This window comes from Schistocerca serialis, chromosome 5 (assembly GCF_023864345.2).
Source record: "Schistocerca serialis cubense isolate TAMUIC-IGC-003099 chromosome 5, iqSchSeri2.2, whole genome shotgun sequence".
Classification (NCBI taxonomy): domain Eukaryota; kingdom Metazoa; phylum Arthropoda; class Insecta; order Orthoptera; family Acrididae; genus Schistocerca; species Schistocerca serialis.
Genome location: NC_064642.1, coordinates 163,979,486 through 165,048,041, shown reverse-complemented (window position 1 = coordinate 165,048,041; position 1,068,556 = coordinate 163,979,486). Strand labels below are relative to the sequence as shown.

The 1,068,556-nt window shown below is 42.9% G+C and overlaps 2 protein-coding genes, 1 long non-coding RNA gene, 2 other non-coding genes and 4 pseudogenes across 5 annotated transcripts; 3 read left to right on the top strand and 6 right to left on the bottom strand.

The window, feature by feature from the left end:
• Positions 1 to 39,617: 39,617 nt before the first annotated feature.
• Positions 39,618 to 43,350, bottom strand: LOC126482397 (endoplasmic reticulum chaperone BiP-like). The gene is made up of 10 exons (XM_050106510.1): positions 43,195 to 43,350; positions 42,923 to 43,051; positions 42,432 to 42,663; positions 42,207 to 42,341; positions 41,852 to 42,088; positions 41,466 to 41,732; positions 40,975 to 41,370; positions 40,716 to 40,853; positions 40,389 to 40,613; positions 39,618 to 40,078 (listed from the first exon to the last, which is right to left on the bottom strand). Exons 2-10 carry the CDS (start codon positions 43,036 to 43,038, stop codon positions 39,875 to 39,877), a joined length of 1,950 nt encoding a protein of 649 aa, XP_049962467.1. The 5' UTR covers positions 43,039 to 43,051; positions 43,195 to 43,350; the 3' UTR covers positions 39,618 to 39,874.
• A 156,122-nt stretch (positions 43,351 to 199,472) lies between these two features.
• On the bottom strand, positions 199,473 to 199,590 carry LOC126482615 (5S ribosomal RNA; annotated as a pseudogene).
• An 8,556-nt stretch (positions 199,591 to 208,146) lies between these two features.
• On the top strand, positions 208,147 to 791,862 carry LOC126481261 (uncharacterized). The gene is made up of 4 exons (XR_007587540.1): positions 208,147 to 208,215; positions 558,727 to 558,988; positions 731,589 to 731,749; positions 791,763 to 791,862. It is a non-coding gene; the product is annotated as an uncharacterized LOC126481261 (long non-coding RNA).
• On the bottom strand, positions 418,828 to 418,910 carry Trnas-gga (transfer RNA serine (anticodon GGA)). The gene is given in 2 exon segments: positions 418,828 to 418,861; positions 418,871 to 418,910. It is a non-coding gene; the product is annotated as a tRNA-Ser (tRNA).
• Positions 510,987 to 511,105, top strand: LOC126482790 (5S ribosomal RNA; annotated as a pseudogene).
• On the bottom strand, positions 642,524 to 642,641 carry LOC126482998 (5S ribosomal RNA; annotated as a pseudogene).
• Positions 791,863 to 791,919: 57 nt separating the features above from the next.
• LOC126481820 (myc-associated zinc finger protein-like) lies at positions 791,920 to 1,032,129 on the top strand. The gene is made up of 3 exons (XM_050105778.1): positions 791,920 to 792,134; positions 1,021,869 to 1,022,141; positions 1,032,070 to 1,032,129. Exons 1-3 carry the CDS (start codon positions 791,973 to 791,975, stop codon positions 1,032,127 to 1,032,129), a joined length of 495 nt encoding a protein of 164 aa, XP_049961735.1. The 5' UTR covers positions 791,920 to 791,972.
• Positions 885,245 to 885,319, bottom strand: Trnas-cga (transfer RNA serine (anticodon CGA)). Its single transcript has one exon. It is a non-coding gene; the product is annotated as a tRNA-Ser (tRNA).
• Positions 1,032,130 to 1,066,160: 34,031 nt separating the features above from the next.
• Positions 1,066,161 to 1,066,278, bottom strand: LOC126482959 (5S ribosomal RNA; annotated as a pseudogene).
• Between the last annotated feature and the right edge of the window lie 2,278 nt (positions 1,066,279 to 1,068,556).

Below are 1,068,556 nucleotides of genomic sequence, written 5' to 3'. Positions count from 1 at the left end.
CCCACGTTGGGACTTATTTTGCAGGAAAAAGACTTAAAGTTTCGTAACAAACTAAATGAAGGTGAACCTGATTTCACGGCTAGTACAGGCTGGCTCAATAGATGGAAGAAAAGATACAGAATTTGGCGACTTAATGTCTGTGGTGAAAAGCTTTCAGCAAATTTTGAAGCTGTTCAATTGTTTAGGAATAAACTTCACCAGGTATTGGACAAGGAAAACTTAACAGGCGATCAAATTTTTAACTGTGACGAAACTGGTCTCAATTACAAAATGTTACCGGAAAAAACATTAGTGTCAAAGGCCGAAAAGGCAGCACCAGGCTACAAACATAGCAAAGAAAGAGTGACAATTCTTGCATGCAGTAACGCCACAGCAAATTTGAAAATGAAACTGTTTATGATAGGTAAGCCAAAAAAACCAAGACCATTTAAAAATGTATCTAAAAATGCTTTACCAGTGAAATATTACAACAACAAAAATGCTTGGATGAGCTCAGACACTTTTAAAGAATGGTTTTTTAACGAGTTCGTGCCACAAACTGAAAAGTTTTTGAAAGCCAACAACTTGCCCGGCAAAGCACTGTTGTTTCTAGGCAAAGCCACTTGTCATCCTAATGAAGATGAACTTCAGGATCAAGATATAAAGGCCATGTTTTTGCCTCCAAATGTCACATCCTTATGTCAGCCTATGGACCAAGGGACCTTAGAGACACTGAAGAGAGACTGCCACAGAAACTTGCTTTTCTCTTTAATTAATGCTATGGACAAGGGAGAAGACATGCGAGAGCAGTTGTGCCATATTAATTTGATAGACGTAGCTTATGACGTAGCCCAATCTTGGGAGAATGTTGGAGCAAATACAATTGCAAAATCCTGGAAAATTTTGCTACAGGAAAATCAAGAAAATTCTCCAGATGATGAAAATCTACAGCAGCAGACTGAACCAGAGAATACTACCCTGCTTTCAGTGTTACAAAAAGTTCCGGGATGTGCTGATGCCACAGAAGATGACATAAATGAATGGATTGTCCAAGATGAAGAATTTGAAGTGACAGATGAAGAAATAGCCAACATGGTAAACGAAAAAGAAGAAGACGAAGAAGTAGATGTAGTGGAGAAAAGTGCGCCCAAGATTACCCACAATGAAGGACGCAAGGCCTTGGAAACTGCTTTAAAATATGTAGAGCAACTGGAGGAAACATCGTCTACCGAGGTTATACTTCTTAAGAGACTACGAGATTTAACGGCAAAAAACCGGCAAACAGCAGGCAAACAAAAGACAATTACTAACTTCTTCACACAGTAAATATCTATTCAGTCTAATTTGATTTGTAATGTATTAAATGTTTAACTCACTTGGCCTACTTTAGTTTAATTTTTTTTTTTTTTTTTTTTTTTTTTTTTCCTCATCATCATCATCATCATGTCCGCCCCCAGTAGCTGAGTGGTCAGCGCGACAGAATGTCAATCCCCAGGGCCCGGATTTGATTCCCGGCTGGGTCGGCGATCTTCTCCACTCAGGGACTGGGTGTTGTGTCATCCTAATCATCATCATTTCATCCCAATCGATGCAAAATTTGCCGAAGTGGCATTAATTCGAAAGACTTGCACCTGACGGGAGGCCCTAGTCACACGACATCATTATTATTTTAATTGTTTTAAAAGCATGAATGGTTGTCACAACTTCAGTAGCTTCTGATTGTGTGACATATTGGAGTAATGTTTTACATATCACAGACAGACAGGCAGTTAAAATATAATTAGAGCAATGGATGTGGAGATAGATGAACACATGAGAACTCTTCTTTCTTTATGATACCAGCATTGCATAAAGTATCAATGGTGAATCAGAAAATTACATTAATTTGTTTACACATCATGTTTTGTAAAATGATATTCATGAAAGATCCACTTCAGGAATTTACATCAACATATTTATTCTGCATGCAAATGATGTGCAGAAAGATTGGCAGCTTGTAATCCTGCCTGAATTGTTCACGTGGCTATTAAGTTGTGTGTGTGTGTGTGGGGGGGGGGGGGGGGCTGGTGCTGGGGTACACGGTAATGTAATTGACTCATTGTGGAGGAAAGGATTCAATGAATTTATTCCTCTTTTGATGTGTAATTTATATTTCCAGTGACCCCTACTCAAGTTTGTCATGCATATCACTGACACAATTGGTTTAACATGTAAGATATAAGAGATGATGTTGGCTGCCTGCAACATCATAGACATGTTTGTGATAGACAAGACTGACAGAGAGAAAGGAGAGGGGGAAAAAGAACTCAAGAAACTGCAATTAGTTGATTAAAACCCTTGTATGGGACAAAGGGCTAGAACAGTGTGTAGTACAGGAAGTTCATTTTCCACATTCCAAACCTGCACATTTTAAAATGTCCTGCTCTCCACTGGAAAGGAATGGGGCAAACTATATTGATAGTAGAGTTTGATCTAAATCTGACACTGAACAGGATTGTGCAGTGTTAAGATACTGGACTTCTATGCAGAAGGACAGCAGTTAAGATTGCCATTCAGATTTAGATTCTCCTTGGTTCCCATAAATTGCTTAAAGCAAATGCCAGGATGTTTCCTTTGAAAATGCTCAGATGAATTTCCAGCCCATTCCTCTCTATTTCGAGTTTGTGTCCTCACTGTAATGATCTCTGTCTCAAAAAATGTTAAAATCTGTGTTTCCTTCCTCCCTTCCATATTTGGTATGAAAACTTGTAGTAATTTGTGCAACAGACCTTAGAAAAGGAGAGGGGAAGACGAAAGGAAGTGGGTTTTAAGGGAGAGCGTAAGGAGTCATTCCAATCCCAGGAGCGGAAAGACTTACCTTAGGGGGAAAAAAGGACAGGTATACACTCCCACACACGCACATATCCATCCACACATACAGACACAAGCAGACATGTCTGCTTGTGTCTGTATGTGTGGATGGATATGTGCGTGTGTGCGAGTGTATACCTGTCCTTTTTTCCCCCTAAGGTAAGTCTTTCCGCTCCCGGGATTGGAATGACTCCTTACGCTCTCCCTTAAAACCCACTTCCTTTCGTCTTCCCCTCTCCTTCCCTCTTTCCTGATGAGGCAACAGTTTGTTGCGAAAGCTTGAATTTTGTGTGTATGTTTGTGTTTGTTTGTGTGTCTATCGACCTTTCGTTCGGTAAGTCACCTCATCTTTGTTTTTATATATAATTTTTCCCACGTGGAATGTTTCCTTCTATTATATAGACCTTAGAAAAGCTGATATATAAATATTCTCTGATGACAAGAATCGTATAATATTTATTGGCATGTATATTTTTTATATTATGAAACACTCCAAGAGAGGTGTGCCAATGGATAGGTGCACAGTACACTTGATACCGAAAATGTAATGAGAAACCAAATACAAATGCAAAACATGTCACTTACCCTTGTATTTAATGACTTATCATAACAGTTACTAATAATCATCAACTGTATGTGAAAGAGGACACAAATGACACTTCTCAATATATTATTTAAGAAACAAGAATATAAATGAAATAAAATACACTCCTGGAAATTGAAATAAGAACACTGTGAATTCATTGTCCCAGGAGGGGGAAACTTTATTGACACATTCCTGGGGTCAGATACATCACATGATCACACTGACAGAACCACAGGCACATAGACACAGGCAACAGAGCATGCACAATGTCGGCACTAGTACAGTGTATATCCACCTTTCGCAGCAATGCAGGCTGCTATTCTCCCATGGAGACGATCGTAGAGATGCTGGATGTAGTCCTGTGGAACGGCTTGCCATGCCATTTCCACCTGGCGCCTCAGTTGGACCAGCGTTCGTGCTGGACGTGCAGACCGCGTGAGACGACGCTTCATCCAGTCCCAAACATGCTCAATGGGGAACAGATCCGGAGATCTTGCTGGCCAGGGTAGTTGACTTACACCTTCTAGAGCACGTTGGGTGGCACGGGATACATGCGGACGTGCATTGTCCTGTTGGAACAGCAAGTTCCCTTGCCGGTCTAGGAATGGTAGAACGATGGGTTCGATGACGGTTTGGATGTACCGTGCACTATTCAGTGTCCCCTCGACGATCACCAGTGGTGTACGGCCAGTGTAGGAGATCGCTCCCCACACCATGATGCCGGGTGTTGGCCCTGTGTGCCTCGGTCGTATGCAGTCCTGATTGTGGCGCTCACCTGCACGGCGCCAAACACGCATACGACCATCATTGGCACCAAGGCAGAAGCGACTCTCATCGCTGAAGACGACACGTCTCCATTCGTCCCTCCATTCACGCCTGTCGCGACACCACTGGAGGCGGGCTGCACGATGTTGGGGCGTGAGCGGAAGACGGCCTAACGGTGTGCGGGACCGTAGCCCAGCTTCATGGAGACGGTTGCGAATGGTCCTCGCCGATACCCCAGGAGCAACAGTGTCCCTAATTTGCTGGGAAGTGGCGGTGCGGTCCCCTACGGCACTGCGTAGGATCCTACGGTCTCGGCGTGCATCCGTGCGTCGCTGCGGTCCGGTCCCAGGTCGACGGGCACGTGCACCTTCCGCCGACCACTGGCGACAACATCGATGTACTGTGGAGACCTCACTCCCCACGTGTTGAGCAATTCGGCGGTACGTCCACCCGGCCTCCCGCATGCCCACTATACGCCCTCGCTCAAAGTCCGTCAACTGCACATACGGTTCACGTCCACGCTGTCGCGGCATGCTACCAGTGTTAAAGACTGCGATGGAGCTCCTTATGCCACGGCAAACTGGCTGACACCGACGGCGGCGGTGCACAAATGCTGCGCAGCTAGCGCCATTCGACGGCCAACACCGCGGTTCCTGGTGTGTCCGCTGTGCCGTGCGTGTGATCATTGCTTGTACAGCCCTCTCGCAGTGTCCGGAGCAAGTATGGTGGGTCTGACACACCGGTGTCAATGTGTTCTTTTTTCCATTTCCAGGAGTGTACAAATGCATTTTTGACTGTGTCATTGTTGCACCAAAGTCCCTAACAAGGAGATAGGTGGGAAAATATATATTGTGTACATAAACAGTATTCAGACACTTTGTGTTTCTGATTTTGAACCTTCTTTCCTTATGGATTACTACACTGACAAACTCACAGACTGGTGTTTTATTTGGTATAATATATTTTTCATATGACTGCGGAGGAGACATGGAATAGGCATTGCAGAAAGAAATAAGACTACTTCATTTCCATCCTATAAACAAAATTTATGAGCAGTCCGTTTACAATAGTGAATTATTTGTATATCAACAAAAAGTGTTCATACAGCTTTTTGAACCTTCTCTCCATATGGATTACTATACTGACAAATTCAGACTGAGTGTTTCATTTGCTTTAATACATTTTTCGTACAACTGTGGAGGAGAGGTGGAGTAGGCACTGAATTTAAAATAAGACTGCTTGTTTCTGTCCTACAATTTATGAACGGTCTGTTTGCAATACTGAATTAGTTGTATATCAACAAAAAGAGTTCACATAGCTTAACTCGTTGGCATTGGCACAATTTATTTTACTTATGCCCATGAAACATATTAATGTGCCAAACAATAGCCTATGATGAGAGCTATCTATGTAATTATTAATGAAGTCTTTGATATAGCAAGAACAAATGCGATTAATGGGACAGAGAAACACATAAGATGCAACGAAGTACAGATTGCGTGTAGCACTTAACACACTGAATGGACAACAGTAATAAAGGTTACAGATAGACTTAGCACTAGCTTGTGATTGCTCAAATAATACTGTTTCTTTGGCAGCTTACCAGAGTGTGAGGGAAGCTGACCTAGGTGGTGTCTGCAAGCTGGCCTGTGAACTGTCTGGACACTCAATCTCTGAAACTGCACGTGTCATGAGTGAAGGTACATCACTCCTTACTTCTAGGGAATGGGAAAACCACATACATACATAAAAACATTAGGCACAGAAATATACATGGTACAGAAAAAAAGAACACTGATACCGAAAAAGAGCACTGGTTCCGTGAAAATAAAAGGCACTGATCTCACAAGGCACTGAGATTACTAGTCACGGAAAAAACCAGTGACACCTTTTACATCTATTTCATGACCTGACCACAGCGGCTGCTGCAACATGTGGAAGTGGTGAGGGGTAGTTTGACGCGCCATCCCCCCTCTTGTGAGAGGCTGTAGGGCAAGGCTAGGGACAGCATCACCATAGTGATGTCCTCGTTGAGGTCAGCAGTCTGTGTTGGAGGCTTCAGCGAAGATGGCAGCACAAGATCCAGCTGCGGATGTGGTGGCAGCTGCGGCGTCAGTTGCAGTGGGGTTTGCACCAGCAACAGCAGTAAAGGAATGGAGGTGAAGGCAGGGATCTCAGACAGCAATCTGCCAGGCAGCGACCCCTGCTGTGATGCACCAGGTGAAGGAATATCTGTGGTTGGTGTCCACATAGCACTTCTCCAGAATGAAATGGTGCAAACTCAAAAAATGGTCTAAAATAGCTTCAGTGGCCTGCCGGGTACATATTTATGTATCTGATATTTAAACATCTGAACCATGTGTTCGGCTTCACCATTAGATTGATATTACAAACATCACTAGCCTGACATAAAGATGCAAATTCTTGAGGAACAAACTGGTGGCCTTTATCAGTAACCACGGTATATGTAAGTCCTTCATTGCAAAAATCTTTGACAGGGCTGAAATAGTGGCTGCCATCAACATGGACAGACAATGTGCCACTTAGGGAAACTTGGAATAGGCGTCCATAACAATGAGCCAATACTAATTTAGGAAGGGTCCAGCAAAAGCAGCATGTAGACGCTTCCACAGGCGCTGCTGTGTTAGTAGGGGGAAAGGGTCACCCTCAGGGCCGCCAGTTGCTGATTACAGTGAGAGCAAGTGGCGGTAAGCCATGCAATATCCCCATCTATACCTAGCCGATACACATGTGGGTTGGCCAAAATTTTGGTGCGAGATCCGCCAGTGACAGTCACAGTACATTATGACATAAGAAAGTGGGAATCAACCCAGGGTCCAGCATTCTCCACAGCTAACAAAAGAAGCCTGTCAAACAGAAAGTTTGTGCTGAAGGGAGAAGTAATTATGCAAGGGATCTGCGGCATACCCTGGTGATTTTTCCGATCATCCCTGCTGCACAAAAGGGAGGACCTGACTAAGTACAGGATCCACAGCTATTGCCAATGTTATGGCTCTAATGATGGGAAAACCATCGACTGCATTCTGGTTCTCAGTATCTGACTAGAAACAAAGCATCTTGTCCTGACTGAATAACAGGCCCAGCCTGATCAGAAGGCAGATAAGGTATCGGCATTGGTTGTGTTGCACTGTGAGCCTGTGAAGGATCTGCTAATCATAACAGGAGAGTAAGAGAGCCCACCGCTTTAAATCATGCACTGCATTGTCTGGCATGGAAGCTGGAGGGTTATAAAGAGCAACTAATGGCTCATGATCTGTGATTAAATGGAGCTTAGAACACTACAAGAATATGTGAAATTTCTGGAAGGCGGACACAATCGCTAAAGCCACCTTTTCAATCTGAGAATACTTCTGCTGAGTTGGAGTTAAAGTCTTAGAACTGTAACAATGGGTCATTCAGACATGTACATGTATTTGTGTGCAAACACCGTGCCAAGACCATACTGAGAGGCATCTGAAGCCAACACAAGATGCTGACCTGGCTGAAAAGTGGCAAGACATGGAGCAGGTTGAAGCTTAGATTTAAGCAAAGGGAATGCTCCATCACATGCTGGGGAACATTAAAAGGCACATTTTTATGCAACAGCACATTGGGCAACAGTGGCTCCATCTGGTAAAAACTTATGGTATTACGTAACTTTGCCTAGAAACACCTGCAGTTCCATAACAGAGATCAGCCATGACAAAGCCTCAGTTTCATCAACATGGTGATGCAACTGCTTGCTCCCTGTGCGAGAAACCTCAAAACCTAGCTACTCAATTGATTGCTGAAAAAATTGAGATTTGGCAAAATTGTACTAGAGACTTGCAGACTACAAAACGGAAAACAATGATCAGAGATTGCTAAAGTAGTCTCAGTGGAAGAACACAAAACAATGATATCATCGAGGTAATTGCTAGAGCCATGTACAGAGGCCGTCAGCTGTTATAAAACACACTGAAAAATTGCGAGGACACTAGTGATGCCAAAACAGAAATACAAGACTTGCTGCGAGCAAATAGGTGATTGGACAATGGGCACTACAGTACTAGTATATGACAAGTTGAGAATATGAGTCAGATGGGAAGCATGTCTGGATGGCTGAGGCAGTTAAGGCAACCACTTATGTTAAGCAAGAAATATGAGTTTGTGTTCTAGTCAGGCACAAATTTTCAACTTCACTATTGAATTATGTTGGTGCCTGATTGTGGCTGTTGTCAGTCTTTCCTTCAAGATTTCTTTATAAATGGAATTTGAAATGATGAAAATACAGTACAGCAGTATAAAACTATCTTGACAAATAAATTTAATGAAGCTGAAGAGTGGGCAGGAGAGGATATTGAAGAAAGATGGGAAACAGTTAAAGGAATAATACATGAGACAGTTGTACTGGGCAGAAAGAAGCAATCGAGAACACAGAGCTGGTTTGATGAAGACTGTAGGAGGGAGATAGAAAAAAGAAATGACGCAAGAAAAGTAATGCTGCGGAGGAGAACTAGAGGTACTGTAGAAGAACACCAGAAGAAGAGAAGGGAAGCAATAAGTAATGTAGGAGGAAAAAGAGAGAATTTGAAAAACGGTGGATTGATGAGTTAGAAGAGAGAAATACTGCTCAAGAATCGAGGAAATTCTATATGAGGGTTAAAGATATAATGAAAGGATTCCAACCCAGATAAGGTTCCTGTAAAGACAAGGAGGGAAATCTGATTGGAGGAAAAGATAAGATTTTAGGCAGATGGGTGGAGTATTTTAGTGAACTACTGAATGCAGAATCAGAAAACGAAGGTGGGGTTGATGCCAGTATGGCATAAGAAGTGGAGCAGGAAGTAAAAAGAGATGGAGAGCACCAGAGATCAGTAGCAGACTCCACACTGGAAGAAGTTAAAGTTAGGATCAAGACTCTTAAAAACAATAATGCTCCAGGAGAAGACAATACTACGGCAGAAATGATAAAACATGGTGGAGAAAAACAGTGGAGTGCAGCAATATTCTTCCCTATACATAAGAAACATGACAAAGCTGACTCCTGGAATTATAGAGGAACTGCACTGTTCTGTATAGTACATAAAGTATTGGGAAAAATCATGGCTGGACAGTGAAGAACATACGTTGAAGAGTATCTAGGGGACTACCAGTGTGGCTTCAGAACTAACAGATCCACTACAAATCAGATTTTCACTATCAGACAGATCCTTGAAAATGTTATGAGTATAACATCGATATACACCAGCTGTTCATTGATTTCAAACAAGTTTATGATAGTATATAAAGGGATCAACTTTAGAAGGCAATGCAAGAGGCAGGAGTCCTTAACAAACTGACAAGATTGGTTCAAATGGCTTTGAGAAGAACAGTATGCAAAGAAAAGATCGGGGGCACTTTATCAAAGGCATTTGAAGTCAGCCAAGGACTGTGGTAGGGTGATGTGCTCTCCACTATTCTGTGTAATGTTGCCTTGGAGAGTATAATGTGAAAGACACAAAGCAACAACTCAGGGGGAATACAGGGACTTTTGGAGAATCAGAAATAATAAGGAGATTGGAGAATTGTACAACAAACCGGATATTGTTATAATAGAAGGAAACATTCCACGTGGGAAAAATTATATATAAAATCAAAGATGAGGTGACTTACCGAACGAAAGCACTGGCAGGTCGATAGACACACAAACAAACACAAACATACACACAAAATTCAAGCTTTCGCAACAAACTGTTGCCTCATCAGGAAAGAGGGAAGGAGAGGGGAAGACGAAAGGAAGTGGGTTTTAAGGGAGAGGGTAAGGAGTCATTCCAATCCCGGGAGCGGAAAGACTTACCTTAGGGGAAAAAAAGGACAGGTATACACTCGCACACACGCACATATCCATCCACACATACAGACATGTCTGCTTGTGTCTGTATGTGTGGATGGATATGTGCGTGTGTGCGAGTGTATACCTGTCCTTTTTTTCCCCTAAGGTAAGTCTTTCCGCTCCCGGGATTGGAATGACTCCTTACCCTCTCCCTTAAAACCCACTTCCTTTCGTCTTCCCCTCTCCTTCCCTCTTTCCTGATGAGGCAACAGTTTGTTGCGAAAGCTTGAATTTTGTGTGTATGTTTGTGTTTGTTTGTGTGTCTATCGACCTGCCAGTGCTTTCGTTCGGTAAGTCACCTCATCTTTGATTTTATATATAAAACCGGATATTGTGACAGAAATAAAGAGTAATAGACTATGTTTGGTTGGGACATGTAGAAAGAATGGTGGAGAACAGCACAGTCAAAAAAGTTTTCAAAGGAAAACCTGGTGGATGATGTATAAGGGGCAGACCAAGGATCAGATGGCTAGACAACATGGAGGAGGACTTCAGAAGGGTGGGAGTTAGAAGATGGAGAGCCAAGACAGCCAGCAGAGAAGAGTGGGTGGAGATTGTCTGGGAGGCCAAGTCCCTACAAGGGCTGTAGTGCCAAGAAGTAGTAATAGTAGTAGTAGTAGTAGTAGCAGTAGTAGTAGTAGTAACAGCTGATTATTGTTAAAACCCTTTGCATTACTTGTACTAATGCAGCAATGTTAAATACATTAAATAAGCAGGAGAGCCATTATTTTGGAAAAAACTTATGTTTCCTCAGTTATACTTAGCAGTTGCTGGTTTTTTCTTAGTACAGCTCATTTTCATGACTACCATATTTTTCAAAGAATAAATTAAATTTTTAATGTGATAGGGTCTGCATCTGTGATGAATTTTTTGAATGATTTCTTGAAGCCTTCAGCTGCCATTCCCTTTATTTCTTGTACGATTGTACAGTATCTAAAATGGAATTTTCATACATTGGATACATTAGTGACACCTATGATTTTGATGTAGGAACAAGTCATATCTGTAGATATACTAGGCTCATTATAACTTTCTTTATGGATGATTTTTTAGTAACAGATTATGTCAGATAAGCCGTTGCTCCTATGACGTCATGTTATGCTCTTAAATTAGTTTGAGGTGTTCACTCTATTTTAGGAGCACGTTACGTTCAAGCAGTTGTTGCAAAGCTCTTGCATATAACTTACTTAACACTAGGAAGATTATAATTATTTTACAGAAATTTGCTACTTAACTTGCATATGCTTTTGTTCTCAGTTATATTTAACTATTTTCATCATTGGTGTAAATATGACTGTATGTAATTTCTTTAAAATAACTTGTAAATATTTGTTCTGTTATTGCAGGAGCATGTCATTTTTGGATAGTTGGTACAAAGATCTTGTATATCACATTTATCACAGTATTCTAATGAAATAGTACTGTTGCGCCTAGTATATCTACAGATATGACTTGCTCCTACATCAAAATCACAGGTGTCACTAATGTAGCCAATGTATGAAACTTCCATTTTAGATACTTGAAAATGGCCTAAGGCTGAAATTGTACAATCGTACCGGAAATAAAGAGAATGACATCTGAACGCTTCAAGAAATCATTCAAAAAACAAATTAAGTGTAATGATGTTAGAATGCAGGCATTTCTACAGTAAATACGGGGGTGATTTGAAAAGTCTGGTGAAAAACAAGAAAAAATGTTTGTTTCACCAGCTACTCACCTCATGTCTCAACATAGTCTCCTTAGAGGGATGTACACTTGGTCCAGCAATCCTCCAGCTTTTTCATTCTATCAGAAAGATAGATTCTGTCAGACTCTGCAAAATATTTGTTAACTGCAATTATCTCTTCCTCGTCTGATAAAAATTTCTTCCCAGCAGGCCTAAGTTTCAAGTTAGGGAACAGGAAGAAGTAACTTGGGGCAAAGTCTGGTGAATAGGCTGGATGAAGAAGCAATTTAAAGCCAGTTCATCCACTGTTACTGCTGAGGTGCGGAGCGGTGCATTATTCCAGTGGAAGATAATTTTTTTGCTTGCCAACCTTGCTCTTTTTTCAACCAACCCAAGTTTCAAACAACTAAACAATGAAGTATAAAAGGATCCAGTTATGGTCCTGCCTTTTTCCAAGTAATCTATTGGAATTATTCCTTGGAAATCACAAAAAAACCATGGCCATCACCTTACCAGCTTACAAAATCGTCTTTGCCTTCTTTGGAGCACATTCACTAGCCTTTGGCCATTGTTTTTACTGTTGTTTTGACTCTGGTGGATCCAGGTTTCAACAGCAGTCACAAACTGAAGCAAAAGTATTGTGGATTGCAATTAAACATCACCGGACATTGTGCTCAAATGTTGCACTGGATGTGCTTTTGGTTGACTGTGAGCAATCATGCAACCACATCGCACATAGCTTCTCCATAATGAATTCTCCTCCAATGATACTGTGCAGTGTGCACTCACTCAGCTGAGATGCCTACAGTCTCAGCACTCTCACAAATTTTTATTTGGCAGTCCTGCACTACCATATCATGGATTTTGTCAATGGTTTCCTTTGTGGTGACCTCAATTCGACAGCCAGAGCATTGTTTTCAATGCTTGTCTGGCCATGTTTAAATTCATTAATCCAAAAGTAAACGGTCTTCAGTGATGGTGCAGAATCCCTCTGAACTGTATCCAATTCTTATTTGATTTTGCAGCAACCCAAAGCTTCAAATGAAAATGGTTAATAAAAGCACAAAACTTTGTTCCCTCCACTTTCAATCACAGTCAATACACAGGCTGTTTCAGACAGTTGTCAAAAATGAGCCATATGCTTTACATTGTTGAAATTCTTTATACGATCCTTGGCATAATCAAGCTTACCAACCATGACAGTGCAACAAAAATGTTCGATTCGGTTATAGAAATTTGCCAGACTTACCACACCACCCTTTTGTTGTTACTTGTTGTGCTTTTCACATGAATTTCTAAACTGAATTTAAGTAAACTGCAGATGGTACCGTTCCTTAAAATTTACAGAAGTTCCAAATTTCTTGTTCTGTTTGTTCTGACAGCTTTTAAGAGATTGTGTCACTCAAAATCGTGGCAAAGTCAACACAGGAATGACTTTTGTGTCCTTTTCATTGTGTTTTTTCTACATGAATAGTTGCAGTATTACAGAAGAAAGTTCTGAGAATAGTAGCTACAGCCAAAGAGAGAAGCTCATGTAAAGAACTATTTTTAAATTACAATGTTTTGACTCTATATGCAATCCATGTGTTCCAAACAATTACAACAAGTTTGTTACTCGGTTGTTATTGAATGAGCCTGTGTAATATCACAATATGTGAATTCTAAATTGACAGTGTTGTGCTATTACTTGGACATGAAAGAAATATGTATGAAATATTATAAGTTAAGCCCAAGCATTTCTTTGCCATATGTTGGAAGCAAATAAATAAATTTCTCAATGTTTCATGTGTGGCCGTTAATGTCTATTTTTGTTGACCATATACCTTTTATTCTTTAGATTAGATTAGATTATTTTTCATTCCATAGATCCGTGCTGAGGAGATCCTCGTGGATGTGGAACATGTCAATTTCTTTTTTTTTTTTTTTTTTTAAGCTGAAATAACAATACTAATAGTATGAATATATACAATACATCATTTGTTTCTATTAAAAAATTCGTCAATGGAGTAGAAGGAGTTGGCCACTAGTAAGTCTTTCAGGCTCCTTTTAAACTGATCTTTATTTGTAACTAAATTTTTTATGTTTACTGGCAAATTATTGAAGATGAGTGTTCCTGAGTAGTGGACCCCTTTTTGAACTGAAGTAAGTGCTTTTAAGTCCTTGTGCAGATGATTTTTGTTCCTGGTATGGTGCAGCTGTTTGTTGGAAAAAGAGATATATTATTTAGGACAAATTTCATTAATGAGTAAATATACTGAGAGGCGGTAGTTAGTATACCCAGTTCTTTGAAGAGGTTTCTACAGGACGTCCGTGAATTTACTCCACGAATAATACGTATTACACGCTTTTGGACTCTGAAAACTTTTGTTTGACTTGAAGAGTTACCCCAAAATATTATACCATATGACATTATGGAATGAAAGTAGGCAAAGTATGCAAGCTATTTCATTTTTATGTCGCCTATGTCTGCTAACACTCGAATTGCAAATACAGATTTGTTAAGGCATTTCTGCAGTTCTGTGGTGTGCTCTTCCCAACTGAATTTATTATCAAGTTGTAATCCCAGGAATTTAAGACTGTCAACCTCTTCTATCTGCTCTTCTTCGTATTTTATGCATATGCTGGGTGGAAACCTCTTACAGGTTCTGAATTGCATATAGTGAGTCTTTTTGAAGTTTAATGTCAGTGAGTTGGCTTTAAACCATTTATTAATATCCATGAAAATACACTCCTGGAAATTGAAATAAGAACACCGTGAATTCATTGTCCCAGGAAGGGAAACTTTATTGACACATTCCTGGGGTCAGATACATCACATGATCACACTGACAGAACCACAGGCACATAGACACAGGCAACAGAGCATGCACAATGTCGGCACTAGTACAGTGTATATCCACCTTTCGCAGCAATGCAGGCTGCTATTCTCCCATGGAGACGATCGTAGAGATGCTGGATGTAGTCCTGTGGAACGGCTTGCCATGCCATTTCCACCTGGTGCCTCAGTTGGACCAGCGTTCGTGCTGGACGTGCAGACCGCGTGAGACGACGCTTCATCCAGTCCCAAACATGCTCAAAGGGGGACAGATCCGGAGATCTTGCTGGCCAGGTTAGTTGACTTACACCTTCTAGAGCACGTTGGGTGGCACGGGATACATGCGGACGTGCATTGTCCTGTTTGAACAGCAAGTTACCTTGCCGGTCTAGGAATGGTAGAACGATGGGTTCGATGACGGTTTGGATGTACCGTGCACTATTCAGTGTCCCCTCGACGATCACCAGTGGTGTACGGCCAGTGTAGGAGATCGCTCCCCACACCATGATGCCGGGTGTTGGCCCTGTGTGCCTCGGTCGTATGCAGTCCTGATTGTGGCGCTCACCTGCACGGCGCCAAACACGCATACGACCATCATTGGCACCAAGGCAGAAGCGACTCTCATCGCTGAAGATGACACGTCTCCATTCGTCCCTCCATTCACGCCTGTCGCGACACCACTGGAGGTGGGCTGCACGATGTTGGGGCGTGAGCGGAAGACGGCCTAATGGTGTGCGGGACCGTAGCCCAGCTTCATGGAGACGGTTGCGAATGGTCCTCGCCGATACCCCAGGAGCAACAGTGTCCCTAATTTGCTGGGAAGTGGCGGTGCTGTCCCCTACGGCACTGTGTAGGATCCTACGGTCTTGGCGTGCATCCGTGCGTCGCTGCGGTCCGGTCCCAGGTTGACGGGCACGTGCACCTTCTGTCGACCACTGGCGACAACATCGATGTACTGTGGAGACTTTTATTCTTCCGATCTACTATGACTTCATTTATGAAGAACTAGATATCTTTCAGTGTATTATTTAGTTTATTTACTTGTTTATATATTTTGTGTTCTGGTGACCCATATTGTGAATATATTAGGGGAAATGGAATGTGTCCGTAAAACAAGTTTGTAGTGGTGACATACTACGGTATTATGTAAGTAGTACAGTACAAAAATATGTCATTTTAAGATTTCTACAGTTCAGGATCTGTTACAGAAGAATAAAAGAATTTAAATATGTCTACAATAATAAATAACCACATGTACAATAAGCTGCTGGGAAGGTATCTAAGTGTTACAGGTACATGGATACCACACACCGTGATTCAGAAACACTTTCATAGTGTAAAATGATCCTTGCAATAGTAAAGTCCTTCAAAAGAAGAAGAAGAAGAAGAAGAAGAAGAGCTCCTCATCCAATAAACATTTAATATGTGAAGGGAAGGCATTTAAAATCTTACAACTACTGGAATCGAGCCCCTTTTTTAACATACTCAGGTTTGCGTGCTCATAGAGGATATCTTCTTTTCTTGTTGTATCATTTCTATGCTGCACACTGTCTGGTTTAAATAGGGACCTTTTTTCCATTTGAAACACATCTGGGAGAATATATATTGTGCAGTTTATGTGAGGGCTTCAGGTTTCTTAAAAAGAGTTCTGCATGTAGTTTTAGGATAGAATCCACCCATGAGTCTTACAGCTCCTTTCTACATCTACGCTCTGCAAACCACCATGAGGAGCATGACACAGGATATGTCCCACTGTACCAGTTATTACAGTTTCTTTCCATTCCATTCACATATGGAAAGTGAGAAGAATGATGGACTGAATGCCTCTGTGCATGCAGTAATTATTCTGATCTTGTTCTCATGATCCCTATGTGAGCGAGACATAGGGGGTTGTAGTATATTCCTAGAATCATTATTTAAAGCCAGATCTTAAAACTTTGGTGATAGACTTTCTTGGATAGTTTATGCATATCTTCAAGAGTCTTCCAGTTCAGTTCCTTCAGTATCTCTGCAACACTCTCCCATGGATCAAACAAACTTGTGACAATTTGTGCTGCCAGTCTCTGATACAATCAATATCCCCTGTTAGTACCATTTGATACAGGTCTCACATCCTTGATCACAAGAGATTTGTAAGGAATCTCCATTGTAGACTGATTGCACTTCCACATTATTCTACCAATAAACTGAAGCCTACCACCTGCTTCACCCACAACTGAGCCTATGTGATCATTCAATTTCATATCACTACAAAGTGTTACACACAGATGCTTGTATTAGTTGGCCAAATCCAACATGGACTCATTGAGTTTCCCCCCCCCCCCCCCCCCCCCCCTATCGTTTCGGCCTGCTAGGGACCACGAAGAGTTTTATCTCTTCCCTGATTGTGTTGTTCTCTTTTGCCACTAGATTTTCATTTTGGCTGACTGTGCTTCTTTTGCCTGTTTTGACCATTTTCAGGCAGGACGTGGAACTGGCGTAGTAAGCGAAATAAGGTTTTTAGTAATTTTGACTTTTTCTCTGGAAACTTCTCCATCCTGAATGTCATCAAATGAAATTTCAGTTTCCTGTAAATCCTTTTTAACTTGGTTTTTAACTTGGTTTGGAATACAATTTTGTTTTTGAAATTGATGAATGTATGCGATGAGTAAGTCTTTGCAGGTTCATTCTTTCCAGATGACCAAAAAACATCATTCTCCGCTTTTTCATGCTGGTAACAATGTATTCTGTACGTTCGTATAATTCACAGTTGTGTCTTCGGCGGAATTCTCTGTTTTCTTTGACAGGGCCAAGGATTTTCCTCAAAATTTTCCAGTCTTTTATTTCAAGTTTTCGTAGTGGTCCTTTCTTCATCATGTTTAAACATTCTGATGCATACAAAGCTGCTAGTCTAATTACAGTGTTACAATGACAAAGTTTTAGGTTTAAAGACAGGCTTTTGCTTTTGTATAAGTCTTTGCACAGATGAAAAGCACCTTCTAGTTTAGAACACTTACTTTCTACAGCTGCATTTTCTGAACCGTCAGGTGTAATTGTTTCTCCAAGATATTTAAATTTCTTTGACTGCTTGATTTTCTTTTGTTGTATTTCAATATGAGGAGGAGTGTGTTTGATGTTTGTGATGAATTCAGTTTTGTTAAATGCTATTTTTAGGCCAGTCTTAGCAGTAATTGATTGTAGGCTGGACACTTGAACCCTAGCTTTGTCAATATTATTTGCAATGAGTGCCAGATCATTAGCAAAAGCCAAACAGTTTCCACTGAGGCCATTTCTTATGTGTCCAATTTGAATCCCATAACCTGGCGGTATGGTTGTTTTCCATTCTCCGACTATCTTTTCCAGGACACAGTTGAAAAGCAATGGAGAGAGCAGGTCACCTTGTCTCACCCCTGTACAGATTTCAAATGGTTCTGATAGTTTACCTCTGACCTTGACCTTTGACACTGTGTTGTTTAAAGTGGCACTTATCAGATTGATTGTTTTCCTATCTAGGCCAAATTGGGCAAGGGTGTTCTTTATTGTTTCTCGATCAATTGAGTCATATGCTTTTTGAAAGTCAACAAAGGTCACAACAAACGTTTTTGATCTTGATTTGGCGTATGATATTACAGATTTCAGGTTATGGATCTGTTCTGCACAGGATCTTGATGTCCTGAAACCAGCTTGATATTCGCCTAATTGTTGATCTAACAAGGGGAGGCCGCCAATTGTGAAATTCAGATTCGATTCATACCGCGCATAATAAAAGCTCATGGCCAGAGGTGTAACATGGCAAAGCACCAAGATGCACTTCTCAGCCGTTGTCGAGAAAATCGACAGTTAAAAGAAACCGTTGCCGTCAAATACTCTCTACGACCAATAATTTTCTACAGCGTCGTGGCGCAACGGTAAGCGCTCGGGTTCGTAATCCGAAGATCGCAGGATCGAATCTCGCGCAATGCAGTTTTTTTTTTTTATTATTAGTTTTTTGTAATTCCATATATATATATATATATATAAACTATTATATATATATATATATATAAACTATTAATGAATTGCTTATGCATGTTGGTGAAGGCGGATCGCTCTCCAATTGTACCGCCTCCATTTTTCCGTTTGTTTAACAGGGTGTACCAAAGCTCTCCCGTCCACACTGATTTTCGACGATGTTATAAGTTGCGCTAGAGACCGCATCTACCTTCTTTCGAAGTTAGCAGGCAACTACGCTGTTATGCGGCGGCTCGTTTCGGCCCATTCAACATCTGTCCTTCAAGTGTAACGAGCGAGTAACGGAGTTTATATTTCATACCTGCCACAGCAAATTTGTGTTCGTGGGGTTTCTATTCTAATTGGAACGTTTGACTTACGCTATACGTATTCGTTTCGGAATATCGTTTCTACGTCTTCCGTTAACTACACATGGTTAACATTATGAAGACAATTAATAACATTTGTGATATACAACTTTGTTTGCGGAAAACATAATGATATTCGAAGTCGCCAGTTTTTCCACGACAAACGACTTTCAACAACTTAGTATATGCATAATTGTTGCAACTGATATACATATATATATATACCTGTAGATTAAAACTGAAGAAACTGCAAAAAGGTGGGAATTTAAGGAGATGGGACCTGGATAAACTGAAAGAACCAGAGGTTGTACAGAGATTCAGGGAGAGCATAAGGGAGCAATTGACAGGAATAGGGGAAATAAATACAGTAGAAGAAGAATGGGTAGCTTTGAGGGATGAAGTAGTGAAGGCAGCAGAGGATCAAGTAGGTAAAAAGACGAGGGCTAGTAGAAATCCTTGGATAACAGAAGAAATATTGAATTTAATTGATGAAAGGAGAAAATATAAAAATGCGGTAAGTGAAACAGGCAAAAAGGAATACAAACGTCTCAAAAACGAGATCGACAGGAAGTGCAAAATGGCTAAACAGGCATGGCTAGAGGACAAATGTAAGGATGTAGAGGCCTATCTCACTAGGGGTAAGATAGATACCGCCTACAGGAAAATTAAAGAGACCTTTGGAGATAAGAGAACGACTTGTATGAATATCAAGAGCTCAGATGGAAACCCAGTCCTAAGCAAAGAAGGGAAAGCAGAAAGGTGGAAGGAGTATACAGAGGGTCTATACAAGGGCGATGTACTTGAGGACAATATTATGGAAATGGAAGAGGATGTAGATGAAGATGAAATGGGAGATACGATACTGCGTGAAGAGTTTGACAGAGCACTGAAAGACCTGAGTCGAAACAAGGCCCCCGGAGTAGACAATATTCCATTGGAACTACTGACGGCCGTGGGAGAGCCAGTCCTGACAAAACTCTACCATCTGGTGAGCAAGATGTATGAAACAGGCGAAATACCCTCAGACTTCAAGAACAATATAATAATTCCAATCCCAAAGAAAGCAGGTGTTGACAGATGTGAAAATTACCGAACAATCAGTTTAATAAGCCACAGCTGCAAAATACTAACACGAATTCTTTACAGACGAATGGAAAAACTAGTAGAAGCCAACCTCGGGGAAGATCAGTTTGGATTCCGTAGAAACACTGGAACACGTGAGGCAATACTGACCTTACGACTTATCTTAGAAGAAAGATTAAGGAAAGGCAAACCTACGTTTCTAGCATTTGTAGACTTAGAGAAAGCTTTTGACAATGTTGACTGGAATACTCTCTTTCAAATTCTGAAGGTGGCAGGGGTAAAATACAGGGAGCGAAAGGCTATTTACAATTTGTACAGAAACCAGATGGCAGTTATAAGAGTCGAGGGACATGAAAGGGAAGCAGTGGTTGGGAAGGGAGTAAGACAGGGTTGTAGCCTCTCCCCGATGTTGTTCAATCTGTATATTGAGCAAGCAGTAAAGGAAACAAAAGAAAAATTCGGGGTAGGTATTAAAATTCATGGAGAAGAAATAAAAACTTTGAGGTTCGCCGATGACATTGTAATTCTGTCAGAGACAGCAAAGGACTTGGAAGAGCAGTTGAATGGAATGGATAGTGTCTTGAAAGGAGGATATAAGATGAACATCAACAAAAGCAAAACAAGGATAATGGAATGTAGTCTAATTAAGTCGGGTGATGCTGAGGGAATTAGATTAGGAAATGAGGCACTTAAAGTAGTAAAGGAGTTTTGCTATTTGGGGAGCAAAATAACTGATGATGGTCGAAGTAGAGAGGATATAAAATGTAGGCTGGCAATGGCAAGGAAAGCGTTTCTGAAGAAGAGAAATTTGTTAACATCCAGTATTGATTTAAGTGTCAGGAAGTCATTTCTGAAAGTATTTGTATGGAGTGTAGCCATGTATGGAAGTGAAACATGGACGATAAATAGTTTGGACAAGAAGAGAATAGAAGCTTTCGAAATGTGGTGCTACAGAAGAATGCTGAAGATTAGATGGGTAGATCACATAACTAATGAGGAAGTATTGAATAGGATTGGGGAGAAGAGAAGTTTGTGGCACAACTTGACCAGAAGAAGGGATCGGTTGGTAGGACATGTTCTGAGGCATCAAGGGATCACCAATTTAGTATTGGAGGGCAGCGTGGAGGGTAAAAATCGTAGAGGGAGACCAAGAGATGAGTACACTAAGCAGATTCAGAAGGATGTAGGTTGCAATAGGTACTGGGAGATGAAAAAGCTTGCACAGGATAGAGTAGCATGGAGAGCTGCATCAAACCAGTCTCAGGACTGAAGACCACAACAACAACAACATATATATATATATATATATATATATATGGTTATAATAGAGGGAAACATTCCACGTAGGAAAACTATATCTAAAAACAAAGATGATGTGACTTACCAAATGAAAGTGCTGGCAGGTCGACAGACACACAAACAAACACAAACATACACACAAAATTCCAGCTTTCGCAACAAACTGTTGCCTCATCAGGAAAGAGGGAAGGAGAGGGAAAGACGAAAGGATGTGGGTTTTAAGGGAGAGGTTAAGGAGTCATTCCAATCCCGGGAGCGGAAAGACTTACCTTAGGGGGAAAAAAGGACGGGTATACACTCGCACACACACACATATCCATCCACACATATGTGCGAGTGTATACCCGTCCTTTTTTCCCCCTAAGGTAAGTCTTTCCGCTCCCGGGATTGGAATGACTCCTTACCCTCTCCCTTAAAACCCACATCCTTTCGTCTTTCCCTCTCCTTCCCTCTTTCCTGATGAAGCAACAGTTTGTTGCGAAAGGTTGAATTTTGTGTGTATGTTTGTGTTTGTTTGTCTGTCGACCTGCCAGCACTTTCATTTGGTAAGTCACATCATCTTTGTTTTACAAAAAAAAAAAAAAAAAAAAAAAAAAAAGGTTGCATGGCGCGAGATTCGATCCGGCGACCTCCGGATTACAAACCCGAGCGCTTACCGCTGCACCACGACGCTGTATAAAATTAATAGTCGTAGAGAGTATTTCACCGCAACGATTTCTTTTAACTGTCAATTTTCTCGACAGCGGCTGAGAAGTGCATCTTGGTGCTTTGCCACATTACACCTCTGGCCATGAGCTTTTATTATGCGCAGTATGAATCGACTCTGAATTTCACAATTGGCGGCCTCCCCTTGTAAGACTGATTCAGCTCTGTTTAACAGCAGTCTGGAAAAGATCTTGTACATCATTGGTAGCAAAGAGCTTTCGCAGTAATTATTCAGATCACTCTTATCGCCTTTATTATGAAGTGGGTGAATAATTGCTATGATCCAATCTGGAGGAAGAGTTTCAGTTTTCCAAATCTTCACTATGATGTCATGGAGATGTTTTATTGTATCATGATCTGCGTATTTCCACATTTCAGCCAAGATGCGATCCTCACCTCCAGATTTGTTATTTTTCAAGCCTTGTATAGTTTTCATGATTTCGAGTAATGTCGGAGGGGGACTATCTGCAGTAGGAACAGTAGGACAGAAGTTAAGCTTTTCATTTGGATTTTCAGCATTCAGTGGGGATGAAAAGTAATTTCCAAAAGCTGCAGCACATGATTTGTCATTCAAATTTAGTTTTCCATCGAGTTCTCTTATATGTAATGTAGGAGGTTTAAACTTCGATAGTTGTAGCTTTATAAAATTCCCGAGTGTGATGTCCTCTAAAATTTGCTTCTATTTCATCGATTTGGTTTTTGTTGGAGAGTCTCTTAGTTGTTCTCAATACTTTTGATGTATCTTTCCTAACCTTCAAGAAGTTTTTTTGATTTTTGGAGGTTTCTTTGCTATTCCATTTTATCTAAGCCTGCCTTTGCTTTTCAATTGCTTCATTACAATCTGCATTCCACCATGGGTGTTTATATTTTTTATTGGTCAGTATAGTTTCAGTGGCTGAGTGTACCATGGCTTTTTTAATTCTGTTCCAGTCTGTTTTATTTGGTTTGCTGTGTAGCGTTTCTGTAAATTGATATTATAATCATAGGATATCACAATTTTTTTTGTTTTATGAAGTGAACAATTGTATATTTCTGGACATTTAAAGCAACTTGCCAATCTTTGTACTGCTTTGAAATCTTATCAAGATCTGATTGAACATTGAAGCAGCTTGTTTCAGACAAGGCAGAATACTATGGTTTAGGTGGTACTGTTGGCTTGTGGCTGCAATCATATCTACAGGATCGGAAGCAGACTGTAATGCTAAGTGGCTCTTCTGGAGAACCTGCCTCGTCTGAATGGGGCACGATAACGTGTGGTGTGCCTCAAGGCTCTGTTTTGGGCCCACTGCTTTTCCTCATCTTTATTAATGATCTTCCTCTTTGTTCTGAGACAAACAGCAAATTTACCCTGTTTGCCGATGATACCACAATTCTAATTGACGATTTGATTGATCATGATCTTGAAAAAACTACAAATACTGTTTTTAATGACATCTTCAATTGGTTCTCCTCAAATGGTCTCTCGCTCAATGCAGATAAAACTCATTATATGAGGTTCCATACATCACAAAGTAATCCCGATGAAATTAACATAAAATGTAGAGATCAACCAATACAGAAAGTTGAAGACACAAAATTCCTGGGTGCTTACATAGACAGTGAATGTAATTGGTCAGTTCACATTCTTCATCTATGTAAAAAACTTAGCTCGGCAACATTTGCATTACGGGTAATTTCTTCAGTGGCTGAAGTTGACACTATTAAGGTTGCCTACTTTGGCTACTTCCACTCATTGATGTCATATGCTCTCATATTCTGGGGGAACCAACCACTTGCAAAAAAAGTTTTCACCATCCACAAAAAAGCAATCAGAATAATGTGTGGGGTCCATCAAAGACACTCTTGCAGGCACTTGTTTCGGAAGATAGGTATCCTAACAACTGCCTCACAGTATATTTTTTCCTTGCTCACCTTTGTGTGCAAAAATTATTCCATCTACCAAGACAACAGTAAATTCCATGGTTATAACACCAGAAACAAAAACAATCTACATTTAGAAATGAAACGTCTCACTCTGGTACAAAAATGAGTTTACTACTCCAGCATTAAGCTGTTCAATGCTCTACCACTATATATCAGATGTGTTCATACAGAACTGCCAAAATTTAAACAAGTTCTCAAAGATTACCTGTCAGAGAAATCTTATTATACTGTGGATGAATACCTGAAAGAAAATGTATACCATCACTAAACGTATTATGTCTAGAAGTAGTTCAATTGATTTTATTGTGCATTTGGGCATTAGCACACTTTTTGTAAGAACAGATTGGCTGTACATGTATTTACTCTTGTAGGCCTAATATCTGATTTAACTTTGTGCTCTTATCTTTAACCTTTATTTGAAACTCCTTTTTCTGTCAAATGGTAGTTATGTTATCTAGCTGACATTGTATCTGTTACTATATTTATAGTATGTCTTACTTAAACTATGTACAATTTGCCATTGAAATGCCCTTGTATTTATTGTAAGTTTAAATTGAAACCTGTACAATTTGACACGTTCCATATCCTTGTGATTGACTCACTAACTGGATCTACGGAACAAGAAATAAATAAATAAATAAATAAGTACTTCATCATAGATAACTGCATCATCTGCAAAATTCTGAGGTTACAATTAATATTGTCTCAAGGTGATTAATATATAACATGAACAGCAAAGGTCGCAACACATTTCCCAGGGCACACCTGAAGTTAGTCTACATCTGACGACTCATCTCCATCCAAGATAACATACCATGTCCTCCCTACCAAAACGTCCTCATCCAATCACAAATTTCACTTGATAACCCATATGATCGTACTTTTGACAATATGTATAGGTGTGGTACTTAAACAAATGTTTTTCGGAAGTCAGGAAATGCCTTGAACCAAAGTTTTCAGTATGAGAGTCACATGAGAGTAGTGTGAGTCGGGGTTTCACATGATCAATGTTTTCAGAATCCAAGCTGATTGGCATTGAGGAGCTCATTCTTTTCAAGATACCTCATTATGTTTGAGCTCAAAATATGTTCTAAGCTTCTACAACAAATTGATGTCAAGGATATTGGATGGTAGTTTTGTAAATTCCCTCTATTACCCTCATTGTAGACTAGCATGACCTGTGCTTTTTTCCAAGAATTGGGCACGGCTTTTTGTTTGAGCTACCTATTGCAGATTATAATTAGAAGAGGGGCTAACTCAGTCACAAATTCAGTATAGAATCTGATATGGATTCCATTGGTTCCTGGAGCTTTGCTCAGTTTTAATGATTTCAACTGTTTCTCAACACCATTGACATTAATACTTATTTCATTTACCATTCCAGTGGCATGAGGATTAAATTGGGGCAATTCTCCTGGGGTTTCCTTAGTAAAGGAACGTTTGGAAATGATGTTAGGCATTTCAGATTTTGCTTTCCTACCCTCAAATTCCCCCCAATAACCATGGACCTTGCCGTTGGTGGGGAGGCTTGCGTGCCTCAGCGATACAGATAGCCGTACCGTAGGTGCAACCACAACGGAGGGGTATCTGTTGAGAGGCCAGACAAACGTGTGGTTCCTGAAGAGGGGCAGCAGACTTTTCAGTAGTTGCAAGGGCAAGAGTCTGGATGATTGACTGATCTGGCCTTGTAACAATAACCAAAACGGCCTTGCTGTGCTGGTACTGCGAACGGCTGAAAGCAAGGGGAAACTACAGCCGTAATTTTTCCCGAGGGCATGCAGCTTTACTGTATGATTACATGATGATGGCGTCCTCTTGGGTAAAATATTCCGGAGGTAAAATAGTCCCCCATTCGGATCTCCGGGCGGGGACTACTCAAGAGGATGTCGTTATCAGGAGAAAGAAAACTGGCGTTCTACGGATCGGAGCGTGGAATGTCAGATCCCTTAATCGGGCAGGTAGGTTAGAAAATTTAAAAAGGGAAATGGATAGGTTGAAGTTAGATATAGTGGGAATTAGTGAAGTTCGGTGGCAGGAGGAACAAGACTTCTGGTCAGGTGACTACAGGGTTATAAACACAAAATCAAATAGGGGTAATGCAGGAGTAGGTTTAATAATGAATAGGAAAATAGGAATGCGGGTAAGCTACTACAAACAGCATAGTGAACGCATTATTGTGGCCAAGATAGATACGAAGCCCACGCCTACTACAGTAGTACAAGTTTATATGCCAACTGGCTCTGCAGATGACGAAGAAATTGAAGAAATGTATGATGAAATAAAAGAAATTATTCAGATTGTGAAGGGAGACGAAAATTTAATAGTCATGGGTGACTGAAATTCGAGTGTAGGAAAAGGGAGAGAAGGAAACATAGTAGGTGAATATGGATTGGGGGACAGAAATGAAAGAGGAAGCCGCCTGGTAGAATTTTGCACAGAGCACAACATAATCATAACTAACACTTGGTTTAAGAATCATGAAAGAAGGTTGTATACATGGAAGAACCCTGGAGATACTAAAAGGTATCAGATAGATTATATAATGGTAAGACAGAGAATTAGGAACCAGGTTTTAAATTGTAAGACATTTCCAGGGGCAGATGTGGACTCTGACCACAATCTATTCGTTATGACCTGTAGATTAAAACTGAAGAAACTGCAAAAAGGTGGGAATTTAAGGAGATGGGACCTGGATAAACAGAGATTCAGGGAGAGCATAAGGGAGCAATTGACAGGAATGGGGGAAATAAATACAGTAGAAGAAGAATGGGTAGCTTTGAGGGATGAAGTAGTGAAGGCAGCAGAGGATCAAGTAGGTAAAAAGACGAGGGCTAGTAGAAATCCTTGGGTAACAGAAGAAATATTGAATTTGATTGATGAAAGGAGAAAATATAAAAATGCAGTAAGTGAAACAGGCAAAAAGGAATACAAACATCTCAAAAATGAGATCGACAGGAAGTGCAAAATGGCTAAGCAGGGATGACTAGAGGACAAATGTAAGGATGTAGAGGCCTATCTCACTAGGGGTAAGATAGATACCGCCTACAGGAAAATTAAAGAGACCTTTGGAGATAAGAGAACGACTTGTATGAATATCAAGAGCTCAGATGGGAACCCAGTTCTAAGCAAAGAAGGGAAAGCAGAAAGGTGGAAGGAGTGTATAGAGGGTCTATACAAGGGCGATGTACTTGAGGACAATATTATGGATATGGAAGAGGATGTAGATGAAGATGAATCGGGAGATATGATACTGCGTGAAGAGTTTGACAGAGCACTGAAAGACCTGAGTCGAAACAAGGCCCCCGGAGTAGACAATATTCCATTGGAACTACTGACGGCCGTGGGAGAGCCAGTCCTGACAAAACTCTACCATCTGGTGAGCAAGATGTATGAAACAGGCGAAATACCCTCAGACTTCAAGAACAATATAATAATTCCAATCCCAAAGAAAGCAGGTGTTGACAGATGTGAAAATTACCAAACTATCAGCTTAATAAGTCACAGCTGCAAAATACTAACACGAATTCTTTACAGACGAATGGAAAAACTAGTAGAAGCCAACCTCGGGGAAGATCAGTTTGGATTCCGTAGAAACACTGGAACACGTGAGGCAATACTGACCTTACGACTTATCTTAGAAGAAAGATTAAGGAAAGGCAAACCAACGTTTCTTGCATTTGTAGACTTAGAGAAAGCTTTTGACAATGTTGACTGGAATACTCTCTTTCAAATTCTAAAGGTGGCAGGGGTAAAATACAGGGAGTGACAGGCTATTTACAATTTGTACAGAAACCAGATGGCAGTTATAAGAGTCGAGGGACATGAAAGGGAAGCAGTGGTTGGGAAGGGAGTAAGACAGGGTTGTAGCCTCTCCCCGATGTTGTTCAATCTGTATATTGAGCAAGCAGTAAAGGAAACAAAAGAAAAATTCGGAGTAGGTATTAAAATTCATGGAGAAGAAATAAAAACTTTGAGGTTCGCCGATGACATTGTAATTCTGTCAGAGACAGCAAAGGACTTGGAAGAGCAGTTGAATGGAATGGACAGTGTCTTGAAAGGAGGATATAAGATGAACATCAACAAAAGCAAAACAAGCATAATGGAATGTAGTCTAATTAAGTCGGGTGATGCTGAGGGAATTAGATTAGGAAATGAGGCACTTAAAGTAGTAAAGGAGTTTTGCTATTTGGGGAGCAAAATAACCGATGATGGTCGAAGTAGAGAGGATATAAAATGTAGGCTGGCAATGGCAAGGAAAGCGTTTCTGAAGAAGAGAAATTTGTTAACATCGAGTATAGATTTAAGTGTCAGGAAGTCATTTCTGAAAGTATTCGTATGGAGTGTAGCCATGTATGGAAGTGAAACATGGACGATAAATAGTTTGGACAAGAAGAGAATAGAAGCTTTCGAAATGTGGTGCTACAGAAGAATGCTGAAGATTAGATGGGTAGATCACATAACTAATGAGGAAGTATTGAATAGGATTGGGGAGAAGAGAAGTTTGTGGCACAACTTGACCAGAAGAAGGGATCGGTTGGTAGGACATGTTCTGAGGCATCAAGGGATCACCAATTTAGTATTGGAGGGTAGCGTGGAGGGTAAAAATCGTAGAGGGAGACCAAGAGATGAATACACTAAGCAGATTCAGAAGGATATAGGTTGCAGTAGGTACTGGGAGATGAAAAAGCTTGCACAGGATAGAGTAGCATGGAGAGCTGCATCAAACCAAGGACTGAAGACCACAACAACAACAACCCTCAATTTCAGTTCCGGTCGCATTCACTAGGGACTGGACACTATCTTTACATACGACCAGAATTTCTTTGGGTTTTGTGAAACATCATCTGGTAATATTCTGCTGCTGTAGTCACTGAAGGCATCAATCATGTCATTGCTCTCTAGAGGGCCAAATGTGTTTCTTTCTTCTATAGCCCTACACTTTGTTTTACACCTATTATGCAGCAATCTCTGTTTCTTTAGAAGTTTCTTTACAGTGACTGGAAGTAGCCACCTATTTTAAACTGTTCCAATGGGTACAAATCTATTCAGTGCATTGTCAACTATTCTTTTAATCTTGAGAGATTGTTCTTCGACATGCTGCTGCCTTGTTGAGTTACAACACTCCTGATTTTTATGTAGTTTACTGAACATGTATATCTTTCTGCTTGTTTTAGTTATCCTCTGTACTTTGGTAATCATTGCAGCCACAACTGTGGGAGGCATTTGTTTTCATCTTACACTAATACTTCTATGTTTCCTTCAGCTACCATTATCTGGATTAGACGACAAGTCACCTAATCTAAAAAAAATCCTTGTGTGCATCTCACACACAATCAGCTCTTTGAGTAGCAACTATCATTATCTGGATTAGATGCCAAGTCTCCGAATCCAAAAAAACCTTGTGTGCACCTCGCACACAGTTAGCTACCTGAGTGCAGTCTCTGAAATGTAGTGCACACCTGGCCCATTTAGGGGGACCCTACAGTTCTCAACCCTATAGCGCAAGTACAGGAAGTCGCAGCCTAGCTTATCATAGAATCTTCAAAGTCTCTGGTTCAGTCCTTCCTCTTGACACAGAACGAAAGGGCCATGATCAGTTTTGGTGTTGTTGTTGTTGTTGTGGTCTTCAGTCCTGAGACTGGTTTGATGCAGCTCTCCATGCTACTCTATCCTGTGCAAGCTTTTTCATCTCCCAGTACCTACTGCAACCTACATCCTTCTGAATCTGCTTAGTGTATTCATCTCTTGGTCTCCCCCTACGATTTTTACCCTCCACGCTGCCCTCCAATACTAAATTGGTGATCCCTTGATGCCTCAGAACATGTCCTACCAACCGATCCCTTCTTCTGGTCAAGTTGTGCCACAAACTTCTCTTCTCCCCAATCCTATTCAATACTTCCTCATTAGTTATGTGATCTACCCATCTAATCTTCAGCATTCTTCTGTAGCACCACATTTCGAAAGCTTCTATTCTCTTCTTGTCCAAACTATTTATCGTCCATGTTTCACTTCCATACATGGCTACACTCCATACGAATACTTTCAGAAATGACTTCCTGACACTTAAATCAATACTGGATGTTAACAAATTTCTCTTCTTCAGAAACGCTTTCCTTGCCATTGCCAGCCTACATTTTATATCCTCTCTACTTCTACCATCATCAGTTATTTTGCTCCCCAAATAGCAAAACTCCTTTACTACTTTAAGTGCCTCATTTCCTAATCTAATTCCCTCAGCATCACCCGACTTAATTAGACTACATTCCATTATCCTTGTTTTGCTTTTGTTGATGTTCATCTTATATCCTCCTTTCAAGACACTGTCCATTCCATTCAACTGCTCTTCCAAGTCCTTTGCTGTCTCTGACAGAATTACAATGTCATCGGCGAACCTCAAAGTTTTTATTTCTTCTCCATGAATTTTAATACCTACTCCGAATTTTTCTTTTGTTTCCTTTACTGCTTGCTCAATATACAGATTGAACAACATCGGGGACAGGCTACAACCCTGTCTTACTCCCTTCCCAAGCACTGCTTCCCTTTCATGTCCCTCGACTCTTATAACTGCCATTTGGTTTCTGTACAAATTGTAAATAGCCTTTCGCTCCCTGTATTTTACCCCTGCCACCTTTAGAATTTGAAAGAGAGTATTCCAGTCAACATTGTCAAAAGCTTTCTCTAAGTCTACAAATGCTAGAAACGTAGGTTTGCCTTTCCTTAATCTTTCTTCTAAGATAAGTCGTAAGGTCAGTATTGCCTCACGTGTTCCAGTGTTTCTACGGAATCCAAACTGATCTTCCCCGAGGTTGGCTTCTACTAGTTTTTCCATTCGTCTGTAAAGAATTCGTGTTAGTATTTTGCAGCTGTGACTTATTAAGCTGATAGTTCGGTAATTTTCACATCTGTCAACACCTGCTTTCTTTGGGACTGGAATTATTATATTCTTCTTGAAGTCTGAGGGTATTTCGCCTGTTTCATACATCTTGCTCACCAGATGGTAGAGTTTTGTCAGGACTGGCTCTCCCACGGCCGTCAGTAGTTCCAATGGAATATTGTCTACTCCGGGGGCCTTGTTTCGACTCAGGTCTTTCAGTGCTCTGTCAAACTCTTCACGCAGTATCGTATCTCCCATTTCATCTTCATCTACATCCTCTTCCATTTCCATAATATTGTCCTCAAGTACATCGCCCTTGTATAGACCCTCTATATACTCCTTCCACCTTTCTGCTTTCCCTTCTTTGCTTAGAACTGGGTTTCCATCTGAGCTCTTGATATTCATACAAGTCGTTCTCTTATCTCCAAAGGTCTCTTTAATTTTCCTGTAGGCAGTATCTATCTTACCCCTAGTGAGATAGGCCTCTACATCCTTACATTTGTCCTCTAGCCATCCCTGCTTAGCCATTTTGCACTTCCTGTCGATCTCATTTTCAAGACGTTTGTATTCCTTTTTGCCAGTTTCACTTACTGCGTTTTTATATTTTCTCCTTTCATCAATTAAATTCAATATTTCTTCTGTTACCCAAGGATTTCTATTAGCCCTCGTCTTTTTACCTACTTGATCCTCTGCTGCCTTCACTACTTCATCCCTCAAAGCTACCCATTCTTCTTCTACTGTATTTATTTCCCCCATTCCTGTCAATTGCTCCCTTATGCTCTCCCTGAATCTCTGTACAACCTCTGGTTCTTTTAGTTTATCCAGGTCCCATCTCCTTAAATTTCCACCTTTTTGCAGTTTCTTCAGTTTTAATCTACAGGTCATAACCAATAGATTGTGGTCAGAGTCCACATCTGCCCCTGGAAATGTCTTACAATTTAAAACCTGGTTCCTAAATCTCTGTCTTACCATTATATAATCTATCTGATACCTTTTAGTATCTCCAGGGTTCTTCCATGTATACAACCTTCTTTCATGATTCTTAAACCAAGTGTTAGTTATGATTATGTTGTGCTCTGTGCAAAATTCTACCAGGCGGCTTCCTCTTTCATTTCTGTCCCCCAATCCATATTCACCTACTATGTTTCCTTCTCTCCCTTTTCCTACACTCGAATTCCAGTCACCCATGACTGTGACAATGCTGCAAATTGTGAGCTTCATTGAAACTCCATGTACAAGGCTGGTGCACCTTTGCTGCCAGTCACTGGAACAACCCAAGTACGGCATCAGAGGCCAGGCAACAGGCATCATTTGTTCCAATGTGCACAACAGTCTGCAGTTGATTGCACCCTGTTCCCCCCCCCTCCCCCAATGGCTGTTCTGGAATAGCCTCTTCAACATATAGAATGAGGCTCTCCCCCCCCCCCCCCCCCCCCAACCATCAACACACACACTGAGTGCACCTGGTGTACTTTCTTGTCCCTTGCTGCCATTTCCCTAAGGGGTACCATCATTCGACATACATTTGAACTGCCAATGCGTAATAGGCCCCTGCCCTATTGGGTTTGTCTCCTCTTGACACCGCACAAAACAGGTTTCCCTAAAATAGGTGAAGTGAGTCCCACTGGCTCAGTTTCATTTTCAGTGAAAAACAGCACCTCAACTTGTCATTAGCAGGATCGGTACAATACACTGAAAGTCCTCCCTGGTCACCATCCACCCTGTAAAAGACGCTTGGATCTACCACTGACACACCACTCGTAGTCAAGTGAACAAGTAATGACAGGTCCTGTACTTTCTGCAGGGAGAGAGGATCCACAGGAGAGCATAGTACTTGAGGTACCTCTGGTACAGAGAACAAAGGTACATGACTCTCGGGAGTTCTCCCAGCACACCGATTTGCACCAACTGCCAATCTTTGACAGTATCCAGGCCGATTTCCAGCTACTTACGAACGTCAACCAACTCATCCCCTGTTTGAGAACAGCATTCACAGTGGGGCTGCGTTTTAGCTAGTGCAATCTATTACAGGGCAGTTGAACAAATAACTTTAAGCCCGCTGATTATGTTTTTGTCTGTTGAGATAAGAGGTTGCTAATTCCCTAGAAGAACTGGATCAAATACACAAAAAGAGATTTCTATTAAGGCAACACAAAAACCTGTGGTCAAAATTATTACTTTCCTAAAACGTTTTGAGGTTAATTATAGTTGTTAACAAACACAAAAATTTAGTTAATTTACAATTAATGCAATTAATATATAGGGCTATCCTCTTTGTGCTTATAACACTTTTCAAGCCAGTGGGTGATATCCACAAAATATGGTTCAGTATGCCACAGCATGAAAATAACCATAATAAGCAGATTTAATGGTTTCCATATCTCTCTATAAGAGCAAACATTGTGTACAGCATAATCTGCAGAATTTAGTGTTTTTGCACAGATCCAGGACACGGTTTGGCTTGCTATCAATTTGTAAGTCCAAGTATTTTGAACTGTCCACCCTAGCTGTCTGTTGGTCATCTAGTTTTGCTCCTATTTCATCTTTAGACATTGTATGAAACTGAATGTAGCTTGTTTTACTGCAAGTAACAGAAAGACCATTTATGTTAAACCAGTTCACAGTATCACTAAAAAACCTTATAGCTGCCATCTTGAGTTTTTGTAATGAATTATCAATAACTAGTGTAATGCCATCAGCAAAGATGGCAAATTTACAATTATTGTACAAAGAGGTAGATCATAAATAAAAATAAAAGAAAGTGAGATGCCCAGAACTGAACCCCGAGGCACTCCACATGTGATGGTACCACGTTCTGATGATGTTGAGGCACCTTCGCAACTGGCCACTATAACTTTCCATTTTCTCTTTGAAAGAAACGAACCAAGCTGCTTCCCTGCTGCACCACTTATACCTAGGTACACTGATGAGCCAAAACATTATGACCACTGCCCATCATGACATTGGATGCCGCCTGGTGGCGTTGCGGGCACATGATGCGGTAACAGAAGTATGGAAGCAGAGCAGACGCACACGGGTGATCACCATAGCGAAGATATGGGCTGCAAATGGTGAAACACATTAGATAAGAGACTTTGACAAAGGACAGATTATTATTATGTAGAGACTGTGAATGAATATCTCAAAACCAGTAAAGCTGTTCAAATGTTCATGTGCTACTGTCGCGAGCATCTATGGAAAGAGACAGGAAGATAGTGAAACTACCACTAGCCACTACATGATTGGATGTCCATGACTCTTCACAGAATGTGGGGTCTGCTCTGTAAAGTAAGATGACCTGTGACATCTCTGCCAAAAGAGCACAATGCTGGTAAACTGAACTCCGCAGCAGCTCGCCCCTATGTGTTCACATGTTGACCCAACAACATCATCAATTACTACAGTGAGCACGGGGCCATCAAGTTTCAACCCTCGACCACCACTTTTTTGTTACACTATGTCACTAGTCATCTCCACAAACTCCGTCATTGAGGTGAAAGGCAGCTTGAAATGCAAGTTGGTGGGAGCAGTATTATGCTATGGGAGACATTCTCCTGCACTTGCTTGGGACCTGTGGTAGTAATCAAAGACATGCTGGCAGCTGCAAACCATCAGTGTCTCTTCATGCTTGATGTCTTCCCTGATGGCAATGTCATCTAATAGCTGTATAATTGACCGTGTATTGGAGCCTGAACCTTGCTACAGTGTTTGAGGAGCATTATAGTGAACTCACGTTGATGTCTTGGAGACCAAATTCACTTGAGGTAAATCCTGTGGAACCCACCTGGATCACTATCGGTCACCATCACTGTGTGTGCAAATCAGCAGCCCATTATTTATGCAAATTATGCGACCAGTGTAAAGACACCTAATGCCACATTCCTACCAACAAACTGCCGGATCCCTGAGACACAGAATCAGTTATGTATTTTATTCCAAAGATGGACAAACAAGCTATTAACAGGTCGCCATAATGTTTTAGCTCATTGGTGTATGTCGCTTTGTGTAAAAGTATTTAGTGACTGACACAATCAAACACTTTTGCTAGGTCACGAAACATTCCAACCATCTTCATCTTCTTGTTGATGGGCTCTAAAACTTTGGTAGCAAATATAAGTATTGCATCTTCTATTTATAACCCTATCAGAAATCCAGATCTACTTTTGCTGGTGAAATTACGGTCACAAAGGAGCTTGACAGTCCTTCCATGCATTACTTTCACTAAAACCTCAGAAAACTTGTAAGCAGTGAGACTAGCTGATGGTAGGATCTGTCTTATCTCTGTTCTTATACAGTGGTTTTACATCTGCATACTTAAGCCTTTCAGGAACTAATCCTTGTTTAAATGACAAATCGAAAATATGGCAAAGGACTTCACTTACTCGGTTGCGGCAGTGCTTTACTAATCTACTAGATATGCTGTCGACTACATGAGACTTTCACTTTTCTGTATAGTGACTTTTCTTACTTGGATCTGTTGTACTGTGATAAGTACAGTGGCTTGCAGAAAATTCATGGCTTTCTTCTGGAGCCTTGAGATGCTGTTCTGTTACCATTGAGAAGAAGATTTGTTAAATATATCAGCAAATATTTTGGATCAGCATACATCCTAAAAATATTTCTAAATGCCTGGAATAGATTAAATGGGCTTGTAACTAAAGGGAATTGGCTTGTTTTTATAGTCATATATCATTAAACATTTTTAATGGCCAAAACTTGTAAAATTTCCTTGGACAAGAATTTTTTTAAAGCTAATGCTTTGTAATGGAGTTTGCAACTGATTGTTTGTTACTATGTGGAATGTTTGTAGCTATAATCAGGATGTAAGCACTTCATTTGGCAACCAACAGTCACATCATTTCTGCCGTAGTTACTGTCTTCACAGTTTACTTGTATAGTAATGCTCCACATTATTTTTTCTTTATTCTCAGAGTGGTGACCCTTAAAGTCTACAGCATAAGTCACAACCAAGGCAGTAAGAAACCTGGTTCATAACTAAATGAATAAAGAATATACTACCAACGGAAAGTCGAGGTTGGAATATGAACAATTATGGAAAGGACAGATTGCTGCTCACTATAAAGATGATACATTGAGTTGCAGACTCGCACAACAAAAAGTCTGTTACAAATTAAGCTTTTGGCCAAAACTTTCAACAGAAAAGAAAAACACACATGCATTCACACAAGCAAGCAAATCTCTTTTTTGCTGAATGCTTTGGCCAAAAGCTTAAGGTGTAACAGTCTTTTTGTTGTGCCTGTCTAGAACTCAATGAGTCACCTCCATGGTGAGTAGCAATCTTTTCTCTCTGCAATTGTTAAAGAATACACTAATTACTTGAAAGAAGGTGAACTGCTTAGACAAGACCATTTGTAAACAACCTTTATTGTAGATTACGATTTTGGTAAGCATGGTTACCAAGTTCAGATCTTGATAAAAGGTAATTATATGTATACGATACCAGCTGTACAAGTACTCTTACTAAACCATTGCCGGGTATGTCGTGGAGAAGATGAACAATGCATTAGCAAGTCAATGTTAAAATCACAATATACAACACCAAATGCTTGTGTCCCATACTATACATTACTAATTACTTCATTGCTGCCAGGGCACAGCTAAACCTCGCTGCAATGAAGAACACAGCAGCATGTGGTATGGGACACTAGCATTTGGCGAATTATGGTGATTTTAATCAGAGTTGCCAATAAATTGTGCATCTCACCCATCACACCGCTGGCAATGGTTTAGAAAGAGTACTTGTACAGTTGGTAAAGGATACATTTAATAATCTTTTGTCGAGATCAGAAGATGGTAACCGCACTTACTGAAACCAGTAATCGGTCATGAAGGTGGTTTGTAAGCAATCTTGGCTAGGAAGATCACCTTCTTTTGAATAATTATAACTGACTGCCCCTTGGTACTCAAAATAAGTAAACTATACATTAATTAGGGCAAGCAAGATTGTTTAAGAGGCTCACATTCAGAAACAGACAGGTTAAAATTTCTATTCAGGTTTTCAGGATACAAATTGTCTATTGCTTCCATAAATAATTTAAAGTGATTCGCAGGATGGTCCATTCAAATAGACCGCAACTGCTTTCCTTCCCAATCCTACTCCATCTAAAATAGTACTTCATCTCTAATGAGCTTAGGAAATTAAACACCGGTCTTCCTTTTTTATTCAAGTAATTATGTTTTGCATTTCTTTTTTTAACATGTTATTACTCACAGTATTAACAAGCAGTGAAATGCATGTCACATTTTAATCCAGTAAAGGGAGGAAAAATTATTTACTGGACAGTAGCAGACAGTCTAGAACAGAAAATTATATGGATGTTGCAAAATTTTTTAAATATTCAGGAATGAAGTGCAATCGACACCCAGATTCAGTATTAAAGCAGACACAGCAGCGAAGGGCAATACTGAAGCTCTACTGAAGTTAAAGGTGTTGAGTTCATTACAAACATCTCAACTTCCAAAGAGCTTTGGAAAGCAGTAGGAAATTCAAGTGCACTAAAAAGGCAGCAATATATGTTAGTTGAGGATGATTCACTTAGAAAGACAAACTATGTCCTAACTTATTTGACAGCACCTGTAAAACTCTTAAGAGTACCAGGAAGATAAATCCAGGTTGTTGATGTCAATGTGACATAATTTCCTAGGTTACCACCATCATGAACCAAATATCATTTACCAGTAACGAGTTTTCAGTCATTGCTGAGTTTTAGTACGCAACACTGTGTTTAATGCATCTTAAGTCAATAAACTATTTCAAACTGTTTACACAACCATCTCAGTGTGACTCAAGAGTTCTGCAGGTATAAACACAATGGTGTTATTTAAAATTGTCAGAGACTGGCCAGCTGACATCATTTAATATTTGTCAATTTTATAACTCCTATAGTCACACTACCAAGAGTATTCATTATTCTTCCACTGGATTCCTTTTCCTTTCTGCCACCATTCACCCTCTATGCCAGTCTGCAGCAAATTGTCAGGGATTCCGCCTCTCCTTTTCCTTTGTCTACCTAGTGGTGTTCTGTGGGCAGTTCAAATCCACAAATTTCAATGGACATCAAATGACCAGTCCACATGAGCTGTTTGGCCCTCATCAGACCTACAATATATAAAGTTGTAGATCTCATCCAACCCACAGTTATGCCATATTTACCTTTCCCCAGTGATCTTACCTTGTACCAAATCACAGATCTTAATAGTATTCTCTTTTCCTGGACACTTCAAGTTTCACAGCCATACAGGTTGGATAAATGTTTTGTACAGTGGGAGTTTAAAATCTAGTCTTCTTAGAGGTCATAGATACTGTGCTACCAATATTGGTTGTATGCCCACCAATAATCAGATAACCTTGCATTTATTTATTTGCTGCTGTGTGTAAAGAATATTTGCTGTGCACCATTTCATGGGCTCTTTCATGGTTTCACATTAAATACATTTTCATCATTTGACCACCTCATGGCCATTGCAAAGGGCAGAGCACTTGAAGGGAGGAGGGGGTTGGGGGGGAGATATTCATGCACTACTCTGCATAGAATAGTGGAGATCACATTGATGCAGCAATAGAAAAATCTTTAATGGAGTGTAAATAAAAGAGTGAAGAAACAACCAGTATCAAACATGTTCTGCTGTGGAAAACAATTATTGCAGCTCAGCTATCTGAATTTTCATCATAATAGGCACATACATATACTATCTCACCAGTCCTCCCTTCTATCCACATCCCTATTCACAGGCTTTAACTAGTATATCTTTCCCTTTATTAGCCCACACCCACGCCCCCCCAACCTTTTCTTGAAGCAACTGACCACCATTGTCAGTTGACCTTTCACTTCCTAGAAATTATACATAAGCAGTTTCCATCAAATTTTTGCTCTTACAATGTAGCATTACTTCTCTGTCATCTTACCATCACAGATTTAAGTATTTACAATAGCAATTAGCACTTCCGTGTGTGTAGTGAAATTAGTGAAGGTGGCACTGTCCAATTATGTGCTGAGGTGCTTATAGAAACATGAACTGGATAAGGTGGTTGTTACCAATGGTGGTGACCGCACAGAATAGGTAAAGCTATGGTCCACATATGATGTAAGTACAACAATCTTACAAACACTTTTGCTATGCCATTTTTTTGAAGCAGTGCAATTTACAGATAAGAACTGAACGACAGGTTTTCTATTCTATGTCTTAGACTCAAGACAGAAAAGTTTATCACTGCTGGTTTCAATTCTGAATCAGTCATCAAATGATTTAATTATGTTAAATAGTAACTTTTTCAGATGTACAATGTAACAATTCAGGAGAGGCATTCACAATGTGAACTGGGCCTATTCAGATTAACTTGACACTTTACTATGCAACACATTCCAGTTAGGCAACAACTCCCTAATAAGTCGAAACCAGTAATGATTTTTTTTGTGTGTGTAACCTGAGGCAGCCATATATATAAGAAAATTTGTTTCATTGACTGTTTCCTTATTGCAGTATAACAACAAGTTTATACTAGTTTGTCTTTATTATCCCAGTTTTAGGAAACAATTTCCATGTCATCAAGATAAACATTATCACTAAGAAATTCTGTTCACCATGAAGATCAATACTGCCAACCTGCTTTTTGCCGTAAAACAATACTGAATGAAATGTCTTTGACGTAAGACTACACTGAATGATTGATAACTAACAAAATTTTAACCATCTACAGTTGTCTAACTGAACAACTATGAATGCTTTTAAGATACTTCTTTTGTGAATCGGAAGAATTCTAGTAAAATGTTTCATAGTGCAGAAGCTGTCCATACTTGCTCCTGTACAAATTCAAAGGTTTTTAATTACTTTGGGAGACTACCAACAACATGGAAACTAGTTCTGAAAAATAAATTACAAAATTTTATTTAACAAATAAGAAAACACTTTCACACAATCATGTCACATAACAAAAACAAACAATTTATAAATAATTATATACACTGCAACTCATTCACACTTCAGTCTTCAAAATGGAAATTCTCTACTAAACTGTCCATTGAATAACTTCTTTGGTAGCAGGTTTTGTGGAACTGCTGAAACTGTAAATGGCAGTCTGCTTCCTTGCCCACTATGTGGGCAGATATTTAAGTGACTTTACAGTTCATCCTTTTCTGTCTCTGCATCAGGTGGTGGTGCCCCTGCTCCTTGGTACAGCTTTGAGATTATTGGTTGAACAACATCTTCGAGCTTCTTCTTTTGCTGCTTGAATTCTTCTGTTTCAGCATCTTGATTATCTTCCAACCATTTCACTGCTTCATCAACTGCTTCTTCTATTGTTGTCTTGTCACTGTCACTTAGCTGAAATTAGAGACATCGCTATAGTGTAACTCTTACACATGAACTTGGGACAATATTTACCTAGTGCAAATAATTTTCATTTTACTAGTGAATATCTTGTGGGTAAGATCAAATATTCTGCAACAACTGCAAATTAAACTGCAAGACGAGTAACAATGCTATATTGTGAGTAGCAAATTTCCTTTTCATAATATTATTACATTCCATCCTGGATTTTTCATTGTTTAATTCTTACTTGTAAGACAGATATCACTGAGGTTGAAAAATGTTTCTGCAAATATTAAATAGATAATTAGTAATTTGACATTACCTTTGCTCCCAGTTTCTCCTTGTCATTAATCTGATTTTTCAGAGAATATGCATATGACTCCAGTTCATTTCTAGCTTCAACATGTTCTTTAAGCTTTTTGTCCTCATCTGCAAAAATTTCTGCATCTTTAATCATACGCTCAATGTCTTCTGGGCTCAACCTACTTTGGTCATTTGTTATGACGATCTTTTCCCTGTTGCCTGTTCCTTTGTCTTCAGCTGAAACCTGCATGGAAAGTTTTTTTTAGATATTGCATTTGCACAATTTAAAAAATAAATATATATATATACATATAAAAACAGCATTTATATGAGGTGGAGAACATACCTGCAGAATACCATTTGCATCAATCTCAAAAGTAACTTCTATTTGAGGAACACCCCTTGGAGCAGATGGGATACCTGTTAAATCAAATCTTCCAAGCAAGTGATTATCTTTAGTCATGGGCCTTTCCCCTTCATACACCTGAAAGCATTGAAAAAAAGGAGTCAGCTCAAAATGTGAACATAAAACATTTTTTTTCCAGCAGATAAAAGTTCTGAACAGTTCCTGACAGTAATGTCATCACATGCAGAATAGCACTTACTTGTATAGTCACAGTATGCTGGTTGTCAGCAGCTGTAGAAAATATCTGAGATTTCTTTGTGGGGATAACAGTGTTCCTTGGAATCAATTTTGTCATTACTCCACCAACAGTTTCAATTCCCAATGTAAGGGGATTTACATCCAGGAGAACAATTGCATCTGTATCCTGTTCTCCCGATAGCACACCTGCTTGTACAGCAGCACCATATGCAACAGCTTCATCAGGGTTTATGCCACGAGATGGTTCTTTGCCAGAAAAGAATTCTTTTACAAGCTGCTGCACCTTTGGTATTCTTGTGCTACCTCCAACAAGCACTATTTCATGAACTTCTTTCTTTGTCATACCAGCATCCTCTAGCACCTTCTGCACAGGCTTCATGGTTGACCGGAATAAATCCTGTTTCAAAAGGGGAAAAAAATTATCTGTTAACTCTGTGAAAAAACATTTAAGAATGGATATTGACACACTCAAACACTTAGCATTTTACATACCATGTTCAGTTCCTCAAATTTTGCCCTTGTCAAAGTCTCAGAGAAATCTTCACCCTCAAAGAAGCTTTCTATTTCAATTCTAACTTGGTGACTGGATGAAAGTGCTCTCTTTGCTTTCTCTACTTCACGACGTAGCTTTTGAACAGCTCTATTATCCTTACGAATGTCTTTGCCTTTCTTCTTCTTGTACAATTTGATGAAGTGATCCATAACCCGCTGATCAAAGTCTTCACCACCCAAATGAGTATCACCATTAGTTGCAACAACCTGTTAAAATAAATGTTCCTTTTCGACTAGATGTCACATTTGCAATACAATTATTCATGTAGAGTGGTCAAAACCACTTGACTGTGCAACAGCGAATTCTATGTACTTTTTAAACTTACCTCAAAAACACCATTGTCTATTGTGAGGAGTGATACATCAAAGGTTCCACCACCAAGATCGAACACCAACACATTTTTCTCTCCTTCTTTCTTGTCCAACCCATAGGCAATAGCAGCTGCAGTTGGTTCATTTATTATCCTCATTACAACAAGACCTGCTATTGTACCAGCATCCTTTGTTGCTTGCCTCTGTGCATCATTGAAATAGGCAGGCACAGTGACTACAGCATGCGTCACCTAATTTGCAAGAAAACCGCAATTAGTTTTCCACGAAATAAATTCGTAATCTACTTAGAAAGATGCAACCACGACATTATATGAGAAAATGAATTTGTATTCTTAAGAAAGTACTTACTTTTTTACCTAAATATGCTTCAGCAGTTTCTTTCATTTTTCCTAGAACCATTGCCGAAATTTCTTCTGGGGCGAATTCTTTTTCGCCCTGCGATGTAGCAACCTGAATATAAGGCTTACTGTTCTTTTCCTTCACCTAGATATTGCAAAAACCAAAATGAGAGCAGTTTTTTTTTAAATAACAGGAAAAATTAATAAGTTCAATCCATTGGTTCATTGTACTTACGCGAAACGGGAAAAACTTTATATCATGCTGCACAGCCGGATCTGACCAATCTCGGCCGATTAATCTCTTCGCATCGAACACCGTATTTTCTGGATTTGTTGTCAGCTGATTCTTGGCAGCATCCCCTATTAACCTCTCTCCATCCGGTGTAAAAGCAACATACGATGGTGTTATTCTGTTCCCTTGGTCATTCGCAATAATTTCAACTCTTCCATTTTTATAAACTCCAACACTGCAAAGATTTGAACGCTGATAAGTGTTTATACCAGTCCGTCCATATAAATCTTAATATTACCGAATACTGGCTAGGGATATAGTAAGTCTGTAATAGTAAACTAATACTTTTTAGAGCTAATTAAAGCGTAGTGTCACTAGTGCAGGCGAATAAAGAATACAACAGTTACATTTACAAGTATACTTTGGACATCTCTGAGAACTTTTAACGAATACTATTAACAAATGGGCATTGGAAACACTATCTGGTTACTTACCAAGAATAGGTTGTACCCAAATCTATACCAATGACTGTGCCTACATTTTTTTCTTCTTTAGAACAGAAACATGCATTCACTAAGAATGCAAAACACAGGAGCTGAACTACCCTCATCGTGGGTTTAGACCTAAAATGTGAGACACTGCGATCAAAACACTAATAATTCGAGCCACCCATACAATTACGAAAAAAAATCTCACAATGCTCCCAGTCAACTTAACAACGAACAACAGTAAAACACATTTCACATTTCAAGGAAACGTCACCTACCACACGCAATAACAATTAATCGCTTGTCACGCTCAGAAGTTTTTCGCTAATGCGCACCGGTAAAGAATCACCACAACACTTCACACACGGTCTCACAACGAACAACTCAACGCAGCTGTAGCGTTCAGTCGCAGGATATATAGCGAAATCCCCACGTCATAGGCAGAGGCAGAAGCCAAATGCTTACGCCTCGAAACCTGATTGGCCAGGGAACACAACTGGCCTTCTTTCATTGGCCCACGTTGATAGTGGTTGAATGTTCTGGGCACTTGGAGAAGGAGATTGCTGACGAAAGTTAGTTGCAAACTTTTTGAATGAAAGGCGTTGGTTATTGAACTTCGTTGCATCATACTAGGACTGACACACACACACACACACACACACACACACACACACACACAAAAAAAGCGCGAATAGGTTTACGAAATCTTTAAACAAAATACAATAACTGCACAATCAAACCGGAACCATACCGGTACCTGCTGAAATGGGGCAAAAGATATTCGAGAGTTACATGAAATTCCTCGCGTATAGCAGATACCTGGGCGCTTCTAACTGCATAATGAACTCTTTCGTAATTATTCAAAGGATACTATTTGTATATCAGCCCGATAATTAGAAATATTCTTTTTACGTGAAACCTACTGCTCACTCTAATAATTATGAATGAGGTTCTGATTGTCATCGGACTGCATGTACGATCATATGATTTTCAAAGGATTTTCATAATTTCGTGTGAAACGAGTGCATCAACAACCAATTCGCTTATCTGCAACATAGCAAGAAATGACGCCAAGACCACAAATATTGTCGTAGTTTTTTTCACTACAGGAACAGAACAAATAAACAACATTTTGTGTTGAAGCATAACAAATGGATGACATAGGCGCTGTATTGCTGAATTGTTATTTCATTTTTGTCACAAATATTCATACAAATGTCAAATATTCAGGATGTTACTAAACAAACAAATTGTTCCCGATTTCAGTAGGATAGCTAACGTATTTAGTAATCACCTACTAGATGTAAATCAGAAGATGGGCATGGGCGGTTAAAGGGATAAAATGTATGCAAGATGATTAGCCGATGCGATATGTGCCCAGCCAAATCACAGTTACTTCATGGTCTGTCAGAGAAGTAATTAACTTCATGGAAAGCAAAAACCCGCAGGATTTAAAATACCTCCAATAGATTAACAAAATCTAGTGCTTCAAGTATATGGAATGTATTCCATCAAAAGTGTAATACACCACTTTCATTACGTGCTTTCACCAGGCCCATTTAGCTTAAAGGTAATATGGCAGGTATTAATTACTTGGGAGACTCACTGCTTATCTCCTTCCTGAAGTTAATGGAAAAGTTTATGTATGCAAGAATCTCTGCTGTACACTTCACAGTGGTCTGCAGATTATGGATGTAGATATAGAGGAACCATAAAACACATAATCTAATAAGATATGGATTTCAAAAAAGGCTTTCCACAGAGTATGCAGTGTTTCAATTCACAAATCACAAAAAAAATTTTTCAGTGTGACAAAGTACTGCCAACTTGTATTTTTTGTGAGTTTCAAAAGCATTTGATTAGCCTATTCAGTTCTCAGTATTTTCCCAGAGAAGCTAAAATAGTTTATAAGAGATCTACATCTACATCCATACTCTGCAAACCACTGTGAAGCATGTGGCAGAGGGTATACCTACTGTACCAGTTATTAAGGCCTTTCCCGTTCCATTCATGTATGGAGCACAGGAAGAATGACTGTATAAGTGCCTCTTTGCATTTTACAATGGGTCAAATCTTGTCTTTGCAATGCTTGATAGATTTGTGTTAGTTGACATATTCCATCTGTGACTCATTGTTATTATAGTCATATGACACACTCTTTTTTTTTTTTTTTTCATTTTGTGAATTGCACAAAATTACATTTCTGAACATTTAAACCAAGTTACCATCCTTTAGTACCACTTTGAAATTTTACTAAGAACTGACTGAATATATGTGCAGCTTATTTCATACAATAGTACTTCATTATAGATAACAGCATCATCTGCAAAAAGTCTGAGGTTACTATTATTATTGCCCACAAGGTCATTAATACACAACATGAACAGCACGAGTTTTAACACAGATCTTTGGGGCACATCTGAAGTTACTTCTACAGCTGTTCATGACTCTCCATCCAAGAGAACTTGTTGTGTTCTCCCTACCAAAAAATCTTCAATCCAAACAAATTTTGCTTGATACACCATACAGTTGTACTTTTGATACCTAATAATTGTAGATGTGCTACTCAATCAAATGCTTTTTGGAATTTGATAAATATTGTGTCTACTTTGCTGCCTTGATCCATGGCTTTCAGTGCACATGTGAGAAAAGTGAGAGTTGAACTTCACGTGAGAGATGATTTCGGGCTCCACAAACAAGCTATCTTTTCGGGCTCCATACTGGTTGACATGGATTGCATTCTGGTCCTGTTTGAGATACTTCATCAAATTAGAGCTCATAATATGTTATAGGTTTCTAAATCAAATGTCAAAAGATTTTGGAAGGTAGTTTTGTGGATCATTTCTTGTAGACAGGTGTGATCTGTTGACCTGTGCTTTCTTCCAAATAATGGGCATGATATTTTGTTCAAGGGATCTACAGTAGATTACAGCAAGAAGAGGGGCTAACTCGACCACAAAACCAGTATATAGAATCTGATAGGGATTCCATTGGGCCCAGAGGCTTTGTTCAGTTTTAATGATTTCAGCTGTTTCTCAATGCTGCTGACACTAATATTTATTTCATTCATGTTTTCATTGCTACAAGAATTAAACTGGGTCAATACACCCAAGTTTTTCTTTGTAAAGTGGCATTTGAAAACAGAGTTAAACATTTCTGCTTTTGATTTGCTGCACTCAATTTTAGTTCTTGTGTCATCCCTGAGTGACTGGACACTTAACTATAATACCACTAGCAGCCTTTACATATGACCACATCTTTCTGACAATGGGTTTTCATCTTAGCTAACTAAATTTGTACATTGAGTGTGGTAATTAAATATTAAGGGAGTGTACAAAATGAAGCATCACCTTCATATTGATGAATAATCACTACAAGTGTTCCACAGGCTTCAATATTGGGTCTGCTGATATAAATCGTGTGCTATCATATATCCAAGAAGCAGAAATAATTCTCTTTCCTGACATTGTAAATATTGTAATAAAAGCGCAAGGGGAAACTTCAACTTTTGAAAATGTAACTAATATTTTCTTGGAACTTAGTAGCTGCTCATCTGCAAAGGGACTGTCACTTAACTGATGAAACACAATTCATCCCTGAAAGTGAATTAATAAATATAACAGAATATTCTACATTTGCAGTCATTTGTAGTGTTAACAACCTCATTTAGAAGTCACATGGTACAGTTCTTAAATATTTATAAACTGAAATTTTTGCATTACAGATAACAAGAGACTTTGAAGATGAAAATGTTGAAAAGTAGTTGTTCTTTTCCCATTAACATTAATTAATGTTTTGTGTCATCATGTTCTGAAGTAACTCTTATCTGAGGAAGAAAGATTTTGTTGCAAAGAAACGTATAATAAGGCTAATGTGCTTTGTTCTCTCTAGATTCTGTTGTAGGCAGCTCTTGAAATAATTAGGCATACTGACAACCTCACAGCACATTTATTCCAGAATGAAGTTTACTGTCAATAGTTAGTGATAATTCTGAAACAACAGTAACATTCATAAATATAATATGAGAAGGAAAAATGATTTACACTATCCTCTACTTAACTTTATTGCAGCGCAGGCAAGGGTACAGTTTTTAGCCATAAAAAAAATCTTTGATCACTTGGCCAGTGATGTAGAGATTTCAATGATAGTGAAACTAACTTTGAACACAAACTGAAATCGTGTCCTCTTTCAATTATATGGCAGGGTGGTTTTTACCTTGCATCATGTATCAGGATTATTTCCCATTTTGTTTGCATTTGGTGTATGGGAAGAATTACTGTTTCAATGCCTTGGTGCATTCTGTAATTAGTCTTATCTTTCCTTGTGGTCATTACAGTACTGATATGTAAGAAGCTGTTTTATATTCCTAGATTTCTCACTTAATACTGGGTCGACCGAAGCGTCCAATCCCACCCGTCGGCTTTGACCCGTGGTGTAAGGCTGTTGTCGTGTGTGACGTCATGGCGGCGTGGAATTTAGTTTGTGGGAGTGGCGTGTTTGTAGGTGTCATTTTGATGCAATCGGTGGTGCTCTCTGGTGGCATGTTAGGTGATGTTTTTGGTTTAGTTTGCAAGTGTGGTGTCGCATGTGAATTTTGGTAAATTGCTTTTTTTATGTCTTTGGTAGGTATGGATATGACTGACAGGGTCAACAGTTTTTGGTTGTCGGCTATGATGAGGGACAGTGCATTGTCTCTAATAAAATTTCTTCGACTATTCGGATTTTTGGATGAAGTCATGAAGTGTTCAGTATGTCGTGAAGAAATGAGGCTTACTTAAAGTTCCAGCGTCTCGGACCATGGACGGCTGTATGTGGAGATGTAAGGATAACAGGTCAAGGGAAGTGTTCGATCCTGATGTGCGGCTGTGAATGTTGGTATTGGCATCAGGAGATGTTTTTGAGCTATACAGGTCAAGGGAAGTGTTAGGTCCTAATTTATGCGACCGGGAGCTGCTGTTGAGCTATATAGGTCAAGGGAAGTGTCCAATTCCAGATGATATTGAGTTTGGTGGTATTTGGGGAGTTTTGTGATGTCGGTTTTTTTCGTCATTTTGTCTGATTTTGTATGGGGGTGGGTGTCTAAATTTGTTTATATTTAGTTTGTCCCCACCCAAAAACCCCCTATTTCCCGTGCTTGTCCCGTTAGTGTCATTAGGCTTTTTGTGGAACGTGTGTGTGTTTGTTTTTCAATGTATTTTTGTCCTCATAATGTGTACGTAACGACTTTATATGCACCATATTGGAATCGTGGTTTATGGTCATTTCCGCCATATTTGTGATGCCATGGGTCAAAGCAGACGGGCGGGATCGGACGCTTCCGTAATTCCCAAAATTTTTAAGGGGGTTTTCATGGAATAGTTGACGTCTATGTAAAAACATCTGGCAGTTCAGTTTTTTCAGCCTTTCTGTGATGCCCGCCAATGACACAAACAAGCCTGTGACCATTCTTGCTGCCCTTCAGTGTGTATGATCAGTATCCATTATTAGTGCTATCTGGTATGGGTCTGTCACTCTTGAGCAATATTCTCCTTTGTAGACCCACTGATTATTAGTTGAATTGTGACAGTTCAAGTCGGCACCTCATGTATGTTATGGCAGCAGCTGCCAACATGCTGTTATGATATGAGTAATAACATAGGATTTTCAGAGTCCTCATCCCTTTGAGGGGCGACTGCGAGATGGTGCCACCCTGGCACCCTCATCCACAGTGTGGGATGCCACATGCTACCCAGGAAAGTGATGTTCATGTCCTCCTGAGCACCACTGGCAGGTGCTCTCATTTTGGTCAGAAGCTCCCTGTTGGCTGAAACCAGATAATAGAGCTACAAGTGGCCCTGGCAGTGACAACTCCATTGCAGGCAAATGCCCAATGATGCGACACCATCTGTGGGGTGACACTGATGACAGAGCTGGATCCATGGGGCATCCGGGCCCCTGGGGGATGGGAGTAGGAACTGGCTGGGACAGCACCTGTGAAAAACACAGCCAATGATGCTCATGTGGACAACTGTACAAGACAATGGATGAAGGAGGGTGTGGTGGGCAAGAGCGAGCTCAGCATAGGATGAGGGGCTAAAAATAGAGAAGGTGCCCCCAGGTACGGAGGAGAAGATGAAAACCCAGAAGGGAGGAAGGCTGGGGAGGTGTGTACGGGCAGCAGCAGAGGTTGCTTGTCCTCCATCTGCAGCGTGAAGAAGACTCACTGACTCCACTGGCCATGGATGAGTACCAAAATCCAGTACTTGCAGGGACCAAAGGCACAAGGCCTGGTGGGGGACCCCAGTGCAAAGTGCAGTGGCAGACATGCCCTAGCACGTGTTGGATAGGTAATTCCACTGTAGTGAAACAGCAGTATGGTATATATATATATATATATTTTTTGCATCCAGAAATCCCGGTGGAAGTGCTCCCAAGGCAGTGAATGTTCTGGCCACGACGAGTAATATTGCTGCAGTGTATCCTGCCTACTTGGCGCAGTTAGCAATTAACTCTTCAGTCTCACTACTAAACCTTAACCAGTAGTATTGTTAGTTGTTGTTGATGCCACCAGTGACCATGGTGCAACACAAAAATGATGTTCCACCTGAGGGACACTGGAATGATGGCTCTGCGTATTCTGTAGTCAACAAAATTACACCATCAATGAGAGTCACTCTGTGGTGAAGCACAAAATAATTATGGATGGGATCGGATGCTCAAGCCAGAGGCCATTCCAGCCACCCCCTCCAAATATACTGTCGCACACGTTCAAGAAAAGGATCCAAGCATAGCAACATAGGAGCTCATAATAGGGAACCCATCCATGGTTCACTGAGCTTCATCCTTAATATAAAATCAAAAGATTTCTTCTCAGTTGAAGTTGGGAGTAGGGACCCATAGGGAGCAGTGAGAATATATCTGTGTTGGAGTGTTGAGCTGTTGGATGGAAGTGAATCTTGTAGTGATAATGACTGAGGAACAGTGCCCACCATTGAAGTCTATATGCCATCTTGTCTGACAGATGAGCCACAAGGCCAAAGAGGCAGACTACAGGTTTGTTCTCCATGACCATGTGAAACTTGACACCATATAGAAAACATGAAACTTCTTGACTGCATAAATAATAGTGAAGGCCTCCTTATCAGTGTGAGAATAAATCTTCTTTGCTGCATTGAGCATCTTTGAGGTGAATGCAGTCAGCTGTTCTGAACTGTTGGGATTGTCATGGGCCAGTAATGGCCCCCAGAACATACTGAGATGCATTTGTAGTCACAAGAAGCTGTAAACCCAGGTTAAAGATGGCAGAATGAAAACTGTCTTCCAAACTCTTGAATTCTTGTGCACACGGTGGCATCCAAACAAACAGTTTGACTTTTCAATAACTGATTTAGAGGATGTACCATGGTAGCTGTCTGTGGGATGAATTCTGCAGTAAAAAGCAACCTTGCCTAAAAACCTTAGTGGGTCAAGGGAGGACCACAATAAATAGCCACAACATGACTGCAAGACTGGAGCTGATAACCCTCCCCCACCCCCACCCCCTCCCTTCAGCCAGAAATTACGTGTGAGGTGTAATAAAGGACCGGAAGAAATGTGATTTATCCAGATTGCAATTGAGATCTGCATCCTGCAGGGACTGAAACAGAAGCCTAAGGTTCCATATATACTCCTTAGTTGTGGGACCCTTCACTACAATGTTGTCTAGATGGTTTATACAACAAGGAAGACACTGTGTGAGTTACTCCAAAAATATTGAAAAATAGCCGGAGCACTTACAATGCCAAAAACCAAACAGCTGTACCCACAGAGAACGTAGGGCATGTTGACTACAAGTAACTGCTGCAACTCCTCGTCCAGTGGTAGTTGTAATTATGCCTACAACAGATGAAGTTTTGAAAAATACTGTGACTCTGTCAATTTTGTCATCAGTTCTTCTGGATGCAGGATGGGGTATGTTGACAATTGACTGCTCATTAATCATCACTTTGAAACTCCGCAAAGACAGAGTGTGCCAGTTGGTTTCTTGATAATCACTAACGGTGTAGCCCATTCGCTAGGTAATATAGGTTCAATGACATCCAAAGCAGTTAGCCTGTTGAGTTGTTCTTTTACTTGGTCACAAAGTGCACGTGATACTGGCATGGCTCTGAAGAATCGAGGTTGTCCCATGGGCTTAAGAGTAATGTGCACTGTAAAATCTGTGTCTTTGCCTAATCCATGTGAAAAAATGTCTGAAAATTCCTTGCAAATTTGATCCAATTACTTGCGTTGCAGCAGGTTAGAAACTACGTTAACTGAATCTGCAACAGTGAACCCAGATGTTGTAGAAGCATCCAAACCAAACAAATTTTACATAAAAGTACTGTTCACCACAAGGAAAGTTAATGGCCAGTCCACCACTTTGTATGCTGTCTCTGCTATAAACTGCCCAAGAATAGGGATTTGTTGTCTGTTATAACTGACAAGATGACACAAGGTAGAAGGCAACAAAGAGGAGCCGAGGTGCAAATACATGTTAGAACTAATGAGTGATGCTACCATGCTTGTGTCCACTTATAGCTGTAAGGGTGTGCCGTTAATATGCACACTGATGGATAGCTTGTTAGAAACGCTCACAAGATTCATCTTGGGAATTAATAAACTGCTTCAGCTGTATTTAGTCCTTTATTACTACCAGTTTCATGGCACTAGATGCCACATCTTCAGGTGAACATGTAACTGAAGCATTAGAATGGTAAATCCAGGAACCTTTTTCCCAACATTCGTTATCCACCAGAAGAAAGCACTGGTGTGTGACAGAGCATGTGGCTGTGTCGCCTGTTCAAGATTCTGTATAGATTGGTGAAGCAGACCCATCCACTATATTGGAATCTGGCTGTTTTATTTCATGACATGGTGCCTTTTAGTGGTGTTTTGTTTTCCACTCTAATGTTTCAGTTATATGGTCACCAGAAGCTGCAGCTTCTAGTGCCACAAAACTGGTAGTGATCCTGTAATAAAGGACTAAATGCAGCTGAAGCGGTTTATTAATACTCAAGATGAATCTTGCAAGTGTTTCTAACAAGCCATCTATCAGTGCACGTATTAACGGCACAGCCCTACAGCTGCAAGTGGACACAGGCGTTATTAATTCTTGCATGTATCTGCATCTCAATTCATATCTGTGGTTGCCCTACCTACAAGTTGTGTGCAGTCACAGGATTGTTACACACAGGGCCAACAATGTTAATGTCCATAGACTGAGAGCTCAAAGTTGTAGCCTGAGCTGACTGGCATGGCTTACCACTGCAATGTGTCCCTTCCTCCTACGTGCTGGTAAGAAGACCAATACTTAGGGAAAGCTAGCTGAACAAGTTGAACAGGTCAGGAAGACAATGGCTTGAGGGAACTAGTCCACTGCAGATGTGCTTGTGTGGAACACGGTAGTCGGTATGCTGTATTGCCACAATGTCCACTTCTGAAGTTGTGCTTGAATGTGAGAGCCTGTCGTCATTTAAATTGGCAGTGTCCATGTCTGCCCAGGAATCCAAGTGACAGAAGTGACAGCACACTGCACAAGAAACTTCAAACAATTGTGCAAAGAGGGGAGTTTTTCCAAGGTGTGGTCTCCAAATTGCAGCTCTCTTTGGCAAATCTCTTTATCAGGAACTACTCTAATGATAGCATTGCAACTGTAGTATCAGCATAAGACTCCTTAGAATGAGAATTAACCCAAATGGCACTTCTGACCAAGACCTTGCAACTTCACAGTCAAAGCCTGATACGACTGATAGATTTGCTTCCTGTACTAATAAAACTCCATTCTCATGGAAATAACATGAGTATGTTGGCGATAATGACATCCGTGCAGGATCCTGAAGAAGGTCTAACTTTCCTAAAAATAGTCCATCTGGGGTCAGAACCATGACAGATAGAGGATTTTAATGGAATCGGCGTACATTATCTTGAAGGCTATGAATTGTTGTCATAAACATGCCTCATACGTCTCCTCATTTTTGGCAGCCTCATAGATGGGGAAGAGAGTCTGGTGAGCTGGCAGTTGCTGCGATTTTGCTAACAGGCTGATCAACACTCTTCCCAACATGTCTGTGTTTTCCTGCTGTTGTGATGCCAGGCACCTCTCACTTTACAGTTGTTGCTGCAGTAAACTTTGGTGCAATACCTTGAAGGAGACACCTGTTGACATTGTCAGATGTGTGAAAACACACATGTGAGTGTTTAGCTACAATTGGTGCCAGTTGTGTAGTGATTTCACACACAGGTAAATATGCAGCTAGAGTGTAAATCACTTTAATGATAAATGGTTCAGAAATTTCAGACAGAGTCCAAGTACATTGCCAGGCTGAATCCAATACAACACAGAGAGTCCCAAGAGCCAAGTCAAGTTAACAATAGAAGAGACAATAACAAAAGCTGTATTTCCAAAAATAATCTTGAGAAACAATCCTTGGACTGTAAAACAGAAATTCTGGATTTCTAAAGGGATCTGAATTTCCTGTAGAACAAAAAGAAATTTGTATGAATCCCTAATGCTATCTAATGATCCCACCAAAAAGGACTATAGATTGTACTGTAATATTTTAAAAAGGGTAATAAAAAACTCCAAAGCTATGTACATAACATCTGAAATTGGTAATCAAACAACAAATCAAAAACCATCTAGCAAGTTATAAAAAGGGAGAGTGGTAAAAAATTAGAGTACATGACTGACATAGAATTAATTCAGTACAGAAATACTGTAAAAAATACTGAGGAAGTTGTTAATATCTTCAACAAACATGAAGTTTCCATTCTGCAAATACAGTGAGCCCAGTAAACAGCATTGGTATGCCTTATTGCACTCTCATGCTTAGACCTGCCACTTACTTCCTGTGTAGTGTGTAGTGCAGTGACGTAGTGCAAGAAGTGACACTGGCATCATCTGCCGTGAGCCACTCTGACACAGCTGCTGACTGGCCTCCACCTGCAGTATTAGTGCTACCACAATGTTACACACTACCCTTACATCTACGGTGTTATGAGCAGTTCTCCCTTCTGCCTGAACTCTCATCCACCCCATAACAGCATCTGTGCTCTCACTGGCCACTCAGAAGTAATACCACAACAGTACAATTTAGTCTACCGGCCATTTGGGCCATATCATTTTATTCTTTGCAGCACTAGCCTGCCTCCATCCAAACAAATTCTATTTATTTATGTTCCTGCCTGTCGTGACATAACATAACAGCAAACACTGAACTCCTGACTAAAATACTAATTCTACCCTCATTAGAGAATTTTGAGTGTATGATCGTACCGACACGTGCACGGGACACAACCCAGTGTAAATGCGCAATACGCATCCATCGCGCTTTCAGATACGTCGCATGTGACATACTAATTATCATTACCTGTTTAGTAATTCCCCAAACTAGAGCTGAGTCTCAACAGCGTAGCAAGTGATCTACCGAGTATTCTCTCAATGGTGTTATAAAGAAACATAGAATTTTCTTTCACACTTGATGACTTTAAACAGAACACAGGGTAACAACGCATCTTCCAGAACTAAAAATTAAACATGAATCACGAACGCATGTTCGTAACCATGCATTATCTCCTTCTACATAACGCTTCTGCCTATTGCACAACATTGGTTTTTTTCAACCTGAAAGTTCATTCGTGATTTCTTTGTCAACTGAATTACCTGCTTTATCTAGTATATCAAATGATCAACATTTAATGTAAATCGATGACCTCTTAAAACATGAGCACACTTAAGTGAATGGCAGACAGCCACTAAACTACAAACAACCATTATACCCAGTGCCACGGTAAGCAGGTCACTGCTATTCTTATTATTGCATTGATATGGATCTTGTAAAAAAAGGGGTTTTGCAAACGGTTACGACTGTCCCCTCCATTAGTCCCAGAACCTCAGCCTCATGGCGAATATCGCCTATGATTTGAAAGAAAAAACCTATCAAGGCATATGCCCTTCTTTAGTTTTAAGAGTTCAATTGTGTTATCTACCAATGTGAAAACTTGTGCAGCATAGTGAAGTGCTCCCCCAGTGTTAACATCTTTTTAAATGTGTGTGAAATGTGTGAACCTCCCCTCATACTCCACTGCACTGAGTTCCAGTGAACAGACCTGGCCATCGCCACACCTCCTTCCAGCCGGCAGCCTGGGCGCTGCTCACTAAGGACAACACAACACTCCACATCTTGCCGCTCCATCCTGCGTGTATCTTCCGTGGTGATATATATACTCTTTTAAAAAAACAAAGACACTTGGCTTGTATGCCTGATACAAATTATTACTTTCTCAGATGTTTTATTCACACTTGCTAACTCATGTAATTTTATTTTGATGTTTTATACTGTTTATTCCTTGTTCTTGTGTAAACATAATATTGTTGAAGTGTGTAAACCCCTTTGTGACCCCTAAAAGGTCTTCAAAGTCTCCACACCCACCCATAGTTTAAGGCCCCTACCATCTTCTGTGGGAACCTTTAACAATAACATCTACAATAACAATTACATTGAGCGAATTCACGTACGTTCTCTGCTCCTGCAGAAGGGTGAGGAGTGTAAGGTTGAGCCAGATAGTAGGGGATTCTATTTTTAATTTATTTTGAAAGGTTAATTTCATTCTCTTTTTACGGTCCAGCATTAGCCAGCAGCTTCGGCTGCCTGTAATTTTCTCATCCCACGGTCTGGAAACAGCAAGTCAGCACCAGGGTGGGCAATCTCAATCACGTACCTCCCTCGTGTGCTGACGAGGTAACGTTGCCTAGGTGACGCTAACCAGGCCACGTTTCGGAACTTTCCATGTTGCCCCCGCGGGTTTCTCGGCTTCTGACCAATCAGGGCGGAGGAAGCCGTGCTGGATGTACCCCGCCGCTGTTGGCAAGACTCTCTGTCACACGCCCTGTAGCTGTGAACACCACCTACCTCTCCCAGTGCTGCGGCGCCGTGGACTTTGTCTCTGTAGTTGTAGCTGTAGCTTGGACTTGTCCGAATGGCAGACGCCACTATTCATTAACTTCGCCCAGATTTGGTGCAAACTGTGCATCACCTACCACTACTCTCTGGCTCACCCTCACCTCCCTAGGCCTGACTCATGTTGCCCATTTGAATGCATTTTCTGACAATAAATGGCCTTGTCATAAAAACATTGTCCAAATGATTTATTTCAGCCTACCACCTTAGCCGTCCGGTGATCTTGAACACAATTAAGGCTGCCAGCAGAACTCCTTTCTGCAAAACTAGTGCACCTTCCAACAGATGAGATGATGGCAGCCTTCAGCTTAGAGCTATAACACAAAATGGCTCAGCTTTGACAAAAACCACTGCAGCTATATAGAGAGAAGCCTGTTTTCATCCATAATGATCTGTGCACCTCATCACACTTCTGGCTCTGCAATGGCATAAGGCCTCCACTATGGCTGCCTTACCAGGGTCTGTACAAAGTACTTCAACAGCATGACAACAGTTCATCATTGATTGGCATGGCAAACAGGAAAAGACCTGGACAATGATACCACAGAATGACATCAAATGACCCTGATGGGGTTCAGCACTTCATACACACAGGCTACACTGAATGTATCAGCAGGACAGGCAGATGCCTCGGCCACTATGCAAGCTTTCCACCACATGGCATCCCCATCACCTGCAAGTCCAGCTATAATCATTGGGCTGCCAGACATTTCTGGCACCCTTGGCTTCAAGAAAGCGGATGATGCTGTAACAACCACAGCTATCAATCAGTGAGACAAAGACAAGATAATTTAATCTGTATGTTTGATATTTTCTTTCACTCTCTTGTTTAGTGTTTTTTGTGCATTTTGCTGTGTAATCTGTTCGCAGCAAAAGGATTTTATTGTTTTATATGGAAAATAAGCTTGTGTTTTTTGGATCAGAAGTTTAATAGAAAAATAGTGTAACAAATGTAAATTAAAATTATGTAATATTACAGTTTGTAATATTACATTTTGTTATGCACTGACTCATCCTACATAAGAATGTTCCATTTGTTTACTACATGATTATCTGAACCAATAAAGATTTAATCTAATCTACTTATGCAGACACTGCATGCACCACCAATAGACATTAGTTTCAGTGACTGATGACCTATCCTCACTTATTAGATCCAGTACAGTACTGATGCAGGTGACACAACTTTACTTCACAGTAATAATGTCCTCAGTGGCCTTAAAACTTGGGTTGGAAAGACACTCACTCAAGCATATTATTGGTTTGGAGCAAATGTATTACTGGAGAATAAAAACAAACTTCAACAGATGTGTGTTACTCTAAAACAAAGGCTGCCCTGAGATGAGGAAAGTTTTTGAAGGTATATTTATGTGATAAAAAACTTTGGGATCAACATGTAAAATATATTAGAAGAAAGTTATCTAGGGAAATTTATTTGTTAAGGCAGCTAATGGACTATATACCTGAAATATATGTTAGAACATGTTATTTTTCATGTTTCCAAACCATAATATCATATGCTACTATTTTGTAGGGAAACTGCTTGATATCTTCATATAAAGAACACTGGAAACATTTGTTTTGTAAACTCAAAATGACAGTAATAAATTTATATGGAATCAATGTTTTAATTTATAAAAATAAGTAGTTAGCAGAAGCAAAATGCTGAAAAAATGGACATTATTACAACGAAAGAAGCTATAGATGCATTTATACTCTATATCACTGATTGGCAAAATCAATTAAGAGTTATGAACTCTTGGGGGCACAAATTACTTAGTAAAACTGTACAAGATCTAACTGAACTGGGTGGGGGTGGGAGAGCACCCTCTTGTGTCCCTCAGTGCTATTGTTCCTGATGTGGAATTCAACATTGATAAACTTTATGATACAGAGTATGCACTGATGACAGATTTACCAGACTTCGGCCATTTGGATGGAGAACAAAAGTTCATGACTTAATGTCTGGAGAGGTCCCTACAGGAGGTCAAAGGAGATGTACCACATGTTATCTTTTCTATAAGTTTCTGAGCAATGAAGACTTGCACCACAATATTATGCCACAATACCTGCATGAACAACAACGGGGGAAGTAAGTTAACTTCTTGACACTTATCTGTAAATCTCTCAAGTGCGTCATACTGATTGGTTTCTCTGTGAGTGTAGACATATGTGTCTCAAATGATATCATAAGTATTGATATAAAGCAATGTGCGAAGAGGGACAGAGTGGAGAGAGGATCAAGAGAGATTCATAAATCAAGAGGTTTTCAGAAATGTAAAACAATGCCCTCATCAAAATGCAAAAACATAGCACCCTTTGACTACAGTATCAGTCTGGTTTAATCCAAGAGCAGAGTGCACTTGGGCTTATTTTATTTTATTGTGAGCTCCATTGATCCTGATAGCAATGGAGTTGCAAGGATATGGAACGAGTAAGTATTTTTACAATATTAACAATAAAGCAGCACACAATATGGTAATTCATTACAACACTCATAGAAACAACATCCTCCCCCCGTGATCCATGGACCTTGCCGTTGGTGGGGAGGCTTGCATGCCTCAGCGATACAGATAGCCGTACCGTAGGTTCAACCACAACGGAGGGGTATCTGTTGAGAGGCCAGACAAACGTGTGGTTCCTGAAGAGGGGCAGCAGCCTTTTCAGTAGTTGCAGGGGCAACAGTCTGGATGATTGACTGATCTGGCCTTGTAACACTAACCAAAATGGCCTTGCTGTGCGGGTACTGCGAATGGCTGAAAGCAAGGGGAAACTACGACCGTAATTTTTCCCAAGGGCATGCAGCTTTACTGTATGGTTGAATGATGATGGCGTCCTCTCGGGTAAAATATTCCGGAGGTAAAATAGTCCCCCATTCGGATCTCTGGGCGGGGACTACTCAGGAGGACGTCGTTATCAGGAGAAAGAAAACTGGCGTTCTATGGATCGGAGCGTGGAATGTCAGATCCCTTAATCGGGCAGGTAGGTTAGAAAATTTAAAAAGGGAAATGGAAAGGTTAAAATTAGATATAGTGCAAGTTAGTGAAGTTCGGTGGCAGGAGGAACAAGACTTTTGGTCGGGCGAATACAGGATTATAAATACAAAATCAAATAGGGGTAATGCAGGAGTAGGTTTAATAATGAATAAAAAAATTGGAGTGCGGGTAAGCTACTACAAACAGCATAGTGAACGCATTATTGTGGCCAAGATAGACACGAAGGCCACGCCTACTACAGTAGTACAAATTTATATGGCAACTAGCTCTGCAGATGACGAAGAAAATGAAGAAATGTATGATGAAATCAAAGAAATTATTCAGATAGTGAAGGGAGACGAAAATTTAATAGTCATGGGTGACTGGAATTCGGTAGTAGGAAAGGGGAGAGAAGGAAACGTAGTAGGTGAATATGGATTGGGCCTAAGAAATGAAAGAGGAAGTCGCATGGTAGAATTTTGCACAGAGCACAACTTAATTGTAGCTAACATTTGGTTCAAGAATCATGAAAGAAGGCTGTATAGGTGGAAGAAGCCTGGAGATACTGACAGGTTTCAGGTAGATTATGTAATGGTAAGACAGAGATTTAGGAACCAGGTTCTAAATTGTAAGACATTTCCAGGGGCAGATGTGGACTCTGACCACAATCTATTAGTTATGAACTGTCGATTAAAACTGAAGAAATCGCAAAAAGGGTGGCAAATTAAGGAGATGGGACCTGGATAAACTGAAAGAACCAGAGGTTGTAGAGAGTTTCAGGGAGAGCATAAGGGAACAATTGACAGGAATGGTTGAAAGAAAAGCAGTAGAAGAAGAATGGGTAGCTTTGAGGGATTAAGTAGTGAAGGCAGCAGAGGCTCAAGTAGGTAAAAAGATGAGGGCTAGTAGAACTCCATGGGTAACAGAAGAAATATTGAATTTAATTGATGAAAGGAGAAAATACAAAAATGCAGTAAATGATATCGACATGAAGTGCAAAATGGCTAAGCAGGGATGGCTAGAGGACAAATGTAAGGATGTAGAGGCTTATTTCACTAGGGGTAAGATAGATACAGCCCACAGGAAAATTAAAGAGACCTTTGGAGAAAAAAGAACCACTTGTATGAATATCAAGAGCTCAGATGGAAACCCAGTTCTAAGCAAAGAAGGGAAAGCAGAAAGGTGGAAGGAGTATATAGAGGGTCTATACAAGGGCAATGTACTTGAGGACAATATTATGAAAATGGAAGAGGATGTAGATGAAGATGAAATGGGAGATATGATACTGTGCGAAGAGTTTGACAGAGCACTGAAAGACCTGAGTCGAAACAAGGCCCCGGGAGTAGACAACATTCCATTAGAACTACTGACAGCCTTGGGAGAGCCAGTCCTGACAAAACTCTACCATCTGGTGAGCAAGATGTATGAGACAGGCGAAATACCCTCAGACTTCAAGAAGAATGTAATAATTCCAATCCCAAAGAAAGCAGGTGTTGACAGATGTGAAAATTACCGAACAATCAGTTTAATAAGCCACAGCTGCAAAATACTAACGTGAATTCTTTACAGACAAATGGAAAACCTAGTAGAAGCCGACCTCGGGGAAGATCAGTTGGATTCCGTAGAAATATTGGAACACGTGAAGCAATACCGACCCTTCTCTTAGAAGCTAGATTAAGGAAAGGCAAACCTACATTTCTAGCATTTGTAGACTTAGAGAAAGCTTTTGACAATGTTGAGTGGAATACTCTCTTTCAAATTCTGAAGGTGGCAGGGGTAAAATACAGGGAGCGAAAGGCTATTTTCAATTTGTACAGAAACCAGATGGCAGTTGTAAGAATCGAGGGGCATGAAAGGGAAGCAGTGGTTGGGAAGGGAGTGGGACAGGGTTGTAGCCTGACCCGATGTTATTCAATCTGTATATTGAGCAAGCAGTAAAGGAAACAAAAGAAAAGTTCGGAGTAGGCATTAAAATCCATGGAGAAGAAATAAAAACTTTGAGGTGCGCCGATGACATTGTAATTCTGTCAGAGACAGCAAAGGACTTGGAATAGCTGTTGAACGGAATGGACAGTGTCTTGAAAGGAGGATATAAGATGAACATCAACAAAAGCAAAACAAGGATAATGGAATGTAGTCGAATTAAGTCGGGTGATTATGAGGGATTTAGATTAGGAAATGAGACACTTAAAGTAGTATTGGAGTTTTGCTATTTGGGGAGCAAAATAACTGATGATGGTTGAAGTAGAGAGGATATAAAATGTAGCTGGCAATGGCAAGGAAAGCGTTTCTGAAGAAGAGGACTTCGATAACATCGAGTATATATTTAAGTGTCAGGAAGACGTTTCTGAATGTATTTGTATGGAGTGAAGCTATGTATGGAAGTGAAACATGGACGATAAATAGTTTGGACAAGAAGAGAATAGAAGCTTTCGAAATGTGGTGCTACAGAAGAATGCTGAAGATTAGATGGGTAGATCACATAACTAATGATGAGGTATTGAATAGGTTTGGGGAGAGGAGGAGTTTGTGGCACAACTTGACTAGAAGAAGGGATCGGTTGGTAGGACATGTTCTGAGGCATCAGGGGATCACCAATTTAGTATTGGAGGGTAGCGTGGAGGGTAAAAATCGTAGAGGGAGACCAAGAGGTGAATACACTAAGCAGATTCAAAAGGATGTAGGTTGCAGCAGGTACTGGGAGATGAAGAAGCTTGCCACAGGGTAGAGTAGCATGGAGAGCTGCATCAAACCAGTCTCAGGACTGAAGACCACAACAACAACAACAGAAACAACATGGAACATTAGAAGAAATAAAAACATATTACATACATCAGAATTAACACTTATGTGTACACACTGAAATTAACTATATCAAAGTGTTTGAGTGACAATATAACACTACAGCAACAAATAGTTTACATTTATGCTTACAATTAATGGCTAACTCAATTGTATAACAAAAATTTGCTCCTATGCACTAAAAAATGACTTTTGTATTAGCTATTCCTCCAGTTTACTCTTGAACTTTGTTGTCTTAGAAGCAAGACTTTTGATGACACTGGGTAGAGCATTGTAAATTTTGATACCTGTATAATTTACTGCTTTCTGTACTAGGGTATAGTTTGACTCATAACTATGAAAGTCCTCTTTTGACCTTGTGTTGTGACCATGATATTCACTATTGATTTTGAAGAGAGAGTGGTTTTTATTAATGAAGCATACAAGGGAGTATATATACTGAGATATCATTGTAAATACCTGTAGTTTCCTAAACAGATTCCTGTGTGAGTGCCTTGGTTGCACACGACTCAAGATGTGTATAGCTCTCTTCTGACCAATAAAAGCTTTTCCGGCAAAGGGCTTGGTGCCCCAAAAGATGATTTTGTAAGATGAAAGTGCACGGAAATATCTGAAATAAGCCTCTTTATGTGTGGTGGATGCAGTTATTTGTAAGGCAAATGTTGCTGAAAGCAGCCTTAGATCTAGGATCGGACCAATTTAGTTTGCAATCTATGGACACACCCAGGAACTTAGCTGAGTTGACTTGCTTTATTTGTTGTCCATTACAATCTAATTCTATATTTATATCCCCTAGTTCTTTATGTGCCATGTGAAACTGTACCATAACGAGCCCCCCCCCCCCCCCCCCCCCCCCCTGAGAATGTCCATTACAGTTAAACCATTTCAGAATGTCAACAAATGCATTGTTCACAGATGTTTCCTGGTTGTTCCCTGTTGCTTTATCAACTAGAAGTGAAGTATTGACAGTGAATAGGGTGAACTTGCTCACTGACGTGGTGCAGTTGGGAGGTCATTTATAAATATAAGAAACAATGAGGGTTCCGATGCAGACCCTTGAGGCACTCCAGTGTTGACTGTGCCCGTCTTGGATAAAGCTGGGATTCCATTACTGTCAGTTGTTATTACCTTCTGTCTCCTATATGTAAGGTAGATTTTAATGCATGTCCCCATTATTCCACTTAACACATAGCAGTCTGATTTATTTAGCAGAATTTCATGCTCGACACAGTCAAAAGCTTTGGATAGGTCACATAGGATTCCAGTTAGTGCCAATTTTCTGTTAAGAGATTCGAGAATTTGATAGGTGAAAGAGAAAATAGCATCATCAGTTGATAGGCCTTGCTGGACCCAAACTGACATTGACTGAGAATGTTATGGCTGTTCAGGTGATTAACAATTCTCCGGTATAACAGTTTGAAAGACTTGTTAGCATGGATACTGGGCAGTACTTTGTTACACCAGTTTTTTGCCTTTCTTGAAAAGTGGTTTCACACAGGCATATTTTAATCTAAGTGGAACAATACCTTGTTTTCAAGATTCGTTAAAAATTTAATTCCTGGGGGCAGTTTGTCAATCTCAAAAGGCATATTCATAGGTCGGCCATATACCACTTCATAAGGGCAGTATCCTGTGGCCTCATGGACACAGCTATTATATGCTGACATGACGTATTGTATTGGATGCACCTGTCCCAGTCCGAGTGATTTTTATTGACAGAGTAAGAAAGCATGCACGTAACGGTGCAGTGGACTCGTTCTAACCGTCCGTTCGCTTTAGGGTAAAATGGTGTTCTCCACTTTTGGATTTGCAACTTCTGTAAATAATGCTGACATAAAATTCGTGCCTCGATCTGTAAGTACAGCTTCAGGGCTTCCATATGGCAACACTAGATGGGTGACAAATGCTCGCGCTACAGTTTCTGCTGACATACCTGATATGGGAACAAGAATTAAGAATCTGGAAAAAGGATCTATTATTGACAACATATATTTGTTATTCTGTGGACTCAAAGGGAAAAAGCCGACAATATCTGCGGTTACTAAGGCCCAGGGACAAGTGGCTTCTGGCACTTGTTGCAAAGGTACCTTAGTTTGAGGTGGCAATGACCTCTTAACAAAGGGCAAGCAATTTTGTATATACTTTTGTATGTCTCCTCGTCTGCCTTCCCAGAAATAACGGGCAGCTATTCGACAATTGGTGGTGTGCAGACCATTATGACACACTTGCAGGCTATCGTGACATTGTGCTATTATCCTCGGATGTATTCCTTTTGGGATTACTACTCGTTTACCCAGTGGGGTTTTTCGATACAATATCCCATCTTCAACAGAAAATTCAAGCAAAGTTTTGTACTTCTGACATTTAACATCTCTTTGCTGTGCTTCCCTCATTTCTTCAATAGAAACATCATTGGTAACAATCACTCTAACTTTCTGGCTTAGCGCATCGGCATTTTGATGCAACTTGCCTGGTTTATGTTTGCCTCATATTCAGATTCGCGCAATTTTAAAGCTCAACGAGTTAACCTGCTACTAGGATCTTTCAAGCTCAATATCCACTGTAATGCGGCGTGATCTGTAATGACAATAATCTTCCTCCTGTACAAATAGCATCGAAAGTAGGTTATGGCAAACATGAGTGCTAAAAGTTCCTTCTCAGTTGTAATGTAATTCAATTCTGCTTTGTTAAGATGTCAAGATGCATAACCAATTGGTCGCTCTTCTCCATCAATTTCTTGCAACAAAATGGCTCCTGAACCATAATCTGAGGCATCTACTGACAGCATAAATGGTTTTTCAAAATCTGGGTAGGCTAGTACAGGGGCTCCAGTCAAAGCATGTTGAAAATGTTGCACTGCTGCATCACTTTCCTTGGTCCAAGTGAAACTAACTCCCTTCTTCACTATCTTAGTCAGGGCTTAGCAATGGTAGCATAATAATTTGCAAGGCCTAAAAATGACTGTAGTTCTTTGATATTTGTTGGTGTTGGAATGTCCTTTACTGCTGTGGTCAAATGGGGATCCAGTTTGACACCTTCCTCACTTATATGTCCTAAATATTGTAGCTGTGATTGGGCAAAGGCACTCTTCTCCAGTTTCACACTCAGGTGAGCTCCTTTCAGCCTTTCCAATACGTCCCTCAGTCTCTCTGCATGTTCCTTTATCATCTTGGAAAACATGTTGTGGGTTTCAGTCCGCACAACAAATCTGCAAATCTTTGAAAAGTGGCGGGCACATTCCTCAAACCAAATGGCATTCTTACAAATTCATATAGTCCCATAGGTACAAGAAAAGCAGTTTTATGGTGATCCTGGGGTACCATAGGTATTTTATGATATCCAGAGCACAAATCAAGGCTCGTGAAAAACTTACTGTTGCCTAGTCGGTCTAAGGTTTCGTCAATATGCAGTAGGGGGTGTGTGTCCGCCTTCATATCGACACATAGATGATAGGCTTTCTCACCATTTACTGACTTCTTCGGCACGATGACCGCAGGAGACACCCAAGAGCTTGAGGAGAGCTGAATTATTCCTGCTACAAGCTGCTGCTGAATCATATCTTCGACTACTGATTGCAAATGATACGGTATACGATATGGCCTTTGCGCAATCAGTCGAGCTCCACCGGTTGGGATTTCGTGCTGAACCAAATCCGTGGCTGGTAGAAACTGCCTCTCTTCATACAACCAAGAAAATTCCTCTAACACTGGCTGTAGCATCTTTTTCTCCTCAATGCTTAAATGACTTAACTTCTCTGTCAACTGATTCCGGAATGGTGATGCTACATAACACACTTTTCTAACCGGAAACTTCTTTCTCCACTGTCCCTTCTCATCTGTACTTCATTGAATCCCGGCTCCTCCTACTTCTTCCAAAATCTCCTGTCCACTAGCAACAATAGCACCTTTCAGTATTACAACATCTTCCACACCAAAGTTATCTATACTCACCGGCATTGCAAAACCTTTGTTTTCTTTCCGGTTGGCAAATTCTTCTCTTAATATGCACAGATTGACGATCTAATACATCATTCTGGGTGAGCGGATCCACCAGAATGTCTGTCTTTGGCTGCTTCTGATTTTTGACATCTATCCAAAAATTTTCCCACTTCTGCCTGATGGGTAGGTGCAGTGCTGAAACAATGAACTGCTTCACCAAACTACACAGTTTGCATTCGATAATTCACTATCCCCTGATAATGGTGCAAGAAGTAATTCCCTAACATGATGTCAAAAAATTGCATTTCTTTAGTCTCACTGCTTCCATCTCCTGACTGTATTTATTCTCATCTATAACTAATTTGTTCCTCAGTATGCCACTTACACTAACATGTTCCGCCTCTTTATTCCGGTCCTCACCGGGTGTATTATTCTAGCTGGGGCGCGGGTGGGTGACAGAGCCTGCTCCCCACTCGTTTTCCTGACTCGACCCCGTGTTGCTGCGGTGACCACGCATCTGGTTAAAAAATAGTGACTTTGTTGGACAATCATTATTGAGATGGCCTATAGTCTGGCAAATAGTGCAGAACGGTGCATGACAGCGCATGGCTGTGTGTTTGGGTCTCCCACAACACTGACAAAACACTTCCTTTGCTGATACCGGTAATAGATGTGGCAGACGCAGTGCAGCAGTGCAGAAGTGCAATACATCTCTGTGTATTATTGCCAAATGAACAGCTTCAAACAGAGAGGAGGGGGGAGGCCGCTTTAACTTCTCCACCAATTCGGGGGTCAATACACATCAATAGCTTCAGCTTCTTCTTCTGAGCGCAAAATCCTATTCTCACTGGCGTTTTCACTGAGCTTGTAGGTACGACAAGATATGGTTTGTAGGCAACCTGCAAAAGCGTCAAAACCCTCACTAGGCTTCTGTCTAAGAGTAGATAATTGGTCTCTGTAATATCCAGTACCAATGGTGTCAGAATAATGCGTAGTTAATCCGCGGGCCAAAACTTCAAAGTCTTGCCTATCACGCGATTCGTCCACTGTCTCATTCATGCCTCCCCTGTCAACTTCAATCTGGCTACATTGACCAACAGATCATCCGGACAGGTGCAAGTGCGAACCACATCGCGAGTATTCTGTATGAACATAACCACATTTTCGCAGGACTTTCCAGAAAAGGTGGAAATGAAAGAAGTCGCAGGAAAATTACTTACAGTTGCCATGTTAGCTGAGATTGTGGCAGTTGTGTTAGTGACAGAATTAGTATTAGCTGTCATGGGTTGTACATTTGTTACAAGTGTGGAGCTAGTCACAGGTACAGAAGTTCATACACTGGCTTCCAGCGTCTGTTTCAAGACGCAGTTTTCCTCGATTAACTCTCCATTTTGGATGAACAATTGGTTCATTCTAGTTTTAATAGCTTTGAGCGGGTCTTGCGAGACAGCTGCCTCTTCAGGAGTATCCCGTTCGGTTGATTTGAGTTCCCTTTGGCATGCTTACAAAATCAGGGGGCACTAGTGACCCAAAAGTGAATGTTACAAAGAGAAGGGTCACAAAATAACCTAATCCATCGGTGCATGGCTCGTGATGTTAAAGTTTGAAGTGATCCTGCGACTTATGTGAAGGTTGAGTCAGCGCGACGTGCTAGTGGCGGCAACAGCGTGGTGGAGCAGGGGTTGGCAGGATCATCAGCGGCCAGGTGGCTACTGGACCCTTGGGCGGCAGCAGATACGTTGGCGGCGGGCAATGGTGGTTCGTCTGGCACGCGGCCACAGGCCCCTGGCACGGCGATGGGCGGCGGCGAGCAGCGGTGACGGTGTCCGGCTCTTGTGGCTGGTTCCCTCAGACTCAGACGGCCATGTCACTGCAGCGTGCACCCTGTTCGTTTCTACTGACACAGCCACAGCCTGTACGGTACGAACGTGGTAGCCAGCTAGCACATTCTATAGGAGCGAACTGCTCGGCTCTAGAACTGTATTGAAGTACAAGATACTGTGGAATGGGGCTATTGGCAAGATACATTTGCCGGAAGAGTTTGGATTAGTGACAAAGTTTCTATGGGAATGTATCCTGATTCTGACACCAGTTTGTTCAAGATCGCTGGATGGCCTAGGCAGTGGGTGGAAATAAATCATTTGGACAATTTTTGTACGACAAGGCCATTTATTGGCAGAAATGCATTCAAGTGGGCAACATGAGTCAGGCCTAGGGAGGCGAGGGTGAGCCAGAGCATAGTGGTAGACAATGCATATTCACATCAAACCTGGACAAAGTTAATGAATAGTGGTGTCTGCCATTCGGACAAATCCGAATGGCATGGCAGCTACAGAGACAAAGTCCATGGTGCCGCAGCACTGGGAGAGGCAGGTGGTGTTGACAGCTAAAGGGTGTGCGGCAGAGAGTGAGTCTCACTGACGGGTGGCGGGGTACATCCAGCATGCCCATGCGGCTTCCTCCATCCTGATTGGTCAGAAGCGGAGAAACCCACAGGGGCGGCATGGAAAGTTCCGAAGTGTGGCCTGGTCAGGGTTACCTAGGCGGCATTACCTCATCAGCACATGAGGGAGGCGCATGCTCGAGATTGCCCATCCCGGTGCTGCTGACTTGCTGTTTCCAGACTGTGGGACAAGAAAATTACAGGCAGTCGGAACTGCTGGCTAATGCTGGACTGTAACGAGAGAATGAAATTAACCATTTGAAATAAATTAGCCACGGAATCCCCTACTATCTGGCTCAACCTTACAATTGTTCAAGTCAGGTGGACTGCTGAACAATCTAGTTTGTCCTTAATCACAGTTTGTAGACTCAAGAGAATCAGTGGTAATGCATCTGTGCACTTTCCCTTTACTGCACATTGAGGCTGCTTTAAAGGGTCCATGAAACCCTAGTACCATCCTATTGCTGGTGGGGTTGTAGCAGGTTGTTCTTAAATGTGCACAGCCACACATATGTAAAATCTCATGTAAAAGCACTGATTCAAAGTGCCTTCTGCAGTCTGTCATTATTACTTTCAGCATATCAAACCTCACAATCCAGCCTGTCATTAAGGCCCATGCCACTGTTTCTGCCATGTCAGCTATTGGAAAAATTTCCAGCCAATGTGTGCTGCTGTAGTCACCATCATTATGCAGTTAATTGACCCAGAGGATGGCAATGACATGGCTATACCAACACGGATATGCATGAAGTAAGCTGTTTGCGTATCAAAGGTTCCCACAGGTACTGACACATTTCGAACAATTTTTGCATTGTTGGCACTTTATGAAAGCTTGTGCCAAACAGTGGCAATCCCTTTTCATTCTCAATCACACAACTTTCTTTGCAACAAGTCTGACATAGTCCACATGCTGGGATGCACCATGTTCTGATAATCACCAAAGACTATGTGCCGATATTTCTGTGGTATGAACAGCCTCTGTAAGCTAGGGATGGCGGTTATCACTGAAACACCTGGTTCTTGGTTACATCAGTTTTTACAACACCAGTTTAACCCAGCTGTTAAAACCACTCAAAATAATTGGTTTATGAAATAACTGATTTTTGGTTTTTTCCTATTACAGTATACCCTTGTTAGTGCGAACTCACATAAGACAAACTCACGGTTAACGTGAAAAAAATATTGGTCCCGCCAGGAATACATTAGTTCTTGTGGTATGTCTTATTGGTTAACACAAATTTCGGTTAAGGTGAATTACAAACTCTGTTTCAGTTCGTAGCGTAATTAAATTTCACTGTAACACAAACTTCCGACCTTAGAGTATTCTAAAGCGTAATTTTTTTTCCGATATGAATGTAGGAAATGTAGCTACAAAACTAATTATACTTATTTTTGGCTCATTTTTAACGTATTATAGGTCGGTAGCCGCGATTATCACCTCAACAATCAGCGTATGCTGTACATTTTAAGACATTCAATAATGTGTGCAGCAGCATTTAGGAATGTACTCAGTGCCAGATTTGACAGATGTTCTGTTAGTCGTGGCCATATTGAGTTGGAATACTGAATAAAAACTACAGTTTACAATTGGTACCGTAGCACGCGAAAATGGCAAAGAGGAAACAGACAGCTCTAAATGTACAGTTAAAGCTTAAGATTCTAGATGAAGTGGACCATGGTACCAAGAAAACAGCAATTGCAGAGCAGTTTGGAATACCTAAATCTACTTTATCTATGATTATTAAGAATCGAGAAAAAATTATTGATGCTGTGGCATCAGGTTCTGGAAACAAATCTAAACAACTTCGTACTACCAAGTATGAAGACATCAAGACATTACTGCTAGAATGGTTCAATCATATATGTGCATCTAACGTACCTTTAACTGGTCCTGTGATTCAGTCAAAAGCAAATAATATTGCTAAAGATATGGGCTTCGAAGACTACTGTTGTTCTGCTGGTTGGCTGTATCGGTTCCAAAAGAGACATTCAATTTCATCTGTACATATTTGTGGTGAAGCAAATAAAGTTGATGAAGAAAGTGCGAAGAGCTGGTAGCATGAATTCAACCGAGTGAGGGAAAAGTATGCCTCATGTGATGTGTTTAACAAGGATGAAACTGGATTTTTCTACAATCTTTTTTCGAAATCACACCCTGGGGATAAAAGGTGATAAGTGTCATGGTGGAGCACAAAGCAAACAACGTGTGACTGTTGTACTGTGCTGTAATGCTGACGGCAGTGAGAAGTTTCGTCCCTGGGTTGTCAGTAAATCCAAGAAACCATGTTATTTTAAAAGCATAAATATGGACACTATACCTTGCATCTACTTTCACCACAAGAAAGCTTGGATCGATGGTACGCCGTTTCGCAAGTGGCTTCTTCATTTCAACAGTCGGATGATTGCTGAAAATAGACATGTTCTTCTTACATTGGACAAATGTACTGCCCATAACATTCATGATCTGAACCTGCCCAACAAAAAGGTTCAGTTTTTTTCCAACCAACGCCACAAGCTGCCTTCAGCCTTTGGACCAAGGCGTAATCTCTCTCATAAAGAGAGCTTATCATAAGCGACTTGTAAGAGCTGCAATTTGTGCTGCTGAAAACAATAGTGCAACCCCAAATTGGAATCTGCTGACGCAATAAAAGGCATTGCAGCACCCTGAAACTCAGGATCGCTACCTCATATAGGGAAGTGCTTTAACAGAGCTTGGAGACATAGCAACACTGAAGATGTCCACAAGTTAGAAGATGCCACTTCACCTGATGAATGGACAGTTATGCAGGACATTGCGAACCCTGGGATTAGTTTCGAAGAATTCATTAGTGTAGATGACAATGTTGCCATATGTGCTTCTGTGGAATCGGATGTGCCAAAAGCTGCGAATGAGGTGCAAGAAGGGCCATCAGAAGAAAGTGAAGAGGAAGAGAATACAGATACCATTCCACCTACCCGTCAGGAGATGTTTACAGCCTTGGACTGTTTAGAACAGTTCGCTTCAACATCCGACGTCACTGCTGGGTTTACGGATGATATCATTACAATTAGTTGTGAAATTACAAAAAAATTATTGTTCCCATGAACGTCAGCGAACCGCGACCAAATTTTTTCCAAGAAATTAATGTACATAATTTCTAAGTACTTGTAATTTTACAATCACTTTATAGTGTTATAAGTCTACAATAATGTGATTGATAGTGTAGTGTATTAGTGTACTGCTGTACATGTATACTTATTAAAATCTGTGTTATTCACTTAACACGATTTTTTTTAACATGAACTCCTGATTTTTTGGTCCCTTTGTACTCGTGTTACTGTATTTCCTGCAGTAAACACAAAAGTTGAGCCATGATAGTAAAATTTTGATTCCCTTAGTTTCAAGATACATAGAATCAAAATATTAAATTAAATAGGCAAATAAAAGTCTCTCCACCATTCACTGCTTTTTTTGAAAGGTGATAAGTGGTTGACTATTACAAAAAAAATTGCCAGTATTCTCCTATTGATTCTAATTTTTTAATCTCTGCTCAAAAATCATGTAATTGGGAATCCTACCACTATTTGAACATTCAAATAGTCAGTGGTAAAGGGTGAAAACTGAGGATGAAGATCACTATTTTTCATGTTAATTTGTCCATTTTCAACTGCAAGTTATGTAACAAAAATGTCAGGAAAGGTATCCAGTGCAAATATTGTAAATGGTGGTTTCACGAAAACTGTTGCAAAATAAACATAAAATTAATAACTATGGACTACTCATGGTTGTGTAATGTGTGTGTAATATAAACATGTGAAAAGAAGTATATAAACATTATCAGAGACAAGGATTCAATAATTGAAATGTTGCAAAGTGATATTGAAGCACTAAAAATAAAGTGTGCTGCTTCAGAACACAAATGCACAATCTTGGGGAGCAGCAATAATTTAAAAGTGAATGAAAACAAATGTACTGTAACTGTTGAATCACATGAACCCAAGAAATGTGCTACAGCTGAAAAAATAGAATAAGACAATTCAGATAAAAACAGTGTAAGAATATCAGATGAGCACCAACGTTCCATAAATATTCAAAACCTGAACCAAAAAAGGCTTGTGTCTGACAATGAAGAAGACAGCTCTGCAGTGTTAAAAATCACAAAAACAAACACGAAATCTCCAAAGAACAATTCTTCAGCCATGCAAAAACAAATACATCATGGATTAAAATTTAAAAAATTCAGAGACAGCCATGCACGCAATGTTTCAAACTTTGTATCAAACTCTGCTAAGGAGAACATGAGTGTTTCAGCTGTTGCTAAGCCTGGAGCGAAATTTGGAAATGTAACCAGCAATATAAAAAAAAGAATGTGCCAGTTCCACTAAAAGTGACTGTGTAGTTCTCATAGTGGGATCAAATGATGTTTACTGCAATGAGGCCAGCGCATTTATAAGAAATCTGATCGTTATCATGCAGTTGCTATCGACTACAAATGTAATAGTAGCGAATTTACCTTTGAGATTTGATCTGGCGGACTGGTCTTGTGTAAATAGTGAAATTTGACGAACAAATAAAAAATTACAACATTTCTGCTCCAAGTTTAGAAATGTAAGACTTCTTGACATCAGCAGCTACGAAAACACTAGTTTCACAACACATGGTCAACATTTAAACCTACCTGATAAGAAGAGACTTGCATTAGACATAAACAAAGTTGTTGACATAATAATTTGTGAAAACAGCTGTGGAAACAGACGGGCTATTGCCCTAAATCCCAACACGCAGGGAAACCAGTGGAAAGAGCCAACTACAACTGGATTTGGCCCAATATAAACAATCCTGAACAGGAGGAAATTCAAAGTGACAAACTAAAAGTACCATTAAGGCTCATGTACTTAAATATACAATATCTTAGAAATAAACTCAATGTTTTGCAGACTTTTGTAAATGATCATTCGCCTCATGTAGTTGTGTTAACCGAGCATGGACTGAAATCTGAGGAAATTATTTACTTTAAACTAGACGGATATTTCCTAGGAAACAGTGACTGTAGACAGCATCATAAAGGTGGAGGTGTAGCAGTATTTGTTAGAGAGCAGCTCAAAGTAAATAAGTTAAACCATCTAGATCGGTATAATAATGAAGGCTTGATGGATGTGACAGGCGTTGAACTCCATATCAAAGGTTGCGGAAAGGGCACAGTGAAACAGAAAATTATTGGGATTTATTGTCCACCAAAATCAGAGGTAGGGCATTTCATAGATATTTTTAGTATAATAGTGGGACACTGTGACCCAAACAAGGTAACAATACTTGGTGATTTGAATATAGAGGCAACATCTTGCAATAACCGTAACAGCAGGCTAATAGATACCCTTAACTCGTATAATCGTATGAATGCAGTAAACTCAGATACAAGAGTAACTCAGTCTACTTCTAGTAGAATAGACTACATAATACTAAGTATAGAGGTAAAAGATAGCATTAGATGCTGGAATGTGCACTTCCACTACTCAGACCACAAATGTCAATTTGTAGACTGTGAACACACAAGCATCCAAGAAAGGACTCAAGTTGTAGAACATAAAATAATGCTTAAAGAGAAAAACATTAATGCTTTTAAAAGTAAACTAGCATCTGAGGAATGGCAACTAGTTCGTCAGCAAAAAGGGTCCAAATACAAATGGGCCAAATTTTACGATGTTATTTTACAATATCTTAATTTTTGCTGCCCATTGAAAGAAATTAAGAAAGTAATGACTCACAACCAAAATGTAAAAAACACCAGACTGTCTCTTCCAGCTTACATGATTAAACTTAGGCAAAATATTGAGGATATAAGTGTGCTACATAAGTAAACTAAATTGCAAATGTTACTTATAATCCATCTTGACTGCAAAATTTTTTTTATTCACATGACCGGTTTTGGTTCCTCTAGAACCATCTTCAGATCTGAAATGACAATGATACTAATTTACTATTTCGCAAATGCAAGCGTATTTCATCCTACCCAATCAACATCAAATTCACCAGAACGTACCTGCAATTTTGGTTACAGGAATAACCCGTCCACACTCAGCAACCTTCACATGCTGCATCACATTAAATTGGTTGGCGGAATGCACATCATTTATATTAATTATAAAACTCTTACCAACAGGTGGCATCTGGTACATTTGTTACATTACATACGCACATACTGTATTAAATAGATTTTTCTAATTTGCTTTTATCTCTAAAAATACTTAGTTAAGATCTATAGTTGTCAAGGTTAAAATCTGTACTTGTCAAAATTAAAATACACAATAAAATTATCGTTTTTGTATGATCAAAAACAAAGGGCGATTTCTATATCCATGGCACTGGTGTAGACTTGTTTTCCTCCATGGTCTGCTTTCGCGACACAAATAGGTATAATTTACTTCGATGGTATACAGGCTACTATGATTGTTACTAAACCAATAGTAAGTAGAAAGAGAACTAAGTATTTTAAAACAAGTGGCCATAGTGAATGGATATATGAGTAAGGAGGTGATGAATATTTATAATAAGATAAAGAAGAGGCAAATGAAACAATTAGAAGGAAGGCAAGTCGCAGTTAAGAGGAACAGCAAGAAAAAATACGTGGCTCTCACTTACAGTGGAAGAATTACATATAAGATTGAAGTATGCTTTCGTAAATCCGACGTTAAAATAGGTTTCCGAACAAATAACACGCTAAAATTGAAGCTCCTTCACAAAATATGTAATAGTAGGAATACATTTCAGGATTCAGGTGTATATAAGATCAAATGTGATGACTCCAGTAAACAATACATAGGACAGACTGATAGGAACTCTGAAACTAAATTCTGGGAGCACACCTGCTCTCAAAATAAAACAGCATTTGGGATGCATTTGGCTGCCTTAAAGCACTCAGTCACAAACATAACAAAACTTAGAAATCCTACATAGAGCTCATAAGGGACGGTTTCTTAACATTTTAAAAGAAGTTGAAATATACACCCACAAAAAGAAAGACCCGGACTTACTCCTCAACGAGAAAAAGCGAGTTCAACCATATTGCCTAATTTAGTATTTATGATGACTTACTGAAATGATTACTGTTGCGTATAGAAGGCCAAGCCGAAGGATGGGAGATGGTGCATGGTGAAACAGTTGGAAGATACGTGCAGTACCTAGTGTCATTGACAGGGCCCTCCTGCATGGTCCTCTTACCCACGGCGATGGACATCAGATGACTGAACGGCTCGTGGGTCAACACTGAAATAGCGGGCACCACAAAAGCAGACCATGGAGGAAAACAAGTCTACACCAGCACCATGGATATAAAAACAAAGAGAGAGAGAAACAATAGATCAAACACATGGATTAAGTTATCATTTCATTGTCTTGGAGGTTGACAGCTGTGATCACTATATATTGTACAAGTGTGAAGAGAATATAATTTAAAAGCAGGAAGAATGTGTGCTATTCAGGTAGATTCATATTTGTATAACAGTAATATTTACACAGTAGATCATTAAGGTTCTTAGGAGCTACTAACATTTGTATTAGGGGGACTGCAAAGCAACGTCATAAACAGGCAAATCGTTAACAACTTTTTATTTTGAATCATTGATGTAATCACACTCATCACCAACAATCTTCTGCCATCTATTGTGCAAATTTTCAATGCCAGATCCAGTGATCAACCAATCAAAAAACTTTCTGTGTTGTGCCACTGAAGCAATAAGTTACTTGTGGTGAATTGGTTAGGTTTGTCTTTGCCAAACTGTTGCAAATGTTCTGGGAAGAGCAACCACAGTTTTTTAAGAATGTTTGACAGTTCCTTGATTGTTTGACATGAAATTGCTTCCACACTTCTGCCCTTAACATGTCATTGTCTTAAGTTATTGGTCTTCCTGAGTGATACAAGTCAGAGGGATCAAAATTACTGGATTTGAACTTAGAAAACCACTTTTGGCATCTACAAATATCTAAAGCACTTGAATAAGTAAGACAAATGTAGCAACTGTTGGGTTATACCCTTGTGAAACTCAAAAAGCATATGATGCCGGATATGTACCTCTTCTGGTATTTGGCTGGCCATCTCACCATAAATTGTAGGAAAAAAGGATTTAATTATTTACAGGTAAACAAGCCTTTTTACAGGTAACAAGCCTTTTACAGGTAAACTAGCCTTAAAACATCTTTCACATAACTTTGAAGTATACACTGAGATGCTAGCTGAAAAATGACAAATGAATATCGGCATGCATAGAAACAACATTACTTTCTGGCTCCCCTCATATAATACATCAGCTAAGTACAGACACAAATATTTAGTGTACTTCCTTAAAGAATTTGTGCAGGCTACAGAAGCAGTGATGAGTCAAATATGCCTTAGCAGCTGACTTGAACTTTGACAGGCCACTTACTGATTTCTGGGGAAAGCTTAATATAAATAGCTTTCCCATAATGCAGGGTTCCTTTTTAATATAGGCTGGTGTTCACCGGATCTATAAGAAAGTTTTCTTTTTGCCTAATGTTATGGGAGTGAATATTTACGTATTTTTGGAAGAGAATGGCATTTTCCACTGCCCATTTTTTTGTAGAGCAGTTATCTCATACACATAGATACATGGAAGTGAGAGGATCTCCAGATTTTTAATAGTGGTTTTGTTCCAGTTTACATCTTTCATTGTTCTTATACTCCTTTTTTGTAGCCTAAAGAGTTTTTGGCCGAGAGAAGAGTTGCCCAAGAAAATAATTCCATATTTCAGTTGTGCATATATATTGATGAGGTACACAGTTTTCAAACACTCTTTTGTTGTGGCATCCTTCTAATATTCTCATCAAGTATCATGCTGTGCAAAATTTTTTGTAGAGGTTTTCAATATGTTTTGCCCATGTAAGATTATTTTGGAGCCATATGCGCAAGTTGTCTGTGTTGTATACACTCTGAAGGCCCTTATCAGATATAGATCTGAACAGTTCACTCTCTTTTTTTCATGTTATAGAAATCTAATGCCACTTGTCTTACTTGCATTTATTACCAAATTGTGGCTGAACCAGTTTTCAGTATTGTTCAGCATCTCTGTTGTAGGCTTCTGAAGCATTTACCACAAACTAGCACACTAGTATCGGCAGCAAACTGAATCGTTTTCTCACAGAATTTGTTCAGCTCACTCACATACAATAGAAATAGAAGAGGTTCTAGTACTGAGCCCTGTTGCATTCCATATTTCACGACCACAGTATGAATAATGTTGAGTTAATTTGTTGAAATGTATGTTGCATTTCATCCGTTTGCTTTCGTCTGCTTAGGTATGGTTCTATCCAGCTGTTTGATGTCTCTCTGATTCCTATGTTGCCAAGCTTAAGCAATAATTTAGTGTGATCTACAATATCAAAAGCTTTAGAGAGATCTAGACCTATTCCAATGACATTTTCACCATTATCTAGTTTTCAAAGTAATTCAGTTAAAAGTCAAAAAATCGCTGTATCAGTTGATTGGCCCTTGCAGCAACCATGTTGTACTGTAGATAGTACATTGTGCTTTTTCAGGAAATCTGCTACTCATGGTTGGAAAAAAATTATAGTTTTTGAGAATATAGGTAGTAGAACAATGGGTCTGAAGTTAGCCGCTTTGTCCTTTTTACCTTTTTTCAATAGTGGTTTAAGCTTGACACTTTTTAGGCTTGATGGGAAAAAGTTCCAGTTTGAAAAGAACAGTTACAAAGTTGAGCTAATGGTTCAACAATGAGATTTCCACATTTTTTAAAGGTATGACTGTCTGGGTTACCACTATTCCAGTGGAGTGTTTCATTTTAATGTTCTGATAACTGACAGGACTTCTTTCTGGTTTGTTGAAAAGATAAATACTGAAGTAGCATTAATGTTGGAGTTTTCAAATGATACCAGAGAATTTTTCATGCAAAATTTGATTTCAGTGACTAACTACTCACTCATATTGCTGAAATTAGTTTTAAACACTTTTGCTATTTCTTCAGGATCAGCAATTGCTTTGCCATTATAGTTAATTTTAATACTGGAATTCTGGGGAAAATCATTATCAGTTTGCTGTTTCACTGTATTCCACAAAGCTTTCATTACATTATTTGATTTAATTATATATATATAATCAGTTATTGATATTATAATATAATTGGATAGATGAAAAGTCTACTTACCAAGTGGCAGCAGGGGAAAACACACACAAAAGCATTTAACTATTACAAGCTTTCAGAGCCAGTTCCTCATTCTGGCAGAAGAGTTGAAGGGGAAGGAAGAGAGGTGAAGGAAAAGGACTGGAGAGGTTTAGGGGAAGAGGTACAGTTCAGAAAAGTCACCCAGAACTCCGGGTCAAGAGAGAGACTTCCCAGACGGGATGAGAAGAAAGGACTGATTGTTGGGGACTGCACTGGGTGAGATTTGAAAACCTGAGAGCTTAAAGGTGGAAGACAAGGTAATAGGCAAGGCAGAGACTACTACTAAAACATCATGCATGAGATAATAAGAGTCAAAAGCTAAGTGCATTGTATATAACAGAGGTGGGAGGGCGGATGGCGAAAAACAGATGAGTCAGAAAATTAAAGCTGTAGGAAACTAAAATGGAGTGAAGAAAGGAGTAGGGTGTGAATAAATGCTGACATTGAAGGAATTAAAGTAAATTATGGTCAGGTGAGTGGCAAGAACCAAGGACATGTTGTAGTGCTAGTTCCCACCAGTGGAATTCAGAGAAACTGGTGTCTGGTGGAAGAATCCAGATGGCGCATGTGGTAAAACAGGCACCGAGGTCATGACTGTCATGTTGTACAGCATACTCTGCAACAGGATATTGTGTGTTGCCTGCATACACCCTCTGCCTATGCCCATTCATCCTGACTGATAACTGGATGGTAGTCATGCTGATGTAAAAGGCCGAACAGTGTTTATGTAACAGCTGGTATATGGCGTGTGTTGTTTCACAGGTGGCTCTCCCATTGATAGTGTATGTTTTGCCAGTTAGAGGACTGGAATAGGCGGTGGTACAAGGGTGCACAGGGCAAGTCTTGCAGTGGGGTTGGCCACAGGGTAGGAGCCATAGAGTAGGGAGATGGGTGCAGAAGGAACATAAGGTCGGACAAGGATGTTGCAGAGATTGGAAGGGCGACAAAAAGCTATTCTGCATGTGGTGGGAAAAACGTCAGACGGAATGGATCTCATTTCAGGTCATGATTTTAGGAAGTCATGGCCTTGTTGAATTAGCTGATTGATACATTCAAGACCAGAATAACACTGGGTGACACGTGGTGTGCTCCTAAGTTGTTTTTTGGAGGGATCAGCAGTACCAGGACTGGATGTGATGGCCCGGGAAATCTGCTTTTGAACTAGGCTGTTGGGATAATTATGTCCAGTTGTAATATTACCCTCCCTCACATCACCAGTAGACTTTCAGTCTCTTCATAATAATAAATTCATTTCATAAGCTTGGAGAGGAGTAAGATCTACAAATAACTTTTTTACTTATCTTCATTTTCTAGTTGTTGGCTGCAGTTCATCATGTCTAGGAGTAGATTCTTGAGGCTGCAGTGTAATTTCTGTTTCTATGACTTTTTTTATTTTATCCCATTTTTCTATGTCACACTGTCTCGACTATCTCCACTTTAAAACAGAAATTTATATTGTTATTGCCAAAGATAAAAACACATCTGATTCCATCAGAGGCATGCTCACTACTACTCCTTCTGTGGTAATAACAATATTTCAATGAGTTTACAAACTTTTTTGACAAAAGAAGAACCTTCACCAAGTTATATCATTATTTTGGAAATGAGTCCAGAAATAAATTTAATAAATATCATCAGATTGTGCAGTTAATAATAGGAATATTAAGTATGCTGGATATTTTATAAGCTCAAAATATAATACATTGTATACAAAATCATATGAAATTCATTTAGTTAAACAGCTGAGATAATGTTCACCTATACAAGACTCGAAAATATTTTTGGTATCGATTACTCCTGTTAAAGAAAGGTAATGCTAGAGCATGGCATCCCTTTACAATATCCCCATCACACAATTTGGAAACAGTGTGTTTACAACATTTTGTGACAGACTATAAGGTTTGCCAAACAGTGTACAAAATGATTCCAAAAGATAGATTACAGACGTATATAAGTATCTGATGCATAACGTATTATAAAAAGCATAAGAAAAAAATTACTACATAAGTCATTATCTATACATATATCAGTATATGGCATTCAGATTTTCAGACCTGTGGAACATACTGTCACAAGACAAATAATACAAGGTGAACACTACAACACTGCAACACTTAACTATAGAAATAAATACAGAGATAAGGTAAATCACTAGAATTAAAAATTGTAAGTTTACATCCATACGATCAAACCTTCAAAATCTTCAAAAGAGAAGAGAAAAATTTCAGAGCCTAAGTGTACGATGAGTGAGATGACCCACAAAACTCACTGCGACAGGTACAAACCAGAAGAATATACTCCATCATGAGCAGAAATATAGTACAAAATCAATCAGCCACATAAACCAGAGTATTTGAGGATATTTTGGCTCATGAAAGGACAAAATAATGAAAAAATATTAAGGCCCAAGCCAATGGGGGACCGACCCATGAATCCAAACCACAGCAGGTATAAACCAGCAAAAATTGTTTCAACACAATGAAATGAATAAAGCTCATAATCATATCAGTAAGTTCAATTATGTGCAAAGAGTAATTGTAAGATGCATCTAACCTCATTCAATAGTTGTATGCTCTCCTTGAGTACACACAGTTGCGGTGACCAGGGGTACCCAAAACGGAGTTAAGCATGGATCTGCCCACAACTCAATTTCCAATCAAATACAATATAGCAATATTCAGGATAAACACAGATAAACAGAGTCATAAATAGCTCTGAATGATGAAATAATCGAGTAGCTTGAGGACCAAAATCAGTGTATGAAAGCAGACATGTATACATCTTGTTATATTGTCTATACTAGTAAATGTCTTCCACTCAAAAACATAAGGTATTTTCTAATTGTCCATACAAACTAACCTATGTTTGTAAAAGCCTAGAAGATTCATTTGCAACTGATAAAAAATATATATACTGAATTCAAGTTACATATTGTATCGGAAAGTCAATCCCCCTACTTGGAAAAACATACATTTATGTGAAATAACACTGTCTTTGGCAGTCTTGGCTAACAATTTACAAATCTCAGTCACAACACTGATGTAGTTGATAAATGCTTGAGCACATAACCCAGCACCTATGATCTCTTGTAAGTCGACTGGTCCACCAGGGTACAGCCATAGAGCAGTGTGGTGGTGGATCTGTCTGCATCTTTCAGTTTCCTCCCTAGAGTTCTCATCACATGCTCCAATGGATAGATAACTTCCTGTCCAGAATTCACATCACATCCTGAAACACTGTTTTGTGTACTAAATATGCTGTTCAGTACCTTCTTCACATCACACAAGATATGCTCTCCCTATTCATTTTCCAAAATCTATTATGTGGGATCTATGTAAGGTGTGATTAAAAAGTGTTCACATCTGAGTCATTAATAAACAGAGTTAAGTGCAATACTAAAAAAAAAGATGGACTAGTAAGGTGCTACTCGCAGATATGCTAAGATACTAGTCCTAATTTTTACAGTACAGATTATGAACATTTTCCCATTTCAAAATTGTAAAACAATCTACTCATTTAGTCTCATGTCATATATGTATGAAATTCTAAAGCACAAATCTATTACAGAACATAACATTACAGCGTATCATAGATTTTAACTCAGCCAATAGATACGACAGAACTCTAGAAATCAAATCATCTTAGGTACTAAATTCCAGACAAACAAAACACAATTTTATAGTTTTATGAATCTACAGATAGATTTAAACTCCATCAGTGGATAAGATAGAAGCTTAGACATTACATGATCTTACATACGAAATTAATGACAAACAAAACACAATTATATAGTCTTATAAATCTTCAGACATAGTGTATATTTTCTTCTTGACTGGGGATCATTATGCATTCACATTCAAAGGTCTTGTCCACTATGCTCAATGTTAAAAGTAACTGACATTTTACATACTTTCTTTGCTTGCCATTAGCTCCTCTTATCTTTAAATGTGCAATGGACATTTCCACCAAACTCTTACTATACTGGATCTTGTCTCTAAATTGTTGATGTATACTACAAATTAAGCTACCTGTATCAATCAAACAGTTCCCTTCCCACTGATCAATCTTAATCTTAGTGTAAGGACACCCAGAATCTGAATCATCATCTCTGTTATTAGACACTTCATGTAAAAGATCACTTTCAGTTTCATCAAATGTTACATCCACACTGTTTTTGCAGGGCTCTGTCAACTTTACTGGTATCGTAGTGTTACTTTGGTTACTCATGTTGCAGGTAAAGATCGAACACACTGAATGGATTTCACAGCACAACTAATATCACTTATTACAGAAGGGACACAAAATATGTTACTGTCAAAATTACATTTCCTACTTAGATCTTTTTTCACTTCATTCCACCAATTTGGATAAAACTTTTTACTAACCACAGCTAACTTATTCCAGAATGCACAGTATCTATGTTATCATCAATCTGGTCCCAAACAAACTTCAAAAAGTTTTCACTTTTATTCTCTAGGTTTACAGATAATTCACCTTTACTGTTTGGATCACTACTCTGCATGACATCAACGAAAAACTGCTTTGACTGGACTGGTATCTCATGACTCTCACTTACATCATCACCTACATCACTTACCTTATCTGTATTTACAAATAACTGTGAAACTTCATTATTCTTAAACTCCACTAATACTTGACATTCATCATCATCATCATCATCATCATCATCATCATCATTATCATATTCCTCCAAAATTTCTACATCAACAACATCATTAACAACACAAGTCTCATCACAATCAAAGCCACACGTTTCACCTTCATTCATTTGCAATAAGCTACCAGTCTCAAACGTACCATTCTCAGTTGCTTCACACCTCTCAGTTACATATGTATCAAAAATTCTACCTAATTCAGATACAATACTGTCACCACCTGATTTATATACATCAATAACACTGCGTCCGCCTGCTTAGCTGGGTGGTAATGTGCTTGCTTCCTGTGCAAGCGGGTTCAATTTCTGGCCGTGTTGGAGATTTTTCTGCTCATGGACTGGGTGTTGTGTTGCCCTCATTATCATTTCATCCTCATCAATGGCATGCAAGTTGCCCAATGTGGTGTTGGCTGCAATAAGACTTGCACTTGACGGCCATCAATGCCATACGCTCATTTCGTTTCATGTCATAACACTGTTTTCTGACAAAGAGAAGAAATCATTTGTACACACTACATCAAAATTCTTATTACTCTTACATTCTGGTTTGTGATTAGCACCTGCAAGACTATAATTACATGTTGTTGTTGTTGTTGTTGTGGTCTTCAGTCCTGAGACTGGATTGATGCAGCTCTCCATGCTACTCTATCCTTTCCAAGCTTCTTCATCTCCCAGTACCTACTGCAGCCTACATCCTTCTGAATCTGCTTAGTGTATTCATCTCTAGGTCTCCCTCTACAATTTTTACCCTCCACGCTGCCCTCCAATACTAAATTGGTGATCCCTTGATGCATCAGAACATGTCCTACCAACCAGTCCCTTCTTCTAGTCAAGTTGTGCCACAAGCTCCTCTTCTCCCCAATCCTATTCAACACCTCCTCATTAGTTATGTGATATACCCATCTAATCTTCAGCATTCTTCTGTAGCACCACATTTCGAAAGCTTCTATTCTCTCCATGTCTAAACTATTTATCGTCCACGTTTCACTTCCATACATGGCTACACTACATACAAATACTCCTGACACTTAAATCTACACTCGATGTTAACAAATTTTTCTTCTTCAGAAATGCTTTCCTTGCCATCGCCAGTCTACATTTTATATCCTCTCTACTTTGACCATCATCAGTTATTTTGCTCCCCAAATAGCAAAACTCCTTTACTACTTTAAGTGTCTCATTTCCTAATCTAATTCCCTCAGCATCACCTGACTTAATTAGACTACATTCCATTATCCTAGTTTTGCTTTTGTTGATGTTCATCTTATACCCTCCCTTCAAGACACTGTCCATACCGTTCAACTGCTCTTCCAAGTCCTTTGCTGTCTCTGACAGAATTACAATGTCATCGGCGAACCTCAAAGTTTTTATTTCTTCTCCATGCATTTTAATTCCTACTCCGAACTTTTCTTTTGTTTCCTTTATTGCTTGCTCAATATACAGATTGAATAACATCGGGGATAGGCTACAACTCTGTCTCACTCCCTTCCCAACCACTGCTTCCCTTTCATACCCCTCAACTCTTATAACTGCCATCTGCTTTCTGTACAAATTGTAAATAGCCTTTTGCTCCCTGTATTTTACCCCTGCCACCTTCAGAATTTGAAAGAGAGTATTCCACTCAACATTGTCAAAAGCTTTCTCTAAGTCTAAAAATGCTAGAAATGTAGGTTTGCCTTTCCTTAATCTTTCTTCTAAGATAAGACATAAGGTCAGTATTGCCTCACGTGTTCCAACATTTCTACGGAATCCAAACTGATCTTCCCCGAGGTCGGCTTCTACTAGGTTTTCCATTTGTCTGTAAAGAATTCACGTTAGTATTTTGCAGCTGTGGCTTATTAAACTGATTGTTCGGTAATTTTCACATCTGTCAACACCTGCTTTCTTTGGGATTGGAATTATTACATTCTTCTTGAAGTCTGAGGGTATTTCACCTGTCTCATACATCTTGCTCACCAGATGGTAGAGTTTTGTCAGGACTGGCTCTCCCAAGGCTGTCAGTAGTTCTAATGGAATGTTGTCTACTCCGGGGGCCTTGTTTCGACTCAGGTCTTTCAGTGCTCTGTCAAACTCTTCACGCAGTATCATATCTCCCATTTCATCTTCATCTACATCCTCTTCCATTACCATAATATTGTCCTCAAGTACATCACCCTTGTATAGACCCTCTATATACTCCCTCCACCTGTCTGCTTTCCCTTCTTTGCTTAGAACTGGGTTTCCATCTGAGCTCTTGACATTCGTACAAGTGGCTCTCTTTTCTCCAAATGTCTTTTTAAATTTCCTGTAGGCAGTATCTACCTTACCCCTAGTGAGAAAAGCCTCTACATCCTTACATTTGTCCTCTAGCCATCCCTGTTTAGCCATTTTGCACTTCCTGTCGATCTCATTTTTGAGGCGTTTGTATTCCTTTTTGCCTGCTTCATTTACTGCATTTTTATATTTTCTCCTTTCATCAATTAAATTCAATATTTCTTCTGTTACCCATGGAGTTCTACTAGCCCTCATCTTTTTACCTACTTGAGCCTCTGCTGCCTTCACTACTTCATCCCTCAAAGCTACCCATTCTTCTTCTACTGTATTTCTTTCCCCCATTCCTGTCAGTTGTTCCCTTATGCTCTCCCTGAAACTCTGTACAACCTCTGGTTTAGTCAGTTTATCCAGGTCCCATCTCCTTAATTTCCCACCTTTTTGCAGTATAGTATAGTATCCCAAAACTTTTGATAGAAACATAAATGAGAAATCTGATGCCTTTTTCTGTTCAACTTCAAATACCTATGCCACATTAATACCACTGTTATTATTGTCTAATTGCAAGTGTAAATTGGGGGTCCTGTACTTGTTGGGTTTCCTCGCCCCAAAACTGTGGACCTTCATTGAGGCAGACTGTCATTTCCGGAGTAGTTACCTCTATGATTGTTTATTCGATTTAACTGCCCATGGTTATCCCCATTTTTCCTGTTCTGTTGGTGTTCAAAATTTCTGTCTCTATTACAATTTTGATCCTGATAGAAGTTACCATTGTCTCTGTTTCTGTAGTTATTGCCATTTTGATCTATAGCATTTCAATTATTATGGTACATGCTTCTTTCTACTGCCCTATCCAGCCTGTCAACATATCGTAAAAATTGTTCAAGACAATCGTCAGGTCCATGTACTAATCCCACTGCAATCTTTCTGGTGATCTCCTTTTGAGTGCCTCAATCAATGTCATTTTGTCAAATGGTTTGTCCAGATGTGTTACTTCCTTAAGTTAATTCTTACAAAAGTCTTTCAGAGTACTGTCCCTATTCCTATAATTAGGATCATTCAAAAATTCATTTTCAATTCTCCCCTGTTCAACTTCTGACCAAAATTCACTTAAAAAAATTTTTTCAGAACTTTGATATGTTTCCTGCTGATTTAAATTTGGAAAATTTAGACTTACCCAAGACAGAGCTTTGCCTTCAAGATACCTTTTAACAAATCTAATTTTCTGATCATCACTCATGCCTGATGCAAAATTATCTCTGCAGTGGTGCAGAAAATCCACTGGCTTTAAATTATCTGATGGAAAACTTTTGATAGGAATGTTGTATCACACAGTACCATTGTTTGAATACAGATTTTTGTAAATACAATTTTCCTGAACTGCTGAAATTTTTTTTAACATTTAAAACTTTTTGGTCTAAACTATTAAAGTTCTGTTCCATTTTTTCCTCTAGGGCCGTCCGTTAAACTCTGATGTCATTAACATTATTCTTCTGATTTTGAAACTCTTCAATAAACTCATTTTCCAAAACAATAATTTTACTTTTTCATTCACACTTCTTAATCCCTCTGACAACCCATTTTTTAGCTCTGTGACCCGATTACTAAGTTGGTCCATTTGGTCTTGCACCCTATCCAATTTACTATTGTTACCTGTCTTCATTTTCTCTAGTTTTGCCAAAATCAACTGCAAAATATCAGTTTTTATTGATTCTTTGCTGACTATGATTTCACTCGGTTCAAACATGTCCTCGCTGTGTCCTACAACTTTCACTTCTACGTCACTAGCACCGTCATCTCTATTCATTTTGTTAGCAATCACACAAGTCCAGTAACAAATTAATTTCATAAATAGTTTGTACTTATCTTTTCTTTTTGATGTCTCTCATTGCAGTTGTAAAGCCCTCTTTGAATTGATCCGGTCTGTTATTGTTGGCAGTGTCTTGTCACTGTTGATATGACTTTGTTGGGCAGCTCTCAGTCTCCTTTCTTCGAGTGATTGGAATTTCATATAAACTGCAACTAACACAAATCACTGTCCCTTCTTCTACTGCAACAGAGAGGACATCATTATCAGTCAGTTGATCCCAGATGATGCCCACAATTGTAATATTACCCTCCATCATATCACCAGTAGATTTTCAGTCTCTTCATAACAATAATTTGTTCCATAAGCTTTGAGGGAAGTAAGATGTACAAATAACTATTTTACTTATCTTCATTTTCTCGTTGTTGGCTGCAGTTCATCACATCTGGGGGTAGGTTCTTGAGGCTGAAATTTTTGACTTTGTGGGTTACAGTTGACTTGATAACTGTTAAGTAAGTCTGCTGCATAATTTCTGTTTCTATGACCTTTTTTAATCCTATTTTTCTATGTCACACTGCCTTTACAATCTCCACTTTAATACAGAAATTTACATTGTTGTAGCCAAAGATAAAAACACATCAGATTCCATCAGAGGCATGCCCACTATTACTCCTTCTGCGGTACTAACAATATTTCAAAGAGTTTACAAAACAAAAAAGATTTTGCAGGCTTTCTTGATGAAAGAAGAATCTTCACCAAGTTATACTATTCTTTTGTAAATGAATCCAGAAATAAATTTAATAAATATAGTCAGATTGTGCAGTTAGTAATAGGAATTTTAAGTATGCCAGATATTTCATAATTTCAAATGTTTCTGAAAGAAGAGTAATTTTAATAGTACATACAGAGTTAATATGTATTGATTGTAATGAAGTAATTTCTTTTTGTACATTTTAGCCCAAAATATAATACATCATATGACATTCATTTACACTCCTGGAAATTGAAATAAGAACACCGTGAATTCATTGTCCCAGGAAGGGGAAACTTTATTGACACATTCCTGGGGTCAGATACATCACATGATCACACTGACAGAACCACAGGCACACAGACACAGGCAACAGAGCATGCACAATGTCGGCACTAGTACAGTGTATATCCACCTTTCGCAGCAATGCAGGCTGCTATTCTCCCATGGAGACGATCGTAGAGATGCTGTATGTAGTCCTGTGGAACGGCTTGCCATGCCATTTCCACCTGGCGCCTCAGATGGACCAGCGTTCGTGCTGGACGTGCAGACCGCGTGAGACGACGCTTCATCCAGTCCCAAACATGCTCAATGGGGGACAGATCCGGAGATCTTGCTGGCCAGGGTAGTTGACTTACACCTTCTAGAGCACGTTGGGTGGCACGGGATACATGCGGACGTGCATTGTCCTGTTGGAACAGCAAGTTCCCTTGCCGGTCTAGGAATGGTAGAACGATGGGTTCGATGACGGTTTGGATGTACCGAGCACTATTCAGTGCCCCCTCGACGATCACCAGTGGTGTACGGCCAGTGTAGGAGATCGCTCCCCACACCATGATGCCGGGTGTTGGCCCTGTGTGCCTCGGTCGTATGCAGTCCTGATTGTGGCGCTCACCTGCACGGCGCCAAACACGCATACGACCATCATTGGCACCAAGACAGAAGCGACTCTCATCGCTGAAGACGACACGTCTCCATTCGTCCCTCCATTCACGCCTGTCGCGACACCACTGGAGGCGGGCTGCACGATGTTGGGGCGTGAGCGGAAGACGGCCTAACGGTGTGCGGGACCGTAGCCCAGCTTCATGGAGACAGTTGCGAATGGTCCTCGCCGATACCCCAGGAGCAACAGTGTCCCTAATTTGCTGGGAAGTGGCGGTGCGGTCCCCTACGGCACTGCGTAGGATCCTACGGTCTTGGCGTGCATCCGTGCGTCGCTGCGGTCCGGTCCCAGGTCGACGGGCACGTGCACCTTCCGCCGACCACTGGCGACAACATCGATGTACTGTGGAGACCTCACGCCCCACATGTTGAGCAATTCGGCGGTACGTCCACCCGGCCTCCCGCATGCCCACTATACGCCCTCGCTCAAAGTCCGTCAACTGCACATACGGTTCTCGTCCACGCTGTCGCGGCATGCTACCAGTGTTAAAGACTGCGATGGAGCTCCGTATGCCACGGCAAACTGGCTGACACTGACGGCGGCGGTGCACAAATGCTGCGCAGCTAGCGCCATTCGACGGCCAACACCGCGGTTCCTGGTGTGTCCGCTGTGCCGTGCGTGTGATCATTGCTTGAACAGCCCTCTCGCAGTGTCTGGATCAAGTATGGTGGGTCTGACACACCGGTGTCAATGTGTTCTTTTTTCCATTTCCAGGAGTGTAGTTAAACAGCTGAGATAAAGTTCATCTATATGGGATTTGAAAATATTTTTTGTATTGATTATTCCTGTTACAGAAATGTAATGCTAGAGATGGTGTCCCTTTACACAGTGAAGGCTCAAGTGAGAGTGGTGGTGTATTGCTATAAAGGATCTGCATCCGAACAAATACGTTTGCCTCGAATGCCAAGGCTGCATGGGAGGGAACTTTTGACATGGAAGGGATGGCAGCTGTCAAAATGTAAGTACTGTTGTTTGTTGGTGGGTTTGATGTGGACAGAAATGTGTAGCTGGCCTTTGGTGAGGATGAGATCAACATCAAGGAAAGTGGCATGGGATTCAAAATAGGACCATGTGAAATTTAATTGGGAGATGGTATTTAGAGATTCAGGTCAGCCTCACCATGTGTCCATATGACAAAGATGTCATCAATTTATGTGAACCAAACCAGGGGTGGAAGGCTTATGGATCCCAGAAAAGCCCCCTCCAAGTGACCCAAGGAAAGGATGGCATAGGAGGAGTCACCCTGGTTCCCATGGCCATACCCCTGATCTGTTTGTTTGTCTACCCCCTCAAAGGTGAAGTAATTGTTGGTAAGTATAAAGTTGATTAAACTGAGCAAGAAGGATGTCATACGCTTGGAAAAAGGTGGACGTTGACTGAGGAAATGTTCAGCAGCAGCCATGTATATGAGGGATGTTGGTATAGAGAGAGATGGCATCAATGGTGACATGCAAGGTGTGCGGTGCGAGTGGGATGGGCATCGATTATCTGTTGCTCTTATTCCTTGAAATACATTGCAACCTATATCGCTACATAATTAAAAAAAAAAAAATCTGTTGGAGTCATTTTATCCAGTGTAATATGATGCTCCGTTGGTGTGTGTGTGTGTGTGTGTGTGTGTGTGTGTGTGTGTGTGGGGGGGGGGGGGGGGGGAGACTATAGCCCCCATAGCCTCCCCCTTGCCACAACTCTGCATATAATCACCGCATTTTAGCACACGACTATTTTTTTACACCTGTTGTCAACCAGCAGTTTTTTCTGTTAAGCTTACAAGATTTGATCTATTTTTTTAATTGGAAGTGACATGTTAAATAATATGATAAGATACCCATAAATACATTGAACGTTTTATATGTGCTTTTACATCTGTACATATCCTTCCTTCATAAATTCTTAAAGTGGTCTGTGGTTTGATTGCTGAAGTTTCTTCTTTTCAAAGTTTCTGTTTGCCTAATTAAGCTCAATGTTGATGATATTTCAAGAAGCTGTGCATAGTGATTTCTGGATCATGTTGATATTTCTAGCTGTGTATCCATGACTATCCTTGTTTATCAGTATTATACTAATAGTGTTGCTGGATATGCTTGTGACTCTGGTGGGGAAATTTATAATTGGGAAGAAGATGTATGTTGCAGATATAGTGATAAGATCATCTCTTATCTTTTGAAACTTCATTGATGTCAGTATTATATCTCCAGATATTTATTTCGTTCAGATCTCTGATAATTACCAAATTGTGAAAAACATTGTTTGCATAACTATATCTGTTAATTTCAATATTTAAACAAATACTTCAGCCTAACCTTTGTGGTAGAAGGAACTGTTCAAAAGGAGGTATTTTGTGATGTATTCAGTTAGTTGAATGAGTTACGTTTTAACTGTAATTTCTGTAAATTAAACATCGAACAATGTATTGTTTCATTACCTATTACTGTGAGGATATATAGAGGTCTGATTTTTGGTCCCGGGACAGTCAGTCCATGGCCAATTTTCAGACAAGAAACCTGTATTGGTTATATCAACAACAATGCATCAACTTAAACATGAAATAAGTGTAACACAAATAGGCTATGTGTTAAAACAATGACAGTGTCTGTTCAATAGTGTGACATGTATCATATTATTCTGCAAGATCTGTGTGGTTAAGTTTTTACTGCTCTTAGATGTTCAACGGTAAACTATTTTAGCAGTATGCTGACGTTTGCCTGCAAACCATTAATGAGGCTTATCAAAAGTTAACCATTAGTGATCTGGCCGTGTTAACTGTGTAATACTGGGGAGGGGGGTTGAACAGCGAAAGTAATGTCAGCTACATTATTTACTGTAGTCCGTGTTGAACTTCCAAACTTCCAGCCAGTATAACACATTACGTTGACACTGAAGACTATCAATGAAGAAATAAAGTAGGCAAACATCATATATGGTGCCTTTTCAGGTGAGGAATGTTGTATGTGGGCACAATAAACTAGCACTCACATCTTTGAACAGGGAACTTGAGAACAGTTTACAATACATTGATTTTAAGAAAAGCAGTGCAACAGCCAATCAGTGCATGGGTTTCATGGCCACAGTATGACAGCAGTCAATCAGTGACTGGGTTACAACTAGCAGCATCCGTGCAGATGACGAATCCAGATGACAACTGCAGCAGCAGGAGACACGTGAATAAGAATAAGGTAATTTCATAGTAAAAGCCATTTTATATTAAGTGATATGTAATGAGTGGCCTTAACGAACAAGACAGTGTAATGTGAGAGAATGGACAACAGGGGATTGGTGTGATTCATAACAAAGCTGTGGAGGTTAAGTTTTTAAATAAATAGGAAGACTTAATGGGGACTGGTTCTGTGTGTCTATAAATCAGACATGAGTACAAGAGAAGACATTAGTAGTATGAAAGAAGACATTAGTAGGGTGGAAAGTACCGTAATAGAACTGACATGGTTAGCTTAAAGGATGAGCTGAAGAAAGAAATTAAAAAGGAGATTACGGTAGTCAGCTCTAATCTTTCAGAGTTAAATAACAAGGTTGAGGTGGTAGCTAAAGATTGTGATGAAAAGATAAAGAAAGTAGTACATAACACTAATGAGAAATTAACATTGATGAGTAGTAAATGTGTAGAAGAGAAATAGAAACTTTGTGATGACTATAGTAGGAAGGTGGAGACTTCCAATAAACAGTGTAGAGATGAAGTCAAAGCAGCGAAGAAATTTTGTGCTGAAAATAGGATTAAACTTGAAAACCAAATTGATCAGATTAAAAATGATTCAGAAACAGAGGTAGAAACCAAGTGTGCAGCAGTGGTAGAGGAAAAACTGATAAAAGTAAATAAAAATGTAGATTCAGAATTGGCTGAAATGGAGAAAAAGATGGAAGAGTTACAAAATCTAAAGCATAGAGTATGTAGTGCCCCAAACAGTTCTTCATTTGTTAGTTGTAAGAAATTTAATACTTTTGAACCATATGGGGAAGTGCATCCACTGGATTTCATTACGGAATTTAATGATTTGCCTGAAACATGGAAGGACAAACAGAAAATGTCATTTGTGACAGGTTTTTTGCAAGAGGATGCATGTGGATGGGCAGCTCAGGTAGCTGATACTTGTTCTTTGTGGCAAAGCTTTAAGAAAGCATTTTTAGATGAATACTGGTCCAAAGAGAAGCAGCAGAGAATTTTGAGTGAATTTTGGGGAGGAGAGAGATTTGACTCTAGGAAGGGTACTGTGAAAGGTTTCTGTCAGCTTTGGATAAACATACTGAAATATTTGAACAAAGAGCTAGTTAGTAAACCATTAATTATGGGTTTAGAAACTAAGTTGCCTCAGAACGTTAGAGAATTGCTTGTACCTGCCCCTAGGAGTAATATTAGTGATTTCTTGAATTATTTTGCAAAAACAGACATAATGTCTATTGGGATAACAGCAATCAGTGATTTTATGTTACTTTAAATCCGTCTTGATTGCAAATTTTTTTTTATTATTCATATGACCGGTTTCGGTTCATTCAGAACCATCTTCAGATCTGTAAAAATAATTATACTAATTTACTATTTCACGAAAACAAATCTTTTTCGTCCTATCTTATCAACATCAAATGCACCAGAACGTACCTGATATTTAAGTTACAGGAGTAACCCGTCCAATTCAGCAACTTTCACATGCTACGTCACATAAAATTGGTTGGCAGAGTGCACGTCATTTATATTAAAATCAAATGTAATGACTGCTGTAAACAATATCGCTGAGAAAATTGTATATTACAGGAGATATGTGGACGACTCCATTTTATTATACAAAGGAGATAAAAATGATATCGAAAACTTAGCACAAAAAATGAGCTCTCAACACCCGAAAATTAGATTCACCATGGAATTTGAAGAAAACAACCGTATAGATTACTTAGATTTAACACTAATAAAGAAAAATGGGAAGCATGAATTTAGCATATTCAGAAAACCTACGTGTACAGATCTAGTTATCAACGAGCGCTCTTGTCACCCACCGCGATACAAATGGGCATATTTTACTTCGATGGTATACAGGCTACTAAGATTGCCACTAAGCCAACACGAAGTAGAAAAGGAGTTAAGTATTTTAAAACAAGTGGCCGTAGCGAACGGATATACATGTAAGCAGGTGATGAATATTTATAGGAAGATAAAGAAGAGGCAAATGGAACAAACAGAAGGAAGGCAAGTAGCAGTTAAGAGGAACAACAAGAAAAAATATGTAGCTCTCACTTACAATGGAAGAATTGCAGACAAAATTGAAAGATGCTTTCGTAAATCCGACGTTAAAATAGGGTTCCGAACAAATAACACGTTAAAATTGAAGCTCCGGCATAGAATATGTAATAGTAGGAATAAATTTCAGGATTCAGGTGTATATAAAATCAAATGTAATGACTGCTGTAAACAATATATAGGGCAGACTGGTAGGAACTTTGAAACCAGATTCAGGATGCACACCTACTCTCAAAACAAAACAGCTTTTGGGGCGCATATGGCTGCGACAAAGCACTCAGTCACGAATATTGAAAACAACTTAGACATCCTGCATAGAGCTCACAAGGGACGGTTCCTTAACATTTTAGAAGAGATCGAAATATACACCCATAAAAATAAAGACCCGGATTTAATCCTCAACGAACAAAGCGAATTCAATCATAACGCCTATTTTAGCATTTATGACGACCTACTAAGATGACAACTGTTGCGTATGGAGATCCAGGCCGAGGGATGAGAGATGGTGCGCGGTGGAGAAGCCGGAAGACGCGTGCAACGCCTGGCGTCGTTGACGGGGCCCTCCTGTGCGGCCCTCTTGCCCGCGGCGATGGACAGCAGACGACTGAGCGGCCGCGGCACAACACCAAAGTGGCGGGAACCACGGAAGCAGACCGTGGAAGAAAACAAGTTCACACCAGCACCATAGATATATAAATCGCCCTATGCCTGTTAGATCGTATAAAAATGATAATTTTACTGTTTTTTAATCCTGACAAGTACAGATTTTAGCTTTGACATCTACATATTTTAATTAAATATTTTTAATATAAAAAAGATCTACTGAATACAGTATGTGCAAATGGAATGTAACAAATGTACCAGACGCCACCTGTCGGTAATAGTGTCATAATTAATATAAATGACGTGCACTCTGCCAACCAATTTTATGTGACGTAGCATGTGAAAGTTGCTGAATTGGACGGGTTACTCCTGTAACTTAAATATCAGGTACGTTCTGGTGCATTTGATGTTGATAAGATAGGATGAAAAAGATTTGCTTTCGTGAAATAGTAAATTAGTATAATTATTTTTACAGATCTGAAGATCGTTCTGAATGAACCGAAACCGGTCTTGAATTATGTTGATAAAGCGGAGAGGGTGAAGCCCTCAGTGGAAGATTGTAGGATAAATTTAGACGACAATAATCAATCAAGGTGAGAGTTTCAGGGAAATGATATGAACAGAATTAATTATAGTAGAAATTCAAGGAATGGCTGAGTGGAGGTTAAATTAGATGATGCGCCAGTTTTGGCTTGCACTAGAGCAGGTAGTGACAAAGAGCCACATGTATATAAATGTGCTGCAATCCCAGGTTAGGGTAATGTAAATGATAGTAGTAAGACAAATGTAAATTCTAATTCTAGTGAGATGTTGAATGAAGGTGCATGTAGCAATGTTTATCCTGTAAAAAGCATGGAGGAACTTACTATAGTAAAATTAAGTGATGGTCAACGGAGGCATCCGATCCCACCCGTCGGCTTTGACCCGTGACATAAGGGTGTTGTGGTGTGTGACGTCATGACGATGCGGAGTCCAGTTTATGAGTGTGTTGTGTTTGTAGATGTCGTCTTGTTGTGGTTGGTGGTGTCCTCTGGTGGTGTGTGTATGGTCTGCGTGTTATGTGGTGTATTGGGTTCATTTGGGTGTCGGTGCTTGAAGTGTGCATTCATTGGTCATGACTGTTATAGAAGAACAGAAATTAGTTTGAGTGAGTTAAGAATTAAGTTTCCATTGTATTTATGTGTGTGTGTGTGTGTGTGTGTGTGTGTGTGTGAGAGATTGGGGTGCCTGACCTAGTGTGTAGTGCCAGAACTTTTTGTGGTAAGTAGTCATTTTTTGGGTCTATTGTTCATGTGTTATGATGTTTGGTGGGGTTTTTATGTGTTGTCGGATCAGTGTTATTTACTGTATGTGTTGGGGGTTGATATTTTGATATCGGTACTTGGGGTTGATTTTTGTATCTTAGGGGAAGTACTCGATTTCAATTTTTTTGGTATCGTCAGTTGTATTTGAGCATGGGAAGTGACTGATTCCAATTCATTGTCGTAGCTATGTGTGTTCCTGTATCGTGAGCTGTTGTTGACCTATATAGGTCAAGGGAAGTGTTCGATTCCAATGTGTCAACAGCTATGTGTGTTTCGGTACCGTGAGTGGCTGTTGACCCATACAGGTCAAGGGAAGTATCAGATTCCAATGTGTCGTAATTATGTGTGTTTTGGTATCGTGAGCTGCTGTTGACCTATATAGGTCAATGGAAGTGTCAGATTCCATGGATTTGTGGTACCGACAGTTGCGGTGTGATTATAATTTTTGGAATAGTTGGTTTTTATTTTGTGGTCTCGACAATTGCGGTTGAGTTATGTAGGTGAAGGGAAGTGGCCAATTTCTGTCAATATTGTTAGTGTAGCGAAATTTGGGAATTTTGTGGTGCTTTTATGTCATCGTTTTGTGTGGTTTGGGATCGTGATGTGTATCTGTATGTGTTTATATTTAGTTTGTCCCCACCCAAAAGCCACCATTTTCTCGCATTGGTCCCGTTAGTTTGATTATATATTTGGAAGGAGAGGTGTTGGTTGGTTTTGTATGTATTTTCACGTTTGTTGTCGTGTTTATGTAATGACGTCATACGCACCATATTGGTGACATCAAATCAGACTGGTGGAATCGGATGCTTCTGTAATACCAGAGTGCCTTGCCGTTGCTCAGGATGTCCAAAGCGTCAAAATGGATGGTAAATTTTTAAGAGAACATAAGGAATTAAGGTGTTTTGCTTTGTGGTCCAATACTGGAAACAAGGATCAGCTAATAAGCCAAGTATTTGAGTACAATGAAAGCGACAGTGGCTCTGATTCTGACAGTAGTTGTTATGATGATAACAGTGATGAATCCAGTGGTGATGAGGATGAGGTATTTGAATTTATAATTGATAATGATGGCAATGTGTTAATTAAAGAAAGAATAAAGGAGGATAATATTAGACCTAATGAAGATTTAGAGTTAGAGTTTGAGAGTGGTAATGAGGAAGAGGATCATGCTATCTGTCATTTGATTGTGTCTGATAGTTACTTTGGTAAGCAGGATGATAGTTTTTCCAGGGAAAGGATTAATGAGGATTTGTTGCATGAAGATCACATGGTAAGTAAAATGGAAGTGTGGCAACCTGTAATAACAGCAAGTGTACAAGGTATACAAGTTAATTGTTTACTGGACAGTGTTAGTGATTTGAATGACATTTCACAGGCATTTTTTGGATCTATTAAGAACACAGAGGGTATAATAGTGATGCATATTTCTGGAATAGAAATTATTGGTGCTCCTGGTAAACTATCAAAGAGTGTGAAATGAGAGGTACTATTACGTGTGGAATTTGCAGGACAGCTGTTGGAGTGCAGTTTCTTGGTGATTCAAAATCTCAACATTGATGTAAATTTGAGACTAATTTCTTATGCAAATGGTGTCTAAATATTGATTTTGCTAGTGGTAAGTTTAGCTTTAAGTGCAATGGAAGTAGGTACGAAGTGTCATTTTTGGAAGGTATGGACAAGTGTGTGCAGTCTGAATTAGATTTGCCATTAAGAGTTTTGACCACTGGGCAGGTTACTGAGGAAGAAGAGGAGGAGAGAGTAAGGTTGGATATAATAAAGATATTGAGGATATTGAAGGTATTACAAATAATCAAAGGGAGGAATTAAAAGATATTCTCCTGAGCAACTGTAAGGCATTTTCAGACAGGCCAGATTTGGTAAAAGATTTTGAGTGCAAATTAAAGTTTAAGGATCATGAAACATTTTTCAAGAAACCTTATATTATTCCATTTTTTAAAAATGAAGCAATGAGAAAAGAAATTCAAAAGATGGTCTCATGGGGGATAATTGAAAGGTCAAGCAGCAAGTATAATAACCCACTTGTAGTTGTAAAGAAGAAGAATGGTGGTGTCAGGTTGGTTCTGGATGCCAGGAAATTAAATGAAATTGTAGTAGGGGAGAGTGACAGACCACCCAACACAGATGAAATTTTGCAAAAGTTCCATGGATGTAAATTTCTGACCTCTTTTGATGTGACTTCTGGCTATTAGAATATCAGTTTGGCCAAAGAATCTGTCATATACAGCATTTTTGCATGAAGGTAAGTGTTACCAATACTGTGTGGTGCCATTTGGTCTGAATTTGTCTGTGTGTGTGTTGATCAGAGCTATTGATAAGGTGCTAGGTGAGATATTAACCAATGAAATCATGGTCTATGTAGATGATATCCTAGTAGTAAGTGCAGAGTGGTTCAAGCACTGTAAGATTCTGTATGAAATACTGAGAGCTATGTATAGGGGAGGTATGAAACTAAAGTTAAGTAAATCTGAATTTGTAAAAAAGGAAATTTCATTTTTGGGTCGCAGGATTAATGAGGAAGGTATACAACCTGATGCAGAAAAGCTTGCCGCTGTTGCTGATTACCCACACCCGAAAGAACAAGAAGGGTCTTAAAGCTATGTTTGGCTTCTCCTGAAAGTTTGTAAAAGAGCAGTCATTTAACTGTCTTTGCTTTGGTAATTTGTTGAAAAAGAATGTGGTGTGGAATTGGACAGAGGAGTGTGAAGAGGAATTTCAGAGTTTGAAAAAAGAATTAGTAAATAGTAAGATGTTAGGACATCCAAATTTTACTATGCATTTCTGTATGAGTACTGATGCAAGTTTTGTGGTTTGGGGGTAGAAATTTACCAATTAGTACCTACCGAGAGGAGGGGTGAACACAAAACTACTGCTTTTGTTAGTAGAACATTACAGCCACATGAAAAGAACTATTACATTTCAGAATTAGAGGCTTTGGCAATTATTTTTGGATTCCATAAGTTTGAGTACTGTTTGCTCGGACATAAGACCATAGTGTATATGGATCATAAGGCTTTGAGTTATCTTCAGAAGTGGAGGCTGAAACACACCAGGTTAACTAGGTGGGCTTTGTATTTGCAACAATTTGATTTTGAGTTAAGGTATGTAAAAGGAAAAGACAATATTGTGGCTGATGCATTATCTAGAACGCCAGCTGGGAAGAAGGATACTGACAGTAGTGAGAACCATGAAGAACAAGTAAGATTGTTCTATTTGCAGGGAGTGAAGGATGAGAAGCTTATTAGGAAAATTTGGAAGCACATGAGAAGGGAGCAGAATGAGGATCCAAATTTAAGGTTGTTTAAGCAGTATTACAATTCAGACAACATGCCAAATGTGAAGCAGTACTATACTATGCATAAAGGGTTTTTGTTTAGGAGGAAAAATTTGAATGATCAGGGCTGGAAGTTATGCTTTCCTGACCAACATGTTGATAAATTTATTGACTACTTGCATGAGAGTTATGGACATTATGGGACCAGGAAAATAGTAGCTAAGATACAGGAGACAGTAATATTTAAGCAAAGATTAGAAATGTGTGATAAATATCAGAGAGTAAAGACAACTGGTATGCCAACAAAAGGCTTAATGTGTTCTGTTCTTCCTAGCAAACTTAAAGAGCTTATAGCAGTTGACCTTCTAGGGGCGTTGCCTGCATCCAAAGGAGGTAGTAAATATATTTTTGTTATTTTGGACACATTCTCAAAATATGTAAAACTGTATCGATTAAGAAGGCAAATACTCCTACTATAATCGAGAAGTTGACATAGGCAAATACTCCTACTATAATTGAGAAGTTGACATCTGATTACTTTTGCAATGGAGGGGTACCAAAATCACTTCTTTCTTACAATGGTCTGCAATTTGTTTCAGAGGGATTTGAACACTGTATGGCTATACACAAGATAAAACATATAAAGATTTCTACCTATTTTCTGCAAGGTACCATGAGTGAAAGGGTTATGAAGGAGATTAATAGACTGTGCAGGACTTATTGTAGTAAGAAACACACGGCTTGGGCAGGTCATATTCGACATTTTGAAAATATTATCAACAACTTATGGAATGAATCGACAGGAGATGCCCCCATGAGCTTATTTCAATGAGAGACCCAGCAACATCATAAGCAAAGAAGTGGATTTCCCTCAGGTAAGTGAAGTAGCACAGGATGAAACGATCAGTTTGGCTAAAGAGATGATAAAAAGAAAGCAGCAGGAAGGGAGAGAAGGCACGACAAAGGAGTGAATCTGACTAGTTTCAGATTAGGTGACCTTGTCCTCATCAAAACCAAAGAAAAATCTATAAAAGTAAATCATAAGATAAAAGTTTTTGCACATGTATCATGGTCCTTTCAGAGTGATACGCATTTCACATGACAACTCTTATGAATTGGTTTACACAAAGACTAATAGGATTTTTGAATTAAAGAATATTATTGTCCTCAAATGCTATGTATCACCAATTCGATGTTTGAATATCGATCCAAGGCAGCTTAAAACATTTCTAAGCTTAGGTAATATTGATTTTGTTAGGAGAATGGAGTGTGCATTGAATGAAAAGTAAGACCTACAAGCAAGTAGGGGGTTCAACATTCTGCATTGGATTCATTATGTGGCGACGATGGTTACCCCAGCTGTCTGTCTCATTTTTCGTGTTTCCTTAGACAGTCAGACTCTTCTTCTATTCTATCTGTAGTTTATAAGTGAATCAAAAAACATTCTATCTTCGACTTTCATGTGATTTTGTACAGCAGGATACTTTAGTATAAGAATATTTTAGAAAAGGTTTCTCCAGTGTTATGTATGTACATTATGTTGTGTTAGTGATAAGTAATGGAATCATGGACCATGGACCTTGCCGTTGGTGGGGAGGCTTGCGTGCCTCAGCGATACAGATGGCCGTACCGTAGGTGCAACCACAACGGAGGGGTATCTGTTGAGAGGCCAGACAAACATGTGGTTCCTGAAGAGGGGCAGCAGCCTTTTCAGTAGTTGCAGGGGCAACAGTCTGGATGATTGACTGATCTGGCCTTGTAACATTAACCAAAACGGCCTTGCTGTGCTGGTACTGCGAACGACTGAAAGCAAGGGGAAACTACAGCCGTAATTTTTCCCGAGGACATGCAGCTTTACTGTATGATTAAATGATGATGGCGTCCTCTTGGGTAAAATATTCCGGAGGTGGAGGTAAAATAGTCCCCCATTCGGATCTCTGGGCGGGGACTACTCAAGAGGACGTCGTTATCAGGAGAAAGAACACTGGCGTTCTACGGATCGGAGCATGAAATGTCAGATCCCTTAATCGGGCAGGTAGGTTAGAAAATTTAAAAAGGGAAATGGATAGGTTAAAGTTAGATATAGTGGGAATTAGTGAAATTCGGTGGCAGGAGGAACAAGACTTTTGGTCAGGTGATTACAGGGTTATAAATACAAAATCAAATAGGGGTAATTCAGGAGTAGGTTTAATAATGAATAAAAAAATAGGAATGCGGGTTAGCTAATACAAACAGCATAGTGAACGCATTATTGTGGCCAAGATAGACACAAAGCCCATGCCTACTACAGTAGTACAAGTTTATATGCCAACTAGCTCTGCAGATGATGAAGAAATTGATGAAATGTACAACGAGATAAAAGAAATTATTCAGGTAGTGAAGGGAGACAAAAATTTAATAGTCGTGGGTGACTGGAATTCGTCAGTAGGAAAAGGGAGAGAAGGAAACATAGTAGGTGAATATGGATTGGGGGGAAGAAATGAAAGAGGAAGCCGCCTTGTAGAATTTTGCACAGAGCATAACTTAATCATAGCTAACACTTGGTTCAGGAATCATGAAAGAAGGTTGTATACCTGGAAGAATCCTGGAGATACTAAAAGGTGTCAGATAGATTATATAATGGTAAAACAGAGATTTAGGAACCAGGTTTTAAATTGTAAGACATTTCCAGGGGCAGATGTGGACTCTGACCACAATCTATTGGTTATGAACTGCAGATTGAAACTGAAGAAACTGCAAAAAGGTGGGAATTTAAGGAGATGGGACCTGGATAAACTGAAAGAACCAGAGGTTGTAGAGAGTTTCACAGAGAGCATAAGGGAACAACTGACAGGAATGGGGGAAAGAAATACAGTAGAAGAAGAATGGGTAGCTCTGAGGGATGAAGTAGGAAGGCAGCAGAGGATCAAGTAGGTAAAAAGACGAGGGCTAATAGAAATCCTTGGGTAACAGAAGAAATATTGAATTTAATTGATGAAAGGAGAAAATATAAAAATGCAGTAAATGAAGCAGGCAAAAAGGAATACAAACGTCTCAAAAATGAGATCGACAGGAAGTGCAAAATGGCTAAGCAGGGATGGCTAGAGGACAAATGTAAGGATGTAGAGGCTTGTCTCACTAGGGGTAAGATAGATACAGCCTACAGGAAAATTAAAGAGACCTTTGGAGAGAAGAGAACCACTTGTATGAATATCAAGAGCTCAGATGGCAACCCAGTTCTAAGCAAAGAAGGGAAGGCAGAAAGGTGGAAGGAGTATATAGAGGGTTTATACAAGCGCGATGTACTTGAGGACAATATTAAGGAAATGGAAGAGGATGTAGATGAAGATGAAATGGGAGATAAGATACTGCGTGAAGAGTTTGACAGAGCACTGAAAGACCTAAGTCGAAACAAGGCCCCGGGAGTAGACAACATTCCATTAGAGCTACTGATGGCCTTGGGAGAGCCAGTCATGACAAAACTCTACCATCTGGTGAGCAAGATGTATGAGACAGGCGAAATACCCACAGACTTCAAGAAGAATATAATAATTCCAATACCAAAGAAAGCAGGTGTTGACAGATGTGAAAATTACCGAACTATCAGTTTAATAAGTAACAGCTGTAAAATACTAACGCGAATTCTTTACAGACGAATGGAAAAACTGGTAGAAGCGGACCTCGGGGAGGATCAGTTTGGATTCCGTAGAAATGTTGGAACACGTGAGGCAATACTAACCTTACGACTTATCTTAGAAGAAAGATTAAGAATAGGCAAACCTACGTTTCTAGCATTTGTAGACTTAGAGAAAGCTTTTGACAACGTTAACTGGAATACTCTCTTTCAAATTCTGAAGGTGGCAGGGGTGAAATACAGGGAGCGAAAGGCTATTTACAATTTGTACAGAAACCAGATGACAGTTATAAGAGTCGAGGGGCATGAAAAGGAAGCAGTGGTTGGGAAAGGAGTGAGACAGGGTTGTAGCCTCTCCCCGATGTTATTCAATCTGTATATTGAGCAAGCAGTAAAGGAAACAAAAGAAAAATTTGGAGTAGGTATTAAAATTCATGGAGAAGAAATAAAAACGTTGAGGTTCGCCGATGACATTGTAATTCTGTCAGAGACAGCAAAGAACTTGGAAGAGCAGTTGAACGGAATGGACAGTGTCTTGAGAGGAGGATATAAGATGAATATCAACAAAAGCAAAACGAGGATAATGGAATGTAGTCAAATTAAATCGGGTGATGCTGAGGGGATTAGATTAGGAAATGAGACACTTAAAGTAGTAAAGGAGTTTTGCTATTTAGGGAGTAAAATAACTGATGATGGTTGAAGTAGAGAGGATATAAAATGTAGACTGGCAATGGCAAGGAAATCGTTTCTGAAGAAGAGAAATTTGTTAACATCGAGTATAGATTTAAGTGTCAGGAAGTCGTTTCTGAAAGTATTTGTATGGAGAGTAGCCATGTATGGAAGTGAAACATGGACGATAACCAGTTTGGACAGGAAGAGAATAGAAGCTTTCGAAATGTGGTGCTACAGAAGAATGCTGAATATAAGGTGGGTAGATCACGTAACTAATGAGGAGGTATTGAATAGGATTGGGGAGAAGAGAAGTTTGTGGCACAACTTGACTAGAAGAAGGGATCGGTTGGTAGGACATGTTTTGAGGCATCGAGGGATCGCAAATTTAGCATTGGAGGGCAGCGTGGAGGGTAAAAATCGTAGAGGGAGACCAAGAGATGAATACACTAAGCAGATTCAGAAGGATGTAGGTTGCAGTGGGTACTGGGAGATGAAGAAGCTTGCACAGGATAGAGTAGCATGGAGGGCTGCATCAAACCAGTCTCAGGACTGAAGACCACAACAACAACAACAATGGAATCATAAGAGGATGCAAGAAAAGACAATATAAAAAGATAAGCAGTGGTATTTGGTAAAAATCTATGAGATTCTGTGTTTATTCTGGTTTTGTGAAATATGATGAAAGTAAATTGCTGACATGGTTAAAGAATTTCTGTCAAACAAAGTGGTAAGGTAAACAGAAAATGAAAGGTGTTAGCCTATGTGGAGGAGAATGTGCAGATTATCTAAAAACTATAATTAACATCTGAAGTAATCAACTTATTGGTGCAGCAGCAGAGGCAATATTCAATAAAAAACCATCTCAGATACTAGGTCTTAATATTAATTGTGGTGTGATAGAAGTGTTTGTGTTCAGTGTAGTCAGTATATGAAGATACTTATCTACATATAGAAGTGTGTCATGGTACAGTCTCTTCTAACATTAAAGAAATAAAACTTTAAATGTAGTTGCCTGGAGTAATGCTTGTGGAAAGAATAAGCAAGAGTTGTATGAATATTGACCTTTGACTAGAATCTTGAGCAATTTGATGGAATACAGTGATATAATAGATTTTCTAAATGATAATTGTGTCTGATCAGTAATGAGAGTTAAGTTTGCATTAGCATAAGGATCTGTTACTGTGGAGTGTTTTTCAGTAGAATAAATTTTGTAGGGAGAAGCAGAGCAGGTGTTTACTAAATAATGAAGCAATAATGAAAAAACAAAATAATGAATAAAGTGAGGGTCTTAATGGTTAGGGGACCTGTCTCTGCAGTAGGGATATTTTTTGAGAATACACTCCACTAGCTAACGAGGTAAGAAATGTAAGTAAAATAATGGAGCTAACAGATATGATTGAGTAACGAAAAAGATAACTGTATACAAACAAATGTGGTGTATCTATACTGATGATCTATTTTTGAACTAGGCAACATTGGGTACTGTGTATAATGTGCCATTCATGACACTGCAGTTGGAAATAGAGCTTAACAGAAAGAGTCACATTTTAGTGAGGTATATCTACAGGTTATCTGAAAGCTTCTATTTGTGTTCAGAGGAATTATGAGCTTAAAGTGGTAATACTGGAACGAAGAAAAGTAATTTTGCTGATTAATTGATAACTGTGGTGCTAGAGCAGTGTGAATATTCTGACAGGTCAACTATTAGGTAACATTTTGTGAGGATTTAATTTTCTGGCTGAATGAGAGTCATACTCAGAGCTGAGTGGGAAAATAGGGCAATGGTTTGGTACAACTTCCATTCCCTTAATTTTGATTTCAGTAGTAATCAAGTTATGTGATGGTGACTCTATTCTTTTTTCATGATGTAATGATTAGTAAATATATACTACTGCACATCTTGAGTATTTGCAAGAGGTAATGTACATATTTTGGACATTAAGGTGATATGAGTCCATAAATGATGTGAATTTCAAACCAGGACTTTGCATTTCAGTGATTTTTGAAATGGGAAATAAACCCAAATCTTGCAAGTTTAACCAGTTTGAGACAGAAATATGACCTAGAGTAATGTTTTGTAGTGTAATGTGTACTTGATTTTAAATTTTTTACTAGTTCTCACCCTTCATACAATAGTCAATTTTAGTGCTAATTCTTGTGATGTTATGAGAACTGTGTAATGTATCTATTTATGCGGTAATGACTATCATTTGCCATTAGTGTGAAACATTTTTTCCTTACACTTACTTAGCAGTGAAAGTGAGTGTACTAAAGTAGAATATTTTGACTAATTTTTTCATGTACTGTGGCAGAGGAGAATCACCCCCAAGGAAACTATTAGCAGTCCTTTTCCGTGCTAACTGCGACTTGGACCTGTTGAAGGCAGGGACGACTTGGCGAGAAAATGTGTGTTAAAGCTCATTAAAAGAGTGAAAGTGCTTGTGCAAAATACTAAATACTTAAAAGGCGAAATTTTCTGTCTGAAAATGAACTGCAAGGTGCAGTGCAATTTAACTTTTTGCAACCTATGATCACTTATTTCTTGTAGCAAGACAGGACTTGTATAAAGTGATACGTATCTTTGAATTTGATATTTGTTTATCCAAGAATGACACCACACATGATGAAGATGCCTAATTTTATTAGAAATATAATTTGTGGATATTTTATGCCACTGTACAATACACTATATGTAAATATTTTGTATGGGGATTTTCAATGGCCAGTTCACATAAGTAGAAATTTGAAAAATATATGTACTGTAGTTTTTGACAAGATTTCTTATGTAATATTTTTTTGTGTGTACGTGTGTAGATAGTTAAATCCACTTTCTGGGCTCACTTGTCATAACTGAATTGTCCAGTTAGCTACTTGCAATATCTATATGGTCAACCCAATTTGGGGGGGGGGGGGGGGGGTAAATGTGATGCAGCAAGCTGGGATCTTTTTACTTCCTCTCTTTTTTTGCCATCTGCCTCCCTAAATTCATTTGTTCAGTTTTTGACTAATTACCATTAACATCTATGAGTATAATCTGCATTTTCATAAAAGCGAAAGGTTGGCCCTCAGTCTTAAGGAATATACCACCAGATCTAATTTTGTGGTTAGTTTTGTGTATGTACTCAATTTCCTAATTCATTTTGATCATTCCTAGCTAATACTTTTGTTACAGGGTGAAATCAGTAATTGTTTTGTGACCTAGATTCTATTTTTGACTTATAAACAAATATAAATTTTGTACTAATTATAAACTTTTGGAAGAAAAACTACCAGGAGTCTTTAAGTGTTTATTTGGCTCCATTTGAAAACATATTAGAAAAGCCAGCCCTTAATTAATTCCAAAATAATTCCCAGATTTGTCAAAAACATAGTTTGCATAACTATATCTGTTAATTTCATTATTTAAACAAATAATTCAGCCTAATCTTTGTGGTAGAAGGAACTGCTCAAAAGGAGGTATTTTGCAATGTATTCAGTTAATTGAATGAGTTACATTTTAATTGTAATTTCTGTAAATTAAACATCAAACAATGTATAGTTTCAGTACCTGTTACTGTGAGGATATATAAAGGCCCAATTTTTGGTCCTGAGATAGTCAGTCCATGGCCGATTTTCAGATGAGAAAGCAGTACTGGTTAGATCAACAACAATGCATCAACTTAACCATGAAATAAATGTAACACAAATTGGACGTGTGTTAAAATAATGACAGTGTCCTTAAGTAGTGTCTGTTCAATAGTGTCACATGTATCGTATTATTCTGCAGGATCTGCGTGGTTAGGTTTTTGCTGCTCATAGATGTTCAATGGTAAACTACTGTAGCAGTATGCTGATGTTTGCCTGCAAACTATTAATGAGGCTTATCCAAAGTTAACAAATAGTTAACTGGCCATATTAACTGTGTAATACTGGGGGGGATTGTGAACAGTAAACGTAAATAACTGTGAAATGCAACTCTTGGCCACAGCATTTACAGTAGTCAGTATTGAACTTCCACCCCCCGCCCCCCCCCTCTTTTTTCAGCCAGTATAACAACACATTTAGTCAACACGTAAGACTATCAACGAAGAAATAAAGCAGGCGATCAACACACCTTGTCAATTGTGGCTTCCATGTCATGTTCTTCAACTCTTGTAGCTGCATTTGGTTTCTGTACAAGTTGTAAATAACTTTCTGATCTTTGTGCCCTATACCTTCTGCCTTCATAATTTCATAGAGTGTAGTACTGTCCACATTGTCAAAAGCTTTCTCTAAATCTACAAATGCTTTAAACATAGATTTGCCTTTCTTCAACCTATCATCTAAGATAAGCCATTGGGCAGTATTGCCTCAAGTGTTCCTTTATTTATACAGAATCCAAACTGATATTCCCTAAGGCTGGCCTCTTCCAGTTCTGTCACTCTTCTGTAAATAATAATTCATGTAAATATTTTGGAAGTGTGGCTTATTGAACTGATGGTTGGAAGTATTCAAATCTGTCACCAGCTGCCTTCATAACTGTAATTGTTTACATTCTTCCTGAAGTCTGGGGGTATTTTGCTGTCCCGTATATCTTGCATACCAGGTGGAATAGTTTTGTCATCACTGGCTCTCCCAATAATCCTGATAATTCTGGGGAATGTTGTCTACTCCAAGGGCCTTGTTTTGACTTAGGTCTTTCAATGCTCTGTCAAATTCTTCTCACAGCATCATATCCTTCAGCTCATCTTATCTACTTCCTCTTTTGTTTTTATAATATTGTTCTCAAGTTTGGTCCCCTTATCCACATCTCTTTATTTTTTCCACCATCCAGACTTCCACTCTTTGCTCACTACTGGCTTGCCATCTGAGCTTTTGATATTCATACTGTTGCTTCTCTTTTCTCCAAAGGTCTCTCTAATTTTCCTATAGAGGGCATCTATCTTTTGACTAGTTATGCTTTCTTCTACAGCCTCGCATTTGTTCTCTAGCCATTCCAGCTTAGACATTTTGCACTTTCTATACTCTCATGTTTTAGATGTTGATAGTACCTATTACCTGTTTCATTCACTGCAGTTTTATGTTTTCTCCTTCCATCAATTAAATTCAATATCTCATTTGTTATGCTTGTCTGCTGAGCTTCGTTGTTTCCGTGTTTCATCCTCTGCAGCCTTCACTACTTAATCTCTCTTCTAAACTCAGATTTCTCTAGGTTAACAATTACTCTGAAATGCAAAAGGGCATGTGATACCTTTTCTGTTATCTCCAATTGCTCCTCCCATGTAGCTGTACCTAATAACAAATCATCTTCATACAGTGTCACTTTGTCCAGCAGTTCTGGTCCTAATACTGTGTCCAGTGCTGCAATAAAGGCTCCAGCACTAACATTTAGGCCAGGATCATTCAAACTGTGCCCCTGGGATGCTAGTGCCCGTGATCGTCCGAGGCTAGTAACCTGGGTGAATTCGTATGTTGTAGTGGCCGAGCTGTGTCGCTCAACTGACCATGTGGCCTGCCCGCCATGCCTTGCCGTGCCACTGTATGTACTCTTTGTATGGAAGACAGACCACCACACCAACAGCAGTCAAAAGCATTGATAGTCAAAAGCACTGATACAACACAAAGCTGTTAGTCAACAGATGTAAGACTACTGTGGATCAAGATGGATGGTCAACAGCAGCAGACAAAAAAGAGGAGCTGCGGCGCGTCAGCATTATTTAACCTGAGTGGGAAGTTAATGTCTTTTGTACTGCTGTCGAAAAACATGCCAAATGTTTAGTATGTCATCGGAACCTCATGTATTTAAAAAAGAACTCAATTGAATGGCACTTTAATACCTCTCACAAAGATCAGTTCGAAAATTTGTCGCAAGAGGAACGCCAGTCAAAGTGTAGGGAAGCAGCCTACACACACCATATAAAATGCATATGCTTTCCATTGTGTGCCAGCCTAGTCCGATGTAAATAGCTATGATGTTATGAATGTTACACAATACCTTAAAAGTAAAGTAAATAATCTGAAAAGTTAATAGCATGTCAGGAGTGATGCTAAAATAATAATGCGTTAAGTTTCAGTTTAGAAACTTTAACAGTTTTTGAAATTTGGACGTTCTACGTAAAAATCATCAGCGCAACAGGAAGGAGCTAAAAACTTCAAAATTTATATTCAGATTCCTTGTTCATTGTAATTTAATGGAAACAGCATGCTGGGTCTCACAAAGTAATATTTTAGTTGAAATTTTTTGTGTCCTAAAAGTACGGAAGCAAGATAGATTAAGTAAGTGATTAGATAAAGCTAGGATGTTTAGGTTTAGGTGGAATGGAGATACGCTATAATAACAAAGATGTGAGAAGTTTCAAAAAGGTAGCTATAAAACTATAGCTGTAGCGTCTCTCCAAAGGGTAAGTTCAGAGCTCATCTATTGCGTGCAGTACAACTAAAATAATTCTCTCGCCAAAAGTATTTAACCTAGCCACATTAGAATTTTCTTATAGATACTTATCTGTGTGCTGATAGCACAATTAAATTGAGAGCTTCATTGGCCTTCAGCGAATGAAGCAATTAATTATTTAGTAACTTGAAGTGGTGTTCTACTAGCCCGAGCGGCTGGTCAAGAAGGCAGATGTTGTCAGCTGCGCTTTTCACAGTCCGCACCGCATCTATATAAATAAGAGTGTGCGAGTTAGAGTAAGGCCCCAGATCTCTTCTAGATTCGTATCAGCGCGCACTCCGTGTCAGAAGCCGCATCACGTTTGTGCAATTGCCAGGAACAGCCTTGGATGCTGTATTATGTAACTCGAGATGCACTTAACAATGAGTTCACATTGGGGTAAAGTGTTACTTCTTCTTCTTCAGATGTCCTGATGACAGGAACAGATTTCCCTGTAGACTGTCCTGTTCTAATCATACTCAAAGCTGGATCCCAGGCTTTGCGTAGCTTGAAACTGCTGTCTTTATTTATTAGTTCATCATGCAGACAGATCTCCACTGCCTCTTTGAGGATACAATCCCAGAAGGTGTTCAATTGCTGTAACACCTTTGTGCCATCATAGTTCTTATCATGTCCATGTGAGATGCTGTGCATTGTCTCTGTGGCATTTATGTTCACTGTATCTCCTCTGTACTGTCTGGATGGTCTGGCCTATATACATTTTCCCCCACTGGCAAGGGATGCTGTAAACTCCCAGTTTCCAGAGTCCTAAGTCATCCTTGGCTGATCCTAATAATGTTTTCGTTTTGGGTGGAGGGCAAAACACGCACTTGACATTGTATTTTCTGAGTATTCTGCGAATCTTTGCTGATGTGTTCTCGACATATGGTATAATTGCCGTTGCAACCGGTTTGTCTTCAAGGCTGCTGTCTCGGCTTCTTCGGTCTTAAGGCGCATTTTATCTGCTGGTTGTTGTAACCATTCATGTAGAACATGGCTTGAAAGTCCTGCAATTCAGCTGCTAGGCTGTCACAGTCTGAGATTTCGTGTGCTCTGTGCACCAGTGTGCTCATAACACTGTCTCGCTGTGAAGGAGCATGATAGCTGGAGGCATGCAGGTACAAATCTGTATGTGTTGGATTATAGTAGACGCTGTGTCCTAGTGTGCCATCTGGTCTTTGCTTGATGGTCACATCTAGAAATGGAAGCTGGTTGTTTTCTTCTACCTTCATCGTGAACTTGATACCCAAGAAATTTTCAGGATTTCTGTATGCTGGGAAAACCTCAGACCACCTGAGTTATTTTTCGCCACTTTCTGCAATGGCATCATAAACACTCTCTTGGCACACAAAGTGTCATTAAGAGTCATTCTTTATTCTTGTGTATTTGTGTTTTGATGGATGGGAAAACGTATGTTGTATTTTACCTACATTTTCAATTAATTGAAATGCAAATATTTCATTAGATAAAAATTTATTTTGCGACCACACTTTGCTGTCCTTGCTAGCGTCTATGACCAATTTTCAAAGGAACTGCAGGGAAAACACGCCTAAAACCAATCTTTTTGGTGTAACATATCATTTTGAATATCATGACGTGTTACCCAACATGTACATACTGGGTTAGTGATGATCCTGATAGTTGAAAATACTTTTATTTGTTAATGAGTTTCAAACCATGTACTGTTTGGTGGTTTATTACTATTTGTCCATTTTTCTGGCTTGGATGGATGTCACGTGTCTTCAAGATGGGATGATAATGGTGGCATTGCGGTAGCTGGCGGGACAGTTATTCCACACAGCCATGTGCCTGTTCAGAGAAGCAAGGTTCACCATGGAATGGTGCATACTGTGACAATTGAAGTGATGTCACAGAGGACAAAGAAAGCCTAGTTGTTAGACAGTTCAGAGCTACAATTCATGAATGTCATACATATTTGATGCAATGTCAGATGAATATATGTTTATGCATTGTATGTAATGAGCTATCACACACAACTTATTCTAACTGGAGGACTGACATAATTGTACTTTAGAAGTGTTTTCAATCTTTAGTAGAAAGCTGAAAGAGTTTTCAGAGTCCTAGCATAGATACAGTGGAGAAGTCCACATTAAGACTAAATACACAGTTTGTCAGAATGTTGAATTAAGAAACACAAGTTCGGAATTCGAGAGAGAGAGGGGAAAAAAACCAGAAACTTGATTAACTGTGTTAGATACCAAGCTAAATCCAAATAAAACTGAATTAGTGGGACAATTAAAATCTCAAAGTGATGAATTAAACACTATGAATACAAGAATAAAAGTTCAGGGTGACTAGGTAAAATCCAAATTTAATACTAAATTAGGAAGCAGCAATCCAAATGTAGTAGGACAATTAAAGACTCAAGGAGATTAATTAAGCATTAAGTTAAAAGTTGCAGGTGAAAAATTTGATGACCACCAAAGGAACTCATGCAAAAATAGTTAGAAATAAACAATAAGATATCCAAACTACAATCTGCTGTTTCACCTTTAGCAGAAGAGTTACATTTCATGGTGATTAACCAGAATCACTTAGTAAGAGTGAAGATAATGAGCAGTTTAGCCAGGTAAACACAGATGTAAATCAAATAAAAGATTTCACTGAACAGGAATTTATGGGAGTGAATAAGCAAATCTCAGACATCATGCTCCAATTAAATGTTGCAAAGTAGAAAAAAGATTCAGATTTAACTGCAATATTAGGTTCTACTCTAGTGGCTTTGTTTAATTGTGATAGTGATTTAATTAAGCAAAATAAACAGGAAAAGATTGAATCATCTGTCAATCCACATCACTCTACATTTGAGAACAATAGGGCTGCAGGTGAACTGAAAAATCTGTGGAATGAACTAGCAAAAGTGAAGGAGGAGTTAAACAGAAAGTGGGCTGCCTGCAGAATTAATACAGGAATGGCATCTCGGAAGAGGGAAGTGGAATGAACCTGGCCAAACAATTTCCTTAATTTAAATCTGAAGCAGACGTTCACTCCACTTATGTTTTAAGAGTATTTTCTAAATCTTTGCCCAAGTGTTTAGATGATTCCAAGAAAACTGACTTTGTCCTGAGTAATTTGGAAGAGGTCATAGCTGAATGGGGAACTGCTCATTTGGAAGAAATTTTTTCCCAAAATAATTTTCAAGATAAGCTTAAAAGGAAATATTGATCATCTAGTATGCAAGAGAAATTAACACTCACATTATTGAATCATAGGTATTAAAATAGCAGCTGTGGTAGCTATAAAAATATATTGAATGATACCTGCCAAGGCCCAAATACTTAGACATGTCTACAAAGAAGATCTGTGTTATTGAGTTCAAGCAGCACCCCTGGTTGAGGACATGTTGTTGTTGTTGTGGTCTTCATTCCTGAGACTGGTTTGATGCAGCTCTCCGTGCTACTCTATCCTGTGCAAGCTTCATCTCCAAGTAACTACTGCAACCTATATCTTTCTGAATCTGCTTAGTGTATTCATCTCTTGGTCTCCCTCTACAGTTTTTACCCTCCACGCTGTCCTCCAATACTAAATTGGTGATCCCTTGATGCCTCAGAACATGTCCTACCAACTGATCCCTTCTTCTAGTCAAGTTGTGCCACAAATTCCTCTTCTCCTCAATTCTGTTCAATAGCTCCTCATTAGTTAAGTGATCTACCCATCTAATCTTCAGCATTCTTCTGTAGCACCACATTTCGAAAGCTTCTATTCTCTTCTTGTCTAAACTATTTATCGTCCATGTTTCACTTCCATACATGGCTACACTCCATACAAATCCTGTCAGAAACGACTTCCTGACACTTAAATCTATACTCAATGTTAACAAATTTCTCTTCTTCAGAAACGCTTTGCTTGCCATTGCCAGTCTACATTTTATATCCTCTCTACTTTGATCATCATGAGTTATTTTGCTCTGTACAAATTGTAAATAGCCTTTCACTCCCTGTATTTTACCCCTGCCACCTTCAGAATTTGGAAGAGAGTGTTCCAGTCAACGTTGTCAAAAGCTTTCTCTAAGTTTACAAATGCTAGAAATGTAGGTTTGCCTTTCCTTAATCTATTTTATAAGGTAAGTTGCAGGGTCAGTACTGCTTCACATGTTCCAATATTTCTACGGAATCCAAACTGATCTTCCCCAAGGTCAGCTTCTACCAGTTTTTCCATTTGTCTGTAAAGAATTCGCATTAGTATTTTGCAGCGGTGACTTATCAAACTGATTGTTTGGTAATTTTCACATCTGTCAACACCTGCTTTCTTTGGGATTGGAATTATGATATTCTTCTTGAATTCTGAGGGTATTTTGACTGTCTCATACATCTTGCTCACCAGATGGTAGAGTTTTGTCTGGACTGGCTCTCCCACGGCTGTCAGTAATTCTAATGGAATGTTGTCTAGTCCCGGGGTCTTGTTTCGACTCAGGTCTTTCAGTGCTCTGTCAGACTCTTCACGCAGTATCACATCTCCCATTTCATCTTCATCTACATTCTCTTCCATTTCCATAATATTGCCCTGAAGTACATCGCCCTTGTATAAACCCTCTATATACTCCTTCCACCTTTCTGCTTTCCCTTCTTTGCTTGAGGGCATAGATTGATAAAAATATTGAAGAGAGTGTTTGTGTGATGGCTACATCTGAAAAAAGACTTTTACAAGTTAATGACTAATGCAATTTTTGGGAAAACAATGCAGAAAATTAGAAACCAACTCGATATATACTTAGTCAGTTCATGAGATGGTCATTGTAGTGGAAGAGAACTGATCACCTGGCGAAATTTTAAATGGGACAAAATCTTATCTAAACTCCACATGTACCAAGTTAACTATGAATTTACAAAAACTCGTTTTGAAGATCCAAAATTAGTTCGTATGGACACATACAGCTTTATCTTATTTGTGAAGGGTTGTAATCCTTATTATAATGGGCCTCTTCAATGCAACATATTCAGTGACTTGTCCTCACCAGATGTTAGTTGCTATTCGGAAATGAGTTGCATTGTAGGGCATATCCACATGTGGAAATATGAAGTTTTACTTAAATGATTATCTCAGTTTTGGCTTTGTTGTCTTCTTTGGGGGAATATTAATGTCTGCAAGTTTTCTTCTAGTGTAGAGAACATTAACCGATGAAAGGATTGTGGCAATCAGGTAACAGGCGTAAGGTACTGGTAGAAGAGTCACACCACACCTCATCCACAGTGCCAGGGAATTTAGCTTTGGTAAACACAAGGGATGTTGGAGGGTCCACGAGGAGAGCTTGAGATTCCTTGTCGAAGGTTAGGGCAGCCAGGTTGGATAAGTCTATGATGCACGAAATAGTACTGATTCGCAAGAAAAAATCTGCGGTGATGTTGTCTGTGCCTTTGATGTAGGGAACGTTGGCTTTGAATTGGGAGACTAGATCGAAGTGTCAGAAACACTGAGGGGGTGGGTCCTCAGGGAGGTGCAGAAAGTGTCTGCGACTGATTTGTGATCTGTGAGGATGAAGAACGAGCAACCCTCCACGTTGCGGCAGAAGTGTTTGACGGCCTCATAGACCACAAGGAGTTCTCTATCGAAAGTGGAGTATTTCTTCTGAGCTGTTGATAGTTTTTTAGAGAAGAAATGAAGAGGGGAAACCATGTCTACCTTGCGTTGCTGTAGTACCGCTCCCACCACAATATTACTGGCGTCCGCAGTGATGAACAACTCAGCTGAGGGGTCAGGGTGGGTGAGCATCATGGCATGAGCTAAAGAGGTCTCCAGCATAGGTGCAGTCCAGCGAATGGGTTTGAGTCCTGAAGTTTGTTTACCCGACAGCGAGTCTGTCAGTGGGGCCTGCATGGCAGCGGAAGAGGGCAGGTGATGGCAGTAGTAATTTATTGTGCTCAGGAAACATCGGAGTTTTTTGTAAGTAGCAGGGGGCATCATTGACGTGATGGCCTGCATACGAGATTTGGGAGGCTGTATTCCGTCGGTGGAGACAGTGTAAACCAAGAAATTGACGGAAGGCTGGTTAAATTGGAATTTGTCTTTGTTGACCTCGACGCTGTTGGAGTTCAAAGTCTGGAGGACCATGAATAAACGATTTTTATGTTCCTCAGCCGACTTGCTGAAAATGAGTATGTCATCCAGATATGCAAAGCAAAACTCGAACTGTCGTAAGATGGATTCAATGAATCACTGCCGCATTTGCGCCACGTTTTTCAGGCCGAATGGCATGAAGTTGTATTGGAGCAAACCAAGTGGCGTGATAATAGCTGTTTTAGGGGTGTCTTCCAGTGCTACAGGAATCTGGTGGTAGGCACATTTAGTCAATAACAGTGAAGATTGTAGCGCCCGATAATGTATGAGTGAAATCATATACGTTAAGCACAGGGTAATTGTCCATGACAGTATGAGCGTTTAGACGTCTGTAATCACTGCACATTCAGAAAGAACCATCGCGTTTGAGGGCGAGGTGAATTGGTGAAGACCAGTTGCTGTCTGATGGTTGCAGGATACCTGCCTCCAAAAGTTCATTAATTTGCTGCCGGGATGCGTGCAATTTAATAGGGTTGAGGCGTCTAATAGGAGGGCTGGCAGTGGTAACTATCTTGTGCATCATTCCATCAGTGACGGAAGAAACTGAGAACTGCACACAAGACTGATCATTGTTCTGACATGAAGTTTTGGACGAGCAGGGCGAGATGAGGTGTAGCCATTAGCATGAATGGGAAAGGGCATTCTGAAAGTCAGAGGCCTAGTACGTGAGCACGGCGTGTACTTGTGTCGAGAGGGCAGCTGCGCACATAGTGTGGAGTGGGTCAGAACGTGTGGTGAGTGCCTGCTGTCGACCTAGCCCTTGATAACCGGTGCAGGCGAGAGGGGTGTTGGCATCACGTGTGGAACAGTGATGACCGCTGAGTCACATGGCTGGCACACAAGAGAGGAGGAATATTTATCAACACACGGGGTGGCTGCTTGCACGGCGCGCGTGGTTGCGTTGCATGCGTGTCTGTCATTAGGAGCACTGTTTGAAACACAAGGTACTGAACGTGGCGAGCGCATTGCGGTACGGAGTCTACCAGACGCGTATTGTCGCACGCAATTAATGTGTTTGGACTAACCTGATGAGTGTCCGAGCTGGTGTCGGCCAGAGAAGCTTGATTAGGTGACAGAACTGTGGACTGCAGTTTCAGCAGCGAGTTACAAGCTATGATGAGCTGAGCTCGTTGTAGGTGTATGCAATGTGTTGTTTCAGGTTGTCATTGTCCCGGCGGAGTTGTGCCACCGAGTCATATTCTGACAGTAGATTAGTTACACAGGTCACAATGTCACCCATGAGGGTGGAGCACTCTCGTACTAACTCACGTCGTGAGAGAAGCACAGCAGGGAACATAAGTGCTGGAGCACAGTATCTGAGTGTTAGTGGGATGGGGTAGGACTGAGCCCTGAACTACGTTCAGAGAGAGTTTATATGGGAAAAAAAAATCCGTACCAAGAATTGGTTCATCAATGTCAGCAATGTAGAAAGTCCGTGGAAAACACAGAGAATGAGTTAGGTGCACAATAACTTTGACAGAATCCTGAGGTTTGTAATGTTGATGCATTGGCAGCTCATAGAAGTGACCTCATCAGTGAAAAGACGGGGGGAGCCATTGATGTAGGTATGATAGACATGTCAGCACCAGTGTCGACTAGGAAAGTGAGCCATGACAAAATGTCAGTCATGTGCAAACGACCATTCAGCAGGGTGGATGAGTGGACGGAATGCAATGTATGAGGATGCCATTGAGGTTCCCCGCAGGACTCGGCGTCTTTTAGGTCCTGCGGTCAGCGTCAGGGTGCTGGCAAGGTAACCAGCAAGTGAGCAGATGCTACCAGGTGATGTAGAAGGCGTGGAGGTGGGGCAAACCCTGTCTCTGCCAGCAGACGGCCAGTAAGCGGGAGCAGTTGTGCCAACTAACAGTGAGGGGTGACCTGGGTGGCGTTGCTGGAGATGAGAGCTGATTGACTCGAAGGAGTGCAGTAGCAGGTGAATTTGTAGGTCAGTGGGCAGATTGGCAGACCACACTGCCCACAGAATGACATCCGGCATGGTATGCTCACTCACAAGTAAACAAAGGTGGCGCCAGAGTTGTGATGGGTTTCCATCCCCCAGGTGTTCCTTGTACAAGATCTTGATGATTAGCTCATGTGGTGAGCAGGCGAGTCGTTCAATGATCATCTTCTTTGCAAACTCGTATTTTGGTGGAGGCGGTGGTGAGAGGAGTAGATCGCAAGTTAAGTCTGAATGATTATGGAGGTGCGAGACGAGACACAGGAATGTAGAGTTGTTGGGGTTGTCCTTGTATAAAGGTGGCAGCTTCGGCAGATGACTTGGAAGTGGGGACAAAGGCGGCTTCGGTGTCTCTTGGAAAACCACCTGGTCTGTGACAAGAGAGGCTATACAGCAGGCTGGTGTGGCAGGCATGGGTGTGTTTCTGGCAAAAACATCCACCATAGCAACCACAGGTTGCACTGTCCTTGATGTGTCACAAAAACACCACACGGCTGACACGGTCAGTACCATGCGAATGGGCAGTTGTGCAGTAGATGTTGGGGTCCTGTAAACTGGGCCATAGGCTACAGGCACTGATTTGAATTGACTCACCTCAGAAATAGCGCGGAAGCCCAGCACGGCAGACACAGTCGGTGCTATGGGAGAGGTGAGCGCCTGAGTGGCCGGAACCGGGGCCCCCTGCAAGTGTGGGGTGAGGGGGTGGGGAGGGGGTCAGGAGGGGGTGGGTTGGTAACTCGTATGACAAAAGTTAGAGTTCTCTGCGCACGTTGAAGACATGCCCCCTGAGGCCAGACTATAAATGACGGGTGACCTTGCGGTAAGTCACTTTGGTGTGGTAGTAAGATGCCATTGGAAGGCTAAACACCGAATGATGCACTCGAACCGACATGGTCGAAAACTTGAGCGACCTGTCTGGGGGGTGAGTATGGAGAATTGTTCGCACTAAAATGTCCTATATTAGTCTGCAAATGAGGCAAAACCAGATCAGGTTACGGTTGATAGTGGCTGGGTGTGTTTTGCGGTAATGGTGATGTTGCACACGGCACCACAGTAACTGTTGTTGTGGCCTGTTGAGAATTGAAGTACCTGTGTGAATGTAGATCGCTTTGAATATTATGTAATCAATCGGTAGGTAAACAGTTCTGAATATCGTTCACTCCAAACTTCACACGTTGGCGAGCACAGTCCAGCGACATGAAACCCGAGTCCATTGTTTGTGTTAGCGGTGTAGCACTTGCTGTTGAAGAGCGATAAAGTTTGAGGTTAATGTGGCTGGAGATCACAAATCACTGTGAATTAATGTAGAACCGATTGTTGGCGGAGGAATGAAGAGATCCCTCGATCGTTGTTGAGCTTCCAAATCTTTGAACAAAGTTTTGGGTGAGTCGGCCATGGTGGCGTGCACATAACCTGTTGATGCTACAACACCCGGTGCAGTGGTCATGGAAGACATGCAAACTTTGGGGTCACCAGTATGGGAATGTGGTGGGTGTAGATGTATACTGAACAAACTGTCCAACAAATATCTGCACATAAAAATATATATTTCCGCAGCAGTCGTACACATGTAAACAGCAAGAGACATGAAAGCAGACTGGTAGAATAAAATGGTGGCTCGAATGTCCAATCTCAGTCAAAGATCATGTTGTTCATGGTCAACATGACCTATCAATAATTTAATACTATACAAAGCAGAGTTTACATTTTTGTCAAAGAGAACAGCTGGTACATATTTAGCACAATTAACAGAATTGAATTTACAAAATCTTATGTTAAAACTTCAACATCTTTTTAAATGTGTAGGATATAAATATTTAGGTATGAAATAATTTTTTTTGTGGACACAGTTTCTTATATGAATTTTTCTTTATGTAAATTAAGATATCAATACCTGCTGGTATGGTAGGATTGCTAATATATCACTGGTGTGGTTACATTGTGATATGAAGTAGTAAGGTACCACCCTGATCAATTTGACATGTCTAGATATGCAGCTGTTAATTCTTATGGCATAAAGTCTGCACACAATAAGGTTATCAGATAGGGACTGCTCAGGAGGAGCTATCAGACCAAAAGAGACTGCTAGTTAGAGTAGACATGTGGAATGTTAGAATCCTGAGGCAGAGTGAGAAACCATAAAATTGACAGGAAGAAACTGTAAAAATCAATGGGTACAAATTGAGATGTTTTGGACAGATATTTTAGGTATCAATGAGATGCAATGGTCAGAAGAGTGGGATTTTTGAAGTGGCAATCATAGGATTATTCATTTGTGGTCAGATAATGGCATAGAAGGAACAGGAATGATAATGACTAGGGAAATTGGAATTAAAATAAAGGGTTATCTGCAACAAACAGAAAGAACAATTAATGGTCACAATATCCAACAGACATTTTAATAGTAGTAGTTTACATGAAAAGCGCAGATGCAGAAGACTGTGATTCTGAAAGACTGTATGATAAAGATAATTGTTAAATATGTCAAAAGTGATGGAAATGAATCATAATTGATCACTGGTGTACAAGCATAGGAGAACATAGGAAACAAAAAATAAATGAGCGTATAGTCTCAGCAAATGAGATGGGCACAAATTAATAATTGCAAACATGGTCAGATAATGGCATAAAAGGAATAGGAATGATAATGACTAGGGAAATTGGAATTATTATAAAGGGTTATCTGCAACAAACAGAAAGAACAATTAATGGTCTCAATATCCAACAGACATTTTAATAATATTAGTTTACATGACAAGCACAGATGCAGATGATTGTGATTCTGAAAGACTGTATGATAAAGGTAATTGTTAAATATGTCAAAAGTGATAAAAATTAATCATAATTGATCACTGGTGTACAAGCATAGGAGGACATAGGGAACAAAAAATAAATGAGCATATAGTCTCAGCAAATGAGATGGGCACAAATTAATGATTACAAACATGATCTTTTCTGAGAACCCTTTGAGAAGGAAGTCTACATGAAAGATGCCAGGGGATGAAAAAATATATCATATTGAATGTATTTTGGTACAATAAATATCCAAGAATCAAGTTAAGAACTACAAAAGTTATCAAAGTACCTACACTGACAGTAACAATTACAGTTGAAATTTAGGAAGTTGGAACACAAACAAGTTGAAAAAACTGCAAATTCAGACTACCCTGGATGATTATAACATCAAGTCATAACTGGAATCAGTCAATTCCCACAAATACCTGGGTATGGCAGTTTGTAGGGATATGAAATGGAACAATCATGTAAGCTCAGTTGTCAGTAAAGCAGGTGGCAGACATTGGTTCATTGGTAGAATACTAAGGAAATGCAATCAGACTGCAAAGGGGATCTAATCTACAGTATTGCTCAAGGGTGTGCTACCCACATCGAATAGGACTAATAGGGGATACTGAATGTGTATGAAGAATGGCTGTGAAAATGGCCATAAGTTTGCTTGACCCATGGGAAATTGTCATGGAAAATCTGAAAAATTTGAACTGGCAATTGCTTGAAGATAGATGCAGACTACTTAGACGTGTGGTATGATGAAAGATTATTGCAGTTCAGACTGATTAATCAAGTAAGGAATTGACATGTCCTACAAAGATTCAAAGAGAGAAAAATCTAGCTTACAACTTAATGAAATGAAGAGCTAGATTGCTTGGGAGCATACAAGATACATTTAGATTCTAAGGTCTTTGATAATGTTCCTGATAAATGGCCGCAGATAGAAACATGCATCCTTGTGTATTCTGACACAGGTGGAAATACTGTAAGGCATACAGAACTGTATCAACTGTAATGAGGGCAAGGAGTGATTTTGATATAAAAATTGATAATGTTTTAATTTCCGGAACACTGGGTAATTATACATTTTCTCCATTGGTGTGGCCCATACATTTTCTCCTTTGGTGTGGTGTGAGACCCACTGAAATGCATTGCCAGTTGAGTCAGAAGTGGTGATGGTGCAAGCTGTCCATTTCACTTTTTCTTTTTTTTGTGGAAAAGAGACATTTTAAAAAGTTTACAAAAATACTGGGACAGATAAGGAAAAAAGGGGATACAAATTGTATTGAAATAATTTAATAGAAATAGAAGTTTACATTTGCATCAGGCACTCAGATAATTCCAAATGACTTTTACAATTATTCTCTTATACTGTAGCCTTTTTTTTTCACTTTTATGTATTTTAACAAGAAGTGCATTTTCTTTCAACAGTTAGTCATGAAATTCAGAACGATACCCCATTATAGTGTAGTTTAACTGTAGGCAAGACCTTCATTGTTTCAACTTTCATAGTTTTTTTCATCTGACCACAAAGATTTTAATAAGAAAAACATATATTACACAGTGGAATTTAACTCAGGAATTGTAAGACAAAATTCCACAAAATTAATGATATTTTTCATTTTAATGCTTTCGCTTCTGAAATAGGCAAATGTATTACACAGCTGTTCACAAACACTTTCATTGTCTCCACCTTATTTTTTGTGAAGTTCTGTGCACATGAAAATTCATCAAACAATTTGTCTTCAACAGAAAAAAATTGGTAAAATGCACAACAGTCCTGACTATCTTTGCACTGTAGCTGCTCCTTTTTCAAAGATTGCCCAATCGACTGCTTTAAAAAGTGTAAGTAATGATAAACACCATCCATTAATGCACTCACTGTAAGTGCCATACAAGATATCAGCATAACCATGAAATTCTTCTACAGTAATTCCCCCTTCTAATTTTCTCCTCTTCTTCCAGCTTTATTAGCTGATCACATACAACAGACATGAGAAATCTTTCAAACTTTATGCACTGTATTTTGCCCAATAATTTGTCTGTTTTTTGGTATGCTTCCACTATTGTGACTTCTTGTTTCTCAACACATTTAATTGTTTGGAGAAAGGTTTTGGCAAGCTAACAAGAAAATGTAGAGGAACAATAGACAGTGTTTTCAAAGAATTGTTTAAGAATAACAGGACACTTATCAAGGGAAATGAAATAGGGTTTCAAAGCAGGAAATATGTCTGTAATTATATCAAATGCTTGTAGCAGTTACAGCCATCTTTTATTGCTGTACTGGAGTACAGTTTTGTATTCAGTTTTGGTAAATGTACAGAATAACTTGAGCGGTTCAACCCTTACATATACATCTGGAAGTGCTAGTAGATTTTGTTTACAATTAATTGGCAGTTGTTGGGTTAGTAATCTGTGTTAGTTTGTAAAGAATTTTGTGCCAAATGTGCTGGGCAGCCAACTCCTGTAAGATTATTCAGTTTTCTCTGTTGCAATTTATAGAACAATTTTTATTCCTTACTTCTATTTACAACCACAACTGGTGCTTGTGTTAACTGCAGAAACTGTACTGACCTTCTCCTACATATTTCTTTAAAATCCCCAACACATAATTCTGAAGTAGAACTGAAGTTTCTCCACGTAAATTAGCCAATCTGAACACTTTCACCATTATGCCTTTAAAATACCAGACAAGGAGAGCAACCAGCTTCAAATGTAGATGATTCACTATATCAGTCATTACAGAAATGAGTTGAGTACTTTTCAGTTCATTTAAAACGTGCTGAGCTTCATAAGGTTGTGGTAGCTTTCCCTGTTAGGTGCAGGGATCATACCATTAACAGAGACAACGTACTGATATGACGATATTGCTTTATTCTCATAATACAACACATAGCACATTCCCCATAATGTGGAGGAGCAGATGGGAGAGCAATGGATAGTGGACGTCATCTAGCAGGTGGGTTGTGCACGGATGTGTTTGACCAGCTGTGTCATGGCCAGCTCTTGAACAAGGCAGAGCTGGACCATTTCTCGGTGTTGATCAGACATGATGCAAGTGATTAATAATGCCATAGCCAGTAGAGAAACAGGGCACAGTTGGACCATTTCTTGCCATAGACTGGTCCGTAGTGCTCAAGCCGTATAGACGATGTGGTGCCAAATGTCACTGGGGTCAATTGGGGCATCCACAGTGAGATTTGTTTGGCGCAGGTGCCAACAACAGCTTGGATGACACATCTGTAGGAGGATCTGAAGCTGTCTGTGATGTGGTGTACAATAGCTGTCATTGTGGTTCCCTTGTGCTGTAATAGTGAGTATGCTGTCTGCTGACAAATGCAAAGATATAGCAGTGCAATCAATGTTTGTAGGAACTGACGTGTGTGTAAGTTGTTGGGCTATTGGTCTGCTATTGGTCACACAATTGTCAAAGAAGGCATCCACTGTTAGACTATCGTCTACAAGCTTTACATGGATGCTGTCTGGATCAAAGTCCCTCATGTCAAGTTTGATGAAGACTGGCTGTTTGGAATTCGAGTTAGGCATCTGCAGCTCAAGGAGTAAATGACTATATGGGTCACTTCATTGCCCATTTCCTCTGGCTTTGTGTCACTTGCAGCTTCTTCTTCATGTAGGATCCTCGGAGGTTTCAGGTGATTTAATGAGACCATTGTTGCTTTTATTGTTTTGTGCCACTTCTCCACATGCCTGTTACTCTGTGTGTGGTATGCAGTTGTCTGGTTTCTTGTAATGCTGCAGAGACTGCAGAGTGCCTCGAATACCATGGACTCAAATTGTCTCCTCTGGTCTGTCATTCTTGTTTCAGGACAGCCAAATTGAGCTATCCAAGCATCAACGAGCTCACAAGCTGTTGACTCTGCTCTAATGTTTCTAACTGGGATTGCTTCCACCCAATGAGAAATCTGTCAATAATTGATAGTAAGTATCTATAACCTTCTGGTTCTGGAAGGGGGTTGACAAGATTTAGTTGCACATGTCAAAAACATGCTCATGGTATATCAGAGAACCCTAGATAAGGTTGTATATGACAATATGACAATCTACTTTGCTGTGTTGGTACACCAGGCAAGCTTGTGCCCAGGCTCGACAGTCGCATTTAATGTTCATCCAGATGAAACATTTAGTGATGAATCCCCTGGGTGTGTTAGATTGTGTAACTGCTCAAAAATTGTGCAGTGGATAGATTTAGGTACTAATCGCCAAAATTGGTTCTGAGACACTTCACATAATATTTGGGTGTTAGGCCCAGGGGCAGTCTGTCATTCTGTGTGAAGATTGGTGTTAATTAAGTCCATAATGGTCACATTGTGGTTATGTTCTTCCGCTAGTTTGTAGTAGTCTAGTTGTAGAGAAATAACATTGATCTGTGACAGGTGGTCTGCGGCCATGTTGTCTGTGCCATATGGAAGATGGACATCTCTTGGTTATTGCACAATGAGGTTAAGAAGGCAGAAGTGATGAAAACTAATGTCTTTTGAGGAATGCTGCATGGCAACTGGGAATATAATGACATATCTTCCTTCAGTATCCTCTCTAAAATATTTGACTGCAATGTAGACAGCAAGTAATTCACCATTGTGATGTGGACCAAATTGACTGTGAGATTTTTTGAGAAGAAGCAAAGTGGTTTTGCTTCACCTGTCACAAATTCTAAGACCACACCAGTCACTGTCACAATGAGCTGTGCATCAGGTACTGAATGGGGCAAGGTGATCATTTTTGCAAGGCAATCTTTGGCTTGTATGAACACTTCCTACATTACAGTAAAAGTAGTACAATTCTCTGGGATATTATGCTGTGGTCTTCTGGGATCTGCTAGACAACCCATTGTTTCCACACCTTGTGGAGAACATCTTCATGGGGAGTTGTGAAGATATCTGTGGATGAGAATGAGAAGTTGGATTATCTATAAGATCGCAGAAGACCATGACATAATAGCATGGAGAATTTTATTAATTTGAACATGCATGCTCCTTCCATGATTGCAAGAAAAATGGCCAGAAAAGACTGCACATGTGGTCTTTTCCAAAACAATGAACAAGCGCATTGGACGAACACCATGCAGGTGTTTCTAGGTAAAAAAACTTTGAAGTAGTTTCTCATGTTCCTTATCCATGTGACCTGGCTACTAGCTTTTGCTATTTCCAGTGATGAAAGATGCACCCTGTTGTTGCACATTCTCCAGTTCTACCAGTATTTCATAAGTGATTTTTTGGTGGTCAAACAGGAGTCCTAAGGCTGTGCCCTTAATGGTCATGGAATCATAACATTGATACCATGAAAAGTGTGTATTGCTGCAGGGACATTAGCCTACATTGATAAATTACAGAAATTTCATTTTTTTTTGTGTGTGTGACAATGTTATGAAAAAGAAAATCAGAGATGTACACTATGTGATCAAAAGTATCCAGATACCTGACTAAAAATGACTTACAAGTTCATGGTTCCCTCCATTGGTAATGCTGGTACAGTAGAGCATCGATTATCTGAACATTGGTCAACCGAACGACCGCTTAACCGAACTGTGTACTCGCTCACACCTGTTACTCTCCCACCATACCGTCCATCATCCCCCTCACTTCCAAACCAAGTTTCCCACAGTAGTCGCCGCACTGGCAGAACATTGCTTCTAATGGGGCCTTCACAAGGCACTGCTGACCGGCCAAGCCACCAATCGCTGTTTTTCAACAATTAACACACTTCTGTCGGCTTGGCACTGGCAGTAGAAGTAGTGACAGTATCAAAGCTGTTCACAGCAACAGCTGTGCCAGCTTAGAGTTGAGGTGTGCCACTCCGCGCAGTTTGAAGGATTGCGCACCCCCAAGAAGAGCTTCTCATGGTGCAAACAGTCACCTTCTGTTCTCTGTTATGACCACTTGTGTGCTGCTGTATGAAGAAGTGAACTTGACGATACAAAATGCTTAAACGTAAACGTGTTGTCCTTTCTATGAGGGACAAGTATGAGATTATTAAAAGGTTAGAAGAAGGTGAATCTGCAACCAATTTATCTAATGAGTACAAGGTGGGGAAGTCAACAATTATGGATATAAAAAAACAAAAGACGAGCATAGCAAATTTTATAGCTATGCTTGATTCTACTGATGGATCAACAAGCCGAAAAACTATGAAGCTCGCCATTAACACAGATCTAGATGATGCTGTTTACAAGTGGTTTACACAAAAGAGATCAGAAGGAGAACCTATCTCAGGTCCCATTCTGTGTGAGAAGGCAATGCAGTTCAACGAAAAACTTGAAGGGCCTTCGAACTTTAAAGCAAGCAAGGGCTGGTTGAAATGCTTCAAGTCAAGACACGGCATTCATGAGCTTACAATACAGGGAGAAAAACTGTTGGCGGATTCTTCAGCAGCTGATTCCTTCAAAGTCAAACTAAGGGACATATTAAGGGAAGAAGATTATGCTCTTGAAAACATTTACAATGCTGACGAAACTGGACTTAACTGGAAAGCTTTACCGAGAAAAACTCTTGCTTCACGTCATGAATTAGCAGCACCTGGTCCTAAAACAAGCAAGGACTGTATTACAGCTGTGGCTTGTGCTGATGCTACTGGAAGTCACCGACTGTTCGTCATTGGTAAAAATAAAAAACCACGTTGTTTCAAGCACATTAATATGTCAGCCTTGCCTGTTGTGTACACCTCACAAAAGAGTGCCTGGATGGATAGTACGATTTTTATGAAGTGGTTTCTGGATGTTTTCGTACCCTCTGTAAAAGCTCATCAGCTAAAGAATCGGAAGAGGGAGAAAACACTACTTCTCCTTGACAATGCACCAACTCATCCGTCATGTGATATTTTAAATGAAAAAGATGAATTCATAAAGGTAATATTTCTCCCACCTAACAAAACCTCCTTAGTACAGCCCATGAATCAAGGCGTTAATGAGACTTTCAAATGATATTACAGGAAAGAATTGTTGCGTAAGTTATTGTTAGAAAGAGAAGAGGATGGAGAAGAAAACCTCTTAAGAAATCATAAGAATATTGACTTGAAAGACGTGTCCTACATGATCAGCGCAGCATGGAATAGTATAAAGGAAGAGAATTTGAAGAAAGCCTGGAATAAAATTTTGGACACAGAAGAAAATTCACAAGGTATGATTGAAACTGATGAACAGAATGATATGTCCGAAATTCTCGGTATGCTAAAAGAAATAGATTGCCATGAATGTGATGAAGAAGACATTCATGAAGGGATGAATATCGATGATGCAGATCCAGGACACCAAATCATGCAGGACAGCGAGATTGTAAACATCGTTACTGATAAAGATGACGCCGCCAGCATCTCATCAATCAGTGCTCCAGAAAGTGAAGATGAAAGTATACCAACAGCTTCTGAGGAATTCACTTGTTTAGATACTGCCTTGTGATGGTTTGAAGCCCAAGATGAAAGTGACCAGTTTCAGATATCTGTAACGAAAAAAATATGTGACTTAGCTGCTCGTAAGCATGTAGGCTTGCTTAGACAGACCAAAATAAAGGATTTTTTAAAACATTAATTTTATATACTGTGTGTATTGTTCATGCAAAATGTTGTTGTTGTCTTCAGTCCTGAGACTGGTTTGATGCAGCTCTCCATGCTACTCTATCCTGTGCAAGCTTCTTCATCTCCCAGTACTTACTGCAACCTACATCCTTCTGAATCTGCTTAGTGTATTGATCTCTTGGTCTCCCTCTATGATTTTTACCCTCCACACTGCCCTCCAGTACTAAATTGGTGATCCCTTGATGCCTCAGAACATGTCCTACCAACCGGTCCCTTCTTCTTGTCAAGTTGTGCCACAAACTCCTCTTCTCCCCAATTCTATTCAATACCTCCTCATTAGTTATTTGATCTACCCATCTAATCTTCAGCATTCTTCTGTAGCACATTTCAAAAGCTTCTATTCTCTTCTTGTCCAAACTATTTATCATCCATGTTTCACTTCCATAGATGGCTACACTCCATACAAATACTTTCAAAAACGACTTCCTCGCACTTAAATCTATACTCGATGTTAACAAATTTCTCTTCTTCAGAAACGCTTTGCTTGCCATCGCCAGTCTACATTTTATATCCTCTCTACTTCGACCATCATCAGTTATTTTGCTCCCCAAATAGCAAAACTCCTTTACTACTTTAAGTGTCTCATTTTCTAATCTACTTCCCTCAGCACCACCCGACTTAATTCGATTACATTCCCTTATCCTCGTTTTGCTTTTGTTGATGTCCATCTTATATCCTCCTTTCAAGACACTGTCCATTCCATTCAACTGCTCTTCCAAATCCTTTGCTGTCTCTGACAGAATTACAATGTCATCGGCGAACCTCAACGTTTTTATTTCTTCTCCATGGACTTCAATACCTACTCCAAATTTTTCTTTTGTTTCCTTTACTGCTTGCTCAATATACAGATTGAATAACATCGGGGAGAGGCTACAACCCTGTCTCACTCCCTTCCCAAGTGCTGCTTCCCTTTCATGCCCCTCGACTCTTATAACTGCCATCTGGTTTCTGTACAAATTGTAAATAGCATTTCGCTCCCTGTATTTTACCCCTGCCACCTTTAGAATTTGAAAGAGAGTATTCCAGTCAACATTGTCAAAAGCTTTCTCTAAGTCTACAAATGCTAGAAATGTAGGTTTGCCTTTCCTTAATCTATTTTCTAGGATAAGTCGTAGGGTCAGTATTGCCTCACGTGTTCCAACATTTCTGCAGAATCCAAACTGATCTTCGCTGAGGTTGGCTTCTACCAGTTTTTCAATTCGCCTGTAAAGAATTTGCATTAGTATTTTGCAGCTGTGACTTATTAAACTGATAGTTCGGTAATTTTCACTCATGCAAAATATGTATGTAATATGTATATATTTTTGTTTAATAAACTGTGCCACATACTATATATTCCTACTGAAGTTGCCTTTGTATGTTACTTTGTAATACTAAAAGACATGCCTGTTTTTATGAATATATTTACTGTACAGTACTTCTTTTTGGCAAATAAACATGTACAGTTCGATTGTCTGAACAAACAAGTTTTCCGAGCACCCATGTCCTCCAATTACTTTGGATAATCGACACTCTACTGTATTCAATATGGTATTGGCCCACCTTTAGCCTTGATGACAGCTTCCACTCTCACAGGCATATGTTCAAGCAGGTGCTAGAAGGTTTCTTGAGGTATGGCAGCCCATTCTTCAGAGTGCTGCACTGAGGAGAGGTATTGATGTTGGTTGGTGAGTCCTGGCACGAAGTTGGCGTTCCAAAACATCCCAAAAGTGTTCTGTAGGATTCAGGCCAGGACTCTGTGCAGGCCAGTCCATTACAGGGATGTTATTGTCATGTAATCACTCTGCCACAGGCTGTGCATTACGAGCGGGCATTCGATCATGTTGAAAGCTGCAATCACCATCCCCGAATTGCTCTTCAACAGTGGGAAGCAAGAAGGTGCTTAAAACATCAATGCAAGCCTGTGCTGTGATAGTGCCATACAAAACAACAAGAGGTGAAAGCCACCTCCATGAAAAACTTGACAACATTGAAACACCGCCACCTCAAAATTTTACTGTTGGCACTACACATGCTGGCATATGACATTCACTGGGCATTCGTCATAACCACACTCTGCCTTCGGATCGCTACATTGTGGACAATGATTCGTCACTCCACACAACATTTTTCCATTTTTCTATTGTCCAATGTTTATGCTCCTTGGCATCATTTGGCATTTACTGGCATGATGTTTGGCTTATGGGCAGGCGCTTGAGCATGAAATCCAAGTTTTCTCACCTCTCGCCTAATTGTCATAGTACTTGCAGTGGATCCCGATGTAGTTTAGATTTCCTGTGTGATGGTCTGAATAGATGTCAGCCTATTACACATTTCGACTCTCTTCAATTCTCGGCGGTCTCTGTCAGTCAACAGACAAGGTCAGCCTGTAAGCTTTTGTGCTGTATGTTTCCCTTTGCATTTCCACTTCATTATCACATCGAAAACAGTGGACCTAGGGATGTTTAGGAGTGTGGAAATCTTGCATACAGACATATGATACAAGTGACACCCAATCACCTGACCATGTTCAAAGTCTGTGAGTTCCACAGAGTGCCCCATTCTGCTCTCTCATGATGTCTAATGACTACTGAGATCGCTGATACGGAGTAGCTGGCAGTAGGTGGCAGCACAATGCACCTAATATGAAAAAAAATATGCTTTTGGGGGTGTCCGGATACTTTTGATCACATAGTGTATGGACTTAAACACATCTGGTATTACATGACTTGTTGCTGAAATGAGAAACTGAAAGTATGGCAGAGGGAAAGAATCATCAAAGATTTAGGAAGAATCCTTGTACCAATGAAAAGATGAATGAAGTAAGTATTAATGTTAGCAGTCTATACTGAACTTGCTGCTGAGTTAGCCCCTAATCTAACTATAATCTACACTATGTGATCAAAAGTATCCGGACACCTGGCTGAAAATGACAAAAGTTTGTGGCGCCCTCCATCAGTAATGCTGGAATTCAGTATGGTGTTGGCCCACCCTTAGCCTTGATGACAGCTTCCACTCTCGCAGGCATATGTTCAATCAGGTGCTGGAAGGATTCTTGGGGAATGGCAGCTCATTATTCATGGAGTGCTGCACTGAGGAGAGGTATTGATGTCGGTCGGTGACGCCTGGCATGAAGTCGGTGTTCCGAAAAATCCCAATGGTGTTCTACAGGATTCAGGTCAGGACTCTGTGCAGGACAGTCCATTACAGAGATGTTATTGTCTTGTAACCACTCTGCCACAGGCTGTGCATTATGAACAGATGCTCGATTGTGTTGAAAGATGCAATTGCCATCCCCGAATTACTCTTTAACAGTGGGAAGCAAGAAGGTACTTCAAACATCAATGTAGGCCTATGCTGTGATAGATCCACGCAAAACAACAAGGGGTGCAAGCCACCTCCATGAAAAACACAACCGCACCATAACACCACTGCCTCCGAATTTAACTTTAGGCACTACACATGCTTGCAGATGACGTTGACCGGGCATCCGCTACACCCACACCCTGCATTGTTTGGTATTTCCTGGTGTGATGTGTGGCTTATGAGCAGCTGCTTGACCATAAAATCCAAGTTTTGTCACCACCTGCCTAACTGTCATAGTACTTGCAGTAGATCCTGATGCTGTTTGGAATTCCTGTGTGATGGTCTGGATAGATGTCAGCCTATTACACATTATGACCCTCTTCAACTGCCGGCAGTCTCTGTCAGTCAACAGACAAGCTCGGCCCATTTGCTTTTGTGCTGTACGTGCCCCTTCACACTCCCACTTCACTATCACATTGGAAACAGTGGACCTAGGGATGTTTAGGAGTGTGGAAATATTGTGTACAGACTTCAATCACCTGACCATGTTTGAAGTCCGTGAGTTCCGCAGATTGCCCCATTCTGCTCTCTCATGATGTCTGATGACTACTGAGGTCACTACTGAGATCACTGATATGGAGTACCTGGCACTAGATGGCAGCACAATGCACGTGATATGAAATACTTAGGTTTTTGCAGGTGTCCGGATACTTTTGATCACATAGTGTATCGCAGATCCCTCGAACAAAAACCCCTTCACAGTTTTTGGAAAAGGGCACAGGTCACACCCATCTACAAGAAGGTTAGTAGAAGTGATCCACAAAACTACCGTCCAGTATCCTTGACATCAATGTCTTTTAGAATCTTAGAACATATTCTGAGCTCAAATATAATGAGATATCTTCAACAGAATGACCTCCTTAATGCCAACCAGCATATATTTTGAAAACATTGATTGTGTGGAACCCAACTTGCACCTTTCTCGCATGACATACGAACAGCTTTGGATCAAGGCAATCAGGTAGATGCTGCATTTTTTGGTTTCCAAAAAGCATTTGCCTCAGTAACATACTTACACTTATTGTCAAAAGCATGATCATGTAGGGTATCAAGTGAAATTTGTGACTGGATTGAGGACTTTTTGGTAGGGAGATCGCAGCATCTTATCTCGGAGAGTCGTTGTCAGATGTAAAAATAATTTTGGGTGTACCCCAAGGAAGTGTGTTGGGACCCTTGCTATTAATGTTGTATATTAATCACATTTCAGATGATATTAATAGTAAAATCAGGCTTTTTTGCAGATGATGCAGTTATCTTTAATGAAGTACTATGTGAAAGATGCTGCATAAATATTCAGCCAGATCTTGATAAGATTTCAAGATGGTGTAGAGATGGGCAACATGTTTTAAATGTTCTGAAATGTAAAATTTTGCACTTCACAAAACAATAAATTGTAGTATCCTATAATATCAGTGAGTCACTGTTGGCATTGGCCATCTCATACAAATACCTGGGTGTAACATTTTTTAGGGATGACATGGAATAATTGCATAGGTTCAGTCATGGGTAAAGCAGGTGGTACACTTAGGTTTAGTGGCAGAATACTGGGAAGTGCAGTCAGTCTACAAAGAACGTTGTTTACAAATCCCTCACAGAAGCAGTTCTAGAATATTGCTCAAGTGTGTGTGGGACCTAGTACCAGATGACTAACAGGGTTATTGAATGTATACAGAGAAGGGCAGTGCAGATGGTCTAAGGTTTGTTTAATACATGGGAGAGTGTCACAGAGAGACTGAAGGAACTGAAGTGGAAGGCTCGTGAAGATAGACATGAACTATCCTGAAAAATTCTATGAAGAAAGTTTTAAGAACCAACTTTAACTGATTACTCAAGGAACATACTACAATCCCTAATGTATTGCTCACACTGGGATTGTGAAGATAAGATTAGAATAATTACTGCATGCACAGTGGCATTCAAACAATCATTCTCCTCGCTCTCCATACGTAAATGGAACAGGAAGAAACCCTAATAACTGGTACATTGGGATATGCCCTCTGCCATGCACCTCAAAGTGGTTTGCAGAGTACAGATGTAGATGTAGCAATTATGCACAACTGAAATGGGCAACTAGTAAGAGAAAAGTGTAAAAAGCTGCGTCAAAGTAGCCTTGGCAGGGTTGATACAAGTTTTCCTCAACTGATATTCCCTGATTTCCAAACAAATTTCAGCATTTTTCCCTGATAAATTTTCAGAGCTCAAGGGTAAGTAAAGAAATAAGTTGGTAAAAAAAAAAAAAAAAAAAGATGTGTTAGTACTTCTGTATTTCTAAACTTGTTATTAACCCTTTACTTTTGAATGAACAGCAAATTGTCTACTTTACAGTATTTGTTATCTAAAGCTTAAGTAAACAGGTAATTTGTGTAAATGAAAGCCGTTTTGTGATGAAGAATTAATGTTTTTTATAAATGAGTTAGCTCTAACTTTGAATTAACAACAATCCCATACCAGCTGACACTAAATCAGAAAAAACTGAGACAAAAACATTTTATTCAAGAACTTTTCTTCTGTTACTGTTATCTTACTTTCTTAGTTGCTTTATTCAATTTTTAAATACGCAGATGGTGGACATTACATTGTAAAACCTCAGGTAAAAACACAACAAAAATATCAGTCCTCTTCAAATGCAAAACAAATATTGCCACAAATTGTTTGTCTGTGATGTATCCTTAAAAACACAAATTTATCAAATCAAAGAATTAAAGTGTGTACAATAGGTTAGGTTGGGGGGGGGAGGGGAAGAGGGGGAGAAGGTAGAGGGGGAGGGGGAGGAGGGGGCTGGGGCACAAGTGCAGCTGAGAAACCACGTGACGTTATTCAGGGGCTGGGGGTGGGCATGGTGGGCTGATTAATTGATCAATTTAATTAATTTGCATATCAATTTGATACTCTGTTTTTCATATAATACCTATGACATTGACATACTTATGAAATCATAATTTAAAAGAAACTTTAATGGCAGAACCCAGTATTTAATTACAATTTATCACTACAGAATCTCATACATCACGTTGAATACTTTGATTTTAAGGTGTTTATATTAACACCATGTGATAGCTTCTGCTGATGCTTTTAAAGATAAAAAAATATTTTTGTGGCATCAGACCTTTTAAACATATGGGATGGCATCAAACCATTATTGGTGCAAGATGGTGACATGTGTAGATGTAATAGAAAATCGTCCCGTAAATCGTGAGTATTTAGCATTCATAAATTGCATATTATACAATAAAATCATACTAAGTGTTGTTAGGATATGCTCAATGAAGTGTAAGTGGTATCACACACATTGTTTCTCGAAAGTGAATCTAGAAAACATATCATGCACATGTGGAACAATGTGTATGAATGAAGTTGAAATGTGCCATTTTAACTTTAAACTAAAACTGCTAGTAGCATCACAGAAAGATGTGAAAGACGCAAAACAATATGTTAAGCTGCTGGAAAATACAGTGAAATACCTCGCACCAGTATACTTGGGAAAGCAGGGGAACCAGATCTGTCATTGACTATATAATAACACATCAGGAATTCAGGAAGGCTGTGAGGGACACACGTGTATTCAGGGGATTCTTTGATGACACTGATCATTATTTAATCTGCAGTGAAATTGGGATTGTGAGGCCGAAAGTGCAGGAGGTCAGGTCCATATGTGGGAGGATAAGAGTGGAGAAACTTCAGGATAAGGAAGTCAGGCACAAGTACATAACAGCGATCTCAGAAAGGTACCAGTTACTTCAATGTAGTCAATTACAGTCATTGGAAAAGGAATGGACAAGGTACAGGGACACAGTACTAGAAGTGGCTAAAGAATATCTTGAAACAGTAGTGTGTAAAAGTAGGATGAAGCAAACAGTTTGGTGGAATGACACAGTCAAGGCAGCCTGTAAAAGGAAAAAGAAGGCGTATCAAAAATGACTACATACTAGAACTCAGGTAGACAGAGAAAGTTATGTTGAAGAAAAAAACAAAGCCAAACAGATAATTGCAGCATCCAAGAAGAAATCTTGGGAAGACTTTGGAAACAGGTTGGAGACTATGGGTCAAGCTGCTGGAAAACCATTCTGGAGTGTAATTAGCAGTCTTCGAAAGGGAGGTAAGAAGGAAATGACAAGTATTTTGGACAGGTCAGGAAAACTGCTGGTGAATCCTGTGGATGCCTTGGGCAGATGGAGGGAATATTTTGAAGAGTTGCTCAATGTAGGTGAAAATACGATCAGTAATGTTTCAGATTTCGAGGTAGAGTGGGATAGGAATGATGATGGGAATAGGATCACATTTGAGGAAGTGGAGAAAATGGTCAATAGATTGCAGTGCAATAAAGCAGCTGGGGTGGATGAAATTAAGTCATAACTCATCAAATACAGTGGAATGTCAGGTCTTAAATGGCTACACAGGATAATTGAAATGGCCTGGGAGTCAGGACAGGTTCCATCAGACTGGACAAAAGCAGTAATCACACCAATCTTTAAACATGGAAACAGAAAATATCGTAACAACTACAGAGGTATCTCTTTAATCAGCGTTCTGGGTAAAATCTTCTCAGGTATTGTTGAAAGGAAAGTGCGAGTACTAGTTGAGGACCAATTAGATGAAAATCAGTGTGGGTTTAGGCCTCTTAGAGGTTGCCAGGACCAGATCTTTAGCTTACGGCAAATAATGGAGAAGTGCTATGAGTGGAACAGGGAATTGTATCTATTCTCTATAGATCTAGAAAAGGCATATGACCAGGTTCCTAGGAGGAAGTTATTGTCTGTTCTACAAGATTATGGAATAGGAGGCAAACTTTTGCAAGCAATTAAAGGTCTTTACATGGATAGTCAGTCAGCAGTTAGAGTTAACGGTAAATTGAGTTCATGGTTCGAAGTAGTTTCAGGGGTAAGACAAGGCTGCAACCTGTCTCCACTGTTGGTCATATTATTTATGGATCATATGTTGAAAGCAATAGACTGGTTGGGTGAGATTAAGATATGTGTACACAAAATAAGCAGTCTTTCATATGCGGATGACTTAGTTGTGATGGCAGATTCGATTGAGTTTGCAAAGTAATATTTCAGAGCTAGATCAGAAATGTAAGGACTATGGTATGGAGATTAGCATCTCCAAAACGAAAGTAATGTCAGTGGGAAAGAAATATAAATGGACTGAGTGCCAAATAGGAGGAACAAAGTTAGAACAGGTGGATGGTTTCAAGTACTTAGGATGCATATTCTCACAGGATGGCAACATAATGAAAGAACTGGAAGCGAGGTGTAGCAAAGATAATGCAGTGAGCGCTCAGCTACAATCTACTCTCTTCTGCAAGAAGGAAGTCAGTACCAAGACTAAGTTATCTGTGCACCGTTCAATCTTTCGACCAACTTTGTTGTATGGGAGCGAAAGCTGGGTGGATTCAGGTTACCTTATCAACAAGGTTGAAGTTACGGATATGAAAGTAGCTAGGATGATTGCAGGTACTAGAAGATGGGAACAATGGCAGGAGGGTGTCCACAATGAGGAAATCAAAGAAAAACTGGGAATGAACTCTATAGATGTAGCAGTCAGGGCGAACAGGCTTAGATGGTGGGGTCATGTTACACGCATGGGAGAAGCAAGGTTACCCAAGAGACTCATGGGTTCAGCAGTAGAGGGTAGGAGGAGTCGGGGCAGACCAAGGAGAAGGTACCTGGATTCGGTTAAGAATGATTTTGAAGTAATAGGTTTAACATCAGAAGAGGCACCAATGTTAGCACTGAATAGGGGATCATGGAGGAATTTTATAAGGGGGCTATGCTCCAGACTGAACACTGAAAGGCATAATCAGTCTTAGATGATGATGATGATGATGATGATGATGATGATGATGATGATGATGGCGGCTAGCTACATCATCGCAAAAAGAACTTGGAAATTCCCAAACCTACAACGAACCAAAAGAATGTGCAAAACCTCAAACTTAATTCAGACAGATCCCAGTTACGCTTAAGAAACTGTTTTCAATATCTAGGTACCCTTAGACAGAAAGCAACTAAGAAAGTAAGATAAATCATTTCAGTCTATAGTGGCAGCAAAGAAACGCACAATGCATTCATTACGTCGAAATACAGCTTCAGATAACAACTGTCACGAAATGAAGGTAAATAAGCAGTGCAACAATGTAAACAAAGGGTTATCAAAAAGTGTTAGTACAGTGTTGCTTCCTGACAGCCACAGCAAAGGAATAGCAGAAATTCTTCATTAACAACAAGATCTCAATGCGAAAGTGTGGTGAAACCTGGAGCAGGATTACAGGAAATACTGAAGGACCATAAAAAAAGTAATTGTGTGTTGCAAAACCAGTGTATCGTGATAGTAGTTGGCGAAAATTATGTATATAGAAAAGAACTGAAAGTAGCAACATGAATCTTAAGAGAGACACTTTTTACATTTGAGGATCAGAAAATAATTTTGCTTCGCATACCATTAAGGCATGACCTTTTTGAATCATCATCTGTAAACAAAGAAATGTACAAAGCAAACAGGGCTTACAAAAAGATATATCAGTCCACTTTAAATGCTGTTTTTCTCATCCTAGATGACCTGGAAAGAAAGCACTTTACAAGACACAGAATACACTTAAATAAGTGAGGCAAATCATTAATTTGCCAGAGGATCAAAATGTTCATGACAAGTGTTTTTTCTAGAAGTGATAAATATGACACAATTGCACTGCCATCAGCAAAGAGATCTGCAAAGTATCTTGCACAAGCAAGGCTGTCAATGATGTGGTTAGATCTGCCTGCCAAACGAATCCATCTGTAGCAGTGATAGAACATAGAGAAGGATCAGATGTAGAAGGGAGTGTCAGCAGGAAAGCATTTGTAACATTACCAGCAACAGTAGAAAGAAAAGACCTAGAATCAATGTATACAGAGGCAAAGGGTTGCAACATATATATCTATACAAACAACAACAACAACAGCAATAGATGACTCAGGAGCAACTCCGCCAGAAGAAAAGGAAACAACAGCAAGTGAATTGCACAGTGTAGCAAGCAGGCAGAAAACAATGTTTCCACACCATCTGAAAGATTTTTTAAAATCAAGCATGAAGAGGAGTAGGAGGCCATCATGATAAGTACAATTAATTGTTTAACAGAATTTCACCAGAATATACAATCCATAAAAAACTAAGTTCAGCAACTAGAAGTAAATTTACAAACATTAGACGGTTGAGTTGTGTGTCTTATGGAAAACTGGCACAAAGGGAATGAAATCTTTAGCCTTAGCCTCATATGAACTTGCTTGTTTCTACAGGAGACTCTCCATGAAAGGTGGGGGTTCACGTATTTTGTGAAGAGAGGTATTTCATTTAAAGACAGAAATGACCTTACTGCATGAAGTGTTGATAAACATTGTGAACTCTCAGCTATTGAAGTAACAGAATGTGTCAAGAAAATTAATGGTAGTTTGTGTGTACCGATCACAGAATAGTTTTATGGATATTTTTTTCTCAAAACTAAATCAGACACTAACTAAGGTATTGTGCTCAAAAACAAACATAATCATCTGTGGGGATCTCAATATCAATACAATGAAGTCAGATGATGTCAGCCATGCCTATTTAAATGTTCTGTACAGTTATGGCATGACTTCACTTGTAAGCTGCCCCACTAGAGTAACCAAACAATCTTCTACATTGATAAGCCATGTAGCAACAGAGATAGATAGGAAACAATGCTATATACATGTTCAAGATCTAGGCTTATCAGATCATTTATGTCAGATATTAAAGGTAAATTTTTGTGTTGAAAAGCCTCCTGAATTAAAACTACACAAAAGGCTCCTCTCAAAGTCAAACCTGCAAGAATTTTCATCCCAGTTACCACATGAAAGGTGGGAGGAAGTCTATGTGGAAACGAATAAGAACACAATGTTTAATAGTTTCATGTCCATTTTTAAAGAAAAATTTGAGGAAGCATTTCCCAAAACTTTGCATACCTTTGTAACTTCAGAAAAAAATATGTGGATAACCAGAGGAATCAAAAAATCCTCTTCAACTCTTAGGTATCTTGCTTCAATCAAAAATAGGCCACTGATCCAGCATTTTTGCAATTTTATAAAAACTACAAGAGAATCTACAGAAAGGTACAACTAGCTGCTAAAAAACTCACAAACTATAAAAAAATATTGCCAGAAGAAAACAAAAGCAAAGCAGGCTGGAATATTATCAAACTGGAAACAGCAAACACAGGGCAAAAACTTTTTGAATTCATTAATAAAGAACAAAAATATACAAATGAACCACCCAAAAGTAATAGGTAACCCTGTAAATGTGTACTTCAACAGCATTGATAAGAAATTACAACAGAACTTTCCAGACATGTATGTCTTACCCACCCAGAACTAAACACCAAACTCAATGGCACTCTATCCGGCAACTGAGAAAGAAGTAGCACAAGTTATACATCAATTAAAAAATTAAATATCAATTGGTCTAGATACAATCCCAACTTGTGTCCTTAAATAATGTGCAAATTCCATAAAAGCTCCATTAACAAAAATTATCAATGAATCATTCAAATCTGGCTGTTTTCCTGAGCACCTAAAACCACCGAAAGTAATACCCATACTTAAAAATGGCGATCTGGAAAATGTAGAAAACTACAGAGCATTCTCCCTACTGTATACCATTTCCAAAATTATTGAAAAAGTAATGAAAAATAGGTTGCTGCAGTATCTAAATAAGTTTAACCTTCTTCGCAAAGAACAGCATGGTTTCGGGCCAAAAGAGGTACAAAATTGGTTGTTGCACAGCCTACAAAGGTCATTCTTGAGGCTCTTGGTCTTATCAAAGGCATTTGATACAGTTGACCACATAATTTTATTAAATAAATTAGAGTTACTAGGAATAAGAGGTGTGGTTTAAGTCTTTCCTAGAAAACCGAATGCTGTGTGTTGAGGTCTCACATACTCCAGATGGATTTAGTAAAACACTTATCAGATTCAAAAATATTAATATAGGCGTCCTGCAAGGTAGTATATAAGGTCCAATGCTTTTTCTTATATTCGTTAATGATTTTCCGCAGAGTATCATATGTGGGGAAAAAATACTATTTGCTGATGACAGCAACATAGTGATCACAGCCAAAACTCCAACACAGTTGACAGAAAAGGTTAATGCAGCTCTCAGAGATGTTCACAAATGGTCACTGAAAAATGTTGTTGTTGTGGTCTTCAGTCCTGAGACTGGTTTGATGCAGCTCTCCACCCTACTCTATCCTGTGCAAGCTTCTTCATCTCCCAGTACCTACTGCAACCTACATCCTTCTGAATCTGCTTGGTGTATTCATCTCTTGGTCTCCCTCTATGATTTTTACCCTCTACGCTGCCCTCCAATACTAAATTGGTGATCCCTTGATGCCTCATAACATGTCCTATCAGCCGATCCCTTCTTCTGGTCAAGTTGTGCCACAAACTTCTCTTCTCCCCAATTCTATTAAATACCTCCACATTAGTTATGTGATCTACCCATCTAATCTTCAGCATTCTTCTGTAGCACATTTCGAAAGCTTCTATTCTCTTCTTGTCCAAACTATTTATCATCCATGTTTCACTTCCATAGATGGCTACACTCCATACAAATACTTTCAGAAACGACTTCCTCGCACTTAAACCTATACTCGATGTTAACAAATTTCTCTTCTTCAGAAACAATTTCCTTGCCATTGCCAGTCTACATTTTATATCCTCTCTACTTTGACCATCATCAGTTATTTTGCTCCCCAAATAGCAAAACTCCTTTACTACTTTAAGTGTCTCATTTTCTAATCTACTTCCCTCAGCATCACCCGATTTAATTCAACTACATTTCATTATCCTCGTTTTGATTTTGTTATTGTTCATCTTATACCCTCCCTTCAAGACACTATCCATTCCGTTCAACTGCTCTTCCAAGTCCTTTGCTGTCTCTGACAGAATTACAATGTCATCGGCGAACCTCAAAGTTTTTATTTCTTCTCCATGGATTTTAATACCTACTCCAAATTTTTCTTTTGTTTCCTTCACTGCTTGCTCAATATACAGATTGAACAACATCGGGGAGAGGCTACAACCCTGTCTTACTCCCTTCCCAACCACTGCTTCCCTTTCATGCCCCTCAACTCTTATAACTGCCATCAGGTTTCTATACAAATTGTAAATAGCCTTTCGCTCCCTGTATTTTACCCCTGCCACCTTTAGAATTTGAAAGAGAGTATTCCAGTCAACATTGTCAAAAGCTTTCTCTAAGTCTACAAATGCTAGAAATGTAGGTTTGCCTTTCCTTAATCTACTTTCTAAGACAAGCCGTAGGGTCAGTATTGCCTCACGTGTTCCAATATTTCTACGGAATCCAAACTGATCTTTCCCTAGGTTGGCTTCTACTAGTTTTTCCATTCTTCCGTAAAGAGTTCGCGTTAGTATTTTGCAGCTGTGGCTTATTAAACTGATTGTTCGGTAATTTTCACATCTGTCAACACCTGCTTTCTTTGGAATTGGAATTATTATATTCTTCTTGAAGTCTGAGGGTATTTCACCTGTCTCATACGTCTTGCTCCCTAGATGGTAGAGTTTTGTCAGGACTGGCTCTCCCAAGGCTGTCAGTAGTTCTAATGGAATGTTGTCTACTCCCGGGGCCTTGTTTTGACTCAGGTCTTTCAGTGCTCTGTCATACTCTTCACGCAGTATCGTATCTCCCATTTCATCTTCATCTACATCCTCTTCCGTTTCCATAATATTGTCCTCAAGTACATCGCCCTTGTATAAACCCTCTATATACTCCTTCCACCTTTCTGCTTTCCCTTCTTTGCTTAGAACTGGGTTTCCACCTGAGCTCTTGATATTCATACAAGTGGCTCTCTTTTCTCCAAGGGTCTCTTTAATTTTCCTGTAGGCAGTATCTATCTTACCCCTAGTGAGATTAGCCTCTACATCCTTACATTTATCCTCTAGCCATCCCTGCTTAGCCATTTTGCATTTCCTGTCAATCTCATTTTTGAGACGTTTGTATTCCTTTTTGCCTGCTTCATTTACTGCATTTTTATATTTTCTCCTTTCATCAATTAAATTCAATATTTCTTCTGTTACCCAAGGATTTCTACTAGCCCTCGTCTTTTTACCTACTTGATCCTCTGCTGCCTTCACTACTTCATCCCTCAAAGCTACCCATTCTTCTTCTTTTGTATTTCTTTCCCCCATTCCTGCCATTTGTTCCCTTACGCCCTCCCTTAAACTCTGTACAACCTGTGGTTTAGTCAGTTTATCCAGGTCTCATCTCCTTAAATTTCCACCTTTTTGCAGTTTCTTCAGTTTTAATCTACAGTTCATAAGCAATAGATTGTGGTCAGAGTCCTCATCTGCCCCTGGAAATGTCTTACAATTTAAAACCTGGTTCCTAAATCTATGTCTTACCATTATATGATCTATCTGAAATCTGTCAGTATCTCCAGGATTCTTCCATGTATACAACCTTCTTTTATGATTCTTGAACCAAGTGTTAGCTATGATTAAGTTATGCTCTGCGCAAAATTCTACCAGGCGGCTTCCTCTTTCATTTCTTAGCCCCAATTCATATTCACCTACTGTGTTTCCTTCTCTCCCTTTTCCTACTACTGAATTCCAGTCACTCATGACTATTAAATTTTCGGCTCCCATCACTATCTGAATAATTTCTTTTATTTCGTCATACATTTCTTCAATTTCTTCGTCATCTGCAGAGCTAGTTGGCATATAAACTTATACTGCTGTAGTAGGCGTGGGCTTCATGTCTGTCTTGGCCACAATAATGTGTTCACTATGCTGTTTGTAGTAGCTTACCCGCATTCCTATTTTTTTATTCATTATTAAACCTACTCCTGAATTACCCCTATTTGGCTTTGTATTTATAACCCTGTATTCGCCTGACCAAAAGTCTTGTTCCTCCTTCCACCAAACTTCATTAACTTGCACTATATCTAACTTTAACCCATCCATATCCCTTTTTAAATTTTCTAACCTGCCTGCCTGATTAAGGGATCTGACATTCCACGCTCCGATCTGTAGAACGCCATTTTTCTTTCTCCTGATAACGACATCCTCTTGAGTAGTCCCCGCCCGGAGATCATAATGGGGGACTATTTTACCTCCGGAATATTTTACCCAAGAGGACGCCATCATCATTAACCATACAGTAAAGCTGCATGCCCTCGGGAAAAATAACGGCTGTAGTTTCCCCTTGCTTTCAACCGTTCGCAGTACCAGCACAGCGAGGCTGTTTTGGTTAGTGTTACAAGGCCAGATCAGTCAATCATCTAGACTGTTGCCCCTGCAACTACTCAAAAGGCTGCTGCCCCTCTTCAGGAACCACACGTTTGTCTGGCCTCTCAACAGATATCCCTCCATTGTGGTTGCACCTACGGTACGGCTATCTGTATTGCTGAGGCACGCAAGCCTCCCCACCAACGGCAAGGCCCATGGTTCAATAAATAAAGTAACTTTAAACATAAAGAAAACTAATTGTATGTACTTCTGGTTGAATAAAAGACACAATGATGATAAATTAACAATTACTGATGATGTAACAGAATCTGTAATGGACACCAGATTTTTGAGGTTGAAGGTAAGCTGTCAGTTAAAATGGAAAGAATATGCAAAAGATTTAACACAGAGACTACCCACAGCATGTTATACTTTACGAATACTTGCACCAGTGTGCAATATTTCACGCCTCAAAATGACATAGTTTGGATATATACACTCAATCCTCAGTTATGGAATCATGTTTTTGGGAACAAGTGGTGGGAATATTCAGTCTGTCTTCAAGGTTCAGAAAAGAGGTATATGGATAATAACAAATAGCAGCAATAGGGGCCCATTGTACTGATTTATTAAAAAAAAAAAAAAAAACTAGAAATTCTGACTGGTCCATGTGAATACATTTTCCATAGTGTAATGTATGTCAGGAAAAGTATTCATCTGTATGGTACAGAAAATGAAATGAGTGTAAGGCATTAATGGCTGGGAGGCCCCATCTGGGGTAGTTCGGCTGCCAAGTGCAAGTCTTATTTCAGTTGACGCCACATTGGGTGACTTGCTTGCTGGAGACAGCTCAGTACATGACCATGAAACTAGATCCTGCCACTGCTTATAACCAAACAAGAAAAACAAGCCCAAAACACAGAACAGTATGCTTTATAATGGCCTAAAGGTGTTCAACAGACTGCCACAGGAAATAAAAGGTGTAAATGAACTACAGATCTTTAGCCAAAAGCTAAAAACATATTTATTAAGCAAACATTGTTATGAGGTAAATGAGTATTTAGAATAATTGTAGAAAGCTATTTAGTAGACACAACTACCACATGGGCCTATATAAAGTGACAGCGTTTGGCATAATTATAAATACAGGATTATTACAAATGATTGAAGTGATTTCACAGCTCTACAATAACTTTATTATTTGAGATATTTTCACAATGCTTTGCACACACATACAAAAACTCAAAAAGTTTTTTTTAGGCATTCACAAATGTTCAATATGTGCCCCTTTAGTGATTCGGCAGACATCAAGCTGATAATCAAGTTCCTCCCACACTCGGCACAGCATGTCCCCATCAATGAGTTCGAAAGCATCATTGATGCAAGCTCGCAGTTCTGGCACATTTCTTGGTAGAGGAGGTTTAAACACTGAATCTTTCACATAACCCACAGAAAGAAATCGCATGGGGTTAAATCAGGAGAGCGTGGAGGCCATGACATGAATTGCTGATCATGATATCCACCACGACCGATCCATCGGTTTTCCAATCTCCTGTTTAAGAAATGCCGAACATCATGATGGAAGTGAGGTGGAGCACCATCCTGTTGAAAGATGAAGTCAGCGCTGTCAATCTCCAGTTGTGGCATGAGCCAATTTTCCAGCATGTCCAGATACACGTGTCCTGTAACGTTTTTTTCGCAGAAGAAAAAGGGGCCGTAAACTTTAAACCGTGAGATTGCACAAAACATGTTAACTTTTGGTGAATTGCGAATTTGCTGCACGAATGCATGAGGATTCTCTACCGCCCAGATTCGCACATTGTGTCTGTTCACTTCACCATTAAGAAAACATGTTGCTTCATCACTGAAAACAAGTTTCGCACTGAACGCATCCTCTTCCATGAGCTGTTGCAACTGCACCGAAAATTCAAAGCGTTTGACTTTGTCATCGGGTGTCAGGGCCTGTAGCAATTGTAAACGGTAAGGCTTCTGCTTTAGCCTTTTCCATAAGATTTTCCAAACCATCGGCTGTGGTACGTTTAGCTCCCTGCTCGCTTTATTCGTCGACTTCCGCAGGCTATGCGTGAAACTTGCCCGCACGCATTCAACTGCAGGTCGACCTGTTGATTTCCCCTTACAGAGGCATCCAGAAGCTTTAAACTGTGCATACCATCGCCGAATGGAGTTAGCAGTTGGTGGATCTTTGTTGAACTTCGTCCTGAAGTGTCGTTGCACTGTTATGACTGACTGATGGGAGTGCATTTCAAGCACGACATACGCTTTCTCGGCTCCTGTCGCCATTTTGTCTCACTGCACTCTCGAGCGCTCTGGCGGCAGAAACCTGAAGTGCGGCTTCAGCCGAACAAAACTTTATGAGTTTTTCTACATATCTGTAGTGTGTCGTGACCATATGTCAACAAATGGAGCTACAGTGAATTTATGAAATCGCTTCAATCATTTGTAATAGCCCTGTATTGTAAGAATTGACCTGTAAAAATTGTAAGAATTGAATTATAAACATTGTAAGACCCCATGTATATTTAGTTCAAACACACAATTGATGATATACATACAATTTGTATTTTTATACAGATGAATAAAAATATCAATCAATCACACAAATTGCTTGAATCACAGTGCAAGAATTTAATATAAACAGAAAAATGTTCATCAGATTAAAACTAATAACAAATTTGATTATCAAACTGATTTTGTATCTTAAGCACCGGCAATCTTATGATTAACTGAAAACTAAACAGAAATTTTGTCTTTTCAGTAAGTGTTGCAATATGTGAAAATTCAGTAATTTTCAGCAAATTAGGCGACACTTTTAGTAGTTTCACATAAAAGTACACATCCCTGTAACACATTGCTGGAATTGGCAATTCACCTGTGCACTAACAATACTGATTTACTTCTATCTCATTCTTAAGTTTTGTCTCAAATGTAAGTTATTTTTCAAATGATGGGCTCAGGACAAATAAGACAGAGATGACATCAAAAACTATTCTTACAATACATCTTTCTTTCCAAACAGGATTACCAGTTGTCATGCAACCTCCTGACTGATTAGAAGTGTCTGTTACATTAGGACACAAACCTATACTCTTGCACAGAACTTCAGCTGAAGGGTAGCCTGAATGATGAAAATGACAAAATTAACATTTTTTGGTTTTTTCATTATAAAATTATTTGGAGTTTCCTGAATAAAACAAATCAAGTTTCACCCTTCTAAGTGAATTCTAAGTGTTTTTTATTGCTGCAAAGTTGACGTGCTGTGTAAATGGTTGTAGCGACATGGTGTGTCACCGTTGACGGCACCACTCACTGGCTGCAAGCAGGGTATCTTTGCGGAATTAGACAGTGATTTGTTTTTCAACATTGTATGGCTTTATCTCTGTGACAAGTGACTGTTCATATCGGTAAACATAAACACTATACTGTGTGTGTTGACTTGTGGAGTTTGCTTTGTGATGTTTAGCTGTTCAATTTTGCGTATTTGACGAATTTTGCTAATACCTGTTTTATGTATTTGGTTTCTGGATAGCAATATGCCCCATTTCAGCCACCGACTGTTTAAGAAAAGGCATAATGAGTGGAAGAAGAAATCTTTTGTTGTTTCGAAAGGAGATGCTGCTGCGATTGCTTTCTCTGACTAGTCCAAATGAATGTGATAGAACTTCTTCCAGCAAGAAACTTTGTTACAGCAAAGAAAAATTTGAAAACTATGAAAGTGACAGTAATGATGTGAATGAAATAATTAACATTTCCTTGCTCTCTAAAATTTTGAAATGTAACATATTATGCCAAGTTTGCAAAGGAAGTGGACTGGAATTGAAAATAACTTTACACATTGGTTTGGCATGTAAAATGTTATGGAAGTGTAACAAATGTGCTGCAGAAGTTTCGTTTTCTAATTCTGATAGTATTCCTCATACTGGTAATAGTGGAAAGAATGTGTATGATATAAATGTTAGGTTAGTGTATGGCTTGCTTTGCATTGGCAAGGGCAGTGCTGCAGGGACAATGTTATGTGGAGTTATGAACTTGCCAAAACCACCAACCACGTTTGGATTTTATAATGAATTAGAGGGATCTTCTGTTGGAAATATTGCTCAAGCAACAATGAAGACAGCAGTTGAAGAAGCTATGACAGATGATGGGAATTGTAGAGATTTAACTGTTGCTTTAGATGGATCATGGCAACGTAGAGGTCATAAATCTCTAAATGGAGTTGTGACAGCTACCAGTGGAGACCGTTGCAAAATAATTTGTGTTGCAATTCTCTCAAAACATTGTAGATGTAAGGACACCACACAGGACGAACATAGTGAAAGTTTTGAAACAAATTTTCACGTCACGAGTGGAGTGATGGAAGTAGAGGGAGTGAAAGCAATTTTTTCCAGGTCACAGGAGTGGTATAATGTACGATACACTAACTATCTAGAAGATGGTGATCTAAGGGATATAAAGCTGTAGAGGAACTCAAACCTTATGGCAATGAAATTCACATTAAAAAACAGGAGTGCATTGGATATGTGAAGAAGCGCATGGGGGCTCGTTTGCGCAAACTAAAGCAGACTTTAGGATTCCAGAAGCTTAGTGATGGTAAGACCCTTGGAGGAAGAGGAAGATTGACAGATGAAGCAATTGATAGATTGCAGAGGTATTATGGGTGTGCAATTAGGCAAAATACAAGAAGCATTGAGCATATGAGGAGAGCAGTATGGGCATTACTTTTCCATACTGCATCAACAAATGAGCACCCACAACATTCACTGTGTCCCACAGGTGATGACTCATGGTGTAAGTACCAATCAGGAAAGGAATATGCCCACAAAAACAGTTTGTCAAATGCTGTAATTGATGTAATTAAGCCCATAATTCAGAAAACACAAAATCCAAATGAAAGTGTAAATAATTTAATTTGGATTAGGATTCCCAAAAGAGTGTTTGTACAGATAAAACATTGCATTTTGGAGAGTATGATGCAGTGGCAACATACAATGAAGGAAACATTATCAAATGTGATGTGCTGAAACGTTTAGGTTTCCAACCAGGACATAACACCATTTCCACAATGTGCCTAATTGATGAAGAAAGACTAAGAGGTGCAGGAAGAAGAGATAAAAGCCTACGACAAGCAGCAAAAGGGAAGAAAAGACCAGTGAAAAGGAAACTAACACTGGAAAAAGAAGAGGATGCTGATAATCCATCACATGGGGCAGGAATGTATTGAGAAACTTTGGAAGCCATTTCCCATAACTTTAAAATTTTCATCTTTGAGGAACATTTTCTCAAAAACTGCTAACAGTATATCAATGAAATTTATACACAGTATTGTTTACTTCTTTTCCTTCATTTTTATAACAAATTGTAAAAAAATAGTGTATAATTCAAGAGTTGTAGAAGAAAAAGTGAAAAATTTTAGAGAAAAAATAAGCATCTGTTTAAAAAAATTGTAAAACAAAAACCAATAAATATTTATTAACATGGCATTATAACTTTGGAGAGAAATATTCACTGAACATGTAGTCCAAATTTTGGAGCAATATGTTTAATGGTTTTAGAAAAAATGTTCCTTCTATTTGCTAAAATTTACTTGGAGGAGATGGATCGTTCTGGCTCCCGTGAAATTGTAAACCGAGATAGGTACTGATGGACTGAAGCAGTGATGTGAGTAATGATGTATGCTCTCACACATAAGTCGCTTGGCAATCATTTCCCTACATTATCACGGATTGTTATGGGCTGTTGGCTGTGGTCAAGACCCTGGCACTAAATATTGCAAGGGGGTCTGGAAAAAATGGACACAAACAAGAGTGTATAAAACACGTATTCATTTCCTGACAAGCCTTTCAAACTGAACAACAAAATGCAGACAGAGATTTTTTCAGTAACCTTTTTCATTAGGTATACCTTGGTAACATGTTTATGCTACCATATAGAATTTATGAACTTTCCAGGCAAGATAATGCATCAGACCAGACAAACATTAAAGAAATTTGTTGTGTGATACAGCATTAAAGTTTAAAAATTAGAACAGCACTGGGACACATTTAGTGACTTTTTTCTGCCAAATAATAATACTCTGTATTTTGTCAAATGAACTATTCAAATCAATCAATGAAAACTAGTCAAAACTGCTTTCTGAGGGAAGCGATCTCTTCATCAATTCTACTCAGTACGTGGCCCTTTTGGCCATTATCCGTGACTTTTTGGCCTCCAGCTCTTTTAAATAAATTGTGTTATAGTGCTGATGAATATATACAATCTTAAACTATATAGAAGCTAGGGAAGCTAGCTGGTTTCTAAAATCTGGATGAGTTCCTGTAGAATACTTCAGTAACATAATAAGTAGTAGTGTATGTCATATAAATTGTAAATACTTTCTGGACAAGGGACCTCTTCCATCAAGCTGTCTTGTCTTCATCTTCTTCACATTGCTTCTGCTTTAATGCCTCACCATACCAATTTTGAGCATTGCGATAGTCCAGAATCATTCTCTTGTTAGTGTCAATCTTGAAAACATTGCCAGCTGATTTCGGTCCATCATATGTTTGACGTATGGCTATCAATGACTTGGTTTCTTAATGACTATCATACGCTCTTTATTAATGGAAACACCATGCTTAAGAAAGGCTTGACATGGCTCAGAATGAGGCTCTTTTGAAGAAAGCTATACAAATTCTGACAGGTGATATTGCCACCCAATAAGTCTCTCCAAAAGTGATCAATTCTCGTCTCAGTCCTCCTGTAGTTCGCACAGAGATCAAAAAATACCATTGTACCAAGAATTTGCATGAAGTCTTTCTCAACTTTATTGTAGTCCTTAGCACTTACTCAATTCTGAGAAGAGAATTTCTGCAAGGCATTCAAGGCTCTAGCCTTACTAGTTCTTGGGCTACTATTTATCGGAACTGGATTACAAAAGCTTATATGTCTACAAATGCTGTACTTCAGAGGTGACTTTAGAAGGTCAGAATGACCCTGCAATCAATCCTGGAAGTTAAAATATCTATGGCAGGCAGCTATACTTTTCTGAGATCAGACGGTACAGCATGACCTATGTTTATGTCTATTGCAGGAATAAGACCTGCTTTATTATCAAGTTTTATATCACACACTGATTCTGCGGCTGATAATACTTCAGCCTTAACAACTAAGGACATCACATCAGCAAGTAGAGATGACAAAGCACTGTACAGGAAAGCTGCCACGGGGGCCACACATTGAAATTCCCTCAAAAATGGCATGACCTGCCACAAAACAAAGCTAAAAAAAGATATTTTAGCTGGCAGCAGAGGATCTTCAAGGTAAGTATCTATTTCAATCTTGCGCTCCTTTACTTTGTATGCATATGTCTTTAGAAGGCAAGGACTTTTACACCCCATCGACCTTGTCCTTGTTTTCCAACCAGCACACAGAGCAAAATGTTTTTAGGAAAGGGCAGATTTTCAGGTTTATTAAATCTTTTACAATCAGTTCTTCTTTAAGGTATGTTCTTCAACACATTATAAATCAATCACATAAAAGGTATGCCTCAGTTAGTCTTTAAGGCTGTAGTCCTGAATCTCTGATGAATTGCATGAAAACCACAAGACCCATATCAATAAAAATTGATGCACTCTCCCCGTGAATACTCTTCAGACCAAAACGCAAATCCTTCAAGAGTGCCCAATTGACATTAAGTCTGTCCATTGATATCTGAAGCATGTTGGTACGATTCAGATCAGAAGTTTCTATCTTGAAACCATCCAACATAGCAGCAGTGGTATGGCCTAAAAATGCAGATGAAAAATAGTGCATTTCAACTTGTTTGTTAGTTTTGTGCCAATATCTGAGAGCAATATCCATCTTTTGCAACTCAGCCCATTGTTAAGGCTGTCATCAAATAAGATTACAAAAGGAATGTTCCCTTCAAGATCTTCGAGAATATTTTTTCTTAAGTGTGGAGCTACCCCGTGAACAATACTGTTATTATGTCTTGGTCCACCCAAGCTGCACCTTACTAGCTACATATCATTAGGGCACATGACCAGAAACAAAGCAGTCTGCTTTCCTGTACCAGAAAGGGCAGATTTCTACATGACTTTTGACATCCCGCAAAGTCCATAATATTTCTGCCCTTGTAACATCATCCTGAATCAGACGTTTTGAAATATGAGTTATAGCTGATGCAGTGTTAGTGGCAGTGTTGGAGGTGATGCCGGGTTGCAATAGCTGGGAGGTCGACAAACCAACCGTCAACTGCGAGCTTTCTGATTCGCCAGTCACTGCAATCTTATCAAGCATCAAGGGAGCATCTTCATTATGCCCAGTTATCTAACTTGATGACAGGGAGCATGATCCGGAAATACTAGTGCCCTGAAAACAACAAATGATAAAAAATATATATTACACAGATGGAATCACTATTGAGAAATGGCATAATTTTTTGGGTAAATTCACACACTTGCAGAAGTTTCTTTAATTTCCAAAAAATAATTACAAGGTCCATAGAAAATGCAACTACTAGAAGCTCATGCAGGATACTTTTTAAGAACGTAGAAATTCTTTCACTACCTTGCTTATACATTTTGGAAGTTACATGTTTAATTAAGAAAATAATGGACACTGAAGACCAACTAATACAAGAAAGGAAACAGTTCATAAGTACAATAGGTGAGAGAAAATTGAACTGCATAGTGAATATGCAAAAACAAAACTTAGACAAGAATGGACCCGTATTAGCAGGGAAAAAGCCTTACAAGTTACCACACAGGGCCGGCGCAAGGCACGTGCGAAACGTGCGGCCGCACGGGGCGGCACTTTCTGAGGGCGGCAAATCTGCCGCCCACCCCCTTTTCGTCCCCCTCAACATTCATGCCCATGAGGGGATTCGAAACCAAACCGTGGAGGGGGCGGCTTCGGGAATTGTGGCATGACGCCTCGACTACCTGTCGGCCGCCCCTGTTGAACAAGGGGAGGCAGGAGGACTAATTTCTCCCTCGCCACTGTGGCAGCACTGCCGTGTTTACGCCTAACAAGGGAACCTCCCCATCGCACCCCCCTCAGATTTAGTTATAAGTTGACACAGTGGATAGGCCTTGTAAAACTAAACACAGATAAATCGAGAAAACAGGAAGAAGTTGTGTGGAAATATGAAAAAATATGCAAAATATACAAACTGAGTAGTTCATGTGCAAGATATGCAACAACAAGGAAAGCACAAGCCCAAGAGTGCCGTGGTCCTGTGGTTAGCGTCAGCAGCTGCGGATAGAGAGGTTCTAGGTTCAAGCCTTCCTTCGGGTGAAAAATTTAACTTTTTTTTCAGTTTATGTGACAAACGCTTATGTTTTCATCTCTTTTTTGGGAGTGATTATCATATCCACAAGAAAACCTAAATCGGGCAAGGTAGAAGAATCTTTTTACCCATTCGCCAAGTGTACAAGTTAGGTGGGTTGACAACATATTCCTGTCATGTGACGCACATGCCGTCACCAGTGTTGTATAGAATATATCAGACGTGTTTTCCTGTGGAGGAATCGGTTGACCTATGACCTTGCGATCAAATGTTTTCGGTTCCCATTGGAGAGGCACGTCCTTTCGTCTACTAATCGCACAGTTTTGCGGTGCGGTCGCAAAACACAGACACTAAACTTATTACAGTGAACAGAGACGTCAATGAACGAACGGACAGATCATAACTTTGCAAAAATAAAGAAGATAAACTTTTCACCCGAGGGCAGAATTGAACCAAAGACCTCTCATTCCGCAGCTGCTCACGCTAACCACGGGACCACGGCGCTCCTGAGTTCCGACTTTCCTTGATGTTGTATATCTTGCACATGGGCTACTCAGTTTGTATATTTTGCTTATTTTTTCATAGTTACACACAACTTCTTCCTGATTTCTCGGTTGATCTGTGTTTAGTTTCTCAAGGGCTATCCACTGTGCCAACTTATAACTAAATCTGAGGGGGGTGCGATGGGGAGGTTCCCTTGTAAGGAACAGAGAGGGGGGAGCAGTCTGGCTTACACGCCAGTATTCTAATGAGTGGAGCGCTGCCAGCCTGTTATGCGCCGTGGGTTTACTTTCAACTAATTTTGCAGAAGACGAAATCTAACTTGGAAATTCGAATGCAATGTTCGATACTGAGGTAACATGTTAAACCTGAAGCAATTTTGCTGAGTCCTTCAATGGCAGTTTCCGAGTGTTTTATTCTTCCCGCATTATGGAAAAAAATGGTTGAACGTTACTACAGTCAAACATGTCCAACACCTATAATGGCTAGAAGTACTCCGAAAGTACGCTGCGAGTAATTACAAGGGATAAAGACATTGCTAAAAGTATGGCATAAGTTGGTTTCGGCATATTTTTGAAAATTTTTGCTATCCGTTTCTGAGTGATAGTCGGACGTTTTGGTTTTAGAGCCATGAAACACCCGTCTCCGCCTGCATGAACAACAATTAAACTCTGACTGGCACTTTTGTTTGACAATACTACTCGCACACTATCACTTTGCCAACATTTATTTACTGTATAAAGCGTGTGAATCCATGTTTCATCTTAGTAAACTACTGGTCGTTTCGATTCTGATGTAAACCTGGGAAAGTATGGTCATTTAGCAACAATGCCTCTCGTCCGCAAAAAAAAAACGTTAATTTTGACACCTTCTAAATCGAAAATCCATAGATAGAACATTGCTTCTAAGGGTTTCCCTGCTAGCTTTGAAGCTCATTTCTGGTTTACAAAAATTTTGCAGTTTTCGCAAAGTTCATATTTCTTTCTACTGTTCGTAATGCCATAGAAATTGCTGCCTGATAATACATTTATCCATATCATCGGTCATATACTTATTGTGAGCTTCTTGCTTCTTCTTCTTCTTTGGCGCTAGTTCAACCGTAGCCTCGCTGTACCTCGTCACGTGACCTAGTTCCTGGCATTGCCGCGTCACCACTTCGCCTTTCCAGGCAATAGGTATCGTTGCGTTCTCTACAACGAAAGCTACAGAATTCTTGTTGGTAGCTGGCCGAGGGAGTCAAGATTGGTCAGAAGCACTTTCATTGCGTTTCGTAAGAACAGAAGAATTGGTGCGTCCTAATTTCTTGCAACTTGGGATGTGATGGGTAAGTGCTTTTCATATAATGTACAATTAGTATTGCGCATGCTCGTTACTCATAAGTTAGAATTTTTCACCTTCAAGATTGCAGAATAGGAAAATTTATTTTTCTTATGATCTGTTACTTCAAAAATTGCCAAGTCGGCAAATAAGCACGCGTCGTCCCAATAGTTAGAATGAAAATAAAGCAAATAAAAGTGAAGTGATATGGCAATGACTAATTTGTTATCCCTTATTCCATAATCAGACACAAAGAAGTGACACATGGAAATTACGCCAGATGTCGAGTGTCAGTTCTTTGAAATGAACAACCGCAGTGCAGTGAGTTAATATATTTCGACTAGCATTAGTACCCGTCGATGCCTGGGTGTGTATTTATTGCATTATTATGTTACTCCATCTCCTTATTCTTCCTCTCTCCATTGTCTTCCGCTCCACTCTTTGACCATTTCACCTGCGTCTGTAGTGAAATTCGGCCTGAAATTCAATTTCACGCTGCCCAATTCTTATCACTTCATCTCCTGAACAGTGTATCCTACAGTAATATAATTTTCCGTTTATGTGCAGTGGAATATCAGGAAATTGCCTGCGAGATATGTTGCAAATAAAGTTAGTATACTGAAATCAACAGTTAGTTTCACGTAAACGTTCTTTGCAGGCTGGGTCGAAACATGTCCGATGGTAGAAAAAGACTGGCAGCGAATATAGGAAAAGACGGGTGCTGAAGGAAGATGATGATATGAAGCAAAAGTAGGCACTACAACGATATTTCAAGCCAAAGACAGAACGACCTAGCAGTGGCGAGGGTGGAAAAATAGACCCTGAAAATACATAAACTAGTGGAGCTACTGCAGCTACATCTTTATCTTCAAGACATGACCAGAAAGTTGACGAACACAGTGCTGCGACCACCGCATACAATAGCAATGCTGACGGTGGGCCATCCACAACATGTTCAGCAGACCTCATTTGGACTCAAGACCTGCTTTGTGACAAAAGCTCCAAGAAACATCAGGCAGAACTGAAATCAGGCGACCCGATTCGGAGAATACCGGAGGAACATCAGCCGAGATACTCACCACCGGAGAAGGGATTGAAGCCGAGCCTAAACTGGAAGACACAATTGACCCAGATCCCAGAAGATGGCCGGAAATTGTTACCGACTGCATTCGAACGACTTTGGTCATGCGAGGTCCTCCTGATTAAGGAAGCTGAAGAATGTCCTAAAAATGCGTACAACTGGCGTTTCAGCCCTGTGCACTACAGTTATTCTTTGAAGAATTTAGAAGAAGCAGATAGACATTGGTTGATGTACTCAAAGAGCAAGGATGCTGTGTTCTGCTTTTGTTGCAAATTTTTTTCGACATCTACAGTAAAAATTGCAACGAACGGCATAAACGACTGGCGGCACCTTGCTTCGTATCTCGAAAGTCACAGGAAGTCTACCGAGCATTTGAATTCACACAAATAGTGGATCGTGTTTTCCGAGGGACTGAAAAAGTCACGAATTGCCGCTGCCCATCATCAAAGGCTTCTTAATACTGAAAGCGAACATTGGAAAAATGTTCTTGAGCACTTAATAGCAATAATTCATTTCCTGTGTCGGCAATGTCTGCCTTGAAGAGGAAGCACAGATACACTCTTTCAGCCTGACAACGGAAACTTCTTGAAACTCGTTGAATTATTCGGAAATTTCGACACTGTGATGATGGAGCACCTGCACAGAACAAAGCAAGGTGAGCACAAGGGTCATTATTATCTTGGAAAAGAAACACAGAATGAAATAATTCATCTTACTGGTGACAGTTGTGGTACGTTTCATCCAGGAGACAAGACTCGATGGGGTATACGATGTCCGAATTCGGGAGCATTTCCTGGGATTTCTTCCAGTGCCCGATTCTTCAAGCTCCACTTTGACGCAGGTCGTACTCAAGTTCTTGCAAGATAAAAAAATACTATTGTGTAATATGAGAGGGCGAGGATACGACAATGGAGCAAACATGAAAGGAAAGAAGTCTGGTTTCCAGAAAAGAATTTCAGAAATGAACAAGAGAGCATTTTATGTACCATGTAGCAGTCACACATTGAATCTTGTTGTAAACGATGCCGCTATGTCTTCTAAACATGCTGTTTCCATGTTTTCGACAGTGAAAAGCTTGTATGACATCCTCTCGTCCTCTGTTCGATGTTGGGATGTCTTGGAGAAGTATCTGCCTAACCTGTCGCTGAAGCCACTGAAAGATGCTAGGTGGGAAAGTCGCATCGATGCACCTAATCCCCTGAGGTTTCAAATTGGAGGCGTTTATGATGCACTGGTTCAGATATCAGAAGAATTCGATGGCGTGACTGCCCACGAAACAACGTCACTTGCGAATCAAATAAAAAATTATACCTTTCTCACTTCTCCGGTAATCTGGTACGACGTTCTGCTTCGCATCAGTGTAGTCAGTAAGACCCTCCAAACCACTGACTTAAATGGTTCTGAGGCCATGGAAATGTTTGAAAAAACGAAAGCAAATTTTGAGACCTGCAGAACGGAAGAAAAGTTTGTGTCTTTCTTGAAGGATTCCAAAGAATTGGCTACAGAACTAGAGCTAGAAGATCTAACGTTCCCAAGGATGTTCCTGGCGACGAAGTAAGAAGCCAATAAACTTTACCTATGAAGGTAGGGATGAGACAATAGATGACCCAACAAAACGTTACAAGATTGAATTCTACTATTATCTTTTAGATATAGTAACCACATCTTTGGATGAGAGATTCAATCAACTGAAATCTCATTGTAATTATTTTGATTTTCTCTACGACATTGGCGAGCCGAAGAATGCACCTCCTGACAGCCTGCACACAAAGTGTAGAAACCTCGCAGCGATTTTGCAAGATCATGGGTCAAGCGACAGGAGTTGAGGGAAGAACTAAAAGTGCTTCCCAGCATTGTTGAAACCTGGAATAGGTCCAAAAGAGACTCTAAAGTTTATAGGAAGACATAATTTTTGCCCTAATGTTAACATTGCTCTCGGAATTCTCCTAATACTCCCAGTGACAGTTGCGAGTGGAGAGGGGTTTCTCAAAACTGAAGTTGATAAAGACGTACCTCCGATCAACGATGATCCGAACTCGTTTGAATGATGTTGCAACAATAATGATTGAGCACGAGCTTGCAGAGAGGACTTAAATTTCACAGATCGTGTGAAAGAGTTTGCACAAGCAAAAGCCAGGACGGTTCGATTTGTCTAGTAGTTTTCTAAATTTTTATATTATTAAGAGTTTCTTGGTTATTTACTGTGTTGTTTCTTATTTTGTTCAACATTAAATAGTTATTGTAAATACTATCGATCAAACCAAATTATCGTTAAATTGTAAATATATTTTGTTTTCCGTTGAATACATTATCTGTTCAAAACCATTGAAAAATGTGTATTTACGTTAACTGAAGGGTTCATGCCGAGTGGGATTAGCCAAGCGGTCTAAAGGCCCTGCAGTCATGGACTGTGCGGCTGGTCCCGGCGGAGGTTCGAGTCCTCCCTCGGGCATGTGTGTGTGTGTGTGTGTGTGTGTGTGTGTGTGTGTGTGTGTGTGTGTGTGTGTGTGTGTTTGTCCTTAGGATAATTTAGATTAAGTAGTGTGTAAGCTTAGGGACTGATGACCTTAGCAGTTAAGTCCAATAAGATTTCACACACATTTGAACATTTTTGTAAATTCACAAGGGTTATTAAAATGAGCTGGTGCCCAGCGACTGTTTTGTACAAATTTGTAGGGAATGTCACCAATCAGTCGCAATTTTTGTTCTGATTTTCCAGATCTACATAGATTTCGGGCACAGTGTGGCTATTCTCAATGCTTTGAGTTATGTTTACGTCTATACCGTCATGCTGAACGTAACTGTCAACATGACGGTTTAGATGTAAGCACATATTAAAAGCCTTGAGACTGGCCACTCAGTGGCCGAAACCTGGGTAGATCTGAAAAGAAAAACAAAAATTGAGATTTATTGCTGACATTTCCTACCAGATGTTTTTTAGGTAAAATACCACAAACGTTTTGAAAAAAAAGAGAAAAGAAAACGGGGGGGGGGGGGGGGAGGGGGTCGGCAATTTAGCAGCTCGCATGGGACGGTACTTGGGCTTGCGCCGGCCCTGTTACCACACCACGTTAAAACACAAAAAAATTAAGGAATTTTAAAATGGCCTAAAAATGTATCTTGCAAATAAACAGTGTTACAGTGCTGATGAATATATACAATCTTAAACTATATAGAAGCTGTGGAAGCTAGTTGCTTTCTAAAATCTGGGTGAGTTTCTGGAGAATACTTCAGTAACATAATAAGTAGTAGTGTATGTCATATAAATTGTAAATACTTTCTAATCTTTAAATTTGTGCCATTTGTACAAATGCAAAAGCTGTAAACTATAGTCATGAAGATGCCACAAAAACTGTAAATATTACCCTGCTTTTTTACTTATTGAGAGTAATTGTTGTTAATTCAGAAGAAACTTGTCACGATTTAATGTAAATTTGTTTACTTTTACAAAAAGAAATGCAAACTATGATCAAGACAATGATGTAAAAATCCTCTTGCTTTTTAACTAGAAAACTGATATAAGTTCTTGAGATGCTCATGAAGACATTAACCTGTATGCATACATTTGCTTACAATTTTATGTATGTAAACTTATTCACGTTGTAGTAGATATACAACTCATAATCATTACATAAATTCACGGTCTCATCTCATCGTCTCACAAAAATTGACTTGTCCAGTATCAGTTTTTAACTATGTAGAAAAATGATGAAATGGACCAATCAGTCAATCGATCATATATACAAATAAGACAATGACATGACCCTTGTGATACTACCTACCTGCCAACATCTAAAATTCAAAAATCGGCAGATACAGTTTAAAAAATAGGGAGTTATGAATGATTAAAAATCGGGCTCATTTTCAGTATAGTCCCCAGACAACTGATACGAATCCTTTCCAGTGACATCAAAAAGCTATATAATGGCTATAAAAATACAAATAAAAACTCTGGAACTAACTAAAGCGTCAGTTCCATTCCATTTATTTGTAGCGTATTTCAATTGGGGTACTAGGCTGGGATGTTTTTTGACCATTTCTCCTATGATTGCGACAGATTTTATTCTTGTCGGAGCTGCATTTTTTTCGCTGTATTGCTGTCTGGTATCATTTTCCTGAACGAGTCACTCGCATGATCAGTGCAGTTAATTGGCAGATTGGAAATGATGTAAATAATGACGTAAGTAATTCGAACACCTTTCCAATTTCTTTTTTTTTCATTGGTCTCAAACTTAACATTTCCTCGGTGGTTTGAAGCATAGCTTTTTCCATCAAGTGATACAGATATATCACGTTGGCAAAGACAAGATATCTGTATAGTGCGATAAGTGGCAATTGACCCTAAATAAAGAGAAGTATGAGGTCATCCACATGGGTACTGAAAGAAATCCGTCATATTTCTGTTAGAAGATAAATTGGAAGAATCTCTAGACTGACAATTCAACTAAATAGGTAGGAACTATAATTGCGAACAACCTTAATTGGAAAGAGCACAGAGATAATGTGTGGGGAAGGCGGACCAAAGACTGCTCTTCGCTGGTAGAACACTTACAAGGTGTAGCAAACCACTGAATAGACTGCTCACACTACACTTGTCCGCCCTGTGCTAGGGTACTGTTGCACAGTATAGGGACCGTTACCAGAAAGGATTGAAAGAGAACGTCGAAAAAAAGTCCAAAGAAGGGCAGCTCGTTTTGTACCAACGCGATGTAAGGGAGACAGTGTCACGAAAATGATACACGAGTCGGGGTGGAAATGATTAAAACAAAGTCGTGTTTTGTTGCAACGAGAGCTAAATACAAATTTTCAATCGCCAACTTTCTCTCCGGAATGAGGAAAAATATTGCTGACCCCCACCTACATAGGCAGAAAGTATCATCGTAATAATATAAACCCGAGAGCGAACGGAAAGATTTAGTTAGCTGTTCGTTTTTCGCGTGCGCTATTAGAGGCGGGATGGTAAAGAAATAATCTGGAAAAGAAACGATGATCCCTCTGTCAGGCTAGTCATCTAGATAAGGATTATAAAATACAAACAACGGATTTTTCCTTGACACAATAATGCACACTAATTGTTGCAATATTGCTCCAAGAAAACAGAATGAAAATGTTCGAGGTCGGTTGATTTTAAAAATACTGAAATGGCTGCGTTGGTTGCAGCACTGTAATATATTGTTGTTATTCCTAAAAATTTGGCCACACTAATGCCTGTTGGGTTATCAGTTACAATGTTATACATGCTGTCAACGACATCTTGCCACAAATTTTCCACAGTACATGTTTTATAACTGTACTACGCTTTGTTCTATGTATTTGAAGTTTTATGGCAACATCATTGTCTGAATTTACTCAGGTACAACTCACTTAAGTGCACACAGGATCGCACAATGACAAGAAATGAAAGGGGGCCCTCAGCTTGATTCACTTCTAACGATTCTACCACGGTTTTGAAAGTTATTTTTGTTTAGGGTGCTGCAGCTGTCTTGTGTTTCTCTGTGCCACTATGCCTTGTATGTCGGCATAAATTGAAAACAAAGTACTACGACAGAACTTGCAAGATGCTCATGTATCATCGCCAAAAAATCTTTCTAACCAGTTTACAGATTTCCTACCGCATAGCCATTCAATACGACATTTCTGGGCATATTGTACCTTTACTTTGCCGATGTTAGCGCTAAAACAATATCCAGTGATGTAAAAAATACCACGTTAACAACGGCGCTATAGGTACGCACAATGCGTGCGGCAGCATATTTATTAGTACTACAACGCGTAACAATACAGGAACGAAGACAGAATACCATGTATCATAAATGTTTGGTGACATAAATTCAAGAGATAGTTGACGTTAATCAATTACACAGTGCTATCAAGTGATTTTTAAAAGTTATTTGACCATAAAACCAACCTAATATGTTTAAAATCTACCCAAGTCCCACCAACCACTGGCCAGGGACTCAGAACCACCAGATCTAGTGAGAAAACCACTAATTAGATAGCACTGAGCTGGCACAGTGACAACACACAGACTCGAGTCCAAACAGAGCACAAAACTGAGCAGTACGGGTATACATTCTTCAAAATGTGCAGGAAAGAGGAAAATGTACAGCTACAGTATGTCCTGTTTCGTACAAACTCCCAGAAGTACATTGTTAAAAGGGCCAATACGCAAAGGACTTTCCACAATTGGCCAAAAATCGAAATGACGGGTTTTCAAAACAGCTGTGTGAAGTTTGACGACCATTAGTAAAAAATCGGGAGAAATAATGGAATAGCTGGGAGAAAAAGCTGAAAATCGGGAGTCTCCTGCCTAAATGAAAAGAGTTGGCATGTACGTGTTATCAGGGAAAGAGCAGAGGCAGTCAGTAGATAGGTATGTCTGGTTTCAGAAAGCATGCGCGATGAAGAAGGGATTAATAAATCAACACTCTCGTCTAAGGAGGAAGCAATAACAGAATCGTCGGGAAAGCAGAGCGGCGAGGCGTACTTTGCCGATCCTCCCTCTGAAAAACTGGTGACAAGGTTCCGTAATAAAACACCAAAGCTTGACATTAGAAAAGGGTAGGTTACATCAAGGTGCGCAAGAGTATGTCGAAAATGCCGAAGTCTGTCGGTCACTTCTCAGCTGCATTCCATTGGCAAGGTATCCCCACTCGCCCAACGTTCCTGCATTGTTGGAATACCCTTTTAATGACATAAAGCATCACCAAAACGGCAGCACAAAAAAATGCCGTCATTGAAAATAAAATCCCATTAAGGTCAGTGAGGTGATGTGTAGCCTTTGAGAGTATATGTGTCACGTAACAGTTATAGCACTTCATTTACCGAGGACTGATGAAAAAGACGATGTCCGCTGTCCTCTTGCCGCCTCCACTGCCTTGTAGTGTTTAGCTCTTTCCACATGGCTGTTTACTGCCATCTTCCCCGTGTTTCTGAGAGGGAAAGACCTGCCGCATAGTGGAATTCTGACGTCTTGTGGGCCTTGATGCCCTCAAACCTCCATTCATTTAGCCATTCAGCATTGAATCCCACCTGCTTGGTTTCACCGTGATACTTACTTTACTAGAACATTGCGAGACTTGCTACATGACTGAGGGCGAAAAGTTGTTTGCTGACAGCACTTCTGCAACAATTAAAAGCTGGTGCACCTTCGAAGGCGAGATGCCACAAAAAAAAAAAAAACGGATTTTCCTGACGAGCCACGGATATTTCCGGCGGATTCTTTGATACCTGCAGTTTCTGCCTGTGTGTTTTGTGGGACCCGACCTTGAGACTGTACCCGCAGAATGCGAGAATAAAATATTCACAGCCTTCCTCATGCCTCACAAACGGTCCGAGTTATCGAAACGAGATGTTGTGATAGCATGGAAACACTGGAGTATGTTTCTACATGATAAGCATGTGAAATTTCTAATCTACCGCGTCATACAAGTAACTGTAGACTTATATAATGGAATGATCTAATTTTTTTAATTCTTCGACGGCTACTGAAATGAGAATTAGTGTGGCTTTGCAATAGGATAAGTTAAGAAATTACACGTTTGTTTTTATATCGAAAATGTGATTTTTCACAAACTTTTGACCTGAATTTACCACATTTTCTCGTTTAATAAGCCACTGTTTCAGGACCCTGTCACAACTGCAAGTAATTTACGATGTTAAGCGAGGTGACATTGTGCGACCTGCGCTTTGTTTTACCAAAGGAAGTAAATTTTAAAAAGAACTGCAGCTGTTATTCAAAATACGCGACTTCTGAATGAGTGGCTTTCAAGAGACTGTAAGTTTCAGTCGCTACGAAGATAATGAAGGAGAGGGACCCATGACAATATCGAAAAACATACAATTGTACCGTGAAATACATTGTTTGTGAAAACTGACACATGAACATTACGCAAACAAGAACGTACAAAATAGGGCGTACAAAGTGATGGTTGAAAAATTTCTAGACAGTATTCCAACTGTGGACCACAGCGTTGTTATAAAAACTAAGCTACAAAATTTAAAATGAAGTTCTAGGAAAAAAACTCTTCGTTTGTGTGATCATATTGTTCGTAGCTGCTTTATAATAACTGAAGGTATTTTAAATACGTCTTTGCAACTACGCTAGAAGAAACAATAGCGCCAGAAGAAATATCTAAAAAAACTTGCAAGCAGACGACGTTTCCTGATGTGATCAAAAATTTTTAGTACTAACATCAACATCTTTTGCAACGAACTGTTTTTAAATGGAGAAAGCAAGCCAAATGGTATATGTGTTTCACTAAGACCGCTGATGTTATTTTGTTTCAATAAAATGAAACACATTTGGTTACAAAAATACGCACTTCCTTGGAGTCGCAAGACAGATTTAAAGTACTTTCACTGATTCAAGAAATAATCTCAGAAAAAGTAGGCTTCTTGAAAAGAAGTGTACAAGATGGGGAAGAGTTGTGTAAACCAACACTGCAGGTGACCACCAATAAAATATTGGTTCTACTACGTTCGTTATTGTCGCTTATTACCAGTTGTGTCACGTCTGTTATTTCACAGGTATTGTGTGATTTTTCTTTCGAGAAATATATACGTACATAGCGTACAAAACTCCAGCGACTGCCACTAGTTTCTTGTTCTTATCGTCCATACTTTCTAATATATAAACTACTTTTGAAGTACCGAAATGTACTAGAATAACTAAATTATCTATAAAACGTACTTGCAGTGAGACAGTCGCAATTGTGCAATCCATCGCTCGTGGCCGCTGACGTGCCCAGGAGCACCGCAGACCTGTATCCGCGGATAAGCCGCGAAAATCCGCCGCATTACGGCACACACAAACAGACTCGGCCTGCGGGCACATCGGTGAGACGGCCAGAGCTTGCACGTTAGTGAGAAACGAAGGGCTTCAGGTCAGCAGACTCGATCCATCAGAGATACCTGCAGAAATGGTCTGCGGTTTTGGCCCGTCGCGGAAATCCTTTCGTGTGGCCAGCTGTTCACGAGTCACGGACAGCACGATGATGAAATGGGATTCCGGTGATCAATTTGTGCCGGCCGGTGTGGCCGAGCGGTTCTAGGCGCTTCAGTCTGGAACCGCGCGACCGCTACGGTCGCAGGTTCGAATCCTGCCTCGGGCATGGATGTGTGTGATGTCTGTAGGTTAGTTAGGTTTAAGTAGTTCTAAGTTCTAGGGGACTGATGACCTCAGATGTTAAGTCCCATAGTGCTCAGAGCCATTGATCAATTTGTGCAACAGATAACTTGTGACAGTCACACTGTCACAACTAAATTTTCGGCCATAGCCTGTGTCAGAAAACCAGGGCACACACACGTTCACGTAATCACTCAGACACAACTTATGCACACATGACCGCCGTCTCAGAGCGCTGCGTCTACGTCTCTGAGAATCGGATCCAAACAAACCACTCCTCACGCCTCCCTGTCTCTCATCGGCAGCTGCTAGGCTAGAGGCAAGAAGTGACTGGAGCACTGACTGCAAGCTGAAGGGAGTGGTAGCAAGGGGAGAAGCAGCAGGAATGAGAGAGTAGGGAAGCGGCGCACGTATTCAGCTGCCTGCGCCCAGCCAGCGACGATGCGTGACATCTAAGTAAACAAACCACTTCATCTAGTGAGACAAAAACGAGATTTTTCACTGTTTTCTTTTTCAAATTTCCCTGATATTCTCCTGATTTCCCTGACACATTTGAAATTTTCAGATAGTCCCTGGTTTCCAGAACTTGTGGAAACCTTGCTCGGTGTCGATGACCAAAATAAGAGCAGTGAAGCCAGCGACTATGACGGAATCTACCTCTCACGCGAGTAGTGGACCAAAGCCGCCACAAGCATATTTTGTTAGTATGGGTTGCCTACATAAGGGTCAGGTATGCACTCAGAGGCAAACCTATTGTCCTCCTTTGATTGACAGGTATTTAACCTATTGTTCTCCTTTGATTGACAGGTTATTAACCTATTGTTCTGCTAACAGGATCCTTCCTTTTGATTGATAGGTCCTTAACCTGTTGTTCCCATACTTCCTACCATTCCCCTCCCCCCAGGAAACCTCCAACCCATCCCCTTCCCCTCACTGCTACAGGCACACTTTCAGTTCTGAGTTATCGGAATAGCCCCTCTCACTCTCATCAATTTGATTGACTACTTAATTAAATTGATCATTTAATTAACCTCTTCCCTCCCACCCTCCCTCCCGGGAATTGGCCGGAAAAAGACTCAGTTGATCGGTAGTTTGGAGGGAATTCGATTGCTGTGTATGAAATATTGTTTAAAAAATGCAGACAACATGTGGAATATTGTTTATTTAAACAATTTAGGGGATTCAAAGCAGGGTATGGAATATATGGAAATTGGTGGCTCTGAGGTGGAGAGGAAGGATCTTATAACAGGAAATTCAAGGCTTTATTGTTTATTTATAAAAAATTCAGTTTGGGGGAGTTGGATTTCTCTTTCTCATCATTCTCTGCTGTTTGGAAACATTTAGGACTTGTAAGAAGTAATAACATGGGGCAAACATGATACACAACCTAATCTTCGGCACTGTACTCTGAGTGTCTTAACCTAATATTCGGCCCTTTGTCAGCACTTAAACTATTGTTCTATTAAGCGTTTTTGCATTTCACCCCCATTTCTTTAAACTATTGCACTCACTTTGACAACAAATTAAGTAATGATATATGTCCTCCCACCATTTTCTGGTACACTCTTCGAATTTATCTAAATTAACCTAGTGTAGGTCACTTTACTTGCTGTTCTGCTCCATGTCACCCACTCATGCACACCCTCCTACTGCTAACAACACGTTGGTATAAAAAATTTATGCAAATAATTAAATCGATATTCTTCACATGTATGGGGTAATTTTTCTTAATTCGCAGTGTTGTGGACTGGCAAGACAGCCAATCCACTAGGAGGAAGCCGAAAGGCACGCGTTTAAGCTCACGCAGTCTGGCGTGAGGTCTGGAACAGGACAAGGAAGTTATAGTAGCAAAGAACGTACGTAGCTGCCGGAATACTTAACTTTAATCCATAATTGGTGAACATCGCTCTTGACGGTACATGTTTTACAGCATCAATAGTAACTGCTAATGGCGCCTTGCTAGGTCGTAGCAAATGAGAGCGTAATTTGTCAGTGAACCATCGCTAGCAAAGTCGGCTGTACAACTGGGGCGAGTGCTAGGAAGTGTCTCTAGACCTGCCGTGTGGCGGCGCTCGGTCTGCAATCACTGATAGTGGCGACACGCGGGTCCGACGTATACTAACGGACCGCGGCCGATTTAAAGGCTACCACCTAGCAAGTGTGGTGTCTGGCGGTGACACCACACGCAGCATCCTATTGGTTGGTGAAACTCACAATGAAAACTATACATGTGGAGTTTGGATAGGTCTAGTATGCACATCCCCACATAAATAAGTTACGTAAACTCTACTGCAGTCTTCGCTATCTTCACAGCAACAAAGTTCTTATTGAATATGGTGACCCGGTTAAAATTCGGTCTGCCAATGCATTATCTTATGCCACAACACCCATCCTATTCGGCTCTAATCAAAATTTCACGTTGGGGGTCTGCTTGAAGGAGATAGCCTGGGTGATTCTAACCAGCTCCACACCCACGCTGAGACACTGCTGGAGATTACGATAATGAATAATGTATCTCCACTTATCCCCCAATGTTGTCGTCAGTTTTGGCATGGAGCCGCCTCGTGGAACTAGTTGCTCTGGATACAGCAGGAAATCGGCATGAGTATCATGCAAACTAATATCGTATATGAGTTCTGCCTCCACGACATACCCTACATGAGAATCAGCTGCTATACCCCCCCATGATTATTCCACGTAATCTCTTGCACTCGTCTTCAGGCACTCATCGAAACTCACCAGCTGGCAGTGACTGCTGCATGGCATGTTCATAAAAGTTATTTACATCCAGGTACTTTATGTAACTCGAATCAAGGGCTGCGTTGAACCTGTCACACATCTGCAGGTTATTTGCCTTCGCGTGCCTATGGACACATTGGCAAAGTCCCTCATGGATCCCTTGCTTAAAGAAAAGAAGCATGTCAGCATTGGTAAATAATTCATTGCTGCACTTCGTTTTCTTGAGCATTGCATCCCAAAACAACCCAGGTGCCGTGTAATAAAAGGCGGGATCCAGGGAATATGTGGCCATGCACATACTCCGGAATTTCTCGAAAACATCCCCAAGTAAGGGCACATCTGTGTCCATGTAAAGCTGTGTGTACGCTCCTAAAGTTGAAATATTGAATTCCCGCCAGACATTCATGGCATGGTCATATTCTGCAACCGTTATGGCATCGCCTGTAAGGCTACTGGAAAATGCGGTTATGTTGGGTAGCCTGGTTTCGTTGAGTTTCGCCATACTATCCACATACTCATATGGGAAAACCACGTTCCTAGTCACAAGTTGAAACTTTCCGCCGTTGGGAAATGCAGCTCTAGTGATATGCATATTGTCCCGAGGTAGAGTTTCAACGAGTTTCTGGAGTGGAGCCTGCATAAAATGTTGCGTATCAAGGAAGCAGAGTGTAATTCTTAGCGCCATTAGTTTGGAGAATGAAATGTATTTCTCGACGCTCTCAGGTAGGACACTGACCTGATTGTTCTCCAAGCCGAAATCCGCCAAGTGCTCAACTAGAAAGCGAGTGTCATACTAGCTTAAATTATGGAAGAAAACGGGTGTGTGCCTTGGTAGCTGATACTTCAAATAGCACGCATTGTGAGCTGCACCACAACCCCCCCCCCCCCCCCCCCCTCAAGATGACAGTTGTCCCTAAGAGGATTTTGCGCTTTTCTGTCTAACGGCAGCCCACAAATGTGACAATCAACCGCATTATTATACAAATCTTCATTCTCCTTCGATTTGGTCATGGGAACGTTGCCACTATAAAACTTATCAAAGTCCCGTGAAAATTTTTCGAGCTCAATGAGCAGTCAAACTGCAGTATTATCCCCTACGTAAGATTTGTAGCGGTTAAAACTGGAACCATAGGACAATACAATTTGGTACGCTGCCACATATGGTACATGTTTTTCTGTAAAGGTGGTGTGTGAGGCTGTAGGGTCACCTTCACAGCGGGTCACGGGACCGAGAAGGCATTCAAAGTCAGCATTCACTACAAACAGGCATCGCTTCTGGTGGTGAGCATTCTTAAACTTTATGAACTTGTTCTCCTCAATAGGCATAATATAACACGTACTGAGCCCTTGGAAGTGCAGTCTAATAGATGCGGTACTAATAACTTGTCTAAGGAAGAGACACTGCCGGCCGCGGTGGTCTAGCGGTTCTAGGCGCGCAGTCCGGAACCGCGCGACTGCTACGGTCGCAGGTTCGAATCCTGCCTCGGGCATGGATGTGTGTGATGTCCTTAGGTTAGTTAGGTTTAAGCAGTTCTAAGTTCTAGGGGACTGATGACCACAGTAGTTAAGTCCCATAGTGCTCAGCGCCATTTTTTGAAGAGACACTGAGGCACCTTAAGCAAATATGCTGCTTGTGTTCACGTTTATTCATCTGCGTGGAAAGGAGTCGGAACATGTCTTTGATCCAAACATAGTGATAATTATCACCTTCAGAGAAGAGCAGCATGTTTACATGCAACTCATGCTCACCAGCAAATTTTGAGAAATGGAGAGGCCAAACGGCAATATGCTTGTCTTCCTCATCTGACTTGCTTTTCTTCTCCAGGCCATAAACATGAACCGATATTTCGGTATTCTATGCCTCAAATTTAGGTATGTCCTGGATCTTGACGGGGAAATCGATACCATCAAAGTTATAACACATGAATGTCAAATTATCTGCCATACTAAATTGTGTGCTGTGGATTTTTTGTGTAATTTCTCTCGGAAACCAGGATTGACCATTAAAACAAGCCCGGTCGGTTTTATTTTCGACATTAATGCATGCCTGCTTATTAGCTATAGCTTTAGAGAGCTTGATATAGCTAGACCCTCCATTTACCGGATCATAGACATGTGTATGGATGTCCAGGTGTAGTATTCGGGTGAGTGCCTTAGGTGACCCATCTTGGAAAACCGGGCCAGTATAGCACTCAAGGTGGATTTACGAAACCATTCGGCGTTGGCGTGCTCTGCGTTATCACGCCATTCCCCCCCCCCCCCCAAAGATAATAAGAGTTGTCTCTTCAACACCAGGATCAACTCTGGGGGGGGGGGGGGGGAGGGGAGGGGGGGTGACACTTCAATGCAGAGCACTACATTGCATTTAATGGCAGGATACCGTGGATCGTTGACTACCTTGAGGAGCTCCGTTTGCTCGACAGGAAGGAACGCCCCTAGAAAACCAACAGGGTCGCGGTACCCTCCTGCTGGGTTCTCGATCCTTGTGAACGAGATTCGCTCCCAAAGGCGTCAGCAATCACCGAGTACTCTAACTGCAGTATGGTGTCACTGACCTGATGTCTGTCACTAAAAGGACGGGAGAGGGGACTGCCACTAGCCACAGGATCTTCTCTATTATTAATACTATAACTACAACTAGTCGACGGAGCTGGCGAAGTGGACAGGGGTATGTGCTGTACCTCACGTGATCGGCGTGGACGTGGTGGCAGAGGATGAGGAGCAGACGCTGCGGAATCGGGCCGCTGCGGGCAGCCTGGTTGCTGCAGGCCTGATCCGCTCGCTAGCCTGAGGGAGGGCAGCCCATGGACGCCAGAGCGGTACTGTGGCGGCCGCGGCCGCTGCAGGCTCGGCGGCGGGGGTAGCGGCGGCGGCGGCGTTTAGAAGTTACAGGCTTGCCGCCCCCGGTACCCGAGCCATGGCGTATTGCGGGAATTGCTCCCCTGAAGCAGCTGCTGTAGAATAATGAAAAAAAAATTATGTACAATGATCTAGCTATCTCCTGCTGTCGCTGCTTCTGCAAGGAAGGAAAGGATACTGTTTATTTCTAACCAGAGTGAGTACGTATTACCTATTTCGCTCTGGTCGCTTGATATCCCCCTCATTCCTTCACGACGACGAAGGTCTTCCTCCATCTCTTCAACCCGCTGTGGCATTTTGCTCTCGCCTGAATTGGGGAGGGTCAGTCTATTCATCTCCCCTATATTGTCTGTGTGGTATCGGTAGCTAGGATGTCACAGCGTAGGTACAAGTTCTTAGGTTGGCACTACGACATCGACGACAGCGCCCTCTAGCCAGCGCTGCGCAGCTCTACGGGCGCCGCTCCAGATTCAGCCCATTTGATCTTGAGGAGACGACCTAGGAACATTGTGTCTATTTCATAGTGGGCGAGCCACCACAAATTTTGCCTTTGTATCTTCAAGCCGATGTTAGATTTGACTGATGTACAGCTTCGCACCTACGTGCTCATCTCAGCCAAAGCTACAGTTTATGTATTCATATTCTTCCTATAGTAAAGGTGCTTTAAATTTACACGCAGTACCCAAGTACTTCACCTTTTCCTGCTCCTATTCGCGTCCTTCAGTCTCGGCCTACTTTGCAGAAGCAGTTCACAGGAGCAGATCCACGCGCCACCTATCCACGCAGGATACAAAACTCTGCAACATAACGATCTCATAATAAAATCATTTACACTCAGAAAGTACAGGAAATATATATATATATATATATATATATATATATATATATATATATATATATATATATTAGAGTATACACTTACATGAGATCTGAGATGGCTCCCGCATATCTCCAGCGCATACCCCTCCCCGTCCCCCTTCTTCGTATTCCAGGAAATCATCTACGCCAACAAAGAATATGCGCCATATTACATACTCGATGAAATTTAATTACCTATACGCAGCACTACGGAAATGGAAAAAAATGAATTGATAAATGTACTCAAACAACACGAAATTCTTAGTGAAAAGGAAAGAAGTAACGTTTTATCGTTTTTGATCCTCGAAATCATCTACAGCAACACCAGTGACAACATATTACGCACACGATGAATTTTTTTTGGAAAGAAACTACTGATACATGACATATACTGCAAGAATACGAAATTCTTAGCGAAGAAGTAACGATTTTGGTTCCTCTAAATCATCTACAAGAACCTCAGGCTCATTGGTCGCAACACGTTACATATACAATGAAAGATATGTAGATATACTACTTACGATGATATTGCTGCTGCTGCTGCTGGAGTTCATGCCACTGTTGCTGCTGGTGCAGCTGATTCCATTGTTGTTGCTGCTGCTACTGCCAGTGCAGCTGATACCACTGTTGTTGCTGCAACTGCTGTACCTGTTGCCTCTCAGCTTCTTCATTTACCCGCTGTTTACATGCTGAAACATTAGGACGTGTATTCAACACGAAATTCTTAGTGAAAAAAAAGTTACCATTACCGATTTGGATCTCTCGAAATCATCACACCAGTACTACCAAGATTGTATATATACTGACAATGCTGCCGATGTGCTGCAGCATCTGCTGCCACTGTGTCTGCTGTGGCATGACAGGGTTCATGTCATCCACGTTTTGGTGTTGGTGGATATGCACTCAAACAATAATAAGAAGAAATGGATTCAATACTAGGAAATTCTTAGTGGAAGAGAAAAGTTAAGGTTACCGATTTGAATCTGTACTTACCAGGTAATTCCACATCATGCTCTAACGGTTCTTGCCGTTTGCCGCCACTGGCACTACCGACGGTGCTTGATGCCGCTGCTGAACGTTTCATTCTTTTGTACCTGAACTGGTAACACGCATGCAAGAAAGAAACAAACTGATTCACACGAACGAGAGCGACACGATCGACGTCTCAGTAGGTGGTTGACGAAAGAATGAGGGCGACTGGGAGTATATTGGTCTTTATATACCCTCTGCCCCATAAACCCACCACTTTCCTCAGAGAGCCAATAGGAACGCAGCATTCTACCCCTCCAGCAGGCGAATGCTTGTCTGGGCGCGCTGGACAGGTCGCTGCTGGTCCGACCACGCTGGACAAGTCTGTGCCGGTTTGCGAACACTGCCTGTGTCTAGCTGCGTGCGGAATCTTTGCTATTCGACAAAACCGAACTTAAGATTTCGCGATAACTTCGGCATCCTACGTATCTAGAGCTGCCACAATTTCTGGCTGGCTAACCGGAACGTTTCTCTCAAGTAGACTAAAAGGGGACGTACTCGGGGCAAAGCGGGCTACTTCTCTTAAGCTTAGAAAAGTAAAATATTGGAGGAAATGCTGCTTTTAGTAGCGAACAGCTGCAGCTACATTAAAAAAAAAAGGAACTTTGAAACATCACTGTGTATTTGCTTGACAGTATCGGGTACTAACGGTTATTTTACAAAAAAAAAAAAAAAAAAAATGGTTCAAATGGCACTGAGCACATTGGGACTTAATTTCTGAGGTCATCAGTCACCTAGAACTTAGAACTACACTCCTGGAAATGGAAAAAAGAACACATTGACACCGGTGTGTCAGACCCACCATACTTGCTCCGGACACTGCGAGAGGGCTGTACAAGCAATGATCACACGCACGGCACAGCGGACACACCAGGAACCGCGGTGTTGGCCGTCGAATGGCGCTAGCTGCGCAGCATTTCTGCACCGCCGCCGTCAGTGTCAGCCAGTTTGCCGTGGCATACGGAGCTCCATCGCAGTCTTTAACACTGGTAGCATGCCACGACAGCGTGGACGTGAACCGTATGTGCAGTTGATGGACTTTGAGCGAGGGCGTATAGTGGGCATGCGGGAGGCCGGGTGGACGTACCGCCGAATTGCTCAACACGTGGGGCGTGAGGTCTCCACAGTACATCGATGTTGTCGCCAGTGGTCGGCGGAAGGTGCACGTGCCCGTCGACCTGGGACCGGACCGCAGCGACGCACGGATGCACGCCAAGACCGTAGGATCCTACGCAGTGCCGTAGGGGACCGCACCGCCACTTCCCAGCAAATTAGGGACACTGTTGCTCCTGGGGTATCGGCGAGGACCATTCGCAACCGTCTCCATGAAGCTGGGCTACGGTCCCGCACACCGTTAGGCCGTCTTCCGCTCACGCCCCAACATCGTGCAGCCCGCCTCCAGTGGTGTCGCGACAGGCGTGAATGGAGGGACGAATGGAGACGTGTCGTCTTCAGCTATGAGAGTCGCTTCTGCCTTGGTGCCAATGATGGTCGTATGCGTGTTTGGCGCCGTGCAGGTGAGCGCCACAATCAGGACTGCATACGACCGAGGCACACAGGGCCAACACCCGGCATCATGGTGTGGGGAGCGATCTCCTACACTGGCCGTACACCACTGGTGATCGTCGAGGGGACACTGAATAGTGCACGGTACATCCAAACCGTCATCGAACCCATCGTTCTACCATTCCTAGACCGGCAAGGGAACGTGCTGTTCCAACAGGACAATGCACGTCCGCATGTATCCCGTGCCACCCAACGTGCTCTAGAAGGTGTAAGTCAACTACCCTGGCCAGCAAGATCTCCGGATCTGTCCCCCATTGAGCATGTTTGGGACTGGATGAAGCGTCGTCTCACGCGGTCTGCACGTCCAGCACGAAGGCTGGTCCAACTGAGGCGCCAGGTGAAAATGGCATGGCAAGCCGTTCCACAGGACTACATCCAGCATCTCTACGATCGTCTCCATGGGAGAATAGCAGCCTGCATTGCTGCGAAAGGTGGATATACACTGTACTAGTGCCGACATTGTGCATGCTCTGTTGCCTGTGTCTATGTGCCTGTGGTTCTGTCAGTGCGATCATGTGATGTATCTGACCCCAGGAATGTGTCAATAAAGTTTCCCCTTCCTGGGACAATGAATTCACGGTGTTCTTATTTCAATTTCCAGGAGTGTACTTAAACGTAACTAACCTATGGACATCACACACATCCATGCCCGAGGCAGGATTCGAACCTGCGACCGTAGCAGTCGCGCGGTTCCGGACTATAGCGCCTAGAACCGCTCGGCCACCGCGGCCGGCTATTATTTTACAATTGCTGATGATTATGTTATGTCCCACGTCACTCTTTTTTGTAGTTTCGGAAACATTAAACAGTTTTGATTGATTGATTGAAAGTATTGTTCATCGATTTCATAGACATGATGATGTTTAACAATATGACAGCACATTGCTAACTTCGCTGCTGTTTTTAACATCCCATGTTTGAACGAATTGGAAACAGAGTAACAGCCCATTTCTTTAAGCGCTTCCAGATTGTGCTTTACGTCACCTAAATGGCACTTTGAGTTCGCTTGAAGCAATCAAACACCTTACTAACAAATTAACCGTGATACGACTCAGAGAAACAGAGAATCACGTTACTGTAAAACTGAAACGAAAGTGACGTAAGGGAGACAGTGCTTAAAGCGGGGCTTGTACTTTAAAATACGCAAGGAGGCAAGTAAAATATATATCACATAGTAATGGTACAAGTTGTGTAGGGAACATGTAGTAAGCAAAAGCGTTCAAGTGATGAGGACTCTTCATCAGTTTCATATAAATATCCGAGAGCACATTACACACATTTCTTGACTTCAGCCGCTCACACACGCTGTAAGCGGAAACATTCTCTTTTCCCGGGGAATCTGTGGTCCTCAATGTTAATTGTCGCGACATATTGAGGAAGTAAGAGCTCTACTATATTTTTTCTAATATGTGGTTACAGCTCTGTTGCTGGACAAGTAGAGTTGCGCAGTCACTATACCGCTTTAATAACGATAACTAAAGCATGACAGTACTTCGCACACTACACTCACTACCGTTCCTCAGAACTACGGGATTACCTTATTCACACACATCCAGCACACACTTGAAGTTAAATAACTGAATGAGGATGGATGCATAGTGATTATTCAGTTACACAAAGCTAGTGCGCTGGAAGAGACAAATAAAAGCTTCCCGCACATGTAACAAACAAAATCTTTGTATAACGCTCTAATAGGCTCTTTCATTTTTCATAACAAACTCAATTTTGCCAGCTGAAACAACAAATCCGTCTCGTGGTGATCTTCCTCCTGCTCCAAAGTGTTAAACAGGTGTGGTGTTTAGCAACATGAACTTAAAAATGCGCATAGACTACAACTACCTGCTCCGCCCGTGAAAATTAAATCCAAATGAACGTACTCTAGTATATTTCGCATTCACAATGAAAATTTTATGATCTGGATGGTGTAAGCTACGCATGTAACGCAGTGACAGAAACCCTATCCTGGCGGTCTGAATATATAAAAGACGCCACTGTGTGTTGGCTGGACTTACAAGTATCGAAAATACCAAAAGTTTTCGTGGAAGTGGTGAAATCGATAAACTGAAAAGACTCTAGTTTTTTTTTTTTAATTGTAATTACATCCTTTATTCATCGACAAGTATGTGATGGCGGGTGCCTTTTTTTCAATGCGAAAACGACTTTCAATTGGTGCAAGTGTACACCACCTATCAATTATAGGTGTAATTTTTTTTATACACCTATAATTGATAGAAATGTTATGCTGCTGCTTGAACGTGAAGGTACCATGTCTTATGTTCCAACATATGTTTGTGGGAAGTAATCAAAGTACTATTCACGTAAAAAAAAAGTTACGTGTGTCTAGTCGAAATGGAAGGATTGATTGGACATGGTGAATCATGATTTCAACGCACTGAGGAATATTTCCGAATGTAAGTGGTGATAGATTCATTTCGTAAACAGCTGCACAATATAGCAATGCAAGTGTTCAACTGGACCTGCTATAGTGTACAAACAGGACGGCAGTATCAATACGTCCCCTCATCGGCACTCCTAAGCGTACCTTCGCATTTTCCTTGTTGTTCTATCGACAGAAATGTTGATTACAGTACACCAACCTGCGTTGGTGATGTCTTTCCAAGCATTACATCTGCAGGTGCGGTACTCATTATCACACGTAGTGCCAGACGACTGTGTGGAGTCGGCGGCGTTCGTGTCAGTGTTGGGCGTCAGGTGACAGCATGTCTTTTTTACTAGTGATCTTTTGTTTAAACTATACTCCATCGATTTCACCGACCAATAGGATGCTGCGAATTAAAAAAAAAAACTACCGCATACATGTGAAGAATATCGATTTAATTAATTTACATAAATTTTTTATATCAACGTGTGTTAGCGGTACAATACTTAAGGCGAAGGTGTGTGTGAGTGGGTTAGTGCAGAACATTAGGTTCATTTGCATAATTGTTATGTAAAATGCAGTACAACAGTTTAAGGGAGTGAGTGACAAAGAAGAATGGGCCAGAAATGGCGTTCAGAAGCATGTGAAATTCGAAAAGTGTACCAGAAAATGGTGGAAGGACATAAATAACTACTGAATTTGCTATCAAAGGCGGTACAATAGTTTAAAGAAATGGGGGTGACATGCAAAACCACTTACAGAACAATAGGTTAAGTACCGACAAAAGGCCGAACATTAGGTTAAGACACCCAGAGTACAGTGCCAAACATTAGGTTATGCAACATGTTTGCCACATGTATTTACTTCTTACAAGTCCCACATGTATCCAAACAGCAGAGAATGATGAGCAAGAGAAATCCAACCCCCACCCCCCACCCAAACTGAATTTTTTATAAATAAACAATATACCCTTGAATTTCCTGTAATGAGATCCTTCCTCTCCACCTCAGAGCCACCAATTTCCATATATTCCATACACTGTCTTTAATCCCCTAAATTGTTTAAATAAACAATATTCCACACATTGTCTAAATTGTTTAAACAATATTCCGTACACAGCAATTGAATTCCCTCCAAATGACCGATCAACTGAGACTTTTTCTGGCCAATTTCCGGGAGGGAGGTTTGTTAATTCATAGTGCAATGTGTTGTAAGGCCCGACACCCTACAATGCATTATGCTGTGAGGCCAGAACTACCGCAGAATATCCAGTTCCAGCGTGAAACCCAGATTCAAAAGTTGTATGGTGCAGTGTGCAGTGTGAGGTAGCTAACTACGGCGGACCATCAAAAAATATACTCAGACAAGTAAACATATAGAAGTGCTGTATCCCGTAAGTCACAGAGGACCATGTGGCCAGTTTTATGAATTACATAAATAATATTTACTGTTTATACCTGTCAAATTATGAAACAGTTATGAACCGACCTTTTATGCATATATATATAGATATAGGTCTTGAACCTAACTCTAATCTTATAGTTAAATTTGCGACCTTGCGCATGCTTTTATAAATAAAAAAAAATAAAACTTGATGTTTCCCTATACCCTGCAGGGAGGGGTGTATAGTAAGAGCAGCGTTAATCTTATTATTTTTTCTATTTATTGGTCTTTAGGATGAAAAGGAACATGTCATAATATGTTTTGAATCTAGAAGAATGAGCAAAAATATTTGTCTGGTCCAAAAACGTCTTATTCAATAGAAAATCTAAACGTGTAGCATGAATGTGTGTGCATGTGTTTATGTGGCAGTGGAAACAGCCTTCGGTGAGGAACTTGATGAGATAGAATCACCATAATAGGACGACAAAACAGTGTCTCGCTCACGAGAAGAGATTCTACAAACGTCTTCGCTACGGTACCAAATATGCACACGAACTGTACCCGAGTTCATGTTCGCTTGCATTTGTGCGGTAGGGAAGACGTTTGTGGAACCTTCTGACGCAACTGTTACCTTGTTGCTGTTTGATCAAGCTCCATCCTTACACTATCTAATCAAAAATGTCTGCACATCTGTTAGTGGACATTAACATGAAATGTGTCCATCCTTCGCTTTTTTAACTGCTTGAACTCTGTTCGGGACACTTTCAGTGAAATGTCTGAGTGTCAAGAGGAATGACAGCCCATTCTTTCTCAAGAGCCGAAATCGGAGAAGGTAGTGATGTCTAATGCTGGGGTCTAGAACGAAGTCGAAGTTGTAACTCATCTCAAAGGTGTTCCGTTGCTTCCAGGACGGGACTCTGAGCAGGCCAGTCCATTTTCAGGAGTGTTATTGTCCAGAAACTATTGACCCATAGATGCTGCCTTGCGACGGAGTGCAGTGTCTCGATGATAGGAACAGTCAGCGTATCCAAACTGTTCCTCTCCGGTACATAGTACACAATGTTGAAATTGTGTTCACACCATTCGGGATTTAACGTTTACTTAAATGCAATAAGAGGACCACGACCTCATCATGAAAAACACATGCATACCGTAATACTATCTCCTCCTCTGTACTACAAACCCTTCCATCATACTGCCACAGGCTATAGCCTGATTCATCGCTCAAAGTGGCGTAGCTCCTTTCTTTTTTTTAGTCATTAGTCTTCTGACTGGTTTGATGGGGCCCAACTGGCTGGTTTGATGAGGCCTGCCACGAATTCGTCGCTTGCGCCAACCTCTTTATCTTGAAACAGCAATTGCGACCTATGTCCTCAATTATTTGCTGGATACATTCAAATCTCTGTCTTCCTCTACAGTTTTTACCCTCTGAAGCTCTCTCTAGTTCCATGGAAGTTATCATTTGAAATCTTAACAGATGTCCTGCCATGCTGCCCCTTCTTCTTGTCAGTGTTTTCGATATATTTCTTTCCTCGTCGACAGAAAAAATCGACGTTCATTACGTGTCAAAGACGCCGAAAAAATTAGTGCTTCCCCCGTTTTTAAGATAAATATGACTGTAGCACGTGTAAATGAAAGCATTTAATCGTATACACAAAGTTCTCATGTACAGCTGACAATCGCTTCCTGAAAAGTTCCATGCAATCCCAAATATTCATTGCCCTTTGTTTCCATGCCTTTTCTTGCAGATCTGGGGGTATGTAGTATGGGATCAAGGGGCAAAGTGGGCAGTGGTCGGAACCCGAGACCTGGTCACGGTGTCACCGTCACACCTTGAGGAAAAGGGAGAGGAGGGGAAGTATGTGGCAAACCAAACAAACACAAATACAGTAATTCACAGCCCTAGAGCAAAAGTTACTTATTTATTTTATTTTTAAAAAAAATTGTTATTTGTGTATGAAGAAGCGAAGAGGAACACCTATGGCACGCCGTGCTAAGTCGGAGAGGGGGGACTAAATGAACCTTCTAGCGCGTGATGGACACTGAGGTGAAAAGTGAAAAACAAAATAGTAACTCACACGACGGAAGTGTGAACCATCGTGCATGACGCCGGATCGCTCGGCGTGTCTTCTGTTTCAGTCCGTATTGTGCCTCGTTCGTTTGTTGAAGTCTATGATCAGTCCTGTCATCTTCTCTCGCCAGGGACGTCCATACGTAATACGAAAAAAGTTGACCGTGTTGTGGGTGGCGAACAATGGCGTGGTGCCGCTCAAGGAGATAACACCGGAAATCAAGAACGTGTTGGGGTCGTCACGGTAGGGACATTTCACGGTCTGGCCCCGGATCCACAAGATTGCCTTTTGCCCGATCCCAGAGGCACGACTTTTGATTCGGTGGAAGAATCATGTGTACGCCGATTTCACGCTGTGCTGCACATAGGACAGCCCTACACGCTAAGGTTTGGCGCATAAGGTACCACATCTACCCCGCATCTCCACACCTGAAACGGTGTTCGTCGGTGTCTACCTCGTGGCATGTCCGGCAAATGGGTGAATCCGCCAGGTGGTTCTTATAAAGGCGTTCGTGTGTCACATACTTCCTGTTGACAGCCACGTACCACGCGGCTTGTGCAACAGAGTCAAGTAAGGGATAGTGTACCGTTCTCCACACCACTCTCCACCGCGTATTCGGATATTTTGATTCCATCACGTTAGGCTAGGGATACCGCGGGTGTTCACTGTAGAGACGTTTCGCAATCGCCAGAAGTGGGGTCTGGTTACTTGTCTTAGATAACTGTGGTCCAAAGAGAATCACATGAGGTGATGGAAGGAAGCTGGGGGGTCTCCTAATGTAATCGGTAGGTCGCGAGGGGCCCGTTCTATCGCGATCAGTAACGAACTCTTAAGGCATCTATGCCACAGCTTTAGGTGGGTCTGATGCAGAGGGCCACTGCTCTGTCACAGATATTGAAAAGCCCAAGCCTCCCTCTTTCCTTGGCTGGGGCGAGGGAGTCGTATCTAATTTTAAACAACGTCCCTTTCCTGACAAATAAACCGTAAGCGGCCTTAATGCTAAGAGCCAGTCGATGTGTTGGGGGAAGAGTTTGTGCGACGGGCGGAAGCCACAATGCTAAGTACACATTGACGTGATGTGCTCGCTGTACGATGTTGAGGGACTGTATGCGTTGATCCACTATGCTCGCTCACTTCTGTGCAATAAGCATCTATAGTTCAATGTTATCACGCACCGGATGTTGATTTTGAAGTCCAGTTCGAAGCACTGTAGTGTGTTGGTAAGCCGAAGGAGAGTAACACACTCTCGTGACGAACCTGATCCTGTAGGCAGCGCAAGCCACTTGTCGATGTTGAGTTTATTTTTCGGAGCCACTCTGTATGTCCCAATCCTGAAGATAGCCTCTGTCATGTCATCGGGTCCACGGACGACGAGCATCACATCGTCCACATACACCTTGCATTGGTAATCTCAACCACCATATTAATGTCCTGTTAATCACTGGCGCAGGCTACACAGCAAAGGTTCCAAGGCCAAAAGAGCACGGATAAAGGTAGCCCTGTAGCACCAAATGGTTGATACGGAGGGTACCTGTCTGGCGGCCACTGATGATTACTCGTGACACCACATGTGGGAGGTGCATTATCGCATCAATAAAAAAGCGCTCCGTCTTCAGGCCACAAGTGGCCCATCCGACCGCCTTCTCATCCTCAGTTGAGGATGTGGATAGGAGGGGCATGTGGTCAGCACACCGCTCTCCCGGTCGTTATGATGGTTTTCTTTAACCGGAGCCGCTACTATTCGATCGAGTAGCTCCTCAGTTGGCATCACGAGGCTGAGCGCACCCCAAAAAATGGCAACAGCGCATGGCGGCAGATGGTCACCCATCCACGTGCCGGCCACGCCCGACAGCGCTTAGCTTCGGTGATCTCACGGGAACCGGTGTATCCACTGCGGCAAGGCCGTAGCCAGCGCATCAATAAAGGTATCAAAATATTGCGTAGCACTGCAGTGAGAGAGGTGTGGTCATCACAATCGAACGCCTGACTAAAATCAAGTAAGAACAATGATCTGAAACCGTTCTAGGTAGATTAAGTCCCTATATTGCACAAAGCAGACCTCATATTGTGTGGAACTCCTAGGGAAGTTTGGTCCTTGGAAATAGCAGGATGGACTGAACATCACATACGGTTTTCCAGCAGCCGTGTGAAAATTTTCAAGTCACTGCTAAGCATCGTCAAAGGTCAGTAGTCTCGTATTTCGTTTACACCCTTAGGTTTGTGAATTGGCGCTATCAGACTTTCGAGGAAAGATTCAAGCGCCGGCCGGTGTGGCCGTGCGGTTCTAGGCGCTTCAGTCTGGAACCACGTGACCGCTATGGTCGCGGGTTCGAATCCTATGTCAGGCATGGATGTGTGTGATGTCCTTAGGTTAGTTAGGTTTAAGTAGTTCTAGGGGACTGATGACTACAGATGTTAAGTCCCATAGTGCTCAGAGCCCTTTGCACCATTTTTTTGAAAGCTTCAAGCAGGCACGTGTTGGGGGACTGTAACTCTCTAAAAGGCGCAGTCCAACAAGGTATCAGTAGCCATCGGAAAGTCTGTAAAACTTCAATGGGAACCCATCGGGTCCCGGCGATTTGTTAGCAGCCCCTTTGCAGACAGTGTTGTGAACTTCATCTTCTTCACGTCCTGCAGTAAGTCCCTTGCCAAGTCAAGTAGAACTGTACCATGGAGTAATCTAGAAACAGTGGCTGCCGTAGCAGGATCTGCGCAAACAATGCTCGTGAAGGCTTCTACAGCATCCCATTGCACCTCTGTAAGTTGGTCGTCGTCAGTAAACAAGTTATGCAGCAGCTCTCTCGTGCGCTCTTTACGCTCCAAGTTAACGTGGTGCTCGAAAGTCGTTCCTGAGGTACCCCGTCGTGAGCTCACTCCCTTTTGTAGCTGAAGGCTCACTAAGAGATGATCTTAGGTTTAGCGCGATTGATCAGCATCTGGAAGTTTGGTGAGGGCGAAATAGTGGAACATTCTCATAGGATGGTACAATAAAAGTCGACTATGTGTCCCTACCGTATGCCATCAGTGTCCACAGTGGCACATTTGATCGACCAAGTCAATGCCACCGATGGCTTGGTGCCACATGATCTCCACTGGATCCCTGCATACCTGTGAGGCGAGATGGTCGATGTTCGTCTTCCAGGGAAGTCGACTTCTCCATACACGGGGATTATTTTATTTTATTTACACATAGTTCTGTAGGACGAAATTGAGGAGCAGATTTCCAAGGTCATGGAACGTGTCAGTACATGAAATTACAACATACAAGTAATAATAGATAAAATAATATGTTTATGAACCAAAAAAAGTCAAGCCGTAAGTTTAAGTAAACGCAATCAACAATATAACATAAGAATCAAGGACTCCTCGACAGAATAGAAGAAGTGACCCATGAGGAAACTCTTCAGTTTCGGTTTGGAAGCGCATGGATTACTGCTAAAGATTTTTGAATTCTTGTGGTAGCTTACTGAAAATGGATGCGGCAGTATACAGCACACCTCTCTGCACAAGAGTTAAGGAAGCCCGATCCAAATACAGGTTTGATATCTGCCGAGTATTAACTGAGTGAAAGTTGCTTATTCTTGGGAATGAGCTGATATTGTTAACAAGAAATGACAGTAAAGAACATATATATTGAGAGACCAATGTCAAAATACCCAGACTAGTGACCAGTGGACGGCAAGAGGTTCACGAACTTACACCACTTATTGTCCAAACTGCCCATTTCCGAGCCAAAAACATCCTTTTAGAATGGGAAGAGTTACCCCAAAATATAACACCATACGTCATAAGTGAATGGAAATAAGCAAAGTAGACTAATTTTCGTGTCGAACGATCATTTACTTCAGATACTGTTCCAATAGTAAAAATAGCAGCATTAAGTCTCTGAACAAGATCCTGAACGTGGGCTTTCTGCGACAGTTTACTATCTATCTGCACTCCTAGAAATTTGACCTGTTCAGTTTCACTAATAATATGCCCATTCTGTGAAATTAAATCGTCGGATTTTGTTTTGAATTGTGTGTTAGAAACTGTAAAACCTGAGTGTTACTGTGACTTAGCATTAGTTTGTTTTCTACAAGCCATGAACTTATGTCCTGAACTGCACTATTTGAAATCTAGCCAATGTTGCACACAAGATCCTTTACTACCAAGCTAGTGTCATCAGCAAACAGAAATATTTTAGAGTTACCTGTAATACTAGAGGGCATGTCGTTTACGTAAATAAGGAACAAGTGTGGCCCCAACACTGATCCCTGGGGCACCACCATTTCGCTGTACAGCACTCAGACCCCATATCACAGCCGTTCTCAACACTGTGAATAATGACCTTTTCCTGTCTATTATTAAAGTAAGAGGTGAACCAATTGTGAGCTACTCCCCATATTACATAGTAGTCCATCTTCTGGAGTAATATTTTGTTATGAACACAATCAAACGCCTTAGTTAAATCAAATAATATGCCTAGCGTTCGAAACCTTTTGTTTAATCCATCCAGTGCCTCACAGAGGAAAGAGAATATAGCATTTTCAGTTGTTAAACGACTTCTAAAGCCGAACTGCACATTTGATAGCAAATTATGTGATATAAAATGACCAATTAACCTTATATACACAGCTATTTCAATAACTTTAACAGACACTGATGGCATAGAAACAGGTCTAAAACTGTCTAAATTATCCATTTCTCCCTTTTTATAAAGCGGTTTTACTACTGAGTACTTTAATCGTTCAGGAAACTGATCATTCTTAAAGCAAAAATTACAAATATTGCTATGTACAGGGCTAACGTGTACAGCACAGTACTTTAATATTCTTCTAGTCACTCAATCATATCCATGACAGTCTTTAGTCTTCAGTGATGGAGGGCAATAGCACAGATATATGCCATGTGGCCAGTGAAGGTCGTAAGCCATACTTCCACGCAATTTATCGCAGCTCTTAGGTTATGTGTGACGTAAAATCAGTCTGTTCTGGTCGGTGAGCTACTGGTGAGCTGGGTGAACCTGGGGGCATCACCATGTGTATGTTACCACGTGCCAACTAGATGAAGGTCCCATATTAAGGGTCTCAAGTTCTGGGCAAAGTGAATGGTGTGGCAGCTGGTCGGTAGCCTCTGTACAGATAAAGTTGCCATGTCATCCATTTGACCCTGACGGAGTTTCGCTCTATCCTTTGTGAAGAAATGCAAACATTCTCTCCATCTTTCCAATCCAGAAGCAGCGTAGATGTTAATGACCTGCGAGGTGTTGACTGGAACAACCACGCCCCTCAAATTCGGGACATATCGCATTTCGGTGACCATCAAACATTCACAGAGAAGAACGGAAACACCTCTGTCTGTGGGGGACTTGTGCAACACACAACCAATATATCCAAAGACGTTGGAGAAGCTTACTTCATAGAGTTCTTGTAAGAAGGGAACGTCAATATCTGTTGCAGTGAGCATTTGTCTGAGCAAGAGCAGTTTATGCCATGTCCTGATTGTACTGATGTTAATTGTGACTAGACGGAAGATCAGTTGTATAGGCACGCCAGCTGGAGGTATCGTCATAGCACACAAATTGGGGGAGAGAAAATCCCTAAACTTCACAGGCCCCAGCCTCAGTTAAAATGCCACAGCCCTCCACCTTATCTATCACCATATCATCGGCAGCCTTAAAGACAGCAGTCCCCGTGTTGATCTGATCAGTGAGTTGCCATTCCCTTCATCGTGGGCTGTTGTGTCATTGGTCGGCGCTGTAGGGACGCGTCTTGGCCGTCCGACGCCGGCGTTTGGCTGCGGATTGATGTGGTACCAGTATTGTGGCCGAGGAGGGGAACTGGTTATCTAGTATCGTCGTTCGGCGTATCTTCCGAATCATCATCATAATTGTCGCGAAGGAGGCGTTCATCATAAGGAGTCTGCCGCTGTTTCCTTTGGCACCGACGTTATGATGTTTACGGGCATAGGTTGAAGTTATCTTTTGTGCATGATTATATGAGTCCACACGACTTAGTCTTGGTGTGTATTTTACCTTGTAAACCTCAGTATTCTCTATTGCAAATTGATACATATGTTTGTGCACTGACCATTTAGGTTTGACTTGGTGTGTTTTTATTTTATTTTAGCACCTGAAATTGATCACTCTGTGATTGAAATCGATATGCTCTAGTAAAAAAAAAAAGAGGATTTAAAATTTATATAACTAATGTCGGAGTTTCCCTTGGTTCCAATACTTGTTGGGTGGTCGTGATGGACAAATTTCCTAATAGAATACAATCTCATTTTCATAAAACGCATGAAAAGGATAAACAAAGAAATATTTGGGACTGCATGCAACTTTCCAGGAAGCGGAATTTAAGCTGTATACGAGAACATCTTATATAAAATTAGACGCTTTCATTATTTTACAGTTGATGATTTACATATGCAAGAGAGATATTTATCGTAAAAACGGAGGAAGCACAAATTTTTCGGCGGGTTACACACGTTATGAACGTCGCATTTTTACAGTTACAGGGTTGTTATAAAGTCTCTATAGAAAAACTAATTTAGCTTAGAGTCACAAAACGCTCTCTCATTGTGTAGTTCAGCAGCAAACCATGCGTAACTCATCATGTCGGCAAACACTGGCGAAGATAGCCAGCGACGTACTGTAGAATGTATTTTGATATAGTCTTCTCAGAATGTGATTTCTTTTTTTTCTCGATGTATTAAGAATAGTTTTGAAGGTTTCTGATAAAATTCTTGATCTGACGATAAAAATAGACACCGTAGCTTTGCATTAGCAGAGTGCATATGGGGGAATCGGTGCACGCTGGCGGTTCATTTTCATCTTGAAACATCTCGTCGAATAGTTGGGGACTTTCTGTCCTCCCCAAGAGTTAGTTAACAGGAGAAATTTGTTCTCCAGCATGTAGGGCTTCGATACGTCAGTCAAATAATTTTTGTGTAAGGCTGTTATAAGTTTCCCAGATTCTGATGAAGTAATGATGATATTCCTATATTTTCGCCTTTACCTTTTTTCCATGCCTTTTATGAAAATATCGATAGATACAATATGGCGAGACTTAGTTTGGTTTATTTTAAATGTAAGACACGTAAAAATTAAAGATAAAAAGTGAAAATATAGGTCTGGGCCTAATTAAAGCATATGTGAATATTAAATTTTAATGCAGCCTACTCTCCTGCCTATGCCTATGCATTACTTTCAGGTAGTAAACATGAATGAAAATTTCAGCACTTATACAAACACTGAAACTCCTGCAATGTGTCCCACAACAGCTGTTTCTGTTGGAAGTGAAATTGATTTATCAGGTCACAACCCAAGAAAAGAAAAATTAAGGAGTAAAATACAATTGCTGCAAGGAAAAAAACGATATTCACAAAATAAAGAAGTTTTAGTGCCATCTGAAGATAAAAGCAAGTTCACGGCATGCACAAGTGAATAATAATGAATTTAAAAATTTATGGTGAAAAGTTTTTAACTAAAGATTTATCACAACTGTTTTCATTAACGTTCCATTTCACTAAAGTATTCATTTAGTCGCTTACATTAGTTCTGTTTTGTAAGAATGTCCATTTTGACCCATAGTAGTTAGCAGCTATCATCGTTTTGCGTTTGCCCTGCTGACTGCGAATCTACAGGCCACGTGATTCTGGGAGAGGGGGGGGGGGGGAGCACTTTACTTATTTCCACAAAGGTATCAACACATATTTGAAGTAGTTTTCCTAAGCATCTTCCGAAAGGCTAGATTCTAACATACACAGGACTGTTCAATGAAGAATGATCATAATTTTTTTACGGTCATAATTTCTTGGCAATGGCCTTGCCACAGTGGATACACCGGTTCCCGTCAGATCACCACAGTTAAGCGCTGTCGGGCGTGGCCGGCACTTGGCTGGTTGACCATCCAGGCCGCCATGCGCCGTTGTCATTTTTCGGGGTGCACTGAGCCTCGTGCCTAACCTCACCTAACTTAACCTGCACAATAGTAGAGCGAGAGCTTACATCAGGCACAAAAGGCCGCATGCCCATGAAAAAGGCGGGATGTTACACCACGATAACGCACGGCCGCATATTCAAAATGTTATTGAATATGTTGGAAAAATCGATTTGAAGTGCATCCCATACGCTCCCTATGGTCCAGATTTAGTCCCACGTTATTGCTTTTCTTCTTTTTTACTATTCCTTAACCTGAATAAACATATTCGTGAGAGGCATTTTCTGTCATCAGCAGCAGTAATGAAAGTTGCGGAAGTGAATCTGAAGGACCTTCCAAAAAATCGTTTCCAACATGTCTTTGCAGACTGGCGGAAACGCTGGAACACATGTATCGCATCAAAAGGAGACTATTTTGTGAAGGACCATCAAAATTATGAAGATGAGTAAAGGTTTACTGCAAAAACAAAACTATTATAATTCTTTATTGAACAGCTCTGGTGGTTCCGTTAAAAAACTTATAATAACCCCCTACTGATGTCGTATCAAGTAGGATCAGGAGGAAATACAAGGTGTGTGGAAAAGTAATGAGGATAAAAGCATTACGAGCGATCTGGCAACGCTGTGTTATTCTACTTGTGTAGGCTGGTGTGTTCGTCTCTTCTAGATGCTCTGAGTTTCAGCTCCATACAGCCATAATATTGTAGCACCTATTTTCGACCTATTTTGTGTCTGTGTCGATATTTCTATGTCAATTTGTAGTGTTGCTTATGTAGAGTGTTGTATCTATCATGGAAATTCTTTGGCTATGTATACATGTTTCAGTTATGTGAAACTTTTGAATGATGTTGTTTAAAATGTGCTCGTGAATTGAAATAACTACTAGAATTATTGTTGTACAATGTACTGTAAATGACTTGGTCCATTGTTAGCGGAAGTAGTGTTGAATGTAAAATATATGGGGAAGCCCCTCAGCTACGGAAGTAGCCTGGCGGAATGGAGAAGGTGTGGTTGGCGCGCAAGTGACAACTTGTCCTTTGTGACAAGTAAGGGGTCTGGGCTCAGCAGTGCTGTGGTCAACATCTCGCTGGCAGTAGCGGATCATTGTGGCTCACATTCCCAGAGTTTTGAGGCCAGAAGAGCTTAAGGACAGTATTTATGGGCCTCGGATGCTGCATTTGGTGATAACATTATCATCGCGTGGGTCTTGTCCCTATAAAAATATAATTCCGACGCCAAGAAGATATGTAACGGGGACACAACCACATTGCTATGCATTGACGCCAGGTTAACAGCCACTCTAAATTGTGCCACCAGCCTTCCACTAAACTGTTTACGTGTGGCACGCTGTAAATGGACCAGCTATTTGTGATATTTGGTTGATTTTAATAATAATCGTAGTGTTACTAAAAACTCAATCTTACACCAGTGATTATCCCAAATCACGAACCTAGACAGGAACCCCATCCTAATGAATTAAATTCTGAGTGTCCTCATGTATTATGAAAAGACTTATTTGGTAGCTATAAAAATAGTTGTGATCGTTACCTAACGTGTGGAGTTATATTGGATAAAGGTCAGTATCATAATTTGAGAAATACTCCACTTCCAGTACAATTGTACGTCAATCTGCAGTTATTTTATCAAACAATGTGCCTTACTTGAAAAACTGCATGAAAATAACTTGGATTTATTGTTGTGTTGGCATTTGCACAGCCAACTATATTTTGATTAGATTAAAAGACTGCTTATCAAACCACATTTATTATTTAAAGAATTATGGTTTGTTGTTATTTACGTAACTAATAATAATTATTAAGAATACTTACCATTTCCAGAATGAGATTTTCACTCTGCAGCGGAGTGTGCGCTGATATGAAACTTCCTGGCAGATTAAAACTGTGTGCCCGACCGAGACTCGAATTCGGGACCTTTGCCTTTCGCGGGCAAGTGCTCTACCATCTGAGCTACCGAAGCACGACTCAGGCCCGGTCTCACAGCTTCACTTCTGCCAGTATCTCGTCTCCTACCTTCCAAACTTTACAGAAGCTCTCCTGCGAACCTTGCAAAGTTCGAGTCTCGGTCGGGCACACAGTTTGAATCTGCCAGTAAGTTTCATACTTACCATTTCTCATACATACTGGTGTTGTTTTCTTAATCAGGATGGTTCTTCAAACCATGAAAGTTAGGAGGCCATATGTACTAGACTAAGTACTTAATGCCAATACAAAGGCTCCTTCAAAACTGATGAAAACGTCGAACGTGTGCGTGCTCTTGTGAGATTGTTCCTCCGCCATGAATTATCACCTGCAAGAAGTCCTTGAAAAGCTCTCGAAAAGAGTGCAACCAGTGAGACCAGACATTGCAGACAAGTGGATGCTGCATATTGACAACGCCCCATGTCACACAACTTCCAGCACGGACTTTTTGAACTCAAAAGGCATTCCCGTTGTTCCACAGTCCTCGTATTCACCTGATCTGTGTCCTTGTGACTTTTTTCTTCTCCAAAAATTGAAAAATGTCTTAAAAAGTCGTCATTTTAGGAAACATTCAAAACTATGTGACCAACATGTTAAGGTAAAGGTTGGCTTTTTTGTGAAATGAGATAAATATTCGTATTATAGGTTTGAGTTGCGGTCTCTCAAACAGATTTCAGTTTTAATACTAACGTAACTTTGCTTGACTTTTATGGTGACTCTCTTTTCAGTGATTTTTGCAAAGCCTCGAAGGAATAATGGCTCTCGTAATTAAAACAAAGTGTTATTTTGTAATAACGGTCGCCGGACAATGAAGCATCAGACATCGATATTTAAAAGATGCGGATTACTGGTCTGAAAGGCCACATATTATAATACGAGAACGCTAGTAAAATATTAATTAACGGGCCCTATCCTGTGTCAATTATCTTCGCGCTGATTGCTGCAAAATATTATTTCGCAAATACAAATTGGTTATGACAGAAGCAGTAGCTTCGATATACTATCATTTTAAATAAAACACCGATACTTTTGATGACTTACTTTATCAACTAAATAATTGTACAGTGACTGATAGATTACGCTAAGATGTTCCTCTCAAAACTCTGACAGACAGAACAGAAGAATAGTAACTGAAGGTCTTTGTCTTCTGTTTTAGGAATAAAAATTATCTGAGATATTGTCTCTTAAGCCTATCACATGTATGTAAATTGATTCTTTGCCGCTACTCGGCACATTTATTCCATATAGAATTTTTCTTTTCCCTTAAAAGATCTATTACAGAAGGTCCTACCAGTTGAAACCTTTCAGATCTATAACCAAGACTGGGAACAACGATTCCCTGGTGTACAGCCACCAGAGGGAAACAGCTTGAAGGGAATAACATTCTTGTTTGGAAAAAATAAAAATTTTGGTAGTGAAGTATCAGTCTCATTATTTCCCTCTCTCACCTCGTCATGTCATCTTCTTGCTGCATAATTATAACGACTGAGGCTGGTACGAGAGATCCGCTTGACGTGTTTGTCCCTCAATTTGGACACATTTCTCGGATACTTTTACGAAACGTTTCAAAGTTTACGAGTGTTATATCACTGTACTTATCTTTTTAAGAGATTTAAGGCCCTTTAAAAGAAGTATATCGTTCCATTAAAAAAAAAAACATACTTGCTTCAGTACCTCGGCTGATATAAGAGTTAAGAGAATTAATTACGGAGCAAAATTAGCATCTCTTGGGTAGAATCATTTGTCCAAGGCACCGTTCACGAAATGAAAGGTGCTGTACGTCTTACGCAAAACCCCATGTATAAACGTATTTTTAATTAACGGTTAAGTATTAACACTGATGATCCAAAATATTAAGACCACCCACTTAATAGGGTCTACCTTTGGAATTCAGTACAGCAACGATTCTACGTTGCAAGTTCTTGTCAAGTTTCCTGGAGATATGTGGCACCAGTTCTTTTCACTCAGATCACGAAACTCCCGTATGTTACGGTGGTTTGTGGGCTTAGAGCTGGCACCGATAGGGTCTCACATGTGTTCTATTGGGTTCTGACCAGGTGATTGGTGATAAAGACATAGTGAATTCAGTATCATGCTCGTCAGACTGCTGCGTCATTACTCTGGCGTTATAATATGGACAAATATTCTACTAGAAGATGCCATCGCCTTGGAGGAAACATCAAGCATGAAGGGATGCAGGCGGTTCTCAATAAAGTTCACGTTGTCCACAGCTGTCATGGCACCATCGGTTACTACCATAGGCACCACGCAATACACTAGTGAATGTCCCCCCCCCCCCCACTCTCACCCCGCAACAGTATGATACTATCCCCAATGGCATGCCTCAGGAGCACAGTTGTCACGTCCCAAATGTGGGTGTTGTCAGGGACTGAGCGACAGGCGCTCGCTAGGAGTGAATTAACTGGTTGGCCTGCGTGAGAGATAGTCTTGACTTAGCTATTCCCCCTTGCAAAATAGGAGAAGGATTGGAAGATAGCTTGAAATGATCTCATCAAGAAGTACATTACAATTACTAGTTTATTTCCTAAAAATGACTCCCCTTCTGCTATTCTTACAGATCGGACTTCATACCAACAAAGGGACCAAGTCTTTATACAGAGACCGTGATCTGATGGCACCATTCCGTCTGTATGGAATATAACTGTTAACTGGTACTGTACCCACTCTACAACAAACAGTTCCTTAGTACTACGTACCTTTTAGAGCTTTCAGCAGTTCTGACTATCTGACTCTATTCTCTGTTTCTTTCAGACTCTCTTGAGGAGCGCATTCCTCCCAATTTTTTCTTTCTCCTTCATCCTCGTCTGTCTCTGACATGACGTGATGCTGAAGGCGTATTGCCTTCTTGTTGGCTCTGACATGCACTCTTCCTTAGTAACTTTCCATAGGCTCGGTAGAGAGGCAGAGGAGTCTGTCCACATACTGCGTTTCTAGACTGTTGTAAGCTTCGAATAAGGTATAGGTTCTATTTCATGAGCACCTCTCTGTCCTCATCTAGCCCTGTGCTCGCTGTTACTTCGGAAAATTATTCGTTCATTTGTTTTGATCCAGATAGGAACTGAGTATACTTGGTAGGGATACAAGGCAAAGCTGTTGTGGTAACATCTCATCCAGTGGTCGCCATCATCCGAGCGCTGGTTGTGTACTCGCTGTCGAGTGACGCCTGACATCCTGCTGATTCCCATTACTACACTGAATCTGACACACTTTTTCTGTACAAGACTTGGCCCTTTATCTCTGTGGATAAGACACAGTGCATGTGTTGAGAAACCATTCACCTGGATGGTCGTGTAGCTTGTGTAACAAGGAACGTGATTCATCTGATAAGGTGACATGTTATCATTGATCCACGAGCCAATCTCCATTATCCCGTGCCTGCTGAAACTGTAACTGACTTTATTGTTGGGACAGTGTGAGAATACGTAGGGGCAGCCTACTACAAAGCCCCATGTTGAACAGTGCGTGCTGAATGGTGTTGTCTGAAAATCTTGTGCCTGCTCCAACGTTGTACTCTGTCGTCAAATTTACCATAGGTCGCCAGCTATCTACCTTGCAGAGCAGGCAAGCCTCTGACCTCTACTTTCTGTGATGTCTAACCCCTTGTCAACTACTTGTGGTTTCACCATCCTCTGGGTACTTTCCGTATATGCTCGCGACGTTACCATGCCAACAGGTGACCAGATTTGACGTTTCCGAGGTACCCGTTCCCAGGCGGTGGGCCATAACAATCTATGCTTTGCAAGTCGCTTGTGTTAGTGATTTTCCACATTTTCTGTCCGTATCATTGTTAGAGCGATTCCTCATTCTTTTTTCATTTTTCATGTGTGATGTTCCATCACCTCCAGGCGACCTTCATTTCATTGCGTGTGAGAAGTGAGGAATCGCGTCCGTTCCTTTCACTTTGGTGAAGAGTTTTAAGAGCTACATGGGTAGTAGTAAGTGGGACTAGTTAGCGCACAACGGGTCTATACATTAGTTGTACTCATCCTTTCTTCTGAAACTAAAGACATTTTTCAAGAGGGCGAATAACAGCCGGTAGATGATAGTAAATAAGTGCAAAACTACATCGACAAAAAAAATTAAAACCAAAAATTCTAGATAATGATACTCATTATAGTTATATTTAGTTTTCTTCATTTCCTTGCATCTCAGTTCAGTATTTCTTTCCTCAAAATAATTAAATTCGTAACTGCTGATTAATTTTGGAAAGATAATCTTAAACTCATTATTGAGCTTGGTACAAATTTTCTCCCTGTATGTGGTATTCAAATATTAACAACTTGTAGTGTTATATAAAACATTTATATGTAGCTTACACATATTTTACAACAAGTTAGAATTTCTTGCATTATTGAGCCTATTAAGTAGTCTCCATTTATACAGAATAACATTTTAATAAGATTAAAAGGTTTATAAGCTTAAAAATTTTCACTCAGAATTCTATGCAGAGCATCATATGTTAAGTTTTCATGCTGTATGACTATATGGGCAAGAGTATCATTCGATATTTTACATTGAATGTGGCGTACAGTTTCACTGTTGTTCACTGAGAAGCTAACACATTTATTCTCCTAAACATATTTACAACAAAAATAGTACCATTCCCAATAAAACTGGATAGATTTACATAAACATCTCTGTTTAACTGTGTGACCCACTTAAAAATGAAAAGAGTAATATGCCTTCAGATAACTGGAGGATCTAGATTCCACATTTCTTGAGGTAAAACTTCATTTCCACCGTTATTTATATAGATATTCTGCAATTTAACATGACTGAATAAAGAAGAGTCAATTAACTGATTATTTTCTCGATTCGTTTGGAAAACAATAAAAACAACATAAGACGTATCAAGTTCTGCAGAGTTGCGGTAATTGGTGACATCTAATTCAAAATTTCTCATTCCATTCAGTGCAGCAATCTCTATGGTATGTGCTTCAAAGAAAGATATAGGACTCTTGGAATTTTTTAATCTCTCTTGCTCTAACTCGAGTGAATATTCTGGTTCACACCTAATCACAGGAACACGAATTTACATTGATTCTACAACAATTTTACCTTCCTTAGGAAGCATATCTTTTATTTCAATGCCAGCTTGATTATGTTCAGCCCATCGAAAATTCGCATCTCCACAACTTGAAGACGATGTAAAAATTACAGTTAAATCACCATCCTACATTATTTCTTTATAATCGTTGAAAAATCCACCAAATATTTCTAAAGGAGAAAGTACTTAATTTTTCTTACATTTTATTTTTCCATTGTTCATTGACTAGAGAGGAAGGCAATTGCATCTATCCTGTTGTTCCATTATAGACAAAATATTGTTTCCATTCTTTGTTGCGAATAACCTCCAACAGCTGTATCACGCAATTGTCCATCAGTTGTACAGTGGATGTTCCATCATATGTTGGATAATCTGTACCATCAGTTCCAATAATACTAAACCTCATGTTCAGCTGAGTATGATTAGGATGAATCCAATCATCTCCAATATATCTCTGTGGTCTTGTTGGGATGACTTAGTTTGTTTTCAGCCTTCGCATTCACAGGGAATGAGTAGAACTGATAGCTCTCTATTTTATTCATTACTTATTAAAGATAGAAATTTATTAAGCCATTTCTAGGATAATTGTTGTAGTAGCACCATAGAAGTCAGTCAAGTTACCATTTTCATCAGTTATAGTTATTTCTAATTCCTGACTAGTATCAAAAATTGGAATACATACAGGACAATGCGGTTCATAAATTATTGATCCAAAAATTCAGCATTAGGCTAGAAAGAAGTAATAATATTAGTTTCTGGATGAAAATTATCAGTACACTTTGCAAACATTCCATTAGCTAAATTAAAATTCACATTATCTAATTCGAATGATATAATCTTAGGCATATCATTAGCAATAGTTTTTTTCATTGGCATTAATAGTTTGACCACTAAATCCAAGCACACTTCCAATACCATCTTTTATATCCATATATAATTTAACATCGCTCTCAATAACAACTATATTCAAAATTTCATCTCCCTTAATGTGAATATTAGGGTTTTTTGTGTGAATAAATTTTTCTAAATTTTACAAGTTGTACTGTCCAACAGGAATTTCTATCATTTCTCCATCACAATATAATTTATTACTTTTCAATGTTATATTTGGCTTTAGAATTATTATACAAAACCAACTAGTGAAACTTTATTATAACTTCCTTATAGAGGCACAGCCCTTTTTTGAGAACAGATGACTTACCACTCAATTGAAATAATATACTCATTTAATAAAAATAATTTTAAAAATGCAAACTGATTTGGAACGAAAATAAGAATTCCAGAGAAGAAATAAAAAATAAACATAGTAAGCTTTTGCCAAATTGTGTTCAGTGTACAATCATAGGAGTAAGTGGATGTGGAAAAACTACATTAATGAATGACAATTATATCCTAGCTCCAGCATGGTTACATTGGAATAAAACCAATTACTTTTATGTTTATTCAAAAAGTTTAGGGCAACTGAAATACTTAGAATTTACAAACAATGTAAAAAATGAGGATAAAATAATAAAAATATGTACTTTTATTGAAAATAATGATGAAATTATACCACTGGATGAATGTCAAGATAGTTAAATTATTATATTTGACGATTTCATTCTTGAAAATCAGGATGTAGTTAGAGAATATTTTGCTGTAGGTAGGCATAAAGGGATAAACTGTTTCTATTTAGCTAAGACATATTCGAAAATACCAAAACAAATAGAAAGGAATAACATAAATTTTCAAAATATTTTTAGACTAGATGATATAAATTTAAGCCACCTGTATCATGAATTTGTTAGTGGCGATTTAAAATTTGATGATTTTAAAGCTAAATGTAGTAAATGCTAGAATGCAAACTAATTCGGTTTTTTTACAATAAACATGACTAGGAAGCTAAAGAAGGAAATTATTATCATCAGATAATTAATTCATGAATTAAATAATGTTTTTTAGCTTTGATAAATATTTGTGAAGTATGAGCCAGAGGTTGTTAAAAAGCCAGATGAAATGGAAAGATAAAGAAACAATTTAAAAAATAAATTAAAAATCGGAAGAAACAACTAAGAACACAGTATAAAAAATATAAAAAAGACAATCAGCCTGTTGTTGGTGCAATCGAAAAAGTTAAAGAACGAATTTGAAGGTTTTGGTGATGATGTACTGGAAGCTATAGAAGGAAACAGAGAAGTCAAGAAGCTGATGGTTCCTTGTAAATATTCAGAAGAATATACCAGCGATTGATCAATATGATAGTGATAGAAGAGATTATACATTACTCAGAAATACAAGATTTATTGAATTATGAAGAAGAGGTGAAAAATAGAGAGAAGCACCCCACTAAAAAAATAAACCACAGTGGAGAGAAAGTTTTTGGATTAAGACCTGTTGATATATTTAAATTCGTTGGCATATGATCAGTAAAATTAGATGGAGATAAATTAATTATAGATGAAAGGACATATGAAGGAACACACCTTTTAATGAATCTCTTAAGTAAAAAACCGATTTCTATGGATGAGATGAATACGAGATTTACTGGTTCTGACTTAGCATATTATGAGAATATGTTGTACCATTCAGGAGCATTATACTCTGGTAACAATGCAAATAAAATAAAATCAATTAGAAGTAATAAATACATATATTTAATAAAAGGAAGAGAGTAGACGTGAAGGCTCAAAGAGAAAAATATGGAGAGAAACCAATTGAATATGTCTGGATAAATGATGTCCATAAATTTATTAGCAATAATTCATAAAGAAGAATTAGTAGGAAATAAAAATTATCATAATGAAAAAGTCCATATAACACAAATGGTAACAAATAAATTTAGTGATTTCATAGTCAACAACCCTAAGGAATTCCATATCTAATCAGAATTCTCAGTAATATTCCTCACACATTTTGGAAAAACGAAAAGGATGGGATTAGTCAGTTGGGCTTTAAATAATTTACCAATGCCAGAGATGCATCTATGAGGTTATGCATGCTCTGCCCTTTTTACCAGTTTAGATAAAAGGTTAGTTAGAGGAGATCAAGAAATAAATCCATTACATGAAGCATGCAAAACAACATGATATTGCATGTAGCAATCATAAGGATTTAGAAAAAAGACATGAAGTAGATAAAGAACTTCAGTTAGTTGCAAATGAAAGAAGGCATGCTTTTGGTGCTTCAATTGGAGAAAAATTAGCAGCAACTACAGTAACAGGAAAGAGAAAATTAGGTGTGGGTCTGGATCTTTATGATAATGTCTTATGGTAAACCTTCCGGGATGTAAGGTCGTGGTCCATGAAAGAGTTTCATGGACCACGATCTTACATCCTGGAAGGTTTACCAGAAGATATGTCATCTGGTCGTGAAAGCCTTCATATTTATGATAATGGTTGGGGATAACAAAAATATTCATTCTTCTAAAAAATTTTATCTATATAAATGAATAATTTCAGCATTGATCATACTTTGCTACCTAGCTGCAAAACTAAACCAAAAGTAATTAAAATTAAACCAAACAATGAGTAGTTACACAGTACTGAGAATTTTTTCATTGATGTACAAAAAAAGAGAGATAAGAAGGCAGGTGGAAACTTGCTTGTAACATTAGGTATTCCAGTTGTGAAAAAAGTTTAGAATATCTAACAAAAAAGAATAGATCAGCTACATGATCAAATACCACACAGTACCAAAGGCATATCAGTCTTTTCAACAACCTAACGTAAACTGTCCATAATCACTGCCGTGAGCTCTTCACTCGGAAAGGTGTCCATCTCCACTTGACTCCAGCGGTGTTCCGCTACTGGCTGTTTTTCCATCGGCTTAAGGTCAGCCCCACCAAAAATACGTCGTTCTTATGTTCTGCAGACATGATTTGACTCAACCACTTTCTGCACTAAACTAGTATATTACAATGATATTTAACTAAAGGATGTTGTAAACATTCGGTCACACTCAGACCTTTCACAACAATTGCAAATAAAGGTTTGCTCATAAATAAATAAGCTAGTATTCTTGAACAAGTGCACTCACGTTGAATGACAACACACTGTGATAAAATATTATTTAATCAATTATTTATGTCTGTTTTATAGAAATGTCTTTTGTTCTTTTTTGAATAGTATTGTCAGCTAAAACATGCGACTGACCACTTTCAAATTATATTGGTTTTAATAGCTTTTGTAATCAACATTTTAATAAAGTTACTGGCAAAATATTAAAATATTCATTGAATAACTAAACGAGTATGATAAGGTATAAGGTATTCATGCTACATTCAGCTGGTGTGTCATTATGGAGAATATAATGTTCCGACAGACATTAGCACGGTAAAAAGAAACAAAAGCCATAGTAAGTCCATAACACATGAATGCCTTTAAGGGATGATACGTAGAATCCAATACTGTCATCTGAGATATAACTTAAATCTGACCAAACAGGCCACGAAGGACCAGGCGTCACTGCATGTGGATACGGAGGGCATGTGGTCAGCACACCGCTCTCCCTGCCGTAAGTCAGGTTTCTTGACCGGAGCCGGTACCTCTCGATCAAGTAGCTCAGTTTGTCTGACAAGGGCTTAGTGTACCCCGCTTGCCAACAGCTCTTGGCAGACCAGATGGTCACCCATCCAAGTGCTAGCCCAGCCCGACAGCGCTGAACTTCGGTGATCTGATGGGAACCGGTGTTACCACTGCGGCAAGGCCGATGGCCATCTGAGATATAGTTTGTTGAAATCACACGGAGCATTTAAGAGCAGTTAATTCAAAGATTCATTGTGAACGTATTTAATACTGTTAAATAGTAACTTTTGTAGGTTTGAAGATTTGCAAATGTTATTGTTTCATTGGATTTGTTTCATTTATCTAGACTGAAGTGCTAAAGAAACTGGTATAGGCAACTGTATTCAAATACAGAAGCATGTATCTAGAATGAAATTTTCACTCTACAGCGGAGTGTGCGCCGATATGAAAACTTCCTGGCAGATTAAAACTGTGTGCCGGACCGAGACTCGAACTCGGGACCTTTGCCTTTCGCGGGCAAGTGCTCTACCAACTGAGTTACCCAAGCACGACTCACGCTCCGTCCTCATAGCAGTTTTAATCTGCCAGGAAGTTTCATATCACCGCACACTCCGCTGTAGAGTGAAAATTTCATTCTAGAAACATCTCCCAGGCTGTGGCTAAGCCGTGTCTCCACAATATCCTTTCTTCCAGGAGTGCTAGTTCTGCAAGGTTCGCAGGAGAGCTTCTGTGAAGTTTGGAAGGTAGAAGACGAGGTACTGGTGGAATTAATGCTATGAGGACGAGGCGTGAGTCGTGCTCAGTTGGTAGAGCACTTGCCCGCGAAAGGCAAAGGTCCCGAGTTCGAGTCTCGGTCCGGCACACAGTTTTAATATGCCGGGAAGTTTCACAGAGGTATGTAAACAGGCAGAATATTGCGCTGCCGTCGGCAACGCCTATATAAGACAACTGTCTGGCGCAGTTGTTAGATCGGTTACTGCTGTTACAATGGCAAGATTTTAGTGAGTTTGAACTTGGTGTTATAGTCGGCGCACGAGCGATGGGATACAACATCTCCGAGGTAGCGATGAAGTGGGGATTTTCTTGTACGACCATTTCAAGAGTGTACCTTTGAAAATCAGGAATCCGCTAAAACATCACATCTCCGAAATCGCTGCAGTTGGAAAAAGATCCTGCAAGAACGGGACCAACGACGACTGAAGAGGATCGTTCAACGTGCCAGAAGTGCAACCATTCCGCAAACTGCTGCAGCTGCACGACACTAAGCTTTACGCCTAGCCTGGACCCGTCAACACCGTCATTGGACTGTTGATGACTGGGAACATGTCGGACTTTCGTTTCAAATTGTATCGAGCGGATGGACATGTACGGCTATGGAGACAACCTCATGAATCCATGGACCCTGCATGTCAATAGGGGACTGTTCAGGCAGGTGGAGGTTCTGTTATGGTGTGGATCGTGTGCAGTTGGAATGATATGGTTCCCCTGATACGTTTACATATAACTCTGACAGGTGACACGTCCTTAAGCATCCTGTCTGATCATCTGCATCCATTCATGTCCATTGTGCTTTCCGAAGGGCTTGGGCAATTCCAGCAAGACAATGCGACACCCCACACGTCCAGAATTGCTACAGAGTGACTCCAGGAACACTCTTCTGATTTTAAACACTTCCACTGGCCACCTGGCTCCCCAGACATGAACGTTATTGAGCATATTTGGGATGCCTTACAACGTACTGTTCAAGAGAGATCTCCCCCTCCTCGTACTCTACGAATCTATGGACGGCCTGCAGGATTCATTGTATCAATTCCTTCCAGCACTACTTCAGATTTTAGTCAAGTTCATGCCAAGTCGTTTTACTGAACTTCTGCGTGCTCGCGGGGGTCCTACATGATGTTAGGTAGGTCTACCAGTTTCTTTGGCTCTTCAGTATGTGTTCGCTGATGTATTCAGATATGCTCTATTATTTGACTGTGATTTATTGTCGAATTTATAAGTGCTGAAGGAAGTCATGTTACAGCTTATCTGACATCTGTTGACGTCTCTGGACCTGGGTTTCCCTGGTGCGGTCGCGACGTGCCTTCGGCATGTCGTTTAGAGTTCAGATGCACAAATTCACCGCCCCTCGTCCCATAACTATTATGTTATTTGAGATAAGCTATGTACGTGAACAACGTGATGGTGGAAAGAGCAAACTCTCGAATTTTACATGCTTCCCGATAAGTAGCAGCAGTGTGCGTATCCACTTCAGTTCTACTAAAATTGGTGTCGAGACAATAGAAAGCGTTTTATGTTCTACGTTTTGCGCAGTGCGGGTCAGAAATAACTGTTAGCGGGACTTTCGTACTACACACATCAAAAAAAGTTTTGCATCGCTTCGGTTCCGAGAGTTCCGGAACCTGTACAGAAAATTAGAACAGAGATCAACATAAACATCGTTTCCGCCCTTTTTGTTGCTCATGAAAACCACACATTGCATGTTGCACCACCATATAGCGAGACCTTTAGAGGTGGTGGTCCAGATTGTTGTATGCACCGGTACCTCTAATACCCAGTAGCAAGTCCTCTTGCATTGATACATGCCTGTATTCGTCGTGGCATACTATCCACAAGTCCATGAAGGCAATGTTGGTCCAGATTGTCCCACTCCTCACGGCGATTCGGCGTAGATCCCTCAGAGTGGTTGGTGGGTCACGTCGTCCATAAACAGCCCATTTCAGTCTATCCCAGGCATGTTCGTAGGGTTCATGTCTGGAGAACACGCTGGCCACTTTAGTCGAACGATGTCGTTATCCTGAAGGAAGTCATTCACAAGTTGTGCACGATGGGGGCGCGAAAGCCTCGTCAGTATACTGCCGATATGGTCGCACTATCGGTCGGAAGATGACATTCACGTGTCGTGCAGCTGTTACGGCGCCTTCCATGACCACTAGCGGCGTATTTCTTCCCCCATAATGCCACCCCAAAACATCAGGCAATCTCCACCTTGCTGCACTCGCTGGACAGTCTGTCTAAGGCGTTCAGCCTGACCGAGTGTCTGGCACAGACGTCGAATGCATCCGCCATAGTTTCACAAGGAGTCCGCAGTAATCCGTTCGCCGTGCAGCTCGACAGCTCATGTCCCCGATGTCCGACTGGCGTGTGTTGCGTCGACGTGTACACATGAAACCGTACAAAATTCAGTTACTGCAAGATCTTCGTGAAGGTGACAGACAACAACGTGTGGAGTGCTGTAATTTCGTTTTAGGCAAGACGGAGGATGACAGTTTTCTTCCACACTTAGTGTTTAGTGACGAGGCAAAATTTCATTTAGATGAAAAGGTGAACCGTCATAATATGAGAAAATGGGGTACAGAATAACCGCATGAAGTTGTACAACATGAGAAGGACTCTCCAAAATTTAATGCGTTTTAGGCAGTTTCACGGGAAGAGATGTATGGTCCATTTTTCTTTGCCGAAATCACTGTTACTGGAAACACATATCTCGATATGCTCGAGAACTTTCTTTTCCCACAGTTGGAGACTGATTCGAACGACTTCATTTACCACAGCATGGGGCACCGCCACATTGGCATCTGGAAATGTGAGAATTTTTAAATCAAAGCACTACTGAACGATGGATCGGTCACACTGGACGAAATGATTCAGCGTCACATTACTGGCCTGCAGGATCCATTGACGGGTGCCTATGGAGGGCGCGCGCCCCTCCCTTGCGACCGGGGGAGGTGGCGCAGTTGTTGACACACTGGACTCGCATTCGGGAGGACGACGGTTCAAACCCGTCTCCGGCCATCCTGATTTAGGTTTTCCGTAATTTCCCTAAATCGTTTCAGGCAAATGCAGGGATGGTTCCTTTGAGAGGGCACGCTCGATTTGCTTCTCAATCCTTCCCTGTTCCGAGCTTGCGCTCCGTCTCTAATGACCTCATTGTCCACGGAACATTAAACACTAATCTCCTCCTCCCTTGCGGGGCCTCCCGCAATGCCACCCGCGCCGCCCCCGCCAGTCAGCCCGCACGCTATTGGTTCTTTTTGTTTCGTCAGTCGACCCGACTGAACCGAGTTATCGAGTAGTTGTACTTTCCTACGTATCACGCACGTCGGCGTCATCGTATTTTATACGTTTCTGTCATACCTACGAGAAAAGTCGCGGCCATCCTAGTGATCTCGATAGGTTATTTTTTTGGCATTTGTTCGAGAATAGTCGCGAATATTCTACTGTTTTCTTGTATAGAGAACCTTCGAGGTCGACAATTAAGGAGGATCGATTTAATAGCTTAGCTCTGTTGAACACTCACCCTGACATTTGTCCTATTGACGACGTAATTAACCAATTTGCCAGGAAGATTGGTTGGTTGGTTTGAGGAGGTTGAAGGGACCAGACCACAAAGGCCATCGGTCCCTTGCCAGGAAGAAAAGGAGCGTAGAATTAATCATTTAAGGAAGAGAACCACAATTCTAACTTTTTATATCATAAGATGGCATTGTCTTGTATATGTGTATAATCAGTTTAAATAAAACTTTCTTAAACTTTGGATGTGACTTGATTATTTTTTATTATTGTAAAAGTAAAGATAGTTCAAGATATCTTTAGCGCTCCCTCCTTGAGGTTTTTCTGTATCCTCCACTGCCAGGGTCACCAGATCTGACTGTGTGTGATTATTTCTTGTGGGGGTTTATAAAAGATTCTGTTTGTGTGCCTCCGTTACCATCGCATAACAGCAGCTGTGGAAACTGTAACTCAAGACAAGCTCGCTGCAATGTGGGAACAATTTGAATACCGCATTGATATATGCCGTGCATCTCAAGGGGGGCATACTGAACACGTATGAAAAGGTATGGAAAAAAAGCTTTTTGAGTTTCCCATTCATCATATGTATATGTACATGTTTACTAGTTTCAGATATATAGACGTGCCAAATCGGATGATTCTTTTTGACACACCCTCTATTACGACATGTTTTAAAACTTATCTGAAGATAGTCATTGCTGACCGAAACTGGTAGTGTAGGAACCTAAAAATTTTGTAATCGTAGACGGAAGTTTGCTGTTGTGGTCTTCAGTCCTGAGACTGGTTTGATGCAGCTCTCCATGGTACTCTATCCTCTGCAAGCTTCTTCATCTCCCAGTACCTACTGCAACCTACATCCTTCTGAATCTGTTTAGTGTATTCATCTCTTGGTCTCCCTCTACGATTTTTACCCTCCACGCTGCCCTCCAATACTAAATTGGTGATCCCTTGATGCCTCAGAACATGTCCTACCAACTGGTCCCTTCTTCTGGTCAAGTTGTGCCACAAAATTCTCTTCTCCTCAATCCTATTGAATACTTCCTCATTAGTTATGTGATCTACCCATCTAATCTTCAGCATTCTTCTGTAGCACCACGTTTCGAAAGCTTCTATTCTCTTCTTGTCCAAACTGTTTATCGTCCATGTTTCACTTCCATACATGGCTACACTCCATACAAATACTTTCAGAAATGACTTCCTGACACTTAAATCTATACTCGATGTTAACAAATTTCTCTTCTTCAGAAACGCTTTCCTTGCCATTGCCAGTCTACATTTGATATCCTCTCTACTTCGACCATCATCAGTTATTTTGCTCCCCAAATAGCAAAACTCCTTTACTACTTTAAGTGTCTCATTTCCTAATCTCATTCCCTCAGCCTCACTCGACTTAATTCAACCTCATTTCATTATCCTCGTTTTGCTTTTGTTGATGTTCATCTTATATCCTCCTTTCAAGACACTATCCATTCCGTTCAACTGCTCTTCCGAGTCCTTTGCTGTCTCTGACAGAATTACGATGTCATCGGCGAACCTCAAAGTTTTTATTTCTTCTCCATGGATTTTAATACCTACTCCGAATTTTTCTTTTGTTTCCTTCACTGCTTGCCCAATATACAGATTGAATAACATCGGGGAGAGACTCCCTTCCCAACCACCACTTCCCTCTCATGTCCCTCGACTCTTATAACTGCCATCTGGTTTCTGTACAAATTGTAAATAATCTTTCTCTCCCTGTATTTTACCCCTGCCACCTTCAGAATTTGAAAGAGAGTATTCCACTCAACATTGTCAAAAGCTTTGTCTAAGTCTACAAATGCTAGAAACGTAGGTTTACCCTTCCTTAATCTAGCTTCTAAGATAAGTCGTAGGGTCAGTATTGCCTCACGTGTTCCAACATTTCTCCGGAATCCAAACTGATCTTCCCCGAGGTCGGCTTCTACCAGTTTTTCCATTCGCTGTAATGAATTCGCGTTAGTATTTTGCAGCTGTGACTTATTAAACTGATAGTTCGGTAATTTTCACATCTGTCAACACCTGCTTTCTTTGGGATTGGAATTATTATATTCTTCTTGAAGTCTGAGGTTATTTCGCCTGTATGATACATCTTGCTCACCAGATGGTAGAGTTTTGTCAGGACTGGCTCTCCCAAGGCCGTCAGTAGTTCTAATGGAATGTTGTCTACTCCCGGGGCCTTGTTTCGACTCAGGTCTTTCAGTGCTCTGTCAAACTCTTCACCCAGTATCGTATCTCCCATTTCATCTTCATCTACATCCTCTTCCGTTTCCATAATATTGTCCTCAAGTACATCGCCCTTGTATAAACCCTCTATATACTCCTTCCACCTTTCTGCTTTCCCTTCCTTGCTTAGAACTGGGTGTCCATCTGAGCTCTTGATGTTCATACAAGTGCTTCTCTTTTCTCCAAAGGTCTGTTTAATTTTCCTGTAGGCAGTATCTATCTTACTCCTAGTGAGATAAGCCTCTAAATCTTTACATTTGTCCTCTAGCCATCCCTGCTTAGCCATTTTACACTTCCTGTCGATCTCATTTTTGAGACGTTTGTATTCCTTTTTGCCTGCTTCATTTACTGCATTTTTATATTTTATCCTTTCATCAATTAAATTCAATATTTTTTCTGTTACCCAAGGATTTCTACTAGCCCTCGTCTTTTTACCTACTTGATCCTCTGCTGCCTTCACTACTTGATCCCTCAAAGCTACCCATTCTTCTTCTACTGTATTTCTTTCCCCCATTCTTGTCAATTGTTCCCTTATGATCTCCCTGAAACTCTGTACAACCTCTGGTTCTTTCAGTTTATCCAGGTCCCATCTCCTTAAATTCTCACCTTTTTGCAGTTTCTTCAGTTTTAATCTACAGGTCATAACCAATAGATTGTGGTCAGAGTCCACATCTGCCCCTGGAAATGTCTTACAATTTAAAACCTGGTTCCTAAACCTCTGTCTTACAATTATATAATCTATCTGAAACCTGTCAGTATCTCCAGGCTTCTTCCATATATACAGCCTTCTTTTATGATTCTTGAACCAAGTGTTAGCTATGATTAAGTTATGCTCTGTGCAAAGTTCTACCAGGCGGCTTCCTCTTTCATTTCTTAGCCCCAATTCATATTCACCTACTACGTTTCCTTCTCTCCCTTTTCCTACTACCGAATTCTAGTCACCCATGACTATTAAATTTTCGTCACCCTTCAATATCTGAATAATTTATTTAATTGCGGCATACATTTCTTCAATTTCTTCGTCATCTGCAGAGCTAGTTGGCATATAAACTTGTACTACAGTAGTAGGTGTGGGCTTCGTATCTATCTTGGCCACAACAATGCGTTCACTATGTTGTTTGTAGTAGCTTACCCGCATTACTATTTTCCTACCCATTATTAAACCTACTCCTGCATTACACCTATTTGATTTTGTGTTTATAACCCTGTAGTCACCTGACCAGAAGTCTTGTTCCTCCTGCCACCGAACTTCACTAATTCTCACAATATCTAACTTTAACCTATCCATTTCCCTTTTTAAATTTTCTAACCTACCTGCCCGATTAAGGGATATGACATTCCACGCTCCGATCTGTAGAACGCCAGTTTTCTTTCTCCTGATAACGACATCCTCTTGAGTAGTCCCCGCCCGGAGATCCGAATGGGGGACTATTTTACCTCCGGAATATTTTACCCAAGAGGACGCCATCATCATTTAATCATACAGTAAAGCTGCATGCCCTCGGGAAAAACTACGGCCGTAGTTCCCCCTTGCTTTCAGCCGTTCGCAGTACCAGAACAGCAAGGCCGTTTTGGTTATTGTTACAAGGTCAGATCAGTCAATCATCCAGACTGTTGCCCTTGCAACTACTGAAAAGGCTGCTGCCCCTCTTCAGGAGCCACACGTTTGTTTGGCCTCTCAACAGATACCCCTCCGTTGTGGTTGCACCTACGGTACGGCTATCTGTATCGCTGAGGCACGCAAGCCTCCCGACCAACGGCAAGGTCCATGGGTCATGGGAAGTAAAGAAATTTATTCTAACATTGAGCCAAATTTCAAATTTATGCGTCGGAATGGAAGACAATTACGGGTTTTGGAAAAGTGATCCTTTAATTGTGTTGCGCTGTGTAATTTTATGGCAACATTTTGGTGGTATCTATAAAAATAAATTATAGGCGTTGGTTCCCAGTACAATTCGGACTGTCGTGTGTTAGCTTTTACCGCAAAAGTGGGTGCTCCCGTTATTTTGCGCAGCCCTTTGCCTTCAGTGGCTGCGTTATTGTTGCAGCGAGCGGCCAGCTGTTCGGCGCGACCTTGCACCGCCTCCGCCTCCGCCGCCGCCGCCGCCGCCGCCGCCGCCCCCTCCCCCGCCCCCTGCGCCGACGCGCTTGCGCGCCGCCGGGGCCGCCGCGACGCTTTGGCCGCCGCCGACGGCAGCGCGAGTTGCGAAAGGAACGCCGCTGCCGCAGCCCACCGCCGCCGCCGCCGCCGCCGCCGCCTCATCGCAGACCGCCCCCAAGGTAAACACGCCGCCACAAGTTGCGCTCGCTGCTTCCCTCGCAGCAGCCCGGGCGCTCCACAGCCAGTGCAGATGTCCTCCCTTTCGTGCAGCTTCCCTTTCCTGCGAAATCCTTGGCATCAACTGTATAAATATGCCACCCATTAGTGACACAAAAAAATTTGTGTCGGACAGCTACTCGAACCCAGTCCGTCACAAATGTTCACATGTCACTATTGGGTAGCAGATTTATTCCTAATAGACTCGATGTCAAGGATTTCGCTTCGCATCAGTGAATTAATTTCGAATTATTTCTCACGGCTGTGGATCGTCAACAGTGTCGTTCTTCCACACATGCATCTAATTTGTTAGTCATGAAATGTTCGGCTGGCTTCATATAGTCTCTCATTTCTTTCTTTCGTGTGACCTTTTCATTTCCATACGTATGCTACACAGTGGCAGAACTAGAGTAAGTCAGCCTGGAAGCATTCCCTGGGCGGTGTTTCTGTGGGGGTGTAGTCCTGTGACTGGCAAAAACAATGAGGAAGTACCGAAGAAAAACCCAAAAGAAAGTAGCTTTCATAACACATTGTACTCATCTTTAGCCGTACCAGTGAACACTGAAATTAGAAAGCATGGAAGTAATGTAGTAAATCCTTAACGCGATCAGATGCGAATTTTTGTAAGCAAACAAATCGAAGTTGAATAGGTAATTAATGAAGTTTATTTCCAGTTCCTCCACTTCGTCGAAAGAAGCGTCTTTTGTTGAGTAGTTTTGCATACATCCTACATGATTTCCTAAATTGTCCTGAATTTTTAGATTTCGTATTTTTAATTTCAGTGTTAGCCAAATTACTGGAATATAATACATTTTTGTGAATATCTTCTGCCAATATTTCATAGATCACTGGTTACCCTGGGTGTAATCATATGATGATATGATTTCAGAATATTGAAAAAAAAAAGGCTGCATCCATATTCATATTAATAATATCATAAGATTATCTACACTAGCCGGTCGAGGTGGCCTAGCGGATCTAGGCGCTACAGTCTGGAGCCGCGCGACCGCTACGGTTAGTTAGGTTTAAGTAGTTCTAAGTTCTAGGGGACTGATGACCTCAGAAGTTAAATCCCATAGTGCTCAGAACTATTTGAATCATATCTACACTATTGAAATACGTATATCGTTTAGGTGTCAAAGTATTCTAACCTAAAACTACTACATGGATAATAATCAATTGTTTGAGGTACAATCAATTTTGTATACTTCCTGTCAAAATTAAGTGCCTGGTGTAGGACACGTTTATTAAGCTCACAGAATCAGTTGTACAAAAAATGGCAATTTGAGATTTTTGTCTTCGTCCTGTGGATAAATTTCTCTGTAGTCCTGCGATTCAGGGTCCACTATATTGCCGTATTGTTAGTCCCAAGCACGTTGGCGTTTTAGAAAAGATGGTGAACGGAAAGCCTCACGGAGTCAAATCTGCAGAATCGATTTCTTAGGCGAGATTGCTGGCTGCCATTTCGTACCTCTTGTTGGTATTCATGCAAAAGTAAGGTGTAGTGACATTTCTAATAATGCGTTACAGATGAATGTAGACATTGCTAAATCTGTGGACGGGAAAATAAGAAATGTCGAATGAATAGATCATTTATTTCTTCCTGAACCTGTCACCAACATTTTAAAATTTTTTCGTTGCACAGTACCTGAGAGGTGCCCATCATCTCTATTTCACGTTTTTCCACTGTCCACATTCTATTATTTCAAGCAAGACCAGTCGCGAAAAAAACGTAACACTAATAACAGTTAAACGGCACATTCATGCAAGCAATTTAAATTTTTTTTTTAGTCTTACGCATGCAGAAACACCTTCAGAAAATACAACTTTGACCATAGATATAATTTTCCGAAGCAAACAGAGATCGGCAACATGGCGAATACTGCGCTGTTTTTGAGCAGCATACAAATGAAAAAGTGTTTGTGCCACGATTATACATGCGAAAATCGGAATAGCAACAAGCAGAGTAATCTATCGTAAATATACAACTCGCAAAATATAGCAGCTCGAAATTGTTATTTTGCACAGACTAGCTGGCAGCATCTAAATTGCGGTAGATGTTTTAACGATATACAAACTGAAAATTGAAATTTGTATTAAGCCAACTGAAAGAATGTGAAGGCCAAAACGCGTATCGGCATAAATTAAAATGCATACAAAACTGGCTGACTGCTGCATTGCTTACAATATACCGACGAAAAAAAATCGCAACAGCAACAATGAGCTGTGCGACATAAACGGAAGTTGGTAGGTGTGTTTCCACATCTGCAACATGACGTCTGTTCAAATTTCGCGCCAGTCGCGTAAGAGCGGCGCTTGTAGTGCACTATGTGGCTGCAAATCAGGTTTGCTTTAAACGCACGCTGTAACGGTCGCAAGTGTTAGTCACCGTTAAGATCAGACGTGGTGAGTTGACGTTAGTCAAGAAAGCCTTCAAGGCTACAAAGACGCCATTACCGACACCTCACTCAGTTCGAAAGAGATCGTGTAATAGGGCTACGATAAGCTGGATGTTCCTTCTGCAGAAAGACTTGGCAGGAATGTAGCCACTGTAGACGATTGCTGGGAGCGGTGGTCACGAGAAGTCCAAGATGCTACTCCAGGCGGGTGTAAAATGAATGTGCGCAACGGAAAATAATAGACGCTAAAATGATGATTTGGCCCTGTCTGACTACTCCCTGAAGCAGATTTTAGGATATCTTAATTCTTTAAATTACAATCTAAACATAAATGAATGATGAAGGCAACTAATCCTACTAAGTTATAAACGTTGTTCCTGTTATATATTTATTGTAGATTAAAAAAACCCTTTATATTACAAAGTTTACATTTCCTAAGTACAATTACTAATCAATTGCCCAACTCTGCCTCTTATTATGACTGCGCGGTCTAATATCAATAACGAGAAATGACTGACATCATCTACGTACCAAACACTAGAAGACACTACTTTCAAAGATGATCTACGGTGGTGTAGAACCTCAGTGGAAATAAACTAACGTGGTCACAGCTATTTATCTTTTATAGCCCTAATAAGCCGAAGCACTTTGCAATATCACCGTATGTACGGCGTCCGGTGCGTCGAAGTGATGGTTCTCGTACTCGTCTGCGACGATGGAAGAACTCCAGCCACAAATAAACTCTTTCAAACAATAGGACGGCAGAAATCAGTCCTATGATTAATATACTCTAATACTGTCTTCTTCTCTCTGTGTTCTACAGACGGGAAACGTCTCAACGTAAATATAGGCAGAGGAAGTACTCTCAATTACTGAACGCTGCGTACTCAATGAAGCCTTCCAACCTGGAGGTGAAGTCCAGAAACGTATAGGTTCGCAACAGGACAGGCCTAACTGTTCTAACTATAAACTCTGCCGGCCGGGGTGGCCGAGCGGTTTTAGGCGCTACAGTCTGGAACCGTGTGACCGCTACGGTGGCAGGTTCGAATCCTGCCTCGGGCATGGGTGTGTGTGATGTCCTTAGGTTAGTTAGGTTTAATTAGTTCTAAGTTCTAGGCGACTGATGGCCTCAGAAGTTAAGTCGTATAGTGCTCAGAGCCATTTGAACCATTTTTGAAGTGGTTTCGGAAGGAGCCGTTATCAATTTGGATATCGAGCGACCGTCACACACGGGTGCTCAGAACGGAAGACCTCGTCTCTCCACCTCTGGCTTCCCAACAAGGCTCATCTCTCCACCTTCGTAATTCCGAAAGCGAATCATATTCCCGAAACCACGGGCTCATCTCACTCTCTACAGATTCTTCCGAACGCCGACCAACCATTTTTGAGTCTTTTGTTGTCCAGCGCGGAAAGTTTGCGAGGAAAAACCTATACTCGTACAATGGTGCGCTCCTGAGTAAAACTCCTTCGAAATAACCCAGCCTGCGTGGTCTCCGAGGAGCCGCTTCTTCGTTCCTCTCACCTGCGTCCAAGATTTTCAGCGTTCGGTAGTATTATCCGGTTATCCTTCCGGCCCCTACTACAATAGTGGCCGGCCCTCACCCTATTGTGCTCCAGAGCTCAGGTGCCACGGCGTCCGTCTAGCTACATTCTGTGTTTAAGCAGGACCAACACCTATGCGGGCCTTCCACCCAGAGCTTGAGTTTTGCCTGCCGTTTGATCTTCACTGGCGTTCCAACGTCTACTAGTATAGGCAGTCATTCATTACGCCGTTTTTATAATAAAGACACTCCGTCACCTTTCATGCAAGCAATAAGCGTTGACAGTTATTTACAAGGCGTACGTGACAATGTCAGTCTCCTTTAAATATTCATATATACGATGTACAACCTATCAAATGATATCTAATTGTGGTTGTAGTTCACGGCCAAGTATGTGGATAAGTGCTTGTAAGGTGCGAAATTATAGCCACTTTACAGAAGGTACTGTCGCAAGAAAACTGGGCTCCGGACGGCCAGGTGGCAGTACTGAGAGGTATGAAGGCTTTCACGACCGGATGACATATCTTCTGGTAAACCTTCCGGGATGTAAGGTCGTGGTCCATGAAACTCTTCAGCTCCTAACGTTTCGTCCAGAGCTGCGCTGGACATCTTCAGAGGGGTGTTTCTCCTCCGGTGAGTCGGCAAGACTCACCGGAGGAGAAACACCCCTCTGAAGATGTCCAGCGCAGCTCTGGACGAAACGTTAGGAGCTGAAGAGTTTCATGGACCACGACCTTACATCCCGGAAGGTTTACCAGAAGTACTGAGAGGACCATCATGTTCGACGTGAGGCCCTGGCGCATTGTACCGCGTCTGCAGCAGCAATTTGAGCAGCAGTTGGCACCACAGTCACATAACTAACTGGTGTGTCGCTTCCAGGACAGCTCCGAACCACATGCCCCGCAGCGTGCATTCCATTGACTCCTAACTACAGCCATTTTGGGCTTCAGTGGTGTCAAGTGAGAGTTCATTGGAGGGCAGGGTGAAGGTCTGTTATGTTTTCTGACGAGAACTGGTTCTGCCTCGGTGTCAGTGAAGCCCGTGTGTTGGTTAGAAGGAGGCCAACTGAGGGCCTGCAACCAACTTGAGCTGATCACAAGATCTGTCTCCAATCGAGCGCACATGGGACATTATTGGACAACAAATCCAGCGTCATTCACAACCAGCTTTTACGGTCCCTGTACTGACCGATCAAGTGCAGCAGGTATAGAACTCTATCCCACAAACTGACATCCGGCACCTGTACAACGCATTGCACGCACGTTTGCATACTTGCATTCAACTTTCTGGCGGTTACACCGGTTTTTAATATACCAGCATTCACACTTGGCAGTAGTTTATCCCGCGCTTGCGTTAACCTGTAGTCTTACAATGTTAATCCCTTAAATATGTTACCTAGACAAATGTGGTCCCGAAATTTCATTACTCTAAATTAATTATTCTTCGGTGATACGATGTTTTTCCGTCAGTGTAATATAAGCCACAGCCACGGAGGTCAACATCCGATAAAATGGATAAATTATTGTTTCAATTCTGCTGTAAATCAGTGCTGCTACCTAAATGTACTCTTTGAGAAACTCCTTCCTCAATCGTTGTCTAATACTTAACAACAGACATTTTTTGTACCTGAAAGAAGCTTGCTTCGCTAATGCTACCCTACTGCTTCTTGTAGCACCAAGCAAGCAGGCGCAGTGGCCAGACAGTGGTCTCGCATTTCGGTTCAAATCTCTTTCCGAGCATCCAGGTCTATGGTTTACATGGTGTTTCTAAATCACTGACGGCATATGATGATCGACTTCGTTCTCTAATAATGCCGTCATTGATGAGACATTTAGACCTATTCCTTTCCTTCCTTAACGCGTCGTGCGGCAAACTCTTTTGGTGACTGACCGCTGCTTTTTTTTTTGTAAGACGCCACTGGACGTTCTTACTTCTCTCTCAGTGATTATTCGGGACGATTAGCTTTTTTTCTAATATTTTCATTACCATAATTTCTCGTTTTTAATTAACCAAGGAAATAGATATACATAATTTTCGCGAAATTGTTTCTTAAACTTAAAAGTACTCAATATTTGTCTAACTCTGTGCATAACCATGAAACATATTTCAAGTGTTAGGTAAAACAGCTCATACCGTATTTCATCGAAATTTTAAGTACGGCGACTGCGTCACGGTGTTCTCTGGCTATCACTGTCTTTTAACATGATCCATAATTGGCAGAATTCTTTCTCTTCTTCTAGTCCAATTTTCCCTTTTATAATTAGCTGGTCATTACTATTGCCGAGCAACATGGTCATTCCAGTTAACATTTCCTCTTAATTCTATCTTCAGCAACGATGAAAATTTCGTCTACAAAGCTTTGGATGTTTGTCCGTATTCCACATGCGAATTTATTCCGCGGCAGGCTTCTGTTCAGTCTCTTTCATCGCGTCTACAGATTTAACTCAAATAATCTTAGTATTAAACGAAAACACGATCGTACGCACTTTTCAACGCAATCTAGCCAATTGTCACTGTCTCCTCATGTTTTTCGAGTAATAACACCCTCTCTTGCCTCTGTATTTCACCCGTATACCTCTGATAACACCCTAGTCTACTTATGTCGAAGACTTTACTTCTACCACTGCATTACACAAATCACCGTAGTGGTACCGAACTTTACTTATTATAATAGCAGCGGCCAGTGGCGTAGTGAAGTATAAAAATTTGGATTTGAGTTTACCTTATATCTTAAATATGTCTCTTAGCCTATCTACCCCAATTTGTGGCAGATAAACACTGTGTCTTACATTAAACAGATCAATGTAATTTGGTAGTCAATATTTAAAAACTTGGAACTGGATTGTTGTAAGTACAAAGAGCCGTTACAAAAACAAAATAAGATTATAGGTTGATGTATCGTCAATGTTTATTAGAAATGGAGCATTGGCTCATTTGGGAAATGACGCGGAAGGAAATGGGCGGATGCTTTTTAAAAAAACCTTCACGCATTTACATGAAATGCGTTGACGAAACCTGGTAAAACGTAATCTGAATGCACGCTTCAGGATTTGAAGCACCCTCCTTAGATTAGATTAGTACTTGTTCCATAGATCATGAATACGACACTTCGTAATGATGTGAAACGTGTCAGGTTAATAAAAGGTGTCTATACAAGATATTACATTACACAAAATGTTACATGGTACTTAATATTTTTTTGAGTGGGCGGTGGGGAAGTAACCCACTTACTATATCCAAAAATACTTCTAATGAGTAGAAGGAGTTGCCATTCAGAAATTGTTTTAATTTCCTTTTAAATGATTTATGGCTATCTGTCAGACTTTTGATGCTATTAGGTAAGTGACCAAAGACTTTCGTGGCAGCATAATTTACACTCTTCCGAGCCAAAGTTAGATTTAACCTTGAGTAGTGAAGATCATCCTTTCTCCTAGTGCTGAGCCATGTACACTACTATTACTTTTGAATTCGTTCGGATTTTTAATAACAAATTTCATGTTGTTGTTGTGGTCTTCAGTCCTGAGACTGGTTTGATGCAGCTCTCCATGCTACTCTATCCTCTGCAAGCTTCTTCATCTCCCAGTACCTACTGCAACCTACATCCTTCTGAATCTGCTTAGTGTATTCATCTCTTGGTCTCCTTCTACGATTTTTACCCTCCACGCTGCCCTCCAGTACTAAATTGGTGATCCCTTGATGCCTCAGAACATGTCCTACCAATCGATCCCTTCTTCTAGTCAAGTTGTGCCACAAACTTCTCTTCTCTCCAATCTCATTCAATATCTCCTCATTAGTTACATGATCTACCCATCTAATCTTCAGCATTCTTCTGTAGCACCACATTTCGAAAGCTTCTATTCTCTTCTTGTCCAAACTAGTTATCGACCATGTTTCACTTCCATACATGGCTACGCTCCATACAAATACTTTCAGAAACGAATTCCTGACGCTTAAATCTATACTCGATGTTAACAAATTTCTCCTCTTCAGAAACGCTTTCCTTGCCATTGCCAGTCTTCATTTGATATCCTCTCTACTTCGACCATCGTCAGTTATTTTGCTCCCCAAATACCAAAACTCCTTTACTACTTTAAGTGTCTCATTTCCTAATCTAATTCCCTCAGCATCACCCGACTTAATTCCACTACATTTCATTATCCTCATTTTGCTTTTGTTGATGTTCATCTTATACCCTGCTTTCAAGACACTGTCCATTCCGTTCAACTGCTCTTCCAAGTCCTTTGCTGTCTCTGACAGAATTACGATGTCATCGGCGAACCTCAAAGTTTTTATTTCTTCTCCATGGATTTTAATACCTACTCCGAATTTTTCTTTTGTTTCCTTCACTGCTTGCTCAATATACAGATTGAATAACATCGGGGACAGGCTACAAGCCTGTCTCACTCCCTTCCCAACCACTGCTTCCCTTTCATGCCCCTCGACTCTTATAACTGCCATCTGGTTCCTGTACAAATTGTAAATAGCCTTTCGCTCCCTGTATTTTACCCCTGCCACCTTCAGAATTTGAAAGAGAGTATTCCAGTCAACATTGTCAAAAGATTTCTCTAAGTCTACAAATGCTAGAAACGTAGATTTGCCTTTCCTTAATCTTTCTTCTAAGATAAGTCGTAGGGTCAGTATTGCCTCACGTGTTCCAACATTTCTACGGAATCCAAACTGATCTTCCCCGAGGTCGGCTTCTACCAGTTTTTCCATTCGTCTGTAAAGAATTCGCGTTAGTATTTTGCAGCTGTGACTTATTAAACTGATAGTTCGGTAATTTTCACATCTGTGAGCACCTGCTTTCTTTGAGATTGGAATTATTATATTCTTCTTGAAGTCTGAGGGTATTTCACCTGTTTCATACATCTTGCTCACCAGATGGTAGAGTTTTGTCAGGACTGGCTCTCCCAAGGCCGTCAGTAGTTCTAATGGAATGTTGTCTACTCCCGGGGCCTTGTTTCGACTCAGGTCTTTCAGTGTTCTGTCAAACTCTTCACGCAGTATCGTATCTCTCATTTCATCTTCATCTACATCCTCTTCCGTTTCCATAGTATTGTCCTCAAGTACATCGCCCTTGTATAAACCCTCTATATACTCCTTCCACCTTTTTGCTTTCCCTTCCTTGCTTAGAACTGGGCTTCCATCTGAGCTCTTGATATTCATACAAGTGGTTCTCTTTTCTCCAAAGGTCTGTTTAATTTTCCTGTAGGCAGTGTCTATCTTACCCCTAGTGAGATAAGCCTCTACATCTTTACATTTGTCCTCTAGCCATCCCTGCTTAACCATTTTGGACTTCCTATGGATCTAATTTTTGAGACGTTTGTATTCCTTTTCGCCTGCTTCATTTACTGCATTTTTATATTTTCTCCTTTCATCAATTAAATTCAATATTTCTTCTGTTACGCAAGGACTTCTACTAGCCCTCGTCTTTTTACCTATCTCCCTGAAACTCTGTACAACCTCTGGTTCTTTCAGTTTATCCAGGTCCCATCTCCTTAAATTCCCACCTTTTTGCAGTTTCTTCAGTTTTAATCTACAGTTCATAACCAATAGGTTGTGGTCAGAGTCCACATCTGCCCCTGGAAATGTATTACAATTTAAAACCTGGTTCCTAAATCTCTGTCTTACTATTATATAATGTATCTGAAACCTGTCAGTATCTCCAGGCTTCTTCCATGTATACAACCTTCATAAGTGAATATAAATATTGTGAGGCTACAGTGAAGATCCCTAACTCTTTGAATAAGTGTCTGCAGGATGATCTTGGATGAGCTCCAGTAATTATTCTGATTACAAGCTTTGGGCAATGAACACTCTTTTACTCAATGATGAGTTACCCCAGAATATGATGCCATTCGAAAGCAGAGAATGAAAATAGGTGTGGTAAGCTAATTTACTGAGATGTATATCGCCAAACTTTGCAATGACCCTAATAGCTTCAGTAGCTGAACTCAAACGTTCCAGCAGATCTTCATTGTGTTTTTTTTTTCGTTTCAACCCCTCATCAGTGCATACACCTAGAAATTATGAATATTCTACCTTAGCTACCGATTTCTGATCGAAGTCTATATTTATTAATGGTGTCGTTCCATTTACTGTGTGGAACTGTATATACTGTGTTTTGTCTAAGTTCAATGAGAGCCCATTTGCACAGAATCACTTAATGAGTTTCTGAAAAACATCGTTTACAATTTCATCAGTTAATTCTTGTCTGTTTGGTGTGATAGCTGTACTTGTATCTTCCTTTCGAAGAAAAGGCTTGTTCCGACGTTTAAATATTATGAATGTCTTACAACTTGCGATTACTACATTTCCGAGGTTTATTTTCCTTGTATTTTATGATTTGTTATCCGTTTCGCATGGCAATATGCTGGAATTCGTAGAGTGACGAGACAGTCTATCCACGATATTGAACCTCATTATGACTCACTACTTAGAGATTGTAACATTATGTGATTGCCTTATCATTTTAAATCATTCACTAATCGAGCAATCGCTCGCCAACAGCTACAGTTAGCAAATAATGTTGCGAGAATGTAAAAGCTGAACGACCTGTGACGTAACTTGTTTATTGTCGAAGCGCCGTCAGAGATGCTGTGAGTTATTGACTTTGAAATCTGCGGCACGAAAAACGGACAGAAGAAGAACACTTTTACACATTTTTTTTGATGTACGAGATATTCTCGATGAACAGTTACAAATTTTTCTCTTGTCTCTTGTAACTTGTGTCGGACGCGCATGTCTTGCCGCCGTATTATTATTGTTAAAAATAATATTATTTTAGTGTAAAGTAAAAGTGCAATACTAAAAGTGCAATACTGCATAGCAGTAGATTTATTGTGCGTCGTGTATGTGAAAACGTCAAAGGAATTATTTTCATTACGAGAAGAGAAGTGCCAGTCAAAACGGCATCCATGTTAAATCCTTCATTGCAGTGTAAGTTCATCTATTAATTGCCATAAATTCAGAGTTAAATGGAACTGGTGTGTGGACTATTTATTTATTATAGAATATATGTCTCACTCCTTTATGAAGTTATTTAATTTTCTTTATGTTTCTGCCAAACAGAGAGTTCACAATCACGAATTCTTTCGTCGAGATCAGACGGAAGTTGCATGCGGCGAAATATTTTCTCCGCGCCATATTCTACTGGTAAATGCATGATAAAATACGGTACCTTAGGATATTCATGTTGAGCTATCCAAAAATAATTATATTTTGAATAGGCATTTACTCTCCTCTGCAATGCAACTTCCGACTGATCAGACGATCCAACAAGAAACAGCCGCACACGGTCGGCGTTCGCAAATATATTTCCACCGCTGATTATAGCTATATGTTACAGCACGAAAGTAAACATATTGATATAATTAGCGACTACGAACGGGTAGATTTATAACTGCATGATTATGTATATACATTACGTAAACATATCGTTATAAGATGTTAGCATTTTGTGGCATTGTATGATTATATTTCACGTTTAAAAACAACATTTTATTCAGACGGAAGGATTGGTTTAGCACTATTAGCTGCACAGAATGGTTTGTTCGGCTGGTGGTAGGAATTAAACAGGGAGAAGCCGAGTTTCCTGCATCTAGCTGACACGTATGCAGACGCCGGGATGCCGCTGGCGCGTTGGTGAACTATTGTGAATGGCATCCGTTTGGACGGCTTGCCAGTTGGACCGACGAAAAGTACCGTCAGCAGACGCGTCTCTCCGTTCCAAAGGCGCCTGTCGTAAGCGGACCCGCCAAACATCATGGCAGAAAGAGAATCTCACCCGTGATCGTCATCTGCTTTGCGACTTAAATAAGAGACTCGCCTACAAAGCTGAATATTCCAGATTTCTGCCACATTCAGTTGGCAAACACTCTACAAAATTGTGTCGGCGACAAATGAATGCCTGAGTAAAACAATGGATCATGTTCAATTTTAGAGTTCCGTACCTCAATCGGTAAAAACGGAACCCTTAAGCCTTGTACAGGCGGAGACATTTCTTGCGCCATGACCAGCGCAGCGAGTGAATTGCTTCGTGTGAACAGTTACCCTGCTTGCCATCTGGTGGCGTGCCATCACATTGCTAGTCAATGGCATGCAACCGAACGAAGCTATACTCCGCGCCATATGGCTGCCATTGGAGCACGGATGTCTCTTCTTCCTGTCGGTAGTGCACTTTGTGATAATGGAGTGGTCTAAGGAAGCTATAGAAATTCTTACTGAGCCATACAGACACAAAACCAACACATACCATAACAGACACGCCAGGAAATACTCACTCGACAAAATAGTTGATTCATTGATGGAGGTTAGGTTTTCGTCTCGTGCTCGAATTATAGCGAAGTTTACGTACAAGGTTTTTGTCAGAACTTAACAAAATAACAGCTTAGGCAAAGAGTGTCGTGGGATTTGATGACATGTATGAAACAACGGTGTGTTATTTTAAGAAACTTTTTTTTTTTTTGGCAAGGAAAGGAACTTGCAGCGCAGAATTCGCACAAGAAAGTACGGACTAACTAAAATCAGTAACGTCACAGTATGTAAATTTTTATCCGTCAGTTTCCTCCGCAGTTACAACAGTAAGTGAAAAAAATTAACTGATAACTGGTTTGGCTGGGCGAAGTTCACAAGATACATTATACTAACAAATATGCAATGCACGGCAGGCATATGAAAAGCTGACTTGTCTTGAAACGTCCTCTTACAAAAATTAATGAATTACTGCGTTGATAAACCTCTACGTTATTTGATTTTCAAACAGCTGAGCAAAACTGAACGTACTCAGACGACATTCACTAAACTGACACACAATATTTTTAGCGCAACGCAATCTGACTTTCAATAATCCCTACAAAAGAATGGCCCTAACTAACAATAACCTATACCTTTCATGAATCACTTACCTCACAAAAATCTTCGTTACTCAAACTACTGCAATACAGCGAGCGCCAATACTGCCAGCTGAATAAAATATTCTAACTACTGATAGGCACAGTTAGCAAATGAAAGATTTTGATAGAGAACAAATAATGTATTTACCTTAATAGTGTTCAAAAGTCATAATATATATATCAGTTCATGATCCAGTCTTACAAATTTACTGGACACACGTCCAGATCATCCGCTCTCAAAACTCCGCCATCTCTCTCCCCACATCCACCACTGCTGGCGGCTCACCTCCAACTGCACAACGCTACGCACTGTTCACATCCAACTGCCCAACACTACAATGGCGAATATTGCAACAATGCCGACCAGCCTCAGAGAGCACACAGCACAGTCAGTGATTTTCATACAGAGCGCTACATGGCGTTACCAACATAAAAACCTAAACAGCCTACTTACAGTCTGAATCGTTTTGTTTACAGTTCGAAGATTGTAGATTTGAACCCTACTAATATCCTTATTTTTTTCTCATTTGTAACTTAAAATTAAAAACGTTGTGAAGCTGAGTACGTGCCCTTGATATAGCACAGTGTCTCGTAGTGGCCATAAATATCCAATCACAAAAAAATATGAAGTACACACTGCAAGCTGTGTACAATTGTTATCATTATTTTTTAGGATGACTGTTTTGCCAATGAGATCTCAGAGTCTCCTACTGATGTTAGTGAAGATTTTTTAATTACAGACAGCTAAAAACAGGCACTTTGTGAAAGGTCCATAAAATACGCCATAGAGACAACGGAAAAGAGGAAGAGTGCTCACAATGAAATAGAAAATGCTATTTCGAAAAGAGCTGACAATATACTGACCAGCACAAACTGGTCCAACTGATGTTGAAGTATTTGGTTCATATGTAGCTGCTTCTCTACAGCAAATAGAAAGTAAAGCTATGGTGATGAAAGCTAACAGAGATAAATTTAATACACTTTGTGCTGTGCAAGGGGAAGACATGGGCAATAATGAGAAAGAAGACTTTTTATTTGTTTATTTTGAGCAACAAAACTGTTTATTTCTTTATTTGAGTAACAAAACTGTTTATTTCTTTAAGTAACAAGTCTGTTTACTTTTTTTAACCAAAATGTAACTGCTCAATATCTATAAAATACAAGTTGAATGCAGTGCTTTATCTTGAATGTGGATTGTAATTATAGCAAATTGAAATTACAGAGTATATTGCTAATACCAACTAAGTTAATGTATGAATATCATACAGTCTCTTGCATAGTATATTAACTTAATAACAATTTACATTATTTACTTTCAACATTTGGCACTTTATCAGTACTGATTTTTTTTTACTGATTCCCATTGCCACTAAACATCCAGTAGCGTTGAAATATTCCTGAAGAGTTTCACTCACTTTCCTAACTTCTTGTGTTGACATAATCTTCTTATGCCCCTCAGATTACTTTTCTGCCATTCTCCTAGAATGATAACAGTGATTTGTGTCCTCTTCCTTTTCCAGTTGTCCAACATAATTCTTCCCACATGTGTCCAGTAAAAAATTATGTAGCATACAAACAGAAAATGTGATTTTCTCTACAGTTTCAACAGGTAGCTCCATTTTCTGAAGGAGAATTCTGAACCTATTGGTCAATATTCCAAAATTATTTTCAGAAGTTCTTCTTGCCCTACTCAAATAGTAATTACGTATTTTTTGTTGCTGTGTGAGATTTCTCTTACATGGCTTCATTATATGCTCTGATAAGGTAAAAGCATCAGCTACAACTATAAAAGGCATTGTAGTTTGGGTTGCTGATAATATCTCTGGTGTAGGAATGTTCATTAAATTTTTAGCACCAGTAAGAATTTCACAGAGGGAACTGTTCTGGAACACTTCTCCACCACTAATCCTCCCATGGCAACCGACATCCACACATGTAAATTTATATTGTGCATCAACAAGTGCCAGTAACACAATGCTGTTACCTCTTTTGTAATTGCGGTAGTATGATCCCATACGTTTTGGTTGCGCGAATTCCACATGCGTCTCGTCTAAAGCGCCAAGACAATTTGAAAAGCTGCACGTCTTGGAAATGTTTTGATATATGTTTACATTCACTTTCTGATGATGGAATCTGAAATACAGAAAATGTGATGTGAATGTTTCAGTGTGACTTTCATACACATGAACTGAAGAAGATGTATGATCTTAAATCCTGGAATTACTGTATCTCAGACACATTTTCCCCTAACAACTGAAAATGATGGATTATGAAGTGCACTAATTTTGTCTGAAAATTCCTCAGGTAGATGAGAAACAGGTTTCGCCTATGGATTGTAAGGTTCAATTCTTAACATAAACTTTTACAATGTAGGGCTACTTTTTGAATATAATTGCCAAACTATAAAAATATGTGATAATGTCTGGACACAGGTATAGCTGAAGTTTGGATCAGAGATACATTCTTCCATCTAAGTATTTTTTGGAATGGTTAAGAATGACACTTTAAAGAATTTGTTGCTATTTCTAATGAATTTATCAGAATAAAGGGAATGCTAGGGGTTTGCCCACTAAGTAAATGTAACAAATAAAACTACGTCAAAAAGTTGTGGCAGAGGCACCCAGAATACCCTCACACCCCGAAAAATGTTTCTTCCTGAGAGCAACACATCTGACCAATGTGGTTCCCTTATTGTAATTTACAGCCTTTTTAAATGTATTATTACATGCACTTATTTTGGTCATGTTCTCGTGAAATTTAATAAAAATCAACGAACCTTCATGTATGAATCCTTCAAGCACTAGTAAACTGCGTCTCAAGTTTCAGGAATAATTGAGGATATCGTTTTTACAGGTATTCTGAATGAAAACATAATGCTTCTGTAGCTTTCTCCAATAGCCATAAACCTCAGTGTTAGAACTAACCTAAAGAAAATTATGGAATTAGTTACAGCGTACAAGTATGCACTGTATATACAGCAGGCTATCAAAAGTATCAGGAACCCCCCCCCCCCCCAAAAAAAAAAACCATACGTTTTTCATATTAGGCGCAATGTGCTGCCACCTACTGTCAGGTACTCCATATCAGCGACCTCAGTAGTCATTAGACATCGTGAGAGAGCAGAATGGGGCGACCCGCGGAACTCACGGACTTAGAACGTGGTCAGGTGATTGGGTGTCACTTGTGTCATACGTCTGTACACGAGATTTCCACACTCCTTAACATCCCTAGGTCCACTGTTTACAATGTGATAGTGAAGTGGAAACATGAAGGGAAACGTGCAGCACAAAAGCATATAGGCCGACCTCCTCGACTGACAAGAGACCGCCGACAGTTGAAGAGGGTCGTAAAGTGTAATAGGTAGACATCTATCCAGACCATCACACAGGAATTCCAAACTGCATCATGATCCACTGCAATTACTATGACAGTTAGGCAGGAGGTGAGAAAGCTTGGATTACATGGTCGAGCGGCTGCTCATAAGCCACACATCACGCCGGTAAATGCCAAACGACGCCTCGCTTGGGGTAAGGAGCGTAAACATAGGATGATTGAACAGTGGAAAACTTTGTGTGGAGTGACGAATCGCGGTACACAATGTGGCGATCCGATGGCAGGGTATGAGTATGGCGAATGCCCGTCATCAGGCAGCGTGTGTAGTGCCAACAGTAAAATTCGGAGGCAGTGGTGTCATGGTGTGATCGCGTTTTTCATGGAGGGGGCTTGCACCCCTTGTTGTTTTGCGTGGCACTATCACAGCACAGACCTACATTGATGTTTTAAGCACCTTCTTGCTTCCCACTGTTGAAGAGCAATTCGGGGATGGCGATTGCATCTTTCAACACATTCGAGCACCTGTTCATACTGTACGGCCTGTGGCGGAGTGGTTACAAGGCAATAACATCCCTGTAATGGGCTGGCCTGCACAGAGTCCTGACCTGAATCCTATAGAACACCTTTGGGATGTTTTGGAACGCCGACTTTGCGCCAAGCCTCACCGACCGATATCGATACCTCCCCTCAGTGCAGCGCTCCGTGAAGAATGGGCTGCCATTTCCCAAGAACCCTTCCAGCACCTGATTGAACGTATGCCTGCCAGAGTGGAAGCTATCATCGAGGCTAAGGATGGGCCAACACCATCTTGAATTCCAGCATTACCGATGAAGGGCGCCACGAACGTGTAAGTCATTTTCAGCCAGGTGTCCAGATATCCTTGATCACATAGTGAAACTGCGTTTTGCTTCCTTATTCTTTGACCTACTAAACGAAGCGATGTCGAAAATTCCGTGTCTTTTATTCTGAGAAAATTTTTGTATAATCCCCTGCCTCCAGCCTCAGTTCATCGTGTGACAGACTTTGCAATTCCCGACCGCCGTCATTACGTCTTGAAATTCAAGGTCTACTCCATCATCCTCTATTACGCCAAAGTAAATTTCTTCGTCGTCGTCGCCGAGATATTACTGCACTAGTGACTGCATGAGCAGCAGTTGCCACTTTCATTTCGTTATCAGCGATTTTCTAAAATACTGTTGCGCCATCTGCAGTCATTGTGGTACAAACTCAGCCACTAGATGGCATGCCATCTCTTGGAACCAGGAAGTTGTACCATTTTATTGCACCATTAGTGGCGCAAGATGTGTCCTCGTCTGTACAGGGCTTTATAGTACCACTTATAGGATCACTTTGGTGTCCGTCTCTCGTCTGTCTGCCTGTATTGCTTAAATAGCCCGGGCGCTGATTACGGCCACTGTGAGTACATTTTGATGTGTTCGAGGTCAGGTTGATTGCTCTTTAGAGGTTGCCATAATGTCTAACCAATGTTGCTATAGAATGCATAGACACCGCGGCATACGATAACAACGGCAAGGCACTACAAGAGCTAACACGATTACCGACAATGTGTCGTTCTAACTTTGATATACTGTGCGGTAGTATTCATTCTTTTTTCAGCCATCACTTTCAAATTTGGTTCGAATTTAGTACTTATTCTTTTAATTTAATTTTCGATTTTATTACGAACTACTAAATCCACATATGACCGCAATCTCACCTGATTACGAGTGAAGATAACAAGAGCAGTAGACCATTTTGATGAAAATTTATTGTACTTTCATTTTTGACAATACTTGGTTGTAACAGCCAAGTAACTACCTACTGTGTGAATGATGGATGTGTGGAAAGCAGATGTAAGTCTTAAGTCTGTAAATAGTGGAAGTTTAATTTTAAAGCTTATACATAATCTGACTGTTCTTAACTGAGGATCACTGAAATGAATAATTTACTTTAATTTTCGACAATACTTGGTTGTAATAGCCAAGAAACTAGCAAATGTCTGAATGACGCATTTAATGAAAGCAGATGTAAGTATTAAACCTGTAAATATTAGAAGTTTAAAATTTAATTCATTTACATAATTTTACTGTTTATTGACTGAGGATCATTAAAATTAATGAAACTCAAGTTTTTCTAATTACATTTTTGTAATGTGTTTATCTGACATGTTCCACACCCAGGAGGATTCCCTCTTTTATGGGTCTATTGAATGAATAATTAATCTAATGTAATCTAATCTAATCAGAAGACACTCTGGTCCTGCAAATACCTAATCACTCTCGCCTTAAAGATATCAGTGTTGTAGTTATCGTTTTGGGGATTGTTTTTTTGGGGAAAATTTATTTGTAAAATATCTACTTCCGCTTTCGAGGGGAATTTAAGCCCGTGGACTACATTTAAAAGTTCCCTGTGGTTTGAACTTAAGTATCAGACTTCAAGTTACTATTAGTCAATTAGATCGTAATTACATTACTTTAATTATTGTAATTTAGAAACTTAAATGATCGGCAAAATTACGCTTACTGATCTTTAAACTTTGATTCAACTAAATCGAACATTGTTCAATGACGAATTAAAAAAAAAAATATTTGGGACTGGTAATTAGCATAGCATATTAATAGAACTCCAGAGTTAATGAAGTAAAAGAAAAATTGCAAAAGGAAATGCTGCATTGTACAAAAATTTAAATTTAAAATTAAAACATTTTCGAAAGTCTTGGAATTCGCGGGACCGATATCTTGCCAATATCGAATCGGTAACATGCAAAAATCGTCGAGATTCTCGATCCTCGGGGTGTATATACATACAATTATTTTCGTACGTAGCTCTCAGAGTGCGAAACCTGCACGCACTTGGCCAGCTTTTAAGTTAAGCATTGCTTCTTGAGAGTTGTCCGGGAAAAATTCGACCATATCGTGAACTATATAGTTTCTCGCCCTCTGTTAATCTTGCGATTTGTTGTATGAGTCTCCTTTTAGCTGGAGGTAAATTTACGGGTTGTATGGTCGTGGTCCATGGAAATTTTCGGTTCATAACGTTTCATCCAGAGCTGCGCTGGGCGTCTTCAGAGGTGCTCCTGCTTCCGCTGTCTTGCCGACTACACCGAAACCAGGGGCATCTACGAAGATGCCCTTTGCAGCTCTGGACGGAACGTTGCGAACTTGAAAGTTTCATGGACCATGACCATACAACCCGGAAGATTTACCAACAGCAAAGACATCCTGTCGTGAAAGCCTTCATCGAAATCTGCTTTTAAGTTTTACAAAAACAACGAAATAAAAACATTTTTGGTATAAATTATTTTACTATTTCTCAGTATATTCGCCTTTAGAGTTCGTAAGCTTGTGCATGCGTTAGAACCACATCTGGATTCATTTGTTCTATTCTGGTGTTGGTCCCTCAAAAATATGCTTTTCTAAGGATCCAGGAGCTTATTGGGATGGTGAAAAATCACTGTCCACGAATTTCCTGTTTGATATAAGGGAACAAAAACAAGTCGTTTCGCGATAAGTCAAGCGGATGCGGATACTCAAACATTAATTCGATGTTTTTACTCGTCTAATAGTCAGTGTTGGACGTGCTGTGTGCCAGCGGGCAGTATCAGGATGAAGAATGATGCGACCTTCTCGGTTGTTTTTTCTGATGTGATCAATGACTTGAGGCAAAGAAACTGTTATGCTCAACTTCGGGCTTGTCGTCTTTCTAGTGTCTGTGCGTGTTTTAACTTTAGGCAAGACTAAATATTTATTTATTGCTTATACCCATATAGTTTTGCTGCCACAAACTAAAGTAGATCGAGTTTTTTATTTGTTAGTGATGACAGGCAGAAGTCAAATCTGCATGTGGAATGCACTTCCTTGACTCTTGTGCAGAAAGGAGTGCACTATTCTGCTGCATCCATTTTCAATAAGCTACCACAAGAACTCAAAAATCTTAGCAGTAGCCCAAACACTTTTAAGTCTAAACTGAAGAGTTTCCTCATGGCTCACTCCTTGTATTCTGTCGAGGAGCTCCTGAAAGAGCTGAAAAATTAAGCAAGTTCCAGTGTTACATTGTTGATTTTCTTTATTTAAACTTACGAGTTGTCGCCTGAATACGTTTCTTATATTTCATTTTATCTGTTTCTACCATCGTGCTATAATTTCATGTATTGACTCGTTCCATGACCATGGAGACTTCTCCTTAATTTGGTCCCACGGAACAATAAATAAATAAATAAATAAATAAAAAGTAAATAATTTTACTTAACAACTATTTCCACAGAAATATTTTTATTTCCAGCCATTTTTAATTACTATGATAATTCTACTTACTAACTAAACTTATCTACACACTATCTGAACTACTTACTAATTAAGGTCTCTGTCCTTTCTTTAGTTACTTCTGTCGCTAACATCCTGGGTTACAAACGAATCGAATATGATTTTTCAGACTGCATTCCGCGTATCTATATTTCTAAACGCCTAACTCGGTGCATGGTGCACGATCCCAGTGGCATGTTGTTTATCTAGCGCCTTCCAGAGGCAACAAAAATTTGATTTTTAATATTTCATGCAGTTATAGGCGGAATTTAAAAGTTTAAAATGCTGTCATAATCTCCTTATTGGGAGGTATAATCTTATGTTAGAGCTTTATTCTAGAGTGCTCCCTTTGAATGAAGCACTCGAGAATTCGCGACGTCCAGAAACATATGGCCCCAGTATACCAACATCGATTATTTTTGAGACGTGCATATGGGGTCTGAAGATGGCATAATGAATTGCCGAAACTGGTAGCGAAAATAAAATAAAACAACTTCTCAATTGCACAGCTGTCTGGTAAATTTCACTGATAAATATTTGACCAGCCGCTGTCCCATGCCCACAATGGATCAACAGAGACTAGTTCAGGAGTTGTGACGTTATGAACATTGACATACGTAAACAACCAGCTTCTTGAAACAGAGCGCAGGTTATCCAGGCTACACTTGTCCAGTATTTAGTAATGAGATCATTCAGCGATTTTTAATGAACTTCAAACATAGATTCAAACCTTTTCTAAACTTATTCTCACTTATAGCCCCATAAAATATTGAAGGGAAAAAACTGTTTATAGCTTACTAAATGTTCGTTGTTCATGCAGTAAAACTTCAGAATCAAGTTTGACGTTTTGATTTATTATTTCTTTTCTATTAACTCTATTCGCTACCAGGTCTGGTTTGGTTTTTCTCATTAGTCTGTGGGTGGATAATCCGAAACTAATAACACCAACATAATTAATGTTTTGCCTCTTCAACCAAATAGGCTTTATATGCCTAACATCAAATATCTAACGCATTAGTTCATTTGTAACCGGACGTTTGAAGATGTATTGTACCTGGGGGAGGGGGTTCGATTCTATAAAGATTCATGGATGGTGGGGCTACCGGTTGTTATATTATTTGAAATAAACGGAATGTACCTGATATTTAGAAATGAAGAAGTTGCTGCACACAAACACAAATTCTGCAACTGAACGGTATTTCAGTTAAATGGTCAAAGTAGGTATTGCCTGATTTATGGTCTCCGGCTCTAGCTGGAACCGAGAAAACTTTGACCTGGACGAACAGTTCAAATGTTGTGGTTTCCACATTTCGGTTAAAAGTAGATGGAATTGCGCTCCCACAGTCCCATCTGTTGTCCCCATCAATGCTGTACATCCTCTGTCAAGGAAGTTGTCTCTATTGACTCTGGGAAGAACTTACTCAGCGCCAAAGAGAACGTTGCGAACTGCAGCTCTGAGCTCCACACAAGCTGTAACTTCTCATAGTCACCCCATCAGCAGCTCAGCATATGCCTACGCCACCATCTTCTCTTATAACTATAGAGTAAAAATATTTATGGAGGGAGCATTCAGATGGTGCAGAATATAATTTTTGTCTCTAACATTCATTGACCCCACACGTCCCGTGACTATGGTGCTGCATTAAGTTTGTCCGTAGTGCCGTTCTGCAGATTTTAAATGTCGTTACATCGCTAGTGCAGACATACTGCTCTCAAAAATACCGTGCATTTTGTACACACGGTTCACAGGTAGCTTAACAGTTTGAATTCTGTATCTGGAATGAACTTGGCGTACGGCTTTGAACAAACAAATGCAAGAGCATTTCGCTTGTATGCAAGTGCCACAGCTCATACATCGCTACTTGTTGTGTTGTGGGAAAAGAAAATCACTTCTATGTGTTTAGGTTTTGTACTGCACTCGATCATAATGGAGATAGTAATTTTAATAAAATGCGATGCGGTGGCGTTGCTACACTGCTTCCTACTACGCCAAAATAGAAGTAAAATGAATCGAATTTTGGTCTAGGACATTCAGCCAATTAGAGATTTATCACATACTGAAATATTTTTAGGGACGAAATTTTCTCGTTTTTACTTCCTGGTGCCATATGTTTTATCTTTTGTCATCCTTACAGAAACTAAAACATTAATCGCACATACCCATTCTTTACATCGCAGAAAGATACTAGTTCTCCAATTTCCTATTGTGACGACTTTAAATTAAGCGCATTATTTTGGAGATTTGTAGAATTCAGAGGTAAACTCAGACTGCCATGTATAAATCTTATATGGAAGTGAAAATTGATCGAAATATTTATACAGTCAACAGACTGAATGACACACATTTTCGCACAACCGAATATGTCAAGCACTTGTCTTATAAGTAAATGTCTATAACAAGTAAATTCCGTTCACAGGCACTGGAGGGCCAATTGGTGCCGGCCGACCATCACGCCATCCTCCTCCAGTGAAGTTAAAAGTGGTTCAAATGGTTCTAAGCACTATGGGCCTTAACATCTGAGGTCATCAGTCCCCTAGACTTAGAACTACTTAAACCTAACTAACTTAAGGACACACACACATCCAAGCCCGAGGCAGGATTCGAACCTGCAACCGTAGCAGCAGCGCGGTTCTGGACTAAAGCGACTAGAACCGCTCGGCCACAGCGGCCGGCTCCAGTGGAGAGGAGTGGGGCCAGCACACTGGTCTCCCGGCAGTTTTTGTGTACTGAATAAGCGCTGTTGTGCCGTAGCAACTAGTTATCGAGCACTCCTCCTCTTTGACGTTATAGTGATGAATCGTCGCAGGAGCAGTTCATTACACGGGGATATGCCGTGATACAGCACTCTTCTCCCTTTCGGGAAATCCAGTCTCTGGACTGTATCTGTTCACATTACTGGAAAAAAAATCTTAACATTCTTTTTGTGGGCGGACATACAAAATACAATATTCTCTGCTGCTGTTTTCTCTAATTTAGCGCAAATCACATGGTTCATTGGCTGCCAGCTAACTTAAGTACTATTTCCTAACATTAATTCAATCCGCTGACAACTGGTGCAATGGAAGCTCAACTCGTCCGGCAGTTTTTCACTTAAAGGTGGTACAGGTTACATAAGTGTAGCCAAAACCGCAACAGTACCAGAAACCGAGACACTCATTGTCATGATTTTATTGTGCTGCTCATCAAGGTATTGCCATGTATGCTGGAGCGTCTCCTCATACGTAATGCGTCCTCTCTGCGTCGTTGTAAGTTCATCCAGTGTAAGTCTAAGGTCAGGTTTCAAGGTGTTGTTTAGGTTTTGGTTTGGTAGTACCTCCAATGGTTTTTTCTGTCAGTACAAAGAGGGCTGTGTAACATTTATTATAGTGGTCGCAGGGATAGAACCTGGGAGGCGAACTACTACGGCACAAGTTGTACCATTAATTAGTAACTCACTACCTTGTAAGTCTAACCTTATCATTCCCATATGTCGACCTTGTTCAGAGCAGTTTGTAAGCACTGTTTCAGGTGTAGACATGGAGTAACTCCAATGCATACCGGCCTTCTGGATCTAAGTGTGCGGTGAAAGGACACTCCTTTGTCATCCTAGTGTATCTGATTTCCGTAGAACTAATTGTGTCTCACGTACTTTCCTGTCGGTCTGTACCATCCAGGTTGGGCATGCAGATATTATAACTTGTTCTCTGTAGCATTGACGGAGGTCATCTGCTAACGTCAGTGCAGAGTTTCCCCTCTCCTTGGATATCAGCGTTACATTCTGAGCCTTTACCTGCATGTACTTTCCTAGAGGTTCCCACTGCCCTGGAAAGCGGAGGATTGTAAAGTATTCGACACGTGCATCGATTCTCGCTACTGTAAACTGGACTAGAATGTTACGTTGTTCTCTATCGGTGCTAATTCTCGCCGCCGTCACGTAGCAGAATAATGACGAGCTCAGCCCTGTTGGTGTCGCTATGTATTGCAGTTCCTGGGCCGTCCGTAGGCCAACAAGGAATAGTCCAGGAGGCAACAGTGGACGATTCTGTTGGCCATGTACGGCACGATGTATTGCCTTCGGTAATGCTGCTACTTCCACTCTAGCGTCCCCTAGCTATCCGCTAGTGGCTGTTAAGGTCTCGCCGTTGCGACTCTGATACCTAATAGATCCAGCTGAATTTGCAACACGTTCAAGTCCTGATTCACCGTGGCTGTTAGTTCTGTATTCAGTTCCCGCAACGTTCGAGAACTATGCAATACGCGCTGCTCCAGGTTTTGTAATCGCGTGGTCTGCCACTCTGTAACAGCCCTCTTTCTATTCACCACTTACTTCACTTGTCCAAGCGCGTCATTCATCTATATATGGCTCTGAGTACTATGGGACTTAACATCTGAGGTCATCAGTCCCCTAGAACTTAGAACTGCTTAAACCTAACTAATCTAAGGACACTACACCCCGTACGAGTTGCTGATTCAGCAGATTGTCCGCCACTTCTCCAATGAAGAGGTGTAGCACCAACAGAATTAAGGCACACATCATGGATGTCCTTGCTTGTAATGCCACCAGGGAGAACGAACCCCATTAGTCTCACGCCCTCTCTCGAAAGAACTGACTCCCATGGTCCACTGCGAAACGACACAACTAATTCTGCTGTACTGACATATCTTTGCTCTACTTGCGTACTGCTCCGTGTAACAAGCCTTCTACTAGAAAACATAACAAAGGGAAAACACAAAATTTCCCCATTATAACAAAAAATAATAACCCCAGCAAAATAAGAAAACTATACGAACACAACATAATTTACCACAAAGCTTCATTATATATTCCATAACTATTACATAGTTAATGAAATAAATAAATATTCTCAAGCTATATGTGTAAGCCTTGTCACTTATTTGCACGACCAAAATCCATAAGGTATTGTTATGGCACAGAATAGTAAGCGGCAGAAATTAGACAAAAGATTATTAAAACTCACCACATTGCCTCTGGCAAATTCAAGTCACGCTGGAGACAGAGGCTGAAGCAGGATGTGGGCCAGGTCGTCGACACTGTCTACCGAGTGAGGAATAAGTATTCAGCAGAAAAGAAGATGGAAACCAAAGAAAGCGACACAAGCACTTTCCTTCGCTCATAAGGCATGTTGCAAGACTCTGTATCTATTTCTTTTAAATGCACGTAGCGAGGGACCAACATAGCAGTCAACAGCCTGTTAAGTGAATATAGTAGAATAAGGAAGATACATTCGGTAATTACGAACCGAGTTTTGCATCATCCCTTTAAATACTCCCTACTCTTGTTATATATTGAACATTGGGATCGATGGCATTCACAGTACCAGCACCCAATTCCGTGATTACGATACTGTACTGAATCTATGTCCTAGATGCTCCAGCACAATCTGTGAACTAGCTGAAGATGAACTTCACGCTGCTCGCCGCCTACCATCTACTGATGGAGAAACTGTCTTCCGACGATACCACATCGCATAATGATGGCAATACCAGACTTCAACGCAGCTTTTGGGGTTCACGTTCCTGTTCAACACTCAGGCGCCTTCGGGGGCTGAGACCTACCAGGGGTATGGAGGGGATCAACCGACCACGTGACTAGCGACACCACGTACATAGCGGATGGGTCATCAAAGGTCATTGTAGAGTTCGGAGTGTCGCAGAGTGCTCTCCGCAGCCGGAGGGAGAACCACTTCGCCTGGAGCAGCACCGCTCTTTCGCTGGTATCCGCCGCGCCCCCGGGGTCGATAACATCATCTCTTGGGCGTGCAAACGCTGAGCTGACTCGACGGACGTCCGCTAGAATCCAACATGCAGCTGAATTAGCAACAGCCGAGGCTGCTGCAGAAGAAAGACGACTTGTAAACATTAGAATATACAACTGAACTCTAATACTGATTTACTGCTGTCGTTCATGCTTCACTGGTTCCAAATAGCTATCCTGATTTCACGCAGAGCACTCTCCGCTCGGCCCTCTGCAGTATCTCGCATGCGGCCAGCGTGCGATCTTCCGATTCCTTTCTCCCCTTCTTGCCCCTTACCTTCTTTCCAGATAGTGACACTGGTACCTGTGGTAACACGCCTGGAGCATCTTTGAAAGGTATAATGCCCCCCCCCCCCCTTCCGATTATGTTTCCGATAGCACTGTAAAAACTCGTCCTTCAGCTGCTGAAACGTACACGTATTTTCCAATTTCTCTTGGTACATCACGTACGTTTTCACCTCGCCTACCAAGCGTAGTCTGGCCATCCACAACAATATTTCATCTGTCCAGACGTCTACCTTCGCAGCAGCTTCCAAGTCACCTATAAAGACCCACACATCCTCAGATTGAAACGTCCCCTTAGAAAAATTAAAAATGGCTGTGCTTAAACTGACACACAATATTTTTTAGCGCAATGCAATCTGACTTTCAAAAATTCCTACAAAATTATGGCCCTGACTAACAATAACGTATACCTTTCATGAATCACTTACCTCACAAAATTCTTCGTTACTCAAACTACTGCAAAACAGCGTGCGCCAATACTGCCAGCTGAATAAAAGATTCTAACTACTGAAGGCACTAACTACTGATAGGCATAGTTAGCAAATGAAAGATATTTGTAGAGAACAAACAATGTATTTACCTTAATAGTGGTCAAAAGTCATAATATGTATATCAGTTCAGGACATCCCAGTCTTACAAATTTAATGTCTCTGATGGACACACGTCCAGATCATCCGCTCTCAAAACTTCGCCATCGCTCTCCCCACATCCACCACTGCTGGCGGCTCACCTCCAACTGCGCAATGCTATGCGCTGTTAACAGCCAACTGCCCAACACTACAATAGCAAATTCCAACAATGCCAACCAGCCACAGACTGCACACAGCACAGCCAGTGATTTCCATACAGAGCGCTATGTGGTGTTACCAATACAAAAACCTAAACAGACTACTTACATAGCCCCCATGCTACCCACAAAAAATTTTACAAATTGTATTGGGCACTGGCCAATACATATTTGTTAAAAAAATTTATATTAACGCTAGCAAATATATCAAATGCACACTTATCGGTACAATGTTGGTCAAAAGCTAAAATTTTCTCACAGTGCATAAAGACAGTACTGATCATTCATCACATTATTAATTACAATTTTATGCTAAAGTCTGAGCAGTAAAAGAAAATGCACGTGGAAGTAATGGATTTCCATGCAGTCTTGAAGAAGTAGTGTTGTCCTTCCAACGGAAAGACAGTGCTGACTCTTGACATGCAGACAGGTAATAGGCCACAACAGAGCAAACCCACAGCAGAGTCAGTCGAAGTTTTGAAGAATATTGGTAGGCAGATCATCACAGAGTAGACCCACTGTAGTCCTGGTAGAGATTACGGTATTGGTGGGCCTCCAGAGGTGCAGACCCACTACAGTCCTTGTAGAGACGGCCAGCAGCACTCTTTTGCGACTGCGCAGGTCCACATTCACCATCGAAGAGTCTTGCGGACAATATAGCAAGTCCATGAACCACCACTTGTGCACTCACAAAATTTTTTTTCGAAATGTCCTTAGAACCAGCAATGCTGTTAACCAGTCCCTTGCTGAATTATTAACACACGTGCAAGCACTAACAGTCCCAACTTCTCACATATTGTGCATTACTATGACCAACAGAAACGTGTGCAGTGAAGTGTATGCTTACAATTTACTTAATTTGATGAACTTGTGTCCATTACAATTTTATATCACGAGAATACAATTACAAAGATACAGAAAACATCATTAAAACATAATAATACAGATAACATTTGTAGTAATACAGGCTTTACAAAAGAATAGAAATAAACATGTACATCAGTGTTACAGGAATTATGACATACGTAAATACATAAAAGATCAGAATAAATTTCGAAACATCAACTTCAGACATGAGCATTAAAACAGAACAGAATAAATAATGTCCGAATATCTTTACAAAGTAAATAACATATTATACATGCAAATTATATTTGATGATAACAGTATTCCTCATTATAGTGAATGTAGCTGAGTATTAGAAAGATTCTACAACATAAGTCTTATCAGATAAACACATAAAGACAGAAAGAACACAAATCCACAAGGGTACATAAACACATAGCTGAATACCACAGAAGGAAAGGACAGGGTTTGTTTTACTGCAGTATTTTGCAAACAAAACTTTCTTTACTTCTTGGAGATCTCTCTTCATTCATCAATATTCCCAAAAAGTCCTATCTATACCTGTGTTCTGTAATCTATTCATAACCTCTTCCAAAATAGTTAATGTCCACTGGACACTACTTTTTTTGGCCAAACCATTTTCTTATAGCTTCTCAATGCATTTCTTCCAATTCATCACAACTCGCGTTCTCTCATATAGCCTACACCATCTTAAGGTAACTTAAATCTACTGAGCTCAGATGCATAAACTAGGGGACAAGGCAATGCAGCAGCACAAAACCAATAACACAAACAGCAATGATAAAAAAATGCAAATTGGCAAAGCAAGCAGCAAAAAATATAAATTAGCAAAGCAAATGCAACATTACAACTAATATGAGCAAATGTGCAGCAACAAGAAAAATAAATCGGTAGTAAAAATGGCTTAATACAATGTAAAATTCAGTAGAACTATGCCTGGCAAACAGCAGCAACAAATGCAATAACTTACATCTAGACATAACAACCCCACAAGCAGAAAAAATAGTACACTAAAGACAACAATGCAGATGAGGGAAACGTCTATTCACATCTTAATGTCTATGTAATTAAAGTGGTGCACCACAAATTATTCTACAAAAGAAATTACCAAGTACTTGAAAAGAAAATTATGTATGCGGTTACTGTTATTAGTCCCTTCTTATTCTTCTTTCCTTTCCAAGTGCTCCTTTTACGAAGAATCTGAACCATAAAATTAATATTTAATAGATCTGTTGACAGAAACTGTTCACATTAGCAAATGCATTTAATTTTATTTTATAAAACCAATGCTGCAACACAGCTGGAAACCAGATATCAAATGAAATATAAGCAAAGCATAAAAACATCATTCAATAGCCATGTGGCATTTCATAAGTCAGTCAGAAATTCTCTCAACTCTCGTAGAAAGACATTTGTCATAATCAGGTGTGCAGATGTAAGAATATTTCCCATCAATTCATAAGCATTTCACTACGTAGCACAAAGTACATGTTCCACAGTATAATCATATGTTTTCAAGTAATAGTGTGTCGTATTTGCGATGCTTTCTACAAAGGAATGTCAATAGCGAGGTTAATGGCCTCTTCTCCACCTAATGGCTTTTTCTCCAGGCGGATGGCACAGCTGGACACCCACAATGCATTACGCCAAGGTCACTTAGCTTTCTTACTGAAATATTTATGACAGCAGTTTCTGCTACAGTGACAGTCTCATGTGAAAAAAATTCCCAGGTCGAGAATTTGCGTTGCAAATGTGTAGAAACAAAATCCTATAAATATAACAGTGTCCAAAAAATTTTCGCCGGCATTGTGATACATTCACGCATATACACACATTTCATAACTCTTAAAGTACGATTCTTGGTTTCCAACATCCTTTTTCACAAACTGGAGTCCCTAACCACTACCCATTATTCCTTAGTTTATTACACACATACATATTCGTCGACACTTCTTCAATATTTCATCATAATAAATACATAGCATAATCAAATTCCTCATATAGCGTCAGCTTATTGATCATAAACATACCTAAACAGCATAATACATATCGTCGTCCTAATAATAACATCATAACACTTCAGCCAAATCTCAAAAACGTCGTAGCTTTCTGCAATAATTTCAAAACCTAAAAAAAATTCTCTGCTCATTTCAATAGTGTCATCTACCTCAAACGTACTTTGAAAAACATTATCCCATACCAAATACATCATTCAAAGCTCTCATAGTATCACAATGGTTCTGAAAAAATAGGAACAGTTCACACAGTGCAGACAAAATACAATTTCATAAGTGTGAAGTTATCCAACTGTGTAATTGCGTAAACATGTGTCACTGATGTAGTAAAAAAAATGTTTGTTTCTCTGTTAAATAATCAGATAGCTGTGTGATTCTGTGTTAGAGAAATATGGTACCGATGTGTAAAGTTGTATAAGCAAATACCATATTAGCTAGGGCTCCTTGTGTTTGCCACCCACATGGTACACAAAGTAAGCGTGTACCCCCCTGAGGATTAATGTAATTACACCCTCAGGTGTTACAGATTACAGCAATGGAATGAAATGTATCACGGAAAACCTTTGTATCATTGTAATTCAAAAATCTTTAAAAATAAATGTTTTAAGTACAAAATTAATCACTCAAATACGTGTCCTTTAGCGTTAAATGTGCGTCTTGCTGTAAGATAATTCTGTGGAAGTGTCGTAGTTATCGTCCTTCGAAAGCTAAGTTCTGCAGAAGTCAATGTACTTACCTGATCATAAACAAAAGTGAAATGCTATGCTTATAGATATCGTAGTTATTACGTACAGTACCGTATCAAGAAAGTACTATACTGGAACGTATTGTTGTGCTACAATAAAGGCTGTCTCATTGTAGGTATACCGTAAAAGTTACTACTAAAACATGTTTTACTTTCCAGAAGAATTCAGAAAAACTGTGCAGATATAAAACAGATACAGCACAAAAGCAACAATGTAAATTGTGTCACACATTAGTAGCATCATGATATAATCGTGTACCTGTCAAAGAAAGCAAATACTAAGTCGTCTTTAATCTCACAGAAAGTACTTCAAATAAAGAATGTCTTTTCAAGTAAACTAAAATGTTGCATTAAAATCTCATTAGCAGTATATGTTCTAAGTATGTAAGCCTTATAGTCGTTATGTAATCGTGCAACTAACAAGCAAGAATGTACGCACACAGTAACACTGTGATCTCTGTTCACTATAACAATGCATTTGTAATTACTTGTCTAAATAAATTCCCTAGGTTCTTGACTGGATAGTTAACTTTAAAACAGTTGCATGTTAACAGTTTCTAAGTGTGACAAAGAGTACTAGTAACGTGAAGTGAAAAATTTTATAGCAAAGACTAAGTTAAAAAACAGGTTATCTCTCAATAAACGGTTTTACATGTGAAATGTGGTGCAATCCTTTACACTTCCTAGTACGCAGAGTTTCAACTTCAACGCAATTATCATGTGGTATACGTCAGTAAAGGAATGCTAAAATTTTTCTCAAGGTTAGTGTCTATGTTATTTTTCTCTGAGCCAGCCGGCGCACGTGGGTGCCTGCGGTGCTAGACATTGTCTGTCTCTTTGTTGGCGTGCGTCGTTATTAGGAGTTGGAGATCTAACTTCTACAAATTCACCTTGTCGAGAGGGCCCTGCCCTGTTTGAATCCCGCCAGTTCTGATGAAATTCAGGACTGTCGTTTTGTCGGTAGTTCACATAGTTTCTCTTTTGGGATCCGTACCAGATCGGTTTGACGGAGGAGATAGAGAAGATCCAAAGAAGAGCGGCGCGTTTCGTCACAGGGTTATTTGGTAACCGTAGAGTAGATGTAGATGTAGTTTCTCTTTTGTCGGCCATGTGGTGGAGAATTTCTCCCGGAATCGTAACTGCACGGTGGACCATTGCGTCTGAAGTTATTCTGTCTCCCTTGATAATAATTATTTTGCTTCCCATATTGTCTGTTTCTCTGATTGTCTCCGTGATAGTCATTACCGCTGAGAGGTGATCTTTCCCTGTAATTATTACTACTCTGCCAACGGTTGTCATACAGGTGGTGTCTGTTCTGGTCACGATTTACTTTGTAAGAATAGCCTTTCGTGTCCAGTTATTATTTCTGTCAGTGCGGAATTGTGATGGATGCGACATGTAATTGTTGTGCTCCTGTTTTCGCGTTCCGCGATTGTCAGTGTCAATTTTTCAGTTCTTGTAACAGTCCCTGAAAAGCTTCAATGTCGTCTTTGCAACGTCATGCCAAAATAATATGTCGTAAATGTTCAGGCAATTTGATTAAGCAAATGCGGATGAGTTCTGAGGGGATGTATGGGTTTGAAAGATACTGATTCTTATGTAACATGTCTTCCAAATATTTGACAAGACTGGAAAATTCAGATTGTTCGAAATGTTTCATCATTATGATGCTATGTTTTACTCTGTCTTGTGTAGCTTGAGACCAATATGCTGAGAGGAATGCATGATAAAATTCTCCTTCACTGTGACAATCGTGAATGACCGATCGCATTCTTACATCTGGTTCATTGTCTAAGTAGCCACACATAAATTCTAACCTGTGCTCCAATGACCAGTTGGGAGGAAAACAATGAGAGAATTGATGAAGCCAGGCTTGTGTATGAGTGTCGTTGCCAGATTCTTAAATGTTTTGAATTTACGTGTAGTAATGAACAGCTTATAGTCAAAGTTATCGTGTCGGAGAGTCCCATATCGGTTATTGTTACTTCGTTTCGGCGGTTCCATCTCAAAATTCGGTGTACCTTGCCAATTTCTTTCAAAATTTCCGAAGTGCCCTGTGTTATTATTTTGTGGCTGTTCCGCATTTCCATGTCCCTCTTCCCATATTGGAGCGCGAGTGTCCTCTGAAATATGTAATTATCGTATTACCTGTGTCAACTGATCTTGTACTTCCCGGATTTCTCTTTTGTACTGTGTATTGATTTGATTTTGTTTGAATTTTCTAATTTGTTCATACTCTTCTGTGTCAGTCAAGGCTACAGGTCTTGTGTCATTCGGATCATCATCTACCCTTGTAGATAAGTTAGTGAACCGATCCGAAAGTTCGGCTACTTTCTCCGATAGTGAACTTATTTCCTCAGTGTGTTTTTCTGAACCAAGTTTCAGAGTGTCCATTTGTGTCGAAATCGTATCTACTGTGCCCTTTAAGTTTTCTTGAGTTTTTGCAAGTTGCGTAACCGAATCGGTAGATGCAACTGAGTCAATTTTAGCTTGCAAGGTGTCGTGATTGTCATGAACAATAGTTTGCAGTTCCTTTATGGCTGCTTCGTGATTCTGTAATGCATTTTCATGACGCGAAAAAATAGGTTGAAAATGCTCACAAATTTGTGTTTTTACGTCATTACAGACTTTTTGACATTTCGATTCGCTTTTAAGTAACTCAGCAGTTAAACCTTCACGTGTTTGTTCAAGCGTTTGTTCCATTGAGTCTAAATTTGGAAGCTATTGCTGTGTTTGCCTCTGATTTCGTTCCATTGTGTCTAACTTTTGAAGATTTTGTTCCATTGTGTCTAACTTTTGCTGTGTTTGTCCCTGATTTTGTTCCATTGTGTCTAACTTTTGAAGCTTTTGTCCCATTTGTTGCATTAATTGTAATAACAATGCACTGGTGTCTGAAACATGTTCCTAAGTGCTATTCGGCAGTACATTTAAACCGGCAATATTCGCATTTTCAAAAGCAGAAGATGTGTCTTGGCTTATTTGAGAAAACGGTGAGGACGCAAAACCTGAATCTACAGTATTTGCAAGATTGTGTCCTGTCATTTCGTATTCCTGAGGCGAGCTGTTGCCGCCCGATCGATCGATAATGCTTCCCTGTTCGCTAATTGTTTCACTGTTTACACCATTATTTGCCGCCCGCTCCATTTCCGTATGCACAATTGCCAAATTACTACTTTGAATGTCTGTTAATTCATTACACGGTGGTGCTGATAAGCTACGCTCGTCGTCACTATCATTTCTCAATTTACTTGGAACCTAGTGTTACGTTTTTCACACGCCATAATTATCACGTATTTCACACGATAACAAGAAAAGCACAATTTGAAGAGCAAAAATGAGAAAACGCATTAACATAGCACTGAAAGTAATATCTAGTTAATTGCAAGCGCAGCTGCGAAATACTTGGTGCAAATCTACATGCATGCCACAACTGTTTTACTGTACAACAATGAAAAATTACAACTAACAAAGGAAATTCTCTCTATAATTATGCTCTAGCAATAAACAATAGCTACACTAATTACACAAACTACAAGAAAAAATCAGAAGATTCCAGTAGGTATCCTCGGTTAAGGGTCGACATATGAAACGTCCCCTTAGAAAAATTTATGAATTACTGTGCTGATAAACCTCTTACACTATTTGATTTTCAAACAGCTGAGCAAAACTGAACGTACTCAGACATTTTTGTCTTTACTTATTCTGATCAACACTAAACCGACAAACAATATTTTTAGCGCAACACAATCTGACTTTCAAAAATCCCTACAAAAGAATGGCCCTGGCTAACAATAACCTATACCTTTCATGAATCGCTTACCTCACAAAAATCTTCGTTACTCAAACTACTGCAATACAGCTTGCGCCAATACTGCCAGCTGAATAAAAGCTTCTAACTACTGAAGGCACTAACTACTGATAGGCATAGTTAGCAAATGAAAGATTTTGATAGAGAACAAGCATTGTATTTATCTTAATAGTGTTCAAAAGTCATTATATATATATATATATATATATATATATATATATATATATAAGTTAATGACATCCAGTCTTACAAATTTACTGTCTCTGATGGACACACGTCCAGATCATCCGCTCTCAAAACTCCACCATCTCTCTCCCCACATCCACCACTGCTGGCGGCTCACCTCCAACTGCGCAACGCTATGCGCTGTTAACAGCCAACTGCCCAACACTACAATAGCAAATTCCAACAATGCAAACCAGCCAGAGACTGCACATAGCATAGTCAGTGATTTTCATACAGGGCGCTACGTGGCGTTACCAATACAAAAACCTAAACAGCCTACTTACAAGATGTCTTGCCCGAGAAAGTGATAGACTATCAGCAGTCGAATCTAACAAAGATGTGGCTATACTGTATGAAACTTTCCTTGTCTTTGCTTCAGCTGACTCCCTAAGGGGGAAGGATGTCAAACGGGCCGACTTGTTGCAGGAGAGGCATCACAGGACATTTTAGTTCCTGCTGTCTATATATTTACAAGTAAATTCATAAAACTTTGTCAGCATGACTAGCAAGGATTCAGGATTCACTGTCATAGCAGTGGAAGTTAAAAACATAACAAAATAAATTGTTTTACATGTGAAATTTCACATTTTTTTCACTTACACACATTTTTCTTCATAAATTAGAGAGATTCTTCGATGAATTGTGCACAGCATACAAAACACACTGACAGGTGTGTGAAGCTCTAGAATATATTTAATATATGAAAAAGTGAATGTGCTGTTACATTTTAAACTTCATGCTTAGAAAAAAAACTCAAATTTTATAGTTAATTATAGCAATTTTTACCACAGTTTTTAATAGATTTGGAGAATTCTAGAATTTCATACACCTTTAAGTGTGGTTTGTATGCTGTGCAAAACTCATCGAAGAATCTCTCTTAGTTACAAAGAAGAGTGTACCGATAGCAACAAATGCAGCCAATAGTAAGAGAAAAAATGTAAAAAATGTTAAAAAGTTATTTTCTTATGTTTTTGGACTTCCACTGCTATCAGTGTGAATCCTGAACCGTTCCTGGTCATGCTGACAAAGTTTTGTGATTTTATTTGTAAAAGTATAGACAGTGGAAATTAAAAGGTCTTGTGTGGCCTCTCCTGCTCCAAGTCGGCCCGTTTCATCTCCTACCCTCTTAACTATCTGCGAGTTGTCCACTAGCAGCATATTTACTTGCTCTGTTAAAGCTTGACACACCTCCCGTGAGGATACAACAAACAAAATACACATAATAAGAAAAGAAGCAAAACTCCTACTGCCACTTTAAAATAGCAACACAGTATTCTCAGCCAGTGCGTCGAACCGTCAACTGTCTTGACTATGAACACTGCTGGGCGTAATGGGCAAAGCGCGACAAGTAGTATATTTAACAGGCGGTGACTGTGTACGAGGCGCGCTGTGGCTTAACAGTTTGCACTGTATGCATCTTACTGGCCACATGCCTGTGAAGTCTTCTCTGGTATTATCTCTGAACTGAGAAAGATGGACGGGTCGCTCAGATTTCACAAACCGTATTTTTACATTCCTGTGACCAACTGTTTTCCCAACCATTTCCGCGCACAAGAATAGAGGAGGGCAACTTAACATTGAGTCAGTCAACACAATATGCTTGTGATGACGCCGTTGTCTGTAGTAGTTGAAGCGTCTTCAGCAGGGATAGCAGCCGTTGATGTCGCAGTGACCACTGCTGTCACCAAAATCTTCTGACACAAAAATGTAGGAATTGGGTCAAGATCCCTATGCTGACAGGTGAAAAGGGGCGCTGGCAGGTCAGGATGAAGTACAGTTTCCCCACCGGGCGTGGTATACGGTGATGGGGGTGGCAGGAGTCGAACTGTGGTCCGTTAGAAAAATATCCTTGGTTAAGGAGGTCTTTAAATTCGTAGCTGTTACAGTGACGGAATCGAAACTGGAGGGACGCTCCGTGGCCTGTTGTGACGTCGTGGGACACGGTCGCTGGAGGATGCCTATGTCAGCAATGACCCCAGGAGAGCAGCGTATGGCTACAGCGGCTGGCGGCTGGCTGCTACAGTCAGCACAGCAGAAGCTGACGCAGAACGGCGACACGCAACACAAGTTAGCCATGGCTGCCAGCCTGCTTCCATAGCGGCGGTGGAAGGCCCAGAGGAGCAAGCGAGGCCAGGCTGCGACGTTGAAAGGGAAAAGAAATCTCAGCTTATCCTTTATCTTGATGAGACGTTCCGCCAATACAGTTTATTGAATATGAATATGTAACCTATTTCTTTCTCGGCCAGTTTTTGTTGAAAAAAAGCGCAATTTGTTGTGGGACATCGTGCAATATTCGAACTTCAGCCCCTACAGTTTCATGAAGTTTCGATAGGTGGCGCCGCTATATGTAGCCTTAAAAATGGCGTCTGTGACGGTGGTGCGTTTCAAGCAGAAAAATGTCATTGAATTTCTTTTGGTTGGAAATCAGAGCACCGCAGGTGTTCATATGCGCTTGCAGAATGTCTACGGAGATCTGATAGTGAACAAAAGCACAGCGAATCGTTGGGCGAGGCGTCTGTCACCATCAAAACAAAATCACGCAGACCCGACCGATCTCCCTCGTACTGACTGGCCGTACACAGCTGTGACTCCTATAATGTTGGAACGTGCGGACACTCGCATTGGAGGAGATCGACGGATCGCAGTCAGATATCTCACAGCGCAACTGGACGACTCTACATCTACATCTACGTACATACTCCGCAATCCACCATACGGCGCGTGGCGGAGGGTACCTCGTACCACAATTAGCATCTTCTCTCCCTTTTCCATTCCCAAACAAAACGAGGGAAAAATGACTGCATATATACCTCTGTACGAGCGCTAATCTCTCTTATCTTATCTTTGTGGTCTTTCCGCGAAATGTAAGTTGGCGGCAATAAAATTGTACTGCAGTCAGCCTCTGTTGGTGGACCTGACACTATCTTCCACCAGTTGGGTATTAAAAGCTGTGCGCCCGCTGGATTCCTCGCTGCTTAAAACGACACCATAAAGAACAACGAAGGACCATTTATGCGGAATTGCTTGCGCGTTACGAGGCTGATCTAACATCATCACAGGCGATGAAACGTGGGTCCATCACTTCGAACCGGATACAAAACGGCAATGTATGGAGTGGCGCCACATCACCTGTCCTCCGAAGAAAAAGTTCAAAGCCGCACCGTTAGCCGGTAAAGTCATGGCGACGCTCTTCTCAGCCTCTCAAGGGCTTATTTTGTTTGATGTTCTGCCTCAAGGTGTAGCGGTCAACTCGGAAGCGTACTGTGCTACCCCAGGAAACTGAAGAAACGACTTCAGCGTGGTCGTCACCACAAAAATGCAAACCAACTACTCCTTCTCAGTGACAACGCAATGCCTCACACAAGTTTGTGCACCCCAGACAAGTTCACAAAACTCCACTGAACTCTTCTTCATCATCCACCCTACAGTCCGATTTCGCACTACCATCTGTTTGGCCGAATGAAGAATGTACTTCGCAGGAAGCAGTTCTTGGGGAGGTTATTGACGAAGTCAGACATTTGCTCCGACTTCGAACAGTAGAGTGGTACCACGCGGGCATACAGACCCCGCCCCCGTCAGTGACGTGAAGGGTAAGTCCGTCGCAATGAACGGACATTATGTTAAAAAATAGGGTTCTGTAGCCAAAAGAGTGGGGAATAATGTTGTGTATTGGAGTCCTGAACAAATATAACCTTCTTTCAGAAAAAATGTGTTGCATTACTTATTGAACACCCGCTGTGGCAATAAAAAATTAGAAGCTCCAGCATATCCCTGCATTCGTCGCAATGTGCGGTACCATTCTTGTTACCAAAAGCTTCCGATGCAACAAATTTCGAACTGTTTTCGATCTTTTAGTACGTCTAGAAGAATGTAAGTGTATAGTCGTCTCGTCTAGTCAATTTAATGGACAGATAACTAATTGAAAAAAGGGATTAATAATCTAAAAAAATTAATTTCTACCCCATCTAAGATGCAAAACATTTTTAAATTGTAAACATGGTAACTATATGGAAATTTACCAGTTACAGAACAACTTCAATCACAATACGTATTATCTTTCAGAAAACACTTGAATTTTCTTACAATGTTCCATTAAACATTTTTGCTATGCTTAGACATCTTAATAAATAATTATAGCCATCACAGATAATGCTCTCCTTTCTTTTAGTTCTTACCCTGTAGAAAGCTCAAAACACAAGAGAGAGATTTTTAGGATGCCCGATCTTAAAATGTACTTTTCACTGATGCTATTTTACGAAGACTGATAGTAAATTAATCGTTGATATTGATGGTTCAATTCAAATGGCTCTGAGCACTATGGGACTTAAGATCTGAGGTCATCAGTCCCCTAGAATTTAGAACTACTTAAGCCTAACTAACATAAGGACATCACAAATTGTGAGCGACGTGTGGGTGCTATTCTGCCATTCTGCACAACGGATTAATCTGAGATGTACTCTTTACCCTGTGGCTCCTGCAAGATGCAATTTCCACCCCCACACTACTACGGAAGTCAGACAGACGCTCCTAACGTTCTAAAGAGAAATGCCTGAAAAACTTTCAGCAATAAATATCTTCTGGAGTCGTCCACTGTAATGAAATTACACAAAAATTCACAAAATTTCTTACGTAACTAGTGGGAGACGTGGGTACTGGAGTTGTGCTAGTTAGTGTAAGAAAAACATGAAACTAACGAAAATTATTATTTATTTTGCTAAAGTTCTGAGAAATCACAATGGCACTTTTAGTTATGAACTGAACACGTTATTTCCCGGTTCTTTTCGGAATGTGAAGTTACCTCTCAAGCACAGGATTCGCTAGTGAAATTTCTATACAAAGTTTAAGATTGTTATTGACTTGGCAGAATGGCTGAGAGCCGCACCTACTCAACTTGAATAATTATCAGTTAGAATGTTGCTTGGAACGGTTGAGGCTGTCGCGTGTGAAATGCAGTGAAGTGTAGTGTTGTGGAGGAAATATGGGGCTCGCAAGAGCTGTAGCACACAATACCGTAAGCTGCGATGACTGCTGTCTGCGCCACTCGCTGCTGACAAATAAGATAACTCTCAGTCTATCTGGATTCAGCTTCGCCAATCAAACTCTCCCTTCTCTTTGATGAAGTCAAGGGCTCCTATTCGCCCCTAGTCTAACTATTGGCGTGGTACACCAGTCAGATAACCAGTCCACTGCGATGCCACTCAAAAATTCGCTCGCAGGCGTTTAACTATAACTCTGTCCGTTCACACCACACAATTAAGTGTGGCGGCCAACACAGTCAACAATGCTTAATCACAAGGACTCAATATAGAGTCGCACTCTGATTCCCTCTCGACAGAAGTGCTCTCCCAGTGAAGTACTGAGGAGAGACTTGTTCCTCGCTCTTTGTGTACATGTACGAGTGCGCATGTCCTCGTTACATGTTCTCGCTCCAAGAGCGACAACAGAATGGCCCCTCTGCACGCCAGACGTAAAGGGGTATATCTTTCGCTCTCTTCCATTACTCTTTCAGCTCAAGGCATCAGAAATATCGACTGCCAATCAGCATTGCTCTTCTAAAACGGGATAATGACGTTTCGTTTAAGGCGACCAATCCGGAAATCTGTAGCATCGGCGTTTGGCGTTTGCTGTCTCCCTGTGAAAACCTCTGCACTGTGTGCTCTGTTTGTAAAGAATGCGTAGGCTGGGCGCTCCCACACAATGTAGCGGAATTTGCTTTTAAGCCAAACACGGGGTCGTTCTTCCTTTCACTTGGGCAAACGCTGTCCGCTCCACAGGCGGCCGAGGTTGACTCGTCCTCTGAAGGGACCGGTCTCCTGGCATGTGGTCTGCCTCTCTCTAACTAAAAGCTCCTGTGACCATTGTATCTGGAATGTATGTGTGTACGCCAGCCTCGAGTATTTCAACCACAATGCGCTTACTTGTTATGTGCATATCGTTTACATGAATTCATAGAACATTGACTGTATCTTATCGAGTTTGGGTTCGACTGAAGCGTCTTGATGTGCGGAATATGATTGTGGGGGCGGAATATGTAAGCAATGAAGGTCAGGAGACCACGACGTCTTACAACATATCCATGCCCGAGGCAGGATTCGAACCTGCGACCGTAGTGGCCGCGCGGTTCCAGACTGAAGCGCCTAGAACCGCTCGGTCACCGAGGCCGGCTATTGATGGTTCTTCTCCATCATTTTCTTCTGTCTTAAATGACGTGGCTGTCACCTATCGATTTTTACTGCCTGGTAACATATTTGCTGGTTCTTTGAAGCACCCCAATGATGTGCCCTCATCTGCTTGCTTACGTTCTACTAAATAAAAGGGAAATAAAATACAAGAGCGTCAATATATGCTCCTAGCTGCTCGTTCCCTACTTTTAACGTTCTTAACCTACGTTCAGCAATAAGCCTCTGACGTATATGTTTTTTTGGCAGTCAAATACCACACGTATAAGATGAAATAAAAATCGCGAAAAAGGCATGTAAATAAGGTGTAACGAAGAGCGTGGTAAAAACCGAGCAAATTGTAAGCGAACAGCCCCGAGCGGCTGCTTATGTCGCTTGGGCCTTAAATCAGCCCTGATTACGACGAATGTATTCTTGAAACGTTCTGAAATAAATGAAACTGCATGTCAGTGATATATTATTTCCTGTGCGGCACAATCGTGTCCCCATAGTCTTACACCGTTTGACATTTTCAGCTACTTTTTTACAGAGCAGTGGACCACCTCCACTCCCACACTAGCATGGTGACCGTCATAAAAAGTCCCACTGTCACCTCTGTAATATGGTTAGTAAGCAAATTTGCTTCTCAGAATGCAGGTCTGTGATATCAGTACGTCTGGCCACGATGACCCACTATTACAGCCACATCTATACTACTGGCCATTAAAATTGCTACACACCGTGGATGACGTGCTACAGACGCGACATTTAACCGACAGGAAGAAGATGCTGTGATATCAAGAGATTAGCTTTTCAGAGCATTCACACAAGGTTGGCGCCGGTGGCAACACCTACAACGTGCTGACACGAGGAAAGTTTCCAACCGATTTCTCATACACAAACAGCAGTTGACCGGCGTTGCCTGGTGAAACGTTGTTGTGATGCCTCGTGTAAGGAGGAGAAATGCGTACCATCACGTTTCCGACTTTGATAAAGGTCGGATTGTAGCCTATCGCGATTTCGGTTTATCGTATCGCGACATTGCGGCTCGCGTTGGTTGAGATCCAATGACTGTTAGCAGAATATGGAATCGGTGGGTTGAGGAGGGTAATACGGAACGCCGTGCTGGATCCAAACGGCCTCGTATCACTAGCAGTCGAGATGACAGGGGTCTTATCCACGTGGCTGTAACGGATCGTGCAGCCACGTCTCAATCCCTGAGTCAACAGATGTTGCAAGACAACAACCATCTGCAGGAACAGTTCGACGACGTTTGCAGCAGCATGGACTATCAGCTCGGAGACCATGGCTGCCGTTACCCTTGCCGCTGCATCACAGACAGGAGCGCCTGCGATGGTGTACTCAACGACGAACCTGGGTGCACGAATGGCAAAACGTCATTTTTTCGGATGAATCCAGGTTCTATGTATAGCATCATGATGGTCGCATCCGTGTTTGGCGACATCGCGGTGAACGCACATTGGAAGCGTGTATTCGTCATCCGCAAACTGGTGTATGACCCGGCGTGATGGTACGGGGTGTCATTGGTTACACGTCTCGGTCACCTCTTGTTCGCATTGATGGAACTTTGAACAGTGGACGTTACATTTCAGATGTGTTACGACCCATGCGTCTACCCTTCATTGGATCCCTGCGAAACCCTACATTTCAGCAGGACCGCATGTTGCAGGTCCTGTACGGGCCCTTCTGGATACAGAAAATGTTCGACTGCTACCCTGGCCAGCACATTCTCCAGATCTCTCACCAATTGAAAACGTGTGGTCAATGGTGGGCGAGCAACTGGCTCGTCACAATACGCCATTCACTACTCTTGATGAACTGTGGTATCGTGTTGAAGCTGCATGGGCAGTTGTACCTGAACACGCCATCCAAGCCCTGTTTGACCCAATGCCCAGGAGTATCAAGGCCGTTATTACGGCCAGAGGTGGTTGTTCTGGCTGGGTACTGATTTCTCAGGATCTATGCACCCAAATGGCGTGAAAATGTAATCACATGTCAGTTCTAGTATAATATATTTGTCCAATGAATACCCCTTTATCATCTGCATTTCTTCTTGGTTTAGCAATTTTAATGGCCAGTAGCGTAGGAAATAATTGCCATAAAGCGATTGAAGAGTAGCGGTTTTAAGGGCTGGAGAAAAAGTATCATGGGAAATGCGATAGTCTGGACGGGTAACAGGGCTACTGGCGGGTCTGTGCCAGTAGCGGATGAACCCGCCAGTGGCGGCACTTTGTGCTTGGGTATTACGAGTGTTAGTGGAGAAGTGTTAACCGTTGTAACTAGTCTCCGATGAAATCTCCTGGGCCATCTGCAGCGTCAGCGTACCTGTAACATACCAAGTCGTCGACCGAGTCGCCAAATTTATGAAATTGGCCGCTCGTTGTGTGGGTTTGCTTGTGTCTTTCTTGTTCAGCTTCCATGTTTAAGCCGTCTGGTTGGCTATGTGAGTACAGCTGGCGGTGCCAGTCAGGTTTGCTGTTATACTGGGGTTCGCTGGTACAGCGTTGTTGTTTTCAGTTTAAGTTTGGTAATGGTTAATTTTTAGCCGGAAAAAGTGAGCACTGTAGCTGTGGGACTATTGAAAGTGCGGGGTCCGTAGCATGTGCTACAGGGTCAGACTATCTAGACTCTCGCAGTTTGACGGACGTCTTGCATAAAACGGGGCTCCAGTCTGAAGACTGAACGCGGTGACTCAATGGACGCGCGTTACGGTGGAGTAGAGTTCACACCTCCATCTGGCCGTCCAGACTTGAGTTTTGCGGTGTCTCCGTGAATGGATTGAGGCAGCAGCTAGAATGCAATAAAATGGAACACTTACAGCCGCCCTTATAATTTTATTTACTATATGGCCATATAGAAAATAACATCATAAGGACGGCTGTAGGTGTTCCGTTTTATTACATAAGTGAACGGCTGAAGTCCTTCAAACCTCCAATTTAAAGGACGGACATGCAGAAATAGCTAGAATGGTTTCTTTGAGCATAAGTGAACAGCCGAAGTCCTTCAAACCTGCAATTTAAAAGATGGACATGCAGAAATAGCTAGAACGGTTTCTTTGAAGAGATGCGGCGGAAAGACATCCATATTCTTGTCATTCATTCATTCATTTATTGGTCCATTTTATTCATTATATACTTAAACAGTACACTGAATATAGGACAAGTCAAAATTGCGAAAGGAGCAGAAACACACACACACACACACACACACACACACACACACACACACACACACACAGAGAGAGAGAGAGAGAGAGAGAGAGAGAGAGAGAGAGAGAGAATTAATTACGGATAACAATCATAAATTACAAGTGACAAATATAATTTGAATTTAACCATTATTACATAATCAGTGTTTACAAGGCTATTTTTTGTAATTTAAAAATTCTTTTACAGAGTAAAAACATTTTTCCACTAGAAATGACTTAACATTATGTTTACAAAAAAATTTTATGTTGCTGCGATTTTAAATCACTGTGTAGGCTGTTATATAGCTGAACTGTTATCTGTGATGCACTTTTTTGGTACAGTGCTGTTCTACACTGTGACATGTAGATATTATTTGTGTGTGTCAGAGTCGAGAAAGTGCTCGCTATACGACTTCTGCTTCGCGACATTATCACGGGATCAAGAAGGCCACCCGGTGTATTTTTGCTACAATTGACGCAGAATTGCAGCAAAGAGGCTATGCAGAGCTGGGACATGCAGTTAAGCGGTCCCAGCTGGACGCAAGGTGTCCGGAATATCCCTCCCGCTGAAATGTGTGCGACGACGCAGCCAATTCCGCTGAAACATTAGAATGTGGAGCGCCGCCGCCACCAGATGCCGACGGTATTATTTCCGAACAGTGAGTCAGACTCGCTGTTGCTAGTGTGAATTCCGAAACTTTCTTTAAAGATCTCAGGATGTTTAGTGAGTTCAAAAATCATCAGACCATTACGTAGCTATGCTCGGAAACACCCAGGGAAAAATTATAATGCTAACGAGAGTGTATGCGATAAGAAGACTATCCCGTCTGGTGCTGGATGCAGCGGAAGAAAACAACGCAAACAGGTTTATGTCAGCCGGCATTCAGTTGTTACTGGCTTCTGCTAAAGTTACCTAGTAAACAAAAGGTACCCGGTTGATCTGCAGCAGCCACTGTGTACGTACTTCTTACAACTCCTCTTATTACTGGTCATGTTAAGCCCAAAATCTGGAAACGCGTTTCTGGCTTCCGGATTTCAGCTGCCACAATCGATTTTCGGTTCGTTTTAAAAGCCCAACCGCATTGAATTAGTAACTTGGTTGTCAGGTTGCTGCGTGCTTCTTAGATCTTCAGTTAATGTGGACCAAGTAATTTTATGTCGAATGAAGGAAAATGAGCAGAACTGGACTGAATTAGAAGACTAAATTTTTTTGGGAACAACCTTAAATCCTGCGATGCGAGCTAGTTTTGTAAATTGATATATCCATTTTCGCCTTTAGTGGGAAAGGATCTCGAAGACAATCAATGGTTGGCGACAAAATATGCGTTGGTTCCATGCACAGGATTAAGAATGTGTGTGTACTTATTAGTAAGTTTCTGGCTATTCAATATCTCCAAAACATAAATATCTTCAACATTTCGCGGCCCTGTCAGCAACTGTATATATATTAATTTTAATTTTAATAATCAACAGCCTCAGTTCCACCGTTTACCCAGAATTTACCTAGGTTTCACTCGGGATAACCTAACCTTCTTCAGAATAACAGTAACTACCGTTTGTCCCTAGTGGACATCGTCAAGCTAAAACTACAAATCCATAAATTATCGTCAGACTGTAAAACTTATCTGTAACTGCCTAGACCACACTCGTGGCTGCCGCATCGCGGTCGCGAAATGTGGCCTAGGCAGTTCCAGATAAGTTTTACAGTCTGACGATAATTTATGGATTTGTAGTTTTAGCTTGACGATGTCCACTAGGGACAAACGGTAGTTACTGTTATTCTGAAGAAGGTTGGGTTATCCCGAGTGAAACCTAGGTAAATTCTGGGTAAACGGTGGAACTGAGGCTGTTGATTATTAAAATTAAAATGAAGTCTCCAAGACACTCCAAGTGTAATAATCTTCGATGAGTTGTCACTTCGCACTTTTCCACAATGCGCGTGATTGTGGTGAGGGGAAAAAAAGTTTCACAAGTATAGATGGATGTGGCTAATATATTTAAACGGAACAACTTTTCTTGAACAATCTTCTGCCCCCCTCCTCTTCTTCCTTAAGAGTTTAATGTTATTCATAATGAAATAGTAGTCGTACTTTATTAAAAATATTGCGGGTCTATTCATAGCTTCATTTCATCACGATAACGGAATCGGAACATTTGGTTAATAGACACTATTGGTTGTACTCGAAAAAATAGATCGTACCAGCAAAATCAGTTGTGGCCTTATGTGTAAACACGACAGCGAGAATCGGATTGTACGAGTAATATCACTTCGTCTTCCGCAAATTGTGTTGTATAAACGTGGTGACTGTGTACTGCACTGCGTCGTTTTTTCATGATTTTAACTTTATTAGATTTTGAATGAGTAAAGGAGTCATCCACGCGCATCACCGGATTTGTCTACTGCACCACTGACCCAGAGGCGCAGAAAGGGCCTCTATCGCTCCCGCTCTCGTTGGGGCATCAGATACATTAAATGATGGCAGCAGTGCTAGAGACAGTCAGTTTTACATCCCTCCACTACTCATACTTCGTCTACTGGGCCAGGTACGTTTCTATCTGATCGCAGCAGCCAGAGCGCGAAGTTATCGGAAACACACCTTGTAATTTGAAAACTGCATATTCTGCTCTATATAGAGTGAATCATATAACACAATTGATATCACATAGTGGGTTCTACATCTACGTCCACATAAATACTTCACAAGCCACCATACTGTTCTTGGCGGAGGCTACCTTGTACCATTATTAGTCATTCCCTTTCCTGATCCACTGGCAAATGGAGCGCGGGTATACGCTGGCGGCAGGGAGGTCGCAAGTCCGGTGCTCGTGGTCTAGTGGCTAGCGTTCGATTTCCGGGTTGGGGATTTTCTCTGCCCGAGGACTGGATGTTTGTGTTGTCCTCATCATTTCATCATTATCATCATTGTGAGAGTGGCTACACTGGATAGTGTACAAACTGGACTGCGTAAAAATTGGGACTTCGTACGGGCGCTGATGGCCGCACGGTTGAGCGCCCCACAAACCAAACGTAAGTTGTGTTCCATCCACGGACTATTTCCTTAATAACTTTCGAATACATTATGGGAGTGGCAGTGATCAATGTTTTTACAAATATTTACTATTAAAAACAGTCTTGATCACGATTTATATTTATTAAGGTGACCGGTTTCGACCACTGCTGGGGTCATTTTCAGACCTACAAGTAGTATACAAAGCTTTAATTAGAGGGCTACATACATTAAAGAAAATACATGAAATTATAAAGCTATAAAACGATGAATTACCATTGAATAGGAACCTCTTTCCACTGGAGAATCACTACTGGAGAAACAAGTGCACGTCTTACTATATATAATGGAGGCTCCGCCCACTTCTGACGGCATGATGTCATTACTAACCAATGAGTTATAAGTCGAATAACAATATAAAATTTCTTAGTTAAAAGAAATAAAAATAAACACACACTAAACTTAGCTTATTAAACAGCTATTGTCAATTAAGAAGCGGTAAAAATATTTAAATATGTAGGATAAATGAACTTCGGTTTGGCAGTACATGGGTTGCCCTCTCAAGGCCTGTTAGTGAACCATTTGGAGCCGTCAGAAGTGGGCGGAGCCTCGATTATATATAGTAAGACGTGTACTGGTTTCTCCAGTAGTGATTCTGCAGCTGAAAGAGGTTCCTACTCAATGGTAATTCATCGTTTTATAGCTTTATAACATTATGTATTTTCTTTAATGTATGTAGCCCTCTAATTAAAACTTTGTATACTACTTGTAGGTCTGAAGATGACTACAGCAGTGGTCGAAACCGGTCACCTTAATGAATATAAATCGTGATCAAGTCTATTTTGAATAGTAAATATTTCCTTAATACCCTCATGCTGATCGAACCTACCGGTAACAAATACAGTAGCACGTCTCTGAGTTGCTAGGATGTATCATTTAATCCGACCTGGTGGAGCTCCCAAACACTCGAGGAGTACTTAAGAATGGGTCGCACAACTGTTCTATACGTGGTCTCCTTTATAAAGAACTAAAGTTCTCTCAATAAACCGAAGTCGACCATCCGCCTTCCCTACTACCGACCATATATGCTCGTAGCGTTTTATTTCGCTTTGCAACGTTACGCCTCTATACTTACAATGAAGCACCAAAGCAACTGGCACGCTTATTCAAATAAGAGATATGTAAACAGGTAGAATACGGTGGTGCGATCGGCAACGCCTATATAAGACAACAAGTGTCTGGCGCAGTTGTTAGATCGGTTATTGCTGCTACAATGGCAGATTATCAAGATTTAAGTGATTCTGAACGTGGTGTTGTAGTCGGCGCACGAGTGATGGCACACAGCATCTCCGAGGTAGCGAAGACGTGGGGATTTTCCCATACGACCATTTCACAAGTGTACCGTGAATATCAGGAGTCCAGTCAGGCATCAAATCTGCGACATCGCTGCCGCCTGAAAAATATCCTGTAAGAACGGGACCAACGACGACTGCAAAAAAATCGTTCAACGTGATAGAAGTGCAACCCTTCCGCAAATTGTTGCAGATTTCAGTGATGGGACATCAACAACTGTAAGCCTGCGAACCATTCAACGAAAAATAATCGATATGGTCTTTGGGAGCCGAAGGCCCACTTGTGTACCCTTGGTAAGTGCACGACACAAAGTTTTACAACTCGCCTGGGCCCGTCAGCACCGACATTGGACTGTTGATGGCTGGAAGCATGTTGCCCGGTCCGACGACTCTCGTTACAAGTTGTATCAAGCGGATGGACGAATACCGGTATGGAGACAACCTCATGAATCCATGGACGCTGCATGTCAGCAGGGGACTGTTCAAGCTGGTGGAGGCTCTGTAATGGTGTGGGGCTTGTGCAGTTGGAGTAATATGCGACCCCTGATATGTCTAAATACGATTCTGACAGGTGACAAGTACGAAAGCATCCTGTCTGATCACCTGCATCCATTCATGTCCATTGTGTATTAGGACGGACTTGGGCAATTCCAGCAGGATAATGCGACACCCCACACGTCCAGAATTGTTACAGAGTGACGCCAGGAACACTCTTCTGAGCTTAAACACATCCGCTGGCCACCAAACTTTCTAGACATGGAAATTATTGCGCATATCTGGGATGCCTTGCAACGTGCTGCTCAGACGAGATCTCCACTAGTAGTACTCAACGGATTTATAGACAGCCCTGCACGATTTATGGTGTCGGTTCCCTCCATCACTACTTCAGACATCAGTCGAGTCCATGCCATGTCGTGCTGCGGCACTTCTGCGGGTTCGGGGGGGCCTACACGATATTAGGCAGGTGTACCAGTTTCTTTGCCTCTTAAGAGTAATAAACGTGACCATATCAAGGAAAACACCACTTATATTGTATTCGAACATTACAGCATTATTTTTGCTAGTCATTTGTATTAACTTACAATTTCCTACATTTAGAACAAACTGCTGTTCATCGCACCTAACAGAAATTCTGTCTAAGTTATACTGTATCCCCCTACAGTCACTCAACGATGACAGTTTCCTGTACACTACAGCGTCAGCAGCAAAGAGTCACAGATCGCTGCTTATCCTATCCTTCAGATAGTTTATGTGTACAGAGAACAGTAGCGGTCCTATCATAGCTTTGTGGGAGACTCCTAACGATAAACATTCGCTGTCCAGAACAACGTACTGGGTTCTCTTACTTACGAGTAGCACTTGCGCCTGCATGCAACATCTGAGGGCTGTCGAAAGAATTGCCTAACCTACCAGCGCTCCAGCGCCTAGGAATTGATTACTGTGTCTCTATACAGGTATTTTTAAAATGCCCAACAAAAGGCGCTGGGTGTTGTCAGACTGGGGGCGGGGTGGGGGGGGGGACTCTTGGTCGTTGAATTCATGTGCGAGTCAATGTCACCCGTCCCCTCCTCACCTATGCACACACCACAGGAGAGCGCGAAAAAGGAAGGATGGAAAAAATATAAACATCCTTTTCTGCTTCAGATCATGCTTCCAACCTGTGTACCAGAGCAAAAGTTGCTGTCACACTACAGTCCAAATGAATAAAGTCACTTTCAAAGGAGGTACATCCTCTCTATGTCCTTAGAGAAAGATTGAATCGTCCAGGTAGGTGGCAGTAGGGTCGAACGTTGCCCAGAACGCCGTCCTGTTGCCCATATCACTGCGAACTACCGGTTTACACCGTGAAATGTGTGGGAATCGACGCCCCAAGGGAAGGAATGGTTTCATTGGCGCACATTACACCATCTCGTGAGGTCTTTTCGTGTCAGTTCTGAACGGCGGTACGCCTGAGTGTTTTTTCTCGGCCACCCATTATAAAATGACGTGGTTTCAACGCTGAGAGTTGCTGACCTCCACAGAGGCGTCAAGAGAAACGGTGAATTTTAGATGTGAGTGGCGGAGATAACGTTCCCATGGTGTGACACGTCCACGGTGATGTTGGGCACAATTTTTGTGAGATGTGATACCAACGTAACATCATTAACACATCTTAAGTTCACACGGAGTTCCGAGCTGTGGCCCTTTTTTGCTAGGTGTCGACACCCTGCTGTCTGAAGCGCCGCTCTGCCCGAGACTGATGTCGCAGAACGTCACGGTTTGGCACCATTACAGAAGAACATCGTAGCCACCTTGCAGCCAAATTACGAACATCTGTGTCGCAATGGAAGACAATGAAGAGGTTTCAGACTAGCGATTTTTTAATTTTATTGCACAGTATAAAGGGCGGATAAAATCAATCAACAATAAAATTCGGAAAATGCTGAGGAAACTAAGATTTTTACACTCTCGGTTCAAAAGAGAAAGAAATGTCGACGGGCGCGAGTTAGTAGAAATTTGTGAGTCTATAAAAAGGTCGATGCGCGAAGAATGCAACAATTACCAACGTCACGCGTTTGCGAAAGATCGCGAGAAAATTCTGGGCCTACGTGAAATTGATAAGCGGACTGAAGGCTTCTATGCCGGGCAACCTTGGCATTGAGAAGCAACTGAAAGAGTTGAAAGCAAGTCGCAAGGTGCGGAAGGAATCCTAGTTCGGTTTTACAGAGAAGTCTCTTCAGCATTGGCCCCTTACTTAGCTTTTATTTATTGCGAATCTCTTGGCCAATACAAAGTCCCAAGCGACTGGAAAAAAGCGCAGGTAGCTCCTGAACATAAGAAAGGTAAAAAACGGCACGCCAAGTTCTTTAACATCGGTTTGCTGCAGAATTCTTGAGTATGTTCAAAGTTCGAATATCATAGATTACCTTGAGACAGAAAAGCTCTTGCGAAACTTTGAATGCCGTTATCTCACAAGATATCCTGCGAATCACGGATGAAGGGAAACATTCAGATTCCATATTCCTAGATTACCGGGAAACGTTAAAGCACTGTCCACCGCAGGCTATTAAAGAAATGCGAGCATACGGAGTGGGTTCTGAAATATATGAGGTTCTATTACCTTTTTACTCGTATTTCAGTGCCATAGCTCCACTCAAGTCCTCTTCTGATGCACAATAAATCAGTCTGCAGACAGCTCTGGTGTGGTACGGTGTGTTTTGTTCTCATGTTATTGTTTTCAGTGCGTGGTAATGATTCTGTGAATAACAAAGTGTGCCTTAGGCTCTGATTACTCAGTGCAGAGGAATTGCAATGTTTGTTTAGTTTTGCGGAATTATTGTATGGAGGCAGCTGTTTCCTCTTAGGTTAGCTAAGTCACTTCTCAGTTTGGTGACGGTCACCATGATACATTGCAAATGTGCTAGGCATGTCACAGGATGTGGTAGGAAGAGTACTACAATGACATCAGGAGACAGGCTTTACTCCTGATAAACGTTCGCTGTCCAGAACGACTTGTAGCACGGTTGCACTATACCATAGAAGGAAGATACTTCTAGGTGGCAGGTAGCCTGGGACTGATGAAGAACAGCACTGACTCTAGCCAGTCACCAGACATCAGCTACAGATCAAGATGTGACAGTGCAAACACTTGGGCTACAGATGTAGGAACTGCACGCCTCTCTTTGTAGTGCTGCCTCCAACACTGAACCCCCAGTGCTATCAGATAGTTGAGCTGTACATCACTTTGGAGGCTGCAACATTTGGACTGTATTTCACACTGATGCAGAATAACCCCAGGCCTCACAGCACCGAGGGCATTCAAGACTGTCTCGATGCACTGGGCATCCCAAGGATGGAATGGACTGCCAAAAGCTCTGAGTTAAAACCAAAGTTGCTAAAGGGGCGGTTGAGGGGGGAAGGAGTCTTTGAGGGAGCCCTTAACGTCGATATGCAGCAGGATTTTAGAACATATATTGTGTTCGAACGTAATGAATTACCTCGAAGAGAACGGTCTATTGACACACTGTCAACATGGGTTTAGAAAACATCGTTCTTGTGAAACACAACTAGCTCTTTATTCACATGAAGTGCTGAGTGCTATTGACAAGGGATTTTAGATCGATTCCGTATTTATGGATTTCCGGAAGGCTTTTGACACTGTACCACACAAGCGACTCATAGTGAAATTGCATGCTTATGGAATATCGTCTCAGTTATGTGAATGGAGCTGTGATTTCCTGTCAGTGAGGTCACAATTCGTTGTAATTGACGGAAAGTCATCGAGTAAAACAGAAGTGATTTCTGGCGTTCTCCAAGGTAGTGTTATAGGCCCTTTGCTGTTCTTTATCTACCGGTTGATCAAAAAGTCAGTATAAATTTGAAAACAGAATAAATCACGGAACAATGTAGATACAGAGGTACAAATTGACACACATGCCTTGGAATGACATGGGGTTTTATTAGAACAAAAAAAAAAAAAAAAAACAAAAACAAAAAAACAAACGTTCAAAAAATGTCCGACAGATGGCGCTTCATCTGATCAGAGTAGCAATAATTAGCATAACAAAGTAAGACAAAGCAAAGATGATATTATTTACAAGGAAATTCTCAATATGTCCACCAACATTCCTCAACAATAGCTGTAGTCGAGGAATAATGTTGTGAACAGCACTGTAAAGCATGTCCGGAGTTATGGTGAGGCATTGGCGTCGGATGTTGTCTTTCAGCATCCCTAGAGATGTCGGTCGATCACGATACACTTGCGACTTCAGGTAACCCCAAAGCCAATAATCGCACGGTCTGAGGTCTGGGGACCTGGGAGGTCAAGCATGACGAAAGTGGCGGCTGAGCACACGATCATCACCAAACGACGCGCGCAAGAGATCTTTCACGCGTCTAGCAATACTTTGTTTTTTTTTTGTTCTAATAAAACCCCATGTCATTCCAAGCATGTGTGTCAATTTTTACCTCTCTATCTACATTATTCCGTGGTTTATTAAGTTTTCAAATTTATACTGACTTTTTGATCACCCGGTATTTAAAAGATTTGGGAGACAATCTGAGCAGCCGTCTTCGGTTGTTTGCAGATGACGCTGTCGTTTATCGACTAATAAAGTCATCAGAAGATGAAAACAAACTGCAAAACGAGTTAGAAGAAATATTGAAATGGTGCGAAAAGTGGCAGTTGACCTTAAATAACGAAAAGTGTGAGGTCATCCACATGAGTGCTAAAAAGAACGCGTTAAACTTCGGTTACACGATAAATCAGTCAAATCTAAAAGCCATAAAAGCAACTAAATACCTAGGAATTACAATTACGAACAATTTAAATTGGAAGGAACACACAGAAAATGTTGTGGGGAGGGCTAACCAATGACTGCTTTTCATTGGCAGGACACTTAGAAAATGTAACAGACCTACTAAGGAGACTGCCTACGCTACGCTTGTCCTTCCTCTTTTAGAATACTGATGCGCGGTGTGGGATCCTTACCAGATAGGACTGACTGAGGACATCGAAAAAGTTCAAAGAAAGGCAGCACGTTTTGTATTATCGCGAAATATGGGAGAGAGTGTCACAGAAATGATACAGGATTTAGGATGGACATCATTAAAAGAAAGGCATTTTTTGTTGCGACGGAATCTTCTCACGAAGTTCCAGTCACCAACCTTCTCCTCCGAATGCGAAAATATTTTGTTGACACCGACTTACATAGGGAGGAACGATCACAATGATAAAATAAGGGAAATCAGAGCTCGTACGGAAAGATATAGATGTTCATTCTTCCTGCGTGCTATACGAGATTGGAATAATAGAGAATTGTGAAGGTGGTTCGATGAACCCTCTGCCAGGCACTTAAATGTGATTTGCAGATGTAGATTTTTCATTCATGTTTGTATCAGTGTCACCCCCACCCCCTGCTGTACACACGCCACAGGAGCGTTCGAAAAGCATAAACACCGTTTTCTACTTCGGATTGTTTTGAATGGTCCATAGTTGTTCCATCTTGGATATAAGAGAAAAAATTGCGGTCATGCCGCGGATCATGTTTAATGGAGTTGCCGCCCCATTATGTCCATAGAGGACTGAAACGTCTGGGAGGTGTCAGGAGCTCTAAAGGTTGTCAGGAACGCTGTGTTGTTGCACATCGCACTGCAAACTGTCGTTTTTGACCGCAATGTGTGAAAATGAGCGTCCCTAAGGAAGCGGCGATTTCATTCACGCCCTTTGTGACACATCCTGAGGCCTTGTCGTGTCTATCCCGACCAGTGGTGTGTCCGAAATATTTTCTTAGGCCACACATAAGAAAATCGCGCGATTTTAACGCTGCGCATCGCCGTGCTGACTTCACAGAAGCGTCGAGAGAGGGGGCGAAATGTGGCTAAGAAAAGTTGTAACTACCTTCCCATCGTGTGACAAGTCCATTGTAGAGTTGGACTGAATTGTGGTGAAATGTAGTATCAATGTAACATTATTAAACCCCCGTACACCTCACATGAACTTTGGAGTCACGTCCTTTTTTGCGTGTGTCAACACGTTGCTGTTCGGAGCGTCGCCAAGCACGAGGGGATTTCACAGGGAGCCACGCTTTTGCAAAATTACAGGGGAAGGTTGTAGACGTCTTAGAGCCGAATTTTGAATTTCTGTGCCGCAACAGGAGAAAATGATGGGATTTCAAAATAGTCACTCCTTAATTTCGTTGTGCAGTGCACTTACTCGGCATATACACAGAAACAATTTTTTCGTTAAGTGATAGTAAACAAAGAGGTAAATCTTTTGCCGTTGGGTTATTTCGTAACTCTGTTATCTTCATCACCTAACATGTTATTCTACATCTACACTAATGGTCATTAAAATTGCTACACCACGAAGATGATGACGTGCTACAGACGCGAAATTTAACCGACAGGAAGAAGATGCTGTGATATGCAAATTATTAGCTTTTCAGAGCATTCACAGAAGGTTGGCGCCGGTGGCGACACCTACAACGTGCTGACATGAGGAAAGTTTCAAACCGATTTCTCATACACAAACAGCAGTTGACTGGCGTTGCCTGGTGAAACGTTGTTGTGATGCCTCGTGTAAGGAGGAGAAATGCGTACCATCACGTTTCCGACTTTGATAAAGGTCGGATTGTAGCCTATCGCGATTGCGGTTTATCGTATCGCGACATTGCTGCTCGCTTTGGTCGAGATCCAATGACTGTAAGCAGAATATGGAATCTGTGGGTTCAGGAGGGTAATACGGAACGCCGTGCTGGATCCCAACGGCCTCGTATCACTAGCAGTCGAGATGACACGCATCTTATCCGCATGGCTGTAACGGATCGTGCAGCCACGTCTTGATCCCTGAGTCAACAGATAGGGAAGTTTGCAAGACAACAACCATCTGCACGAACATGTCGACGACGTTTGCAGCAGCATGGACTATCAGCTCGGAGACCATGGCTGCGGTTACCCTTGACGCTGCATCACAGACAGGAGCGCCTGCGATGGTGTACTCAACGACGAACCTGGGTGCACGAATGGCGAAACGTCATTTATTCGGATGAATCCAGGTCCTGTTTACAGCATCAAGATGGTCGTATCCGTGTTTGGCGACATCGCGGTGAACGCACATTGGAAGTGTGTATTCGTCATCGCCATACTAGCGTATCACCTGGCATGATGGTTATGGCGTGCTATCGGTTACACGTCTCGGTCACCTCTTGTTCGCATTTACGGCACCTTGAACAGTGGACGTTATATTTCAGATGCGTTAGGACCTGTGGCTCTAACCTTCATTGGATCCCTGCGAAACCCTACATTTCAGCAGGATAATGCACGATAGCATGTTGCAGGTCCTGTACGGGCCCTTCTGGAAACAGAAAATGTTGGACTGCTGCCAGCACATTCTCCAGATCTCTCACTAATTGAAAACGTCTGGTCAATGGTGGCCGAGCCACTGGCTCGTCACAATACGCCAGTCATTACTCTTGATGAACTGTGGTATCGTGTTCGAGCTGCATGGGCAGCTGTACCTGTACACGCCATCCAAGCTCTGTTTGTCTCAATGCCCAGGCGTATCGAGGCCGTTATCACGGCTAGAGGTTGGGTACTGATTTCTCAGGATCTATGAACCCAAATTGCGTGAAAATGTAATCACATGTAAGTTTTAGTATAATATATTCGTCCAGTGAATGCCCGTTTATGATCTGCATTTCTTCTTAGTGTAGCAAATTTAATGGCCAGTAGTGTACATATATACTTCGCAAGCCGGCTTACGGCGTGTGGCGCAAGGTGCATCTAAACCCACCATCTTTCCCCCTTTCCTGTATCATTTACAAATGGCACGTCGGAGAATTATTATAGGTTGGGCTCTGTATGAGCTTTAATTTCTCTGATTTGTTCTTCGTGGTCTCTTCTCGAGACGGTCTTGGGAAGAAATATTCTATTACCCGATTCTACTTGGAAAGTAGACTTCTCCGTGATGCACAACGGAGGCGCCTGCCGCTGGAATTCATCGAGCATCTCGTTACCGCTCTCGCGCCGACTAAACGATCCCATGACGAAACGCACCAGTTTTCGTTGGATTTTCTCCATCTCTTATGTTAATCCTATTTGGTAATGACGCAGACACAATATTCACTGATCAAACGAGTGTTTTGTTAGTCACTTTTTTCTTGGATACGTTACATTTTATTCGGACACCAAGAAGACTGCAGCATGTGTGCCGCTGCACGTGGTGTCGATTTGGCGCATTACTTGCGGTAGTTGCGATCGTCATCGACCACAGGAGACAACTCGTTCCCGGTTACGTAGCATATATATGAAATATAAAAACAGAACTATTTGCTAGCATTGTTTCAACTTACAAGTTTTTATCATATATTTTCCTGTCGAGTATCGTCTCTCTGATTGAAAAACGCAATTGTTTCAGTTCACAAGCGACCGGGATGCCGCGGTACACTACAACAGTCTTATGCTCAGTTGGTCACTATTTCCTTTCCCTGTGTTCAGTGAATCGGAAACTACGGACTCGTCTGTTTACGCGAGATCGAAGATGCTAGCTCTACTAATGGGTAGTCAAATCTCCTACCTTATACTAGCATCTGTTCAACTGTGCTGCTATGCAAGATAATTTTGGAAAATAATATTTTACAGTCACCAGTCCGTGCTAAGTGTGTATATCTCCTGCTCTATATCTGGCAAACTGATATCTCTCGCAATTACTTTAGCGTGATTGCAGAATGTTTACTTTCCAAACATTCTAAAAAGCTTTAAACCATTTCTATATTTGGCGCTGGTGGCCGATATAAAAATCGTTTACTATCCTTGTTCTACATTTCACGTCTATTTTAAGTCAGATAACCTTGCATTCTGTATTCGTAATTACCTCATCAATCACGATTGGTTAACAGCAGTAAATACACTATCACGATTGGCGTCAGCTTATGTCTCCGACATATTTAAAAGTGAAATAGCGCACAAACTGCGTTTTATTCCGCTAAGACTTATTAATTTCAAACCAGTTGTAGATTATTGTCTCGTACAAATGACCAGCGTCCACACATAAGTTAGTGTGCAAGACAATCAAACCTAAGATACTGCGGCCTCTTTTATCTCAACACAGGTAGAAATGGCATATCGATACATCTGAACTATTACTATATGCCAAATAAGAAGTAATACCTGTTAATCGAACATTTCTGAACGGCAGTCGTTTTGGTACTGACTTTATACTGTTTGACTCTAGCGCCAAGAAAATTTTGTAACGAATGGAAGAACACCGCACAACAAATTTGAAAGCAGATCTGTAAATGAAACATTATGAACATATCAATAAAATTGTAGATTTTAACAATGATATCGTAGAATAAGCATCCAAGTTGCCTTTATAGTCACCTGTCTCTTTCTTTTGCTGTCCGTCCAGCCATTATTGTCTTCCACTGCCCTAAGACAATGGTTGGACGGACAGCAAAAGAAAGAGACGGAAGAGTAAAAAGGACATGGAGAGCTTTTATTAACTAAATAGAGGTCTCAGAATTAGGCTACCTTTCTGTCTGAAAAGTAAACCTTACAATCAGTGTATAATATCAGTTTTCAGGTATAGCAGAGAGATGTGGACTTATTATGTGAGAACTGTTCGAATTATGAAGGGAACTTAGGAAGTGTTGGAGACACGCGAGTCAGGAATTACTTAGGAAGACGAAAAGATAAACAGGTCAAACAACATGCTAGAGTAGAAGCTGTAATTATGAGGGAGGTGGGTAGGACATGTAGCCAGGCAAGTGCAGAATATACGAACCAAGAACTTCTATAAGGAATTCAAGAGATAAGAAAAGGTGGAGACAATGAAGTTTGGGAGGTGGATGGATGATACACTCCTGGAAATTGAAATACGAACACCGTGAATTCATTGTCCCAGGAAGGGGAAACTTTATTGACACATTCCTGGTGTCAGATACATCACATGATCACACTGACAGAACCACAGGCACATAGACACAGGCAACAGAGCATGCACAATGTCGACACTAGTACAGTGTATATCCACCTTTCGCAGCAATGCAGGCTGCTATTCTCCCATGGAGACGATCGTAGAGATGCTGGATGTAGTCCTGTGGAACGGCTTGCCATGCCATTTCCACCTGGCGCCTCAGTTGGACCAGCGTTCGTGCTGGACGTGCAGACCGCGTGAGACGACGCTTCATCCAGTCCCAAACATGCTCAATGGGGGACAGATCCGGAGATCTTGCTGGCCAGGGTAGTTGACTTACACCTTCTAGAGCACGTTGGGTGGCACGGGATACATGCGGACGTGCATTGTCCTGTTGGAACAGCAAGTTCCCTTGCCGGTCTAGGAATGGTAGAACGATGGGTTCGATGACGGTTTGGATGTACCGTGCACTATTCAGTGTCCCCTCGACGATCACCAGTGGTGTACGGCCAGTGTAGGAGATCGCTCCCCACACCATGATGCCGGGTGTTGGCCCTGTGTGCCTTGGTCGTATGCAGTCCTGATTGTGGCGTTCACCTGCACGGCGCCAAACACGCATACGACCATCATTGGCACCAAGGCAGAAGCGAATCTCATCGCTGAAGACGACACGTCTCCATTCGTCCCTCCATTCACGCCTGTCGCGACACCACTGGAGGCGGGCTGCACGATATTGGGGCGTGAGCGGAAGACGGCCTAACGGTGTGCGGGACCGTAGCCCAGCTTCATGGAGACGGTTGCGAATGGTCCTCGCCGATATCCCAGGAGCAACAGTGTCCCTAATTTGCTGGGAAGTGGCGGTGCGGTCCCCTACGGCACTGCGTAGGATCCTACGGTCTTGGCGTGCATCCGTGCGTCGCTGCGGTCCGGTCCCAGGTCGACGGGCACGTGCACCTTCCGCCGACCACTGGCGACAACATCGATGTACTGTGGAGACCTCACGCCCCACGTGTTGAGCAATTCGGCGGTACGTCCACCCGGCCTCCCGCATGCCCACTATACGCCCTCGCTCAAAGTCCGTCAACTGCACATACGGTTCACGTCCACGCTGTCGCGGCATGCTACCAGTGTTAAAGACTGCGATGGAGCTCCGTATGCCACGGCAAACTGGCTGACACTGACGGCGGCGGTGCACAAATGCTGCGCAGCTAGCGCCATTCGACGGCCAACACCGCGGTTCCTGGTGTGTCCGCTGTGCCGCGCGTGTGATCATTGCTTGTACAGCCCTCTCGCAGTGTCCGGAGCAAGTATGGTGGGTCTGACACACCGGTGTCAATGTGTTTTTTTTTCCATTTCCAGGAGTGTATATGGAAACATGCGAGAGTGACGTAAGTGCTTACAGCTGAAGACAACAGGTCGTGGAAAGTCTAGACGAGGCACTGGATGTCGAATGGCTGCTGCTGCAGTAGATGATGAGGATCATGTGCCAAATAGATTGAAGTAACCTTCACTTACTCGCTGCTCACGTTTGCTTGCTATGGTATTGTAAAAAATAGACAAACAAACAAAATAAGGAACGACATAAAATCACAGTATGCGATTTACCTTAGGATTACTGCTGTGTAGATGCTGCTCCAAACAGCAGACCATACGAGCAAACCACCGTCTTATCTGTGGCTACTTGTACTTTAGGTACTTGGGCTGTGCACAGCTCAGTTTAAAAAGAATAGTTCCATGAAGTCATAGGGTCGAGCCGCACACGTCTGCTTCCATGCCCCGCAGCTAATTCATTGCAAACAATAACATGTAGCTGTGATCCTGTAGTCAAATAGTCTGTGCATTGTTTAGAATGGCGAGTTAATATAATGCACAGAAATACAAAATAAAAGATAAATGAATAATTTAACAAAAAGGTTCCATTCTAATGTCCGTAATTGGTGTAGACGACTGAGAATTATGTTGATACATTGAAAGCGTAAGAGAATGGTAGCAATTCGCCAAACTAAATAGTCATCAAGGACTCGCGAAAACTAAGTCCATTTCGTAAACGCAATACCTTCAACATTCGCCAGCTCAAAATAGGTCAGAGTTCAACATGATGATTCACAGATTAACATGAATGATAGAAAGAAGCGTAATTATGGAGCGGTCGCTCATCGCCCGGAATCACTCACTTATATGAGTGAATCACGCTCGTTTCTGTAGGCGGGTCTGCCATTTTCCAGCATTCGACACAAAGTATCCCAAATCGCTTCCTTGAGCTCTTCACTCTGAAAGTTCCACTCGTCACTTCACTCCCGTAGTGTACTGCTATTCTATGCTTTCCCACTGGGCGAAGGCCATCACCGCCAAAAATACATCGCTCTTACGCATTATAAACTTCATTTGACTTATTTTGACCACTTTCCCGCACAAAACTAACATATTATAACAATATTTAAACGAAATAAATATTATAAACATCCAGTTACATTCAGATCATTTACAATCAGTACATGTAATAATTGGTCCATAACTAAATAAGCCAGTATTCTTACGCAAGTGCGCTCTCATTAAATGACAACGAACTGTCGTTAAATTTTGTTCAAGCAATTATTTATGCCTTCTTGACAGAAGCCTATTTTGGTTCTGTTTTCAATTGTGGTGTCCGCTAACAAATGCGACTGACCATTTTTAAATTAGCATAGTTTTTGAATAGCAGAAATCAACATTCAAATAAAATAAATCTGAGGTACTGATGCTTGTTCGCTTGCTGTGTGATTGTGCAGAATATGATGTTCTGGCAAACACTTGCATAATGAAAAGGGTATAATAGACGTAATTTGAAATTGGATGCAGATACGCAGCCTTAGATACAGATACGCAGCCTTCAGAGCTGATGGTTATAGTGCAATGCTTTCATTTGAGATATCGTTTGTTGAAACCACAAGAAGCATTTAAAAGTTTTCAATTCAAAAGTTCGCTGTGAAAATATTTTGTCACTGTACATTATTAACTTTTGTTGCTTTAAGGATACTGAAATTGCTGTTGTGTCACTGGATTTACCTCATTTTTCTGAGATCACACATGAATTCAGATTTGCATTAATATCTAACTGTGAGTTATTGTCAAGTCCCAAAGAGCTGCAACTTAGCCATTTTTAAGACTGTCTGACCACCATTTCTCGGAGCACTGTCTCCTGCTCAAAAGCTTTGCGAGCGATAGCCTTCCAAATTCCCAGCATTTGGGTTAACCTCTTTCCTGGTAACGCTGCTCGTCTCTGCACTTGGGCGCTTCTGAGGAAGCCGCATGACGTTCTCATCCAGCCAACTCGCACCAGTCCTAGCAAGCAAATTCAGCTCTCCTCAATACCAGTACTAGGTGGACGAATAACTCTCCTCCAGACTCGTCACGTTACAAGTGCAAAAAATGGTTACTGTACGAGGGATGTATCTACAGCAAATTACAGTAAAAGCATTAAATGGTTTGGAAAAGGATTCTGCCTTGAGAAAACTATTTTCGTTTTTCATCACTACATGTTTCAGTGAAGTTTCACCATCATCAGTGGATTGTCTGTATTTCGTGTCGAACAGTTTTGGGACTATGCTCATTATATTCATAAGATTACACACACAAACACACTCACACACACACACACACACACACACACACACACACACAGACGCACAAATTTCATAGTCATGACAATGTGGGAGTCAGAAAAAGTAGGTAAAAACATTTTACATTGCCAAAAAAAAATTGAAGTGCCCAGAATGGAAGGAGGAAACGAAATGAAACTTCATGGGTTGAAAGGGTATGTGATATTAGTTCAGTGATAACAAAGTTTACAAAGAACTTGGTAGTATCATCCCACGCTGCTGCACACCCTCTGACGTAGATGCATCCACAGATTAGTACCGGAAGGGTGTCCTGAAGCTGTCGTATTCTCTCCTGGGGCAAGCTGACCCACAACTCTTGTACCTGGTCTTTGATATCCTGGACACTGGTACTGGGGCGGAGTTGACGTCGTAGCTGGTCCTACACCTGCTCTACTGCTGGCCACAGGACACTTCATCATCGCGGAATCCGACCACAGAGACATGTGCCACCTGTGGCCGAGCATTTTCCTGATGAAAAATGGCACCACGATACTTTCCTTTCACGTGAGAGGTAACACATCGGGACACGGGATGCCCGTGACGTAGTTTTGGGCCGTCTGAATTCGCTCAATCACTTTGAGCCATGAGTTGAAGTCAAATCCGATGGTTCCGCACATCTTGACGCCAGGAGTAACGCTGCTGTGCCTCTCCAAAACATTAGAAAAATTCGACCTCTCCTAAGGTCGCCACACAAACGACGACGATCATCCGACGTGGTGCAAGACTGCGATTCATCGCTGAACAAAAAAATGGTTCAAATGGCTCTGAGCACTATGGGACTTAACATCTGAGGTCATCAGTTCCCTAGACTTAGAACTACTTAAACCTAAGGACATCACAAACATCCATGCCCGAGACAGGATTCGAACCCGCGACCATAGCAGCAGCGCGGTTCTGGACTAAAGCGCCTAGAACCGCTCGGCCACAGTGGCCGGCATCAAATGGTTCAAATGGCTCTGAGCACTATGGGACTTAACTTCTGAGGTCATCAGCCCCCTAGATCGCTGTGATATTGCACAGAACATCGTTGGATCAATTTTTTTTCCGAGTCTACTGCGACAAGTGCAGTTTACAACGAAATGTTTCGGGAATTTGTGAACCAGTTGGACGATGAAGAACTTACCATCGCCTGGTTCCAACAGGATGGCACCACATGAAAAATGTGGCGAGTGACCACGACTGAAGTCGAATCATTTTTCCCTGCAGAGTGATTTCGAAAGGATTGCGGCCCCCGAGCTCACCTATTTAACACCATCTGAATTTTTCTTCTGGGGGTAGCCTAAAAGTAAAGGTCTACGGAAACAAACCACACAACTTGGAAAATTTACGGGACAACATCATCTGTGAAATCCAAGCTTTGACACCAGACGTTCTGGCAGCAACATTCGAGAATCTGCAGCGTTATGTTCAAGTGTGTTTACAAGTCGAGGGCGATCACTTCCAGCAACTGTTGTGGTTCACCTTTGTTTTCCCAAGAACAAGGTATGACATGTTCATTTCATTTCCTCGTTTTTACATTGGTGTGTATGTGTTACACAGAAATTCGACCATGTCTTCTGGGTGTTTCCCTTTTTTTGTTAGGTAGTGTACATTGAACCCCCTTCGACTTCGCACACTCACCTACGTACAGAGCTCATTAAGAGTAAAATTTCGTCGCAGCCAATAAGCAGAATGGTTTTGGGAAACAGAATAATCCCAATTTTATACAAGACGGCATCCAAGGAACACTACACGTCATCGACGAAAGACCTTCACCGTTTGCGATTGCGTATGGTGGGAGCTCTGAACGCCATGATTTTCAACCTAGAAAAAAATTTCAAAAACTGCTTCGAAACTGATAAGGCTTTTTAGGGTAGCATGTAGGGATATTTAAAAAAATTATCAAAATAACTGCCCTCTGCCATAAAAATCAATGTTTTTGACAAAAATGTCGTTATCAGAACGTGCACAAACATCAAAATTAAAATATCGCAAAAATCGTACATACGACACTAGAAAAAACTCCGACTCACACATTACAAAAAGTAAAACGTGACTGAATGTATATTTCCCGAATTATAGCTCCCGCCAATTTGAAAAACGTTGTTTTGAGAAAACAAGCGTTTTAAATTTCGGTTTTTTAATAGTGAAATTTCACAAGCCTTTCATTAACATTGCCAGCACCATAAAGTTGGCCTTTTTTTTCGACGATGTCAAAACACGCTCATTTTGACGAAATTACATCGATTCACCGGCTTCCGCTTACCAACCAAGAGCCGGCCGGTGTAGCCGAGCGGTTCTAGGCGCTTCAGTCTGGAACCGCGCGACCACTACGGTCGCAGGTTCGAATCCTGCCTCGGGCATGGATGTGTGTGATGTCCTTAGGTTAGTTAGGTTTAAGCAGTTCTAAGTTCTAGGGGACTGATGACCTTACATGTTAAGTCACATAGTGCTCAGAGCCATTTTTTGAACCAGCCAAGCGTTTTTTGCACGCTTGGGATCACTTTTCGAACCTTTTCTATCGGTATAAATATATTTGTTTGTCATTTCCAAGCTCCCACCTTTTACTTAATCTAAAGAACAAGCGAAATGACAAGTTAGGGAGACGTGAGACAGGCGCATGCTTTCAGACTGCTTGCCATAAACTAATCATGTTAAGGACAGAAATCTTGTTGAGTACAGTGTTTTAGTTGATGCTAATACCCTCTGTGATACTATCCGAAACTAACAGAAGTCCCATTATAGTATTACATCGGCTACATGTGAGCGCTCTGATGCACAGGCTCCAGTGCAGAAAATCGCTGTTTTAACATATTTTAACATTTATGGCACACTTCACATGAATGAATCTTAAAAACAGACTCTCTAAGGAACATTTTAACCAATAAAAATTAGATTAAAAAAATTTCTACCTTGGTCTACCCACTTAAATGATAATGAAGACAACAATGTTGACAGCAGATAATAACATACGAATAATAGCAGTAAAGGTAATATATGATTAATAAGGCACAAAATGACCCTAACATCAATAGTTTCACTTGAAGCCTAATTATTTCGTTCAGTATAAGAACGTATTATTGAGAAATCCATACCAGTTGTAGATGATAAATTGTACCAAAACGCCATCTGTACTCGCTCACAAAGCAATTGTAAGGATAAGAGTAGAATAATTACTGCGCTCATAGAGGCAGTCAAACACTCTTCCGGTGCTCCATGCCTGAAGGTAACGGAAAGAAACCCTAATAACTTGTACAATGGGATGTACCCTATACAAGCCAACTTATGGTGGTTTGTAGAGCAGAGATGTAGATGCTATTAAAATACATAGTCTTATAAAAAGTTACGGCTATAATGGCTTACTGTCCCTATCCTATAGGTATCATGCAAATCTTTACCTTTAAAACTGAAAGGGTTACGGCTGATTGTAAAACATTATTGCAAAATGTATGTGTGAGGAAATAAGAAAACTATTTTTACTCAAGGCAAAACGCATTTATTTTAGGTTATAACTTTTGCCTGCACCTTTCTGGACCTTAAGCTTCCTTACAATATTTTACTACTATCGTTCTTACCAACAGTTGAAATATTTTTACCATCAATATGGAAGCGTCGCGTGAAAACCTGAAATAAAATAAAACAATAATATGAATATAACTGGTGAACTAAGTTCTTTACGCTCATAGCAAACCAACAGCATGAGATATGTTGCAAAATGCCACTAATTAAGTAACAGTTGCTCAGAAATAAATTACGTTGTTAATTGTTACGAGTGTCCTTTCAGCGACACAAAAATTACTCATCATTCAAACTTGGATACTACATGTAAACTGGTAGCATTACGGACCTTCAATATGATAAGGACCAGGATAGGAGTATCTGTACAAGTGTACCATTTTCTCCCGACGTAGATATCAAAAAAGAAATAAGTGTTCTTTGTTGACGCCAACTTATGGCGTATGAACCTGGACATCGGCTGGTCTTCGTGCGTGTGATAATCTAACTAGTGTAATGTTGTTCGTTTTGAGTGTGGGAAAGAAATGGATCGTAATTTAGCTCGGATGAGTACGCGAAAGAACTTGCCCCCCTTCTAACAGCCGTGTACCGCAAGTCTCTAGAGGAACGGAAGGTTCCAACTGATTGGAAAGGAGCACAGGTAGTCCCAGTCTTCAAGAAGGGTCGTCGAGCAGATGCGCAAAACTATAGGCCTATATCTCTGACATCGATCTGTTGTAGAATTTTAAAACATGTTTTTTGGTCGCGTATCATGTTATTTCTGGAAACCAAGAATATACTCTGTAGGAATCAACATGGATTCCGGAAACAGCGATCGTGTGAGACGCAACTCGCTTTATTTGTTCATGAGACCCAGAAAATATTAGATACAGGCTCCCAGGTAGATGCCATTTTCCTTGACTTCCGGAAGGCGTTCGATACAGTTCTGCACTGTCGCCTGATAAACGAAGTAACAGCCTACGGAATATCAGACCAGCTGTGTGGCTGGATTGAAGAGTTTTTAGCAAACAGAACACAGCGTGTTGTTCTCAATGGAGAGACGTCTACAGACGTTAAAGTAACCTCTGGCGTGCCACAGGGGAGTGTTATGGGACTATTGCTTTTCACAATATATATAAATGACCTAGTAGATTGTGTCGGAAGTTCCATGCGGCTTTTCGCGGATTTTGCTGTAGTATACAGAGAAGTTGCAGCGTTAGAAAATTGTAGCGAAATGCAGGAAGATCTGCAACGGATAGGCACTTGGTGCAGGGAGTGGCAACTGATCCTTAACATAGACAAATGTAATGTACTGCGAATACATAGAAAGAAGGATCCTTTATTGTATGATTATATGGTAGCGGAACAAACACTATTAAAATATCTGGGAGTATGCGTGCGGAACGATTTGAAGTGGAATAATCATATAAAATTAACTGTTGGTAAGGCGGGTACCAGGTTGGGATTCATTGGGAGAGTCCTTAGAAAATGTAGTCCATCAACAAAGGAGGTAGCTTACAAAACACTCGTTCGACGTATACTTGAGTATTGCTCATTAGTGTGGGATCCGTACCAGGTCGGGTTGACAGAGGAGGTAGAGAAGATCCAAAGAATAGCTGCGCTTTCATCACAGGGTTATTTGGTAAGTGTGATAGCGTTACGGATATGGTTAGCAAACTCAAGTGGCAGACTCTGCAAGAGAGGCACTCTGCATCGCGGTGTAGCTTGCTGTCCAGGTTTCGAGAGGGTGCGTTTCTGGATGAGGTATTGAATATATTGCTTCCCCCTACTTATACCTCCCGAGGAGATCACGAATGTAAAATTAGAGAGATTCGAGCGCGCACGGAGGCTTTCCTGCAGTCGTTCTTCCCGCGAACCATACGCGACTGGAACAGGAAAGGGAGGTAATGACAGTGGCACGTAAAGTGCCCTCCGCCACACACCATTGGGGGCTTGCGGAGTATAAATGTAGATGTAGATGTAGATGAGAGCAAAGCGGGTAGTGGGCCGCTGATGAGATACCTGGCCAGAATGACAGGGACATCATTCGCGTGACGCTATCGGTGTGTGGGGCTTCAGCTGTGTCGTTGGCACAGGCACAGCGTCTGAGGACTGCAACAGGTATGCCATTGTGTGCCCCGAGTTCACCACCTGTTCCCGTTTCCCAGGCCTCCCTGGCATCCCTGAACTCTCTTCGGTTAAACGCGTTTGAGATGTCACAAGCCTGCAGCTCGCTCGCGACGTTTGACCAGTGACCAATATAGCTGGACTTCGGACTCTGACAGAAGCTATCGAGAATGCCGTTTCTCAGGCACACATTCAAAACTTGGCACAGAGTGTGGGGTATTTGCTCGCAGAAAGCGACTACTTCTTCTAATACCGATGTTTGGAATGCATTTTAATTCTCCACCTTCTGATAACTACTTTTGTTCCGTACATTTATGATTATTAGTTCATTCTCCAGCAACTTTTCCCAATAGTAAATATAGAATCCTCGCCGTGAATCCAGCCCGATAAACTCGACATTGCACTATTTTAAGTGATTAACCTTACATAACCAAGTGATGGAAGGAGACTAGAAAGACATTCGTTTTTAGTTTTCATAACATGGTGGTCACACAAGCTTTAATCCTGCTATTCACGATACAGTAATTTAATATGTAAAAATAGATATTTACAGACTCATTCTGGAAGAGATGTGTTGTTTTTTGCCCTTATAAAAACAACGGCATAGCAGATATTAAGCAAATAATGTTTTAAGTGTTTCAAAAAAAGAAGAAAATTAAATAGATGGCTCTTAAAAAACTTAACAAGCGTTGACTACAACAGATGAAGATGTTCAAAGCAGAAAAAAATTCAGAGAAAAGTGAAATGTTTCCAGCATTTTCAGAAATGGCTCAAATAGCTCTGAGCACCATGGGACTTACCATCTGAGGTCATCAGTCCCCTAGAACTTAGAACTACCTAAACCTAACAAACCTAAGGACATCACCCACATCCATGCCCGAGGCAGGATTCGAACCTAAAACCGTAGTGGTCGCGTGGTTTCCGACTGAAGCGCCTAGAACCGCTCGGCCACACCGGTCGGCTACATTTTCAGAAAAGGGGAAGATTGTTCACTGGGCAACAAAGGACAACAGAGAATGAAAAAGTATTAGGAAGAAACGGAAAATAGCCTACATAAAGAAATAATAAATCATGAACAATTGTTTTACATGTTTCCAATCAAGAAGAAGACATTTCAAGAAGCTGAAAAAAAATTAAGTACATCGACAGAAAGTTTTGAATACAAGGGTAACAATTCAGAGGCTGTCCATACGATGACGACGCAGTGCGGTTAGTATTGTGACGTCAAGGATGAGCGATGGATGTTACGGTTATGAATGTGGTAATGTACGTATATTACTGTTAAAAAAATGGTTCAAATGGCTCTGAGCACTATGGGACTTAACATCTATGGTCATCAGTCCCCTAGAACTTAGAACTACTTAAACCTAACTAACCTAAGGACAGCACACAACACCCAGCCATCACGAGGCAGAGAAAATCCCTGACCCCGCCGGGAATCGAACCCGGGAACCCGGGCGTGGGAAGCGAGGACGCTACCGCACGACCACGAGAGGCGGGCTATTACTGTTAATATACGATCAAAACAAAACTGTAAATATATGTTAAGAAGAATACTGAAACCTGCTAAAGCAAATGAATGCATCAGTAAATTCAGAAAAATGAGTGTGAAATCTTACGGGACTTCACTGCTAAACCGAGCGAGGTGGCGCAGTGGTTAGCACACTGGACTCGCATTCGGGAGGACGACGGTTGAATCCCGTCGCCAATTATCCTGAGCTAGGTTTCCCGTGATTTCCCTAAATCGTTTCAGCCAAATGCCGGGATGGTTCCTTTAAAAGGGCACGGTCGATTTCCTTCCCAATCCTTCCCTAACCCGAGCTTGCGCTCCGTCTCTAATGACCTCGTTGTCGACGGGACGTTAAACCCTAACACCCTACCCTACCTACCTACCTAACTGCCAAGGTCATCAGTCCCTAAGATTACACACTACTTCACCTAAATTATCCTAAGGACAAACACACACACCCACGCCCGAGGGAGGACTCGAACCCCTGCCGGGACCACTCGCCCAGTCCACCACTGCAGCGCAAATTCAGAACTTCATCTTCCTTTATTTCTTATGCGCCAGTTCGTGAAGTATATACGACATTTTCAAGCTTTCACAGTGACGTTTCTGTGCAGAAGCAGCCCTGTTACTTTTGAAGAAAAAAATTCGCAGTACTCACATATTATCTACGTATTTACGTGTATGGAAACATTTTAATCGTGTGTGCAATGTTTTGAAATGAAACAGAAAGTAATTGACACCTTTATGAACATAGGGAGTGCTCTGGAGTAACCATAAGCGCCGGAACGAATATGCGGAACGCAGGAACAGAGAAGGGGGTGAGGAAACGCCTGCCAATGGCGCGCGGAATTGGACAGCGCCGCGCCTAGCGCGACACCTGGAAGAAGTGAGTATAAACGCCGCTCCTACCAGCCTTCGGGCTCAGATAGGCACCGGATCGCGAACGTTAGTTATCAGTAACGTGTGTCACTTGCCTGAACATTTCACATATCAAGGTCTCTGAAGTATTTTGCAAGTCGCCCCTCGTTTGTGACTACTATTTGTAAATCTCCAGAGTTAAGTACTGTCAATTGCTTTGTAGGAATAAAACTACTAATGTTATTTGTTTGAATTGTTGTAAAGCATTCCGAGAACGCTGCATCCAGTAGGCACCAAATTAGCGACGAGAGGGCAAGACCCCACAGGGAGAACACAGAGTTGTATACAAACGGCAAACAAGTCCCAATAATGGTTCAAATGGCTCTGAGCACTATGGGACTTAACATCTGAAATCATCAGTCCCCTAGAACTTAGAACTACTTAAACCTAACTAACCTAAGGACATCACACACATCCATGCCCGAGGCAGGATTCGAACCTGCGACCGTAGCAGTCGCGCGGTTCCGGACTGAAGCGCCTAGAACCGCACGACCACAGCGGCCGGCAAACAAGTCTCAGCACTAAGAAACAATTAATGTTGACTAATGAAATTTCGGGAATACGTTTGTCTAGGTAATATATTTAAGTGACGAACGTTGCAAATACACAGGTTAATGTAAGCAAGTCCGCCTCGATAGCTGAGTGGTCAGCGCGGCGGAATGTCACGCCTAGGGTCCCGGGTTCGATTTCCGGCTGGGTCGGAGATTTTCTGCGCTCAGAGACTGGGTATTTTGCCGTCATCATTATCATTTCATCCTCATCAGTGGAAGGCAATGGGAAACCACCACTGGAATCACTTCCCTAGACGCTCATGCGGTGGACCTCTCTGACGAGTCTTCCCCCATCACAAGACCTGCCGTAAGGCAGAACGCCAAGTTAAAAAAATGTAAGCAAGAGAAAATTCACCGCAAAATTGAAGTGGCGGTACATTAATAACCCGTGTAATCGTCAGAACGTTTAATGTATGCACGCGAACATGCGTGAATTGTATGTGCCAGATGTCACTTTGATGGAGTTCCGTGCCCGTTGCACTTACGCTGGAGTTGTCATCTGATGATGTGCCATACGTGCTCGTTTTGGGACAGATATGGTGAGGGAGCATGCCAAGGCAACAGTCGACACTCTGTGGAACGTGTTGGGTTATGGCAGGATGAGCGTTATCCTGTTAGAAAACACCCCCTGGAGTGCTGCTCATGAGCGGCAGTACAACAGATCGAATCACCAGACTCCGGTACAAATTTGCAGTCAGAGTGCGTGGGATAACCACGAGAGTGCTGCTGTTGTCATAGGAAATCGCAGGTGAGACGGTAATTCCAGGTGTAGATCCAGTGTGACTGGCCCCCAGACAGGTTGGTTGGTTGCAGTTGCTCACCTGGCCTATTCCTAATCAACACACGACCATGAGTGCCTCAGAACCGACTTTCATCAGAAAATACAACAGGCCTCCACCCCGCCCTGCAATGGCTCTCCCTTGACACCACTGAAGTCGCAAACGATGTTGGTTTGGTGTTAGAGGAATGTACGTCACAGGGCTCGGCGCTGTCCTTGCTCGTTTTGTCACTGTGGTGCCAACTGCAGCTGGAACTGCTGCTGCAGGTGCAGTACGATACCCAGCTGCTCTACGGCGAACACGACGGTCTTCCCTCTCGGTAGAACCACGTCGCCGTCCGGAGCCCGATCCTCTTATGTCCATCGCTTCCAGCAATCATGTGCAGTGGCTACATTCCTGCAAAGTCTTTCTGCAATATCGTTGTAGGAACATCTGTGTTGCCGTAGCCCTAATGCACGAGTATGTTCGAACTTAATGAGGGGTTGATGATGGGGTCTTCGCTTCGTCGTCTTATAAGCATTCTTGAGTAACATCAATTCACTAAGTCCAATCCCAAAGGTAACTAATGCTCACGACTGTCACAGCGCGTATTTAAAGCAAATCTGATTTGCATCCTCATAGTGACATTACTAGCGCCACACTTACACCAATAACGTGAAATTTGAATAGACATCATCTTTTAGATGTAGAAACACGCCTACCAACTTTCGTTTATCTCGAAAACTCCTTCTTGGTGATGGGATTTTTTTTTCGTCAATGTGTATCAGGTAACCCCAAAGGCTTTGCCGCAATGGTAATACCGGTCCCGTCACATCACCGAAGTTAAGCGCTGTCGGGCTGGGCTAGCACTTGGGTGGGTGACTATCCGGTCTGCCGAGCGCTGTTGGCAAGCAGGGTGCACTCAGCCCTTGTGAGGCAAACTGAGGAGCTACTTGACTGAGAAGTAGCGGCTCCGGTCGCGTAAACTGACTTACGGCCGGGAGAGCGGTGTGCTGACCACATGCCCCTCCATATCCGCATCCAGTGACGCCTGTGGACTGAGGATGACACGGCGGTCGGTCGGTACCGTTGGGCCTTCATGGCCTGTTCGGGAGGAGTTTAGTTTAGTTTGGTTTATATCAAGTAAAGTACGATGCGTAAATAAGAACTAAAAGAAATAAAACCAGATGGAAACACGAACATATGCAACAAACCGAATGCAAGTAGCCGAAAAATATAGAACGTGGATACAAGAATGTTTAAAATTAAGATGGACATCGTAATGAACAGAAATGAAACCGGAAAAGGGCCACTATTGCACAGTACTGAAGGTCTATAAGTGTATGACAACAATGCACCGAGGTTAGATGGTGCAGAGGCTCCCAACGTGGTCGAAAAGTCTGAATAACGGAAAACGGAGTGGCACATCATCTCCTCGTAAATAACCTGGAACTTTAAGAGAAATGGAGGCCCTCGTGCCCGATGGACTGGCGTTTCGCAGTGGAATCGACAGTGAAAAAAGAGAAAATCGATCTTTGACCAGTTTTCGGCATCTTGCACGACATTTTGAACATGACAATGGTCGCCGCACGTTAGTTTTCACAGCTGCTCACCCTGTTCCAAAAAGCTCACCGAACCAAGGCGGCAGACGAAATTTTTCAGCAATGACAGGCTAATCCGGATGACATCCTCAGCCGCCTAATCACAATGGACGAGAGCTAGGTGTGTCTCTATGTCCCTGAGACAAAGGAGCGTAGCAAGCAGTGCTGTCACCGAAAAAGATGAAGGACCGACCATCATCAGTCTAGGTGATGCTGGTGTTTTTCATGTTTGTCATAGTGTGGTGCTACAAGATTACACTACTAAGGAGCAAACCGTCAAAGGAGCACGCTTCCGCAATCTGCTAACGAGGTTACAGCAGGATGACTAGACGAAGGTTCACGTGGAGGGTGTCCAAGGGGTTATTTTGCTCCACGGCAATACCCGAACTCACTCTGCTCAGGACACACACATGCTACTTCTTTGGGGTATCAAAATTTTCCTCTTTTCCCCATTATATTGACCTGTTGTAAGTAGACTGTTTAGGTTTTTATGTTGGTAACGCCAAGTAGCGCCCTGTATGAAAATCACTGACTGTGCTGTGTGCACTCTGTGACTGGTTGGCGTTGTTGGAATATTCGCTATTGTAGTGTTGGGTAGCTGGATGTGAACAGCACGTAGCATTGGGCAGTAGAGGTGGGCAAACTGAAACACGTAACTGTTTCGAAACAAATGATACAGTACAATGTAATGTTTCGATACGGTGTTTCGAAAGAGTGAAAGAGTGTGTGTTTTGTAATCTAATAAACCTACACATTTTATCATCTTGAATGTCTACAGTATGTCCATATAAACGCAAATGAGGTGCGAGAGCGCTAATCATATCGCAGAAAGTATGAAACTATATTTGGCGTCTTGGCAGTTTCGTATTTCCTGCAGCAAATGCGCTGCTTTTGTGTCGTGTGACTTTCATACTTTTCAGTTGGCTGAGGAAAGCCATAGCTGAAGACAGAATAACCACCACGAACGGAACTGGATGTGGGAGCAAACTGCAGAAACAACGGATATGCTACTGGGATTCCCACATTCCGTTAGTATGGGTAATATACCCAGCCTGCTAATTTCCATGCACACAAAGGGAATCATTGTGGATAATAGGCACAGTGACTATAGACTCACAAATAACGCCAAATAATTAGAATAAATAACAAAATATAAGAGAAAAAAATTTGTCTTTCAAGGTGTTTCGAACCGTTACTATAAATTCACCATGCTTCCCAGCCCTTCCCGTTCACCATTACACCATCAGTGATATGTCAAACAGATTGCTCGCAATTATACCTACATCAAATTTATGTATATGTCTAATAACTGTCACTCTACGCCTTTTTCTATTCAAAATGTTGTAGGCTTACTTGCGTTTCTTAATGTGATTACTGTACTTGGACAGAGAAGCGTAATTTAACTGAATGATTTTCACATATTTATTATTTTGGATGTAGATAATATGCGTTGTTTTATTGTTTGGTTAGTGTTTATAAAGCAGATGTTACGCCATTTCGGAATAGGACAGTCACCTAGAAACGAAGCTTTATTTTCGGATATCTTAAGCTTCATGCTATTGCTTGTCAAAACGATTTCGACACTCTTGAAAGTGTTTCATGAAGTGGTATGTTGTGTTTCAGTACCTGTGCCGAGCCCGAATCTCGTCCGACACAGAGCGGAATGAAACATCACTGTTTCGATACAATTAGTCCGTTCCAAGCACAGGTGGACTGAAACAGCCTTATTTTGAAACAACGGTACAGTTTCTGTGTCTGGCTCGAGATCGAATCTGGTCCGGTTATCCGAGACAGGGGCGGAATGAAACACCACTGTTTCGAAACAGTGAACCACAGCCGTTCCGAAACACTGAAACAGTTCCACGTATCGATACACTGTATCGAAACAGAAACAGTGGCCATGTCTATTGGGCAGTTTGAGGTGAGCCGCCAGGAGTGGTGGATGTCGAGAGAGAGATGCCAGAATTATATATATATAGGCATAGTTAGCAAATGAAAGATTTTGATAGAGAATAAACAATGTATTTACAGGGTGTTACAAAAAGGTACGGCGAAACTTTCAGGAAACATTCCTCACACACAAATAAAGAAAAGATGTTATGTGGACATGTGTCCGGAAACGCTTAATTTCCATATCAGAGCTCATTTTAGTTTCGTCAGTATGTACTGTACTTCCTCGATTCACCGCCAGTTGGCCCAGTTGATGGAAGGTAATGTTGACTTCGGTGCTTGTATTGACATGCGACTCATTGCTCTACAGTACCAGCATCAAGCACATCAGTACGTAGCATCAACAGGTTAGTGTTCATCACGAACGTGGTTTTTTAGTCAGTGCAGTGTTTACAAATGCCGAGTTGGCAGATGCCCATTTGATGTATGGATTATCACGGGGCAATAGCCGTGGCGCGGTACGTTTGTATCGAGACAGATTTCCAGAACGAAGGCGTCCCTACAGGAAGACGTTCGAAGCAATTGATCGGCGTCTTAGGGAGCACGGAACATTCCAGCCTATGACTCGCGATTGGGGAAGACCTAGAACGACGAGGACACCTGCAATGGACGAGGCAATTCTTTGTGCAGTTGACGATAACCCTAATGTCAGCGTCAGAGAAGTTGCTGCTGTACAAGGTAACGTTGACCACGTCACTGTATGGAGAGTGCTACGGGAGAACCAGTTGTTTCCGTACCATGTACAGCGTGTGCAGGCACTATCGGCAGCTGATTGGCCTCCACGGGTACACTTCTGCGAATGGTTCACGCAACAATGTTCTTCCACCTACGCTCAATGGAGCGCGTATCATGATTTCATCCGGGATACTCTACCTGTGCTGCTAGAACATGTGCCTTTACAAGTACGACACAACATGTGGTTCATGCACGATGGATCTCCTGCACATTTCAGTCGAAGTGTTCGTACGCTTCTCAACAACAGATTCTGTGACCGATGGATTGGTAGAGGCGGACCAATTCCATAGCCTCCACGCTCTCCTGACCTCAACCCTCTTGTCTTTCATTTATGGGGGCATTTGAGAGCTCTTGTTTCCGCAACCCCGGTACCAAATGTAGAGACTCTTCGTGCTCGTATTGTGGACGGCTGTGATACAATACGCCATTCTCCAGGGCTGCGTCAGCGCATCAGGGATTCCATGCGACGGAGGGTGGATGCATGTATCCTCGCTAACGGAGAACATTTTGAACATTTCCTGTAACAAAGTGTTTGAAGTCACGGTGGTACGTTCTGTTGCTGTGTGTTTCCATTCCATGATTAACGTGATTTGAAGAGAAGTAATAAAATGAACTCTAACATGGAAAGTAAGCGTTTCCGGACACATGTCCACATAACATATTTTCTTTCTTTGTGTGTGAGGAATGATTCCTGAAAGTTTGGCCGTACCTTTTTGTAACACCCTGTATATACAGGGTGAGTCACCTAACGTTACCGCTGGATATATTTCGTAAACCACATCAAATACTGTCGAACCGATTCCACAGACCTCATGAACGAAGATTCAAGAAGAGGTTTTAAATTCAAATCTCGAAGATTTAACCAAGAGGATCGAAACCAACTGTCCGACCTTGAAGGCATACTTGTTACGCCATTCTAAGCAAATCGTCGATCTATACGACGTTCGGAAAAAATACTGGAGTAAATACACAGACTTTAACACTAACAGGCTCTGTACATAGCTCTAAATGCTACGAACATTTACGTCTGATGTACAAGCATGTGATGTATCATCTATTGGAAGGAACTTATTGTTGAACGTGGTAGGGGTAAAGAACTGTTTGTGAAAGTTATTTGCCTGGAGAGAGGCTAGTGTAATTGTTTAATACAGACCATACAAAAATGCATGGAAGTATGTTTTTTAACACAAGCCTTGGTTATTTTAAAATGGAACCACGTTAGTTTTGTTAGCACATCTGAACGTATAAACAAATACGTAATCAGTGCCGTTTGTTGCATTGTAAAATGTTAATTACATCCGGAGATATTGTAACCTAAAGTTGACGCTTGAAACCTCCGACGTTCAGTTGCGTGTTGTAACAAACACGGGCCACGGTCGGCGAGCAGCATCTGCAGGGACATGTTTACGATGACGACCGTGTTTACGAGTGTGGCTGTAGTGCACTGTTGTGGTTTGGTCTAGCTGTCGCAGTGCCCGCATGTAGCGCTTGCTGCTATTGTTATTCTGCATTCGTCTCCGCACGCAGACCAACTATAGTACACCGTGTTACCAGACGGCTGTGATAGCGTAGTGTTGTAGGAACTGTGACCATGGTGTATTCGAACTCTGAAAAGGCGGAGATGATACTCACCTATGGCGAGTGTCGACGAAATGCACCTGAAGCCTGCAGGGTGTATGCAGAATGGTACCCGGACAGAGGGCATCCAACGTGCAGCACATTGCAAAACATCTACCACCAACTGTATGCAACAGGTATGGTCGTAGCACGCAAACGGGTCCGTAACAGGCTCGTCACAGGAGAAGCGGGTGCAGTTGGTGTGTTAGCTGCTGTTGCCATGAAGCCACACATGAGTACACGGGACATTGCGAGAGCCGGTGGACTGAGTCAAAGTAGTGTCATGCGCATACTGCATCGTCACCGCTTTCACCCGTTTCATGTGTCGCTACATCAGCAACTACATGGTGATGACTTTAATCATCGAGTGCAATTCTGTCAATGGGCATTAACAGAGAATGCGTTGCAGTTCTACCTGTTTACCGATGAAGCGGGTTTCACAACCCACGGGGCAGTGAATCTACGGAACATGCATTACTGGTCCGTGGACAATCCTCGCTGGCTCAGACAGGTAGAGCGACAGCGACCGTGGACTGTAAATGTATGGTGCGGTATCATTGGCGACCACCTCATTGGTCCTCACTTCATTGCAGGGGCCCAAACAGCTGCAATATACATCGCGTTTCTACAGAATGATCTGCCAACGTTGCTCGAAAATGTCCCAGTGGAAACGCGTCGACGTATGTAGTACCAGCATGATGGTGCTCTTGCACATTCCGCAATTAACACTAGGCTGACCCTTGACAGGATGTTCGACGGGAGTTTCATAGGACGTGGAGGACGCATAAATTGGTCAGCCCGTTCTCCTGATCTTACACCTCTGGATTTCTTTCTGTGGGGTACGTTAAAGGAGAATATGTGCCGTGATGTGCCTACAACCCCAAAGGATATGAAACAACGTATTGTGGCAGCCTGCGGCGACATTACACCAGATGTACTGCGGCGTGTACGACATTCATTACGCCAGAGATTGCAATTGTGTGCAGCAAATGATGGCCACCACATTGAACATCTATTGGCCTGACATGTCGGGACACACTCTATTCCACTCCGTAATTGAAAACGGAAACCACGTGTGTACGTGTACCTCACCCCTCATGGTAATGTACATGTGCGTCAGTGAAAAAGACCAATAAAAAGGTGTTAGCATGTGGACCTAATGTGCTGTTCCAGTCTCTTCTGTACCTAAGGTCCATCACCGTTCCTATTTGGATCCATACGTAATTCGGTGCTCTCCGATACACACGATAGAACAGCGGAGGAGTGGTACTCAAGCTTCAACTTTAGATTACAATATCTCCGGATGTAATTAACATTTTAAAATGCAACAAACGGAACTGATTACGTATTTGTTTATATGTTCAGATGTGCTAACAAAATTAACGGGGTTCCATTTAAAAAAACTTAGGTTTGTGTTAAAAAACATACTTCCGTGCAATTTTTTATGGTTTGTATTAACCAGTTACACTATCTGTGGAATCGATTCGTCAGTATTTGATGTGGTTTACGAAATACATCCAGCGGTAATGTTAGGTGACTCACCCTAATATATATATATATATATATATATATATATATATATATATATATATATATATATGAGAATAAACAATGTATTTACCTTAATAGTGTTCAAAAGTCATATATATAATGACTTCTGAACACTATTAAGGTAAATACATTGTTTATTCTCTATCAAAATCTTTCATTTGCTAACTATGATTATCAGTAGTTAGAACCTTCAGTAGTTAGAATCTTTTATAAAGCTGGCAGTATTTGCGCTCGCTGTATTGGAGTAGCTCGAGTAACGAAAATTTTTATGAGGTAAGTGATTCATGAAAGGTATAGGTTATTGTTAGTCAGGACCATTCTTTTGTATGGATTACTGAAAGTCAGATTGCGTTGTGCTAAAAATATTGTGTGTCAGTTTAGTGACGATCAGAATAAGTAAAGAGAGGAATGTCTGAGTACGTTCAGTCTTGCTCAGCTGTTTGAAAAACAAATAACGTAAGAGGTTTACCAGCACAGTCATACATAATTTTCCAGAATGAGATTTTCGCTCTGCAGCGGAGTGTGCGCTGATATGAAACTTCTTGTGTGCCAGACCGAGACACGAACACGGGACCTTTGCCTTTCGCGGGCAAGCACTCTACCAATTGAGCTACCCAAGCACGACTCACGCCCTGTCCTCACAGCTTTACTTCTGCCGGTACCTCGTCTCCTACTGGCAGAAGTAAAGCTGTGAAGACGGGGCGTGAGTCTTGCTTGGGTAGCTCAATTGGTAGAGCACTTGCCCGCGAAAGGCAAAGGTCCCGTGTTCGAGTCTCGGTCCGGCACATAGTTTTGATCTGCCAGGAAGTTTCTTCCTCTTTCCTCGGATGAAGAAACCATTGCGTCAGAGGCATTTTCAGAACGACGACTAGGTAATTTTCGAGATGGGTCGTTTGACGAACGTCCGAAATGCGGACTTCTATAATGAAGATCTCCCCCCAAATCACCCAGCGTTGGGAAGAATGTGTCACGTGGGTGGGATCGTACACCGCCGGAAAAAAATTTGCTACGCCCTCAAATACAAGGTCATTTTATTAAAAACTGAGGTGACAGGTAGTTCATCATTGTAGGAGTAAATGATAAGAAATTCAGATCAAATGGAATACATATCACAGCAAAGTGAGCCCAAAAAGTCGCATCAATGCACAGAGTAGCCCCACTCTAGATGCAATGCAGATATGTTTTCTCACATGCAAGCCATCTTAAGGTACCGAATGGCGTCGTGCGATAGATTGCCTCAAATGTCTTGCGTCATTTGTTGCAGTTCGGCAATGGTTCTTGCATGCCTTGAAGAACGAGTACGTTCTCGCTTCATCGTGTCCCATACGTGTTCAGTTGGTGAAAGACACGACGTTGCTGGTCAGGGCAGTTGTACACCACGGAGAGCACGATGCGTCGCAGCAGCCGAATGTGGACGAGCATTGTCCTGCTGGAAAAGCGCATCACCTTCCTGTCGAAGAAGTGGAAGCAGCACAGGGATGGAAAAATGTAGCGCGCACTGGTTACTTACCTTGCAGAAACCCAAATGTGACCGGAAGTTGTAACTGAATGCCCAACACACCACGAAGCCTAGGATGCAATCTGTGTGTCCTGGGCAGTGCACTATGGAACAGGCAACTTACCGGTCGACACCGTACACATGTACCTCCGTCAATCGCATACAGACAGAACTACTCTCATCACTGAAGACAACAGAGGCGATTCAACTCTTTCTCCACACCTCAGTTGGGACGCGCATTTGGATGTTAGTGTTACACAGGAAGCAGCAGGGCCACAATATCAAACATTCACAGCTTGTGTGAAACAGTTTTATTTACCTTACACAATTTAATAAAACAAGACAGCTTGGAGTTTAACAACCTCAACACAATTTTCTCAAACCCCTATGAACATTTACTTAACCAATGTATAAAGTTGCTCCTGGCACAAACATTTAATAAAACCAAAACTTGCCAAACTCAAAACCGGCAAGGCTAGGGTATACAGTGACATCCCTTTGTAATAACATTTCATACCAAAGGAATAACGTAAATAAATATTACAAAACCCAAGGAAGAAAAACATAACTTCTGAAATCTTAACGCTCCCTACTGAAGGCAGGAGGTGCCCAAACTTCTGACTAAAGAATAATCAAGTAGGTACCAGTATAGATAAACGCCAATTAAAATAACAATCAATAAAAACCCCTTGGCATTTAAAGATTGCTTTGTAACATACACACATAAAACCTTGCTTTATTAAAATTTAAACCTTTACATCTCACACACAAGGTACGAATAACAACAACATCCTGAATGATAAAAAAAGGAAAGTTAACCAAGCTGAGCCTTAATAAATCTGATCAGCACTAATGGCAGAGTGCCACTCAGCATTACAAAATCAAAGTCATACTTCAAGCACAAAGCATATTCGCCAGAGTGGCGGAAGAATAGAGTACCAAGCCCAACGACCTGACGGAGCCAGAAACAAAGAGTGAAGCAATACTCAAAGACGTGAACAAGGAAGAATGCCTCCACATGGAGTCGATCAAACGAATCACAGTCCTGCTGGCAACGGCCAAGTCTTCAAGCCCCGATGCCACGCCCCACTGTACCAGAAAAATGCACTGTGCTCCACTTACCTAAAACAAAAGTCAACTACAACAGCACACTTGCATTTTCACAGTGATACTACACAAGGCATAAAACCATAACATTTAAAACAGGAAAGCTAGTCTAAAACAAGGTTTTTAACCCAGCAACTTCTGCATGCTTGCTCACGGGGGCCCTATGCGATATTAGGCAGGTGTACCGGTTTCTTTGGCTCTTCAGTTTGTATTCCTCTAAGGAATTCAGCTATACCTGCAGTGACATGTCAGCTACTGTTTTCGTAGGAGGAGGGAGAAGGGGGGATTGGGGGGGGGGGGGTAAGCAACCTAATCACTGATTTCGTCGAAGGTGAACTAGACATACCTCTTTCAGTAAAGCCGTTATACATGCGCGTATATCTACGGTTGCGAATACGTGTTAAGAAGTGAGTTCCATGTTGTTCTACAAAGAGAAGTAATTAATTAATATTAAAAGTCTTAAATATGGGCTCATTTTAAAGTTCTCGCTTCTTGGAAAAAATTGTTCTTCTAGTTTTGAAGCATGGATCATATATCTGGGACTACATTAGTTCTACTTAGATCTGAGACCATATACGAACAAGAGTTCATATTTACCGTAGACAGCAATAACCGTTGGACATAGATAAGCCTCTAAATATTATGATTATTATTAATATGTTACAAAAACTGTGTACCGCATGTTAACGAAAAAAATATAATCTATGACAAAGACCGTCATTTTTTTACACTCCGAAAATTTTACTTATAATTTCCGAATTTAGTTTTCCTTTGCACAGTCCGGCAAACAAATGTTTTCATGACATCCATAAAATTGGTTTTCTCACAACTGTCTCGACGAACATGGACTATAAGTCGATTGGTGAGTCTCGAATGTGACATTGTTGTGATCCGAAGCAAGTTTTAAGTTGTCGCAAGGTACAGTACCACCTTCCAGAGCGTGCTGACTGCAATGGAACTGTCATCACCAGAGTGACCAGGCAAATAACTTTCACGAACAGTTCTTTACCCCTACCACGTTCAACAGTAAGTTCCTTCCAATAGGCGATACATCAGCCGTAAATGTTCGTAGCATTTAGAGCTATGTACAGAGCCTGTTAGTGTTAAAGTCTGTGTATTTACTCCAGTATTTTTTCCGAACGTCGTATAGATCGACGATTAGCTTACAATGGCGTAACAAGTATGCCTTCAAGGTCGGCCAGTTGGTTTGGATTCTCTTGGTTAAATCTTCGAGATTTGAATTTAAGACCTCTTCTTGAATCTTCGTTCATGAGGTAATTTCTCCAAGAACAGACAATGTCTATGTGTTTGAATCTCGCTGGTATTTTTCTTGCATTGAGCTATTTAGGTCTTTCAGATATACGTACTGCGGGTAAAGTTAGGCTTTCTGTTACAATATACCAAATAATTTAATCTCTGTTCCACCTTATTTTAGCACTGGACAGGTGTCAGCGAGCCCTGAGCCCGGCAGGCTAATGTACCATGGATACAAACCCGTTGCATACCTGTGTTGTTCATTAACACACGTTTAAGCGTAGTAAAGAACCAAAATATCCTTTCTTCTTGCACTTTCTATTTCAAATAAAAGAGTGTATCATCTTCAGCACTCAAGAACTGAGGTTTTGTGTTTTATATGGAGCCGCCCAAGCGAAGGGCTTCCAAAATAGCAGGCACAGATGAAAACAACGAGCATATGCACTGCATGGTGTTGGAATATCGGAAGCTAGATGGTGTATGGAATACTGATGCTATAGCCCCACCAGAAGAAAGAATACGTTGCGTTTTACGTGAAGAACAAATTAAGAGAAAATTTTAGGTAATGCTGTCGAACACTAAACACGAAACGAATTTCTCAACATTGTTTAGGCCATTTTGCAAAAGAATAGATTTGATTTGGATGCCAGGATCTACATGGCAATCAAAATAGAGGGTGGCACATCTTTAAAGAAGGCGGAGTCGATTCCATCTCACCGAGAGAGATAGCATCATGGTTAAGACATTGCACTCGCGTCCGAGAGGACTGGGCTTCAGCATTTATCTAAAATACCGAAGGCAATTACCCGGTGGTTCCTTTGATGAGGGGGCGACCAATTGCCATTCTTGTCCTTCCTAGTCTGAGATCTGAATTCTCGCTGCGCTTCTGAGGACCTCGTAGTCGACGAGACCTAAAACTCAAATTTTTCCCCTTTTTTTTCATTTCATCTGCCAGAAAAGTTCAGACAAGCGTTTTTTAACTGCAAAATGGATTCTATACAGCTTGTTAACTTACAAAGATAAGGAATAATTTGGGAATAATGCACTGCGCAAATATTATGGATCAATTGGGCAAAAGATACGCTAGAAGTGTGCTGTCTGGATTGCAAAAGACAAGATCCAGTTTTTTCAGAACTATGAATGTTCTTTGCAGTGGGTAACTGAGGGATCAATGGTACGAAGTACTGGAGTATCTCACCTGTTCAGCATTTGTCTTTCAGCTGTTCCCATATCTAATTGTTTTCAGTGTAATGAAGAGGTTGTGCAAGCCCTATGGGTATCGTGTGCGCCTTCCAGGATTACACTTCACTGAGGGAATTTACTGCGAAAGTGTTGGATGTAGTGCATTGACCTGTTGTTGTAGGATCAGTCCGAACAGCGGCTTGATGCAAATTTTCACGCTAGTCTGTCTTGTGTTAGTCTTCATACGTGAGTCAATACTGGACCCTGCATCCATTTGAAACTGCTTACAGTATTCAGATCTTGGTTTCCCTCTACGGTTTTTACCTCCCCCTCTCCTACGCCCCCCCCCCCACTATGAAATTAATTATTCCTTAATAAATCGCGATATGTTTTGTTAACCTATCCGTTCTTTTAGTTAAGTTGTACCGGAAAACTCTTTTCTCGTCGATTCATTTCAGTGGTTTCGATTAGTATCCGTGGTCTGGTCTTGGCAGCGATGGTGATGGTGATGGTTGGGGGAACTCATGTGTGATTCACGGACAATAGCTAAATAGTTCTGAGATATCACAACTGGCTTCGGATACACTTTGTACTAGTCAGTATCCGTTACGTGTTCTGTCTTTTTCCAAACTGATACTAAACTGGTAACGATTCATACCAACTTACGACGATATGGCAACCATTCGTCTCTCCTGTGATTCGGAATCGGCAAAAGCCAGTTATCACGGATCGATAAAAAACGTAACGTACACGGTTTTGTTCACGTAATGATACCAAACTGGTTTGTCTGTCTATATGGCGGGGCAGGGTGAGATTGTGACTGGTGGAGATTTTGTTTCTGGATGGCGCGGGAGGTGGTTGTTACCCTCCCCTGGCCCTCATTTGTAGGTATGCCCTTGTAAAGTAGTTTATCCATCAAATCGTCAGCACTTTTAAAAATTATTGCTGCCTTTTGGACGTCAGGAATATAGCCAGCCACAGAATGGTGAACCGTTGAATACCAACAATTAGATTAAACTGAAATTAAATCATTGATCTAAGAAAATTAAAATTATTTCATTAATACGAAAGCAGGGTTGTTCACGCGAATTATGCCTATTCATTATGTGATTCTTAAAATCGCTTTTCCAATATTCTGCTTTGTCTTTCTGCTGTTAGACTGTGTAGGAGTTTATACGCTTTTATGTCTTCTAACGTAAAAGAATATGAATGTTTGTTGGTGAAGAACTGCCAGAGGAAATCAGACGCTGCATTAGTTTCGCAGTTTCTTGATGTCTTCCGTCACAGCTGAAGAAAATGTTGTTAATATCTTCCTCACTGCCGTATTCACTTGAAGAAGATGTGATGACATTGAGACGGTAGAGATATTGCCCGAATCTCCCGTGATTGAAACGAGTTCGTAGCATCGTCACTATAAGGTTTCTGCTATATCTTGGTAAAAAGGTCGTCATGGGAGAATAGGTATCACTGCAGCATAGCGTCATCCTTTAATGTAGTATGACCGACGGCAGTCTTTGTTCCATCGCGACCCGATTCTACTCTAATGATTCCCAACCTGGGTGTAATTACCCACTAAAACTAAACTACGGCCAAACAGGCCTTGGAAGGCCCAACAGTACCGACCGGCCGCCGTGTCATCCTCAGTCCAGGCGTCTCTGGATGCGGATACGTAGGGGCATGAAGTCAGTACACCGCTCTCCCGGCCATATGTCAGTTTATGATGCCGGAGCCACTACTTGTCAATCAAGTAGTTCCTCAGTTTGCCTCACAAGGGCTGAGTGCAGCCCGCTTGCCAACAGCGCTCGGCAGACCGGATGGTCATCCACGAAAGCGCTAGTCCAGCCCGACAGCGCTTAACTTCGGTGGTCTGACGGGAACCGGTGTTACCACTGCAGCAAGACTGTTGGTGTAATTACCCGCTAACGGGTAAAATTAAATTTTCTGAGGGGTAAAAACAAATGGGTTCAATTGTGTTTTGATTACGAATGTAAATTATTTTTAAAAGGTCATTTGTGTTATCATTATATATTATTACTAATTACGTAAGCCACCAATTATTATATTTTCTTCAAATAGTAGCGTTAGCACGTGACACAGTGTGGTGGACGTTACAGCTTGTGAATCGACTGTATGAATGTCATCTTCTTCATAGTCATCTCATTACACACATACTTTGTGCTTTGTACGATGCCTCCATAACAGTAAAATTGAGACATGTACGTCACTTATACTTAAATATCTCATGAAAATGACTCCTCTGAGTTCTAGATAGTTCTTGCAATAGAACATAAATTGCTTCATTATTCACTTTGGAACGATAAATGAACTAATTGACAATTCAGCACAACAGTAACCATGGAACTGCTACTACACTGCTAAGGAGTCTACACAATATTATTATTAGTGGCAGTGGTCAGGTACAAAGGAGTGGCAGCCTGGAGTCTTCAAATTTCTGGCATTTCAGAACTAAGGAGTCTAGAAGTCATGCGATTTATAATCAGAATTTAAAGTTGGTTGTTTATAAATGGTGGTTCAGGGTGTGGGTGCAGCAAGTGTCACTAGGGAGAAAAATGGGGCACAGGAAGCATTTTTTGTAGCAAGTGTTCATGCTCAACGTGGGTAGTGAGCTTTCCTTTCTGAGGAGAAGTTGCAGGTAGCACTGATGATGCACTGATAGCTGCTTCATGATACTATAAAATAAAGGTTGTTAGAGATAAGTAGCATCAGTTTTGTTCCTGACTGATTAGTTCGTAGATTAATAAAACTCCTACAAAAATTAGATTCAAGTATCTTTCATCATTTTAAAAATTAAAGTGTTCAAAGAAAATTCTTTTTCCTTGTAAAGTTTAGCTTTGCACCAATGTTGTTGATGATGAGAAAGTTAGGGAACCACTGTTCAGGATTTTATGGTATGTAGGAAATTGGCATATGGCACTTCATCATGTTTCACTGAACAAGCGTACACAACTTTCTTGGAGGGATTATCTACACTACTGCCCATTAAAATTGCTACACCAAGAATAAATGCAAGTGACAAACGGGTATTCATTGGACAAATATATTATACTAGAACTGGCAAGTGATTACATTTTCACGCAATTTGGGTCCATAGATCCTGAGAAATCAGTACCCAGAACAACCACCTCTGGCCGTAATAACGGCCTTGCTACGCCTGGGCATTGAGTCACACAGAGCTTGGATGGCGTATACAGGTACAGATACCCATGCAGCTTCAACACGATACCACAGTTCATCAAGAGTAATGACTGGCGTATTGTGACGAACCAGTTGCTCGGCCACCATTGACCAGACGTTATCAATTGGTGAGAGATCTGGAGAATGTGCTGGCCGGGGCCTCAGTAGAACATTTTCTGTATCCAGAAAGGGCCGTTCAGGACCTGCAACATGCGGTCGTGCATTATCTTGCTGAAATGTAGGGTTTCACAGGGATCGAATGAAGGGTAGAGCCACGGGCCGTAACACATCTGAAATGTAACGTCCACTGTTGAAAGTGCCGTCAATGCAAACAAGAGGTGACCGAGACGTGTAACCAATGGCACCCTATACCATCACGCCGAGTGATACGCCAGTATGGCGATGACGAATACACGCTTCCAATGTGCGTTCACCGCGATGTCGCCAAACACGGATGCGACCATCATGATGCTGTAAACAGAACCTGGATTCATCCGAAAAAATGACGTTTTGCCATTCGTGCACCCAGGTTCGTCGTTGAGAACACCATCGCAGGCGCTCCTGTCTGTGATGCAACGTCAAGGGTAACCGCAGCCGTGGTCTCCGAGCTGATAGTCCATGCTGCTGCAAACGTCGTCGAACTGTTCGTGCAGATGGTTGTTGTCTTGCAAACGTCCCCATCTGTTGACTCAGGGATCGAGACGTGGCTGCACGATTCGTTACAGCCATGCGGATAAGATGCCTGTGTTCTCGAATGCTGTTGATACGAAGCCGTTGGGATCCAGCACGGCGTTCCGTATTACCTTCCTGAACCCACCGATTCCATATTGCGCTAACAGTCATTGTATCTCGACCAACGTTAGCAGCAATGTCGCGATATGATAAACCGCAATCGCGATAGGCTACAATCCGACCTTTATCAACGTCGGAAACATGATGGTACGCATTTCTCCTCCTTACACGAGACATCACAACAACGTTTCACCAGGAAACGCCGGACAACTGCTGTTTGTGTATGAGAAATCTGTTGGAAACTTTCCTCGTGTCAGCACGTTGTAAGTCTCGCCACCGGCGGCAACATTGTGTGAATGCTCTGAAAAGCTAATCATTTGCATGTCACAGCATCTTCTTCCTGCCGGTTAAATTTCGTGTCTGTAGCAGGTCATCTTCGTGGTGTAGCAATTTTAATTACCGGTAGTGTACTTTATGTCCCTGGAGTCCGCAGCGCGTCTTCACCCAAAATGTGATAGTAGTCTAATTTAGACGGGAAAGCTCCTGAACTACTTTTACCATACGGTATACTAGACAATTTTTGATGTCGTAGCATTTTAACAGGATCAGTGCTGTGCCTGAATCTGATAAAATAATGATTGTTTCCTTACGAACTTCTTTTGCGTATTTGAGTCGCTCTAAAATCACTATAAGGTCTGCAGTGAGTATGAACCTGCAGGACCACAAACGAGAGGAAGTTATTCTATTGTTGCAACCGAAAAACGCTGTCGGCGGGTGGTAGGCGCAGAACTTTTCACAATGTAGCGATTGCGTGCACTTGAGTCAAGGTCGCGTAGTGTGGAAACTGGAACGTAAGGGCTATACGCCATTGACGTACCTTTCTTGAAAATCTCAGTAAGAGCAAAGGACAGTAAGAGAGGCGTAGGGAGGCAGGCGGGTACTGCAAGCCCGAGGCCCGGGACGCCACGGTGTGGCCGTAGCGTCGGTTCGCGTTGCGTTGCGTCGTGTTGCGTGACGCGCCGACAGCGGCTGCTGGGCCGGGGCTATTTCCCGCCGCCAATCGGCTGGCCACACGTGTCCGAGCCCGAAATAGCGCCCTCTGAATGGCGGAATACCGCCCGGCACGCCGAATTAGAAGCGCCGCTGCCTTGCGCAACTCGGCACCGCTACCACGTGCTGAAGCGCCGGCCGGCGGTTCTTCGCTGACGGTCCCTACAGTGCGACCAAACTTATTTGTTTGTTGACACGCCACACTTGGAACTCGGTCCTCCAATCAGAACTCTTCCCGCCGTCCGTTCACTTCCATTCCACTCATCATGGATTGTATTAGATCTAATGACACAACTTATAGTACAAAAAATGGCATATTGTCAACGGAGAATGAATATTCTTTTATTGTCTTCCGACAATAGTGAAGTTACGTATTTCGACCAGCCAGTGGTCGTTAGTTTGTTTATAGATAAAAAAGGGAAGACAACAAGAATGATTATAGAACCTATAATATCGGCCAAGTTGCAATGTATGTCAGAATAAACCAAGAAAAATATTATAGCCGCGCGGGATTAGCCGAGCGGTCTTGAGCGCTGCAGTCATGGACTTTGCGGCTGGTCCCGGCGGAGGTTCGAGTCCTCCCTCGGGCATGGGTGTGTGTGTTTGTCCATAGGATAATTTAGGTTAAGTAGTGTGTAAGCTTAGGGACTGATGACCTTAGCAGTTCAGTCCCATAAGATTTCACACACGAAAATATTATACCTAAATACGCAAGTGAAAAGCGGCGATGAAAGATTTCTATTGTGTTGTCAACCCGAGTAAGTAGACGGCGGGGTTTTATAGGTGGAGTGCAAACCTCTCTTCATCTATTCATACAAGTCTACATGAGAGCGGGGAATAACCACCTCGGCAGACTTCGTAGTTACGTTCACGAGAGTGACATTGATTCTAGTAATCTCTACTTGCTGTTCAGTATATTTATGTTGACAATGCAACTAAAACCCTAAGTCACCGCTTGCAGCGTGAGCATTACGTAACAATTTTTTTCTTCAAGAACGTCGCGATTCAACGCCAATAGCTGCGATTAAAAATTTCTTTATTCTGCAACCATCTTCGGTCCACAGACCATCATCAGCTATCATACAAGGCGATATAAGATCTGTGGCGTCAAATAAATAAAACCCATAATCCGTCATTATTATCAAATACTATGAGGATCACCCCAAAAGAAATGCACACTATTTTTCTAAAAAAAAAATCTATATTTTATTCTACATGTTTGAAAGTTTTACAGTGTGTAGATACATCCTTTAGGAACAATATTTTCATTTCTCCACATTATTTCCATCCCTCTCAAGTGCCTTATGCCATCTTGGAACCAGCGCCTGTATACCCGCGCGGCAAAATTCTGGACCAACCTGTTGGAGCCACTGTTTGGCAGCGTGCACAAGGGAGTCATCATCTTCAAACCTTGATCCACGAAGAGAGCCTTTCAGTTTCCCAAAGAGATGATAATCACATGGAGCCAGGTCAGGACTGTATGGCAGGTGTTTCAGTGTTGTCCATCTGAGTTTTGTGATGGCTTCCACGGTTTTTTGACTGACATGTGGCCGTGAATTGTCGTGCAGCACCAAAACATCCTGCTTTTGCCGACGTAGTCGAACACGACTCAGTTATGTTTGTATAACACGGCATTGTCATCATACTAAAGTGACAGTGAAGCAAGTTACTGAAACAACGTCAATCATAACGTCGCAAAACGAATAATAAGAAACTAGTATGGAACCTAGTTAATGAAAGGTAGTCTGTGATGTAAAATAAATACTAATCAATCTAAAACCTACTCATTCGAATAAAAATGTAAGTTAACATGCCGTTGAAAAACCTTATTTCAACGTCTTTGTCTCATCGACAGCAGTAACCCTGTTACAAGTTAAATTCTAGTATGCTTACATGGTCAATAGAACGATCAAGTTCATAGCAGTACTCCAATATTGACCACGTAAGCATACTAGAGTTTAACTTGTGACCAGGGTTACTGCTGTCGATGAGACAAAGACGTTGAAATAAGGTTTTTCAGCGGCATGTTAACTTGCATTTTTATTCGAATGAGTAGGTTTCAGATTGGTTGGTATGTATTTTACACCACAGACTACCTTTCGTTAACTAGGTTCCGTACTCGTTTTCCGGTTTCTTATTATTCGTTTTGCGACGTTATGATTGACGTTGTTCCAGTAACTTGCTTCACTGTCACTTTAGTATGAATACAATGCCGTGTTATACAAACATAACCTTCTACCTTTCCCTCTCTTTACTACTCTTTCATAATTGATCTTTCCCTATATATGTCTGATTAGCAATGCATATTCTCTTTAGCACTGTTTATTATCCGTAAGCGTAACGGCTTGTCACCTAAGTTTTTTTATATACACTCCCATTTCATTTAATGCTTGACACTGATCTGTAATAAAAACGATCATATATATATATAATTTCATTTGTACTTATTGGTACCACATAAAGTGTTAATTTCCAGAATGATTGCATTTAATGAAAACTGCCAAAATGTAATTAATTTTATTGAATTCTTCCATTCTGTAATATGTCTATAATATATTTGTTTACATAATAACTCGTAGCTTACTGATGTCACATTGGTTGTTGTATGTAAGGTATATTTTATAGGGCCTGAAAATGACGTTACAACGTTAAAACTAGTTGACAAAATAAAATCGACACCTTAAATACAGCTGGAGGAATTTCTTCATTTTTAATATAAATTTATACCAGCTGACGTCCCACGGTCCTCCATTTCAACTGTGGATGTACAAAGTTCTAATCATATAGTTTTAATCTTATTTTATCGTTAAATAGTTACTTGGCAGATTGTACTGATGCTGGAGCATGTAAACGATAATTGTTTACAATTTATGACAGTGGTTCAGACGAAGTCGAAAAGATAAATTTGATTTAGGACATTTGTGAACCATCAAGTCGGAATACTGCCACAAACCCTGTGACAAAAACTACCGGAGTTACAGCGCAAGTGCGAACGTGAGACTTTCAGTATTCTTTCACTCTCTGTGCACCAACTGGTCCTGCAGAAAAAAAATTATAGAGAATTTTTTGTAGGAAATTGAATGTAGTTTAATTTTGTACAGGGATACGTTTTCGGTAGAGGCCGCGGTGTTCGAGTTATTCAAGTAAAACCTACAAAACTAACCTTCAAACGCACCCCCAGCCTCACTCTTACCTCACACCAGTCAGGATTTTTAGGATATTGTTCATGGCACTCCCTCCGACCACTGTTCAAAATTTGCGACTATACGAATTATTTACCATATTCGATCTTTTTTGGTTTGAATTGACTGGGCTGTTAAGACACACGCTTAGTCGGCTATTTCATTAACGGTATTATTTCAACTTTCCCGTGAGTATGTTGAAAGCAAAAAGACTTTTGTAAACGTTATGCATAAACTTATTATGCTTACAATTCGATACCAGTACCACCTGCAAGCACAGTAGTTTCGTAGTAAGAAAGCCTGGCAAACGAAATGATTTAAATGTATTTTATTTATTTACTCGATCGGCATTTACAAGGCGAAATATTAAACTAGGGCATTACAGCATTAAAACGATACATTCAGCATTTCTTAATTACATAATATAAAACACAAAATTTTATACAGTATGACTTATTCTTTAAGCCATCCAATGGTATTGTTCGTGAGGTTACGTGTATCCTCCAGTTCACCATTAAAATCATGCACAGTACACTCGATCAAGTGGGCCATTGATTTGTTGAGTCCATATTCGCACTGAGGGTCGTTTAGGAGGCCTCGTGTTGTCGTCATCTTCCTGCATCTTCTGACACCCGTCCTCACGCGGTTCAGCGTAGTTCACACTCTTCTGGAAAGCTTAAAGCCCTCTATTGGTATGCTTGGGTCAGTAGCCAGTTTTCTGTTCTTTACTGTGCTTCTACTCCACATACTTTTCCATTCATTTTCGGAGTCGAAGGGGAACACCTCTTCACCTGTTTTCCATAGTGGTGACCTTGATCTCAGGTGGTTTTTTGGTGTGAGGTCCTGGTTTGCGATTGCCAGTATTTTGCTATATTCTCTTGATAGTAGCTGATTTCTTATGATTTCAGGTGATATATTGGACAGTACGGGTAGCCAATCTATAGGTGTAAGTCTAAATGCTGCCGATATTATTCTCATTGTTTCTCTTAGCTGGATCTCGATTTTTGGTATACGCACACTTCTGGCCCTTACAGGTGCACAATACTAGGCCACGCTGTGTGACAGTGTCAAGGCTGAAGTTCTCAGCCGGCCGAAGTGGCCGTGCGGTTAAAGGCGCTGCAGCCTGGAACCGCAAGACCGCTACGGTCGCAGGTTCGAATCCTGCCTCGGGCATGGATGTTTGTGATGTCCTTAGGTTAGTTAGGTTTAACTAGTTCTAAGTTCTAGGGGACTAATGACCTCAGCAGTTGAGTCCCATAGTGCTCAGAGCCTTTTGAACCATTTTTGAAGTTCTCAAGGTATTTGCATCACATCCCCAGGTGGTTCCGGAGAGTTTGACAAGAATGGCATTTCTAGATTTCGGTTTTTGTTTTGTATCCTCTAGATAGGCTCTGTACGTTAGGGACTGGTCGAGCTTTACTCCAAGATGCCGAGGATTATCTTCATGTTTAATGGTCTGGTTATTCATGCAGATATTCAGCTTTCTCTTGGCTTATCTGTTACTGAGATGCATGCTTACACTTACTGTAGTATAGGTGCAACAGATTTACGTCTTCGTTCAATTTCGCCTCTATTTTTTCAAAATATTTGCTTTGATAAGCTATTGCCATATGGCGCGCTTGTATAAACTTACGGGACGTTGTTTCTGGGATATCCGCAGTTTACAAGTTAAACAATAAGAGGGCCAGCACCGAGCCCTGTGGGAGCCCGTTGTTTAAACCGTAAATTTTATGCTTTTAACATTCACAAAACTGTGAAGTAAAATTTACACAAACGTCAGTTTTCCAATCCGTATACGCACGCGTAAGGTTGTGAAAAAATATTAGCCTGGAAAATGGAGACCAATAATGGGAAATAAATCATGTAGTCGCAATTTTTTGTTCATTGGTAGCATGGCGTGCCATGAACTACAAACTAAAGAATCCTGACCGTCGGGGGGCGGGTGGGGGTTGAAGCGGAGGGCGAAGGGAGGTGGTGCATTTGGATGCCATTTTGTACGTTTTTCTTGAATAACTCGATTAGCAAAAACGTATCACAATAACAAATTAATGTACATTAAATTTCGTACAAAAAAGGACTATACACTTTTTTTCGGCAGAATCAACAGTTGGCAAGAAGAGAGCGAGAGAATACCGAAAATCTCACGCGCCGTACATGCGATGTAGCTTAGGTGGTGTTTGTAGGTCGGTTTGTGCAAGTTTCCCGACATGATGGACCACAAGCGTCCTATATGAACTTGTTCGTCTCGAGTTCCTCTAAACCACTATGATAATTTCTAAACAGCTATCGTTTAGACCCTGTGTAATGGTTATTGTCTCCGCTTTTCTTTTTTGAAAAAAGTAATAGACGTCCATTCATTGGTCGAAGCCAATAAATATGTTCTGAAATGGTTTTGTGATTGTTGTCACAAGAAAATAAAATACAACTTTATGTTCTCAAAGGATTTTCTAGATCGACAACTCCAATGAATGCATCTTGATTTTTTTAAAGACTTGCTTCCATTATCAAGTGCAAACGTAGTAATTGCCTCTCTTGTGTCTCGATATTTCTTAAAGCAGAAATAATCGTCTTTTAACAAATCCATCATTTAAATTTTTAATGCTCTGACTATTGTTCAGGTGAGTAACTTAGATGCATGAGACCTCAAGCTGAAAGTCCGAAGGAATGTTACACCACTTCTGCCTTTTTACGTCACGTGTTCCAATGTTCTGTCGAATTCTAGTAGTGGATGCCCAATGTCCTATAAATAAACACCCGTTTCTTCAGTCTCTTTAGCAGACAATTCCGGTCAAAATAACAGTCGGAGAATATAAAAACTTAGATATCAACATGAAGAGTTGAAGGTTTTGGCGTGTGAGCGATATAACTAGATGAGCAGGTGCATTGTTCCTTATAAAACAAATCTTTGATGATAAAGACAAGCGAGTGCAATGCCCTGAACTTTTTTTTACAACTGGTCGTTGAGTTTAGCCATTGTGCACAACGAAAACATCGTCACTGTGAGAACAACAACTTGGTTGTACAACAGGTTATATCTGTTGTTTGCTGCTCACCTACCCATATAAAAGTAGTAGGACAGAGACTGATACTGAAATCTATAAGTCAAGACTGAAATTAAGAGTTGCTTAGGTTTGCTCTTTGACAGAGTTCTCATTAAATTAAGAGGCAACAAAGTTGTTTAAAACTCAAATGAAATTACAAAATGATGCTAACACTGAGTTGTATCTTCCTCGAGAACTGCCACCTCACTCTGGTGAGGAGGTTTGCATGCATCATTACAACGTGAGAGCTACACTATGTGATCAAAAGAATCCGGACACCTGGCTGAAAATGACTTACAAGTCCGTGGCGCTCTCCATCGTTAATGTTGGAATTCAGTATGGTGTTGGTCCACCCTTAGCCCCGATGATAGCTTCCACTCTCGCAGGCATACGTTCAATCAGGCGCTGGAAGGTTCCTTGGGGAGTGGCAGTCCATTCTTTACGGAGTGCTGCACTGAGGAGAGGTATCGATCGGTGAGGCCTGGCACGAAGTCGGCGTTCCAAAACATCCCAAAGGTGTTCTATAGGAGTCAGGTGAGGACTCTGAGCAGGCCAGTTCTGTTGAAGAATACAATCGCCATCCCCGAACTTCTGTTCAACAGTGGGAAGCAAGAAGGTGCTTAAAAGACCTGTGCTGTGATAGTGCCGCGCAAACCAACAAGGGGTGCAAGCCCCCTCCATGAAAATCACGACCACACCACAACACCACCGCCTCCGAATTTTACTGTTGGCTCTACATACGCTGGCAGATGACATTCAGCGGGCATTCGCAATACCCATACCCTGCCATCGGATCGCCATATTGTGTACCGTGATTCGTCACTAAACATAGCGTTTTTTCACTGTTAAATCGTCCAATGTTTACCCTCCTTACACCAAGCGAGGCGTCGTTTGGCATTTACCGGCGTGATGTGCGACTTATGAGCAGCAGCTCGACCATGAAATCTACGTTTTGTTACCTCCCGCCTGTCATGGTGCTTCCTGTGGATCCTGATGCAGTTTGGAATTCCTTTGTGATGGTCCGGATAGATGTTTGCCTATTATAAATTAGGACCCCCTTGAACTGTTGGTGGTCTCTGTCAGTCAACAGACGAGGTCGGCCTGTACGCTTTTGTGCTGTACATGTCCCTTCACGTTTTCACTTTACTGTCACATCTTTACAGACGAATGGAAAAACTGGTAGAAGCCTACCTCGGGGAAGATCAGTTTGGATTCCGGAGAAATGTTGGAACACGTGAGGCAATACTGACCTTACGCCTTATCTTAGAAGAATGATTAAGGAAAGGCAAACATACGTTTCTAGCATACGTAGACTTAGAGAAAGCTTTTGACAAAGTTGACTGGAATAATATCTTTCAAATTCTAAAGGTGGCAGGGGTAAAATACAGGGAGCGAAAGGCTGTTTACAATTTGTACAGAAACCAGGTGGCAGTTATAAGTGTCGAGGGGCATGAAAGGGAAGCAGTGGTTGGGAAGGGAGTGAGACAGCGTTGAAGCCTCTCCTCGTTGTTATTCAATCTGTATATTGAGCAAGCAGTAAAGGAAACGAAAGAAAAATTCGGAGTAGGTATTAAAATCCATGGAGATGAAATAAAAACATTGAGGTTCGCCGATGACATTGTAATTCTGTCAGAGACAGGAAAGGACTTGGAAGAGCCGTTGAACGGAATGAACAGTGTCTTGAAAGGAGGGTATAAGATGAACATCAACAAAAGCAAAACGAGGATCATGGAATGTAGTCGAATTAAGTCGGGTAATGCTGAGGGAATTAGATTAGGAAATGAGACACTTAAAGTAGTAAAGGAGTTTTGCTATTTGGGGTGCAAAATAACTGATGATGGTCGAAGTAGAGAGGATATAAAATGTAGACTGGCAATGGCAAGGAAAGCGTTTCTGAAGAAGAGAAATTTGTTAACATCGGGTATAGATTTAAGTGTCAGGAATTCGTTTCTGAAAGTATTTGTATGGAGTCTAGCCATGTATGGAAGTGAAACTTGGACGATAAATAGTTTGGACAAGAAGAGAATAGAAGCTTTCGAAATGTGGTGCTACAGAAGAATGCTGAAGATTAGATGGGTAGATCACGTAACTAATGAGGAGGTATAGAATAGGGAAGAAGAGGAGTTTGTGGCACAACTTGACTAGAAGAAGGGACCGGTTGGTAGGGCATGTTCTGAGGCATCAAGGCATCACAAATTTAGCATTGGAGGGCAGCGTGGTGGGCAAAAATCGTAGAGGGAGACCAAGAGATGAATACACTAAGCAGATTCAGAAGGATGTAGGTTGCAGTAATTACTGGGAGATGAAGAAGCTTGGACAGGATAGAGTAGCATGGACAGCTGCATCAAACCAGTCTCAGGACTGAAGACCATAAGAACAACAACAACATCACATCGGAAACAGTGGACGTACTGATGTTTAGGAGTGTGAAAATCTCGTGCACAGACGTATGACACAAATGACACCCAATCACCTGACCACGTTCGAAGTCCGTGAGTTCCGCGGAGCGCCTCACGCTGCTCTCTCACGATGTCTAACGACTACTGAGGTCACTGGTATGGAGTACCTGGCAGTAGGTGGCAGCACAATGCACCTAATATGAAAAACGTATTTTTTGGGGGGTGTCCGGATACCTTTGATCGCATAGTGTATGCTGGCGGGAGCTTAAGCACCTGGCAGGGTCACTCAAGCCAGACAAATCGAAATGCTGGGACCCGACGAAGAGCACTCCACAACGAGGCCCCTGAAAGCTTCAGATTAGACGGCCTCCGGGAGGCTCAGACAAGAGGCAGGAAGGGCTCTTAGACGCGGTGAAGTCAACCTTCCCACAAATAACCACGAAGAAAAATCACACAGCTGCTGCCTTGCAGTTAGGTGATTGGCTTACTGAAGGCTAGAGGAAGTAAACCTTGGTCAAAAATTACTGGCAAGCCACGAGGCCAAAATGTGGCAGCCCCATCAAATGTCTAGCCTGACTACGGGGTGGCAGCGCGTACCGGGAACTTTAAATTTATTCATGATCTTCAAAGAAACGAGCCGGATGGATTAAATAGAAGACGACCCAGACAAGAAAAGGACAAATGATTTGGAATAGTGGAAAAGTTCAGCAGAACTGAATCAAAGAAACATTAACATTGCAACCATAACAGAAACGAAGAAAAAGCTGAGAGGAAGGACCTAATGATTACAGCGGTGTAGGAAGTGACGAAAGACCAAGCAGCGGATTAGCTATATTAGTGGATAATAAATGGAAAGCTAAAATTGAAGATGATACTTACATAAATCACAGAATCATAACTCGAGATTCAGAACAGATGACGGACATCTAACAGTGATTGGGGTGTACGCTCCTAATGGTGGAAGAACGTAAGAGCCTGAGGCCTTTTATGAAACCCTACAAAGCGAAGTAGATAAATACAACAAATTAATCTACGGAGATTTAAATGCCAGAATAGGAATTAATCCAGTACCTTTAACGGTGGGAACTTTTAGCAAACAACAATAAGTGATAATGGAAATTCTGGATTGACAATTACTCATTCTTTTTTTAGGTAGAGAGACTTACGTAAAGATACCTGGAGCGCGAGGGGACAGAGCTCAGTAATAGATCATGTGATCGCCAACAGTAAAATACGCAAGTCAGTTCAGGATGTTCGTGCCTTCAAAGGTAATGACATTTACTCGAATCACTACCTAGTAGTAGTAAAAACAGCTCTGCTCGCAATATGGAAGAAGACAAAAAGAGTTGAGACAAGAAGGGAAGAAGGTTTTAAGGTCTACCTACAATAGGAGACGGCATAAAACATCTATACCAAAACAGACTGAATCTCTACCTAAACCAGAGAGACACAAGTGATAATTTAGGAACCGAATGGGGAAATGTAAAGTAATGTATTGAACAGGCCGCAAATGAGTCACTAGGAAAAAAGAATAAGAAAAGAATTAAGACGAAATTTAGAGTTTGGAATGAAGATATTGCAAAAGTAGTTGAAAAGAAACGAGCGTGTCATGCATGTTTACAGGAGGAAACAAAATCTGCGAACAATAATATAAAGAGGAAAGAAATAAAGTAGAAAGCATTGTCAGGAAAACAAGTGAAGAATCGTGGAATAACTTTGTGAGCAGAACTGAACACAACATCAATGGAGGACAGTCCATAGTTTACAAGATGATAAAACATTTAAAAAAGACTGAAAAAAGAGATAACAAACCTAAATATGATACCAAAGTATAACTGGATTGTATATTATAAACATCTCTGGTGTAATGAAAATCAATCTTTAGAGAAAGACATCCCGCCTTCCCCCTGAAATGGGTGAACCGTATGATGGCTATCTCATAACGATCCAAGAATTAAACCAAACGAGGCCCTGAATAAAACAAAAAACCAGAAAGGAACAGGCCCCTGGGGCATAAACACCAAGTTACTTAAATACGTGGGATTGTATTTAAAGCTTAGACTCCTCCGTTAAAACAGTAAATATTGGCAACGACTGCCGGATCTCTAAACCATGGAGTTGCAGATGTCATTCAAGCCTTAAAAAACGTAAACGAAATGACTGCAATATTTACCGTGGTTTAAGATTAGCGGGCACAGAGTAGAAGATTTACGATGAGATAATAACCCAACGTCTACTTTTACTGCCGAAAATCTGTTATAGGAAGATCAAAGTGGATTAAAAAAGAGCAAGCTTCTGTACTGTTAAAGTTTTCACACGTACGCAAATTATAGAAAGACAAAGAAAGTTCAACAGTATTTATATACTTAAAGAAAGCCTTCGACCACGTAGATAGAAAAATCTCATGGAACCTACTACACAGGGAAGGATATCCTTAGTGAGCCGTGCTGGTCCCGGCTTATGCGTTGGTTTAAACCTTGACTGTTACTCTGCGTTTGGTTTCCCGCGGTTATGCCGTGGTTCTACCTCTTTCTACGTGTGGCAGCAGCAGTGTGTATCGATATTCACACCTTGTACTATCTTTGGTCTGGTGCTTATTGTTTCCGGCTAGCCGGCGTGCGGCAGTCGGTCGGTTGGTGTGGATTAGACAGGAAATCTCCGCGCGGCGCAGTGGGCTGGGCCAGCTGGCAGTTTCTACGTAGTGTCGCGAGTGTGTGGGAGCTGTTCCGATTGCTACGAGGTTCGTGGCTCACCGACACAGGACATCAAAGTTGAGTGGTGATTTAATTACCGAAGCCAGTCTGTTCACATTGTGCAGTTGGTTTTCATGGTTGGCCGTAGCGGGTATTCCCGTGAGCAACAGCGAGTGTTAGCCGGCCGGAGAGGCCGAGCGGTTCTAGGCGCTACAGTTTGGAACCGCGCAACCGCTACGGTCGCAGGTTCGAATCCTGCCTCGGGCATTGATGTGTGTGATGTCCTTAGGTTAGTTAGGTTTAAGTAGTTCTAAGTTCTAGGGGACTGATGACCTTAGAAGTTAAGTCCAATAGTGCTCAGAGCCATTCGAACCATTTTTGAACAGCGAGTGTTAGAGTTGGCGAAAGTTTGGCCACCATCCGGTAGAGTTTAACTGTATTTTGGTTGTTTGAAGTCAAAGTGTATCAGCGGAATTTTCTGTCTTGTGGCCGTTAGCGTTCCGGTTACCTGCCCTGGCCGCTGGCGTAAAATTCAAGCAGTGTCCTTTCCTCACCACGTTGTCGCTGTCTATCACATGTGTGTAGTTTTGACAGCTTATGTATACTTGGTTGGGGGCGGCTACACGTTTTGCGTTTTGGCATTGGAGTTCCTTGTGTACTGGTCGGGTGGAAAGCAAGTCGTCTTGTCGGTGGGTCCGTTGACTCTCTTGGTTGGGTTGCTGGCGGATCGGATATAGTTGGGAAGACTACCTGTATCCCCTAAGCGAACGTTAATATTTAAAGTGCAGACCGACCCCCGGAAACTTCTGAACGCCGCTGGCTGTACTGCCTTTTCTTATTGGTGTTTGATTGTGTATTTTAATGACTCGTAGCCGATGATTTGAATTTGGATGCTTTTAGTTGGGCTTTAAATAATGGGTATTCAGCCGCTTTAAAAATGAAGGAAGTTGTGCCCTTAAGCCTGTAACCTCCCCACAAAAATTTAAATTGAAATTATAATAATTATTATGGATAGCGATCCTAATTTTTGTGTGACCTCAGAACAAAATTGGTTCCCATTTATTATCTCCGTGCACAAATGCATTCACATTTAGTGTACCCACAAAATTCTTTTCTCATTTAATGTAAGCTCGAAACAGAAAAATTCCTAAACCTCATAAAAAAAATTCAGTAACCTGGTAAAATTTGGACGACAGCAGTGCTGCGTCGTGGCCCTGTAAGATCATTCTGAATAAAATGCAAAAATTCTTACTTTAATAAAAAAACGGCGAATATATCTGCTCTTACCTAAAAACTTTTTTGGCACAGCTCCGTGCAATGCTGGCTTATACATTTGTGATTTATGAAAGGAAGCAACTGATTTTTAAATGAATGCTTTTTTTAAATTTCTTTATATTACCAAAATTATGACATTTTTAAAACATTTGGATGACAGTTCAGATACATTACTAGATACGCGCGACGCTCCTTCTTTACGTTATACAATAATACTCCATCTGCAGATTCCCGACCAGAGCAGACTGCAGACAAACGCGGACAACCTCAGACAAGCGACTAGCAACAACTGCTACAGTTACACAGTTCGTACTGCAGTCAACACTGCTCTCTGGTCAGCGATTCTCATGTCGCATACAGCGCATACCTCTTACAAGCCATAAGACTGTGTGACCTACTCAGTCGATAGGTAAGCTCGGAAATTTGCGCTGTAATGTTTGGGCAACTAAATAGTTATATATTTTCGAGTGTAACTGACAGCCGCTCATTTTTGGCCCCTATCCACAATTTCAGCTACCTGTTCTGTCTTGCGGATTTAACCAGGCGTTTCACTTAGCAAGTAATAAGTGATAGAAAGGCTATATAAAGGTACAAAAATAAGAATAATGACCAACCATGCTGTATAAAAGACGTACCAATAAACTAGCGGTTCGACAAGGGTGTAGCCTATCACACACTTTTTTAATATAAAGGGTGGGGCTGTTAAAACTGTTTCTGGAAATATCTGGGACACTACAATCCGGGTGAAAAATTTTTTTTAATAAAAGTTGTTCGTCTCCAAAGGGGACATACAATGACACGAAACTCGACCTCCGCCCCTCTTCAATGGGAACCCCCCTCCCAGTTTGTATTGAGGATTCGGATTCTCCGGAAAAAAATACTTAACTTTTGTATGCAACAGCTTTATCATTGCGTGATGAATGGCGCTGTAATCGACACAAATCAAAAGGGGTTAAAACCGTAGAAAAATGATAGGGGATTGTTCGGTATGTTAATCATTGTGCCGTGAAAGACGGATAAGGAAACGGCGGAGCGAAACGGTAGTGGTTCACTTTGCTGCAAACATTCGAACAGCAAACATCTCTTCCTATGTGTGGAACGATGTTGACGATTGCAGAGAGGGTAGATTTCATTGCTTCGTACTTTCCGTCAAATGTCCATGTAGGACAAGAGAACCTGCATGCGAACCTGTTCTTCAACGACAGTTCCTTATTGCAACCAGAAGCGTTCGACCATCACGAAGAATCCAACCACGCCCTGCTACGAACGAAAATGCCGCACTGGGTGTTTTAGCTGTAACTGCTGCATATCGATTCGCGGATAATCGCACGAGGTACAGGAATTTCGCGGCGAAGTGTTCTGCACATACTGCATGAACACAAATACCACCCATATGACCTGTCGTTGCATCAAACCCTACAGGCGGACGATTTCCAAAGCCGCTTGAACTTTTGAATTTGGATACAACAAAAACTAGCAACCAATGACGATTTTCATTCCCAGGTACTTTTCTCTGATGAAGCAATGTTTACGAATCGTGGTCACGTGAATCGGCATAACATGCACTATTTGGCAGTGGAGAATCTCCACTGGTTTAAAGCAGGTCGAGCTTCAACGCCCCGGAAATCTGCACTGGTTAAAGCAGGTCGAGCTTCAACGCCTCTGGAGTGTCAATGTTTGGTGCAGTGTTAGGATCTAATTGTTCCCTATTTCATAGACGGTAATGTCAATAGTGGAATGTATGGCGAAGTTTTAGATAATATTTTGCCAATACAACGGAAGATGTTCAAATGGCTCTGAGCACTATGGGACTTAACATCTGAGGTCATCAGTCCCCTAGGACGCTGAACGAGGACTCTGTACCAGCACCCAGCGCCAGCCGCCGAGCAGCACAAACGCACAACGTCAAGGTATCGACATGCATGATACCCACTACTAACATAGCCTATCCTTGCACAACCTATCGCAGGCAGCAAGACAACCGCTACTTCTCTTGCCGCCCGACCTAACTTTCGCAGAGGTTTTTTTCCCTTGGCTCTTGCTTTGGCACTTTTTTTCCTCTGCCCTTCAAACCGCTACCCTTCGTCAGGTTTCGACCAATCTATCTCCAGATGAGCGCGTATTAATGGTTAACCTTAACCAGACGTACGCAAACATCGCAGTACCCACATCCTGCGACACCTCACTTTAGTGAATATTAACCCTTATGCAGAGATGGCAGTAGACCTTTTGTGTTGGCCATCATGCCGGTGTGGGCGTGGAGGGGCTCCACATCTTTAAAAAAAAAGTCCCCTAGAACTGAGAGCTACTTAAACCTAACTGTTCTAAGAACGTCACACACATCCATGCCTGAGGTAGGATTCGAACCCGCGACCATAGCGGTCGTGCGGTTCCAGACTGAAGCGCCTGGAACCGATCGGCCACTCCGCCCGGCAAACGGAAGATGTCACACTTCAAACAAGACTGCATATGTGGTTTCATCATGGCCTTCCAGCGCTTTATTCATGGATATCTCGAAGTTCTGAATCGACACTATCCTGTTGGAGTGGATGAGGACGTCCTGATGAGTGGCCGGCGCGTTCACCCGGCTTGACACCTTCAGATATTTTCCTGTGGGGAATGCCAAAAGAGAAATGTTTCCTGGACGTACCAACAACCCCCGCAAATACGCGGCAGCGAATTGTCACTCAATGAGCGAACAGTAGTGAAGACACACATAGAGACGTAGGACTGTCTTTCAGAAAGACGGTTGCAATGTGTACTGCAGCGAACACACCATTTCGAACATTTGCTTCAGTAAACTTGAAGATTTGTGAGAGCAGGGGGACTCACCTAAAACAAGCGCCCCGATGGTGAGAGGCAAGGGGAATCACATTAACAAAGCACCCTGAAGGGAACAAAACACATGTACACGTCGTTGTCCCTAGGTAGCGATAAATATAGCTTTTTCAACACTGATAAACAAACAAATGATCTGTTCAAACCGCTTTCCACTTTATCGCCTTCTGCGAAAGTAATTACAACAAAGATATGGAACAATTCAAACAACTTTCGATGAAATTAGTAGCAAGGGTGCAATGGAAATTCCACTGTTAAATGCAGAAGAGAGCAGATAGATGGAAAGAGTATATCGAAAGTCTATATGAGGGCGAAGACTTTTCTGATGACATGATAGAAGAAGAAACACGAGTCCATATAGAAGACATACATGATCCAGTATTAGAATCAGAATGTAAATGATCTTTGGAAGACCTAAAATCGAATAAGGCAGTAGGGATAGGTAAAACTGCATCAGAATTTCTAAAATCATTAGAGCAGGGGGGCGAAAAACGACTGTTCACGTTGGTGCATATGAGTTTGGCGATATACCGTCTGACCTTCGGAAAAACATCATCCACACAATTTATCACGGTATAAGTATATATTTTTTATTTTTATAATTATATATTTTACAATTTTGGTTGGGGGTGGCTTTAAATATTGTGGGCCAGCATGAGACTTTTAATTAACTTATACCGCGATAACACTCATACGGACATCGGCTGCCCCGAAGTACGTACGATACAATATATTTTAAACACAGCGCGCGACTCAACGCCTTCTAATAAATAGTTTGCGTGAGGCTGCTATTTAGAAAAGAAAATATGCGTATTCTTACGCAAACTGTAATTATTAATATGGGTCTCAGGGGCTACTGGTTATTTATGTACCAAATTACATAAATATTAACTGAGATATTGCGGAATGTAATGATTTTCAATATTTCTTATTCATTATTTGCAAGGCAAAAATGGAGAGAATCTCGTCTGCCGTTAGGCGGCCAAAATGAAACATACTGATCTCATTCAGTGTTATGAATTTTGGTAACTGAAATTAATTTTAACTTCGAAATTAATGAAAGATCAAAATTAAGAAGTCTCTCGCATTTACATTTAATATTATGACATGAAATTTTAATTAAATAATAGTCAGCGTAATGGCCGACTAAATCCTGCTAGGGGAGATGAGCTCCCTGCACTATGAAGTTCTGTAAAAATTTTGTTAATTATAATTAATGGTTGCGATCATGCGAGGTGACAACTAAGTCAATAATACACACTTTCTAATAACAATTTCTATTGTTTTTCAAAAATACAGATAAGAGTTAATTATCAGACAGCATTACAATGGCGGCCTACCGCTAGACGAAACAAAACAGGAGAGATGGTTCAGTCAAAGCATTGGCTCTGACCTTCATGGCCTATTTTACAAAGAGGTTATACAAAAAAACTGTTTTGTTAATTTCATAGATATTTGATAATAACTTACATTCTTTACTATTTGTTATACATCGCGCACACGTACAGTCTTGAAATGATTTATAATTCACACGTCTCATAACAAAAACTTCCTTTTCATTTCTCCAAATGTCCATTTATGTGACGTACCATCACAAATTCCAAAGATTGAAAGACCTGACAAGAGCGAGAACTATTGCACAATCAGCTTAACAGCTCATGTGTCCAACTTGATGACAAGGATAATATACAGAAGATTGGAAAAGAAAACTGAGGATGTGTTAGATGACGATCAGTTTGGCTTTAGGAAAGGTAAACACAGTAATGGGACAACACCAGCATCACCCCACATTGTGGGTTGCCTATTTCAGGGGCAAGTATACATTCGGGGGCAACCTATGGTTCTCTTTTGATTGACAGGTCCTTTACCTATTCTGCTAAGGCCCCTGAGGATAATCCACCCTTTTGATTGACAGGTCCTGCACCTACTGTTCAGTTAAGTGTTTTTTTCCAAGAAACCCCCACCCATCCCTCGTCCCCCCTCCCCTCTTCTCCCTGTCCCCCTCCTCCCCCCATCCGTCTGGGAATTCCCCTCACTGATAAAAGCGCATTTTTCACAACACACTTAAACCACGATCTTGTCTGTAGCAGTAGTTGCCATGATTAGATGTCGAATATCGCTGAAACACTCACACATCCTGTGCTCTCATGTCCTGAGGTCCACGCACTGTGCGCCAAACCCCTCATATGCTGCCAGCGCCAACGTTCAGAGGTTGGTGAAAACTACTGCCGCGATCACAGCCGCATTCGGGGACACGCGATTATGGCATAGGGCAGCCCCCTGGATATTGAAATATGGCTTCCCGGCTAAGACACAAGTTGAAAATATGATCACTATTTTTTATTTACTTAAATTTGCCATATTTCGTGACAGTACCTTTTCCGTTAGACGTTTGCAAGGCGATATTAGTCTTGGCTTCAGTTGTCTAAGTATGATTCCACAATGCATCTATGTCAGCTGCAGAAATGACGTGGTTCAACGTGTTTCTCTCATTTTGGTGTTTCAAATACAGTTTCTTCAAATGTAGTTTCTTCTTTTTAGTTAATACAAAAATAATAGTAACATAATTCAAAGTTATTTATGACGGCGACCTTCACATTGTTCTTCCGTCAACACACACCAAGAGTTAGCTGCCGACTGACTATAGTCAAAGACGACTTCATCGTCAAAGATATTTTACACAATTCACAAGTTTCCATTTGTAATCAGTCTCTTTGCTATTCTTCGATACATTTTCTAATAGTAATCAATATGCTTTTACTCTCAAAAACAGAAGTAAATTAACATATAATAAGACAAATTATAATAAATTCTGACAAAAAATATAAGAAAACATTTACAATTCGGTATCGACAAATACGGTAAAAAAAATAACATCTCCCAGATCCATTACAATATGGAGAGCATTCAGGGATGATTGGAGTGGTAGGAATTCGGATTTTACCAATAAGTTCCATGCATACACCCGTAATTTTGAATCTTCTCTCACGCAGTACACACGTCCACTTCTGTCGTGCTTAGCCAACACGCTGGTCGCTTTATCAGCCTCGCTGCTGTGGGATGATCAAACAGGTCGGCGTATTCTTTGTACCTGACCAACCTTCACAGGCTGAGCTATTCCGCAACTTGCAGTCGCGCAAGCGTCGTGACCACTTCTGCCACCAAGCGAGGTGGCACAGTTGTTAACACACTGGCCTCACATTTGGGAGGACGACGGTTCAAACCTGTATCCAGCCATCTTGATTTAGGTTTTCTCTGATTTCATTAAATCACTTCAGGAAAAAGCTGGTGTGGTTCCTTTGAAGGCCAAGGCCGACTTCCTTCCTCATGCTTTCTTACTCCGACGGGACAGATGAAATTTCAATTTCTTACCTTCACAGGGAGAGACGACCATCGTAATAAAACGAGGTATATTAACCGAATTTATTAAGCAATATGCAGTATAAACCTGATATTTACAACTTCTGTGCTGTTAGCTTAAGAGACTTCTTATGTGGCGAGCTTTTGGTTACTTTAAGGGGGTTCGAAAGTGAGGTGTCCTACGACTGCGGTAGATCTTAGCACTCCGTCATGAGCCAGAAATGAATTTAATATTCTAGTCCCATGATGCAGGACGTAGCAGCTATTCAGCCGATTGGAATGATTTTTTACGTGTCTAGAAAATACTTAAAAGGAAATATAGGCTGTGCACCACTGTTAAAGGGTTTTCACAACAAGTAACGATGCTTTAGCGATTTGAGAATGCGTGTATGCCTCGATTTCATCTGCCTTTGAAAATAGCTCGTATAAAAGGAGCAATGTACATATCACCCGAGAATTTTCAGCTGTATGGTCGTAAACATCGCTGTCTCGGATTGAGTAAAGCGGATTTTTTAAACTGGTGTCTCTGTCGGGTGGAATTGTTTAGAACTACTGTATACATCCAAGCCACAGCTGTTTTTTAGCGCACTGCAGCTGGCGGCGTTTGTTTCACTGTGCACCGCGGCTTTTGGCAGAAGTGGTCACGAGGCTTCAGCAACCGGAAGTTGCGGTTTGGGTCAGCCTGTGATGGGTGGTTAGGTCCGAAGATTGCGCCAACCTGTCTGGTCTTGCCCGCGGCCACGAGAACTGGCGATGTGACCTATGTGTTGGGTGAGCACAACAGAAGCGGACGTGTGTGTTGCATGAGAGAAGATCCAAAATGATGGGTGTTTGCACTGGACGTATTGATAACATGCGATTTCCTACACTTCAGTCATCCCTGGAGGCCCTCCATGGTTGGGGGTGGTTCAATCCGCCATACGCGCGCGTCTACGACTGTGACTGCGATGACGACGGCAGTTTTCACCGATTTCTATGCGTTGGCGCCGGCGGCGTATGAGGGTTCAAATGGCTCTGGGCACTATGGGACTTAACATCTGAGGTCATCAGTCTCCTAGAACTTAGAACTACTTAAACCTATCTAGCCTAAGGACATCACACACATCCATGCCCGAGGCAGGATTCGAACCTGCGACCGTAGCGGTCGCGCGGTTCCAGGCTGAAGCGCCTAGAACCGCTCGGTCACACCGGCCGGCTTATCACGCGACAGATCCTTTCCTCCCTGCTTCTTCGTCCCAGTGTAACTGAGAAAACTAGCCAACTTATGAATTCTATATTACTTTTGTAAACCCAATCGCAACATCAAAGGGGGTTTATTCTCTCAAACGTTGCGGCGTACAAGAGCTCGGATGTATTTAGTGATATGATTTACGTGTGGTGGAAATTTCATTACTTGATTTGCATAATGTTTGTGTGTAACACTCAAACGTAGAAAATATGGTTCATTGCGAAGAAGGATGATCGTAAGGTTGAGGTGAGTGTTTTAAGCGATCTATTTGATTCCTGTAACCTGTTAAACAATTTATTTGATAGGGTAGTGCAAATGGTTATTTCACTTTATTTTTGGTATCGAAATGGCGTCAGCCCTCCCTTTGTCTTCAGTATTAACCAACAGAACACTGTATTCTGAGGAGAGATGAAACCTCCGTCCGCATATTTCGAGATGTTTGCTCATGCAGACAAACAGGGAGTGGCGTCTTGAGAAACAGAGGTAGGAACCGAGTCTGGAATTTCTCGATCAGCAGAATGCCACCACATGATGCTTTGTTTGGGGGTCGCGAGATCAAAGGAGGCGGAGATGCGGTCTGTTGTATTTAGTAACTTTATCTGTAATTAGGACATTGGGCCGTTTTGACCTCCGTGGCGGTGCCTTGACGATAGACACAAGCGCTGGAGACCCCAAACGGTGGCTACTGTACTGCACTTCATGATCTGTAGACCCTTTTTGCAGGGTTTAACTATCAGTGCAGTATGGCTGCTCCATGTTTTTCAGTATGTACAAAACAGTTTGCCATTGAGATTCTAGTAATTTGTCCATCTGCAGAAAGTGGTGGTGGGCTTCGAAATACGTCATAAACTTTTAAATGTATAATTGCTTTGATTTTTCCATCTGTGCTTAGACACCAGGGTACTTCGAAAAGTGAGGAAAATAGAAAGTATGAGGCTTAACTTCCGTGCTATATTTTCTCTTGAGTTGTTTCTGGAGTACTGGATTTGGTTTCGTGAATCCATAAACAACACTGTGCACGCTCTGCACCGTTATTAGACTCCCTGATAACTGCTGGAATAGCTTAGAGAGCCTGTATAGGGAGAGAGTGGCCAACCGGACGACACGGCGGCCATTTTTCTGCCAAACTGCGGGCGGGACTTTTGAATGGCCAGTAGTGGAGTAGTGGAGTACACACTCACCGAATCGAAAGCACAAGACAATATGGCGAAATCATTCGTTAAATGCCTTTCCTTACAGCAATAATAGGCACATAGTAGCCTACTACGTACAGCACAGGAAAATTTTTTACAGTAGCTGTAAAAATTATTAGTTACTTGCATTTATCTCCTTTAAAGTTCGTTTACTAGACATATTGCAATGAAAGTAACGTAAACAAAAAATATAGTGTATAGCATTTGTTTTGTATCGGAAGTGCATAACGCTAAAGATTAAACGTACCTGTATTACGTCAGATGAATGAAAGTCGTAAGCAGTTGTTTACTTGTGACATGCAAAAAGTGAGACGTATTAGTACTTCTTGTCACGTCTTCAAACTTTTTGCATATCACAAGTAAACAATTGCTTACGACTTTCTTTCATATATATCTCGTAGATAACAAACGAAAAAGATTACAAAAATCAGGTAACGTTAAATGTAGGCTACAGTAATAACGACCAAATATAACAAGAAAACTATCGTATCCCTTCTACCCCACAGTAACTAGGCCTATTAAAAACTGTCTTCAAGAGTACCTACAATTATTTACTACGAATAATGTTTCAGCAACCACGACAACTGCGGAAAACGTGCTTACAACTTGCCTGCGTCAACAGTCAGCCAATAATACTGAAACCAAAATAATGCCTAGTGTTATGATTCGGAACGAAATAAAATTTGACGCCTACCGACTTCATCACAAAACGCTTCATTATTTCAACTCGTATTTAAGATCGCAAACGCTAATTACGTACTAAAAACGATATAGAACTAAATCGAATATGCATGCACAACGCGTAACAAGTCTCGCAATAATTCAAATACTTTTTAATCGTTTCCAAAAGTCCTCTGAACTTCAATTCAACTCAAAAGCACGGCGAACATAGGAAGCGCGAGAGACGTTTGGCAGAAAAATGGCGCCAAAGCTAATCAACCAATCACGGGTAACTTCACCTATGGCCACACACTTTGTATACAGGCTCTCTAGAATAGCTCAGTCTCACTTGCCACCTAGCGGAAACATCGGGAACTAATAGTATTAAAAGGGAATAATACTTACGGATGTACGGCATTCAGTGCTGTTCCAAACATTTCTGTACGTTATTTACCCACTTCACAATTAAAGGTTACTTTTGTATTAATAATTTATAAACAGCCTCTATATTGGCAGGTACTGACCGTTTCTGAAGTGTTATGAAACAAAATTATTTTTCAAATTTAGTTACGTACAATATTTTAGCAATGTTAAGTCAGCGTGTCACTTTCGATTTTGTAGGCGTATACGAACTAAACATAGCACTTCTGTTAGCTAACGGTGGTAGCGACAAGAAAGGAAGGAAAGTCAGTTATGGTACGAGAAAGACCACCAAAAATTAAAGAACAAACGCTTTTACCTTTTCTTTGTTCCCTCGGAGACCGGTTGAGATCTACATGCATTCATCATCAGCAACTGTTCTTGCTGGGTTTGAAACCAATTGTTATTGACAAGGTGTGAGACTCCCACCCAGTTCCTGTCGGTTAGGATATTTTTACAATCATTTTCCTCAGTCGTGGCTGTGAGTGGTACACCATTCCTTGGAGACACGCTGGACAGTCAACGTCGATACGCATTCAAATCGCGCAACTTCATTCAGAGCTGTCATGGGCGCGTCCAAATGCGATAGCTGGTCAGGGTGGCCGAGCGGTTCTAGGCGCTACAGTCTGGAACCGAGCGACCGCTACGGTCGCAGGTTCGAATCCTGCCTTGGGCATGGATGTGTGTGATGTCCTTAAATTAGTTAGGTTTAAGTAGTTCTAAGTTCTAGGGGACTGATGACCTCAGATGTTAAGTCCCATAGTGCTCAGAGCCATTTGAGCCAAACACGATATCTTCTTTCCGCCATTTCGTCATGCCTGCACAAGGACCCATGTTGATGCGCCGAGTCCATACAACCGACTGTCACATACACAACACTTCACACACGTACGTCACCGATGGAAGATCACGTGACCGCCAGTAGCCACACCTACTGCCTCAACAGCGTTCCAAAGTAACCGTCCCATCAGGCCTCTGAAGGCCCAACGGTACCTACCGACCGTCATGTCATCCTTAGACGAAATGCCCCGCTGGATGCGGATGTGGAGGGAGATGTGATCGGCACACCGCTCTCCCGGCCGTTGTCAGCTTTCGCGATCGGCTTCTTCTCAATCAAGCAGCTCTTTAATTGGCCTCACAAGGGCTGAGTGCACACCGCTTGCCAATAGCGCTCGGCAGACTGGCACGTTCACCCATCCAAGTGTCAGCCAAGACCGACAAGCTTTTTTTCGCTGATCTGACAGGAACAAGTGTTATCACTGCAGCAAGGCCGTTGGCGTCTTCGGTCAAGGGGTGACCAGAGTTTTATCCTGTGGACTTAATGGCCCAGTAAAGGTTGCCATTACATCGGCACGTGACGCTCATGCGGTGCAGCAAAGGTGGCCGAAAGGAAAGGCGGGAAAGCCCAGCAGTGAATAGCGGGCTGACTGCCAGACGGGGCCAGTGTGCGTCGGCGGGGCGAGCGTGACGCCGCCGGCTGACGAAACGGCGCCAGCACGTGGCTCCGAGCGTGCACACGGAGCGCCCGCCCCGGCCGTTTCGTCACTCCGCGCGCAGGGGCTGTCGGTGGCGTGGGACGAATGGGAACACAGGCCGGCTGCGGGAGGTGACGGCCAGCGTCAGGCTGCTGCTTGTTTGTAAAATACGAGGGCGTTCAGTACGTGATGCATTACATTTATTTCTCAGCCAGTTTCGATTGAAAAAATTCAGAATTTGTTGCGGGACATCGTGAAATATTCCCGCTTCAGCCTTTATAGTTTCATGAAGTTCCCTTCGGTGGCGGCGCTATACGTAGTTTTAAAAATTACGTCTGTAAAGGAGGTGCGTTCCAAGCAGAGAACTGTCACTGAGTTTCTTTTTGGCGGAAAACCGAAGGATCGTAGATATTCATAGGCGCTTGCGGAGTGACTACGGAGACCTGGCAGTGAACAAAAGCATGGTGAATGGTTAGACGAGGTGTCTGTCATCAACGCAACGAGTTCGCGCAAACCTGTCCCATTTCCCGCGCGCCCGCCGGCCGCACGCAGTTGTGACTCCTGCAGTGTTGGAACGTGTGGACACTCTCATTCGAGGTGATCGACGGATCACAATCAGACGCCTCGCTGCTCAACTGGAAGTCTCTGCTGAGACACTCGTCAACCACTTGAGGCACTCAAAGATGTTCTTCCTCATCCATTCTACAGCCCAATCTCGTACCTTCCGACTTCCATCTGTGGGGCCCAATGAAGGATGCACTCCGCTGGGAGCGCTACGTGGATGATGGGGAGGTTACTGATGGGCGACGTTGGCTCCGACGTCGACCGCTAAGAGTGTTACCATTCGGGCATACAGGCCCCAGTATGGGGGCGTAACGTGCCGCACTGAATGGAAATTATTTTGAAAAATAGGGTTTTGTAGCCAAAAGAGTGGGGAATGGTATAGTATACTGGAATCCAAAATAAAAACAATCTGCTTTCAGAAAAAAAATTGTTGTTACTTATTGAACGCCCCTCGTATGGTAACAACCGCCAAGTCCTGTTAGCAAAATAATTCGTTACTTACTGCCAAGTATCATAAAACTAAATACAGTGGCCTACACGGCAAAGTTCCTATTGTGGCTTCAAATACCGTAAAAATCATCTTGCGTCACAGCCGTCAGCGCCCGCGGGGGTCCTGAGAAGTAATACCCCCAATTTTTTATGTGAAAACTCTTAAGGCTTTTTAAATACAACAAACGTTATTGACATTCGACATCTTTAGTTCTCGTTGTCCCGTCCCAGCACAGCCTCACTATACCAGAATGAAGTGCGAACTGCGTAGCGCAATCGGGACGTTAACGACAGTGGGTTAGTTATAAATTGCAGTCAAACTTTATATTGGAGATGAGATGGAGAGAATCTCCTTGGTTTGAAGCAAATAAGTTTCCTGAAAATAGGTTACAGAATTGCAATAGGCAAGAAAGATTGGTTAGTTCCTATCAAGATTATTCTCACATATACTTATGTGAGGTGTTGGACCATAAACCACTTAGTGAGATTCAGTCTATTTATTCGGACTTGCTATTTCAAAGCTAATTGCCGAAACACACAAGAAACAAGTACAAAGCAATCACTTGTTCTTGGTTAGCACTGAAATCTAAGTAATTTAGACAAAGACTGACAGCCTCTGTTCAACACTATTCCAATGAAACTTTAAAAATCCTACTTGACCCGCAGTTCCTGAGTGTCCACCAGAGTCTATCACCGTCTTCTCGTAGTTGAAGTCTTTATCAGCTGTATCGGCTGCTTTGGGCCTACTCGGCCCCGTTGGCGTCTTGCTGCGGTATCTCCAAACTGCCGGCACTGGCTCTGAATCTGCATCTCAATCTCTGCTTCTAGCTATTCCGCTGTCTGGCCTTTTATTTCATTTCTCATGTACTTGGGTGCACACGAGTTAATTTGTTTCACACGACCCTTTCATTTCTAAGTGATCGGATTGCACAAGAATGCCCATGGTTCCACACGACACTCTCGTTTCTAATTGGTCGGCTTGTATAAGAATGCCTTCGCTTCCACACGACACTTTCCTTTCTAGCTGCACACAACTTAATTTGGTTCCACAAGAGTCTTTTCCACACGTGACTGACACTCTCTGTTGCTGTATTATCGCCCTAACGGTTTGCGATCAGGAAAACGAATTAAAACATCTGGTGATCTATCTAAACAAATCTAACGGTCCATTTCCATCAGTATGGTCTCCCACCGTGGGCGCAGAGTTTGTTAAATTTTAACTTAGCATGTCACCAGCAAGAAGTGACATACAAATTTCTATCCTGGGTTTAGGCGAATATGTCTTATGTAGCAGTGAATTCTATTGATCAGTTTGGTTGGTTGGTATGGGGAGGGGACCATACTGCGAGGTTATCGGTTCCATCGGATCAGGGAAGGATGGGGAAGGACGTCGGCCGTGCCCTTTCATAGGAGCCATCCCGGGATTTGCCTGAAGCGATTTAGGGAAATTGCGGGTAAGTTTAATCATGATGCCCAGACGCAGGTTTCAACCCTCGTCCTCCCGAATGTGAGTCCAATGTGCTAACCACTGCGCCACCACGCTTGGTATTGATCCGGAAAACTTGTTTATTTTTTGTAGTGCGCGTAATGGATTTCTTGAGTCGTCAGAAGTCGAAGTAAACGATAAGTTCGGGACAGTAGAACCATACCGATCCAAGTGACATTTTTTCTTTATTAGAACTTTTCGCATGGATACATGGGAGAAAATACAAATTTTCCTGCCACATTGACCCATGCACAAAACCCACAGTCTTCTGCAAGAACGTCTGTCTCTCACTCCAGAATGGATCTTACTTTGAAAAATACACCCTGCCATACGGACCCAAGTGAAAAACCACACTTGAATAGTTACGGCTTTAAGTTATGGCTCTAAGTTACGGTTCTCATTTAGTGCTAAAACTAAAGTGATCAAAGTGCAAAATATTTTGAATGTGACATATACACTCCTGGAAATTGAAATAAGAACACCGTGAATTCATTGTCCCAGGAAGGGGAAACTTTATTGACACATTCCTGGGGTCAGATACATCACATGATCACACTGACAGAACCACAGGCACATAGACACAGACAACAGAGCATGCACAATGTCGGCACTAGTACAGTGTATATCCACCTTTCGCAGCAATGCAGGCTGCTATTCTCCCATGGAGACGATCGTAGAGATGCTGGATGTAGTCCTGTGGAACGGCTTGCCATGCCATTTCCACCTGGCGCCTCAGTTGGACCAGCGTTCGTGCTGGACGTGCAGACCGCGTGAGACGACGCTTCATCCAGTCCCAAACATGCTCAATGGGGGACAGATCCGGAGATCTTGCTGGCCAGGGTAGTTGACTTACACCTTCTAGAGCACGTTGGGTGGCACGGGATACATGCGGACGTGCATTGTCCTGTTGGAACAGCAAGTTCCCTTGCCGGTCTAGGAATGGTAGAACGATGGGTTCGATGACGGTTTGGATGTACCGTGCACTATTCAGTGTCCCCTCGACGATCACCAGTGGTGTACGGCCAGTGTAGGAGATCGCTCCCCACACCATGATGCCGGGTGTTGGCCCTGTGTGCCTCGGTCGTATGCAGTCCTGATTGTGGCGCTCACCTGCACGGCGCCAAACACGCATACGACCATCATTGGCACCAAGGCAGAAGCGACTCTCATCGCTGAAGACGACACGTCTCCATTCGTCCCTCCATTCACGCCTGTCGCGACACCACTGGAGGCGGGCTGCACGATATTGGGGCGTGAGCGGAAGACGGCCTAACGGTGTGCGGGACCGTAGCCCAGCTTCATGGAGACGGTTGCGAATGGTCCTCGCCGATACCCCAGGAGCAACAGTGTCCCTAATTTGCTGGGAAGTGGCGGTGCGGTCCCCTACGGCACTGCGTAGGATCCTACGGTCTTGGCGTGCATCCGTGCGTCGCTGCGGTCCGGTCCCAGGTCGACGGGCACGTGCACCTTCCGCCGACCACTGGCGACAACATCGATGTACTGTGGAGACCTCACGCCCCACGTGTTGAGCAATTTGGCGGTACGTCCACCCGGCCTCCCGCATGCCCACTATACGCCCTCGCTCAAAGTCCGTCAACTGCACATACGGTTCACGTCCACGCTGTCGCGGCATGCTACCAGTGTTAAAGACTGCGATGGAGCTCCGTATGCCACGGCAAACTGGCTGACACTGACGGCGGCGGTGCACAAATGCTGCGCAGCTAGCGCCATTCGACGGCCAACACCGCGGCTCCTGGTGTGTCCGCTGTGCCTTGCGTGTGATCATTGCTTGTACAGCCCTCTCGCAGTGTCCGGAGCAAGTATGGTGGGTCTGACACACCGGTGTCAATGTGTTCTTTTTTCCATTTCCAGGAGTGTAGTTTGGAGTTCTGGTAACTCGTTGCATTAAAGTCGAAATAGGTGCAAAAGAAGAGGACAGACATTTTCACGCCTCAGGGATGGGTAGACCTCATGCGTGACTGTCGGAAGCGTAAATCTTTCATATTTCGTGACATGACTGATGAGTTCCTAGATTTTGAAAGCCTATCAGTTCACTGCAAAGACCACCAAACTATTTTCAGAGAGGACACAAAGATATCGCAAATGCGAAAAAGGTCCAGTCCTTATGCGTAACAGTGATGATTACAAAGAAAAGCATAAAGCGATTGACCTCAAACCTAACGTAACAGATTTGCTAGCATTTCCGCTTAGCCTCTGAAATTACATACCTGCACAGGCTAGGGCAGCAAAGCCAATACCATACAAAAATACTCAACACAACTGTAATTTTGTTATTTGTTCGTACGAACGTGATCCAACTATTTTGTTTAAGGCAGAAACGAAACTTTTTGTATCTTCCAACAAAATTTCAATAAAAGATTTTTAATTTACTAATTTTCATTGAAGATTAAATCTTAAATATGACCCGTTTGCATAAAACAAACACTAACGGGTTTCTCTAGTTTTTTTGAAATGATGAGAGTGCCTCTTTGATCAGTGTGGTTCAGCTCTTTCCAGTTATGTTTAAATGAGAAAAGTTCCTAAATTACTTTTATAGATAACCTATTATAGCAAGACAGTGTGGGAGGCTTATTGTACAGAAATACGGTTTACTGTACGAAAAAAGGAAGGTTAAATATTAACGTACCGTCGACAGTAAAGTCATTAGAGATGGGCCGGAAGCTCAGTTTGAGGAAGGATAGGGAGGGAAATTGGCTGTATCCTTTCACAGGAACCATCATGGAATTCGTCTTAAGCGATTTAATGAAACAACGAAGAACTTTAATATGGATGGCACGGCAGGGATTTAAAAAAATATTTTATTAATTGTCAGAGTACAGTTGGTAGCATAACTTCGTCGTAAAGTTCTTATAGTGCCTCGTTTGTATTTATTGTACTATGTGAGGGCAAGGCAAAATGACAAATGTTGTTAATATCAATTAAATTTTGATTTCATCAGGTCATTTGTTGCCCAGACGAATAAGTGTAAACTGAACAAAAATGCGTTGATGTGCATTGACTTAAGCAAGAGCATCGTGCAGAAATAAGAGCATTTTGATCTATAAAAACAGTCTCTCACTGCTAGGCCGGGAAATTCTCACCTAGATCTTGAGCTATACAGCACGTCTGCAGTATAGGCAACTGAATGACAAGAAGAAAAAACGAGATTGGAATGACGTATACGAGGAAGCAGAACTTCATTTGTGGAAAGACGTTTCCACTTCGTTGACGCCCGTATTAAATCTAGTCAGTACTATGCTGTTTTTCTGACCATAAAAAACTGTGTCCCAAAGCTTAGATTCTCGTTTAATAAAAGTTTATTTTTAAATTAGTGGGTAAATTTCTCAATTATTTTACATCGATATTTTTAGGAAGCTGAAGGACTGTACTACTTGTTATTGGGATACTACTAGAATTTTTATCACAATTTGCTGTATCTTCACATGAAACTATTTTACGATCCAAACTACAGTTTGGTACTTTGTAATAGTCCGCAGTATTTCCAAAGCAAACACAAATGTGTAATGGTTGTGAGACTATGTGACCGGATAATCGTGTCATGAGAATATGCATGCATTGGCTAAATAAAGATGTATTACAGTTCGTTGGCATCGTATGCGTCCAGGGGGCGGCCACACACACATCACGCGCCCGATTACTATACTACTATACTAACCTTCCTCCGCGAAGGAATTATATAAATGGGACCGAATTCAGTAGATGTGATTTTTATGTATAGATAAACAAATAAGTACAACTTCAGAAAAATTGGGTGATTTATTCAAGAGAAAGAGCTTCACAAATTAAGCAACTCAGTAACGCGTTAGTCCACCTCGGGCTCTTATTATTGACGTTATTCGGCTTGGCTTGATTGGTAGAGTTGTTGGATGTGGTCCTGAGGGATATTGTGGTAAATTCTGTCCAACTGGCACGTTAGATCGTAAAAATCCCGAACTGGTTGGAGGGGCCTGCTCAGAATTCTCCAAACGCTCTCAACCAGCGACCTTGCTGGACAAGGTAGGTTCTGGCAAGCACGAAGACAAACAGTAGAAGCTCTCGCCGTGTACGGGCAGTCATTGTATCACTATAATGTAAGCCCAGGATGACTTGGATGAAGGACAACAAAACGTCGACGTACCGATGTCTTGCAAGGGTGCCGCGAAAGACAACCGAAGGGATCCTGCTATGAAAAGAATGGCTCCCCCGACCACCACTCCTGATTGTCGGGCTGTGTGGTGGGCGTCAGTCAGGTCGGTGTCCCACCACTGTCCGGGGCTTCTCCAGACCATCGGGGCGTATCCTGGCCATCGGGGCTCATTTTCAATCGGGGCTCATCACTGAAGACAACTCTACTTCTGTCGGTGAGATCCCCGACCGAAAAAAATGTCTGGAGATCCTCCGGCAAGCGGTCGGATACCGACGTGACGGTTGCCCGCCATACGGCCCGACAGCTCCTTTTCATAGCAAGACCTTGTGACCGAACCCGCAGATTCCACGTGTGACCGATTAGATGTATTAAATAATTCTCGTACGAATCACGCGGAATCGTACTGTCTTTACGAAACGTAGTTGGGGGGGAAAAAAAAAAACTTAACTACGCACGTCTTTCCTTACGTCTTGATTTCTACTAATTTTGTTTAACTAAATACATTTTCAGTGCACATAATAACTTTAGTTGTTTGCTGCTGAGTGAAAGTCGCGCGCCAACTGCCCGGACGAAAGCGAGCGCCCTTCTAGGAGCGGGTAGCGGCCGCCCTTCCTCTGACGCCTAGCGGACACTGGCACAAAAGCTGGCCGTTGTGACCGAGCGGTTCTAGCCGCTACAGTCCGGAACCGCGCTGGTGCTACGGTCGCAGGATCGAATCCTACCTCGAGTATGGATGTGTGAGATGCCCTTAGGTTAGTTAGGTTTAAGTAGTTCTAAGTCTAGGGGACTGATGACCTCAGATGTTGAGTCCCATAGTGCTTAGAGCCATTAGAACCATTTCTGAACTGGCACAAAAAATCTTAACGGTGTCTCCGCGGCCGCGTTCCGCTGCTTTTCTCAAGCTACAGTACAGCCGTTCACTCACCCCCGCTAACGTAAACATTACACTGAAAAATGTTACTGCAAATATTGTTAATAAACCTATGTTCAACAAAACCTATTATCGGTGTACCTAATGGACTTAACACTGCAAGGAGATAATTTAACATGGGCTTCTACCCAAAGCACAATGTGGATGAAGGGGCTCGATGCGCAAATTCGGTGGGGCACACAGGATTGTACAATGTCTGACCTACCTGCTATCAAATCCATCCACACCGCAGTAGCACACCACAGCAGACTCGAAACCTTACCTTAGTTAGGCCCACTGTAAGAAAAACCTTATTTTCGGTCGCCAGCTCTGAAGGAGCAATTTTGAAATCTTTAAACGTTTTTCTTTTACTTACTTCTAGTGGTGATAGTGCCTTTCAATGCCTGTAGTTAATTATTTTAATTCTTAATTTTTTATTGTTTTTATTATGTGAATTTACTTCGAAACAACAGGAAGCAAACTGGGACTGGCCAAGTGGCAGCCATCTTTACTTTTGGAAAACTTGTTACGTCATGAATTAGCAAGCCAAGCAAATTTAAATTTGTAGCAAAATTAATATTATTCAGTGGACTGTAGTTTATTTCTCTGAACAAAGCGACCGCATTTAAAGATGGTGTTATAAACTTTTGTGGCGGCGTTCGTAGGGACAAACAATTCGCTGTAGAAACGGCTTACGAAGTCACCGCCACACTTTTATTAGCGGGCCGACCGGTCCGCTGGAACAGTGAACAGAAAGATGAAAACCCAAACACTCTGATTAAATAAAAGTCGGTACTTATCTTTATTAACGAAGATACAGAAACACAGTAGTGAAGTCCGTGTCTACAGAGATCTGTCTAGTTCGAGTCGGAGCGGCTAGGTCAGCGTCGGCTGACGACAAACAACTACTCTGCTGCGATGAACACACAACTGACTAGCAAGTACACAATTCGGTGGCGAGTATACAACTGAGCGGCGAATACGGAACTGTCCTAGCGCTCGCGACTCCAGCGCTTAAGAAACCAGAAGCCAGCGGTGGCGCGCGCAGACTTGCGGCGATTTCCTGTCTCGCTGGCGCTGCTTATGCGGACGGCGTCCGGACTTCGATGCTGCCAACCTTTTGGCAGCGGGCTCGGGTGGCATTACTGGCTAGGATATAACATAAACCAAAGCAATTTCTTAGATTGAATGTCTCCCTTCTCTACTACGAAGCAGTTCGTAATAATAATGAATTTACTTATCATACCTTTTGCTCAATTATGAAACAAACAAGCAATTTAACTTTCAAACCGTCATTACACAACAAGCATGACCAGGAAACAGGACTGGTGATGGCTTGGGGCAGAAATTTTTGGAGAATAAGTTTGCACATCTATTTTTTCGTTTCAGTGTAAGTTGACTGTAATCCCTTACATATTCTGAGATCAAACAAACAACTCTATAAAATTAGTGCTTGCCTTGGGTTGCGTGCTGGAGGGCTCATAGTACTGTTGGTACAACAATTTTGGTCGGCTCTTGACTTCCTCACTGATGGACTTCCTTGTTGATAGCCACATCACAAGCAGCAGCCATCTTTACTCGCCGGAGCGTCGGCCGAATTCAATCATAAAATTATTCGTCTTTCCGAATTGGTACATACTGGAGACGACTTTTGGGCATAGAAGCAGCTGCCGTCCGAATATTTGGCTGCACTTTTTTCACAACTTTAGCACCATATAAGCCTCACTTTAGCGGACCTATCACAGCCAGATACACACGCTGTGAAGGCTCCCACGAGACTGACTTTCTTTCCACCTTCTTTTCTCTTGGCGCTCCTCTCGCCAAAGTCACCTCCACAACTGGTCACGTAAAACCCTTTGTTCTTCCCCTCATCTTATTCTGTACATTTGTTGAACATATTAACCATGAAAATTTGCCCTGAGGTTGTTGCAGTCATTACAATTTTTTCATTGAATGGCAATAAGATTTTCCTTTTCGTTAATTAACAATTGGGTATGAAGTAATTCTTTTATGTCAAAGATCTTGCATACAAACATAACACTTTCACACATTCATTTGCTGACTTCTTTTACATCTCTCTGTAACGACTAATATCGATCTTTCAGCATACCAATATCCTAAAGCAAAGTTAACAAATATTAAAAAAAAGTTATTTAATTTTTAACGGTGGCATCACAACCTCTTTAGTTATTCGCGGCACCCCTACAGCACAGCGGTAAATCGGCGATATTCCACACCCCGTTTCATTGTCCTTCATGGCAAGCCGTCCTGAGTTTACACTTCAAGAAGATAACGCCTGTCCGCACACGCCGAGAGTTTCTACTACTTGTTTTTGTGCTTATCAAATCCTACCTTGAATAGCAAGGTCGCCGGATCTTCCCCAGTTGAGAACGTTTGGAGCACTGTCCACAGTGCCCTCCACAATCTCGGAATTTTCGGGGTGTAACGCTCCAATTGGACAGAATTTGGCACTATATCCGTCAGGAGCACATCCGACAGCTCTGTCAATCAGCGCCAAACCAAATATCTTCTTGCATAAAGGCCAGAGATGGAACATAGAGTTATTGACTTACTCAATTTGTGAAACTCTTTCTCTTGAATAAATAACCCAATTTTTCTGAAATTGTAGTCAGTTGTTTGTCTGCACCTTAACAGCACATCTACCACTTTGCGTCCCATTTGGAGAATTCGTTTGTTTTTGCAGGCAAATAATTCAAATACAGACAGGATATGTCTGGAAGGATGGTCCTCAACAGGTAGTGGCTACAGTTTAATATATAAACCGTTTATAGAGATAGGGAGTACAAACATCGTATGATAAGCTTCCCTTGTTATCAACACTTCGTTTTATAATTACAATTTTTAGACACTGAATTTCAAGTTCTGTTCAGTCTCGGTGTTCCAGGTAAATTCAAGAGAGCTCCATCAACGCAGTGGGGGAAAAAATTATGAGTTCGCGAATTCATGCGAGGTTTTGCTAAGTAATGAACGCCACGCTGCAAAATCTGCTGCATAAGTAATTGTTCTGTGTCCGGGAGCATACTAAGAAATTTTGTTAGTCCGTACCCCAATCGTATGAAAACCTCCAAGTACTTGTAGAAGCGACTGATAAGTTTCTGCTCGAATACAACAGACTGTCTTTACTGTCAATGCGCCTGTGCATGTCAGGATGTGGCTGAGGTGGAAATGGGGTCTAAAAAAGAACAAGTGTTAATTTTTCAACTCCGGTCGGCAAACTGCCACCCGTTTGAGAAAACATTTACTGATCACCTAGCCGGAGTACATTGAGTTTAGCGGCCCTAAGGCGCAAACAGATTGAGCCAGGGCTCGAAAAGTGCACGGAGGCAAGCGGCCAATGCGTCTGATCTCGTCGGGGGCTGTCAGTAAAAGAGCGCGATCCACACGCCTCGTTTGCGCAGCTCGGCGCGGTGGGCGCTCACACGTGATCTCCTGGACCTTTCTGATTGGCTGCTGTAGGAGCTCTGCCTAGGCAAGCGACGCTTCCCTAAGTGTCACCCCGTCAGCAGAAAGGTTGTTTGTTCGTCGAGCACGTGAACAAGCCGTGGGATAGCGGCACATACTGCAAAAATCTGTGTCGCCAACCCAGGGCCCGTGCACGGCTTTGTGAAGATCCATTACCATCCATAGCTCACGTATTTTAAAAAAAACTTTCTTTTCTTTTATTGAAAATAAAGGACTCCCGTACTAAATCTGTCAGCACCTGTACACTGCCGTTGGCAAATCGCAAGACATTTTTTTTTCAGTCATGTCTTCTGACTGGTTTGATACGGCCCGCCACGAATTCCTCTCCTGCGCTTTTTCATCTCAGAGGTAACAATTGCAACCTATGTCCTCAATTATTTGCTGGATGTATTGCAATCTTTGTTTTCCCCTACACTTTTCACCCTCTACAGCTCCCTCTTGTACCATGGAAGTTATTCTGTGATGTCTTAACAGACGCCCTGCCAATCTGTCCCGTCTTCTTGTCAGTGTTTTCCCTACATTCTTCTCTTGGCCTATTTTCCGAGGAACTTTCTCATTCCATACCTTCTTAGACCACTTAATTTTGAACATTCGTCTGTAGCACCACAGCTCAAACGCCTCGATTCTCTTCTTTCCGGTTTCCCATAGTCTGTTTCACTACCATTCAATGCTGGGTTCCAAACGTACATTCTCAGAAATTTCTTCCTCAAGTTAAGGCCTATGTTTGATACTTGCTGACTACACTTGGCCAACAATGCCCTTTTTGCCACTGCTAGACTGCTTTTCATGTCTTCCTTGCTTGGTCCGTCATGGATTATTTTGCTGCCTAGGTACGGTAGCAGAACTCCTAAACTTCATCTACTTCGTGATTAGAAATTCTCGCCGTTCTCATTTCTACTACTACTGTTTACTTTCGTCTTTCTTCGATTTATTTTCAATCAACATTCTGTACACATTAGAATGTTCATTCCATTCAACACATACTATAATTCTTCTCCACTTTCACTGAGGATAGCAACTTCATCAGCGAATCCTATCATAGATATCCCTTCACCCTCAATTTTAATCCCACTTTTGAACCTTTCTTTTATTTCCATCATTGCTGTTTCAGTGTACAGATGAACAGTAGGGGCAAAAAGACTACACCCGTGCCTTACACACACATTTTTAATCCGAGAACTTGGTTCTTGGTCGTCCACTATTATTATTCCCTCTTCGCTCTTGCACATATTGTATATTACCCATTTCCCCCTATAGCTTACCCCTATTTTTCTCAGACTTTCGAACATCTGGCACCAATTTATGTTATCAAACGCTTTTGACAGGTCGACAAATCCTATGAATGTCTCCTGATTTTTCTTTAGTCTTGCTTCCATTATCAACCACAACGTCAGAATTGCCTCTCTGGTGCCTTTACCTTTCCGAAAGCCAAACTGATCGTCATCTAACACATCCTCAATTTTACTATCCATTCTTCTGTATATCATTCTTCTCAGCAACTTAGATGTATGAGTTGGTAGGCTGGTTACGCTATAAATCTCGTACTTGTCTGTTCTTGCTATCTTCGTAAATGGGTGGATGATGTATGGTATATCGCCAGTCTCATGCATTCTACACACCAACGTGATTAGTCGTTTTGCTGCTACTTCTTACAGTGATTTTATGGGGAATGATGTCAGCCCCTTCTGCCTTATTCGATTTTAAGTCGTCCAAAGCTCCTTTAAATTCTGATTTTAATACTGGCTCAAACTATAGGTGTACATCTAAGTACATCATGCAACTTTCGCTTACGTGCCGATTCGTCGAAAACGATACAATATGGCAAGTTAATTGGGCGGTACACTGTATTTCTTGGCTACAATTTATCGCCCTTCCGCAAGGAATTTTTAATCAACGAAAACTATTCAAAATGTTATTACTACTGTAAGCGTTACGCATCAAACAGAACGATAATTTTACTACATCTTACTCAGGGACCTTGGTTTTCTTTCTGGGCACCTGATGCGGCATTTATTTATAAATTATTTTGATTCATCAGTCAAAAATGTTATTCTTAAGTAACTATTTAACCAGTCTATAGATTGACAGGATGATTGAGTATCAATATTTCATTTTTTTTACTTTGTTTATAGAAATTTTAATTATCAGAATCAATATGTTGACTCATTACTAAAAATTTATCTAGTAATAAAAATATGGTACCGTCTTTCGATAGCACTAGCCAAGCGCTGTCTCAGGACTCTGTTTCCATCGCCTAAAGCTTGTGTGAAGCTGTTAATTTTTGAAGGACAAAGGTGGAACTGGACTCACGTTCAGAAAAAAACAGAACACCTTGAAAGACTAGACAGGAAGTGCATATTCACAGGACATGTACTTTGTATGTTCTGAAGAAATGATTAGCATCTCAGCCACCTCGGTTCAGAATGTGTACTGTTGCCTAGTAGGCACAGGATCCGCCACGCGCCCTGACAACTTGTTCCTTCCTGATGGCATCGACGCCTAAAAGGGTGAATGGCGTCCTCTAACATAGCGACCCATGCTGCATTCATGCGGTTCCAAAGTTCATCTGTCGTGGTCGGCACTGGGGCAAAGCGCTGCACCTGTTGTTTCATCGTATCCCAAACATTTTCGAGTGATGACAAGTCTGGAGATCTGGTGGACCAGGGCCAAAGGCTGACATCCTATGACACCAAGAAGACACGTGTTCGTGCAGCAACATGTGGCCACACATTGTCTTGCTGGAAAATGACGTTTTTTTTTTTTTTTTTTGCTGAAAAATGGCGTCTGGGCTTTGGTGCAGAAAGGGTATGGCTACGGATCGCAGGATGTCATTCACGTAGGTCACACTCGCCACAGTGCCCTGGACATGCACCAACTGTGATTCGTGGTTGTACCCAATAACATTCCACAGCATAAGGCCTCGAACTGATGCTGCACGTCTTGTGAGAATGCAGTCACTGTGATGCTGCTCCACTTGACTGCGGCGAACCAAAATGTGGCCATCATTTTCAAACAAACGGAGCTTGGGTTCATCGGAAAACACTATCTGATGCCATTCCTGTCCCCAGTCACATCTTTCCAGACACCATTGCCACCTAGAATGTTTCCGCGTATTTATCAAAGGCAGGCGGAGAAGTGGACGACGCGCACGTAACCCATGCCGTAATAAACGGTGACACTGTCACCCTTGATAGTGTACGGTGTGTTCCACTGTTACACTGTTGCGCCACAGCCGAGGAGGGCGCATATCTGTCCTGAAATGCCAATCGGATGAGGCGTCGATCTCCTAGGGGAGGAGGGAATGTGACCCGACCCATTTTGTCGAGTTCTACAGCCTTCCGTGAGCCAATCTGCACACACCCGTTGCACTGCTGAAACACTTCGTCCCACACGAGCAGCAGTTTCCCGAATGAATGCATCAAATTCTCTCATGCCAATAATGCGCCCTCTTTCAAACTCGTTGATCTGACGGTAGGATTCACGCATACGTCTGCGAGGCATTCTGCACTTATGCTCAAGTTACACTGATCCTTTACCTTCTGTTTATAGCGACAACGAGACCCGCAGCCACATTTAACGAGTAGGTGGTGTTGCGCCCCGATACCGATGTTGACCTTGATCCCTCAGGATGACATAGCTCAAATGCTAATCATTTCTGCGAAACATCCTAATGTGCATGTCCTCTGAATAAGGACTTCATTTCTCTAGTCTTCCAGAGTGTTTCTTTTTCTGAAAATGAATGTATATCTTTCTTTGTCTCTAGTTAATATATTATTTCACCTACGGAGAGGGAGTTTAAACATGGTTCCTTTCCTCGACTTTCCCTTTCATATGTTGCTATTGGCTGTTACGTAACTATTTGGTTATGGTCTGATTCTTGCGGTCTTCGTCTGCTCATATGACAGCTCCAACCGCCACCTCCTTGGCGAATATGTAGGCCTGTGCCCCGTCTGTGCACGCCACTGTCTGCGCGTGTCATCTCACAGCTAGCCACTAATAGTTGTTTGCTTCGGTCTTAATTTTCGTAGACTGTCACTGATTACGTCTACTTATGACAATGACACATTCACCATTCTCCAGCAATGTTATTCTTTGTTTTGCAGGTGAGGATTCTGCTCGTCTCCGTAACCAGCTCAGAGCAACTATCGGAAATCCGCCCCTTGTCCGTGCCGAAGAAGTATTTCGGCGGCCAGGGTCAGAACATTGGAGGCAAGTCAAAGAGACCCAATTTATAGCCATAGTTTTCAGCGCACAGTTGGATGATATACGGAGAACTCTTTAAAACGAAACGTCTGTTCTTTTGTGAGTTGTTAACTCAGTTTTGAATGTCTAACAGTAGCCCAGGAGTATACCAACTTCCATCTGTAAGATTCTTGATATACAGCTGAAGATTTGTATACATTACGAAACATAATTACCGCTGCATATGGAAATTCGTCACGAAGAAGTAATAGCATCACATGTGTAAAATGTATCATACAGTCTGCCAATAGAGTAATTATCTCTACTAAGTCTACATCGACATCTACGTGATTACTCTGCTATTCACAATAAAATGCCTGGCAGAGGGCTGTCTCTCTACCGTTCCACTTTCGAACGGCACGCGGGAAAAACGAGCACTTAAATTTTTCCGTGCGAGCCATGATTTCTCTTACTTTACCGTGATGATCATTTCTCCCTATGTAGGTGGCTGCCAACAGAATGTTTTCGCAATCGGGGAGAAAATTGGTGATTGAAATATCATGAGAAGATCCAGTCGCAACGAAAAACGCCTTTGTTTTAATGATTGCACACTCCAATTGACGTATCATGTCTGTGACACTATCTCCCCTATTTCGCGATAATACAAAACGAGCTCCACAGACTCCACACAGTTATAGTGAGAATCCACTGGTGTTGACAGCTGACATATCAGTCCGTCAGCAATTAAGTTCCATCACAGGCAATCATTAGTACATAAAGTGACAGCAGAGGTCATGGAAAATTAGACTCATTGTCGACGAAAGATATTCGGACCAATCTTACACGCGTATGCAAATGATGCCAGGAAGGCAAAACATGATACCTTTTGTTTGATAACGCCGAAAAATAATTAAACGCTGAGAAGTTTACCAAATCATATGATAGGATCATGAATCCATGCCGGTTGCACGGCAAGCCATCGTATTCTCCACTAGGAAATTACGTCATCGCAAAAAAAGCCTTTACGTGTCCTATACCACCAATTATCGAACACACAATGTCATCAAATAAGTTCGACAATGATACATAGTAGAAAACCACCTACTGCCATGAAGCACGTTACTATCTGCATTCATTGTTTCATCGCAGTCAGAGGCGTCAGCTTTCTAAATCCTTTGGTTTATCTATTACGCAGCAGGGTCTCCCTCAATTTTGAAGGGAAGGGTAGAATTCATCGCGTCATAGACTCTAAGGTCATTAGAGGGTTGGGTTGATTGGGGGAAGAGACCAAACTGTGAGGTCATCGGTCTCATCGGATTAGGGAAGGACGGAGAAGGAAGTCGGCCGAGCCCTTTCAAAGGAACCATCCCGGCATTTGCCTGGAGCGATTTAGGGAAATCACGGAAACCTAAGTCAGGTTGGCCGGACGTGGAATTGAACCGTCGTCCTCCCGAATCGACGCCGAGCCATTCCAACATTCATCTGAACTAAGTTCAGGAAACCACAGAAAACCTGTATTTGGGTTACACTGGGATGTGAAAGGATACAGTACAACATGCCATCTTCAAGACGTCCAGACACGCTGTACAGAACTGCACTGTAGCTGACTTTCATTGCATAGTACTTTCCATTCAGATGTTAGTATGGTCACAATTCCTGTCTTGTGAAATGTTACTGCTGGTTCTCGGCACGCGGACCTTCTAAGAAATCTTCTTTGCGTGGTAAAATTTCTTGATGGGGCTGTACGATTCGTGTTATACTCATGGTTAACTGCATTAGAGAGACCTAAGTAAATGCCTGATAGAGGAAGCGACTAACTGTGGTATGATCCATGCAAGGCGCCAAACAGTTGGTCAGCCATCTTAATCCATGTTCACGGTGAGTGGTTGGAGCTGCGTCCAAAGTACAAACATTTTCCTCGGTGGTGTTCCCTACCTGTTCGACAGGACAGGTAACATGATGCACCATTCAGACTCCACTGCGTCGTTATTCTCCAAACCAGTGTGACAGAATGTCTCAGTGGAGTTCTGAAATTAGTTCAGACAAATGTTGGAGTAATTCAGTGAATGGGGCCATAGCCTGCTCTGTCTCCATCCAACTAAACAAGTGCTGCAGTGGCCCTTCAGTCGAAAACGCGGCGAATTCTTCCCTTTCCTCCACCTCGGTGGGTAAGCAGCAAAACCATCTCATGTGGTTTTCGATGTATTCACGCACTGTCACTGGCGTGCAATGGTGAGAATACGTACACGTCTGGGGCAGTTACTTGCGTAGCCCACAGCGAGGAGCTGACTTCGAATGACATGGATACTCACCTGTTGTATATGTTTTTGTTGCCGAACACTGAGCATGACTGCATTGTTGTAGATCTGTCCGCTATTACACTACTGGCCATTAAAATTGCTACACCAAGAAGAAATGCAGATGATAAACGGGTATTCATTGAACAAATATATTATACTAGAACTGACATGTGATAACAGTTTCACCGCAATTTGGGTGCATAGATCCTGAAAAATCAGTACCCAGAACAACCACCTCTGGTCATGATAACGGCCTTGTTACACCTGGGCATTGAGTCAAACAGAGCTTGGATGGCGTGTACAGGTACAGCTGCCCCTGCAGCTTCAACACGATACCACAGTTCATCAAGAGTAGTGACTGGCGTATTGCGACGAGCCAGTTGCTCGGCCACCATTGACCAAACGTTTTCAGTTGGTGAGAAATCTGGACAATGTGCTGGCCAGGGCAGCAATCGAACATTTTCTGTATCCAGAAAGGCCCGTACAGGAGGAAATCCTCTCTGGCTTCCGGCGGCTATCTGATTTGGTGAAGACTGCCAGTCTCGCTAGCGGGATGAAAGCAGAGCTCACCATCTGCAGCATCGTCGACAGGACTGACTGCGGACCTTTGGTTCAGAGCCGAGTGGAGGGTCTGAATCAGAGGCTGAGACGGTTCTGCGACCGTGTGGGCTGCAGATTCCTCGACTTGCGCCATAGGGTGGTGGGGTTTCGGGTTCCGCTGGATAGGTCAGGAGTCCACTAAACGCAACAAGCGGCTACACGGGTAGCAGGGGTTGTGTGGCGTGGGCTGGGCGGTTTTTTAGGTTAGATGGCCTTGGGCAAGTACAGGAGGGCAACAGCCTCAACGGGTGCAGGGCAAAGTCAGGACATGCGGGGACCAAGCAGCAATCGGTATTGTAATTGTAAACTGTCGAAGCTGCGTTGGTAAAGTACCGGAACTTCAAGCGCTGATAGAAAGCACCGAAGCCGAAATCGTTATGGGTACGGAAAGCTGGTTGAAGCCAGAGATAAATTCTGCCGAAATTTTTACAAAGGTACAGACGGTGTTTAGAAAGGATAGATTGCATGCAACCGGTGGTGGAGTGTTCGTCGCTGTTAGTAGTAGTTTATCCTGTAGTGAAATACACTCCTGGAAATTGAAATAAGAACACCGTGAATTCATTGTCCCAGGAAGGGGAAACTTTATTGACACATTCCTGGGGTCAGATACATCACATGATCACACTGACAGAACCACAGGCACATAGACACAGGCAACAGAGCATGCACAATGTCGGCACTAGTACAGTGTATATCCACCTTTCGCAGCAATCCAGGCTGCTATTCTCCCATGGAGACGATCGTAGAGATGCTGGATGTAGTCCTGTGGAACGGCTTGCCATGCCATTTCCACCTGGCGCCTCAGTTGGACCAGCGTTCGTGCTGGACGTGCAGACCGCGTGAGACGACGCTTCATTCAGTCCCAAACATGCTCAATGGGGGACAGATCCGGAGATCTTGCTGGCCAGGGTAGTTGACTTACACCTTCTAGAGCACGTTGGGTGGCACGGGATACATGCGGACGTGCATTGTCCTGTTGGAACAGCAAGTTACCTTGCCGGTCTAGGAATGGTAGAACGATGGGTTCGATGACGGTTTGGATGTACCGTGCACTATTCAGTGTCCCCTCGACGATCACCAGTGGTGTACGGCCAGTGTAGGAGATCGCTCCCCACACCATGATGCCGGGTGTTGGCCCTGTGTGCCTCGGTCGTATGCAGTCCTGATTGTGGCGCTCACCTGCACGGCGCCAAACACGCATACGACCATCATTGGCACCAAGGCAGAAGCGACTCTCATCGCTGAAGACGACACGTCTCCATTCGTCCCTCCATAGACGCCTGTCGCGACACCACTGGAGGCGGGCTGCACGATGTTGGGGCGTGAGCGGAAGACGGCCTAACGGTGTGCGGGACCGTAGCCCAGCTTCATGGAGACGGTTGCGAATGGTCCTCGCCGATACCCCAGGAGCAACAGTGTCCCTAATTTGCTGGGAAGTGGCGGTGCGGTCCCCTTCGGCACTGCATAGGATCCTACGGTCTTGGCGTGCATCCGTGCGTCGCTGCGGTCCGGTCCCAGGTCGACGGGCACGTACACCTTCCGCCGACCACTGGCGACAACATCGATGTACTGTGGAGACCTCACGCCCCACGTGTTGAGCAATTCGGCGGTACGTCCACCCGGCCTCCCGCATGCCCACTATACGCCCTCGCTCAAAGTCCGTCAACTGCACATACGGTTCACGTCCACGCTGTCGCGGCATGCTACCAGTGTTAAAGACTGCGATGGAGCTCCGTATGCCACGGCAAACTGGCTGACACTGACGGCGGCGGTGCACAAATGCTGCGCAGCTAGCGCCATTCGACGGCCAACACCGCGGTTCCTGGTGTGTCCGCTGTGCCGTGCGTGTGATCATTGCTTGTACAGCCCTCTCGCAGTGTCCGGAGCAAGTATGGTGGGTCTGACACACCGGTGTCAATGTGTTCTTTTTTCCATTTCCAGGAGTGTAGAAGTGGATAGTTCCTGTGAATTATTATGGGTGGAGGTTACACTCAACAACCGAGTTAGGTTAATAATTGGCTCCTTTTACCGACCTCCCGACTCAGCAGCATTAGTGGGAGAACAACTGAGAGAAAATTTGGAATACATTTCACATACATTTTCTCAGCATATTATAGTCTAAGGTGGAGATTTCAATTTACCAGATATAGACTGGGACACTCAGATGTTTAGGGCGGGTGGTAGGGACAGAGCATCGAGTGACATTATACTGAGGGCACTATCCGAAAATTACCTCGAGCAATTAAACAGAGAACCGACTCGTGGAGATAACATCTTGGACCTACTGATAAACAAACACACCCGAACTTTTCGACTCTGTATGTACAGAACAGGGAATCAGTGATCATAAGGCCGTTGCAGCATCCCTGAATATGGAAGTTAGTAGGAATATAAAAAAAGGGAGGAAGGTTTATCTGTTTAGCAAGAGTAATAGAAGGCAATATTTCAGACTACCTAACAGATCAAAACGAAAATTTCTGTTCCGACACTGACAATGTTGCGTGTTTATGGAAAATGTTCAAGGCAATCGTAAAATGCGTTTTAGACAGGTACGTGCCGAGTAAAACTGGGAGGGACGGGAAAAACCCACCGTGGTACAACAACAAAGTTAGGAAACTACTGCGAAAGCAAAGAGAGCTTCACTCTACGTTTAAACGCAGCCAAAACCTCTCAGACAAACAGAAGCTAAACGATGTCAAAGTTAGCGTAAGGAGGGCTATGCGTGAAGCGTTCAGTGAATTCGAAAGTAAAATTCTATGTACCGACTTGACAGAAAATCCTAGGAAGTTCTGGTCTTACGTTAAATCAGTAAGCGGCTCGAAACAGCATATCCAGACACTCCGGGATGATGATGGCATTGAAACAGAGGATGACACGCGTAAAGCTGAAATACTAAACACCTTTTTCCAAAGCTGTTTCACAGAGGAAGACCGCACTGCAGTTCCTTCTCTAAATCCTCGCACAAACGAGAAAATGGCTGACATCGAAATAAGTGTCCAAGGAATAGAAAAGCAACTGGAATCACTCAATAGAGGAAAGTCCACTGGACCTGACGGGATACCAATTCGATTCTACACAGAGTACGCGAAAGAACTTGCCCCCCTTCTAACAGCCGTGTACCGCAAGTCTCTAGAGGAACGGAGGGTTCCAAATGATTGGAAAAGAGCACAGGTAGTCCCAGTCTTCAAGAACGGTCGTCGAGCAGATGCGCAAAACTATAGACCTATATCTCTTACGTCGATCTGTTGTAGAATTTTAGAACATGTTTTTTGCTCGAGTATCATGTCGTTTTTGGAAACCCAGAATCTACTATGTAGGAATCAACATGGATTCCGGAAACAGCGATCGTGTGAGACCCAACTCGCTTTATTTGTTCATGAGACCCAGAAAATATTAGATACAGGCTCCCAGGTAGATGCTATTTTTCTTGACTTCCGGAAGGCGTTCGATACAGTTCCGCACTGTCGCCTGATAAGCAAAGTAAGAGCCTACGGAATATCAGACCAGCTGTGTGGCTGGATTGAGGAGTTTTTGGCAAACAGAACACAGCATGTTGTTATCAATGGAGAGTCGTCTACAGACGTTAAAGTAACCTCTGGCGTGCCACAGGGGAGTGTTATGGGACCATTGCTTTTCACAATATATATAAATGACCTAGTAGATAGTGTCGGAAGTTCCATGCGGCTTTTCGCGGATGATGCTGTAGTATACAGAGAAGTTGCAGCATTAGAAAATTGTAGCGAACTGCAGGAAGATCTGCAGCGGATAGGCACTTGGTGCAGGGAGTGGCAACTGACCCTTAACATAGACAAATGTAATTTTTGCGAATACGTAGAAAGAAGGATCCTTTATTGTATGATTATATGGCAGCGGAACAAACACTAGTAGCAGTGTAAAATATCTGGGAGTATGCGTGCGGAACGATTTGAAGTGGAATGATCATATAAAATTAACTGTTGGTAAGGCGGGTGCCAGGTTGGGATTCATTGGGAGAGTCCTTAGAAAGTGTAGTCCATCAACAAAGGAGGTAGCTTACAAAACACTCGTTCGACGTATACTTGAGTATTGCTCATCAGTGTGGGATCCGTACCTGGTCGGGTTGACAGAGGAGGTAGAGAAGATCCACAGAATAGCTGCACTTTCATCACGGGGTTATTTGGTAAGTGTGATAGCGTTACGGAGATGGTTAGCAAACTCAAGTGGCAGACTCTGCAAGAGAGGCGCTCTGCATCGCGGTGTAGCTTGCTGTCCAGGTTTCGAGAGGGTGTGTTTCTGGATGAGGTATCGAATATATTGCTTCCCCCTACTTATACCTCCCGAGGAGATCACGAATGTAAAATTAGAGAGATTCGAGCGCGCACGGAGGTTTTCGGGCAGTCGTTCTTCCCGCGAACCAAACGCGACTGGAACAGGAAAGGGAGGTAATGACAGTGGCACGTAAAGTGCCCTCCGCCACACACCGTTGGGTGGCTTGCGGAGTATAAATGTAGATGTAGATGTAGACCTGCAACATGCGGTCGTGCATTATCCTGCTGAAATGTAGGATTTCGCAGGGATCGAATGAAAGGTAGAGCCACGGGTCGGAACACATCTGAAATGTAACGTCCACCGTTCAAAGTGCCGTCAATGCGAACAAGAGGTGACAGAGACGTGTATCCAATGGCGCCCCATACCATCACGCCGGGTGATACGCCAGTATGGCGATGTCGAATACACGCTACCAATGTGCGTTCACCGCGATGTCGCCTGTAAACAGAACCTGGATTCATCCGAGAAAACGACATTTTGCCATTCGTGCTCCCAGGTTCGTCGCTGAGTGCCCATCGCAGGCGCTCCTGTCTGTGATGCAGCGTCAAGGGTAACCGCAGCCATGGTCTCCGAGCTGATAGTCCATGCTGCTGCAAACGTCGTCGAACTGTTCGTGCAGATGGTTGTATTGCAAACGTCCCCATCTGTTGGCTCAGGGATCGAGACGTGGCTGCACGATCCGTTACAGCCATGCGGATAAGCTGTCTCTCATCTCGACTGCTAGTGATACGAGGCCGTTGGGATCCAGCACGGCGTTCCGTATTACCCTCCTCAACCCACCGATTCCATATTCTGCTAACAGTCATTGGATCTCGACCAACGCGAGCAGCAATGACGCGATACGATAAACCGCAATGGTGATGGGCTACAATCCGACCTTTATCAAAGTCGGAAACGAGATGGTACGCATTTCTCCTCCTTGCACGGGGCATCACAACAACGTTTCACCAGGCAACGCCGGTCAACTGCTGTTTGTGTATGAGAAATCGGTTGGAAACTTGCCGGATGTCAGCACGTTGTAGGTGTCGCCACCGGCGCCAACCTTGTGTGAATGCTCTGAAAAGCTAATCATTTGCTGTCACAGTATCTTCTTCCTATCGGTTAAATTTCGCGTCTTTAGCACGTCATCTTCGTGGTTTAGCAATTTTAATGGCCAGTAGTGTATGTGGCGCACGCACGACAGCATCCGTGATCTGACCGCTGTCGAATACGCTACTGTCATGCCGACGTCGGAAACAAGGTTGACGACATGCCTGTGACGTGTCACGTGAGACGCAGAACTTTTTCATTCAGCGTAGATACAATCGATTTGACTAAGAGAGCTTTCAGAATTATCTATCCTCCTAACACCCACACCACTGACAGCATGCTCATCAATGCAGGTTTCAAGAACGGAAGTGTGAAATCCAGCTGTTATACGATCTGGATGAAGACAGCAAGGCCAATGTGGGGCAAGTATTGTGGCACCCCGCCAGTTGGAGATCGATAGGGGTGCTGGTGGCGGAGGTGCAGCAGCGGACGCTCGCGTGCACCCCGTCCCTTGGCACGGCCGCATCTGATAGTCTGCCCTCTACCTGCACGTTTGGCGAAGGCGACGTTAGCGTCTGTGAAAACCGCCACGCCAACCTCGCACTACAGATGAGGTACATCACAATACACAAAAGGTTAGGCGCGTGTGCTGGAACAATCAGGTTTCAAGTTCTCGTCCGGAGACACACTTCATTGTCCTTAGAGTTCCTCCACACAAAAATGTGGGAACTGATTGTGACAGTATGCGAAGATTGATTAACTGTGTTACTGCATTTTATTTATTGACTGTATAATTAAGGGCAAGGGAGCGGATAGAGATTCAGGGCACTCCCTTGCCGTTGGGGTGGAAAACTGCCCCTAAAGGGGGAACAATCAGCTACGATCAATGCCACGAAGATGCAGAAGACAACGGAAACCATACGTATATCCACAGGACATGCCGACGTCGCAAGGAAAGAGAAAGCGATAGAGATAGTATATGAGGATACTGAACTGGTAAATCAGTACGTAAAGGGAGATGAAAACGTAATAGTCGTGGGGGCTAGAATTCGACTGTAGGGGAAGGAGTAGAGGAAAGCGATACAGCAGAGTATCGGCTTGGTACTAGAAATGAGAGAGGCGAAAGATTTAATCAGTTCTGCAATAAATTTCAGGTAGTAACAGCGAATACTCTGTTCAAGAATCACAAGAGCAGGAGCTATACTTGGAAAGTCCGGAAGATACGGGAAGATTCAGTTTGACTACATCGTGGCCATGCAGAGATTCTGAAATAAGATACTGGATTGTAAAGCGTACCAGTAGCAGATATAGACTTAGATAGCAATTTAGTAGTGATGAAGAGTAGGTTGGAGTGCGACAGACTAGCAAGGACAAATCAGTGCGCAAAGAAGTGGGATACGGAAGTACTAAGTAATGGAGATGCACTTAAAGTTCTCAAAGGCTATAGATACTGCGATAAGGAATAGCTCCGTAGACAGTTCAGATGAATAAGAATGGACATTTCTACAGAGGGTAACCACATAACTTGGAAAGAAAAACATAGGTACAAAGAAGGGAACTGCAAAGAAACCATGGTTAACAGAAGAAATACTTCAGCTGACCGATGAAAGAAGTACAAAAATGTTCAGGCAAATTCAGGAATGCAAGTCATTTAAGAATGAAATAAACAGGGAAGTGCAGGGAAGCTAAGGAAAAGTGGCTGCAAGATAAATGTGATATCATAGCATATATATGTCAAAACAACCTTCGCTGAAATTAAAAGCAAGGATAGTGATGGTAAAATTAAGAGTGCAAGTGAGATGGGAATTCCACTGTTAAACGCAGAGGAAAGAGGGGATGATTGGAAAAGTACATTTGAAGGTCTCTACGGGGGGGAAGGCTTGTCTGATGACGTGATAGATGAGGAAAGAGGAGTCCATATCGAAAAGATTGGGGATCCAGTATTAGAATTAGAATCAGAATTTCAGAGAGCTTTGGAAGACTTAAGATCGAATAACGCAGAAGGGATGGGTAACATGCCATTGGAATTTGTTAAATCCTTGTGGGACGACTGTTCACTCATACACTCTATAGTGTATGAGTCTGGCGATATACCATCCGACTTTCGAAAAAACGTTATTCACACAATTACGATGACTGGAAGAGCAGACAAGTGCGAGAATCATCGCACAATGAGCTTATCAGTTCATGCAAGTTGCTGATAAGAATAATATACAGAAAAATGGAAAAGAAAATTGAGTGTGTCAGATGTCGAACAGCTTGGTTTTAGGAAAGGTAAAGCCACCAAAGAGGCAATTCTGACATTGTGGCTGATAATGGAAGCAAGACCAAAGAAAAATAGACAGGTTTACGGGATTCACAGATCTGGAAAAAGCGTTAGACAAAAGTGGAGCAAGATGTTCGAAATTCTGAGAAAAATAGGGGTAACTATTGGGAGAAACAGGTAATGCACAATATGTACAAGGGCCAAGACGGAGTAATAAGAGTGGACGACCAAGAACGAAATGCTCGGGTTAAAAGTGTGTGTAAGGCAGGGGTGTAGTCTTTTGACACTGTTCACTCTGTACATGGAAGAAGCAATGACGGAAATAAAGAATAGGTTCAAGAGGGGATTAAAATTCACGGTGAAAGGATATCTGTGATACGATTCGCTGATAACATTGCTATCCTCAGTGAAGAATGTTGAAAGGAATGAATAGTCTAATGTATACGGAATGTGGACTGAAAAAAAATCGAAGAAAGACGAAAGTAATGAGTAGTAGCAGAAATGAGAATGGCGAGAAACTGAACATCAGAAATCGAGATCACGAAGTAGATGAAGTTAAGGAATTCTGCTACATAGGCAGAAAAATAACTCATGACGGACGGAACAAGGAGCACATAAAAAGAAGATTAGCACTGGCAAAACGGGCATTCCCGGCCAAGAGAAGTCTGCTAGCATCTACCACAGGTCATAATTTGAGGAAGAAATTTCTGAAAATGTACAGCATTGTATTTAGTGAGGCATGGACCGTGGGAAAACCGGAAAAGAAGAGAAACGAAGCATTTGATACGCGGTGTTACAGAAGATTGTTCAAAATTAGGTGAACGGGTAAGGGAAAGAATCGGCTAGGAAAGGAATGTATTAAAAACACTGACACAGAGAAGGGGCAGGTTGGTAGAACATCTCTTAAGACATCACGGAATAACTTCCATGGTACTAGAGGGAGCTGTAGAGAGGAAAAAGTGTGGAGGAAAACAGAGATTGGAATACATCCAGCAAATAATTGAGGACGTAGTTTGCAAGTGCTACTCTGAGATGAACAGATTGGCACAGGAGAGGAATCTGTGACGGGCCGAATCAAACCCATCAGAAGTCTGATGACTCAAAAACTACTATTAAAGGCGGTGACGCGGGAGATCTTTTATTTTATTTACTCCCCTTTCAGAACGTTGCCGTATAGTCGTAAATAATTTTATGGCACCTGAAGATGATCAGAAGACCGAAACTACTACATTTTATCAAGAGCTCTGAGCCGTTTTCGAACATGACGCGTTTTCAAATACCTACGCGGTACAGATCACCACCTGTACAACATGTTGGCATTTATTGTCTTTAACGAGATTCATCTGAAAAGGTCACCTGTCGGCACTCAATGGACGTCCATTTGTGGTACCGTCGTGCCAATTCCAGCCTTCGTCGCTGGTAAACAGCAGTCAGCACGGGTGCATGAAGCAGGCGCTTGTTGCGGAGGCCCATACGCAGCAACGTTTGCCCAACCGTCGTTGAGGCGGTACTGTCCTAGTGCCTTAGTTCATCAGGGCGGTCAGTTGCCCAACCGTTACACGTCTATTCGCCTGCACAAGTCTCCGCAGCCGACGTTCACCCCTGTCATCTAAGGCCTGTGGTTTACCGCAGTTGCCTCGGCGCCCGTTTTGGATAGCGCCACTTCGCCATTTTTATTTATTTACTCGTATGGCTAGGGCCCCCCGTCGGGGAGACCGTTCGCCGGGTGCCTGTCTTTCAATTTGACGCCATTTCGGCGACCTGCAGTCGATGAGGATGATAGGATGATGACAGCACAACACCCAGTCCCTGTGCCAAGAAAATTCGCCGACCCAGCTGGGAATCGAACCCGGGCCCAGAGAATTGACAATCCGTCACGCTGACCATTCAGCTACCGGGGGCGGACAACTTTGCCATGCATGGTATACTTTAACTACGGAAGCACGCGAATTGTCCCGAAAGCCTACGGTCATTGCCCTTTGGACGTCATACACATCGCTCCGTTTCCACATTACGACAACGACACGATTTATATACCGTGCTAGTACTACCAACTGGTTACAAACGTGACGTCAAACATAGACAGTGGTCACATTAATATGCCTATACCGTGTTTAATACAGTTTCGGTCCCCTTCTACATTTTTTACTCCCCACAATCCCCTCTATTACCAAATTCATTGATGCCCCAGGATGTGTCCATTCAACAGACCATTTCTTTTCAAGTAGCGCCATACGTTTCTTTTCTCCTTGACTCCATTCACGAGATACACATCAGTTACTCGATATACTCATCTAATCTTCGATATTCTTTTATAACACCACATTTAAAAATCTTCTATCCCTTCTGTTGTCTGTGTTGCTTATCGTCCATGTTTCAATTTCGTGCAAAACTGCAGTCCAGTCAAATACTTCCACAAAATGCTCTCTAAAACTTATAATTTTCTTTCACAAATGCTCCTTGGCTTCTTTCACAGCTTGCTGCATGTACCGATTGAGTAATATGGGCAGTAGGCTACAACTTTGTCTCAGTTACTATCTACCACGACCTTCGACTCTTATAACAGCTTTCTAGTTCCAGTTCAAGCTGTACCCGAAATGATTCGAGACTGGATAGGTAAAACATACGGAAACGTTAAGCTGGTACTTTTATTGCTTCAGGTGCTCTACGTAACCTCCCCATTTGAGTACAACGCACAGAACGTCAGACAAGCATGTGGAACTGTCAGAAAAGTCCTTCTTTGGGATGTTGTTCACATCGCGTGTCACACTGTCTTGAATGCAGGGTATGTCTTCAAAGCGTTGGATCTTTAATGTGAATTTCTGCACTTTGTCGTTTGTGGTAATTTACTATTGATGACATCGTCTAGTCACGAGTACAGATATTTCCAGAAAATGAATTTTTCCACATAGTCTATTATTCCTTCACTTCATGTGGTTGTTCTGTAATATTCTAATATTATGGTGGTTCACCTTGCCATTTGTATGGAGTTTTGCCTCGTCACTAAACACAGTATTGATGAAAACTGTCATCCTCCATTTCGACAAGAACGAAATTACAGAACTTATATATATAATTAATCGAATTAATTACATTATTGTCATGTTTGATTTTTATGGATTTTGCAGCGAATGAATTGTCTTTCACTTTTAATTTACCGAGTTTGTAAATTGTAAGTCAGTGGTGGGCTAAACTTACGTCGATTTTCCTTGCTTCACGCCGTTGAGATTTACGGAATTTGGTTATACACTTCTTCTTCCGCCATGAATACTTCCCATTTTTGACCGTGAAAACAATACTAATTTTTATCGGACTTCCTTTTCAGATGCAGGCAGCTACAGTGACATGACATTAGCATAGTGCGCGGAAGGAAAGAAAACTTTCGTGGCTTTGCACTAAAGAGAACTCTTACACTTCATACTTTTATAAAAATTATTATTCAGGTAACACAATGTCTACCACACACTTTCCACAAGAATACGTCTTCTCCCCACGAGAACTAAAGACAGAGTCCTCTAGCTAAATAACTGACAAAAAAAAAAATTGAATGGAGTTTACCTCATTTGTCATTCGCCTTCCGGCGTAGCAAAATACATCTTTTTCCGACGCTTACAGCGGTCGACCTAGTGATTATTATCATTGGTTTTAAATTTTTGTCGTAGCTTGTTGGGGCTTTTCCTTATGTACCTTTACAAATTCCACATGTTGTTTGTCACCTCCACGAAGAGCTTGCAGAAGCTGAATTTTGTATGTTGTGTAAACGTCGACGCAACACACGCCAAACGGATATCGGGGGCATGTTGAGCTGTCGAGCTGCACGGCGAACGGTTTTCTGTGGACTCCTTGTGAAACTGTGGCGGATGCGTTCGACGTCTGTGTCACACTCGGGGACGGCCCGGCGGTCTGCCTTTACACGAACAACCTGTTTCTCGGAATTGTTCATGTCATCGTTTAATGCTCTGTGCTGTAGGAGGATCCACACCATACTTAGTACAAAAGTTACGCTGAACTGTTATTACTGATCCGCACTGCGCAAAACGCAGAACACAAAACGCTTTCTGTTGTCCCGACACCATTTTTACTAGAACTGAAGTTGGCGCATACTGCTCCCACCTACCGGGAGCCATGTAAAACTCGAGAGTTTGCTGTTTACAACAGTACTTTGTTCACGCCCATACCTTAGATAGCATAATAGTTATAATTTTTTTAAAAATCTGGTGATTCTTTTTGATACACCCTGTACTGTGAACATCATTTCGGCGTTGCGCCGAATGCTCAGCGAGCCGATGACTGACTTGGTTCGCGCTGGATGGCGGTAAGATTTGCTTTGTAAATACCTCTCCGTACGTGTTGGCTTCTGGAAAATTCTGTGGCGTAGTTTGTCTTTTATACGACCACTCCTAGGGATGGGATTGCATAATACTTCTCGTCTTCTTTCGTGAACTGAATCTTTTTGTGCAGATTGTTCAAATTTTCGTGAAAGATGTGTAGCCCTGGCCCACCATGGGGCCGTAAAGCGAACGTGTCGCCTTCGTGTGTTCCTTTCACGGTGCACTGCAGTGGGCTCTATAATGGGCGTTCGGTGGCAATAAGCTCTGTAATGGGAAGCTCATAGCCCGTTGCTGACTGATAGATTTGGCAGTAAGACACGCTACCTTTATTTTTAAGCTTATCGTTCAGCCGGAAAATTCCAGATCGCCTAAATATCGCTCCCTGCAACGATCTCTGCGAGCTGTTGCGGTAGCACTGTACGTGCCAGGGCGGCAGCGGATGGCCGGGGAGAAATTGGCTGTGCGTGGTGTGGAGGCGGGCACGGCCGGCGAGGAAATTGCCTGCACACCACCGCTGCCCACGCGATCCGCTGTGACGTCATGCGGCTAGGATGCAACCAGTACGCTTGGCTATACATCTGGCAACGACTTGCTTTCTCACGTCCTCGCGAACGTTTCAGTGACAATTTCCAAGAGTGGTGGACTGTAGCAGGATCCAGCAGAAGAATTGGACGGTTTTTAGATTGTTGTGCGCACACAAACACACACACACACACACACACACACACACACACACACACACACACGCACACAAGCTTATGTATCCACTGCAACATTTTGGAGTAACCTGTCGGTTTATTACTCCAGTTGCCTTTACGACCACTGCACTGACCCCCCCAGGGGGTCCACAACTCTTTCGTGGATACGTGCGTGGCGAGCACGGGGCCCCGAGCCATTGCAGCCTTCTTTCTCTCCCGGGCTGCATTTCCTTTCCTTTCCCTTCCCCTCCTTTCCCCTCCATACCCCTTTCCCCTCGCCCTCTCCTCTCTCTATTGGTGTCCTTGCTTATGTTGGCCCCCGCTATCCTCCTGGTTCTGTTGGTTCTACACTCCGGCTTTTTTTTGCGTAATCATCTCCTCCTTTTGGCGTTCCTTGGTCCCCCTCTGGGGTTTGACCTCCATTCCAAAATTTCTCTTCCGTAGTGTGAGCCATTTGGGGAAGAGCACCTTACCTAGTGTCTCCGACGTGTGCCCTCATAGTACATTCCACCTTTTCTTTTACGTCGTAGTCTGATGCTAGGGTGCATAGCCAGCACGGTAGCCAGCCCGTGTGGTGGGGTCGCTATGTACCCTTTTGGTTGAGCCCCCTGAACACACAGGGATCACACTTCTGATACCTGAGCTGTGACCTCCTCATGCATGCCTTGGAGTGGTTGCTCGTCATCCTGGAGCATCGGAACTCCCGGCAATGGCCGCCGTGCCAGACGGCCCTTGCTGTGGCTGGGTGGCACCCGTGAGGAGAGCCCCTGATCGGAGTGGGTGGTATCAGGGCGGACGCTATGCAGATGAAACGCATACGGGTCCAAAACTCTGGCCGCTCTTCTGCGGCCGTCTCTCTGCGTGGTACTGATTCCTCAAGTGCTGCTTCTCTTGCCCCTTCGGCCTTCCCTTCCGTGGCTACCCCCTGGGAGGAGGGTCAGGCGCGTCGTCTAGGGGCAAAACCTTTCCCCCGTTATCTAGTTTGCACCAGGACTGATGGAGATACTTTCACCAGTGTCAAACCTTTATTCTTTGTGGAACACATTGAAGACAAGTTCGGCGAAGTGGACTCCCTGAGCAAGATGCGGTCGGGTTCGTTACTGATAAAAACTGCTTCAGCTGCCCAATCTGCGGCCCTTCGTGCCTGTACCCATCTTGGCACAATTCCCGTGTCCATTACCCCTCCCCAGTCTCTAAATATGGTACAAGGTGTGATTTTTCACAGAGACCTCATCCTTCAAACTGATGAGGAACTTCGGGACAATCTCGGACGGCGGGGTGTTCACTTTGTTCGGCGTGTTCAGAAGGGTCCTAAAGATAATCGTATTGATACTGGTGCCTTTATCCTGGCCTTTGAAGGGGATACCCTTCCTGAGAAAGTTAAGATTATGGTCTATCGCTGTGATGTGAAGCCGTACATCCCACCTCCTATGCGGTGTTTTAAGTGCTTGCGTTTTGGCCACATGTCTTCTCGCTGTACCCAGGACCATCTCTGTGGTGACTGTGGACGTCCACTCCATGAGGGGAGTCCCTGTGTTCCCCCTCCTGTATGTGTAAATTGTCGTGGTAGTCATTCTCCTCGTTCAGCAGATTGCCCCGTCTATAAGAAAGAAAAAAAGATACAGGAGTATAAGTCTCTTGATCGTTTAAGCTACACAGAGGCCCGTAAGAAATACGCACGATTGCACCCTGTGTCCATGACATCTAGTTACGCCTTGGTTACATCTTCATCCCTTCTTCCCCCTTCCTTACCCCCATCCCGGACCCCTCTCCTTCCCCCCTCCCCTGCGGCTCCCACACCTTCTCCTCTGGGCGCTGCTCCCCCTCCCCAGCCGGAGAAGTGTCCCACTCCTTCGGCGTCTGCCGGTCAAGGGCGCCTCTCCCGGGATGCCCCTTCCCGGCACCTTCCAGGTCAAAGGTCTGCTGCAGCGCGGCGACCGCGAGAGCCGCGGTCTATCGGCCCCCCGGTCGCCCGGTCTCTTTCTGTTCCTGATCTTGCTGCAGCTGGCTCCATTATGCCACACAGCCCTCCTCGATCTCAGCCTGAAAAGAAGAAGAAACATAAGTCCCGGGACAAAGAGCCTCTGGTGTCACCAGAGGTCCCTTCCCCGGCTTCACAACCGGATTCTGACCTGTCGTTTATGGATGTCGCCCCCTCCTTGTCGGTGACGGGTGGGGACCCGGCGGTATGACTGGATTTAGCGTGTTCAGCCCTCATTTAAACCATCGTTCTGTGGTTCTCCAGTGGAATTGTAATGGCTACTATCGTCACCTTCCGGAATTGAAATCCCTTCTTTCGTCCTACTCAGCAGCTTGTGTGGTTCTCCAGGAATCTCATTTTACTGATGCTCACTCACCGACCCTCCGTGGGTTCCGTGTTTTCTGTCGAAATCGGGTCGGACCCTTGCGGGCTTCTGGTGGCGTTTGTACGTTGGTCCGTACAGACATTGCTAGCACGTGGATTCCTCTCCACACTACATTGGAAGCGGTTGCTGTTAGGGTCCACTTAGACTCTGCAGTCACAGTATGCAATCTTTATCTCCCTCCTGACAGGACTCTTACACCTGCTGCCTTAACCACCCTTCTTCAGCAACTTCCTCCTCCCTTCCTCCTCCTTGGGGATTTTAATGCTCATCATCCTTTGTGGGGCAGTGCCTTTCCATCTAGACGAGGTCTTCTTATAGACCAATTTATTGCAGACCACGACCTATGCCTTCTTAATGATGGCTCCCCTACTCATTTCAGTGCTGGTCATGGTACCTTTTCTGCCATTGATCTTTCTCTTTCTTCTCCCTCTCTCCTCCCTTCATTACACTGGTCGCCACACGACGACCTTTGTGATAGTGACCATTTCCCGTTGATTATCACGCTCCCTTCCCGCTCCCCGATGGAGAGGTTACCTCGTTGGTCTTTCCACCGCGCCGATTGGCCTCTATATACTGCACAGGTCGAGTTTTCTCCCTCTTTGTTGGGTTGTATTGATGACGTCCTACGTGACGTGTCTGCCGCGATTGTTCGCGCTGCTAACCTTGCTGTCCCGCGCTCATCTGGACAATTTCGTCGTCGGCAAGTCCCGTGGTGGAGTACGGCCATTGCCATTGCCATCCGTGATCGCCGTCGAGCTTTGCAACACTTTAAGAGGCACCCATCTGTAGCCAGCCTTTCTACCTTTAAGCGCCTTCGCGCTAAAGCCCGTTATTTAATTAAACAGAGCAAACGGATATGTTGGGAACGATTCGTTTCTTCTCTTGGTTCCACTGTCCCTCTGTCACGGGTATGGGCTACACTTCGCTCTCTCCAAGGTTGCCATCGGCAGTCCACCCTCCCAGGCCTTCACCTCCCAGATGGCATTTGTACGGACCCATTAGTTCTCGCAGAACATCTTGCGACCCATTTTGCAGTGGCATCAGCGTCGGCCTCTTATCCAGCTGCTTTCCTTCATCAGAAACAGCAGGCTGAAGCTGTCACCTTATGTTTCACCACTTGTGAGTCAGAATCTTACAACGAACCTTTCACTGAATGGGAATTTCTTTCTGCTCTATCTTCTTCTCATGATACGGCCCCTGGCCCAGATTCCATTCATAACCAGCTGCTTCAACATCTCAGTGCTCCACAACGACACCATCTTCTTCGGGTGTTTAACCGTATCTGGCTCCAGGGTGACTTCCCTTCTCAGTGGAGGGATAGCATTGTGGTTCCTGTCCTTAAGCCTGGTCAGAACCCCCTATCTGTTGACAGCTATCGGCCAATTAGTTTGACCAATGTTGGTTGTAAGTTACTTGAACGGCTGGTAGCCCGTCGGCTCACTTGGGTCCTCGAATCTCGGGATCTATTGTCCCCTTACCAGTGTGGCTTTCGAGAGGGACGATCTCCAATCGATCATTTGCTTCGCTTGGAATCCGCAGTTCGGCAGGCTTTTTCCCAGCGCCGCCATTTGGTTGCAGTGTTTTTTGACCTTCGCAAGGCCTATGACACGGCCTGGCGCCATCACATCTTACTAACCCTTCATCAGTGGGGTCTTCGGGGCCCACTCCCGATTTTTATCCGCCAATTCCTGATCCATCGGTCATTCAGAGTTCGAGTTGGTACTGCTTTTAGTTCTCCACGGACCCAGGAGACGGGCATCCCACAGGGTTCTGTCTTGAGTGTCCTTCTTTTCCTCATTGCTATCGATGGACTTGTGGCCTCTGTCGGTCCCTTGGTCGCCCCTGCCCTGTATGTGGATGATTTCTGCATTTGGGTTAGTTCCTCCTCGATGCCATCTGCAGAACGGCAGCTCCAGGTGGCTATACGGCGTGCCTCTGCATGGACCCTCTCACACGGGTTTCAATTCTCTCCTTTAAAATCGCGGGTGGTCCACTTCTGTCGCCGTACTACGGTCCACCCTGATCCAGAGCTCTATCTCGCTGCACAAAGATTGCCTGTGGTTCCACAGTTTCGTTTCCTAGGTCTTCTTTTCGACAACAAGCTCACTTGGCTGCCCCATATCAGACTCCTGAAGGTAGGCTGTTTCCGAAAACTCAATGTCCTTCGCTTCCTTGCCCACTCCTCTTGGGGTGCGGACCGTTCCCTCCTCCTCCGTCTTTATCGTGCTCTAGTTCTGTCACGTTTGGACTATGGTTGTCAAGTTTATGGTTCAGCTGCTCCTTCCACGCTGCACGTGCTGGATCCAGTCCACCATCGTGGTATCCGTTTGGCCACCGGTGCATTCCCTACGAGCCCTGTTGATAGTCTCTTGGTTGAAGCTGGGATCCCCCCCCTTTCTGTTCGGCGGTCCCAGCTTCTGGTGTCTTATGCCCTTACTATCCGTTCTTCTCCCGCTCATCCTTCCTATTCTATCCTATTCCCAGACCATGGACGTCGCCCGCCTGACTCCCGCCCTCGGGCGGGTTTACCGGTTGGGCTGCGCCTTGCGTCTCTTACCCGTGATTTTCGGCTTCCTTCTTTGTCCTGTCTTCCTCGCTCCCTCCCCTCCACCCCTCCTTGGTTAGTTCCTCGGCCTCGAATTCGGATGGATCTCCGCCGCGGTCCGAAAGATTCCATCCCCCCGGTGGTGTTCCGTTCCTTTTTCCGCAAAATTTTATGGGAGTTTCGGGATGCTGTTGTTTTTTACACTGATGGCTCTAAATCTGCTGATCATGTTGGGTATGCCTTCACGTCCTTTGTTGGAACGGAAAATCATCTACTGCCACCCTCATGTGGGGTGTTTACTGCGGAATTGATGGCAATTTCCCGGGCCCTTACCTTTATTAAAGAATCCCAACACAACCGCGTTTTGTTATGTACGGACTCGTTGAGTGGCCTTGTTGCTATTGACCGGTGTTTTTCGCGCCATCCCTTGGTCTCTGCCATCCATGACCATCTCGCTGATCTTCACCGTGCTGCTTGTTCCATTGATTTCCTATGGGTCCCGGGCCATGTGGGTATCCCGGGTAATGAGCTCGCTGATCGTTTGGCTGGGGGAGCAGTTACTTACCCCCCGTTTTCTGTAACCCCTCCTGCAGCGGATTTACGGCTTCACATCAAATCCCACTTTGCACAGTCATGGGCCAATTCTTGGGAGGCTACTCCACTGTCTAATAAACTTCGTGCCATTAAGGTGAATCCAGGCCCATGGCGTTCTTCCTTTAGCCTCTCCCGCAAGGACTCGACCACACTGTGTCGTCTCCGCATTGGCCATACCAGGCTGACCCATGGTTTCCTTTTGCGTGATGAGCCACCCCCGCTATGTGGTTGTGGAGCCTTCCAGTCAGTGGCCCACATTTTGGTTGAATGCCCCCTTCTTTTGGCTCTGCGTGCTAAGTACAGACTCCCCCACACTTTACCTTTGATGTTGGCTGACGATTCCCGGATGGTCTCTCTGGTTCTAGGTTTCCTCCGGGAGAGTGGTTTTTATTCTCAGTTTTAACGTTTTTAATCTCCCTCTGGTGTTGGGGTGGGGCGGTGAGTGTTTGGGTGTCTCCCACTGTCGGCAGTGTTCAGAGATTCCCGATTCTCCTCCCTGACCGGAATCCTCTTTTCTTTCCCTTTTACTCTGTTTTTACCCCTTCTTTTTAAGGCTTGGTTAGTTTTTCTATTCCCATCCGTACTTTCTGCATTATAGCAGTTGTACCTTTTAAGACACAGGTGGTCTTGCCTATGCTGCTTCAGCATAGTGTTGGGTCCGTTCTCTTGCCAACTTCCTTCATTTGTTTTTACTAATGACAACGTGACTGCCCTTTTACGTTTCCCCTTTTTCTGTTTTATTTTTCTGACTATACTGAGATGTCCCGTTAGCAGAATGGAGTCTATTTGAAACAAGGGACTGATGACCTTGCTGTTTGGTCCCTTTAACCTCAAACAACCAACCAACCAACCAACCACTGCACTGACAAGGGAAGCACATTAGCTCGAATGGCTAAAACCTAATAAAAAGATTTTCAGTATTTTAAACATAGCTGCACAACAGCAACGGTTCTACGTAATAAAATTTTAAACAGCCGACCAGTTGCAATGGATAAAGAATTCTTTACCTAGGTTTCGACAAATGTAAATTTCTTCTTCAGAAGGTGCCCTAAGGACAATGAACATCATAGCTTACATTAGAAGAGTATGAAACTTGAGTCAACACAAATTAGAGAGCTCTTGCATTACAGAAATATGAGAACGACGACTGGTACTTACAATTTTACATTACTACGGACTAATGTACCATCGCCGTTTTTACGAATGTCTGCGTAGATCCATTTGTCAAAATTAAAATATAGCCCTAGAATTAGGATTTGTCACGTAAATATAAATTAGTACATGGATCTTGCAGAGCTCACAACCGACTGAGTGTAATCGGCCAGCGTAGTTACTCTGCGACCACGGCAGGTGGCGCTCATGGCGCGAACCATGTGCCAATTGGCGTACAAAAGCAACGTGTAAATTATCAGTATTAATAACGTCCTTAAATAAAGTAACAATAAAAAGGCTTTAACACTCCCGAGCCTTGGTACAATTAATGCAGTTATACGTTGTACAAAAAGCTCCCATACAGTTAAAACGGGAGTGTTAAACGCCTTCCTTCTTTTTATTGTTAATTTATCTAAGGACGTTATTAATACTGATAATTTACACGTTGCTTTCATACGCCAATTGGCACATTGTTCGCACCATGAGCGCCACCTGCCCTGGTCGCAGAGTAACTACGCTGGCCGATTACACTCAGTCGGTTGTGAGCTCTGCAAGATCCATGTACTAATTTATATTTACGTGACAAATCCTAATTCTAGGGCTATATTTTAATTTTGACAAATGGATCTATGCCGACATTCGTAAAAACGGCGATGGTACATTAGTCATTACTAATGTAAAATTGTAAGTACCAGTTGTCGTTCTCATATTTCTGTAATGCAAGAACTCTCTCATTTGTGTTGATTTAAGTTTCATACTTTTCTAATGTAAGCTATGATGTTCATTGTCCTTAGGCCACCTTCTGAAGAAGACAAATTTACATTTGTCGAAACCTAGGTAAAGAATTCTTTATCTATTGCAACTGGTAGGCTATTTATAAGATTTTTTTAAAAAATAAATTCCAGTCACTTGTTACACTTTCCTTTTTCTTTTAAAAACCACGACCGGTCTTAAACGTCAAGGTCACTGTCCAGTAGTTATCTAGGTACACAACGTAACAAAAGTTTTGAATATCATCGCTTCTACTACAAGGACGTCTTATAGAACACACATAGAGATTTGTAAAATATCTTATTAACAAAATAAACATAACACCTTCTGAAAATAAGAACGGATTTGGTTAGTTACAAAAAACATTACAAAACAAAGTATGCTCTTTCCTAAGTGTACCGGGTGATCAAAAAGTCAGTATAAATTTGAAAACTGAATAAATCACGGAATAATGTAGATAGAGAAGTACAAATTGACACACATGCTTGGAATGACATGGGGTTTTATTAGAACCAAACAAATAGAAAAGTTCAAACAATGTCCTACAGATGGCGCTTCATCTGATCAGAATAGCAATAATTAGCATAACAAAGTAAAACAAAGCAAAGATGATGTTCTTTACAGGAAATGTCCACCATCATTCCTCAACAATAGCTTTAGTCGAGGAATAATGTTGTGAACAGCTCTTAAAGCATATCCGGAGCTATGGTGAGGCATTGGCGTCTGATGTTGTCTTTCAGCATCCCTAGTGATGTCGGTCGATCACGATACACTTGCGACTTCAGGTAACCTCAAAGCCAATAATCACACGGACTGAGGTCTGGGGACCTGGGAGGCCAAGCATGACGAAAGTGGCGGCTGAGCACACGATCATCACCAAATGACGCGCCCAAGAGATCTTTCATGCGTCTAGGAATATAGTTTTCTTTGGTTCTAATAAAACACCATGTCATTCCAAGCATGTGTGTCAATTTTTCCCTCTCTCTCTACATTATTCCGTGGTTTATTAAGTTTTCAAATTTATACTGACTTTTTGATCACACGGTACATCTTGAAAATAAAAACAGTGTAAATCTTTATCTCATTATTATGATTATCAGTCTTTAGTAGTGAGTATGTCCTCCACGCACACGGATGAGTTCTTAAACTCTGTGAGGCATGCTCTGGACGAGACCATCAAGTTTATCTTGGGGTATGAGGTCCACTCCTCAATGGTAGCTTCAGTGAGGTCCTGAACATTGTCAGGTGGATTCGATCGTTGTGCTATGGCCACTTTCAACAGGTCCTATGCATGCTAAATTGTTTTCATATCTGGGGTCTGTGCTGGCCAATGCATTCGGTTGACGTTTCATCTCTGAAGATACCGAGACACTGGTAAGAGTACGGTGCGGTCTCGCATATTCATCGTCTAGGTTGAAGTGGTCACCGCCTCCACGTCTGTAGTGCCTTACAGTCGTTTGTTGCCTGTTGGAGGTATCGAGGACCAGTCAAACTGCCGTAGATGGGAATTAGAGGGATTCGCCGTCCCATCATTACTGCCGCCCAGAACTTTACACTTCCACCTGCAAGCCGATGGACTTCCTGAACGTTTCGGCGTTTCTGGTGTCGTCTAGCGCTTCTCCAAACCCTAAAACGTCTAGTGTTCGGTCGCGAACCAATCTGGTCCCGTCTGCAGAAATGACGTTACTGCGGTCTGCAATGATCCGATGTTGATGTACAAGAGCCCAGGTTCTTTGACTGAATCGGTTCCATTGGTTCAATGCAAAACTTCTCATTGGTCTTTTGGAATGAAGACTACCCCGATGAAATTTTCTACGCACTGTTTGGTCTGAGATACGAATCCCTATTGCCCGGGAGAAGTCATTTCCAAGAATTCTGTCAGGTGATGTTGGGCGCCTACGAGCTGACAGTTGGAGGAAACGGTCACTACCATGACTCTATCAAAGTGTTGTATGCCCCTATGTGGCATATTACTACAGTGATGAACACAAATTGAATATAGTTGTTGTTTATACTGGACGGCTTGCGATGTGCCGCTGTGGCAGCGGAATGTTTACGTAACTGGGAAACGGCCACAAAGCATGCAGGTAGTAAACACCTTACATTATATAGGCTTTAACTGGACAATGCACGAAGCGCCTAGGTCAATCAGACCTCTGGTATCGTGGACTGCATTTTTACGATAGTATTCCAAACTTTTGTTGAGCGCTGCAGTAACGAGACCCTAAGGACGGTGGAACTACTCATGTAGAGAAGAATGTCCAACTAGGCGTCAGTAGCAAGCATAATAAAATGTTATAAAGCAACACGTCAACAGACATAAGAACAGCATAATAGCATAAATAATAATGTAACGAGTTCATACTACATTATTTCTGTTATTATACCGTTTTTATTATGTCTGTCAAAGACCTGAATATCAACATTATTTATTTTATCAGTATCTATACCAATAAAAACTGTCGTGTCCGTCCGTTTGAACACCCTTCTCCACGGGGTTTTCGCAGATAACTTGACCATATCTTGGGGCACCTTTTAGGCTTAAGGTAATCAAAATCGGATCACGGGAAAAAATATATCACAAATGAAAGTTTTATCAATACTGTCAGATTCGCCAGAGGTGGGTGCCGACGAATATGTGGGTGCTTAGACAGAAAGCGGAGTGGATTAGAAGCACACGTAATCTGAATAGCACCGTCTTTACTTAACTTCGAACAGGAAGTGCTAATGAGACCGTAACACAGGCAAAGTAGTTCTGGCTAATCATAATCAAATGGTTCAAATGGCTCTGAGCACTATGGGACTTAACTACTGAGGTCATCAGTCCCCTAGAACTTAGAACTACATAAACCTAACTAACCTAAGGACATCACACACATCCATGCCCGAGGCAGGATTCGAACCTACGACAGTAGCGGTCATGCGGTTCCAGACTGTAGCGCCTAGAACCGCTCGGCCACTCCGGCCGGCGCTAATCACAATCCAGAGAAACTACTACAAACACTACTGAGGCTAACTCGGTTAGCAAAGTGTGCTGGTCTCGTTGCGGCGTCTGTATCTACATCTACATAGATGCTCCGCAAGCCACCGTACGATAGAGGGTACCCTGTACCACTACTAGTCATTTCCCCTTCGCAAATAGAGCGACGGAAAAACGACTGTCTATATGCCTCCATATGATCCCTAATTTCTCGTATCTTGTCTTCGTGGTTCTTACGCGCAATGTATGTTGGCGGCTGTAGAATCGTTCGGCAATCGGCTTCAAATGCCAATCCTCTAATTTTTTTCAGTAGTGTTTCTCGGAAAGAACGTCGCCTTCCTTCCAGGGTTCCTCACTTGTGTTCTCACAGCAACTCCGTGACACTTACGTGTTGTTCGAACCTTCCGGTAACATATCTAGCAACGCGCCTCTGAAGCCCGTGTCTTCCTCTGCTGGCTCGGTACCGGCGTTACTTGGGCTTACTGCCGAAGGTGTGTACTCGAGCCGGCCGCGGGTTGGCGGGACCTTCACATGGTTTACTGTCAACTTCGGGATGCCTTCTACGTGATGTGGTATCGATGCTGTACGTCACCAAACTAACATTACAACTGCGAAAGTAACTTTGTCTGCTACGTTTTAACGATTAACCCACTGAAATGATTTCGATAAAATTTGAATAGAGCATAGCACGAACCATGTGGAAGAATACTGGCTACTTTAGAAACCATGAAGTACACGATTCAAAGTAATAGATGCAGTGCTTATACAATCTTCAATCACTATTCTTACATGGGGTTCCCAAAACCGGGTTTCGTAAACCGATTTCCCAATACCGTTTCTGATTGGTCATGTAAATACTCCAAAATATACTCTGGAAATCTATTTCTAGCTACTAGTTTTCCACTTCCACAATCGAGTTTCTCTGCCATGTAGAAGCACGACAGTTTTTGAAACTTGTTTGGATTGTCAGGTTTCGTCTTGTTTCCAAACTATTATACTAATGCGGACGGTGTAATATACTGTGCAGTGAAGGACGAGCAGGAATAATTGACTGAGGTTGAAACTGTCTGACTCAAATATTAAAGTGAAGAGAAATAGCGATTGTGCTGACTAAATCAGAAACTGCAACAGCTGTTTTACAGTCGCCATATTTAACTGGGCTAGTAGATCCACTTCAGATCTTAACATGTAATCATGACGGCGATAAACGGTTCCCGAAACCCAGTTTTTGCCTTCCGGGAGATGTGCCGCGTGTAAACGCAGTGAATGTGTTTAATCCAAACTTCCACACTATTTGTTGCACAATGTACACTTTGTATAATGTACAGCTACCTCAGTAGTACGATGCATAGCACGCTCCTGCCGATGCCCCTGTGTACGCACTGCTCGGCAGCGATGCTGCGTATGCTGACACATCGTGCGTTGGGACAGCGTGAGGGGTAGGGGGGAGAGAGCGGCGCACATCACGTGAACAGGCAGACACGTGAGGGCAGCTGATGTTAGTGGACGTACAATACCTTGCTTGCTGACCATCACTCATCGTAATAAAACTACTGATACGCGAACGAAGCCGCAGGTAACAACTACAAATATTTCTTCAATACTGGATGAGTTTATACAACACTATTAATTTTATTATGCTGCTCTCATAAAGTCTGTGGACGAGTTGTTATTCAACACTTGATTATGCCTTCTGCTTCATTCTTTTCTATATGACTAGATTCAATGCCCTTTGTTTTTCGGTACTATGTAGATAACCACTGCGTAATGGCTGTGGGTACTGATGCCCTTTGTGGTTTTTAAAATAAAGAGAAAATTGCAACTGGTGCTAGCGTTATATTCAAGACCATTACTACGGTTGCAGAAACTACACCAACATGCTCCACATGCTCGACAAGACATTAAAAATGATTTTAAAATAAAGAGATGAGGCTGTTCCACCACAAATGAAAGTTATTCATCCGTAAATCCCACCATTTGAGTATAATGTTCAGAGAGTAACGAATGTAAACACCACAAGAGCACAAGGCTAACACAACAAGGGAGCACTTTAAAATGTTATCAGTGACACTTTATTGCATTATATACGTTTCTCGTTAAAATAATATTGCTGCTGGTTATCCGTCGTCAGCTGTAGTGTAGCATTATAGTCACTGCCTGGCGAGGTGTGGGTCAAAAGTCCGACTGCAGCCTCCTGTAATTATCATTTAACGCATATGTTTTTCGGAAGGTTCCAGAATTTTAGGAATATACTGGAACACCCTGCGTATTATGAATAGTAGCGCCCTCTGCAGAGGCGGGCAGGCAGTTCAACACGGTCCGTTCTTCGGCGCGTGCTCAATAAACGTGCTTACAGCGGGAAGTGTTCGTTCTTGTTGGCGACTCTGCCCTCGTAACTGGCTCTCGATTTCGGAGTCTACGTAATTCTAACAAATTGAGTTCCAGTTTGAAAGATGTGTACGTAAATGCACCAGAGAAAAAAAAATAGTCACATCGAGGAAACATGACGGCGACACCGTGTAACACCGTCTCTGCCCTTGATAATGGCCTCAGTTCGCCATATCCAGCTGAAGCCTCTCGTCGATGGTTAGATACCGTATAGCTGCCAAATTGTGAGCTGCTGCGTTTCACCCACTGTTCCAAATCTTCCCAGACAGTTTTTGGGAAATTAATTAAGACCGGGTGATTTAGCGGGCCACTCGAGATGCGGTAGAGTGCCTGAATCTTTATCAAACTAGGAACGTATACGTGTCGTCCTGTGAGCAATGTTGTTGTGTTGGAAGACGCGAGTGAGCACAGCGCACTCATCAAGAAGATACAGCAACCAGGGCAACACCTCGTCACCGAGAATGTTAAAACAAACATCGTTATACACATTCAAGAAACCTGAATGACTAGGCCCACGTCTAGGTACGAGAAACATCCCCTAAACATCACTGAACCGCTTCCGTCTTGTACTGCACCCTCCACACACTGGGCCGTTGGTGCAATCGACGTCTTGCGCGATTAGTGAGGACAGAGTGGTGACTCGTCGGAGCACGCCATACGCCTACAGCCACCTACTGTCGAGTTTCTGTGTTGTTTGGTCTTTCGGAGACGTGCAGCTTTATCTGCAACTGTGAGCAACGGCCCTTTGTAAGATACCCGACATCAAATGCAGTTACCTTAGCTAGTTTTGCTCGGAAACTGGATTAAGTAGACCTGCATTAACTGACAACAGTAAACCCCGTCGGTTTTGAAACCGATTATCGTTGGAAAAGTGTGAGGCATGTCTCCGCTCCTTGTAGGTTAGGATCTATTACAACCATTGTCCTTACGCCGTACTACATGAGTACGATTGGTATACCATTCCATGTAGGTGCACTGGACAGTCCGCGCTGACAGACCAACAAATCTGGTGACCGCATTCACTATATGACCATGGTTATGTACAAAGACAACTTCTTTCTGCCATTTTGTCACGACTCCACGTCGAGAATGGTTCTATATAACCGACTGGCGCGCGCGCACACACACACACACACACACACACACACACACACACACACACACACACACACACTCTGCCAATACTTACGTCGCCGGTATAGCGTCTCTGTACCACGTCACACCATTCTACAGAAACTACAAGGGCACAAAGCGACCCCTCTATTTTAAGGGGGAAAGTAACATTTTATTCAGTGAACTTACGCTGAAGCGCCAAAGCAACAGATATAGGCACGCGTATTCAAATACAGAAATATATAAACAGGCAGAATACGGCGCCGCGGTCGGCATCGCCTATATAAAATAACAAGTATCTGGCGTAGTTGTCTTACTGATGCTGTAATGGCAGGTTATCAAGATTTAAATGAGTTTGAACGTGGTGTTATCGTCGGCGCACGAGCGATGGGACACAGCATTCTCGAGGTAGCGACGAAGTGGGGATTTTCCCGTACGAACATTTCACGACTGTACCGTCAATATCAGGAATCCGGTAAAATATCAAATCTCCGACATCGCTGCGGTTGAAAAGCATTCTGCAAGAACGAAACCAACGACGACTTAAGAGAACCATTCGTGACAGAAGTGCAACCCTTCCTCAAATTGCTGAAGTTTTCAATCTGGGCCATCAACAAGCACCAGCGTATGAACCATTCGACTAAATATCATCGATATGGGCTTTCAGAATCGAATGCCTGCTCGTGTATCCTTGATGAATGCACGACACAAGTTTTACACCTCGCCTGCGCCCGTCAACACTGACATTGAATTGTTGATAACTGGAAACGCGTTGCCTGGTCGGACGAGTCTCGTTTCAAATTTTATCGAGTAGATGGACGCGTTCGGGTATGGAGACAACCTCATGAATCCATGGGCCCTGGTTGTCAGCAGGAGATTGTTCAAGCTGGTGGAGGCTCTGTAATAGTGTGGAGCGTGTGTAGTTGGAGTAATATGGGCTCCCTGATACGTCTTGATACGACTGACAGGTGACACGTACGTAGGCATCCTGTGTGATCACCTGCATCCTTTCATTTCCATTGTGCATTCGGCAATTCCAACAGGACAATGCGAAACCCCACACATCCAGAACTGCTACAGAGTGGCTCCAGGAACAGTCTTCTGAGTTTAAACACTTCAGCTGGCCTCCATATTCCCCAGACATAAAAATTATTGAGCGTATTTAGGATGCCTTGCAATGTGCTGTTCAGAAGAGATCTCCATGACCTCCCCCCCCTCCCCCCTCCACCGTACTGTTATGGATTTATGGTTAGCCCTGCAGGATTCATAGTGTCAATTGCCTGAAGCACTATTGGCACTTCTGCGTGCTCACGGGGGCCCTACACGATATTAGGCAGGTCTACCAGTTTCTTTGGCTCTTCAGTGTATAAGTGATTGATCTGAGGGAGACTATTTGAGCACAGAAAACATTTGTAAATCGCATAATGGATGAAGCAGTGTTCAGGAATGGCGACCAAAGATGAAACAGGAAAAGCTGAGGAAGAGGACGAAGTAACTTACCGTCCTTCCCTTCAAGATAGCTTAGTCTTCATCAAAGACAGTGTTCTGACACCAGGTCCAAGTTAAATGCTCTTATTAGCCGGGTCGTATATGTGTGTTATGGATACATATTCCGAGATGGTGTATGTTGACGATCATGCTATATTTTTGTGCCATAGGAGAACGATCAATGTGAAACGATTTACTGGTTCTCAGTAAAGAACTTTTTTAAAAATAACGACCTATTTGAACCGAAGTCGTTCTTCGTAAACATATTTGGTAGCTTCAAGATGAAAATTCTTTCTGTCTTACACAGTGAAGCTCGCAGCTGCGGGCACGGTTCCTGTCACCGCGATGTGGAAAAGATTCAAGATGTGAGTCGCAAAAAGGTATAATAAGCGTGACAGTTAAAGTTGCGGTGACAAAATAACAGACGTGTGGTGTTATGAGGAAAGGACTTACCTACTTCGAGTTATCATCGAGTCGGCAACGGGACGTCGTCGTCCTATCGTGCGCACGTTGTTCCTTAGCGTAAGAGTGTCGCGTGACCTTAATCAGCGCCCGACTCAGAAGAGCGATGGCCCCAGCTGCTCAGCTCAAATAATGGACATTTAGCCGCCACGGATAACGCGGCGCCCTGATGCCTGGGGTGGAGATACACCGGTCTCGTCGATAGGGAATGGATTCTATCGGCCGCCTGCGATAGGTCACGCGACAGCTGGGAGGCGCTACCGCCGACCGGCAAGTAGGTCGTCACGCCTCGCCTTTGGCAGCCGCTTCGCCTCTGTTGCTTCGCGGGCAGTCTGCGCGGTCAGGGGCGCCCGAGGGAGACTGAGCCACTGACGAGATGTAAATGCCAGTGTAAACAAACAAGATGGCGCCACACCGTCGAAAACAGGCGGATCGCGTGTGGATAATCTGATTTGATGATCGTTACGAAATAAACAGCTCTCGGAATAGCGGCGGCGTTTTTTAAAGCACAAGTGTTTTCCCCACCTTTTTGCCACAGCCGAGAGGCAGGCGGGCCAGACGACTGACGAAAAGCGTTTCGCCTGAGTACAGTTACGGCAGACTCAACATACACGGACTCGTGAAGCAGCTTTCGTGAATATGCCTGCTGCCAGTTAATGCCGAGAGATAGCAATTTTAGATATCTTTACTGCGGAAGAGACTTGCTGTCGTAAACTCGAGGCGAACACGCTCTCCGTTAATAGCTTCGTCTGATGAAACAGAATTTGCGAAGGATCTCGTGCAGAAAATAACTTACTTTAGGGGCGATTGATAACCTCATCAATGTGAATTCTTTTTAATGTTGTTGTGAATTCTCGCGTGGTTTGTTATTTCCATGCATACGGTTCACTTATGCAAACCTACCAAATCAACAGTAAGACATCTGAGGGAAGTTATTTATTAGTGAACCATCAGATCCATATGATAATTTTGTTTATTAGTATTTGCATTTATTTTGGCACTGCTCGTAGTTACTCATCACGTATGGCAGAGCGAGTAAGAAAAATTAAATTTTCTCGTGAAACTTCAGACCATTTTGTTAGGCTTATGGACATGTTAGCATATCAAAATGTCAGCATCGTTCCTGACCACAACTTGCCCTTGTCACTTGTTCTTAATGTTAATCAGAGATCTGTATGTCACCGCATCACCACGGAGTTACGATTTGGTAAAGCTCAGATTCGACAGATTTAAGGGAAAAAAAGTTATTTGAAATGTCTATAGAGGTCAGACGCCACTTGGCGAGTTTATATATAGGGTGAGTCACCTGACAGTGGTGATATATATAGGGTGAGTCACCTGACAGTGGTGATATATATAGGGTGAGTCACCTGACAGTGGTGATATATATAGGGTGAGTCACCTGACAGTGGTGATATACATATAGGGTGAGTCACCTGACAGTGGTGATATATATAGGGTGAGTCACCTGACAGTGGTGATATATATAGGGTGAGTCACCTGACAGTGGTGATATACATATAGGGTGAGTCACCTGACAGTGGCGATATATATATATATATATATATATATATATATATATATATATATATATAGGGTGAGTCACCTGACAGTGGCGATAGATATATATGGGGTGAGTCACCTGACAGTGGCGATATATATATATATATATATATATATATATATATATATATATATATATATATATATATATGGTGAGTCACCTGACATTACCACTGGAAGCACCTCCCAAACCACAATAAACACTGAATAACCAATTCTGCAGACCGAAAGTGAGGAGAAGGGCTGGTGGAACTGGTTAATACAAACCACTGAGAAATACACGGAAGTATGATTTTCAATACATACTTATGTTTTTTAAATGGAAATCTTCTAGTTTCAGCACAACTGAAAATAGAAACAAATACTTAATCAGTACTGTTTCTTACATTGTAGAATATTACTTACATCCAGAGTAATTTAGAACTTAAAGTTGACCCTTGAGTAAGTCCTCAGCAGCACAATTGTGTGTATCGGAGAGAAAAGAATTAATTAGGGATACAAAAAGAACAGTGATGTAACGTGGGTACAGAAGACATAAACAGTACGTTACGTCCACTTTTTAATTGTATTTTTCTCTGAAGAGTACTGTACGGCACCGATTTGTTAGAAGAAAATGTACATTAACAAGAAAATGTAGTTAAGCTTACAAATTTGTTTTTCTGTTTTCAATTACAGAATGTCAAAGAGTGTGTCCTGACATTTCAGGACAACAAATGTTGAAAGTGGTGCCACCATTGGCTGCACACATTTGCAGTCTACTGCGTAATGAATGACTTACACGACGCGTTGCATCTGGTGTAATGTTGCCAGAGGCTGCCTCAATACGATGTTTGATATCCTCTCGGGTTGCAAGCACATCACGGTCCACGTTTCCTTTAACGTAGACAACAGAAAGAAGTCTAAAGGTGTAAGATCAGGAGAACGGGCTAGCCAATTTACGAATCCGACACGTCCTATGAAACGCCCGTCGAACATTCTGCCTAGTGTTCATTGCAGAATGTGCAGGAGCACCACCATGTTGATACCTCTACGCGTTTCCAGCGGGACATTTTTAGCAATGTTGGCAGACCATTTTGTAGAAATTCGAAGTATTTTGCAGCTGTCTGAGTGCCCTGAATGAAGTGAGGACCAATGAGATGGTCCCCCAATTGCTCCCCACCATGTATTTACATTACATGGTCCCTATCGCTCTACCTGTCGAAGCCAGCGAGGATTGTCCACGGACTAGTAATGCATGTTTCGTAAATTGACTGCTCCGTGGTTTGTGAACCCTGCTTCATCGGTAAACAGGTAGAACTGCAACACATTCTCTGTTAATGTCCATTGACAGAAATTCAGTTGATTATTAAAGTCATCTCCATGTAATTGCTGGTGCAGCGACACATGATAATAGTAAAATTTGTGACGATGAAGTATGCGCATTACACTACTCTGACTCATTGCACTGCCTCTAGCGATGTCACATGAGCTAATCTGTGTGTTCACGGCAACACCAGCTAACACACCAACTGCACCTGCTTCTCCTGTGATGGGTTTTTTACGGACCCGTTTGTGTGTTACGACCATACCTGTTGCATACAATCGTTTGTAGATGTTTTCATGTTTGCGGCACGTTGGATGATCTCTGCCCGGGTACCATTCTGCAATCAACCTACAGACTGCAGCTGAATTTTGTCTACACTCGCCGTAGATGAGTATCATATCTGCCTTTTCAGAGTTAGAATAAACGATTTTCACAGTTCTCACAACACTGTACACACTGTTGTACTTGAGACCTTCTCACGTTACTGCTGCACCTACTTATGTTCCTACTTGGGTACAGTACACATCATAGTCTTCGTAAACATACCCCTACAGATCTTGTTTGTTGCAACATGCGACTGAACGCCTGAAGTTTCAAGCGTCAAATTTACATTTCAAATTACGCTGGATTTACTTAAAATTTTACAATGTAAGGAACGGCATTAAGTATTTTTTCTATTTTCAGTTATGCCAAAGAAACAGGTTTCCATTAAAAAAACATAAATATGTGTTGAAAATCATACTCCCGTGCATTTCTCAATGGTTTGTATTAACCAATATCACCAGACCCTCCCCTCACATTCGGTATGCAGAATTGGTTATTCAGTGTTTGTTGTGGTTTGGTTGGTGTTTCCAGTGGTTATGTTAGGTGATTCACACTATATATACGCAATTTTTATACATTGTTAATACACGTTTTTGTACTTGTTAATTGTGAAAAATAGATGATTATCAGTGACCATATTGTATAATTGGAACAGTAGTGTGCAAAGGCTGAGTAAGTCACTTAGTAAAACGTTATGAGCAGGTGAGTTTAGTATTACGCGTTTCGGGATAACCTATCAGATATCAGGTACATAGAGTTGTACAGATGGGCTGTAGTTATGTGTTACATATATAACTGTGTGTCTCCCTCTGACAGTTATGTGTGTAACTTATAACTTCAGTTCATTTGTACAACTCGATGTATCAGATATCTGATGATGGGCTATCCCGAAAAGAGTAATATTAAAGTCATTCATTCACCAGCTGGTGACGTTTTATTAAGTGACCTATTTAGCATTTACTGTTCCATTCAAATCACTGTTGTTATAACAACGACATTGTTTTCTTCTGCATCAACTCAAATCATCAGCCTGCAATATTTTTACATAATTTTTATATACTTTCAATACGGTAAGTATTGCGTTCAAATCAATTGGAGCACTAATATATGGAGGTACGCCAACAGCAAACTCCGCTTGTATGGAATTACTGTTTATAGGAGCTATAGCAGTATACTTACGTATAACGCACATGCACACAAAAACACACTTGTACAAGTCCTATACTCGATAACATCATCGAAGAGCATTTTAACATGCGCCCGGCACAGATTGAGCCTGTCCACGGTGATTCATACTGCAACGTGTAAGCCGCGCATGTTTATAACACATGTGTACTTCGTGTAGTGTCTTGAGATGTTAACTTCAACATAGCATCCGATACGTGTTGCTGATGGATGCACTGCTGTTGTTGCTGGAGACAGATGTTTCGAGGGAATTAGTCGTACTCGGTTGTCTTGCAATCCTCGATGTATTACAGTTTGCTGCATAGTTCATCCCAATCCATCTCATAGAACTGCACCGACGTACCCCGGCGGACATTTACTTACACTACTGTATAACATCTAAGTCTATGGTAGGAGATGTACTGACATTAAAGCGTTTCGATGCACTGGCTATTAACTGATAGCCAGAGGTGAACAGCACCATTCTGTAACGAGCTAGCTAGGTGGAAGGACTCGAGTCTTGTATACAGTAACCTGTAGTGGGATAGGGATAGCAGCTGAAAAACGCGAGTGAAACTTGAGCAGTTCTTGCTTGTTAGGTGGATTAGAGTCCTTTGATCATGGTAAGGGCCGGAGAAGGTTTGGGAGACAGGGGTGACGTGTGGGGGAGCGGCACACAGACCAGCAGTGGACATGTACACAGTCATTTATTCATTCACTTGGCCCTGTGGTGCCGAAAGTGACGTACTCGACTGAGTCAGCATATAAATGCACTGAATCCGCAGAAGGGCTACGTTTGTGAGCCACTGTGGACCATCTGTAAAAGCGTAATGGCGGGTCTGGTGTAGTCGGAAGTGCGGTCAACGGCACACAAATCAGTGAAGTCAGAGTGGCTTCTCGAAGGCTGGTCCCTGGGCAATGACACCCATAATGGTGTCACGGAAGCCTTGCTGCTGCTGCTGCTGCTGCTGCTGCTCAGAGGTGCTGACCTAGCACGGGCGATGCCGGCTGCGGCCGATCTCTGTGGCTTGTGGCCTGATTTCGACGCTCGTGGTCTGACGACACAGGAGCTGATACCGCAGTTCAATGGCCGGCACCTGCTGTCTGGCTGTGGCCTCGTTGTAGTTCCCGACTCTGACCCCTGCTTCAAGTTCTCCAGTAGTTTTGTCCCGTTACAATCTCTACCCTCTGCGAAGAAAATTATCCCCTCGAATTTTACTAGAAGGCACACTGGTTTACTTACAGTTATTTACAGTCCAGATTTCCACTTACACTCACGGTATCACACTGTGAATTATTTATCCGACTTCATTACGATGTATCTGCACTTCCTCTCAACCAGTGATTCCATATGTTCTCATTTGGACACTTTTTAGTTTCTGTCGCTTTTAGTTCTGTTAGAAATTACATCACCATGTGATTTATAAAAGCCGGTTTTAAAACTGAAATGAGACAGTGAACAGCTAATGAACGCTGGTTGTTTCGCTTACAAAGCTAGCGTCCAACACTTTCTGACAGAACAGAAGGACGAACAGCGAGGCGGAGATGTAAATTAAATTGTCTGCCGGTTACAGACGAACACACATTCGAAATGACACTCGACTTGATGAGTGGACGTAATCGTTTTCAGTACAATGCGCGCGCTGCGACGCGACGTTGATGCTGGGGCTCAGTTATCCTGGGAAATGGAGTGTGTCGGGCCGGGCTGGCGGTGAGAAATACACGTGGCAGTGTGCCGGCAGAGGCGAGACGTAAGCGCCACACACTCTGCACCGACGTCGCGCTGGGAGCGACAAATGTCAGAGCGGACCCTTTTGGAATGTTGTGGACTTCTACAGGGTTATTCTCTCAAACTTCCCAAATTCATGGAAGATACTTCATCTACTGATCATTCATTGGTGCCCTCATTTATCACCGTAAATGCCACGTCGAACTCTCCCAATTCCTAGCCCACTCATACTGTTATCCGAAATAGCTATCTCACAACCACCACCTCATCCAAAATTGCAAAAGTCCTTCCAGTTACCCGAAATCTCCTCCTGACACAATTTCCTAATACGGAGCGACGCCATATCCGCCAACTAATCACATTAACTGCCCGTTCCATGTTTCACTTCAATATTCCACATACGGGATTTGTGTTTCCCATAGTGAAATGTGTTTCTAAATCCTTACATTTGTGCTCTAACCATTCCTGCTTAGATACCGCCTACAGGAAAATTAAAGAGGTCTTTGAAGAAAAGAGAAGCGGCTGTATGAACATCAAGAACTCAGATGAAAAACCAGTCTAAGCAAATAAGGGAAAGCTGAAAGGTGGAAGGAGTGTGTAGAGCGTTTCTGTAAGGGAACGAACTTGCAGGCCAAACTATAGAAACAAAAGAGGAAGTAGGTGAAGATGAGATGGGAAACACGATGCTTCGAGAAGAATTGACATAGCAGTGTAAGACCTAAGCCGAAACAACGCTCCGGGAGTAGTCGACATTCCGCCAGAACTACTGATTGCCTCGGGAGAGCTAGCCACGAGAAAACTCTTCCATCGGGTGCGCAAGATATGTGAGATAGGCGAAATACCCTCAGACTTCCAGAATAATGTAGTAATTCCAATTCCAAAAAGCAGTTGCTGACAGGTGTAAAAATGCCAAACCATCAGTTCAATAAGTCATGGCAACAAAACAGTAAGAAAAATTCCTTACAGAAGAATGGAAAAATCAGTAAGAGCCGGCCTCGGGAACAACAATTTGGATTTCCGAAATATGTAGGAACTCGCGAGTCCATACTGAACCTACGACATATCTTAGAAGATAGGCTAAGGAAAAACAAACCCACGTTTATAGCATTTTTAGATTTAGGTAAAGCTTTTGACAATGTTGACTGGCATAGTTTCTTTGAAATTCTGAAGGTAACTGATGTAAAATACAGGCAGCGAAAGGCTACTTACAACTTGTGTAGAAACAGGACGACAGTTAGAGTCGAGGGCCATGAAAGGGAAGCAGTGGTCGAGAAGGGAGAAAGACAGGGTTGTAGCCTGTACACTGAGCAAGCTGTAAAGGAATTTAGAGTATAAATTAAGGTCCAGGGAGAGAGAATAAAAACTTTGATGTTTGCCGATGACATTGCAATTGTCAGAAACAGCAAAGTACTTGGAAAGCAGCTGAACGGAATAGATAGTGTATCGAAAGGAGGATTTAAAATGAACATCAAGAAAAGAAAAGCAATAATAATGGAATGTAGTGAAATTGAATCACGCAGTGCTGAGGAAATTAGATTATGAAGCGAGACACTGAAAGTAGTGGAAGAGTTTTGTTACTTGGGCAGCGAAATAACCGATGATGGCTGAAGTAGAGAGGGTATAAAATGTAGACTGGCAATGGCAAGAAAAGCGTTTCTGAAAAAGAGAAATTTGTTAGCATCGATTTTAGATTTAAATGTCAGAAATCTTTTCTACAAGTATTTGTATGGAGTGTACCCTTGTATGGAAGTGAAACATATATGATAAACGGTTTAGACAAGAAGAGAACAGAAGCTTTTGAAATGTGGTGCTGGAGGATAGTGCTGATGATTAGATGGGTAGATCACATAACTTACGAAGGGGTACTGAATAGAAATGTGAAGAAAAGAAATTTGGGACACAGCCTGACTAGAAGATAGGATAGGGTATCATGGGATAACCCGTTCAGTACTGGAGGGAAGCGATGGTGGGGTGGGGGGGGGGTGGTTAAAATAGTAGATCAAGCGATGAATATAATAAGCAAATTCGGACGGATGTAGGTTGTAGTAGTTATTAGGAGATGAAGAGGCTTGCACAGGATAGTGTAGCATGGAGAGGTGGATCAGACCAATCTTAGGATTGAACACCACAATAACAACATTCGACATACTCACAGAACCATTCCAATTTCACTTTCTCTCTGCTTCTTACCCTTGTTTAATCTCAGTCCCACTCTACCTTGTACAGCATTTCCAATCGTAATGTATCCAGTCCATATCATAAGCAGAGACAGACTCTCTTCCGTCGTCGCAACCCTCGTAATGGTTACCTTCTCGAATCCACACCCACTCAGCATCCCAGTTTTTCTTTTCCCTCCCATACTTCCATTCCATATCTACATTTTAAGTGAGACTTGTCATCAAAACCCAGATAGACCACTTCCAGTATAACAACAACAGCTTCAACATCATCAACATGGTGGTCATGAAGCTCGCCGATTTTTAAGAACCAAATCTTTCAATATTTTTGCTTTTAACTTTTTTGGTAAAATCTATATGACCGAAGAGTAAGTACCTCGCTGCTAACATCGGCCCCGACAGTGTCATTAATAAGATTGTTGTTGTTTTTGCGGCTTTCATCCGAAGATTGTTTGATCCTCTCTCCATTACCGTCTGTCGTTTGCAGGTCTCTTCGTCTCTGCAAAATAATGAGAAAAATAAGCAATGTCTTGTGGGTTGACAGTATGTGACACTGCTGAAAGTAATCTCTCTGTGGAAGGGAAGCATTAAATCAGCAGACACTTGGGAACTTTCCAGTAGGATAAGAATGCGTTGGTACCGAGTGGCACAGTCTCCTGTTTCCTATTTTAACAAAGCACTGTATGAGGAAGGATCAAAGTCACACAAAGCCATACAGTTACATCTGTACCAGAACGGACACGGAAACCAGAGAAGTGGTGTGGCCTATCTTTCAGTAGCATCGGAGTTTTTGCAAATAAAGGCGGCTAGATCGCTTGACGTATTTTCATTTTTTGCGACGTTTTGCAAGGGACCGGAGGCGTGAGAAACGCATGAGGAGAGTTCAGGACTATAGGGCGACTGATCGAGGGTTTCCCACTTGAGATGGTTAACTTTTGCGTTACGACAGTTGCGATACACGGACGTGCGTTATCATGAATCACGACCAGCATGGAATCTGGTGCACCATTCCACAATGTTGGTCTTCGACAGACACGCTGCCCAATACACATTCTTCATTCTCCGATGGATGCTTATCGATGTTTGTCCTTTGGCAGCTAACAGCAAGTTGGCTCTCTTTGGATGAATTTGGTAATAACGCCGCCATAATTCAAGTTTCCGCATTTGCCGCACACACGTCGTAGAGATACGAATGTCACACTGATACCATGTCTACATTTCGGTGCTTGTAAACCCACAGCAGAGTCAAGGGACGTTGCAAATACGAGATGTGTGAGAAAAGTAACGAGATTGACAACACTGCGAGCGATCTGGCAACACTGTGTTGTTCTACTTATTCAGAGCGGTGTGTTCATCTCTTCCAGATGCACGGTCCGAGTTTGTCCCGTACAGTCGACACGTGATTTATGAGAGCGCCATCATCGAAGTTCTGTTTTTGTTGTGTGTTGCGAAAAGAACAGCCGAATTTACAGCAACGTCGTGCCATCAAGTTTTGTTTTAAACTTGGGGAATCCCCGAGCGTGACCTTTGAAAAGCTGAAACAGGCCTGTGGTGAACATTTCTTATCAAGAACACGATTTTTTGTTGGCGCAAATCATTTTTGGAAGGCCGAGAACACTGTGAAGATGAGCCTCGCTCAGGGAGACCTTCAGCCTAAAAAACCGACGAAGCACCGGATGTGTGCTTTCCGGGCAGCCTCTCAACCAAGTGTTTTGCAAAGATGTCCTTGAAAGGTCCAGGAAAAGCGTGAACCAGATATCGTAGACAAGTGGATGCTGCATCATAACACTTTCCCCCGCCCACCAACCTGATCTGAATCCTTGTGATTTTTTTTTTCTTTTCCCGAAATTGAAGAATGTCTTTAAAGGACGTCGTTTTGGGACTCTGGAGAACATTTAAAAGAATGTGATTGACTTGTTAAAGACCCTACAAGTTCAAGCCTTTCCGCGCTGCTGCCAGGTCTGGGAAGGAGGACTCGGTTGACTTATAGGTGCCGAAGGGAATTACTTTGAGGAGGACAAGATTTTTGATAAAAAAATCTTTGGTCGATAAAAATCAGTCTCATTACTTTTCTCACACACGTCGTACGGTGCTGCAACGCCGTCAAATGGAAAATATCTGATCGCCCCTTATAATAAATATGTCAGAGAGTGTTGACTAATACCAAAACAGTTGATCAGTCCATCCCGGTCATTGAAACGCGGAAAGTTGTTGGAAGCTAACCAGTGAGGAAATGCGCAAAGGCCAGGCCGCCTTCGGTGGTTTACGTCTGCGTATCAGCTTAGTGTCGAGCAACGAAGACGAGACACGAGAAACAGATACAGGATACTTACGTATTGCAGACATACTTCCAGTAGCAGCACTGGATCATAGCAAGGGACGAATGTTGAGAGCAATCGCACGTACATCACGCTTTATGGATCTACTAATACACCAGTTTCTCACCTGAGTTTTTATTTTCTGGAACGAAGTCAACAGTGTATGGAGAATGGCAAGGGTTTTACAGACACACCAGTATCTCAACTGAGCTTTCACTTCTGGAACGAAGGCAACGGTGTATGGAGAATGGCAAGGGCTTTACAGAGCGTAGCAGCTCACTGTAGCTAATTAAATGTTTTTCAAACTTCGAGTGTTATGTCGCTTACTCATCTTGTTGAGGTAGCTGTCAAATATTCAACTTGAGTCAGCGCAGGGAGAAGTGATATTAAAAGGTGGCTCCCGTACTGTATATGGTTTTCATCGCATCACCAGTGGGAATTATAGATGTTATTTACTTATGAATACATTGTGGGCGTGAACAGTGATCAATGTGTTACAAATATTTACTATCAAGGACAATCTTGATCACAATTTATTTATTACGGTGACCGGTTTCGACCACTACTGGGTCATCTTCAGACCAATGAGTAAGAACCTCCTTCTGGTGGTAAATCACTACTGATTTACCACCAGGAGGAGGTTCTTACTCATTGGTCTGAAGATGACCACAGTAGTGGTCGAAACCGGTCACTGTAATAAATAAATTGTGATCAAGACTGTTTTGATAGTAAATATAGATGTTATTGATGACTTTAAGCGTGAAGGTGTCCGCCTTCTTAATTGAGTGGTCAGCGCGTTTGATGCCATGCAGGGGGCCGAGGCTCGATTCCCTGCCGGATCGGGGATTTTTCATTGCTTGGTGCTGGATGCTGTGTTGTCATCAGTCGCGCAATGACTGAAGCAGAATTGTTATCAGTGATGAGTCCCGCTTCGAAATGAGCCACGGTGACCAGCGAGTACATGTCTGGAGGCGCTCCGGGCAGCGCTGGAATACCAACCTGACTGCCACTCGCCATATGGACCAGTAAGTGGGAGTGTTGGTCTGAGGTAGCATTTCATCTCGTAGCAGGACTCCTTTGGTTCTCATCCACGGTACCCTTACCACACAACGGGTACATTGACGATATTCTACACCCTTCTTTGTTGCCTTTCAATGCAAGCCATCCCGACTTACATTTCAGCAAGATAATGCCTGCCGACACACGCCCAGAGTCCTACTGCTTGCCTTCGCGCTCATCAAACCCTGTCTTGGCCAGCAAGGTCGCCGGACTTCTTCCCAGCTGAGAGCATTTGGAGGTTTATGAGCAGGACCCTCCAACCAGCTCCGGATTTTGACGATCTAACGTGCCAGTTGGACGGAATTTGGCACGACATCCCCTCAGGAAGACATCGAACAACTCTATTAATCAACGCCAAGCCGAATATCTGCTTGCAGAAGCGCCAGAGGTAGACCAACGCGTTACTGGAATTTAGTTGAATTGCAATCTTTCACCTGTACGTGAACGTCACATCTACAGATTTCTGGCCGCTTCGGATAATTCCTACCTGATGCGTCGTTTTTTTATGTCTTCAGGGGAGGTTTACTACTTTTGGCCCTAAAAAGCATGTTCTTTGAGAATTTTTTTCTCAGGATGTGTTATAGATATTGTCAAATTTAGTCAAAATGTTTATTGATATTTCCTCTACAAACTGGAATTTTTTCAAGCGGAAATGTCGAAGAGCAAAGGCGGAAGTGGCGTCGGAACGAAACAAAATTTCGATGTAGACCTCCACGCGCGGTATGTCACAGGTCAGCCGGCTCGTCTGAAATCAAAATTGAGCTGACGTTAGCGAAGTGTATAAGATTCTTTAGGAGTTCTACCTCGCTGAAGTTATCTGGACCATATGAAACAAAATGGCGGCCATTTGAAAAAAAGGTTTTTTCATCGATTTTTCGACTTCGTCGGCCAAGTAAAAATATTTATAGTAGATGGATCGGAATAAAAGTGGTACATCTCCTAGACAATTTAGTTAGCTTCGTCGGAAACAAAGAATCATGCCAATAGGTTCAATAGATTTGAAGCTACCAAAGCGAGCGATTAAAAAAAAAAAAAAAAAAAAAAAAAAAAAAGTAGAAAAAGAAAACGTAATTTCGAGAAAAACGCGTTTGAAGATTTGACTACATATAAATGCAATATTGTGCAACGTACGTTCAATCTGCTATTGCGGGTCCATAAACTAGTCCTTCCTCTTCCTCATAGAGGGCGTTCTGCTCGATCTGGGCCATCCTGCGCTGCTCCAGAGCCGCTCGTACGGCCGGTGACAAGCGGTTTTGGGCCGCTTGAATCCGGTGGTCGTCCGAATGCTTGGCGAAATGAGTCGAATAGAGTCCCAGGGTCACGTCCATCATTGTCATGGTCTTCAGAATAGCTGAATACCCTTCGTTGAAGCTGCTCACTACCAGGAAAGTCGCAATCTCCACAGTCTTCGCACCAGAATGCAAATGCTTGGGTGCTAACTTCCAAACACAAGCATTCACACTTTCATTTGAATTTTGTGTGTTTCCTTCCAAGCACCGGTACAATAACTCGTCCTCCGAAAGAAAAGCACCGGTGCGTGAAAAAGCCCGATTTCAGGCAGGTGCATTTTTTTGTTCAACCACGAATAACAAACATTTCCGTTCCGTATACGGAAAAACGGTTTCAGGGGTGGATTCTAAAGACTTTTATGGATCCAAAAATGCAATTTAAAAAAATCGACTTTTTTGAACCAAAAAATAGTAAACCTCCCCTTAAAGTGTATAAAATAACATTAAACGCTAAAGTAGCGTGGAATGAGGTACAGACCCCTGACTTGTTAGTACAAACATAGGTTGTGCGAGGCGATCAGGAGACAATACTGAACAAAAAACCCCTTTGTCCTGGGTATTTGACGGCAGTGGACGTGCAGGGCTTCTGCATCATCACTCGCACGGTGGCGGATAGTTTTGATTAGAGCGGCACACAACGTTGGTGACATGTTGTGAATCATTTCTCTTGTTCCATTGTCGTTAGTTTTCCCAACAAAGGAACAAATTCCGGTCTATTCGACATAAAAAGTCTTATCCGAACTCAGCTTCGTTTATTCTGGTTTGGGACACAGTAGCGACCTTGGCATTTGTTATTACTCCCTGCTGATGTTGCTGCGCGTGTTGTTTGCAGATTGCAGTGTGTATCCTTTGTGCGACAGGGCTCAGGTTTGTCCGTCAGTTTCTCCAGTTTACGGAATCCACAAGCACAAACACAATATATCAGCATTTTAAAGCCCTAATGCTCAAGACTTCCTCGCAGAACATCCTGCGTAGCTCGCTAGATGAAAACATCTGAATACTAACCGTAAAGTACGTATCCCTTTGCTTGCTGTCACTTGCTAAAAATTTCGTTGAAGCAGAAACGAAATCGTTACAACGCTGAAGTTTTTGGTTTAACCTTGAGCAGCGGTCATTTATATAGCCATTAAAACATATCTTACTGTAGCTGTGTTACACTATATTAGACAATGTTTGAATGACTAACAGGTTCTGGCGCCCTGGTAAATCGTGGAATAGATTAATTCCTTTTGCAAAAGATTTTAAATGTGCTGAAATTAATGCACAGCTAATGGCACCTTTCGTATGTGCACCGTTCGGATTTTACGTGCAAGAACAATCACCCTTAAGTAACTCCGGACTGGTGCGAGACGGTTGGTTCAAATTTAGTCCATCGGCGTACCGGAACTTGATCTAAGACACTTTTCAACCATTTGAAAAATCTTGATGGTTTTGGATTTTACCAGCAAAAAAGTCATTTTTCTGGGAGGTTTCTAAAGCGCGCCACTTCTGTACTTTCTACACGAATCGGTTCAAACTTTACACGAAGACAGGTACATGTGTCAAGTCAAAACGAAATTTTTTATCCAATAATCTTTATCCGGTCTTGAGATACGATGGTTTAAAGTTGAGCTAGGTGCAGCGTGTAAAATTCGTTATTACGCGAATTGAATGCAAAGAAATAGTTCAAAGTGAATCAAATAAATGAATAAATTGTTTCTTCCGATAAAATTGAAAATTCGATTTCAAAAATCTAGCTTTATTCGGATTTTATGTGCAAAAAAACTCTTTTTTTGTGAGCTTTCTTAAGCGCGCCGCTTCTGTTCTTCAGACTTGTGCGAATCGGTTCAAATTGTTTAAGAAGCTAGACAAATTCATGTAATTAATGGTCGTACTGTTGTTAAGAAAGCTTTATCAGTTGCAACGATGCAAAGTACATGGTTCCAAAGACAAAAAAAAAAAAACTCTGTACCGTATCAGTCGTCGCCCGAGTCAACAAAAATCCACATCGGTTGCCGAGCTATGGCGGTCTATTGTCGAAATTAGGAACCAGAGGGAAAAACCCCCCTCTCATAGCATAAAAGAAGGCGAATACGTAATGAGCAGAGTTAGCGATGTAAATCAAGGGAATTTAGATGCCCAAGTAACAAAACGCTTCTATTGCTTTAAGTGTTTGGTTTCATAATCTAATTCCCTCGGCATCACCTGATTTAATTTCATTACATTCCATTATTCTTGTTTTGCTTTACTTGATATTCATTTTAAATCCTCCTTTCAAGAGACTGTCCATTCTGTTGAACTGCTCTTCCAAGTGCTTTGCTCTCTCTGACAGAATTACAATGTCATCTGAAAACCTCAAAGTTGTCATTTCTTCTACCTGAACTTTAATTCTTACTCCAAATTTTTCTTTTGTGTCCTTCACTGCTTGCTCAGTGTACAGACTGAATAACATCGGGGATAGGTCTCAACCCTGTCTCACTTCCTTCTCAATCAGTTTCTCTTTCATGCCCTTCAACTCTTATAACTACGGTCTAGTTTCTGTACAAGCTGTCAATAGCCTTTCCGTTCCTGTATTTTGCACCTGTCACTTCCACAATTTTAAAGGGGCTGTTTCAGTCAATACTGTCAAAAGCTTTGTCTAAGTTTCAAACGTTATAAACGTTGGTTTGCTCTTCCTTAAGTTATCTTCTAAGATAAGTCTTATTGCCAGTATTACCGTTCCTGTTTCTCCGGAATTCAAACTGATGTTCCCCAAGGTCGACCGGCTTGCACCAGTTTTTCCATTCTTCTGTAAAAAATTAGCTTTGGTATTTTTCACCCATGGCTTAAACTGATAGTTCGATAATATTCAGATCTGCCAGCAGATGCTTTCTTTTGAATTAGAATTATTACATTATTCTTGAAGTCTGAGGGTATTCGCCTGTCTCACACATCTTGCACCAAATGGAAAAGTTTTTTCATGTCTGGCACTCCCAAGGCTATCAGCCGTTCTGACGGTATGTCGTCTACTCCTGGGGGCTTGTTTCGACTTTGGCTTTGCGGTGCTCTGTCAAATTCTTCTCGCAGTATCACATCTCCCGTATCTTCTTCATCTACGTTCTCTTCCATTTCTACAATACTGCCTTTAAGCTCATTTCCTTTGTACTTTTACTAAGAATTAAAAAAGCGCGAATATGTCAAGACGTTTGATTTAAATGTCTTTGAAGCTGCCAGATAGGTCTAAAAGCTAGTTCCCTTCTTCTACATCCTTAGCTACGCCCAGAACCTATTCGCCTACAACGATGGGAGCGTTTTTCATTCTGGAGGGATGGTTGCGTCATAAGTGTCTCACTGCGTACACAATTGGGCAATTACAGCTGATGTTCTGAGTCAAATACGTAATGCATCACTAACTCGAGGTATTTTTTCCAGACAGGTTAAAATATGCCATTGTCAGCCCTCTCTACAAAAATGGGGACACCACAGATGTCAATAATTATCGACCAGTATCCTTGCTTACAGCATTTTCAAAAATCTTCGAGAAAGTAATGTATTCAAGAGTGGTTAGCCATCTCAACAGTACACTCTCCACATAAGTCTTTAAATAGTAAAATGTCACCAAGAGGAATTTTCTGTGACATGTCTAAAGCATCTGATTGTGTGAACCATGACATTATGTTACAGAAATTACAATTCTATGGAATAAAAGGAATAGCATATGAGTGGTTTGTCATACCTACAGAACATGAAGCAAAAAGTTTCCTTATATGGGTCAAGTGATTTAAATAAGTTTTCCACTTCATCTAACTGGGGTGAAATTACATTAGGTGTTCCACAGGGTTCAATTATGGGTCCTCTTCTGTTCTTGATATATGTGAACGACCTCCCCTCCTATGTGAAACAGGAAGCTGAACTGACACTGTTTGCTGATGATACAAGCATCATTACTAATCCAGTAAAAGGAACTCCAATTGAAAATGATACAAATAAGGTCTTTGGGAAAGTCATTAATTGGTTTTCTGCAAATGGGCTTGCTCTAATCTTTGAAAAAAACACAGTACATTCAATTTTCTGCTGCAAAAAGTACAGTTCCTTCAATAAATATAACACATCAACAGAAGTCAGTAGACAGGGTAGAGCTTACTAAGTTTTTGGGTGTACATATAGATGAGAATCTTAATTGGAAAATTCATATTTTGGATCTTCTAAAGCGACTAGGTTCAGAAACTTTTGCAATCAGAATAACTGCCAATTTTGAGAATATAGAAATTAGTAAGCTAACGTACTTTGCGTACTTTCACTCTCTGATGTCATACGGAATAATATTTTTTGAGGTAACTCAACATTTAGACAAAAAGTATTCACTGCTGAAAAGAAAGTGGTTACAATAATGAGTGGGGTTCAGAGTTGCACATCTTGTAGGCATCTTTTTAAAAGATTGGGAATTCTTACAAAAGCCTCGCAGTACATTTACTCACTAATGAAATTAGTTCTCAACAACATGGGTCAGTTTAAGAACAACAGTGACATTCATGATTATAATACCAGAAAAAAGAAAGATTTACGCTATCCTTTACTCAACCTATCTTTGTCACAGAAAGGGGTAAGATATGCTGCTATAAAAATTTTCAAAAAATTACCGGATGAAATAAAATTTCTGACAGACAGCAGTAATAGCTTAAAAAATAAATCGAAATCATATCTCCTTGACAACTCCTTCTATACCATAGATGAATTCTTGAATAGGAATAAATCAATCTATAAATACTATAGTATATGCTTTTTGTGCCATTTGAAGGAATGGGGTAAATAATAGAAATAATCTTTAACTGTGTAAATCAAGAAGTCAGTATAAACTTGAAAACTTAATAAAACACGGAATAATGTAGATAGACAGGTAAAAATTGACACACGCTTGGAATGACATGGGGTTTTATTCGAACAAAAAAAAAAAAAACACACCCCATATTCCTAGACGTGTGAAAGATCTCTTGCGCGCGTCGTTTGGTGATGATCGTGTGCTCAGCCGCCACTTTCGTCATGCTTGGCCTCCCAGGTCCCCGAACCTCAGTCCGTGCGATTATTGACTTTGGGGTTACCTGAAGCCGCAAGTGTATCGTGATCGACCGACATCTCTAGGGATGCTGAAAGACAACATCCGACGCCAATGCCTCACCATAGCTCCGGGTATGCTTTACAGTGCTGTTCACAACATTATTCCTCGACTACAGCTATTGTTGGGGAATGATGGTGGACATATTGAGCATTTCCTGTAAAGAACATCATCTTTGCTTTGTCTTACTTTGTTATGCTAATTATTGCTATTCTGATCAGATATAGTGCCATCTGTCGGACATTGTTTGAAATTTTGTATTTGGTTCTAATAAAACCCCATGTCATTCCAAGCATGAGTGTCAATTTGTACCTCTCTATCTACATTATTCCGTGATTTATTCAGTTTTCAAATTTATGCTGACATTTTGATCACCCGATATATATACTAAAAAATCTTGTTTCATATGTGCATTGCTTGTGAACTTGACACGTTCCACATCATAATGGCTACCGTACCGTGCGATTGATCAGTAGAACACGCAAACCAACCAACCAACCACAAGGTTTCCTGCAGTACAGTGTGTCGTCGCGGGCTTACAGGAGTTGTACGAGACCGCAACCGGCGTTGACGCGTGCTACCGCGAAATTGAAAGCGGCGCTTCGTGCGAGCTGCGCCAGGCCTTGGAGCCGTGACCAGCCGCCGCGCTCTCTCGCGAGACAATGGGGCAGCGAGTAATTAGCCTGCGGGCACAAAGCACGCAGTCTGTCTGGCCGCGCCTGCCCGCCGTCTCTCGGTTTCAGACAGCCCTGTTGGATTGCTGGAGTGCCGTCTGTCTGCATATCGCTGCTGGCAGGCCGCGCAGCCGATAATTCGACAGCTCCACCCAGAGGCCGCTCACTTAGTTTCCTGTCTTTCCTTCCGAATGAAAGCTCGCGTTTCTCCCGTCCAACCTCCTCCTTTCCAAGGCACAAACTCTTTCTCATTTCCTGGTATTAGGAGAAGAATGAAAGTTGACGTGAGGCGGTTGACAGAAAATTGGTAGGTGGCTCAACAGAAAGGGCAGAAGGTAAAGCTATTGTTGATCCTCCTGTAGGCAGAGGTAACCCCACTGGCTTGCGTTGATCGCCGAGTGGAAAGTCCCAAGCGACTGGAAAAAGCAAAGATAGTTCCCGTATGTAACCAGAGTAAAAGGACGGCCCCGCATTATCTCAGACCAGTATCTTTATCCCGAATATATGGATGATTGACAGCCATCAGATGTACACATTCAACTTTATTCTGTACCGCTTTCGGCTTTTACAGCCATCGTGATTGGAAGAAAAGCCGTACATGGTTCAAATGGCTCTGAGCACTATGGGACTTAACATCTGTGGTCATCAGTCCCCTAGAACTTAGAACTACTTAAACCTAACTAACCTAAGGACGTCACACACATCCATGCCCGAGGCAGGATTCAAACCTGCGACCGTACCGGTCACGCGGTTCCAGACTGAAGCGCCTAGAACTGCACGGCCACACGGGCCGGCTGAAAAACCGTACATCAGATGGCTCAAAGACGCGTCCTACTCATACAAGACTCATTACCATACTAAATCAATTGTCTTATCGTGGGCCGGCCGAAGTGGCCGTGCGGTTAAAGGCGCTGCAGTCTGGAACCGCAAGACCGCTACAGTTGCAGGTTCGAATCCTGGCTCGGGCATGGATGTTTGTGATGTCCTTAGGTTAGTTAGGTTTAACTAGTTCTAAGTTCTAGGGGACTGATGACCACAGCAGTTAAGTCCCATAGTGCTCAGAGCCATTTGAACCATTTTTTTTCTACGCAGCCTGATTGTGACACTGGCTAAATTATGTGGATCAATGTCATCCAAGTCTTGTGCAGACCTTATCAATGCTTTGATGACATTCACTTGTTAACAGTCAGCAGACTTTACGCAACCTATCTGTGTGATTTATGACACTTGCTAAATTAAGTGTGTTTTGTATACCACTGTAAGACATATACTGAGGAGACAGAACCCATGAGACAGGTACACTACTGGCCATTAAAATTGCTACACCAAGAATGCAGATGATAAACGGGTATTCATTGCACTAATATATTATACTACAACTGACATGTGATTACATTTTCACGCAATTTGGGTGCATAGATCCTGAGAAATCAGTACCCGGAACAACCACCTCTGGCCGTAATAACGGCATTGATACGCCTGAACATTGAGTCAAACAGAGCTTGGATGGCGTGAACAAGTACAGCTGCCCATGCAGCTTCAACACGATACCACAGTTCATCAGGAGTAGTGACTGGCGTATTGTGACGAGCCAGTTGCTCCGCCACCATTGACCAGACGTTTTCAATTGGTGAGAGATCTGGAGAATGTGCTGGCCAGAGCAGCAATCGAACATTTTCCGTATCCATAAAGTCCCATACAGGACGTGCAACATGCGGTCGTGCATTATCCTGTTGAAATGTAGGGTTTCGCAGGGATCGAACCAAGGGTAGAGCCACGGGTCGTAACACATCTGAAATGTAACGTCCACTGTTCAAAGTGCCATCAATGCGAACAAGAGGTGACCGAGACGTGTAACCAATGACACCCCGCACCATCACGCCGGGCCATACACCAGTTTGCCGATGACGAATACACGCTTCCAAAGTGCGTACACCGCGATGTCGCCAAACACGGATGCGACCATCACGATGCTGTAAACAGAACCTTCATTCATCCGAAAAAATGACGTTTTGCCATTCGTGCACCCATGTTCGTCGTTGAGTACACCATCGCAGGCGCTCCTGTCTCTGATGCAGCGTCAAGGGTAACGGCAGCCATGGTCTCCGAGCTGATAGTCCATGCTGCCAAACGTCGTCGAACTGTTCGTGCAGATGGTTGATGTTTTGCAAGCGTCCCCATCTGTTGACTCAGGGATCGAGACGTGGCTGCACGATCCGTTACAGCCATGCGGATAAGATGCCTGTCATCTCGCCTGCTAGTGATAAGAGGCCGTTGGGATCCAGCACGGCGTTCCGTATTACCCTCCGGAACACACCGAATCTATATTCTGCTAACAGTCATTGGATCTCGACCAACGCGAGTATCAATGTCGCGATACGATAAACCGCAATCGCGATAGGCTACAATTCGACCTTTATCAAAGTTGGAAACGTGATGGTACGCATTTCTTCTTCTTCCACGAGGCATCACAACAACGTTTCACCAGTCAAAGCCGGTCAACTGCTGTGTGTGTATGAGAAATCCGTTGGAAACTTTCCTCATGTCAGCACGTTGTAGGCGTCGCGACCGGCGCCAACATTGTGTGAATGCTCCGAAAAGCTAATCATTTGCATATCACAGCATCTTCTTCCTGTCGGTTAAATTTCGCGTCTGTAGCACGTCATCTTCGTGGTGTAGCAATTTTAATGGCTAGTAATATACATACACATGTACAGATGGCTGTAGTATCGCGTACACAAGGTACGTAAGGTCAGTGCATTGGCGGTGCTGTCATTTGTCCTCAGCTGACTCACGTGATGAGGTTTCCGGCGTGATTATAGCCGCACGATGGGAATTAACAGAATTTGAAAGCGGAATGGTAGGTGGAGATCGACGCTTGGGACATTCAGTTTCGGAAATCGTTAGGGATTCAATACTCCGTGATCCAGAATGTCAAGAGTGTGCCGAGAACACCAAATTTCAGGCATTAGCTCTCACAACGGAGAACGCAGTGGCTGACGGCCTGCAGTTAAAGACTGAGAGCGGCGGCCTTTGCGTAGAGTTGACAGTGCTAACAGACAAGCAACACTGCGTGAAGTAACGGCAGAAATCAATGCGCAACATACGGCGAACATATCCGTTGGGACAGTGCGGCGAAATCTGGCGTTAATGCGCTATGGCAGCAGACAACCGACGCAGGTGCCCAATGCTAACAGCACGACATCGTCTGCAAGGCTTCTCCTGGGCTCCTGATCATATCGGTTGAACCCTACTCGACTGGAAAACTGTAGCCTGGTAGATGAGTCCCGATTTCAGTTGGTAAGAGCTAGTGGTAGCGTTGGAGTGTGGGGCAGACACCACGAATACTTGGACCTGAGCTGTCAACAAGGCACTGTGCAAGCTGGTTGTGGGTGCATAATGGTGTAGGCTGTGTTTATATGGAATGGAATGGAATGGGTCCTCTGGTCCTACTGAACGGATCATTGACTGGAAATGGTTACGTTCGGCTGCTTGGAGACTGTTTGATATTCTCAAACAAGGAAGTGAGCGGCTCACAGTTGTTCACGATTGGTTTGAAGAACGTTCTGGACAATTTCAGCGAATGCATTGGCCACCCAGATCGCTCGACTTGAATTTAGTCGTACATCTCTGGGACACAATCGAGATGTCAGTTTGTGCACTAAATCCTGCGCTGGCAACACTTTCGCATTTATGAACGGCTAAACAGGCAGCATGGCTCAATATTCGTGCGTGTGCGTGTGCGTGTGCGTGTGCCTGTGCCATGTTAAGTCCACGTACGTAGAGTTGCTGCTTGCTGCACTACGCCTAGTAAAAGCAGATGCGACACGATATTAGGATGGATCTAATGATTTGTCACCTCGGTCTAGTTTTGTTTACACTGACGATCCAAAATATTATGGCCACTGCCCACCGTGACGGTGAATGCCGCCTGATGGCGCTGGGGCATGTGACGCGGTAACAAAAGTTATAAGTCGATCAGACACGGAAAGGGATCACCCTCGTGAAGATATGGGCTGGAACTGGGGAAATACATTAAGCGACAAAGGGCAGATTATTATTACGCAGAGCCTGTGAACGAGTTTCTCTAAAACGGCAAAGCTGGTTGAATGTTCACGTGCTACTGTTGTGAACATTTAGGGAAAGAGGTAGGACAGTGAAACTTCCACTAGGCGCTAAATCGTTGGACGTCCTCGACTCTTCACAGAATGCATGGTTCGAAGGTTTGTCTGCTCTGTAGAGGAGGACAGATGGCATCACTGCCGAAAGAGCACAGTGCTGGTGAACACACAAGTGTTTCAGAGCACGCCGTTCAACGTACATTGTTGAACATGGACTTCCTCAGCATACCACCCCTACGTGTTCACATGTTGACCCAACAACATCGTCAGATACGATTGCAGTGGGTACGGGACAATCCAGATTCGTCTTTCGATCAATGGATACGTGCTGGCTCTTCAGGTGAATCACTTTTTGCTACACTAGGTCGACGGTCGTCTCCACGACCACCGTCATCGCGGTGAACGGCACCTCGAAACTGTCAGCGCGCCACAGACGCAGGCTGTCGGAGTAGTATTATGCTATGGGAGACATTCTCCTGCGCTTGCACGGGACCTGTGGTAGTAATCAAAAACATGCTAACCGTGCTGCAGTGGGTGTTCAAAATGGTTCAAATGGCTCTGACCATTATGGGACTTAACTTCTGTGGTCATCAGTCCCCTAGAACTTAGAACTACTTAAACCTAACTAACCTAAGGACATCACACACATCCATGCCCGAGGCAGGATTCGAACCTGCGACCGTAGCGGTCACGCGGTTCCAGACTGAAGCGCCTAGAACCGCACGGCCACACCGGCAGGCGCAGTGGCTGTCTCTGGAACCAAATTCGCTTGATGCGAATCCTATGAATCCATTATGAGTCACTATCGTGCACCATCACCGCTTACGTAAATCAGGGGACCGTTATTTACGCGGATTATATGACCTGTGCGTAGACATCTAACACCACTTACAGCCACAAGCCTACCAACAATCTGTCGGATTCCTGATACGTAGAATCAGTGTTTTATTTCGTTCCAAAGGCGGACAACCATGCTACTAAGCAGGTGGTCATAATGTTTTGGCTCATCAGTGTATTATGATATTGAGTCTTATATGAGTAACAAGCACTTTTGAGCCCTCTGACGTACTACTGTTCTTCCAGTAATGATGATTATAATAATCGAAACTGGTAAAGAATAAAGCTGAATGTGTACGACTGAGGGCTTCGAATATGTAAGAGTTGTAGCAATTTACTTTATCTCGGTTTTGAACTGTGTGTTCTACACAGTTCGATTCCTCTGCCTCTTATTGTCGCTTGCAGCGTTAATTTCAATTCCGCTACGCGCCATCTTTTGTTGACTAGCGATCCCAAGGGGGCGCTGTGTGGTTTCCGCGAAGCGGTTCCTCGTTGCACGCGCAGCTGGGTGTGAATGGGAAGGCCGCCTGTGGCGAGTGGTCGCGAGTAGTGCGCCGATTGTCGAAGCTATATCTAGTGAGGTCGTGGCCTCGATAAGGTTACTGGCTTTGGGTCTGAATAGAGGTGTCTGATTCAAGACGTTACGGAAATTCTCTCGGTTCTGTTCCCTCTATTTTGCCGGTATGGAAGCAAGACCGTGTCTGGGTGCCGGTAGCAATTCGTCGGAATGTGCATCAATCAAAGTAAGACCTATCATACACCTTTGTTCAGCGGTGGTTGACATTCACATTCCGCTAAAACGGTGATCCAGCAACCCATCCATATTGTCGAAGTTAATCGTCGTGACTACTGTTGACTGTTCCTATCAGACGCTTTGGTATTCTCTTCCGTTTCTTTCGCTGTGTGCTGTTGGCTTCATATCAGAGTTAACATTCAGCCCAATGTATTAGAAATGAATTCTTGTTGTCTTGTGGTTGAGTCCTGGGTTTGTTTGAATAGACAACCAGGACGTCCCATACCACTCACGACGCACGTCAAGCAACCAAGATAAATGTGCCTTAAATTTACATTTGTGTAATTTCTTTATCCAGTTTTCTATGAGATTTTAGTTAGTTAGTGAAAAACTATTTTATACTTTAAATGATGCAAAATTTGTCCCGCCCGTGAAATGGGGTTTTGACACGCGACACGCGATTTTTTTGGGGGTGGGGGGTGGGAGGGGTTCTGGTCAATTAATGAGTTTCAGTACTTTGTGGTCAATCTTATCCTTCCTTTACCTGCCTCAGCTTTAGGGAGACGTTTAATTCCTCAAGCTAGCTTTAGGCCAGCACTGGTCCATTAGAATCCATTTGATCTTATGTATAGTTTTATATAGCTTAGAGAGTAACTTATTGTAGTTGAGTTTATTGAATGGCTTTTAAGAGCAATTTGTAGCCCCCTATATATGTTGAATTGTTCAGGGTGAAACAGAGTTGTGTTAGAAATCTATGTGTATATATATATATGATCAAATTCATTGTGCTAGTTCCATGATTTAATGTATATGTCCCTTTTAATGGGAGCTAGATTTATCGTGTCTCATTTAGTGTTTAAGTAAGCCCACTGAAATATCACTCTCAAATTAAACTAACTGATCGGGCTTCCTGTAACACGTGAATTTGCTTAGTTCTACGTGTTCTACGATTTATCTCGTCGAAAAGTGTTTCAGTGCTATAATGTATCCACTCAAATCTGAACCAAGTTGTTCTTCAGTTTAACTCTTTATTCCCTAATTTTTGTGGAATTTAAATTTTCTAAATTTGCTAGCCTTAATCTGTTTTCTGTAAATTGTTGCCAGTATAGCTGTGACCTAGCCGGCCGGGGTGGCCGAGCGGTTCTAGGCGCTACAGTCCGGAACCGCGCGACCACTACGGTCGCAGGTTCGAATCCTGCCTCGGGCATGGATGTGTGTGATGTCCTTAGGTTAGTTAGGTTCAAGTAGTTCTAAGTTCTAGGGGACTGATGACCTCAGATGCTAAGTCCCATAGTGCTCAGGGCCATTTGAACCATAGCTGTGACCTACCTAATCAATTGCAACACGTAATTGTTGGTGTTTTAACTGGTTGTGCTGTAATAATTGCAAACTTGTGGGTGATTCATATTCCCCGGTTCCTCATCCTCAGTAATACAAGAATTAAATTTTTATTTAAATCTTGTCTTAAGATTTTTCAGTGAGTTACTGGGAGAAAAAAAAGGTGCTTCTGGTTTGCTGTGGAATTCTTTAACATTATTTAAGTCGGAATATAGCAAATTTTTTCTCGATAGAGAAAAGGTACTATCCAAAAATCAACACAGATTTATAAAACATCGTTTGTGCGGAACTCTGCCTGCTCTTTTCTCGCACGTCATCCTGCAAATCGTGGACGATGGACAACAGCAAAGTATATTCGTAGATTTCCGGAAAGCGTTTTACACAATGTCCCACTACAGATTGTTAACGAAAACCCGAGAGTACGGAACAGGTCTGCAGATATGTAAGTGGTTTGGAGGCTTCTTAAGTAACAGTCTAGGTACATTGTTCTGGTTGGCGAGTGTTCATCGGAGAGAAGGATACCGCCAGGGGTGCCTCAGGGAGATGCGATGAGACCGATCTTGTTCTCTACGTACGTAAATGGTAGGGTGAGCAGCAGTCTGCGACTGTCTGCTGATGTTGCTGTAGTAGACGGAAAAGTGTCGTCGTCGAGTGTCTATAGGAGGATACAGGATGACTCAGAACTTGTTTGGTGTGATGAGTCGCAGCTTCCTCGACATGTACTATAAGTGCAAATTAGTGCAGATGCGGAGGAAAAACAATTCTACATGCTCACGTTAAAGTGCCCTTAACGTGCAATAGCCACTCACAGACGGTAGGTGGCAGCATTGGCAGTGGACGATATATGAAGCATCGGAAAGCAGTGCAGTAGTTGTAATGTGGAAACGGAGCGATTTATTTGACATAAAAAAGCGCTTGTTCATTGGATTTTGACCAAGGGTGGATGCATTTCCGAAACAGCAAAGTTTGCAAACTGTTCACGTGCCGCTATGGTTGAAGTATGCCATTCGTGGCAAAACGGCACTATTTAAAAATGGCGCTAAGGAAACTATGGTGCTCTACGGACATGACAGGAGTGAATGACAACTGTGGAGATGTGTTCTATCGAATAGAAGTGTAACTTTTGAGCAATGACCGTTCAGATGAAATGAGGCTACCAACAGTGAACGCCGGGCATTTGCCGCGCCGGACATTTGCCGTGCCGGCCCCTTCTCCAGGTAGCTTGGGTAGCCATCCCTCAGGTAAGGGGCGCCCTTCCTCGTACTTCTTCTGTCCACTTTCAAACAGCCGTCTCCACATCTTACTCGATGCAACCAGTACGTAAGGGACCTTCTTCTTAGATATCTTGGCGAAATAAAGAGCTTCTTCTGCGAAATCGTAATATTTATAACTTTTGGGAAACGAAAGCAATACCGACGATTATGTCAGTAAGTAATTAGTTCTGCCAAGTATAAATACAGATCCCTCTGTCTGTACGGTAGCTTCCTTTCACGCTTACTGATTGCGATAGAAACAGTCCATCGGCAGGGGAGCAACAAGAAAGGAACGATGTAAAGAGAATGCGAATGTACGCTAATCATTTCTTTTTGATCACTACATTTGTGCCTACTTTAGTTACTACAAATGCATGCCCAAAAGACAATAAGGAAAGAAGAAATGGAAATGTGAATGCTTGAAAAGAAGAAAGACATACTCGATATTAATTTACTCTCTAAAATCCGATATTCCTTGCGGCGAAATAGTAGTTAATAAAGCGTAGCGGGACAATGTTCAAAACATGACAGAAAATACGTTCACTAAATAGAGATAAGAACATCTATGATTCACATGTCGTCTAAAGTCGACGTACAATTTTAAAATGTTAGAAATAAGGAAATGAAGTAATACAGAATGCTGTGCTTGTAACGTACGTTGTTGTTCTACATTGTTTAGCTCTGGTATTTACAGGGTCACAGAGAAAGCATCCTAGGTTTTGGAGGGAAAAGCCGTAATTGTGATGATCTGCACTACAACAGAAACAAGAAGCACAACTTAAGGAGAAATGATGTAATGTGTGTTTCAGCTCACAAGCGACATTGAAGCAGATAGTTCCTATGACTTAGTATGGGCAGAGGTTATATTCGACAACCGGAATAAATTAATAACTGGCTCTTTTACCGACCCCAGGTCTCAGATGAACAGTTCAAAGAAGAGTTGAGTCTCATCACAAGTACGTACGGTACTCATACAATTATAGTTGGCAGTGACTTCAATCTACCTTCCATATGTTGTCAAAAATACATTTTCAGACCCAATTGTAGATAGAAAACAACTTTCGTAATTGTTCTAAATGCTTTTTTTAAAATTATTTTGAACAATTAGTTCACGAGGCCATTCAAATTGTAAATGGTTACGAAAACACACTTGACCTCTTAGACACAAATAATCATGAGCATCACGACGGATGGAGGGATTAGTGAACACACAATCGTAGCGAGACTCAATTCCGTAACAACGAAATTCACCAAAACTAAACGCGAAATATATCTATTTATTAAAGTAGCTAAAATTTCGGTTGACGTTTTTCTAAAAGACAGTCTCCAATCCTTCCAAACTATGTAAGTGAAGACCATATGTGGCTTAAGTTCAAAGAAATAGTATCAACAGCACGCAAGAGATTCATACCAAATAAATTAATAAGAGACGGAACTGATCCCCGCCCATGGTACACAAAAAAACGACAGAAAGATGCTGCAGGAGCGCCGAAAAAGGCATGTATAATTTAGACGAACGCAAAATCTTCAAGATTGGCGAATTTTTACTAACAAGGGAACCTCTCCATCGCACCCCTCCCCCCCCTCCCCCCAACCCCTCAGATTTAGTTATAAGTTGGCACAGTGGATAGGCCTTGAAAAACTGAACACAGATCAATCGAGAAAACCGGAAGAAGTTGTGTGGAACGATGAAAAAATGAGCAAAATATAAAAACTGAGTAGTCCATGTGTAACATAGGCAACATTTAGGAGAACGTATGCTTAGTATCGCCGTGGTCCCGTGGTTAACGTGAGCAGCTGCAGAGCTAGAGGTCCTTGGTTCAAGTCTTCCCTCGAGTGAAAAATTTACGTTCTTTATTTTCGCGAAGTTATGGTCTGTCCGTTCGTTCGTTGACGTCTCTGTTCACTGTAATAAGTTTAGTGTCGGTGTTTTGCGACCGCACCGCAAAACCGTGCGATTAGAAGACGAAAGGACGTGCCTCGCCAATGGGAACCGAAAACATTTGATCGCAAGGTCATAGGTCAACCGATTGCCCCACAGGAAAACACGTCTGATATATTCTATACGACACTGGTGACGGCATGTGCGTCACATGACAGGAACATGTTGTCGACCCAACTCACTTGTACACTTGGCGAATGGGTAAAAAGATTCTTCTACCTTGCCCGATATAGGTTTTCTTGTGGATACATACTACCGTGCAGTTACCTCGCCTCGGACGGACGGACAGATAATAATTGTCTGAAAATAAAGTAAACTTTTCACTCGAGAGAAGACTTGAACCAAGGACCTCTCGTTCCGCAGCTCCTCACGCTAGCCACGGGACCACGACGCTCCTGAGCTCACACTATCCTTGATGTTGCCTACCTTGCGAATGGACTACTCAGTTTGTATATTTTGCTTATTTTTTCATAGTTCCACACAACTTCTTCCTGTTTTCTCGATTGATCTGTGTTCAGTTTTTCAAGGTCTATCCACTGTGCCAACTTATAACTAAATCTGAGGGGGGTGCGATGGGAAGGTTTCCTTGTAAGGCTCGAAATTTGGTGCGGATTTTAATGCGAGATGCATTTAATAGTTTCCGCAACGAAAATCTCTCTAGAAATGTGGCAGAAAATCCACAGGGATTCTGGTCCTATGTTAAGTAAACCAGCGGAAAGGCTCAGTAAGTACCTTTACTGCGCGACAGCGATGAGGAGGAGGCGGGGGAGACAAGGGACCCAACCCTTCGGAGCAGGTAAAACCGTGGCAAATGTCCGCACACCACCAACAGTATTTCTTAAACGACAGCACAGCGAACATTGCTGCGTATGGGCCTCCGCAGCAGACACCTGGTTCGTACACCCACGCAAACTGCTGTTCGTGTACGTCCTGTAACACCCCTCTTACTAATCGGCCTATCCTGCTTACAATTTAAAATATGACATCGGATCGCGTGTATGCCTAATGGAGTTTTTATAATTATATAAGGCTATCTTTCCCGAAGAAGTTATATCGATAAGTAGGAGGAAAGTGTACAACCGACCCTTCTGATGGAAAGTCTAGTAAAAATAAAGAGTAATTAAACCGAACAGGGCTATAATTTGGAAAATGAAAGTTATTTTGTGCATTCACTCACGAACAACTCTGGGCAGAAAAGGGGTATCACTGATGACGAATCCAAAAGTTGCACTAGTGAACGAAAAAGAAATAATTAATAGTCGCCAGTGGACTAGGGAAATTTACCTCCAAAATCCTGTACGAGACGATGGGAAAGAAAAACATGCATTAATAAACACTGACGTGGCAACTGAAGGTTGTCAAGTTTTTTTACACGAATTTTAAGTGAGTAGTAATGATAAAGAAAACTGAGAAGTCACTCTTACGTTATATTTGGCATTAAATTTTGAAAAAAAGGCAATCGAGTTGCTGTTGTTGTTGTGGTCTTCAGTCCTGAGACTGGTTTGATGCAGCTCTCCATGCTACTCTATCCGTGCAAGCTTCTTCATCTCCCAGTACCTACTGCAACCTACATCCTTCTGAATCTGCTTAGTGTATTCATCTCTTGGTCTCCCTCTACGATTTTTACCTTCCACGCTGCCCTCCAATACTAAACTGGTGATCCCTTGATCCTTGATGCCTCAGAACATGTCCTACCAACCGATCCCTTCTTCTAGTAAAGTTGTGCCACAAACTTCTCTTCTCCCCAATCCTATTCAATACTTCCTCATTAGTTATGTGATCTACCCATCTAATCTTCAGCATTCTTCTGTAGCACCACATTTCGAAAGCTTCTATTCTCTTCCTGTCTAAACTATTTATCGTCCATGTTTCACTTCCATACATGGCTACACTCCATACAAATACTTTCAGAAACGACTTCCTAACACTTAAATCACTACTCAATGTTAACAATCGAGTAATGATTTGAAAATATGTAATTAAACGGTATGTTAGAAATTTAGAAAAAAAGCACTTTTTACTTTGCCATTACTTATTTTGCAACTTGGCTTTCGTATTATTGTCTGAGCAACTGAGCCTTTCTTACTGACTTGAACAGAATTAAACACTAGAATACGTACCGAACCAAACAGTCATGTGCTTCAAGCTATATGCAAAATAAATAAAACTTCCGCTCTCTTAATTTGTGAATTTCTTTAGATTTGGATTTTTTCCAGTGATTGATTCTCAAACTTGAAAAATGAAATTGCTTTACTTTAGTCATATACTGAAACCTCTGTTGTAGAACAATTAATTGGAAGTAGACTGAGACTAAAATTCTTAAAAGTGAAATTATTCATTAATAAACTGGCTGTAACTATTCAGTTTGTTTCTTATGACACTCAGTTAGCATATAAGGAAAAAAAGGAATAAGGATCCTGCTTGGTAACAATGTCTGAGGGCAATGAGGACACAATCGCGCGAGTTTAACTGATTATTATTTAAATAAATTTTTTCAATCAAATCACATTCAGTTGTGCTACTGGGTTAGCCGTTAATACTTTCTACCAATGAACGGTCTTACTTCAGTGATGTGCATACGACGAGACTCGGAGCCGACGACGAAACTGTGTTGCTGGAACTGCTGCTGTTGTTGAAGACAGTGGCATCTTGTGGTGCCACAGCTAATTACAGGAACAGGCAAGCGTAATTAATACAGCCTCTACCGCCCGTCCACGTCCGTACTCCTGCTACTAGACATCTAGCCGGCGCGCGTACATTATGCCGCCGAAATGGTACTCTCTACTGCGAGAGCGTTAACACCACATTTCCGCACACTACAAGCGCTGGAACCCGTCTCTCTCTCTCTCTCTCTCTCTCTCTCTCTCTCTCTCCCCCCGCGCGCTCCGCGCAACAACTCCCTACCCAAGGTTTTTACAACGCACAAGCACTGCTATTATCGTTGCTAGTCGATGCAAATAACAATTCCTTTGGCTTTTTCCCAGAGCTTATAAGTTTCACAATAAGACACAGATAAATACAATGAAACGTCAACAGACTTCTATCTAAATTTACACAAACAGTGAAGCAATGTCCTTACTTATTAAAAGAAAGCATTTAAATTACAAATATTTACATAAAAATCAGAAAATAATTTATATTGGTAGCAGGTGCCATGCATCCTGCATTTTCGGCGTTACAGGCCCTGCAACAATCGTCGGAAAGTTCCAGATTGAAGGAGGGAGCGTTAACGTAGGTTTTCATTACATGCCGTGGGTGATTTCGTCATTCTGAATGCATAGTGGTTCAACACAAGCTTGCATCTATCCTTGGGAACCATGTCCAACCATACGCGCAGTTTCTTTGTTCTGCGGCACGACAGCATCTATCAGCAGGACACTGCAACGTGCCACACAGCTCGCGGTGTACGTGCGGGGGAGGAGCAGCAGGACGAGTTTACCGTACTCCCCTGGCCACCAAACTCCCCGCATTCAAAACCCGATCGAGAAGCTGTAAGACCATGTCGACAGTACTGTTTGCGCCACAGATTCTCAATCGAGAAATCTCCCGTTGGTCTCGGTGGTGGAGTCGGCATTACTCCGCAACCCTGTCGGTGCCTTCCAGAACTTCACTGGTTTTCTTCCTGCACGCCAGTGCAGCAGAAGGTGGTTATTCAGGCGTTTAATGTGTGGCCACGTTAATGTTACTGGATTGTGTTTAATGTTAGAATACAGCATCACTGGCGTGCAACTTCCTACAATCATGTCGGTTTAGTATCTAGCCACAACGTTGGAGCACAACACGTAATGTAACGAGCACACAAGGACGTTAGTAGCGAAGAGAAATTGTCGACTTCGGTTTATAGGAAGAATTCTAGAGAAGTGTAGATTATCTATAAAGGAGAGCGCGTACAGTACACCCACAGGACCCATTCTTGAGTACTGTTCTGGTGTTTGGGATCCTCACCAAGTCGGATTAAAGGAAGACGTGGACCTCTTCAGAGGCGTGCTGCCAGATTTGTTACGGTATCAGCACACGAATATGCGGAAATGCTAAGTGATCTAAAATGGGAAACCCTAGACGTTCTTTTCGCTAAACACTATTGAGTAAGTTTGAGTGTAGGTACCCTCCGCCATGCACGGTGTGGTGGCTTATGCATGTACATGTAAGTTTCTTCTGTTGGTATACTCTTGATTTCCTGCTTCCTTCGAATCGATATGTGCAACCAGTTCTGGACGGACCCACAATTTAAAGCGAACCACAGTGAAACTTGACATTAACATATCAGAAATAGTTTGCAGAGGTGAAAGAAATCGTAACTCACAGAAAATAATCCTAACTGGAACTGAATGATTATAGCTCCCTCTCCCCTCTGGATGAATAAGGCAGGTATCTGGACTACAAAGAGTTCAGGATATTTAAGAAATCATTACATTTGTTAAATGTTGTAATGTATCAATGCATCCTCAGTGAAAGCCATGAAAAGTTCCACAAACTGTTCAATGGAGTGTCCAGTATAATGGGTACAGAATTTGAATGTAGAGTGAAACAAAAAAAAAGAAAAGAAAGTGATAAGGAATAGCAGAAATGAGAACAGCCAGGAATATCAAAATTCCCTCACCAATTAGACGAAATTACGGAATCCTGCTACGCTGGGAGGAAAATAACACTTGAAGGTCGACGAGCGGACCACACAAAGAGCAGATTAACACAGGCAAAGAGGGCAATGTGGCTGAAAGAAGTCTACAAGTGTCAAACATTTGCCTTAATTTGAGAACGATAATTTTGAGAATGTATGTATAGAGCACTGCATAAGTTTCTCCCTCTTCCAATGATTCATTGCCGTACATGGCAGTGAATGACGGATAGTTGGTAAACCGGAAAAGAAGAGAATCGAAGTGGTTGACATGTGATGTCATAGAAGGATCTTGAAAATTAGGTGGACTGATAATGAATGATGAGGTTCTCCGCATCATCGTCGAGGAATATGGAAGACACCGACAAGAAAAACGGTAAGGATCGTAGGTCATATGTTAACACACCAGGGAATAACTTTCGTGGTACTAGAAGGAGAAATAGGGGATAAAAACTGTAGGGGCTAGACACGGATTGGAAAATATGCAGAAAATAATTGAGGATGTAAGGTGCAAGTGGTACTCAGAGACTAAGAACTGGTGGTGAGCTATATCAAAAAAGGCATGTATCCAAAAATTATGTCTCCGAATTATTGACGAAAGCTTACTGTTTACTGTTGGTGTTGCAGGTAATCACCATTGACTCCAGTGTCGAGCGCTGACGACCAATTGCAAACTGACGCAAGACGCGGAACTGGATGATCCATTGCTCAAGTTCATCGCTAGTGGACTGCTCTGAAAGGTTAGAAATGCAGCAGTGAACTTCTAAAGCACCAAGAAGTGCCACTGTGAATTGATAAGTACTGATTCCGTCATGTACTTGGAATACTATGGTTGTCAAGCAGTATATGGAGAAATTATTGGTAATGTACAGGAAATGTTTGAAACATGGAAGAACTGCAATTCCGTCCCTATGAGCCCCATTCTGTGGACAGAATTTCCCCCGAGGATTTTGATCACTGTATGGTATCGAAACGCGTCAGACTGGAACCAGCCTCGTCTTCCCTTCTTCTTCATTCAGCACACGTGATCGTCGTTGTGATAACTCTAATTGATCGATACATTCCGGTGTGTACGCAAAGAGCCGTACTATCCGTGGCAGAGCGTGATGACTGTGGAGGATTTTATCTAACTTTTCAGTTACAGAATTTATGTTGAATTCATTCTTCAGGTAGTTAGCGGGGAATGAGAGCATGGCCGTAGCAGTTGGCACTCGCCTTGGCGTGTCCTCAGTGAGCAACGCGAGTGACCGGACGCGGGCACCACTGGGGGAGGGGGGGGGGGGGGGTTGAACAAGGGCAGCCGCCCTCTTGTGCGTGTTTGACAAACTTAGCAATGCTCGCGGAAGAAAGTGGTAGCGTTCCGAGTTCAGTGAACTCACCCAGACTTTCGCAATGGCAAATATGAAAAGGGAGTTTTCTCCAAAGGTACATACCAGTCACGCAAACTGCGTGTGCAGTACGATAACATCGCTCTGTTGTGAAGTAGCCAAGTGGCGCCTCCACAGGCCAGTCTTTTATCTCGTGCCGACGGGCCGACGGCTCCTACAACGTAAACGTTGTGAAAGCGAAGTTTCAGAAATTTTTGGTGTGACGCCTTTTGATAGGTCGGGACCCAGAATGTTTGGGAGCGGTGATTTGCCACACTGCGGCATTCGCAAGTTTTTGGAATTAGGAGCTGTGACAAGTCTGCGTTCGTCGTCTTCTGAGAAAGCAACGCTGAACCATACAGCACAAAACTGGTAGGAGTTGTCGGGTTGGATAAATAAATTACGCGATCTCGGGTTTCCCAAAATAACAGTTTTGGCGGGCTCACACTACAAAGGAACAGGAGAACAAACTATCAGGACACGTCATAGTGGTGTGGCGCAGACAGGACATTTCTTCGCGGTGTAGCCTAGAAAGAAGATAGTTCTTCACCGAGAGACGTAACGGTAACACTTCTTCGGCGCAAGGAGTAGAGGGTTTGAGTCTGGACTTGGAGAGGAGCAGTTGTCTACGCCTGAGACTTCGACTCGCCTCGTCTCCCACAACTGTAGAAGTTTCACAGCGAAACGGTGTACGAAATTCGTACGGGATGATAGGTGCGTTGTCTCAGTTTAATTAATAACTGTATGGTGATCTAGCGGCCATGATTTTACTCTTTGCAGCTCTATTTCTCTTTACTCACTGGCCTTCCACTGCAATCACCACCACCAATTTAGTTTCGCGATCAGTAGTCAGTTAATATTACTTCTAATTTATTTGGGCTGTTCTATGAGAACTTTTCTGGCCCTTTCCTTCCGAAGATCCATAATTATCAGACGTTCATATGTGTATATGCACTAATTCGTCCGTGATGAATATTTGATACTTGTTTGTTCTGAGCAGTCATTGGAATTTGAACCAATGAGTGCACGTGATTAGCAACCCTTGTTCCAGTGCAGTAGCTGATAGTCCCCATCACTTTTTAGTAATTGTCAATGTTTCATCAAAGCACACAACTACGGTCCACGTGTTAGGGTCAACCCTTTCCGTCCGCTTCCTTGTGCACAGCTTCTTTACATACTCCTGGACCATAGTGGAGGATTTGCACCTTGGGCGGGCATACTCAGAGCTTGTCTGTGCCAATCAGATCGACTACGCCCTTAACAGCAGTGGCGCCTTGCAACATTCTCACATTTAATATGTCGCGGCTCTTGTGGTCTGACGAAGCAACGCGTAACGTGTTGGACTTGAGTGACGAGCGTAGCATCCATTACTGAGCAAAATGTTAATTCAGGCACCTATATTAAAAAATGCAGTCTCATCCAAATACCACAGTCTGATGTGCAAAGACATCAGTAAATTTCCTTGTGTTCTAAGCGACACAATGAATGTCGGACGTTACCTGAAGATCATTGTGTCACCAATTGTCACTCAGTCACTTCGCTGCAGATGTCACGTTTAAGCGAGGCAATGCAACTTTTTAACTTCACATAACTAATGAGGAGGTTTTGAATAGAATTGGGGAGAAGAGGAGTTTGTGGCACAACTTCACCAGAAGAAGGGATCGGTTGGTAGGACATGTTCTGAGGCATCAAGGGATCACCAATTTAGTGCTGGAGGGCAGCGTGGAGGGTAAAAATCGTAGAGGGAGACCAAGAGATGAATACACTAAGAAAGTTCAGAAGAATGTAGGTTGCAGTAGGTACTGGGAGATGAAGAACCTTGCACAGGATAGAGTAGCATGGAGAGCTGCATCAAACCAGTCTCAGGACTGAAGATCACAACAACAACAACACTTTAGAAAACATTGGACTGACATAATTTCCTCCCAGGAGCTCAGATCTTGCCTCTTCTAGTTTTTTGTGGGTTTCAGCAAAAGAAAACAATTATACGACCGTATCACAAATTGTGAGTGTTCTTGACGACAAAATCCGTAACGTTTTAAGAACAGCCTCTCGTGATTTCCCCATAAAAACAACGAATCATTTATGAAAATGTTTACAGAGGTTTGTGAAAAGCTGGTTCTTATGTTGACTTCAATTTGTAGTGGTAATACATGTTATGTAGTTTGTAATACATCTAAAAATAAATTTATGCTTTACAATTTCTATTCAAAGCGTGTTAGAAAGCAGCCAGTTGCTTACAAGACACATCTTTCTGCTGCAACAGATGGATGAAGAGCAGAAGTGACGGCTGCTTATGCGCCGCAGTATTAGGTTCTTCCACCACAGACAAATCTGTTCGGGAAGCCCTGTTATTGCACAGGGTGAAAATTAATAAACCCGACAAGCTGCAGGGAAGGATTCCGGACAGAAAATGGAGGAAAAATGGTCGTACCAATAGGTGCCCGGAAATGCATCGTTGCACTAATGAATCACAGGTCCTCTAAGCACTTGCCGTATGTTCCTTGTGTGTTGCAGGTTCTGTGATTGGCGCAGCGTACTGTTAGCAGCAGAATGGTCTGGTATTCATGTCGGGAACAAGCCGAGATGGTGTTCGTGGACTTCCAAGCAGATGGAAACGGTCGACAGGGAGCACGGCTATACCAAAACAAGTACCCTCACAGACACCAACCACATCACACAACATTTCAAGTCCTTTTTGTACGTTTGTGTGATCATGGGTACCTTCAGACTGACGAATATGCAGGGAGGTGGCGGACTATCCGTACACCAGAATTGGAGGAGCAGGTTCTACAGGATACTGAGACGATGACTAATAAAACCTCCAGATCTGCCGTGCGCACGGTTCCCCGTCTCCCCGTGTGTTCGTCTGTCTGAAAGGACCCATGTTCACATAAACGCCCCAAAAAGGGCTTGAAATATTGTGTGATGTTGTTGGTGTCTGTGAGGCTACTTGTTTTGGTATAGCCGTGCTCCCTGTCGGCCGTTTCCATCTACTTGGAAGTGCACGAACACCATCTCGGCTTGTTCCCGACACGAATACCGGACCATTCTGCTGCGTACAGTACGCTGATTCAATCACACAGCCTGCAACACACAAGGAACAAACAGCACTTGGTCAGAGAAACTTTGATTCGTTAACGCAATGTACCGTGGCAACGGTGCATTTCCGGACACATGTTTATAGTACATTTTTTCCTCCATTTCCAGTCAGGAATCTGTCTCGGGTTCTCGGGTTTGTTAATGTTCACTCTGTGTACGACCGATGTCTGTTGTTATCCCAGCTCGTGGGTATGGATGATATATATAAAATTCTGGTTTTATTCCTTGCGGTTCTAGGCGCTTCAGTCTGGAACCGCGCGACCGCTACGGTCGCAGGTTCGAATCCTGCCTCGGGCATGGATGTATGTGATGTCCTTAGGTTAGATAGGTTTAAGTAGTTTTAAGTAATAGGGGACAGATGGTCTCAGATGTTAAGTCCCGTAGTGCTCAGAGCCATTTACACCATTTCATTCCTTGTAGTGATAAGTTTCGCTGATATCTAAATCCTCCTAGATCTCTAGTGAGTATGGTATAAGAACTGGAAATTTACACTTGCCAGAAATTTGTGTAATCGTTTATTTCTATAATCTCCTGTGGAAAGTGATCGGTTAATCTTCGCAGTCATCCTGTCGTGTCGGTGTAAAAATAAAATGTTATTTTCTAAAAGTTTCAAAAAAATGGTTCAAATGGCTCTGAGCACTATGGGACTTAACAGCTACGGTCATCAGTCCCCTAGAACTTAGAACTACTTAAACCTAACTAACCTAAGGACATAACACAACACCCAGTCATCACGAGGCAGAGAAAATCCCTGACCCCGCCGGGAATCGAACCCGGGAACCCGGGCGTGGGAAGCGAGAACGCTACCGCACGACCACGAGCTGCGGACGAAAAGTTTCAACTACATTACGTACTTGACTGCATAAAATTGACGGTCACTGCCTTTTTGTTCCAGAAGTATTACATTTAGTGTAAGAATTTGAAGAAAAGTTAAACGAGTAAACAACAGTTGTTACCAATTGTCGATGCGCGAGAATGTAACATGAAAAAAATGGCTGACGACGAGTGAAAGTTTTTGTGCCTATTTGTGGGAAGTAACAGGAGACACGTGAATTGCAGGTGTGTTAATGACGATGTTTCCATTCCATGAAAACGCCGTGTCACTTCCCTGTTGGTTGTTTCAATTAGTTCTTTTCTGGCTTATTGACAACCGTAAGATAAACTCTTTAACGGCGCTGGTTTCTGAGCAATGATACTTCACAAATCTAAATGGCCCTCATCTTTCATTTACACTTTCCGTCAGACTGTTCCCAAGCGCTTTTTCTCATTCTCTGATATTTGTGTGTCATTACCGTTCTTCAAATTCCGTTCTAGTCTTATTTCCGCTTCGTCTGTGTTCATCTTCAGCACGCTGGCTGGCGTGTTCAGGTAGCAGCCGTACGATTTACTGCGATGAGGCTGGCCGCTCGCAGCGATTGATTGTCGTGTTTCCCATTGGCCAGCACCGGCGAACGCTGATGGCAGCCACCGCAGAACGTCGATGCGGTACGGCGGCCGTTCTCCGGTTGCGTGATGAGGGCCGTGTACCACACAACGAGCCGTCGCGGCGAGGAGGAGGGGCGAACCGGAGGGCTTAAATGAGAGCATTTTCCAGATAGAGGGAGAGTCGTTCACTTTGAGTTCAACTTGACACTTATATCAACATCATTCGAAATGACTGTATGGAATGCAAGCTCAAGGAAACTAGCCTGTCGAAAATCGTTGAGAGGAGAAAAGCGAAGCATTCCTGCACATGTTATGAGGTATGAAGGTCAGTTTGTCAGTGGAGGGCCACAGACAGAATATTTCATGGGGTGTCTCTTATAGAGCTGGCTTGAGAAACCTTATCGGTGTTTTGATACAACATAATCTAAAGATCAAGGAGATTTCTGAATCGACACCACTTACAGCCTCTGCGCCTAACAGCAGTGCTTCTTATAGTGATACGAACATTTTAATTCATTGTCCCATGTGTTAATGAGACAATACAGGGTGTTTGAAAAAGAACTCCCTAGTTTGAAGTATATATTTAATGGGGAAATTAATGAAAAATTACATCAATGAGAACATATCATGAAAGCTGATTCCTTCAAGTTTTGTTTAATGTTGGTAAACATCAACGTGGGATCCATTTGTTGCCCTACACACGTCGAGATGATATTCCACTTCTAGCCATGTGTTCACCAACATTTCAGGTGTAACTTTCCCAACCACCGCGACGGTTCTTTCCAGTAAATGATTGATATCTCTGATCTTTTCACTGTACACAACATTTTTTTATGGCTGGCCGAGGTAGCCGAGTGGTTCTAGACGCTACAGTCTGGAACCGCGCGACCGCTACGGTCGCAGGCTTGAATCCTGCTTTGGGCATGAATGAGTGTGATGTACGTAGGTTAGTTAGGTTTAAGTAGTTCTACGTTATAAGGGACTGATGACCTCAGAAGTTAAGTCCCATAGTGCTCAGAGCCATTTGAACTACTGGCTTCCTTGAAAGACTTTAGCCAATGACAGATAATTTTTGCTGTAGGTGACTGACGTCTAAAATTACATTGCATTGCTATAACTGATTCAGTTTTCACAAGCCAAATAACACACTGCGCTTTCTGTTGCGGAGTACACATTGTTTCTGAGTTGCCCTGGACTACACTGCACACACGCCTGGACTGAACTGAGGGAAGAGAGGAAAAAACAGCACTGGTGCCGTCTCAAGTTCAAGCAGACCTGCCAACTGCAGGGGAGCCAAACTTGGAGAGCTGATGAATCAAACACCAGAAACGAGGATAGTGTATGTTATTTCGTACAGATTCTAGGACACATTAAAATTTTCAAACAAACTGTATTATGTTTTGAAACAGTGAAGCGAACGAGGGAGATAACAGAGGCTCATTATGGCGCACATTTAGCGCGGCACATAGTTCTTGATCAGTTTTCCGGTGGTGGTGGTGGTGGGGGGGACTTTGTACTACGTCCACTTCTTGGGAACAGAAGTGAGAGCGAGACCGTGTAGTTCAAATTCGGCGAAGAAGACAAAGATAATATCACTCACAGGACTCGTCGAAAGCTGCTTACCAGGAAACTTAAAACAGAAAAATTCTTCTGTCGTTCTCGTGGAAGCAGCGCTCTTACAAAGATCAGTTGGGTGGCAACATGGGAGCAACCAGTGCTGGAGATTAGCTAAATCCAACCGCCTAAGAAACGCCAACGGTTTTCATGCTGGGACGAGAGGTCACTTCTAGACGGATTGAGGTAGAGATGATACGTACCGTGTAGTGTTCCCCGTGAAGGACGCGCTGTCTCAGAGGTCTCACTGTTCATAGGTCTTTTACACAACCTGCCCTGATAATAGATTATGTGTTGCTACTTTCACTTGTCTTGTATTCTGGAGTCTACCGAGTGCACAGTAATGCTGTCTATAGGATCAAACTGATGGCCTTTAGTCCGTAGTATTTCTGTGCACACTTTTTAGATTTATGTGGGCGATTGCTCTTTCGAATAAATCTGGTGACCGTATTTCATTCATACAGGCACAGTGGGTCACAGTAATAAATGAGCCATGGGCAACTGATTAACCTCGGAGGAGACTGGCAGAGGGGCACTATCACATTCTGTTAACTAAGTAGGATAACTTTTCTGACAGGAAACCTCTCAGGATTAAGAATATTTTCCGGACTAGGAAAAAGGAAGGAAGATTAAGATTTAAGGTACAGTCGACGACGAGCCCATCAGAGACAGAGAAGGAGCTCTACATTTACATCTACGTGACTGCTTTGCAATTCACAGCCGGTCGGTGTGGCCGAGCGGTTCTAGGCGCTTCAGTCTGGAACCACGCGGTCGCTACGGTCGCAGGTTCGAATCCTGCCTCGGGCATGGATGTGTGTGATGTACTTAGGTTAGTTAGGTTTAAGTAGTTCTAAGTTCTAGGGGGCTGATGACCTCAGATGTTAAGCCACATAGTGCTCAGACCCACTTGAACCATTTTTTTTACCGTTCCAGTCTCGAACGGCGTGCAGGCAAAACCATTTCTCGGTTCGAGCTCTGATTTCTCTTACTTTATTACGATGATCATTTCTCTTTTTGTAGATGGGTATCGGTGAAATATTTTCGCCTTTGGAGAAGAAAGTTCGGGACTGAAATTATGTGAAAAGATCTGGCCGCATCGAAAAACGCCTTTGTTTTACTGATTGCCGCCCCAACTCGTGTATCATATTCGTGACGCTCTATCCCCTATTTGACAATAATACAAAACGAGCTGCCCTTCTTTGAACTCTTTCGATGTCCTCCGTCAATCACGTCTGATAAGGATCCTGTACCGGATAGCAGTATTCTAGCAGATGACGGATGATCGTAGCGCAGGTGTCTCTTTGGTGGATTTGTTACATCTTCTAAGTGTTCTTCCACCAAAAAGCAGCTTTTGGTTGGTCTTCCCCACAACATTATCTACGTGATCCATCCAATTTAAGTTGTTCGTAATTGTTGAATTGACAGCCTTCGGATTTCTATGCTTCATCATGCAACCTAAATCTGATACGTTTTACTACTAATGTGGATGGCATCACACCTTTCATTACATGTTCCGCTTTTCGCACCACATAGATCCTTTTTCTTTTTGAGTCATCAGTCTGACTGGTTTGATGTGGCCCGCTACGGATTCCTCTCCTGTGCCAACCTCTTCAACATAGATGTCTTGTCTAAATCATTTTGCAATTGGTTTTGTTGCAGTTGGTTTTGACCTTACGATGACTTCACTAGATGGTAAGTGACAGCATGGTGTGGGATGCTGTTGGGTACAACCACAAATTACATCTACATCTACATCTACATCTACATTTATACTCTGCAAGCCACCCAACGGTGTGTGGCGGAGGGCACTTTACGTGCCACTGTCATTACCTCCCATTCCTGTTCCAGTCGCGTATGGTTCGCGGGAAGAACGACTGCCGGAAAGCCTCCGTGCGCGCTCAGATCTCTGATTTTACATTCGTGAAGCAATATATTCGATACCTCATCCAGAAATGCACCCTCTCGAAACCTGGACAGCAAGCTACACCGCGATGCAGAGCGCCTCTCTTGCAGAGTCTGCCACTTGAGTTTGCTAAACATCTCCGTAACGCTATCACGCTTACCTAATAACCCTGTGACGAAACGCGCCGCTCTTCTTTGGATCTTATTTATCTCCTCTGTTAACCCGACCTGGTACACATCCCACACTGATGAGCAATACATTAGTATAGGTGTAACGAGTGTTTTGTAAGCCACCTCCTTTGTCGATGGACTACATTTTCTAAGCACTCTTGGGAATCTCAACCTGGCACCCGCCTTATCAACAATTAATTTTATATTATCATTCCACTTTAAATCGTTCCGTACGCATACTCCCAGATATTTGACAGAAGTAACTGCTACCAGTGTTTGTTCCGCTATCATATAATCATACAATAAAGGATCCTTCTTTCTATGTTTTCGCAATACATTACATTTGTCTATGTTAAGGGTCAGTTGCCACTCCCTGCACCAAGTGCCTATCCGCTGCAGATCTTCCTGCATTTCGCTGAAATTTTCTAATGCTGCAACTTCTCTGTATGCTACAGCATCATCTGCGAAAAGCCGCATGGAACTTCCGACACTATCTAGTAGGTCATACTTGGCGAGCGTCCAAGAGACTGTGACCAATGTGATCTAGGTGAATGATTTTCTGCGACCTGCAGCCATGCTATTTCTGTACAACACTCCAGACGCCATTTTTCAGCAAGACAATGCACCACCACATGTTGCTGCATGAAGATGTACCTTCTTGGTGTCACAGAATGTCAATCTTTTGCGGTGGCCCGCCGCAATATCTCCAGACTTGTCGCAATCGAAAATGTCTGGGATACCGTGAAACCACGTTTACAGTGCTGTGACCCAATGGGAACAACCACCACAGATGAACTTTGGAACCAGGTGAATGCAGCATGGATGGCTATACCACAGAACATCACTTGCACCTGATACGCGTCGATGCCATCACGCATGCAACAGGTTGTCAGGGCCCATGGCGGACCCTCCGCCTACTGGACAACAGGACACATTCTGAACCGAGGTGACTGAAGTGCTGATCATTTCTGCAGAAGATACTATCGTATATGTCCTGTGAATATATGAACGACCACCTCCAATCATTCAAGGTGTTCTGTTTCTTTCTGAACATGAATGTATTAACATACGCATGCAGTGCACAACTGAGCTCCAGGTCGTGTTTGCCAGTTATCTCTGCGGCAATTTATGACCCATCTCTTTCTTCGTACGGGATCACTTGGAAATCTGAACATGCTAAAACTATTATACAATGATTAGTGCAGTTCACAAATGGACAACCGCCCATATTGAAGACCAATTCTTTAATACATTTAATTAAAAATCACCATTCGCATAGCGACTCATATGTAAACAAGTAAGAATAGCATATACTTTGGGGAAAACATAGCAGACAGTTCATCTCGGGTTATAGGAGTCTTACGGCGGGTGGTGAGTGTCTTATCGATGCGGCCGGAGCTTCGCTCAGAAGTCGAGTCTCATCAGGGGTACAATTTATGTCTCTATTCTGGCGTCTCCAAATGAAGCCTCTACTGCCGAATCTCGTCTTTAGTGTCTCAAAGTCAAGTCCCCCAAACGATGACTGGTTCTCCAGAGTCTCTCCTTGTGCACAGACTGGCCAAACTAATTATTTTGCAAGTTCCTCTAACTGTTGCGTACTGTCCGCGATTCCCACCGCAGAAAGATGACAGACAACCGTCAAGAAACTTATTCCTGCAAGGCATCCCCTCGCTTCGCAAATTGGATGTCATCCGTCAAATGTTGAGGTGCCAGTTCTTGCGGTCATGTCCATTTGTAATCTCTGCCCTTAGAAGTTCCTTTATATCTGGAAACACATGCTTTCACTCTAGCCTGACAATATGGGTTTGCATTGGCGACCAGTCCGTTACCTATTTGGGCACGCTATAACGGCTCGATCAACATCCTGTGGCTTTCCAGAGCTCAAAACTGCATGGGTGTTTGCCGATCCAGTGGTTCAAATGGCTCTGAGCGCAATAAGACTTAACATCTGAGGTCATCAGTCCCCTAGAACTTAAAACTACTTAAACCTAACCAACCTAAGGACATCACACACAGCCGTGCCCGAGGCAGGATTGGAACCTGCGACCGTAGCGGTCGCGCGGTTCCGGACTGAAGCGCCTAGAACCGCTCGGCCACACCGGCCGGCCAGATCCAGTGCTAGGCGATTATTGTGTCTGGGCGGCAGGCTGAGTGTCCCGTGGCCGTCATATTAGTCTGTTTTAGACATTCAAAACTTACAAACGCAGAAAAGCAGTATCCTACGACTCAAACATCAACGAAATTATAATCAGTCAACTTAAACGAACGCCTAGGTGTAACATTTGATAGGGATATCAAATGGAATGATCACGAAAGCTGAGTTGTTGCTAACGCAGGTAGCTGACTTCGGTTCATTTGCAGAATGCTGGAAAAATGTGGCAAGTCTACAAAGTAGACTGAGGAAACTCTTTTGCGACGCGTGATGCCCGTAGTAAATAAGGAGGACGACAAACCAAAACCCCAACACATTACCATGTCTAATACCGTGCAGGGAACCACTGGCACTCAAAACAGCCCACAAGCGTCTAGGAATGGATAAATGCAGGTTCTGCATGCTTTTCAAGGGAATCTTATACCATTACTACTGAAAAATAGTGTCAATTTCAGTTAACGCTGATCAAAATAGTGATCACGCACTCTTCTCTCCAAAGTAGACCACTAGGCTAATTAACATTGAGGTCTGATGACTGTGACGGCCATGAGGAATGGGACAATTCGTCCTCGTGCTCACAGAACCAGTGCTGAACGATGCGAGCTGTGTGAACATGCGCCCTGTCCTCTTGGACCACGCCATTACAATTGGGAAACAAACCTTGTACTGTGCGAGGGAGGAAATGTGGTCGCCTAACACTTGGTAACAATATGGCCTTGCAAAGTAACCATCGAGCCCATGGCTGCCCAAATCCTCACTGAACCCCCGCCATGTTTCCACTTTTGGGACGTAAACTCGGCCAGAAATTGGAAACAGTCCGAAACAAGGAAGAGTCATCCTACTAAACGACTTTCTTCTGTTGTTCCGTAGTCCAGGTTTTATGGTTCCGGCAGCATCTTTTCCTGTTAAGGGAATTTGCATAACTTGTGAGTGGATTTAGTATTCCAGTTCACCCTGCATTTCCCTGCTTATGGAGCTCCCTTCGACTTATTTTGATGCCGACAGGATTTCCGAGCGCGATATCCAGTTCCAGCGACTTTTTCAACCGCCGTACCCTTATTTTTCGCCATAATGGTCTTCAGCTTCAGGCTGTCACGATCACTCAACAAGTATATGATGTGATTCTTCAGTTTCTCCCGGCGTATTTGTTGCTCGAACAGTCCACGGGTATACTGCCGGTTCGTAATGTCCAATGGCCAGAATATTTCGGCGATCAGACATGTCACCATCGTCAGCGCACCTGACGATGGCGACATGTCTGGTCGCCGAAATATTGTGCCCGTTGGACACTATGAACCGGCAGTATACCCGTAGACTGTTCGAGCACTCAGCAAGTAGTTTCGTCCACGTTATGACTACGCGGATGATGTTCCCCCCCTTTCCCTTTTTGCGGAATAACCTTCGATACGGGGCCTCTTGAAACACCAAATACTTCGGCTACCTCGGTTAGGAAAGTACCCAACACACAACTATCAACAATCTGACCACGTTAGAATTCACGTAACTCCGATATAATGCACCCACGACTTCACAGAACACTGTTCTGACCGCGAGTGACACAACATTTTGCGGACAGTGCACAGGTGCCGTTTGTGGTCAAATAAAACAGCGCAACCTGCAGGCTTGGCTAGCTCCTGCCTTTATGTTCAAGCCTGCATTTCTTGTGGTGTTTCCACATTTTTGTCCAGCCGTGTAGAACAGGCGATACTGAATGGCTGCGAACAAGGGCAGCAAGGATGATCAACGGTTTGTCGTAGGTGAACTTCTCTGAGATGGTGAAGAACTTGCAGAAGTTTCTTGACAGACGCCATCTATTCTGTGAAAGCCTACCTACAAAGTTTCCAGAACAACTAACACGTGAGAAATCTAGAAATAATGTGCAGCCTCCTATTAATTGCTTCTGTAGTGACCGCAACGGCACAACTAATTGCAGTGTCCAAAGGGGCATTTAAGCCTTCAGTATCCAGACGTTCCATACGCGAATAGTGACATCGGTACAGAGTGACGTGTTTGGGGAGTAGAGGACCAATGTGTCAAATTAGCATCGTTCACACAATTAAAAAAATGATTTAAATAAACGAATGGCTGGTTCAAATGGCTTTGAGCACTATACGACTTATCTTCTGAGGTCATTAGTCGCCTAGAACTTAGAACTAATTAAACCTAACTAACCTAAGGACATCACACACATCCATGCCCGAGGCAGGATTCGAACCTGCGACCGTAGCGGTCGCTCGGCTCCAGACTGTAGCGCCTAGGACCGCACGGCCACTCCACCCGGCTAATAAATGAATGTTGTGCTCAAGTAACAGAATAACAAAAATTGCTCAAGAGCTTACTATGCAGTTATAAATGATAGCGGATGTCCAGTTAGTTGACTTTTACAATGATGCAAATGCAAGAAGCACTCAAATCCGGCACCACTTCACAGTATTGTAAGCTCCGTTTTACAGCATCTGTCCAAATAGTAGTCACTGGTACTTCTACATTTGATTGAAATACATTTAACAAACCATTATAACCCCTTCACGAAAGTGGGCAGCTCTTTCAGGTGCCCCAAATTATATTTCTTATTGTCCGCAGCCAGAAATACATTTAAAATAACGTTTCAAAATACACACCCACTCAGCTTGTCCACTCGGAGTGGAGGTGAGGCTCCAGTTACCAGCTGGAACCTTGACTGTTGACCGCCAGACGAAGACTGCACCTCGCGAGGCCACTCCTTCTATATGGTTTCTGGACACACTGCGCACGCCCTCTGTGGCGCCACGCGCGTTGCTTGGTAACAGTCAAAGAGCGTAATCACATACAATGTCTATAGGAGCCAACACGGCTCAAATGGCATGGGAAGGAACTCTAATGTGTGGTACAATAAGAAATATCCTCTTTACATTTCTGAATGGTTTGCAGAGTATAGTTGTATCGCGTCCCAGCAGTGTTTGTTGATTTCAAGTGTCTTGAGAAGCTATAAAAGTACTTTCATGACCGTGGAATGTTCATCAAACTATTGTGACATAGTTTAGAAGCGATGTTGTTGTGCATTGTCTTGCTGAAAGCAGAGATTACTTTACGTAGCTATAAGAGATAAAACCACTGCACATTGTCGAACATCGGGTTTCTGAATCGTTAGTTGGAGAGGCAATGGTAGGCCCACTTGGCACCCCATGTCATCTAATGTAAACATCCCCCAATCGAGAACATCTCCACCTCCTGTTTGAACATTATGCTGTTGGCTAGCCAGATGCATTGGAACACACAGTTTTAGACATACTAAAACCATAAGCCTCACGTTTTCGGGCATGATTCCCGTGGCAGCGTTTGCCTAATAAGAACGGCCAGTACATGGAACAGGAATATGGCTGTAGTTAGTGATATATCAAATTACCAGGACGAATCTTTCACCCTATGGCGCAGTAAGCACAGTTCTGAAACTTCTTAGCAGACTAAAATGTGATCGAGACTCTAACCGGACACTGACGCTCTTATGGCGTGAGTTATCCTGGCACCACTTGGCGACCAGTCCTCTCAATCTGAAGTCTGCCAGTACCTCTCTCCTTCTTTCCAAACTCCACAGAAACTCTCCTGCTCATCTTGGTGGACCAGCATTCCAAGGAATAAGGATATCGCGAAGAAATTGCTTAAAGTTTAAGAGATTTCAAGAATGAAAACGACACTGTGGTTCAGTGTGCGCAGAATTAAAGCTTTGTCTTTCTCTATGAAAGACAAGGTTCGTGGTTCGATTCCCGCTCTGGTACACAGTTTTAACATGCAAGAAACTGGAAATATAATAATGTTAGTTCCCGCTGCTGTAGACATTAGAAACTGTTTTGTGAAATAGATACTGCTACAGTAGCATTCAAATTCAAATGGCTCTGAGCTCTATGGGACTTAACTGCTGAAGTCATCAGTCCCCTAGAACTTAGAACTACACTCCTGAAAATTGAAATAAGAACACCATGAATTCATTGTCCCAGGAAGGGGAAACTTTATTGACACATTCCTGGGGTCAGATACATCACATGATCACACTGACAGAACCACAGGCACATAGACACAGGCAACAGAGCATGCACAATGTCGGCACTAGTACAGTGTATATCCACCTTTCGCAGCAATGCAGGCTGCTATTCTCCCATGGAGACGATCGTAGAGATGCTGGATGTAGTTCTGTGGAACGGCTTGCCATGCCATTTCCACCTGGCGCCTCACTTGGACCAGCGTTCGTGCTGGACGTGCAGACCGCGTGAGACGACGCTTCATTCAGTTCCAAACATGCTCAATGGGGGACAGATCCGGAGATCTTGCTGGCCAGGGTAGTTGACTTACACCTTCTAGAGCACGTTGGGTGGCACGGGATACATGCGGACGTGCATTGTCCTGTTGGAACAGCAAGTTCCCTTGCCGGTCTAGGAATGGTAGAACGATGGGTTCGATGACGGTTTGGATGTACCGTGCACTATTCAGTGTCCCCTCGACGATCACCAGTGGTGTACGGCCAGTGTAGGAGATCGCTCCCCACACCATGATGCCGGGTGTTGGCCCTGTGTGCCTCGGTCGTATGCAGTCCTGATTGTGGCGCTCACCTGCACGGCGCCAAACACGCATACGGCCCTCATTGGCACCAAGGCAGAAGCGACTCTCATCGCTGAAGACGACACGTCTCCATTCGTCCCTCCATTCACGCCTGTCGCGGCACCACTGGAGGCGGGCTGCACGATGTTGGGGCGTGAGCGGAAGACGGCCTAACGATGTGCGGGACCGTAGCCCAGCTTCATGGAGACTGTTGCGAATGGTCCTCGCCGATACCCCAGGAGCAACAGTGTCCCTAATTTGCTGGGAAGTGGCGGTGCGGTCCCCTACGGCACTGCGTAGGATCGTACGGTCTTGGCGTGCATCCGTGCGTCGCTGCGGTCCGGTCCCAGGTCGACGGGCACGTGCACCTTCCGCCGACCACTGGCGACAACATCGATGTACTGTGGAGACCTCACGCCCCACGTGTTGAGCAATTCGGCGGTACGTCGACCCGGCCTCCCGCATGCCCACTATACGCCCTCGCTCAAAGTCCGTCAACTGCACATACGGTTCACGTCCACGCTGTCGCGGCATGCTACCAGTGTTAAAGACTGCGATGGAGCTCCGTATGCCACGGCAAACTGGCTGACACTGACGGCGGCGGTGCACAAATGCTGCGCAGCTAGCGCCATTCGACGGCCAACACCGCGGTTCCTGGTGTGTCCGCTGTGCCGTGCGTGTGATCATTGCTTGTACAGCCCTCTCGCAGTGTCCGGAGCAAGTATGGTGGGTCTGACACACCGGTGTCAATGTGTTCTTTTTTCCATTTCCAGGAATGTACTTAAACCTAACTAACCTAAGACCATCACACACATCCATGCCCGAGGCAGGATTCGAACCTGCGCCGTAGCGATCACGCTGTTCCAGACTGTAGCGCCTTGAACCGCTCGGCCACTCAGGCCGGCCTACAGTAAGAAACTGCGATATAATACAATACGACACGAGCAGTAGAACTCTAGACGGTTAGCGCTAACCATTAATACTTGTCATCGTCTGTTCCCCACCCACCCTGATGTAAGGGGTGAGACGTAAAGAACCAGTAGTTTTAAGTCTTAACTTGACTGACAGCTGCTGCCACAAACTCTGTCTCGGTTGTCGCTGTCGACCGCTTAACGAACTATCCTTTGCACACAGTTCGGTATCTTACTGCATTTAAGAAGCGCTTTTTCCTGTTAACTTCATAAATTTTCCCTAAAAATATTATCATGTATGGCCAGTTTTCCTCTGCAATGAGTATAGCAAATGATACCCTTTCTCTTTTCGTTTCATAGCCACGCTACTTTCTTTTCCCTTCCTCCATTACTTCTCTCACGTTCGCCTCTCTCCCCTTCTCTCTCTTCAGATTCGTCCATTACTGCCAGTGGCCTCAGTTTAAATCTAACAGCCAGCAGTTTGTACTGTTTTACTTTTCATGACTCAGTATAAACTGTGCTTTTTCATACCGTATAGGCAACGGCCTTGCCGCCGTGAACACACTGGTTCCCGTGAGATCACCGAAGTTAAGCGCTGTCGGGCGTGGCCGGCACTTGGATGGGTGACCATCCCGGCCGCCATGAGCTGTTGCCATTTTTCGGGGTGCACTCAGTCTCGTGATGCCAATTGAGGAGCTACTCGACCGATTAGTAGCGGCTTCGGTCAAGAATACCACATAACGACCGGGAGAGCGGTGTGCTGATCCCACGCCCCTCCTATCCGATCCTCCACTGAGGATGACACAGCGGTCGGTTGGTCCCGGTGGGCCACTCGTGGCCTGAAGACGGAGTGCTTTTTTTTCATACCGTATCCTCTAATTATTCTGCTATTTATATCACAGTTATTTCTAACTATTGCATCCCATATTAAATGTAAGACTTCTTATAACTTGTGTATTGTAATTAACATGATGTAAAATATGTATAATGCCTGCTTAGATGTAAGACGGGGAGTAGCTATACTACTGATGCCAGATAAACAAATCAGTAAAAAAAATAAAATGAAATAAACACCCACGTTGTGAAACGTTCAGGTTTAATAAGGAACACTGTTGTAAATGGTTTCGTGAGCGACGGCTTAGGACCAACTGCATAACTCCTAGAAAATTCAGTAACACATGTGACGTTAGAAGCAAAGCGATATATTTTTTTCCATCCGCTTTAATTACTGGTTAGGAAAGCTACGACAGATGCGAATAGCAAATGACTGCGACGAAAGTTAGTTTGGGTAGCCCTAGCTCGTTTGAGCCAACCGAGCACCATATTCTGTCAGTGCGCATCGTGTGTACGAAGACACAGAGGTTGAGGGGGAAGCTCAGTAGATCAAGGAGAAGGCGGCGGGGCGACACGAGAGCACCTGGCGAGCCGTAACTCCTCACTGGGGGACTGGGCTGGCGGCGCGCCATCGCCACGTCAGACCTGAGAGGGCGCGCCGGTTTTTTCCACCTCTCCCGTCTCTGGCAGCGGCCTCACAGCTAATGTGCAGCCCAACTACCTGCTACTCCTCAAGAGAATAGTCGTTTATTATGCTCCTGCAGACTCTTTCTCTTTGTAGTGGATGCTAAAGGCCCTTTACGTTCTTCGTTGAGCCTCGATTCAGACCTCTATCAGCTGAGTACTCTGTCACAATGTATACTTCCACAAATTGTACAGTTTCACACAGTATAAAATGAATTACCCTATGCTCCTACTATGGTTCTGACAGGGACGGCTTTTAAACACTATAGCGACTTCTCGTGCATTTTGCTTTATGGAGATTAACCATAGAAGTTTAAGCCTTAATAGCCTCTAATCATGTCTCTAGGATTGTGGCACAGAGACGACCTAATACCTACAAAAGAAAATTCAACAAGGACGCAAATACTGGTCTTCACAGCCACCCAAAGATTCTTAAACATTATTATCATTGGGATTGTTGTTCTGATACCACAGATGCAATATCTTCCACAGACCATGGATGAATGAGTTAGTTTCTCTGAGTCTCTTTAACCAATCTAGTACCTCGTTGAGACATACTTTTGGCACAGTTTTTTGTCATAAAAGATTGTGTTTCTTATCTCAGCTTGTATAAATTAGGGTCAAACTTTTGACAATGTTGACTGGAAATCAAAGGTTTTAAAGGTATTATCGATAATATACAACGGGCGAAAGATTATTTACAAGTTTTACTGAAAACAGACAGCAGTTGCAACAGGCAAAGGACCTGAAATAAATTTTGGAAATTTGTGGTAAGGTCTTACGGGACCAAACTGCTGAGGTCATCGGTCCCTAAGCTTACACACTATTTAATCTAACTTAATCTAACTTAAACTAACTTACGCTGACGACGACAAACACATCCATGCCCAAGGGACGACTATAACCTCCGACGGGGGGGAGCCTCGCGGACCGTGACAAGACGCTTGAGACAGCGCGGCTACCCCGCGTGGCAAATTGAAAGAAAAGCAATAGTTGAGAAGGGTGTGAGACAGCGTTGTTTCCTATCTCACATGTTTGCAACCTGTAAATTGAGCAAAGAGTAAAGAAAACGAAGGGGACAGCTCAGTGGATTGCTAAGTGAAGGGGCTCGGGTACGATTCTTGGAGTGCTCGGAGATTTTCTCCGCTCGGGGACTGGCCGTTGTCCTTACGCTCGAATCCTCGTAATTGACATTCCACTACTAACATGGCGGAATAGGCACGGCCCGAAAGCCAATAAAATTCTAAGAAAGTATGGCAAGAAGAAATAAAAAAATGGAGGCTTACCTATGACATTGTAATTCTGTCAGATACGCGAAAGACTTCGAATAACAGTCCAATGGAATGGATAGTTTGTTGTAAAGAGATTATAAAATTAATATCAACAAAAGTAAACCAAGGGTAATGGTATGTGGTCGATCTGAATTAGCTGATGCTAACGTTATTAGATTAGGAAATGAGACACTGAAAGTAGCACATGAATGTTTCTGTTTGGGCAGCAAAATAACTGAGGAAGTGGTGAGGACACAAAATTTCGATTAGCGATTGCAAGAAAAAATGAATTTGTAAACAGGTAATATAAATTTTCATTAAGAAGCCTTTTCTGAAAGTATCTGGATCTCAGCCTTGTACAAGGACGATAAGCAGTTTCGATGAGAAGACAACAGAAGCTTTTGAAACGTGGTGCTACAGTAGTATGCTCAAAACTGGACAGACAGATCGGATAGCTAACGAGGAGGTGCGCAGTCTGCGGCTGGTTGGTATAATTTTTGTCAATTTTGCTATAGCAAGGATTTAGAACTATTTTGATGCGAAATACCTTATAATGTAGCACCATTATTACAGACTCGTCGCTTATTTTTGTTCTTATGCTCTGCTCTTGTGACTTGACATTATTTCCGGTCATGCACACTGTCACAGTTATCCCACATTGGGGAATTTTGTTACAGTGGGTGGGGTAAGCTGTTACAATTGTAGCCTATTAAGCAATGATAAAAATTTATACAGTTTTGCACTATTTATTGTTGCTTTTCTTTCAAATGTAGTTTTTCTATCAATATTATAGAAAAGCCTATATTATTTTTAAAAATTACTGGCAAACTGACATTACTTCTTCTTCCACTTCACTATATATTTCTTCTGGCGTAGTGCCTCTGTTTGTCTTCTTTTTGTAATTTCTCTTGTTGCCTTCACAAGGAAAATACATATTAGTCCACTGCACGTGACATCGAGTGGCTGTTACTCTGTAGCAACTAACCCCAATAAAACTGTAACAAATTGCCCCATGTCAGTTACAGATAAGCACCAGTTCTCAATTGTAGAGAAATTGTAAACATTTTATCACTGACCATAAGTAAGACTTCGACATGATACAGCATATACTGAAAAGCAACGTAAAAAATACACGAAGAAAAAAATTCCAACAGGGAAACAATTTTCCTCTTTCAAACTCTTTAATATTGACAGCCCACCTTCATGATATATGCAGAGGAACTGTTTATTTCGCCGGGTGCTAAGGACTACTGTAAGGGAAGTTCATTGGTTCCAGCATTTATTGCAAGATTCGCATATAAGAAGCTGCCCAGTGTAACAACTGGCCTCAGTATCCTCTACTGAATCTCAATGAGGAGAAAAGAAATTTGTAGCACAATTTGGCAAAAGTAAAGGGATGGTTAATGGGACACAACTTCAGACGTCCTCGATTTGAGGAATCATAGATTTGTTAACAGAGATGAGGGTGTGTGTGTGTGTGTGTGTGTGTGTGTGTGTGTGTGTGTGTGTGTGTGTGTGTGTGTGCATGCGTAGCATGAGCAGGATTAAAAATTGTGGAGGGAGACCAAGGCCACAGTCCGCAGGTTCAAATTGATGTGGTTGCAATAGTCAGGTCCACCTCCATGCACTGTGGTCAGTATGTCAGCCTCGTGGTTGCTACTGAGGAACTACTTGAGTGAAAAGTAGCGGCTCCAATGTCAAGAAAGCCACCAACGGCTGGGAAAGCCATGTGCTGACCCATGCCCCTCCATATCGCATCTGAAAGACACCGTTGGCAGATGATGGCAGGTTCAAAATGGTTCAAATGGCTCTGAGCACTAGGGGACTTACCATCTGAGGTCATCATTCCCCTGCAACTTAGAACTACTTAAACCTAACTAACTTAAGGACATCACACACATCCATGCCCTAGGCAGGATTCGAACCTGCGACCGTAGCGGTCGCGCGGTTCCAGACTGAAGCGCCTAGAACCGCTCGGCCACACCGGCCGGCCAGATGATGGCAGGAGGGAAGATAATTAAATAAATATGATTTGTGAAGAGAAACGTTCATTGCACTGAAAAATATTTTGAAATGTATAAGGGCATTTCTCTTAGCATGTTGGTTGAAACATCTGATACCCACTGCAGAGGAAGAGAAAGACTATAATTTCCATCTTAGTACCGGTATGACGAATATGAAAATACGAGAACGAACCTCTCGAAGCCATATATACCTTTGGCGGGAAGAAAATAGGACTGAGATGGCAGAACTTCCGGGATTTCTTTGAGAGGAACTAAATGCGGAAAATTTAGCATTCATGGCATTCGGCATTTGACAAATATCCATGGACACAAATTTCGCGAGACTTACGAGACTTACCTCTTACATATATCTAACGTGAATATAATTTGAAGTTTGCTGCATTTTTTGTAGCAGCTTTTTAGGATCATGTCTGCCTTCCGTCCCAGTGATTGCTCACTGAAATGAAGAGAATCAATTATTACAAATCTTTAGGACACTGGACTTGTGTCAGTATGTCTTAATAGCTTAAACACTTTATCACATTACTACACCTGTAGGAGGATGTATTTACTGCAAAGTAAGCAGTAATATAAACCATATTTGAGTTTGAAAAACTGGTTAGAGCTCACATTAGAGCTGCACCAATTTGTCGTGGTATCACGTTTCTCCTAGACGATATAGATTCAGTTGAACATAATCATCAGACACCTCGTTAAATTATACGAAGCAAAGAACCTGCGCGCGTATTGCAGAAACTTCCAGCAGACCTACTTCTTCCTAAGGGAAGAGCATTTCACTGCAGTAATAACGATGTGGTGCGTGACAGACTGCAGTGTGTTTTTGAGCTTTGATGACGATGTCTATGACTAAAGAGGGCTGCATCAGTTTGACTGCTATTGACTGCACTATTCAACCAAAGTGAATCATATCCGCAAGAAACTTTTTCCGGCTGCAGTTGGTTTGGCAATATGACAGCAACCGCAAACAATCGCTAGATACTTGTGGTTAGAATTGGGTGAAACAACAACTAAGCTTCATCCATACCAGGTGCAACATAATGAGTTGCTGACATCCCGAACGTGTTAAACGTACGTCTACCACTGTGCACGTGCCAGCTTTTATACTCCAATAACTACTGGACAATGTGTGCTGGAGAATGTATCGTTTTTCAGTAGTTGCAGGGGCAACAGTCTGGATGATTGACTGATCTGGCCTTTTAACATTAACCACAACGGCCTTGCTGAGCTGGTACTGCGAACGGCTGAAAGAAAGTGGAAACTACAGCCGTAATTTTTCCCGACGGCATGCAGCTTTACTGTATGGTGAAATGATGATGGCGTCCTCTTGTGTAAAATATTCCGAAGGTAAAATAGTCCCCCATTCGGATCTCCGGTCGGGGACTACTCAGGAGGATGTTGTTATCAGGAGAAAGAAAACTGGCGTTAGTACTGGAGCGAAGAGTGGGGGGTTAAAAATAGTAGAAGCAGATCAAGAGATAAACGTCCAGAATTGTTACAGAGTGCCTCCAGAAACACTCTTCTGATTTAAACACTTCCGCTGGCCATCAAACTCCCCAGACCTGAACGTTATTGAGCATGACCGGATGCCTTGCAACGTGCTGTTCAGAAGAGATCTCCATCCCCTCGTACTCTTACGGACTTACTGACAGCTCTGCAGAATTCATGGTGTCAGTTCCCAGCAGCATTACTTCGGACATTATTCGAATCCATGCCACGTCGTGTTTCGGCGCTTTTGCGTGCTCGGGGGCCCTACACGATATTAGGCAGGTGTAACACTTTCTTTGGTTCTTCAGTGTATATTTGTGTGAGGTGGACATATTACATTTTACTTACTATTCATCATGTAGAATAACATGTGTTGCCGAACAAGATTATAAGCACGTTGGGCAGATGGGTCCACTTTCCCCTTCGTATTTCCTCGCCTTCAACATTCTGGAAATAGTGAGGGCTCTGTCTGTCACTTCGCTGTACAGTACTGAGCGCTCGGGCATCACGTGACTGCAGGGGAGCGGAGCTGGTGCCAAACAGATGTCTCACGGAGAAGTTTAAGCTATAGTTTAGAAAGTCATAACTGCGTGCTGTTATCTTGCTGATATCTTGCATGTGTACGGTTTTTGCCCTGAGATTACGTGTTCAAATGTTGATGTCTCTCTCCCCCCCTCCCCCTCCCCACCATTGTTCATGGACCTTGACGTTGGTGGGGAGGCTTCCGTGCCTCAGCGACACAGATAGCCGTACCGTAGGAGCAACCACAACAGAGAGGTATCTGTTAGAGTCCAGACAAACGTGTGGTTCCTGAAGACAGGCGTTCTGGGGATCGGAGCGTGGAATGTCACATCCCCTTATCGATCAGGTAGGTTAGAGAATTTAAAAAGGGAACTGCATAGGTTAAAGTTAGATATAGTGGGAATTAGTGAAGTTCGGTGGCAGGAGGAACAGGACTTCTGGTCAGGTGAATACAGGGTTATAAATACAAAATCAAATAGGGCTAATGCAGGAGTATGTTTAATAATGAATAAAAAAATAGGAGCGGTAAGCTGCTACGAACAGCACAGTGAACGCTTTATTGCAGCCTAAAGAGAGACGAAGCCCACGCCCAGCAAAGTATTAAAGTTTATATGCCAACTAGCTCCGCAGATGATGAAAAGATTGAGGAAATGTATGTTGCTTAAAAGAAATTGACAGTTAAAAAAGATGTCAATTTAATAGACATGGGGGACTGGAAATCGGCAGTATGAAAAGAGAAGGGAAAGTAGTAGGTGGATATGGAATGGGGGTAAGGAATGAAAGAGGAAGCCGCCTGGTAGAATTTCTACCGAAACCAGATGGCAGTTACAAGAGTCGAGGGACAAGAAAGGGAATCAGTGGTTGAGAAGGGAGTGAGACAGGGTTATAGCCTACCTCCGATGGTATTCAATCTGTATATTGAGCAAGGAAATAAAAGAAAAATTACGAGTAGGAATTAAAATCCAGGGAAAAGAAATAAAAACCTTGAGGTTTGTTGATGACATTGTAATTCTGTCAGAGACAGCAAACGACTTGGAAGAGCAGTTAAACGGAATGGATAGTGTATTGAAAGGAGAATATAAGATGAATATCAAAAAAGCAGAACGAGCATAATGGAATGTAGTCAAATTAAATCAGGTGATGCTGGAGTGAATTAGATTAGGAAATGAGACATTTTAAGTAGTAAATGAGTTTTGCTATTTGGGGAGCAAAATAACTGATGATGGTCGAAGTAGAGAGGATATAAAATGTAGACTGGCAATGGCAAGGAAAGCGTTTCTGAAGAAGAGAAATTTGTTAACATCGAGTATAGATTTAAGTGTCAGGAAGTCGTTTCTGAAAGTATTTGTGTAGAATGTAACCATGTATGGAAGTGAAACATGGATGATAAATAGTTTGGACAAGAAGAGAAGGCCAGCCGAGGTGGCCGAAAGGTTCCAGGCGCTTCAATCCGGAACCGCGCGACTGCTACGGTCGCAGATTCGAATCCTGCCGCGGGCATGGATGTGTGTGATGTCCTTGGGTTAGTTAGGTTTAAGCAGTTCTGAGTCTAGGGTACTGATGACCTCAGATGTTAAGTCCCATAGTGCTCAGAGCGATTTAAACCAAGAAGAGAATAGAAGTTTTCGAAATGTGGTGCTACAGAAGAATGCTGAAGATTAGATGGCTAGATCACATAACTAATGAGGGAGTATTGAATAGAATTGGGGAGAAATTTGTGGCACAACTTGACTAGAAGAAGGGATCGGTTGGTAGGACATGTTCTGAGGCATCATGGGATCACCAATTTAGTATTGGGGGGCAGCGTGGAGGGTAAAAATCGTAGGAGACAAACAGATGAATACACTATGCAGATTAAGAAGGATTTGGGCTGCAGTAGGTACTTCGAAATTAAGAAGCTTGTACAGAATAGAGTAGCATGGAGAGCTGCACCAAACCACTCTCTGTGAAGACCATAACAACGATATGGTGATGTTTCCTTGTGAGATACGCAGACATTTAGAAACGTTCTCACACGTGAAAATGAGATTTACGCCGGACTCAGACAGATGGGGTATATGAATTCCTTCCTGGGGGATGTGGTGGTGTCAGGAAGACCCACCTTCCACTAACAATGCCAAAACCTATATAAAAATTCCGATCGATACGAGAAGGAAAAACGGCAAAAGACGACGAATGCATGTGGTATTATAACGTACAAGCGAGCAATATTACGCCAATATTTCCCCGCCACTGCCTAAATTTTGATAAATAATCAGCATTGGCGGCCGAAGACTTCCGGCATAGGAAGTCAGCCTCATTCTGCCAACAGCCTTGTCAAAGAGGGCGGAGAAGCGGATAGAGGTTCAGGGCACTCTCTTGTCCTAGGGGTGGGAAATTGCCGCTAAAGGCGGAAGAATCAGCAATGAACAACGATATGAGGATGCAGAAGGCAATGGAAACCACTGCATTTAAGACACGTAACGTGTATCCACAGGACATGTGGCCTGTAATTGAAGAAGTGTCATGATGATCTCTCAATTGGCAAAAGATTCCGGAATAGTCCCCCATTCGGATCTCCGGGAGGGGACTGCCAAAGGGGAGGTTACCATGACAAAAAGATTGAATAATCAACGAAAGGATAACGTTCTAAGAGTCGGGGCGTGGAATGTCAGAAGCTTGAACGTGGTAGGGAAACTAGAAAATCTGAAAAGGGAAATGCAGAGGCTCAATCTAGATATAGTATGGGCCAGTGAAATGAAGTGGAAGGAAGACAAGGATTTCTGGTCAGATGAGTTTCTGGTAATATCAAAAGCAGCAGAAAATGGTATAACAGGTGTAGGATTCATTATGAATAGGAAGGTAGGGCAGAGGGTGTGTTACTACGAACAGTTCAGTGAGCGGGTTGTTGTAATCAGAATCGACAGCAGACCAACACAGACAACGATAGTTCAGGTATACATGCCGACGTCGCAAGCTGAAGATGAACAGATAGAGAAAGTGTATGAGGATATTGAAAGGGTAATGCAGTATGTAAAGGGGGACGAAAATCTAATAGTCATGGGCGACTGGAATGCAGTTGTAGGGGGAGGAGTAGAAGAAAAGGTTACAGGAAAATATGGGCTTGGGACAAGGAATGAAAGAGGAGAAAGACTAATTGAGTTCTGTAACAAGTTCCAGTTAGTAATAGCGAATACCCTGTTCAAGAATCACAAGAGGAGGAGGTGTACTTGGAAAAGTTCGGGAGATATGGGAAGATTTCAATTAGATTACGTCATGGTCAGACAGAGATTCCGAAATCAGATATTGGATTGTAAGGCGTACCCAGGAGCAGATATAGACTCAGACCACAATATAGTAGTGATGAAGAGTAGGCTGAAGTTCAAGTCAGGAAGAATCAATACGCAAAGAAGTGGGATACGGAAGTACTAAGGAATGACGAGATACGTTTGAAGTTTTCTAACGCTATAGATACAGCAATAAGTAATAGCGCAGTAGGCAGTAAAGTTGAAGAGGAATGCACATCTCTAAAAAGGGCCTCACAGGAAAACATAGGTACAAAGAAGGTAGCTGCGAAGAAACCATGGGTAACAGAAGAAATACTTCAGTTGATTGATGAAAGGAGGAAGTACAAACATGTTCCGGGAAAATCAGGAATACAGAAATACAAGTCGCTGAGGAATGAAATAAATAGGAAGTGCAGGGAAGCTAAGACGAAATGGCTGCAGGAAAAATGTGAAGACATCGAAAAAGATATGATTGTCGGAAGGACAGACTCAGCATACGGGAAAGTCAAAACAACCTTTGGGCCCATTAAAAGCAACGGTGGTAACATTAAGAGTGCAACGGTAATTCCACTGTTAAATGCAGAGGAGAGAGCAGATAGGTGGAAAGAATACATTGAAAGCCTCTATGAGGGTGAAGATTTGTCTGATGTGATAGAAGAAGAAACAGGAGTCGATTTAGAAGAGATAGGGGATCCAGTATTAGAATCGGAATTTAAAAGAGCTTTGGAGAACTTACGGTCAAATAAGGCAGAAGGGATGGATAACATTCCATCAGAATTTCTAAAATCATTGGGGGAAGTGGCAACAAAACGACTATTCAAGTTGGTGTGTAGAATATATGAGTCTGGGGACATACCATCTGACTTTCGGAAAAGCATCATCTACACATTTCCGAAGACGGCAAGAGCTGACAAGTGCGAGAATTATCGCACAATCAGCTTAACAGCTCATGCATCGAAGCTGCTTACAAGAATAATATACAGAAGAATGGAAAAGAAAATTGAGAATGCGCTAGGTGAAGATCAGTTTGGCTTTAGGAAAAGTAAAGGAACGAGAGAGGCAATTCTGACGCTACGGCTAATAATGGAAGCAAGGCTAAAGAAAAATCAAGACACTTTCATAGAATTTGTCGACCTGGAAAAAGCGTTCGACAATATAAAATGGTGCAAGCTGTTAGAGATTCTGAAAAAAGTAGGGGTAAGCTATAGGGAGAGACGGGTCATATACAATATATACAACAACCAACAGCGAATAATAAGAGTGGACGATTAAGAACGGAGTGCTCGTATTAAGAAGGGTGTAAGACAAGGCTGTAGCTTTTCGCCCTACTCTTCAATCTGTACATCGAGGAAGCAATGATGGAAATAAAAGAAAGGTTCAGGAGTGGAATTAAAATACAAGGTGAAAGGATATCAATGATACGATTCGCTGATGACATTGCTGTCCTGAGTGAAAGTGAAGAAGAATTAAATGATCTGCTGAACAGAATGAACAGTCTAATGAGTACACAGTATGGTTTGAGAGTAAATCGGAGAAAGACGAAGGTAATGAGAAGTAGTAGAAATGAGAACAGCGAGAAACTTAACATTAGGATTGATGGTCTCGAAGTCAGTGAAGTTAAGGATTTCTGCTACCTAGGCAGTAAAATAACCAATGACGGACGGAGCAAGGAGGGCATCAAAAGCAGACTCACTATGGCAAAAAAGGCATTTCTGGCCAAGAGAAGTCTACTAATATCAAATACCGGCCTTAATTTGAGGAAGAAATTTCTGAGGATGTACGTCAGGAGTACAGCATTGTATGGTAGTGAAACATGGACTGTGGGAAAACCGGAACAGAAGAGAATCGAAGCATTTGAGATGTGGTGCTATAGACGAATGTTGAAAATTAGGTGGACTGATAAGGTAAGGAATGAGGAGGTTCTACGCAGAATCGGAGAGGAAAGGAATATGTGGAAAACACTGATAAGGAGAAGGGACAGGATGATAGGACATCTGCTAAGACATGAGGGAATGACTTCCATGGTACTAGAGGGAGCTGTAGAGGGCAAAAACTGTAGAGGAAGACAGAGATTGGAATACGTCAAGCAAATAATTGAGGACGTAGGTTGCAAGTGCTACTCTGAGATGAAGAGGTTAGCACAGGAAAGGAATTCGTGGCGGGGCCGCATCAAACCAGTCAGCAGACTGATGACAAAATTCCCCCGTTACAATAATGTATCGAAACATAATGGACGTATAGTGTCGGTAAGTTCCTATAGGACCAAACTGCTGGGGTCATCGGTCCCTAGGCTTACGCACTACTTAATCTAACTGAATCTAACTTACGCTAAGGAGAACATCAACACACCCTTGAACGAGGGAGGACTCGAACCTCCGATCTCCGATAAGGGGGGGTGGGGGGGAGAGAGAGCCGCGTGAACCGTGGTGAGGGGCCACAGACCGCGCGGCGGACCCATAGTCCCCTCACCCCTTACCGTCCTCCCTTTCCTAAGTCGTAGCGCGACGTGTCATCACTCTCTGGCGTCCTCACTGCTAAATGACTTACGTGGCAAGGCGAAGAGGTAATGCGGCATTAGGAGGAACTAATTTGGTCACGAGAAAACTAACAGTCACACTCCGATTCAAAAATGTGTGTGAAATCTTATGGGACTTAACTGCTAAGGTCATCAGTCCCTAAGCTTACACACTACTTAACCTAAATTATCCTAAGGACAAAAACACACACACACACACACACACACACACACACACACACACACACACACACACACACACACACACACACACGCCCGAGGGAGGACTCGAACCCTCGCCGGGACCAGCCGCACAGTCCATGACACTTCGATTAAAGTATCGCGCTTTTTTTGTATGTCTCTGGGCAAGCATGGTTGGTGGACACGGAAAATGTCTTCGCGGTCGGGAACGTCGGCTTGCGGTTAACTTGATTAAATTTGTTGAGGACGAGAAACAGGAGGGATTTATTGCGCCTGCGGAGGAGGTGGCAGAACGAGCAGACAAAATTTTAAATCCGAGTAAGAGGGACACGCAGCCGTGCGGAGTGGAGTTCAAGTTTTACGCCAAAGAAGGAGAACCAAGGTCCTCACAATCAGTATTCCATTGCTGATGTGGACAAATTGGTTATTTGGGAGCAATTTCTATGCTGTTATGAACAATATAAATACCAACTTTGCGGAAACTACACAGCTTTTGTCACACAGAATTTCGAGGCTAGGAAGGAAACTCTTAGAAAAATTGCCTATGGGATAAACATGTAAAGTGCAAAGAGGGCATAATACACTAAGAAGAATGAAGCATCAGAATCATAGTGGCCAGTGGTTTACTTATAAGGGGAAGCCCCGACGTCGGGATCACAGATTTACTTCAAATTTTGAACACCTTTAGTAGGCCATTAAAACAACATAATGTGAAAGTAGTTAGGTGCACTAGTCAGGCAACTCTGAGATGATTTGCAAGAGAAGTTTCACGCGTCTGTTATGTACCAGATGTATCTGTACGTGGGGGGGGGGGGGCTGGAGTTTATGGTTTATGGTGCTCAATTTGTTAGAGTTCGAGCAGCAGAAGACGAACGTGTATGAGGCGACGGTTCGACTGCCGTTGAAACTGAACCTTTTACATTTAATTTAAGGGGCCCCGGAAAGGCTCAAAATCATGAAAAGTTCAATTTTTACTTTTTTGCGTTTTCTGAATCTGCAGACTATTACCTTTTAATAGATATATAATTTATTCAATTCCGAAGACTACAACTATTTTTAAATTCTTTTTGAAATATGTTCTACATGGGCGTGACCCACTGTGGCGCTGTTAATCTGCTGTCAAATGGTGTTATTATTAACGTCCGTGTTCATCAGGTACATTTTAGTGATGTGAGATAAAGCATGTGTTGTGGCTAACCTGTGATGGTTCAATATATGTCGCTGGTGTGATTGTCGATTGTTTCATGTTTATTTACTCTGTCGTTATCTCGAAAATATTCGTAATTAATTCTGTTTCTTGAGTCTCTGTTTCGTTGAAGTATAATAATGAGTAAAAGTAAAGTTATTAGAAATCCTCTGAAGGCTTTTAAGAAAAGGAGATATGTTGGAAAGCCAAAGGTATGTGTTATTACTGTAAACAATAAAGACGATAACCAAGTGAGTGAACCTAACCTCTCAAGTACACCTGTCCATAGCAGTCAAAGTGGGAAAGAAAATACTTCACAGAAGAAGCTTGGTTCAATGAGTGAAAACTATGAATGTTTTATGGGCGAATCTGATGTGAATGAAATATTTGATATGTCGGTTCTCAAAGGAATTTTTTCAAACTGTGTAAGATGTATTCATTGTAGTGAAGTTGGTCTGGAACTCCCCATAATAAAGCACGTAGGACTTGCTAGTGAAATACAACTGAAATGTGATAAGTGTTCATACATGACCACCTTTTGGAACAGTGTTGCAGTAACTGCAACTGAAGAAAATGGTAGCAAAATCTACGAACACAACATTAGATTTGTTTATTCCTTGCGTTCAGTTGGTAAGGGTGCTACTGCAAGTGCAGTTTTCTGTGGCATCATGAATCTTCCAAATCCCCCGACCAAGTTTACGAACTATAATAAATTAATAGGGTCTAAAGTAGAAGATGTCTGTATAGAATCTATGAAGAACGCTGTGGAAGAGGCAGTAATGGAAAATAATGGTAACAGAGATTTGACTGCAGCGTTCGATGGTACCTGGCATAAACGGGGACACACATCTCTTCATGGTGTAGTATCTGCCACCAGTATGTATACAGGGAAAGTTTTAGATGTAGCAGTAATATCAAAGTATTGTAGATGTCCACAAAAATATAAAGGTACACATGAAAATAATTGCAAAGCTAACTATAGTGGCAGTAGTGGAGGAATGGAAGTGGCTGGTGTTGCCAGTATATTCCAGCGTTCTGAGGCGTGTGATAAAGTGCGATATGTTAATTACCTTGGTGACGGTGATTCTAAAAGTTTCAAACATGTTCAAGGACTGAAGCCCTATGGTGATGATGTTGTAGTGCAGAAATTTGAGTGTATTGGACACGTACAGAAGCGAATGGGAACAAGACTTCGGCGACTGAAAGCTTCGTACAAAAAACAAAAACTCAGTAATGGTAAAGGGTTGGATGGGAAGGGAAGGTTAACTGACAGTGTAATTGACAAAATACAGAATTATTATGGAATGGCTTTTTGGGCAAAATACACAAAGTGTCGACGAAATGAAGAAGGCTGTTTGGGCTCTTTTTTTTCATACTTCTTCAACCGATGAAAATCCCCAACATAGCTTGTGTCCCAAAAAAGAAGACAGTTGGTGTAAATATAACAAAGGATTGCTAACTGGTGAAGTGTACATTCATAAGCATAGTCTACCTCATGCAATAATGGAGGTGATAAAACCTATTTTCAGAGACTTAGCAGCACCTGAACTGTTGAAAAAGTGTATTCACGGAAAAACTCAAAACCCCCATGAAAGTGTAAATAGTGTTATATGGTCGAGAATCCCCAAGACTGTATTTGTTGGAATAGAAAAACTTCACTTTGGTGTGTATGATGCTGTTGCGACTTTCAATGGTGGCAACATTGTAAGATGCAAGGTATTTAGAAATATGGGAATGAAGATAGGTTCTAACATGGTACGAGCGATGCTTGCTTTAGACAAGGAACGCCTTCGGGCTGCAGACAGGGCTGTAAAGAGTCTAGAAATACAAGCAAGAGTAAACAGGAGGAGGAACAAGAGGAAGCTGGAGGAGGAGTTTGCAGAGGATGAAGATAATCCATCCTATGGACCTGGAATGCACTAAAACGTTAATCCAATCTTTGTCGCTCGATTCCCAAAACTTTTACTTTCTCATACTAATTACATGTTTTCTAAGGATCTTCCAAACATATTTGTTTCAAACTTTCAGTAAATGTTACACAGTGCCTTCTGCATAATTTAACTCAGCCTTTTTCCAAAAAAACTGTATTTTTGAATATATAAATAAAAAATTGCAAAAAATGTTGTGAATTTTCGTTACAATTGAAAAAAAATCATATTTAATAACTGAACTAAAATTTTGTAAAATCCCTGTGTTAAGTTGTAGCCCATATTCCAATAAATAATCTGTAAAAAGTTCAACTTCCTACCTCAAATACTTTGTGAGGAAAGATGTAATTTATAAGCGTTATTTTGACATTGCAAGTATAGGGCGTTCCGGAGCCCCTTAATTTATGACATTTGAGACGCAATAGAAATTTTAAAAAACCACGTGTATTTGCAAGAAGTTTTAGTAAATTTCATGTTATTTGACTACTTACCATTTTTAATTACATTTAATTAATAGGATAAAAATATTTGTAGCTATCGACAAGTAAATGAAGAAAAGCATAGAGTTTTCTTTGTATGTGTCTGTCGTGATTTGCGAAATCCCTTATAGCGTTCTGTCTGAAGCGTTCTGCCATGGTTCGCTCGTCTTCCGCAGTCGGAGGTTCGAGACCTCCCTCGGGCATGGGTGTATTTGTTGTCCTTAGCGTAAGTTAGTTTAAGCAGTGTGTAAGCTTAGGGGCCGATGACCTCAGCAGTTTGGTCCCATAAGATCTTACCACAAATTTCCAAAGTTCCAATCCCTTACACAGGCGATCTGGTTATAGTACCCGGAACTACTTTGCACCTCGACGCTTCGAGGTGCACACACATAGGCAGGCCGCATTTGGCAGTAAACCTGCATAGTGGTGAGACGTTGCTAATGTAGCAAGAACAAATAGCGTAGATGCAAAGGTTTTGATTGTCACAAAATTTACTGTCGAACTACAAAAAGTGAGGGAATGAGCGGGAGTCGAACCTTCACCTCATACGCATTTGTCTTACAATGCTTGAGCGCTAACCACTTTTTGTTGTTGTTGTTGATGATCTCATTTTGTTCGTTACTCTTCGTTGCATTTGTTCGGGGCGGACATCGTGCAACACTCGTTGTAGTTCATCGTTGATCCAGTCAGTCAGCTTTATTTTGTTACAGAGGGCAGCTAACTCTCTGACCGAACACGCTGAGCTACCGTCCGGGACCGCTTGGCCACCGTGAACTATAACGTCTGTTACATAACAGACGCGTAAAACTTCTCTTGCGTTTTTCTCGGAATTGTCAGAGTAATGCACCTTAATACTTGCACATTGTGTTGTTATAATGGCCTCCTAAAAGTGTATAAAGTTTGAAGTAAATCCGTCATCTGTGGCCTCCCCCTGTTAGATTGTTTGATTTGGGGCAGCCGGCCGCGGTGGTCTCGCGGTTCTAGGCGCGCAGTCCGGAACCGCGCTGCTGCTACGGTCGCAGGTTCGAATCCTGCCTCGGGCATGGATGTGTGTGATGTCCTTAGGTTAGTTAGGTTTAATTAGTTCTAAGTTCTAGGGGACTGATGACCACAGCAGTTGAGTCCCATAGTGCTCAGAGCCATTTGAACCATTTTTAAAAATAATATTTTCAAAACATCCGAACGAACTCACAACCTCTTTCTTGGTAGATGTCTCTTTTATACTCCTACGCTGCGCCACATTCAGGAGAACAGTATTGACTTTAATGGTCTAGAGCATCACGCAAATTCTTTTTGTCGATTACTCGCAATGTCTTTACCCCTTCGTTATATTTCTAGCCATGGTAAGTGTCCAAAATGTTTGATTACAAAAATGTACAACCGGTGATCACTTAGCAATTATTTTCCATAATGCCCGTGGCCCGGCGGGAGTAATACAACAGTCTCATGGACAAGATTTTTAAAAGATCTGTCCATCAACAACCTCTTCTATCTATTAAATAAAAATACTACGAGGGAGTTGATAACCGACTAAGTCGGAACAGCACAGGCACATCTTTCATTCGTGTTGGACAAGTGACACTCGGAAACGAATGTTTGATCGGGTTAGCAAAATAGATACAGGCCACACGTGTAAACACCGTATTTGGACCTCAAAATTAGATTTTCACCTTCCACAAATTGTGTCGCTTGCAAACGTGGTGACAGACGCGCGACCTGTGACACCGACCAACTTGTAAGAACACTACAGTGTACACGAGTACCTTCAGCTCTACTTCCCCCTCCTTGTTTCTCAGGCTAAACACGACGATCCTGTCACCGTGGCAAGTTTACCCATTCGCTTTGCCGAGTAATACACACTACGTGCCGTTCGCTACACGTCGCACGTGTGTTGCATACTACGTCAATAAACACATTCGACTAACTGCGATAAGGCGAAAGCTCGGTGGAAGTCAGAATCGAGTTGGCAGGTTGCGAAGCGGCTCAGCTGGCTGTAAAGTCAGCTGTTTACTTGATAGCCTGGTGCGCGGTCGTTATTTCCGACACAAGAGGCGGCTGTTCTCGCACAGCGCCAAGGGCAGGCAGGCGCACCGTGGTTTACACTCGGCGTGAGAACGAGTCGCAGACTGGAGAAGCAGAAGGTGTGGGAAGCAGACAAGACAACGATGAGTCTCTCTCTTCGCGTGTTCTGTAGACTCGGAGGCACAGTTCCGAGGGCGCTCGGGCAGTACCAGCAGCGGCTGGACGAGGCCCGACTGTGTAATGCAGGTTCTTCACTCGCTCTTATTTCCAGTATAAGGTGCAAACATTTGTGCGGGGTCCATCTTTGTATCTTTTGTGCTTCGTTGATAGAAAACATTCCAGGTATACTGAACGGTGAAATGTGAGGGACAGTACGTTTGTATACTTAATACGGGACCAGGAATGATGACACATGTTGTGAAGAGAAGCTCTCAATACGTTCCAGTATCTGTTGTGGACAATCATGATACCAGGTTGCAGCATCACAGCTAGCTAGACTGATTTCACGGAGAACGAACACTTGATAGTAGGGCTGTGACACCTAAACTACGCTACTAGCCATTAAAATTGCTACATCAAGAAAAAATGCAGATGATAATGGGGTATTCATTGGACAAATATATTATACTAGAACTGACATGTGATTACATTTTCACGCAATTTGGGTGCATAGATCCTGAGAAATCAGTACCCAAAACAACCACCTCTGGCCGTAATAACGGCCTTGATACGCCTGGGCATTGGGTCAGACCTCGGATGGCGTGTACAGGTACAGCTGCCCATGCAGCTTCAACACGATACCACAGTTCATCAAGAGTAGTGACTGGCGTATTGTGACGAGCCAGTTGCTCGGCCACCATTGACCAGACGTTTTCAATTGGTGAGAGATCTGGAGAATGTGCTGGCCAGGGCAGCAGTCGAACATTTTCTGTATCCAGAAAGGCCCCGTACAGGACCTGCAACATGTGGTCGTGCATTATCCTGCTGAAATGTAGGTTTTCGCAGGGATCTAATCAAGGGTAGAGCCACGGGTCGTAACACATCTCAAATGTAACGTCCACTGTTCAAAGTGTCGTCAGTGCGAACAAGAGGTGACCAAGACGTGTAACCAATGGCACCCCATACCATCACGCCGGGTGATACGCCAGTATGGCAATGACCAATACACGCTTCCAATGTGCGGTCACCGCGATGTCGCCAAACACGGATGCGACCATGATGATGCTGTAAACAGAACCTGGATTCATCCAAAAAAGTGACGTTTTGCCATTCGTGCACCCAGGTTCGTCGTTGAGTACAGCATCGCAGCTGCTCTGTCTGTGATGCAGCGTCAAGGGTAAACGCAGCCATGGTCTCCGAGCTGATAGTCCATGGTGCTGCAAATGTCGTCGAACTGTTCGTGCAGATGGTTGTTGTCTTGTAAACGTCCCCATCGAGACGTGGCTGCACGATCCGTTACAGCCATGCAGGTAAGATGCCTGTCATCTCGACTGCTAGTGATACGAGGCCGTTGGGATCCAGCACGGCGTTCCGTATTACCCTCCTGAACCCACCGCTTCCATATTCTGCTAACAGTCATTGAATCTCGACCAACGCGAGCAGCAGCGTCGCGATACGATACACCGCAATCGCAATAGGCTACAATCCGACCTTTATCAAAGTGTTAAACGTGATGCTACGCATTTCTCCTCCTTACACGAGACATCACAACAACGTTTCACCAGGCAACGCCGGTCAACTGCTGTTTGTGTATGAGAAATCGATTGGAAACTTTCCTCATGTCAGCATGTTGTAGGTGTCGCCACCGGCGCCAACCTTGCGTGAATGCTCTGAAAAGCTAATCATTTGCATATCACAGTATCTTCTTCCTGTCGGTTAAATTTCGCGTCTGTAGCACGTCATCTTCGTGGTGTAGCAGTTTAATGGCCAGTAGTGTACTAGCGAAAGAAACGTGTAACTCTTATTTTTATGGAAAAATATATGGAGATTTACAGACGACGTAATTCCTCTGGCAGAATGCATGGAAGGCCTAGAAGGAATGTTGAAAGGAATGAACAACATATTTAGTGCGTAATATGCCTTAAAAATAAGAAAAGAAGACATGTTATTCGAAGTATACGTTTACAGCTTTGTGATCTGGAAGGGGCAACAGCGTGGAAGAATAGTAGGGACAAACCAAGAGTTATTTATATGCAAAAAAGATAATACAAGCTGTTCTAATTTGCTGTTACGAAAAGATGAATAGATTAGAAAAAGATAGGAAAAGAAGAGTACACCATCAAACTGGTCGAGTCACCGATGACTAAAATAATCATACGAAAGTATATAAATTTTCGGGTAAATATTTACATTATTGTATCAGCATACATCTAGGAATCTTGTGCTCCCGCGAAGATAAGTCGTAAGATCAGTATTGCTTCGCGTGTTCCTACATTTCTACGGAATCCAAACTGGTCTTCACCCACGTTGGCTTTTACTAGTCTTCCATTGGTCTGTAAAGAATTTCGTGTTAGTATTTTGCAGCCGTGACTTCTTATGCTAGATTAAAAAAAATGGTTCAAATGGCTCGGAGCACTATGGGACTTAACATCTCAGGTCATCAGTCCCCTAGAACTTAGAACTACTTAAACCTAACTAGCCTAAGGACATCACACACATCCAGGCATGATTAGAACCTGCGACCGTAGCGGTTGCGCGGTTCGAGATTGAAGCGCCCAGAACCGCTCGGCCACTAGAGGCCGGCTATGATAGGTAATTTTACACCTTTCAGCAGCTCCTTTCTTTGGAACTGGCATTATTACATTCTTCTTGAAGCCTGAGGGTATTTCGCCTGTCTCATACATCTTGCACACAAGATGGAAGAGTTTTGTCATGTCCCAAGGCTATCACTAGTTCTAACGGAATGTTGTTTACTCCCGGGGCCTTACTTCGATTTAGGTCTTTGAGTGCTCTCTCGAATTCTTCACGCAGTATTATATCTCCCATCTCATCTTTATCTACGTCCTCTTCCTTTTCCATATTGCCCTCAGGTACATCGTCCTTAGGTAGACCCTCTATATACTCCTTCCACCTCTCTGCTTTCCCTTCTTTGCTTAGGGCTGATATTCATACGGGTGGTTCTCTTCTCTCCAAATATCCCTTTAATTTTCCTCTAGGCACCATCTATCTTACCCTTAACGATATGTGCTTCTACAGTCTTACATTTGTCCTCTAGCTATTGCTGCTTAGCCAGTTTTCACTTCCCCTCGATCTCATTTTTGAGACGTTTGTATTCCTTTCCGCCTGCTTCATTTACTGCACTTTTATTTTTTCTCTTTTCATCAATTGAATTAAGTAACACAAGGATTTCTACTAGCCCTCGTCTTTTCACATACTTGGTCCTCAGCTGCCTTCACTATTTCATCTCTCAAAGCTACCCATTTTTCTTCTACTGTATTCATTTCCCCTGTTCTTGTCAGTCATTCCCTAATGCTCCCTCTGAAACTCTCTACAAAGTCCGGCTCTTTCAGTTTATCCACGCTCCAGCACCTTAAATTCCTACCTTTCTGGAGTTTCTTCAGTTTTAGTCTACAGTTCATAACCGATAAATTGTGGTCAGAATCCACACCTGCCTATAGAAATGTATTACAATTTAAAACCTGGTTCATAAATCTGTCTTACTATTATATAATCCATCTGAAGCCTTCCGGAGTCTCCAGGTCTCTTCCACTTATACAACCTTATTTCATGATTCTTAAACCAAGAGTTAGCTATATTATGTTTTGCTTTGTGAAAAATTCTACCAGGCGGCTTTCTCTTTCATTTCCTACTTCCTATCCTTATTCACCTACTACTTTTCGTTCTCTTCTTTTCCCTATTATCTAATTCCACTCCCTCATGGCTATTAAATTTTCTTCTCCTTTAACTATCTCGATAATTTTCTGCGGAGCTAGTTGGCACACAAAGTTGTACTGCTGTGCTGGGCGTGGGCTTCGTGTCTGTCCTGGCTACAATAAAGCGTTCACTGTGATATTCGTAGTTGCTTATCCGCGTTCTTATTTTTTTTATTCGTTATTTAACCTACTCCTGCTACACCCCTATTTGATTTTATATTTATAACCCTGTATTCACCTATTCACCTGACCAGAAGTCCTTTTCCTCCTGCCAGCGAACTTTACTAATTCCCACTATACCTAACTTATCCCATCCATTTCCCTTTTTAAATTTTCTAACCTAGCTACCCGATTCAGGGATCTGACATTCCACGCTCCGATCCGTAGAACGCCAGTTTTGCCAGTGATTCGATTCCGTTCAGTGGTGCAGGCACTGCGTAAGATTAAGTTCCATAGCAGCAGTTTGTGAGATAAGAAGGCAAGCTACTACGAAAAGAAAAAGTGTCCCTTGGAATTGTGTGTTAGATAATTTGTCGGCAGATGGTTGACTATAGTAAATATCAGTTCATGGAGCAGACTGCGGCAGAGCGGAAAAACTTCGCCTAAGACGCCGATGAAAAACAGCGAACCGATAGGAATTTGACCGCACTATGAAGATATTTCCCATGCCAGAAGTACATGGTACTCAGACACGGAAATTCCGATCGCAACATATTTTGAATAAAGTGGCACCAAGAAGAAAGCGTACGCCACGCGTTCATAACCCAGTACTCCGCTGGCTGCAAAACGAACAATGAACGAACCAGTAAGCGTAATCCATACAAAAGAAGGGTAAGAGCAGGAGAACATTTTTTCACGTAAGTAGCATTGGCTGGGCAAGGAAGTGGAGGATTAGCTGCACCCTGCGCTCCGCGACTGAGCCAGACACACGGCTGCGCGACTGCTTGCTCGTCGATTCCGGAAGGTCCGGGCTGCCAGTCCTCTGCTGTTAGCGAGGCTCGTCCCACTGTAGGCAGCAACTTGTGATTCCCACACAGCCCGTGTGTCTAGTGAAAGCCTGGCAAAACACCGTGCTGGACTTACGCATACACGCAATTCAGAAAACGTCCAGAAAGGATCCACCAATCCACCAACTCAAGTTCCGTGATTTCCGTTCAGGTTTTCCACCAAACACATGCGTCCGGCACATCCTTTAGGATTAGATAGGTAACCTCTCTCTAAAAATGGTTCAAATGGCTCTGAGCACTATGGGACTTAACATCTGAGGTCAACAGTCCCCTAGAACTTAGAACTACTTAAACCTAACTAACCTATAGACATCACACACATCCATGTCCGAGGCAGGATTCGAACCTGCGACCGTAGCGGTCACGTGGTTCCAGACTGAGGCCCCTAGAACCGCTCGGCCACACCGGCCGGCTAACCTCTCTCTATTCTACTTAACCCTTTCGTGGTTGATGGGTCATATATGCCCCACTAACTTTGAGCGCCAGTTCGAGTGTCGGGATATATGTTACCCAGCTGTGCACGGTGCTGCCATCTAGGGACGACTGTACTGAACCTGAGAAAAAATCTGGACTGCACTGAAAAGGCAGGAGTGCTAGTTCTGCAAGGTTCGCAGAAGAGCTTCTGTAAAGTTTGGAAGGTAGGAGACGAGATACTGGCAGAAGTAACGCTGTGGGAACGGGGCGTGAGTCGTGCTTGGATAGCTCACTTGGTAGAGCACTTGCCCGCGAAATGCAAAGGTCCCGAATTCGAGTCTCGGTCTGGCACACAGTTTTAATCTGCCACGAAGTTTCATATCAGCGCACAATCCGCTGCAGAGTGAAAATCTCATTCTGAGAACAAAAGTTATTTGCACTGCTCGTGGTGTACCACTTTGTGCCACACCATGTTTTTCCAAGTTTCATGGCATGTAAAGTTTTGTAAGTATTGGTCGGGTATCATGAAAACTGAAATGTAATGAATATTTTTTACACTGGCTCTACACAAATAAAAAGATTACATGCATGTATAATTTGTAGTTATTTTATTCTCCACAAAATCCAGTTTATGGCTAAAAAAAATAAAATTACAAGATCAGTCAGCAGAAAAGGTATCTCGCGTTGGTTCACGGGACATGTGTGTCCCACTTCCTGTTGTGAAAAAATGGAGAACTTAAAAAATATCTTGGTGGTGAAAATATAATAATGGGGCTGAAAAGAAAACGTTATCACCTTAATATTTTAAAAATCTGTAAAAAATGAATTTTATCCATGAAAGGGTTAAAATATGAAGAAGCAGGAGATCCGTTTTGCGATGTAATGAGTATCATGTTAGAAGATTCATTACTCACAAGTTCGTTGTTTACCTAATAGAAAATTGTATTGATCTGGCAAGTGAATCTTTCTCTTCTTGTATTTGGGCACACGTGTCCCCTGCGCTTTGGAGAACTACAAGTCTTGTGTGAGAGTTTAAATTTTCGTTTTAACTTTTTGCTTCAATTTGTTTACCTAAAATTCACATTTTTTAAACGGAAGAGTACATCATCTCATATTCGGCTAAATAGCCTCGCCTCTGGTTACGTATCAAAAACTGACAAGAAAATCAAAGAAAGACATCTATTGGTTATGAACAAATTGCACAATGGCAAAATTGTAAGTCGACAGATTGGACTTATTGAAATGTGTTTCGTACGAAGCTTAAGTGTTATCCTTATATATATTCACGTTGTATGCATTTTTTGAGGTCTGCGATTCTATTACACTATTTATAAAACAAGTTTTCAGCTCGGTCACTTTTATTCAGCAGTATTTATTTGTCTAATCCGGCGTACTGCCTTACAATTACTTGTACTTTAATTTTCACTAATCGATTTCTGTGAAATGTAATGAGGTCTTATTTGCTTGGTATGCCAGCGGGGTTATGAACGGAAATTTGTCGCTGTCCAGAAATATTTGTAATAAAATTAGGTAGGAATTATAACGAATAAAAACTAAATAATCATTCTGTATAACATGTGCCGTAGCATAAATATGGTTATACAAAAATAAAGGATACACAGTAACTTACATGCCCATGAACTAACGCACAGGATAGAAAATATATTGAAGGATCAACGCTTACAAACAGCATACACAACATGAAACACACTCCAATAGCACTATTTCATATCAACATAAAAATGAGGCAACTAACGTAGACCAGGTATATACCAGTTAGAGTACAAGTCTGCAAATTAGTGTTTTTTAGGAAGACAAACAAAAATTTTCGAAACAATGCACGAAGGACATATAAGAATCTGAAGGTATAAAAAAAATTCAGTCATCTCTTATTGAACATCTATAGTTCGAACCGCGAACAATGGCGGTTGGTGCAGGTCGAGACACGGGCAGGAACTGCATTGTTGCCAGTCCCAAGCGACAGTTGCGGTGCGCGCATACAGGTATTTAGAGTTCGTTGAAAGCGTGTATCCAACGAATTAAGTCTCTCACTTGCTTGTGCAGAATTTGTCGCTTACTATCACTATCAGCCATGATAATTTGCAATAAATAAAATAAAAAAAATCACTAAATGGCTACCTGCAATCACGTTCAAAGCTCGCATTGATTATGGCATGCGCAGCAAATCGTTCAGAACACTAATGAACGCTCATTGGCTGTAGCTCAATGAGTGACGTAGGTGTGCAGTACAAGCCTAAACTCGATCGCGATCGTTCGTGACTCCAACTATGGTAATCATGGAAGTAGTCGTGAAAGTTATCATTAACAACCACAAAAGAAATATGCTAACATTACAGTAAAATTTCCACACACAAAAAAGCTTTTTAATGTAGAAGAAAGTAATAAATGACCAAATGAATACAAGTAGCAACTCATTGATCATTTAGCCACTGAAAAAATAACAGAGATACAGAACAGAGTGTGACAGTAAACAGTTTCCTAATCCAATAACCCTAACACCAGCATTTACATTTTTTTTTTAAAAAATTGCATACATATACAGATTATGATAAAAGCCAGTATTAGTGATCTGCCCCCACTTTAATTCCCATCGTGCACAAGTGCCTCCCTGCCCCACGATAAAAAGAAACAAGTAAAACTGCTCAAAGAATTCTGAATTGCATAAAGCCAAGACAACACATAAAAACGTCAAAATAATCCACAGCGGTAGTTGCGAAATAAGTTCACAGTTTGTACTGTGTCATTCATACATACAGCACAATCTCTCTCTAGCAGCCTGTTCCTTTATTAAGTAGGCCTAGATATAAGTAATGTTTTATTATAGGTATGTGTGCTCTCATTTCACTGCCAACAGTTAAAAAAATGCCTGTGCAACATGCGCACAGGTTGCTTGAATAGAACGTCCGGGGCTATACGAGGTAACTTCATCCTGTCCTGATACTGGGAATGTGCATGGATGTTCTATGGCTCGAATGCTCGCTCAAAACTTTCCGAATGTTCACTTGAGTTCAAAGACCGACAGGCGGAATTTTAGCTCTTCGAAACAAAATCACAGGTCACACACACATAAAGTCCGGGGTTTGGTAATCGTCATATAGGCCTGTATTTCAACGTTTTCAAATACATCACTATGTCATAAATCTCGCGGTTGCTCAACATGAAAAACATCTTTGCAGATCTCAGTGCCAAGTCTGACGATGACGGGAGCTGGGACTGATTCCTCCAGACCCCTCAGTGCAGTCTCCCTCACATGTTTAACGCGCGCGAACCTTCTTGTGGTTGGGCAAGTTTCATCGTAGCCAATCAGCTTTCGATTTAGATTCATACCATCCCCGTTTGTCTGTCCTGCACCAATCTCGTTTCAAAGTTACTTTAGACGAAATTATTACATGAGAAGTTCCAGAAAAACAAATAATAACAAATTAATATTATCATCAGTTATCGGAAGGACTGAAGCAGATACTATTATTACGAAGGCCCATAAAACTGGCTGCTTCACAGTTCACAACTTCCCCTATGTATGTGACTTGCAGTCAACATCTCACCGATTACCACGCTTGTATAAACTGACTGGAGTGCAACTACAAATTTTCACTCGTCACTTACATGCCACACATTCCTCCGTTTACTTAAGCAATAAAACAAGTGAATTTGCCATTATGTAACAGAAATCATGATGCCAGTTAAATGAAAATTATTACGCAAAATTAGATTGTATTACGAGAAAACTGTTTTTCCCTATTACTAAACCACTACATACGTCAGACTTCTTCACTGACTTTTGACTAAACTAGTGAACTTGTCAGGAAGTTATTTAGTAACGAAATCTCTAAGTCCCGTGTTTAATGTACACTCCTGGAAATGGAAAAAAGAACACATTGACACCGGTGTGTCAGACCCACCATACTTGCTCCGGACACTGCGAGAGGACTGTACAAGCAATGATCACACGCACGGCACAGCGGACACACCAGGAGCCGCGGTGTTGGCCGTCGAATGGCGCTAGCTGCGCAGCATTTGTGCACCGCCGCCGTCAGTGTCAGCCAGTTTGCCGTGGCATACGGAGCTCCATCGCAGTCTTTAACACTGGTAGCATGCCGCGACAGCGTGGACGTGAACCGTATGTGCAGTTGACGGACTTTGAACGAGGGCGTATAGTGGGCATGCGGGAGGCCGGGTGGACGTACCGCCGAATTGCTCAACACGTGGGGCGTGAGGTCTCCACAGTACATCGACGTTGTCGCCAGTGGTCGGCGGAAGGTGCACGTGCCCGTCGACCTGGGACCGGACCGCAGCGACGCACGGATGCACGCCAAGACCGTAGGATCCTACGCAGTGCCGTAGGGGACCGCACCGCCACTTCCCAGCAAATTAGGGACACTGTTGCTCCTGGGGTATCGGCGAGGACCATTCGCAACCGTCTCCATGAAGCTGGGCTACGGTCCCGCACACCGTTAGGCCGTCTTCCGCTCACGCCCCAACATCGTGCAACCCGCCTCCAGTGGTGTCGCGACAGGCGTGAATGGAGGGACGAATGGAGACGTGTCGTCTTCAGCGATGAGAGTCGCTTCTGCCTTGGTGCCAATGATGGTCGTATGCGTGTTTGGCGCCGTGCAGGTGAGCGCCACAATCAGGACTGCATACGACCGAGGCACACAGGGCCAACACCCGGCATCATGGTGTGGGGAGCGATCTCCTACACTGGCCGTACACCACTGGTGATCGTCGAGGGGACACTGAATAGTGTACGGTACATCCAAACCGTCATCGAACCCATCGTTCTACCATTCCTAGACCGGCAAGGGAACTTGCTGTTCCAACAGGACAATGCACGTCCGCATGTATCCCGTGCCACACAACGTGCTCTAGAAGGTGTAAGTCAACTACCCTGGCCAGCAAGATCTCCGGATCTGTCCCCCATTGAGCATGTTTGGGACTGGATGAAGCGTCGTCTCACGCGTTCTGCACGTCCAGCACGAACGCTGGTCCAACTGAGGCGCCAGGTGGAAATGGCATGGCAAGCCGTTCCACAGGACTACATCCAGCATCTCTACGATCGTCTCCATGGGAGAATAGCAGCCTGCATTGCTGCGAAAGGTGGATATACACTGTACTAGTGCCGACATTGTGCATGCTCTGTTGCCTGTGTCTATGTGCCTGTGGTTCTGTCAGTGTGATCATGTGGTGTATCTGACCCCAGGAATGTGTCAATAAAGTTTCCCCTTCCTGGGTCAATGAATTCACGGTGTTCTTATTTCAATTTCCAGGAGTGTAATTTTGTGTATCTCAGATGGTTCAGATGGCTCTGAGCACTATGGGACTTAACCGCTGAGGTCATCAGTCCCCTAGAACTTAGAACTACTTGAACCTAACTAACCTAAGGACATCACACACATCCATGCCCGAGGCAGGATTCGAACCTGCGACCGTAGCGGTCGCGCGGTTCCAGACTGTAGCGCCTAGAACCGCTCGGCCACTCTGGCCGGCTGTGTATCTCAAAAAGTAATCTAGATAATTCATATGGTCATAAGCTATTAACATAACGAACAATCATATGAAGTTTTCTCTCTTTTGGTGTATGATAAAGCGTAATTTAATTTATAATGATAACGTAATACAACGAAGCCCCAAAGAAACTCGTTTAGGCATGCGTTTTCAAATACGGAGAAATGTAAAAAGACAGAATATGGCGCTGCGAACGGCAACGCCTGTATAAGACAACAAGTGTCTAGCTCAGTTGTTCCATCGGTTACTGCTACTCGGCGCACGAGCGATGGGACACAGCATCTTCGAGGTAGTGATGAAGTGGGGACTTTCCCGTACGACCATTTCACCAGTGTACCGTGAATATCAGAAATCCGGTAAAACATCAACTTTCGACATCGCTGCGGCAGGAAAAAGATCCTTTGCGAACGGGACCAACGACTACTGAAGAGACTCGTTCAACGTGACAGAACTGCAACTCTTCCGCAAATGGCTGCAGATATCAATACTGGGCCACTAACAAGTGTCAGCGTGCGAAACATCCAACGAAACATCATCGGAGCCGAGTGGGCTTTCGGAGCCGAAGGCCCACTCGAGTACCGTTGATGACTGCACGACACATAGCCTGGGCCCGTCAACACCAGCACTGGTCTGTTGATGACTGGAAACATGTTGCCTGGTCGGGTGAGTCTCGTTTCAAATTGTATCGAGCGGATGGCGTGTACGGGTATGGAGACAACCTCGTGAATCCGGGGACTCTGAATGTCACCAGGAAACTTTTCAAGCTGGTGGAGGCTCTATAATGGTGTGGGGTGTGTGCAGTTGGAGTGATATGAGACTCCTGATACGTCTACATACGACTCTGACTGGTGACACGTACGGAAGCATCCTATCTGATCACCTGCATCCATTCATGTCCATTGTGCATGTCGGCGGACTTGGGAAATCCCAGCAGGACAATGCGACACTTCACACGTCCAGGATTGCTACAGGGTGCCTCCAGGAACATTTTTCTGAGTTTAAACACTTCTGCTGGCCACCAAACTCTCCAGACATCAACATTATTTAGCATATCTCGAATGTCTTGCAAAGTACTGTTCAGAAGATATCTCCACCCCTTCGTATGCTTAAGGATTTATGGGCAGCCCTGTAGGATTCATGGTGTCAGTTTTCTCCAACACTACTTCAGACGTTAGTCGAGTCCATGCCACGTCGTGCTCGCGGGGCCCTACAAGAAATTAGGCAGGTGTACCAGTTTCTGTGGCTCTTCAGTATATTTCGTCATTTGTAAGGTAGCGACACTGCAGGGTGGCCCATGCGAGCAACATCTGTCATATGACTCATTGCAATCATGGAGCTAACTATCGTCTAATTCTATGTGGGCAGTATACTCGTACGTTGCTACGTCACCCAATGTCGTTCTGCTTCTATTGACTACCGTCGTCTTATACATTACGAAGCTTCTGTTGCCTATTCATACTGACTATACAACGTGCAAACGTTATCCACCATTTTCCATTGCGATCAATAAATACAAACTATGGGCGCATAGAGAGACTGTATAGGATTGGTGTCAGAGAGGACACCATCAAGCCAGCTAAAAGACACGAGCATAGAAAGAGTGGACGTCTGTTGCTGCGTGTTCCGACTCTGGTACGGTTGCCCCAAAGTTCCGAGAATATTTCGTAAGGTGAATGCACGTGCCTTCTGGCATTCGGAAACGAGACGACATGGCCCGTTGCCACTGTTGGCAGTCACTGCCCGAGACGGCTGCAGCCCCTGCCAAATGAAATGGGTCGCCAAGCTGAACCGAATTTCTGGTCTGGGCATTAGGCCTGCACAATTTGACACGGTTAGTCTTAGCGCACGAAGCCTTCTAAAAGAGAAAATCAACAAAGAAGCAATGCAATATTGCGACCATTTCCTTATATTAGTCACGCTGTTACATAGTAATGATCACCACTGATTGAACAGCAGCCAGTCTCTTGATTCGAGCTTCCTAAAAATCGTTTGCAAGTTATTGTTAGAGAGCAGCTGGTATTGTATAGATTCTGGCGTAAACACGTTTACATGATTTATTGTTGTTCAATAGTTGCCTGACAGCTGAAGCTCTATGTATCAACTGGAATAAGTATCCCATTATAAACCCGCAGTACTTAACCCGTCTCGATATTTATAGTACAATAACGCGGAAAAACAGAACCTGGAGAAAGCACCATCAACAACGGCAAATCACTGGTAAAGCGTTTACTGTAGATCTTGCTCCGCAAGCCTTTGGTCGATGAATGGGGAAAGGTATCCGATATTCTTTGTACTATAGGGTGGTTGTAGTTAAACTTTCAGTACCTGAGAGGTCCCCATTGAGAACGAGTGATTTTGGGCAATGAAACGTTTCTGAAACATTTGTAAGGACAAAATGGTTCAAATGGCTATGAGCACTGTGGGACTTAACAGCTATGGTCATCAGTCCCCTAGAACTTAGAACTACTTAAACCTAACTAACCTAAGGACATCACACAACACCCAGTCATCACGAGGCAGAGAAAATCCCTGACCCCGCCGGGAATCGAACCCGGGAACCCGGGCTTGTAAGGACACACGGAAGAGAAATCACGAATGAAGCATTGGAAGAAACACATTTTAATTTCAATATGAAGAGTTACGTCTGTCAATTGCGTACCATGTTTACGTTCCAGGTTACAAACGTTGTTCATCTGCAACCCTACAGCATTGGATCACACTAAAGCTTGTTCTCTGCTGCCTGAAACATCTCAGGCGGGATGCTGGCTACCTCCCTCGCTACGCTCATCTTCAACCTCGAATGTGTATATGGCCCCGACGATAAACCCTGTCCTTCAGGTAACCCCACAGCCAGATAACATATGGGTAAAAATCTGGCGATCTTGGTGGCCACCCAGTTTGAAACGATCGGCCAGTGATTCGGTGTTCTCCAAACGTGTTACGGAGTAATCGAGTGACCTCTCTCCCGTAGAACAGGGCTCACATGTTGGCTAACCAGACCACAGTGACGTGTGCCTTTCACACTGCATGCCCTTGGTCCTTGGTGTCCGGGTTGCTCAAAGAAAAGTGGACCAATCACGAACTATACTGTGAAGCCACACCACGCAGTGCCGCGTTCACTATGTTGAGGAACGGCAGGAACATTCGTTGGCGGCGACGATCCCCAAATGCGACAATTGCCTGTTTTCGCTGCCCCAGTGAGCGTAAAGTGTGCTTCATCACTCCACAAAATGTTTCAAGGCCACATGTCGTCAACTTCAACCCTTACTAGAAACTTGAGAACGAATGCCACTCGAATATCTGCGTCACGCGTCAAACGTTGGTGTGAAGTTTGTACGGATACCATTTCATAATTGTTCGCAGCACTTTTAGAACGGTGGTCAACTGTCGTGATACAGATCGTCACTGATTGAAGATCGCACATTGCGTCAAGTATTCTCAGCCATGACAAACGTAACTTCTTTAACAATTTCTGGAGCTGTTTGTCGTCGGCCTCTTCCAGGAGCAAGTCCAAAATCGCCGGTAAATTCGGGCTTCCAAATTCTGTTCTTTAACCACTGTGCAGAAAGAGGACGTCACCGTATTCCATCAATGTGTCGATGCTCACAAAGAGCAGCAGCGCCATTGCTGTTGTTTTGATAAAACAGCTTTACGAGTAAAGCCCTGCTCACCTTGTCGAGACCCATATCGACTGTCTGCTACTGTAATGCACACTAGAGTTGGCGCTCTACCAAAACTACTGTTCGGTAGTTTTGGTACAGTACATAAATGACGTATTAAATGGTAGCACTAACGGTACTATTGGTAGCATGTGAGAGAGGGAGTATTTTTTGTGTTTGTTTGTTTTGCACGTAATTAGAACCGCACATCTTTCAATGTTATTCCATTGTATATTTTATATCCTTGCAAGACATAAATTGCATTTAATAAATGAAAAAAATAGTTGCTCGTGTAACTTCTGCTCCTTTATGTGACCAAAACAATTACTTCTTATGCAAGTACAATTTACATGCACAAACACTTGTATATAAGTATTGTTGTTATTTCGTACTCAACGGAACGTTCTTTATCATGATGAAAGTCAAGAGTTTCCTGTCACTTCTGGAAATTGAGGAAGTTGTTTGGCAATAATTGAAAGCTCGACATATTACTGGAATTGATGCGGCTTACAAACCAAGAATCTTTCATTAAATAACAGAAATATGTTTTATGTAAGCTCGACGAAGTATTGAAGCAGTGTTTAATATGTTTTTGTTTTGTTTTTTATTTTCCTTTTTTTGTGGAAATTGCGTTTTCTACCGCTATATGATGAATCTACAATGGCTTTTTGTTTATCTTTACTGCAACATTCGTCTGTTTCACGTTACAAATAAACAGTTTTCGAATAAAACCTTAACTGAACAATGACAACTTCATCTTGTTGCTATAAATTGCTGTTTATATTTAAGTAATTGTCAGGAGGTTAAGTATGTAATAGCTTCTAGACGGTTCACTATTTCCGGTTTCTAGAGGAATCTAGTGTCAACGGTCTTGCCGCAGTGGTAGCGCCGGTTCCTGTCAGATCACCGAAGTTAAGCGCTGTCGGGCTGGGCTAGCACTTGGATGGATGACCATCCGGTCTACCGAGCGCTGGTGGCAAGCGGGGTGCACTCAGCCCTTGTGAGGCAAACTCAGGAGCTACTTGAGAAGTTGCGGCTCCGGTCGCGGAAGCTGACATACGGCCGGGAGAGCGGTGTGCTAACCACATGCCCCTCCATATCCGCATCCAGTGACGCCTATGGTCTGAGGATGACACGGTGGCCGGGCGGTACCGTTCGGCCTTCATGGCCTGTTCGGGAGGAGTTTAGTTTTAGTTTATTGGAATCTAGTAAGACACTGTTCGTATATGCAAATAAAGCGGTCGAAGTGAGAAAACGTCATAACTGAACAAAGCTATTAGGAAAACCACCGCAGTCTACACTTACTTGCGGTAGTCTACGTTAGTCTACCATAGATTTATTATTCTAGTTCAAAATGTTCAAATGTATGTGAAGTCCTATGGGACCAAACTGCTGAGGTCGTCGGTCCCTAGTCTTACACACTATTTAAACTAACTTATGCTAAGAACAACACATACACCCATGCCCGGTGCAATACGGCACTAGTGCAGTCGGGTTGGAGCAGCGAGGTCTGCGTCGACATGGCTCGCCCGACCATTGCCGCCACGCATCACTTGAGCCGGGCCACGGTCTTGGTGGATCGTTGGTCGGTCGTCCTACCGGACGACGCGTTTTGGCTCACCTATCGTTCATGTGTGTGTGTGTGTGTGTGTGTGTGTGTGTGTGTGTGTGTGTGTGTGTCCGATCGCTACGAGCTCCGTGCCTCACCGACCCAGGACGTCAAAGTTGAGTGGTGTCTTAAGTATCCAAGCCAGCTCCGTTCATGTTGTGTCGTTCGTTTCGGTGGTTGGCTGTTGGGGAGCTTTTCCTGTGAGCAACACCGAGTGTTTATAGTGGTGAAATCGAGCCACCGTGCGGTGGAATTAACTACATTGATTAACATTCAAGTGCACCAGCAGAATTTTCTGTGGTTATCTGCCCTGGCCACTGACGTAAATTCAGACAGTGTTCTTTTGGGTGGATTTAACTATGTTACCTTATTTCAAATTCAAGTGTACTAGCGGAATTTTTTGCCTTGGGGCCGTTAGTGTTCCGGTTACCTGCCCTAGCATCTAACATAATTTTGGGCAGTGTCCTTTCTTCACCTGTTGTCGTTGTCCAACACGGTGTGTAGTTTTGACAGCTTAATACATACTTCATTGTGTGTAATCACGTCCGTGACAAGAATGAAATTTTCACTCTACAGCGGAGTGTGCGCTGATATGAAACTTCCTGGCAGATTAAAACTGTGTGCCGGACTGGGACTCGAACTCGGGACCTTTGCCCTAGTTCTGCAAGGTTCGCAGGAGAGCTTCTGTAAAGTTTGGAAGGTAGAAGACGAGGTACTGACAGAAGTAGAGCTGTGAGGACGGGGCGTGAGTCGTGCTTGGGTAGCTCAGTCGGTAGAGCACTTTCCCGCGAAAGGCAAAGGCCCCGAGTTTGAGTCCCGGTCCGGCACACAGTTTTAATCTGCCAGGGAGTTTCACGTCCGAGACAGTTTGGTCCTTAAGTTCATGTACTGATTGGTGGCTAGCAAGTCGTTTGATCGGTCGGTCCGTGACTGTCTCTTGGTTGGGTTACCGACGGATCAAGTGTAGTTGGGCCCACCACCTGTCTCATCTAAGTGAACGTTTATGTTGAGAGGGCAGCCCCCCCACACCACTGGAGGCGTCAGAGTGCCTTGTCTACATGTCACTTCATGAGTGTTTCATGGTCTGTTGGTAATTCATTATAGCCAATGCTTTAAAAGAAAAAAAATTTGTGTTTTATGTAAAGGAATGGCCTTCGGCCCGTATAAGTAAGTTTGAATTCTGGCAAGTGGATATTTTGCTGAAAGTCACTGTTCTTGTGCTATCTTTTCATTTAGTGAGCTTTCGACCAGTTTTAAAACTTAAAGGTTAAGGTTTTTTTGAATTTTTGGAAAATCAACTGTGAGCCTTCAGCCGCTTAAAGCCTTATTCTCAAAATTTCCCCTTAAGCGTAAACATTGCGGCTGTCTGCCTTAAAAAATATGGTAACATATTTTAAAATTTTGGATTTTAATTGTGGACTTCAGCCTCTCTTCCCTCTAATTCCTAGTACCAAGCCCATATTCTCCCGCAACGTTTCCTTCTACTCTTTCTCCTACAGCCACATTCCAATCCTCTATGACTATTAGATTTGTATCTCCCTTTACATACTGAATTACCCGTTCCATATCCTCGTATATTTTCCCTGTTTCTTCATCTTCAGTCGTCGACATGTATACCTGAACTATCGTTGTCAGTATTGGTTTGCTGTCGATTCTGGTGACAAGAGCCCTTTCACCGAACTGTTCACAGTAACACAATCTCTGCCCTACCTTCATATTCATAGCGACTCCTACTCCCGTTATATCATTTTCTGCCGCTGCTGATATTACCCTATACTTCTGTGACCAGTACCTTCGCCTAACTCCTAGTCACGGCAGTAACACAACTAACAAAGCAGATCCTGCAGCGCACAGTCTTAACATCAGTTCTACAAAATTGGGTACTCTTAGGGTTGATAATTTTTTGTCTACACTAGGTCAAGTAGCGAAAGTTGAATTAGAACTGTGCAATATCTGAGCGATTGGTACGTGGAAGGGAGCAGTATGCCCTTGGAAACTAACGTGAAGAAAGGTTGTGAAATTTTAGGAGCGACCGTCGCATGCTGTATGTCTCCGCTACTGAAGCACATCGTTTTATTGTTTACTGGGCGTCTCCGTAACTTACTTCTACCGATTATAGGCATCACGTATTTACCGTGACGAAACATGAAGCAATGTATCAAATAATTTGTGTGGCATAATAGATTATTATTTGTGACCATTGTACTCGACAAAGACCACTGTATGAAGAGCTCACTTTACTGGTGGCACGATACTTTGGGAAGAAAGTTAAGCGTGCAGCGCATTCTACATCTACATGATTGCTTTGCAATTCATACCTAAGAGTTTGTCAGAGGATTCACAGAACCAGTTTCGGACTATTTTTTTTTTTGACCGTTCCAATCTAGACTACCGCTTGGAAAAAAAACTGAAGGAGGTAAGCCGTTATATTCTGCGGTATCAATTGTGGTATGCTCCTCATGTTTCTTACACTAGCACATTCAGGGCATTCTGAATTAAACAATATTTCTTTTATAAATGTGCCCTTTGAGAACGAGTTCATTGTACAGTATCACTTTAACAAACACATTCAATAACTGCTTTACACGTTTCTTCTAGGTAATCAGTGTTCCACAGTCACTAAATGAAAGTTTTGGTGTAGTTACATTCTGAAATTATTTCAAGATACAATTGAATAATGAGAAGCGATCATGAAGTGTTTACTTTGCCGACAAAGGACCCAAGTTTGAACGTAATAATTTTATTTTTTAAAAATAATCATAGATTTATAAACATCATCAAGAATCTTTTGACTGTTGTTTTTTCTTTTGTTTGTTTTTTGTTTTACACAGTGACGATTTCGGATTTTTAGCTAGTCTCAAGTGCATGCTGAAATGTTAAAATATGTCTGACGTGTCTCTGACACGTCATTGTCGAAAACAACATAACAAAGCATATTTCTAGTCTTAGAGACCAGTCAGACATATTTTAACTAGGGCTGTGTTTGAACATGACTCGAACTGTTCGAACAGTTTACGTTATAATACGGGAAATATCGGTTCCTGTTCATTCTCTTGATCGGTATGCGATCTAGTGACTTTTGTTGGTACTATTACAGCGACCTGTCTTAGCGTTTTAATGCGCAATGAACTTTAACATCTACATCTACATCCATACTCCGCAAGCCACCTGACGGTGTGTGGCGGAGGGTACCCTGAGTACCTCTATCGGTTCTCCATTCTGTGGTGTCACCGCCAGACACCACACTTGCTAGGTGGTAGCTTTTAAATCGGCCGCGGTCCGCTAGTATACGACGGACCCGCGTGTCGCCACTATCAGTGATTGCAGACCGAGCGCCACCACACGGCAGGTCTAGAGAGACTTACTAGCACTCGCCCCAGTTGTACGGACGACTTAGCTAGCGATACAACACTGACGAAGCCTCGCTTGAATATAGTTAGCATAGCCTTCAGCTAAGTCAATTGCTACGACCTAGCAAGGCGCCATTTATCCTTTGCTATGTATCTAATGAAGCATGTACAGTAACAAGACCAATGTTCACCAATTGTGGATTAAAGTTAAGTATTCCAGCAGCTACGCACTTTTCTTTATAGCATTCATTACGTATCCTGTTTCAAACCTCACGCCAGTCTGCGTGAGCTTATAGCGTGCATTTCGGCTTCCTCAAACAACACGGTGTTGGCACTTTTGCCGACACTTCACATTCTATTCCAGTCTCGTATTGTTCGTGGAAAGGAGGATTGTCGGTATGCTTCTGTTTGGGCTCTAATCTCTCTGATTTTATCCTCATGGTCTCTTCGCGAGATATACGTAGGAGGGAGCAATATACTGCTTGACTCTTCGGTGAAGGTATGTTCTCGAAACTTTAACAAAAGCCCGTACCGAGCTACTGAGCGTCTCTCCTGCAGAGTCTTCCACTGGAGTTTATCTATCATCTCCGTAACGCTTCCGCGATTACTAAATGATCCTGTAACGAAGCGCGCTGCTCTCCGTTGGATCTTCTCTCTCTCTTCTATCAACCCTATCTGGTACGGATCCCACACTGTTGAGCAGTATTCAAGCAGTGGGCGAACAAGCGTACTGTAACCTACTTCCTTTGTTTTCGGATTGCATTTCCTTAGGATTCTTCCAATGAATCTCAGTCTGGCATCTGCTTTACCGGCGATCAACTTTATATGATCATTCCATTTTAAATCACTCCTAATGCGTACTCCCAGATAATTTATGGAATTAACTGCTTTCAGTTGCTGACCTGCTATTTTGCAGCTAAATGATAAGGGAACTATCTTTCTGTGTATTTGCAGCACGTTACACTTGTCTATATTGAGACTCAATTGCCATTCTCTGCACCATGCGTCAATTCGCTGCAGATCCTCCTGCATTTCAGTACAATTTTCCATTGTTACAACCTCTCGATATACAACAGCATCATCCGCAAAAAGCCTCAGTGAACTTCCAATGTCATCCACAAGGTCATTTATGTATATTGTGAATAGCAACGGTCCTATGACACTCCCCTGCGGCACACCTGAAATCACTCTTACTTCGAAAGACTTCTCTCCATTGAGAATGACATGCTGCGTTCTGTTATCTAGGAACTCTTCAATCCAATCACACAATTGGTCTGATAGTCCATATGCTCTTACTTTGTTCATTAAACGACTGTGGGGAACTGTATCGAACGCCTTGCGGACGTCAAGAAACACGGCATCTACCTGTAAACCCGTGTCTATGGCTCTCTGAGTCTCGTGGACGAATAGCGCGAGCTGGGTTTCACACGACCGTCTTTTTCGAAACCCATGCTGATTCCTACAGAGTAGATTTCTAGTCTCCAGAAAAGTCATTATACTCGAACATAATACGTGTTCCATAATTCTACAACTGATCGACGTTAGAGATATAGGTCTATAGTTCTGCACATCTGTTCGACGTGCCTTGTTGAAAACGGTGATGACCTGTGCCCTTTTCCAATCCTTTGGAACGCTACGCTCTTCTAGAGACCTACGGTACACCGCTGCAAGAAGAGGGGCAAGTTCCTTCGCGTACTCTGTGTAAAATTGAACTGGTATCCCATCAGGTCCAGAGGCCTTTCCTCTTTTGAGCGATTTTAATTGTTTCTCTATCCCTCTGTCGTCTATTTCGATATCTGCCATTTTGTCATCTGTGCGACAATCTAGAGAAGGAACTACAGTGCAGTCTGCCTCTGTGAAACAGCTTTGGAAAAAGACATTTAGTATTTCGGCCTTTAGTCTGTCATCTTCTGTCTCACAAGGGGAGGCCGCCAATTGTGAAATTCAGATTGGATTCATACTGCGTATAATAAAAGCTCATGGCCAGAGGTGTAACGTGGCAAACCACCAAGATGCACTTCTCAGCCGTTGTCAAGAAAATCGACAGTTAAAAGAAACCGTTGCGGTGAAATACTCTCTACGATTAATAGTTTTCTACAGCGTCGTGGCGCAGCGGTAAGCGCTCGGGTTCGTAATCCGAAGGTCGCCGGATCGAATCTCGCGCGATGCAGTTTTTTTAAATATTAGTTTTTTGTAATTCAAATATATACATATATAAACTATTAATGAATTGCTTATGCATGCTGGTGAAGGCGGATCGCTCTCCAATTGTACCGCCTCCATTTTTCCGTTTTTTTAACAGGGTGTACCAAAGCTCTCCCGTCCCCACTAATTTTCGACGATGTTATAAGTTGCGCTAGGGACCGGATCTACCTTCTTTCGAAGTTAACAGGCAACTACGCTGTTATGCGGCGGCTCGTTTTGGCCCATTCAACATCTGTCCTTCAAGTGTAATGAGCGAGTAACGGAGTTTATATTTCATACCTGCCACAGCGAATTTGTGTTCATGGGGTCTCTACTCTAATTCGAACGTTTGACTACGCTATACGTATTCGTTTCGGAATATCGTTTCTACGTCTTCCGTTAACTATACGTGGTTAACATTATGAAGACAATTAATAACATTTGTGAAATACAACTTTGTTTGCGGAAAACATAATGATGTTCGAAGACGCCAGTTTTTCCACGACAAACGACTTTCAACAACTTATTATATACATAATTGTTGCAACTGATTGCCAGGAATTATATATATATATATATATACATTTGAATTATAAAAAACAAACACTAAAAAAGAATTGCATGGTGCGAGATTCGATCCGGCGACCTTCGGATTACAAACCCGAGCGCTTACCGCTGCGCCACGACGCTGTGGAAAACTAATAATCGTTGAAAGTATTTCACCGCAACGGTTTCTTTTAACTGTCGATTTTCTCGACAACGGCTGAGAAGTGCATCTTGGTGCTTTGCCACATTACACCTCTGGCCATGAGCTTTTATTATGCGCAGTATGAATCCAATCTGAATTTCACAATTGGCGGCCTCCCCTTGTCAGTACCATTTTGGTCACAAAGTGTCTGGACATTTTTCTTTTGAGCCACCTACCGCTTTGACATAAGACCAAAATTTCTTAGGATTTTCAGCCAAGTCAGTACATAGAGCTTTACTTTCGAATTCATTGAACGCCTCTCGCACAGCCCTCCTCACACTACATTTCGCTTCGCGTAATTTTTGTCTGCAAGGCTTTGGCTATGTTTATGTTTGCTGTGAAGTTCCCTTTGCTTCCGCAGCAGTTTCCTAACTCGGTTGTTGTACCACGGTGGCTCTTTCCCATCTCTTACGATCTTGCTTGGGACATACTCATCTAACGCATATTGTACGATGGTTTTGAACTTTGTCCACTGATCCTCAACACTATCTGTACTTGAGACAAAACTTTTGTGTTGAGCCGTCAGGTACGCTGTAATCTGTTTTTTGTCACTTTTGCTAAACAGAAAAATTTTCCTACCTTTTTTAATATTTCTATTTTCGGCTGAAATCATCGATGCAGTAACCGCTTTATGATCGCTGATTCCCTGTTCTGCTTTAACTGTTTCAAATAGTTCGGGTCTGTTTGTCACCAGAAGGTCTAACATGTTATCGCCACGAGTCGGTTCCCTGTTTAACTGCTCAAGGTAGTTTCCAGATAAAGCACTTAAAAAAATTTCACTGGATTCTTTGTCCCTGCCACCCGTTATGAACGTTTGAGTCTCCCGGCAAATTAAAATCTCCACCCAGAACTATAACATGGTGGGGAAATCTACTCGAAATATTATACAAATTATCCTTCAGGTGCTCAGCCACAACAGCTGCTGAGTCAGGGGGCCTGTAGAGACATCCAATTACCATGTCTGAGCCTGCTTTAACGGTGACCTTCACCCAAATCATTTCACATTTCGGATCTCCGTCAATTTACTTCGATACTATTGCACTTCTTATCGCTTTAAACACGCCTCCCCCTTCACTGTCCAGCCTGTCTCTGCGGTATACATTTCAATCTGAGTTTAGGATTTCATTACTGTTTATGTCTGGTTTCAGCCAACTTTCTGTCCCTAGTACTATATGGGCGTTATGACCGTTTATTAATGAGAGCAGTTCTGGGACCTTTCTATAGACGCTCCTGCAGTTTGCTATTAGCACATTAATATTGTTGTTCCCTGTTGCATTTTGCCTACTCCTACCTTGCCGCGTCTCAGGAGGCGTCTTGTCGGGCCTAGGGAGGGAATTCTTTAACCTAAAAAACCCCCATGTGCACTCCATACGTACTCCGCTACCCTTGTAGCCGCTTCCGGCGTGTAGTGCGCGCCTGACCTATTCAGGGGGGCCCTACATTTCTCCACCCGATAGCGGAGGTCGAGAAATTTGCACCCCAGATCTCCGCAGAATCGTCTCAGCCTCTGGTTTAAGCCATCCACTCGGCTCCAAACCAGAGGACCGCGATCGGTTCTGGGAACGATACAACAAATAGTTAGCTCTGATTCCACTCTGCGAGCGAGGCTTTCCGCCTTCACCAATTCCGCCAACCGCCTGTACGAACTGAGGGTGACCTCTGAACCCAGACGGCAGGAGTCATTGGTGCCGACATGAGCAACACTTTGCAGTCGGGTGCACCCAGTGCTCTTTATCGCCGCCGACAGGGCCTCCTCCACATCTCGGATGAGACCCCCCGGCAAGCAGACAGAGTGAACACTGGCCTCCTTCCCCGACCTTTCAGCTATTTCCCTAACAGAGACAGAACTACACGAAAACGAAAAAATGCTCTTGGAAAAAGGTTTGAAACACTGCACCAATAGCAAAGTGAACAATCAATACATAGAAAATCTCATAGTAGAAACCGAACACATCCTTACACGTGAAGAACAACAAAATAATTGTGAAATAAACATAGGACTGACAAGAGAACTAGTAAAAAAAGAAATAAAAGCCATAATAAAACAAACACAGCAGACACACAATAAGAACAACCAAACAGAAGCAGCTACTATGAAAAGGTTAAAACAAAAGTTAACAAACAACAACATATTAGTAACAAGAGCAGACAAGGGAAATGTAACAGTACTCATGGATAAAGAGCAATACATCACAAAAACCAAGGAATACATAAACACCAACGCAATATAAAAACTGAAGTCAGATCCAACTACAAGATTCCAGGCAAATGTGAAACGAACACTGAAAAACATTGAACACACACTCACAGACAAACAGAAATACTACTTAACACCGAAAAATCCACAAGCACCAACACTCCACAGTCAACCGAAAGTACATAAAGACGGAATGCCAATGAGACCTGTTATCAACTTCAAGAAAGGCCCAACATACCGCATAGCCAAACACCTCCAAAAGTTAGTTACAAAACACTATAAAGTAGAAAACAACAGAACAGTGATAAACACAGGAAACCTAATAGAAAACATACACAATATACAGGTACCACACACAGCATCACTGATTTCATTCGATATAGAAAATATGTATACCTCCATCCCTATCACAGAAACAATAGAAATCATAGAACAAAATCTCTCATCCCACAGCAACCTCACCACAGACCCAATAAAAGAAATAACAGATATGCTCAGACTGACAACTGAACAAAACTACTTTCAGTTTGAGGAAGAATATTATCTACAAACTGATGGACTGCCCATGGGATCCCCAATATCAGGAACACTAGCAAACATTTTCATCAGTCACCTTGAAAATCAGATATTTGATAAGATAACCACAAATGAAAGTTTCAAAATCATATATTGGTACAGATACGTGGATGACATTATTTGTCTGGTAGACGAACCAAGTGAAAAAATAGATGAACTCCATTCAGAATTAAACAAAGCTCATAAGAACATAAAATTCACACTTGAAAAAGAAAAAGAAAATCAAATAAATTTTCTTGACATTACAATTAAAAAAGAAAATGGAAAACATGCATTTAACATTTTTAGAAAACCAACAGCCACGGACACAATAATACATTCCACATCCAACCATCCCCAAAGCCAGAAACTTGCAGCACTAAGACACATGTTACATAGATTAAACAGAATCCCACTCAGCAAGAGAAACTATGAACAAGAAATGAACACGATCATACAAATAGCTAGGAACAATGGGTATGACACACATGTGGTACACAGGCTCAATCAAAAAATAAAAACACAAATAAAAAACAAACACAACATTTCCGCAATACAAAAGAACTCACAAGCTGAAAACTTACAAACACACACAACAAACACACACAATGACAACATCACACAGAAAAGAACCAGATGGTACACCATGACCTACACACATAAACTAACACACAGAGTTGCAAACATCCTAAAGAGACAGGGCTTCAAAATAGCATATAAGCCTGGGCAAACCCTTCAATCACACCTAAGCCAGCCAGCTACCAAGAGGGACAAATTCCAACAATCATGAATATATAAACTTGAATGTCAAAGTTGTGATGCAGTATATATAGGCATGACATGCAGGAATTTTGAAACAAGATACAAAGAACATATCAGATGTTGGAAGTATGAAACAAACTATTCCACATTTGCTGAGCATTTAAAACAGTACAACCATCATCCTACAAACATGGAACAAGAAATGAAAATAATGAGAATAAGCAACCATGACAAACATCTTATACAAATGCAAGAAAACTTCCACATCCAAAAAGCCATAGCAGAAAACAAACATGTGATAAATGAACAAACACACATCAGCACAGGCTCCCTACTACACTTAATAAAGGAAATGATAACTTAAAATATATATATATATATATATATATATATATATATATATATATATATATATATACCCGCCCTCCCCTCAAAAAAAAAAAAAAAAAAAAAAGACGTAACACCAAAATACAGACAGACACACACACACACACACAGCACAAAAAAGTATATATAACACCAAAACACACACACACACACACACACACATACACAGGACAAAAAAATAAATAAATAAATAAATACAATAAAATAAAATAAAATTAATACCACACCAAAAAACACTCACACACACACACACACACACAAACGCACACACAAATGCATACACGAACAGACCACAGATACTTCAATAGTTACACTCATAAGTTTGGCAGTAATATTCGATCTTTGGCAAAAACATTTGACAGTTGGCAACAGAAACCAAAACATTGCATAAAAACAAACGTTCAGTGCATAGTGCTGTGGAATGTGGAAAAACAGCAAATTGGCGCTCATAGGAAGAACAACAACACCAAAAATGCAACAGGAGCGTAATATGTAAGAAACTCTCTACGCAACCTGTAAGTACAGTTCAAAACATTACTACTTAATAGGAAATACCAACCACCAGAACTGTTTATAACCTATAGGCACAGTGACAAAAATGTAAATAAAATAGCTAACATATGTACATATTCCAGGCCACTGATGATGCCTTGCAGAAAATAAAGGCGAAACGCGTATGGCACTAAAATTGTGTTTTATTCAGTTGCTGTCAGACGGTCCATAAGTGAAATTTATCAATATACTGTAGTATTACGCGCAACTGAGGAGGACAGGACCACAAAAGTTGAAGATACCTTAAGTTAAATTAAGTAGTGCGTAAACCTAGGGACCGATGACCATAGGAACTTATCACCACAAATTTGGAAGAACTCGTATTGTAAAAATAACAGGAGTTTGTGCAGTGGTGGATTTAATGCTGTTTCCTCCCTGTTTCATGGAATTGTCAGATTTATGCAGAGCCGCAGCTTTATCACAGGCTGTGACATAGTCGCGAATATAAACAGTGATTCAGGTACTGTCAAATGTTTTTTATTCCAGTCTTTGATCACAATATCGTCGGAGGACTTAATATTGTGGTCAAAGACTGGAATAAAAAACATTTGACCTCAGCTTAATGTTGCGGTAAGTTTATAGCTTCTTGCATATCTCTTGCACTCGTACCGCGCGTGCCTAATGTTACGTGATTGTTCGAAGAAGCTCGATACTGTATAAAACACAGCGGTGTATTGGGAAATCTCCAACCCAGTCGAACGCGAGTATCGTTTACACAGTTAATTTCAAAATTTCAACATCCTCTTGAGAATTGCTACAAAGCCAATATCATGACTGTTTAAACTAAATGAACAATTAACAGCCAAATGGCGGGGACTTCTTTAAAAAAATCTGTGAGAGTGTGGTCCTCCACGAAGAAAAGGTCATCATCAAGAACTTCCCTACAAATGAGTGGTAGTAGATAGCAAGGTACACAGTATGGCGCAGCAATGGTGGGAGCCGGCTGCTGTGGCCGAGCGGTTCTAGGCGCTTCAGTCTGGAACCGCGCGATTGCTACGGTCGCAGGTTCGAATCCTGCCTCGGGCGTGGATGTTTTTGATGTCTTTAGGTTAGTTAGGTTTAAGTAGTTCTAAGTTCTAGGGGACTGATGACCTCAGAAGTTAAGTCCCATAGTGCTCAGAGCCCTTTGAACATTTTTTGAATGGTGGGAGTGAGAAGTGGTTGCGAGTTGTGTGGCTAAAGTATCTGGAGGAGCTAAACTCACTGACTAAGAACAAAACTCCATAAATCAGAGGGCATTAGTAAAACAAGGTGGAAGAAGTGACAAGAAACATAAATTAACGTGGTTCTAGCTCCGCACACAATATCCAAAAGTAAACCAACTAGAGCTGACGAACAACGCCCCAAAGATAATACAAAAACAACTTATGAACAAGAGAAGTAGTAAATAGGTGATTAAGGCACACGCTGCACACCAAGACTTTCCCTACATCTGCTGTCTTCCTCCCAATCCCCCCACCCCCACGCTGGCTGCAAGTTGTAACCGCTCTCTTGTCCCACACCAGTCCGGTGTGCCCGTTCATCGCTTCGGCTATTTTGCAGTTTCGCACCCCTTCTGCTACAGTAGGAGCTAATAACCGTCGCTGTTTGACACCAATATGCAAAGGTTTTCTGAAAGAAAAAAGCGGGGGTAATCGCTCAAAGCGAATTTTGGTGCCTATGTGCGCCGCTGGAGCATTAATCAATCCATATTCATCACAACGTGTCACGCAGAGACACCTATGTGTGACGCTGTGCTCCCATGAAATCGTGAAAACCCCGTTCGAAAAATGTTTGTCTCTCTTCCAAACGCTAATCGTATATGGCTGCAGGTTCAGAGTAAATGCTGATATTAATAGTGTGCGAATACGAAATTCTTCACTGTGTCAAATTTTCTGCTGTAAGATATGGTTCACATCACTTTATTAATTAATGGTGTACACTCGATGTTTTCATTTGTAAATATTTACTATTAAAAACAGTCTTGATCACGATTTATTTATCAAGGTGACCGGTTTCGACCACTACTGTGGTCATCTTCAGACCATTGAGTAGGAACCTCTTTCTGTTGGAGAATCAGCATTCAAAAGTAATTTTTATTTGTAGGTAGTATCTGATACAGCTGGATTCGAAAAGCAGGAGTATCGAAAACACCCAAAAGGATAGGAGAAAATGGACGGTTGCGAGGGTAGCTGACGTTGTTTCGGCGATTACAAGTCCATTTTACAAAGAACTTGGCAGTAGGGCCCCTCTGGCCTGGACGCATGCACAGGTTCAACTTCTTCTCTTTCTTCTTTGCTTTATGTATCAGGCAAATTGCCTTTTGCGGTATTCTTTCCCTTGTATGGTCTTTCGGCATTTTTCCTTCCAGTACAGTTATCATTAAAAACCGTTACCGGAAGTATTTCTCCACTCGCATGGTCTGCCTGTTCCTTCCATTTTCTCCTATTTTTCTTTATTTTTAAGTTACATATAGCATCAACATCCTCCACTGAAATTAAGGGAATTATAAATATACTGAAAAACAAGAGATAGTGTGGTGTTGATGGAGTCTCTAACAGAATTTTGAAGTGTTGTTCTAGTTCAATAAGTGGAGTCCTTAGTGATATACGTAATGCTTAGCTGGCACAGGAAATTTTTCCATACAGATTTAAATACGCAATTGTCAAACCTCTTTATAAGAAAGGGGACAAGAGTGACTTAAATAATTATAGACCAGTCTCATTGCTGACTTCATTTTCTAAAATATTCGAAAATGTTATTTAGTCAAGACTAGTCTCACATTTAAGTGTAGATAATTTACTCAGCATGTCACAGTTCAGATTCCGAAAGGGTTACTCGACTGAGAAGGCTGTCTACACATTTACCCATCAAATAGTACAAGCCCTAAATAACAAATTATCGCCAGTTGGTATATTTTGTGATCTTTCCAAGGCATTTGACTGTGTGGATTATGTCACACTTTTAGAGAAACTCAGGTTTTATGGAATTGAAGGCTATACACACAGCTGGTTTGAATCATGCTTAACGAACAGCAAGCAAAAAGTTGTGCTGGATAACACAAATAATGTTGTGAGGGTGGAAAATTCCAGTGAATGGGGAGTTTTCACAAAGGGAGTCCCACAGGGTTCAATTTTGGGTCCTCTGCTGTTCCTTATTCATGTGAATGACCTCTCACTTAACATTCCACAAGCAGAACTAGTACTTTTTGCAGATGACACGAGTGTTATAATAAATTCCATTCCAGAAAAAGCAGCTGAAGATACTGTTAAGGATGTCTTTCAAAGAATTATTAAGTGGTTCTTAGAAAATGGACTCTCCCTTAATTTTGAAAAAACTCACTACATCCTGTCCTGTACACCGAATAGTCATAACGACAATTGATGTAGCATATGACCAGGGCTCAGTTAACATGGTAGATTTCTCCAAATTTTTGGGTGTTCACATTGATGGCAACTTGAACTGGAAGAAGCGTATTACTGAGCTTCTCAAACAATTAAGTGCAGCTTCTTTCGCTCTTCGTATAATCGCTAGTCTTGGTAATAACCAGATCAGCCTCCTAACGTACTTTGCATATTTCCACTCAATAATGTCTAATGGAATAATTTTCTGGGGTAACTCACCATTTAGACATAAAGTACTGATTGTACAAAAGAGAGCAGTGAGAATAATTAGTGGTGTGCACCCAAGGACGTCATGTAGGCACCTATTCAAGGAGTTAGGTATTTTAACTGCACCATCAGAGTACATATATTCGCTAATGAAATTCGTTATAAATAATCCATCGCAATTCGCAAAGAACAGTGATGTTTATACGTATAACACTATAGGCAGAAATGACCTGTCCTATCCGTTATTGAAGCTGTAAGTTTCTCAGAAAGGAGTACATTATTCAGCAACAAAAATATTTGATCATTTGTCCAACAACATAAAGTGTCTGGCAGGTAGTAGATCAAGTTTTAAATCTAGCTTAAAATCATCTCTTTTGGACACTTCTTCTGTTCCATGGACGAGTTTCTGTTTCAGAACTGGTAAAATAATAATATAAAATAATAATATAAAATAATAATCTGTACCTCTAAATGTAGTTGCATGTATAGAACTAAAAATTTCATTAATATTAGCACTATTCGTGTGTGTGTGTGTGTGTGTGTGTGTGTGTGTGTGTGTGTCTTGTAATCTGACTTGTTCCACATCATCATCATATTTATAAGATAATCGTGAAAATGATCTACGGAGCATAACGAAACTAAAATACATTCAATATTGTCTGCATGAAAATAGAGCATAGAGTTCTTTGATTGTACAAAATTTTAATAAAGCATTAAATATTATTTTAAAGAATTAATTTATTGTGATAAGGAAACATCTAACTTCAATATACTTTGGGAAGTAACCATATCCTGCAATTCTAGAAAAAAAGAAGATCTTAATTATAGAACCCATCATCATATTCGAAAAAGTCACACAGAGGAGCACGTGCAGTAGGTGTATCCACCAACACTCTCTTGTATCATTCCGAATCGTTCTGCTTATACTGTTTATCACCAAACAGTTTGTCGAGAAGTTTCCTCACATCTTCAGTTTTCTCGGTTAACAATGTATGAGATGGCTGTATTTCATGTAGACTTAATTACAGGTTTATATGAATTTCACGTTCATCATGTTAGGTGTAGTCAATATGTATTCGTTTCATTTCACTAGTTTTTTCTTTAACGTCTTGCAATACTTTGCAAGTTACTTAACATCATACACTTTCCAGTCGGTGCCTAACACTTTAAAATTACCCGGTGCTCTAAACACATTAGCATATTCTTGTTTGGAAATAACTGTAGGCATATTCCTCAGATTTCTTTTCAACGGTACCGAATACTCGGTCTGCTGGCAAATAGCTATGATCTCTCACTGGCTATGTAGTTACAATTTCTTCAGTGCCTGTTGTTCTCAGCAGAAAAAGAATAAGAATGTGCTGTACGTAGTTACTTTTGTTATGAGCAGCACATCGATCACTAAATAATCCAATTTTCTTCTTATTCTCCAAATCTAAAGAACGCAAATGATGTAATACAGCATTGGATACCCTTGTTGCGCCTCAGTCAGCGTAATGTTCAGTCTCTGCATGAAATACTGATGATATTTCCTCAGGGTCAGCAATGCAGAAATTATATAGACTTATTTGTGTCCTATAATATGCCTTTTGAATGGAGGTATTGGGAAGAGGCTGTAGTTGTTGTAAATCAAAACGTAATCTGATTGTATCTGGCTGTTGATTTACTGGAAGATATTCATAAAATACATTAGCAAGGAATTTGTGCGCTCCTTTTACCACCATATACTTCGATTTTTCTGGGTTGTTGAACCGGTTCAAATGGCTCTGGGCACTATGCGACTTAACGTCTGAGGTCATCAGTCGCCTAGAACTTAGAACTAATTAAACCTAACTAACCTAAGGACATCACACACATCCATGCCCTAGGCAGGATTCGAACCTGCGACCGTAGCGTGTTGAACCGGTATTGAGTAGCATATTTCATGACAAGTGGATTGGTCGTGGAAGCACCATACCGTGGCCTGCACGTTCACCGGATCTGACGCCCCCGATTTCTTTCTGTGGGGAAAGTTGAAGGATATTTGCTATCGTGATCCACCGACAACGCCTGACAACATGAGTCAGCGCATTGTCAATATTGTCAATGCATGTGCGAACATTACGGAAGGCGAACTACTCGCTGTTGAGAGGAATGCCGTTACACGTATTGCCAAATGCATTGAGGTTGACGGACATAATTTTGAGCATATATTGCATTAATGTGGTATTTACAGGTAATCACGCTGTAACAGCGTGCGTTCTGAGAAATAAGTTCACCAAGGTACATGTATCACATTGGAACAGCCGAAATAAAATGTTCAAACGTATCTATGTTCTGTATTTTAATTTAAAAACCTACCTGTTACCAACTGTTCGTCTAAAATTGTGAGCCATATGTTTGTGAGTATTACAGCGCCATCTGTCACAAACCGAAAAAAGTAATCCAACTAAAACATTCATTTTTCTTTACGTACTACACGAATATTTAATAAAAAATGGGGGTTCCCATTCAAAAACGCAGTTAATATCCGTTTGACCTATGGCAGCGCCATCTAGCGGACCAACCATAGCGCCATCTGGTTTCCCCCTTCAAGCTAGACAAGTTTCGTTCTGTGTAGTTTTACGTTTGATGCTTATTTGTGATATATTTGGCCCGGTCACGATCAATGGACCACCCTGTATACTTGCATAGTTTATAGCCAGAACTGAGTAAAATACTGTGGTGTTGAGTGGTGAGTCTCGTTTCTGTTTGTGGCTGTCAGGTAGATTCCATCGACCTGGTGATTCTAAGGGACCCATTCATCTGCTCCTACAATCATGTTACCAGCTACTACTGAATAAGGTAACAGGACCGATATGGTAATTGTTGCAAGGAATCTAAATTTTGTGGATATAATGATGAACCCATCTTGTCACATTCTTCATGACGAGGATATCAAATAACATATTCCTTCATGATAATGAGAGACAACATACTGCCGTTCATAGCACAGATTCCTTGAGTAACGTACAGACTGGCGTGTCAAGTCCCATGGTTTATAACTGATAGAGAATGTATGGGGTATAAAGCGAAGATGTATTCTTTCATGTCAGTGTCCAGCCAGCGATATCCGCCTGCTTAACTGTGTGGTAACATGTTTGCCTACCATGCAGCGGGCCTGGGATCGATTTCCAGCCGGGTTGGGGATTTTATTCGCTGGTGAACTGGGTGTTGTGTTGTCTTCATCATCACCGACACGCAAGTCGCCCACTTTAGCGACGCCTCAAACAAGACTTGCAACTCGACGGCCGAAGTTCCCCTGTTGGGACCTCCTGGCCACCGATGCCGCACTATCATTTCACTTTTCCAGCCAGCAGTCTTCATGAACTGACCAGCATGTTTTCCAGGCAGCGAAAGAAATTCATCGCGGTGACAGAGACTGTTTGATTCAATGTCAAAACGAATACAAGAATAAGTGGTTTTTTTTTTTTTTTTTTTTTTTTTGCGGGAGGAGGAGGAGGAGGAGGGGGGGGAGCAAGGGGGTGGCAGTCTCACCGCAGACTGATGTTGATAATCAATTGTGAATGGACTATTAATTTAATACCCATTGTTTTTAGATATCAAACTTGTAAATCATCGTCGTGAAACACTTTTCACTTCCGCCAGTGTACACTACTGGCCATTAAAATTGCTACACCACGAAGATGACGTCCTACAGACGCGAAATTTAACCGACAGGAACAAGATGCTGTGATATGCAAATGATTAGCTTTTCAGAGCATTCACACAAGATTGGCGCCGGTGGCGTCACCTACAACGTGCTGACATGAGGAAAATTTCCAACCGATTTCTCATACACAAGCAGCGGTTGACCGGCGTTGCCTGGTGAAACGTTGTTGTGATGTCTCGTGTAAGGAGGAGAAATGCGTACCATCACGTTTCCGACTTTGATAATGGTCGGATTGTAGCCTAACGCGATTGCGGTTTATCGTATCGCGACACTGGTGCTCGCGTTGGTCGAGATCCAATGACTGTGAACAGAATATGGAATCGGTGGGTTCAGGAGGGTAATACTGACCGCCGTGCTGGATCCCAACGGCCTCGTATCACTAGCAGACGAGATGACAGGCATCTTATCCGCGTGGTTGTAACGGATCGTGCAGCCACGTCTCGATCCCTGAGTCAACATATGGGGACGTTTGCAAGACGACAACCATCTGCACGAACAGTTAGACGACGTTTGCAGCAGCATGGACTATCAGCTCGGAGACAATGGCTGCGGTTACACAAAACACTGCATCAGCGGGAGAGCCTGCGATGGCGTACTCAACGACGAACCTGTGTGCACGAATGTCAAAACGTCATCTTTTTCGGATGAATCCAGGTTTTGTTTACAGCATCATGATGGTCGTATCCGTGTTTGGCGACATCGCGGTGAACGCACATTGGAAGCGTGTATTCGTCATCGCCATACTGGCGTGTCACCCAGCGTGATGGTATGGTTTGCCATTGGCTACGTCTCGGTCACCTCTTGTTCGCATTGACGGCACTTTGAACAGGGGACGTTACATTTCAGATGTGTTACGACCCGTGGCTCTACCCTTCATTCGATCCCTGCCAAACCCTACATTTCAGCAGGATAATGCACGACCGCATGTTGCAGGTCCTGTACAGGTCAATGGTGGCCGAGCAACTGGCTCGTCGCCGGCCGTAGTGGCCGTGCGGTTAAAGGCGCTGCAGTCTGGAACCGCAAGACCGGTACGGTCGCAGGTTCGAATCCTGCCTCGGGCATGGATGTTTGTGATGACCTTAGGTTAGTTAGGTTTAACTAGTTCTAAGTTCTAGGGGACTAATGACCTCAGCAGTTGAGTCCCATAGTGCTCAGAGCCATTTTTTTAACTGGCTCGTCACAATACGCCAGTCACTACTCTTGATGAACTGTGGTATGGTGTTGAAGCTGCATGGGCAGCTGTACCTGTACACGCCATCATAGCTTTGGTTGATTCATTGCCCAGGCACATCAAGGCCGTTATTACGGCCAGAGGTGGTTGTTCTGGGTACTGATTTCTCAGGATCTATGCACCCAAATTGCGTGAAAATGTAACCACAAGTCAGTATAATATATTTGTCCAATGAATACCCGTTTATCATCTGCATTTCTTCTTGGTGTAGCTATTTTAATGGCCAGTAGTGTAGTTTTAGAACCGCTATCCGTAATAAGTGCCGACAGCAACCGTACAGGCAATGTCGTGATGCCAGGCAGTTGAGAGGTGCAAGGCTCCAGCGATGATCAGTGGCGAACTGCTGCCGATAAATCCAGATGATGTCTCGTGAAGGTGGGAGGTCACGCTAGACATGTTCCTCGGTGCGGCGCCCGCCAACTTGTGCCATAAAACAGCCTCGCGTGTAGATGCACCCAGAGAAATGTCTGCGCTGCAGCTGCCCCTGGGGATGGGCGGGCGAGGGAAGGAAGGAAATGGTCAGGGCAGGCCCGACCTTCCCTTAGGCGTGCTGAAGCTAGGTGGGTCGTTAGCGGGCGATTCGCACGCGCGGAGCCCTCACTGGGTAGCTAAATATAGTCGTGCCAGCGCCGACCTGAGCCGTGCGGGATGGCGGCGCGGGAAGACGCCTCGCAACTGCGCAGTTAGGCCGCCGTTCTCCTCGCCAATCGCACTCTTAGCCGCTGTTCACGGACTACATCCCAAACACTGTCAGACCCACAGCCGGCACAGATGTACGAGCCACTTTGCCGCTTAACAATCGGGCTAATCTGGCAATGCTATCCTAACACGGAGGTTTCCAGGAGCTTCACCGCATAGCGACGCTGTCTGTTACAACTATGTGTCATGGTGACAGATGCAGCTACTAAGTAGTATCTTAAATATGGAGAGGAAAAGTACCACAATGCTAATATAACAACGTTTACTATTTTCTCGAACCTTCTCCTGGTGGGAATTACTCATTCTGATTTTTGTAGTTAATAACGTCCTGAGGTCCGAGGTTTTCAATGGCCAGGCCCACATGTTGCCAAGGTTGTTCTGACAATGCTACAAAAGACCCTCCATACAGTACCGGTCTCTCCCCACACGATTGCCGGCCGGAGTGGCAGAGCGGTTCTAGGCGCTACAGTCTGGAGCCGCGCGACCGCTGCGGTTGCTGGTTCGAATCCTGCCTCGGGCATGGATGTGTGTGATGTCCTTAGGTCGGTTCGGTTTAAGTAGTTCTAAGTTCTAGGGGACTGATGACCTCAGATGTTAGTCCCATAGTGCTCAGAGCCATTTGAGCCCCACCTGATCGCTTTGTTTTTAGAGCCCTGAAGACAGACATTCAGACAAAGAGGTGCACATCTGGTACATTCATCGTCATGTCGGCAACTGCAAACATTTTTCAACAAAGGCACTGACCATCTTGTCTCACAGTGTGATAAATGTATTAACAGTTATGGCGATTATTTTTTAAATAAAAAAGTTATTTTTTTCCATCTGTTTCCTTTTTATTTGACCGCCGCTTACATATAAAGAACAAGAGCAGTTCTATCACTCATTCCTGATGAACACTCACTGTCGAGGAAAATGTACCGGGTTCTCTTACTGAAGAAGTCTCCGAGCCACTCATATACCTGGGAATCTAATATACATATTCGGACCTTCGTTAACAGCCTGCAGTGGAGCAATGTGTCAAACGTTTTCTGGAAATTTACGAATATGAAATCTGTCTGTTGAATATCCACGGTTCGCAAGATGTCCTCCAAGAAAAAGGCAAGCTGAGTTTCGCACGAGCAATGCTTTCTAAATACGTGCAGATTCGTGGACAGAAGCTTTTCTGTCTCGTGGAAATTTATTATTTTTGAACTCATAGTATGTTCAAGAATTCTGCAGCATACTGATTTTAAGGATATGGATCTATAATTTTGCAGGGCCGTTGTTTTGCCCTTCTTACTGACAGGAATACCCTCCGCTTTTTTCCAATCGTTTGAGACTTGCGCTGGACGAAAGATTCGCGATATATGCAAGGTAATGCAGTGCCGTATGTGAAACAGAATTTGGATTCTATTCGGAACAGACCACTCATTTGTTTTCGAGTCTTTCAGTTAATTCACACTGCCAGGGTTGTCTAGTTCTATAACCTCCATACGGGAGTTTCTGCGACGGTCAAATGATTTATGTCTATACTATCTCCCTATCTCTATTATACACACATCAAAAAAAAATTTTGCGTCACCCCAGTTCCCAGAACTCCTGAAGATAGACGTTGACTGTTGATATTGTTTCACAGACACAGTCCCATTGACTATTGAGAGATGTCACTAAATCCGCCCAAGTATGTAAACAACCATGCATGAGCAGCGCCTATTAGACGGAGGGGGTCCTACAGCCCATCAGTTCCAGTTTTCAACCAGGAAGGAGGTACACGGCTCGTATTGTCTGTAGTTCAACCATGCCTAGACGGTCAATCCGCGGTTTGATCGCGTCTGCATTGTTACTTTGTGTCAGGAAGGACTCTCAACAAGAGAAGAGTCCAGGCGTCTCGGAGTGAACCACAGCGATGTTGTTCGGACATGGAGAAGATACAGAGAGACAGGAACTGTCGTTGACGTGCCTCACTCAGGCCGCCCAAGGGCTACTATTGCAGTGGATGACCGCTACCTTAGTATTATGGCTCGGAGAAAGCCTAACAGCGACGCCACAGTGTTGAATAACCACAGGACGTCGTGTTACGACTCACTGTGCGCAATAGGATGCATGATCCGCAACTTCACTCCCGACTTCCATGGCGAGATCCATCTTTGCAACCATGACACCATGCAGAGGGGTACAGATGGGCCCAACGACATGCCGATTGGACTGCTCAGGATTGGCATCACGTTCTCTTTACCGGTGAGTTCGCATTTTCCTTCAACCAGATAAACGTCGGAGACGTTTTTGGAGGCAACTCGGTCAGGCTGAACTCCTTAAAGACACTGTCCAGAGAGTGCAGCAAGGTGGAGGTTCCCTGATGTTTTGGGATGGCATTATGTGCGGCCGACATACGCCGCTGGTGGTAATGGAAGGCGCCGTAACGACTGTACGATATGTGAATGCCATCCTCCGACCGATAGTGCAACCATATCGGCAGCATATTGGCGAGGCATTCGTCTTCATGGACGACAATTCGCGTCCCCGTCGTGCACATCTTGTGAATGACTTCCTTCAGAATAACATCACTCGACTAGAGTGGCCAGCATGTTCTCCAGACATGAATCCTATCGGGAATACCTGTAATAGATTGAAAAGGCCTGTTTATGGAGGACGTGACCAACCAACCACTCTGAGGGATCCACGCCGAATCGCCATTGGGGAGTGGGACAGTCTGGACCAACAGTACCTTGATCAACTTGTGGATAGTAGGCCATGACGAATACAGGCATGCACCAATGCTAGAGGACGTGCTACTGGTTATTAGAGGTACCGGTGTATACAGCAATCTGGACCACCACCTGTGAAGGTCTTGCTGTATGGTGGTACAACATACAATGTGTATTTTTCGTGAGCAATAAAAAGGGGGGAAACGATGTTTATGTTGATCTCTCTTTCAATTTTCTGTACAGGTTCCGGAACTCTCGCAACCGAGGTGATGCAAAACTTTATTTGATGTGTGTATGATCGTGAAATTTAAAACTTCAGCTTTCGTTTTGCTATCTTCTATGCTATACTAGACTGATCAACGAGCGACTGGATAGAAACCTTCGCCTGATTAGTGATTTTACCTAGAACCAGAATTTTCTCGGGTTCCCGATTATTTATAGGCGCACAATTTTCTGCTTTTATCTGTCAACATTTCCACCTTGTTTTTTTGATCCGAGAGTACAATAGTCTCCGCTTCCTGCCAATTTTCCGATTTTTGTTGTTAAATCACGGTTGGTATTCCCCGTTCTTCTTCACTTACTCGGCACATACTTCACCAGAGCGCTACTTGCTGTCAGTTTATATTCTGTCCGCAATTCCTCTACGTCAATCATACTGGAACTAAATGGCGTCTATTCATTGTCTAAGTGGTATACAACTACTTGTCTGCTCTTTTCAGCGTAAAAACTCTCCTAGCTTTCTTCATAGATTTATTAATTTTACTAACCATCGTCGATATGATGAGATCATGATCACTAATCCCTTTCTCTTTACTGACACAGTTGACAAAGGTAGGTATGCTTGCAGCTGGAACCGTGGAAAGGTATTAAAGAAGCACCACTCAGTGATATGGATTAAGCGTTCCCTTTCAACCCCTTAAAGCGAACCCCGGTGTGGTTCCCTTGGAAATGCCACGCTCTTTTTCCTGCTTTATTCTTGTCCTTTCCGAATTGTGTTCTGTCTTTGATAACCTCGTCCTTGGCGGGAAATTGAACCATAATCTTCCTTTCTTTCGGATAAAAGGGCTGTAATCGCACTGAAAATTGACCATGACTGAGACTGTAAAATGTTTGAAGAGACTGAAAAATCAGCCAATCAGTTACAAACAGCCTCTTCGATTTACACACTTGCTGTTTTGTAGCAATGTTTACAATTTTGTAAAACATTTGTAGAACAATTATGAATGCCAACATCAGTCATTCAAACTACTGATGATCATCTAGACAGTAGAAATTAGCGACATTATGAAGTAGCGGGAAGTGAAACAGTTTCTTGTTGTTAACTAGCTGAGTATGTCTTTACTTTGTATTCCTTCCCCCTCTCTCTGCCTATCTCCTCCCCTTCTCTCTGTCCTTCTCCTTCACCCACCTTTTTCTGTCTATCTCCTTCTTCCTCTCTATCTGTCCATCTGCCAGTCCCCCTGTCTCTGTCCATCTCCTCCTATTTTTATCTCCTCTTCCCCTCTCTCCCTGTCCATCTTTCCGAGCAGTAAGTAGTATGTGTACGAAGTTTGGTTGAAATCGTCCCAGTGGTGTCGGAGATCTGGAACATACGTACACAAAATTTTATAATATGTATGAATATCTTTTTTTCGCGATCCGATTTTGATGAAATAAGCCTCCACGGTGCCACTATCTACCCTCAAATCACCATGAAAACCCCATAAAAATCCATCTAATAGTTTTGGAGATTAGTTTTCAAAAAGATAGACGGTACGCTTTTACGTATTTATTACTAGTGTAGATATTTACGGCCATTAGCCTCAGTTTTTTTTTCTTGTGATAACAATGCTTCTTAACCATCTAAGGCATATGACTCCATGTTGCTTCTTAACCGACGATATTTATCCAGATTTAATGACAAGTTGCTACAACACATATTTTGCTCGAGGTACGCACTTGTGACCCAAGCATGTGTTTGAACTAGAACACTTGCTGAGCTCAAATATTCACTATATTACAGAATTATTTCGCCCCAGCCACGCCTACAGGAACATCACATCCTCCGCCTCCCCCACCACTATACCACTATCATGTCTTCCACGTCACCTGGGCGGACCACGAGCGGAATGCACAGTTTCGGCAAGCCGACAGCGAGGCTCCTCGTATCGACGCAGGAAAATACCAGAACGGCGTGCAAATACGAGTATCTCTCGTAATATTAACTTGCCAACTGTGGACTCTATTTCACTCTGTAAACAGAATATCGTAGTCGTTATTTTTAATACCAAATTAAAGTTTTAATTTCCAGCGGAGTATTCACTGGTTTAATTCGTCCCGAACGCTTATTTTTTAATTTAGTTCTGCACAAACTCAATTTTTCGAATTGATGTAGCGTAAATATAACTTACATTCTCTGCAGTTATTAATACGTATATATATATTGCGTTGTCTGTTTCCATTTGCTATTTACATTTTTTTCATTCCGAAATAATGCAACTTGTTCTCGGTAACTGAGTCATATTCGGACATGTTGTAATTGCAAACTAAATTTTGTACAATACTGGAAAAGGCTTAAAAAACCTGTCTTTATTTGGTGTCTCAATGTGCAGGCTAAAATGTTGCATGCCTTTCACCGAACTATGTCAGAAGTAACATGCCCAAAGTTCGAGCAATAAGCCCCAAACACTTTGAGAGAATTAAACAAAATTATAAATTTCGAATTGTAACAGCATTTACACTTCAGTAATAACCTTATGACTCTCTTCTGCAGGTGCAGATTTAGCAACAAACAAGCAAGGTTGTAATAAATATAAGTGAAGACTGTAAGTTTAAATTGCCAGTCTGTGAACAATTAATGCAGATACATGTGTTCGGGTGGAAGTGGTGGACTACAATATTGATCAAACTAATCTGTGTTGGTTGAGAACAGGTATTGTACAAACTACAAATAGCTATTTAAAATTATGATACTTCTGCTTTTGGAAACTAGAAATAGAACACCCGGGGTGTAAATAAAGACTGCCAATGTGGTTCGCACAATAGCCTTACATTTGTGTCTATTTAACATATTTCTAATTTCTGTTGACATTCGCTTTCTATTTTTTCCACTTCTGAGGTTAATAAGTGTTGAAATCAAGTCTATGGTAAGTCTTAAAACGGCAGTTCGCAGCTCGACTTGGAAAAGGCCACGAAAAGCTTGAAAGTTAGTCAATAATGCAGAGATCTTTGCCGGAACATTTGTCATGTGTTCTAAGGGTTAAGAAGTATAATCTAAGGAAACTTCCAAACGACCTTTCGTAACGTGATAAGATTTTAAGCGCACTTTGCAATCTCTACTTACATTAATGGCTCAATTTGTTTCATCCGGGACCTGCCCTTTTAGCAGCCTCTGGGTTTTGTTTCTTTAGAACTAAACGATAAAAAGACATAACAATTATATTACGTAACTGCTCGACTGTTCGTGACTCACACCACACGAATGTGCTTGCTATTATTTCCTAGGATATTAGTATGCAAATGTCTTTCGATCTTACTCAGTATCCTATAGCTTACGAGATATGATACAAAACAAGTGCATCTGATGCTTAGAATCTGTGTACTTACAAAGTATGTTTAATATCTCCTCCCACTGCTCAAAATGTTTCTGTATTTCGTATTCCTTGAGGATGCGAAAGAGCTCCGCCAGTTTTACAGTAACTGTTTCAAACAATAGACAGTATACTTGCTACTTTATCAATTACGTAGTTAGGCTACTATACTGAAATAACATATGATATATGGGTATCATTTCCCTTCCAGCTCTTTACGCCCTTGGGTAGTGACAGCCTGGGTAGAATTTTTACTGGGCGTGGTAGCGCTGTTGGACTCGAATTCGGGAGGACGACGGTTCAAACATGCGTCCAGCCATCCTAATTTATGTTTTCCGTGGTTTTCCTAAATCGATCAAGGCAAATTCGTGATGGTTCCTTCTAAAGGGCACTATCGTTTTCCTTCTCCATCCTTCCCTAACCCGCGTTTGTGCTAGGTCTATAATGACCTCGTTGTTTACAAAGTATATGGGTGCCAATGATATTCCTTTTGGTTCGGGAGCGCTCCACAGAGTTCATCTCGCGAAGATTTCTGAAATATTTAATGTAAGATCTTATTCACCATAATGATCAACCCGAAAGTAGATCACGCAGCTGATTAAATTTGGAAATTAGACATGAATTATTTCCATAAAAACGCTATTACAAAAAAAAAAACATTAAAACACATTAGTCCATAACCATCAAAGTAGAGAATATTGCGGCGCTTCCTCTCGAGTAACCCGGTGAGATTACTGCTAACTAAGTGAAAGTGAGACTCAGTGCAACAATCCTTCAGTTCACATGGTGTGTCGCAAGTTGACGTATTCAATCCATACGGTGTCCCATGTCACAATAGGAAACATATGATTGCCAGTTCGTTGAGTATTCACCTTCGACGCTACGTTGATTGCTGCGAGAAAACGTGCCAGACTACAGTTGGCAATGATTTTGTAACTAACGATGTAGGATGCCGATACCTCTTATTATTAAACGTGACAGCGGCTCTTACGTTCTCTGTCATAGTGATAATTTAATTCGAACTACCAGTTGATAAACTCAAAGAAAATTATGCAATATTGCTACACAAAATAAGATTATTATGTGCAGCAGTCTTCATTGCCCTCAGATTAACGACTGCGCGTAACAAGACCGCACACTATGGCCGCCAAAAAGATTCAACTGCCCTTTGTTTCTCCAGCTTCGTCTGTTTTTTCTTACTCTACCCGCCAGAGGATAGGATAACGCCACACTTCCTTATACGGTGATGCGTTGTGTTGCTTAGACTTCAAGTTATTTTAATTCAGCAATGGGAGACAAGGAAACGTGTTCCTACCTTATTTGGCAAAATACGTATGATGTCTCAGGGCGCTGCAAGCGCGTGGTTGTGAGTCTTTTTATTCATCTGTTCACAAAACAATGTCCACAATATTGCGCTTAAACGTAGCCTACGCTTGAAACAGCTGTACTACTCGAATTAATAGTAACTATGATTCGACATGGACGTTACAATAAGAACCATCCATATGGCACTATAAACTGAGGTGACAAAACTCATGAGATAGCAATATCCACATATTCAGATGGTGGTAGTATCGCGTACACAAGGTGTAGAAGGCCAGTGCATTGGTGGAGCTGTCATATGTACTCGAGTGATACGTGTGGAAAGATTTCTGACTTGATTATGGCCACAGGACGGGCGTTAATAGACTTCGAACGCTGATTTATTGTTAGAGCTAGACACATAGGACATTACATTTCGAAAACCGTGAGAGATTTCGATGTTCAAAGACTCACAGTGGAAACAGTGTGCGAAGAATACTAAATTTCAGGCATTACCTCTCACTACGGACAACGCGCTGGCTGATGGCCTTCACTTAACGACCAGGAGCAGGAGCATTTGCCAATGTTAACAGAAATAACCGCAGGAATCAATGTAAGACTACGACGAACGTATCCGTTTGGACAGTACAGTGAAATTTGGCGTTAATGGGTTATGGTAGCAGACGACAAACGCGAGTGCCTTTGGTAACATCACAACATCGCTTATAGCGTCTCTCGTGGGCTCGTGACCACGTAGGTTAGACCCTAGATGACTGGAAAAGCGTATCCTGGTCAGATGAGTCCCGATTTCAGTTGGTAAGAGCCGATGATAGGGCTCAGACCCCACGAACAATGTACTGTGCAAGCTGGTGGTGACTCCATATTGGTGTGGGCTGTGTTTGAGTAGAATGGACTGGGTCCTCTAGTCCAAGTGAAAAGATCAGTGACTGTAAATGGTCATTTTCGGCTACTTGGAAACCATTTGCAGCCACTCATGCTCCCAAACAACGATGGAATTTTTATGGAAGACAACGAGCCAGTCACCGCGTCACAATTGTTTGCGACTGGTTTGAAGAACATTTTGGACAGTTCGAGCGAATGATATGGCCACCCATCGAACATTTATGGGACATAATGGAAAGGTCAGTTCGTTCACATTCGTCCATAACCATCCAAGTAGAGAATATTGCGACGCTTCCTCTCAAGTAACCCCGTGAGATCACTGCTCCACCAAAACTTCCGCAATTATGGCCGGCTATAGGGGCATCGTGGCTCAATATACTGTGGACGTTGAGTCCATGCCACGTCGAATTTCTGCATTAGGCCAGGCAAAAGGAGGTCCGACACGATATTAAGAGGTACCCCATGACTTTTGTCACCTCAGTGTACGTAAACATGAGAAGGTAGACTCATGATCAGTGGTACTCGTGCAGATCCTTCTGTTCCCTCTGTAAGGCAGTCTGGCGACTGTTTAGTTTCAGCACTGCGCAGTTACCAGAGTTGGTATTCTGATACCTACACGCATATTTACAAGCACTCCAGCAGTGGCATTTACCACATTTTTTTTCTTAATGGCTCCACAACAATTGATCTGTGTGACGCTGAGAATGGGAAGAAGTGAGTTCTGTAAACTAGTTACGAATAGTAGCAGTCAGGAGATTCATACACTACTGGCCATTAAAATTGCCACACCAAGAAGAAATGCAGATGATAAACGGGTATTCATTGGGCAAATACATTATACTAGAACTGACATGTGATTACATTTTCACGCAATTTGGGTGCATAGATCCTGAGAAATCAGTACCCAGAACAACCACCTCTGGCCGTAATAACGGCCTTGATACGCCTGGGTATTGAGTCAGACAGAGCTTGGATGGCGTGTACAGGTACAGCGGCCCATGCAGCTTCAACACGATACCACAGTTCATCAAGAGTAGTGACTGGCATATTGTGACGAACCAGTTGTTCGGCCACCATTGACCAGATGTTTTCAGTTGGTGACAGATCTGGAGAATGTGCTGGCCACGGCAGCAGTCGAACATTTTCTGTATTCACAAAGCCCCGTACAGGACCTGCAACATGCGGTCGTGCATTATGCTGCTGAAATGTAGGGTTTTGCAGGGATCGATTGAAGGGTAGAGCCACGGGTCGTAACACATCTGAAATGTAACGTCCACTGTTCGAAGTGCCATCAATGCGAACAAGAGGTGACCGAGACGTGTAACCAATGGCACCCCATACCATCACGCCAGGTGCTCCGCCAGTATGGCGAAGACGAATACACGCTTCCAATGTGCGTTCACCGCGATGTCTCCAAACACGGATGCGACCATCACGATGCTGTAAACAGAACCTAGATTCATCCGAAAAAATGACGTTTTGCCATTCGTACACCCAGGTTCGTCGTTGAGTACACTATCGCAGGCGCTTTTGTCTGTGATGCAGCGTCAAGGGTAACCGCAGCCATGGTCTCCGAGCTGATGGTCCACGCTGCTGCAAACGTCGTCGAACTGTTCGTGCAGTTGTTGTTGTCTTGCAAACGTCTCCATCTGTTGACTCAGGTATGGAGACGTGGCTGCACGATCCGTTACAGCCATGTGGATAAGATGCCTGTCATCTCGACTGCTAGTGATACGAGGCCGTTGGGATCCAGCACGGCGTTCCGTATTACCCTCCTGAACCCACCGATTCCATATTCTGCTAACAGTCATTGGATCTCGACCAACGCGAGCAGCAATGTCGCGATACGATAAACCGCAATTGCGATAGGCTACAATCCGACTTTTATCAAAGTCGGAAACGCGATGGCACCCATTTCTCCTTCTTACACGAGGCATCGCGACAACGTTTCACCAGCAACCCCGATCAACTGCTGTTTGTATATGAGAAATCGGTTGGAAACTTTGCACATGTTAGTACATTGTAGGCGTCGCCACCGGCGGCAATCTTGTGTGAATGCTCTGAAAAGCTAATCATCTCCATATCTCAGCATCTTCTTGCTGTCGGTTAAATTTCGCGTCTGTGGCACGTCATGTTCGTGGTGTAGCAATTTTAGTGGCCAGTAGTGTGTATTAAATTTCTACGTTTCCACGTATTCATACATGAAGTGCATGTTAATACAACCAAGCGGCTCTCCTAGTAGTGCATTTCGGTACGAGACTTGGTGTGAACTGGTGGCCGTACCTCGAGTTCAGCTGGAGTGGTAACAGGAGGGGTGGGGGGGGGGGGGGGGCTGTGTACAGGACAGTGTTGCGGTGGTGGCGCCCGTGTCCAGGGCGGGACAGGTCGATGAGACGAGGCCGGCGGTTGTATCTGCTGCAAAGTTGAATGCAATGTGGGCTAGCGTGCACAGACCGCACCTCGTTGCGACCTTCGTTAACATTCATACTGACGTCACTCTCACTACTCATCATCTATTATTATAAACAAAGACCCAAGCGTAAAAGCCGATATAGAGAATTAAAACTGTGTGCCGGACCGAGACTCGAACTCGGGATCTTTGCTTTTCGTGGGCAAGTGCTCTACCAGCTGAGCTACCCAAGCACGACTCACGCCCCGTCCTCACAGCTTTACTTCTGCCAGTATCTCGTCTCCTACCTTCCACACTTTACAGAAGCTCTGCGCAATATCCTTTCTTTCGGGAGTGCTAGTTCTGCAAGGTTCGCAGGAGAGCCAAGAGAGAAGGTGGTTTCCTGTTTGAACCAATGAGTATTTCTGAACAATTGAACGGAACACATCAATTTCGACGTGACTCAACATACTACCAGCGGGGCGCAGAACGCCTCTGGTCTATTACACAACAAAAAATAAAATAAAATAAAATTCAGAAAAAGGAAGATTTTTTTGTGTTCGTAAGGATAGCCCTAACCTTGAATTCCCATATTTCCCCTGGTATATAGGCAGCTCTCTGGGGCAGGTTTAGTCAGGAGCCAGCGCCTGAAGTGAACCAGATTTTTTGTTATAGGATGAAAAGTGGTGGTGGCACTTAGTTTCTTTTTTTAGTTCTATTTTCCTAAGGGGCTTCTATTAAAAAAATAAAAAATAAAAAAGTGGTAATATAAAAAAAGAAAAGTTGGTAGAGCACTTGCCCGCGAAAGGCAAAGGTCCCGAGTTCGACTCACGGTCCGGCACACAGTTCTAATCTGCCAGGAAGTTTCATATCAGAGCACACTCCGCTGCAGAGTGAAAATCTCATTCTCGATAAAGAGAAACTGAACGGTTACCTTATTGTTGTTTTTTTTTCTCTCTCTCTCTCAATCTATGTCAGAGAGTGCCAGTTGCGCTTGGTTCAATGCTCGGGAGGATTCATTGAAAGAGGACCGGCACCAAGTTAGTATCTGATTGATTAGGTGATTATCTTATTAATATTTCGCAACGAATATCGCAGGGGAGGGATCAAGCAACCAAGTGGAGAAGTAATTAATTTCCACGCTCTAAGATGATCTATATTTTCTATCCTTGTTAATTTTCATTACCGCCAGATTGTCCAGACTTTAGTTTCGTACTAACATTCTTCTCTACACAGGATTGGGGTGTTATGATCAGTCACTGAATCCATGAAATTAAGTCCATATGACATATTTATTATTTACCCAGAAACTTTGCAAATGTTATAACCATTTCTTTTACTCGCTACTTAAGCAATCTCACAACTGCAATTAACAAAGCAAAGACGAATAAATTCTATCTTATTTAGCACTGAAGGTGCCGATATTATCAGAAATCTGTTCAACACTCTCTCGCACTGAAGGTACTTACGCTATCAGAAAACTGGTCTCGTTTTTTAATATTGTGAACTGGGAAAGGGGAGGGATCACCGTTGCTGCATCTGTAGTGCGTCTTCATGGACAGTGATTGAAATTCGCACCCCATGTTATTACTTGGACCCAATCGTTATGAAATAATGAACTATGCTTCGGTTCCGCAATGGTCACTCTCTCCATTACTTCTCAACACCGTTCCCTTAGTCCAAATTATAGCAAAGATTCTTCGCTCGAAAACGGGGAACAAAGCAGACATAAACATCTCTCGTGTACACAAAAGAGCCGGCTGGTGTGGCCGAGCGGTTCTAGGCGCTTCAGTCTGGAACCGCGCTACCGCTACGGTCGCAGGTTTGAATCCTGCCTCGGGCATGGGTGTGTGTGATATCCTTAGGTTAATTAGGTTTAAGCAGTTTTAAGTTCTAGGGGACTGATGACCTCAGATGTTAACTCCCATAGTGCTCAGAATCATACCAAAAGAAACAATTTCTTAAAAATAAAATATCCTATAAAATTTGGCGCACGCAAATTAACAGTTTACAGCACACGCAAGCATCTTCACCTTAACTAATTTCAAAAACGAACTGGTGATCCACAACGACGGCTAATTTTTTTGTACTCACCCCACTGTTCATTCTTGTTTTCAATCTATACAATTGTTCACACGCACAACCTATTATTTACCAGTTAGTTAGGACGTGGAGCATCGTCTAGGTTGCTGCTTGCAAATGGGGGTTTGTCATGAATCAAGAGAATTTTTATGAAACTGCTGAAAAATTTACGTCACACGCTTAGAGCCTTAAGTAACTCACACAAAACACACGCATATCCTAGCAGTTTTCACACGGAATGGTTCAAATGGCTCTGAACACTATGGGACATCTGAGGTCATCAGTCCCCTAGAACTTAGAACTACGTAAACCTAGCTAACCTAAGGACATCACACACATCCATGCCCGAGGCAGGATTCAAACCTGCGACCGTAGCGTCACACGGAATCATCGTCTAAATTTCTCATCTGCAGTTACGATCACGTAACTAGCCAGGGTGAGGCCCCATGCTACTTTAGCAAGACCAGTAAGAAATTTAAAATTGCAAAGCGCTACTGCTAAAAGTGGAACTATATGATTTTTGGAACTATTACTGCTCTCGTGTGCTGAAGGCACTAACTGATCGCATTACTACAAATGGATAACGTGAGTCCCCCATACTCACGCCTGGAAAAGAAATCATAACTGAAAATTCTTATTTTTACAGGCAAAATTTCAACAAAAATATGAATGGTCGTAACTTTATGCTAACTACTTCCATCCTGAAAAAGAGCAGATTAATAACAATATAATAAATTAGATCTCATCCGACAGAGAATTTGGTGGCAAAGACGGAGATCGCCCTCGACTCCGACCGCTCAGTTCAACAGCTTCCCGCAGAGTGAGCCTGTCATGGCGGCTCTTTCCGGCGGTTCTCCTCCATCCTGGAGGCGAGGGGAACTTGTTACCAACCCCGAACTACCCCAGGCAAACTGGTGCATCATCGCTGCCCTTACCCCAAATTTATGTTGGCACTAACCAACCTACAGAGTGACCACATCTCTGCCTTGCCACTACTAGCAGACGAACTCTTAATACAGACTCAAAGTTAATTAACCGAAGGTAACGTAGAGGGATTAAGGAAAGGAAGTGCATTTATGTATCTATTAATTACATAAACAGGTAGTCCATTTCTTCACTCGAGTTGTAACACTTCTTAAATTTGGAAAAAATGATGAAAGTTTCTCAAACATCTATAGCATTCAATATAATGCGACGAAACAAGCTAATTATAATGAGATAAAACAAGATGTTCCCTCTCATAATTACGGCGAAGTTTTTGGGTAACGACGACGAGGACCGAGCGATGCAGATCACATTTGGCGAGTTACTAATAGAACATAGTCATTTTTCAATAAACGTGTTAGTACGGGGCAATGGAGATTCCATCTGCTGCCGAATGTGATAAAATTATATCATTATTCTTTATCAGCTTCGAAACATGGCTGATGGCTACAGCGCAAGGACACACAGATAGCATTTAGTCAATCCTGCCAGTGTCATTGTTCAAAACATATGTCAGTAACGGGCCCTGGATATTCAATCCACCACTGAAAATGGTAAAATTATATAAATGTTATTTACCATTGTCAACTGCGGAGTATGGCTACAACGTATGGGCCCACAGATTGCATTTAGAAAGGCCTAGAGTGGCAGTGAGACGTATCTGGAAAAGTATAATCTTAAAATGCATAGGAGCGTCCGGAACAGTTCTGACAGATAGCTCGCTCGTACTCATCACTGTCCATTGGGGCCGGCCGGGGTGGCCGAGCGGTTCTAGGAGCTATAGTCTGGAACGGCGCGACCGCTACGGTCGCAGGTTCGAATCTTGCCTCGGGCATTGATGTGTGTGATGTCCTGAGGTAAGTTATGTTTAAGTAGTTCTTAGTTCTAGGGGACTAGTGCTCAGAACCATTGGAACCATTTGAACTCTCCATTGGACCTCGTTTAGCTTCACAGGCTACTCCGAGATAAAATGGAAGAAATCATGGGACAAATTTGTCAGAACACAAGAGATAGTATGATCAGAACAACGAAAATGGGACAGCCAAGTTGGGAATGTCTGATATCCAGAGTCATGGCAATGAATCCCTATCAAATGTTACCGAAAGAACTGGAAAGCTGCAGTTACTACGTACTCGAAAGTTGAAACATTAACTCACTGGGAATGGACTCTAACCGGTGTGCTTGCGTCGGAGGTCGAACGTCGAATTTATTACGAAGACATCGGTGAGGGGAGGGGGGGAGTGGACGGGGATACACACGGCGACGACGACTCTTGAATACGTATTGTTCTAATTCCCAACTTACTCACAGGATACCACAGATGAGGGACATTTGTCAACCAATAAGAACACAATTAGAGACACAGTATAAGACCATTGTTGGTAGACAAAATATCAGCTATTATATCGCAAGCACATATTAGGGCATGACGGCTGCAAATGAAAGTCTATTAACAGTCGAATGCTGGTGTAATGTAAGTGTCGTTTATATGACTAACTCAAGCTAAGACATCCGAGGTGGTCCACGGCAGGACTCAACCGCCTATTAGGTAGGCTAGTCAGGTGTAACGAAGCTTGTAATCACTGGCTTTACATATTGTACGTACAGCACTGTTACATATGACAGACTGGTTTGTCATTTATTATAGTTAGAGTGAAGAGTGCGAGGTATACCAATCGTAATGGATAGATAGAAGGTAGAGACCGACACTTGCCATCAGGCCTGCTAAGTGGCAGAAATAGATGTTACTAATTGTAATGTAAGGTCACAGCAAAAAATATTAGTAACCCCCATAAGATCTACATCTGTGTTGTTCCTGGAGCGCACGAACTGGGGCACCGTCTTGAGCTGCGAGTGTGTGTTTGACACACACTGCCGAAAAAAAAGTAGCGCGCCTGGAAAGAAGATGTCGATTTCGAACCGATGATGGCATATGCCACCTAGGGGATAGTAGATGTACTCATAATGGTTTAAACGCCTTCTCCAACAAATAGCGCAGGGCATATCTACCAGACCTCTGTGTCTACCCTTTGAAAAGGAATGTTCGCAGCCAGAGGGCTCAGTCCGACGCAAAAATGTGGAGCAAGTAGGCAAAAAATGCCACAGAGACGCACTCGTGCTTCCTACCCAGCTGAGCGAGTTTGAAAGTGGTCAAATTGTGGCCTCCCGACTGGCGGGATGGTCCTTTCTGAGAATTGCCACACAGGTTGGACGTACTGCGTCGGTTGTGCAACGATTCTAGTATCTGTGGTCTCGTAGACAGGGTTTGGACGTCCGCGTAGCACAGACGCCCGCCAGGATCGTCGTATTGTAAGGGCAGCGGCGGCAGGTCGCACAGCCACCACAGCTTGTGAGCCCAGGTGTGACAACAGGAAGTGTTGCGAACCGATTATCAGCAGTGGGACTGTGGGCGCACGGCTCTTAGCCCGTCTTCCGCTCACGCCACGGAATCGAAGTGCACGGCTCGACTAGTGCCATCAGAGGATCACTTGGAAGATGTAGCGGCGCGCCGTCGTCTTCAGCGATGAAAGCACAGTCTGCCCGCACGCATGGTCGTTTGTGCGTACGACGTACGCCTGGTGCATTCGTCCAAGACACAATGGCCCCGCTCCCAGCCCAGGCCTTATGGTCTGCAGTGCGATAAGCTACAACTCTCGTTCATCTTTGGTGTTTCTGGAAGGGACGCTAACGAGCGCTCAGTACGTGCAGAACGTTTTTAGACCCATTTTTTTGCCGTTCTTGATACGGGAAGGTGATGTGTCACTCCAACAGGATAATGCTCGCCCACACAGTGCTCGTGAAACTCAATGCAAGACGTGCAACAACTACCCTAACCAGCACGATCTCCGGACTAGTCTCCAGTCGAACACGTGCGTTATATGATGGGACGAGATGTGACTCATGTAATCGTCGACCAATTACTCTTAACGAACTATGCGAACAGGTCGAGCAGGCGTTGCATAACGTATTCCAGGACAGTATTTGCCATCTGTACAACCTACTGGATACCAGAATCAGTGTCTGCATTTCCGCCTGTGGAGGCTGCAACACGTAAAAATAGGAGTGTTTCCCCCTCGGTCAGTACCTGGTACCTCGGAATTGCTTGGGCTATTGATCTGTGACTAATATTTTCGTGCACACTGCGTGCACTGTTGCAACAATAAGCCTTGACCAAACTGAAAATCTCTAAAAGGATGTACTACACTACTGGCCATTAAAATTGCTACACCACGAGGATGACGGGCTACAGACGCGAAATTTAACCGACAGGAAGAAGATGCTGTGATATGCAAATCATTAGCTTTTCAGAGCATTCACAAAAGGCTGGCGCCGGTGGCGACACCTACAACGTGCTGACATGAGGAAAGTTTCCAACCGATTTCTCATACACAAAACAGCAGCTGACCGGCGTTACCTGGTGAAACGTTGTTGTGATGCCTCGTGTAAGGAGGAGAAATGCGTACCATCACGTTTCCAACTTTGATAAAGGTCGGATTATAGCCTATCGCGATTGCGGTTTATCGTATCGCGACATTGCTGCTCGCGTTGGCCGAGATCCTATGATGAAATCGGTAAGTTCAGCAGGATGATACGGAACGCCGTGCTCGATGCCAACGGCCTCGTATCACTATCAGTCAACATCACAGGCATCTTATCCGCATGGCTGTAACGGATCGTGCAGCCACGTCTCGATCCCTGAGTCAACAGATGGGGACGTTTGCAAGAGAACAACCATCTGCACGAACAGGTCGACAACGTTTGCAGCAGTATGGGCTATCAGCTCGGAGACCATGGCTGCGGTACCCCTCACGCTGCATCACAGACAGCAGCGCCTGCGATGGTGCACTCAATGAAGAACCTGCGTCCACGAATGGCAAAACGTCATTTTTTCGGATGAATCCAGGGTATGTTTACAGCATCGTGATGGTCGCATCCGTGTTTGGCGGCATCGCGGTGAACGCACAGTGGAAGCGTGTATTCGTTATCGCCATACTGGCGTATCACCCGGCGTGATGGTATGGGGTGCCATTGGTTACACGTCTCGCTCACCTCTTTTTCGCATTGACTGAACTTTGAACAGTGGACGTTACATTTCAGATGTGTTATGACCCGTGGCTGTACCCTTCATTCGATCCCTGCGAAACCCTACATTTCAGCAGGATAACGCACGACCGCATGTTGCAGGTCCTGTACGGGCCTTTCTGGATACAGAAAATATTCGACTGCTACCCTGGCCAGCACATTCTCCAGATCTCTCACCAACGGAAAACGTCTGGTCAATGGTGGCCTAGCAACTGGCTTGTCACAATACGCCAGTCACTATTCTTGATGAACTGTGGTATGGTGTTGAAGGTGCATGGGCAGCTGTACCTGTACACGCCATCCGAGGTCTGACCCAATGCCCAGGCGTATCAGGGCCGTTATTACGGCCCTAGGTGGTTGTTCTGGGTACTGATTTCTCAGGATCTATGCACCCAAATTGCGTGAAAATGTTATTACATGTCAGTTCTAGTATAATATATTTGTCCAATGAATACCCGTTCATCATTTGCATCTCTTTTTGGTGTAGAAATTTTAATGGCCAGTAGTGTAAATTTTTTCCAACAGTGTATATCGGTTTCCTGATTGTAGAGCAATAGTCTATCCGCTATAGACTTGGCGTTTTAATTGCTGTAAAATGCAGACATGATTACGTTAGTTACTCTGAGTATATAGGCAAACATTATTTCGGATATTTCATACAGTATTATTTAGTAAATCAGACTGCATGTGAGATTAATAATGCTTGTGAATTTGGGTTATAGAATGGTTTTCGAATAAATAAGAGTTAGTGATAACTCTGATTTCTTGTCTTTCTGTAATTTGACAGTGTTTGTGGACACGGTTAAGGGGACCAAATTTATCGTGTGTTTTGCGTCTCTTGTATGTGATTTTATTTACCCCCCTCCCCCCCCCCCCCCACGACCATTCGCTTTGAGCTTATTACAAGTCTTCTATACTTTTCCGAATTGTTTTTATTCCCTGGCTTTGCGGAGTGCAAGTTAATTGTTCATTTTCAATATAATGGTTTTATCCCTTTGCACTTTTGGGACCTGTTCCTTGACATCTACATCTACATGAGTACTCTGCAATTCACACGTAAATGCCTGGCAGAGGATATCTCTACCGTTGCACTCTCGAATAGCGAGTAGAAAAAATGAACACTTAAATTTTTCCGTTCGAACTCTGACATCTGTTATTTTATTTTGATGATCGTTTATTTCTATGCAGGCTGGTGTCAACAAAGTAGTTTAGCATTAAGAGGAGAAAGTTGGTGATTGAAAATTCGTGAGAAGTTCCGGCCGCAAAGAAGAACACCTTTGTTTTAATGACTGCCACCCCAATTCTTTTATCACATCCGTGACACACTCTTCCCTGTTTCAGGATAATACAAAATGTGCTGCCCTTCTTTCTACGTTTTCGATGTCCTTTTAATGGATTTCAATTACTCTTGTAATCACTTTCGTGTTCTGCCTTGATTGAGCAAGCATTCATCTGTTAGTAAATACACTCCTGGCAATTGAAATAAGAACACCGTGAATTCATTGTCCCAGGAAGGGGAAACTTTATTGACACATTCCTGGGGTCAGATACATCACATGATCACACTGACAGAACCACAGGCACATAGACACAGGCAACAGAGCATGCACAATGTCGGCACTAGTACAGTGTATATCCACCTTTCGCAGCAATGCAGGCTGCTATTCTCCCACGGAGACGATCGTAGAGATGCTGGATGTAGTCCTGTGGAACGGCTTGCCATGCCATTTCCACCTGGTGCCTCAGTTGGACCAGCGTTCGTGCTGGACGTGCAGACCGCGTGAGACGACGCTTCATCCAGTCCCAAACGTGCTCAGTGGGGGACAGATCCGGAGATCTTGCTGGCCAGGGTAGTTGACTTACACCTTCTAGACACGTTGGGTGGCACGGGATACATGCGGACGTGCATTGTCCTGTTGGAACAGCAAGTTGCCTTGCCGGTCTAGGAATGGTAGAACGATGGGTTCGATGACGGTTTGGATGTACCGTGCACTATTCAGTGTCCCCTCGACGATCACCAGTGGTGTACGGCCAGTGTAGGAGATCGCTCCCCACACCATGATGCCGGGTGTTGGCCCTGTGTGCCTCGGTTGTATGCAGTCCTGATTGTGGCGCTCACCTGCACGGCGCCAAACACGCATACGACCATCATTGGCACCAAGGCAGAAGCGACTCTCATCGCTGAAAACGACACGTCTCCATTCGTCCCCCCATTCACGCCTGTCGCGACACCACTGGAGGCGGGCTGCACGATGTTGGGGCGTGAGCGGAAGACGGCCTAACGGTGTGCGGGACCGTAGCCCAGCTTCATGGAGACGGTTGTGAATGGTCCTCGCCGATACCCCAGGAGCAACAGTGTCCCTAATTTGCTGGGAAGTGGCGGTGCGGTCCCCTACGGCACTGCGTAGGATCCTACGGTCTTGGCGTGCATCCGTGCGTCGCTGCAGTCCGGTCCCAGGTCGACGGGCACGTGCACCTTCCGCCGACCACTGGCGACAACATCGATGTACTGTGGAGACCTCACGCCCCACGTGTTGAGCAATTCGGCGGTACGTCCATCCGGCCTCCCGCATGCCCACTATACGCCCTCGCTCAAAGTCCGTCAACTGCACATACGGTTCACGTCCACGCTGTCGCGGCATGCTACCAGTGTTAAAGACTGCGATGGAGCTCCGTATGCCACGGCAAACTGGCTGACACTGACGGCGGCGGTGCACAAATGCTGCGCAGCTAGCGCCATTCGACGGCCAACACCGCAGTTCCTGGTGTGTCCGCTGTGCCGTGCGTGTGATCATTGCTTGTACAGCCATCTCGCAGTGTCCGGAGCAAGTATGATGGGTCTGACACACCGGTGTCAATGTGTTCTTTTTTCCATTTCCAGGAGTGTATTTACTTTTGTTAGCCACTCTGGTGGGTGATTTAGCTTTTGTAATGAAGGTTTTGAATTTATTTCAAACTAAAAATTGATGCATTTTGCTAGATAAAATGTTAGAGTTTACATTAATTCACGGCTCAACTCAGCACTACCACTTCCTTGTATCACTGTGCAATAGACGCTCCTGCAACTAACTAATGCTATATCAACGTTGTCTTTGTCCTAGCCGTCACAGCGAATGCTACTATCTGTAATTAATAGGGCTCATATCCTTCCCTCTCTGAAAGCAGAACGAAACGCATCAGGCTTGTGGACGGATTGCTGTACCCTAAAAAACACACATGTTCATGCCACACTACGCTGGTATTCGTTTCCTATGTGCAGTGCACTGCTGGCCTATTGACATGGTTCAACAGCTCTTCAGAGAGATCTCTTTTTCTTCTAGAGAAATACGCGTTCGAAATCGTCGTAGAATCACCTCAGACTAATTTAAGTCTTCCACTCGGCTCCAAACGCAAGCACCGCCATTGATTCTGGGGATGATGCAGCTGACCGCTAGCTTGTCTTCGACACACACTGGGTTAGCTGTCTTCAGTAAAGCATCCAGCCGCCTGTAAGAACCGAGGATGGTATCTGAACCAAGACATCAGGTGTCAGTCGTTATTGCGGGATTCACTGAAGGGATTCTGGGTTCATGGTGTGCTTGCTTACTGTGTTTTCAGACATTTAACAACATGTAATTGTCATAACATTCTGCGAAAGTGGCAGCTTTGTTATTTGTCGACAAGTAGCTAATTTGTGGGATGACAAATGGAGGACGGCAGGTATGGGTTGGTTGGTAAACTGAAGATGGAAATAGACTGCACATGTTGTGTTCGTTTGCAAGGTGAAGTGCCCACTGGCCGGTAACAGTTGGCACGATAAGTTTAAAGCTCCTGTCTTAGGCTGTCGTGACGTTGAGGCACCTGAGACGAAAGGACCTGGTGATAATAGATCGTCTAAGATCACTAATGTTGTAGCGCCTTCTCATTTGCTCGTTCTGGTCGGTCGACACTCACTGATGGAGAATGGCGAACTGTGGCGGGGTCGTGAATCTCCAGCCGGAAGACAAAAATGGGTGCTGACCGCACGGCTGCCCCATTACGCCTTAAAAATAGGTTTGAGGTATCGTCCGCTGTTGAAAATACATATGAGCCAAGAAGGGACGTCTCGTCTGCTATGCAATCTTCTTTGTTTTCTGTTTGTTACAACTGCAGTTGTTGTGATAGAATGTTGGTTGATTTAGGGGGAGGGGCCAAACAGCGAGGTTATTGGTCCCATCGGATTAGGTTGAGGAAGGAAGCCAGCCGTGCCCTTTCAAAGAAACCATCCCGGCATTTGCCCGAAACGATTTAGGGACGTCACGGGAAACCTAAATCTGAATGGTCAGACACGGGTTTGCACTGTCTTCCCCCCGAATACGAGTCCAGTGTGCTAACCACTGCGCCACCTCGCACGGTATCGTACAATGTATACTATTGGAAGTAGGTTTCCCGCTCAGTGAAAACTGTGATATTATTGGATTTCAGACATTTTGCATATGAGAAAAGGACAGCCGTCGAGCTGTAGTTTGTAATGATACTGAGCATGACAACGCGAGAGTAAAGAAACGAAATCTGTTTATAACGTGCGCTTATACCAAGACACGCGGCCAGCGTTTAAAAGGTACTTTTAAACACTATGACTCGCTGGGCGCAGATATTTAAAATCATTGCCGCAGCGCTTGATAGCAAGAAGCTGCGAAACAGAAGAAAGAACAATTCATCATTTGTTAGGAAAATTCTAGAGTCTTTATAGTTAGTTGTACTTCTGGTCGCTGATATGTTAACATGTACTTCATTACCTTTGAAGTTTGGTCGCCGACTTGTTAAGACGTGTTGTGTAGCACCGCTACAAGTTATATTTCATTTAGTGTGAAAAACCACGTTATCATCAAGAAAGAAAACGCTTTTGTAAACCTTGTGACGATAAAAAATACTTACGCGCACGCCAGCACATTTAATTTTTACAAAATATCACACATACAAAAGCAGCGATTGTTGGACAGTTCCATGTATGAGAAAAACATAAAAATGTAAGTTTTGTATACATTGTAAATTTGTTAATGTTTATAGTTTAACGCCTTTGTTCTTTAAGAATATATTGATGCTTCACTGTACAGAAAATCTATGCTTATTCTACATCTACATCTACATCTATACTCCGCGAGCCACCTTACGGTGTGTGGCGGAGGGTACTTATTGTACCACTATCTGATCCCCCCTTCCCTGTTCCATTCACGAATTGTACGTGGGAAGAACGACTGCTTGTAAGTCTCCGTATTTGCTCTAATTTCTCGGATCTTTTCGTTGTGATCATTACGCGAGATATATGTGGGCGGTAGTAATATGTTGCCCATCTCTTCCCGGAATGTGCTCTCTCGTAATTTCGATAATAAACCTCTCCGTATTGCGTAACGCCTTTCTTGAAGTATCCGCCACTGGAGCTTGTTCAGCATCTCCGTAACGCTCTCGCGCTGACTAAATGTCCCCATGACGAATCGCGCTGCTTTTCGCTGGATCATGTCTATCTCTTCTATTAATCCAACCTGGTAAGGGTCCCATACTGATGAGCAATACTCAAGAATCGGACGAACAAGCGTTTTGTAAGCTACTTCTTTCGTCGATGAGTCACATTTTCTTAGAATTCTTCCTATGAATCTCAACCTGGCGCCTGCTTTTCCCACTATTTGTTTTATGTGATCATTCCACTTCAGATCGCTCCGGATAGTAACTCCTAAGTATTTTACGGTCGTTACCGCTTCCAATGATTTGCCACCTATGGCATAATCGTACTGGAATGGATTTCTGCCCCTATGTATGCGCATTATATTACATTTATCTACGTTTAGGGAAAGCTGCCAGCTGTCGCACCATGCATTAATCCTCTGCAGGTCCTCCTGGAGTACGTACGAGTCTTCTGATGTTGCTACTTTCTTGTAGACAACCGTGTCATCTGCAAATAGCCTCACGGAGCTACCGATGTTGTCAACTAAGTCATTTATGTATATTGTAAACAATAAAGGTCCTATCACGCTTCCCTGCGGTACTCCCGAAATTACCTCTACATCTGCAGATTTTGAACCGTTAAGAATGACATGTTGTGTTCTTTCTTCTAGGAAATCCTGAATCCAATCACAAACCTGGTCCGATATTCCGTAAGCTCGTATTTTTTTCACTAAACGTAAGTGCGGAACCGTATCAAATGCCTTCCTGAAGTCCAGGAATACGGCATCAATCTGCTCGCCAGTGTCTGCGGCACTGTGAATTTCTTGGGCAAATAGGGCGAGCTGAGTTTCACATGATCTCTGTTTGCGGAATCCATGTTGGTTATGATGAAGGAGATTTGTATTATCTAAGAACGTCATAATACGAGAACACAAAACATGTTCCATTATTCTACAACAGATTGACGTAAGCGAAATAGGCCTATAATTATTCGCATCTGATTTATGACCCTTCTTGAAATTGGGAACGACCTGCGCTTTCTTCCAGTCGCTAGGTACTTTACGTTCTTCCAGCGATCTACGATAAATTGCTGATAGAAAGGGGGCAAGTTCTTTAGCATAATCACTGTAGAATCTTAAGGGTATCTCGTCTGGTCCGGATGCTTTTCCGCTACTAAGTGATAGCAGTTGTTTTTCAATTCCGATATCGTTTATTTCAATATTTTCCATTTTGGCGTCCGTGCGACGGCTGAAGTCAGGGACCGTGTTACGATTTTCCGCAGTGAAACAGTTTCGGAACACTGAATTCAGTATTTCTGCCTTTCTTCGGTCGTCCTCTGTTTCGGTGCCATCGTGGTCAACGAGTGACTGAATAGGGGATTTAGATCCGCTTACCGATTTTACATATGACCAAAACTTTTTAGGGTTCTTGTTTAGATTGTTTGCCAATGTTTTATGTTTGAATTCGTTGAATGCTTCTCTCATTGCTCTCTTTACGCTCTTTTTCGCTTCGTTCAGCTTTTCCTTATGAGCTATGATTCGACTACTCTTAAACCTATGATGAAGCTTTCTTTGTTTCCGTAGTACCTTTCGTACATGATTGTTATACCACGGTGGATCTTTCCCCTCGCTTTGGACCTTAGTCGGTACGAACTTATCTAAGGCGTACTGGACGATGTTTCTGAATTTTTTCCATTTTTGTTCCACATCCTCTTCCTCAGAAATGAACGTTTGATGGTGGTCACTCAGATATTCTGCGATTTGTGCCCTATCACTCTTGTTAAGCAAATATATTTTCCTTCCTTTCTTGGCATTTCTTATTACACTTGTAGTCATTGATGCAACCACTGACTTATGATCACTGATACCCTCTTCTACATTCACGGAGTCGAAAAGTTCCGGTCTATTTGTTGCTATGAGGTCTAAAACGTTAGCTTCACGAGTTGGTTCTCTAACTATCTGCTCGAAGTAATTCTCGGACAAGGCAGTCAGGATAATGTCACAAGAGTCTCTGTCCCTGGCTCCAGTTCTGATTGTGTGACTATCCCATTCTATACCTGGTAGATTGAAGTCTCCCCCTATTACAATAGTATGATCACGAAACTTCTTCACGACGTTCTGCAGGTTCTCTCTGAGGCGCTCAACTACTACGGTTGCTGATGCAGGTGGTCTATAGAAGCATCCGACTATCATATCTGACCCACCTTTGATACTTAACTTAACCCAGATTATTTCACATTCGCATTCGCTAATAACTTCACTGGATGTTATTGAATTCTTTACTGCTATAAATACTCCTCCACCATTGGCGTTTATCCTATCCTTGCGGTATATATTCCATTCTGTGTCTAGGATTTCGTTACTGTTCACTTCCGGTTTTAACCAACTTTCCGTTCCTAATACTATATGCGCACTATTTCCTTCAATAAGAGATACTAATTCAGGAACCTTGCCCTGGATACTCCTGCAGTTTACCAATATTACGTTAACTTTTCCTGTTTTTGGTCTCTGAGGACGGACGTTCTTTATCAACGATGATAATGTCCTCTCTGGTAAGCCGTCAGGTATTTTATCGTTTCGCCCAAGGGGGGGTCCCTCTAACCTAAAAAACCCCCGTGTGCACGCCACACGTACTCTGCTACCCTAGTAGCTGCTTCCGGTGTGTAGTGCACGCCTGACCTGTCTAGGGGGGCCCTACAGTTCTCCACAAATAATGTTTATGTTTACATGAACTTTGTTACAGGTTCGCTCTTTATCGCGGTGTCTCGATTGTATTTGGGAGACCATTAATGTGTTCAGTTTCCGATCTGACAACTTTTTTTTTACAAAATTTCACTGTTTTGCATTTTTTTTTATTATTCAAATAGGTCCCTTAGGTAATTTCATTGAAGAGTCTGATTGCGTGAAAGCAATCCGGGTTAAGAGGTCATTTGAGAAACTATTTTCACGCAGTCAATCTGTACGTCTCCTGAACACAATCGAGAACCGACGCATCGTCGATCATTCATTAATTTTTCTCTCTTTCCAAGTCGTACAAAAAAAAAAAAAAAAAAAAAAAAAAAAAAAAAAAACGGCCAAGGAGAACTGCCGTGAGTACGCAATCTAGTGTTAAAAGGTTGCATTCTTTATCTTGTCGGCAAACATTGCCATAAATTATCATCATCAATGTTATATTTGGTTAAATACGAAAAGCAAAAAACCTTTTAACACTAGAAAACCATAGTTCTGAATTTGGCAATGGATGGAAATGCGTGTGTGGAGGGACGCGGTAGGGGAGGGGGAGGGAGGAAATTGTAATGGGAGACCAAAGTTTGACTACTGTAAGTAGGAACAAATGAATGTAGGTTGCAGTAGCTAGGCAGAGGTGAAGAGGCTGCAAATGATAGATTAGTGTGAAAAACTACATCAGGCCCATCTTAGGACTGACGAGCACAGCCCGTACCTTAAATGTACAGCGACAATGATAATGCACGTTTCAGATTGGCATCGTATGGAATTTAGAGATGGGAGTGGAGGGAGATAGGCGATCCAGTGAAACACGACTAGTGGGATCCGATACGCGAAGAAAGGAGTCTGGGAAGAAATAAGCAATGAAGAAATCTCCTCAAACGATGAAGGAATGCGGAAAGAGGCAGAATCAATGACACTAGGTGAGGGAATAAATGGGTAAGAAATGAGACAGAAGACCACAGCTGCGAGGGAAAAAGAGAGGGTTTATATTGGGGAATACATTACGTCATTATCAGCCACAAAGTTCTTAGAAGCCAGAGATCATAGAGGGAGAGCCGTCTCTGCCCTTCCACTTAGCATTTGCCATCCAACACCAGAAGAGCAAGGCACAGGGGTAGTCAGTAAGGCGATGAGAAGCTCTTCGACATTACGTCGTGTCAGTGACAGGCAGAATGGGAAAAAGTGATTATAAAAAAGAAGGGAGGGCTCAGGGGCCTCGTAAGAGCGCTAGGCGACTGTCGGGACATTCAAAGTTCACATGTGCTTGTTTGTACTCGTGGACAGTCCGCTTGTGCGCAGCAGTCAGTTCCTCTTAGAAAGCTTCGGTGAAGAACAAGCCATGTTTAGTCAGCGCCTGTCTATCCAGAAAATTCTCGTGGTTGAGACTCGGTAGGCTGGTGACGATACAAAAGTAGTCTTGCAGCTGACTTCACAGCCTGGAGGTTGGAGAACGAGATTCCGGTAGGCCGACGGAGCGGTGACACTTGTCACCGGTTCTGTACCATGGGCTAGCAGTTTCGAGGAAGGACTTTCCGTCTGGCCAGATATTCCCCTTGTGTGAAGGATTTCATGAATTCAGTTGTGGAGTTGTCATTCGATCGAGTTACTTCCTATCCTCGTTCCTCATCGCACATAGTTAAATTTCGAAGGGGAATAAATTCAGTTGAGCGAAAGACTCACTCTCATTTTGGCCAACCGACTGAATCCCATTTAGTACCGACCCGCCTCTCTGTCCCCTGTAAAACCGACTCTCGGGACGCGACTGCAGAACAATAATAATTGACAATGAGGAGGCAAAGTCATGATATAGCGATATGCACGTATATAGATGGCGGTAGTATCATGTTCATAAGTTGTAAAAGGGTAGTGCGCCGGCTGGAGTGGCCGTGCGGTTCTAGGCGCTGCATCTGGAGCCGAGCGACCGCTACGATCGCAGGTTCGAATCCTGCCTCGGGCATGGATGTGTGTGATGTCCTTAGGTTAGTTAGGTTTAATTAGTTCTAAGTTCTAGGCGACTGATGACCTCAGAAGTTAAGTCGCATAGCGCTCAGAGCCATTTGAACCATAAAAGGGTAGTGCATTAGTGGATCTGTTATTTGTACTCAGGTGTTTCACGTGACAAGATTTCCGACGTGATTATAACAGTACAACGGAATTAACAGACTCTGAACGCGGAATGGTAGTTGGACCTAGACGCAAGGGACACTCCATTTCGCAAACCGTTAGGGAATTCAGTATTCTGAGATCCACGGTGTCAAGGGTATGCTGAGAATACCAAGTTTCAAGCATTATCTCTCACCACGGACAACGTAGTGGCTGACGGCCTTCACTTAAGACCGAGAGCAGCGGCTTTAGTGTAGAGTTGTCAGTACTAATAGACAAGCAATACTGCATGAAATGACGGCGGAAATAAATGTGGAACGTACGGCGAACGTATCCGTTAGGGCAGTGCAGCGAAATTAAGCTTTAATGGGCTATGGCAGCAGACGGCCGACGACTTCGCCTGCAGCGCCTCTACTGGGCTCGTGAATGTGTCGGCTGGATTCTAGATGACTGTAAAACCGTGGCCTTGTCAGATGAGCCCCGATTTCAGTTGGTAAGAGCTGATGGTGGGACTCGAGTATGGTGCACGTCTCACGAAGCCATGGAACCTAGTTGTCAACAAGGCAGTATGCAAGATGGTGGTGACTCCATGGTCGTGTGAGTTGTGATTACATAGAATTGACTGGGTCCTCTGGTTATGTTCGGCTATTCTGAGTCCATTTCCAGCCTTTCTTGGACTTCATGTACTCAAACAACGACGGAATTGCCACGGGGCATTCTGGACAGTTGGCGCGAATGATTAGGCCACCCAGAGCGCCCCATATGAATCCCATTGAACATTTGTGGAACATAATCGGGAGGTCAGTTAGTGCAAAAATCCTACACCAGCAACACTTTTGCTGTTATGGCCGGCTATAGAGGCCGCATGGCTCAGTATTTCGGCACGGGATTTAGAACGACTTGTTGAGTCCAGGACACGTCGCGTTGCTTCATCAGTCTTCTGACGGGTGTAATGCGACTCACCACGAATTCCTCCCCTGTGCCAACCTCTTGATCTCAGAGTAGCACTTGCAACCAACATCCTCAAATAATTTGCTGGATGTATTCCAATCTCTGTCGTACTCTACTGTTTTTGCCCTCTACAGCTCCCTCTAGTACCGTGGAAGACATTCCCTGATGTCTTAACATATGTCCTATTAACCAGTTCCTTCTCCTCTTCAGTGTTTTCCACATTTCCTTTCCTCTCCGTTTCTGCACAGAACCTCCTCAGTGCATACCTTACAGCTCCATCTAATTTTCGACATTCGTCTGTAGCACCACATCTCAAATACTTCGATTCTCTTCTGTTACGGTTTTCCCACAGTCCATGTTTCTGTACTATGCCGGGCAAAAGGAGGTCAGTCACGATATTAGGCAGTATCCAATGACTTGTCACCACAGCGTACATGAACCGCGCAGCCTTAGTACGTTGATTGTAACTACGAAAACTGCGCGACCATACGCGGGCTGAAACCTCGCTTTTCCTAACTCCTTAACAACAGCGCGAGACCACTGCGTGTATGTGTGTGCTTTCTGTATGAAGTGACCTTTACGTCACAGGCTGACACTCTCGTTGGACGGTGAGTGCGGCTGACCGAGACCTGACCCACTGTGGAGAGGGCGCCAAAGGAGCCGTGGCTTCGCGAAGCTGGGAGCAACGACGCTGGCACAGGGACAGGGGGAGTGTGCTGTCAGGGCGGGAGTGTTTTACGGGCCGCCGCGACGCCCGAGATGGCTGTCTGCAGTTCAAATATAGCCCGCGCTCTGCGGCTGTCGACCGCAGCGGCGCCGACGCCGGGGGCCGCCACCGTATGAGTCGACGCCGGGTGGCGTCGTTGGCTGCCGCTGAGTGTCGAGCGACGCGTCGGCGCGTCTCAAAGCAGTGTCGGGACGCTGTCCGCCGCTCCCGAACACAGACGCAGCCGGCTTCAGCTTAGCTGGAAGTTCGTAGTGGCACGCACCTTCTGATTCGCTCCCCTCCACTGTACGTGTGCTAATAAGGCTATATTATTACTTTGTGTTCTTGCTATTTCATAGTACTCGCCCCTTAAGGGCACTGGAAGGGAGTCGGAGGGGAGTGGAAAGCGGAGGGGAAGGGTATACATTATCATAGGTACAACATTCTGCTCTCTGGCCAAGAGCTTTAAAATCTAGACGAAGAGGAGAAAAATGTGATCAAAAGACGAAAAGGTTACAGATGGTTTTCAAATCTGTAAAACGGTTAACGTTAGTTAACGTATACACAAAACAATACTTTTTTCTAAATTTATGTTAGGGACTGAAAAGCCATGAAGTCAATAACGCACATGAAATCTTCTTTATTTGGAAGTATTACTAGTTTCGGCTACCAATCTAGCCATCTTCAATTCCTAAAACATTCTTGACAGGTACTGGTGCAATTAGAGACTCACACATCGTTAAAATCTTTCTTAAAACGACGACATCCGTTAACGACACAATCGAAAACAGCTTTTCATCGTTTGTGGACGGTGTAATTGAACACGGTGAAAACGTTGTGCCTTTAAAACTTCGTAATTGACACATTCACTATTTATATTTGTTTCTGATTGTATCAGTTACAAAGTTTTAAAGGTATAACGACTTTGTTTCATGACCATCGTTCAATCAAAGTGTCCACAAGATGGAAAGCTGTTTTTAACGATGACATGTATGAATGTTTTCAGTTTCAGAGAACATTTTAAGGATGTGTGAAGCTGTGAGGGCACCAACACTGATCAAGAATGTTTCATGACCTCAAGATGGTGGACTGTTAGGAGAAACTAGTAATTCATCCAGATAAAGAAGATTTCATGTGCGATATTGACTTCGTGGCTTTTCACTCCATAATACGAACAAAAAATTTACAACAGATCTCGTGTCTCTTGGTTGACAATGTCAACAAACTTGATAACTCTGTTGAAGTTCTTTATTTTTTAAATTAAAATTGGAGTATTAGAAAAAATAAAAACAAAAATATTTTTTTAAATCATCTTGCTGAAGTGACGACATTCTTCTAAAAACCAGCACTGCATTGCCAGTGAAAAGCTGAAGGACCTGCACTGGGAGAAAAGTATTTCAGTAGTGAAAATTTCTATAGAGATGAAGGCAGTATTATCTACACCTATTATAAATTAGCCCTCCCCCTCCCCCGCTCCCCACCCCACTCTCCTCTCTGTGGGTGTATGTTAGGGAAACACTGTAGAGATTTTGGTACGGTTTTCAGTAATCGACAGACATTTTCACAAGGAATGTTTGTATATACAGGGTGATCAGAAAGAGGCTGAAAAACTTGTTAGCGTATTGCAGGGTAGCTTATGCTGACAAATAGTAGTTAAGAAAAAAATTAGATAGATTGCGCAGTTTTCGCTTTAATTAGCATTGAAGTTAGCCAATCAGCCCCTTGCACAAACTGAAGCGGCCCGCCAGAGACAGTGTCGCCAAATGTATTCTGTGTTTTCTTTCTTAAAACCAAACAAAAGAGCGATACAAAAATTGGACATGGGACAGTAGAGAGGATCGTATCCAAGCCAGAGGCTCAGCAGCCTCGGGCGCCGTCATCTTCGCTATGACAACAACTGAAACTAATTGCATGTGGAGTGCGATTTGAATGTGTGTTCAAAACGTCGTGAATGACTAATTTCAATTCTGATTAACTCAGAAACGGAGCAACATATCTAATTCTTTTCTTAAGAATTATTTATCAGCACAGCCTATCTGCAAAACTCTTGCGAGCTTTTCAAACCTCTTCTGACCACCCTGTGTGATTTATTACCATTACACCAGACAAGTCAACTGGGCAGAAAAGGGTTTCCAAAAGTAAGCTGCACATTATTATGACAGGCTCAGTAATTTTTATTAAATGCTGTTGTTACACGGTAGATTTTTTCCAAAAACTATCACATGATCTGTTTAATAATCCAATATGCATATCCGACTAGTAAATCATTAACACTGCATCGAAACTGCAAGCAATAATAACAACTGCCAATGATTGCAATTCTTATTAAGTCTGTCCTCCTTCCTTTTAATAGGGTGAATGTGTCTTGTAATTAGCCGGCCGGGGTGGCCGAGCGGTTCTAGGCGCTACAGTCTGGAACCGCGCGACCGCTACAGTCGCAGGTTCGAATCCTGCCTCGGACATGGATGTGTGCAATGTCCTTAGGTTAGTTAGGTTTAAGTGGTTCTAAGTTCTAGGGGACTGATGACCTCGGAAGCTAAGTGCCATAGTGCTCAGAGCCATTTGTCTTGTAATTATGGTAGCCTCGGGGCTGTCAGCTGGCTGTTGATTGAAGTGTTGGTAGGGGAACTGCGAGAGTTGTAAAGATGTTTCTGCTGAAAGGCAGAGTCCCATGCAAGTAGAACGCAGGGGAAAACGTTGTGGTGGCCAGGCACAGCAGTAGTGGCCAGCGAGCATGGAGAGTCCATTGTAAAGCTTCATTGTGAGCGAAGCGAAAAGAATCTCTATTAGCAGTGATAAAAATCTGAATGAAAGGAGGAAACATGTGGCCACAACTGTGTGATCATTTATTTACCAGCTGGTATGCTTGTTCGAATTTTAGTGAGGAGTCTGTCATTGGCTCATTAAAAAAATGGTTTAAATGACTCTGAGCACTATGGGACTTAACATCTCAGGTCATGAGTCCTCTAGAACTTAGAACTACTTAAACCTAACTAACCTATGGACATCACACACATCCATGCCCGAGGCAGGATTCGAACCTGCGACCGTAGCGGTCGCACGGTTCCAGACTGAAGCGCCTAGAACCCTCGGCCAACAGGGGCCGGCCATTGGCTCATAGCAATTATTTTTGTAGCCATGGAGAGCTACCATGATTGTGTATGTGGATGTTTTCTAATTGGTCACAACTTAAAATCTGTTACATAGTGGGGGAGATTTTCAGTTTTCTTACTCACGCCAAGAGTAATTGGGTGGGAACTTAGAATTTCTGTTGCAATTGGCCTGAGACATCCTGACGCTGGCAGAACCGGCTGAGGTTTATAGAGAGTGGTAATAAGGCACTTCTCTTGAGGTTTCTGTACAGAACATTTGTTGGAGGGACATCACTGAGACGGTATGCTTGATCTTAGAGCTGCAGAGCAAGATGCCTCCGACTTAGAGTATAACTGAGATGCCGTTTCTGAAGTCAGCCACTACTGCAGCCATCTTCTGCTCTCATACATCTTTAGAGTGGTAATCATTGGCCGTATTTGCACTGAGATGAGGCAAGCACGAAGTCTTTTATTTTACATCAGGGTGTTCGTTTGTTGGTACAATTTTCACAGCCAACCAGCTGCACCCACCATGTGCTTAGCGGAGAGTACTGGTGTTTGTTCATACTTACTGGTGTTTTTCATACTTTTTCAGGATCTTTCATTAACTCATTAACTTTTTATGCAGTCACTGAACATTTTTGCGAAACTGTATCCACCCACCTGTGCCAACGCTATAGTACATGTTTTCAGTCCCTTGCCCAATCAATAATTGATTGTATTCTTGATTCAGTGGATAAAACATTTTTGATACCTGTTAGTAAAAGAAAATTAGATTGCTATAGTGACTCTTTGTTTCCTTTCATAGTCCGCCCCGGTAGCTGAGTGGTCAGCGTGACAGACTGTCAATCCTAAGGGCCCGGGTTCGATTCCCGGCTGGGTCGGAGATTTTCTCCGCTCAGGGACTGGGTGTTGTGTTGTCCTAATCATCATCATTTCGTCCCCATCGACGCACAGGTCGCAGAAGTGGCGTCAAATCGAAAGACCTGCACCAGGCGAACGGTCTACCCGACGGGAGGCCCTACCCACACGACATTTCCATTTTCCATAGTTCGATGGATCCCGTTATCAATATGTCTGCGTGAAGTGTGTTACTCATTATTTCATGCTTAATGAGGCCACTCCTTGTAATTTTCATTAGATAAGCCATAAACCGTCGTGTGACCTTGTTTTCTTTTAATTCGCATGTTGTTGTGGGGAGTTTTCTACCTCTGTAGGTCACTGGGGATGGTATCTACAGCATCTCAGGGGTATGCTAAACTGCTCAGCCGACATCTCACACACTAGATGACACCGTTTTTAAACATAGTTACCAAGTCTTCGTCAACAAGTGTCGGAATGTTCTACCAGTCATTCGTTTCTTGGCCGATAATTATTGGCTCCGTGGTAATTCGAGATCTATTGTGTGAAAGTCCTCAGAGTTGGAAAATATCTTTCTCCCCAAATGTTTTTTTTTCAGCTTGCCGAAAACATCGAAATCGAATGGTGCAAGATCTGTACTTCCCGACCCCCATCACCCACGTCTGTGTGGTCTCACACAAATAGCTGGCACAATTTCACTACCAATGATCGCAACATTGCATTTGGCCCACACTTCGCCAGTATTTCACGGCGAATCTGGTGTACTTTAAACTTTTTTCTCCATAAGAGTTGCCCTGCCTTTCTGGAGTGCGTTTCCATTTGCCACGCCATTTCACTCTGTCACTGTCCTGTACTACAGGAGAACTGCGTCTGTGGAAACCCTGGATTATCTACTCTCTTCTGACAATGCACCACTCTTGTTATGTAATGGCCTTAGCGCAGGACAACATATATAACGTACTTTCTGAAGATTCCTCGTACTCCATGTACCTGTGTGAAGCCGGTTAGGTCACTGGTGCATTTGTAGATAGAATTGTGGATCAGTTCGATCTTGCATAACGGAGCCCTCTTGGAAGAGGTAGTGAGAGCGATGATGTCGTTAAATTCAAACTCAGATTGAAAGATGAATTTCACAACAGTTCCAATCGTCGTGTAAAACTGGCCGTACCAGGGAAGTTAATGCAGACAAATTCTCCTATCGTTCGTGGTGGAAAAAATGGTCAAATGGCTTTGAACATCTGAGGTCATCAGTCCCCTAGAACTTAGAACTACTTAAACCTAACTAACCTAAGGACATCACACGCATCCATGGCCGAGGCAGGATTCGAACCTGCGACCGTAGCGGACGCGCGGTTCCAGACTGAAGCGCCTAGAACCGCTCGGCCACTCCGGCCGGCAGTTCGTGGTGGAGGCGCTTGCCTACGAGACTAGCCGGGTAGGCAAGCTGTGAGGAGCCGAGTGCAGGAGATTCTAGGAATTGGCCGTCGAAGAATGGTTAACGGTTTTCGTTGGCCAACAAGAAGTCACTTCTAGAGCGGCAGAGTTACGGGGGGGGGGGGGGGGCAGACATGTTGTATGGTCATTTCCAAAAAAGATGAACGCGTGCTTGAAAAGGTATTGATTATGACTGCAGTGGGAAATAATTATCGATATTTCTATGACGGCAAGGGAAAATGCTGTACTCATTCCCTGGCACTGAGATCACTGTCGCTGTGGCAACCCACATTGCAGTGTATATGTTTGTTAGTCATTTACATGCACCATGGATTATAATTTTGCAGCTTTTTGCTGTGATATGAAACGAGTCAGTCTTGCAGATATAGTCTTCCTTCATATATAGTGTACCTCCTCAGCGGAAAATATGGCAACGTGCTGACCATTAACATCATTTCTGAAGTTATGTCATATTTATTTTTCTCAACGTGCATAACGTTATTCATAGTTAGTTTTCTTCCGTTTCTCAGACACACACACACACACACACACACACACACACACACACACACCTATGTATTCTTCTCTGGATTAGGAGCATTTGTCAAGCAAGTATTATTTCAGTTAGTGTTTGAACTAAAATTATTATCTATTAAATACTTTGATCACTGATTAGATGTCAAACATTTTTGTAGCTGAATACAGCTTTCCTTTTAGTGCCACACCAATGTTGGCTGACAGATAGTGTAAGTCATTTTCTCCATCTCCTATAATACGGGGTATTAGCGTTTTAAGTGCAGATATTTCTGTTCGTGACTGAGGACACTATACTGAAAAACTTTACATCAATATTTACTTTATTTGAAGGCTGATAATTATAGCTATTATGAGTAACATGTTTTTAGCTTGGTTTGTACCTGCAAGTAAAAGTGACAAGTAAGCCGTCAGTGTTCATGGCAAACAAGTCCGCCACAGCTGTAAAATACACATTACTCCATAGTTTCAGATATGTAAAATAGGTCCCAACATGCCCACTAGGCATCAAACAGCAGAAATTTTTATTTGTGGGACATCCACAACTGTTATGCAACGTGTTCATGGTGAGCAAATCCGGCACAGTTGTAAAATGTTTATTTTCCCCCTGGGCAGCAGGGCAGGTATTGAACTCTGGATGCGTGGACACAAAACGAGTGGTCTATACTGACAAGTATAGTCCATTTCAAGGCACAGTTACGACGATGTAGAAAATATCAGGTAGTAAATTATGCGTCCGCCCTGATAGCTGAATGGTCAGCGCGTTGGCATGCCAGGCCCGGAGGCCCGGGTTCCATTCGCGACTGGGGGAGGGGGGGGGGGGTGAGATTTTCTCCCCTCAGGGACTGGGTGTTGTGCTGTCCTCATCATCATTTCATCCCCATTGTCGACCCGCAAGTCGCCCATTGTGGCGTCGCAGTCAATAAGAGTTGCACTTGGCGGCCGAACTTCCGCTTTGGAACTCCCGGCAAATGACGCCATACACTCATTTCCATTCCATTTCTAGTAAAACACACTGAAGTGGGTGTACATTAACGTACCAATTATCGCAATATATATATATATATATATATATATATATATATATATATATATATATATATATATATACACCTCGTATTTGCCGGCCGCGGTGGTCTAGCGGTTCTAGGCGCTCGGTCCGGAACCGCGAGACTACTACGGTCGCAGGTTCGAATCCTGCCTCGGGCACGGATGTGTGTGATGTCCTTAGGTTAGTTAGGTTTAAGTAGTTCTAAGTTCTAGGGGACTGATGACCACAGATGTTAAGTCCCATAGTGCTCAGAGCCACACCCTGTATTTACAAGCGTGAATGTTACTATTGTTTTCAAACTGTGCTAGATGATTGACTGTGAGAGATTATTGACAACAATTATTGTAACAAACTTTATAAAAGAGAAAGGAAAGGATCATGTAAACTCACCATAAGTAGCAAAAACTTCGCACAGAGAAAGGAAAGGATCATGTAAACTCACCATAAGTAGCAAACACTTCGCACAATAGCGTACCACATATTAAACTAACAGAATGTATGAAGTGGTGTAGGCTGTTTGTTTGATCTGGTGTACCTTAATTTTAATAAATTACATTGTTAATGCATATGAAAAATTTAATCTTTCAATCAGACTCGTATCAGGTTCAGTTGTGGCCAAATGAAAGAATAATCAAGAATCATGAATGCTAGCTAACACCAGATAGAATACCAATACATGTCACTATAAATTTTAACTTTTCTTTCAAGTGAACGGTAATGGTATTGAGCCGTTCTGTAAATTCTCTTAACTATTTTATAGACGCCAACGGCGTTACCGCGGTGGTAACACCGGTTCCCGTCAGATCCCTGAAGTTAAGCGCTGTCGGGCTTGGCTCGGATTTGGATGGGTCACCGTCCAGGTCCGCCGAGTGCTGTTGGCAAGCGGGGTGCACTCAGCCCTTGTGATGCCAATTGGGGGGGGGCTGCTTGAGTTGGGGGTAGCGCTGCCGGTCACGAACACACAATGGCCGGGAGAGCGGTGCGCTGACCACGCGCCCCTCCGTATCCCCATCTAGTGACGCTTAAGTGCTGAGTTGACACGGCAGTCGGTCGGTACGGTTGGACCTTCAAGGCTTGTTCAGACGGTGTTTGTTGGTTTGTATTTGATAGATCGGGACTGACTCTTTGAGCACCAATGGTAACTGCGTGAAACCAACATTGTATTTTATTTTTTTATTTTTTTTAAGTACCAGTGCCGTTAGCATAAAACCACCGACGCTGTTGTAAATCAGAGACATCTAGTGGCACACTGAGGTACTTCTCACTTACAGCATTCAAAGCAACAGTCGGCGTGGAGATTTTGCTACGTGACTGTAGGAGATTGTGACACGTGGATTTTTATAGTGATCATATTGGGAAGGTCATCGGTAGTGAACGTAAGTATATCGAAAATTATTCTAACATAAATCGGAGTTTGTAGTACTGCTTTTGTAAGTGATTTCGAAATGAAAGCACTGGAGCCGAATATACTTTTTAGGGTTGAATAACACTTGGCGGTTTTTTGTTCTGCTGACTTCTTCAGATAAGATGGCCTGATAAGCCGAAAACTAGTTCATACAAATAAAAATCAGTAGAACAAAAAACCGCCCAAGTGTTGTTCAACCCTCAATATGGAATTGTTCTATCAAGAAGCGACGGAAAAAACCATAAATAAGAATATACTTTTGACATAAATTTGTTAAATTTTAGGCCCATTTTGCTTGTTATTTAGGACTGTAATTTGCTTTAGGAATTATGAGTTCACAGAGGTTTCATGATGTGGAACTGTGTGTAGCAAAAAATGCGAAACTGCTTTCAAAGATATTTATTGAAATGATTTGTGGTTGAAAACTGTATGTCCCAGCGGTTCCAAAGTGAAACCACAATTTTAAAACAATTGATTGTGGACTTTTTGCCACTTTCTTCTTGTATTCGGTGTGTGCTATGATAACAAAGATTAATTTTGTGAACAAATATAAAATTATATTCCAAAATGAAACTAACTCCTCGAAGTAACTGACTGTTTACTTTATGCCAATTTATTCTTGTATTCCTTGCTTACTACGATAACCGACAATTTTTAAAAATTTTAGGATTATTTTTTGAGTTATTGGGACTCAAAGGGTTAAGGAACTATGTAACATTACACCATAAGCACTCTTTAAGAGCAGTTTTTTACACGAGATAGCTACACCAGCGTACCTTTCTCTTAATCAGATCAGCATCCATTAGACACCAACTATAGAATAAGTCGTAGACAAGAGTGGTAATGTATTAATTATATTAGTGTACGATAACTAGCGTGTGGAGTTGGTAGTAGCAAGGCACCCTAAATTATCATTGGAGTATAGCTACTCGGGATTAGTCTGCTCCAAGCAGAGATAAAAAATTGTTTTGCAAAGTGCGCACTCGTAAGTGTGACTATGGCGCAATCGTTTGTGTCATTCCTCCCGTGCTAAACAGAATTCTGTGCGTATTTCTCGTAACAGCTAGCTTAGTAGAAATCCATTAAGAATATAAGCGGTTTTCACCAGTCTTTCTGTGTTTAAGAATTCTTTCTGTGACCAGCCCAAATGATAGACTACATGTTTCCGTACCCACCCAGTTTGCCAGCTCTAGAATCGATCACGGTCATAATATTGCTGTTCAACCCTGACGTTGATCCAGAGCATCCCTGTCTACATTTCGATTAATGTGAGTGCTAATATTTTCTGAAGAACTGTCGAGTAAGATTAATCTTGTGACCATCTTATGCGCATCTGTTTCAACGGGCCATACAGATATGAAGGATATTCTGATAATTAATCTTAGCCAGAGACCGATGGCGGGGATAACTATAACATGTTTATCCAAAAAATTAAAAACGTCGCAGTTGTTGGCCTTTTCGGGAGTGAGATATATGTATCAACATTTTTACGCGCATGCTTACGAAACAAAAAGTTTGATTTGTGGAAATCTGCTCTCACTGCTTTACAAATACAACACTTTTCTTCTTTAATTGGAAAAGTAACTAAATTTCGGCATACTTGACGGCAAATAAGTTTTTGTGAATTACTGTTGTTTCAAAGTTTTCAGGACAGCCACAAGTCGTACTCAGTAATCCATGTTTCATTGGCCGGTTTCGCTCTTTTATTTAATAAAAGCTTCATCAGAAGTTCTGCAATTTACACTGTAATCTTTCTGATGATGCTCTTGCTGAATTAAAGAGCAAAACCAGTCAATAAAACATACTGAGTGCGACTTTTGGCTGTCCTGCTAACTTAATTTCATCAGTCGCTGTTTCCCCAGCAGGCAGTGCCTGCTGTCGCTATACGCTGTTATTTTTTGGTTTTAGATTTGTTTATGGAAAACAATGTCTTTTTCCCAAAGTTATTGCACTAAGGCGAGACGGCTGTGGTTAGTTCTGGTCGAGGATACAGCGATGACAGAGCTGTACGTCCATTGTTTGGCTGATACACTGTCTTGCTTCGGCGGCTAATATGCGAGATAGTAAACACGCAACAATAAAGAGTATAACCTTGTGTAATGCAGCAAGATGATAAATTCTAGAAACTGCTGCCAATCCTTTAACGACAAGCTTTAAGTTCTTACATGTTATGGGCGCAATATACACTCAAGCGCCGTAGAAACTGGTATAGGCATGCAGTCGTCGCTGGTCCCGTTCTTGCAGGATCTTTGTCCGACCGTATCGATGTCGGAGATTCGATGTTTCATCAAATGCCTAATATTCACGGTAACTGGTGAAATGATCGTACGGAAAAATCCCCAATTCGTCGCCCCCTCGCAGATGCTGTGTCCCATCGCACTTGCGCCGGCTATAAGACCACGTTCAAACTCATTTACAGTAAATCTTGATAAACTGCGATTGTAGTAGCAGTGACCGATCTGACAACTATGTTGCCGACATATCCCTGTTCATATAAAAAAGCGGGAAAACGGCGGTGCAGTCGGCAACGCCAATGTAAGACAAGTGTCTGGCGCAGTTGTTAGATCGGTTACTGATGCTGTAATGGCAAATTATCAAGATTTAAGTGAGTTTGAACGTGCTGTTACAGTCGGCGCAGGAGTGATGCGGCACATTATATCCGAAGTAACGATGAAGTGGGCATTTTCCTATACTACTATTTCAGGAGTGTACCGTGAATATCAGGAATCCGGTAAAACATCAAATCTCCGACATCGCTGCGGCCGGAAAAAGCTCGTGAAAGAACAGGGCCAACGACGAGTGAAGAGAATCGTTCAGCATGACAGAAGTGCAGCCCTTCTGCAAATTTTTGCAGATTTCAATGCTGGGCCATCAACAAGTATCAGCGTGCGAACCATTCAACGAAACATCATACCTATGGACTTTCGGAGACGAATACCCAGTCGCGTACCCTTGGTGACTGCACGGCACAAAGCCTTACACCTCACCTGGGCCCGTCAAGGCCGACATTGGAATGTTGATGACTGGAAACATGTTGCCCGGTCGGACGAGTCTCGTTTCAAATTGTAGCGAGCGGATGGACGGAATTTATGGATACCGCATGTCAGCAGGGCACTGTTCAAGCTGGTGGAGGCTTTTTAATGGTGTGGGGCGTGTGCAGTTGGAGTGATATGGGACCCCTGATACGTGTTGATACGACTGTGACAGGTGACACGTACGTAAGCACCCTGTGTGATCACCTACATCCATTCATGTCCACTGTGAATTCCGATGGACTTGGACAATTCCAGCAGGACAATGCGACACCACACACGTCCATAATTGCTACAGAGTGGCTCCAGGAACACTCTTCTGAGTTTAAACGCTTCCGATGGCCATCAAACTCCCCAGACATAGTCATTATTGAGCACACCTGGGATGCCTTGCAACGTGCTGTTCAGAAGAAATCTCCACCCCCTCGTACTCTTACGGATTCTTGGTGTTAGTTCCCTCCAGAACTACTTCAGACATTAGTCGAGTCTACGCCACGTCGTTTCGCTGAACTTCTGCGTGTTCGCGTGGGCCCTACACGATATTAGACAGGTGTACTAGTTTCTTTGGCTCTTCGGTGTAATAGCATTATATTGTGTGTCCACGAAAAGAGTTTTTTAGAGAAGTTATAGCAGAGCTAAAGTCCGACTTACAACTATATAATTAGATTTTTCTTAGCCATGAATTGACAGGGATTTTCTCAGCGTAGACAATGAAACATGTAATAGTGAGAGACACACACACACGCCATTAAACAGGTTCGATGGAGAAGACATGTGAACAAAATGAGGGAACATACGGAACAGATACAATACGTTGAAATGAAGTGAAAACACGTGGTGGAAACAACTTGACGAACAACTTATTATTGATTAACTTCTCATGGTAGGGATTCACAGTCACATAATATCTCTAGAAAGACATCATAGTCGCCGTTGACTGTATAAAATATTTATTATTACGATTGCAATTTCGGCCTTATGACCATTTTCAAGTAACACTGCAAAAGTTACCCAAAGACAAAAATACAAAAGTGAAGCACAGGGTGTATATACATAAGTAAGCAAACATTTCATTAAGAAAGTAGCTCAATTATAAAAAATGGTGAGAAATGTACATTAATTACATTCTGTCAGAATATAAAACTATCTGAGATGACTACATGTCGTCGTCAAAATGCCGCCTTTTGACAGTGAGAGTCTCACAAGATCCGATGAGTACGACACTTATTACATCGTAATATGTTGTTAAATATGTACTGAACTGTCGATGTTACCATCGTTATAATAATCTATCACACATACAAGTTCGGGTGCACTGACAACATGTGGAGCTAAGTCCGTTGGCGCGAAAATACGTTTACTAAAGATACTGCCTGTGCACGTAGCAAAGATAGTCCACACCAAGGATACAACTTATTAGCTTTATATCGTAAAGTCTTTTCATCTGTCGACATCATATAGCTTTCTAAATAGTGCTATCATTGTAAGGGGCAGTAGGATTGGATGGGAATATTTATTTATAATATAGTAGTGTTACTTGAAAATGGCCAAAAGGCCGAAACTGCAATCGTAATAATAAATATTTTATATAGTCAACGGCGACTATGATGTCTTTTAAGAAAAAAAAACTTAGTTATTGTATATTATTTTTTCTCTCACACACAGTGACAAAAAAAGTGTAACCGCTATAATACTGACCCACTAGAGACATACGGAATATTGGAGCAATATCTATTAAGAAACCGAGTATGCTTGGAAATAGTTTTACAATAGTATGGATTAAGTTGAGGCATTAGCTTAATCTTGACACTTCAATAGTTTGTGCGGTATAGTGAAATATTATGAGTGTGTGTTTCTTCTTTGGCCACCGTAGCTTGCGAAAGGCGTATATGAATTATTACCGAAATGAAAGAAAAGGAGAAAGTTGAACACTATGCCGACTTGTAGCATACTCCTGTTAAATAACACGAAATATGCCACTAACATGCACGTTTCCATGCAACAGACAGATCACTGTCAAAATTGTCACATACCAGCATCATATGAAACACAACTGGAATTTTACGTAGGACACTAACGGTCAAGAACTGTACGTTAGCGCCCCTTCTCCTCTTGCCATCCACACAGTGTTATAGGAAATTTCCGCTACTTCCATGGCTCGTACCAGCTAGCTACATACCAGAGTACGCTATTGACTTGGTCTTCGTTGTGGATAGTTATGTGGAGCTAGACTACGTGAGCAAGGTGTAATGAAACAAACATGTACTGGAAGTAACTCTAATTCTGCTCAGAGATTTTAGAAATAGACGGGATACAAGATCTAGTGCTGATTTAACAACTACATGAGCGACTGAATAAATCTTGAATGAATCCACACTCGAAGTGGTTTCATCTCCCATTTCTTCCAACGACTACTCTTTCTTGGCTGCACTTTTATTTCAGCTACTGACGATGTGAGATTGCGAGACTGAATAGTAATGCCAGTATTAGGAAGAAAACAATTCAGTAATAAGGAATTAGACTAAACGTCGGAAGGCTAAATCATGAGCGTCAAGTCTTTTGCGAACACCGTGACCTCGCTAAGGCGCAGCCGTCTATTAATAACTGGTTCGTCGCAGAAGGGACGGGAGGTCGTAAATCTTGAGTTTCTTTCAACTACGTAACAACTCCGAAGTTGTGATTACGTCTGAACTTATTCCAGAACTGTTACGTTCCCCGGGGCTGCAACCACCAAAGGTACAAAAGGTACAATTGTTCCGCGGCATAGCGATTTTTTTAAATGTAGTTAAACGCGCCGGTTCATATTGAATGAACTTTATTAAACTCAGAGAAAGGCGTTTTCCCGGCTAAAAGTATTGACACCGAACTGAAATAAGTATCAAGATCAGGTCGTTCTATAACCCTGACCAATTTTACGTGGCACAAGGTTGTAAAGTATGAATCGACCGTTTTATTTAGAATTAATTGTGCTGAATGCTTGTTTCTTAATCGCAGATCAGTCGTGACACTTTTTTTGTAAGCTTTTCTACAGTTTTGTTCTTATTAAATGTTTATATATTTCGAGTGATACTCATCTATTTCTGCTGTGGTAAGTACTCAAGTTTTTTTTAAATGTAACGCAATACAACTATTGTTAACATACGGGTAATCGATGACAGGTACAAAAAATTTACAGGTGTTTCTAATCAGATGTACCTTATTACCATTGATGATAATCCATGCACGCAACGGTATGATGTCAATGAACTAGAACTTAACGATAGCTATTATTATTTTAATTTGACAGCAAAGGGCATTCATAAACAGTGATGGCTAAAATGTTCATAGGGAATAAAAACACACAGAAATCTGTACTCAGTCCACTACCCCTTTCTCAGGTACATTTGGCCTCTAATTTCTTATAATGATACTGTGGTATTTAGGAAACAGTCTAAATTCAGTGTAAATAACTGTTTCCCATTGTTATGCGAACCCGTGCACACAGTCACACCCCTGTAAATGTTCACTCTCATACGACTGTTGAGCAAAGGCTATCCTTAAAACCAATGTGACATGGCAGTTTTAAATCGCAACGGGAATATACATACACTCCTGGAAATTGAATTAAGAACACCGTGAATTCATTGTCCCAGGAAGGGGAAACTTTATTGACACATTCCTGGGGTCAGATACATCACATGATCACACTGACAGAACCACAGGCACATAGACACAGGCAACAGAGCATGCACAATGTCGGCACTAGTACAGTGTATATCCACCTTTCGCAGCAATGCAGGCTGCTATTCTCCCATGGAGACGATCGTAGAGATGCTGGATGTAGTCCTGTGGAACGGCTTGCCATGCCATTTCCACCTGGCGCCTCAGTTGGACCAGCGTTCGTGCTGGACGTGCAGACCGCGTGAGACGACGCTTCATCCAGTCCCAAACATGCTCAATGGGGGACAGATCCGGAGATCTTGCTGGCCACGGTAGTTGACTTACACCTTCTAGAGCACGGTGGGTGGCACGGGATACATGCGGACGTGCATTGTCCTGTTGGAACAGCAAGTTCCCTTGCCGGTCTAGGAATGGTAGAACGATGGGTTCGATGACGGTTTGGATGTACCGTGCACTATTCACTGCTCACCGACGTTCACCAGTGGTGTACGGCCAGTGTAGGAGATCGCTCCCCACACCATGATGCCGGGTGTCGGCCCTGTGTGCCTCGGTCGTATGCAGTCCTGATTGTGGCGCTTACCTGCACGGCGCCAAACACGCATACGACCATCATTGGCACCAAGGCAGAAGCGACTCTCATCGCTGAAGACGACACGTCTCCATTCGTCCCTCCACTCACGCCTGTCGCGACGCCACTGGAGGCGGGCTGCACGATGTTGGGGCGTGAGCGGAAGACGGCCTAACGGTGTGCGGGACCGTAGCCCAGCTTCATGGAGACGGTTGCGAATGGTCCTCGCCGATACCCCAGGAGCAACAGTGTCCCTAATTTGCTGGGAAGAGGCGGTGCGGTCCCCTACGGCACTGCGTAGGATCCTACGGTCTTGGCGTGCATCCGTGCGTCGCTGCGGTCCGGTCCCAGGTCGACGGGCACGTGCACCTTCCCCCGACCACTGGCGACAACATGGATGTACTGTGGAGACCTCACGCCCCACGTGTTGAGCAATTCGGCGGTACGTCCACCCGGCCTCCCGCATGCCCACTATATGCCCTCGCTCAAAGTCCGTCAACTGCACATACGGTTCACGTCCACGCTGTCGCGGCATGCTACCAGTGTTAAAGACTGCGATGGAGCTCCGTATGCCACGGCAAACTGGCTGACACTGACGGCGGCGGTGCACAAATGCTGCGCAGCTAGCGCCATTCGACGGCCAACACCGCGGTTCCTGGTGTGTCCGCTGTGCCGTGCGTGTGATCATTGCTTGTGCAGCCCTCTCGCAGTGTCCGGAGCAAGTATGGTGGGTCTGACACACCGGTGTCAATGTGTTCTTTTTTCCATTTCCAGGAGTGTATTTACAAAAAATGGTTCAAATGGCTCTGAGCACTATGCGACTTAACTTCTGAGGTCACCAGTCGCCTAGAACTTAGAACTAATTAAACCTAACTAACCTAAGGACATCACACACATCAATGCCCGAGGCAGGATTCGAACCTGCGACCGTAGCGGTCGCTCGGCTCCAGGCTGTAGCGCCCAGAACCGCGCGGCCACTGGTGCCTGAAATCCAGAGATTAATTTAATGCTACAAGAACATAAATGAGTTTAATTACATGTTAAACTATAAATTATCAAATATTTGAAATATGGCATGTTATTTTCTTAGCGTGTAAACCTTCCTCTTGTAAAAGAAACATTTTATCACGATATAAAAACTAAACAAAAGCAGGCAGTAAACAGTTTTCTGGAAAATAAGACGGTCCCGGTTTGTCTTCAAGGCAAAAATTTGTCTTTTAAAAGACATCATAGTCGCCAGTGGCTATAATAGCAATTACAGAAAAGTAAAATGGGTATAGAAGAGAGAGATTTTGTATCATTAATATCTTACCACTTAATAGGTAATCGTAAAACATCGCAAATTAAGCATGAGACATATTTGTACACCTTGGTGACTAATGTTTCAGAAAGATCTGCGATTTGGTCCCCAATCGGACGCTGAATTTTTGTCTGCCCCGTACTACTTCTTTCACCTGTTTCACTAATGTGAAGAAATCCGATCTGCAAAGCCGTTAGGAGTCCACAGCAAACTGGCTGAGAAAGTGAGTTCAAAGATGCAAGGGCAGTCTACCTCCAATACGACTATGACTAGTAAAGTACTGAGGCGTTGAAACCAACCTTTGGGTTGTAGTGTATCCTATGCGTCAAATGAATGATAATTCTCAAAATTTTTATTATTGTTCGTATAGTGACTACCAAGAAATACCTCTGTTTTTCGTGCTCACCAGAGTAGCTTTCGTTATTAACTGACAACGTGCATTATACAGCTCTGAATGTAAAGGAATTGTATTCAGTGAGAACACAAATGAGGTCTGTAAAATTCATTATTTCTGAAGCATCTTTCCTTCTTCTGATTCGGCAGTATCGAGACATGTTTAAAGTAGCAGGAGAAAATAGTGAAATATAGTGATTTTTATGGAAGAGTGGGTACTTATTTTAGCTCATTGCGAATTTCCGGAGAAGAGGTCTGATATCACGGAACAAAGAACAGCAAATGAAAGAAGATCATTACTTAACTACGGCTGTAGGGGTTTGCAAAACTCGCTTAACGCGCTCGGGTTCCCGGGTTCGATTCCCGGCGGGGTCAGGGATTTTCTCTGTCTCGTGATGACTGGGTGTTGTGTGATGTCCTTAGGTTAGTTAGGTTTAAGTAGTTCTAAGTTCTAGGGGACTGATAACCATAGATGTTAAGTCCCGTAGTGCTCAGAGCCATTTGAACCATTTGTTCGCAAAACGTTGCGGTGGTAAAACGTAATAAAAATTGTCCGCAGGCCTGCTCTCTAGGAAATGTATGTCTATATTTCCCAAAAGAAAATACAATATGTGTTCTAGGGAACTATCGTGAGGTGGCAAGTCATGGGATAGCGATACGCACATACACAGGCGGCGGTAGAATCGTGTACACAAAGTATAAAAGCAAAATGCATTGGTGGGGCTGTCATTTGTACTCAGGTGCTTCAAGAGAATATATTTCGTACATTATTGTGGCCGCACGACGGTAATTAACAGACTTTGAACTCTGAATGGTAGTAGCAGATACATGCATTGGGCATTCCATTTCGGAAATCGTTAGCGCCAAGAGTGCGCCAAGAATATCAAATTTTATGCATTACCCTCACCACGGACAACACAGCGATTGACGGCTTTCACTTAACGACCAAGAGCATCTGCATTTGCGTAGAGTTTTTAGTGCTAACTGACAAGTAACACTGCCTGAAATAACCGCAGAAATCAAAGTGGGACGTACGACGAATGTATCCGCTAGGAAAGTGTCGCGAAATTTGGCTTTAATGAGCTATGGCAGCAGACAACCGACGCGAAGGCCTTTGCTGCAAGCACGACATCGCCTGAGCCATGGAGTGAGGTTGTCAACAAGGCATTGTGCAAGCTGTTGGTGACTCCATAATGGTGTGAGCTATGTTTACATGTAATGGATCGTAGACTGGTAATGGTTGTGTTCGACTTCTTGGAGACCATTTGCAATCATTCAAGGATCTCGTTTCATCAAACAACGATGGAATTTTTATGGACGACAATGAGCCAGTCAAATGGCTAAATTAATTCGCGATCGGTTTGAAGAACGTTCCGTACAATTCTAGCGAATGATTTGGCCACCCAGATCGCCCGACCTGAATACCATAGTACACTACTGGCCATTAAAATTGCTACACTTCGAAGATGACGTGATACAGAAGCGAAATTTAACCGACAGGAAGAAGATGCTGTGATATGCAAATGATTAGCTTTTCAGAGCATTCACAAAAGGTTGGCGCCTGTGGCGACACCTACAACGTGCTGACATGAGGAAAGTTTCCAACCGATTTCTCATACACAAACAGCAGTTGAACTGCGTTGCCTGGTGAAACGTTGTTGTCATGCCTCGTGTAAGGAAGAGAAATGCGTACCATCACGTTTCCGACTTTGATAAAGGTCGGATTGTAGACTATCGCGATTGCGTTTTATCGTATCGCAACATTGCTGCTCGCGTTGGTCGAGATCCAATGACTGTTAGCAGAATATGGAATCGGTGGGTTCAGGAGGGTAATACGGAACGCCGTGCTGGATCCCAACGGCCTCGTATCACTAGAAGTCGATATGACAGGCATCTTATCCGCATGGCTGTAACGGATCGTGCAGCCACGTCTTGATCCCTGAGTCAACAGATAGGGAAGTTTGCAAGACAACAACCATCTGAACGAACAGTTCGACGACGTTTGTAGCAGCATGGACTATAAGCTCTGAGGCCATGGCTGCGGTTACCCTTGACGCTGCATCACAGACAGGAGCGCCTGCGATAGTGTACTCAACGACGAACCTGGGTGTACAAATGGCAAAACGTCATTTTTCCGGATGATTCTAGGTTCTGTTTACAGCATCGTGATGGTCGCATCCGTGTTTGGCGACATCGCGGTGAACGCACATTGGAAGCGTGTATTCGTCATCGCCATACTGGCGTATCACCTGGCGTGATGGTATGGGGTGCCATTGGTTACACGTCTCGGTCACCTCTTGTTCGCATTGATAGCACTTCGAACAGTGGACGTTACATTTCAGATGTGTTACGACCCGTGGCTCTACCCTTCATTCGATCCCTGCGAAACCCTACATTTCAGAAGGATAATGCGCGACCGCATGTTGCAGGTCCTGTACGGGCCTCTTTCGATAAAGAAAATGTTCGACTGCTGCCCTGGCCAGCACATTCTCCAGATCTCTCACCAATTGAAAACGTCTAGTCAATGTTGGCCGAGCAACTAGCTCTTCACAGTACGCCAGCCACTACTCTTGCTGAACTATGGTATCGTGTTGTAGCTGCATGGGCAGCTGTACCTGTACACGCCATCGAAGCTCTGACTCAATGCCCAGGCGTATCAAGGCCGTTATTAGGGCCAGAGGTGGTTGTTCTGGGTAGTGATTTCTCAGGATCTATGCAACCACATTGCGTGAAAATGTAATCACATGTCAGTTCTAGTATAATATATTTATCCAATGAACACCTGTTTATCACCTGCATTTCTTCTTTGTGTAGCAATTTTAATGGCCAGTAGTGTACATTTATGGGACACTGTCGACAGGTCAGTTCGGGTGCAGAATGCTGCAGTTATTGACGGGGAAGCAGCAGGGACTTTCATCGACTTATTGAGTCCATGCCACGTCAAGTTGCTGCACTGCCTCAGGCAAAAGGAGATCCGACACGACATTTTGAGGTATTCCATCACTTTTTTCACCTCAGTTCTTCGAAAGTGGAAAATATGACAATAAATTTAACTTCACTCTTTCCACATTATTCTACCCGAATAAAAACGCTATCTGGTATTATTGATTTCATTCAATATAGCCTTTATACGTTACGAGAAATCATTTAAATATGCTGCCTAACAAAAGCAGTGAAGCACCCAGAAGACATGGTTCGATGCCGAAGACACTTGGTACATGTACACACCAACAGCAGGCGTATAAATAATCAGAAATGCAATTGTCCGAGACATGTAGATGGGCTCCACAGATCATTAGTGTTGTTCGTGCTTGGTGTTGTTACGATGCCGGGTGAAGTACATAAGAGGTGCAAGTAGTATCAAATACAAAGAGCACTGTGAAGGAGACGAGATGCCTCGTACTCTTATGACACAGCATTGTCAGCCCCTAGAGTGTGAAAGTGACGTCATTATGGGTCTCCATTTGGTTGTCAGGCTGAATCGTGCAATATCTGATTTGTGGAGCATTTGGATGAGAGATTGTCCAGAACTTGGACTGCGTGGGAACGTGAGATCAAAGGTTCCATTCGACCACGATGTACCACCGCCATGGCCGTATAGCGCACCAAACGCATTGTAACCCCTTTACATATGCGCCTTTCTTCCGAGAACAAGTAAAAGCCTCTCGGAAATGTTCTTTCATCCAGCACCTTTGGTCGGGGACTATCAGCAGCCGGATGTGGAAATCACCACCCCAGGAGTAGGCTGTCATTAACACGACAATACAAACGGCTGTGTGTAGAGTGGTATCGTGACGGGGAAGCATCAACTTTTGATGAATGGCGTCACTCTGTACCCATAAAATCGCTGTTCTGTACTACCCCACATGACCATCGTCGACGAGTACGGTGGCGGCTGGAGAGAGATCCCATTCCTCCACTGTTTCGGAAAGGCACAACAGTGTTACTCCCAGCGTCATGGTGTGAGGAACCATCGGGCATGACTTCACGTCACGATTGGTACTGACTGAGGGAACACTGCCAGCACAACTGTACTTCACGAACGCCCTGTGTCCTCGTGTGCTACCTTTCACGCTACAGCATCGTGGTGCCATTTTTCAACAGAAAATTGCCCTACTACACGTGACACGTGTCTCTATGAGCTGTCTTCGTGATGTTCTGATGCTCCCATGACCAGCAAGACCCCTGATAGAACATGTGTGGGACCAGCTTGGACGTCAACTCCATCCCAGCGCCAATAATCGGGATATCGAGTACCAGTTACAACAGTTACGGCCTGCTTGTCTCAGGAGAGAATTAAACGGCTTTACGACACTCTTCTCAACGGAATCAATGCATGCACCCGGGGCGCATCACGTGTAACGTCTTACTAATAAGTGGGATCATACTATCGAGATCTTTGTAAATTTGACTATTTTGTAATCACTGAAATAACATTACATACTGTCTCAACCTGGAGAATTTTATTTCGCTTCCTCCTCTCCTTTTGAGTGCTTCGGTTGTTATCTCTGGAAGTATGTATCGACATGCAGAAATAGTGGCGAACACTGGAGGAAAACGGTATACTTAGACATTCATGTCGTTTGGTAGAAGTCTGTGCAATAGAAATATGATTTAAATCAAGATCAGAGGTTTTAAAATGAAGTTACAGCTATAGGAATATGCAAAACGAGCAGCTTCCCCCGAACTATTTCAAACTGGTTGGAGATAACTGAATGAAAACATGCAGATGAAAAGAGAATTAAGTTCGTGTTCTGGTGCTAAAACCATTTTACAAGAAAGTGAATGTGACATTCCAATATTTCATTCTCCATTTACTGAGAGAAATATAGGGTATTTTGGGTATAAGTGTAGATACTTTTACTGGCGACTGAGGACAATGTACTGAAAAATATTACATCAGTATTTACTTCATTTCAGAAAAATAATTTTATAACTATTAGTTGTAGTATGTTTTTAGGTTGGCTAGCACCTCCAAGCCAAAAGCAACTGATTAATGCTTAGTTTCCCTAGGGCAACAGGTTTCGTGTTGAAGTGTGGACAGGTGGACGCTGAATGGTTAATCCGTACTGTCAGGCACAGTCCACTTAGTGGTGCAGCTACAACCGTACAGGAAACATCAGGTAGTAAATTATGTGACAAGTTTGTGGGAAGACTATCAGCCGCAGAGGAAAAACGATGAACACACTGAAGTGGGCAAGTATTAAGGTACCAATTATCACAATATCTGCACATATAACCCTAACACCCCATACGTAGAAAATATGTCTTCCAATAGATTTCCAGTGATAAATTAGAAAACGAAAACTAGAATGGGCTTTAGATGGTCTTTGCGACGTTGGGTAATCTCCTGGGAACAAAACAAGTGGAAAGGCCTACAGTTAGATAGTTTTCGTACAGTACACAAATGATGCAGTAAGCGGTAGGATTACTGGTAGTGTTGGTAGTATTGGTAGGAAGAGAAACATGTATGAATGTGTGTGAGAGAAAATGGGAGCCAACGAATTATTTCTGTTTTTTGTTTGTTTGTATTTTATACATATTTAGAACCGCACATCGTTCAGCGTTACTCCATTGTCTAATTTATAACCTTACAAAGTGTAAATTGCATATTAGAAGTAATAAAAAGTGGTTGACTGTGGAACTTCTGCGCTCTTAGGTAACCAAAGCAATTAGTTTTGATGCAAATAAAGTTTACATGTACAAACATAATATATACATTATTATTGTTTTTTACTCAATACAAAGTTCTTGTCATGGTCAAAGGCAAGAGTTTCCTGTTATTATTGACAAGTTCAAAAGCTGTTTACGAATAACGGAAACATGTATTATATGAGCTATACAAAGTTTTGAAGCGGTGTTTGACATGTTTTTACTTCAATTTTTTAAATTTTATCTTTATGTGTGGAAATTGCGTTTTCTAGAGCTATCTGACAAATGTACATTTTTTATTTCTACTACAAGATCCGCCTGTTTCATGTTATAAAACAAAATTTTCAAATAAAACCTAAATTAAACACTGACAGTTTCAATTTTGCTGTAAATACTACTTACTTGTAAATAACAGACAGTATGAGAATGTAGATCAAAAATGTTCCATAGGTTACATGACCCTTTATACACCCACACTAAGTTTCTAGACAATTCACTTCTTCCCATTTCTAGGAAATCTAGTAAGACACTGGTTGCATACATAGACAAAGCAATTGAAATGAGGTAACGCCTGATAGGTATGCAACACACCTGACATACAAGTAAAGCGGTTACGATTTTAATTGACAAAGGCTACTAGGAAAACTACCGTACTCTACACTTATTTATGACAGTTTACAGTAGGCTTCTGTAGTTTTACGACTCTGAGAGATGGAGATAATACGAGGCGACGGTAGTTTAAGTTGACGACAGGCAACGACAAGGCGCTGGCTCGGGGGCGCTAACACAAATAAAGACAAGTACACGTCGCTGGAAGCAGGCCAAGGCCGCGTGACGTCAGTGAAACAGTAGACTGCAGGGGCGGGGCAGTTCCTACTGCAAACAGCGGAATGTGCCAGCCTGCTGCACCGAGGCATCATCGCCTCTGCTAGCCGACTTCAGCTTAGGATCTGACGACAGCGAGTGCTGCGGTCAGTCTTAATTATTTGTACTTTTTTGTCTTCATCGTGATGAAATTCGGGTGCTGAGTCTTTAGTGAATCCGGATTGCACACACATATGATCCACTTCGTTTTGCTGATGACGTTTATTTGGAAATCGAGATTGGAGGGTTTCAAATAAAGTTACAGCTACAGGAGTAGATAAACTTCAACAACAGATGGAAATACCTCATTGAGAAAATTTGCTAGCAGTCTTCAAAACCAATTACAATAATAATAAACTAATGCTTAACCGACGTATTAAAAGGAAAACAGAACAAATTAAGCTGAAGTCAAAGCTTAAGTCAATCAGTTTATGCGTTTAGCGAAGTTTAAGATAGTGACAGGGAAAAAGGGAAGGCTGAAAAGTGGAAGGAATATATAGAAGGGCTATACAAAGTAAACAAACATGAGCTAGGCGATATGTGCTGGAAGATCTAAGTCGAAACAGGACACCTGGACTAAAAGGCATTCCTTCAGAATTATTGAGATCCTAACGAGAACATCCCATGACAAAACTACGAGGGGTGTTCGTTAAGTAATGCAACACATTCTTTTTCTGAAGGCACGTAGGTTTTATTCATGATTTCAATACACCATGTTATTCCCTACTCGTTTAGCTACAAAATACTATTTTTCCACATAATCTCCGTTCAATGCGACGACCTTATGCTGCCTTACTGGAAGGACCTGTATGCCCGCAGGGTACCACTCTGCTTGTCGTATTCGGAGCCAACTTCTTGCTGGGTGAGTAACCTCCCCATCATACACATACTGCTTCGTGCGGAGTGCATCCTTCATTCGGCCAAACAGATGGAAATCGGAAGGCGCGAGGACGGAACTGTAGGGTGGACGAGGAAGAAGAATCCGATGAAGTTTTGTGAGCTTCTCTCGGGTGCGCGGACTTGCGTGAGGCCTTGCGTTGTCATGGAGAAGGAGAGGTTCGCTTGCATTTTCGGGACTACGAACGCACTGAAGTCGTCTCTTCAGTTTCCTGAGGGTAGCACAACATACGACAGAGTTGATCGTTGCACCATGAGGAAGAATATCAAATAGAATAACCCCTTCCGACTCCCAAAACACAATGGAAGGTGCGGCTTTGAACATTTTCTTCGAAGAGAGGTGGTGTCGTGCCACTCCATGGATTGCCGTTTTGTTGCCGGTTCGAAGTGATGAACCCATGTTTCACCGCCTGTGGCGATGTTCAATAAACAGTTTACACCATCAGTATTGTAATCCACGAGTAATTCCTCAGAGATTGTCCTTCGTTGCTCTTTATGTTGTTGTTTTAGGCGGCGAGAGACCCAGTGGGAACACATCTTCGAGTTCCCCAACCGACGGACTAGTGCGTCAGCACTGCCAACAATAACTCAGATTGAGCACTGAGGTGTTTGATTATGATCCGTCGATCACCTCGAATGACAGTGTCTGCACAGTCCAACATTTCAAGAGTCACAGCTGCGCGTGGCTAGTCGGCACACGGGAGATCGGACGGATTTGCGTGACATTGTTGCGTTGTTGATAGACGGATCGTGTGGTATCGATAGCAACGATGCCACGGCATAATTTCACCGATGACTTCGCCCTCTAGCTGGTGCTGTGCTCTACGAGCTCCGCTCCAGAGTCTGCCCATTTGATCAAGAGCAGACGACCGGGACACGTAGCTTCAGGTTGAGACTGTGCTCATCTGTACAAACTATGTATGCCTCTGTATATATATTCAGGCTCCAGTAAACCACTTTTACTTACGTGCAGTACCGACGTATTTTTCCAGCTCCTGCTCCTACCCACGCGCCGCCTTCCAGGCTGGATACAAAACCTCGCCCAAACACTCATCACTTTTTTGTTGACTTCCGGATCTCCGTAGACACTCTGCGAGCACCTATGAATATCTGCGACACTCCGGTTTTCCGCCAGAAGAAAATGACAGCTCTACGCTTGGGGTCACATCAGCTACAGACGCCACTTTTGAAGGCTACGTATAACGCCGCCCTCTGTCGGAACTTCATGAAACAATAGAAGCTGCAGCGGGAATATTCCACGATGTCCCACAGAAAATTCCGTATTTTTTCAGTCGAAACGCACCGAGAAAAACAAAGTGTTGCATTACTTACCGAACGCCCCTCGTATTCCATCTGTTGCGAAGACACATGACACGGGTGAAATACACTTAACTTCAAGAAGAACGTACGCGAAGCAGCACTGCCCCTTCTGTTTATCCTGGAAAACATCCTTCTTCTATAGAATTTGTACATAAATCGACGTTGGATTGTTGATGACTGGAAACATGTTGCCTGGTCGGACGAGTCTCGTTGTATCGAGCGGATGGATGTGTGCGAATATGGAAACAACCTCATGAATTCATGGACCCTGCATGTCAGCAAGGGACTGTTCAAGCTGTTGGAGGCTCTGTAGTGGTGTGGGGCGTGTGCAGTTGGAGTGATATTGGACCCCTGATACGCCTAGATACGACTCTGATAGATGACACGTACGGAAGCATCCTGTCTGATCACCTGCGTCCATTCATGTCCGTTGTGCATTCCAGCGGACTAGGGCAATTCCATCAGGACAATGCGACAACCCAAACCAACAGAATTGCTACAGAGTGGCTCCAGGAATACTCTTTTGATTTTAAACACATCTGCTGGCAACCAAACTCCAACCCCCTCGTAGTCTTACTGTTTTATGGACAGCCCTGAAGGATTCATGGTGTCAATTCCCTCCAGCACTACTTCAGACATTAGTCAAGTCCATGCCACTTCGTGTTGCGGCACTTCTGCGTGCTCGCGGGGGTCCTACACAATATTAGGCAGGTGTACCAGTTTCTTTGGCTCTTCAGTGTACAAACTATACATTCCACTGACTCATGTTGCTGAGTCGTTAATATGTAGTCTGCCGCTTTTTTCTCACTCTGCGAAATATCTTGGGTTTCTTTGTCACAAAGTGTCAACTTCGGCTGCTGTTGTTATAGATATAATGCAACGTTTGCTTTGTTTGTCGTTCCCATTGATCTGCTGTGTGGCTGCATGGTAGACAGTATGTGGGGCGTCGAATGCCGTAAGTATCATTGTCTTTTCGCTAGCTCGCACTCGAGGGGTTCCTTGTAAGTAAGTACGTCTTTTCTATTTTAGGTATGGTAATGGTCCTGCATAGTGTTGTGGTAAGATTTCTCTTTCGTAGCAGTCATTTATCACTGTGGATAATATAGCTCTTCATATCGTTACCTAAATATTTCAGCAATTTTGCACTTACATCATAAACACCGGTTTTTTTTCCACTGTCTAAGTATTCGAATGCCATGTTCAGATTCATGTATCGTGATTGGTTGCACTTGTAATAGAAAATAAAATATTAAATTCTGAACCGAGCAGGAAGGACCATAGATCCTATGCTGGCACGACTGCCAAATGTGTAAGAAATCTAAACATCGCCACATTCAGACAAAAACAGAAAGTACGTAAGTCAGACAAACTCCAACGTTTTACATCATATCTAACGATAGCAAGGACAAAGGTGACGCAACGGAGATCCGCAGGATCGATGACCCCAAAGATACGAGAGCAGCATACAATGATCTTACTGTTTAAGCTGCTACAGAGACATACGGTAGAAACATTTTGGAAAACACGAAAACAGAGGAGACCCTGAAACAACACAACACAGAAAACCCTTGACAGCTTGCCTGAGATGTATATAGAACTGTCGTGGACTCGACAGGTACAGTCGCGGAATGTGGTCTGGAGTGCTACACTCAGAAAGTTAAGGCGGAGAAGACTACTCCAAGCACATACACTCCTGGAAATTGAAATAAGAACACCGTGAATTCATTGTCCCAGGAAGGGGAAACTTTATTGACACATTCCTGGGGTCAGATACATCACATGATCACACTGACAGAACCACAGGCACATAGACACAGGCAACAGAGCATGCACAATGTCGGCACTAGTACAGTGTATATCCACCTTTCGCAGCAATGCAGGCTGCTATTCTCCCATGGAGACGATCGTAGAGATGCTGGATGTGATCCTGTGGAACGGCTTGCCATGCCATTTCCACCTGGCGCCTCAGTTGGACCAGCGTTCGTGCTGGACGTGCAGACCGCGTGAGACGACGTTTCATCCAGTCCCAAACATGCTCAATGGGGGACAGATCCGGAGATCTTGCTGGCCAGGGTAGTTGACTTACACCTTCTAGAGCACGTTGGGTGGCACGGGATACATGCGGACGTGCACTGTCCTGTTGGAACAGCAAGTTCCCTTGCCGGTCTAGGAATGGTAGAACGATGGGTTCGATGACGGTTTGGATGTACCGTGCACTATTCAGTGTCCCCTCGACGATCACCAGTGGTGTACGGCCAGTGTAGGAGATCGCTCCCCACACCATGATGCCGGGTGTTGGCCTTGTGTGCCTCGGTCGTATGCAGTCCTGATTGTGGCGCTCACCTGCACGGCGCCAAACACGCATACGACTATCATTGGCACCAAGGCAGAAGCGACTCTCATCGCTGAAGACGACACGTCTCCATTCGTCCCTCCATTCACGCCTGTCGCGACACCTCTGGAGGCGGGCTGCACGATGTTGGGGCGTGAGCGGAAGACGGCCTAACGGTGTGCGGGACCGTAGCCCAGCTTCATGGAGACGGTTGCGAATGGTCGTCGCCGATACCCCAGGAGCAACAGTGTCCCTAATTTGCTGGGAAGTGGCGGTGCGGTCCCCTACGGCACTGCGTAGGATCCTACGGTCTTGGCGTGCATCCGTGCGTCGCTGCGGTCCGGTCCCAGGTCGACGGGCACGTGCACCTTCCGCGGACCACTGGCGACAACATCGATGTACTGTGGAGACCTCACGCCCCACGTGTTGAGCAATTCGGCGGTACGTCCACCCGGCCTCCCGCATGCCCACTATACGCCCTCGCTCAAAGTCCGTCAAGTGCACATATGGTTCACGTCCACGCTGTCGCGGCATGCTACCAGTGTTAAAGACTGCGATGGAGCTCCGTATGCCACGGCAAACTGGCTGACACTGACGGCGGCTGTGCACAAATGCTGCGCAGCTAGCGCCATTCGACGGCCAACACCGCGGTTCCTGGTGTGTCCGCTGTGCCGTGCGTGAGATCATTGCTTGTACAGCCCTCTCGCAGTGTCCGGAGCAAGTATGGTGGGTCTGACACACCGGTGTCAATGTGTTCTTTTTTCCATTTCCAGGAGTGTATGTGATAAAAATGAAGAACTTTAACCAATACTCTCAGGACGGTCTGTGTCCTGGATTCCTCTTTCCCTGCACCGGAAACGAACACAGCCTGCAGACTATGGTACAAGTGCAGAAAAATAGAGAAATTAAAAACGTTACTTTTTTCGTTTATTATAAAAATCCAGGATAAGTGGCAGTAGGACTTGCGTATCGAGGGTTCCGAACAAACGTATTTGTATATATAGGTTACGTTTATACATAATTACGTATATATGCATCCAGGGAACTGAGAATTTCGAGTTTCGACGATTCTTACTTGTTTTCGAATCAATGATGCCAAGATATCAATATGTGTGACATAAATGGCTGTATCTTTTCACTGCATTGACGTAGAAGCTTAATTTTTTTTTATGCTAGTAAGGGACTGTAGACTTCAGTATGTGACACACACTGAGGTGATCATAATCATGGCGAAAGCAATATGCACATGTACAAATAGCAGTAGTACCGCGTGCAGAAGATGTAAAAGGGCAGAGCATTGGTGGAGCCGTCATTTGCACTCAGATGGTTACTGTGAAAAGGCGTCCGACGTGATCACAGCCGCACGACGAGAATTAACAGACTTTGAACACGGAATGGTAGTTGGAACTCGACGCATAGGGCTTTCCATTTCGAAAATCGTTACAGAATTGAGTATTTCGAACTCCATAGTGTCAGGAGTATGCCGAGAATACTGAATTTCAGGCATTACCTCTCACTACGGACAACACAGTGGCCGAAGGCCTTTACTTAACGACCGAGAGCGGCGGGCGTTTGTGTAGAGTTGTCGGTGCTAGCAGACAAGCAACACTGCGTGAAATAACGGCAGAAATCATTGTGGGACGTATGACGAACGTATCCGTCAGGACATTGTGGTAAAACCTGGCGTTAATGGGCTACGGCAGCAGACGACAGGCTCGAGTGCGTTAGCTAATGGCGCGTCTCCTGCAGCGCCTCTCCTGGACTCGTAACCGCGTGGGTTGGCGCTAGAGGACAGGAAGACCATCACCTGGTTTGATGAGTCCGTATTTCAGTTGGTAAGAGCTGATGGTGGTGTTCGAGTGTGGCACAGACCCCACGAAGCCATGGACCCAAGTATCAACAAGGCACTGTGCAAGTTGGTGGTGGCTGCGTAATGGTCTGTACTACGTTTACATGGAATGGACTGGGCCCTCTAGTGCAACTGAACCGTTCATTGACTGGAAATTGTTATGTTCGGCTACTTGGAGACCATTCGCAGCCGTGTTCCCAATCAACGGTGGAATGTTTGATGATGACAATGCGCCGCGTCGCCGGGCCACAATTGTTGCGATTGGTTTGAAGAACATTCTGGACAGATCGCTCGACATAAATTCCATCGAACATTTACGCGACATAACCGAGAGGTCAGTTCGTGCACAAAATCCTGCACCGGTAACACTTTCGCAATTATAGACAGCTTTAGAGGCGGCATGTCTCAATAGCTCTGCAGGGAACTTCCAACGACTTGTTGAGTTGATGCCATGTCGGGTTGCTGCACTACGTCGACAGTAAGGATGTTCTCCTCCCGTGCCTGAGAAAAAGGGATCTTAAAAGACGGCCAGACAGGCAGACAGACAGATAAAAAAAATCACAAAATTTTTTTCGTACATATAATTATAAATTATCGTTTTCCCGATTTCCCCCTTTCCTTGCACTGTGAAACATTGTTTCTTGCCAAATTTCACGATTTTAGGTCGACTGGAGGTACCCTCTAGGTTGTGATGAGTGAGTTTGCAAGTAGCGAAATATATCACGTACATAAGCGTACCTTTTAATGTCCCTCACTTAGAAGCTTAAATTCTTTACACTGTCACGAGACCATAGACTTTAGCATGTGGCATAAATTTCAACTTGGTACGCTGTGATCAAAAGCATCCGGACACCCGCAAAAACATACGTTTTTCATATTAGGTTCATTGTGCTGCCACCTACTGCCAGGTACTTCATATCGGCGAACGCAGTAAACATTAGACATCGTGAGAGAGCAGAATTGGATTCAAATGATTCAAATGGCTCTGAGCAGGTCATCAGCCCCCTAGAGTTAGAACTAGTTAAACCTGACTAACCTAAGGACTTCACACACATCCATGCCTGATGCAGAATTCGAGCATGCGACCGCAGCAGCAGTGCGGCTCCGGACTGAAGCGGCTAGAACTGCTCGCCCACAGCGGCCGGCCAGAATGGTGCACTCCGCGAAACTCACGCACTTCGAACTTGGTAAGGTGACTGCGTGTCACTTGTGTCATACGTCTGTACGCGAGATTTCTGCACTCCTAATCATCCCTGGGTCCACTGTTACCGATGAGATACTGCAGTGAAAACGTGAAGGCATACAGGCCGACCTCGTCTGTTGACTGACAGGGACCACCGACAGTTGAAGAGATTCCTAATGTGTAATAGGTAGACATCTATCCAGACCATCACACAGGAATTCCAAACTGCATCAGGATCCACTGCAAGTACTATGACAGTTAGGTGGGAGGTGAGAAAACTTGAATTTCATGGTCGAGCAGCTGCTCATAAGCCACGAATCACGCCAGTAAATGCCAAACGACGCCACGCTTGGTGTAAAGAGCGTAAGAATTGGACGATTAAACAGTGGAAAAACGTTGTGTGGAGTGACGAATCACGGTACACAATGTGGCGATCCGATGGCAGGGCGTGGGTATGGCGAATGCCTGGTGAACGTTATCCGCCAGCCTGTGTAGTGCCAACAGTAAAATTCGCAGGCGGTGGTGTTATGGTGTGGTCGTGTTCTTCATAGAGGGGGCTTGCAACCCTTGTCGTTTCACGTGGCTCTATCGCAGCACAGGCCTACATTGTTGTTTTAAGCACCTTCTTGCTTCCCGCTGTTGAAGAGCAATTTGGGGATGGCGACTTTCATCTTTCATCACGATCGACCAACCGTTCCTATTGCACGGCCCGTGGCGGAGTGGTTACACGACAATAACATCTCTGTAATGGACTGGCCTGCTCAGAGTCCTGACCTGAATCACTTACCACAACTTTGGGATGTTTTGGAAGGCCGACTTCGTGCCAGGCCTCACCAACCGACATCGATACCTCTCCTCAGTACAGCAATCCGTGAAGAATGGGCTACAATTCCCCAAGAAACCTTCCAGCACCTGATTATTGAACGTATGCCTGCGAGAGTGGAAGCTGTCATCAAGCCTAAGGGTGGGCCAACACCATATTAAATTCCAAAATTACCGATGGAGGGCGCCACGAACTTGTAAGTCATTTTCAGCCAGGTGTCCGGATACTTTTGATCACATAGTGTGTGTCTATCCGGTCTTCAGAAAAAGGGGTGTCAACAGACAGAGAGCAGATAGTCAGACAAACGACGAAAAGAAATAATTTTTTCGTGTGATATAATTGAAAATTAAGTATTTTCGGATTTTTTCGTGTGCTTGTACTGTGGGACCTTCATTCCTGCCAAATTTATTGATTCTATGACAACGAAAATTACTCTGTAAGTTTTGATGAGTGAGTTTGCGAGTAACAAAATACGCGACATAAAAGGCAGTGTCTTTTGATTACACTGTCACATTTTGTACACCCCCAAGGTAGACGTTAACTTGTGAAACAAACTGCAATTGGTACGTCTACACATTCCTGAGAAAAAGGTTGGTTGGTTGGTTGGTTTGGGGAAGGAGACCAGACAGCGTGGTCATCGGTCTCATCGGATTAGGGAAGGATGGGGAAGGAAGTCGGCCGTGCCCTTTCAGAGGAACCATCCCGGCATTGGCCTGGAGTAATTTAGGGAAATCACGGAAAACCTAAATCAGGATGGCCGGACGCGGGATGAGAAAAAGGGTTCTTAACTGTTGGACAGACAGACAGCAAAGTGATCCTATGAGAGATCCGTTTTTACCGACTGAGACACGGAACCGAAAAAAGGGGGAGGTGGATTGTCGTTTAGTAGTGGCAGTATTACTAGGTCGCTAAATTTTTATTATTTTTTAATGTACTTGATCAGTTAGCTTTTAGAATATTTTTCTTTGATTTATTAATCTACACTTACTCCTGATTAAGTATAAAAAATATCTCACACATTGAATTCAAATAGGACTGGTAGATTGCTGCCTGTAAAGCCGAAAGCAAGAGTTCTGGATAACAGACACAGTTAACAGCTTACAAAAGTTAGGTAGGGAGATACGGTCTGCTATTAACCATGAAAGGGTTTCTTGTGAAATATGTTATTGTCATAAAAATATAAATAGAAAATGAGGAACAGCTTAGCACAAGACGGGACAGGGTGGAGAACAGAGATCTCGAAAGACTGACAGGTGCATCTTTCAGTTGTTTTCCTTTAGCTTGTGACTACACTTCGTGGTAAGAGTATTTGTTCTCACGAATGAGGACGGAAACTCATGCATAACGTAATTATTCCGAGACGAAGTGGTGCCGTCGGAGCAGTAACATGAATATGCAGGCTTGGCTGACATAGTTGCGGCTGGCGCCAGATGTAACACATTAATGTGTCGCCACTTTTACTGGAGTGCAACCATATCCGTGACGAGGACGCTCTTCGCCAGAGCATGTCCTACACTACCGCACTAGTGTTCAGGAAAGATGCTGACAAATCTAAATATTTCCGAGACATCATTAATTGCATATAGCGATTAATGTTAACGTGATCTTTTATTGCTCCGAAATGTTTCTGCTGTGTTCTAATTGCGTACAGTCATGTTTAAGAACGATTAATTCTGAGCGTCTCGTGAAACTCACACAGCCACAAAAATTTTATAATGTAGTTTAAACTGCCCAGTCCAATCGAGTTGGCAGCGCACTGGGACAGAACAGATGAAGATTTCTTTTATAGATTCACTGGGCGTGTAAAAATAACACTGGTAGCCTATAATATTTGATTCGCATTACAATTATTCGGAAATGTAATATATTTATTTGTTTCTGTAGATTTTGTAGCTAAATATTTCGCTCGATCCGAGCGGCTTTCTCCTACTTCTTTCGTTGCAGGACTACATAAAAGCCATAAAGTTAGCTTACCCTCTTTCCTATACTCTTATTTGTTGACTTTTTTCTTTCTTCAGTTCCGCTGATCATTTTCTTCCTTTTTTTTACCGTTTTAACTTGGAAGTCCTGCCAACTCTTAATTTTATTTCTGTATTTTGTTCTATCTTCAGTTTCTTTTAGGTGTTCATGAAATATCGTAAACCATTTGGATTTGTCTTTCAATTTTTCAAAATGCTGTAAAATTTTTCTTGTCTGTTCGTAAGGACCCTTTCTACAGATCTCTGTACGTCCATCTTTATACAAGATGGTGGCGGGACCTCGGCTGTACAATATAAAAGCCAAACCAAAACACCATCAGCCGTCTAAATTTCCAGTTTTATTTTATTTGTGTTTCCAGTTTTCAGATCCCCTGACCGATGTGTAGGAAGAATTCCATCTCTTATACAATCGAAACAGGGGCCTCATATACAGTCACCGGTATCCATAGACTTCTTTTTAACAAAGGATCCCTTCAAAGTCTGTGGATATTAGTGACTGTATATGAGGCCCCTGTTTCGATTGTATAAGAAATGGAATTCTTTCTACACATCGGTCAGGGGGCCTGAAGATGGAGTAATGTATCGCTGATACTGGTAGCACCAATAAAATAAAACTGGAGATTTAGACAGCTGAAGGTGTTTTGATTTGACATTAATTCTGCCGATGTCCCCATAGAAGTCTTCTCCTACCTTCATCTGTAATTTTTTACTTGGTGTATACTTCTGTGTTCCTATTTGATTTTAATGTTTATAATGTTGTTCATTTCCTCGATAACTTCCTCGCAACCTTTCATTCTTTTTTCCAGTTTTCTTCATGTTCCTCTATCGATTTATTCATTTTCTTTTATTTGGCTCTGTGAGAAACTTTCACTGTGTTACTAAATGTATTATCTATTTTTCAGTGTGTTTGAGTCTCTATTACTATATGTTCTTAACACTGAACAACTTAGATTGGAATAGTCACACAGGTAATGTTCGGGGAAGGCGAACCAAAGAGTGGGTCTCATTGGCAGAACATTTAGAAGATGCAACAGGTCTACTGAAGAGACTGCCTGCACTACGCTTGGCTGTCCACTTCCGGAGTGTAGCTGTATGGTGTGGAATACGTACTAGATAGAATTGACGTAGGAAATCGAAAAAGTTCAAAGAAGGGCAGCTCGTTTTGTATTATCGCGAAATAAGCGAGAGAGTCTCACGGATTTGTTACACTAGCTGGCAATTATTCACCACTTCGTTGGTGCGAGAACTTCCCACGAAATTTCAATCACCAACTTCTTCCTCCGAATGCGAAAATATTTTGCTGCCGCCAACTTACATAGCGTGAAATAATCATCGCAATAAAATAAGAGAAATCAGAGCTCATACCGAAAGTCTGCAGTGTTCGTTTTTCCTGCGCGCTGTTCGAGGGAACTGTAGAGAAATATTAATGAAATATATTTGTAAACTGTGAATACGTTACCACAACAGTCGTACTATTTACTGGAAACATGAAAATTTGTGCCGGACCAAGACTCGAACATGGATTTCCCGCGAACTGTTGCCTTAACAACTTTGGCTGTCCGAACACGCTTTCAGGCCCGACTCAAATCTCCATATATCCTAGTGTATGAAGTAGCCTGAAGGTTGTCCGATGAATACTCTGTCAGGCACTTAAGTGTGAACTGCAGAGTATTTTTCTAGATGTAAATGTAGAACTATTTGTAATGCCAGATATATTTTGCGACTCAGAGTAGCTATCGATGTTTATCTGATTCGAAGCAAATACGTTCCGAGAGATGTTTCTGGCTAAGTTAATCCAAAGTAAGTATTTTATTTTTACAGGCAGCATTTGATAGTCACGAAAGTGCAATAGTATTATGTGGAATGTTTATCCATTTAGAATAGTAAAAGCAAATTAATCAGCGCCGTATGCTAGTAATTCTTGACAATCCCTGATGCTTTCTCCTGCACCCAGAAAACTGCGTATTTGGTTAATTAATGTCCATTTTTCCGCACTCAGTAAATGTGCTAATTTGAAGACTATAAGTATTGATGTAAATGGACACTATGCTCAATTTTCGTGGTAGGTTTTATTTCATTGTTTGCTTTTGACCTGACAGACCCGCAGTTGCTCCGTAAAGTATTGATATCTTTCCTGTAAACATTATGCAGCGAAAGAGATGCAAAATCCGAAACAGAAGTATTATTTACATTTTACAAGGCATTAAAAACGAAACATCCTCCACCGTTCCCAAAGAAGAACATAAACTTCCTGGCAGATTAAAACTGTGTGCCCGACCGAGACTCGAACTCGGGACCTTTGCCTGTCGCGGGCAAGTGCTCTACCAACTGAGCTACCGAAGCACGACTCACGCTCGGTACTCACAGCTTCACTTCTGCCAGTACCTCGTCTCCTACCTTCCAAACTTTACAGAAGCTCTCCCGCGAAACTTGCAGAACTAGCACTCCTGAAAGAAAGGATATTGCGGAGACATGGCTTAGCCACAGCCTGGGGGATGTTTCCAGAATGAGAAGAAGTAAAGCTGTGAGTACCGAGCGTGAGTCGTGCTTCGGTAGCTCAGTTGGTAGAGCACTTGCCCGCGACAGGCAAAGGTCCCGAGTTCGAGTCTCGGTCGGGCACACAGTTTTAATCTGCCAGGAAGTTTCATATCAGCGCACACTCCGCTGCAGAGTGAAAATCTCATTCTGGAAACATCCCCCAGGCTGTGGCTAAGCCATGTCTCCGCAATATCCTTTCTTTCAGGAGTGCTAGTTCTGCAAATTTCGCAGGAGAGCTTCTGTAAAGTTTGGAAGGTAGGAGACGAGGTACTGTCAGAAGTGAAGCTGTGAGTACCGAGCGTGAGTCGTGCTTCGGTAGCTCAGTTGGTAGAGCACTTGCCCGCGACAGGCAAAGGTCCCGAGTTCGAGTCTCGGTCGGGCACACAGTTTTAATCTGCCAGGAAGTTTCATATCAGCGCACACTCCGCTGCAGAGTGAAAATCTCATTCTGGAAACATCCCCCAGGCTGTGGCTAAGCCATGTCTCCGCAATATCCTTTCTTTCAGGAGTGCTAGTTCTGCAAGTTTCGCAGGAGAGCTTCTGTAAAGTTTGGAAGGTAGGAGACGAGGTACTGGCAGAAGTACAGCTGTGAGTACCGAGCGTGAGTCGTGCTTCGGTAGCTCAGTTGGTAGAGCACTTGCCCGCGACAGGCAAAGGTCCCGAGTTCGAGTCTCGGTCGGGCACACAGTTTTAATCTGCCAGGAAGTTTCATATCAGCGCACACTCCGCTGCAGAGTGAAAATCTCATTCTGGAAACATCCCCCAGGCTGTGGCTAAGCCATGTCTCCGCAATATCCTTTCTTTCAGGAGTGCTAGTTCTGCAAGTTTCGCAGGAGAGCTTCTGTAAAGTTTGGAAGGTAGGAGACGAGGTACTGGCAGAAGTACAGCTGTGAGTACCGAGCGTGAGTCGTGCTTCGGTAGCTCAGTTGGTAGAGCACTTGCCCGCGACAGGCAAAGGTCCCGAGTTCGAGTCTCGGTCGGGCACACAGTTTTAATCTGCCAGGAAGTTTCATATCAGCGCACACTCCGCTGCAGAGTGAAAATCTCATTCTGGAAACATCCCCCAGGCTGTGGCTAAGCCATGTCTCCGCAATATCCTTTCTTTCAGGAGTGCTAGTTCTGCAAGTTTCGCAGGAGAGCTTCTGTAAAGTTTGGAAGGTAGGAGACGAGGTACTGGCAGAAGTACAGCTGTGAGTACCGAGCGTGAGTCGTGCTTCGGTAGCTCAGTTGGTAGAGCACTTGCCCGCGACAGGCAAAGGTCCCGAGTTCGAGTCTCGGTCGGGCACACAGTTTTAATCTGCCAGGAAGTTTCATATCAGCGCACACTCCGCTGCAGAGTGAAAATCTCATTCTGGAAACATCCCCCAGGCTGTGGCTAAGCCATGTCTCCGCAATATCCTTTCTTTCAGGAGTGCTAGTTCTGCAAATTTCGCAGGAGAGCTTCTGTAAAGTTTGGAAGGTAGGAGACGAGGTACTGTCAGAAGTGAAGCTGTGAGTACCGAGCGTGAGTCGTGCTTCGGTAGCTCAGTTGGTAGAGCACTTGCCCGCGACAGGCAAAGGTCCCGAGTTCGAGTCTCGGTCGGGCACACAGTTTTAATCTGCCAGGAAGTTTCATATCAGCGCACACTCCGCTGCAGAGTGAAAATCTCATTCTGGAAACATCCCCCAGGCTGTGGCTAAGCCATGTCTCCGCAATATCCTTTCTTTCAGGAGTGCTAGTTCTGCAAATTTCGCAGGAGAGCTTCTGTAAAGTTTGGAAGGTAGGAGACGAGGTACTGTCAGAAGTGAAGCTGTGAGTACCGAGCGTGAGTCGTGCTTCGGTAGCTCAGTTGGTAGAGCACTTGCCCGCGACAGGCAAAGGTCCCGAGTTCGAGTCTCGGTCGGGCACACAGTTTTAATCTGCCAGGAAGTTTCATATCAGCGCACACTCCGCTGCAGAGTGAAAATCTCATTCTGGAAACATCCCCCAGGCTGTGGCTAAGCCATGTCTCCGCAATATCCTTTCTTTCAGGAGTGCTAGTTCTGCAAGTTTCGCAGGAGAGCTTCTGTAAAGTTTGGAAGGTAGGAGACGAGGTACTGGCAGAAGTACAGCTGTGAGTACCGAGCGTGAGTCGTGCTTCGGTAGCTCAGTTGGTAGAGCACTTGCCCGCGACAGGCAAAGGTCCCGAGTTCGAGTCTCGGTCGGGCACACAGTTTTAATCTGCCAGGAAGTTTCATATCAGCGCACACTCCGCTGCAGAGTGAAAATCTCATTCTGGAAACATCCCCCAGGCTGTGGCTAAGCCATGTCTCCGCAATATCCTTTCTTTCAGGAGTGCTAGTTCTGCAAGTTTCGCAGGAGAGCTTCTGTAAAGTTTGGAAGGTAGGAGACGAGGTACTGGCAGAAGTACAGCTGTGAGTACCGAGCGTGAGTCGTGCTTCGGTAGCTCAGTTGGTAGAGCACTTGCCCGCGACAGGCAAAGGTCCCGAGTTCGAGTCTCGGTCGGGCACACAGTTTTAATCTGCCAGGAAGTTTCATATCAGCGCACACTCCGCTGCAGAGTGAAAATCTCATTCTGGAAACATCCCCCAGGCTGTGGCTAAGCCATGTCTCCGCAATATCCTTTCTTTCAGGAGTGCTAGTTCTGCAAGTTTCGCAGGAGAGCTTCTGTAAAGTTTGGAAGGTAGGAGACGAGGTACTGGCAGAAGTACAGCTGTGAGTACCGAGCGTGAGTCGTGCTTCGGTAGCTCAGTTGGTAGAGCACTTGCCCGCGACAGGCAAAGGTCCCGAGTTCGAGTCTCGGTCGGGCACACAGTTTTAATCTGCCAGGAAGTTTCATATCAGAGCACACTCCGCTGCAGAGTGAAAATCTCATTCTGGAAACATCCCCCAGGCTGTGGCTAAGCCATGTCTCCGCAATATCCTTTCTTTCAGGAGTGCTAGTTCTGCAAATTTCGCAGGAGAGCTTCTGTAAAGTTTGGAAGGTAGGAGACGAGGTACTGTCAGAAGTGAAGCTGTGAGTACCGAGCGTGAGTCGTGCTTCGGTAGCTCAGTTGGTAGAGCACTTGCCCGCGACAGGCAAAGGTCCCGAGTTCGAGTCTCGGTCGGGCACACAGTTTTAATCTGCCAGGAAGTTTCATATCAGCGCACACTCCGCTGCAGAGTGAAAATCTCATTCTGGAAACATCCCCCAGGCTGTGGCTAAGCCATGTCTCCGCAATATCCTTTCTTTCAGGAGTGCTAGTTCTGCAAATTTCGCAGGAGAGCTTCTGTAAAGTTTGGAAGGTAGGAGACGAGGTACTGTCAGAAGTGAAGCTGTGAGTACCGAGCGTGAGTCGTGCTTCGGTAGCTCAGTTGGTAGAGCACTTGCCCGCGACAGGCAAAGGTCCCGAGTTCGAGTCTCGGTCGGGCACACAGTTTTAATCTGCCAGGAAGTTTCATATCAGCGCACACTCCGCTGCAGAGTGAAAATCTCATTCTGGAAACATCCCCCAGGCTGTGGCTAAGCCATGTCTCCGCAATATCCTTTCTTTCAGGAGTGCTAGTTCTGCAAGTTTCGCAGGAGAGCTTCTGTAAAGTTTGGAAGGTAGGAGACGAGGTACTGGCAGAAGTACAGCTGTGAGTACCGAGCGTGAGTCGTGCTTCGGTAGCTCAGTTGGTAGAGCACTTGCCCGCGACAGGCAAAGGTCCCGAGTTCGAGTCTCGGTCGGGCACACAGTTTTAATCTGCCAGGAAGTTTCATATCAGCGCACACTCCGCTGCAGAGTGAAAATCTCATTCTGGAAACATCCCCCAGGCTGTGGCTAAGCCATGTCTCCGCAATATCCTTTCTTTCAGGAGTGCTAGTTCTGCAAGTTTCGCAGGAGAGCTTCTGTAAAGTTTGGAAGGTAGGAGACGAGGTACTGGCAGAAGTACAGCTGTGAGTACCGAGCGTGAGTCGTGCTTCGGTAGCTCAGTTGGTAGAGCACTTGCCCGCGACAGGCAAAGGTCCCGAGTTCGAGTCTCGGTCGGGCACACAGTTTTAATCTGCCAGGAAGTTTCATATCAGCGCACACTCCGCTGCAGAGTGAAAATCTCATTCTGGAAACATCCCCCAGGCTGTGGCTAAGCCATGTCTCCGCAATATCCTTTCTTTCAGGAGTGCTAGTTCTGCAAGTTTCGCAGGAGAGCTTCTGTAAAGTTTGGAAGGTAGGAGACGAGGTACTGGCAGAAGTACAGCTGTGAGTACCGAGCGTGAGTCGTGCTTCGGTAGCTCAGTTGGTAGAGCACTTGCCCGCGACAGGCAAAGGTCCCGAGTTCGAGTCTCGGTCGGGCACACAGTTTTAATCTGCCAGGAAGTTTCATATCAGCGCACACTCCGCTGCAGAGTGAAAATCTCATTCTGGAAACATCCCCCAGGCTGTGGCTAAGCCATGTCTCCGCAATATCCTTTCTTTCAGGAGTGCTAGTTCTGCAAATTTCGCAGGAGAGCTTCTGTAAAGTTTGGAAGGTAGGAGACGAGGTACTGTCAGAAGTGAAGCTGTGAGTACCGAGCGTGAGTCGTGCTTCGGTAGCTCAGTTGGTAGAGCACTTGCCCGCGACAGGCAAAGGTCCCGAGTTCGAGTCTCGGTCGGGCACACAGTTTTAATCTGCCAGGAAGTTTCATATCAGCGCACACTCCGCTGCAGAGTGAAAATCTCATTCTGGAAACATCCCCCAGGCTGTGGCTAAGCCATGTCTCCGCAATATCCTTTCTTTCAGGAGTGCTAGTTCTGCAAGTTTCGCAGGAGAGCTTCTGTAAAGTTTGGAAGGTAGGAGACGAGGTACTGTCAGAAGTACAGCTGTGAGTACCGAGCGTGAGTCGTGCTTCGGTAGCTCAGTTGGTAGAGCACTTGCCCGCGACAGGCAAAGGTCCCGAGTTCGAGTCTCGGTCGGGCACACAGTTTTAATCTGCCAGGAAGTTTCATATCAGCGCACACTCCGCTGCAGAGTGAAAATCTCATTCTGGAAACATCCCCCAGGCTGTGGCTAAGCCATGTCTCCGCAATATCCTTTCTTTCAGGAGTGCTAGTTCTGCAAATTTCGCAGGAGAGCTTCTGTAAAGTTTGGAAGGTAGGAGACGAGGTACTGTCAGAAGTGAAGCTGTGAGTACCGAGCGTGAGTCGTGCTTCGGTAGCTCAGTTGGTAGAGCACTTGCCCGCGACAGGCAAAGGTCCCGAGTTCGAGTCTCGGTCGGGCACACAGTTTTAATCTGCCAGGAAGTTTCATATCAGCGCACACTCCGCTGCAGAGTGAAAATCTCATTCTGGAAACATCCCCCAGGCTGTGGCTAAGCCATGTCTCCGCAATATCCTTTCTTTCAGGAGTGCTAGTTCTGCAAGTTTCGCAGGAGAGCTTCTGTAAAGTTTGGAAGGTAGGAGACGAGGTACTGGCAGAAGTACAGCTGTGAGTACCGAGCGTGAGTCGTGCTTCGGTAGCTCAGTTGGTAGAGCACTTGCCCGCGACAGGCAAAGGTCCCGAGTTCGAGTCTCGGTCGGGCACACAGTTTTAATCTGCCAGGAAGTTTCATATCAGCGCACACTCCGCTGCAGAGTGAAAATCTCATTCTGGAAACATCCCCCAGGCTGTGGCTAAGCCATGTCTCCGCAATATCCTTTCTTTCAGGAGTGCTAGTTCTGCAAGTTTCGCAGGAGAGCTTCTGTAAAGTTTGGAAGGTAGGAGACGAGGTACTGGCAGAAGTACAGCTGTGAGTACCGAGCGTGAGTCGTGCTTCGGTAGCTCAGTTGGTAGAGCACTTGCCCGCGACAGGCAAAGGTCCCGAGTTCGAGTCTCGGTCGGGCACACAGTTTTAATCTGCCAGGAAGTTTCATATCAGCGCACACTCCGCTGCAGAGTGAAAATCTCATTCTGGAAACATCCCCCAGGCTGTGGCTAAGCCATGTCTCCGCAATATCCTTTCTTTCAGGAGTGCTAGTTCTGCAAGTTTCGCAGGAGAGCTTCTGTAAAGTTTGGAAGGTAGGAGACGAGGTACTGGCAGAGGTGAAGCTGTGAGTACCGAGCGTGAGTCGTGCTTCGGTAGCTCAGTTGGTAGAGCACTTGCCCGCGACAGGCAAAGGTCCCGAGTTCGAGTCTCGGTCGGGCACACAGTTTTAATCTGCCAGGAAGTTTCATATCAGCGCACACTCCGCTGCAGAGTGAAAATCTCATTCTGGAAACATCCCCCAGGCTGTGGCTAAGCCATGTCTCCGCAATATCCTTTCTTTCAGGAGTGCTAGTTCTGCAAGTTTCGCAGGAGAGCTTCTGTAAAGTTTGGAAGGTAGGAGACGAGGTACTGGCAGAAGTAAAGCTGTGAGTACCGAGCGTGAGTCGTGCTTCGGTAGCTCAGTTGGTAGAGCACTTGCCCGCGACAGGCAAAGGTCCCGAGTTCGAGTCTCGGTCGGGCACACAGTTTTAATCTGCCAGGAAGTTTCATATCAGCGCACACTCCGCTGCAGAGTGAAAATCTCATTCTGGAAGAACATAAACATCCCGAAAGAGTCCCCATGAAATTTCTTCAACCGTGAAATTCACCGCAAATGTGGATGATAAAATACTTTTCTTTTAAAAAAAGTATATTCGTAACTGAAAAAAAAGAGAAGAATAACAACCGCCTCTGATAGCTTCGTCATCTGTAGAACTTAAATGCTAATCTTCCTTTATGGCTTGCAGAGGAAAGGCCCAAAGGAAGGTGAGTTCTGCTTTCTACTAATCGTTCTTCTCCGTATTTGTTACTATTTTCTGGAGCATGAAAAACTTGTCCTCTGTGCTTGTGTAACACTTTCCTGCTTCCTTCAGTTCCAAGCAGTGTGTACAGTTTGTGAAAAGAATTTCATGAAGTGCCTACGCAGTGAGCTCTGTAGCTGATACAAGTTCCACAATGCAACGAATGTATATCGACTTTTTTGTTGGGGAGGGGTTGTCGTGACCCCCACCCCCTAGTAACCGCACAAAAGTACGCGCAGCCGCTGTCGTGATCCCTGGACCTGTCAGCGGCGGCTAACAAGTGGTTGGCTGCTATCTGATGGCCCGGCATATAGCGGCACACCACGTCACACATCCCACAAAATATCCGTTTGGCCTGCCCTCTGATTTATGAAACCTCTTTTCCTTTCATTGAACTCTTTCTTCTCCACTACTCGCGTGTCCCCAGCGGAGAAATGCTATAGTTACAGAAGCGACACATATGATACGTTTGCGTGCCCAGCTGGTGTTCACAATGTAAAAGTGTTGGTCTTCCGTCGTAATCTGTGATGAATACACGTCTGACTACGAATCTGGTGGGTCCGTTCGCATAACCACTACCACTGCTAAGAGAAGATGATTAGAGAATCATCACTTAATAAGTGCTGTTTTACAATATCGAAGTGAAACCGTAATATTCTATGAAGACCTCCGGCAAGAAGAATTTAGCTCGCTGATTTTATTATTATGTTGGCACGGTAGTATGCGAAGTATGCATTTCCGGACCCATGTTCATTGGACTTATTTTTCTTGTTTCGGTGAGTACTACCCCACCTCTCAATGTATTCGACACTCTTTTTTGAACACTCTGTATATAAATAAATCTACTTACTTTGTCACTGTGTCACTGCCGCCAACTTCCCACTCTTCCCCCCCCCCCCCCCCCCCTCCGTCACACACACACACGCAGAAACAAACACACGGTAAAGACCTTTAATGTCGATAAATACATTAAAATATGCGAGCCACCCATCAAATAAAAGCGCAACGAAACACATGACAACAAACAGGCGCAAAAATACTCCAGACGATGATTGAAACCTTATGTTTTCTGACAAAATCAATAAAAATGTGTCCGAAACCATCAGAACTTCTGCTAAAAAGAAAATACGTGTCTTCGCAGATAGAAAATAATGGGAGGCAAGGCTAAAGAATCAAAAACCGTAAGTAACAAGCCATGTCACGCGATTTTCGATCTTAAATGGACGAGAAACGAAAAGTCGTAAACGTTTCGAATGCTTGCAGATGACAGACAGTAAGAAAACGTATGGTAGTTGTAAAGCTGCATAAAAAAGGTTATTAGCAACTTATTACCGCCGTAGCCCTTATTTTTGCCACATCGTTAACGTGCAATATTTCGCTGTTAGGTGACATGTGTCATTAACTACATATAAAAACCAACACAAAATTTGACCCTTAATTATCACTTCTTTATACGTATTAAATAACTTTAACATGCAATTCAAACGTTACCATACTAGAATAATTTACAGACTGGAAAATAAAAAATCTCAGTGAAGATAACACAAAAAGTTCTAAACATATTTTTGGAATGTAAGACAACCAAACAGTGCCTTGCTTGAGGTGGAATATTTCTCCAATTTTTTTTAGAAAGCACAGAAAGAAAGAAGAGCATAACATCCAGAAATATGGGAGTACTATCGGTTTTATTATTTCAGATATGTTGACTTTAAATGATTATGATGTCCCCTTCCAAGTACTAGACTACCCTATGCTTCCGATCAATTGCCAACATTGTTTCCCTTTTCTTCAGTTGATTCGCTTCCCTCGAAATAAAGAAAAAGCAACTATCCTCCTCCCCCTTTGTCTATTCTTTTTCTTTTATTCCAGGTGTTTCTCCAACACTAGAATTCACACAGTCACATAATCTAAGTGTAATATCTTGCACTACTTCATCAACTACATTAGAATCTAGATTCCAGTATACTTTTTCCCACAAATTGTCATATCGATTAGTATCAACTAAAATGCATACCAATTTCATGTCAGTAGTATGGCTAGATAATATAAAAAGAGCACTTTAACCTTTGCCTCTCGGGCTGCCGGCAAACAGGGGTAGGGACAATTATTTCATCGAGATGGCAGATAATTAAAAAATCCGAAATGGAACTGATAGCAAATTTAAAAATGCAGGATGGTGATGGAGGTAAATTAAAAACGCAATATGATAGAAAATTTAAAAAGTTCAACATTAAAAGGAGTATCGAAAATGGTGGAACTAGCCCACTTGTGCCTTGTTCCTAACAGCTGCTCTCAGCAAATGACAGCATAATTTCAAAATGACGTGTCAAAATGTCGTCAAGTTAAAAGACAAGCAGAAAAAATTAAGCTTCACAGATGTTACTATCAAAAATATTTCCCCGAATTGCGCGCGCGCACACACACACACACACACACACACACACACACACACACACACACACACACACACACACTCATATATGAAACAACCAATCACAGTTGCCCATGCTCAAAAGCATCCGAACTCTCGAACGCTCTGTATACAGATAAATGTAGACACTATTTGATAGTTAATATCTTTGGAACAAAATGACACATCGTCGCAATTTTGCACCGTAGCATAGTCCATTGTTTTTTTTTTTTAACAGGACCGGCGCGCGTTTTCCAGCAGACGACAGTGCAGCTATGAATGAAGTAAAATTGTCGTTTGAGTAAAGCAAGGCCATATTTAAGTGGTACTGGAAGTATGAAAACATGATGGAGATGCATCAGAAATGACGTAATGTGAACGAAACTCAACCACCAACGCGTACAACAATTTATCATATTCGGGATAAATTTGAAGCCGACGGTACTGTTCAGTATGAGCATAAGGAAAGGTCTGGCCGACCAAAACATCAACAAGCCCAGCTTCCACCCCTGATGAGTTGCGATGTTTTACTAGGTCACTCCAAAAATCAGTGAAGCAGGGTGCACATGAAACGAGGTAAGCCGATGAAGCGTACGGCGAATTCTGGAGGCTGCAAACTGGAAAGTGTACATTCCAAGATCGCTGCACGGTATGAACGAGAGCGACCCAGATCGAAGGATGGAGTACTGCGAGTGCTTTGAAGGCATGCTTCGCAAGGATGAACGGTTTGAAGGGACGGTTATCTCGCCTGGCGAGGTGCAGTTAAAACTGAACGGTACTGTAAACCGCCGCAGCTGCGAGTACTGGGCACCTGAAAATCCTCACGTTCACGTGAACAAACGTGTTAATCTTCTGGGTATTAGTGTGTGGTGTGGTCTGTCTTCGCGCTGTTTGAGTGGCCCATTCTTCTTGAAGGTACCGTAACTGGTGGGGTGTGCCTTCATACGCTGCAAACATCGATTTTACCTGCCATCCGGGAGGTGTTTGTATAGTAAAGATTTTAGCTACAACAAGATGGCGCTACGCCTCACTACTAAAGAGATGTCAGTGCCTACTTTGGATGAGAATCCACCTGGATGATTGAATAGGTCGAAGAGGAGCTGTTGAGTAACCGTCACGCTCTCCAGACTTCAAACCTCTTGACTTCTGCCTATGGAGGATCTTGAAAAATTAAGTTTATCAGCAGAAGCCAGCTATACTGAACGAGCTACGAGAAACCATCGAGGCATCCTATGCAGCTATCACACCGGCAACATAGCCGTAGTTCGGTCAACAGTTCAGTCTCATCGACGTTGTTTGGTTGCTAATGGGGGTCACTTTGGACGCATAAAGTAACTTTCGCCCCCCCCCTCCCTCCCCCCTCCCCCAGTGCAAGAATTGTAACGGTATGTCATTTTTTACCACAAATATTGACTGTCAAAGAGTGTCTACATTTTTCTGGCTCCTCTGCGTTTTTTGCTCAATGTTCAAAAGCATTTATCTAAAAAGTTGCATAAAAGCATGTAAATTGCAGTTTTATAAGCCCTGCTCACAGGTATCCAAAATGTCTGATTTTTCTTTTGTGCCTTAGTTATCCAAAAAAATACGTAAAATGTATAAAAATGCTGTATTTGCAAGTACTTTGGGAGGTGCTCAAAAGTATGCAAATGCTATGATTTTTTTTGGTGCCATATTCAACCAACAAATTACGTAAATGTGTAAATTGCACTATTACAAAGTATTTTACTGGGTGCTCAAAGATATCTGAGAGCTAGCTGTGATGTGCATCATATTTACCTAAAAAATACGTAAAACAGCACTTGCGTACATGCAAAGTTCGAATGAAGCCCCGAATCACTTATTTTCCACGTCTAAATTATTCTGCAGTGTTTGTCGAGAGCCACAAGGCAAGTAGGCCGTTATGAGGAGGCCTGAACGTTCTGCTTGCTCAGACAAGTCTCGCATCCAGTCAGCGTATTGTGACACACATGCTCATTAGGCGCCGACAAGACTGAATTCGCTGACTGAGCGTGTTGCTTGTTCTGAAAAGTCCCATATCCGATCAGCACAGAATGACACGCAGGCCATATTGCAAAACACACATGGGCGCTACTGCAAGTCTAACTTAGAGCCTAAAGTGCATTAAGAATTAATAAAGTAGGGAATGACTATATTTTATGCTCGCCAAAAGCAATTCATCCATACGTCCTAGAACTCAGAGCAACTTGACTAGAATGAAAATGCTATTTGTTGATCGTCAAATGGCGAATGTCCTGAAATAACCTCTGGAAAGGTGGAGCTGTCGAGATATGTTTCCTCAAGAACTATCATCATCATCATCGTCATTATCTTACCCAGTCTTGGTTGAATCAGCAAGGATCTGGCTACACATAAGACTTTTCATATGCATCTTACAACTGAGTCTTTAACTTAATGTTGCAATGCCATTGTAAAATTCCTCTGACAAAATTTTCAAGGCAAGTTGATGTTTTTTTTTTTTGCGTAAGATGATGCAGTTTCTGGGCAAACTGACACGTTTTCCGGGTAAGCTAATACATTTCTGGGGAAACTTTATACATTTTTGGGGTAAGTTGGTATAGTTTTGAAGCAAGTTGATACATTTATCTGGGCAAGTGGCTACTTTTTGGGGCAGCTAGATACGTTTTTTTGTGCAGGTAGACATTTTGAGCTAACCTGATCGTTTTTCAGGCAATATGATATACACTCCTGGAAATTGAAATAAGAACACCGTGAATTCATTGTCCCAGGAAGGGGAAACTTTATTGACACATTCCTGGGGTCAGATACATCACATGATCACACTGACAGAACCACAGGCACATAGACACAGGCAACAGAGCATGCACAATGTCGGCACTAGTACAGTGTATATCCACCTTTCGCATCAATGCAGGCTGCTATTCTCCCATGGAGACGATCGTAGAGATGCTGGATGTAGTCCTGTGGAACGGCTTGCCATGCCATTTCCACCTGGCGCCTCAGTTGGACCAGCGTTCGTGCTGGACGTGCAGACCGCGTGAGACGACGCTTCATCCAGTCCCAAACATGCTCAATGGGGGACAGATCCGGAGATCTTGCTGGCCAGGGTAGTTGACTTACACCTTCTAGAGCACGTTGGGTGGCACGGGATACATGCGGACGTGCATTGTCCTGTTGGAACAGCAAGTTCCCTTGCCGGTCTAGGAATGGTAGAACGATGGGTTCGATGACGGTTTGGATGTACCGTGCACTATTCAGTGTCCCCTCGACGATCACCAGTGGTGTACGGCCAGTGTAGGAGATCGCTCCCCACACCATGATGCCGGGTGTTGGCCCTGTGTGCCTCGGTCGTATGCAGTCCTGATTGTGGCGCTCACCTGCACGGCGCCAAACACGCATACGACCATCATTGGCACCAAGGCAGAAGCGACTCTCATCGCTGAAGACGACACGTCTCCATTCGTCCCTCCATTCACGCCTGTCGCGACACCACTGGAGGCGGGCTGCACGATGTTGGGGCGTGAGCGGAAGACGGCCTAACGGTGTGCGGGACCGTAGCCCAGCTTCATGGAGACGGTTGCGAATGGTCCTCGCCGATACCCCAGGAGCAACAGTGTCCCTAATTTGCTGGGAAGTGGCGGTGCGGTCCCCTACGGCACTGCGTAGGATCCTACGGTCTTGGCGTGCATCCGTGCGTCGCTGCGGTCCGGTCCCAGGTCGACGGGCACGTGCACCTTCCGCCGACCACTGGCGACAACATCGATGTACTGTGGAGACCTCACGCCCCACGTGTTGAGCAATTCGGCGGTACGTCCACCCGGCCTCCCGCATGCCCACTATACGCCCTCGCTCAAAGTCCGTCAACTGCACATACGGTTCACGTCCACGCTGTCGCGGCATGCTACCAGTGTTAAAGACTGCGATGAAGCTCCGTATGCCACGGCAAACTGGCTGACACTGACGGCGGCGGTGCACAAATGCTGCGCAGCTAGCGCCATTCGACGGCCAACACCGCGGTTCCTGGTGTGTCCGCTGTGCCGTGCGTGTGATCATTGCTTGTACAGCCCTCTCGCAGTGTCCGGAGCAAGTATGGTGGGTCTGACACACCGGTGTCAATGTGTTCTTTTTTCCATTTCCAGGAGTGTATTTCAGGGGCAACCTGATAGATTTTTGGAGCAAGTTCATATATTTTCAGGGGCAAACGCACACAGTGTAAGTGTGAATAGAAGATCAAAGCGTTGCATACAACACTTCCATATTTGGCACATCTGACGCCGTACACATGCGGTAAGGAGCTGTTTGCTATGCTGTGAGAGTGTGGTGTTTTACACTGATTAGCCAAAACATTACAACCACTGTCCACCGCACTCTGGATGCCGCCTGGTGGCCTTGCGGGCATGTGACGCGGTAACAAAAGTACGCAAGTGAGCAGATACACGTGGGATCACCCTAGCGAAGATATGGGCTGCAAATGGGGAAATCCATTGAGATAAGCGACTCTGACCAAGGACAGATTATTACTGCGCAAAGCCTGTGAAAGAGTATCTCGAAAACGGCGAAACTGGTCGAATTTTAACGTTCTACTGTCGTGAGCATCTACGGAAAGAGGTAGAAGAACAATGAGAATACCACTAGGCGCTGAATGGTTGGACGTCCAACATTCCTCACAGAACGTGTGAATAGGAGAATTGTTTGCTCTGTAAAGTAGGACCTCTGATACGCAGAATCAGTGAAGTAATTCGCTCCAAAGTCCAACAAACAAGCTATTAAGCAGGTTGTCATAATGTTTTGGTTCATCTATGTACACTGAGTAATTTTATTACATGTTGGTGTGATTTAATACTTGATTATGGGAAACACAGTCCGTAAATGTTTTACAGAGCCTTAGTTCTGACTGGTAAACGTTTTATAGAGCCTTGGTACCAAGGTTCCAATTGCAGCAGTTTTTTTTCTTACCCTCTACGAGGTCGAACCATCTATAATAACTGCTGATCAAAAGCGTCGTTTAGATTGTCTTCGCTCCACCTAAACGGATGGTGAAAAACGCTGGATGATAGAACAAAAAAAAAAAAAAAAATGTTCAAATGTGCGTGAAATCTTATGGGTCTTAACTGCTAAGGTCATCAGTCCCTAAGCTTACACACTACTTAACCTAAATTATCCTAAGGACAAACACACACACCCATGCCCGAGGGAGGACTCGAACCTCCGCCGGGACCAGCCGCACAGTCCCTGACTGCAGTGCCCAAGACCGCTCGGCTAATCCCGCGTCAGCATAGTACACAGCATCACACTGGACAACTTTTACATGATTAGATACCTTGTAACACCTACATGTTTAATTTGAAGATGTTACACCAAGAGTAGGCCTAAATAATTGTATTCAGAATACAAATTTGGTGATGCATTTGTTTAGCATTTTATCCTAATTAAATTATTTCAGTTTTTTAGGACTGGCTTTAAATGTAAACTGTCTGTTAAGGTATGGAAACAGTAAACCTTAGAGTACACAATCATGTTTTAGACATAAATTTGGGGAATATGTGCGTGTGTGTGTATGTGTAAAATAACATCGTGACACTTGTAAACATTGTGATATTCGACGTAAACACTACATTTCTTGTTTCTCATGAATTTTTGCAGACATTTTACACTTGCATAGAATGCCGTGACGTTTTAAAAGTGTAATCGGTGTGGAAAATAATTAATTTGAGGGTCTGTTGTGTCTTACACTATGGTGCAGGAATCAGACTTTGAATATTTACAAGTTCAGTAATCTGTTGATGAAGACGCGATAGGAGCTTAATGCAGCAGTTGATTTAATTTAGCGTTTTCGAAGTTTTTCGGAATAGTAGTTTATGTAACACTCACGTTCGGCAGCTATACTACAAATTCGTTAATTGCATGAGTAGCTCTTGGGCTATGGACTACTTGTATACGCAACAGAACGTTCGTCTCATTGTAACTATCCAACAATACAGGACCGAAGTTTGAATATTACACTCTACCTCCAGCTTAGGCAAATGAAGCAAATAGGTTGGTTCTTTTTTAATCGTGTGTGGTCTATGATGTGGCTTAAGGAGCTTATGGAGGCACCATTTAGTTCACGGCCGATTCCTTAGAAAACACGAAAGAAATGGGTTTTTTGTCCCAAAATCTAGCCGCCGATTCCAAGAAGATTATGCATAGCAAATGAACGAAATTTATACGTCATATTTATAAAATGTCGATCTCGAATAGCCTTGAAGATTTTCTATATATCTTCATGCGTTTCCTAGATAAAGAGGTTCCAAATTACAATACTTGTACACGTAAAATATGCACTTATAATCCAGTCTGAGGCGAAATCTAAATAATAAATAACGGCAGAAAATGGCTCAAATTTTGACGGTATATTCTCTAGACACTTATCTAGGAGAGCCATCTTCCCACTAACAGAAATATTTATTCGTTGTCGAGAAACACCCCAGAAACGTGGTTTTTTAGTACAAAACCGAGCTTGCGGATCCAAAGACGAGTATGATGTCTGTGATTGTTACAAGATATTTCTAATATCCAGATCTCGAACAGTTTTGAAAATTTTGTTGATATCTTTTTCCGTTTCCGAGATACAGAGGTTCAAAGTTATCTTACTTCTGCACGTAAAACAAGAGTGTAATATCCTGTGAGGCGAAAACAATTTTTTTTAAGTGACGTGGCACCGAGAAATATGTTGTAATAAATCTGGTCTGAGGTTAAAATTAGTTTTGTGTTACTTCAAAAATGGTTCAGATGGTTCTGAGCACTATGGGACTTAACATCCGAGGTCATCAGTCCCTTAGAACTACATACAGCTAACTAACCTAAGGACATCACACACATCCATGCCCGAGGCAGGATTCGAACCTGCAACCATAGCGGTCGCGCGGTTCCAGACTGAAGCGCCTAGAACCGCTCGGCCGCTTCGGCCGCCTGTGTTACTTCAGTTTCACACAAGTAAACTATCAACATTCATAAAGTTCTTTTTACCTGAGTGACAAGCACTGTTGTAGCATGGAAAAGAAGGGAACCAGCGGAATAATGCTCGTGTCGGAGCACAAAAAAGGCTAATACTTTTCTGTTTTAAAAGAATTTAACTGAAAAGTGGGATACCAGTTGCCTCATTCTATCTTCCGCAACACCTTTAAAAATTTTCCCAAAAAGTTTTGCATGTGAACGTATTCGTGCTTTTTTATTGTGAAAGAGACGGAGACAGTGCCAGTGAAAATAGATGGAATAGTAATAAATACTGGACGACGGTAGACAATGTTTGTGGTATAGAAACAGCGAGGGAGACAATGGCAACATGGAAGAAAAAGAGGGACGCAGTGCCACTGGAACATAGTTGACAGTGGCAGAACGGTGCTAGGAGAAGAATGAAAGAGACAGCGCCAGTGCGACAGGAACGAAGAGAAGGAGAAGTGGGACTGGGTGAGAAATGGCGATGAGAGACAGAGTCTGTGTCAATAACAACGAGGAAGAGAGAGATAGTTACAGTGTGAAGAGAGGGCAGCAGTAGGAAGGAATGAATGAGATGGTAGCAGTGAAAGAGCAAGAGGAAGACAGTGACAGAGAGAGGGGACAGATGCAGTAGGAAGAGACTGTGGCTGTGAGACAGGAGACAGTGACAGAGAGACACTATGAGATAATGACAATGAGCTAGGCTGAATGAATGAACGAGAATGGACAAGAAGGAGTGGATGGATATGTGCAACTTATAGCGATGGGTTAGTGGATGTGAGCGACTTACAGTTAGGGGAGCTTGTGGGAGTGAGATGGGAGTTGCATGTCAAAAAGAGATCGAATATGTTCCCATGTCAAAGTTTTTGGGAAAATTTTTAAAGCTGCTGAGGAAGGCAGCTGGTACTCTGTATTTCATGCAGAGTCTTTTAATACAGGAGCATATTAGCCTTTTTTGTGCTCCGATATGAGCATTCTTCCGCTGGTTCTGTTTGACTGATTTTGATATCAGAAAACATCATGACGTGGTAATAACACTGTTTACTCTCGTCGACATGTACATCATATTACGCCGATCTGACAAGCGACTTGTCGGTACAAGCAAAATGCTCAGTCAGTGAGTTCAGTTTTGTCGGTACCTGCCTGCCTGTCTGCATACCTTGTGACCTTGTGACGCCTGACAAGCATTTCAGGACACTCTGGATGTGGAAAATAATGTATGGACCTACAAATGTGCATGTACGTAAGCGCTGCTTTACGTACTATTTGGATAAATACGATGGAACGAAGATCAGCGCATTCAGATGCTTTTGAGCACCTGTAAAGTAATTTGTAATAGTACAGTTTAAACCCTTTTCGTAAATTTTTTGTTGAAAATAGCGCAAAAACGATTCATAGCATTTGGATGCCTTTGAGCACCCTGTAAAACCGTTTGAAATACTACTGTTTACAACGTTTTCGTACTTTTTGTTGAATGTGGAGCAAAAAAGAAGTTCAGAGCGTTCCGATACATTTGAGCATGGCCAATTGTGACTGGTTGTTTCATTTTAATTTTGTGTGTATGCGTGAGTTTAAAGTCTGTGAATGCTACGTATTTTCGTTCGCACGCCTTTGAACTTGACATTTTTATACAGCATTCTAATACTACAGTGTGATTGGCTGGAGGTGAGGGAGGGACAGAACGCAACTGGGATAGTTCCGCCATTTGCGATTTTTAAATTCTTTTGAATTTTTTAAATTTCACATCTTGCATTTTTTAAATTTCCCATCAGTGCCGTCTTTGGTTTTTGAATTATATCTGCGCCTGTATATAGGCAAGCTCATGGCTCTCTGTTTAAGCAAGCCAATGCGCAAAGGTCGAAGTGCACCAGACATCAGGTAGCCCTAATGCCCATGTGCATTACATTTATTTGGGAAATTACTTCATCAGTCTATCTAGCAACCCACTTCACAAATAATTACCAGATTCTCTTACACTTACTCTAATCCGGTGGTGAATGTGGAAGTGCTGGAGGCGCACCTCCATGCTGTTTTTGTAACTGTAGATGTAGAAGGGCTGCAAGGAGGCCTGAGAAACATGATGCAGCGAGGGAGCTCTCCCTATTCTGCGCTCATAAGTAGCACACCGCGCCATCGCGGTACTCGGGAACCACAGCACCAAGTTAGGACACCTGAAGATGGGCTTATAAGAACCCGAAACGAGTCGTGTGATAATAAAACAACTTTACAACAGAAGCGGTATTTTCAACCTCTAGTTTTTTTTTTTTTTTTTTTTTTTTTTTTTTTTTTTTTTTTTGCTAATCCCATTTTGTTTTTCATTGTTCGTTGCATTTGTTCCGGCCGGACGTCCCATGACACCTGTTCAAGTTCATCGTTGATCCGTACACTCAGTTTTTTTTTTTTTTATTACACAAGGCAGCTAACCCTCTGACCGAACTCGCTGAGCTACCGTGCCAGCTAGAAAAGCTAAAAAGAAAAGAAAAATCTACAAACTAGAAATGATTAAGAAGCCAGTGTTTCCGTTACACCGGAGCTTCTGACAGCTAGTAAGTACGTAGCACTGTCTTGCCCGTGTTTGTTCCACACACTGTAAGCTGGGTTGTGTTCCGTGTGTTGCAGGTTGCCGCCGACGCAGGCGGCACGCAGAGCCAGCTGGTTCGCAGACAAGCGCGTCATCCGTGGCGTGGCGCGGTGCGGCCGCTATTCCTGGTGTTTACTTTCGGCGCATCGCAGCGCACAGTAGGAATCGCTTTATTTCGGGGCGCACTGAGGCGCTGCTGGCACCGCCGGCAGTAAAGCGTATCAGCAAGGCTCAAGTATTTTCGGCAGTCGGACTTCACCGGCGTGCTCCGCCCGGCGAGACGACGTCTTTCGTAAAAAGGTAAATATGTGTGGAATTTCTTTTCTTAAATGTTCCCTGCTGTCCGTTATTTAGCGACCTCAGAAAAGGCATTTGATCTGTTATCAGTTTGATGTCGGACGGCTGATGTTGCATGCGTGTTCACAAACAAGTGAATAGCATGACACTTCCTGGCAGATTAAAACTGTGTGCCGGACCGAGACTCGAATTCGGGAACTTTGCCTTTAGCGGGCAAGTGCTCTACCAACTGAGCTACCCAAGCACGACTCACGCCCCTTCCTCACAGCTCCACTTCCGCCAGTTTTTTTTTTTTTTTTGGTCATCAGTCTACTGACTGGTTTGATGCGGCCCGCCACGAATTCCTTTCCTGTGCTAACCTCTTCATCTCAGAGTAGCACTTGCAACCTACTTCCTCAATTATTTGCTTGACGTATTCCAATCTCTGTCTTCCTCTACAGTTTTTGCCCTCTACAGCTCCCTCTAGTACCATGGAAGTCATTCCCTCATGTCTTAGTAGATGTCCTATCATCCTGTCCCTTCTCCTTATCAGTGTTCCACATATTCCTTTCCTCTCCGATTCTGCGTAGAACCTCCTCATTCCTTACCTTATCAGTCCACCTAATTTTCAACATTCGTCTATAGCACCACATCTCAAATGCTTCGATTCTCTTCTGTTCCGGTTTTCCCACAGTCCATGTTTCACTACCATACAATGCTGTACTCCAGACGTACATCCTCAGAAATTTCTTCCTCAAATTAAGGCCGGTATTTGATATTAGTAGACTTCTCTTGGCCAGGAATGCCTTTTTTGCGATAGCGAGTCTGCTTTTGACGTCCTCCTTGCTCCGTCCGTCATTGGTTATTTTACTGCCTAGGTAGCAGAATTCCTTAACTTCATTGACTTCATGACCATCAATCCTGATGTCAAGTTTCTCGCTGTTCTCATTTCTACTACTTCTCATTACCTTCGTCTTTCTCCAATTTACTCTCAAACCATACTGTGTACTCATTAGACTGTTCATTCCGTTCAGCAGATCATTTAATTCTTCTTCACCTTCACTCAGGATAGCAATGTCATCAGCGAATCGTATCATTGATATCCTTTCACCTTGTATTTTAATTCCACTCCTGAACCTTTCTTTTATTTCCATCATTGCTTCCTCGATGTACAGATTGAAGAGTATGGGCGAAAGGCTACAGCCTTGTCTTACATCCTTCTTAATACGAGCACTTCGTTCTTGATCGCCCACTCTTATTACTCCCTCTTGGTTGTTGTACATATTGTATATGACCCGTCTTTCCCTATAGCTTACTCCTACTTTTTTCAGAATCTCGAACAGCTTGCATCATTTTATATTGTCGAACGCTTTTTCCAGGTCGACAAATCCTATGAAAGTGTCTTGATTTTTCTTTAGCCTTGCTTCCATTATTAGCCGTAACTTCAGAATTGCCTCTCTCGTCCCTTTACTTTTCCTAGAGCCAAACTGATGGTCACCTAGCGCATTCTCAATTTTCTTTTCCATTCTTCTGTATATTATTCTTGTAAGCAGCTTAGATGCATGAGCTGTTGAGCTGATTGTGCGATAATTCTCGCACTTGTCAGCTCTTGCCGTCTTCGGAATTGTGTGGATGATGCTTTTCCGAAAGTCAGATGGTATATCGCCAGACTCATATTCTACACACCAACGTGAATAGTCGTTTTGTTGCCACTTCCCCCAATGATTTTAGAAATTCTGATGGAATTTTATCTATCCCTTCTGCCTTATTTGACCGTAAGTCCTCCAAAGCTCTTTTCAACTCCGATTCTAGTACTGGATCCCCTATCTCTTCTAAATCGACTCCTGTTTCTTCTTCTATCACATCAGACAAATCTTCACCCTCATAGAATCTTTCAATGTATTCTTTCCACCTATCTGCTCTCTCCTCTACATTTAACAGTGGAATTACCGTTGCACTCTTAATGTTACCACCGTTGCTTTTAATGTCACCAAAGGTTGTTTTGACTTTCCTGTTTGCTGAGTCTGTCCTTCCGACAATCATATCTTTTTCGATGTCTTCACATTTTTCCCGCAGCCATTTCGTCCTAGCTTCTCTGCACTTCCTATTTATTTCATTCTTCACCGACTTGTATTTCTGTATTCCTGATTTTCCCGGAACATGTTTGTACTTCCTCCTTTCATCAATCAACTGAAGTATTTCTTCTGTTACCCATGGTTTCTTCGCAGCTACCTTCTTTATACCTATGTTTTCCTTCCCAACTTCTGTGATGGCCCTTTTTAGAGATGTCCATTCCTCTTCAACTGTACTGCCTACTGCGCTATTCCTTATTGCCGTATCTATAGCGTAAGAGAACTTCAAACGTATCTCGTCATTCCTTAGTACTTCCGTATCCCACTTCTTTGCGTATTGATTCTTCCTGACTAATGTCTTTAACTTCAGCCTACTCTTCATCACTACTATATTGTGATCTGAGTCTATATCTGCTCCTGGGTACGCCTTACAATCCAGTATCTGATTTCGGAATCTCTGTCTGACCATGATGTAATCTAATTGAAATCTTCCCGTATCTCCCGGCCTTTTCCAAGTATACCTCCTCCTCTTGTGATTCTTGAACAGGGTATTCGCTATTACTAGCTGAAACTTGTTACAGAACTCAATTAGTCTTTCTCCTTTTTCATTCCTAGTCCCAAGCCAATATTCTCCTGTAACCTTTTCTTCTACTCCTTCCCCTACAACTGCATTCCAGTCGCCCATGACTATTAGATTTTCGTCCCCCTTTACATACTGTATTACCCTTTCAATATCCTCATACACTTTCTCTATCTGTTCATATTCATCAACTATCGTTGTCGGTGTTGGTTTGCTGTCGATTCTGATTAGAACAACCCGGTCACTGAACTGTTCACAGTAACACACCCTCTGCCCTACCTTCCTATTCATAACGAATCCTACACCTGTTATACCATTTTCTGCTGCTGTTGATATTACCCGATACTCATCTGACCAGAAATCCTTGTCTTCCTTCCACTTCACTTCACTGACCCCTACCATATCTAGATTGAGCCCTTGCATTTCCCTTTTCAGATTTTCTAGTTTCCCTACCACGTTCAAGCTTCTGACATTCCACGCCCCGACTCGTAGAACGTTATCTTTTCGTTGATTATTCAATCTTTTTCTCATGGTAACCTCCCCCTTGGCAGTCCCCTCCCGCAGATCCGAATGGGGGACTATTCCGGAATCTTGTGCCAATGGAGAGATCACCATGACACTTCTTCAATTACAGGCCACATGTCCTGTGGATACACGTTACGTGTCTTTAATGCAATGGTTTCCATTGCCTTCTGCATCTTCATGTCGTTGATCATTGCTGATTCTTCCGCCTTTAGGGGCAATTTCCCACCCCTAGGACAAGAGAGTGCCCTGAACCTCTATCCGCTCCTCCGCCCTCTTTGACAAGGCCGTTGGCAGAATGAGGCTGACTTCTTATGCCGGAAGTCTTCAGCCGCCAATGCTGATTATTTTTCAAAATTTAGGCATTGGTGGGGATCGAACCCGGGACCGAAGACGTTTTGATTATGAATCAAAGACGCTACCCCTAGACCACGGGTGTAGTCTGCCAGTACATCTGTGTTTACGAGGGATGAGCCGTGCTTGGGTAGCACAGTTGGTAGAGCACTTGCCTGCGATAGGCAGAGGTCCCGAGTTCGAGTCTCGGTCCGGCACACAGTTTTAATCTGCCAGGAAGTTTCATATCAGCGCACACTCCGCTGCAGAGTGAAAATCTCATTCTGGAATAGCTTGCCATTTGTAGAATTTTGAACATGTTTTATGCTCGCGTATTATGACATTTCTCCTACGTAGGAATCAACGTGGATTCCGAAAACAACGATAGTGCGACACCTGGCTCTCTTTGTTCGCCCCTCCTCCCTCCCCTTCCCCCACACGAGAGACAGAAAGCAGTAGATTCAGGCGTTCAAGTGGATGCCGTGTTCCTTGACTTCCGGTAGGCGCTGGACACGGTTCCACACTGCCACCTAAAGAACAAAATAGGAGTGCACGGAATCTCAGACCAACTACGTGATAGGAGTGAAGAGCTTCTAGCAAACAGAACACAGCATTACATTCTAAATGGAGAGGGGTCTTCAAATGTAGAATATTTTCTTATAGAAGTGGCCTAGTAAAGAAGTCAGAAGTTCCGCGATGCTTTTCGCGTATGATTCTGTCGCATGCAGACAGTTAACACCTCTAGGAAGTTGTTGCAAAATGCGGAAAGACTTGCAGCAGATCGACGCTTCGTGCAGAGAGTGACAACTGAACCTCAACATTAACAAATGCAACTAACTGTGAATACATTGACAGAAGTACCGTTACGCAATTGGGGAAAAATCGCTGGAAGCAGTTACTTCTATAAAATATCTAGGAGTATGCGTATGGGGCTATTTGAGGTCGAACGACTACTTATGGGTAATCACGGGTAATGCAGAGTCACGGGTAATGGAGATGTCAGAACGAAATTTATCGGAATAATCCTCAGGAAATGCAGTCCATGAACAAAGGAAGCAGCTTAAAAAACACTCCTCCGTCCAATACCAAAATATTGCCCATCAGCCTCAGATCCGCACCAGTTAGCATTGATAGACAAATCAGAGAAGATCCAAAGAAGAGCAGCATGTTTCGTTACAGGTTCATTTGGTAACCGCGAACGAGTCACGGTCAACCCAGTGGCAGACGCTGCAAGGCAGGTGTTCTGCATCACGATATGGTCTACTACAAAAATTCCGAGAACTTACGTTCCTAGAACAGTCAACCATTATATTGTTTCCTCCATCGTATATCTCACGAAAAGATCATGATAAAATTGGAGAGATTGGAAGCCAACACGGTTGCGTACCACCAATCGTTTCCCCGTTAGCATTCAAAACATCAATTGAGTTCCAGAATGAGATTTTCACTCTGCAGCGGAGTGTGCACTGATATGAAATTTCCTGGCAGATTAAAACTGTGTGCCGGACCGAGACTCGAACTCGGGACCTCTGCCTTTCGGGGGCAAGTGCTCTACCAACTGAGCTACCCAAGTACGACTGACGCCCCGTCCTCACAGCTTTACTTCCGCCAGTACCTCGTCTCCAACCGTCCAAACTTTACAGATGCTCTCCTGCGAACCTCAGTTGGTAGAGCATTTGCCCGCAAAAGGCAAAAGTCCCGAGTTCGAGTCTCGGTCCAGCGCACAGTTTTAATCTGCCAGGAAGTTTCATCAACTGATTTGATGGTTGGAGTGCTGGCATCACAGTTACAAGTAGTTTGCGTAAGCCAGTTACGCTGGTCACTGTTTCAAATGGTTCAAATGGCTCTGACCACTATGGGACTTGACATCTGAGATCATCAGCCCCCTAGACTTAGAACTACTTAAACCTAACTAACCTAAGGACATCACACACATCCATGCCCGAGGCAGGATTCGAGCCTGCGACCGTAGCAGTCGCGCGGTTCCGGACTGAAGCGCCTAGAACCGCTTTGCCACACCGGCTGGCATCAACTAAAGTCTTATGATAGCGCACTGAAGAGTCGAAACTGGTAGCTGCACAATAAATAAGATCATAAGGACGGCTGTAGCCGTTTTATTTTCTTACGCTATTGAACGGCTGTGGTCCCCAAGACCTCCAGTCAAAAGGATGGACATACAAAAACATAAATTGAGGTTAAAGGTCGCTTTTTAAATCACGTGAGCATTCAGGTAGCAGTTTTCTAGATATAAACCGATACATCTACTGTTTCACGTACTGAAGATGACACAAACACACACTAGGATTACAGAAGGACTAGTGTTGTAGCACCAGTATGTCCTAGTCGCGGTAGAGTCAGCAATAAAAAGATTGTCGCATGACAGACAACATGCACATGTCTACATGCTTTCCTCTTCCTTCCCCCCCCCCCCCCCCTGCCCACCCCGGCCCGAGCCCACACACACACACACACACACACACACACACACACACACACACACACACACACACAAACACGCACGCGCTCATCACCCACTTCAATCATTCTACTGACTTCCTACCGAAGTGAAGAAAAGGCTATGATAAAAATAAATTATATTCTTACTGTATTATATTTTAGTTTTTATTCATTCCAGAAAACCGCGATTGAATCATATCTTGCAGGTTGATGTGGAACAAAAGAGTGCTAGGGAGAGAGCTGAAACACTCACAGTGAGACAGTACTGCTGGGTTGGAAACAAACTGGTATGACCGCTGGTCTGAGCAAAGTTGTCTGCTAGCTTTTCTCGATTACGAAACAAATGTGTGTTTCGCCCCACATAATTCAGTTGTTCTACTGACACAGAGCGACTTTAGTCTACAACGGAGGTTCTAATTTGTCTTTCCTGTCTTCCTGAGCCGTGGTTACGCTGTTATAACTACTGTTAGTGCTCCTCCTTCTTAACTTCTTGTAATGAGTAATGTAGAGAGCATAGCGGATCAAGAATCCCAAAACAGAGACGTGGAACTAGCATAAAAAATCACGCAGATCTGTTTTTCTTTTTTAAACTTTGTATACGTCCATGTTATTTCAGCGGTGTTTACATTCTTCTCATCGCCACCATAAAACATAAGAAAATATACGATATTTGACGAAGTCCTTACAGTAGAATCATTCACGAAAATGAACTCCATCGTGATATTCGTCAGTGTTAATAAAAGAAAATGGGGATCAGGCACCTGTCTCTGACAGACAGGAAAATATGTGAGTGTTCTGAGTGTAATGAAATAGTATTGGTAATATTAGTGTTCCAGGTTGACCTGCAAGGTGTATTTGTATAAAACTAAGCGAGATGTTTTTGGCTCAAATGGCTCAAAGCACTATGGGACTTAACATCTATGGTCATCAGTCCCCTAGAACTTAGAACGACTTAAACCTAACTAACCTAAGGACAGCACACAACACCCAGCCATCACGAGGCAGAGAAAATCCCTGACCCCGCCGGGAATCGAACCCGGGAACCCGGGCGTGGGAAGCGAGAACGCTACCGCACGACCACGAGATGCGAGAGATGCTTTTCTCAGCCTCTACTTGTTACTTGTTTCACTATATTAATTTCTGAACCAGTTATGCATTTTTGTGTCTTCCAACATTTCTCCATGATTCTACGGCTAGCTTGCTTCTTCTTTTATCGTGCCACAATTATTTTCGGAGCGCTAATTATTTTGCCTTTTTCTGAACTATTAGTTGCCTTTAATGCATCTGCTTAGTCCATCCCTTTCCAGCCGGTAGAATGAACGTCATTTCCCTTTAACACCTACAGTTCCTCGCTTCTTCTGCTGCGTTTTTAATTTTGAAATATTATATGAGATTATATTTGTGGATAAATTTTGTTTAACTTGATTTACCCATTTCTTAACTCGTCCATTTTTCGTTTGGTTTCATGTCACTCACCACATTTTCCTATTTTGTGCTTTCGTTGTCATTTATATGTAGCGACTGTGCCAGACATATTTTACAGGATGTTATTTTTGTCTGCCCATACTATTTTTTCCCTCTGCTACTCCGTACAGCGCAATGACACCATTCCTGGATGTCACTGCAGACGTCCCATTCCATCGAACTGATGTCTTCGCATGCCATCTGACCTTTCCATTGCGCTACTGAAGGCTATTTGAAGACTGAGCGACAATTGGGACGTAATGCGCAGCCTTGTGATTTGACGGCGTCGAGTCTAGGAGCAGAGCTTTCAGCCACCCGCCAAGCGCGAGTGTCTGTGGCGCCAGACGGTTCTGCCGTCGCGACCCGAGGACGCCGCCGGCGTGGCGCCGCAATGCCGCGTTCCGGGACAGGCGGCGCGAATTTGCATCGAAATCGGGTAGTGCGGAAGGTCGGGATGCGCCGCCGCCTCTACTAGTTCAGCGGGGCAGGCGGCGGCCGCGGCCTCGTGACGTTTCTCCCAGAGCGCCACTGACCCTGGCTGGCGCGCTACTGCGGGCAGACAGAATCACGAGCTCGCTATTCTCCCTGTGGCACAGGGAAATCTCTCTAGGACTTGGTTGTACGGACGGGAAAAAGCGATCGGTTGCAACCGATGTACATATTTTAGTTCATATAATTGGAAGGACAAACAGCATTGGTCGTATTTTTTTTATTTTACTGTCCGCAACTCTACCATCTGGTGATCAAGATGTATGAAACAGGCGAAATACCATCAGACTTCAAGAAGAGTATAATAATTCCAATCCCAAAGAAAGCAGGTGCTGACAGATGTGAAAATTACCGAACAATCAGTTTAATAAGTCACGGATGCAAAATACTAACGCGAATTCTTTACAGACGAATGGAAAAACTGGTAGAAGCCGACCTCGGGGAAGATCAGTTTGGTTTCCGTAGAAATATAGGAAAAAGTGAGGCAATACTGACCCTACGACTTATCTTAGAAGCTAGATTAAGGAAAGGCAAACCTATGTTTCTAGCATTTGTAGACTTAGAGAAAGCTTTTGACAATGTTGACTGGAATACTCTCTTTCAAATTCTGAAGGTGGCAGGGGTAAAATACAGGGAGCGAAAGGCTATTTACAATTTGTACAGAAACCAGATGCCGGTTATAAGAGTCGAGGGACATGAAAGGGAAGCAGTGGTTGGGAAGGGAGTGAGAAAGGGCTGTAGCCTTTCCCCGATGTTATTCAATCTGTATATTGAGCAAGCAGTAAAGCAAACAAAAGAAAAATTCGGAGTTGGTATTAAAATCCATGGAGAAGAAATAAAAACTTTGAGGTTCGCCGATGACATTGTAATTCTGTCAGAGACAGCAAAGGACTTGGAAGAGCAGTTGAACGGAATGGACAGTGTCTTGAAAGGAGGATATAAGATGAACATCAACAAAAGCAAAACGAGGACAATGGAATGTAGTCGAATTAAGTCGGGTGATGCTGAGGGAATTACATTAAGAAATGAGACACTTAAAGTAGTAAATGAGTTTTGCTATTTGGGGAGCAAAATAACTGATGTAGACTGGCAATGGCAAGGAAAGCGTTTCTGAAGAACAAAAATTTGTTAACATCGAGTATAGATTTAAGTGTCAGGAAGTCGTTTCTGAAAGTATTTGTACGGAGTGTAGGCATGTATGGAAGTGAATCATGGACGAAACCTAGTTTAGACAAGAAGAGACTAGAAGCTTTCGAAATGTGGTGCTACAGAAAGATGCTGAAGATTAGATGGGTAGATCATATAACTAATGAGGAGGTATTGAATAGGATTCGAGAGAAGAGAAGTTTGTTGCACAACTTGACTAGAAGAAGGGATCGATTGGTAGGACATGTTCTGAGGCATAAAGGGGTCACCAATTTAGTATTGGAGGGCAGCGTGGAGGGTAAAAATTGTAGAGGGAGACCAAGAGATGAATACACTAAGCAGATTCAGAAGGATGTAGGTAGCAGTAGGTACTGGGAGATGAAGAACCTTGCACAGCATAGCGTAGCATGGAGAGCTGCATCAAACCAATCTCAGGACTGAAGACCACCACACACACATACGCAAAATCGATTTTCGGTCACTTAGTGACCATCCTCAGTGCTAGAAGTTAAAAATTTCACATAACGATCAGGGAGTATAAAACGTAAAATCACAACTATACCTGCGTATGAACATAACAGTTGGTAGGAACATACCTGTAATATACAATTAAAATTGGTAGGCACTGGTATTAACAAGCTTAGGGCGATCACATAAACTGAGGCCCCTGTTTACATGCACCTGTTCAGCAGACCTCGGTGTGACAGGGCTTGGAACGCCCTCTATGTGACATGTGTCACGTGAAGACTTAATATTACTGGTTTTGCGAGATATTAACACAAAATAACTCTTGTGCATTTGTGAATCATGAAGTAGTTCAAATTTGAAATGTACGTAAAAGACACAGCAGACGAAGTGGGAAGGAAACATCTAAAATACATTGGCGTATTGTTTTTTTTTAAAAAAAACCTTACAAAACATGAAACAGAATTGTATATTACAGGTATGTTCCTACCAACTGTTATGTTCATACGCAAGTGTAGTTGTGATTTTATGTTTTATACTCTCTGATCGTTACGTGAAATTTTTAGCTTCTAGCACTGAGGATGGTCACTAAATGACCGACAATCGATTTTGCGGATAATAATAATAAAAAAAAACGACCAATGCTGTTTCTCCTTCCAATTATATCCATTATCTGGTAGTGGTACACAGAACACTCCATGGAGTCGCCGATCAATATTTTAGTTCTGAATAACGGGTATTTTTCGGAATTTGTTTGTTCTCGGTTGTAACAGGTGTTTTTGTTTTTTACAAATAACCGAGTAAAGATACCAAAATACCAATTAGCCACAGCAGCACTGCTAACATTTTTCGTTTTTCAATAAACCTTTTTTAAAGAACGAGTAAATCTTATTCGTAAAATTTGCATTGCTTTGAACTGTTCCATTATTATACACTGAAGCGCCAAAGAAACTGGTGTAGAGGCATACTTGCTCAAATACAGAGATACGTAAACAGGAAGAAGATGGCGCTGAGATAGGCAACGCCTATATAAACCAACAAATGTCTGGCGCAATTGTAAGATCGCTTACTTCTGAGACAATGGGCGGGTTATCAAGATTTAATTGAGCTTGAACGTGGTGTTCTAGTCGGTCCACGAGCGATGGGGCACAGTATCTCCAAGGTAGCGAAGAAATGGCCATTTTGCCCTAGAACCATTCCACGAGTGTGCCGTGAACATCAGAAATCCGGTAAAATATCAAATCTCAGACATCACTACGGCTGGAAAAAGATCCTGCAAGAACGGACCAACGGCAACTGAAGAGAATCGTTGAACGTGGCAGAACTGCAGCCCTTCTCCAAATTGCTGCAGATTTCAATGCTTGGCCATCAATAAGTGTCAGCGGGCGAACCATTCAACGAAACATCATAGTATGGGCTTTTCGGAGCCGAAGGCCCATTCGTGTTGTAACCTCCTCCTCACTTATCGACCTTAATGACAGTGAAAAATTAAACCGAGTGTACCTAATGGAAATTTGGGAAAAGCAATCGTCGCCGAAGTTCATCTGTCGGTAGAGAGGGAGGAAAGGGTTACATCTAAATGAAAGGAAAAATACAAATGAAACTGGTGGAAATAAATTTTGAAAAGGAGTAAGGTTAATAAAGAAAGTAAATGTGCGGCCGTTACGTTAACAATTAACTAGTGGTAATTAGATATTTGAGATTTGGGCGAATTACGGTCGCCAGTCCTAAGGACAATTACTATAGTAACTTAAAAAGAAAGGTTATTACACATGTAATTAGCACTAGAAGCGTGGCAACTGAAGGTTGACACGTGTAGTGTGAAAACTGAAAGTTTGTCAGAAGTAATAAATTTCGATACACTCTGACTTAATTTAGCAAAAGAATTAATAAAACCGGAAAATTGAAAGTTAATTTAGTGACTGAAATTAATAGTGAGCTTTGTTTGTGAAGCACATCGAAATTCAGTAAAATAAGGTTAGTCTTGGGCTACCTCAACAATCGTTTCAAAAGCTACTTGAATCTACGCAATTTAGAAATAAGAGATTTAACTTTGAACTTGAATTAAATGATTCTGAACAATTAACAATAGCAAAATTTAGTACGTACCAAGCTGAGCTGCAGTCACAGGTAAGCTAAAATATGCTAACAAAACTCGCACTCTTAATTTGTGCTTGTGTAATCTAAATATTGTAGCCAGCTATGAATACTTTAACTGAACTTTGAAATTAAAGCAGTGAAATCGAATGATGCTGGCGTTTGAATTTCAACGACACTCGGGTTCATTCTGGAAAAGGAAGGGACCCTGCTTGGTAATGCAATTGGGACAATGAGCAACAAAGGTTCGTGCTATGTTGCTGTAATTTAGTTATGAAAATGGAACAGTTTGAAAGGCTGAGGTCTGCCATACAATACTAAAACTTTACGTGCTTCCAGTCTTCCTTGTTGGTTGATTGAAGGTTTGAAGCCGTCGATCGAGGAGGTGGCGACATTCACTCATTGTCGGCCGTCGCTGTTGCAGTAGCTGGATGTTGGCGCGCCTTCTTCTCGACACGGTCACCAGGCGAAACGGGCTGTTGATGTGCGCCAGCTAATGCTTCCCGTCCGCGATACCGTGTCAGAAACTATCATAGCAAGTCGAGCGCAATTACATGCTGCCCAACCCCGAAAGCGCGGCAACTCGACGGAGCGTCACACAACACACCTGCTCCACTGCACCACCCCAGCCAGACTCCCCTCTGCCCGCGCTCCACGCGACCGAGTTAACACTACCAAAGATCCTAAACACTTTCGTTCTCCACTCGACCTATCGATATATTCGTTCGATAGCATAGTTTTCCCTAGGCCAGACCCAGCGTATAAATACAAATAATATTCGCAAAACAAACCAATTATACATCGACATAAATGCATATATATATATATATATATATATATATATATATATATATATATTAATAGTGAGCTTTGTTTGTGAAGCACATCGAAATTCAGTAAAATAAGGTTAGTCTTGGGCTACCTCAACAATCGTTTCAAAAGCTACTTGAATCTACGCAATTTAGAAATAAGAGATTTAACTTTGAACTTGTATTAAATGATTCTGAACAATTAACAATAGTAAAATTTAGTACGTACCAAGCTGAGCTGCAGTCACAGGTAAGCTAAAATATGCTAACAAAACTCGCACTCTTAATTTGTGCTTGTGTAATCTAAATATTGTAGCCAGCTATGAATACTTAAATTGAACTTTGAAATTAAAGCAGTGAAATCGAATGATGCTGGCGTTTGAATTTCAACGACACTCGGGTTCATTCCGGAAAAGGAAGGGACCCTGCTTGGTAATGCAATTGGGACAATGAGCAACAAAGGTATATATATATATATATATATATATATATATATATATATATATATATATATATACACAAATTGTGGTGTCACCGCCAGACACCACACTTGCTAGATGGTAGCCTTTAAATCGGCCGCGGTCCATTAGTATTCGCCGGACCCGCGTGTCGCCACTGTCAGTGATTGCAGACCGAGCGCCGCCACACGGCAGGTCTAGAGAGACTTACTAGCACTCGCCCCAGTTGTACAGCCGACGTTCATAGCAATGGTTCACTGACAACTACGCTCTCATTTGCCGAGACGATAGTTAGCATAGCCATCAGCTACGTCATTTGCTACGACCTAGCAAGGCGCCATAGCATTTGATATTGACATTCTAACATGTACCGTCAAGAGCGATGTACACCAATTGTGGATTAAAGTTAAGTATTATATCAACTACGTACTTTATTTGCTACTATTAATTCCCTTAACTGTTCCAGACTTCGCGCCAGTCAGCGTGTAATTAAACGCGTGCATTTCGGCCTCCTCTAGCAACACATTGTTGGCACTTATGCCAACACTTCACAAATAGTAAAACAATTACAATATACAAAGACACAGAAATGTTATATCTTCAGGTAACAAAATAAGGAAAAAAAATTGCAGTGCAATAGATGGAAATATGAGGATATGCATTTCCGGCGTTACAGTGTGTCCTTGATGACTGCACGACACAAAGCTTTACGCCTCGCCTGGGCCCGTCAACACCGACATTGGACTGTTAATGTTTGGAAACATGTTGCCTCGTACATTGTGCATTTCTACTGACTTGGGCAATGCTAACAGTTTCGCTGGTCACCAAACTCTCCAGACATGAACATTATTGAGCATATCTGGGATGCCTTGCAAGTGCTGTTCAGAAGGGATCTCCACCCCTTCGTAGTCTTACGGACTTATGTACAGCCCTGCAGGGTTCATGGTGCCAGCTACCTCCAGCACAGCTTCAGACATTAGTCGAGTCTATGCCACGTTGTGTTGTGGCACTTCTGATTGCTCCCCGGAGCTCTACACGATATTAAGCAGGTGTACCAGTTTCTTTGGCTCTTCAGTGTATAAAATGGGAAAAACGATCAGTACTTGGTCTATTACATGGCACGCGTGTACATACAGTGTACAACACTTGGTCAATCTGGGCTCTATGGTAACTTCGTACTGTAGTCGTCAGACATAATTTGTATTAGAGAATGGTACCATTCCTAGTCTGAAAGTATTTTGCGAGGTGCGGTATCAGTGAAATACAATGCTCCATTTTCCTTAAAAGATTAAAACCGGGAGGAATGCGCAACCAACCTGTGACATAATATGAGGAAAAAAATCTAAAACTTAACAGTTCATTCATAGTTTACAATAAAAGTAGGAAGCAGCTGGTCTGCCGCCCATGTCTACATAACATTCCTTTATTTGTATGTAGCGCTTGAAAACAGACGAACTGACGGACAAAATAGAGTTCTCCAACTTTAGTTTTCACCCTTTAGCATAGATTAGAAACAGTAGCAGAATACTGGTGACTGTTTGTAGTAGTCAACCACTTTAACACTTTTCAGAAAAGCAGCCAGCGGTGAACAGACTAAGTTTTCGTCTATTTGCATGTTTAAAGTAATATTTTGGTTCTATGTACGTTAAAACTCAGCACGTCAAACTTTTTCAATCTTTGTTTGATTTCTACGTTTATTACAGGAAATAATGGGAACAAAATGAAATTCGGTTATTTCAGAAACCTGTTATTTTCAGGGATTTTAACAGTCCGGTTAAACTGGTGTTGAAAAAAGCCGATATAACCGAAAAACCGGTTATTTCAGCTATCACTACTATCCCTACCTGGTTGTCGCAAGTTGGTTCCGTCCTTGAAACTGATACGGCTTGAGTAAACACTTTGCCTAGTAACGTTCACGAATCCGTTGCTATGTTTATTTTTTTCGTTCACGTCGCCCCTGCAGGATCACCATTTATCTTTTTTTTACGAATCTGATTTCCTACATTAATATTTTTCAAATTTTAATAAATGCTGGAGAAGTAATAAGCTATCAAAAGGCTGGCTGGCTATAAGCTAAAGTAATACCTACATTTAAAAAGGGTGATAAGAATAAATGAAATAACTGTAGATGTATAAGCGTCCTGGATTCTAGTCCACAGCTCGTGGTCCAGCGGTTAGCGCTGCTGCCTCGGGATCGCGGGGTTCCGGGTTCGATTCCCGGTCGTGTTGGGGATTTTCTCTGCCCGGCGACTGGTGTTTGTGTTGTCGTCACCATTTCATCATCATCATCATTCGTGACAGTGACTAGAGAGGACTGTGTAAAAAAATGGACTGTGTAAAAATTGGGACTTTGTACGGGCGCTGATGACCGCGCAGTTGGAGCGCCCCACATACCAAACATCATAATCACTATCTTGGATTCAACCTGTAAGTTATTTGCCAAAATCCTGTGTTCAAAACTAAAAACAGTCATATCAAACACTAATAACTGAAGAACAGTCAGGTATTAGAAAGGGTTGGTCAACTATTGACAACGTTTTTATACAACAAGCTATAAAAAAGAGGCGAGTATTCAATAGGAAACCCCATCTTCTGTTTTTAGATTCTGAAAAGGCATTTGGTAATGTGAACGGAGAAATCATATGGAACACCGTGGCTAAAAGTGATTATCCATTTCGTCTCATAAACGAAATTAAGAGTTATCAGGTTACCTCCCCTTCGGAAAGTGGGTGCACTCAGCGACTGTTATGTGACTTATAAATTATAGAGTGCAGCTATCAGTCGTCCTTTCAGAGATTTTTTTACGCAAATCCCGATTTCGGCTAGTAGCTAGTCATTCTCAATGCACTATTTTCTATTGTCCCAACAGGGACTTACATGCATTGACAATAGAAAACAGTGCATTGAAAATGGCTGGCTACTAGACGAAACTGGATCTGCGTGATAAAATCTAAAAAAGGACGACTGATTACTGCACTCTATAATGTATACGAAATTATTATAGTGTGGGAAACAATGACAAAACCAATGAACACAAACAAAGGGGTTACACAAGGATGCTGTATTTCTTCGACACATACATATACATAGACTTAGTGATCAGTAAATGGAAAATAGTGAATAAAACGGGAGTATTTTTAACACTAGATTAACGGCAATTTTATATGCAGATGACCTGATTGCAGAGAAAAAAACAAGACGTTCAGATGAGGGTCTACATATTGCACCAGATAACCTCAGACTACAGCCTAAGACTGTCTGTAGATAAACGAAAGTAACTGCATATCGTGACATATTACCAATGAGATTAAAAGAAGATTTAAATAATAAAATATTGGAGCAAGGAAAACGATGCGACATCACATACATGTAAAGCAGACACTGTTATTTTAGAATGATAACATTCGGTATAAAGTCCTAGTTGAGTCTTAAGCATCCAGTCAGTATGAACCAAACTGGGGAAAGGCAGCTGGTACGGTGCCCTTGTAAGTCACGGTACAAAAGAAATTATTGTTATATTACAGCAGAAATATATTTTATTGTTATTATTATTGAAATCGTGGACGTCTATAGCATTTTCAAAGTGATATATGAGGGTGAGGCGAGTCAGTTACAAACTCTGATCACCATTCCTACCATCCACCAGAGGCGAATCCTAGACTCTCGCTTAAAACTGTCGTCTTCATCAGATGCATTGGCTCCAGTAGTATGAGGGTGAGTAACGGAACTATGATTTACTGTACAACACGTTGCTAAGCGAAAGTCTACACGTGTAAAACAGGTTATGATGGCAAACAAAAAATAACTTTGCTTTTCATCCGACACAGACTAGCCTGACTAAAACTGCTCATAAAATGGATTGTATGTCAAACAATAACTGAGTGCTGATAAACGACTAGAAGGCTGGCATACCTACCAGCTGGTACTGCTCTCTTTCTGGGAACTGGTATTCCAGCTTTACTTCTGCCAGTACTTCATCTGCTACTTTCAAAACTTGACAGAAGTTCTCCTCCATACCTTGTTGCGTTAGCTGTCCTGGAAGAAAGGATACTGCGGAGAAATGGCTTAGTCACAACCTAATGGATTGCTTTCAGAATTAATCTTTCACTTTGCGGCAGAGTATGTGCTTTTTTGAAATTTCCTCGCTGTTTAAAATTGTGTACCACACCGGAGCTCGAATCCTGGAAGGTAGCTCAGTCAACAAGAGCTTTGTGCGCGGAAGACAAAGTCAAGAAATAGCGTCTCTCTTGCACAGTGGGAGATACACTACTGGCCATTAAAATTGCTACACTACGAAGATGACGTGCTACAGACGCGAAATTTAACCGACAGGAAGAATATGCTGTGATACGCTAATGATTAGCTTTTCAGAGCATACACACAAGGTTGGCACCGATGGCGACACCTACAACGTGCTGACATGAGGAAAGTTTCCAATCGATTTCTCATATACAAACAGCAGTTGGCCGGCGTTGCCTGGTGGAACGTTGTTGTGATGCCTCGTGTAAGGAGGAGAAATGCGTACCATCACGTTTCCGACTTTGATAAAGGTCGAAATGTAGCCTATGGCGATTACGGTTTATCGTATCGCGACATTGCTGCATGCGTTGGTCGAGATCCAATGACTGTTAGCAGAATATGGAATTGGTGGGTTCAGGAGGGTAATACGGAACGCCGTGCTGGATCCCAACGGCCTCGCATCACTAGCAGTCGAGATGACAGGCTTCTTATCCGCATGGCTGTAACGGATCGTGCAGCCACGTCTCGATCCCTGAATCAACAGATTGGGACATTTGCAAGACAACAACCATCTGCACTAACAGTTCGACGACGTTTGTGGGAGCATGTACTACCAGCTCGGAGACCATGGCTGCGGTTACCCTTGACGCTGCATCACAGACAGGAGCGCCTGCGATGGTGTACTCAACGACGAACCTGGGAGCACGAATGACAAAACGTTATTTTTTCGGATGAATCCAGGTTCTGTTTACAGCATCATGATAGTCCATCCGTGTTTGGCGACATAGCGATGAACGCACATTGGAAGCATGTATTCGTCATCGCCATACTGGCGTATCACCCGGCGTGATGGTATGGGGTGCCATTGGTTACACGTCTTGGTCACCTCTTGTTCACACTGACGACACTTTGAACAGTGGACGTTACATTTCAGATGTGTTACGACCCGTGGCTGTACCCTTCATTCGATCCCTGCGAAACCCAACGTTTCAGCAGGATAATGCACGACCACATGTTGCAGGTCCTGTATGGGCCTTCTTGTATACAGAAAATGTTCCACTGCTTCCCTGGCCAGCACATTCTCCTGATCTGTCACCAACAGAAAACGTCTGGTCAATGGTGGCCGAGTAACTGGCTCGTCACAATACGCCAGTCACTACTCTTGATGAACTGTGGTATCGTGTTGAAGCTGCATGGGCAGCTGTACCTGTACACGCCTTCCAAGCTCTGTTTGACTCAATACCCAGGATCTATGCACCCAAGTTGCGTGAAAATTTAATCACATGTCAGTTTTACTATAATACATTTATCCAATGAATACCCGTTTAGCATCTGTATTTCTTCTTGGTGTAGCAATTTTAATGGCCAGTAGTGTGCATTTTGGAAAGTGTCTGACAGGTGTGAGAATGTCCGCGTTTTCACACCATGTGCTAACGTCCCTGTGAACACACTGCCATTTCCATAAGTATGGCACCTTGCTATAGCTAAACATTCTATTACGGCTGAACGAACTGAAATTAGTTGTGTAACGGAGAACAGCTGTAAATAAAAATAGTGAAAGACGCCTTATTTGTGATCTCGTGTTCATACTAGACAAATTATGCAAAGGAAATGGGTCTTGGAGCGGTTAAACTGCGCACGTGCTAAGCAACTTTGGCGAGACACGCAGCGGCGGCGTGGCTCCCGTAATGAACGGCGGCGGCCGGCAGCCGGCGGCGGAGGCGCCGCGACAGCGCACGCGAGGCGCCCGCCCTGCCGTCGCGTGCAAACTCCCACTGCACTCCATTAGCGTCAGTTAGAACTCCTGACGTTTCCACTTCATTAATTCCCGCTTATTTCTGAAATTTGCAACTGGCCCAGTGCGAGACAACCCAAGATTAATGTCACGCCATTTTTTTAATGCAAACAAACGATTGTCGAAATTGCGGCACCGAAAAGCGTACGCGTAACCAAAATGAACTTTATCTCACCGATTCGGTACGAGATAACACAAAGAGGATAAGATTACAAACTGAACAACATTTCATGTTCTGAGATTTCAATATGAGCCGTATATCCAATCATGCTGCTTTTAGAGCCTGGTTATTTTTCTACTGAAACACCCTCAACTCGGTTTGCATGCGAGTCCACGAAGGAGCACGCTAACCACTCAAATAGCCAGGTGCACCCTAATACAAAATGATTCAAATGGCTCTGAGCGCTATGGGACTTAACTTCTGAGGTCATCAGTCCGCTGGAACTTAGAACTACTTAAACCTAACTAACCTAAGGACATCACACACATCCAGGCCCGAGGCAGGATTCGAACCTGCGACCGTAGCGGTCACGCGGTTCTAGACTGTAGCGCCTAGAACCGCTCGGCCACCCCGGCCGGCGCACCCTAATACACATTTGATGTTAGGCGAACACGCTAACAACAGAAACAGCACACCTGCTGCGCCTTTATCCCTACATCTGTACTTCACAAATCACGCTACAGTGAGTGGTGGAGGGTACTTCATGTAGCACTGTCATTCGCCCCCTTTTGTTTTTCATTCGTGAATGTTGCTTGGCAAGAACTGTAAGCTTTCCATAAAAAATTATCTTTAAATGAGCATACTGAATATTCTTTTTCTAAGAACTTTCCCCTCGTGTAACGTGTGCTTTAGATATCGAATTCAACTGCTTAGCAGTACTGACTGTTGGTTGTCACTGTGTTGCGCATGTGAACAGTGTCATGAAACAAAACTTTAAACTTAGCGAAATACTGAATTTGAAATAATAAAAACTAATGTAATTAAATGCCAGTGGAATGTAGTTGTGTACTCAGTCAAAACTATTTAACTGAAACTCAATACTGAAGTACATTATGCCGGCCGGATTGGCCGAGCGGTTCTAGGCGCTACAATCTGGAACCGCGCAACCGCTACGGTCGCAGGATCGAATCCTGCTTCGGGCATGGATGTGTGTGATGTCCTTAGGTTAGTTAGGTTTAAGTAGTTCTCAGTTCTAGGGGACTAATGACCTCAGAAGTTAAGTCCCATAGTGCTCAGAACCATGTGAACCATGTGAACCATGTGAAGTACATTATGAAAGTTGCGTGTCATGAAGTGTACTTTATGATTTGAAATGTTCACAAAAATAAAATACTGCTCTACTTGGAAGAAAAAATAACTGTTCGAGATCATCTACATTCTTCACTTGTATATTAATCTGCCTGCTCAGTATAACATAATAACAATTCTGACTACGAATGATCCTCATAAGAATGCAAAGTGAGATCTGCCCTAAAATAAGAGTAACTTACCCCATACTTGGCATGTTGTTTTGTGTCTGATATGCTGACGTTCTCCAAGGCAAATAGGACTCAGCAGTTACAGCAACTAAAGAATAAGTAGTCTACTGACTACAAAATTTGTTTTCTGCTTGTCAGAAACAATCTGTGGCTTCGTGTGGCATAAGGTGCAATGCACAGACGACAAAATACTCAAAACTTTATTAAGAATAATACAGGAGGGTGTTACTTTAAGAAAGTCATTCTTGAAAAATTAAACTCTGATTATTGTCAAAAAAGACCGTTCGACGTAGGATGGCCCTAACAATTACGAAATTCATTCAATAAAAAAACTACAGACAAAAAAATGCAATTGTGTTATATATGACATAATGAAAACAAAGAGATGACCTCAACATTAATCATAAATGTTATTAGTTATCTGAGGGGCAAAGATTGCCTTCAATTAATAGTTCTGACAAACAAAGATTTCATTCTTGCGCATGGATTGCTTACCTTGAAAAGTTCTTCCAAACAATTTTCTCCATCAATAGAAGCAATAATATATATATTTACAAACAAGTTTTCATTTCCATAGTAAAGTAGTCCAGATAATTTCCCTCAGATTCATAAATGCCAAATCTCCTTCTCTAAAAACACAACTGTTCGCTACTATGCGTCAAGTACAAATGCTCCAGTGCTGCACAACTGGCAGACGAGAAAGCGAATTACAGATAAACTTAAAGGCCGAGTCAAAGATCTTATACACTACTCGCACTGTGCGCTCATACGTCTTTGTCTCAGTACAGCAGAGACGAATTGTTTACAGTGGCAGAGAACATATGAAAACCTTACAGAACGATTGTCGGCAAGTGTCCTTAGCGTTTTGTTTATGGTTTTCACACTGAAGACTCGCTCGATGCAGCTCTCCATGCTAGTCTGTCCTGTAGAAGCCTCTTCGTCTCTGCACATCTACTGCAACAAACATTCGTTTGAGCTTACTTATTTTATTCAAGCTTGTTGCCCTCCTACAATTCTTTTCTCGTCGTTCTTACTTTCGTTAGCAAACTGAGGATTCCTAGGTGCTTCTGGCAGTATCCTATCAATCGAAGCTTTCCTTTAGAAGAGCTGTTGAATAAATTTCTGTTTTCACCAGTTTGGTTCAGTACCTCCTGATTGGGTATTCAGTCTACCCATCTAATCTTCAGCATTAACACCACTCTTCCAAACCTGTTACCTTCTTTTCTGAACTGTTTATCGTCCGCGTTTCACTTCCGTACGAGGCTACTCTACAGACATATACCTTCAGAAAAGCGTTCCTAACACTAAAATTTATATACTATGTTAAATTTCCATCTTTCAGAAATGCTATTACCAATCTGCATTTTACATATCTCTTTTTAGGCCACTGTCAGATTTTTTGCCGCCCGAACAGCAAAATTCATCACTTGGTTTAGAGCCTCATTTTCTACTCAAATTTCCTCTGCATCGCCTGATTTCACTCGAGTGAATTGCATGACGCTTGCTCTATCCTTGTCGATGTTTATTTGATAACACCACCTCAAGACGCTGTCCATTCCGTTCAACTAGTCCTTTGAAGTCACTGACAGAATTAAACATTCAACATATGAGTCCGAATTTTTCTGATTTGTCTGTGCGGTCACTTCGCGAGATGTACACAGGATGAAATACGAGTAACGCGTTGCTTTACTCTGCGTTGAACAGGCACTCTCGGAATTTTAACAGTAAAAGTTTGCGAGGTAAATAACGCCTTACATGTACTGTCTCTCACTGAAGTTTGATAAATATCTCTGTAAAGCTCTCAAGCTTACGAACATGCTTCTGACGTATCTCGTTGCTCGTGCTTGGATGTTTTTCTCCCTATTAATCGTACATGTGAAGAGTCCCAGAGAGAAGAGCTGTACTGATGAACTGTCGAACGAGTGCTTTGTAGGTCACTTCTTTGGTAGATGAAGTATAAGAGCATCAAAATGTTTCCGTCCGAAGGACGTACAGTCCAGAATCCGTATCATAATCAGGCAAAATCTCCGTTAACACTGAGGCAATCATCCCACCAATGTACCAGGTTGATGATAACCCGTTTCGTTAAACACCTTGTCCTGGTGTTTGGGAAATTCCATAACTGCCTGCTGCACATCCTCGTCCGAGAGGAATCGTCGACCCTTCAAGGTTGTTTTTAAGGGACCAAAGACGTGATAATTGTATGGTGAGAGATCACGAATATAGGGCGGGTCCTTGAGTGTCCCACGTTTGAGTTGGCGTAACTTCTGCGTTACGACGTTTGTGATATGGAAACGTGCGTTACCATGAAGCAGCAGCACATCTTGAGGTCTAAATCTACATCTGCAGGGATACTCTGCAGATCACACTTAAGTGCCTGGCAGAGGGTTCATCGAACCACCTATACAATGATTCCCTATTGCTCCAGTCTCGAACAGTGCGGGGGAAAAACGAACACTTTTATCTTTCCGTGAGAGCTCTTAATTCTCTTTTTTTATTGTGATGATCGTTTCTTCCTATATAGGTCGGCGTCAACAAAATATTTTCGCATTCGGAGGAGAAAGTTGGTGATTGAAATTTCGTGAGAAGATTCTGCCGCAACGAAAAACCACGTTGTTTTAATGATGTCCACCCCAAAACTTGTGTCCTGTCAGTGACACCACAGCATCATCTGCAAAGAACCTAAGACGACTGCTCTGATTGTCTCTTAAATCGTTCATATAGATAGGGATTAGCAGGAGGCCTGTAAAAATACCTTGGGGAACGCCAGAAATCACTTCTGTTTTACTCAATGATTTGCCATCAGTTACTACTTGTAATCACTCTGATAGGAAATCACGAATCCAGTCACATAGCTGAGACGATATTCCATAAGCACGCAATTTCACAACAAGCCGCTTGTGTGGTACAGCGTCAAAAGCCTTCTGGAAATTTAGAAAAACGGACTCAATTTGAAATCCCTTATCAATACACTCAACGCTTCGTGTGGGTAAAGAGCTAGTTGTGCTTCACATGAAGGATGTTTTCTAAATCCGTGTTGACGGTTGTCAATATACCGTTCTCTTCGAGGTAATTCATAATCTTCGAACACAACGTATGTTCCATAATCCGACTGCATATCGACGTTAATGGCACGGGCCTGTAATTTAGTAGATTACTCCAACTACCTTTCTTGAATATCGGTGTGCCCTGTCAACTTTCCAGTCTTTGGGTACGGATCTTTGGTCGAGCGAGCGGTTGTATATGATTGTCAAGTACGGAGCTCTCGCATCAGCATACTCTTAAACGAACCTAATTGGTATACAGTCTGGGCCGGACGACTTGCTTTTATTAAGTGATTTAAGTTGATTCAGTACTCCGAGGAAATCTACTTCTAAGTTACTCATGTTGGCGGCTATTCTTGATTCGATTTTTGGAATATTTACTTCGTCTTCTTTGGTGAAGAAATTTCAGAAGGCTGTGTTTAGTGGCTCTGCTTTGGCACCACTGTTGTCACTAGTATTTCCATTGCTATGGCATAGAGAAAGCATTGATTGTGTCTTGCCGCTAGCATACTTTATACATGACAAGGATCTCTTTGGATTTTCTGCCAGGTTTCGAGACCAAGTTTCGCTGTGGAAACTGTTATAAGCATCTCGTATTGAAGTCCACTCTAAATTTCGAGCTTCTGTAAAAGATCGCCAGTCTTGGAAATTTTGCGTTCATTTAAATTAAGTTGGTTTTCGACGGAGTGGTGGCCCATATTCGTCATTCTCCGATGTATGTCTACCGTTGTTTGTCCTCCGGCAACCAAGAGAAGCACGTCGGTCCTGTCTGGACGCATTTGGTAATAACGTCGCCATTGGTCATGGTTTGCCGCACGCACGTCGGAAAGACACAAAGAAAGCCACATTAATTCCTTTCCTGCATGTCAGTGCTTGTATACCCGCTTCGGAGCCGCGCTACGTTGCATATACGATGCAGTAATGCCCCTAAAGGGAGACTTTTTGATCTCCCTTTATAGAACGCCTTAGAATGTGTCCTTCGAGTCTTTATAGGTGTCCATACCACGTGAGCTCAGATGAAATTGTCGTGGTTTCGACAGCATACATTGCCATTGTCCTCAGGAATAAAAACTTCGCGATAGCTGGATGTCCAGCCTATACATGCGACGCAGCAGTGTTCAAATCGTCCAGAACATGCATTAATTGGAACGTTGTGGCTCTGCCTCTTTGCGTATTTGAGGCGGACACCCAATCAATCCCGACAGCTGGAACTTTTAACTTCTGTGGAAGATGACAGCTCGACGATTTTTTCCCAATTGACGCGACATGAAAACAGAGCGGCTGGTCCCGGCGGAGGTTCGAGTCCTCCCTCGGGCATGGGTGTGTGTGTTTGTCCTTAGGATAATTTAGGTTAAGTAGTGTGTAAGCTTAGGAACTGGTGACCTTAGTAGTTAAGTCCCATAAGATTTCACACACATTTGAACAATTTTTTTTTTTTTTTTTTTTTAAAACAGCGAACATTTTATCCAACTCATTTGCTTGTTTCCAGCTGTTCTGAGTCTAGCATCTGTTTTTCCTACATCTAGTTATATGTGGATGTTCTACCTTGGGTCATTCTGGACTGACATTACTGTTACTGTTTTAGTGATTTGTTGGAAATAATATAATAGAACACTAACTGGTATGACAATTTATTTATGCACAATACGTTAAATTCATTTAAACTGAAGGTCAACTGTCGCTCCAATCGTCGACCTTCTTCAGTTCTTCCTGCATTTCACTGCAGTTTGCTGTCATTGAAACTTTTCTATATACTATAGCATCTTTATCAAACAATGATACTGGACCTCCAACGTTATCTTCTAGTATTTTAGTACTTTAGTGAGTAACAACGGCTCTGCAACACGCCCTTGGAGCACATTTACAGTTAGCATGGTGTCAAGTTCCATCCACTTGATTTCCTGCACATTCCTCGTCACATCGGCCGGGCATTGTCCCGCTGAGAAATGGCATGTGGAGTTGCCTAGAGGAGGGGCAATACGCCAATCTCCAAAATGCGCTTAATGTAGCATTAACTCCTCAAAGTACCATCAACCTAACAACCTGTCATCACATGTTACGTGCACAATTGGTACCGCTCTTATCCTTGTGCTAGCTTTCCACTTAGATTTCTGAAGATGGAAATAATTCCGAAACGCGTCGTGCATACTTTGTGATCAACATATTCATTCTTCATCTGCTGTATGCCATTTTACGCGACGTAGCCATCTTAACTACAGATCTACGCATATCTGCATAAACATAATGTCTGCAGTGATTTCATTAAAACTTAAAGAAGTATGTTAATAATTTATTCTGCATTTTATTTTAGTCCTTCTAGAAACATGGAACATAGTTTATTGTTAACTGATACTTCCTTTATAGTTTACTAGCTGACAAACTCGGCATTGCCCGGGTATTCATTTTGCCAATTTCCTGTTATAACCGAAACCTCATATGTACTCCTGCAGTAGACTCGATTTCTGTACGCTGGCTGCAGATGCCTCGCATTTCTACAACTCGACTTTGTAAACGGCTCTACGGCGGCAAATCTTCATAGCTCTACGGATGGCTATTGTTTTGGCCTACAGCAGTTTGCGCTTGAAAGCTCTGAAAAGCGCTGCCGGGTGTCAGGGGTTTTCTTAAGCTGACTCGACTGTACGGCTGTCTTCGTAGTAAAGAATAAAAATATTAAAACTTCATGCATGATGCAGCATTTCTCACGTATCTTTGTTTTTACGTCATCTCTCTTGAAATATGTGTCGTACAATGATATATACGTGTAGGTAAATTCAGCAGCATTTGTAGAGACTGCCTGCGAAGTATGCTGCGAATAGAGTTGGTAGCAAAGGAGTAATAAATTTAAACATCACGCACAATGCGGCAGTCGGCAGTTCTTCACGCATCTCAGTGTTTATACGTCATTACTCCTGAACTACGTGTGCTACCATGATAGACTTCTGTAGGTGCCTTAAGCTGCTTATGTGGATACTGTCTCCGAAATTTATCGCGAGTAGAATTAGTAGCACAGATGCAATAAATTAAAACCTGATGCATGATGTGGAAACTTTTTGCGTATCTCATTGTTTATGACGTCATACTTCCTGAACTATGATAGAAAGGCGGCTCTTAACCGCGACAGCGATTGTTGCCTGACACTAAGGGATATATGTACTAAATTTTGGTTGAAGTCGGTCCAGTGGTTTAGGAGGAGACGCGGAAAACCCACCCACACACACACACACACACACACACACACACACACACACACACACACATTGGTATAATATGTATAGCATTTCGTGCGTTATTTACTACTTTATGTAATTTATTGTCCATTATATTACGTACATTATTCACAAAATATTAATGTCAGTGTTCGATGCTCTGTTATAAAAATCGTTCAACATTATCAAACATGTCGTTATCGCATCCATCTTTAGTGAGGTAAGTACTGTTACCGTTAAGGAAAAGTTAAAAATCGTTAGACAATGCATTTAAAAATGCCATCTTAAATCGAATGTTAATGACAAGAAAACTGTGCACTCTGGCATTTCAACGGAAAATATGAACTTACAGTCAACACTCGACTCGCGAGTTTTTGTTGTGCATAATCTTTTCGTGCTTCCCTTCGCCCTGAGTCTACAGGAACATATGAACTTCATACTGGGAGACGGGCTAGCAGTCAGAAGAAAGTGTAGGATTTGTACACTTACATGGCGCTGTTCATCTCATAGCTTTTCTCCACCTACCCACATCATTATTTTCCCTGTCAATAGCATATGAAACAGTCACTGACAGATACTGTGGTGTAATGTGTCCATGACAGCGAAATGGTATATGTCCCTCACGCTGGTGGGGCGGTCTGGCTGTCTTCACATTTAGCAAACATTAAGTTAATAGCCTGGAGGCGCTGGCCACAGATCATGTCAGCACGATACTTTCAGAACGAAACTGAATGGTGACGGGAAAACCTTATTTATGAAAGGCTACCGCTTTTGAAAGAAGAAGAGTTACTTAAATTACGGTTGGTTATTGGTTGGTTGGGGGCGGGGGAGGAGGGGGGGGGGGACAGACAGCGAGGTCATCGCTCCCATCGGATTAGGGAAGGATGGGGAAGGAAGTCGGCCGTGCCCTTTCAAAGGAGCAATCCAGGCATTTGCATGAAGCGATTAAGGGAAATCTCGGAAAACCTAAATGAGGATGGCCGGACGCGGGTTTCGATGGTTATCCTCCCGAATGCGGATCCAGTGTGCGTCATGGTTATTTTGTCTGCTTATTCATCTGGGCGCAATAGCTACATTATCAATCGAGCGAAAAGTACTGAACTTACCTATTGCATGTGTCACTTTACTAAAGCTGTTTATTACGATGCTGAGGTGGCTGTGATTATGTCTACTTGATAACATTTTGAAGTTTTATTAGTTTATGTAATACCTAAACATATTTTTAAGGTATAAGCTCTAGTGGCTGTGATTGCCCACCAGCATTTTTTATCATTTCATCAGTTATCAGAGAGCTTATGCATGCGTGTATGAGGGGGTAGCTCATTAGCAGTTGTTCAGTGCTCCATGCTCCATCATAATGATCTGTCCTCGTCTGGTAGTGATGTCATTGATTGCTTTGAGCCCACTCCAGCATTTGACTTGTATCATTCAGAGCAGCATTTCCCTCTTCTAGATGGTGCAGTGTTTCTACAATCTTTCAGAATTGCGGTAGGTTGGTTTTGCCGTGCTGACAGCTTCGATTCTAGTTAATAACATGAAAAAATTCTGCAATTCACGTTAGAAACTAATGAAGACCTTACAAAGACTACCAGCAATTAACAGAGTTAAATGAATTTGAGCATTACCTCTTTTCACTGTCCGCCATTACATTCTTGTAAAAGAATATGAGTGCGTTCATGAGACCTAAGTCATTGTCCTTGAATCTCTTCTTGTCATCGAAGCTGCTATTTCTTCTGCTTCAATTGTGGTAGTCGCTGCCCCGAGAACTGCTGCCGGCTTATCCATACATACACACACACACACACACACACACACACACACACACACACACAAAAGAGCAAACTAAAACTGTGTGCTGGACCGAGACTCGAACTCGGGAGCTTTGGCTTTCGTGGGCAAGTGCTGATGCTTAATTTGCCAGGAAGTTTCATATCATCGCACACTCCGCTGCAGAGTGAAAATCTCATTCTGGAAACATCCCCCAGGCTGTGGCTAAGCCATGTCTCCGCAATATCCTTTCTTCCAGGAGTGCTAGTTCTGCAAGGTATGCAGAAGAGCTTCTGTGAAGTTTGGAAGGTAGGAGGGGAGGTACTGGTAGAACTGAAGCTGTGAGGACGGGTTGAGAGTCGTGTTTGGGTAGCTGAGATGGTAGAGCACTTGCCCGCGAAAGGCAGAGGTCCCAAGTTCGAGTCTCGGTCCGGCACACAGTTTCAGTTTGACAGGAAGTTTCATATCATCGCACACTCTGCTGCAGAGTGAAAATCTCATTCTGGAAACATCCTCCAGGCTATGGCTAAGCCATGTCTCCGCAATATCCTTTCTTCCAGGAGTGCTAGTTCTGCAAGGTATGCAGAAGAGCTTCTGTGAAGTTTGGAAGGTAGGAGACGAGGTACTGGTAGAATTGAAGCTGTGAGGACGGGTCGTGAGTCGTGCTTGGGTAGCAGAGATGGTAGAGCACTTGCCCGCGATAGGCAAAGGTCTCGAATTCGAGTCTCGGTCTGGCATACAGTTTTGATTTGCCAGGAAGTTTCAGTTTAGATGTTGTCGTCATAATGCGTTCTTATGAAACATAATGGCGAACATTTGGACGATGTCTCTGTCATGCTGGCGTATGTGTCCAGGATCATATCACAAACAAATCAATGTCTTCTAACCTGCATGGCATGGCACAGGACTACTGTGCACTTTGCATTGCACCTTCCACGTAATTAAACAACTGTTTTTTTAACCTTTATTCTCTACCAGTTTGGTCTCTCAGACTGGTAGAGAAAAAAGGTGATGGTTAAAAATGCAGGTCTTTAATTATCTGATGGCTGTAGAAAGTCGCCTCCCAAAACTATTAATTCAGCATAATTGTTGACCACCACCATAGCACACAAGTGGGCTAGATTCGATTTCTTGAACAGAATATGTGCTTATAGATGTAAATGGTGTGGATTTGTGGAGCTCCTGTAGGCTAGTCATTAACAGCAGTATTTTTCCATTATCATATACATTTATTGGACTGTACCTCATTAGCAAAAGGTGCGTGTAATATCTGAGATTATGGGCTATAGCAGTGACTACTAACGTGACGCGAATTTTGTCTTCATTATTATGTACATTATTATGTAGGTAATTGTCTTATCCAAGGTTTCCACAACCATTTATTGTTGCTGTCAGCTTCCTCCACTATAATCAGACTTATATACAAGCATTTGGTATATTGTTTAAATAATAATAAGCGCAACTGTCACATTGTGAAGTATTTCCGCCAGCCGGGGTGGCCGAGCGGTTCTAGGAGCTACAGTCTGGAACCGCGCGACCGCTACGGTCGCATATTCGAATCCTGCCTCGGGCATGGATGTGTGTGATGTCCTTAGGTTAGTTAGGTTTAAGTAGTTCTAAGTTCTAGGGGACTAATGACCTCAGTCCCACAGTGATCAGAGCCATTTTTGTAGTATTTCTAGCAAGGCAGCCAATGCTTGTTGAATGAGTTTGTGAAATGAATCGTTTACGTAAAATGAAACCCTACCACTCGGTCTGGACAGTTGTTTAAAGTGAGAACCCTGAACCTTAACAATGAGAAATAAATATCACCAGCGTATCCCAATTCGCACAGCTATCTGACCCTCGTGACACTGAGGAAGATGCATTGGCATGACCGATTCTTGAAAGCCGCGGAAAAAAGGTAAAAGTTAACAAAACCAACGTGCAGGGGCTGGAACTCAGAACTGTCCATCTAGACAGTCATTTTAACTTATAACAAATGGACTAGTTCTGTCATCCTGAATTGGATGTAGCTGAGGGACATGAGTGCCGGTAATTAGGAGGTGACCCTGAATTGCACCACAACTCCCCTTCGTTCTCTTTAGGGGAAAGGTCCAGAAAAGTTATTGCACACGAACATGATGTATGAAATATCTCTGTATAGCAAAAATGACTCTCAAGAAATCAAAAACACACTTAATTTTTTGTTACGCTTTTTGTACACCTTGTATGTCTAATATTGTCAGTGTGTTGGCTCCGAGTACCAGATTACAACGGTGTAAAGATGCTCTTAAAAGAACAATATGAAAGGAACCACCACTTACGGTCTAAATATAACCTCTCTTGACACTTTTGGGCGTGTGAGATGCTTTAGTGGGAGGCAGACTGCAGCTTTCTGGACGAAACGCAGCTTAGCAGCGCAGAAGACGAGTGGAAGGTGTGGAGGGGGGAGGGGGGATGGGAGGCGGTGCTCAGCAGCCCAGGGCTCGTTTTCAAGGCAGCTTCCGGCCCCGCGCGGCCGCCTTTGTTGCGCGCAATTACGCTGAAACGTCCGCCAGGAGAGCCGGCCGGCAAGGTCGCCGCGTGACGTCAGAGGGCCGCAGCAGCAGCTGCCGCCGCTTGCAGTCTTACAAATCTTCTCTGCCACGCTTTTCCTGCGACAACAACGTTGCAGTTGACTCAGTTCGTACACACACTGAAGCGCCAAAGAAACTGGTACTGCATGCGTATTCAAATACAGAGACATGTAAGCAGGCAGAATACGGAGCTACGGTCGGCAACGCCTATATAAGACAACAAGTGTCTGGCGCAGTTGTTAGATCGGTTATGCTGCTACAATGGCAGGTTATCAAGATTTCGGTGAGTTTGATCGAGGTGTTACAGTCGGCGCACGAGAGAAGGGACACAGCGTCTCCGAGGTGTCCGCCTGCTTCGCCGGCTGGTTACGTGCTTGCCTCCCATGCAGCGGGCCCGGGTTCGATTCCAGGCCGGGTTGGAGATTTTCTCCGCTGGTGGACTGGGTGTTGTGTTGTCCTCATCATCATTTCATTCTCATTATCGGCCTCAAATCGCCCAATGTGGCGCTGACTGAAATAAGACTTGCACTTGGCGGCCGAACTCGAATGAGGCCTCTCGGTCAACAATGCCATACGATCATTTCATCTCCAAGTTGGCGATGAAGTGGATATTTTCCCGTTCTATCATTTCACGAGTGTACCGTGAATATCAGGAATCCGGTACATCAAATCTCCGACATCGCTGCGGCTGGAAAAATATCCTGGAAGAACAGGACAAACGACGACTGAAGATACCCGTTCAACGTCACAGAAGTGCAACCCTTCCGCAAATTGCTGCAGATTTCAATGCTGGGCCATCAACAAGTGTCAGCGTGCGAACCATTCAACGAAATATCATGCACTTTCGGCGCCAAAGCTCCACTCGTGTACCCTTGATGACTGCATGACACAAAGCTGTACGCCTCGTCTGGGCCCGTCAACACCGTCATTGGACTGTTGATGACTGGAAACATGTTGCCTGGTCTCACGAGGTTCGTTTCAAATCATATCGAGCGGATTGACGTGTACGGGTATGAAGACAACTCAATGAACCCATGGGCCCTGCATGTCAGCAGGGGACTGTTCAAGCTGGTGCAGGCTTTGTAATGGCGTGGGGCGTGTGCAGTTTGAGTGGTATGGGGTCCCTGATACATTTAGATACGACTCTGACAGGTGACAGGAACGTAAGTATCCTAAATGATCACCTGCATCCATTCAAGTCCATTGTGCATCCCGACGGACTTGGGCAATTCCAGCACGACAATGAGACACCCCACACGTCCAGATTTGCTACAGAGTGGCTCCAGGAACAGTCTTCTGAGTTCAAATAGCTGGTCACCAAACTCCCCAGACGTGTACATTATTGAGCAGATCTCGGATGCCTTGCATCGTGTTGTTCGGAAGAGATCTCCACCCCGTCGCACTCTCACGGATTTATCGACAGCCCTGCAGGATTTATCGTGTCAATTCGCTCCATCACTACTTCAGACATTAGTCGAGTCCATGCCACATCGTGTTGCGGCATTTCTGCGTGCTCGCGGGGGCCTCCACGATATTAGGTATATGTTCCAGTTTCTTTGACTCTTTACTGTATCTTTGCTAGTCAGTGTACCTTGTCCTTCAATTTTCTGTTCATTGGTAGTCATTCCCTTCTCTGCTCCGCTCGCAAATACAGCGAGGGTAAAAATCTTTGCGTGCATGTTTCTGTGTCACTCGTTTTTTCATTACAGTCCTTGAGAGATGAACACTTGTTGTAGTCGAGTCGTTCTGTAGCCTCTCACAAATGCTGATTCAGTCTTCTTCAACGGTACCGTTGAACTTTATTTGTTCTGACTCGATCGTTCGTTCGCTTATGAGCGCTAAAATTTATGCCTGCTTTTTACTCAATACTGAATGTACTGTCCTCTGTTATACAATAGTTGAACTGGATTTTTTATTGCGAACAGCGAGTCTCACAGCACATATTTACATAAAGACAAAACTAACTGGCGTTCACAGTGCAAGAAATTAAATGATAAGAGGTACTCGACAACCACTACCAAAATGAGACTGTGCACTGCCCCCCGAAAAAAACTAAACCACTGAAATTACGTAGCAACGCATGAAACACTCTGTTCACTGGCCCTCTGAAAATCTGAATTACAAAGAAAATGATCAGAATTTGTGCAAAGGATACGTGAGATGAGAAACGAAAGAACCAACAAAATACACTCCTGGAAATGGAAAAAAGAACACATTGACACCGGTGTGTCAGACCCACCATACTTGCTCCGGACACTGCGAGAGGGCTGTACAAGCAATGATCACACGCACGGCACAGCGGACACACCAGGAACCGCGGTGTTGGCCGTCGAATGGCGCTAGCTGCGCAGCATTTGTGCACCGCCGCCGTCAGTGTCAGCCAGTTTGCCGTGGCATACGGAGCTCCATCGCAGTCTTTAACACTGGTAGCATGCCGCGACAGCGTGGACGTGAACCGTATGTGCAGTTGACGGACTTTGAGCGAGGGCGTATAGTGGGCATGCGGGAGGCCGGGTGGACGTACCGCCGAATTGCTCAACACGTGGGGCGTGAGGTCTCCACAGTACATCGATGTTGTCGCCAGTGGTCGGCGGAAGGTGCACGTGCCCGTCGACCTGGGACCGGACCGCAGCGACGCACGGATGCACGCCAAGACCGTAGGATCCTAGGCAGTGCCGTAGGGGACCGCACCGCCACTTCCCAGCAAATTAGGGACACTGTTGCTCCTGGAGTATCGGCGAGGACCATTTCCAACCGTCTCCATGAAGCTGGGCTACGGTCCCGCACACCGTTAGGCCGTCTTCCGCTCACGCCCCAACATCGTGCAGCCCGCCTCCAGTGGTGTCGCGACAGGCGTGAATGGAGGGACGAATGGAGACGTGTCGTCTTCAGCGATGAGAGTCGCTTCTGCCTTGGTGCCAATGATGGTCGTATGCGTGTTTGGCGCCGTGCAGGTGAGCGCCACAATCAGGACTGCATACGACCGAGGCACACAGGGCCAACACCCGGCATCATGGTGTGGGGAGCGATCTCCTACACTGGCCGTACACCACTGGTGATCGTCGAGGGGACACTGAATGGTGCACGGTACATCCAAACCGTCATCGAACCCATCGTTCTACCATTCCTAGACCGGCAAGGGAACTTGCTGTTCCAACAGGACAATGCACGTCCGCATGTATCCCGTGCCACCCAACGTGCTCTAGAAGGTGTAAGTCAACTACCCTGGCCAGCAAGATCTCCGGATCTGTCCCCCATTGAGCATGTTTGGGACTGGATGAAGCGTCGTCTCACGCGGTCTGCACGTCCAGCACGAACGCTGGTCCAACTGAGGCGCCAGGTGGAAATGGCATGGCAAGCCGTTCCACAGGACTACGTCCAGCATATCTACGATCGTCTCCATGGGAGAATAGCAGCCTGCATTGCTGCGAAAGGTGAATATACACTGTCCTAGTGCCGACATTGTGCATGCTCTGTTGCCTGTGTCTATGTGCCTGTGGTTCTGTCAGTGTGATCATGTGATGTATCTGACCCCAGGAATGTGTCAATAAAGTTTCCCCTTCCTGGGACAATGAATTCACGGTGTTCTTATTTCAATTTCCAGGAGTGTATGAAAAGAATCTCAACTAAAAAAAACGGCATAATCAGCATAACAGCACGGCATGAAGAAATCGCGCCAGCTACAATATGCTAAAGTAAAACTAAACTATTGGGAGAAAAGCTGGAATGATTTCCTCAGACTACAAAAAACTTCTTCCTTGAAATGAAAATAATAATCCGTTGATCATAATGACGATGTTCTATTTTAAACTCTTATTTCACAAGAACAAAAAACTCACACAAGTCTTATAAGGCAATGCTTTTACAACTATGGAAATTGAAGTAGTTGAACTGAAATTACCTAAACTGAGGTGGGTAGGGGCCTGTTCTGTTGCAAAAATTGCTAACGTTAACAGTACCAGCTAGCATAAATTATTACCTTAAAAACATATCCATAGAAAAAATTCATTTTCTCTGTTACACAAATGCTGCGTCTGTAATAAATAATTAAATAATACCTAACAATTTTCTTCAGAAAATTCCTCGTCCAATATGCACTATGCTTGAAGTTCTGCCAGCTAACTCCATGTCCAACATTCGGCAACTCTCTGCTCTACAGCTGATACACAAGTCTAGAGACACTACTGTCAAAGTCGTAACTCGACTATTCCACAAGATGTCAGACGCCAATGCTTCGCTCTCGTAACATGATATTTCCTCTCTTTCTGAAACTATCCGCAAATAAATGTCCAGTCCACGTATGCACAGCCAATATTTAACTAATGACTGTGCATGCCGCAGTTTAGTCATCACGTTGTCGCTACTGGTTTAATATGCGCTCTAGCTAAAGTGCCCTCTGCTGGCATTAGTCTCTTGTATAAATACCAGACGCAATCTGAGTATTACCAGCACGTACCATGTACTCACATGTTTAACTTGACGATGATTTACATCAGAATATTTTAATCGTATGTATGGCTGCTATACGTGGCTATAAAGGTTTTATAGTTTTATATTTTATGTATCACTAAGACTTGTTGGATTTAGCGTTAACTTATTCAATCTGTCGCTTACACAATATTTATCTCTGTAACAAAATGGTTCAAATGGCTCTGAGCACTATGGGACTCAACTGCTGAGGTCATTAGTCCCCTAGAACTTAGAACTAGTTAAACCTAACTAACCTAAGGACATCACAAACATCCATGCCCGAGGCAGGATTCGAACCTGCGACCGTAGCGGTCTTGTATCTCTGTAACAGATCTGAGGATGTCGGTATGCCGAAGCCGGTAATAAAGTGTAAGAAATCTGTGTGATCAAGACGGACTTGTGAAAATGAAGTGCCAAATATGAATTCGGACTCATTTACAGACTTTATGTCTTCAGTTAACAAGTAGAACAGACTAGGACGTAGAGGGGGATGGGCCTAATTGTGAACGCCAGCGTATGATATGAGAGCACTGTAGAAATTTTCAGACGTGGATGAATTTAGACAGAATACTGATGGCATAAGATCGGTCTGACTATTGAATAAGGTAACTATCGAACAAGTTTTATTTTAAGGAAGTGATGAACATTGCGAACTAATGTATATATGGTTCTCGGGCGAGACGTCGGATGTCATAGTGAAAACTCCACAATATTTCATCAGCGCAACTGGCCGACATCTTCAGGTGCGACGAACACACTGCTAAGGCATGACTAGAGCCCCCTATTTATGCCAGTCTTAGGCAGGAAGCGCGCATGCGTGGAGGTGCCAAATTCGATGGCCAATAGCGACGATATCAACCGATAGCTGGAAGGACAGCAACGCCACCTGCAAGACGAAGGTCAGCAGTGTGTTCTCCGCACCTGAAAATGTCGGCCAGTTGCGGTGTTGAAATATTGTGGACCGACGTCTCGCCCGAGAACCATATATACAACATGTCCGTCGGGAAAGCCTCAAGCAACACATTGCGAAATAATGTTGCGGAGTTAGTGGTAATACTGAATCGTAACAATAAGAAAGAGGCAGCTCTGGTATTTAATTTAATCATTTACCAATTAATCAACATCAGGAAAGAAATCGACGTACTGAAGCAGAGTTCTCTGTTCATCTTGAAGGCAATACGTGTGTACCCATGACTAGCCGAAGTAGAAGATACAGCCGAACACTGTTTTAACATCAAGACTCGTCAATTTAAATGATCCAGATTAAACTTTGCACGTCGCAGACTGTTTCACTAGTCATATTACATCATACAAAGAGATATAAAAATCCGCCGTGCAAATAAACATTTAAAAGTTAACACCTAATATTTCCAAAACAGTAAAAACACAAGAGCAGATTTATTGTACTTGGCTTTCAGTGCTGGTATTTTAACAGGAAACTAAGGCGCTGCATTCAAGAACTGTACGGCTGGTCCCGGCGGAGGTTTGAGTCCTCCCTTGGGCATGGGTGTGTGTGTTTGTCCTTAGGATAATTTAGATTAAGTAGTGTGTAAGCTTAGGGACTGATGACCTTAGTAGTTAAGTCACGTAAGATTTCACACACATTTTAACAGGAACAGTATAAACTCTAACAACGAAAAGGGTAGTACAAAATGACAGAAACACGTCCTGAACGAAACCGTAAAAAAATGAGTACGTCAATAAAGTCTAAATTAAAAAAAAACAGTAGCATATCCATGCGGACGTGATCCTGTTGTGAATTTGGAGACCACTCTTTCGGCTCCTGCGGAGCGTCACCACTGAGTATGGAAGCGGTCACTACGAATGCAACCTCCACTCGTCAACAGCCCCTGACGTTTAGACGTTCTATAACGTAAAGTAGGATCTACAGAGCTCGAAACAAATCGTCTAATTCTGTCAAATTATGCAATTTCTTTTTTCAGTCTACATGCCGGCCGGAGTGGCAGAGCGGTTTTAGGCGCTACAGTCTGGAACCGCGCGACCGCTACGGTCGCAGGTTCGAATCCTGCATCGGGCATGGATGTGTGTTTGTCCTTAGGTTAGTTAGGTTTAAGTAGTTCTACGGTATAGGAGACTGATGACCTCAGCACTTAAGTCCCATAGTACTCAGAGCCATTTGGACCATTTGTCAGTCCACATGTTTGCAATACAGTCAGGTCAACTGTCCTTCACCTGCTGAAGCAAGATATAGGGAAACGGGAAATCTTTAGCTCGTACGGTGTGTAGTTAGCGTATGGGGGACAGAACGTGATAAAACACCGAATGAACAGCCGTATTTTCCGTAACGTGGCCCGCAAAGCTGGCCGTAATGGATGAAGTGTTTACACGGTCCCGGCACCGGCAACACGAGACTTACAAACGCGCCACCTGGCGGCGATCCAGGCAGGCACCGCCGGCCGGGCTTAACAGCACTAGCCGGCCGTCCGCGGACACGCCGCAATTTGTACGGAATTTGCCAGCAGGCGCCCGAGGCAGTGCCCCAGACCTTTACTGCGAAACTGGGGCTGCAGCTGCCGCTCAGGCGAGCTCACTGGAAATACAGCCCGAGGCCGTTCCGAGCGGCAATTCGGATAGAGCATTCCCGGGCTGCAACGCGGAGTCACTGCAAGCAGTAATGCAGCGGTCGTTCCCAATCGACAGACGACCTGAAGGTAGCCGAGCCACTGGCATTGTCGATTTCTGTATTTTACATGCCATCTTAAATTCCTTTCCAAGCGCGGAAGGGTACTTTACGTTCATTCCGAAGTCTCGCCAACAACGCGTCATGTCTGGGACTGCGATGTCGTCTTGGAGCCAAGATTCCTATTACGGCGTTGGCCTAAAATAAGCCGCCACCTCGTATGAGCCGCACCATTAAATTTCGAGGACGAAATAAACAAAAAAATATTTTGTGCGAAAACAAGCCGCACGCAGACTGAGAGGAGTAAAATTACTAAAAATTTGTGTGCACTTACATGTAAGATGTAGATACGTACTGTAAACATTTGTTCTAACATTTTATACAACACTTTGGCAACATGATTTCTCTTGTTTATTATTATCACTACCAGTACCCATATTCACTTTGTAAGATGGCAAGAACTATGCCCCTTACATGAAGTTATTAAAGATCACCTAATTCACGTTGAACAAGGCACAATGCATCTTGTGGAGGGTATAGTATGGACGTATTGGAATAATTAATGTTGGGTGATGGTTTTAAAGTAATTCTCACGACATGAAAAATTTGTGGAAACGCGTTGATTTACTGGAGGCTAGTATATCCCAGGGAAGTATTCGAGTTGACCGTGGCCGGCTGGGGAGCACCGATGGGAAGCGACAATAGGCAGCTTAGGGCAGCTCAAGCTCTGAGAAAGCGGTAACGGGGTGTGGCCTCCAGCTGCCTTAAGATGAGTAACAGTGAGGGGGTGGTTGACCCCATGCTGGTGCACCGGGAAGTAGATGGAGAACTTGAACGCCTGTTGATAAATGTCCGTCGTCCTGTTTTCAGTGAAACATGCGAGTAAGCTGCGCAAAGCTATGGTAGAGCGGTCAACAGAGGCCAAATTATGCGTGTTCGTGACTGTAGCAACTTCACGCTGAATTCACGGTCCGCAGAGTCTGAAGTAAATCAGGTGAAGAGCGACAGAATGAAATACGCCGGCCTCCGATGGGAACAGAGGACCGAGGAATTTGAAGTACTCTCCTGGGAGTCAGAATTCCGGAAAAATTAGTGTTTGTGCAGACGCTAACCTTGATGGGTGGCCTGGGAGGAGCTAAATAGCAGAAGTTGAGAGGAAGGGAAATTTTGTGGGAATTTGTTCACTTCCCAGAGCAGGCATTGGTCGGTGCTGGGAAGCGACGCATAAAATAACGCGACTTGCGCTGCAATTGGCGTAAGTGATTTTGCTGGAGGGGAAACCGAGGTGAAGAGCGGACTGGGAGAAGTCCCAGTAGTGGTCTTCCGTTCCCAGCTTGCCTAGAGTGCGGATGTGGCGTTCTTTACTCAGCTTGGCTGAGAAAGAGTGAGCATCTCTGCGGTTTAGGACTTAGCAAATGGAACGATTGAGCTTGGAGATAGGAAGTTTTGGTTCAGCTATGTACTGAGCAAGATACCTAAGAGTGAATAGACGAGAGCAGCCTTGCAGCACCATGAGGTCGGCTGACGTCTGCACTACGACGCCGCTCCGCCACGCTGTATTCGGTGATATTGCGCCCGCTCTGGCCACAGATTAATTTGTTGGATCACATCGACAAAGTTTCCACGAGTGTTTCATGGGCCGTGTATTGTAGAATTCATCTCACACTTCGCATTACGCCTGGGTCAGTCGATAGGAATTACTTTAGAGTTATTGCGCTTTACTCCATGCAAAAGCAATTTATTACCACTGCCTGGTAGGAGAGTCAGGTAATGTGATGATTGAAGGTCGGGAGTTAGAATAAATTTCTGCTAATCGACTGCATCTGTTTTCAATCAAGTAGTTGAAATCACAAGTCATTTTCTTAATTAATTTTCGTTCAACATTTGCATCTGGTGTTCAATAGCTGAATATAACATCAATGTGCACCCCTTTTTAATTAAAAGTGATCAATTCTGAATCAATTAATGTCAACACTGCCACCACAGTTCAATCAGAAGTCACAGGGCCTTATTACTTTCCTTGCGTTATCCGATATTGCGCCAGTTTTGCACTCTCTGTTGATCTGTTAGTCAATTAGCTGGGGTGAACACACGCCAAAACCAGATAAGTGACGGGTCGGGTGTTGGAACTTCATTACTGTGTCGCGTCCTGGCACGGACGTTGCCTTTCACCAATCCTAAGTCGGCGTTACTTGCGTGGCGGAGTTAGGGCGTTGGCGACATCGGGATGCTTGTGAAGTAAGATTCACGCTACACAACCTTTATAACGGAGATGAGAGGCTGACAGAACCTCCCTCTCCTTCTTAGCTCATGCTCTTGGGCAGCATCTGGTGGAACGGACATCCGGGTTACTTAGGCGGCGGTGTCCTCTGAGGAACGGATATTTAAGGAATAGCCTAAGCAGTAGGGCGAAGAATCGCCTGGGCAAAGAAGCACGAGTGCTGTGTGGGCACTTCAGCTGCCCGTGGTTTGTTGATATCGGCTGTGGACCTGTGGCCGTGACGGAAGGGCAGTGGGTGTTGGCCTCCATTCGCTAACACGGTGTTGGGCAGAGCTTCGTGAGGAAGTCGATACTGGAGCGACTTCACTGCCGACTAACGGACTGTAACGGTGAGCAGTTTCTTGGTTCAACTCCAGCTTCACCATTCTGCTTGTGTGGGTATGAAGTTCTGTAGTCGTTGTCTGTTTACTGGTATTAGAATTTCTAGTCAGGTCATAAATTTCAAGTTCCATTTATCAAATATTTTCAGAACTTTGTAAAGTCTCGCCTTGCCCAACTGCCCACTTATGCTGTGTTGTGCGTCAGTAAAGCTGCCTTAGAACATACGTAAGATGCTTCTTTAATAGTAAGACTGCATTTTCAATATCTTGGAGTATGATATATTTAATGTCATGTATGGTTACGTACTAACTTGGCGGTGGGTCGTGATTAGAAATTGTTCTGTCCAAAAGAGCGTTAACCGAAAGACAGCAGATTTTTTAACAGTTGTTGGGATAATATTTGGAGCCGTTGCTGTTTTCGGTCAGACTAAAACTGTTGCCTTCTTTCATTGAAAATTTGTAAATGAGTATTAATTTCAGTTACTAGAATACTGTTTTAAGATTAGTTTTCTTTTTATTGCTTGTCTTATTTTCTAGTCTTAGGTTGTTCTGGTAGGTTCTTTCTGCGTTTACTGTCTTGGTAAAGGTCTTCAATACTGTTTCATTTGGTATGTGCAAAGGGACATCATTCAAAATATAAAGGGTGTTACTTATTAAGAAATTTTCGTATCTGTCTGCCATTAGTAAACATTTGTAGTATTTCGACCACAGACTCTTTTTGTAAGAATACAAGCAACACTCGTTTAACCTACTCTGGCCCAAACCTTATACATACACATATTAGTCATTCAGTGTAATTTTAAAATAAATGTATTTAATAGTGAATATTTCTTGGTCGAGTTTATTGCAGGTGTAATGGTCTTACGTTTTTATGTGAGCGAGAATTACTTTTGTTAATGTGTCTGTTGGTCCATCATGGGCACGGGACATCGGCTGGTTAAGTAACTGTCAATGTCAATGAAATTTACCAACAGCCTCGTGTCTTAAGATGTTGATGGCTAGCAGTTTCAGCAATTAAATCGTTACACTAGTGCTTTATTGGAAGCATGTCATCCTGAGATTTTTGGCACTATACGAAATTTTCGTTTATTTGGAGAGATGCATATGGGGCCTGAATATGACATAGTGGAATGCTGAAACGGATAGCCATCAAAATAAAACAAAATAACATCTTGAGACACACAGCTGTTGGTGAATTTCGTTGACATTGACAGTTACTTTTATTAAAAACTTTTTTTAAGTATCTTTTTTGATGGTGTCCGTATTGCACACCGGGACTAAAAATTGTTAAATAAACGTTATTTCATGAGATTTTCTGTAATTTTCACTGAGTTCAGCTGAAAGCCACTTCCCATCCGCTCCCCGCCGTTTAACTTTTGGATGGATTGGGCCTTAACCCTACAATCTGTGCCCATTTTGATAACGCAGAAATGTCAGCATTGACATTCTCGGCAAATGTCCTTATGTTGATTGCTGACTTTAACTGGATGTCATCTTCATATACATATATTTTCAGTGATACCCTGACATGAGGTGGGTACTGGACGCACAGTACTGACCCGAAAAAAAGCCGCACTTTTTGTCCAAATTTCACCTTCGAAACGTTAGGGTGCTGCTTATATCCACTGCTTTGTCCTTTTTTGAAACAATTACTGTACAAAAATTAAGTTTATTTGCAACAATACAGCTAGGGTCTGTAGCTGAAACTGCGATAACGCATTTCATTGTGAAGAACGCAAACTTTTACCGCTGTTTTATTTGCGTTAACGTTTTGTAGGTCTACCAATATTGTTTCGTTAGGTTATAATTCAGTTTCAGCTGGATTCTGCTAAGAACTCTTGATTTATGACGACATGAACTACCATTTAGACCGAAAAGCATCATCAAGGCAAGGAATTCAGTGTGGTCACAATGCAAGCCTCAAATTTAGATTTTTCTTTATGCAAAAACAAAAGCAACAGAGAGGCCAGAAGAAAATATGAATTGCGACGTTGTGTTGCTTCCGAAAAAAAATGTAGAAGACATTGTCAGTGAGAAAATCCTTCAGGAGACCAAAATATGGCAGGTATCCAAGACCTGAAACTAAGGTTCCTGCTTGTGGACAAGATAAGTGGAAATATGGGATTCCTGTCTCACGAGAAAGGCTTGGAAATCGCGGAAGTCTTAAACGTGTGACAACGAGAATTTCGTACGACTATTGGTTGATGTAGTCGGTTTATGCGGTGAAATGGCCCTGTTCTCCGACGAAGCAATACTCTAACACAGAAAATGCTAGCAGATGTCGACGAGAAAGTTACTCTCTTATGTGATTCTGAAGAGAAAAAGCCCAAAGAAAACTTCATTGTGGGCTTGGTGATTCGCTGCCAAGAAAAGTGCTGGATGATAAAGCAGCTGATGGGTGATTGGTTGTCTACGGTTTGGACTCGCAGACCTGCTTGCTAAGAGAGCCGTGCCAGTCTAAGGGACATCTGACTGCTGAAGTAAAAGACGAACTTGCTGCACCCAAAGACAAATCCTATCGTATAGCCTGGTGGAATGACTTCGAGACTACAGGTACTAGATGTGGCCACAAACAAACCGTTCAAGGACAACCTCCGAAAAATGTATTCAGACTGGCTCCCGGAAGAAGATCATGTCTTTACGCCATCTGGTAAGATTAAGAAGCCACCAGTCACACTTTTGTGCAAGCGGACTCTTGCTTCGTGGTCCTCAATGTCACCAGTGTACATCATCAACGGGTTCAACAAATGCTGTGTACTGAACACTCTGCACGTCCGTTAGGGTGACATACTGTGGGAAGAGAATGAAGAATATCATAGGAGTGAGAACTGCCCTGATCTCAGACAACTTTAAAAATTTTACTAACAGTCAGATCATAAAGAGAGTTATAGGAAGTTGGCGTAAATGTCTTGCTTCACCAGAGTACATGACAAACAGGAAAACTAACAGAATATTTGGAGAAGATATTGCCACTTTAAACTGGGAGGCCTTTCGGCATTTAGGCAACCACACAGCGCATAGACACTAGAGCAGGCCCCAAAATACTGAGAGGACAAGGTCTGATACGACAGAGGAAATATTCCACTGATGTTCATAATATACGACAACATGCTTAATCTAACATTAAGGCAGTTACAAGTAGATGGAATTCTCCCAAAGAGAGAGTCCAACCGGGCAGCACAGCACCACTGCTCGTGATGGAAAACATCTTAGTGGATTAAACCAGACAATACTGAAATCACACTGGAAGGCTATGTGCAACTAGATCAGTTATGACGGATGCAAAAATGGTCGTTTCAGCATACAGAAGGTTCGCTTATCAGTTGCAGTATGGAGCAGTCAGCATACGGAGCGGCGACGGCGCCGTAGCAGCGATGAAGACTTTGTTTCTTCAGCCACGAGAAGCCCGTTGAAAGACGGGAGACACATAACAACTGGGATATAAGTAGTTATTGTACAGGACAACGCCCGGCCTCATGTGGCGAGAAATGTGCAAGCCTTCTTCGAAGCACGAGGGACGGTGCTTATTGCCCGTTCGCCGGACATGTCACCCATCGACCATATCTGGGATACTGTCGACGGCAGCTATTTCGTTAAGATCCTCTTACAGCCACAGTTGATGCTTTATGGACGCGCTTACTAACCGCGTGGCGGGTTATTCCACACCAACAAATTCAGGCACTCTTTGATTCCATACCACGACTTCTGGTGGTTCTGATTAATTTGTTGAATGTATTTCATTCTGATAACATCTCTCGGTATTACTGTCCTTCACATGGAACGTACACAGTATGTAACTGTAAATATGACATTCATTGTCGGCAGCATACTGACAAACCTGTTCACCCGATTCTGTTCCCAATATGCTGCGCGTAACACAATCAATCGCACTCATTTTTCACGGGTCATCGTCTACGTAATGCTTCCTTTCCTACTTTTATGAAGGTTATGCACAAACAAAATGTAACATAGTGAAAGAACAGGTTGTTCTAGTAAGCAACAATACGAACATATGCGGGAAAACGGAGGCATCCTGTTTGAAAGAGGAATCGTTTTCGGTCGTGCCGTGTACTAGTTGCGCTTTCGCAGCTGTGGGGAACTGCTGAAGTTTCACGTGTAACGCTACGGCCTGCGATCGTTTCGACCAGACGCGTCCATCATCGGCAGACTGCCCGCAAACACGCACGTCTGTCGAAGCGGTCGAAATCGGTTTGCGCTCCTCGGGACAATTTACAAGGCCGGTAGCATGCGTCTTCTCTGTTCCGCTCCAGGTTATTCTGACGCCAGATTTGCTGCTTTCGATTCACTGTTTCGAATACTGATCGATGTTGCAGCTTCTGACTCTTTTAGTTTTCTAAAGATAAGAATGATAAATTTAGAACTACACGCAATACTTGTATCCTACTGACTACTATTTCGGTCACTCTTTGAAGAAGGGAAGAGAGTACAGAGCTGACATTTTCTGTTGACCACAGAACAAAAGAAATATTTCGCTCTTATTCGTCTTCTGTATTATGCCAGTAAACCCTTGATTCCTTAAAGAATCGCACTCCCATGTATAAATCTGGTTCAAACTTCTGATTACTTTACAAATGAGTTAACGTGTTAATATCTGACATTAAGCGTGTAAGCGAGAAGGTGTGAAATTATCTTTCAAGTTTGTTGGAAGTCGGTAAGTGCTCTAATTATCAAGTACTTGATGATTACAGTCTGAGCAATTTGAGATCCGTTTTAAGCAAAAGTTAATTTTTCACGCATCTCGACGTTTGTGACATTTTATAACCTCAACTATGTGTCGTACAATCATATAATTTTCCACGTGCGTCCAATGGATATGTCGATAGGTGCCTGCAAATTATGTTGGGAATAGAGTTAGAAGTAAGGAAGTAATAAATTAAATATTCATAGCTGATGCGGCAGCTTTACTGAATGAACAACGAAAATATAGTAAGCGATAAACTTTTCTCCTTTCATCAATTTATGGAGGGGAAGGAGGATCACAGCGAGAAAAAGTTTCGGAAGGTTTTAAAATTACGTGTGAACCTTTATTTCAAGTCACTAATCGCTCTCATTCTGAAATACTGGAAAAAAAAAATAATCTGCGTAACTGCACTGCCACAAGACGTACACAGAGTTCCTAACTGTAACACTTGTCTTACTGTGTTAACCCTTAAACATAAGATTATACTTCTTCATGAGTAGATTATGAAAGTATTTTAAATTTTTAAATTCTTTCAATAAATACCAGAAATACGAGATGCGACTATAAAGTAATGAGACTGATGTGAAAAAATGTTTCTTACCATTTTAGTCGCGTTTAGTGTTGTCTCCTTCAAAGTAGTTCCCTTCTGATTGCATACACTTTTCCAGCGCTTCTGCCATTTATGGTAACATTTCTGGAACTCATCTGTAATATCATCCAAGACCCCCGTCACAGCTTTTTGGACATCTTGTGGTGCTTGAAAATGGTGTCCCTTGACCGCCGTTTTGACTCTTGGAAATAGAAAAAAGTCGCACGGAGTGATATCTGGTGAATAAGGTGGCTGTGTTAGTACTGAAATTTGTTTTGAGGTTAAAAATTGCTGTACTGACAGAACAGTATGGGGTGGCGCAATATCATGATGCAGAATCCAATAATCAGCGATTTTGGTACGGACAGGAAGAACTCTTTTACGAAGTCTTTCTAAAATTTCTTTGTAGTAATATTGGTTAACTGTTTGTCCAGGAGGCACTCACTCTTTATGAACAATTCCCTTGTAATCAAAGAAGCACACAAGCATGGCCGACCGGAGTGGCCGTGCGGTTCTAGGCGCTACAGTCTGGAACCGAACGACCGCTACGGTCGCAGGTTCGAATCCTGCCTCGGGCATGGATGTGTGTGATGTCCTTAGGTTAGTTAGGTTTAATTAGTTCTAAGTTCTAGGCGACTGAAGACCTCAGAAGTTAAGTCGCATAGTGCTCAGAGCCATTTTGAACACAAGCATGCATTTCACTTTTGACTTTGACATGCGAGCTTTTTTTGGTCTGGGTGATCCCTTTGAGCATCATTGCGAACTTTGGCGTTTTGTCTCTGGATCGTACTGAAAAAACCAACTTTCGTCACCAGTGATAACCCGGCTCAACAATTCTGGATTGATTTCCGTTTGCTCTAACAGATCGGCTGCCACAGTTTTCCGTATTTCTTGCTGTTGTGGTGTGAGATTTTTGGGGACCATTTTCGCACAAATCTTTCTCATACCAAGATCTTTAGTTAGTATTAGACGAACCGTTTCTCGATTGATGTCCAGTTCTTCTGCAATTATTTTCACGGATAATCTTCGATCAGATCGTACGAGTTCACACACCCTGGCTTAGTTGACATCCGTCTGTGAGGTTAATGGTCGTCCACTGCGGTCATCATTTTCAACATTCATTCTGCCTTCACCAAACATTTTATGCCAACGAAAAAGTTGAGCTCTTGGCATAACCTCCTCTACAAAAGCCTTTGAAGCTTACCGTAAGTTGTCGTCGCCTTTTCACCAATTTGACGCAGAAAGAAATGGCACACCTTTGCGCAATATTATGCGGTTCCATTTCCGTGACACAAACACGTGTTAACTTATTACAGCACAATTCACGAATGAGCAATTGCATCGACGTGGTGCTTGGACTAGAAGCAGCGTATAGACCAAGGTCAAAGGCGCCTACGCAAGCCTGCAGGGTTGCTACAACTTGCAAAGAAAATCAGTCTCATTACTTTATTGTCGCACCTCGTATTAAAAATAAATTTTTTGTCGTTCCTGGAAGGCGTTAGGCAACCTGAACTGAGACCTTGAACCATTAACCAGGATAACCGTTTGATAATGTATGACACGGGGGTTGGACAGAAATATGGACACCGGCAGAAGTGAATGCTTGAATATAAATGCCGGCCGCGGTGGCCGAGCGGTTCTAAGCATTTCAGTCCGAAACCACGCGACTGCTACGGTCGCAGGTTCGAATCCTGCCTCGGGCATGGATGGTTCAAATAGTTCAAATGGCTCTGAGCACTATGGGACTCAACTTCTAAGGTCATCAGTCCCCTAGAACTTAGAACTACTTAAACCTACCTAACCTAAGGACATCACACACATCCATGCCCGAGGCAGGATTCGAACCTGCGACCGTAGCGGTCTCGCGGTTCCAGACTGTAGCGCGTAGAACCGCACGGCTACTCCGGCCGGCGGTCATGGATGTGTGTGATGTCCTTAGGTTAGTTAGGTTTAAGTGGTTCTAAGTTCTAGGGACTAATGACCTCAGATGTTAAGTCCCATAGTGCTCAGAGCCATTTGAACCATTTGAATATAAATGCGGATGCTAGCCAGGTTGAGCTGTTGTATTTGACAGTGATTGGCAACTGTGCAATGTCCTCAATACGTTGGAAGCGTCAGTCGTCGTCATAACGGTGTTATGTGCAGTTATGAGTGCATTATGAACTTGAAGGTGGGAAAATTGTTAGTTTTCGTCAGGAGGCTACTTCCATAAACGACGTAGCTGCAGTGTTTGGTGTGTCAAGAGGCACCGTATCGAAGGTTTATACCGCATACAGGGAAAGTGGAGACACATCATTCGCTGTCATAACGCGGACGAAAACTGTGGGTTGAGAGATCATAACGGACGGTCACTGAAGAGGACTGTGACAAAAATAGGAAGACGACAGCTCCAGAAGTCACTGCAGAACAGAATGTCACACTCGCTAACCATGTTAGCACCAAAACAACGTGAGGGGAGCTCTACAAACAGGAAATTTCAGGACGATCTGGAATCCCAAAACCATTCATCAGTGACGCAAATATCTGTAACCAGAAAACATGACGCCTGGGCTAGGGAACAATGGAAAAATTTCATTTGGTCAGATGAGTCTTGTTTCACACTGTCTTTAACTTCTGGACGAGTTTACGTCCCAAGAATGAACATGGCGGGGATTCGTCGTTGATTTGGGTAGCTATACTACGGTATTCTATAAGCACCACGGTTACTCCGTAATGTTGCAGCATTGCCAAAGATTATCCGACCATTTTGACTTATCAGCACCATCCCATGATACAATGTTTATTCCCCTGTGGTGATGCTGTGTGCCAAGACGACAGGCGCTGTTCACACACGTACCACCGTCCAAGATTCGTTTTATGAACACGGGGACGAATTATCACATCTCCCATGGCCACCACGGTCACCATATTGCAATATTATTGAGCCTTTAAGGAAGGGAGACGAAAATTTAATAGTCATGGGTGACTGGAATTCGACAGTAGGAAAAGGAAGAGAAGGAAACATAGTAGGTGAATATGGATAGGGAGTAAGAAATGAAAGAGGAAGCCGCCTGGTAGAATTTTGCATAGAGCATAACTTAATCGTAGCTAACACTTGGTTCAAGAATCACAAAAGAAGGTTGTATACATGGAAGAAGCCTGGAAATACTGCAAGGTCTCAGATAGATTATATAATGGTAAGACAGAGATTTAGGAATCAGGTTTTAAATTGCAAGACATTTCCAGGGGCAGATGTGGACTCTGGCCACAATCTATTGGTTAAGAACTGTAGATTAAAATTGAAGAAACTGCAAAAAGATGAGAATTTAAGGAAATGGGACCTGGATAAACTGACTAAACCAGAGGTTTCAGGGAGAGCATAAGGGAACGATTAAGAGGAATGGGGGAAAGAAATACAGTAGAAAAAGAATGGGTATCTTTGAGGGATGATGTAGTGAAGGCAGCAGAGGATCAAGTAGGTAAAAAGACCAGGGCTAATAGAAATCCTTCGGTAACAGAAGAAATATTGAATTAAATTGATGAAAGGAGAAAATACAAAAAAGCAGTAAATGAAGCAGGACGAAAGGAATACAAACGTCTCAAAAATGAGATCGACAGGAAGTGCAAAATGGCTAAGCAGCGATGGCTAGAGGACAAATGTAAGGATGTAGAGGCATATATCACTACGGGTAAGATAGATACTACCTACAGGAAAATTAAAGAGACCTTTAGAGAAAAGAGAACCACTAGTATGAATTTCAAGAGCTCAGATGGAAACCCAGTTCTAAGCAAAGAGGGAAAGTAGAAAGGTGGAAGGAGTATACAGGGTGTTACAAAAAGGTACGGCCAAACTTTCAGGAAACATTCCTCACACACAAATAAAGAAAAGATGTTACGTGGACATGTGTCCGGAAACGCTTAATTTCCATGTTAGAGCTCATTTTAGTTTCGTCCACATATGCCCAATGGGGCACGTTATCATGATTTCATACGGGATACTCTACCTGTGCTGCTAGAACACGTGCCTTTACAAGTACGACACAACATGTGGTTCATGCACGATGGGGCTCCTGCACATTTCAGTCGAAGTGTTCGTACGCTTCTCAACAACAGATTCGGTGACCGATGGATTGGTAGAGGCGGACCAATTCCATGGCCTCCACGCTCTCCTGACCTCAACCCTCTTGACTTTCATTTATGGGGGCATTTGAAAGCTCGTGTCTACGCAACCCCGGTACCAAATGTAGAGACTCTTCGTGCTCGTATTGTGGACGGCTGTGATGCAATACGCCATTCTCCAGGGCTGCATCAGCGCATCAGAGATTCCATGCGACGGAGGGTGGATGCATGTATCCTCGCTAACGGAGGACATTTTGAACATTTCCCGCAACAAAGTGTTTGAAGTCACGCTGGTACGTTCTGTTGCTGTGTGTTTCCATTCCATGATTAATGTGATTTGAAAAGAAGTAATAAAATGAGCTCTAACATGGAAAGTAAGCGTTTCCGGACACATGTCCACATAACGTATTTTCTTTTTTTGTGAGGATGTTTCCTGAAAGTTTGGCCGTACCTTTTTGTAATACCCTGTATAGAGGGTCTATACAAGGGCGATGTACTTGAGGACAGTATTATGGAAATGGAAGACGATGTAGATGAAGAAGATGAAATGGAAGATATGATACTGCGAGAAGAGTTTGACAGAGCACTGAAAGACCTAAGTCTAAACAAGGCCCCGGGAGTAGACAACTACTGACGGCCTTGGGAGAGCCACTCCTGACAAAACTCTAACATCTGGTGAGCAAGATGTATGAGACAGGCGAAATACCCTCAGACTTCAAGAAGAATATAATAATTCCAATCCCAAAGAAAGCAGGTGTTGACAGATGTGGAAATTACCGAACTATCAGTCTAAGAAGTCACAGCTGCAAAATACTAAAAAATGGTTCAAATGGCTCTGAGCACTATGGGACTCAACTGATGAGGTCATTAGTCCCCTAGAACTTAGAACTAGTTAAACCTAACTAACCTAAGGACATCACAAACATCCATGCTCGAGGCAGGATTCGAACCTGCGAACGTAGCGGTCTTGCGGTTCCAGACTGCAGCGCCTTTAACCGCACGGCCACTTCGGCCGGCTGCAAAATACTAACGCGAATTCTTTACATACGAATGTAAAAACTGGTAGAAGCCGACCTCGGGGAAGATCAGTTTGGATTCCGTAAAAATATTGGAACACCTGAGGCAATACTGACCCTACTACTTGTCTTAGAAGATAGATTAAGGAAAGGCAAACCTACGTTTCTAGCATTTGTAGACTTAGAGAAAGCTTTTGACAATGTTGACTGGAATACTCTCTTTCAAATTCTGAAGGTGGAAAGGCTATTTACAATTTGTACAGAAACCAGATGGCAGTTATAAGAGTCGAGGGACATGAAAGGGAAGGAGTGGTTGGGAAGGGAGTGAGACAGGGTTGTAGCCTATCCCCGATTTTATTGAATCTGTATATTGAGCAAGGAGTGAAGGAAACAAAAGAAAAATACGGAGTAGGTATTAACATCCATGGAGAAGAAATAAAAACTTTGATGTTCGCCGATGGCATTGTAATTCTGTCAGAGACAGCAAAGGACCTGGAAGAGCAGTTGAATGGAATGGACAGTGCCTTGAAAGGAGGATATAAGATGAAGATAAACAAAAGAAAAACGAGGTTAATGGAATCGAATTAAGTCGGGCGATGCTGAAGGAATTAGATTAGGAAATGGGGCACTTAAAGTAGTAAAGGAGGCTTGCTATTTGGGAAGCAATATAACTGATGATGGTCGAAGTAGAGAGTATATAAAATGTAGACTAGAAATGGCAAGGAAATCGTTTCTCAAGAAGAGAAGTTTGTTAACATCGAGTACAGATTTAAGTGTTAGGAAGTCGTTTCTGAAAGTATTTGTTTGAAGTGTAGCCATGTATGGAAGTGAGACATGGACGATAAATAGTTTGGTCAAGAAGAGAATAGAAGCTTACGAAATGTGGTGCTACAGTAGAATGCTGAAGATTAGATGGGTAGATGACATAACTAATGAAGAGGTATTGACTAGAATTGGGGAGAAGAGAAATTTGTGGCACAACTTGACTAGAAGAAGGATCAGTTGGTAGGACATGTTCTGAGGCATCAAGCGATCACCAATATAGTATTGGAGGGCATCGTGGAGGGTAAAAATCGTAGAGGGAGACCAAGAGATGAATACACTAAGCAGATTCAGAAGGATGTAGGTTGCAGTAGGTATTGGGAGATGAAGAAGCTTGCACAGAATAGAGTAGCATGGAGAGCTGCATCAAGCCTGTGTCTGGACTGAAGACCACAACAACAACAACAAGGAAGAACACGTGATCGCTATCTACCTCCATCATCGTTACCTACACTGAAGTGGCATAAGTTACGGGATACGTCGTAATCTCTTGTCGGACCTCCTTTTGCCGACATAGTGCAGCATCTCGACGTGGCATGAATTCAACAAGTCGTTGAAAGATCCCTGAAGTAATATTGAGCCATCTGCATCCATCACCTTCCATAATTTCGAAAATATTGCCAATGTACGATTTTGTGGACGAACTGACCTCTCGATTATGTCCCATAAATGTTCGATGGGATTTATGTTAGGCGATCTAGGTTGCCAAATCATTCCCTCGAACTGTCCAGAAAAACCAAGTGCCAACAGTTGTGGCCTGGTGACATGACGCATTATCCTCCAAAAAATTCCATCGTTGTTTGATAACATGAAGTCCACCAATGGTTGCAGACAGTGAATGAACGGTTCAGTTTGTCCAGCGGACCCAGTCGATTCCATGTAAACAAAGCCCACACCATTATGGAGCCACCACTGGCTTGCACAACTTGTTGGCAACTTGGGTCATTGACTTCGTGGGGTCTGCGCCACATTCTAACACTACCATCAGCTCTTATCAACTAAAATCGGGATTCATCTGACCAGATCACGGTTTTCCAGTCGTCTAGGGTCCAACTGATTGGTCACGAGCCCAGGAGAGGCCCTGCAGGTGATGTCGTTCTGTTGGCAGTGGCTCTCGTCTCCTGCTGTAGCCCATTAACGCCAAATTTCGCCGCATTGTCCTAACGAATACTTTCGTCGTACATCCCATATTATTTTAAGCAGTGCTGCTTGTCTGTTAGCACTGATTCTACACAAACTCTGCGCAAACGTAGATTAGTAATGAGTTTCCAACTGATTAATGCAAATGCCCAAAGTAGATAGGACGCCGTCTACATTCTTTATATACCAAAAGATTACGCAACAGGCTTTTGATTTAGTGAAAAGGCCGTGTTACACCTGCTGTACTAGGGAGAAATGTCCACGATGTTGGAAATTGACAGTGGCAAGATGGTGGCTTATCGAGAGTTTTCTTTTTACCATTACGCGATCTTGTTGCTAGCGTTATTCCAGACCATGACTGTAATGGAATCAAAGGTTCAGGGGCGTTATCTCAATGCCATCCAGGATCTCAACAACCCTACGTGACTAACGCCTGAGAGGGCAGCCATAGTGTTCGCTCAGCCACGCAGATTCGTGCAGCCACATCATGTATCTGGAATCACGAAACGGGATCTGCAGCAAGACAAGTATGTACACGGGCAGTGCAATGGTGTGTAGAACACCATAGATTATCTACATCTGCATCTACAGCCACACTCCGCAAGCCATCTTACGGTGTGCGGCGGAGGGTTTTGCGTATCGCAGTCACTTCCCCCCTTTCCTGTCGGGTCCCCCTGACGTAATAGCAGAATGCCATGCTGACAGTGACGCGCCCAGCGATAACAATGCGCACAGCAGTGGTATCACATCAACTTCCATGAGACCCGATTCTGTGTACATCATCTCCGTGGACGTCTTCAAGTCCAGAAAGTCTGAGGAAAACTAACTTCGCACTTTCGTCATCATACGGGGCCCAGCAGCTAGCCTGATCTCTGGTTTGGATAGGCGGTAATTTGGTTTGTAGACATGACGAGTAGTTTTACTTTGTGGTCTACATGACATTATATTTCAACAAGATAACGCCGAACCGGAAGTTGCTCTACTTCTACCTCTATACAGAAAGTGTTTATATGTTGCTGTGACCAGCAATGCCTTCAGATCCTCACCAACTGAAAACGCCTGGTCTTGGGATATCATTGCAACAAGGTCACGCAAGCCTGTCCGATGTCCCGCGTGCCTGCCGGCGCACGCAACTGCGACTCCTGCAGTGTTGGACAGTTTCTAATTCGAAGTGATCCATGGATCACGATTAAACACCTCACTCTTCAACTGGGCGTCTCTGCTGAAAGTGCTGAGACACTCGTCTACCAGTTGGGGTGCTTAAAGGTGTGTGCCAGCTGGGCTTCATGCCGCCTAACAGACCATAAAGAGCAAAGAAGGACCATCTATACGCAATTGATTGCGCGTTTTGAGGGTGATAGTGATAATTTTTCGTCGAACATCGTCACAGCTGATGAATCATGGATTCGTCACTTCAAACTGGAAACAAAGCGACAATCCATGGGGCCGGCCGGAGTGGCCGTGCGGTTCTAGGCACCGCATGACCGCTACGGTCGCGGGTTCGAATCCTGCCTCGGGCATTGATGTGTGTGATGTCCTTAGGTTGGTTAGGTTTAAGTGGTTCTAAGTTCTAGGGGACTGATGACCACAGCAGTTAAGTCCCATAGTGCTCAGAGCCATTTGACAATCCATGGACTGGTGCCACAAAACTCTCCTCCGAAGAAAAAGTCCAAAGTCGAAACCTCTTATGGAAAAGTCAATGGGACAGTCTTCTGGGACTCTGAATTGGTTATTCTGTAGCCAAAAGAGTTTATGGTGTACTGGAATCCTGAATAAAACCACCCTGCTTTCAGAAAAAAATAAGGAGTATTATTTATTGAAGGCCTCTCGTAGATCTCCAGCCGGTTTAGAGCCATTATTGCTGCTAGAGGTGTGTAAAATTTCACCCTCATGTATACCCCAAATTACATTCAACTTTAGTCCCATGTTGCTCTAACTATATTAAATACGCGCAACAGGCAGAATTCCCTTTCTTGCTATGTTGGCCATGAGTGCAACAATCTGCATTGTTGAGCAACATAACGAACAAATGTCAACTGTCATGGGTTGGGGCTCGACACTCTCTTTCGGAAATCAAAGCTGATGCTTCGAGGCTTCACGGGTATAAGACGTGTGGTGAGAGATTTCCTTGGAACACATCCAGGACAGTTTTAATCCACGCCATGGCGTTTAGATTCTGATTATAGATTAGGGAGTTTTACGTAGTATCGAAGTGTTAAAATCAGAGACCATGTGCAGTTATGTATCCATTATTGTATACTGCTGGAAAAATGATTAGTGCGCCCCGAAAGATAACGTCGTTTTTTGTCCAATGACTGCATATTCAGCGTCGTCCGCCAACAGGTAGCGTAGTGTCATAACCAGCAGAGCACTGTCTGTGTCTGCCCTTTAACAGGGAGCGCTCACAGCGAGAAGTGTGGTGCAAATGTGCGAAGCAAGCAGGCAGTCTTGCTACGGAGACCCACTCGTGCTTCCTACAGCTAACTGAGCGAGTTTGAAAGAGGTAGAATTGTGGCCTTCCGAGTGCGGGATGGTCATTTCGGAGAAATGCCACACAAGATGGAGGTCTACGTCAGTAGTGCAACGATACTGGTATCAGTGGACACGTGAACAGTCTTCAAACTTTGGACGAGATTCTGGACGTCCACGCAGCAAAGACGCCCGCCAGGATCGTCTTATTGCAAGGGGAACAGTGGCAGATCGTACAGCTACCAAAGGACAGATAAGAGGACTTGTGATTCCAGACGTATCAACACGGACTGTTGCGAACCGATATTAGCAGTGGGACTAATGGCCGGTCTTCCAGTCATGCGACAGCACCGACGTACAAGGCTCGACTGGTGCCGTCAGAGGATCACTTGGAAGATAGAATGGCGCACTGTGGTCATCAGCGACGAAAGCAGATTCTGGCTGGACGCAAGTAATGGTCGTTTGCGCATACGACGTACACCTCGCGAACGCTGTTTCGTTGAGTGCATTCGTCCAAGACACGCTGGCTCCACCCCAGGCCTTATGGCCTGGGGTGCCATAATCCACAACTTTCTTTCACCTGTGGTGTTTCTGAAGGGGACGATAACTAGCGCTCGATAACTTCACAATGTTGTCAGACCCGTTCTTTGCCGTTTTTGCGACAGGAAGGTGAGGTGTTGCTCCAAGGATAATGCTCGCCCATGCACTCCTCATGAAACAAACGTGCTCTACAAGACGTGCAGCAACTTCCCTGGTAAGCGTGATCTCCGGACTTGTCTTGAATTAAGCACGTTTGGGATGTGATGCGACGACTCATCAACCAACAACTCTTAAGGAACTACGTGAACATATCGAACAGGATTGGCGTAACATGTCCCAGGACAGTATTCACCATCTACACGATCGACTGGATACCAGAATCAGTGCCTGCATTGTCGCCCGTAGAGGCTACCCTACATAGTAGTATGGGTGTTTCTGCGTGGATCAATCCCTGGTACCTCAGAACCGCCCTTGTTATTATCTGTAAATGTAATCATTTCGTGTATTTCATGTGCACTGTTTCAACAATAAGCCTAGTGTGAACTGGAAACTTCTAAAAGGTCGTACTAATTTTTTTCCGCGCACTGTGTGATTGCCGTCATGCACCTAATCTACAGCATGACGCTAATTTCTGAATTACGTGTTTTTATTGCTGTTACAATTTTTGCAAGAGTTAGTGTGTATTAGCCCTTTCACGGTAAGTGCTTTGTAAGCCGCCTCAGCCTGTTGGTAGGATATTTAGCAACCCCACTGCCAACTTGAGAGCCTGCATCAGGAAGGCCACACTTCCTTTGTGCAAAACAACCCTCCCCCTCGCGCCCCCACCTGTGCCACCTGTTCGTGACCGGCTACTGGCTACGGGCGCTAATTATGGACGCCGTGGGCGAGCCCCCAGGTGCCTGGCACGGGTGTGGCCCCCTACCCCCTGCTCTCTGGTCGATAGCTGCTCGCCAGATGTCGACTGCACTCGCACTTGTCGACTGACACGCATTGACACCTTTCGCTTTCTGTGTGCGCATTCTCAGTGTCAACACTACGTAAAGTATTCAGCACGAAACAGCTCTTCAGCCATGGCCTCGCTGAGAACCTTCCGCCAAATCAATATGCAGTCTCGCACTCATAAACAGTTTTAAATTAGAAAAGGGATTTCTAATTATTTTCACGTACTACTGAACTATTTTTTGTTACCTTTTTGTCTCTAATTATATCGTATTGGATTGTTCAAGACACAGTACACAAGATTAAGTAAGCAACGCTACCACGAATCTGAAAGATAATTTGAACGCGGCAGCGCTTTACCAGCCTCGCTACTATTGTGGGCGTTAGTTACTTGCCTCCACCTACCATCGCTCTGGCTTAACCAGCCAGTTACAGGGGGACCTATAGTTTAGTGTATGTTACGAAAAATTCAACAACTTGCCATTCATCACATTAATAAATCATTGCCAGATGTGCAAGGAGCGGTAATGAGAGAAAAACTTCTATGACCCGCTGGTATCGAACTCTGGAACTGGATGTGTTCTCTGGCACGAGCCCACTGACCAACCGTGCCACACAGAAACATTACTACCTTGTTATTACACTGCAGTCTATTAAAACTGCGACACCAGGAGGAACGATGAATAAAGAAATTTTATTTATTGTGTGACTACAATATTAAGTATAGTAGGCCGGTATTTAGTAATGAGAAGCATGCATCTTGAAAATCTCTTCGGGTTTGCTGCCGGATCCTAAAATCAACTTGACTCGATATTTCGGCGATCCAACTGGTCGCCATCTTCAGGACAATTCTGCTTCTGCTGATGAGTCCCGCTGAGATCTGACGCCAGGTAGCAAATCTACGTCCTATTTAGGCCACCGTTCAGTACACGGCGCAAGCGCCGCCCATCACGGTTTCTGCCTTCCAAAACAGGGAGGTGGCGCCGCCCTTAGTGAAACACTGCTGGCAACGATATATCGCAATCAAGGCCGCACCGAAGAACTTTCAGTTTTGATGCGAGATAATACAGGATTCCACGTCTTGCTAAGAGGAAACCCATTGTCTCAGTTGATTAAATTATCAGCCAACCTAATTTCAATCGCCTCTTTATAGACACTGTTCCAAAAACCGGAATTGTTGGCAACCACAACAGTTTCCTCAAATTTCATATTGTGTCCCTCATTTAGGCAGTGTCCTGCTACTGCCGATTTTTCCGGCTGTTGTAGCCTCGTATGACGACGATGTTCCACACACCTGTCATGCACTGTGCGAATAGAACGGCCAACGTAAGCTTTCCCACATTGACACGGAATTTGGTATACCTCGGGTTTCCTAAGCCCCAAATCATCCTTCACAGAGCCGAGCAGAGCCCTAATCTTAGAAGGTGGACGGAACATACTCTTAATGTTAAAATTCCTTAAAATTCGTCCAGTCTTAAACGATAAGCCTCCAGCATAAGGAAGAAAGGCCACAGATCTATTTTCCTCTTCGTACACCTCCGGAGATGGTCCAAAGTCCATAGCCCGACGAATCTGCAAACTGGCGTCAGTTCTCAGCGGGACTCGTCAGCAGAAGCAGCATTTTCCTGAAGATGGCGACCAGTTGGATCGCCGAAATATGGAGTCAAGTTGATTTTAGGATCCGGCAGCAAACCCGAAGAGACTTTCAAGACTTATTACGCCGGGAAAGCCTACGTAATCACAAGAAGTATGCATCTTTAAATCTGTAAGTGATTTGAAGTATACGGAGTGGGAAATTTAACAACGACGACGTTCTAGGCCAGTTAGTTGGTAATCGAGTCGACTTGTGCTTTTTGGAAGACAGACGGGGCTCAAAGTTCAACAATAGGAGTGACTGGCTTGGCTCCCGGCAACCCATGATCTGATTTTATTCGGTTGGTTGACAGGTATGGAGAACATGCTGGTCAGGGCAACAGGCGAACACTTCGTTGAGATAGGTCCGGACAGCGCGGGCACAGGTGACCTTCCGTTGCATTTAATCACGGACGTATTTGTTTAGGCTTTACCACGACTGTTTCTGATATCGTTACCTCTGTTACCAGTCACTGTTTATTTATTTATACAACAGATTTCGACTGTTCAGGTTTACATAATCAGGTGGATTTATGTGGATTAATATGGCACGTATATGTCGTGTTACGGTTTTGGAGCAACGTATGTCACTGCCTAACGGGGAAAAAAACCAAAAACACGATTTTAATACGTGGCCCATAATTTTATGCGGATCTTTGACTGAACGGATGAACAAATAAAACGCCGCATTGCGAAGGAAGTATCCGAATGGGATGGAAATCGGTTGATGTAATGTACAAGTACAGACGAAAAGATGATTACAAATTCAGAAAAAACTGGATGATTTATTCAAAATAAAGAGCTTCACAAACTGACCAAGCCAATAATGTGTTGATCTGCAAATTTGGAAATTTGTGGAAAATCTTATGGGCCCAAACTGCTGAAGTCATCGGTCCCTAAGCTTACATACTACTGAACCTAAACTAAACTAACGCTAAGGACAACATACACCCATGCCCGAGGGAGGACTCGAACCTCCGACGGAGGGAGCCGCGCGAACCGTGACGAGACGCCCATAGACCGCGCGGCTGTTGGTCTGCCTCTGGCCCTTATGCAAGCAGTTATTAGGCTCGGCATATATTGACAGAGTTGCTGGATGTCCTCCTGAGGTATATCGTGCCAGATTCTGTCCAATAGGCACGTTAGATCGTCAAAATCCCCAGATGGTTGGAGGGCTCTGCCCATAATGCTCCAAACGTTCACAGTTTGCCAGAGATCCGGTCGACTTGCTAGCCAAGGTTGGGTTTCACACACACGAAGACAAGAAGTAGGAAGTCTCGCCGTGTGAGAGCGGGAGTTATCGTGCTGAAATATAACCCCACGATGGCTTGCCATGAAGGGTAACAAAACGTGGATTCGCTGCGGTCGCAGGTTCGAATCCTGCCTCGGGCATGGATGTGTGTGATGTCCTTAGGTTAGTTAGGTTTAAGTAGTTCTAAGTTCTAGGGGACTTATGACCACAGCAGTTGAGTCCCATAGCGCTCAGAGCCATTTGAACCATTTTGAAAACGTGGATTGGGTGATATTTTGTCATTTGGGCTAATAATGATAGAATTTCGAGAAAATTTTGTAAAGAAACGCAACCATCGTTAGTGATGATGGTAGCACTCTTCAAGCCATCAGATACTCTTCGAATTTCCCAGGTCCAGCGGATCAGCGTGAAAAGTCTAGTCCCCAAGGATATACCTCCATCTTGTATCAGTTCCAGAGGAAGGGCAGAGGAATGTTGTTAGGACCAGGAGCCTTTCTTGGTCTTAGTTTATTCAATTCTTTGATAAAGTAATTTAATTGCACGTTTGTGTATTCCTCGTATATAGAATATATGTTTTACTGTAAAAAAAGCTTTTCATACATAGTTTTATAGGCCAAATATCCTTCGTATGAAGGCCTCCCGCAAGGAGATTATATTCATAAAATTAATTCATAAACATAAGTCCTTTCAGAATGACATGAAAAACATGAGCCTTTTTAAAGTCCTCTTTAAGAAACTGGACACCCCCACCCACCATCCTCGCCACCTATGACAAAATTCTGCCTCCCGTTGCCCACCCGCGATATACGCTGTTGTAGGGAGAGTATATGATTAAATTTGTGGGTGTTTTGGGTGCACGCAGGATGCGAATAGAGCTGCGACTTCTAGTGGCAACAACGGCTCTAGCTTGGCTGCAGATTAAGCCAAACTGAAAAAACTCCTCCCTAACAGGCCGTGAAGGCCCAACGATACTGACCGGCCGCAGTGTCCTCAGTTTGTCTCACAAGGTCTGAGTGCACACCCGCTTGCCAACAGCGCTCGGCAGACCGGATGGTCACCCATCCAAGTGCTAGCCCAGCCCGACGCCGCTTAACTTCGGTGATTTGACGGGAACCGATGTTAGCACTGCGGCAAGGCCGTTGGCAAACCAAACTGAGCTTCAGTAATAAATACATGCACATCATCCTACTCTTCTTCAGCTCTATGCCAGAACTCAACAATTAGCCTATAGTGCTGCCGAGTAGTGGCAACTTGGTAGCTCATGTCTTGTTAATTTCATTGTGTGAAATACCTGGAAAACTTGCATGCCGGGGCAACAGTCAAACACGCTCCGCACTGACATAGGTTAGGGCAGAGCGAACAAGATACGACTTTGCGTTAACGTGCTGGGCACCTCGAACTTAGGATATGTCAGAAATGTTGCGGCTGCTGTCCAGATAACCAGCTAAGCGGGAAAACAGGTGACTGTCATGTACGCAGTGCCCAATCAACCACCGCCTCCACTACCTGTACTCTCAAAAGAGTTGCGTGGCCCGTATGGCAGTGGTAGAGTTTTAAAACAACCGTAGACTACCACAAGTAAGCCAAGACTACGGTATTTTTCCTGATAGCCTTAGTCAGTTAAGGTCGTACCCGCATTAAAAGTGTTTTAGGTACGTTTTAGACCTATTAGGGGTCAACTCTTATCAATAGCTTTGTTTACGTATGCGATCAGTGTCTTTAAAGATTTCCCTGGAAACTGAAAGAGTGAACCGTCTACAAACTGAGCGTGGACGTATAAGACGCCGCATTGCGTACGGAACATTTTCGTTCTACATAGTTATCATCCTGTTTGCTACTTAAAAATAAACCGTATTCATAGGAAACAGAAACAGTCATTGAAACTTCCTGGCAGATTAAAACTCTGTGCCGGATCGAGATTCGAACTCGGAACCTTTTCCTTTCGCGGGCAAGTGCCCTGCCATATTCTTTGTTTTTTTTTTTGTAAATGTTTTTCTGTTCTAGTAGTTCGGGGTGGACTTCCCATGACGCTTGTTCAAGTTCATTGTCGATCGATTAACTCAATTTTTTTATTACAGAGGGCGGCTAACCCTGAGGTTAAACACGCTGAGGTACCGTGCCGGCATCCACCTGAGCTACCCAAGGACGACTCACGACCCGTCCTCACAGCTTTAATTCCGCCAGTACCGCTTTTTACACAGTTTTAATCTGCCAGAAAGCTTCGTATCAGCGCACACTCCGCTGCAGAGTGAAAATTTCATTCTGAAGCAGTCGTTCTTTGATTCAGCTTTTACTTTAAAACTGTCGATTTGTAATGTCAAACAGGAGGACGTTATCCAAAAATCAAACAAAATAAACAATGCAGAGTTATAATACGGCGCTAGAAAACGCAATTTCCCGAAAATGGTAAAATTTTAAGATATACTAAACAAAAACATATTAAACAACGCTTCAATACTTCGTCGAGCTTATAGATACATGAGAACTTTCACACTTATCAGCTATAAGAGGAAACTCTTGTCTTTAGTCATGTTGAAAATGTTATACTGAGTACAAAAAACAATAATCATATAGTTATCTGTGTTTGTGCATATAAACTGTACTTGCATACAAAGCAATCGTTTTTTCTCACATAAAAGCGTAGAAGTTACGCGAGCAGCTAATTTTTTTCTTATAAATTGCAATTAATATTTTGCAAGGATATAAAATACACAATGGACTAACACGAACGATGTGCGGTTCTAATTATGTGAAAAGAAAAGAGACGTCGTCGGCTCCCAGTTCGTCTCCGACGCACTGGTTTGTGTTTCTTTCCCTACCAGTGCTACCAATACTACCTGTAATCCTAGCGTTTACTACGTCATTTATGCACTCTACCAGAACTGCCGAACCGTAGTTTTGCTAGACAACAACGCTGTTCATTGGCGATGCAGCCAGGCAAGGTTCGTTTTCCTCGAAGGCTCCACACGCGGATAAGGTTGCCGTCATGCTGTATGCAGGAGCGGAATGCCTGTTTTGTCGTTAATCCCACCGTTGTCGGTCTGCCTGTTTCTGCTGCTGCAGCTGCGATTGCCGTGCTGACAGCTGGTGCTGCTGCAGACGTTGTTGCGCAGTCCGTGTGGATATTGTCTCGCTGCAAAGAAGCCCAGTGCCAGCCTCAGAAAATGTGACGTGGCTGTATAGTCCTGCACAGCCGGCAGAACAGTATACCTGTCCTCTCAGGACCGTTGAGATCTTGCACGGCATTCTGTGTGGCGCTCTTAAATTCGTAGATTCCATAGTCACATGACCGTCGTAGGATCCCACCATACAAATAGCAATATCACAGGAAGAAATACAAGGGTGGTTTAGTAAGTCGGGTGAATTTCCGTGAAAGAATGGAACATTTTTGTTACTCCTTCATGGCTGGTAAGCTTGATTACGCCTAGGATAGCATGAAGAATATCAGCAAAGTACAGTGTGAAATTCAATGGCCGGCCGGAGTGGCCGAGCGGTTCTAGACGCTACAGTCTGGAACCGCGCGACCGCTACGGTCGCAGGTTCGAATCCTGCCTCGGGCATGGATGTGTGTGATGTCCTTAGGTTAGTTAGGTTTAAGTAGTTCTAAGTTCTAGGGGACTGATAAGCTCAGAAGTTAAGTCGCATAGTGCTCAGAGCCATTTTTGATGGCTCTTAGCACTATGGGACTTAACTGCTGTGGTCATCAGTCCGCCATTTTTGAAATTCATTGTTGACAGCAGTCTTAAGTGGTCAGTGTCTCGGCTGCAACTGAAATGGAGGAAATCAAGTTTAGTGCTGTTATTGAACATTTTCATTTGAAGGATTGAGCTGCCGCACTGATCAAAAGAGAAATGGATGATTTTTATGAAAAATGAAACTCCTTCCGCTGTACTTAAGATTTTATATTTATTTGGCTACTAGTTTCTACGTTGCGTCAACGCGAGCTTCAGGCCCGCACACTTTGATGAAATCAGTTGTGTGTGGCTCAGTACTAGAAGCCCGCGGTGAGACCAACATCCAGTTTAAATATGGATGAACGAAGAGAAATGTATGAAGTTCATGGGGACTCTGGACCATTATTTACTTTTGAAATAATAAATTTAAACGTGGTCACACAGGCACACTCTGGCTGTCCAATTGAAGTCATAATATGGTACTGCAAGATCGCCCATTAAGAGGTCGTGAGGTTGCTGAGACTGTAGAGATCTCATCTAAGCGAGTGCATAATATCCTGCACCGAGAAATGGCTATGAAGAAGATGTGTACGACGTGGGAGCAGCCATTGCTCACAACCGACCAAAAGCGCATCCGGCACAACATTTAAACACAATGTCTGGCGATGTTTAGTCACAATCCCCAAGACTTTTTGTGGCGACTTGTGTCTTGATAAAACCTGGATCCATCATTGCAAAACGGTTGTCAAAACAATAGACAAAGAGTGATGAAAGTGCGTGGAAGAAGGCAAAGACCATTTTGTCAGCTGGTAAGATGATGGGCACTGTTTTTTTGTGATTCACAAGAAATTATCCTCATAGATTACCTGGAAAAAGGCATAACCGTAACTGGACCCCATTATGCTTCACCGTTTGATCGTTTGAAACATGCGTTGGCTGAAAAAAGACCAAGGTTGGCACCCAAAAAATTTTCTCTTTCACCAGAATAATACATTATCCGACAACAATGGCAGAAGTGCATGGACTGCGCTTTGAATTGGTTCCTCATCCATCCTTTACACCAGACTTAGCCCCAAGTGACTTCTTCCTGTACCCTAACTTGAAACTTTAGCTTACTGGGAAGAAATTTTCGTCAAATCAGAAAGTGATAGTTGCACTCAACGAGTGTGTTGCGGAGTCTGACAGAGACTGTTTTTCCGATGGGATGAAAAAGCTAGTGGATCGCTGGACCAAGCGTATATCTTTGAACGGAGAATATGTCGAGAACGAAGGTGAGTTGTTTGGAAAAGAAACATTCTTTCTTCCTTTTTTTACCAGACTTGTCAACCCCCCACCCCCGTAAAGTCAAGATACGTTTCGATACCGCGACTGTTGAATTCTGTGGTGATATAAGCTTCCCATTTTCGTGCGAGGTGCAACAGAATCTCAAAACCAACGAACATGGATGTGTTGTAATATGTAGAATGTAGATGTCGTAACTCATACCTTTTTTCGCTGTTGCGGTGAAATACTAGTCTGAAGTTCGTTGCACGCTGTCCTCATGACGTTTGCAGTTTTAAAGCCCAGTAGTTCGTATACCTTAGTGTGTGGCTCGGGTCCTGAAGCGCGCGAAGTAGAGGTTCCCGCTGGGAAAGGTTAATGGTGGGGCAGGAGGAGGTCGCCCCACATTACCGTAATAGCGTCGCGTGAGCCACTAGCGTCAGGCGAACGAAGCCTTTGTCGCCAAAAGGGCCGGCAGGCAGCCAAGGACAGGCGCTGAGGAGGCGACGGCGCAGCCCGCCACTGGACAAACCACACGGCCGTCTCACAGAGACAGCCGGTGTGTAAACTTCACGTAAAAAACTGCTGTACAGGAGAGAAAACGGAACATACACTGAAGAGCCAAAGAAACTGGTACAACTGCCTAATATCTGTAACTGTTAGTGTGACGCCCGTAATGTCGGCAAACAGCGAGGCCAGTGGAGAGATGAAATTACACCTTTAAAGCGAGCAATTAACTGTTGGCGATTAGGAGTCAGGATGGTTGAAAATTTTGCTTGGAACTTCCCGTAAAGGTAGCCTCTGAAGTGTTAAAAGAGTTCTGTTCCCGATGGGCATATTATATAGAACACTTACATTTTGTGCGTGTGTTAACTGAACATATCAATCAGTTAAAACAAAGATCTTTGATTTATAGTCATAGTTCCTGATCCCGCTGAGTATATACACTACTGGCCATTAAAATTGCTACACCAAGAAGAAATGCATATGATAAACGGGTATTCATTAGACAAATATATTATACTAGAACTGACATGTGATTACATTTTCACGCAATTTGGGTGCATAGATCCTGAGAAATCAGTACCCAGAACAACTACCTCTGGCCGTAATAACGTTCTTGATACGCCTGGGCATTGAGTCAAACAGAGCTTGGATGGCGTGTACTGGTACAGCTACCCATGCAGCTTCAACGAGATACCGCAGTTCATCAACAGTAGTCACTGGCGTACTGTGACCAGCCAGTTGCTTGGCCACCAGTGACCAGACGTTTTCAATTGATGAGAGATCTGGAGAATGTGCTGGCCAGGGCAGCATTCGAACATTTTCTGTATCCAGAAAGGCACCTACAGGACCTACATCATGCGGGCGTGCATTATCATGCTGAAATGTAGGGTTTCGCAGGAATCGAATGAAGGGTAGAGCCACGGGTCGTAACACATCTGAAATGTAACGTCCACTGTTCAAAGTGCCGTCAGTGCGGACAAGAGGTGACCGAGACGTGTAACCAATGGCACCCATACCATCATGCCGGGTGATACGCCAGTATGGCAATGGCGAATACACACTTCCAATGTGCGTTCACCGCGATTTCGCCAAACACGGATGCGACCATCATGATGCTGTAAACAGAACCTGGATTCATCCGAAAAAATGGCGTTTGGCCATTCGTGCACCCAGATTCGTCGTACAGTATACCATCGCAGGCGCTCTTGCCTGTGATGCAGCGTCAAGGGTAACCGCAGCCATGGTCTCCGAGCTGATAGTCCATGCTTCTGCAAACGTGGTCGAAATCTTCGTGCAGATGGTTGTTGTCTTGCAAATGTCCCCATCTGTTGACTCAGGGATCGAGACGTGGCTGCACGATCCGTTACAGCCATGCGGATAAGATGCCTGTCGTCTCCAATGATAGTGATACGAGGCCGTTGGGATCCAGTACGGCGTTCCGTATTACCCTCCTGAACCCACCGATTCCATTTTCTGCTAACAGTCATTGGATCTCGACCAACGCGAGCAGCAATGTCGCGATACGATAAACCGCTATCACGATAGGCTACAATCCGAGCTTTATCAAAGTCGGAAACGTGATGGTACGCATTTCTCCTCCTTAGACGAGGCATCACATCAACGTTTCAGCAGGCAACGGCGGTCAACTACTGTTTGTGTGTGATAAATCGGTTGGAAACTTTCTTCATGTCAGCACGTTGTAGGTGTCGCCACCGGCGCCAACCTTGTGTGAATGCTCTGAAAAGCTAATCATTTGCATATGACAGCATCTTCTTCCTATCGGTTAAATTTCGCGTCTGTAGCAAGTCATCTTCGTGGTGTAGCAATTTCAATGGCCAGTAGTATAGCAAGCAGGAACGTTTCCTTTCAGTGAGCACAAAGAGTAATATGGACATGCAGACTGGAAATTATGGTCAGTATGTTCTCCATCGCTTTCTGGTTAACCGCAAAAATTGTTCTCAGCCTCTTCGAAAAGGCGAAAGTAGGTGTAATTCACGTACAGACAATTTAAATATCTGTTCATAACGAAGTAACGACCAGTTTAATTATTTACCCGGCGCTCCACAAACCGCAACGACAGAATTGCCTCTCTGGTGCCTTTACCTTTTGTGAAGCCAATCTCGTCGTCATATAACACATCCTCAATTTTCTTTTCCGTTCTTCTGTATGTTATTCTTGGATGCATGGGCTCTTAAGCTGATGGTGCCATAATTCTCGCACTTGTCAGCTCTTGCAGTCTTCGAAATTGTGTGGACGATAGGGCGACATTATTCCACAAGTCAGCATTAACAGTCGTTTTGTTGCTACTTCCTCCAATGATTTGAGATCTTCTGACGGAATGTTATCTGTCCCTTCTGCTTTATTTGACCTTAAGTCTTTAAAAACTCTTTTAAATACTGGTTCTAATACTGGATCCCTTATCTCTTCTATATCGACTCCCGTTTCTTCTTCTTCTATCACGTCAGACAAACCTTGACCCTCATAGAGGCCTTTCTGCAGTGCTCTCTTTCCACCTACCCGCCCTGTTCTCTGCATTTAAGAACGTAATTCTCGTTAGACTCTTAATGTTGCCGCCCTTCCCTTTAATTTCACCGATGGCTGTTTTGACTTTGCTATATCCTGAGCCAGTCCTTCTGACAATCCTTTCTTTTTAGATTTCTTCACATTTCTCATCCAACCATTTCGTCTCCGCTTCCCAACATTGCTATTTATTTCAGTTCTCAGCGACTTGTATTTCTGTATTCCTGACTTGCTTCGAGAAATAATCAGTAGCGAACGCATCACCTCTAAGCAATTTCAAGATGTGTGGATTTCCAGATCCCCCAACCCAAGTCCATGTGACTTTTGATTGTGGGGATATCTGAAAGATCGAGTCTATTACGAACATTTCCTGACTCTTCCTTATCTGAAGGATAGCACTCTGGTTACACAGGATGTGACGCGAACAATTGTCGGAATGCTTTGTTACGGATGCAGCATGTTGCTGAGACGGGCGACCATACTGAACGCATGTTGTAACTTGTGACCATATCCTAACAAACGTGCTATAACACTGCAACAGCAATTACGTAGCTTATGCAATCAAATACCAAATTTGGTCTATTACGTACTATGCCCCAACAGAACAACTCGTCCTGTCCCGGAAAAGCCACGTATAACATTACCGTCTGCTACTGCTATACCATAACCTTAAAGTTGGAAGCAGGTCGTGAAATAAAACTATCTTGTTAAAGCAATTATGGTATAAAGCAACAGAGCAGTGTTACCCACTGAGAGGAATTTTGTTATGTTGACCGTGTTGTACCTAACGGAGGTGGCTTATCGGAAATGAAAGTCAGAATTACGTAAATATTTGAACAGTAACAAACAAAATTTTGCCTATCTGCACTGTTTAACGTATAAAGAAAACGGTCGCCATCCTAACTAGGCAAGAGAATGATTAAAATTCTCGTTCAAGAAAATAGTTATTAGTAACTTCAACGGATAAACTCAACCCACACTTTGTCACACGTGAGTGCAATGAACTCTGACACATACATATGTTTACGGTAAGATTGAAACTAACAGTTAGAGCAGCACAAACTATTTGGAATATTATAACAGATACCGAAACACACTATTACCTTCAGGGCTTGTTCAAACTGAATGGTCCTTATAACATTACTATTAATAGTCACTGCAGAATCATTAATTAGACATAGGTTCAGTATTATTGTTCAATTATTTTTCTAGCTGACATAAAATTATAAATGTAGTTCACTGCAAAATTATGAACTGGTCACAGGTTAAATATCTCTCAACTAAATACTATTCTATTTAGAATGAAAGTTAAATGGAATTCACTAACAGGTTACTTTTCATTGTCTTTTGAATAAAGAAGTTACTGTTTTCATAGATAGTTGTCTTCCTATTAATAGTTGTGCAGTATGAGCACAATAGGCAAACTATGGATCCTGTTAAAACATTAATATGCACTTTTAATACCCAAAAGAAACAAGTGCTTAGCAACCATGAGTATATCACTTTTCACAACTGCAGTTTTCCACTTTTACTACAGTGAGACCCAAAATTAACATATTTGTAAAATACTGACACACCTTCTGTGATTTACAACAAGCAGCAATGTAATCATTTACTAAGCAAAACTTTATAAGCCTCAATTTTAAGAACTTTAATTTATAAAAAAAACAGCAAATTTTACTTCCAAGTAAATGATTAAATAGGTGACTTTGAAACTTCACAAAATTACATTTACTGCCTCCCACAATTTCACTAAATCCACAGTAAATCAGAATATGCCCTTCTCATCAAAGATCAAATAACATTATGTAATTAACTGTCTAACTTCGAGGCTTTCATTTTTTTTCACAAAATAGGACACTCGGTAATCACAATTCAAATGGAGAGGAACCTGAGAAGTGTTGTGACAGGAAAAAATCAAGGTAGGTACATAAATTCAGTTATAAGTTACCTTATATTTGAGCACACTAACACATCCAATAAGCTGATCCTTCACTGTACATTATTATAGTACTCCTTTACAGTGATTGCGCAATGTGGTGGCAACTGCATGTTGGTAGGCGGATTTGCAGACAGAATTGCTGGACTCTGGCCCTTCTTGGTGGCGATGATGAATACTAATTCCAGAATCGTTCCAGCTATATATCCATCCATCCGAGGCATTGGAAAGTAACAAAAAAAGCCTCTCTCGGAACCAGCACAATATGCAACTATTACATGGCAGTGCACAGTTTGGTAGCTCGTCCCCGACTGAATCTTGGTTCCACCTTTTCTACCTAGCCAACCACAATTTGCGCGCGCTACCCAGTACCGTTCCCGGGGGGAACCACTACACCTTTTACATACAAACTAACTAAGAATCCTAAGTGAAGGTCAGCAATTTACATAACAGCAACCAAACACATTAAATACAGCAGAACATTTGCACATGTTGACATCTCTACCAAAAATTATTCACACGAAATTTACTATTATATATAGTAAGTTTTGTTCCCTCCAAATGGGACAAAGAATTTAAATGACAGATATACTACAATGCATAGAATCAAATAACGAAATCAAAGTTTTAACGAAGGAAGGAGTATACAATTTTGTGTTATCGATTCAAACACATTTACAGATACTCAATGTTACAACATTAAACCAAAGCAATAGGCAAAATAAATCAGTAGAGTGTTAGAGCTGTCGTGTTACAGTGCCAGTACTGCCATTACCATGCGTTTGATCGCTACTCCCCTTTTTCTTCACCCGCAACACACGCTGCCTACAGCGCCACGTTTTTACCTGGAGGCAAAAGTGGAACTAATATTTGTTTCAGCATACTTAGCGAGCGCACCAGCTAATGAACACACATACGATGTTTCGGTGTCGTGCGATGTATACAGCGCGCACTGCAGTACTCGAAATACCATGAGTTTCATTATAACCACCTGATATTTCAGCAAGGTATCTGAAGCATTCCGATTTTTCTGTTTTACCGTACTATGTAGTCAGGTTATGGAACGCTGTTCGAATGGAGGCTATGCACGCCGTTTTCTCAAACGCAATGTGGAAGCCAGCTCTTCCTGCTTGCTCGTGCAACCTGTTTATCTGTCTCTCTGTCTCTTGACAAGATCGCCAAGTCATCGTCGAATGCCACGCACATATAAAGCTCCTATATGATCGGCTGAACAGTATCTCGGTTAGTTATCTCGTTACCGTTATTAGGTTCCGAAATGTTATTTTAGTTTTGCACCCAGTGATGTGATCGGACTGAAAGCAGTCACACAGCATTTGAGTCATCAGTCTTGTGACTGCTTTGATGTGGGCCGCCACGAATTCCTCTCCTGTGCCAACCTCTTCCTCTCAGAGTAGCACTTGCAGCCTACGTCCTCAAGTATTTGCTTCATGTTTTCCAGTCTGTCTTCCTCTACAGTTTTTGTCCTCTACAACTCCCTTTAGTTGCATGGAAGTTAATCCGTGATGTTCCCACTTCTTCTCAGTGTTTTCCATATATTCCTTTCCGCGCCGATTCTCCAGAGAACATCCTCATTCCTTACCATTTCAGACCACCTAATTTTCAACGTTCTTCTGTAGCACCGCAACTCAGATGCTTCGATTCTCTTTTTTTCCAGTTTTCCCGCAGTCCTTATTTCACTACCATAAAACGTCTTGCTCCAGACGTACGTTCTTAGAAATTTCTTCCTCAAATTGAGACCTACGTTTGATATTCATACTCTGATCTTGGCCAGGAATGTCCTTTTTGCCGGTCCAAGTCAGGTTCATATGCTGTCCTTGCTGTGTTCGTCATGGCTTATTTTGCTGCCTGGATAGTAGAATTCCTTAACTTCACCTATTTCGCAATCACCAATCTTGATGTTCAGTTTCTCGCTGTTCTCATTCCTGGTACTTCTCATTACTGTCGTGTTTCTTCGATTTAGTCTAAGTCTATATTCTGTATTAATTAGACTGTTCATTCCATTCAGCAAATCCTGTAATTCTTCACTTTCACTGATGATGGCAGTGCCATCAGCGGATCTTATCATTCACCTGGAATTTTAATTCCACTCTTTAACCTTTCTTTTATTTCCGTCTTTGCTTCTTCGATGTATAGTAAGAGCGAAAGACTACATTCCTGTCTTACACCCTTTTTAATCCGATCACTTAGTTCTTGGTCTTCCACTCTTTATTATTCCCTCTTTTCTCTTGTACATGTAGCTTATCCCTATTTTCCTCAAAATTTCGAACATCTTGCAGAACTTGACATTGTCGAACGCTTTTTCCTATGAACGTGTCTCGATGTCACTTTATCAACCGCAACGTCATAATTGCCTCTCTGGTGCCTTTACCTTTCCTTAAGCCAGGCTGATCGTCATCTAACACATTCTCCTTTTCCATTCTTCTGCATGTTATTCCTGTCAACAACTTGGATGCATGAGCTGTTAAGCTGAATGTGCGACATTTGTCGCACTTGTCGGCTCTTGCAATCTTCGGTATTGTGTGGATGATGTTTTTCCGAAAGTCAAACGGCATATTGCCAGTCTCATACATAACACACACCAACGTGAATAATAGTTTTATTGCCACTTCCACAAATGATTTTGGAAATTCTGATGGAATGATATCAATCCCTTCTTCTTTATTCGGTCTTAAGTCCTCGAGAGCTCTTTTAAAACCTGAACGTAATACTGCGTCCCCTATCTCTTCCATATCGGCTCCTGTTTCTTCTGCTATCACGTTATCGGGCAAGTTCCACCCGCTCATAGAGGCCTTCAGTGTACTCTTTCCACCTCTCCGCTCTCTCCTCTGCATTTACCAGTGGAATTTCCGTTGCGCTCTTAATGTTACCATTCTTGCCTTTAATTTCACCGAAGGTTGTTTTGACTTTCCCATATGCTGAGTCAGTCCTTTTGACGACTTTTTTTTTTTATTTCTTCAATGTTTTCGTCCAACCATTTCGGCTTAGCTTCCCTGCACTCCCTATTTATTTCATTCCTCAGCGACTTTTATTCGTGGTTTCTTCGCATTTATCTTCTTTGTACCGGTGTTTTCCTTTCCAGCTTCTGTGATTGCTCTGTTTTTGAGACGTCCATTGCTCTTCTACTGAACTGCCTACTGAGCTATTCCCTATCTCAGCATCTGTCGCCTCAGAGAGCTTGAAGCGTATCAGTTTCTTAGCGCTTTCGTATCCCACTTCTTTGTACACTGACTCTTCCTGAATACTCTCTTGAGCTCCAGTCTACTCCTCATTACATCTAAATTGTGACCTAAGAATATATCTGCTCCTGTGTATACCTCGCAGACCAACATCTGATTTCGGAATGTCTGCCTTATCAGGATGCAATCTAACCGATATCTGCCCGTATCTCCGTGCCTTTTCGAAGTACACCTCACCCTCTTGTGATTCTTGGACAGAGTAATCGCTATTACTAGCTGCAGCTTGTTGCAGAAGCCTTATTACCCTGTTTCCGAGACCTTCCTGCCCGGTGGGAAGTCGGGCAGTGAGGAGACAGCTAGGTGGCAGTTAGGCGTGTCCACTGCCCGCTACGCCTCGTGCCCAGAAGCGTGCGTCCCGGCGGCGGTCGGTGCTCGTGCAAATGAGCCGCGCTCGCCGCCGGCGCCGTCGCCATCTTGTGCGCCGCCGGAGGACTGCCTGCCTGCAGCGACGCCTCCCGCCACAGCCACGCCTTTGCGTCAGCCTCAAATTACCTCGGCGAGCGCCGCTTCCCGTGGGTACACACTTTCCAGGAGCCTCGAAGTCAGGGTGGTCCTTTGATCGTGACTGGTCCAAATATCTCACGAAATAAGCATCAAACGAAAAAAACTACAAAGAACGAAACTTGTCTAGCTTGAAGGGGGAAACCAGATGGCGCTGCCATAGGTCAAACGGATATCAACTGAGTTTTTTGAAAATAGGAACCCCCATTTTTATTACATATTCGTGTAGTACGTAAAGAAATATGAATGTTTTAGTTGGACCACCTTTTTCGCTTTGTGATAGATGGCGCTGTAGTCACAAACGTATGGCTCACAGTTTTAGACCAACAGTTGGTAACAGGTAGGTTTTTTAAACTAAAATACAGAACGTAGGTACGTTTGAACATTTTATTTCGGTTGTTCCAATGCGATGCATGTACCTTTGTGAACTTATTTCTCAGAACGCATGCTGTTACAGCGTGAGTACCTGTAAATACCACATTAATGCAATAAATGCTCAAAATGATGTCCGTCAACCTCAATGCATTTGGTAATACGTGTAACGACATTCCTCTCAACAGCGAGTAGTCCGCCTTCGGTAATGTTCGCACATGCATTGACAATGCGCTGACGCATGTTGTCAGGCGTTGTCGGTGGATCACGATGGCAGATATCCTTCAACTTTCCCCACAGATAGAAATCCGGGAACGTCAGATCCGGTGAACGTGCGGGCCATGGTATGCTGCTTCGACGACCAATGCACCTATCATGAAATATGCTATTCAATACCGCTTCAAACGCACGCGAGCTATGTGCCGGACATTCATCATGTTGGAACTACATCGCCATTCCGTCATGCAGTGAAACGTAGCAACATCGGTAGAACATTACGCAGGAAATCAGCATACATTCCACCATTTAGATTGCCAGCGATAAAATGGGGGCCAATTATCCTTCCTTCGATAATGCCGCACCATACGTTAACCCGCCAAGGTCGCTGATGTTGAACTTGCCGCCGCCATCGTGGATTTTCCGTTGCCTAATAGTTCACATTATGCCGGTTTACATTACTGCTGCCGGTGAGTGACGCTTCGTCGCTAAATAGAACGCGTGCAAAAAATCTGTCATCGTCTCGTAATTTCTCTTCTGCCCAGTGGCAGAACTGTACACGACGTTCAAAGTCGTCGCCATGCAATCCCTGGTGGATAGAAATATGGTACGGGTGCAGTCGATGTTGATGTAGCATTCTCAACACCGACGTTTTTGAAATTCCCGATTCTCGCCCAATTTGTCTGCTACTGATGTGCGGATTAGCCGCGACAGCAGCTAAAACATCTACTTGGGCATCATCATTTGTTGCAGGTCGTGGTTGACGTTTCACATGTGACTGAACACTTCCTCTTTCCTCAAATAACGGAACTATCCGGCGAACGGTCCGGACACTTGGATGATGTCGTCCAGGATACCGAGCACCATACATAGCACACGCCCGTCGTGCATTTTGATCACAATAGCCATAAACCAACACGATATCGACCATTTCCGCAATTGGTAAACGGTCCATTTTAACACGGGTAATGTGTCACGAAGCGAATACCGTCCGCACTGGCGGAATGTTACGTCACACCACGTACTTATACGTTTGTGACTATTAAAGCGCCATCTATCACAAAGCGAAAAAAGTGGTCCAACTAGAACATTCATATCTTTGAGTACAACACGAATATGTAATAAAAAATGGAGGTTCCTATTTTTAAAAAAGCAGTGGATACCCGTTTGATCTATGACAGCGCCATCTAGCGGGCCAACCATAGTGCCATCTGGTTTCCTCTTCAAACTAGACGAGTTTCGTTCTTGTAGTTTTTTAGTGTGATGCTTATTTCGTGAGATATTTGGCCCGGTCACTATCTATGGACCACCCTGTATAAACACATGACAGTGACTTCATGGCATCTACACTGAGGTGACAAAAGTCATAGGTGCAACGGTAGTAGTACGTGGGCGAGTTATTCGTCCAGCTAGGGCTGGTATTGAGGAGAGATGAACTTATCGCTGGCTGGCCCAGGGCACAGAGCGCCCCGGGGCCAGCCCGACTAGTTGACCGTTTCCGGCCAGCCACGCGCAGACGGCAGCAGCGCCACCGGAAACTGGTAAATCCTTACGCTGCCGATTTGGTCCGCTGATAATGCTCCAGAAAATGGCGGAGTGCCAGATAATCTTAAAGACGGCGATGTTACACCTCTTTGAGAGTCTATAATAATTCACGTCAAATACTAAGACAACTCTGAATACATGGGTGATAAATGAGGCCCATCAAATGACACAACAGTGTTTCAGTAACTCTAAAAGTACAGAAGTTAATAGTTCACAGTGAATAAACGTGTACACAATGAACCACTGAACTAAGGGGAGGTTTACTATCTTTTGGTTCAAAAAATCGATTTTTTTTTAAAATTGCATTTTTGGACCCATAAAAGTGTTTAGAATCCACCCCTGAAACGGTTTTTCCGAATACGGAACGGAAATGTTTGTTATTCGCGGTTGAACAGAAAAATGCACCTGCCTCAAATCGGCCTTTTTCACGCACCAGTTTTTTTTTCTTTCGGAGGACGAGTTATTGTACTGGTGCTTGGAAGGAAACACGCAAAATTCAAATGAAAGTTTGAACACGTGTGCTTGGGAGTTAGCCCCCAAGCATTTGCATTCTGGTGCGAAGACTGTGGAGATTGCGACTTTCCTGGCAGTGAGCAGCTTCAACGAAGTATATTCAGCAATTCTGAAGACCATGATAACGATGGACGTCACCCTGCGACTCTATTCGACGCAGTTCGCCAAGAATTCGCACGACCACCAGAATCAAGCGGCCGAAAACCGCTTGTCACGGCCGTACGAGCGGCTCTGGAGCAGCGCAGGATGGCCCAGATCGAGCAGAACGCCCACTATGAGGAAGAGGAAGGACTAGTTTATGGGCCCGGAATAGAAGATTGAACGTACATTGCATAATATTGCATTTATGTGTAGTCAAAACTTCAAACGCGTGTTTCTCGAAATGACTGTATTTTTATCGCGCGGTATGGTAGCTTCAAATCTACTGAACCGATTGGCATGATTCTTTGTTTCCGACGAAGCTAACTAAATTGTCTAGGAGTTCTACCACTTTCCGATACATCAACTATAAATATTTTTATTTGGTCGACGAAGTCGAAAAGTCGTTGAAAAAAGCCCTATTTTACACAAATGGCCGACATTTTGTTCCCTATTGTCCAAATAAGCGAGCTGCAACTCCTAAAGAATCTTATATAATTCGCTAACGTCAACTCAATTTTGATTTCAGACGAGCCGGCTGACCTGTGACATACCGCGCGTGGAGGTCTACATCGAAATTTTATTTCGTTCCGAGGGCACTTACGCCTTTGTTCTTCGACATTTCTGGTCGAAAAAATTGTAATTTGTAGAGGAAATATCAATAAACATTTTGTCGAAATTTGACATTGATATCTGTAACACATACCGAAAAACCAATTCTCGGAGAGCGTGCTTATTTTGGGCCAAAGATAGTAAATCTCCCCTTAATAACAAACGTTATACCGGATGACGGCATTGCACTATAGCTATGATACTAAACAGCCACTCATTTGTATCTATTTTATTTATTAATGTCTTTTATATCTACTTTAATGCGGAAATTTTTGTTAGAACATCATATTCTCCACATTTACACAGCAAATGAGCACAGCATCAATACCTCTTGATTTGTCATTCATGGCTTTTTATTTAATGAACAATTTACTATTTTGCCAGTAACTTCATTAAAATGCTAACTGCATGTGCTATTAAAAAACTGTGCTAATTTATAAGTGGTCAGTTACATGTGTTAACGGACACCAAGATTGAAAAGAGAACCAAAAGACTCTTCTATTGAGGTGGTCTAAATCATTCATTACATAATATTTAGCGAAAATAAGTTGCCATTTATCGTGAGCTCACTTGCTCAAGAATAGAGGCTTATTTGTTTATGGACAAACCTTTATTTATGACTATTGTGAATGGTTTGAGGGTAACGGAATATTTATAACATTCTTTTATTTAAACATTGTTCTAATATATTAGTTCCGTGCGGTAAGCGGTCAAGACGTGTCAAATCATGTCTGTATTATCTAAGAACAATATATTTTCGATAGGGATGGCCTTCAGCCAATGGAAAGCAGGCAGGATTCAAGTAGAGACTGGATTTTTCGAGTGAAGAACTCAAGGGAATGATTTTGGATACTTTACGTCGAGTTATCGAAGAAGACAGACCTGCCTGTGGCAATGTGCATGATTCGATCGTGGAGGTGTTTGATTCTGGGCACTGAACGGCTGCTATCATACTTCTGAAGGGGTTTCATATTTCAAGAGGTCTCAATGTGTTACAGGATAGGACTCTAACTTCTTCCGCTCGTATCGCAGAACTGAGGACAGACAGACTATGAGTTACTATTCTTTGTATCACGTGTGTTGATTTGTTCAAATGGTTCAAATGGCTCTGAGCACTATGGGACTTATCATCTGAGGTAATCGGTCCCCTAAAACTTAGAAATACTTAAACCTAACTAACCTAAGGACATCACACACATCCATGCCCGAGGCAGGATTCGAACCTGCGACCGTAGCAGCAGCGCGGTTCCTGAATGAAGCGCCTAGAACCGCTCGGCCACAACGGCTGGCTGTTGGTTTGTGATTCATCATGTTGCAGTCTGAACTGTTTTGAGCTGATGAATATTTCTTGTCTGCGATGCTTAGTTTTCGCGGTCTTTGATAACAAGTTAAATGGTTCAAATGGCTCAGAGCACTATGGGACTTAACATCTATGGTCATCAGTCCCCTAGAACTTAGAACTACTTAAACCTAACTAACCTAAGGACAGCACACAACACCCAGCCATCACGAGGCAGAGAAAATACCTGACCCCGCCGGGAATCGAACCCGGGAACCCGGGCGTGGGAAGCGAGAACGCTACCGCACGACCACGAGATGCGGGCTGATAACAAGTTAGTTTTGGGGTTTTGCTACCATTCTCGTAATGCTCCCAGCGTAATTTTAGTGCATTTGATAAGGGTATTTTCTCTCCGTATTTTCACTGAATATCGTAGGACCAGTTTATTTGAGATGTTCTTTCATTATTCAACCGTCTGCATCAGTTACGGTCGTCAGAATAGAACCCTTTTTATTAAGTTATTCTTTTATCCTTTATTTTATATTTCCTCGTATTTTCTTTTATCCAATGCATATACTATTTGACTGCAGGATCACCGCTACAGGTTATTTTTTGTGGGAATTGGCTGCGGGGCATGAAAGCAGACGTTTGCTGCTCGCCCCTATGACTATATCTAGCTATTCCTTTTTAAACAGCGCCGTCCATAGTTCATGTAAACTAACTGCAGGTAAAGACGCAATTGGCTTGCTCATATGGGATGCTGTTTGGGAGAGCAACTCAGCAGCAGTAACCGTTAGGTACCATCGCATGGGACACCTCAATGTAGTGTCGGACCTCCTTTTGCCCGGCGTAGTGCAGCAACCGACGGGACACGGACTCAGTAAGTCGTTGGAAGTCCCCTGCAGGAATATTAAGCCATGCTGCCCATACAGCCACCCATAATTGCGAAAGTGTTGCCGGTGCAGAATGTTGTGCACTGACCTCTCTATTACGTCCTATAAATGTTCGCTAGGATTCATGTCGGGCAATGTGAGTGGCCAGTCCATTCCCTCGAACTGTGCAAAATGTTTTTCAAACCAATCGCAGACAACTGTGACCCAGGGATGTGACACAATTGTTTGGGAACGTCAAGTCCATGAATGGCTGCAACTGGTCTCAAGCTAGCCAAACATAACCTTTTCCAGTCAATGATCGCTTCATTTCGACCGTAGTATCCAGTATAGTCCATGTAAACACAGCCCTCACCATTTTGAAGCCACCGCCAATTTGCACAGTGCCTTGTTGACAACTTGGCTCCATGGGTTTATGAGGTCAGCGCCACACCTGAACCCTACCAACAGCTTCTACCAGCTAAAATGGGCCTCATATGACGAGGCCACGGTTTTCCAGTAGTGTAGGGTCCAGTCGATATGGTTGCGATCCCCGGAGTGACCCTACTGGCAATTTCATGCTGTTAGCAAAGGTACTGGTGGCGGTCGTCTGCTGCGACAGCCTGTTAACGCCAAATTCGCATAACTGATACGTTCGTCGTACGTCATACATCGATTTCTGCGGTTTTCTCAGGCAGTGTTATTTACCTATTAGCACTCACAACTCTACACAAACCAACACCACACGAACACCGCTTCTTCCAGTCGTTAAGTGAAGGCCGTCGGCCTATACCTTAAACGCGTGAAGTGAGGTAATTCCTAAAATTTTGTATTCTCACCAATTCTTGACACTGCGGATCTCGGAATAATGAATTCCGTAACGATTTCCAAAATGGAATGTCTAGCTCCAACTACCATTTCGCGTTAAAAGTCTGTTAATTCCTGTCGTCCGGCTATAACAATTATTTGATTTCCTTTAAACCGTTTCCGCGCCTTCAGTTCCCGTGTATATCCCGTGCATATCGCTATCCCATGACTTTTTTTCGCCCCAGTGTAATTTACCAGAATGAAAACTGTTACTATCATAGCACAAAAAACGAAAATATGTCCTTGCGAAGATAGGGATATAAAAGAAGGGAATTAGCTTTTCGACTTCTCTGGCAGCTTCAAAGACATCTAGATCAAAACATATTGATATATTCAAATTTTTTTACTTCTTACTCTTATTATCCACGTCACGTATAATAATGCATCGTGTCAAATAAAGTAACATATACATAATGTCATCCGCCTAACAACAAATCCTCCCCCCCCCCCCCCCCCCCTTACCCAGAAATTTTACATCTCCAGAAAAACGTCTTTAGCTTTTACATGTATGCTCTTCAGCCATGTCATTTTCTACGTATATTGTTGATTGTGGCTGGCCAGCCTTCTGGATTTTGGGCACAGAATCACGGATTTAGCGTATAATCCACAAGACGCAGGTGTGCTAACACTTTGTAGCTAAGAGAGCTCACTCTGCTGGTGAAGTAGGGTTAACTCGTAAAAAAGTACGAATATGTCAAGACGTTTTGATTTAAATCTCTTTGAAGCTTCCAGATAAGTCGAAAATCTGGTTCCCTTATTTTACATCCCTAACTCTGAAGAAACTACAAAAAGGTGAGAATTTAAGGAGATGGGACCTGGATAAACTAAAAGAACCAGAGGTTGTACAGCGCTTCAAGGAGAGCATAAGGGAACAGTTGACAGAAATGGGGGAAAGAAATACAGTAGAAGAAGATTGGGTAGCTTTGAGGGATGAAATAGTGAAGGCAGCAGAGGATCAAATAGGTAAAAACACGAGGGCTAGTAGACACCCTGGGGTAACAGAAAAAATATTGAATTTAATTAATGAAAGGAGAAAATATAAAAATGCAGTAAATGAAGCAGGCAAAAAGGAATACAAACGTCTCAAAACTGATATCGACAGGAAGTTCAAAATGGTTCAAATGGCTCTGAGCACTATGGGACTCAACTGCTGAGGTCATTAGTCCCCTAGAACTTAGAACTAGTTAAACCTAATTAACCTAAGGACATCACAAACATCCCTGCCCGAAGCAGGATTCGAACCTGCGACCGTAGCGGTCTTGCGGTTCCAGACTGCAGCGCCTTTAACCGCACGGCCACTTCGGCCGGCGATCGACAGGAAGTGCAAAATCGCTAAGCAGGGATGGCTAGAGGACAAATGTAAGGATGTAGAGGCTTATCTCACTAGGGGTAAGATAGATACTGCCTACAGGAAAATTAAAAAGACCTTTGGAGAAAGGAGAACCACTTGCATGAGTATCAACAGCTTTGATGGAAACCCTGTTCTTAGCAAAGAAGGGAAAGCAGAAAGGTGGAAATGGAAGAGGATGTAGATGATGATGAAATGGGAGATATGATACTACGTGAAGAGTTTGACAGAGCACTGAAAGACCTGAGTCGAAACAAGGCCCCCGGTGTAGACAACATTCCATTAGAACTACTGATAGCCTTGGGAAAGCCAGTCCTGACAAAACTCTACCATCTGGTGAGCAAGATGTATGAGACAGGCATAATACCCTCTGACTTCAAGAAGAATATAATAATTCCAATCCCAAAGAAAGCAGGTTCTGACAAATGTGAAAATTACCGAACTATCAGTTTAACAAGTCACAGCTGCAAAATTCTAACGCGAATTCTTTACAGATTAATGGAAAAACTGATAGAAGCCGACCTCGGGGAAGATCAGTTTGGATTCCGTAGAAATGTTATAACACATGAGGCAATACTGACCCTACGACTTATCTTAGAAGAAAGATTAAGGAAAGGCAAACCTACGTTTCTAACATTTGTAGACTTAGAGAAAGCTTTTGACAATGTTGATTGGAATACTCTCTTTCAAATTCTGAAGGTGGCAGGGGTAAAATACTGGGAGCGAAAGGCTATTTACAATATGTACAGAAACCAGATGGCAGTCATACGAGTCGAGGGGTATGAAAGGGAAGCAGTGGTTGGGAAGGGAGTGAGACAGGGTTGTAGCCTATCCCCGATGTTGTTCAGTCTGTATATTGAGCAAGCAATAAAGGAAACAAAAGAAAAGTTCGGAGTAGGTATTAAAACCCATGGAGAAGAAATAAAAACTTTGAGGTTCGCCGATGATATTGTAATTCTGTCAGAGACAGCAAAGGACTTGGAAGAGCAGTTGAACGGAATGGACAGTGTCTTGAAAGGAGGGTATAAGATGAACATCAACAAAAGCAAAACGAGGATAATGGAATGTAGTCGAATTAAGACGGGTGATGCTGAGGGAATTAGATTAGGAAATGAGACACTTAAAGTAGTAAAGGAGTTTTGCTATTTGGGGAGCAAAATAACTGATAATGGTCGAAGTAGAGAGGATACAAAATGTAGACTGGAAATGGCAAGGAAAGCGTTTCTGAAGAAGAAAAATTTGTTAACATCGAATATAGATTTAAATGTCAGGAAATCGTTTCTGAAAGTATTTGTATGGAGTGTAGCCATGTATGGAAGTGAAACGTGGACGATAAATAGTTTAGACAAGAAGAGAATAGAAGCTTTCGAAATGTGGTGCTACAGAAGAATGCTGAAGATTAGTTGGGTAGATCACATAACTAATGAGGAGGTATTGAATAGAATTGGGGAGAAGAGGAGCTTGTGGCACAACTTGAATAGAAGAAGGGATCGGTTTTTAGGACATGTTCTGAGACATCGAGGGATCACTAATTTAGTATTGGAGGGCAGCGTGGAGGGTAAAAATCGTAGAGGGAGACCAAGAGATGAATACACTAAGCAAATTCAGAAGGATGGGGGCTGCAGTAGGTACTGGGAGATGAAGAAGCTTGCACAGGATAGAGTAGCATGGAGAGCTGTATCAAACCAGCCTCAGGACTGAAGACCACAACAGCAACAACTCTGGCCAGGACAATTCGCCGTTTTTTTGCTAGGATAGGAGCATTTTTCATTCTGCTTCCCAACTTTTACTCTACCTTAATTTTGACGTTAGAGTGCCTTAGCTTGGCAACTTATGTAGATTTTTGTTGACTCGGGCGACGACTGATCCGGTATACTTTTTTTTCCGAGCCGTGGTGCTTATGTCGTGACATCGGACAAAGCTTTCACAAAACTGCAGGACGACCGTTAATTATATGTATTTGTCTATCTTTTTATAAAATCTGAACCGTTTTCCGCACAGGTTTGAAACATAGATGTGCCGCGCTCAAAAGAAAAACGTAAACTCCGTCCACAGCCCCTGTCGAACCCAGCGGTACCGACCGATCGCCGTGTCATCCTCAGACCACAGTCGTCACCGGCTGCGGATATGGAGGGGGCATGTGGTCAGCACACCACTCTCCCGGCCGTATGTCAGTTGCCGAGACCGGAGCCGCTACTTCTCAATCAAGTAGCTCCTCAGTTTGCCTCACAAGGGCTGAGTGCACCCCGCTTGCCAACAGCGCTCGGCAGACCGGATGGTCACCCATCCACGTGCTAGCCCAGCCCGACAGCGCTTAACTTCGGTGATCTGACGGGAAACGGTGTTACCACTGCGGCAAGGCTGTCGGCGCGCTTCAAGAAAGCTCACAAAAACGTGTTTCTTTTTGCACGTAAAATGCGAATAAAGCTACATTTTTGAAGTGAGTGCTCTGTTACATGTTAATAATGTATTTTTTAGTTATTAGATTCACTTTAAACCGTTTCCGCGCCTTCAGTTCCCGCAGGAACTAATTTTACGTGCTATGTTTAGCTCGAATTTAAACCACCTTACTCGTTTTAATTTTATCTGTTTGTCTATCTTTGCAAAGTTTGAACCGTTTCGTACAAGTATGAAACACGGAAGTGGAGCGCTTCAGAAACCTCTCAGAATAACGTGTTATTTGCACGTAAAAACCAAATGAAGGATGATTTTTTCCAAACGGTTAAAATTTATCTTAGACGAGGACGCGATACACCGGTGGAATAAATTTCAACCATCCTTTCTCGCTGCAGTTCGCAGTTATTTAAGGGTGACTGATTTTGCACGTAAAATTCGAACGGTGCAAATTCAGTGATGCCACTGGCTGAACAATAATTTTAGCGCAACTGAAATCTTTTGCGAGAGGAATTAATCGACCCACACTATCTGCGCCAGCTCCGGTTCGTCGTTCAAACCTTGCTTCGCCAGAAGATGATGGGTACGAAACTCATCTAAACGTTGCGACAAGACGACGCCACCACTCGGCTGATAACCCGAGAATAATTCATCAGTGGAATACGCGGAGAAAGACTGCAATCGCATATACCTTGCTTAATATTCTGTAAGATATACTGAAGAGCCAAAGAAATTGGTAAACCTGCCTAATATTGTATAGGGCCACCGCGAGCACGCAGAAGTGCCGCAACACGACGTGGCACGGACTCGACTAAAGTCTGAAGTAGTGCTGGACGGAATTGACACAATGAATCCCGCAGGCTGTCCATAAATTAGTAAGAGTACGAGGGGGTGAAAATCTCTTCTGAACACAACGTTGCAAGGCATTCCAGATATGTTCAATAATGTTCATGTCTGGAGAGTCTGGTTCCCAGCGGAAGTGTTTAAACTTGGAAGAGTGTTCCTAGAAACACTCTGTAGCGATCCTGGACGTGTGAGGTGTCGCATTGTCCTGCTGGAATTGTCCACGTCCGTCGGAATGCACAACGGACATGAATGTACGCTGGTGATCAGACAGGATGCCTAGGTACGTGTCACCTGTCACAGTCGCATCTAGACGTATCAGGGGTCCCATATCACCCCAACTGCATATTCCCCACACCATTAAAGAGCCTCCATCACCTTGAACAGTCCTCTGCTGACATGCAGGGTCCACGGATTCACGAGGTTGTCTTCATACCCGTACACGTCCATCCGATTGATACAACTTGAAACGAGACTCGTCCGATGAGGCAATGTGTTTCCTGTCATCAACAGTCCAATGTCTGTGTTGATGGGCCCAGGCGAGGTGTAGAGTTTGTGTCGTGCAATCATCAAGGGTACACGAGTGGACCCTCGCTCCGAAAGCCCATATAGATGATGTTTCGTAGAATGGTTCTCACGCTGACTCTTGTTGATGGCGCAATACTGAAATCTGCACCAGTCTGCGAAAGGGTTGCACTTCTGTCACGCAGAACGATTCTCTTCAGTCGTCGTTGGTCCCGTTCTTGCAGGATCTTTTTGCGGCCGCAGCGATATCTGAGGTTTGATATTTTACCAGATTCGTGATATTCACGGTGCACTCGTGAAATGGTCGTACGGGAAAATCCGCACTTCATCGCTACCTCGGAAATGCTGTGTCCCATCACTCGTGCACCGACTATAACACCACGTTCAGACTCATTTAAATCCTGATAACCTGCCATTTTAGCACAGTAATCGATCTAACAACTGCGCCAGACACTTGCTGTCTTATATAGGCGACGCCGACCGCAGCGCCGTATTATGCCTGTTTACATATCTCTGTATTTGAATACGCATACCTATACCAGTTTCTTTGGCGCTTCAGTGTAGCTACTGCAAAACATATATTCTAGTGGGTATACGGATGGCCGGTGGTCCGAGCTGAACCAAAAACGTTTTACCCCATATTCGTAGCTCAAATAGGAAGCGAGCACCAAGACACCCCCTACTCCCACCCCCAATTGTAACATACACTCCTGGAAATGGAAAAAAGAACACATTGACACTGGTGTGTCAGACCCACGATACTTGCTCCGGACACTGCGAGAGGGCTATACAAGCAATGATCACACGCACGGCACAGCGGACACACCAGGAACCGCGGTGTTGGCCGTCGAATGGCGCTAGCTGCGCAGCATTTGTGCACCGCCGCCGTCAGTGTCAGCCAGTTTGCCGTGGCATACGGAGCTCCATCGCAGTCTTTAACACTGGTAGCATGCCGCGACAGCGTGGACGTGAACCGTATGTGCAGTTGACGGACTTTGAGCGAGGGCGTATAGTGGGCATGCGGGAGGCCGGGTGGACGTACCGCCGAATTGCTCAACACGTGGGGCGTGAGGTCTCCACAGTACATCGATGTTGTCGCCAGTGGTCGGCGGAAGGTGCACGTGCCCGTCGACCTGGGACCGGACCGCAGCGACGCACGGATGCACGCCAAGACCGTAGGATCCTACGCAGTGCCGTAGGGGACCGCACCGCCACTTCCCAGCAAATTAGGGACACTGATGCTCCTGGGGTATCGGCGAGGACCATTCGCAACCGTCTCCATGAAGCTGGGCTACGGTCCCGCACACCGTTAGGCCGTCTTCCGCTCACGCCCCAACATCGTGCAGCCCGCCTCCAGTGGTGTCGCGACAGGCGTGAATGGAGGGACGAATGGAGACGTGTCGTCTTCAGCGATGAGAGTCGCTTCTGCCTTGGTGCCAATGATGGTCGTATGCGTGTTTGGCGCCGTGCAGGTGAGCGCCACAATCAGGACTGCATACGACCGAGGCACACAGGGCCAACACCCGGCATCATGGTGTGGGGAGCGATCTCCTACACTGGCCGTACACCACTGGTGATCGTCGAGGGGACACTGAATAGTGCACGGTACATCCAAACCGTCATCGAACCCATCGTTCTACCATTCCTAGACCGGCAAGGGAACTTGCTGTTCCAACAGGACAATGCACGTCCGCATGTATCCCGTGCCACCCAACGTGCTCTAGAAGGTGTAAGTCAACTACCCTGGCCAGCAAGATCTCCGGATCTGTCCCCCATTGAGCATGTTTGGGACTGGATGAAGCGTCGTCTGACGCGGTCTGCACGTCCAGCACGAACGCTGGTCCAACTGAGGCGCCAGGTGGAAATGGCATGGCAAGCCGTTCCACAGGACTACATCCAGCATCTCTACGATCGTCTCCATGGGAGAATAGCAGCCTGCATTGCTGCGAAAGGTGGATATACACTGTACTAGTGCCGACATTGTGCATGCTCTGTTGCCTGTGTCTATGTGCCTGTGGGTCTGTCAGTGTGATCATGTGATGTATCTGACCCCAGGAATGTGTCAATAAAGATTCCCCTTCCTGGGACAATGAATTCACGGTGTTCTTATTTCCAGGAGTGTATTTGTTACAGCGTGGGTCAAACGATACTGTTTCCCAAAGGTTTAATAACACACAAACAAACACAATGCGATAGTATGAAGCAAGTGCGTTACTTCTCTAAAATGTTATTATTGTATTGTGCTTGTGTGGGCGGATTTCGTAACTGTGAAAGCCAGCGGACCGAGATACTTCTTGTACTGCTCAAACGCCATTGTCCCCTACCTGCATCTTCAGGTCTGCGCTGTATCATATAACGTATGCACCCAATACTCTGCATACAGCATGTGTATGTGAGCACGGGAAATACTCTGCCTTCCAAAACCAGTGAAATACTCGGAAGGGGAGGAAGAGGCGAAATAAAACCTCACAGATTGAGAGGCTGTGCGATTTTATTTCAGTGATTTCAAAATCGAGTCAAATTTACAAAGAATTTGTCAGTATTGGGCTCTTTATAATTGCAACTTTCCATCTCCACCCTCTGGCCTGGGTGCCGATACTGATTCGGATGGGAAAGGTGTCATAAGGCCCTTGTATCCTCTGCTGAGGCAACCTGACCCGTAACTGTTTTATCCTGCGTTCCAACACTGGGATGGATCTGATGTCTGAGATGGTCCCACAAGTGTTCTATCTGGGATGTACAGGGCTATTACAAATGATTGAAGCGATTTCATAAATTCACTGTAGCTCCATTCATTGACATATGGTCACGACACACTACAGATACGTAGAAAAACTCATAAAGTTTTGTTCGGCTGAAGCCGAACTTCAGGTTTCTGCCGCCAGAGCGCTCGAGAGCGCAGTGAGACAAAATGGCGACAGGAGCCGAGAAAGCGTATGTCGTGCTTGAAATGCACTCACATCAGTCAGTCATAACAGTGCAACGACACTTCAGGACGAAGTTCAACAAAGATCCACAAACTGCTAACTCCATTCGGCGATGGTATGCGCAGTTTAAAGCTTCTGTATGCCTCTGTAAGGGGAAATGAACGGGTCGGCCTGCAGTGAGCGAAGAAACGGTTGAACGCGTGCGGGCAAGTTTCACGCGTAGCCCGTGGAAGTCGACGAATAAAGCAAGCAGGGAGCTAAACGTACCACAGCCGACGGTTTGGAAAATCTTACGCAAAAGGCTAAAGCAGAAGCCTTACCGTTTACTACAAGCCCTGACACCCGATGACAAAGTCAAACACTTTAAATTTTCGGCGCGGTTGCAACAGCTCGTGGAAGAGGATGCGTTCAGTGCGAAACTTGTTTTCAGTGATGAAGCAACATTTTTTCTTAATGGTGAAGTGAACAGACACAATGTGCAAATCTGGGCAGTAGAGAATCCTCACGCATTTGTGAAGCAAATTCGCAATTCACCAAAAGTTAACGTGTTTAGTGCAATCTCACGGTTTAAAGTTTACGGCCCCTTTTTCTTCTGCGAAAAAACGTTACAGGACACGTGTATCTGGACATGCTGGAAAATTGGCTCATGCCACAACTGGAGACCGACAGCGCCGGCTTCATCTTTCAACAGGATGGTGCTCCACCGCACTTCCATCATGATGTTCGGCATTTCTTAAACAGGAGATTGGAAAACCGATGGCTCGGTCGTGGTGGAGATCATGATCAGCAATTCATGTCATGGCCTCCACGCTCTCCCGACTTAACCCCATGCGATTTCTTTCTGTGGGGTTATGTGAAAGATTCAGTGTTTAAAACTCCTCTATCAAGAAACGTGCCAGAACTGCGAGCTCGCATTAACGACGCTTTCGAACTCATTGATGGGGACATGCTGCGCCGAGTGTGGGAGGAACTTGATTATCGGCTTGATGTCTGCCGAATCACCAAAGGGGCACATATAGAACATTTGTGAATGCCTAAAAAAACTTTTTGAGTTTTTGTATGTGTATGCAAAGCATTGTGAAAATATCTCAAATAATATAGTTATTGTAGAGCTGTGAAATCGCTTCAATCATTTGTAATAACCCTGTATTTGGGAGTCTTGTTGGCGGCAGGGGCGCTGAACATCACGCAGAAAGTTCATAGAGACATATGCCGTGTATGGATGAGCATTATCCTGCAGAAAAATGGCACCACGGTGCTGTCGCGTGGGAGGTAACACGTGAGGACGCAGGCTGTCCATGACGTATGATTGTGCTTTTAGGGTCCCCTCATTCACTAACATCTGTGTGGACCTGAAATCACACCAGATGGCTCCGCACACCATGACACCAGGATAGCGCAGAATCACGACTCACTGCTGCACAGAGTGCGATGCCGTTCTTCAGCAGTCGGCCACGGCACCCCTCCACACGCAGCCCTTTCTCCCATGTTACTCGCAGCTGGGCCTCGGACGGTAATTCCCCACTTCCGCTGCTGCCGTTCCCCGGCCAATGTTGTTACAGGGAGTCCATTACCTGTTCTCGGATGGTAGCAGCTGATGTGAAGGGGTTACAACTGCTTTCCGCACGATAACGTGATCCTTTCTTTTGGTGGGCAGACGAGGTGGACCGGAACGATGAGTGAGTCTACCATCACGTTTCCATGCTCTCCAACATCGGTCCACTGTCACATCTGAATACCTGACGGATCTAGATATTGTGCGATTCGACCACTCGGCCAGATACAGACCCACCACGAGGTCCCTTTCTAACCTTGTCAGCTGCAGGTAACACTATCTCACAGAAGTATCCGGCATCTCCGTGTCCTTCATAGTCATCACTCAACGTCTGGCGCTGTGTATGACCCTTATATATTCTTTGAGACCTGACAACAACACTAAACACGAAGAAGACAGATACAATGTAGTGACCGTTTTACCAGCCATAAAGAATTGCAACTCTAATACATATCCATACGTATTATAAAAATGTATGTACTTCGTATACAGGGTGTTACAAAAACGTACGGCCAAACTTTCAGGAAACATTCCTTACACACAAATAAAGAAAAGATGTTATGTGGACATGTGCCCGGAAACGCTTAATTTCCATATTAGAGCTCATTTTACTTTTGTCAGTATGTACTGTACTTCCTCGATTCACCGCCAGTTGGCCCAATTGAAGGAAGGTAATGTTGACTTCGGTGCTTGTGTTGACATGCGACTCATTGCTCTACAGTACTACCATCAACCACATCAGTACGTAGCATCAACAGGTTAGTGTTCATCACGAACGTGGTTTGACAACCAGTGCAATGTTTACAAATGCGGAATTGGCAGATGCCCATTAGATGTATGGATTAGCACGGGGCAATAGCCGTGGCGCGGTACGTTTGCATCGAGACAGATTTCCAGAACGAAGGTGTCCCGACAGGAAGACGTTCGAAGCAATTGATCGGCGTCTTATAGGGAGCACGGAACATTCCAGCCTATGACTCGCGACTGGGGAAGACCCTAGAAAGACGAGGACACCTGCAATGGACGAGGCAATTCTTCGTGCAGTTGGCAATAACCCTAATGTCAGCGTCAGAGAAGTTGCTGCTGTACAAGGTAACGTTGCCCACGTCACTGTATGGAGAGTGTTACGGGAGAACCAGTTGTTTCCGTACCATGTACAGCGTGTTCAGGCACTATCAGCAGCTGATTGTCCTCCGCGGGTACACTTCTGCGAATGGTTCCAACAATGTGTCAATCCTCATTTCAGTGCAAATGCTCTCTTTACGGATGAGGCTTCCTTCCAACGTGATCAAATTGTAAATTTTCACACTCAACATGTGTGGGCTGACGAGAATCCGCACGTAATTGTGCAATCACGTCATCAACACAGATTTTCTGTGAACGCTTGGGCAGGCATTGTTGGTGATGTCTTGATTGGGCCCCATGTTCTTCCACCTTCGCTCAATGGAGCACGTTATCATGATTTCATACGGGATACTCTACCTGTGCTGCTAGAAAATGTGCCTTTACAAGTACGACATAACATGTGGTTCATGCACGATGGAGCTCCTGCACATTTCAGTCGAAGTGTTCGTACGGTTCTCAATGACAGATTCGGTGACCGATGGACTGGTAGAGGCGGACCAATTCCATGGCCCCCACGCTCTCCTGAACTCAACCGTCTTGACTTTCATTTTTGGGGGCATTTGAAAGCTCTTGTCTACGCAACCCCGGTACCAAATGTAGAGACTCTTCGTGCTCGTATTGTGGACGGCTGTGATACAATACGCCATTCTCCAGGGCTGCATCAGCGCATCAGGGATTCCATGAGACGGAGGGTGGATGCATGTATCCTCGCTAACGGAGAACATTTTGAATATTTCCTGTAACAAAGTGTTTGAAGTCACGCTGGTACGTTCTGTTGCTGTGTGTTTCCATTCCATGATTAATGTGATTTGAAGAGAAGTAATAAAAGGCGTTCTAACATGGAAAGTAAGCGTTTCTGGTCACAGGTGCGCATAACATATCTTCTTTCTTTGTGTGTGAGGAATGTTTCCTGAAAGTTTGGCCGTATCTTTTTGTAACACCCTGTATGTGTATGTTCCACATCTCCTCGTAAACCACTGGACCGATATCAACTAAAGTTCGTACACCTATCTCTAACTGTCAGGAAACGATTTATACGGGAGTAAGGACCACCTACCTTTCATATTTCAGGAGATATCACGTCATAAATAATGAGATGGGTGAAAAATGCCTCATCAAGCATGAAATTTTAATGCATTAATTCTTAACTACTAAGAGACTCCTACAGCCGGGTCAAGGACACCTGGCATCGCTTTTGAAAGCTTTCGGCTGTGGAGCACGTGTGGGATGTGATGGGACGAGAAGTGATTCGTGCGACTCGTCAACCGACAACTCTTACATAACTGCGTGAACAGGTCGAGTAGGCGTGGAGCAACGTTTCCCAGGAAAGTATTCCCCATCTGTACGATCGTCCTGATGCCAGAGTCAGCCCCTGCATGGCCGCCCATGGAGGCTGCAGCACGTACTGACATGGGTGTGTCAGCATGGGTCAATATCTGGTACCTCAGAACAGCTTGTTCTACTCGTCTGTAAATGGAATCATTTCATGTACTCCATATGCACTGTTCCAACTACGAACCTTGAGTGAATTGGAAACCTTGAAAAGGGTGTCCTAATTTTTTTCCGGCAGTGTATATCAGCTGTACACCGTACCAGCCCTGTCAGCTATTGTATCACAGACACAGTCCCTTTGACTGTTCAGAGATGTCACTAAACCCGTCCAAAGAAGTAAACATCCGTACATGAGCAGCGCCGATTGGACGGAGGCGGTCCGACAGTCGACAAGTTCCAGTCATTCCACCAGGAAGGAGGTACACAGATCGTGTTGTCTGTAGTTCAACTACGCCTAGACGGTCAATACCGCGGTTCGATCTCGTCCGCATTGTTATTTTGTGCCAGGAAGGGGTCTCAACAAGTGTCCAGGCATCTCGGAGTGAATCAAAGCGATGTTGTTCGGACATGGATGAGATACAGAGTGACAGGAACTGTCTATGACATGCATCGCTCAGGCCGCACAAGGGCTACTACTGCAGTGGATGACCACAATCTACGGATTATGGCTCGGAGGAGCCCTGACAGCAACGCCACCATGTTGAATAATGCCGTTCGAGCAGCCACAGGACGTCATGTGAGGACTCAAACTGTCCAAAATAGGCTCCATGAATCGCGGCTTCACTCCCGACGTCCATGGCGAGGTCCATCTTTGCAACGAGACACCGTGCAGCGCAGTACAGATGGGCCCAACAACACGCCGAACGAACCGCTCCGAACTGGCATCACGTTCTCTTCGCCGATGAGTGCCGCATATGCCTTCAGACAGACAATCGTCGGAGACATGTTTAGAGGCAGCGCGGTCAGGCTCAACGCCTTAAACACTCTGTCCAGCGAGTGCAGCAAGGTGGAGGTTCCCTGCTGTTTTGGTGTGGCATTACGCGGGGCCGACGTACGCCGCTGCTGGTCACGGAAGGCGCCATAACGGTTGTGCGATACGTGAATGCCTTCCTCCGACCGATAGTGCAACCATATAGGCAGCAAATTGGAGAGGCATTCGTCTTCATGGACGACAATTCTCGCCCCCATCATGCACATCTTGTGAATGACTTCTTTCAGGATAACGGCATCGCTCGACTAGAGTGGCAAGTATGTTCTCCACACATGAGCCCTGTCGAACATGCCAGGGATGGATTGAAAAGGGCTGTTTATGGACGACGTGACCCACCAACCACTTTGAGGGATCTACGCCGAATCGCCGTTGAGATGTGGGACCATCTGGTTCAACAGTGCCTTGATGAACTTGTGGATACTATGCCACGACGAATACAGACATGCATCAATGCAAGAGGACGTGCTACTGGGTATCAGAGGTACCGGTGTGTACAGCAGTCTCGATCACCACTTCTGAAGGTCACGCTGTACAGTGGTACAACATGCAATGTGTCGTTTGCATGAGCAATAAAAAAGGGCGGAAATGATGTTGATGTTGATCTCTGTTATAATTTTCTCTACAGGTTCCGGAACTCTCGGAACCGAGGTGATGCAAACCTTTTTTTGATATGTGTATGATAAGGCTTCATGCGTCGGTGAGGCACTCAAGCTACCCGACCTCTGCAATGTACATGGTTCTTGATAAATGTGTCATTCACATGTATATAATTCAAGGCCATTGATATATATAAGGAAAAGGAATGTGATTTCTTAGCAATCGTTAGCATTTTCTCTCCCTCGAATTTCGAATTATTCAGCACAACATTTTGTATTCTGTTTGTTAATTGTGACCTGGACTACTTTTCTGTACAGTCACCAGTTTCATAAAACTTAAATTTTTGCAGGAGAATAACATGATCTTCACAATTAAACGCTTTGGAAAGATCAGGAAAAAGAAATCAACTCGTGATAGTTCGTCATTTAATGTTCGTAATATTTGGTGAGTGAATAAGTAATTTTTTTCAACTTAAATATGAGATTACACTTGAGTACATTACTTTATCGAACATTTTTGAAAAAGAGGTCAATAAGAAAACTGAACGATAATTATTTAAATCTTACGTGTTGTCTGTATTTGAAAGAGGTTTAAAATGGCATATGTTATTGGTTAATCTGTACGGAAAAATTCCGCGTGCCAGTGACCCATTACATGTATCACAAAGAACATTACTTACTAAGTTGAAACGACTCTTAAGAATTATGTTTGAAACTCCGCCAACACCATAAGAGCTTTTGTTTTGTGAAGTTTTATTTGGCAATTTGTGGTAAGGTCTTATGAGCCCAAAATGCTGAGGTCATCGGTTCCTAAGCTTACGCACTGCATAATCTAACTTAAACTAACTTACGCTTAGGACAACACACATACCGATGCCCGAGAGAGGACTCGAACCTTCGACGGGGGGAGCCGCGCGGACCGTGACAATGCGCCTGAGACCGCTCGGCTAGCTCGCGCGGCCAGAACTTCTATAATTTCATTAATTTCAATGTAGGGTGTTGCTGCTACTTCTACTTGCTTGGGGCTTGTGAAAGAAATTTTTCTTATAATCTCTTGATGCTTCAGCTGAACCACTAAATTCTGTCTTTCCGCTACATTCAGAATTCGGCTACATTCAGAAAGTGATTGTTAAAAACACTCGTGATTTGTGGATTATCAGTTACAACATTCGCATTCAGTTTAATTGTGATAGTTTGTTGTGCACCACAATTGCAGTACAGAGTATATGAATGTTGATGAATGACTTAAAGTGATAAATTTTAATAATATTAACAAAATTTAGATGTGAAATTTTGATAATGGAAATCATGATAAAGTACCACAATTTGTTCTCAGATACATAAATAAACATTTCCCCTCAAAATTGACCATTAAACTGTCAAATGCAAACCAATATTATAACAAAATTGTATAGTCCCTTAATGAAGCTATATGTTAGCTACACTTAATTTGATAACTCAGTAATCCCCTAAGAAACAAATTAGTACGCCACAAAAATTTCATATACACTTTCCCAACACATTTTAGCAACGTTTTCTGACATATTTCCTTTTTGAGCTATAAAATATGTGATTTTTATCCGATTAAATATCGTATTTTCAAAAACAAAGCACAAAATTATTCCATCACCTTTCGGGCATATATCCGGCATAGTATTATTTCTTCTTCGAGTGTGTTGGCTCATAACGGTATAGCCATTTTAAAGGTGAGTCTGTGACAAAACTGAAACCATGTGGCGCAATACTGTACCGTGTCAAGTGATTTTAACAGTGTCACCGACTCATCAGAAATCTTCACTGTGAAGACATTGTATTTCCGACTACATATGCATAGAAACGTCGCTTTTTCTTGCCAACATCAAGTATGGGAACAAAATTTGGCTAATGGTGTAATATTTAGTAGTGACATCAACAGTTCTCATTCCAAAAGCTTCATTAATGCGACGTAGTTTTTCCGACGTGTTTTTGTACTCATTTCAAGGAGAGCAGGTCATTCAAATTTGTTGTTCGATGCCCGTGGTATTGAGAGTCGCCTGTGGGTTGATTCAATGAAGGGAGAAGACGACGTATAGCTGCAGATGTATTTGGCTCGGGACAGCGTTGTGACAGCCAGTGGGTGGAGCCCCTGCGATGTTTTGCTGCTCTGTCACTGCCCCGCCCACCAGCACTTCACTGTCCGTCCGACAGCCGCTCTCCCGCACAACAGCGCCAACATTTATGCCGTCACTGTGCCCACTGCCTGTGTCACGAGCTGCCACGTGCCACAAAACGCAAAAGCCCCAGCTGACTACGTTGTCAGAGGCAATCATCTCACTTACGATCTTACAGGATATGACTGTTGGCGAAATTTCTCATGTGCAACTTTCTTAAGAAGTCCCTAGACGTGGACAGAAATTGCATATTGAATCTACAATATGTTACATAAGAGGTGCTCACATGAGACTCGCGAATGTGAGGTTGTGGAACCCGACGAGAGTTTTGTGACTTAATAATGCGCAATTTCGTGCTGCAGAACATCGCCGAGTGTGACTAGGCGATTTGAGATGCGTCGGATTTTCCAGACTTACTGTGAAATATGAATAGATATGACTCAAGACTGCTTTGTGCGTCACAGAGCAACTCCACAAAAATAACCTCTCTGAAGCTAAGTTGGAATATTTGGCGGTTTTCGAGTTAGGATTTGTGTTATGAAACTACTATGTTGTTTCAATGTTCTGGCTCATTAAAGATCTGTACATAAATCGTTTTTGTTATGATTTACTATAGTAAAAGGAAAATGGCACGTTGTTGACGAAACCCACTATTTTACAGGTCACACACCTGGCCTAACTATGAAATAAAAGGTTCAAATGGATCTAAGCACTATGGGACTTAACATCTGAGGTCATCAGTCCCCTGGACTTAGAACTACTTAAACCTAACTAACCTAAGGACATCACACACATCCATGCCCGGGGCAGGATTCGAAACTGCAACCGTAGCAGCAATGCGGTTCCGGACTGAAGCGCCTTGAACCGCTCGGCCACCGTGGCCGGCACCCAACTATCACTTCGAACTCTTGTTTAATATATTATGCACTTGTAAGCCATTGTGGCCTACGTGGCAAGCAAAATCGTCACAGCAGCAGGTGTTTTTATAATCTCCTTCCTAGGCACTCGTCTGTACAGAGAGTAGGGGAACCTTGCTGATGGAAGTAGGCTGTTTAGGTTTTTATGTTGGTAACGCCATGTAGCGTTCTATAAGAAAGTCACTGACCGTGCTGTGTGCAGTCTGTGGCTGGTTCGCATTGTTGGAGTATATGCTATTGTAGTGTTGGGCAGTTGGCTGTTAACAGCGCGTAGCGTTGCGCAGTTGGAGGTGAGCCGCCAGCAGTGGTGGATGTGGGGAGTGAGATGGCGGAGTTTTGAGAGCAGATGATCTGGACGTGTGTCCATCAGAGACAGTAAATTTGTAAGACGGGATGTCATGAACTGCTATATATATTATGACTTTTGAACACTATTAAGGGCTCTGAGCACTATGGGACTTAACAGCTATGGTCATCAGTCTCCTAGAATTTAGAACTACTTAAACCTATCTAACCTAAGGACATCACACAACACCCAGTCGTCACTATTAAGGTAAATACATTGTTAGTTCTCTATCAAAATCTTTCATTTGCTAACTACGCCTATCAGTAGTTAGTGACTTCAGTAGTTAGAATCTTTTATTTAGCTGGCAGTAGTGGCGCTCGCCGTATTGCAGTAGTTCGAGTAATGAATATTTTTGTGACGTAAGTGATTCATGAAAGGTATAGGATATTGTTAGTCAGGGCCATTCTTTTGTAGGGATTATTAAAAGTCAGATTGCGTTGCGCTAAAAATATTGTGTGTCACTTTAGTGTTGATCAGAATAGGCAAAGAACAAAATGTCTGAGTACGTTCAGTTCTGCTCAGCTGTTTGAAAATCAAATAATGTAAGAGGTTTATCAGCACAGTAATTCATAAATTTTTCTAAGGGGACGTTTCACTGATTGATGGCTTCCTGTGGAGAGCGTCGCTCCAACCCCCAAGTTCTCTCTTGGCACCAGCATCCAACTAACTGGATCGAGTGCCCCCCCCCCCCCCCCACTCCCCCCTGATTTTCTCATGGATCAATGTCCTAAATGACAAATTTCCATTTCTAATATGATCACCTCTTGGCCACAACACAACTGTCCAGCTGGCTTGTAAACCATTATGGCCATGCACAAAAGTAATCCATACATGGAATAAACTACTTGTGATTTATGAAAATTTTAATCTTCTGACTGAAAGCTCTCTAAAGAAACCCACAAGTTGTAGACCATGATCAAGCGCTTTCTGTACCTGCAATCTGTCGTGTCACTAAATCCAATGGCGTATATGGGAATATAACTGATTCCAGACTTTCTAAACGACCAGCGCTTTCGACTGACGATGTAGAAGTGTCTGCATGCAGTGTCCCTGGAACGCTGAAAAAAAGAAGTACGAATATTTAACAGTCAGATATATAATGCTTGAATAATATATGTGGTAGGGTTCAGCTGTGGATATTTTGACAGAAATGTTCAGTTATGATTCATTTATTCAGTTCTAACCCTTTGTATACTTCATTTGACTGTTCATATCTCTGGCCAAAGACATTTTTACGGGACGACACATGGAATAAGTCCTTCGTATTTCGGCTTTGCTTAAGACCCTTACATTCACTGACAGCTTCGCCGGCCGCATTAGCCGAGCGGTTCTAGGCGCTTCAGTCTGGAACCGCGCGACCGCTACGGTCGTAGGTTCGAATCCTGCCTCGGGCATGGGTGTGTGTGATGTCCTTAGGTCAGTTAGGTTTAAGTAGTTCTAGGGGACTGATGTCCTCAGATGTTAAGTCCCATAGTGCTCAGAGTCATTTGAACTGACAGCTCCGCAATGGTCTTCGCAAATTTTCTAATTCCATCTTCGACCGTCGCTAATCAAGCTAACTCAGCGTGTACCTCTTTCGAAGCAAAATGTGTGTGACTGGTGCGCCAGATGCAGTCGGCGATTGCCTGAGAGCTCGCGTAGCGCGTTGAAATCCATGAGATCGACCGCTTTCACTCCTGTACTAGTGTTCACATGTGAGAAAATCTTTATCATGACAGATTGGAAGAACTCGTAGTAGCGGGCGTCTAAATTGTTGAGATCCTCTCCTATGTTCGCTGAATGAATATCTGTTTCTTGTAAGCTGACTAAGTATTGGCGGAATAAAAAATGTTAATATCTTCCGTGCCCTGAAGAAGTTCCGCACACGAATTGTAAAATCTTTTTAAAGTTTTATTCCAGCCACTGCGGGACAATAGAAGCCAGCTCGACCCAATGTGCTAATCAAATAGACCGCTGGGCAGTACTGCTGACATTACGTCAAACACCACAACCGGACGGGGTTGCGACCCCGCTCACGGGCGAAGCGCGTAGAACAGCTGACGCCGCAACACGGTGTACCCGAGAAGGAAGTAACTCGAAACACAAGCGTGCTGCCGATAAGTCACACGTTGCAAATACGACCGGGCATAGCAACCCGTGCTCGTTGCAGGCAACGTTCTAATTCGCAAGACAAGTTTATTAAAAGGTGACCGGTTTCGATCATCAAATGATCATCTTCAGATCTACAGCCATGTTGATGGACAGTGGCTGTGCATGGAGCTGGAACCGTGGCTGTGCATGGAGCTGGAACAGTTGACAGACGATCGTGAACTGCAGCCTCTGCCTTCTGAGGGACTTCGTGCGGCGGACTGCAGTTGACATCGTCGTTCAGAGGTTCCTGTTCCAAGCACAGCCATTGCCCATTAGTATGGCCCTCGATATGAAGATGATCATATGGTGGCCGAAACCGATCACCTTTCAATAAACGTGTCTTGTCATCTAGACTGTTTTAATTAATTTCTAAGACTACATTTTGATCGCTGATATTTCCAACAACGTTTTTAAAAATAATTACAGTCTGCTGAGTTTTAGAGAAACCGTACCTAACACTTTGGTGATAATGATCTGCTGGCTGCTTGGCCACTGATGTACTTGTCAAGTTCCGGACGGAGGAGCACTACTTATGTGGCGTAGCATCTGCTGGACTTCGAAACTTCACCGATTCGGGAAGAGGCTAGTGTACGGACAGCGTCTGTCCTCTGAGTGACTTCGTGTGGTGAACTGTTGCTGTCTAACCGCGCGGGTGCTCACTTCACAAAAATATTCGCGGAATCTACGAGTATATTTTTTTCGTAGTGCACCAAGCTTTGTGGTACATCCGTTCACAGTGCGGGTAGGAGCCTGAGTATACACCAGTGCAGTGCCGAAACTAGTGGCTTAAAGAAAAATGAATAGGAACTAATTGAAACACGGCTTTTGTTTGGTCTTAGTTCTACATGCAGACAGCATAAAGGCTAGTGATGGTGCAATTAATTGTTTATGTAAAACTATAATTCTTTTGAACCTCCTGCAAAAGAAATCATGATGATATGACTCTTGAGTTTTTGTAAATACAACATAACCATTAAAAAAAAGACTTAAAACAATTGTATATAGTAGAATCTTGCTCCGCTAATACTGGTCATATGCCGATGAATCAAATACGTGCGATGCTTACCTTCATGACAGCAGTCGAGTGATTCTTTAATATGCTTAAGTTAGCTCCAAAACCTGTCGCAGTCATTAACGGCCAGTATGCTGCAGATTGTAAATAGTGTCAAATCGCTGCACACAGCGCCGGGTACATCCCGTGTGACTGGAACTTACATCGCTACGCTTGACCTCAGTTGTATCACATAAATCATCAAATGATGCCGGATACGCGGATCTATAGTGTAATTAGTGCAGATTAATCCTCGGAAGGTGGTCTGCAGAGTATGTCCACTATATACGACAGTGTTGTGGTGACTCATATCAAAATTGTCACTTCGTAACTTGCAGACTTGGGGTTTGACTGTGCTATCGTTAAGCACACGCCTACACTCAAAGTATGTCTTAGGTAACTGGTGCTTAGTTATCTGAATAACTGCTGGGCGGGATTCCGTGGGACTTCTCGCTACTGGCGACTGCGGATCATAATGTCTTCGTAGTGCCACAGTGACGCCCCATAGCCGGACGCTGCAACAATTGTTGGTTTGCGATAAAGTGCAGAGATTATCACAATCGATCTATCGCACTCGAGACAGTACCGAACTGGAACAAAGAACGTCATATTTAGTATCATAACAATGATACACATTCAAAGCATATTCGGCAAAAGTGGAAGCTTCCTTTTTCAGACTCCAACTGTTCTAATGTCCAATCAGTTTAGTAATTATAACTCCTATTTGTGCCCTTGTTTCCGCTCCCCAATACGTTCATACCATGAACTGAAAGCTCAGACTAACGGCTTACATGGCGTTTGTGCAGGTGGCACACTCCCTAACCGAAAACGATCATCGCGCCACCCTATAACCTTGGGTCCAGCAGAAGTGGGTAAAAGGAAGATTCGATACATCGATCTGTACCGTCACAGGCTGTGAAAGGAGACTAGTTTGACAAGTGAAGTACGTACTTAAACCCATATGTCTCAGGCTGGTGACCACAGCGGACCAGAGTTGGCTGCAGCTGTGTGTTTCCTGTGATGTGCCCGACAGTGCCGATTTAGCTTGCTTGCAGCTACTTACCCCGTCCTCTTCCCATTCTTTCAGTCATCAGCAAGCGTATTTACGACGGTCGCCCAATTGAATCCACTTTGACTGCCGCAGTAAGCGACATGCAGGTTACTCGGAATGAAACTCGTATCCCGGAATGTCTGCCGTGTTTCGACTATGTGCAGATGGGACGGCAGCCACATGGAAGGGACTCTGAGGTGACAAAACTGGGAGATTTGGGAGATTTCATATCATCTGCTGCCCTCCGGGAAAGTATTATGTTAATGAAGTAAGCTACAGCCACGTCTGAAGTTATCTTCCCGAAAAACATTTTATAAAATTATAGCGGCACCACTGTTTGGGGTAGGGAAAGTTAGTTTTGTGCTGTATTCAGAGCATGAGTTACACCCAGGTGTGCGCTGGATTGAGTAAGTTATGCATACGAGCAGTTGCAAAGGCAAATAGAGGCCACAGGGGCGTAGAACTGCCGGAGAGGAAACACAGCAGTTTCCATGACGCAAGTCACAGGCAGACGTGGGCCACTGGCCAACCTAAGTGTTATGCATATGTGACGTGAAAGAGCACGCTTGGCAAAACAGAAGTGCACAGCCGAGTATAAATAGGTGCCATTTTCTAATAAGTGTGGCAACTCTCCTGGATGGTGGGGCGTCACACCGCCAGGCTACACGCAGCAACAGATGAGGTGCCAGTGTCCCAGTCCACGGCGGGTCATTGGTTCGACCCTCTGATGCAGACGAGGGGTCCGCAGCCAGCCAACAGTGGGCCATAATTCAGCTCACTACCGCGAGCAGTCGTCTCGGCTCCAAGGACATGCCGGAGACCTCCTGAGGTGAGGGCTGCAGATTCGGATGCTGGATAGCAGGTGCTTGTTCGTCGCCACGATCTCAGCCACGTGGGCAAGGAGAAGGACACAGCTGGCCACCTGCAGCTCACACCAAGCAGCGCTGAGTTGGCTGCTGGCGCAGCCATCCTTACATCATCGGAACTCAGCGGGCCGGCCAAGGCCGGCACAACACAGTGTTGTGTTGCACAGACTGCTGGGGTACTCCCTCAGCATTGCAGGGCCCTGTGATGCAGACTGAGGTGAACGGAGTACTGTATTGGAAACAAATAAATCATTTGGCAAGTTTTCGTGGAGTTTTAATAGGGCACCTAGTAATGCCAGAAATGCATATCCTCCTATTTCCATCTATTGTACTATACATTTTTTTCCTTATTTTGTTACCTGAAGATATGACGTTTATAAATCTTAGTTGTAATTGTTTTACTATTATATATATATATATATATATATATATATATATATATATATATATATATATATGCATTTATGTCGATGTATAATTGGTTTGTTTTGTAAATATTATTTGCATTTTTACGCTGGGTATGGCCTAGGGAAAACTATGCTGTCGAATGATTACATCGATAGGTCGTGTGGAGAACCAAAGTGTTTAGGATCTTTGGTAGTGTTAACTCTGCCGCATGGAGCGTGGGCAGAGGGAATCTGGCTGGAGTAGGGCGGTAGAGCAGGTGTGTTGTGTGATGCTCCCGCGAGTTGCCGCGCTTTCGGGGTTTGGCAGCATGTAATTGCGCTCAACTTGCTATGATAGTTTCTGACACGGTGTCGCGGACGGGAAGCATTAGCTGGCGCACATCAAGAGCCTGTTTCGCCTGGTGACAGTGTCGAAGGCGTGCCAACATCCAGCTTCTGCAACAGCGACGGCCGACAATGAGTGACTGTCGCCACCTCCTCGATCGACGACTTCAAACCTTCAATTAACCAACAAGGAAGACTAAAAGCACATAAAGTTTTAGAACTGTATGGCAGGCCTTTTCCATTAGCAAAATACAGACGGCCGGTGTGGCCGTGCGGTTCTAGGCGCTACAGTCTGGAACTGCGTGACCGCTATGGTCGCGGGTTCGAATCCTGCCTCGGACATGCATGTGTGTGATGTCCTTAGGTTAGTTAGATTTAAGTAGTTTTAAGTTCTAGGGGACTGATGAGCTCAGAAGTTAAGTCCCATAGTGCCCAGAGCCATTTGAACCAGCAAAATACAACAACTTAGCATGAACCTTTGTTGCTCATTGTCCCAGTTGCATTACCAAGCAGGGTTCCTTCCTTTTCCGAAAGGAACTCGAGTGTCATTGAAATTCAAACGCCAGCATTAAAGTAATATCATTCGATTTCACTGTTTTAATTTCAAAGTTCAGTTAAGGTATTTAAGGTATTCGTAGCTGGCTGCAATATTTAGATTACACAAGCACAAATTAAGAGTGCGAGTTTTGTTACCATATTTTAGCTTACCTGTGACTGCAGCTCAGCTTGGTAAGTACTAAATTTTACTATTGTTAATTGTTCAGAACCATTTAATTCAAGATCAAAGTTAAATCTCTTATTTCTAAATTGCGTGGATTCAAGTAGCTTTTGAAATGATTGTTGAGGTAGTCCACGACTAACCTTATTGTATTGAATTTCGTAGTGCTTAAGAAACAAAGTTCACTATTAATTTCAGTCACTAAATTAACTTTCAGTTTTCCGGTTTTATTCATTCTGTTGCTGAATTAAGTCAGAGTGTAGCGAAATTTATTACTTCTGACAAACATTCAGTTTTCACACAACACGTGTCAACCTTCAGTTGCCACGCTTTTAGTGCTAATTATATGTGCAATAACCGTTATTTTTCAGTTATTATAGTAGTTGTCCATCGGACTGGTGACCGTAATTTTCCCAAATCTCAAACATCTAATTAACGCCAGTTAATTGTTAACGTAACGACCGCACATTTACTTTCTTTATTAACTTTACCCCTTTTCAAAATTAATTTCCACCAATTTCATTTCCATTTTTCCTTTCATTTAGTTGTAACCCTTTCCTCCCTCTTTACGGACAGATTAACTTCGGTGACTATTGCATTACTTCTTTACTACGCAGTCTTCCTCAAGCTAAGGAACCTATTCGGTTAAGAGCCTGTGTCTCCACATTTTATCTCACAACACAACCGAATAATGAACTGGCCATCTTTTCGTTAATCGCCATAGTTACTACAAAGATGCGTAGTTAAATGCTTCATCGTTCGTAATTCAAAGACTTCACATCGAGTAATGGCGTTGCAGAGTGGTTGACATATGATGTGCTAGGGACCTTTGATGGTCGTCACTGTTCTCTAAATATCGATATTGGGACTTTAAACATTAATGATTGAATATCGATACTAAAACCTTTTATGTCGTAAACTCGAACTTCGATGTTGGCAAAAAGAGGAAAAAAGAAAACTAGCTATTTGTTATCACTGGCAGTAGGTTTTTCGTTATTTAAACGAATGTTTTTCTAAACATGTCATAATACATTTTCCGTTTGTTAATCGTGGCCATTGGGAGGGAGGGGGGAGGGGCAGGAACATTTTTTTACGAACTATTTGTAAGACAGGAACATTGGCTATTGTTATAGCTAATCCTGGACTAGTGCCTTTCGATGATCATTAAGATCATGCCTTCGTCCTGTCCAGTATTGAGTGCCAGTATTGCTTGGAATGTTTTTCTTTGTTAATTGCTAAAAATTATACATCGAATTATGTAAGTACAGATTCAACGAAGTATGCAGGGTGTAATAAAAATGTACGCACAAACTGCAGGACATATTCCTCACACGTAGACGAAGAAATTATGTTATGTGAACATGGGTCTGAAAACGCTTTGTTTCCATGTTACGACTCATTTTCTCCAACTCACTAATCTTGGGACACACTGAACGCACCAGCATACCACATAATTCTCTGTCTCACAGGAGATGTTCAATATGCCGTCCGTGGGTATTGAGACACGCATCAACCCGCCGTCCTAGTGAATCTCGGATGTGCTGATGTGTCCATGGAGTAATGCTTGTCATTTTGCAGCCTTCCATAATATGGGCACGGAGACTCTGAACATCGGTGCTGGGGTTCCAGATACAAGAGCTTTGAAATGCCCCCAAAAATAAAAGTCCAGTGGGTTTAGGTTCGGAGAGCGTAGAGGGCAGGAAACCGGTCCATCTCTACCTATACATCTATCATCGGATCTGTTATTTAGAAGCCGACAGACATTAGCACAAAAATGAGGAGGTGCTCCATCGTGAATGAAGTACATGTTTTCGCCTACAGCTAAGGACACATCTGCTAACAGTTCAGGTAGAACATTCTCAACGAAATTATGAGAACTTCGTCCGTTGAGCCTGAGCAAGAAACTGAGGCCCAACAATGCCGGCCCAAACACTGACGGAAAATTTTTGTTTATGACTTGCTTCAACAGCTGCATGAGAACTGACGTCTGCCCATACATGCCGATTGTGAAAATTTATAATCTGATCTCGTTGAAACGACAACTCATATTTGAACAACATCGTTGCACTAAAATTATTGTTGACAGTTTGTTGAATAAAACATTCTGAGAAGAATACCCTTGCAGGAAAATCAGCTGCTTGATAGTGCTTACACACGATGTAAATGGTACGGATGCAGCTGGCCCTTGTGTAACACTCGCCAGACAGTCACGTGGTCATTATTTAGTGTTGTAGCTACATGTCTTGTACCGACACCAGGGCCGTCGTCAACTGCATGAAGAAGTGCCGCCTACCGTTGCGGTGTCGTCGTCCTTCTTGGCCTGCCCCCGGCCGCGAGTATCAGGCTTAAATGCCTCATGTTGCCTAAGTCGAGGATCAATGGTCTTAAACGTGCTCCTGTCGGGGCACCTTCGTCCTGGAAATCTCTCATGGTACAAACGTTGAGCGTGACAGCTATTGCCGTCAGCTAATCCATACATCAAATGTGCATCTGTCACTTCTGCATTTGTGTACACTGCCATTGCCCGAGAGAAGTCTGTGATGAACTCTACGTGGTAACCCGTCTGCCTGCAACGCTCTTGCTGATCACTGGAAAAGTTGATATACGTCGCATGGCAACAGGTAAATGTAAAACGAAACTCTGGCGGTGCACAACGTAACCAGACGTCACCAAGGGTGCATGTTCCCCATCATTCTAACGTTCTGTTCTTGTGTGTTCCTCATGATTAATGAGTTGGAGAAAATGTGGTGTAAAATGAAAACAAAGCATTTCCAGACTTAATTCATGTAACATAAAGTCTTCATCTACGTGTGAGGAATGTATCCTGAAATTTGTACCTAACTTTTTGTTACACCCTGTAGTGCAAATGATGACCTAAGAAAAGAATCAGACCTTAAACAAAATCTAGAAGTATTCAATAGGCAGAATTCGATGATCCCCATGGTTGAAAGATTTATGTAGGTATGTTTAATAAGTCACTGCTGCAAAATACTAACGCGAATTCTTTACAGACGAATGGAAAACTGGTAGAAGCGGACCTCGGGGAAGATCAGTTTGGATTCCGTAGAAATGTTGGAACACGTGAGGCAATACTAACCTTACGACTTATCTTAGAAGACAAGATTAAGAAAAGGCAAACCTACGTTTCTAGCATTTGTAGACTTAGAGAAAGCTTTTGACAACGTTAACTGGAATACTCTCGTTCAAATTCTGAAGGTGGCAGGGGTAAAATACAGGGAGCGAAAGGCTATTTACAATTTGTACAGAAACCAGATGGCAGTTATAAGAGTCGAGGGGCACGAAAGGGAAGCAGTGGTTGGGAAAGGAGTGAGACAGGGTTGTAGCCTCTCCCCGATGTTATTCAATCTGTATATTGAGCAAGCAGTAAAGGAAACAAAAGAAAAATTCGGAGTAGGTATTAAAATTCATGGAGAAGAAGTAAAAACTTTGAGGTTCGCCGATGACATTGTAATTCTGTCAGAGACAGCAAAGGACTTGGGAGAGCAGTTGAACGGAATGGACAGTGTCTTGAAAGGAGGATATAAGATGAACATCAACAAAAGCAAAACGAGGATAATGGAATGTAGTCAAATTAATTCGGGTGATGCTGAGGGGATTAGATTAGGAAATGAGACACTTAAAGTAGTAAAGGAGTTTTGCTATTTAGGGAGTAAAATAACTGATGATGGTCGAAGTAGAGAGGATATAAAATGTAGACTGGCAATGGCAAGGAAATCGTTTCTGAAGAAGAAAAATTTGTTAACATCGAATATAGATTTAAGTGTCAGGAAGTCGTTTCTGAAAGTATTTGTATGGAGTGTAGCCATGTATGGAAGTGAAACATGGACGATAACCAGTTTGGACAAGAAGAGAATAGAAGCTTTCGAAATGTGGTGCTACAGAAGAATGCTGAAGATAAGGTAGGTAGATCACGTAACTAATGAGGAGGTATTGAATAGGATTGGGGAGAAGAGAAGTTTGTGGCACAACTTGACTAGAAGAAGGGATCGGTTGGTAGGACATGTTTTGAGGCATCAAGGGATCACAAATTTAGCATTGGAGGGCAGCGTGGAGGGTAAAAATCGTAGAGGGAGACCAAGAGATCAATACACTAAGCAGATTCAGGATGTACGTTGCAGTAGGTACTGGGAGATGAAGAAGCTTGCACAGGATAGGGTAGCATGGAGAGCTGCATCAAACCAGTCTCAGGGCTGAAGACCACAACAACAACAATGTCCCTTGATTATAAGAAATTGCCATGCTAGTTCGCCACACTTGCTAACAGCAGCACAAATTGTACTCGGGTTGTGGTTGCGAATCAATTAGGTAATGTTAGTGTATGATACATCGAATATCAGACTATTGGACAGAATATGAACAAGATCATGACGGAAATAAAAGTAGTGGTTACTATCAGCCGAACATGTTAACGTATTATGCACATCAACGTTGCTCGATCCTAGAATCAAGAACATACACTCCCAGAATGCTTTTGTATGTTCGGAGACAGAACTATCAAGCATTTGCTTGTAACTATACATTGCGGGAAAACAGAGAAATCAGATTTGATGTATTGAATGAACGTTGCAGAATAGCACAAGAAAAGATTAATTTGCAAACTGGAACAGAAACGATCCTACTAAGACAGTTTATTAACTGCCTGTAGGATCAGCTTGTACATCTAAAAACAAGATAAATTATAAGTATGTAATGACATAATTGGTACTATCTGTCCAAAGCTAACAAAAACTTACACTTTAAATATTTGAACTCTATAGTCACCTCGTCGGCTTCTGAAGGACTATTTTCAAACACAGGATATGCTCCGCGTCAACAATTCAATATACTGAAGGGGAACTCCCTCTAAGAACTTTATTTTACAGTCAGTAGAGAAAAATTGAGGGAGTATGAAAAGTTAATCATTGATGTATTTATTTATGATATAGCAGTGCGTGTGTTATTCCGAATTATGATCCAAAGCTGCCACTTCGGCGGCTACAACCGTTATGAAATACATGAAATGTATTCGCAGTTGCGAATATGGATAACCATCAGCTGTGTGATGGAATGACGACACTGAAAAACTGTGCTGGACTGTGACTCGCATCCGGATACCCCGTTAATCGCGAGGAATTTTGAATCGTAATTCTGAATTACACAGGCACTTCAATATCATATTTGTCCACTAACACCAGGCAAGTGACTTTCAAGTAACACATATCCCCTGTACAGGAATATACATAATGGATTTACGAGTCCAAATTGTAGACACATGCAGGCCGGTGTGGCCGAGCGGTTCTAGGAGCTACAGTCTGGAACCGAGCACCCGCTACGGTCGCAGGTTCGAATCCTGCCTCGGGCATGGATGTGTGTGATGTCCTTAGGTTAGTTAGGTTTAAGTAGTTCTAAGTTCTAGGCGACTGATGACCTCAGAAGTTAAGTCCCATAGTGCTCAGAGCCATTTGAACCATTTTGTAGACACATAGTTGGCAACTTATTGAAATTGGGTCTGGCCGCGAGTCGTGCTCGGGTAGCCGAAAAGTAAGGCGACTGCTCGCGATAAGTGGGATATCCAGGTCCGAGTCCTGGTCACGCCCAAATTTTCATTGTCGTCATTCCGTTATACAGCAGATGTCCATATTCGCAACTACGAATACATTTCTTGCTGTATTTAAAGATTACGAACCGAGTATCCAGCATTGCCCAAGCATGTAATTAGGACTGTTGACCTCAGATGTTAAGTCCCATAGTACTCAGAGCCATTTGAGAGCATGTAATTATTCCAATCTTCTATTAGTCTATCTACTGCTTTTTCTTCTCTCCGTCCATTTACTCCTGCCCTCTCCTATCTGTCCACCTCCTCCACCATCTCTGTTCACCTCCACTGCTGCTCTCAACCCCCCCCCCCCCCAAATTACAGTCCGTCAGCTCCTACCCCTTTGTCCATTTCTTCCTGTCCCTTCCATGGCCCATCTACCACACCCCATCAGTCCGTCTGCTCCTTCTCCCTCTATTTTTCCATCTCTTCCTTCCCACCTGTCTATCCACTTCTCTCCCTCTCTCTGTCGATCTCCTCCCCCCCCCCATCCATCCATCTGCTCCACTCCCTCTCTCTGCCCATCTTCTTCACTCCATCTGCTCGGCCCCTCTCTGACCATCTCCTCCTGCCCCTCTCTCTGCCGATCTTCTCCTCCCCTCTCTGTCTGTCCAACTGCTTCCCATACCCCTGTCCATCTGGTCCTCTCCCTCTGTCTGTCCATTCCCTCTTCCCAACTCCCTTTGCTCATTTCCTCCTTACCCCTTTGTCCATCTCCCCCTCTTCCCTTTCTCTGTTCATCTACTCTTTCCCCTCTCTCTGACTCCTCCTTCTGCCTCTTTCTATTCATGCCTCCCTCCCCACACCCACTTGTCCGCAGCTCGTGGTCGTGCGGTAGCGTTCTCGCTTCCCATGCCCAGGTTCCCGGGTTCGATTCCCGGCGGGGTCAGGGATTTTCTATGTCTCGTGATGACTGGGTGTGGTGTGCTGTCCTTAGGTTAGTTAGGTTTAAGTAGTTCTAAGTTCTAGGGGACTGATGACCATAGATGTTAAGTCCCATAGTGCTCAGGGCCATTTGAACCCCACACCCTCTGCTCATCTCCTCCTCATTCTTTCACCTCTTTTCTTTCTCTGTCCATTTCCTCTCCTTGATGTTCTCTGTTAATCTCCTTTTTCCTTTATCTGTCCATTTCCCCTCCCCTGTCCTCTGTCCATCTTCTCTTTTCACTTGTCTGTCTGTCCATCTCCTCCTCTCCCCTTCTCCAAGTTATCTCCCCAAACTGAATAGGAAGTTGATCTTCCTCCACTCCCCCCCCCCCCCCCGCCCCACCCAGTATTTTTTTCCAGATAGTAAGTAACATGTGTACCAAATTTGGTTGAAATCGATCCAGTGGTGTTGGACTTTTTTACCCGTGACTTTGCCCGCATATATTTCACATATATTTAACATATTTTACAAACATTTTTACACATATTTTACCTGTATCTGTATCGAAATTCGCACTGCAGTTTCTTTTTCACGCAGCTCACTGTTTATGACGTCATATCTCTATGATTTTGCTGGTACATTCACAGGTACATGTGAATCGGCCTGAAAAATATTTCACTAACGAAGTTAGTACTAAAGAAGTAATAAATTAACTGACGCCGCAGTTTTACTGTTTAAACAGCGAAAATTTAGTAAGCGATAAGCGTTTTTCCTTTCATCATTTTGTGGCGGTTGTCAGCGGTAGAAAGTTTCATAAAAGTTTTAAATCAAGAGTAAAGTTTGTTGGAAGTCACTAAGTGCTCTCATATTCAAATACTGGATGAAAATAGTGTGGCTATTTGCGCGTCGTGAGCTACGCTTCTTTTTCACTCCCATCTCCATCCCATTCATAGACAAGTAGTTTTTACCCGCACAACGATTGCTTGCAGACTGTAAGTGATACGTGTACCACGTTTGTTTGATATAGGTCAGGTAGTTTAGTAGGTGATGTGGAACATATATGTATACACATACATATGTACATACGCAATTCTATTTTTATAATACATACGGATTGCATAGGATATTAGATGTAGTTACATGTTCCATTTGTCATCCTATGAATTCTTCATTTAAAATCTACACTAAAAACATCAAGTTTTGGGGTAACTATTATTGGCCATCGCTGATTAGACCTCGATAGTGAAATAGAAATCAGCGTCGATGATTTGTAACATCCCTACTTAAGCTGTACTGGATCATTCCTCTTGCCTCGTACCCACAGGCACTGTGGAGCCACTTCAAGTTCCAGTCTACAAACAAATGACGATATGCAGCGCGCGAGACTTACAGGATTGGTTGGGCAAAAATATGGAAACACCAACAGGATGCCGTGGGTAATACGAACTAGGAAACCCATTGGCATTCAAAATAGATCCACTCGCCTTGGAACGGATAAATACAGGTCCTGTATGGTCTTCATTGAGATCTTTTTCCCTGCAAAAAAGTGGGAAGTTAGGGTAAATATGATGGAGGTGGATAGCCAACACGTCCCCTTCTGTCCAAAGAAGACCACAAAGACTCAAAAATATTAAGATGTGGTGACTGTGGTGGTCATGGGAGATGCGATAGTTCATCCTCGTTCTCACAAAACCAATCCTGAAGAATGCGAGCTGTGTGAACAGGGTCCTGTCGTCTTGGATCACAGCGTCTCCAGCGTGGAACCGACATTATACAGGGTGAAAAGTATTTAAACCGACAAACTCTGGGAGGTTGTAGGGGACATCAAAATAAATATTTTTCCCTAATGTCATTTTTTCATATGGGGATTATTTAAACCAGTGGAGACCGTATTACGCTCTGCAGCTGTTAGAGGCCGTATTACGGTCTTTAGTTGTTAGAGGGCGTATTACGCTCTTCAGTTGTAGGTAACTGCTGTCCATCAGTGTAGTAGTGCATTGTCTCTCTTTACTAATGGAGCGATACACCTGGAGTGAGTACACTGATATGGTTGGTGCGTACTACGTAGCGCACCACAACGGACGAGCTGCACAGCGGGTTTATCAACAACAATATCCTAATCGCCGTATCCCGCATCATACGACCTTTCCTGCTGTGTACCAACATCTGCGTGAGACTGGGTCATTTAGCAAATTACCTAGACAGGGACGCCGTCACACTTTAAGAACGCTGCAATTTGAGGAAGCTGTCTTGCAGCACGTGGAGAAGGATCCTTCAATCAGCACTCGTGCAATTGCACGTAACATGGGGACGAATCAGACGAATGTAAGAACAGTCCTTCGAGAGCAATTGTAACGTCCATTTCCACAACCTGGAACCAGTTGATTATCCACCCAGAGCACAGTTTTCGCAGTGGTACATGGAACAGTGTGAAATGCACCCTACATTTCCATCCTCTGTGTTGTTTACCGATGAATCAACGTTCGGGCGTGATGCAATCTTCAACATGCACAATTCGCATGTTTGGAGTGAGGATAACCCACATTCCACAGTTACTAGCGCTCATCAAATACGGTTATTCGTTAATGTGTGGGTCAGTATTGTTGGGGACTGTTTAATTGGACCGTATCTGCTGCCTAGGCCATTAAATGGCAGGCACTATTACGATTTTCTCGCCAGAGCATTGCCAGAATTGCTGGAAGACTTCCCGCTCCATACAAGACAACGCCTGTGGTTTCAGCATGACGGGGCGCCGGCACATTTCTGTCGTCGTGTGCGTCCATTCCTGGACCGACGGTTCCCAGAAACGTGGATTGGCAGAGGTGGTCCTGTACCATGGCCTGATAGATCCCCAGATATGTCCCCTCTGGACTTTTTTGCGTGGGGAGAGATGCGCAACCTTGTTTACGCAACTCCTGTTGCATCAGAAGAGCATCTGGTTGCCCGGATAGCAGCAGCAGCAGGAAGAATTCAGGATACTTCTGGGGTTTTTGCCCGTGTCAGACAGAACATGATCCGACGGTGTAACCTTTGTTTCCTTGTCAATGGAGGCATTTTTGAAAATCTACTGTAATTGAAATTGGGTTGTGTTAATGTGTTGTCTCTTGGTCATAAAAAATGGAAAAGTATTTGTTGGTTTAATTAATTTGCCGCAAGAGAAATCTTCCTCTACCGGTTTAAATACTCCACATAGGAAAAAATTACATTAGGGAAAAATATTTGTTTTGATGTCTCCTACAATCTCCCAGAGTTTGTCGGTTTAAATACTTTTCACCCTGTATAATGGAATCGACCTTATCACTCAAAATGGTCGCATAATCGTTGGCAGTAAAGTGACCTTGCAGGGAAATCATGGAGCACATGGAATACCACGATGTGAATGCCCACATGATTACCGAACCTCCGCCATGATTCATTCTTGGGAGGCCGCGCAGGATTAGCCGAGCGGTCTGTGGCGCTGCAGTCATGGACTGTGCGGCTGGTCCCGGCGGAGGTTCGAGTCCTCCCTCGGGCATGGGTGTGTGTGTTTGTGCTTAGGATAATTTAGGTTAAGTAGTGTGTAAGCTTAGGGACTGATGACCTTAGCAGTTAAGTCCCATAAGATTTCACACACATTTGAACTCTTGGGACGTAAACTCGGCCGTAAGTTGGAAACAGTGTGAACCAAGACTCATCCGACCGAACGACATTTTCCCTTCCATAGTTCCATGTCCCACTAAGTTTTCCTGTTACGGACATTTGAGTCACTGGTTGAGTGGTTTTGGAATTCCAGCTTGCCCTGCAATTTCGTGCTTGTGGAGCCGCCTTTGTGTTACTTTGGTGTTGACAGGGTTCGCGAGTGCGACATTCAGTTCCGTACCGACGTTTTCAGCTGTTTTCCTCTTATTTATGTCACAGTCCTCTTCAGTGAGCGACTGTAACGATCTTAACGGATGTTTTTCCGTTTTCCCTACGTGCCGTATATATCTTCGATGCGATGCTTCCTGAAACACCAATCCCTCCGTATTCCTTGGTTACGGAAGCACCCACCGTACGAACACCAACAATTTCACCATGCTGGAATTTGCTTAGCACGGCATAATGCATTCACATCGATACAGAACAATCTTGTGACCACGACTGACACTTGCAACGTGTAGAGCATATTCCACAAGTGCCATTCGCGGTCGGATACAATAGCGCAGCCCTCAGGTTTGGCTAGCACTTGCATTTATGTTCAAACAAGCATCTCTCGCCGTGTTTCAATGTCTTTGCCCAGCCCCTCCAATGCACTACGTATTGCTCCGTACGTAGACTTACTCGGCCAGATTAATTCTCTGCACTACTGCTTTAGTAATCAGTCCAAAGGGTCGATAGCTTCGCTTCGACCCGCGAAACACGGTCAGATTGCCAGTATTCCTATACCACTAATAAATGTCCAGTACCAACCAAACAACAATCAGAAAGACTCCCAAATCCGGCCACTAAATTAGAAAAGGCACACGGCGATCAATCACTACGCCGCCTCCATCTGGTTTCCAGAAACTCTTCCAAAACAAAAACGGCGCAACAGTTAAGCTCAAAAAGCAAAATACGCACACAAAAACACCATAATTCTAAGTTTCCATGGGAACAAATGCAACTTCTTGCCTTCAATTGGACCTCGCGAAGTCCGCTGCGATAATTAAACACGCTCTGGTATGCGTCTTCTTTCTCAAGATCTCTTGCATCGGCACTAAACTTTGACGCTCAAGCCTATAAAACAGATTAAGCAGAAGTCGTATTGGCGTATGGGAACACAGCTGCAAGCTCTTTCGAAGCTTTCTATGGTGATAGACCAAGTGCAACCCTATAGTCAAGGAAAGGCAGGATTCGGTTACGATTGTGTACGGGGCCGTCATCAGTTACTATTGGTTGCCTTTTACAGTTACACACATTTATTTCTGAAACAGTAATTCCAGACTCAACAATAAATAAAAAATACCACATGTTATTAGTGAAAGAATAAACAACTGTGTAAATAGTAGTGTTTTCAGTGTGTTACAATTTAGCAAATCACCATAAAATAGATACAGATAATTTAAAAAAAAAAGCCACTGTGATCACGGCTGAAGGCCTTACACGCCAGGAACGGCAATTACATAAAAAAATTAGAAACCTGCTGTAAAACAGGAAATACAAGCAAATACAACTGACCATCAAATGGGTGAAATAAGTTGGTGGTAACCTTGTAACACAACCCTTACACTGCTAGATTTATTCCAGAAGGCGACGCGACCGTAACTATTAACTAGACATACATAACCTTTAATGTAGGCATTACAAGGTATGGTAATAAATAATACAATAACAAAACACAAGGACCAGTCACAGACGGTGCTCTAGGAATCGACCTCCGATAAGGTTCGGCAACAAACTCTTTCGCGAGCGATGAGATAGGCAGCCAAGAGTTGGATTCACTTCACAAGATGATAACTCAGACTAGTGGGAGTCTAACGAATGACTAATGATAATCTTGCTGAAGTTACCTGATGTCCAATAAACCAAGAACGGAACAACACGCCAGAGCCAGAACTGGCGGACTGCACTACGCCCCCAGACTATTGTGCTTAGAGGACCCGGAAAGAGAAAGAAATCACTACCACCAGAGTAGAACAATCACAAACGGCCTACAATTAAGAAAGCTGTCAAAACTACACGCCTTACCGGACAGCAGTGGCAAGGCGAGGAAACGTACACTGCTGTTACGTACACTAACCCCCAGGGCAGGTAACTGGGGCGTTAGCGGCCACGAGGCATGAAAAATACCGCTGGTTGAACTTAACAAGTTGTAAAAAGCTGAACGCAGTAAATAGTAATAAGAAGTCGAGGAAAGCTAATCAGATCCGCTTTCCCCAAGCACTCGACTCGTTGCTCTTCACCTCGGCGACACTACGAGCAGCAACACGAACCCAAGTCACTGGAGAATCGCGAGAGGTCACAATGGTGGAGGTTTCTCTACTTGAATTGAAAAGCACTCATCTTAAGGCCTGCAGGATCTGGTTTACGACGAGGTCATGCACCCTCGTAACCACAGCCCTTACATGCGGTAGTTCATACGCGCAGCCAGCGGTCCCGGCGTTTTTTCGCACTGCGCGGACCTGCCTCATCCTGAATTCCCAACCGAACTGCCACTCTCACACGACACGGAAAAACTACGATGTCGCCATAAAGATATGGCAACAGTTAGTAAATAACGATAACCGCCGCTGCTGCCACTAGCGGACAGGCAACGCTTGCGAAACGAGTGGCGCAGGTTAAGACGCGAAGAAGACAAACAACCGCAACCATGACAACTACAGGACACGGTCTGACCTCCAACACAGGGCGGAAATCTTCAAACAGCACCAATGCGAGCCGCAGCGCGGCTCACCAAGTTTATTGATTCCTGAGCGGCAGTTACTCCCGACTTGGCGCACTCAAAATTCTTGAAGTATCCCCTCCGCCTCATTGGTCCCACAACTTCTTGCTTACACCGTTGAGCGCTGCTAGCACCCACCCCCCACCGACAATTTCCTAAGCTCAGCAAAATTTTACCAACACTTAACACTTTCAGTGGTGGTGGTGGTTAGTGTTTAACGTCCCGTCGACAACGAGGTCATTGGAGACGGAGCGCAAGCTCGGGTTAGGGAAGGAGTGGGAAGGAAATCGGCCGTGCCCTTTCACAGGAATCATCCCGGCATTTGCCTGAAACGATTTAGCGAAATCACGGAAAACCTAAATCAGGATGGCCGGAGACGGGATTGAACCGTCGTCCTCCCGAATGCGAGTCCAGTGTGCTAACCACTGCGCCACCTCGCTCGGTCACTTTCAGTCTACCGACGTCAGCAGCAGAATGCAAACATTATAATCGTCTGTTTCATACCACCACTAACAGCAGTCTTGAGTAAACTGCTACATCTACAGTTATATGATTACTCTGCAGTTCACAATCAAGTGCCTGGCAGATGGTTCGTCTAACTATCTTCGAGCTACTTCCCTACCGTTCCACTCTCGAACTGAACACGAGAAAATCGAACATTTAAATCTTTCCGTGCGGGCTCTGATTTCTCTTATTTATTATGATGATCATTTCTGCCAGTGTAGGTGGGCACCAATAGAATATTTTCACACTCAGAGGATAAAGCTGGTGGTCCACATTTCATTGCGCGGTCATCAGCGCCCGTACAAAGTCCAAATTTTCACGCAATCTTATTTTTTCAAATCAAATGGCTCTGAGCACTATGGGACTCAACTGCTGCGGTCATTAGTCCCATAGAACGTAGAACTAGTTAAACCTAACTAACCTAAGGACATCACACACATCCAAGCCCGAGGCAGGATTCGAACCTGCGATCGTAGCGGTCTCGCGGTTCCAGACTGCAGCGCCTAGAATCGCACGGCCACTTCGGCCGGCTTTATGATTTCGCAAGCCAATCTAGCCACTGTCACGAATGATGATGATGAAATGATGAGGACAACACAAACACCCAGTCCCCGGGTTCACATTTCCTGAGTAGGTCCTGCCGCAGCGAAAATCCCCTTTGTTTTAATGATTGCCACCCAAATTCTTGTATCATATCCGTGGCACTCTTTCCCTTATTTCGCTATAATACAAAAGTAGCAGCCCTTCTTTCAACCTTTTCGATGTGTTCCGTCAGTCCTGTCTGAGCCGCATCCCACACCGCACAGCAGTACTCCAGAAGAGGAAGGACAAGCACAGTGCAAACACCCTCTTCAATAGAGCTGTTGCATTTTCTAAATGTTCTGTCAACGCAGTCTATGTTTTGCTTTCTCCCACAATATTATCTATCTGATCGTTCCAATTAAAGGTATTCGTTATTGTAATCTCTCAGTATATACTTGAATTTACAGCCTAAAATCTTGTGCGATTTATCGTGCGACTGAAATTTTGCGCATTCCTTTTACCGCCCATGTCGATGTCTTCGCAGTTTTCGTTATTTAGCTTCAACTGCCACTTTTTCCTGCACAGACATATCTTGTCTAAATCATTTTGCAGTACGTTTTGATCATCTGGCAACTTAACAAGACGATCAATGACAGTATCATCTGCAAACAATCCAAGAAGGCTGCTAGATTGTCTCCAGACCAGGAACAGCACAGGGCCTACACTCCCTTGGGGCACGCCAGATATTATTTCTGCTTTACTTGATGACTTCCCATCTAATATTACGAACTGTGACCTTTCTGACATGAAATCACGAATCCAGTCGCACGACTTTGACGATGCTACACAAGCATGCCATTTGATTAGAAGTCCCATGTAAGAAAAAGCCTTTTAGAAATCTAAAAAATATGAAATCAGTTTGATACTCCCCGTCGATAGCACTGAATACTTCGTGAGAATAAAGAGCTAGTTGTGTTACACAAGAACGATATTTTTTGAATTTGTGTTGATTATTTGTTCAAAAATGGTTCAAATGGCTCTGAGCACTATGGGACTTAACGTCTGTGGTCATCAGTCCCCTAGTACTTAGAACTACTTAAACCTAACTGCCCGCATCTCGTGGTCGTGCGGTAGCGTTCTCGCTTCCCACGCCCGGGTTCCCGGGTTCGATTCCCGGCGGGGTCAGGGATTTTCTCTGCCTCGTGATGGCTGGGTGTTGTGTGATGTCCTTAGGTTAGTTAGGTTTAGGTAGTTCTAAGTTCTAGGGGACTGATGACCATAGATGTTAAGTCCCATAGTGCTCAGAGCCATTTGAACCATTTTTTTAAACCTAACTAACCTAAGGACATCACACACATCCATGCCCGAGGCAGGATTCGAACCTGCGACCGTAGCAGTCGCGCGGTTCCGGACTGAGCGCCTGAACCGCTAGACCACCGCGGCCGGCGGCTATTTGTCAATAAATAGTTTTATTCGAGGTAATTCATAATGTTTGAAAAAATACATGTTAATGATGTGGGTCTATAATATAGCTGATTACTCCTGTTTCCTTTCTTCGGTATTATTCATGTGCCTTGTGCAAATTTCCTGGTTATGGATCTTTCTACGAGCGAGCGGTTGTAAATGACTGCAAAGTCTGGAGCTGTGGTAGCATAGTCTGAAAGGAACATGACTGGTATACAATCTGAAACGAAGGCCTTGCCTTTATTAAGTGATTTAAAGTCCTTCGCTATTGGCACATGGTAAAAACATGCCATAATGGAATCACTAACCCTTAAGGCAGAACAGGAGGTCCCTACTACAACCCATTTAGAAGGATTATGGAAAGCGAGACCCGGCATCTCCACGCTGGACGAAGTTCTCGTCCTCTGGATACCTGGAAGCGCCTCTGGTGTCCACAGTAGCAAAGAGGACGAGCCTGGAGGCGTCACCGGGAATGATAAGTTGCAATACTGCACATAAAAAATAATGTTTCTTTTCCTGAAATGGGGCCAGCCGCGGTGGCCGAGCGGTTCTAGGCGCTTTAGCCTGGAACCGCGCGACTGATACGGTCGCAGGTTCGAATCCAGCCTCGGGCATGGATGTGTGTGATTTCTTTAGGTTGGTTAGGTTTAAGTAGTTCTAAGTTCTAGGGTACTGATGACCTCAGATGTTAAGTCCCATAGTGCTCAGAGCAGTTTGAATTTTCCTGAAATGGACGTATAATGTGTCCTTTCCCTATAAACTTTTTATAGTGTTTCTGTCTGTTAAAATTCTGGCATTTTAAGACAAATAAAATATATTGACATATTTGTTCTGGCATGGGAAGCCAGATATAATGTAAGGTTGATTTAGTAATCTGTTTAAAAACATTTAAGCGTTAATTTTTAAATGTTTATTTATGCAACATATTTTTATATCTTTTGGTACGATTTTGACTGTTAGAGAAAATCTGCGACATGTAAACTTCTAATTCTGATCACGGATATTACCGAGTCTGTATCATGGCAGAATTACTGTACTACACATGCCTATAATTTGCTCTGTGTTACCCCGGGGTCAGGGATTTTCTCTGCCTCGTGATGACTGGGTGTTGTGTGCTGTCCTTAGGTTAGTTAGGTTTAAGTAGTTCTAGGGGACTGATGACCATAGATGTTAAGTCCCATAGTGCTCAGAGCCATTTGAACCAATCTGTGTTACCTTTGGGATAATAGTGGGGTCACCAGAGTGCATCAATCGTTCCTTTAAAGTTATTTCATATGTAAGTGATTAAACGAAATAGTAGATCTGCAATTCTTTCTTTTGAGTTACCATTTGTTATTTCCAATTTGTTGTTAACGGCACCGACTGCTTTCATACTGTCTTACCACTGATTGCGCCACATTATTTCATTCTGTTCATAACTTTCTAAAAATAAACCTTATTTGATAACTTTCTTATCCAATAATAATTCCTACATTAGGCCCCCAGTATTCTGTCTAAAGATGCTGTCTCAATATTTTTTCAGCATTTTCGTATCATTCATCGTCTTCACTCTCACGTCCAGGCCTTTCGCCGTCCGAAGCCGCTCTTCCCTTCTCTTGTGACGCTATCGACAGTGCAGTAGGGATCTCTTCGTTCGTGGTTTAGTGTACTACGTCACACTTTCTGCTTCCCACCGACTGCCCCACATGTCTTCTTATAATGTGCCGATGAGTACAATATTCTACTAAGCAATTTCCTTTTCTTACAAGCGCTTTTTCTTACCCAGCTTCTACATAAAATATGGTCAAGTCCAGGGCAGATTTATTTACTTGTGTAATAGTTTTAGTTATTTGGCAGTTACTAAAAATGTGGGGTGCCATAGAGGTTTTCGAAGATATGGTCACCTTACTAAGCTATTTTTGAAGCTGAAATGAGAGCTATTTTCTCTTGAATCTAGAGTAAATAGATTTTATTTAGTGTAGCCACGCCGCCCTGTGCTGCTGCCAGAGCTGTACTAGCGCGCCTTGATTGGACAGGCCCTGCGTTTCTATCACGTATGTTATCTATCACGTCGGTTTTAGTCACAATTAAAGTGCAATTTCCATTCAAAAATGTTGTAGTTTGTTTAGGCGTGAGAGACAGACTAAACCAGACTGAGTGACATATCTAACAAATTGCCACTCATTCCGTATTGTTGACTACAGTGTGAAAGTTTTGTTCATGAAACAACATTCAGCACTTACTACATGAATTTAAAAAGGGGTAAGTAAAGGCATGTTTAATGCACTGCAATTGATGTACTTCTTAAACTGAAACAAATACGTTGCAGTTTCTTTCTTTTCGTAACTGCAACCTGAAGGGGAAATGAACATTTTACTATTCTTTAAAGGACATTACATTCGCCGTTGACTGTAGAAATTATTTATTTCACAATTACAATCTCGCCCATTGGGCCATTTTCAAGAGGTACTCCAAAAGATTTTACTTCAGGACATGTCAGACTTTAAAATCCTCCGACATGTATACGTACCATCGTCAAAAATTAGTCTTTTGACTGAAATACAGTAACAAACTAGTGCGAAGCTCTGTACGTACATCGTGAAAAGAAGGAAATTACGTAAAATGTTACCACTGATGATATCCCTGACATAAATCGCTACAAATTAATCTTCTGAGACACTGGTTACATGCTAACATGAAAATAGCCTAAAGGTTGAAATTGCAATTGTAAAATAAATGACTTGCACAGTAAATGGCGAATATGATGTCCTTTGAAAGATTCTATATGACTGTGGACCCCGACTTTTAGAACTTTAATATTCCTTTTAAGTTTTACCTTGTCACAGACTTGGAGTTCAAGATCGTGTCTTCCCGTATGCCCAGACTTGGATCTAAATTTCAATTCTTTAGCAGATTTTAAAAGAACAGTCGTTTTATTTTATTCGAATAACGACCACTTAGTATGACAGAACGTGACACTTTAATCCCAGCACAATAACACGGCGCGAATGTGGTATGCTATTCTCAGCACAGACTTTTCGTAGAGCAACACGAAATATCGCATGTCGTAAAATGCACGTCACCTTCATTCATCAGAGCTGTCTCCTTACGTCCCGTAAAATGATATCTGGATGGCTGCTCACTTCTGACAATAACTTCCAAGTATACATTCAGACTCAGCAGTGCAGAAACTTCGTTTCCCGCTCTTGACTCTTCGTCTTTGCAGTTTTCCGTACAGTTATATTAGTTTCTCACAGTATGTTTTACTCACCTTGGTTTAGTTCATAAAGTACCAAAGACACTGATTATCAGTGCTGGCAGCACCTGAAATGATGAAGATCTGATACTCAAATGAAACGGAAATAGTATACTGGAATAAACTGAGTCACATTATATCAAATGACTAAATCATCTTGAAAGAATAAGCACTGAAAAAAATCCAGAACTTACGTATAATTCCACAGCCACAAGAAAGCAGAGTAGAAAAAAACAACACAAAAAAATGACAATCAGTTCTGAGTTCGTTGAAAACTGAACAGTCTCAGTAAAATGGCTCTGAGCACTATGGGACTTCACTTCTGAGGTCATCAGTCCCCTAGAACTTAGAACTACTTAAATATAACTAACCTAAGGACATCACACATATCCATGCCGGAGGCAGGATTCGAACCTGCGACACGTTCGAGCGGTTCCGGACTGTAGCGCCTAAAACCGCTCGGCCACTCCGGCCGGCGAACAGTCTCAGTAAGACTAAATCTTGATGTTGATGATAGTGGGAAGTAAGTTTCTCAGTGCCTAAGTACGTTTCCAAACCACGCAAATGTAAATGTAAATGTAAGAAGACTGGGCTGCTTGTAAGAAACTACACGAGGTGTAACAAAAATGTACGGCACAAATTGCAGGATACGTTCCTCACACATAGACGAAGAAATTATGTTATTTGAGCATGGGTCGTCTGGAAACGCTCTGTTTCCATGTTACATCTCATTTTCTCCAACTCATTAATCATGAGAAAACACAAGAACAGAACGTTAGTATCGTGGGGAACATGCACCCTTGGTGATGTCTGCTTACGTTGTGCTCCGCTAGTGTTTTGTTTTACATGTACCTGTTGCCATGCGACGTACGTCGTTGTTTATTTACAGGTAACATTGTTCCAGCGATCAGTACGACCGTAGCAAGCACACGGGTTATTAAGTAGAATTAATCACAGACTTGACTCGTACAGTGACACTGTACACAAATGCAGAGCTAGCAGATGCTCGTTTGATTTATGGATTAGATGAGGGCAATGGCTCTCCCGCTCAAAGTTAGTACCGGTAGAGATTTCCAGGACGGAGGTGCCCAGACAGGACAATGCTTGAAGCCATTGATCGTCGACTTAGGTAACATGGGGCATTTAAGCCTGATATTTGCGACTGAGGGGAGGCCTAGAAGGACGTGGAAACCGCAACGGCAGGCGAAAGTCCTTCATGCAGTTGACGACGACCCTGATGCAATACAAGACATGTAGCTGCGACACTGAATGTTGACCACATGACTGTGTGGCGAGTGTTACACGAGGACCGGCTGTATCCATACCATTTCTAACATTCTGCGTGGTGTCTGTTTGTTCTATGTCGTGTCTCCCTACCACTTTCGCGCAACGACGCTCTGAGCGTGTTTTTTAGGGAATTGACTAGTTTGAACCTGGGACCTGTTGCTGGTAAGGAGACGCCAGACCAGAGTTCAGAAGAGTTAAGTGAGACTAGCGATGATATAAACAAATACTTAATGATTTCAGCGTCAGCTCCCCTGCACTCCCTGTAAAAGAATCTTAATACTAACTAGTGGAAGGGGTTCAAGGGTTTCCTATTTTTAGTTAGCTGGTAAAATAACGTCGAAAAAGCAGTTAAGTTTACCACTGGAAATTTTATTCTACTCACAAAACATTGTTTATAAATTGCACTGTTGATAAAAGGAAATGTTTTAATACAGGATGGTAAAAACCAACTGCGTTCAACAAAAATGTCAACGAATATTCCCTGAATGGGTTTCCAAGTTCTACAATGGATAGAAGGATGACCTATGCCATATCACATCTATAATCTAGGTTTAAATTAAGTTTCAAAAAAGAGAAAGCTATCAAAATAGTCTACAGTGACTTACTAACTTGTCGTAAATTACAGTGGCTGATGTGGCTTCTCAATAACTATATAACAGAAAAATCATCGCGTTTCAGATTTTTACTTCAAGTGGCAAATGTGAACATCATGAGCTTTAATTGACGATCGACACTAGTATTACGCAAAAAGGGGGTGTAACAGATGAGACTTCTGCAGTTTTGAGTGAAGCTTTATGCGCTGTTATGCGGCATCGCGTACGTTCATTACCTTGTCGGTGTTCGTCAGGAGGCGGCGGACAGCACAGCTCCGCTCACCTCGCCGTCTCGGAAGCAACTCTCTCTATCCTAACTTCTCCTTACTACAATTTACCGAAGTTGGTTTAAAAAAAAAACTATCTGGCTGTGTTTTCATCTGACCAATCAGGGTCTCAATGTTAACCTTAAGCTCCGCCTACAAAAATTCTGTCTATCCAATGAGAAACGTTATACTTTCTGTGGTGGGGCAATGTTTTTAAAGTTTGCAACGTAACAGAGGCGCGAAAAAGTCTCACGCTAAAACTTGCAGCTGGTGTGGTCCTTTTAGCGCTATCGTAAGATCTATACTGTTCTTCTGGAGGGCTCTATCTTTTAACATGGGCTGGGGGGTGGTCCTGACGTAACAGAAACGCGAAAAAGTCTCACGCTAAAACTTGCGGTTGGGGTGGCCCATTTTGTATTATCGTAAGATCTATACTGTTCTTCTAGAGGGCTCTAGCTTTTAACATGAGCTGGGGGGTGGTCCTGGCATAACAGAGACGCGAAAAAGTCTCACGCTAAAACTTGTGGCTGGGGTGTGGTCCTAGCGGTTAGCTGGCGACGTGGGTGTCCGTCCCTTATCGTAGGGCCTTCCAGCTTAACACGGTTCCGCTCTCGGCTTCTGTTCTCGTTTCTCTCCTCGGAACTGCGCCTGTCTCACGGTGGGAAGGTATGACATGCATTTAGGCATTCTTGTGTTAGTCTGTGATATTCCATTTGCTCACTCGTTACTTGTATTACTTTGGTTAATTTAATGTCACGATTTATTCGGAGCTATGTGACATACTACTGGATTTGCTTATCATGTCAGGGTTTTCATGGAAGGTGTTGGATTTACCTGATACCTTACACATTTACAGCGTATGCAGGCAGTATCAGCAGCTGATTTACCTGCACGGGTACTCTTCTGCGAATGCTTTGTTCAACAAAGTGTCGTAGTCTGAGGCGTCTTGTCACGGTCCGCGTGGCTCTCCACGTCGGAGCTTCGAGTCATCTCTCGGGCATGTGTGTGTGTGTGTTTTGTCCTTAACGTAAATTAGTTTAAATTAGATTAAGGAGTGTGTAAGCTTAGGGACCGATGACCTCAGCAGTTTGGTCCCATTAGACCTTACCACAAATTTCCAACAAAGCGTCAACTCTAATTTTAATGCTGTTCTCAGATGAGGCGTCGTTTCAACGATATCAGATTGCAAATTTTTACAATGGCCGTGTATGAGCAGACGCCAAGTTATCAACGAAGATTTTCAGTGAATGTTTGGGCCGGCATTGTTGGTGACTGTTTGGTAGGGCCTCACTTTCTTCCATCCACGTTCAACGGACAAAGTTATCATTATTTCGTGTAGGCTGTTCTACCCCATCTGTCAGCAGACATGCCTTTAGCTGTGGGCCAAAACATGTACTTCATGCACGATGGAGCACCTCCTCATTTTAGTGTTAATGTCCGGTGATTTCTAAATAACAGGTTCGGTAACGAATGGATAGGTAAAGATGAACCAATGGCCTGGCCTCCACGTTCTCCGGATCTAAACCCATTGAACTTTTACTTGAGAAGGAGTTTGAAAGCTCTTGTGTATGGAACTCCAGTACAAGATGTTCAGAGCCTCCGTGCCCATATTACGGAAGGCTGCGAAGTCATACGCAGTACTCCAGTGATACACTACTGGCCATTAAAATTGCTACACCACGAAGATGACGTGCTACAGACGCGAAATTTAACCGACAGGAGCAAGACGCTGTGATATGCAAATGATTAGCTTTTCAGAGCATTCACACAAGGTTGGCGACACCTACAACGTGCTGACACGAGGAAAGTTTCCAACCGATTTCTCATACACAAACAGCAGTTGACCGGCGTTGCCTGGTGAAACGTTGTTGTCATGCCTCGTGTAAGGAGGAGAAATGCGTACCATCACGTTTCCGACTTTGATAAAGGTCGGATTGTAGCCTATCGCGATTGCGGTTTATCGTATCGCGACATTGCTGCTCGCGTTGGTCGCGATCCAATGACTGTTAGCAGAATATTGAATCGGTGGGTTCACGAGGGTAATACGGAACGCCGTGCTGGATCCCAACGGCCTCGTATCACTAGCAGTCGAGATGACGGGCATCTTATCCGCATGGCTGTAACGGATCGTGCAGCCACGTCTCGATCCCTGAGTCAACAGATGTGGACGTTTGCAAGACAACAACCATCTGCACGAACAGTTCGACGACGTTTGCAGCAACATGGACTATCACCTCGGAGACTATGGCTGCGGTTACCGTCGACGCTGCATCACAGACAGGAGTGCCTGCGATGGTGTACTCAACGACGAACCTGGGTGCACGAATGGCAAAACGTCATTTTTTTCGGATGAATCCACGTTCTGTTTATAGCATCATGATGGTCGCATCTGTGTCTGGCGACATCGCGGTGAACGCACATTGGAAGGGTGTATTCGTCATCGTCATACTGGCATATCACCCGGCGTGATGGTATGGGGTGCCATTGGTTACACGTCTCAGTCACCTGTTGTTCGCATTGACGGCACTTTGAACAGTGGACGTTACATTTCAGATGTGTTACGGCCCGTGGCTCTACCCTTCATTCGAACCCTGCGAAACCCTACATTTCAGAAGGATAATGCACGACCGCGTGTTGCAAGTCCTGTACGGGCCTTTCTGGATACAGAAAATGTTCGACTGCTGTCCTGGCCAGCACATTCTCCAGATCTCTCACCAATTGAAAATGTCTGGTCAATGGTGGCCGAGCAACTGGCTCGTCACAATACGCCAGTCACTACTCTTGATGAACTGTGGTATCGTGTTGAAGCTGCATGGTCAGCTGTACATGCCATCCAAGCTCTGCTTGACTCAATGCCCAGGCGTATGAAGGCCGTTATTACGGCCAGAGGTGGTTGTTCTGGGTACTGATTTCTCAGCATCTATGCACCCAAATTGCGTGAAAATGTAATCACATGTCAGTTCTAGTATAATATATTTGTCCAATGAATACCCGTTTAGCATCTGCATTTCTTCTTGGTGTAGCAATTTTAATGGCCAGTAGTATACAAATGCTTATCCGAGATTCACTGTGACGGCGGGTTGATGCATGTATCAATGCTCACGGAGGGCATACTGCTGAGAAAGAGATGCATGTCGCATGATGGTGCATTCTGTTTGTGTGTTTCCCATGATCGATGAGTTGTAACATGGAAACAAAGTGTTTCCAGACCGATGTTCATACAACATAATTTCTTCGTCTACGTGTGAGAAATGCGTTCTGCAATTCGTGCCGTATATGTCTGTTATATTCTGTATTTAGGACCATATATGATGTCACATTTTGTATGACCAAAACTGATCACATTTTGCGTACTATTAATACCGATTTCCACCGAATGAGACCAGATTCAGGTTCAAGACTAAAATGTGTGAGACTTTTACTACCACCGACGTCAGCTCGTGTGTATCGTTATCATATTTTATTTTTATTGGAGTATAACTGAATTATGTGACAAAATATTTCGTAACTATTGGTTACATACTTCAGTTGTTTAACATTACCACAGAAACCAGTGAACGTAAACTTTGTTATTAAATCCAGGTTTTCAAGATGGTTTGCCATAAGGTAGGAAACCTGTAAGAACGAACTCACTCGTATGCGCCTTTTGTCCCCATATAATCGGAGTCTAGTTGGTTATTTAGACTATAATTTTACTTAGAATGTTTCCACACATCCATCTACTAACTAACGTGCTCCACATCCACGTGCGGAAACACACACACACACACACACACACACACACACACACACACACACACACAAGAATTCGCTAAAACTCTCACGCTGTACTGCCATACTGCACAGAACCTGCAATAACTTCAAGTTATCACTATGTAACCCATTATATCCTTATCTCCAATAGTCCAGTGTCCTCTTCCGCTGGGATGGTATTGCCTCAAATAACACACCCTGCTTCTTAGACACATTGTCGAAAGATCATATCATTTGCATGAAAGGATTTGGGGAAACGGAAGACTCGATGTAGGCACGGGGATCTGAACCTCCCTCCAGTGTCAGGCTGGGATATAAGCAGACTTCGTCTCAGCATGTCCCAGTTGGCAGTTATCAAACGGTATGGTTTTCCAGTTGACAAGGCCTTTATTCGGCTGACTTGCTGAACCACTGTTGGGCGACAGAGCCTATTTCATTAAGCCTTAAAAATGCCGTGTTTCGGCTACTTTCTTTATCACCCACAAAATTTCTAATTCCGTTCAGTCACGCGCTTGATACGCCATCAATGTCACAAGCCGCGACAAGATAAAAATGGGAGTAACCAAGGTTCTTATGGTATTCTCGATTATGAGATACTTTTGCTTACCGTGGCTATCAAATTAATGTTCTATCGTTGGCATTTGGCCTTGACGAGACATAAATAAAACGTTTTAAATGTATATGTATCTTTCATGACTGCATATAGGATACGGTGTAGTTTTCCTAATTTATGGATGTCCATCTTATTGTATAGATGGGGGACTTCATCTGATAATTTACACTCCTGGAAATTGAAATAAGAACACCGTGAATTCATTGTCCCAGGAAGGGGAAACTTTATTGACACATTCCTGGGGTCAGATACATCACATGATCACACTGACAGAACCACAGGCACATAGACACAGGCAACAGAGCATGCACAATGTCGGCACAAGTACAGTGTATATCCACCTTTCGCAGCAATGCAGGCTGCTATTCTCCCATGGAGACGATCGTAGAGATGCTGGATGTAGTCCTGTGGAACGGCTTGCCATGCCATTTCCACCTGGCGCCTCAGTTGGACCAGCGCTCGCGCTGGACGTGCAGACCGCGTGAGACGACGCTTCATCCAGTCCCAAACATGCTCAATGGGTGACAGATCCGGAGATCTTGCTGGCCAAGGTAGTTGACTTACACCTTCTAGAGCACGTTGGGTGGCACGGGATACATGCGGACGTGCATTGTCCTGTTGGAACAGCAAGTTCCCTTGCCGGTCTAGGAATGGTAGAACGATGGGTTCGATGACGGTTTGGATGTAACGTGCACTATTCAGTGTCCCCTCGACGATCACCAGTGGTGTACGGCCAGTGTAGGAGATCGCTCCCCACACCATGATGCCGGGTGTTGGCCCTGTGTGCCTCGGTCGTATGCAGTCCTGATTGTGGCGCTCACCTGCACGGCGCCAAACACGCTTACGACCATCATTGGCACCAAGGCAGAAGCGACTCTCATCGCTGAAGACGACACGTCTCCATTCGTCCCTCCATTCACGCCTGTCGCGACACCACTGGAGGCGGGCTGCACGATGTTGGGGCGTGAGCGGAAGACGGCCTAACGGTGTGCGGGACCGTAACCCAGCTTCATGGAGACGGTTGCGAATGGTCCTCGCCGATACCCCAGGAGCAACAGTGTCCCTAATTTGCTGGGAAGTGGCGGTGTGGTCCCCTACGGCACTGCGTAGGATCCTACGGTCTTGGCGTGCATCCGTGCGTCGCTGCGGTCCGGTCCCAGGTCGACGGGCACGTGCACCTTCCGCCGACCACTGGCGACAACATCGATGTACTGTGGAGACCTCACGCCCCACGTGTTGAGCAATTCGGCGGTACGTCCACCCGGCCTCCCGCATGCCCACTATACGCCCTCGCTCAAAGTCCGTCAACTGCACATACGGTTCACGTCCACGCTGTCGCGGCATGCTACCAGTGTTAAATACTGCGATGGAGCTCCGTATGCCACGGCAAACTGGCTGACACTGACGGCGGCGGTGCACAAATGCTGCGCAGCTAGCGCCATTCGACGGCCAACACCGCGGTTCCTGGTGTGTCCGCTGTGCCGTGCGTGTGATCATTGCTTGTACAGCCCTCTCGCAGTGTCCGGAGCAAGTATGGTGGGTCTGACACACCGGTGTCAATGTGTTCTTTTTTCCATTTCCAGGAGTGTATATGAGAAAAAGCTGAGTCTTAAGAATGTCTTTATTCTATATCCCGACTAGCTTCGGCGGCACATTACTGCCATCCTCAGATAAGAACACGGTGTCCAGTATAGACTCTCGATGAAAGCTATCCCACGTGTGATAGTAACAAAGATACCGCAGTAAATGCACCGAAAAAATCAAATACCCTGTCGGCAGTGGTGGGGTTGAGGATAGTGGTAATGTGCCGCCGAAACTAGCGGTATTATACACACATTAAAAAATGTTTTGTATCACCTCTGTTCCGAGAATTCCGGATCCTGTACAGAAAATTGTAATAGAAATCAACATAGACATCATTTCCGCCCTTTTTATTGTTCACGGAAACCACACATTGCATGTTGTACCACCATACAGCGAGAACTTAAGAGGTGCAGGTCCAGATTGCTGTACACACCGGTACCTTTAATACCCAGTAGCACGTCCTCTTGTATTGATGCATGCCTGCATTGGTCGTGGCATACTATCCACAACTTCATCAAGGCACTATTGGTCCAGATTGTCCCACTCCTCAACGACGATTGGGCATAGATCCCTCAGAGTGGTTGGTCGGTCACCTCGTCCATAATCAGCCCTTTTCAATCTATCCCAGGCATGTTCGATAGGGTTCATGTCTGGAGAGCATGCTGGCCACTCTAGTCGAGCGCGCCGGCCAGTGTGGCCGTGCGGTTCTAGGCGCTTCAGTCTGGCACCGCGTGACCGCTACGGTCGCAGGTTCGAATCCTGCCTCGGGCATGGATGTGTGTGATGTCCTTAGATTAGTTAGGTTTAAGTAGTTCTAAGTTCTAGGGGACTGATGACCAAAGATGTTAAGTCCCATAGTGCTCAGAGCCATTTGAACCATCTAGTCGAGCGATGTCGTTATCCTGAAGGAAGATGTGCATGATGGGGCGCGAATTGTCGTCCATGAAGACGAATGCCTCTCCAATATGCTGCCGATATAGTTGCACTATCAGTAGGAGGATGGCATTCAACTGTCGTACAGCCGCTACGGCGCCTTCCATGATCGCCAGCGGCGTACGTCGGCCCCACATAATGCCACGTCGAAACAGCAGGGAACCTCCACCTTGCTGCACTCGCTGGACAGGGTGTCTAAGGCGTTCAGCCTGACCGGGTTGCCACTGAACTCGTCTTGGACGACTGTCTGGTTGAAGGCATATGCGACACTCATCGGCGAAGAGAACGTGATGACAATCCGGAGCGCTTCATTCGGCGTGTTGTTGGGCCCATCTGTACTGCGCTGCGTGATGTTGTGGTTGCAAAGATGGACCTCGCCATGGACGTTGGGAATGAAATTCCGCATTATACGGCCTATTTTGGACATTTTGACTCGCAACATGACGCCCTGTGGCTGCACGAGAAGCATTGTTCAACATGGTGGCGTTGCTGTCAGGGTTCTTCTGAGCCATTATCCATAGGCAGCGCTGATCCACTGCAGTCGTAGCCCTTGGGCGGCCTGAGCGATACGTGTCATCTACAGTTCCTGTCTCTCTGTACCTCCTCCATGTCCGAATAACATCGCTTTGGTTCACTCCGAGATGCCTGGACACTTCCCTTGTTGAGAGCCGTTCCTGGCACAAAGTAACAATGCGGACGCGATCGAACTACGGTATTAACCGTCTAGGCATGGTTGAACTACAGACAACACGACCCATGTACCTCCTTCCTGGTGGACTGCCTGGAACTGATCGGCTGTCTGACCCCCTCCGTCTAATAGGCGCTGCTTATGCATGGTTGTTTAAATCTTTGGGCGGGTTTAGGACATCACTGAACAGTCAGAGGGACTGTGTCTGTGATACAATATCCACAGTCATCTTCAGGAGTTTTGGGAACCCGAGTGATGCAAAACTTTTTTTGATGTGCGTAGAATGAAGACATTCTGATGATACAGCTGTGGTGGTACTTTTTCTCATATGTTTTCGTATTGTTTAGGATACAAATGGATGCTGGGAGAGCCTGGGAAAAAGCAATGTACTATTCGTCAAGTGTGTTTTACGAATGCAGTATATAAATGTCTTGTACTTAGTCAGCACCTTTCTGCGCTGGATTTTTATGACTGTATACGGCCACCTCTTTGGGTGTGTGCAAATTCTGGCTATGAAAATTGTTCCCATTACAAAGATTGGAATCGGCTACATCCAGGTCAGGACTCATCGTGTTACTATAAGGTGCGATGAAAAGTTTTCTTTTGAGGGCGTTGCTTGTAACACCTCCGTTTTTATCCCGACCTGATCAGATCGAATAGCAGCCCAATATTTATTATTAACATGACCGTGAACCTAATGGGGCTGGTAATCGGAATTGACTGCTACGGAATTTGTTACTTTCTAGTTCGTCCTGTTCAATACTATAATACTGAATGTATGGTAATAAGGAACACCAAGACAGTTTTACTAATTACGAACTTATATTCTTCCCAAAACACAAAACGGAGACAGCCACTGCCTTCGTCATACATATCTAATTACAGCTAATCTGAGCACAGGCTTTCTTCATTAGCCATTATCGTCACACGCTAATCCATCACTGCATCCAACACTGCAATCCAAGGTTAGGCCGGCGCGGTAGACGCGAAACCAAATATCGGCCCTAGAAATGTCACTGATCACTTTTATAAAGGTACTTCATTACTTTCCCGGTATTTATTTATTATTTAGAGGTCTAACCACGGCGATGGTGACACCCTTCTCGGCTAAAAAAACCCTGTATTCCAATAATGGCCTCCACACACACACACACACCAACCACTCTGGCGCATCTCGACACTCGCTCTCGCAACACGTCACAATAGATTGTTCGCCCTTCGACCTGCGCCGAGTGCAAAGTTATAGTAAGGGCCTACGGACCCCTTACATGCTGCAGCGTATATGCAACGTAGCATGACTCCGATGCGGGTATATAAGCACCGACATCAAGGCATGGGATTAGAGTGGTATTCGTCTCTTTCTGACGCGCGCGCGGTAGATTACGAAACGTGAACTATGGCCACATTATTACCAAATGCGTACAAACTGGACTTCGGTTTTGTTATTCATTTCTTGGCTGCGTAAGGACAGTCACCGGTAGACATCCGCCGGAGAATGAAGAATGTATGTGGAAAGCGTGTCTGTCGGAAACTAATGTTGAGGAATGGTGCGCCAAGTTCATGATAAAGCACATCCATATATCGCATATGTCGTGAACCAGAAGTTACGTCTAGTGAGGGACACTCGAGCACGCGCCCTATAGTCTTGATTGCTTCCTATGCGAGCCCTACAAGCCAGATATCATCATCTCCCTATGCGATTATCACTCCTTCGGCCCCTGAAAAAAGGGCTTGAGGCTTCTATGATTTCTCACGTACGAGGATGTGCAATAGGCAGTAACGTACTTCTTCATGCATCAGGACACAGTGTTTTACCGAACGTGTATCTTCAGCCTTGTATGACGTTGGGATGATTGCCTCAGTGTTCGCAGCGATTTTGCCTAATTGGCATACCGATTCTAGACTGTACGGCCTTCGTACGGAAACCTTTTGACCGCCCTTTATTGGCTTTCTAGTCACGTCGACCTTTCCGCAACAGTCCTGCCTCTTACAGATCTTCGAGTGATCTTCCTGGGTAATTTGCTAAATCACTCCAGGCGAATACCGATCTGGTGCCACGAAACAGTCCGCGACTAATCTCCTGCTCCACTTCTAATGATCAAATCGAAGCTATAACTTTTTTCCTTGCTCCCACTAACCTTAAAATTTCTCCTTTTTTTCCTCCGTTTCAAATGATATCACTTGTGCACTCGATTTATTTTAGTTAATTTATTGTTGACAACATTGATAATTTCACAGAAGTATATTCAGCCTAGAAAATCGATTAAATACGAGGGGTCTAGATCACTGTCCTTACATGTTACCAACAGGCACCTTACCAACAGACTAATTCAGGTTTCTCCAGAATAAAAGCTTAATTCTGTAGTGGAGTGTGCACGACTCTGAAACTTACTGACATTAAAACTATGGACTGGATTGGGATTCGAAATTGGAAACTTATCATTCTGGAACGACTCACGAAAACTCTGTATTCCTTTAAATCTGCCAGTTATCCCTTACTTTGTTCCGGGAAAGCTAGTTACGCTTCGAAGAAATGTGGAGAAATAGGGAGAGGTAACGGGATATATAAATCAGATAGGGAGGATTGTGAGTCGTGTCGAAAAATGTATACTCGTGTGTTTACAAATGTATCCTTGTTTTACATCCTTTTTCCCTTGTTTGTTTATTTAATTACTTTTAATCTAAATCCTTGCTATATGATATTTTGAAGGAGCCGGCCGGAGTGGCCGAGCGATTCTAGGCGCTATAGTCTGGAACCGCGCGACCGCTACGGTCGCAGGTTCGAATCCTGCCTCGGGCATGGATGTGAGTGATGTCCTTAGGTTAGTTAGGTTTAAGTAGTTCTAAGTTCTAGGGGACTGATGACCTCAGATGTTAAGTCCCATAGTGCTCAGAGCCATTTGAACCATTTATTTATTTTTATTTCTTTTTAAATAATTTTTTTTTTTTGAAGGATGCGTTGTTGGTGCTTAAGCTTTGCGTCAACACTTGTTCAGCATTGTACTTCAGCAAATTTTTTTAATTTTGAGAAGGTGACAGCTCAGCTAGTAAGAGCATTGTTCGTGAAAGGCAATATAATGGTTTTGAGTCCTGGTCCGGCACAGAGTCTTCATCTGCCACTAAGCTTTAATTCAAATCTCCGTCGAAAACCATAGGTTTCCCCCAAATTATTCCAAACGAATGACTGATGATTCCCTATGTTACGCTATGGGAGATGTGTTCTCCAGTCTTTGACTAGCCCTGATGATGCCCCTTATTTAACAGATTACCGCCGTCGAGGCGTAGGACAAGAAGGAACAGACCGGTTTCCTTGTGTGCAACTTTAATGACGCGCAGCAAACAGTAAGCTGATCGCAAAGAGTTCCGGCTTTAAAGCTGCTCTGCAGCTAGGTTTCTGGGCATGCGTTATCGCAACGGTCGGCTGTTTGAAAGCTGAATCGCAAGTACGAGGCTCGCTGGCGGCGGAAAATAGCGTGACCTCGGCAAGTGGCCATTGTCTGTTGATGTGGGCGGCGAGCGCCGCTCTGTTTGCTCCGTACATAAACACGCCTTCACAACCAGCCATTACGAAATTTGTCAGCCAAAGAGAGAGCGCGCTGCTTTGTCCGTACCGAATTATTCTACTGGGCAATAGGATTGCAGTACCTCTACCCTATATATGAAAAAGTACAAATGGTTAAATCAGTCTTTGTAGGCAATTCCTTACCCTATCGCGCATTCTACTATAATGTAAACCAATTTTTTGCCTTGCGTAGGCGTCTACAGGGAGTGAGAAGAGGTGAGCGCTATTACGCATAAAAAGTTGTGTAAATCAATTTTTTTTTAAATATACTTGGTGGACCGGACCTACAGCGACAAAATTTCCGACGGTGTTCAGTGATATTTTTTCACTATTTTGGCGTAAGAGATACGTGGTATCTCGTGGCTCATTACGGAGTAATTGCATTTCGATTAATTTTAAATTTTCCGTACCTTAATAGGTGAAAACGAAACTCTTATAGTATAACTTTGTTGTCCGACTGTCTGTCTGTCTGTCCAACAGTTGAAAAACCTTTTTCCTCAGGAACGGATACACTAAAGTTGAATAAATTTCTCTTACTTTACGTCTATGCTCACAATCTTTTTGTCAATAGATTACTGATTTCGGTCTATAATGACCGTCTTCAGATCTGTTTTACAAAAACAATGCCCTGTTTTATAAAACAGATCTGAAGATGGTCATTATAGACCGAAACCGGTAACCTGTCTACAAAAAGATTGTGACCGTAGACGTAAAGGAAAGTTATACTCTATTCGGGTCACTGTTTTATTCGTGTCAATATCGAAGCTTGTATCAAGTTGAAATTTATATCAGTTACTTAGGCAGTGCAAAACCCTGAAGGTCTTAGTCAATACAATTAAAAGGTACGTCCATTTATGTCACACATTTTGCTGTTCGGGAACTCACACATCAAAAAGTACAGGGTAGCCACAGTTGCTCTATAATCATGAAATTTGGCAATAATCAAGGTTTTACATTACAACCAAATCAAAAAAATCCGAAAGTCCAGAAATTGTAGCTACAGCACACGAATAAAATTTTTTGTCTCTTGTTATCAGACTGTCCGCCCGTCCTTCTCTTAACCCATTTTTCTCTCAGAAACGGATGGATGCATCATGTTGCAACTTGTAGTACATACTGAGGTCTTTAGTCCTTAGCGGTGTAATAAAGGTAAGCTTCTAAGTAAATGCAACCAAAAGATACGGCCATTATTTCACATATTTTGACAGTCCTAAACTCACTCATTAGAACCTTCAGGGTACTTCTCGTTGATTTGGCAAAGAAGCAAGGTTTCACACTGCAAGTCAATGAACAATATAAGAAAATTGTTCATTTTTAATTGTATCAAACAAAAAATGTTTCTGTTGTAATGTATTATTCGACTTCAGACTTGCAATTAAAACATTCTCGAAAATATTAGAATCTCTACAACCGATATCTTGACAGTATCAATGTCGATAACTGGCAAAACTCGTCGAGATTCTCGATTCACGGAGTGGATGAACTGTCTGTATACAGGGTGTTACAAAAAGGTACGGCCAAACTTTCAGGAAACATGTTATGTGGACATGTGTCCGGAAACGCTTAATTTCCATGTTAGAGCTCATTTTAGTGTCGTCCACCTACGCTCAATGGAGCACGTTATCGTGATTTCATACGGGATACTCTGCCTGTGCTGCTAGAACATGTGCCTTTACAAGTACGACACAACATGTGGTTCATGCGCGATGGAGCTCCTGCACATTTCAGTCAAAGTGTTCGTACGCTTCTCAACAACAGATTCGGTGACCGATGGATTGGTAGAGGCGGACAAATTCTATGGCCTCCACGCTCTCCTGACCTCAACCCTCTTGACTTTCATTTATGGGGGCATTTGAAAGCTCGTGTCTACGCAACCCCGGTACCAAATGTAGAGGCTCTTCATGGTCGTATTGTGGACGGCTGGGATACAATAGGCCATTCTCCAGGGCTCCATCAGCGCGTCAGGGATTCCATGCGACGGAGGGTGGATGCATGTATCCTCGCTAAAGGAGGACATTTTGGACATTTCCTGTAACAAAGTGTTTGAAGTCACGCTGGTACGTTCTATTGCTGTGTGTTTCCATTCCATGATTAATGTGATTTGAAGAGAAGTAATAAAATGAGCTCTAACATGGAAAGTAAGCGTTTCCGAACACATGTCCACATAACATCTTTCCTTTATTTGTGCGTGAGGAATGTTTTCTGATAGTTTGGCCGTACCTTTTTGTAACACCCTGTATACAACTAACTTTGTACGGAACCCTTAGTGCGGGAGCCCTACTTGCACCTGGCCAAGTTTTTACCCTACTTTACCTTTTCATTGCTCTGAAAGTACACTGCTCTGCAAAAAACTTAATGACAAGATAGTTAGTTAGATAAATACATGTTCCATAGATAATTTTAACGATTTTTTTATCAAAATGATGTGGAACGAGTCTGATATCGTGTCGGACCCCATTTTGCCAGGCATAGTGCAGCAACTAGACTTAGCATGGACTCAATGTGTTGTTGAAACTCCCTTTCCAAAATACTGAGCCATGCATCCAAAATTGCGAAAGTGCTGCCAGTGCAGGATTTTGTGCATGAACTGACCACTCGATTATGTCCTGTTATTCTTGATGAGCTTCATGTCGGGCGATCTACATGGATAAATCAGTTGCTTGATTTCTCCAGAATGTTCAAACCAATCGCTAACACTTGTGGTCCGATGACATGGCGCATTCTAATCCATATAATTTCATCATTGTTCGGGAACATGAAGTCTACGAACATAACCATTTCCAGCCAATAATCGATTCAGTTGGAATCACATGACCCAGTTATTTCCACGTAAACACTGACCACACCATTATGGAATCACCACCAGCTTGCTCTGTGCCTTGTTGACAACTTGTATCCATGGCTTCATGGGGTCTGCGCCACACAACATCCCTGCCATCAGCTCTTACCAACTGAAATCGGGGCTCATTTGATCACGGTTTTCTAATCGTCTAGAGTCCAACCTATGTCGTGCTGTTAGCAAAGGCACTCGGTTTCGTATGCTGCCATAGCTCGCACTGTCCTAACCATTATGTTTGTCATACACTCCACATAGATTCATTTCACGCAGTGTTGGTTGTCTATTAGTATTGGATACTCAAATGCTGCTGCTCTCGGTCCTTAAGCGAAAGCCATCAGACACTGTATTGTATGTGGTGAGAGGTAACGCTGAGCAGCAAGCGTAATAACGGCCAGTGGCGCAGGTAGGCGGGCTGCTTACTCAGGGGGGCGTCGACCCAGTGCGCTGACTCGGCAACGGTGATGCAGCGGCAATACGGGGCTTCATACGGCTGCGGTGCAGAGCAAGGGCAGCCAGCAGCCTCTCCTGCCTGTAAGGCAGCCGTCAGCGTTCCCGATGGCGTTGGTTGGGGCCTATCTGTGGACAGACGCTGAAGAGAGGGGCGGCCGCCTGGCACAGTGTCGACTGCCTGGCCGGTCGGACAGGCAGAGGTCCCACATTCACGAATCGTTGGCGGCAGAGTTACAGCCATGGCGCCGATTAACACAGACTGGGCGTCACATACTGCTCAACTGGTCGAACAATGATGAACTCGTTCGGCCGTGGTTAAATACTGCTTCTCTCTCCTGATTCCTGCTATTTACATTGGTTAGTGTGATGGTCCGAATCGTCTCGAATGTGTCTGTGACCGAAAGGTGTGCTGTTACTGGCAGTAGGTCGGTCAAGTTGCATCGATTACACGTCGTCAGGCTGTGGCCTGGTCCCTTCGCTCGTGATCTGATTGTACTTGAGCTGATGACGCATTTCCACAGCCAGCGCCCACTGCCTGGCTGTGGCCTCGTTTCAGTTCTGATCTCCAACTTTTGCTCCAGTTCTCTTATAGCTTTATCCCATTAAAATAGTTGACCACTATGCACCTTGTATATGGTTTTACTGAAGGCAATGGAAGAGCGATGTAACGCTGAACTGCTGGAATTCTTGCGTGTGAGACAGTCGATTGTGTTTCACTGTACACTCTACCATAATTATGGTCGTTGACTATTGAACAACACCAGTTCTGCACCCTTTGTGTTGCATCACTCTGTGCTTCATTTTATATCTTTTGATGATTGTATGTAACAGGCTTTTGTTATTTTATTAATAGCTGTTATTTTTCTGCAATGGTAGTATATATTTCAGAATGAAATTCAGTCGTAAGTTGCACAGATATTTTCATTTCACTTTGCCGGTTTCGACAAAATAAATTTATCTTTTTCAGAAGCCTACAAAACTGGGGATATTATAAATCATTAGACCTTGGATATATACTTCCATAAAGTATAAGAACTGTGTTATAGAAACTTACTTAGTATTGATTTAGCAGATATCAATATCTTCTTCACAGAAGCATAATGCCACGATATGTCCAAAAATGTGCATATTGTATGTGATTATTGTAAACACAGATTGGCAGTTTGATAATTTACAATAAATGAATCATCTGTGTACATGTCAAGCTGTTCACTAGAGATGTGTTTCACAGTGGCAAAAATGAACAAGTGCTCATAGCTCCTCAGATACACACTTTAGAGACCATGTTTACTGCAAATTCTTTCCTTGTTTTGGTCCATGTTACTATCTAAGAAAGTGGACTACCCTACGATCTTAGCAATAACAGCACCAGTACATGTATTCCGTGTCAGAGGAATCAGAACGGTTTTCACTTGTAACTTTCGACCTTTTCGTTTCCAGTACAGGGTTCCTTACCTGAATTTGGCACATTTATCCTTCTCCATCATCGCAGAAAGTTTGTAACATCGTCACGGGACCACACTGTATATACATACATTTACAGGCGCTGGCGTTCCGTAGTGCCTTTGGATTAAGTTTACAGACATGGATTCCTACGTAAGACTTGATACACTAGGTCCTCTCAACAAGTTCTAGTGTGTGATATGAATTGTATAAAAGCACGTAAAAAGTATAACTAAGGTATGTAAAGAAAATATAAATAATACAACTGAAAAAACATGGTACATAGTTCTAATATCTAAAAGTAATGGGCTAATTCTCACAGTGTCAATGTAGTGCTCTGCCGCAGGCCATTTATTGATCTGTTACAGCTGGCTGTACGTACAGTGTTCCATGCATCTTTCATCCACTGTACCAGTAGTTTGTCCGATGTATGAAACACCACATTCACAGAGAATTTTGTAAACCCCAGCTTTCGGAGCATCAAATCAGCGTCAACGGAACCAACAGCGTTGTTTTATTGGGTAGAGGACAAAAAATCACTTTTACTTCGTGCTTGCTAAGGATTCGTCATGATTTTAACGATAGGCTTCCCACATATGGCAGAAAAGTTCAAAATGGTTGAAATGGCTCGGAGCACTATGGAACTCAACTGCTGTGGTCATAAGTCCGCTAGAACTTAGAACTACTTAAACCTAACTAACCTAAGGACATCACACACATCCATGCTCGAGGCGGGATTCGAACCTGCGACCGTAGCGGTCGTGCGGTTCCAGAGGCAGAAAAGTCATTGGTTTAAATTGTTCTATGTCATTTCTTGCATTCCGTATGCTCCATGGTTTCATTCTTCAAAGACTCTCTGTAGGTGTAAAAACTCGTCTTGCACACTGCTGTCGTCAGTAATGATGTGTGCTCTGTGAACAGAAGTTCTGTGAACGGTCATCGTCTGGGAAGGACGATGGCAGCTATTTGCAACTGAATATACGTAAAAGCACATTCGTCGGCTTCCGATATATGGCAAATCCCAAAGTTCCGTCATCTTTGCGCCGAATAAAAATATCTAAAAATGGAAGACATCCCTCTATTTCGATTTTCATTGTATACTGGATTTGTATATGGATGGAATTCAGGTGGTTTAAAAATTCTTGTGGTTTATCTTCACCAATGGTGCGCACTACAAACGTGTTGTGTACATACCTCGAAAATACTGCAGGCTTCAAGCTAGCAGATTCCAGTGTCTTTTCTTCGAGGTCCTCTGTAAACAAATAATCCAAGAAGGGCAACAAGGAACTATCTATTGTGAGACCGTCAATCTGTTCAAAACTTCGTTATTAGTGAAAAGTATATCAAGGTCACTACATTGAATAATTCTGAAACCTCTTTATCAAACTTTTGCCAATACGAGATAAGGATTCTGGCAGGGGAACCTTTGTAAATAAGCATACAGCATGGCAGCTGACTAATAGATCAGAGCTGTTCATCTTCAGTTATTTTAGTTTGCCAGTGAAGTAAGGAGAGTTGCGTACATGTGATGAGCACGCTTTTCCAACTGAGTTCTTAACAACGACGCTAAGTGTTTGGTACAGTCATAACTTGGAGAGCCAATATTACTCATTATTAGAAGCGTAGGAACACCTTTTTTGTAAATCTTTCAAAGTCCATAAAGCTTCGGAAGAACCGTACTACTTGGTTTCCATCTTGAGAGACTTTCTAGTTGAAAGAGAGAGGCGTTCAGAAGCGAAGCAACTTCCGTACCACCTGGTAAATGTGATCTTTACTGACTTCTGATGGGTGCCAACACTCAGTAAACGGTACATGTTTATCACGATAGCCGTTACGAGACAGTATTACAGTGACATCAGCATTATCAGCTTTAAGGACCACCGTCTGGATATCGTGTTGAATCTCACTTACGGCAGTCTTCTCTGCCATAGACACACTATGTGATCAAAAGTATACGAACACCCCCCAAAACATGCGTTTTTCATATTAGGTGCATTATGAACAGGTGCTCGATAGTGTTAAATGATGAAATCGCCATCTCCGAATTGCTCTTCAACAGTGGGAAGCAAGAAGGTGCTTACAGCGTCAATGTAGGCCTGTGTTGTGATAGTGCCACACCAAACAACAAGGTGCGCAAGCCCCCTCCGTTAAAAACACGACCACACCATAACATCACCTCCGAATTTTACTGTTGGCACTATACACGCTGGCAGATGACGTTCACCGGGTATTTGCCATACCCACACCCTGACATCGGATCGTCTCATTGTGTTCCGTGTTTCGTCACTCCACACAACGTTCTTCCACTGTTCAATCGTCCAATGTTCCCGCTCGTTAGACCAAGCGAGGTGTCGTTTGGCATTTACCGGCATTATGTGTGGCTTATGAGCAGCTGCTCGACCATAAAATAAAAGTTTTCTCACTTCCCGCCTAACTCCTATAGCGCTTCTAGTGGATCCTGATGCAGTTTGGAATTCCTGTGTGATGGTCTGGATAGATGTCTGCCTATTACACATAACGACTCTCTTCAACTGTCGGCGGTCTCTGTCAGTCAACAGACGAGGTCGGCCTGTACGCTTTCGTGCTGTACGCGTCCCATCATGTTTTGACTTCACTATCACATCGGAAACAGTGGACATAGGGATGTTTATGAGTGTGGAAATCTCGCGTACAGACGTATGACACAAGTGACATCCAATCACCTGACCACGTTCGAAGTCCGTGAATTCCGCGAAGTGCCCCATTCTGCTCTCTCACGATGTCTGATGACTACTGAGGTCGCTGATTTGGAGTACCTGACAGAAGATGGCAGCACGGCTTGTGGCGGAGTGGTTACACGACAATAACATCCATGTAATGGACTGGCGTGCACAGAGTCCTGACCTGAATCCTATAGAACACCTTTGGGATGTTTTGGAACGCCGACTTTGTGCCAGGCCTCACCGGCCGACATCTATACCTTTCCTTAGTGCAGTACTCCGTGAAGAAACGGCTGCCCAATAAAGCTTCCAGCACCTGACTGAACGTATGCCTGCAAGAATGGATGCTGTCATCAGGGATAATCGTGGGCCAACACCATATTGAGTTCCAACGTTACCGACGGAGGGCGCCAAGAATTCGTAAGTCATTTTCAGCCAGTTGTCCGGATACTTTTGATCACGTAGTGTGTATTACTCCTTCGTGGGCTAGCCTTTGTAACAGTCTGGCAAGTTTCACATCGTATATCATCTGCTGAATCAGCGGAAAGTGGTCGAACAGCTTCTTCAACGGCGCTAATGGACGCAGATATCGGCAAAACTTGCAGAGTTCAATCCTTTGCTTAAAATCGTGTTCGTAGCGTCGTCCAAATCTCTACGCACCGTAGTAACGCCTGAGCGTTGAATAACATTTTCTTGCTGAGAAGACGTCTCAGGCTGGCTGAACCTTCCAGTGGCTCGATGTGGCCACCTTACGAACCTAATCTGATTTCGCCATGTTGTACAATCTACCCAGCTCAATAAATAAGTAAATATATTTGTCTTCGTCTTGTAACGCCGGAAATGCATATCCTCCTATTTCCATCTATTGTACTATAAATTTTTTTCCTTATTTTGTTACCTGAAGATATGACATGTCTGTGTCTTTATATATTGTAATTGTTTTTTATACATTTATGTCGATGTATAATTGGTTTGTTGTGTAAAGATTATTTGTATTTTTACGCTGGGTCTGGCCTAGGGAAAACTATGCTATCGAACGATTACATCGATAGGTCGTGTGGAGAACCAAAGTGTTTAGGATCTTTGGTAGTGTTAACTCTGCGGCGTAGAGCGCGGGCAGAGCAGAGTCTGGGTGGGGTAGGGCGGTGGAGCAGGTGTGTTGTGTGACGCTCCCGCGAGTTGCCGCGGGTTTGGCAGCATGTAACTGCGCTGGACTTGCTATGATAGTCTCTGACACAGTGTCGCGGACGGGAAGCATTAGCTGGCGCACATCAAGATCCCGTTTCGCCTGGTGACCGTGTCGAGAAGAAGGCGCGCCAACATCCAGCTTCTGCAACAGCGACGGCCGACAATTAGTAACTGTCGCCACCTCCTCGATCGACGACTTCAAACCTTCAATCAACCAACAAGGAAGACTGGAAGCACGTAAAGTTTTAGGACTGTATGGCAGACCTCAGCTTTTCAAACTGTTCAGTTTGTCTCACAAAATTACAGGAACATAGCATGAACCTTTGTTGCTCATTGTCCCAATTGCATTACCAAGCAGGGTCCCTTTCTTTTCCAGAGTGAACCTGAATGTCGTTGAAATTCAAACGCCAGCATTAAAGTCATATCATTCCATTTCACTGCTTTAATTTCAAAGTTCAGTGAAAGTATTCAAAGTTGGCTACAATATTTAGATTACACAAGCACAAATTAAGAGTGCGAGTTTTGTTACCATATTTTAGCTTACCTGTGACTGCAGCTCAGCTTGGTACATACTAAATTTTACTACTGTTAATTGTTCAGAATCATTTAATTCAAGTTCAAAGTTAAATCTCTTATTTCTAAATTGCGTAGATTCAAGTAGTTTTCGAAATGATTGTTGAGGTAGCCCAAGAGTAACCTTATTTTATTGAATTTCGTAGTGCTTCAGAAACAAAGTTCACTATTAATTTCAGTCACTAAATTAACTTTCAGTTTTCCGGTTTTATTAATTCTTTTGCTAAAGTCAGAGTGTAGCGAAATTTATTACTTCTGACAAACATTCAGTTTTCACACAACACACATCAACCTTCAGGTTGCCACGCTTTTAGTGCTAATTATATGTGCATTAATCTTTCATTTTCAGTTATTATAGTAGTTGTCCATAGGACTGGCGACCGTAATTTTCCCCAAATCTCAAATATCTAATTAACGCCAATTAATTGTTAACGTAACGACCGCACATTTACTTTCTTTATTCTTTTTCCCAAAATTAATTTCCACCAATTTCATTTGCATTTTTCCTTTCATTTAGATCTAACCCTTTCCTCCCTCTTTACCGACAGATTAACTTCGATGACGATTACTTTTCCCAAATTTCCATTAGGTGCACGCAGTTTAATTTTTATTTATTTATTATTTTGAGCTTTTCCTCATTACAGAGGCTTATCTTCAACATAATAATTTACTTGGAAATTACAATACAAAAAATAACCGTTCTTAAACTATAATCTCAAAATATTTCTCCAGGTGTTTCGATCTTGTGTGTCCTCTTCCTCTGCGCCCATCCTCCTCATTATGTGCTGTACATTTTGGAGCCAGGTTGTCATAGGTCGTCCTCTTCTTCTTCTCCCCTCCGGTTCCCACTCCAGTATCAATTTTGGTATTCTGGTTTTCTCCATTCGTCGTACATGCCCGTACCACTGTAATTTCTTCCGATCCATTACGTCATATATTCTTTCTTTTATTTCCATTCTCCTTATTACTTCGGTGTTCCTTATCTTTTCTTTCCTGGAGATACTTGCCGACCTTCTCCAAAAGTCCATCTCTAGAGCTTGTAATTTTTTAATGTGCTTCATGTTAATTGTCCAGGTCTCCGTTCCATACAGAACCACACTCTCTAATATGGATTTGAATATTAGTTTTTTAGTTCTGCTCATTACATTCCTGCTCCATAAGACTGAGTTAAGCATCCCAATGACCCTCCGTCCGCTACTAATTCTTTTATTGATTTCTGACTCTGATTTTCCCTCGATTTCTAAAATGGATCCTAAATAACAGAAAGTGTTTATCTTTTTGATTTTCTTTCCTTCAATGTATAGCTCATCTTAATCTTTAGTCAAGTATTCTGTTTTTTGGTAATTAATCTTCAAACCCCAAGTTTTGTATGCTACTGCTAGTTGATTGCACATATAGTTAGCATCCTCCCCATCTTTTGCTACGACTACTTGATCATCAGCAAATAATAAATGATGTAGGTAAACTCTAATCCCATACTATTACATTTACGAGACCATGTTATAAGGCTAATATCTATATAGATTTTAAATAATGATGGTGACATGGGACAGCCTTGTGAAAGGCCTTTGCTTGTTCTAAATTTCTGTGAAAGTTTATTACCAACTTTCACTTGGCAAATGTTATCTTTATACATCTGTTGTATTATTTTAATCAAGGGAGGGTTTATGTTTGCCATATGTAGTGCTCTCCAAAGTAATTTTCTTGGCACAGTATCATGTGCTTTTTCTAGAATTATGAAAATTAATCCTATATTTTTTGATTTTTCCCTATGTTTCTCCATAATCTGTCGTAATGTGAAAATACGGTCTACACATGATCTCCCAGCCGTGAATCCACATTGTTCTTCTTGGGTTCTAAAATTTTTTTCCAGTTTGTTTTTAATTAATTTCGCAAAAATTCTCATTAATGTGTTTGTAACACAAATTCCTCGATAGTTTGAACAAATTTTGCGATCCCCTTTCTTAAATATTGTATTAATGTAACCTAGCTTCATCTCGTTGGGTATGGAATCTCCATGTATCATTTTGTTGAAGAGCTGTGTTATCAGTTTCACAATCACCACCATATTTCAGACACTCCAGATTGATATTGCCTGGTCCCAGTGATTTACCATTCTTTCCTGTTCTCAACGCCTGAAGTACTTCACTTTCTAAAATCTGGATCTCATCATCTTCATGTCCTTTATCTTCCCCTGTTCCTTCTTCTAGATATTCTTCTCTGTGCTCATTTAATAATTTTTGGAAATACTCTTCCCATTCCTTTTGTGTTATCAGTTGGAAATTAGTTTTGCTTTTTGTATCCTGTCGAAGCCCTTTCAATACTGACCATGCTTCTTTTGCTCTCCCAAATCCTAATTTGCTATTCACCTTGGTACATGTTCTTTCCCATGCTTCATTTTTTGCCATCCTTATTTTTTTCATCACTTCATTCTTCTTTTCCTTGTATATTGATCTTGTTTCTTCTGATTTATCATTCAACCACTGAAGGAACGCATTTCGCTTTTCTCTAACGAGGACCTCTAGTTCCTCTGATCACCACTCTGCTGCACGGTTGTGGTTGCTATCTTTTTTACCCAACACCTCTGTTGCTATGATTTTCACATTAGCTTTTATATAGTCATATATTTCCTCTGTACTTCCTTCAAATGATTCAACAAGTTTCCTTTCCATCCTGGCCGCAAAGAGTGTTCTGATACTTTCGTCTTGTAGGCTGTCAATATTAAAAGGTAAATTTTCATCTTTCTCAGTCTGGTTTGTTTTATTTATGTTACTTGTATCACTCCTTGCATTCTTCCATGGCCAGAAAGACTTCATTTTAACTAGATAGTGGTCTGTTCCACACTGGGCTCCTCTATAAGATCTGACGTCTACTGCTTTGAAACTACTTGTTTGCCTAATGATAATATAATCTATTGTAGAACGAAGTTCTTTGGTGTTCTGTTGCCAAGTATATTTATGAACGTCCTTATGTTTAAAAAATGTGTTGGTAATTTTTAGATCAAATTGTTCACAAATTGCAATCAATCGTTCCCCATTGTCATTATATTCGTCCTCTCCATGTTTTCCTACTATTCTACAAGATTCTCTAATTCCTACCCTTCCATTCAGATCTCCCATGATAATTTTTCACTGTCATTAAGGTCGATAGGTGAGGGGGAGGTTACAGTCTGAGCAACATTTCATTAATCTATTCATTCAAGGCTGTCCTGTCTATAAGTTTCGTTCTTTCCTGTGGTGTCAATATTCGTCTGCGTTCTGATTCAGGTCAACCCACGTGTTCGGCTTTCTAAGTGACTGTGTGTGAAACGTCTCCTTAGAGAAATTATACATGACTGTGCTTAAACTGACACACAATATTTTTTAGCGCAACGCAGTCTGACTTTCAATAATCCCCACAAGAGAATGGCCCCGACTAAATTAACCTATACGTTTCACAAATCACTTACCTCACAAAAATCTTCGTTATTAGAACTACTGCAATACAGCGAGCGCCACTACTGCCAGCTAAATAAAAGATTCAAACTACTGAACGCACTGACTACTGATAGGCATAGTTAGCAAAGGAAAGATTTTCATAGAGAACAAATAATGTATTTACCTTAATAGTGTTCAAAAGTCATAATATATGTAGCAGTTCATGACATCCATTCTTACAAATGTACTGTTTCTGATGGACACACGTCCAAATCATCCGCTCTCAACAATCCGCCATCTCACTTCCCCACATCCACCACTGCTGGCGGCTCACCTCCAACTGCGCAACGCTACGCGCTGTTAACAGCCAACTGCCCAACACTGCAATGGCCAACAACAATGCAAACCAGCCACAGACTGCACACAGCACAGCCAGTGATTTTCATACAGAGCGCTACGTGGCGTTGCCAATATAAAAACCTAAACAGCCTACTTACATGATTCAGCTGAGACTGCCACAGTAGTGCGGCCAGCTGTGAGAGTCTATCAGACGGCGCCGGCAGTGGCAGGTTACCCTACCCGTGCTTTACGACGGGCGTGCCCGCGCCCCGCGGAGGCACCGATTTGCTCGCCCGTAGCCACGCCTCCTCGCGCAGCTTGTCCTCACCCACGCGGCGACGAAGATCGCGTGTCTGATAGCGGCGCCAGGCATATGCTTGCGTTCTGTTCACACGCTTCGGGAGTGCCGAGGAGGCGAACACTTATCGACCGTAAAATAACTGCACATAAAATACCTGCTTACCTTATCAAACGTCCTACAAAATACCGCTTGTGCTCTACAATAGCTGTTCTGGGCAGGGAGGTGTAGAAGTATGCAACCGGAATTTCCCTATAGATGGTGATAGCCGTCAGTGTAGCGCCCATGAGCCCGCGTCTGCAGCGCCATCTTCTTCCTGTAACGGCAAACGACGAATGTCAACACACAGTAATCCAAGTTACACTACTCGCCATTAAAATTGCTACACCACGAAGATGATGTGCTACAGACGCGAAATTTAACCGACAGGAAGAAGATGCTGTGATACGCAAATGATTAGCTTTTCAGAGCATTCACACAGGGTTGGCGCCGGTGGCGACACCTACAACGTACTGACATGAGGAAAGTTTCCAACCGATTTCTCATACACAAACAGCAGTTGACCGGCGTTGCCTGGTGAAACGTTGTTGTGATGCCTCGTGTAAGGAGGAGAAATGCGTACCATCACGTTTCCGACTTTGGTAAAGGTCGGAATGTAGCCTATGGCGATTGCGGTTTATCGTATTACGACATTGCTGCACGCTTTGGTCGAGATCCGATGACTGTTAGCAGGATATGGAATCGGTGGGTTCAGGAGGGTAATACGGAACGCCGTGCTGGATCCCAACGGCCTCGTATCACTAGCAATCGCGATGACAGGCATCTTATCCGCATGGATGTAACGGATCGTGCAGCCACGTCTCGATCCCTGAGTCAACAGATCGGAACGTTTGCAAGACAACAACCATCTGCACGAACAGTTCCACGACGTTTGCAGCAGCATGGACTATCAGCTCGGAGACCATGGCTGCAGTTACCCTTGGCGCTGCATCACAGACAGGAGCGCTTGCGATGGTGTATTCAACGACGAACCTGGGTGCGCGAATGGCAAAACCTCATTTTTTCGGATGAATCCAGGTTCTGTTTACAGCATCATGATGGTCGCGGTGAACGCACATTGGAAGCGTGTATTCGTCATCTCTATACTGGCGTATCACCCGGCGTGGTGGTACGGGGTGCCATTGGTTACACGCGTCGGTCACCTCTTGCTCGCATTGACGGCACTTTGAACAGTGGACGTTACATTTCAGATGTGTTACGACCCGTGGATCTACTCTTCATTCGATCCCTGTGGAACCCTACATTTTAGCTGCATAATGCACGGCCACATGTTGCAGGTCCTGTACGGGCATTTCTGGATACAGAAAATGTTCGACTGCTGCCCTGGCCAGCACATTCTCCAGATCTCTCACCAATTGAAATCGTCTGGTCAATGGTGGCCGAGCAACTGGCTCGTCACAATACGCCAGTCACTACTCTTGATGATCTGTGGTATCGTGTTGAAGCTGCATGGGCAGCTGTACCTGTAAACGCCGTCCGAGCTCTATTTGACACAATGCCCAGGCGTATCAAGGCCGTTATTAGGGCCAGAGGTGGTTGTTCTGGGTGCGGATTTCTTAGGATCTATGCACCCAAATTGCGTGAAAATGTAATCACATGTAAGTTCTAGTATAATATATTTGTCCAATGAATACCCGTTTATCATCTGCATTTATTCTTGGTGTAGCAATTGTAATGGCCAGTAGTGTATTTCAAACCTGTAAATATGTCGAGTTTTGTGCCTACGAACTATGTTTTGCGGAGAGCACAGGTTTTCTGCTTTAATTTGAAGAAAACTGCTGCAAAATCGCATCGAATGCTTGTCGAAACTTTCGGCGAACATGCAATTGGGAAAACACAGTGAGTGTTTCGAGAGGTTCAAAAAAATTCAAAAGAGGTGGTTCTGACGTGAGAAACGACAAGCGCTAGAAGCCACCGAAAAAGTTGGAAGACAACGAATTGCACGCGTTACTGGATGAAGATGATACTCAAACTCAACGGGGACTCGCGGAACAATTGAATGTGACGCAAAAAGCCGTTTCTCTTCGGTTGAAAGCTATGGGAAAGGTGCAGTAAACTGGAAAATGGTTTCCGCAAGAACTCAATGAAAGACAGCAAGCAAATCGAAAGACCACTTTGAAATGCTGCTCGCCAAATACAGAAGACTTATTTCTCCATCGTATAGTGGCAGGTGATGAAAAATAGATATCAATCCTAAGCGCCATAAGTCCTGGGTGAATCCAGACAAAGTATCGACATCCACTGCAAGACCAAACCGCTTTGGAAATAGACAATGCTGTGTGCTTGGTGGGATCAGAAGGTTGTCGTCTATCATGAGCTGCTGAAACCGGGTGAAGCCGTTAACAGTGATCACTACCAACAGCAAAAGATCGATTTAAATCGAGCATTACGTGAAAAACGACCGGAATATGGAAAAAGGTAACAAAGTCATATTGTTCCATGATAACGCTCCATCACACACAGCAAAACGGGGCAGGGAAATGATCTAGGTGTTCCTATGGAAATAGTAGCTCATACGGCTTATTCTCCTGACTTGCCTCCATCCGATTATCATCTGTTTGTATCATTGGGACACGCTGTCGCTAAACAACGCTTCCATTCGTATGAAAATGTACGAAAACATCTCGCTGATTGGTTAGCTTCAAAAGAGAAAATTTTCTTTGGCGAGGTGTTTATAACCTGCCTGTGAGGTGGGAGAAATGTATAGCAACGGAGATTATTTTCAATGAAATATTGTTTACCACTTTCTAACAACAGACGTGTAATTATTGCAACAAAATGCCGTTTCATACTTCTACAGCTGGTACGCATATAAATTGTTTGTTTTATCTCAGTATTCATCCAGTCGGTGTCTGTAGTGATGGGGCACCAACTCTGACTGGTAATGATGAGACAGAAATTTGGCTGTGACTAGTTCGCAGATAGCAACCAGGCATTCACATTCAAAGATTTAGTGGAAAGTACGGAAACCTGAATACGAATGGCTGGGAGCAGATTCGCATCCCTTCATCTATTGAATGCGGAAACAGTGCCTCGGCTATACGGAGTCACGCTACGTGCTTCGGTTAGGCTATAGATGAACAATGAAGACAGATAGAATGAAATTTTCACTCTACAGCGGAGTGTGCGCTGATACGAAACTTCCTGGCAGATTAAAACTATGTGCCGGACCGAGACTCTAACTCGCTACCTTTGCCTTTCGCGGGCATGTGCTCTACCAACTGAGCCATGTCTCCGCAATATCCTTTCTTCCAGGAGTGCTAGTTCTGCAAGGTTCGCAAGAGAGCTTCTGTGAAGTTTGGAAGGTAGGAGACGAGGTACTGGCGGATTTAAAGCTGTGAGGACGGGTCGTGAGTCGTGCTTGGGTAGCTCAGTTGGTAGAGCACTTGCCCGCGAAAGGCAAAGGTGCCGAGTTCGAGTCTCGGTCCGGCACACAGCTTTAATCTGCCAGGAAGTTTCATATCAGCGCACACTCCGCTGTAGAGTGAAAATTTCATTCTAGAAAGAACCCGCAGGCTGTGGCTAAGCCATGTCTCCGCAATATCCTTTCTTCCAGGAGTGCTAGTTCTGCAAGGTTCGCAGGAGAGCTTCTGTGAAGTTTGGAAGGTAGTAGACAAGGTACTGGCGGATTTAAATCTGTGAGGACGGGTCGCGAGTCGTGCTTGGGTAGACCGGTTGGGAGAGCACTTGCCCGCGAAAGGCAAAGGTGCCGAGTTCGAGTCTCGGTCAGGCACACAGTTTTAATCTGCCAGGAAGTTTCAATGAAGACAGAGCTACCGATGTATTTGAGGAATGTTGAAAAGTACAAAACAACACTGTGGGTATTAGAGTCTTTGTTCAAAAGTAATCCCCAGAGACACGAGCACAACTATCGCACTGTTTCACGAGCCGAACGATTCCCTGTTCCCAGAATTTCTGTGGCTGCGTCAGGAGCCAGTGCGCCACAGTGTCCTTCAGTTCGTCATACGACATGAAGCGCTTCCGTTTCAGAAATTTTTTTAGTGGGCCAAACACACGGAATTCGCAGGATGACATGTCCTGGCTTTTTAGGGTGGATGTTCCACCTGCTCCCATTTCAACTTGACCATTACACTTTGTGTGACCTTGGAGACATGTGGATGCGCATTATCGTGCAGCAGACTCGCTTTCTCCATGAGCAGCCCAGGCCGTTTGCTCTTGATGGACTTGCGTAGACTACGGAGTGTCTCACGGTACAGCTCACTTTTAATCGTTTTTCCGTGTTCGAGGAATTCCATATCGGACCTCAGCCATCAAAAAAGACGGTGAGCATCAGCTTATCTGCTGCCTGTGTCCCTTGATGTCTCACTACGTTATCCCAAAGCAGCATATACAAAATTCAACCGGTTAGATTGTTACGACGTTTCGTACATTTTCATTTGAACCATCCTTATACATTTCCAAGTGAAAAAACAAGAAACTCCTCGTCAAGAGCCAACTTGTTCGACTGTCGAGGTTTGTAGCGCTTCACTCATGAGAGTCTGGTCTGAGGGGCAAATGAAACTAATTTAGGCCAAAAATCGATTGTCTAATTGACATCGTTTTTGAGGACCTTAACGTCAATCTAAGAGCAACTGAGAAAAGAGAAATTGTCACTGAACGATTTTGTAGGCCATAATAACACACCATCTATTATAAATTAAAGGGTCTCTGCATGAGCCTCTTCATGATTTTGCCATACCATACAGCGTCATTTGTTTGCCTTTGGCACCTCAATTTTTGGTGCAAATAGTCTATCATCCTAGATGTAAAGAACAAAAGGGAAAAGGCTGAGCAGCTGAGTGTGTTTGTGGTGGCCACAGCATACTATCCATATTTAGTTCTAACATTTCATTGGGTTATTGGTACTTGTCGGAGCCCCATACGCATGTTTGATACATTTAAGTGCCACATTTCAATGTAACTTTTCTTTCCTCTTCTTGTGCGATCAGTTGAATGTATGAATGAGAGTGTGCAAGCATTTCAGTGTGCGTAGATCAGCGAGAGTGTAGTAATCTGCCACGGTGTCAAGACAGCCAACTGTAGGAAACACGTACCAGGAAGCAATGAGGTTTCTGTTTTGCTTGGACGTACCTTTTGTGTAGGTTGGCACCACAATAGGGGTTCCTCTGGCCACTTCAGTAGGTACGGGTAGCGGCATTGGTTGGAGAGCGAATGCTCCTGGAGTGTTCGGTGGGAAGCGAGACGGGAGAGACCTACTGGCGGTAACTGTGCCTTTTCGATGAGAAGTTAATGTTGTGTTTTATGTAAGTTTTTCAAAGCTAGTCAAAGTAAATGATTCCTTTCATCGTTCGTAGTTTATTATCGTGTGTGACAAATTTTACTTGCTAATTCCCGAGTGTTAAATGCGTTAAAATCTAGGGACGGTGTAGGCTATTGTTCAGTTGAACTGTTAATCAAACACGTGGAGCCGTTTTGAATTTATTGTGATTCAGTTCATTTCATTTAGTATCCCTTTCGCGAGAGCATGTATGTTGCCTATGATTTTATGACTGAATTTTGTGCAATTCGTCTCACTTGATAACTTTTTTTGTGCACGCTTTTGCTTGTGAGGACCACGTGGTCGTAATCTAATGAGAAAGTTTACAGTACCAAGGCCACAGTGATATTCCGCTTTAGAATACCTGAATTAATTATGATTCTTAATTGTGCTTCATTATTACAGCACTTCACTTCAAATAGAAATTTTATTCATTTATCCTGCATGTTAAAACCAAGGGAACAGCCCCTCTTGCTACTCACGTGTGTTGTGGTGAAGGTTTTTAGTTCTTTTCCTTCCTGTTAGTCTCTCAAGTTGGTGTGAATGTAATTGTTCGTGATTAAACCATCCTTTGATCATTCATCTTCGATAGACCTTGCAGGGGACTCCGAAGTAAAGTTCTTGGATTAATTAATATGCGACGTGATACACTGCAGGCAACAGCAACCGTCATATTACTCAATATATACGTTCATGTGTGCAATGAAATTTTCCGATCTAATAAATGTTCTTTCGCCAGAATTTTTGTTTACGCTCTCACTGCTGAAATTCCACTCCATGCTTCATCCAGCTCTGATGTACGGCATATCCTACTGCATTCCGTTTGCACGACAGTTGTATTGAGGCCACACTTTACCCTCCATATTCAAATTAATTGTGAAGATACCCCTTAATTGTAAAGATACCTTTCAAAAGCCGGCCGGAGTGGCCGAGCAGTTCTAGGCGCTACAGTCTGGAACCGCGCGACTGCTACGGTCGCAGGTTCGAATCCTGCCTCGGGCATGCATATGTGTGATGTTCGTAGGTTAGTTAGGTTTACGTCGTTCTAAGTTCTAGGGGACTGATGACCTCAGAAATTAAGTCCCATAGTGCTCAGAGCCATCTGGACCATTTGGACCTTTCAAAATTTATGAAAGAAATGGAAATGTCAAGTGCAATTCTTTATTTCTTAATATTTTACTTAAAGAGCGTTACAGATTAACAGGACACCTACGAAACCCAAAGAAACAAAAAAAATCCGTTTTCATAAAAAGGTTCCAGATCTGGCAGGTTAGAAAATTAGTACAATGAAAGAACAATGATATTTTCTTTCGGCTGTGGCGAGCAATAAAGTAAGATAAATATGTTTTTGGATAGGGTCCGCCTTTAGCAAAACATAATTTTGTTTTTTAAGCCAAACATGTTTCACTGCAGTTGCAGCATCTTCAGTGCCTTTTATTTTATGGTTGTTAAAGATAAAGAATGTTCTTTACTGTTTGTATACATGTAACTATTAGTTTTTAAATCGTAATTACAGATATTTGAAAAAACACATAAAATTATAAATTCATACATTTTTACCACATGGTGTGGTCTTTCTGATGTATTGTGTTTCTAAACCAGAAAAACCACACCATGTGGTAAAAATGTATGAATTAATAATTACATGTGATATTTTCAAATATCTGTAATTACGATTTAAAAACTAATAGTTACATGTATACAAACAGTAAAGAACATTCTTTATCTTTAACAGAGGAGAAATAAAAGCCTACTGAAGATGCTGCAACTTCAGTGAAACATGTTTGGGTTAAAAAACAAAACTGTGTTTTGACAAAGGCGGACCCCATCCATGAACATATGCATTGTTAAAGCAAACACGGAAGAAAGAGCTTCAACCCCAAGATGATTAATACGGTAAGAGTTCACTGAATGGATACACAGCTGTTTTTAATAAGTAAGTGGCTAGATAAAGTCAATATTTGTGTTGATAGTCTTCTGCAGCAGTTGGCGAGTCGAACGTGTTCGAAGACCATGAGGACCTCACCACTTTTAGTTTGAACTCGTGTCCTGGAGGACTACATTCTGTCTGTGGAAATGGGCATTTTCTATACACGCTGTCCAGTCACATTAAGGTGACCATCTGGCCAAATCCTGAACAACCGCCTTTTGCAGCGCCTACCGCTGCGAGACGTGCAGGAGGAGAGTCAAGACTGTTCTGAAGGTATCGACAGGGACCTGGAGCCATGCCGACTCCAGCGCTGCGGCCAGCTGCGCTACGGTTCTCGGTTGACGACCCACGGCGCGTGTGCCCTACGGCCCGTGCGAGGTGGTCCCACAGGTTCTATGCTGGATTTTAATCCAGTGAATCTGGTGGCCAGGACATTACGGTAATCTCATCCTCGTGCTCTTCCAACTACGCATATACACTGGGGGCTGTGTGACGCGCCGTCTTGTCCTGCTGGTAAATGCCATTGTGACGAGGAAAAACAAACTGGATGAAGGGCCCGAAGGACAGATGCATATTTGCGTTGATCCATTGCGCCTTCCAGAATGACGACATCACTTTGGAATACTACGAAAACATTCCACAGAGCATAACGCTCCCTCCTCCAGACGCTTCCGACGATTGTTGCAGGGTGTTTCTTTTTCAGACTTTTGACGCCAACAGCCATCTGTCCGATGGGAAATAACACGCGAGTCTCTGAATAGCCCACCTGTCCCTACCCACTTACGTCCAGTTGCTGTGCTGGTGTGTAAATTCCAGCCTTCATCGCTGATGACCAGCAGTCAGCATACGTGCATGAACCAGACGACTGCTTTGGAGACCCCTACGCAGTAACGTTCGCTGGATGGTCGTTGAGGAGATACTGTTTGTAGCCACTTGGTTCATCTGGGCATCCAGTTGCTCAACAGTTGCACGTCTATTCGCCCGGACGTATCTCCGCGTCCGTCGTTCCCCCCCTGTCGTGTATGGCCCGTGGTACATCACAGTTGCCTCTGCGCCGGTTTTGGATAGAGCCATTTTGTCATGCAAGCTACGCTTCAACCAAGGCGGCAAGCGAACAGTTTACTAACTTAGCCGTCTCGCAAGTGCTTCCACGCTTGCCAGATAGCCAATGATCGTGCCCTTTTGGATGTCAGATAAATCGCTCGTTTTCCGAATTACGACAACTACTGCACAATTGTCCCCCTCCCCAGTGCCACAACGTGGCACTACAGAAAACTGTCGCTAATAGCATAGGCACATAACAAACACACATGACACAGCTGTAAGCCCACGGTATTGGTGATTGAGAAAACCGCCCCGAAACACATGTGTTGCAAAACACCACTCTTTCCTGCGCATGTACCCCGACATCAATATGGGATATGATCACCATGCACACATACACGGGCCACGCAACGGGTTGGCATACTCGGGATCAGGTGGTCGAACAGCTGCTGGGGTATAGCTTCCCATTCTTGCATCAGTGCCGGTCGGACCTCCTGAAGTGTCCTAGGGGTGTGAAGAAGTGCAGCGATACGTCGACCAAGAGCATCCCAGACGTGCTCGATGGGTTTTAGGTCTGGAGAACAGGCAGGCCACTCCATTCGCCTGATATCTTCGGTTTCAAGGTACTCCTCCACCAGATGAAAACCCGGCTAGAATCACTGTTCAGATTATACCTGGAGTCGTCCGTGAATGTAACCTGGGACCACTGTTCCAATGGCCATGTACAGTGTTCTTGACACCAGGATTTAGGGCTCTCCTGTGACCAGGGGTCAGTGGAATGCACCTTGCAGGTCTCCGGGCGAATAAACCATATCTGTTCAGTCGTCTGTAGGCTGTGTGTCTGGAGACAACTGTTCCAGTGGCTGCAGTAAGGTCCCAAGCAAGGCTACCTGCAGTACTCCGTGGCCGTCTGCGGGCACTGATGGTGAGATATCGGTCTTCTTGTGGTGCTGTACACTGCGGACATCCCGTACTGTAGCGCCTGGACACGTTTCCTGTATGCTGGAATCGCTGCCATAATCGTGAGATCACACTTTGTGGCACACGGAGGGCCCACGCTAAGACCTGCTGTGTTTGACCAGCCTCCAGTCGCCTGGTATTCACCTCTCAAAACGTCATCAATATGTGTTCTTTGAGCCATTTTCAAAGCACAGTCACCATTAGCACGTCTGAAAACGTCTGCACACTTAATCGCTGCACCGTACTTTGACATGCACCAACACACCTCTGCGTATGTCGACTGCTGCCAGCGCCACCGTGCGACGACAGCAGGTCAATTGCACCGCATGGTCATACTCAGGGGTGATTTAAACCCGCAAACTGCCCACCAGAGCATTGTTTCACCATGTATCAGCATTATCCTTAATTTATGAGCATGATTGTAGATAACTGCATCACCTGCGAAAAGTGAGGCCAACATTAATACTGAAACTTCCTGGGAGATTAAAACTGTATGCTGGACCAAGACTCGAGCTGGGGACCTTTGCCTTTCGCAAGCAAGTGCTCTACCATCAGAGCTACCCAAACACGACTCACAAGCCGTCCTCACAGCTTTAATTCCGCCCGGGAAAGGCAAAGGTCCCGAGTTCGAGTCTCGTTCCGTCACACAGTTTTAATCTGCCAGGAAGTTTCATATCAGCGCACTCTCCGCTGCAGAGTGAAAATTTTATTCTAGAAACATTAATGCTGTCTGCCATGTCGTTAAGGTACAACATGAACAGCAAGGTTCCCAATACACTTCCCACTGGGCACGCCAGCTATAGAATTCTCTCCATCCGAGATAACAAGCAGCATCCTTCTTACCAAGAAGCCCTCAGTCCAGCCATGAACTTAGTTTGAGACTTCTTATTGTCGCAGTTACGTTAATATGCACCGATGTGATGCTAATGCTCTTAGGTAGTCGAGAAGTACTTTACCCACCATGTTCCATGGTTTTCAGGATGTCATGTGAGAAAAGCGTGAGTTTGGTTTCGCACGACAGATGTTTAAGGACAGCATTCTAGTTGGCATGGAAGGGACCACTGTCTTCGAGACATCTCATTCCGTTTGTGCTCAGAAAGTATTCTAAATTTCTGCAACCGGTGGATATCAAACGATATTAGTCTGCTGTTTTGTGCATCGCTTCTGTTACGGTTGTTGTAGATTTTTGTAACCTGTGGTTTCTTGCAACCACTGAGGGAATTCTTATTTAATGTGCCCCATAGTTTTTGGGGAGGTTCAGATCCGACCACTTGCTTAGTTGTATCATCAGTCAGCATGTAATTAAGAACCTTTTTCGATTGTCAGTAATACTTCCTGATGTCACGGTTAATAGAATTTACGAAAAACGATTTCTGGGGTTTGAGACTCCTAAACTCGGAAAAGCTTTCTTTAATAACACCGATAGGAAGTTTTTCTTTTGCTGAACGTATCTTAAGTGTGATTGTCTGATGCAGATGACTGCATTGAGGACACGTTGATGATGATTAAGGTCAAAATAGAGAGTTATTCCGAATGATATCACTTAGCCTTTTCCTCTCGTTTTAAGCCAAGGGGCCTGAAAGATATGTAGATTGATCTCCATAGTCGAATAAAGTGTAGGTAAGCTTATTCATTCATATCAATAATGTTAGGAGTAACTGATACTTCCTGGCAGATTAAAACTGTGTGCCCGACCGACACTCGAACTCGGGACCTTTGCCTTTCGCGGGCAAGTGCTCTACCATCTGAGCTACCGAAGCACGACTCACGCCCGGTACTCACAGCAGTGTCTCCTACCTTCCATGGTAGAGCACTTGCCCGCGAAAGGCAAAGGTCCCGAGTTCGAGTCTCGGTCGGGCACACAGTTTTAATCTGCCAGGAAGCTTCATATCAGCGCACACTCCGCTGCAGAGTGAAAATCTCATTTAGGAGTAACTGTTGCAATGTCAATAATGCAAGAGCGTACGTGTGGCAACTGGCACTAAGAGCTTTCACTTGGAAATCTCCTAGACGCACTGTTGTGGAATTTACTTTCCAACAGTCTTTTTCTGGAACAGCTGTCGCGATGGCACGAGGCGAGAAGAACTTTCTACGTCAGTTATCGCAACGGCCGCGCTAGGAGGTGCCTTATCGGTCACTGGCAGAGGCCTTGACATCCTCCGTGGCGTGTAGCCACGGCGTCCAACGTGATAGGCAGCGGCCACAGTTGAGAGTGGAATTTTCCGTCCAACGTGTAGCTGGTACAGCTAGTGGCCACGACAATAGTTCTGGCATTTTTGGATATTTTACGGCCATCTTTGTCCATCCGCCGTTCGGGAGAAGTGCCTCCATCAGGCTCAGCCGTCCTGTCAGATCAGAGAGACACCCAAGACGCATACCACTCCGTCCTTTTGTTCTGTCTGCGAGATTCAGTTGTGGCAGCTTTTCGGCATTATTGACGCTTCTCATTGCCATCCTTTTATGTGTACTGCCGCGTCATCTTATAAAATACCTGACACAACAAAACACTAAATCAAGCAACGTTTCGTTCTTTTGAAATCTTCAGGATATGCCTTGAAGAATGCTGCTGCAACGGCCTTAAACGACGGTTATTTTTAGCACTTTGGCATTTGCTTCTTTTATAAGATGACGCGGCAGTACACGCAGGAGTACTTTAATGAGCCTATATATTTATATTATTGGTACTTCTCTGATGTCTTATAAGGAATGTTGCGTTCAAAACATTTCTTGTTTCTAGGAACAAATTACGGAGGAAGCTCGCGACCGACTGTCGTTCATTGACTATTTTTTTATTGTAATAGACATCATGTATCATAATCTACAAAATAGTCGGGCAGACAAAAACGATGAGACATGTTCTATTTTCCCACCGACTCTACCCGATTTGATTGTCGGTGATGACAAAGAAACATAAATGGCCTTAAGCACACGACCGTCAGTTTAGCAAGTCATGCTGTGTTGATGCAGTGTGTTAACAATGGGTACTGAAGTAGCGAGAATGGTTATTGAAGTGCAGAACTTTGTCCTTTGAATGATACTTCCATTGCAGAATACCATGACAGAAAGGTAAAGAAAAAACTACAGGAGGAAGTATGTGTGGATGTGATTGGTAACTGGAATGGTTTGGAATTGACTGATAAAGTAAAACGAGGTAAGAAAATTCTAGCTTCACTTATTTATTACTTCGCTGCAATTTATCATATTACCACTGAATTGACACTTGTGGTGACGTAAGGTAATTGGCAAAATAATTCCTAATCTGCATTCCGCTATTTGTAACTCTTCTGCCTTGCAATGACTTATTTTCAAAGGGCAGTCCATGTAACGGAGCTTCAAAGCGAATAGTCCTTTTTCGTCAAAAAGTTCTTTCGAAAACGTGGTGCTTTAACTATATGAACAGAATGTTCCAGACTAACATCCAAGCTTTTGTGGAATAGCCTCCATTTAGTAGCTAAAATTCCAAATGTGCATTCCACTATACACCTTGCTCTACATAATCTATACTTTAACTCCTTACCTGCACATCCCATTATCGATTAGGATAAGGTATCAAAATGTGTGATGATGCTGTAAATGCCTCATCTCTTACGAAAACAAATGTACCATGTTCATAATGCGGTAATTGTTGACTTCCTGTTATATTAAAGCGACACTCAACTAAACACTTAGCAAAAGATAAACTCTGAAACACGTTAGAGTCACTAGATTTGCCATAAGCTCTCATTTCAACACATGTGAAGCAGTAATCTGAGTCAACCACAACTAGGAGTATCACAGAGAAATATTGTTTATAACTGAAGTAGTCTCAAAAATGGTTCTGAGCACTATGGGACTCAACTGCTGTGGTCATAAGTCCCCTAGAACTTAGAACTACTTAAACCTAACTAACCTAAGGACAGCACACAACACCCAGCCATCACGAGGCAGAGAAAATCCCTGACCCCGCCGGGAATCGAACCCGGGAACCCGGGCGTGGGAAGCGAGAACGCTACCGCACGACCACGAGATGCGGGCTGAAGTAGTCTGCACCCGGTATATACATTTGTATGCTATATGCTTATCGTCAGTGGCTCATAAGCAGTTAGGAAAATTGGTCTTTCTATCAAAATCTTTTGAAATTTCCAAACATGATTGCTCTGTTGGAGACGGTGTGCACGATTCGTTTAAGAATTCCCAAAGAGCTTGACACACTTCGAAAACAATTTTGCACATAGTTCATGCACTGATAATGTAAAGATGTTGCCAAGTAGCTACAAAAAAGAAAGAAAAACAACTAGGTATAGGACTATATCTTGTGTTACAGATATTCAAGTGCAGGAAAGATGGGGTTCCTTCCGTACTGCTTCAGACAAGAGCTACATCTGCAGAAAAAAGCGCCTACGGGAAGCTCTACAAAGAAAAGGCGAAGTACATTTTTTTTCGACCATCTACTGTTCGTAATGGCTCATTTACAAACAGAATCACCGTTACCAGGGGGTAATCCGCATATAGAAGTATCTTAGATAACAGCACCAGATAATCATAGTAGAGTTTCTTCAAATCAGAGAAAGAGAAAAAGTTACTACTAAGAAGAAATTTTGGAAGTCTTTAAAGAAAGCAATGAGAGTCACAATCAAACTATGTCAAGAGCATTTGATAAAGATTTTTTTGCTCTCGGTTATTCCATCTTTCAAAAAGTACAATCATGAAAAAAAGTTATTGTTGAGAAAGTTATGAACACTATTGTCAGTTTCGGGCAGTCTCAAAGGGTTACTAACCACGGATCAGGAGTATTTCAGCGAACACCATCAAACGTGCAGCAGATACATCCACCCAGTAGTGCGGCCGGCCGGGGTGGCCGAGCGGTTCTAGGCCCTTCTGTCTGGAACCGCGCGACCGCTACGGTCGCAGGTTCGAAGCCTGCCTCGGGAATGGATGTGTGTGATGTCCTTAGGTTAGTTAGGTTTAAGTAGTTCTAAGTTCTAGTAGTTCTAAGTCCTAGTTCTGTTAAGTCCCATAGTGCTCAGAGCCATCTGAAGCAATTTGAACCCCCAGTAGTGCATAGGCCCAACAACAAGACATACATACAACTGCTGCATTCAACGCAGCTGAACAATCAGTCAGTACCTGTGAGCAACGGCATAGCCATAGGCAATCACATGTAACAGCAATATCCCCCTGTGATTTCACCACAGCTATTACATTCACTGGAATGCCCTTACTCCCAAGAATCAACTTACTGTTACGAATTGTTGGAGCTGGAATACAGAGATGAAAACTGAGCCATTACGTAAGATGTGCTTTAATAACCATGCTGTTGTTGTCGTAGTCTTCATTCTGAAGACTGGTTTGCTGCACCTCTCCATGCTACTCTATCCTGTGCAAGCTTCTTAATCTCCGAGTTACTACTGCAACCTACCTACCTCTGAATCTGTTTACTGTATTCATCTCTTGGTCTCCCTCTACGATTTTTATCTCACACGCTTCCCGCCAGTACTAACTTGGTGAACCCTTGATGTCTAATAATGTGTCCTACCAACCGATCCCTTCTTTTGGTCAGGTTGTACCACAAATTTCTCTTCTCCCAAATTCTATTCAATACCTCCTCATTAGTTACGTGATCCACCCAGCTAATCTTCAGCATTCTTCTGCAGCACCACATTTCAAAAACTTCTGTTCTTTTCTTGGCTAAACTGTTTATCGCCCATGTTTCACTTCCATACATGGCTAAACTCCATACAAATACTTTCAGAAACGACTTCCTGACACTTAAATCTATACTCGACGTTAACAAATTTCTCATCTTCAGAAACGATTTTCTTGCCATTGCCAGTCTGTATTTTATATCCTCCCTACTTCGACCGTCATCAGTTATTTTGCTTCCCAAATAGCAAAACTCATTTACTACTTTAAGCGCCTCATTTCCTAATCTAATTTCCTCAGCATCACCTGACTTGATTCAACTACATTCCATTATCCTCGTTTTGCTTTTTTTGGTGTCCACCTTATATGCTCTTTTCAAGACACTGTCCATTCCGATCAACTGCTCCTCCAAGTCCTTTGCTGTCTCTGCCAAAATTGCGATGTCATCGGGAAACCTCAAACCTTTAATTTCTTCTCCCTGGACTTTAATTCCTAATCCAAATTTTTCTTTTGTTTCCTTTACCGCTTGCTCAAATAAACACGCTATGCATGATTGAAAATAAAAAAAAAATGTTTTTTTCGCTTTAAAGTGACAACCTCTGTTCTACTGCAACACGTTTCCTTGTTACAGTATCTTGAGGTTATATTTTTGTACCCAATATGCACAGTAGCTCGTCGAATGAGCTTCCAGACATACGATAATAGTTGAAGAACTTTTCAGGATGCTCACGTAAATTCTCATGTGATGTATGAAACTGTCTCTCAAGTAATCGTTTACAGACAATTGGATGGAACAAGAACTGCCTATTTTGTCTTCTCCGTCGATATCTCAGCTATATAGCTACGCACCACAGTTCTTGCTCATTCATCTTCATAACTATACACAAACTGTCGGTCGTGTACACTTAACTAAGAGCTCTCTTACGTGTGTATATATTCGCCGACATTTCCGTCAGTCACCTACTGTCGCTTGTGTGCCCCCTCCCTTCTTGAATAACAAGAACTGAGGTACCGTAGGCGACATCACGCATTGCCATTCATACCATATGGAGGCTGAGCCCGATTCATAGTCCGGAGGAAAGAAGTTAAAATGCACATACATTCACAAACATCTGCTTCATATACAGATGAAAGTGCTAAAGTCGCTCACAATTTGATTGTTTTACCGGTTTCTTCTGTCAGACGCCAGTACCATACGACAGTCATTGCCCTAGTGGCAACAAGTTAGGGGTTAGAAGAAGCGTTCTATAACAGACACGAATTGTCTGTAGTACGGAATGTAACTTTCAGCCCACTAACATGTTGCCACTAGGACAACGGCTATCTTGTGGTAGTCGGTTTGAGAGCAGGAAGCGTTGATAAAATCAAACAGTGTGCGAACTGTGGCTGTTTTTACCGTATGTTATTTGCAACGGTCCCTGTGTTCCGCGGCAGGCTGTGCTTGCGTTTGTTAAACGTACACCTACAACCTGAAAATCAGTGCAGTAGAGCGAACTTTTTATCTAACCGTATCTTCATGTATCGTTCATGGGATGACTGCTGATGACCTCTCTCGTACCGCGATTGGTTTAATTTCTTCTTCGTTTATCCCACGCTGGCAGCAAGTAGCTGGATGGACGATATTTCTTAATTCTTCATTGTAAACTTATCTCGGAATTACCAAGGTTTCCGCCGTATGTATTAACCGTATTTCTTCAAATGTTTGGAAATTCTGATTTTTCAGCTCCTCTGTGACTTCCTCACGTGAGTCAAATAAGCTTGTTGTGATTCGCATTGCCTTTTCTGTTAGTTCCACCCGATAAGGACTCCGTGTACTGAGTAGTAGTATCCCAGCGCAAGTCGTACAAGCTTCCTATAACCCACCTTTTTCATAGGCAAGGTGCACTCTCTAGGATCTTCTAAATATGTCGTAATCCGCAATCTCATTCGCCTAAAAATGGACCTACGTCACCATACATCACCGCGTTGTTACTCTTTCCTGCGTAGGTATACAACGTGACTGGTGTAAGTTGTTCTCCGTTAATTACACGGGCTGAAGAGCTTAAAGTGACGTTGGATCCATAGCCTCTAGAACTCTCAGCAAGAGAGAAAGACGCGCTGTAATGGATGGAAAGAGACAGAAACGGAAAACTGGTGAAACATATAGCCACGAAAGCATTGGTGAAGTAGGAAATAAATCAGTGCATGCGTAGCGACTGGCAGAGACTCTACGACACGACACAAGCAGAGACAGGAACGTAACAGTATCTACTTAATATACGGCTGATCCAGCTAAGCTGTACGCCTCAGATATTTCCTGAACCACTTAAGACGTCGTAAACATGTTGCTGCCCAAATAAATTGTAAGAAGTTCCTCACTAAATGCCGTAGTCTCTTTTAACAGTTGTGTTATGTACAGAAATGCCCGTATCAACTGTAGGAATTTCTGTCGCTAGTATTGTACACTACTGACCATTAAAATTGCTACACCACGAAGATGACGTGCTACAGACGTGAAATTTAACCGATAGGAAGAAGATGCTGTGATATGCAAGTGATTAGCTTTCCAGAGCATTCATACAAGGTTGGCGCCGGTGGCGACACCTACAACGTGCTGACATGAGGAAAGTTTCCATCCGATTTCTCATACACAAACAGCAGTTGAACTGCGGTTGCCTGGTGAAACGTTGTTGTGATGCCTCATGTAAGGAGGAGAAATGCGTACCATCACGATTCCGACTTTGATAAAGGTCGGATTGTATCCTATCGCGATTGCGGTATCGTATCGCGACATTGCTGCACGCGTTGGTCTAGATCCAATGACTGTTAGCAGAATATGGAATCGGTGGGTTCAGGAGGATAATACGGAACGCCGTGCTGGATCCCAACGGTCTCGTATCACTAGCAGTCGATATCACAGCCATCTTATCCGCATTGCTGTAACGGATCGTGCAGCCACGTGTCGATCCCTGACTCAACAGATGGGGACGTTTACAAGACAACAACCATCTGCACGAACAGTTCGACGACGTTTGCAGCAGCATGGACTATAAGCTCTGAGGCCATGGCTGCGGTTACCCCTGACGCTACATCACAGACAGGAGCGCCTGCGATGGTGTACTCAACGACGAACCTGGGTGCGCAAATGGCATAACGTCATTTTTTCGGATGAATCCAGGTTCTGTTTACAGCATCGTGATGGTCGCATCCGTGTTTGGCGCTACCCTTCATTCTAACCCTGCGAAACCCTACATTTCAGAAGGTTAATGCACGACCGCATGTTGCAGGTCCTGTACGGGCCTTTCTGGATACAGAAATTGTTCCACTGCTACCCTGGCCAGCACATTCTCCAGATCTCTCACCAATTGAAAACGTCTGGTCAATGGCGGCCGAGCAACTGGCTCGTCACAATACGCCAGTCACTACTCTTGATGAACTGTGGTATCGTGTTGAAGCTGCATGGGCAGCTGTGCCTATACACGCCATCCAAGCTCTGTTTGAATCAATGCCCAGGCGTACCAAGGCCGTTATTACGGCCAGAGGTGGTTGTTCTGGGTACTGATTTCTCAGCATCTATGCACCCAAATTGCGTGAAAATGTAATCACATGTCAGTTCTAGTATAATATATTTGTCCAATGAATGCTCGTTTATCATCTGCATTTCTTCTTGGCGTAGCAATTTAATGGCCAGTAATGCATTTCCAAAAGAGGAGAAGTCAACGGCGTTTCATTCTTCAAAGCGTCATTTCCAGTTTCGGAGTATTTACAATATAAATAACTTAGGATTTATCATTCTTTGAACATGAACCCGATTACTGTTCTGTGCGGAAGTCTGCTTTATTATACAAACTGTCGCGTCAGGCTGCTGGGGCGCTCGAGCTTCATGCAACGAAGAGCGGCTGCTTACAAAAGAGGAACAGTGGAAGTAAGTTCAGTTTAAACTAATACTAATCACACTGGGCTATCCAGGATTGGACTGACATACAAACTGAAAGGCTAAGGACGCGTCATCTAAGGATGACTTACTTACCAGTTAACCACAGTAACAGTTATGCTCTTGTTTCAATCAGAGCCATGAAAGAAATGGGCATGGATATATAAAACAGGAAAATGAGATATAAAAATATTTAAATAATAACTTTGTGGGTGTTAGTACTCACTTACACTGAAAAAACACATCGGCAACAACAAAAAAATGGAGGTCACAGAGAATGCAGTCATAAAGACTTTTTTAAAATTCCATTTATGTCATTAAGTGATCTAAATACCCACCGTCTACCGCAGGACACGTTTCCAGTCGTTGGCGCAGGGACTTTTGGTCACATGGAGGAGGTATTTGTGAATAGTGTCCATCTTTGAGTTTAATCCGAAGGACAAGTCCAGTAGTATAGAATCAGGCGAACATGCAGGCCAAGTGACAATGTCTTCACGTCCTGCACTGAAGAGCCAAAGAAACCGGTACACCTGATTAACATCGCGTAGGGTCTTCGCGACGACGCAGAAGTGCCACAACACGACATGGATTGGACTCGACTAATGTCTGAAGTACTGCCGGAGGGAACTGATACAATGAATCCTGCAGGGCTCTCCATAAATTCGTAATAGTACGAGGTGGAGGTCTCTTCTGAACAGCACTTTGCAGGACATCCCAGACAAGAAGAGAATAGAAGCTTTCGAAATATAGTGCTACAGAAGAATGCTGAAGATTAGATATCGGTAGATCACGTAACTAATGAGCAGGTACTGAATAGAACTGAGGGATAGAGGAATTTGTGGCACAACGTGATTAGAAGAAGGGGTCGGTTGGTAGGACATGTTCTGAGGCATCAAGGGATCACCAATTTAGTACTAGAAGGCAGCGTGGAGGGGAAAAATCTTAGAGGGAGACCAAGAGATGATAACAGTAAGCAGATTCAGAAGGATGTAGGCTGCACTCCCCATCGCACCCCCCTCAGATTTAGTTATAAGTTGGCACAGTGGATAGTCCTTGAAAAACTGAACACACATCAATCGAGAAAACAGGAATAAGTTGTGTGGAACTATGAAAAAATGGCAAAATATATAAACTGAGTAGTTCATGTGGAAGATATGCAACATCAAGAACATTATGAGCGCTCGAGCGCCGTGGTCCCGTGATTACCGTGAGCAACTGCAGAATGAGAGGTCCTTGGTTCAAGTCTTCCCTCGAGTGAAAAGTTTAATTTTTTTTTCAGTTTATGTGACAAACTACTATGTTTTCATCAGTTTTTGGGAGTGATTATCACATCCACAAGAAAACCTAAATCGGGCAAGGTAGTAGAATCTTTTTACCCATTCGCCAAGTGTACAAGTTAGGTGGGTCGACAACAAATTCCTGTCACGTGACGCACATACCGTCTCCAGTATCGTATAGAATATATCAGACGTGTTTTTCTGTGGAGGAATCGGTTGACCTATGACCTTGCGATCAAATGTTTTCGGTTCCCATTGGAGAGGCACGTGCTTTCGTCTACTAATAGCACGGTTTTGCGGTGCGGTCGCAAAACACAGACACTAAACTTATTACAGTGAACAGAGACGTCAATGAACGAACGGACAGACCACAACTTCGCGAAAATAAAGAAAATAAATTTTTCACATGAGGGAATATTTGAACCAAGGACCTCTCGCTCTGCAGCTGCTCACGTTAACCACGGGACGACGGCGACACTGAGCATACGCTCTCCTAAATGTTCCTATGTTACACATGGACTACTCAGTTTGTATATTTTGCTTATTTTTTCATAGTTCCACATAACTTCTTCCTGTTTTCTCGATTGGTCTTTGTTCAGTTTTTCAAGGCCTATCCACTGTGCCAACTTATAACTAAATCTGAGGGGAGTGCGATGGGGAGGTTCCCTTGTTAGAGACGAAGAAGCTTGCACAGGACAGAGTAGCATGGAGAGCTGCATCAAACCTGTCTCTGGACTGAATACCACAACAGCAGCAACAACAACAGCAACAAGAGGAAAAACAATAACAGTGCCGTGGCAGCGTATTATCTACCATTTCTTTATTGCAACAGGAAAGAACAGTCCTGAACAGGCCAGACAACTACAGCATACTTGGTAACTTAAATCAGTTTGTAGTGTAGTCTAGTACAATGGGAAACTCTTTATTTAAGTCTCTTGCGCAGCACTCAAGGATGGCCTCGTGTCGTACAACAACACGTACTATGTCATCTGGCCTGGATGTGAATGAGTCATCGTGGGCTGAAGCATATTAAAAGACAGATCTATTTTTTCGACATTTGATCTCTCTATCTCTCTATCCGTTTCTCTCTCATGCCTCACCTTGTGTTCTATCTACTTTACTTTTCGTTTCATTATTGCTGCTGCTATTGTGCTCACCATTTCGAAGACTGGTTTGATGCTAGTCTATCCTTTGCAATTCTCTTCTGCTGCAAACGACATTTTAATCTGCTTACTGCACTTTAGTCTTGGTCTCCCTGTACAGTTTTTACCCCTCAACCCTTTGCTGCACTTCCCTCCATTATCAGATTTACTAAAGTCATTTGATACCTGTGGATGCAACCTGTGAACCGATTCCTACTTTTAGTCAAATTTCGCCGCAAATTTCTTTTCTCTTGGAAACAATTAAGTACCTCTTCGTTAGTTATCAAACCACCTCGAACGAGCAACGCAGCGCAGTTGTTAGCACACTGACCTCGTAGTTGGGAGGACGATGGTTCAAATCCTCGTCCGGCCGCACTGATAAACGTTTTCCGTTATTTCACAAAATCGCTTAAGGAAAATGCTGTGATGGTTCCTTTGAAAGGTTACGGCCGATTTCCTTCCCTATCCCTCCTTAATCAAAGATTGTGCTCCGTCTCTAATGACCTCGATATCGACGGGACACTGAACACCAATCTTCCTTCTTTCCTACCAAACTAGTTATTTCATTTTCTGCTTTCATCTATAGCACCACATTTAAATAGCTTATATTCTCTGTTTGTCTGCTTACTGGCCACGTTTCAGTGCTGTAGGAGGCTACACTCAAGATACATATCTTCAGAGAAGACCTCCTAGTACTTACATTTACATTAGATGTTAGTAACCTTTTTTGTTTTTCAGAAACGAATTTGCTACCATTACCAGACTGCATTCTCCATGCTCACTACTTCGGCAACTTTTGTGTATCTGCATACCGTTTTGGATCTTGAATCCAAAGATTTTCTGCACTACTATTGTGTCTCACCTGTGTAGAATACCTGGGAGAAGTACCAATGAGATTTCTTTTTACAAATATTCCAGATGACTGTGTAGGTTTTGAAACATTTGTCACCGTCAGTGTGCCCGACAATTTCACTTAAGTTTAAACTGAACTTTAAGAATTTTGTCATATTTCAACATGAGGGATCCCACATATTCGTGTTTGGAATGCACATTTGCTGTGTCGTCTCAGAACAGGTTTAGATGCCAGTTTAGACGCATATCTCATAAGCTTCTGGCTTACGTTACTTATTGATGGGTCGTAGACAACGGCATGACGTTTGAGTTTGATTCTTGTAGTCCAGGTATTTCTTTCTTCCACATTTTGATGATCTTATTCAGCACCAGTTTGAAAATGAGAGCGGGTAACCTATCACCCTGTTTTTATATCAAAAGATTCGGAGATTTCTCCCATGAATTTTGCTTTAGATGTTGTTTTTATGGCAGTTAGTCCTGTTAATTCTATTGTGGTGGCGGGTTTCACACTTCACTCTGAACGTAATACTATTGTTAATCACATATATCATTAGGGAGCCCACGTGAATGTAGGTGGGTATATGTATACAAGAATCCATAGGTCACCGAAGATTTTTCAACAAGATGTTCGGTTATGAGCTCAACATAATTTTCTTACTGCAGACTTCTGCAGAATAGACACTTTTTAATTCTAGCTGCATTGTTCGAGAATATTGTGTCAGAGGGCAGTATTTTGAGACATAATGCGTAGTATACTAGAAATCCCGTCTACAGATAGATTAACGTGTGTTTCTCATGAGGATTTTACCCTCACACGGAACCATCTCTTTTCAATACCTGGGATGTCTGTGTGTTTTTACTTTGCATGGAGAACCTATCTTTGTAAATGACGCCATTGTCCAGCTTTCAGCCTTAAGTTGCTGTGGATGTCATTGTCCTCTGGAACAGGCCCGATTCGAATCCTGGGTCATAATCTTAAAAAAAAAAATTGCTCTGAGCACTATGGGACTTAACATCTTAGGTTATCAGTCCCCTAGAACTTAGAACTACTTAAACCTAACTAACCTAAGGACAGCACACAGCCGGCCGGTGTGGCCAAGCGGTTAAAGGCGCTTCAGTCTGGAACCGCGCGGCCGCTACGGTCGCAGGTTCGAATCCTGCCTCGGGCATGGATGTGTGTGATGTCTGTAGGTTAGTTAGTTTAAGTAGTTCTAAGTTCCAGGGGACTGATGACCTTAGATGTTAAGTCCCATAGTGCTCAGAGCCATTTGAACCATTTTTGACATTACACACATACATGCCCAAGGGAGGATTCGAAGCTGCGACCGTAGCGGTCGCTCGGTTCCAGACTAAAGCGCCTAGAACCGCTCGGAAACACCGGACGGTGTTAATGTTTTTCAGTTTATGCGACGAACTTATCTTTGAACTTCACACTCTTATCATTATTCTATTACGAAAACTGAAGTAATGTTAACTTGGCACTGTTGGTAACCGCTGGCTGACTCTTTGGCGTTCTTCTTTTAATTTATTTTACATTGAGAACTTATGTTTGCACATCGACCTCTTTTTATTGTTCTACTGTGGAAATTGCAGTTATGTTAATCTGACACTTTTGTAATTACTACTGGCTGTATGGTCTTTGCCCAAAGCAAAAAATAAATAAATAAAAAAGAGGTATGGGACCATCTCTGTTATACATTTGGATCCCTCGATGATTAACCTCGGCGTTTTATTTAGTGCTTTATCCATTACCAAAACCTTATTTTAAAGTTAGCTATGTTGGGAGACTCGGATGCAAATAATGATAATACATGTTTTAACCTGAGCTTTGCACTTTTACTCCCGCTACTTGGGATGCGTTGCCAAAACATAAGCGTGTCCCTCTCGACTGCTACCAGGTGGCAGCACAGAATTCCGTGCTGCGGGCCAGAAGTTCCTGACGCCGCCGCCAGATCGCGCCACGACGCAGCCAACGTAGTCGCTTGGTCGGCAACAAGTGGTCGAGATTCGAGGACCGGCTTAAGAAGTTGAAAGTTATGGCGCTGCCGTTCTCGCTGAGGTACGAAAGCCAAGTCCGCATGTCGGCTTTCACTAATTGCGGACAAAATAACGCAGTGTGATTGTGTGAACATTGAAGCTTGGGTAAACAAGTAGCTTAACAACGTAGTTCGTATAAGAGTAACAAAATTTCATTTAACGTAAAATAATGCGTAGTTAGTCTTACACTGAAAATTCAGTCAAATCTAGTGAGAGAATAATCGAATGAGGAAGTACAATTAATATTCAGAAACGTAAGCTTCAAAGACGGATCGGAAAATGTGATCGAAGACATCTGCTGACCATTTACATCACCAATGAAACATATCGAATACTTTACAGCGAATCTGATGAATACTACATGCTTTTTCTCGGATCGTGAGACTGGCAGAGGATAATTTTGTGATCTGTGGTTCAAAGACAGCAGTTATTCTCGAATGACACCGACTATTTCGATCCAAGACAGTTACTGGTACCGAAACACTGCGCCGTCATGCTACCGTTGCAAGTAAGGCTAATCCAAAATTACGGTTAAGAGTTTCTGCGCCTGTGCAGAAGACAATGCCACACACCTAACTGTGTAAGGAACTTGTCGTCTGCTATTATTTCACAGGATTGGAAACTTTGTAGAATTATTGCCAATAACGCTATGAGGGCTCAGTTAAGGACAAATAATAGAGAAAACTGCATCAGGAGTAGCTGAATTCGGCAATAATCATTCATATTCGGCTAAAGTTAAGAAAGCAGTTATAGAAACTAGAAACTCCTGGAACGTTACTAAATTTAATTATTTACGACTGTGATTTTGGCGATGGCGTCATTCTGTAGCAATAATTCACAATGATCTGTTCTCTCCGTTTATCTAGGCGCAGTTGGTTGATAATGTGCTTCCGGGTGTTCTGCCGAGGTGTTGCTTCCGTTTCCTGCACAACATTTCGACTACCGACTCAGGCGTCTTCAAGTGCTGCGGGTTTTGCTGCTATACGAACTCGCCGTCTGGACTCCAAGGAGACTGTATGCTATGCAGTGGCCTATCTTACTTGGGTCAAACTATCAGAACAGTCGAGGAGAAAACCATGGAACATCATTTAACATTTAGGCCTTTTAATTAGAACCGGGAGCCGAATATAGGCATTATCATTGGCTACTTCTGTTTCCACTAATACAGCTTATACAACGTGAGTCTGCTGCCCATACCAATGTTTTATGCGGCCCGCAATATTATATCTGGTCTTCAAAAACTATGCGCAAGATTTTCAGATTCTCTCACTCGTTACGTGCAAACAATTTGTCCTATATAAGAAAATGAAAAGGACCGATTTGTAGGAAATTTAATGTAGTTAAATTTTGTACCGGGATATGCCATCGCTAGAGACCGTAGTCCGAGTTATTCAAGAAAAACGTACAAAAGTGACCTTCAGACGCACCACCAGTCCCACACTCGGCCGCATCAGCCACAATTTCTTATATATTGTACATGGTACTTTCTCCTACCACTACTTGCGACTGCAAGAATTGTTTTCGGCATTCCACCTTTTTTGGTCTTCACTGACTGGCCTTATGAAGCCACTGCCTGAGTCGAGCACATAAAAATTGTGAAACTGAGGTTCACGTAAATTTTACCTAAGAGTTTTCCGATTTTTAACAGCACGAAATAAACAATTACATCGTTTCATTCGTCAGCCTTCTGATTACGAAACTACTGTATCTGCAAGGATTACATTTGTATCGAATTGTCACTGTAATTAGTTTCAGCGTAACGTTTTCAAAAGTCGCTTTTTTTCTCATTACCCTCACAGGCACATTTAAATTAACAGTATTAATGAAATAGCTGAGTATGTTGTTATACTGTTATATAGGTTCAGGAGGAGTTTATTTAGCTTAATAAATACGTACTGCAAAGCACGCACCAGTCCCGCTAGGGGAGTGAAGGAACAACAGTAATAAACGAAACAACAGTATTTGCGACTAAAATAGGGTGTCAGACGTTAGATGCCCTCTGCCCTCAAAAACTGTCATACCAGACTATAGTCCAATCCATGAACGATGGCGGTTCGCACAGATCGAGGCACTGGTGGAGTTCGTATTGTTGGCGGTTCCAAGCGACCTTGTGCTTGAAGAAAGTAGGAGAAGGCGTGATTCAGGTGCGTAGAAAAGGCTAAACTCGCTCACAATCGTTTGTGTCCCCAACTATAAATAACACACACACACACACACACACACACACACACACACACACACACAGTGTCTGATACACCACTCGAACATTCAAAACTCCCGTCCAGAAAACATTCAGCTGTTCAACTGTCCGCCATCTTGTTTTCGTAGCTTATTAACAGTGACAGCGAAAGTTTAAAAACTGCAATTTTCCACAGGAAGGTATTCGGGAGAAGAGAAAAGTGAATGAAATATATTGCGTATTGCGCGTGCACACACACACACACACACACACACACACACACGCACGCACACTGGTACTGATACATCGAATATTTCAGTTCAGTGTGTTGAACCCTAGCAGGCGTCGCTGAAAATGTGTTGAGGGACAGGATTGAAAATGTAGACGAATTCTGGAAGACGTCGATAAACATCTGCAAATGTACTCTCGAAAACTTTGAACGGTGAAACTTACGACTATTAAGTGAAACAAGGGTAATAATACTCCCTTTGTCAGAAAAGTTCCAGGACAGGCCTTTTTATTTTTATTTCTGAGTTTGCGATACTAAAAGGAAACAAATGTTGTTTTTATGTTACCTGGTCTGTGTGCGTCCTTGAAATAATCTTTGGCAGGGCTGTGCTTATCAACACACTGGGTTCTTGTCACACAGTGGATGCTGACTGTGAGCGAAGGGTGAACATAATAAGATCTTCATTAAGCTCGGAAAACCGCTTGCGAAACGTGGAAAATGATTACACAAACAATATGCAGGCGAGGCACTTTCAAGAAATCGTGTTTTCGAGTGGCAGAAAAGATTTCATGAAGGCAGAGATTCGGTGCAAGACGATTGTAGATCTGGTCGCCTCTCTACGGCACGTACCGATGGAAACGTGGAGTGTGTAAGGCAGTTATTTCAAGGAGACCGTCAAGTAACTGTGTGTGCGGTATCAGAAGAACTTAATTTCAAGTGTGATGCGTTTCATAAGATCTTACACGAGGAATTAGAGAAACACACTAACAGACGAACGGAAAGAGGAGAGGCGAAGAATTTCTGCTGAACTCATGGATAGAACCAGACGTGATCCCACATTTCCATCAAAGACTATTGCTGAGGTTGAAAGTTGGTGCTACCAGTATAGCCGTCACACAAAGCATCGTAGTGCCCAATGGTGGAATCCTGAATCACCGGCCTCGAAGAAAGTCAAACGACAACTTTCGAGAGAAAGACAATGTTGATCACATTGTTTGATAGTAAAAGATTTGTTCGTCATGCGTATGTTTCTCCAAGCCAAAGAGTGAACCAAAATCTTTACATCGAAGCAACAAGCAATTCCTACCGCATGACAATGCAAGACACCACACTACTTTATCTGTTACCGAGTACCTGGCCAGTCATTCTGTTGGTACCCATCCCACATCTGCCATATTCGCTCAACATCGCACTTATGATTTTTTATTGTTCCTGTGAATGAAAAGGCGGCTGAAAGGAAACCTTAATCAAGATATTGCTGACATGCACAATGATCATGATAACGAAATTTTTATTATTTTTGTATAATGTTTTTTGCATAAAGAACACATTGTAGATGTATTATGTTTTTATTGTTATTCAGAAGGTAACTGCTTCATTTATTCAGTTTCACAATAAAATTCCCCAATTTCTTCAGCTTCTTTCTCGATATAATTTATAAACTTTTATGACAATTTGGTCCTCTATAAACAACTGGGTTTTTATAGTGGTCATTCATATATTTAATATAATGTCAAAAACAACTTGGTTCATATTGTTGATATTTTATAGTAAAAGAATTGTATTGATCACTCAGACATTTAACCATTTTTAATGATAAACTCTCAAAATCTCCATAAATAACAAAAGGAACCATTTGTGTGAACTTATAACTATTAAATTGTATGTGTTTACCTTTTTTGTAGTTCTACTTTCATTGCTTTATTAAGTAAACAATTATTTGTGTGATGGTCTAATTTTTTATTAGTAAAATGTAATAAATATAAACAGCAAATAAATCTTTGGTGCTCATTTTTAATAACTCAACTAGAAACAAGTTGAGATCAATCTTTTATCTAACAATAGTGTGAATTTTTTCTTTCTTAAAATATAATAAATTCGTATGTTTTCCTTTCTTAGATTGTTATATTTGATGGATATGCATCATATGGAGAAGAAGTACAAACTTTGACATTTGCCAATGACATTGTAATTCTGTCAGAGACAGCAAAAGACCTGGAAAGGCAACTGAATGGAATAGGCAGTGTCTTGAAAGGAGAATATAAGATGAACACCAACAAAAGCAAACCAAGAATAATGGAATGTAGTCGAATTAAATAAGGTGATGCTGAGGGTATTAGGCTGGAAAATGGGACACTTGAAGTAGTAGATGAGATTTGCTATTTTGGGAGCAAAATAACTGATGATGGTCGAAGTAGAGTGGATATAAAATGTAGACAGGCTATGGAATGGAAAGTGTATCTCAAGAGGAGAAATTTGTTAACGTTGAGTATTAGGCTAGGAAATGGGACACTTGAAGTAGTAGATGAGATTTGCTATTTTGGGAGCAAAATAACTGATGATGGTCGAAGTAGAGTGGATATAAAATGTAGACAGGCTATGGAATGGAAAGTGTATCTCAAGAGGAGAAATTTGTTAACGTTGAGTATAGATTTAAGTGTCAGGAAGTCTTTTCTGAAAGTGAGTGTAACCACGTATGGAAGTGAAACATGGACAATCAATAGTTTAGATAAGAAGTGTGTTGCTACAGAAGAATGCTGAAGATTAGGTGGGTAGATCACATAACTAACGAGGAGGTACTGAACAGAATTGGGGAGAAGAGGAATTTGTGGCACAACTTGACTAGAAGAAGGGGTCGTTTGGTAGAACACGTTCTGAAGCATCAAGGGATTATCAGTTTAGTATTGGAGGGCACTGTGGAGGTAAAAATCGGAGAGGGAGACCAAGAGATGAATACACTAAGAAGAGTCAGAAGGATGTAGGTGGCAGTAGTTACTCAGAGATGAAGAAGCTTGCACAGGATAGAGTAGCGTGGAGAGCAGCATCAAACCAGTCTCTGGACTGAAGAACACAACAAAAACATACATCACAATATTTTCCAACAGTGGAATTTTTTTCTTTGAAGGAATAAACATTTATAGATACATTAGTTTTAGTCTCAATTTTTGGAATATCATTAATTTCCATGGGGAATGAAATATCTGATATTTTTTCTTCAAGCTCTTTAACAAAATGTTTATAATTACTTGTTCTGTCAGGATTTTAACATTTCTGTCTACGTACCATTTTAATGCGGAAGCTACTGCACATATGAAGTATTTTTGATCATTATTTCTTATGTTAACTCGAGCTTTTTTCTGTGTTTTTTTTCCTGCTAATTCGATGTAAGATCAAGCTTTTAATCGAACATGTTTATTAATTGCTAATTATAATCCAATAATTCTTTTTAATATCCATTCCAATCCTGATATTTGAAAATTATAAATTTTTTTCCCCATTCCTAAATTTTTCACCAATTATAAATTTTTTTTCCCCATTCCTAAATTTTTCAACTATTTCGTTTTCTGTAAGAATCCTATAATTTTGAGTTTGATGTTCATGTTCCACAATTTTATTGTTTGTCTGCATTCTTTACTCTCAAAATAAATATATTTTCAAACCGTTAAAAAATTTAAGATTTTCTTTAACGATTTTCATAATTTTTGGTTTCGCTGCATTTAAGAAACGGTTAGAATCAATTAAGTTTATACTGTTTTCGAAATTTATAGTTTTTAACCTTATTTTAAATGCTGTATCCACTAAATATTGATTAACTGCTTTTTATTCCTTTCTTCCGCAAACGCATTGGTAGAAAATGGACATGTTTTTTTAAAATGGATTATCCTCGTTATTTTTGTTTCCCAAATACATTGGTAGAAAATGCGAATATTTCTTTCATTGGTTTCTCCTCATTTTTCAAAAAAATCATCACTATTTGTAATGAAATAATCGTTTCCAATTCTTCCTCACCTTTATGTCGTTTCTTATTAAATATATATTTATTAATATAATCAGTTTATCCTCATTTAAATTACAATACACTTTTAAATAATTTAATTTACAATATTCTCGTAGATGGAACATGGAGAAGTTTCTTTTAAAATATTCTCGAAGGTCATCCAAGCTTTTTACTCGTGTACTCATTTGTAAGGAAAATAAATTATGCTTTTTATTTTTTAATAATTTTTTTTGAATGGAAAAAAACTAGATTTGGGAGAAAATATTTTTATCCCCTTATTCTCAAACCTAAATTTTTTTCGTGGATGTGGGTTTTTTAATTATCAATAAAAATATATAATTGTCTTGATTTTTTCTTTTCAATTATTTGATTCGGTTAAATTTACTGAATAAATTAGACTGGTATACAAGGGCTGTTCGGGAATCGGCAGTACTAGATGGGTATTGCCGGTAGCCCCAGGCCGTGGGACAGCCTGGGGCAGAACTGGCAATATCCATCTCCTCGCAACATTTTCGGTGCAAATTTTAGTCCTTTATACATATTGTGAAAACTGGCAGTCCTATATCACTCCCTTGGAGCGCGCCCGAAGTTTATATCTGAAGATTTATTTCCTTTGAAGGTGACATGCTGTCTTCTGTTTGCCAAGAACTCTTGCGTCAAATCGCACAGCTGGTCAGATATTTCGTACGCTTCTTTTTTGTTCATTAGGCAACAGTACGGAACTGTATGGAACGCCTTTCGAAAGTCAAGGAACAGGGCATCAATATGGGCAGCAATGTCTACCGCTTTGTGGGGTCTCGCGGACAGAGCAAGCTGGGTTTCACATAATCGTCATTTTCAAAGCCCATGCTGATTTCTACAGAGGCAATATGAAGGGCTTATTTCAATAGTGGTACAAGTCCATTTTTGTTCATTCTAAGATACAGAGTCCTAAAGTTAAAAGAGCGCTGAAAAATCTGCAGTTGAGATACCAGAAATATTCAGGTATATATACCTGGATATTGTAAGTATATGTATTTGAATATTTCTGGTATCTCAACTGCAGAGTTTTCAGCGCTCGTTTAACTTTAGGACTCTGTATCTCAGAATGAACAAAAATGGACTTGTACCACTATTGAAATAAGCCCTTTATATATAGCTAGAAAGTATTTTTCGACACTAGCTTCCATTTCTGTATGATCAATTTCGATAGACGTCGTAATGTGTATCATGATCGCCACTATAGATTTAGGGCCTTTTTTTCAGTATTCTTACAGTTCCTTATGTTTGATAACGATTTTCGATTCATTACATAAAAGCACTTGTTGTATCGGACGAATGAAAAACACTTGTCGGCACTGGGTTCTTATATTTACTTCTTGAGGAGGCCGAATGGATACTACAACAAACACAAAATATGAGATCACTTGATACAGTACAGGATAATAGCCTCTTCTCTGAACGTACAGTAGACTATAAACTTTGCTACATAGTTCTGTGCACTACTGGTTCTGTGTAATACAACTCGTGCTGCTGGCTCTGCAGTGAGACAATGCTGTTGTGTTGTCTTGAGCGATGATTCTAGAGAGTTGGTTGAGCGGCACTCCGCTCTTCAGCAGCGGCGGCGTATGTAAACTCTTGCCGGCCTGGGTGGCGGAGCGGTTCTAGGCGCTACAGTCTGGAACCGCGCGGCCGCTATGGTCGCAGGTTCGAATCCTGCCTCGGGCATGGATGTGTGTGATGTCCTTAGGTTAGTTGGGTTTAAGTGGTTCTAAGTATAGGGGACTGATGACCTCAGAAGTTAAGTCCCATAGTGCTGAGAGCCATTTGCACCATTTTTTGGTAAACTCTTGAGGGCGCGTCTACACCGATGTCTCTTACTCGACAATGCGTCTGGCAGTGGCTGTGCTTACTGGTGGTTCTGTCGAGAGGTACCAACTTTGTCATGGTACATCGTTCTTCGGACGAAGACACACTACATATACGCGAAACTGCATATCACAGTCTCCACTTGAGCAATATGGCTAAAGAGTATCTTCCGATAGTAGCAACGATTTAATTACGATAAATAATTTTTCTGTTTCGTAGTGTGTATCGTGATGTCCATTACAGCTATCGAAGTTGTTTTTACGGAATTCGATTCGTTTTCTATGCGGCAAATGTTTCTCTTATTAATATTCGTCATAGTTGTAATTCTAACTAATTTTTGTTTTGTTTTCGTAATCAAAACAGCCTAAGCGTGTGTTTCAAAATATCGTCAATGATAGGAACTTATCGTCACCACGTTGTTCAAGTCGTCTGTCACATGTTCACTACGTCTCTGGTCAAAGCTGACGATTAGTATCTCAGCTCCTCCTTTGTCCGATTGTCCCAGACAAGGAAATTCTTCGAGACGGCAATTCTGTCTGCTGCAGAGAACGGAATGGTAACCTGGACTTGCAATGTTCCGCCGAGGCCACTGACTTTGCTCTCGCAGGTTTAGGGCTGCGACTGCTGACGTCACGTTACGGCGGTTTTACTGCGCGTAAATCAGGAAAGGCGCCGTTCTTAGGGCGACGAGCCGCGACCGACGTTGCGGCAGGTCGCTGACGTCGCAGCGCCGGGTTCTTCAACTCTGCGCCACAGTTGCGCGTCCCCGTACTAAAATACGGACGTGCGTGGCTGAATTCCGGGCTGAGGACAATGAGTAACCCGCCGGGCGAGCGAGCGGCATTCCTGCGGAAACGACCCTATTCCTGTCTTTGCAACGATGTCAAAGACCCTGCTGGTGTCCCAGTGCGTCTGTGGATTCCACGGAGAAAACCGTAACTCATCCATCTGACAGACCAGTTACTGTCGTTCTTATAATTACGTACTGCGTTTAATGTGCGCTGAGCTCTATCCGAAACTGTACATAATTTTCACTGTAATGTCAAATCAATAAATCGCCGTCGAAGTTAGGTTTACTTTCATTTTCCTTTTACAGATATTTCTTTGAGTCACAGTATTGCGAGAGATCATTGTTTTGATGCGATCCACCATAACTTCATGTCCGGTGTCAACTTCAAAAATGGTTCAAATGGCTCTGAGCACTATGGGACTTAACTTCTAAGGTCATCAGTCCCCTAGAACTTAGAACTACTTAAACCTAATTAACTTAAGGACATCACACACATCCATGGCCGAGACAGAACTCGAACCTGCGACCGTATCGGTCGCGTGGTTCCAGACTGTAGCGCCTAGAACCGCTCGGCCACCCCGGCCGGACGTGCCAACTTCTTCAACTCCGAGTTGAACTTACATCCAACATCATCCATTGTTTGTTCCATGTATTCCTAAGTCTCTCCTGTATAGTTTTTGCCCTCTTGTTGTCTTACACATAGGCGTTGCGGATCGCAGCGCCGTATTCTGTCCGTTTACATACCTCTGTATATGAGTACGCATGCCTATACCAGTTTCTTTGGCGCTTGAGTGCATAATGAGCAACGGTTCTGTCCTAATTATTACCACCTACGTGCTATACAATCGATGACTACTTCAAAATGCCGGCCTCCTTGCCCAATCCTTAAGAAAGTGACCAATATCAGGAAGCTATGAACATTCTTGTAGAAGGTAAAGTCGTGTTGGCCTGGCTCTGTGTGATGGCATGAAATTCGCGCGCTTTGATTGCTCGACCGCACAGCAAAGGTCCCATTGAGGTGCTTAGTTCTCTTGTCTCGGTGGTGCCTGGAGGAGTTGCATAAGGCCGCAAACCCAGAGTGCCAGTCTCCGGGCGTTTGCACGTTTTCATAAAGCAGTATGGAGTCTAACTCCTGCAATGCAGACAATTTACGGTTTGGACACTGGCTTCTAGTATACCGGTGGCGCGTTCTCCGAGTCATCCTCGCCATATCGCCCTGTCATCTACTTACTCCGTATTTTAATTGTGCCAGATAATTGGTGTGATTCAGTGGCTAGTTTAGACCTTTCGGGTATTTTCAAGTGATTCTTGTGCCATGTGAATCCGTTATTTTTGTCACAGATCAAAACATTCTGAAACGTCCCCTTAGAAAAATTAATGAATTACTGTGCTGATAAACCTCCTACATTATTTGCTTTTCAAACAGCTGAGCAAAACTGAACGTACTCAGACATTACTCTCTTTACCTATTCTGATCAACACTAAACTGACACACAATATTTTTAGCGCAATGCAATCTGACTTTCAATAATCCCTACAAAGAAATGGCCCTGACTAACATTAACCTATACTTTTCACAAATCACTTACCTCACAAAACTCTTCGTTACTCGAACTACTGCAATACAGCGAGCGCCACTACTGCCAGCTAAATAAAATTGATTCAAAGTACTGAAGGCATTAACTACTGATAGGCATAGTTAGCAAATGAAAGATTTTGATAAAGGACAAACAATGTATATACCTTAATAGCGTTCAAAAGTCATTATATATATATATATATATATATATATATATATATATATCAAAATCTTTCATCTATATATATATATATATATATATATATATATATATATATATATATATATAAATCTTTCATATATATATATAATGACTTTTGAACGCTATTAAGGTATATACATTGTTTGTTCTTTATCAAAATCTTTATATATATATCAGTTCATGACATCCAGTCTTACAAATTTACTGTCTGTGATGGACACACGTCCAGATCATCCGCTCTCAAAACTCCGCCATTTCTCTCCCCACATCCAGCACTGCTGGCGGCTCAATAGCAAATTCCAACAATGCCACCTAGCCACAGACTGCACACAGCAAAGCCAGTGATTATCATACAGAGCGCTATGTGGCGGTGGCGTTACCAATACAAGAACCTAAACAGCCTACTTACAATTTTACGCATAAATTTTATACTTGTCACATATATCCGTTATACGATTTGGTCTGTTACAAAAAGTGATTGCACATGATACATATAGCACTCGAAATTGGCCTCGAGGCCTAAAACAGCTACTGTAGACGAAATGTTGGACTAACTTACTGAAGAATAAAACCACTGTAGCAGTGGTCTGGCGCTGCGCTTAACTCACGTCTAACGACGGCACACTGTGTCAGAGACAGACTGCGGACACAGACTGAAAATGGCTCCCGTCGCCGTTTTTTTTTTTTTTTTTACCATTCTCCGGCCTTAACGAACGTGTCTAACAGGTCCAGCAGTTACTTGTTACTGTTGAATTTTAAATAACGCAGGCTCCTCACAAGTCACGGATAAAGAAGCAGAACTGTGCCGAGACTACGTTGTTAATGTTTAACAAGTAACACATACACAAATACTGCGCGTTACTGACAACATCCGAGACCTCCGTTAAAGATGTTATCGATTTACAACTAGATGGCGGCACTGAGAAGAAGAATCACGGGCCTAATTTTTTTGCTTGATGCACACCTACGGTCGTGTAAGAAGTAAATTGCTCTAATAATTAAGTTTATTTTTTGGCATAAAAAAGTCTTGGAAACGTAAGGTGGTGCAAGATGTTGAAATCTTTAGAAAAGTGGGTATCTCCTGCAGGGAAAAACGGTAATATATAATATGTACAAGAAGCAGGAGGGAACAATAACAACGAAAAACGAGGGAGAAGGGCTCAGATTAAAAGGTGGCGCAAGGTGTAGTATCCTATTTACGTTTCAACTTGGATGGAGAAGAAGCGGTCGGGAAAACGAAAGCAAAGTTTAAAATGCGATTAAAATTCTATGTAACAGGATCACAGTGACAAGATTCGCTGATGTCGTTGCTATCCACAGTCAAAATGAGGAACAATACAGCATTTGTTGACTGGAATGGTCCAGAGATTGAAAGTAGGCCAGGCGGGAGTACTGAGGACTAGCAGAAATGAGATTAGTAACAAACCAAGCATCATATTTGGGGGGCCCGTACTACAAGAAGGAAAGAATACTGCCACTCTGGAAGGAAAGTAACGCAAGATAAACTAAGTCAGGAGAATTTAATGAGCAGACGAAGAGACCATTCGTTCAAATTGTTCAAATGGCTCTAAGCACTATGGGACTTAACATCTGAGGTCTTTATTCCCCTCGACTTATAACTACTTAAGCCTAACTAACCTAAGGACATCACACACATCCATGCCCGAGGCAGCTTTCAAACCCGCGACCGTAGCAGCAGCGGGGTTCCGGACTGAAGCGTCCAGAACCCCTCGGCCACCGCGGCCGGCAGACCATTCGTCACCGAAACAAGTCTAATAGTATCAAACATAGCCCTTAATTTGGGAAAGAAATTTCTGAGAATGTACGCGTGGAACAAATTATTTTGTGGAAATTAATCATGAGCTGTGGAAAAGCTGGAAAACCAGAGAACTGACGAGTTGGAAATGTGATTTTTACAGAAAGACGCTGAAAATTCAGAGAAATATTTTAAGACTTTGTGTGTGGGAGCTACTCATAAATGAAGATACTGGCTCAGGAAAGGCAAATGCAATGCGTAGGTAATATTTCATTTCTATTACTTCAGTGATTCGCGACTACAACTACGAAAATTACAACTGACTAGTCATCCGTTTTTGTGATTTGCTTGTGCCTACACATCAGAGGTACCTAAATCAAGTTATTACGGTTTTAGATTGAAAAAGCCGTGTGGAAACAATTGTATCAGTAGAATTTGTCAGACAATAGGACCCTTGTTCTAACCTTTTCTTCTCTACGTACTTATTACACTCAACATCCACTACAATATGGGCTGGCCGCGTTGGCCGAGCAGTTCTAGGCGCTTCAGTCCGGAGCCGCGCGACTGCTACAGTCGCAGGTTCGAATCCTGCCTCGGGCATGGATGTGTGTGATGTCCTTAGGTTAGTTAGATTTAAGTAGTTCTAAGTTCTAGGAGACTGATGACCTCAGATGTTAAGTCCTATAGTGCTCAGAGCCATTTGAACAACTACAATATGTTTTACATGTTCTAATTATTGTTTGCCCCACTTTTGCTGTTCTTCCCAGCTCCGGACCAACTACTTCTGGTTGTCTGTCCCTTATACTGTTCCACAGACTACTTCACTCGCCTTCTCTGTTTGGTAGTTTATTTCGTGCTTTATCTGCCGGTTTAACTTTTAAATTCTCCGATAGCACCACATTTCCGAAGGTTTAATTTCACTCCCTTTCAAAGCTGCACGCCCGACACATGTTTTCAGAAACTTCTTCCTCCTAAATGAATCCTTAACTCTCACTGCATCTGAAGTGCACTGTTTTAAAATGATCTGTCAAATTAAAATTGCGTTCCTTACGTGGTCTCTAACTATTGGTTCCAGGTTACAGCACCGTTTCGGCACACAGTTTTCATCTGCAAGGAAGTTTCTACTCCGCCGTTTCCGAATGTATATTTGATACCAGTAGAATTCCTTTATGGAAGAAAGTTTTCTTCACCTGTGCCAATTTCCTTCCTTTAACCATCCTGCGCCATCTCACTTTCACAGGACCATTTGAGGTGGCTGGTGTACCCCACCCGAATGCATTCTGTCTGATTTATCCCAAGTTCAAGAAGAAATTTGCCCTTAAGAATGTGGTTGGTTTAAAACCATATAAGGCAAGAACAACACACTAATACATTTTCCCACTTGCAGTTTGCAGAGGAAATAAATTTCAGTGTAAACAGTGTAAAGATTTGATTATGAAATGTAAATAAGAAGTGGTTTAAGAATAATTTCTTGTATACCATTATATAAATTTCTTTTTGAAACCAGATAGTTTTTTTTACATGTTTGATGATGTGAAGAGTCAAGTAGTTATCAGATTCAAGCAATGAAATGTGAGTTGTTATAGTAGACTGTGGCTTTGCTTACAAATTCTTCCAAAGACACTCCAGTGTGTGTGATGATAAGTTGTATATACAACTTCAAGAATCTAGCAAGATTTGTCTGCAGCAGCATTGTATAGGTTTACTGTAATTATTTGTTAATCCTAGAATTCTGTTTGTGCTGTAACTAACACCTGTCTTTACTATATGAAATATTCATTTGTTAATTTGATTTGCTTGCTTTATGTCAGCATTCTCAAAGAATTGTGTAAAATGCTGTTTCATTGTTGTTAAGTTTATTTGTACTGTTATATGATGTATCCAATTATTCATGTCAAATAATCTGAATAGAAGTTTGAATACTTTAGGGCAATATATATACCCATGACATGACCTAGCTTTATGATACATAAAGCAAGGAAAATTTACGAGAAGGCAAAGTTATTAATATTTAGAAAAATGAAAGCTTATACAGGCACAGCTGAAGGCAGACAGACATTCATACAGAAGCGAGTGCTCACTTCTTATCGACACCTTTGTGTGGCGCTCTTCCGGCGGATCCAAGTCTGCTACAGAAATTTACTAAAAGAAAAGTCTGTCAAAGTTTTGCATTCCTTGCTGCGACGAGGCAAAGCAATCTTTCAGAGTTGAAAAGCGAGACCAAAAGCTAACAGCTCTCCTCTCGCCAAGTAATAACGCGCCACGCGGTCAGTCTAAGTCGCCCTTCTTCGACTGGAGCACAGCTGTGGACGCTTCCCGTACCGGCGGCAGACTGCCTCCCTTTTTCATCTCGAGCCTCCTCCACGCTCCGCGTGGCCCGGAAAACTCAAAGATACCATTTCTGCCACCAACCTAACGCAGGTGGATTTCTCACAAGTAGCGCAAACCTCTTTGCCTACTTGACCACTACGAGAGTTGGCTATTCTGTACAACTGCTGCTGAATCTGTACGACTATCGCAGACTTTCTGCAGCCGACTACGCCACCGTCTAGCAAAGTGACACACAACCACATTCATTCAATCACATCACTATGAGAGTTATGAGAAAAGAGAAACAAGGAAAGGAAAGAGAAATCGTAGTGAAAATGGTCTACCGGACTAATGAAAGGTGGCTACAGGACCCTTTCACTGTGTATGGCCAGTGCAGAGAGTAGAGAGTATAGTTTTTAGAGTTTTGCGTTATAATATGGTTCAAGAGTTCGATTTTGAGTCCAGGTGTAATGTTTCGAAATTTTATAGACTGTGTGACATTGTATCTAGCATCTTAATCGTTATAAAGCAATTACAGCAAGCCTTGTACTAACACAGAAATGGAGTACTGTCGTTTTTTTTAATTATTATTCCACTCTTAAAGAAGTGTTTTGTCTTTAAGTATTTATCTTGTCCTCCAAGTGATGCACTCCTCCACGTTCATTTATGTCCTGGTACAAATGTGGTAAATGCATTCAACACGCTAACGTCCAACCACACATGTCTCATATGGAGGAGGATTGTCTATAACAGCCAGCATCTCAGCGCTAGGAGTGGCCAGCTCCGTCTCCCAGTATGAACCCCGCACAGCACGTTTTAAAAGCTGTCGACAGCCGCATCTGTGCTGGAGGTCCTTCTCCCCAGAAGCTTGTTCCGCTCAATACGGATATGTAAGAGGAATCACATACACTTGATATGGAACTCGCCCTCATTAACGGAATCACACATATGTATATGATCTATATGTGCTACATTGCTGCTGGAGGTAAGCACACTTTCTATTGATTTTGTACTAAACCGAATTGGTACAACCGTATATGTGGGATAGTACAGTGTAAAAAGCAATAATTATTCAAATAGAGCCGGCCTGTGTGGCCAAGCGGTTCTAGGCGCTTCAGTCTGGAACCGCGTGATCGCTACGGTCGCAAGTTCGAATCCTGCCTCGGGTATGGATGTGTGTGATGTCCTTAGGTTAGTTAGGTTTGGCTCTGAGAACTATGGGACTTAACATCTGAGGTCATCAGTCCCCTAGAACTTAGAACTACTTAAACCTAACTAACCTAAGGACATCACACACATCCATACCCGAGGCAGGATTCGATCCGCGGTCGCGCGGTTCCAGACTGAAGCGCCTAGAACCGCTCGACCACTCCGGCCGGCTTAGTTAGTTTTAATTAGTTCTAAGTTCTAGGGGACAAATGACCTCAGATGTTAAGTCCCATAGTGCTCAGAGCTATTTGAACGATTTAAATAGAAATAAATATTTAATATAAACTTTTAAATCGGACTAAAAATTTAATATCTCCTAGCCCCTTACAGATTCCTAACCCAATACAGATAGCCTTGAAAATTTGTCTGTATGAATTTTTAATAGCTATCACAATTGAAAGGGTAGCAGGACAGAGTTAACCTACTTTTACCTTTTGGATGGGTTTGCTTGGATACATGGATCCCTAAGTGGAAGGCACTGAAATAATAGATTTCCAAAGTTTATTATCGCAATCCAAAAAAAGACACCACAGGTATGAATACATTGGTATTCTGAGTAATTCGTATAATTCTTATTTTTACCGAAAAAAATAAAAATTGTTATACGAAATACAGAGCTAGTACACATGAACATTTTACGTCTAGGAAACAACCTTTTTAAACAGCAATAGACTTAATAGTTTCAAGAAGAGAACTGGTGAAACTAGGAAAATAGCTCAATTTAGGCACTATAATTCTTAGATAAGCGAGCTTTGTATAGACCTTAAGATTACCATTAATATTGTGATGTACAGTGTGTTCAAGAAATTAAATTCGACATCAAACAGTTTGTCACTAATACATAACATCGAGCACTACCTCAAACTGTTAGGCTAATGGTACTGACCCTTCTAATTCAACAACCAATAGACAGGTTCTAAACGTTAACCATTAATCAGTGAAATGGCGAATGTACCTCTCCGCAGTTAAGCAGATCGAAAAGTCAGTAAACACAAACGTCACGTTGCCCTAGGAAAATACAAATGGGTTCTCGAGCTAACAGCGGTAGCCCACTAAAGTTTAATCACGGACTTATTCCGCCGCAATTAGGGAGGTTTAGTAAGAAAAAGCAATCAAATTTGATGCTACTGAAAGAAAGCATTGGCCTCAATCTAAGAGCCCTAGACCGCTAAATTAATAAACTGAAAAATGTCAATTTTAAACACAGTAAGCTATAACCTATAGAACAGCGGACGAACTTCTTAGCAACTAATTATGGCACTCTGACAAAAAAAAAAAAAAAAAAAAAAAAAAAAAACTATCCCAATTTAGTAGTGCAAAATATTTGAACAGCTGCTCAAATTCAGGGCAACAGTTGATTTAGATTAACAATTGAATATAAGTCCTTTTTGCCGGCCGCTGTGGCCGAACGGTTCTAGGCGCTTCAGTCCGGAACTACGCGGCTGCTACCGGCGCAGCTTCGAATCCTGCCTCGGGCATGGATGTGTTTGATGTCCTTAGGTTAGTTAGGTTTAAGTAGTTCTAAGTCTAGGGGACTGATGACCTCAGATATTAAGTCCCATAGTGCTTAGAGCCATTTGAACCATAGCTCCTTTTTGAAAGGAAAAAGTAACTTAAATCCATAGGAACAACTCTAGTTCCCGTAAATTAACCAACTCAAAAGGTAGTTTTTAAAAAGTGACATCTAACCAAGATAACAGTGCACGTAGGCCTTAACAAGTAGTTAGGACAATGTAAGAGGTAACTCTGGCCGTTTTGAGGTTGCAAAATTTTTAAACAAGGGCGCTAGCTCCCAAAAATTAACAAGCTGAAGAAACACCTTTTTTCCTTTTAAACAGTGATAATAAGTGATAATAAATTAGTTAGTGACGGACTTAGTTCCAATAAGTCAGACAATCTTGGCGACAAATACCTTAACCAATAGTTTCTACCAACAGCCACTGCAATAAACCTGCTCTTCACGTGCCGAGGATTCTTAGGCCGGAGACATCGTCTTATTACAACAAGTACACGCAGCTTACAGTTTACTGCACCATCAGCCACGCCAAGCGGTGGAAATAATGAACGGCCATTAGATAAACATCCTGCCTTCGGCGAAGCAATGAGGGGCGTGAGCAAGTGTTCAACAAGAATATGACACGCCAGCTAATACGCCACCACACTAACGTCCAAAGCTGAACATACTCAGACCCTTTTCTGCAATAAAATGAAGCAAGTTCATTAGTTCACGGAAGTAGAACATTTGGAAAGCACGCTCCGAACAAGGTAATTGACTGACAACCAAATCAACCGGCAGCACCATTTCGCATACAAGGAGATGAAATGATATTACCGCTAAAAGTTCTGAAGCTTTTCTGGATAGTCTTAAATCACATGCCAAGCCATTACACTAATGCGCTCAAATGGCATACGAACTGAACATCTTTAATAGCAAAATATTCTTCTTTGGGGTCACTCTGACCATCACCAGGCCTGTATTTCTGTATTTGCAATGAGAATGGTACTTTGAAAATTGGTACTCAGATGATTGAGGCACTGGACGTATAGTTGATGGTAAACTAGGATACTCTTTTTAAATGTGTTTTTCTTGTTGTATCCTGACGTTTTTACCATATAAATGTAACTATCACTTAAGCGATCTCTGGGCTCTCGCCAAATCATAGGCATGCAGAATGGAAGTTTATCACGTGTTCTCTTCGTCAACATCCATGAACTCTCGACACACTGCTTGCACACTTTGAAAAGTGCCCATACTTTATCTTGATGGGCAATTTTCACTTTAAAGATAGGCAAAATTGGTTTGCCTGACAAATGTACTGATGGTTGTCCTTTGACTGGGAATGGTAAAACTGTCACATATGTAACAAAATGAATCAGGGATTTTTAAACTCTTCCAATGTCAACTGCCAGAGGCAGACATTAAAGGTTTCAGTTGTATATAAAAAAAACTAAACGCCACAGGATACTCTGACTTCACGTCGGAATCTCCTTCACTGTATCACGGCACCACACGTCACAATACAGCATCTGAACTGGTCTAGACAATGGGAACTTCTCTCTGGTATGCTACGGCGTCATTCACCTGTCACCTCGCTGATTGGAGAGAGAAAGTTTATGTCAGCCAATAGGACAGCAACAGGACTTGCTGGGTTCTGCGCTCGATCCCGGGGAGAGAGGTCACATTCACATAAGGTTTAGAGAAAAAAACTAGACGTGGCAGAAGAAAACTAACTACAGTTTTGGAATTAATATTCGTATTTAACTGTAAAACAACTCAAAAATCTAAATCAGCACAAATTGTGTTAAAAATTGTTTCCCACTGATCTTCTGTAGTCTATACGCCCTAAGCTTTTCGTTATAAATCTTACAAGTATAGTCATACCTCTTAAAAATTCACAATCGTAACAACTGTTTGACATATACCACAATGGGCACTTACAAGTTTCGAATAAAATAGGAGAACAGAGCACTGAATTTGAACTACTACTTTACCTGGGATTCATAGATTTATGAGTATACTGTTGACACAGTTTCAACAAAACCTGTGGTAACAGCCGTTAAGGAAGAAGAAGAAGAAAACCTGTATCAGTTAATTGACGGATATATAGGACAATTCTACAGCTTCCAGCAAACATAATTACAACACTGAGAGTTTCCGAATAAAAATCCTCAGAAATTCCAGTAAAATTTTCCAGGTCTTTACAACTGCGAGATCGAGAAACGATTAACTGTTAATGGATCACATCTGAACCACCGTTTAGCGATGACGCTTTACTGTTTCCCTATAGTGCAGATAAACTACAACAACTAATGGAGAGACTTAATAGCTAAAGATTAAAAGTTATCCTGAAACCTACTTATACTAACAAGGAGACCGGCCGACTTGTTAATCGCGGATTTTCATAAGTCATCGGTCTGTTGTAGATAAACCTGTCCTCAGTATGAGGCTAGCAGCTTTTCGTGCGTCGGTCCCTAGTTTGGGAGAAAATCGGTGTGGAAGTTTTATGCGTACCTCCTATATCCAAAACGTCAGTCCCATACTCTAGCAGCAAAGGTTATTAGCTGCCACGCTGGCGGCAAAGGTTTATATCCTGTCCATACACTTTTTCCATTTTTCCAATTTCATGGTACACAATATCATTAAATAGTGTATATTATGCAAAATTATTCAAAAATAGCCATTTCTGCCGTAGTAATTTCATTAAAACATGAATCATTACAGCAAACTTTCTTCAAATGTGTATTCCGTTTGTTATAGAATAGATCGCAGAATCGTCTTACTCTCTACCGCTTGCATCGCCTTCTAGAACAGAATCCATCCGAGTTTGACGATCCTGTGAAAGTAGATGGAGTACATTAACGCAGAATTGAAGAATGTATTTTTATGGCCACTTCTTTCGAACCGATTGCTCTATTAGTCCTTAGCAAGTCAGGGGAATTTTCAATTTACTAATTTCCACCATGCCAGATGGCAATAAACAGCAACTTACGACGATTCAATGAAATTACAAAACTGTCAGAGTTGAGCAGAATTTTTTTTTCTTTTAAATGCGATCGGTTTCGATATCTTAATTCATTATAAAGTCATACACACAAGTATTATCATAATCTGTGTACGCTAGCCGCATTGCTTGTATGAGTCGCTAATTGCAAGGTACTATTTCATTTTGAATTGTTTTCGTGAAAATTTTAACCTGCCTGTAAGAACAAACATCACAGGGTTAGAAAAGTAGAGTACAGGTGGGTGGAATTACTTTTTGAGGTGGAGTAAATGCTTCTCTTTCATCTAGAAAGATTGATCGTAAAGTGTCTGAACAGTCTGCCTTCAGCATGGACAAAAAAATGTAAGAAAAAAGTACAAGGATTGTGTTTGAACCGATACCGACAAAGTGGTAGCCGTGGAAGTTAAACTGCAGAGCCGCGCTCAGTTGGTCGAAACAGAGCTAACCTTACAGATGTACAGGTACACATCAAACTTCAACGTGAGTTTTCTCGGAAACTGGCGGCCATCGCATGAAAACCTGCTAGCCAGATACTCAGGACGTGTACTTCTACAACATACCCGAGAGTCATCGAAATCAGTGGTTAATCAATCGGTCTGATGGTCCCCCTGTATGACCAGTGCATCGAAAAGAAAACGGCACAACTTACCGCTGAAGTCATACAACCAGTGCATAATTAATTGTATTTAGAGCAGTTAAACACAAGGATTTTATGGACAACGAAATAAAAAAAAAACAGAAGAGTAATAAAATGGCCTGTAGTAAGCAAATAGACCAAAAATTAGTGACCACCCAGAAGGTACGACTAATACCGTGTAACATCACCTCTAGCCTTGATAATGGCTTCAGTTCGACGAAGAAGATAGTCCGCAACGTCCTTCCAGTTTGCCATATCCAGTTCAAGCCGCTCAGTAATGATTCGATCCAACAAAGCCACCAGATTGCGGGGGTGCTGGATGCTAAGTGTTATGTGTCTGCCTGGTTTGGTGGACAAGAAATCTTCACACACATCTTGTAGAACAAAGTTTATTTAACAAAAGAGAGCACGTTTGCTCCGACGTGTGGTTTAGTACAACGCAAGAGTTAATCACTTGACAAAGACAATTACTCCTTGAATAAGAAATAAACAGTGCTGAAAAGCAAGTCAGTTTTCGAGTAGTTAAAAAACAATAATGTTTATAGGAAGGCAGTCACTGCTTGTGGAAGAACTAATAAACATTAATATTGTCTTCCTCTAGGAAGAAACGAAACACTGCTAGAAAATATCACTAACTAGTAAATACGCAATGCACTACGCTATCCAGAATCCAAGTCCTGACGTGACAGTCCAAAGTTCTGTTGGCTTAGACACAGTACTAGATAAAGTCCGAGAAGAACAATTCAGTTTCGAAGTTACGGTGCAAGGAAATTTCCAATATAAGGAAACACAGCTAAGTCTTTGGTAGAGACAAGGACAAGAAATCTTACAAATGGTTCAAATGGCTCTGAACACTATGGGACTCAACTACTGTGGTCATCAGTCCCCTAGAACTTAGAACTACTTAAACCTAACTAACCTAAGGACATCACACACATCCATGCCCGAGGCAGGATTCGAACCTGCGACCGTAGCAGTCGCACGGTTCCGGACTGCGCGCCTAGAACCGCGAGACCACCGCGGCCGGCCAGAGATCTTACAAGTCCACTAGCTGATTACTGACATGAAACATGGCGTCGTCGTTGCAGCGGCTCAAAAAGCGAGTTCCTGATTGACGAAATATGAATACATTCGCCACCCGGCCCATGAAGCCCACTGGGACGGAACTGTTGATTGCCGCTGGAGCGTCGGCCTAAATGCAGCCTGGATGCCTAGATACCATAGCTACTACTTTGAGTCACATGGTCTTCAGAACAAATACGTTTGATGGGCCAGCGACCTCTATGCGCGCCTGGGATGGCCGGGAGGATTGTGATCGAGTTGCGTCTGTCTGCGGGAAGGTTGTCCCCTAGGAGTTATGTGCCCCTTCCCTCAGATGTAATGTTGGTTGAGAGATGGGTAGGGGAAATGCCAATCTACAGCATTAAATTTCACCTGCTGTCCCAAATAGTGGCACATTCTCTAGGGGAGTAACATGGGTGATTTAACGATCCAGTCGATGTGTTGTAGGGTTCCAGAGTGTTCGTCAAACAAAGAATGTATGCGTGTAGGCCTGTAAATGTGGCTGTTGTCTTCAAAGGTGGGAGTTTCCACAGCATGGTCACCATGAAGATGTGGGAGAAAGGGCAACACAGAGGATATTGGAACAAATATCTTTGTTCCTGTTCACATTAAAATGAATGAGTGGGCCCAAGCATCACAGACCGACCTCTGGCCTGAACTACACGTCCAAACACTGCTGTTTTATCCCTTGTTGCGCCATTGGTGCCTTCGACGCGTAGTTCCATTTGGAAAGAGGAGAAACCCTACTCGACCACTATACATGCATCCAGTCACCTGCAGTCCAACTTCTGTGTTGTACAACCACTGAAGCGGTCAGATTTATGTGCTGCTGTGACCAATGTTCTTTTGTAAGCTACCCGATTTTAAGTGCTCATAGGATGCAGTTCCTTTCCCAATGCCCGTTTGGAAGCTGGTTGAGATGGACTTGAATTCTCTGAAAGTAGCTATTCCCGTCGTGTTTGAAGCTGACCGCCGCCGACACTTGTCTGCAGTCCCTGTCTTATTATGACCTCTGTTTTTATCCCACGTTACATTGGTGTGAGTGTTTCACAATTCGTTGTTGGCACGTTGAACAGCCTGTGCTCATGTAAGACCATATTGGTGTGAAATGGTATGTCCAAACATGGAAACTGCTTTCTGCCAGAGTGCCACGTTTGCACGTCGACCTGTTGCTCTGATCTCATACAGCCACATACATATCACTTTATTTGACGTCAGCACAGGAGTGTCAGATTAGCGCCTGGCAGCCGTGCTTCAAAACGACCAGTCTGCTCTTCTAACAGGTGACAAACACTTTATCTGGTGAGCATCCTTTTTGTGACATAAATAGATTTTCGAAATAAAGTTCCAGTGTGTCTGAAATGGGACGTTTCTCAGCTAGTACAGTTTCCAGTTTTGACCTACGAGATCTTCTTTCCTTTAATGTTATTTCATACTCCTCATTCTACACAGGTGGAGGCTGGACTGTCAGCAGTACAATATTCACCAGCTAAGGACATTTTTAAAGATATAAGAAGAATGAGAAAAAACATTACGATTTTGTTCTATAGCAAATTAAAAATAAGAGACAGACAGCTAGAAAGCTAAAATACATAAATTTAATAACACACCGCAGAATGGTGAAATTCTTCTGAGAAAAAAAACCCACTGAAAATGCACTGAAACTTAAAATCTGAAGGACTAGCACTAGATGAGATGTATTTGAGGAAGAGGGAGTATGTTCCGTACAGTTGAGGGGTGTGAGTAGAAAAAGCAGGGATCAATTAGGCAGGAAAACTATGGAAATGTAGCAGTTGGGGTGGGTATTGGGAATACAGAAGATGGGAGAAACAAAGGGTATGGAGGAGTGTCTGGTGTGCGTGATGGGTCGCCGTAGCAATGCATTGAAAGGGAAAAGGAGAGGGTAGGCCTGATGTGGAGTGGGATTGGTGGGTGAGATTTAAACTTGGTAGGAGAGATAAATATGGGACGAATCTCATTCTGTGGAAGAGGTAGGTGGCTGAAGTTGCGCTGCTGCAAGATATGGACTGTGCGAAGGTGTAGAGACGGTGGGATGTGTTTGTCAAGGCGCGGCAGCATGCTATGGTTGGTGATCAGATGAGAGACAATGGGGCTATTAGAATCAAGTTTGCGCATGTGGGAGTGAGTTATGAACTTTTAATGTAGAATATTTTCAAGAACTGGAGGTTTTTAAACGATCGGTGGGGATATACATGTTGGGAGAAAGCAAAGTAAATAGAATAAGAAACATAAGACATAATTATAACCATACTGAAATAAAATTAACGTAGGCGGGACATGTAATCAGTCAGGTAGATGGTAGGATGCCAAACGCAGTCATTTGCTGCATTCTAAGGAATAAGAAGACCCAAGCGATAATCAAATGGAAGGTGATAGGTTACGTTAGAGAGCATGTAGGACCAACAATGGCTAGTATCTCTGAAAACCGTGACACATGGAAAAGTGTGGGAAGCGTTTGTCTCGAAATGAACGTCAAATGAAGAGTGCATATGTCAAACTTCATAAGTCCCATTTTTTTCACAAAACGCATTTCAGTGCTATCGTGTTCTCAGTATTCTGTTGCATCTTTCTAGACTTATTTCAAGTTCCAAATAGCGGAGAAAATGGCAAACATTCACTACTAGCTAGCGCAAGGCCTTTATGGCAATCGGTGCCTCCTATGGAGTCCCATGTGCTGTGCGTCAAAATCTTCTGCATTTAGTTTTTAATTATGTTTCTGACTGAAGAGATAACACATCAGTTTTTGGTGAGTGGGCACAGTTTTTTGAGCTGTGACAGAGATTTTTCAATTATAGAGAAACGAAGAAAGGTAGCCAAAGGTTTTGTTCCGCGAGATTTACACAATACTGTCGAGTCAGATAACCCGATACATGTAATTCCAATGCATTCTTTAATTTTAAAGTTGCTGATGAAAAGTTATTGTCAGTGCAGGTGCGTAAAGGCATCTTATGCATTGTGATCAATGTGTCTCATATTCATCCTTTTCAAGTAGTTGCTAAAAATTCTCATTCTGAAACACAAGAATGGGAAAATGCCAGTGTGTCAAAAAGAAAGACTGTTTGAGATGTATGCCATGCAGTGCATCGTTTGAAAGACCAGCCATCTTTATCAGTTGCGAAACACAAAGACCTGTTGGCGATGTCGCCATTTCTTGCTCAGCGTCACAAGGAGTTCTACAATGATCTTTGCATCACTTGAACCGAAGAATGTAGCTGCGTAAGAAACAAATCAGAACCGAGAGACTTTTCCCTTGCATTTCATTTTGTTATTCTCTCGTAAAAAAATTAAAATACCAGAGTAAAGGTTTCTCTTGACTACAGAACTATTAGTTAAAGTATTGCTGCTCCATTTCAGGATTTGATTATCACAAATAAAAAATTCAGTGCCTCTGTACTAACGACACCTGAAACAAAAAAAATTTCTTTTGGCACTTAGAACCAGTCAGTTCGCTGGCATGGCACCTAGTTACGTACTTAACAAATTATTTATTTTCTAATTTGTCTCACTTTTTTAAAGTGACATAGTAGGGAGCATAATTCTGTGGTATCAGAGTACCGCCTCAATTTTTAGAGTTCCGTACCTCTGCCTATGTGTCTGTCTGTCCGTTCGACTGTTAAGAACCTATTCTCTCAGTGACGGGAAGATGTAACAAGTTGAAATTTATGTCGCATACTGAGGTTATAGTCTATTGACAGTGTAGTAAATGTAAGCATCTATATCACAGCGGTCAAAAGACACGGCCATTTATGACACATACTTTGATACTCCAGAACTCACTCATCAAAAACTGTAATGTACTTCCCGTTGATCTATACTCATGAAATTTGGCAAGAAGCAAGGTTTCACAGTACAAGTAAAGCAAAAAATGAGAAAACTGGTAATTTGTAAATATATCATACGAAAAACAGTTTTTTTGCTATTTTGTATCCATACTTTCTGTCTGTTTATTAACATCCCTTTTTCTCAGGAACGGGTAGACGAATGAAGCTGAAATTTTTCACATACTAAGGTCTACAGTCCCTCTGTCGTGTAAAATATTTAAACTTCTAAGTCAATGCATCGAAATATACAGCCATTAACGTCATATATTTTGATGCAAACTCACTCATCAAAACCTATAAGTTACTTTCCGTTGACCTAGAATCATGAAATTTGGCAGGAAGCAAGGTTTCACCGTTCGCGTAGGGAGACAAAATCTGAAAGTTGTTAATTTGTAATTATATCACACGAAAAAAGTACTTTTTGACATTTGTTATGCTATTGTTTGACTATCCGTCTGTTAAGATCCTCCTTTATTTTTGCAGGAACGGGTAGACGTATCAAGCTGAAATCTGTGTCACATACTAAGGTCTATGGCCACTCGCAGTGTAAAAGCTTCAAGCTTCTACGTTGATGCAATTGAAGCATATGGCTATCTATGCCACTTATTTCGATGTGTTGCCAGCGTCGATATCGGTAACAGGCGAAAATCGTCGAAATTATTGATTCCCAAAACAGACGAACTATCTATAAACATAAATAAGTTTATACGGAACCCACGGTCCGCGGATCCTACTCAAACTTAACCGATTTTTTTTTTTTTTTTTTTTTTTTTTTTTGGATACCAGTAAGTTCTGCAGAAAAGATGTTATTTTCTGATTCTCCTTACAAATGTGAAATTTGGTAGTTAGAATGTTTGACATTTTCGCTCCTCAAATGCCTGATAATAATGGAAATGATATACCATATGGCATATTCTTATTATTTCATGAAACCTGTGTTTGCGCCTTCGGGATGTAAGAGGGAAAAATGCATGATCCCCGTCGACTAACTGTATATGGCTGTACATCTACGAAGAGAAAATATCTGCGCATGTTAGCCAACACTGTTGAAGTACATTCCTTTTGGAAAGCAGGTCGCGACTTCGACCTTATACATGCACAAGGACGTGTTTGACTTATCTTGTATCTACCGCGTTCGTGGCTCCTGTGATATATTGCATCTCCAAGGGCTGCCTTATTCGTTTGGTGAATAACTCTGTGTGATGCGATACAAGATGCGGCGCGCTGTGAGCAAAGTGAATATGGAACAGTTGTCGTGTGAAGACGCAATATTCATGAAGCCGCACTAAGGTGGCCATATTAGGAATCTTGACTTAAGAGAGTTGTTCCACAAACTAACACCTCATGTAGAAGCAGCTTACACGTGGCGTAAGTCATGTTGAACAGTGTTTCGTGAAGATCACAGAAACCCACCACTTGGTGGGTGGGATTTTGGGACGGGGTGCGGGTGCGGGTGGGTGGTAGCAGTCATTACTGACTTAATGTTCTCTGCTACAATCTCCTATCGAATTGAGAGATTTAATTTTTAATGCTGGTGAATGCTAAGATGTTGTTTTCACTAAAGTCGGCAAACTAATCCACTAAAAGACTTAAGGTCTTCCAGAACAAAATTAAACAGAGATAAATAAATCACAGAACAGCGCAAACTCTAGAACAGATCCTTACTTGCAGTGCGCGAGTTTGAAACATGACAAACAAGCAAATGGCAGAGTTCAGAATTTAAAACAGTGTGGGGAAGGCATGCCAAAGACAGCGTTTTATTGGCAGAACAATTTGAAAATGTAACGGATCTGCTAAAGAGATTGCCTACACTAAGCGTGACCGTTCTCTTTTGGAGTACTGCTGCGCCGTCTGGGATCCTTACCGGACAGGATTAATGGAGCAGATCGAGAAAGTTCGAAGAAGAACAGCACGTTTTGTATTATCGCGAAATAGGGGAGAGAGTGTCACTGAAATGATACAGGATTTGGGTGGACATCATTGAAACAAAGACTTTTTCAATCACCAACGTTCTCCTCTGAATATGAAAATATTTTGTTGACGCCCACAAACGTAGGGAGAAACGATCATCATAATAAAATAAGGGAAATCACAGCTCGCACGGAAAGATATAAGTGTTGGTTTTTTTCCCACGCGCTGTTCGAGACTGGAATAATAGAGAATTATTGTGAAGGTGTTTCGATGAACCCTCTGCCAGGCACTTTAGTGTGATTTACCGAGTATCTATGTAAATGTAACACGTACCCCTAATTTAAAAACGCTATGTATATTTATTCAGTCTATGATAGTAGACAGTTCTTAATATTTACATTGGAATTAACAAGTATTTTTATTCCAGACATTTCTTGTTAAGCCGTATGCTTTCGATGCATTTTGCTTATTTTGATTTAAGCTATTGGTATGAAGATTTTATGGACTTTACCTAACTAGGCTGCACATCTTTAGCGCAATACGAAATTTAGAAAAAGTAAAATTCAATTTCACTGCGCTTGGCCGCCATAGTCAAGGAATTCTTTTATGAATTTAACCATATCTGTGACTTCCATTATGTTAATCCGTACATGAAAATAAGTTTAAAATAAGTATGTCATAGGTCCTTAAAAGCATCGCTTCACCGTGATTCTGTACAATAAACAATATATCTAAGCATGTTAACCTTCGCGTAAACTGCATATTCTTTGTTATGGTTTTTTATTAATCTTAAATTTCCTATCTACGAGGACCTCCTCATTATGTGTCTAAGGAACAAATAATTAATCTAATGTTTCCTTACAGAATTTCATTCCGATCTCTTCGTGGCTAAACCTTCGTGAATGCTTAAATACCTACACAAGTTCTCTTGAAAGAGAAACAATGATCATATTTTTACGAGGTGCATTCAAGTTCTAAGGCCTCCGACTTTTTTTCTAATTAACTACTCACCCGAAATCGATGAAACTGGCGTTCCTTCTCGACGTAATCGCCCTGCAGACGTACATATTTTTCACAACGCTGACGCCATGATTCCATGGCAGCGGCGAAGGCTTCTTTAGGAGTCTGTTTTGACCACTGGAAAATCGCTGAGGCAATAGCAGCAGCACGGCTGGTGAATGTGCGGCCACGGAGAGTGTCTTTCATTGTTGGAAAAAGCCAAAAGTCACTAGGAGCCAGGTCAGGTGAGTAGGGAGCATGAGAAATCACTTCAAAGTTGTTATCACGAAGAAACTGTTGCGTAACGTTAGCTCGATGTGCGGGTGTGTTGTCTTGGTGAAACAGCACACGCGCAGCCCTTCCCGGACGTTTTTGTTGCAGTGCAGGAAGGAATTTGTTCTTCCAAACATTTTGGTAGGATGCACCTGTTACCATAGTGCCCTTTGGAACGCAATGGGTAAGGATTACGCCCTCGCTGTCCCAGAACATGGACACCATCATTTTTTCAGCACTGGCGGTTACCCGAAATTTTTTTGGTGGCGGTGAATCTGTGTGTTTCCATTGAGCTGACTGGCGCTTTGTTTTTGGATTGAAAAATGGCATCCACGTCTCATCCATTGTCACAACCGACGAAAAGAAAGTCCCATTCACGCTGGCGTTGCACGTCAACATTGCTTGGCAACATGCCACACAGGCAGCCATGTGGTCGTCTGCCAGCATTCGTGGCACCCACCTGGATGACACTTTTTGCATTTTCAGGTCGTCATGCAGGATTGTGTGCACAGAACCCACAGAAATGCCAACTCTGGAGGCGATCTGTTCAACAGTCATTCGGCGATCCCCAAAACAGTTCTCTCCACATCCTCAATCATGTCGTCAGACCGGCTTGTGTGAGCCCGAGGTTGTTTCTGTTTGTTGTCACACGATGTTCTGCCTTCATTAAACTGTCGTACCCACGAACGCACTTTCGACACCTCCATCACCACATGTCTCCATCAACTGTCGATGAATTTCAATTGGTTTCACACCTCGCAAATTCAGAAAACGAATGATTGCACGCTGTTCAAGCAAGGAAAACGTCGCCATTTTAAGTATTTAAAACAGTTCTCATTCTCGCCGCTGGCGGTAAAATTCCATCTGCTGTACGGTGCTGCCATCTCTGGGACGTATTGACAATGAACGCGGCCTCATTTTAAAACAATGAGCGTGTTTCTATCTCTTTCCAGTCCGGAGAAAAAAAATCGGAGACCTTAGAACTTGAATGCAACTCGCATCTTTGTCGTAAGTTGTTTCCTATCCAAAATAACTAACAGTGCCTCCATACGTATCTACCCTGTCGATAACCATTTTTAATTGATCTCGATCGTCTCTTAAATGCGCCACTACAGTAGTTTTAGTGGTTGACAATTCTATCCTTCAAGCTCAGCTGATTTAACTTCCAATTTGTCCTATTCAGTTTATTATCTATTACGATGAATAATTTGAGCATGACCTTTCAATGGAAGTCTAAAATCTCTCTAGTTTATCTGACATCCCGATTGGTATTAAATCTTCAGCTGATTGCACAGAATGAGTACTACGCCATTTCCTATCCCTGTGGCTCATATTTATCACGTGTGACAGATATCCTCAAATATATGCATTATCATTCTACATCTACATCTACATCTACATCGATACTCCGCAAGCCACCCAACGGTGTGTGGCGGAGGGCACTTTACGTGCCACTGTCATTACCTCCCTTTCCTGTTCCAGTCGTGTATGGTTCGCGGGAAGAACGACTGTCTGAAAGCCTCCGTGCGCGCTCTAATCTCTCTAATTTTACATTCGTGATCTCCTCGGGAAGTATAAGTAGGGGGAAGCAATATATTCGATACCTCATCCAGAAACGCACCCTCTCGAAACCTGGCGAGCAAGCTACACCGCGATGCAGAGCGCCTCTCTTGCAGAGTCTGCCACTTGAGTTTATTAAACATCTCCGTAACGCTATCACGGTTACCAAATAACCCAGTGACGAAACGCGCCGCTCTTCTTTGGATCTTCTCTATCTCCTCCGTCAACCCGACCTGGTACGGATCCCACACTGATGAGCAATACTCAAGTATAGGTCGAACGAGTGTTTTGTAAGCCACCTCCTTTGTTGATGGACTACATTTTCTAAGCACTCTCCCAATGAATCTCAACCTGGTACCCGCCTTACCAACAATTAGTTTTATATGATCATTCCACTTCAAATCGTTCCGTACGCATACTCCCAGATATTTTACAGAAGTAACTGCTACCAGTGTTTGTTCCGCTATCATATAATCATACAATAAGGGATCCTTCTTTCTATGTATTCGCAATACATTACATTTGTCTATGTTAAGGGTCAGTTGCCACTCCCTGCACCAAGTGCCTATCCGCTGCAGATCTTCCTGTATTTTGCTACAATTTTCTAATGCAGCAACTTCTCTGTATACTACAGCATCATCCGCGAAAAGCCGCATGGAACTTCCGACACTATCTACTAAGTCATTTATATATATTGTGAAAAGCAATGGTCCCATAACACTCCCCTGTGGCACGCCAGAGGTTACTTTAACGTCGGTAGACGTCTCTCCATTGATAACAACATGCTGTGTTCTGTTTGCTAAAAACTCTTCAATCCAGCCACACAGCTGGTCTGATATTCCGTAGGCTCTTACTTTGTTTATCAGGCGACAGTGCGGAACTGTATCGAACGCCTTCCGGAAGTCAAGAAAAATAGCATCTACCTGGGAGCCTGTATCTAATATTTTCTGGGTCTCATGAACAAATAAGGCGAGTTGGGTCTCACACGATCGCTGTTTCCGGAATCCATGTTGATTCCTACATAGTAGATTCTGGGTTTCCAGAAATGACATGATACGCGAGCAAAAAACATGTTCTAAAATTCTACAAGAGATCGACGTAAGAGATATAGGTCTATAGTTTTGCGCATCTGCTCGACGACCCTTCTTGAAGACTGGGACTATCTGTGCTCTTTTCCAATCACTTGGAACCCTCCGTTCCTCTAGAGACTTGCGGTACACGGCTGTTAGAAGGGGGGCTGTTACTTTGAATACATTGATTGATTTTGATCGCTTAGTTCGACAAGGCTATTTTCCACACACTATCTTTAATAACACAGTTCTCCCTACGCAATCAAAGAGTTTTCAAAACAGTATTTCAGTATTCTGCAGATATGTATCTTGGTGATACTCTCTTCTTCTTTGTGTTACCTGTTATGTTGTCACTGCGAGGTTACTTTGTCCGAAGTACTTCTATGCCACATTCTTGCCAAGGACTTTCCATATTTAGAGAGCAAAAAGACAAATAGAGCATTACACATAACAGCAGCTGGATCCAGGGTTTTGTCCATTTAGTAGCGAACCTTGAGATGTTTTATCTCCCAGTGCCCCTATAATTCATCGAAAAAAGGGTGTCGTCACTCATTAAAGTTCTTCTTCTTCCCAACGATTTTTCTGTAGCCTTGGGGTTCGGTTGTAGTTTCGCCTTAATCAAGGTCCACTATTTCAAACTTTGGCAATGTTTTTATTTTATATTTGTGGTCTGGCGCCCTCCCCATCTGCACAGTTATCAACTTAAAGGGGCGGCGAGGAGAGCCGGAGGGCTTTGGGGGAGGGAATTCTACGCCATGTCTATGTGAATCGTGTAAACTGAGTTTTGTGTGTTATCGTCTTTTAACTGTTTATGTTTCCTGTTTTTTAAAGCTGAGATTGTGATATTTGGGTTCAGGCGGACGTGTGCCTAAAAAAGCGCAGAAAACCGCCAAGGACCATACACAGACTACCGGTGTGCCAGACCAACGGCCGTTAGCGTGGAATGCGGATTTGAACCTGGTCTGGCTCACCTCATTATTGTTGGTGTATCTTCCGGGTCGTACTGCCTTGTTCCACGAAAGTTTTTTGTTCCTGACGTCTCGACCATAGCTGCGTTGGACATCTTCACAAGCGCTCCTGGTTCTGTTGAGTCTTACAGACTGACGGGTCAGACGTCGGAGAGTGACATAAATACTGTGAAAAGGGGGCGTTACTGGCGGAGAAAATCCTTGTCAGAGACAAAACTATTGCCTATAGTCTGTCAAAGATAAAACTTATCTATCGATTCTGTCCACATATAACTAACAAGGGAAACTCCCCATCGCACCCCCCTCAGACTTAGCTGTAAGACGACCCTGTAGATAGTTCGTGAAAAACTGAACACTGATAAATCATGAAAACAGGAAGAAGGTCTTCTGAACTGAGCAGAAAAGAGCGAAACAGAAACTGTGAACGGTCCAAGCTGAAGACCTGCCACATGCAGCTAGTCGTAATGATCACTGCGTCGTGATTATGAAATTACGGCGTTGAACTACCGAGCGGGAGATCCGAGTTCAATTTTCGCTTGTCCCCAGAATTATTTTCTTTCACAAAATTATGACCTTTCCGTCCTGTCATTGACGTGTCTATTCTCCTATAGTCTTGGCAACTGACATACTATACATTATTGATTAAAGAATATGAGTCATGTGGTAAGAACATATTACCATCGCAAGTAAATGTGTTGAATAGTGAGAGCAGACGAGATGGTGCATAGACGTCTCACAGAAAACTTCCAAAACGGAACGCAACAGTCACAACACGTGGTACTTGTGTAGAACGAAAAGAAGGTACGAACGTCTGGAGGTCCCTTCCTTACACCTCGCTGTTGCAAACGGACGTTAGACCACGATACAAACACACATTTGAATTCAGCAAACAGACACATCAATGATGGGACCTACAGTTTATAATTTTGTGAAAAAAAAAGTATCATGAGTGTGATTTGAACACGGATCTTCCCATTCGCAAACCGCCACCACGGCCAGACAACTACAACGCCACGGCTCCAGGTATTACGTCAATGCTGCACAACCTGAGCTTCTACCGTTCACTTTTTCTATTTTACCTCATTTTTCACAGTTCAGTACAACTTCTTCCTGTTTTCATTATTGATATGTGTTCAATGTTTGATGGGTTATCCACTGGGCAGTCTTACAACTAAATCTAAGGGGGTTGCGTTGAGGTGTTTCCCTCGTAAGTTTCAGAGGTCTTTCCTTTTCGGTTAAAGTTGTCGTCAAGTGTATGTGTATATCGCTGCATTGTCTATATAGTCCATCAGCATGCAAGACTGAGCGGAATCAGGAGCACGTCTGAAGATGTCTGCCGAACGTCTGGACGGGAGGTCAGGACGAAAACCGTTCCAAGGACTACGACCACACGACCCAGGAAATTCACCAGCAACTAAGAGAAGCGGTCGTGAAAGCCTTCACCGCATGATCGCCTCCTTGTTCTGCAAACCATCGAATTTGTCGCTTCGCTGTAGGAGCAGATTCTCTTTTATTATTTAGGGGCGCTTCCAGCACGTACCCTGCAGCCAGCACCCACATCATCGTTGAGGACCACAAACACAACATTATAGAGGAATACTGTAAGGGACAGTACAGCTACCAAAAGATAAAGTTTAAACAGTAGGGAACTACGGCACTGCCGTTACAGTCAGCAGCGCTCTGTGGGTATACACACAAAATTCTGTGTCCAGGTTACAATTCTTGTGTTTTCTAAAACAAGTATGTTAGTGGTAAATTGGTCTTTAAATTTCCTTAGCCTCTTGCAAAAAGTTTCTTTTGATCGCAGTTCTTTTGATTCACACGAAAAGAAAATGTGGTTTTAACGGCCTACGGCCTACTGTTGATGTACTAGGGTCACTCCAAAAGAAATGCACACTATTTTTTTTTTAAATCCATCTTTTAACTACATGTTTGAAAGTTTTACAGTATGTAGATACATCCTTTAGAAACAATATTTTCATTTCTACACGTAAGTTCCATCCCTCTCAACTGGCTTACGCCATCTTGGAACCAGCGCCTATATACCCGCACGGTAAAATTCTGGGCAAACCTGTTGGAGCCACTGTTTGGCAGCGTGCACAAGGGAGTCATCATCTTCAAATCTTGTTCCACGAAGAGAGTCTTTCAGTTTCCCAAAGAGATGAAAGTCACATGGCGCCAGGTCAGTTGTCCATCCGAGTTTTGTGATCGCTTCCATGTTTTTTTGACTGACATGTGGCCGTGCACTGTCGTACAACAGGAAAACATCCTGCTTTTGCCGATGTGGTCGAGCACGACTCAGTCGAGCTTGAAGTTTCTTCAGTGTCGTCACATATGCATCAGAATTTATGGTGGTTCCACTTGGCATGATGTCCACAAGCAAGAGTCCTTCGGAATCGAAAAACACCGTAGCCATAACTTTTCCAGCAGAAGGTGTGGTTTTGAATTTTTTTTTCTTGGGTGAATTTGCGTGATTCCAGTCCATTGATTGCCTCTTCGTCTCTGGTGAAAAATGATGGAGCCATGTTTCATCACCTGTCACAATTCATCTCCACCATTCTCGTACTGTTCCAAAAGTTCGCTGAATACCGTTTTTCTTGTTTCTTTGTGAGCGACTGTCAACATCCTGGGAACCCACCTGGCACAAACCTTTTTTAACGCCAACACTTTCTGTATTCTGCAAACACTTCCTTCCCCTGTCCCAACGTAGCGTGACAATTCGTTCACTGAGATGCGTCTATCAGCAGTCACCAATTCGTTAACTCTCTGTACATTGTCTGGAGTGTGTGCAGTACGAGGCCTGCCGCTGCGAGGACAATCCTCAATATTGCCGTGCCCGCTTTCATCACGTAACCTGCTTGCCCACCGACTGACTGTACTGCGATCGACAGCAGCATCTCCATACACCTTTTTCAACCTCTTGTGGATGTTTCCCACTCTCTCGTTTTCACAGCACAGGAATTCTATGACAACACGTTGCTTCTGACGAACGTCAAGTGTAGCAGCCATCTTGAAGACATGCTGTGACTGCGTCACTCACGGGAACAGGTTGAACTAATTTTGAAAACAAGCGGGAAGGATGTATCTACACACTGTAAAACAGTCACACATGCAGAATGAAAACTGTATTTTTGCAAAAATAGTGTGCATTTCTTTTGGAGTGACCCTCGTATCGCAAAAAGAAGTTGAGGAGTGGCAGGTGTCTGTCGTGCGGATGTGACATTTTCAGTCCCCACGATGGAAGCGCATGCTTACGATGGTCCACCAGATATCATTTCATGAAATGTATTCGCAACTGCGAATCTGGATAATCGTCAGTTGTAGAATGGAATAACGACAATAAAATTTGTGTCATTCAGGGACTCGAGCCTGGATATCGTAAGCGGTCGTCCGACCAATTGGATATCCGTCCACGACTCATGGCCAAACCCGAACTTCCACATGCTGTCAACCATATGTCTATGCTCTTTGGACGTGCATGCACATCCAAAGGGATGTTGCATCGTAATTCGGCATAACACAGGCATTGCAGCATCGTATGCATCTCTGTAAGCCAGCTTCTTGTGGGAAGGAAGCAGACAGTACAATACAGTACTACTATTCCTCCATGTTGTTCTTTCCCATTGTTTTTTATTTTTAACGCATTATTTACCCGCGTTTTAAGTTCAGGGATGTGGACGCATGCACTGCAATGTGTGATAAGTAAGTACTTACTGTGAGTCCATGTACTCACTTTGTTGGAAGCTTCTGTGCGATGGTATCAAGAGGAAGCCCTGACGGTGTGGTTGAATCGATTTCTGCATTAAATTCAAATCAGTACAAGCTGACCCCTCTAGTTGAGAAATTACTCACATGTTACGTCGAAGATCTCGAATCGGTAGGAGGATTTATGGAGTTTGGGGTAGTGAACGATCTTGACGACAAGTATGGCCCTACTGTCATAAGAATGAATGTTCCCTAATAACAACACTAACTATCTACAGTAAACTTTGTCAGGCAAGCACGACGTTTCGCAAATATTTCGACAATTCAGGAATAATTAAATGAGATAAATGAAATGCATGAAAATTCAGTGGAAACAAAATAATAAAAGCACCTAGGCAACACAGTGGCGAATTTCCGTTGAATGTTCTCTATTGTTCATTAAAAATACAAAAATAAACGTGATGGGCTTACATAAAATCATTAAACGCGTATAGGTTTCTACATCAAGGTTAAAGAATTAAGACCTTGGTTAAAGGCACTTAAGATCGCGCAAATAGTGAATAATATATGGCAGATTTCCCAATTAGATGAACTACCGTGAAAGCAGAGCCATAATTCAAGTCCCTACTATGTCTTAATACACTATTGGCCATTAAAATTGCTACACCACGAAGATGACGTGCTACAGACGCGAAATTTAACCGACAGCAAGGAGATGCTGTGATATGCAAATGATTAGATTTTCGGAGCACTCACACAAGGTTGGCGCCGGTGGCGACACCTACAACGTGCTGACATGAGGAAGGTTTCCAACCGATTTCTCATACACAAACAGCAGCTGACCGGCGTTGTCTGGTGAAACGTTGTTGTGATGCCTCGTGTAAGGAGGGGAATTCTTACCATCACGTTTCCGACGTTGATAAAGGCCGGATTGTAGCCTATCGTGTTTGCGGTTTATCGTATCGCGACATTGCTGCCCGCGTTGGTCGAGATCCACATGACTGTTAGCAGAATATGGAATCGGTGGGTTCAGGAGGGTAATACGGAACGCCGTGCTCGATCCCAACAGCCGCGTGTCACTAACAGTCGAGATGACAGGCATCTTATCCGCATGGCTGTAACGGATCGTGCCGGCCGGAGTGGCCATGCGGTTCTAGGCGCTACAGTCTGGAGCCGAGCGACCGATCCGATCGCAGGTTCGAATCCTGCCTCGGGCATGGATGTGTGTGATGTCCTTAGGTTAGTTAGGTTTAATTAGTTCTAAGTTCTAGGCGACTGATGACCTCAGATTTTAAGTCGCATACTGCTCAGGGCCATTTGAACCATTTGTAACGGATCGTGCAGCCACGTCTCGATCCCTGAGTCAACAGATGGGGACGTTTGCAAGACAACAACCATCTGCACGAACAGTTCGACGACGTTTGCAGCAGCATGGACTATCAGCTGGGAGACCATGGCTGCGTTTACCCTTGACGCTGCATCACAGACAGGAGCGCCTGCGATGGTGTACTCAACGACGAAACTGGATGCACGATTGGCAAAACGTTATTTTTTCGGATGAATCCAGGTTCTGTTCACAGCATCATGATGGTCGCATTAGTGTTTGGCAACATCGTGGTGAACGCACATTGGAAGCGTGTATTCGTCATCGCCATACTCGCATATCACCCGACGTGATGGTATGGGGTGCCATTGGTTACACGTCTCGGTCACCTCTTGTTCACATTGACGGCACTTTGAACAGTGGACGCTACATTTCAGATTTGTTACGACCCGTAGCTCTACCCTTCATTCAATCCCTGCCAAACCTTACATTTCACCAGGATAATGCACGACCGCATGTTGCAGGTCCTGTACGTGTCTTTCTGGATACAGAAAACGTTCGATTGCTGTCCTGGCCAGCACATTCTCCAGATCTTTCACCAACTGAAAACGTCTGGTCAATGGTGGCCGAGCAACTGGCTCGTCACAATACGCCAGTTGCCACTCTTGATGAACTGTGGTGTCGTGCTGAAGCTCCATGGGCAGCTGTACGTGTACACGCCATGCAGGCTCTGTTTGACTCAATGCCCAGGCTTATCAAGGCCGTTATTACGACCAGAGGTAGTTGTTCTGGGTACTGAATACCCGATTATCATCTGCATTTCTTCTTGGTGTAGCAATTTTAATGGTCAGTACTGTATTAATATTTATCGCGATGTTGCAGCACCATGCATTAAAATAGAACTATCACTGGTACAAAGTTATGTGTTCCATTCACATAAACAAACAATACTGAAAGTATGTCCAGTCCTCAAATGATGACACAACAGTTTTTGGAGTATCATACCTCGTCATAAGGTAAAAAAATTGAAATGGAGAAACCAATGTTCTGATCACGGCTAATGCTGGGCTTGTTCTGGGTCTACTGATTAGAGTGGACGTAACTTTGATTTCTTCGGTTGACTTTTTTTTTTTTTTTACCTAATGTTGAGGTTCGATAGAAAACATTCCTGTCAACTGACTTGCCGCAGAAACCTACGCAATTACGTCCCCACATACTGTTTAGGAGTTCTATCATCGGAAATATTGTGAACTGTTGTAACGGTGGAGCTGGATTGGCAGCCGGAGACTAAGTTTAGATCCTACCGAACGCTACCCAGACTTGCCACAAACATCCCACCAGACTCGACCACACGAAAACGACCGATCACCAAAGACGACAAGGTACAGCAGCACCACGTACTTAAACCCTCAGGATAGCAGAGCACACCAGTCATACAGGTTTATGTCAAAGTGACAGTCATGAAAGTTCATTGTTTCACTTAAAATTAAACACATTGAAACGAGCGCATTCCCATGTTGGTCTCTTTCTGACTGTACAAAATATTCTGACATACATATTTCGCTAAATATGATTGAAATTAAATGATTGTATGGCATTGATGGGCGTGAGTCCCCACCTAGGGAAGGACGGGCGCCGAGTTGCAAGTCTTTTCAGTTGACGCCACATTGGGCGACCTGAGTGTCGTTGACGATGAGGACAACACAACACCCAACCCCCGAACGGGGAACATCTCCGACCCGGCCAGGAACCAAACCCGAGTCCACTCTATGGCACTCAGCTAAGGGGGCAGACTAATATGAATAAAAACATGATATGGTACCAGCATGCATAACTTTTAAATTAAACAAATACAAGCAAATATTTCAATACACATAAGTGTGACGTATGTAAACAGAGTGTAACTTCCTGCTCGTTCACGTGGTGCTCATGGTTTTTATGCAGCACATGCCAAATTTGAATTAGAATTGATTTAATTACAGCCCTGACTCAGTCACACTGCGTAATACTGAATTTGGTACTTATATATGACAAACACTTTCAGGAAAAGGTTAATTATGGGGTAACTCATGTTGCCCTCGTGATACGTTTGGTTGGAGTACATTCAGTTCTGCTGAATTTAACTGAGTGGTTTTAATCATAATTGATACTTTGGATTGAAATCATAAGCTGACGGTGTCTGTTCAATGTACAGTTAATCTTCTGTTTAACATATCGTTTGTGTGGTCTACCAGTAGTATGATGTACACGTACAATCAAATAAACTATTAGAATTTCAGAAAAGAACTCGATGATTTATTCATTAGACACAGCATCACAAATTGAGCAGTTGAGTAATGCATTGGTCCAGCTCTGACCCTTGTGCTATCAGTTATTCGTTTTGGCATTGACTGACGGAATTGTTGGATGTCGTACCAAATTCTGTCCAAGTGACGCATTAGATTAACATTACGATGGTTAAAAAATTTGCATGACACAGATGCAGTTTATAACAGCTGCTTGCCTCCGTTCATGTGCTTCGCACTGCCTCCTCGTATGTGCCAGTTCTCTCTCGTAAGGGGATCTACGAGGAACGAAATATGACTGAATAAATTCCTGTTGTCATGGGAAAGACGTTTCAACGTCGCAAACATGCAAAAACATACTTCTGAACTCAGTGGTGGCGAAAACATACTTCTACTCGAATAGAGCGTTTTGCACATGTGGTACAGAATAAATGAACGATCAAGTTGATAACCCCTCTTAGTCGAAAATTCTTTTTAGTTTAGCTGCCATGCAAAGAAATTTTCGAAAATCTTTCTTAATTTAAGAACGTCTGGTGTAGATACGCTCCACGCAGTTTTTTTCCGCCTGTTGTCTTAGATTTTGAGTTTCATATCTGTCAGTCTTCACCAAATTAGAAAAAATTGCGGTACCGCTGCCTAAGAATCTGCAGCGCAGCAATGTCTTCAACACCGGTCAATGCGGAAATACCTTTTTCATATTTGCTGTCAAATGCTGGCGTTTAAATTTATGTTGAAGAGACTGGAAACTCAGGAACGTCTACTGGCTCAGAAGTTAACTGCGCTATAGGAACTCCTGAACAGCAGTCGTTACTGAGGAGTAACGCTTCCTTACTATTTAGCTCACCGGTAGAATCTGCTTTTCTAAATTTGTTTTCTCAGCTGCAGCACAACGTCCATCTGCTTCCCAAACGTGAAACTCTAAACATTAAAAAGATAATCACTGTTCATGTTCAACTGCAAGTTAAAGAAGTTAACTAGTTCTTAAAAGATTGCTATTCAGGCCTTCAGCAGCGAAACAGTTTTTAAATTATTACTATTGGGGCCTCCAGCAGACAAATAGTTTCAATTTGTTGTCATTGAGGCCATCAGCCGTGGGTGTTACTTGTCTTAAAATTTTAATTTGGCAGTAGTATTTTAGCAGTGAGATTTTGATGATTGTTCTTTTAAAAATATTTTAATAACTGTAATTGTTGGTTGAAATAGTTTAACTGGTTCTTAAGATTGCTATTCAGGCCTTCAGCCGTGAAACAGTTTTAAATGATCACTATTGGAGCCTTCAGCCAAGAAATAGATTGAATTTGTTGTCATTAAGGCCTTCAGCCGTGGAACACTTATTAATTCATAGTCAACTTTTATTTTTTGTTGTTTCCAAATAAAGTGTACGTGATTGAAAAATAAACTAACCAACAGTAATTGATTACGGCCCCGTCCACAATCGCAACCCAATCCTGCCTTCCTTGATACCAGGTCTCAAGATATGAAACTCAAAATCTACGACAACAGGTGGAAAAAAACTGTGTGGAATTTATCTACACCAGAGGTTCTTAAATTAAGAAAGATTTTCGAAAATACAATCGTATGCGGGTAGAGCATTCCTGTCTCTAATCTCCAAGCAGCGTTCATGTTCCCTTCGTCAAAGGAGATCAGTGGCCAGAGTGGAGGCAGAGGAAAGGATACAGTCTGTACAGTTCATCAGTTCGCTTGACTGATCATGAGTTTGATGGTATTTAGCATATAAAGAGTGTAGTCAACTCTCAAAACCCCAGCACTACTGAGATACGAGCGGTTCTAGGCACTACAGTCTGGAACCGCGCGACCGCTACGGTCACAGGTTCGAATCCTGCCTCGGGCATGGATGTGTGTGATGTCCTTAGGTTAGTTAGGTTTAAGTAGTTCTAAGTTCTAGGGGAGTTATGACCCCAGAAGTTAAGTCCGATAGTGCTGAGAGCCATTTGAACCATTTTTGAACTACTGAGATATAACAACATTCACGTTATGAGTTTACAAACCTGCGTGGCTCCTGGCCTGGCCTGCGAGACTAACCGAGCGGCGAGGCGTATTTTCGTAAGCTTGGCAAGAGCAGGGCGCTGAGTACGAACGCTGGACTACGATAGCTAACGGTCGATAATCCCTAAATGGTTTCTGGTTCTCGAGACGACTATGGACCCACGACCGAGACCTACGACGCCACTTTCCAGCTAAAAAAATGCCCTCTAAGGAAAGGACAAAAAAGGAGAAAAAGCAAATTAGCCATAAATTGTTATTGATGCAGGAATCGACGGAAAATGAAAAATTGTAAACTTTGGCTGCCGATGGGTGAAGGTGTGATGCAGCAAAGCAGTTTGACTGCCTAGCTGGCAAGGAGAATAAACAAGGGACATCTCGACACAGGGGCAAAAGTCTTTCTAAATTTCATTTTGTGTGCTCAGAGAGGCGCGCGAACGATATACGTAGATCCAGAATGAGATTTTCACTCTGCAGCGGAGTGTGCGTTGATATGAAACTTCCTGGCAGATTAAAACTGTGTGCCCGGCCGAGACTCGAACTCGGGACCTTTGCCTTTCGCGGGCAAGTGCTCTACCATCTGAGCTACCGAAGCACGACTCACTAGTGGTGCTAGTTCTGCAAGGTTCGCAGGAGAGCTTCTGTAAAGTTTGGAAGGTTGGAGACGAGATACTGGCAGAAGTAAAGCTGTGAGCACCGCGCGTGAGTCGTGCTTCGGTAGCTCAGATGGTAGAGCACTTGCCCGCGAAAAGCAAAGGTCCCGAGTTCGAGTCTCGGTCGGGCACACAGTTTTAATCTGCCAGGAAATTTCATATCAGCGCACACTCCGCTGCAGAGTGACAATCTCATTCTGGAAACATCCCCCAGGCTGTGGCTAAGCCATGTCTCCGCTATATCCTTTCTTTCAGGAGTGCTAGTTCTGCAAGGTTCGCAGGAGAGCTTCTGTAAAGTTTGGAAGGTAGGAGACGAGGTACTGGCAGAAGTAAAGCTGTGAGTACCGGGCGTGAGTCGTGCTTCGGTAGCTCAGACGGTAGAGCACTTGCCCGCGAAAGGCAAAGGTCACGAGTTCGAGTCTCGGTCGGGCACACAGTTTTAATCTGCAAGGAAGTTTGATATACGCAGATGTCTGCGTATCAGAGATGACGTGTAGTTGCTCTCAAAGAATCCGACTGGAGTAATCGGCGAATCGCCAGACATTTTAATAGCAGCGATGCCAGCGTTCGACGATGGTAGGAGGAATGGGTGAACCATGGCCGAACGCGGCGTGAAGAAGGAAGCGCTCGACCTAGAGAGACGACAGAATTTGAGCACCGACCAGTCGTCAGAGAGGCGCTCAGAGTCCTGGATTTACCATAATCATCGATCCGACGTGCAACTGGTTAGATTAATAGGCGGCTCACAGAGAGAGGGCTGAACTCACGGAGCTCGTTGATCTCTGTACACCAACAGGCCAGTTTGCAGTTGTGTCGGATGCATTCGGCCTGCTATCTCGTCGAATGCAGTAGAACTGTCTTCACTGATGAGTCACGCTTCGAATGAGCCCCGATGTCCAGGGAAAGCGTGTCTAGAGACGCTCCACACAGTCATGGGCTTCCAAATTGACTGTCGACCGCCAAACGGCACGACAACCAGGAGCGAAGGACCCCTTTGGTTGTCATTCGCTGCACTCTTTAACAGCGCAGCCATTACGTCGACGATGTTCTACGTCCCGTTTTGTTGCCATTCGCTGAACTCATCCTGGGCTTACATTCCAGCACGATAATGCCCTTCACCACAAGGCGAGAGTTTCTACTGCTTATCTTCGTGCTTGCCAACCCATGCCTTGCCCAACAACGTCGACGGGTCTCTCCCCAACCGATAACTTTGAAGCATTACGCCCATGGCTCTGCAACCAGCCCGATATTTCGTATTCGCAACTGCGAATACATTTCATCCATAAAATCTGTGACATTGCCTACATACAATGGAGACATAAGGAACTAACAGGCATCTGAATCCGCAGAATGAATATTTGTAGTAATTTATCAAGTCGCTGTGTGAGTTAAATTTATTTGTTTCGGGACTCTCCCAGTTGCCTGCTTTTCATCTGTTGTGAAGATTATAATATCATTATATCAAATTAAAATCTGTATCTTCAGTGAACTTTTCAATCAAAATATAGAACTTTACTCTGAACGCAAGGAAATTATGGAACGATTGTGCAGAAATTGTAGTAGTAACTGTACGAACGTAGCGTATATTACCGTTCACTACAATCTGATCCTTAACGTTATCCATACTTTGTGCAGAGAAAATTGCAAAGTCTTTGAAGATTATGCGTTATGGAAACAGCAGATTACTCTTACCATTCATTCTGTTGTGTATAAACCTTCTCTTCCCCCTTCCCCGCCGCCCTCACCACGCCCCCACCACTACTCGCCTGGAAAATAACTCCTCTCGTGTTCAGTTTTGCGGTATATTTAACGTTTCCATCACTAAGTTTCTCGTCAGGTATCCTTTACCTCAGGTATCCTTTACTATCTAGGCGCTAACTTGATCAACAATTTGAGTTGTCTGAAAAATAAATAAAAAATGCGGACGAAGATTTAACTATTTTTTTCTGATAGATGTGGAACTGAGTGGAGGCAAAGAGAGGTGCACTCACTTTTTTCTAACCGCTTTGCCCAAAAAGCTGTGAGATTTAAAATATTTAGGTGTGGAGTGCGATAACGCGCAGCCTATTCAGTTATTTTATATTCATGTTAATAGAAGGACACAGAAAGAGAGTAAACCTACTAAGCAAGTAAATGTTTCTCCGTTCAATCGCTGAAGTTTGTATGGGAATTTCTGTAAAATACGTACTGCATTCATACAGTAGTTGTCTTATTGAGCCGGCCGAAGTGGCCGTGCGGTTAAAGGCGCTGCAGTCTGGAGCCGCAAGACCGCTACGGTCGCAGGTTCGAATCCTGCCTCGGGCATGGATGTTTGTGATGTCCTTAGGTTAGTTAGGTTTAACTAGTTCTAAGTTCTAGGGGGCTAATGACCTCAGCAGTTGAGTCCCATAGTGCTCAGAGCCATTTGAACCATTTTGTCTTATTGAATAGCGGAAGTTACCTATCCGTAGGACAAGAGTTCAAAAAAATACCACGAATATTAGTGTTCAGCTAAACATTATAAACGACACGTAGGACTGCAAGAATTTTTCTTGGCATACAAATGTGCTCTTCCTATTCCACTCAGGGAACTGCAAATATAGACATATCTCAAATGTTTGGGCACGAAAAGTAATATAAATCTACACAAATTGTAGACCAAGAGATAAACCATAAATGAGTGTAAAAAACTGTATAAAGCATCTACAGGGTGTTACAAAAAGGTACGGCCAAACTTTCAGTAAACATTCCTCACACACAAAGAAAGAAAATGTTAGAGCTCATTTTATTACTTCTCTTCAAATCACATTAATCATGGAATGGAAACACACAGCAACAGAACGTACCACCGTGACTTCAAACACTTTGTTACAGGAAATGTTCAAAATGTCCTCCGTTAGCGAGGATACATGCATCCACCCTCCGTCGCATGGAATCCCTGATGCGCTGATGCAGCCCTGGAGAATGGCGTATTGTATCACAGCCGTCCACAATACGAGCACGAAGAGTCTCTATATTTGGTACCGGGGTTGCGTAGACAAGAGCTTTCAAATGCCCCCATAAATGAAAGTCAAGAGGGTTGAGGTCAGGAGAGCGTGGAGGCCACGCAATTGGTCCGCCTCTACCAATCCATCGGTCACCGAATCTGTTGTTGAGAAGAGTACGAACACTTCGACTGAAATGTGCAGGAGCTCCATCGTGCATGAACCACATGTTGTGTCGTACTTGTAAAGGCACATGTTCTAGCAGCACAGGTAGAGTATCCCGTATGAAATCATGATAACGTGCTCCATTGAGCGTAGGTGGAAGAAAATGGGGTCCAATCAAGACATTACCAACAATGCCTGCTCAAACGTTCACACAAAATCTGTGTTGGTGACGTGATTGCACAATTGCGTGCGGATTATCGTCAGCCCACACATGCTGATTGTGAAAATTTACAATTTGATCACGTTGGAATGAAGCCTCATCCGTAAAGTGAACATTTCCACTGAAATGAGGATTGACACATTGTTGGATGAACCATTCCCAGAAGTGTACCCGTGGAGGCCAATCAGCTGCCGATAGTGCCTGCACACGTTGTACATGGTACGGAAACAACTGGTTCTCCCGTAGCACTGTCCATACAGTGACGTGGTCAACGTTACCTTGTACAGCAGCAACTTCTCTGACGCAGACATTAGGGTTATCGTCAACTGCACGAAGAATTGCCTCGTCCATTGCAGGTGTCCTCGTCGTTCTAGATCTTCCCCAGTCGCGAGTCATGGGCTGGAATGTTCCGTGCTCCCTAAGACGTCGATCAATTGCTTCGAACGTCTTCCTGTCGGGACACCTTCGTTCTGGAAATCTGTCTCGATACAAACGTACCGCGCCACGGCTATTGCCCCGTGCTAAGCCATACATCAAATGGGCATCTGCCAACTCCGCATTTGTAAACATTGCACTGACTGCAAAACCACGTTCGTGATGAACACTAACCTGTTGATGTTACGTACTGATGTGCTTGATGCTAGTACTGTAGAGCAATGAGTCGCATGTCAACACAAGCACCGAAGTCAACATTACCTTCCTTCAATTGGGCCAACTGGCGGTGAATCGAGGAAGTACAGTACATACTGATGAAACTAAAATGAGCTCTAACATGGAAATTTAGCTTTTCCGGACACATGTCCACATAACATCTTTTCTTTATTTGTGTGTGAGGAATGTTTCCTGAAAGTTTGGCCGTACCTTTTTGTAACACTCTGTATATTGTTAGAACAGATGCACAGAATGGACAAGCCACTTTAACACAATGCAAATAAAGTCTGCTACCAGTAATGCCTGGCCAAAGAAAATATTACGACAGATAGGAAAGTATGATGCTACGAAATTTCCTGCCATATTGAAGCTATATGGTGGTCGAGAATCTCGAACTATGATCCTTTTCATTGTGGGTGGTGGATCAACGCTCTTTTCGACTGCGCTATCACGGCGATCTCGTCTCCTTGCCGGTTTGGTCGAACCTGTCTTTTGTTTTTCCATGTTTCACAGAATGTCTCCTGCTGACTAGTACTTCCTGTGGAAGAGTGGATATCGCAAAGAAATCGCTCACCTACAACCTAGGCGCACTGAATGCGAAAGTCAGTGGCTTCAGGCCCGAGCCCCTTTCCAGCGCACACTTTCATATTGACGGAAAGTTTGACAACTGCGCTCACTTGCTGAGTAAAGATCTACATCTACCTCTACATCTACATCTACATGATTACTCTGCAATTCACATTTAAGTGCTTGGCAGAGGGTTCATCGAACCACAATCATACTATCTCTCTACCATTCCACTCCCGAACAGCGCGCGGGAAAAACGACCACCTAAACCTTTCTGTTCGAGCTCTGATTTCTTTTATTTTATTTTGATGATCATTCCTACCTATGTAGATTGGGCTCAACAAAATATTTTCGCATTCGGAAGAGAAAGTTGGTGACTGAAATTTCGTAAATAGATCTCGCCGCGACGAAAAACGTCTTTGCTTAAAGACTTCCATCCCAACTCGCGTATCATATCTGGCACTCTCTCTCCCCTATTACGTGATAATACAAAACGAGCTGACCTTTTTTGCACCCTTTCGATGTCCTCCGTCAATCCCACCTGGTAAGGAGCCCACACCGCGCAGCAATATTTTAACAGAGGACGAACGAGTGTAGTGTAAGCTGTCTCTTTAGTGGACTTGTTGCATCTTCTAAGTGTCCTGCCAAAGAAACGCAACCTTTGGCTCGCCTTCCCCACAATATTATCTATGTGGTCTTTCCAAGTGATGTTGCTCTTCATTTTACCCCCAGGTACTTAGTTGAATTGACAGCCTTGAGAATTGTACTATTTATCGAGTAACCGAATTCCAACGGAATTCTTTTGGAACTTGTGTGGATCATCACACACTTTTCGTTATTTAGTGTCAACTGCCACCTGCCACACCATACAGCAATCTTCTCTAAATCGCTTTGCAACTGATACTGGTCTTCGGATTACCTAACTAGACAGTAAATTACAGCATCATCTGCGAACAACCTAAGAGAACTGCTCAGATTGTCACCCAGGTCATTTATATAGATCAGGAACAGCAGAGGTCCCAGGACGCTTCCCTGGGGAACACCTGATATCACTTCAATTTTACTCGATGATTTGCCGTCTATTACTACGAACTGCGACCTTCCTGACAGGAAATCATGAATCCAGTCGCACAACTGAGACGATAACCCATAGGCCCGCAGCTTGATTAGAAGTCGCTGTGTGATATACGCACGTGGGGCGTGAAAGCCATTCTCCTTGCAGACGTGTTGCCAGTAGGACGACGGTCAGAGGACTGCGAGCCGTGCCCTGTAGGTGCTTCCTGGGGTTCACGGTCCGCCATATCGCCTCTCACACGACGAGGAGAACTGTTGACTGTTTTACTCGACCGCCGACGGGTCGATAGTTGCCATCTTGTAGGATGAAACTGTAGTGACAGAAATGCATTCATTATCACCGGTTCGATTGGAATAGGGCAGCACCGTAACAGTTCCAGCTCACTGCGTAGTCTACAGTTAGTTCCACAAGAAAGTGTGCGCTATGATTTCAAATGTAACGACCGCAGCGACATCTCTGGCAGTGGTCTCGAATCTGTAATCAATGCGCTCTTGCACAGTGTATAGGTAAACAGGATGAGAGTTGAATGTTTTGTTTTGTCAGTTACAGTTTAAAATGAGAGCAAACTAACCGCAGCGTCACTGAACAGTGTTCCTTGTAAATCATCCATAGGGACCAAATCTTTCATATGGAGCTGCTGCTAAAATTATTACAAAGTCAAAGACATTCGTTGCGAAGTGGGTCAAACGATATTTAGAGAATGGAAATATTGATGATTTACCGGAGAGATGGCTAAGGTGCCAAGCTATAATCGATAACGGTGGCGATTGAATTAATTATTAGGTTGTTGTTGTTGTTGTTGTTGTTGTGGTCTTCAGTCCTGAGACTGGTTTGATGCAGCTTGTAACGTCCCCCTCACTTATCGACCTTAATGACAGTGAAAAATTAAACCGCGTGTACCTAATGGGAATTTGGGAAGGTTTGAAGCCGTGATCGAGGAGGTGGCGACAGTCACTCATTGTCGGCCGTCGCTGTTGCAGAAGCTGGATGTTGGCGCGCCTTGTTCTCGACACGGTCACCAGGCGAAACGGGCTCTTGATGTGCGCCAGCTGATGCTTCCCGTTCGCGACACCGTGTCAGAAACTATCATAGCAAGTCGAGCGCAATTACATGCTGCCCAATCCCGAAAGCGCGGCAACTCGCGGGAGCGTTACACAACACACCTGCTCCGCTGCACCACCCCAGCCAGACTCCCCCTCTGCCCGCGCTCCACGCGACAGAGTTAACACTACCAAAGATCCTAAACACTTTGGCTGTCCACACGACCTATCGATGTATTCGTTCGATAGCATAGTTTCCCTAGGCCAGACCCAGCGTATAAATACAAATAATATTCACAACACAAACCAATTATAAATCGACATAAATGCATATATATACAAATAGTAAAACAATTACAATATACAAAGACACAGAAATGTTATATCTTCAGGTAACAAAATATGGAAAAAAATTTGCAGTGCAATAGATGGAAATAGGAGTATATGCATTTCCGGCGTTTTCAAGCTCTCCATGCTACTCTATCCTGTGCAAGCTTCTTCATCTCCCAGTACCTACTGCAACCTACATCCTTCTGAATCTGCTTAGTGTATTCATCTCTTGGTCTCCCTCTACGATTTTTACCCTCCACGCTGCCCTCCAATACTAAATTGGTGATTCCTTGATACCTCAGGACACGTCCTACCAACCGATCCCTTCTTCTAGTCAGGTTGTGCCACAAACTCCTCCCCAATTCTATTCAATACCCCCTCATTAGTTATGTGATCTATCCATCTAATCTTCAGCATTCCTCTGTAGCACCACATTTCAAAAGCTTCTATTTTCTTCTTGTCCAAACTATTTATCGTCCATGTTTCACTTCCAAACATCGCTACACTCCATACAAATACTTTCAGAAACGACTTCCTGACACTTAAATCTATACTCAATGTTAACAAATTTCTCTTCTTCAGAAACGCTGTCCTTGCCATTGCCAGTCTACATTTTACATCTTCTCTACTTCGACCATTATCAGTTATTTTACTCCCCAAATAGCAAAACTCCTTTACTACTTTAAGTGTCTCATTTCCTAATCTAATTCCCTCAGCATCAACCGACTTAATTCGGCTACATTCCATTATCCTCGTTTTGTGTTTGTTGATGTTCATCTTATATCCTTCTTTCAAGACACAAGACACTGTCCATTCCGCTCATTTGCTTTTCCAGGTCCTTTGCTGTGTCTGACAGAATTACAATGTCATCGGCAAACCTCAAAGTTTTTATTTCTCCTCCATGGATTTTAATACCTACTCCAAATTTTTCTTTTGCTTCCTTTACTGCTTGCTCAATATACAGATTGATAGCATCGGGGAAAGGCTACAACCCAGTCTCACTCCCTTCCCAAACACTGCTTCCCTTTCATGCCCCTCGACTCTTATAGCTGCCATCTGGTTTCTGTACAAATTGTAAATAGCCTTTCGCTCCCTGTATTTTACCCCTGCCAGCTTCAGAATTTATTACGTAATTGTGAAATTAATAATAAAATGTATTTTCATATAAACGTATATTTATAATAGTGTTTTTTATTTCATACAGATAACAGCGTACACTCTGTTGTGGAACTGATTGTAGATATCCTTTCCATAGAACCGACTTCTTCGTGCAAAGGAAGCCCTTTCCGGAATGTCTAATAGACGATAAAAGAGTATAGCTACTCGCCAAATCAGAACACGAATTTTGCTAATTCACGTTTTTTTCCTTAATTCACGACACACTCCTGCATATCTCTGCTGCAAACGATCTTAATTTTTAGGCACCGTACAATCCAGAGTGGAACAATGTGAAAATAAACAGGCCAGGAGCATCAACGTATAAGGTCTGCATAGTGAGGTGCAAGAGAAGCAAGAAGGCCCCGGGCCATAGTGCAGCAGACTTAAGTATAATCTATAATCTAATGTGGTATAGCTACCGGCCTGCAGCAAGTGACTGGAGAGAGAACAAAGTTTGACGTCAGGCTTTAAAGGAACACACCAGCAGTGCATCGTGAATAGGCGCCTGTCCTGACGACAGCGGCGTTTGGAAGGAGAGGGTGTGAGAAGTTGTCGGTGGAACGGGAGGGGGGGGCGTACAGGAGACAAGCGACTACTACACAGCAGGCAGCGCCGTGCTGCACTTCAAAGACGCAGCCTTTGTCCAATTTAGCGAATCGCTTGCAACACGATTTTCTCACCTTCAAACAGTAACCTTATTTGAGTCTGCTGATAAATCGGACTTTTGTAGATGATGCAGTTTCGTAATAAAGTTCTCTCTGAAGAAAGACTGCGCAAGTATCCAGTCAGACGTTGATAAGATTTCAAATTCGTGCAAAGTTTGGCGATCAGCTTTAAATGCACAGAAATGTAAAATTGTGGGCTTCACAAAATGCAAACAAGAAATATCCTCTGGCAACAATATGAATGAGTTACAACTGGAATCAGTCAACTCGTACAAATACCTGAGTGTAACAACTTGTATGGATATGAAATCGAATAATCCCTCAAGCTCAGTCGTAGATAAAGTAGATGGCAGACTTCCGTTCGTTGCCAAGACGCTGGGAAAATGCTGTCAGTCTGCAATTGAGATCCATCCTAGGTACCTGTACCAATTAGAACTAAGCGGTAGTACTGAACGCACATACGAAAAGACGGCACAAGGGATCACAAATTTGTCCGAACAGCTGGACGCTTGAATATGATCGCCAATTATCCCGCGAAAACCTACTTCTGAAGTTACAAGAACGAGTATTATGTGATGAATCTATGAACAAACGACAACAGCTACCCACATATCCCTCTCCGGTAGAGATCGTGAAGACAAGACTAGGAAACTCAGAATACGCATCGCAAACCAAAAAGATTCTACTTAGCAGAAATTGTAGTGTTCATTAGCAGGCTTGGCAAAGCTCTTGAAACACGGACACACACCAAAAACAGTTTTGCATCACCCCTTTATTTCGAAATCCGTCGCATAGGAAACAAGAACTGGTTCTGAGACATGCATATGTATTCATTTTCTGTGTGTCCATATCACCAAATAAAAATAAAATACATTTGTCTAATGACAAAATCGTCCGTTTCCCATGCGTTTTATTTTCACAGTACTCCTAAGCAATATCAATAGGTTGTGGAAAGTCCCCTTGTTCGAATGTAGGCATACATGGACGAGACATGAAGCCAGTGCCGGTCCAAATTGTCCCATTCTTCAATGGCAATTTTGAGTAAGTCGCTTAGAGTACATGGTCGTTGTCGAAGTTCAGAGGCAGCTAGTTCCAGTCGAACCTACTTAATAAGAGCAAGTGATCCGATGCAGATTGTGTATGAATTAGGTTCCTTTTAGAGTATGCTGATGCAATGGCTCCCCTCTTAACAATCATATACAATCGTTCGCTCTACGAAAGATTCGTATCTAAAGACTCAAAAGGTGCACAGATCACACCAATATTCAAGAAAGACAATAGGAATAGTCCACTAAATTACAGACCCATATCATTAAAGTTGATATGCAGTAGGATTTTGGAACATACACTGTGTTCAAACATTATTAAATGCCTCGAAGAGAACAGGCTATTGACACTCACAGTCAACGGGGATTTAGAAAACATCGTTCTTGTGAAACACACTAGCTCTTTACTCACTGCCTCTGAATCGCGGGGTCTCGGGTTCGATTCACCACTGGGATGGGAATTTTTTTCTGCCCAGAGACTGAGTGTTTGTGTTGTTCTCATCATTTCATCATCATCATCATTCGTGACAGTGGCTAGATTGGATCGTGTAAAAATTGGACTGTGTAACAGACAGGACTGTACGGGCGCTGATGACCGCGCAGTTGAGCGCCCCACAAACCAAACATTACCGTCATCAACTTTACTCACACTAAGTGTTGAGTGTTATTCACAAGGGACTTCAAATTAATCCCGGAAGGCTTTTCGCACTGTACTTCACAAGCGACTTGTAATCAAATTGCGTGCTTTTGGAGTGTAGTCTCAGTTATCCGACTGGATTCGTGATTTTCTGTCAGACAGGTCACAATTCGTAGAAAATGACGGAAAGTAATCGAGTAAAAAATAAATGATTTTTGGCATTTCCGAGGGTAGTGTCATAGGCCCTTATCTATATAAACGATTTAGGAGACAATCTGAGCAGCCATTTTAGAGTTTTTGCTGACGATGCTGTCGTTTATCGTCTAGTAAAGTTATCAGAAGATCAAAATAAAATTGCAAAACGATTTAGAAAAGATATCTATATGGTGCGAAGATTGACAACTGACCCTAAACAACAAAAAATGTGAGGTCATCCACATGATTGCTAAAAGGAATCCCTTTCACTTCGGTTAAACGATAAATCAATCAAATCTAACGGCCATAAATTCGACTAAATACCTAGGAATAACAATTACGACAAACTTCAGCTGAAAAGAACACTAGAAATGTTTACGTTTACATTTACATTTACATCCATACTCCGCAAGCCACCTGACGGTGTGTGGCGGAGGGTACTTTGAGTACCTCTATCGGTTCTCCCTTCTATTCCATTCTCGTATTGTTCGTGGAAAGAAAGATTGTCGGTACCTACATACTCCGCAATCCACCATACGGTGCATGGCGGAGGGTACCTCGTACCACAACTAGCATCTTCTCTCCCTGTTCCATTCCCAAACAGAACGAGGGAAAAATGACTGCCTATATGCCTCTGTACGAGCCCTAATCTCTATTATCTTATCTCTGTGGTCTTTCCGCGAAATGTTAGTTGGCGGCAGTAAAATTGTACTGCAGTCAGCCCCAAATGCTGGTTCTCTAAATTTCCTCAGTAGAGATTCACGAAAAGAGCGCCTCCTTTCCTCTAGAGACTCCCATCCGAGTTCCTGAAGCGTTTCCGTAATACTCGCGTGATGATCAAACCTACCAGTAACAAATCTAGCAGCCCGCCTCTGAATTGCTTCTATGTCCTCCCTCAATCCGACCTGATAGGGATCCCAAACGCTCGAGCAGTACTCAAGAATAGGTCGTATTAGTGTTTTATAATCGGTCTCCTTTACAGATGACCCACATCTTCCCAAAATTCTACCAATGAATCGAAGACGACTATCCGCCTTCCCCACAACTGCCATTATATGCCTCTCGCACTTCATATCGCTCTGCAATTTTACGCACAAATATTTAATCGACTTGACTGTGTCAAATGCTACATTCCTAATGGAGTATTAAAACATTACAGGATTCTTTTTCCTATTCATCTGCATTAATTTACATTTATCTATATTTAGAGTTAGCTGCCATTCTTCACACCAATCAGAAATCCTGTCCAAGTCATCTTGTATCCTCCTACAGTCACTCAACGACGACACCTTCCCGTACACCACAGCATCATCAGCAAACAGCTGCACATTGCTATCCACCCAATCCAAAGGATCATTTATGTAGATAGAAAACAACAGCTGACCTACCACACTTCCCTGGGGCACTCCAGATGATACCCTCACCTCCGGTGAACACTCACCATCGAGGACATCGTACTGGGTTCTATTACTTAAGAAGTCTTCGAGCCACTCACATACTTGGGAATCAATCCCATATGCTCGTACCTTAGTTAGGAGTCTGCAGTGGGGCACCGAGTCAAACGCTTTCCGGAAGTCAAGGAATATGGCATCCGTCTGATATTCTTCATCCACGGTTCGCAAGATATCATGAGAAAAAAGGGCGAGTTGCTATTCGCATGAGCGATTCTTTTTAAAGCCGTGCTGATGCATGGACAGCAACTTCTCAGTCTCAAGGAAATTCATTGTATTCGAACTGAGAATACGTTGGGCAAGAGATTCGCGATAAATGCAAGCAAAGTAAGGCGCCAATGCAGTAGAGTACACTCTGTAAAACCGAATTGAAATACCATCAGGACCCGGCGATTTATTTATTTTCAACCCATTCAGCCGCTTCTCTGGAAGGCCAACCGACGACTGCTTTTTACTGGCAGAAAACTTAGGAGATGCAACAGATCTACTAAAGAGGCTGCCTACACTACGCTTGTCCGTCCTCTGCTGCGCGGTGTGGGATCCTTACCGGATAGGACCAACGGAGTACGTCGAGAATTTTCGAAACTTTGCAGCGCGTTTTGTATTCGTGAAATAGGGGAGAGCGTGTCACGGACATGATACAGGATTTGGGGTGGACGTTATTAAAACAAAGGCGTTTCTGTTGCGGCGGTATTTTCTGACAAAATTTCAATCACCAACTTTTTCCTCCGAATGAGAAATTACTTTGTTGCCGCCGACGTGCATAGGGAGAAACGATCATCTTAATAAAATGAGGAAATCAGAGAACGCACAGAAACTTACTCGTATAGGTGTTCGTTCCTTCGGCGCGCTGTTCGAGTTTGGAATAATAGTGAATTATTGTGAATATTCATTATTTCGATTTGCAGCTCCTTGTGTTGGCCGTGTTTGCAGTTGAAATTGTTGGATGTGAGGTCTGCCAGTTATTCAAAACACCGTTTTTCTCGGTACCCAAACATGTTTCAGCACCACTGTGCCATCATCAGTGGGTTTTCGTTTTTATTTATTCTGCAATGTGAACATTTTTTTTAAATGATTATAAAATTATGTGCATATTTAGTTCAAACAACAGATCGTTTCTTTTTGTAAATACCTTTACATTTGGTGTGCATGAATTTTGTGTATCACTTGTGTGTTAATTACTACAGGCAGCTTGTCATCTGTAACCAAACGATGTAGATGAGAAAGTTTTTAGCTGCAAGTTAACCTATCTTCTAGAATGTAATTTAGCTTGTTGCGATGTTTTCGCCCCTATATTCATTTTTACTTACGTTTTCGTGTGGCAAGCATTTCCATCCTCCGCATCATGCTGAGGTGTTGTGGTGAACACGTAACTATAACAAGTGTTTTCCACAAATAACGCAGTAAAGCACTTTTCATTTCACCAAAACACAGTGTGATTGTGGTGTGTCCCAGCCCAGTCAGTGTTCATTTGTTCACCAGAGAGTTCAGTGCCAAATTTGAATGCCAGGCAGTTAAGTGTGATTTACAAAGTATACTTGTAGGTGTAAATGTTCGGTGGGGTTCATGTCCGGAGAACAGTCAAAGCACTACATCCTGGTGATCCTAACATGCTGAAGGAATGTGTTCACGAGAACAGCGCGGTGAGAACGCGAGTCAGAATCCATCAAGACGAAATTGTCATCAAAATGCTGATGATACTGTCCCTCTGTTGGTTACAGAATCTCTTGCCTGTGCCGTATAACAGTAAGATTACTGACAGCAATCACGAGAAGTGTGCGGTGGTACTTTAGCCACATAATGTCACGCCAGAACATCACTCCACCACCACCTTGTTGCACTTGTGGGACACAGCGTTGGAGGCGTTTGATATTACTGGGTTATTGCCAGACACGTTATCTGTGGTTATTAAGATACAAACGGATCCGAGTTTCGTCCGTGAACACCAGACGCATGGAATCTGCATATTTGTTGTACTTCAGTAATGGAGTCCACGGCGTTGTGCTGTACTATGAGATGCTCGAAGTGATCGTCAGGAACGGAGGTTCACATCACGCAGTCCCTATATAATGGTTACGTGTGATACACGACGTCCTTTAGCCTCTTCGAACGCCGAGTTATCTTGTGGAGCACTCATCTAATCGTTCCTTTGGCTCAAGAGTCGTAGATATCGATCAACCTGTGCACCTGTCGAACGTGGACGACCTGTGGCCTGTCAAGGCGTCTACACCACTGTGAACTGGAAGCGATTCAATTTCCGCAACACATGTTTCTGCCTCCGGTGCACACGTCGAGTAGTTTCCCTGGCTGCCAAGCCTTCTGCGCGTTAAGTGATGATGTGGGCCCGATCACTGGTCCCGTTTGTCCTTCGCGGCATGATGGATGTTCGCTCTATTGTTCCAAAGACGTCTCTAATGCAACCCTACTGGCGCTTTACTTGAAATGCTGCATTTGAGTGTGGCGTTCTACCCGCAAGCAGCGATCGTTTTAACTCTGTATGTTTACAGACAATATCAGGACCGAACTTCTGATCAGCCCAGGACCTGTCACAAAAGTACCACACGACAAAGGCAACACACACCACGATCTATCGAGACGATGCAAAATATTTGTTGATGTGTGTATTTAAGGGCAAGATCATGCGCTACCGAAACGAATATGAAGGGAAACTACGGGCCATTAAGTGGCATTTATGTCAAAGCCGATTGCAAAGGAATCGTCTTTTACTATGGAAAACACCCGGTTGCTATATTTTGTGAATAATAAAGCATTCTGGAAAAAGAAACGCAAATCATTGTTATTGAAACCATCGTGCTTGGGAAGGTCGTGGGATGTTTGAAAATCAGATGTCAATTTTATATTTGATGAAGAGAAAACAATCGATTTTAATAATGGAGGACTTTCTGTCATAAATTTCCGGGCGGGAAGGAGCGCCTGGTCCCCGGCACGAATCCGCCCGGCGGATTTGTGTTGAGGTCTGGTGAACCGGCCAGTCTGTGGATGGTTTTTAGGCGGTTTTCCATCTGCTTCGGCGAATGCGGGCTGGTTCCCCTTACTCCGCCTCAGTTACACTATGTCGGCGATTGTTGCGCAAACAAGTTCTCCACGTACGCGTACACCACCATTACTCAACCACGCAAACATAGGGGTTACACTCGTCTGGTGTGAGACGTTCCCTGGGAGGTCCACAGGGGGCCGAACCGCACAATAACCCTGGGTTCGGTGTGGGGCGGCGGAGGGGTGAAGTGAACTGCGGTAGTCGTCGTGGGGTTGTGGACCACTGCGGCGGGGACGGAGCCTCTCCGTCGTTTCTAGGTCCCCGGTTAACATACATACATACAATAAAATACTGTCATAAAACAAGAACAACTGTATAAATTTTTAAAAACGTTCGTTGTAGCAGTCTTAGCTACAATTAGTCACACTTGGTAACTAGTTTCAATCACATTTAATGATTATCTTCAGATCTAAAAATAATATGAAACCAAACGTTAATACACTGAAACTGTAAAGAAACTGGTATAGGCATACGTATTCAAATACAGAGATTTTTAAACAGGCAGAATATGGCGCTGTGGTCGGTAACGCCCATACAAGACAAGTGTCTAGCGCAGTTCTTACAGCGGTTACTGCTGCTACAATGGCAGGTTATCAAGATTCAAGTGAGTTTGAACGTAGTGTTATAGTCGGCGACGAGCTATAGGATACAGCATCTTCGAGGTAGCGATGAGTGGGGATTTTCCAGTACGACCATTTCACGTGTGTACGGTTAATATTAGGAATCCGGTAAAGCATCTCCGACATCGCTGCCGTCGGAAAAAGATCCTGTAAGAACGGGACCAACGACGACTGAAGAGAGTCGTTCAACGTGACAGGAGTGCAACCCTTCCGCAAATTGCTCCAGATTTCAGTGCTTGGTCATCAGCAAATGTCAGTGTGCGAACAATTCAAAGAAACATAACCGATTTGGGCTTTTGGAGTCGAAGGCCCACTCGTGTACCGTTGATGACTGCACGACACAAAGCCTTACGCGTCGCCTGGCCCCATCGACCCCGACATTGGACTTCTGATAACTGGACACGTGTAGCCTGGTCTGACAAGTGTCGTTTCAAATGGTATCGAACGGATGGACGTGTACGGGTATGGAGACAATCTTATGAATCCATGGACCCTGCATGTCAGCAGGGGACTGAAACTTCCTGGCAGATTAAAACTGTGTGCCCGACCGAGACTCGAACTCGGGACCTTTGCCTTTCGCGGGCAAGTGCTCTACCATCTGAGCTACCGAAGCACGACTCACGCCCGGTACTCACAGCTTTACTTCTGCCAGTATCTCGTCTCCTACCTTCCAAACTTTACAGAAGCTCTTCTGCGAACTCCGCTGCAGAGTGAGAATCTCATTCTGGAAGCAGGGGACTGTTCAAGTTGGTGGAGGCTCTGTAATGGTGTAGGGCGTGTGTAGTTGGAGTGATATTTGGCCCCGCCGACGTCTAGATACGACTCTGACAGGTAACACGTACGTAAGCACCTGCATCCATTCGTACCCATTGTGCATTCCGACGGACTTGGGCAATTCCAGAAGGAGAATGCGACACCCCACACGTCCAGAATTGCTACTGAGTGGCTCCAGGAACACTCTTCTGGGTGTAAACACATCCCCTGGCCACCAGACTGCCCAGTCATTGAGCATGCCTGGGATGCCTTGCAACGTGCTGTTCAGAAGAGACCTCCACCCCCTCGTACTCTTACTGATTTGTGGACAGCCCTGCAGGATTCGTAATGTCAGTTCCCTCCAGCACTACTTCAGACATTAGTTGGGTCTATGCGACGTCGTGTTGCGGCACTTCTGGATGCTCGCGAGGGCCCTCACGATATTAAGCAGGTGTACCAGTTTCTTTGACTCTTCTTCAGTAGGTAAAATGTATTATTCTTTGTTATATTGTTAAATGTTTTTAATCTATGCTATCGACTTAAAGATGTATTTATTAGTAACTTTGTTTAATTTTTAGATAAGACGATAAACATGACATATTGTGCACACTAATTATGAGATGTGAGTAATGGAAATAGAGACTGCTATATTTAAAAACCATCTTCGATTGTTTTGTGAGTCATATTCATTTCCATGTTGATTACGAGAGTATTTTTGTGCAATAATTTCTGGAACCAGAACTGAGTCGTGCTCTCTTGTGTGCAGGCGAGCATGTACAGCACGCGCGGCCGCTCGCCCGTGCTGCAGGTGGCGCAGCTGCCGGCGCTGGGGCTGAGCCAGCGCTTCTCGTCGCCACCGCCGCCCCCGGACGCCGCCCCCGGCGCTTCCGCTTCCGCGCCGCCCCTGCGGGTGTCGGTGCAGTGCCGGCAGGGCGGGCGGCGTTACTCGCGCTCCTACACGGACGTGCAGGCTGCCATGCTACTCAACGGCGACGCCGTCCAGGCCCCCGGGCAGGCAGCCGGCGACCACAAGCCGCCGCCCTCGCCGCCGTCCCAGAAGCCGGTGCGCCGCGTGCGCTTCGACCTGCCGCCCTCGCCGCCCGCCACGACCGCCAGCCCCACCGTCAAACCCGTGCAGGTCAGTCGCAAAGTTGTGCAGCGCGAGCTCCTGTCTTACACGGTACATATCGCATCGACTCCTGAAGCCCTACTTCTAAGGTCTGCGAGCCGTACATTACGCGCCAGGTGGCAATCATTGGCAAATGTCTCAAGTTCTCCACCCTTCCAAAAACAAAAACACATCTTTGACCAAAATCGTGTAAGGAAGCTCCGCCCGAGCGCGTAACATCAAGGAATCTATAGCATGTAGTAATGCCACCTACAAAAGACTGTTATGTAAGACTAGCTCCGTTTTACATTTTTCATCGATACGTAAATTGCATATTTCTTTGCACTAGCCTGCAGCATGCTGCATGTGCAAAACATGTCCGCAACTTGTCTTATAATTGAAATAAGTGGTCGTAGCTCCGTCATAAGGTGGTCTGAGAAGTATATGTTTTTTTATTTTTTATTTCTTAATGGTGACTAGCTTCGGACACTTGTGTCCATTGTAAGACGTCGTAGTCTCCTGACCTTCATTGCTTAAATGTTCCGCCCTCACAGTCATGTTCCGCACATCAAGACGCTTCATTCGAACCCAAACTCGATAAGATAAAGCCAATGTTGTATGAGTTCATGTAAACGATATGTACATAACAAGTAAGTGCACTGTGGTTGAAATACTCAAGGCTGGCGTACACACATACATTCCAGACATGAAGGTCAAGGGAGCTTTTAGTTAGAGAGAGGCAGACTGCACGCCGGGAGACTGGTCCCTTCAGAGGACAAGTCAACCTCGGCCGTGGAGCGGACAACTTTTGCCCGAGTGAAAGGAAGAACGACCCCGTGTTCGGCTTAAAAGCAAATTCCGCTACATTGCGTGGGAGCACCCAGCCTACACATTCTTTACAAACAGAGCACGCAGTTTCAGAGGTTTTCACAGGGAGACAGCAAACCCCAAACGCCGGTGCTACAGATTTCCGGATTGATCGCCTTAAATGAAACGTCATTTTCCCATATTAGAAGAGCAATGCTGATTGGCAGACGATATTTCTGATACCTTGACCTGAAGGAATAATGGAAGAGACCGAAAGATATACCCCTTTACGTCTGGCGTGGAGAGGCCGTTCCGTTGTCACCCTTGGAGAGAGAACATGTAACGAGAGCTTGCGCGCTCGTACGTGTACCCGAAAGAGCGAGGAACAAGCCTCTCCTCAGCACTTCACTGGGAGAGCACCTCTGTCGAGAGCGAATCAAAGGGCTACTCTATATTGAGTCCTTGCGATTAAGCGTTGTTCACTGTGTTGGCCGACACACTTACTGTGCGGTGTGAACGGATAGAGTCATAGTTAAACGCCTGCAAGCGAATTTTGAGTGGTATCGCGTTGGACTGGTTATCTGACCGGTGTACAACGCCAATAGTTAGACTAGGGGCGAATAGGAATCCTTGACTTCATCAAGGCATAGGGAGAGTTTGACTGGCGAAAGTCAATCCAGATAGAACGAGAGTTATCTTATTTGTCAGCAGCAAGCGGCGTAGACAGCAGTCATCTCAGCTTACTGTACTGTGCGCTACAGCTGTTGCGAGCCCCATATTTCCTCCACAACAGTACACTTCACAGCATTTCACACGCGACAGCCTCGACCGTACCTAGCAACATTCTAAAGGATAATTATTCGAGTTGAGTAGGCGTGCCTCTCAGCCATTCTGCCAAGTTAACTACCATCTTAAACTTTGTGGAGAAATTTCATTAGCGAATCCTATCCTTGAAAAGTAACTTCACATTCCGAAAACAACCAGGATATAACTTGTTCCATTCATAACTAAAAGTGTCATTGTGATTTTTCAGAATTTTTGCAAAATAAATAATAACTTTCGTTAGTTTCATGTTTTTCTTACACTAACTAGCACTACTCCAGTACCCAAGTATCCCACTAGTTACGTAAGAAATTTTGTGAATTTTTGTATCATTTCCTTACAGCGGACGACTCCAGAAGATATTTATTGCTGAAAGTTTTTCAGGCATTTGTCTTTAGAACGTTAGGAGCGTCTGTCTGACTTCTGAAGTAGAGTGGGGGTGGAAATTGCGTCTTGCAGGAGCCAGAGGGTAAAGGGTACATCTCAGATAAATCCGTTACGCAGAATAACCATCAACCTCACACCTCAGACCATTTTCAAACCATCAGTAAGTGTGACAAATACTAGCGATAGCCCGTGCACAGAGATTGTCTCTGCAGTGATGAAAGCGAGAGCTCATAGAAGGAAAGATTGGAGGTCTGTTGCGTTTTTTGCGGAAAGCTGATTCCGCCTTGGTGCCAGTGATGGCATGCGTTGGTTAGAAGGAGGGCAGTTGAGCGCCTGCAACCAACCTGTCTGCGTGCTAGACACGCCGGGCCTACACTTGGAGGTGTGAGTGGGATGATTATCCTAACAGACTGATAATTCGCTAATTTGTGGTACTGTGATCGAGTAATAGTTCTCATCTACAGGTTGTTACAAAAAGGTAAGGCCAAACTTTCAGGAAACATTCCTCACACACAAATAAAGAAAAGATGTTATGTGGACATGTGTCCGGAAACGCTTAATTTCCATGTTGGAGCTCATTTTAGTTTCGTCAGTATGTACTGTACTTCCTCGATTCACTGCCATGATTTCATACGGGATACTCTACCTGTGCTGCTAGAACATGTGCCTTTATAAGTACGACACAACATGTGGTTCATGCGCGATGGAGCTCCTGCACATTTCAGTCGAAGTGTTCGTACGCTTCTCAGCAACAGATTCGGTGACCGATGGATTGGTAGAGGCGAACCAATTCCATGGCCTCCACGCTCTCCCGACCTCAACCCTCTTGACTTTCATTTATGGGGGAATTTGAAAGCTCTTGTCTACGCAACCCCGGTACCAAATGTAGAGACTCTCTGTGCTCGTATTGTGAACGGTTGTGATACAATACGCCATCCTCCAGGGCTGCATCAGCGCGTCAGGGATTCCATGAGACGGAGGGAGGATGCATGTATCCTCGCTAACCGAAGACATTTTGAATATTTCCTGTAACAAAGTGTTTGAAGTCACGCTGGTACGTTCTGTTGCTGTGTGTTTCCATTCCATGATTAACGTGATTTGAAGAGAAGTAATAAAATGAGCTCTAACATGGAAAGTAAGCGTTTCCGGACACATGTCCACGTAACATATTTTCTTTCTTTGTGTGTGAGGAATGTTTCCTGAAAGTTTGGCCGTACCTTTTTGTAACACCCTGTATAGAATTCCCCATATAAATTAGATCCAATGTGTGCACAGTGCCGTCAGACGCGGTGTTGGCGTTTCAAAGTCACTGAGTCCCTACTGTGCCGGAGCTGCTACGTACGGTACTTTACCAAAAGCTGTGCTCGGCTGGTGTTGAGTCAGCTATCAACGATCGGCTGCACTGCAGGCAGCGATTAGAACTGTTGACTACTCTGACACGTCACCTGACTTAATTCGAGCATAAAGTAATTGAAGCCCCTGATAGCCGATCACCTCTCTATGACACCCACCGAGAGGACAGTTACAGAAAATAAATTAGAGAGGACAAGTCATAAGGGTTTGGCGTGTGTCAATGCCAGCGCCCCTGTTAGTGTCAACAAAAGCGGTGCAGTAGATACAAAAGGATATTTGAAGTAAATGCTTTTAGCTCCGTCATAAGTTCCACTGAGAAGTAACTTTTTTTTTTTTTTTTTTTTTTTTTTTTTTTTTTTTTTTTTTTTTTTTTTTTTTACTTCTTGATGATGACTAGTTTCGGACGTCTGCGTCCGTTTTCAAACCATCCGTAAGTGCGGAAAATACTGATGATAGTCCATGTACAAAAACTGATCCCGCAGTGATCAAAGCAATACTATGGCCGACTCAACAAGTCACCATTGAACTCGTAAATGGCGGTGGTTTGAGGTCAATGGAACGAACGCTACTGGGCGTCTGGCTCGGAACTGTCCTTGAAATAATCGCTGTATGACAGTTCGTCGTGTCACTGTGGTGCCAACTGTTGCTCATATTGCTGTCACTGTGGTGCTGTTCTGCTGTTCCACATGCAGTACGATACGCCAGAGCCACACGATGAACACGATGGTCTTCCAGCTCGGTAGTGTCAGGTGACCGTGCGGCACCCGGTCGTTTTGCGACCGTACATTCTCTTGACCACCGCTTTCAGCAATCACGTACAGTCGCTACATTCTTCTTTCTGCAGGATCACAAAAGAAATTCCAGCTTCTCGTAGCCCTATTACACCACCTGAAGAGTTGATAGAAGTGCCTTTGTCGCCGTAAAGGCATTCTTGTTAACATCAACATACCACGTCCAATCTCAAAGTAACTAACGCTCATCAGCGTAACAGCGCATATTTAAAGCAAACCCGATTTGCGTGCTCATAGTGGCGCTACTCTTATGCGACTGGCGCGAAATTTGAATAGACATCCTCTTCCAGATGTAAAACACGCCTATCAACTTTCGTTTATGTTGCGCAATTCCTTCTGGGTGTCGCGAATCTTTTCCGTCAGTGTTTAAGGAAGTGTATTGTGCACAAGGAAGTTTCAGCGTCAGAAAACGGTAGCGGAAAGCAGACCTCCATAGCATAAACGCCTGGAGTAATGATTATCCTTTGGCCCTTGTAAAGAAATGCAACATATTACGCATATACAGTCTGATCGATAGCAATGTTCGCGATAAATCAGTAGAAACAGGACAGACGAATAACATCGGGGGTTATTCGTCTAGACCGACATGTAGTGGAAAGACCCCATAAAAATAGCTATAAAAACCAGCCTGAGATTTAATGAAAGAAAATTTATAAAATGCAATTGATTCAAGAAAGAAGCGATTTACCAAATAGTTGATCGACCGGCGCTTGAGTTCCGTTCATGAGTCTGTTACCACGCATTCTTAATACAAGCATTTTAAATAATGACCACGACTGCTAAAGCACAGATATTAGAGCTGATACGGAACATCATTCACAAATATAATAGGAGAGGGGTAAATCCAGGTGATACTTGGTGTGGCCTGCACGACATACCATAAAGTGGCTTCCGGGTTATAGATCTAGATTCATTAAAATGTTAAGAGGCATTCAGTTTAAAAGCAAGTGTGTTTTTTTTATTCCTTGTAAATGTATTAGCAAAATGTCACAACACAGTTTTTTCGATAGGCCAAGAAACTGTTCTAGAAAGTTCACACAGCTCAATCTCTGTCACACACAGCTGGTGTGTAAAAATTGTTGACTTGAAGTTATATTTGGGCACATGTATCGTATAACCTGCGCTAACAAGTCAGTTTAAAATGGTTCAAATGGCTCTGAGCACTATGGGACTCAACTGCTGAGGTCATTAGTCCCCTGGAACTTAGAACTAGTTAAACCTAACTAACCTAAGGACATCACAAACATCCATGCCCAAGGCAGGATTCGAACCTGCGACCGTAGCGGTCTTGCGGTTCCAGACTGCAGCGCCTTTAACCGCACGGCCACTTCGGCCGGCCAAGTCAGTTTAGCTTGTGCACAATTTCAGCATGAATACTATTGAAAGCTAGGATTATCAGACGATATAGCCACTATGGCCGAAAGTAAGGGTGCTTTAAAGACTTATTATATGAAATGAACGATCTACTAGCCCAGAATAGTGGTAAGGGATCCACAAAGTCAAGATGAAGGTGATGAAACAGTAGAAAGAAAGAGAACGGCAAGTAGTCAGCAGCACTGGGAATGACACAGTAGTAGAGCAAGTGAAAGATTCTATATGGAGGGGGGGATATCCTAGTCAACAAAGCTTTCAGAAACAGATGTGCATTTGACCAGTCAGTTGTGAGCAGGCCGTAGTGGTCATCTGGCCGTAGTGTGTCAACGTTGTTGTATCACAAATCGCAGTGGAGTAACGTGTCTAAATCGCGTGTTCAAGACGTTCTCCAGAATATTTTGAAGAAGAGAAAAGTGCTTGCAGTGTTTGTTCAAATGGTTCAAATGGCTCTGAGCACTATGGGACTTAACATCTATGGTCATCAGTCCCCTAGAACTTAGAACTACTTAAACCTAACTAACCTAAGGACATCACACAACATCCAGTCATCACGAGGCAGAGAAAATCCCTGACCCCGCCGGGAATCGAACCCGGGAACCCGGGCGTGGGAAGCGAGAACGCTACCGCACGACCACGAGCTGCGGACGCAGTGTTTGTCCTACATATCTCGACTACCGAACAAAGACAACGCTTGGATGACTGCCGCGACTTGATTGAAATGCAAACCCGTGGGAAACACTTTTCTGGGAAAAAAATCTCACGGGTGACGAAACTTGCTGTTAAATACGAACTTATCACGAAACGACGAAGTGCAGAAATTCACGTGAAGCATCAACGCTGATGCGACGCATCTAAATTAAACACATAACCAGTTTGTAGTTGCCAAACACTTCTTAATTACAAACACATGCTGTTAATGAAACCAAGAGTCAGATTGGAAGATTAATGTATTTAAATGTGACAGACCCAGATTTTACAAAATTTACTCAAGCAATTTTCGCCAACTAAAACAATGTTCATAGAACCCCATTAACAAAATTTAACTGATAAAACTGAATGCTTCATGACTTACATAGAAACTGGCTTCCAAATCAAATTCCAAAACTACTTCCATGGACTGATTTTAATCAATTGTAACAAATTAAAGTATGATCAGATTAATGCACTCGACTAAGCTTCTCTTTGGTATTACTCACAGGTATGAGGTTCAAATACATTTCATGGCCAGCATATAATAATGGCATCTTAAATAGTCTTAACATGGAGCCGTTTCAACTCTTTCAAATCTACTCAAGCAATTTTCACTAATTTAAACAATGTCCATAAAACCCCATTAATAAAACTTAACTGATAAAACTGAATGCTTCACGACTTACATAGAAACTAACTTCCACACAACCCATATCAAATTCTAAAACTGCTTCCAAGGACTGATTTTAAGTAATTGTAACAACTTAAAGGTATTATTAGATTAATACAGTCGGCTAAGCTCCTCTTTAGTATTACTCACAGGTGCGAGGTTCACATACATTCAATGGCGAGAATATAACAATAAGATATTAAATAGTCTTAACATGGAGCCATGACAATTTTTTTACGTTGAAAATCAGTGATGGAAGCGAGCAAACCGAAAGGTGCTTCCAGATAGAGGAGATTCACGGACGAGAAGGTAAAACGGAGCTATACTCAACTTTGGGCTACAATTAAGCTTCCAGAAAACCACAACGCTCCACAGGAAAGATGGAATTGCCGGACACTAACAACGTAACCACAGACACCGATTCAGGTCCTTAAATTTCCCTCTTCCACCGTGATACCCCGATCGGAGTTTGCTCGCGTGGACCACTGCCAATTGTCTGAAACATAAACACATCAGCGGCAGACAACATTCTGGTGCATCAGATAGACAAACATATCTGTCCAACTAGTTATAAATAAACCTTTAATTATACACGGCACCAATGAATCCAAGTCTGACTAATCTAGATGAGCACTTGCCCAGTGACGGCTCTTAAAATTTGATTGGCCAAATCTCTAGAACAATGTAATGAAATAATAACACAGGAATAAGAAATAGGAAAATTATTTCGGCCCGCTCTTGAACGTCAGGCAAAGACTTACGCACTATTTGGCATGACCTCTAGCTACGCATTAAGGCCGGCCGGAGTGGCCGAGCGGTTCCAGGCGCTACATACAGTCTGGAACCGCGCGACCGCTACGGTCGCAGGTTCGATTCCTGCTTCGGGCATGGATGTGTGTGATGTCCTTAGGTTAGTTAGGTTTAATTAGTTCTACGTTCTAGGGGACTGATGACCGCCGGCCGCGGTGGTCTAGCGGTTCTAGGCGCGCAGTCCGGAACCGCGCGACTGCTACGGTCGCAGGTTCGAATCCTGCCTCGGGCATGGATGTGTGTGATGTCCTTAGGTTAGTTAGGTTTAAGTAGTTCTAAGTTCTAGGGGACTGATGACCACAGATGTTAAGTCCCATAGTGCTCAGAGCCATTTGAACCAACTGATGACCTCAGCAGTTAAGTCCCATAGTGCTCAGATCCATTTGAACCATTTTTTTACGCATTAAGCATGGCTTCATGTCTATTTGTTGTGCGTATCTTGCACTCCCTTAAATACCATCAACATATCAGGCGCCCAGACCAAGTACAGTGACAAATAACTGAAACAACCAAGATAGTTTTCAGTGCACTCGGCTATTCAGTTAAAGTAAACAGAACCCACCAAGAAACAATTCGACGACTCCAGTTCGTTCACTTTGAGTATCATGTAACAGAAGCGAAGGAAATCTGTCATTCAAATCTCCAGGAAATCCCAATCACTATCGGCAGCAGATTTGCATTCAGGCGGCGAAACACGCCGCAGCAGCTGCCCACTAGATATGGGCAAACTCGTTCATCCTTGGGAACTAGTTCACTGCTGATCGTTCTTTTTTGGGAACCGTTCATTTTTACTCGTTCACCGTTCATTTGTGCTTGGTATATGGTTCTTACGAAAAACTGAAAACTAGTAGTGTAGGTGACTGAAGGATGGAGGGGACTCCCCCCCGGAGTATAGAGTTTTTATTCATTACAGAATTCTTACACAGTTTTAGAAGTAATTTCTGTGATTCTGCAGAACCTCTCGTTTAGCCAACCGTAGCCTTCTGTGGCTGATCGCAAGGAAATAACATAGGGTGGCGCACGGAAAACCGGCCCCGACCACAGACTGCTCGCCAATTACGAACGATGTGTTGCCCGTTACGAACAGATACAACAAACACGCAAACATGTAATAATTAGGCAGTGAAGAAATAACAAGCTAATGCAAGCAACAATTGCGAAACAATCGATGACGATGTCACACGCTTAGTAAAAATTAGGTTTTTATGTTGCATTATTAAAGCTAATGCAGCAATAATAATAATAATAATAATTAAGTTCGCCGTAATAAAGTTTCTGGTTTGAAAGCTCCTTCTGAACAAATGTTTTTGAGATAATAAATAAATACGATTTTTGGCAATCTATGTATTTTCACACGGAGAGGCACCGCTTTTCCTGCTGAGCCAAAATGACTCACAACCCACTTTTTTTTGTTTTCAAAGAAACCAAACTAGCAGGTAATGCAAATTGGAAACAACCAAATTTAAAAATAATTGGTTCCTTCCTAAATGTGATGTTTTGTATATGAAAGATACACGAAAATCGTTTTATATGAATTTTCTTACACTAAAAATTAAGCAAATTATTGAAAGTTAGCTGCTAAATCAAGTCGATGAAACCAAAAAATGTATGAATAGCAAAAAAAAACTTGCCTTGTTATAAGTATGTCTTCTGCTGTTCATCGATATAATGAAGTGAGATGATATGCCCTTTTGTTATCTGGAAAGACGTACCTATTACATACAACGTAATTTTTATGTAATTTACGTAACTATAAAATACTTTTTGATTACCGTTCGTGGACGCTGAATAGCCAGAACCAAGTGCAAGAACAATTTGGAACACATATAAAATAGGCGAGCGCAATGAACGAAACGAACAACTAGATGGATACTGAACTAACTAGGAGCAGTCGGCAGTGGAACTGAGACAGGTGGTCATGCGAAGAACGACAAGTACGGCCGATGGAGACCGAGACTGAGACGAGCACGCGACCGAGGCTGGAACGAGAACTGTCGAAGTGACTGCCGCGACCGAAGTGAACAAGTGAACTATGAACCGATCGTTCCTTGGAATTCGTTCCTCGGTTCTTTCGATCATCTTGGTGAACCGTTCCTTTGCACCCGTTCGTTCGCGAACTACCCATCTCTACTGCCCACCCTCCTCCGTCGTACCGACTCGGTCACTCGCCAGCGCCACACGTCGCTGTCGCTCACACAGCTGATACCCGAACGCAAGACCCTTGCAGAGCGCGCGCGGAGCAGTTCAATAACCATCCGCCAAAGGTGCGAAGAAGACAAGCAGGCATCGAAAATCGACTCACAACGATCGGGATTACAATCGACGGAGACTGGCGCCAGCAGCGCACCAGCTCAAACGCTTGGACGACGTAACTGACATTAAAGCCAACATGACGCGCCAATTCAACAAGACACCAAAGAAGGACTTTTCTCGCAGTTGCACATGTCAGAATGAACGTTTACTCCGTTGTACGCTAGTGGGGAAAAATTATGTAGAACACATGAACCATTAAAACCAACATCTTTAAATTTCTTCTTTTATTTATCAATCCAGTTTCGAAACTTTTAGGGCCGGCGGGGTACTTCCAAAACCTCATCGATGAAACATAAAGGTGCGCAGTAAGTAGCGTTGTTGAATCGAGTTCCAGCGCTAACATTTGGCTCTTCACTAATGCCGTTTTCTGTGCTTGTCTTACAAGAAAATGTATTCGCAGTTGCGAATACGAACAACCATCAGCTGTGTAAGGGAATGTCGACACTTAAAATTTTTGGCAGCCCGGGACTCGAAACCGGATTTCTCGCTTTACGTGAGCGCTCGCCTCAACCGCTGTGGCTATCGGGCACGATTCACGGTCACACCGAAACCTCCGTATGTCGCCGTTCATACGTCACGACATGTCGTCGTCGCAGTGCTTGTCCCTTCGGAGATGCACGAATATCCGAAGGAACATTCATTATTGTTCTTCACAACACAGGCGTGTTACTTTGATAGGTTCTATCTTAGTCCAGTGAAACTGTCAGAAAAAAAGCCTGCACCTTGCAAAAGGTGGGGTTGAAGATTTTATTTTTTTAACTCGTTCATGTTGTTGGAAAGGTTAGAAAACCAAGTTTTGCCAACAAAATTTCTCTTGGGAAAACTTTCTGCAGTCAAAAAACTTCGAAAATTTCGGACCTTTTTCAGTTTTTTCAAAATATCTCAGTTTTATTTGCTCCTATCGCTTTGACGTTTATTTACTTTTTTAAAGAGCACAAAATTCTCTACAAATTTGATTCTTACCTTTTTTTCTACTCCCAGTATCTAAGGCGCTACAGCGCGTCAAAAAATACCAATTTTTCAAATTTCGAGCAAAGTGGCAAATTACCTAATTTTTGAACACTGTTATTTCAGTTTCTATTTGTGTTTTATAAACATATTACTCATCATGTTATTCATTGGAATTTACCATCTCACTCTGCTGCAGGTTCAGGACAAACAGCATCATATTCAGTAACTACGAACACATTCACGTCGGATTGCGTGACCGGTTTGGGGCAAGGCATTGAAAACTTATTTTTATTAAAGCCAGGAAGAGGAAATGCAGAAGACAAGTGCTTTTCCACTGCATCTTACAAGTTTGACAGTGAATATATTCTGTTCACTCACGCCTTTAGCGGATATGATACAACATCCGCTTTTTTGGTCAAGGAAAACTTAAGTGCTGCAATATTGTTGCGAGAAATGAACACCTAACCTCAGCGCTTTGCACGTTCAATAAACCACATGCTACTCGTAAAGAAATAATAACAGCAGGAGAACAGGTTACTATCGCATTGTATAGTGGAGGTGTCAGCAGTTCCCACACACTAGACCATTTGCGGTACCAGCTATTCGCCAAGTCTGCCACAAAAAGCAAACTGAATCTTGCACGATTGCTACCTACACAAGATGCTGCACAACATCATTCGTTGCGGACTTACCAACAAGTCCAAAGTTGGATGGGAAATTGGAAACCTCCTGAGAAATGGGGCTGGAATAACAGTGACAACGGTCCAATACCCGTTTTAATGAGCCAAGATCCAGCACCTGAAGCACTTCTTCACATTGTTTCATGTTCATGCAAGCTGAACTGTGGCGGAGCGTGCTCCTGCAGAAAAGCGGGTTTGAAATGTTATTCAATTTGCAAGAAATGTATTGGGGTCAACTGTGAAAACGTGCCAAAATTTTTATATGCAGGCAGTGAAGAAGATGTTATGGAGGATGTTGAGGAAACCGCTGACGAAATCAACGAACTTCCTGTGGCTGACTCGCTGCTTAAAGAAGAGATCAATCTGGGATCAACTCTATGTACAGACCGTGAATCCGTAACTCAAGGTAGTGATGCTCATATCTGTCTCAAGTGCGCTAAAGTGCGATATTACAAGTATTACACACCCAGAACTGTCAACATTTTTAGTAACTGTCAATGCATTTTAATTGTAATAAAGCTACTTATTTTTAATGTCAACTGTGTGGCTTTTATACACAAGAATAATTACCTTCCCAATTAGGTTGTCTATTGCAGCTAATAATAGTTCACTTTCTTGAGACAACTTATTTTGTGTGCGTGTATATATATATATATATATATATATATACATATATATGTGTGTGTGTGTGTGTCTATGTCTCTTTATATTTATAGTTTTACAAATACCAGGGCTGAGGTGGCCCATAGTGAACTTGAGGTAGTGATGTAAGAATCACAATAGTTGGGTGGCCAGCAATCCTCATGTTGCATACAGAGAAATTGAATACCTGTAAGTGAGGTGGTAAATTCCAACTTATACCATGACGTATAATGTATTTGTGCTACACAATCAGAAACTGAAAAATTAGTGTTCGAAAATAAAGTATTTTGCCACTATGCTCGAAATTTGAAAAATTGGTATTTTTTGAGGCGCTGTAGCACCTTAGATATTGGGAGTAGAAAAAATGGCAAGAATAAAATTTGTAGAGAATTTTGTGCTCTTTAAAAAAGAAAATAGACGTCAAAGCGATAGGAGCAAATGTAACGGAGAAATTTTGAAAAAAACTGAAAAAAGTCCGAAATTTTCGAAGTTTTTTGGCTGCAGAAAGTTTTCCCAAGAGAAATTTTGTTGGAAAAACTCGGTTTTCTAATCTTTCCAACCATATGAACGAGTTGAAAAAATAGACTCTTCTACCCCACCTTTTGCAAGGTATATCTGCTATTTCACTGGACTATCTGTTTAGTTATGCATCGTTACCTTTATGTATCTCTCTTCATCTGTTTCCTTCTATCTATGCTAGAGCGTGCCGGACGTGTGAGTAGCCAAGTCGCCTCATCTACATCTACATTTACATCTACGTGATTACTCTGCAATTCACATTTAAGTGCTTGGCAGAGGGTTCATCGAACCACAATCATACTATCTCTCTACCATTCCACTCCCGAACAGCACCCGGGATAAACGAACACCTAAACCTTTCTGTTCGAGCTCTGATTTCTGTTATTTTATTTTGATGATCATTCCTACCTATGTACGTTGGGCTCAACAAAATATTTTCGCATTCGGAAGAGAAAGTTGGTGACTGAAATTTCGTAAATAGATCTCGCCGCGACGAAAAACGTCTTTGCTTTAGTGACTTCCATCCCAACTCGCGTATCATATCTGCCACACTCTCTCCCCTATTACGTGATAATACAAAACCAGCTGCCCTTTTTTGCACCCTTTCGATGTCCTCCGTCAATCCCACCTGGTAAGGAACCCACACCACGCAGCAATATTCTAACAGAGGACGAACGAGTGTAGTGTAAGCTGTCTCTTTAGTGGACTTGTTGCATCTTCTAAGTGTCCTGCCAATGAAACGCAACCTTTGGCTCGCCTTCCCCACAACATTATCTATGTTGTCTTTCCAACTGAAGTTGTTCGTAATTTTAACACCCAGGTACTTAGTTGAATTGACAGCCTTGAGAATTGTACTATTTATCGAGTAATCGAATTCCAACGGATTTCTTTTGGAACTCATGTGGATCACCTCACACTTTTCGTTATTTAGCGTCAACTGCCACCAGCCACACCATACAGCAATCTTTTCTAAATCGCTTTGCAACTGATACTGGTCTTCGGATGACCTTACTAGACGGTAAATTACAGCATCATCTGCGAACAACCTAAGAGAACTGCTCAGATTGTCACCCCGGTCATTTATATAGATCAGGAACAGCAGAGGTCCCAGGACGCTTCCCTGGGGGACGCTTGATATCACTTCAGTTTTACTCGTTGATTTGCCGTCTATTACTACGAACTGCGACACGTGCTTCCCCGCTTGGTACATTGCTCGGAAATATTGAATTTAAGGGGCCGGCCAGATGTTTAGTTAAATGATCTGATGATTATTATGTTAATATTGTGCAACGAATAACGCGGGGGGAGGGCTCAAACAACCAAGTGGGCAAGTCAGTAAAGGCCACGCTCTATCATGATCTATAAGGACACCGCTTGGGTGGTAACATTGGTCTCTACAGAGGGCTGGGGTTTGTAATGATCATTAAATTCATGACATTGCTCTCGACACAGGATTGGGGTTTGTAATGACCACTAAGTCCAATACATCCAGTTTATAGGTCATTTATTGTCTAGATCCCAGAAATTTTACAAACTTAATATGACATTTATTATCTATATTCCCCAAAATTTTACAAATTTAATAATTGCAGCAAACAAAGTCAAGTCAAGTCTTCTAGTTTTGTCTCGCACTGAAGGTGCTTAAACTAACTGGCATCTCGTTTCTATTTAAGCACTGGGAAAGTGGACGGGACTACGTTGCTGCACTTGTGGTCCATCTGCTGGGACGGACAGTGATCGAAATTCGCACCCGATATTACTACTACGACCGAATAACAAATATTCTCTTTGGCGGAAAAACGGGAGAACAAAGCAGACACAGACATCTCCCATTTTCACATCCTGTGAAATACGGCACACGCAAATAATCAATTATCAGCAAACGTAAGCATCTTCACCTTAACTAATTTCCGAGAACGAACTGGTAGCTCGCTGGTAGTGCAATTCGGCACTACGTTGGTGACCGATACCAACAGCTCACCCCTCTGTTCGTTCTTCCTTTCCATACTATACAATCATTCACACGCTCACCCTATTCTTTATCAAAGTAGTTAGGACGTGCTGCTTGCAAATGGGGGTTGAAAAGGAACCATTAACGAAATTTATGAGATGGCTTAAAAAAATTTTACGTCACACGCTTAGAACCTTTAGTATGTCACACACGCAGCTCCTACCAGGTTTCACACAGAATCGTCATCCAAATTACTCATCAGCCGTTACGACCACGTGTTAACTACGCGGGGTGAGGCCCTAGGTTACTTTAACATTGCAAAAAAATGCTGCTTCTAAAAGTGAAACTATACAATTTTTTTAGAGCTATTGCTGCTCTCGTGTGCTGAAGGCACCAAGTGATTGCTGCACTATAAAGGGATAACGCGAGCCCCCATGCTCGCCTCTGAAAAAGAAACCCTAACTGACAACTTTAATTATAAAGACAAAATTTCTAAAAAAAAAAAATGAATGACCGTAACGACACGCTGACTATTTCAATCCTGAGTGAGATTTTCACTCTGCAGCGGAGTGTGCGCTGATATGAAACTTCCTGGAAGATTAAAACTGTGTGCCGGGCCGAGACTCGACCTCGGGACCTTTGCCTGACAGAAGTTAAGCTGTGAGGACGGGGCGTGAGTCGTGCTTGGGTAGCTCAGTTGGTAGAGCACTTGCTCGCGAAAGGCAAAGGTCCCGAGTTCGAGTTCCGGCCCGGCACACAGTTTTCATCTGCCAGGAAGTTTTATTTCAATCCTGAAAAAGAGTGGATTAGTAACAGTGTAAAACATAATACCTCAACCCACGATGAAATTGGCTGCAAAGACGGAGATTGCCCTCGATTCCGTCCGCTCAGTTCAGCCGCTACCCCAAGAGTGACTATATCATTTCGGCTCTCAACGGCCGTTCCCTTACATGAGGGGAGGGGGACCTGTTACCAACCCCGGACTACCCCCTGGCAAACAGGTGCATCATCTCTGTCTTTACTCCAGGCTTAGGTTGGCACTAACCGACCTACAGGGTGACCTCATCTCTGCCTTGGCACTACCAGCAGACGAACTCATAATACAAACCCCAAACTTAATAAACCCAAGGCAACGTAGTGGGATTAGGGAAAGGAAGTGCTTTTATGTAATTATGAATTGAATAAAATAAACAAGTAGTCCACTTCTTCACTCGAAATATCACACTGTTTAAACTAAAAAAAATGTTGAACGTATAATGCAACAAAAAACTAATTGTAATGAGATGGAACAAATTGTTCCGTCTCAACTTGTATGTGATGATATACCACGCGCGCGGAACCAAAACTGTTGTGAAGTACGAGGTCAGAGTGAACACACAGATGCGAGTTAGCAGTGCATAACGCCGTACAGGGAGCGGCAGCCGGCGCCTCGGTGTACGAGTATCAGGCTCGTTTGTATGCATAGCAGCGCGTGGCCGCGCCAGTTCGCCGTGTGCTGAGCCCTGTTCACGAGTGCCGCTCTCGGCGCCAGCTAGACCCATCCACGAGCGTCTGAGGATCGCGCAAGTGGAGGCACGGGCGGGGATTGCATTGTTGACGATTCCAAGCGAAAGTTGAGGGTTCCGCATGTGCGTACTTTTCTCTCACAGAAAGCGTATATCCTGCAAATTATTTCTCTCGCTTGCTTATACAGGGTGTTACAAAAAGGTACGGCCAAACTTTCAGGAAACATTCCTCAGACACAAAGAAAGAAAATATGTTATGTGGACATGTGTCCGGAAACGCTTACTTTCCATGTTAGAGCTCATTTTATTACTTCTCTTCAAGTCACATTAATCATGGAATGGAAACACACGCCAACAGAACGTACCAGCGTGACTTCAAACACTTTGTTACAGGAAATGTTCAAAATGTCCTCCGTTAGCGAGGATACATGCATCCACCCTCAAAATGGTTCAAATGGCTCTGAGCACTATGGGACTCAACTGCTGAGGTCATTAGTCCCCTAGAACTTAGAACTAGTTAAACCTAACTAACCTAAGGACATCACAAACATCCATGCCCGAGGCAGGATTCGAACCTGCGACCGTAGCGGTCTTGCGGTTCCAGACTGCAGCGCCTTTAACCGCACGGCCACTTCGGCCGGCCATCCACCCTCCGTCGCATGGAATCCTTGATGCGCTGATGCAGCCCTGGAGAATGGCGTATTGTATCACAGCCGTCCACAATACGAGCACGAAGAGTCTCTATATTTGGTACCGGGGTTGTGTCAACAAGAGCTTTCAAATGCCCCCGTAAATGAAAGTCAAGAGGGCTGAGGTCAAGAGAGCGTGGAGGCCATGGAATTGGTCCGCCTCTACCAATCCATCGGTCACCGAATCTGTTGTTGAGAAGCGTACGAACACTTCGACTGAAATGTGCAGGAGCTCCATCGTGCATGAACCACATGTTGTGTCGTACTTGTAAAGGCACATGTTCTAGCAGCACAGGTAGAGTATCCCGTATGAAATCATGATAACGTGCTCCATTGAGCATAGGTGGAAGAACATGGGGCCCCATCAAGACATCACCAACAATGCCTGCCCAAACGTTCGCACAAAATCTGTGTTGAAGACGCGATTGCACAATTGCGTGCGGATTCTCGACAGCCCACACATGTTGATTGTGAAAATTTACAATTTGATCACGTTGGAATGAAGCTTCATCCGTAAAGAGAACATTTGCACTGATATGAGGATTGACACATTGTTGGATGAACCATTCGCAGAAGTGTACCCGTGGAGGCCAATCAGCTGCTGATAGTGCCTGCACACGCTGTACATGGTACGGAAACAACTGGTTCTCCCGTAGCACTCTCCATACAGTGACGTGGTCAACGTTACCTTGTACAGCAGCAACTTCTCTGACGCTGACATTAGGGTTATCGTCAACTGCACGAAGAATTGCCTCGTCCATTGCAGGTGTCCTCGTCGTTCTAGGTCTTCCCCAGTCGCGAGTCATAGGCTGGAATGTTCCGTGCTCCCTAAGACGCCGATCAATTGCTTCGAACGTCTTCCTGTCGGGACACCTTCGTTCTGGAAATCTGTCTCGTTACAAACCTACCACGCCACGGCTATTGCCCCGTGCTAATCCATACATCAAATGGGCATCTGCCAACTCTGCATTTGTAAACATTGCACTGACTGCAAAACCACGTTCGTGATGAACACTAACCTGTTGGTGCTACGCACTGATGTGCTTGATGCTAGTACTGTAGAGCAATGAGTCGCATGTCAACACAAGCACAGAAGTCAACATTATCTTCCTTCAATTGGGTCAACTGGCGGTGAATCGAGAAAGTACAGTACATTCTGACGAAACTAAAATTAGCTCTAACATGGAAATTAAGCGTTTCCGGAGACATGTCCACATAACATCTTTTCCTTATTTGTGTGTCAGGAATATTTCCTGAAAGTCTGGCCGTACCTTTTTGTAACACCCTGTATAGAATTTATCTCTTACCACGACAATCAGCAATAACAACTTGCCGCGCGGAATGACCGCGCAGTCTCATGCGCAATGTCACGGACTGCGCGGCCCCACCCGCCGGAGGTTCGATTCCTCCCTCGGGCACGGGTGTGTGTGTTATTCTTAGTATAAGTTAGTTTAAGTAGTGTGTAAGACTAGTGATACGTGATTCCTTAGTCGTACCAAACTTGCACAGTATATCTTATTGGCATTACACCTTTATAAAAAAAATAATTTGAGAATTACAAATTCTGGATTAGCCACTAGCTAAAACTTTGTAAATACATTTAGAAATCCGACGTACTCAGTACTGTTGAAACGTCCCCTTAGAAAAATTTATGAATGACTGTGCTGATAAATCTCTTACGTTATTTGATTTTCAAACAGCTGAGCAAAACGGAACGTGTACAGACATTTCTCTCTTTACTTATTCTGATCATCAATAAACTGACACACAATATTTTTAGCGCAACGCAATCTGACTTTCAATAATCCCTACAAAAGAATGGCCCTAACTAACAATAACCTATACCTTTCATGAATCACTTACCTCACAAAAATCTTCGTTACTCAAACTACTGCAATACAGCGTGCTCCAATACTGCCAGCTAAATAAAAGAATCTAACTACTGAAGGCACTAACTACTGATAGGCATAGTAAGCAGCAGTTCATGACATCCGGTCTTACAAATTTCGTTTTTCTGACGTACACACGTCCAGATCGTCCGCTCTCAAAACTCTGCCATCTCTCTCCCCACATCCGCCACTGCTGGCGACTCACCTCCAACTGCGCAACGTTACACGCTGTTCACATCCAACTGCCCAACACTACAATAGCAAACATTCCAACAATGCAAACCAGCCACAGACTGCACACAACACAGTGAGTGATTTTCATACAGAGCGCTACGTGGCGTTACCAACATAAAAACCTAAACAGCCTACTTACACTCTAACAAACAATTCCAAACTTGAGATCTTCAGACTCCCATATAGGACTTCCTTCAAAATAAATATAATGAAACAATTACAGGTAAAATGTGACTTAATAACACTTGAGCACTAGTGCCAAACTAAGATACCATTACATAATATGACAGAATCACTTAATTAAAAATAAACTACAAGAGAGACACTGATCATAAGAAAATAAACGTTTACGTACTCAGACGTATTAATAAAAAAAATTACTAGAAAAAGCTGCACAAGGAACTAATGTAGTTTAAGGTTTAGCCAGTTGCCAGTCCGTAATACTTATGAAAACAAGTTCATATACAAAATATATATCTACCAGCTTAACCCGCCTTGACGGAAGAAAGATAAATACTAAACTTTGGAAGGGAATACGTGACCAACTCCGGTAGTGGCCAGGTTCTTAAACACTGCCAGGCCTAGATCGCGGATGACATTTCACTCCCAGCCAAGGCGCTGGCACAATTAAAGTTTCAGCCCGACTCACAAAGACATTCCAATAACTCTGAAACATAGAAATACTGGGCAGAACCTTTGACTCACTTACACAGGGAGAACTGTATTAACAGAGTGCAGACTTTAAAAACAGCAACGTAAAATCATTTGATTGCAAGAGACACCAACTTCTGAGAAAATTTTCAAATAACGGCCACCATTTAACAACTAGACTAAGAAAGTCTCCCCTACTAATAATAAAGTTTAAAATATCTGAGTGGGTCGGTGAACAAACAATTACGATGACTTAATCCATATCAGGTACAAAATACGAGGGAGCGGGTTCCACAGCTTCACTGACTCCCTTCAAATTTTGTTCCCAGCGGAGTCACAGAACTCGTATCTCCAAGCTGTCCATGTCGGAAAAACGCCCAACCAATTTCACACCACAAACCACAATGTGTAACGGACATCACACTTGTTCGGCGGCCGTTGACACTCGTCTCCTCCGCGAATGACACGAGATCTCGAGGGTTCCCGTCGAAGGCTAACAACCCACTCGCTTCACCTGCGAAGCCGCAAGATAAGACAAGCGAAAAGTGAAGATAGTTTACCTCAACCACAATCTCAGGTCGGCTTTTTTTACAGCTACTTTTATGTTGTTTTTCCACTACATGCCGGCCTGGACATATAATCCCAGATACTATACGTCTGTGCCGGCCGCGGTGGCCGAGCGGTTCTAGGCGCTTCAGTCCGGAACCGCTCGACTGCTGCGGTCGCAGGTTGGAATCCTGCCTCGGCACGGATGTGTGTGATGTCTTTTGATTAGTTAGGTTCAAGTAGTTCTAAGTTCTAGGTGATCGATGACCTCAGATGTTAAGTCCCATAGTGCTCAAAGCCATTTGAACTATACGTCTGTTCTGTTTCTACTTACTTATCGAGTTTGCTGCTATCGAACAGGACTCGGGTTTTCACCTGTATAAGCGTAATATGTTGCACTTGTTCATGAGAGTCAAAGGATAATCCATACTCCAGGCGTTTATACTATGCAGGTCTGCTTTTCGCTACCGTTTTCTGACGTTGCACAATACACTTACTTAAACACTGACGGAAAAGATTCGCGACGCCCAGAAGACGTTTTGCGGCATAAACGAAAGTTGATAGGCGTGTTTCTCCACCTGAAAGATGATGTCTATTCAACTTATGCACCAGTTGCATAAGAGTGGCGCTAGTAGCGTCATTATGAGGATGCACATCAGGATTGCTTTAAATACACGCTGTAACGGTGGTGAGCATTAGTTAACTTTGAGATTGCTCGTGGTGTGTTGGTATTAGTCAAGAACGCCTTTAAGGCGACAAAGACGCCTTTATCAAGACTTGAGGTCATGTAATAGAGCTACGAGAAGCTGGATGTTTCTTTTGCGATATTGCAGAGAGTGTAGCCAGTGTACACGACTGATGCAGCAGTGGTCACGAGAACGTAGTGGTGTCAAGCGAGAGCTCATTGGAGGGCAGGATGGAGGTTCCGGTGATGGCCGCGCGTTGGTTAGAAGAAGGCCAGTGCAGGGCTTGCAACCATCCTCTCTGAATCCTAGACACACTGGACCTACACTTGGAGTTATGGTCTGTGATACTATTTCGTATGACAGCAGGAGCACTCTCGTAGCTATTCCACACACCCTGCTGCAAATCTGTAGGGGAGAGTCAGGGCCGGCCGGAGTGGCCGAGCGGTTAAAGGCGCTACAGTCTGGAACCGCGCGACTGCTACGGTCGCAGGTTCGAATCCTGCCTCGGGCATGGATGTGTGTGATGTCCTTAGGTTAGTTAGGTTTAAGTAGTTCTAAGTTCTAGGGGACTTATGACCACAGCAGTTGTGTCCCATAGTGCTCAGAGCCATTTTTGGAGAGTCAGGTTAACTGGGCCACATTTTTTAAAATTGGTCTGAATCATTTTCTGTAAAACTCATCAGTGTTAAATTTTATGGGAAGCCTAAGATACATGTTTCCTTTGCCTTTGCAATGTAGTGTTCAAGGACACTGTATTACTTCCAGTTTGTGTGAAATCTGAGTTAATAAACTTCTTCGCAGAAGGACCACTTAACCTAACCGGTAAGGTTAAGTGGTCCGAGGTGGTATGGTTAACTGGTCCAGGTAGTAAAAATCAATAGAAATACAGTAAATAGGAGAAGGCGGGGCAAGATGGGGAAGCTAACTTTAAATCCTTACAAAAGGGACAAAAACAAACAAATTCAAGTAGGTTTGATTATCATTTGTTTATTTAACCATTGAATTACAATAGGGTGCAAAGAAATCTGCAAACTTGTTACATTTAGTTAGAAATATCTCGATTTGAAACATAAACTACCAATTCCCAATCTTGCCCCATTTGCGGGGTAAGATGGGGAACTAGCATGAATTCATCTCTAAAGCTTAAATAAGGACTGGAATAACGAAATCATGTGACGATAAGGTTTCGAAACATGGTTCAGCGAATTGTAGAATCAGGTATTACGTTTTATGTAGGCCTCTTACTTTCACAAAGTACACAAGTGTGGACAGCCTCGTCATCATCACTTTCTGCCCCTTCACCAGTGTCGGGGCACCCCGACGCTGAAACACATATTTCTGTGGCACGTTCAACTGTCGAGCAGCCCTGAAAGAACCCATATGACCTTCCATAACAGCATTTACAGCGCCTTCCATTGACTCCAACGACCAATCTTGCCTAGACGTTTGTCGCCGATACTTGCGAACCATCTGAAATAAAACACGTGGAACGTACTATTGAGTCAGATCATTCCTGGTAATCTATATTATACACTAAATACCATATTTCCAATAGTCAGTCGTTAAAGCATGGCAAGAATAATGACTTTGCACGTTTTGTGTATTTTTATTCACCATATAGCCTAAGGCATACTTTGTAATTAATTAGGAAAGTGTTGGAATAACGAATACCATTCTATTTACAATTGTATTCAACGCATAATGTACGTGTTCAAAACCCGCAGCGAGGTAAACACATGGGACGATAAGAACGTAATGGTTGGACAAATAGTATGGGCAAGACGGGGAAGCTCCCGATCTTGCCCCACCCCATCTTGCCCCCTAATATGCTGTCAGGTTACATTACGCCTACAAGAACACTATCTACTGAACATTGACTGTTTACTGTTAATAAGACGTACTATTCAGTGCTATATGTACTGTCTGGACAAATGTTCACGAAACACATTTTTTAGGACCTCGAAAGGTGTAAAACATTGCAAATCAGTATAACAATTGTACGTACCTTGAAAAGCTCACAGAAACCGCCGCGAAACTAAGGTTCAGCTATGTCAACACACTGGGACCTGTGCACTGATGATGTTGACGTAGCTATCCACAGGTGGCAATACTCTAACTGTAGCTTATAGCCCTTCCCCGTCTTACCCCACCTCCCCGTCTTGTCCCGCCTTCCCCTACATTTAATTTTGAGTTTTACGATGTTTTAAAGCATATTTCACAAACATTTAGTTTTTATTACATTACCTGTCAAATGTACTAATTGAAATTTTAAATAAAAGCAGTCTTAGCGAAGGCTGTATTCATACAAATCGACATTGAAATAAATTATGTCTTCAAATCTTTGACAGAAGTCTTTAAGGGGCTGAGTTTAGTTTCATAATAATGTCTTCAGTGGCAAAAAAAGCATTTTCATCTGTTATGGAAAATCTGTTAGACGGTTTGTGCCGCTTATAGAAAATCACTTCAGCCCCAGAACTAAGAGACTTTTTCACAACAGCTACGTAATTGCTACCTGAGTCTTTTTTAATTCAATGGACTTTAACAATTAAGAAGTCACCAGCTTCAATTTCTGAAATATCCTCATCTGCTTCAATGTCTTCATCCCATGAACAATCGGATTCTTCTAAAACCAAGTGAGTGTTGTCTTCTGATGATGAAAATGGTTCTTGTGGAGTAGGTTTCCTTTTTTTATTCTTCTTTTCATCTCTGGCAGAGGCTTCTTCTTCCAGGCGAGCCTTCACTGGTGAACTTGTAAGAATAAGAGATTCTCCTTTCTTTTGGCCATGATTATCTCTTTTTCGGGGACCACACTTTGGAAATGGAAGCAAGGCTACTGGAGCCACAAGCAGTTCTGCTTTGAATTCTTGTTCATGAGGACACTGGGGAATGATATTATCAGCAGAAGTTGAAGGAACTAGATGAGAAGCAGATGCAGGAGGAGGTGGAGGAACTGAACCTGGAACTGTATTAGGAACATTACTTTCTGAAACAACTTCATTCTCAGTTGGCTCAAATGATCGGTCTGTCACAGATGAACACAAAAAATCTGCTTCACTAAATGTTTCATCATTGAAAGGCATTATGCCTGTAGCTTTGAAACCTTTGCTGATATTAGACGGAGTGAAAGCAGATGGAAATGCTTCACCTATTAGTCCTGCTGCATCATAGATACGCAGTGTCTGACCAGCATGATTTAGTATCCATCTGTCACAAGCTTTGTTGTAAAAGGACTTGAAAGACCCAAAAACGGCAACATCCAGAGGCTGCAGCTTACGGCTGCAGTGTGGTGGTATTGTTAACAAAACTATGCCATTTTCTTTGGCAAATGTTATTGCCCTTATGGACATGTGGCTTTCATGATTGTCAATGATAAGAAGTTTTGGCTTTTCTTTGCTTGGTCGTTCATGTTTGACAAAATGTGCCAATACATCCATAAATATGTCCCCGGTCATCCATCCTGACGTGTGAGGCGCCCCTGCACTTCCAGGTCGTGCATTGTGGAGCATGTGACTATGAAAATGGACACGCGGGAACACAAAAAATGGAGGAACAGCTTTTGCAGTGCTCCCAATAATGCCACACATGGTTACAAGCGTGCCTCTCTCTGCGGAAGTTATCTTCCCCACTTGCTTCTGGCCACATGGATACACTACCTTTCCAGGCTTCTGTACTGTTGTGGGGCCAGTCTCATCAAGGTTGTAGACGTCTTCTGGACAAAATTTGAAGTTTCTATAAGCTTCCTTCAAATTGGTATAAAATTTACCAACATTTGACTTACTGAAATCGGTAGCACGACTCAGACTAGTAGCTTCAGGTTGTCTAAGAGAGAGCTGATGCCTCTTCATAAAAGAACGAAGCCACTCCTTCCCAGCCATATTTTGTTGTTGCCAGTTTGCCAGAAGTTCCTTCTTGTTAGCTGCAGCAAATTCATATGCTAACTTCCTCGTATCTGTGAATGATAAACCGTAATGCATACCAGCAATTTACTTCAAGTAGGAACACAAAGAAAGCTCCTCTGCTGGTGTAAACATCCTTTTGTGCTCATTTGATGGCCTGAAGTTTACTTCACGGTCATCAGCATATTTGCAGACATAACGTTTTAGCGTTGTTCGAGGAATCTGAAACCGATTAGATGCTGCACGAATACAAGTTCCTTCTTTGATATCTGTCACTGCTAGTTTAAGATCGTCAGCTGAATACGACCAGTGGTTAGTTGTACGAATACGAACTCGTGGCATCTGAAAGAAAAACTTATACCTCAGCTAAAACAGGCCTTAAGTACAGTTCATCACTATTATAACTAAATATTACGTGAAATATTTTGAAATTAAAAGCTGTGTAAGTTACAAAAGTAAATAGTTTCTTTTAATGTCGCTAAAACAACTGATAAACTAACGTTAGTCAAAAACAGAACCATCTGCTGTAAAGGGTAAACACTTACAATTGCTATGGAGTATTTGACTTCTCCAAAACTCTTCCTGAAGTCACAAATAAACAATATGAGTGGGGAAAAAAATGTGGGACCTCGGAAACAAAGAAAGCCACACAAAACAGTAGTTTATTGCTTTTCAACTGTTACTGGTAGCTGAAGATCTTTGACCTGAGTAGTTACTTGAGCCATCTGCTGAAAGACACAGAAAACAGATTCTGACACAATTTACTGGCAAGGACCAGTTGACCTGACCTGTCCAGTTAACCTAACACTCCCCTACGCCAGTCTGGTGTTTCGATACGATGTGCTGCCATTCATGGACAGCATTCGAGGGGTGTTTTCCAACAATATAACGGTCGCCCGCATACCGCTGTTGTAACCCAGCATTCTATACAGCGTGTCGACATGTTGCGTTGACCTGCTCGATCACCAGATGTCTCCAGCCGAGCACATGCGGGACATCATTGGACGGCAATTCCAGCATCATATACAAACAGCATAAAACGTCCGTGTATTGACCGAGCAACGCCTTATAAACCACCGTGGGATGCTGCCGAAATTAATTTACATCTGATGATTTCACTCATTTAAGACCGAGTGTTGAATTCTCTTCACCACCAAAGCTTCCACAGGTGTTGGGTGACTTGTGTCTCTTAGCTGACAGCTCGACACAATTCTCGACTGGTACTGGCCCACGAACTTCGGCACTGTTACGTGGAATGATATCAGCGTGGTACTTCGTCTGATGAACCCGTTTTAGTTGTATATAGCTAACAAAATGGTTCAAATGGCTCTCAGCACTATGGGACTTAACATCTATGGTCATCAGTCCCCTAGAACTTAGAACTACTTAAACCTAACTAACCTAAGGACAGCACACAACACCCAGCCATCACGAGGCAGAGAAAATCCCTGACCCCGCCGGGAATCGAACCCGGGAACCCGGGCGTGGGAAGCGAGAACGCTACCGCACGACCACGAGATGCAGGCAATATATAGCTAACAGTGTGGCCCCTAAACTTGTGGATCCTGCATGTCAACAATGTTGTGCACAGGTAGGGATGGCTTAGTTATGGTTTGGATCCCACTATCTGGTTGCAGGGACCGGTGGCAGGAATACGTTGTGTGAACATTCTTGCAGAAAATTTGCATCTTTTTCCGATACTGCATTATAGTGATGGAGATGTCAGGTTTCAACAACACAACGTGACTTTTCCTCGCTCTTTGGTTGAAAGTATGTGGCTTGATGCACAGTGAGTGCGCCAGACCGCTAGATCTTAAACCGTTCGAGCATTTATGGGATGTACCCTCATTGAATCCAACACCAACTACACAAGAACAATAGTGAGTAGAATTTTATGATGTGTGAGTCACTACCTCTTCAAAACGATTCCAAGTGACACTATAGATGGAGCAAGGGCAGCACTCATCTTAATTATGCGCGCACTGTCACGTCCTGTTACTTTCTTGTTTTCACTTACGACGACCTTACTGTGCCTCTTGAGTTTCTGTCCAGGCACTCATTGCAAGTAGTCTCATTATACGCAGTTATTTCTGACCATTCGGAGGTGCAGTGTGTTTACATGATCATTGCATTATTGCATGGCGGGTGATAGTAAAGTTTTGTTACATGTGCCGATTACGATATTAGAGAGTGGCTCGCCTTTAATGCTACATCCAGTGCTTTTGCATGACGTCTGTCTAGTCAGTGTTCAGCGTCTCTACTATGCAGAAATAATTATTTAACTAATACAGAAAACTTACTAGCGATATGAAAATTACAGGCTGGAAGAGTGCCCGGTGGTGATGTGAAACTAACCCCTGATTTGAGTAAAACGTGTGCCTCAGTGTTGTGGAGATATGGACCACCCCCCAGGAATTATCACTCTCCCTGTTATGCACAAGTATGTGTGATTTTAAAAGAGTCTGTTTGGCCCCGTCTTTAAAGACAATTCATGAGCTAGCCCCTACACATAATTTACAGTATACTGAATATGTCCCTCAAAAATGTAATTAAGTGCTGGATATTGAAATGTGGTTCTGTAATTACTGATCAAATGGTTCAAATGGCTCTAAGCACTACGGGACTTAACATCTGAGGTCATCAGTCCCCTAGATTTAGAACTACTTAAACCTAACTAACCTAAGGACATCACACACATCCATGACCCGAGGTCCACACTTACTTCCCAGACTTTCTTCCGGTATTGCCTGCCTGACTCCAATATGTATACAAGATACATGCTGATTTTACTGGTGTACAGGGTGTCCAAGAAATATTGCAACAAACTTCAAGGGATTGTAGAGGGCGTCCTGAGGAACAAATCGAGGTTTGCAACCCGTCTCGGGAAGCGTCATCCAGCGACGCTACCGAGAATCGGAGTTAAAAGCGCCGGAGCCTGTCACTACATCACCACTTCGGCACAAACTTGACTTCGTATGCTGATGGACCGTAGGCGTAACCTTTCGCAATGTTGTTTGCTAGTCAGTGATCTCGACTGACTGCCACGATGGCCAGAGTAGAATATGGAGCTAATTATGTCCATTTCTGCTATGGATGCGATGCTCTTTTGCCTCGGCTTTCATACACAATTTATTTTTCTCCTGGAACCCTCTAAAAACCCCAATGTTTTTTGGTATGCACGAGAACAATAAAGTGTGGATGGAAACCGGTATCCAAATTCGTAGGAGACAAAGCCTGTCTACGCAGCGGCTAACACCATCTTCTCCCCTGCTGATCTTGGGAGTCAATCGGGAACACTGAAAAACAACATTGGGTGACGTTCCGATTACGGTCCGACAGCGGACAAAGTCACATTTGTTGCCGAACTGGTGGTCAAGTAGCAGGCTCCGGAGTTCTGTAGTGTCGTCGAATGACGATTCCGGGCACAGGTTCCCATCTTCATTTGTTCTTCAAGACATAGTAGAACCCCTTGGAGTTTGTCGCTACATTTCTGAGACACCCGACACAGACACCTAATAGTGATATGTGTAAAGTTATAATGATTCATTTGAAGTAGCTGTGTTTCCCCTAATACACACATGTAATCTAGAATTAATCAGCATAACTGTCAGTTTGAATAAATTATCACTTGTTTTACTGCGTTGTTAGTGTAGTTCACAGCAGTAGCCAGCAGTGATTGCTCCCACTTGACGCGTCACAAATGTCTGAGAGCTCTTCTTTATGGCGGGATTCGCGTAACTCTATATGTTAGTGAATGAATGAATGGATGAATGGCCGCGCCAAGCGAAAATCTGGGAAATAGCCAACTGGAGACCACAAGCTAATTTCGTTCCCCTATTTCCCATCATACACGATTTACAGCATTCATCGACGCATTCTCCACTTAACGCTTTGATTTATGAGAGAAGGGGCAGAAACTCGAGAATTAATATTTAAAACCCGAAGAGGTGTTGAGTGAGAAGTACATGTACGGGATGTGTCTCTAAACTTATGGCTACCAGCCACATCGGCGTTGGTCAGACTATCTTGAAACTCATGTTATCAATAACACTTGGCCGTGAAAGGCGAACTTCAAAGAATACAGCGTGGAGCGTTCTTGTGTAGCAAAAAATGCATCCTTGTCGTAAACAATATGTGCGGGAAAATGCGAAAAAAGTTTTTTTAGTGTCATAGCACTCGGGCCCTAAGTCGAAGATCGTAGACATGTCAACACTCGACCCTCCTCGCACGCGGTTCTCGCACGGATTCAGACTATCGCACGACATTTCCAAGAAACGCCATTGTCTACCTGAGCACAGCGGCCTGACAGACACACTCAAGAAATGTATGGAGTGGTACGTCACACGTACGTCCCGTATCTTGGAACCGACTCGGCTACGTCTCATTGCCTTTCTTTGGTCTTGTTGTCTGGATGCTCTTCATTTGGTTGACGACGACTTGTACAACACATCATTCTCGCAGTCCGCTGGGAGCCACACCGCTGCGAAGTTTCCCGCCACTACCTATCGCCACCATGCCACTGCCGTTTCCTTCCCGTCAAATCGCTGTGATGCTGTCTTTCGACATAGTATAATTCTTAACCTACACTTCAGTCTGACACTAACTTGTGTATAGTACAAAGAAAAAGTGAATAAATACACGTGAGCTAGGACAAAATAATGATCTTGATCATGTTCAGCTTCCGAAACGCATTAATGTTAAGTGTACAAAAACACTTGAAGGTGTTATTTAAGGTGCATTTACTAAGACACAACCTGTTTTATTCTATACGAAAATCCTCAGGAGATGAAGTTGCATTTTAAATCGTGGCAGTGGCACATCTCCGCCAGTTTGTCACCCAAGGACGCTCGTATAGAATGAAACCGGTTGAAGATAATCAAATGCACCTGAAATAACAGTTGTGCTGGCTTTATTAACATTCAATAATAAAATTTCACATCAAAAACAAAAATTTTTCCAATAAATATCAAATAAATAATTTCTAAGATCACAAAATAAGTAAAATAAAAACTATAACAAAAAAAGATTTTCTATCCCTGTTGACCAAATGGATTATTATCGATCGCACTACCGAAATTTCCTGCGGTTTGTATTGTAATCTCCCCCTCCTTCCTAATTCCAGTTATTGCCTACTATAAGCAAAGTCTGTTATGAAAAATTTTAGAGGAGCGAAGATTACAATAAACTTTCTAGTTTACTAAACTTTTCGTGTAGAGTTGGCTCCTGTTATTCTTGTCTAGGGATCTGATTATTAAAGGTGCAATTCTCACGTTTTGGATCCTCGTGGTTGAATTTATCTAAATAAGTTAAGGGATTGTTGTTGCAGAATTTTTGTTGTTACGTTAACATGTTTTGTCACATTTTAGTATATCATACAGTCTTTTGAATTTTCACATTTAAAATGCCGAAATTACATTGCTCGCCCAGAATACAAAAATACGTCATATTACATCAGAGGCATGCTTACTACAACCTCACTTTGTGGTAATAACCATATTCCAAAAGTTTTACCATTTTTCTTGTCAAATGAGTTTCTATCAATTTCGATTATTATTTCATAAATGAATCCAGAAATAAACACAATACACGGTACTAGATTGCGTATTTAATAATAGAAATTTTAAGTGTTCCAAATAATTCGTAATTTCAAATGTTTCTAAAAACTATTTTAACTGTACATTCAGAACTAGTATTTATCGATTATAACATCCAAAATTAAGTAATTTCTTTTCATAAATTTGTGCTTGAAATGTAACATACCGTGTATAAAATTATATGAAAGTTTTCAGAAAACCAGCTTAGATAATACTGACCTGTCCAAAATTTGAAATATAATACTGGTATCGACAACAACTGTAGAGGAAAAGTAATGCTAGAGGAGGATGTCCTGTTACTCACTGACGAGGTCACGATCATTGTAACATATTTGTGGCTACGCCGTCGGCTCATCTTCTTGTCCACTGTGGACACCAAAAGAGGTTGATCTGTCCTTGGTGACCAAATGGAATATTGGCCGCAGGGCCGAAGTTTCCTCCAGCTTGCATTGTTCACGGACGAGATCACTTTCGATCATTCTAACACATCCTTCGGTTCGCCGTCGGCTCATCCTCTTGTCTACCGCGGACAGCAGAGCCAGTACCCAGTGGATGAGGTTTTTGTCCGGACGGGGGAAGATTTGTTGGTCTTTATGTAATCCATCTGACAAGAATTCAAAAGCGTGGAGTTCTGCCACGTCATTTATCGGTTTCCTAAGTGTGTGTTTCAGTTTACTAAGCGTGCATCTGCTCATTAGTCAGGGGCCGCATATAATATCGCGGAATCATTCGTTGGAGGCTTTTAACAAATGTGGCCGAGGTTTAAATGGAGCCAATAAATTACATGCGTTTTGTAAGAATGTTTTTGTTGGACGTTTTTCTCTGTTGATTTTGAATCATCATTTTTATACTTGTGGAAATTATTGGCGTAAGGTTTTAAAAATGAGCTAGAGATGGGCGTTTTTCAGTCCAGTAGGTTGATCTCGGAATCTGTAAGCAGTCAGGTACCAAAAAAAATGTAAATATCGTGTGACTTGGGCCTCCCGTCGGGCAGACCGTTCGCAGGGTGCAAGTCCTTCGATTTGACGCCACTTCGGTGACTTGTGCGTCGATGGGGATGAAATGATGATGATTAGCACAACACAATACCCAGTCCCTGAGCGGAGAAAATCTCCGAACCAGATGAATCGAACCCGGGCGCTTAGGAGTGATATTCTGTGGCGCTGACCACTCAGCTACCGGGGGCGGATTGATTTTCGAGTAGTGACAAGTTTAACTCCATCTCACAGGATGAACCAAGGCTGGCAACCCTTATTTAGACTGTTTGTAATAGTGGAGCAGTACAGAGAGTTAATACAGGTCAGCTAACAGCGCGACGTCGCGATTGAGACAATGCGCGACGCCTTGACTCCGTCAAGAACTGGACTAAGCGACGTCTCAGCGTGACAGTGCTCTCATCTGACTGTCTGTAATGATGGATTTCCATACGCCACGCTCGTCGTCCATCATCAGCAACGATTGTGTATCAACCCGTACACTGATACTGTACAAGACGAAGTGGTCGGAACTTATTCACTGCCACGTGATTTGAATGTTGCATGTTCCACGACTTTCATTCGAGATGTGCTGTCACAGTTGTCGGCGTAGTTGCAATACGACAGCGCACGTACCAATTTCGGTATTAATGTTTACGACGTAGACATTCCCTGAATTGTTCAGACGGGGCAGGTACGTGATTCATCTGGGCATATAACACGTCTCCAGTCATCACATGATCAACTGTTTTCTCCTCGCTCGCTTTAATCGGGTAGCTTTGTGGGCAGGAACAAATAAGGGTTGTCTTTGTTCCCGATCTCCATTCGGTCGGCTATATACATCTGGCAAAAATGAGCGATAACGTCTTACAGTCATTCAAAGACTAGAAGACTTTACTGGCTTTGCACCATGAAATTGTAACGTGTGATGAAACTCCAAGCTATAAGCGGGAGCAGCGGGACTTTTTGTAGAGTGAATCTGTGTGTGCTACACCTCAGACGCTACATCACTGTCTGAACAAAAGCATCTGGATACCAATTAGTGGATATTGATATGAGGTATATCCAACTTTACTGGGGACACGATCCATGAGGTTTCTGAATGTCTGTGCAGTAATTGGAGTCCATTCTTCCTCGAAAGCCGAAAGGAGAGTAGATAATGATGTTGAAAACTTCGGTCTGGAGCGAAATCGAGGTTCCATTCGATTCAGTTGGGGACTCTGGGCAGGCCAATGTACACTACTGGCCATTAAAATTGCTGCACCACGAAGATGACATGCTACAGACGCGAAATTTAATCGAAAGGAGGAAGATGCTGTGATATGCAAATGATTAGCTTTGCAGGGCATTCACACATGGTTTGCGCCGGTGGCGACACTTACACCGTGCTGACACGAGGAAAGTTTCCAACAAATTTCTCATACACAAATAGGAGTTGACCGGCGTTACCTGGTGAAACGTTGTTGTGATGCCTCGTGTAAGGAGGCGAAATGCGTACCATCGCGTTGCCTACTTTCATAAAGATCAGATGGTACCCTATCGCGATTGCGGTTTATCGCATCGCGACATTGCTGTTCGCGTTGGTCGAGATCCAATGACTGTTAGCAGAATATGGAATCGGTGGGTTCAGGAGGGTAATACGGAACGCCGTGCTGAATCCAAACGGCCTCGTATCACTAGCAGTCGAGAGAACAGGCATCTTATCCGCAAGGCTGTAACGGATCGTAAAGCCACATCTCGATCCCTGAGTCAACAGGTGGGAACGTTTGCAAGACAACAACCATCTGCACGAACAGTTCGACGACGTTTGCAGCAGCATGGACTACTAGCTCGGAGACCATGGCTGCTGTTACCCTTGACGCTGCATCACAGACAGGAGCACCTTCGATGGTGTACTCAACGACGAACCTGGGTGCACGAATGGCAAAACGTCATTTTTTCGGATGAATCCAGGTTCTGTTTACAGCATCATGATGGTCGCATCCGTGTTTGGCGACATCGCGGTGAACGCACAATGGAAGCGTGTATTCGTCATCGCCATACTGGCGTATCACCCGGCGTGATGGTATGGAGTGTCATTGGTTAAACGTCTCGGTCACCTCTTGTTCGCACGGACGGCACTTTGAACAGTGGACGTTACATTTCAGATGTGTTACGACCCGTGGCTCTATCTTTCATTCTGTCCCTGCGAAACCCTACATTTCAGCAGGAAAATGCACGATCGCAAGTTGTAGGTCCTGTACGGGCCTTTCTGGATACAGAAAACGTTCGACTGCTGCCCTGGCCAGCACATTCTCCAGATCTCTCACCAATTGAAAACGTCTGGTCAATGATGGCCGAGCAACTGGCTCTTCGCAATCCGCCAGTCACTACTCTTGATGAACTGTGGTATCGTGTTAAAGCAGTGCGTGTACACACCATCCAAGCTCTGTTTGACACAATGCCCAGGCGTATCAAGGCCGTTATTAGGGCCAGAGGTGGTTGTTCTGGGTACTGATTTCTCAGCATCTATGCACTCAAATTGTGTGAAAATGTAATCACATGTCAGTTCTAGTATTATATATTTGTCCAATGAATACCCGTTTATCATCTGTATTTCTTCTTGGTGTAGCAATTTTAATGGCCAGTAGTGTATTTCAGAAATATCGTTGTCAGCAAAGGATTGCCTCACAGATGCTGATTTATGAGAGGCAGCATTGTCATGTTGATACAGTCATCGTCTCCGAATTGTTCCTTTATTGTGTGCAGTACACAGTGGTGTAAAATTTGTTCATATCCTTCAACATTTAGCTTTTCCTCAAGCGTAATAAAGGGATCACACCGTAACACCGCCATACCGTGAAATCACCTTCTCCGTACTTCACTGTCGCAAATACGCGTGGTGGCGGGTAAGGTTCTCCATGCTTTCGCCTAATACAAACCCTTCCGTCGGACTCCCACAATGCACCACGTGGTTCACTACTGCGAAGCAATCGTATCCAGTCATCCACTGTCCAATGACGTTGCTCTTTACACCACTCAAGCGTCACTTAGCATAGAGTAAAGAAACGTGTGGCTTATGAACAGATGCTCGACCAATGTGTCCCTTTTTCTACGCACAGTCATTGGGCTAGCTGGATTTCTCGTAGCACTTCGCAAAAACCGAGCGATTCCTTCCGTTGGTTTCATGTGATCTTCCACAGTCACCCTCTGCAGTGCTCGACATCCCCGTCCGTCAGTAATAAGGTCTTCCTGGTCTTTGTTTATGTGTGGTTGTTCTTTCGATTTTCCACTTCAGTCACATCACCAACAGTCGACTGGGCAAGTTCATAAGGGCAGAAATGTCCTTATTGCACTTCTTACTCAAGAGACATCCAGTGGCGAGTCCATATTCAAAGTCACTGAGCACCCCTCAACGACCCTTCCTGCTGTTATGGCTTCTCAACTGACAACACAGTACTCATCACTACCTCTTGGGTCGACCCTCGATACATCTAGAGGTAAATTTCTCATTACGTAGGGGTATACGGATATTTTTGATCATATATACCAATACGAGGGTCATCCCAAAAGTAAGGTCCATTTTTTTATAAGTACATAGACCTGTTTATTTCTACAATGGTTTACATCAGTTTACAGCTTGAACATTTAGCTATTTTTCGACATAATCACCATTTCTGTCGATGCATTTTTGTAGACACTGTGGCAGTTTTTGTATGCCCATGTCATACCAGCTCTGCCATGCTGTTCAGAAAGTTATGAACCTCTTCTCTCACCTCGTCGTCGGAGCTGAATCGCTTTCCGGCCAAATGTTCTTTTAACCTAGGGAGCAGGTGATAGTCACTGGGCGCCAAGTCGGGACTATAGGGTGGGTTGGTGGTTATGTTCCACTGAAACTGTTGCAGGAGAGCAACGGTTTGCCTAGCGATGTGTGGGCGAGCGTTGTCATGGAGAATGTGTACGCCCTTGCTCAACATTCCTCTTCTCCGGTTCTGAATTGCCCGTTTGAGTTTTTTCTGAGTCGCACAGTACCTGTCAGCGTTAACTGTGGTCTCAGCGATTCAGCTCCAACGACGAGGTGAAAGAAGAGCTTCATAACTTTCCCAACAGCATGGCGGCGAGCTGGTATGACATGGGCATACACAAACTGGCACAGCGTCTAAAAAAATTGCATCGATAGAAATGGTGATTATGTCGAAAAATAGCTAAATGTTCAAGCTGTAAACTGATGTAACCCACTGTAGAAATAAATAGGTCTACGTACTCATAAAAAAATAGGAGACCTTACTTTTGGGATTATCTTCGTGTATGTATCAAGTACTATATCAATCGAGAAACATCGTTAAAAAATAATACGAAAAAAGGGTTCTATATAGACATAAACACATGTTTCCTTTAGTTGCAAACATTGTTGTTGTTGTTGTTGTTGTGGTCTTCAGTCCTGAGCTCTCCATGCTACTCTGTCCTGTGCAAGCTTCTTCATCTCCCAGTACCTACTGCAACCTACATCCTTTTGAATCTGCTTAGTGTATTCATCTCTTGGTCTCCCTCTACGATTTTTACCCTCCACGCTGCCCTCCAATGCTAAATTTGTGATCCCTTGATGCCTCAAAACATGTCCTACCAACCGATCCCTTCTTCTAGTCAAGTTGTGCCACAAACTTCTCTTCTCCCCAATCCTATTCAAAACCTCCTCATTAGTTATTTGATCTACCCGTCTAATCTTCAGCATTCTTCTGTAGCACCACATTTCGAAACCTTCTATTCTCTTCTTGTCCAAACTAGTTATCGTCCATGTTTCACTTCCATACATGGCTGCACTCCATACAAATACTTTCAGAAACGACTTCCTGACACTTAAGTCTATACTCGACGTTAACAAATTTCTCTTCTTCAGAAACGATTTCCTTGCTATTGCCAGTCTACATTTTATATCCTCTCTACTTCGACCATCATTAGTTATTTTACTCCCTAAATAGCAAAACTCCTTTACTACTTTAAGTGTCTCATTTCCTAATCTAATTCCCTCAGCATCACCCGATTTAATTTGACTACAGTCCATTATCCTCGTTTTGCTTTTGTTGATGTTCATCTTATATCCTCCTTTCAAGACACTGTCCATTCCGTTCAACTGCTCTTCCAAGTCCTTTGCTGTCTCTGACAGAATTACAATGTCATCGGCGAACCTCAAAGTTTTTACTGCTTCTCCATGAATTTTAATACCTACTCCAAATTTTTCTTTTGCTTCCTTTACTGCTTCCTCAATATACAGATTGAATAACATCGGGGAGAGGCTACAACCCTGTCTCACTCCTTTCCCAACCACTGCTTCCCTTTCATGCTCCTCGACTCTTATAACTGCCATCTGGTTTCTGTACAAATTGTAAATAACCTTTCGCTCCCTGTATTTTACCCCTACCACCTTCAGAATTTGAAAGAGAGTATTCCAGTTAACATTGTCAAAAGCTTTCTCTAAGTCTACAAATGCTAGAAACGTAGGTTTGCCTTTCCTTAACCTTTCTTCTAAGATAAGTCGTAAGGTTAGTATTGCCTCACGTGTTCCAACATTTCTGCGGAATCCAAACTGATCCTCCCCGAGGTCCGCTTCTATCAGTTTTTCCATTCGTCTGTAAAGAATTCGCGTTAGTATTTTGCAGCTGTGACTTATTAAACTGATAGTTCGGTAATTTTCACATCTGTCAACACCTGCTTTCTTTGGGATTGGAATTATTATATTCTTCTTGAAGTCTGAGGGTATTTCGCCTGTCTCAAACATCTTGCTCACCAGCAGGTAGAGTTTTGTCATGACTGGCTCTCCCAAGGCCGTCAGTAGTTCTAATGGAATGTTGTCTACTCCCGGGGCCTTGTTTCGACTCAGGTCTTTCAGTGCTCTGTCAAACTCTTCACGTAGTATCTTATCTCCCATTTCGTCTTCATCCACATCCTCTTCCATTTCTATAATATTGTCCTCAAGCACATCGCCCTTGTATAAACCCTCTATATACTCCTTCCACCTTTCTGCCTTCCCTTCTTTTCTTAGAACTGGGTTTCCATCTGAGTTCTTGATATTCATACAAGTGGTTCTCTTCTCTCCAAAAGTCTCTTTAATTTTCCTGTAGGCAGTATCTATATTACCCCTAGTGAGACAAGCCTCTACATCCTTACATTTGTCCTCTAGCCATCCCTGCTTAGCCATTTTGCACTTCCTGTCGATCTCATTTTTGAGACGTTTGTATTCCTTTTTGCCTGCTTCATTTACTGCATTTTTATATTTTCTCCTTTCATCAATTAATTTCAATATTTCTTCTGTTACCCAAGGATTTCTATTAGCCCTCGTCTTTTTACCTACTTGATCGTCTGCTGCCTTCACTACTTCATCCCTCAGAGCTACCCATTCTTCTTCTACTGTATTTCTTTCCCCCATTCCTTATGCTCTCCCTGAAACTCTCTACAACCTCTGGATCTTTCAGTTTATCCAGGTCCCAACTCCTTAAATTCCCACCTCTTTGCAGTTTCTTCAGTTTCAATCTGCATTTCATAACCAATAGATTGTGGTCAGAATCCACATCTGCCCCTGGAAATGTCTTACAATTTAAAACCTGGTTCCTAAATCTCTGTCCTACCATTATATAATCTATCTGATACCTTTTAGTATCTCCAGGATTCTTCCAGGTATACAACCTTCTTTTATGATTCTTGAACCAAGTGTTAGCTATGATTAAGTCATGCTCTGTGCAAAATTCTACAAGGCGGCTTCCTCTTTCATTTCTTCCCCCCAATCCATATTCTCCTACTATGTTTCCTTCTCTCCCTTTTCCTACTGACGAATTCCAGTCACCCATGACTATTAAATTTTCGTCTCTCTTCACTACCTGAATAATTTCTTTTATCTCGTCATACATTTCATCTATTTCTTCATCATCTGCAGAGCTAGTTGGCATATAAACTTGTACTACTATAGTAGGCATGGGCTTTGTGTCTATCTTGGCCACAATAATGCGTTCACTATGCTGTTTGTAGTAGCTAACCCGCACTCCTATTTTTTTATTCATTATTAAACCTACTCCTGCACTACCCCTATTTGATTTTGTATTTATAACCGTGTATTCACCTGACCAAATGTCTTGTTCCTCCTGCCACCGAACTTCACTAATTCCCACTATATCTAACTTTAACCTATCCATTTCCATTTTTAAATTTTCTAACCTACCTGCCCGATTAAGGGATCTGACATTCCACGCTCCGATCCGTAGAACGCCAGTTTTCTTTCTCCCGATAATGACGTCCTCTTGAGTAGTCCCCGCCCGGAGATCCGAATGGGGGACTATTTTACCTCCGGAATATTTTACCCAAGAGGACGCCATCATCATTTAATCATACAGTAAAGCTGCATTTCCTCGGGAAAAATTACGGCTGTAGTTTCCCCTCGCTTTCAGCCGTTCGCAGTACCAGCACAGCAAGGCCGTTTTGGTTAATGTTACAAGGCCAGATCAGTCCATCATCCAGACTGTTGCCCCTGCAACTACTGAAAACATTCGTGGAATGAAAAGAAGAAGTTACTACTTTTTTCATATGAAGCAAAACACAACAGAGGACGCTGGGGTTGCACATTACATATGTTTCCCCGTTCTTTAAGCCATTTTTGGCATAGAAATTCGTTACTAGAATGTTAAACTCCATATTTTCTTCGTCAAAACGCCATATGTCGTTAACCTTTCTACATCAGTTACGATTTGATGTATCAAGCTAAGCTCTGTGATGCAATAACTTACCTAGGTGTTACAAGTGGAATCGAAACCATCAAATGCGGCTTGTTCGCGAAACATTTTCCAGAAAATAATCGGTTGGTTTATTGGTTACACTGAACATGTCGGGTCCATTACTTTATGCGGTCAAAGAACAGTGAATACTGATTGCCTTAAAATATTTATTTGCCACAAACCATCGACGAAATCAGGAAAAAAACTGAGAAGAAAAAACGGTCGGATATTTTGTGAAATGATTTCTCTAAAACACGAAATGAAGTAGGCAGACAAACATTGTTTGCGATGCTGGAAATCACGTACAGCGTATGAGACTGCACGGCTTACATAATCCACCAGACAAATATCCCCTAGTACTCTTTGAAATTTTAAGATTCTAAGTTAAACACAAATCTGAATTCTCAATCGGCACCTCATTTACTGTATATGATTTCGAGTATCATTCAAAGACGTATAAAGTATTGCTTTTAGTTATTTTATTTCTGACTCAGAAAAATCATTTCACAAAACGTTTGACCTTTTTCGTAATTTTTTTATTTCGAACTTTTTTACTGTTCGTTAACTTTTCATGCGCAAAATAGTTAGACCTTGGAGAAATGAACATTTTAAAACTTCATTCATATAGCTAGCAGCAGCTGATTGTGAAATACTTTAATTTTCCTTCAAATCAGTAATTAATGTTTCATTAATTACCCTGATTACTGTCAAGCAACTGAACCTTTTATTGACAAATCTAGACCTTGCGCTGGCCAATTTGATACCCCATTTGTCCGTTTCCCTCTCTCCGTTTCGTTATGAAAATTCGGACAAAAATCCATAGTGTAATTTGTAGAGATTCTCTTTTTCGTTCCACTCAAACACTGGCTAACAACGAAAAAAAAAAAACCGGTTCAAATGGCTCTGAGTACTATGGGACTTAACATCTGAGGTCATCAGTCCCATAGAACTTAGAACTACTTAAACCTAAGTAACCTAAGAACATCACACACATCCATGCCCGAGGCAGGATTCGAACCTGCGACCGTAGCAGTCGTGCGGTTCCGGACTACAGCGCCTAGAACCGCATGGCCACCGTGGCCGGCTAACAACGGAAAATTTCGCATCGTTCTTCGTTATGATCATCATTGTACATGGGTCCATAGCTGCGATAAATTATTTAAACGATTACATACTGCCTGCAGCTATCACAGCAGGTCCAACAATTAGTTATCTGGCCAAGAAAAACGTTTAAGTAATGCCTCATTGTCCGTATTCACCTGAATTAACAAGAAGCGACTTCTTTTTGTTCACTTATGTCAAGCAAAAATTTCGTGCATAATGAATTCCGTCATCTGGGGAAGCTGCTGAGTCATTTGAAGGGCATGTTTTTGAGGGATCAACTTCGGAATGAAAAAAATATTTCCAGAATTGATTCGAACGCATGTAAAAGTACCTAAATTTTACGAGCGATTGTTCTGAGAAACAACAAAATTATTTGTCTTTGCTTGTTTCCGTAAGGGCTCTTTTCTATCGTCGGAGAGCGATGAGACTCAACTGTCTACTTAGCTACTGAAAAAGATCAAGCTAACACCCAGTCTCACGCTCTGAGCGCATGGAATTAGTCTCACAAGCTGCGGCGCTTACGAGTAATGGGCTAATGCATTATTTGTAGCGCCAAACTAGAATCCATGGTGGACTCTGATGACGAGAAGCTGTCTTAGAAATTTTCTTGACTGTGTGTTGGAGCAAAGGAGCAATGACTAGCCTTGTGCATTTTATAAGCAAGGAGACACGATTTGTTTATGTGAAGGGGCATTTCACTGAGCCGGTACCCTTCTTCCACCATAGACCAAGACACGCAGTTGTTAGGGTTGCCACAATGTGTCGTCATCGCCGGTGAAGCGTCCCGCGTGTGATAGCGGGGGTCCGCGGTGTCGTTGGCGGGACTCGTGTCGAGCGTTCCTCCATTAGCCGCGCTGTCTCATTAATTATGCAGCGGCTTTCACCCCTGTGGCATGCAGCAGCACGCCGCTGCACCGGAATAGAAAGGCTTCACCACTAGGACAGTCCGCAAGCCCGTGCCTCTCTGCAACCTGTTACACTAGGAGCAGCTCCCGGAGAGTGGGCCAACCCTACTTTCAGGTGAACAAGTATCTAGAGGAAAGATACCGATGAACAATCTTTGACTCATCGCCAGAACCTACTAGAAAAAAAATATAGTTATGTGCGCGTGTAGCTTAAACGGTTTCAGCGTAATATCTCTTTATATTCTACTAATTATCCCTGCACAATTCTATGAGTGAATTACGTTTCCTACTTGACCATCTACATACTAGCAGAATCTATGCGCAAAGTAGTACAGTACTATTACTATTCCATGAGCGCATAATTACTCTTTGGAATATTCTCTCCGGCGGGTGTTGAGAGGACTTCTAGGATCTTCTCCGTGCCGAATAGCCGCATTGAATAATTGTAATTTTGTTATCGAGATTACTGGAAGAAAGAGATTGGAAACATATTGTATGCCAATCAAGAGAATATATACTGAGCATTTACATCAAAGGTCTGTAAGGAATTTCATTATATATTTATTCTCTAATTGGAAATTTGCACGGAGGTGTCGTTTCGTTGGTAATCAGAAGGGAACTTCCGATGAATTGGAAACGAACCTGCAATTATTAGATCCAAGAGCTCCATTATTTCATCGGATGATTAAACTCTATCAAAGCAAACTTTCGGCTTGATCTGAGGTTTCCCGACTGACTACGCAACGCAAGAAAACCAAGACATTTTATGTACACAGGATTGCAGATCGGTTCGAATCACCGAGACAGCGGACAAGGAGAGTCATCGTCCGATTCTGATTAAACAAGTAAAGCTTAATTATAACTTTCTTGAGCGACTATGATGACTGTGATATGGATGCTTATGAATGAGATCATTAATAAAATACTAATAACTAATTTCCCTCCTCACCAGCAACCTGTATAAACACAATATTAATTAAAATTATATTGGCGCCAGTGTGAGAGGACTCTCTTGGATTGTTCTATAATACATGTATTTTCTGTTTCATGATAAACTACGAGAACGAGCTGGAACTAAGCTGTAGAGATACCCTGTGCTAACAGTAAAGGTTGCCGACAGGAAAGGTTTCACCTACTAGACAAGAATTGCACTCCAGATAAAGGCCAGAAAAAGCCAATTTTTAATTTTGTAGTTAAAATAGAATTTGAAGTATCTTGGAAAAAGTTTTTCAGAGAGCAGTTAGCTTGTAGAATTTTAATGTTGTGTGATTATTATTTCGTTTGTGAGCATTTAACTTGACTACCTCTGTGAATTAATCTGAACATTAAACTTGGTTAAGACGTTAATTTTGAAACAATATTCAGTGATTATTTCATGGTATCAACTAGAGCTGCATATAAAATGTCCATGCATCAGCAACAAGACGTGCAACAGCCTTCAGCTGTTTGCGCCGAAGTAGAGGCCATAGAGAACAATTCTGAGACTCTTGTGGATAGCGGTAGCAATGTAGAAACCCCCGCTGGTTCAGACAATGTTCGTACGACACCAGATAAAAATGTTGTGGACCCGTTAATTGTGATTATGCAGCAGCTATCTTTCTAAGCAAAAGGGCAAGCCGAAGTCAAACGAGAATTATCAGCAGTACAGTCTGACCTGCATAATAAGTTAAGTGAAAATCAAACCGAATTACAGAATCAATTACGAGAAAGCTTTAATGAACTAGATCACAGGGTAAATACCAAGACACAGGAAATAAAAGAACAGGCAGTAAGAACCGAACAAAATCCCATTGCTCAAATTGAGCAGGTCCGTCAGCAATGTCAAGAAACTACCAGGAAATTAAAGGCGGAACTAACCGAATATGTATCTGTCAAGATAGACACGATACAAAAACAAGTCGAACTTGTTCCTCAATTAATACAAGCACAAGAGGACATGCAGTGTGCCATAGCTATGATACCTGAAATAATAGAATCACAAGACAATCTAAAGAAGCAGTTCCACGAAGTCAAGGAAAACCAGACGAATGTTGAACATAGAATCAATGTACTTACCGGAAAATTATCAGCAATAACATTAGAACGGCAGGATTTTTCTTCTGAAAAGATCAAAGAAACAGTGAAAATAGCTTTGCAGTCGATTTCTGATAGTTCCGAAGAGGATTTCTTTAACAAAGGGTTGAAGGACGTCCGTGACCAACTTGGTGAGGAATTTTCGCGTTGGAAGGAGAATATTGAAAGATCGTTAAATCTCTCGCAGGAGGATTTGGAAACCACGCGAAGCAAAAAACAAAATTCTCAATCTATGCGTGACATTCCGTCGACGTCAAGGTCAGATGCAGACAGAGCTATAACGTCACAGATTAGAGTTGATCTACCAGATTGTCACCGTGAGGATTTTGAACAGAATGATTTTTGGAATCGTAGTGCACTAGAAGAAAAAAATGATTAATCAAAGACAATTCAAAATCTTTAATCCTGATAAAAGGAACGTTAATCCTGTAGTTTTCATTAGAAGCTTTAGAGGTCTATTTCCACGCTCTTGGACAGAATGGCAAAAGATTAGTTTTGTGTCAGGATATATTCAAGGATCAGGAGCATTGTGGGCATCTGAGCAAATGTCGTCCTGTAAAGTATATAAAGAATTTGAGCAGGCTTTTCTATCAAAATACTGGTCTGCTGGAATACAAGAAAGACTAAAACAGGAAGTGTTATATCCTCATTCTCTAGAGGATCCCTAAAGAAATATTTTGAGAAAGATATTAACAAATCATTATACTGGGACGTAGCAATTCCTTTGCCAGACATACTCAGAATACTTAAATTCAGATTACCCACGAATATAAGGAATCAGCTTTTGTACATAAATGATAAGGACTTAGACTCGTTTACGACCACTCTTGATCACATTGATTTAATTGAGGAGGACGATCAAAGGTCAAGAGAAATGTTCCATCAAATAAGAGCAATTGGAGCAAATCCGAGCTACACCAGGAACGGAAATGGCAATAATAGTAACAATAATAATAATAACGACCAACCATCTTATCAAATGGTTCAAATGGCTCTGAGCACTATGGGACTCAACTGCTGAGGTCATTAGTCCCCTAGAACTTAGAACTAGTTAAACCTAACTAACCTAAGGACATCACACACATCCATGCCCGAGGCAGGATTCGAACCTGCGACCGTAGCGGTCTCGCGGTTCCAGACTGCAGCGCCAGAACCGCGCGGCCACTTCGGCCGGCACCATCTTATCCGCGAAGACTTAGAAATGAATTAAATTGAAACAAAATTATTATTATAATGGAAATTTCAATAACAGTGGCGCGAGGGGCAGTTTCAGCAACAACAGAAATTTTAATCGATTTAATCCTATGTATGGGAATGCAAGACAGTTCTACCAACAGCCGCAGAATAATAGCAATAATTACACGAACCAACCGAGGCAATACCGACCAAATTCACCTCAACAGACAGAATGGAATCACGACTCACCACAACAACCTATCATTACTGAAATAATTGACGATACAAATAGCAATTGTAATACATATCAGTGAAACTAATCGTGACCGCATCGTGCCCCGGAGGAGCGGTCAGGGGATCTGTTAGGGGCGAGTCACTATAACTGCAAATGTTACGATACAATGATGGTGAGCTATTAACTGAAGAGTTGACGAAAGATTTAACAATGTGTCAGAATGAAAGATCGAGTGTTCCTGTATTGGAGGTATTTGTCGAAATAGAGGAGAATCCAATGAATGTAATACTAGACACCGCCGCTTCCCCCAATGTCATCTCAGGCGATCTTTTGGAGAATTATTAAGAAGAGGAAGGTACCAATTTTATCGGTGCAAAGCTGTAAAATCATTGGAGCTGTAGGAGCACGCTCTCCCAATGTCAAAGTACAAACCTAATTGGAGATGAAGACGGGAAATGTAGCAATAAGATGCACGTTCCTTGTAGTAGAGAGGTTGTTAGTGGATTGTATTCTTGGTGTTGGGAATATGCAGGAGTACGATTGTAAGATTGATTTTTCGGAAGGGAAAGTTAAATTTAGAATAAATGGAGGAGAGATTGCACTGGACGCGGTGAATAAGAAGTATTATCGCGGTGCCACCACTCAATTAATTGATACTACAAACGGTCGTTGGAAGGATTTTTCAAATAATTCGATGCAGAATGAAGACTTTAATCAAACAGCAATACTTAAAGCCAGTGAATCAAATCAGCTTACCGTAGAACAAAGGCAGCAGCTTCATCATCTGTTAGCTGCTTATGAAGAGATTTTTGATGAGAAACCGGGAATTATCAGAGGGTATATTTGCCACCTGCAAGTAAAGCCACATCAAACTTACTGTCACACGAACTATCCGATCCCCTGGCGATTAAAACAATCTGTTCAAAAAGAGATAAATAAAATGCTAAAATGGAACCTGATTGAGTCATTAACGAGTCCATATCGTTCCCCTTTGTTAGTCGTTCCAAAACCTGGAGGCAACGTAAGATTAGTTCTTGATGCGAGAGAGATCAACAAAATAATAGTACCTGTGAGAACCCATCGGGAAAAATTGAAGAAATTTTTTGAAGGATCTTAGAACTTCGACTCCGGACCTGAAGCAGAATCAAGAATGGATTATATATATATATGTTTATGTGGTTGATAGGTTATGAGACAGTGAGATTACTCTACATCTACATTTATACTCCGCAAGCCACCCAACGGTGTGTGGCGGAGGGCACTGTCATTACCTTCCTTTTCTGTTCCAGTCGCGTACGGTTCGCGGGAAGAACGACTGTCTGAAGTCTCTCTAATTTTACATTCATGATCTCCTCGGGAGGTATAAGTAGGGAGAAGCAATATATTCGATACCTCATCCAGAAACGTACTCTCTCGAAACCTGGCGAGCAAGCTACACCGCGATGCAGAGCGCCTGTCTTGCAGAGTCTGCCACTTGAGTTTGCTAAACATCTCCGTAACGCTATCACGGTTACCAAATAACCCTGTGACGAAACGCGCCGCTCTTCTTTGGATCTTCTATATCTCCTCCGTCAACCCGATCTGGTACGGATCCCACACTGATGAGCAATACTCAAGTACAGGTCGAACGAGTGTTTTGTAAGCCACCTCCTTTGTTGATGGACTACATTTTCTAAGGAACTCCTGTGACAGTTTAGTATAATCTTTAGAATAGGTATCAGACTGTAGCATTTGCTAGTGTGTGTACGTATTGACTACAATTAACTGCCCTAGGGAGTGTTAATGTGTAGTTAAAGTGCATCTATATTCTCTCAAGACATAACAATCATATGAACATGGCGTGTGAAACTTTAAACGTAGTAATTATGTATGGAAGTACGTTGAAGGCAGGACGCGCGCTGTTCGCGATAAAAACAAGTGAAGTGTGAAGTGAAATTACAGTCGATAATATCACCGCTACGAACGGTTAAAGAGACTCGCTGGTTGCGCGAGAGAAAATTTATTATATTTAAAAGTTCTCATTATGCATTCTTTTTCAGTTGAATTAATTTAAGAGTTCTAATTGAATTTTTAAGACTTGGGTTTCTTGTGTTTTCATATTATTGACATGATTGTTGAAAATATGTTTTCCATTAATGTTCATGAGAGAATGACAAAGATTCTGCGAGTGGATGCTGAGCTAAATGAGCGTACATCACCATTAATGCTGTTTAATTGCCGGTGGGTCTGCAGATCAAATAACGCTAGTAAGAAAGATCAAAATTTTTCAGATATTTGTACAGGAAGAATATAATTTTATGTGTATTTGATGTCACATGCCTTTATTTTAAAATTTTCCTCATGTATGAACTTGAATTTTATCCATAATTTCGTACTTGAAAACAAAACTCGGACAGATTAAGTGCCTTACTTCCACTTGAACTATATCAAATCGAAGATTAGATTAAGAAAATTTTTGGGAGGAATACATTCGGTACGTGCTACAGCAAAATTAAATTAACACAGTTCTTTCGCAATACTTTAGACGATCTGCAGTTGTGATTCTGAACAACTTCAGAATTGAGGACGACAATAAAATTCGCGATTTTCAGGACTGTTGGATATTCCAGTCTAGTACAGATGGAAGAATAAAAGAATCAATTCCGACTTTGAATTCAACGATGAAATATGGACTTCAGTGCCTTAATCCACTCTTTTCCAGGGATTTCTTCAGTCAGAACCTTTTCTCATTCCACTTTAAACCTGTTCCATGTTCACGTCCCTAACCAACTGTTCCTATCTTGCTGTTTCTACGGCACATTACCAGTTTCTGTCCTGTACCGCCACTCATCGCCTGTCCTCCGTGCCGCCTCCACCAAATGCTGTACGTCGCCTACCCGATGTCCGTACCCAGTGTACCTGTTTCATCGGCTCCACTACGAGATCTCCGCCTACACCGTCGAAAGAAGAAATTTAAAAAAAAATTTTTTGAAACACTGTTGTAAAGATTTTTTTTGGCTATGAGGCACTTTTCTATCTACCTCATCTATCAAGTTTTTATACACTTCAAAATCACTTTGTTTAGGCTTTCCTATCAGACTGATGCTCCTAGATAGCTCAGGAAAGTTCCACGGGATTGGAAGGAGGCCCAGGTCATAGCAATCTATAAAAAGGGTAGAAAATCGGATGCACATAATTACCGGCCAATTTCACTGACATAGATTTGTTGTAGAATCATGGAACATATTTTGTGTTCAGACATAATGACCTTTCTAGACTGTGAGAAGTTCATCTGCTGAAACCAGCACGGTTTTAGGAAACAGCGGTCATGCGGGCCACAGCTGGCTCTCTTTGTGCATGGTATACAACAGGCTCTAGATACCGGCTTCCAGGTTGATGCCATATTTCTCGACTTTCGAAAGGCGTTTGACTCAGTTGCGCGATGTTGCTTGCAACAAAAAGTGCGAGCGTACGGTCTATCCGATGACATATGCGATTGGATAGAAAGTTTTCTAACAGACAGGGAGCAGTATGTCGTCCTGAAGGTGGTGACTTCGATAGAAATAAGCGTAACTTCAGGTGTGCCCCAGGGCAGCGTAATAGGTCCACTGCTTTTTACGATTTACATAGACGATCTGGTTGATGGTATTGACAGCGGCCTGAGACTGTTTGCCGATGATGCTGTAGTCTACAGGAAAGTAGTAACACACGAAAGTTGTTAACAAATCAATGAGGATTTGTAGAAAATAAATGCGTGGTGTAATGACTGGCAGGTGTCTCTCAATATTAGTAAGTGTAACCTAATGCGTATAACAAGGCGAAAATCCCCATTAATGTACGAGTACAAAATAAATGTCCAGTCTTTGGAAGCGGCAACGTCCATCAAGTATCTGGGTGTGACTGTTCGTAATGATCTGAAATGGAATGATCAGATTACACAAGTAGCGGGTAAGGCGAACTCTAGATTGCGGTTTATTGGTAGAATCCTGAAGCCATGCAGTCCTTCAACAAAGGAAATAGCTTACAATACGTTAGTTCGTCCAGTCTTGGAGCATTGTTCGTCTGTATGGGACCCTTACCAGTAGGGTCTGTATCAAGAGATTGAGAAGGTCCAAAGAAGAGCCGCAAGATTCGTCACTGGTACAGTTAGCCATCGCGAGAGCGTTACAAATCTCATAGATAGTTTGAAGTGGGACACACTTGCAGAAAGACGGCGCGATAAACAGAAGCGGCTGCTCACTAAATTCCGAAATCCGATGTTCACCGAAATGTAGAGCATATATTATTATCACCAACTTTCAAATCGCGCAATGATCTCCATTCAAAGATAAGGGAAATAAGAGCGATCAAAAATGGTTCAAATGGCTCTGAGCACTATGGGACTTAACTTCTAAGGTCATCAGTCCCCTAGAACTTAGAACTACTTAAACCTAACTAACCTAAGGACATCACACACATCCATGCCCGAGGCATGATTCGAACCTGCGATCGTAGCGATCAAGCGGCTCCAGACTGTAGCGCCTAGAACCGCTCGGCCACCTCGGCCGGATAAGAGCGATCCGTGAGTGGAACAAAGGGGGGGAAATATGACATTGGCGCGAAATGTGCCCTCCGCCACACACCGCTTGTTGGCTAGCGGAGTATATATGTGTATGTAGATGTAGACTATTTATTAAGACAGTTAGCCAAACCATATCATCTATTTACGTGCATTACATTACATCTACGTGCATTATCTGATCAAAAGTAACCGGACACCCTTACGTAATGCGGAACTTACCACTAGACCCACGGGTGATGGACCCACCAGTATAAATGGAAGGAGCGACTACTTTGTCGTCAGAAGAGAAGCACAAAGAGCAGAGTAGATCAGTCAGGAGACTACACTGACGTCGGCCGTGGGCTAGTCATTCGATGTCAGTTGAGTAGTAGATCCCTCAGGGATATTTCACCCGTTCTAATCCTGACCAAGTCAACTATGGTGACGTGCCCGTAAAGTGGAAACGTGAAGGAACAAACACAGCTAAAACAAAACAAGGTAGACCTCATGCACTGACAGAGCATTGAGGGGGGTGGTTGCAAAGAAACAACTGAAATCAGTGGAAGGAATCACTAAGCAGTTAGCACCCAGCACACTCATAATTGGATACAATAGTAGAGCAGCTCCTCATAACCCACACATACATTGACGAAAAACTTATTGCAACACAGAAATAATTAATGGAGGGTAATAACATTTCGGGAATACACTTGACTAGTTAACATATATAAGTGATTAATATTTCAAGCTCACGGGTCAATACATTACTGGCTATTAAAATTGCTACACCACGAAAATGACGTGCTACAGACGCGAAATTTAATCGAAATGAAGAAGATACTGTGATATGCAAATGGTTAGCTTTTCAGAGCATTCACACAAGATTGGCGCCGGTGGCGACACCTACAACATGCTGACATGAGAGAAGTTTCCAACCGATTTCTCATACACAAACAGCAGTTGACCGGCGTTGCCTGGGATTTGTTGTTGTGATGCCTCGTGTAAGGAGGAGAAATGCGTACCATCACGTTTCCGACTTTGATAAAGATCGGATTGTAGCCTATAACGATTGCGGTTTATCGTATCGCGACATTGCTGCTCGCGTTGGTCGAGGTCCAATGACTGTTAGCAGAATATGGAATTGGTGAGTTCAGGAGGGTAATACGGAACACCGTGCTGAATCCCAACGGCCTCGTATCGCTAGCAGTCGAGATGACAGGCACCTTATCTGCATGGGTGTAACGGATCGTTCAGCCACGTCTCGATCCCTGAGTCAACAGATGGGGACGTTTGCAAGACAACAACCATCTGCACGAACAGTCCGACGACGTTTGCAGCAGCATGGACTATCAGCTTGGAGACCATGGTTGCGGTTACCTTTGACGTTGCATCACAGACAGGAGCGCCTTCGATGGTGTACTCAACGACGAACCTGGGTGCACGACTGGCAAAACGTCATTTCTCCGGTTGAATGCAGGTTCTGTTTACAACATCATGATGGTCGCATCCGTGTTTGGCGATATCGCGGTGAACGCACATTGGAAGCGTGTATTCGTCATCGCCATACTGGCGTATCACCCGGCGTGATGGTATGGGGTGCCATTGGTTACTCTGCATGGGGGCTTAATTACTTATAATGCAAATATTTTTTTATTTTTTTTTTTTAACTGTATGTTTGGCTACGAAGTCTCGTAAACGGTTGGCCCTGATTAGTATTAGTACGCAATCTGACTGCATAGAATAACAACAAAGAATGAGAGAAAACTTCCGTTAACACAATTAATTAATTATGTCCCCAGCAACTATAAAACCTACGAAACAACAAAACACAAGTGTAGCTGTTCTGTGTGTGGAAGTGTGATTCAACGTACACATCTGGCACGGTTCTTCCTCAATAAGACCAGATATTTTAAACATCATTTATACTGAAGTAATAAAAAAAAACCAGAAATACTATAATTGCACATAGAAACCAGAAATACAGTCTAATACAAGAACACGAGCCAGATGCTTTGTTGACTGAACCTGTAACCAATAGGCATTATTGTTCAAGACATTGAAATAATACAACAACAAAAAAATGAATTTTTTTTACCCTCATATATATTGACGAAAAGCACTTTACAGCATCCCTAATCCAACAACATCTGGTGTCAAGCCCATAAAAACTATATGACAACATCTGAACAAGCACTCTCCATGGGAACCTCTCAACAACGACTCACTACGGCTACTTCTCAACAAGCACTGCCTACTGCGACTTCTCGACAAGAACTGCCAGTGGAGGCGACTGAATAATACTCTTTGGCGCAATCTCTGGCGCTGTGGCTCAGTGTAGCCACCTTTCATATGCCCCTCCTCCACGGGCTAGAATTTGATGGTATTTTTGCCAGCATTGGTGGTGAAAATACCACCAAATTCATCCAAAAAAAATACAGACAAAAATAAAAGATAATATTAATAAGTAAATATCACTTCACTAAATAAATTTTGGCTTTGCACTGACCATTCCATAACCCAATATATAAAATACAGTATGGAATACAAATGCTTTCATACATGTGATTTTACATAATTCAATCAATGGCACCAGCAATGTCAAATAGGTGTAGGTAAGAGTCTCATAACATTTCATAAACAGTAAACACAAAAAAATCAGTTTATACAAATATTCACATAAAATGCTTTCCATAGTTCAATAAACAAGTAGTTCCAGCAGTAGTTCCAGCAGTAGCACCCAGCAATGGTCAACAGGTGCAGACACCAACGAGTGACATTATTTCAGTAGAAACAGTTCCATCAGTGACACCCAGCAATGTTGAACAGGTGCAGTCACCAACAAGTGACATTATGTCAGTAGAAGCAGTCCATCAGTGACACCCAGCATTGTTGAACAGGTGCAGACACCAACAAGTGACATTATCTTAGTAGAAGCAGTCCATCAGTGACACCCAGCAATGTTGAGCAGGTGCAGACACCAACAAGTGACATCATTTCATTATAAGCAGTTCCATCAGTGGCACCCAGTAATGTTGAGCAGGTGCAGACACCAACAAGTGACATCATTTCAGTAGAAGCAGTCCATCAGTGGCACCCAGCAATGTTGAACAGGTGCAGACACCAACAAGTGACATCATTTCAGCAGAAGCAGTTCCATCAGTGGCACCCAGTAATGTTGACAGGTGCAGACAGCAACAAGTGACACCATTTCAGTAGAAGCAGTCCATCAGTGGCACCCAGCATTGTTGAACAGGTGCAGACACCAACAAGTGACATTATCTCAGTAGAAGCAGTCCATCAGTGGCACCCAGCAATGTTGAAGAGGTGTAGACACCAAACAAGTGACGTTTCAGTAGAAGCAGTTCCACCAGTGGCACCCAGCAATGTTGAACAGGTACAGACACCAACAAGTGACATTTCAGTATAAGCAGTTCCATCAGTGGCACCCAGCAATGTTGAGCAGGTGCAGACACCAACAAGTGACATTATCTCAGTAGAAGCAGTTCCAACAGTGGCACCCAGTAATGTTGAACAAATGCACGTAACAGTCCATAATATTCACTATCACTAATTAGACAGTTCATCAGAGATTATCAGCAGAAATTAAACATTTCCAAGTGGCACCCACGAACAACAGTTTGAATGCACACACAATTGCTTTTACAAAATTATTATCAATGCTCTTACAATAAACATACAAGTTATAATAAACACACAAATGATATCAGATAATTGTCATATTAAATATTACAAATACACAAATATCAGTAAACCTACAATATTTGTGGGTGTCAGTGCAAGCCATAACAAACAAGTAAAATAATATTTAGGAGATAGGTCGGTACCAATTATTTGCGATTAGGAAAGGAAAACACACAAAACACACTCACTCATCTTTCATCCACATTAAGTACTACTGTGTAATTGAATAGTGTTAACTGTGTAAATGCAATTCTGTCAAAGATTTCATGTTCGACATGTGTATCAAGTAGTAATGGCAGCAATGTATAACAGTCAATAATAGTTAGTCAATGTCGTAGTCATCATGCTTCCTCTCTCCAAAAAAAAGTATATACTGCTTATTGATTTAACAAAGTGTGTGTGTAGACAATCTTCTTTCCTGTTGAGTGTTCTAGTCTGCCATCTTCATCCTCCTTGTTCCATATAAACCAACAAAAAAATATACTCCTCATTTACTTTACCTCTTATTCATCAAAACTCCAATAATCATCAGCATCACATAATCTTAATACTTCAATAATACCTCTTACATCGATACATATAAACCTTATCACCAATATCATTTACCTTACCTCTTGTCCACCGTAACTCCAATAATCATCAACTTCACATAATCTCAATACCTCAATAATACCTCTTCAATACATCGATACATATAAACCTTATCACCAATATCATTTACCTTACCTCTTGTCCACCAAAACTCCAATAATCATCAACTTCACATAATCTCAATACCTCAATAATACCTCTTCAACACGTCGATACATATAAACCTTATTACCAATATCATTTCACTTCCATAACAACTCTTTCCTCTAGTCAGTCTCCTCGAACAAGTACAGATAAAATCCTAGTGCAAACTTCAATTCATCATCCCATGCAATCCGAAGACACCATGTCCACACACAACCTCTGTGTAATCCATCTGACCCAAATCTTCTACACATTATGAACTATAAAATACATTTTGGTTACCTTGTCCATCATTAAATAAAAGAAATGCATACATGACCTCTAACAGCCTTTAGTTCGAATAACTTTCAGTAAGTAAGTACGATTACGGAGTGTGAATGATAGTAATAGTTCACAGTGTGAACACCACTTCAAGAATCATGGCAAAACAGAAGCAAACATGTGGAGTATTTCTTGTGTCAAGTGTCACTTGCTATTTCAATTGCTCACGAAGAATGCAGTGTAATAACTGTCAATGGTCTAAACCTAGTGTTGGTATTTCATGTCGTTACCTTCCTTCCTATCAGCATAAATTTATACAGCTTCCATAAAACCTCCAGCTCATGTGACTTCAATGAAGTTTCTTGTACCAATGTCGTTCGTAGAATTATAGCAGTTCATTTTCTTATCTTAAAATATAAGGCACTAAGCGTAAGCAAAACATGCAATAGCGAGTAAATATACCAGTAGAGAACAGAATGTCAAGCACAATCCCTACAACGAGGCTCTGCCAAGCGAACAATCTATAATTAATACCATAGTGTGACCTAAACTCCATGTTTGTACACCGCATATCAGCATTTCTATGTACCAAATTAAAGAGTAGTTATGACAACAAAACAGAAATGTGTAAATATGCAATCCATACGCAAAGTAGCAAATATATATCTTACATAATAAACAGGTCATTAGCATCATGTCAGCATAAGCAAATGAATGTTCATATGTAATCTTAATAAGTAAACATGAAGACGCAAGCAGATAAATCACAAAGTGTAACCCACATACATAACCACATTAGCATAATTAATCAGGTGACAATTATAATTTAAATAAATAAGCACAGCAGGCACATAATAGAAAAATATGACATCAGTGAAAAAGCAGTGCAGCCAAGCGATGCATAATATACACAATTAACAACCCTGTTCATTAATCAATCATTGTCAAAATCAGATAACACAAGTATAAATCACATAATCGCGAGCAGCAAATTACGTCTAAAGTACGTACCTTAGTGGAAATATGTTACCTGAAAAATAAACTCAATTAATAGTTACCTTTTTAGTTTATTACTTTCATCTTCGAAATTACATTCTTCCTGAAAATTTCTCGATAGCAAGTCCTCTTAACATCGGACACACACAGAATTTACCTGAAGTTCTTAAATATTTTATACAACCGTATCCTGAAAAATACTGAACGTTAATAACATCATTTATCAAGTCACTATAGCTTCATACGGAATTTAATCAGAGAATTTGGACTGTGTATTTGTTTACGGCTGTCAGTGCATTCGCACTGAGCGCTCGATCAGCTGTAGGTACGCGTGACGTAGGAAGTAATTGTTTGCGGTCAACGACTGCCTTGTGCGGTGCGCAGACTTGACTGTTGCTTTGAGTATGTGCCGCCGCCAAAACACAGCGCGGTATCCTTGTATTCTCTGCATGTTTACGTATAACTGTTGGTTTCTCGAAAGTATGTCATTCCACAAAAATTTTAACGTTCGATATATGACGTATTCTCTTAGAGCGTCGAGATTTAAGAGTTTCTACTTCAACAGTGTTATCATGAATAATTTTGCGAACTCTATATGGACCGTTATAAAGCATAAAAAATTTGCAACACAAGCCTTTTCCTTTATGAGACAAACGATGAGACTTAATTAACACCTTTTGACCAACTGACAAGATTTTTAAACGACCAGGACGGTTAGCTGATTTCTCTCTTCTAGCATCCGCAGATGCAATATTTCGTAGAGCCAGGTTGACAACTTCAGAATGCCGCAGTTTCCGTGCAGGAAAGGAACTATTTCAGAAATGCGATTTGTCGATGCTTTATTTTTTAATATCAGTATAGGCGGTAAAGAAGTTGAATCATTAGGGAGTTCATTCAGAATGTTTTGAAAAATATGAAGGTACTGATCCCAAGTTCTATGATTCTGGTGACAATAAAGTCGACACAATTTATTGATTTCCTTCATCCATCTCTCTGAAGCGTCAGATTGAGGCTGGAAAAGTGAAATGAAAATTGGTTTAATCTTACGACGCCGTAGAGTACGAAGCCAAATTTTAGAGCGAAACTGTGATCCATTATCTGATATAACCTTATCAACACGACCCACTTCTTTAAGAAAATGTTTGATGAAAGCATTAGATACTGAACGAGCTGTTGCTTTACGTAAAGGTGTAAAACACACATATTTTGATGTCAATTCCACTGCTACTAAAATGTACGCAAAACCATTAGTAGAACGAACCACTGGACCGAACAAATCGACTGCAGCTATGTCCTTTAATTTCGCTGGAATAATAGGAAACAACGGTGCTCTGTGAGAAATAGTTGGCGGCTTAGCCTTTGACATAATTTGCATTTGGCAAGAACAGATCGAATACGTTAGATAAATCCGGATGTGAAAGAAGTGGAGCAGCAACTAAAGCATCACGAAGTTGTTCAAATTCTGATTGAGCTTCCTCATCCCAACACCAATTAGATTTCTTTCCAGATAGTTCACATAAACGAGGTGTGGCCAAATCATCCAATCTAACAAAGCGTCTAAGAAAATTACAGACACCAAGGAAACTATGAACATCACATTTTGTAGTAGGAACAGCATAATTACGAATAGCGTCTAGTTTCTCTGGATCAGGAAGAATACCTTCTGTAGAAATAATATGACCAAAAAATTCACCTGAGAACGACCAAATTCAGATTTTTCCAAGTTCACTGTAATGCCAACTCTTGCAAAAATACATAATAATGAATCCAAATTTGTTGTGCTCACTCCAAGAACGTTTAGCAATAAGAATATCGTCAACATATGAAGTAATATTGTCGCGAAGATAAACAGGTAAAATTTTGTTTAAACTACGAATGAATGCTGCAGAAGGTACAGTAAGTCCAAACGGTAATTTCCGAAATCACTTTTGGGTAAAATAGTCATATCCGGTTATTCTTTACCGACTCTCTAGATAGATTGATAGTTGAAGAATTGTTCTGATAGATACAAAGAATAGTAGAAGAGTAGGCAGCGGTGCAGAAAACTAAAAGGGAAATAGCACCACTACAGCTCGTGGCCCTGTGCACGCTACGGCACATATTCACTTAGAGTAGTGAATCCCCTGAGGACATTAATAGCCGCACATAAATTCCAGTTTGTGACTTAGTGGCCAATTTGGTGGAAGTGCGTACATAAATTGATCTAACCATGAACATGGATGTATGTCGTTCTTAGAATTGCGAAAGATCTTAAATTTCCGAACAGTTAAGAAGTGTTTATAGTCAAAGTTTTCTCCTCGTGGCGACGAAGACCTACCACGTCTGTCCCAGTCCGAATGTCGATTATTGTCAAGTTCGCGCGCCTGGTGCTCTCTTGTTGTATCCTGTAAATGAAATAAATTATTGTCTTCAAAGCCCTCTGCTATCTGTGATTCTAAATTTCTTCTGCTGTCTTTTCCTACGATTTCACCTTCAATTTGTTTGACTTGCTTTTGTAATGCCTCCAATTCCCTTTTAACGCGTTCATTAAATTTTCCCTGATTTTCTACAAGCTTATTTATGTTCTGATACTCTTCGGTTTCTAAAAATGGCAATGGAGCTGTATCATCTGAATCTCTGTCCCCATTTAAACTAAAACTTGTCAGTTTATCTGAAATCTCCTCACTTCTTTCCGATAAGTCACCTATCTGTTCTTTCTGTTTATTTACGTCTTCCGTAAGTGTCGTGACTCGGGTTTCGGTATTGACACATTTAGTAGTTAACTGTTCATACTGTAGCGTTAGGTTATTTATTCTGTCAATTGGTACGGATTCCTCGATTCTTTCAAATATTTCTTCCTTATCATGTGCACGTTGTAAATTTAACTCTGAAAATTTCTGTACTATCACGCGATCTCTTTCTTCCTGTTCTCTGACCTGTTCCTCTTGTCTAATTTCTATTGAAATTAAACTATTATTGTGAGCATTCAAAATCGGTTGTACTTCTTCTCTAATTTCTTTCTTTGATTCATCTTTCGTATTTTTGAAACATGTCCCTATTCATGAGTCTAATCGTGTTGTCAAAGTTTCCATCTTCGTTTTAATTCCTCCTATCTCAGTTTTAATTGTTCCTATTTGTGAGTCTAACCGTGTTTCCATTCGTGATCCCAAATTTAATATAGCACTCATCCATATCTTCTGTCGTTAATCTCGTATTCTGAAAATTTTTTGATTGTGAAAAATCTTGAACTGTTTCCGGACTATTTTCCCGACTTATTAAATTGTTTTCCACTTCATTACTCATCATCCTGTTCTCCTGTGTTGGCGAGTTCGCCATGTCAACAATTTCGTTATTCTGACTATTCATCATTTTTGCCTTTTTCATCGATCGCGTAATCATTTACAAAACATACAAAACTCGTCACTATACGAAAATTACACACAATGACACTTTATCACCAACAATACCATTCACACGAAATGCTTCCCTCAAACACGATTAACGAACAACTGAAATCTTCATAATTGCACAAAATTGTCAAACCCGTATACAAGACAACAAAAATTAAATTCTGCAAAAAAAAAAAAAAAAATACCATTAGAAGAATGACGATTACCAAATCTACACATGCAATATAGACTACAATTACTAAACTACAAATTAATACAACAATACTACTGTCTGCTATTTTTACAATCAGAAGAATTCCAAGGGACGATCCGAAGCAGCGGTCGCCACGTGCATGGGGGCTTAATTAAATAAAATGCAAATATTTTTAGTAGCTGTCTGTTCGGTTACGCTGTCTCTTAAACGGTTGGCCCTGATTAGTATTAGTACGCAATCTGACTGCATAGAATAACAGTAAAGAATGAGAGAAAACTTCCGTTAACACAATTAATTAATTATGTCCCCAGCAACTATAAAACCTACGAAACAACAAAACACAAGTGTAGCTGTTCTGTGTGTGGAAGTGTGATTCAACGTACACATCTGGCACGGTTCTTCCTCAATAAGACCAGATATTTTAAACGTCATTTATACTGAAGTAATAAAAAAAAAACAGAAATACTATAATTGCACATAGAAACCAGAAATACAGTCTAATACAAGAACACGAGCCAGATGCTTTGTTGACTGAACCTGTAACCAATAGGCATTATTGTTCAAGACATTGCAATAATACAAAAAAAAGGAATTTTTTTTACCTTCATATATATTGACGAAAAGCACATTACAGCATCCCTAATCCAACAACATCTGGTGTCTAGCCCATCAAAACAATATGACGACATCTGAACAAGCACTCTCCATGGGAACCTCTCAACAACGACTCACTACGGCTACTTCTCAACAAGCACTGCCTACTGCGACTTCTCGACAAGAACTGCCAGTGGAGGTGACTGAATAATACTCTTTGGCGCAATCTCTGGCGCTGTGGCTCAGTGTAGCCACCTTTCAACACGTCTCGGTCACCTCTTGTTCTCATTGACGGCACTTTGAATAGTGGACGTTACATTTCAGATGTGTTACGACCCGTGGCTCTACCCTTCAAGCGATCCCTGCGAAACCCTACATTTCAGCAGGATAATGCACGACAGCATGTTGCAAGTCCTGTGCGGAACTTTCTGGACACAGAAAATGTTCGCCTGCTGCCCTGGTCATCACATTCTCCAGATCTCTCACCAACTGAAAACGTCTGTTCAATGGTGGCCGAGCAACTGGCTCGTCACAATACGCCAGTCACTACTCTTGATGAACTTTGGTATCGTGTTGAAGCTGCGTGGGGAGCTGTACCTGTTCAGCCATCCAAGCTCTGTTTGACTCAATGCTCAGGCGTATCAAGGCTGTTATTTCGGCCAGAGGTGGTTGTTCTGGGTACTGATTTCTCAGGATCTATGCGCCCAAATTGCGTGAAAATATAATCACATGTCAATTCTAGTATAATATATTTTTGCAATGACTACCGGTTAATCATCTGCGTTTCCTCTTGGTGTAGCAATTTTAATGGCCAGTAGTGTAGTAGTTGGACAGTTGGTTAAGGATTTTATTGTGGTTCTGTAGTGGTAGGAAGCAGCTGCAGTGGAACACATATATTATCCGTTTTGATTGCATTAATGTTTACAGTGACCAGTGCCTGATTGTCTTGCTTACAAGAGCACTGTCCGCCTGTTTTGCTGACTCACGTGCCATAGCGCTCAGTGTGTCTGGCACATTTTCCCCACCACCACGCCACGCTGTCTGAGCGCGGGGAGGGAGAAGAGAGGGGGAAATTGCGAATGAGTCGCATTTAAATGGCAATACAGCGGCACACGACTTGGTTTCATATTACACATTTCTCAACAAAAACAAAAAAGAATGTTTCATTATTATTTAGTTATTTTTGACGCGTTAAAGACGTAATATAATTTTTATCTGATACAACATGTCAGCATACGAACAGGCAAAGACAATTGTAGGTAGGCTGTTTAAGTTTTTACGTTGGTAACGCCTCGTAGCGCTCTGTATTAAAATCGCTGGCTGCGCTGTGTGGAGTCTCTGGCTGGCTGGACTCGTTGTTGGAAGTTATTCGCCAGTGTAGTGTTGGGCAGTTGGGTGTGAACAGCCCGTAGCGTTGGGCGCTTAGAGGTGAGCCGTCAGCAGTGGTGGATGTGAGGAGAGAGATGCCAGAGTTCTGAGATGTTAATATGAGCGGACGATCTGGACGTGTGTCCGTCAGAAAAAGGAAAATTGTTGAACTGGATGTCACGAATATATATATATATATATATATATATATATAATGACTTTTGAACACTGTTAAGATAAATACATTGTTTGTCCTTTATCAAAATCTTTCATTTGCTACCTATATGCCTATCAGTAGTTAGGACCTTCAGTAGTTAGAATCTTTTATTTAGCTGGCAGTATTGGCGCTCGCTGTATTGCAGTAGTTCGAGTAACAAAGACTTTTGTGAGAAGTTATTCACGAAGGTCATAGGTTTTTGTTAGTCAGGGATATTCTTTTGTAGGGATTATTGAAAGTCAGATTGCGTTGCGCTAAAATATTGTGTGTCAGTTTAGTGTTGATCAGAATAAGTAAAGAGAAAACTGTTTGAGTACGTTCAGTTTCACTCTGGAGTTTGAAAATCAAGTAACGTAGAAATTTTACCAACACTGTAATTCTTTACTTTCAAAGGGGAAGTTTCACAATTTCACATAGTTTTGCACACTTGTTGCCACGTAATCGTGACTTGTTTGGTTTCATAATCGAAAAAGCTAAACCTATTTCAGACACAAATGGTAGTCGAAAAGATGCGCCACTTTCGCAATTTCGTTGTGGAGACATGGAAACTCTATCTGAGGAAAGCAATGTATACATCCCGGGCAGTTTTAATGTTAAACGGATTTGTCTTTAAAACAGGAATTACCTAGCAGATCAGTCAGTTATATCTGCACTTGGAATCCTCAGAGAGTTTAGGAAACTTTCCTTATAATAGTTTCAAGGTCGCAATGGATTCTTAAGCTTCAGGATTTCTTTAATGCCTGTGAGCTTAGTGAACTGGCCTGTCCTTGTCACAAGGTGCTCATTTTACATCCCTATTTTTCCTTTAGAATGCATCCGCAGCAAATCAGAAAGAAACTGTCTCTCACCTTGCGGTGTATTACTGTGGGCAATGTGCATGCAGTCAAGTCCACTGAATTACAAGATCTGCAATCCATTCCAGCTGTTCTAATTTTCGTTCCTGTACCCCTTTTTCCTAATTCAACAACAGCTAGTTTTAAATCGAAAAATCATTCCAGGTAAGCCCCTGGTCTAAATCAGTGTACTTTGCAGTAATATGTAAAGTGTTGATACTCTTCGTTTGTTGTGTACATAGTTCTGCGCGTACACAACTTACCCACTAGAGCGTGCCCCGCTAAGCACAACAGTGCAGGCGCAGCGCTCGTCCGTCTCTGCACTACGATATGGCGCTGCTTTAGAGACGGACCAAATTCTGCTTCCGCCGACCCGCGTATTAATATGTAACGCAGCCAATGAGATTGCTGCTAACGTAGAACCTTTTCTCCTCACGGATCACACTCGCAAAGGGATACATGAACGCGCGAGGTATTATAACGAGTGTACAGACCTCCGATTACTGAGTCTGCATTAGTCTGCATTTGTCTGTACCACTCTGTAGTCAAGTTTCAGTCTGCGCCTAATAAGATTACCATTTTCCTGCACATAGTCTTGAAGATAAATGTATAGACACTTTGTCAAGTATCAGAGATATGTGAGAATAAGATTAACGTGCCAAGACCAAAGGAACTCCAGACTGTCAATTGCAAATAGCATCCAGAATCAAGTTAAGTAAGGTTTATGATTATTATTATCTTAAAAAATGTGTGTGAAAATTAATCAAGTTCTGTTTAAAGTTGGTCACCGTCAATCTGCTACTCTAAGCGTGCAAGTGGCATTTCTATCGTCTGACCTAACGGCAGAAGATAAACACGCCACGATAAGACCACGAGACATATTGCTGACACTCGCCTACTTCCTTAGAGCGACAAGTCAAATAATCTGATGGTGTGTGTACCGAAGGTCTTACAGTACGCACACCACATCGTTGAAATCCATTGAAACGTGACAGTGGAATAATGAGTGTGACATCAGAAATTTGACTGTAAGTATCCCCAATTTCTTCACGTGCTTGATGCCTGCAAATTTAGCATAAAGTGCTCTGCATACAGGAGAATGAATCCTGTCTGTCTATCATTGCAATTTTTTTGCTTGTCAACGAAATTCTTCCTCTGGACTATTTTAACGTCGTTTATTAATCAATGTGCAGTACCCATCGCTTATGTGACTGCATTATATATACTGAGAATTCTCATCCCTCTCTTCTGTTACACTTGTTTTTAAAGCCTTGCGATGACAGATCGTATATGCCTCTTTTTGTACAGATAGCCATTGGACTTGAGAACGTTCTTCATACATCGAACAAATAGCGAAGGGTAAACAAGGCTGACACCGCGATTCTGCCGAACTGAAGAGTGTTGTGCCAACTGAAAAATGTCGCATCGCAATAGGCAATAAAATGTCATGCTGTTCCGGGTAGGTCCGAGAAGGACCGGACAAAGCCGAAACAGGCTGAGCCTTGGCTCGCACGCGGCCGCCACACAAAGCGGGCGTGAAGTCCGGCACGGTGTGACTGGCCCTGCGTAAAGGTAGTGTCCTTTTTGATCTCCGTGTGGGATGTCCGAATTTTGCTCAGTTTTTGAATGCTTTGAGGTTTCCATATTTGCCCCAAGCCCTGTTTAGAGTATGTTTGCTCCCTGAATCCAGTTTCAAAGTTCCTCCCTGTCTGCCTGTGTACCGTTTTCCGTAGTCATGGTGTTTGATGCTAAAACAACTGAAGCCTGAAACTTATTCCAACTATTACGGATTTTATGTTGGATCATGAATATTAGCATTTTATTTGTATAGTAACCTGTTGTCGTATTTGCTTTACTTGTTTTACTCAAATGTGACAAATGTGCCAGATGCCACCTGTTGGCAGCAGCCTTGTGGCCTATATTAATAATGTGGATTCTAACAAACCGTTATTTTATTGTGTCACATGGCAAGTAAATTTTGCTGATAGTTGGACAGGGTAGTCTTGTAGCCGATACAGTTAGGGGAGATCTGCTGCATTTGTTGTTTGGTAAAGGCATGTTGAATCCCAAGTACAGAGGGGGCTACGACACGGAGATATGATCTCTACAATGCTATTTAATTTACTTTTAGAAAAGGTGATGCGGAAATTGCCGATAAACCCAGGAGGAACAATACTTAATCGGCAAGTTCAAGTGGTAGCATATGCGAATGACGTAGCATTAATGGCAAGGAATGTAAGGGCACTTAAGGGGAACTACGATTTTAGAGGAAGCAGCAAGAGAAGTAGGTCTAGAAGTAAACATAAATAAAACAAAGTATATGGTGAATGGGGGAGCCCAATACAGACGTACAAAAGAATTCAGTAGTAATGAATGGGAAAGAATATGAAACAGTCAAATCATTTAAATATTTAGGTTCTGCAGTAACGGAGGACAATAAAGTAGCAGTAGAAATTCAAGAAAGGATAGCGAGTGGAAATCGTTGCTATTTTGTCTTGCAGATCGTATTTAATTTCAGGAATGTTAGTAACAATGCAAAAATCAAAATATACACGACCACATTAAGACCTATAGTAATCTATGGATCAGAAGGCTGGGTATTGACATTAAAGGAGTGGAACTGGTTATTGAGATGGGAAAGAAAGATACTGAGAAGGAGTTTTGGAGCAGTGAGAGAGGAAGATGGTTTGAGAGTAAGGAAAATGTAGACCTACAAACATTTTTTGGACAGATGGATATTGTTTTTAAAATTAAGCAGGGAAGAATAGGATGGGCAGGACATGTACAGAGACCCAGAAACTCGGAGCGTCAAGAAAGTTTTCATGGGAAAACCTGACGGGAGAAGGAGAAGAGGTATACCCAGGAAAAGGTGACTAGGCGATATGGAAGAAGATCTAAAGGCGATGTGAATAAGAAATTGGAGATGGAAGGCGATGCACAGAGAAGAATGAAGACAGGTGATACAGGAGGCCAAGGTTCTTCAAGGACTGTAGAGCCAACCAAGAAGAAGAAGAAGAAGAAGAAGAAGAAGAAGGAAGGCATTGTATAACATTTTCAGATGTCTTAGAGTATTTGCTGATAGTTATTTTTCTGTTTTCTACAGGTCTGTGGATGGTTCACGTTGAACCAAAACCGGTCATTTTAAGAAATTATGCAATCAGGACTGATAATGAATATGTTTTAAAGCCAATTGTAGGGGAACTCATCTCCAAGGAAATTATACCAAGTTTTGCGAAGCAGTTGTAGAATTACATTTTCTCATGAAGTACCAGGAATGAATAATTAATACAAACATATGAATTCTATGGCCTATTTTTGCTTCTCAGATAATGGGCTCTAATTGTGACTACTAAATAAGTAAGTCACTGCATTCACTGACATCGGCTCTCCTTGAATAACAGGCTGTCATGCATCCACAGACATTCCTACAGTTCACTGAAAGTGTCCTCAGCAAGTGTTTAAGCCGTCATGAAGGCGAAGTGTGGATGGGCCACTAATATGGATACTTGTGATCATATAGAGTATGTGTGGAATGGAATGGGGAATTTTGTTTGCACCTTTGTGTCGTATCGACCACATGCTTTTACAAAATGTTGGGACACTCCTACAGTTACTTCATGTCCGACTCTTGCGGTGTGTCCGGAGTTGGGTGGGCACCAGTACCTGGGGAAGCATCGGGCGGACTCCGATCTCCACATATGCACCGTTCCTCGCACTCTGGAAGGTGGCGTATCGGTTTTAGTCTAAATTTAAAAAGTAAATAAATGAACAAAATTTAAAAAATATATATAAAATTTTATAAAAATACATAAAAATGAAAAAATAAAAAAACGCACAGTCCTTAGTAAAGGATCTGGAAAAATCATTGCGCCACTTATCACTTCACATTAATGTGTGATTAGCGTCTATTCACAGACCTGTACACGAACTCAACACTGACTCCATACGAAGTACCGGTCGTGCATGTGACGACCAACTCAAATGCTACAAATGGCTATTAAAGTCTGTACATGATGGAGAGGTCGATCCTGGAGTGGCCTTATTTTGTGTATTTTGTGTAGTGGAGCAAATAAAGGTTCAAGAGTGGAATTAAAATTCAAGATGAAAATATCAATGGAGACCTACAATGAGGTCCCTTTCAAACTCTGTCAGGAGCTGGTAATGCTGTGTCACGTGACTACGTGGCATATGCACGTCCTTCACAGTAATCAGCCAACATCTGACGCTGGTGTCGCACCTTATATACCTCATCAGGCATCATAACAACATCACAGAAATATTGTAGCAGCTTTGTAACCTCGTTATGGGGGCTTGGAACCTCTGTCTGAGGTAAACGATATAAATTTCATTGACAATTTTAATACAAAAGGATTTTTCTTTAAAACGGGAATCAGTCAGTTCCATCTTCGGATCAGTCAGTTCCATCTGCACATGCGCAGGGGTGCTTTCAACTGAAATGGAAAACAGTCTCTAAAACAGCTCAAAACAGATATAAGATTGGCAGCGTCTTCAAAACGTTTAGAAAAATACTCTTATAATACTTTCAACGCCACAACGAGTACTTCAGGCTTCGCGTTTTATTTTATGCCAGTGAGCTTAGGGAACTGGTCGGTGTTTTTTTGTCAGATTGTGTTCTTTCTATAATCCGATTTTTTTTTAAAAAGACATCCCTATAAAATCAGATATGAGTTGTTTATCACCTTGCAGTGTCTAAATGTGGGGAGTTTTCAGTAAAGTCCACTCAAAATGTGAGGTCTGGAATTCATTTCGCATGTTCTAATTTTTGTTCTTGAACACTTTTCTCCATCGAAAATTCAACAATAGCGGGTTTAAATTGCAAAACTCGTTCCAGGCATTCCCTTAACTTAACCGAGTTACTTCGTAGTAATATACAGGGTGAGGCATAACGTCGTGCGATTTTAAAAAGCGTGCGAATCAAGCTGCATCGGAGAGAGGTAGAGGGGATAGGGTAAGTTACGTTTGGCGCGTAATAGCATTTAGTCATAACGGAGCGCTGGACCCCATAGCAACGTGCGTACGCTGTCAAAGCATTTTATCCATACGGTAGGACTAGTTCGTACGAGCTTGCACGTCGTGAATTCCGCAACCACTTCAACATTAATCTGAATCGGCCGGTGCCATCTGCCTGTGCGATCAAAAAGTGGGTTGAGAACTTTGAGGAGACGGCGTCAACGACAAAGAAGAACACTGAGAGACCAGAAACTGTGCGCACACCTGAAATTATCATTGAGAGAAGCCCTCGTCGCTCAATTCGCTGGCACAGCGCTACACTTGGGATTTCAAACAGAACGGTAAGAAGAATTTTACACCAAGACTTGCACTTTCATCCCTACAAAATCCAAAAGGTTCAGGTCCTTAAGGAGACAGATTATGTGAGCGAAGCCCGTTCTGCTTAGAATTTTTGGACATGATTAATGAAGACGAGGACATTGTAAACCGGTTGTGGAGCAGTAATGAAACTCACTTCCATCTCTCCGGTTACGTGAACAAGCAGAACTTTCGATTCTGCAGTGACGTTAATCCTAGAGAACTGCGTCAGCAACTGTTGCACTCCGCAAAAGTTACTGTGTGGTGCGCATGTCTTCATTAGGGATCATAGAGCCACACTTTTTTTGAAGATGGCCTTAGCAATGCTATAATAGTGACTTCGCAGAGATACGCAGACACGTTGGAAAACTTTTTTACTTCACAACTCGCACACTACCAAGTGAATGATGAAAGGTTTTTCCAGCAAGACGGAGCAACCCCCCACATTGCTCGAGGAAGCATGAATGTTGTCAATTGTTTGTTTCCAAATCATGTGATATCCCACCATGGGGATACTGCATGGCCGCCTCGTTCACCAGACCTCACAACAAGTCGCTTTTTCTTGTGGGGTTACCTGAAAAGCAAAGTTTACCAAGATTACCCTCCTCGAACAATTGAAGCCCTGAAAGAGCGGATCCGACGGGAAGTTGTTAAAATCCCACTGGCAATGTTGTGCAATGTGATGATTCACTTGAAGGTCCGGCTGGAGGAATGTGTGCGTCTAAACGGATGCGATCTTACCGGAGTTATCTTCAAAAAATAACCGATGTTTTACTATTGCAGAAAATTCTTTTTCACATATTTTAAGATTATGAAATAAAAAGAAAATTTTAACGAAGTGTTTTTACTTAACAGCCTTTTAAAAATTGCTCTTTATTATGTCCCACCCTGAATTCCTCGTTCAGTTCCATACAAACTCTAACAACTGATAGGAGAGTAATACGGGCGACACTAGAAATTTTACTGTTCGTACCACCAATTTCGTCTCATGCTGCATACCTCCATATTTAGCACAAAGTGATTCTTGGTGTACAGAATAATTTATCCCGTCTGGCGATCGTTGTAATATTTTGCTCTTTCACTGCCAGCTAAATCTTTAAATTCTTTCTGCGTGGTGTTGTTGTTTCATTGGCGGCGAACCTCGATTATGCGACTGCATAATAGATATTTAGAGTCCTCATCCCTCTTTTCTGTCATTCCCAAAAAATTTTAATGTAGATACTGCCTGTTTTTGTGCAATCAGCCTCTGGTCCTGTCATCGTCCTTTATACGACGAACAAATAGAAGAGGGTGATCAGCGCTGACACCAAGGATCTATCGACCTGAAGAGAGTAATACCGATCGATAAATGTCGCATCGCAGTGCAGTACTGAATGCAATGCTGCGCTGTACTGGGTACTTCGGAGAAGGAACGAACTATCCTCAGGCCAAGCGTCGGCCAGCACGCAGTCCGCATGTCGGGCTCGCGTGCGGTTTGGCATGCTGTGAGCACTCCTGGCTTAAACTAATGCAGCAGGTAGTAAAACTGAACTTACTTTAATTATGAATTCAAAATAAACCACATATAACCAGAACGTATAATACACTCCTGGAAATTGAAATAAGAACACCGTGAATTCATTGTCCCAGGAAGGGGAAACTTTATTGACACATTCCTGGGGTCAGATACATCACATGATCACACTGACAGAACCACAGGCACATAGACACAGGCAACAGAGCATGCACAATGTCGGCACTAGTACAGTGTATATCCACCTTTCGCAGCAATGCAGGCTGCTATTCTCCCATGGAGACGATCGTAGAGATGCTGGATGTAGTCCTGTGGAACGGCTTGCCATGCCATTTCCACCTGGCGCCTCAGTTGGACCAGCGTTCGTGCTGGACGTGCAGACCGCGTGAGACGACGCTTCATCCAGTCCCAAACATGCTCAATGGGGGACAGATCCGGAGATCTTGCTGGCCAGGGTAGTTGACTTACACCTTCTAGAGCACGTTGGGTGGCACGGGATACATGCGGACGTGCATTGTCCTGTTGGAACAGCAAGTTCCCTTGCCGGTCTAGGAATGGTAGAACGATGGGTTCGATGACGGTTTGGATGTACCGTGCACTATTCAGTGTCCCCTCGACGATCACCAGTGGTGTACGGCCAGTGTAGGAGATCGCTCCCCACACCATGATGCCGGGTGTTGGCCTCGGTCGTATGCAGTCCTGATTGTGGCGCTCACCTGCATGGCGCCAAACACGCATACGACCATCATTGGCACCAAGGCAGAAGCGACTCTCATCGCTGAAGACGACACGTCTCCATTCGTCCCTCCATTCACGCCTGTCGCGACACCACTGGAGGCGGGCTGCACGATGTTGGGGCGTGAGCGGAAGACGGCCTAACGGTGTGCGGGACCGTAGCCCAGCTTCATGGAGACGGTTGCGAATGGTCCTCGCCGATACCCCAGGAGCAACAGTGTCCCTAATTTGCTGGGAAGTGGCGGTGCGGTCCCCTACGGCACTGCGTAGGATCCTACGGTCTTGGCGTGCATCCGTGCGTCGCTGCGGTCCGGTCCCAGGTCGACGGGCACGTGCACCTTCCGCCGACCACTGGCGACAACATCGATGTACTGTGGAGACCTCACGCCCCACGTGTTGAGCAATTCGGTGGTACGTCCACCCGGCCTCCCGCATGCCCACTATACGCCCTCGCTCAAAGTCCGTGAACTGCACATACGGTTCACGTCCAAGCTGTCGCGGCATGCTACCAGTGTTAAAGACTGCGATGGAGCTCCGTATGCCACGGCAAACTGGCTGACACTGACGGCGGCGGTGCACAAATGCTGCGCAGCTAGCGCCATTCGACGGCCAACACCGCGGTTCCTGGTGTGTCCGCTGTGCCGTGCGTGTGATCATTGCTTGTACAGCCCTCTCGCAGTGTCCGGAGCAAGTATGGTGGGTCTGACACACCGGTGTCAATGTGTTCTTTTTTCCATTTCCAGGAGTGTATTCATAAATCACCAACGGGGCTCAAACGAGATAAGCAGGAGGCAGACAGTCCACTCCGAATAACTGTGGCATAAAAATGTAGTTGGAACAGGTAAACTCTTTAAATAAAATCGGGGTGGTTCAAATGGTTCAAATGGCTCTGAGCACTATGGGACTTAACTTCTGAGGTCATCAGTCCCCTAGAACTTAGAACTACTTAAACTTAACTAACTGAAGGACATCACACACATCCATGCCCGAGGCAGGATTCGAACCTGCGACCGTAGTGGTCGCGCGGTTCCAGACTGTAGCGCCTAGAACCGCTCGGCCACACCGGGCGGCAAAATCGGGGTGGCTACGGAACAATGGATAGTTGCGAATAACTGTTCTTGTAGTCTACACATAACTGTGCTCATCAAGTAAGTACAATAAAATTCGATGACCGCACCTCGCTGATTCCACTTTTCCGAAGACACAAACTACAGATAAAGTTCCAAGGCCGCTTCCACCAAATCCGAGCGACGTGCTCCTTGAGCAAGTAAGTTGGCAGGATAGAGAAATACACACTCCTCAAAGCCGTGTTCAACTTCGGCAAGTGCTCATAGCATCCACGAGCCATATGACCGACAGCTGTTGTTCTTGGATGGCCATCCTGCAAAAATGGTTCAAATGGCTCTGAGCACTATGGGACTTAACTGCTGAGGTCATCAGTCCCCTAGAACTTAGAACTACTTAAACCTAACTAACCTAAGGACATCACACACATCCATGCCCGAGGCAGGATTCAAACCTGAGACCGCAGCGGTCGCGCGCTTCCAGACTGTAGCGCCTAGGACCGCTCGGCCACTCAGCCCGCGGGCATCCAGCAGTTATAGCCGGTAAACGACTGACGAGGTGAACACGGGAGGTTCCATAACCCGATTTCCCAAAACCTTCGCTCAATAGAAGAGGGCTCAAAATAAAAGAACACGTGTCTCGGCTTATGCGTAGATACTCGACCGTTTCTGAGAAAACGACAGTCAAAATTTTCGAGGTACTCTATGTGCCTTTGAGTGAGTAAGTGGTTCATCCGAAGCGGTGGCACAATGGCTGACCTCCCGCCTTCGGAATTTTGGCCCCCCAGTGTTCGAAACCCGATCACTATTTTTATTTTTGTTTTTCTTTTATCTGCCCATGTTCGCAGAACAAAATGTGGATGCTTACCAATGTACATTTAAATAACGTTGTTATCCTTATTCGTCTACTAATGGTATTTCTGGGAAATGAATTAAAAACTACTGTAACTGATTGAAAAAATTATTTGAAATTGTTTTCGGTGAAATTCGTTTGGTGAATCGTTATTCTAATCAATTGCAAGCGCCAGTTTTCGGAAACGTGACCCGTTATGCGTGGTTTGCCGCGGAATTGTTGTCAACCCGTGATATCTTCAGAAATGTTAACGACGTTTCTTTCCAGAATGAGATCTGAACGAACAAATGTCACTATGGCAAACTTAGTTTCCCACTATGCGCGTGGTGTTCCGAATTTCTATGTTTGGAATGCGCAGTCCAAGGGAATACACAAAATCTTCCTGAAGAATAAACATAAGAATATAAGAATTAAGAATTCATATAAGAATGAACACAAGAATATGAGAATTTAAAAAGCTTTTAACCCCTGAAAATACCATACACACATGCATTGTATAATAATTGTTTAACATTTATTGCGAAATCCAGCTGTAATTTTACAATTAATGTAACGCCCTTGTATCCCATAAACTCATAAGAAACATTCCTGTTGTAACCTTCAACGGACATGAGTAGACAAATGAAAAAAAAAATAAAATAAAAACGATAGTCTGGTTTCAAAGGACGCAAAAGCGTCAGGCCGCAACGCTATCTACTTTGCCGCCAGTTGGGTTGGGCTTATCGACCGTTAAAAGGCGTCTAAATTAAGTCGAAAACTTTGACACTCATTTTCTCAGAAACGGCCGAGTGTCTACGGATAAGTCGAGACTCATGTTCGTTTCTTTTGACTCCTCTTCCGTTGAGGGAAGTTTCTCGGAAATCGGGTGATGGCACTTGGTCTATTTCTCCTCGTGAGAGGAACGCGAGGGAAGCGGTTGCCTAGCTACACAGGCAAAGAGATTACACCACACTTTCGAATTCATATCGAAGCGCAGTACAGCTCACCGTCAGCTGACCCTTCCCACATACATGAAGGGTTTCCTTCGTAATAGAATTCATGGAACACTATGAACGAATAATAAACAATTTTAGCTTTTCACGACAATTCGCTTGAAATATCCTTAGAGCTGCCTACAATTGCTTTGTCCTTCAATTCAGCATTACAATCGCTCACAGTAATAAAGTCTCTTTGAATCCATGATGACTGATATTAAATTTCTATATTGAATCCATGATGACTGATATTAAATTTCTACATTTGTTTCAATGTACCTCTTCTATATTAGTCATTAACCAGACACATTTTTGAAATGGAATGTCGCTTCACAACTCTCTTCTAATGTTTCGGAAGCAAACAAATCAGCCACTACGTTCTTCTGATCTCTCAGATTAAGATCCTTAAGTATTGCGAGCACGGATGTTATGCTTTACAAATTGTGAAGGTTTCCACCTCCAAAAAGTGGCGGTAGTCATAGGATATCAAATTACTTTTCTCACTAAATCTTTTTTAAGAAAAGAAGCAGAAGGTTGCTAAAGGCTCAACGTTCAGCACTTATTATCTCTGCTTCTTGACCCATTTGATTGTTTGCCAGGCTGGTGACTGTGTAATAAGTTGAATTTTTGTTGTACACTTCTGAATGATAATCCAAGGCTTAGATTTTGAAGTGAAATACGAGTGACGAACCGAGGATACTCCTACGGCAACACCTGCGTATACAAGGTACAATACATTAACGGTGACCTGCATTCTTCTTCGACAATACTCTTCACACCTTGCAATTTTACCAGCATTTATTCAATATGCTTAGAGCATATATTTAGTTTTCATAAGTCACTGATTTCCCAGCCAAACTGTGGATGACCAGGCGCCCCGTTGCATCCTCTTCGTCGGGAGGTCAATTCTCATAGCAGTGTGGGAGTCCCTCTACAGCAGTCGTTCCCAACCTGGGACAGCTGTAACTGAGGGGTAAAAGGAAAATTTGTGAGGGGTGAAAATAAGATGGATTCAGGGAGCAGTTAGTTACAGTTACAAATTATTTATTTAAACAATAAAGCGTTTCTAAGGAAGAGAAATTTGTTAACATCGAGTAGAGATTTAAGTGTCAGGAAGTCGTTTCTGAAAGTATTTGTATGGACTGTAGCCATGTATGGAAGTGAAACATGGACGATAAATAGTTTGGACAAGAAGAGAGTAGAAGCTTTCGAAATGTGGTGCTACAGGAGAATGCTGAAAATTAGATGGGTAGATCACATAACTAATGAGGAGGTATTGAATAGAATTGGGGAAAAGAGGAGTTTGTGGCACAAGTCGACAAGAAGAAGGCATCGATTGGTAGGACATGTTCTGAGGCATCAAGGGATCACCAATTTAGTATTGGAGGGCAGGGTGGAGGGTAAAAATCGTAGAGGAAGACCAAGTGATGAATACACTAAACAGATTCAGAAGGATGTAGGCTGTAGTAGGTACTGGGAGATGAAGAAGCTTGCACAGGATAGAGTAGCATGGAGAGCTGCATCAAACCAGTCTCTGGACTGAAGACCACAACAACAACAACAACAACTATTACAGTGTACTCTAATATATAAAAGATCATCATCATCACTCATTTGACATCCGAAAATGGAAAAATGTCTTTGTAGATATGTCCATGCATGTCTTCAGCGACACGAGTCCCTTATTACTCCTGCATATTACGCAACATCATCTGCATGCCTTCCATTAGTTTGCCTTCTTAGACGTCTGTTGTTTCTTTGCAATCCAGAAAACTTCCTTCGACTATCTACCATCGATTTTCCTAGCTATTTTACAGCCCGCGCCGGGCGCGGTGGCCGCGCGGTTCTAGGCGCTTAAGTCCCGAACCACGAGGCTGCTACGGTCACAGGTTCGAATCCTGCCTCGGGCATGGATGTGTGTGATGTCCTTAGGTTAGTTAGGTTTAAGTAATTCTAAGTTCTAGGGGACTGATGACCTCAGATGTTAAGTCCCATAGTGCTCAGAGCCATTTGAACCATTTATTACGGAACATCATCTGCCTGCCTTTGGTTAGTTTGTTTTCTTAGACGTCTGTTGTTTCTCTGGAATCCAGAAAACTCCCTTAGACCATCTAGGATCCATCTTCCTGGCTTCTGTCCAACCCACCCCATTTTACTGTCATCGCAATAATAGTTACATCCATCATTCTAGTCTGTTCCCTAGTCCATTCATCTACATTCGTCCCTCACCCACCTCGCGTTCAACATGTGTCACTTGAATGGTCGCTGAGCCACCCTCAAATTTTGAGTAGGCTTAGTGTCTCACTGATGTGATTAAAAACTGATAATACAAACCGTTCGTAAATGATCCGTTTCGTCCCCATAGAAAACTTCATTCTGAAAACTTTCTTAGTTTACCAAGAACACGCTAGGCCATTTTAATGTTCTATTTGTTTCTTTTGCTGTTCATCCAGTGGTAGTAATTATCACTCGTCGTTGATAATAAACTTTAACATAAATTCATTTTTTGATTTGGAAAACTGACAAATAAATATCGGGGTTGTAGGACCAATTTCTATGAATGGAGGAATATTTTTCAAATTGTGAAAATCGAGCGGAAGTAAAATTTATTGCATCTAGGGAATGCCTGACCTATATCCTCCACACACTGCAGGCTAAACGCCTGTTTGAACGTTGCCCTGCATTTTTTGAAAAGAGACAAAATTGCAAGTCGTCGGTCCACACTTCACATCTCCAGTCAGCTGTTGTCCATTTTCTAAGCTTTTTCACCCGTTGAAGGGATACTGTTTTATGTACACTTTGAGCAGTGGCCTTTTGCGAGGTACTATAAATGGGCATGGCATGCAGTTCCTTTAGCAATGTTCGCTCAGAAATTGGTTGAGATGGATCTACATTAACTGACAGCGGCAAGTCCTGTAGGGTTTTGTAGCTGAGAGGGCGTGACACCAGTCCCAGATCCCTGTTGGCTAGGACATACACTCTAAGACACTAAAAAGACCCACGACGAAGGAATTATCCAAATGGGACAGAAATCGTCAGATGGTATGTACCTGTTCATATAAACAAACGCTTACAATTTCAGAAAAAATTGAATGATTTACTCAAGAGAAAGAGCTTCACAAATTGAGCAAGTCAATAACGCTTTCATCTACCTCTGGCCCTTATGCAAGCAGTTATTGGGCTTAATATTGATTAATAAATTTTTTGGATGTACTTCTGCGGGATATCGTGCCAAATACGATCCAATTGGTGCGTAAGAGCGTCAGAATCTATATGTGGTCGGAGGGCCCTGCCCATAATACTCCAAAAGTTCCCAATTTGGGAGAACATGCTAGTGGACGTAGGGTTTGGCAAGTATGAAAACCAGCAGTAGAAACTCCGCATGTGCGGGCTGACATTAATTTTGCTTAAATGTATGCCAAGGATGGCTTGCCGTGAAGGGCAACAAAACGCGGCGTAGAATATCGTCCGCGGGCTGCTGTGCTGTAAATATGCCGCGGATGACAACCAAAGTGGTCCCAGTATGGAAAGAAACGTCACCCCTACTCATCAGTCCCGGCTGTCTGGCCGTGTGACGGGTGGCAGTCAGGTTGATATCCTACCGCTGTCTGGAGCGTCTCCAGATATGTCTTCGCTAATCACCGTGGTTCTGAATTGCCCCTTCTGTTTATTGATTGGATAGCCACTGAATTGCTATTTACTTATTTAATGGGATAATAATAATTATTAAAAGGTGGCAATTTTATTTCAGCACCGTTTTTTACTCTTTCGACTGTTGCGAGTCAGCGATAGTGCAATGATGCTCGCTTTGGAGAATACGCATTTTATAAGAATTATTTGGTCCAGGAAACACTTTTGCGATCACGGTTGCTATTTAGACGGTGTTCGCCTAATCGTACTGATTAAAAGTTATCGTTTCCGAAAGACGCAGGTTCGATTAAAGCTGTGTGCACTTTTGCGCGTATAATGAAAATATTCATAACACGTCGCGTAACAAAAAGAAACATGCGAATCACAACCGTGGTCAGACGAAGAAAATATATGATAACATAAATGTTCTGGCAACATAAATGTTCTTCGCTGTTATTCATAACACGTCGCGTAACAAAAAGAAACATGCGAATCACAACCGGGATCAAACGAAGAAAATATCTGATAACATAAATGTTCTTCGCTGTTATTCAGGACAGGCTCAGATTAGACCTTGCAATTTATAGTTATAGGAAATGACAAGGCGTTACACTTGGGAGATATTTGTTTTGAATAACTTGTATTTACCTTCTCTCTCTTTCCTTTTTGCAGCCTTTCTACCTTCACATCGATTAAGGAACTTTTCCTTCTCTACCAACCAGTACGAGAACAAAATTCAGACTCCACAAAATGTCTTACATCAAATTATTACATGCTTAACCCTTAACAATCATATATAGTTTCGTAATACAAACATTACTAAGTTATTCCGTGCACTAGAAAGTCTTTGATACAATGAGCACAAAAATGAAAATAATAAAATTATAATTACATTTTTAATATCATGAATACTTCTTTAAATCATGAAAATAAGGTTTGGCATCGTCGTAATATTAATTTTCATCGTTGTAGCACTACAGTTCACCTGGAAGTGGAACTGTCACTGAAAACCATTCTAGGCCAATCAGTGAGATCCCAGACGGCAGACGCATATTGAGACGCCCTGAACAGCATTAGGATAGCTACCTGACAGTCACCCGCCATAAGGCTCGACAACCACGACTGATGGCCTGGGTTGCCACTTGTTTACGTAGCAGAACCACTTTGGTTATCATCCGCAATTCCATTAAGGCACAGCAGTACGCTGACGATATTCTACGCCCCGTCTTGTTGTCCTTCACGACAAGTCGTCCTGGGCATACATTTCAGCAAGCTAGTGCCAGCCCCCACACGGTGAGAGTTTTTACTGATTCTCTTCATGCTTGGTAGACCCTGACTTGGCCGGCAAGGTCGTCACAATATTCCTCAGGAGGACATCAAACAACTCTGTCAATCAGTGCCAAGCCGAACACTTTGCATAAGGGGCAGAGGTGGATAAACGTGTTATTAGCTTCCTCAATTCGTGAAGCTCTTTCTCTTGAATTGATCATTCAGTTTTTTTAAAATAACTACTTTTTTATCACAAGCTGCCGATCTTTTTTTTTCCTTGCGTGTATTACGAAATCTGTTTTACGCCGTGTTACATGGCTGCGTGTGATAGACCAATCCACTTAGACATGTTGAGAAGTTCTTGTTGATACACCACCAGATCGGACAACTTCCTGCGCGGTGTGTTAATGGACACCTCTAAACACGATGGCTCCTTCCTATGATTTTGTCGTCTTCAGATTTGACAATCTTACGTGATGATTCCATACAACCCCCCGGCACGTAAACGCCACGTCACTGCCGTGATTTATGTTAGCTATGCAATGTCATATGACCTCCTCGCACCAGTCACGCACCATCTACAGTGGTTCAAAGCGACTAGTGTGCTCTAGGGGTGACTGATATTGACTGTTGACCTTATTTAGTTACTTTCATCCCGTAGTTCTATGATATTTCATCCGCGTTACAGCCTTAACTATCACTTGTTTGCTGGCGATATCCATATTATCCAACCTCAAGTCCTAAAAATATTGCCCTTTGGAATGTTGGGCTCCATAAGGTTCCCTTTCTATGCAGCGACCGTGGAATATACTTCTACTTATGGCATGTATCGGTTAGAAAAATGGTATGTTATGACTTTGAATTTTAATTTCAGACATCTGTATATGTTGTAATTGATGTAACTATGTTTTATTGTCAGTTTTTTCGTTTGTTCTAGCAGTTGTTGTCTATGCCCTGTCTCTTATATTTGTTTTAGCACCGGTGATGACTGATATCAGTCGAAATCGATTTGCAACAAGATAAACAAATTATGTTTCCGCAACTGGTTGCTACACTCTTTATAATTTTAACATTCCCCTTGCCGTAACAGGTATGAATGACAACGTATTTTCAGCATTCCATAGGCTCAAAGTTTGGGTTTCCTATGTAACCACTGAGAACTGAGAACTAAAAGGTGATCCGAAAATCGCAGTTTATCAGGACACGCTTTCGTGGAATATTTCCTCTTATACTCCTTGATGGTAAGCACTTACCCTATCAAAATACAATAAAATACATCGGTATATGTTTGGATCATCATCTAAACTGCTAAGCACAAACTATGCAGTGATTGTTTGGGGAGTTGGAGGCAATGGGAAGGTGAACGAAGGCGGTGGGAAAGTGAGCATCAATAGCAATAGCAATAGCATTAAAAACACGATTTATTAAGCCCCAGGGTGCTACGATAAATTAATAATAATATAAGAATCACAACAATACAGTAGACAAATCTGGTGGCCCGCTCCCCAGAAACATACGTCGAGATAGGACTCAAACCCCGGTGTCGCCCACTAGTTTCGACGCAACATTCCACACGCTGATTGACTGACAGCAGCACCGGGAACATCTAAAACACATATAAAAATATCTTAAAACACATGCGAGTACAAATACACCGGGCAATTCTCACTGTTGAAAAAATCTAAGAGTTCAAAAAATATATACAATAGCTGCTTAACGCAGAAATTTGAGTAAGTGATAAGCAATGAGTATGTATCAAGAAAAAACTACGTGAGGAAGTCCAGTTAACATTTGGCATACAATAGTGATTTAAATGACGTACCAAAAAGTTATTAAAACCAGAGAACAAGTCCGAAATTCCTTAGTAATTTTACGTGCCGAGAGATTAAGCTGTAGTGTTGATCAAGACGTTGTATTTCTGAACATTAAAGAAGATTAATGAAATACAGGTAACATGAAAGGAACTCTTTAATACACTCAGGTGACAAACGTCATGGGATATCTCCAAATCTCGTGTCGGACCTCCTTTTGTCCGGTGCAGTGCAGCAACTCGACGTGGCATGGACTCAACAAGTCGTTGGAAGTCCCCTGCAGAAATATTGGATCACGATGCCTCTACAGCAGTCCATAATTGTGAAATTGTTGCCCGTGCAAGATTTCGTACACGAACGACCTCTCGATGATGTCCAATAAATGTTCGATGGGAATCATGTTGGGCGATCTGGCTAGTCAAATCATTCTTTCGAACTGTCCAGAATATTCTTCAACCCAATCGCTAACAATTGTGGTCTGCTGACATGCCGCGTTGTCGTCCATGAAAATCCCATCGTTGTTTGGGAACATTAATTCCATGATTGGCTGCAAAAGGTCTCTAAGCAGCTGAACATAACCATTTCCTGGGAATGATCGGTTCAGTTGGACCGGATGAACCTGCCCGTTCTATGTAAACACAGCCAGCACCAGCTTGCACAGTGCCCGTTGACAAATTGGCTTCATGGATTCATGAGGTCTGCACCACCCTCGAACCCTACCATCGGGTCTTATGTACTGAAATCGGGACTCATCTGACCCAGCCATGGTTTTACAGTCATCTAGGATCCAACCACTATGATCACGAGCCCAGGAGAGGCCCTGCAGGTGATATCGTACTGTTAGCAAAGGCTCTCGCAGCGGTTGTGTGCTGCCATAGCCCATTAACGCCAAATTTCGTCGCACTGTACTAACGGATACGTTCGTCGTACGCCCCATGTTGGTTTCTGCAGTCGTTTGACGCAATAGTGCTTGTCTGATAGCACTGACAAATCTACGTAAAGGCCGCTGCTCTCATTCTTTAAGTGAAGGCCGTCGGCTACTGCGTTGTCCGTTGTGAGAGGTAATGCCTGAAATCTGGTAGTCTCGGCACACTATTGAGTCTCGGCACACTCTTGACATTGTGGATCTCGGTATACTGAATTCCGTAATGATTTACGAAATGGTATGCCCATGCGTATAGCTCCAACTACCATTCGGCCTTCAAAATCTGTTAATTCCCATTGTGGGGCCAAAATCAAGCCGAAAACCTTCTCACGTCAATCACCTGAGTACAAACGACAGCTCCGGAAACACTGTTCTTTTGTAACTTGTGAACACAATATTACCGCCATCCGTATATGTGCATACCGCTACCCAATGACTGTTGTCGTCTCAGTGTAAATGCACGCCACGAGAGACTGAGCCGTTCCGCTGATAGAGACATGTAGTTGGTGAACATTTGAGATTACCATAGGGCTAACCGAACAGCACTTTGAGCCGCAGCTAAACACAACGCAAAATGTCCGCCAAACGACACTCATGCCCATAAATTAGGGATAGTTGTAGAATGTGGTGCCACACAACGTGGCACTACACAGAACTGGCGCTAATAGCGTAGGCACATAGGGAACACACACGACACAGGTCTGTAAGTCCACGGTATTGGTGATAAGTTGAGGAAACATTCCCGAAATACATGAGCTACAAAACACCACTCTTTCCTACGCATGTACCCCGACATCAATATGGGATATGATCACCATGCACACATACACGGGCCGTACAACGGGTTGGCATACTCTGGATTAGGTGGTCAAGCAGCTGCTGGGGTACAGCCTCCCATTCTTGCACCAGTGCCAGTCGGAGCTCCTGAAGTGTTGTAGGGGTTTGAAGACGTGCAGCGATACGTCGACTGAGAGCATAGCAGACGTACTCGATGGGGTTTAGGTCTGGAGAACAGGCAGGCAACTCCATTAGCCTGTTATCTTCTGTTTCAAGGTACTCCTCCACGATGGCAGCTCGGTGGGGCCGTGCATTATCGTCCATCAGGAGGAAGGTGGGACCCGCTGCACCCCTGAAAAGGCGGACATACTGATGCAAAATGACATCCCGATACACCTGACCTGTTACAGTTCCTCGGTCAAAGACATGCATGGATGTACCTTCACCAATCATAATCCCACCCCACACCATAAAACCATGACCTCCATACAGGTCCCTTTCAAGGACATTAAGGGGTTGGTATCTGGTTCCTGGTTCATGCCAGATGAAAACCCGGTGAGAATCACTGTTCGGACTATACCTGGACTCATCCGTGAACATAACATGGGACCACTGTTCCAATGACCATGTACTTTGTTCCTGACACCGGTCTTTACAGGCTCTCCTGTGACCAGGAATCAGTGGAATGCACCTTGCAGGTCTCCGGGTGAATAAACCATGTCTGTTCAGTCGTCTGTAGACTGTGTGTTTGGAGACAACTGTTCCAGTGGCTGCGGTAAGGTCCCGAGCAAAGCTACCTGCAGTACTCCGTGGCCGTCTGCGGGCATTGATGGCGAGATATCGATCTTCTTGTGGTTTTGTACACTGTGGACGTCTCGTGCTGTAGCGCCTGGACACGTTTCCTGTGTGGTGGAATCGTTGGCATAATCTTGAGATCCCACTTTGTGGCACACAGAGGGCCCGTGCTACGACCTGCTGTGTTTGATGAGCCTCCAGTCGCCCTAGTATTCTACCCCTCATAACGACATCAATATGTGTTCTTTGAGCCACTTTTAACAGACAGTCACCATTAGCACGTCTGAAAATGGCTGCACACTTATTCGCTGCACCGTACTCTAACATGCACCAACACACCTCTGCGTATGTGGACTGCTGCCAGCATCACCGTGCGACGACTGCAGGTCAAATGCACCTCATGGTCATACCCCGATGTGATTTAAAACCCGCAAACCGCCCACCAGAGCGTTGTTTCACCATGTATCAGCATTATCCTTAATTTATGAGCATTAGTGTAGATAACTGGGCGTGCTCATTCCAGTCCAGTCTGCACAATACAGCAGAGCAACCGCAATTTTAAATTTTTCAGAAACGCGCTCTTCCGATACAGGCTTTTGGTTGGGGCCTTCTCGTTGATAGCAGAGTCGCATAGGCGGCGGGGCCGTCCTCTCCCGGCCGGTCGTTCCCTCTTCCGTGGTCTGCATTGCAACCGGTCTCCTGTTCGCTACTCGGCTGTCGTGCGCTGTTGGTCTGATGTATTCCGGGGCGCCGCTGTGATCAGTCGTCCAGCAGTACCGACTCAGACAGCTTGTCCGTCGTCCCAGACGGAAAACTTAGTAGCTCGGATGCTAAAGGCGTACTTCGCTCTACAAACAACCATGCTCGGTTCTAGACTTAACAGACCCTCCGTCGTACAGTCGTGGTAAGAGAGACCGGCATGCGCGGCAAGCACGCTCCCTAGCGGCCAACGCCATTGGAGTAAACTCTGTTGGATCCAGGAGCGCGGCGCGAGGTATCGATCTTCGCGACACAGCTCGTGGATGCAGGAAAGAGCTAGCGGAATACGAACTCATTTAGAATTACAGTGCCCTACTTTGACTGATGGTTGCAAATATCTCCGTAATTCTCCATGATGATTAAGACGGTCGTACCAGCCAACGTCGTGGTGCCGTCTTTCCCGTGAGCGAGCTTGTCTTTAATCTCCAACGTGGACGTGGTTTGCGTCCGTGAACTCCTGTACGTAAGTGTTCAATTGCGGAGTCCGTTAATAGTCAATACTCAAGCTACTTGCACATATGCCAAGAGTAGTTGGTCGACTCAAGTGCGCGGCAGCAAAGGTACACTTCAGATTGCATATGAACACCACAAGTTAGTACAAATCTGTTTCTCTCCTCAGAGGAACAGATAATGCTACGTGTGTGGAGTCGTATACTCTACACTATTCAGACTTGGAGAGTAACCACTGGACTCAATGCCGGTAATTTCTCCTACCTACTTCTCTCCACGCTCTCCAAGCAGGGCAGCCAGACACCGCGACTGCTCTTGTCCACTGCTGACCGCAGAGTCCTCCTCCAGAGTTTTTGCAAACCTGGCCGTTCTTCGCCACATGGATCTGTGCGCGTTGGTAGCCAATCACAACACAGTCTTCCATGCATCCGTGCGCGTCATTACCCAATCACGACACAGAATTTCTCCCGCGGTTACTGTTGCCTCCAAACTTTTAATATGTATCTCTACGCGCTCTGCGCCAATCCCGTCACAGTCTTCTGCAAATTTTCTACTGTGGCGCTAAATCGTCTTTCTCTCTTTCGCATAAAGCTCCTTCTCACTTCTTGTTGTGATGGCCCAGCCTCTCCCAACGTCTTTGGTGGTCTGAAGTGACAGCCGACAAAGGGGTCCGGCCGTGTTCTAGCCTTTGCGGCCATCCCATTAGTTTGACATGACATAAGCACCTTGCTTAGGGGTTCCGGCCGTGTTCTAGCCTCTGCGGCCATCCCGTTAGTTTTCCATGACATAAGCACCTTCCTTTGGGGTTCCGGCCGTGTTCCAGCCTCTGCAGCCATCCCGTTAGTTTGACATGGCATAAACACCTTCCTTAGGGGTTCCAGCCGTGTTCCAGCCTCTGCGGCCATCCCGTTAGTTTGACATGGCATAAACACGTTCCTTAGGGGTTCCAGCCGTGTTCTAGCCTAGGCTCTGCCGCCATCCCGTTAGTTTGACATGGCATAAACACCTTCCTTAGGGGTTCCGGCCGTGTTCCAGCCTCTGCAGCCATCCCGTTAGTTTGACATGACATAAACACCTTCCTTAGGGGTTCCAGCCGTGTTCCAGCCGCTGCAGCCATCCCGTTAGTTTGACATGGCATAAACACCTTCCTTAGGGGTTCCAGCCGTGTTCCAGCCTCTGCAAAAAATGGTTCAAATGACTCTGAGCACTATGGGACTTAACATCTATGGTCATCAGTCCCCTAGAACTTAGAACTACTTGAACCTAACTAACCTAAGGACAGCACACAACACCCAGCCTCTGCAGCCATCCAGTTAGTTTAACATGGCATAAACACCTTCCTTTGGGGTTCCAGCCGTGTTCCAGCCTCTGCGGCCATCCCGTTAGTTTGACATGGCATAAACACCTTCCTTAGGGGTTCCAGCCGTGTTCCAGCCTCTGCGGCCATCCCGTTAGTTTGACATGGCATAAACACGTTCCTTAGGGGTTCCGGCCGTGTTCTAGCCTCTGCGGCCATCCCGTTAGTTTGACATGGCATAAACACCTTCCTTAGGGGTTCCGGCCGTGTTCCAGCCTCTGCGGCCATCTCGTTAGTTTGACATGACACACACAACTTCCTTTTCTGTGTCCATTCTCTCCTACCGGTGGGCCGATTATAAATTGTTATTCGGTGTATTAGTACTGATTTAGCATCATGTAATGTGCAAATCTGCTACCTTACAGAACCATCCCGGCATTTGCCTGAAGCGATTTAGAGAAATCACGAAAAACCTTAATCAGGGTGGCTGGACGCAGCTTGAACCGTCGGTCTCCCGAATGCGAGTCGAGTGTGCTACCACGCTCGGTAGGGTATAGAAGGGACAGAGCATCGGCAGAGCTGTCATTTATACTCACATTGTAGATGTGAAAAGCCGCACAACGAGAATTAAAAGACTTTGAACGTGGAATGGTAGATGGAGCTAAACTCGTGGGACGTTCCATTTCGGAAATAGGTAGGAAATTCAATGTTCCGAGATCCACGGTGTTAATAGTGTAACGATACATCAAAATTTCAGGTGTTACCTCTTACGACGGACAACGCTGAGGCTGGCGGCCTTCACTTAACGACCGAGAGCAGCGACTCTTACGTAGAGTTTTGAGTGCTAACAGGCAAGCACTACTGCTTGAAATACCCCCAGAAAGTTTATTTAATTTATTTAGTCGTATGGCTAGGGCCCCCATCGAGCAGGCCGCTCGCCGGGTGCTGGTCTTTCAATTTGGCGCCACTTCGACGACCTGCAGTCGATGAGGATGATGGGATGATGATGTGGACAGCACAACACCCAGTCCCTGGGTGGAGAAAATTCCCCGACCCAGCCGGGAATTGAACCCGGGTCCAGAGCTTTAACAATCCGTCACGTTGACCATTCAGCTACCGGGGACGGACACCCCCAGAAATCGGTGTGGGGCATACGACGAACGTATCCATTGGAACAGTGCGCCAAACTTTGACGTTAATGGGCTATACCAGTAGACGAATGGAAAAACTGATAGAGGCCGACCTCAGGGAAGATCAGTTTGGATTCCGTAGAAATATAGGAACACGTGAGGAAATACTGACCCTACGACGTATCTTAGAAGATAGATTAAGGAAAAGCAAACCTACGTTTCTAGCATTTGTAGACTTGGAGAAAGCTTTTGACAATGTTAACTGGAAACTCTCTTTGAAATTCTAAAGGTGGCAGGGGTAAAATACAGGGAGCGAAAGGCTATTTACAATTTGTACAGAAACCAGATGGCAGTTATAAGAGTCGAGGGACATGAAAGGGAAGTAGTGGTTGGGAAGGGAGTGAGATAGGGTTGCAGCCTCTCTCCGATGTTATTCAATCTATATATTGAGCAAGCAGTAAAGGAAACAAAAGGAAAGTTCGTAGTAGGTATTAAAGTCCATGGAGAAGAAATAAAATTTTGAGGTTCGAGAATGACATTGTAGTTCTGTCAGAGACAGCAAAGGACTTGGAAGAGCAGTTGAACGGAATAGACAGTGTCTTGAAAGGAGGATATAAGATGAACACCAACAAAAGCAAAACGAGGATAATGGAATGTAGTCGAATTAAGTCGAGTGATGCTGAGGGAATTAGATTAGGAGATCAGACGCTTAAAGTAGTAAAGGAGTTTTGCTATTTGGGGAGCAAAATAACTGATGATGGTCGAAGTAGAGAGGATATAAAATGTAGACTGGGAATGGCAAGGAAAGCGTTTCTGAAGAAGAGAAATTTGTTAACATCGAGTATAAATTTAAGTGTCAGGAAGTCGTTTCTGAAAGTATTTGTATGGAGTGTAGCCATGTATGGAAAGTGAAACATGGACGATAAATAGTTTGGACAAGAAGAGAATAGAAGCTTTCGAAATGTGTTGCTACAGAAGATTAGATGGGTAGATCACATAACTAATGAGGAGGTTTTGAATAGAATTGGAGAGAAGAGGAGTTTGTGGCACAACTTGACAAGAAGAAGGGACCGGTTGGTAGTACATGTTCTGAGGCATCAAGGGATCACAAATTTAGCATTGGAGGGCAGCATGGATGGTAAAAATCGTAGAGGCAGACCAAGAGATGAATACACAAAGCAGATTCAGAAAGATGTAGGTTGCAGTAGGTACTGGGAGATGAAGGGGCTTGCACAGGATAGAGTAGCATGGAGAGCTGCATCAAACCAGTCTCAGGACTGAAGACCACAACAACATCAACCAACAGACGCTAGACACGAGAGACTTTTCACGACACATCACCTGCAGTGCTTCTCCTGGACTCTTGCGCATATCGGTAGGACCCTACACCACAGGAAAACCGTGGCCTCGTTGGATGAGTAAAGATTTCAAATGATTATAGCTGATGGTAGGGCTAGGGTGTGGCGCGAACCTCGCGAAGACATGGACCAGGTCGCCAACCAGGCATTATGCAACCTCGAGGTGGCTCCATAATGATGTGCAGCATGGCAAGGACTGGGTCCTCTGGTCCAACTGAATCAGTCATAGACTGGAAATGATTATGTTCGGCTGCTTAGAGCCTTTGATGGCATTCATGGAAATGATGTCCCACAATAACTATGGAGTTTTTATGGATGACAGGGTGCAATGTCACTGGGTCACAATTGTTCGTAATTGGTTTGAGGATGACTCTGCACAATTAGAGCGAATTATTTGGCCATCACAGTCGCCCGACATGAATCTCATCAACATTTATGGGACATACTGGAGAGGTCAGTTCGTGCACTAAGTCTTGCACCCTCAACACTCTCGCAGTTATGAACAGCTGTAGAGGCAGCATGGCTTAATATTTCTGCATGTGACTTCCAGGGACTTATTGAGGCCACGCCACGTCGAGCTGCTGCAGTACACTGGGCAAAAGCAGGTCCGATAGGATATTAGGATGATTAGCAATCCTATACAACCGCTCACTTGACGAAAGGTCTGTCCCTAAAGACTGGAAAGTAGCACAGGTCACACCAATATTCAAGAAAGGAAATAGGGGTAAACCATTGAATTACAGACCCGTATCACTGACCTCAATTTGTAGTCGGATTTTGGAGCATATACTGTACTTGAACATTATGAATCGCCTTGAAGAAAATGACTTATTGATACATAACCGACACGGATTCAGAAGATATCGTTCTTGTGCAACACAGCTTGCTCTTTATTCCCATGAAGTAATGAGTCCTGTCCAGAAGAGATGTCAGATCGATTCCATACTCCTAGATTTCCAGAAGCCTTTTCGTACAATTCCTCCTCAAATTGCGTGCATATGGAGAATCGTCTCAGTTCTGTGACAGAATTTGTGATTTCCTCTCAGAGAGGTCACAGTTCGTAGTGATGGACGGTAAATCACCGAGTAGAACAGAAGTGATATCTGGCGTTCCGCAAGGTAGTGTCATAGGCCCTCTGCTGTTCCTAGTTTACGTAAATGATGTAGGTGATAATCTGAGCAGCCTCCTTAGATTGTTTGCAGATGACGCTGTAATTTACCGTCTAGTGAAATCATCAGACAATCAATTCCAATTACAAAATGATCTAGAGAGAATTTCTGTACGGTGCGAAAAGTGGCAATTAGAACTAAACAAAGAAAAGTGCGAGGTCATCCACATAGGTACTAAAAGAAATCCGATAAATTTTGGGTATACGATAAGTCACCCAAATCTAAGGGCTGTCAATTCGACTAAATACCTAGGAATTACAATTACGAGCAACTTAAATTGGGAAGACCACGTAGATAATATTGTGGGGAAGGCGAATCAAAGACTGCGCAATATTGGCAGAACACTTGGGGGATGCGACAGACCCACTAAAGGGACCGCCGACATTACACATGTCCGTCCTCTGCTGGAATATTGCTGCGTGGTGTGGGATCCTTACCAGTTAGGATTGACGGAGGACATCCAAAAAGTGCAAAAACGGCTGCTCGTTTCGTGTTATCGCGCAATAGGGTGGCATCCACTGAAGACAGTTTTCTTTGCGGCGAGATCTACATTCATGCTCATAAGTTAAGGATAATTACAGCACGTGGCACTACACAAAACTGGCGCTAATAGCATAGGCACATAAGGAACACACACGACACAGATCTCTAAGTCCACGGTATTGGTGATAAGTTGAGAGAACCGTCCCGAAACACGTGTGCTACAAAACACCACTGTTTCCTACGCATCTACCCCGACGTCAATATGGCATATGATCACCATACACACGTACACAGGCCGCAGAACGGATTGGCATACTCTGGATCAGGTGGTTGAGCAGCTGCCAGGGTATAGCTTCCCATTCTTGCATCAGTGCCTATCGGAGCTTCTGAAGTGTCCCAGAGAGAATATCTGTATGGTGCGAAAAGTGGCAATTGGCAAGCGATACGTCAACCGAGATCATCCCAGACGAACTTGATGGGGTTTAGGTCTGGCGAACAGGCGGGCCACTCCCTTCGTTTGCTATCTTCTGTTTCAAGATACTCCTCCACGATGGCAGCTCGGTGGGGCAGTGCGTTATCATCCATCAGGAGGAAGACGGGACCCACTGCACTCCTTAAAAGACGGACATATTGGCGCAAAATGACGTCCCGATATACCCGACCTATTACAGTTCCTCTGTCAAAGATAAGCAGGGGTGTACGTGCTCCAATCATAATCCCACCCCACACCATCAAACCACTTCCATACAGGTACCTTTCAAAGACATTAATGGGTTGGTATCTGGTTCCTGGTTCACGCCAGATGAAAACCCGTCGAGAATCACTGTTCAGCCTATACCTGGACTCCTCCGCGAACATAACCAGAGTCCACTGTTCCAATGATCATGTACTGTGTTCTTGACACCAGGTTTTACGGCTCTCCTATGATTAGGGGTCATTGGAATGCACCTTGCAGGTTTCGGGCGAATAAACCATGTCTGTTCAGTCGTCTGTAGACTGTGTGTCTGGAGAGAACTGTTCCAGTGGCTGCGGTACGGTCCCGAGCAAGGCTACCTGTAGTACTCCGTGGCAGTCTGCGGGCACTGATGGTGAGATATCGGTCTTCTTGTGGTGTTGTCCACTGTGGACGTCCCATACTGTAGCACCTGGACACGTTTCCTGTCTTTTGGAATCGTTACCATAATCTTGAGATCACACTTTGTGGCACACGGAGGGACCATGCTACGATCTGCTGTGTTTGATTAGACTCCAGTCGCCCTAGTATTCTACCCCTCATAACGTCATCAATATGTGTTCTTTGAGCCATTTTCAACTCCCAGTCACCACAAGCACGTCTGAAAACGTCTGCACACTTACTCGCTGCACCGTACTCAGACATGCACCAACACACCGCTGCGTATGTGGACTGCTGCCAGCGCCACCGTGCGACGACCGCAGGTCAGATGCACCGACTGGTCATACCTCGAGGTGATTTAAACCCGCAAACAGCCCAACAGAGCGTTGTTTCACCATGTATCAGCGTTATCTTTAATTTATGAGCATGAGTATATTTACGAAATTTCAATCACCAATTTTCTCTTCCGAAAGAGAAAATATTTTGTCGACATTCACCTACGTAGGGAGAAATGATCATCATTGTAAATAAGAGAAATCAGAGCTCGAACGGGAAGATTTAGGTGTTCCTTTTTCCCACGCGCCATTCGAGGGCGGAATGGTAGTGAAGTAGTGTACTCGTACAGTGTGCTCGTACAGTTAAACACGCCACAGTAACGAAAGCTTCATTTGCCTTCAGTAGTTCTTTCTACTGCTTGTATCAACGTTCTTTATCTGTTCTAATTACGAGATGGCAAAAATTCGTCCATCCCATTGAGAGTCTCTCGTCCAGGGATAAAATTTATCGTACCACCTGCTGCACATAGCAGGCTCCTTGTTACACCCATCAGCTATGTCATTAGTATAGCGTGTGCGAGGCGTCGTGTTGCATATGTGTTGTAGGGTTTCCATTAGAGAGAACATGACCCTAAAGTGAAGGATGCCATGCCGCATAGAGCTTCTGCAACAGCTACTGGAAAGATTCGACAACCGTCTGGAGACGAGGTCATAGCACTCTACACACATAAAATTGGTACACAGTAACGCGAACGTTAGCAAAGAGTGAACAGCTCTCTGGGAGGCCTTCAACAAGCGACAGGTCGTTACAGACATTCTGTGGACTCCAATCACCTCAGCTCGCCGTTTAGCTGCAGAGAAAATTGCGTAGCTCGTTACCCACTGCCTACGTGACGCGATTCGTCGCAGCTGCAGCACCGCAGTCCAGATTGCAAACCTGATCCGTGTTCGCTGAGAAAAAACATCGATCTACTCGACAGTCAGCTTTTGTTCTCCGTAGAGGGATGTTTGCCTTTGACATCTACCTAATGTTTATTTCTGGCAAGTTAACGAGCCCCCATCAGTTTACATCAGCATGAACCCAGTTCTACAACTCCAGACGACACACATACCGTTGTTGAAGTCGTTTCTTTTCTGTGTAGACGTGCAAGTCCACGGTTTCCTGTAACATTTGACATTATTTTACGAGTAATATTGAATTACAAGAAAAACTTTACGTTGTGCTTTTTTCATTTCTTTCACTGGCTACTCGGTTAACTACACTTGAATGAAACACTCTCACTGTATGAAACGTCCCCTTAGAAAAAATTATGAATGACTGTGCTAGTAAACTTCTACGTCATTTGATACAAAGACAGCTGAGTAAAACTGAACGTACTCAGACACACAATATTTTTAGCGCAACGCAATCTGACTTTCAATCATCCCTACAAAAGAATGGTCCTGATTAACGGTAACCTATACTTTTCATGAATCACTTACGTCACAGAAATCTTCGTTACTCGAACTACTGCAATACAGCGAGCGCCACTACTACTAGCTAAATAAAACATTCTAACTACTGAAGGCACTAACTAAGGATAGGCATGGTTAGAAAATGAAAGATTTTGATGTAGAACAAACAATGTATTTACCTTAATAATGTTCAAAAGTCATGACTTCCATCTTTACAAATTTCCTTTTTCTAGCGACACACGTCCAGATCGTCCGCTTATAGTAACATCTCCAAACTCCGGCATCTCTCTCCCCACATCCACCACTGCTGGCGGCTCACCTCCAACTGCCCATCGCTACGCGCTGTTCACATCCAACTGCCCAACACTACAATAGCGAATATTCCAACAATGCCAACCAGTCACAGACTGCACACAGCGCAGTTAGCGATTTTCATACACAGTACTACGTGGTGTTACCAACATAGAAACCTAAACAGCATACCTACAACTGGTTAGAATTCCAATATGGTTGACAGCAGTGTTCTCACCATAAGACGATTTCAAGCGTTAGTATTGTTACAACTCTCTCCCTCTCTCTTTCACACACACACACACACACACACACACACACAGGCCATACACGCGCGCGCGCGCGTCCGCTGGTAGATATGCGTTAAACTCCCATTGATGCCATCTGACTGACATTTCTTCGGAAATCGTGGGTTGTGATGTAATTGCTATGAAGACAGCCAGGCCACACAATTACGGCACGTGTTTCTGTTCAAAATGTATTTTACAAAATTTTAAACTCAGCTGAAAGTCAATTTTATGCTACATTCGACTCGTCACAATAAAAACGGCTGTTCGTCACTGTGTGTTGATTCTTCCGGAGCGCAAATCATGTTTATAATATGTTAACTGAAACGGTTTGACGTAAGGACAATTGGCACAAAAACACGAAAACTCACTATAAAATTTCGAGAATAAATATTTAATGGATTATTGACGTTATGTTTATCAGTTGGTAGCTTGTGATTTGGGGATACCTGTCTGGAGTCGGACTTCGTCAAGACAAGGTATTTTAAAATTGATGATGTACTCTAATTTTTGTTTCAATTTCAGTAATTAAAACTTCATCTGTTATATGAAACTATGTGTCTGAATCGATGTATTTTGACGTCGCACTTCGACTGAAAATTAATCGCTTCTAAAGGCCTACGTAAAAAGTGTCAAATGTAAGTTGAGCGGTGCTCTTTTGGTGACATTAGTTGATGGCGGCTATTGCTCCCTAAATACGGGGTGGCTGTAATTACAATTTGGCTGCTTGAGATGACTTCCACGAAAAACGATTGGTCGTGCACAATGAAACTTAGTGTAATCATTTGTAAGGACTTATGGAAGAGAAGTAACGAATAAACCATTGACAGAAGCACATTTTAGGTTCCACTTGAGATAGCATTCGTCAGTTGCGCACCATGTTTTTTCCAGGCTATAAACGTAGCTCAACGCAACGACCACCTGCTCTCACGACAGCCTGGAACCGCAGTAGACATTTCTTTACTGTGTCCCGAAACGTCGTGTTGGGGTCTTTGACACCTCCCTCGCTATGCTCATCTTCAACCTGCATCATGTTTCGTTGTCCTGTTGATTAACTCTGTCCTTCCGGTAACCCCACAGCCAGAAATCACCCTGTTTGCTATCGGAAGAACCTAGATCACACAATGACAATTGATAGACTAAATACCAGAAAAATGAGTTGTATTAAACTTGACGATTAATTTCAAGCAGTTTTATTTTAAGGTTCTGTCATGTAATATCAGAACCAAATACTGATATGTAAAATTTAAGATATGATGGACAAAGAGCTTACCGCCTGAAGTAATCAATTATACCGATCTTGGATTGAAACTTCCTGGCAGATTAAAACTGTGTGCCCGACCGAGACTCGAACTCGGGACCTTTGCCTTTCGCGGGCAAGTGCTCTACCAACTGAGCTACCGAAGCACGACTCACGCCCGGTACTCACAGCTTTACTTCTGCCAGTACCTCGTCTCCTACCTTCCAAACTTTACAGAAGCTCTCCTGCGAAACTTGCAGAACTAGCACTCCTGAAAGAAAGGATATTGCGGAGACATGGTTTAGCCACAGCCTGGGGGATGTTTCCAGAATGAGATTTTCACTCTGCAGCGGAGTGTGCGCTGATATGAAACTTCCTGGCAGATTAAAACTGTGTGCCCGTCCGAGACTCGAACTCGGGACCTTTGCCTTTCGCGGGCAAGTGCTCTACCAACTGAGCTACCGAAGCACGACTCACGCCCGGTACTCACAGCTTTACTTCTGCCAGTACCTCGTCTCCTACCTTCCAAACTTTACAGAAGCTCTCCTGCGAAACTTGCAGAACTAGCACTCCTGAAAGAAAGGATATTGCGGAGACATGGCTTAGCCACAGCCTGGGGGATGTTTCCAGAATGAGATTTTCACTCTGCAGCGGAGTGTGCGCTGATATGAAACTTCCTGGCAGATTAAAACTGTATGCCCGACCGAGACTCGAACTCGGGACCTTTGCCTTTCGCGGGCAAGTGCTCTACCAACTGAGCTACCGAAGCACGACTCACGCCCAGTACTCACAGCTTTACTTCTGCCAGTACCTCCCCCAGGCTGTGGCTAAGCCATGTCTCCGCAATATCCTTTCTTTCAGGAGTGCTAGTTCTGCAAGTTTCGCAGGAGAGCTTCTGTGAAGTTTGGAAGGTAGGAGACGAGGTACTGGTAGAAGTAAAGCTGTGAGGAGGGGGCGTGAGTCGTGGTTGGGTAGCTCAGTTGGTAGAGCACTTGCCCGCGAAAGGCAACGGTCCCGAGTTCGAGTCTCGGTCGGGCAAACAGTTTTAATCTGCCAGGAAGTTTCATGTAGTTATATTGTTTGTAAATTGCTGTCTATCGGCTATATATGTATGTTATGTTCTGGACACGAGTAAATAAATAAAAAAGCGCTAGAGGAGGATGTCCCGTTACAAGCACAAGCCACAAATTCTGCATCCAGTGCTCGAACTGTGTCACGGGAATTCACTTTCTCCTAGTCAACAGTTCAAAAGATTTTGCTGCTCTTTTTCCGCTGATATCCCTAGAAAAGAGCCGGAATAGCCGGCCGCGGCGTGAGGCGTGTGCGGGACGCTTGCGCACCACGGCCCTGCCTATCACTCGGCTTTGCTCAGTCAAAATGGTTCAAATGGCTCTGAGCACTATTGGACTTAACATCTGAGGTCATCAGTCCCCTAGAACTTAGAACTACTTAAACCTAACTAACCTAAGGACATCACACACATCCATGCCCGAGGAAGGATTCGAACCCGCGACCGTAGCGGTCGAGCGGTTCCAGCTGAAGCGCCTAGAACCGCACATCCACACCGGCCGGATTTGCTCAGTCCTCCTCGGTAGCACCCTTAACAGCGCGGCATTTTTTTTAGCATTACGGTGTGGCATTTTGGGGTCGGCACAAAACTCTGATTTAGGTAGAATCATCGTGTCCGCACTGTTTAACCTTCGCTATTTGTTTTTGGTACGAAGGACAAAAAAAAAAAAAATTGTTCAAATGTGTGTGAAATCTTATGGGACTTAACTGCTGAGGTCATCAGTCCCTAAGCTTACACACTACTTAACCTAAATTATCCTAAGGACAAACACACACACACCCATGCCGGAGGGAGGACTCGAACCTCCGCCGGGACCAGCCGCACAGTCCATGACTGCAGCGCCTAGACCGCTCGGCTAATCCCGCGCGGCGGTACGAAGGACGTTCACATGTCCAGTGCCTGCTTACACAAAAAGAGGCTGTCTAGCGATCTATCGTCACAGTCCTTTAAAATGAATGGGAGTGACAGAAGAGAGAAATGAGAAGTCTCAATTCGCATAAACGATATGTACTGTTTGTTTGCTATAAAACGACATTACACTACCACGCAGAGAAAATGTGAACTTTTAGATGACAATGACAGAGCAAAAAATTACAGCCATCGACATACGAGATACGTTGCTCTGTACATCAAGAAGAACTTTGTGCTAAATTTGCAGGCATGGAGCACTTGAAGAAATTGGTGCTACGAATAGTTAAATATCTGAAGGCGCAGCCATTATTCCCTTTTCACTTGCACCGGTTTTCAACGTCAATCAATGAAGAGTATGGAGACATTACGTATTCCCGCAAAGTGCGTTGGTCAAGACAAGCGCCATGCCTGGAATTATTTTTCGAGTTAAATCTCTCTATTGTTGAATTTATATAGGAAAAAGGAATGCAGAAACGAAAATGAGAACATCCAGAATGGATTGCAGACTTCGCGTTTTAAGTGGACTTGACTGCGCGCTGCCCACAGTAAGACATTGCAAGGTAACCTCTTTCTGATTTGATGGGGGCGCATTTCAAAAGAAAATCGCCGTTGTAGAAGGGACACATTCTGACAAAGACAATCCACTTCCATAAGCTCACTGCCGTTAACGAAAGCCCGAGGTTTGAAGAATTCATCGTGGGCTTGTAAGAATTACAACGATGGTTTTATAAAGATTTTGAGGACACTGTCAGTTTTACATCTGTTTTCGAACTGTTTTCGAGACCGTTTGCCGTTTCAGCTGAAAGCGCCCCTGTGCATGTGCAGAAGTAAATGACGGACCAACAAGGTTCAAATGGCTCTGAGCACTATGGGACTTAACTTCTGAGGCCATCAGTCCCATAGAACTTAGAACTATTTAAACCTAGCTAACCTAAGGACATCACACACATCCATGCCCGAGGCAGGATTCGAACCCCTCGGCTGTAGCGGTCGCGCGGTTCCAGACCGTAGCGCCTAGAACCGCTCGGCCACCCGGCCGACCTGACCTGCAAGGTAATTCCATTTTTAATTACAAATCGTTTTACATAAAAATTGTCCAGGGCGCGTACATTCGTTTTCGCGGGTAGCTTTTCCAAGTCTCTGTAATGAGCTTACAAAAGTGCCACAGTATTTATGTGACAGGCCTTTTTCCGAGTATGAAACTTAACAAGTCACAATTACGTTGTAACTTGAGTGCGAAATTCTGTGAAATTTTCTGCGTCTGTCCGTGTGCCGTGTCCCGACAGTCTGAGCCAGATAAAAATTATATTATGTCTTCAGCGCGCCAAAAGTAATTAATTAATTCTGAAAACTTGTTTTGGTTGTGATCTGTGTTGTTGGGAAATGGGAAATACAAAACCAAGTCGCATGCAGTGCGACCGTAATGCCGTTTAAATGCGGCGCGTTCGCTGTTCTCCTTCCTTCCCCCTCCTCGCGCTCAGGCTGCGCGGTGGGGGAAATGTGAAGCGAGGATGAGCACTTTAGCACTCGGGCCCGGGCATGGCCCGAGGGACAAAGTGTTGGCCACCCCTGTCCTAGAAGATTCAGAATGTGTGCCAAATGAAACATCAAGATAGGCTACAAAGCCGTGACTTTGCCCTTCGTTTCTTGCCGCGCATGGAAATGGATGACATTGGATGGGGAATATTCTTTGGACGACTGTGCAAATTTTACTCTGTGAAGCGCTGCGAATGCACAGAACTGTCTGATACGGGCTCTTATCCGTCACATGTTGTATAGGAACATTCACTGCACTCAGTTCAAATGGTTCAAATGGCTCTGAGCACTATGGGACTTAACTTCTAAGGTCATCAGTCGCTTAGAACTACTTAAACCTTACTAACCTAAGGACATCACACACATCCAAGCCCGAGGCAGGATTTGAACCTGCGTCCGTAGCGGTCGCGCGGTTCCAGACAGTAGCGCCTAGAACCGCTCAGCCACTCCGGCAGGCTTGCACTCAGTTAACGTGACAGTGTGACGTGCTTTCACAAGCTACTTCATTCTGTGTCCGTTTTTCTTCCTCAGGGGCTTTTAGGTGTAGGTTGACATCTGCACTCTATAAGGATCTCCTTATGCAACATGCGACTCCCGATTTGCAAGAACGCAACTGAGTCCACACCAGTGTTTTCTTGGAATACGGAGCGACACGACGTGTCGCTTGACGGGTGGAAGATTTACTTCGAGATATCTTTTGCAGCCACCGCATCATCTCTAAGCAATTTCAAGATGTGGGATCATCCAGATGCCTCAACCTACGTCCATGTGACTTTTGGTTGTGGGGATACCTGATAGATCGTGTGTATCAGGGATGTACTCGGACTCTTCTTGATCTGAAGGAATGCGACGACACAACGTTCTGATAACACCGATTATGCTGCGAGCAACTGTCGACCATGCCGTGTTAGGGATGCAGCATATTGCTGAGCCGGCAGGTGATATTGACAAAGTTTTGTAACTTGTAACCATGTCCTAATAAACGTGCGAGGACTGCCGGTAGCATCTGTTTAATCATTGTTTCCCTTTTTCTGCATCCACACCACATTCTGACTGCTTGCGGTGCCCTACTTTCACCTGGTGGCAGAAAGCGGAACTATTATATTTTTTAGCACACCTCGCAAGCGCTCCGATTAATGAACATACTTAGGAAGTTTCAGCGTCCTGTGATGTATACAGCCCACACTGCAGCACTCGGGAAACCTTCAATTTAATTATAGCCATCTGGCATACGAAGTGGTATTGCAGGCTTATAGGACTTGTAGAGAGACCGTAGTAGATAAAGTTTTGATACGGAACCAGTGTCCGGAAATGTACCGTTTGAAACTCAGATCACTTTCAAAAAACCCACTTCATGGCCCTCACGAAAACCGAGATGGTTCCTGTTGTAATTATGACATCACATACCATTTTCACTCGACTACTTCAACGACTGCGAGAGAATTACGCTCGCAACTGGAAGGGTTAGCTGTGGTGTTCCATGGACCAGCCGCACTCTTGATTTCGAAGCGGATGTCCTTCGCCTCCTAGAAGAGAACCCGACGACGAGTGCTAGAAACACTACCCACGCCATGTCATCCTTCAGCACACAGGTCACAGCCCATTGGCTCCACTGCGTGCGTGCCTGTAAAGCGGGAAATTTTAAAGTGACCTGACCTTCAAGCTTATTTTACATTCAAACGGTAAAATCCAGATATGGTCCCTTATCGAAACTTCATCTACTATGTACCCTTTACGATCCTTAGAAGCCTGTAATACGAACTGTGAGGCACCCTGTGTAAGCGGAGTAGAGACGATGGGGGAACTATTCTAGCGACGACAAGGGCTGCAAAATGGAGAATTAACTGACATAGGGATCTTTGGCACAGGATAGATTTTTATGGCCCCTGCGAATGAGCATCTCGTCAGCTGTTCGCATGCTACTGTCGTGAGCATCTAAGGAAAGTGCTGAATTCATGAGTGGACAACGCGACAAGGTATTGGACGATCACGCCTCATCACAGAACATGGATGTCAGAGGCATGCTCGCTCTTTGAAGCGAGATAGGCCACGATCTGCACCTGATCTGACCACAGAGGTGAGTGATGGAACTGACACGTGGTGTCAGCGTACATTATTCAACATGAAGCTTTGCAGCAGATGGTTCTGGCGTGTCCCCATTATGACCCAATTACATCGTCAGTTGTGGAAACAGTGGGCACGTGATGGTCGAGATTGGACGAGCGATCGCCTGGTTGGATGAAACACACAGCAAGGTGATCGGCCTACATTTAAAGTAGTGTAAACGACCGTGTAATCAAGTGGTGACCTAGTCTTGATATGTTAAACTGAAAGAACTTAAGTGTATTATTAAAAGTGTGGGATTCTGAGGTAAAGGAATGAAATTAAATTTTCCTCCAGTTCATGATCAATACAACAGTATGCATGCACGCGTCCTGCACTTTACCCGAACGTGAGGAAAACTGAATCAAGAAAATTCAGTAAACACCACTCTCTACCATTAAATATATTTGCCACAAGTATATATGCGTAGCCCAGTTGCAAACGTGGGTAAGTCGATGTTAAAAGATTTTGGGAAAAATCGGACAAACGTACCATCGCTCCGACAGAAGTGCTACACACGTTACTATTTACTAAATAAAAACGAAGAAAAACATAGCGACTTAATGATGAACGTCTCTGCAGTTCCACTTTAACCGGGAAATTATTATCTTTATACCAAAATTTATGTTTACCCAGGGTCCAGTTAGCCGCTTCAAATTAAAAAAAAAAAACGGCTCTGAGCACTATGGGATTTAACAGCTGAGGTCATCAGTCCCCTAGAACTTAAAACTACTTAAACCTAATTAACCTAACGACATCACACACGTCCATGCCCGAGGCAGGATTCGAACCTGCGACCGTAGCGGTCGCGCGGTTCCAGACTGAAGCGCCTAGAACCGCTCTGCCACTCCGGCCGTCAGTTAGCAGCTTGTGCAACCGCATCGACGGCCATGCTCGAAATGCAATCGGTTACAAAACCGGCAGCAAAAGTGGTGCATATCTGGCTATGTCGAGAAGTACGGTTGTACAGTAGTATTTTGAATTAGTGCTAAATGGAGAAGTTCAAACGAACATAATGCTGAAATGTCATTTTATTTTACGTATTTATGATGTTTAAACCTTGGCATAAAAGTACGAAACTTGAATTACTACAAGGCACAGTAAGAATCTTAGCCTTAATCAACCAATTCAGAGATAATAACACTTTACATGAGAATGGAAAATCTTTGCAAAACGGAATATTTCAAAGAATGGATCACGAGGTAAAATGACTTAAACAACATTTAGGGAAACGTCGTCATTTAAAAGCTCAAAATCAAGCTTTTCAGCTTCACCGTTTTGATTGTCGCCCGTTTTCACGAACTCCGGCTGCTCAATAACTTCGGTGTAGGATATTAACTTTTCCTCCTTGTGCCATGTCGCTCTCTTGTGAAATGCTGGGAGTCGCTTGAAATCCGTAATTTTAATGTTTTTCAGTGGGAACCCTTTTCGAATCTCCTGTGGAGGAGCTATTTTCGTGAAATGTTTGCCTCTTTTAAAAATATATTACGGCTTTCCATTTTCAAAATTGACGAATAATTCTCCCTGCACAGTGCACGACTTTCTGTTTCTTCCTCTTCGTTTAAAAATTGGGAGTGCCAAGATCGAGGAGTTTTGATGGCGTCATCGGCGACCCTCTTCCAGTCTCCCATTTTTCCCGTTTTGCAGTCTTGACGCGGCCCGCCGCGAATTCCTCTCCTGTGCTAACCTCTTCATCTCAGAGTAACACTTGCAACCTACGTCCTCAATTATTTGCTGGATGATTCCAATCTCTGTCTTCCTCTACAGCTTTTGCCTTCTACAGCTCCCTCTAGTACCATGGAAGTCATCCCCTCATGTCTTAACAGACGTTCTGTCATCCTGTACCTTCTCCTTATCAGTGTTTTCCACATATTCCTTTCCTCTCCGATTCTGCGTAGAACCTCCACGTTCCTTACTTATCCACCTAATTTTCAACATTCGTCTGTAGCACCACATCGCAAATGCTTCGATTCCCTTCTGTTCCGGTTTTCCCGCAGTCCATGTTTCACTACCATACAAGCTGTACTCCGGACGTACATTCTCAGAAATTTCTTCCTCGAATTAAGGTCGATATTTAATATTACGCCAGGAATGCCCTTTTTGCCATAGCGAGTCTGCTTTTGATGTCCTCCTTGCTCCGTCCATCACTCGTTATTTTGCTGCGTAGGTAGCAGAATTCCTTAACTTCATCAACTTCGTGACCATCAATCCTGATGTTTTCTCGGTGTTCTCATTTCTAATACTTCTCATTACCTTCGTCTTTCTTCGATTTACTCTCAAACCATACTGTGTTCTCATTAGACGTTCATTCCATTCAGCAGCTCGTGTAATTCTTCTTCACTTTCACTCAGTATAGCAGAGTCTTCATCGAATCGTATCATTGATATCCTTTCCTTGAATTTTAATTCCACTCCTGAACCTTTGTTTTATTTCCATCATTGCTTCCTCGATGTACAGATTGAACAGTAGGGGCGAAAGATTACATCCTTGCCTTACACCCTTTTCAATACGATCACTTCGTTCTTGGTCGTCCACTCTTATTATTCCCTGTTGGTTGTTGTACACAATTTATATGACACCTCTCTCCTTACAGCTTACCCCTATTTTTCTGAGAATTTCTAACATCTTACACCATTTTACATTGTCGAACGATTTTTCCAGTTCGACAAATCCTATGAACGTGTCTTGATTTTTCTGTGGTCTTGCTTTCATTATTAACCATAACGTCAGAATTGCCTCTCTCGTGCCTTTACCTTTCTTAAAGCCAAGCTGATTGTCATCTAGCGCATCCACAATTTTCTTTTCCATTCTTCTGTATATTATTCTCGCCAGCAACTTGGATGCGTTAGCTGTTACTCTTATTGTGCGATAATTCTCGCACTTGTCAGCTGTTGCCATCTTCGGAATTGTGTGGATGATGTTTTTCCAAAAGTCAGATGATATGTCGCCAGACTCATACATTCTACACACCAACGTGAGTAGTCGTTTTGTTGCCACTTACCCCAATGATTTTAGAAATTCTGATGGAATGTTATCCATCCCTCCTGCCTTATTTGATCTTAAGTCCTCCAAAGCTCTTTTAAATTCTAATACCGGGTCCCCTATCTCTTCTAAATCAGCAACTGTTTCTTCACTTATCATATCAGACAAATCTTCCCTCTCTTAGAGGCATTCAATGTATTCTGTCCACCTATCAGCTCTCTCCTCTGCATTTAACAGTGGAATTCCCGTTGCGTTCCTAATGTTATCACCCTTGCTTTTTATGTCACCGAAGGTTGTTTTGACATTCCTATATGCTGAATCAGTCCTACCGACAATCATTCCTTTCTCTATTTCTTCAGATTTTTCTTGCAGCCATTTCGTCTTAGCTTCCCTGCACTTCCTATATATTTCACTCCTCAGTGACTTGTATTTCTGTATTCCTGAGTCTCCCGGAACATTTTTGTACTTTCTTTTTTCATTGATCAATCGAAGTATTTCTTCTGTTACCCATGGTTTCTTCGCAGCTACCTTCTTTGTACCTATGTTTTCTTTCCCAAATTCTGTTATCGCTTTTTTAGGGATGTCCATTCCTCTTCTACTGTACTGCCTACTGAGCTATTCCTTATTGCTGTATCTATAGTCTTAGAGAACTTCAAGTGTATCTCGTCATTCCTTACTACTTCCGTATCCCACTTCTTTGCATATTGATTCTTCCTGACTAATGTCTTAAACTTCGACCTACTCTTCATCACTACTGTATTGTGATCTGAGTCTATGTCTGCTCCTGGGTACGCCTTACAATCCAGTATCTGATTTCGGAATCTCTGTCTGACCATGATATAATCTAACTGAAATATTCCCGTATCACCCGGCCTTTTCCAAGTGTACCTCTTCCTCTTGTGATTCCTGAACAGAGTATTCGCTATTACTAGCCGAAACCTGTTACAGAACGCAATTAATCTACCTCCTCTCTAATTCATTGCCCCAAGCCCATATTCTGCTGTAACCTTTTCTTCTATTACTTCCCCTACGACTACATTCCAGCTATTATTTTTTCATCTCCCCTTACATATTGTATTATACTTTCTATATATTCATACGCTTTCTCTATCTCTTCATCTTCAGCTTGCGACGTCGGGATGTATACCTGAACAATCGTTGTCGTTGTTGGTTTGCTGTCGATTCTGATAAGAATAACCCTGTCACTGAACTGTTCACAGTAACACACTCTCTGCCCTACATTCCTATTCATAACGAATCCTACTCCCATTACGCCGTTTTCTGCTGCTGTTGATATTACCCTACAATCATCTGACCAGAAATCCATGTCTTCTTTCCACCTCACTTCACTGACCCCTACTATATCTAGACTGAACCTTTGCATTTTCCTTTTCAGATTTTCTAGTTTCCCTACCACGTTCAAGCTTCTGACAGTCCATGCCCCGACTCGTAGAATGTTATTATTTCGTTGGTTATATAATTTTTTTCTCATGGTAACCTCCCCCTTGGCAGTCCCTTCCCGGAGATCCGAATGGGGGACTATTCCGGAATCTTTTGCTAAAGGAGAGATCATCTTGACACTTCTTTAATTGCAGGCCACATATCCTGTGGATACACGTTACGTGTCTTTAATGCAGTGGGTTCCATTGCCTTCTGCATCGTCATGCCCTTGATCTTTTGTTGATTCTTCCGCATCAGGGGCAGTTCTCCACCCCTAGGACAAGAGAGTGCCCTGAACCTCTGTCCGCACCTCCACCCTCTTTGACAAGGCCGTTGGCAGAATGAGGGTGACTTCTTATGCCGGAGGTCTTCAGCCGCCAATGCTGATTATTAATCGAAATTTAAGCAGCGGCGGGATTCGAACCCAGGACCTAAGACGATTTGATTATGAATCAAAGACGCTACCCCAAGACCACGGGGGTCTTGGAGGGGCTTGCTGTTGCGAAATTCTCGTTTATGCTGGCGTAGACTGCAGGATTTTCGACTACGCTCAGTTTGGAAAATTTTCTGACCATTTTTTCCGAAAACTCTGCCGGGGGTGTAAACAAATGACCGAATATCGGGAGCCATTCGAAGCTTTCTACGTATAATTGAGTATCGTACAGGAACGAATACATCAACAACCCAATCAGTGCTGTATTCTTACTTTTCCCACTGCACCCAATTGGTGACACCATGCAAATGGGTGTGAAGCAGTTGATGAAGTTCTCCGGCCAAACGTACGAGGTCACATTTTCTTTCGTACGATTGCTCGTAGAGGAACATCGACAAACCGCGAAATTATGTGTCTTGAGTAATAGGCTACCTGATCTGGGAATTTTGGAAGGACTAAACTCCTTTGACAGTGATAACATAAAATATGTTGACCGTAGATGTCGTCCTTCAGGTGCGCAGTTCGTGGTCTAGTGGCTAGCGTTGCTGCCTCTGCATCACGGGGTCCCAGGCTCGATTCCCGTCCGGGTTGGGGATTTTCTCCTTCCGGGGACTGGGTGTTTGTGTTGTCCTCATCATTTCATCATAGTTCATGAAAGTGGCGAGATTGGACTGAGTAAAGATTGGGAATTTGTACGGGCGCTGATACTGCGCAGTTGGGCGCCCCACAAATCAAACATCATCATCTTCCTTCAGTCTTTCATAAACAACATCGATCCGAATTTTATGAGCCGTGAGCTGATTTTTTCTCTTCAGGTGGTCGATGTTCCAAGGAAATCCTTCATAGGAACGAGCATGCAGAGCATGTGTCAACATAAAGTGCTCCGAAGCCGATGTTAAAATTGCGGCAGTGTATTGTCTGGTAGGAGACATACTTTATATCCAGAGCTGGATGTTTCTCAGAGAACATTTCACAGTTAAATCACTGCTTAAATATTGGCGATGAAGCATTTTTCCTCTCGAATAGTGACTTTCGATAGGCTTGAATCTCTCAATGTATCTGAAAACTGCACTTTCCCTATTCTCGTACAACTTCGTTACTTTGTCACCTCGCCTTCTTTCAGCGGTTGTAGGTGAGGATTGTTCATCACACTCTGACAAATTTTGTTGAGTCTCATTTTTTTACGTGCAATGTCCCCATCAAAGCCTTTCTGTAAACCCTTGTGTTTTTAGTACCTCATTCACGTCGTTTTGAAAGGACGAACTTCGTAATTGGTTGCTTTCTTGACACTTTGTCTCCTATAAGCTCAGTTTTCAGAGGAGACGATGGATGACATGCTGTCGAATATAATTTCTCTGCCAGTCTCAGTTACGTTCTTCTTAAAACCTTTTATGGGTCCATCGCACGTCCTACATGGTGAGTTCCTTACATTTCAGTTTTCCAGTAGGATGTTTACTTTTCGGAATTTGCAGAAACCATTTTCATTGGTACCTAAAGATAGATGAAAAATAAAATTAAATGAAATTCAACAGATACTAGTTGTAAGTCAACGCAATCAAAAGTCCAATGTTTCTATTTTCAAGTACACTGCATTAGGCAGTCAGAAAAGCACATTTGTGACAGGTTCGCGCGTAGGCCATATAATGGCGATTTGAAAATTTGCCCACTTCAGAGAATTATTTATTCATTACGTGGGAAATCAGTATCTGCGAAAGTTGGCAAATGCACTGAATAAATGGAAGCATAAGCAGAAAAATTGAAGGGGGGGGGGGGGGGGGGGGGGGGGGAAGGATGTGGAGCAAACACTACATTTGTATGTTGGTATTATTGCAGCGACAATGTTGCCATAAATCGAGAAATTACAATATTACAACTGGGTCAACATTTTATTTTAAAGAAAAGAAAAAAACTCGTAACCTCGTTACAGGATTCCGAGATAGTGTGAGGTAGGACTGTATTTTTTAAAAATATCGAGAATCCGATATACCGATATTTAAAAATATCATTATTGGCTCTCGATATACCGGAAAAGTGTCGATATATTCGACGCAAAGATTATCGACCTACCGGCCTATAAAAATGTCGCCTGCACATTGTGAATATACTGCCAGTTCTAGGGCTGCATATTTAAGTATTTATTTAATATTAGATATTCTGTATATCAACAACCTAGCAGCCTGCCCGTCCCCCTTAAAGCAAGAATTGAAAGGAAAACATTGCGTGTTCACGCTTGGCGTTAACCAATTTGCTAACAGTGGTAACTGCATGTAAATTGCACAGTAAAACGAGTCCGATAGGTCCGCCGTTCGGTTTTGTCACATTTCGGATTTGGCCGGAATACTTCATGTAGCGCGTCCGGTCATCCTGATTTAGGTTTTCCGTTATTTTCTTAAATCCCTTCAGGAAAATGCTGGATGGTTCCTTTGAAAGGGCACTGCCGATTTCCTTCGCCATCCTTCCCTTATCCTATAGGACCGATGACCTCGCTCTTTGGTCCCTTCCTTCTCCAAATTAACCAACCAACCAACTTCATGTGGACTTGCGTATTTTTTCATTTCTGCCGACACCATCGACCTGTCAGTTGTAGCGTCAAATTTGCATGGCGCAGCTAAACGTTGCAGTTTTTGTTGGTACGCCAACATCTCCCCTCACACGCCTCTGCCTACCGCAAAGATCAATCTTGTCATTCAGATTTCTGTTAATTTTAAACAACTGTTTTTGAAAAATGCCAATGCGAAGAAATAGAAAGAATATGCCACCTACACGCACAGTCGTGGACAAAACGGGCGAGACCCCTCGCCTTTTCGTTATGCTGATCCGCACAGCTTTAAAGTCTGCTACACAGCACAACAGGCAAGGCGACGAAGTGCTACCAACATGCTACAAACAGGCGTGAAACTGAAAAACTATCCGAACTTTGTCAAACTGTTTTCAATCAAGTGTAAGACTATATAAACACTGATTAGTGTGTTAAACACAATACGTAAATATAAGATATAAATGAAAGAAGAAAAGCTAATTAGTGTGAACTGTACTAATAAAAATTAATTTCAGCTTGTCGAGATAAATATAACTGTTTTAGTAAGACAAAGCACTCCAGATCGTTACGAATTAGCAAAATATTATGCGCATTCGGCCGCGAAACGGCCAGTGTCAACGTTCAGACCAGTCATACTGGATTACCGTTGTTAGCAACGCGTGAATATTCATAACGAAATTCAGCTAAAAATCATTCAGTGTCACACTTAAGTCAATTCAATTATTGACTGAAACCGAGAAAGTAGGCAGTAACAAGTATTAAATTCTACAAGAGTTTCATATCGACTTCCACAGTGCGGCAGTACAGAATAAAGGTAGCAATAAAACGTATTGGGGGCGCGAATTGCTTTGCTGATAGTCTATCTGCTTCCATCGAAATTAAAACGGAAAACAAACCAGACCTCCCTTGCAGTAGCAAACACCTTTCACTACTCTAGCAGCCAACCCAGGCAAACAGCCCTCTATTATTACCCCAGACATGAATAAGCCGACAATTTTGCATTGAAAATGGCAAAATGATCTGCAGTTTCTGTTGCATAGAGCTTTCTGGACTCAAAAACATGAATTTTCTGCCTTTATGTCACCGCTTACGTGACAATCATTCTGGATGTTTATCGAAATAACAAATTACTGTTGTTAGCGAGTAAATTTAGTAGGATGATTCTGCACCACCCTAGGAAATAAACGGCGACATAGCTGTCAAACGTATTCTACAATGTTTCGAATTCTCAATTAGACTCGCCTCAGTCAGAAAACGTTCATTAGCCGAAGTGTTTCTTAAGCTAGCTAGCAATGGGAATGATCACACTTCAAAAACGCGGTGGCATTAATACTGCGATCTGAATTACCATGTGTATAGGCAATAGATAACATTCCATCAGAATTTCTAAAATCATTGGGGGAAGTGGCAACAAAACGACTATTCACGTTGGTGTGTAGAATATGAGTCTGGCGACATACCATCTGACTTTCGGAAAAGCATCATCCACACAATTCCGAAGACGGCAACAGCTGACAAGTGCAAGAATTATCGCACAATCAGTTTAACAGCTCATGCATCGAAGCTGCTTACAAGAATAATATACAGAAGAATGGAAAAGAAAATTGAGAATGCGCTAGGTGACGATCAGTTTGGCTTTAGGAAAAGTAAAGGGACGAGAGAGGCAATTCTGATGTTACGGCTAATAATGGAAGCAAGGCTAAAGAAAAATCAAGACACTTTCATAGGATTTGTCGACCTGTAAAATGCGTTCGACAATATAAAATGGTGCAAGCTGTTCGAGATTCTGAAGAAAGTAGGGGTAAGCTATAGGGAGAGACGGGTCATACACAATATGTACAACAACCAAGAGGGAATAATAAGGGTGAACGATCAAGAACGAAGTGCTCGTATTAAGAAGGGTGTAAGACAAGGGTGTAGCCTATCGCCCCTTCTCTTCAATCTGTACATCGAGGAGGCAATGATGGAAATAAAAGAAAGGTTCAGGAGTGGAATTAAAATACAAGGTGAAAGGATATCAATGATACGATTCGCTGATGACATTGCTATCCTGAGTGAAAGTGAAGAAGAATTAAATGATCCGCTAAACGGAATGAACTGTCTAATGAGTACACAGTATGGTTTGAGAGTAAATCGGAGAAAGACGAAGGTAATGAGAAGTAGTAGAAATGAGAACAGCAAGAAACTTAGCATCAGGATTTATGGTCACGAAGTCAATGAAGTTAAGGAATTCTGCTACCTAGGCAGTAAAACAACCAATGATGGACGGAGCAAGGAAGACATCAAAAGCAGACTCGCTATGGCAAAAAAGGCATTTCTGGCCAAGAGAAGTCTACTAATATCAAATACCCGCCTTAATTTGAGGAAGAAATTTCTGAGGATGTACGTCTGGAGTACAGCATTGTATGGTAGTGAAACATGGACTGTGGGAAAACCGGAACAGAAGACAATCGAAGCATTTGAGATGTGGTGCTATAGACGAATGTTGAAAATTAGGTGGACTGATAAGGTAAGGAATGAGGAGGTTCTACGCAGAATCGGAGAGGAAAGGAATATGTGGAAAACACTGATAAGGAGAAGGGACAGGATGATAGGACATCTGCTAAGACATGAGGGAATGACTTCCATGGTACTAGAGGGAGCTGTAGAGGGCAAATACTGTAGAGGAAGACAGAGACTGGAATACGTCAAGCAAATAATTGAGGACGTAGGTTGCAAGTGCTACTCTGAGATGAAGAGGCTAGCACAGGAAAGGAATTCGTGGCGGGCCGCATCAAACCAGTCAGTAGACTGATGACAAAAAAAAAAAATGGATTTTATTTGCATTCCTGTAAACGTGACTTGGATCTAAAGCGTAGCTACGATTAATATGCTGATGAATCGACTGCAACTAGAACATTTCGAATAAAGCGTAGGGGGTGTTATTTATGCGGCCCTCATCTTCAGTAGCTGTCGTAGCTGTTTTCGTTGTTAGGATTTCGTCACCTAAAAAGGTAAAAATGGAACCTTACTTGTCTCACTTTCTTGACCACCTATCTGTCTACCCAACCCTTAAAACCCGTTTACCTTGAGTACGGGTAGACATAATAAGAGGAAATGTTTCGCACTTCCTGCGGTATACGGTCCCTTGGTGGTGTAAAAAAGTGAGCTTCTATGTCAACGCAATCTAAAGATACGGCCGTTTATGTAAAGAAACTTACGGGAAAGGTAAAAAAATGCCTCTACGAACTATGCTACCAAACTGCTTAGTTCATCAGTCCCCTAGACCTAGAACTACTTAAACCTACCTAACCTAAAGACATCACACACATCCAAGCCCGAGGTAGGATTCCAACCTGCGACTGAAGCGAGCTTCGTGACTGAAGTGCCTAGAACCGCTCGGCCACCGCACCCGGCGAAACCTTTTTCACCTTATGTATAATGATAATATATACTGTCTAGTGAGGATAAGCTGTATTCGCCAGATCGTTTGATCACAGAACATTTACGAAGCTACAGTCAAATTTTGTTCGAAGTCGTCTGCAATATCCACTCATGAGGAACGTCGTATCCGATATCCACTCCTGAAGACACTGGCAGATACTGCAGTACAAGTACTAATTAATTTATTGTTATTGGTCTATGCATGACATTTTATTTCAGTATCAATTTAACGCAGCTAGGTGTTGTCTATGGCTGAAAATAATGAACAAAAAATAAATAAACAGCAAACAACTTGATGTTCAAATCAAATGTAATTCACATGTAGCATATTACGACATAATTTCGTTGTTACATCTACATGATTACATCTACTGGATTTCTTTGCAACCCAGATTTACTTGCCTGGCAGATGGTTCATCGAACCACCTTCGGACTATTTATCTACCGTCCCACTCTTTAACTGTGTGCGGTAAATGGACCACTTAAATATTTTCTTACGAGCCCTGAATTACATTATTACTATGGTTATTTCTTCCTGTGTAAGTTCCCGAGGAAATAATGTTTTAGCATTCAGAACACATTTTGGTGATTGAAATTTCGTTCAAAGATCTCGCTGCAACGAAAAACGCTTTTGTTTTCATGAATGTCACCCCAACTCGCTTATCAAATCTGGGACTCTCTCTCCCCTATTTCGTGACATTACAAATCGTGCTACCGTTCTTAGGACGTTTTTGGCGTGCATCGTCAATTACGTCTGTCAAGGATCCCATGCCGCGCGGAAATAGCATAGCAGTGGACGGACAAACGTAGTGTAGGCAGCGTTTTCACTAGACCTGTTGCGTATTCTTAGTGTACGGTGAATAGAACGCAGTCTTTCGTTGGCCTTCCCCACAAAAGTATGTTGGCAATCGTTCCAGTTTAAGTTTTACTGGGTACTGAGATGAATATACAGTATTTCGACTTGTGTTTTGTCCTGTAACCTAAAGTTAATTATTGTTACTGGACGCAGCTTTTGTGTTTAATGCATTCCTCATTCAACAGAGCACACTCCTCGTACACCACACGTAACTGTTTCAAAGTATTAAATTGTTACTGATGTTACCAAGTTGCAGTGGTCATCTAAACTTGCCGTTTTGAAACAAAGGAAAATATTATAACGAAATATGGCAACTAAGAAACGGACTATCCAAATAAACAAACATTTCCGGTTCAAGTCGTTGCAGTAGGTCTACTAGACCGTTACGTAAATTAGGAGCAAAGTCCATTATTAGATCGTTATCGGGAAAACCAGCCCTCACAATGCAATGCAAACGAAAGTTTCCAAACGTGTCAATGAGTAGTCGAGGAAAGTGGACGTGTTCTGTCTACTGAATCGCAACGCACACCACTTACGAGGGGACCCGCCAAGTGTCATACCACGATGTTGCTGAAGCTTCGCTCAGTGAAAGAGGGGACAAAAATAAGCGAACACGTGTTTTGGCTAATCTGCATACGCTCGACCGCTTCTGGGAAAACGACGGTCAAAGTTTTCAATGCGCAGTCGCTATAGTGTAGATACTTTTTAGCAGCTGAGCCACCGCTTCAAATGAATCCTTACACGCTAAAAGGTCTGGTTCGTTTTCGATGGAGGCAGATAGACTATCAGTAAAGCAATTTTAAGAAATTCTCGCGCCTCCAATATGTTTTATTGATACATTTATTCTGTACCAGCGCCCTGTGGATGTCAATACGAAACTCTTGTAGAATTTCATACTTGTTACTGCCTACTTTTTCCGCTTCAGTCAATAATTGAATTGACTTAAGTGTGGCACTGAATGATTTTTATCTGAATTTCGTTATGAATATTCACGCATTGCTAAATTTCCACACTTTCATGGTAGGTCAGCAACGGTAATCGAGTATGACTGGTCTGAATGTTGACACAGACCGTTTCGCGATCGAATGCACATAATGTTTTGCTAATTCGTAAAGATCTGGGGTACTTTGTCTTACGAAAACAGTTACGTTATCTCGGTAAGCTGAAATTAATTTTTATTAGTACAGTTCATACTAATTAGCGTTTCTTCTTTCATTCATATCTTATATTTACGTATTGTGTTTAACACACTAATCAGCATTAATATAGTCGTACACATGATTGAAAATAGTCTGACAAAGTTCGGATAGTTTCCCAATTTCACACCTGTGCATAGTATGATGGTAGCACTTCGTCTCCTTGCCTGTTATGCTGTGTAGCAGACTTTAAAGCTGTGCGGATCAGCATAACTAAAAGGCGAGGGGTCTCGCTCGTTTGGTCCACAACTGTACTTCACACATTCAAAGAAAAAAATTGGATGTGATGAAAGCTAAAAAATTAGTAAGAATGCTTCGCACAGGAAAAGTAAAACTAAATTCAAAAGAACAAAATCGATATATCGATATTTTTAAACAGCCCTAGTGTGGTGTCGATGACGCGCGACTCTGTTATTTGACGATTCTGCATTGAAAATAATGTCTCCAGGTTCGTTACATATATGTGGCAGGTAATGATGAGACCCTTGAAATGCTGCAGCTGATGTAAGCTCGATGTCCTGGGACTGAAATTCCATGTTGTTGTTGTTGTGGTCTTCAGTCCTGAGACTGGTTTGTTGCAGCTCTCCATGCTACTCTATCCTGTGCAAGCTTCTTCATCTCCCAGTACCTACTGCAGCCTACATCCTTCTGAATCTGCTTAGTGTATTCATCTCTTGGTCTCCCTCTACGATTTTTACCCTCCTCGCTGCCCTCCAATGCTAAATTTGTGATACCTCGATGTCTCAGAACATGTCCTACCAGCTGATCCCTTCTTCTAGTCACGTTATGCCACAAACTCCTCTTCTCCCCAATTCTACTCAATACCTCCTCATTAGTTACGTGATCTACCCGTCTAATCTTAAGCATTCTTCTCTAGCACCACATTTCGAAAGCTTCTATTCTCTTCTTGTCACTGTTTATCGTCCACATTTCACTTCCATACATGGCTACACTCCATACAAATACTTTCAGAAACGACTTCTTGACATTTAAATCTATACTCGAGGTCAACAAATTTTTCTTCTTCAGGAACGCTTTCCTTGCCATTGCCAGTCTACACTTTATATCCTCTCTACTTCGACCATCATCAGTTATTTTGCTCCCCAAATAGCAAAACTCCTTTAATACTTTAAGTGTCTCATTTCCTAATCTAATTCCCACAGCATCACCCAACTTAATTCGACTACATTCCATTATCCTCGTTTCGCTGTTGTTGATGTTCATCTTATATCCTCCTTTCAAGACACTGCCCATTCCGTTCAGCTGCTCTTCCAAGTCCTTTGCTGTCTCTGACAGAACTACAATGTCATTCGCGAACCTCAAAGTTTTATTTCTTCTCCATGGACTTTAATACCTACTACGAACTTTTCTTTTGTTTCCTTTATTACTTGCTCAATATACAGATTGAATAACATCGGGGATAGGCTACAACCCTGTCTCACTCCCTTCCCAACCACTGCTTCCCTTTCATGCCCCTCGACTCTTATAACTGCCATCTGCTTTCTATACTAATTGTAAATAGCCTTTCGCTCCCTGTATTTTACCCCTGCCACCTTCAGAATTTGAAAGAAAGTATTCCAATCAACATTGTCAAAAGCTTTCTCTAAGTCTACAAATGTTAGAAACGTAGGTTTGTCTTTCCTTAATCTTTCTTCTAAGATAAGTCGTAGGGTCAGTATAGCCTCACGTGTTCCAACATTTCTACGAAATCCAAACTGATCTTCCCCAGGGTCGGCATCTATCATTTTTTTCCATTCGTCTGTAAAGAATTCGCGTTAGTATTTTGTAGCTGTGACTTATTAAACTGATAGTTCGGTAATTTTCGCATCTGTCAACACCTGCTTTCTTTGGGTTTGGAACTATTATATTCTTCTTGAAGTCTGAGGGTACTTCACCTGTCTCATACATCTTGCTCACCAGATGGTACAGTTTTGTCAGGACTGGCTCTCCCAAGGCCGTCAGTAGTTCTAATGGAATGTTGTCTACTCCGGGGGCCTTGTTTCGACTCACGTCTTTCAGTGCTCTGTCAAACTCTTCACGCAGTATGATATCTCCCATTTCATGGTCATCTACAACCTCTTCGATTTCCATAACATTGTCCTCAAGTACATCGCCCTTTTATAAACCCTCTGTATACTCCTTCCACCTTTCTGCTTTCCCTTCTTTGCTTAGAACTGGGTTTCCAGCAAAGCTCTTGATATTCATACAAGTGGTTCTCCTTTCACCAGAGGTCTCTTTAATTTTCCTGTAGGGAGTATCTATCTTACCCCTAGTGAGATAAGCCTCTACATCCTTACATTTGTCCTCTAGCCATCCCTGCTTAGCCATTTTGCACTTCCTGTCGATATCGTTTTTGAGACGTAGCGAGTACAATTTTAAATACGCGGCGCTGCCGTATTTACGGAGTAAGTCATATTTCTCTATACAATACCAAATGCATGGCACCCGCGAAATAGTTTCAATTCAACACTGACTCACATCAAAGCACTGTCCTCGAAATGTTCAAATCTGATATCGTTCACGCTCCTTGAGCGACCAGTAACCCACCAATCTGCGTGGATTGCACACGTGAATAGTGTCTTAGTTCATTCTCGCATGAAAGCACAGCGCACAGTTACCAGTTTACTTAACATTAATCAATTTCACCTGCAGTTCATACTGATAATGTGCGCATACTAATTTAAATGTTTTATCCGACTCTTAACGCACAAAAACAACTCACCAGCCATGCCCTCAAGACAGTAATCAGCGTCTCGCATTCGTCACCGCTCAACCACTCGATTGTTCAGTTTCGGTAGTCGAAAACTGGCTCTTTCACAGCACTGAAACAATGTTCTTACAATATTTGAATGTACTGACATTTCTCCCTCGACGGAGATGATCCCGAGCCTGAATCTGAGTCAAGCTACATTTGACGATCATGATAGTGATTCTTATCTTTGTATTTACGAATAACTCTGGAACACGAATTGGGAAGACGATAACGAAGCTGCTGTATGTGGTAGTCATAGTGAAATTGTAGTCATCGTTTCTTTTGCCATTGACTTATGCCAGTGCCTATACACTATGGCATTGAAATAACGGATATCATGGAATTTAACACGCAGGGTTTGCAGGAGGGTTCTGTAATTAGCACAAGGCACTGCCATTCACCACAAAATTCTCGTCCTTTTTTTTCCGAATGTAACACGACACCTAGAACAGAATTCGCCTCCTGTTACTGGGACTGCGCCCTGTTCTACAATGCACGTGGAGCATATCGCTGCTGGTATCTCTCCACCGCGTCTTTCCAAATGCACGCGACCTCTCACGCACCACGTAATCAGGCTAATGCCCCTTTGTTAGTCACTTCTGTGCCCTGCCTGTATCGCGACTGCTATCACGAATAAATCTCCATATGCAAAATTGCCGTTCGCCCATGTTCCTTCTTTCAACTCCTGCGGTTCATTCGAGTAGCCTGCTATCAACGACTGCAGGTGGTGTTGATCAAATTTTCTGCATGCTGTAGTGTGTAATCACGTCTTAAACCGATATTTTTACTTATTACCTTTCAGCCGTCAGTATGAGACGTATAGCACATGCGCGCGCGAGTTTGTGTGTGTGTTTGTGTCAGAGCCGTCAGGTTAAAAATATAAACTAAAATTACTCCTCACTTTATCTGTTATATGATTTCAATATCAACGCCATGAGCGGAAACGAACTGAAATTACGTATGTGTCGTCAGAAAATGAAACCAATGGTGACTGTTATCCAAAAGAGATTTTAGTGTAATAAACAGTTTTTTCTCATAGTCTAGGTATATCTACGGTATGAGCATAGCTTACTGCGCATTTGGCCAACATCAAACATAAACAACCACGTGACGGTGGTGTGTCACTGTTTTTTTGTGCTAAGACCGAAATTTTAACATTATACGTATTTGCTCTGTTTTTATCAATTTATTTCCTAGTAATAGATAGGGTACTGAATGATGCTGTTACAGACACAAATTTAAACTGATTAAGGAAGGAACGGTTATATTTCATACTTAAGTAAAAGGAGCTTTATCCCGCTTTATGTTGCTTTATGTATCGCGACACAGTGAACTGAAGGCATAAAATGTTAGAGGTAATCTATGTGACTCTACCGCCTTATATTTATAAGATAAATACCAAATAAATTCGATAGCCCAGGAGTGTGTTGCCAATAAAACCGTTAAATGTATACACAGTTCTTTAATGATGTTCACATACAGATAACATACATCGACAGTGTACCTAAATTCCTTGATATTTTTCAGTTTTGTGGTAGGCATGAAGTTTCTACGATGCGGCGAATGATTAGAGCAGATGCTGAAGACTGTACCAGGAAGTAAAAACAGAATATTTAGCTCCCAAAAGCATACCAAACTGCGATAAATCGCTAATTTGTTGCATGCAATACCTCCAAATCCGCTGTTGTTTGGGATACTTTCATTTTCGCGTACTATGAAGCCATTTCGCCATGCCACTTGTAATGGTACTTGAATTACGTAACCATTACGGCAGCTCACCTGAACCTCTCAATACCAGCAATATTCTACTGTGTTTCCGTAAAGTAGTTAACATGTTTCTGAGACAACATTCAGATTTGATTTCATTAATGTAGAGGTACTTTGATACATCGATATGTTTGTGTTGCAATGATATTATTCTTATGTGTATTCTTTCTTTTGTCACTATGATCTTTGACGTACTTGTAACTCTGATTTTTGGGCGCGCAAGCGATTATTAGTTGTTAGAGAGTCGGACCTTGAGAAAGTCAAGTCTTGGACGTCATGTTGAAAAGACGCATATTGTAGACAGCTTTAACAGTGAGGAAGATGTTTTCAAGTCTGTTTTGTATTGTGAAGTGATGTTTTGTGTGTTACGTGATATTGCAACAAAAGCAATAAAAAGGAAGTGTAACTTAAATTGGGAATGCTGATTATTTTTGTACATCACCATTGTGCTAACTTTCAAAGGTTTAATCTTCAAGAATGGTTTGTGAAACACATCTATAAAACTTTTGAATATCGCAGAATAAAACCTAGGCCTCTTTGCATCCGAGCTTGGAATCATCACCACCTAGATTTTCGACGATTGAGCCATGATTTTACAACGAGACCAGCGTGGGAAACACGAAAAGATGAGTGCCTAGTTTATTCATTATTACATGAAATAACTTTATTAACTGTGCTCTAATGACACCTGCCACATAATAACTTTGATGTTGCCCGAAAATGCAGTATTTAGCAGCGTGGACATACCACAATCACATACCACAATCATTATTAAATGTTGACCTTTGTTGTGGTAGGGTTGTTAGACACTGCAGCATGATTTATTAATATAGGAACTCGGCAGTAACATCATGTGCAGTTGTAAACTTAAAAACAGCGATGCGGTGGCTGTCACTTTGTTTCCCATAGTAAAGGAAAGAATCTGAGGTGTACACATGTTCTAAACCAGCGTAATGCCCTTCATTTATCTCTTTAAAGCTTTAAGAAATGCTTATTCCAGGTATCGAAAACAAATTGTTAAGATGACTAGAAGATCTACGTACAAAATATATGGTGCTTTTGAACGGTCTCTTACTGTAAATGATCTACTGCACGCTTACGGGAAGCCTTGCGCCACACCTTGATTACATGAGTCGATATATGCTGGCGCTATAAATTCTGTTCTGCGCATCTGAATGCTCCCTCTATACATATTCTAGCCACGCTTGACAGATGTTTTGTTTATGGGTTTACAGGTGCCTGTTCTGGTTTACTTGTACTTTTCTGGTTTACAGCGGAGCAGCTATTCTATTGCAAACAGTATTTCGCTTTCTGAGCTAATCTTCTGTTTCCTGCTTAGATTCCGTCTAGAATGCGACTATATTTTTTATTTCTCCACTTTTCATTCCCTGTACAAGCAGGCAAGATGGGTAGTTTTAGGTCTCGGCCCATTGTGTGGCTCACGTAAGATACCAGCCAATCGGCATTGGGGCAAGAGGCAATTTCAGCTGGGAATATTTGGTAGGGATCTCAAATCATTGAGATACTGATAGCGTTAGTCTTACGCAGGTTCTCTGCACTGCCTTTAAACTGCACTTATTTATTTTTATTTCATTTTTCACCCTATGCCCAAATGGGCGAGGTGGCCTATTTTAGATCCTGGTCCATTCAAAAGCTAGGATTCCTGTATTCAGATCTTGCATACCTTCCTACCAGTAAGTTTTATAACAGCGCACATTGCGGTGCAGAGTGAATGATGCATTGTGGAACTTATTGAACTGTTGTTTGTTTTCAAGCAGTAACCAGAAATTAGACTGAAGTGACGGAAGCTCCATTACATGGTCTCCGACATCGAATGTGAACTATGAAAACCTTCTCGTCCGCTATAGGTAAGCAAAGTACTGTTTTATACAAATAAAGACAACACTGTCACTCTCCTACAACACTGCCACTCTCCTACTACAAGCAAAGGGCCCTGCAATTAGAAGGAGAATCAGAATGAGTGGTCTTGGGCTGTAGCGAAGTGGACATCGTTTCAGTATGCCTGTGTTATTAATTTTATGTTACTACGAGATTAACGTAATATTGATGTTCGCAGCATATTTAAAAATGACTGTCCTAAGCCATTTTGCAAACTTCAGTCACTATATCAAGAAAATTGCCTACGCATATAGCTAAATTAAGATGGACCCAGGACTCATTGGAGCTCTTAATGATGAACCAGATCAATGAAACACACTGGCAGATTAAAACGACGTGCCAGACTGGAACTCGTTTGGTTGGTTGGGTAGGGGTTAAAGGACTAAGCAGCGAGGACATCAGATCCTCGGTCAAGAGGTGGTTCATCTGGAGTGATGTCAGCCATAAATTAGACCCAATTACGAAAGTTTGTAGGGGTGGTTAAATCGAGGGATTCAAAGCAATATACGGGGGCAATTCAATAAGTAATGCAACACATTTCTTTTCTCGGCCAATTTTGGTTGAAAAAACCGGAAATTTCTTGTGAAATATTTTCAAACATTCCCGCTTCGTCTCGTATAGTTTCATTGACTTCCGACAGGTGGCAGCGCTGTTCGGAGATGTTAAAATGGCGTCTGTAACGGATGTGCGTTGCAAACAACGGGCAGTGATCGAGTTTCTTTTGGCGGAAAACCAGGGCATCTCAGATATTCATAGGCGCTTGCAGAATGTCTACGGTGATCTGGCAGTGGACAAAAGCACGGTGAGTCGTTGGGCAAAGCGTGTGTCATCATCGCCTCAAGGTCAAGCAAGACTGTCTGATCTCCCGCGTGCCGGCCGGCCGTGCACAGCTGTGACTCCTGCAATGGCTGAGCGTGCGAACACACACGTTAGAGATGGTCGACGGATCACCATCAAACAACTCAGTGCTCAACTTGACATCTCTGTTGGTAGTGCTGTCACAATTGTTCACCAGTTGGGATATTCAAAGGTTTGTTCCCGCTGGGTCCCTCGTTGTCTAACCGAACACCATAAAGAGCAAAGGAGAACCATCTGTGTGGAACTGCTTGCTCGTCATGTGGCTGAGGGTGACAATTTCTTGTCAAAGATTGTTACAGGCGATGAAACATGGGTTCATCACTTCGAACCTGAAACAAAACGGCAATCAATGGAGTGGCGCCACACCCACTCCCCTACCAAGAAAAAGTTTAAAGCCATACCCTCAGCCGGTAAAGTCATGGTTACAGTCTTCTGGGACGCTGAAGGGGTTATTCTGTTCGATGTCCTTCCCCATGATCAAACGATCAACTCTGAAGTGTATTATGCTACTCTTCAGAAATTCAAGAAACGACTTCAGCGTGTTCGTAGGCACAAAAATCTGAACGAGCTTCTCCTTCATGACAACGCAAGACCTCACACAAGTCTTCGCACCCGAGAGGAGCTCACAAAACTTCAGTGGACTGTTCTTCCTCATGCACCCTACAGCCCCGATCTCGCACCGTCGGATTTCCATATGTTTGGCCCAATGAAGGACGCAATCCGTGGGAGGCACTACGCGGATGATGAAGAAGTTATTGATGCAGTACGACGTTGGCTCCGACATCGACCAGTGGAATGGTACCGTGCAGGCATACAGGCCCTCATTTCAAGGTGGCGTAAGGCCGTAGCATTGAATGGAGATTACGTTGAAAAATAGTGTTGTGTAGCTAAAAGATTGGGGAATAACCTGGTGTACTTCAATGCTGAATAAAACAACCCCTGTTTCAGAAAAAAATGTGTTGCATTACTTATTGAACTGCCCTCGTAGGTACCAGAACTGAGAAATAATTTAAGGAGAAGTAAAAGTATACAGGTCGGGCCGGTACGTATGTCGCAGCAGACAGGGGGCGTCCTAGGGCTCGTCTTTGGCGCGAGAAACCCCACCCGCCTGCGAAACCAAATTAGGAAGATGACAGTTGCAGAGCAAAGAATATCTTCTAGCCGGGAGGTATGTAATAGTAAAAGTGAGAAGGCTACTCTGATCCGCAACTTAGCCTTGGAAGAAGGAGACACGTGCTGGGGGGAAGTGCAGCTGTGAGGTCGTCTCGTGAGAGCTCAGTCAGTAGAAACACTGTCCACCTTAGGCAAGGCTCCGAGTCCTACTTGTGTCCCAGTACAGAATTTCATTCTGCCAGGAAGTTTCAAAACAGTGCACACTCCGCTGGAGGGTGAAAGATTTATTCAGGAACCAGGGAAATGTTTGAGGCTGGCTTACTATCGGCCTGCGAACTTTGCAACAGCAAATATTGGAAACGAAACACAGAGGTACAAAGAATAATTTTAGTTTTATTGTCACTACAACTACTGGCATCTGTTGGTCTCCTCATTGCTATACGACACCCTCGTAGTTCAAAGACACTTCCTCCCCCAGACAATTGACCAAACCCTTCACTCTCCCGACCCTCACCTTCTGCCACTGCTACGCCTCAGTCAGCACCCCTCCACGTCCATCCAAGAATAATAAAATCATTATAGACGACGTATTCCTCTTGAGAGATTTAGCAACTGTACTGACGTTTAACACAATTCACATTTATTTTTTCGTCTCATTTGCACATTTTTGATTAGATTAAGTGTTTCGATTACTACGATCATCTTCAGACCTAGGTAGTTGCGTCAGCAGCCAGTCTTGGTCTACTTAGAAACACATATCAGAATACTCTTCAATTACAATAATAAGAATAACTCTCTCCTCTCTCTCTCTCTCTCTCTCTCTCTCTCTCTCTCTCTCTCTCTCTCTCTCTCTCTCTCTCTCACACACACACACATACACATATATACACAAAAGAGTTCTTGTAATCTGACTCTATCTTCTCGTCCTCCTACCTCCCATTTATACAATTCGTCTCTTGTTTTCAGCAGTCGAGGTAAAATCCACCTTCCTGCTGTACTTATTAAGCTTTCCACTCGATTTCCCTAAATAGCACTGGGCAAGTGCTAGCACATTTCTTCCATCAGACTGTAGCAGATACTTAAGTCATCCTTGCACACAACAAATTAATATGTTTCTCTCCTTAAAAAAGCTAATTTTACTTACTTTTGGCCTCCAGGCCAGCCAACTCTTAGTGGTTTAGGAATTTTCTAGGAGTTTACAGGGTGGGTTAAATTTATTCAAAAACTTTATAATTATTTTGTAAAGTAATGTGTCGTTTTGATGTAGCAAAATTGTCAAATTACTATGTTTGTGAGTAATTAGATATTAATTGTCGTAAAAATCCGCTTTCTAGTTTGCTTACAGCTTACAAAAGAAAAGAAAACTTGTTTGTATCTCCTGTTATTACTACAAACTTACTTTACTCAGTTATCCTCTATATTTTGCCTCAGGTGCATGAGTTAATCCCACTGCGCACATTGTTAACACGAAACAATCTGAGGTGTTCGCCGCTTTTCGAACCCGGAATCTCCCATTAGCAGTTACCAGCACTATTCCACGGATTCAGTGAATCTAATCCGGTTCTTGTAGTGGTTTATTGCAGTTGTACACTCTACTCGCCGAAAGCCTTTCCATATATTTTCAACTACTGAAACTAACATACATTTGAATCTGCTTACTGCATTGTACGTTGGCCTCCCTTTACACTTTTGCCACCCACACTTCCCTGCATTACCATACTGACGATTATTTGATTATGCCTCACTGTCTGTCCCGTCAGTCGATTCCTTCTTTCAGTCAAGTTGTGATATAAACTTTTTTTCGCCCATTCGACTCGGTATCTCATCTTTAGCTACTTTGTCTACTCCTATAATCTTCAACATTCTTCTACAGCACCGCATTTCTAAATATTCTCTTCGCTTCTTATCTGAAAAAATTATCGTCCACGTTTCTCTTACATTTAAGGCTACATGTACAGTACGTGCCGACTGGAGTGGCCGAGCGGTTCTAGGCACTACAGTCTGGAACCGCGCGACCGCTACGGTCGCAGGTTCGAATCCTTCCTCGGGCATGGGTGTGTGCGATGTCCTTAGGTTAGTTAGGTTTAAGTAGTTCTAAGTTCTAGGAGACCGATGAACTCAGATGTGAAGTCCCATAGTGCTCAGAGCCATTTGAACCATTTGAACATGTACGTTAGTAGTCCAAAAGCCACTTGACGGTGTGTGTCTGTGGGTACCTCTGGTACCACTAACTGATATTCCCGTTTGCCCGATCCACTCACGAATGACGCGAGAGAAGAATGATTGTCGGTAAGCTTGCGTATACGCTCGATTTTTTTTTTCAGCGTGGTCATTTTTGCGAGATGAACGTGGAAGGAAGTAATATAATGTCCGACTCTTTCTGGAAAGCGCTCTCTCGAAATTTCAATAGTAAACCTCTCTGTGATGAACAATGCCTCTCTTGTAGCGTCTGCCATTGGAGTCTGTTGAGCATATCTGTTCCGATTAAATGAACCCGGGACGAAACGCGCCGCTCTTCTTTGGATCTTCTCTATAATTTCTACCAATTCTCTTCTATCAGTCCTATTAAGTAAAGGTCCCAGATTGATGAACAGCAGTCGAGAATCTGTCGAACAAACGCCTTGTAAGCGATTTCTTTCCTGGATGAGATACATTTCCTCAAGATTGTTCCTATGAATCTCAGCCTAGGGGCTCCTTTTTTGTGATCACTCCGCTTAAGGTCGCTCTGGATATTACTCCTAGATATTTTACGGTGAGTACAGTTTCCAGTAATTTGTCAACAGCAGTGTAATTGTACAGTGCGTGATTTCCTTTCTATCTATGTACAATATGTTGCATTTATTAACGCTTACAGTCATCTGCCAGGACTGCACTATTCATCAGTCTTCTGTCGGTGATTTTGCCAAATCTATAGTGGCTTCTCGTGTTGCTACTTTCGCATAGACAACCGAATCATCTTCGAGCAATCGTAAAGAGCTTCCGACGCTTTCTACTAGACCATATATTTACAATCCAAACAGTTACGGTGCTACGACAATGCTTTGGGGTACTACGGAATTACCTTTACATCTGTCGATTTTGTTCCATTAAGAGTGACGTGTTGATTTCTGTCTGCTACATTCAAGACAAATATCTTCAGGCAGGAGTTCTTGATATTTAAAATTGTCTCTGATGTTCTTTTTCAGAAACTTTTTTCCTGCTATTGGCAATCTGCATTTTATATCCTCTCTACTTCGGCTATCATCAGTTACACTACTGGCCATTAAAAATGCTACACCAAGAAGAAATGCAGATGATAAATGGGTATTCATTGGACATATATATTATACTAGAACTGACATGTGATAACATTTTCGCGAAATTTGGGTGCATAGATCCTGAGCAATCAGTACCCAGAACAACCACCCTTGGCCGTAATAACGGCCTTGATACGCCTGGGCATTGAGTCAAACAGAGCTTGGATGGCGTGTACAGGTACAGCTGCTACAGCTGCCCATGCAGCTTCAACACGATACGACAGTTCATCAAGAGTAGTGACTGGCGTATTGTGACGAGCCAGTTGCTTGGCCACCATTGACCAGACGTTTTCAGTTGGTGAGAGATTTGGAGAATTTGTTGGCCAGGGCAGCAGTAGAACATTTTCTGTATCCAGAAAGGCCCGTACGGGACCTGCAACGTGTGGTCGTGCATTATCCTGCTGAAATGTATGGTTTCTCAGGGATCGAATGAAGGGTAAAGCCACGGGTCGTAACACATCTGAAATGTAACGTCCACTGTTCAGAGTGGAAATGCGAACAAGAGGTGACCGAGACGTGTAACCAAAGGCACCCCATACCATCAAGCCGGGTGATACGCCAGTATGGCGATGAGGAATACACGCTTCCATTGTGCGTTCACCGCGATGTCGCTAAACACGGATGCAACCATTACGATGCTGTACACAGAACCTAGATTCATCCGAAAAAATTGCGTTTTGCCATTCGTGCACGCAGGTTCGTCGTTGAGTACACCATCGCAGGCGCTCCTGTCTGTGATGCAGCGTCAAGGGTAGCTGCAGCCATGGTCTCCGAGCTGATAGTCCATGCTGCTGCAAACGTCGTCGAACTGTTCGTGCAGATGGTTGTTGTCTTGCAAACGTCCCCATCTGTTGATTCAGGGATCGAGACGTGGCTGCACGATCCGTTACAGCCATGCGGATAAGATGCCTGTCATCTCGACCGCTAGTGATACGAGGCCGTTGGGATTCAGCACGGCGTTCCGTATTACCCTCCTGAACCCACCGATTCCATATTCTGCTAACAGTCATTGGATTTCGACCAACGCGAGCAGCAACGTCGCGATACGATAAACCGCAATCGCGATATGCTACAATCCGACCTTCATCAAAGTCGGAAACGTGATGGTACGCATTTCTCCTCCTTACACGAGGCATCACGACAACATTTCACCAGGCAACGCCGGTCAACTGCTGTTTGTGTATGAGAAATCGGTTGGAAACTTTCCTCACGTCAGCACGTTGTAAGTGTCGCCAACGGCGCCAACATCGTGTGAAGGATGTGAAAAGCTAATCATTTGCATATCACAGCATCTTCTTCCTGTCGGTTAAATTTCGCTTTCAAATGCCCCCATATGTGAAAGTCAAGAGGGTTGAAGTCAGGAGAGCTTGGAGGCCATGGAATTGGTCCGCCTCTACCAATCCATCGGTCACCGAATCTGTTGTTGTGAAGCGTACGAACACTTCGACTGAAATGTGCAGGAGCTCCATCGTGCGTGGACCACATGTTGTGTCGTACTTGTAAAGGCACATGTTCTAGCTGCACAGGTAGAGTATCCCGTATGAAATCATGATAACGTGCTCCATTGAGCGTAAGTGGAAGAACGTACTGACGAAACTAAAATGAGCTCTAACATGGAAAGTAAGCGTTTCCGGACGCATGTCCACATAACATCTTTTCTTTATTTGTGTGTGAGGAATGTTTCCTGAAAGTTTGGCCGTACCTTTTTGTAACACCCTGTATACGTATAGGCTTGAAATGAATGCCAATATGGCGCCTCACAACTCTGTACTGAAGGGAGACGGCGTGCGAGTGACGTAGGTGGCGTTGTGCCATCCCATTGGTCAACGCTCAGACGCACGCTCAGAAAATCTGACATGCTAGATATTGCTCTGCACGTTCGAAAAGACTCCCGAACGTGCTATTTCACGCTATGACGTCAGGAACTCGGCACGCTCAACACTCAACGTACGGATGCACGGACCGTGTGCCGACGGGTTATGTGATCCTCGGCGTGAAGCCGCGCGGCTGTGCCGGCTGGTCCGCCTGGCGCAACGCCGGAAGGAAGGCAGAGAGCTGTTCAGGAAGGGGTCAAGTACGGAAGCGCGGCGCCACGTTTCGAAGCTGCGCGCGGGCACCTCGCGCGTGCGCAGTACGAACCAGCCGCGGCGTCTCGGCTGCCGGCCCCAGTTGACGTTTGACGTCCGCGGCTGACAGTGCGTCTTCCGAGTCACCTGACAGCGGGGCGGGCGATTACGAATTTTGGACATACTCTCGCACTTTGAACGGATAACGAGGTCTTCGCTACTCCGTGCTGCAGCGCACTACAAACGACTTCGCGACTCGGTAACGAGATCCTGTCGCTCTCATTCGCTCCCTGTTTTCTTTCCCGACGTCTGCGGTGAGAAGGTTGCCAGACTGTTCGCGTGTATGTGTCAAGTTAGTTTGAAAAAACTGCCCGGACTGCGCGCCAGGAATTCTAGCAGCATCCCCAGGAAGTGCTTTACACCTGGTTAGTATCGCAACATGCTTTTCAAAGTAAAACTGTCACTAGAAGACTGAATTGCATTAATATCCTTATCCAGTCACTTGGACGGTGCGTAACTGTTACACAAATTCTTTACGCCGATCACCCCCATCTTCAGCTTGTTTGACGTCACTGGTAACACTAGTGTCTCCGTAAGTTCGACGTACTACGTGTACTGCTGTCACATTTTACAACATGCGTTCTTCCTAAGAACTGTAACATTTTTCAAATTGCATTGCAAACCAGAAACTTCTGCTAAGGTGAGCCTTACGCTGGCTGTAGTCAAAAAGCAAGGCATTTATGCTTGCCTCAATAGATACGTTGCAAGTGACTGATTCAGGATATTTACATAGCACAGATATTTGTGCACAGTAATTGTTAAGTTCGACTATTATTTTAATGAATCTTTTTTTGTGGGTGGTCTAGAGTGGGTAAACATTGAACTATGGTAGAAATTTAAATCGTCTTGCCGAAAGAATCGCTAACTCATTTGCAGAATCGGCAACCAATCTCCTCTACATTCTAACTTAGCGAAACATGCGCATGGCCATGAACGCACGCTCAGTGCTTCGAAGAATACGTTGCATTGTTGGAAACTGTTTATCGTTGCGCTTTTGAGTGATACTGAGTTTCGACCTTGACAGTTTCTTCAAAATTGGAGAAATCATTGAGAGCGAGCGAGCAGATTAGTTTACGGATCTAGTAAACAACACTACTCACCAATTTATTCTATGAAGTGTGACGTCGTATGTCACGTAGCCGGCGTATGGAATGTTTTTGCATGTTTCATTTGTATTGGTCGGTCATGTGTTTTGCTCGAATTCGGTTGTTTAGTTGTTGTAGGGGGTAAATTACGTAGTGCTATTTATTAGACCTATAGATGTCTAGTGAAGATGACGAGTGTACTGAAGATCGCTACGTTCTGCTTTTACCGGTGCGCCAGCGTCGGTACTTTTTTGTGTGGAGGTTGTGGTAACAGAGTGAGGTATTGAGTAGCTCGAGGTGTAGGTTCAGTTGGTAGGTGATAATTCGGTTGTGAGTTTGCGAGGCGAAGGAATGTCAAAACAAAAGTCTATTTTTGTTAAACGAAGGTTGTTGTCGTGAGAGACTGATCTGTAGCGTACCCTAAGGCCTGGGTTATGCTGGAAGGTGACAGTCAATCTTGGAGTTGCCAAACCCAAAGAATATGTTACGAAATTTGTTTATAAGTGTTGCGTGTTCCAAAGTTACATTTACAGTCCCCAATGAAATACCCAATTTTTTCACTACGATCTCGTATTATCAGCTTTTCAATATGTTTGAGGGTGTTACTACGAAGAACATCCCCTTTCTTCGTGGAGGTCCCATTCCTTCGTTTGATTTTTAATTAACAGTTTAGTGTTAGTGACATTACACTTAAGTCGTTTCTTTAGGCTCCAACCTCCGTCGTGTATACGATGTTACCAGTTTATCGGCGGGATATCGCGTTCTTTACTCATCTCCTGCTGTTGAAAACTTTTGTACTTTCAGAAACGTCCCAGGTGGTCGCCTCCTATATAGGACGCATTTCAGTCCAGATACGTCTGATTCGTTCGTTCTGGTGCTCAAAATATTTCTCCCCCACGCTTTCAGCCTGGATGCGTAGCACATCCGTTGTTATTGCCTTCCACCGGAGTGCGAGATGATGTCAGAAACAATTTTGATGACATTTGTCACCACATAAGACAATAAACGCTTACACGCTAAAAACTTAGTTCCATAGAACTTTCTCTCAGTTGCATCAAGGTAGATGTAAGTGTACTTGGGGCTAACGCAAAATAGATAATAATTTACAGACCGAATTATTCTACTCTCCAGTGAAATAATTCGACAGATTACAGAAAAAAGACGCTTTGTGCAAGTTGCACCCCAAGTAGTCCCAAAAGCACGGCCAACCAAGGCCCACACTTCAGTTTACCTAGCCATGAAGTGGAAGTGTGCCGCAATCTCTGTTTACTTAGAAAAGTTTTATCTGTGGTTTGTTTGCTATGAGTGATATCCTTGCCTTTGTTTCACTTACGGCACTCTTTCTTTCTCTGTCTCTCCTCTCCTCTTGCTGACAGAATGGTCTATTATTTCCAAAGTTTGTCTTTTTATGTCCTTGTTTAGGCTACTGTGTCCTTTATGCGATATTTTTAGGTGGTCTGGAAAGGTTGAACGTTTTGTACTGTACTTTCACAGATCTATGACTAGTTTTTGACTGTTGCCTAATTTTTATACAAGCATAAAACGGCACCCTGCTAATTTCTTCTGCAAAATTTATCTAATACTAGTGGAACAATAGCTTTTCCCCTTACGCCTAACCTCCCTTGTTTTTACTGGAAAAGCTTCGTGGGGAAAATCCAGAGATATGAGTCATTTTTCAGATGGATTAAACTGGCAGGCACAAATGCTCTAGTAGATATAATTTTTCGAATGCTTTTCCTTTATAGGTACTGTTTCTGAGCTCCCGAACAAGTTTTCCAAAAGTCGGATGGTATATCTCTAGTCTCCTAGATTCTAAAGACCAACTTGAATAGTAGTTTGGTTGCCACTTCGCCCAATGATTTTAGAGATTCCGAACGAATGTTGTCTGCGCCTTTCGCCTTATTTGTTCGCAAATCTTTCAAAACACTGTTTGTGACTAATAATAGGTACCCTGTATCTTCCGTGACAACTTATATTCTGTTTCCTTGGCAGATGACTGCCCTTTTGAGAACTCTTCGGGCAAATATAACCATTGAATCCGCCCTATCTAACATGCGAAAATCCCATTTGATATCCCTTCTTGGTTTTAGGCCTACGCCTAAATACGCTGAGAGGAGATCCATATATTCACCTTTAATTTTGTAAACGGATGCTGTCGGCTTCTTTATCTTTGTTATGGGCGACATCTTCCAGTGATCTATATTTAAAGTGAGCTGCCATTCGTTACACCACGTGGAAAATTAGTCCATTTTCTTCATTTCCTTGCGATCATCCAACGGCGATCATTCCCTGTAGACTGCAGGTTCGTTGCCGAACATTGTGATAGTGATGATGCCAGTATCTGCTAAATCGTTAGCGGAGGTAATGGGACGCTGCGATCGGAACCACGTCTCCGGAAAAGTCGCTCCGTTACGATGACCAGCAGATTGGTGATCCCTCGCCGTTCCTAAAGTTGCACTTTATGGAAATCTGCAACAGTGGGTCACGCGCAACAGACTCAACTCGCGTGCGCAAATAGTACAGTACCGTTGCATTTCACTGACTGTACTTGCTGTTGACACAAATGTTCTTGTAGGTATCATTTCTGAAACGATTTTCTTTTGTTATGGGCTGTTTCCGAGCTCACGAATGCAATTTCAGAGCCTTTACTGGTCTCGTAAGATACGGTTTTATGTATACCGATTGAAGCGGCCTTGGCACAATTTTTCACTCGAGGCTTCAGTCTTTATACATAAAATCATACCTGTATGAGACCAGTAAAGTCTCTGCACCTGGGTTACAGGCTGGATGTCCCATTTAAGTTCGATGCTGAGGTGCTATTCCAGATCACGGAGAGCGTCGGCAATTCTGTTCGTGTGTAAGGGGGAATTTAAAGTAGACTGTGGGTGGCAGTCAGATTTTGGATCGGGGAGGGAGACGTGCCAGGGAAATCCACGCAGCTGTGTAAGCCGCTGTACCAAGTGGTTTAGTGGCTAAAGCACCTGCGTAGTAGGCAGGAGACCTGGGTTCGATTCCCGGCCCTGGTGTAAATTTTCACACGCTGCTTCAGTGTATACAAACAAAATCATATCTCTATGAGACCAGTAAAGTCTCTGAAATTACGTTATTCCACAAATAAAAGTACACTACTGGCCATTAAAATTGCTACACCAAGAAGAAATACAGATGATAAACGGGTATTCATTGGACAAATATGTTATACTAGAACTGACATGTGATTACATTTTCACGCAGTTTGGGTGCATAGATCCTGAGAAATCAGTACCCAGTACAACCACCTCTGCCCGTAATAACGGCCTTGATACGCCTGGGCATTGAGTCAAACAGAGCTTCTGACAGCTCTATCAAAATTTTTTGAGAAAGTAATGTATTCAAGAGTAGCCTCCCATATTTGTAAAAATAAAAAAATAAAGAAAATGCTATATACGCTTGCACTGATCGAATATTAAATGCTCTGAATAACCGGACATCACCCATTGGTATTTTTTGTGATCTCTCAAAGGCCTTTGATTGTGTAAGTCATGGAATTCTTTTAGACAAGCTAAATCATTGTGGTTTGAGGGGGGGGGGCAGTGCACAAATGGTTTAATTCATACTTAACTGGTAGAATACAGAAAGTTGAAATAAGTGGTTCATGTAATGTTAAAACAACAGCAGATTCCTCAAACTGGGGGGCTATCAGGTACGGGGTCCGACAGGGTTCGGTCTTAGGTCCTTTACTGTTCTTGATATACATTAATGACTTACCATTCCACATTGATGAAGATGCAAAGTTAGTTCTTTTTGCTGATGATACAAGTATAGTAATAACATCCAAAAACCAAGAACTAAGTGATGTAATTGTAAATGATGTTTTTCATAAAATTATTAAGTGGTTCTCAGAAAACGGACTCTCTTTAAATTTTGATAAAACACAGTATATACAGTTCCGGACAGTAAATGGCACAACTCCAGTAATAAAAATAGACTTTGAACAGAAGTCTGTAACTAAGGTAGAATTTTCAAAACTTTTAGGTGTGTCCATTGATGAGAGGTTAAACTGGAAGCAACACATTGATGGTCTGCTGAAACGTCTGAGTTCAGCTACGTATGGTATTAGGGTTATTGCAAATTTTAGTGATAAGAATCTCAGTAAATTAGCTTACTATGCCTACTTTCATTCACTGCTTTCGTATGGCATCATATTCTGGGGTAATTCATCGTTGAGTAGAAAAGTATTCATTGCTCAAAAACGTGTAATCAGAATAATTGCTGGAGCCCACCCACGGTCATTCTGCAGACATCTGTTTAAGGATCTAGGGATCCTCACAGTAACCTCACAGTGTATATATATTCACTTATGAAATTTGTTGTTAATAATCCAACCCAGTTCAAAAGTAATAGCAGTGTGCATAGCTATAACACCAGGAGAAAGGATGATCTTCACTATGCAGGGTTAAATCTGACTTTGGCACAGAAAGGGGTAAATTATGCTGCCACAAAAGTATTTGGTCACTTGCCAAACAGCATCAAAAGCCTGATAGATAGCCAACCAACATTTAAAAATAAATTAAAAGAATTTCTAGATGACAACTCCTTCCACTCATTGGCTGAATTTTTAGATATACATTAAGGGAGGGGAAAAATCCAACTTAAACATTAGTGTCATGCAATATTTTGTGTAATGTAATATCTTGTACAGACATCTTTTATTAACCTGACACGTTCCACATCATTACGAAGTGTCGTATTCATGACCTATGGAACAAATATTAATCTAATCTAATCTACTCTAATCTTGGATAGTGTGTACAGGTACAGCTGCCCACGCAGCTTCAACACGGTACCACAGTTCATCAAGAGTAGTGATTGAGTGATTGGCGTATTGTGACGAGCCAGTTGCTCTGCCACCATTGACCAGACGTTTTCAATTGGTGAAAGATCTGGAGAATGTGCTGGCCAGGACAGCATTCGAACATATTCTGTATCCACTAAGGCCCGTACAGGACCTGCAACATGCGGTCGTGCATTATCCTGCTGAAATGTAGGGTTTCGAAAGGAGCGAATGAAGCGTAGAGCCACGGGTCGTAACACATCTGAAATGCAACGTCCACTGTTCAAAGTGCCGTCAATGCGAACAAGAGATGACCGAGACATTTAACCAATGGCACCCCATACCACCACGCCGAGTGATACGCCAGTATGGCGACGACGAATAGACGCTTCCAATGTGCGTTCACCGCGATGTTGCCAAACACGGATGCAACCATCATGATGCTGTAAACAGAACCTGGATTCGTCCGAAAAAATGACGTTTTGCCATTCGTGCACCCAGGTTCGTCGTTGAGTACACCACCGCAGGCGCTCCTGTCTGTGATGCAGAGTCGAGGGTAACCGCAGCCATGGTCTCCGAGCTGATAGTCCATGCTGTTGCAAACGTCATCGAACTGTTCGTGCAGATGGTTGTTGTCTTGGAAACGTCCCCATCTGTTGACTCACGGATCGAGACGTGGTTGAACGATCCGTTACAGCCATGCGAATAAGATGCCTGTCAGCTTGATTGCTAGTGATACGAGGCCGTTGGGATTCAGCACGGCGTTCCATATTACCCTCCTGAACCCACCGATTCCATATTCTGCTAGCAGTCATTGGATCTCGACCAACGCGAGCAGCAATGTCACGGTACGATAAACCGCAATCACGATAGGCTACGATTCGACCTTTATCAAAATCGGAAACGTGATGGTACGCATTTCTCCTCCTTGCACGAGGCATCACAACAACGTTTCACCAGGCAACGCCGGTCAACTGCTGTTTGTGTATGAGAAATCGGTTGGAAACTTTCCTCATGTCAGCACGTTGTAGGTGTCGCCACCGGCGTCAACCTTGTGTGAATGCTCTGAAAAGCTAATCATTTGCATATCACAGCATCTTCTTCCTGTCGGTTAAATTTCACGTCTGTAGCACGTCATCTTCGTAGTGTTGCAATTTTAATGGCCAGTAGTGTAGTTGCAATACCCAGTCCGACAAAGGTTCTGGAGATGTTTCCCTTTGTCGCCAGGCTAATGCCTGAACTGGAAATCCCTTCTCAAAGATTCCCAATTGGGATTCCCTCTGCCCTACCCCCAGCGTGGCGAGGTATTTGACTTAGCAGCACAAAGACTTCCAACAGCGTGTCTGCTCTCATAAGCAGATGTAAGCGGAATTTCATACCGTCCGTCTACGACCCTGGAGTAATTGTACCTTGACGGTATTAAACAGCAGTACTACGGATAGGTTTACCGACGGAGAGTTGGCCGATTTGCACCTCGCGTATGAGATCACTGAATGCAGTGAAGGAGCAGCACGACGACGCTGCGTTGTAGTGTTCCTGAATCGACGTCAGCCGCATCGCTGTACTTGTGCATCTGTATCTCGACGCCCATGAGAACAGTACCTCTGTATCCAGAATGAGATATTTTCACTCTGCAGCGGAGTGTGCCCTGATATGAAACTCCCTGGCAGATTAAAACTGGGTGCCGGACCGAGACTCGAACTCTGAACCTTTGCCTTTCGCGGGCAAGTGCTCTACCATCTGAGAGATGGAGATACTGGCAGAAGTAAAGCTGTGAGCACGGGGCGTGAGTCCTGCTTGGGTAGCTCGGATGGTAGAGCACTTGCCAGCGAAAGGCAAAGGTCCCGAGTTCGAGTCTCGATCCGGCACACAGTTTTAATCTGCCATGAAGTGTCAGTACCTCTGTATATTGGTGATTGCATATGACAAGCTTTTTCACTTTTGTGAAGGCATTCGCAGAGAAACAATATGAATTGGGTTTGCAAATAAACGTAATTCCTAATTTTATTATTACTCTGTAACTTTGAGGAGGAAGAGTAAATGGGCATTACTAATATCAGCAGCAAGTATAGTAGGTGAAAGAAACTGCTGCCCACTACAAATTTGATTGTAACGGTTCTGTAGTACCAGAGACCATGAGTCCCTTATACCAAAACTGAGGAAACGTCCCTGAACTATCTCCGGAATTTTATTGGTGGTGTTCCAACTCACCCTGTACTTTCTCAAAATCATTCAAATTACGCGACACATCCTTGGAAAAGAACACGGCCAATGTCGTTTCCGAATCTTTCTCAATTCGAACTTGTCCTCGATCACTGATCGTACAGTCATCGACGGGCCGTTAAACTCTAGTCTTCTTTATTTCAATAAAATGTGCGCGCACTCTAAGATTACCGTATTATTATCGCAGTTTTAAAGGACCTCTATGCGGCCCACTAGTACCAGACAGTGTTACTTTCCAATTAAGGAGTGCCATATTTAGGATGATCTACTTATGAAGCACGTTAAATTTTCTGCACATGCGTTTCAACCGCACTGTGAGCGTCAGGGCGGCCGAACACGACTCTCAAACATAATTAACTCGACACAAGAACCGTGTGGGATACGCTTTGTAGTTTTTGAAGACAATGGTCGTCAGGTTTGCAGCTACCTTCCATGTGTTCTTGTGTTGCGCTAATCATTCCATCTTTACTTAACAACTCCGTAACCAGTTTTGCAGGTCCTAGTCTTTCTCTGTTCCTATTTTCTGCCTTGTGCTTCTCTTATCAGCGCCACGTAAGCTATCCGTAGGAATGGTCTCAGTAACCTCTCCCTTCTTCCAGTAAATGGTTTCCACAGACTTCTTTCCTCGCCTATTCGTTTTAGTACTTTTCATTTTGCACTTTACCTCGCTATTCTGTTTTAACGTTCTTCTACAACACCGCGTTTGTGATGCCTCCAGTTTCTTCTTCTACAAATTTCCGATGGTTCAACTTTCACTTCAACACAACGCTGTGCTTCGGGCGTCCACTTGCAAAACCTTCTTCAACATTTCCATATCGGTATCCGATTCCAGCAGAACTCTGTTCTATTCTCTTTTCTATTGATCTTGTCACCTTACTTTTTGTCTTAGTTTATCTTTAAACGGTATTCTTCGATGAGTATGCTTTGGATTCCTGAGATTTATGAAGCACTAAAATCGTTAAGTTCACATGTCTTCAGTAACGTCTTAAGAACATCTACGATGGGTAGTTGTAGTATATCCAGACAGTGAACCAGAATACTGTTTCCAGTGGCTAAGTATATACGTGATTTGTAAAGTGCGACGCTCCATTTAAGGACAGCGCAGGGATAATGATCGGTAGGAGGTAGGTAAGCTGTGAGGTACCGGACATAATTTTTGACCAGGAAATTAGTGCAAAGTTTTATTAGGTTAGTCTTCCATCCAAAATAAGAAACATACCGTTTCTGAAAAAAAAATCCAGATCGAATCACAAAAGAACATTTACTTCACACGGGTTAAAAAATTTCGGTAAGATCTATAAACAATAAAGGGCTTTTACTAACTTTTTTACTTCAAACAATTAACTTGATATTTCTGATACATTGGCGTTTACATAACCAGCCCACTGGAACCTTCGAATAGAAATAAAAACGAGTGGGAATGAGAGATAATGCAGAACAGTAACAGAGAGAAAGAAACACCACTTAAAAAGAGCATTTGAAAAGTTAGAACAGCAATTTAAACAAGTGATAAAATCTGGTTACCAGAACAGACGAGGTGCCAATCACATGCTCTGATACACTTAAAGACTGTAGCAAATACACTCAAGAGTTATGGTTAAGCGCTGCAGAAATTATGCTCTGCGTTGACACCCGCGAAATTATCACATAATTAGAAAAAACAAAATGGTTATAAAAGGTCCTCAGCTAGGTAATAATTTAACTGCTTTAATACAGAATTCAGCCGTTATAATTCGACCCAGCGGGAAATTAGGAAAATGTCATCATTCACAATAAATGAAACTGATAAACACACACTCGAAATGTTAACCATGGCAAGTCGCAAAAAGTGAATGTTGAGTGCCAATTTTCTGGAGAGATTAACAGAGACAATTTTAGCAACAAGTTAACCGTTGAACTGACATTCGTCTAAGACAAGAGTCTGATGGATACGCCGATAATTTTTCGGCCACCCCTTTATTTGGGCCGTCTTCCTTCTTAACTCGGTTCTCGAACTTAACAGCCAGGCCTGGATTGCAGGAAACTTCCTGGAAGTAGAAGGCCCCAAGTAGAACTTTGCCATTCGGCCACAACATGTAGTCGTGCGGCAGTGTAGCGCCTCTAGCCCAGAACCGATATAAATGTTCCAGCTAACAGTTTCAAACACGGCTATTTCTCACCAACCGCATATAATTCTGAAACATAGGAATTATACAAGCAACCGGTTGCAAATAACTGTTTGGTACACTGACCTAGGTTTCGTCAGCTACTAAGGGTGTCTTCATCAGAATGAAATTTTCAGAAACCGTAAAATTACATTGCAGGAAAGCAAAACTCCAGTACACGAGTGACTCCCGCAGCCGGACCGACCCGCTTAAGTCTGCAAAAGCGCCGGCTCTCCCTTATGGTCGCGAAATAGACAATGATATGGCGAAGTGAATAAGTCATGGGATAGTGATATGCACATATACAAATGGCGGTAGTATCGTGTAGGCAAGGTATAAGAGGGCAGTGGATAGGCGGAGCTATCATTTGTAGTCAGGTGATTAACGTCAAAATGTTTCCGTCGTTATTATGGCCCCACCACGGGAATTAAGACTTTGAACTCGCATGGGACTTTCCATTTCGGAAATCGTTAGGGAATTCAGTATTCCGGTATCTCCAATGTCAAGAGCGTGTCGAGAGTGCCAAATTTCGGACAGTGACCGACGGCATTCACGTAGCGGCCGAGAGAGACAGCGTTTGCGTAGTGTTGTGCTGGCAGACAAGCGACAGTGCGTAAAATAACCACAGAAATCAATGTGGGACGTACGACGAACGTAACCGTTAGGACAATGCTGCGAAATTTGGCGTTAATGAGCTATCGCAGCCGACCGCCGACGCGAGTGGCTTTGCCAACAGCACGACTTCACCTGCAGCGCCTCTTTTGGGCTCGTGATCATGTGTGTTGGACCCTGGACGACTGGTTAGAGCTGATAGTAGGGTTCGACAGTGGCGCAGACTCCACGAAGCCACGGACCCAGGTTGTCAGAAAGGCACCGTGCAAGCCGGTGGTGGCTCCTTAAGTGTGTGGGCTGAATTTACATGGAGTGGGCTGGGTCCTCTGGTCCAGATGAACCACTCACTGATTAGAAATGGTTACGTTCAGCTATTTGGAGACCATTTGCAGCCATTCGTGGACTTCATGTTCCCAAACAAGGGTGTCGTCTCACAAGTGTTCGCAATTGGTTTGAAGAACACTCTGGACAGTTGGAGCGAATGGTTTAGCCACCCAGATCGGCCAATATGAACCCATCGAACATTTATGGGACATAATCGAACGGTCAGTTCGTGCAGATCATTCTACACCAAAAACACTTTCGCAATTGTGGACAGCTATAGAGACAGCATGGCTCAATATTTGTTCAGGGGACTCCCGCGAATTGTTGAATCCTTGCACTATGCAACTATGAGTTGCTGCACTACGCCGGGAAAAAGGAGGTGCGACATGATATTAGGAGGCATCCCATGAGTTTTTCTGCCTCAGTGTAGAGTGAGCGAGACTATCGATCCCGTGCCTTGCACAACATGGAGCTTCATTGTCAGTGCAGTAACGTTAGAAGATTCTTTGCGTAATCTAAAGAAAGCAAAGAAAGAAGGAATACTAGGTTTTAACGTCCAGTTGACGGTGAGGTGAGAGACATAGCATAAGCTCAGACTGCGGAAAGGTGAGAAAGGAAATTGGACCTGCCCTTTTCTGGTGCCGGCCGCGGTGGCTTAGCGGTTCTAGGCGCTTCAGTCCGGAACCGCGTGACTGCTGCGGTCGCAGGTTCGAATCCTGCCTCGGGCATGGATGTGTGTGATGTCCTTAGGTTAGTTAGGTTTAAGTAGTTCTTAGTTCTAGGGGACTGATGACCTCAGATGTTAAGTCCCATAGTGCTCAGAGCCATTTGAACCTTTTCTGGTATTCAGACGCAGTAATTTAGGCAAACTACGTAATCTGGAGGGGGATTTGAAATATCGTCCTCCTGAATGCGACTACAGCGTCTTGCGACATAGCTCGGTTTATGTGATCTTATGTTCTGATATTTTACGTTCTGTGTGACCGTAAAGGATTCATTTCTCACCATTACAAACACAGTGTTGCAACATACTGATTTGGTGCCTCCGAGAAAACGCTGTTTTGCTACGTGACAAAGAAAACCGCTAATAATCCATACTGTAAATTTTAAACGTAACTTCAGTAATGCCGCTGGCTTTAAAATACAGAATTTTGTGGCAGTCACGCGGAACACAGAGCAGACAACTTTAGCAAATGAAGCTTACTGAATCATATAGTTTGAACATAAGACTTTATCTGTTTTTTTTTTTTTTTTTTGCTTTAACGATATTTTCATCGTTATTTTTTAAGTCTACGTGAAATCATCATCAACCGAAACGTTTTTGTAATTATATTCAAAATTTCGAATCAAATGAAAGAGAATCCCTCGATTGAATAAACACAAGCTCGGAGAGAAATCCCGACTTTAGTTAGAATTAGTACGTTGATATCGTGTTCCTCATCGATAACTTTGCATTTTTCCTAATACCATACCAACTGAAGCGCTTCGGCATCGCCAACATCAGAATCACATTTAAAATAACTGATGCACATTAGTCCGTCAGACTTCTAGTTTATTCTGTGGTATGTGTTCGTAATTAGGAATCTGATAAGTACTCTTTATCACTGTCGCTTTGAATGCGATTATTATGGTCAATCAGATTGCTACTTGATCTGGTTCTCTTTCAGCAACTGATTCAGAACAAATACCGGTAATATTCTTAACTATCTAATGGATGCTAAAATTGTATCATATTTTACGGCCCTAAAACATTGGCCTTCTGGTCAGTTTAAGTGTAAGTAGCGTCTTTTGGAAATGGAATGTGATTAAATGAACATTACTATCACGTTTTGCTATTGTAATTGCTTCACGTATTGCAGACTCACCAGATTCTGCTTTTCGATGGCGCATCCCTTGCTTGGCAAGGAATCTACTACAGTTTCGTTTTTGGAGTTTCCAGCATGTTCAGTTGTTACATCAAGTGAATAGCAGAAGTAGTAGGCGTCCATTTTAGGTCGTACTGCTCTGTAAATATTCGTCCAATCTTCGTGCACAAATGGATGTTTTGTTTGCCAGCACGCGTTCTTTAACATATCTATCGTAACAAAGCTGTATACAGTATCACATACCTAAATATTCTCGTGAGATTTTCTTTTAGAATAGTGACTGTCATCTGTAGTGAGTTTCTCAATAAACGATTACACGCCATTGGCGTCATCTGTAGTATATTTCTGTCATCTTGTACACGGTTGAGGTGCAATGCGAACGCTAACCACATGAAAAATTTAAAAGAAGTGTATTGAGTATTCCAGAGCACAAGTATCCTTTATTTTTTAAATTGCATACAAATGCAAGTTAATTTGGTACTTTGAGTCCCACGACGAAGGCAAAAAATGATTAAGTGGCCGAAGGCCAAAATGAGTAAAGAAAAAAGGTTCACTTCCAGTTTGACTTTGAATGCTCTAGAGTTAATAACACAGTCAGTCATGGTATCGGCAAAGGAAGCCACGTGCTCTTACCTGGCGTAAGTCTAAAGTGTGAAGTGAATTCCTTGCTCTAATTTTAGTAATGATTCGAAGTTAAGCACAGCACAGTGGACTGCCCGATGATGGCTCCTTAGCGAGGGCTCTGACTGATGGACCGCTACTGTGGTCGGCATCTGGCCCAAAGTATTTGAAGGAATAACTGGGTCAATTGGCTAATGCCGTACTGCTGTACTGATTTTCTGTGCCTAATAAATACTGTTGCTGCGCATGAATGCGGTGCGAGTTGCTTAGTGATCACAGCACCACGATTGTGGGAAGGTGCTCTGCTGATAGCGAACTAAGCACCCCTCGTGGTGGCTGCCAGAGACTCTGAGGACAGCAGGTTGGTATCTTGTTGTTGCCCGGAGCATTTACCAACATACGAGATGTGCGGTTCCGTGTTTCTTTCAGGCGCTTGTGCCTGTCGGGGCAGACAATGCATGAAGCATGGCCACCCGTGGGACGTAAGTGTGTTGCGGGTTGCAGTCTTGTAGGAGGGACACAGCGTCCCTTTGCCCCAGGGGAGAGATGACGACCCATTTTCGTGAAGTCTGAGGACCAGGACTTTTTACTCCCCCCTCGTAAAACCTTGGCAGCACCGTTGGGAGATGCAGGGTGAGGAGCTATCGCAGCTTCTTCACGGAGGGAGTGGCGTTAGATGTGTCTAGCGGCCGTGTCTGTAGGCTGGGCTCCTGGACCCACCAAGAGCCTGCCGTGGGCAGATCTAGAGCGGCTGGCAAGACAGGCAGCAGCCAATAAGCGAGTCATCTGGAGCGAAGCTGCAAGGATACCAAATATCATAAGGGGCATATTGTCCTCAGGTGGCTGACAGTCGTACGAGAACACCATGAAAATACGCGGAGAATGCCCAGAAGGCGGAAAGCGGTCCGTGAGCACTCTGGGGAGAACATGGTAAAAGTGTACCCGAGAGTGGATGAGAGTGCAACAGCAACCAAAAGATAGAACATCTCTGCCTGGAGGGTGTATGTGTGTGCAGAAGCACCACAGAAGCAAAATTATTTATCCCGGAAGACACGGATGTGTGCAGAAGAGATGTGGATGTAAAATGACTGTGCCCAGACGGGACAGATGGGCACAGGTGCGCTTAAGATGTAGTTTTATTGTGCCTGGAGGGTATAGATGGGTGTGGGAGTACTAGGGATGAAAATGTGATTTTGCCTGCAAGCATTAGGCACGGGCTGAACCAGGGGAAAGGGAACAGGTACAGCCGTTGAGTTTCGCTGGTGGTAGTCACCCTTTGATCCCCATGCGTGAGAAAATATTTAGTTGAAGGATTTGTGCTATGTCAGAAGGAGGAAGCTGCAACCGTGCAGTCTGGAGGCAGTTGTCCATGTAGGTTTATTGGGGACAGCAGCTGCTTACCTCCAGTGTCACGATGACGCTCGCTAGCTTCTCCAGAAGACATCTCTGCATCTGCTGCATGTTGTGTGAGAAAGATAGGAGTTGAGGTGTCGCTCCTATGTCGAAGATAAACATACTCATCGCCAGTCGATGAGAGGTGGTGCTGGTGCCAACGTTGGTGCTGGATTTCATGAAAGGTGGTTCTGCCTCATCACCAATTGATAGGTCGAAGCGTTCGAAGGTGGCGCAGGAGCCAATGGCAGTGGTGGAACCTATGAATAACTTCTTCTACTTTCTCACCAGCTGATGCAACGGAACACTGGTAGGAGATATAGGACCCAATGGCAGCGCTGGGACCGATGTAAAAGCCTTTTCTCATCGCCAGCTGATGGGACGAAACCTGGAGCCGTGGTGCTGCAGCCAAAAGTGACACTGAAGCCAATGATGAGCCTCATCGCCAAATGATGGGACGAAATGAAGAAGCCATCGCCAGTGGCGAGATAAACATGTTGAGCCCCGGAGGTCAAAGAAAACACTGTCAGCCTGGGATGAATGAGAAACTGAGTTCAAAAGATAATACACCATCGTCAAACACTGTGGGATGAAAGCAGGAAGTGTGAGGGGGGGGGGGGAGGGTTGCTGGGCCCGCATAAATCCTTGTTGCTGACTGATACTGGCCAAAACTTTGAAAGATGGCACTGGAGACTGTGAAAAGTCACACGAAATGGTGTGACGGAACGTAGAAGGCATCACCATCGGCGGAACGAAACACAAATGTTTTTTCCTCCTCACCAATTGATAAGCTGCAACATGATGTAGCCTCAATAAGAATACTGTTCAATTAAACACCTACAAAACGTTTATTAAACATTCAAGAACACTAATCTCCTACTGAAATTTTAATTACCTATGCTCGATTGGTATTATGAGTCCCAACGAGGAAGGCAAATAATAATCAAGTGAGTAACAGAAATGTCCAAGTCCACATCCTCTTGGAATGCTCTGGAGTTAATAACACAAACAGTCATGGTCTCGGCAAAGGGAGGTCACATGTCTTAGTTGGCGTAAGGCCAAAATCCGAAGAAGTAAAGTCTCTGCCTCTGCTTGATCGGGATTCTAAGCTAAACACAGCACGGGGACTTCCCGACGATGGTTCCTTAGCGAGAGCTCTGATTAATGGATAGAGGTCGGCTCTCGACCAAAAGAACTGGAAGGAATCACTGGTTCGATAGCTAAGCTGCTGTTCAGGTTATATATATATATATATATATATATATATATATATATATATATATATATATAAAGGTTTACACATTTTATTTACGCCTTCAGTCCACGAGGTTTTGCGCAGTCACTTACGTCCGTGAACTACTGTTGTTTAATTTTAAGCCGGCCGAAGTTGCCTTGCGGTTCTAGGCGCTGCAGTCTGGAACCGCGAGACCGCTACGGTCGCAGGTTCGAATCCTGCCTCGGGCATGGATGTGTGTGATGTCCTTAGGTTAGGTAGGTTTAACTAGTTCTACGTTCTAGGGGACTAATGACCTCAGAAGTTGAATCCCATAGTGTTCAGAGCAATTTTTTTAATTTTAATTTATTTTCTCAAATGGTCGGATTCGTAGGATTCATAATCTCTCTAAGTCTTGAGGTCTTGGTCTGTGGAGGATGGAACAATATTGACTTGAGAGCTTTATACTTTTGTCTTGGTGCTGGTTCAACTGTCCCTACTGAACCTACTTGGCGTACTATGCCTCGGAGGGCATCGAGCGTCTCTGCGGCCTTGTCTTTCACTTTGTCTTTTAGGCATTTCTCGCCGCGTTCGCGGTGAAGATTTCGATATCTCACCCAGCAGGGTGCTCCTGTGACGCAACGTAAACATCTATTTTGGAGGACATGTAGGTCCTTGTAGTTTGTCTCGCACATTGTTCCCCACGATGTTGATCCGTACAATAAAGTTGGTTCTACTTATACCACGGCGTGGTAAAACTGCAGATTTGTGCGCGGATTCAGTTCTATATTCTTCGGAAATGGGATTAGTGTGCTTATCATCCTCAGTCCAATCATCTTCTTGTCTCGAATGTATTGTTGTGTACAGCAGCTTCTTGTCGTGATGGACGCCTAAGTGTCTGACCGTGTTGGAGCCTGGAATTAGTCGACCTTAGTCCCGGAAACTGTCTCCTCTTCGTAGATGTGACAGCCTTCGTCTTGTTCGGGTTCGCTTGTATTTTGTTGTCATGTGACAACTGCTCCATGACATCTAGTTGGCATCGCATTCGTGCTAGAAGTGAGTCAGGGTTTTTCCAGGAATTAAGAAAGTCATGTCGTCTGCAAATGAGCTGACTGATACTCTTGGTCATTACAAGTATGTTAAAAAGTAGCAGGGAATTCCAGTGGCAACGAGTTGTTGAGTTTTGGTCCCCAATGCGGACATATAGGCTTTCTTCTACGAAAAAGCTGTTGTTTATCTTGACTTAACAGTCAGGAAGTGGCGTGTTTTGTCTGCTGTTTCGTGGCTGGGCGCTGGCATAAATACTGTGATAATGTGACTGCGCGCAGGTACTCCATCCTCGTGTAACCTATGGCTCATCACGATCAACCTCTCCAAAACCCAGTCAATAATTATAAGACAAACCATCCACACCATGACTTCTACCTTATCATTTACGATCGTCCTATCCAGTTATCTAACACACGAAAGTATCTTGGACTAACTCTCGACCTGCAACTAACGCAGAAACTTCACCTCACAAAGCCCACAATCGACTAAAACTACTAGATCCCTCCACACCTACAAAATTCTGATTCGGCCCGTTATGCCAATGTCGAATGGATGTCCGTCCCACAAAAGTCCTATACGTCCCTCCAGATCCTCGAATGCCATGCACCCCGTCTCGCTTTCCGCATCAGTTTACCTCGCCTCACGTGGATCCTCTACCACCTTATCGATTTCCTACCGTTCCTCGCCCATACTGAACACATCCACATCTGCTAAACTAGCTTCCCTAAATCGCTTCAGGCAAATGCCGGGATGGTTCCTTTGAAAGGGCACGGCCGATTTCCTTCCCCATCCTTCACTTACCCGAGCTTGCGCCTCGTCTCTAATGACCTCGATGTCGACGGGACGTTAAACACTAATCTCCTCCTCCTCCTCCTCCTCCTCCTCCTCCTCCTATACCAGCTGTAAATTAGATTTCAATAACCCCACTGTCTCTACTCTGATCACCAACCCTGGTATGCTGCCGCGCCTTCACAGACACATCCTGCGCAAACTCCATGTCCACTCTCAACGCAACTTCAACCAACTACCTCTCACAAACAATGAGATCCGCCCCAATATTTATCCCTCGTACCAACTTTAACCCTTCCTTATCTATCCCACTCCTCATCCGGGCTCCCCTCTCCATTTCCCTCTACACCCGCCCCACTGCCTTTCTTTTTGTACCACTACACACCCCACACACCATTACTCCTCATCCTCTCTTTCCCACCGTCTGTATTCCTAGTATATGCTTCACGTTTCACCTAACAGACCCCTATCTCTTTACCGATCCCGCACCCAATTATTATGGAACATATTCTCTTCTCAGTATACTTTTTCATCCAGTGCAGGTTCTTCAGATGTTAAGGAAAAGTGCAGTGCTACAGTGTTTCTTCATAGCAGGATAACACCTCGTCGCAACTGTGTTTTTTAAATTGTACATATTATTCGTCCTTTTAGCTCTCCAGCGTTAATAAACAGTCATCATATTTTTATTCTTCTGTCATGTTTGTTATCTTTTTATGAATACTCTTGGCTGAAGAGCGGAATATTGTACCGCGGATAGCTCACTCCCCGCCCATATGATGTGTGGGGGATGAAATAAATAAAAAAAGATACGGTGCGAGCTACTAGCAGGCACGTGACATCCTGTAGGATAATACAGCCCGCGATCAGAGCGCCGAGATCGTGGAAGCTAGTTCTGTTGACAGTGGACCTGGCGGCTGCCGACAAGAAGTCGGCATGTTGTTGTCGTTGCCGTCGCCGTCGTCGACGTCAACAGGAACATATTCCAACATACGACACGAGCGGCGATCGATATCTGGATTATAGGCCCTTCTGCCTGTTGCAGCGGATGATGCCTGGACCGTGGCCACTCACGAGACGTGAGTGTGCTGCAGGATGCTGCCTTGTCGAGGGACACAGCATTTTCTCTGATTATCGGCGTGTTCACTCGTGCCATTAGAAGCAGGTGAATTTGCACCGTTTCTCAACAGTTTCGCCATTTTTCTACATGACTCCTGTTTATCTAGAGTTCACGAATTTTGAGGAACGCATTTTTGCAAAAATATATTGTCTTGCTAGCTCCACTATGGAAACAAGTGTTTTTATAGGTGTATTGTGTTTTGTCTTACTTTGTAGGTAAGAATTTTGCATAACATTGCAATTTTGATGTCATAAATTCGAGAATCTTAGTTGCTTGTCTTCTTCACTTATAAGCTGGAAACAATTTTAGTGCACTCACCTGGAGGTCTTTATATGTTTTCTTACATCACCGCCTAGCCCCTTTATGTCGTGTATTCGTCTCCCTTATTTCTTTTTTCCGTCATTTGGTCTTGCTCACCTTTATGTTTTTATCACTTTCATCCTTTGTTCCTACTCCTCTGATCATTTTCTCCTCCCTTGTCTGCTTGAAGAATGTCACCACCTGGTGCATATTCGGAAGGATATTTAAATACTGTTTGAAACCGTCCGTTAAAGGATTCTCCACTTTTTTCACGTTTACCCACTCAGTCGCGACCATAAGGCTATCCGCTGTTACCTAAAGAACAGTAAGAATACCGTCCAGCAGCATAGTTAGATTAGTAGTTAGCATAGACCTACTTACCATTGCAATGGCGAGCATTGACACTATGCATCGGCGTAATCTTCGCCCGTCATTATCTAGCCGCATATAAGTCAGTAATTAGCCATGCGATCTGAGGCGTCTTGTCAAGGTTCACGCGGCTCCCCCCGTCGGAGGTTCGAGTCCTCCCTTGGACATGGGTGTATGTGTTGTCCTTAGCCTAAGTTAGTTTAAGTTAGATTAAGTAGTATGTAACTCTAGGGACCGATGATTTAAGGAATTTGGTCCCATAGTCCTTACCACAAATTTCAGTTTCAATAAGTCTGTAATTATTTTCACCATCAAAAGTAAAACATACAATCGCTGTTCAATCACTTTCCACGGGATTTTACATATTTCACTTTCCAATAGCTGCTAAACCATTAACTCAACTTACTACGCCTCTGAGATTTGATTGTACAGAGCGAGATGGTGCAATGGTTAGCACATTGGACTCGCATTCGGGAGGACGACGGTTCAAACCTGCGTTCGGCCATCCAGATTTAGGTTTTCCGTGGATTTCCCTAAATCGCTCCAGAAAAATGCAGGGATGGCTTCTTTGAAGGGCACAGCCGATTTCCTTCCCCATCCCTGACACAACCTGAGATTGGACGTCGACATCGACGGGACGTTAAACCCAACCTTCCTTCCTTCCGAGATTCGACAACCACTAGCAACGTGGTTTCCATTCGGTGGACCCTCGCCATCTCTCTCAAGCAAGGAACAAATCTTTCCCACCTGTGATGTCAGGCTCGTCTATTTTCATAAGCAAAGATGTCAGGGACGTCAGTTTTTTTAGGTAACGTTGTCAAATACTTTCGTTAGCACTGAATGTGACGAACGCTCATTCTCACTCGCGTCAACTATTAGGGGAACTTTATTATGTGTATGTATCACCCAAACAGTGCATTTATTGAAGCACTGTTTTGTGTTCCTCTTATTTCAGAGATATGGACGAATACCTTATTCTGGGCCTAAGGGCTACGTCTTGACAGACTGCGTGTTACTTTTCTTTTCGCCAGAAGTGTACACATACGGCAACCTTCTAAAAGGTTTGGAGAACTACGCTAGCGTCTCTGCGTGAAACGTCTTCCACCCACGCCAGCGTCACCGCTGCTCGCCCCGTCGCTTGTATTGCCTTCCGAAATGGTAGACATGGCTACCTTGAACGAATGTATTCTGCTGCCCCGCTGTCTTTAAAATTGCATAGAAATCGAACCGTAACTTCTATTTCTATGCGGACTGCGTCAATGAACTGGATACTTTCCACTGCACATTTTCAAGCCTAGTAAACGGTAACTTATTCTTTACATTAAATTCCGCTATTAAGTAATAATTACAGTCTGTAATGACCGTCGGCAGGGTTACGAAATATCAAACGTTCAAATGTGTATGAATTCCTAAAGGACCAAACTGCTGAGGTCATCTGTCCCTAGACTTACACACTGCTTAAACTAACTTATGCTAAGAACAACACACACACCCATGCCCGAGGGAGGACTCGAATCTCCGGCGGGAGTACGAAATTTCACTGCGGTGTCTCAAGTGCGGTGCGTGATTTCGGCGAATGGCATGATCAGTCCATTTTTTTCCGAGACTCGAGCTGGTAATTCCGTAACAGTTGATTTTCTGCGGTACCTTGAAGTGGTTAACACCTCTCTCACACAGTTACTTACCTTTCTTTCAGTGATCATACACTTTTGCAACAAGTGGAAGTTCAAGCCACAGACTCAATATTAATTGATGCTATGGTTGCATTGTTCCCATGTTCCTTAGCAGTCTCGCTCGACTGATTTAACTCCCAGCGTATTATTTTGTTAGGGTGCCTAGAAGATTTTTGCACCCACACTAATCCGAGCTCTAAAAACAAAGTCTTGAGGAAGAAATTGGGACAGTGTCTGTCAATATGCTAGAGTTTAAGCTAAAATCGCAGGCTACAGTCCAACAGTGACTTATATGCAATAGAAACTTGCCTGACGTACTGTAAAGAAAATAATTTTCTTTGTATTGTATCCCTAATTGGTATTCTCGTACTTTCGACGTAAATGTAGTTAGTTTTTCAACAACCAATTACTTTGTAGCCATTGTCGTTTTCTTGGTGCACCTTGTAGTACTTGTTTCAGACAATACCGGCTGGCCACACTGTGCGTACTTTCATGCTAGGTGCCTGCGTATCTTTCTTTAGCACCTATTGCTCACAGTACCGGCGTCACTTGAAAACTATCTCTACCGTACGAACACCACGGTATGTCGCTCGCGTCTGTATATGGGCACTGATTAACAGACTTAGTGAAAAAAAATGCCACCACATAGTTCGCACTGGACTGGACTGGGGTGGAATGTGGGATACACGGTGTACCAGTATCGCCTTATTTCCTCATTGTCAGTTTCGCGGATAATGCGAAAGGGGAAAGTCGGTACTTTCCCATGTAATGACGCGTTTATTCTGGGCGAAGGTACACAGGCGAGCCAATGAAGTGCTGTTCGCTCGCGCGCTCTGTGAACGGTACGTATGAGCGAACGTCTCTGGTCGAATAGCTTCCTGGACAATACCGAACAGTGTAAACGATACTATCCACCGAGCAATCAATAGTTCCCAGCAATCACTGCTGTGCGCAAGCACGCACGTTTAGAGAGAGAGAGAGAGAGAGAGAGAGAGAGAGAGAGAGAGAGTGTGTGTGTGTGTGTGTGTGTGTGTGTGTGTGTGTGTGTGTGTCCAGGCCCGGTCTTCCTGCGGATTCGCCGTGAACATGGAGTAGGCACAAGATAAAAATCCGTACCTCACAATACTTCACTGAGCTCCAATAAAATAGATCTTCCTTACAGATCTTAACAAGAAGGTAGGCTGAAGAAAGGCAAGCTAGTCTTTCAATATTTTAAACATGGCTGTGCTTCAGCTATTAGAAATCAGTAAATAAATCTAACGTAGCCAACGAGTTGCACCAAAGCTGGTTTTAAACAACGTTTGATCGTGATTTCGACGAATGTAAAGCAATCATTTTTTTGAAATGCACGTAAGACCTTGTACCAGGAACAGCTACGAACCTGGAAACATACGAGTGCATGACAAAATTACGCGCCACACAGAGAGTAGATTCCACAAAGGGGTGGGAATTATCACATATGTCATAAAACATAACCAAAGTAAATGCTGTTCGTACGATAATGTACTTGTGGTCTTACAAGGGTTCAAAATGGCTCTAAGCACTATGGGACTTAGCATCTGAGGTCATCAGTCCCCTAGACGTAGAACTACTTAAACCTAACTAACCTAAGGATATCACACACATCCATGCCCGCTGCAGGATTCGAACCTGCGACCGTAGCAGCAGCGCAGTTCGGGACTGAAGAGCCTAGAACCGCTTGACCACAGCGGCCGGCTCTTATAAGGGTTTTAATGTAAGTTATCATATTTTACCTCACAATAGCGCCATTTAACGTTCTTTATTTCTGACTGTTTTGACCCCCCCCCCCCCCCCTCTCAATGCATTTTCACTTATCGGCGTTTATGCCGCTAGCGTACTTTGATCTCGACGTACTTCGATTTCTACGCACGCGCCGCGGTTCTTGTTCTCCTGGTGTTTACGCTCTCCGTTTCCTGTCAGTCGGCGTGCAGCTCGCAAGATGACCATTTAATTTTATTTCTGGATATTAACTATTCTTACGTTACAAGCCCTGACCATAGGGGCTAGCATATTTAATAGTGCATACAATTATGTGCGCTGACAGCATAATTTCATTGCACAAATGTCAGATCGCTTCATTATTTGGTGTTTTTACAATATGACATTTTAGTAACTACTAGTTGTATTATGAGGGTTGACAGAAAAGTAATGCCTCCACCTTCGTAACTCTTCAACAGTTGGCAGAACTGGTATGTGGCAGGTACTGGCTTCTTCCGTAGCCACATCTCCAGCTGGCGGGAAGCCTTAGCATTGAACGGTTGTATTGTTACAGTATAAGGTATAGAACCCTGCGCAGACGGTCGATCAGTGCGATTTAACCAACGTGCAGGCATTGAATTCTTGACAGCAGAAGGTGTCTCCCCAAAGGAGATACATCAGTGAATGAAAGCAGTTTATGATTGTGTTGGCGTGAGTACTGTGCGTCGTTGGGCGAGCAAGTTTAAACATGTTGAGGCGGGAACATCTGACCTGCGTGACAAACAAAGAGTTGGACGTCCTGTGACAGCAATTGCCGAGTTTCACAAGCAAAATGTTGACAGATTGATTCAGGACGATCCTCGTATCACTCAGAAAGAAATTGCAAGCACAATCGGCATTTCACAAAAACGTGCGGGTCATATTACTGGTTTGCTTTGCAAACCACACAATTCACATGCCACCACAGCATAACTTCAGAGACTGAATCTCACCAACGTACGCCATCTTCCATACAGTCCACATTGAGCACCGTCTGACTTCCATCTGTTCTCGATAATGAAAGACGATCTGCGGGGACATCATTATGCTTCCGATGAAGACGTTGAGAGAAATGTGAGGCTGTGGGTGCGGAAACAGACTGTCGACTTCTTCCTAGACGGCTTCAGAAAACTTGTTCCTCGTTGGCAGAAATGTATCGAATTGGCTGGTGATTATGTGGAAAAGTGAATATTGGTAATTGAAGACCACATTCTAAGGATTATTTTTGCATTTGGTTTATGAAAATATTCCCATCCAAACCCAATTAACGAAGATAGAGGCATTACTTTTCATTCAGCGCTCGTATTTGGGTTATCTTTTACCATATATGCGATATTCCTACCCCTTTTTGGGGATCTAGTTTGTGTTTCTGGGTATGTAGTTATTGCTGTTATATTGTCTTCACGTTGCAAGTGTTTCTGAAGAAGACGGGTTTACATTCGTCGAATCCCTGGTCAAAGGTTGAATAAAACGTTTTATTGCAAACTGTTGGTAGCTTTGGATTCATTTCCATAGATTTAGATAAACTTTTCACAGTGTTGACTGGAATACAATCACTAAAATACTGAAAGTAGCAGGGTTAAAACACAGAGAGCAATGTTATCTATAGCCTTTATGGAAACCAGACTGCAATTGTGAGAATCGAACTACGTTAGAAAAAAAAGGGAGGGGAGGAGTTCAGGAGGATTACAACCTGCCCTTTACGTTAGTCAGTCTGAGCAGACAGTGGTGGAAACAAAGAAGAAATCCGGAAAGGAAATTAAACTTAAAGGGAAGAAAAAAAACATGAATGTTTTCTTATGAAATTGTAATTAGGTCAGAGACGACAAAGTAATTGGAAGCGCAGTTGAGCGGAATAGATAGCATCCTGAAAACAGTTTACAAAATAAATATCAATAAAAGTAAAACAAGGCTAATGGAGTGTAGTAGAATTCAGTCAGGTGATGCTGAGGGTATTTGATCAGGAAAGTAAACGTCGAACGCAGAAGTAAAGGCTAGAGTTATGTTAACATATAACATAAATATTAGGAAGTCTTTTCAGAAAGTATTTTCCTTCACTGCAGCCTTATACAGAAGCGGAACGTGGGGAACAAACAGTACATTCAACAAGAAAACAGTAATGTGGTGGTACACAAAATTTCTGAGTTAGATGGTCTGATAAATAATGAAGAGGTACTGAACTGAATGTCGGAGAAAAGAAATTTAGGGCAAAGCTTGGCGGAAAGAAGGGATAAGTCGACAGACACAACCTCAGGAATCAAGGAATGATTTAGTAATGGAATGGGGTAAACTTTTTAGAGGCGCCCCAAGGCATGACTGCAGTAAGCTGGCTGCAGTGGATGTAAGTTTCTGTAGTTAGGCAGAAATGAAGAGCCTGTCACAGACGTAGACAGCTGCATCAAATCAGTCTTCGGGCTGAAGATCACAACAACGATAAACAGCACCACATCTTCTTCAACCCACTTTTGAGATAATTTTATGATTAAAAGAATGACATTGAAAAACGATACTCAGGCATCAATTAGCACTGCGTGTGTTTGTTGTCCCGTGTAAGACGATAAAGAAGTGGTATAGTTGCAGGGTAGGACGTAAGTCTGAGATGCCGAAGCCAGGAGCTGCAGGTTGTTTTAGCGAGTTGTTTGCTTTCAGTGGTATGACGTTCCTAATGGATAAGCGTAAGAGAACGGATGATACAATGAAATACAGGCTGTCATTTCGGCAATCTGCCTGCAATGCTCTTCTTTTGTAGGGTTGCGTACCTCAATAGGTAAAAACGGAACTCTTACAGGATCCCTGTCCGTCAGTCTGTTTGACTGTTAACACCCCTTTTTCCCAGGAACGGGTAGAGGTATCAAGATGAAATTTATGTCAAATACTAAGGTCTACAGTCCCTTGTCGGTGTAAAATATTTTAGCTTCTAAGTCAATGTAATAACAAGGATACGGCCACAAATGCCACATATTTTGATACTCGCAAACTTACTCATCAAAAATGTGAACTATCAGTATAAATAATTAAATTTGTACGGAACCTTCAGAACACGAATCCTAATTGCACTCGCCCGTTTTTCTTTCTTTCTTTTTTTAATATTTGCTGTCCACCCTTTTCCCCTATTCCTTCTTCCACCTTTTCCGTTGCTCCTCGACCTATGCGTTCGCCTGTATTGAATTTCCTCTCCAAACAAGCGAGTTATTTCGGAGGGATTTGTTCTCTCGGTCGCATCGTGTAAAAGGATTTCTATGTTGTCTTCCGAAAATCGCTCGAGGCGGGTCATCCTTCGTTGGAAGCTGTGTGCTCGCTCGCTCGCCCAATATAATCGTGGCTTAAGCGTGAGTGTCTCGGTACCTACGCGGTCTTCGCTCGAGGTGCCTGTGGCAGGTCGTCGTACGCTGCTTGTCTTGAAATGCAATTTTTTTCTGAGCAAGATTTTCCTTAACGACGCCGACAGGAAATTGTTCTGATAGTTAAATCAAGACCCTACGCTGTCGACAGGTGTTGATATACATCAACGGGGACAGTTGAAAATGTGTGCCTCGACCGGGACTCGAACCCGGGATATCCGGCTTACATGGCAGACGGTCTACCCATCTGAGCCACCGAGGACACAGAAGATAGTGCGACTGTAGGGATTTATCCCTTGCACGCTCCCCATGAGACCCACATTCCCAGCTTAATGTCCACACAGTACATTCGTAGTTCTCCTGCCCACTACACTCATTACTCGCGGCAGACAATCTTACCGAGTCCCGTAAGAGTTCGGAAATTCCTTTGCATCCGCACTGAAGAAGGAGGTCATGGCCGGTTAGCCTGAACTATATATGGAGATGGTACCTGTTCTTTCGGACATGTCCGAAAGAAAATATACCATATCCATATATAGGAAATCGTTCTTTCCTTGTGTGATGTCCTAGAGCTGGTTAAACAGATGCAAGATGGAGCGCTGAGTTCTCCTTTCAGTTTCGCCTCTCTCTTCGTTAAGGAAAACTGACGAGGGTTCCGATGTGGCTAACAATATTGAAGAGTTGCTCGGGCGACAGTTTTTTGTCAAACCTAATTCGCCACTAAATTTCATGTCCTCCGTGTAACTCCAACCTTGTCACGAGCTTTCCCATAAAGGTGTTCCAAACTTTTAGGGTCAAAATTATGCAGGTACTAAACGATCCTCAACTGAGCACTTTGAGGTTAGAACCAGCGTCCCGGCCGGCCGAAGTGGCCGTGCGGTTAAAGGCGCTGCAGTCTGGAACCGCAAGACCGCTACGGTCGCAGGTTCGAATCCTGCCTCGGGCATGGATGTTTGTGATGTCCTTAGGTTAGTTAGGTTTAACTAGTTCTAAGTTCTAGGGGACTAATGACCTCAGCAGTTGAGTCCCATAGTGCTCAGAGCCATTTGCTTTGAACCAGCGTCCCGCCGGAGCATAGCGCGGGTATCACTAGGTATCTACGGGCGGACGACTTCTTTGTAATGAGTACAGATGTACAAAAACCTTCCTCGTGAATCAAAATCGGTACTGAAGTTCCTGAGACCAGCCCGACCATACAGACGGAAAATCTCGGTGTGGGAATAATATGTATAGAAAATGAATACTTCGTTTTCTTTGCCATAAACTATTTGCACCTTACACCAATGATTCATAGGTACTGGTTGAAGTTAAGTCCACCAGTCTTGTACACATTAAAAAATTATCGATTTATAGAAATGGACTCTCTATTCAAAATCATTTGCACCTTTTAAGAGATGAGTGTAACTGGTTTTTCGTCGGTACTTATCACGCTGCAATCTTCCATTTGTACATTTACAAGAAAGTTGAGAGGTTCTTATTGACTTATCTTCACCCATGCGATCCAGAACATGCTGCTTATCAGTTAGTTGTTACCAAGCAGAAGCATTTTACAATCACTTGACTCATACGTATTGCTAATTCAAAACGTCTTTCAAATTGAAATACTCTTTACCAGACATTATCTCCTTACCTTAAAACAATAATTTCAATGTCGTCTGCAGTTATTACCATTTTGATCCACAAGGTTTGGGAGTCCGACGTATAGTCATTCCTCAACTGAGTGGGCTGGGTGCCAATAAAAGTTTTTTTGACTGTGTCTGATCCCAGTAATAGCAAAACACTGAGTCTTTTCACTTACACTATGTGATCAAAACATATTTTTTTATATTAGATGCATTGTGCTGCCACCAACTGCCAGGTACTCCGTATCAGCGACATCAGTAGTCATTACACATCGTGAGAGAGCAGAATAGGGCGCTCCGCGGAATCCACGCACTTCGAACGTGGTTCAAATGGCTCTGAGCACTATGGGACTTAACTACTGAGGTCATCAGTACCCTAGAACTTAGAACTACTTAAACCTAACTAACCTAAGGACATCACACACATCCATGCCCGAGGCAGGATTCGAACCTGCGACCGTAGCGGTCACGCGGTTCCAAACTGAAGCGCTTAGAACCCCACGGCCACACCGGCCGGCCACTTCGAACGTGGTCAGGTGATTTTGTCACTTGTGTCATACATCTGTATGCCAGATTTCCACACTCCTAAACATCCCTAGGTCCGTTGTGATACTGAAGTGGAAACGTGAAGGGACACGTACAGCACAAAAGCGTACAGACCAACCTCGTCTGTTGACTGACAGAGACCGCCGACCGTTGAAGAGGGTCGTGATGTGTAATGGGCAGACATCTCTCCAGACCATCAAACAGGAATTCCAAACTGCATCAGGATCCACTGCAAGTGCTATGACAGTTAGGCGGGAGGTGAGAAAACTGGGATTTCATGGTCAAGCGGCTGCTCAAAGCCACACATCACGCCACTAAATGCCAAACGACGCCTCGCTTGGTGTAAGGAGCGTAAACATTGGACGATTGAACAATGGAAAAACGTTCTGTTGTTGTTTTGCGGGGCACTATCGCAGCACAGGCCTACATTGATGTTTTAAGCACCTTCTTGCTTCCCACTATTGAAGAGCAATTCGCGGAAGGCGACTGCGTCTTTCAACACGATCGAGCGCCTGTTTATAATGCGCGACCTGTGGCGGAGTGGTTACACGACAATAACATCCCTGTAATGGACTGGCCCGCATAGAGTCCTGACCTGAATCCTATAGAACACTTTTGGGATGTTTTGGAACGCCACTTCGTGCCAGGCCTCACCGACAGACATCGATACTTCTTCTCAGCGCAGCAGTCCGTGAAGAATGGGCTGCCATTCCCCAAGAAACCTTCCAGCACCTGACTGAACGTATGTCTGCAAGAGTGGAAGCTTTCATCAAGGCTAAGGTTGGGCCAACACCATATTGAATACCAACATTACCGATGGAGGGGCCAGCTAGATGTCCAGATACATTTGACGACATAGTGTATTTACCCGCATTTAGTTATGTATAGTTTAGGCGCTTCAGTGAATTTTTAAAAACCATCCACTAGCCAAGATAGCATAAAATATTTCTTTATCTAAGACAGCCGGTTTCAACAGAGTGTGCTGTCATCTTCGGGTCTTAAAATCTTTTCTTCTTGTAAAACATGTTTATTTTACAACAAAAAGATTTTAAGCCTGAAGATGACAGCATAGTCTATTGAAACAGGTTGTCTTAAATAAGGAAACTTTTTATGTGATCTTGGCCGTTGATGGTTTTTAACAGTTAAACAGATCGCCCTTCAGTTTTCTCAAAATGAGGAAATTGAATCAGCGTATTTTTTTGTTTTATTCATCCAAAAGGAGACGACGAAACTAAATGGAACCTCACGCGGTGAGAGGGGATGTGATGTGATTACGAAATTGAATCAAATTTTCAAAGAACTTGGCAGTATTAGCCCACTTACCAGTATGACATTGCACCCCTTCAGATCTGAATGCATGTACTCGTTCAGTTGGAAGCCGTTGTATCCTCTTGTGAGGCAAGATGTCTCCTAAACGTTGTAACTGATCCTTGATATTTTGGAACTGCCACTCAGAGTTTACTTCCGAGCTGACCCCACACATGTTCTGTTGGGAACAGATCTGGGGGATGTTGCTCGCCACGGGAGTACAGCAAGGCAGACAGTTTATAGCAACAGGTGCTGTGTGTAGACGAACATTGTCCTGTTGAAAAATGACACGTTCGTGATATGAAGTCAGAGTTCCTTCAATCAATACTAACCATGCAGAATGAGATTTTCACTCTGTAGAGGAGTGTGCCCTGATATGAAACTTCCTGGCAGATTAAAACTGTGAGCAGGACCAAGACTCGAAATCGGGATCTTTGCCTTTCGCGGGCAAATGCTCTACCAACTGAGCTACCCAAGCACGACTCACGCCCCATCCCCACAGCTTTAATCTGCCAGGAAGTTTTAATACTAGACATGATTTGACGTCATACCCGACGACTCCCCACACCATGACGTCTGAAGTGACTGTGCCTCTCCAAAACATGGGAAGAACGGAACCTCTCCCCAGATCGCCGCCATACTAGCCGACGACAGCATCCGGAATACTGCAGAACCGCAGTTCATCAGTGAACACAGCGTGACGTCAGTCGTCAGCAGTTGACGCTTCCTGGTCGTGGCACCGCTACAAGCGCAGCCGTTTATGCCATTGTATTAACTGCACTCTTCTACGCTTGGGACGATAGTTCTCTAGCCCGGTTGCTGCTATTCACCGACCAATGGCGCGGGATGTCGCAGTACGTTCCAGGGGGCCCATACTACTTCTCGGAAGGCAGGCGCAGAAGTGAAGGCCTTACGATGGCTTGGTGCAAGGTATGGCGATCCTCCCTTGAAGGTGAATACGGTCGACCGGCACCTTGATGGCAAGTATGAAGTCCAGCATTGGGCCACTGTGACACCCGAATGGCCCAGAGACCTGGAAACTGCGCCGTTCAGTCAGATGGCCAAATGAAAACCTGTAATGACCTCTTCCAAACTATGCCACGTGCTGATAACGCTATCTCATATGAGTACGCGGAATGTTGTTTTCTTCCACGCGCACTACTTCCGACGCTGTTCACGACCTTATAGATCCTATCTACCTGTTTAGCACGATTAGCACTAATGCATTCTAGTGGCCGTTCTACGTGTCAGAGAATTGCAGTTCTAATTACATACGTAGCCGCCGATGGCGTGTACGTGTACAGAGATGCATTGACATCCGACCGTATCGTCTGGGTACTTCACTTTTTAGGCAGGCTTAAAAGTTTAGTTTAAAACCTATAAACGGCCTTGGGTCTCCGAAAAAAAAAATTAGTTAACCGACATGGCCTCCAGAGATCACAGCATAGGTCTATGCAGCCAATGATTTCGCTCATTATCGAGCCTGAAAACAGGCATATCCATCTATGTAGGGAATCGACAAGGATGTACAGGACATTTCTTAAATCTGTTATCTTTTTTATCATTATGTAGTACAGAATTAGAATTATGTTCTCCGTAATTCTTTAAGAGTGTAAGGCTTTCCAGCGTACAATTTTTGTTAGTGCGCAAGTTAGGTGACAGTGTTCACGTTATTAACACAAAACATATCAGATATAAAATATAAGAAAAAATTCCTAATATTCGCGTTATTTGATACAAAACATAAATTTATGTAAAGGTAAAGTACAATTCTTCTCTGTACTCCCACTAAAACATCCTCCAAGATACGAAATAGTGCGTACATAAGCTGTATTCGTAATCTAAAATTAAATAAATTCACTTTACTTTTGTAAAAAATTGGATTCATCTTTCTTTATAAACTCGGTAAAGAACTGTAAGTTCTTCAATTGAAGAGCATTATGGGAACACAAAGAAGAATATGGATGACCTATATTCCTCAAATACGGTGCAGTCTCTTTTACAAGCTATGGTGACATAGTAGTAGTATGTATAATTGATATCGCCCACTGCCTCGCAAGGGCGGGCTAAAAAGTGCAGGGGGGGGGGGGGGGAGGGGGCGGGCGGACGGAGGGGGCCATTGCTCCGTCTGAGAGTTAAAACTAAATTAAAATTGATTTGTAATCTACGCCAAAGTTAAGCACGCGAATTTAAGAGTCTTGGTCAGTGGATTTAGTCATTTAATTCAGTATTTCCAAAGCCATATATATATATATATATATATATATATATATATATATATATATATATATATATATATATATATATATATATATATACTAAACTGGCAAAAATATAACTGTCAAAAATTATGAACTACACTTTTAAAAGTATTTTATTCTAATTTCAGTTTATTTGCTTTCAATTTGCTTATCAACTCTGTGTAAACCAAAGGCTTAAGAGCCTGTGTGTTATGAATTATATAAACCAAGTTACTCAGAAAAAGGTTGTGAGTGCTGTACATATAAAGAAATTTAAATCGTTTTAGTATAAAATAAAACACACTTATGCGATTGTTTGCTATTTTTAGACTAGGTGAATACCGCGCTGGTGCCCACACTGCACCTCAAATACACAGTACGCAAACATTTAGAAAGCTTTCTCACGCCTGCACATAGAATTTACTGTGGATACAATCAGAGGGTGTACACTTATTCCGGCCTCCGGGGTAAATAGAAATCTGATGACTTTTTCATACCGAACTTCAAGAGAGAAGTCAAACAAATTAAAGTTTCAATAACAGAATAATTATTTCGCACAAGACTTTTCAGTGATTTACAACAATTATCTCCCAGAATGAGATTTTAACTCTGCAGCGGAGTGTGCGATGATATGAAATTTCCTGGCAGATTAAAACTGTGTGCCGGACCGAGACTCGAACTCGGGACCTTTGTCTTTGGCGGGCAAGTGCTCTACCATCTGAGATACCCAAACACGACTCACGCCCCCTCCTCACTGCTTTACTTCTGCCAGTACCTCGTCTCCTACGTTCCAAACTTCACACAGTGAAAGTCTCATTCTGGAAACATCCCCCAGGCTGTGGCTAAGCCATGTCTCCGCAATATCCTTTCTTCCAGTAGTGCTAGTTCTGCAAGGTTCGCAAGAGAGCTTCTGTGAAGTTTGGAAGGTAGGAGACGAGGTACTGGCAGAATTAAAGCTGTGAGGACGGGGCGTGAGTCGTGCTTGGGTAGCTCAGATGGTAGAGCACTTGCCCGCGAAAGGCAGAGGTCCCCAGTTCGAGTCTCGGTCCGGCACACAGTTCTAATCTGCCAGGAAGTTTCACAACAGCTATCTTATTCTTTACACACATGACCTTCGACAAATCTATACAATACTTTTCAGAAAGTAAAATATATTTTTAAAAAATCCGCCTTCGAAATCATGACAGATCGTTAGAGATGCTGATCCATATAACTGTGGCGATAATTACGTCCGTCTCGCTAGTTTCCTTACAGTGTTAAGACATCAGGCTGTGATTCAGTGACTCTCGTTCGTGTAGTGTCATACAGACCCCAAAAAATTTCCGTTCGTTTTCGTAAACATTTCCCCATTCCAAATGTAAACAAATCTATACTGTTTTCCCTATATTATTAAATTTATCTTATTTCAGTACGTTTATTCGTAACCTATGTCTAAAATGTACTTGCTTTTTAAAAATCTGCTCTCTATGATGTCAGACGAAATGCTTCCTGGGATATAAGTTTATTGATAGCTGTCCACTCATTAGATATATCGTCCCAAAATTTTCTTGGGCATCTATAGTTGTGCCTTTGCCCACTCTCGGCAGCGTCAATCAGTGAATCGGCACACCGTGGGCTGGCCTGGAAGAGGGGCACCGCATGCCGCCGTGTGGAACACGTGCGGCTCATGCAGCGGCAAACAGACGGCCCGTATAGCCAGTAGCGAGTAGCGGGCCGCCGCTGATAGCTTCATCTGATTTGCATCTAAGCTGATTAGCCTCTGCAGCCGCGCTCGAGGTCGCCGGCTGGTAGCCGATGGAAGCCAGCTGGCCCCCTGAGGCAACCTGCGTTTAGATTCGTCCGTACCGGTATCCACTGCACAGAGCCAGACAGCCACCGTTAAACATTAATATCGTAATTCCATGGACTACTACGTAGTTGTAGAGAGACGCAGTGAATCACGAAAACAAGTAATGGAGGAAAAGGGAAAGCAGGAAAGTGGACGATTCAGAGAAGTAAGTACTGAACGTGTATGGAAAAAACTTATAAACAGTTCTAAGGCAATCAAACCGCTCATGTCTCAACACTAAAAGCTGAGACATCCGTAAAGAGAAAAGTGGAAACAGCGTCATACAGCAGCTTACATAGTAGAACGTACAAACTTTATCGTGTAGGATTACAGCACATAAATTAAACAGAAATTCTCTTAAAAATTCCAGCGCACAGGATACGAAGAAACATATGGCATCTGGCTGAAACTAATGTTGCAATACAGGAAAAAGAGAATTAAAAAAGCGAAAGATGTGGAAGACTTTACCAAGACCAAAAAACAGTATCACCTTGGGTAAAAAAAAAGGTGTTCAAATGTGTGTGAAATCTTAGGGGACTTAACTGCTAAGGTCATCAGTCCCTAAGCTTATACACTACTTAACCTAAATTATCCTAAGGACAAACACACACACCCATGCCCGAGGGAGGACTCGAACCTCCGCCGGGACCAGCCACACAGTCCACGACTGCAGCACCTAAGACTGCTCGGCTAATCCCGCTCGGCCAAAACTTGTGTCTTCCATCTTACTTTTAGCGAGCGTTTTGTACGTTCTTATACAGACTCAGAGAGAGAGAGAGAGAGAGAGAGAGAGAGAGAGAGAGAGAGAGAGAGAGAGAGAAACCGCACCACAAAGGATTTATCCGAATTGGACGGAAGCTGGTAATGTGATGTGTATTTACAGACAAGCAAATGATTACAATACCAGAAAAGTCGAATCATTTATTCAAGAGAAAGACCTTCACAAACTGAGGAAGGAATTAACAAGATATGCAAGCAGTTGCTGGACGTCCTCCTGTGAGATATCGTGCCAAATTCTGGCCAGTTGGATGGAGGCCCTGCTCATAATGCTACAATCGTTCCCAATTGGGAAGAGATCCGGCGACCTTGTTGCCCAAGGCAGGGTTTGGCAAGTACGAAGACAGGCAATTGAAAATCTCACTGTATGTGAACAGGCTTTAATTGCTAAAATGTAAGCCCATGATGGCTTGTCACGAAGAGCAACAAATCGGGAATATCGTCAACGTGCCGTTTTGCTGTAAGGGTACCGTGGATGATAACCAAATGGGTGCTGCTGTGAAGAGAAAACGCGCCTCAGACCATCACTGCCGGATGTCGGGCCGTGTGGCCGGCAACAGGGAGGTTTGGATCCCACCGCTATCGTCTCCAGACACGTCTTCGGCCTGGAATCTCACTGACTGGAGTAGAAATGTCTTCGGTGATGAGTCCCGCTACGAAATGAGCCTGATGGTCAGCAAAGACGTGTCTGGACATGCCGTGGACAGCGATTGGATACCAACCTGACTGTCGCCTGCCATACGCCACGACAGTCAGCAGTCTGAGCAATCCTTACAGCACAGCGGTACGTCGACGACTTGCGCTCCATTTTGTTGTCCAACATGCCAAGCCATCTTGGGCTTACATTTCAGCAAGGTAATGCCGGCCACCCGCAGTCTTGCGCGACAGATCCTACCTTGGCCAGCAAAGTCGCCGGATCTCGCCCCAATTGAGACATTTGGACAGAATCTGACACAGTAGCCCTGATGAGGACATCCAACAACTCTATCAGTCAACGTCAAGCCGAGCAACTACTTGTTTAAGGGCCAGAGGTGGACCAAGACGTTATTGACTTACTCAGTTGTTGAAGCTGTTTCTCTTCAGTAAATAGTCCAAATGTTTTAAATTGTAATCAATTATTTGTTTGTCTGTACATGTGCGCCACATCTACCGACTTCCGTCCCATATGGATAATTCCTCCGTGGTGCAGTTTTTTTCGTTTGCTTTTGTCTTAGAGTGTATTTTGAAAATGTTGCTCTAACTAGTATCCCAAGCCAAAAGCGTTATAACTGGAAAGTAGAGACAAAGATCTCCTGTGCCCAGTGCTTTGATGCGAAAGAATACCGTGTGCCCCTGGTAACAGGTGTGTCTTACCCCGATCGACAACACGAGTCACTAAAAGCGATGGAAGATCATTCTGATCTTCGGCCGCAGAACCACCTATCACATCACAAAGTGATTTGTCAGAGGTGGATTCAAAAGAAGACATCTTGCTCGGTGGCGTCCTACATGTGTTAAATAGGATTTTCAGATAACACAAATGGTCTCAAGTCTACGGACTCTTCCTCACGCCGTTTTGCCGTAATCATAGAGCATTGAGGTGGTGGCACATGATAGGACAGTGGGTTGATGTAACTTTTGACTGTGTCACACGGGGACAGACTGTTAAAGGACACGTTCTTATCGCAAGTGAACATGTTCCACAAGAGACTGGATCACTTGTCTGTACATGCACGGCACATCGGTTCGGTTGCGACATACAGCTACGTAATGTACTTTCGTGTAGGCCCTACTCACCAGAGGCGATCTTCTTCCTTGTTGCAGCGCCCAGCGATGGTATTCACGCACACATACTTGTCTATAAGCCTTGTAACAAGTTGTGAGCGCAGGTACATGAATGGGACTGTGGCTTCCCTACGTCATAGCGTGGTGGTGGTTCCTAACGGTATGGTTGTTTACCTCTTCCTCTTGTTCTGTACTGATATTCGCCCAGAGCGACAACATAAAACGTATAGGAAAATCTTGTGCCAGACTGAGATACACAGTAAAGGTAGCATACAAAACGTTTAAATGTTTGTTCAATCGAATCTTTAACGTTGCTCCTCAGTCTAAAACACAACCCACGAAAGATCAAATCAAGCGCTCCAAACAGAAGCGGTCCGCTCCGACAAAGGTTCGCCTTTTTTTCTTTATTTTTTTCCACCAGTCTTTTTCCCTTGTTCTATGTGGCCCGCCACGAATTCCTCTTCTGTGTCAACCTTTGCATCTCAGAACAGCAGTTCCAACCCAGGTCTCAATTATTTGCTGGATGTATTCCAGTTTTCGTCTTCCTCTCCCACCAACTCTCTCTACTGTCATGGAAGTTATTCCACAATATCTTAAAAGTCCTATCATCCGTCGCTTCTTCTTGTCAGTACATCATTTCCTCGCCGATTCTGCAGAAAACCTCCTCATTCCCAACCTTATCAGTCTACCTAATTTTCAGCATTCTTCTGTAGCACCACATCTCAAAGGTTTCGATTTTCTTCTTATCTGGCTTTCCTACAGTCCAAGTCACACTATCATATCACTCCTGATGGAGCCGCTGTGATATTTATGTGGGTTCCTGGTCACGTCGGTCTGACAGGAAACTAAGCTGCTGACGCTGCTGCCAAGGCTGATGTCCTCGTACCTCGGCCCGCTAGTTCTTACACTCCTTCCGAAGATCTCTGTATCGTCGTCTTTCACCAGGTGGTCTCATTTTGGCATCACCACTGGTCCTCCCTTCATGGGAACAAGATCCGAGTTATTAAGCCTCTCCCAGCGGCTTGGACGACCTCTTGCAGGCCTTCTCGCCGCCAGGGGGTCATTTTAACTACTCTCCTGGAAATGGAAAAAAGAACAAATTGACACCGGTGTGTCAGACCCTCCATACTTGCTCCGGACACTGCGAGAAGGCTGTACAAGCAATGATCACACGCACGGCACAGCGGACACACCAGGAACCGCGGTGTTGGCCGTCGAATGGCGCTAGCTGCGCAGCATTTGTGCACCGCCGCCGTCAGTGTCAGCCAGTTTGCCGTGGCATACGGAGCTCCATCGCAGTCTTTAACACTGGTAGCATGCCGCGACAGCGTGGACGTGAACCGTATGTGCAGTTGACGGACTTTGAACGAGGGCGTATAGTGGGCATGCGGGAGGCCGGATGGACGTACCGCCGAATTGCTCAACACGTGGGGCGTGAGGTCTCTACAGTACATCGATGTTGTCGCCAGTGGTCGGCGGAAGGTGCACGTGCCCGTCGACCTGGGACCGGACCGCAGCGACGCACGGATGCACGCCAAGACCGTAGGATCCTACGCAGTGCCGTAGGGGACCGCACCGCCACTTCCCAGCAAATTAGGGACACTGTTGCTCCTGGGGCATCGGTGAGGACCATTCGCAACCGTCTCCATGAAGCTGGGCTACGGTCCCGCACACCGTTAGGCCGTCTTCCGCTCACGCCCCAACATCGTGCAGCCCGCCTCCAGTGGTGTCGCGACAGGCGTGAATGGAGGGACGAATGGAGACGTGTCGTCTTCAGCGATGAGAGTCGCTTCTGCCTTGGTGCCAATGATGGTCGTATGCGTGTTTGGCGCCGTGCAGGTGAGCGCCACAATCAGGACTGCATACGACCGAGGCACACAGGGCCAACACCCGGCATCATGGTGTGGGGAGCGATCTCCTACACTGGCCGTACACGTGGTGATCGTCGAGGGGACACTAAATAGTGCACGGTACATCCAAACCGTCATCGAACCCATCGTTTTACCATTCCTAGACCGGCAAGGGAACTTGCTGTTCCAACAGGACAATGCACGTCCGCATGTATCCCGTGCCACCCAACGTGCTCTAGAAGGTGTAAGTCAACTACCCTGGCCAGCAAGATCTCCGGATCTGTCCCCCATTGAGCATGTTTGGGACTGGATGAAGCGTCGTCTCACGCGGTCTGCACGTCCAGCACGAACGCTGGTCCAACTGAGGCGCCAGGTGGAAATGGCATGGCAAGCCGTTCCACAGGACTACATCCAGCATCTCTACGATCGTCTCCATGGGAGAAAGGTGGATATACACTGTACTAGTGCCGACATTGTGCATGCTCTGTTGCCTGTTTCTATGTGCCTGTGGTTCTGTCAGTGTGATCATGTGATATATCTGACCCCAGGAATGTGTCAATAAAGTTTCCCCTTCCTGGGACAATGAATTCACGGTGTTCTTATTTCAATTTCCAGGAGTGTAGGTTGCGTACTGGCCACTATCTTCTTATCCAGCGCCATTTTTAAGTGGTGCCCCCCCCCCCCCCCCCCCCCCCCCCCCACTTTGGGCACATTGCGCCCAACTTTTAACTGCCTGCCATTTCGTGGCGGGATGCCCGGTTTTTAACCGCTTACGTTCCGGTTTATGTTTGCCGTCTGAGCTATCGGCCGTCTTAGCGAACGACGTGCGGGCTATCGCCCGCGTTCTACTTTTTGTCCGTCGTAGCAATATGGCGAAGGCCATCTAATTTTTAGTTCTGGACCTCCGTTTCTCTCTGGCGAATTTTGTAGACCTTTCTCCATTTCCCTGTTTTCAGCTGCCTTCACTTCCCTCGATTGGGATTGAAGTGTAATCGTTTATAACTCCTCTCTTTGTCTTCGTGTTTTACAGTTTTGACATGGGCGCATATGATCCAAGTTGTTTTTGTGTCCTAAAACAAAACAAACGAACAGAGTTCGTCAGCGGCGCATATACTACCACTCTACTAGAAACATATTAAATCTAATGTTTAATAAATTCACTATGGTTCTTACACATCACCCTTATCTAATTGCACACATTTCCTACAGTGTAGCTTGTTGTAGTGTCTTCAAAGATGAGTAATAATTTCTGTCTACAACTACTGCCCTATAACTTTATGTATCTAAGCATCCTTTATCCACTATTACAGTCAGTGTCAATCCCTGCCCTCACCATGTATTTCCCACGGTTGCTGACTCTAACGGCGGCATTGCTTTCTGAATCAAGGTACTCGCGAAACATCCTCGCCTCGGTGGTACACGGAGAGCCCGTTGCCTGTCCCACCACGGAGGTGGAGAATATGTTGGGACGGGCGCCTGCCGTCTAGGCTGAAACGAAGCGCTCGTTTCCATCCTGTGCTCGTCTCACGTCGATGGCTGGGGCTCAGTCTGACGGCACCCTGTCCATGTGCCTTGCCTGCTATTCTTGGTGGCGGCAAGAACACTGCCTCTTCAACACAGCAGCTGTCTCTTATTTCGGTTGCTTAAGACTTTATTTCTGGTTTATTTTGTTCTGTGGGTAAAACGTATTTGAACGCTTCGAATTAAAACTTCTAATTCGATACAACCAAGATATAACCATTCTATCTTCGCCAATATATGATTGACTCGAGGAACATTTGATTACTGGGACTCCGTACATTGTACTGGACGGCGAATGTTCAACAGAAAGGTTGGGTGTGTCCCAAGGAAGCGCAATAGTACCTGTAATGAATTCAGTACACATAAGCAACTTATCAGATGGGATCAGCAGCCGATCTCGATGCTTTTGTTTACACGGATGTACCCTCATTCGACGACCGTAAGGAAATGCATAAAAACTTCGACAAAATTCCTCTTTAAATGTGAATAAGTGTAGTACAATGCCTTCAACAAATAGAAAGAAACCATCAGCACCCACTTACAAGGTGGACGTCACCTCGTGTACGTACTTATGCGTGATACTAAGAAGCGATACAAAATGGGACGATCACATAAAATTAGCCTTAGGGAAGGCGAACGGAAGTTAAGAACGAACAACGCGCCTGGAGCTGGAAACGTTTCACCTTTTCTGAATGCGAATGGTGACACTGCTTGCGCAGTGAAAATACTGTACTTGGTACTCCACCTCATTTAACTGTTACCAAGGGAACGAATACTCTGCCCGGGGGGACGTGGTAAGGAATTACGGCTGTAGCACAGAACCGCTGTGATGGAACGTTCGAAGATAACAACCATACTGGAGACGCGCGAATAACACACTGCCCAAACAGAACTATCGGTACGTAGTGGGTTACGAGACGGAATTCTGATTCTGTCTATTACAGTGACAACTGAATAATAACCGAAATTTTCACAGCAAGAACAAAAGCATCATAATCAGAAATTTAATAGTTATCCTTGCTGTTCAAAAACGACTAAGCCAGCCGCGGTGGCCGAGCGGTTCGAGGCGCTTTAGTCTGGAACCGCGCGACTGCTACGGTGGCAGGTTCGAATCATGCCTCGTACATGGATGTGTGTGATGTCCTTAGATTAGTTAGGTTAAAGTAGTTCTAAGTTCTAGGGGACTGATGATCTCAGATGTTGAGTCCCATAGTGCTCAGAGCCATTTGAACCATTTGAAAAACGACTAAAATTCACTTTTCTGTTGGAAAGTCCAAAATTAAAAGTATTGTTTAGTGATTACGATGCAATAAAAGTACTATTTTTAACAGTTACGTTAAATATCGCCCAACTCTCTTCCGAGTCCATTGCGCTACCAATAAGCGAAATCGCATGGTACCACAGGACAATCCACAGTTGTTAATCAGAATGAGATTTTCACTCTGCACTCCGCTGCAGAGTGAAAATCTCATTCTGGAAACATCCCCAGGCTGTGGCTAAGCCAAGTCTCCGCATATCCTTTCTTTCAGGAGCGCTAGTTCTGCAAGTTTCGCAGGAGAGCTTCTGTAAAGTTTGGAAGGTAGGAGACGAGGTACTGGCAGAAGTAAAGCTGTGAGTACCGGGCGAGAGTCGTGCTTCGGTAGCTCAACTGGTAGAGCACTTGCCCGCGAAAGGCAAAGGTCCCGAGTTCGAGTCTCGGTCGGGCACACAGTTTTAATCTGCCAGGAAGTTTCACAGTTGTTAATGTTCATTCGATCGACATTGGGCCACTAGTATCGACTAAAGAATTTTAACGCAACAGGCTCTATAAAAGCATGGTGTCTGTCGACCAACTTGTGACCTAGTACAGAGGAAACAACTTTACGCATTTATTGATGTTAAAATCGGTGTTACTAGAATCTGAATTTGGAGAGCTCTGGACACTTAAATCAAATAACGCAGAAGGTGTAGATAACATTCCATCGAAATTTATAAAACCATTGGAGAATATGGCAACAAAACGACTATTCACGTTGGTGTGTAGAATGTATGAGACTGGCGGTATACCACAAAACTTTCGGAAAAATCATGATCCACACGACTCCGAAGATTGCAGAGCCTTAAAGTGTAAGACTTATCGCACAGTCAGCTTAACAGCTCATGCATCCAAATTTCTGGTAAGTACAATATACAGAAGACTAGAAAAGAAAGTTGAGAATCGGTTAGATGACGATCAGTTTGGTTTTACGAAAGGTAAACGCACCATAATGGAAAGATACATCAAGACACGTTCATAGGATTTGTCTACCCTAAAAAGGGATTCAACAACGTTAAATGGTGCAAGATGTTCGAAATTCTGAGAAAAATAGGAGTAACCTGTAGGGAAAGAAGGATATTATACAGCATGTATAAGCACCAAAAGGGAAAAATAAGACTAGAGGACCAAGAACGAAGTGCTCGGATTCAAAAGGGCGTGCGACAAGGATGTAGTCTTCCGCCACTGCAATTCAATCTGGGCGTCGAAGCAGCATTGACGGAAATAAAAGAAAGGTTGAACAGTGGAATTAAAATTCAGTATGAAACGATAACAGTGATAAGATTCTCTGATGAGAGTGAAAATGAAGCAGTAGTAGAGGATCTGTTGAATGGTGTGAATAGTCTAAAGAGTACAGAATATGGATTGAGAGAAAATCGAAGACAGACGAAAATTACGAAAAGTAGCAGAAATGAGAACCGCGAGAAACTTAACATTAGAATTGGTGATAATGAAGTAGATGAAGTTAAGGAAGGCGACGTAAAATGGCAGACTACCACTGGCAGAAAGGACATTCCTGGTCAAGATAAGTGTAGTAGTGTCGAACATAGGCCTTAATTTGAGGAAGAAGTTTCAGAGAATGTACGATTGGAGCACAGCATTGCGTAGCAGTGAAAGATGAACTGTGGGAAAACCAGATAAGAAGAGAATCGAAGCGTTTGATAAGTGATGCCACACACGAATGTTGAAAACTAGGTGGGCCGGTAAGGTGAGGAATGAGGAGATTCTCCGCAGAATCGGCGTTTAGAGGAGCATTTGGAAAACACTGACCAGATGATCGGTCAGAGTGATAAGACGTCTTTAAGATCAAGTAATAACTTTGACGGTACCAGAGGATGCCGTAGACGGTTCAAATGGTTCAAATGGCTCTAAGCACAATGGGACTTAAATCATAGGCCATCAGTCCCCTAGACTTAGAACTACTTAAACCTTACTAACCTAAGGATATCACACACATCAATACCCGAGGCAGGAATCGAACTTGCGGCCGTAGCAGCAGCGCGGTTCAGGACTGAAGCGCCTAGAACAGCTCGGCCACAGCGGCCGGAGCCGTAGAGGGTAAACACTGTAGAGGCAAACGGAGATTGTAATGCATCCAGCAAATAATGAAGGATGAACGATGCAAGTGCTACCCTGAGATGAAGATGTCAGCGCAGGCGATGAATTCGTGGCGGGCCGCTTAAGACCAGTCAGAAGACTGATGACTCAAAACAATTTCCTGCCCAGGACAGAATCAGAGAGGTTTCTGCCTCTCCGTTCGGCCCCTAAATCGAGGGGAGAACACGTCGGTACGTTTTAACAGAAACGGCATAATAGGCGGATTTGACCTGTTAAGGCTGCAGCCCGGAGGGAAAGCCAGACGAGGTGGAAGGCGCTGAGCGAGGGCAGGTGCGCTGGCTGTGTACTGTGCCTTCCCAACCACGAGGCCCGGCCGGGCCCGTTAATTAAGAGGCCGGGCTTTCAGCAGAGCCGCTGATCTGGCAGCGGCGGCCGCGCGTCAGCGATCCGAACGCACACTGCCTGCCGCCTCCCCCCCCCCCCCCCCCCCTGCTGCTTTAAAGCCACGCCACACCGCTCACCACTTGACAACACTTCTCTCTCATTTACTGAGCACATTGCACTGTGTTTACGCACTTTTTTATTTTATTTACTTATTTTTATTTTTTATGAGGGAGTTGGGACGGGCATCAGTCTTCTACATCTACATCTACATCTAAATCTACATCCATACTCCGCAAGCCACCTGACGGTGTGTGGCGGAGGCTACCTTGAGTACCTCTATCGGTTCTCCCTTCTATTCCAGTCTCGTATTGTTCGTGGAAAGAAGGATTGTCGGTATGCCTCTGTGTGGGCTCTAATCTCTCTAATTTTATCCTCATGGCCTCTTCGCGAGATATACGTAAGAGGGAGCAATATACTGCTTGACTATTCGGTGAAGGTATGTTCTCGAAACTTTAACAAAACCCCGTACCGAGCTACTGAGCGTCACTCCTGCAGAGTCTTCCACTGGAGTTTATCTATCATCTCCGTAACGCTTTCGCGATTACTAAATGATCCTGAAACGAAGCGCGCTGCTCTCCGTTGGATCTTCTCTATCTCTTCTATCAACCCTGCTGAGCAGTATTCAAGCAGTAAGTGAACATGCGTACTGTAACCTACTTCCTTTGTTTTTTGATTGCATTTCCTTAGGATTCTTCCGATGAATCTGTCTGGTATCTGCTTTACCGACGATCAACTTTATATGATCATTCCATTTTAAACCACTCCTAATGCGTACTCCCAGATAATTTATGGGATTAACTGCTTACAGTTGCTGACCTGCTATTTTGTAGCTAAATGATAATGGATCTATCTTTCTATGTTTTCACAGCACATTACACTTGTCTACATTGAGATTCAATTGCCATTCCCTGCACCATGCGTCAATTCGCTGCAGATCCTCCTGCATTTCAGTACAATTTTCCATTGTTACAACCTCTCGATACACCACAGCATCATCTGCAAAAAGCCTCAGCGAACTTCCTATGTCATCCACAAGGTCATTTATGTATATGACACTCCCCTGCGGCACACCTGAAATCACTCTTACTTTGGAAGACTTCTCTCCATTGAGAATGACGTGCTGCGTTCTGTTATCTAGCAACTCTTCAATCCAATCACACAATTGGTCTGATAGTCCATATGCTCTTACTTTGTTCATTAAACGACTGTGGGGAGCTGTATCGAACGCCTTGCGGAAGTCAAGAAACACGGCATCTACCTGTGAACCCGTGTCTGTGGCCCTCTGAGTCTCGTGGACGAATAGCGCGAGCTGGTTTTCACACGACCGTCTTTTTCGAAACCCATGCTGATTCCTACAGAGTAGATTTCTAGTCTCCAGAAAAGTCATTATACTCGAACATAATACGTGTTCCAAAATTCTACAACTGATCGACGTTAGAGATATAGGTCTACAGTTCTGCACATCTGTTCGACGTCCCTTCTTGAAAACGGGGATGACCTGTGCCCTTTTCCAATCCTTTGGAACGCTACGCTCTTCTAGAGACGTACGGTACACCGCTGCAAGAAGGGGGGCAAGTTCCTTCGCGTAGTCTGTGTAAAATCGATCTGGTATCCCATCAGGTCCAGCGGCCTTTCCTCTTTTGAGCGATTTTAATTGTTTCTCTATCCCTCTGTCGTCTATTTCGATATCTACCATTTTGTCATCTGTGCACAATCTAGAGAAGGAACTACAGAGCAGTCTTCCTCTGTGAAACAGCTTTGGAAAAAGACATTTAGTATTTCGGCCTTTAGTCTGTCATCCTCTGTTTCAGTACCATTTTGGTCACAGAGTGTCTGGACATTTTGTTTTGATCCACCTACCGCTTTGACATGAGACCAAAATTTCTTAGGATTTTCTGCCAAGTCAGTACATAGAACTTTACTTTCGAATTCACTGAACGCCTCTCGCATAGCCCAGTCTTCCGACTGGTTTGATGCTCCTCTCCACGACGAAGAAGGTATTAGCGACCATAATGTCGTTGTGGCTTTTATGTCAGTGGAAGTTGAAAAAAAAAAATAAAAAAAAACAAAACAAAAACACACCAAAGAAACAGCGTAGAGTTTTCTTGTTTGGGAAAGCAAATAAAAGTGTCATTAATGAATATCTTCATAGTCAGCTCCAAGCATTACCGCGGGACACAAAAATATTGAGCATCTTTGGTCAGAATTTAAATGTATTGCCCACCATGTGCTAGAGAAATGTGTGCCTAGCAAAAGTATAGGGGAGTGAAAGGATCCACCTTGGTACAACAAACATATTAGGAAGTTGCTGAGAAAGCAAACAATTTTGTTCAGTCATTATAAACATAGTCACTGCCCCGCTGACAAACAGAAATTATGCGAAATGAAAGCACCTGTCAGAAGGACAATGAGAGACTCTTTTAACGAGTTTGTAAGCAATGTTTTATCTGCAGATTCTAAAAATAACCCCAAAAAATTTTGGTCGTACGTAAAATCTATGAACGCTACAAATAATTTAATACCTTCTCTTGCTGACAGTACGGGTAATGTAACTGATGATGATAAATAGAAGGACGAAATTCTAAAAATGGTTCAAATGGCTCTGAGCACTATGGGACATCTGTGGTCATCAGTTCCCTAGAACATAGAACTACTTAAACCTAACTAACCTAAGGACATCACACACATCCATGCCCGAGGCAGGATTCGAACCTGCGACCGTAGCAGTCTCGCGGTTCCGGAGTAAGCGCCTAGAACCGCTCGGCCACCGCGACCGTCCGAAATTCTAAACCTAACTTTCAAAAACTCGTTTACGATAGAGGACTGCAGCACCATTCACCCTTTCAATTATCGAACAAACGAAAGGATGGTTGACATAGCGTTTAGTGTATCTGGGATTGTAAAACAGTTAAGATCCTTAGACGCCAGAAAGGCATCTGGCCCAGACGGTATTCCCGTAAGATTTTGTGTCGAGTATGCTACAAATTTAACACCATTCTTATCCATCATCTATCAGAGATCATTGGAACGGCGGAAAGTTCCACGGGACTGGAAGAAGGCCCAGGTAATAGCAATGTACAAAAAGGGTAGAAAATCGAATGCACATAATTACCGGCCAATTTCACTGACATCGATTTGTTGTAGAATCATGGAACATATTTTATGTTCAGACATAATGACCTTTCTACACTCTGAGAAGCTCATCTGTAGAAACCAGCACGGTTTTAGGAATCAGTGGTCATGCGAGACATGATATACAACAGGCTCTAGATACCGGCTCCCAGGATGATGCCATATTTCTCGACTTTCGAAAGGCGTTCAACTCAGTTCCGCACTGTCGCTTGCTACTAAAAATGCGCGCATATGGTCTATCCAATGACGTATGGGGTTGGATAGAAAGATTTCTAACAGACAGAGAGCAGTAGGTCGTCCTGAACGGAGTAACTTCAACAGAAATAGGGGCTTTGTCCTATAGTGAACAGGTCAAATCCGCCTATTATGCTGTTTCTGTTAAAACGTACCGACGTGTTCTCCCCTCGATTTAGGGGGCGAACGGAAATTGGGCAGGAAATTGTTTTGAGTCATTGTTTGACTGCGAGAATGTAAATTGTCAATAACTTTAAACCAAAACTTCATGAATTTACGTAACATAAAAGCTGAATCTGATGCAACACTAATGATTTGGAAGTTAGCAAACAGATATTGTGCAAGGCTGTTGCTTAGCATAGATTTTAATTAAATCGATTATGACTGAGACTATAACTTCTTGAAAAAAAATAGTTAATCAAAAACGATATGGATCTGGGAACTGCTACTGACTTGTGCTGAGTAATAATATGGCACTAACTTTAAAACTTGTAATTTGACTCCTTGAAAATTAATAATGCTCACAATTAACACACACAATAAACTGGTTATATATCAACAATTAGCTTTACAAAATCATTGGATGTGAGTGATAAACATCGTCTCAATCATCAATTACGAATACGAGCATTGTATTGGTAACAAATAACTGTCTTTATCTTAATTATTTCCATTATGGTATCTCCCAATAAAAAATCATTACTGCCCGTGCGAGTAAGTATGTATCCCGCACGCACCAGATACATCAAACGGTTCAAATTGCTCTGAGCACTATGGGACTTAACAGCTGAGGTCATCAGCCCCTTAGAACTTAGAACTACTTAAACCTAACCAACCTAAGGACATCACACACATCCATGCCCGAGGCAGGATTGCGGTCGCGCGGTTCCAGACTGAAGCGCCTAGAACCGCTCGGCCACACTGGCCAGCTCCAGATACATCACTAGTTTACACTTGAGAGTCCTCCGTACATATCTCGATCTAAATTTACTCTTACATGTCTTTACATTTGTGTGTCCTACATACATCTCCCTAACTAAAGCTACTCCGACACATTACCCATAACACCTTCAACCAGCGATCGCTGTTGAGCAGCGACGCCACTACGCAATCGATACTACATCTCTGGTTCAATATTAAATTTTCTTACAAAATTTTACCCTGTGTATATACCTTTCAGGGTAAAATGAAATTTTCTGATGGGTAAAGATCGTGTAACTAAATTATTTTTGATAGAGCATTACTCTGAACGCCAACGGCCTGGCACGGTGATAACACCGGCTCCCGTAACATCAATGAAGTTAAGTGCTGTCGGGCTTGGTTGGAGCTTGGATGGGTGACCGTCAGCGTCTGCCGAGCGCTGTTGGCAACCAGGCTGCACTCAGCCCTTGTCGGGCTAATTATGGAGCTACTTAATTGAGAAGTAGTGGCTGTGTTCACTAAAACAACGACCTGGAGACCGGTGTGCAGACCACATACTTCTGAATATACGACCCACTGACGGCTTTCGGTCGACGATGACACGGCGGTCGGTCGGATCCGTAGGGCCTTCCAAGGTCTGTAGAGAGTAGTATTACTCTAATCACTACTTCGTAAGCCAGTAATACTGGTTGCACAGTTAGTTACATTTTCCACGATAGATCATAATGATGTGGAACCATTGATTTTACATTCACATCGCAAATTGACTTGTACATACGGTCATATTCCGAACATTTATAAGCTTCTTTTTCACGAAAACTAAAAAGGGTACACAGATGTGAGTTAGTAATTCCTACCCAACGTCTTTTATAGATTACAGCAATAGAAATACTTCTACGGAATATGAGGAGTTTTCAAGGAGAAACTTTCTCAGTCTGTTTTCAAGTTTTACTTTCTTCTCTGTCAGCCATTCTTCTTGCAGAATTTCGCACCCCTTTTTGTGCTAAACACGACTATAATGTGGCGCAATGAACGCTGCTTTTCCTTCTAGTATTGTAATTATGTACATCATTGTTCCTTTTGAATTGTAGTGGATTTTTTACAACAAACGTCGTGAGGGAACAAACGTATTGTGAAGTGGTAGTGTAATGAAACAGATGGCTAAAAGACGATCGTGGGTGAGCACCACATATTATTCTTACAGCACGTTTTTGCGCAATGACTTTCTTTCTTAGAGATGAGTTACCCAAGAACATTATCCCATGTGACGTTATCCAATGAAAATATGCAAAACATGTCGACTTTCTGGTTTGTCTGTCCCCGAGATCTGCATTGGTTTACGTGCAAATGTGGTTGTGCTAAGTTGCTTTAGAAGTTCTGAAAAGGCCACGTGTTACATTTGTCATCGGTGTAGTACCCTTAGATGCACAGAACTGAAAATGTTGTGCCTTTTTAAAAGTTGTGGGTGAGACCATTCGCAGAAAACCAGTCAGTGGTACTTTTAAGAACATTTTTTACCATTTCTTCTGTTTCTGTATGTATGCTTGGATTGATTACAACATGAGTGTCATCTGCAAAAAAACTAATTCTGCTCGTTGTGAATTAGACGGAAGAGACATTAACAATAATTACATTTTTATCTTCAAATACTAGTGTTGGCGTGTGACACGACGTGGTGGAGTTTATAGCTAATGAAACCAATGTGTAAATAACTTCCTCACGTAGTCCACCCATTACGTCGTATGTTCCCAATATCTAATGAAAATATCTTCTTCGAGTTGTAGGCAGTTCCAGCAATAGACCACAAACCGTTTCATTATTCATTTCGTAACAATAAACGAACAAATTGACGCCAAAACACAAAAGTAACTGTGTTACGGCTACTACGCTGATGTAGGGCCTACACTGTATTACTATTATTACTACTACTATTATTATTAGTAGAAATGGTCTGGCATAAATCACAGACAGCCTAAAATCTTCCAGTTTGGGCTAATTCAGAAATAAGGGGTCCAACAGTCAAGTGATTTACCAACAGTAGACCTAAGTTTAATGCAAACAATTTAATTTGGTTGATTTTAAATGGCGGTGCACGATGTAGGTGAGGCAAGTGTCGTTAGGGAGGGAAGTGGTGTAGAGGAAGCATGCTTGGTAACAAGTGTCTACCCTCAAAGTGGATAGTTAGCTCTCTTTTCTGAAAAGGAGTTGTAGGTAGCACTATCGACACTTTGAGAATTGATTCATCATTCTATAAAAAATTGTTGTTAGAAATAAGTAGTACTAACTGTCTCAGTCATTCATTAGTTCGTTGTTTAATAAAACGCCCACAAAAACTAAATATTTATCTTCCGTCATTTTAAAAATGAAAGTGTTCAAAGAAAATTCTTTTCCTTTCTATAGTTTAATTAGGCGCTAATGTTGATAATGGTTGGGGAGTGGATGGTACTGCTTGATATCTAATTGCACTCAGGGGTTTTGGTCTCGCACAGGATGGGAAGCTATGACTGTAGGACCTTGCAAGTTATTCTCTGATATCGCAACACATGTCCTGTCATCCCGTCCCTTCTTCTTGTCGGCGTTTTCCATGTTCCCCTCCTCGAAGATTCTGCTTAGAACGACCTTCGATCTTATCAGCCCACTTAATTTCTGTCATCTTCCTGTAGCACCATACCTCGAAAACATCGAAATTCCTCTTTCCTGATTTTCCCCACAAGCATAATTCACTACCACACGATACTTTATTCCAAACGTACGTTCTCATAAATTTCTTCCTCAAATTAAGCACCATGTTTCATACTAGCAGACTTCTTTCAGCCAAGAATGCTCTCAGTGCCTTTGAGAGTCTGCTGTTTTTATCCTCCTCGCTTCGTCCGTCGTATGTTAGTTTGCTTCAAAGGTACCGGAATCGTTCACTTCATCTACTTCTTCGTCACCAAATTTAATGTTAACTTCGTCGCTACCTCATTCCTGCTACTCTTCATTACTTTCGTCTTTCTTCGGTTTACCGTCAATCCATATTCTGTACCCATTAAAGTGCTCGTTTCATTCAATAGGTCCTCTAATTATTCTTCACTTTCACTGACAATAACAATGACATCACCGAATCCTAACCGCGCAGGGTAGTCGCATTGTTTGAGGCGCTTTGCCACGGTTCGCGCAGCTCCCCCCGTCGGAGGTTCGAGTCCTCCTTCGGGCATGTGTGTGTGTGCGTGTGTGTGTGTGTGCGTGTGTGTGTGTGTGTGTCTGTTTTGTCCTTAGCGGAAGTTAGTTTAAGTTAGATTCAGTAGTGTGTAAGCCTAGAGACCGATGACCTTAACAGTTTGGTCCCATAGGAACTTACCTCAAATTTACCTGATCTTATCACTAATCTACTTTCATCCGGAATGTTAATATCACCTGAACCTTTATTTTATTTCTGTCGTTTTCGTAGAATTTTTAATATTTCACACTATATTCCATTGCTGAACCCTTCTTCTAGGTCGTCTATGAACATGTCTAGTTTTCATTAGCAATCGCAACGACAGAGCTGCCCCTCTCGTTGCTTTGCCTTTCCGAAAGCCAAACTGATCGTAGTCTAATTTATCCATTTTCTTTTCCGTTCTTTTGTTTATTATACTTATCAGAAATTTGGATACTTAGTTTAAATCATTAAGATGACTGTGTGATAGTTTCCGCACTTATATGTCCTTGCCGTCGTCGGGACTGTATGAATATTATTTACCCCAGGTATGGCATATCCCTGGTTTCATAGATTCTGCAAACCAATTTCAGTTGTCATTTGGTTGCGGGTACCCTAATGATTTTACAAATATCAAATGAGTGTCTTCTAAGCGTTCCGTATTATCTGAACTCAAGCCTTTCAAAGCTACGTTAAACTCCTACTCTAATACTGGATGCCCTCCATCTTCCATGTCCACTTCCATTTCTTGTTCAGTCATATCATCAGATAGTTCGTCCCTTCGTAGAGGCCGTCAACGTACTATTTACAACAATTCGCTCTTTCTTGCCTTCATCAGTGTAACTCCTCATGCACTGCTAGTGACTTACATTGCTTTATATTTTTGTCGGTTGGTGGACATGTTTGTATTTTGTTCTTTCATAGATCAAGTGAAATATTTCTTCTGTTATTCGCAGTTTCTCTCCTTGGATCTATGTTTCTCTGTTAAACTTCTGTGATGGCCTTTTTTTTAGAGAGATGCAGTTCTCTTCAACTGAACTGACTTTTATGGTATTCCTTATCGCAGTATCCACAGCTGCAGAAAACTAAAGGCAGCTCATCATTTCTCTTTAGTTCAGTACCTCACTTTTTTCCAACTTTATTCTTCCGGAGAATTATCTTAAACGTCAGTTTACTTTCCATCATTACTAAGTTGTGATCTGAGTCTACATCTACTCTACGTCTGTTCAGTTATTCTTCCTCCTCATACAGTGTATTCGCAATGTCCAAATGCAGTTTATTGCAGAACTCAATTAGTGTTTCTGCGTTATTTTCTCCTACCATTCTCCTGTGTCTTCTATTCGTTGTTCTACTACAGCTTTCCAACTACCGAAGATTATTATATCTCTCTCTCTTTCATATTCTGCTTTTTACGTCGGCATATATACCTGAGCTACTGTTGGCGGTGTTGCTTTGTTGTCGAGTCTGATGAGAATAATACTATCACAGAACTGTTCATAGTAGCTCACTCTCTGTCCTACGTTCCTATGACGATGAAACCTATCACTGTTACTGTAGCCGTATGTTCTTCTAACCAGAAATCATTATGAAGAAACTTTCTGTAGCCAAGAGCGCATAAATATTTCTTTATTTGTAACAACCAGTTTCGACAGACTTTGCTGTCACAGTCTGGTCCTCAAAAGTTTTCTTACAAAATGCGTTCATTTTGAGTTATAACCTCATGTCAAGTTGCCATATTAGTGGATAAAATGTAGTACATTACGCAAAGGTTTGTCAGAAATGAAACGTTTACAATCGAAAAGCACCTTGTGCACGTGGCCGTGTCCGTATATGTAACGCTCATAGATGATTGTTAAGTCTTGGAAATCACAGTCTACAGTAAAATTTAAAATAGCACGGCTGTTTACGTTGGCTTGACATGTTCAGGCCATTGATGACTCATCTGTATGGTACAAGTTTTTTCAGTTTTTTTGTTTTTCAACGGCATATATGGTGCCAGTTTTTATTTTTTTCAATTATTTGAATACCTGAAAGAGCTATTTTCGTTATTGTTACTACTATTATTATTATTATTATTAGTAGTAGTAGTAGTAGTAGTAACAGTAACAGTAACAGTCGTCGTTGTCGCCGCAGCAGTATCTTTAATATTACAGAAACGCCACCTCATCGTGAGGCTATAATATTGCTTAAGTAGACAGGATGCAAAAAAAAACTATGAAGAAAATCTTCAAGCAGTCGTAGAGGGTGTTTTTAGGAACAAATTCACGACAGGAAAGCATGTCCAGAAACGCAATCCGGCGGACTACAATACGTCGAGCTCCGCCAACACCTGCAACTAGGCCAGACATTAGAAGTGACTCTGAATATGCAGCCTGATTGACTGCAAATGGAGTCTTAACACGTCCTCGCCTGCCACAGTGCCGTCTCGCCTGCTCACTCACTCACGTTCGCTGCAGGAAGGGTAGCCTAGCGGCAGGCGTCCGGCCCTGTCAACTAGCACACTGCGTACCATCGTTGGATGACGTTTCCGGACGTAGGCTCCTACATTCGGTTTGTTTATCAATATGCGCCCTACAGTCTTCGAAGTTTGTGGGTAGCCCATTTTTTCGGATCTTCTTGCCCATCTCGTACATCATTCTTTTGGAAAATTCCATGCAAGATGAATTCTGTCTTCCAACATTTCATGCTCTTTAGTATCATCATCTTACCTTTATGAGAAGATGCATACTACCAGGAAACGTGCTGCACATTCAGGATGTTTCCAGTAAGGCGTTTCCCCCGCCCCACTGTTCCACGAGCGGATCGCGCGAGGGAAAAACGATTGTCTGAATGCTTAAGTACGAGCTCCAGTTTCCATTACCTTTGAATGGCGATCACTGCACGATTTGAAAGTTGGTGGTAATAATGACTGAAAGAAATATTTATGTATGTAAATGTAAGAAACGGTACTCTTTCCTCGGATGAGTTCGAACGACGAGTCAAGCTTCTCGCTGCGAGACACCAGCAACTTCACATCTCGTCCGCAAGTCGTTTAGAAGGAGTACTGTGTTGCGTATTCGGGAAAACGGGCAACCATTTAAACATTTCACTTGAATTCACATTTCGCCACCAGGACACCAATCTGCACGCAGCCGATTATGTACAGCGCGTTGCATCCATCCCTAAAATTAACAACGTATGTAGCTTCCTATTTGCATCTACAGCCACATGACTAAATTCACAATTATGTACCTCGCAGAGGGCTCAACGAACCACCGTCAAGCTATTTTCCTACCTTTCCACTCTCGAACAGCACGCGGGAAAAACCAACACTTAATTCATTCCGTGCGAGCTCTGACTTTTGTTATTTAATTATGATGATCATTTCTCCCTATGTAGGTGGACACCAACAAAATAGTTTCACACTTCGAGGAGAAAGCTGGTGATTGAAATTTCATGAGCAGGTCCTGCCGCAGAGAAAAACTGTTTCAATGACTGCCACCCCAATTCATGTATCGTATCTTCACTCTCTACCCTATTTCGTGATAGTACAAAACGTGCTGCCCTTCTTTGAATTTTTTCGATGTCCTCCGTCAATCCTATGTGGTAAAGACCACACACACACACACACACAGCGCAGCAGTATTCTAAAAGAGGACAGCCAAGCGTAGTGTAGGCAGTCTCTTCAGTAGACATGTTACATTTTCTAAGTGTTCTGCCAAAAAACTGCAGTCTTTGATTTGTTTTCCTCACAACATTGTCTATGTGATTGTTCCAGTTCTACATATCTACATATATATTCCGCTAGCCACCAAGCGATGTGTGGCGGAGGGCACAATTTGCGCCAAAGTCATTTCCCCCCCCCCCCCCCCTCTCTCCACCCCCCCGCCCCACTGTTCCACGAGCGGATCGCGCGAGGGAAAAACGATTGTCTGAATGCTTAAGTACGAGCTCCAGTTTCCATTACCTTTGAATGGCGATCACTGCACGATTTGAAAGTTGGTGGTAATAATATATCCTCGGCGAAGATCGGATTTCGGAATTTAGTGAGCAGCCCCTTCCGTTTAGCGCCTCGTTTATCTGCAAGTGTGTCCCACTCCAAACTTTCTATGAGATTTGTAACGCTCTCGCGGTGGCTAAATGTATCAGTCACGGATCTTGCCGCTCTTCTTTGGACCTTCTCAATCTCTTGAATCAGACCCAATTGGTAAGGGTCCCATACAGACGAAAAATACTCTAATACTGGACGAACTAACGTATTATAAGTAATTTCCTTTGTTGAAGGATTGCATCGCTTCAGGATTCTATCAATAAACCGCAATCTAGAGTTCGCCTTGCCCGTTACTTGTGTAGTCTGATCATTCCATTTGAGATCATTTCGAACAGTCACACCCAAATACTTGACGGATGTTACCGCTTACAAAGACTAGGCATTTGTTTTGTACTCGTGCATTAATGGGGATTTTCGTCTTGTTATACGCAGTAGGTTGCACTTACTAATATTGAGAGATAACTGCCAGTCATTACACCACAAATTTATTGTCTGTAAATCCTCATTGATTTGTTCACAACTTTCGCGTGATACTACTTTCCTGTAGACTTCAGCATCATCGCCAAACAGTCTAATGCCGCTGTCAATACCATCAACTAGATCGTTTATGTAAATCATAAAAAAGCAGTGGACCTATTACGCTGCCCTGGGGCTCACTTGAAGTTACGCTTGTTTGTGTTGAAGTCACCCCATTCAGGACGACATACTGCTCTCTGTCTGTTAGAAAACTTTCTATCCAACCGCATATGTCATCGGATAGACCGTAAGCGCGCACTTTTTGGAGCAAGCGACAGTGCGGAACTGGGTCGAACGCCTTTCGAAAGTCGAGAAATAGGGCATCAACCTGGGAACCGGTATCTAAAGCCTGCTGTATATCATGCATGGCCGCTGTTTACTATTCGTAATTGTAATCCCTAAGTATTTATTTATTTAACAGCATTTAAATTTGTGTGATTTATTGTGTAACTGAAAGATAGCTTATTCCTTTTAGCGCTCATGTGGATGACTTCATACCTATCATTATTTGGAGTCAATTGTCACTTTTTGCACCACACAGATATTCCGTCTACATCATTTTGCAATTCGTTGTGGTCGTCTGATGACTTTATATGTCGGTAAACGACAGCATCGTCTCGAAACAATACAAGAGAGCTGCTCCGATTGTCTCCTAAATCGTTTATGTAGATCAGGAACAACAAAGGTCCTTAACACATTCTTGGGGAGCGTCAGATATTACCTCTGACATTTCGTCAGTTATTACGAACTGTGACAGGAAATCACGAAGCCACTCATACCACTGATACGATACTCCATAGTCATGTAATTTATTTAGAAGCCGCTTGTAAGGAACAGTGTCAAAAGCCTTTTAGAAATCTAAAAATATGGAATCAATTTGACGTCCCGTTCATGAGAATTAACAGCTAGTTGTGTTTAACAAGAACGATAGTTTCTGAATCCATGTTGGCTATTTGTCAATAAATAGTTTTCATCTAGGTGATTCATAATTTTCGAGAATACTGCGTGTTCCAAAATCCTACTGCGAATCGACGTTAGTGATATGGTATGGGTCCGTAATTCAGCGGATTATTCCCGTTTCCTTTCTTGGGTGTTGCTGTAACACGCGCAACTTTCCAGTCTTTGAGTACTGATCTTTCTGTGCGCGAGATTTAATTTAAACTGGTTTATTCGTTGTTTGTTGAAATACATCAGCTCGATACTAAAAATGTTGCATTTGAAAGATTATACATCATTGGCGTAACGATGTCTAAAGTAACTAAATAAACTACATTCATAGCTCCACGGGAAGAATAACATTTTTACGTCTACCTCTCTACCTAAATATTCCTTTCTCGTATTATTTTGTAGATAACAGATAGAAACATCTTAACAGAAAGACCATACATAAGGGATTACCACTTGTCTGTTCACTGATTTTTTGCAAATCATAGCTGTGTCTTGAGATTTTTTTGCTATCTTCTGCCTTGAATGCTGATACAACATTAATCCAAAACACTTCTTGGTCACTTCAGCTAATACTTACTGTTTTCTTTTGTGTTGAACACAACTGTAAAACGGAGATGATCATCGAAAGCCAGCGGCAGACGCTACGTGAATGCCGTCGTGGATCACAGTGTGGTTTACTGTCAACATTCCCAGAGCGTACGTTCCTAGAAGATTCTGTGAACGCATGGTTTGCTTTCACATAGACTGATGAGCCAAAATATTATGACCACTTTTTTAATGGCTTGTTTGTCCGTCTTTGGAACGAAATACATCACTGAGCCTCCGTATCAGGCATCCGACATTTTGTTGTTAGGTTTGTGGAGGTGTGTGACGTTAGATGTGTACGCACAGCTCATGTAATTCGCGTAAACAACGAGGCGCTGTTTTGCGAACCCGGTGATGGTGCCCGATAGCGACCCAGGTGGTTTCAGTAGGGTTTACATCGGGCAAATTTGTTCGCCGAGACATCAACTTGAGTTCACTATAATGCTCCTCAAACCACTGTAACATGGTTCTGGCTCCGAGATAGCACTATTATACTGCTAAAAGATGACATCGCCATCGGGGAAGACATCATGTATGAAGGGATGGAGGTGGTTCGCAGCTGTCAGGGTGTCTTCGATTACTAGCACGGCACCCTTGTAAGTGGAGAGAATGTCTCCCATAGCATAACACTGCTCCCAGCGGCCAGTGTCCGTGGTCCGCTGCACGCTTCGAGCCGCCGTTCACCTCGATGACGGCGTTTTTGGAGACGACCATCGACCTAGTGTAGCAAAAATATGATTCACCCGAAGAACCGACACGTTTCCATTTGTCGACGGTCGAATGTAACAGACGATGTCGCTGGGTCAACATGTGAACAGGTAGGGGTGGTCTCCTGCGGAGCTCAATGTTCATTCGGCCAGGTTCGCCGTTTTCGAGATATCCTTTCACAGGCTCTGCGTTATAATAATCTGCCATTTGTCAAATTAACTTATCTTAATGGCTTTCTCCATTTGCAGCCCAAATCGTCGCTAGGGTGTCCCCGTCCATGTCTGCTCCGCTTACATTCTTTTGTTACCGCGTCACGTGTCTGCCAACAGGCGGCAGCCAACATCGCAGTGGGCAGAAGTCATAGTATATGCGATTTCAGACTTTCTCGGCGTATTCCACTGATGAATTCATCAGAAGTCATAGTGTTTTGGCTGATCATTGTGTATCTCGAGAGTACACATTAAGGGGAGGTTTACTATCTTTGGCCCGAAAACAGCATGTTCTTTGAGAATTTTTTTCTCTGGATGTGTTATAGATATCAATGTCAAATTTTCCCAAAACGTTTATTGATATTTCCTCTAGAATCTAGAATTTTTTCGACCGGAAATGTCGAAGAGCAAAGGAGGAAGTGCCGTCGGAACGAAACAAAATTTCGACGTAGACCTCCACGCGCGGTATGTCACAACTCAGCCAGTTGGTTTGAAATCAAAATTGAGTTGACGTCAGCGAAGTATATAAGATTCTGTAGGAGTTGTACCTCGCTTAAGTTATTGGGACCACAGGAAACAAAATGGCGGCCATTTGAAAAAAATGGGTTTTTTCATCGATTTTTCGACTTCGTCGGCCAACTAAAAATATTTATAGTTGATGCATCGGAATAAAAGCGGTACAATTACTAGACAATTTAGTTAGCTTCGTCGGAAACAAAGAATCATGCCAATCGGTTCAGTAGATTTGAAGTTACCATACCGCGCGATAAAAAGAAGTCATTTCGAGAAAAACGCGTTTGAAGTTTTAACTACATATAAATGCAATGTTATGCAACTTACGTTCAATCTGCTATTCCGGGTCCATAATCTAGTCCTTCCTGTTCCTCACAGACGGCGTTCTGCTCGATCTGTGCCATCCTGCGCTGCTCCAGAGCCGTTCGTACGGCCGGTGATACGCGGTTTTCGGCCGCTTGAATCCGGTGGTCGTCCGATTGCTTGGCTAACTGCGTCGAATAGAGTCCCAAGGTGACGTCCATCGTTGTCATGGTCTTCAGAATTGCTCAGTACCCTTTGTTGAAGCTGCTCACTGCGAGGAAAGTCGCAATCTCCACAGTCTTCGCACCAGAATGCAAATGCTTGGGGGCTACTTCCAAACACACGCGATCAAACTTTCATGTGAATGTTGTGTGTTTCCTCTCAAGCACCGGTGCAATAACTCGTCCTCTGAAAGGGCCTCGTAGACCGGATGGATCACTTTTTTAACTTCTTTGGAGAGCGGCTGGTCGTGTTGATATTCGTCCAGATGTCAGGTAGCCTCTGCAATGCGCCACTTGCACCAACTAGTTTCCCCACCCGGACAATTTTGGTGTTGTGGATGGTCATCCGTTCAACACTTGCAGAAATACATTGCCCAAATTGCCCTCCTCATCTGTTCTACCGAACTGGAATGCCGTCGGATTGCCAAGCCTTTGTACGTCGTAAGCTCCTTGATCACTTAATCAGTTTTAGTCATGGGCAAGCACATAGAATAAATTTTCACGGCTACGAAGTCGAAATACCCGAAAAAGACTGGTGCGTGAAAAAGGCCGATTTAAAGCAGGTGCATTTTTTTGTTCAACCGCGAATAACAAACATTTCCGTTCCGTATTCGGGTTTCAGGGTAGGATTCTAAACACTTTTATGGATCCAGAAATGCAATTTAAAAAAAATCGATTTACGAACAAAAAGATAGTAAACCTCCTCTTAAGGGTAAAGTTAGATTTGGGCTTATACTGAGACGTTCATTCGTCCACCCTTCGACTACTCGCGTCTGCGTCCGAAATACGCTCTCCCTGAGAGAGGTGCTACAGACGAGACAAATTATTCGACATTTCCTGCACTGATTTGGTGGGAAACGTTGTTGGCGGACCTCGATTAGTAATTTTCAATGCTACACTCACACTGTCTGTGTAAGGGTTTCCAGCTTCGTTTGACCAGTGAGACGGTTTAAATGCTTTGCTTAACTGTATTCCTCTCTCTGATTCATAAGGAGGTGGTTTACAAAACACTCGTTCGACCTATACTTAAGTATTGCTCACCAGTGTGGGATCCGTACCAGGTCGGGTTGACAGAGGAGATAGAGAAGATCTAAAGAAGAGCGGCGCGTTTCGTCACAGGGTTACTTAGTAAGAGAGGCGCTCTGCGTCGCGGTGTAGCTTGCTGTCCAGGTTTCGAGAGGGTGCGTTTCTGGATGAGGTATCGAAGATATTGCTTCCCCCTACTTATACCTCCCGAGGAGACCACGAATGTAAAATTACAGAGATTCGAGCGCGCACGGAGGCTTTCCGGCAGTCGTTCTTCCCGCGAACCATACTCGACTGGAACAGGAAAGGGAGGTAATGACAGTGGCACGGAAAGTGCCCTCCGCCACACACCGTTGGGTGGCTTGCGGAGTGTTGATGTAGATGTAGATATAGATGTATTTCTTATAGCGTATGATACTAGGCTTTGATTACTCTCCACAACGCTTCATTGATCTCGTCCTTGCTAACAGGGCCCGTTACGAAAGGCGCACAGTCATCAGCCTTCTTTCAGTTGAACTTCAATTACAATAAACGGTATTTATACTGTGTACTTTGAAACATCCCCTTAGAAAAATTTATAAATGACAGTGCTGGGAAACCTCTACGTTATTTGATTTTCAAACAGCTGAGCAAAACTGAACGTACTCAGACATTTCTCTCTTTACTTATTCTGATCAACACTAAAATGACACACAATATTTTTAGCGGAACTCAATCTGACTTTCAATAATCCCTACAAAAGAATGCCCGTGACTAACAATAACCTATACCTTTCATGAATCACTTACCTCACAAAAATCTTCGTTACTCAAACTACTGCAATACAGCGAGCGCCAATACTGCTAGCTAAATAAAAGATTCTAACTACTGAAGGCACTAACTACTGATAGGCATAGTTAGCAAATGAAAGATTTTGATGGAGAACAAACAATTTATTTACCTTAATAGTCTTCAAAAGTCGTAAAATACATATCAGTTCATGACATCCCGTCTTACAAATTTCCTTTTTCTCACGGACAGCCGTCCAGACCGTCCGCTCTCAAAATTCTGCCATCTCTCCACATCCACCACAGCTGGCGGCTCACCTCCAACCGTACAACGCTACGCGTTGTTCACATCCAACTGCCCAACACTACACAAGCGAATATTCCAACAATACCAACCAGCCACAGACTGCACACAGCACAGTCAGTGATTTTCATGCAGAGCGCTACGTGGCGTTACTAACATAAAAACCTAAACAGCCTACTTACAACTTACATAATTATCCAGAATTATTTTCTGTTTCCTTTAGTCTAGGTCAAGAACGAATAATAAACCGTCCATTATCAAGGTTAAGGACGAAATGTTCCAGCTGTTGCCAGTGTTCATATTAATTTCATTCCATACCATTGACGTGTAACGTGTAAGTTATTGAGTATGAAGTGCTAGTATGAGTGATTTTGCATGCGCCACTACTTTTCCACTTTTTTTCACATTCTTTTCGACGAGAATTACTGCAGCGATTTTCGTTGCTGATTGATATTAAAAACTGTCAGTAGTGTTATGTAGGTGATGATAATTAGTGCTCCTTAGGAAGTTTGGAAGCTACTTTTATAAATTCCGTTTGCTTCCGTGGAAATCCCATCGAAAGCGCTGCAGGTACGTCTCTCCTGTGGCCGAACATGTTCATGAAGAAGGGCAACGCCTGATGACAACATTGCTCAGTGCATGGCCTGAATTCCTCTGCGTAGACTCTGAAGAGTCACACTGCATGAGGCTGCAGTGATGGTTGTGCCACATTCCGTACATTCTATCAACAACTTTTCGATCCCGGATCACAGTAGCCATACACTTCCTGACGGGAAAGATTAGCTTGCAATTCTTTGGTTTCACTCGGGCGATGAGAATGCATACACTGCTTGGATTGCTCCTTTGTTTCTTCATTTTCGAAAGGGACCAATGTATCGTCCGCTCTGACAATTTTTTTCGAGAAATATTAGTCACGGTGGCGCTGGAGAAACGTTAAAACGCGCCCATTCGCTGTGTTTTGCCATGATCGGATAGCATCTTAGGAACCCACTACGCACAGAGTTTATGGTACTAAAGTCTCCTGCCCACGATGGCACTGAGAGTTAACCTTGAAATTTATAGAGACGAATCACTCAACACAGAAATTGTGAACCAATGATTTTCTCAAATCGTCTGATCCACTCGCTGAACAAGATCATCGGCCGTCACTCGCTTCCTTCCCTGACCGCCTGCTTCGTGAACGTCTATACATCCTGCTTCACAGTTCCTTTACCACTGCCTCACTTGTCTGTCAACCATGAAAGTTTCAACGTACATGTCACTCATTCATCGATGAATTTCAGCTACACTGTGAAGTACCCTTCAGCCGAGTGGTGAACAAGGTTGTGAATGATACACACTAGTTGAAGTAACGTCTGCTTGCTTATTAACCGAGAACTAAACGCAGTTCAGATCCTGAGGACGAATGTCCATCCAACTTTATTACAATTTAAATGTCAATCCTTGAAGTTGCCCAATAGGTGCTCATTATGACGAAATACATGAAATTCATTGTGGACAATAAGCAGGGAGGTGCTGTGGATGAGTAACGACACAGTTCCACAGCGACACAGTTCTTCAAGGCTGTGAGGTCATGGATAGTCAATTGATGAGCAGTAAAATGCTATAAAGACAATGAACCATGAGGCTGTGAGCTGCTGGACAGACACAGGCAAATCCAGTGGAACGATGCCCTCGGGAGCGGCTTGGAGTGGAACCCATCCACGCCTGCACTAGCATGGTGATTCTCGCAAAAGGTTCTACTGTCATCTTTGCATTGTTTAGTTATTCGACTCGAGGAGATCACGGGATGTTGTCCTTTCGTCTGTGTAGGACTACCCACTAATACAGACCAATCAGGATAGAAACATCTACATCTACATCCATACTCCGCAAGCCACCTGACGGTGTGTGGCGGAGGGTACCCTGAGTACCTCTATCGGTTCTCCCTTCTATTCCAGTCTCGTATTGTTCGTGGAAAGAAGGATTGTCGGTACGCTTCTGTGTAGGCTCTAATCTCTCTGATTTTATCCTCATGGTCTCTTCGCGAGATATACGTAGGAGGGAGCAATATACTGCTTGACTCCTCAGTGAGCCGGCCGGAGTGGTCGAGCGGTTAAAGGCGCTACAGTCGGGAACCGCACGACCGCTACGGTCGCAGGTTCGAATCCTGCCTCGGGCACGTATGTGTGTGATGTCCTTAGGTTAGTTAGGTTTAAGTAGTTCTAAGTTCTAGGGGACTTATGACCACAGTAGTTGAGTCCCATAGTGCTCAGAGCCATTTGAACCATTTTTTTGACTCCTCAGTGAAGGTATGTTCTCGAAACTTTAACAAAAGCCCGTACCGAGCTACTGAGCGTCTCTCCTGCAGAGTCTTCCACTGGAGTTTATCTATCATCTCCGTAACGCTTTCGCGATTACTAAATGATCCTGTAACGAAGCGCGCTGCTCTCCGTTGGATCTTCTCTATCTCTTCTACCTACCCTATCTGGTACGGATTCCACACTGCTGAGCAGTATTCAAGCAGTGGGCGAACGATCGTACTGTAACCTACTTCCTTTGTTTTCGGACTGCATTTCCTTAGGATCCACATATGAAGAGATAGTGGGTTAAGGGCAGGGGGAAGAAAGCGTCTTGGGAAAAGACCTCTGTGACGTCTGGATGGGTAATAAGGGCAGATGCGGACTTGATTGCTCTCTGATACACAGCATGCAAAAATAGGTTTTGTAAGTAGCGAGTATTGTGGAGCTCCATACCAGTGTCACGGCTATCGGTTCTCCATAAAGAGGTCAGTCCGAACACATGCGGCAGCGCCATAGACTATTGTGGAGCGCCCCCCCCCCCCCCCCACCCCCACACACACACTTCCCCCCTCCCTACCCCTTCTGCTCCGCACTATCAGAGGCGACTGTGCGCAGCAGCAGGCCTAAATTTGGACGCGGCTTCTCCACCAACGTTGTCCCTCTCGGCAGCATCACGCACCGCGGCCGTCCCCTCATCGTCCAGGGGCTCCGCTGGCGCCGTTTCACTGTCGGCTGAGAGGACCAGCTATTTGGCAGCCACTTCTGCTTGCACTGCATCTTCTGCGAGGTGCGGTCCAGCGCCGTGGGTAGCTGTGCGATGTTGCGCAGGATTTCCCGGCAGATGCATTCTATCTCGGCGTTCTGCCTCCATTGCATGTTGGCCACGGTGTCAGCCATTCACCGTGGGGCGTCTGTGGCAGCCGGCGTCCTCTTTTTCTTCAGCCTGTGTTGGCGGGCGCCGAAGGCGGTTGGTGTGATGCCCTCCCCTCCCTTCTGGTCTGGGCAGTGGCAGAGGCAGCTCCTCTTCTTCAGCTCGGAAGTCGTGCGAAAGAGTTGCACATACACTAGTGAACAAAATTAAGAGATGGATACCATTTTCCCACATTTCTCTGAAGAAAACCTCACGAAACAGGAGTTGTGAAGTGCCGCATAAAAACAGTGTGGCTATGGCGTTGCTGAAATACGGTGACGTATTTGTGTGTCACGGCTGCAAAATACTAACGCGGATTCTTTACAGACGAATGGAAAAACTAGTAGAAGCCGATCTCGGGGAAGATCAGTTTGGATTCCGTAGAAATGTTGGAACGCATGAGGCAATACTGACAATACTGACCCTATCTTAGAAGCTAGATTAAGGAACGGCAAACCTATGTTTCTAGCATTTGTAGACTTAGAGAAAGCTTTTGACAATGTTGACTGGAAAACGCTCTTTCAAATTCTGAAGGTGGCAGGGATAAAATACAGGGAGCGAAAGGCTTTTTACAATTTGTACAGAAAGCAGATGGCAGTAATAAGAGTCGAGGGACATGAAAGGGAAGCAGTGGTTGGGAAGGGAGTGAGACAGGGTTGTAGTCTCTCCCCGATGTTATTCAATCTTTATATTGAGCAAGCAGTGAAGGAAACAAAAGAAAAATTCGGAGTAGGTATTAAAATCCATGGAGAAGAAATAAAAACTTTGAGGTTCGCCGATGACATTGTAATTCTGTCAGAGACAGCAAAGGACTTGGAAGGGCAGTTGAATGGAATGGATAGTGTCTTGGAAGGAGGGTATAAGATGAACATCAACAAAGGCAAACCGAGGATAATGGAATGTAGTCTAATTAATTCGGGTGATGCTGAGGGAATTAGATTAGGAAACGAGACACTTAAAGTAGTAAAGGAATTTTGCTATTTGGGGAGCAAAATAACTGATGATGGTCGAAGTAGAGAGGATATAAAATGTAGACTGGCAATGGCAAGGAAAGCGTTTCTGAAGAAGAGAAATTTGTTAACATCGAGTATAGATTTAAGTGTCAGGAAGCCATTTCTGAAAGTATTTGTATGGAGTGTAGCCCTATATGGAAGTGAAACATGGACGATAAACGTTTCGACAAGAAGAGAATAGAAGGTTTTGAAATGTGGTGCTACAGAAGAATGCTGAAGATTAGATGGGTAGATCACATAACTAATGAGGAAGTATTGAATAGGATTGGGGAGAAGAGAAGTTTGTGGCACAACTTGACTAGAAGAAGGGATCGGTTGGTAGGACATGTTCTGAGGCATCAAGGGATCACCAATTTAGTATTGGAGGGCAGCGTGGAGGGTAAAAATCGTAGAGGGAGACCAAGAGATGAATACACTAAGCAGATTCAGAAGTATGTAGGTTGCAGTACGTACTGGGAGATGAAGAAGCTTGCACAGGATAGAGTAGCATCAAACCAGTCTCAGGACTGAAGACCACAACAACAACAACAACATTCGTCTGGGCGGCCCAACACCAGCAGGGGGTGTAAAAGTCTGCGCAGCTACGTCCGCTCTGCAGTACAGTAGTGATTGTCGTTGCCTTCCGTGAATAATGTTGTTTTCTGTCTGTTTGTTTTGGTGAAATGAGTTCATATCATCGCTGAGGCGACGGTATAACATGTAGAATCGTCGGTAGGCTTGAAACAGGACAATCCCAAGCTCAGAGTCCAAGCGATCTGGATGTAACACCACGTGTCATCTCCAGTTTGTGGAAGCAGTTTAAAACCAGCGGGACAGTGACCGGAAGACCAGGACAACGTCGCCCGAGCGCGACAACGGCCAGTGACGACCAGTATCTGGTACTTTCAGTCAACCGCCAGAGGACATCTGCTGCCACACAACTCCCTAACGACCTCGCTGCTGCCCCAGGAATGTCAGTTTCCAGGTAGAGAGTTGCCAGAAAGCTCCATGAGGCAGAAAGCCGGCTGTGTGCATCCCACCTACCCTATCCCACAAAAGAGTGCGTTTTCAGTGCTACGTACAACACAGACAATGGACACAGCCTCAGTCAGCTAATGTTTTCTTCACAGATGAGTCCACATTCAGCTGTCAACCTGATTCTCAGCGAGTCTTCATATCAAAGGAACGTGGCACATCAGGGAATAGGACACATATGGCGAAGGAGGTGTGCCGATTTGGGTAGCGATCGAGCACAGTGTCCGCACACCAATCTATGTGTTCGGCACTAGTTCTACGAATGCCCAGAGGTGCATGCGAGAGCTCCTAGAGCCGTATGGGCACGACCTTTCAGGGATCCTCTTGGCTCTCAGTTCATTTTTATGGGCGACAACGCAAGACCACATAAGACCCAAATGAATATCTGCAAAGCCAGGATATTCACCGTATGGATTGGCCGGCTAAATCACCTGACGTGAATCTCACCGAACATGCCTGGTATGCTCTAGGGAGGGCACATTCTGACTTTTGACTCTTGGCCATTACTTATGCTACTCAATGACTTTTGAATTATTGTTTTGTACAAATGATTTTCGTACAATAAACTATATCCGTAACTATTTTAATTTATTTTTGTCTAGTATTTCGTGCGTTATTAGGGTAAATCTTGCCCATGTCTTTATTTTGTTCACCAGTGTAGTTGACCCAGGTAGCGGCAGGCCGTCTCCCTCTCAGGAGGTAAGGCGGCTTGGATTGAGGCCCACTTTGCCACCATGACGGCTTTGAAGGCCGCAGTTGTCTCACCAACAACAGCCAGCAAGAATGTCGCATATGTCCCGTTCCTCAACTGTTCTGTCTTTGGTGTGGGCAGTATTTCCACTCATTACACCGGTGGCTTGTCTTCCCCACCATTGGTGGAAAATTCTAGCCGTCCACGGGCGCGAGAACTACACCTGTGGTGTCACCGCCAGACACCACACTTGCTAGGTGGTAGCCTTTAAATCGGCCGCGGTCCGTTAATATACGTCGGACCCGCGTGTCGCCACTATAAGTGATTGCAGACCGAGCGCCACCACACGGCAGGTCTACAGAGACTTCCCAGCACTCGCCCCAGTTGTACAGCCGACTTTGCTAGCGATGGTTCACTGACAAATTACGCTCTCATTTGCCGAGACGATAGTTAGCATAGCCGTCAGCTACGTCATTTGCTACGACCTAGCAAGGCGCCATTACCAGTTACTGTTGATGCTGTAAAACATGTACCGTCAAGAGCGATGTTCACCAATTATGGATCAAAGTATTCCAGCAGCTACGTACGTTTTTTGTTAGTCTCATTTCCTTGACCTGCTCCAGACCTCACGCCAGCCTGCGTGAGCTAAAACGCGTGCCTTTCGGCTTCCTCTCATAGTGGGTTGGCTGTCTTGCCAATCCACAACACCGGCTCCTCCCTCTATTGCTCCGGTCCGTGTCGTCCCCTTCTTCGTCGGTTCGTCCTTGTGTTTGGATTTACCATCCCGCCATTTGTCTTGCTGCTTCGTGAGAAAGCTGGGCAGCATCGCTAGTTGGAAACATGGGGCCCACCAATTCCTGACGGGGGAGCTACCGCCTGCTGTCGGTAGCCATTTGCACGGCGACGACGAACTGCGGCGGCATCTTCCTGTCCGTCCTTTTTTATAACTTGATTCTACATTTACATCTACATCCATACTCCGCAAGCCACCTGACGGTGTGTGGCGGAGGGTACCTTGAGTACCTCTATCGGTTCTCCCTTCTATTACAGTCTCGTATTGTTCGTGGAAAGAAAGATTGTCGGTATGCCTCTGTGTGGGCTATAATCTCTCTGATTTTATCCTCATGGTCTCTTCGCGAGATATACGTAGGAGGGGGCAATATACTGCGTGACTCCCCGGTAAAGGTATGTTCTCGAAACTTCAACAAAAGCCCGTGCCGAGCTGCTGAGCGTCTCTCTTGCAGATTCTTCCACTGGAGTCTATCTATCATCTCCGTAAAGCTTTCGCGATTACTAAATGATCCTGTAACGAAACGCGCTGCTCTCCATTGGATCTTCTCTATCTCTTCTATCAACCCTATCTGGTACAGATCCCACACCGCTGAGCAGTATTCAAGCAGTGGGCGAACAGGTGTACTGTAACCTACTTCCTTTGTTTTCAGACATTTATTTAGGATTCTTCCAATGAATCTGTCTCGCATCTGCTTTACCGAAGATTAATTTTATATGGTCATTCCATTTTAGATCACTCCTAATGCCTACTTCCAGATAATTTATGGAATTAACTGCTTCCAGTTGTTGACCTGCTATGTTGTAGTTAAATGATAAAGGATCTTTCTTTTTATGTATTTGCAGGACATTACACTTGTCTACATTGAGATTCAGTTGCCATTCCCTGCACCATGCGTCAATTCTTGCATTTCACTACAATTTTCCATTGTTACAACTTCTCGATATACTACAGCATCATCCGCAAATAGCCTCAGTGAACTTCCGATGTTATCTACAAGGTCATTTATATATATTGTGAATAGCAACGGTCCTACGACACTCCCCCACGGCACACCTGAAATCACTCTTGCTTCGGAAGACTTCTCTCCATTGAGAATGATATGCTGTGTTCTGTTACCTAGGAACTCTTCAATCCAATCACACAATTGGTCTGACAGTCCATATGCTCTTACTTTGTTCATTAAACGACTGTGGGGAACTGTATCAAACGCCTTGCGGAAGTCAAGAAACACGGCATCTACCTGGGAATCCGCGTCTATGGCCCTCTGAGTCTCGTGGACGAATAGCGCGAGCTGGGTTTACATGATCGTCTTTTTCGAAATCCATGCTGATTCCTACAGAGTAGATTTCTAGTCTCCAGAAAAGTCATTATACTCGAACGTAATACGTGTTCCAAAATTCTACAACTGATCGACGTTAGAGATATAGGTCTATAGTTCTGTACATCTGTTCGACGTCCCTTCTCGAAAACGGGGATGACCTTTGCGCTTCTCCAATCTTTTGGAACGCTACGCTCTTCTAGAGACCTACGGTACATCGCTGCAAAAAGGGGGGCAAGTTCCTTCGCGTACTCTGTGTAAAATCGAACTGGTATCCCATCAGGTCCAGCGGCCTTTCCTCTTCTGAGCGAGTTTAATTGTTTTTCTATCCCTCTGTCATCTATTTCGATATCTGCCATTTTGTCATCTGTGCGACAATCTAGAGAAGGAACTACAGTGCAGTCTTCCTCTGTGAAACAGCTTTGTTAAAAGACATTTAGTATTTCGGCCTTTAGTCCTCTGTTTCAGTACCATTTTGGTCACAGAGTGTCTGGACATTTTGTTTTGATCCACCTACCGCTTTGACATAAGACCAAAATTTCATAGGATTTCTGCATTCTCGAAGCCTGTATTTAACAGCCCTTCCCGAACTGCCCATTCGTTCCAAATCTTAACTCAAAACCCCTCGCTGGTTTTCTGTCATCATCTTCTTCATAGGCGCCTCTACGATGTGGGTGACCACAGCGCTTTTGACTGTCTCGTAGTTGACCAAACTCCCTGCCTTCAGCTCGATCGTGGCATCAGAGTCAATACCCGATGCTGACTTGGTACTTGCAACACTGGCTGTCTCATCGTAGGAACCTGTCCACCTCGTACCTCTGCACTGCATATACAGAGGAGGGACACGTGTACGGCCGTCTTCTATTTTCTGCCGATCGGCAAAGTCGCTGAGTTGTAGGACTGAAGGCGCCTTGGCTGCGTCGTCTATCTTCTTCCGCCTCGTCTGCCCCTTCTGCGGAGCGAAACCACGACATGTTTTGCTCGTGTCGTAACAAGGACACACAAGTTGCTGTCCACAGCTGCCACGGTACTGCCACGCCGTCACAGCTCTGTCAGTTCATGACACAGGGGCGCACAAATGCAAGGATGCGCTCTCTTCGCCTAATTTTTTTTTTTATTTTCTTCATTTTGTTCATTGTCGTTTTCGGCATTTGCTCTAAGCGGACGTCACATGACACCCCTTCAAGTTCATTTACATCTACATCTACATGATTACTCTGCAGTTCACATTTAAGTGCTTGGAAGAGAGTTCATCGAACCACAATCATACTCCAGAACAGCGCGCGGGAAAAACGAACACCTAAACCTTTCTGTTCGAGCTCTGATTTCTCTTATTTTATTTTGATGATCATTCCTACCTATGTAGGTTGGGCTCAACAAAATATTTTCGCATTCGGAAGAGAAACTTGGTGACTGAAATGTCGTAAATAGATCTCGCCGCGACGAAAAACGTCTGTGCTTTAATGACTTCCATCCCAACTCGCGTATCATATCTGCCACACTCTCTCCCCTATTACGTGATAATACAAAACGAGCTGCCCTTTTTTGCACCCTTTCGATGTCCTCCGTCAATCCCACCTGGTAAGGATCCCACACCGCGCAGCAATATTCTAACAGAGGACGAACGAGTGTAGTGTAAGCTGTCTCTTTAGTGGAGTTGTTGCATCTTCTAAGTGTCCTACCAATGAAACGCAACCTTTGGCTCGCCTTCCCCACAATATTATCTATGTGGTCTTTCCAACTGAAGTTGTTCGTAATTTTAACACCCAGGTACTTAGCTGAATTGACGGCCTTGAGAATTGTACTATTTATCGAGTAATCGAATTCCAACGGATTTCTTTTGGAACTCATGTGGATCACCTCCCACTTTTCGTTATTTAGCGTCAACTGCCACCTGTCACACCATACAACAATCTTTTCTAAATCGCTTTGCAATTGATACTGGTCTTCAGATGACCTTACTAGACAGTAAATTACAGCATCATCTGCGAACAACCTAAGAGAACTGCTCAGATTGTCACCCAGGTCATTCAAATAGATCAGGAACAGCAGAGGTCCCAGGACGCTTCCCTGGGGAACACCTGATATCACTTCAATTTTACTCGATGATTTGCCGTCTATTACTACGAACTGCGACCTTCCTGACAGGAAATCACGAATCCAGTTGCACAACTGAGACGATACCCCATAGGCCCGCAGCTTGATTAGAAGTCACTTGTGAGGAACGGTGTCAAAAGCTTTCCGGACATCTAGAAATACGGAATCAACTTGAGATTCCCTGTCGATAGCGGCCATTACTTCGTGCGAGTAAAGAGCTAGCTGCGTTGCGCAAGAACGATGTTTTCTGAAACCATCCTGATTACGTATCAATAGATCGTACCCTTCGAGGTGATTCATAATGTTTGAATACAACATATGCTCTAAAACCCTACTGCAAACCGACGTCAATGATATAGGTCTGTAGTTCAATGGATTAATCCTACTACCCTTCTTAAACACTGGTGCGACCTGCGCAATTTTCCAATCTGTAGGTACAGATCTATCGGTGGGAGTACGGTGCAGCGAGCGGTTCAATGTTGAATACCTCATTCACTTTATTATTATTATTATTATTATTATTATTATTATTATCATCATCATCATTAGAGAGGGCAAGCAGCACTCTGAGCTGCTGTGCCGTCGCTGCGGGAGACGTCACAAATACGGGTCCAGCGACGTACGTCACAGCACGTGACACTACGGGTCTGACGAATGGCAGCGACCATCTCTGGCGCTGAGCAAGCTACTGTTTCAGACTAGTTTAACAATTCTCAACTGCGTATTTGAATACATGCAAGCCAGAAAGCTAAGGCCTTTGGTGGATACCTTTCCATTCACATATTAATTTCCTGTTGTCCCTTCACCGAACCGAGCGTTCGCGACGTATTTTGAGCAAGGCGGCTATTGGGAGTCATAAGCTCGTTGTGGGGTCCAGTAAGTCTCGAGGGCGCCGCTCGTGCTGTTCTGGAAAGGCTGGCGAGGGGCGAAGCTGCGATCTACACTCATGTTCATAAATTAAGGATAATGCTAATACGTGGTGAAACAACCCTCTGGTGGGCTGTTAGCGGGTTTAAATCACCTCGGGGTATGACCATACGGTGCATTTGACCTCAGGTCGTCGCACGGTGGCGCTGGCAGCAGTCCACATACGCAGAGGTGTGTTGGTGCATGTGAGAGTACGGTGCAGCGATTAAGTGTGCAGACGTTTTCAGACGTACTAATGGTGACTGTGTGTTGGAAATGGCTCAAAGAACACACATTGATGACGTTATGAGGGTTAGAATACTAGGGCGACTGGAGGCTGGTCAAACACAGCAGATCGTAGCATGGTCCCTCCGTGTGCCACGAAGTGTGATCTCAAGATTATGGTAACGATTCCAAAAGACAGGAAACTTGTCCAGGCGCTACAGTATGGGACGTCCACAGTGGACAACACCACAAGAAGACCGATATCTCAACATCAGTTCCCGCAGACGGCCACGGAGTACTGCAGGTAGCCTTGCTCGGGACCTTACCGCAGGCACTGGAACAGTTATCTCCAGACACACAGTGTACAGACGACTGAACAGACATGGTTTATTTGCCCGGAGACCTGCAATGTGCATTCCACTGACCCCTGGTCTGAGGAGAGGCCGTAAAGCCTGCTGTCAAGAACACAGTACATGGTCATTGGAACAGTGGTCCCAGGTTATGTTCACGGACGAGTCCAGGTATAGTCTGAACAGTGATTCTCGCCGCGTTTTCATTTGACGTGAACCAGAAGCCAGATACCAACCACTTAATGTCCTTGAAAGGGACCTGTATGGAGGTCGTGGTTTGATGGTGTGGGGTGCGATTATGATTGGTGCACGTACACCCCTGCATATATTTGACAGAGGAACTGTAACAGGTCAGGTGTATCGGGATGTCATTTTGCATCAGTATGTCCGCCGTTTCAGGGGTGCAGTGGGCCCCACCTTTCTCCTGATGGATGATCACGCACGGCCACACCGAGCTGCCATCGTGGAGGAATACCTTGAAACAGAGGATATCAGGCGAATGGAGTGGCCTGCCTGTTCTCCAGACCCAAACCCCATCGAGCACGTCTGGGATGCTCTCGATCGACGTATCGCTTCACGTCTTCAAACTCCTACAACACTTCAGGAGCTCCGACAGGCACTGGTGTAATAATGCGAGGCTATACCCTTGCAGCTGCTCGACCACCTGATCCAGAGTATGCCAACCGGTTGTGCGGCCTGTGTACGTGTGCATGGTGATCATATCCCATATTGATGTCGGGGTACCTGCGCAGGAAACAGTGGCGTTTTGTAGCACGTGCTCAGTGTGCACTGGGAACTCCCCAGAGCGATGTGACGCGATCGATGGGCATACTAGAGACGCTGCGCAACAAATCTGTGCAAAGTATTATCGGATTTTCAATGTGATTTTGATTTCGTGACCAATCGGACTTCGAAAAAACAGAAAAAAGTTGCCTTCGTATTAGCCGCGTTTTGCCTTTTTGTTAAGCATGTTCAGCTAACAGGGTCTTTGTGGTTGCCATTTAGCAACTGTTGTATATAAATTTCACTAGCTTACAGTAAATACGCCTTTTGCACGCTGTACATTAACTTTTTATTTTATGTATGCACTTTGACAAGTTATGTTCAGTGGATGTCCTGGAATATTACACGATTTTTTCGTTGTTACGAATTGGTTACAGATTTATAGCGGTTCATTGGACCTTTTTATAATAAAGTGAAAATGTACTTACAGATCAGTGCATAGTTATCTGAAAAACTTGCGCTTTCCCTCATGTGGAAAACGGTTGAAAACGTCTAATTTTTCACATAGGCGCTGTATTTTCGCAACATATCAATTTAACTGCCATTTACTGTGTTACTTGTTTTTGTAAGTGTTGCCAACTTTCCTGCTTTCTGCTTTGACTTTTTCTTGTTTGACTCTGTGTGCGCGCGTGCTTGTGTGTGTGTGTGTGTATGTGTGTGTGTGTGTGTGTGTGTGTGTGTGTGAGAGAGAGAGTGAGTGGCCGTGCGTGTGCGGGCGGTGGAGGGGCACAATTTTTTATTATTATTGTGGAATGGTATTTGTGATTTTCTATCAGGATTCTTGTCAGTTATATAATTAAGTATAGTAAACAGCGAGTGGTCAGTCATTTTCACTTGATCATTTAGTAATAGCTTATTTTCACTCTTTGTTTTGTATATGTGATAATTTTCTTCTACATTTGTCAAGTGCCTGTCATTATTTATTCCTACTATTTTCATGTCTTCCTCTGCTGTAGTAAACTGACCATCGTATCTCTATAAAATGTTCTGCAACTAGGAAAGTTGATAACACTTACAAAAACGGATGATACTCTACATACAGGGAAATGTGACAACTATCTGAATCTGAAATTAATCGACACTCAGAGACACCCTTGAGAACTAGCTAGTGTGCACAACGCATTCACTAACGCTTTAATTGATGGGCCCTAGCAAAGGTACTGGATTTGAGGAACTAGGGTAATAGTGTCATTCAAAAGACCTGATTACAATAATTAACTCCAGATTTAAAAAAAACACTATGATTTGTTGTCAAAAAACATGAATGTTAATGCAGAAAACGAAGTTATGGCGATAAAAAGTTACAAAGATGTTTCCTATTGTACGTATTGCTAACTAACGGTCAGGGTTGGCAATGTCACTGAAAGAGGTGGAGTTGCATCAAATCTCGGATCTAATTCTGTGAATAGGCGTAGTAGCCTGGCTATGATGACCACAGTGACAGTTTGTCTGGAACCAACACCCAAGATGCTGCAGAACTGCCAAACTGCTGGCAAATGAGGCAGAGGCGGCAGTCTTGCGGTTGAACTGCAATATGCCGGAGTTGTAAGCGATACTTACCATAATCGTCTCTGAACTGTGAACAGAGTGTAGACACAGCGACACTGCGACTGGAGAGCGCAGCCCCAATGTAGCTTCCTCGTCTCTCGATCGACTCCTCTCTTCCACGTCCCACACATGACTCTCCCCGAAACGTCTCCCCATCGACTCCCTTTCCGCCCCTCTAAAAAAGAAGCTTGCTGCTGTGTTCCCACCAACACTGTAGTCCAACAGCCGTCGAAACAGTTGTCAGTGCGACCTATTCATAGGAAAAATTCCACGCCCAAAATTCCGGAACGCCAATAGTCCAATGAATCACATTTATTTTCTTCTTTTTTAGAAGACTTGCTTCCACGCGTGACGTCACAACTAACACGCGCTCATTCTGCCATCAACTAGCCACGAATTACAGGTCTCATCGAAATGTAAAAAGCTTGCTATGAGGCTAGCCGCCTCTGCTACAGCGTCTGTCCGTAAAGTAGGCCAGAGCCATTTCCTAGCTTTTCTTTAGGAAAGCCAAGAGACATTTATCTCCCCAACAACGTCGCTTCACAACCTTCCAGAGCCTATCGACTGCTGGCAGAGTTCAGTTTTTTGGAACGAAAGCCTTTTTATAGGCCGCCTGCTGACTGTCATAAATAGACAAATGGCACAAATTGACGTAACTGACTCTCTCTCTCTCTCTCCGCCCAAGCGACTTTCATCCCATGGGTGCCCCACGTGCCATTCTTCCCTGTTGCTGCGTACCCACTGAAAGCAATTGAATGTACCCAGCACAGAATTAGATTATAAGAAAATTAAGAAGAGCAAGTGAACACAACACATCCCATCACTTTATTATTATTATTCTCGTGTCGGAAACGTATATAAAACACAATTTATACGACTATTGACAGATTAACATAGTTTATACAATTTCTTTCTTTCTTTCTTTCTTTCTTGGAGTCTTTGTCCCGCTTCAACGCTAGGTCGGCCATGTTACTATTGATTTGGCAGTGTTAGTTGCAGAGTGTGGCCGGATGCCCTTCCAGCCGCCATCCCGAACCTCCTGGGACGGAATTAGTGTACCCCAGCTGTCTGCGTCAAGTGTAACCCAGGGAACAGTGCGAACGTCTTCAAATGTATGCGAGTCGTGTATCTGAGGCGGAACGTGGGGACCAGCCCGCTATTCATCCAGCGGGATGTGAAAAACCGCCTAAAACCACATCCAGGCTGACCAGCATTCCAGCCCTCGTCGGTAACCCGCCAGGCGGATTCGATCCGGGGCTGGTGCGCCTACCCGAGACCAGGACGCAGCGCATTAGCGCTCACGTCTACCCTGGCGGGTCAACGCTGTTTATGTCATCTTTGATCAAAATTTGGCAACTTCCACTGCATTTCCCGTTGACTAGTGGAAGTCATCTTCTGTGGAGGTGGCTGGACACAGTCCACTGAAGTTTATGTTGAACAGTCTCTTCTTCCCCATAGTCACATTGAGATTTGTTTTCTTCAATGTATCCCCATTTTGCTAGATTAGCCCGTGATTTGCCCACTCCTGACCTCAGCCTGTTCAAGGACTTCCGGTTTGGCCAGTTCTCATCATGCCCATGGAGTAAAGATTCTGAAAATCTTTTCCAACTGGGAGGGTGGGATGTCTCAGCCCTCGATAGTTGCAGCCTGGCTACTTCATCAGTAGACGTTAGTTTCTCCGATGTTCTGAGAACACTTTCTCCTTGACATTAGTCATTGTGGGTAGTGTTGTTGCCCCTGCATGGGATGCGTTTTTTCCTGCTTCAGTTTCATTCTTTCCCTGTTTGCTGCTAATTCTGTTCGGACAGGAGGTGGTGCAATTCCTGCTATGTGGTAGAGCCACCTGTTATAATTTTGCTTGTGTCTTTTAGGGCAATATTCACCTGTTTGGCATGTGTTGACTTATACCAAACAGGACAGGCATACTCTGCAGCGGAGTAGCATAATACCATTTCAGAAGTTCGAATGATTTCAGCTTGACTGCCTCACTGTAATCCGGCCAGTTTTATTAGTGGGTTTTCCTAGTGGAGACTTTTGATTTGAAATTCATGCATTGTTTTTTGAAAGTTAAAAATCTTCAAGTGTTATCCTAAATATTTTAGAGTATCACAGTCTTCCAATTTAACCCCTGATCATTCTATCTGTAACTTGTGGGTGGTTTCCCTATTTCTCAGATGGAAAGCACACACTTGTTTCTTTGATGGATTTGGCTTAAGCTTGTTTATTCTGTAGTATTTTGACAGATCCTCGAGAGCACTCTTTAGTGTGATTTCTATTGAATCGAAGTAGAAGATATATATAATAGAAGATTGTAGGCAATACTTGTGCACATTTTTAAATGAAGCAGTTTCGATTAACTATTGGCTGTATATTCTGTAAATGGTTGTGATTGGGGGCAGATTTTTAGAAGTGAATTTTTTCCTTGCATTTTCTATTAACGCCTGCCAAGACTAGTCTGGAAACAAAATCTTGTGTGGTACTTTACAACATGTAATCGTAAACATTTTTGTCAACTACAAATTGTCGTTGCCAAATTGCAATATTGGATTTTTCAAATGTTTGAATTCTAAGATTCTAGTAGTCTGTGTTTCTTGCAATAACATTTTTCATTAGTAATATTTCCTATGGAACAAAATGTTGAAAGGGAGCAACATGTTTTTTACATGGAATAAAACAGAAATTTAAAATGATGTATGCAAATCCTGATTCAAACACTTATTAGTGGGTTTGAATTTTTGGTGGCAGAATTTGCCCAGTATTTCTTTAAGTAATAATAATAAGTAATATACATTCAGCCCTTTAAGCAGTGAATCATCTGGCCCTTTTCAAAACTGATAAGTTTGGTCCCTGTACACATAACAAATAAATTTAATTTTCTTACCTCTGAAGCAGCAACGGAGTAACGCGGCATATTCCGGTCTCTCATAAAAGAATATAAATATGCTAGCTACAGGACAGCAGTGTGCAGTGCTGGCCATAATACTTGAAATGCACATGAAATTCATTTGGCTGATAAACGAGAGCATTTAAGAAAATCCAACTTCTTTGAAAAATATATGACCTGGACTGGGAGGCGGTGATTATGGTTAATTATACTCAGTTTTTACTTAGCAAAATTATATTACAAGTTAAGTTTGGCTTTTCAAAAACATCTGACAATTGAAGTTACATTGCTCACAATTGATTCACCAACAATGAGATTTAAACAGAAATATTATCTAACTTCATTTATCCAACACAAATGGAAATCTTCGAATTACACATAGCTCTGTTAACAAATCTTAAAAGAATTATACAAATTAAATATCTAACTAGCCTTTTTATAAAAACCGTTTACGTACATTCTGGGGTTACTCAACAATTACAAATTATCAGCCAACTCATCTATACTAACGCGCTTGCATAAACAGAAATCATAATTTTTAAACCTTTATCTTGCTTACATGGAGACTTCTGCTTCCAAGTTCAACAGTATTGACATAAATGTAACTCTCGGTGGCTTCGTACAGCACACCCCAAAGACTGCTTACTCCATCGTCCTACCCTCACAGATAGCTACCTACAACTGAGCGCCAAGTGCTCTCTTACTCCAACAAAGCAATACAGTATCATTGGCTCTGCCGTCGTGCACAGTCAGCGTTCCGCATTATCGAGCCCATCAGATACATTCGTCGTTTATGATATACTACTTTCATTTTAATTTATTAATTTCTTATATTATTCTAGTGCCACATACAAGTGTGCCCCAGTATACTCCTTTCATAACCCTCCAGCGAGGTTTAATAAATTTGACACATATTCAAAATATCCACGGGTATGCTGCCGGTCTATAGTGTCCAACGGGCACAATATTTCGGCGATCATACATGTCGCCATCATCAGGTGAACTGATGGACTGAGCTCCTGTGAACGTGCCGGCACGGAGATCCGTACGCTATGGCTGCTCAGAGGGAGCTGGGTTCGGTCGCAGCGGCGGCCGATTTAAATACCCTCCGCCCGCGGCGCGCTCCCTCCGCCGTCCGCGCCCCACGCCACGGTCGCACGGTGGAACAGATTGCGACGGCGTCTGAGATGACGTCGGTGTGATGGCTCTGTCCGCCGTGGTCGGCACAACTATACGTTTGCACGATTTACTCTTGATTAACCCGATTGCTGGTTCCCAGGCCTTGCTAAGATTATAGCCACAGTCACGGTTTATGAGGTCGTCATTGGTGCGAATTTCGATGGCCTCTCTAACAACGCTGTCCCAGTATCTCGACGTCTGTACCAGAATCCTCGTGCGGTCATACTCCATGGCGTGATTTTCCGACAAACAATGTTCAGCGACCGCCGACTTGCTCGGATACATCAGTCGAGTGTGCCTCTGGTGTTCACGGCATCGATCCTCGACGGTACGCATCATCTGACCAATATACGACTTGCCACATTGACACGGAATCTGGTACACGCCGGCCTTCCTCAAACCGAGGTCATCTTTGGCGCTCCCCACCAGTGCACGAGTTTTATTTGGAGGACAAAACACAGTTCCGACCCGGTGTTTCTTCAGAATGCGGGCGATTTTCCCAGAGAGTGCGCCTGTGTATGGAATAAATGAAGTGCCTACCTCCTCCTTCGTGACTTCATCCATCTCAACAGGTTGTGCTGCAGTGGTTGGGCGAAGAGCACGTTGAATCTGCCACTCTGAGTAACCATTTTTTCGAAATTCAGTTCTCAGATGTTCCAATTCCTGGGGTAGACTCTCTGCGTCAGAGATAGTGCGCGCCCCATGTACTAGAGTTTTAAGTGTATCGGAAGACTACGCACACTGATCTGTATTTGCACGCAGACAGCTGCCACCACCCTTCACAGAGGAATGTGGCCCTTTCCTGAGCAGGCACAGCTCCGACAATAATAAATTACATATTTTAAAACAAAATAATGTTATACGTAAATAGCGCCATTAAACGGCCATTTAGCGAAATCCTAAAAGGCGTTCTTCGTGATTTAAAATGTAATTCACAGAGGGTTCACTGATGTTACTTTTGTAACTTACGAATGTGTTGTCCAAAGGAAACGGACGGTGGGAAACTATTTCACAAATTAAAATACAAATGTCGATTCGAACACACGCGCATAATGGACTTCCATTCCACTAAGGGACTCCGCCAAACCTGTCTGAGAATCCGAGCGGTAACATAATTTCAGTGCCATCAATTCGTGCTCCAAAAACCCGTTTAAATAATCGTTTTAGAGGCGCAACGAATCGCAAACTATGAAAGGTTGGTGAATGTAAAGGATGTAAAGGAGTCTTCCGCGTTGTAGATCGTTTAACGTGTTACTCCGCACAAGGAAGTCTTAATAACTCGATAGCTTCGCCTTTCACAGGAAGCAACAATTAATTTTTACTGTGTGACTAACATGTTGTTTCATTGAAGTCTATAACTTGTGAGGATAATGTTTGTACACGTAAATGTGGAGTGTATTTCGCCTATGGGCTACTCTTTATTATAGGGATACAGGACAAAGTTCAGTTTATTAAATATAATCGTGTACCAATCTAACATTCTGCGTGGTGTCTGTTTGTTCTAAGTCGTGTCTCCCTACCACTTTCGCGCAACGACGCTCTGAGCGTGTTTTTTAGGGAATTGACTAGTTTGAACCTGGGACCTGTTGCTGGTAAGGAGACGCCAGACCACACATGACATGTAGAGTTCAGAAGAGTTCAGTGAGACTAGCGATGATATAACCAAATACTTAATGATTTCAGCGTCAGTTCCACTGCACTCGCCGGCCAAAGTGGCCGTGCGGTTAAAGGCGCTGCAGTCTGGAACCGCAAGACCGCTACGGTCGCAGGTTCGAATCCTGCCTCGGGCATGGATGTTTGTGATGTCCTTAGGTTAGTTAGGTTTAACTAGTTCTAAGTTCTAGGGGACTAATGACCTCAGCAGTTGAGTCACATAGTGCTCAGAGCCATTTGAACCATTTTTCCACTGCACTCCCTGTAAAATAATCTTAATACTAACTAAATTTAGTGGAAGGGGTTCAAGGCTTTCCTATCTTTAGTTAGCTGGTAAAATAACGTCGAAAAAGCAGTTAAGTTTACCATTGGAAATTTTATTCTACTCACAAAACATTGTTTATAAATTGCACTATTCATAAAAGGAAATATTTTAATACAGGATGATAAAAACCAACTGCGTTCAACAAAAATGTGAACGAGTATTCCCTGAGTGGGTTTCCAAGTTCTACAATGGATCGAAGGATGACCTATGCCATATCACATCTATAATCTAGGTTTAAATTAAGTTTCACAAAAGAGAAAACTATCAAAATGGTCTACAGTGACCCTCAATTATCGTTAATTACTTATCTAACTTGTCGTAAATTACAGTGGCTGATGTGGCTTCTCAATAATTATATAACAGAAAAATCATCGCGTTTCAGATTTTAACTTACGTGGCAAATGTGTATACCATGAGCATTAATTGACGATCGACACTAGTATTACGCAAAAAGGGGATGTAACAGATGAGACTTCTGCAGTTCTGAGTGAAGCTTTATGCGCTGTTATGCAGCACCGCGTGCGTTCATTACCTTGTCGTTGGTTAGGCAGTGTCAGGGGGCGGCGCGCGGCGCAGCTCCATACAGCTCGCCGACTCGGAAGCAACTCTCTCCTAACTTCTCCTTACTACAATTTACCGAAGTTGGTTTAAAAAAAACTATCTGGCTGTGTTTTCATGTGGCCAATCAGGGTCTCAATGTTAACCTTAAGCTCCGCCTACAAAAATTCTGTCTATCCAATGAGAAACGTTATACTTTTCGTGGTGGGGCAATGTATTTAACGTTTGCAACATAACGGAGACGCGAAAAAGTCTCACGCTAAAACTTGCAGCTGGTGCGGCCCTTTTAGTGTTATCGTAAGATCTATACTGTTCTTCTGGAGGGCTCTATCTTTTAATATTGGCTGGGGGGGTGGTCCTGGCGGTTGGCTGGCGACGTGGTGTCCGTCTCTTATCGTAGGGCCTTCTAGCTTAACACGGTTCTGCTCTCGGCTTCTGTTCTCGTTTCTCCCCTCGGAACTGCGTCTGTCTCACGGTGGGAAGGTATGACATGCATTTAGGCATTCTTGTGTTAGTCTGTGGTATTCCATTTGCTCACTCGTTACTCGTATTACTTTGGTTAATTTAATGTCACGATCTATTCGGAGCTATGTGACACACTGCTGGATTTGCTTATCATGTCAGGGTTTTCATGGAAGGTGTTGGATTTGCCTGACACCTTACACCAATTTTTGCTGTCATAATGATCTCAAGAATATTTCAAACATGGCCTCCACTGCTGAATAAAGGCCTCGCACGGACTCCACGCTGCTCCTACACGATTCGTAATGCTATTAACCTGCCTTACCTACAGTCAACTCATCGTCTTATATTTTTAAATTTGGCGTCCAACAAAATAATGCTTGGTATATCTGCCTTTCATTGACCTGCCTACATGCTCGCCCCATCAATTTTTTCATTACAGTCATCATTACGACTCCAACACTCGTTTATTTTCTGACCCATTATTTTATTTTTGCGTCTCTTTTGGCAATTCCCCACATATCTCTATCGCTTAAGAACAACCGTCGGTTTTTGAATAGCTTTCTCGCTAAAAGTCCGTGTTGTACTGTTAAACATCAAACTGGTAACACACACTGCTTGTCAACTTTTTTTCTCAGACACATCGGAAGAGTAGTTTTGAAAACTGCATTTCTTTTGCCGTATATCGATACGTTGTGTTCAGCTACCCTAAATAAGAAACAAAGCCAACTGATTCCACGACTTCATGTTTAATTTTCACTATTTTCTTTTCATTGCGCTCATTATACATGTCATTAATATTGCTATAATTTTTCAGAGCTACTTCAGAATTTGTGTTTCGTAAAACACTAGCATGTGAACATCGAAATGAAGGTCTTTCGGGTATAAAGGTTAAATACTGTTCCTGAAATGATATCAGGAAATCGTAAGTGAAATCATTAGTGACACTGAATGTTTGGTATGGAGGTCTGCTCAAATGACGTTATGGTTAACGCGACGGCTTGAGATAAGCAGTAAATTGTTGACAGCCACTATAAATATTTCATGATTCAGATGCGTTTCATTTATGTATATTCCATCTTCTTCTTTTCGGCTTATGGGTCTCCGTACTTGGGACTTCCGAGAATAGGCGTGGTGGTTGGTTGGTTGGTTTGGGGAAGACCAGACAGCTTGGTCATCGGTCTCATCGGATTAGGGAAGGATGGGGAAGGAAGTCGGCCGTGCCCTTTCAGAGGAACCATCCCGGCATTTGCCTGGAGTGATTTAGGGAAATCACGGAAAACCTAAATCAGGATGGCCGGACGCGGGATTGAACCGTCGTCCTTCCGAATTAGGCGTGGTGGTGTAAGACGCTTTGACGGGCTCTTCTTTCAATCGTTAATTTCTCCCTATGCTTATGAAGGTTAGTGGAAACAATAACAATGGTGTATGTGTTATAAAGTATACTAACAAAGGCTGAACCAGTGCCTTGTTTCTCAAAGTGTGTCAACACATACACGGCTGGAAAAAAAAAGATGACGTCGATTTTGATCCGATGGCGGTATTTGCAACCTGGGGGATAGTTGATGTATTGATAACGGTTTCAACGTAGTGCATCAACAGATTGTGCAGTGGCGTAGCTACCAGAGCTCCGTCTGTGTCTACCCTTTACTAGGAAAGTCTCACGGCCAGAAGGCTCACTGTTGTGCAAACTTGTGAAACAAGCCGGCAACTATGCCACTGAGGCGTTCTCGCGCTTCCTACAGCCAACTGAGCGAGTTTGAAAGGTTAGCCTTCCGAGTGGCAGGATGATCCTTTCGGAGAATTGCCACAAAAGTTGGGCGTGCTGCGCCAGTTGTGCAACGAAGTTGGTATCAGTAGTCACGCGAACGTTCTTGGTATCAGTGGTCACGTGACCGTTTTCATACTCGCAGACGAGGTTCTGGACGTCCACGGAGCACAGATACCCGGCATGTCGTCATATCGCAAGGGCAGCAGTGGCAGATCGTATAGCTACACAGCGTACGTAATAGGGTAAGAGGACTTGTGAGCCCAGACGTGTCAACACAAATTTTTGAGAACCGGTTGTTAGCAGTGGGACTATGATAATGCACACCTCTAGGCCGTCTTCCACTCACGCATCAAAATTACGTGCATGGCTCGAATGTTGCCGCAGAGCCGGCCATTGTGGCCGAGCGGTTCTAGGCGCTTCAGTCTGGAACCGCGCGACCACTACGGTCGCAGGTTCGAATCCGGCCTCGGGCATGGATGTGTGTGATGTCGTTAGGTTACTTAGGTTTAAGTAGTTCTAAGTTCTAGGGGACTGATGACCTCAGATGTTAAGTCCCATAGTGCTCAGAGCCATTTGAACCATTTTTGTTGCTGCAGAGTATCACTTGGAAGATGGAATGGCGCGCAGCGGTCTTCAGCAATGAAAGCAGACTCTGCCTGCACGCAAGTGATGGTCTTTAGCAGTCACGACGTATATCTGGTGGGTGCTGTCCCTAGAGTGGATTCGCCCAAGACACAATTGCCCCATCCCAGACCTAATGGTCTAGTCTGCGGTAAGCTACAGCCCTCATTCACCTTTGGTATTTCAGGAGGGGACGCTAACCAGAGACGTGCAGAACGTTGTTAAATCGCTTCTTTTCCGTTCTTACAACAGGAAGGTGAGGTGCGGTTCCAACAGGACAATGCTCGCCCACACACTGCCCTTGAAACTCAGCGTGTTATGCAAGATGTGTAGCGACTTCCCTGGCCAACACTATCGCCGGACTTGTCTCCAATCGAGCACGTGTGGGATATGATGGGACGAGAAGTGACTCGTACGATTCGTCAACCAACAACTCTTTCAGAACTCTTACTACGTGAACAGATCGAACAAGCGTGGTATAACGTATCCCAGGACAGTATTCGCCTTCTGTGCGATCGGCTGGATGCCAGAGTCAGCCCCTTCATTGACGACCGTGGAGGCTGCATAACGTTCTAATGTGGGTGTTTCAGCATGGGTTGATACCTGGGTACCTCAGAACTGCTTGTGCTATTGATCTTTATATGTAATCATTGCATGTACTCTATATGCACTATTGTAGCATTGAATCTTGGGTAAATTGGAAAAATCTAAAAGGGTGTACTAATTTTTTTCGACAGTGTATTTTGTTGAAATTGTGTATAAGCTTCCATAAATTTTAATCGTCTCAGAGTGGTGGTCTACATTCATTGCTTCTTTCTATAATTTTATCTATAATCTGAAAAAAAGGCTCATTTTTCTGCACCCGTTTGTCATTCGCATTCCTTTGCTTGAATCAGATACAATGTTTTCCCCAATAATATTAGTCAATATTTTTCTTCTTTTTAACGAACATTTTTCTAGGCAATAACTCTGTGCCCGTCACATAGTTTTCGACTGGTAAATTATCCTGGTGTTTAGCTTTTCCTTGTCCGCTACCGTAGCTAAGTGGACAGCGCGCCAGTTTGTTATGCCAGGGGGCCGGGGTTCGATTCCCGGCTGCGTTGGAGATTTTTCTTCACTCAGTGACTGGGTGTTTGTGCCGTCTTCATCATCATTTCGTCCTCATCGACGCGCAATTCGCCGAAAAGGCGTCACCTCAAAAGACCTGCACCAGGCGATCAGGTCTCCCCGCCGGGAGGCCCTCGCCACACGTTTCATCTTTTCCTTCTGTCCTTCATAATGCATACAAAATCATTGTTTGAAAACAGTGCTGTTCGTAGAAGAACGCTCAGACAGGAAAAGTACACAGGTTTTAAGTAGCGTTGTTATGTTCATTGCTCTACGCGTAAAATAAGAATTAATACTAATCTATTTCGAAGTTGAACCCACATTGTTGTTGTTGTTGTTGTTGTTGTTGGAAATTGGTAATTTGTGATAAGTTCCTGTGGGACCAAACTGCTGAGGCCGTCGGTCCCTAGACTTACACATTACTTAATCTAAATTAAGCTAACTTACGCTAAGGACAACACACACACCCGTGACCGAGGGAGGATTCCAACCTCGGACGGGGAGAGCAGCGCTAACCGTGGCAAGGCGCCTGAGACCTCACGTCTACGCGGCGCGTCTTGTTGTTTTTATTTTCATTGCGGTCTTCAGTTCGAAGACTGACTGGATGCAGTTCTCCTTCCTTTGTGCTAGCATTTTTCGTGTCTGCATAACTTCTGCATCGCACGTCCACCACAACCTGCTTTTGTAGTCGAGCTCTGACCTTCCTCCACAAATCTTACGCCTCCCCTTCTCATTACTCGACTGAAGATTCGTTAGTATGTGCGCTATCACTCGATCCCTTCTTTATGGCATATATTTCTATTCTCCTCGATTCGTTTCAGTAACTGCTCATCAAAAGTCTAATCTAAAGTAATTTATTCACCTAATTTTCAGCACTCTTTATGTTTGAACAACAAAAATTATGACAGATTCGAAATAGCCTACTTTGGAAATTGCAGCCAAGCACAGCAAATGTAGGAATTGTGTATTCGTAATTTAATTGCATTATCAAGAAACACCGTCTTACGCTTCACGTGATTCACTACATGTGGGACAGGCCACCATTCAAGACTCATAAAGTGTCGAAGTGGTCACACGAATCATTCGTTCGGAGATCGCTTATTAGCGAAAAGCACGTCTACTGACCGCACGTGCCCTTTTAGTCGTTACCTAGAACAAAAATTGAAGAATGTCAAGTTTACTCCAATGAATATAATTGTGAACTGAATTTTCAATCGTGTATTATTTATGGTTAACCCTGTGAATAGCGGGTATCATTGGATAACTCCTCCTATGATTGCAAATACTGCTCCTATAGATAATACATAATGGAAGTGGGCTACTACATAGCATGTATCACGTAATACAACGTCAAGGGATGAATTTGCTAATACTAGTCCTGTTAATCCACCAATTGTGAATAGGAAAATGAATCCTAGAGCTCATAATAATGGTGGATTATACTTGAATTTAGTTCCATATAATGTGGCCAATCATCTGAATACCTTAATTCCTGTAGGTACGGCAATAATTCTTGTTACTGATTTAAAGTATGCTCGTGTGTCAACATCCATTCCTACTGTAAATATATCGTGTGCTCATACGATAAATCCTATTAATCCAATTGATAGTATGGCGTAGATTATACCTAGTGTTGCGAATCATTCAATTTTCCCTCTTTCTTGGCATACGATGTGTGAAATAATACCGAATCCTGGTAAAATTAAAATGTAAACTTCTGGGTGCCCAAAGAATTAGAATAAATGTTGATACAGAATTGGGTCTCCCACTCCTGCAGGATCAAAGAATGATGTGTTTAGGTTTGTCTGTTAGTAATATAGTAACAGCTCCTGCTAAAACGGGAAGTGAAAGAAGAAGGGCTGTGATGACTACAGACCAAACAAATAAGGGTGTTTGGTCTAAAGTTATACTTTCTGATCGTATATTACTAAAGTTTACTGCACCAAAAATTCATGATACACCTGCTAACAAGGGAACCCCCCCATCGCACCCCCCTCAGATTTAGTTATAAGTTGGCACAGTGGATAGGCCTTGAAAAACTGAACACAGATCAATCGAGAAAACAGGAAGAAGTTATGTGGAACTATGAAAAATATAAGCAAAATATACAAACTGAGTAGTCCATGCGCAAGATAAGCAACATCAAGGCTAATGTGAGCCCAGGAGCGCCGTGGTCCCGTGGTTTGCGTGAGCAGCTGCGGAATGAGAGGTACTTGGTTCTCGTATTCCCTGTAGTGAAAAGTTTACTTTTTTTATTTTCGCAAAGTTATGATCTGTCCGTTCGTTCATTGACGTCTCTGTTCACTGTAATAAGTTTAGTGTCTGTGTTTTGCGACCGCACCGCAAAACCGTGCGATTAGTAGACGAAATGGCGTGCCTCTCCAATGGGAACCGAAAACATTTGATCGCAAGGTCATAGGTCAACCGATTCCTCCACAGGGAAACACATCTGATGTATTCTATTCGACACTGGTGATGGAATGTGCGTCACATGACAGGAATATGTTGTCGACCCACCTAACTTGTATACTTGGCGAATGGGTAAAAAGATTCTTCTACCTTGCCCGATTTAGGTTTCCTTGTGGACGTGATAATCAATCCCAAAAAAAGTGATCGCATCGGACGGACAGATAATAATTGTCTGAAAATAAAAAAATTAAACTTTTCACTCGAGGGAAGACTTGAACGAAGGACCTCACGTTCGGAAGCTGCTCACGCTAACCACGGGACCACGGCGCTCCTGAGCTTACGCTATCCTTGATGTTGCCTGTCCATTGCATGGACTACTCGGTTTGTATATTTTGCTTATTTTACTTTTTTTTATTGTTCCACACAACTTCTTCCTGTTTTCTCGATTGATCTGTGTTCAGTTTTCAAGGGCTGTCCACAGTGCCAATTTATAACTAAATCTGAGGGGGGTGCGATGGGGAGGTTCCCTTGTAAGTATAGCGAGAAAATGGCTAGATCTACAGATGTACCTCCATGTGCAATAGCTTCTACGGGTAGGAGACAAGGCGCCTCTGTCGCCGCAGGTGCCGCACGCTTTCGCACTGCGTCTGCGCTGGAGACGTTGAACCCTGGCGAGCGCCCAAGCTCTCTGCCACGGCGACGCGGCGGCTGCCTGCTGCCTGCTGCCTTCCAAGCCTCTGGCGACGTACGCCGCGGCGACGTCGCGTTACGGCCGTCCGAGCGCGTCGACTTGGACGCAGGCTCACTTTACGCAAGCCACGTCGTTTCCGTGACAATAGGCGACGGGCTTACTTCTACATAGCCATAAACTTTGCGGGCCGCTGCACAATGTGTGAGGGAGAGTACTTCGTACCAGTACTGGCGATTTCTGTACTGTTCGCCGAGTGAAAAATAAACGTTTATAAACCTCCTAACGCGCATTAGCCCCTATGTTCTTATTCTCACGACTAGCTGAGTACCCGGCACTGCCTGGGTATGCATTTATTCCAATTCCTTTAGCCCAGTTCCTGCCCCCCCTCCTTCCCATTTTTTTGTCCATCTCCTCCTCCGTCATATTTGTGTCCATGTCATCCTTCCCCCTCTCTGTATCTCTCTTCGTCCTCCGTTCTCTCTACATCGCAATAGGAGGTGTTGGTTCTTACACCACAGTTTTTCTTTCCAGGTAGTAACGTATGTACCACGTTTGGTAGCAATCGGTCCACGGGTTTCGGAGAGACTTTTTAGAAGGGGCTTTCCAAAACTTCGCCGGCCGCTGTGGCCGAGCGGTTCTAGGTGCTTCAGTCCGGAACCGCGCTGCTGCTACGGTCGCAGGTTCGAATCCTGCCTCGGGCATGGATGTGTGTGATGTCCTTAGTTTACTTAGGTTTAAGTAGTTCTAAGTTCTAGTGGACTGATGACCTCAGATGTTAAGTCCCATAGTGCTCAGAGCCATTTGAACCATCTTGTTTCTTTCATCATTTTGATGGGTTGTCAGCGAGGAAAAGTTTCGTAAAGCTTTGAAATTGTGCGTAGAGTTTGTTGCAAGTCACTAAACGCTCTCATTTTCAAATATTGAGTGACTAAAATCTGTGAATTTGCGCATCGCGAGTTTCACTAATATTTCACCCTCGTGTGTTTTATAGATAGATGATTATTATCTCCACAGCGATTATCTCCAAACAGTAATTGATATGTGTACCAACTGTAGCTGAAATCCATCTAGTGGTTTAACGAGGAGATTATATACACTCATAATTATATATGCCTTTTTATGACATACACTCCTGGAAATTGAAATAAGAACACCGTGAATTCATTGTCCCAGGAAGGGGAAACTTTATTGACACATTGCTGGGGTCAGATACATCACATGATCACACTGACAGAACCACAGGCACATAGACACAGGCAACAGAGCATGCACAATGTCGGCACTAGTACAGTGTATATCCACCTTTCGCAGCAATGCAGGCTGCTATTCTCCCATGGAGACGATCGTAGACATGCTGGATATAGTCCTGTGGAACGGCTTGCCATGCCATTTCCACCTGGCGCCTCAGTTGGACCAGCGTTCGTGCTGGACGTGCAGACCGCGTGAGACGACGCTTCATGCAGTCCGAAACATGCTCAATGGGGGACAGATCCGGAGATCTTGCTGGCCAGGGTAGTTGACTTACACCTTCTAGAGCACGTTGGGTGGCACGGGATACATGCGGACGTGCATTGTCCTGTTGGAACAGCAAGTTCCCTTGCCGGTCTAGGAATGGTAGAACGATGGGTTCGATGACGGTTTGGATGTACCGTGCACTATTCAGTGTCCCCTCGACGATCACCAGTGGTGTACGGCCAGTGTAGGAGATCGCTCCCCACACCATGATGCCGGGTGTTGGCCCTGTGTGCCTCGGTCGTATGCAGTCCTGATTGTGGCGCTCACCTGCACGGCGCCAAACACGCATACGACCATCATTGGCACCAAGGCAGAAGCGACTCTCATCGCTGAAGACGACACGTCTCCATTCGTCCCTCCATTCACGCCTGTCGCGACACCACTGGAGGCGGGCTGCACGATGTTGGGGCGTGAGCGGAAGACGGCCTAACGGTGTGCGGGACCGTAGCCCAGCTTCATGGAGACGGTTGCGAATGGTCCTCGCCGATACCCCAGGAGCAACAGTGTCCCTAATTTGCTGGGAAGTGGCGGTGCGGTCCCCTACGGTACTGCGTAGGATCCTACGGTCTTGGCGTGCATCCGTGCGTCGCTGCGGTCCGGTCCCAGGTCGACGGGCACGTGCACCTTCCGCCGACCACTGGCGACAACATCGATGTACTGTGGAGACCTCACGCCCCACGTGTTGAGCAATTCGGCGGTACGTCCACCCGGCCTCCCGCATGCCCACTATACGCCCTCGCTCAAAGTCCGTCAACTGCACATACGGTTCACGTCCACGCTGTCGCGGCATGCTACCAGTGTTAAAGACTGCGATGGAACTCCGTATGCCACGGCAAACTGGCTGACACTGACGGCGGCGGTGCACAATTGCTGCGCAGCTAGCGCCATTCGACGGCCAACACCGCGGTTCCTGGTGTGTCCGCTGTGCCGTGCGTGTGATCATTGCTTGTACAGTCCTCTCGCAGTGTCCGGAGCAAGTATGGTGGGTCTGACACACCGGTGTCAATGCGTTCTTTTTTCCATTTCCAGGAGTGTATATATGGAGTGCTACGCGAGGTACGTAATGGTGTAGCAGCATAATTGTCGCACAGGTTTACCAAACAATGTTTCCCAAGAACTACATTGTAGATTTTTCAGGAATTCCCATTTTAATTCCTCGAGAATTTCTGTGACATTTTTGTGTGACCTGTACCGTCCTGGTACGATCCTAGCAGGGCATCTCTGAATTTATGTCTATTGTGATCCCTGCTAGATACAGACTCCAAATGTTGGAACAGTACTCTAGAATTGGTAGCACTAGCGTCTTGCATGCTACTGCCTTCACATATGCTTTGCATTTTTTCAGTACCCTTCCCTAATTCTGACTTTACATATCACGTGATATTATTACCCTCAAATACAGCAGTGTGCAAATTAATTGGGACAAGCTCATATTTTATTTTACAAGGAATTGAAGTTGGTTAGCAATAAAAATTTTATCCGCCCAATTGTTGGGTTCTTCGAGGGCTGTTGTTGCCTTAACTAGGAACGAGAATTGTCGCTCCCCTCCAGTTCAATTGAGTGCGTGTGTGAGTAGCAACAGCGTTTGTTATTTCTGTGTTCTCGACAGGAAAATTTTGTGTTGTGTTAAAATGGATATTTCACCTAAGAAGCGGGCAAAAATAGTTCTTCTTCATGAACACACATCTGTTACTACAAGAGACATTGTGTCTCTCGTTGGTGTGGGAAAATATAGTTTCAAGGCTTATTATGACATATAGTGATACTACCTTTCTGTCTCCAAAGAGAAAATGCACATGTGAACGAAAACGAAAAACCACCCAAAGGACCGACAAAACTGTACTTAGAAACAGTATAATTCATCCTCACGTGACAAGTAAGGGTCTTCGGGGAGATTTTTTGGCTTCTGGGGTTTGAACGACTGTTCAACGGTACGACGTTGTTGACGAAAAGCACGAAATCCTATAAAGAAGCAGTTGTTAACACATCCCATGGAAAATAAACTGTTGGCGCGTATAATTTACAGTAGTGAGTCACATTGTGTTCTTCAAGGCTGCAGAGCAACGGTTGTTAAGCGAAGCACCCGTGAAGAGACTGTAAAACACCCTCCCAAATAATGGTTTCTTCATTGCAAGTGGCCCTGGGGCACTAGCTCCAGTTGACGACGTGATGAGTTCAACCTAACACATGGAAATCTTTAGGTGCAGGATGGTGCCATTCCTACAGACCGCTGCAGATGGTGCTTCTAAAGCAGTCGAGACGTTCATGGAAGCAAACCACGTGAATGTGCTTCGGTGGCCTGGTAATTCAACACACATAAATCGCATCGTGAATTTTTGGATTGTTGTGAAAAGGCGTCTTGGTAAAATGGACTGTTCAGCAAAAGAATGTCTTTTAGTAAATGAGGTGAAAAGTATGATTTGGTGACGACGAACTACGAAACATTTACTCGAACCTGATCGAGTCTATTTCCACAACGTACTCCGAGGCTCATTAAAACATACGGAGGACACATTAGTTATTAATATTCAGTAAGCTACTAACTATATTGCCGCGCAGAATTAGCCGAGCGGTCTAGGGCGCTGCAGTCACGCGTGGACTGTGCGGCTGATCCCGGCAGAGGTTCGAGTCCTCCTTCGGGCATGGGTGTGTGTGTTTGTCCTTAGGATAATTTAGGTTAAGTAGTGTATAAGCTTAGGGACTGATGACCTTAGCAGTTAAGTCCCATAAGATTTCACAGACATTTGACTTTTGAACTAACTGTATTATACATGTGATATTCATTAACGTCTTGTCCTAATTAATTTGCACGTTAATGTAAGAGGACTGCTGCTTGATGTCCGATCGGTCATGAAATTAAAACCACAGTGAAAATCCGATGACTTTTGCGCAGATGTTTTGCGCAGTGTCTCTAGTATTCCCATCGATCGCGTCACGTCACATTTTTAAGTTCTGAGCGCAAAGTGAGCACGTAAAGATGCATAGAACAATGGCAGTCATTCGATTTGTTCATATCGACGGGTTCCGCTTGATGTCATGCAGCTCTCATAACGCAGAAATTCTTCCAATCCATATGTGGCATAACAGCAAACCAGTGCTTAACAGTATTGGTTAAAAACAGTCTTAGTTGCAATTTTATTTTTTTATTTTTCAACGACGTGTTTTGCCTTATTTAGGCATCTTCAGGTTATCTTTTCTAGATGGAAGCGAGAGGCACCAAGATCTGCATAACGCGTTCTCATTCACATGAGCGAGTAACAGTAAGATCGCTCCTGTGAACGGGAACGCGTTATGCAAATCTTGGTGCCTCTCGCGTCCATCTAGAAAAGATAACCTGAAGATGCCTAAATAAGGCGAAACGCGTTGTTGAAAAATAAAAAAAAATAAACTAAAATTGCAACCAAGACTGTTTTTAACCAATTCTCATTTTTAACCAGTTCTCATAATGTATCTGTGGACCAAATACTTAAATATACAGAATGCAACAGAACTATGACGGGAAAAAATGGACAGTAATGAAATTTCGGGAAATTCATTTGTCTAGGTAACATGTTTAAGTGCTTAACACTGCAAGATCACAGGTTAATACAAGCGCAAGTAAACCAGTGTAATTGTCAGAATGTTGAATGTTAGCATGAAAACTTTGCATTGTGTTCTACTGGTGCCGGATGTCAGTTTGTGGGGTGGAGTTCCATGGCTGGCCGTTGTGGCCGAGCGGTTCTAGGCGCTTCAGTCTGGAACCGCGCGACCACTACGGTCGCAGGTTCGAATCCTGCCTCGGTCATGGATGTGTGTGATGTCCTTAAGTTAAGTTAAGTTAAGTAGTTCCAAGTTCTAGGGGACTGATGACCTCAGATGTTAAGTCCCATAGTGCTCAGAGCCATTTGAACCATTTTTGGAGTTTCATGCCTGCAGCACTTGATCGGACAACACGGCGACGGTTAATGCTGGTTGTGGATGACACTGTAGCTATCGTCCGGTAATACCCAATATGTGCTCAATTGGAGCAGGCCAAGGCAACATGGGGACACTCTTTAGACCATGTTGGGTTACAACAGCAGTATGTGGGCGAGCGTTATCCTGTTGGAAAATACCCCCTGGAATGTTGTACATGAATGGCAGCACAACAGCTCGTATCACCAGATTGACGGACAGATTAGCAGTCAAGGTGCGTGGGATAGCCACGAGAGAGTTCCTACAGTCGTATGAAGTCGCAGCCCAGCCCCTAACTCCAGGTGTAGGTCCAGTGTGTCTAGCGCACACACAGCTTTCATCAGAAAACACATTAGACTTGCACCCTGCCCTCCTCGCCCCCCCCCCCCTCCCAAGTTCTCGCTTGACGCTACTGAAGTCGCAAATGGCTATGGTTTGGAGTCAGTGCTGCAGGGCGTCTGGCTCGGAGCTGTCCTTGAAGTAACCTACTTGTAACACTGTCACTGCGGTGCCAACTGCTTCTCAGATTGTTGCTGCAAATGCACTCCGATCCGCACACGATGGTCTTCCCTCTCAGTGGTGCCACGTGGCCGTCGGGAGCCCAGCCTTTCTGCGACCGTACATTCTCGTGGCACCGCCGCCAGCAATCGTGTTCAGTGGCTGCATTACTGTCAAGTGTTTCTTCAGTATCGCAGAAGGAACATCTGACTAACACACCACGTCCAGTCTCAAAGCTAACTGACGCTCGCGACCGTTACAGTGTGTATGTCAAGCAAACCTGATCTTCATTCTCAAATGCATCTTTCAGATGTAGCAACACGTGTACCAACTTTCGATTGTGTCGCACACCTCCTCCTTGGTGTTTTTCGTCTGTGTAGTTGAGGACAGGAACCTATGGCCGGCAGCGGTATCCAGTAACGCCACATAACGTTCAAATTTGCGCCAATGCCTGAAATTAGGCCACACCTTAGAAGCAAACCCCAGTTCGCAGCTTTCTGATTGATTATTAACACGTCACAACGCCACCTCACCTGCATACTCAATCACTTTTCTTGCAGCTGGGGTTGCCTAGCGGCAGGCGTCAGTCCCTCTGACCTACACGCTTTGTACCGTCGTTGGATGACGTTTGCAGACAAAAATTCCTACATTCAATTTGTTACTCAGTACGCCCCTTTATAATCTTCGAAGTTTGTCGACGTACCATTTCTCGGATATCGTTCCACCTTGCATGCAAGGTGAATTTGGCCTTGCAACTGTGACAATACGTCACATAAATATTGACATTTTTAGCGGTTGTAAATCGTAGTTTACGTATTTTATGAATATAATTAGTGTAAAAGATATAGTTAATGTTCTTGAAACAACTGATATGCAGCGATAGCATCTTTATTTAATGTCTATGAAAATAAAAAAGGATCGAGGGAGACGCGATTGTACGGCCGAGGAGGAAGGGCGCATTTTGTGGTACACACACTGTTTTGTTTCGCTATACGGAAGGCAGCCATTGAGCGGCTACACACAGTTTATGTAAGTTATTCGTATTTATTGCTAAAATAAACTTGTTATTATTATTACAAAATGAATTTCTTTGTAATAGTTGTCACCTCAAATGCTCGCAGTGGCTAATTATTTTTAATAAGCATTTTTTCAGTAATTTGCGCTGCGAGAAGCTCATCTTCCGATGCAGCCTCTGGTCGGCCATTACGCGCCGAAGTATTAATTTATTTTTCAGTGTTAACAGTAACTGTAAATGCGAGAGATTTCGTTATAAGAACCTTTTTAAATTGCAACAGATAATTAATTTGCGTTAAAGTTCATGTTTTTAAACTATACAGATTCCATGAGTTCGGTAAGTTTTATCTTGGGCGCTCCACGGATTGCTTTGCAATCAATAAATAGAAATGAACAAAATTACATTCAATTCAGCTAACGGCAACTATATTTTAGTCATCACGTTCAAAATCTAAAGTTGGTACGTGAGTAACTGAGGCCCTTCAAGAACCAGTTTCATATATACTTATGCACGTAAGTAAAAGTGATAAGAAAAGACAATATCCCTGAGAGAAAGAATCATGCTGATAAATTAAAAATAAAAATATATAAAATATATAATTAATTTCCTTTGTATATAACGAATAACTTATGAAAACGACGTCACACAACGTTTCATGCTTTTTAGTGTCACGGTTACAAGAAGATACATACTACTAGGAAACATCCTACACATTCAGGGTACTTCAGGTAAGGGGTTGTGTTCTGTAACTTGTAATATAATGAGTGAAAGGCACATTTATTCTGATAGACAGATGTAAGAAACGGTACGCTTTGCCCGGATGACTGTAAACAGCGCATCATGATTGTCACCAACTGACTTCACATTTTGGCCGCCTATCTTTTAGGAGGCGCATTGAGTTGCGCATTCAAGAAGCCGGGCACTCTTTTCAGTATCTGATTTAAATGAGATTCCGCCACCAGGATACTACTCTGCAAACAGAGCGTTATGTATATCAAACTGCATCTATCTCTAAAACAGAAAATGTATTCGCAGACGTGAATGCAGGCAATCTCCAACTGTAGAATGGAATGACGACACTGTAAATTTGTGCGGACCGTTACTCGAACCCGGATTTTCCGCTTGTCGCGAGTGGTCAGCTTAAGAGTTCCTGCTATCCGTGTATGCTTCACGGCAGACTCAAACTTCCGTATGTCGCCTTCGACGCGTCATTAGCCTGCACTCGTACACTTACTGTAATTGCCGCATAGGGAAGAAATTTTAATCGAAAGTCGTTAGCCTGGTGTCGGCGGATAAATACGATATTATAGTGCCTGTGTTTTGTACCGAAGTACTATGCATCCATTTCCGAAGGAACAATGCATTGTACTTCTTACAGACACAGGCGCTGCAATAACGTTTCTGGCTCCCTATCTAAAATTGATAGAAATTTAATTTAAATTGATTTGTACGCAGTTTGTTTAGTTACATTACCTACATGCTACACAAAATGTTATATTTTGTTGCTGTAACAATATGGAAAATAACCAAATAAACTGCTTTCGTATCTCCACAGAAATAGTAACGTTTCTTGCATTTACCTGTCTAAATAAATACGCCTGTCTCATATTATTTTGTAAGTTGCACTTTATCTGAATGACCATACAATGCGACTATATGCGTATGTGCTGAAAATAGTAATTGGTTTCAAAAATGAATTTTCACTCTGCAGCACCCCCCCCCCCCCCAACTTGTAGTTAAGCCATGTCTCCGCTATATACAATATACTTTCTTCCAGGAGTGCTACACCTACAATTTACGCAGGAGAACGTCTGCGAAACTGTGAAGATAGGAGGTGAGGTAAAGCTGTGAGGAGGGTTTGTGAATCGTGCTTGGGTAGCTCAGTCGGTAGAGCACTTGCCCGCGGAAGGCAAAGCTCCCGTGTTTCATCTCGGCCCGACACACAGTTTTTACCTGCCAGGAAGTTTCATATCAGCGCACACTCCGCTGCGTGGTGAAAATTTCATTCTGGAAACATCACCCAGGCTGTGGCTAAGCCATATCTTCACAGTATCATTTCCTTCAGGAGTGCTAGTCTTGCAAATTTCACAGGGGAGATTCTGTGAAGTTTCGAAGGTGAGGGAAGAGGTATTGGCAGAAGAAAAGCTGTGAAGACGGGTCGTAAACCGTGCTAGGGTAGCTCAGTTAAAGTACTGTTTCCCCCTACATACGTCTCGAGAGAAAACTACAAAGATGAACAGGATTTTGGTTTATACTGAAACGGCCTGGTGTCCGTCCTCAGACCACTCCTGCATATTGCCAATATCCCCTCAACGTGAACGATTTGCAGCGTGCGTACTGCTGCACTTATTTGATCTGAAAGATTTATGGAATTAATGCTTTCAACTGCTACACTTTTACTGTCGGTCTAAATAAGGGTCGGCAGCATCGCTTGGACTCACGAGGCAGGTTTAAACGTCTCGCTATGCTAAAGTCCCTCATTAAAAAAATGGTTCAAATGGCTCTGAGCACTATGGGACTTAACATCTGAGGTCATCAGTCCCCTAGAACTTAGAACTACTTAAACCAAACTAACATAAGGACATCAAACACATCCATTCCTGAGGCAGGATTCGAACCTGCGACCGTAGCGGTCGTGCGATTCCAGACTGAAGCGCCTAGAACCACTCGGCCACATCGGCCCCTAATTAAAGGCCAGAAGGTAGCTAACTACTCTCAGGAAGATGCCGAAACCCTACCACCGGACTGCAGTAAGTACACTGCTAACAGTTTATACCCTGTACCTAGCTGACTACGCAAGTACAGGATAGTAGTTTGGAGTCAAAAGGGAAAAAGTCACATCCACATTTCCACTGACGCAAATGGAACGTATTGGTTTCAATAAACTTGCGAACTCTGTCAAGACTTTTCAGGCGTGAAGAAATAATTAGTTGATCATGTTGGATGATTATATCTCCGAACCAGAAATCAGTAATTGAATCAGTACCTCCAGTCCAGAGAGGCCACGCGTAAGAGCTGCCGACTGACTTTCCCGAGTTTGCGAGCTCCAAACTGAACGCCAGTTGTTTCAGCGAGCAAGCGATTCAGTAGCGACATGTAGAAGATTTCATTGGTCATTTACTGTCTGTACTAGTAACACTCTGCTGCAAAATGCTGCTTCCTCTCGGGCTTCTCAAAATTCATTTTCCTACAGGTATTGAGAATACCTTGTATTCTTAATAAGATTCTCAGAGCATCACTCGCCCTTGAGCCATCCAGCATATAGCTTTCAGCATATCACCTTTAAGAATAAGGAAAAAGTGGCCCGTGAAGGTGAAGAAAAACCTTCTTCCCCAGACACCTGAAAATGGCTGTAGCGTACATGCAGGGGTTGAACAAAACCATGGAACCAACGCAAGAGATGCATGCTTCAACATAAACGTAGATGATAGCCAATCTTCGCAGGTTAGCTGCTGCTTTGCAGGTGTCACTCGTGGTTAGTATAGTGTTCTGTGAAAAATTAAAATGTCGCGAGACTAGGGCCTCCCGTCGGGTAGATCGTTCGCCGGGTGGCAAGTCTTTGGATTTGACGCCATTTCGGCGGGGATGACATTATGATGATTAGGACAACACAACACCCAGTCCCTGAGCGGAGAAAATGTCCGACCCAGTCGGGAATCGAACCCGGCCACTTGACATTCAGTCGCGGTGAGCACTCAGCTACCGGGGTCGGAGAGTGTTCTGTGTAGTTGTCAGAAACTGTCGGTGCTCGGATGGTGGGTACTTCGGTACTTCCGTACCCAACATAGCCAAAGTATTTGAGGTTTCAAGAGACACAGTAGCGAAGATTTATGTCGCATGCAGGGAAAGTGGAGAAACATCATCCGCAAAGTCACAACGCGAACGAAAGGATGTGATGAGTGATCGTGACAGACGATCATTGAAGAGAATTGTGAGGATAAATAAGGGAACGACCTCTGCTAAAGTCACTGCGAACTGAATTTTTCACCTGCGAACACTGTCAGCAGACAACAAGAAGGGGCCTCCATAATCAGGGAACTACATGGCGAGCTGCAATTCCAAAAATGGTTCAAATGGCTCTGACCACTATGGGACTTAACATTTGAGATCATCAACCTAACTAACCGACGGACATCACACACATCCACGCCCGAGGCAGGATTCGAACCTGCGACCGTAGCGGTCGCGCGGTTCCAGACTGAAGCGCCTAGAACCGCTCGGCCACACCGGCCGGCTGCAATTCCAAAACCACTGATCAGTGATGCAAATGTCCGTAACAGGAAATTGTGGTCCCGAAGCTATTAAACCTGGACAATGGAGCAATGGAAGAATGTCATTTTCTTCGGATGGGTCTTCTTTCACACTGGCACACTGTTTCCTCCTACTGGTGGAGCTTACGTCCCAAGAGTGAAACATGGTGGAGGTTCGGTGATGCTTTGGGCATGATTACTCTCCAAAGTCGTATCACTGCTAAGGATTATGTGACTGTTTCGCCGGCCGCGGTGGTCGTGCGATTCTAGGCGCTCCAGTCCGGAGACGCGCGACTGCTACGGTCGCAGGTTCGAATCCTGCCTCGGGCATGGATGTGTGTGATGTCCTTAGGTTAGTTAGGTTTAATTAGTTCTAAGTTCTAGGGGACTCATGACCACAGCAGTTGAGTCCCCTAGTCCTCAGCGCCATTTGAACCATTTTTTTTTTTTTTTTACTGTTTCGATAGATCACGCCTAGCCCCATGGTACAGTGCCTGTTCCTAGTGGTGACACTGTGTTCTAAGCCAACAGAACTCCTGTTCGCACAGCTCGAGTCGTACAGGACCAGTTTTGTGACAACTATCACCATATCCTAATACACTCCTGGAAATTGAAATAAGAACACCGTGAATTCATTGTCCCAGGAAGGGGAAACTTTATTGACACATCCCTGGGGTCAGATACATCACATGATCACACTGACAGAACCACAGGCACATAGACACAGGCAACAGAGCATGCACAATGTCGGCACTAGTACAGTGTATATCCACCTTTCGCAGCAATGCAGGCTGCTATTCTCCCATGGAGACGATCGTAGAGATGCTGGATGTAGTCCTGTGGAACGGCTTGCCATGCCATTTCCACCTGGCGCCTCAGTTGGACCAGCGTTCGTGCTGGACGTGCAGACCGCGTGAGACGACGCTTCATCCAGTCCGAAACATGCTCAATGGGGGACAGATCCGGAGATCTTGCTGGCCAGGGTAGTTGACTTACACCTTCTAGAGCACGTTGGGTGGCACGGGATACATGCGGACGTGCATTGTCCTGTTGGAACAGCAAGTTCCCTTGCCGGTCTAGGAATGGTAGAACGATGGGTTCGATGACGGTTTGGATGTACCGTGCACTATTCAGTGTCCCCTCGACGATCACCAGTGGTGTACGGCCAGTGTAGGAGATCGCTCCCCACACCATGATGCCGGGTGTTGGCCCTGTGTGCCTCGGTCGTATGCAGTCCTGATTGTGGCGCTCACCGGCACGGCGCCAAACACGCATACGACCATCATTGGCACCAAGGCAGAAGCGACTCTCATCGCTGAAGACGACACGTCTCCATTCGTCCCTCCATTCACGCCTGTCGCGACGCCACTGGAGGCGGGCTGCACGATGTTGGGGCGTGAGCGGAAGACGGCCTAACGATGTGCGGGACCGTAGCCCAGCTTCATGGAGACGGTTGCGAATGGTCCTCGCCGATACCCCAGGAGCAACAGTGTCCCTAATTTGCTGGGAAGTGGCGGTGCGGTCCCCTACGGCACTGCGTAGGATCCTACGGTCTTGGCGTGCATCCGTGTGTCGCTGCGGTCCGGTCCCAGGTCGACGGGCACGTGCACCTTCCGCCGACCACTGGCGACAACATCGATGTACTGTGGAGACCTCACGCCCCACGTGTTGAGCAATTCGGCGGTACGTCCACCCGGCCTCCCGCATGCCCACTATACGCCCTCGCTCAAAGTCCGTCAACTGCACATACGGTTCACGTCCACGCTGTCGCGGCATGCTACCAGTGTTAAAGACTGCGATGGAACTCCGTATGCCACGGCAAACTGGCTGACACTGACGGCGGCGGTGCACAAATGCTGCGCAGCTAGCGCCATTCGACGGCCAACACCGCGGTTCCTGGTGTGTCCGCTTGCCGTGCGTGTGATCATTGCTTGTACAGCCCTCTCGCAGTGTCCGGAGCAAGTATGGTGGGTCTGACACACCGGTATCAATGTGTTCTTTTTTCCATTTCCAGGAGTGTATAAATGAGCGTATGTGGTCTAGTTTGTTAGGACGGGTGCGTTATCGCTATCCACGTCTATTATCGTTACCTTAAGTTGCCACTGTTTAGCGGAAAGAATGAAATTACTCCCTAGATAACCGTACTGGATGTATATTTATCCATTTCAAAACGAGTGGAAGCTAGTTTGAATGTCAATGGTTTTTCTGCACCACATTAGGCATGGTGATGAGCTGTGTTTTTGGTGTCCATACTCCTGTCCGACTCTGTAGGAGCCACTCTACGAACACACAGTTGCAGCGAGGAAATAGTGTAAGAAAGAAAGAAGGATGTACCACGAAGGAATTATCCGAATTGGACGGAAATCGGTAAATGTGATGTACAGACAAACAATTGACTACAGTTTCAGAAAAAGTGGATGATGATTTCAAGAAAAGGAGCTTCAGAAATTGAGCAAATCAATAAAGCCTGGTCGATCTTGATCGTTATGCATTCAAGGCTTCGACTGGGAATTGATAGAGAGGTTGGATGTCGTCCCGACGGATACCGTACCAAATTCTGTCAAATTGGCTCGTTAGATCGTCAAAATCCCGAGTTGATTGCAGGATACTTCCCAAAATACTTCAAACGTTCTCAACTGGGGAGAGATTCGCAGACCTTTCTGGCCGGGATGGTGTTTGGCAAGCACTAAAACAAGCAGTATAATATCTCACCGTGTGCGGGTGGTCATTATCTGGCTGAAATGTAAGCCCAGGATGGCTTGACATAAAGGAGAACAGAACGGGGCGTAGAATATCGTCTTTGTACCGCTGTCCTAAAAGGGTACCACAGATTACAATCAAAAGGGTCCTGCTATGAAAGGAAATGGCACATTAAACCATCACTCCTGGTTGTTGGGCCGTAGATATCCCACTGCTGTCTGGGACTTGAGACGTCTTCGCTGGTGATCGGGGCTTAGTTCGAAGGGTGACTCGTCACTGAAGACAATTCTACTACCAAGATGTGTGTGAAGACGCTCCAGATAGTGGTGGGATACCATCCTGACAGTTACCTCCCATACGGCACGAAGGCCAGGAGTGATAGAGTGGAGTGCCATATCTTTCCATGGTTGTAATGCGTGGGACCCTTACAGCACAACGGTACGTAGGCGATATTCTACGCACCGTTTTGTTGCCCTTCGTCGCAAGTCATCTTGGGTTTACATTTCAGGAAAGAATGTCTGCCGCACATGGCGAGAGTTTCTACTGCTTATCTTCGTGCTTGACTAAACCTGCCTTGGCCAGCGAGGCCACTGAATCTCTCTACAATTGAGAACATGTGGAGCGTTATGTGGGGCCTTCCAACCAGCCCGGAATTTGACTATCTAACGCGCCAATTGGACGGAATTTGGCACGATGTTCTTGAGGACATCATCTAACAACTGACTCACTGCCAAGCCGAGTAACTGTTTGCGTAATGGCCAGAGGTGAACCAAACCGTTATTGAGAATGAGATTTTCACTCTGCAGCGGAGTGTGCGCTGATACGAAACTTCCTGGCAGATTAAAACTGTGTGCCGGACCGAGACTCGAACTCGGGACCTTTGCCTTTCGCGGGCAAGTGCTCTACCAACTGAGCTACCCAAGCACGACTCACACCCCGTCCTCACAGCTTTACTTCTGCCAGTATCTCGTCTCCTACCTTCCAAACTTTACAGAAGCTCTTCTGCGAAACTTGCGGAACTAGCACTCCTGAAAGAAAGGTTATTGTGGAGACATGGCTTAGCCACAGCCTGCGGGATGTTTACAGAATGAGATTTTCACTCTGCAGCGGAGTGTGCGCTGATATGAAACTTCCTGGCAGATTAAAACTGTGTGCCGGACCGAGACTCGAACTCGGGACCTTTGCCTTTCGCGGGCAAGTGCTCTACCAACTGAGCTACCCAAGCACGACTCACGCCTCGTCCTCACAGCTTTACTTCTGCCAGTACCTCGTCTCCTACCTTCCAAGCTTTACAGAAGCTCTTCTGCGAAACTTGCGGAACTAGCACTCCTGAAAGAAAGGATATTGCTGAGACATAGCTTAGCCACAGTCTGGGGGATGTTTCCAGAATGAGATTTTCACTCTGCAGCGGAGTGTGTGCTGATATTAAACTTCCTAGCAGATTAAAACTGTGTGCCAGACCGAGACTCGACCTCGGGACATTTGCCTTTCGCGGGCAAGGTCCCTAGTTCGAGTCTCTGTCCGGCACACAGTTTTAATCTGCCGGGAAGTTTGAAAGTGTTGTTGACTTGCTCAATTTGTGAAGTTCTTTGTTTTGAGTAAATCGTCCAACATTTCTGGAATTGTAATCATTAGTTTGTCTATACATGTATTTCACATCCGATTTCTTCGTGGTGGGTCGTTTTTCTTTGTCTTAGAGTGTATTCTGGGCCAGTGCTGGAACAGGAATCAGACTCAGGAGGAATGTTAGTGGTACACGAGGTACCATCCGCCAGACATTGTAATATTTCTTGCGGAATGTAGTGGTAGAAGATGAAAGAGAAATGCGAGTAATCTACTGGAAGCACATCTAGTCACTAGGAATACCCTTTAGTTAATAATTTCACGCAGAATATTAGCAACAGGCAGCGTGTGTGGTGACTCCGGCGCAGCGCAGTTTCGGCTCTCGCCCGTCAGAGGCGCTGAGGTTGTCGGTGCCGCAGGTGGCGGGCGTCCAGAGCTGGCTGCGCAGTCGCGCCGCCGCCGCCACCGCCTCCGCAGCCGCGAGTGCCGCCGCGAAGCCCGCCGTGGGCGCCAGCTGCTGCCACGAGACGGCCCGCTACCGCCGCGGCACGCTGCCGCCCCCGCAACCCGCCGCCCCCCCGCCACACCAGCAGCTGCTGGTGCGCGCGGCCCGCGAGGCGGACGAGGACGCCTTCTGCCAGCTCATGGATCTCTCCGGAGCCGACGTCAACTGCGTGGACGCCAGCGGCAGGGTGAGTACCATTGTTGACACGGCCGCGCCGGTGCGGTTCCCGCTTCGTGGCTGGCTGGACACAAGTGTCGTTGTTGTCGCATCGCCGTCACCAGACGTGTGTATAAGTGTACTGTCGCCTGGGTTCCAGAAGTGTTTTGGCCCCGCCCACCTGTAACTTCTCAGAGCGTTTGTGTCTTAACGCCCACAGACTTAGTGAAAACATTATAATCGAATTATAGTTTCCAGCAGATGAGAGTGTATGAAGAAGATCGAATGTTTCACTGTGTGTTTAATACTGATAACTTCTTTATTCCCCTAGATGTGGAAGCAACTGTCTAAAGTGAAACGGACAACGAACACCAAGTTCTTGAGCAGCCATAAGCAATAAATCTACCAAACGTAAATTGATCTATATACCTTTTTAATGGCATTTAATAGCTCTTAGAGAAAGTACGGTGGGGACACCCATTTATCCTCCATTGTCGCAAAAAAACTGATAAAACCTGGTAGACATAAGACTGAATCGTAAAAGATCGTCGTTTTTCTATGTTTATGTAGCTATTGATGTACCTTTTCCGCATTTTGTTTCACTTGTTGCACCCTTTTAGGTCGGTGCCTGGATCGTATCCGCTACCGATGCCAAAATATGACCGTCGCTGCCATCCACCTTTAGAATTACTTTTTCTTACTGCTCCAATCGTGGTATAGCAGTGTGTCAGCGGCTACACGACTAACGTAGTGTTGAAACAAGGATTAACCTTTACTTACGCAAATGTCAATTCCAACGAAAAGCAGAGAATGTATTTTGTTTGAGTGACACTAACACCTCGTAACTATCTAAAAAAAAATTTCAATCCTGAAGAGTTTCTGATAAATAATTATTTATTTACAACAAGTTTCTATCTTCAGATCATCTTAAGGTACCTTAAAATTACTTGACAGCTTTATAGAATATCGTGATGTCAAATATTAAAAAACCCATCCTGCGTCTATATGTCCACACGAAAACACGAAGCCCGATTGCAACAAAGACTAATAGTTAAGATAGAATGCCTTTTACGTTATTTGATACCAGAGCGTTAAAGTTTCATGTAGCTGTTATACATAACTGTAAGATACCTGAAGATGGTTTGAGAGTAGAAACCGTTTGTAAACAAGGAATTATTTATCAGTAGTACTCAGGGGTGGGAAACTAAGAAACCTTCCACAGCTGCTTTGTCGCAAATAAAGAAGAAAATTAAATTTCATATCCAGTATTTTGAAAGAAATAAAATAATGGTAGTCAGATATGCGGGGAACAAGTTTTTTCGTGTGTTTCTGACAACAGAATATACAGCTAATGTACTTCAAGTAGGTTAGGAACATCTGTGATATGCAGTCGGCTGTAATCGTTTCAGGAAGCAAGGAGTATTTCCCAGATGTCCAAAAGTGCAATAATCAACAGTTTATTTTTCCATCGATATGATTTGCCGTAATATGTAATTACAATATCAACTGAAGTCGTTTTTTTGTGTGCTGCGAAAATAAATGCCATCATAACAGACAAACAATTCAGAAACGTTTGTGGTATTTTCCACATACATCTAAATCGCAACCATCATCCCATTTTCTCTGTAGACTGATTTTCAATGTCTTCTTTGCTATACATCAGTGGACGCAAATATCCTCATTGAGTTGAACCTCTCTATTGTTGTCAAAAGGTTGCAGAGTCTGCGATATTTTTGCTTGAACTCGAGAGTTTGATGTAACAAGAAACTGGGTTCAGTAGAGAGAAACCTCTAAACAAAATTGAAAAAGATATTATTCATACTATAGTTTATGCTTTATCGTAAGTCCATACATGTCTCACGGAGTAAGTTAATACTTTGTTCACCGTCTGTGGTCTGACAGTGCAAACGTTATCACGTTTGAGCCAATATTTCTTTAACCGTTCTGGTTTTCTCCCGACGGCCGTCAGTTTCGTGACACATATGCTGGATGCATCTGATGTCGGGTATTTTAGAGCTAATACGCCACAGGTGGATAAGCTGTCGTTTGCTTCGGATCGTTTTTCTGTCAGAAGTAGATACCTTATGTTATTACCAAGCGCTCAACGCTTTATGCAAATTCTCTTCGCGTATCATCGTACAGACGAAACGTTTCACGTCTGCATTTGTGAATCTATACGGTGCTGCACGAGAGGGTGACATGACCAGCCGTATTATCACACTAATCCCATACTTCGCAGTATCTTCTACATTCTATTCATTGTAATCACTACTCCACGTTCTCCGTATCGTGAATGTGATGTAATTGTTTACAGGTACTCTCGTGCATGAATACATCTTTAGTAAACTGTAGCTCCTACCTTTGTTCATCCATTTAATTGTTTTGGTGTACTTGGAATTTCACACGACACTTGTGTTGTTCTACATCACTCAATTAATTCCACTATGCATGTTGAGGAGTAATGTGAGAAGACGTCGCAGCCAGTTCTCCATGCAAGATTGCGAAGTCCCTCTTTTCTGTGAATTCCTGCAGGCCGCCCCTTTCTATAGCATCTTCTACAGCTTCTCCGATCCCTGACAGAGATTTTCCGTTCTCTTGAAGACGCGGAGTGAACTCTCTTGTTGTCATCTGCTGTATACTTCCCTCCTTTCATTCTTTGCCACGTGCATCCCTGTAAACCTTGCAACGCCCAACGGGAGATACGATATGCTGCCGAAACTTCCATCTTCCATCTGTTCTTTCGTCAACGTTGTGTGTAGGAATACATTTGGTTGGGGTCTAAAAAAAAGTAAGAGGAGACAGTCTCGTGGAATTCAGCCTTTTGTTATTTTGAATGTTCTGTACATCACATGGTCTGTCTACAACGCAGCGTTGTGCACTAAGTTTCTTTCTTTTTTTTTTTTTTTTTTTTTTTAATGCAAAACAGAGTTGTTCACGGAGCTACAATATCGAACGAGTTTATAGAGATTTGAACATAAGATGCTATCATCTGTAGACATTAAAATGCCACACCTACCTGCAACAGTGTGGGAACACCTCCGGGATGCCCTAGAATGATGCGACAGCTTCTGACACAGTCTAGCAGTGTAATTTGTTTTCCGTGAAGAACACAATTGCTGTCAAGTTTGTCGGTATTTATGCATGAAACATTAACTTCATAAATTCGAACACCATTTGCTTGTTGCAATATAATATTAGTTTATTTCTCAGACGAATTCTCGTACTACAAATCATAATCTGTTACTAGATCAGCAGTGAAGTGTTTTACGTTGTTTAGGTACGAAAAACTAACCGTTAAAACAAGAAAACCAAAAGATTTCGACGTGTATATGTGCCGAACATTTATAAGTGCAGTGGAGGACATCTCTTAATGTGTGACCACATGAGAGGAAACGCAGATGTTGACAGGAGAGACAAGTAACATTATATTTATATAGCTAAAAATTGTTGAATTAATTCCTGCGAATCTATAAGCACACGTGTAAGGACAAAACCGTGTACTAGTTCAGAAAAAAAAAAACTGAACTTGCCTTTATCATAAAAATGGAAAATGTATCTGGGAATTAACTGAATCTTATAGTGCAACAAGCAAGTAGCGTATGAATTTATAGTCATTGCATCTTTATAGCCAAGTATCGCGTGATACCGGTTTCTCTATAAGATACTGTAACTGTTGAAGCTGATGGTCAACAATATATTCGATACTGTTTAATAAAGAATCACCATTCTTTAGCGAAACACTGTTGTGGCATTATCGTTACGAAAATACCACGCTAAATCCGTAGCATTATATGTATTCTCTGCGTATCACGTAGATTGATTTTCACGGAAAATTATTTTTTCCTGATATTTCTTCCAGCGTTTTACCTCGAAGGCTTTATCACTTTCAGGCAAGGTAGCATTGTCGTAAGCACTGTGCTACGTAGCGCTACCTGTTTTAAAACTACTGAAGGAGGAGGAGAAGGTTACTGTCTAACGTCTCGTCGACGAGGTCATTAGAGACGGAGAGAAGCTCTGATTAGCGAAGAATAGGGAAGGAAATCGGCCGCGGCGCCCTTTCAAGGGAACATCCCCTCATTTGCCTGAAGTGATGTAGGGAAATCACGGGAAAGATGGCCGAACGCGGGTTTAAACCGTCGTCGTCCCGAATGAGAGTCAAGTGTGCTAATCACTGCTCCACCTGAAAGAAAAAGAAGAAAAAACAAAAAGAAGCTATTCTTTTGCTCTTGTTATAATTTTCTTATAAATCTACTGTTCCTGTAACTTATTTATAAGATAAATGAGATTTATTTGTTTATTCATTCAGGGATCATATAGCAGTGATATCAGGTTCGTCATCATGACACAATGAAAATAAGTAGCTCAAAATACACATACACATAGAACAGATAAGTACGCTTTTTTGCGAGGATAGGACAGGTGGTTGGCCGTTGCCTTGCTGAACGAACAAGTGCAGTATTTGCCTGATGATTTAGGGAAACCTCGGAAAATCTAAATCAAGATAACCAAGAAAGGCGATCTCCAGCCTCCCGAATATGTCAGTATCTTAACAACTGCACGGTCATATTCGTAAAGGTTGTAAAGTAAAATTAATAATTGCGCGTACTCTGACGTCACACGATCAATGAAAATGTTGGACGTAATATTTACATAGTGTCTACTTACGTCACTTTATTGTATTTGGATGTTATAAGTTGATGTAACATGTGTGAGCTATACATACACAACACCATTTTGAAAGATAATAATTCTTATTACTAACAGTGAAGTTTTTACTAACTTGGTTACACAGTCGGCGATCTTAGAACGTGCTCTCTGTGACATTGAAACTATCGCAGCAAACACAAACTTGGTGGAGGAAGTGGAAAATTCAGGTGCTTGTGATGCTGCTCTTCAGTCCGATGTCTAGTTTGACGTTGGTCTGCACGCTTATCTATCCTTTGCGGGACCCTTCATCTCTCGATAACTACCACCGCAACCTACAGTCGCTTTACCCTGCTTAGTGTAGCCTTTACCTCTCCTACAACTCTCATTCCCACACCTCACTACCTTCCCAAATTAACTATTCCTTTATGCTTTCATGTGTTTTGCCAATATACCCCTTATTTTAATCAAGACATACTATACATTTTTCTCCACGATTCGGTTCAGTACCTCTCCATTAGTTGCCCTATGTACCCATCTAATTTTCAGCTGCTCTTGATAAATAAAACTAGTAACATTTCCTTGAGTTTCAAATGGCTCTGAGCACTTAGACCTACTTAAACCTAACTAACCTAAGGACATCACACACATCCATACGCGAGTCAGGATTCGAACCTGCGACCGTAGCGGTCGCGCGGTTCCAGACTGAAGCGCCTAGAACCGTTCGGCTACTCCGGCCGGTCCTTGATTTTCACCTTCGCTTATAAAGTACGAACGTATTTGCTCATTTGTAGTTTATTTTGCCTTAGCATATTGATGTCGCATGTACTCTGAATGGCCAGAAGCGGTTCGAAGGCACTGTGACATGAGTCTGTCGACAGCTGCTGAAGCCTACGTATGCATTTGTCTCCGGACAGTGTCGGCAGAAATGTGTTCCTGACACCCCACATTCAAATCTGCAGCGATCTGACTCACGATAGTCCGCTTAACGCTGCGCATGGTTCCGTGGAGGCGACGTGACGTCAGTTTTCAAACAATAGCGGTAGTCCTCTGTGGCGGTCCACGTATGCGCAAGCACTGTCCCTACGATACTGAAGACCCCTACTAGACGCTGTTGGGGTTACAATCCCTAATTCTTGTATTTTGCCGTGACCCATGCATCTTGCACGAATTCTGATTCAAGTTCAGAACCGGTTAACTCGCGACATGCTCTCCTGTTCACTGTACATCTGTGTGTAACAGACTCCGCAGACGTCGTACCTACACTGTTCACATAGGCATCGTCGAGCTACAACACAATTACGGTGCATCTTTTAATGGATAACTCACCCCCTGTGAATTTTGTTCAATCAGTTTTACGTTTGCTGTAACTAAATGTACTGTATGTTTTAAGTCTTGTGGGTGATGACGATGATGATGTTGAAGAAGATGATGATGATGAAGATACGAGTTAGCTTCGAAATCAATTTTATCAATATTTTTCAGTCAGTGAAAAAAAAAAAATGAAATGATCGTATGCCATTGATAGCTGGGAGTCCCCTCCAGGGAAAGTTCAGCCAACCAGCTGCAACTCTTTTCAGTCCACACCACACACTGCGACTTGCGTGCCGATGATGATGAAATAATGGGAACGACAGTACAGTACCCAGTCTCTCAGTAGAGAAAGCCTCCGAGTTGGCCAGGAGTCAAACCTAGAACCGCTGCATGGCAGCCAGACGAGCTGACCACTCAGCTAAAGAGGCGGACTTTTAATCAGTAAATACAGATAAAGAAAAAAATTATTTTTTATCCATAATGCGCAACCCAGAATGAGTGGAATGTGAATGTAAGCACCCCAGTTGACAGCGAATCCAGTTGTTTCCTTTTAGCTCGCGCACGTAGATCCTGATCCTTCCAACGTCGTCTCTAATGACATTGGCAATGGGACGTCACGTTGCAAATTTCTGTCTTGTTTATCCAAGCAGTTTCCGTTCTCCATTAACAAATATGTACACAAGTAACGGTACGAATAACCCACGAAGGTGGCAACGTACCAGTTTCTCAACTCGGTATAAGCCAAGAAAAATTATCTGCTTTTAATGCTGCTGTTTCTCATATGCGATTAGAGGTTATCTGTTCCGTTAAAACCAGCCTCAAGAATTTAGTGGAAATGCTGGTATAAATTTTCTCCCCACATAGTAAGCAACAACTATCATTTCAAGTTGCAAATGCAAGTCTTTGTATTACTGTATGGGAAGAATATAACGTTTATAATGAAGTGTTATATGCTAGGAGCCCTAGAGAAGTAGATAATAATAGGTAAATACATATGTGTTACGTTTTGCACAATTAGTTCACTTCAGATAAAATACTGGAACGTATTAAGATTCTAAACAGCTGGAATTATGTAAACTCTACCTGCGCCCCGCTGTCTTACTCGAGGTTAAACGGTTATTTATAACGAAATGTTAATGATGAAACCCATTGCCCACGCGTATGCGCCATCACAAAAGTTATCTCTTGGAGGTATTGCGACGCGAGCAACTTGCAGCCTAGCAAACCACACGGCATCGGAAAAAAATAATTAATTTGGAGATGATGGGAGAAGCTGACAGAACAGATGTCGCTCGCAACTCAGCTTCCACTGTCCAAGTTCTCAATATTAATTCTTACCAACTATCTAGACTCTAGAAGCAAACGAAATCCAAAACAATAATAATAATAATAATCAGTCAACTCGAAACAGAAAAGCCAAGCCAATGTTTGAACCCTGGAAATATCACAATCCAACATACTTGCCAAATATTCTACATGATGCGAAATATTGTCATGTGCATGTTAGATTGTAGCAGAGTTTAGTGAAGATTTAATCCTACAGGAATATTTATGCCGTCCTAGACTTATGCATGTACTTATTTCCTTTGTTAGAACAGATAAGAACTACTCTCTACGCTAAACTTAACGCATTCATTTCTATGGATGACTTTTTAATCATGTTACGCATCCCACGGGAACAGTAGTCACATTGACCATCCCATGGGAACAGCGATATTTTTTTCGGAATAAAAAGTAGCCTTTGTGTTAATTCGGGGTGTAGTCCGTCTCCATTCCAAAGTTATTTCAAATTCCTCCAGCTTCTTCAGCCTGAAGGAGTAATAAACATACCAACTGGACGAAGAAAGAAAACAAGCAATTTCTATTTCGGTGCAGCACAAATTGTATAATATTTGCGCGTGCAGCAATGTCAATTGCCCTCATGCTTGTGCCTGTTACCAGCGGATACACTCGCATATCATTATCAAATCCCACCTCACTAACAGCCTGCCACATTCTACATGTAAAGGCATGACGCCTCTCTATTCTACAGCGTTTAAATGACATTGTCGTTGTGAGTCTTCAAACAACTCAGAAGGTATACGATACGCCTGACGCTCAGCGGCTAAAATGCAACGAGCTTGTATGGAAGTGTGGATTAAACGCTTTGAGGATTGTATAAGCATTGTATTCATTGCACTGAATATTATCATGTAGGATATATTAAACAATAAAAACATTTTCACAAATACGATACAGTTCAAAGGCCAAAGAGTAAACAGCTTTTTATAAGAGTAATTACTGTCCACAGTTCGCGTTATATTCTTCAAATCAATAAATATGTTGTACTACATACTTTCAAAAGTGGCCTACGTGCTAATTCAGGGTATAAGCTGATTTCACTTTATTTCTTCCAAATCTGTCCAGCCTTTCCAGCGTAAAAGAGTAGGAAACATGTTCACACACGAACTTTTGTGTATTGGGTTTACTAAGACTTTGTAACCATTTTGACCATAGAAGTAATATTTTACATCATAGTTCATGAACTGGATAGGGTGTAAAAAAACTACGTATACAAAATTGTATTGTTTGGAGGATATAAAAAGCAACACTTATTTTCTGTAGTAAAAATGTCACAAGTGCACTGTTTCGCTACCATGGGGCCATGAAGGTTTTGACGGTAGTGATTTTCAGAGATGATGTTCAAACTGTCATGTTATGAATACCTTTTTAGAAATGTTACTGAAAATGTCGTCTGTACATAGCACTGTACAACTGACGTCTGCGTCTTAATGATAGACTAACACGCTAAAAAAAAAAAAAAAAAAAAAAAAAAAAACTTTATACGAACAATAGTTACAGCTTCATCAGATAGGCAACGAGCTATTCTGAAGGGTCTGTTGATGTCTCCTACAATAAATGAAAAGAAATCCATAGAAGTGAGGTCAGGAGAACGTGGTGCCCACATCTCCAAACCCAACACTTGGGGAAAACTTTACCTAAATGTTTTGACATCCAACTGCAAAGTGTGGTGGGTAAGTAAGACGTAACTGTGTTGTGTACGAAGCAGTCAAAACAACTGTGAACGTTGGATCAAGGAAAGTTCAGCGTCGAACCCTTCTAGGAGAGTTACTGGGGAAACGGTGTACCCGGAATATTTGTGTCACATGACAGACCTTTATCTTATACAGTAACGTGCAAATTTGTACTCGTAGTTTCTTACACCCCTCGTATAGAACATCAACATAACGTAAGTTTTAAAAATTAGTATGTGCACGCGTTCTTACCATGGATATAAAGACATTGAACACAGTGTCATTCAAAGTTTAACTTTATTAACGGACAAAACTGTTCTCTCCTTCTCTCTCTCTCTCTCTCTCTCTCTCTCTCTCTCTCTCTCTCCCTCCCTCCAATGAACGTATACACAGGTCATACTAAAATGTTGCAGAGAAACCGCTAAAAGGAAACACTGTTTGCTGTTATATTTATTTGTTGGATGAACGATAGTAATTTTGAAAATCGCATTTCTTCATTGAATGACAAATATGGCAAAATTATTAATTTGTTATTCTTCATGGTTCTCGTCGGAAAATTGCATCTCAATATTGTATAATGGAGCGCGTTTTAGTATGCCTCTATTGTCAAACTCTTGTGACTCAAACAAATTCGGTGCACTATCCTGACAATTGTGTATATTAGTCATTTTAAATTTGACATGTAGATATCCAGTGATTTTCATGATCTTCACAAGTGTATTTGTGATGTTACACGATACATAGTGCAAATGAAGGAGATTATGTGAATTTTTAGAGAATAAGGTAGGTTATTTTCCCAAATGTGTGGACAATTATTTTTGTATATTGTAACTTGGCTTTTAAACCTATCACCCAACTCAGCTTGGTTCTATCCATTGTAGATCTGAAGATGATAACGTAGTCTTACCGAAACAGACTATCGAAATAAATACTTTAGTAGCGATGTTTCTTTTTGAAGTTTTTCTTCTGAGTTTATTACCCAAACAGGCCCCCGGGAAGCAGGTCAAGACAACTATGAAGAAAAGCATCGACTTCAAAAGCACTTAGCGGAATGCAAACTGACATTTTTATTTTGTGCAGTGTTGTCCCACAGCCTGTAGATAATCGAAAAAGGTCATGTTTCAGAAACGCCAAGGGGTGCCGCTGACTCTATTGTTTTGAGCATCTGATGATGCTCGGGTGTCACATGATTGTAACTGCAGCCTGTAAGGAAACGTTCTCGTGTGTGCCGTCAAATGACAGAATGCTGCCACAGTAACAACGTTGCCGTCCAGGTTGCTGTAAAATAATTTTGTGATACCTGAAGATGATCAGATGGCCGAAACCGGTAGTTAATCAAGACTCTCGGCCGTTCTGAAATCATACTTTTTAAATGAAATTTTTACATAACAAGTGTGAATGTGACCACTGTGAAGTAGGCTTCTAATTTGAATAAAATTGCTTTGAGTGCTGAGGAAGCGTCATTACGAAGCACTAAAATAACTTTGACACAAACTTTCGACCATAACTGCTGCGGTCCACTTCAAGGCGTCTAAAGCACTAAATTTCTGGTGATGATTTTTCCTCTACATGCAGTCTTGTTTCTGTTATCAGGTGACAACCGACGTCGCAGTCTGGTATGTCAATGGATAGTTCGTAGTCAAGAAGTCTGTTGAGAGGTGGCTGTCACCCGTCAGTCACCTAATAGAATAGCACGGACAGTAGTCTACCGTGTAGCCACCCATCCATAGGCGTATTGACTTAGAACTATCCCATGTCATACCAGAATGTGACGTAGATTTTCACATTATACCTGAAATAAAATGATATATCCAGTTCGTAAGATAGGTGAAATACTGGTGAGAGTAAAGCAGCGGGAGCGGGTTCTGAGTCGTGCTTGGATAACTCAGTCGGTAGAGCATTTGCCAGCGAAAACCAAAGGTCCTAGGTTCGAGTACCGGTGCGGCACACAGTTCTGACATCCCAGGAGGTTTCAAGATGGTATACATTGGGAAGATGATTCCCAGAACCCAGCAGTTTGGTCACCAGGAGAAGTACTTCGGCAAAGACGGTCGAAACGTCCGCTTTATAGCTGTTTCAGTGTAATACAGGGTGGTCAGAAACAGTACGAAAAGCTTGTAAGGGTATTTCAGGATAGGGTCCGCTGAAAAATAATTGTTGGGAAAAAAATTCGATACGTTGCGCTGTTTCCGAGTTAACTAGTATTGAAGTTCGCCAATCATTCTGTTGAGCGCGCAAATTCAAGCCGCCCGCCAGATACAATTAATGTCAGTTGTTCTCATAGAGTAGATGGTAGCGCACGAGACTGCCCAGCTTTTGGCTCGGGCTCGATCTTTACTACTGTTCCATGTCCTATTTTTAAAGCCGGCCGAAGTGGCCGTGCGGCTAAAGGCGCTGCAGTCTGGAACCGCAAGACCGCTACGGTCGCAGGTTCGAATCCTGCCTCGGGCATGGATGTTTGTGATGTCTTTAGGTTAGTTAGGTTTAACTAGTTCTAAGTTCTAGGGGACTAATGACCTCAGCAGTTGAGTCCCATAGTGCTCAGAGCCACCTATTTTTATACCGCTCTCTTTTTCGGTTTTAGGAAACCAAACGAGGGACACGTTTGAGGATACTGTCTCTGGCGGGCCGCTTGAATTTGCGCGCGCAATTGCCTGATCAGCTAACATCAATGCTAAAAAACTCGGAAACGGCGAAACGTATAGATTTCTCTCTTAACAATTATTTGTCCACACAACCTACTTTGCAACACCCTTACATGCTTTTCAGACTGTTTCTGACTCCCCTGTATAGTATCGCGTCCTAATCCCCAAAGGGTTTACACTCATTGTGTAAATGATATCTCTTTATTTCGCAGGCTCGGCTCAGACGGCGTGGTATGACATCGCGAGGCATGGCAAGACATATAGAGGCCACATAGTTCTAAGTAAATAGTTAGTTTGTGGCACTGGAAAATCTGAAAATTGATTGTCGGTTAAGAACCAGGCATATTTACTGACAGAAGAAAAGTTTACGATGCCAGATATTCAGATCCAAAACTGTTGTGAATTACCTCGTCTGTATAGCGTCTTATTCCCAGTCGCACTATGTAGCAGTTGAGTTTCTTAGGCGAACCGTGATGAAAAGCGACGGCCAGTGTTCGTGGCGCTAAGGTGCAGGCAGCCTTTTACGCGCCAGAGTCATTAACCTGGGGGCAGCCTAGTCCCTCCCAGACTTCTTTCAAATTCTGCGAATTCTTAGCAGGGCCGAGGACTGCCACAGCAGGGCGATCTCATTAAGGCGGGCCAGTCGGCCGCTCTTTCCGTTTTAAAGGCGCCGTCGGCCGGGAAGCGTCATTACCCCGTTTCAAGCGCAGTTTAAGCCTTTATTCGCGCCAACTGACCTTGATCTTTCCTGTGCTTTATGCACGCCAACCGTGACGAGAGGACTCCTGTCTTATTCGTCAAGCGCCGAACTGGCCTCAGTGACGAGCTGTACTCTGGTACCACGAAGAAAAATACTAAGGTTTTTTTTACGTTACTGGCGAAATCTGACAACCAATATGCAATTTTTTAGTTTGTAATATCTCTTTATATTCGATGAATTATTCTGATACAATTATATCCTTGAATGACATTTACTAATTTTCTATCTTCGTACTCGCAGAACCCATGCGCAAAATAGTTTCATACAATAGCTATGCCATGAGCGCATAATTATTCTTTCTAGCACTCTCTCTGGTGGTTGTTACAAAAAAGCTTCCGAAATTGTCTTCGTGCCGATTAGCCTGAGCTTTGTTTGAAGAACTGTAATCTGATTATTGAGATTTATGACAGAAGATAACTGATACGAAGTCGTACGATTAAAAGGGAAATATAATGCTCCTTCAAACAAAAGGTGTGTATTTGACATTTGAGAATTAATGATATTCATCGATATATTGCGTAGTGTTAATCAGAAGGGAACTTCCGAAAGACTGGATACGAACCTGCATTCAATAATCCAAGAGCTCCATTACTTCTTCGGAAGGTTAAACTTCATCAAAGCCAAATATCCGCTTGATCTGAGGTTTCCCGACTGATTATACAACGCTCCCAAAATTACGAGGCATTTTATTTGTACAGATTATCAAACTGCCGCAAAGCACGAGCCTGCAGAGAAGAAGAATCATCGCCTGATTTCATTTTAAAAAGTAAAATTTCTGAATCATTTTGAGTGACTGAGCTATGACTGTATTTCCTATTATGAATGATTGATTGCTCGAACGAATTGAAAACTACATAATTACATAGATAGGAGGAAAAATTACAAGTTGATAATTAACACTTAAGTACGTAAATTTTGTCAATCTAGATTGAATCTGCCTTTGTTTCACACTCACTATTTGCTACCTCTGTCGACAACTGCGACAACTTAAAACACAGAGTGTTCGAGAAAACTTCATCCGGTTTAATAACAGTATATCTTTCATTCGAATGAAGATACCAATTTGGTTCAAATGGTTCAAATGGCTCTGAGCACTATGGGACTTAACTTCTGAGGTCATCAGTCCCCTAGAGCTTAGAACTACTTAAACCTAGCTAACCTAAGGACATAACACACATCCATGCCCGAGGCAGGATTCGAACCTGCGACCGTAGCAGTCCCGCGGTTCCAGACTATAGCCAACTTGGTAAATCTTAACTGACCCACAAAGTTCTGATTTTCAGAATTTTACAAGGATATATCTATCGCTCTTGTTACACTTCTATATCTACATTTACATACATATTCCGCAAGCCACTGTATGGCGCATGGCGGAGGGCACCCTGTACCACTACTGGTCAATTCCGTTCCACTCGCAAATAGAGCGAGGGAGAAACGACTGTCTGTATGCCTCTGTACGAGCCCTAATCTCTCAAATCTTATCTTCGTCGTCCATACGCGAAAGATGCGTTGGCGCCAGTAGAATCGCACTGCAGTCATCCTCAAATGCCGGTTCTCTGAATTTTCTCAATAGTGCTCCTCGAAAAGAACTTCCCCCTTCTCTCAAGTGATTCCCATTTGAGTTCCCGAAGCATCTTCGTAGTACTTTCGTGTCGTTCGAACCTAGCGGTAACAAATCTAGCAGCCTTCCTTCAACAAATCTAGCAGCCTTCCTCCGAACTGCTTCGATGTCTTCCTTTAATCCGACCTGGTGCGGATCCCAAACACACGAGCAGTGTTCACTAATAGGTCGTATTCTTTACAAGTGAACCACACTTTCCGAAAAAGTCTCGCAATAAACCGAAGTCGACGTTTCGCCTTCCCTACCGCAGTCATCACATACTCGTTCCATTTCATAACGCCGTGCGATATTACTCTCAGATATTTAAACGACGCTACTGTGACAAGCGGGTCACTGCTAATACTGTATTCGAACATCACGGGTTTGTTTTTCCTATTCATCCGCATGAACTTACACATTTAGAGCAAGCTACCGATCATCATACCAACCTGAACTTTTGGCTAAGTCATCTTGCATCCTCCTACGGTCACTCAACGGCGACACATTCCACATTCACCAGAGCATCATCAGCAAACAGCCGCAGAGTGTTACTCACCCTGTCCGCCAGACTCCAGTTGGTGTTCGTCTTATAGCCTTTTTACAAGACACTACCCATTCAGTTCAACTGCTCCTTCACTCATTTGCCGTCTGTGGCAGAATTAAAATGTCATCGGCAAACGTCCAAGTTTTATTCGTTCTCAATGAACTTTAACTCCTTTTCCAAATTTCTCCTTGGTTTCTTTTACGGGTTGCTCGATTTACAGACTTAATAGCATCGTTTGTAAAGTTAAAAGCAATCACAAATATTGCAACAGTAAGTTATAAAAACATGATATTCTAACATTTGTAGCCCGCATCTCGTGGTCGTGCGGTAGCGTTCTCGCTTCCCACGCCCGGGTTCCCGGGTTCGATTCCCGGCGGGGTCAGGGATTTTCTCTGCCTCGTGATGGCTGGGTGTTGTGTGATGTCCTTAGGTTAGTTAGGTTTAAGTAGTTCTAAGTTCTAGGGGACTGATGACCATAGATGTTAAGTCCCATAGTGCTCAGAGCCATTTGAACCATTTAACATTTGTAAGATAAGCAGATAGTAAAAACAAATCCTAGTCTGTAAAGGGTTCGTAACGGTGTTTTCCTTTTGTCCATCTAACATAAGACATCTTCTAAAATGATGTGCACTGCATCCATTCCTCTCATGATCTGCTGTTTTTGTAATAGTCCATGCAGACAAAAGATGAACATTCTTAATCATTATTGTCATCATCATCATCTTCGTCGCCCTCGATTCCGTGGTCCTGAAGCTGAAGTCCTTTGAAGGGTTGGTTCGTCCCTGGGATTTTGGAACTTCGTTTTCCCAGCACTTACTTTATTTCTTGTTCTTTGTTACTTTAAGAGCGATTTTTTGGGATTTCTACTAAGAACTTCAAGCTTCCTTCAAGCTAGCTTTAGGAGAAGATAGTTGCCACCTTAGATGAAAAAAGATGAAGCCTCAAATCGCTTCGGTGACGTTGCGCTACTAGTCGATGGTCCTTTTAGTCTATCATTAGGACCACTGGAATTGTTTTTTTGATTTGCTCGCAACTTGACATCGTGCGAAATATGTGTTCATTTAAGGGCCGAAAGCCAGTTGCAGAGAGCCTTGGGGCAAAATTCCTTGGTATTACTTCTGTAGGCAGGGCAACAGCAACAGTTTCTGGACATCAGTCAGTTGAGGGCGACGTGATCAATGAAATAGGAATCGCACTAGAAGTATTCCGTTCTGTCTAAAAAATTGAATAGCCTGTGGACATATATGGCTGTTTTTGTTTCCAGAAGAAGCAACATTCTGCCTTATCTATATGCTTCATTCTATCGCCAAGCTCTTCACTGATTTTCTTGAATTAAAACTTCCGCAGCAGCATCAATTTCCATACTTTCCTGTGGCACCAGCCCACTTTCTGTTGTGCGCTTAAGATTCCTCGACGCGCTATGAAAGGAGTTAATATAGATCATTTTAATAAATATACCTCACAAATACTAGTCGCACTAACTAACTTGTGTAGAAAGTGACACTAAAACGATTCGTTTAGATTGGGAGTCAATACTGTAGTATGTGGCCAACGTCTCCAAGGACGCTATTACAAGTGACGTCATTAAATGCAGCTACATGGCAAAAAGATATAAATTAAACGACGTACGAAATGAAACTATAATAACTAACTTTTAGTTTCACCTATTATTTGGAATAAATTCTCTTATCTGGAGATCAGAAAAAAAACGGGGAATTTGTTTTTACTTCAGCACACTAAAAAGAAGTCCCGATCTCCACACAAATCCTGCGACCTGCGCAAGTAGTCGTTTACCTGCTTTGTTCCCTTCGTTACGGAAGACAGCTGAAGCGTACTGCCGACTTTGGTAAATTGGAAACGTTGCGGTTGACCCCGTCCCGCCAGGTTAGCCGAGAGCGCTAATGCGCTGCTTCCTGGATCGAATCCGCCCAGCGGATTTAACGACGAAGGGCCAGTGTGCTAGCCAGCCTGGATGTGGTTTTTAGGCGGTTTTCCACATCCTACTACGTGAATACTGGGATGGTCCCCACGTCCCGCCTCAGTTACAGGACTCGCAGACATTTGGCAAGCGTTTTCACTATGTAAGTGTTTACCCTAGATGCAGACAGCTGGGGTACACTACTTTCGTCTGGGGGGGGGGGGGGGGTAGTGGTGGTATGTGGTGGCGACAGGAATGGCATCCGGCCACCCTCTGAACCTAACATTGCCAACTTTCCATAGTAACAACCCAGACCCAGCGGTACCTGGAGTAGGACAACAACAACAGTTGATCCTAGTTACTTTTGTCCCCAGGCTCTGCTACCACAAGTGAATTACAGAATGTTTAGGTGACTGTTATAGGAAGATTTAAACTTCTTACTTGTTGTGAGGTACATAGAGAAAAAAACACGGTATTTTCCGAAGCTTACGCGCAGAAAAACTCCATGCGATACCAATCTTTGAAAAGATGCATTGCTGCGAGAGATATTTTACTGGTCAACAAAAAAGCGTATTTCAGTTAAGTGTCAAGTGAAAATAAATGTTCCTGGCAAATGAGAATTATTGTTATATTTTTATTGTAATCTATTGTCACATTTGTTCTAAAATGATAGCGTAATATTGTTAAAACTAATGCGATAAAAAACGTCAACAGAAATATTAGAATAAGAATGGAACTGTTTCCCAGAGGCGAAATCCTTATACGTTTTAAAAAAGTAACATAACTTCGAGCCTAATTAAAATTTTGATATGCTCTGAATTTCTGATTGTTTACGTGATTTGCGTAAGAAATAGATAACTTAAAGCGATTTTCTATTGCAAAAAGTAAATAACACATGTCGTCCCAACCTATGGCCAATACGCATTAATATTGGCGCTTTCTCAGAAGCGTGGCAAAGGATTTTGGTGACAGTGGAGTTGGGCTGTGGGTGTGCAAGCATGGGCTATTAACCAAGCACTTTGATTTATTAACATAAAACTTACAATGCCAAAACGCATACATAAAAAACCAAGGCAAGCACTTGCATTCAATCTTGCAATTTGGTCAACTAGTGAAATAACAGAAATTTTATGAAAATAATTCATAGCGCCATAGTAATAAAATATGTCATACAGCACCAAAGAACATACAATAGAAAACTTAAACCAAGATACAAAAATTCATCACATACATCTTCTACAGTAATAATAAAATTGTAAAACCGTTTGTCTGTTAGAACACAATAATCTCCAAAACTACTAGAGGAATTTTCGGAGGTGACTTGAGAGTAAGTTGATGTATCATGTAGACTTTATTTCATCAATGTCAAAACTCGAAAAAAAAAAAAAAAAAAAGATATCGTAATTTGAAGTTTTAAAAGTCTTCTCCGATTAGTAGTTTGGATGTTTACTTTAGTGACATGTTGATCACGGCTTAGTACACCAAAGAACTAGTACAGGGCGCTGTTGTTTTTTAACTGAGTGGCAGATGTATTTTAGGAATTTTACGTCAGTGACAGATTTAAGAGCTCCAATCTCATCTTTATGAATACAGAGTACAGATTTACTGATTTCGTTTTGTATATTAAAAACTTAAGGACATTTCTTTGCTTTTCCAATGGAAATTGTAAAACGATTTAGAAAAGATATATCTATGGTGTGAAAATTGGCAATTGACCCTAAATAACGAAAAGTGTGAGGTCATTCACAAGAGTGCTAAAAGGAATCCGTTAAACTTCGGTTACACGATTAATCAGTCTAATCTAAAAGCCGTAAATTCAACTAAATACCTAGGGATTACAATTACGAACAACTTAAATTGGAAGGAACACATAGAAAATGTTGTGGGGAAGGCTAAGCAAAGACTGCTTTTTGTTGGCAGGACACTTAGAAAATGTAACAGACCTACTAAGGAGACTGCCTACACTACACTTGTCCGTCCTCTTTAAGAATACTGCTGCGCGGTGTGGGATCCTTACCAGATAGGACTGGCGGAGTACATCGAAAAAGTTCAAAGAAGGGCAGCAAGTTTTGTATTATCGCCAAATAGGGGAGAGAGTGTCACTGAAATGATACAGGATTTAGGTTGGACATCATTGAAAGAAAGGCTTTTTTCGTTGCGGAGGAATCTTCTCACGAAATTCCAATCATCAACTTTCTCCTTCGCAAGCGAAAATATTTTGTTGACGCCGACCTACATAGGGAGAAACGAGTACCATGATAATATAAGGGATGTCAGAGCTCGTACGGAAAGACATAGGTGTTCGTTCTCTCTTCGCGCTATACAAGATTTGAATAATAAAGAATTGTGAAGGTGGTTCGATGAACCCTTTGCCAGACATTTAAATGTGATTTTCAGAGTATCCAAGTAGATGTAGATTTTATTTAAATTCTTTGCAAGGAAAAACGAATTTATTATGTTCGCTTTGTGATCTTGGTAGCTACTCATTGCTTTTGGATTTCATTTTGACTGCGAAGAAACGCCTAGAAGAAAGTCGGATTTTTCTAAATTATCCAGAATGGCTAACAGACTGAGGACTCAGCGGTCTGAAGAAGCCAGTGTGGATAGTGAAGCGATATTTGCTGCTGTCGACAACATTGGACTTTAACTTGCTCTGTGGGAAGTCGTTCCGCAAGAGGAGATGACAACGACGATGACATAACTCTGATGGAGAGATCATGCATTATCCCACTCCTCAGAAGCCTTCAATCACAGGATAGTCCGCCGAAATTCTCACTACCTTCTCATAACTGCTTCAATGTTATGCTTTCCCGTGTTAGTGAAACAAACAAACTCATCGTTCATATGCCTAATCATGCTACTTCAAACGTTGTAAACAAACAAGCGTGCCGGCCGCGGTAGTCTAGCGGTTCTAGGCGCTCAGTCCGGAGCCGCACGACCGCTACGGTCGCAGGTTCGAATCCTGCCTCGGGCATGGTTGTGTGTGATGTCCTTAGGTTAGTTAGGTTTAAGTAGTTCTAAGTTCTAGGGGACTGATGACCACAGATGTGAAGTCTCATAGTGCTCAGAGCCATTTGTCATCAGTCAAAAGTCAAAAATAAATTCCATATATACAAATTCTAGGGCACAGCTATAAATAAATACCCATGATAGTAAGAATCAGTTATTCGCTCCACTTAACTTTAAAAAGTTTGCGTTAAAGTAATTCTGCAACACCACCATCACAACAGAAGCATGACGACACCCACCTAAAACCAATTACTTATTCACACACTGGACAGAGGGCACTAACGGACAATAAAATCTACACTGACAAGCAAACTGACATGCAATCGACTATGAAGGTCATATACTTTCCACAGACCCACTAAATTTGATCAATCGGGCACCATTAGCTCACACCACGGCCTCATCGTGCGTTATCAAATCAAGTACAGTTTCAATACAATAGGAGCACGCCACGGCCTCGCCGTGCAAGAATGCAATGATGAACGCCATTCAGCGCCCCGTTTGCCAATCGTCGTCGTATTGGTAACTCTATCCCACAATTCCTTTATGGCTTCCAGCTGGTGTATCTTCTGGATATACAAACGTAAACATATCTGCTGCTATATCCCAACAAACTCCCGTGTTACAACCGACCACACCCTGTGCTGACCGTTCGCAATCCAGTTGCTCCACGACTTTTAATTAAACTTCTAATGTTTTGATTTGACTGTCCCTCATAGAGGCGACTGCCTACAGTCAACTGCCAGGCGCCGCTGCATGGCGTCCAAGTACAAAAAATGCTTGAAATGGCTCTAAGCACTATGGGGCTTAAGATCTGAGGTCACCAGTCCCCTAGACTTAGAACTTCTTAAACCTAACTAACCTAAGGACATCACACACATACATGCCCGAGGCAGGACTCGAACCTGCGACCGTAGCAGCAGCGCGGAACCGGACTGAAGCGCCTAGAACCGCTCGGCCACAACGGCCGGCGGCGTCAAAGTCCCAAAGCCGGTGACTCCTGGAGGCACGCACAACTCGGCGGTCCGTCCTCCGTGGCTTGGTGCCAGTCGCAGGAGCTGCTCTCTACCAAAACTACGGTTTGGTCGTTTTGGTACAACACATAAATAACATAGTAAATGGTATCCGTAGTATTGGTAGTACTGGTAGGGAAAGAAACACAAATGAATGTGTGTGGGAGGAACAGGGAAACAACGAGTTCTCTTTGTTCTTTGTTCGTTTTACACATAATTGGCACCGCACATCGTTCAGCGTTAGTCCATTGTGTATTCTATATCCTTACAAAACATAAGGTGCATTTTATAAATAATAAAAATTAGTTGATCGCGTAACTTCTGCGCTTTTATCTAACAAAATCAGTTACTTTTGATGCAAGTACAATTAACAAGCACAAACATAAAAAATCTGCATTATTATTGTCAATTTTGTACGCAACAGAAAGTTCTTCAACATGATCAGAGGCAAGAGTTTCCTGTTATCATTGATAAGTGCGAATGGTTGTTTGTGAATAACAGAAAAAATTAAGGAGATGTTTGATAAATTTTTTGTTCTAAGGTTCTTCAATTTTACTTCTTTTTTAAGGAAATTGCGTTTTATATCACTGTATGATAAATCTGTATTGTTTTTTGTTTGTACCACAACATCCATCTGTTTGACGTTGCAAATCATGACTTTCCGGATAAAAACTTAACCAAATATTGTCAATTTCCATTTTTCTACAAATACCGCTTTTTTCCAGAAACAGACTGGAGGATAATTATGTAGAACAAAAATGTTCCAAAGTTTACACAGCTCTTTATACAACATCACTCAGTTACTAGACGGTTGAACGCTTCCCGTTTCTAGAGGAATCTACAAGTCGTTCAATAAACAATGCCCAACTTTTTTGTTCTCAGAACGTGTTTATTGTTAGGAGTTCAAAATGGTTCAAATGACTCTAAGCACTATGGGACTTAATATCTGAGGTCATCAGTCCCTTAGACTTAGAACTGCTTAAACCTAACCAACTTAAGGACATCACACACATCCATGCCCGGGGCAGAATTCGAACCTGCGACCTTAGCAGTTGTGTGGTTCAGGACTGAAGCGCCTAGAACCGCTCGACAACATCGGCCGGCTAGTTAAGAATCAGAATTGGTGACAGTATACGCCAACATGTCTTGTCCATGTCCTATTTTTCCACGTAGTCTTCGTTCTATGGCCGTACGCCAACGTTGTGGAACAGAATGTATTCCCTGCTCGTAAAAGCTCTTGTCCTGTCGGCGTAGCCATGTTTTCACTGCATGACTGACACTCTCGTCGTCTTGAAAGCGTGTTCTCCATGGAGAATCTTTAAGCAGCCCAAAGAGATGGAAGTCCAAGGGTGCCAGGTCTGAACTTTAGGGTGGATGAGGCATGTCTGGAGCAGTGGCTGTGACAGGACGTCCCAAGCGTAGCGGATCATGGAGCTCTTTCTGCTTTTCTGAGGCTGTAACTTTCTTTACCCATCGCCCGACTGTACTCCTGTCAACTGCAGCATCGCCATACACTGCACACTAACATTTATGGATGTTCACCACGGTTTCTTTTTCTGCACACAAGGATTCAATAACAGCAAACTGCTTGTTACGTGAATCGTGTGAAGACGCCATTTTGACACTGTACTTGGGCTCTGCATCTGCCAGAACGATTCTAGACTTCACCGGCGCACAGAACAAACATCAAATGTGAAGCACCAATAATGACGTTTGTCTATGTATATTAAGGGCTTTAAAAGAAAAAAAAGTGCGGCGTTACTTATTGAACGACCCTCGTAATAAGACGCTGTTGGTACACGCAAACAAAACGATCTTAATGAGGTAACGCTTGATAGTTATGCAACACACATTACCTACATGTAACGCGGTAACTATCACAAGTGACTAAAGCTAGTAGGAAAAGTATCGGCGTCTATGCTTCCATGTGATATGCTAGCCTACGGTAGTTATACAACTCTACGCCCGCAAGCTCTTCTCCGGAGACTCTGGCTTCAGGTTACTGCTTTCTTGTTGTGCGCCGCACTCTATACCCGCTGCTGCTCCTTCCGTAGACGTCAGCGCCCAGCAACTGGGCTAGCCACACCGGAAAGTTTGCGAGGCCGGCCGGCGCGTCATTGTGGCCCGCGGTGGAACGAACTCTTGCCCGTCGCAGACCGCGGCAGAGCGATGCTGGCGCCAAGTCGATGTGGCCGCTCCAGCTGGCTTCTCGCTACTCATTTTTCGCTCTGTCAACCCGCGGCTGGACCCCTCGCCGAGACGCTGCTCTCGGCAACAAGCAGAAACGCGAGAGCATGCGGAACGCTGGCCGGACGGCAGTACAAACGTGCCGTGAAATTGCTATTCTGCTGAGGTACGTGTAATATGTGCATCATAGCGTGCGAGTGAAAATGTGGTGTGAAACGGCGTGCCAACTGTTAATGTTGTCCGAAGTTGAAGTATATGGGATAGTGCGATTCTGGCGCGCAAAATGTCTAAACTGCACAGTGATTCACCCTGAAATTTTGGCGGTATATGGACCAAATGCTGTGTCCCATACAGCGTTTGTGAAATAGTGGCAATAATTTGACACAGACGTGGATGCTGCTGATCTGCCATATACACTACTGGCCAAAAATTGCTACACCAAGAAGAAATGCAGATGATAAACGGGTACTCATTGGACAAATATATTATACTAGAATTGACACGTGATTAGATTTTCACGCAATTTGGGTGCATAGATCCTGAGAAATCAGTACCCAGAACAACCACCTCTGGCCGTAATAACGGCCTTGATACCCCTGGGCATTGAGTCAAACAGAGCTTGGATCGCGTGTACAGGTACAGCTGCCCATGCAGCTTCAACACAATACCACAGTTCACCAAGAGTAGTGACTGGCGTAATGTGACGTGCCAGTTGCTCGGCTACCATTGACCAGACGTTTTCAGTTGGTGAGTGATCAGGAGAATGTGCTGGCCAGGGCAGCAGTCGAACACTTTCTGTATCCAGAAAGGCCCGTACAAGACCTGTAACATGCGGTCGTACATTATCCTGCTGAAATGTAGGATTTCGCAGGGATCGAATGAAGGGTAGAGCCACGGGTCGTAACACATCTGAAATGTAACGTCCACTGTTCAAAGTGCCGTCAATGCGAACAAGAGGTGACCGAGACGTGTAACCAATGGCACCCCGTACCATCACGCTGGGTGATACGCCAGTATAGCGATGACGAATACACACTTCCAATGTACGTTCACCAAACACGGATCGTGGATGCGACCATCATGATGCTGTAAACAGAACCTGGATTCATCCGAAAAAATGACGTTTTGTCGTTCGTGCACCATGGTTCGTCGTTGAGTACACCATCGCAGGCGCTGCCGTCTTTGATGCAGCGTCAAGGATAACCGCAGCCATGGTCTCCGAGCTGATAGTCCATACTGCCGCAAACGTCGTCGAACTGTTTGTGCAGATGGTTGTTTTCTTGCAAACGTCCCTATCTGCAGACTCAGGGATCGAGACGTGGCTGCACGATCCGTTACAGCCATGCGGATAAGATGTCTGTCATCTCGACTGCTAGTGATCCGAGACCGTTGGGATCCTGTACGGCGTTCCGTATTACCCTCCTGAACCCACCGATTCCATATTCTGCTAGCAGTCATTGGATCTCGATCAGCGCGAGCAGCAATGTCGCGATACGATAAACCGCAATCGCGATAGGCTACAATCCGACCTTCATCAAAGTCGGAAACGTGATGGTACGCATTTCTCCTCACACGAGGCATCACAACTACGTTTCACCAGGAAACGCCGACCAACTGCTATTTGTGTATGAGAAATCGGTTGGAAACTTTCCTCATGTCAGCACGTTGTAGGTGTCGCCACCGGCGCCAACCTTATGTGAATGCTCTAAAACGCTAATCATTTGCATATCACAGCATCTTGTTCCTGTCGGTTAAATTTCGCGTCTGTAGCACGTCATTTTCGTGGTGTAGCAGTTTTAATGGCCAGTAGTGTAGTCCACATCTTGCACCATGCGATTTCCATCTTTTAGGTACGCTGAAAGACCATCAGGGAGGAAAGAGGTTTTCTAATGATGACGACGTTCCCACAGCGGATTTCTATCGTCGAGGGACTGAACGGTTGCTGGAATGTTCAGATTGTTGTTTACAGACACTTGGTAACTACGTTCAAAAATGGCCTCATTTATCTGTGTCCGAAGTGTATTGCAGTACTCAGTGAGACTGACTTGGCCTGCCATGAAACACTTAACTTAATTTAAGTCCTCTCGTATATTTGTTCCCAATAGGTCATGAAGTGAGCACGTGTTACGTAGAAAGGGTAATGGCTGAACTAGCAAGGAGACCACACGGCTGGACTTTTTTAAATTTTTGATATTTATGGTACGTAATTTTCAGAACTCCAGTATCAATCAGCCAAAGCAGTTCAAAGAAACTCTCAAAAATTCTCGAGAACATCGACTTTGAAGTGTTCTGGGTGTGTTTAATACCACAAGGTAGCGACAATTTTTCGACAGACAATGTTTCTGTGGTATATTGGTTATCTTCCACCTGAGGTGGCTGGGTTCGATTCTCGGCCGAGGCAAATTTGTAAACAAAAGTGCATGTTCTACTAACATTTCCATGAAGCGTGAAATACATCAAGATGAAAAAAAAACCGGTAGCGCAAAAGATTGGTAAACACTGAGCTGAGCTTTAGACATTATTTTACTCGTTCATTTCGAATACCTACGTCGTTTGTTTCATTCAGACTACTTAGGATCTGGCCCGAGCCGTATCATCAGACATCTAGATAACCGAATAAATCACGAAAAAGGTCATTTCCTTAATAACAAAAAAAAAGCTAAATTTGTATGTCTTTACGAGCGATATTTGGAAAGTCAGGTTTGATCGGTCGCGAAGTGGAAACCACTCTGAAAATCAAAAATGTTTTATTTACAACAGTAAGCTACACCTTCCCCTACTGCCCTACGTAGCCGCCACTCCGACTTAATCATTTGTTGCAGCGTTGTCCCAAATTTCCAATACCTTCACCGTAGAAGGCGGCCGCGTGTTTTCTGCCATTTCCCTATTCTGGTCTGCAGCTAGTTGTCTGTGACAAAACGTTGTCTTCATGACCAGCAGTTCATGTGAGCAGAGATGAAACTCTGGGGGAGCCAGTTACGGGCTGTGTTTTGGATAATCAAACAGTTCTCATCGAAACGCTGCAAGAGTATCTTAGTTAGTCCGATAGTTACATGTTCCATAGATCAGCTGAAAGGTTCTTTTATTGAAATGATGTGGATCGAGTCAGTTCACAGGATATGTGTACCATTAGTGCTGACATTGATGAACACATTTTATTCCTACTCGTGCAACTGCACTTAAAAATAAATTTTTACTGGCTACCAGTTTTTAAGCGGAAATTCTTCAATGGAGTTGTCCAGCAGAAATGATTTTACTTACATTAAACCTTGCTCCGCTACCTGCAGGAAATTTTTTGTCATTGGACAAATGACCACAAATTTTTATTTCTGGATATTGATCTCCTCTCTGAGCCTCCGACAGCTTTAAAAATGGGTAATAAAGATCATTTTTCACTCTATTGTTGTAGGTATGTACATTACTATTCTTCTCAAATTGTGATGGGTTATGTATGACGAATTTCACTAGAGACAATATGTATTGCGTGGGGGCAGTTAAAATGCCTAGCTCCTTGTAGGGGTACTTACATGATGTCCGTGGATGAACACCACATATTATTCTTACTAGTCACTTTTGTACAGTAAATACGTTTGTTCTACATGATGAAGTACCCCAGAAAATTATTCTTTACATTACTGAGTACAAATATGCGAAATACGTCAGGAAGTAGATAAACTTATTTCCAAGATTACCAGTTACACGAAGAGCAAAACTAGCTGCACGTAATTGTTTGAGAAGCTCAGTAATATGCTACACGCACTTCAATTTTTCATCAATATGTACACCCAAAAATTTGGAGCGTTGTACCCTACTTACTGATTTCTGCTCATGTTGTTGGTATAACTCCATTTGTCGTACAGAACTGAATGTAGGGTCTTTCTTTTTTTCGAAATTTAGACACAGTGCACTTTCAGAGAACCACTTCATTCTTTGGGAAATATATTTTACTAACTCTTCCGTTGCTTCCTTTCTAACGGGAATTACTATAATACTAGTACCGTCTGCAAAAACGTACCAGTTTTGCTTGTTGAATGTTAAGTGGTAGCTCATACACATATATAAGGAATAGGAGTGGACCAAATATTGGATCCTGTAGGACTTCCTTTGTGATTTTTATCCCGTTCACTAAAGTTTTCTACCTCTCCAACATTGAATTATTCAGCACAACATTTTGCATTCTGTTTGTCAAGTATGACTCAAATCACCTGTCTATAAAGTCATCGATTCCAAAAAGCTTGGATGTTTCTTAGAGAGTATCATGATCTATAAATCGAAGGCATTGGAGATATCACAAAAATACCAACTGGTAATTTATTATTATTTAAGGCTTGTACTATTTGATGAGTGAATGTATAAATAACATTTTTAGCTGAGCAAACTGTCTGGAATCCAAACTGTGATATGCTAAGTAAACTGTTTCCACTTAAGTTCTCGCATACTTTGGAAAAAAAGTGTCAGTAGGAAGTATAACGACAATTGTTAAAGCCGGCTATGTCACTTTTCTTATGAAGAGGGCTAACAGTTGCATATTTTTAATCTGTCTGGAAAGATTCTTTGTGCCAGCGATATATCACTAAGGACATTATATATTAAGTTGGAACAACTTTCAGAATTCTGCTTGAAATTCCATCAGCACCAAATGAGCTTGGCTTTTTCAGAATTTTTGGTAATTTTGTCAGTGAAGAATGTCGGTGTTACTTCTACATGCTTAAAGTGTTGCTGGAGGACGTTTTGAATACATCCTCTTGCTTCTTCAAGTGGAACATTTAATCCTTTTTTCTGCTATATTTATGGACAGATTATTAAAAGTACCTGCATCTTGTGAATTATGGGTTACAACATCCTCATTTAGTTTAATTGTTACGGAATCTTGAACACTGACTGACTGTCTGTCCTGTCTCCCGTTTTACAATGTCCAATACAATTTTAATCTTATTGTCCGCTTTATTTATTTCTTTCAGCACAATTTCTGGTAATATGCAAGTAATTTCGGATCTTGACTTACTCTGCCCCTGCAGAATTGTCATGAAGGAGGTAATGCAAGACAGTTGTGTGGGCTGCATGACATCAAGTGAAATCTTTCACCAGGTCCTCAAAATTGGAGGGAGACACTATTTTCTAGGCATCTTTACGTATTTACAGGTTTATATGCCAACTAGCTCTGCAGATGATGAAGAAATTGATGAAATGTACGGTGAGATAAAAGAAATTATTCAGATAGTGAAGGGAGACGAAAATTTAATAGTCATGGGTGATTGGAATTCCAGTGTAGGAAAAGGGAGAGAAGGAAACATAGTAGGTGAATATGGATTGGGGGTAAGAAATGAAAGAGGAAGCCGTCTGGTAGAATTTTGCACAAAGCATAACTTAATCATAGCTAACACTTGGTTCAAGAATCATAAAACAAGGTTGTATACATGGCAGAATCCCGGAGATATTAAAAGGTATCAGATAGATTATATAATGGTAAGACAGAGATTTAGGAACCAGGTTTTAAATTGTAAGACATTTCCAGGGGCAGATGTGGACTCTGCCCACAATCTATTGGTTATGAACTGCAGATTAAAATTGAAGAAACTGCAAAAAGTTGGGAATTTAAGGAGATGGGACCTGGATAAACTGACTAAACCAGAGGTTGTGCAGAGTTTCAGGGAGAGCATAAGGGAACAGTTGACAGCAGTGGGGGAAATAAGTACAGTAAAAGAAGAATGGGTAGCTCTGAGGGATGAAGTAGTGAAGGCAGCAGAGGATCAAGTAGGTAAAAAGACGAGGGCAAGTAGAAATCCTTGGGTAACAGAAGAAATATTGAATTTAATTGATGAAAGGAGGAAACATAAAAACGCAGTAAATGAAGCAGGCAAAATGGAATACAAACGTCTCAAAAATGAGATCGACAGGAAGTGCAAAATGGCTAAGCAGGCATGGCTAGAGGAAAAATTTAAGGATGCGGAAGCATATATTAGTAGGGCTAAGATAGATACCGCCTACAGGAAAATTAAAGAGACCTTTAGAGAAAAGAGAACCACTTGTATGAATATCAAGAGCTCAGATGGAAACCCAGTCCTAACCAAAGAAGGGAAAGCAGAAAGGTGGAAGGAGTATATAGAGGGTCTATACAAGGGCGATGTACTTGAGGACAATATTATAGAAATGGAAGAGAATGTAGATGAAGATGAAATGGGAGATGCGATACTGCGTGAAGAGTTTGACAGCACTGAAAGACCTGAGCCGAAACAAGGCCCCGGGAGTAGACAACATTCCATTAGAACTACTGATGGCCTTGGGAGAGCCAGTCCTGACAAAACTCTACCATCTGGTGAGCAAGATGTACGAGACAGGCGAAGTACCCTCAGAATTCAAGAAGAATATAACCCAATCCCAAAGAAAGCGGGTGTTGACAGATGTGACAATTACCGAACTATCAGTTTAATAAGTCACAGCTGCAATATGCGAATTCCTTACAGACGTATGGAAAAACTGGTAGAAGCCGACCTCGTGGATGATCAGTTTGGATTCCGTAGAAATATTGGAACACCTGAGGCAATACTGACCTTACGACTTATCTTAGAAGAAAGATTAAGGAAAGGCTAACCTACGTTTCTAGCATTTGCAGACTTAGAGAAAGCTTTGGACAACGTCGACTGGAATACTCTCTTTCAAATTCTAAAGGTGGCGGGGGTAAAATACAGGGAGCGAAAGGCTATTTACAATTTGTACAGAAACCAGATGACAGTTATAAGAGTCGAGGGGCATGAAAGGGAAGCAGTGGTTGGGAATGGAGTGAGACAGGGTTGTAGCCTCTCCCCAATGTTATTCAATCTGTATATTGAGCAAGCAGTAAAGGAAACAAAAGAAAAATTCGGAGTAGGTATTAAAATCCATGAAGAAGAAGTAAAAACTTTGAGGTTCGCCGATGACATTGTAATTCTGTCAGAGAGAGCAAAGGACCTGGAAGAGCAGTTGAACGGAATGGACAGTATCTTGAAAAGAGCATATAAGGTGGACACCAAAAAAAGCAAAACGAGGATAATGGAATGTAGTTGAATCAAATCAGGTGATGCTGAGGAAATTAGATTAGGAAATGAGACACTTAAAGTAGTAAATGAGTTTTACTATTTGGGAAGCAAAATAACTGATAATGGTCGAAGTAGGGAGGATATAAAATGTAGACTGGCAATGGCAAGAAAAGCGTTTCTGAAGAAGAGAAATTTGTTAACATCGAGTATAGATTTAAGTGTAAGGAAGTCGTTTCTGAGAGTATTTGTATGGAGTGTAGCCATATATGGAAGTGAAACATGGACAGTAAATAATTTGGACAGGAAGAGAATAGAAGCTTTCGAAATGTGGTGCTACAGAAGAATGCTGAAGATTAGATGGGTAGATCACATAACTAATGAGGAGGTATTGAACAGAATTGGGGAGAAGAGGAGTTTGTGGCACAACTTGACGAGAAGAAGGGACCGGTTGGTAGGACATGCTCTGAGGCATCAAGGAATCACAAATTTAGCATTGGAGGGCAGCGTGGAGAGTAAAAATCGTAGAGGGAGACCAAGAGATGAATACACTGAGCAGATTCAGAAGGGTGTAGTAGGTTGCAGTAGGTACTGGGAGATGAAGAAACTTGCACAGGATAGGGTAGCATGGAGAGCTGCATCAAACCAGTCTAAGGAGTGAAGACCACAACAACAGCAACACAACATCTTTACGTGTTCACCGTCCGCTCAAAACTCAAAAGAGCAAAGTGGCGCGATCGATGGGCATACTAGAAAGTGCCCAGCACATCTGTGCAAAGCTTCATCAGATTTTCACTGTGATTCCCATTTCGCGCACGATTAGACCTTACGTTACGAATAGCCCTCGTACTACGTAAATATTAATTAATGACCACAAAACAATGTCATTTAGATTTTGCATATCACTGTATTTACATACAATGCCATAACAGCTGATGGCAACCCCCCCCCCCCCCCCCCGCCCCCTCGTTCAGTAACATTGTCGTCATCCTGATCGTCAGTGTGTGTGCTCCCTGCCGCCGTTGGATAAGCAGCTGCAGCAGCAAGTCGTATACCCCTAGCTCACTCATTTGTTACATAGTTTAATTCTTAATTTCTTTGCGTGTTTTTGGTACTTGCATTGTTTAATTCATAAATTTCGGGCTTATTATAGTATTTGAGAGTTGTAGCATCGCGTTTTAGTACCTGAATAGTGTAAATTCGCGTAGTCGTTTGTCTACTTTTTTGTTTTGAACGACCAGTGTCGGTTGGTCGCAGTCAGTGTGCTCCCTGCCGCCGTTGGATAAGCAGCTGCAGCAGCAAGTCGTATACTCCTAGCTCACTCATTTGTTACATAGTTTAATTCTTAATTTCTTTGCGTGTTTTTGGTACTTGCATTGTTTAATTCATAAATTTCGGGCGTATTATAGTATTTGAGAGTGTAGCATCGTGTTTTAGTACCTGAATAGCGTAATTTCGCTTAGTCTCCTTCCGCCGCCGAGCAGTGTCAGCAGTGCGCAAGTAGCAGCATTACTGCATTTACTAGGCAATCTTGTATTTTAATAACCGTGTAAATTTTGTCGATTTGTTTGCGCTCTGTAGATTAGTTCAGACGTTCTTAGCAAAACAGTTTTTAGCATGGATAGGGACTGCAACTGCTGTGTTCGGATGCAGGCTGAATTGGCATCCCTTCGCTCCCAGCTTCAGGCAGTGTTGGCTTCGGTCACACAGCTTGAGGCTGTTGCCAATGGGCATCACTGTGGGGGTCGAGATGGGGGTTTGTCGGGGACGGCCAGCTCGTCCCACGCATCCCCTGATCGGACTACGACTGTGGTTGCCCGGGATACTGCCCGCATTGAGGCTGATCCCTCACCTGTGGTAGAGTGGGAGGTCGTTTCAAGGTGTGGCAGGGGGCGAAAGACATTCCGGAGGGCTGAACGGAAAGCCTCTCCAGTTTGTCTGACGAACCGGTTTCAAGCTCTGTCTCAGGCTGATACTGATCTTCGGCCTGACATGGCTGCTTGTCCCGTTCCAGAGGTTGCCCCTCAGTCTGCAAGATCCGGGCAGTCGCAGAGGGTGGGCTTACTGGTAGTTGGGAACTCCAACGTCAGGCGCGTAATGGGGCCCCTTAGGGAAATGGCAGCAAGAAAGGGGAAGAAAACCAATGTGCACTCCGTGTGCATACCGGGGGGAGTCATTCCAGATGTGGAAAGGGTCCTTCCGGATGCCATGAAGGGTACAGGGTGCACCCATCTGCAGGTGGTCGCTCATGTCGGCACCAATGATGTGTGTCGCTATGGATCGGAGGAAATCCTCTCTGGCTTTCGGCGGCTATCTGATTTGGTGAAGACTGCCAGTCTCGCTAGCGGGATGAAAGCAGAGCTCACCATCTGCAGCATCGTCGACAGGACTGACTGCGGACCTTTGGTACAGAGCCGAGTGGAGGGTCTGAATCAGAGGCTGAGACGGTTCTGCGACCGTGTGGGCTGCAGATTCCTCGACTTGCGCCATAGGGTGGTGGGGTTTCGGGTTCCGCTGGATAGGTCAGGAGTCCACTACACGCAACAAGCGGCTACACGGGTAGCAGGGGTTGTGTGGCGTGGGCTGGGCGGTTTTTTAGGTTAGATGGCCTTGGGCAAGTACAGAAAGGGCAACAGCCTCAACGGGTGCGGGGCAAAGTCAGGACATGCGGGGACCAAGCAGCAATCGGTATTGTAATTGTCAACTGTCGAAGCTGCGTTGGTAAAGTACCGGAACTTCAAGCGCTGATAGAAAGCACCGAAGCTGAAATCGTTATAGGTACAGAAAGCTGGCTTAAGCCAGAGATAAATTCTGCCGAAATTTTTACAAAGGTACAGACGGTGTTTAGAAAGGATAGATTGCATGCAACCGGTGGTGGAGTGTTCATCGCTGTTAGTAGTAGTTTATCCTGTAGTGAAGTAGAAGTGGATAGTTCCTGTGAATTATTATGGGTGGAGGTTACACTAAACAACCGAACTAGGTTAATAATTGGCTCCTTTTACCGACCTCCCGACTCAGCAGCATTAGTGGCAGAACAACTGAGAGAAAATTTGGAATACATTTCACATAAATTTTCTCAGCATGTTATAGTCTTAGGTGGAGACTTCAATTTACCAGATATAGACTGGGACACTCAGATGTTTAGGACGGGTGGTAGGGACAGAGCATCGAGTGACATTATACTGAGTGCACTATCCGAAAATTACCTCGAGCAATTAAACAGAGAACCGACTCGTGGAGATAACATATTAGACCTACTGATAACAAACAGACCCGAACTTTTCGAATCTGTATGTACAGAACAGGGAATCAGTGATCATAAGGCCGTTGCAGCATCCCTGAATATGGAAGTTAATAGGAATATAAAAAAAGGGAGGAAGGTTTATCTGTTTAGCAAGAGTAATAGAAGGCAGATTTCAGACTACCTAACAGATCAAAACGAAAATTTCTGTTCCGACACTGACAATGTTGAGTGTTTATGGAAAAAGTTCAAGGCAATCGTAAAATGCGTTTTAGACAGGTACGTGCCGAGTAAAACTGTGAGGGACGGGAAAAACCCACCGTGGTACAACAACAAAGTTAGGAAACTACTGCGAAAGCAAAGAGAGCTCCACTCCAAGTTTAAACGCAGCCAAAACCTCTCAGACAAACAGAAGCTAAACGATGTCAAAGTTAGCGTAAGGAGGGCTATGCGTGAAGCGTTCATTGAATTCGAAAGTAAAATTCTATGTACCGACTTGACAGAAAATCCTAGGAAGTTCTGGTCTTACGTTAAATCAGTAAGTGGCTCGAAACACCATATCCAGACACTACGGGATGATGATGGCATTGAAACAGAGGATGACACGCGTAAAGCTGAAATACTAAACACCTTTTTCCAAAGCTGTTTCACAGAGGAAGACCGCACTGCAGTTCCTTCTCTAAATCCTCGCACAAACGAAAAAATGGCTGACATCGAAATAAGTGTCCAAGAAATAGAAAAGCAACTGGAATCACTCAATAGAGGAAAGTCCACTGGACCTGACGGGATACCAATTCGATTCTACACAGAGTACGCGAAAGAACTTGCCCCCCTTCTAACAGTCGTGTACCGCAAGTCTCTAGAGGAACGGAGGGTTCCAAATGATTGGAAAAGAGCACAGATAGTCCCAGTCTTCAAGAAGGGTCGTCGAGCAGATGCGCAAAACTATAGACCTATATCTCTTACGTCGATCTCTTGTAGAATTTTAGAACATGTTTTTTGCTCGCGTATCATGTCATTTCTGGAAACCCAGAATCTACTATGTAGGAATCAACATGGATTCCGGAAACAGCGATCGTGTGAGACCCAACTCGCCTTATTTGTTCATGAGACCCAGAAAATATTAGATACAGGCTCCCAGGTAGATGCTATTTTTCTTGACTTCCGGAAGGCGTTCGATACAGTTCCGCACTGTCGCCTGATAAACAAAGTAAGAGCCTACGGAATATCAGACCAGCTGTGTGGCTGGATTGAAGAGTTTTTAGCAAACAGAACACAGCATGTTGTTATCAATGGAGAGACGTCTACAGACGTTAAAGTAACCTCTGGCGTGCCACAGGGGAGTGTTATGGGACCATTGCTTTTCACAATATATATAAATGACTTAGTAGATAGTGTCGGAAGTTCCATGCGGCTTTTCGCGGATGATGCTGTAGTATACAGAGAAGTTGCTGCATTAGAAAATTGTAGCGAAATACAGGAAGATCTGCAGCGGATAGGCACTTGGTGCAGGGAGTGGCAACTGACCCTTAACATAGACAAATGTAATGTATTGCGAATACATAGAAAGAAGGATCCTTTATTGTATGATTATATGATAGCGGAACAAACACTGGTAGCAGTTACTTCTGTAAAATATCTGGGAGTATGCGTACGGAACGATTTGAAGTGGAATGATCATATAATATTAATTGTTGGTAAGGCGGGTACCAGGTTGAGATTCATTGGGAGAGTGCTTAGAAAATGTAGTCCATCAACAAAGGAGGTGGCTTACAAAACACTCGTTCGACCTATACTAGAGTATTGCTCATCAGTGTGGGATCCGTACCAGGTCGGGTTGACGGAGGAGATAGAGAAGATCCAAAGAAGAGCGGCGCGTTTCGTCACTGGGTTATTTGGTAACCGTGATAGCGTTACGGAGATGTTTAATAAACTCAAGTGGCAGACTCTGCAAGAGAGGCGCTCTGCATCGCGGTGTAGCTTGCTCGCCAGGTTTCGAGAGGGTGCGTTTCTGGATGAGGTATCGAATATATTGCTTCCCCCTACTTATACTTCCCGAGGAGATCACGAATGTAAAATTAGAGAGATTAGAGCGCGCACGGAGGCTTTCAGACAGTCGTTCTTCCCGCGAACCATACGCGACTGGAACAGGAAAGGGAGGTAATGACAGTGGCACGTAAAGTGCCCTCCGCCACACACCGTTGGGTGGCTTGCGGAGTATCAATGTAGATGTAGATGTAGATGTCAGCTTTCTCTCTCACACTTTGAATGATTTCACCTTCACTGAGATTCTGGAATCTAGGGTCCGAAGAATCACACGGAAGCTGCTTGCCAATATGTTCTGCTCTGCAATCGGAACGTCCAGAAAGTTTCAAAGTGATCTTTCTTATGTCTTCACGTGATGTTCCGTCCTCTGCTGTTTCATTCTTCCTCTTCTTTTTCATGCTCCTTTCCTTCATCTTCCTCTTCCTGTACTTCATCTTTAGCTCAAGTGTCTTTCAATTCATACGAAGCTCTTTTTAATGTGGTTGCCTTCTTCAAATTCCATGCTTCCGTCATCATGTAAGAGCAGTATTTTAAATTCAATTTTAGGTGTTTATATCCATCTTTTATCAAAAGCTTTCTCAGCAGTTGTCTTCTGTAACGCCGCTACATAGTTTCGACAGCCATTGACTGCGACGAGTTCGTTACGTTTTGTGGCAGGGAGAGCATTTTCAAACAAACATCTTCTCTATCAACAAAACTTTTTGAGGGATGGGTGGTTGCATTGTTCAGAATTAATATCACCTTATTGCCTTCTTTCTCTATGGTCTGTTGGTATTATTTTTACTTCAGATAAGAAAATTGAATGAGGCACTTCGCAAAACAAAGTAACAGTCATTCAGGCCTTTGACAGATTATTGTAAAAGATGGGAAGTTTTTTACGTTGTTGAAAGTGCGTGGAGTTTACAATTTTCCTATCAACAGAATGGGCAGTTCGTGGTTTCCCGTAGAGTTAGCACGGTAACACAGTTGGTTAAGACTGTGTTACCGTCTGCTTCACTAACCTTATGGTCAGGGGCACGAGTTTCCCTTTTAGAAGCTAAAGTTGTTTCTGACTTACTCCGCACCCACGAGAATCATCTGAGTTTGCTTCTATGGAACGAACACTGAATCTAACCTAATCAGGCAAAGCCTTCCAAATAACGCCCGTCACATTTTCTATGTATAAAAATTGAAAGGCATAAGATTCTGTTCGAATTTTGAATTTTCAATGAAATCTTGTGCTGGTTTTGGATCTGCTGATAGCTTTTCACCATTTGAATCAAACAGCTAGCCATTGCTCGCTTTAAATGAAAACAAACTGTGAACTTTCTCGGCAAACAGTTTTGGCTTTTCGCAAACAATCGGCCCTGAGAGTGGGTTTCGCAATGCTCGCTACTGCAAAAATCACTTCAATATCGCGCGTTTAAGCTCTTTGTTTTTTGCTGTTTTCATCGCTTTTCTCGATGAACTCCCATCTTCATTCTCAAGGGGAGACACACAGTTTAAATTTGATGTTCCCACGCTAAAGCCGGCCGCTGTGGTCGAGCGGTTCTAGGCGCTCCAGTCCGGAACCGCGCTGCTGCCAGGGTCGCAGCTTCGAATCCTGCCTCTGACATGGATGTGTGTGCTGTCCTTAGGTTAGTTAGGTTTAAGTAGTTCTAAGTCTAGGGGACTGATGACCTCCGATTTTAAGTCCCATAGTGCTTGGAGCCATCTGAATTTGAACCCAAGCTAAACATCTGAGCTAACTGCTTAACAATCACGCCTTTGTCTAATTGTTCAAGGACTTTTACTTGGTCTGCCAAATATAAGGCAGCGAGTTTCATTTCAGAAGATAGATACCACACGTTTAATTAAAACACATGCACAAAAATAAAAGCCGCGGAAGACGGAAGTATAGTGACAACTCAGTTCATACGTTAAGGCAGGGTTTCCCAAACTATGTTCCGCAAAACATGTGTGTTCCGTGAGAAGTGCAAAAAGGGCTCCGCGAAAAACTAATGACAACATGCTGTTTTTTTTACATTTTCATGATACTAATTATTTTTAATTTTATTATAATCTGTGTCATTAGTTATGATTTGAAACTAAGTAATCACTGAATAAAACAAGTTATTTTCACTTTTTAGAATTTTATTAACCTTCGGAATACTCAAGGTGTTCCATCAAAGTACCAGGATTCTCAGACTGTTCCATCTGAAGAAAAGGTTGGGAACCCCTGCATTAAGATCCCAACACGGACTGATGGAGGCCTCACGGAATGACGGGCAACGCAAACACAACTATGCGCGTATTGTTTTCATTGTTCACTGAAAGTTTTTGTCATGTAATGCATTCGCTGCGGTCGATTTTAGAACTACAAAGAAACGTACGGTGTACTGTCGAACAAAACCAATCATTTTAGTCACACAGTAAAAATTTCTTTTCGCTCAAAGCGACCCAAACAGCTGGTGATCCGGGTAGTTGGAGTTCTGATAATTGGAGTTCTACTGTATATGCTAATTAACATACATCTAAAGCCATTTTTACGAAAAACATCATCTTGTTTCTAATTACAGATCACACACAAAACGCCCAGTTTTCATTGCAGCCGGCCGAGGTGGCCGAGCGGTTATAGGCGCTTCAGTCTGGAACCGCGCGACCGCTACGGTCGCAGGTTCGAATCCTGCGTCGGGCATAGATGTGTCTGATGTCCTTAGGTTAGTTAGGTTTAAGTAGTTCTAAGTTCTAGGGGACTGATGACGTCAGATGTTAAGTCCCATAGTGCTCAGAGCCATTTGAACCATTTTGAAGAAAAGCAAAACGAGGATAATGGAATGTAGTCAAGTTAATTCGGGTGATGCTGAGGGAATTAGATCAGGGAATGAGACACTTAAAGTAGTAAAGGAGTTTTGCTATTTGGGGAGCAAAGTAGCTGATGATGGTCGAAGTAAAGAGGATAGAAAATGTAGACTGGCGATGGCAGGGAAAGCGTTTCTGCAGAAGAGAAATTTGTTAACATCGAGTATAGATCTGTCAGGAAGTCGTTTCTGAAAGTATTTGTATGGAGTGTAGCCATGTATGGAAGTGAAACATGGACGATAAATAGTTTGGACAAGAAGAGAATAGAAGCTTTCGAAATGTGGTGCTACAGAAGAATGCTGAATATTAGATGGGTAGATCACATAACTAATGAGGAAGCATTGAATAGGATTGGGGAGAAGAGATGTTTGTGGCACAACTTGACTAGAAGAAGGGATCGATTGGTAGGACATGTCCTAGGGCATCAAGGGATCACCAATTTAGTATTGGAGGGCAGCGTGGAGGGTAAAAATTGTAGAGGGAGACCAAGAGATGAATACACTAAGCAGATTCAGAAGGATGTAGGCTGCAGTACGTACTGGGAGATGAAGCAGCTTGCGCAGGATAGAGTAGCAAACCGGTCTCAGGACTGAAGACCACAGCAACAACAACAACAAATTTTAAAAAGTACAAATTTAATTTTGTTCCATTTTTATGTATTTTAAATTCATGAAAGTGCTCATAAGAAGATGATACTTAAAAATTGATATCAGCTGGGAATCGAACCCAAGCCCCCACATGGGAGGCAAGCCTTCTACTACAGAACCACACTGCTGTCGAAAAATTTTAAGTTTATTAAAGCTACCTCAAAAACTTCGAAGTGGATTTTCTCGAGCGTTTTTGAGAGGTACATATAACTGTTCTGACGGACTGACATTAGAGATCTGAATTTTACGTACCATAAATATTTTAAAAAAATTACAAATATTCGACTGCCGCGTGGTATCCTTGTCAGAAGCAGCAGAGTGCAGATACAAAATTTCATTCCACTATGTGAATGGGATGGTTGAGCGGCAAGACGGAGATAACGGAGCTGAAGCCTAAACACGGCAATAGGAAGCTCACGAAAGCCGCCGCGCTGTACTGAAGACATAGGAATACAAATAAGCCCTCGAGCGAGGCCGCGGTGAATTGATGCTGGGTTGCTGGCCGGCTGCCAAACGCTCAGTCTAGTTTCGCCGCTGCCGTTCCGCCCACTCGCCGAGAGTTGGCGGTAATTGGCAAGCGTTCTCCTCCTCCGATCATCTTCGTGCGTCGAGTCAGACCTGCGAATAGCCGCCCAGTGGCTAATTGAAAAGTAAACACACATCTTACCGTCTAATATTGCCTTAACGAACGTGTATACCCTGAAACGGTGAAAGGAGGACAGCAAGGCGTAGTGGTAGGGATACGGCAGTAGAATTTCCCTTGTCCAAGAGGAAGACCACGGAGGAAACGCCAAACAGGTGTGAAAGTTTGCACTGTTCGTTAACAGCTGACGCGAATTGTGCTGAATATTCCGAACTGTTGCGTAAACACAGATTTATTGGAATTTGTGGTGTCACCGCCAGACACCACACTTGCTAGGTGGTAGCCTTTAAATCGGCCGCGGTCCGTTAGTATACGTCGGACCCGCGTGTCGCCACTATCAGTGATTGCAGACCGAGCGCCGCCACACGGCAGGTAGTCTAGAGCAGGGCTTCCCAACCTTCTCAGCTGGTGGACCCCTTTTTCAGTCGAAAATCCATGGCGGACCCCTAATCAGTCAAGAGCACAGTAACTGTAACTTTCAGAGCAAAAACCATGGGAACTGAAAGCTTCTTAGTGCAAATGCCATGTTCCAAATGACCCCCCTCCCCCGCCACAAAGTATCGATAGTCTTTGGTTTAGAGATGAATGAAAACAACTTGAAATTAACGATCCAATTTGAATTCCCACTGTATCCAGACACTTGCTAGTGGATTTAATCCCTTTTTTCAACACACTGTAGCTTGATTAAAATTACTTTGTAATTGGCATTTCACACGTTGGAGCTGCCTTCCTCCAAGAGCAATCAACGTCCCGTCCAAAGTGTTCGCTGATTGGTCGACAAAGCTCGCTCCGCGCATGTGAAAAGGTTTCAGCGCATCTAGCGCCGTGAGCCGGCGCACGAACGACCCCCGTATTGTTGCGAAACAGTCGATCAGAGAAACCGCATTCTCCGGCACTAAACTGTGTATGCGTTCTCACTTAGGAACCGCAAAGGCTGCTTGGGAATACGACCTGAAGTAAAAGTAAACATGTTTTTCACACGAAAAAAAAGTAATGAATTTGATTTTCACATCTTTATTCAATAATTTTACTCATTATTTTACACGATTTGATGAAAGGTGGCCACGTACCCCCTAGAAAGAGCCAGCGGACCCCTAAGGGGTCCGCGGACCACACGTTGGGAAGCCCTGGTCTAGAGAGATTCACTAGCACTCGCCCCAGTTGTACAGCCGACTTTGCTGGCGATGGTTCACTGTCTACATTCGCTCTCAATTGCAGAGACGACAGTTTAGCATAGCCTTCAGCTAGATCATTTGCTACGACCTAGCAAGGCGCCAAATTCTTCAAGAATGCATTCTGAACAGATAATATTATGAATCATGTACCGTCAAGAGCGACGTTCATCATTAATGGATTAAAGTTAAGTATCAAACTAATTACGTCCGCTTTCTGAATTCTGATTCCTTGTCATGTTCCAGACCTCGCGTCAGTATAGTTCTTCCCTCCTCACGCCAGCCTGCGTGATCTAAAACGCGTGCATTTCGGCCTCCTCTAGTAACGCGGTGTTGGCTCTTATGCCAATACAACAGAATTAACTGAGATCGTGCACATAACAAAATAAGCTTGAGCAACCTAACTTCGCAAGTACGACTAAATGATCTCAAAGCTTAAACTCTATAGATTAATTAACCGAAAAGTCAAAATGACATATCAAGTAACAATCTAATTTATGTGAGAGACTGTAATTCCCAAATCTAATGAGTGCTATACTGGTTACGGGATACTGGACTGTTGAAAACCTGGTGGCAGCTAAGTTCCAGAACGGAATTTTGGGCGCGAAGTTGAAAGTTCGAGTCCAGGTCTGGCACACAGTTTTAATCTGCCAGGAAGTTTGAAATCGACGGACGCTCCGCTGTAGTCTGTTTTTATATAAACTCAAACTAGTGATATTTAACTTGTAAGGTATTCTTCCAAATTTCCCAGTATATGTTTTCTTCCCATATTTCAGCCGCAATCGTATTTTTAAGACACAGACTTCAGTATTTCCTTTGATCCTTCTACCATCCATTGTCTAACTACTACATCAAAGTATGCGATGCTGTCTCTGGATCACGGGATCCAGATTTCGATTCCCGGCCGGGTTGGGGATTTTCTCTACGCAGGGACTGGATGTCTGTGCTGTCCTCATCATTTGATCATCGTCATTGACAGTGGCTAGACTGGATTGTCTGAAAATTGGACTGTGTAAAAACTGGGACTTTGTACGGGCGCTGATGACCGCTCAGTTAAGCGCCCCACAAGCCATATATCATCATTATCATCATCGTCATCATCATCAAAGTATGAGAACACGTGTTCGGCATTTCCGTAGACATCTGACCGTTTTTGAGAAAACGGTGGCCAAAGTTTTCTAGGTAGTTAATACCCCTTGTAGCGCACAACAAGTTTAACCGAAGCGGTGGGGCAGTGGGTAGCGTCGCGACTGGACACTTTTGTGCACCGAGTTCGAAACCCGATTACTGGTTCATTTTTTCGTCTTTGTTTGTCATTTATCTACCACGTCTGTCGAAGATTACTACACGAGTTTTTGTCAATGTATGTTGAAACTACGTTGTCCTTACATATCTACTTGTTGTCTGTCAGGTGAATGAATGAATGAAAAAATAAGTAAATAAATAAATAAATAAATAAAATGAGAAAATTATTTGAAACTTTTTTCGGTGAAATTCCTGTAGTGTATCTTGATTCACAATCAATTGTAAATGCCAGTTTTCGGAAAAATGATTCGTTATGAGTGGTTTGTAGCGAAATTATTGCCAACGCATGAAATCTACAGCTATGTTAGCGAAGTTTCTCTCCCGACTGAAATGTCACTGCGGCAAACCTGCTTTCGCGTGATGTCCATAGTGTTCGGAAGTTCTGTGTTTCTAATGTTTCTACGATCGGTATCATCCAAGGGAACGCACCATATCTTCCTAAAGAATAAACATAAGTATAAAAATTTCTACAGTCACGAAATAAAGAGTCCGCCAGAAAAATGTATACACGGTTCAAGGAACGGAAAGTATTACTTATGTATTTATTTTACATTTAATAATTGATCACACATATTATACAACCTTCAGTTTAGCACATGGTGACTTTAAATGTTTAAAATGCTCACCGTTGGTGATTATACACATAACAGAACGACGAGCGATCGCCGCAACTACGTCAGTCAGTGTTACAGTGGAGATCGCCGCACATGTCGCTGTAATCCTCCAGCGTGCGTGGCTTACGTCGGTAGACGTTATCTTTCACACAAGTAAAAGTCCATAGGTGTTAGATCTGGCGACCGTGGAGGGAACTCAATGGGCGCTCATCGTCCAATCCAGTGCCCCGGAAAATTGTCATCCAGGAAAGTTCGTACGGCTAGGTGGTAGTGTGGTGGCGCCCTGTCCTGTTGGTAGAAGACCTCTTTATCAGTTACATAAAGCGCACGTAAACCTGGCAAAATTGATGTGCGTAAAATTTCCAGGTACACTTCTCCAGTGACGGTAGCATCAAAGGAAAAGGATCCTACTGATCCCCTAGATGATAGTCCACACCCCTAGTAGACTGGCCGCTTTATCCACATAAACATGCGGATTTTGCGGTGCACAGTACACACTGTTGTGCCGATTCACAGATCCATTAAGTTTAAACTGGTCCTCGTCACTCCACACTACCTTCGTCATAAATTGTTCGTCATCAGTTACCATATGCTGACATCATTCCCAAAATTGCATTCGGCGATTGATGCATCATTCCTTCCGACACGTCGAAATTAAACACGTAACCAGTTTGTAGTTGCCAAACACTTCTTTATTACAAACACGGACCCAGATCTTTCAAAATCTGCTCAAGCAATTGTCACTAATCAAAACAATGTTCATAAAACCCCATTAATAAAATTTAACTGGCATAACTGAATGCTTCATGACTTACATAGGAACTGGCTTCCATATCAAATTCTAAAACTGCTTCCATGGACTGATTTTAATCAATTGTAACAAATTAAAGTATTATCAGATTAATGCACTTGACTAAGCTTCTCTCTAGTATTACTCACAGGTACGAGCTCCACATACATAATAATAGCATATTAAGTAGTCTTAGTCCGCATCTCGTGGTCGTGCGGTAGCGTTCTCGCTTCCCACGCCCGGGTTCGATTCCCGGCGGGGTCAGGGATTTCCTCTGCCTCGTGATGACTGGGTGTTGTGTGCTGTCCTTAGGTTAGTTAGGTTTAAGTAGTTCTAAGTTCTAGGGGACTGATGACCATAGATGTTAAGTCCCATAGTACTCAGAGCCATTTGAACCATTTTTAGCCAAGTAGTCTTAATATGGAGCCATTAAATTTTTGTACGTTGAAAATTAGTGATAGACGGTAGCAGACCGAAAGGTGCTAACAGATAGAGGAGATTCACGGACGAGAAGGTAAAATGGAGCTATTCTCAGCTTTGGGCTACAATTAAGCTTCCACATAACCAAAACGCTCCACCGGAAAGATGGAATTGCCCGACACTAACAACGTAACCACAGACACCGGTCCAGGTCCTTAAATTTCCCTCTACCACGGTGATACCCCGATCGGAGTTTGCTCGCCTCGACTACTGCCAATTATCTGAAAAATAAACACATTAGCGGCAGACAACATTCTGGTGCATCAGATAGACAAACATATCTGCCCAACTGGTTATAAATAAACCTTTAATTATACGCGGCACCAATGAACCCAAGTCTGTCTAACGTAGATGAGCACTTGCCCAGTAACGGCTCTTTAAATTTGATTAGCCAATTCTCTAGAACAAAGAAATAAAATAATTACATAAAGCACTCCGTCTTCAGGCCACGAGTGGCCTACCGGGACCATGCGACCGCCGTGTCATCCTCAGAGGAGGATGCGGATAGGAGGGGCGTGGGGTCAGCACACCGCTCTCCCGGTCGTTATGATGGTATTTTTGGCCGAAGCCGCTACTATTCGGTCGAGTAGCTCCTCAATTGGCATCACGAGGCTGAGTGCACCCAGAAAAATGGCAACAGCAAATGGCGGCCTGGATGGTCACCCATCCAAGTGCCGAACACGCCCGACAGCGCTTAACTTCGGTGATCTCACGGGAACCGGTGTATCCACTGCGGCAAGGCCGTTGCCCAAAACAGTAACATAGGAACAGGAAATAAGAAAATTACTTCGGCCCGCTCTTGAATGTCAGGCACAGACTTATGTACTATTTGGCGTGACGTCTAGTTACGCATTAAGCACGCCTTCATGTCTATTGCTTGTGCTCTTAATACCATCAACATATCAGGCGCCCCGATCAAGTACAGTGGCAAATAACTGAAACAGCCAAGATAGTTTTCAGTGCACTGGGGTAGTCAATTAACGTGAACAGAACCCACCAAAAACCAATTCGCCGACTCCAGTTCGTTCACTTTGAGTAACATGTAACAGACGCGAAGGAAATCTGTCGTTCAAATCTCCAGGAAATCCCAGTCACCATCGGCAGCAGATCTGCATTCAAACGGCGAAACACGCCGCAGCAGCTGCCCTCGCTCCTTCGTCGGACCGACTCGGTCACTCGCCAGCGCCACACTTAACTGTCGCTCACACAGCTGATACGTGAACGCAAGCTTGCAGAGCGCGCGCGCCGCAGTTAAACAGCTATCCGCCAAAGTTGCGAAAAAGACAAGCAGACATCGAAAATCGACTCACAACGATCGGGATGACAATCGATGTCGACTGGCGCCACCAGCGCATCAGTTCAGCGATCAGGATCGTACGCTTATCTATATAGTCTGGTGACTATATAGATAAGAATACTAATAACCAGACGGGTAGGAAAGTGTCAAGTCGCTACGCTATCCTTTGTACCACCACTTCAGTTAATCATATCGAGTGCTGAATGGCGTATAACTTACGGCGGAAATTCTGACGACCGTTTTCTCAGAATCGATCGAATATCTACGGGTAAACCGAGACATGTGTATGCTTATTTTGACCCTCTTCCACTGAGTAAAGTTTCAAGGAAACACCCAGTTGGTACTTGCCGTGTTTTCCTCGTCAGCACAGTACTTCCCAACGGGCATCTCCCCATTGCTCACTAAAACAAACTTCAATGTTTGAAAGTTATAAAGCGTAAAAGTACTTATCTATCTGCTATACCTCAGTAATATACGAGGGTGAGTAAAATGAAAACCTTAGATATTTTTTTAAATATTATTTGTTGTATAGAAGTGGTTCAAAGTTGTATCACTTTTCAAAATAATCCCCCCACGCTCAATGCAAGTCCTCCAGCGCTTACAAAGTGCATAAATTCCTTTAGAAAAAAATTCTTTTGGTAGTCTACGCAACCACTCAAGCACCGCGTGGCGTACCTCTTCATCAGAACGGAACTTATTTCCTCCCATTGCATCTTTGAGTGGTCCCAACATATGGAAATCATTTGGGGCAAGGTCTGGTGACTATAGTGGATGAGGAAGACACTCAAAATGCAGGTCTGTGATTGTTGTAACTGTTGTACGGGCAGTGTGGGGCCTTGCATTGTCATGTTGCAAAAGGACAGCTGCTGACAGCAATCCACGTCGCTTTGATTTGATTGCAGGCCGCAGATGATTTTTTAGGAGATCTATGCATGATTCACTGGTGACAGTGGTCCCTCTAGGCATGCAATGCTCCAAAATGACGCCTTTTTCGTCCCAAAAGCGTCAGCATAATCTTCCCTTCTGATGGTTCTGTTCGAAACTTCTTTGGTTTTGGTGATGAGGAATGGCGCCATTCATTGCTCGCTCTCTTCGTTTTCGGTTGGTGGAAGTGAATCCAGGTTTGTTCCCAGTAACGATTCTTGCAAGGAAGCCATCACCTTCTCGTTCAAAGCGCCGAAGAAGTTCTTCACAAGCATCAACACGTCGTTCTCTCATTTAGGGAGTCAGCTGCCGTGGCAGCCATCTTGCAGACACTTTGTGAAACTGGAGCACATCATGCACAATGAGGTGTGCTGACACATGACTAATCTGTAAACATGATGGAATCTCATTCAGTGTCACTTGGCGGTTTTCCTTCACTATGGCGTCAACTGCTGCAATGTTCTATGGAGTCACAACTCGTTGTACCTGGCCTGGACGGGGAGCATCTTCCACTGAAGTCACACCACTTGCAAACTTCCTACTCCATTCGTAGACTTGCTACTGTGACAAACATGCATCACCGTACTATATCTTCATTCGTCGATGAATTTCAATAGGTTGCACACCTTCACTAACCAAAAACCGAATAACAGAACGCTGTTCTTCCCTGGTGTAAGTCGCAAGTGGGGCGGCCATTTTTAAGCTGATAGCGCTACGGTATGTGTGCCTCGGCACTATGCTGCCACCTACAGGCCATGCTGCACGCTGTTTGTAGCACGCTTACCAACTTACAGGATAACGGCGCG

What these genes read in the sequence shown, in the direction of transcription:
- LOC126482397 (XM_050106510.1), bottom strand. Translation starts at nt 43,038, where the DNA reads ATGAGGGTAGTTCAGCTCCTGTGTTTTGCATTCTTAGTGAATGCATGT. An exon ending in AGCATACTGTGACTATACAA is followed by an intron (nt 40,854 to 40,974) that starts GTAAGTGCTATT and finishes CAATGCTTTCAG; the next exon opens with GTGTATGAAGGGGAAAGGCC. An exon ending in AGGAGAAACTGGGAGCAAAG is followed by an intron (nt 40,079 to 40,388) that starts GTAATGTCAAAT and finishes CTCTAATTTCAG; the next exon opens with CTAAGTGACAGTGACAAGAC.
- LOC126481820 (XM_050105778.1), top strand. Translation starts at nt 791,973, where the DNA reads ATGCTACTCAACGGCGACGCCGTCCAGGCCCCCGGGCAGGCAGCCGGC. An exon ending in CCACCGTCAAACCCGTGCAG is followed by an intron (nt 792,135 to 1,021,868) that starts GTCAGTCGCAAA and finishes TCGGTGCCGCAG; the next exon opens with GTGGCGGGCGTCCAGAGCTG. An exon ending in GCGTGGACGCCAGCGGCAGG is followed by an intron (nt 1,022,142 to 1,032,069) that starts GTGAGTACCATT and finishes TTACCCAAACAG; the next exon opens with GCCCCCGGGAAGCAGGTCAA.